Source organism: Epinephelus fuscoguttatus, linkage group LG11 (assembly GCF_011397635.1).
Source record: "Epinephelus fuscoguttatus linkage group LG11, E.fuscoguttatus.final_Chr_v1".
Lineage (NCBI taxonomy): Eukaryota > Metazoa > Chordata > Actinopteri > Perciformes > Serranidae > Epinephelus > Epinephelus fuscoguttatus.
Window position 1 is genome coordinate 42,899,141 of NC_064762.1, and position 961,938 is coordinate 43,861,078.

A 961,938-nucleotide genomic window follows, 5' to 3' on the forward strand; every position below is an offset into this window, starting at 1 on the left:
ACAAGTAATTTCAAAATGGCGGACTTTCTATAGGGCTTGAAAGGGTGATGTAGTGGAAGTGGAAAAACTGCAATGCATTGTGGGCTTAGCAGGCAATTGGAAAATTTGTTTACGTTGCGCGACACTACGGTTGTGTTTTGTTGTTGTTGTTCTTTTAGCGAATTAACATTAACATTAGCGATATAAAATGGTGCAGACTTGCTGTGTAGTTAACTGCCACAATCGTTCTCATGATCGCTACGGAAAAAGGATCAATGGGCTGAGATTTTTCTCCTTTCCCACTTGGAGACAAAGCCAGGGACCTCGGATCTCTGAGCTAACCAAGAGGCGCCGAATGGCTTAGATAGCAGCCATGAGACAACCTCACTTTCAGCAAGATCACCTGACACATGTTGGTATGTTCACTGCATTTGCACACGGTAAGTTAGAATCAAAGCATGCGTTATGTTGTTTCATAGGCAGCGTTTAGTAGGCTGCTAGCATTAGCCAAGCTAATGTTAGCAGAGGGCAGCAAACAAAGCAAGATCAAAGCACACCCTCTCTCTCCCCACACATAGGAGATGTATTTGACTGAGTTTTGACTGACCATGAGCCCTTAAAGACTTGGCATTCATAAATTTGTCACCGGTATAGTAGTAATAGAAGACTAGCTCTGCTTCAGACAACGGCGGCAAGTCATTTAAATTCAGTCCAGTTTCGGTGCTCGTAAGGATCCACTCCACCTATTTTCTTTATTTTTTTGAGGTACAGCTTGTCTTGGTACCGTCCGACAGACTTCTCCTCAGCCCGGTCCATTTTTTGTTGGGTTCTTTCTCGCTTCTTGCTTCCCTTCTTCTCTCTCTTACCAATGACCTCAAAAGTGGTGCTTGCGATCCACAGTGCATTGTGCAGTCACATGCCCTTTTGAGCCGTATTGGGTTGGGAGCATAGATCCAAGAGGCTTTTTTGTACATCTTATTAGTATTACAGGTGCCTACCAAGTTTCAGACATGCAGATGAAACCAGCTTCGGGGGATGCTATTTTTTGTACATCTTAGAGTGTTACAGGTGCTAACCAAGTTTCAGACATGCAGATGAAACCAGTTTTCCAGGGGGCGCTGTTGAGCCATCTTGGCACATCAAACCACAAAGATCACAACAAACAACAGAATTTGCAACCTCTGATGTGTGTGCCAGGTTTAGAGTTTTTTCGAGTTTTCAAGCATCCCTTGCCCCTTACAAACAACTTCCTGTTTTATGGTGAATAAGGCGTTGCCACGGTGACAGCATTTGATGAAAACTCAAGAGCTTCATTTTTGAGTATTATCAAGGTCTTAGGAGGTTTTATCAGCAAATTTTAGGTGGGTCTGATTAACCTGCTAGAAGAGGGACTTCAAATAATGAAAAAAGTTATTTTTTTGTAGCCAGTAGGTGGCACTATGATGGTGATTTAAAATTCCTCTATAGATGTGTTCAGGGCTGGACTGTTATCAGTTTTGGAAAGACATGCCTACATTGAGTCAAGTTACAGCAACGTTTATCATCATGGCAAAACATCAAAATTCTCCGCCAGGCCATGGCCAGGCCCTTCGACAAAAACTTACAGTTTCCACAACAAAGTATTATCAAGGTCTTATGGCTTATTTGACCAAGTTTGAGGTGGATGTGGTCAACTTTGTCGGCGATGTACATCAAAGTCTAAAACATGACACTGTTGCCAGTAGGGGTCGCTATATTTATCACTAATTATTGACATGTAGATGTGATCAGGGCGCGACTGTCATCAATCCTGTGAAGTTTCGGGAAGATTGGACTATGTATGCTGGAGTTATAAACTTCTTCCTGTTTTGTGGCGAGACCCCTAGGTTTGACGTCTTGCTATGGTCACAGGGTGTGACAAAAATTCAAGCTTTGAATAACTTTTCTTTGTCAAGGCCTTGCAGTGGGACACACCAAAGTTTGAAGTTTGTGGATAAAATCTCTAGGACAAGTTTAATTTAGGAGTCCTGGAAATGGCCAAAAATGCACCAAAATTTCACAGTAAATTCAAAATGGCCGACTTCCTGTTGGGTTTAGAGCATGGCTCCAAGAGGCTTTTGGTGTTGGAGTGGTACATATGCCTACCAAGTCATATACACATAGCCTAGGTTAACCTTGTAAAACACAAAAATAGAAAAAAGAGCAAAACATGTTTTTTTCACCTCTCAGATGTTGTGAAAGAAGGTCTCTGATGCAGAAATTGAAGGTTTATTGAATTTTTTACGTTTTAGTAAGTTTTTACAGAAATGTTGTAATATTGCAACATTTGGCATGGATGGGAGCATAATTTGTGTATTTGCAGTCACACTGTCACAACACATACACTGAACAACTAAGGGGTCATTTGCAGTGTAGATTACTTACAAAGCTCCATAGCAGTAAACATCATGAATAGTCATCACACAACAGTCATATTTTTATGAATCATAATGTATTGAGTGAAAAAAAACAGAATGATAACTTCTGGGCAGACCCAGGACATGCTGGCAGAACCTGGATTAGTGGGAGAAGACAAAGATGACAACTTTGTTCAAAAAGCAGTGCCCAGTGTCCATATACAGTGATACTCCAAAAAGCAGTTCCTTTCCTCTGAAAAGCAGAGACGCACACTGCACTTCTTGCAGAGCGTATTGAAGTGGCCTTTATTGCAGTGTCTGCAGCATCCTCTTTGTCTTTACTGGGAATTGTGTGATCATGTTCTTGCGCACATCCACTGGTAGTACACATGACCTCTACAGAACAGTCACAGGTCTCTGTAGTGTTACTGTCATGGATGTCAAAGGGCTCTGTGATGTCACTGGTGATACAGAGCTCCATGCCTCTGGTGATACAGGGCTCCTAATGCCTAAAGATGGTCGCCCTCTCCTTGGTGTGTTGACAGTTGATTTTGTCTGAATAAGATGAGAAAAATATCAATTACAATGTCAAACATACATTAAAAACGGTATAATCAGTGAAATACTTAACTTACTTAAATAAGGTAAACAACAGAAATGGATTCTTACCAGGATGAGAGAAGATGCTAGTTGTGTCTGCATCTCTTTCTTGGGAATATTGCAAACTTTGCATTCCCACTTGTAGAGGACCCAGGCATTGATCACGGCGAGGAGGATTGTGTGCCAGAAGATGTAAATGTACCAGCAGTGCGATTTCATCGGGAACTTCTATTTTGCAGCAAATGAGTCCAACAAATCCACACCACCCATGTAGGCCTATTTATTGTAAGTACTCCCAACTTCCGTGTAGGATTTGGTGCAGATGAATCTTAATTATCTGATACATTTCACTGAAGTCACACAATACTGTCAGGCTAGCTTAATATACTCTCTAGTTAACATACTAAAAAGAACCCCCAAACCACTTACACCCCCAGAGTCCAGAACAGTGTAGAATGCATACAGCCCCGCAGACCCCTTAAATCCCCACAGTCAAGGACATTCACACCTGTCCCTACAGCCATACAGTAACCATCCTACACAACCAGTGTCTGGCTTTGGATATTTGAGCAAACAAACAAAACTCAGAAAAACAGTTGTAAATGTATTGTTACTGATAAAATACAGCCACAGTTTCAAATACTGCTACTGAAAGGGCTTGAAATACCACAACAAGAAATCATTTAGTCACTCAGAATTACTCAAATCTGGTCTAACCAGATAAAACACATTCAGAAATTGTAAACCATCAAATACATTATATTTCTAGTAGTAATAAGTAAGTATTTTACCATATGTGAACATTTGAGAAGTGCAATGTCCCCATGTATTGTGCAAGGTGCATATGCTATTTTGACTACCATCCTCACCCAACACTGTAAAATTACAACTAAGACATAACAAGCTAAAATGAATTTGATGCATGCATTAAACAATAATTTAGTATTTACCTGTTCTAGACATTCTAATAATCACAAAAAAATATTTCAGGGATTTTACTTGATGATCAGTGATGATATATGTCATAACCCTGGCTCAAGAGGTTATGGCAAAGAAGGGAAAAGGACTCAGAATACAAGTAAATTAATTTATTAAAGTAAACAAATATTAATGAATGAGATAAAGAATGAGATGTGTTAAGTCAGTAGGATCAGTAGTGTGCATGTGGGTGTGTGAGAATGTGCTGCATGGTGTTGTGTGTGCGAATGGATCAACAAAACCAACAAGGGTGCTGCCAGGATGGAGAGAGAGGGAGAAGCATGGGAGCTTCTGCCTTTTATCTTTTGCAGGAGCACCTAGCCCAGGTGCTCCAGATCAAGCAATCAGGCTACACCTCAGAGAGGAAACAGAGAGAGAGGGACTGAGAGGCAACATACAGAACAGACAGGCCAGGGCCGTCACAATATCCAGTTCAGTGAAACAGGGAGATGTGCATCCAGGAATGTTGCCAAGTTGAGTTCATGGCCTGATGGCCAGACCTATTTACACATTTACCATCCAATGGCATTGCAAGACTAAACAATAGGACCTAATGATTATGTAAATATGGTCTTTTTTTTAAGAAAAGAAAAAAAAACATTCGTAGGTTTGTTTTTGGGACAGCTAAAAGTGATGTAATTTTACAACAGTGGGCCTTACAGGGTTAAACAAGCTTAGGGGGCTGTTTTTTTGAAAATTTGTAGGGGGCACTACTGAGCCATTTTTTGCCAACTGAGCAGGAGGCCCTTATAATATCAAATATTTCACCAGTTCTGGTATATCTGCAAAGTCATGAGTTTTGAGTATGTTAAGCCTCCTGAATAAGGAAATTCATTTGTCAGAAGGAGAATAATAATAATAATTCCTTCAGTTTCAATAGGGTCCTCGCACTGAGGTCGGTGCTCAGGCCCTAATAATAATAAATATAGCTGCAGGCGGCAATCCTGAGTTCAAACCAGCATGGACATTTAAAACTTGAAAGCTGGATAGAATAAAGACCTTAGACAATTGATGACACCTGCATTAAAGCCCCTACAAGGAACTTTCATTTTGAGTTGATTTTGGCGACCCTGTGGACAAAAGTGGTAGAGATAAGTGGGAGGGACAGCGGCTTTCCATGCCTCCAGTCGATGGAGTCAATGTTTAACTGGTGCGGAGAGCGCAGGAGAAATGTGCTGCCTGTGTGGACAGTCAAGCGCCTGCGAGTACACTCGCAGGACTTCCGCGGCACTAACGCGCTTGGTGTGTCCTTGGCATTAATTATAACAGCCAACTTATTGAAAAATGTCGGGTTTAAATTGTGCTCGGACCCATAATTACAGTTAATTGGACGGGCCGGTCCGGGCCAGTCCCGGACATAACATGCACGGGCTCGTGCCAAGTCGGGCTGAATTTTTTGGGCCCGATCTAAGTTCTAGGTCACGCACAGACATCAGCAGAAACGAGAGACTTTTGCATATCTAGTTAAAAGTTTCTTGTAGTGGCTTTAAAGATTACCAACAGGTTTTATGACAATCATACAGATACTCATTCATTTATGTCCAAATCTTTATGAGGCCATGCTCTTCTTTGGAAACACCGTTGCTTCCTTTTGGTCAACTGCAGAAAGATTTGGCTTAATTAAAAAAGTCCACCGAGTTTGGTTTGAAAAAACCCTCATTGATTTATCACAGGCCATTGCACTTGTTTGGAACCTAGTGACTGAATAATACACGTGGTTGATTATTATCATTCAACTTACCCTGCAAAGTTTTGTAATGATAGGACAATCAATGTCTGATTTCTAGTCTGATTTGTGTAATTGCATACCATTTTTCTGTATTTGTGGTGCCCCCTAATGGTCAATTTGAATGGAACTTTCAGGTAGGGCTGGGCGATAAATCAATTTTATCGATTAATTAGAATTTGTAGTTAAGATCAATTTGTTTTAATGAAAATCGAGTTTCTCTTTAACATCCGTCACTGATGCTCCCCGCTGGGCTCCCATAGTTCCCCCCAACCAATTCTCCTCTGCTCTCTGTATCATGCACGCCCTGACACAGGTGTGCACACAGATGAGCACACTAGAGCGCGGCTCGGGCCGCATTTCCCTGATTATAATTATAACCGAGCTCGGCCTGAACCCGACAGTCTTTCTGATTTTTAAGTCCAAACCCGACCCGAACGCGACATAGTTTGTTACCTGACATAGTTATTGTTATGGGCAGTGTATAAATGTCCATCAACAGACTGCTGATATGCACAGTCAAACATGCCGCTAAACTCAAATGGAGCAGAGCCTGTGTTGTGTTCAGGCGTTGCCACGGAAATAACAAATTCCAGCCCGTGAATAGACCATAGCACAACACAGCATTATGTCAAGTGGGCCACACCTGAGCAAAATTTTGCTGTTTTTCATTTGTTATCATATGGTTTGTTATGGAGTCCGTGATTTCCCTGTGTCTCTTTGAGGTCTTGTCATATGGCGTGACACTTAAAAATGTATGCGTAATTGTGCTTTGTTGTTTTATGGGGCTCTGGTGGCTTTCAGTTGTCTCTTTGTCTTTCTCTCGCATGCATTCTTCATACTTTTCTCTGTGCTTTCTCAAGTGTTGATATGGATCGGGCTTGTTGCCGCGGGATGTGGCGACTTTAAAGGGGAACTAATGTTTTTTTCAACATGGGCCCTATTTTCCAATCTACTTTTGTCTAAATGAGTGAGAGGATGTTCAATATTTGACATTTCTCCAGTACAAAGCTAGGGCTGACCTGCCTGCAGCCCGTGAGTGTGCGCTATATTAAATAATAGGGCACTCAGCCAGCATCAAACAACGTCAAAAAACGTCCACTAAAAGTACATTTTTTCACACAGATAGGCTGTAATTGTAGTATAATTATCTGACAACATAACAGAAAGGAGAAATGAAAGTCAATAAATTGGAACCGTTGAAACAAGTTGTAGGAAGCCTCTGTAAGTAATTGGTTGCTAGCAGACACTCTGCACACTCCACAGTGCCGTGCACTGTAGAGCCAATGCGCTGCTGGTTCTGCCGGCCTGAATAGAATATGTCTATAGCCTGTGTACAGCCTTTATAGACTGACCTGAGTAATGATGCGCGGGTCGACCCGTAACCCGCGGGACCCGCAAATGGACCTGCGGGTCGGGCAGCAGTGATCGTCTTTTAAATTGGTCTGTAAATGATATTTTGACATTATTATAATCTATTAATCTATAATCTATTACTGTCATGGCATCCGAAGGTACTGATGCGTTGAGCAGGTGACAGTCCGTGGTCATTTTCAAAACACACTTGTGTCACGCACTCCAAAAGAAACTTGTTGAAACTTTGAACAATAATTTATTGTACAAAACGGGGGAAACAAATGTTGACAAAAACAGTTCCATAATTCATATTAAATTCAAAAGATAACAAAAAAACAGCTACAGGTTAGAGGGAATAGTGATAAAGTGGTAAAACTTGGCATTGATCCGCAGCCTCAAGTAAATAAAAAAACAAATGTCGAATACCAAATTTTCATAAGGAATACCTACCCCTAGAAACGAATATTCGAATATCTGAATATTTGGGTACAGCCCTAGTGGTTAGGCCAGTGTTTAGTGATTGTTTCAGTAGCTGATCTCTCCTTTTCATCAGGCTTCTACAATTATTATCAATCCAAGGCAGGGAAACTCTATTCCTTTTTCTACGGGTTCCCCTAGTGGTGAAGGTTTCCCAACCTCATTTATTTTAGCTAAAAACATAATGCAGCCAATCTCAATGTCCTTGCATTGGTAGATATCACTCCACTCTAGCCTTTCTAGGGCTGCAGCAAAATTTTGTTGTTGGTCCTTCAGTATACTATTGATATATGTTTTGAGCCTGTGTGATTTGTCAAGACATTGTTTGGTTAGTTTTCTAGAAAAGAAAATCATATTGTGATCTGATATATCTGATATCAAACCTACAAGGTGTAATTCAGATACTTATGTCGTCATCCCCTACAAGTTTTGTGACAATTGGCTTAGCAATAAAGGAGTAAAATTAATTTATGTGCTGAGCCATGCCCTCTCTAAAGTTCATTGGTAAATATCACCAAAATGCAATGATATATTAAAAAGTCTTTGAAAACTTTTACAAAGCTTCATCCCACGATGATTCACAGAACGTTTGATACAAATCGGACCTATGCCTTAGGGAAAGATGTCAAAAAGTTTTTGGTTTTTTTTGTTTTTTTTTAAATTCAATAATGCGAGCATTCTGGTGGGCATATGTTTAAGATTATGTAGCCTTTCGTAAAAAACCTTCACCTGACCAAGTGTGTTGAGTTTTATGATAATCTGACATACGGTGCAAGGGTGGTGGCCTTTCAAATCCAAATTTTCCTTGACCTTAATTATAGCACCCACATCTGGCCTATATTGGCAATTTTATATCTTGAGCAGAGTTTGCACACACCTTCCAATCATTAGTGAAATTTTCATGTCTCTATGATGTACCATCTCACGGGAATTTGTGAAAACATTTCTGAGGAATAATAACAATAATAATAATAATGATAATAATAATAATAATAAATATAACCGCAAGCTGCGATTCAAGACAGTATTGACATTAAAAACTTGAAAGCTGGGTAGAATCAAGACCTTTGACAGTTCAGGACACCTGCATTAAATATTACCAACAGGTTTTATGACAATCAGACGGATACTCATTCATTTATGTCCAAATCTTTACAAGGCCACGCTCTTCTTTTGCAGCAATGTCACTTGCTATTGGTCAATTACAGGAACATGCTTTAATGGCTTAATTAAAAATATCCACCAACAGATTCAGAAAAAAATCCCACGTTATTCCTCTAATTTCAGGTAAATTGTCAAATATCTTGGTGACATTTGGTTAAAAACGAGATGAAATAGAAAATGTTGTGTACACAGTGCAAATTACAAGATAATGACTATCACTGTGAATTAACCGTTGAACAGATCTGAACACCATTTGAAACATGTGACATCTAGTATCCAAAGAATGTCTCTGTTAATAATGGTTGCATTTAGATGAAGACTTTTGGAGATATAGATGTTAATCAATCAGTGACGGACTTCTGAATTGACAATAGGTTGCAGCAGGGCAAAGTTTTGTCACAATTCAGTGGATGTGCTGAAAAACCTTGAGCTTTGATTGGTGATTTATTACGATTTTTTGAAGTATGGAATGGGAGATGTCTTGAAATATAGATTTAATGTAATAAGCCATGCCCCCTTTAAGCCATTATTTTCAAATTTTGTGCATTGACTACGACATGACCCTAGATGATGCAAGTCTACAAGTCAAGAATCAGTCAAGAATACAAGTGTTTCATAGTTATCATTCAATATACCCTGCAAGTTTTGTAATGATAGGACAATCACATTTTGAGTTCTAGTCTGAATTGTGTTACTGCATACCCATTTTTTATATTTGTGGTACCCCCCAGTGGTCAATTTGAATGAAACTTTCATGATATGTGCCTGGTACCTCTTAAGACATTGTATTCAAGGTTTGCGATGTCACACAGATGTGACCTACGCCTCAGGAGGAGATGTCAAAAAGGTGTTTTTCAAAAATTCAATATGGGGATCAATCTGTCAGCTGTCATTTTAGGTGCCCCCCACCTCCACGGGGGGCTTACCTCATCTACGACAACTCAAAACCAAAGGACGTCAACTAGAGCAGCTTTTCAAGAAAACCGGACTCTCTGTTTACAAGCAAATGTACCACACCCACATCCTTCACTATTAAGACACCCTCTCCTCAGTCAAATCCCAATATTATGCAGGACTAATCAGTGCAGGTGATGGGAACACTAGGGCCCTGTTCTCAGTGCTGAATAACACACTGCGCAGTAGGACTCTTTTCCTCCACATTTCTACTGTACAGATCACTGCCATTCACTTATGACATTTTTCAATGCAAAAATAATTCAGATCCACCAGCAACAGACCCCTCACACCTCCTGCAATCAGTCTCTTCCGGTTTTCCATGTCCCCCTCTCTCAGTCGTTCTCAAGCTTCCAACTGCTCTCTGCTGCTGTCATTTTGGACCTCATTCTGAAATCAAAAAAATACACTTGCCAGCTTGACCCCTGTGAACTTCCTTAGTCACTGCCTACCTCCCCTCTCTGTTGCCCCTGATACCTGCCATTATTCACTCCTCCCTCACCTCTGGCTCTGTTCCATCATCTCTTAAATCTGCTTCTGTTACACCGATACTCAAGAAATCTGGTTCAGATCCTGATAACTTCAATAACCTTCGTCCAATCTCTAACTTACCATTTTTCTCTAAAATCCTGGAAAAAGCAGTGGCATCACAGATTCATGCTCATCCCCATAACAATAACCTTTATGAACAGTTCCAGTGTGATTTCCGCCCACGTCACAGCACAGAGACAGCTCTCCTAAAAATCATCAAGTCTTCAACACCATCTTCCACACCATCCTCCTAGACAGGCCAGCATCAGTTGGTATATCTGACACACCCCTGGACTGGTTCAAATCCTATCTCTCTGGCCACACTTAGTTCATTCAGTTGAAAACCTTCACATCCCTACCATCTCCCCTTTCCTCAGGTGTTCCCCAAGGCTCTGTCCTTGGTCCCATCCTGTTTATCATCTATCTCCTCCCTTTTGGTCATATATTCCATAAATACAATATCCACTTCTACTGTTAGACAGATGACACTCAGCTCTACCTTTCCACTAAACCCACCTCCACCTTCCCGCCCTCCTCGTTCTGTGACCGTTTACAGGAAATCAAATCCTGGTTTTCTTCAAATCTCCTAAAACTCAACAGTGACAAAACCGAGGTTCTCCTCATTGGCTCAAAATCCACCCTCACTAACACTCCCAGTTTCACCATCCCCATTGACAACTCCTCTGTTTCCCCCTCACCTCAGGTTAGGAGTCTGGGTGTCCTTGACAGCACTCTGTCATTCCAAACCCACATCAATAACATCCTGGTCAGCCTATTTCCATCTACACAATATTAAATCGTCTCCGTCCGTCACTCACCCCCAACAGCGCTGCCATCCTGGTCCACACTCTGGTTACATCCCGCCTGGATGACTGTAACTCCCCTCTCTTTGGTCTCCCCCACAAGGCCATCCATATGCTCCGATTGATCCAGAACTCTGCCGCCCGTATCATCACCAGAACTCCATCCATCAATCACATCACTCCTCGCTTCCAGTCAAATACCACATGGACTTTAAAATTCTGCTCCACACTTTCAAGGCCATCCATAACCTCGTCCCCCCATACCTCTCTGACTTCCTCCACATCAACACTCCTTCCCAGACACTCAGGTCGGCCTCTTCCATCTGCCTCATTGTGCCCTCTGCCCGTCTGTCCACCATGGGGTCCAGAGCTTTCAGCTGCTCTGCCCCCCGCCTCTGTAACTCCCTCCCTCCTGACATCAGGACTCCCGACTCATTATCCATTTTCAAATTGCACCTGAAAACCCACCTTTTTAAACAGGCCTATTTTATTTCATTGCTATTGCTCTGTGGCAGATTTCACATTTTACTGTGTTGATGTTTGATGTGTCTTTTAGCACTTTAAATTTTAATTATCTTTTGCTCATTCTGTAAGGTGACTTTGAATGCCTTGAAAGGCGCCTTTAAATAAAATGTATTATTATTATTGTTATTATTATCAATCTAGAGGGCGGGCCTTGAGGGTTCTTGAGGTTTTCGTAGAACCCTTTCACCTGACCATTTGTGTTGACTTTTAAGTCAATCTGACATACCATTCAAGGGTGGTGGCCTTTCAAAACCAAATTTTCTTTGACCTTAATTACAGAGGCCTCATCTGGCCTGTTCGCATTATATATGTTGAGCACCATCTGCACAATATTTCCAGTCACTTGTGAAAATTCATGTCTCTACATACAATGGTCCATCTCACAGGACTTTGGGAAAACATTTCTGAATGATAATGATTATATTAATTAAAGCTGCAAGCAGCGATGAACGGGCCCTCGCAGTCCACGTGTGTCGGGGCATACTGCCATCAGGGGTCGTGCACCTAGATGTCTTGTCAGCTGTAATAAATAAAAAAATAAACATTATCTCTTACTTACATATCCAGTATACAGGTAGGCACCCAACCCACGTATGTATTTTTCCAAAAAGTAGAAGCTGAATACATGCCCAATAGTTCAAGGTCTTCTGACTCTTTAAAAGTTGACATGGTGTCTCTAGCTCAAAGTATGAGGGACAAGAAGAGGTTGAAAGTCGATGAGTTTTGAAGAGGATTTGAAGATTTTCCAATTTATTTCCATTCACACTAATTAGACTGCCACCAGAGCGCCACCTATTGGCCGATTTGCACTGAATTTTGCACAACTCTCATCGGGCCATGGAACACAATCAGCAAAAGTATTGAGGTAATCGGACTGTATTTGGTCAAGATATGAAAGACTGTCTGTTTTGAAAACAATGTGCAGGAATTTGTGGTTTTATATTTTGGGCGTTTTTTGGACGATCAAAATTCTTTTAATAACTTTTTGTCAGAAGGGTCCATAGATGCTTCATGCAAAGTTTGGTGCAAATCGGTCAAATCGCCTAGGAGGAGTTCGAAAAAGTTTTTCATTTGTCGCAATTTAGCGAATGGGAAGTTACCGCGAAAGTGGGCGTGGCTTACACCACACAATTCAGCTGGATTCAGAGAACACGTAAATAGAAGGTTTAACAATATGCAACATATTATGTAGGAGTTATGAGCCAAAAACGCTTTTGCATTGAAAATAGCGCCACCTGCTGTTCATTTTTGGTGTGTGAGTTACAGGGGCCAGTCTATACCACCCCTATCAATTTTATTTCCATGAGTGTTATGGTGTTGGCATGGTGCCAAATATTAAATAAGACAGCCACCAGAGTACCACCTAGTTTTGGATTGGTTTGTCCTTCGTCAGATATCCTCAGGAGGGCATTGACAATAATTATACCAAGTTTCATGTTAATCCGCCCAACCGATGTTGAGATATAAAATACTTCAATTTAAAGAGCGCCACCTGGTGGTCATCGCCTGACATTTTGCACAGAGCCTCAGGGGCTCATGGGGAAGTAGTCAACTGAGTTTCATGACATGCGGATACAACAATAAGGAGATATGCAGCACTTCCTGTTTACAATGAAATCTGCAGGAAGTTGTTATTTAATAACTTGAGTATTGTTTGGAATATCAAAATTCTCTTAATAACTTTTTGTCACAAGGGTCCATAGATACTGTGTGCAAAGTTTCATGCCAGTCGGTGAAATTGCCAGGGAGTAGTTAGAAAAAGTAGGTTTGCGACATTTTGCGAATTTGCGGGAAAAAAACGGCAGGCGGAAATGGGTGTGGCCTATATCACAAGATTCAGCACAATTCACTGAATTAGTGGATATAAGGTTTTTGAATGTGCGACAAAGTATATGGGAGTTATGAGCCAAAAGGCACTTCATTTTAAATTCCTTGATTATAGCACCACCTAGTGGTGGAAATTCAGGACGACAATATCTTATAAAATTTTTCGCCAGGTGTGACTTATATTCCAAGTTTCATGAGTTTTGGGGTATGTTCAGGCAGTGAAAAATGCGATCCTTTTGGACAAAGAACTGAAGCAGTTATGAACGGGGGCCAAGCCCCACCGTGCGACTCGGTCCCCGCATCCCGCGGTGCCCATGGAAGTTGTCCCCGAAGGACAACGGGCTCTGGGCAAGCGCATGTTTATGAATGTGTCATTTAAAATGTGGAAGTTACAGGCAAAACTGCCTTTGCATCTGTTATAGCGCCACCTATAGACCGATTTGTGACGAATTTGGCACAAAGCCTCTGGATGATCTCGGGAACGAGTGACTTAAGTTTGATGTTGAAAGCATCTACTTTGAGCGAAATATGAAACAATGTGTGTTTTTTAGCTAGCAAAAAAGATTGTTTGGTTGTAACAAGCGCATTTTTTGGAGTGCCAAAATTCTTTTGATAACTTTTCATCAGACACATCTGGAGATTCTATGTGCAAAGTTTCAGGCAGGTGGCACTTAAAATGTAGGACGAGTTCGAAAAAGTAGGTTTTGGACATGTGGCGAATTAGCAAAGAGAATGTGCAGCAGAAGTGGGCGGGGCCTGTGTCAGAAAACCCAGCTCTCTCCAGGGAACACATGGATATAATGTTTGTGAAAGTGTCATTTAAAATGTGTAAATTGCAGGCAAAAACGCGTTTGCATCTGTTATAGCGCCACCTAGTGGAGTACATGTGCAATTTTTGGTACAGAAGATCTGTGTCCTATTCTGTATGTACCCTCAAAATTTCAAAGCCTTCAGCATAATAGTTTGGCTAAAATGAATGTTTGTTGTTTATCTTGTAATAAGCCACGCCCACATTGACCAGTCATGACCACCTTCAAGATATGACCTCAGAATTGGCCCTACATCATACCAACCGAATTTCATAGAAATCGGTGCAGCCGTTCAAGAGATATAAACTTATCATATTTGTAGCGCCCCCTAGTTGCCAAAATTCGCCAAATTCGGCTCATATCCTCACAGTCTTATGCCAACCAATGATCTCAAATTTGGTGTTAATAGCATTTAGTTTGACCGAGATATCCAACAGTTTGCATTTTTATAGCTAGCTATAGAAGTTTGTTTGTTAATAATTTGTGCATTTTTTGACTGAATAAAATTCTTTTGATAACTTTAGATCAGGTCCAGTAGAAGAGTGTATATGTCAAGTTTCACGCAGATTGGACAAAATCCCAAGGAGAAGTTTGAAAAAGTAGGTTTTCCAGTTTTCGTGACTTTGCGAAAAAAACTTCCGGTGCAAGTGGGCGTGGCCTATGGCAAAGTGATTCAGCTCTATTCAGGGAAGCTGGGGATACAAGATTTTTGAATGTGCGACATACGGTGTGGGAGCTATAGGCAAAAACGCATTGGCCTAGGTTATAGCGCCCCCTGCAGGCAGATGTACATAATTTTTTGCATCTGAGGTACATGCAGGAGTCTGGACCACCCTTCCAAATTGCACCGCCCTGCCTTGCATGGTTTAGCCTGCAGCACCTACGGAAGAATAAAAATAAAAATTTTTATAAAAACAATAGGGTTCCTAGCACCGCTGGTCCTAGGAAACGCGTCTGCTTGCATGCGCGTTCCCTCAGCCCCTGGGGCTTGGCCCCCTAATAAACAGCACAATTACAATAGGGTCCTCACAGACGACTTCATCGTCGCTCGCACCCTAATAATAATAAACAGCGCGATTACAATAGGGTCCTCACAGAAGACTTTGTCGTCGCTCGGGCCCTAATAATAATCATTCGAAAAACAATAGGGACCTCGCAGGTCAGTGACCTGCTCGGGCCCTAATAATAAAGCAGGACAAAAGGGTTTCAGCCAGGGGCGATTGCTCTGAGACAACAAGGGAGGCTGAACTTCCCCTAAAATTTCTTAAAAGAAATGGTCAAATATGCACTATTGAATTTACATTAAAATAAGAATTTACATTGCATTAAATGTGTGCTAGGATCAGCTGTTTATCACCAGTTTTCAAACACGACCTCCCTGTCATACATTCTCCTGTCAGCCTGCTGGACCCAGAGCTTCCAAGCATTCCTATGAGACAGCGCTGAGCAGTTTTTTTCATGCAGCAAAGTGAGATGGTCACTGGATAAATGCCACAAAATTGTCACTTCCAGGGAGGCTCAGCTTCCCTGGGACCTAATGGAGTGGTAGGCGGGAGAGGACGCCCAGTGTATGCATGCTGATTGGAGGAATTGTCTAAAAGGCGGAACCGCTTTGTGATTGACAGCGCTTTGGAAATATACACCGGCATCGGTGAGTGGAGTCTTCTGACAGAGTGCTGTTCAGAGTTCCTTATAAGCGATATAGCTCATTTTTACCGTTTGTACAGTACACACAACACGCACTGTAAATAAAGACATAAACATTCCGTTATTGAGTTTGTACCCTGCAAAAGGAGTGGAGGGCATACTTCATATAATAAATGTGTGTTTCAGTAATATTTGAGAATGTTCAGAGAATGTTGCTATGTAGCACTGTTATCTGGGCCAGTCTTAAGGTGCTGCTCCTTTCAGGGAAACTTATTTTGAGAGAAAATCAGTTCTGGTGGTGTAGACACAGTTCAGGTGTTTAAACCCATCTGAACATCTTTGAGGTGTTTTTTGCTGTGATTCTATGGCATGGGTGTGGTTGAAAAACTTCTTCAATTAAATGTTCCTTTTATAAGTTACTGCCTTGCTACAATATGACAAATTTTATGATGTAAACTTAAAGTGAGCTTCCCTTGTTTGAAAGACCAGCAGCCACCACTGGTTTCAGCCCTTCAGGCTGGAACTGTTAATAAAGATTAAAATTGCTGTTTTTGTATATTTTTACTACTACATATAGATTTGCTATGTTTATTTATGTTAATCGAATAGGCAGGTAGGAAAGAGTAAATAAGGAATAAGTAGGCAGATGAATATAGATTAAATATGTACGAGTGTATGGTTCAGTATGGAGTGGTGGTGTATTGATTGTAGAAGATGGTTGTCATGGTGTGGACATATGATCATGTACGTGGCTTTAGTTTTGGGGCGAGTTATGTTTTATGTTTAGATGATTAAAGAAGGTTTCCAAGGTATCATTAAAGACTGATATACTGGTGTTTCTGTAAGTTGTTATTCTCTCGATTGGAACAACCTGCTTACAGACTACATCTCAGTGAGTGATATTACAATTTTCTTTTAGATTTACAGTTTTGGACTTGGACTCACAAATAAACTGATTAGAATTTAGTGATCGAAGGGAAAAGGTCAAGGTCACTGTGACTTTGAAAAAAAAATTCATATAAATGTCTATTTGGACAAAATAATGAAGTGATGACATTTTATATACAAAAGTTAAAGGTCAGCCTCCCTGTGGCATCCTAATATGGTCCAAAACCACTTTTCTGTCCATTATTTAACATCATATCTCAGGAACAGACGGGGAAATATTTGTCCACTTTGAAACTGTGCTGATTGTATAGATCTTCTGTGCTATCGGGGGCATGATGTGTGTTGAACATCCAAGTTTTCTCAGAGATAGATGTAAACTGTAACTGCAACTTGACTGGTTCATGGAGGCATACAACCATGAGGCTGTAATTGTAGTGATGGCCTTATGAAGCCTCATGAAGCATTTTCTTTCTTTTCTGAGCCCACTAGATGGCACTCTTGATTGAAAGAGAGAGGCTCAAAGAATGGCAATTCAGTGTGTTTTAATAAACCTTTTGTTTATGTAACTATAGTTTTATGTATTATTGCTGCTAACAGACTACCTCAAAATCAAAACATTGTAACCTGTGGCATAATGCACACGTATAGTGCTACCTTTGCAACATTTTCAACTTAAATATGAAAGAGATTGTGCCAGTAATAACCTCAGCTCTGTATTTCTTCCTGACAGACTGCCAGATCCACTTTTATTGCCCCAGCTGCCTCATTGAGTTCTTCATTGCTGTGCATAATTCTTATTGCACAACCACATTATCTCCAAACTCCTGTCACTGTGATGTCTTGCATGCACCATGATTAAATTAATTCACCAACCGTCAGAGCCAGCTCTGTCCACAGCTGTAAGGTGTGTTTAAGTGAAATGATAAATCAACACTGAGGCAAATAGATTCTGCTCTGTTCTGTGTAGGCTGGAACTCTCCAGTTTGTGGTACAACTGGCTGCTCCCCAGTTTCTGTTGTCAAAGCCAACATGACTGTTTTGAAGTCAGTTGGGTTGAAGCATTTAAAACCAGTTGAATGATGTATTTCTATAAAATCTTTGATCAGAGCTGATGTCAGATATCTGTGAATCCTCTACAGGATGGCCGTGTGTCCTTCATTGGCCACCAGCTGGGTGGTGTGTCCTTCTCACCCAACAGCCGTGACCAGCAGGTCAAATTTGCCCGCGCTGTCCAGATCACCTACTACCTCCGCAACCATGGCCCAGTGGTGCAGGATGCCATTGCTGAACGCTGGGAGAACGAGTTCTGCGCCCTGGTGAGCCGACTGTCTACGGCCGAGGCGCCCCATGTGTCTGACCAGCTCCACATCCAGTCACTCACCTCCTTCAGCCTGTGGCGGGACTTCCACCAGACAGGTGTACTGGCCAAGGGGGAGGTGCTGGTGAGCCTGGTGCTGGTGCTCCTGGCTGCAACCATCTCCAGCTCTATGCGGGACTGCCTGAGGGGAAAGCCATTCCTGGGCCTCCTGGGCGTGCTGACTATCTGCATTGCCAATGTAACAGCTGCAGGAATCTTCTTTATATCGGACGGGAAGTTCAACTCGACACTACTGGGGATCCCATTCTTTGCCATGGGTGAGTGTTAGCAGGGGTCATGACTGACTGACTGTGTGTTTTATGTGTGTGTGTGTGTGTAGTGATTGGTTAAGGGGTTTATCAGGGGTTGACACTCGCATTGGGTTGATTGGGAAAGGGATTAATAGAACTGAGATGGTCTTTTCCTCGGAAACAATGCCGGCAGTTCATTGTAGTTGTTACAAAATAAGGAGAGTGGCGTGTGTGTGTCTGTGTATTAGTGTGTATCTTGCAGCTGCATTTGTGCTGCACATTCCTTTTGTTATGCAGTTTTGCATGTTATTTTACAAATGATCTTTGCATTACAATCACATTCAGTTGTGGTGCAAGGTTTTTTTCTTATTTCACTGAGCTTCAGTTGATGTTTTTCTTGGTGACGTGGATTTATTAATAAACTGTATTACAATGCAGCAGAGGAGGAACACAAGACAAACATATATCAGAATCCCACAGTACTGTATGGAAAACACCCCCCTTTGCTGGAATTTATTACAAATACAGATGGATTCATTTATTTTTCTAATTTTCATTTGTCATATTTCAGTGGTCTCATACACACACATAGAGGCAGAGACAGAGAAACAAGTGCTAAAGATATGGTAAGGTAGACTAGAGTAAGCAAAGAACATGACTCAGTGATTTGTGCATAAACTTGAACTGATAAAACATTATAAACATGACAGACAGTAGCACAGTCATGGTGCTCAGGGAAAAGGCCTCAGGTACTTGAGCAGTGGGCGTGACTTGTGAAGCTGAAGGTGACAGTATGGGATGGGGATGAAGTAGGGAATGTTCAAAACCCTCTGACTGCTTTGACATTTTTTCAAACAAAAATATGCCAATGTCCTGTCAATGTGATATAAAAGAGATAATTTCTACATCCGTTTACATTTATTATTAAATGGAAACCAAAAACTGTATTATCATAATTTTTTTTGTTAGTGATAAAGGCATTAGATTGGGCTTTGGAATCATTTCTGCGATGACTCACTGGAAAATCGCAGCCTTTTAAGGTTTTTATTTTGCCTGTATTAGGTAGGGACAGTGCAGATACAGATGGGGGAGAGAGGAAGTGCTGTAACATACAGAGGTCTCCCGTTAGAATTATTCAGGGAAAGTGGCAGTTGTATTTTAACTACAAGGTCCCGAGAACATCAAGGGGTCCCTGATAGGATTCAATTCAAATGACTTTTTAAATATTTTGGAATTTAAGTAAATCAATACATTTTCCCTTCTGAATTGCCTTGTGTTTCGAGCTTCTTTCAGCGACTTTACTGTCAGTGCACACATTGGGTCTCATCCATGAAACATGAGCAGAATGAATTTTTGTGTACACTGTTCACAGAAGGAACTTGACTGGTATTTTTGCATTCATCAGTGTTGGTAGCTCTTTTCTTTTCGTAGGTATTCACAAACTCTACACCTTCTTCTGACTGCTCGAAGATCTTGTTTGAATAAGATTTTGCACATAAATATTGCTTTCAATCATTAGAAATAATAATTTTAGTTTGTATTGTGTTCTGTTATTTAGTTTTAGTTTATTAAGGATCCCCATTAGCTGGTACCGTAGTAATCAACTAGTCTTCCTGGGGTCCACAAAAAAAAAAAAAAAATACAAAACAGTCATATCATATCATCAACAAAAGATCACATGCATTTTACATTTAAATACAATTATAATATGCCTCATGACGGGGCGTCGGTGGCTTAGTGGTAGAGCAGACGCCCCATGTACAAGGCTGCTGCCACAGCGGCCCGGGTTCAACTCCAGCTTGTGGCCCTTTGCTGCATGTCATTCCCTCTCTCTCTCTCTCTCTCTCTCTCTCCCCCTTTCACACTTGTCTGTCCTGTCCATTAAAGGCCAAAAAAGCCCTAAAAATATCTTAATAAATAAATATATATATATATATATATATATATACCTAATGATAAGACTTAATTAAAACATGCAACATTTAATAATTTTCATAAATCTAAAAAATCATTTTCTCTGAAAACACTGAACACTCTACATACAGCCAAGTCAACATTTACAATCTTAAATGAGATTTAAGTTTCTTTTTAAATACCTGTTTACCTTCTGTACAACAGAGATGATGAAGCAGATTATTCCAGAGAGTTACTGCTCTATAAATAAAAGATTGTGATAAAGCATCTGTTCTTGGGCGAGGCAGTACCAGCTGACCATTGCTGGACCCTCTAGTGCAATGATTGTGCACAGTATTTTGAAAAACAATTTGTTCAAATATAAAATCAGGTGTTCTACTGATCAAGACTGATTTAAATAATACAGCTGTGTTTACTGCTAACCTGTTTTCTACCATCAGCCATGAGAGGGAATCATGCATGCGGCTAATGTTTGATCTGGATGAGCAACCCAACACCAACCGTGCAGCCTTATTTTGGGCAATCTGCAGCTTTCTGAGCTCACCTTTAGCTGCAGATGCCCAGACCACAGAACAATAGTCAAGGTGACATAATACTAAACTTTGCACAATCTGACACTAGAGGGGGCGAGCAACAAAAGAAGCACATTTCCTGGAGATACCAACAGCTTTTCCCATCTTTAAGATGATTTGGTTAATATGATGTTATGTTCACAGTACACAGATGCCTTTGAAACACGCAAGTTAAACATGACAAGAAATTAGAAATATAACATAATTAGCTAAGTTAGCTAGATGGCATTTGCCAGATTCAAGCTACAGTTAAGGTTTCTTAAAAATGTGACTTGGTTATTTGAATTGACTTGATACATATGTTTTCTTCATTTCTGGCATCCCATTCCCACTTGATTCATGGGTGCTTTCACACCTACCTCGTTTGGTCTGGACTTTAGGACTTTTCCGTTTGATCTGGACCAAATTTACAAGTGTGAAAGCTTTTTTTTCGATAGTTCGGACTTTAAAACCTTTAACCCTATGGGCCCGAATGACACATAGTGCATCCAAATTCACACCTGTTCTTCTCTGTGGATTTTCTCCACGACTGTGTGTCATAGCAAGAAGCCATACATATCACGTGAAACAGCGGAACAGTAGCTTTCCAACAAGGCTAAGCACTTGTCGTATTCCAACGTTTTCATGGCGAAAAAAATTGATAAAGTTACAGTAAAATGCTGTATAACAGAGCTTTCATACAGCTTTGCACACACATTACTCTTGGATGGATTACTCGTGAATGCAGCTGTCATCCCATCACACCATAAATCCAGATCAATTGTCTACAAACTAAAAACCTGATGAATTTCTTTACAACCCATTATACAGATCTTGTTACCAGTCACTTCATATAGTGAGGAATATCGTATCTTACCATGTTTCTCCCTGTCTATCCACATTTGTAGTCCAGCTTTCAAGATGCAAATATCTCCATATTGTCCAGTTGACACTCCATCAAACTTTGTATGACAAGACCAGCGTACTTCACCTTTGCGCACCCAGACAACTGCAGCCTAATTATGCATGCATGACAGGGCAGTAGTCACCATATACACTGAGGGGGACAAAAACCACTATTCAATGCAACTATCTGCAATCAGTACATAAATGTATCTCTATATCGACTGTCCCGTCACATCTGATGTCAGATCGAAGGGGATTGGCGTCGTTTGGCACGCGAAACGGAGCTGCTCCCGGCTTTGCCCCCGGCTGTGTGGCTGGCTCGCCCGGCTCATCCTCGTCCTCCCCCTGCTGCTGCTGCGTGGCACCGTTTGGCACGTTTGGCATGCGTAATGGAAACCCAGCCTTCATCTTCTAACCGCTTCATCCTCTTGAGGGTCGCGGGGGGGGGGGCTGGAGCCTATCCCAGCTACATCGGGCGAGAGGCAGAGTACACCCTGGACAGGTCGCCAGACTATCGCAGGGCTGACACATAGAGACAAACAACCATTCACACTCACATTCACACCTACGGACAATTTAGAGTTACCAATTAGCCTAGTCCCCAATCTGCATGTCTTTGGACTGTGGGAGGAAGCCGGAGTGCCCGGAGAGAACCCACGCTGACACGGGGAGAACATGCAAACTCCACACAGAAGGGCTCCCACGCCCGGGATCGAACCGGCAACCCTCTTGCTGTGAGGCGAGAGTGCTAACCACCACACCCCGGAAACCCAACCTGATTTGATTAATACAGCTGCAAACTGAGTTCACATCCCTCTCAGCCAACCACAAACAGCCACAGCATCAGATAGGGAGTATATATTCAGCATCTGTCATCTTAGAAAAATCAAAAGAAAAGAAACAGAGTGAGACTGCAAGAGAGAAAGAGAGAGCGCGCGTGCGCACGAGAGAAACGCTGTCAACAAATTGTAAGTTATGTTCAGTGTTTTAAGAGTTTACATGCTTCATGTGATTGCCTATACAAATGTTAAAATGTTCTTGCTTAACGTGATCTACAAAGATGGAGTACATTATTGCGAGGAGGAGGAGGACGCTGCTGCTCTCTTCTGCCATGGCGAATTGAGTAAACTCTCATTACACCTCTGCGCGGCGCATTTAAGGGCGAGGAGAGGGGTTCATTTGATTGGTGTGATGTGAATCGGCTGTGTAAAACTCACTCCACGCCTTCTCTCCTCCCTCTTTCCGACTTGCGCACGTAGGAGGGACGGAGGTGGGAAAGAGGAGTAGCTGTGCCAGGCGCACGGTGTGCCAAACTTGCAAAACACCTAGTTGGCGAAGCGCAGGTGTGCTGCGCCTCCCCCTCGCCCGGTCTGCGAAACTAGAGGCCCGTAATTAACGTCAATATGTCATTTGGTCTGGTCGCCTTAATGCAGTGTGAAACCAAACCAACCGGACCAAATGTATACAATGTAGCAAAAACACGGACCTTGGTCCGGACCTTGGTCCGGACTTTCAGGTGTGAAAGCCCCCTCAATCACAAATGTATCTTCTGTTTGAGTGGCAAGACTGTGTGACCCAGGTTACTGACCAACACTAAGCTATCAGTGATGGCTGCCAGAATTTGTAGTGATTTAACACTTAATAAAATAAGTACATCATTTTACCTTCAGAGTTGTTTACTGCTCCAGTAGAGGCATGTTGCTGGCTCCCATGACAGAGAGGTCTCTCTGATGAAGTGCTTGTCTGCAGCAGAGAGCTATGACAGTGTTCAGCCTCCTCCAGTAGCTGTTGTTGTTTTGTGTGTGCACAAGTTTCATATGGAACAGTTTTCATTAAACTTTTTGGATGGTTCTTACAACAGAGGGCACAGAGTTAACAGCATCTGTTACCTCATTTAAGGCCTGCTTAACCTGTCCCTGTCACACCGCTAATGACAGAAGAAAATTAAACGTTTTTCTCAGCATCTGAAAAGTTTTTCTTTCTCTCTCTCTCTCTCTCTCTTCCTTTGTTTGCTCCATGTTCACAGGTTGTAAGGATGCACCTTATAACGTCCATATATGGTGGTCACTGGCTATTCATGGCGGGGATGTATGCTAATTGCTGACTGGCAGCAATTCAATTCAATTCAATTCAAATCAGTTCAGTTCAATTCAGTTCAGTTCAGTTCAGTTCAGTTCAATTCATTTTTATTAATAAAGCCCAATATCACAAATAACAATTTGCCTCAGAGAGCTTTACAGCATACAACATCCCTCTGTCCCTTGGACCCTCACAGCGGTCAAGGAAAAACTCCCCCCAAAAAAGGCAATTGCATTTGTTTGGAACTGGTGGCACACCCTATTGAGCAATTTCAAAATAATTTTACACATGTGGTTCATCACTATTATCTAACACACCCTGCAAGTTTTGGAATGATAAGACAGACAATGTCTGATTTAGGTATAGTAGATTAGATAGTAGATTGTAGTGCCCCTGAGTGGTCAATTTGAATGACACTTTCAGGGTATGTTTAAGGTACTTATGCAGATATAACCTACCAGTTTTATGATGATTGGCCCAATGGTTATGCAGTTATGTGCTGAGCAAGGCCCATTTTAAAGGTTTATCCATCAATCGCCTCAAAACCCAGTGAGATATCAACAAGCTTATGTTAACTTTTGACAAGCTTGGTCCAATGATGAGCCACAGAAAATGGGGTACAAATCTGACCCACAATTCGAGAGAAGATGTCAAAAAATGTGTTGTCATAAAAATTAAAACAGCATTGCAATACCCCCTTTTGACTGATTTTTACATTTGTGGTTCAACATTATTATAAAACAGATCATTCAGGTTGTGTAATGATTTGGAGAGCAATTTGTGATTTATCGTCTGATTTATGTTGTACAAAGTAAATCTTTTTTGCATTTGTGGCACCCCATGGTGGTCAATTTAAATTAAACTTTTAAGATGTTCTTGGTACCTCATTGGCCACGCCATCTCTGAAGTTCATTGGTCAGCATCTTCAAAACACAATGAGGTATCAACAAAAGTTTTGATAACTTCTGATAAGCTTGATCTAATGATGATCCACGGAAAGTTTCGTACAAGATGGACATATGGTTTAGAGGAGATGTCAAAAATGTCTTTTTCAAAATATTCAAAATGGCAGAAAATCTTACTAAAGGACCTTAATTGTTCTTTTCTGCTTTTCGTAGAGCACATTCAGCTGCACTTGTCTGTCATATTTCAAGTTCAAAAGATTTTTTTTGGCCTAATTACAGCGCCCCCATCTGACCATTTGGCATCATATTTTCAAGGAGCATTTGCACACAACTTACAATTACTGGTGAAAATGTCATGTCTATAATGTACCATCTCATAGGAAAAGAAAAGAAGAAAAAAGAAAAGAAGTTAAAGCTTTTACAATAGGGTATCAGCCCTTTGGGCCTGAACCCTTAATTAAGTTACATGTGAAAACATGGAAAGTGCAGATGTACCCTATAACTGGTCCTTATTGACACTGTTTCGGTGCTTTCCAACACCTGTAAACACGGGACCTTCAATGAGTAAAAATGTACTCCAAGTCAGTGTTTTATCATTTTGCATAGCTGATTATTAAACACTCCAACTGTAAAGCAAGAAATCTTTGTATGTATGTATGTATGTATGTTTTTATGTGTGCATGTATGTGTGTCTTTCACATATCTTGACAACCATTCATGCAATCTATGTCACGTGTGGCAGGTGTGTTCCTGGGGACACACTGATGTGCAGTGTCAGCATGTCTCACTGAGTGTATTTTGGTGGTGTCTCTGACCATGAGTAGATGTTAGTTGGGTGTGTTTTCTTTGTAGTACTCATAACACTAATAACATTATAGTGGGCAAAATACCTCTGCCAATTAATTCATGCTCTCCTTTGTAACTACTGTGGTTATGTCAAAGCAAGTTCTAAATGACTGGTACGAAGTTGCAGACTTTAAACCCTGTGTGGGTGTGAACCCTTGCAGAGTCTTAGGGGTCACATGTGAGCACTTTGTTTCAGAGTCGTTAAGGTCACAATGTCGTTGACCCATCTGGCCACCATGTGAGCCGTTAGGGTCAGGTGGGACCAGGGGTGAATGGGTGTGACGTCATCTGGAGAGGGATCCCTAGACTGTAGATTGTAGGTGGGTGATAAGTGGTGTCATAAGCCACCCCCTCTATTTAACGATGGTCATTCCAGCTTGACGTAGATGGCTTCTTTTTCTCCTTTTTCAAACCACCTTTCTTCCCTGGCCAAGATGTGCACATTGCTGTCCTTAAAGGAGTGTCACTTCTCCTATAGGTGTAAGTGGACAGCTGAGCCTTGACGTAAGGAGCTTGCTCTCCTGTGCTGTGCCATGCGTTTGTGGGGTGGTTGTTTTGTTTCCCCAATGTATAAATCTGTGCATTCCTGGCTGCACTGAACTGCATATACTACATTACTCTGCTTATGTCTGGGTGTTTCTCAGACACTCCTGCGACATAAGGAATGACAGTGTTGTTACGTTTTTGTTTCCCTTCCTCTCTGTCTGCTCTAGGTCTTTTTGAGGTTTTTGCAAAGGCCCAGTTGGGGTAGCCACAGGTTTGAAGTGCTTCCCTGATGTGTTTCTATTCCTTCACCTTCCCCTCTGTCCTAGTGGGCATGTTTTCAGACCGATGATTCGGTGTCCTGATAACTCCCAACTTGTGGGTGGTGAGAGTCAAACAGCAGGTATTGGTCCGTGTGTGTAGGTTTTCTGTACACCTCAATGTTCAGGTTCCTGTCCTCTTCAATGTGTACTGCACAGTCTAAGAAGGGTAGACTGGCTCCTCTCACATCTTCCCCAGTGAATTTAATGTTGGGGTCCACTGCATTAATGTGTTCTATGAAGGTTTCCACTTCCTCAGTTTTGATTTTGGCCCAGGTGTCATCCACGTACCTGAACTAGTGGCTAGGAGCAGTTCCTGTAAAGGTGGTCAGAGCTCTCTTCTCCACATCTTCCATGATTACCATGACCTGCATGACTGAGAATCTTCACTGACAATGCAGGCTGAACCTTTTTTCCACAGGAAACAATATCACAGCTGTTTGGTAACAAATTATATTGAATTACAGTTAAACAGTGAGCTAAAATATATTTCTGAAAACAACAAAGTAACAGAATCTTGGTTCACATTTGAGCAGCACTGTTTACTTTTACCATTGAATGTCAGTGCTTTCAGCCTCCATTTTTACAATACAGTATGGTGCCCACATCCTCTTCACAAGTTCTCATATTACAGCCAAACAGCACACCAAAATATGTTTATGATTTCATTTTAGGTGAGAAATATGTGATGCAGTAACAAAATCATGGTTTATATTTGATCAGCATTTATTATCTGAGAGGCAGGTTAATGTAATGGTACAATATTTTCCTTTGAAGTACAAATAGAAACACAGTAAGTATGTACTGTTGAGGTGCATATTTTGTAAGTGCTTTGAGGGCCTTTTTGATGTTTGAATAGAAACATAAATAATTTTTTTCATATCTAAACACCATAATGATCAGTAGCAACCTAGTCATACACTGGTCATAGATAGGCACCACACATGTAACAGATCTGTGGCCGGAATCCCTGAGGTCCTTGGCTCTGGGGAACTTTGTGAGATTGACCTCTGTTAGTCTTTACACCCTTACGACTGTGGAGCTACATTAGGGTCAAATGTTTTGTACTTGAAAAAATAAAATTTGAAACTGAAAATTCATGTGTTGATCTTGAATTTTGAAATATACAACAATGTATTCAAAATAAAAATAAGTGTATGAAACATTTTTTCAGGTTAAACATAATTTTGATTCACTTTGGTAACTCTTTTGAATGAATAATTTATTTTCACTTTTCACTTCCATATGTATTTTAACATTTGAGGTCTTATTTTTTCAGTTGCATGTTTTATCTTTTCAGATTCAGATCTTATTTTTTACAGTTTCAAATCTTAATTTTTAACTTTCAAATCTTTTTTTCACTTTCAGATCTTTTTTTTTCAGTTTCAAATCTGTTTTTTGAGTTTCAGACTTTTCACCCTGATGTGGCGTGGGGGGCGTGGCATCAAATGAGAGGGGTGTGGAATCATGAGTGACAGTGCCTTCAGGGAACGTAGGCACTAAAAAAATTCTGACGCAACACTTATATACACCATATTCATGTGACTGGCAGTGTAAAAATTGATACCAGTGACAAACTTTCATTTAGAAATCTGTTTTAGACAGTACTGAGCACCAATTGCGGTATATAACAAATATTAAGGTGTCGTTTTTGTGACAACATACATTTTTTTGTGACGTCTTTTAAGTGGTGAATTTGTCAGAGCTGGAAAGTGTGATTGTCCACAGCTCCATCATCACGGCCCTGTTGATGCTTCCTCATCCAATAAACGTGTCCCCTGGATGAAACCTTTGAGCTTGGGGAAAAGGAAACAATCCTAAAACACCTCCCTACTCACCTGGTGCCACAAAAATCACCTGGAGCCAGGTCAGGTGAGTAGGGAGGTGTTTTAGAATTGTTTCCACCTGACCTGGCTCCAGGTGATTTTTCTGGGGACACGTCTGGATGTGGAAGCATCAATAGGGCCGTGACAATGGAGCTGTGAAAATGTATGTTGTCACAAAAACGACCCCTTAATACTTATTATGATTTCCCAAAGCTTAGTTAACATTTCTCACCTGTGTGCTGGATGTTTGGGCTCCAGCAGATTGAACCGACCCACTGGACGCCATCATCGCAAGCGGACACTCAAATTACAATCAAAATTATATTTAACCTGAAAAAATGTTTCACATACTTATTTTTATTTTGAATACATTGTTGTATTTTTCAAAATTCAAGATCAACACATGAATTTTCAGTTTCAAATTTTATTTTTTCAAGTACAAAACATTTGACCCTAATGTAGCTCCATATACGACAGTCTATATTTTGTCAAATCAATTGTAAATAAACATGAAGTGCAAAAAATGAATACATTTGCAGGTAAAATATATCATGGGCATTAATGCATTAATCCCCATGTAATTAACGTCCACACATAACACATTATTTTTTGAAATTTAATTTATGTATTTGAAAATTTCACTATTAAGCCATGTTTAATGTGTATTTTAGTGTGTTTTAGTAGTGTTTTGAATCAGTCAGATTTTACAGCACTTCACAGAAACCCCATAACCTACCAGTGTTTTGGAGGTGTAACTGCAGAGCAACATAGACACACTACTGCACAAGTATATTATGTATTAAGGGGACGTCCTCAGGTTGCCATGTTGTGATTAGTCATATGTCTTACCGTTGTGGGGAACAGTAGTTTTACACATACAGGACCTGTATGAATCAGAGAAAGCAACTAAACTGGAACTCCTGAGAAGTGCAAATGCTGTCACATTAACCTGGATCATTGGACGTCAGTGAGTAATCTAAATATCAGAGTAACTGCACTTTCTCAACTGCAACAGTGAAATCCTTTCAAACAAACAATTAAACACTGCATTTAACAGAATAAGCACTTTGAAGTTATCTCCTACCTCTGAGTCATGGATTTAGACCAAACATTCCATACATTAATTTGATTCCTATCAAGACACTGGTAAGAATTGCCTCATTTTTTGAATATGGACCTTAAAGCTGTTTTGAAGTGCAAAATAATGGAATTTAAAACATGCAAAAAAAGCAATTCATTGCCATAAACTATTGAAATGCAGTGATTAATCGCGATTAAAAAATGTAATTGTTTGTTGTATCTGAATTCTCCTTTAGAGCAAAATTACACTGTAAGCATGCATTGCATTATAAAACAACCTACAGTATCTACATGAGTAGGCCAGTGTTAGGTGTGATTAGCTGTTCTAGTCAACAGTCAACAATAAGTCCATTGTCATGAAAATGTCTTTTTCGCAAATTAATATTCAGCATAACAAACATTCTGTAGACTCTAAACATCTCCTACTTTGTTTCTTTGCATTATGTCTTCTTTTTTCTTACTTTTTTACTTCCTCAGATATACTTTGTCCATTTATACCACAGTATATATTGCATTTCCTCCCATGCACTCTTAAGGTCACTGGATCCCTGGGGGTTTGGTACAGCTCTGCTGCAGGCTGGCTGACATAACTGAAGTTTAAGTAAGACTCAGAACAGGAGGTTGGATCAGGTCCTTGTGACCTAGAGGCAGGGGAGGATAGGATAGGAGAGGAGAAGAGGAGTGCGGTGGGGGTGGTAAGAAAAACTAAAAGAAGAAAAGTCAAGGAGAAAAGAGCGAGGAGAAAAACTTGTGATATAGTGATATATAGGAAGGGACAAAAGGGGGGTGTGTAGGAAGAGGGAGCAGACAGAGACAGATACATAGGGAAGATAGAGGAGAGGGAAGGAGAGAGAAAGTCACAACGAGAGGGAGGAAATGGAAAAGGGCGAAGGAGATGGAAAGGACTTGATTAAATCTGTAATTTCATGTGACAAGACCTCAGAGGTAGCAGATGTCCGCCCTCCTCCTGGGAGGTCCTAACTGAGATACACCCCTATCACTACATCAACGCCACATCAGGGCAGACACTGAGAACTGAAGTAGATACTGATACCCCAGCTGAAATGACAGTATGGCGCCCCCTGCTCAGATGTCCTCATCAGCTTTTATGGAAATTATGCATTTAAAAGTTCATGCATGATTTTATAATTGCAGATATTCAGAGAACTAGTCAATACCCTGAACATTTTTTATATCTATTTTTTTTTATATCTAACATGTTTACATCTTGTCTCATTACATCATATGAGTGAGTTTGTGTATCCACAGCTCACTTTGTGGTAGTAAATGGTAGTGAGTCTGGGAAGTATACAGTAGGGCTGGGTAAGAGTAGTTGAATAATAAATCACTAATGACCTGATGTATTTTTGTTTCTTTTGTGTTAATTTTTCCTTATTTTTTATGGATTATGTACATGTGCATGCATATGGAAAAAATGCAGTGTCGCATGGCAAGGATGGATTTCTAAAATAACTTTTTAGCCCAAGACAATAGACAGTAGATAATAAAGTCCTGACACATATGTGTCTTACAGAGAGTGTTGTATTATGGATTGTTTGTAGTCTTAATGTTGTTAGGCTAGTGAGTATGTTTACCTCCATTTGTGGTGTGTTTTATAGAGTTAGACAGCCTTCAAAGTGTTTTGGTAGCTCAGTGTAACCCACAGGAGTTTCCAAAGGCTCATGTAATGTTTTTTGCTGCCAGGAGGGAAATTAATGCCCGATGACTGAAAATAAGTAAAAGTGTCTCCTGGGGTCCGTTTCAGAAAGGAGATTCAACAGCCTCTGAGCCTAACCCTGAACTCTGAGTTGAGTAACTCTGAGATGGGAAACTCTGGGTTACGGGTTTCAGAACAGGTGATTTCAATCGGTTCAGTCAACACAGAGTTTGTTCACTCTGAGTTAAGCACGTGCACCACAACGTTAAAAAGCCGTCATCAATGGAGCCCCATTACCACGATTCACCATGGCAACAAGCTACAAGAAAAGGTCTGCATTTTTTTACTCCTCTGGAGTTGGATTTTTAATGCGCTCATACAGTGAATTTGAAGCTGTTTTCAGGAAGAAGAGTAACGTGGCTGCAGCAGTGAAGGAACGGGAGTCGGTGTGGAAGAAAATTACTGCTCGAATCAATGCGTAGCCTAAGTTTAAATTTACTTTATACATTTATGCAATCACAATAATGTTAGGCTACAGATGCAAACAGGTGGAATGGTGTTAAAGCTAGCTGTTAAAACAAGTTACTTTTAGGTGTGATTTGTTTGACTATAAATGAGACATTTTGACTAGAAATAAGACACATATTCTTGGTATGATTTTGAGTTTTTGCAGTGTGACGCAGTCTGACATTTTGAGACAGTCAATGCACATTAATGCTGTGAATGGACTTCATATTCACATAGTCTCCTGCATTTTGTGAAGGAGCAATGATGGGAATGTGGGTTCCATCAGTGCATCCTCTCACACCGGGAAATCCTAAAAGAAATTAAAATGACTAATCCCAGTCTGAGGTTGCAGCACCATGTTATTAACTGAATATGATTTATAATCATAAATTTTAACTGATTTCTACATCATTCACCTGCAATCCTGTGGAACTCCTCCTTGATGACCCTCACAGGTTTATGTCCAGGGAACACAACACAAGAGTTTAACAGACGTTTCAGAGCTAGGGACACTTTTCTCACGGCTCTGCAGACAATGGCCTTACTGATATTTTCTGCATCTCCGATATTATACTAGAGCAACACAAAGAATCTGGGTAGATGAAAGTGCACATCCATGGTTGGTGACGTTGGTTATGTCACGACGGATGAGGTTATGGATATAAATGATGGACTGTGATGTGAAACGGTACCGTTCAAAAAGAAAATGTTCTGGAAATGATAATACCTCAATTCTGGGCCTGTGAATAATCTCCTGACGAATGCGTAACTCCCTCCTCAGTAACACTGCCTCTTCGTCCACAGGGTCCTCCAAGAACAGACATGCCATGGTCGAAAAAATTAGATTTAGAAATCGAACACACTTTAGGATCCGACTTTACCTTGAGGACAGATGATCAAACTCGCTGAAACCCACGCGACACTAAACGAATGGATGAATGAATCACACTGCGTGTGTGGCGTAAGAGGGAGGAGACAGCTAGAAACTCGAGGTTCATTGAAGAAAACCTGCTCCCGACCAGGCTCACAGAGTCAGTTGCCATAGTAACTAACACCGAGCTTCAGTTACCTCTCTTCTGAAATGGGCTGGAGTTACTCTGCTTTCTCTGGTTTAAAGTGATAGTTCAGGTTTTTGGACATAAAGTTTTGTGAAACGCTGACCATCTGTAGCTCTGATGTGACGGTGTCACTACTCTCAACGAGCCTCCTGCTCTGAGAAATCGCCCATAGCTTACTGGAGAAAAAGTAGTTCTGAAGATGTACGCGGGACACATAACCAAAAGGTTTTAAGCTACAAAAAAGTATGCATGTGTTTTGTTAGACTATTTCAATCATTTTAAAACATCCCCGCATTACGTCAGACCTTGCTGTCAATTGGGACTATTTTCTCGCCAGTATCACTCCGCCGTGCAGGCCTGCAAGACGGCACGGCAACAGAAATCAATAATACAGTTCATCACCACGCTGTTTACCTACAGCAGCTGACGAGGGTGTGTCGTGAGCCTGAGCCGGTGTTTGCGCTGTAGTAGTAGGTATATATAGGGCTAGTACATCTTTTTCCTCACTAATAATAGCCTACTGGTTCTCTGTTAGAAACAGCCAATGAAGTTTTCGTTAGCCGTTGCTATCCTGTGCACCTGCACAGTGTGGTGATGAACTGTATTATTGATTTATGTTACCGTGCTGTCTTGCGGGCCTGCACAGCAGAGTGATACTGCCCAGAAAATAGTCCCAGTTGATAGCAAGGTCTGACGTAATGCGGGATGTTTTAAAATTATTGAAATAGTCTAACAAAACACATGCATACTTTTTTGTAGCTTAAAACCTTTTGGTTACGTGTCCCCCGTACATCTTCAGAACTACTTTTTCTCCAGTAAGCTACGGACGATTTCTCAGAGCAGGAGGCTCGTTGAGAGTAGTGACACCGTCACATCAGAGCTACAGATGGTCAGCGTTTCACACAACTTCATGTCCAAAAACCTGAACTATCACTTTAAGTTACCTCCCTTTCTGAAACGGAAAGCCCAGAGTTTTCCTCATTTCACGATTAACAGACTCAGAGTTTTCACTAAACCTGATTTGTGAAACGGACCCGTGATGTCTTAATAATAAAAACAATGATTATAATAACAATAACAATGGAAAATAGAGTGGGTGCCGGGGTTCAAGCCAGCATGGACATTTAAAACTTGAAAGCTGGGTAGAATTAAGACCTTTGACAGTTCAGGACACCTGCATTTAATATAAACAGCAGGTTTTATGACAATCAGACAGGGCCATGTTCTTCTTTGGAAGTACTGGTGCTTCCTATTACTCAACTGCAGAAACTTTTTGGTGACATGCTTTCATGGCTTAATTAAAAAAGTCCACCGAGTCTGGTGATGTTTGAACAAACACTCATTGATTATGGCCAAATTATGCAAAAGGCCATTGTACTTGTTTGTAACTTGTGGTGCCCCGACCATATTTAGAATAATGAAATACATGTGGTTTATAATTATTACTCAACATGCCCTGGTCAACGTTTGGTGTGAATCAGACCTACGCCTTAGGAGAAGATGTAAAAATGATGTTATTCACAAAATTTAATATGGCGGGCATTCTAGTGGGTGGATCTTTAGGATTGTGTAGGTTTTCATAGAACCACTTCACTTGACCATATGTGTTGAGTTTCATGTCAATCTGACATACGGTGCGTGGGTGGTGGCCTTTCAAATCCAAATTTTCCTTGACCTTAATTATAACGCCCCCATCTGGCCTATTGGCAATTTTAAATCTTGAGCAGCATTTGCACACAAGCTCCAATCATTGGTGAAATTTTAATTTCTCTACGATGCACCATCTCACTGGATTTTGCGAAAACATTTTTGAATGATAATAATAATACTAATAATAATAAAAAAACAGCACAAAAACAAAAGGGTTTCAACCCTTTGGGCTTGAACCCCAAATAAAACAGCACAAAAACAAAAGGGTTTAAGCCTTTCCAGCTTGAACCCCTAATAATAAAACAGGACAAAAATAAAAGTGTTTTAGGCCTTCGGGCTTGAACCCCTAATATAATAAAACAAGTAAAAAAAAAAAAAAAAAGGCTTTCAGCCCAGAGGAGGGAGAGGAGAAGGGAGGAGTCCAGAATGTCACAGAAGGTCTCTCAGCAATCTAGGCCTGTATCAGCATTACTAGAGGCTGGTCCAAGGTAAGCCCGAGGCAGCCCTAACTATAAGCTTTATCAAAAAGGAAGGTCTTAAGTCTATTCTTAAATCTAAATTTGGTGTCTGCCTCCTCGACCGAAACTGAAAGATCGTTCCACAGAAGAGCCTGGTTGCTGAAGGCTCTGGCTCCAATTCTACTTTTGGAGATGTTAGGAACATATGTAAGCCTGCATCCTGGGAGCTCAATGTTCTTGGGTATATAAGCTCTTTAAAACAAGTTGGTGCCTGACCATTGCCGCAGCATTCTGAATCAACTGGACAGTCTTGAGAGACTAATTGGGTTAGCCTGACAAGATTGTTTTCTGTGGGAAGTAAGGGCATATTTTGATCAAACATTACTCCTTCATAGATTTCTTTTGGTGGTGCTGGAGGCCAGGGCAGCTATATCATTAGAAAATGTTTCTAAGGTGGTTAGGGCCAAATACTAAAACTACAGTTTTGTCTGAAGTTTGCTAGGAGAAAACTGCAGGTCACCCAGGTCTTTATGTCCTTATGACATGCTTGAAGTTTTGTTTGGTGATTGGTTTATGACTTCGCTGATACATAATTATGTGTTTTTCAATGTTACAGCTTAAAAGAAGAATATTTGAGTTGAATAGGTGGTCCAAGCACAAAACCTTATGGAACTCCAAGACTTCTGCTTGCATGGTGGATTCATCATAAGCATGTACACACTGGGATCCATGTGATAAATAGGACTGAGTGTGTTTAGTTAGGTGTCCATTAAATGTTTCAGTCTCTGTAATAGGAAGTGATGGTCAGTTGTGTCAAAGCCCTGAGATTTAACAGGACAAGCAAAGAGACAAGTCATTTTGTCTGAAGCAATTAGCAGGTTATTTGCAAGTTTTACCAGTGCTGTATCTGTGCTATGATGCACTCCAAAACCTGACTGAAAATCCTCAAACAGTTTTTATGGAGAAAGTCGACTGATTTGCCACTGCTTTCTCAACAATCTCTAGGAAGAGAAGGGAAGGTTAGGTAAAGGTCTATAGTTGGCTAAAACCCCTAAAGTTGAGTTTTAATTACAGCTTCTTTAAGAGACTGTGGTACAAAACCTATTAAACCTCTAAGCGCCAAAGTCGCAAAATTGAGATAAGCAACATTGCTGAATAAAACAGACCATAGCTCCAAATACACGGCCAAATATACTGCCAAATCTTGTTACTACTTGTTACTACTAATCTTGTACTACTGTACCCCTAGATGGCGAACATGTGCAGCTTCAATCCTGACATCATTTGTGGGTGTGTTTCTATTCAAAAAGTTTGAGAAAAAAGAGTTTGAAACACAGAGAGAGCGGCAGAGCGCAGCGAGCGGAGTGAACATAGCGGGAGAGAGCAGAGTCAGAGAGAGCAGAGTCAAAGAGAGCGGAGTGAGAGACAGCAGACAGAGAAAGATTGAGAGTGAAATACGGCAAACACACACAAAATGCCAAAAGGATTTTTCACTGTTGAAAAAGCACTAGTCGGGTACTTGCCGATTCTGATTCTGATGGGAAATATTTGCCCTCTGATGACGATCAGTTGCAGAGTGATGACATTTGCATTCAAGGGAAGGTTGACCTTGAAGCTCTACAATTCCAAAAAAAACTGACAAATATGGCTACAAAGCATTTTTCTTGAGTGAAGCCAGCTCAGGCTATGTTTTACAGTGGTCTTTATACACTATAATTTAGGTGCAACCAGTCTTATTGTCCGTCAGCTGATGGCCCCATACACAGGGAAAGGGCATGAGGTGCATATGGATAGCTACTACACATCACCAGCCATAGCTAACGTGTAAGCAGCTAACAAAACTGGAATGTGTGGGACAATGAACTGCAACAGGCGAGGGATGCCAAGGGGCCTGAGACCAGCCTAGTTGCCTATGAGAAGGGGAGATGTCCCAGTGTTCATGCGACATGATAAAGTGCTGGCTTGTGCATGGCATGACACACAGTGTCTCACTATGCTGTCATCCATTCATGGTTACACTTGCGTTCAGAAATGTATCCAAACCAAGGAAAATGTGACTGGTTTATTGTAATATCAAGAAACCAGTGTGTGTTGACAGTTATAACTCGTTTATGGGAGGAGTAGATACAGCTGACTAGCGAATGAAAACGTACCTCTTTCCATACCGATCCAGGAAATGCAGGAAATTAATTTTCAATGCGGTTCTTAGCATCAGCATGGTCAATGCCCACATCATTTACAGCCAGTGTAGTCCTGGCTCACACAAACCACTGAAAGCCTTCATTCAGGACATTGCAACTGGTTTGCTTGAGGGCTACTCCAAGAAGGAAGGCAACAAAAGGAAGAAGGCCTTCAACAGAATGGGGAGAAATGCCACAGAGGCTCACTGAGCGCCACTGGCTCCACAATACTGAGGATCATCCAGATTGTGTCGTTTGTTCAGATCACACCCCTCCTAAAGGGCGTCACCAGACACAGTTCAGGTGCAGACAGTGTGGAGTAGGTCTGTGTGCTGTGTCTTGCAATGAGAGATACCACACTCTGAAAAACTACACACAATGCCATCTTGATAGATAAACTGATTGGGCTTCTGTGCTACTTGGCTGATGGGCTACTAGAAAACTACATTTAATTACTGTCTGTTTTACCTTTTACTGATTCCTTTTCCTTTATTTTGAGGATGAGATAACAACAAAATAAATCTACTGTGTAAATTTGTTCAAAATTCAGTTTTACTGAGAGTTATGTAATCCAATATGGCGGCCACCTAGTGATGTCACAATTTGCATATTAGATGAGTAAATTTACTCCAATCAGATTCCTGTTCCTTTATTTTGAATGAGATGACAAAATCAAAACAAACAAAAGTAAATCTACTGTGTAAATATGTTCAAAATTCAGTTTTACTGTGAGTTATGTAATAATAATAATAATAATAATAATAATAATACATTTTATTTATCAGCACCTTTCAGGACACTCAAGGTCACTGTACATAGAGCATAAAAAATCTAAAAAACAGCAGCAATTATAAAACATTTGAAAAAGTTAGCAGCAGGCAATGACATTTAGCAGTGATGAGCTTGTTTAAACAGATATGTTTTGAGGTTGAATTTGAAAGTGTCCAGGGATTGAATATTTCAGATATCAGGTGGTAGGGAGTTTTGTAGGCAGGGGGCCGAGCGGCTGAAGGCTCTGGACCCCATGGTGGTCAGGCGGGCTGGAGGGACACTGAGGCTGATTGAGGAGGAGGATCTGAGAGACCTGCTTGGTGTGTGGATATGGAGAAGGTCAGTGAGGTATGGAGGAGCAAGGTTATGGATGGCCTTGAATGTGAGAAGTTGGGTTTTGAATTGGATGTGGTATTGTATGGGAAGCCAGTGGAGTTGATGGAGAACATGAGTGAGTAATCTAATATTGTCGCCGCCTAGTGACATCACAATAAGCAAATTAGATGAGTAAATGTACTCCCATCACAAACTTTGGGCCATAATGAATATTTTTCTCATTTACAGTATGCCTTTATTTCTCACCATTTTCAAGCTACAGCCTTTTGAAATCTTGAAATGAAAATTGAAAAGTTTCCTCAATAAACTCCAGCGTCTAAAGGGTTAATAAAGAAAAACAATTACATCTAATAATGATGTGTTAACCCAGGGTTAAGCAGCCAAGTTGGGATGGGGTCTAAGAGATACGTTGATGGTTAAGATAGAGAGATTTAGTTGGTGAAGATTGATGGGAGAAAAGCTTTGAGGTTTCAGATTAGTTTTTAAAGCTGCTTCTAGGGTTTCCTGTGTTTGAAGACAAATCACTACTAGTTGAGTACAGGGTGTGATGAATTTTATCTCATAAATAGAACTGTATCTTTCAAGATAAAAGTCTAATACTTAGGGTTATAGGAATACAAGGCTCAGCAGAGCTGTGAATTAGAGGGTGACACGGGAGTGGATTTTCAGTCCCATCCCATCCCATTCCCACAAAAATAATCCCATCCCGTCCCAATCCCATGAAAAAGGGAAAAAAAAAATCCTGTCCCGTCCCGATCCCACAAGAATGACTCCCATCCCATCCCGTTCCCGTGTTGTGTTTCAGTTACGGTAAAAAAAAAAAAAAAAAAAAAAAAAAAAAAATATATATATATATATATATATATATATATAGTACATGGATCATACAATGCCTACCTTAGTTGAATATAAACCCAAATATGACATCTAATGTTGTGTTTTGATGTTTATTGCCTAATTATTTTAACATTCACTCCACCTTGATGCTATTCAGAATGACAAACACATTTGACTTCTGATGTGGTCAGACAACATGTTATAAGAACCAGTTCTGAGAGAGAAAAATGTAGTTAAAGTATTGCAGTAGAAGTAGTGTTTGGTTCCTCTGACTGATATGATTATATATGGCATCATTAGATTATTAATACTGAAGCATCAGTGTTAGAGCAGCATGTTACTGTTGTAGCAGGTGTGCAGTTAAGTTGGTTGTATTCGTTGTTTTTGCTGAGATGGTTTTAGAACAAACTCGGCACACTGACTCGTCCAAATTACTGGGCTGCCCTCTGTCATTTGGTTTAAATCCAAAACACTCCCACACAGGGGCCGTGGCATTTGGTTTAGGAACAAGTTCCATGTCTTTCTCTTACGCTCAACTCTCTGTTTTCTTCTCTGCCTCGTCTCCCCCTCATGGATATCACACTGTGTGTGTGTGTAGCCCATAGACCCGCCTCCCCCACAGAGACAAAGACACTCAAAGACAAGAGCCTTCCCTCCATTCATTACGCTAATGAATCATCTCACCTGGCTGCCAGACGATGCACGGAAGTGAACGCTCTTGTCGTCCAGTCTCTTTGGTGGAGAGAGACGAGGAAAACAAACACGCATGAATACAGCAATTAATCCCTTTTAATTTACCGTGCAGTTAACTGACTCGCATATCGCCACAGGCCTAATTATGATTCCCAGTCCCGCCCACTCCAGTTGACTTTTTTTCCCATCCCGTCCCAATCACATGAAGAATAGTGAAACTGATTCCCATCCCGTGGGAATCCCATGGGAATCACGTGACCCGTGGGGTTCCCGCAAAAATGTCAGCCTCTACCGTGAATCTGTGTCAGCCTGGCTATGGTGCTGAAATGAAACCTGGGATTGTTCTTATTTTCCTCTATTAATGATGAGTAATCGACTGCTTTGGTGTTGCAGAAGGCCTTCTTATATGTTTTAAGACTACTTGCTAGGTTAAACAAGATTCTTTCAGATTAGTAGAGTGCAATTTCCTGTCACATTTTCATGGTTTAACGTGAGAGTTTTGGTGTTCTTCTTTAGTGTTCTTTAGTTTTAAAATATTTATTTTATAGGGGCAATGAAGTCGAGCATCATATGCAGTGAGCTTGCAGCACTATTAACAAGTTGATCCGTTTGAAAGGGACTAAATCAGATCTACATCTAATGTAGATGTAGATGTATTTTTGCCTCATGGCATGTAGTTCAGTAATAAGAATTCAGAAGTTATTAAATGATGGTCAGATAAAAAAGGTTTCTGTAGACAGACTATTGAGTGCTCAATTTCATTGCCATCTGGCAGAAAAAGGTCGAGGGTGTGGTTAAAACAGTGGGTGGGTTTCCTTCCCACTTTCACAGTTAATAAGAGCTAAAAAAGACAATCTGAACAATGCTAACTGTCAGAGAAAATCGTTTTGACTGACTTATGGAGGGCTTTGTAAGTGAGGAGAAGGATTTTGAATTGGATATGTTGTGAGAGAGGGAGCCAGTGGAGGTTCTGGAAGATAGGAGTGATATGATTGCGGGATCTGGAATGAGTGAGCAGACAGGCAGCAGAGTTCTGGATGTACTGGAGTTTGGATGGTGTTCCGTAAAGACTGCTGTTACCGTAGTAAATTCTGGATGTGATAAAGGCATGGAGTTTCAGCAGCAGAGGGGGAGAGGGATGGGCGGAGGTGAGCTGTGTCAGGTAGTACTGGTGACGTGACCGACATGTGTAGGGACGAATGCAGTGTGGAATTGTCAGTGGTGAGGCAGTCATGTCAGATTTTTCACAGTTCAGTTTGAGGAAGTTGGCTTGCATCCAGGACTTGATGTCATTGAGGCAGGTGGTCAGAGTGGACTGAGTTTCAGTGGTGATGGATGTAGTGGAGATGTAGAGATGGATGTCATTGGTGTAGCAGTGGAAGTGGAGACCATGGCTGCGACTGATGTTGCCAATGGGGAGCATGTTGAGGATGAATAGGAGGGGAGGAAGCAAGGGAGGAAGTGCAGTTATTAATATTGATTAACAGTTGTCGGTTTGTGAGGTATGACCTTGGCTAGGAGAGGGCAGTAGCAGTGATGCTGAGGGAAGATTGGAGGCAGGAAATGAGAATAATGTCGTTGATTGTGTCAAAGCCTGCTGTGAGGTCAAGATGGATGACAATTGAGAGCTGACTAGAGTCTGAGAAGAGGAGAAGATCATTGGTGACTTTGAGTAGGGCGATTTCTGTGCTGTGCTGTGAGCGGAAGCCAGATTGAAATGGTTCAAACAGGTTGTTGGAGGAGAGGTGGGATTTAGTTGGGAGGCAACAGCAGGTTCTAGTACTTTTGACAGAAAGAGGAGATTGGAGATGGGTCGATAGTTACTCATGTTGTCGATGCTGGGAACTACAATATTAGGCCTCACTAAGGGACACCATTAATGTAGGGAACAATTCTGGGCCTCAAGGGGGGCACCATTAATGTTGTAAATGTTATTGGTGATACTGTAAAAGAGGGGATACTATTTGTTGTGATCTAGGCACCAGTGCTATGTTTTACCCAGAGGCACCATTTGACCTTGTTATCTCCAATTAAAGTATCAAATTGGCCCTCGGAAATAATTATTAATAATAACTATTTATTATGTTAAATAATATGACTTAATTTACATTAAATCACCTCGTGGGCCACCATTCCCGAAAAGGGAAAATGATAGCCAGTTAAAGATATCAGTCTCATAAAATTCACTTAAATATCAGTTTGGAATTTTTATTAAAGCAGCTGTGCAGAACTTTTCGTTTTTGTCATAGACTGTATAAAAATAATGAATGTAGTCACCGTGACGTCACCCATCCGATTCTGAAGAGTGGAATTGAAACTCAAAATACTGCTCTGGACGTCGCCATCTTGGCAGTGCCTGACTCCGCCCAACTCCCGGACAATCAAAAATGGGCAAAGAGGCGGGCCGAAGAAAGCCTGGTTGCTTAAACACGCCCACCTCGCTCGATGCTGCTAAGTTAGCTAAGGCTAACAAGCTAGGCTAAGAAGCTACAAGGCTAACAAGCTACGCTACTTTGGCAAGCCCTGTGGTGTCGGCTGCTCCCGCTTGGTGCCAGCCCCCTCACGAAACTTGAGGTAAGTTGAGTTTACCTGAAACTAACGTTTTACAACAAATCTTGAAACAATGATTCAGCTGTTATCGAGATTACACAAAATTAAAAAACGCTTCAACATTTTTAAATATAGAACGCTAACGTTAATTATGGTAACGTAACAATGATAAAAGTCGAAGGGGACTGAAATGTATCTGTAATGTTAACGTTACTGTTATCAACAGCACATTGCGAGATTATCATCTAGAACATGATAAAGAAATGTAGAAATTGTGAAAGAAAGGCAGTGTTATACTTGTTACAAGACGTTAATTTCTTTCAGTACATCACCGGTGTTGAGGTCATGGCCACTTGTTAACGTTACGTCTCCACCACGCCTGCTACACACAGCAGAAACTGTACCAGTTTTGGCTACTTGACTTTAGACAGCTAATATTACATTGTCTTCCAAGGACAAAAAGAAAGCATTTAAAAGACTGTCATCCACATTTTGAGGTGTTGCTCCCTGTTTTATTTTATCCTACAGATGTGACATAATAGTATTGTCAACAAAAAGAAGTGATTCACCCTTTATAGTTAACTTTCTGTTTTTAATTACCTAAAGCATTTATAACACTCATTTTACTTTCATATGCACAGCGTGGATCATTGGTGACAGCTATGTCCGGTTTCCAGAGAGCTGCAGAGACCTTGGGAAGCACCCTCAGCATGTCGGTCGTCCGTGTCTGCTGGTTTGGCTGCGGTGCACTGCAGTGGAGAGGCCTTTTCTCTTTCTTTTCCCACTCCCTGCGAGTTAGAGCAGCACCAGATGTCCTCTTCATCCACTGTGGTGGCAATGACATGAGGAAGGTCAGCAGTGCCAAGCTGGTCAGCATGATGAAAGAGGACCTGCACCAGCTTCACCTCCAGCATCCTGGCATTAAGATAATATTTTCTTCATTGGCCCAAAGGTGCAGGTGGGAGGCCGGTGGCAATCCAGCAAAGATTGATAAGGCCAGGAAATGTGTTTACAGTGTTATCGCTACATTTGTTCATAGTTTAAATGGTGCCATAATTGAGCACTCTCACATCAGACACATTCATCTCACACCTAGGAGAACTTATATGTTTTTAAGTAAATTAGTTAATTGTTTTAAAGACCACCTCCAAACGCAGTGAACTGCTTACAGTTGGCAGTGTCACTGCTTTTGAATTTGGCCTTTAGGACACATTTTGTTAGGCCTGAACATAGCCCAGGCTGTCATGGCTAATGTTGAGTTTTTGATAATCATAATCATCTATAACTTGTTTAAAGTTTCAATAAATTCTATTTAAATTTGCACTCCTTTTGTCTTTGTTACTGAATGTTGTATTTCACAATCAAATCTGACTGTCAATTGAAAAGGCAAACAAATCATACACTACAGATAAAACATAAAGCATTAATGTTTAACATTGTCACTGACAAAAAATTAAGCAGTCCGTTTCTGTGTGGGCCTGATTATTTTAACTTTGTACTTGAAGATAACTAAGCACCTTACACCCAGCAGCAGAGCCTGAGAAGATTTTGGAGAATAACCTTTGTTTGCTGCTCTGTTAGAAGTCTAGTTTTAACACAGAAGAATGTGACTGGATAAAAGGGCTCAAAGTGAAAAACAAAGCTGGACACAATAGTTTTGAAGCCCCCAAGGAGGTATCACTTGTTCGCTATGTTGCTAACTCTGAGAGGGTCTTCCTCAGGCAAAGGTATTGTGAGGCAAACAGAAAGATAATCAGCCAATTATGTGTTGCGTTTTTTTAGCCTCACTATATAAGCCTCAGTACCGAGCAATACCCACAGAACCTTCTCATTCGTCACGTCACAAATAAATAATGCCTCCTACGGGACTTTAAACTATTCAGTGTGCAGATATTTCCTTGTTTTTCACAAAAGGAGAAGAGTTTCTCAGTGAATTTTCTTCATTTGTCTTAAAGAAATGTTCAAACAAAACCAGCACATAACATCAGCTTTTCATTTTTTTTTACATTCTGCTAAGATAAATGCAAACTTGGGTAAATGTTAAGATATAAATGAAAACATTAAGATACCATTAATAACTATTATATTTTGTTAATGGTTGAAATCATCACTATATTTCCAATCATCACAGGAAACTGATGAATGACAGCTTTTTAAAAATTAGCTTCTTTTTTTTTTAAACATATGTTTATTGCACATTTTGTTAATTTACAAACGGTGAACAACATAGAACAAGAAGGCACATACAAGAAAACAGCAACAATACTAATAATAGCAATAATAATGATGAAAATAAAATGAATAAATAAATAACTGGAGAGAGAAAAAGAAAAAAAATTGAAAAAAGAAAATAAATAAATAAGTACACCTTTAGCTTTTACTCTAAAGTAAATTTTGTCTGATCCATTTTATATAGCAAAAGTTATAACCATTACACAAACAGTTTAACAAAATTAAGTCAAAGCTTGCATTCATGAAAACATCCATATTAAACGGTTACAAAAAGTACACATGAAATAAATGAAAAGATTCATAACAGTAATTATAAAATCTATGAATTAAGACCCAGTGTCATAATTTGCAAAATCTTAATTTCTTGTGAGACAACCTCTTTACTGTGGAGTAAACATCACATTGGTCGAGGCATTGTAGCTTTCCTCAAGTGTCCTACATGAGAGAAAGATAACAGGTTAAAAACACAGGTAGAAAACATTGACTACAGCCTGTTTTGGTTAAAAGCCCACTCACCACCAAAATGATCTTATTGCTGAGTAAGTGGCTGTCATTCATAAAATAGTTTTGTGTTTAAGTTCTGTAGATATTTGACTTTATATTTGAATGTGATTTTAAACTTAACAGTGTACTACCAAGACAACTGGAGTATGAATGTACAGTATGCAATTCATCCACATTAAAATAACTGTTGCTATCAAAAGGAAACTGAACTGTTCTCAAAGCTCACTGCCACTGTGGAATCATGCTATGTTCGGCTGTCTCATTATGAGAATATTTTATTCCATTGGTTCTTCACAGACTGTGTGTGGGGAAAAAGGTAGTAGTTCTTACTTTGATAAAGGGTCTTTGCATAAAAGGCACTAAAATGTTAAAGTCAGTAAATACATGTCATGTTCCTTGAGTGATAAAATCTTCATTTGGCCTTTTGCATCAGGGGAACACTAAACTGCACTGGTGTGTCAGTAATTTCACCTTATCAGTAATAGTACAGAGCAAGCTGTGCCCTAATCGAGTACTTAGTAATGTATGGCAATTAGTAATTTATGTAATGCATTTAAATGTATTATGGACAATAATTCATCATTTTAAACTAATAAGTTTCTTGACTCTTTGTGAGGTACTGTATGAAAAAAGGTGTCACTATTGTAAGACTGAATTTATATTTTATGGGTAAAAGTTACTGTTCTCATTGTATTATTGTTCACTGGAGCATTATTGAAGTATTGCCTGTATTTTTATGGCATGTGTTAGTGTCAGCCACTCGGCGGCACTGTTGAGACAGCGGGTAATGTGGAGGTCAGATTTAGGGAGAAGGAGGAAGGAAAAACGGAGGAGAATCGTATGGCTGTTTTTTTGTGACCTGTGTTCAGAGACCGCACTAAACGTTATGAACAGAATCCAGTACGTTGTTGAACTCATTCATTCATGCATACACACCCACGTCGCTTACACTGGTGGCAGCGGTGGGATAATCCTCCGGTGGAGAATCGGCCGTTGGGATTGTGCTCAACTTTGTGAGTCTCTGAAGCTATAGGCTAACGTTAGCCTCGCTAACCGCTAGCTTAGCTTAGCTTGAAGAACAGTGAGTTAGTTAGTCATTACCTTCCCCATTTTGTTGTTTTGTTCAACTTGATCTCACAGAAATACGTGAAATGACCACGACCTCTTAACACCGCATTCCGTGGTGGCAGCACGTAATGGGTTGAAATTACGTGCTGCCACCACGAAAACAATGCCAATGTAAAGTCAATTAGGGTCCTCTCCCATGGTGGACACACGGATTCCCTGATTCAATCACGTCACGTCAACCTCGTTTCCTCAATGATATCTTTAACATTCCTGTATACACACAAAAATACGCAAGTGTTCTTGATATTAAAACGGCAAATACATTCCTCTGTTATAATTTCCCACCAATAATAATAATAATGATAATAACGTGATAGTTCGGCTGTTCTAGATATTTGTTATAGCCTATTCAAATATTCAATCACAAAAACGCCGTTTCTAGAGAACTTGCTAAAATATCTGAAATGAACCATCATGCCTACTTTTTCTTAACATATTTCATCTAGGTGCAGTGTCATTGCTAGTTCAGCTTTACTAGACATTTGATACATTCAGTAGATGTATCTTTTCTGTTTTACAACAAGGAGCAAAAAACCTACCGTCCCAAAAACGCCGTTTTTAGAGTACTATCTAAAATAACTACGATTAGCCAACATCCTTGCTTTTTTTCTTAACATAGTTCATCTAGATGCAGTGTAATAACTACTTCGGCTTTACTAGATATTAGATTTATTCAGTAGATCTATCTTTTTACAACCCTATTTTACAAGCCGCAAACGAACCTACTGTCCCAAAAACGCCGTTTCTAGTGTATTAGCTAAAATATCGAAAATTAGCCGACATCTTTACTTTTTCTTACCATAGTTCATCTAGGTGGAGTGTAATAACTAGTTCGGCTTTACTTGATATTAGATTTATTCAGTAGATTAGATTAGATAGTACTTTTTACAACCCTATTTAGAGCCCTACTTTGCAAATCAGAAGAACTACAACTATGCTGCTGATATGTATCAAACTGCATGGCGCGGTCCTAGGGAATTGTAGTTTTTTAAAAATATAAGTGTTTTTCCCAGATTTGGAAATTGTAAATACTGAATTGAGAGTACACTGTGGACTTTAAGGGGATGGTAAACACATTTGTGAAATCAGATTTTAAATATCTAATTTCTAAATGGGTGAAAATTAATTTTAACCATATTTTACCCATATCTGACAGCACCCTCAGTTGTTGACTACACTCACATGATAGCTGAGGTCAAGAGCTCTCTATAACAGTTGGTCCCATGTCTGTACCCCCTTTAGTTGCTGAGTTATAAGCCCTCAAACATGCACTGAGGTCAAGGTTCAAAGGTCAATGGCTGAAAGCAGGAGCCATGTAGAATCTTCATACTGACATATGTTACTCTCCAGGTTGAGACCTTTCCAATGATGTATTTGGTTTAGCTCTACGACAAAGTTTAGATTTTTTCATTTTTTGGACACAAGCCATGCCAGGTGTAGTTTCAGAGAGCACTTTGAAGGCCCAGTGTATAAAATGAGTTTTGTTTGTTTCTTTGCTTGTTTTTATCTTTTTTACTGTAGATAGTTACTAAAACATAACTTAGATAATATTTATTATTGTTTAGACACTTTATTATTGCTTAGATACTATTTAGCCTATTATTGTATTTACTTTTAGCATGTTCTGCTTTTGAGTAATTTCCGAGAAGTTATGATAAAAAAAAATAAAAACTTACAGACTATAGGAGACAACCTCTTCAATGTCTCACGTCAATTAATTAACACTATTTGTCTGCTTTTTATAATGCCTTTTTTTTTTTTTGCTGCTGTCTACAGTTGAGAGTGGTGATTTGCTAAATACATTCTACAATAATAATTAGATTAACATTTGGTCTATAATATTGTTGGCTATATTACGCATTTTAATTAAAAAAAACGGAAGAATAAAAGAAATAAACACCGACATAATTACTTTTTTTTATTGATACTCCTCTCTGACACACACACACACACACACACACACACACTGAACACGCGATTGAATGAATGAATGAATGAATGAATGAACATTGGAAGTGGTTCAGCCACAGTCCCGCCGGCTGGCGTGGTCACATTGAGATTACATTTGTTTTTTATTACTAACAAAATGTTTTATATTGACCGTATGAATGGTTTTGTTTTCAAATAAATATTTGGAAACGAAAATATGCTTTGGTGTACTTTTACAGAGTTTTGCAATATGTATATAGCCTACAGCAGCCGCTGGTTCTGTGGCGCTGGCTTGGGGTCCGCTCTCCCCTGGTGGAGTGGAGGGTGGCCGGGTTGCCAGGGGCAGACGGCTCCACGTGATGGTGTTTCCTCTCTGGTTCTTCCGTGCTCAGCCTTATTTTTATCTTCTTATTTATTTATTTATTAGTGGCGTTTGGATTCAGTAACGGCAGACGGATGGCAATCTGAAATGGAATGAAGCCCACAGACGGCGAACAGCAGCTACAAAACAGTAGTGGAACGCGTCCCATCCGCCCACAGCACAATGCTCTTAAAGCCTGGCTGGCAAAAGCTGGCAAAATACATTTATTTTATTTTATGGCCTTGACATTAACCTGTCATATTGTTGAGTTATCACTTATCCCCACTATCCCCACTATCAGTTATCACACTTCCGTATTTTTGTGTGTATACAGGAATGTTAAAGATATCACTGAGGAAAACGAGGTTGACGTGACGTGATTGAATCAGGGAATCCGTGTGTCCACCACGGGAGAGGACCCTAATTGACTTTACATTGGCATTGTTTTCGTGGTGGCAGCACGTAATTTCAACCCATTACGTGCTGCCACCACGGAATGCGGTGTTAAGAGGTCGTGGTCATTTCACGTATTTCTGTGAGATCAGGTTGGTTTTGTTAGCTTTAAGTGAGTTTAGAAACCGTGTTTCGGTCCTCTGAATCTGTCTGGAAGCTACTGAAAACAGCGAAAGAGAGGAAGAAAAGTCATCATGTCTGACGAGGAGGAGCCCGTCTCCGCTGGGGTGCAGCGAGCCGGCTCGAGTGCCACTGGAGCTCCAGCGCACGTTGTGCCACCGTTCAGCAGATCTTCGGGAGCGCCGTGGGGCATTCCTTTGCCGCCACCTTTTCACAATGATGGCCGTGAGTTTTTTCAACTGTGGGCTCGCCGCTATGAGGTAATTCAAGCGGCCCGTTACAAGGATAGTGATGTGGATTTGGATACAGAGTTAGCAGCTGAGTTACCCACTAGACTACCACCAGAACTGTTCATAGTGTGGGATAACCTGCCACAGGAAACTCAGGACTGTTATAGTGAAACCAAGAAGCACTTGCAGACAGCTTTTGGTCAAAAGGATGTAACTGCATCTTTTCAGACATTCCCTAATGCCCGTCATAGACTGCCTAATGAAGCAATGGAAGTTTATGCTGCGGATGTATGCAGGCTTGTCAAAGAAGCTTTCCCAGATTTTGAGCATAATGCTTAAGAGTATATGAAAATGTCTCGCTTCATTGCTGGTCTGGATCAGGAGCTCCAAGTCAAGTGTCATGAAAGAGGAGTGAAAACATTTACTGAGGCTTTTGATGTTGCTTCCCAAGCTGAGCAGGCCCGCCAAGCAGCTAAATTAATGATGTCAGCATCTTCAGCTAATGTTGCCGTCTGAGATATTGGCACCGTGCAGTCTGTAAATTCTGTTTGCGAAAATGACACTGAACTCAGAAAAGCAGTCCAAAACCTCAGTGCTACTGTTAAAGACTTGAGTAAGGATCTGGATGCACTGAAACTGAAGCTGGATGAGCGAGGCAGTGTCCAGCACCATGACAGGTACATGCAAGTACGTCCTCCAAGATCTCCCTCACCTTAGGGGGGGAGCCCAGATGCACGGAGCTCAGGCTATGGATGTCCCCCATCCAGATATTCACACTCCCATCATTCCTCTCCAGAACGCTACTCCCCTCAGAGGTCTCGCCACCATCAGGAGTACACCCACAGGGAACCTGACAGGTATCGACAGCCTTATAGAGAGACCCGCTACTCAGACCAGGCCTTTAGTCCTTATGAGGAACAGAGAGGGAGACAACCCTCTCCCAACAGACCCTACTATGACTCTTACCGCAGAAGCCCGAGTCCCTATGCCAAACGTGTTTCATTCCAAGAGCATGAGGACAAAGGACAAACACGGCAACCTAATGATTGGGACCTGCAGCACCCCACTAAGAGTGGCTACAAGGATCATGGCAGATTTCCTCAGGGAAACGACCATTAGCTGATGATGCGGGGCACTCATGAGCTACTTTTCTGGAAGCCCCAGATGTCTGTTTTGCTGAAACCACAGACCACATCAGTGCACCACAGACCCCTAGTGGTAATACAGATATGACATCCCCCTTGACTGAAACTGAGAACACTGAAGCCACTGTAAGTAAAGACTTCACCTCATATCTAAGTGGCATTGTTGAAGGCACTGATATGCACATCAAGCTAGATTCAGGGGCCACTATTTCATTTATCAGCGAGGACACCAAAATGGCAATGTTTTCACTAGCAAAAAGACCTATTAAAAAGAAGTTCATCATGTCACAGGCTGTGACTGGCCAAAGTTTGGACACAATCGGTATGATAGACATCACCTTTAAGCTGGGGTCTCAAACTCTGCAACGTGAAGTACAAGTAATCAGAAATGTCACTCAAGGCTTCATACTGGGGCTTGACTTCCTCACCCCCCATGGTGTTATTCTGGACATGGGGAGAAGGCTGTGCTATCTGGGTGATGATGTCTTGCCCCTACGGAGGAAAAGTGAATTGGCACCTGCTAGTTGATTCCCCCTGTTATTACAGCAGGCACACCTCACAGCTACAGCGGCTGTCTCGAACCCCTGCAGCTAGACATGGATGGTATACCAGTTGCTCGCACACTGTCGACTGCTGAAGATGGCTGTACTGTCGTACGCATCATCAACCCCACACATGGCCCTATGGTGCTTCATTCAGGTATGAAGTTAGAACAGTTTACCCCAGTATCTGACACTGAGATAATCCAGGATTCAGCCCCTATATATAAGGTATCCACCTGCCCAAAACCACCATCCGGCCTGCCCACAAATATCAGACAGCCGACCAAACTGCCTTTTGATGTTAAATGTGGAAATTTGACAGATGCAGAGAGATCTGACCTACATAACCTGCTCTCTTATTACCAGGATGTGTTCAGTAAAACCAGTACAGACTTTGGTAACAGACATTGTCAAACACCAAATCTACACAAACCAGGCACTTCCAGTCAGGAAGCGTGCGTACCGTACTTCTCCAAAAATGCAAACACTGATTCAGTCACATGTGGAGGAGATGTTGGAAAAAGGAATAGTAGAAGTTAGTCACAGCCCCTGGGCAGCACCTGTGGTGATGGTCAAGAAAAAAGATGGTACTTGGCGCTTCTGTGTCGATTATAGAGGCTTGAATGCAGTCACTGTGAAAGATGCACACCCTTTACCCAGAACAGACGACACCTTGGATGCACTCAGAGGCTCGGCAGTGTTCAGCACAATGGATCTTTCCTCAGGATACTGGCAGGTGCAGCTTGAGGAGCAAGACAAAGCAAAGACAGCATTCACCACAGGCCGAGGACTTTATCAGTTTCGGGTGATGCCCATGGGTTTGGTAAATGCACCCCCCACTTTTCAACATCTCATGCAGCTGGTGTTACAAGGTCTCTTGTGGAAGACATATCTTGTGTACCTTGATGACATAATTGTCTATAGCCCCAGCCTTTCCGTCTATCTTCAGCATTTAAGAGAGCTGTTGGATCGCCTCAGAGCTGCTAACCTGAAACTCAAACCCTCAAAATGCTGCTTTGCGCAACAGGAAGTGACATTCCTGGGACATGTTGTCTCAGCAGCAGGACTAAAACCTGACCCGCAAAACATTGAGAAAGTGAGAGAATGGCCTGCACCTAAAAACCCCACTGAAGTGAGAGCATTCCTCGGCTTATGTTCTTACTACCGGCGCTTTATTTACCAGTTTTCTAAAATGTCAGAACCGCTGCATACGCTCACATAGAAAGGAAAGACATTCTTGTGGACTGAGGTTGAACAGAGAGCATTTGAATGCCTTCGTCATGTTCTGTGTAACACACCAATTCTCTCCTATCCAGATTTCTCATGTGAATTTCTGCTCTTCACTGTTGCCTCCAGCACATCCATTGGATGTGTTCTGTCACAGATGAATGCTGAAAACATGGAAAATGTGGTTGCATACGGCAGCCACAAGTTGACAAAGACAGAGACCCGTTGGCCCACATATGACCAGGAACTGTGGGTTATCATATGGGCCATCCGGCACTTTCGCCAATATTTGACAGGTCACTCCTTTCACATCATCACAGATCACAAACCCCTTCTCTCCCTGAGGAAGATGGCTCTGGACTGTGACCCTACAGGTCGTAGGGCCAGGTGGGCTCTGGAAATTGATCCCGATGACTGGACAATTGAATATAGACAAGGCACAAAACACGCCAGTGCCTACTCTATGTCCCGCCGACCTGTGACAGCTGAAGATGCCCCCCCCCCCGGGGTTACAGCCAATCAGGTGAGATGTGTTTCCAGTCACACTCAAACAGATCCAGTAGGGTCATTCACATGCACTCCAGCCACTGAGCTTTCCCTCTGCTCAGAGGCTGCCCCTATTGCATTGACCGCTATGGACGTAACATCACACATGCAGTCTGCTTCACCACATACTGCAGCTGTGACTATGGACGCGTCACTCCTGAATATGGACAGACAGTACATCATCCAAGCTCAAATAGCTGACCCTGAGTTGCAAATAATAAGGAACTGGGTGTCGGCTGAATGTAGGCCACCATTCTCAAACATAAAAGCCGCTTCACCTGACATGAGACAATACTGGAGAGAAATTCCTAAACTCACCCTCGTTGACGGTCTCTTGTGTCGCAAAGTCAGACCCCCACCAGGTGATCTTGTTTTACAGACTGTGGTCCCTAGTAGCTTGCAGAAGGAGGTATTTCAAACCTTACACAGACATTCACTCTCTGGACATTTCAGTACACAGAAGACATTACAAGGGGCACAGGTCAGATGCTTTTGGCCTCACATGACACGTAACATAACTGATTGGTGTCTTGAATGCACAGCCTGTGAAGCACGGTGACCGCAGATACCACATCGACAGGCCCCTATGCAAAATATTATCACATCCAGGCCTTTTGAGAAAATTGCAGCAGATCTGACTGAACTGCCACTCACACGCCGTGGTAATCGGTATGTACTTGTTGTAATGGACTTTTTCACTAAGTACCTCAGCTTGTATGCACTTCCTGATCTACGAGCAACTACTGTGGCTAAATGTCTGTTCGAAGATTACATCAGCCACCACGGTGTTCCACAAAGTTTGCACACGCCGTCAGTTCAACTCAGATCTTGTCAAAGAACTGTGTTCCCGGCTGGGAATACACAAAACTAGGACATCTCCCTATCATGCTATGCTATTCAGATGGCATGGTGGAACAGTAAATAGGATCATAAAGGACCAGTTGGCAAAATATCTTTACACCAGAGGAGGTGAATGGGATGACCATCTGAGACAGGTTGAGTTTGCATATAACACAACTGTTCACTCCACCAAACACACTCCTTTCTTCCTGGTCCATGGTAGAGCAGCCCGTCTACCTGCAGATCTCCTCCTTGGAGACCCCCCAGGAGTTTCAAATGCCACTCCAGGTACTCCAAGTGACTATGCCAATTCAGTATTACAGAGACTGTGTGCTGCTTTTCACTCAGTTGCACACAACATTGAGGCAGCAGGTGCACAACAAAAGCACTGTTATGATCGTTGGATGAAACACACAGCCTATGAGCCAGGTGATTTAGTGTGGGTTGACCTTCCTGCCCTTTCTAGACAAAAACTGTCACCTAAGTGGTCTGGTCCTTTCAGAGTGTTAAGACGTTTTGACTGAGACACAAATGACATCGGAGTGGACTATGAACTGTTGGACCAACGGGACCCCCAAGCTAAGCCTAAGGTCATTCACTACAACCACCTGAAACCATATCGCTCTGCCTGGTCAGCTAACAGTACTCCACCCTTACCTTCAGGACTGGCTGCACCAGCAGGTAGCCCAGGCCCCCCACCACTCACTGCACTTTCAGGCTCCAGACCTTATGCATACCGGCAGCCAGCAACACCTGGGTGCTCTGTTACTCCAGCTGAGACAAATGTTGGCCCTCCGCCTCAGAGGACTGTCCCTACCACCCCACAGGCAGGGGACAATGTGGCCACAGGATGTTCCAGTGAACTTTCTCCTGTAGTACAGCCTTTCACAGAAGTAAGGACCAAGTCAGGTCGTTGTGTGCGTCCCCCTGTGCGTTACGCACTTGATATATGAACTGTTACTCATTTCTGATATTGGATTTACATGTACGTGCACACACACACACACACACACACACACACACACAAAAACAAGAGGGCACTGAGAATAACTGTTGTGGACATACACAAGGACAGACACCAAAAAAACCACAACAACTTGTGATTCCTGCCCTAGTGTTAACTGTTATGTTGTACTGTCTGTGTTGATGCTGCTGCTCTACGCATACAGTTGTGATTTTTTTTTTTGCATTTCAGCTCCTTGTTGAAGCGAGGACGCTTCTTTTGTAAGGTGGGGGGGGGGGGGGGGGGGATATGTAAGACTGAATTTATATTTTATGGGTAAAAGTTACTGTTCTCATTGTATTATTGTTCACCTGTATTTTTATGGCATGTGTTACTGTGAGCCACTTGGTGGCACTGTTGAAACAGCGGGTAATGTGGAGGTCAGATTTAGGGAGGAGGAGGAGGGACAAACGGAGGAGAATCATATGGCTGTTTTTTTGTGACCTGTGTTCAGAGACCGCACTAAACGTTATGAACAGAACCCAGTACATCGTTGGACTCATTCATTCATGCACACACACCCACGTCACTTGCTGTGATACAGGTCGCACTTGAAAATGAGACCTCCGGTATCAACGTGATTTTACATGTATTAAATAAAGGCTTAATAATATAATAATAAGCTGACAAGCTAGATAAGTGACCACAGACACCGATACAAGCTGCTGACAAGCTAGGTGGTGACTGTGGTGACCGCAGACACTGATACAAGCTGCTGACAAGCTAGGTGGTGACTGTGGTGACCGCAGACACCGATACCCGCTAATTAGTGCTAACATAAACATAAATAAAATAATACTAGAATTCCCAAATTTCACTTACCGAAAAACCTGGAGCACATACTTCTTGGACGGTCTGTTGGTATAATTAATCGAACAGCAAGCCATATTACTCCAACATTTGCCTGAAAAAATATCCAAAAGGCACAAACACGGCTGAGAGGACAGGTTCAATGCCTTGAACATGGGCATGAATTGGCTGAGTTGACGCCAAGCAGACGGCTGAGTCTGAGCTCAGCTCCGCGGAGCTCCGCACAGCAGAGCCAGCGGCTAGTTAGCATGCCAGTTAGCCACCCGTGATGGTGCGACCTGTCACTCAAAGTGACCACGCCCTTAATTATGCGCAATTTCAAACCTTAATAACATTTAAATGGAAGAGTTAGAAAAAAAATCCCCCCCCCCAGTTGTCATGAAAGGGGAAATTAACTATAGAGACCAAAAACTTGTTTATTTCTGCTCTGAAGTGGGAATTGACTCACTTCCGGAGCCAGCCTCAAGTGGACAGTCAGTGAACTGCATTTTTTGGCACTTCCTCATTGGCCTCACTCTTCTCCCCCAGAGGTTGGGGCTTGGTTTTTGTTGATTATAGCGCCCCTTTGGTCGAAGCGATATGACACCCACAGCCTGGTGTCGTAAAATTCCGACTGCAGCCGGCAATTACAGCATGCATTTGTCTTGAAGAGCAAGAGGATTAACTAACGTCAGGTCAGTCCACGTAATTAGTGGAAACAGCAAAAATACTCAGTAAATTCTCCTGTCGTGTTTCTGTTCTGATCTAATCTAATCTGTTGTGTATTTTGAGCTACTAAGGCTACCGTAGTAGCGTGAGCCTCAAGTCTGGGTAATGTAGTTACTGTTGTTGTGCTACTGGAAACAATGAGAAGCAGCCGTGTACGTTCGGTGTAAGGAGGAATAAACAGTTAACAAGTCATCTGCTGAGTCCGCATTATTATGTGAAAAGAATACTCCAACAATTTGGGAGTTATGCCCTTTCTCTATCATTTTCATATTGAGACAACATGATGGATATCTTGGCGCTTGTAGGGGGTCAGTACATCTTGCGTGGAGGAATACACCGGTGAGCAACTGCACCTGGCTCTGGGACAGGTACGCTAGGTCACTCGGTAAAAGCAAACAAAGAGATGACATGGATGATATTACTCACCCAACCGAAAGCTGTCCATCAGCTGCTGCAGGCCTGGAGCGTTTTTTCCAGTTAATCTTAGGAACATGAAAAAAACAGTTTCAATCACACCAGGATTAGTGATTGCTGCAAAGTTTTCACTCCTTGTGTTGCACTCTCTGCAGCGGTTTTCTTCCTGATGATATATCTCCCCAATGATGGTAGCACCGAATCCCACTCTGTGCAGCAAAATGGGAGTGGAGGATTTAGCCTCTCTTCTCGCCCGCTCAGCATCCAACACATGGGAGCAGTGTTGCCAACTTAGAGACTTTGTTGCTATATTTAGCGACTTTTCAAACCCCTCTAGCGACTCTTTTTCAAAAAAGCAACTAGCGACAAATCTAGCGACTTTTTCTGATGTTGTTGAAGACTTCTGGAGACTCTGTTGTGAGAGCACGTATCATTCTTTCACTTCTTACACAATGAGCAGCGGATGCTGCCGTGCCGTGGGCTCCTCTCTCGCCCCAAAGCCCTCACAGACAGCCCAGTCCCCCCTCCCTGCTGCAGTCAGAGCAAGAGATGTTAACCCCTCCACGTCCAGACTGCTAGTGAATCGTGCATGTGCGGAACCGCCGCTGGCTGATCCCGACCTGGTTTACAGTCAGGGCGGGATGTAAATGTAAAATTGTCTTTGTCTAATATAAATTACTGAAAGAAGGTCCATTTGTAGTTCTAAACATATTCAGGGTGTTTTTTTTTACTCAGTTTTTGCTCTCCCACGACGTTATTCCTCTCTCCTACACCAGCCATTATAATTACATGCGTCACATGCGCGATCCGGGCGGGATGCAGGTGCCGGAGCTAATCGTGGCCAGAATTCTCAGTAGGCACTCCAGCCAGTGTGCTACAGAGTGACGCTATTTACCGGAGGCATTTTATATCTGGCCGATGGTGGGCCGCCATAGTCTCGTCAATGTATGGGAAACACTGTAAAGTTTCTGTTCAGCAATAAAAACATTATGCTTTTGATTAACGTCTGAGCCCCATTTTAACATCACAATTCACCACCCAATGGCATCCCCACGTGCTCAGTCCACCTTTTTCAAACATCAAATAAGTAACTGATCTTAACAGAAAAACAAACATTTGAACATACACCAGGGTTTTAAGAACTACCCAAAATGTTTTTTTCAGTTTTTAGTTTGGCCCATTATCCATCAGCTAACATGGAGAGAGTGGGGTTTATGACCTACACTGCAGCCAGCCACCAGGGGGTCATTGAAATGTTATGACTCCACTTTTGGGGAGTTGTCATGTCATCCATCTTTATATACAATCTGTGATCACAATGCACTAAAAGCTGTAGGACAGCATCAGCTAACTAAGCTAATAAACACAGTACTACAGTTATTAACAAAAACATATGATTGGTTGATGCTTCACCGTGGCATTGGAGCTCTGAAAAAAGTTGAAGCCAGCTCAACTTCCGTTTGCAGCACATCTCGTTCATCACAAGTGTCAGGTGTCAGTTTGTAGCTGTCACCAACTCCCATTGAAAACAACTTGTCGGCTGTGGCTGGTAGTGTGATTGTAGCATAAGAGCCAGAGGCAAAAAAACCGTTATACAGTCAGAGTGAACAGAAATTAAACTGTCGCCTGATTGCCAAGTGTTATGTGTGATAGGATACTACTTATCACTGCTAGGTGTGGCATTGGCAGCACTATGGCAGTCATTCAGTACAGCTGGTGAGAGCAGATTTAGATGGTTTAAGAATGTTTGCTGCATCCAGAGTTGATTTCGCTTATTTTTTCTCTTAACAGAAAAATAATGGAAGTGTTACTGAATTGTTTTGTTTTGTAAAGCAGCGTTTTAGAAAACATAGAGCATATTTAGAGCATATGAAACAAAGAGATCAAGCAAAAAAAACAACTATCATAACTGGATATAAACACAAGTGGCAGTTTTATCGTAAACTAAGAAACCGTCACAAAATTAAATAAAAATGAAAAGAAATTAAATTATGAAAATAGGATTAATGATATTAGAAATGATTATTCCATATATTTCCAGCAGAAATTCCGAATCATTTTAATAACTATTTTATAGATAAAGTTGAAAAATTAAGTAATAATATGCCAAATATAGATAATAATATATCTTACCTACTAATAAAAATGAAATCATGAAGGATAAAAATTGTAAATTTAAATTTGACAGGGTAAACATAAGTGAGGTGGAAAATAGGATAAAGACTTATACAAATAAACCAGGTGTTGATGGACTTGACGCAAATCTTCTTAAACTGGTTTTAGATTCAGTAGCTCCAGCTATTTGTCATATTATAAACTTAAGTTTCACTTATTGTCTTTGTCCGCAAAAATGAAAAAGAGCCAAGATAATACCACTGCCTACAGACAGGAAATTAACATTTTCTGGATTGAATAGTCGTCCTGTTAGTCTATTAAGGTGTTGTGTCAAATTAAGGAAAACCTTGTATATGAACAAATTAAAAATTATCTGTTCATAAATAGTTTGGTTACAGATATCCAGCATGTTTACAGTGAGGGCCACTCAACAGCTACAGCTCTGACTTAAATGACTGATGACTGGCTGAGGGAAATAGAAGGAAAGACAATAGCTGGTGCTGTTCTGTTGATGATACCATCAATCATAAATTGTTATTGGAAAAAACTGCAATGTTAGGGCTTTGATCAGTCTGCATTATCTTGGTTTGAGAGTTATTTAAATAACAGGATACTGTAATGGCAAGTATTCTGATATCAGAGCTGTAAAGTGTGCTGTATAAATAAAATAACTGCTAGCTGTGATCTCTGCGATCAGAAGATGTGCGACATTTTTAACACCAAGAGCCAGAAAATAAGTAACTCAGGCCTTAATATTGTCAAACCTTGACTATTGCCCAGCAGTCTGGTCCAATGCCACAGCAGAAATGATAAGGAAATTACAAATGATACAGAATACAGCAGCATGCATAGCACTCCGCTGTAATTATAGAATGAATGTGGTTATAATGCATAAAAGTCTCACTTGGTTATTTGTAAAGGATAGATTGCTCTATTCGTTACTACTATTTATTAGAAAAGTCTCTGTCATGAAAACTCCGTTAATTTTGTATCAGAACTTATCTTTCAGTACAGACAAACATAATTACACAACTGGACATACTACTTCAGGTAATTTCACTCTACCGAAAGTAAAGACAAATACTATCAAACGGACAGTCATGTATACAGCGATGTATGAATGGAACTCACTCCCCGGACACATCACACAGGAAAACAGTACTTGATATGGGATGGATGACTTCATGTTGTTTATGGAGACACAAAACTGCCTGTTTGACAAGTACTAGTCCATACCCATTGAGTGCACAGTTGCCCATGTATAGTTTCAAATGGTATGTTTTTGGGATACAGGTCATAGGAAATTGCAGATTAAATAGTCAACTGAACCCATTAAGAAGAGCAATGTATTCAGACAGAGTTTTTGTGAATTTGATAGTATGATTGCTTTATTGAAAGTACAGTAGTACCACTGCCAATAGTGGGATAGTTAGTGGGCTAAAACTGTACATTAGTAGTTGAGGTAGCATGTTGAAAGGCAGATAGTTAAAGTGTTCATATGTTGTATTGACTTAAAAGTGGGGCGCGCTGGTAGTTCACATGGAAAAGGTGCAGCTAGCCCTTGTTGCAGCGGTGGGGGTTGTAATCTGGCCTTCATTTTTTGCTGCATGTCTTCCTTGCTCTCTCTCTCCCATCCTTCCTGTCATGCTTCACTGTCCTGTCAAATATAGGCAAAAAACTTCCTAGGCAGAGATCTCTTTTAAAGGACCAGTGTGTAATATTTGGCATGGTTTATTGTCAAACTGAATCTGAATCTGAATCTATATATATATGTATATATAGATTCAGATTCAGATTGTTAGTGAATGTTAGTAGATTGTTAGAGTGTTAGTAGTTCGTTGATAGAGAGTAGTGAAAAGTGAAAAGGAAATTTTGGTTTATTTCAACCCGTCTCCTATCGTCCTAAATTTGTTTCAAATGACTAGTGACATAGAAATAATAGTTAGCATGTTAGCCGTTAGCCTAGATACAGCTGTAGCGTCAGACCTGTTAAAACGTAAGTGAATGGGCATACCTTCAAGTGCAAAGTTAGTCCACTAAACAAGCTTTTTTTCCACAAAGACCGCCTCATACATAGAGAACATATAGAAAACGACATGTAAATGTGTTGTCTTACCTTACCGGTGTGCTGCCATGTTTGTTGATCCCTCTAGCTCTGCTTTCAAAAGCGCGGCCGAAATATTGCGAGAACAAGCAGCGATCTCATAGCGTGCCTGAACAAGCACCAACAGCTGGAAGGCAGAACCGGACAGTAGCCTGAAAAGTTCATCCATTTATTTTATGAAAGATTTATAGAATAATGGCTGACTTTTTGCCAGACTTCGACTTTGTGGAGGAGAAATTTGATTTTGCAGAGTTTGATGGCTGCCCTTATTTATTTGAGCCAGAATACACTGACAAAGAGAGAGAGAGAGGCGCAACAGGTAACGTTAGAGGACGAGAGGGGAGGAATGGCTGCTGCAAGGTTGCGTAGCTCTGGAGATTGGTGGTGTACTTGTGAATGCTGTGCCCCAGTGCCCACAGAAGAGGAATGCCTCTGTTGCAAGGAATGGGACCAGTTGCAGCCTTATTTTCAAGGTCTGGATGTGACCGAGGACGAGACACCTCCACCTGGAGTAACGTTAGTATCCAGCTGGGCTTCATCTAGAGCTGGCGAGATATATTTCGTCTGCGCTTTGGAAAGCAGAGCTAGATGGTAAACAAACATGGCACCACACCATTAAGGTAAGACAACACGTTTACATGTCGTTTTCTATATCTTCTCTGACATTTATCCTAACGATATGAGGCAGTCTTTGTGGAAAAAAAGCTAACTTTGCACTTGAAGGGATGCCTGTTCACTTACGTTTTAACAGGTCTGACGCTACAGCTGTATCTAGGCTAACGGCTAACATGCTGACTATTATTTCTACGTCACTAGTAACTTGAAACAAATTTAGGACGATATGAGACGGGTTGAAATAAACTGAAATTTCCCTTTAACTCACAGAACATTGACATTATAACAGACATTATCTCAGTGGTGAGTGTGGTAAGCTGTCAGTCAGTGTGCGGGCTGGAGATTGGTGGAGCAGAGAGGGGAGGGCTGCCCCACTGGGTACTGTAAGTGAGTATGTGTGTATGAAGTTTGTGTGTTACACTGGAAGAGTCAGAGTTTGGGACGGAGTCTTTTACCCCCTGGAGTGTTACCAGAGTTTTTGGAGTGCTCAAATAAACAGGCCTTTTTCCCGACTGCTACTCTGGTCTTCTGCTCGTGAGTGATTCATTACAATATGGTAACATGGTTTAGATTTCTAAATAAATATTCACCTTGTCTGTAGATAGACCTACTCCTGAAAAACTCGTGTCTGCGCAAGGCTTTTGGTCCTACGAGGCCACCGTCATTTACCCGACGGGAGGGGAGAGCGAGTGAGCCTTGCAATCTAGAATTTGACCACTGATGTCACTGTTTTCAAACCATTTTACACACTGGCCCTTTAAGTGTTTTTCAAAAAATTCAAAATGTCGGAAATCTATATAGGTGGAAGTTATGGGTTCTTGAGACAAATTTGTTCCTCATGAGGAGAGGCATCTCTGTGCAAAGTTCATGTCTCTACGACATATGGGGCATGAGATATGCCCATTCAAAGTTTGCAATTTCAGTTGGTTGTTATAGAGCCCCTCCTTTGGCCAACTGATGTAATATTGCTTCATTCGCATCCTCCCATTACCCTCTACCACTGTGCCAAATTTCACATGGATTGACCAAGTCAGTGAGGAGAAAAATACGTGGACCAGACACACCCACACACACACCCCCACAGACAGAGTTTTCGTCATTATATAGTAAGATAGATAGTAAGATATAGTAAGATAATAAGAATCAGTTTATAGCAGTACCAGATACCCTCACACTGTAAACCCCAATCCATCCATGACACAACATTTTAATGTAAAGTCTACAGAAATGCCCTGCATTGTCAAAGTGACATCACACCTTTATGTTTACTTGACACAGAAACTCATCGCTTGTGAGCTTAACATAATTTTTTCATGTCATGTCAGCCATTTTTGAGTTTTGAGTTAATTTGACCAAAATGTATAAAGCTGATTTCACCTAATTATTTTAAGGCCAATAAACAACAATATCATTTGACACTTAACAAATTGTGGCGTGTTGGGGCTAAATGGGTGGCATTTCCCAGCACGCGGTGAAACAATGGGCCCTATTTAGATGGTCTAAAACGCAAAGCACCAGGCGTGCGGCTCATGGGCATGTCCCAGTCACCTGCTAGTTAGACAGTGCGTTTTCAGACTGTGCGCCATGGCGGAGAGTCTAAAAGGGTTGGACTTACTCTGTGAATTAGTCATGGGTGTGTTTTGGGTGTATCATTCAACAAGCCAATGTGTCACCTCTCATTCCCTTTAAAAGAGGGGCGATTGGAGCGCATGGCAGGGAGCTAGTTAGATGGTGGACCTACCAACTGGAAATAGTGAGCGTTTTACAGCTGAGGAGACGGATCTCCTTGTGCGGGAGGTGAACACCCGTCAGACCCAGGGACAGCAGACAGGCACCCAAGCTCCCCGAGGTAAAGCAGGCGTGGGATCACTAATACAAGAAAGATCTTACTAAATATCTGTGGAATATTATTCAAACCTGTTTTCATCATATAACAGAGCACAGTTGTCAGGACTGCCGTGGAGCTCCCCAAGGTGCTGATCGTGCAGCTAGGACCTGTTCAGCGTTTTCTCCCCCACTCATGGTTGTTAATTGCTTTCACATGTTTCCTAGAGCTGTGTCCTGCCTCTTATTTACACTCAGATAACAATATAATAATATAATATAATATAATATAGCCTAGTATATAATGTAGCCTAGTGTAACATGTTAAAATAAATGCATTGTGTGGGCTTTGGTTTTCAATCAAAAACATGATTGATTGGTCAGATAATTTCACAATTTCATTTGTCATTATTACAAATTATGATCATTATTACTGCGATTAGATCATTCTGATTAATGACTGACCATTAAGATGTGTTTCTGATAAATATTTTAATGAACATGATAATAACAATAATAATAATAATAATAATAATAATAATAATAATTAATTAATAATAATTAAAAATAATTCAATTGTAATCATATTTTTATTTGTTCTCTTTTGCATATGTCTGGCTGCTCCGTGTGTGTCTGAGCAGAGTGCATGCGCGTTGTGCACTCTGTGTACCAACTTGTTTATCGGCAAAATACTGCGCCATTGACTTTAGACCAGGTTTTTTTTTGGTCACTGGCGCATTTGCTTTTCATGTTATCTAACTAGCAACGCGCTATGACTGCGCCTGACCACTCCTCATTTTTAGACCAACCCACCCAGAGAAGCGCAAGTTAATTTGCTAGTTAGACAACAAGGGCGCAGGGTGTGAAAATGACAACTGCGCCTTGCATCTAAATAGCAATGACACTTGTGACATGGATTATGCGCCCTCCACCGTCCCCTTTAGACCATCTAAATAGGGCCCAATGTGTTTGAGGCCATAAGCTGAAGAAAACTATGTTTAAATGTGTTCTAAATCACTCATGTTACCCATTACACAGTGATTAATGTTTATGTATTTTACAGTTGTTCTAATGGGTTACAGTTAATGTTGTGGTAAAAGACATTTTGCACCATGAGTTAAGTCGTATACACAGTTAGTGACCTCCTTTCTGACATAAAGTTGTGCTGAGGTCAAATAAACAGCACTTCCTGGTCCAGAGTTCACCTCTTTGCCTTATTCAAGCCACTGACAAACCTAACCTCACCACTATATAGCTTTATAGTTCAATGAAATAAACAAACTGACATAAAACAGTCATTTGACACATTTAATTTATGTCTGGTGTACTCAGAACTTTTATGTTACTGTATTGTGCCTCAGTCTATCTAAAAGAATGCCATTTGTATGTATTATACTGTCCATAGTACTCTTATGATTCTTTATTATTTTCTTATTTTTTTCTTTATCCCTCATGATATATTTTACCATATTCACTTTGATTATATACTTATAATTTTCACCTTTCATACCTTGTGTTTTATTGTTAAACAGCATTCAGTGTGGAAGGTAACGGAAGAATGTCATTGACCTTGACCATGGAGTTGAAAGAAAAAAAAACCTGCATGCAAATTCACATGTGCCAAAGATTCTTAGCACAACAGTAGGCAAGGCACAAGGACTTATTATTGGTCTGATGTTTCCATACTCAGTTAATAAGATACCATCTAACAAAATACCAACCATGGCTAAATGAAATGCAGTGTAAAGGTAAAATGAAGATTTAGTCCACATTATGGAAAATGGGCCTGTACATATAGCACCATTCTAGTCATCTTACCACTCAAACTGCTTTTTACACTATAAGTCACATTTACCCATTCACACACAGGTGGTTGAGGCTACCATACAAGGTGCCACCTACTACACAGTTTTTAACACACTCGCATGGATGGAACAGCCAATGGGGTTTGGCAGTTTGGTGTTCACTATCTTGCTCAAGGATTCTTCGACATGCAGACTGGAGGAGCCGGGAATTAAACTGCTGATCTTCTGATTAGTGGATGACCCGTTCTACCTCTGAGCCACAGCCACCCATCAGGAACTATCCAATCAGAAAAAAAAGCTAAATAAAATAAAATAAGTTCCATATCCAATGCCACAGTGCTCACAGACACAGAACCACACTTAAATGTAATACAGAACAAACATAACAGCACGCTGTGTGGAAGTTTACATCCAGGAATACAAGAGAGAATTTTGTCCCATCTGAAGTTGAACATGACTTGCTTAATGTAAAGCTATGTCATGGATTTCCTTTATCTGTTTAATCAAAGGATCCTGTAACATCATAGTAAAACTAATCCATTATTCTCTCTGAACCATCCAGCTAATGTCATCTCAGGTCTTTGAATCAAGTAGGGGAGAAAAGTCTTCATGACTTCAGCACCTGAAATCTAGCACTTGCTCTCTTGATTCCATCCCTACCAAAGTCTTCAAATCTGTCTCTCATTGTCTTATAAATAGTGTTGAAAATATCATTAATAGCTCCTTGCAGACTGGCACTTTCCCTGCTTCTCTCAAGCATGCTGTAATTAGTGATGGCCGAGTGAGGCCTCATGAATCATTTTCTTTATTTTCTGAGCCCACTAGATGGCGCTTTTTGTTCAACAAAAGGTTTACACTAAAACACTGAATTGCTATTCTTCTTCTCTCTGTAAACCAAGAATGCCATCTAGTGGGCTCATTATATAAAGAAAATGCTTCAGGAGGCTTCATGAGGTCATCACTAGCTGTAATATCTGTACCTGTATTAAAGAAAAACAACCTAGATCCATCTGTAATTAATAACTATAGACCAATATCCAATCTTAATTTCCTCAGCAAAATTCTTGAAAAAATTATTTACAAACAACTGGCTGATTATCTTACAACAAACAACATTTACGATACACACCAATCAGGCTTCAGAGCCAATCACAGCACTGAAACTGCTCTTGTAAAGGTTATCAATGACCTTAAGATCCACAGCGACTCTCAGAGAACCTCAATCCTAGTAATGCTTGATCTCACTGCTGCATTTGACACTGTGGATCATGACATCCTAATTCAGAGACTTCATGTCTCCGTTGGTTTAGCAGGTCCTGTCCTGAACTGGTTCTCATCCTACTTGAAGAACAGGAGCTTCTCTGTCACAATTGGTAGTTTTACATCAAACAAATCAAACATCTTCTCTGGGGTCCCACAAGGGTCAGTTACTGGGCCACTACTCTTCAATTTGTACATGCTCCCGCTTGGTTTTATCATGAAGAAACAATATTTCCTACCATTCTTATGCTGATGATACACAGTTATACATTTCACTTTCCTCCGATGATCTCAGTCCTATCAACAGATTAATTAATTGTTTTAATGATATTACTCACTGGATGTCCACGAATTTCTTACAGCAGAATACAGACAAGACTGAGATTCTCCTAGTTGGTCCAAAAAGACAAATAATCTCCTCGCACTTGGAATCACTGTCTCTGAAATGCAGTGAGCAAGTCAGAAACCTTGGCATTATCTTAGACACTGATCTCAAATCATATGGCTGCACTTCTTACATGTGTGGCTATGTGACAGGGCAGGGGCTTCTATATAATTGTGTTGATGTTTTTCTGGATTTTAATGTTGTGTGATATTTTGTTTTTTTAATGTAAAGCACTTTGAGTTTACTTGTAATGAATTGTGCTATATAAAAAAAAATGACATTGACATTGACATGACACAGGTACCACAACGTGCTGCTGGACCTTTGTTTAATATAGAGCAGCCTCTCCTCCTGTCTGTCTCCTCTCATGTCTATCTGCTGTGTCATCTACGAGCTGGCCAATTACTGCTGAGCTAAGCTTGTCACTTCCTGCTCTCTCTCTGGATATGTGAGGGCTGTTAGAAGTGTAAAAAACATGAAGGGAGAGGAGGAAAGGAAAGAGAGCGGAGCAAAAATCATGAACTCATGGGCAGCTGCGGCTCAGAGGTAGAGTGGGTCGTCCACCAATCAGAAGATCAATGGTTTGATCCCCCTAGCTTCTCCAGTCTATATGTCAAAGTATCCTTGAGCAAGATACTGAACCCCAAGATACTCCCGATGATGCATCCATCGGTGTGTGAGTGTATAAAAACTGAGTAGTAGGTGGCACCATGTATGGTGGCCAAGGCTACCAGTCTATGAATGTGTGTGTGTGAATGGGTGAATGTGACTCGTAGTGTAAAAAGCGCTTGGAGTGGTCGGATGACTAGAAAGGCACTATACAAATACAGGTCCATTTACCATTTACTATGAAACACGCATGCTGTGACATCACAAAGGAAGTGACAGCTCCCTCTCTCTCTGGCAGCCAGTGACAGGCCTAAATCAGCTCAATATATTGATCCCAAAAACTGTATTTATTTTCTTACCACAGCATGCAACCACTGTACATTCAATGCTCCACAGTGTTGAGCTCTAAGCCAATCTTTTTCACCTCAGCCACATTTAACTCACAGCGAGAGGATACATTTGTTCAAATGGCCTGATCTATGTGCAGGTGTATTTGTTTTATTTTGGGTGGAGAGTCAAACAGCAAATGTGTTCACCATAATCAGGCACAAAATGTTTAACTTTCATACAAAAGAGATCCTATTTGTGGTCACAGGAGTACTGAGTTTATATTGGAGGAGCACTTTCCAAATGTTGACAGTTATCATACCATGTACTTTTGCTTATCTAGGATATTAAAAGCTGCTGCAGCTGGATGAAGAATCTCCCCTTTATTTGAGATATTTTTAAAGAGGAGACTTCTTACAGACTTTCACGAACAAAGTGAGCTCAGGTTTATATTACAATAATAAAACAAGTGTTCAACGGACAGTACCCCTTCTGTTTTAACTCCTTTGAGGGTCATTCTGACTGATAATAATAATAATTCTATAATAGTATGATATCCTGAAATAGCGAGATTTTCTGAGATGGTTATCGTATTGAAAAACACTTAAACCGTTGCAACCCTACGAGGGAATACACGTGCACCCCAAACAGTAAGAGCTTTATGATGATGTTTAGAATAACATTGAATTATGTTTTTGTTCTTACTAGTGGTACCCCAAAATAACTTACAAAAGGCCCCCAAAGCATGCAGCACAATGATACTACTTACTTACTGTGTACTTCAACCTCTACTACATTTACCTGACAGAGACATGTTACTGGCTACACTGCAGATTCAGATTTTACTCACAAAATATAGAAAAAATGAATATTTCACACATCTATTTCCAAACAGGTGCATAGGAGAAGGACAAGCAGAACACAACTTGTTAAAAAAAAAAAAAAAAAAACAGTATCAAACTTGCAAAAATAATGATATTGATGCTGCAACATTTCAGTGAATAGACCTTCAAAATAATAAAAATATAACAAATATAACAATTAACAATTAAAATATGATGCATTATTATTCATTAAATTGTCCAGCATTGTGTTAGAATTGGAAACTCCACCTTAAACAGACTGTAAGTAAATTTCTCGTGCCTTCATTCATTATTTCTTATTGTTCTCCTCCTGCGTCACTCATCCCTGAATACATGCACTCTATTTTTTTTAACACCTGTATGGTGTAGAAAGAAATTAGAAACACTTGACATTATGTATAGAAAACAGGTTATTTAAATGATACAAGGACCACAGAAGAGTGAAGTGTTGAAAAAACTTTCAAAATCATAATTTGTTTTATTTTAAATTAGAAGATCATTGCAACTAAATTCATCAAGATTAGCTTGTCTGTTTGTCAATTTTCTAAGAGGTTGTTGAATATCTGGGGACACTACACTGTGTAAGAGTAAATTTATTAATTTTTTTTTTAATGAAATTCCCCCAAATTATGCAAAAGCATCTTTCCAAAATACATGTCTCAGTATAACCAACAGGACAGCATTGATGTATTGATTGAATACAGCAAAGATTGCAGCTACTTGAAGTCAGAAACATGGTGAAATACACAGTGAGATAATTTCCACTCACAGTCTACTCTCTGCAGAGCCCTTGAAGCCCCGCCCCTTCCGCTGCACAGAGTGATGTTCACTTGTTTATTCAAAGTTTATTAATACTCAATGTGTCTCGCATCCAAGTCACACCAAAATCAGCAATGGATCCCCAATAATACACCTGCCATATGTGAATGAACGGTTCATGCGATGATATATGCGAAGATATGCAATGGACACACATACATACACACATACAGAGATTCCTTGCTTTAAATTTATATTTCGTATATGTTCATTTGTAGCCAGTTGCTTAATTGATAGCCTGTTAATCAGCTGGAAGGGTATATAAAAGAAGATTTACCTCCAGGCAGGTGTTAAGATGTCATATCTAACCTGTGCCTTTAGGAGAGAGAACATCAGAGACTGACATGTTTGAACTTGTTCAAAAGAATGACAAACAGCTTATCAATTGTTTCCAACTGCCACTACATGTAGTAAAAACAACTTCACTGCTTTCTCCACGTATACCTCTGAGCAAACGTATTTCCTTGTATAGAGAAATGGGGGTGTGGCAGTATGCTGATTGCAGATTCCCCAACATATGCATGGTAGTAAGAACAACATCAGCTGGTGCACACATGTCATGAATCCATGGGTAATTATGCATGCCCACTTATTTTATGCAGTGTAGTATTTCTATGCTGATATTAGTGAATGAGGCCCTGTACTCCAGCTAAGCTGTGTACATGGTTATTTGAAAATGAATATTCCTCTAAAATTCCTGTTTGCATGTGGCCCTGCATATTCTGATTTGTCATGTCAAAATATAGAAAAGTGGAACGGCTCTAGCTGCTTGTTATTTTGCTTCTTTTCATTTTGCTTTGTTTTTCACTGTGGTAAAATCCCTTATTGAGACACATTCTGAAAGCGCTATTTCCACACCAAATAATGCTATCAAACCCACATAATATCCCACATCTCTTAATCTGAAAATGCTAGATTTAGAAAAAGGCCTCATTAGTAATATCTAAACAGACAATGCTATGGACATGGCTCATTAAGATAAGATATACATTGTTGATCCTTCAGAAGGGAAATTCAAATATCACAGCAGCACAAGACAACAAAACAAAAAGACATTAAACAGTGCAAGATAAAAGAGAAAACAATAAAAATAAAAAATAATAATAGATTATTGTAATTTTTATTGTCATATTCGTAATGATAGTTTAATACTAGTGTGTGGGTAAATACGGTGTGTTCTGCCCTCTGTTTGAGTGCATATATAATATTTAAGTAGCTTTTTGTGTACTGCAGTGCCCCCTTCTGGTCACTCAACAGCAGTAGCTGTAGAGCAGGAAATTTCCCTCATAGTTAACAGGCAGGTTAGAGAGCACATGGTGACTGTTTCTCCTGCTGCAGGTTGTCTTCAACGTTGTTGCCTTGGACACTATTTGTCCATGAGAATTTCTGGTTTAACATTTTATAGATACAATATGTATAATATGTTTTCTGTATGTTTGCTTTGATGCATATTCAGCTAAAGTGACTTAATTTATGGCTAGTTTAGCTGTAACCTGTTAGCGAACTTGCTTTGCCCTGTCACTTGGAATGTTTTATTTCATATATAGTCATGTAAGTGTGATAAGTATTGTTTATATTTTTGTTGCAGTTTTACAGTAAACTGTGGATCCCTATTAAATATTGTGTCTATTGGAGGACTTGGAAGACTCTTTGCTAACTGTCTAGCTTTGAACAAGGACTTGTGAGGACAGTATACAGTGATTGACATACCTTTACTGGGAAGCTTAATTTGAATGAAGCCATTGCTTTTCCTGCTTTGGCAAGTCAAAATATCTGCTGTGAAAAGGATCTCTAGGTTCTCATGGGAATAATGTAGCAGGTTGCCAAAATAAAAGTTGTGGTGATCTGCTCTTTTAACCATAGACATAGATGTTTAGGCAAAGGTAGGGTCATTAAAGATGTTTTCACTAAAGGTTCTCTGCAATGTTCTTACACTGTCTGTCTGTGTTCTGCCACATCTGTCTGAGCCTGATGTTACTGTCAGTGTTACTGTTTGATCTAAAGGTGTTCTCTTTGTGAACCTTGATGCTTTTACAGACTGATGTTTTTATTATCTTGTGAGGGCAAGATAAATAGTGACACTCACCATTCTCAGCCAGTCATGCGCAGTGGCCATCTCTGCTGACGGTGAAAGGCCCTCTGGGAATTCCTGCCTGTTTCTATAGGCAGGGCTAGATGACTGATCATCGATCCATGGATGGTATTGCTGTGAGTGGCTCTGGGATGATGGAAGCATGACAGCTTCAGTGTCGTTATAAAGGACTGCAGGGAGGAATCATAAACCAGGTCTATACATCAGTTAATATAGCTCTATGATGATATGCTTCCAGATGGAAAATACGCCATTTCTGGAAGGGCAAGCCATTTAGACTCTACAGTACACCCCTCTCTGTTTCCACTAGAATTATATGTTGCTGCAGGCAAGAGAAAATTTTTATGCATCCACACCAGCGATAGTCGTAGCTAGAGGCATTGTGTTTTCTTGTTGTCCATCCATTCCTCTGTCCATCCATCCATCTGTCCATTTGTCTATCTATCTCAAGAACACCTTGAGGGATTTTTTTAAACTTTGGCACAAATGTTCACTTAGATTAGCCTGGAAATCCAGACCCAAATCTAGAGAGATTTAGGGTCTGGCTATGCGTAATGCAAATGGCCCAACTCGAGGGGCAGCACCAAGCTTGCATTTGAAAATATCACTGACGTATCCAGAGCGCTACCAGCGGAGCTAACTGGTAGATTAGACTCTTGCCGTATCCGGTGCAAAACAGCAAAAATGTCCTTCTTGCAAAGGAAAGACTTGAGCGCCATCTTTTGTTCCTCTTTTAGAGAAAAAGCCAAGTCTAACTCGTTCATTGTAGCGGCCAAAGCCGTTTCAAACAACTGGTGTTCATCCGTAGCCATCTTGCATTGTTTACTGACTGATTCCGGACTTTGTTGTCGCAGCGCTGTTGTCATCTGTTTAGCTCGCCTCTGGCCCGCCTATATCAGATACACCAATGTGATTGGTGCATCTCGGCTCCAACGGCATGAGTAATGAGCAGCATTACTGATTGCCAGAGTGACTCGCTGAGCAAATTCAAATTGTGCTCTCGCAATAACTCTGAATTTCCAGGGTACACTTAGACTCGAAAATGAATAGATTTTGGAGGTCAAAGGTGACCTTGCATCTGTCTCATTGGTGTGTCTCATACATGATATCCCCAGAACACATTGAGGGAATTTCTTCAAATCTGACACAAAGTTCAAAGGTCACTGTGACCTCACAAAATATCTTTTTGGCTATAACTAAGAAATTCATATGCTAATTATGACAAAACTTCACACAAAAGTTTAATGGGATAAAATAATGAAGTGAAGTGAAGGTCAACTTCACTGTGACATCATAATGTTCTGCATAAAACACTTTTCTGGCCATTATTAAATGCCATATCTCAGGAACAGAAGGGGAGACATTTGGTCAGATACTGAATTGGTGACACTAATCTTGAAACTGTGCTGACTGTATAACCCTTCTGTGCTGGCGGGGGGAAGATGTATTTGAAGCATTCATGTTTTCACAAACATGGCAGGGCAGTAATTTTTTTTTATTATTATTACTTTATTTTTATTTTTTATTTTATTTTTTATTTAAATCAATCAATTGATCAATCAGTTTTATTTATAAAGCCCAGTATCACATATCATAATTTGCCTCAGAGGGCTTTACAGCATACGAGATCCTTCTGTCCTTAGGATCCTCGCAACGGATAAGGAAAAACTCCCCCCAAGAAAAACCTAATTTCCAGGGACTAGATTTAGTATTGGTCAGATTCCAAGTATTATATTGTCATACTATTTGTGGTTATCTTTTCCACTAATTTCTTCCTTCTCAGTTTATAGATATAAAATCAGTGAACAGTATTCTGCCTTGGAGCATCTCTAGCTAAAGAATGTGGTTGTAATTATAGTAAAGGAACCTGCAGGGTTCTTGCAGGTAAGACTGATTCAGTAGATTTTGATCTCACAATGGATGAAACAACATGGGCAGAAATTTGGCAATTATCAAAGGGGATCTCTATATGTAACAGAACCAGAGAGAGCCAGTTTAGGATATTGCATCGCTTACAGATTACCCCTCGGCTGAGACATAAGATGAACCCAAGTTTGACAGAAATGTGCTCGAATTGTCATGTGGAGGTGGGGAGTTATATGCACTGTGTTTGGTCATGCATGCATATTGAAGGGTACTGGCGTGAAATTATTGATAAAATCAATTTGATTTTTGATGTCCACCTTAAACCTGGGCCTGAGGTTCTGCTCCTTGGCTTACCTAGCCTCCAGATTAAAGGCTCCTATCAAAGAAGGCTGTTCAATATTCTTACATTTGCTCCCCCGAAAAATATACTGTTTAAATGGATTGATAATACACCTCCGACAATTATAGGATGGCATAAACTGATATTTGAGTTAATACCAATGGAATATTTAACATACAGATTCAAATGTAAAACGGCAGTTTTCTTTAAGACTTTGACCCCCTTCTTTAGATGTGCTGGAAAAAGACTCATAAATATTATCTTAAAGGGAATCATTGACGGCAACATTGATATTTGGCAAAATGACATCTTTGGGTCATAGGGTCAGATTTCTACTTGCTTGGTGATCAATGGTCATTTATTTATTACTCATATTTTGTCTTATGAAATTTGTTAAAAATTTAAATACTTTAATTTTTGAAAGCATGCATCCTTTTTTCACTTATTTCTCTCAAGACTGTTGGTTGTTGCATCACTGTCAATTGTAATGGACTGAGCGCTCCTATATGTGCATATGTTTCTATAGGTGCTATGACACCTCCCACCTAATACCTGTACACCTGTATGCTATTATTTTTCCTAGTAGGTAGTGGGCTGTGTATCTTACGTCAAAGATTTCGGTAAGATGTGTAACTCCCGTGGCCATTGTTTGTAATGATTGTTTTGTTTTGTATGTTTATGGAAAAATTGTAATAAAAATATCTACTAAAAAAAATACTGATTCAGTAGCAACAAGGCAGAAAATAAGGCCAAAGTCAAAATCAAGATAATAAAAGGTCATTAAAGTCAGTAAGAGCACAATAAAATAGACAGCTCAGATAAAGTCAGAATATGCGTTACGATAGAAATACGTTTTTAGGAGAGACTTAAAAATAAAAAATAGTGACCACATAGGTAGTACATAACACCTCCAATTTGTCCTGTTCTTACCTTTCTGGCATTTATTAATGATGATGATTAATAATGTCATGATGCAGTCTCCACTTATACTGCTTATCGTAAGTACTGTAGATATCTTTGTTGCTTGCATGACCAACAGAAAAGATAAATATGCACATTATTCTAAGTCCCTTTGGTTTGTTTCTAATAAGTCAGTGTGAACACAAAACAGATCTGCAAAAAAGACAACACTGCAGTAATTATCCCCATTGGCACAGACCAAATGAACCATTCTGCTGGAGTTTCGTTTTGTTTGTTACTTTCCCCTTTTGTTGTTGTTGTCTAAAAGAGAGTTACCATAATTACAAAATGTTTCTAATCTGCTTGCATGAGCAGCACTTGTGTGTCATGGAACCTCATTGTTAATTTTGCTTCATGTGTTAACAGGTTAGAGCAGCCACACTGCCTGTGTGAACACAGCGCTGCTCATGCGAAGCTCAGCTGCAGAAAACTGAGAGAATATGAGACTTGCCTTTTTTTTCAGGAAAAATAGACAGTGAAAATGGTCTTTTGATAATAACATTGATGTTATACAACCTCTCAGTATAGTTTAAATGTCTTTATCCATCACAGGCATGAAAATATGCAATATTTCTTTTTTACTCATCCTATTCCTGTTTCAAAGTAAAAGCCCTCTGACAATGTGTCTGTCGACTGAATCCCTCTATTGTTAATGCAGGGCTTTTTATTGTGAAATATTGTCATGAACTAAATGAATGGAAAATTGCTTTTAATTGTGGAAATACAATAGTTCTCTATCGTCTCGAGACTATCTCTCCACTCCGTTACATATTCCATATGTACGGGATATGACCCCCGCTGCTTGTCAGGGTACTTGGATAATTCTTTAAGACACACCGGCTTGCCCGGCCACGCCCTATTGCGTAGCTATAAAGCGCCAGCGCAGGCGTGAGATCACTGATTGTTTGATCTCCACGTGTGCGTCAGGGTGCAGTGTCTCTCAATCCACGTAAGAGAAGGAGCTAGGGTGCAGTTGTTGAATCCGCTTACCTGTTGTAAGTCGGGGCGTCTGTCTTTGGCAGCCTCCCTGGATTACTGTATCTTGGTGCTCTTCCTGTCTGTTTTCTGTAGCGAAGTCATCCTGTCTGGTTGAGGCGGAGGTCCTCCGGCTCCCGGCGGTGGTGGCTGTGTTCCTCCTAGCGTATTGCTCGCGGCTCGGGAGCTAACGCGCGCTTGGTGGATACACGCCTGGTGCTGACTGTGTTGGTACGGTGCTCTCTCCCCAACGTATTGTTCACGGCTCGTGAGCTGACGCGTTCGGTGGTTAGGTACTGACTGGGTCAGCTGCAGTGTTGGTCGTCTGAGGGGCGGGCCAGAGCTGAAGCTCCGGCTCCCGGCTCTGGCGGTGTCCTCTGCCGGCGTATTGCTTGCGGCTCGCGGGCTAACGCGCTTGGCGGCAAACGCCGGTCTTCCCTCTCCAACAGTCTCCCCCTCCAATAGTTCAAGCACTCCCTTGTCCACCCCACCATAGCGTACGGCTCCCACGGCGGCCGGCACGCACAGTTCATTACAAGAAACAAACACACACACAAAAACAGGAAAAAATAAGTAGTTAGCTTCGGTGCTACGGCTAACAGGAAGTGATTGAGTACTTCCGGGTCAGTATGGCGGCTCAGGAGGGACATTGTTGTGTGGGGTGGCGATGCCCCTAGAGGATGGGCATGATAGCTGCGTTTTTGCTCCAAAGCGTATGGGTGCTCAGGTTTATGAGGGACCACAGCTTAAAACTAGGAGAGTGGTTGTGGCTTCGGAGGGGAGGGGGGAGTGTTCTGGTGCCTGGCAGGCTCCATTACCTCCTCTTCAGCCTATCATGGTTCGGCCTCCGCTGAGCTCTTTTCCTCCCTTGGGGGAGGAGAAAGAGGGGGCGGAGGAGGAGGACGTAGATGTGGAGACCATCTCTTCCTCCGAGGATAATGTTCTCTCTTGCGCACAGCCGTCTGTGAGTGAGGTAACTAGGGGAGAGGTAGCCCATCGTTTTGAGGAGGTAATTAGCAGGGCCTCTAGGGCTCTGGGTGTTGCCCTTCCGAGAACCCCAGGGCTACATCCTCTCGGTTTGAAGAGTGCAGGTGCGCCTGCCTCTACCCAGGTGCCGCTCCTACCTGATTTCAAGGAGCTGCTGTGCCAGCAGTTCCACACTCCAGCCACTGCCCACAAGTGGTCTGCAGCGTGTCGCCGGTTTTCCAACATGCACGACAGGGACCAGATTGCTTGTGGGACACTTCCCCCAGTGGACCGGGCCCTCACTCCATTGGTGTCCCCCTCCAGCTCCATACTTGGCAATGTCACCTGCTCTAGTAAGAATTGCAGGGTCATGGATAGCCTGCTCGCCAGGCTACATAAAGCCATGTCGGTACAGACTCGGCTGGCAAATACAGGCGCTATATTGTCCCTTTACCTCCATGACTTGTCTCGGCAGGTTCAGGTTGACACCAGCGTCGGTGAGGAGCTGCAGATGGCCTCCTCATGCCTCTCCTCTGTGATGAGGGAGCAGGCTGAGGCGGCAGGCAGTGCCTTAGCTTCCTTTTGGGTAGCTAGGCGCCACTTGTGGCTGTCTCAATCCCAGCTGCAACAGGGTGATAGAGACTGCCTGCTTAAAGTGCCGGTGGAACCCACAGCCATGTTTGGCCCTCACGCCGCTGCCTTATTGCAGCAGGCGCAGGAGAGCCGCCGCTGTGCTAAGGAGGTTTCGGTGGGCCTTGTCAAGCGTGTCGCAGGCTCCGGGCCTAGACAGCCTCGCTCTCGGCCAGCACCAACTCCTGAGGCCTCGTCATGGGGTCAAGGGGACCTCAGACTCCAGCTAGAGGCCTCCCGGCAGCATAAGCGCCGCCGCCAGGGCAGGGGCAGAGGACTGACTGCTAAGGCAGAGGGGTCCTCTGCGCCTCAACCCTCCTGACAATCACCGGACTCGGGCCAACCAGGTTCCCCCGTCTGCTGCTCACAGGAGGGCCTGGTTGGCCCTGGAGGCCGACCCGTGGGTGGTTTCTACCATGACCCACGGGTACCGCATTCAGTTTTTGCGCCGACCGCCAGTTACAAGAACACCCATGTTTACAACAGTGGCCGATCCTCACCAGGAGGCGGTTCTGCAGGCAGAGCTGTCCGCTCTCCTGGAAAAAGGGGCCATAAGGAGGTGGCCTCAGGGGATCAGCGGGCTGGGTTTTTCTCCCGCTACTTCCTGGCCCGAAGAGGGACGGAGGGCTTCGCCCAATTCTGGACCTCAGGGGGCTGAATCAGTATCTCCGGCCCCTGCAATGCCGGATATTGACGGTCCCCAGGGTGAGACAGGCAATCTCTGCAGGAGATTGGTTCGCCACTATAGACCTGAAGGATGCCTACTTCCAGATACCCATCTGGAGGGTCACTGGCGCTTCCTGCGGTTCGGCTTTGCCGGCAGGGTATATGAGTTTCAGGTGCTGCCGTTCGGTATTTCTCTGGCACCACGCACCTTCACTCGATGTATGGATGCGGTTCTCTCCCCCCTGAGGCGCAAGGGCATCAGAATTTTGAACTACCTCGACGACTGGCTGGTTTGCGCAGTCTCAGAGGAGCAATGCCGCCAACACGTAGCCCTGCTGTTGGACCACGTTGGGAGTTTAGGCCTGCGCCTAAACTACAAGAAGAGCAGGCTCGAACCGGCCCAGGTGACCTCCTTCTTGGGTATGGTCCTGGACTCGAAGAGCGGTACAGTTGCTTTGACCCAGGAGAGGCAGCTGGCCTTCAGGTCCTGTGTTGCCCTGTTCCGGCTGCGCGCTCTGGTCGACTGGGGTCTCTGCCTTCGCCTCATGGGCCTAATGGCAGCCATGGTGCAGGTAGTCCCTCTCGCTCTCTTGCACATGCGGCCTGTACAGGTGTCTGCTGAGCTTGGGTCTGTGCCCTCAGAGGTCCCAAAAGACCAAAGTACTGGTCTCTCGGAGGCTCCACAGAGCCCTACGGTGGTGGAAGGTCCCCGCGAACATCAGGGCGGGCCGCGATCTGGGTCCAGTGATCTATCGCCAGCTGGTGTACACCGACGCATCCCCGGCAGGGTGGGGCGCGGTACACGAAGGCTGTGGGGTCAGCGGTGTCTGGACCGGCCGGTGGCAGGGTCAGCACATAAATGTCCTGGAGCTGAGGGCGGCTCTTCTCGCTCTGCGTCATTTCTTGCCGAGACTGAGGGGTCACCATGTGATTGTCCGCACCGACAGCACAGTGGCGGCTTACATCAACAGGCAGGGGCTGGGCTCCCGGTCCTGTGCAAGCTGGCTACAGTTCTCTGGCAGTGGGCTCACCCCTCTTCCTCTCACTCAGAGCCGTGCATGTGCCGGGGTACTGAACTCCGGCGGACATCATGTCAAGAGGGCCCCCAGCCGGGGAATGGAGGCTCCATCCGGAAGTGGTTTCGAGATATGGCTTCGCCTCGGCAGGGCAGAGGTCGACCTGTTCGCGTCAAGGAGTCGTCCCATTGCCCGCTCTTTTTCTCCCTGCGGGCAGCGATCCCCCTTGGGCTGGGATGCTCTGGCTCATCCATGGCCCAGGGTTCTGCTCTACGCCTTTCCCCCTTCTCTTCTCCAGCCTCTTCTTGAAGAGTTCTGGTGGAGCATGTGCGGAGTGATATTGGTGGCGCCTCTGTGGCCCACATGGCGTGGTTCTCAGCCATTCCGCCTCTGCTGGACGGGCCACCATGGGAGCTCCCGCGCCGGAGGACCTTCTCTCCCAGGCGAGCGGAGCCCTGTTCCACCCCCTTTCCAGCGGGGCTCAGGTTGGTGGCTTGGCCCCTGAGAGGGACAGGCTCCTGGCCTTAGGGTTACCAGGGCCTGTCGTGGCTACGATTCAGCAGGCCCGGGCTCCATCCACAAGGGCGGCTTATTCGTACCGTTGGCAATTGTTTGCTGCCTGGTGTGGGTCTAACCAGGTGGACCCCTACTTAGCCTCAGCTCAGCAGATCCTGCAGTTTTTGCAGTCTCAGCTGGAGGCCCGGAAGGCTGCGGTAACACTGTGAGGATTGGTGGCGGCAATCAAAGCAGTGCGAATCGGTGAGGTTGCACTGGATGATGAGGACTGTGCCTCATTTCTCGGTTTCTCCGGGGCCCAGAGGCTTACGGTGCGAGCTGCTGGTCCCGCAGTTCCCTCGTGGGACTTGGATGTCGCCTTGGGGCTCTTCAGAGTCCCCTTTGAACCCCTTGGGGGTGCTGATTTGAAGTGGCTTTCCATTAAGACCGCCTTTCTGCTTGCTATTACCTCAGCCAGGAGGGTGAGTGAACTTCATGCATTGTCGGTGCATGGCGACTGCTGCCGGTTCTCCTCGGATGGTTCTAGTGTCGTTCTGAGACCCAACCCAGCCTTCCTGCCTAAGGTCCTGACTGAGTTCCACCTGTCTCAATCGGTTGAGCTTAGGTCTCTCTCCTCTCCTGATGCTGGTGAGGACGCTGAGCAGGGTCGGTCCGCTCTGTGCCCAGTGAGGGCCTTGACAGAGTACATTCGGCGGACTCAGGCTACCTGGAGGTCCGATCAGCTCTTTGTCTGTTACGACTCTGGATGTCTGGGAAGACCTTTGTCTAAGTCCAGACTGTCACACTGGGTGGTGGACGCTATCCGTCAGGCTTACATCCTGTCAGGTGTGTCTGTTCCATCAGGGGTCAGGGCGCACTCCACTCGGGGTGTGGCTGCCTCCTGGGCCTTGTGGCGGGGGGCCTCCCTTGCCTCCATTTGCTCTGCCGCCACGTGGTCATCCCCGTCGACCTTTACCAGGTTCTACCGTCTTAACGTCGCTGCCAGCCCCTCCCTTGGGGAGCGGGTGCTGGGCTCGGCCCAACGGTAGACACGTTGTCTCCCCTTGGCCTTGCGTCTTGCGGGCCGAGTGAGCGGCTTCCCTGTGGCCAGCCTAGCCCCTGCGTCTTGCGGGGCCCCTGGCTGGTTCGCTTTGGTTGCCTTGCGTCTTGCGGGCTTCCATGGCGCCCCTTTCCCTCTCAGGATGGGCCCTAGCGCCTGGCGGGGCCTACTCCTGTGTCTTGTATATATTGTATATTTGTACATAGTTCGTTTGTTGCACGTTGTGGTGTGGGATTGTGGGCTGCACCGTCTCCTCTCGGGGTGTCTTAAAGGTCTACCCCGTACATATGGAATATGTAACGGAGTGGAGAGATAGTCTCGAGACGATAGAGAACGGTTGGTTACTGTGTAACCTTGGTTCTCTGAGTGAAGAGACTATCTCTCCAGTCCTTAGGCCGCTCGGAGACACATTTCGATCAAACTATCAGTGATCGCACGCCTGCGCTGGCGCTTTATAGCTACGCAATGGGGCGTGGCCGGGCAAGCCGGAGTGTCTTAAAGAATTATCCAAGTACCCTGACAAGCAGCGGGGGTCATATCCCGTACATATGGAATATGTAACGGAGTGGAGAGATAGTCTCTTCACTCAGAGAACCAAGGTTACACAGTAACCAACCGTTATAGCAGCACCACAGCAGCAGTTTAGCAAGACTGCCATCATGCACTGCTCAAGTTTCTAATGACGAATAACAGACAAATTATATACATATACACAAGTTAAGTCGTCAAGCTGTGCTGGCAAATTTAGGCAGTTATGTAACACATGTTACAAATAAGCCGCTGGTTGCACCTGTGGTTAGTGTTCCTTACAGACCAGAGGTCGGATGCATGACATGAAAACTGTTCTAACAGAGGAAGAACAGATACATGCAGATAGCCATGTGAAATCTCCCCAGATTTGGCACATACATCCACTTGGACTCAAAAATATATTGAATGGTATTTGGTGGTTGAAGGACCTTCAAAGGTCAGTGCCACTGTGACCTCACAAAATATGTTTTTGGTCATAACTCAATAATTCATATGCAAATTATGATAAAATTTCACATAAATATCTAAAAGGATAATATAATGAAGTGATGACATTTTATGTCCAAACATACAGTATATATCCATATTATATCCACTTTGAATCTGTGTAGATTATCTGTGCTCCTGTGTTTTCACAGATATGAATGTCAGCTGTAAGAGAAACTTAACTGGTGTGTGGAGGCATACAACCATGAGGCTAATTCTTTTTTTGTAACATGTAAACAGAACTCAGTACAGCTGTTCTTTCCCGAGCTTCAAGCGTTTACTTTGATAGCACTCTGTTCTAACTAACTTCTGCATCTTAAAAAAAGCCTCAAAATGAACATGAACTCTCAGCAGATGCCATCAGACAGGAGTGTCTGCTGCTCAGGCTGAAGTTCCACAACTAAGGAGAGATACACCAGATAATCTGCTTAACAGTCTCAATTTGTTAGAACTTTTGCATCACAGGAGAGTCATTTGTATTCGCTACAGCTACGCTGCCACCAACCTTGACTCAGTTGACCCAGCCATAGTGGTGTGTGTCTCTTCTTACATGCTTACAAGTTTACCTACAGTAATTATTATATATTATCATTATTATTATTATTATTATTATTATTATTCTTTTGGAGTGTGAAATTCCAGCCCGTTGTTATTCTGAAGTCGTCAGATACCACTGTATCGTCAGTGATCAGATACAAATGCCAAATGCCAAAAGCCACCTTTGGCGATGGTATCATATGCTGCCGGGTGGCGTAATTGTGTAACGTAACAGGATGTAATTTTTCGCGGTGTTATGTTTAACCAGATAGCGCCTTTTGCGGCAGTATGATACGCAGATGGGTGGCATCAGTTATTAACATGGCTGGACGGCACCTGTTGTGCTGGTATAATACGCCGCTGGATGCTGTCAGTTAGAAACGCTGCCAGTAATGATGTAATGTAACGAGCTGGAAAGTTCCTATAGGGGGAGGGGAGGGATGGCAGGCTGGCAACCTGGTGTTCAATTCCCATATGGATGTAGACAGGGCTCCCAGACACTCTGGGGGCCCCAGGCAAGAGGCACCTTGGAGCCCCCCCCCCCCCACCCGCCTCTAGCATGACCAGGTCCCAATAAACCAAATGTGGGACAAGGAGTAGGTTTGTGAGGGACAATGTGGGAAACCCGCCCCCAGTGCGAAGTTTAGTCATCAGAGACTTGTCACGGTAACAAAACTGGGACCCACGGTACGATACCAGTGAAAGTATCACGGTTCTGAGTAGTATCACAATACCACAGCAAAAATTAGGCAGATGTGCCTTTAGTCATTTATAAAAAGATAAATCACTTTTCTATAGGCCTAATTCATCAATGATATTTCAATGGAATAAATTACTTACTGACTTATTCATACTTCAAAAACAGCATCAATAAGTGATCAACATAGGGGGGATCAAAATAAAATAAATAAATGAAATAAAAATCAACCAGCCACAGTCCCTTCACAAGTAAAGAACAGTCCCTAAAGTGCGGTGAGGTTTGTGGGCCGTTACCTGCCACATAGAGAGAAATGTGAACGTCTCGTTTCTCCTCTGACGCATCACATACCTGTGTGCTGCCACGGCTCGGCTGTTCAGGTATTTCTGGGCAGTCATGAAATCAACAAAGAGGAAATTATTGGACCTGGAGCCAGACTTCTGCGTTGCTGGTAAGCCCTTATCTTGCACTGTATTTGACAGGAATACAGTGTCTGTGACCCCCGTTCAACCCACAACTGGCAGGATTCACCTTTAGTTTCTGCTGCTGGTTGAAATCTGTACTCGCACAGTATGCTCCTGAATGATTTGTTTTGCTTGCTCAAAACTATTTTTAGTCATAAATGCGAGTAAAATGCTCGCACCGTAGAGCTCTGTGGAAAACAAATCACTGTAGCATATAAACAAATCTAACCTACAAGTAAAAAGAAATAAATAGTAACCTTCACTGCTCAAAGATACTCAATAGCTCAGCTAATACCTGAAATATCACTGGATACAAACCACCGCAGCAGCATATTGAGTGCCAGGTGGCCAGCGCGTGCCGTTATTGGACGGCGCATGGACACTCACCCTCTTGCAATTGGACTTTGAACCCACAGTAGTGGTACCGTGAGGTACCGTAGTATTGGTGGCAACCAATCATACAGGACATGGTCTCAGTTTGTGTGATGCATGAAAAGAGACAGAAATGCTGTGCAGTCCTGCACAATGTGGGACGTCTGGTCACCCTGCTTCCACTGCCACTCGCAAGTAGCAGCTAACAGGGGACCCCATTAGGGGGGATTCTAACGTGTTGTCATTGTTGCAGTGTCTATAGGGGTTCCATCATATTGTCATTGATATGGACCAATGTCAGCTGTCTCTGGGGGCCCCCTTCCAGCTCGGAGCCCTAGGCAATTGCTTAGTTTGCCTGTCCGGTTGTGATGGCCCTGGATGTAGAGCCAAACCATGATTTATTTATGTTTTTTTTTTCTGAACCTAACCATGTGCTTGTTTTGCCTAAACAAAACCACCTGTTTTAGTTGGCTCAACCTAACCATGTGTTGTTGTTGTGGAAACCTAACCACTGGGGTGGAGGAAAGAATATATTATTGTGTGGCAATTGTATGTATGCACAGATGCCAAGTATTTAAATTATGTATATTATTAATATTACAAGTAAAAATTAAGCCTTTGGTAGTCTACTACAATAATAAATAAATGGCTTTTTAAGTCCTCCAGAAACAATTGGCTATAATAAAACTCAACATATCACAACATGTATAAAATAGCAATAATATTGATTTGTGACTTAAAGGTCATATGTATAGCTTTTTCATCAAAACGAATATTTAACAAAAAAAAAAAAAACTACATCCATAGAACGTCTAGAAAGGTGTAGAATTAAAGTCTATATTTTCCTGAAAAAAATAATTACAGTAGAGAAATAATTGTTTTAGAAAATTTGACAGGTCCAAAATATGTCAATATTTTGATTTGGTTAAGTTGGTTACGGGGGGGAGCTCAGGGTTGCCAGATTGTGATAGCTGCAGAGGTACAATGTCGTCCCAGCGCTATCCATCACAAATTCTAGCCGACCAATGGAGAAGCAAAACCAGAATCAACATCGGTTCAGCTTTTGATCATTGGTGTCAGCTGAAGGCAGAAAAAGGGCTAAAAAGCCACACAGAGGTTGCCACTTTCCTTCTGGACAGGTAAGCTAATGTTTGCTAACTAACGCAGCAGGGTTGTAATAAGATATATCTGCTGAATATATCTAAAATCCAGTAAAGCAGAACTAGTAATTACACTACACCTAAATGAAATATGTTAAGGAAAAGTAAGGATGATGATTAATTTCAGATATTTTAGCAAGTTCTCTAGAAACGGCGTTTTTGGGACTGTGATTCTTCCGGTTGTAGAGTTGTCAAGTAGTGTCATAAAAATGTAAATCTACTGAATATATCAAATATCTAGCAAAGCCGAACTAATAATTACACTGCACCTAGATGAAATATGTTACGAAAAACTAAGGATAATGGTTAATGTCAGATATTTTAGCTCTAGAATGGCATTTTTGGGACTGTGATTCTTCTGGTTGTAGAGTTGTCAGATAGTGTCGTAAAAATGTAAATCTACTGAATATATCAAATATCTAGTACAGCCGAACTATGATGCTATTATAATTATTGCTATTATGGGTGGGAAATTATAACAGAGGAATATATTTGCCGTTTTAATATCAAGAACACTTTCGTGTTTTTGTCAGGACGTTGTTGAATCGGGGAATCCGTGTGTCCACCACAACAAAGGATCCTAATTGACTAATTACGTTAGCATTAGTGACGAGTAGAGCTAAAAATGCTTTACGGAGATTGTTACAGTGTGTTACAGGGCGCACAAGAGAGGATTCATTCATTCATTCATTCTTCTTCTAACCGCTTCATCCTCTTGAGGGTCGCGGGGGGGCTGGAGCCTATCCCAGCTGACATCAGGTGAGAGGCAGGGTACACCCTGGACAGGTCGCCAGACTATCGCAGGGCTGACACATAGAGACAAACAACCATTCACGCTCACATTCACACCTACGGACAATTTAGAGTTATCAATTAACCTAGTCCCCAATCTGCATGTCTTTGGACTGTGGGAGGAAGCCAGAGTGCCCGGAGAGAACAAAGAGAGCAAACTCCGCACAGAAGGGCTCCCACACCCAGGATCGAACCGGCAACCCTCTTGCTGTGAGGCGACAGTGCTAACCACCACACCACCGTGCCGCCCCAAGAGAGGATTCATTTATTATTATTATTATTTTAATTACTATACCATAAAAGACTCTTCACTTGACATTGCTGTCCCAGTGTCTGTCGTTTACGAACCTGGCAACCTGTAGAATTGAAGAATGGAACGAGAGTGGGCGAGTGCAACACCTACTGACCGGGAAGTATGAATCCTGTATCTATCACCTTTAACTATCATGATAATATTGTATTTTGTGGCCTCTGGTGATTCCCACCACTACTAACCACGTACTTTTGATGCCTAAACCTAACCACATGCTTTTGTTGAACAAGGACATAAACGAGATGTTTTAACAACATCTTCAGTTTATTTTTAAAAAGACTGTATGCATCTACCAAGCAGAAACTGTACAGCTCCTGTGAAAATGGAAGTTTATTTTGAAAAACACAATTTACGTGCCATCCCGGAACATCAACAACAGACACAGGAGGATACCAAGCACATCATATGTAGATGAGAACAGCACTGACAGAGCTGTAATATGTGATGAGTTGGGATGAGAACAAGTGGGAAAATTCCTTTAAAATTTAAGAACTGGGTTGGTCAAATTTTGGATGTGACTGGCTGCATTAAATGAAAGGTCCTGTTCATGTGTAAAAGTGTGTGACCATATCTGTGTGTAGCAGCTCCTTCTCATTACGTAAGAAATCATTGATTTCCACATTACTGTCAGAGTTCCCTGCTGTGGAGATAGTTGACCTGCCCACACACACACACACACACACACACACACACACACATACAGCATTCTCTACTCAACATGACCATGAATATGCCTGGTCATCACAAACAGGCAGGCAGGTGCTCTCTCTCTCTCTCTCTGATCAACTCTGGATTCTGATCAACTCCAGAGGTATTCTTACTAAATTTCTTATTACAGATCCCTCCAAATGTAACATATTCCATGCTATTAATCAGGCAGCTGTATCATCGTTCACTGATGTATGTGACGGGGGGCTGATGGGATTTTAGGCCACTGCTGTGTCATGCTAGAATAGCACTCTCATGTTGGGCCCTGAACAGAAGAGATGATAAGAGACATTTATTAAGAACATCTTTTTAAGTTGGTAATGAGATTGCTGAACAGTTTATAGTCTTCAGATTAAAGTCAATTGAAAAGAGAGCAATTTTCCACAGATACAAGTTTTATTGCAATATGCAGTGTTTAACAAACCGTAAGAGGTGAATATTTTAGCCTGCTGCCATTGATTTTTCCAACTTAAATGACAATTGTTGCTGACAAATACATTTGCAAATAAAGCTCTCAGCTGCCACTTGGCCAGTATGCTCTCTGCATGCTGGTGTCAGTATTACAGTATTTACCATGAAACGTTATTAAACGCCAACTCCCTCTTACTTGCTCGGTCTGGCTACTTTTAATTTTTATGCTAATTTTTATGCCTCCAAAGGCATATGTTATTATGTTGTCTGTCCATCTGTCCATCCGTCCTATTTTTGTGAACAAGATATCCCAAGAATGCCTCAGGGATCTGTAAATTCAGCACAATCTTTGGTAAGATGATGGATACCTACTCTGATAATTTCAGCAGTAATTAAGGAAAGCTTCTTTTGTTTATCCATGGTAGACATAACTGATGTTTTATGTTTTTATTTTGCAGCTGCGGTGTATGTCTGCCCTCTTGTGGCTGCTGTGCAAAAAGGAGGTTAGCGTCTTTTCTTATTATTGTAAACTCTTTGGCTAAAATAACCAACAGTTGGTGGAAGGTGAACAGTAGTGATGGCCAAATGAAGCCTCATGAAGCATTTTCTTTAATTTCTGAGCCCACTAGATGGCACTCTTGGTTTAAAGAGAGAGGCTCAAAGAATGGCAATTCAGTGTGTTTTAAACCTTTTGTTGAACAAAAAGCGCCATCTTGTGGGCTCACAAAATAAAGAAAATGCTTCATGAAGCTTCATTCTGCCATCTCTAGTGAACAGTGATAAACAATAAATACCAAAAGGGATGCACCGATTTATTGGTCTAACATTGGCATCAGCCGATTTTCTCTTTGTAGACCACCAGTCTGCAGATAAGGTGACATTTACTGATGGCAGTGGCTGATGTCTTTCTGTTGTGTCACATCAGTTTTGTGCAGGCTAAAAAGCAGGGCTTCAGACTAATGGCCACAAACTTAAGTTGATGAGCAGTTAAAAGAAGACTTAAGACTGTTTGAGATATGGGCTCTGTGATCTCACTGTTGTGTGATGAGATGATTAGTGGCAGCCAGTGTCCCAGCATCCCAGAGACAATAGAAAATGTGTTTGGGATGGACAGAGAGTTTCCCTGGGACACCTTCAGAACAAAAGGACGCAGTAAATTCACTATCATCACATCCAAAGACATGCCCTATTGTTTCCCTGATAATGTCACATTGTTAACAATATATCCACGATGAAATTAGCAGGAGGAGAGCTGCTCAGCTGTTAGCTGTTAGCAGCCGGTGGCTGGAACTAACTGACAGCCGTTGCTTTGAGTTACATTATGATTAATTTAAGCTCTATCTAGTAAAAATGAGAATTGGGCGAAGGTAAATTAAAACTCTTGTGATGTGTTCAGTGCAATCCTGTAAAGTGTAATTTCTGGTGAGAAACTTAATAAATCCAGCTGTTTAAAGGAGACATTTATTTCTCTGGCACACCATGGGGCAATAAATAATAACAAAAACAAAGTAAACAACAACAACATAAAAACAGCTGATCATTATAAGACTGATATCATCAATGAAAAGAGCACAATTTTCAAATAGCAAGAGACACAGTTTGAGCTCTAAGGTTTTAAGATGTAAACATTTTGAGGTTTGTGGATTGTGTCTTTCTGCTGTTAAAAAGATCCACTGTATAGCAGATCTTTCTCTGCAAAGTTGTCACAAGCCACCTGAACCATTTTTTGCACCTAGTCAAATAGAAAGTAACCCAGTTTGGTAGCACACATACCAGTCTGGTAAACTGATTTGCTATCTATGTAAGTGTGTGAATATTGACTATGGTGAGAGCCACATTTACAGATAAGAGTCAATGAACAGGTGTGTTGGGGGCTAATCCATTTTTTAATGGAACATTCAGCAGAAAGTGGAGTCTCAAAAGTTCCTGTCTCAACAATGCTAAATTTGGTATCAAAGAGTGGTGAGCTCTGCATATTTAATGTATCAACAGAAAAAAGCCCTACATTTTGTTCACTATGCAACATACTTCCTGTGACTCTATGTTTTGGTCTGTTGTGGTATTTTCTGTGCTGCATGTAACTAACTGCTTGTAAAGTCATTTCACATCAAAGTTGAGAGAGTGACAGCAATGTTTTCTCATGTTATTTCAGACTCCTGTTGATAGATGTGGGTTTTTCTTGACAGTTATGTGAAATTTGTCATCTGGAAAAAAGTTAGAATGATAATGCTGGAAGCATTGTGTTTTCAGGTTGTCCATAGGTACATTCATCCTTCTGTCAATATGTATGTTGGGAACATAAATTAGGCGTCACATGGAGGCACCAGTTATGTAGGGAACATAAATTAGGGCATCACATGGAGGCACCAATTATGTAGGGATGAACATTTCTAGGCGTCACGCGGAGGCACCAGTTATGTTGGGAACAACAATATTAGGTCTCATTATTAATAATAATTAAAAATTATGTTAAATAATGTGACTTAATTAACAATAAATCACCTTGTGGGGCACCATTCCCAGAAAGGGAAAAAGATAGCCAGTTAAAGATATCAGTCTCATAAAGTATGCTAAGCTATTAATTTGGAATTTTGATAAAGAATTAAAGTAATACCATAACCAAATTTAATAGTGAAGCCTGATGGATTTCGGAGTTCTTGACGCAGCAGAGGTTATTATTCATTTACTCTTGTGCAACATTAAACAGACAGCAGGTATGATTCCAAAATTATATTTAATCATAAAGTAACAAAGCAAAACCAAAAAAACAAATCCTAACTAACAAACTATATACATCCTTGGTGTGTATGTATGTGTATGTGTGTGTGTGTGTGTGTGAGTGAGTGAGTGAGTGAGTGAGTGAGTGAGTGAGTGAGTGAGTGAGAGAGAGAGAGAGAGAGAGAGAGAGAGAGAGGCAGGTATGGTGAACAAAGGGCCGTTTGGCCTACAAAACAAAATGGCTGATAACAGAGAACTACAAGTGACCGAATCAAAGCTGGCTTCAGATCGGAGGAGGTCTTGTCTGACCATGTGGTCAGGACAAAGACAAAGGAAAAGAAGCAGGAACACTGAGTTGCCTCTTTGGGTGTAGCTCTGTTGAAAGCCTATTTGTTAATGAGTCTATGTGAATGGGATATGTGTTGCAAACGGTCTGGATTCATGCAGAGATTGTTTAGTTCTGTGCAAGAATCTGTCTGTGAACAGCATTAGCAAACACACTTAGCTTTGGCGAAGACAACCAATCAGTGATCTAACTGCAAACAATCACAACAATTACTCAGTAAACAGCATTAAATCACATACAACAAGTTAAACAGTCTTGCTTAGCCTTTAAAGCTGTGATAAAACTATGCCCAGTTCTTATGTTACCGATCCTTGAATGGATGGAAGAAAGAGTCGCTTTGGTGGTGTGTTGCTTTGTTAGCTGTCAGAGGAAAGCTGGAAATAGCTGTGGTTCCAGATGCAATCTTTTTAGTGTCCTTTGTTCCAAAGGTGAAACTCCGAGGAAGCTGGTCACTCAGGGTCTTTGCAGAGTTAGATGCTGTGTGTTAACTCAACTTGGTTCTCCTTGTTGCTGGAAAGCTAGTTGCAAACCTTGTGATTGCAAATCTAATTTCTCTGGTTCAGGTTTGCCTCTGCCTTGAGCTGGGCAAATCGTGGTCCAGAAAAAAGAGAGTTTATGAGCAATTGCCCTCCCTTTAGTGGTTTGGGGCAATGGCCTCTGAGTTGGTCAGAGGTGGTGGGAGCTGCTCGGCATCTCACAAGCAAGAGAGCACCTGGGCTGTTCAAGGCTCAGCAGAAAAGATGTGAGCTGCTCAGCAGCTCCAGAGTAAGAGATAGTCTGAAGTCTGTCTGAAGGGAGCAGACCTTCTACAGACACAGAGTTACATGTCACTGTAAAAGTCCTGTCCAATCAAGTTTTGAGGTGGGACATCCTGGAGATGGGTATCAAATAGCTCTCTTTCTTTGAAGAACAAAGAGCATGCAGAGAAGAAAAGCCTTCACATGTCCAGTTTAGATTTTAACAAAAGACAGATCTCCTGTGAATCCCAACATGTACTTATATGTACGTCCTTCCATTCCATTTTTGTCCACCCAATACCTCAAGAACACCTTGAGAGGGAGTCACGTGATCAGCTGGACAAGATGGCGGGTTAGATCAAATCTGCTCAACCCAGTGATGCCATTTTTGTTAATATCTACCGTTGTGACAACTTTTGCTCTTTTCATCTGGCTGAATTACTCATCTTAAAAGGTGCCATGACTGATTCAAGCAAGAAATTTGAGTCAGGCCTCACTGTAAAGACAAGGGGAATGTCCAACATGGAGTCCATAGCAGAGGCTGTGCTAGAGAAACAACGTCGCTACCTGGAAACATGCTACAACCAACTTCAGCAGCTGACATGGAAGACTGGAGTCGGAGATGTAATGTCCAGATCCAACCTGGCAACCTACAGGGTGAGATCATGCATGCCCATCATGTGTACAGTGACAACAAGTAGAATAAAACTGGCCCTTGCACCCTAATTTTCACTGTTTTCCAGTTCACTACCCGCCAGCACATCATCTGTGCTGCAAAGAAAACCCCTGTCATACTGGATGGACAGACGGCCTGTTTCTCACCGGACTACAGTAGCCACACTGTCAAGCGACAACAAGCCTTTTCCCAAGCCATGAACACAGCCCAAGCTTAAGGAGTGGAGTTCTTTCTGCTCTGTCCCGTCACACTGAAAGTCAAAGCAGCTGGTAAAATGGAGATTTTCCAGACTCCAGAAAAGGCAGACGATTTCATCACCTCCCTCCGACTTTGCAGGCTCTTCTTTGGCTGGGAGCAATGAACCAGAGCCCAAGCCGTTGCATTGGGCTATCAACTAGCCACGGTCTCTTAGAGCCGAATAATTCAACACCATCCCTGGTCTAATTCACATTACAGCCCGGAATCTCTGCCATAGCACTGGTCTGTTAATATAATGTTAAGTTACTTTTGACTGGTTTGAAGTGTCATGTTTGTCTTCTTGTGTTTTGTTTAATGTTACGATTCGTCGCTGTTTGGCTAATATTAGCCGAACCCACTTTAGCATAGGACTCACATAGTCTTTTCGGACTAGGTCTTTATTTTTATTTTTAGGACATGACATCGCCTGCTGCCATTGTGTCAGCCTGTGCGACTAAGCTCTCTTTTACTTCTGAACTGAGGTGGGCATATATTCCCCATACTCCTAGGTCTGATTGAGGCATCGAAACTGCTTGTACGCTCAGGTATCTGGTTACCCAACGGCTAGCTAGCCACTGTAAGCCCAGAGTGGTGAGGACATCGTAATGTTCATTAACGGAAGATCAGCAGCCGCTCTTTTTTGTTTAATGTTTTGCTTTGTATGGACATAGACCACCTTTATTTCCTGAATGACGGTCCACACTCCGTCCGACGTGCTTGGAACTTTTTCCCCAACCTTATTGCTTGCTGATTAAGCTGTGTATCACTGAGATATCCTGCAATGGACATTGATAGTCATGTAAGTTAACTTATCAGTTACATGATCACAAGCTACGCTGGTAAAATGTGTTCTCTGTTCACTACATAAGGTAAACACCATATTCTTTTCTCTGAACCTTGAGCTCACTGGAATTTCTGCTAGATGTTCACTTAATCAGCCTGTTCCCAGTGGTTCAGTTTAGTAAAATGTTGGGTTGAAACTTAGAGTTTGATCTTAGTTTGAGTTTGAGTCCCATATCCATACCAGGTCACGGAGCAGTTTAAGAATATTTCATTACTTTGGGACTTGTTTATTTTTGTGCTGTATGTGTTTTCTAACTATTTATCTGGTACCACCTGTGGAAATTCTGGGGGAATTTAATGTCTTTGTTCTTGTCATATTCTGGGGAATGCGAATAGAGGTTTAGATTACTAATTAAATTAAATTCTCATTTTCTATTGCTCGTGTCAGTGAGTCAGGTCATCATGGCTACTGGTACTGTGTTTTATTATCAGGTACATTGTGGATTACTTTGAAATCAATACAACATGATGGATGATTTGAGTATTTTGGTTTGGAACTGTGATGGGTTAAATGCTCCACATAAGAGGACCAGTGTCCTGACTTTGATGCGTTGTCAGAAAATTGACCTGGCTCTTCTACAAGAAACGCACTTGTTAAGCAAGGACTCTGCTCGTATGGCAAACAGGCTTTACCAAACTATTGCTTCCTCTATGACACCACAGGTAGAATTACGATTGCTAAGGTAGAACTGGAGGAAGGTACCTCTTATCTACCCATATGCCCCAAACGAATTTGATAAGATTTTTTATGACATGCTTACACAGAGGATGTTAGAATTATCTGAGTGCTCTTTCATTGTGGGAGCTGATGTGAATGCAGTATGGCACACAGATGAACGATCAAGCATGACTGCCTCTAAGGATCAGGAGCTTGCAACTGCTTCTCTGCAATCCTGGGCGAGTCTTGGACCCGTAAATATGTGGTGTTCTTTCAGCCCCACGGTGAAGGTTACTCCTTTTTTCTCAGCCAGGCATAAATCATGGGCTAGGATAGATTTTCATTTTACTTCGCCACATCTTTCCGAGAAAATTGATGATGTTGTTTTATAACCTATCGCTTTTTCAGACCATAAGGGGGTGTTTTGCTGTGCAACTATAGGCTGCTTATCCAAGCGTGTCACTAGGTGGCGCTTAAACACCACCTTGTTAAGGAATGAAATTGATAAAGCACAGTTTTTGTCCCAGCTAGAGGAATTTTTGGACTTTAATGTAGGCTCGGTAGATGACCCCAGAATATTATGGGTTGCGGTTAAAGGGTTCATAAGAAGCAATGCCACCCGTTTTTCCTCAAATTTGTGTAAGGCTAGATCAGCTAAGTTGCAAACTTTGGAGGCAGACTTTGCTAGGCTGGAACTGACTTTACAAAAATAAGTACTCCAAACAAATTGAATTACATGTGACCTCACTACGAAGGAAATAAGACTTTAGACTTTAGACTTTATTGTCCCCAGAGGGGAAATTCTTTTCCACAGCACCACAGCAGTTTGACTGACATACAGAACAGAACAGACATCATTGCCCATGCACATACGCACATTGCACAGGACATTTGGACAGGGACAGAAACAACATTGCAGACTTCACCTCAGTTTCTTGCGGGATCTATTGTTCAATGCCGCTATGGCTGACGGGATTAGACTTCTGGATAGAAGACCCTTCCTGCAGTGCATTGTCCTGTATCTATGTCCGGAGGGTAGTGGGATGAGGTGGTGGTTGGGTGGGTGGGTAGTGTCCTGTTCTATTGAGAATGCGATGTGTACAATGGCCTTTGCGTTCATGTCTGTGAGGCTGGGTGTGGGGAGACAGATTATCTTGCTAGCCTTGTTAGTTATGGATATGAGTTTGGAGTGGTTTTTGACAGACAGGATGTTGAAGAAGCAGGTGGAACAGTACAATAGAAAGGGCTGGATAATGCTCTGATACAGTAACAGGAGGAGATGGGGTGCAACATGAAGTCTTTTGAGCTTACGGATGGCAGATAGTCTTTTGTGGATGTCGGTTGTGTGCTGGACAAAATTGAGCTTATGGGGTGTCGGTGACTTAGTGGTAGAGCAGGCGCCCCATGTACAAGGCTGTTGGCGCAGCGGCCCGGGTTCGACTCCAGCCTGTGGCCCTTTGCTGCATGCTCTTCCTCTCTCTCTCCCCCTTTCACACTTCACTATGCTATCAATTAAAGGCAAAAAATGCCCTAAAAAATATCTTTAAAAAAAAATGAGCTTATTGACAAGTGCAATGCCGATAAATAATACACTGAACAAAAATATAAACGCACCACTTTTGTTTTTGCTCCCGTTTTTCATGAGCTGAACTCAAAGATCTTAAACATTTTCTATCCACACTAAAGACCATTTCCTCACAAATATTGTTCACAAATCTGTCTAAATCTGTGTTAGTGAGCACTTCTCCTTTGCCGAGATAATCCATCCCACCTCACAGCTGTGGCATATCAAGATGCTGATTAGACAGCATGAATATTGCACAGGTGTGCCTTAGGCTGGCTACAATAAAAGGCCACTCTGAAATGTGCAGTTTTATCACACCGCACAATGCCACAGATGTCGCAAGTTTTGAGGGAGCGTGCAATTGGCATGCTGATTGCAGGAATGTCCACCAGAGCTGTTGCCCGTGAATTGAATGTTCATTTCTCTACCATAAGCCATCTCCAAAGGCGTTTCAGACAGTTTGGCAGTACATCCAACCGGCCTCACAACCACAGACCACGTGTAACCACACCAGCCCAGGACCTCCACATCCAGCATGTTCACCTCCAAGATCGTCTGAGACCAGCCACCCGGACAGCTGCTGCAACAATTGGGTTTGCATAACCAAAGAATTTCTGCACAAACTGTCAGAAAAACCGTCTCAGGGAAGCTCATCTGCATGCTCATCGTCCTCATCGGGGTCTCGACCTGACTGCAGTTCGTTGTCGTAACCAACTTGAGTGGGCAAATGCTCACATTCGATGGCGTCTGGCACGTTGGAGAGGTGTTCTCTTCATGGATGAATCCCAGTTTTCACTGTTCAGGGCAGATGGCAGACAGCATGTGAGGCGTCGTGTGGGGGGGCGGTTTGCTGATGTCAACGCTGTGGATCGAGTGGCCCATGGTGGCGGTGGGGTTATGGTATGGGCAGGCATATGTTATGGACAACAAACACAGGTGCATTTTATTGATGGCATTTTGAATGCACAGAGATATCGTGACGAGATCCTGAGGCCCATTGTTGTGCCATTCATCCACGACCATCACCTCATGTTGCAGCATGATAATGCACGGCCCCATGTTGCAAGGATCTGTACACAATTCCTGGAAGCTGAAAACATCCCAGTTCTTGCATGGCCAGCATACTCACCGGACATGTCACCCATTGAGCATGTTTGGGATGCTCTGGATCGGGTATACGACAGCATGTTCCAGTTCCTGCCAATATCCAGCAACTTCAGCAGCCATTGAAGAGGAGTGGACCAACATTCCACAGGCCACAATCAACAACCTGATCAACTCTATGCGAAGGAGATCGTTGCACTGCGTGAGGCAAATGGTGGTCACACCAGATACTGACTGGTTTTCTGACCCCCCCCCAATAAAGCAAAACTGCACATTTCAGAGTGACCTTTTATTGTAGCCAGCCTAAGGCACACCTGTGCAATATTCATGCTGTCTAATCAGCATCTTGATATGCCACACCTGTGAGGTGGGATGGATTATCTCGGCAAAGGAGAAGTGCTCACTAACACAGATTTAGACAGATTTGTGAACAATATTTGTGAGGAAATGGTCTTTAGTGTGGATAGAAAATGTTTTAGATCTTTGAGTTCAGCTCATGAAAAATGGGAGCAAAAACAAAAGTGGTGCGTTTATATTTTTGTTCAGTGTAAATAATAAATAATATTTTAAAGCAACATTCAGAATTCTTAATACATAGGACCATTATTTTCAAGGGTCTAGACCCAGACACCTTTTGGCTTCGAAAATAAGGACCAGCGAGCATTTTGCGGATATCCCCTCTATTAGATCTTTGACAGGCAAAGTCACAACTGATCCCAAGCATGTGAATGAAACTTTTCGCACTTTTTACTCCAATTTATACCAATAAGAGATACAATACGATAGAGATAGGTGCAACCGTTTTTGTGGGCAGCTAGACTTGCCACATCTGGCAGCGACTGACTACGCAATTGGATGTTCCCATATCTTTAAAGGAACTTAAGGCGGCTGCTCTTGACATGCAAAGAAATAAGTAGCCAGGATTCAACGGGATAGAGTCCAGAGTTATATGTGACATTTTGGGATGAGTTGAGCCTGCTGCCACTAAACATGATAACAACTTCTATAGACAAAGGCAGCTTTTCGAGAGACGTCAATATAGCCCTATAGCCTCTATACGAAATATAAGGATCCGACAGAATGTGCCAGCTGTAGGCCACTCAGTTTATTAAACTCGGATCTGAAAATATATGGATAAGTGCAAGCCCGTCGCATTCAGAATCATATGCCATCATTAATTAACTGCGACCAGACATGTTTATAAAGACGAGGCTAGCTGCGAATAATGTCAGACAACTCCTCCATATAACTGATGCTGCAATAAACAAACCAACTCTAACCGCAGTGCTATCCCTCGACACTATGAAAGCCTTCAACAGACTGGAATGGTCTTTCTTTTAGGCTGTGCTGGAAAAAATAGGTTTCAGTGCGAGTTTTATTCTTATGGTTAAGGATTTGTATTAGAATTCCTCGGCCCTGGTGCTAACTGGCCAACTGTCCTCTGCACTGTTCCCAGTCACTAGATCCTCCCGACAGGGCTGCCCCCTAAGGCCGGCGCTCTTTGCGCTTTTTGAGGCCCTTGCTCAAATGATGCGTCAGTCCACCAATATACATCCTATATCAGTTCGTGATACCCACCATCACCTGGCATTATATGCCGATGATGTTTTGGTGTTCATGGAAAAGCCACTACAGACTTTATCTGTTGTCTATTTGTGAGGAATTTAGCTTTCTTTCTGGCTTTAAGATTAACTGGACCAAGTCTTCTTTCCTTAATAATTCAACTAAGGCTGTGCAATATCCAGCCAACATTTCTGTTGTCCAAGACTTTAAGTATCTCAGAATACCATACATTGTAACACACAATAATTCAGAAATAGTGAATAAAGTTAAGGCATATTTAGACAGATGGATTAATTTTCCCAATTCTCTCTGAGCCTGTGTCTCTATTGTCAAAATTAACATTTTACCCAGAATAAATTTCATCAGCTCAATTATCCCTTTCTCTCCTATCAATTATTGGAACAAAATTCACTCTAGTAACTCACGATACTGGTATAGAATGTGCCCAGGTTTGAAACTAACCACAACACTAAGAGGGAATGCGAATGGTGGTTTATCAGTATCCAACTTTAGGTTTTGTTTCTGGTCATTTGTACTCATACTAGGGATGGGAATCGAGAACCGGTTCCTGTTAAGAACCAGTTTCAGCTGGTTCAATTCATTGACACACGTCACGCTCGTCAGTCAGCAGCACGTTCAACAACAAACAAGCTGTAATGGCGGAGAGACAGAAGCGGTCAAAAGCGTGGCTTCACTTTACCAAAAATGACTCTAACAGCGCAACGTGCAATTTATGCAGCACCGTAATTACATGCAAGGGTCGCATGGCATGAAATATCAAGAGTGCCATGTGTTTGACAATCTCCGGTCAACGAGTGCAGCTGCAGCAAAGTCTCTGTAGAGCCGTGCCAGTGACTGTACGTATGTCCTGTCCCATGTTAACGATACCACAACGCATTCAATGACAGATTCTGTAACGTTATTTGACGTAGATGAAAACAAATGCTGTACAAATATTCTTTCATTTGTTCCATTTTAGATGATAGCAGTGGACCGAATATTTCTGCTGCCTGCAGTGTCGCTCCCCCAGCTCCAATAAAATGTTATCAATTCCCATCCCTAACTCAGACCACTACTTGTATGGCATGACTCGAATGCATCAGTTTCCTGGCGTAAGCTGGAGAAAAATGGCGCAAAACCACGGAATTTCCAGGAGGTTCTTTTTGCCAGTATATCTAATAAACAGTGTCATCTACGTCCGATAGTTTCTCATCTCATTCAGACATGGCACGCAGCTGAATCACAATGTAAGATCTCCTGCAAATGGCACACATTCACACAGATTCTTAAGGGCCTGTTAATAGGAGGAAGATCCATTTCATCCTCTCCTTGGAGTAACAGCAATATTTGTTTTTTGACTCGGGACTATGCTCCTTTCAAGACATTAGGGATGTGTATAATTTGCCTGCATCCATGTTTATTTCTACCTGCAGCTTAGATCGTCTCTACAGGCACATGGTGTTCCTTGGCGACAATCTTTACCCACTCACCCTCTCTTTAAGTTATTTGCTACACAAATTAAAAACGGGTATTGTATCCATTTTATATCACTTCTTCCTGGAGGCTTCCTGATTTCAATTGAGCGGATGTTTGGACGAATATTAGGGAGGCCTCCCACCACCTGGACCATCAACAGATCCACTTTAACTACATACACAGAACATATTTGACCCCTGGCAGACTCCACTCAGTGAAGTTGATAAATGATCCCTTATATAACCTTTGTACTATGAAGGCCTCAGGCACTTTTCTGCATATGATGTGGAACTGCCCTCCAGTCTCACGCTTCTGATCTGAAGTGGCAGCCAAGCTATCTCACCTAGTATCAGTAACCATCCCAGTGACAATCCCCATCCTGTTATTAAATGATCTGACTCCTAAAGCACACTGTGCTAGCTGGCTTGACAGCTGCCAAAAAGTTAATTGTGTTACGAAGGAAACCTCCCCATTCTCTCTCTACCAGACACTGGGCCCTGACTTTCCTGGATGTCATGTATTTAGAGATGTCAACTGCTAGAATTAATGGTGCTGGTGAGGCTTGTATAAACAACTGGCGTGCTGCAGCTGAATAACTAAAAGATCTTTTAGGATTAACTCTTCCCTTACCTGCTGCCACCCTATGAGATTTTATAAATGATCTTGTTCCCCTCCGTGTGTGTGGGCATGCGTGCATACATGTATGTCTCTATATGTACTTGTTGGGATTCACAGGACCACAGATGATTTGTCATTTGTTAAAATCTAAACTGGACGTGAAGGCTTTTCTTCTCTGCATGCTCTTTGTTCTTCAGACAAAGAGAGCTATTTCTCACCTCATTGAGACCAGTCGTCAAACTTGATTGAACAGGACTTTTACAGTGACTGTGACTCTGTGATGTCACCAACAAACTGTAGAAGGTCTGCTCTCTTGAGACAGTCTTCCTCTTGCTCCTGAGCTGTCGACCAGCTCACACCACCTCTGGCTCCTGGGCCTTTAGCCGGCCCAGACAGACCTCTTTTCCTCCTGGGCTCTGACCATCTCAAAGGGCATTGCCCCAAACCACTAAAGGGAGGGCAATTGCTCACAGACTCTCTTAACCTGAACCAGAGAAGTTAAAGGTGCAAGCACAAGGTTTGCAACTAACTTTCCAGCAACAAGGAGAACCAAGTGAGTTAGCTCCCCAGCGTCTAACTCTGCAAGGACCCCAAGCGACCGGCTTCATCAGATCTGCACCTTTGGGAAAAAAGGACACAACAAAGACTGCATTTGCTAACAAAAGCAGCACACCACAAAGCGACTCTTTCTTCCATCCATTCAAGGACCAGTAATGTAACAATTAGGCATAGCTTTATCACAACTGTACAGGCTAAGCAAGACTGTATAGCTTGTTGTATGTGATTTAATGCTGTTTATTGAGTCATTGTTGTGATAGTTTGCAGTTAGGTCATTAGTTAGTTGTCTTCGCCAAAGCTAAGTGTTTAGTTTGCTAATTCTGTTCACAGACAATATCTTGCATGCAACTAAACATCCTCTGAATTGATCCAGACCGTTTGCAACAGATATCACATTCACATAGACTCATTTGCAACTTTGCTTTCAACAGAGCTACACCCAAAGAGGCAACTCAAAGTCCCGCTTCTTTTCCTTTGTCTTTGTCCTGACCACACGGTCAGACAAGACCTCCCCCGATCTGAAGCCAGCTTTAATTTGGTCATCTTGTAGTTCTCTGTTATCAGCCATTTTGTTTTGTAGGCCAAATGGCCCTTTGATTACCACACCCGCCTCTCTCTCTCTCTCTCTCTCTCTCTCTCTCTCTCTCACACACACACACACACACACACACACACACACACACGCACATATACTCACCAAGCTTGTATATAGTTAGTTAGTTAGAATTTGTGTGTTTTGGTTTTGCTTTGCTTACTTTATGAATGAATATAATTTTTTTTGGAATCATACCTGCTGTTTGTTTAATGTTGCACAAGGGTGAATGAATAGTCAACCTCTGCTGTGTCAAGAACTCCAAAATCCTTCAGGCTTCACTATCAAATTTGGTAATTGTTATTACTTTAATCCTCAAAATTCCAAATTGATAGTTTAGTGAACTTTATGAGACTGATATTTTTGACTGGCTATCATTTTCCCTTTATGGCAATGGTGCCCCATGAGGTGATTTAATGTAAATTAACTCACATGATTTAACATAATTATTATAGTTATTATAATAATAATTATTAATTATTTCAGAAAGCCAATTTGATACTTTAATTGGAGCTCTATTACGAGGTCAGGCGCGTGTTAAGGCTTAAGCCCCAACAAATGGTGCCACCATGTAAAACACACTGGTGCCAAGATCACAACAAATAGTATCCCCTCTTTTACAATATCACCAATATAATTTACAACATTAATGCTGTCCCCCCTTGAGGCCCAGAATTGTTCCCTACATTAATGGTGTCCCTTGGTGAGGCCTAATATTGTTGTTCCCAACATACTTGTGTATGTGGGTGCATATGTATATGTGTGGATGTATGAATTTATGTTAGGGATACATAACTTCGTACCATTGCTCTGATTGAATGTTGGTAATCCACAGTGGGCATCCTTAGTGTGTGTGTTGGTGTTTTCGGGGTGCGGGTGGGGGGTGGTACTATTTTTTTTAATCTGGGGCGCCGTAAGCCTCCATTAGGTGGAGTTTTGTTGCTACCCCCTCTCCCCTTGGATCTCCGCAAGTGATGTGAGGACCATAAAACCTCCCTCCCCATATGCCTCCCTCAGCATATGGGTGAGTAGATAAATGAATAGGATGAATTTTCATTTTTGGGTGCACTATCCCTTTAAGGGTTCTTCTGACTGATAGTAATAATAACTTTGTAATACCGTGATACTGTGAAATCGTGATAATTTCTTAGATGGTTATTGTACTGTAAAAAAACTCATACCTTTGCAACCCTAAAAGCAATACATGTGCACCCTGAACAGTAAGAGCTTTATGATTATATTTGGTATAATATTGAATTATGTTGCTGTTCTTACTAATTGTACCCCAAAATAACTTACAAAAGCCCCCCAAAGTTTTCAATGTTTTTACGTTTAACATGCAGTGCAACAGTACTACTTACTTGCTGTGTACTTCAGCCTCTACTACATTTACCTAACAGGGACATGTTACTGGCTACACTGCAGATTCAAACTTTACATTCAAACAGTCATCATTCCATGAAAATCTCATACCATTGCAACCCTAGCCACAAGCCCAAATAGCTCAACACAAGTCCAACAAAATGCTGTATAGCAAAAACAGTCAGTTACTGCAATGCATAATTAAAGATCAGCATCTCCAGTGAATGAATGAACTCTCAGGATCTGATTTAAGACCTCTCTGCAAGGGTCAAAGGGAAACAAATCTGATTCTGCACAGACAGACCCATGTCTCATTAAGCTGGACACCTAAAACTTTTGGACACATCTTTCTTATTCTCTGACAGTGTCCAACAATCGCAGTGGCATTAGCAGTAGTATAAAAACAAGCTGTTATTTGTTCAGCTTCGATGGTGTAGTTGTGCAATATAAGTATAATGACATTTGACTGTTAGAGAGCACTTTATGAGTTCTGTATTTGCAGGCAGACATGAGCAGAAACAAAAGCCTACAAATAAAGACATGCAAACACGAATGGAAGCTCGCACACCTAAAGACAAGAATAATCACTCGGCCTAGCCTCAACACTGCACAGATAGAGAAGACTCAATTAACTACACTTACCATTTAATAGTGGACTTTTTGTGTTTACATCTCATGCACTTTATTGGATTTTTACAAGAAAACCTGCTGTTGGAAAAAGACAGAGAAAAAGCACATAGACATGTATATCATGTTTTGCTTCAGAAAAGCAGGAGCAACATAGTTTTATTCCAGAAGGAGAGAACTCAAAAATGCAAATAACCAAAATTGCTATTTCACACCTGGGGCAAACCAAGACAGACTCCTACTCATAATCTAGTATAGTGTTGCTGCTGAACTGGGGAGGGTGAGTGTATGTGGGTGAGTGTGCCCCATTTCATATAAATTTAAGGAAGGCAATCTTGCGACGCAGCAAAGCTTGCAGACAATAAAAGCAGAGCAGTATAGTTTTTGATTTTTTCTTGGGTTTTTTGTGCCAGAATAATCTGCATCATTCCCTCCTTCAGTGAAATGACTCTTATTTAATAACCAGTCATTTAACCCTATGGGCCCAAACGACACAAAGTGCGTCCAATTCTTTTCTATTGATTTTGTCGGTACTCCAATGTTTTCACAAGGAAAAAAAACAATGATAAAGTTACACTAATATTATGTATAACAAAGCTTTCATACAGCTTTGCACAAACATTACTCTTGGATAGATTACTCGCAAATGCAGGTTCACACAGAAATGCCACGCATCACAAATGAAAGCGCAGGACCGGAGCTTTCCGATGATATCAAACACATCATTGTGCTGTCATCCCATCATGCTATAAATACAGATCAATTGTCTACAAAATAAAAACCTGACGAATTTCTTTACAATCCATTATACAGATCTTGTTATCAGTCACTTCATATAGTAAGGAATAATACTATTGCCATTTTTCTGTTATCTCAGATGTAAATATTGCATGTTTCTTCCAAATAAAACACATTTTTGAATTGTGAATGACTAAATGGAATTTCTTACAATAATGAAAAAATATTGGCAATTATGTCCGCCTGGCACGAACCACATGTTTTGGACAACTGTGAAGTGATAGAATGTCCCACCATCATGGTTCTTACATTGCCAGATTCCAGAGAGTGTTCCCTCTTCATACATGGCAGAATATGTCTACTTCCAAATTGCTATGGTGAGACACATGTAAAAATGTAAGAATTTAGTAACACAGATTTTTTTTTCATTGATATAAAAATTTATATAAAATACAGGCACATAGAAGGACATGTAATGATGGCAAATCTGGATAGCGCAGAATGCCCTGAAAAAAACAAGATATAGCATGTGTATGTAGCCTTTATAACGACTGTGATATGAGCTTAAAAGTAAAGGCAGTAAAAATACCCCAAAAAGACCTAGGGCCCAAAGGGTTTTAAACCACGCATTTGTGATAATGCAAATCATTTTCATGGTCAATTTCAGAATTGCCCAAGGTGAAGCCATCTCTTATCGACAGTATTGTTGGGATTCACTGGACCACAGATGATTTGCCATTTGTTAAAATCAAAACTGGACCTGTGAAGGCCTTTCCCTTTGAGTATTGCCATCCGAAATGGAACAAGGAACAGTAATGTGGCCCTTATCTCCACAGGCTGCCTCATGGTCATACCCAAGGAAGAGACCAGTCGTCAAACTTGATTGGACAGTACTTTTACAGTGTCATGTGACTCTGTGATGTCACCAGGTAAACTGTAAAGTTCTGCTCCCTTCACTCTCAGTATTCCCCTTTCCTTGTGAGCTGTTGACCAGCTCAGATACTCTTGCTCTTGGGTCTTGACCGGCCCAGACATCCTTCCTCCTAAGCTACCATCTCAGACCCTTGCTCCTCACCCCTGAACCATAAAAGGGGGGACAAATGCTCTACAGACTTTTGTTCTTTTTCTCCTGGACCATGACTTGCCCTCCCTCACTGAAGGAGCAAAACCTGAAACCAGAAAAGTTAGTGTGCAAAACAGAAGGTTTGCAACTAACTTTCCAGTAACAAGGAGAACCAAGTTGACTTAGCACTCCAATGTCTAACTCTGCAAGGACCCCGAGCGACTGGCTTTTTTCAGATCTGCACCTTTGGAACAAGGAAACAACAAAGACTGCACCTGTAACCACAGCTCTTTCCAGCCTTCCTCTGCCTGCTAACAAAAGCAGCACACCACAAAGTGACTCTTTCTTCCATCCATTCAAGGATTGGTAATGTAACAACTGGGCACGGCATTATTACAGTTGTATGGGTTAAGCAAGACTGTTTAACTTTGCCAAATGTGATTTAATGCTGTTATTGAGTTATTGTTGTAATTGTTGCAGTTAGGTTATTGGTTAGTTGGCTTTGCCAAAGCTAAGTGATGTTAGTTTGTTAATGCTTTTCACAGACAGAGGCTTGCATGCAACTAAACACCCTCTACATGAATCCAGACCATTTGCATATATACATATCACATTCATATACTCACTTACAAGTTGGCTTTTTACAGAGCTACACCCAAAGAGGCAACTCAAAGCTCTCGCTTCTTTTCCTTTGTCTTTGTCCTGAACACACGGTCACACAAACACACCATCACACACCTCTCTCTCTAGTTAGTTAGTTAGAATTTGTGTGTTTCATTTACTTTGCTTCCTTTATGAATAAATATTGTTTGGAATCAAACCTGCTGTCTGTTTAATGTTGCACGAGAGTGAATGAAAAGTCAACCTCTCCTATGTCAAGATTCATTGTCATTTTGGTTATGGTTGTTAATTCAATCATTGATAAATGATAAATGATTGATAAATTGATAGTTTAGAAAACTTAATGAGACTGATATCATTAACTGGCTATCAATTTTCCTTTCTTGGGAATGGCACCCCACAAGGTGATGTAAATTAAGTAACATTATTTAACATATTTAATCATTATTATTAAACATGATTAATTATTTCAGATAGCCAATTTGATACTTTAATTGGAGATCCATTACAAGGCCCATATTAAGGCTTAAAGGGATAGTGCACCCAAAAAATGAAAATTCAGCCATTATCTACTCACCCATATGCCGATGGAGGCCCTGGTGAAGTTTTAGAGTGCTCACATCCTTTGCGGAGATTGGCGGGTGGAGCGGCTAGCACACCTAATGGTAGACGGTGCCCCAGACTAACATCCAAGAACACAATATTGAATCCACAAAGTATCTCCATACTGCTCATCCATAGTGATCCAAGTGTGCTGCAGCCGCGACATAAAAAGTTGTTTTGAAAAACATCATATGAACTCTGTGTTTAGCCTCACTGTAGCCTGTAGCTCTGACTGCTTCTCTGTGCTCCGCGTTCACGTGTGCGCACGCTCAGGGTGATCGGTGATCTCTGAAAAGCAGCAGTCTCGTCAGTACTGATGTCCATTCTCAAGTGCAGGCATCGCCAATTCCCAGTCTGAGCAGCAAAGACTTTCCTCATCCGATGGCATTGCTTTGCATTTGAAACAACTACACCACCAGGTTTCCAGTGCTCGACTCCGGTATTTTGCGGCTTGCTGAGGCTCATGAGCTGCGGCGGCTGCTTCATCCAGGAGCCTGAGTTCCGTCCGTATACTTGGGCTCAAACAAATACGGCTCAACAAAGAAATGCTGTTCCTCCTCAATTTCAAAGTCTTCAGACATGTTGGGCTGTCCTTTGCTAAAGGACCGTAGTGCAAATGATCTTTTAGCTCTGTGGTTACCGTTGTCTCTCCCTGCTGTGCACGTGTCACGTGATGTAAACACGGGTGAGCAAAGCTCATGCTTTCGCTGGTCTTGCGCAGGCGCACACACGTGAGTGCTGAGCACAGAGAAGCAGTCAGAGTTACAGGCTACAGTGAGGCTAAAAACAGAGTTCATATGACGTTTTTCGAAACAACTTTTTATGTCGCGGCTGTAGCACACTTGGATCACTATGGATGAGCAGTATGGAGATACTATATGGATATGGATTCAATTTTGTGCTCTTGGATGTTAGTCTGGGGCACCGTCTACCATTAGGTGTGCTAGCCGCTCCGCCCGCCGATCTCCACAAGGGATGTGAGCACTCTAAAACTTCACCAGGGCCTCTGTCGGCATATGGGTAAGTAGATAATGGCTGAATTTTCATTTTTAGATGCACTATCCCTTTAAGTCCCAACAAATGGTGCCGCTGTGTGACGCATAATAAAGTATCATTTCTAGTGTCTAAAAGTATATTACCTTTAGTATATGTCAGTTGGCACGCCCCAGTTTGGAGAAGCAGGCCGGAATCCGACTTGGAAGCTGAGCAATCTACTGCTGTGGTGGGGTCAGCAACAAAACCTATTTTAGCCACTTAAATAAAGTCCCACCTAATAAGATCAATATCAGTTTAGTAGTGATGGCCTCATAGAGCCTCATGAAGCATTTTCTTTATTTTCTGAACCCACTAGATGGTGGTTTTTGTTCAACAATAGATTTAAAACACACTGAATTGCCATTCTTTGAGCCTCTCTCTTTAAACCAAGAGGGCTCAGAAAATAAAGAAAATGCTTCATGAGGCTTCATGAGGCCATCACTACATAGGGCTATACAATTGACCTATGGCTAAGCCACACCCCGCTCCACTCACTTGGACAAAATATCAACATTCAGTGACCGGGCGCTATGGCATTTTGCAGGAGGGAATTGATGATTTTGGAGACTTAACGGTCAGATGTCATTCGGAAGTAACCAAAAGGGCCTAAACTACGCATTGGAAGGATATATTAATCATTTTATTGTTGAGAAGGTCGATGAAAAGCTTAAATTACAAGCCAAAATTTACAGGTCCCAGTGTAAACGTGATAAACAGCATCTCGTTGCTGTCACCATCAAAGACAACAAGATAGAGGATCAGCATTGTTCCACTGAAGTTAAGGTTTTTGGCTCAGAATATGAGAAAAGGATAACAGCCTTTTTACCATCTTTACCAACAGTGTTTCTCCGTTAGTTTGGTGCTACAGTATTTACATTGAATCATTCAGCATCTCGTTTGCCAACCTTTGTTATCGCTGCGATTACAGATAAGTTAGTGAAGCTAAGCTCCAGAAGTTAACGTTAGTTTAACTAGAGCCCTTTGGACAACAGCTAACAATGATGTACGATCACCAAAATACAAAAACTAGAACAAAATAGGCTAATGAACTCCCAGCAAACAAGGTGACATGATGAACAATGGAGCTAGGAGCTAACGTTAGGCTAACTTTAGCTAATGTTAGCTAGAGATGTTAAAGATAACTTTATATTTCTTTCCAGCAAAGTGACAATATGTTGCCTCAAACACGATGCTGACTTACCTTAGAACAGATGTAGACATCCTTGTTAATCTTATTCACGTTGAGTTGATGTTGTGGTCTACCGCACAACTTTATCAAAGGAGATAATTTTGAGATGTGGTTTAGGAAAGGGTAAAAAATACACCCCGTCGCCCAGCCTCTCAGGATACTATGTGTGCATGTACCCCATGCACACCGTTTGACCATTTTTAGACTTCAAATCTCAGAAAAAGCTCATAAAAATGAACAAAATTGACTTTCTGTAATGCATTTCAATTGCATTTGTATTTCATGTCTCCATCTCACGATAAGATAATGCATGTATAATATGATGTAAATTCCACTACAGGAGGAGACTTGATGATCACTAAAATTAGGGAGGGAAAAATGGATATATCTATATCAGTATGGGTTATTGGCCAAATGAGTTGTTATATATTTGCATATCAGATATCGGCAAAAATTCCAATATTGTGCATGATGGAGACAATGAAATAGAATGCTTTTCAATGTAATATTCACTCATTGTGCAAAATAAGAAAAAGCATGTTGGCTGATTCTAGTAGTTCATCTTAAAGCCTAAATTGGCCAGTACAGATGACATGCTGATATTATGATGCATCCCTTTCCATAATAATACCACTGTACAGTGCATCACCGTATAGTGACCGGTGAAATAAATTATACAGCGGCAGAGACATACCCATAGGTGATGCACTGAATTCAGGTGAAGAACAACATAATTTTGATGCAAGGATTTTTTAATTAGCAGGAATATAGCACAAGGTGAGAGTGATAGCAGTGCTCTACTGATTCAATTTTTGGTAAAACATTTTTGCACAATTTTATTTGTATTTTGATATGATGCACTGAATGCACTTTATTTCAAGTCTTATTTTTAAGCAGACATTAGCAGGAATGTAGCACAACACTGAAGTAAAAGCAGCACTCTATTTAAATGCCAAAGTGCAATTGTGATGAGTAATCATCTCAGTATTGATCAAAATAATCGGGTCTATTATTTTGGCCATAATCATGCAGCCTTAATGCTAAGTTTAGAATACTTTCACCACTTCACCTTATAGCTCTCTTCAGAGCCAGACTCCTTGAGGAAAAAGGTGATTTAACGTCACTGAACACAGGAGCTGCTGCCTTGATCAGTTAGTTTGTATCATTGTGAGACTAGGTATTTAAAAGGATCAGTTTAGATTCACCAAAGGCACACAATAACACAAACTAACTCACTGATCAAAGCAGCAGCTCCTGTGTTTAGCAAGCTAAAATTACTTTTCTTGACAATGGACTCTGGTGGCTTTGACAAGAGCATAGATGAGGAACTGAAGTGCTAGTTATGGCTTCCTTGATGGAACAGGGTGTCTGATGGAAAAATAAAGCGAAGCGAAGTGAAAATACTTTCAATATATGAACTGATATTGCTTTATTTAAGTGGCTAAAATATGTTTTCTTGCAGGCTCCTCCTCAGCAGTACAGTACATTGCTTATTCTCTTTGTCGCTGCTTCTCCAAACTGGGGGTATGCTGACTGATATCTACTGTATGTAATACACTTATTATGGATAAGTACCTCATACAACCCACTAAAAAAATCTGAACTACCCCTTCAAGATTTTCTCTTTAACATGACATATGACTAAATAATTAGGAATTAAAGTTAAGGTTTTACATCTTCGGTGTGAGATATCTCTCTGTAAAATGACTTCAACTGTTCAAACTTGTGCAGAAGATGATGTTTTCATGTAGGAGCCCTTTACTCAAAATAATAATATGCTGACTGAAAATCACTTGTGATTTGAATCCAAAGACAACTGAGTCCCTGAACTTGTTAGTTTTCATTAATTGCAGTCTGACGCTGTATGTGAATCTCACCCTGCTCTCTGGGTAATGACTTTGAGTTGTCATTACATTTGTATGGAACCCACTGCAGCAGGGACAAACTCACCTCCAGCTAAAACAGTACATGAGCTGCAATTAGCCAGGCCAATGACTTGAAGTAGCGCAGTAGGAATGTGCATTAAAATTAAGAGTTTAGTTGGAGAAATATTGTTCTGGTTGCCAATAAAACGACTGGAGTTTAGGAGGAGTGTTGTCTTTCAGCTGATTTTGATGTGAGGATTGCTTCTGGGCTCTCCTGTGTTTGTCTTCACTTTCACTCTCCTCATCTGTTTTTACTGAGTTTGGATTAGTTTTCTGCAGTGGGGACAGCTCATTACGATATTGGCTCCTCTGTCATCTCCACCTGTGTGACAAGTTGGCATGGCAAACAGTCAGCCTGATTGGAGGAATCAACATTGGGCGGGAGCAGCTGACATGCTCTCTCACCACGTGATGGATGTGTTTTGAGGGTCTGCATGCCTCAGAAGTTTTATAGCAATAATGTAGTTTAATGACTTGGTGGCTTTTTGGTGTGGGCCAGTGGAGAAGGGGGAGAGCAAATGCAGCCAGGCCTCCATTACAGGAGCAACCTGATCAGGCTGTGAGACTATAAATCTTTTTTTTGTTTTTTTCCTCCCCAAGCTTGTCTTGCCTTTGAGGCGCCATCACTGGTAATAACAGCATCAAAACAATGTCTGCATAAAAGGGCCAGTCAGCAGGAAGGGACCATGGGTGGCACAGAATGTTTTGACAATGTGTGCAACCCACTGCGGGAGATTTAAAAAGCAGCTGGCAGCAGTTTGCAGCTTACTCAAAGAAGAAGAACAGTGGCCAAAACTGACCACAAATTGGGAAAACAGTGAGGTCCAGGAGCTCTTTACCCTCCAAGCAGAGGACGAGATCAGCCGCCAAATGACGGGGACAGTAAATAATGATTATTGTCATGTTAATACCATTGTTATTGTTTACAAAGCAGTGCCAACGTGTATGCCATATGTTACAATTGAGTCTGATGCTGTTGCTTGCGCGTTTGCTTCCTTGATGCAGGCATACTAATGAGAATCACACAGCGGAGGGCAATGATCCTGCCGTTGTTTGGTTTTGTATATAAATGAAAAGGAGGCATAAAGAAGGGACTTCTTATTGTGGAGGTTCTACAGCTCGATCTCTGTGTAAAAAGGACTAATGATAATGGTCAGAGAATTACCAGAATCAAATGCCCATACTGAGCAAAACAGTAAGGGTCATAGTCAAGGTGTTAGAATGCTGAGCTTCTAAGTGCCTGCTGAGGCTTGAATTCAGAGAGTAACAGTGGTCAACCTCGGAGGAGATAATGCATGCATGACCTTCTCTGGGTCTACAAATGAGAGGATCATGAACTTTGGTGATATGCCTTGAATGAAACTAGACTGCAGTATTTTAGACTATCACAGTACAGCTTAGAACCATGACACCAAGATTACATGTGTCTCATTTAGATCAAGCACACAGTCTAGACATTAGACTGGTAACAGTCAATCAATCAATCAATTAATTTTATTTATAAAGCCCAATATCACAAATCACAATTTGCCTCACAGGGCTTTACAGCATACGACATCCCTCTGTCCTTAAGACCCTCACAGCGGATAAGGAAAAACTCCCCAAAAAAAACCCCTTTAACGGGGGAAAAAAAACGGTAGAAACCTCAGGAAGAGCAACTGAGGAGGGATCCCTCTTCCAGGACGGACAGACGTGCAATAGATGTCGTACAGAACAGATCAACATGATAAATTAACAGTAATCCATATGACACAGGGAGAGAGAGAGAGAGAGAGAGAGAGAGGGAGAGAGAGAGAGAGAGCGAGAGAGAGATATGCAGGTAATGACAGTATCTTACAACAACATTAATGGAAGTAATAATATTATAGTTATAGTTCTGGTTACTGCGGTACAATATGTTGAAAGTATGTATTAATACCTGGCAGTATACATGTGTGACAATAATCATATGTGTATAATAACAGAAGAAGTATGACTAATGACTAATGATGGCAGCAGCAGCAGGAGGCATCTGGCGGGACCACGGCAGCAGCACAACCACACGACACGCTGTCCAGGCACCGCTGTGATATGAGTTAATCTGAGAGACAGTGGAGCACAAAGGCTCCGGAGAAGAAGCCGAGTTAGTGACATCCAGAATGGCCGGGTTAGCTAGATGCAGTAATAGGATACGAGAGAGAGAGAGAGAAGGAGAGAAGCGGCCCAGTGTATTATAGAGGGGTCCTCCGGCAGACTAGGCCTAAGTCAGCCTAACTAAGGGCTGGTACAGGACAAGCCTGAGCCAGCCCTAACTATAAGCTTTATCAAAGAGGAAAGTCTTAAGTCTAGTCTTAAATGTGGAGGCGGTGTCTGCCTCCCGGACCGTAACAGGAAGATGATTCCACAGGAGAGGAGCCTGATAGCTAAAGGCTCTGGCTCCTGATCTACTTTTGGAGACTTTAGGGACCACGAGTAACCCTGCGTTCTCAGAGCGCAGTGTTCTGGTGGGATAATATGGCACTATGAGCTCTCTAAGATATGACGGAGCTTGACCATTTAGAGATTTATAAGTTAACAGTAGGATTTTAAATTCAATTCTGGATTTTACAGGGAGCCAGTGCAGAGAAGCTAAAACAGGAGAGATATGATCGCGTTTCTTAGTTCCTGTTAGTACACGTGCTGCATTCTGAATTAGCTGGAGAGTTTTTAAGGACTTACTAGAGCTACCTGATAATAGAGAGTTACAATAATCCAGCCTTGAGGTAACAAAAGCGTGGACCAATTTTTCTGCATCTTTTGGTCAGGATAGGCCTAATTTTTGCAATATTACGCAGATGAAAAAATGCAGTCCGTGAGGTTTGCTTTAAATGAGAATTAAAAGACAAATCTTGATCAAATGTTACTCCGAGGTTTCTTACGGTAGTGGCAGGGGCCAGAGCAATGCCATCTAGAGAAACTATGTCATCAGATAAAGAGTCTCTGAGTTGTTTGGGGCCAAGAATAATAACTTCAGTTTTGTCTGAATTTAACATCAGGAAATTGGTGCTCATCCAAGTTTTTATGTCTTTAAGGCAATTATGGAGTTTAGTTAATTGATTGCTTTCTTCTGGCTTCATTGATAAATACAACTGAGTATCATCCGCATAACAATGGAAATTTATAGAGTGATTTCTAATGATGTTACCTAACGGAAGCATATATAGAGTAAACAGGATTGGTCCGAGCACAGAACCTTGCGGAACTCCAAAACAAACTTTAGTACGTAAGGATGGTTCATTGCGAACGTCAACAAATTGAAAACGATCAGATAAATAAGATTTAAACCAGCTTAGTGCTGAACCTTTTAAGCCAATTAAGTGATCCAGTCTCTGCAGCAGAATTTGATGGTCAATTGTGTCAAACGCCGCACTAAGATCTAATAAAACAAGTACAGAGACAAGTCCTTTGTCTGAAGCAATTAGAAGGTCATTTGTAATTTTAACTAGAGCTGTCTCAGTGCTATGATGCACTCTAAATCCTGACTGAAATTCCTCAAATAAATTATTATCCTGGAGAAAATCACACAGCTGGTCTGCGACTACTTTCTCAAGGATCTTTGACATAAAGGGAAGATTAGATATTGGTCTATAGTTGGCTAACACCTCTGGATCCAGGGTGGGCTTTTTTAGTAGAGGTTTAATTACAGCTACCTTAAAAGACTGTGGTACATAGCCTGTTAATAAGGATATATTGATCATATTGATTGAACAGTGCAGGTACTTGGACCAGGGGAGGATTTTTGATTTCATTTAACTGGACATTACACTTAATATCAGCAATGTAAGAGATTACAGAGGACAGATCCATTACAAGAGGATTCATTGGGAAATTCGACGGACCCCTAAACCTCATCCCTCTTAGTATGTGTGTGGTTGTGCTGCTGCCATGGTCCTGTCTGATGCCTCCTGCTGTTGTTATCATTAGTCATACTTCTACTGTTATTCTACACATATGATTATTGTCACATATCAGATATTAACATATACTTTCAACATATTGTACCACAATAGCCGTAATTAGAATTATAATCTTATTACTTTAATTGATGTTGTTGTAAGCTACTGTCATTACCATCTGTCCTGCATCTCTCTCTGTCTCTCTCTGTCTCATTGTGTCATATGGATTACTATTAATTTATCATGTTGATCTGTTCTGTTCAACATCTATTGCATGTCTGTCCATCCTAGAAGAGGGATCCCTCCTCAGTTGCTCTTCCTGACATTTCTACCATTTGTTTTCCCCGTTAAAGGGGTATTTTTGGGGAGTTTTTCCTTATCCACTGCGAGGGATGCCGTATGCTGTAAAGCCCTCTAAAGCAAATTGTGATAGTGGGCTTTATAAATAAAATTGATTGACTGACTGACTGACTGACTGTGACTGCAAGTATGCGGTTTCCAGTGATAATAGTAATTTCTGAATGTGCCATTGATTTCAAGAACTGGTAGAGGTAGAAAAAAGCAGGCTTCTCATTTTTATTAGCTATTTGATTTTGCAGGCTGCAATGACAACTGTCGCTGAAAGATTTTTATCAGATGTAGCGATAGAGCTACATCATTGAGCTGATAGGAAAAACTGTCTCTGACTTTTAAATGTTTCCAGTTGAATTGAATGAAAATGCAAATCATGCAAAAGGGTCTTAAATATTAATGTGATGATTACATGAATGTGATTATGTGATGATGCAGAAATGACTGAGACTAAATTAAAGCTGTATACCACAGGCAAAAAGTCAGCATCTTACTCAGATCATGATCCATGTAGAAGGCATAGAATAGAGTAGGTGCATTGTTCTTGGTTAGCAGGATAACATGTTAGCCCTGGTATTACATTATAGTGGCATACAAAATATATTTATTATATTATTTTGTTTAAACCATAATACCATTTAAATGTTTACTATGGAAACACAAAGGATACTTACACAGAGGCTCGATTTATGCCATATTGTCAGTATTTTCTGGCATTTCGGTATGTTTCACTTTTACATAAGAGAAGGTGCTGAAGATGAAGAATGACTGATGAGTTTGGCAAACATGTTTCTGATAAACTTCATCAAATCAAGTTAAGATCAGATAACACAGATGTAATAGTAGCATCCAGAACTGGTGTTACATGCTGTGGCTAATGTGTCCATCCTGGGATTTTTTCTAATGTAACTTAAAGGGGAACACCACTCAAATTCCAACATGTTATTTTCATGGTCTAGGGAAGTTCAATCAATATTAGTGAACATGAGCTACTCTCTCTAAAAGCCAGAAACCTGAGAAGGAAGTCTCAGACTTATGATGTCATCAGGTATTAAGTCTGGAGCTGCTCCATAGACAGTAAGTAGGAGACTATTTTTGTGGTATTGCAGTGTTTTCAGTTCTATAATAGGAAATGTCCCCATATACTCACAACACTCCCCTGGGTGCTCTCAGTGTCATCTAGAACATCTTTCACCTTCCACTGTCGATGAAGCAGTGCCAGAATTTATACCCTATAACATTACATATATGAGTTTTAGCTAGTGATGGCCCCATCAAGCCTCATGAAGAATTTTCTTTATTTTCTGTGCCCACTAGATGGCACTCTTGGTTTAAAGAGAGAACCTCAAAGAATGGCAATTCAGTGTGTTTTAAACCTTTTGTTGAACAAAAAACGTCATCTAGTGGGATCAAAAAATAAAGAAAATTATTCATGAGGCTTCCTTTGGCCATCACTAGTTTTAGCACTCTAGTTTTTGGATTTGGGAGACAGTTGTCCATGCTTACAAATATTTTTTGGACTGTCTCGGACCAAAGGGATAACATATATGAATTTTGAAAATGGGCATAGTTCCCCTTTAACTCCACACAAAAACACAATTTAATAAAAACACAAATTAATAACTCTAATCACTCTTAGGTTTACAAGTAGTGCCAACAACTTGTCAACACAGAAAACATTTCAGCTGTGTTTTACAGTCATTGGTCTAATGCACATGTGACAGAACAGATACACCTCTATTTGAAACAATAGAGCTGTCTACAGAGGTCACATGACGACTCACATTTTACACACACTGTCATGTATTTTTGGTTTTGGAGAGGAAAGAAAAGACATCTACCTCTAAATGCTCTGGATACCAAGTATTTCTCTTCAGTGTTGGGCATGAACACACTAAAAGAACACGTTGGTTAAATGTGCTCATATTGTGATGAGCACAGTGAACGAATTATTTGCAACTAATGAATGTAAATGGGAGGGACAGTTTGCTCTCACAGTGTTTTATGGTACCCAGCATGCTGACACAGGACTCCATAAAAGCTTGATCTTTTACCTGGACATGACAGCGCATGCCTCGGCAAGCGCCTTAACTGTTTCAGCTCATGATTGCACATTCATATTTAACACACATGAACCTGAACAAGAAAAGTCTTGATCAAATCATTTTGGCTTAATGAAAATTTGAACTGACAAAATATGAGGACGCTCTTTACAAGACAGGACAGAGCCAACTCTTCTTCCTCAGGAGTCTCAGATCTTTTGATGTCTGCAAGGACTTGCTGTTCATGTTTTATCAGACTGTGGTGGCGAGTGACCTGTTTTATGCTGAAGTCTGTGGGGAGGCAGCCTGACAGACAAAAACAGCAGACGTCTGGACAGGCTGGTTAAAAAGCCCCACCCCTGCCATCTGAGTAGATTTTTGTTGTTATACTGTCTCGCCGGTGAAAGTCGTGGCCAGAGACATTATGTTTTCAAGTTATCTGTCTGTCTATCCCATTCTCCTGAGCTCGATATTTTACAGGGCTTTGGACTGTGACCCAATAGTTGCATTTTGCGACCATTTTTGAAGTCAGTCGAGTATTTTTTACAACTACTCGCTTGTGTGTGACCCTCAAATTTGCGGGCATTTTTTTTTTCATGTTAAAAAAGCAAAGGAGCGAGTCCATCAGTGTAGGCCAGTGTGTGTGAGAGGAGGAGGATCCGGGAGTGAGTGATTAGTCAACTGCGAGGTCATCTACATTCATAAGTAGGCTTGCTCAAGATGAACTGCAAGTCGCCTGGAAAGTGGACAAGATCAGGCGGATGCAGCAGGAGGAGGTGACAATCGGAGCACTTGAGGCTGTGACCCCCAAACTGGGAGAGTGGCTCTGGCAGATTTCAGGATCAACATCTGAGGTCTCAGTCCAGAAGAGTACAGTCTCAGGAACAGCTAAGATACTGCACAGAACCCTCAAACTCCCAGGCCTCTGGTAGAGGAACTGAATTTGAGCTATATGTTGAAGAGTTTATGTTGGCTAGCATATGCCAGCTTTTGGTTGGTATCATGTGTCATTGTCTGGCCGATGAAATCCATGGCCCAAATGTCCCATTGGGAATACGTCAAATAAATAAAATTCATTGATAACATATCAAATAGCCTAAAATACTGTGACTGATAAACTTTGCAAAGACAACTTATATAATGCAGACCAGATTTTCAGATATTAATTACCAACTGATCTATTTATTCACTTAAGCAGTACAGAGTGCATCCCTGCTTCTTCAGAGCATACGACAAATCCACAGCAGTCACGGCGTGCTTTATGTAGTTAGGTGACGGTTTAAAGGAAGAGGCTCAAATTATGGCAATTCAGTGGGTTTTAAACCTTTTGTTGAACAAAAAGCGCCACCTCGTGGGCTCAGAAAATAAAGAAGGTGATCATTGGGCCTTCACTAGGCTTACGTTGTCCAAGAAGACCTCCAACAAACCACGGATCTCCTGCTAGAACAGACCAAAGATATGCTTTACTCATGGTTACACTCCATCACAGCGAACCAGACAACATGGAACAGGTAGTGATGGCCAAATGAAGCCTCATAAAGCATTTTCTTTATTTTCAGAGCCCACTAGATGGCACGCTTGGTTTAAAGAGAGAGGCTCAAAGAATGGCAATTCAGTGTGCTTTGTTGAACAAAAAGCCCCATCTAGTGGGCTCAGAAAATAAAGAAAATGATTCATGAGGCTTCATTCGGCCATCACTAGGAACAGGGCTCCAGACTGCAACCAAATGGGAGCAGCCCTGAGTGCTCCTGCTGCAGCCACCAGCAGCGAATGCTTTGTTGATTGTTGCACCGATAGAGTAACATCTTTTGGTGGAGGCAGTGTGATGGTGTGGGGCGGCATCTCCCTCACTGGAAAAATAAGACTTGTCATCATTGGAGGCAATCTCAATGCAGAGATATCAAGATGAAATTCTGCAACCAGTGGCAATCCCATATCCCCATGGGCGTAGCAGACGTGTGGGACATGTCCTCCGCACTTTCCATATCTGTGCCCTTTGTCCCCCGCGCTTTTAACAGCCGTTACAACCGTTCAATTCATTTTTAACATGTGGTATTGTGTTTTTCCGAGCCGTCTGTAAACGCACCAAGAGTAGACGGCGCCAGGCGGTATACACGTTGTCATGTTGTGATCTGAATCAATCGCACAGAGGAGACATGTGCTGCTGGGCAGTGCCGCTGTGTGTTTACTATGTTAAGCAGACCAGCCAGCAAGAAGCAAAAAAACCTTGCACAGTTTCTTCCAAACAAACCGTGTAAGTTGAGTAACGCTGTTGCATGTAGATAATGTTAGCTAAATGATGACTAATTAATAGAAGCCAATATATCAAGTTAAACTAGTTAACAAGAATACTTATGTTATTGTTATCTATGTTAAATCACTTGCTAGCTAGTTTCATGCTAGGAATAAACCCACTCCTCCTTAATTTCTGCTCAGAACTTGTGCTCACTATTGCTTTGCACATATTTTTTAATCTTTATTGCTACAATAAAAAGAGCAGGGTCAGGAAGGAGACAGTGAGGCCAGCAAGGATGATCATGCAGGGTCTTCACAGGTGAGGAGAGATTATAACTGGTTGAGAAAATATCTAAAGCATAAAAGTGACTTTGCAATTAATTTCTACAACAATTTCACTACTACTATTCCTAATTCTATTTCAAAATTTTGCTTTCCACATTTTTTTTAAACTTTATTGCTACAATAGAAAGAGCAGGATCAGGGAGGAGACAGTGGACCTGAGGCCAGCAAGGATGATCATGCAGGATCTTCACAGGTGAGAAGAGAATATGACTGGCTGAGAAAAAATATCTATAGCATAAAAGTGACTTTGCGAATTCATTTCCACAGCTATGTCACCACTACTATTCTTAATTCTATTTATAAATTTTGCTTTGCAGATTTATTATCTATATTATTGCAATAGATAGAAGAGGGACAGGGAGAAACCAGGCAGGTATTTGGCACTTAATTATCTGACTGCTTACCCTGTAGATGCTTGAGGGTCATTCTGTGTCAACTCAACCAGAGTTTGGCAGCTAAAACTTTAGATTTTGATAGTAGCTATATAATTTTAAAGAGCTAAAGTTGGCCCCCTGGTGTTGTACTGTGGCTGTTTGTGGTTATGTGGTTCTTTAGCCGCTAAGGAGAGGTGCAATTGAATGCGAGAGGATGATAAATCACTCAATAGACCTCTGAACAATTTGTCCCAGTCACTTCTGAAATGATGGCTACGCCCCTGCATATCTCCACGGTCTGGGACAGAACTCCATCCTCCAAGATGACAATGCTTGCCTCCACAGAGCAGGGTTTATCAGAGACTACCCCCAGAATTTGGGATTGGAAAGGATAGAATGGCCTGCCAGCAGTCCTGACCTCAACCCCATTGAACACTTGTGGGATCAGCTTGGGCGTGCTGTTCGTGCCAGAGTGACCAACACAACCACATTGGCTGACTTGTGACAAATGCTGGTTGAAGGATGGGATGCCATCCCACAGCAGTGTAGGACCAGGCTGGTGACCAGTATGAGGAGGAGGTGCCAGGCTGTTGTGGCTGTGTATGGTTCTTCCACACGCTACTGAGGCTCCTGTTTGTTAAATGAATAAATTGCTAAATTGCGAATATGTCTTATTTATTCACACTTCAATCATCCAATTCACCAAACAACACCAAACAAGAGTCAACAGCAAAAAAAAAAAAAAAAAAGGCTGTTTGGCATTGGCAGAGAAGATCTGGCAAATTTTTCATGGGCGCAACCCACATACTCAGCCCTGCTGCTCATCCCACAAATGCATGTTACCGCAAGATATCATACACTAATTATGACATTATGACATGATGACATTTTAAATCTAAACTTTACTAGATATTTGATATTTTCAGTAGATTTACTTTCTGACACTATTTGACATATCTACAACCGGAACAATCACAGTCCCAAAAACACTGTTTCTAGAGAACTTGCTAAAATATCTGAAATTAACCATCATCCTCACTTTTCATCCAACATATTTCATCTAGATGTAGTGTGATTACTAGTTCAGCTTTACTAGATATTAGATATATTCAGCAGATATATCTTTTTACAACCCTGCTGCGTTAGTTAGCTAACATTAGCTTACCTGTCCAGAAGGAAAGCGACAACCTCTGCATGGCTTTTTAGCCCTTTTTCTGCCTTCAGCTGACACCAACGATCAAAAGCTGAACCAATGTTGATTCTGGTTTTGCTTCTCCGTTGGTCGGTTAGAATTTGCGACAGATAGCACTGGGATGACGCCATACCTCTGCAGCTATTACAATCTGGCAAACCTGAGTCCCTCCCCCGTAACAAACGTAACCAAATCAAAATATTGACATATTTTGGACCCATCAAAATTTCTAAAACAATTATTTCTCTACTGTAATTTTTTTTTTTTCCAGGAAAATATACACTTTAATTCTACACCTTTCTAGACGTTCTATCGATGTATTTTTTTTTTTTTTGTTAAATATTCATTTTGATGAAAAAGCTATACATATGACCTTTAATTGAAGCTGTTTTTCAATCACACTCATGCCATAGAACAACAGCAAAACACACCTCAAAGATTTTCAGATGGGTTTAAACACCAGAACTGATTTTCTCTCAAAATAAGTTTCCCTGAAAGGAGCAGTACCTTAACACTGGTTCAGGTAACAGTGCTATATAGCAACATTCTCTGAACATTCTCAAATATTACTGAAACACACATTTATTAAATGAATTCTGCCCTCCGCTCCTTTTGCAGAAAATGGTCTGTGACCCTGTCATACCAACTGCACATACACAACTCTCTTCTGACTTTCAAATACCACCTCAAAACTCACCTCTTTCAACTTGCCTATTCAGTTTGACTCCCATCCATCTAGCCACACACACACACACACACGCACACACACACACACACACACACACACACACACACACACTATTTACACAGAATTTTATTCACTGTAAACTTGTTTTGCTGAATATTTATTTGTTGTTATGTTATTTTACTTTATATATTTGTTTATTTTATGTTACTTTGTTCCTTACTTCGTTGACTTTTGAATCTGTTGTCTTTTTTTAAAGTCACAGTCCATTTAGGGGGGGAACATAACTAAAGTGAGGCACATACAACAGAGAAAAACACAGCAAAGCAACATAACAACAAAACACATTTTATAAAAATTGACCCCGTCATATCTGTGTGTCATTTCCAGTAAACATCACAATATGAAATGTTTTCTGTTTAAAAATACAAATGTAGGAAGACAACAAGTAGGCTACTCACCAGTCTCTTCAGTAGTTACATCTCCAGTCCAATCTCAGTTAATAGCTTTGTGGTTTGTTTACATGATGTAACAAAAGTCTATATTTAATTGAATCAATGTAGAGAGCTCTAATGCTATGTAATATTTAGATGCTAGTTTTCTGTTGGGACATGGTGTCATTACGTTCCACTCAGCAGCTGCTGATAAGACAGGTGGTATTCGGTATATACACGCTGGTGTTTGGTTAAAAATCAAATCTGGAAAGATTTTTACTTTCATGCCCCTCAAATTCAGCACTCTCCTTTTTTTGCTTATTTGTCAAATAGCGTCTTAGGCCAATTATCTTTGCATTCTGATAATCATCGGTCTTAAGCTAGATTTTGTAGCAGGCCCCACTATATGTCCAATTTCCACTTTAGGTTGGCAAAGCAGATTTTTTTATTCTAAGATACCTCTTTAAGGAACAATTCCATGAATTCTGTAGGACGTCCTTTTTCCACATCTTAATTGAGGCCAAACACTCAATATAATACGCAAATATTGAATCTGCAGCTGAAACTTTTCAACCTTTCCTTTTTTTCTCTCAGTTCTTTGTTTTCTCTTTGGAGCACCTTGTAGACTGTCTCCACCTCAATCATTCTGTCCTGCTTGCCAGCACCAGCAAGTCCCCATTATGTCAAAAAAAAAGCCATCCATGAGAGGGCAACATTTGAACTTCTAATTGTCATTTTTATAATATATATATATATGTGTGTGTGTGTGTGTGTGTGTGTATAATATATGATATATATAAGTTTAGTTAGTTTATTTACTTTATTAATCCCCTGAGGGGAAATTCAATGCTTTCACTCTTGCTTGTCAATTACGCACAGGTCCGAAACACACACACATGCACAAACAGGACCTATACTTGCACAAAGTGGAGAGATGTCAGAGTGAGGGGGCTGCCCTTGGTGAGGCGCCCCGAGCGGTTGGGGGGCTCGGTGCCTTGCTCAAGGGCACCTCGGCAGTGCCCAGGAGGTGAACTGGCACCTCTCCAGCCACCAGTCCATGCTCCATATTTTGGTCCGGACAGGGACTCGAACAGGCGACCCTCCGGTTCCCAACCCAAGTCCAAGTCCAACCAAGACTGAGCCATTGGGGCCCCCTAATATAATATAATATAATATAATATATAATTTTTATAAAATATATATATATATATATAAATATATAATAAATATATAAATTTTATATATAGTTGCTTTTACTCATTCCGAATTGCTTCTGAACCATCCGTGCTGTGTTTTGGTCCATGCTGGATGGAGCCTTGCCCGGACATCTCCCTCTCTCCCCCAGCCCCTCCGCTGGGAGAGAGTCCGGTGGTTTCCTATGAGCCCAGCCTTCGAGATGTGCAACACTCTGTTAAATGTCATTCAGTTCATCAACAAATATCCCGGAGGACTTCCGGTGGAGAGAGGAATAGAGTAGATGTAAGCATCGTCCGGGAGGCCCGCAAATGGAGGAATGACCTGAAGTATCGTGACTTGCCGTTCCGCATCTATGAGGATTACTGCCCCGACATCTTAGAGCAATGGGCGGCCTACCGAGATGTCATGGCTAAACTCTACAACTTGGGCCTCCGACCAGCTCTGCTTTACCCAGCAAAGCTTCAAATCACCAAGGAAGATGGCAGTAAGAAACATTTCTCCTCAGTCGATGAAGCCACTGCCTTCGCGAGGTCCATGCCCGCCCCGTGATGTCATACTACTGCCTCGACTCTGCAACCGGTGTAAGGGCTAATCTACTAGCGGCTAACACTAACTCCACTGCCGGTACGAGCTTCGGGACGACTCTCCCAGCCAGTAAGAGGGTCTTGACATCATAATGTTTAACACATTATGGTGGTGTAGACACAGTTCAGGTATTTAAACCCATGTGAAAATCTTTGAGGCGTGTTTTGCTGTGGTTCTATGGCATGAGTGTGGTTGAAAAACAGCTTCAATTAAATGTTCCTTTAATAAGTTACTGCCTCACTACAATATGACAAAATTTAATGATGTAAACTTAAAGTGAGCTTCCCCGCCGAATATATATATATATATATATATATATATATATATCATCATATATCATATATCATGCCAAATATCCTGATAGAGAGTGCAGAGTGCTATCTTTGCTGCTATCCATGTTGGCCACTGGAGCGTCTATCTTAGTTTAGTTTAGTTTTAGTCTTATATAGCACCCCAGTGAGCGTTCTGCTGTTTTTGATCATTGCTTGCACTTTTTCAGTTCTCTGTCATTCATCCTAATTGGGATTCCTCTCACTGCTGAGCATGGAGCTTTCACAAAGACAGAGGTAGTTTCACAGAGAGATAAGACAGGTGTGAAATCTCCTAAGTGTTTGTCACTGATAAAACGAGTTCTTCTCTTCCTAGAAACTTCATCAAAACACAGTACCAACACTATAGTCTCAATGCTTCTTAAGTTGGATCTGTTGGAAGGTCTGTTTGAGTGATTTATCCCGTCTATTACAAATCATAGTTTACGCTGGCATGCCTTATGCTTTCAGATGTTTGAAATGCAACAATGCTTGTTACTGTACAGGTAGCCCTTCCTGCTAGCCATCATGTCTACTTTAGCAAGTTACATCATCGTTGTATGGTAATGGAGTGAAGATGATCAAATGAGTCAGCAGTTTGAACTTTATGGTTACAGCTGTGGTAATTTCTGTGCAAGAGGGTATGTGTGTTTTTTGCTGTGTGACTACAGTTTATGGAGGTCACCTCTTTGCAGCCCTTGCTTATTCTGAAGTCATCAAATACCACCACTTGTTCAGACACTGACGCAAAAAGGCACCTTTCGCAGTGGTATGATATGCCGCTGGGCGGCGTCAGTGTATACGCAGCCAGATGGTATCGGTGAAAAACACTGCCAGTAATGACTTAATATTAGAGCTGGAAAGTCCCTGTAAGATGAATGGGAGTGAGGGTGGATGGGTCCAAAAAACCGTCAGTTTCACCCTGTTCACTTACCATATGAATGTTAAGCCAAACCATGATGTTTTTCTCCAGACCTAACCACATGCTTTTGTTGCCTAACCCTAACCACGTGTGTTTGTTTCACAAGGAAATACACATAAATACAATCAATCAATCAGTCAGTCAATTTTATTTATAAAGCCCAATATCACAAATCACAATTTGCCTCAGTGGGCTTTACAGCATACGACATCCCTCTGTCCTTTGGACCGTCCCCCAAAAAAAACTTTAACGGGGGGGGAAAAAATGGTGTAAACCTCAGGAAGAGCAACTGAGGAGAGATCCCTCTCCCAGGACGGACAGCCGTGCATTAGATGTCATACAGAACAGATCAAAATAATAAAATTTACAGTATTCCATAAGACAAAATGAGACAAAGAGAGACAGAGACAGAGAGAGATGCAGGACAGACAGTAATGACAGTAGCTTAAAACAACATTAATTTAAGTAATAATATTATCATAATAAGTATGGCTATTGTGGTACAATATGTTGTGAGTATATGTTAATATATGACAGTATATGTATGTGACAATAATCGTATGTGTAGAATAACAGTAAAAGCATGACTAATAATAACTAGCAGTAGGCGGCATCAGGCAGGACCACGGCAGCAGCACAACCACGTCACGTGATCCAGGCACAGCTGTGATACGAGGTAACCTGCCACACAGTGGAGCAACAAGGCTCAGAAGAAGCCGAGTTAGCGAGATGCAGTAACAGAACATGAATGTTAGCACAGGAGAGATAGAGAAGGTGCTCAGTGTATTATAGGAGGTGGAATATAGGAGGTCCCCCAGCAGACTAGGCCTATGTCAGCCCAACTAGGGGCTGATCTAAAACAAGCCTGAGCCAGCCCTAACTATAAGCTTTATCAAAAAAGGAAAGTCTTAAGTCTAGTCTTAAATGTGGAGACGGTGTCTGCCTCCCAGACCGAAACAGGAAGATTGTTAAACAGAGGAGGAGCCTGATAGCCGAAGGTTCTTGCTCCTTGAGCGCAGTGTTCTCGGGGGAGAATAGGGCACTCTGAGCTCTCTAAGATATGACAGAGCCTGACCATTTAGAGCTTTGCAAATTAGGAGAAGGATTTTAAATTCAGTTCTGGATTTTAGAGGGAGCCAGTGCAGAGAGGCTAAAACAGGAGAAATGTGATCCCGATTCTTAGTTCCTGTCAGTATATGTGCTGCCTCGTTCTGGATTATTGGAGAGTTTCAAAGAGCTACCTGATAATAGGGAAATACAGTAATCCAGCCTAGAGGTAACAAAAGCGTGGAGCAATTTTTCTGCATCTTTTTGCGACAGGATAGGCCTAATTTTTGCAATGTTAGGCAAATGAAAAAACGCAGTCCGTGAGGTTTGTTTTAAATGGGAGTTAAAAGACAAATCTTGATTAAATACTACTCCGAGGTTTCTTACGGTAGTGCGAGTTGTTTGGCACCGAGAACAATAACTTCAGTTTTGTCTCAATTTAACATCAGGAAATTGAAGCTCATCCAGGATTTTATGTCTTTAAGGCAATTTTGAAGTTTAGTTAATTGTTCTGTTTCTTCTGACTTTATCGATAAATACAACTGTGTATCATCCACATAACAATGGAAATTTACAGAGTGATTTCTAATGATGGTACTTAAGGGATGCATATATAAAGTGAATAGAATTGGTCCAAGCACAGAACCTTGTGGAACTCCAAAACAAACTTTAGTAAAGATGATTCATCGTGAACGTGAACAAACTGATATTCAATCAGATAAATAAGATTTAACCCTATGGGCCCGAACGACGCATAGTGCGTCCAAATTCACACCCGTTCTTCTCTGTGGACTTTTTCCGCGACCGTGCGTCAAAGCGAGAAGCCACGCATATCGCGTGAAACAGCGGAACTGTAGCTTTCTGAGAAGGCCAAGCACTTGTCGGTAGTCCAATGTTTTCACAGCGAAAAAAAATGATGAAGTTACACTAAAATGATGTATAACAGAGCTTTCATATAGCTTTGCACACGCATTACTGTTGGATGGATTACTCGCGAACGCAGGCTCACACAGACATGCCACGCATATCACATGAAAGCGCAGGAGTAGAGCTTTCCAGTGATACCACACACATCATTGTACTGTCATCCCATCACGCTATAAATACAGATTGATTGTCTACAAAATAAAAACCTGACGAATTTCTTTACAATCCATTATACAGATCTTGTTATCAGTCACTTCATCTAGTGAGGAATATCGTATCTTACCACGTCTTAGGCTTGTGTGTGTTTCTCCCTGTCGATCCACGTTTGTAGTCCGGCTTTCAAGATGCAAATATCTCCATATTGTCCAGTTGACACCCCTTCAAACTATGTATGACAAGACCAGCGCACTTCACCTTTGTGCACCCAGACAACTGCAGCCTAATTATGCATGCTGACAGGGCCGTAGTCACTATATACATTGAGGGGGGACACGTGCCCCCGCACCAATGCCCAAAATGTTCCCTCAGCATATAACTGAAAATGAAAAACAAGTATTATCTTGGAGGACATCATTGCACTTGGTTGACTATTTTTCTATGATCTTAGATGTAAATATTGCATGTTTCTTTCAGATAAAATACATTTTTGACTTGTGAATGAGTCAATGGAATTTCTTGCAATAATGAAAAAATACTGGCAATCATGTCCGCCTGGCACAAACCACATGTTTTGGACAACTGTGAAGTGACAGAATGTCCCACCATCATGGTTCTTATATTGCCAGATTCCAGAGAGTCTCCCCTCTTCATATATGGCAGAATATGCCCTCTTCCAACTTGCTATGGTGAGATACATGTAAAAATGTAAGAATTTAGTCACACGGATTTGTTTTTTTCACTGATCTAAAAATCAATATAAAATACAGGCACATAGAAGGACATGGAATGATGGCAAATCTGTTTAGCCCAGATTGTCCTGAAAAAAACAAGATATAGCATGTGTATGTAGCCTTTACAATGACTGTGATATGAGCTTAAAAGTAAAGGCAGTAAAAATACCCCAAAAACGCCTAGGGCCCAAAGGGTTAAACCAGTTTAGTGCAGAACCTTTAAGGCCAATTAAATTTTCCAGTCTCTGTAGTAGAATAAGATGGTCAATTGTGTCAAATGCAGCACTAAGATCTAATAAAACAAGTACAGAGACGAAATCTTTGTCTGACAGTTAGAAGATCATTTGTAATTTTTAATAGTGCTGTCTCTGTGCTATGATGCACTCTAAATCCTGACTGAAATTCCTCAAATAAATTATTATCATGGAGAAAGTCACACAGCTGGTGTGCGACTACTTTTTCAAGGATTTTTGAAAGAATGGGAAGAGATATTGGTCTATAGTTGGCTAACACCTCTGTATCCAGGGTGGGCTTTTTTAGAACAGGACAGCAGGACAATACGCCATACCTCACCACAAAAACGGCTCAGGAATGGTCAGAGGAACGAGATCCCGATCTGATCAAACATCTGTGGGACATGCTGGTACACCACCTCAAAACCCACAGGACTCAAAAGATCTGAAGGTAAGGCCCTGATGCCAGACACCAAGGGACACCCTACAGAGGTCCTGTGTCCATGCCTTGACAGGTCAGACCCAGGTCCTGTCCAAGGAGGACCCACTGTGGATGGGGGGGTTCCTCTGGGGTAACAGATTCCTCAGATGTTCGATCAGATCTGGGGTATTTGGAGGCCAGGTCAAAACCTTGAGCTCTCTGTCCCATTCGTCGGGTCATTCCTGAGCAGTTTCTGTGGTGAGGCATGTTGCATTGTCCTGCTGGGGGGACACTGCCATCGACAAGTGCCTTTGCTTGCCATGAGGGGGTTTACTTGGTCTGCAGTGGTGTTGGGGTGGGTGGAGCACGTCAAGTAGCATTCACATGTATTCCAGGATTTCCCAGCATTTGCACTGTAACAAAATGATCAATGTTATTCACTTCACCGGCCAGTGGTTTTAATGTTTTGGCTGATCGGTATAAATGCTTACAATGACATATGCCACACACATAGGCTATGATGTAGGCTCTGCGTGGAGCTGACACACAACTTTAAATCTGACTATAACGTCATGGGGAAAAATAGTTTCACACATACAAGTGCCTGTATGAATCAAAAGGCAGCTAATCTGGAACTCCTGAAAAATGCAGATGCTGTCACATTAACCAGGATCATTGGACGTCAGCTGAAGCAGTTTAATCCTTTGAAACAAACAAACAAACAAACAAACAAGCAAATAAACACTGTGTTTAACAGTATAAGCACTTTAAAGTTGGCTTCTGTCTCTAAGCCATGGTTTCAGACCACACTGTTGTAGCAGTGCAGCGCTGATTTGAAAAAGTCAAGATCATAAAATAAACGTCTTTGCATTTATTTGATTCCCAATCAAGAAATGCTGGTAAGAACAGCTTCATCTTGTTAATATGGACTTCAAAACTGTTTTAAAATGCAAAATAATGGAATTTTAAACATACGATTAAAAATACAGTTCATCACGATAAACTTTTTTAAATTCAGCAATTGATGGCAGTTTGAGGAATGGTCTGACAGTAAAAACATCTTTGTCAGAATCCTTCTTTAGTGGTGTTAGTAATGATGCTAACCAGGAACACTTCACCAGATAGGCTCATTGTTATTATCCTCCTGCCTGCACTCAGTCACTGTAGTTAATCCCAGAGCTTTTTGAATCATGTCTAGAAAATGACATGCTACTTAACATATTATCTGGTAACTAGTGAAAGGAAAAGCATGCAGATGCCTCTGGTGTAATGGTATAAGAACCATGGATATGAATTTCCTCTCTCTTCACACCATCTACACAAGATGACACTAATACTAATACTACTAATTGACTTGCAGCACAGCATAATAAAACTAAAAGCAAGAAAAGCCATCTGGCCGACTCATTACAAAGGCCTAATCTTTTAAAGTTAATTAGTTTGCTTTTTTTCCCTCTGTATGAGACAAGGGGAAATTTACAGTACTGTCAAGGATAGTAATTCCTCTTACTTTCCTGTCCACCTGCTAGATTTGAAAACAATATTTTTAAGCTTGACCGAGAAAATGTGCATCAGCCAAATCCAATACTCATTTGTACTGAAATATCTGCATGGTGGAGGAACATTGAATTGATTCAAGTGCTCAGAAATTTATAGAACATTCCCTTGCACACCCCCCCCCCCCCTCCCCCCATCGGAAATGCAGCTCCAGCATTTTACAAATAAATGAACAGTGTGCGTGGGTGTTCCTGTGTGGGAGATTTTGCACTATGGAGCACAGCTTTGAACATTGTGTATTCATGTCTATATTTTTTATTTTCGACTGGTGAAAATCCCACATATTTGACTCATGTAACTGGCCCTGCTGCAGCCAGATTTGGATGCAGCTTACTGAAGCATGGCAGAGAGGACAGTATGTAACTCTTCAGTATCTCAGAAATGAAGAGAAAAGGAAAGCCATATCTCTCTTGGAGGAGTCAAACCAAGGATGCTGGCATTTTAATTATAGTTTTAATCTGTCATGTCACACAACTGTTTGGCAGCCTTGCTACCACCAGTAAAGATACCAAAAACATGAGTACATTGTTTCTTCTCTTTGGTACTTTTGTATTGAAGTGCACTAGACATGGCAGCCTGGAGGTGTCACATTGGACAGGGAACATCAGCTGGTACCTCGATACTAGTGATGGCCTCATGAAGCCTCATGAAGTGTTTTCTTTATTTTCTGAGCCCACTAGATGGCACTCTTGGTTCTTAGGATCTGCTACTGGTCCTGGGGACAATCAAAAACATGTTTTCGACAAAGATCTCGTCAGGTCTCCCTTATCAATTTAAGCAAAGAAACACAAGATGATAGACCCTAACCACCTTCGCAACAAAGACTGGAGCAGGATGTTTTACAGTGGTAAGTTTTTATTTTTTAGCAGTCTTGTATTTCAGATGTAACATGGTAACTGTAATTTATCTAACATTACATCATGGTAACAACAGTGTGTCCATTGACTGACTAAAGTTGAAAACGTCTGCTGCAAAGTAAAACAATTTCTAACAATTTAATCAATTACTACATTACGTGGAAAGAGTAGCACTCATCTGTTAAATGCAGTGGTGTAAAGCATCACTCCTTTTTTATCTATGCAGGCTTATCTAAGATCAGACTAGTGCAGCGTGTATTGGGTATTAATACCAAAGTTATTATAAATTTCGCTACTAACACATTCGTAGTAGAACCACACAGGTTTTAACTCATGAATTCAGATATTTCACTACAGCAGACTGAGATGACAGGTTTCTGTATTAACCAGAGACAAATTCATAAAAACATTCAAATGTCTTAGCTGGCATTTTTACTGAAACCATTCTACTAAAATGTAGCTGCATTTTATAATCATCTCCACCTTTTGTTTCTAATCTACAATATGTACAAAGTACCAATGTAGGTTCATAGTAAATAACATGTTTCCTATTTGTTTTATGTAATGATGTTGTCTCCTATGTCTTTATTTGCTCACTTATGAAACAGCATGCCTTATCTCTTTTTTACGGAATGAACCAGGTTCCAGGTCCATGTATGATACACCATTCAGGCCTGGAGCCTAACTGCTTGAATCCATACACTCTGCAGAACAATCACAACATTTACAGGTATGACAATGAACTAAAGAAGAGTGAGTTTTATGACATGTCATGAGATACAACTGTGTAAATTCAATTTTGATCCCTAAGGTTTTATTATTCCAAAAGACCCACTGACAAAGAAATGACAACTAAGAATTTCCCCAATAGAGCTTTATTTTTAGAAAATGTAAAAAATGAATACAAAAAAATCTTTGTAAATAATATACAAAAGATACATATATAAATATATACACAACAGAGTTTTATCTGTAATGCTAATAGTGTCGAGTCCTTTCCATTCAGGTATCCATCCTGTCCTGTGTTGTACTCTGGATACACCAGGAGTTTCCTGATCAGGCTAGTTGCTACGTTGGCCTCCACCTCCCACTTGACTGAAGTGGGAGGTGTGTCCGGTAACCACTTCCTCGTTTGAGGGTCTCTTATACTGGGATGCCAGGTCCTTAGGGATGGAGATTTTCTGCAAATTTCGGCAAATGGCACTCGGTTCTCCACAAATACGAGCCTCATCAGGTCATCTACAGTCTGGAAAATATTTCCTTGTGTTACTAAAATAAGTGCTTCCCTTTACCCACCTTTCTCTTATATATTTCAAGTGTTGCCATAACTATTTCATATTTTTTATCTGATGATATTATGTTGGTAATAAAAATAAAATTATTTACAAATTACTGTATGTAGGGTCTGTTTTACAGCCTTTGCTGGGGGTATAACAAGATTAAAAGAATAAATATTTGATTTACCTTTCCAATGTTTTTGAAAAAACTCTGTTAATAGCTCCTAGTAGTATATACACAAAATATGTAGCTTGTGAAATCTCAGATTCCTCTGTAATAACAGAGTCGCCATGGTTATATGTTAAGTCATGAGGGTCTGCGAGCGCTGTTGAAATATCTCACTCTTTTTCCTCCAACTCAAGATGAGGTGTTTTACTTGGTTTGAAACCTATGCCCTTTATAGTAGTGATGGCCTCATGAAGCATTTTCTTTATTTTCTGAGCCCACTAGATGGCTATTGGTTTAAAGAGAGAGGCTCAAAGAATGGCAATTCAGTGTGTTTTACACCTTTTGTTGAACCAAAAGCGCCATCTATTGGGCTCAGAAAATAAAGAAAATGATTTGTGAGGCTTCATTTGGCCATCACTGCTTTATAGATGTTGATGACTGCTTAAAGTCCAAATGAAATAATATATATACAGGGCAAGCTACTTGGAAAATGTAGTGAGCTAAGCTACTAGTTACTCTACATCAAATAAAGTTTAACTACACTGAAGTTATCTCCAGTGAAATGTACCAAGCTAAGCTACGAGAAAATGGCAAAAGTAGCTTGCTACTTCCAAAGCTGTTTTTTTTTTTTTTTTTTTTTTTAACTTTATGTCAAATCAGGGTTATAATAAATGATAAGAAAAACTGTCAGCCAATCAAATGGGCAGGCAGTTGAACAGTTTATTATAAAATAACAGAAATAAATTAAAACTTTCTTCCTACTTGATGCATTTCTTTGTCTTGACCTCCTTCAGTCGGCTATCTGTCTGTCAGTAATTAAAAAACAGATATCCTAAAAATATTTTTGGGGAGGACATCAGCACATGAACATGTCCTGCAAATAACACGTGACATCACTATGTCACTCTCTGTCCTCTCTTCCTACATAACAGTGTTCCCTGTCTCTCAGCCCTTGTTGTGTCTGTTTCTCTGGTGTCCACTGGAAATCCACAAAATATATACAGTCTATGGACGAGGCATGTGAGGGACGTGTCAAGAAGTGCAGTGTAACCAATCAGAAGCAGAGTAGGGCAGGTCTTGCCAAGAAAAGCCAATGGCAAAAGCGGCAAGCAGAATAAACTGAAGGATTAGTATGTGATGTCATGTTGTGATGGTTTGAGGCATAAGTTTTATTTTATTTTATTTATGTTATTTTATTTTTATTTTGTTCAGTTTAGGTTTGTGTTGTTTTTTTTTTTTTTCTGGGGTGCCAGCCTGGTCTCTCCCCTGGCATGTAAGATTGTCGGTCAAGTTTTAGGTAGTTGAGTTTTTTTCTGTTTGTCTTTTAGTTGTTTGTTTGTTTTAAACCCAAAACCTTACAAAGGATGTACCTTACTAAGAAAATACACCCTGCATTGAGTGACACACAACAATAACATAACACCACACAATTACTGCAATACCAAGCAGAGTATATTATAATGCAATGAAAATTTAAGACACAATATCCCCCCCCCCCCCCCACACACACACACACACAGTCCAACACAATTTTTTTCATCTGCGTAATATTGCAAAAATTAGGCCTATCCTGACCTGAAAAGATGCAGAAAAATTGGTCCACGCTTTTGTTACCTCTAGGCTGGATTACTGTAACTCTCTATTATCAGGTAGCTCTAGTAAGTCCTTAAAAACTCTCCAGCTAATTCAGAATGCAGCAGCACGTGTACTAACAGGAGCTAAGAAACGTGACCATATTTCTCCTGTTTTAGCTTCTCTGCACTGGCTCCCTGTAAAATCCAGAATTGAATTTAAAATCCTACTGTTAACTTATAAAGCTCTAAATGGTCAAGCTCCGTCATATCTTAGAGAGCTCATAGTGTCATATTATCCCACCAGAACACTGCGCTCTGAGAACGCAGGGTTACTCGTGGTCCCTAAAGTCTCCAAAAGTAGATCAGGAGCCAGAGCCTTCAGCTATCAGGCTCCTCTCCTGTGGAATCATCTTCCTGTTACGGTCCGGGAGGCAGACACCGTCTCCATATTTAAGACTAGACTTAAGACTTTCCTCTTTGATAAAGCTTATAGTTAGGGCTGGCTCAGGCTTGCCCTGTACCAGCTCCTAGTTAGGCTGACTTAAGCCTAGTCTGCCGGAGGACCCCCTATAATACACCGGGCACCTTCTCTCCTTCTCTCTCTCTCTCTCTCTCTCTCGTATTCTATTACTGCATCTTGCTAACTCGGCCATTCTGGATGTCACTAACTCGGCTTCTTCTCCGGAGCTTTTGTGCTCCACTGTCTCTCAGATTAACTCATATTGCAACGGTGCCTGGACAGCGTGACGTGTGTGGTTGTGCTGCTGCCGTGGTCCTGCCAGATGCCTCCTGCTGCTGCTGCCATCATTAGTCATTAGTTATACTTCTACTGTTATTATACACATATGACTATTGTCACACATGTATACTGCCAGATATTAATACATACTTTCAACATATTGTACCACAGTGGCCAGAACTATAACTATAACTATAATATTATTACTTTCAACAATGTTGTTGTAAGCTACTGTCATTACCTGCATCTCTCTCTCTCTCTCTCTCTCTCTCTCTCTCTCTCTCTCTCTCTTTCTCTCTCTGTGCCTCATTGTGTCATGTGGATTACTGTTAATTTGTTATGCTGATCTGTTCTGTACGACATCTATTGCACGTCTGTCTGTCCTGGAAGAGGGATCCCTCCTCAGTTGCTCTTCCTGAGGTTTCTACCGTTTTTTTTCCCCCGTTAAAGGGGTTTTTTTGGGGAGTTTTTCCTTATCCACTGCGAGGGTCATAAGGACAGAGGAATGTCGTATGCTGTAAAGCCCTGTGAGGCAAATTGTGATTTGTGATATTGGGCTTTATAAATAAAACTGATTGATTGATTGATTGAATAAGAAAAACAAGGTAATCCAACACAAAATTCCACACCAGGTTTTTAGTCTCTCTCTCTCTGTTCTCTTCTCACTGTTCAAACAAAAATTAAATTCAGTTCAGTTCAATTCAGTTCAGTTTGTAACAAAAATGTTGCTCAGTTGGCCCAAAAACTCAGAAAGACAAAATAAAGATGAAAAAGGAAAAGAGTTTACTCACAGTCTGGTAATTTTGTCAGTCAAAGTCAGTCAGGAGATCCAGTTCCGGTGTTTCGGAGATACTTGCAACCATGTTAACTGGCGACTTTCAGCCGAATGCGTCCGTGGTTGTCGTGTCAGCTGTTTTCAACCAGGAAGAGAACATGAAGCTGTCCTCGCGAAAACCTCTTTATTCAATTTTTCATTACAATATCAAATTAAAGCTGCAAGCAGCTGTGACCGGGCCCTCGCTCTCCCGCGTCTACGCGGGGGGGCAGCACCCCCTACACGGGGGGGCATTACTGAAGCGGTTATGTGAAAACTCAGAGTAAGTTAACCCTGATGTGGTGTGACGTTTCATCTTCCTACTCCAAAAAAAACCCTATGGGAAGGGTATGTTGAAAATTTCAAGGGGGTGCTTAAACCCCCCCCCCCCCCCCCCAGTGGGCGATGCCCCTATCAGATGTATGAGCTCGCCATTTTTGGCCTCTGTATCAATTTCATGTGAATATGATGTCACTGAAGCCATCAAAAAGCCAAACATATTTGGTGGCGAGGGTGGCGTCATAGTAGCCACACCCCTTGACATAGAGAAAAGCTTTTAATAACTTTTGATCAGCATGGTCTCAGGGGCTGAGGCTGCCGAGCAACCAGGGGCTGCGGGCAGACCCAGAGCAGGTAATGATTGGTGGTGTAAATGTGGGGCTTACTGGCTACTTTATTAGGTACACTTGTGCAATCTAATACAAGTCAATACAACAGCTCTGCCACACATTCTGCATTTACAAAGCTTTTACTTTTTCAGTTTTTGTCAGAAAGGTGATTATTCTACTTTATTATTGAGATCGTAGTGGGTGGTGTTGGTGTACTGGAGTGGAATATATTTAAAAGTGTTCCTAATATTTTGTCCTCCTCAATTAGACAAAATTAGGAGGCCACCCCAGTACACCACCACCATTCACTATGACCTCAATAATAAACAAAGTAGAGTCATCACTTTCTAGACGATGTCAACAATAATCGAAAATTTATAAGCTTCAGGAAAAAAATCATGGTATAGTCATTCTACTGGATTGCATTAGATTACACAGGTGTACACAAAGTGGCCAGTGACTGTATGTTACATACATACAGATTTCCTCAAATAGTAGCCGGGGTTACTATTAACAAAATAATAGTTTGGGACCAGGCTACAAATAGGGGCAGGCTACTATTTGAAGGAGGCTTGCAATTAAAAAAATTAAAAAAAAAAAAAAAAAAAAAATCACAGCCAAATTTGAAAATACAAATACTGTAGTTTTTTTAATTTAAACAGCAGAAATATTTATGTAAACCTGTCTTTACAGTAAAAATGAATATTTTCTATATAGTACTACAAAGAAAGTACTGTATTATTTATAGTAACAACGTTTACATTAACAGTAAAAATAGTTCTTGGTGTTTTTGTAAATCACCAATATTTATTATTGACTACATCACAGTGTACTAGTTGTCCTGCCTTGAAACAACGAATCATCTCATCCTCTGTCCCATCTGCAGCCACCGTGATGGCACACACCTTACAAGACCACATGCCACAAATTAATTCTAAAAGTAGGCTACATTCGTAATAATGACTTTTTCTCACAATTTTGATTAGGAATAGCAATTTCTTTTTTTCCATTACTGGCGAAAATGGGCTTCCATAGATAAAGATGGTTACACACCCTAAGCAGGCGTCATATGCCAGCTGTTTCCACTTGCCACACAATAAATAGAACATAAGTCTTTAAGCTGGTTAATATTTTCTCCATCAGCTATCATTCTAAACAAGACTGTTGCCATACATATAACGTGAATCTACCTACACATTATTTACATATTTAACAATGTCAAACACAACACAGAAGACCCAAAGCACTCACATTGACTATGTCTCCCAGAAAGCCCAGCGCTCTGGGAGCATGCATGAAGCAGTCTCGAGACGGCAGCGCGGACATGTGAAGACACGGCCTGTGTTTACATCAAAGAGCATGGATACCAAGAGGCGAAGCTCCGTTGAATTTTTGCCAACAGCCACTAGGGGCGCTAACGCCATTTTGGACTGTTGAGCTTGGACTGTTGCACCCAGACAACATGCAAGATGTCAAGGAGAGAGGAGGAAAAAAAGTAAAAGAAAACAGTGTAGTGCAACTAACTGCAACAACTATCAGTGGAACACCCCGCACCTGGCCTTCCACTGTTGCCCGAAGAATCCTGACAGAGGTGTACGTTTTAAAGTGTTTTAATATCAATTTAATATGCCAGTTTTGGTAGGAAGATATATATATATATATATATATATATATATATATATATAGGCCTATATATGGCCTCTTGGACTATTTATATCAGAACTGATTACTGCTTTAGCATTAAAATATATCATATTAAAATAGCTTATATATTATTATTATTATTATTACTGTCCCCTTACTGTACAAACTGTAAATAAATCTTTATTCCTGAATATGTGACATCGCCATTAATGTGTTTCTAGTTAAAATATTGATTTTTTTTTTTTTTTTTGTAGATTGACTTATGGGGTGATTTTGAAGGAGTAATTAAGTTAATCTTCTCATAAGTGGATGTAATATGTAGAGATGCCATCTCGGCCGTTTTTCCTCGTTTTGTTTTTTTTAAAGTCTATATTTTGCTTTACAAAAACGTGAAAAAGCAGCTGTGACCAAGCTTTCACGAGGTGAGTAGCATTGTAAGCATAATTAATAGTGATATACTACAGTTTGTCTCTGTGTTTTTGTATGCAAGCGGGTCTGCTGCGGTCTGCTGACGGTCCAAAATGGCGGGGGTAGGACAAAACCATGGGGGAATTTGTTGCTATGGGGTGTTCTATTGAGCTTCGCCTCTTGGTATCCATGCTTTTTGTTTACATACTGCTCTAGCCTTGGACTAATACGTTCATCGCATCAACGTCTTGAAAACGAACCCCGTTTTTCGTTTGGGGTTCCCGGTCTCGACCAATTCTGAAGAGGCAAAAATCGGTGCCTGAAATTGGGCCTGTAGGCTCCCGACCTTGTCCTCAACGATGCTTCTCAATTGTCCTCAGATGTCGATCTGGTACCTTGGATTCAGCTAAATAGTACTCAAGAAAAACACTGGAGACAGGCAGAGTCCGATGCAATCGAGTTTAATGTGTTCACAAGCTTAACACATACTACTCCTCAAGCCCCAGAGCCGGACTGAAAACTGCTTCTCAACACATCTGCTTTTATGCTGGTGGAGACTGGGCAGTGTCTCCACCTTTTTCTGCTAATCCATCCCGCTTTAACCCAATTCTATTGGTGGATACCTTTTTCTTTTGTCCAATCATGAGCAGGCCCGTTTTTAATGGTGTAATACTTTCGTTTTGAGCCTGGAATTTCCCAAGTTTTCCACCCTTAGCTCCGGATTCACTTTCACTTTATTTTTAAAAAACATGTGAATTTTAGGGACTTTCTTTATGCAGTCCCTTGTGCTCTTATGTGCTCTCATACAATATGAGCCTTTAATGTGCATCAGCTAATACAAACATTTGAATGTGTGTGTGTGTGTGTGTTATCATTATACAGAACATGATAAGTTATATTTGAATGTGTGTGTTCTTTAGTGTATGGATACAATATGAACTCATATTATGAATACTCTAACATGCATAACAATATTTTAACACATATAGCTGCTTCACACTCAGTATTATAAGAACTTATGCATAAAACATGGTTATATGATGGTTATATGGCTTTGTTTTCTTAAACACTTATGCAGTGTAACCATTCTACTTGATCAGGAATTAACTTTTTACACTACAATTCACGTCTCCATAAATGTTCAAATCAAACATGTAATGTACTAACCGCATACTCACAGATTTCACACTACCAATATACCTCCCAACCGCTAAAGTGGCGCTGTGGCGCAGTAGAAAGCCAGTGCACGCATTCATTGCAGGACGAAGAAGGGGTGAAGACATCCCGAGATAAAATGCATGTTTATTGAACAATAACGAATATACAAACACACGGCAACCCCCGTACACCTGCACGTGCACGAAACACAACACAATGCTCTACAACAGACCACGGAGTCAAACATTAGTCCACATTAGCTCAGCGAGTGTTAAACCACTGGCATGTCTCGGCTAACATTGACCACCAAGAATGCTCCCGGGAGTTAGCTGAGTGCTAACCGAGTGAGATGCGCTATAGACACATTAGAGGCTGAACACTTATAATGCTAATAAACCACAAATTATGAGTTACCTAAAGCACGTCGGGATAGCGTGGTGAACGTCAACACACAACGATTTATTAATAATTCAGCCATAACAACTGTGTGGCACAAACTCAGTGCTTTGGTTATAAGTAATGTCAGGCTCGGTTCGGGTTCGAACAGAAATATGTGGCTGTGCCGCACTCTAACACACACACACAAACACACGGAAAACCGGACATTATCAGTTCATAAAAAAAAACCTGGACGCCCCAGACACCCCGGACGGGACGTGAAAAGTGGACATGTCTAGGCAAAACAGGACGTTTGGTCAGCCTAACGCCATTCACGTTACCTAACACAAAGAGAAATGTTAACGGCTCGTTTCTCCTCTGACACGCCATATAAGTTACTTGTGTTCCACCATGGCTTGGTTGGCCAGGTACTGGGCAGTCTTGACACCAACGAAAGAGGAAATTACTGGACCTGGAGACGGTAAGCCGTTATCTTGCATTTGTCAGCTGCTCTCATGTTCCCTCCTTTTGTGAAGGCCTTGTTGCCGTCCTCTGCATACCAGGCGTCATATGCCCTGCGGCGTATTCCCCCGACATTTGTTCGAAATATTTCAAAACGTCTAGCTTTAAATGAACACTGAAGTTGCGTCTTGTCGCCATCTTATGTGTTTACAATCAGCTGAGAGTGCGCAACTGCGCATGTGCGGTCTCTTGTTTTTATGACGGTAGCGTCAGGAGCAGCCAAAGATCACCTGGTGGCAAGATAGTTATCTACCAGTGTTCATAAACAAAAGAATATTGGTCATGGCCAAAATAAAGATAGATAGATTAGGTACAGTTAATGCGTTCAAGGTCTTCTGACTCTTTAAAAGTTGACATGTTGTCTCTAGCTCAAAGTATGAGGGACAAGAAGAGGTTGAAAGTTGATGAGTTTTGAAGAGGATTTAAAGATTTTCCAATTTACTTCCATTCACACTAATTAGACTGCCACCAGAGCGCCACCTATTGGCCGATTTGCACCGAATTTTGCACAAACCCTCATCGGGCCATGAAACACAATTAGCGAAAGTGTTGTGGTAATCCGACTGTATTTGCTCAAGATATGAAAGACTGTCTGTTTTGAAATCAATATGCAGGAATTTCTTGTTTTATATTTTGGGTGTTTTTTGGACAAACAAAATTCTTTTAATGACTTTTTCTCAGGAGGGTCCACAGATGCTTCATGCAAAGTTTGGTGCAAATCAGTCAAATTGCCTAGGAGGAGTTCGAAAAAGTAGGTTTCTCATTGTTCACAATTTTGCAAATGGAAATTTAATGCAAAAGTGGGTGTGCCTTACATCACACAATTCAGCTGAATTCAGGGAACACTGAGATATAAAGTTTTAAAATGTGCGACATGTTATGTGGGAGTTGTGGGGCAAAAACACTTTTGCATTGAAAATAGTGCCATCTGCTGGTCATTTTTGGTGTGTGAGTTACAGGGGCCAGTCTTTACCACCCCTATCAATTTCATTTCCATAAGTGTTATGGTGTTGGCACAGTGCTAAATATTAAATTAGACTGCCACCACAGTGCCACCTAGTGGCAGATCAGTAACTCCTTTATCAGATATCCTCAGGAGGGCATTGACAATAATCGTTCCAAGTTTCGTGTTAATCTGAGCAACTGATGTGGAGATATAAAATACTTCAATTTAAAGAGCGCCACCTTTGTGATCATCGCCTGACATTTTGCACAGACCTTCGGGGGCTCATGGGGAAATAGTAAACTGAGTTTCATGTCATTCGGACACACCAATGTGGAGATATGCAACACTTCCTGTTTTGTACCAAATCTGCAGGAAGCTGCCATTAAATAACTTCAGTATTCTTTGGAATATCAAAATTCTTTTAATAACTTTGTGTCAGAAGAGTCCACAGATGCTGTGTGCAAAGTTTCGTGCAAATTGGTGAAATTGCCTAGGAGGAGTTTGAAAAAATACGTTTTTCATTTGTGACGATTTAGCGAATGGAAAGTTATCACGAAAGTGGACATGGCTTACACCACACAATTCAGCTGAATTCAGAGAACATGTAAATAGAAGGTTTAACAATGTGTGACATATTATGTGGGAGTTATTAGCCAAATACGCTTTTGCATTGAAAATAGCGCCACCTGCTGATCATTTTTGGTGTGTGAGTTACAGGGACCAGTCCACCCCTATCAATTTTATTTCCATGAGTGTTATGGTGTTGGCACAGTGCCAAATATTAAATTAGATGGCCACCAGAGCACCACCTAGTGGCGGATCGTTAAGTTAAGTAACTTCAATTTAAAGAGCGCCACCTTGTGGTCATCACCTGACATTTTGCACAGAGCCTCAGGGGCTCATGGGGAAGTGGTAACCTGAGTTTCATGTCATTCAGATATATCAGTGTGGAGATAAGCAGCACTTCCTGTTTAGAACAAAATCTGCAGGAAGTTGTTATTTAATAACTTCAGTATTCTTTGGAATATCAAAATTCTTTTAATAACTTTTTGTCGGGAGGGTCCACAGATGCTGTGTGCGAAGTTTCATGCCAATCGGTGAAATTGCCTGGGAGGAGTTCGAAAAAGTAGGTTTGCGACATTTTGCGAATTTGCAAAAAAAAAAAAACGGAGGCGGAAATGGGCATCAGCACAATTCACTGAACGCGTGGATATAAGGTTTCTGAATGTGCAACAAAGTATATGGGAGTTATGAACCAAAACGCACTTTCCTTAATAATAGTGCCACCTAGTGGTGGAAATTCAGGACGACAATAGATTATAAAATTTTTCGCCAGGTGTGACTTATATTCCAAGTTTGGTGAGTTTTGGGGTATGTTCAGGCAGTGAAAAATGCAATAATATGGGCGGAAGAAAAAAAAAATAATTAAAGCTGCAAGCAGCATTGGGCGGGACCTCGCACTCATGCCAGTTTCAGCCTCCAGTTCATGTCGTCATTGTCAATTATTTAGAAATATCAAACATATTGCCACAACCATCAAAAAATCCTTACAGAGCTGAACGTTTTGATGTTTGAATGCTTTCTGTAGCTGGAGGTATGTAGAAGTGATGTCACAATATGCAAATTAGATAAGTGAATTTATTCCCATCAGATTCCTGTTCCTTTATTTTGAGGAAGAGACGACAAAAACAACACAAAACAAAATAAATCTACTGTGTAAGTAACTGTGTAACTGTTGGTCCAATCATGAAAATAATGTGATGATGAGAGAGATAAAGTTATACAGAAGATCTGTTTAGTAGCAGTTGAGCTGGCATGTGTGCTCACTTCCTGTTGGAATCAGGTCATGGGTGTCAATGCGTGATTTGTGAGTCAAACACACCAGTTTTGGTTTGATCTTGATACGACATACCTACGGACTGCAGTGGCCATTTTAGTGTGTCTAGGTGGCGCTAGAGAGCCCATTTTGGCACTGTAGGGGTTAATAATGTGTATTTGCTGTTTCAAATGAAGTTTCTGCTGCTGTAATCTGTCCTTTAAAGATTGTGAGACAGACAGAGAGAGCCGTGTGGCTGTGTGTGTGTGTGTGTGTGTGTGTGTGTGTGTGTGTGTGTGTGTGTGTGTGCAGCCGTTGTCATGGCGATTAATGACTTGTCAGCACCTGTGGCACACACAGACAGCTCAGGAGAGCAGCTCACCAAAGGCTGTTTATAATGGGTTTGAACTCCTCAAACAAGTCCTTCCCATACCCAAACCGTTGGTCCAATCAAGAAAATAAAGTGATTTTGAGAGCCAGCCACGTCTCGTGAACGCACGTGTCGCGTTTTATATTTCTCGAGTCAAAAATGTGGTCAGGGGAGCGAGTTTAAAATGTGTTGCACCTAAGCTGTTTCCAGAAATTTCTCCTCTGAGTTTACATGGGAGTGAATGAGAAAAAAATCGGCGCTCCCTTCGCTTTGGAGCCACTCAGCAAAAATGTGTACGTGTCAGAGATTCCATGTCAACACATCTGTGAGCTGGACAAATTTTCCTACGTTTTGTGGTATAAATTGTGTCTGTACAGTGAAAATTGTGGCCATGGCAGCGAGTTAAAGACAAAAGTTTTAGACGATTTTTAGAGCCCTCTCCACTCTAGCTCACAGCATTCCATGCAATACACACCCATTGTAAACTGAGAATTTCTCCACTTTTGCTCATGGTACTTTGAGAGGCACCGATAAAGATGAAAACATGAGTGAATAGATGAGACCTGTGGCAACATTTGAGAGTTGGAATGGAGTCTGTAGCACAAAGTATGGAGACGCTGTAAATGCTAGAAAAAGCCCGAAGATTGGTCTCTTTCTCCCCCCTGCTGCCATTCATTTCCTATGGGACAGCTTTGGAAGATCGTCAGGACGTTTTTCTGACATCTCACCTTATGGAGGCCACAAAATCCAAACGCAGCGAGTAATGAAAAAGTTACGCACAACTTTTGATTAGAAGGAGTTGATCTGTAATCTGTGCAAGTTTGAAGTCGATAGGATAAACGCTGTATGAGAAGATGATTTTTTTAGGAAAGGCAGTTTTAAGGCAAAATCTTACTTTAAAAGGGCAAATATCTCACTTCCTGTTGGATTTAGGTCAGGGGTGTCAGCGCGTGATTTTTAGGTCTTGATGAGACGAACACGCCACTTTTGGTTTCATGTTTCTACGACGTTCCTACAGGCCGTGGCGGCCATTTTTGTGTGCCTAGGTGGCGCTAGAGAGCCCATTTTGGCACTTTAGGGGTTAATGTCACCATTTTATAAAATTTTTCACTGGTTCTGATGTGCGTGCCAATTTTGGTGAGTTTTTGAGCATGTTTAGGGGGTCAAATTCCAGTTCAAAGAGGCGGCGGAAGAAAGAATAAAGAATAAAGAATAATAATAAACACAGCAAAAACAATAGTGTCCTCGCCTTCGGCGAGGACTGGTCAGTGAGAAAAAACGCAGCAAGAAGTATAGGGGGGGTCCTTGCCTTCGGCGAGGACTGCTTTGTCAGTAGTCCAGTGGTGTTGGGCCCGGTCACTTATAAACGCACGCAGCAAAAACAAGAGGGTCCTCGCCTTTGGCGAGGACTGCTCCTTGAGCAGTCCTCTGCCTCTAGGCTCGGTCCCCAATAATAATAAACGCAGCAAAAACAATAGTCTGTGAGAATAAACGCAGTCTGTGAGAATAAACGCAGCAAAACCTTTGGCGAGGACCCTCCCTATATAGGGTTTTTTGAAAATTTCAAGGGGGCGCTATAGAGGCATTTTGTCCCCCCCATGGGCGACACCCCTATCAGATGCAAGAGCTTGCCATTCTTGACCTGTGTGTCAATTTTCATGAGGATATGAGGACGCTGAAACCATCAAAAAGCCAAACGTATTTGGTGGCGAGGGATGCACCATAGCGGCCACACCCCTTGACATAGAGGAAAGCTTTTAATAACTTTTAATCAGCATGGTCTCTGGATGATCTGTAAAAAATTTGAAGTCGATTGGATGAAATCCCTAGAAGTAGTTCGTTAAAATACAACGTGGAAATCATGTCAAAATGACAAATCAAAACCAAAATGGCCGACTTCCTGTTTGGAGTAGACCATTGGTGCCAGAGACTTTTATGTGCGTCTGGACAACATACACATGTGTACCAATTTTCATGTTCCAACTCCAAAAAAAAAACCCTATGGGGAGGGTTTTTCAAAAATTTCAAGGGGGCGCTATAGAGGCATTTTGTCCCCCCCATGGGCGACGCCCCTATCAGATGTAAGAGCTCGCTATTCTTGACCTGTGGATCAATTTTCATGCCAACGTATTTAGTGGCGACGGATCAATAGTCACCATGCCAGCACATGGACACCATTAGACGTAGCTTCACAGCGTTCATAAGGTAGCTTCACCAACTTGTTGTGCATGCATTAGAAGTGGAATGAAGTTGATGTGGTCAAATTTGTGGCATTAGTACATGTTGAAGTAAAAAACGGTCACTTCCTGTTACCACCGGGGGGCGCTATGAGTAAGGTGGGATATTAACATATCGGGGCGAGAAAAGCTTTTAATAACTTTTGATCAGCATGTTCTCAGGATGATCTATACCAACTTTGAAGTCAATAGGACGAAATCCCTAGGAGGAGTTTGTTCAAATGTAAGTTGTGGAAATCGCGGTAACGAAAAAATTCAAAACAAAATGACCGACTTCCTGTTGGGATTTCACCATTACGTTAAGAGACTTTTTTGTGCGTCTTGGTATGATACATGTGTGTACCAAATTTCGTTTGCCTACGACAAACTAACCCCAATGGGTAGGGTATTTTGAAAATTTGTAGGGGGAGCTATTTCAGCATTTCTCGCCGACCATGTGCAACCGCCCAAAAATATTGAATTTCGGATGTGGCCGGGGGAATGTGGAAAGTTAGAAGCATTTTCAAATTTGGGAAAAGGCTGAAATTGGGACATGAAATGTCGCAAGAATAATAATAATAATAAACAGCACGATTTCAATAGGTTCCTCGGACGACTTTGTCGTCACTCGGGCCCTAATAATCGGGAGACAAACAATAGGAACCTCGCAGGTCTCCTGCTCGGGCCCTAATTAAAGCTGCAAGCAGCTGTGATCGGGCCCTCACTCCCCCACGTAACCGCCTGAGGCACATGGGGGCTGTGGCGCAAAGCGAGAAGGGAGAAAAAATCTGGCAGGAGCAAAAAAACGCAATGTTTCATTCATCCACCAGGTGGCGCTACGAGTGTAACCAGATGTGGGCAGGTGCGTTCAGGGTGGACCGTTATCACACATGGGAAGTTTCAAGAAAATCTGACAATGTCAATGTATAACAGGGCATTTCCTGTTTCCACAAGGGGGCGGCATGAGCGTAACCAGATGGGAGCAGGTGTGTTTAGGGGTGGACCCTCATCACACATGCGAAATTTCAAGTAAATCAGACAATGCATGAGGGATTTTTCCAAGTTGATGTTCCGTGGCGAAGGATGGAAAGTCGCCACCGCCGCCGCTTCAGCCTGCAACATGACAGGACACATGTGTCACTGTGGAGATTCATCAACTTGATCGTCACGTGGCCACAAAATGTCGCTGATCAGGTCAGGAGCTTGAGGTTGGTGTTTGTCAGTGTAAAAGATGGCATTTCCTGTTTCCACAAGGGGGCGCCATGAGCAAAATTGCCTACGAGCATATGGAGGCGTTGAGGGCTGAAGCCATCAAAAAGCCAAACGTATTTGGTGGCGAGGGATGCACCATAGCGGCCACGCCCCTTGACATAGAGGAAAGCTTTTAATAACTTTTAATCAGCATGGTCTCTGTTTCCTGTTCCTGGTCTCTGGTGAAAAAATTTTAGGTCGATTGGATGAAATCCCTAGGACTAGTTTGTTAAAATACAACATGTGAAAATCATGCCAAAATGACAAGTCAAAATCAAAATGGCCAACTTCGTGTTTGGAGTAGACCATTCGTGCCCGAGACTTTTACATGCGTCTGGACAACATACAAATGTGTACCACTGGCAAGCCTGAGCCAGCCCTAACTATAAGCTTTATCAAAGAGGAAAGTCTTAAGTCCAGTCTTAAATGTGGAGACGGTGTCTGCCTCCCGGACCGTAACAGGAAGATGATTCCACAGGAGAGGAGCCTGATAGCTGAAGGTTCTGGCTCCTGATCTACTTTTGGAGACTTTAGGGACCACGAGTAACCCTGCGTTCTCAGAGCGCAGTGTTCTGGTGGGATAATATTGCACTATGAGCTCTCTAAGATATGACATTTAGAGCTTTATAAGTTAACAGTAGGATTTTAAATTCAATTCTGGATTTTACAGGGAGCCAGTGCAGAGAAGCTAAAACAGGAGAAATATGGTCTTGTTTCTTAGTTCCTGTTAGTACACGTGCTGCTGCATTCTGAATTAGCTGGAGAGTTTTTAAGGACTTACTAGAGCTACCTGATAATAGAGAGTTACAGTAATCCAGCCTAGAGGTAACAAAAGTGTGGACCAATTTTTCTGCATCTTTTTGGGTCAGGATAGGCCTAATTTTTTGCAATATTACGCAGCTGAAAAAATGCAGTCCGTGAGGTTTGTTTTAAATGAGAATTAAAAGACAAATCTTGATCAAATATTACTCCAAGGTTTCTTACGGTAGTGCTAGAGGCCAGAGCAATGCCATCTAGAGAAACTATGTCATCAGACAGAGAGTCTCTGAGTTGTTTGGGGCCAAGAACAATAACTTCAGTTTTGTCTGAATTTAACATCAGGAAATTGGTGCTCATCCAAGTTTTTATGTCTTTAAGGCAGTTATGAAGTTTAGTTAATTGATTACTTTCTTCTGGCTACAGAGATAAATACAACTGTGTATTATCCGCATAACAATGAAAATTTATAGAGTGATTTCTAATGATGTTACCTAAAGGAAGCATATATAGAGTAAATAGGATTGGTCTGAGCACAGAACCTTGCGGAACTCCAAAACAAACTTTGGTACGTGAGGATGATTCATTATGAACGTCAACAAAGTGACAACGATCAGATAAATAAGATTTAAACCAGCGTAGTGCAGAACCTTTTAGGCCAATTAAGTGATCCAGTCTCTGCAGTAGAATTTGATGGTCAATTGTGTCAAACGCCGCGCTAAGATCTAATAAAACAAGTACAGAGACAAGTCCTTTGTCTGAAGCAATCAGAAGGTCATTTGTAATTTTAATTAGTGCTGTCTCAGTGCTATGATGCACTCTAAATCCTGACTGAAATTCCTCAAATAAATTATTATCATGGAGAAAATCACACAGCTGGTTCATGACTACTTTCTCAAGGATCTTTGACATAAAGGGAAGATTAGATATTGGTCTATAGTTGGCTAACACCTCTGGATCCAGGGTGGGCTTTTTTAGTAGGGGTTTAATTACAGCTACCTTAAAAGACTGTGGTACATAGCCTGTTAATAAGGATAGATTGATCATATCTAATATATGAGTGTTAACTAAAGGAAAGACCTCCTTAAGTAGCCTAGTTGGGATGGGGTCTAAGAGACACATTGATGATTTAGATGAAGAAATCACTGCGGCCAATTCTTGAAGAGAAACTGGGGAGAAGCAATCTAAATATATATTAGGTTTTACAGCTGTGTTTGAGGTTAGATAGGTACTATCTGAGGGCAGGAGGTCATGAATTTTGCCTCTAATAGTTAGAATTTTGTCATTAAAAAAGCTCATAAAATCATTACTGCTAAGGGCTAAAGGAATACAAGGCTCAGTAGTGCTTTGACTCTCAGTCAGCCTGGCTACAGTGCTGAAAAGAAACCTGGGGTTGTTCTTATTGTCGTCTATTAATGCTGAGTAATAGTTTGCTCTGGCATTGTGGAGGCCCCTCTTATAAGTTTTGTGACTGTCTGTCCAGATTAAACGAGATTCTTCCAGTTTGGTTAATCGCCAATTCCTTTCAAATTTTCGCGATATTTGTTTTAACTTACGGGTTTGAGAGTTATACCAAGGAGCGAACTTTCTTTGCTTTTTTAACTTCTTTTTAAGAGGAGCTACAGAGTCAAGTGTTGTTCGCAGCGAGCCTACGGCGCTATCAACAAAATGATCAATTCGGGAGAGGTTAAAGTCAGTACGGGAAACCTCTGTTACTGAGGGACTTGGCATTGAATTTAACGACGGAGTAATCTTTTCCTTAAATTTTGCAACAGCACTATCTGATAAACATCTAGTATAGTAACTGTTGCTGAGTGGCGTGTAATCGAGTAAAAAGAAATCAAAAGTAATCAGATAATGATCCGATTGCGAGGGATTCTGTGGAAAGACTTTTAGGTTATCAGTTTCAATTCCATACGTCAGAACTAGATCGAGGGTATGGTTAAGACAATGAGTGGGTTCATGTACACCCTGACTGAAGCCAATGGAGTCTAATAATGAGATAAACACGGTAGCCAGGGAGTCATTATCAATGTTGACATGAATGTTAAAATTGCCTACAATAATAACTTTATCTGATTTAAGAACTAAACTGGATAAAAACTCTGAGAATTCAGATACAAATTCAGAATACGGGCCAGGAGCACAGTACACTATAACAAATAAAAGTGGCTGCGAGGTTTTCCAGGTCGGATGTAAAAGACTAAGAATGAGGCTTTCAAATGAATTATAATCTAGTCTAGGTTTAGGGCTGATTAACAGACTAGAGTTAAAAATGGCTGCAACTCCCCCTCCTCGGCCGCTGCCTTGAGGAATGTGGGTATTATTATGACTGGGAGGAGTGGACTCATTAAGACTAACATATTCATCTTGACACAGCCAGGTTTCAGTGAGACTGAGTAAATCAATATGATTATCTGATATTAATTTGTTTACTAACACTGCTTTAGACAATAGAGACCTGATATTTAACAGTCCGCATTTAATTCTCCTGTTTTGTCTTTCTGTCACAGAAGAGGTTTTAATTTTTATGAGGTTGTTATGCACAACTCCTCTTTGTTTAATTTTAGATTTAAATAATTTAGGTGGTCGGGGGACAGACACCGTTTGTATAAAACTATGAAAACTATGGCTGGGTAACTGAACTAGAAGCTCAGAGAGGCGTATAGGACTGCGACTCTGAGTCCTGGTCTCAACTCTGGGTTGTCAGGGATTTAAATTACTGATAAAGTTTGCCAGGTTCCTAGAAATGAGAGCAGCTCCATCCAAAGTGGGATGAATGTCATCTCTCCTAATAAGACCAGGTTTTCCCCAGAAAGTTTGCCAATTATTAACGAAACCCACATCGTTTGCTGGACACCACCTGGACAGCCAGCAATTAAATGATGACATGCGGCTAAACATGTCATCACTGGTCAGATTTGGCAGGGGTCCAGAGAAAACTACGGAGTCCGACATCGTTTTTGCATATTCACACACCGAGGCAATATTAATTTTAGTGACCTCCGATTGGCGTAACCGGGTGTCATTGCCGCCGACGTGAATAACAATCTTACTGAATCTACGTTTAGCTTTAGCCAGCAGTTTTAAATTTGATTCAATGTCGCCCGCTCTGGCCCCAGGGATACATTTGACTATGGCCGCTGGTGTTGCTAACTTCACGTTTCTCAGAATAGAGCTGCCAATAACCAGAGTTTTATCCTCAGCGGGTGTGTCGCTGAGTGGGGAAAAGCGGTTGGAAATGTGAACAGGCTGGTGGTGAGCCGTGGGCTTCGGCTTGGAGCTGTGCTTCTGGCGAACCGTAACCAAACCTCCCGGCTGAACGGGAGTTACCGGAGGATAGTTAGCAGAGGCTAAGGCTATGCTATGTGGCTCTGCACCGGCTACAGGGGGCTGGCTAACTACCGCAGCTACTGAATGGTTTTCCATGGTGCATAGCCGCGCCTCTAATTCACTAAGCCTTGCCTCCAATGCAACAAATAAGCTACACTTATTACAATTACCACTGTCACTAAAGGAGGCAGAGGCATAACTGAACATTTGGCACACCGAGCAAGAAAGAGCAGAGGGAGAAGCCATCGCTAACAGTAAAGCCCCCCCCCCCATGGGTGACGCCCCTATCAGATGTAAGAGCTTGCCATTCTTGACCTGTGTATCAATTTTCATGAGAATATGAGATCGTTGAAGCCGCAAACGTATTTGCTGGCAAGGGATCGATAGTTGCCATGCCGCCACATGGACACCATTAGATGTAGCTTCACAGCATTCATAAGGTAGCTTCACCAACTTGTTCTACATGCATCAGAAGTGGAATGAAGTTGATGCGGTCAAGTTTGTGTCATCAGTACATGTTAAAGTAAAAACTGGTCACTTCCTGTTACCACTGGGGGGTGCTTTGAGTAAGGTGGGATATTAATATATCTGGCCGTTCAGGGCGGAGCCATTATCATGTCCAGCAAGTTTGAAGCTGCTGAGATCAAGTATGTGGGCATGAGGGTTGTTCCAAATTCGATGGCGAGAAAACTTCGTCGTTGCTCGGGCCCTGATAAATAATAATAAACAGCAGGAATACAATAGGGTCCTCACGGACGACTTCGTCGCCGTCGCTGGGCCCTAAATATTGCCGACCTGAAATATATATATATATATGTATATATATATATATATATATATTGATGGACTGGGGGCTCATCCTACTCTCCAATGTGCTATGTGTGAGCTCAGTCCTGCATGTTCTTTAATGAAGCAATAGGAGAAGATATTCGGTCTCAGTTAATGTAGTTTATTAAGCAGTAAAGGAATAAAATTACAGAGCTCTGGGTCTCAACTTCAAGTCCCTGACGAACAACAAAGGTGTGTCAGTTCACGAAGTCTGACCTCCTGTCCTTTCCCTGACCCAGTATATTTGAGCGTAACAGAGTGTCATTGTGCACGCAAGGCGTTGTCCTCTTCTCATTGGCAGTTCCACTTCCTCCTTCACCACACCACGCCCCTGCCTCGTGTTAATCTGACTCCTTCCCGCTGACAGTGGGGGCGTGGTTCCTGTTTTGAAAGACAAGAGAACAACACAACTCCCTACACGTGCTGTACCTTACTATCTGTACATCACTTTCTATTATTTTTACCATATATGAAACTAATTATCTAAGCATTGCGGTATGTGCTCCTCAGATTTCATGTCTCTTCCTCTCCTGTACTTCTCCGCTTCTGCAAAGCAAACACATTCAGATCAGCTGAAATCATCTTAGTATTCTCATTGTTCACACATCTAAAACTTATATAGTGAAACACAACTGATAGTAAAATGCATAAAATCATTCTATTCCCAACAGTCCCCCTTTTGGCCTCATAGGACTGAGGCCACTTTTCTTTTTTTCAGTCCCAACGTATCCAGGTCCCCCTTTTTAGGTCTTGTGATTACTGCACTTTTTGTTTCTTTTGAAACAAAAAGTTATAACTCCCCCTTTTGGTCTCATACACATGAGACCACTCACACCTTGTCTTCTCCTGAGGCTGAGTCCGAATCTGAATCAGTAGGCGGCTCTCCTAACAGGGTGGCCGTCTCCATTTGAGTCATCTGATATGGTGGGGGCTGTGGATGTTTTCTCTCCACAGCTGTCACTATGATTCTTTCACAGAGGGACCGGATACATGGGATACAACAACAACCACATAATGCTAACACCGCGAGCATTCCCACCAGAGACAAGAATACCGATACCACTAAATCTTTCCACTTACCGAACCACTTCTCGAAGAGACCTCCCAGGGGTTTATCAATACCTGAGTGTTCATGCATTTCCTCAGAGAGCGTGAGCAGCCCGAGCGCCTTAGTTACTGACCCGTCTGGAGCTGTGTTATTTGGGATGAAGGTGCAGCAGAAGCCCTGGAACATAGAGCAGACACCCCCTTTCTCTGCCAAAAGCATGTCTAACGCAATTTGATTCTGTACTGTCATCAGGGAGGTGGCTGCCAGTTGTTCAGAAAGTCCCCCGACTGCGTCCCTAGTGCTGTTGGCCAGTCTAAGAACATTGTAATGAACACAGGTCAAACTGGAACCCTGTACTTTGCCCCATGATGTATGTCAATTCTACTCCACCATACTTAGCTATGCAGGAGTCTGACGTTCCACTCCCTGGGGTGTCTCTCCTGGTTCGGTTTCGTGGTGGTTCTACGGCTTTGTCTCTGAGGGAAGACTCATAATACAACAGAGGTAAAACAATAACACAGGTTAACACAACAACTCCCAACACCCACAAACCACTTATGGTGGCGTGGTTCTAATCCTAATAATTCTACTAATAATTTCATTTTTTTTTTTTTTTTTTTTTTTTTTTGCAAAAAGGTAAATATAAACGTGTAAAATATAAGAGTAAATATGGAGTGTAAATGTTCTGCAAGCGAGTCTTTCTTGTATCCTGGCTTTATATTACTCAAACGTACTCTGGGCAAAGTGTTGCTTCAGAGGAGCTTCAAACCTTCACATTGATCACAGGATATCTCTTCCGCACTTATGCTAAGCTAAATGAATAAATGTCGGTGTGAGTAAGATGTGTGTTTTTTGTTTTTTTTAAGCTTTAGTGTCTCTTATGTCCTCCAGTGTTCGGGCAGGTGTCTCTGCCACTGCACACTGACTCCAGTGATACCATGTGTCACCTTTCCCTGTAGTTTGACGGCGTGGGACGTCCGTTCCACGACTTTGTAGGGACCAGTCCACCTAGGCTCTGACCACTTTCGTTTGATCACCTTGAGTAGGACCCACTCTGATGTTGGGGGGTCTTTCCCTTCTGCTCCCTCCCGAGCTGTGGTCACCTGTTTGGAGAAAGCTGACACCAATGCTGTTAGTTGGTCATAATATGGTTTGTATTGCATAGGGCTTTCTATTTCTTCTGTAGTTTGGATCCCAGCTCCCGGTCCCGGGAACTGGTGTCCTGTTTTTAGTTCATATGGCGTGAACCCTGTCAATGCGTTCACCGAGCTCCTGATTGACATTAGAGCTAGGGGTAGAGCATCTACCCAGCTCATTTTAGTCTGAGCACAGATTTTGCCTATTTTTCCCTTAATAGACTGGTTCATCCTTTCCACCTTGCCCTGTGACTGAGGATGATAGACTGTGCCAGATGTGTGTTTTAGCCCCAATGCCTTCTCTACCTGCTGTAGGTCTTTGTTTTTAAAGTGAGTTCCGTTATCAGATCTGATTCGTTTGGGGAACCCGTGCCTGGGGATATATTGATTTATCAGAAATTTGATTACTGTTTTTGCATCCTCTGATTTGGCAGGTATGGCTTCTGGCCAGCCGGTGTATGCATCCACCGCCACCAGAAGATACCTGTGCCCTCCCACTCTCTATCATATCTGTGTAGTCAATAATGACCTCTTGACCTGGGAGTTTGGGAGAGGAAATTTCCCTTGGTGTGGTTTCACTGTGGGTCTGACATTATATTCTGTACATATTTTACATTCTCTGATGTGATTCTCAATCATGGCTGGCAGAAAAGGGTGCCACCAATGAGTGAGACCTCGCACCATTTGCACCTTTCCACAATGAGCCACCCCGTGAGCCTCCTGGAGGACTGATCTCATCAGCCCTGGGGGTAACACTGGTCTTCCGTCCGGAGACCTCCACACACCCTCTGTTCTCACTGCTCCTCTCTCTTTCCAGATTGTAAGCTCCTGTGGAGAAGCTTTCTGCTGCTCTGCTATTAACATATTTACATTACACGGTGGCAGGAGATCATGTACTGTTTTCTCTGTTTGTAGCATGATATACTGTGGACTATATCCTGCCTTTCTCTTGGCTGCCATGTCTGCAGCCTCATTTCCCCTAGCGATAGCTGTCCCTGTTTTATCATGGCCCTTACACTTAATGACTGCTACCTGTGCTGGCTTCATCAGAGCCTCCTGTAGCCTCTTCATATCTTTTTCGTGTTTAATGGGGTTTTGCTGCCGTTAGAAAACCCGATCTGATCCACTGTGTCATCTCCACATGGATTGCTCCTACAACATATGCAGAGTCTGTGTAGATGTTCACTCTCTTCCCTTCTGACCATTCTAATGCTGCAATCATTGCCTGGAGCTCAGCCAACTGTGAGGACTCTTTCCCTGTTTCTGTCTGTCTCACCACTGCATATGCTGCTTTCAGTCCCTCAGTTGGATGCCTGAAACAGCATCCGTCTGTGAACAGTGTTTCCTCTGCGTTAGTCAGGGGCTTCGCCTGCAAATCTTCTCTCACCCTGGTGTCTTTCTGCACCTTTTCCTCACATCTGTGTGGCTCGCCCTCTCCCATGTTATCTGCCATGTTTACACCTTCATGTGTGAATGTTATGTGTGGTGCATTTAAGATCTTTTCCAGCCTCGTCTGTCTGAGTGATGTCATAGTAAATGCCGCTGAGTTTACATATGCCACTATGCTGTGCGTTGTTAGTACAGTCAGTGCGTGTCCCATCACTATGTGTGCTATTTTCTGCAAAATTTTTGCCACTCCTGCTGCATGTCGAGTGCACGGTGGGTGTCTATCCTCGGTTGGGTCTAAGGATATGCTTACATACATCAGCACCTGTCTGCCTCCCCTTTTTCTGGAAAAGCACACCAGAGGTGGTGTGTGTCTTTTCGAAACATCAAGAAAAACGGTAGCTTGTAGTCGGGGATGGCTAGATCCAGCAGCAGAGAGTGCCTGTTTGAGGAGATAAATGAGGTTTCAGCGTCAGTGGTCCATACCAGGAGCAGTAAGATTGCATGCCCTGTCGTTAACCATGGCACGCAAAGGATGGGTTAGTTCGCCATAAGAGGCCACATAGTGCTTGCTGTACCGTGAGGCCCAAAAATGACAACATGTCTTTCACGGTGTGTGGTTTTGGGTGATGCAGAATCGATTCTCTGTGTGACGGGGACACGGCCGTGCCCTTAGCCGACACTATGCGACCCAGGAACGAGACCTGCTGCCTACAGCATTGTAGCTTGGTTTTAGAGACTTTGAACCCTGTGTGGTGTAGGCGTAGTAAGACAGAGCGTGTGGCCTCCAGGCAGGTGGAGGGATCGGGTGCGGCCAAGAGGATATCATCAACGTACTGGATTACCACAACCCCTTCTGGTAGTGACAATTCGGCCAGCTGCTGTTTGAGAACCTGATTGAAAAGACCAGGTGACAGGATAAAACCCTGTGGACGCGGGTGTAACGTAGCTGTCTACCACGATGAGTGAATGAGAAAATGTCGCAAGGGGCGCGCGAGAGGTAGGCAGAAAAAGGCGTTCGCAAGGTCTATACAAGAAAACCACTTATGTTCTGGCGACAAGCTAGACATGGCGGTGTATGGGTTTGGCACTGGTACTGTGGGTGTGGAGATTACTGCATTAATGCGTCTGAGATCATGCGCCATGCGATATTTGCCTGTATTCTGTTTCTCTACAGGAAGAATGGGTGTGTTCCAGCTGGAGTCTGAGGCCTCCAACACTCCAGCCTGTAACAGACCCTCGATAGTATCTGCAATACCAGCCTCAGCCGCTGGCTTGTGGCGATATTGATTCTGCCAAATCGGTGTCCAATCATTTAACTCAAATGTAATGTGGGTGACCTGTGCACAGTAGCCCACATCGGTGGGCCCAGAAGACCAGAGAGAGTCAGGAAGTGTGTGTAACATGTGTTCTGCGTCTGGATGGTCAGTCTTTTCCCTACCATGAAACCTCTCTATCTGTCGGTGTTCCAGGATCGCCTTGTCTGTAGCTCCCTGCCTGATGCGATATGCTTTCTCAGAGGGTGAGAAATCCACCTGAGGAATTTGAGTGCGGATCCAATCAGTGAGTTGCATTAGCCTCTTACACATAGGGCCCAAGTCTTTGGCCTGATGTTTTGCATGGATTGCCAGAGATATGTGAGGGGAGGCTTCTTCCTCCCCCTTATACCACTGTTGCTGTTCTGAAGCGAGGTCAACAGCTGCAGCCACTCCTCATTACCCACCAGTATACAGGACGACTGTATATCCCACCTGTGACCTTCAATTTCGTTATAAAATGCCTGCTGATACATCTCATCCCCTTTTCTATCATAATAAAGTGTTACATGGAAGGGATCAGGAGGAGGTGTGTAAGGATTTAATGACTGAACCCAAGGGCGCCATGACTGATAGAGAGCGCAAATCCCAGGAGTTGCTGTGGTGTTTGGCTCGAGGAGGCCCCAGTAGATATCTGCCCACTGTCCTTCAGCTGTGGGGGATGTGTCTGCAGATAACAACATTTGTGAAGATGAATGTACAGTTGACAATGAGCAGTTCACAGTGTATCCATTTGGGAACGTCACTATCAGTCCGTCCGGGCTGCACAGGATGGAGGCTCCACACTTTAATAACACATCTCTGCCCAAAAGGTTAACAGGACATGCCATTGAGGAAACAAATGTGTGTGGAAATGTCTGATCTGCTTGGAGTATGGTAGTGGTGAGTGGTTTTGTGAGTGGCAGATTTTCTGATTGACCCGAGAACCCAGTTAATTCAACCGCTGATGATGACATGTGAGTAGCAGACACAGGGAGGTTTAATGTGGAATACCGTGCCCCCGTGTCCAACATGAAAGGCAGTTCTTGATTCAGTACTTTCAGTCGCAAGTAGGGGTCTGCCAGCCCCTCCCGCGTAGGGGTTCTTGGGCCCCGTCAATATCCTTGGGAATCTTCCCAGGTCATCAGAGGATATTGACCCTGCGGAGCGACAGTGGCATTGGGTGCTTGATGCACATAATCTTGATAACCTCCCCTGTGCGGTCCCTGATACCCGCCCCTGGGGGTTCTGTTTCCGCCACCCTGGGAGGTCCGAGCTGCCTGCCTCGCATCCTGTCCTCCAACCACTGGGTCAGCATTACATGAGTGGGTCTGGTGTGGACAGCGTTCGCCAATGCAATGGGTCTCCACAAAGGAAGCACCCCCCATCAACCTGACCCCCTCTTGGGCCGCCACGTCTTCCCCCCCTGCCTCTGAATCTTCCTGTACCACCTCGGGAGCCGCTCCAATTGGGAGGGCGAGGGTCTACCCCCTCAGGGGTTGGAAAAAGATCGGGGGTAACTGTGGGTGATGGCTGAGGCTGCTGAATCATTTGATTATTTGATTTTTTGTCTTTTTCACATCGCTCGTTTACGACGTGCATCCTCCAATTGAAGTTTGAGCAGCTGAACCTGTGCTGAGTCTGTGCTTTCCTTCTCTTCCGCCTGTTTAGCTCTGTGTTTTTCATGTGGTGTGTGAGGTGTTTCTCCCACTGTTCAGTGGAACAGCCAGGAAGGTCAGGATTGTTCTCTAATGATTCTTTTACCTCGTAGGCAGTCCCTCTAACACGGCCTTTCTGAACAGGGTGGTTTGTAGGTCACAAGACCCTGGGTGTACTCCAGCCACATCTACCCATGTGTTCTTACATCTGCTAAGGAATGTTGCGGCGTTTCGTCAGGTTCGATGTGAAACGTGAGCGTGTGCATGGCGCCAGATGGAATGGGAAACTGTTGTCGCATGGCCCGACCGATAGCAGTGGCATGTTGGGCGAATGGCTCTTTATCCGCTAAATTAACTGTTTTGCCAACGCCTCAAGTGCAGTTAAATCCCAGCTGGAGAGCTGTTGTCCCAATAGCGCTCCAGTCCCCTAATGCTACTTTGTGACCCATGGTCTGTTTACAGAAACGCTCCATCCAGGGGCCTCCTCCTCTAATGGCGGGGCATCTTATCCAGGATGCAGTGCATATCTGTAAAGGAGAAGGGTTGGTATACCTCTCCTCCTCCTGGGTCTTTTCCAGGAGTGGCATGGCAAATGTTTTTGGCTTGTTCTTATTTTGTCGGAGATTATAAGGAGAATGTGGACAACCTGAACGTGAGCCCGCAGCACTGTGTGGCCTTTTGATTGACTTTATTATTCCTGTTAGTCTTACAGCCTTCGTACCTTGGTCACTCTCAGAGTCTGACCCTGACCATCCTTGACTTTCCTCATCCTCCATTTCCTCTATCTCAGAACACTCCTCTGGTTCTTCTTTCCTTTCCTTATTTCTCCTTTCTCTGTTGCTTCTATCTGACCTCTCTCTTGTGCCCTCAACTGAAACACTGCCTCTGCTAGTGGCCTCGGCTCCTCCTCCGTTGCTTCCACGTTAGAGGTGCTGGAGGAAAGAGGGCCCTGTTTCATGCTTCTCTTACTGTCTCTGCTCTCTATGCTGCACACATCATCCTGCATGTCCCTACTCCTGTCTATAGATCTCAGAGTCTCCTGATACACATTCTGCGCTCGCCACAATATTCATCATGTCCTGTTTCATTGCCTCCACCTGTACTATTCCCTGTCTTATTTCCTTCATCACTTCCTCTTTGGCCTTCACATACTCTCCTACCCTATCACATCTGTATTAAGCACACCGTCTTTAATCATCAACATTGGCATTTGCATATTCTTTCCTGAATATGGTGGGGAATTGGAGGTGTGTGTGTTTGGGGTATCTCAGGATACAACCTATTAGAGGTGGGCTCTGGTGGGTGAGGCTGGATCCTTTGCAGGAGCAGACAGAGGTTGCTTATCTTTGTTTTGTTTTTTGTGACTTTTGTCTGTGTTTTTCCAATAGGCCATGGCTGTAACTGCCATCTGATGGAGCAGAGCTCGTTTGCGCTCCTTCATTTCTTTTTGATGTTTCCATTTTCTCTTTATAAATTTAGGTTCGTTCTCTTTTTTAGCGTGTTCTTCCAAATCATCTCTGCTTTAACTCTGCAGCCAGCAATTTCTTTGTAACATTTACTGCCTCCTCATCCCGAGGAAGCTCATTTTGGGCCTGTAATGCCTTCCATAAATCATCAAACTCCTTCCTACAGCCTGTCTCTGCTTATCTATTACTCCTGACAATTACTGTTTGCTAATCTGCCCGTACTGTGTTTTTACTAGGATGGGAGGACATCCACCCTGCTCACGACAGTGCCTGTCTATTTCACCGTCCATGATGTCTCTCTGTCCCTCCTCTGTCCTTACTTATTTTACTCAGAGGGTACTACTATCACGATGTTAAAAAAAAAACAACAAAAACTTCACACAATTACAACAATACACACAATACTCAGCGCCACGTGACCGCTCTGCAGCGCAGTCTGTGCGGACTTATTTTCCCCTTTCTATCGCTGTGATTTCGCTGCTTAAGTTCCACCAATTGCAGGCCGACACATCCAAGCTTCTACACCACTCTCCTAGGAGGGTGCGGGATGCCTATGGCTCGGCGACAATTGGCTTCTATCTTAAGGCAAAATTACACAGCTTCCTCTTTTTCTTCCCCACAGAACGCGACCACCGCTCAGGCACGAAAAGAGTTGGAATTCGAGTCACCTCTAATAGACTCTACACAACTCTTCCGCCCGTAAAGATAGCTGGTTGTCGGTAAGCCACCCACAAAACAATATCCCTAAAAGACTTATTTATTTACACTCCCAATATCAGGGTGGTTCTATGGACCACTGAATAGATGTCTCAACATGAGCGATAGTATTCAGTGTTAGGGATCACATGGAAAACGCTCCCTGCCCGCAGAACTCTGTAACCTCTTTTTTGTGTTGTAGCAATCTACACAAAGGTCTTTCAACCTCAGACAACCCGTGTCTTCAGACTATATTCTCAGCTGTCCAAGGGGCAACCTTATGGGTTCCCCCCCGAGCTTATCCACCTCAGGACACTTGTCTTTTTCTTTTTTAGAGATTAGATGGAAAACCTAATCTCAGGGTTTTTCACCCGACTATGTTTCGTATTTAGAGTCAAATTTATGATTTGCTCCAGGGCCTTTCACCCGACTATGTTTCATATTTAGGAGTCAAATTTATGATTTGCTCCAGGCCTTTCACCCTGTCCTGTCGAGGTGTTGACTATGTGTCGTATTTAGGAGTCAAATTTATGATTTGCTCCAGGGCCTTTCACCCTGCCCCGGGGCTTTCACTTTGTTGTTTTGTTCTAACTTTATTCCTTTACATTTCAGACTAGTAGACTTTAGTACAATGACAACACAAGTTTTAGTGTTTCCAATTGCAGAACTTTGATAAAACAGGCGTCTGCTTACCTTCTTTTAGGCCGCGGCAGGTGTTGTCACAATACTGCTGTCCTCCGCTGTTGAATGTCTTTTATCCCGTCACTTCTCGGCTTCAAATCACGCCGGGGTCACCAATTGATGGACTGGGGCTCATCCTACTCTCCAATGTGCTATGTGTGAGCTCAGTCCTGCATGTTCTTTAATGAAGCAATAGGAGAAGATATTCGGTCTCAGTTAATGTAGTTTATTAAGCAGTAAAGGAATAAAATTACAGAGCTCTGGGTCTCAACTTCAAGTCCCTGACGAACAACAAAGGTGTGTCAGTTCACGAAGTCTGACCTCCTGTCCTTTCCCTGACCCAGTATATTTGAGCGTAACAGAGTGTCATTGTGCAAGGCGTTGTCCTCTTCTCATTGGCAGTTCCACTTCCTCCTTCACCACACCACGCCCCTGCCTCGTGTTAATCTGACTCCTTCCCGCTGACAGTGGGGGCGTGGTTCCTGTTTTGAAAGACAAGAGAACAACACAACTCCCTACACGTGCTGTACCTTACTATCTGTACGTCACTTTCTATTATTTTTACCATATATGAAACTAATTATCTAAGCATTGCGGTATGTGCTCCTCAGATTTCATGTCTCTTCCTCTCCTGTACTTCTCCGCTTCTGCAAAGCAAACACATTCAGATCAGCTGAAATCATCTTAGTATTCTCATTGTTCACACATCTAAAACTTATATAGTGAAACACAACTGATAGTAAAATGCATAAAATCATTCTATTCCCAACAATATATATGTGTATATATGTATATGGGTATATATATATATAAGAAAAACCCATTACTGTTAAATATTTCCAGGTACTGTATCTCAAACACAAAACCACATATGATATCTGTGTTAGGTACTTTTGCTTCTCAGGGGCTGCTCTTTCAGAGTAGCCCTGTACAGCTGTGTGCTGATAGACAATGATGGGAATAACAGTGTTATAAATAAACGGCGTTACTAACGGCGCTACTTTTTTCAGTAACGAGTAATCAAAAAAGGTACTGTCTCCACCATTATAACGCTGTTACCGTTATTCACAATAAAACGCGCCGTTACTGGGCTTTACTTGAGTTCACTGAAGCGGCTGTCACCCAAGCAAGCTCCTTCTCAGTGGAGCTCTAAAGTTTGTTTTCTTTGGTGAGGGCAGGTGAGGGGGAAGGCAGGGAGAGACAACAACATAAGTGATGATGATTGGCTTAGGGAGAGTAAAATGTCATCATAAACTAATCAGAGGCAGAGTAGGGCGGGCATTCACAAGCACACAAGCAGGGTTGTGCTTCTTAGCTGCTACTTTGAGCTTGTTTTTTTGTAAAGTCGCTTATAAATATTGGTAGTTTTTGGGCTTGTTTCTAAAGTGGAGTTGCTTATTTGGGCTTATTCTCTAAACGTTGCCTTTCTCTTTATCTATCCATCTAATAAGTTATTTAAACGCATGATGGTATGTCGGGTTGTGCTTCTTAGCTGCGACTTTGAGCTTGTTTTTTGTAAAGTCACTTATAAATATTGGTAGTTTTTGGGCTTGTTTCTAAAGTGGAGTTGCTTATTTGGGCTTATTCTCTAAACGTTGCCTTTCTCTTTATCTATCCATCTAATAAGTTATTTAAACGCATGATGGTATGTCGGACTGCAGGATGTTTCCACAGCTCCGCTCCCTCCGCCCCTCTCCTTCTCCGCAAACACACAGGTGACAGTCCGTCAATGAGACTTTTCACATTTAAATAGCGCAAGTAATAGCGGTTCTTTAACTATTTCGCTAAGAATGGGCGAAATATGAAAAGAATACAATAAAGATTAGTAGAAAGAGAGAGGATTAAAAGATTCGACTTCAAGAGGGGTACGATTCAAAGGCAGTGTGCAGGTTCAGATTCTGTGTGAAATAAGTACTCATCATTCAGATCTTGTTCAGCATACCAGCACTGTCAGTGAAAGTAAAATGGCTCGTTGTCCCACACAACAATGCAGTGTAGTGTAGATAAGTGTACAATGTTTTATAGTAATGGTTTATTCTATTATGTGTCAATTTCATTCATTTAACATATTCAGTGTTGAGCTTCATTGCATACAGTTCCATTAAGGGGGGTGTCCAGGCAATTTGACATATTTTAGCATTTTATAAAAAAGTAACGCTATAGTTATTTTTCCAGGTAATTAGTTACTTTTAGAGTGCAGTAACTCAGTTACTAACTCAGTTACTTTTTGGGAAAAGTAACAAGTAACTATAACTAATTATAGTTAATTAAGTAACTTTCCCAACACTGCTGATAGATACCATCTTTTGGGATGCCACAGACTGTGTGCCCACTAAGACAGTTTGTGGAGGGTCCGTTTGGCACCCCGGAATCTGACTGTAGGAGAAATGTGCCCAGGCCCTGCTGAGATGTACTCTAAGAGACAAATAGAAAGAAAAGAAAAAAAGGAAAATATAGTAACTCAAACTAGTATTGCATCAGATAAAAGCAGGTAACATCTAAAATGCTAAACAGTGTTGCCCCCTGTAAAATCAGCAGACCACACATACATATTCAAACACATGTAGAGACAGACATACACACAATGCGACCTCCTACGCACCTGTGTATGTGTGGTTGAGTTTTCAATTTAATACTATTACAATTTAAAACTAATAGTAGGCTATATTTCTCTTATAACTGTTGTTGTCGGGAGATGACATTTGATAAAACTTTTGGATGTGACATCGTCACGTGACAGCTCGGACCTGAGAAAGAGTTGATAATTGTGCCAGAAAACCACTTCAAGTTCAGCTTCCTCTGATAAAAGGACAGACCAAGTTTTACCAGTTTGTTTGTTATTCTCTGTTCTTAGTATTCAGAGAGTCAGTTTCTTACATTTGAATTAATTTCTTCTGTTGTTAGATAGCTGATGAAAGCAATAACATTTTAAAAATTCTTAAAACATTAAATGGGAATCAATTGATGGATCAACTACAGCTCAGTCACCACCTTCAGAAGTGAAGGTATTTCCTAATTTTGCATGAAAAGGGTTTTCATTAGGAACAGCTGGAAATGGCCAAATCAGTAGTGCACCCAGGAGCAAAATGTGACTCCTGTAATAGATATGTATAGAGTATGCATTAGGCCTACAATCTCTGTTATGTGTAATGAAGATTTGACAATTAGATTTTAATTTCAAAGCAGGTGGGTTTAGTAAATCATATTGCATGTCTTTGTATGTTTTTTCATTTGATCGAGATCTACAAGATGTCAGCGTGGTACAATTTATGTACATTTGGTTTATGCCAAATTACAGTAGTCGCAATTGAAAAAAGTGTTTAATGCCTTTGTAATTTCTGATAATAGTTTTCTATTTAATTGAATTTTGAATAAACTCACCATGATTAAATAGTACTGAGTGCATTTTTCAGTAACTACGGATTTACAGTATGCCTCATAATGAATCTAATAGGTGGGTGTACTTTTTTCTTTCATTCATTATTCTATTTTGGAAGAGAAATAAAAATGAAAAAGAAGTTATATATGATTTTTCAAACTTCATTTAGCACTTGTTTAATTAAAGTTAGGTCATGTTTTCATCCATTTTAGGGATTAAAAATGAAATACTGATACACTGAACAAAAGAAAAATGAATAAAGAAGAAATTACATTTTAGCTGTGTTTGGACCATTATGATTTTAATGATTTTATTTAATTTATTTATTTATTTTTTAATATATTCTTTATTAATCCCCTGAGGGGAAATTCAATTTTTTTTTTGTTAGTTGACCTGGAAGTAGAGGTGGGCCTTGCCGAGGGGGAATTCTCATGGTTTTGATCACCTATTTGATGGGCTATGGCGTCTCTGGAGACATATACCGACATAATTTGTGTTCTCTATTGTAAGGAGGCTTCCCCTCCACCTCAGAGATATTACATATATCTCTACGGGAAACCTGATCCATCAGGGTCAGGTGTGTGGATAATAACTTTAAGACAGACCACCTGTGGAGTGTACGTGTCTATCAATCAGACCGGTTATTTAAACCCCTGTCAACCACGCCCACGTTGATTTTTCTTTTCCACTGGAGCAGCGTGTGTGTTGCTCTGCTTTGAGACAAATCAATTCTGTATCTTTCTGTCTTCTTAACTACACAACATTAGCTGTCTGTGCCACTTACCTGATGGTATGAGAGAGTGAGATGTTCGGCTCTCGCGGTGGCTGTTAACGTTGATCCTTTATAAACGTTTGTTGGCGGCTTCCTCGGTGTTGGCATATTGCTTCCGTGCGGGGGTTCACGTGCCGTTTACACCAGGTCCTGTCTCTCGGTCCCGTTTGGGCGATGAGAGCAGGTTCTGTAGTTAGCGCTTGTGTGCGCTTGCGTGTTGTGCGTGTTCACGTTGTCACATATCAGCACAGGTCCTGTTTCTCGGTTCCGTGCGGACAGTGAGAGCAGGGCCGCGGAGTTTCTGAGCTGTTAACTTAACTACCTGTCTGTCTGTCATTCTGTCGCTCTTGACACTGTGTTGCAGTTGCAACGCTACACCAAGCACACACGTCTCATTACAGACATATCGCCTCGCAACAGTCTCGTGGTGTGTACAGCTGGATTGTTTTTCCGGGTTGGGATCTCGCAAGGGCGGTACCTATCGCGAGATTTGGTCATGAGTCATATTTGTGTGGCATGTGGGGTCCAGTTGCCCATTGAGGATGGACATGATGTGTGTGTACGTTGTCTAGACGAGGAACATGCCTCTGAGGCTGTCTGTAATCCCCCCTCCTGTATGGATTGCTCTATTTTGCCAGCACGAACCTTAGAGGCTCAGCTTTGTGTGTTTGGGGTAAAGCGCAAGATGACTGTTCCACCTGATAAGCCCCAACAGATTAAGCGCCGTATGGTGGGGGAATTTGGGGGTAGCTCCTCTGCGGATCTCCGCCCCAGTCCCCCACCCAGGTGTTTTTTGCCTGATAACACCAGGGCTCAGGAGGAGTATGAGAACGACATTGATGTGGAGGGGGTTTCAGATAATGGCGAGGAGGTCCTGGATGACCACGCCAAAGAAAGCGATAGACAGCAATTCAGGGGTCTAATTGAGAGGGCCTCCCGCGTTTTGGGGCTGGAACTGAGGACGGCTCAGGCCCCTCCCCCTGCGCGCTTTAATGATGAGGATGAGGAGGGGTCACTTGACACAGAGCCGTTTACAGTGCCTCTCCTCCCAGAGGTGGTGAACCTTATGCATAAGGGATTTGAAAAGCCCACAGCTAAGTTAGTCTTTTCCGCTACCAACAGACGTTTGTCTGCCATGAAGGATAAAGACAAAGTAGGTTGTGGTTCACCACCTCAGCTGGACCAGTCTGTGTCTGCTCTTTTGCTTCCGGCTAGCTCAGTACTGGGTTCAGTTACTCTGCTGGGGGACTGTAGGATGCTAGATGCCTCGCTAGTTAAAGTGCACCCTCAGGTGGTAGCAGAGATTTGGCTCCGCTACGGACGGGCCGAGGTAGACCTGTTTACGTCACGGGACAACACCCACTGCCCACTTTTCTTCTCCCTGGGGAGGGACGCTCCTCCCCTTGGAGCAGACGCCCTCGCTCACCCTTGGCCACAGGTCCTGATGTACGCCTTTCTCCCATTTGTCCTCCTTCCGCCTCTCCTGAGGAGGGTGCACATGGAGGAAGTGAGGCTGATCCTGGTGGCTCCACATTGGCCGCACATGACCTGGTTCTCGGACATCCCCCCAGTACTGGGCGGGACTCCTTGGAAGCTTCCAATTCGTCCGGACTTGCTGTCTCAAGCACAGGGAACTCAGGTTCATCCCTTTCCCCAAGGGCTCAGGCTCTGGGCGTGGCCCCTGAAGGGCCCGAGCTGCTAGCCATGGGGTTGTCACCATCGGTGGTCAGTACGCTGCAGGAGGCGCGCGCACTGTCGACAAGAGCACTTTGTGAGCACAGATGGAGGACTTTTGTGGCCTGGTGCAGGGTAAACCAGTCGGACCCACTTATGTGCTCAGCCCCAGCTGTCCTGCGGTTCTTACAAGGACTGGGATGCTGGGAGGGTGCCCTCTACCCTGAGGGGTATGGTTGCGGCGATCAAGGCAGCTCGGGTTGGGAGGTACCAATTGCCTGAGGATGTTGACAAATTGGTATCCCGATTCCTCAAGGGTGCTAGGAGGCGTTCTGGTTTACGTGGTAGACAGGGGTGGTCCTGCGACCCAACTCTGCATTTCTTCCCAAGGTCCTCTCTGCATCGCAGCCAGGTCAGGAGGTCGTGCTCCTGTCTCTTTACTCTGCGCCAACACAAGAGGGGGAGCACGGGCACTCACTTGTGTGCCCTGTCAGGGCCCTTATGGTGTATCTGCACCGGAAACGGGTCCGTAGGCGGACTAACCAGTTTTTTGTATGCTTTAGGCAGGACCTTCTGGGTCAGGCACTGTCTTAGGCCCGTCTTTCCCACTGGATTCTGGAGGCTATCCAGCAGGCCTATGTGAGGACTGGGGTGTCCTTCCCATTAGGAGTGTGGGCGCACTCGACTCGGGGCATGGCTACGTCTTGGGCGTCATGGCGTGGTACGTCTGTCGATGAGATCTGTGCGGCGGCTACCTGGTCGGCCCCGTCCACATTTGCTCGCTTCTACCAGTTCAATGTGGCTGCAGGCACTTCAGGCGGTGAGCGGGTGCTTGGGGTAGCCCGGCGGTAGTGACTTTTTCATTTTTCCTGTCAGTCAGCCTTGTGAGGGCTGGTCTGAGTGGCCTCTCCACCCCTCTGATTGAGCCTTTGCATCTTGCGGGGCCGTCTGGCCCTTGGTTGCATCTTGCACCAGGGCTGGGGCGCCAGCGTCCTGCGTCTTGCGGAGCTGGCTAGCTTGGGGGATGGGTATATAGTGTACATTTGTATATAGTTGGTTTGACGCACAGGGGTTTTCTTTTTTGTAGAGCACTTTGGTGGCGGTGACGTCTCATTCGAAAGCCACACCATACGTGTGGGGTGGTGCTGCTCTGTCCCTTTGCGGTGTGTCTTAAAGCTCTCCTGTAGAGATATATGTAATATCTCTTAGGTGGAGGGGAAGCCTCCTTACGATAGAGAACGTAAGGTTACGTATGTAACCATGGTTCTCTGAGTAGGAGGCTTCCCCTCCAGCATGAGGCCGCTCAGGGATTCATTCCAAAGATCTATATCAACGTGGGCGTGGTTGACAGGGGTTTAAATAACCGGTCTGATTGATAGCCACGTCCACTCCACAGGTGGTTTGTCTTAAAGTAATTATCCACACACCTGACCCTGATGGATCAGGTTTCCCGTACAGACATGTAATATCTCTGAGGTGGAGGGGAAGCCTCCTACTCAGAGAACCATGGTTACACACGTAACCTTAGGACATGTTGCGAAGGCATGCGACGCATGCAGACATTGCACAGCACCTTGCAGACATTGGCACAGGACGTGGATGCTCTGTGATGAGTGTTTGAAGATTTTGTGATGTCTACAACCTCGAGTGAGTAGTATCTGATGTGCAGTTGGAAACGTCAGTTTCATCTGTAATTGAAGAGGTAAGTTATCTTTAAGCCTTGGATAGGCCACTGTTCTTTGTTTAAATAAGTTTGTTAACCCTCTTCAACTTTTGTAGACTGTTGGTTGGAAGTTTATGACAGGCAGCCAACGGGTTGGTCGTGTCCTGCGCGGGAGCCTTGCCAGACCATACCACAAGATGAGATGCAGGGTCGGCCTATGAGTCCTATGTCCAATATGAGTATTTCCTTAAATAAAGGAATAAGAAAATGAACCACAAGGCAGGTATGCCCAGGTAACAGAATGTAGAAAGGACATATTGCGGAGCAGATCCTCAAACAGTCACTGCAGTATCCCAAACATGCATAGTACGCACGCTTTATGGCTATTCATCCACAGAAGATATGCATGGGCCACTGGCCCAAGACAAACTTATCTAAACTATTGATTCATCTAACTTAATTACTTTCAGTAGAACAGCCATGAAAGCTAAAATGGGTGCAGAATACAGATCTGGCCCCATAAATTACAAATCCGATGCTTTCATGTAGCTCGGCCCCCACACATGCCGTCTGTCAGTCCAGAAGTGATCTACTATGCTCTCCCTATGACAAAATTCAAGAGATATGCTTACTGCAGGTCTGATGTTTGATTAATGTTTCCATAATTTTATAATGAGAATAATAGTTTCGTTCGGCTCTAATGATTTGCCATAGAGCTAAATATGTTAGAGTGAATAGGCAATCACTAAAACGTAAACCAAGGCTTGTTCTGGAACAGTTTTGCACAGAGAGAATAGCCCATGCCAAATGTGAAACTAACTAGGAATGCACTTATCATTCAAAACATGGTTTCATTTCATAGTACAGGGCCTGCAGAACCTCAATCCCATGCCATACTATGCTGGCTATATGGGTAACAAACTCCATCCAGAATGAGAAGCTGGCATTGTTTGGAGTGACCCATGTCATTGCCATAGATGGCTATACCAGCAAAGTCGTGTCCCATGCAGCAATGCCTGTAAAGAATAACCTTGTTATTTATGAGGCCGTCTACAGGTATGCAATTGGTTCCATACACATTTGTTAATGTAGGCCAAATGTATACTTGCACAACCCTATAGCTCTGAAAAATAATGAACCTGTCCTCTACCCACATTTTCACCATATTTCATGGTAATAATGTAGCCTCCTTTTAGTGGAAACCTGCTTTCAAATCAAACAACAAAGGTGTAATGTACCGCTAGCCTTTGACCTCATCCCCGAGTATGTTATCAGTTCATCATAAATGTCAAAGCCCATCTATAACAAATTTCACCCACTCAGGTGTGTGACAGTAAGTGGGACTTTAACTTTAATTTTGACTTACTGTTGGATGTTTTGGCAAATCTGACTCAGTGTTGTTGTTGTTTTGTGTGAATTCAGGGTTTGTTGTGGTAAACTATGGAATGTGGGACCAGGTGCGTGTTGACCATGGCAAGGAGTTTTACTGGACACTCTTCATTCAGGAAATTCTTGTTTCCCACAGACATTGTTAGGACAAACCACCATACTACCAATGCACATCAAAAAAAAAAAAAAAACAGGTAGATGTTGACACTTTTAGTCACATTTAGAAATCACTCATTCATGCAAGTGTTGTGGACTATGCTCTGTTCTACATTGTCATTTAGTTTATTCTTTTATCCAAAGCAGCTTACAAATGAGAAATAACATTCAAGTTACAATGCAACAAAGACCTTGGTGTGAATAAGACATTTTCCTTACTTCAACAGCACTCTAAAATGCTCACAATGGTTTCACCCCTTACTGTGCTTCATATATTCATATTTTAAGTTGTGTATTCCCTAGAATCATAAAGTTGAGCGGATGTGGCCTGAGATAAACAGCAGGGTCAAATACCCACTGGAGGAGGCCCTTATCCACCTTTCTGACCAAAAATTCCTGGACATGGACTGCAACATCAGCCGATACTGTGTGTCTAACCTGACTGAGCAACTGTCAAAACTGGGCATGAGCAGAGTCTTGACACTTGGAATGCACACAGAATTCCTGGTATGTTAAGCCCATTACAGGAAAAAAACTCACACAATATCTTTATTAGTTGCATTACCTTTATTGTAACAATTCAATTACAGGAAAAGGAATACCCAATCAACGAGTAAGAGTTAGGTGTCTGAAAAATAGTCCCAGAGGGTCTATTACCCCAGGCACCTGAAGCAGCCGACCTTTACGCTGAGAAACTGGGAAAAACATTAACAAGAGTCTCCTCATTTGGAGCAGACCCATTCTCAAATGAAGAGGAGAAGGCTACTGTTGAACATCTTTTTGCTGAAACATACCCTGATATGCCATATTTGTACAACAGTGTTGTTAACAAACATTTCAAACCTTTTGAAGATGCAATGATCCATTTTGTGAACTTAACTAAAAGACAAACCTAGTGTAGGCCTATGTATGCATGTGTAGAATATAGTTCCTAGGGTTGATTAAAGACATTGTAGGTCAGTCACTGTAATAAAGGTTGGGGACGAAGTTACATGTAATGCAATAACATAATTATAGTACAAAATAAAGACCATTGTATTGTTAACTTACTGAAGAATATGCTGCAAAGTTTCCCCCCCTACATTTAACTCACTGTGAGGAGGTCTGCAGTGACTGGTTGATGCAGGCTTTGCAACCAATTATGGCTCTGCAGCAGGTCAACAGAATTGCTTCCTTCACTGGCCCTGCAAGACAGGTATGACAAGTAGATACACATAGAGTTGCACCTGCAATTATTCAGCAACCTCTTGAAAATTATAATTACTTTTTAAGCAAAACATGAATACTGGTACTTTCAGAACACTACTAATCAAAATGCCAGTGCAGTCTCAAATTATGTAGCCAATTGTCTTTTGTACTAAGAAGAGCACAGTTTAACTGGTATGACCTGCAGCAGATTAATAGCCACAATCTGCCTTGCCCTTCTCCTCCCCCTCATATATACAGGCCCTGGGGGCCTCAAATTGGCCTGAAAAAAATGTCCTGGATGAAACATTAAACTCTACGATCTCCAAAATTAACATGAGGGTCACACTAACTTAAGAATGGCCTGTGCCAAACACATTTTCACACACACATTTTGCAAAGGGCCCGTCAGACCTTGGAAAAGAGCCCTTCAGATACTGCCACAATCAAACAAAGGTGCGCCAGACTACCCTCAAACCCACCAAATGTGGTGTATGACTTACAGTATAATCTGAATTACAGTATGACTTACACACTATGGTCCCCCTCACTCTGATTACAAAGATGAGGACTCTGTGACTGAACTCCACTCTATGGCCTCTAGTTTCCCAGTGCAGCACAGGGTGGCACAGGGTGGCAAACCCCGCGCTTAGCTAGTTTCGAGCAACGCAACCCGAGGCATGCTCAGTTTGGTAGTTTGGCAGACCGAGGTGCGCTGAGATGGGTGTGGCGGTAAAGCAAGGGGAGGTGTCGACAGATCCAACTTGGCGCAGTAACAGTTTTGTGCCAAAAGGCTTCGCCGAAGGTGTGCTAAAAGCTCACCAGCTCAAACCAGGTCTATTGTCAGCACAGGCGGAGCACAGCCGGTGTAGCAGAAGTTTGGCTGACGCAGCGCATTTAAGGGCGAGGAGAGGGGCTCATTTGTTTGGTGTGATGTGAATTGGCTGTGTAAAACCCACTCCACACCTTCTTTCCTCCCTCTTTCCGACTTGCGCAGGTAGGAGGGACGGAGGTGGGAAAGAGGAGTAGCTGCACCAACGCGCACAGTGTGCCAAACTTGAAAAATCTGCCTGGCCACACCCAGTTGGAGAAGCACAGGTGCGCTGCGCCTCCGCCTCGCCCAGTCTGCGAAACTAGAGGGCATTATGGGTGGTCTGACTCTATCACCTTGACCATCATTACAGGTGCCCCCTCAAAGCTGTGTTTTTTTTTAGTCCCCTGCTGTACAACATCTACACCCATGACTGCAAAGCCAGCAGCAGTCACACTTCCATCATTAAATTAACTGATGACGCAGTGGTGGTGGGCCTGATCAGTAACAGCGATGTGTCTACTTAGTGTCTACATCCATCTTTAAAGCCTTCTATTTTCAGCTGTGGAAAGTATTTCCACCAGATGGGTGTTGGTTGCGTCTCCGCTCCAGCACGGCAGTGCAGCCGATAGGATTCAACTCTAGTCAATGTGTGTGTTTCCACCGGCTGCGGCTGTGCTGCGTTCCGGCTCTGTCTCAGCTCCGGCACTCTGGAGCCCTTCGCAACAGATACGCAGGACTTCTATTTTTGCCGGACGCCGGAGCACAATGCAGCAATTCAGCACAGAGCAGATCGTGCGGGGCAGGAAGTCGTGCACAGAAACACAATAAAACATCTGGTTAATTTTCAAAATAAAATACACAGTGTTCACGACGGATCATATTTCCCTGCACTACACCTTAAAAACTACATAATGGGCAGAGGCAGGCCTGAAGTCAACAGGTCAGAGGTTTTCAGACGTCATTTCACCCCGTTGACACCATGGACGAGGAGATATTAATCATAGCAGTGCACCGAGATGTCTTCCGGCGGAGCTGCACCGCTCCGCACAGCAAACTCAGCCGGTGGGTATTGATGGACGGCGGAGCACGCAGCGGATAACCAGCGCTGCCGTTCCACAACAGACACACATCCAGTGGAAATTCGGCGTAAAACTGTACATTAGTAGTTGAGGTAGCACTTTGAAAGGCAGATAGTTAAAGTGTTTATATGTTGTATTGATTTAAAAGTGGGGCACACTGGTATCATGACTGACTGACTGACAGAATGACACACTGACAGTTCCCGTGATTATGTACAGCATACCATACCATGACTTCATCATATTAAAAATTAGAAAAAGAAAAACACAAGAACATTCAGCCACAGGGGGAGCCGATCGGTCGCATTTTAGCCATTTTTAAGCATTTTTCTGTTGTTATAGTGCCACCCAGTTCCCAATAAGAGTTAAATTTCTTCAGTCACCTTGAGGTGTCCTGTACTACCCTGGAAATCCAGAGTTCTCGCGAGAGCACAATTTGAATTTGCTCAGCGAGTCACTCTGGCAATCAGTAATGATGCTCATTACCTATGCCCATGAAACCAAGCTGCACCAATCACATCGGTGTATCTGATATAGGCGGGCCAGAGGCGAGCTAAACAGATCACAACAGCGCTGCGGCGACGAAGTCCGGAATCAGTCAGTAAACATTGCAAGATGGCTACGGATGAACACCAGTTGTTTGAAACGGCTTTGGCTGCTACAATGAATGAGTTAGACTTGGCTTTTTCTCTAAAAGAGGAACAGAAGATGGCCCTCGAGTCTTTCCTTTGCAAGAAGGACGTTTTTGCTGTTTTGCCGACCGGATACGGCAAGAGTCTAATCTACCAGTTAGTTCCGCTGGTAGCGCTCTGGATATGTCACCCCATGTATTGTTCTGATTGGTCGTAGTGTCATCCAATTGCGCACAGTGATATTTATAAATGCATGCTTGGTGCCGCCCCTCGAGTTGGGCCGTTTTCATTACTCATGGCCAGACCCTAAATCTTTCTAGATTTGGGTCTGGATTTCCAGGCTAGTCCTGTACTACATATCTACCAAGATTGATAAGGTTCATACTGTCTTCTTATTTATAATATTTTAAGGTTTTCTTATATTCAGACAGACAAGATGTAAGGAGATGTGTTTTACCTGCTTGACAGTTTCGACTGAGACTCCAGTCTCTGATGTGATCATTTTGAAAAAGTAAAATAAAATAAAAAAATAATCACATCAGAGACCAATAAATTCAAACGGTGGATAAAAGAGGCCATTGAGATCAGGAAGCGGGCAAGCGGCACCATCAACCGGGATGAGGGGGGTACACCCTCTCGCTCCTCTGGGATTCCCTACTCCAGAGAACGAGCAACGACGCAGGAGGTGGGGTTGGCCTGACAGATTCTGATTGGTCTGTCAGGCCTGCCAGCTGATATATGACACGTCAGCAGCACATCCGATGACGCTTCTGAGGAAGACTGGAGTCTCAGTCGAAACTGTCAAGCAGGTTAAACACATCTCCTTACATCTTGTCTGTCTGAATATAAGAAAACCTTAAAACGTATCTACCAAGTTTAGTAAAAAAAGATATGGCGGTTAGGCCTAGATAAGAAATTAGCTCTCTAGCGCCCCCATTTTGTTTGATCGCGTCAATAATGGAGGGGTCCCCTCTGATTATGTGTGGTCATATGCCTACAAAGTTGTGTGGTGATCAGTGAAATCCTTGAGATGTTATACACCTTTATGTGATGAGCCACGCCCTTCGCAATATTCATTGCCTTATAGAAGCTCAGTTTTAGTAAGTTTTTCAACTTTTGCCAAGAGTGAACTTTAGATATTGGTCCCCAGATTTTGTTCACCAAGTTTCATGCAGATCGGTCAAACTTCCTAGGAAGAGATCGATTTTAAGTGTTTTTCACAAAATTCAGAATGGCGGAAAATCTATATAACTGGAAGTTACGAGTTCTTGAGGCAAATTTGTTTGTCATGAGGAGAGGCATCTCTGTGTTTCATGTCTCTACGACATACAGGGCATGAGATATGCCCATTCAAATTTTGCAATTTCAATTGGTTGCTATAGTGTCTCCCTTTGGCCAATTGATGTAATATTGCTTCATTTGCATCCTCCTATTATCCTCTACCACTGTGCCAAATTTCACATGGATTGACCAAGGCCCAGTATTTCAAAGTGATCTGATAGGATTATCCTGGCCGGATTGGATTAAATCTTGATCTGATCTGAAAAATGGGTATTTCAACACAGAGCAAGAGGATCCTTATCCTGAGTATCAGGATACAGATCTGGTAATCCAATCCTCCCTTTAATCCAGATAAAGGCTACATTTGGGTATTTCAAAAGTTAAGGCAGAGATCTGGATCAATTTGATACCAAATTTCAGGATTATTTGGATCCCACCTCAGTGGTGGATTTGACAAAGTCTCAGCTCCACTTCTCCTAGATATTGTTACTCAAGATGTTTATTACACTTAATCTAAATTAGTGTTTTAGTTGTAAGTAATTTCAAGCATAGAAAAATATTGTTTGGCCATACTACCTGAAACTGCTGTAAATAATAGTAACAAATACAAACCTATTTCTCAACGTCTAGTTTCACCTAACATTGTAACTTGTTTGTACCAAAACATCCAACATATGTTTGTGGTCAGACAAAGGCAAGGAAATGTAATGCAAAGCAAATTTATTTGTATAGCACATTCTTTTCTTTACATAGAGTGCAAGAAACAACACAGGGATTAAAATAATAAGTACATGGACAACAACTCAGTCCTCTGACATTTATGAATGAACTGCATAATTCATACTAGTACTGTGTATTTTTCTAATACTGCAGCAGTCTGCTCTGCACACATGTAAACATTTTTTTAAAACAGTCCGCTATGTTGGCAATAACATAACGTTAAACTCTGAACGAGGGGGGGACAGGCGAGCAGCTGAGGAAGGGGGCGGAGTGAAGATTGTCCCTCGCTGCGGGGAGAGGAGAGAGGGCTTCCCCGGAGGTCAGGCCTCTTTACCCGGTCCCTCTCCTCCACACTGTGGCTTATTTTCTCCCAGCCCAGCACTGGTACCTTGGAGAACAGTCCCTCCCTGCGGGGAGAGGGGAGAGGGCTTCTTAGACTTATTTTCATTGTGCCAATGGTGGCTTGGAAAACCCCCCCTAACTGTGTCACACGGGCAGAAGGGAAGGCGGCCGGAGCACAGCCAGTCCCCTTTTCCACACTTTGACTTATTTTTTCCTACTTGGTTCTATTTCTCCCTCTCTGGAAGCTTGGGCTCACCGCGCAGCAGCCCACCGCATCCATCCATCCATCCACCCCTCCCTCCCTCGCAGCCCCGCACATATACTCCCGAGGCTCGGCTCTTTCTCACCGCGCAGCGGCCCTTCACATCCCTCCCTCACCGCCCTGCACATATACTCCCGAGCCTCAGCGCCTCTCCTTGACCAACTAACCTAAATACTATAAACACACTACTAACTGTAAACCTACACTAAAATACACTATGCTAACAATACAATTCGACAAATTACTAGCTATTCTCTCTGCTTTACTACTCTCTCTGCTCTGATCCAACCTACTCACTATCAGTTTGATAACTGTGGACAGAATGGTTTTATAGTAAGGGGAGGAGAAGTAAAGGGAGGAGGGCAGGTTTAGCGTGGAAGGTTAGTGACGTCATTCGCCTCGAAAAAGAATCATTCACCTCCAATGTAATGTAATGTAAATTCAAATGTAGTAACCAGGTTTCAAGCTGTAGAGGGCACTCCATAGCACATTTTTAAAATAAAATGTAGATTTTCAACAGTTTGCACTAAACTGTCAAGATTTTGAGCAGGATCAGTCAGTAACACTACTATACAACCAGAAACAATGATTATCAGCTGAAAAATGGTTGGTGTGGTTGGTTTTAGGGTTTAGTTACTCTTTAACATGCAAGTCAATGGAGCCGCGTTAGCTACCGTTAGCATGACCTCGGCTCAATTAGAGATCAGTACGCCCACGTTTTAAGTAGGTGACAATTCAAATAGCTGCCTCACATCAGATGGTGGGTGGCCTTCATGTGGTCTTAAAAATGCTACACATTAGGTAATGGTAAATTTACATTTTGATGTGAAAGCTGTGTTACCAACTGCTCCTTTAGTGAAGTAGTCCGCCATAGAGACAGAGCGCAACGCGTCATAATCTGAAAGCCATGCCCCCACAGGGCGTTTCAGATCTGGGGGCAGAATCGTGAGATTTGGAAATCCGTATCCAGTTAGATTGGGATCAAAGTGATCCACCCTGCCAATGTTTTGAAATACCCAGATAAAGTCAGCAGGATCACCTTGATCCCTGACTGAGAAAAGGAGGATTTCATTATCCGGATTATTCTGATCCAGATTACAAATTTTGAAATACTGTCCCAGGTGATGACGCTGCATGACGTCTCACGTAAACAGGAAATCAACCCCGGCGTAGCAATGCTGTGGATAAATGAATTAAAATCAGGAGGAGCCGCTAACACAACATAGATAAAAATTTCAAGCACCAGTGAAAGAAGCAAGAAAGAATGACTTTCCTTTATCTTGAGGAGATTGAGCACATCATAATGAATGAAGCAACAGGCCGGCCGGCGTCATTCCAATTCCAACAGGTGAAGTTCCGATGGTCCAAACAGACAAGCGATCCTCCAGAAACGGAATTCACGTAAAGTACATTTATGACTGAAGTGCACAACAATAAGAATAGGTGTCTTTATGTAGACAGAGATGTTACAATGATAAAAGGGTGATACTAGGAGTCGTGACTGCGTCCAACACGCTTACTGCATCCATAAGTAGCCCAGCAGTTGGTTGACTGCAATCGGATTTTCAGTCCAAACAGTTTAAAACCAAATCCCGGTTTAAAGTTGCGATCATGTCCGACACTGGATGTCAACTTACAAATATTTTAGGAGAATGGATAACACTCAGACTCAGACAACACTAGAGCATTCAAACAAACATACAGACAGGTAGAGACAGGTAGGGACGTGCTGCTGCCATCTTGATACATCTATGGATGGATAAGCAGCTAGACAAGAAAAACAGCACAATACCACATAGATGGAAAATATTTTCTGTACCAGTATTTTAAAACTTAAACCAACACAATATTTCTTTTTACTTACAATAACAATTTCTATCTCAATATCAATAATGGCATCTCTATCATTGAATGCCCATACTAGCCCTGCACTCAGCCCTGGAGCATCTTTACAACTCCAACACATAGGCCTGAATGCTCTTTCTGTACTACAGTTCAGCTTTTAATACTGTCCAGGCCACTAAGCTTGTGGCTAAACAGGCAAGTCTAAGGCTGCCCTCTCCCAACTGTAGCTGGATACCTGATTTTCCAACTGAAAGACTGCAGGTGTTTCAAGTGGGGAACAGGGTATCAGTCGCGCTGTCTATTAGTACTGGGACCATCCAGGGCTGCTGCCTCAGCCAAGACTGTTCTCACTAGTCATCCAGGATTGTCTGTCTTCACACAAATACTTCCAGATAGTTTAAGTTTGCAGATGACTCATCCATCCTGGGCCTCATCAAGGGAAATGACAAGACACACTACAGACAGCTGGTGAACAGAACACTCGCCTATGGGGAAGAAAACTGGCTCGTCCTAAACAAGACCAAGGAGCTAATTCTGGTGGTAGAGTGTGTTGACAGCTTTAAGCTCCTGGGCCTGAACCAACACCCTCAGTTGGTCAGAGAACACCACTCTGAAAAAGGCTCAGCAGAGATTATACTTCATCAGGTCCCAGAAAAAGTTAGCCTGAGCTGTTAGCCACTTACCCAGGCCTACAGAGGGCTGGTAGAGAGTGTCCTCACAAAGGGCATTACCAATTTCTACCCAGACATTCAGGCTGGTTTGAAATACCATGCCCCAACTCTCAGACTTTGACTCTCTGAGACCACACACACACACACACACACACACACAAAAACACCTCCTCTTTCTGTGCAATCTTTATGTGCACCAATTGCTTGCCATAACTCTGCACTTTTGTACTTTTGTATTTGTTGTCATTCATTATCATGTGGACTTTTTAATCTCTGTTGTGCTTTTTAATGACTAATGACTAACTAATTATTTTAATGCCCCTGTACACCTGTACTTGAGCAAATGGCAATAATAAATTGTCAATCAGAGATTAAGTGAGGGTGGGGTTCATCTTGACAGCAGACTAGAAAGACAAAAACCACTGTACCTCTGGTTCCCTTCAGAATCCAGGATACCATTCCCTTGTCCATCTGTGAGTATCAATGGATTGTAACTTCCAAGGGCATCTTGGACCTGTGTTTGAATGCCATGTATGTTGGCTTCATTTTCTTAGAACCTTAAAACAACCATTCGGCTGGGCTAAAATTTTCCATTCACTATTTCTGCAGTGAACACAGACTTACATAATCTATGGGGTGATGAATAATACCCATTTACTTCAATGAAAATAATGAAATGAAATGCGAAAATGAAAATGTTCATAACAATACAAAGATACCTTATACTTAAAAGGGATACCATCAGTCGTTTGCTACAACAGTGTTTGATTTAAGATTATAGAGGAGGCTAAACACAAGTAAAGACACATTTCCCATCTCTGAAATGTCATAAATAGAGTTTATGGACCTGTCAATACAGTTCATGCACCAAATGGAACTTTTAACAAGCCAAATCCATAACATGGACTAATCAACACTCTCGGAACCACTGAGTACGTAGTGATGGCCGAGTGAGGCCTCATGAATCATTTTCTTTATTTTCTGAGCCCACTAGATGGCGCTTTTTGTTCAACAAAAGGTTTACACTAAAACACACTGAACTGCCATTCTTCTTCTCTCTGTAAACCAAGAGTGCCATCTAGTGGGCTCATTATATAAAGAAAATGCTTCAGGAGACTTCATGAGGTCATCACTAAATACCACTGGCATTTTCATGGTGCTTTCTAGGCCTTAAGGGAGAGACAGGAGGCAGGTGGGAGAAAGAGATGAATCAGAATCCAGAAATGACTCCAGGTTGGATTTGGACCCAGGTTGCTGTGATGTAGTGTGGGTGCCTTAACCAGCTGCACCACAACCAAGACCAGCACAGTTATTTAAACAATGGAGTTCATAAGGGTAGGAGCAGGCTTCACTTGATCTATTTTTTGTTATTACCTCTGCCAAGGAGGTTATGTTTTCACCGGCATTTGTCTGTTTGTTTGATTGTCTGCAAAACAACTCAAAAAGTTCCATACGGATTTTGATCAAATTTTCAGGAAAGGTTGATAATGGGACAAGGAACAGATGGTACAATTTTGGTGGTGATCAGTTGAAGCGAAGTGGATAAAATCATAAAATGGCGGGAAATCCGAACTGCTTGGCGGAGGTCTGCACTCACCGAGTGCTTTTCTAGTTTTCAAGAGTGCTGGCCAAACATTATATCATGAGCACACTGAGGAAGGCACTAACCCGAAACGCGTCTGTGTGAATAAATTTCTATTTACATAGTGCGGCCTCCTTCCTTCTTTTCAACTATTTAAACATTGGCAACAACAATAACCTCCACCGGAGTCATACACGTTTTTATCAATTTTACAAACATCTGAAATCACATCATGGACCACCTTTCTGTGAACATAGAATTCATAGTTTACCCCCCCCCCCCGACAGTCCAGCTGCCAGTCTGGGTGCTGTTTATCTGCTCACACTGTGATGCCACACAGCTGGTTAAATATCAGCAAAGTTTCCCTTTATATTCATTGTCTTCTGTCTAAATTACCAGGTGATGCGGTGGTTCACTTTTACTCTGTGATCTGTAGGCTTTAGCTTCAATCTTTATTTTGTTACCTTGATTTTGTTGCTGTGTCAGTCAGACATTCTGAATATACCCTTCAAATGCATATCGTAGACCCTTCTGTCTGCTTCTGTCTGAAATCGCTTTTTTGTTTTTCCAAAAATTTGAGAGTATTTTCTCCAGGGAGTGCAGTTAGCGACAGTTGGAGTGCCATGCCAGTCCAGCTCCAAAACCGAAAGTTTGTCAGACAGAGATTAAGACTGTTTGGGGTCAATAGAAATATAATGATGATTTTTTTTACAATGCTAGTATTTTGTCTGTCTTAAGATATAGTATATCCAGGTGGTTTGGAAATCTGACCTTGAATGTGAATCCCAAATTGCTAGGTTGATTAAAATGGCAGGGAAGATAATGGGTGTGTCCACACCCCTGATCACTCCTCAAGTCATTTTTGAACAATCAGTGATAAGACAAGTTCATAAAATCGTGTCTGATAGTCACCATGAACTGAATTCTGAATATGAGTTATTGCATTTGGGAAGAAGGTACAGAGTACCATGATGCAGGTATAACAGGTACAAAAACTTGTTTATTCTGTTGTTGATTAAATTGATTAATGAGGAGTGTATCTGATGTATGTATTATGTATTTCATTTGATGCACTGAGGTAATTGGGTGACTATGTGTTGAAATGTGTGTATTTTATGTTGGTGACTATATGTTGATTGTATGTGTATGCTGACCCCTAGCTCCAAGTCAAATTTCTCTAAAGAGACCAATAAATGAACTGAATCTGAATCTGAATCTTAGCAACAGTAACTAAGGGGGCAGACCTTAGCGAAGGGTGAATTGGATATACTCATCAACTTCTGTCACTCTCATTACAATATGAATAATTTTGATTAATTATTAAAGATGGATTGAATTGCATTAGTAAAGAGTACATTAACTTGAAGGAAGCTTCCAACTAGGGGATGCACGACAAGTTTTGTTTCACTTTTAGAACCGTATTGAGGTAGGCTATATGATTTTACTATTCATGACTGCCACCATTTCATTGCAAATTAAGCAGACGTTTCATTCTCCTTCACGGTGTATAAATGTGCTGCCTGTAATATTTCACGATAGATGCTATGCTATGCATAGCCCACTGATGGCAATGCATTGTTTATAAATTAGCAAGATATGTGGCTCATTTGTGGAATGTCATCACAAGACGCTGCTGGCTATGGTTGGACTTTAAATAAAAGAAAATTGCATGCAAACTTGTAAAGCATGCATTTCTGGTAAGTAAACAGCTATGTCAAAAGTCCACCTGTATTTCATATAAAAACAGTGTAGAATATTTTAATGTGCTCCAAAAATATTTCTTAGGCTTAAATGGCGGAATAGAATAGTAGGTTGTCGATCCGCCTATCAAATGAGTAAACCTACCCTGGCAAAATGTCAGCCAGAGTCATACCCAAATAAAAAAACTTTTACCTTTTATGGTCCACTTAGAGATATACCCACGTTTCAATCCATGATAATTTCAGATATACACATACTAGATTAGAATTAGTGCTACAGCTGATGGTCTTTCTTGCAATAACTTAATTTTGAAAACTTGACCAGTGCAACCAGTTTTGCCATACAAGGTCACATATCTCAGTAACGTTAATTTCTTCCACTCTCTGTTACATAGATAGCTTGCATTAAATTAATGAAATTTCGAGAGGGAAAGCCCAATTGTACCTAGCTGCTAGCTATACAAATTGTGAACGACAGCAATGCTAACATTAATGTTAGCAAGTACTAGCAAATGCGGTCTAAGAAAAGAGAGGTTTTAGAACAACAATAAAAACATATCAAAACTTCTCTGTAGTCATATCTTCCTAGCGAAGACTGACCCGTTTTTGGCCTTGATACAAAATTTATTGTACAAAATTAGATAGGTAGAAAAAAAGTAAAAAAGCAGGTAGATGAGTTGGGCTCTGGGGATGAATGCGCGCAGCAGTGTTCATGTACAAGTCAAATAAAAAACAATAAACAAACAAAAAATGTTAGAAAATCAAAAATGACAAAAAAGTTGTCCAACACTCTATTTTTCATGAGAACAATAAACCATGAAAGCAAGATAAAGCAATTTCTGCTTTTTTCCTTTCTAACTAAAACGGAAACTGCACTCTTTCGGAAATCTGATCTTTCTTCCCCAAATAGAAGAATGAATAACTGAAAAAGTACACCGACCTGAATAGGACAGTTTGGTGAAATTAGTGTTTTGCAGTGTCATAATAAATGTCAGAAAAAATATACCAGAAAGCACAAAATGTAATATTTTTTGTATTATCCTTCATTGTCAAATGTTCAAGGATGGCAACATTTGTCATTTATGTTGTTGATTAAAGCTAATTTAGAAATAGCGTTGTAATTAATTACAAATTCTAGCAAAGCCATCAATGTGTTTCTGCATTATTACAATACTATACATGTTGGCTATTGTTAAAATTTAGAACAGATACGCATCATAAAAACCATCAACAAACTCGACATGATCTTTGTGTAAAACTGCTAAATTTCAATGGTGTTATTATTCATCATCAACACCAGGAAGATATATGAAACAATGTGATAAAAGCAGTTAATTAAATAATGTGACAGTAAAGCTGTGGATCAAGGAAAAGTTGAACCTAACCATTACAAGACAAGTTTGCAAAATGAAAAGAGGTAGTTGAATTTCCAGTGTAACATACTGTTAGTTTAGTAAGTATAAATTATGGTAAAAATGGTTGACATGAGAAACCACAATATAAAAACAATACTCAGCGTATAGCTTACAGTGCTTGGTGCAGCAGTCTCCTTACTCAGAAAAGTCCAAATCCTGGTATGGGTGAAGGAACAAAAGCTGCCAAGTGAGGATAGTGCAACAGTGAAAAAGCTGCTGCAGCAGTCCTTACATAATGGAGGTAAGGTGTAAAATGTACGCGAGCCATTATTCATTATAAGTCCTTGTGTGTCAGACAGTTATATGTAGCACGTACTCTGATCACTATGTAAGAGACAATAAGCTAACCTGACAGTTTTTGAATATAAATTTGCCCCGGTAACATCCACTCTCTAATAAGTGATGTTCTTGGAACAGCACACTGGTATTACCTATAATAATTAAGAATGATAAACTACATCAACTCTTAACTCTAATGTTTAAAACTAGTTCTGATTTGTTACAGCTATGGCCAACATAGGGGCAGAGAGTGGCTAAGACCATAGAGTTGGTCATAATGAACAGTGTTATGGCCACTAGATGGCACTCTTGGTTTAAAGAGAGAGGCTCAAAGAATGGCAATTCAATGTGTTTTAAATAGTGATGGCTGAATGAAGCCTCGTGAAGCATTTTCTTTATTTTCTGAGCCCACTAGATGGCACTGTTGGTTCAAGGAGAGAGGCTCAATGAATGGCAATTCAGTGTGTTTTAAACCTTTTGTTGAACAAAAGGCGGCATCTACTGGGCTCAGAAAATAAAGAAAATGATTCATGAGGCTTCATTCGGCCATCACTGTAGGGTACTGAGAAAAATAACAAGAGAAACAGCACCTTTACAGTTATCTGAAAACATGCTATTTCCTTTAGTTAGTTTAGATGTAAAAAGAAAAGTCTGTTGTATTATTTTACACTAAACAGCAACAGAAAAGTAACTAATACTCACTTCTGTGGCTTTGTGTTGGGTGCACATGAAATGATGCAGCACTCAGTATTGTTACCTTTTTGAAAGAGAGAAAGAGTTATTCTAAAAGATGTTTTTGAAGGCGGTGATTGACAGTGATATGAACAGTACCTTTATGCAAAAAATGGCCTATAAACATTGACCTTAACCAAAAAAAAGCTCTTATCAACACGCACTCACTAAATGTTGAACTGTAATGTTACTGGGTTTAGCTGGGGGAATACTACAAATAAATCATTAACAGTTTTTGTGGGGTGCCGTTAGCTGAGTTAAATAAACTGAATTTCATCAGCTGGCTTTTAACAAGCAGCACACCAAGAGGCCTAACGCCTAATTCCAACCACTAATTCTTTGTCTTGTCTTCCTTTGGCAGTCCAAACAAGGGTAATTTGTGTCTCCGCAGCCTCTGCTCCAGCTCTACTCTAAGTGGGTTTGTTTGGGGGCACGGCTCTGTGGCCAGCAGGCAGGCATTGTGTGCATTGTGTGCTTCTCTCCAATTTTTGTTGAGTCTTTGCACATCAGAATCAGCTTTATTCTCCAAGTATGTGTGTACATACAAGGAATTTGACTCCAGTAGACTTGCTGTCAGTGTACCAGAATTAACATAAGTACTCAAATTTAGGCATTAGCACTGTTCAAAACACATTTATATATATATATCACTGTGCTATATAAATAAAGTTTAGTATTATTATTAATATAAAAGTACAACAAGTCCTGTTGTGGGTGTTATGATGCTGAAAAGATGTGGTTTCCTGGTTTTCAGAGTCAACGTTTGGAGCTTGCTTTGGTGCATACTTTTGTGTATTGAGCAGTTCTTCTTGCAAATAAATCTTTTAGGAAATGATGACATAACTTTTAAAATTACATACACTACATTACTTACATTTTTATTCATTATTATTATTATTATTATTATTATTATTACTTTTTTGTCTTCATTGAAGCAATAATATTGGATAGAGAGAGGGATGTGACATGCAACAAAGGTCACCTGCTGAAATAAGACCAGGCACATTGTGGTTATGTGGTATTTGCCTTAACCATTAGGCTACCAGAACACCCAAATGACATTAATTTCAGCACAGTTATTGTGATGGCACATCACAATAAGGATGCAAGTCCTCTCTTGGCAGTTTTTCTTCTTTTTTTTCTTCTTTCTAAAAGTTTCAAAAAGCACAGTGACAGTAGTATTATGGAGAAAGACCTTACATTATGCACAATGTACAAGAACATTTTCTATACTATTTTATTTAAAGACCAGAAATAGAGGTCACACTTGGTTGGTGCAGAGTCATACTCCATAGTTGGTGAGAAGAATGTATAGTATGTGTGTGATGCTGCTCGATAAAATTATGTTTTGCAGTTTAGATATGGTATAGCAGTTCAGTTCACAAAACTTGAGTTTTAGGAATGTGGAGTATTGTAATAAAGACATTACTCAGCAGAACAAAACATTTTTGCCTCTGAAATCCTTCTGCGGCCTCTTCACTTCCTAGGAATGATTATGTAATGCAAATAGAACAATTTTTCAGACCATGTCATGTTTGATATACACAGTGCTAACACTTCAGTGCAAACACAATTCTTACTGAATTCTCTCTCTTTTCTTCTAGGCCATGGAACCAAAGGGGTGTTCGAACTGCTGGCAGGATGGAGGAGAACAAGGGAAAATCTTCCCTTCAAGGAGCGCGTAGCGGACGCTTTTGCAGATGTGATGGTGTGCTACACCATGACCAGCTCACTTTACATCATCACCTTTGGCATGGGAGCCAGCCCTTTTACAAACATTGAGTCTGTAAAAATTTTCTGCCAGAGCATGTGCGTTGCCATCCTGGTCAACTACTTCTATGTTTTCTCTTTCTATGGCTCCTGCCTGGTGTTTGCCGGACAGTTGGAGCAGAACCGCTACCACAGTGTTTTCTGTTGTAAAATCCCCTCAGTTGAGTACCTGGACCGCCAGCCCACGTGGTTTAAGACCATGATGAGTGATGGCCATGACTTGTCCACACACCACGACAGCGTCCCTTACCAGAATCACTTCATCCAGCACTTCCTGCGTGAGCACTATACAGAATGGATTACCAACACCTATGTCAAACCCTTTGTGGTTATTCTATATCTCATATATGCCTCTTTCTCATTCATGGGATGTTTACAAATCAGTGATGGATCAAATATTGTCAACCTGCTGGCTAGTAACTCTCCAAGTGTTTCATATGCTCTGACCCAGCAGAAATACTTCAGTAACTACAGTCCTGTGATTGGATTTTACATTTATGAGCCCATCGAGTACTGGAACTCCACAGTGCAGGAGCACCTAAAGACTCTGAGTCATGGCTTCAACAAGATCTCTTGGATGGACAACTTTTTCCACTACCTGCGGGTAGTGAATGTGAGTGCGTCAACCAAGAGCGACTTCATCACCATCCTCAAGGGCTCCTTTCTGCGCAGCCCAGAGTACCAGCATTTTACTGAGGACATAATATTCTCCAAGAACCGTGAGACTGATGAGTATGACATCATCGCCTCACGGATGTACTTGGTGGCACGAACAACAGAGAAGAAGCGTGAAGAGGTGGTGGAGCTTCTGGAAAAGCTTCGTCCATTGATGCTGATTAACAGCATCAAGTTCATTGCATTCAATCCTACGTTTGTGTTCATGGACCGCTACAGCTCCTCTGTCATCTCACCCATCCTGACCTCAGGCTTCAGCGTACTCACAATCCTCATCCTCACTTTCTTCTTAGTCATCAACCCTTTGGGGAACTTCTGGCTCATCCTTACCGTAACATCTGTGGAGCTGGGTGTCTTGGGTTTGATGACCCTCTGGAACGTTGGCATGGACAGCATCTCAATCCTGTGCCTTATTTATACCCTTAACTTTGCCATGGATCACTGTGCACCACACCTGTACACTTTTGTGCTAGCCACAGAGCACACTAGGACGCAGTGCATCAAGTTGGCACTGGAGGAGCACGGGGCAGCCATCCTACAGAACACATCCTGCTTTGTGATCGGGATCATGCCCCTGGTGTTTGTGCCTTCCAATCTGACCTACACACTGTTTAAGTGCTCCCTGCTCACAGCGGGTTGCACCGTTCTGCACTGCTTTGTCATCCTGCCGGTCTTCCTGACCTTCTTCCCGCCATCTAAAAAGAGACACAAGAAAAAGAAACGGGCCAAGCGTAAAGAGCGGGAGAGGGAGCGGGAGCGGGAAAGGGAGAGGGAAAGAGAAAGGGAGGAGATAGAGTGCATCGAAGTCAGGGAGAATCCTGATCATGTGACAAACGTTTGAGTATTTGTAATTTTAGCAATGAGTATCAGTGGATATCTGTCGGTTCATTGTTGGATAAGAGGTATCCCCAATGGCGAGGTGCCTCTTGAGGTGCAGGGAAGTTAAGGATGTCCCCTGAGGAGTGGGAACTGGCCACTCCCCACCAATAGCCCTAGGTTGGCCAGAGTAGAGCGCAGCCCCACTGGTCAGCCATTGAGTCCTTCAGTCTGGACAGTGTATCTCATTTGCACAAACTGCAATATGCTCATGGTTCTAAAGTTCTTTCCCAACTATTTGGTATATAAAAATAAGTTAGTTACCAGAGCTTATACTTGCTAAATCTGTAAGTAACTTCTAAACAAACAGTATGTTAGTCCATTTAAATAGAAATTCTATGTTCATCTTGTGCAGCCCTTATCTCAAAAGAAGTGTGTGAGGAACATAGCAGTCTGTTAAGCCAAGGACACTCAGAGCAAGTTGATGAAAGAGGTTGCTATGATGATACAAAAGTGTACAAATGAAAGCGTGCAAACAGCACACACCTTACTACTCACACCTTGATAACAGCAAAAAGAAACACCAAATTCTGTTGAGAGAGACTGTGGAAAGCACACGGCATGCTTTTCTGTGACATTAAAAATAGCCAGCTGAACAGCTGAACTGGGCAGATGGCATACACTGTGTCCATTTTGAGGAATTATCTTGCCCATTGCATCATGTGAATAGAACTGTCAAGGTCTATATTAGCAGGAGACAAATATTTCTACTTTATTTCAGAGGTCATATAAGGTTGTACACAGTGGCAAAAGGAACTGCAGTGGGCTGCAGCATATGAACAGGAAGCGATACATGACTGTTGTGCAGCACTACTTGGAAAAAGCAGTAAACCTGAGTATGATTTAAGTAGATCCAAAACTGCTTTTGCACCAGACCAGTTAAACCAAAAGTGAAGGGTGTTTCCAAGGCGTGAAATATCAAACTTTTCTAGCAGGTTGATAACAGTGGAAAGTTTCTATAAGGGTATGAATGACTCTGTGATCCACTTACAAGAGCTTACTGGCATGGCACTGGCAGTTGGAAGGTCTGAATGTTTTCAAACTAGCATTGATGCCAAATAGTGTAGAGAAATGTTTGACAGATTTCTATAACAGCAAAAATGCTCAGTAAGTTTGAATTTTTATAGGAATCAACCACGAATCATGAGTTACTCAAGCTAATTTTAAAGATTGCAATTTGATGTTCAGGTTTTTGAGGCAGGCTTTAAATTTCTCCTAATGGTGTGAAAAACTGATAGAGAGCCGAAGTGAAACTACAACTTCTGGGTTTGGTTCTGTAATTGAGAAATCTTATTAAAAATCATTGACATTTGTTAATAAAACAAATAACTATAAATCCAGCTTTACATCATAAACTTGATCAAGAGTTCCATTTGTCTAGACATGGATAGTACATTTAATCATGGCTCACATATATATATATATATATATATATATATATATATATATATATAGATGTATGTATGTATGTATGTATGTATTTACCAGCCTGTACAGCTGCACTAATCAGCCTGGCAATGGATCAACAGATAGGTGTCATGTGAAAGTGGTTGATCCTAGTGACAAAGTCACAGAGAATTATGCCTCAACTCTGCAGTTAAATTCAGCAATGCAAAGAGTTTTAGTGTCTTTGAGCTCATTATTATTCTGTGGCCAACAACCTAGCCTAATGGTTTACTCTCACTACTCTCATCAACCTTGTTTCCAGCAGCAGGCAACTTTTTCCTGTTCAAAAGCTTTGATATACCCAGTCTTTTTTTTACCTCCCTAGCAACAGACAGCAGGTAGACAAAGTCAGTGGACACAGTGGAGCATATAGCACTTAAAGAGCCACACATGTCCCTCAGAAGTCAATGTACATCAAATCAGAGCTTGAAGCAGAGCAAATATTGGAATTTCATTGGTCAGGAACACAACACCAAATGTTTGCTAATGTTGCTCTGGATCTGGGGGATGTGTAAATAGGCAATTGCTTGCTAATTCATGCTAACTTTTAAGTGAGAATTTGTCAAGATGTTTTTTCAGAATGTCTCTAGGTTCCCACATGACCAAAATTTGCTTTACAGGTTCAGTGTGTCGGATTTAGGTGGATATATTGGCAGAAATGGAATGTATTGTGATAAGAATAGTTTGTTAGGTGTATAATCACCTGGAAATAACAATTGTGTTTTTGTTACTTCAGAATGAGCCAATTATATCTACACAGGGAGCAGGTTCTTGTTTATGGAGATTGTCATGTTGTACTGCCATGTTTCTACAGTAGCCCAGAACAGACAAACCAAACACTGGTGCTAGATAGGGACATTTCTGTTTTTGCATTGTCACAGGGACCACCGTACTTAAAAGACCATCTGCAATGAGCCAGCATCAGGAATAAATTATTTGTAATGTGAAACTGCTTTATTCAATGGTTTTACCAGTTTAAATCATCTGGTCTGTTTGTTTGGAGAGAGAGAGAGACCTCTGTGGTTAATTCCGCTCCTAGTGAAAACTTCCTTAACGTCTTGATCTTATGTTACTGTAACTTGTTTCAGCCGGTTACAATCTGCAATCCTTACCACTAAATGCTAGGGGTGAGAATCAACAACGGCTCCACGTTATGTTATCATCACAATTCTTAAGTCACCATACAATATTAATGCAATTTTTAACATGTTGTGATATGCTGAGTATTGTGATCAAATATATTGCAATATATTGCAATTTATTACTTTTTTTCAACTGTAAATTATGTCCCCAAAGGAAAACTTTGTCAACATTTGTATTATCTAATGAGGTCAGGTTTTCAGTCTGTTCATATCACTTCAGTCATTTTATTTGCAGCAAATAAGTAGTGGACCTAAAAAGCATTTGATTTTAATATTCAAGTTGGCTACCTGAAGTTTGTATTTGTAATATCAATAATTTGTATCATTAAAAAAATGATACTTGGCACTGTGTGACGATACGATATTGCCACACAAAAATTTTATGATATTATTCTGTATTGATTTTTGTCACGCACCCCTACTAGATGCCATTACATTCTCCTAAATCTTGCACACTGGGTCTTTAATATACACCGTTCCTTCAAACCCAAGATTAGATTTAGATTAGATTTATATCCATGACTTGACAGACTGGATATGACAGTTACAGTGATGTTTAATATTTTCAAGGCCATGGTAGAAAAAAGTATTAAACCCCAGGACAAATTTTATAGCCCAGTGAAAGACACCCTTAATGAGAGATTCCATTGAGCTGTAAAAGCCAGTGGGACAGCATTCAGCCTGGAAGTGGAGTCAGCCCTTCAGCTCTCTATTGGGAACATTGCAAACATGACCAGCCTGCAGCTGGTCTTGTCCATGTAGTAAATGACTATATTTTGCCTCAATACTTCAAATGACATTCCATCAAGAAATAGTGGAAAACTTAAGTATTCAGTCTTAGAAGTCTAAAATGGCTGCTGTCTCCCCAGAGGATAAACAGTAGTGATGGCCGAATGCAGCCTCGTGAAGACTTTTCTTTATTTTCTGAGGCCACTAGATGTTGCTCTTGGTTTAAAGAGAGAGGCTCAAAGAATGGCAATTCGGTGTGTTTTAAACCTTTCGTTGAACAAAAAGTGCCATCTCGTGGAGAAAATGATTCATGAGGCTTCATTCAGCCATCACTAGTAAACAGTATTATCTTTGTGGGCCAAGGCCCGATAACAATCTCCATTGCAGTCCCAAAACAAACACACTCAAGGTCAGCAGCTCCAATAGATACCAATCTCACGCTGACCTCTTGCAAGAAGATCTTTGCCAGTGGCATGTGATAGAGAGGCCCCATACGTAAGCAGATGTGGCTGATTGTAGACTGGTCAATACCTTCTTAGGAGATCGGCTGATTCTTAAAGGGCTGTCATTGAGGGGGCGCTGCTGTCTTGTTTCTTTATGATGCCTCTGAGAGAGTGAATTACTCTCAAAGAAGACAGCTTAACAGGCAGCTGGGGGCAGGTTAGAATGTTCATATTGGACCAAATGTCAGTGAGAAATATGTGTTTGACAAGGAGTATGTGAGGGATGATCATTCAGTATCAAGCAACAAACCACTAATTATCAAAAAGACTATTAAACCTACTTATTGTGAAACTAATATAAGTAAACAATGAGATGCAAGGGTGGAAAAGAATCATACTTTACCACAAAAATATTTCCTGAGGAGCTAGAAGGTGATCTTAAGTACTGAGTCATTAGCGATAAGAACCTTTTTAACTTTTATCAACCAAACATTGCCCTATCTAGAACCAAGGAGTTTTCGGCACGCAGCTTCCTGCAGCAGCTGCAGTGAATGTCACATTATGTAAAAGCCATGTCATGTTTGTATAGCAAGAAGGCATGAAATGTTTGAAACACGGGAAAGAAATGCAAACGTTAATAATTTACTTCCCAAAATGAACTGTGTTTGCATGGCACTGTATTGTATGTATGCATGTATTTAATTTTTCTGTATGAAGTCTACGTATTTTTTTATTTTTAGCTACGCTGTAGTGACTTATGTTTGTTGTTTCGATGCATATTCTGTAACACCATGTGCTGCAAAAGAACAAAATGAGTCTGAGAGACATGAGAATCTGTTCCAAAACAAAAGCCAGAGGATATTTCATGTGTAAAACAACTGTAAATGACTCTTTTCTAAATTTTCTAAGAAAAAATATACCATCGAAAGATTTTTAATGACAGAATTTTCTTAAAAAAATATATATATAAAAAGGGAAAAAAGTTGAACACGGTAGGCCAGTAATAAACAGTGGAATGTTACCAGTATACTAGATCTTATTCCTTGCACACTGCAGTGTCAATGTTTGTGGATGATTCACATTTTTATATGGGAAACTGTGGCCATCATTTTATTGTTTGTTTGTGTGTCTTGACTCCTATTCTCTACTTGGCCCTCACATCTAAGGAAATTGTTCATTTCTCAGACCTTTTTTAAACAACAGAACAGTCTATCAGGCTTTGTAATGATCACTTTTAACAAAAGTATGTCAGAAATTTGCAGAATGTAGATGGAATCTCCTTTTTATGTCTAAAAACTATTACAGTTTGCTATACAGCAACTCAAGCATTGCAGCAAAGATTAAGTATTTAGCATTAGTGCTAACTCTTTTGGAACATCTTTTCTAAGTATACTTGGTCTTCTCTTAGGCAGCCTGTCATTACTGCCTAGAAAGCTGTTGCTGTTTGCCACATTCACCACTTTTTAACTTTCTTACAATTAAATGCTAAAAAACATAAAATAAGGTAGAAGATATCAGGCTTTGGCACCAAGCGTTAGTTCATTGTTGGTTTTGGTCTTTTCGTGGGATTTGTTGACAGTAAGATACAAAGCATTGCCAGCTTTCTCAAAAAATTAATTGGGCCTGGTGTGCTTTATAACTTAATTTGATGAGGTACCAGAAACTCTTGAAGTTAACACGCTTTCTGCTCTAAAAGGTTAAACTTTTTTAATTTTTTGTCATATTTTATTTTTAGCTATGTACATGCTTCTGTGTACAAATATAGGTTGACTCCTATACATTTGTAGTACAAATAGGTTGTTTGAGTCACATTTATTAACTCGCATTATCATCATTTAAAGACTTTCATCCATGAATGCAGTATTTCTTTTCAAAAACAGTGACCATACCTCTTCAAGTGTTGCACATTTTCATAATATTACAGAGTTGGGTAGTTTCTTGGATCCATTCTGTAAGCGCCTGCTGTATAGTGGTGTCCTGTAGCCCCGTTTTGTGTCCTTGGGGATACCAGACTAAGTGTATGTGATACTGTGACATTTCAGTTGAAACATGATGGATAGGTTATCAGATAGGATATTAAGTGAGATTGCCTCAGAAACTATGTTTTACTTAACTAATGAGTACAATGCATTATCTTCTAAAAGCAAGAACAGGATTAAAATGGAAATAAATATGATCAAGTCTTTGGTGGTATCTTACAAGGTTTACTGTAAGTCTCATGGAGTTCTTTGACCATGCACCAGCACATATTCAGTTTGTACAACCAGAGACAGCACAATATTTGTACAATATGGGGCAATACAATTATGTAATCATCACCTTACCTGCTGAATTATCCACATTGCAACCACAGCCTCAGAGGACAAATGACTGTTTTATTGCAACTCATCCGTCTTGTATGTCAACTAACTAAGAAGAAGGAAAAAAGGCTCAAGTTGCCCCCATTTATTAAACCTGTTATTTAACACTTTTCAAAAAGTTTGTACATTGTGCAGAAGATAACAAGTTTAAAACAAAGTGAGCTCTATCTATCTGTCTGTCTATCTATCTATCTATCTATCTATCTATCTATCTATCTATCTATGTCTACCATATGTTTATGTAAAGATTTTTAAAAGTTTTTTTTTACTTCACTATTTATTAATAATGCAATGCACAAACGTATAGAGGTTTGTGTCACTAAGAAGCTGTTTTGCTGCTGTTTCCATGTCTTTGCCCATACAACATTGTTTAACCGATGGTCTTGTATAACTTGGCTGATTTGAGTTTTAAGGCCCGAACTTTTGGAATAAGGATTAAATACATGAGTATAATGTGTCCATGTCACTCTGGTGACAGGTTGTTTGCTCTGATCATTCAGTGTATTTGGAGGATTGTGGTCAGTGTGACTTTGCCAAAGTCTGAGCCTTATATATTGTGTCCCAAAGGGTATACCACTCAGTTTTAGAATGTGTGCTACACATGCTGTGACATGAGTCAAAGGAAAGCCCAGCCCAGTCCTTATTACCCACAAACCACAAAATACCTAGAACATAATTGTTGCTTACTTAGATGCTCTAAGAATGCATTTGGGGCTTGTGGAATGCTCACATTACGGTAACCAAGTTTGTTCGATGCTAACAGTACTAAATTATATTACGCCAATCACAGGGCAAAATGAAGGTTAAATGGCTTAACTTGACAGACTAGTCTTAGATTTCCTTGTGAAACAAGCTACCGGGTGTTATTATAGATGTGGTTCCTAGAACATTCTTTAAAGCAACACTGTGTAACTTTTGCTAAACAGTGGCAAGTGGCTGTTATGGAATGAAGGTAAGTACTAAAACATGAAGTAAAAGCAGCACATGTATAACAGAGATATCAAGTCACTGAACTGACTCAGTGATGTAAGTTTTACAGCAACATTATACTGTAGGTCTAAAGTTTGCTAATGTTAGCCATTAGAAGCCACTGGTCATTCCAGATCAAGAAAAGATGTATTGGCATATTTGTTGGATAATATTCTTGAATACATTTTGATAATAGGAGAATCTAACCATACATTTCTTTACAGAGACTATCTCAAACATGAAAGGTAGAAGATGTGGTTGCTAGGACATTCTTTAAAGCGATAATGTGCAGCTTAAGCTGAACAGTCACTGTTCACTTGTAATAAATATGGGACCATTTCAAATGCTACAATGTAGTGTAACAGTGGAATACATGAGAAGAATTATAAAGTTGGCAAACGGACTCAGTAATGTCTGTTATTTAGTAACACCATAAAGTTTGCTAACATTAGCTCAGATGAGCCATAAAAAAAAAAAGCTACTGACCATGCCGGAGCCCCCTCATCCCCCCCCCCCCAAACAGTAATATCAGTTATTCAGAGACTTTGTAATGTATTAGGTTTGCGTATCTCCTTTTCATGAAGATATATTGAATCAGCCTTGATTGTATTACACTCTATTGCTTTGTATTTCATTTTTGATTCATGACAGTGAAAATATGCTATTTCCAGTTTCAAAAGTTTCATAGTCTCACACTTTAAATGTTTGTGGACAGGGGAATATTCAGGTCAGGGTTTCTTCAGATGGTCTGTGGAGGTACTTAATTCATTTATGCTCAAATTTAGATACAGAGACAGATGGAGACTTCTGTCCGAACTCTGTGCATTTCCTCTGTATTTGTGCATGTTTTTTGAAAGCTTAGTAGCATAGTTGAGGCACGATACGACCTTAGGAGACAACACACAAAGTAAGGGCATAATGGAATGGATCGCTAATATAGTGAAAAGAATTCTCCTTCCACATGTAAAGATGAATATAATGGCTGCACAGACCACTGCCATCTACAAGACTGCCTCCATTTAAAGGTATAATATTACAAACTCTTCTATCGTTGCCTTGTTTATTGTTGTGTGAAACTTTTGTCTCTGCCCTCTAGTGCAATTTATTGGCTGTATCTACGCCATTATAAAGGACACATGGAAGTATGAGGGCAGCAAAGTTTTTGTTGAAACAGACATATCTATTTTCCAGGGCTGTACCAAACTCAGAATTATGTCAGCCAAATCAGAATTCAGACATTCGGTCTTACAGCAGCATTTACATAATATAATAAACGAGCTAACAACGCTAATATCAGAGTGGAAATATGCAACAGCATTTTCTGCCAACACTCGATATCACCAGAGACTGTGTCATATTAAGTATCTGTGAGCTGTAAATTCACCAATTATAGGCAGAAGAGCGCATGTAATGTTATCTCATAGCCTTATGGTGCAAATTTGCTCCTCCTGTGTGCTGCTGCATTATGCCTGTAGCTGTCTGTACCAAAGAGTAGCGTGAAAATCAAGAGTGCTCACTCCACAGCAAAATCTGGGGACCAAAATGTCCCCACAAGTACACTGACTAATTAATCGACAGTACATCTTAAAATGTAGCTCAGATTGGTCAACTCTGAATCACTCTCCACATTGCTTCACTTCTGGTATTTGAGGTTCATGTTCATGTGACTGACCTGACTCTCCTTACCTTACTAGAATGGTTTCTCAAACACATGTGCACACGTTACTCAGGTCTACTCTTCAAAGAACAGGGACTTACCAGTAGGGGTCTCTGTGTTGCTTGTTTTTGTGGTCACCATCTTAGGTATTGGCAGAGCTTGACTATGTTTTGCTAATTTATGCCTCTTACAAAGCAGCAAGAAAGTTTAACCTCATTTGACTAAAGTGACACAGGGAGAAGTATGGGAGGAGAAGAGTGAGAGGAAATGAAGGCAAGATGTTAGAGGGAGGAAGAGATATAGAAAAAGGATGCCGGCAAAAGGGAGGTAAGCCCTCATTTGAATTTGAGAAGATTCCAGCAGCAGGGATGATGGGAAATTTTGTGGTGAAAGGTGATAGGGTATAAATGGAGGGTGACAATGAGTTATGTTCATGTTGTGTCCGCTGCTGATGTCATGATTCTTACCAGCTTACTTAACTTAACAGTATGTAGAAGGTTGCTGTCTACTGTGACAGCAACCTTTCAAGGGCAGATTTCTCCACCACTGATCAGATGATGCCAGCCTCAGATTGCAGTGATTTTCAATTGATTCAGTTTAAGAAAATGGAATTACTTCAGAATTATCAGATTTTATAAAAAAGTTTAAAGAAAAGGGGTAGTCCAGCAGGTTATTATTCCTCTTCATCTTCATCTTCTAACCGCTTCATCCTCTTGAGGGTCGCGGGGGGGGCTGGAGCCTATCCCAGCTGACATCGGGCGAGAGGCAGGGTACACCCTGGACAGGTTGCCAGACTATCGCAGGGCTGACACATAGAGACAAACAAATATTCACACTCACATTCACACCTACGGACAATTTAGAGTGTCTTTGGAGAACATGCAAACTCCGCACAGAAGGGCTCCCATGCCCAGGATCGAACCAGCAACCCTCTTGCTGTGAGGCGAGAGTGCTAACCACCACACCACTGTGCCGCCCAGTTATTATTCCACTTACATAAAAGTGAAGGACTTGCCAGGCAGATTTTTAAAAAGACAGAGACCCAAGGCCAAGATAACCCAGCCTGTACTCATTCTGAAGTCATCAAATATCGCCACTTTGTCAGTGATTTTGGCATCAGACACCAACGCTAAAATCCGCCTTTCATGGTGGTATGATATGCCACTGGGTGGCATCAGTTTGCAACACAGACAGACAGAACCTTTCACAGGTGGTATGATACTCTCCCAGTTGGATGGTACTTGGATGGTACCTGTCACAGCAGTATGATACATGGACGGGCAGCGTCAGTTCATAACGAGGTCAGACGGCACCTGTCACTGTGGTATGATACACAGCTTTTGTTGACGCCCTGGTGTCACCAAAAGCCTAGCACGTAATATGTAGACATAAAAGTCCACTGACAAAACAGCGATATGTGACCACCTGGGATGAGAACGTGTAGGATAACCTGACTGTAAGTTCCTACTATGCAGGGTCGAATTAACCCACTAGGGGGCCCCTGGGCAAAAATGAGTCATTGGCCCCTCACAAACAGTTTTCACCAAGCACCAACCAGTATTTCTATGTTTAAATATCACCCTGCCAGAGGTTTGCTTTATCTCACATCAGTAATGCCCTTTACACACTGAGTGATTTCAGTGGAAATTGTTGCACTTCTAAAGATGAATATGACCTGATGTTGTGTCAGTCACATTTACACACTGACTCCAAAACTTTTGTCCATTATAAAAGTTTCCAGAACAGGTTATTTTTCTGTGTTTTTTCCGAATGTAGCGTTGTTTGACCAAGAAGCAGTGAAAAAAATATGGTGGTGGGACACATCTGCAACAAGAGAGTGGCACTGCATCCTCCCATAACTCAGACAGCCTGTTTTCAGCAGTTCAGATATTAATGTTCGGATGGATGATGATGACAAGGAGGAGGATGTGGAACGCACACAGACAGAGAGTGATAGACATTGTGGAGACAGAGAAGGAGGATGAGGACAGCTCAGCCACAGTGCCAAATGCAAGAAGCCAACATAGAGTTGTCTTTACAGTTTGTCTTGTATTACGCATTTTTGCAATGAATAGCACAATAAAATGCATTGGTCATTGGGCAAGGTTTCTGTGATAATTTTTTTTTTTAATGACATGGGGATGTTTGCTCATGTTGCCAGATCACTGTCAATCAAATCTGATAAAATCACAACCACAAAGTCCTGATGAAGGAGAGTAGCTCAGTTTGTGCGGGTGTTTCTGAATATAAACTAAAAACAGTTTCTACTCAACTTTAACTTTGATTGTTCCTTATTTAGTCATGAATAGCAATGTCATACAGCAAAAAAAGAAGAAAATATTTGAAATCAAGATTTCAGGAGCTTTGAAGGTACAGGGACCCTTTAACAGATCAGGGCTTAAGTGTGCCACCTTGCAGTCGTAATTCTGCATCTATGGTGCATATTAGTGATCAATAAGTAATTAATCACAGTAACAAAGTGACTGTCACACATACAACCTGTGGCTATATAATACTTGTGCCCTGGGGCAGTGGCCTGCTATCCCCAGTTTGTAATCCAGCTTTGCCAATATTGGTCAAGGTCCAAAAATGCTAAATACTACACTTCCCATAATGCAACTAAGCATCTGTCATCAGACCCTCAAAGTCTAAATGTTCTCATCTATCACACTCCACACTATGAGTTTATGATGGAGGCTTTCTGTTAAAATATACTGTACTATTCAAGGCAAAACAAGATAACCCAGATGGCATCACCAGGGCATTGTGGTTTTGTGGCTCCATGCTGGTGAAAGCCATGGCTAGAGGCATTATGTTTTCAGGTTGTCTGTCCATCCATCCAAACCTTGTGAATGTGATATCTCAAGAACACCTTGAGGGAGTGTTTTCAAAGGTCACTGTGACATTGTGTCTCTTACATTCTAGTGAACGTAATATCTCAAGAACACTGTGGGGGAATCCCCTCAAATTTGGTGCAAACGTTCATTTGGACTCAAGAATGAACTGATTAAAAGTTAGTGAGTGAAGGTCAAAGGGCAAGGTTAGTTTGACCTCACATACCATGTTTTTGCCCATTATTCAAGATTTCATATCCTAATTATGGCAACATTTTACACAAATGTCTAATAGGTTAAATTAATGAAATGATAATATTCTGTATCCAAAAGATCAACTTCACTATGACATCATAACTTTCTGCATAAAACACTTCTCTGGCCATTACTCACTGTCATATCTCAGGAAAAGAAGGGGGATATTTGGTGACACTAACCTTGAGTGCCAACCTTGAGACTTTGCTAATACTATAGATCTGTGCTGCTGGGGGGAAGATGTGTGTGAAGCATCAATGTTTTCAAAGACATGGATGCAAACTTTAACTGTGACTTGACAGGTATGCAGAGGCAAACATGTGCAAGGCAGTAATTCTAGTTTTAATTGTTCCTCCAAATTCATTGAAGACATTATAGAGCTGTTTTCATATAATGAGTAGTACTCTCCATGACAAGTACACTGATGTGTTAAATTGCTGGAGTATCCCTTTAAAGATCAGTAAAGAACATTTTGAAAGTGAAAGTTTCGGTTCAGAAAACCTCTTTGACTGAGGAAAGTGCTAAGCCTGTTTTTGCCACATTTCATGTGATATTTACCAAAAGTTGTATGCCTTCCAGGCAGTAGAGAAAATAGATGGACTAGTGTGATTCTAGGCTTTATAAAGCATGACACTGGAAGTTTTACTCTGCACAGCGACATCCTAGTGGCTTTTATAATCCCCCTAACATTTTATTTCCTGAGCCGACGGAGACTGGCAGCAGGAGTGGCTGCTATCGTGTTGTGCTGCCTTGCAGCGTTATTGTGCCAAGCTGCCTTGGCCAGGAATATTTTTGACTCCCATCTTGTCTTAATCCCGTCGTGATTCTCCAATGGATTATTCATGCTTTCTCTCTCCTCTCCTCCTGCTTATCCCACCTTCTTTTTCTCTCACCGTACCTCCTCCCTTTCTCTCTCTGCTTCCCCATTCTCTCCTCCTGAGCGTTATCCTTTAACAGTACTACCAGTCTTCTCCTTTATATAATTTCTGTCATCATTATTATGCATGCATGGTCCCAGCCTTCAAGTGTGTGCTCCCATGCTATGCACCAATCAATTCTATATAATTATTCATTTATTAGGTTATATATCTGCAGTCCTGCCCCCAAGTAAATAAATAAATGTGTTAGTAAATTAATACTCTTGTTAGTACCACTACCTATCTTTTAATGTATCCCTCCACTCTACTGCCTTCATTTAGATCGCTTATCTAGTAGTCTGAATTCTGCTGCTCTCCAGCCCATTCTCACTCCCAACTTGTCAAAAACTACCGCTTTGTCAGTGGATGTTAGCATCAGACATCAACACAGAGAGGCACTCTTCACAGCAGTATGACATGCATGCATGGTTGGGGGTATTTTTAATGCAACTGGCTAATACCATAGTATGAAGAGCAAGAAAGTCTTATAGTGCAGGTGGGAGGGGTGGTGGATGGGTAACACAAATGCTGGACTTTCACCTGGGGGCTCACTGCACATTTCCCATGTGGAACCAAAAGTAAATGGAGTTATTTTCATAATTACATAGTGTGAAGGGCGTCGGTGGCTTAGTGGATAAAGCAGGCGCCCCATAAACAAGGCTTTTGCCGCTGCCCGTGGCCCGGACTCGATTCCAGCCTGTGGCCCTTTTGCTGCATGTCATTCCCCTCTCTCTCTCCCCCCTTCACACTTAGCTTTCCTATCGATTAAAGGCAAAAATGCCCCAAAAAATATCTTAAAAAAAATTAAAAATTACATAGTGTGCTAGTGTGTGTAGCATACTACGCTAGTGACAAAGTGACAAACCATGACATTATTTGCTCAACCTAACCATGTGCTTTTGTAGCCTGAACTAAGCTAAAAACAACATGTTTTACTTTCGATGTAAGTTTATTTCGAAAAAAGACTATGCATATAACAAGCAGAAACTGACATTTCTTGTGAAAACAGAAGTGTATTTTGAAAAGACACAATGCATGTAACAAGTGAAATTGACACGCCATTCGAGGTCCACTGACAAAGCAGAGTTAGAATGGAAACGAATTATGCTTTCACTACACAGACTGTGTAGAATCTGTTTAAGTCTCCTCAACTGAATACTGAGCTTTACAAATGATTTCCTTATTGGACACATCAGACGGTGATAGTGTGTTTTACTGTAGGTTTGGTAAACAGAGCTTTCAGACAGTAGTGATCTGGTTGGTAGTTGTGTGATGGTGTGTCCTCTAATTCTCTCTGTGATCACATTTTTTTCTGAAGATATTAATACAAGTGATGAATAAATTGTTTTATTGGAATAATAATCTGTAGAGGGAAGTATTTGCTCAATCAGGTTATGTTCATGGGAATACCTCTAATATGGACCTTTGACCTTTATGATATTGTGATGTTGGAGTCGCAATAACACAGTCCTCGTGAATTCTGCGTGACCTTGCAATTTTGTCCATTCACCACAACTTGCCTACAAATTCGACTGTTTAAAACAGGTAAAATCTTGTGTCATTGTAGAGCTGAGTGCAGTATATTGAATTGCTCAGCTCCTCTCTCTTTCTCTGCTTATCATGAGAGTACTGCTGTAGGACCAGAGCTCTGTGCCTGGGACAGAGTCACACACTCACAGCTACAGGGATAACTGTTAGCATAACACAGCTAATGTTACCTAATCGGTTTTCAACAAGTTTAATGACACAGTCAAGCTGTTTCAGTGTCGGTGTGAGATTAACAGCTCAGTGTTGGATAACAGCTGCTGTGATGTTTCTGCCCACATGGCAAAATATGACGAAAAGGGGTTAAGCCCTTGCTAACCGGGTAGAGAGAGCAGGAGAAAAGTTTCTCACAAGAGCAGTCCTTCAGTGCTGTGACGAACAGCATTAATAGCTGATCTGTGGCCATTAGCCCTTAATGCCCAACCATCATTGAATATTCATAATAATATCCTCCAAATCCGAGACAGCACCACAATTATTTTTGCAGTTTTCCATAATCTCATTAAAAAAAATAAAATAAAAATGCCTACAGACATCACAACATGCATTGCTTTTTTTCTTGCTTTTTTAGAAAAACTGCCATGAAAGGAGATGGGAAGTCACTATGGGGTGAGTAGGAAAGGTGGTGGATGGGTCCAACAAATCCCCGACTTTCACGCAGGAGCCCAGTGTTTGTTTCCCACATGAATGCAGAGCCAAACCATGATGTTTTTTTCTAAATCTAACCATGTACTTTTGCTGCCTCAACCAAACCATGTGATTTTGTTGATGTACCAGTGTTGACGGCGAGTGCCCAGGTATGCATAACTGAAAAGGCCCTGCCTTCACTTTTGGCAAATCGTGCGCAATGAATTGTGGGTACTTCATGCCCGCTGAGGATACACACATGCATTGTTGAAAATTCTCAACGGGAAGGACCCAGTCCGCGGTAGAATTCAAAGGATGTTTAACAACAACATGTTTGGAACAGTTCTTTGACAAGATTTGATGATGTAGCCCTCTTGAAATTCAGCAGTTTAAGGATCTTTCCCTGACTTTAAACAGCACCAGCAGGTTTTCATGCCAATATTTTTCTACCATATCAATCCTGAGTGGCTCCATACTGCTGTAATCAGACTCATCTGTTTTCCTACTACAAAACTGGTGTAGCTGCTGGTCTGTACTCTGGAAAGACAAAAAATTTCTCACTTGAACATGTATTCTGCTATATCTAACACAGTGATATTTAGTGTAACACAGAATCATCTCCAGCTCTTTAGTCGCACATTGCCCAACAACTAAGTGTGCACGCCATATTTAAATTCCCCCAGAGTTTTAAATTGCAGTCAAAAAATTAAAGTTAAGATGAAACTGTGAGGCAGAATTATCCTCTGCCGCTGCCCACATACAAGCATTAGCATCATACTGTATGCATGATATAGCTGCAAGTAACACCAACAGTAGCCTATGTCAATATGCTGACATGCACTGACCCGGTAATACAGCAGTGATATCCAGTGAGGATTCGATGGAAGCATATACATTATACAAGCTTGCTTATATTTTTGTGATGTGTGTCCTGTTGCAGTTGTACACTCATGGACTTTCCTCTCGATGTCAACATCAGCTATATGAAAGAACACAAACAGCAAATCAGCAGCAAATGAACAAGCAGTCTTCCATAAATGCAGAAATCTAGGTGATCAGTTATCATCAGGGAAGACCTCTTGCACATCCAAGCTTAGCCACAAAAAAAGAAAAAAAATCAGATGTGTCTGAATTCACCTGGGTCAAAATATTATCCTGAATCTTTTTCCTAAAGCTTTTCACAGGGATTGATTAAGCTCACGCAGCACATTACAGCATCCTCCGAATAGCCCAGTTCTGGCACTGCTCTGGACTTACATGTGGGAGGATTTTGGATAGAATTTGAGCCCAGGCTTGCACACTGTAAACATTTCTCTTGTAGCGAGAAGCTTAAAAACCACCGATCAGACCAGCCAAAAGTAAAACCATAGTGAGTCGATGATGTACGGGAATGTCTCAGTGTCAATTTATTAGAAGATGTATGCTTTTGAATGCTCTGAATATTTTAAACGTAAATTCTTTTTTTACTGCCTGCTATGTTAAAGCTATAAATAGTATGCATATGATCAACTTTTTTTTTTTTTTTTTTTTTACTGGACAGAAAAATACATGATTTTGATTAAAAGAGCTTTTGTCTATGAAACACCTGTGCCTGACTTTTTTGTTGTTGTCAGTTTCATTTTAATTTCACATGTAAATTTCCATCAGCAAGCTAAAAAGATATGGACAGATGGTGGGAGTAGAGTTGTCATCTTCTGTTGTTCTAGCCTGTTGTTATCTGAAGATGACAACTCCATTATTTCCTTTTCTTGCAATGTCAGACTGTTTTAAACCAATGTAATTTTTCGACATTATACTTAAAGCTACCGTGGGGAATATTTGTATGGATTGCATTATTTGAGGTTTTTTATTTTTTGTGAATAGGAGTAGTATCCTCCTACTACCCTGCATCCTCATATGAGGACATGACATTTTTTGTTTGCTGCACAGTCCACAGTCTATCTAAGATAAGATACACCTTTATTGATCCCACAACTGAGAAATTCCAGTGTTACAGCAGTCAAGGGGAAAGAGTCAGATTCAAGATTTCAAAATTTAAAAACTTAGAAAACTAGGCATAGGAAAAAAATTTAAAAAAAAAAATAATACAAGAAACAGCAATAAATAATAATAATATTAATATATTATTATTATTATTATTATTATTATAATGAGCAGTGGATAATAATGAGAAGTGAATAAAAATTAGCAATGGATTAAAGTGAGCATATTTAGTGCAAAGTAAAAATTGTATGTGCAAATAAACAACAATAAGGGGGACAGTAATGCTTATTATGGTGTCCCTAAAGTGTCCATGGTGCAGTTTATTGTGAGCAGTGCTGGTTATGTAGTCTGACAGCAGCAGGCAGGAAGGACCTGCGATAGCGTTTCTTCACACACTTTGGGTGAATCAAGGCCATGTTTACACGAAAACAGAATTGTTTCTCATTTTCGTTTTGAAAAAAGTTCTGCATTTAGACGGCAACATTTTGATAACAATCGCCGTGCACACAGATCCGCAAAAATGATCAAAAATGCTGCAGTATACATGCCAGGCCAGTAGTTGGTGGTGTGACGCTTACGCTTCCTTCTACAAAGCAGCGATGTATAAACAAACAAAATGGCAACAGCATGAACGTTTATCTGAACGGACAACGAGGTGGAGTTGCTACAGTAAATCTACACTATGATGGGGAAGCGCTGATAAATTCAATAGGGTGAGCAGCACAAACAGAGCTCGGGAGTCCGCCATTGTTATTATGATGGTCGACTTTCTCGCGTATGCCTAGTGACTGGAAGCATAATGCGCATGTGCGAAAACACTCCTGGCACACTGCTTCAACACCTCCCCCACCCCCACTCCCCCGGACATCTCACCACCCCCCACCCCTCCCCCCACCTCATCACCCCCACCCCCCAGCATACAGCCCCCCTGCTCCAGTTTGTCCATTACTACTTGTCAGGTGAGAGATCAGCTGAGGAAAATAAAGACAAGGAAGGCTGCGGGTCCAGACGGCATCAGTTCCAGGCTCCTGAAGTCCTGCGCAGACCAACTGTGCGGGATAGTTGAAACCATCTTCAACCTGAGCCTGAGGCTGAGGCTGGGGAGAGTACCACAGCTGTGGAAGACATCCTGCGTGGTACCTGTGCCCAAGACTCCAACACCCCAAGGACTTCAGCAGCTTCAGACCGGTGGCATTAACATCGCACCTCATGAAGACTCTGGATCGCCTGGTCCTGTCTTGTCTCCGCCCCACAGTAGGCCCTTCAATGGACCCGCTGCAGTTTGCCTACCAGCCTGGCACTGGGGTGGACGACACCGTCAGCTTCCTCCTGCAAGAGCTCTTTCCCACCTGGAGAAGCCTGGAAGCTCTGTGAGAATCATGTTCGTTAATTTTTCCAGCACTTTCAACACCATACAGCCTGCACTTCTGAGGGACAAACTGGAGCACATAGGGGTTGCTAATGACCTCACATCCTGGATCCTGGACTACCTCACGGACCGGCTGCAGTATGTCAGGACCCAGGATTGTGTATCGGACTTGGTTGTCTGCAGTACAGGGGCCCCGCAGGGGACGGTGCTGACACCGTTCCTCTTCACCCTCTACACTGCAGACTTTTCATACCACACCCCCACCTGTCATCTGCAGAAGTTCTCTGACGACTGCCATATTCGGCCTCAACACAGATGGGGACGACAGGGAGTACAGAGAACTGAACCAGGACTTTGTGGACTGGTGTGACTGTGCCTGAGGAACCACCTTCAGATCAATGCGAGGAAAACAAAAGAGCTGATGGTGGATTTCCTCAGGCGCAGACTCCTCCCCCCAACACTGGTGAACATCCAGGGAAAGGACATTGAGATGGTGACATCTTATAAGTACCTGGGTGTTCATCTTAACAATAAACTGGACTGGACTAATCACATAACAGCACTATACAAGAAAGGCCAAAGCAGACTCTAGGCTCAGGTCTTTTAGAGTGCAGGGGGCGCTCCTGAAGACCTTCTTTGACACTGTGGTGGCATCAGCCACAGCCTGCCTCAGCAGACTCAGAGTAGTCTTCTGGGGCAGCAGCGTCTCGGCTGCAGATAGGAAGAGACTGGACAAGCTGATCAAGAAGGCCAGCTTTGTCCTGGGATGCTCTCTGGACTCTGTGCAGGTGGTGGGAGAAAGGAGGATGACAGCCAAGCTGTCATCTCTGAGGACTAATGACTCCCATCCTTTGCAGGAGGAGATAAAAGCTCTGGAAAGCTCCTTCAGCGATAGACTGATTCACCCAAAGTGTATGAATGAACGCTATCGCAGGTCCTTCCTGCCTGCTCCTGTCAGGCTGCATAACCAGCACTGCTCACAGTAGACTGCACCATGGACACTTAATTGACACTATGGACACTTTATGGACACCACAGCTGTCTGCTCTTTTGCACATACAATCACTTGCACTAGATGTGCTCCCTTTATCCACTGGTCATTTTCATTCACTACTGCTCATTATAATCCACTTCCTATTATTTTTATTATTATTATCGTTATTGTTAGTTATTTATCACTGTCTCTTGTATTTTTGTACTTATTTGTATGCCTAGTTATTTAAGTTTAAATTTGAAATCTTTAATCTGACTCTTTCTCCTTGACTGCTGTAACACTGGAATTTCTCAATTATAGGATCAATAAAGGTGTATCTTATCTTATCTTATCTTATCTTATCTTATCTTATCTTATCTTATGTGCTTTTGCTGATGTACCAGTGTTGACTGTGGCATCCCAGAATGTCAACAGCAGACTCAGGAGGATACCTAGTGCATAATATGTAGATGTAAAGTCCAATGACAAAGCGGTGATATGTGAGGACCTGGGATGAGAATGTGTAGGCAAATCACAAGGCTTTCAGATCTGTCGTAGTGGACGGAAAAGTGGGACTGATTACCCAGGGCCTCAGTGGGAGGGGGGGGCCTTTAAAAAGCCCATTTATTTATTCCTTAGTAATTAGTGCCATAACTAATTCAAAATTGGCTGAATAGTCTGGTTGAAAGACTGAACTTAATAATAAGAAAAATAGTGGAAGCTCTCTGAGGCTTCTCTCCCCCATTAAAAGGCACAAAATGAATTAATCCACCTGTACACTAGGAGTTGTCTGTAGCTTGAACAGAAAGAGTGACTGCTTATGCTGCTTGAGCACCAATGTACACTGTCATGTCTTATCCCAAGAAAGGGCTCCAAAACAGAAAAGGAAAAAAAAGGTTGAGTGGTACTTCTGCATAGAACCCAGAATTTGGTGCTACGCCACTGAAAACTCTGAAAAGAGTTATAGACTTGAACACAACCTTGCGCAGAGTTACAAAACATTCAACAAATATTGCATTGTTCGTAATTTTGTTTATGCACAACAATTTTCAGGCATTGAAATAAACAGTTTTATACTTTATTACACACTGGTGACTATTAGAAATAAACCCACTGACCCCTTACTGTTCAAAGACAATGCTTAGTTTTTTTTATATATATATACTTATCAGGCTCTAGTTATCCCAACTAGCTAGAGGAATAGCAGCAGGATCCTGCTCTTTTGATGATGTCAGGTTATGAGGCTACTGTCTGGTGTTGAGAATCCGTGTGCAGCAACAGTTTCTATTTTTATACCACAATCCCCAGATTGCCATTATCTGTGTTTAACGGTTTGTGTACCTCTGTTGCTGCCTTCAGGGCCTTCAGGAGAGACGAGAGTAAACCCGACAGTGTTGCCAGAGTTTAGACTTACAGCAGTTGATGTAATCTGACTGACCAGTTAACAAGAGGCAGACACTGCAACCAATCTCTATTACCACATTAATTACAATATCCCAAGGAAATAAAGTTGGACATCTCAAGATACAGGTGGGTTTCTGGTTCGATCCCAGGAGGGAGCCCTTCTGTGTGGAGTTTGCATGTTCTCCCCGTGTCAGCGTGGGTTTTATCCAGGTGCTCCGGCTTCCTCCCACAGTGCAAAGACATGCAGGTTGGGGATAGGTTAATTGGTGACTCTAAATTGTCCATAGGTGTGAATGTGAGTGTGAATGATTGTCTATCTCTATGGGCTCTAGTTTCCCGGGGCAGCGCAGGATGGCGAACCCGGCGCAGAGCCAGTTTTGAGCAGCGCAACCTGAGGCGTGCTCAGTTTGGTAGTTTGGTAGTTTGGCAGACCGAGGTGCGCTGAGATGGGTGTGGCGGCGCAGCAGGGGGAGGTGTCGACAGATCCAGCTTGGCGCAGTGACAGTTTCGTGCCAAAAGGCTTCGCCGAAGGTGCGCTTAAAGCTCGCCACCTGAAACCACGTCTACTGTCAGCGCAGGGGGAATGCAGCCAGTGTAAGCCGAAGTTTGGCGGACCGGACAGTGCGCACATGTCACCAAAACCTCACAGGCAGGTTTCCAGAATATCAGGCACATTAACGATGCAATAAATACCCCCAAAAAAACACTATTCAATGCAACTAAACCGTTCGCACCCAGATCCGCCTCATATTCCACCCTCTACATGCCCTAGTTCAACCATAAATGGTCACACAAATCACCTCATGAGTGCGATCTGCATATACATAAGCCGGCATGCGAGTGTTCTCTCGCTGTGAGTCACGGCGACAGGTGTGAGAAATGAACCAAACAACGGAATTTCACTGAGACTGAGCTTGAGACCCTTTACCGGGAGGTGGAGGACTGAAGAAAGATTTTATTTGGTGGTCACAGCAGCGGGATCACTAATAAAAGAAAGCAAAAAAAGTGGCAACACATCAATGCTGCTGATGCTGAAGGTACACCAAATATTTCTACTCCTTTACCAAAATGTAGTTAATGTGTTGCTTTTAAATTTGAGGATGTTTGACATTGATGTGCAACATAAAGAATCACATTTATTAAAGGCGGAGGCAAAAAGGAGTATGTGCCAGTGTCATCTTGCTCAATTACGCACAAGGGTCACCGCAGTATTTATATGTTTATGGCAATTAGTCTGATCAGACTCCCGGCCTGAATTACAGCATGAACCAGTGGTATCCCTGTCCCAAAATACAATGTGTAATTTGAAATACAATTCAAAAATTAAAGTGTAATAGGCGAACACAAATTTCAGTGAAGATTCCTGAACACACAAACTTAAATCAGCTAATTCACAAAAAGGGTTCTTTAGTATAAGGACAGACCATCAATAACTGTTATAATATTAGGTGAGATGTTATTAAGTATACTCATTTATACAAGTGTTCAAACGTAACAATACACAAAAATGGGATCATATGAATCTTTGAAAAAATCTGGCCTTACCAGCCTCTATTACATCTGCTCTGTCAGTCCAGGAAGTCTTGAACTTGGGTAAGAGGACTGCAGCCACAGCCAACTCTGGATCCTCCATCATCGGTCCAAAACACTTTTGAAGGCCATTTTGCAGGGCTCTGATGAGTGGCACAAATGTCTTGCTTGATGTCTCCAGCCTGCTAAGTTTGGACAGTAGTTGTTGAATTACTGGCAGATTTTACCAGTGGCCTCATGGTGGTACAGTACTCCCTTAGGAATGCAACTTCTGCAGGACTCAATCTGTAAGATACAACAACAAAGCCCACCATGACTATAACAGGGATAGACTGCAAACATGGATGACAGGGATGTTATCTATATGTGATTAATTATTAAAGGGCCAGTGTGTAATATTTGGCATGGTTTATTGTCAAATCTGAATATAAATATTCTACCCATTAATATGTTTATACACGTGTATAATCGCTATTAAATAAAATTCTCTTGGTTTTCGTAGCCTTATAATTATCCTTTTATATATATATATATATAAACACATATATATATATATATAAAAGGATAATTATATATATATATATATATATATACATATATATATAGCAAGGGCCTTGCTTCAGAGAGGTTGTCATCTTGCACCACCATGTATGTAAGGCAGCCCGAGCGGACAATCCAGCCAGCCAGAGAACGCTTTTCGCGTGTATAAAAAAAACCAACGACGACAGCGGAAGGAAGGAAGAAGGAGGAAGAAACAGCAGAGTGTTAGTAGTTCGTCGATGGAGAGTAGTGAAAAGTTTTTTTAGTTATAAAGTTTGCGAATGGACCACACTTACCAGGCAACAGGAGAGAATGAACCCGAACCGTCATCTGCGAGGAAAAGAAGACGCAACTTCACTCCTTGTGATGCACTCTCTGCGGCGCTTTTCCTCCTGATGATATATCTCCCCAGTGATGGTAGCACCGAATCCCATTCTGTGCAGCAAAATGGGAGCGGAGGATTCAGCCTCTCTTCTCGCCCACTCAGCATCCAACACATAGATTTCCTCATCTGTATGCTCCGGCTCAAACAGGTATGGCTCTGGATCCGTGTCCGCTACAATAAACTCTTCAAAATCGCGTTCAAAGTCTTCCATTGCAGCTACTATAGTCCAGAGATATTGCTAAGCTAAATAAACAACTGAGCTCTGTTTACAGGCTACGCTGTCAGTCAGTGTGCGGGCTGGAGATTGGTGGAGCAGAGAGGGGAGGGGGTACCCGCTAGGTACTGTAAGCGAGTATGTGTGTATGGAGTGTGTGTGTTACGCTAGAAGAGTCAGAGTTTGGGACAGAGTCTTTTACCCCTTGGAGTGTTACCGGAGTTTTTGGAGTGCTCAAATAAACGGGCCTTTTTCCCGAACGCTATTCTGGTCTCCTGCTCGTGAGGGATTCATTACAACATCGTAACATGGTTTAGATTTCTAAATAAATATTCACCTCGTCGCTAGATAGACCTGCTCCTGAAAAACTTGTGTCTGCGCAAGGCTTTTTGTCCCTACAAGGCCACCGTCATTTACCCGACGGGAGGGGTGAGCAAGTGAGCCCTGCAATCTAGAATTTGACCACTGATGTCACTGTTTTCAACCCATTTTACACACTGGCCCTTTAATCTATTAATTGCCATTAAGAATTTAGCCGGTTAAAAATTCATGAACCAATAATGTATGTTTTGTGTACCATTTCTCCGGAGGGCAAAGGTTTGCTTTGGTTTGCCTTGTTAGTCCAAAAATGGCAGAAACGGCGCCACATTTGACACTGTTTTGTTTGGCAGCCCTATTTGCTGGATAAAGACAGGTGAGCTTGAGCAGCTCTTTCAAGTGAGAGCCTTATTTTTTTATTATTGTTTGTTCAAATTGTTTGTGCTCATGAATTAATGTTTCACATTACTAATGTGCCGCTAAAATTGTTTAAAAAAAAATTTAAACTGAGCATAATATGTTTTGTGTTCTTTTCAATTATTAAGAGAGGAAAATGCACAAAATTTGCAACCATATTGGTAGGTGTCCAATTTTACTCACATTTTCACCTTGAACTCCTCACAAATGCTCCTGATGGCATCTTCCCCCTTCTCATCAATGATGCGTATTATCCTTTCAGTGGCAAGGCAGTGGTAGGTTGAATTCCACCGCGTTGCATTGGGACGAATGATCTGTAGCTCACACTTGTCCTCTACCACTTCATTTGCCAAATGAAACCCGCCAGTTTTGTTCCAAATGGCCTGGTATTTTGCAAAGGCTGCACGGGAGAGCCTCTTGTAGGTGTCATTCATGCTCTCTGCCAGGGCAGCATCGGTTGTTGCCACAAAGTTTAGCAGGTGACATGCACATTGCTGATGAGGGGGGAGTTGATATTACAAACTAAAGTCTTCATCAAGGATCGCACTTGCATCATGGTATTCAATATGGTCAGTCAGGTCAAGAGCATCTGGGTCTGCTTCATCTTCATCTTCTTCTGCATCATTTTGTGCCCCAAACATGTGGAAAGCCTTGATGAAGTTGGATCCACTATCAGTTGTGGTTCTTACAACTTTGCCTCTAATCTTGTATTGACAATGAACATCATCAAAAGCACCAGCAAGCATGTCAAATGTGTGAGACCCTCTCAATCTCTTGCACGCTAGTGCTGCAGATCTTCTTTCTAGGGACTCTTCCTCTATCCAATGGCATGTGACCCCAAGGTAGCTTTTCTGATGAGCTGACCAACAATCAGTAGTGGTAGCAACAAATTTGACTTTATCCATTGCTGCAACCAAAGTCTTCTTCATGTGATCAGCAGCTCCACAGATTCTGGCACGGACAGTGGGTCTGGAGATGACTTTGACTTGAGGTTGTAATGTGGTAACCAATTCTTTGAAAGCTGGCTGTTCTACCACTGCAAATGGCTGTAGACCCTCACATATGAAATCGATGACAATCTTGTCAACAGTTGCTTGTGGAATACGTTTGTTTGCAGCTCTCAACATCACGTCTGGTAACTTGGCTTGTTTATTTGCTGAGAACTTGTTTGGTGTGGCTGTGGCTGTGGCTGTGTGGCTCGTTAACGAGACATTGCTGCCACAGTGATGTCATGGTACTGCTCAATCTTCGATGGATGTTTCCTCTGTAGAGATAAATATTATCACACATCAGGTTCAAACATTACTTCATCACATCACTGTGATTAACACCAAAGGAAAACACATTTTTAAAAAATCATTCAACCAGAGTAACAATTTGAGCTAATCTTTGATTATTTATCATAGTTTGAAAGAGTGGTGGGCGGCATGGTGGTGTGGTGGTTAGCATTCTCGCCTCACAGCAAGAGGGTTGCCAGTTCGATCCCGGGCGTGGGGGCCCTTCTGTGTGGAGTTTGCATGTTCTCCCCGTGTCAGCGTGGGTTCCCTCTGGGCACTCTGGCTTCCTCCCACAGTCCAAAGACATGCAGATTGGGGACTAGGTTAATTGATAACTCTAAATTGTCCATAGGTGTGAATGTGAGCGTGAATGGTTGTTTGTCTCTATGTGTCAGCCCTGCGATAGTCTGGCGAGCTGTCCAGGGTGTACCCTGCCTCTCACCTGATGTCAGCTGGGATAGGCTCCAGCCCCCCCGCGACCCTCAAGAGGATGAAGCGGTTAGAAGATGAATGAATGAAAGAGTGGTAAATTTGGTTAAACTTTGCAGATATATTACTGTATTTATTCACAAGCGTAAACCAATTTTAAAGGATCATTGTAAAAAAAATTCTATTCTATATTATATTATATTCTATATTCTAAATTCTGTAATCTGTACACTATCTGTAAAAAGAGTATCGACCAATGTATCAGTGTCTAAATATTCACTCCTTTTTATCAGTATCAGCCTTTTTCATCTGCCTAATATTGCGAAAATTAGGCCTATCCTGACCCGAAAAGATGCAGAAAAATTGGTCCACGCTTTTGTTACCTCAAGGCTGGATTACTGTAACTCTCTATTATCAGGTAGCTCTAGTAAGTCCTTAAAAACTCTCCAGCTAATTCAGAATGCAGCAGCACGTGTACTAACAGGAACTAAGAAACGAGATCATATTTCTCCTGTTTTAGCTTCTCTGCACTGGCTCCCTGTAAAATCCAGAATTGAATTTAAAATCCTACTGTTAACTTATAAAACTCTAAATGGTCAAGCTCCGTCATATCTTAGAGAGCTCATAGTGCCATATTATCCCACCAGAACACTGCGCTCTGAGAACGCAGGGTTACTCGTGGTTCCTAAAGTCTCCAAAAGTAGATCAGGAGCCAGAGCATTTAGCTATCAGGCTCCTCTCCTGTGGAATCATCTTCCTGTTACGGTCCGGGAGGCAGACACCGTCTTTACATTTAAGACTAGACTTAAGACTTTCCTCTTTGATAAAGCTTATAGTTAGGGCTGGCTCAGGCTTGCCCTGTACCAGCCCCTAGTTAGGCTGACTTAGGCCTAGTCTGCCGGAGGACCCCCTATAATACACCGGGCACCTTCTCTCCTTTTCTCTCTCTCTCTCTCTCTCTCTCTCTCTCTCTCTCATATTCTATTACTGCATCTTGCTAACTCAGCCATTCTGGATGTCACTAACTCGGCTTCTTCTCCGGAGCCTTTGTGCTCCACTGCCTCTCAGATTAACTCATATCGCAGTGGTGCCTGGACAGCGTGACGTGTGTGGTTGTGCTGCTGTCGTGGTCCTGCCAGATGCCTCCTGCTGCTGCTGCCATCATTAGTCATTAGTCATACTTCTACTGTTATTATACACATATGACTATTGTCACACTTGTATACTGCCAGATATTAATACATACTTTCAACATATTGTACCGCAGTAGCCAGAACTATAACTATAATATTATTACTTTCAATAATGTTGTTGTAAGCTACTGTCATTACCTGCATCTCTCTCTCTCTCTCTTTCTCTGTCTCATTGTGTCATGTGGATTACTGTTAATTTGTTATGCTGATCTGTTCTGTACGACATCTATTGCACGTCTGTCCGTCCTGGAAGAGGGATCCCTCCTCAGTTGCTCTTCCTGAGGTTTCTATCGTTTTTTTTCCCCGTTAAAGGGGTTTTTTTGGGGAGTTTTTCCTTATCCACTGCGAGGGTCATAAGGACAGAGGGATGTCGTATGCTGTAAAGCCCCATGAGGCAAATTGTAATTTGTGATATTGGGCTTTATAAATAAAATTGAAATTGAATTGAAAAAATCCAGTATCAGTCAGGTCCTAAAAAAACAAAGAGAGCAAAATATATGTATAACTAAATTAAGAAAAGGGATCAAATACACAAAAAATGCTGCCCATAGAGCTAACAAATAAAAACAACCCACATTATGTTCTGTTAAAAAAAAAAACCATCGGGCAACATATAAGCCAATACTGATTAAGATCCATGTCACTGTGATAGACCAATATCAGGCCAATGATACTGATCAACTGATACATCAGTTGGGCTCTAGTGTCAGCTGAGAGCTGGGAACCTGTGTGCCAGGTTTTTTAATCAAAAACAGCTCACCTTATACAGTGAAATTACTGCAATGATATGACTATTATGAGGCAAGAGTGTAAACACATGGCACACACATGAATACACGGGGCTCACTGACGCCACAAGAGTCACAGCTTTCCAGTCAGCCCCAATTTATACAACTGTAATACTGTTTAAGGACCCCAGTATGCAGGAATAATAAAACAGAATAGGTGATATTACATAAATACCGCACGCAAAATAACCGCGTGGGTTTTGTACAAAACTACAAGGGATTAGAGTGAAGTGGATGTGTCTGTAAAAGGGTAACGCTTATCATACAAAAACATTTTCATTCAGGTATCTTGAAGTAAGAGAACAAGGGACCCCTTGCTCGTGCCCTGTTTTCCATGCTAAACGTCAGCCTAAATTTGGAGCACTATTTACCCCCCTTACTGACAAGCTAACATGACATGGTTAATTTTCATGGCTAATGTTTCATATAACATAGCGTCACTCTAGCGCAAAATATAGGCCTGCTGAATGTAGGCCTGTGAGTATTAAAGGACTACAGATTTAATTTATTGTAATGACGGTAGTTGTCCAAATATTAAGCTAAAACATTTCTAAGAATTGTAGCTCAATTATGCATTGGGAACTGCCCATTGGTCCGACAGCGCATTGGTCCGACATCCCATTGTTCTGACCATATTAAACCCATTGTTCTGAAGTCCATTCCGAAATCATCATGATGCCCTGTGATTAAGGTCTGGTTAGGTTTAGGCACAAAAACCACTTGGTTAGGGTTAGGAAAAGATCATGGTGTGGGTTAAAATGAAAAAGAAAGTGGGGCGTTGGTGGCTTAGTGGTAGAGCAGACGCCCCATGTACAAGCCTGTTGCTGCCGCAGCCCAGGTTCGACTTCAGCCTGTGGCCCTTTGCTGTCTCTCCCTTTCTCTCTCCCCCTTTCACACTTCACTATCCTACCAATTAAGGGCAGAAAAATGCCCTAAAAAATATCTTTAACAAAAAAAAAGGAAGAAAAAGAAAGTGACAAACACATAAACTGTGAGCCTGCTTCGCCTCAAGCCTTTCCCAGCTGACCCAGAGCCGGTCGTGGCGCGCCATCAAGGTAAAAATACGCCCACCGGGAGCCGTTCAGCACCGCGGACTGTCGGACTAATGGGCTGTCGGACCAATGACACGGATCCTTATGCATGCACCCACATGCACACGTTAGCTAGCTCCATCTTATTTTAATATCAGGCAAACCAAGGGCAGTGACAATATCTTTGCAGACTTAGCTTAGCCAAGGGGCACTGGTGGCTTAGTGGTAGGGCAGGCGCCCCATGTACAAGGCTGTTGCCACAGCGGCCTGGGTTCGAGTCCAGCCTTTGGCCCTTTGCTGCATGTCATCCCCTCTCTCTCTCTCTCTCGCCCTTTCACACTTAAATGTCCTGTCCATTAAAGGTAAAAAATGCCCCAAAAAAATCTTTAAAAAAAAAAAAAAAGACTTATCTGAGCCAAACTAATAACCTTAACACACATGAAAAATAAGAAAGCAAAATCATGCAAGTATTGGGGTAACACTTTACAATAAGGGTCCCTTGGACATAGTGCGCATGCGCATGCGCCCGCGCGTGCAGCCTGTTGCAGTCGCTCCTGCTTGTTTTCTCGGTTTTCTTACTTTTTTGCTTTATTAAGTTTGGTATTTGTGCTGGCTTTTTGTGATTGTCATTTTGAAACTGCGCCCTCTCAAAACATGCTGATTGAGAGAGTTGTACTCGTTTTCCTCACCCTGGAATTACTTATTTCATTCGGACCTGGCACCATTGCCCATCAACTTCACGGCCGCATTGTTTACTCCAGAGATCAGCTGATTGCGCTGAGGCCGGCCGGCTTGGTGGCCGGAACATCGGAGCTACCAGCTGAACTGTGGAGGAAAACACACAGAGGATGCAGGGGAGGAAGTAAACAGTGGCAGAAAAAAGCAGGGTTGAGACAACGGAGGCTTATGGAGAAGAGAAGATATAAGCCGTGTCTCCCCTCTCTCATCATGGGCAACGTGAGGTCACTGGCAAATAAGATGGACGAGCTGACAGCGGTCGCCAAAAGTCAGAAGTACCGGGAATGTAGTCTTATGTGCTTCACTGAGACATGGCTTCACCAGGACAGTCCCGACAACAACGTCTCCATCAGCGTCTTCCAGACTGTTCGGGCCGACTGAGACTGCACCGAGAGCGGTAAGCGCAAAGGAGGGGGGCTTGCCGTTCTAGTAAATAACCGCTGGTGCAGTCTGGACCATATTTCCATTAAGGAACGTATCTGTTGCCCGGACACTGAACTGTTTGCTGTTGGACTCAGGCCGTATTATTTGCCCAGGGAGTTTTCACATGCCATTATTGCAACTGTTTACATCCCCCCCTCTGCCAACCCGACGTCGACATGTGACGTCATTCACTCTGCCATAGCCCGCCTGCAGACTAAATACCCGAGTGCCTTCATAGCTATCTCGGGTGACTTCAACCATGTTACCATGGCAACAACATTGTCCACATTCACACAGTATGTGAGCTGCCCTACCAGAGAGGAGAGGACACTGGACTTGCTGTATGCAAACGCCAAAGATGCATACAGCTGCTCCCCCCTCCCCCCTCTGGGTAGGTCAGACCACAACCTGGTGCACCTCAACCCCTGCTATGTACCACTAGTCAAGAGCCAGCCTGCGACCATGAGGACAGTGAGGAGATGGTCGGAGGAGGCTTATGAGACACTGCAGGGCTGTTTTGGTGTGACAGACTGGCAGGCACTCTGTGAGCCACATGGGGAGGACATCGACGGGCTCACAGAATGCATCACGGACTACATCAGTTTCTGTGTGGACTCCACTGTCCCAGCCAGGACTGTCCATTGTTACCCAAATAACAAACCGTGGGTAACAAAGGACATCTCAATCCACCATCCTCAATGCAAAGAAGAGGGCCTTCACAGCTGGTAACAGGGAGGAGGTGAGAACAATACAGGGGGAGCTAAAGATGAAGATCAGGGAGGCTAAGGAGAGGTACAGGAGGAAGCTGGAGAGGAAACTCCAGCAAAACAACATGAGAGAGGTCTGGAGTGGAATGAGGACCATCCCTGGCTTCAGAACCAACAACCACAGAGTTGAAGGCAGCATGGACAGGGCCAATGAACTGAATCTGTTTTTTAACAGATTTGACACTGCTGGACCTGCCCCCCCCCCCCCCCGACTCTTCTGCTGTCTGTCTTCCTCCCTCTCACACCTCAACACCCTCCTGCTTGACCCCCCCTCCTCCTCCTCCTCCTCCTCACACCTCATCCCCCCGTGGTCAGACTGACTGCTCTCTCCATCATGAGGACTACACCCCTTCCCCACGTGTCGTCACCTCCACAATATGCTTCACTGCTGACCATGTGAGAAGACAGCTGATGAGACTCCACTCAAATAAGGCTGCAGGCCCTGATGGTGTCAGCCCCAGGGTGCTCAAAGCCTGTGCCCCCCAGCTATGTGGAGTACTTCAGCATGTCTTCAACATGAGCCTGAGTCTCCAGAGGGTCCCCTTGCTGTGGAAGACATCCTGCCTCGTTCCTGTGCCAAAGACGTCGCGTCCCAGTGGCCCCAAGGACTACAGACCCGTGGCGTTGACCTCCCACATCATGAAGACCCTGGAGAGACTCGTCTTGGAGCAGCTCCGGCCCATGGTCAAGCCACTTTTGGACCCCTTTCAGTTCGCCTATCAGCCCTGACTTGGTGTTGAGGACGCCATCATCTACCTGCTCAACCGTGTCTACGCCCATTTGGATAAGCCGGCGAGCACTGTGAGGGTCATGTTTTTGACTTCTCTAGTGCGTTCAACACCATCTGTCCAGCTCTACTGGGTGATAAGCTGACAGCAATGCAGGTGGATGCCCCCCTGGTGTCCTGGATTGTAGACTACTTGACTGGCAGACCACAGTATGTGCGCTTGCAACACTGTGTGTCAGACAGAGTGGTCAGCAATACCGGGGCCCCACAGGGGACTGTCCTCTCTCCCTTCCTCTTCACCCTCTACACCACGGACTTCAGCTATTGCACTGAGACCTGCCATCTTCAGAAGTTTTCTGATGACTCTGCTATAGTTGGATTTATCAGCAAGGGTGATGAAGATGAGTACAGGGCAGTTGTGGATAACTTTGTCACATGGTGTGAGCAGAACCATCTGCAGCTCAACGTGGCAAAGACAAAGGAACTGGCTGTGGATCTGAGGAGGACCAAGACACCGGTGACCCCTGTTTCCATCCAGGGGGTCAGTGTGGACATTGTAGAGGACTATAAGTACCTGGGGGTACACATTGACAATGAACTGGACTGGGCTAAGAACACTAACGCTCTCTACAGGAAGGGCCAGAGCCATCTCTATTTTTTGAGGCAACTGAGGTCCTTCAACATCTATCGGACTATGCTCAGGATTTTCTATGAGTCTGTGGTGGCCAGTGCTATCCTCTATGCTGTTGTGTGCTGGGGCAGCAGGCTGAGGGTGGCGGACGCCAACAGACTCAACAAACTGATCAGCAAGGCCCGGGACGTTGTGGGCACGGAGTGTGAGTCTCTGATGGTGGTGTCAGAGAGGAGGATGCTGTCTAAGCTACGAACTATCTTGGACAATGTCTCACACCCACTCCACCATGTGCTGGTCAGGCACAAGAGTACTTTCAGTGGGAGACTCATACCACCAAGATGTACCACTGAGGGCCACAGGAAATCATTCCTGCCTGTGGCCAATGATTTAATTTAACTTGTGCAATAACCCCATTCACCCTGACTGTATATATTCTGTTTGTGTAAATGATCTTGTTCAGTTTACAATATATATATATATATGTATATATATATATATATATATATATATATATATATATATATTTACGTTTATGTTTGTTAATAATTCCTGTTTATTTAACTATTGACTATATTGACTGTGTGTGTGTGTGTGTGTGTGTTTATATGTGGGGGTGGGAGGGGCGGGTTTTCAATATGTATGTATTATTTTTGTTTGTTTTTATTCTGTGAAGCACTTTGTGCTGCATTTTTAATGTATGAAAAGTGCTATACAAATAAAGTTTGATTGATTGATTGATTGATATATTTGTTAATACTATTGTTTAAATTTCTTATATTTTCATGTATCTTTCCTCTTTTGCAAGGAGCACCTGTAACATAAATAATTTCCCCTCGGGGATCAATAAAGTATTTCTGATTCTGATTCTGATTAATCTAACGATTAACGTTATTTAATGCATTATTAAGCATTAATTAACAGTTTAATAATATTTAAATAACCATTATAATGTATTACTTAACATTAATTAACATATTAGTAAATGCCTTAAAGGCAAATTTCGGTTTATTTCAACCCGTCTCCTGTCGTCCTAAATTTGGTTCAAGTGACTAGTGACATACAGATAATAGTTAGCATGTTAGCCGTTAGCCTAGATACAGCCGTAGCGTCAGACCTGTTAAAACGTAAGTGAACGGGCATCCCTTTAAGTGCAAAGTTAGTCCACTAAACAAGCTTTTTTCCTACAAAGACCGCCTCATATCGTTAGGATAAATGTCAGAGAACATATAGAAAACGACATGTAAATATGTTGTCTTACCTTACTGGTGTGCTGCCATGTTTGTTTACAATTTAGCTCTGCTTTCCAAAGCGCGGCCGAAATATCGCGAGAACAAGCAGCGATCTCATGCCTGAACAAGCAGCAACAGCTGGAAGGCAGAACCTGATAGTTGCCTGCACGGAGGAGGAGGAGAGAGAGAGGCGCAACAGGTAACGTTAGAGGACGAGAGAGGAGGAATGGCTGCCACAAGGCTGCGTAGCTCTGGAGATTGGTGGTGTACCTGTGAATGCTGTGTCCCAGTACCCACAGAAGAGGAATGCCTCTGTTGCAAGGAATGGGAGCGGTTTGTTGGCAAAGTAGGGCTATACAGCGGCACAGCATTGTGAATCCAGAAGTTAAAACATCAAGCACCGAATCCAAGGATGAAAGAATTTAAAAAAATGTGAATCGGAGACGCTCTGCCATTTCCCCTTTCACCAGCACACAACTGAACTCAGCTGTGGGTGCAAGGCCTTTTATTAAACACGCCCACAAATGAAATCAGACAGCTGGCCTGTCAGTTAATCAATCAGTCCTCAATTAACTGAAACAATCAATCATTAAACATTACATTACATTAAGTTTGCACATAAACACAAAATAACAAATAAACATTTAATAATTGGGAGCATCAGCTCAACACCCCCACTTGCTCTCACATTATTACATCAAGTCAAAAACAAAAATACATTTTATTATTATTTTTTTTGTTTGTTTTTTTCAGGGTTTTTTTTTTTTCAGTTATCTCCAAACATAAACTTGGCAAACTTAATCAACTTAAATTTTGTTGCAGGTTTGGTCATCAAATCTGCTACCATCTGATCAGTAAGACAATACTCTAAGAGTATTTTCCCATTGTTCACAGTGGACCGTATGAAGTGGTACTTGATGTCCACATGTTTACATCTCTGTCTACTGACAGGATTTTTGGCTAAGGCAGCAGTACCTTGGTTGTCCTCATACACCTTAGGTAATGCATATAGATGTTTATCTATGCCCTCTAAAAGTTGTGTGAGGTACAGACACTCTTGGATGGTAGCGGCAAGTGCAATATACTCTGACTCACAAGTGGACAGTGCTACAGTTGGCTGCTTTTTGGTTTTCCATGACACTAAAGTGCCGCTCTTGGTTAGGCTTATACAATAACCAGATGTACTTCGTCTGTCATTGACATCAGCAGCCCAATCCGCATCACTGTATGCTTGTATACCCAGGTTCTCATCACTTTTCCTGTAACACAACCTTTTGTTATGTGTGCCTTTGAGATACCTCAGTACATGCTTAACCCATTGCTGTTCGGTAGGTTCAGTAAAGTCCTGTGACAATTTGCTTACAACAAAGCTTAAATCAGGTCTGGTACAGACAGTCAAATAGATGAGGCTTCCTACTGCCTCTCTGTATCTTGTGACATCATCCATCAGTGCTACATCATCCGTGTAGTTCCATTTTTGTTCACACGGTGTGGATCTAGGCTTACAATCCTGCATGTTGAACCTTTCCAGGATTTTTTCAACATACTTTGTCTGTGACATTGTTACACAGTTGTCACTCTGGTTAAAATCAATGCCAAGAAAATGTCCAAGTTTGCCCAAGTCCTTCATTTTGAACCTTGCTGTAAACATGTCTTTCACAACCTTCAATGCATTTTCATCACTTGCTGCAATGATTAAGTCATCAACCCAAATATTCATGATCATCTTATCATGTTCTGTTTCCCTTGTGTAAACACAGTGGTCAGCCTGGTTCTGTACAAACTTGTTTTGGGTTAGATAGTCATGCAAAACCTTGTTCCAATTCCTGCCCGATTGTTTAAGCCCGTACAGTGACCTCTCTAGCTTACACACCAACTTTTCATTTGTGTGAGATTTCACCTCGTACCCTTCTGGCTGTTCCATGTAAATCTCACAGTCTATTGGTGCATTTAAGTAGGCTGTTTTTACATCCATTTGGTGCAAAATCAAATTTTCCTGTGCTGCTTTCTGCATCAGCACTCTGATACTAGTCAAGTTAGCTGTAGGAGAAAATGTCGCCTCATAATCTACACCCATCTTCTGACTGTATCCTTTGGCAACATATTGGGCCTTGTATATCTCAGATCCATCAAGATTGTTTTTAATGGCATACACCCATCTACCCCCCACTGCTTTCTTACCCCCGGGTAAGCTGGTTAGGGTAAATGTGTTGTTCTCTCTAAGTGAACGCACTTCCTCATCCATTGCACTGACCCACTCTCTTGATTTATCTGAGGTTACAGCTTCTGTGAATGAAACAGGTATGTTACACATGACTCGATAACAGTAATCTATGTTACTCTGGACTTGATCAGTCTCCTCATCAGACACATATTTAGACATTCTGCAATCTGTGTATCTGTCTGGCATCCTCCTCTCTCTAGTAGGGTAACATCTAGGCTCAGGCTCACACTTGACCTCTACTGGCTGTGGTTGGTGGTGACTTACTTCAGGTTGGTGGCTTACTTCAGGCTTATGTTCTAGTGGGACACGGTGATCTGGTCTTCTGGACGTGTACTGTACAAAGTCATCTACAGGTGTTAAATTAGTCTGTGTCTGCTGCTCTACACCTGTTTTAGCCGCAAATTTTACCACCCTGTGCTTTTGCACTTTCTTAGTGTCAGGAAAGTAGACAATGCATGCTGGGCTGTTTTTATCATACCCAATGAAAACACACTTTTCACACCTTGGATCTAGTTTTCTTTTGTCTTGTTTGTAAACAAAACATTCTGACCCAAACCTCTGCATTCTAGACAGGTTATGCTGTCTGCCTGTCAATGCTTGGATTGGTGTCTGCTTTGTGCGTTTATTAAAACACCTGTTCCTCACCACAGCGGCAGTCTGGACTGCATAAGTCCACAGTTGTTTTGGCAGATTACTTTCAATCAACATGCACCATGCCATATCAAAAAGTGTGCGCCAATTGCGCTCAGCAGTGCCATTCTGGTGGGGAGAGTAAGGTGCTGATGTTTCATGTCTAATCCCATGTTTAATGAGTAGAGCCTGGTAACCTCTTCCTGTGTATTCAGTACCATTATCAGATCTGAAACACTTGACATTGCCATATGGGGCTATGTCAGCTAGAAATTTCTCTGTAGCTAGTACTGTGTCACTTTTGCTCTTTAAGAAATACACAAACACTGTACTGGAAAAGTCATCAGTGATGGACTCTGGGTGGATTGGTCCTGCCAAATCTGTGTGTACTAGCTCTAGAGGTGTTTTAGCTCTCACATCAGGGTCTCTGTTTCTGGTTTGGAAAAATCTCCCCAGAGTGCACACTTCACAATGTGGAGGTTTACTTGTTGGACCTTTAATTTTCATGCCATCAACAACACTTTGTAACCTTTGAATGTCATTGTAGTTGCAGTGCCCCATAATCTCATGCCATGTTTGCATATCAAAAATCCCCTGCATTGGTCATCACATTCATCATCATTATTTACTGTGTGCAAATAATATAGTCTGTCATGTATATGAATGTGGAATTTCGTACCGTCTCTGTGGATCAAAACGTCCTTCCCTTTCTTGAAGATGACGGTGGCTCCGCTGGCAGTGGCTGCTTTCACCGAAAAAATGTCTTGTGGATAAGATGGGATGTACAGGGCCTGCCTCAGTGTGGTGTTCAGATGTCTGCCCCTGCTGTCAATCAGACAGACCTCGGCATCGCCGCGGCGCTCTGCCACCCCCTTGCACCTCGTGCCGTCAGCCAGCTCCACGCAGTGTGTCTCGGCCTTGAACTCCTCATCAAACCTCTTGAACTTGGCAAGATCTGTGATGATATGCGAGGTTGCCCCGCAGTCAACCATCAGGCCCCTCACGTTGACACCTGTTGCCCCCTCGCTCACTCGGAAGGCATACTCTTTGTCCTGGTCCTCTGTCTCCCCCGAAACTTTGCGTGTGTTGTCTCGGTCTCTGCGCTGTTTCCTTCTGCAGGTGGTGTCCCGGTGTGTGGTGCTCCTGCAGTGACTGCACCACAGCTTGCGCTGGCAGGCTCTGGCCAGGTGTCCCTTCAGGCCGCATTTGAAGCACGCCAGGTCAGCTGCTGCTCTCTCTGCTCCTCGGTCACCTCTGCTGGCCGGTCTCCCTCTCTGCTGCTGCTGCATGCGCGCCTCCATCACGTTGTCATCTGTTGCTGCAGCCCGCATCTTCTCTGTGTCCTCGTAGCTGCGTAGTTTTGTTTTAAACTCGGCAAAAGACATGGTCTCATCACGCTGTGTGACATGGACCGCAAATGGTTTGAAGGACTCAGGCAGCCCCTTCACAACCAAAGCTACCAGTAGTCCATCACTTAACGTTTCACCAACATTTCTCAACGCTGTGATTGCAGTCTCAGCGCGGATCACATACTCAGTCACACTTTCACTATCAGACTTTTGAAGTGATGTCAGTTCGGTATAAAGGCTGATTATACGTGGCTTTCCTTTACCTTGGTAATAGTCTCTCAAAATCTTCAGAGCTCCTCGCCCGTCGTCTCTCGCATTACCAGAGATAGACTTTTATCATCCAAAAAATGTATAAGTTCTGCATATGCCTCAGCATTCTTGGCTGCATCCACTAGCAGCTCCTCTGCGTCTTCCGTGTCGAGGTCATTTAAAACAACGTCTTTTAGGCCCTGCAGACGAAGGTGGCCCAAGAATTTCATCTCTCATAGTTCATAATTCTTTTCATCACTGTCAAATAGGAGCCGAGACCAGCGGCTTGCACCTGCGATTCTTCTACTCATGGTGCTAACAGCGTCTAATCATCACACGTGGTGGAAACACGCTAAACTGTCTCTGGATTACCCTGGGCCCATAACCTGTTGGCAAAGTAGGGCTATACAGCGGCACAGCATTGTGAATCCAGAAGTTAAAACATCAAGCACCGAATCCAAGGATGAAAGAATTTTAAAAAACGTGAATCGGAGACGCTCTGCCATTTCCCCTTTCACCAACACACAACTGCTCAGCTGCAGGTGCAAGGCCTTTTATTAAGCACGCCCACAAATGAAATCAGACAGCTGGCCTGTCAGTTAATCAGTCAGTCCTCAATTAACTGAAACAATCAATCATTAAACATTACATTACATTAAGTTTGCACATAAACACAAAATAACAAATAAACATTTAATAATTGGGAGCATCAGCTCAACACGGTTGCAGCCTTATTTTCAAGGTCTGGATGTGACCGAGGACGAGACACCTCCACCTGGACTAACGTTAGTATCCAGGATCCTTTATCTAGAGCTGGCGAGATATATTTCAGCTGCGCTTTGGAAAGCAGAGCTAGAGGGATAAACAAACATGGCAGCACACCGGTAAGGTAAGACAACACGTTTACATGTCGTTTTCTATATGTTCTCTGACATTTATCCTAACGATATGAGGCGGTCTTTGTGGAAAAAAAGCTTGTTTAGTGGACTAACTTTGCACTTGAAGGGATGCCTGTTCACTTACATTTTAACAGGTCTGACGCTACGGCTGTATCTAGGCTAACGGCTAACATGCTAACTATTATCTGTATGTCACTAGTCACTTGAACCAAATTTAGGACGACAGGAGACGGGTTGAAATAAACCGAAATTTCCCTTTAATAAGCAGTTACTTAATTAATGCCTATGTCATCAGGTAGCCCTTACCTAACCTTAAGTAAGGTATTACTTAACATTAGTAACCTGACAGAAACCTTAATAAATGTATAGGAGTGCCTCATAAGCATTACTTAACCATAGTTAACCATTACTGAATGCTTTTTGGACCCTTATTGTAAAGTGTAACACATGTATCCCTTCGGTAACACATTATAAATGCTTAACTGCCTCATCAGCATTACTTAACCATAGTTAACCATTACTGAATGCTTTTTGGACCCTTATTGTAAAGTGTAACACATGTATCCCTTAGATAACACTGTGCATTACTTAACCACTATTAGTTGAAATGTAGTTGAAGCAATCACAGATAAAAAATTTTACACATTTTATTTAAAACAGAATAAAACAGATTATCACAGATAACATCTCATCTCACACAGAGAGCTTTGAACAAACATGAACATCTCTTATTTAGTATCATGACAATATGGTGAGGGGGCATGAACATAGCAGCACAGTGTGTGTATGTGTGTGTTTATGCTGCAGAGCCCAGGCTGCCCTCTGTTTACCCTGCCTGGAAATGTCCGCTCCCTGTCGATCAGTCTTCCCGCTCAGTCAGTCTACCCGTCTTTCTATCTACCCAATCTGTCAATCTCCCTGTATGTCAGTCTACTTGTGTCAGTCTACCCCTGTCAGTTTCCACACTGTCTCCTCCCTTTCAGTCTCTCACTGACCCCCCCGTCAGTCTCCCCACTGCCTGTCTGTCTGTCTGTCTGTCTGTCTGTCTGTCAGTCTCCCCACTGTCTGTCTGTCTGAGTGTCTGTCTCCCCACTGTCTGTCTGTCTATCCCTGTCAGTCTCCCTGATGTCTCCCACCTGTCTGTCAGTCGCGCCCCCCCCAGGAATGACTTGGTTGGCCTTTGTAACCTCCTCGCATCTTTCTGCAAAGTCTGCCACCGTCCCCCCCTTTCTCCACCTGATCATATTCTTCTGGAGCAGCTATTGCGAGCTTGGCAATCGCTGCAGTCTTCACAATACTAAGTCTGTCTACTCCATACTTCTCGAAAGATTTGGCCATATTCTTCCCCGTCTGGAAAATGGCAAGGACCTCCTTGTACTTCACCACATCACCTGGTCCTCCAACGAATATAAACACATAAGAACAAGAAGGAATGTATCATTTGAATCATGAGATTGATGAGAAGAAAAAACACAATCATTGTATTATACTGTCAATGTTCAATGTTCCGCGGGACACACTGATCCCATATGTGACACCTCAACGCAGTATAGAAAGGGGTTTTCTGGCACAACTTCACCAACTCACAAGGTACATGGATAGTGAGGAAACACCATGACACACAGGGAATTAGCAAAGACTAAATTAGGAGAAAATGAGGGGGAAATGCTAAATAAAAATGGACACATTTGGGGTGAATAATTTTTGGAAATTAACATTGATTTAGACCGTACTGGTCCTTCTAGTACACCCCTCTATCAGCGTGTGATGAGTGATTGATCTACTTGTAGGGACAACAGACAGAACACATACAGCTCAAGCCAGCCAAGAAATACGCTTCACATACCCCGCTGGCAAGAGCGATGTTTACTTTTCTTCGCCTTTTTCTCCTTCTTATTCTTTCTCTTCTTCCCACTCTTCTTTCTCTTCCCTTTCCCCTTCTTCTTCCTCTTTCTGTCCGGCGATGAATCAGAACTCTCTGACGAATCAGAGCTGGATTCAGAGTCGTCCTCACTGTCGTCTTCACTGTCATGCTGCATCTCAGATGCCCCATCGCTTCATCATCACTGTCTTCTCTTCTGGACTGTTGAGCACCCTTGAGACTTGCCAAAGCTATGGATGCAAGGATTGATAGTTGATTACATCAGCTTGATTGCTTATTGTATACAAACACCTACAACAACAAACACAGCTATGACACAGCTTTTGCACCCACAGCGTACACACCCATCATTCTTTAACCCCCCGAGCATCCCTTAAAATTAATAATAATATTAATATACACTCTTTACCCTCATGTCCAAATTTGCCTCATTGACTACCCTCTCATAAAAGTGCAATAAAAATGTAATAAATAAATATTTATTCTCACCTTCACCAAATCTTTTCAACAACTTCAGACCTAGCCATAGATATAAAGTTTATTATAATTTTTAAATATTTTTTTACAACCCCTGTTTTTTTTTTTCAATGGGAAAATCACAAAATATGCAGTATTTTTCAAATATTAGGTTCAAAGTGGAATATTTGGGATGAAAATATTACAACATTGACTATTTCAATAATTGATAACATTGATTTTGATGCATTATTGTTTTTGGAACAATGAGAGTTCATTTAAAAAACTTACACTCTTTACCCTCATGTCCAAATTTGCCCCATTGACTCCCATTATAACCACATATTTTTGATATACTGTAATTCTTCTGATATACTGTAATTCTTCTGTAATTTTTTTCCATGAATACCTAATAAATCTAAGCCTCTACCTTCAAAATACAGGGAAAACAGGTTTTATGTCTGGTGACCCCCCCCCCCAAAACTAGCAGGGGCAGCAGAGATTCATCACATCAAGTTTCAGTGAAGGTTTGGATCTATTACCTTGCAAAATGCATAGCAATAATAAAGCTGAACACCATAAAATGGTCTTGGTATTTGTGTGTGAAAATTGATGTTTTTTCTTGATCAAAAGAAAGCCTCTGCTCACCTATTCGATGAGTGGAATAGCATGTTTATGCAGGTGCATAAACACAGACACAGTCTGTGTGTGTGTGTGTGTGTGTGTGTGTGGGGGCTCTGTTGATTTTTTTTTCTCTCAGCCACATTTACAGTCACTCTTTTATATCAGTTCTAATATACCAAGACCATTTTATTCAAATATCCTGAAAGTAGCCTAGAATCTTCACTCACCATCAGAGAGCTGAGTCCTGCAAATATCACGTTCTGATGTGACATCTCAAAGTTTTTCCTCCAGGAACTCAGCACGTGCTTTCCACTTGTCCCTCTACTTTCTCAGGGTGTCCATGGCAGCTTTGGCAGTTGGGGCCTCTGTAGTCTTATCACCTATTGAGAACAGAACATAGCAATTCCAAAATTATCTAAATTTGACTGGTTAAATTATGGTGTGTATCCCAGCTTCGTTCCCTAATGTTAACGTTAGCAGTAACGCTTTATTTGAAGGGCGATGAGACTGACATGACACATCATAGAGATGACAGAGCACATGAAGGAATCTTGATGAATGTTGTCATTAATGTTGTTATAAATACATCATTCCATGTTATTAGTGAAATTTAAGTTTACAGATACTGTATTATTACTTTCAGATTTGTGTGTAGTGTGATTCTCTAAATCTTCTTCTAAAATAAGGGTCTGAAATTTAAGTTTACTGATATGAAAGTAATAATTTCAAATGTGTTCTATCTTTTGCTGTATTATTTTTGTAAGGTAAAGGGGTGGGTGTTAGAGGGTGACACAGGAGTGGATTTTCACTCCTGTCCCATCCCACTCCCACAAAAATAATCCTGTCCCATCCCAATCCCATGATGACTAGTAAAATTGATTCCCACCCAAGGGATTCCCAAAAAAATGTCAGCCTCTACTAGGTGTAGGCCTGTAAGTATTAGCTTCTACACACCCTTTCGGTTACATGACTGAGAAGTCAGTCTTTGAAATGTACCAATATAAACTTCTTCTTCTCCATTATTGAAGTGTCACTCAGTCAAATATGACACCATCTTTTTGCAAAGACATTTTGTCAGAATGATGTATTTGCTATGACAGCTTGAATTGTGCAACTTTGCAAAAAAGTGTCATAAATTTAACATTAAGAGCTAACTGTTAAACGTAGTTAGATTAATCTTACCATGTTTTCCAGAAGAATTTCCTTTTTCTGCTTTTTTCTTCTCTGTGTTTAGCCTGGTCCTGTGAGGAGGCTAGATGTCAAGCTCATCCATCTTGAGACACGTCGTCCTTCTTCACCCTGGATGCTGCGTCTGAGCGGTCAGTGCACGCGAAGAAAAAGTTATGATGGGTACAAGCCAACTCGGAACTCAGGCTTTTCTGACCTCCTACTTTAAAAAATGCACCGACCAAATGTTGGTGCTCCCACTCGGGAAATTCAGAGACTTCTTGGAGAATCAGTTGTCTGACATCACACAACAATGTCTGGAACGCTTTGAAGACAGAAATGGGAGTTTTCAATGCGGAAATCCAGAGTTCCGAGTTTTCATGAACGCAGCATTAGCGCGCACCGGAACTCAGGAGTTATCGCGGGGAACAAGTCGAACTGCTTGCCTTGTAGGAGTAGAGTTTTCTGGCAGGACGGACAGTACTTTTAACAGGATAGCCCAACATTATATCCATAGCTGCACGGTTCATTTTAGGAGCACAACATGCGTGGGTTAAAGTTAGCAACCAAGTTGAGAGAGCTGACAGAAGGCAAAAAACCCCCACAAAGAAACACCTCAAACTAATTGAATGGCTCTACCCTATGGTCCACCCTAAAACACTGTTGGTTGGTTTTGCAAAACTGTATTTTTAAAACTCACAAAACGTTTCCACCCAGGCACCCACTTATTTTTACAAAATTGAGGCGGAACTTCCCCAGACAATCAATTTGAAATATTAGAGTCTGGAAACGAGACTTATTATAACCACATCACCAATGTGGAAAAATAAATGTGTAGTATATTCAATAATAATTAAAGATTCAATATGTAAAATTTGATCAGAATTTTGGGGTAAAACATTACAAAATCATTTACAATTATCAGAAATATGTTTAGAAAGAAGAGTTTAGATGTTATGTCAAAGACATTTACCAATTGAAGTTGCAAGAGGCACCAAATACAAGTGCAACAGTAAAAGTTGGGCGCAGTGCACGTATGCGGTCTCCAGCGGGGAGCAGGTTGAGGATTTTTATTTTAAAAGTTGGACCAGCACTCCTGCTCTATCCCACTCCAATTTCGCTCCGGGGCCATCCATGCCAGACCCACAAGCACTTTGTTTTCTAGCTGGATCTGCATGTTATAGAAAAGTATGTAATTGATTCAATTATAATTCAAATTGTGGGAGGGAAGAGACCCGAAACAAAACTCATACTGGACTCTGACGATGCCAGGTTTGGGTTTAAGTGTACAACGCTGCTTTTTTTTGGACAGGTCTGTGAGCAAGGAGCAAGGAAATTCTGACCTGCTTCACTTCCCTCACATGCTCTGGTCAACCGTCCACATGTGGAGATCTATACTGTATTTTTTAGCCTGGTATTTGGCTGTACTTTGTGTGTATAAAAAGAGTTCAAAACTGCAAGATCTAACCTCCGTCTGAGCGCCGATCAGCTGAGCCAAAGCACAATGGATGTGGCGCTGCACAGCTGTAGCAGCATGTGTGTATGTGTATAATAACATCAGCAAGCATCATCAAGAAAAAAACCCATCGTTGATCGTCCTCTCAATTGTAAAACTACATATTGCACCTTTAATGAAAATGAAGTTCCCCCTATTCCCGCTATCATTATTAATTTATTGGACACAATGTTAATAACCTCTTGTTTCTTGTTCTGTCATTTTTCCCAAAACATAGTATGGAAGGGGCAGGATGGCTGGGGGGCTGGAAGCGGAGGAAGTGGGTGTTCGGGATGCTGGGGGTGCAAAGAACTTGGAGGTGGCCAGGACAAAGACAGCCAGGGCAGCCCCCTCAAAGACGTCAGGGAAGCCGGTGCTTCGCTTGGTGGAGAAGAGGGGGAGGAGGGAACTGGTGCCACTCATAGCTCATCATGTCAAAAGGGGCTCATGTGTCATCAGTGATGAGTGGCGAGCCTATCGAAATGCTCTGCCGCAGCTGGGATACAGGCATTTCACAGTAAATCACAGTGTCTCTTATGTCAATGCTGAGACAGGGGCCCACACCCAGCACATCGAAAGGGCATGGAGGTCATATAAAGAGATAGTATGGAGATTAAGGGGAAACCGCACTGAGCAGCTGCTCATAGACCACCTTTATGTCATTGAGTGACACGCGTGGCTTGGAGGAAAGCATCGACATGGTCCGCTAGGCAGGCTACTCCATGACATGAGATTGAAATACAGGTAGACTAACAGGCAGTGGGGAGACTGACAAGACAGACAGACAGTGGGGAGACTGACAGACAGACAGGCAGTGGGGAGACTGACGGTGGGGTCAGTGAGAGACTGAAAGGGAGGAGACAGTGTGGAAACTGACAGGGGTAGACTGACACAAGTAGACTGACATACAGGGAGATTGACAGATTGGGTAGATAGACAGACGGGTAGACTGACTGAGCGGGAAGACTGATCGACAGGGAGCGGACATTTCCAGGCAGGGTAAACAGAGGGCAGCCTGGGCTCTGCAGCATAAACACACACATATACACACTGTGCTGCTATGTTCATGCCTCCTCACCATATTTTCATGATACTAAATAAGAGATGTTCATGTTCGTTCAAAGCTCTCCTCTGTGTGAGTTGAGATGTTATCTGTGATAATCTGTTTTATTCTGTTTTAAATAAAATGTGTAAAATTCTTTATATGTGATTGCTACATGCGTTACACTTTACAATAAGGGTCCAAAAAGCATTCAGTAATGGTTAACTATGGTTAAGTAATGCTGATGAGGCAGTTAAGCATTTATAACGTGTTACCTAAGGGATACATGTGTTACACTTTACAGTAAGGGTCCTAAAAGCATTCAGTAATGGTTAACTATGGTTAAGTAATGCTTATGAGGCAGTTAAGCATTTATAATGTGTTACCGAAGGGATACATGTGTTACACTTTACAATAAGGGTCCAAAAAGCATTCAGTAATGGTTAACTATGGTTAAGTAATGCTTATGAGGCACTCCTATACATTTATTAAGGTTTCTGTCAGGTTACTAATGTTAAGCAATACCTTACTTAAGGTTAGGTCAGGGCTACCTGATGACATACACAGCACAGCATTAGTAAAGGATTACTTAAGACTCTAAATAATTGTTTATCAATGCCCATCCATCTAACATGTACACCATTAGTGAATGATTAGTAGATGTATTAGGTAGCTGTTACTTAATGCTTATTCACTCCAAATAAACACCTTTAGTAAATGATTACTAGAGACATTATTAACTTTTTACTAATATATTAAGTAATGTATTAATTAATGCTAAGTAATGCATACATAAGTATAACTAATTACATTATGTAACTTTTACTAATGTGTAATAATGTATTAATTAACTGAGCAGTAGGCATTAATTAACTGCTTATTAATGCATTTACTAATATGTTAATTAATGTTAAGTAATACTTTATAATGGTTATTTAAATATTATTAAACTGTTAATTAATGCATAATAATGCATTAATTAACGTTAATTAAGGGACCCTTATTGTAAAGTGTTACCAAGTATGGTAGTAAAACCTCTATCCGCAATGTGTTTTTTGAGATTAGACGCTGAAGTCTTGTAAGCTGATATCACCGTAGAGGTCATACAAAGTTTGCACTGCATCTGGACGCTGTCTCCTTTTCTCCCTCTGTACATGAACAATTCCTCCAGGTACGGCCACGGCACTCGTCCTCCATCTTTTCTTCATCATTTTCACTGTTGACAGCATTGTCCTCTGTCTCCATTTTGGCTTCTTTGTCTCCAAATCTTAGTCTCTACTCCGCTGTGTAGGTATGTTACTGCCAGACACTTGTGCCTGCTGCAGCAGAGTTGTCCTTTCCTTAAGTCATAGATTAATTGGCGTGGTCATGATAGGACAGCCTTATTGGCTACTAAGATACAAATGAAAGGTTTGAATATTAAATTAATTGTGGGCGTACTAAGTAGCGACTTATGATTTTAAAAGTAGCGAAGTAGATTACATGGTGTAAATTGTACTCAAGTATGAGTAAAATTACACACTTGAAAAAAATACTCATAAAAGTACAAGCACCCAAAAAAATTACTTAAAAAACTACTACTTAATTACAGTAACGTGAGTTTTTGTAATTCGTTACTCCCACCCCTGGTAGAAACCGGAAGGACTTTCTACTTCTCACGATAGAACATCGCGAGACCTCCTCCCCTGCCAGAGTCATGCAGTTGACAGTTATAAATAAATCCGGGGGGAGTGGATACATTAAGTGGAGTAAAATCATTAGGCAGTTGCCACGTTTCTGTTAAACAGAGAAAATCAAGCTTATGGTCCGTGATATTGTAAGATGCTGTATGAGCTGACCCTTGCTCGTGAGTGAGCGGATGTGTAACGGTCTGAAACTGGCACTGGTGTTATCATGCTTGTGAGATGAGGGGGCAGAGGCACTCAGTTTTATGTAGGAGAGGTTATTTTTATTTACAGCTTTGAAAGTGGACTGAGGACGGAAGGGTCTGACAGTTACAGTGGTTGCAATGGGGAAAGCAGCAGCAGAGGGGTGTAGTGACAGCAGTGGCCTCTAGGGGGAGTAGATGGAGACAGTAGTATACTGAGAAGGCACAGGAGAAGAGGGAGGGACCTGTGCATGTGAGTGGGTGAGGTGAGTAAACAGCCAGTGATGTGGGTGTGATTGGACAGCGTGCTGCAGGTTGGCTTTTCACATGGAGCTGTCGAGTCTGTTTGGATGGATACCGTCGGGTTTTAACAAGGATTGGCAATTCCAGAACAAGTTGAAATTATCTATGAAGCCTACACTGAGTGCCCCGCAGACAGGCTTGAGCCAGGTATGGAGCTGGAGGGCTCTGCTGAACTTTTCTATCCCACAGCTGTGAGGAGAGAGTGGTCCACTGATGAAGATGGATTTGCTGGTGCTGGTTAGGAACTGTAGGAGTTGTCTGAACTGTGATTTGGTCACCTCAGGGTGTCGAAGGGACGAATCATTAATTCCAGTGTGAACAATAATCCTGTGGATGGAGGACGGCAATGTGTTTAGCAGATCTGGGAGTTTTTGCAGGAAGACTGGGACTGTGGCTCCGGGTAAACAATGCGTTACGGCATTAAAAAAGCGGATGTGTCGTGTTATTGAGTCCCCAATAATTAAAGGGGGCGAGGGGATGCTGAATGTGGGGTCTCATGGCTGGATGAGGTGGGAGAAGCGGCCAGTGGAGGAGACTTCACCAGAGGCGATGAAGTGGCTGGAGAGGGACAGGCAGAGAGGGGGGCGGGAGCGTGCTGCGGTGCTGGTGTAAGAAGTGGCATGGAGCGGACAGTCTTGCGGAGAGAGGATCGCTCATGTATGGCGATAGAGGGCCTCGGAGGTGACGTTAAGCCGTGACACCCCTGGGACGGAGATGGAGAAAGAGGGGGAGGACACTTGGGGCCCTCATCAACAGGAGGAAAACCGAGGGGTGCAAACTTATTCTCCAGCTGGATGTTGTGATGAGGCACGTGGGAGGAGTGCCTCCCTGTCCTGCCAAGAGCAGGGACCAGGCACCAGGGCTCTGGGTCTGATGGAGTGGAAATGGTCAGGGCCCTGGGCTTGGCCCCCTGTCATATCCAGGAGTTGTCAGAAACGGTGTCTGGAAGGGGGTCAGCAGCGGCGACAGCTGGCACCGGAGGAGGAGCAGCTTCAGCGGTCTCAGGAGCAGTACCGGAGGGAGCTGCATCAGAGCCAGAAGCACAGAGGGAGGCAGATTGTGCAGGGCCGAAGGTGATGATATCCATTAACATCTCTTGATGTCCGCTTCACGGATCTGATACAGGGTGGATATTCGTCCCTCCAGTTCTGTGATCCTCTCGGTGAAGCGGGAGCAGCTGACACAGCTGGAGGGTGAGGTAAGCAGAGCCATGTTGTGTGTGTGGTGTGTGGTACCTGGGGGAGAAGGATGGAGAGAGGAGGCCAGTACACAGGCTAAAGGTGCACAGTTTTATGGTAGCTTAGAGATTAAGCATAGGAGCCAGCAGAGAGGGCATGGGCACTTACACGCAGGGGCTCCGATCAGACCCCACAGTGTTGGAGTGGTATTAGCTGCGGTGATCCACAGAAAGAGTGACAGAGCAGTAGCCCAGAACTGGGCCCGCTGCAGAGATCAGGCTTCAGTGTAAAGGCAGAAACTCGACACCCGGTATAATCCTCAACAGATGAGCTTCGAATAGTAGATAAAACAAGCCGGTGGTGACAGCAGGGAGGCCTGCAGTGGTTCTCACAGTACAGAGAGCGCAATGTAGTCAGCTGACAAAAATTTTCCCACGCTGTCAATGCAGGTCCGGTCGTGTTAATGACCGGATATTAACATGACCGGACAGTGTTTTTTTCCGGTAAACATACACGTAACATCCGCCCTGCCCCCTATCCAATCAGAAACCTTCCCTGCCCCAAACCTTGCGCAGACCCGAATAATCTGGCTATGAGTAATGCAAATGGCCCAAATGGGACGGCACTAAGCATGCATTTGTAAATATCACTGCACGCAACTGGATAACACTACGACCAATAAGAACAATACACGGGGTGAAGTATCCAGAGCTTAGCTACCAGCGGAGCTAACTGGCAGATTAGACTCTTGCCATATCCGGTCGGCAAAACAGCAAAAACGTCCATCTTGCAAAGAAAAGATTCGAGCGCCATCTTCTATTCCTCTTTTAGAGAAAAAGCCAAGTTTAACACGTTTATTGTAGCAGCCAAAGCCGTTTCAAACAACTGGTGTTCATCCGTAACCATCTTGCAGTGTTTACTGACTGATTCCGGACTTCGTCGTTGCAGCGCTGTCGTCATCTGTTTAGCTCGTTTCTGGCCCGCCTATATCAGACACACCGATGTGATTGGTGCAGCTTGGCTCCAAGGGCATGGGTAATGAGCATCATTACTGACTGTCAGAGTGACTCGCTGAGCAAATTCAAATTGTGCTCTTGCGAGAACTCTGGATTTCCAGGATAGTGTAAACCCTCATTCGGAATGAATATTTCCCATGTAAACTACCTGGAAAAACTTTAATTCCGAATGATTTCATTCAGATTTATTTCATTCTGAATGAGAAGCCATCATGTAACCATACCCAGTTTGGTAGGAGTTTTACATAGTTCCTTCAGTGTTTTGAGACAATGCTTACTTCCTATATCACATACACAGAATTGGCTTCATGTATTAGGTTGTGATAGAGTAAGATTACACCATGCTATGTATGTCACTGAATAAAAAATAGCCAAGGATATATAGTATATAGTTATTGACTGGGGTGTTTATGCCCCTTTTTATATCTTTCAGATTGATAATGTTGCTTCATTGGATGCTCTGCAAGAATGTATCATAAGACACAGCACAATGTGTGCTCACGTGCTGACGTATTGTGGTAAGCGTGTTGTGTCATTTCCGGTGTTTTCTGTGACAGCGTCTCTGTGCTGCTCTAGTGAATTCTACTAGCCTGCTTTCTGCTTTTCTCACTTCAGTTGCTTAACATCTAATTCAAGTCTTAACCCACACTAGTTCTGTTTAAGCACTTATAGCTCTCCTCCTTTTTACGACTTTCTTGCTAATCTCTTAGCTGCTGTCTGCATGTTATTAACCTTGTTAGCTACATTAGCTTAGCGATGGCTTCTCCTAGAGTGCCAAAGTCATGCCCCTTCTGGTGAAGCTCATGGGACCTTAGATCGGAAAAAATATGAATGGCAGTGAATGAGGAGAGAAATATTATCTTTTGGTCCCATTTGAGTTGTGACATGAAATCCAAATATGTCGTTAATGAATTTAAAACATAAATTTTAAGGTCAAGAAAGTCATACTTTGTGGTAAAACTGTTGAGATATAAGCTTTTGAAAAAAATGTAATTAGTAAAACTACACAGCTTGGCCTTCCCGCTGAAATTCCACTGTTTTATGATTAATCAATTTATGATTGAAGATGTCTGTGTGTTTTGTGTCAGGTTGCAGTCACTCCAAGCTGCAGGAAGCGAGCAAAAGCTATGATGTCACATACGCGACCTCCTGCTGTGTACTCTTGAGTCTTTCTAATTAAAAAGCTTATATCTCAACAGTAGGGTGACCATATTCTAATTTCCAAAAAAGAGGACACTCGGCCCGGCCACGACATAGCCTACTTAAATGATACTCGCAGTTTACTCAAAGATGCCTTATAATTTCAATATATTTAAAATTTATATGTATGGATAGAAAATTCAGTTACATTACAAAATAATATCTCTCAAAGACAGAAATTCAGATAGGCCCCTAGGGACAGATAGGGACACATACACACACTAGAGTGTGGTGATCCAAGCCCGACGGTACCCGATGGGTCGGGCCGGGTTTGGTCAAAAATGTAGCTATAAATTGTATTTGGGCTCGGGTTTGTTTCGGTCAGCTTTCAGTGAAAATGTAGTGTAAAAATAAATAAAATCCTATTGTCTGTCCTGTTTATTGCTTGGGCACTGTTATTTACGTGACAACACCTGAACTTAACACACACAGTCACACAGTGGCTGTTTGTTTCTACCTCTCTCCTCGCTGGAAGTCTCGGACCTCCAGCCGCCCGCCTCCACCTTGATTAAACGCTGAAAATAAAATAAAAGAGGGAGACAAGTTTTTCCTATTTTATCTTATTTTGTTTTATTTCTCCCTCTCCTCTCGCTGGAAGCATCGGACCTCCCGCCTCCCGCTCCCATCTCAAACATGGAGGTCTTCCTCTCCGCTGAGCACCCATGGCACATGCCCGGCCTGTTAAATAGCCTGTAACCACTGTGAGACACAAACTCAGTGCTTTGGTCATTAAATAATGTCGGGCTTGGTTCGGGTTCGAACAGAAATATGCGGCCCGTGCCGCACTCTAACACAAACACACACACACAAACACACGGAAAACCAGACATTATCATCAGTTTATAAAAACCCCTGCGGACGCCCCGGACAGGACGTGAAAAGTGGACATGTCTGGGCAAAAGAGGACGTTTGGTCAGCCTACTCAACAGTTTTACCACAAAGTATGACTTTCTTGACCTTAAAATTTCTGTTTTAAATTCATTAACAACATATTTAGACTTCATGTCGCAACTCAAACGGGAACAAAAGATAATATTGCTCTACCCATTCACTGCCATTCATATTTTTTCCGATCTAAGGTCCCATGAGCTGTACCAGAAGGGGCGTGACTTCAGCACTCTATTCAAAACCCTGACAACCCAGAGTTGAGATCAGGACTCAGAGTCACAGTCCTATACGCTTCTCTGAGCTTCTAGTGCAGTTACCCACCCATAGCTTTATACAAACAGTGTCTGTCCCCCAACCAATTATCCAAATCCAAAATTAAACAAAGAGGAGTTGTGCATAACAACCTCATAAAAATTAAAACCTCTTCTGTGACAGAAAGACAAAACAGAATTAAATGCGGACTGTTAAATATCAGGTCTCTATCATCGAAAGCAGTGTTAATAAACAACTTAATATCAGATAATCATATTGATTTACTCAGTCTTACTGAAACTTGGCTGTGTCAAGATGAATAAGTTAGTCTAAATGAATCCACTCCTCCCAGTCATAATAATACCCACATTCCTCAAGGCAGCGGCCGAGGAGGGGGAGTTGCAGCCATTTTTAACTCTCTGTCTGTTAATCAGTCCTAAACCTAAACTAGATTATAATTCATTTGAAAGCCTTGTTCTTAGTCTTTTACGTCCGACCTGGAAAACCTCGCAGCCACTTTTATTTGTTATAGTGTAGCGTGCTCCTGGCCCGTATTCTGTATTTGTATCTGAATTCTCAGAGTTTTTATCCAGTTTAGTTCTTAAATCGGATAAAGTGATTATTGTAGGCGATTTTAACATTCACGCTGACGTTGATAATGACTCCCTGGCTACCGCATTTATCTCATTATTAGACTCCATTGGCTTCAGTCAGGGTGTACATAAACCCACTCACTGTTTTAACCATACCCTCAATCTAGTTCTGACGTATGGAATTGAAATTGATAACCTAACAGTCTTTCCACAGAATCCCTCGCTATCGGATCATTATTTGATTACTTTTGATTTCTTTTTACTCGATTACACGCCACTCAGCAACAGTTACTATACTAGATGTTTATCAGATAGTGCTGTCGCAAAATTTAAGGAAATGATTCCTCCGTCGTTAAATTTAATACCATGTCCTTCATTAACAGAGGTTTCCCATACCGACTTTAACCAATCTTGAATTGATCATTTTGTCGACAGTGCTGTAGGCTCGCTGCGAACAACACTCGAATCTGTATCACCTTTTTAAAAGAAGTTAACAAAGCAAAGAAAGTTCGCTCCTTGGTATAACTCTCAAACCCGTAAATTAAAACAAATATCGCGAAAATTTGAACGGAATTGGTGATTAACCAAACTGGAAGAATCTCGTCTAATCTGGACAGTCTCAAAACATAGAGGGGCCTCCGCAATGCCAGAGCAAACTATTACTCATCTTTAATAGAAGAAAATAACAACAACCCCAGGTTTCTTTTCAGCATTGTAGCCAGGCTAACTGACAGTCACAGCTCTATTAAGCCTTGTTTTCCTTTAGCCCCAGGCAGTAATGATTTTATGAGCTTTTTTAATGACAAAATTCTAACTATTAGAGGCAAAATCCATGACCTGTCCTCAGATAGTACGTATCTGCCCTCAAACACAGCTGTAAGACCTAATATATATTTAGATTGCTTCTCCCCAATTTCTCTTCAAGAATTGACCGCAGTGATTTCTTCATCTAAATCATCAACGTGTCTCTTAGACCCCATCCCAACTAGGCTACTTAAGGAAGTCTTACCTTTAGTTAACACTCACTTATTAGACATGATCAATATATCTTTATTAACAGGCTATGTACCACAGTCTTTTAAGGTAGCTGTAATTACTCTTCTAAAGAAGCTGTTAGGTGTTAGCCAACTATAGACCAATATCTAATCTTCCCTTTCTTTCAAGGATCCTTGAGAAAGTAGTCACAGACCAAATTCTGCTACAGAGACTGGAACACTTAATTGGCCTAAAAGGTTCTGCACTAAGCTGGTTTAAATCGTATGTATCCGATCGTTTTCAGTTTGTTAATGTTCACGATGAATAATCCTTATGTACTAAAGATTGTTTTGGAGTTCCGCAAGGTTCTGTGCTCGGACCAATCCTATTTACTCTACATATGCTTCCTTTAGGTAACATCATTAGAAATCACTCTGTAAATTTCCATTGGTATGCGGATGATACACAGTTGTATTTATTGATGAAGGCAGAAGAAAGTAATCAATTAACTAAACCTCATAACTGCCTTAAAGACATAAAAACCTGGATAAGCACCAATTTCCTGATGTTAAATTCACACAAAACTGAAGTTATTGTTCTTGGCCCCAAACAACTCAGAGACTCTTTATCTGATGACATAGTTTCTCTAGATGGCATTGCTCTGGCCTCTAGCACTACCGTAAGAAACCTTTGAGTAATATTTGATTCAAGATTTGTCTCATTCATTCTCATTTAAAACAAACCTCACGGTCTGCATTTTTTCATCTGCGTAATATTGCGAAAATTAGGCCTATCCTGACCCGAAAAGATGCAGAAAAATTGGTCCACGCTTTTGTTACCTCAAGGTTGGATTACTGTAACTCTCTATTATCAGGTAGCTCTAGTAAGTCCTTAAAAACTCTCCAGCTAATTCAGAATGCAGCAGCACATGTACTAACAGGAACTAAGAAACGTGATCATATTTCTCCTGTTTTAGCTTCTCTGCACTGGCTCCCTGTAAACTCCAGAATTGAATTTAAAATCCTACTGTTAACTTATAAACCTCTAATGGTCAGGCTCCATCATATCTTAGAGAGCTCATAGTGCCATATCGTCCCACCAGAACACTGCACTCTGAGAATGCAGGGTTACTCATGATCCCTACAGTCTCCAAAAGTAGATCAGGAGCCAGAGCTTTCAGCTATCAGGCTCCTCTTCTGTGGAATTATCTTCCTGTTGGAGACACTGTCTCCACATATAAGACTAGACTTAATACTTTCCTCTTTGATAAAGCTTATAGTTAGGGCCGGCTCAGGCTTGCCTTGTACCAGCCCCTAGTTAGGCTGACTTAGGCCTAGTCTGCCGGGTGACCTCCTATAATACACCGGGCACGTTCTCTCCTTCTCTCTCTCTCTCTCTCTTTCTCTCTCTCTCTCTCTCTCTCCCTCGCTCTCATGTCCTGTAACTGCATCTTGCTAACTCAGCCATACTGCATGTCACTAACTCGGCTTCTTCTCCGGAGCCTTTGTGCTCTACTGTCTCGCAAGTTAACTTATATTGCAGTGGTGCCTGGATAGTGTGACGTGTGTGCTTGTGCTGCTGCCATGGTCCTGCCAGATGCCTCCTGCTGCTGCTGTTATCATTAGTCATACTTTTACTGTTATTATACACATGATTATTGTCACATATGTATACTATCAAATATTAATATATACTTTCAACACACTGTACCAAAATAGCCTGTAATATTAATTATAATATTATTACTTTCATTATTGCCGTTGTAAGCTACTGTCATTACCGTCTGTCCTGCATCTCTCTCTCTCTCTCTCTCTCTCTGTCTTTGTCTCTCTCTCTGTCTCATTGTGTCATACGGATTACTGTTAATTTATCATGTTGATCTGTTCTGTATGACATCTATTGCACGTCTGTCCATCCTGGAAGAGGGATCCCTCCTCAGTTGCTCTTCCTGAGGTCTCTACCATTTTTTCCTCCATTAAAGGGTTTTTTTGGGGAGTTTTTCCTTATCTGCTGTGAGGGTCCTAAGGACAGAGGAATGTCGTATGCTGTAGGTGCTGTTGGGGCGGCAGTAGCTCAATCCATAGGGACTTGGGTTGGGAACCGGAGGGTTGCCTGTTCAAGTCCCCGTCCGGACCAAAATATGGAGCGTGGACTGGTAGCTGGAGAGGTGCCAGTTCACCTCCTGGGCCCTGAGCAAGGCACCTAACCCCCCCAAATACATGTTCACATATATACACATACATATACACATAGCACTCTCAACCATATACACACATACAAGAGATACCCTAACCTAAGGCTAACCTAACCTAAGCCCTAATCCTAACAAGGTCCAAGTGGTCACGTCACCAGCAGTCCAAGAAGAATTAAGCTACATGTAAGAAAAGAGATTGCCATATCAAAATCAAGACTGAGAGTATTTCAACAACAGATGCCTCCTTAGTCTATTTTTAAAAACAAGTATAGATGGGGACATTTGCAAGTCTTTATGAAGATTGTTCCATACCTGTGGACCTTTACAAACAATATTGAGGCTGGTACATTTAAGTTTCCATTTTTTTCCCCTAATAAAATGCTTCTTCCTAGTCTGATATAAATGCGGAGGAAAGGAAATTGGAATCAGGTCACAAAATCTTTCGTTGAGCTTATTAACAACACAAAACATAGTACATAGTATTTTGAAAAGTATTAAGTTTTGTAATTTTCAGAAGGCCATAACGATGAAAGAGCAGGTCAGAAGGAGTGTCAAATTTAGACCAAGACATGGCACGAATGATTTTCTTCTGCAGAATTATTAATTTTCCTAGGTGGCTGGGAAATGTATTGCTCCAAATAATATTGCAGTAATTAAGATGAGGCTCAAATAATGACCGATATAATGTTACAAGTGCTTCACCAGGTAAGAAATGCTTTAACTTAAAAAATAATCCAACATATTTTGATAATTTTGTAGTTAATACATCAATATGGCCCCTGAAATTTACGAACTCGTCCATATGAACTCCCAGGAATCTAGTGGACTTCACTCTCTCTCTCAATAGGACTGTCATTTATTTTAATATCAATAAGTTCAAGGTTGCTCCGGTTTCTGTTTGATCAGAAAATTAAAAAGTTTGTCTTGTTTATATTTAGAGATAATTTATTGCATTTTAAAGATGTATCAACCTTGATCAGTTCATCATCGAGATTCATTTGCAGATCATTTATGTTCTTGTGTGATAAAAATAAATTAGTATCATCTGCTAACAGAACTTTATGTAGAATGTTAGAACAATGTATAAAATCATTTATATATAAAATAAAGAGGAGTGGTCCTAGGATAGATCCCTGGGGGACACCATATTCTGCTGTTCTACATTCAGATTTGTGATTTGACATAGAGACATATTGTTTTCTCCCAAACATGTAGCTACGAAACCAGCTGAGTGCAGTACCTCTGACACCATAATATTGAAGCTTATTTAAAAGAAATCAAAATCAATCGTGTCAAAAGCCTTTGACAAATCAAGGAAAACTCCAATGCCTAACTCGCCTTTATCAATACAATCATAAATTTTTTCCAAGAGATTCAGAATCGCCATAGAGGTGGACCTCTCTTTCCTAAAGCCATACTGTTGTGGAGATAGGATTTTAAATTTTTCTAAGTCACTCAGTCTACTATAGACAACTCTCTCCAGTACCTTGGAGAAGACAGGTAAAATAGATATGGGTCTATAATTATGTAAGTCATTTTTTATCCCCCGACTTAAACACTGGTACAGTTCTTGCAATTTTGTCATATCAGGCACAACTCCACAGAGTAAGGAGAGATTGATAGAGTAGACCAGCGGCTCCAAAATTTCACTTATAATAGCTTTAAGAATTTTACTACAAATGCTATCTACACCAGCTGTGAGCGAGCTCTTCATTTTCATAACAATTTTCATCACTTCATCTCTATCAGTCAGCCTAAGGAAAAGAGAGTTCAAATAATTGCCTTTGAGATATTGTCTAAATGTGGCATTGTGTGGTTGATTAATCTCAACCACATTGGGTCTTTGAGTTTAGTTTGGAGGGCTACTTGTGTGATATCTCCTAGGTGGAAGAGTGACGGGGACAATGGGATTCTGCAGCCCAAAATAGTGGTAAGTTTCTCAGTGACTGCTGTCCAGAAGGAGTGAGCTGGTTGACAAACCCAAGTGGCTGAGATAATTATCTATGCTACCCAGTGTGCATTGTGAGCAGGTGTCTGTGTTAGCCAATCCCATTTTAAACATTTTACTCTGAGTGATGTAGGTTTTGTGGATGGTTTTATATTGTATAAGTTGTAAATTTGAGTTAGTGGTCATAGAGTAGATGTAGTTATTGATTTGTATCCAGAATATTTTATTTTCAATATGTTTATGTCTACATGAATTTCATATTTTGTATAATATTTTTATTTGATTTTATTTATTAAAAATATAGTATTCAAATGTTTACTCTTTTCAACTGACGTTTTGCAGTTTGTTACTTGGTATGGAGTATTGCCCAGATACAAACCACTGTAGGATGTCAAAGGTCAGGATTTCTCAGAAGCAGGTTAGCTCAATGCTGAAGTTAAAAAAGTAATGGCACGATGGAGTCACATGACGCGGTTGGTAAAGATGGCTGCCTGAGCCGAAGCTCCAACTAGCATTGTTAAGCTAATCCTACAATTAGTGCCTAACAATAACTAAACAAACGTGTCTAGTACTTAAAAACTTTCCTGGTCGCATAAGATGGCAAAACAACTCAAAAGTGGGGACATTAAGAAGCATTTGTGGCAGCAACACGCACACCATGATGGCGACGACAACGGCTCAGAGGCAGTTCGTGTCAGCCAGGACATTGCTAATATCTTTTCCACACTGCAAAAAATTTCCAGCTACCTAGCCAGCCTTGAGGACATACGCTGAACCACAACATCAGTTGAAGGGAAACTGTCTTCACTCATCTCACGAGTGGTGGAGGTGGAGAAAAGGGTAGAATGGCTGGAGGACTCTGATAAAAAACTGAAGGCGTCGCTGGAGGCTAGCCCCCTAGCTACCAAAGCGGAGTTAGAGAACCTCCGTGATAAACTTGAAGATATGGAGAATCGCAATAGACGGAATAATTTACGATTTGTGGGTGTCCCAGAAGGTAAGGAAAGTGGGAACATGACGGTGTTTATGCAGAAACTACTGGTATCGATCCTTGGATGGAACGAAACTGCGCAACCACTGGAGATAGATCGGGCACACAGGGCCCCGACACCACGTCCAAGTTCGGGGGAGAGACCTCCTGGTTCGCTTCCTCCGCTCAACCGACAGGGAGTTGATTCTACGCGCCGCACGGCATAAATCTGAGCTCATCTGGGAAGGTAACCGCATCATGATTTTCCCTGACTTCTCATGGGCCACGCAGCTGAAATGGGATAAGTTCAGGGAATGCAAGAAGGCTCTGCGGGAGCGCAACATGAAGTTCGCTCTCCTCTACCCTGCTGTTCTGAGGATCAATCACAACGGGATGCAGAGGCGCTTTGAGTATCCGAAAAAAGCTATGGAATACATCCAAGAGTCCCCGGGACGAGAATGATTTGGAAACGATCAGGACCAACTTTAAAGTGTGTTTTTTTGGACACTATCTTCAGTTAAGAGACAGTTTTCTGGAGGAGGTAACTGCATCAAGGAGATATTGGGAGTAATAGGGGAGATGACCATAAGACACTCCTTTTCTTTTATCTCTTTTTTTCTTCCCCAAATGGACATGGATTTTTGAAAAAAAGAAAAAAGAAGTAAAAAAACCCTATCATTTTATTTGCAGGGACCTCCTCAAAATACGTTGAGGTACATATATATAAAAAAGTGATAATGATGCAGTCGGTTAGGATGGGGTAAGTCACTTAGACAGTCGACGTTCATGGACTGTCAGCTTTGTTCTGTTTGTAATGGGGAGCGCAGAGTTTAGTGTCAGTCATCCAATCAATTTGCCGGCCCTAACTATAAGCTTTATCAACGAGGAAAGTCTTAAGTCTAGTCTTATATGTGGAGACGGTGTCTCCAACAGGAAGATAATTCCACAGAAGAGGAGCCTGATAGCTGAAAGCTCTGGCTCCTGATCTACTTTTGGGGACTGTAGGGATCATGAGTAACCCTGCATTCTCAGAGTGCAGTGTTCTGGTGGGATAATATGGCACTATGAGCTCTCTAAGATATGATGGAGCCTGACCATTAGAGCTTTATAAGTTAACAGTAGGATTTTAAATTCAATTCTGGATTTTACAGGGAGCCAGTGCAGAGAAGCTAAAACAGGAGAAATATGATCTCGTTTCTTAGTTCCTGTTAGTACACGTGCTGCTGCATTCTGAATTAGCTGGAGAGTTTTTAAGGACTTACTAGAGCTACCTGATAATAGAGAGTTACAGTAATCCAGCCTTGAGGTAACAAAAGCGTAGACCAATTTTTCTGCATCTTTTCGGGTCAGGATAGGCCTAATTTTCGCAATATTACGCAGATGAAAAAATGCAGACCGTGAGGTTTGTTTTAAATGAGAATTAAAAGACAAATCTTGATCAAATGTTACACCGAGGTTTCTGATGGCAGTGCTAGAGGCCAGAGCAATGCCATCTAGAGAAACTATGTCATCAGATAAAGAGTCTCTGAGTTGTTTGGGGCCAAGAACAATAACTTCAGTTTTGTGTGAATTTAACATCAGGAAATTGGTGCTTATCCAGGTTTTTATGTCTTTAAGGCAATTATGAAGTTTAGTTAATTGATTACTTTCTTCTGGCTTCATAGATAAATACAACTGTGTATTATCCGCATAACAATGGAAATTTACAGAGTGATTTTTAATGATGTTACCTAAAGGAAGCATATATAGAGTAAATAGGATTGGTCCAAGCACAGAACCGCGCGGAACTCCAGAACAAACTTTAGTACGTAAGGATGATTCATTATGAATGTGAACAAACTTAAAACGATCAGATAAATAAGTTTTAAACCAGCTTAGTGTAGAACCTTTTAGGCCAATTAAGTGTTCCAGTCTCTGTAGCAGAATTTGATGGTCAATAGTGTCAAACGCTGCACTAAGATCTAATAAAACAAGTACAGAGACGAGTCCTTTGTCTGAAGCAATCAGAAGGTCATTTGTAATTTTAACTAGTGCTGTCTCTGTGCTATGATGCACTCTAAATCCTGACTGAAATTCCTCAAATAAATTATTATCAGGGAGAAAATCACACAGCTGGTCTGCGACTACTTTCTCAAGGATCTTTGAAAGAAAGGGAAGATTAGATATTGGTCTATAGTTGGCTAACACCTCTGGATCCAGAGTGGGCTTCTTTAGAAGAGTAATTACAGCTACCTTAAAAGACTGTGGTACGTAGCCTGTTAATAAAGATATATTGATCATGTCTAATAAGTGAGTGTTAACTAAAGGTAAGACTTCCTTAAGTAGCCTAGTTGGGATGGGGTCTAAGAGACACGTTGATGATTTAGATGAAGAAATCACTGCGGTCAATTCTTGAAGAGAAATTGGGGAGAAGCAATCTAAATATATATTAGGCCTTACAGCTATGTCTGAGGTTAGATAGGTACTATCTGAGGACAGGAGGTCATGAATTTTGCCTCTAATAGTTAGAATTTGTCATTAAAAAAAGCTCATAAAATCATTACTGCCTAGGGCTAAAGGAATACAAGGCTCAATAGAGCTTTGTATACAATGACAATAGAGTGTCACGCGCTATATTGGAGCAATAGGGTATGTCGGTTTGGAGGGGTCTAACAAGGGTATGTATCACATGTACAAGGTGGCTGTTGTTTTTTTGTAATTCCTTTTGGTTTAATATCTTTATTTCTAAAATGTTTTTATGACTGCTAAAATTGACAATTTGTGCATTTTCAGTTGGAATGTGAAGGGCCTGGGGCATCCAATTAAAGCCCCTACAAGGAACTTTCATTTTGAGTTGATTTTGGCGACCCTATGGGCAAAAGCGGTAGTGTTTTGCCGGAATGAAGCCTACATTTCCCATGAGCTCCAGCGCGTATTGTCGTAAAGACGCTTACCTGAGTCGTGTACTACGAAGCGAGATTAATGGGTTAGCGAGCTCTGTTGAGTCTAAAGCCAGGGTTTTCAGTGTCACGAAGGTGGCTCTCTTTCAGCCTGGCTAAATCACCATGGTAACTTATGCTAAGCTCATAACCTGGTCGGGAGCAGGTTATGTTCTGAGTTTCGGATCAAATCGGCCATAAAAGCGCCACCCCTTTCACTGTTAAACCCCTTCAAACTCCACTAATCATGGCATCGCCGTTCGTAGACGCACCGGTGGACCTGGGTGCGAGGATTATAAGAGGATCACTCCGGAGGGAGAGAGTCTTCCGTGAGCGCACGGACCCGCTGGCATTCCCTGATGATATGCTCCATGAGCGATATAGATTTTCAGCTGAGGGCATACGGTACATATGCGCGCTGGTTGATGCAGACATCAGGAATGCCACAAAGAGAAGCTGTGCGCTCACGGTTGGACAGACAGTGTGTGTGGCACTACGTTTGTTCGCCACGGGGACCTACATGCAGTCAGTCGGTGATGCTGAAAATCTCAGCAAGAACACAGTCTGCGCGCTATACGCAAAGTTGTTCTTGCTCTCACTGAGAGACTGAATATGTTTGTGGTGTTCCCCAGTCATTTGCGCACATTAACTGTGAAAGAATCGTTCTACAAAATAGCCGGTAGTATACATTACTATTTCCCTATTCTAAGCTGTATGATGTTCACTCGCGTGAAATGTAATATATAGATGACATTCCTTAATAGGATTCCCCAGGGTCCTAGGTGCAATTGATTGCACCCACGTCCCCATCACAGGGCCCTTGGGTGAACATGAAGGTGATTTTGTCAACAGGAAATCCTTTCACAGTATCAATGTCCAGGTAAATTATTTGGTATCATTTTTGTGTGGTGACTGGTGGCACATATGTACATTGCATGCAGGTATATTAATTGTGTTGCACAGTAGTATGTATATGTATCAGAAATATTCACCCGTAGCACATTTTATTATAGTTCTTCATCACACTTAATAAGCCTTTTGAGTCTCCTTTAAAAAGAACTCACTAGTTCCCCTTTTCAGTGCTGTCATTGTGAAATTAACCTGAAATGCATGTTGCAGATGACTTGTGACCACCAACTCATGGTCACAAGTGTTGAGGCAAGGTGGCCCGGATCCGTCCCACGACTCCAGAATCTTCAGAGAGTCATTGCTGGGTCACCAGTTTGAGCAAGGTACAGCAGATATTCCAGAGACAGTCAATTCTTGATTGTCAGCAATGATGACGTGATTTCCTCTCACTTTATTAACAGGGCTCTTTGATGGACTGTTCGTGGGGGACAGGGGCTATCCCCTCACAAAGTATTTGATGACCCCCTATCCTGACCCTGACACTCCATCTCAGAGTCGCTTCAATGCGGCTCTGAGTAAGTGCAGGGTCAGGATAGAGATGACATTTGGGGTCATCAAATCCAGATTCAACTGCCTGCGCGGCCTGAGGGTGTCCCCAGAGCGGGCATGTGAGACAATCACTGCCTGTGTCGTGCTGCACAATATAGCAACCATTAGAAAAGAGAGAACACCCCATGTGCCACTCATGGCACCAGATGTCGTTGACCCCATCACCCTGGACCAACCGTCTGGTGTGGCAATCAGACAAGCAATCACCAACCAGTTTTTCACCTAACACCAACCACAGCAATAAACACAATCAATCACCCACTTGCTGAATGTTCCATCTATTCATTTAATTGTCTTTGCATGTGCTGGGGAGAGAGAGAGAGAGAGTGTCATGAGTTTACAATGTCAGTTGTGCCTAACTAAAATATTTTAAACTGCAGTTCACAACAATACCTTGCTCTTCATCTCCAGGATGCCAATTTCTAATTTGAGCTTTTTTATTTCCAGTTCTTTTTTTTCATTATCAAGTTCCAGGTTCCTCTTGTAGAGGGCTCGGATGGTATCTGCTCCTACCTGTATGAGCAGTTTAGTTTAAAGACCTTTATCATATACTGTTGAACTAAGTACTCCCTAGACTACGTGCATGAATAACATGAAGTACTTTTACTGTGTACTTTTTGAGTAATCCTGTGTCAAAATCCTTAACAGATCACAAGATCAAGGATATTTTGCCGAACTTTGACGTAGAATAAAACACTTATTTTCCATAAGTAGTCCAAGATTCATATACCACTGAACTTAGTACTTCCTAGACTACGTGCATGCATAATATGAAGTACTTTTACTGTGTACTTTTTGAGTAATCCTTTGTCAAAATCCTTAACAGAGGATAAGATTAAGGATATTTCACCCAACTTTGATGTGGAATAAAAAAACTTATTTTCCATAAGTAGTCCAAGATTCATATACCGCTGAACTTAGTACTCCCTAGACTACGTGCCTGCATAATATGAAGTACTTTTACTGTGTACTTCTCGAGTAATCCTTTGTCAAAATCCTTAACAGAGGATAAGATTAAGGATATTTCACCCAACTTTGATGTGGAATAAAAAACTTATTTTCCATAAGTAGTCCAAGATTCATATACTGCTGAACTTAGTACTCCCTAGACTACGTGCATGCATAATATGAAGTACTTTTACTGTGTACTTCTCGAGTAATCCTGTGTCAAAATCCCTAACATAGGATACAATTAAGGATATTTCACCCAACTTTGATGTGGAATAAAAAACTTACTTTCCATAAGTAGTCCAAGATTCATATACCGCTGAACTAAGTACTCCCCAGACTATGTGCATGCATAACATGAAGTACTTTTACTGTGTACTTTTTGAGTAATCCTTTGTCAAAATTCTTAACAGATGACAAGATTAAGGATATTTCACCCAACTTTGATGTGGAATAAAAAACTTATTTTCCATAAGTAGTCCATGATTCATATACCGCTGAACTAAGTACTTCCTAGACTACGTGCATGAGTAATATGAAGTACTTTTACTGTGTACTTCTCGAGTAATCCTTTGTCAAAATCCTTAACAGATGACAAGATTAAGGATATTTCACCCAACTTTGATGTGGAATAAAAAACTTATTTTCCATAAGTAGTCCATGATTCATATACTGCTGAACTAAGTACTTCCTAGACTACGTGCATGCATAATATGAAGTACTTTTACTGTGTACTTCTCGAGTAATCCTGTGTCAAAATCCTTAACAGAGGATAAGATTAAGGATATTTCACCCAACTTTGATGTGGAATAAAAAACTTGTTTTCCACAAGTAGTCTATGATTCATATACCGCTGAACTGTGGTATTGCTCCCTTTTTGTTAAGTAAAAGATCAGAGTATTTCCTCTAAATTTACTTCCTGTGTAAATCTGAAACTTGGATTCATGAGTAGGTGTTTTTCCAGTCATAACACCCCAAGCACATACGGCCATGGATACAACTTGAGAATTGAGTTGACCATCAGCCAGCAGACGTTGACTGTGGTTGACTAGGAAGCAGAAGAGAAGAGAAGAGAAGAGAAGAGAAGAGAAGAGAAGAGTTGAGATAGATTTGCCAATCCTAGCTGACAGTAACATCAAGAAGATGGAGCACCAAAAGATCCCAGGGCTGGGAGACCACGGTGACAAATATGTGACCTGTATAATGCAGGTAAAGCAGGGGAATGAGGACACAGTCTGTCTTGTTTCCTTTCCAGATTGCCTCTCTGTATGATTTATGGGTAACACTTTACAATAAGGTACACAAAATTAGAGTAGTTACTGAGGAACTAATGAGGAACTAATGAGTAGTTACTGAGGAACTACGGTACATAAAATTAGAGTAGTTACTGATGAACTAATGAGGAACTAATGAGGAACGAATGAGTAGTTACTGAGGAACTAAGCTACACAAAATTAGAGTAGTTACTGGGGAAAAAACTGGGGATATTATGCATGCACGTAGTCTAGGGAGTACTAAATTCAGCGGTATATGAATCTTGGACTACTTATGGAAAATAAGTTTTTTATTCCACATCAAATTTGGGTGAAATATTCTTGATCTTGTGATCTGTTAAGGACTTTGACAAAGGATTACTCGAAAAGTACACAGTAAAAGTACTTCATATTATGCATGCACGTAGTCTAGGAAGTACGTAGTTCAGCGGTATATGAATCTTGGACTACTTATGGAAAATAAGTTTTTTATTCCACATCAAAGTTGGGTGAAATATCCTTGATCTTGTGATCTGTTAAGGACTTTGACAAAGGATTACTCGAGAAGTACACAGTAAAAGTACTTCATATTATGCATGCACGTAGTCTAGGAAGTACTAAGTTCAGCGGTATATGAATCTTGGACTACTTATGGAAAATAAGTTTTTTATTCCACATCAAATTTGGGTGAAATATCCTTAATTGTATCCTCTGTTAAGGATTTTGACAAAGGATTACTCAAGAAGTACACAGTAAAAGTACTTCATATTATGCATGCACGTAGTCTAGGGAGTACTTAGTTCAGCAGTATATGAATCTTGGACTACTTATGGAAAATAAGTTTTTTATTCCACATCAAAGTTGGGTGAAATATCCTTGATCTTGTGATCTGTTAAGGACTTTGACGAAGGATTACTCAAAAAGTACACAGTAAAAGTACTTCATATTATGCATGCACGTAGTCTAGGGAGTACTAAGTTCAGCGGTATATGAATCTTGGACTACTTATGGAAAATAAGTGTTTTATTCTATGTCAAAGTTCGGCAAAATATCCTTGATCTTGTGATCTGTTAAGGATTTTGACACAGGATTACTCGAGAAGTACACAGTAAAAGTACTTCATATTATGCATGCACGTAGTCTAGAGAGTACTTATTTCAGCGGTATATGAATCATGGACTACTTATGGAAAATAAGTTTTTTATTCCACATCAAATTTGGGTGAAATATCCTTGATCTTGTGATCTGTTAAGGACTTTGACAAAGGATTACTCGAAAAGTACACAGTAAAAGTACTTCATATTATGCATGCACGTAGTCTAGGGAGTACTAAGTTGAGCGGTATATGAATCATGGACTACTTACGGAAAATAAGTGTTTTATTCTACGTCAAAGTTCGGCAAAATATCCTTGATCTTGTGATTTGTTAAGGATTTTGACACAGGATTAGTCAAAAAGTACACAGTAAAAGTACTTCATATTATGCATGCACGTAGTCTAGGAAGTACTTAGTTCAGCGGTATATGAATCTTGGACTACTTATGGAAAATAAGTTTTTTATTCTACGTCAAAGTTGGGTGAAATATCCTTCAACTTTGCCTCAGCAGTCTGACCCACAGTCACTCCCAGCAGCTCTTCAGAGCCGTTTCATTACGATTACCGTAAGTGTTGGTAGATTCGCGCACTAGAAAAAAACGTGCGGCTGATTTGACCAAGCAAAAGCAAACCACGGCTGGCTTGACCGCAGTCCTATTTCCCCAAGTGTATGTGTGCGTATGATATAGGTACAACTCGTTTTAAAACTGGTTCAGTATTGAGGGAGGCAGCCGTGAGGTGGATATGGGGGCAAATGCGTCCCGTATAAGTTTGCGCATTAAAAGTGCTTTTTTTCGCCACTGACCAGTTCAGATCGCCAGTGCTATCTCTGTAAATAGCATACTAAGCGTTTCGAACATTGTTTATATAACATTACCTCCATTATGTCTGTAGCTCTCTCTACTCGTGGGACAGCCGTTTTCTTGAGGAAGAGGTGTTTCAGGATTGGATGTCTTCTCTTATTCGGCTGGCAGTAGTCATCTTGGGAGAAGTGCGCACTGCAGACCCGATGGTCTGCAAGGCTGACCCTGCGTTCCAAATCGCATACTTCTACTATATACTTTTAGTATGTACTGCAGCTGCCCTTAAAAAGTATGTAGTGTAGTATGCAGCATGCATACTATTGGGACACACTACATTCGCCATCACATCACTCCCTGAACTCCGACCCTCTAGCTCACTTCCGCCGCCGTCCGTTGCGCCACATTTGAATATTTTGTGTTGTTGTACTTCGGAGAAGTAGCAAATCTCCTCTCGTCGAGCTCGCCAGAGTCGTGCATACCGTCGGAGGTGCCGGAGAGCTCTGTTGCTGTTATGTCGTAATCTATGTTGTTGTTTCTAATAAACTGACGTGTACACGTAAACAGTCCCAAGCCTATTATTAGTGACCTGTCTATTCAACTAGTCACCAGTAGGCATATTAACCCCCTTCACACATAGCTCTCTGTTGCTGGCAGATGTTTGATGTTAAATATATTTACAGCTATGCAGCTGCTGGCACTATATTCTGTCTGCACGTGAAGCAGCCTTACATTCACATTACTTTTATTTGTAGTGTAACATACTTGCACATTCTTACTACATTACTTAATATGTGTTTGACTTTTACTATTTATATATTTACTAGTCTATACTGCTCATACCTGGCCCATAGTGTATTCATATTTAGTCATATTCATTCATTATTTATACCACACTTACACCACTGCCTATCTTGGTAGAATCTTTTCTATATTGTAGTCATAGTTGAACCCTAACATTGATTATACTATAATCACAATAAAGTTGAATGATGTAACTGTGTTCTTGCAAAACTGTATGATATGTAACAGTATATAATCAGATCATTGCAGTCCTAATATGTAGTGTCTTAGAATCTCAAATTAAATAAACCATGTATGAAAGGAAGTGTATGCGTTGGTTGTACACACAGCTCAGTCAGTGCGACGTAACTTCCGCTGCGCAAAGGATTTGTGGGTCAGAATGGCCAAAGAAGCATGCTGACATGCATACTGGGAAATATGACCGGATGTAGTAGAACATCCTGGTACTTTTGGCATACTGCATCTGACATACTATGTATTGGGACACACTAATTCTTTTTCTGGCATACTAAATAGTATGATAGTATGGGTATTGGAACGCAGGGACAGTGTCTGGACAGGAGTGTTAGCATCCATTTGTAGCACAACTAGCCACAACTTCAGCATCTTGCCGTCTGACAAAGGCAGCCTATGAAAGCTGTATGGGGTGTTGCGCGACATCCTGTTCTTGCAATTTGGATAAGCACAAACTTGAACCATTGTTTTCAATCAATGCAGTAAAACTCTCAACTGTACTCTGGGACAACCAGCTCAGCATGGCTCCTGTTTTCTTCCGGCAACAAGCAAAGCTCTCATGAAATGACATCACACACAGCCCAGAGGAAGTGAAGGGTAAGGAAACACTTAGTATGCTATCTACAGAGATAGCACTGGCGATCTGAACTGGTCAGTGGCAAAAAAAAAACACTTTTAATGTGCAAACTTATACATGACGCATTTGTCCCCATATCTACCTTGCAGCTGCCGGCTGCATCCACCTCCCTCAATACTGAACCAGTTTTAAAACAAGTTGTACCTATCAATCATACGCACACATACACATGGGGAAATACGGCCCAGGTTGAAAAATACCGAACTTATCCTTTAAGAGAAAGAAGGTGTTTTCTATTCTGAAATCCAAACAACTTGATGTAGTGTTTCTACAGGAGACACACCTCTCTGCTGAAGAATCAGAGAAATTGTGTAGAGGATGGGTGAGCCATGTTAATTGTAACGTAGGATATAGCCAAAGGCGTGGGGTCATAATACTAATAACAAAAAGTTACAATTTAAATGCATTCGACAAATTAAAGATACCAGGGAAAGGATCCTCATTGTAGCTACAGAAATACAAGGTCACATGATTATTTTGACAAAAAATTGTTTTTTGCTGACTTGGAGACTACAATGCAGCAGGCGGGAGATTATAAAGCTGTGATTGGCTGAAATTTTAATTTGGTAATGGATCCTATTCTGGATCTTAGTAGTACTGCTCCAACCAGGGTGTCTAAAACATTATTAGCAGTGAGAAGTATCGCTGAGTCTTTGGGTTTAATAGATGTGTGGAGGATGTTGAATCCAAAAGTAAGAGATTACACCTTTTTCTCAGCCCCACACTCAACATTCTCCTGGATAGACTTTTTTCTCATTTCCAAAAGCCTTCTGCAGTCAGCGATTTCCTGCTCCATTATAAGTATTTTAGTTTCGGACCATGCCTCAGTAAGCCTGGAGTTGCTACCTTTCAGTGACAGGATTCAAATGCCAAGATGGAGATTTAATTCATCCCTCTTACAAGAATCTGAATTTAAAGAGGCATTAAGAAATCAAATTAAAATATATATTCAGTTAAATGAGCCTACAGCACCCTCTGCAGGAATTGCCTGGGAAGCGTTGAAGGCTGTATTGAGAGGCTATATCATCCAACATGCTTCTTATAAAAAAAAGACTCAAATATGAGTCTGTCGACACCTGGCTGGTACCTGTCGTCGGCCAGATGAGGTGTTCCAGCTCAAATATGATTATAATTGCTTACTGTCACAGAAAGTGGAGTTCTCACTCTTCAGAATGAGACAAAAATATTATGAATCAGGGGACAAAGCAGGCAAATTGTTGGCAAACTCTTTAAAACAGAAAGAAATGTCATCTATTATTTTAGCAGTTAGATCAGAAGAAGGTGAATTAAAAGCTAAAACAGTAGATATTAACAATATGTTTAGAGAGTTCTATGTGAATTTATACACAGCAGACACTAGTGATGGCCTCATGAAGCCTCATGAAGCATTTTCTTTATTTTCTGAGCCCCCTAGATGGCACTGTTGGTTCAAAGAGAGAGGCTCAAAGAATGGCAATTCAGTGTGTTTTAAACCTTCTGTTGAACAAAAGGCGCCATCTAGTGGGCTCAGAAAATAAAGAAAATGATTCATGAGGCTTCATTCAGCCATCACTAGCAGACGCTCAACGCAATGAAGAGAATATGGAATATTTTTTCAAGGATTGGATCTTCCCAGATTATCAGAATCACAAAAGACAGACCTCGATTGGCCAATAACCAGTTAAGAAATTATTAGGGTAATTAAAGGACTACCAAATGGAAAGGCCCCAGGACCAGACGGCTTTACAGCTGAATTTTTTAAATGCTATGCCACTGAACTGACACCTCTACTACTCAGTATGAGAGAGTAGAATAATTCTGCTTCTGTCAAAATTTGAATGCGGAAAATATTAAGGAACTCTTTGCCAGCAGTCGAAGCTCTAGAGACATTATGCTTGTGAAAAAAGACTCCTCCCCCTCTTCCTCCTCCTCCTCCTTTTCAAAAACCCCTCCCTCCCTCCGTACCAATACGTTTAAAAAGCTACGGCGGGCAGACGTAGTTAAAAACGACCGACAGACTTTGAAAAACATGTCTCTCCCGCCTTCATCACCACTGCCTTCATCATGGCCTTCGTCGGCAGAGGCCGGCCTTATCAGGCCTTCTTCTGCACCGCCGTCGCTAATGCGTTCGGCCTCTCCTCCTCCTCTGGCTCAGGCTTTTCGGCCTCCTTCTCCACCGCTGCAGCCATCCCAGGGTTTTCCTTCTATTCCTCCATCTTCACCGATAGACCCCACTCCTACTCCGTCGACTCCAACAATGCCCGATTCACCCGACGGTGGTTCTTCTTCTTCTTCACCGCCTGCTGCCACCGTTTCTTTAGCAGACGTGCGAACCAGATATCCTTGTAAAGGAATGCTAGATGAAACGGATGCGGTGCTGTCTGTGGGATTTCTGAATATGGTGAGATCCATAATTTAATTTTAATTTTTTTAAATTTTATATACTTTATTAATCCCCGAGGGGAAATTCAATTTTTCACTCTGTTTGTCAATTACATACAGGTCCGAACACACACATGCACAAACAGGACCTATACATGCACTATATATATGTGAACATGTATTTGGGGGGGTTCGGTGCCTTGCTCAGGGCCCAGGAGGTGAACTGGCACCTCTCCAGCTACCAGTCCACGCTCCATATTTTGGTCCGGACGGGGACTTGAACAGACGACCCTCCGGTTCCCAACCCAAGTCCCTATGGACTGAGCTACTGCCGCCCCATAGTGAGTAAACTGCTGCTGAATTTTTTTTGCCAGTACAGAAAGGAAATCTGCAATGGGTGTCAAATCAAGCATCCGAGTCAGTGTCAGCACGAATGTCTGGAAGAGACGTCGGACTATTTTTACGAGGTACACTACCACCAGCTGATGCAAAGACTTTGGACGGATCGTTTTATCCCTACCATCCAATGAGCTCTTAATGCTTGCCATCTCTGCGTGTCCCAGTACCGGATCTGTGGCGCTTGTGATTTCCTGCTGCATGACTTTAAAACGATAAGACGCATCAACCACTCGATCGCCAAGATTTACAACACGATGACCGAAGGAGACGAGGAAAAGATTGAAATCGTAGACCAAGCTCTGGAGTTTTGGCTTAAAAAGTGAAAATGGGTCACTACTGGAGTAAACTTGTAACGCGTGTAGAGGAACACGTTGTCATTTGTCGTTTAATCCATGTTTTGGATCAGGTTATTATAAACAAAATGACTGTGAATCGTGGGTTTGGACAGAGATGTTAAAGTAACTCCATTGGAATGCATGTTGGATGTAGTTAGGTCACATAGGAAGGAAGCAAGCACTCTCAAAATAAATCCACTCTACAGGTGCACGGCCAAAAGCAGCAGAAAAAAAGAAAAGAAGCCAGCACTCACAAATGTCCTTTTGGTAAATTTAATAAATCGACTTGGGTGAAAGTCTTCTTCAGTGTGACACACTGAAGAAGACTTTCTGTCGAAACGTCTGTGTTTCTGGTAACGCCACCCATGTAGTTAGATCCCAATCTGTACATACACCCTGGGATGTGTTGGTACAGTGCAAATTGCAACTTGTAAAAGACGGTTCGGTGGCTGATGCATTCTACAAAATCATTAAAGAGATGAATGCCTCAAACGTAAGCCATTTGGTTACTCTGTATGTTTTGTTTGTAGACGCAGTGCGTTGTCTTGTACGAGGCAATAACGTACCTGTGGACACCTTGACAGAATTGAGAAGGTTGCATTATTATATTCACATTATCCAAGGAACCTCTGCCATGAATTTGCTCTCGTCTGCTTTAGTCTAATGCTATGTTTTGTTGTTTTTTTTAACTGAGTATACCTCATATAGCTTGTGATTGTTTTTAAATCATGTATACCTCATATATCTTGCAATGTTTTCAACATGTATACTTCGTATATCTTGTAATGTTTTCAACATGTATACCTCATATATCTTGTAATGTTTCCAACATGTATATCCATATATCTTGTGATTGTTTGAATCATGTATACCTCATATATCTTGTAATGTTTGAATCATGTATATGTAGCCCAGGCTTCATAGAGCCATATTCATATTCATATGAGTGTAGTGGTTGAGTGCACCCCATCTGTATATGGGGCATTCTACCGATTGTGTGCACAGTGCTGTCCCTAACCAAAAAAAACCAACAAAAATAATAAAATTGAGTAATCAGATATAGATATTTACAAAGATTATGTTATGGCGTATTTAAACCCAGGACATTAAATGAGAAAGTGATAAGCTAAATATATACAAAATCACCATTTATAGGGTACTTTCTATTGGGAAGTAGCTGTCCCCAACCCTGACCTCTAAAATTCAATTCATGTAAATAACACTTAAAACATTTTTCACATTTTTTTCAAAAGTCTAATTTAAAACATCTTTGTGATTAAGTTTGAATAGAAGTTGAAAGATTTAGATGTATTGTGGGATTAATTTTTAAAATATAGCCGCGAGCGGCAATTTGCGGGTTCTAACCTGTTTCGCCCCAAACCAGCCACCGTGACCCTCACCACCCACCCTGACCCTCATCTGCCGTAGTGCAAGACGTTCCCCACTCTGTCCCTGAAAGCTCCAAGCAATACATACTCTTTCCAAGTCACACATTTCTTGAAATCGGGTTTTCAGCTTGCCTACATGCTAATAACATTTGTGGTATACTTTCACATAGAGACTCCATTTGAACATCAAAACATAAATTGAAATTTTACCTATTGATCCGTATTTCAAAGTTTCAATAGGTATTTTAGTGTTTAAGCAATCACAGTTCCATGATCATGATAATTTTGGGAGAAATCTGGAGATAATTATAGCGCCCCCATAAGGCCGATTGGGACCAAATTTTTTGAGCAGTATTTGGATGTCATTTATAGTCCATGTACCTTGTTTCATGTCCCCAGGTCCTTCCAGCTGGTCATACATTAATAAAACGCAAATTATGACGGTTAATGACGAATAGGCCACGACCACTTTCACCTATAAACATGGCACTCAAGATATTAGTTAATAGCCACCCCTAGAGCATGCATACCAAATTTGGTGAAATTCCATCCAATGGTCTTTGAGATACAGATGTTTGGCATTTATAGCGCCCCCTATAGGCTGAGCTCAAAATGCTTTGGTAGGCAGCTTCCAAGTCTCATTGCGGACCTACCCACCAAGTTTGGTGATGATAGGTCAAAGGGTGTGGGAGTTATGGCCAATCAATTCTAAGCTCTGCCCACAGCGAAGATTCATTGGTCCGTGACGGCCATGTTTTTTGACCAATCTGGCTCATTTGTAATAGAAATGTGTCTTGTCATCCCCCAAAGCCGTGTACCAAGTTTGGTGTTGATGGAGTCAAAATTGTAAAAGTTTATGTCATTTTACTGTTTTTCAAATTATGCAAATTAGCAAAAAATCTAGTCAGGCAGAGCTTAATGGTCCTTGAGGCTTTTTTGTAGAGCACATTGAGCTGGACCTGTGTGTCAAATTTCAAGTCAATCAGAAGTATGGTGTGAGGGCGTGGCCTCCCAAAAAGTCATTTTAAGCCTTAATTCCAGCCCCACCATGTGGCCGACTGGGCTCATATTTTAATAAAAGTTGATGCACATCATTTCCAATCATTGGGCCAAGTTTCAGGTTTCTGGCTCATTCCAGCTCACGGGAATTTGAGCTCCGCAGACAACAAAAAATAATAAATATAGCCGCGAGCGGCAATCTGCGGGTTCTAACCTGTTCCGCCCCAAATCAGCCACCGTGACCCTCACCACCCACCGTGACCCTCATCTGCCGTAGTGCAAGACGTTCCCCACTCTGTCCCTGAAAGCTCCAAGCAATACATACTCTTTCCAAGTCACACATTTCTTGAAATCGGGTTTTCAGCTAGCCTACATGCTAATAACATTTGTGGTATACTTTCACATAGAGACTCCATGTGAGAGCAAATGCATTGGCTAGGAAGATGCAACAAAATGATGTTAATGATTTTTGGAATGAAGTCAAGATTATGAATCATAGTAAAATACCTTTGTCCTCCAGTATGGAGGGGGTAAGTGGCAGTGTAAATATTATGGAATTATGGAGAAGACATTACATGGAGCTTTTTAACTGTGTTAAAAGTGATGTTTTTACTGTTGGCGATGTATCTCATGATAATGTGGTCATAAGGCCTGATGATATAAGTTATGCAATTGGGAAATTGGCTTTAAACAAATCCTGTGGCCTTCATCTGATCTCTGCAGAGCATTTGAAATTTTCATGAATGAAATTTTCATTTTCAAGAATGAATGAATGAGTGAATGAATGAACTAGAAAATTTCACATGAAATTTTGAGTGTGCCTGATGCTCGCTGCCAACTAGTATCCCCATACCAATATGCTAATTATTAATAGCAGTAAATGTATCACTGTGTGTCTGTGTGTGTGTGCATGCCTGAATGTGTGTATGTTCACGTGCTGTCGCACGTTTGTGTATGTGTGAGTCTGTTTGTCTGTCTGTGTGTATGTCCACTTACAGATAGAAAAACAGCTTAACTTAACAGCTAAAAAAGACTGCAGTCTAAAATGTCCAAGATGGACACAGAAAGACAGAGACAGACAGACCCAGACAGGCAGACTGACACATATGTAATTACCTCTGTATGATGAGGCTTTAACTGCAAAGAAGTCAGGTTGCTGAAATATTCAAATTTGACTGTGCTGTGACACACAGACGATTGGCTGAACGGCTGGAGTTGATTCAGCCAATCACCAGTTGGCAGTGACACAGTCAAATTTAAATACACCAAGAAAAGGCAGAAACTGAGCCAAAAGTTCCTCTCAAACTCCAACTGTTTAATGAAAAACCATAAGTGCTACAGCTACAAAAAGCACACCGTGAGCGAGAGGACAGGATGCGGATCACAAAGGTTTAAATTTCATTTCTGTGGTGTGAAAAATGAGGCCAGAGCCATGATGGACATAAGTGGAATGGTCTGCTTTCTTCCAGAAATTTGGGCTCTCACTTAACATGGGAGTGAATGGGGCAGTTGGTTGGACTTGTTGTCCTTTTAGACCACCTGCAGCCAAAACCCTAAATCCATTTTCTTCAGCGGTTGCACCTCTGTGACCGGAAGGGCTTTTCCTACAATTTGGTGTACAATTTGTGTATGTAGAGTGAACGATGTGGCCGCACCAGCGAGTTTAAGAGAAAATTTCTTGATGATTTCAGAGGTGCTGTGCACTCTAGCGATGACATCACCCACTCTAACTCTCAACATTCCACAATACACACCCATTATAAATTCTGAGAAGGGCTGAAAATTTCATGATTTTTAAACAGCTGGTGTAGAAAAACTAAAAGAGATATGGAAAATATGAATCAGTCACTGAAAGTCGATGGCAATGTCAACATTTCAGAGTTGGAATGGAGTTTCTACGTGAATGTATGACTTGGTGAAGTATGGGTGAAGATGAGTGAGTTTGAAGGATTTTCTCATTGACTTCCATTATAACCAAGTTTCAGAAATTGCTGAATTTCGAGCTGAAAGTATGAATCGGTAGTTACCGTTTGAAATTTTGTGATTTTTGAAGATTCCGTAATTCATTTTCAATGGGAAAACGGTTTGGGGAAAAAACGGGAATATCTGGGAATGGCGGTGGCGCCCCCTATGTGCCAATCTCAAAATCTTTTTTTGGGTGTGATCTTGGTCCCCTTCTGATGATATTTACCCAGTTTTGTGACGATGGGAAAAAAGGTTAACATTTTACAGCCGATATTCGCTAAGCACCGCCCTTTCCAAGGACACTTTGCTTGATGGCAGCCGTGTTTTTCGTCCGATCTTGCTCATTTGTAATAGAAATGAGTGTCTCGGTCCCCCGATGCCTCATACCAAGTTTGGTGTTGATAGCACAAATATTTCAAAAGCTTATTCATTTTATTGTTTTTAACATTATTAAAATTAGCAAAAATTCTGTAAGGGCGGCATTCATGGTGCAAGAGGCTTTTTTGTAGAGGACTATCAGGAGGATGTGTGTGTAAAATTTCAAGTCAATAGCACTTGTGGTGTGGCGGGCAGAGCCTTTCAAGCTTTACACTCTATGTTATAGCGCCCCCATAAGGCCGATTGGGACCAAATTTTTTGAGCAGTACTTGGATGTCATTTATAGTCCATGTACCACGTTTCATGTCCCTAGGTCCTTCCAGCTGGTCATAAATTAATAAAACGCAAATTATGACGGTTAATGACGAATAGGCCCCGCCCACTTCCACCTATCAACATGGCACTCAAGATATTAGTTAATAGCCACCCCTAGAGCATGCATACCAAATTTGGTGAAATTCCATCCAATGGTCTTTGAGATATAGGTGTGTGGCATTTATAGCGCCCCCTATAGGCTGAGCTCAAAATGCTTTGGTAGGCAGCTTCCACGTCTCATTGTGGACCTACCCACCAAGTTTGGTGATGATAGGTCAAAGGGTGTGGGAGTTATGGCCAATCAATTCTAAGCTCCGCCCACAGCGAAGATTCATTGGTCCGTGGCGGCCACGTTTTTTGACCAATCTGGCTCATTTGTAATAGAAATGTGTCTTGTCATTCCCCAAAGCCGTGTACCAACTTTGGTGTTGATAGAGTCAAAATTGTAAAAGTTTATGTCATTTTACTGTTTTTCAATTTATGCAAATTAGCAAAAAATCTAGGCAGGCGGAGCTTAATGGTCCTTGAGGCTTTTTTGTAGAGCACATTGAGCTGGACCTGTGTGTCAAATTTCAAGTCAATCAGACTTATGGTGTGAGGGGCGTGGCCTCCCATAAAGTCATTCTAAGCCTTAATTACAGCGCCACCATGTGGCCGACTGGGCTCATATTTTAATAAAAGTTGATGCACATCATTTCCAATCATTGGGCCAAGTTTCAGGTTTCTGGCTCATTCCAGCTCACAGGAATTTGAGCTCAAGCGGCAGACAACAAAAAATAATAATAATAATAATAATAATAATAATAATAATAAACCGGTACAATTTTAGAAGGGTTCTACCCCTTCGGGGTTAGAACCCTAATTAAAGCTGCAAGCAGCGTTGGGAGGGACCTCGCCCCCCCGCCGTCGTCCCCCAGCTCAAGTTGCAGACCTAAGCCATGTGACCTAATGAAACTTTGACATGTGCGATGATCAAACAACACACACACACAAACACACACAGGCCTGTGTCTGTCAGAGTGAAGCCATTGTTATGCTAATTAATGACCACATACTTAGGTGACAGCACAGGCACTTCAAGTTCAGTTTGACTAATGACTAATGATAACAGAATCAGCAGGACGCATTTGACACCACAGCAGCAACACAACCACACACACCACACTATCCAGGCACCGCTGTGATAGAAGTTAACCTGCAAGACAGTGGAACACAAAGGCTCTGGAGAAGAGGCCGAGTTACTGATATGCAGTACGGCAGTGAGTGATGAGCAGAGAGGGAGAGAAGGGAGAGAGAGGAGAGAGGGGGGAGAGGGAGTGGAGTGTTTGTGTGTGTGTGTGAGTGTTATTGTGTCGCTAAAATTTGCAAATTATGAGCTGCAGGTTGCTCTAAGGTTACATTATTTTTTTTCTCCATGTCTCTCTCTCTCTCTCTCTCTCTCTCTCTCTGTCTCTCTCTCTCTGTCTATCTCTCTCTCCCTGTCTTTCTCTCTCATACATACACCCACAATGAATATTTGGTATGTATACTACTGACATGCAGTACGGCAGAGTTAGTGACATGCAGAGAGGGAGAGAAGGGAGAGAGAGGGGAGAGGGGGGAGAAAGAGAGACAGAGAGAGAGAGAGAGAGAGAGAGGGGGGACAGGGAGTGGAGTGTGTGTGTGTGTGTGTGTGTGTGTGTGTGTGTGTGTGTGTGTGTGTGTGAGTGTAATTGTGTCGCTAAAATTTGCAAATTATGAACTGCAGGTTGCTTTAAGGTTACATTATTTTTATTCTCCATGTCTCTCTCTCTCTCTACATATATATATATATAAATAATATCTCCCGGTCTTTCTCTCTCATACATACACCCACAATGAATATTTGGCATGTATACTCTGACTAGGAGTTAAAAATCAAAAAAAAAAAAAAAAATTATTTTTATGGTTGTTTTTCAACAAAGACAAAAAAAAGTCCTGAAGGGGAACAGTGTCTATTTTTATTGAAAAATAGAAACTGCCCCCAAAAATGATAATGCATCAAAATTGGTGTTGTTATTTATCATTCACATATCACAGACTGTGGTAAATAAAATAAAAAATCCATCCAACATTTATTATATACAGTGGGGGAAAAAGTTTTGGACACCCCATGCATTTGTGAAATATTGCATGAATAATCAGTCTTAGCTCTTCACGTGCAATTTCTTTTAGTACAGTTACAGCCAAAATACTAAATAAATCCTAAAAAAGCCATTAAAAACTTAAACTTGATTGGTTCCATAAAAATACATAAGAAATTTTGACTATTGGGTCATTTTGGTACCAGTGATGAAGGTTGTTCTTTTTATTAAAAGACATAATTTTTGTTGCCAAGCTTCGTGTCTACATAAAGGCAGTGGTAAATAAAATAAAAAAATCCATCCAACATTTATTATATAGTTAATCTTAATTCATGTTTTTTTCCCATTAAAGTAACAGTGACTTCATGTAAATAAAATGCCAAATATATTGTGAAAATCCTCAAAAGGAATGAATATTTGATATGCATAATCTGAGAACAAGTTGCTTAAAAGATTTAAGCAAAAAAATGTAGAGAAATATGTTAATATTTAATATTTTTCTGTTGTTCACACCGTTCCGAAGGGGACAGGTGTGATTTTTTTATAAGGGGGCCCGCAGGGTTAAAAATGCAAGGTTCTTATGAAGGTGGTGTGAGCTTATACTTTGAAACTTGTAGACACAAGCCATGTGACCTAATGACACTTTGACATGTGTGATGATCAAACAACACATCCATATTCATTTGAAATCATGTGACCTAGTGAAAGCTTGAGTGATGTGTACTGGCTGCTTTGAGGATCTAAGTGCAGCAAACAGACACAAATATATACTAAGACCTACAAATGTTGAATTAAAATCTGATTGTATACATATGTGACACTAATAATATGTGTATAATAACACTAGCAGTATGACACACACAGACAGACAGACATAGACGTCCGAGTTCTCAACATGCAGAGAGGGAGAGAAGGGAGAAAGAGGACAGAGGGGGGGGAGAGAGAGAGCGAGCGAGAGAGAGAGAGAGAGAGAGAGAGAGAGAGAGAGAGAGAGAGAGAGAGAGGGGATAGGGACTGGTGTGTGTGTGTGTGTGTGTGTGTTTGTGTGTGTGTGTGGGTGGGTGTGTGTGGGTGGGTGTGTGTGTGTGTGTGTTTGTGTGTGTGTGTCTGTGTGTGTCCGTTTCTGTCTGTGTGTGCCATACTTCTCCTGTTATTACACACATATGATTATTGTCACATATGTATACTATCAGATATTCATATATACTTCCCACATGTTGTACCACAATAGCCAGAATCATAAGTCAAACTCAATTTTAAAAACTGTAAAGGGTTCTTATGAAGGTGGTGTGAGCGTATATTTTGCAATTTGTAGACATAAGCCATGTGACCTAATGAAACTTTGACAGTTTGTGATAGAAGTTAACCTGCAAGACAGTGGAGCACAAAGGCTCTGAAGAAGAGGCCAAGTTACTGACATGCAGTAACAGGACACGAGAGAGAGAGAGAGGCCAATTTTAAGCCATGTGACCTAATGAGAGAGACGAGAGAAAGAGGACAGAGGGAGGAGAGAGAGAGAGAGAGAGAGAGAGAGAGAGAGAGAGAGAGAGAGAGCAGCTTAGCAGCAGCAACATATGTCAGGTTATGCCACAGCCTGAGGGACAACCATCACAACACCCGACACACCTGTCTATATTTACAGTCCTTGTAACTCACAATCTACATTTTTCTTTATTCATTTTTTTTCTATATTATATATTGGTGTATTGTATTGTAGATTGGTGTATTTTGTATTATATATCATATATTTAATCTTTTTTTTTTATAGTTTTCTGACTTACTTTTATTATTGTACTTTATTTGTAAATTTTAATGTCTTTGGCAATATTGTTAATCTACAGTCATGCCAATAAAGCTTATTGAATTGAGAGAGAGAGAGAGAGAGAGGGGGGATAGGGAGTGGAGTGTGTGTGTGTGTGTGTCTCTGTGTGTGTCCGTGTCTGTCTGTGTGTGCCATACTTCTCCTGTTATTACACACATATGATTATTGTCACATATGTATACTATCAGATATTAATATATACTTCCCACATGTTGTACCACAATAGCCAGAATCATAAGTCAAACTCAATTTTAAAAACTGTAAAGGGTTCTTATGAAGGTGGTGTGAGCGTATATTTTGAAAGTTATAGACATAAGCCATGTGACCTAATGAAACTTTGACATGTGTGATGATCAAATCAAACCTCTGTCTTTTTATATTTATTTGTTTTAATAACACTGTGCACAAGGACCAGACTGTCAGTCTGTCAGATCAGCTCTGAAATGTTTAATGCTCATAATATGTAGGTCTTATTGTTTACATTTTAAAAATCTTTATGACGCTTCAAAGACGTACTATCAATGACTAATAATCTCTATCAATGATGTTATTAGTCACACTGATGGAACATAATTCCTATAGCCTAATATTGCAAATTATTTGTTAATATTTCTGAGTGAGCAATGGTGCAACATTGCAGAGTCTTTAAATTTACTACATCTGTAACTGAAATACTGTCACTGAATGCTGTTGAGTCAAGAAACAAATATCGATCAATCAATCAATCAATATCACAAATCACAATTTGCCTCACAGGGCTTTACAGCATACAACATCCTCTATCCTCAGGACCCCATGAGACAGAAGGGAGACAGAGAGAGATGTAGGAGAGATGATCATGACAGTAGCTTACAACAACATTAATGAAAGCAATAATATTAAAATTATAATTCTAGCAATTGTGGTACAATATGTTGAATTAATATCTAATAGTATACATATGTGACAATAATCATATGTGTATAATAACAGTAGAAGTATAACACACACAGACATAGACGACCGAGTTAGACATGCAGAAAGGGAGAAAAGGGAGAAAGAGGACAGAGAGAGACAGAGAAAGAGAGGGGGGGAGGAGTGGAGTGTGTACAATATGTTGAATTAATATCTAATAGTATACATATGCGACAATAATCATATGTGTATAATAAAGGAGTGGAGTGTGTGTGTGGTGTCTGTCTGTCTGTGTGTCTCTGTGTGTCCGTGTCTGTCTGTGTGTGCCATAATTCTACTGTTATTATACACATATGATTATTGTCACATATGTATGACAAAGTTTTAGGAATGAGTTTGGTAAATGTTATACTGTCATGTCTGTGTGACACACACTTCACTCTGACAGTGTGTCAGAGTGAAGCCTTTGTTATGCTAATTGATGAGAGCTGCATCTCACACACAGAGCAGAATGGCTTGAAACTTTCTCAAACAAATCCTTCCAGATGCCAAACCGTGGGTCCCATCTTCAATCTGAAAGCATCACCAGATAGATAAATTTGTTCTGAACGCAAACATATAAAGCTTGTATGTCTATGGACTGAAAAATGTCACCTTAATCACAAGTTTACAATGTGTTGGCCCTCATCTTTTCTTCCAGAGATCATCATGAGGAGTTGTGTCCTGCACCTTCTAACGCTTCTAAAATCCAAACCGTTCAAGTTATGACAAAGTCCTTCACAAGTAATGTTCAGCATGCGTAGAGATGTAATTTGTTCAAGTTTGAAGCAGTTATGATAAACGGTGTAGGAGCAAATAATTTTTGTTCGACAGAATTTGTGAAAAACGTCACCTTACATTCAAATAACATCACACACACAAACACACACAGGCTTGTGTCTGTCAGAGTGAAGCCATTGTTATGCTAATTAATGACCATGTCATTAGGTGACTTCAAGCTCAGTTTGACTAATAAGTAATGATAACAAAATCAGCAGCAGCAACACAACCTCACATGTCACCAGCCAGGCACCGCTGTGATAGAAGTTAACCTGCTGCACATTTCTTTGTTACTCAGGACTGTCTTAAGTTACTGAATTTTTGCAGATCAGTCATTTCTTTGAGCATCACTTTTTGTCTTAACGTTCAAATATTACACTGCACAAATTCATCCTCAGCTCAAATCAAACCTCTGTTTTTTTATATTTATTTGATTTAATAACACTGTGCACAAGGATCAGACTGGCAATCTGTCATAGCAGCTCCCAAATGCTTATTGCACATAATGTAGCTTACAACAACATTAATAAAAGTAATAATATTATAATTATAATTCTGGCAACTATAGTACAATATGTTGAATTAATATCTGATTGTATACATATGTGACACTAATCATATGTGTATAATAACAGTAGAAGTATGAGAAACACAGACAGACAGACATAGACGGCCGAGTTCTCAACATGCAGAGAGGGAGAGAAGGGAGAAAGAGGACAGAGGGGGGAGAGAGAGAGAGCGAGAGAGAAATGCAATGCCAAGAGGAGAACATGGAGAAGAGCCCCCTCAGCCAGCTAGTCCTGAGGCTCAGCTCCTCTCACAACACAAGCCCTCAGCACAGCCCGCACACAATCTGGACCCACCAAATTATAGAGAAACAAAAAGAACATTACATTAACTATTGGACATCGACCACAAGAACGCAAAGCAAACTTCAGTGTTATTTGGCTCTGAACAGACAGTACACGGTGGCAGAATATCTGAGCACCATGACTGATGAGAAACTGAGGAAGACTTTGACCATGTACAGACTCAGTGACCACAGCTTGGCCATAGAGACGGGCAGACACAGGCAGACCTGGCACACTTCCTGTTGCACTGCAGCAAGTATGAACACATCAGAGCCGACTTCCTCTCAAAAATAAAACATAAAGTCACTGACTTTGATTCTCTGCCTGATCAAACTAAAATGCAACACATCCTTGGAGAGAACAGAGTCAGCCGCTTAGCAGCAGCAACATATGTCAGGTTATGCCACAGCCTGAGGGACAACCATCACAACACCTGACACACCTGTCTATATTTACAGTCCTTGTAACTCACAATCTACATTTTTCTTTATTCATTTTTTTTTCTATATTATATATTGGTGTATTGTATTGTAGATTGGTGTATTTTGTATTATATATCATATATTTAATCTTTTTTTTATAGTTTTCTGACTTACTTTTATTATTGTACTTTATTTGTAAATTTTAATGTCTTTGGCAATATTGTTAATCTACAGTCATGCCAATAAAACACTTACTGAATTGAGATTTGAGAGAGAGAGAGAGAGAGAGAGAGAGAGAGAGAGAGAGAGAGCGGGCGGGGGGATAGGGACTGGTGTGTGTGTGTGTGTGTGTGTGTCCGTTTCTGTCTGTGTGTGCCATACTTCTCCTGTTATTACACACATATGATTATTGTCACATATGTATACCATCAGATATTAATATATACTTCCCACATGTTGTACCACAATAGCCAGAATCATAAGTCAAACTCAATTTTAAAACTTATGAAGGTGGTGTGAGCTTTGCAATTTGTAGACATAAGCCATGTGACCTAATGAAACTTTGACAGTTTGTGATAGAAGTTAACCTGCAAGACAGTGGAGCACAAAGGCTCTGAAGAAGAGGCCGAGTTACTGACATGCAGTAACAGGACACGAGAGAGAGAGAGAGAGAGAGAGAGAGAGAGAGAGAGAGAGAGAGAGAGAGAGAGAGAGATGGGGGGACAGGGAGGGAGAGAGAGAGAGTTTGCTGACATATTGACATATCTCACACGTTCACATACTTCCTGTTTGTGGCAGACAAAGTTACAGATTGCACGTATGCACGTAAGTATACATAATGTTGTATGCATCAAATACACAGCATTTAATTTTTCTGTCAATTACATCAAAAGAAAGTGTTTGATTAGACTACTGTGTTGTTGAATGTAACATTTCCTCAAAGATGTATATTCTTTCCTGATGTTTGTAACACTGTTACTGACTTGTACTTGAAATGAGGTGATTTACTGCAACCCTCCAGGTCAGTCTCTTGGGTTCAGAGACATAAAATTGATAAAATACATGGAAATACTTTTAAGGTCATTTTAAAGTAATTTAAAACCTCATGTGTGTGTGACCACACACATACACACTTCACTCTGACACACAGACTGTCAGAGTGAAGCCTTTGTTATGCTAATTAAGGACTGCATGCAGCTCAGACACAGAGCAGAATGGCTTGAAACTTTCTCAAACAAATCCTTCCAGATGCCAAACCGTGGGTCCCATCTTCAATCTGAAAACATCACCAGATAGATAAATTTGTTCTGAACGCAAACATATAAAGCTTGTATGTCTATGGCCTGAAAAATGTCACCTTAATCACAAGTTTACAGTGTGTTGGCCCTCATCTTTTCTTCCAGAGATCATCATGAGGAGTTGTGTCCTGCACCTTCTAACGCTTCTTAAATCCAAACCGTTCAAGTTATGACAAAGTCCTTCACAAGTAATGTTCAGCAGGGTAGAGCTGTAATTTGTGCAAGTTTAAAGCAGTTATGATAAACGGTGTAGGAGCAAATAATTTTGATCGACAGAATTTGTGAAAAACGCCATCTTACATTCAAAGACCGACAGCTCACTTCCTGTTGGAGTTAGGTCAGTTGCAGCGCGACATTTGTAGGTCTTTATGAGACGAACGAGGCAGTTTTGGTTTGGACGATCTAAGTGGGTCGTACCCGTCGCACCGGCATTTTAGTGTGTCTAGGTGGCACAACAAATCCTCAGGAGGTTTTGGCACATCACCTGAAACGCGCCCATAACATCCAAACCAGTCGAGGATTGAAAAAGTTACGCACAATAATTGATAAGGACACGTTGAAGAATACTGTGTGCGAGTTTGAAGCCGATACGATAAACGGTGTCGGACTAGTTTTTTAAAGGAATTTTTTTTTGAGGAAAACTCTTATTTTGAAAGGGAAATATCTCACTTCCTGTTGGAGTTAGGTCATGGGTGCGAGCGCGTGATTTGTAGGTCTTGATGAGACGAACGAGGCTGTTTTGGTTTGATCTTCCTACGACGTTCCTACTGGCTGCAGCGGCCATTTTTGTGTTTCTAGGTGGCGCTAGAGAGCCCATTTTGGCACTTTTCAGATTAATTTCATCAGTTTATAAAATTTTTCGCCAGTCCTGACAGGCATGCCAATTTTGGTGAGTTTTCGAGCATGTTTAGGGGGTCAAATTCCAGTTGAAAGTCGCGTACGCTGAAAGAAAGAAAGAAACAATAATAATAATAATAATAAACACTACAAGAACAAGAGGGTCCTCGCCCTTTCAGGCCGAGGTCCCTAATTAAAGCTGCAAGCAGCGTTGGGAGGGACCTCGGCCGCCGATCCCCAGCTCAGCCTGCTGCAGACGTAAGCCATGTGACCTAATGAAACTTTGACATGTGCGATGATCAAACAACACACACACACAAACACACACAGGCCTGTGTCTGTCAGAGTGAAGCCATTGTTATGCTAATTAATGACCATGTACTTAGGTGACAGCACAGGCACTTCAAGTTCAGTTTGACTAATGACTAATGATAACAGAATCAGCAGGACGCATTTGACACCACAGCAGCAACACAACCACACACACCACACTATCCAGGCACCGCTGTGATAGAAGTTAACCTGCAAGACAGTGGAACACAAAGGCTCTGGAGAAGAGGCCGAGTTACTGATATGCAGTACGACAGTTAGTGACAAGCAGAGAGGGAGAGAAGGGAGAGAGAGTGGGGAGAAAGAGAGTCAGAGTGAGAGAGAGAGCGGCGGGAGAGGGAGGGGAGTGTTTGTGTGTGTGTGAGTGTTATTGTGTCGCTAAAATTTGCAAATTATGAGCTGCAGGTTGCTCTAAGGTTACATTATTTTTTTCTCCATGTCTCTCTCTCTCTCTCTGTCTCTCTCTCTCTCTCTCTGTCTATCTCTCTCTCCCTGTCTTTCTCTCTCATACATACACCCACAATTAATATTTGGTATGTATACTCTGACTAGGAGTTAAAAATCAAAAAAAATATATATATATTTTTATGGTTGTTTTTCAACAAAGACAAAAAAAAGTCCTGAAGGGGAACAGTGTCTATTTTTATTGAAAAATAGAAACTGCCCCCAAAAATGATAATGCATCAAAATTGGTGTTGTTATTTATCATTCACATATCACAGACTGTGATAAATAAAATAAAAAAATCCATCCAACATTTATTATATAGTTAATCTTAATTCATGTTTTTTTTTCATTAAAGTAACAGTGACTTCATGTAAATAAAATGGCAAATAAATTGTGAAAATCCTCAAAAGGAATGAATATTTGATATGCATAATCTGAGTACAACTTGGTTAAAAGATTTAAGCAAAAAAAATGTAGAGAAATATATTATTATTTAATATTTTTTAGTTGTCCACACCGTTCCAAAGGGGACAGGTGTGATTTTTTATGAGATGTCCCGCAGGGTTAAAAATGCAAGGTTCTTATGAAGGTGGTGTGAGCTCATAATTTGAAACTTGTAGACACAAGCCATGTGACCTAATGAAACTTTGACATGTGTGATGATCAAACAACACATCCATATTCATTTGAAATCATGTGACCTTGTGAAAGCTTGAGTGATATGTACTGGCTGCTTTGAGGATCTAAGTGCAGCAAAAAGACACAAATATATACTAAGAGCTACAAATGTTGAATTAAAATCTGATTGTATACATATCTGACACTAATCATATGTGTATAATAACACTAGAAGTATGACACACACAGACAGACAGACATAGACGGCCCAGTTCTCAACATGCAGAGAGGGAGAGACGAGAGAAAGTGGACAGAGGGAGGAGAGAGAGAGAGAGAGAGATAGAGAGAGAGAGGGGGGATAAGGAGTGGAGTGTGTGTGTGTGTGTGTGTGTGTGTGTGTGAGTGTGTGTGTTTGTCTGTGTGTGTCTGTGTGTGCCATACTTCTACTGTTATTATACACATATGATTATTTTCACATATGTATACTATCAGATATTAATACAAACTTCCCACATGTTGTACCACAATAGCCAGAATCATAAGTCAAACTCAGTTTTAAAAACTGTAAAGGGTTCTTATGAAGGTGGTGTGAGCGTATATTTTGCAAGTTGAAGACATAAGCCATGTGACCTAATGAAACTTTGACAGTTTGTGATAGAAGTTAACCTGCAAGACAGTGGAGCACAAAAGCTCTGGAGAAGAGGCCAAGTTACTGACATGCAGTAACAGGACACGAGAGAGAGAGAGAGAGAGAGAGAGAGAGAGAGAGAGAGAGAGAGAGAGAGAGAGAGAGAGAGAGGGGGGGAGAGGGAGGGAGAGAGAGAGAGTTTGCTGACATATAGACATATCTCACACGTTCACATACTTCCTGTTTGTGGCAGACAAAGTTACAGATTGCACGAAGTATACATAATGTTGTTTGCATCAAATACACAGCATTTAATTTTTCTGTCAATTACATCAAAAGAAAGTGTTTGATGAGACTACTTTGTTGTTGAATGTAACATTTCCTCAAAGATGTATATTCTTTCCTGATGTTTGTAACACTGTTACTGACTTGTACTTGAAATGAGGTGATTTACTGCAACCCTCCAGGTCAGTCTCTTGGGTTCAGAGACATAAAATTGATAAAATACATGGAAATACTTTTAAGGTCATTTTTAAAGTAATTTAAAACCTCATGTGTGTGTGACCACACACATACACACTTCACTCTGACACACAGACTGTCAGAGTGAAGCCTGTGTTATGCTAATTAAGGACTGCATGCAGCTCAGACACAGAGCAGAATGGCTTGAAACTTTCTCAAACAAATCCTTCCAGATGCCAAACCGTGGGTCCCATCTTCAATCTGAAAACATCACCAGATAGATAAATTTGTTCTGAACGCAAACATATAAAGCTTGTATGTCTATGGCCTGAAAAATGTCACCTTAATCACAAGTTTACAGTGTGTTGGCCTCATCTTTTCTTCCAGAGATCATCATGAGGAGTTGTGTCCTGCACCTTCTAACGCTTCTAAAATCCAAACCGTTCAAGTTATGACAAAGTCCTTCACAAGTAATGTTCAGCAGGGGTAGAGCTGTAATTTGTGCAAGTTTGAAGCAGTTATGATAAACGGTGTAGGAGCAAATAATTTTTGTTTGACAGAATTTGTGAAAAACGCCATCTTACATTCAAAGACCGACAGCTCACTTCCTGTTGGAGTTAGGTCAGGGGTTGCAGCGCGACATTGGTAGGTCTTTATGAGACGAACGAGACAGTTTTGGTTTGGTCTTTCTAAGTGGTTCCTACCCGTCGCACCGGGCATTTTCGTGGATCCAGGTGGCACAACAAATCCTCAGGAGGGTTGGGAGCACATCACCTGTAACACACCATTATATCCAAACCATTTGAGGATTGAAAAAGTTACGCACAATAATTGATAAGGACACGTTGAAGTGTGCGAGTTTTTTGTGATACTAATTAAGGACTGCATGCAGCTCACACACAGAGCAGAATGGCTTGAAACTTTCTCAAACAAATCCTTCCAGATCCCAAACCATGGGTCCCATCTTCAATCTGAAAACATCACCAGATAGATAAATTTGTTCTGAACGCAAAAATATAAAGCTTGTATGTCTATGGACTGAAAAATGTCACCTTAATCACAGGCTTACAGTGTGTTGGGAGGGAGAGAAGGGAGAAAGAGGACGGAGGGGGGAGGGAGAGAGAGAGAGAGAGAGCGAGAGAGAGAGAGAGAGAGAGAGAGAGAGAGAGAGAGAGAGAGAACAGGGAGTGGAGTGTGTGTCTGTCTGTGTCTGTCTGTGTGTGCCATACTTCTACTACTATTGTAGACATATGATTATTGTCATATGTATACCATCAGATATTAATATATACTTCCCACATGTTGTACCACAATAGCCAGAATCATAAGTCAAACTCAGTTTTAAAAACTGTAAAGGGTTCTTATGAAGGTGGTGTGAGCATATATTTTGCAATTTGTAGACATAAGCCATGTGACCTAATGAAACATTGACATGTGTGATGATGAATGTTATACTGTCATGTCTGTGTGACCACACACACTTCACTCTGACAGTGTGTCAGAGTGAAGCCTTTGTTATGCTAATTAAGGACTGCATGCAGCTCACACACAGAGCAGAATGGCTTGAAACTTTCTCAAACAAATCCTTCCAGATGCCAAACCGTGGGTCCCATCTTCAATCTGAAAACATCACCAGATAGATAAATTTGTTCTGAACGCAAACATATAAAGCTTGTATGTCTATGGCCTGAAAAATGTCACCTTAATCACAAGTTTACAGTGTGTTGGCCCTCATCTTTTCTTCCAGAGATCATCATGAGGAGTTGTGTCCTGCACCTTCTAACGCTTCTAAAATCCAAACCGTTCAAGTTATGACAAAGTCCTTCACAAGTAATGTTCAGCAAGGGTAGAGCTGTAATTTGTGCAAGTTTGAAGCAGTTATGATAAACGGTGTAGGAGCAAATAATTTTTGATCGACAGAATTTGTGAAAAACGCCATCTTACATTCAAAGACCGACAGCTCACTTCCTGTTGGAGTTAGGTCAGGGGTTGCGGCGCGACATTTGTAGATCTTTAAGAGACGAACGAGGCAGTTTTGGTTTGGTCTTTCTAAGTGGTTCCTCCGGCATTTTAGTGTGTCTAGATGGCACAACAAATCGTCAGGAGGTTTTGGCGCACATCACCTGAAACGCGCCATAACATCCAAACCATTCTAGTAATGGAAAAGTTACGCACAATAATTGATAAGGACACGTTGAACAATAGTCTGTGCGAGTTTGAAGTACGATAAAGCGGTGTAGGAGGAGATGTTTTTTAAAGGAATTTCTTTTTTTTTAGGAAAAATCTTACTTTGAAAGGAAATAGCTCACTTCCTGTTGGATTTAGGTCATAGGTGCGAGTGTGTGATTTGTAGGTCTTGATGAGACGATCACGGCTGTTCTGATTTGATCTTCCTACGACGTTCCTACTGACTGCAGCGGCCATTTTAGTGGTCTAGACAGATAGGTGGCGCTACAGAGCCCATTTTGGCACTTTTCAGATTAATTTTTTCAGTTTATAAAATTTTTCGCCAATCCTGACATGCGTGCCAATTTTGGTGAGTTTTGGAGCATGTTTAGGGGGTCAAATTCCAGTTTAAAGTCGCGTCGGATGAAACAAACAATAATAATAAAAAACGCTACAAAAACAATAGGGTCCTCGCCCTTTCAGGCCGAGGTCCCTAATTATAGCTGCAAGCAGCGTTGGGAGGGACCTCGGCCCCCCGCCGTCGTCCCCCCACGCCGTCATCCCCCAGCTCAAGTTGTGTACATAAGCCATGTGACCTAATGAAACTTTGACTTGTGTGATGATCAAACAACACACACACACAAACACACACAGGCCTGTGTCTGTCAGAGTGAAGCCATTGTTATGCTAATTAATGACCACGTACTTAGGTGACAGCACAGGCACTTCAAGTTCAGTTTGACTAATGACTAATGATAACAGAATCAGCAGGACGCATTTGACACCACAGCAGCAACACAACCACACACACCACATTATCCAGGCACCGCTGTGATAGAAGTTAACCTGCAAGACAGTGGAACACAAAGGCTCTGGAGAAGAGGCCGAGTTACTGATATGCAGTACGGCAGTTAGTGACGAGCAGAGAGGGAGAGAAGGGAGAGAGAGGAGAGAGGGGGGAGAAAGAGAGACAGAGAGAGAGAGAGAGGGGGGAGAGGGAGTGGAGTGTTTGTGTGTGTGTGTGTGTGAGTGTTATTGTGTCGCTAAAATTTGCAAATTATGAGCTGCAGGTTGCTCTAAGGTTACATTATTTTTTTTCTCCATGTCTCTCTCTCTCTCTCTCTCTCCCTGTCTTTCTCTCTCATACGTACACCCACAATGAATATTTGGTATGTATACTACTGACATGCAGCACGGCAGAGATAGTGACATGCAGAGAGGGAGAGAAGAGAGAGAGAGGGGAGAGGGGGGAGAAAGAGAGACAGAGAGAGAGAGAGAGAGGGGGGACAGGGAGTGGAGTGTGTGTGTGTGTGTGTGTGTGTGAGTGTAATTGTGTCGCTAAAATTTGCAAATTATGAACTGCAGGTTGCTTTAAGGTTACATTATTTTTTTTCTCCATCTCTCTCTCTCTCTCTCTCTCTCTCCTCTCTTTCTCTCTTTATCTCTCTCTCCCTGTCTTTCTCTCTCATACATACACCCACAATTAATATTTGGTATGTATACTCTGACTAGGAGTTAAAAATAAATAAATAAATAAATAAATAAATATTTTTATGGTTGTTTTTCAACAAAGACAAAAAAAGTCCTGGAGGGGAACAGTGTGTATTTTTATTGAAAAAATAGAAACTGCCCCCAAAAATGATAATGCATCAAAATTGGTGTTGTTATTTATCATTCACATATCACAGACTGTGATAAATAAAATAAAAAAATCCATCCAACATTTATTATATAGTTAATCTTAATTCATGTTTTTTTTTCCATTAAAGTAACAGTGACTTCATGTAAATAAAATGGCAAATATATTGTGAAAATCCTCAAAAGGAATGAGTATTTGATATGCATAATCTGAGAACAAGTTGCTTAAAAGATTTAAGCAAAAAAATGTAGAGAAATATGTTAATATTTAATATTTTTCTGTTGTTTACACCGTTCCGAAGGGGACAGGTGTGATTTTTTATAAGGGGCCCAGGGATTAAAAATTCAAGGTTCTTATGAAGGTGGTGTGAGCTTATACTTTGAAACTTGTAGACACAAGCCATGTGACCTAATGACACTTTGACATGTGTGATGATCAAACAACACATCCATATTCATTTGAAATCATGTGACCTAGTGAAAGCTTGAGTGAGGTCTACTGGCTGCTTTGAGGATCTAAGTGCAGCAAACAGACACAAATATAAACTAAGACCTACAAATGTTGAATTAAAATCTGATTGTATACATATGTGACACTAATAATATGTGTATAATAACACTAGCAGTATGACACACACACACAGACAGACATAGACGGCCGAGTTCTCAACATGCAGAGAGGAGAGAAAGAAAGAGGACAGAGGGGAGAGAGAGAGAGAGAGAGAGAGAGAGAGAGGGGGGGGATAGGGAGTGGAGTGTGTGTGTGTGTGTGTGTGTCTCTATGTGTCTGTGTGTGTCCGTGTCTGTCTGTGTGTGCCATACTTCTCCTGTTATTACACACATATGATTATTGTCACATATGTATACTATCAGATATTAATATATACTTCCCACATGTTGTACCACAATAGCCAGAATCATAAGTCAAACTCAATTTTAAAAACTGTAAAGGGTTCTTATGAAGGTGGTGTGAGCGTATATTTTGAAAGTTATAGACATAAGCCATGTGACCTCAATGAAACTTTGACATGTGTGATGATCAAATCAAACCTCTGTCGTTTTATATTTATTTGTCTTAATAACACTGTGCACAGGATCAGACTGTCAGTCTGTCAAAGTAGCTCCAAAATGTTTATTGCACATAATGTAGCTTACAACAGCATTAATAAAGTAATAGTATGATAATTATAATTCTGGCAACTATAGTACAATATGTTGAATTAATATCTGATTGTATACATATGTGACACTAATCATATGTGTATAATAACAGCAGAAGTATGAGAAACACAGACAGACAGACATAGACGGCTGAGTTCTCAACATGCAGAGAGGGAGAGAAGGGAGAAAGAGGACAGAGGGGGGAGAGAGAGAGAGAGAGAGAGAGAGAGAGAGGATAGGGACTGGTGTGTGTGTGTGTGTGTGTGTGTGTGTGTGTGTGTGTGTGTGTGTGTGTGTGTGTGTGTGTCTGTGTGTGTCCGTTTCTGTCTGTGTGTGCCATACTTCTCCTGTTATTACACACATATGATTATTGTCACATATGTATACTATCAGATATTAATATATACTTCCCACATGTTGTACCACAATAGCCAGAATCATAAGTCAAACTCAATTTTAAAAACTGTAAAGGGTTCTTATGAAGGTGGTGTGAGCGTATATTTTGCAATTTGTAGACATAAGCCATGTGACCTAATGAAACTTTGACAGTTTGTGATAGAAGTTAACCTGCAAGACAGTGGAGCACAAAGGCTCTGAAGAAGAGGCCGAGTTACTGACATGCAGTAACAGGACACGAGAGAGAGAGAGAGAGAGAGAGAGAGAGATGGGGGGACAGGGAGGGAGAGAGAGAGAGAGTTTGCTGACATATTGACATATCTCACATGTTCACATACTTCCTGTTTGTGGCAGACAAAGTTACAGATTGCACGAAGTATACATAATGTTGTATGCATCAAAAACACAGCATTTAATTTTTCTGTCAATTACATCAAAAGAAAGGTGTTTGATGAGACTACTGTGTTGTTGAATGTAACATTTCCTCAAAGATGTATATTCTTTCCTGATGTTTGTAACACTGTTACTGACTTGTACTTGAAATGAGGTGATTTACTGCAACCCTCCAGGTCAGTCTCTTGGGTTCAGAGACATAAAATTGATAAAATACATGGAAATACTTTTAAGGTCATTTTTAAAGTAATTTAAAACCTCATGTGTGTGTGACCACACACATACACACTTCACTCTGACACACAGACTGTCAGAGTGAAGCCTTTGTTATGCTAATTAAGGACTGCATGCAGCTCAGACACAGAGCAGAATGGCTTGAAACTTTCTCAAACAAATCCTTCCAGATGCCAAACCGTGGGTCCCATCTTCAATCTGAAAACATCACCAGATAGATAAATTTGTTCTGAACGCAAACATATAAAGCTTGTATGTCTATGGACTGAAAAATGTCACCTTAATCACAAGTTTACAGTGTGTTGGCCCTCATCTTTTCTTCCAGAGATCATCATGAGGAGTTGTGTCCTGCACCTTCTAACGCTTCTAAAATCCAAACCGTTCAAGTTATGACAAAGTCCTTCACAAGTAATGTTCAGCAGGGTAGAGCTGTAATTTGTGCAAGTTTGAAGCAGTTATGATAAACGGTGTAGGAGCAAATAATTTTTGATCGACAGAATTTGTGAAAAACGCCATCTTACATTCAAAGACCGACAGCTCACTTCCTGTTGGAGTTAGGTCAGGGGTTGCAGCGCGACATTTGTAGGTCTTGATGAGACGAACGAGACAGTTTTGGTTTGGTCTTTCTAAGTGGTTCCTACCCGGGCCACCGGCCATTTTAGTGTGTCTAGGTGGCACAACAAATCCTCAGGAGGTTTTGGCGCACATCACCTGAAACGCGTCATAACATCCAAACCAGTCGAGGATTGAAAAAGTTACGCACAATAATTGATAAGGACACGTTGAAGAATAATGTGTGCGAGTTTGAAGCCGATACGATAAACGGTGTCGGACTAGTTGATTTTTAAAGGAATTTTTTTTTTTGAGGAAAACTTATTTTGAAAGGGAAATATCTCACTTCCTGTTGGAGTTAGGTCATGGGTGCGGGCGCGTGATTTGTAGGTCTTGATGAGACGAACGAGGCTGTTTTGGTTTGATCTTCCTACGACGTTCCTACTGGCTGCAGCGGCCATTTTTGTGTTTCTAGGTGGCGCTAGAGAGCCCATTTTGGCACTTTTCAGATTAATTTAGTCAGTTTATAAAATTTTTCGCCAGTCCTGACAGGCATGCCAATTTTGGTGAGTTTTCGAGCATGTTTAGGGGGTCAAATTCCAGTTTAAAGTCGCGTACGCTGAAAGAAAGAAAGAAACAATAATAATAATAATAATAATAATAATAATAAACACTACAAGAACAAGAGGGTCCTCGCCCTTCAGCCGAGGTCCCTAATAATAAAATAGCTAATTAAAGCTGCAAGCCGCGGAGGACCTCAGCCCCCGCCTAAGCCATGTGACCTAATGAAACTTTGACATGTGCGATGATCAAACAACACACAAACACACACAGGCCTGTGTCTGTCAGAGTGAAGCCATTGTTATGCTAATTAATGACCATGTACTTAGGTGACAGCACAGGCACTTCAAGTTCAGTTTGACTAATGACTAATGATAACAGAATCAGCAGGACGCATTTGACACCACAGCAGCAACACAACCACACACACCACACTATCCAGGCACCGCTGTGATAGAAGTTAACCTGCAAGACAGTGGAACACAAAGGCTCTGGAGAAGAGGCCGAGTTACTGATATGCAGTACGGCAGTTAGTGACAAGCAGAGAGGGAGAGAAGCGCGAGAGATGAGAGAGGGGGGACAAAGAGAGACAGAGCGAGAGAGCGGGGGGAGAGGGAGTGGAGTGTTTGTGTGTGTGTGAGTGTTATTGTGTCATTATGAGCTGCAGGTTGCTCTAAGGTTACATTATTATTTTTCTCCATCGCTCTCTCTCTCTGTCTCTCTCTCTCTCTCTCTCTCTCTGTCTATCTCTCTCTCCCTGTCTTTCTCTCTCATACATACACCCACAATTAATATTTGGTATGTATACTCTGACTAGGAGTTAAAAATCAAAAAAAAAAATATATATATATATTTTTATGGTTGTTTTTCAACAAAGACAAAAAAAGTCCTGGAGGGGAACAGTGTGTATTTTTATTGAAAAAATAGAAACTGCCCCCAAAAATGATAATGCATCAAAATTGGTGTTGTTATTTATCATTCACATATCACAGACTGTGATAAATAAAATTAAAAAATCCATCCAACATTTATTATATGGTTAATCTTAATTCATGTTTTTTTCATTAAAGTAACAGTGACTTCATGTAAATAAAATGGCAAATATATTGTGAAAATCCTCAAAAGGAATGAATATTTGATCTGGATAATCTGAGACCAAGTTGCTTAAAAGATTTAAGCAAAATAATGTAGAGAAATATGTTAATATTTAATTTTTTTCTGTTGTTCACACCGTTCGAAGGACAGGTGTGATTTTTATAAGGGGGCCCGGGGTTAAAAATGCAAGGTTCTTATGAAGGTGGTGTGAGCTTATAATATGAAACTTGTAAACACAAGCCATGTGACCTAATGAAACTTTGACATGTGTGATGATCAAACAACACATCCATATTCATTTGCAATCATGTGACCTAGTGAAAGCTTGAGTGATGTGTACTGGCTGGATCTAAGTGCAGCAAACAGAAACAAATATATACTAAGACCTACAAATGTTGAATTAATATCTGATTGTATACATATGTGACACTAATAATATGTGTATAATAACACTAGAAGTATGACACACACAGACAGACAGACATAGAGGGGCGATTTTTCAAAATTTAGAGAGTGTGAGATTTTTGAGAGAGGACAGAGGGAGGAGAGAGAGAGAGAGAGAGAGAGAGAGAGAGAGAGAGAGAGAGAGAGAGAGAGAGAGAGGGGGTGGGGGTATGTCAGGGTGTGTGTGTGTGTGTGTGTGTGTGTGTGTGTGTGTGTGAAACCCAAGATTGGTCTCTTTCTCCCCTGCTGCCATTCATTTCCTATTGGACAGCTATTTTATTGATCACATATAAGCCATGTCACCTAATGAAACTTTGACATGTGTGATGATCAAATCAAACCTCTGTCGTTTTTATATTTATTTGTTTTAATAACACTGTGCACAAGGATCAGACTGTCAATCTGTCAGAGTAGCTCCAAAATGTTTATTGCACATAATGTAGCTTACAACAACATTAATAAAAGTAATAATATGATAATTATAATTCTAGCAATTATAGTACAATATGTTGAATTAATATCTGATTGTATACATATGTGACACTAATCATATGTGTATAATAACAGCAGAAGTATGAGAAACACAGACAGACAGACATAGACGGCTGAGTTCTCAACATGCAGAGAGGGAGAGAAGGGAGAAAGAGGACAGAGGGGGGAGAGAGAGAGAGAGAGAGAGAGAGAGAGAGAGAGAGAGAGAGAGAGGGGGGATAGGGACTGGTGTGTGTGTGTGTGTGTGTGTGTCTGTGTGTGTCTGTGTGTGTCCGTTTCTGTCTGTGTGTGCCATACTTCTCCTGTTATTACACACATATGATTATTGTCACATATGTATACTATCAGATATTAATATATACTTCCCACATGTTGTACCACAATAGCCAGAATCATAAGTCAAACTCAATTTTAAAAACTGTAAAGGGTTCTTATGAAGGTGGTGTGAGCGTATATTTTGCAATTTGTAGACATAAGCCATGTGACCTAATGAAACTTTGACAGTTTGTGATAGAAGTTAACCTGCAAGACAGTGGAGCACAAAGACTCTGAAGAAGAGGCCGAGTTACTGACATGCAGTAACAGGACACGAGAGAGAGAGAGAGAGAGAGAGAGAGAGAGAGAGAGAGAGAGAGAGAGAGAGAGAGAGAGAGATGGGGGACAGGGAGGGAGAGAGAGAGAGTTTGCTGACATATTGACATATCTCACATGTTCACATACTTCCTGTTTGTGGCAGACAAAGTTACAGATTGCACATACATAATGTTGTATGCATCAAAAACACAGCATTTAATTTTTCTGTCAATTACATCAAAAGAAAGGTGTTTGATGAGACTACTGTGTTGTTGAATGTAACATTTCCTCAAAGATGTATATTCTTTCCTGATGTTTGTAACACTGTTACTGACTTGTACTTGAAATGAGGTGATTTACTGCAACCCTCCAGGTCAGTCTCTTGGGTTCAGAGACATAAAATTGATAAAATACATGGAAATACTTTTAAGGTCATTTTTAAAGTAATTTAAAACTTCATGTGTGTGTGACCACACACATACACACTTCACTCTGACACACAGACTGTCAGAGTGAAGCCTTTGTTATGCTAATTAAGGACTGCATACAGCTGACACACAGAGCAGAATGGCTTGAAACTTTCTCAAACAAATCCTTCCAGATTCCAAACTGTGGGTCCCATCTTCAATCTGAAAGCATCACCAGATAGATAAATTTGTTCTGAACGCAAACATATAAAGCTTGTATGTCTATGGACTGAAAAATGTCACCTTAATCACAAGTTTACAATGTGTTGGCCCTCATCTTTTCTTCCAGAGATCATCATGAGGAGTTGTGTCCTGCACCTTCTAACGCTTCTTAAATCCAAACCGTTCAAGTTATGACAAAGTCCTTCACAAGTAATGTTCAGCAGGGGTAGAGCTGTAATTTGTGCAAGTTTGAAGCAGTTATGATAAACAGTGTAGGAGCAAATAATTTTTGATCGACAGAATTTGTGAAAAACGCCATCTTACATTCAAAGACCGACAGCTCACTTCCTGTTGGAGTTAGGTCAGGGGTTGCAGCGCGACATTTGTAGGTCTTGATGAGACGAACGAGACAGTTTTGGTTTGGTCTTTCTAAGTGGTTCCTTCCCGTCACACCGGGCATTTTAGTGTGTCTAGGTGGCACAACAAATCCACAGGAGGTTTTAAGCACATCACCTGAAACGCTGGCCATAACATCCAAACCAGTCGAGGATTGAAAAAGTTACGCACAATAATTGATAAGGACACGTTGAAGATTAATGTGTGCGAGTTTGAAGCCGATACGATAAACGGTGTCGGACTAGTTGATTTTTAAAGGAATTTTTTTTTTTGAGGAAAACTCTTGAAAGGGAAATATCTCACTTCCTGTTGGAGTTAGGTCATGGGTGCGAGCGCGTGATTTGTAGGTCTTGATGAGACGAACGAGGCTGTTTTAGTTTGATCTTCCTACGACGTTCCTACTGGCTGCAGCGGCCATTTTTGTGTTTCTAGGTGGCGCTAGAGAGCCCATTTTGGCACTTTTCAGATTAATTTCATCAGTTTATAAAATTTTTCGCCAATCCTGACAAGCATGCCAATTTTGGTGAGTTTTTGAGCATGTTTAGGGGTCAAATTCCAGTTCAAAGAGGTGGCGGAAGAAAGAATAAAGAATAATAATAATAATAATAATACAGCAAAATAATAGGTCCTCGCCTTTGGCGAGACTGCTCTTGAGCAGTCCTCTGCCTTAGGGCTCGGTCCCTAATTAAAGCTGCAAGCAGCATTTGGCGGGACCTCGCACTCGCGCCCGTTTCGGCCACCAGCATATGTCGTCACTGTGAATTATTTTGAAACATCAAACATATTGCCACAAACATCAGAAAATCCTTACAGAGCTGAACGTTTTGATGTTTGAATGCTTTCTGTAGCTGTAGGTATGTACAAGTGATATCACATTATGCAAATTAGATGGGCGAATTTCTTCCCATCAGATTCCTCTTCCTTCATTTTGAGGAAGACATGACAAAAACAACACAAAACAAAATAAATCTACTGTGTAAATGTTGGTCCAAACTGTTGGTCCAATCATGAAAATAATGTGATGATGAGAGAGATAAAGTTATACAGAAGATCTGTTTAGTAGCAGTTGAGGTGGCATGTGTGCATCTTTAAAACTGATCAAATAAACAGTGTAGGAGGAGATGTGTTTTCTTGAGACCACGTTTGAGGCGAAATCTTACTTTGAAAGGTCAAACAGCTCACTTCCTGTTGGAATCAGGTCCTGGGTGTCAATGCGTGATTTGTAAGTCAAACACACCAGTTTTGGTTTGATCTTGATACGACATCCATACGGGCTGTAGTGGCCATTTTAGTGTGTCTAGGTGGCGCTAGAGAGCCCATTTTGGCACTGTAGGGGTTAATAATGTGTATTTGCTGTTTCAAATGAAGTTTCTGCTGCTGTAATCTGTCCTTTAAAGATTGTGAGACACACAGACAGAGAGAGCCGTGTGGTTATGTGTGTGTGTGTGTGTGTGCAGCCGTTGTCATGGCGATTAATGACTTGTCAGCACCTGTGGCACACACAGACAGCTAAGGAGAGCAGCTCACCAAAGGCTGTTTATAATGGGTTTTAACTCCTCGAACAAATGCTTCGCATGCCCAAACCGTTGGTCCAAGCAAGAAATTAAAGTGATTTTGAGAGACAGCCACTTCTCGTGAACGCACGTGTCGCGTTTTATATTTCTCGAGTCAAAAATGTGGTCAGGGGAGCGAGTTTAAAATGTGTTGCACCTAAGCTGTTTCCAGAAATTTCTCGTCAGACTTTACATGGGAGTGAATGAGAAAATAATGGGCGCTCCTTCGCTTTGGAGCCGCTCAGCAAAAATGTGTACGTGGGAGAGATTCCATGTCAACATATCTGTGAGCTGGACAAATTTTCCTACGTTTTGTGGTATAAATTGTGTCTGTACAGTGAAAATTGTGGCCATGGCAGCGAGTTAAAGACAAAAGTTTTAGACGAATTTTAGAGCCCTCTCCACTCAAGCTCACAGCAGTCCGTGAAATACACAACCATTGTAAAGTGAGAATTTCACCACTTCTGAACATGGTACATTGAGAGGCACCGATCAAAACGATAAAAGATATGAAAAAGATGAAAACATGAGTGAATAGATGAGACCTGTGGCAACATTTGAGAGTTGGAATGGAGTCTGTAGCACAAAGTATGGAGACGCTGTAAATGCTAGAAAAAGCCCGAAGATTGGTCTCTTTCTCCGCCCTGCTGCCATTCATTTCCTATGGGACAGCTTTGAAGATCGTCAGGGCGTTTTCTGACATCTCACCTTATGGAGGCCACAAAATCCAAACGGCGAGTAATGAAAAGTTACGCACAACTTTTGATTAGAAGGAGTTGATCTGTAATCTGTGCAAGTTTGAAGTTGATAGGATAAACGCTGTATGAGAAGATGATTTTTTAGGAAAGGCAGTTTTAAGGCAAAATCTTACTTTGAAAGGGCAAATATCTCACTTCCTGTTGGATTTAGGTCAGGGGTGTCAGCGCGTGATTTTTAGGTCTTGATGAGACGAACACGCCACTTTTGGTTTCATGTTTCTACAACGTTCCTACAGGCCGTGGCGGCCATTTTTGTGTGCCTAGGTGGCGCTAGAGAGCCCATTTTGGCACTTTAGGGTAATGTCACCATTTTATAAAATTTTTCACCGGTTCTGATGTGCGTGCCAATTTTGGTGAGTTTTTGAGCATGTTTAGGGGGTCAAATTCCAGTTCAAAGAGGCGGCGGAAGAAAGAATAAAGAATAAAGAATAATAATAATAATAATAATAAACACAGCAAAAACAATAGTGTCCTCGCCTTCGGCGAGGACTGGTCAGTGAGAAAAAATGCTGCAAAAACTATAGGGAGGGTCCTCGCCTTTGGCGAGGACTTCTTTGTGAGTAGTCCACTACTGTTGGGCCTGGTCACTTATAAACGCACGCAGCAAAAACAAGAGGGTCCTCGCCTTTGGCGAGGACTGCTCCTTGAGCAGTCCTCTGCCTCTAGGCTCGGTCCCTAATAATAAACGCTACAAGAACAAGAGGGTCCTCGCCCTTTCAGGGACCGAGGTCCCTAATAAACACTACAAGAACAAGAGGGTCCTCGCCCTTTCAGGCCGAGGTCCCTAATAATAATAATAATAATAAACACTACAAGAACAAGAGGGTCCTCGCCCTTTCAGGCCGAGGTCCCTAAATATAAAGTACTAAATGGGCAGGGCTATACACACAAGACTACTTACAGTATATACACCTTTCACTTGTACATATATATGGGAGAGATATGGATATATGTGCAGGATAATTGTGTACAGAGTTGTACAATACACACATGGTGTGTAGCATTAAAAATAAAAATACTAAGCAATGTACATACTAAGCCATGTAAGCAATGTAAACTATGTTTACATTTACGGATTGCACAGAATATTAGCAGCGAGATTTTACAGTGCGATACACAGTGGAATAAATATTGCATAGAGATTAAAAAAACAGTGTAAACATACAGTATTGCACGAGGTAGGGAAGTAGAGTTATACAACAGACATAACAGTGCTACATTAAGTCGTGCACATGTGTAGAAATGTTTGCAGGCTCCAAGTATACCTGATGAAGGTTGTTCAGACCGAAACGTCGTTTATTCAATAAATCAAGACAAAGCGAGACAGTGTGCGGGAGTCTCCCTAATTGTTCTTCGAGTTGAATTTTCCTCCGACGCACCTGTCGCACACTCAGGTGTGCACAGATTTTTTTTTTTTTTTTTTGATGTTTTGATGAACATACCCTTGAAATGCACTGCATTAGTCTCATGATTCGCCAAGTGCCTCTGGATGACACTTTCGCTTTTGGTAGTGAATTTGGGGCAGAGAGGACACGCAAACACAGATGGCGACATGGTTGTGCACTTCAGCCTGTCTCCTTTTTCAACTATAGAAGGGTGCATCTGGAATAAAAGAATATGTCAGAATCAGAATCAGAAATACTTTACTGATCCCCAGGGGGAAACTGTTAGTGTTACAGTTGTTCCTATTCAACAAAGACTGTAGTATAATATATAACATATAGAAATATAAAACGTACAACAATATATACAATACAATAGAATATATGCAACAATATATACAGCAGTGGCACACATACTAGTGTAAAAAAAAACAAAGTGTCATTGCCATGGTGACATGATTGAAGGATGGATGAGGATGAGGAGGGATGTACACAGTCATAATAATGGCATGTGAAAACTCCTTTGGCAAATAACACGGCCTGAGTCCAACAGCCAACAGTTCTATGTCCGGGCAACAGATATGTTCCTTGATGGTAATAATAATGTGACCAGGATCACACGAACTATATATACATATATACCGTTATATATATATATATATATACATATATATATATATATATATCTTACCATTATATATATATATATATATATATATATATAAGAAATAAATATGCGTGTGTGTGTGTGTATAGGGTAATACACACACCAAAAACGCTGAAAAAATTGCCATACGACTTTGCCAAATCCATTAGCGTACTTTCTTTGGCTAAGCTAACGTTAGCCCGGACCATCGAGTCAAGCGGAGAAACAGCCTTCACAAGACATGACACTCTCATTCTTCGATGCATCGCATTTGTAAATAGCACAAATTACATCTTAGAAACCATACCACACTCGTTGGATGATAATTAAAAGACTATTTTTCTTACCATTCTCTCGTTCTCTGAACACAACCCGCTAATCAGTATGGCCGCCGAATAAGCAAAAAATTACACGAAGAAGAAACTTGCGCTTGGGACTTTCCAACTTTCCGGTATAGACTATCTAGTCATATATCTATATGGCGGCGTCAAAGTCGGCCATCTTGACTGCAGTTGGGTCCCTCTCCTAACATCAGGAACACTAAAAAAGGAACAGAAACATCCTTATCTGTGCCGATCCTCTGTGACATCCGGGTTCCCTCCTGGACGGCGGACTCCATCGGCACGGCAAGGCACGCTGCAGCAACCTCCTCCACCACCTCCACGGACGGCTGGGCTGTGACCTTCACCTGGCACAAGAACAAAATATGAGGTTTTACTAAATAATACAACGAAAGACGACATGTTACAGCTTCCTAAAATCATCAATTAGTGACATTATATTTAAAATGAAACACACCTCCTGGACTGCTGGGCCGGGCTTGGAGGCAGACTCGGTCACATGGGCAGGCACAGGTGTTGCCGGAACCTATCAAGACAGAATAAAAATCAAAAACCATTAAAATGCAGCACTCACTTTGTCGCGGCATATGTTTTAGAAATATAAAAAACATTCCACATCAACATCCTACCAAAAAAGAACAAACAAAAAAAAACAACCAACCTGCTGCTTTCGTCCTCTGCGCGTTGTGGCAACACCTCTCGGCTGACGCTTCACACAGAAGGTCTGTAGGAAGGAAAACAAACCTCTTTAAAAACTGTCCTCCTGTTTTGACCTCTACAGTATTGACGCAATGTGTAAACAGCTTACCTGCCCAGCTGGCAGATCAGCAGGGCAGCCAGAGCCAGAAGAAGGGGAAACCTTCTCCATGGCGTCCAACATGCCACTGCTGAACCACACAGGGTTGGACGGGATGACAGACTGTCCCACCGGAGATGTTCCAGCCTTACAAAACAAAAACAACAGAATTGGTTCGATTTCATTTTTGGAACAAAAAACTTTGCACAGCTTTAAGCCACAAATTGTCTTGAAGCAACACATTACCTTGCCCTGCCGTCCACCCTGCCGTCCAACCACCGCCCACTCACTGGGGTCACTGTGACGCGGCACGGGAACGTGTCCCGTCATGACCAGATTGGGGGACACCGGGACACCCGGCAATCTCCGGGGAGACACCGGGGGCGCGGGCGGAGGGGGTGCCAGCTGGAGGTAGGCCACGTTTCACAGCAGCTGCACCAGGATGGGCATGCCATCTGAGTTGCTGAGGTGCACCTGAAAGACAGTTTAACACAACCAACATGTCACTCCAAAAACATGAAACTCCACAACGTCTTATATCACACCAACAAAGTATCCTGTACTTACGCCATCATGGCACCATAGCTCCAACCGATGGACTGGGAAGTGCGCCGTCACAGACATGTAGGGGAGACCGGACACACGTGACAGAAACTTAATCAATCCTAATATTTACACTTGTATAAATTCTGTTGAATTACACATTACATCAATTATAACTGATGACCACAAATGTAACGTACCCATGCGTGCTGCGACACGGTGGTATTCCTGACGCAGCTGCTCTTGGAAGTCAAGGTCCATGGTCAGACCTGTCCTGGAACAGACAGAAAACCAAAAGACAGACAGCCCTCCGGGATGGCCACGAACCCGTCCACGATGGCGCGCAGGTGGGAGTCTCCAACGACAAACACATGCTGTGACAACAGAGACATTGCTTTAGAACACAGACACCAGGCGTGACACCATGCAACCATCACTGTCTTTATGAATAACATAGAAATCATACCTGCTTCTCCGGATGCTGAGCTGGAGTGACCAACTTGAAGCTGCACTGGGTCAGCTCCGAAGTTGGCCATCTCCGCACACGATGGTGGTAACCAGTACCGCGCCCTGTTCAGGCAAATCAAAATTCAACAATGTCAACACATGTTTTACACATCTTTAAATTACATATTATTTGTACCATTGAAACATGTAAAAAAAAACCTATGTGATACATACGAGCACAAAACTCGGGGGCAGGTGGCAGGGGGGTCCAAGTCTGCGCCGTCGCCATCCTCCTCTTCATGGCCTGGGCACGCCGGTGGGACTTGGCATGGGGCATCTAAAAACATACACAAACAACCAAAACAAATTAATTCAACATTCACAAAGAAATCATACAAATCACTCTGACTGTATGCTAATCATACTCAAAAGCCACACTACTCTGGCCTCAGCCTTCAAATACATACATAGCTCAACTTACCTTGGAAGCAGTAGACAGACACCTACTAAAATAATCAAGTGTGTGTGTATGTGTCGATATGTGTATGCACGGAATCAGAAATGTGTTGATCAGTTGGTTATGAGTGTTCACAATTGAATGAATGTATCTTTGTGTGTAGTGTACAAGTTCTGGATCAGAGGATCACAGATGTAGTGCAGATCGCGGGTCAATCGCAGTTGTCAAAGCAAGAGGGTAGCAGATCACACTGTCAAGTGAGAGGGCTATCTGTAGATTAAAGAAAACGCATTGCTTTATTTAACAATAAGTGTGATGTAGAAAATCAGTACAATTAAATGCCTGCTAGAGACAATGATGTAATAACATACCTATAAGATTTAAATCAACAGCATTTCTCTCTACATATCCTGGATAAACTGCTGCTGTATAATTTTTTAATATATTTTTTTAAATGTCTAACACGGTAAAATGGCCGACACAGTCATCCATTTTAAGAGATCTTACATTTAAACAATATGCTCATCTAACACAACAGCATCCATATTAAAACATGTTCTCAAAGTAAAATGGCTGACACTACATTACAAATCTCTAAGCTACAGACACACAGCTACACAGAGCTTTCATTTTAACAGTATATGCTCAACTAACACAACTGCATCTATATTAAATGCAATTCAGTTCATTCAATTCAATTCAGTTCATTACACAAATCAATCTGCATTAGCATAAACAAATCAAAATCCATATTAAATATCCATCTCACATCCACTGCACTGCCTTTAAAATTTCACGGTATTTCTTTAAATCAAGCATCTGTGCCTTAGCAATCGAGTTTACCACAGTAAAGTTACCTACAGTTAGCAGTCATCACCTAAGCACATAAGGCAGCATGCTGTCACCACAAAACACACCGCTAACAGATATTAGCATCAGCATAAATTATGCTACTTCATCAAAATCCACCAACAAATGTTAAACATCCATCCAACATGCATTGCACTGCGTTTTACATTTCACAGTATTTCTTTAAATCAACCACTAGTTCATTAGGCGTCGAGTTTAACAAAAGTTAGCTGTAGTTACCCAAAAAGTTAATTCACTCAAGGCTAACATCAAACAAAGCTAACAGCTCAAGGACAATAGCATACACAAAACCAAAGCCATCAATAAATGTTTCAAAGCCATCGCCCACACAGTCACTCATTTTAAGAGATCTTCTATTTAAACAATATGCTCATCTAACGTAACAGCATCCATATTATGTTCTTACTGAAAGTAAAATGGCTGACACTACATTACAAATCTCTAAGCTACAGACACACAGACCTTTAATTTAAACAATATGCTCAACTAGCACAAAAGCATCCATATTAAATGCAATTCAATACATTACACAAATCAATCTGCATTAGCCCAAATAAATCAAAATCCATATTAAAAAATCCATCTCACATCCACTGCACTGCCTTTAAAATTTCACAGTATTTCTTTAAATCAAGCATCAGTACCTTAGCAATAGAGTTTACCACAGAAAAGTTACCTACAGTTAGCAGTCATCACCTAAGCTAGCACATAAGGCAGCATGCTGTCAAAACACACCGCTAACAGACATTAGCATCAGCATAAATTATGCTACTTCATCAAAATCCACCAACAAATGTTAAAAATCCATCCAACATGCATTGCACTACCTTTAAAATTCCACAGTATTTCTTTAAATCAACCACTTGTACAACAGTCGTCAAGTTAATCAAACAAAAGTTAGCTACAATTATCTAAAAAGCTAATTCACTCAAGGCTAACATCAAACAAAGCTAACAGCTCAGCACAATTAAATACATTACACAAATCAATCTGCATTAGCATAAACAAATCAAAATCAAGGCTAACATCAAACGAAGCTAACAGCTAACGGACATCAGCATAAGCACAGCCAAAACCATCAATTAATGTTTCAAATCCATCGCTCCCATCCACTGCACTGCCTTCAACACTCACTAATATCTGTCCACATCGAGCAGCTGGGTCTTAGGAATCAGTAAAGTTAGCTACAGTTAGCAGCACAAAGTCATCACGCAACAAGCTTGCAATAAGCTAGCATAAAGCTAACATGATTAACACAGCCACTTACCTCAAAGTTAGTGTGAAAACGCTGACCAACACCCTGCAGCATGGGGCTTTTGCTGCTCGGATGATGACGCGCAATCATGCAATCGGGAGGTCCAATCAGCTTCTACTGCACGTAGACACTAGATCCATGTGGAGTCAAAGTCAGCATAGCAGGAACCCCTGTTTCTTTTGCGGGGTTTCCCTCAAAAATAAACAGTGAGATGATGTAGTGGCAGTTCAGGAGTGGAGAGGGCTCTAAAAATCGTCTACAACTTTTGTCTTTACCTGACTCCCCGGCCATGATTTTCACTGTACATACACAATTTATATCGCAAAATGTAGGAAAATTTGTCCTGGTCACAGACATGTTGACATGGAATCTCTCACATGTACACATCTTTGCTGAGTGGCTCCAAAGCGAAGGGAACGCCAACTTTTTTCTCATTCACTCCCATGTAAACTGAGAGGAGAAATTTCTGGAAAACAGATGAGGTGCAACACATTTGTAAATCGCTCCTGTGACCACATTTTTGACTCCACAAATATGAAATATGGCACGTGCATTCATGACAAGTGGATGTCTGTCAAAATCAATTTTTGTGGTGATTGGAGCAACGGTTTGGAAAGGAGAAGAAGTTGTTCGAGACACTTCAAACCCATATTAAACAGCCTATGCTGATCATGAGCTGTCTGTGTGCCCCTCAGGAGCAGGCAGGTTGTTAATCGCCATGACAACGGCTGCAGGCACCGACACGCACACACATCTGTCAGTCTGTGTGTCTCACAATCTTTAAAAGACAGATTACAGCAGCAGAATCTTCATTTGAAACAGCAAATTCACATTATTAACCCCTAAAGTGCCAAAATGGGCTCTCTAGCTCCACCTAGGCACACTGAAATGGCCACTGCAGCCTGTACATGTGTTGTTTTTGTCATCTGATGGACTTGGGGCTCATCCTACTCTCCAATGTGCTATGTGTGAGCTCAGTCCTGCGTGTTCTTTAATGAAGCAATAGGAGAAGATATTCGGTCTCAGTTAATGTAGTTTATTAAGCAGTAAAGGAATAAAATTACAGAGCTCTGGGTCTCAACTTCACGTCCCTGACGAACAACAAAGGTGTGTCAGTTCACGAAGTCTGACCTCCCGTCCTTTCCCTGACCCAGTATATTTTGAGCGTAACAGAGTGTCATTGTGCACACAAGGCGTTGTCCTCTTCTCATTGGCAGTTCCACTTCCTCCTTCACCACACCACGCCCCTGCCTCGTGTTAATCTCACTCCTTCCTGCTGGCGGTGGGGGCGTGGTTCCTGTTTTGAAAGACAAGAGAACAACACAACTCCCTACACGTGCTGTACCTTACTATCTGTACATCACTTTCTATTCTTTTTACTGTTGGGAATAGAATGATTTTATGTGTTTTACTATCAGTTGTGTTTCACTATATAAGTTTTAGATGTGTGAACAATGAGAATACTGAGATGATTTCAGCTGATCTGAATGTGTTTGCTTTGCAGAAGTGGAGAAGTACAGGAGAGGAAGAGACATGAAGTCTGAGGAGCACATACCGCAATGCTTAGATAATTAGTTTCATATATGGTAAAAAGAATAGAAAGTGATGTACAGATAGTAAGGTACAGCACGTGTAGGGAGTTGTGTTGTTCTCTTGTCTTTCAAAACAGGAACCACGCCCCCACCGCCAGCGGGAAGGAGTCATATTAACACGAGGCAGGGGCGTGGTGTGGTGAAGGAGGAAGTGGAACTGCCAATGAGAAGAGGACAACGCCTTGCGTGCACAATGACACTCTGTTACGCTCAAATATACTGGGTCAGGGACAGGACAGGAGGTCAGACTTCGTGAACTGACACACCTTTGTTGTTCGTCAGGGACGAAGTTGAGACCCAGAGCTCTGTAATTTTATTCCTTTACTGCTTAATAAACTACATTAACTGAGACCGAATATCTTCTCCTATTGCTTCATTAAAGAACACGCAGGACTGAGCTCACACATAGCACATTGGAGAGTAGGATGAGCCCCAAGTCCATCAATTGGTGACCCCGACGTGATTGAAGCCGGAGGAGTGACGGGATAAAAGACATTCAACAGCGGAGGACAGCAGTATCGTGACAACACTTGCCGCGGCCTAAAAAGAAGGTAAGCAGACGCCTGTTTTATCGAAGTTCTGCAATTGGAAACACTAAAACTTGTGTTGTCATTGTACTAAAGTCTCCTAGTCTAAAATGTAAAGGAATAAAATTAAAACAAAACAAAAGTGAAATGCCCCGGGGCAGGGTGAAAGGCCCTGGAGCAAATCATAAATTTGACTCCTAAATACGAAACATAGTCAACACCTCGACAGGACAGGGTGAAAGGCCCGGGAGCAAATCATAAATTTGACTCCTAAATATGAAACATAGTCGTGTAAGGCCCTGGAGCAAATCATAAATTTGACTCCTAAATATGAAACATAGTCGGGTGAAAAGCCCTGAGATTAGGTTTTCCATCTAATCTCTAAAAAAGAAAAAGACGAGTGTCCTGAGGTGGATAAGCTCGGGGGGAAACCCATAAGGTTGCCCCTTGGACAGCTGAGAATATAGTCTGAAGACACGGGTTGTCTGAGGTTGAAAGACCTTTGTGTAGATTGTTACAACACAAAAAAGAGGTTATGGAGTTCTGCGGGCAGGGGAGCGTTTTCCATGTGATCCCTAACACTGAATACTATCGCTCATGTTGAGACATCTATTCAATGGTCCGCAGAACCACCCTTATATTGGGAGTGTAAATAAATAAGTCTTTTAAGGGGATATTGTTTTGTGGGTGGCTTACCGACAACCAGCTATTTTTACGGGGCGGAAGAGTTGTGTAGAGTCTATTAGAGGTGACTCGAATTCCAACTCTTTTCGTGCCTGAGCGGTGGTGGTCGCGTTCTGGGGGGAAGAACAGGAGGAAGTTGTGTAATTTCGCCTTAAGATCGAAGCCATTTGCCGCCATAGGCACCCGCACCCTCCTAGGAGAGTGGTGTAGAAGCTTGGGTGTGTCGGCCTGCATTTGGTGGAACTTAAGCAGCAAAATCACAACGGTAGAAAGGGGAAAATAAGTCCGCGCGGACTGCGCTGCAGAGCGGTCACGTGGCGCTGAGTATTGTGTGTATTGTTGTAATTGTGTGAAGTTTTGTAACATCGTGACGAGTAGTACCCTCTGAGTGAAATAAGTAAGAACAGAGGAGGGACAGAGAGACATCATGGACAGTGAATTTGACAGGGACTGTCGTGAGCAGGGTGGGTGTCCTCCCATCCTAGTAAAAACACAGTACGGGGAGATTAGGAAACAGTTATTGTCAGGAGTAATAGATAAGCAGAGACAGGCTGTAGGAAAGGAGTTTGATGATTTATGGAAGGCATTACAGGCCCAAAATGAGCTTCCTGGGGATGAGGAGGCAGTAAATGTTACAAAGAAATTGCAGGCTGCAGAAGTAAAAGCACGAAATGATTTGGAAGAACACGCCAAAAAGGAGAATGAACCTAAATTTATAAAGAGAACATGGAAAAATCAGAAAGAAATGAAGGAGCGCAAACGAGCTCTGCTCCATCAGATGGCAGTTACAGCCATGGCCTACTGGAAAAACACAGACAAAAGTCACAAAAAACAAAACAAAGATAAGCAACCTCTGTCTGCTCCTGCAAAGGATCCAGCCTCACCCCCACCAGAGCCCACCTCTAATAGATTGTATCCTGAGCTACCCCAAACACCCACAGCTCCAATTGCCCCACCATATTCAGGGAAGAATATGCAAATGCCAGTGTTGATGATTAAAGACGGTGTGCTTAATACAGATGTGATAGGGGAAGAAGAGTATGTGAAGGCCAAAGAGGAAGTGATGAAGGAAATAAGACAGGGAATAGTACAGGTGGAGGCATTGAAACAGGACGTGATGAGTATTGTGGCGGGCGCGCAGAATGTGCATCAGGAGACTCTGAGATCCGTAGACAGGAGTAAGGACATGCAGGATGATGTGCGCAGCATAGAGAGCAGAGACAGCAAGAGAAACATGAAACAGGGCCCTTTTTCCTCCAGCACCTCTAATGTGGAAGCAACGGAGGAGGAGCCGAGGCCACTAGCAGAGGCAGTGTTTCAGTTGAGGGCACAAAGAGAGAGGTCAGAGAGAAGCAACAGAGAAAGGAAAAATAAGGAAAGGATAGAAGAACCAGAGGAGTGTTCTGAGATAGAGGAAATGGAGGATGAGGAAAGTCAAGGATGGTCAGGGTCAGACTCTGAGGGCGACCATGATACGAGGGCTGTAAGACTAACAGGAATAGTGAAGTCAATCAAAATGCCACACAGTGCTGCGAGCTCACGTTCAGGTCGTCCACGTTCTCCTTATAATCTCCGACAAAATAAGAACAAGCCAAAAACATTCGCCATGCCACTCCTGGAAAAGACCCCAGGAGGAGGAGAGGTATACCAACCCTTCTCCTTTACAGATATGCACTGCATCCTGGATAAGATGCCCCCGCCATTAGAGGGAGGAGGCCCCTGGATGGAGCGTTTCTGTAAACAGACCATGGGTCACAAATTAGCATTAGGGGACTGGAGAGCGCTATTGGGACAACAGCTCTCCAGCTGGGATTTAACTGCACTTGAGACGTTGGCAAAAACAGTTAATTTAGCGGATAAAGAGCCATTCGCCCAACATGCCACTGCTATCGGTCGGGCCATGCGACAACAGTTTCCCATTCCGTCTGGCGCCATGCACACGCTCACGTTTCACATCGAACCTGACGAAACGTCGCAACATTCCTTAGCAGATGTAAGAACACATGGGTAGATGTGGCTGAGTACACCCAGGGTCTTGTGACCTACAAACCACCCTGTTCAGAAAGGCCGTGTTAGAGGGACTGCCTACAAAGGTAAAAGAATCATTAGAGAACAATCCTGACCTTCCTGGCTGTTCCACTGAACAGTGGGAGAAACACCTCACACACCACATGAAAAAACACAGAGCTAAACAGGCGGAAGAGAAGGAAAACACAGACTCAGCACAGGTTCAGCTGCTCAAACTTCAATTGGAGGATGCACGTCGTAAAACGAACAATGTGAAAAAAGACAAAAAATCAAACAATCAAATGATTCAGCAGCCTCAGCCATCACCCACAGTTACCCCAGATCTTTTTCCAACCCCTGAGGGGGTAGACCCTCGCCCTCCCCATTGGAGCGGCTCCTGAGGTGGTATAGGAAGATTCAGAGGCAGGGGGGGAAATCGTGGCGGCCCAAGAGGGGGTCAGGGCGATGGGGGGTGCTTCCTTTGTGGAGACCCATCGCATTGGCGGGAACGCTGTCCACACCAGACCCACTCATGTAACGCTGACCCCGAGTGGTTGGAGGACAGGATGCACCGGATGCGAGGCGGGCAGTTCAGACCTCCCAGGGGTGGGGGAAATAGACCCCCCAGAGGCGGATATCAGGGACCGCACAGGGGAGGTTATCAAGATTATGTGCATCAAGCACCCAATGCCACTGTCGCTCCGCAGGGTCAATATCCTCTGATGACCTGGGAAGATTCCCAAGGATATTGACGGGGCCCAAGAACCCCTACGCGGGAGGGGCTGGCAGACCCCTACCTGCGACTGAAAGTACTGAATCAAGAACTGCCTTTCATGTTAGACACAGGAGCACGGTATTCCACATTAAACCTCCCTGTGTCTGCTACTCACATGTCATCATCAGCGGTTGAATTAACTGGGTTCTCGGGTCAATCAGAAAATCTGCCGCTCACAAAACCACTCACCACTACCATACTCCAAGCAGATCAGACATTTCCACACATTTGTTTCCTCAATGGCATGTCCTGTTAACCTTTTGGGCAGAGATGTGTTATTAAAGTGTGGAGCCTCCATCCTGTGCAGCCCGGATGGACTGATAGTGACGTTCCCAAATGGATACACTGTGAACTGCTCATTGTCAACTGTGCATTCATCTTCACAAATGTTGTTATCTGCAGACACATCCCCCACAGCTGAAGGACAGTGGGCAGATATCTACTGGGGCCTTCTCGAGCCAAACACCACAGCAACTCCTGCGATTTGCGCTCTCTATCAGTCGTGGCGCCCTTGGGTTCAGTCACTAAACCCCTACACACCTCCTCCTGATCCCTTCCATGTAACACTTTATTATGATAGAAAAGGGGATGAGATGTATCAGCAGGCATTTTATAACGAAATTGAAGGTCACAGGTGGGATATACAGTCGTCCTGTATACTGGTGGGTAATGAGGGAGTGGCTGCAGCTGTTGACCTCGCTTCAGAACAGCAACAGTTGTATGAGGGGGAGGAAGAAGCCTCCCCTCACATATCTCTGGCAATCCATGCAAAACATCAGGCCAAAGACTTGGGCCCTATGTGTAAGAGATTAATGCAACTCACTGATTGGATCCGCACTCAAATTCCTCAGGTGGATTTCTCACCCTCTGAGAAAGCATATCGCATCAGGCAGGGAGCTACAGACAAGGCAATCCTGGAACACCGACAGATAGAGAGGTTTCATGGCAGGGAAAAGACTGACCATCCAGACGCAGAACGCATGTTACACACACTTCCTGACTCTCTCTGGTCTTCTGGGCCCACCGATGTGGGCTACTGTGCACAGGTCACCCCCATTACATTTGAGTTAAATGATTGGACACCGATTTGGCAGAATCAATATCATCACAAGCCAGCGGCTGAGGCTGGTATTGCAGATACTATAGAGGGTCTGTTACAGGCTGGAGTGTTGGAGGCCTCAAACTCCAGCTGGAACACACCCATTCTTCCTGTAGAGAAACAGAATACAGGCAAATATCGCATGGCGCATGATCTCAGACGCATTAATGCAGTAATCTCCACGCCCACAGTACCAGTGCCAAACCCATACACTGCCATGTCTAGCCTGTCACCAGAACATAAGTGGTTTTCCTGTATAGACCTTGCGAACGCCTTTTTCTGCCTACCTCTCGCACCGCCCCTTCGCGACATTTTCTCATTCACTCATCGTGGTAGACAGCTACGTTACACCCGCATTCCACAGGGTCTCATCCTGTCACCTGGTCTTTTCAATCAGGTTCTCAAACAGCAGCTGGCCGAATTGTCACTACCAGAAGGGGTTGTGGTAATCCAGTACGTTGATGATATCCTCTTGGCCGCACCCGATCCCTCCACCTGCCTGGAGGCCACACACTCTGTCTTACTACGCCTACACCACACAGGGTTCAAAGTCTCTAAAACCAAGCTACAATGCTGTAGGCAGCAGGTCTCGTTCCTGGGTCGCATAGTGTCGGCTAAGGGCACGGCTGTGTCCCCGTCACACAGAGAATCGATTCTGCATCACCCAAAACCACACACCGTGCAAGACATGTTGTCATTTTTGGGTCTCACAGGGTACAGCAAGCACTATGTGGCCTCTTATGGCGAACTAACCCATCCTTTGCGTGCCATGGTTAACGCACAGGGCATGCGCAATCTTACTGCTCCCCTGGTATGGACCACTGACGCTGAAACCTCATTTATCTCCCTCAAACAGGCACTCTCTACTGCTACGGATCTAGCCATCCCCGACTACAAGCTACCGTTTTTTCTTGATGTTTCTGAAAAGGCACACACTATCTCTGGTGTGCTTTTTCAGAAAAAAGGGGGAGGCAGACAGGTGCTGATGTATGTAAGCATATCCTTAGACCCAACCGAGGATAGACATCCACCGTGCACTCGACATGCAGCAGGAGTGACAAAAATTTTGCAGAAAATAGCACACATAGTGATGGGACACACACTGACTGTACTAACAACACACAGCATAGTGGCATATGTAAACTCAGCGGCATTTACTATGACATCACTCAGACAGGCAAGGCTGGAAAAGATCTTAAATGCACCACACATAACATTCACACATGAAGGTGTAAACATGGCAGATAACATGGGAGAGGGTGAGCCACATAGATGTGAGGAAAAGGTGCAGAAAGACACCAGGGTGAGAGAAAATTTGCAGGCGAAGCCCCTGACTAACGCAGAGGAAACACTGTTCACAGACGGATGCTGTTTCAGGCATCCAACTGAGGGACTGAAAGCAGCATATGCAGTGGTGAGACAGACAGAAACAGGTTTGAGGAAGTCCTCACGGAAAGGGTGACAGGGAAAGAGTCCTCGCAGTTGGCTGAGCTCCAGGCAATGATTGCAGCTCTAGAATGGTCAGAAGGGAAGAGAGTGAACATCTACACAGACTCTGCATATGTTGTAGGAGCAATCCATGTGGAAATGACACAGTGGATCAGATCTGGTTTTTTAACAGCAGCAAAAACCCCCATTAAACACGAAAAAGATATGAAGAGGCTACAGGAGGCTCTGATGAAGCCAGCACAGGTAGCAGTCATTAAGTGTAAGGGCCATGATAAAGCAGGGACAGCTATCGCTAGGGGAAATGGGGCTGCAGACATGGCAGCCAAGAGAAAGGCAGGATATAGTCCACAGTATATCATGCTACAAACAGAGAAAACAGTACATGACCTCCTGCCACCTTGTGATGTAAATATGTTAATAGCAGAGCAGCAGAAAGCTTCTCCACAGGAGCTTACAGTCTGGAAAGAGAGAGGAGCAGTAAGAACAGAGGGTGTGTGGAGGTCTCCGGACGGAAGACCAGTGTTACCCCCAGGGCTGATGAGATCAGTCCTCCAGGAGGCTCACGGGGTGACTCATTGTGGAAAGGTGCAAATGGTGCGAGGTCTCACTCATTGGTGGCACCCTTTTCTGCCAGCCATGATTGAGAATCACATCAGAGAATGTAAAATATGTACAGAATACAATGTTAGACCCACGGTGAAACCACATCAGGGGAGATTTCCCCTCCCCAAACTCCCAGGTCAAGAGGTCATTAATGACTATACAGACATGCTAGAGAGAGTGGGAGGATACAGGTGTCTTCTGGTGGCAGTGGATGCATACACTGGTTGGCCAGAAGCCATACCTGCCAAATCAGAGGATGCAAAGACAGTAATCAAATTTCTGATAAATCAATACATTCCCACGCATAGGTTTCCCAAAAGAATCAGATCCGACAACGGAACCCATTCCAAAAACAGAGATCTACAAGAAGTAGAGAGAGCATTGGGACTAAAACATACATTTGGTACAGTCTATCATCCTCAGTCACAAGGCAGAGTGGAAAGAATGAATCAGTCTATTAAGGGAAAAATAGGCAAGATTTGTGCCCAGACTAAAATGACTTGGGTGGATGCGCTACCCCTAGCTCTATTATCCATCAGGAGCTCTGTTAACTCACTGACAGGTTTTACTCCATATGAGCTGAAAACAGGGCAACAGTTCCCAGGACCGGGAGCTGGGATTCAAACTACAGAAGAGGAAGAAAGTCCTCTACAATATAAACTGTATTATGACCAACTAACAGCATTGGTGTCAGTTTTCTCCAAACAGGTGACCACAGCTCAGGAGGGAGCAGAAGGAGAGGGCACCCAACATCAGAGTGGGTCCTGCTCAAGGTGATTAAAAGAAAGTGGTCGGAGCATAGGTGGACTGGCCCCTACAAAGTCATGGAACGGACGCCCCACGTCAAACTACAGGGAAAAGGTGACACATGGTATCACTGGAGTCAGTGTGCAGTGGCAGAGACACCTGCCCGAACACTGGAAGACATAAGAGACAATAAAGACTAAAAAAAAAAAACAACTCACTCACACCTACATTTACTCTTAGTTCAGCATAAGTGCGGTAAAGATATCCTATGATCAATGTGAAGGTTAGAAGCTCCTCTGAAGCAACACTTTGCCCAGAGTACGTTTGAGTAATATAAAGCCAGAATACAAGAAAGATTCGCTTGCAGCACATTTACACTCCATATTTACTTTTATATTTTACACGTTTATATTTACCTTTTTGCAATACAAAATAAAGAAATGAGTGGTCTCATGTGTATGAGACCAAAAGGGGGAGTTATAACTTTTTGTTTCAAAAGAAACAAAAAGTGCAGTAATCACAAGACCTAAAAAGGGGGACCTGGAGACATTGGGACTGAAAAAAAAAAAAAAAGTGGCCCCCACCGCCAGCGGGAAGGAGTCATATTAACACGAGGCAGGGGCGTGGTGTGGTGAAGGAGGAAGTGGAACTGCCAATGAGAAGAGGACAACGCCTTGCGTGCACAATGACACTCTGTCACGCTCAAATATACTGGGTCTGGGAAAGGACAGGAGGTCAGACTTCATGAACTGACACACCTTTGTTGTTCGTCAGGGACGTGAAGTTGAGACCCAGAGCTCTGTAATTTTATTCCTTTACTGCTTAATAAACTACATTAACTGAGACCGAATATCTTCTCCTATTGCTTCATTAAAGAACACGCAGGACTGAGCTCACACATAGCACATTGGAGAGTAGGATGAGCCCCAAGTCCATCATTACCATATATGAAACTAATTATCTAAGCATTGTGGTATGTGCTCCTCAGACTTCATGTATCTTCCTCTCCTGTACTTCTTCGCTTCTGCAAAGCAAACACATTCAGATCAGCTGAAATCATCTCAGTATTCTCATTGTTCACGCATCTAAAACTTATATAGTGAAACACAACTGATAGTAAAACACATAAAATCATTCTATTCCCAACAGTCCCCCTTTTGGCCTCATAGGACTGAGGCCACTTTTTTTAGTCCCAATGTATCCAGGTCCCCCTTTTTAGGTCTTGTGATTACTGCACTTTTTGTTTCTTTTGAAACAAAAAGTTATAACTCCCCCTTTTGGTCTCATATACATGAGACCACTCACACCTTGTCTTCTCCTGAGTCTGAGTCCGAATCTGAATCAGTAGGCGGCTCTCCCAACAGGGTGGCCGTCTCCATTTGAGTCATCTGATATGGTGGGGGCTGTGGATGTTTTCTCTCCACAGCTGTCACTATGATTCTTTTACAGAGTGACCGGATACATGGGATACAACAACAACCACATAATGCTAACACCGCAAGCATTCCCACCAGAGACAAGAATACCGATTCTCGAAGATACCACCCAGGGGTTTATCAATGCCTGAGTGTTCATGCATTTCCTCAGAGAGCGTGCGCAGCCCTTCTAGCGCCTTAGTTACTGACCCGTCTGGAGCTGTGTTGTTTGGGATGAAGGTGCAGCAGAGGCCCTGGAACATAGAGCAGACACCCCCTTTCTCCGCCAAAAGCATGTCTAACGCAATTCGGTTCTGTACTGTCATCAGCTGCCAGTTGTTCAGAGAGTCCCCCAACTGCGTCCCTAGTGCTGTTGGCCAGTCTAAGAACATTGTAATGCACATAATTAATTCTGTCCACATTTTTGTTAGGGGTGATGGGAAACAGTGCAGCTAATATGGGTATGTTTTCAAAACCAGCGGCCACTTGGTCAGCCAATTTGTACTGGTCTGGGACCCCATGAGGAACACCTATGGCGTCCATATGCGTGGTTGTTCCCTGGCTCATATCAAATGCATTTCTTTTCTGTCTACCTGAGTTGGTCTGGGTATCCCTCATCCCTAACAGGACCAGGGGTACAGCCAGTCGGACCAGTGCACACATACCAACCCAGGAGGATGGCAGGGACAAGTGGAGGGTCTTATCTCCACAGTACCAGAATAGGTCCCCTCTAGCCTGAACCATGCTGCTGGCGTTCTGCCACGTACTCACATTCAGTGTTCTCTGGCACCAGTCAGCTTGCATCTGTCCCATATCAGTTACTACCCCGGTGGAGAGGTTCCTATGGAAACAAGTGTAATTGGCGATTCTGGGACTAAACGTTGGTTGGATGGTGTGATTCTTTATGTGTGGAAACAGAGAACTCAGAGTGGTACAATTAACAGGATCAGGATACGTGGTCATATTTATCAAGCAGTTGAAACCAGCAGGGTGTGTGTCAGGATGAACATACGACACAATTGGACATGTTCATGGATTCTGCTGTCGCCGTCACCCAGTCTAACCATAGGTTTTTGTCTCCGTAGCCTGTGGCCAATCTGACTACGTCACTGTGGGTCAATTTAGAGTAGTCAATGTTTATCACGCCGGTGTTCTGTGGGGGTTCAGGCGCCTTGGTTACATTACTTGGGGATACGGTGGTATTAGTAGGGGGAGGATTCAATAAGGTTAGTTTAATTAGTCCCATGGTATCGGTGCCACTGTGGTCTACTCCCAACACCAAATACATTGTGTTGTTGGTGCGATCTCCGCATTTGGTGCGGTGCCTAATTGAGTTTGACCATGGGTTTGTTGTGAGACTATACACACTTAGCAATACCAGATTCTGCTTATGGGAGCCTGGGAGAGGCTGAAGCTGCTGCCTCTGTATCTTTATCTTTTTACCAATGTCCTGTCCTCCTACCCTATATGGTGGTGGGTCCCAAAGCCCAGAATACGTCATCATCTCCATCTTCCACACCATGGATTGTGTGTGGGCCCTCCCCATGAGAATCCGCATATGTACACATCATACCCCCTCCAATTTGGATCGTTTCCTTTACAGTTTATTACGGAGCACAAGTCAAACTGGAACCCTGTACTTTGCCCTATGATGTATGTCAATTCTACTCCACCATACTTAGCTATACAGGAGTCTGACGTTCCACTCCCTGGTGTGTTTCTCCTGGTTCGGTTTCGTGGTGGTTCTACGGCTTTGTCTCTGAGGGAAGACTCATAATACAACAGAGGTAAAACAATAACACAGGTTAACACAACAACTCCCAACACACACCACTTACGGTGGCGTGGTTCTAATCCTAATAATTTTAATAACAATTTCATTTTTTTTAATTTTGTATTGCAAAAAGGTAAATATAAACGTGTAAAATATAAGAGTAAATATGGAGTGTAAATGTTCTGCAAGCGAGTCTTTCTTGTATCCTGGCTTTATATTACTCAAACGTACTCTGGCTAAAGTGTTGCTTCAAAGGAGCTTCAAACCTTCACATTGATCACAGGATATCTCTTCCGCCCTTATGCTAAGCTAAATGAATAAATGTCTGTGTGAGTAAGCTGTGTGTTTTTTTTTTTTGTTTTTTTTTTAAAATCTTTAGTGTCTCTTATGTCCTTCAGTGTTTGGGCAGGTGTCTCTGCCACTGCACACTGACTCCAGTGATACCATGTGTCACCTTTTCTCTGTAGTTTGACGGCGTGGGATGTCCGTTCCACGACTTTGTAGGGACCAGTCCACCTTGGCTCTGACCACTTTCGTTTGATCACCTTGAGCAGGACCCACTCTGATGTTGGGGGGTCTGTGGTCACCTGTTTGGAGAAAGCTGACACCAATGCTGTTAGTTGGTCATAATATGGTTTGTATTGCATAGGGCTTTCTATTTCTTCTGTAGTTTGGGTCCCAGCTCCCGGTCCCGGGAACTGGTGTCCTGTTTTTAGTTCATATGGCATGAACCCTGTCAATGAGTTCACTGAGCTCCTGATTGACATTAGAGCTAGGGGTAGAGCATCTACCCAGCTCATTTTAGTCTGAGCACAGATTTTGCCCATTTTTCCCTTAATAGACTGGTTCATCCCTTCCACCTTGCCCTGTGACTGAGGATGGTAGACTGTGCCAAATGTGTGTTTTAGCCCCAATGCCTTCTCTACCTGCTGTAGGTCTTTGTTTTTAAAGTGAGTCCCGTTTTCAGATCTGATTCGTTTGGGGAACCCGTGCCTGGGGATATATTGATTTATCAGAAATTTGATTACTGTCTTTGTATCCTCTGATTTGGCAGGTATGGCTTCTCGCCAGCCGGTGTATGCATCCACCGCCACCAGAAGGTACCTGTGTCCTCCCACTCTTTCTATCATATCTGTGTAGTCAATAATGACCTCTTGACCTGGGAGTTTAGGGAGAGGAAATTTCCCTTGGTGTGGTTTCACTGTGGGTCTGACATTATATTCTGTACATATTTTACATTCTCTGATGTGATTCTCAATCATGGCTGGCAGAAAAGGGTGCCACCAATGAGTGAGACCTCGCACCATTTGCACCTTTCCACAATGAGTCACCCCGTGAGCCTCCTGGAGGACTGATCTCATCAGCCCTGCGGGTAACACTGGTCTTCCGTCCGGAGACCTCCACACACCCTCTGTTCTCACTGCTCCTCTCTCTTTCCAGACTGTAAGCTCCTGTGGAGAAGCTTTCTGCTGCTCTGCTATTAACATATTTACATCACATGGTGGCAGGAGATCATGTACTGTTTTCTCTGTTTGTAGCATGATATACTGTGGACTATATCCTGCCTTTCTCTTGGCTGCCGTGTCTGCAGCCTCATTTCCCCTAGCGATAGCTGTCCCTGCTTTATCATGGCCCTTACACTTAATGACTGCTACCTGTGCTGGCTTCATCAGTGCCTCCTGTAGCCTCTTCATATCTTGTTCGTATTTAATGGGGGTTTTTGCTGCTGTTAAAAAAACAGATCTGATCCACTGTGTCATTTCCACATGGATTGCTCCTACAACATATGCAGAGTCTGTGTAGATGTTCACTCTCTTCCCTTCTGACCATTCTAGAGCTGCAATCATTGCCTGGAGCTCAGCCAACTGCGAGGACTCTTTCCCTGTCACCCTTTCCGTAAGGACTTCCTCAAACCCTGTTTCTGTCTGTCTCACCACTGCATATGCTGCTTTCAGTCCCTCAGTTGGATGCCTGAAACAGCATCCGTCTGTGAACAGTGTTTCCTCTGCGTTAGTCAGGGCTTCGCCTGCAAATCTTCTCTCACCCTGGTGTCTTTCTGCACCTTTTCCTCACATCTGTGTGGCTCGCCCTCTCCCATGTTATCTGCCATGTTTACACCTTCATGTGTGAATGTTATGTGTGGTGCATTTAAGATCTTTTCCAGCCTCGTCTGTCTGAGTGATGTCATAGTAAATGCCGCTGAGTTTACATATGCCACTATGCTGTGTGTTGTTAGTACAGTCAGTGCGTGTCCCATCACTATGTGTGCTATTTTTTGCAAAATTTTTGCCACTCCTGCTGCATGTCGTGTGCACGATGGGTGTCTATCCTCGGTTGGGTCTAAGGATATGCTTATATACATCAGCACCTGTCTGCCTCCCCCTTTTTTCTGAAAAAGCACACCAGAGGTAGTGTGTGCCTTTTCAGAAACGTCAAGAAAAAACGGTAGCTTGTAGTCGGGGATGGCTAGATCAGTAGCAGTAGAGAGTGCCTGTTTGAGGGAGATAAATGAGGTTTCAGCGTCAGTGGTCCACACCAGGGGAGCAGTAAGATTGCGCATGCCCTGTGCGTTAACCATGGCACGCAAAGGATGGGTTAATTCGCCATAAGAGGCCACATAGTGCTTGCTATACCCTGTGAGGCCCAAAAATGACAACATGTCTTTCACGGTGTGTGGTTTTGGGTGATGCAGAATCGATTCTCTGTGTGACGGGGACACAGCTGCCCCCTTAGCCGACACTATGCGACCCAGGAACGAGACCTGCTGCCTACAGCATTGTAGCTTGGTTTTAGAGAGTTTGAACCCTGTGTGGTGTAGGCGTAGTAAGACAGAGCGTGTGGCCTCTAGGCAGGTGGAGGGATCGGGTGCGGCCAAGAGGATGTCATCAACGTACTGGATTACCACAACTCCTTCTGGTAGTGACAATTTGACCAGCTGCTGTTTGAGAACCTGATTGAAAAGACCAGGTGACAGGATGAAACCCTGTGGAACGCGAGTGTAACGTAGCTGAGTACCACGATGAGTGAATGAGAAAATGTTGCGAAGGGGCGGCACGAGAGGTAGGCAGAAAAAGGCGTTAGCAAGGTGTATACAGGAAAACCACTTATGTTCTGGCGACAGGCTAGACATGGCGGTGTATGGTTTGGCACTGGTACTGTGGGCGTGGAGATTACTGCATTAATGTGTCTGAGATCAACAGACCCTCTATAGTATCTGCAATACCAGCCTCAGCCGCTGGCTTGTGACGATATTGATTCTGCCAAATCGGTGTCCAATCATTTAACTCAAATGTAATGGGGGTGACCTGTGCACAGTAGCCCACATCGGTGGGTCCAGAAGACCAGAGAGAGTCAGGAAGTGTGTGTAACATGTGTTCTGCGTCTGGATGGTCAGTCTTTTCCCTGCCATGAAACCTCTCTATCTGTCGCTGTTCCAGGATCGCCTTGTCTGTAGCTCCGTGCCTGATGCGATATGCTTTCTCAGAGGGTGAGAAATCCACCTGAGGAATTTGGGTGCGGATCCAATCAGTGAGTTGCATTAACCTCTTACACATAGGGCCCAAGTCTTTGGCCTGATGTTTTGCATGGATTGCCAGAGATATGTGAGGGGAGGCTTCTTCCTCCCCCTCATACAACTGTTGCTGTTCTGAAGCGAGGTCAACAGCTGCAGCCACTCCCTCATTACCCACCAGTATACAGGATGACTGTATATCCCACCTGTGACCTTCAATTTCGTTATAAAATGCCTGCTGATACATCTCATCCCCTTTTCTATCATAATAGAGTATTACATGGAAGGGATCAGGAGGAGGTGTGTAGGGATTTAATGACTGAACCAAAGGGCGCCATGACTGATAGAGAGCGCAAATCGCAGGAGTTGCTGTGGTGTTTGGATCGAGGAGGCCCCAGTAGATATCTGCCCACTGTCCTTCAGCTGTGGGGGATGTGTCTGCAGATAACAACATTTGTGAAGATGAATGTACAGTTGACAATGAGCAGTTCACAGTGTACCCGTTTGGGAATGTCACTATCAGTCCGTCCGGGCTGCACAGGATGGAGGCTCCACACTTTAATAACACATCTCTGCCCAAAAGGTTAACAGGACATGCCATTTAGGAAACAAATGTGTGTGGAAATGTCTGATCTGCTTGGAGTATGGTAGTGGTGAGTGGTTTTGTGAGTGGCAGATTTTCTGATTGACCCGAGAACCCAGTTAATTCAACCGCTGATGATGACATGTGAGTAGCAGACACAGGGAGGTTTAATGTGGAATACCGTGCCCCTGTGTCTAACATGAAAGGCAGTTCTTGATTCAGTACTTTCAGTTGCAGGTAGGGGTCTGCCAGCCCCTCCCGCGTAGGGGTTCTTGGGCCCCGTCAATATCCTTGGGAATCTTCTCAGGTCATCAGAGGATATTGACCCTGCGGAGCGACAGTGGCATTGGGTGCTTGATGCACATAATCTTGATCACCTCCCCTGTGTGGTCCCTGATATCCGCCCCTGGGGGGTCTGTTTCTGCCACCCCTGGGAGGTCTGAGCTGCCCGCCTCGCATCCGGTGCATCCTGTCCTCCAACCACTCGGGGTCAGCGTTACATGAGTAGGTCTGGTGTGGACAGCGTTCCCGCCAATGCGATGGGTCTCCACAAAGGAAGCACCCTCCATCGCCCTGACCCCCTCTTGGGCCGCCACGATTTCCCCCCCTGCCTCTGAATCTTCCTATACCACCTCGGGAGCCGCTCCAATGGGGAGGGCGAGGGTCTACCCCCTCAGGGGTTGGAAAAAGATCTGGGGTAACTGTGGGTGATGGCTGAGGCTGCTGAATCATTTGATTGTTTGATTTTTTGTCTTTTTTCACATTGTTCGTTTTACGACGTGCATCCTCCAATTGAAGTTTGAGCAGCTGAACCTGTGCTGAGTCTGTGTTTTCCTTCTCTTCCGCCTGCTTAGCTCTGTGTTTTTTCATGTGGTGTGTGAGGTGTTTCTCCCACTGTTCAGTGGAACAGCCAGGAAGGTCAGGGTTGTTCTCTAATGATTCTTTTACCTTCGTGGGCAGTCCCTCTAACACGGCCTTTCTGAACAGGGTGGTTTGTAGGTCACAAGACCCTGGGTGTACTCCAGCCACATCTACCCATGTGTTCTTACATCTGCTAAGGAATGTTGCGACGTTTTCGTCAGGTTCGATGTGAAACGTGAGCGTGTGCATGGCGCCAGACGGAATGGGAAACTGTTGTCGCATGGCCCGACCGATAGCAGTGGCATGGTGGGCGAATGGCACTTTATCCGCTAAATTACTTGTTTTTGCCAACGTCTCAAGTGCAGTTAAATCCCAGCTGGAGAGCTGTTGTCCCAATAGCGCTCTCCAGTCCCCTAATGCTAATTTGTGACCCATGGTCTGTTTACAGAAACGCTCCATCCAGGGGCCTCCTCCCTCTAATGGCGGGGGCATCTTATCCAGGATGCAGTGCATATCTGTAAAGGAGAAGGGTTGGTATACCTCTCCTCCTCCTGGGGTCTTTTCCAGGAGTGGCATGGCGAATGTTTTTGGCTTGTTCTTATTTTGTCGTAGATTATAGGGAGAACGTGGACGACCTGAACGTGAGCTCGCAGCACTGTGTGGCATTTTGATTGACTTCATTATTCCTGTTAGTCTTACAGCCCTCGTATCATGGTCGCCCTCAGAGTCTGACCCTGACCATCCTTGACTTTCCTCATCCTCCATTTCCTCTATCTCAGAACACTCCTCTGGTTCTTCTATCCTTTCCTCATTTCTCCTTTCTCTGTTGCTTCTATCTGACCTCTCTCTTTGTGCCCTCAACTGAAACACTGCCTCTGCTAGTGGCCTTGGCTCCTCCTCCGTTGCTTCCACTTTAGGGGTGCTGGAGGAAAGAGGGCCCTGTTTCATGCTTCTCTTGCTGTCTCTGCTCTCTATGCTGCGCACATCATCCTGCATGTCCCTACTCCTGTCTACGGATCTCAGAGTCTCCTGATGCACATTCTGCGCACCCGCCACAATACTCATCACGTCCTGTCTCAATGCCTCCACCTACTATTCCCTGTTTTATTTCCTTCATCACTTCCTCTTTGGCTTTCACATACTCTTCTTCCCCTATCACATCTGTATTAAGCACACCGTCTTTAATCATCAACATTGGCATTTGCATATTCTTCCCTGAATATGGTGGGGGAACTGGAGCTGTGGGTGTTTGGGGTAGCTGAGGATACAACCTATTAGAGGTGGGCTCTGGTGGGGGTGAGGCTGGATCCTTTGCAGGAGCAGACAGAGGTTGCTTATCTTTGTTTTGTTTTTTGTGACTTTTGTCTGTGTTTTTCCAATAGGCCATGGCTGTAACTGCCATCTGATGGAGCAGAGCTCGTTTGCGCTCCTTCATTTCTTTCTGATTTTTCCATTTTCTCTTTATAAATTTAGGTTCATTCTCCTTTTTAGCATGTTCTTCCAAATCATCTCTCGCCTTTACCTCTGCAGCCAGCAATTTCTTTGTAACATTTACTGCCTCCTCATCACCAGGAAGCTCATTTTGGGCCTGTAATGCCTTCCATAAATCATCAAACTCCTTTCCTACAGCCTGTCTCTTCTTATCTATTACTCCTGACAATAACTGTTTCCTAATCTCCCCGTACTGTGTTTTTACTAGGATGGGAGGACACCCACCCTGCTCACGACAGTCCCTGTCAAATTCACCGCTCATGATGTCTCTCTGTCCCTCCTCTGTCTTTACTTATTTCACTCAGAGGGTACTACTCGTCACGATGTTACAAAACTTCACACAATTACAACAATACACACAATACTCAGCGCCACGCGACCGCTCTGCAAACCAACACTGGCTCGTTCGTCTCATCAAGACCTACAAATGTCGTGCTGCAACCCCTGACCTAAGTCCAACAGAAAGTGCGCTGTTGTTCTTTCAATATAAGATGATGTTTTTCACAAATTCTGTCTCTCAAAAAATATTTGCTCCTACATTGTTTATCATAACTGCTTCAAACTTGCACACATTACAGCTCTACCCCTGGTGAACATTACTTGTGAAGAACTTTGTCATAACTGGAACGGTTTGGATTTTAGAAGCATTCTAAGGTGCAGGACACAAGTCCTCATGATGATCTCTGTGAGAAAAGATGAGGGCCAACACACTGTAAACTTGTGATTAAGGTCACATTTTTCAGTCCATAGACATACAAGCTTTATATTTCTGCGTTCAGAACAAGTTTATCTATCTGGTGATGCTTTCAGATTGAAAATCGGACCCACGGTTTGGGAACTGAAAGGACTAGTTCGAGACATTTTCAACCCATTCCGCTCTCATTCTGTCTGCCCGTCAGCTAAATACAAGATCTCCAGGTCAATCTCTTTTGACTCGTTTAGAAAATTATATCCTCACAGCAGCCGGTACACATCAAGCACGCTTCCACTAGGTCACATGATCTCAAATGAATATGGATGTGTTGTTTTAATTAGGTCACATGGCTAATGTCTACATCTTTCAAAATATAAGGTCACACCACTTCATAAGAACCCTTTAGATTTTTAAAATTGAGTTTGACAGTGATTGCATTCACTTGTTGTACACTCAAGCTTTCAACGGGTCAAGATGTTTTAAATTACTTTAAAAATTACCTTAAAAGTATTTCCATTTATTTTATCAATTTTATGTCTCTGAACCCAAGTGATTGACCTGGAGGGTTGCAGTAAATCACCTCATTTCAAGAACAAGTCAGTAACAGTGTTACAAACATCAGGAAAGAATATACATCTTTGAGGAAATGTTACATTCAACAACACAGTAGCCTCATCAAACACCTTTCTTTTGATGTAATTGACAGAAAAATTAAATGCTGTCTTTTTGATGCATACAACATTATGTATACTTAGTGCAATCTGTAACTCCCTCTGCCACAAACAGTAAGTATGTAAACATGTGAGATATGTCAATATGTCAGCAAACTCTCTCTCTCTCTCTCCCTGTCCCCCATCTCTCTCTCTCTCTCTCTCTCTCTCTCTCTCTCTCTCTCTCCCTCTATCTCTCCTCTCTCTCTCTCTCTCTCAATTCAATTCAATAATCTTTATTGGCATGACAGTAGATTAACAATATTGCCAAAGACATTAAAAATTTACAAATAAAGTACAATAATAAAAGTAAGTCAGAAAACTATAAAAAAAAGATTAAATATATGTTATATAATACAAAATACACCAATCTACAATACAATACACCAATATATAATATAGGGAAAAAAATGAATAAAGAAAAATGTAGATGGTGAGTTACAAGGACTGTAAATATAGACAGGTGTGTCAGGTGTTGTGATGGTTGTCCCTCAGGCTGTGGCATAACCTGACATATGTTGCTACTGCTAAGCTGCTGACTCTGTTCTCTCCAAGGATGTGTTGCATTTTAGTTTGATCAGGCAGGGAATCAAAGTCAGTGACTTTATGTTTTATTTTTGAGAGGAAGTCGGCTCTGATGTGTTCATACTTGCTGCAGTGCAACAGGAAGTGTGTCTCTGTCTCCACTTGTCTGTGTGGACAGAGCTCACACAACCTGTCCTCTCTGGGCAGCCAGGTCTGCCTGTGTCTGCCCATCTCTATGGCCAAGCTGTGGTCACTGAGTCTGTACATGGTCAAAGTCTTCCTCAGTTTCTCATCAGTCACGGTGCTCAGATATTCTGCCACCGTGTACTGTCTATTTAGAGCCAAATAACACTGAAGTTTGCTTTGCGTTTTTGTGGTCGATGTCCAATAGTTAATGTAATGTTCTTTTTGTTTCTCTATAATTTGGTGGGTCCAGATTGTGTGAGGGCTGTGCTGAGGTCTTGTGTTGTTAGAGGAGCTGAGCCTCAGGACCAGCTGGCTGAGGGGGCTCTTCTCCATGTTCTCCTCTTGGCATTGCAGAGCTTTGTAGTGGTAGGAGTTGGGGTCACTTGTTTTAAGGTGTTTATAAAATTTGATGGCTCTTTTTTGAATTCTAATTAAAAGGGGGAATTGGCCTAGCTCAGCTCGGCACCCGTTGTTGGGGGTGTTCCTGTGCACTCTCAGGATGCTCTTGCAAATCTCTGTATGCAGGATTTCGATGGGGTGTTTGTCTCTCTCTCTCTCTCTCTCTCTCTCTCTCTCTCTCTCCCTCCCCTTTCTCCTCTCTCTCCCTTCTGTCCCTCTCTCCCTCCCTTTTCTCCCTCCTCCCTCCTCCCTCTCTCCCTCCTCCTCCCTCCTCCCACACATACACACATATTTGTGTGTGTCTTTTTTTGCCTTGGTGCTATTTATTTTTAGAAGCTAAATCATTTAGGCTGTTTGCAAAATTGTATCGCGCTTGATGTGAATTAAACAGGCAGTTACGTCGAAATTTCGCCTCTGGGCAAGCATGTTTTATTGCAACTTTCATTTCTGTCTGGTTTCTGTTACCTTACCTTCAAAATTACCGCTGGCTTACAGGAGCCTCTCCTGCTCCATCTGAGCTCAATGTGACATGATGTGAAAGCATGCACAGGCATCAGTGTTGTTACACACAACAAAGCAGGAGTACTGTCACCACAGACCTTTGTCTTTTACAGTGCATGTGGAACACTTCAATTCTTAACAGTAGGACAGACACCATGTTGCTGTTAACATTATATAATTACTTAATCATAACAGTGTATTTCATTTCAATGTGGATGTTTTGGACAAGACATCTTGTTTCCATACCTGACAAATCACAGGTACATTTTAGTTAATACATAGGTTGAAAATTAAATATATATTGTAAATTACTGTAATATAAAGTCCCTCTATTGCCAAAAATGACCCGTCGTTCTCTTGACATTGTTTGTTTTATCAACATTTTGACTCTTACGAATAATTTGCACTGTCTACGTGAGCTGAAGGCCGACAGCGAGAGCCCGAGGTCCCGTTCATCGCTGCTCACAGCTTTAATTAGGGCCCAAGCGACGTCCGAGGACCCTATTGAAATCACGCTGTTTAATATTATTATTATTATTATGCGCTGTTTATTATTATTATTATTCCTTGCCCAAATTTGTGCCCCAATTTCGCCCCTTTCCCAAACTTGAAAATGCTTCTAACTTTCCACATTCGTCGGCCACATCCGAAATTCAATATTTTTGGGTGGTTGCGCATGGTCAGCGCAAAATGCCTCAACAGCGCCCCCTACAAATTTTCAAAATACCCTCCCCACTGGGGTTAGTTTGACGTAGGCAAACGAAATTTGGTACGCACATGTATCATACCGAGATGCACAAAAAAGTCTCTTGACTTCATGGTAAAATCCCAACAGGAAGTCGGCCATTTTGTTTTGAATTTTTTGGTTTGGATTTCGTCCTATCGACTTCAAAGTTGGTACAGATCATCCTGAGCACATGCTGATCAGAAGTTATTAAAAGCTTTTCTCTATGTCAAGGGGCATGACAAATTTTGGCGACTTTTCGATTTCTTACCATCGAATTTCGAGTGGCTCTCCCACCAACATACTTGATCTCAGCAGCTTCAAACTTGCTGGACATGATCATGGCTCTGCCCCAAAATGTTAATATCCCACCTTACTCATAGAGCCCCCCGGTGGTAACAGAAGTGACCAGTTTTTACTTTAACATGTACTAATGCCACAAATTTGACCGCATCAACTTCATTCCACTTCTAATGCATGCAGAACAAGTTGGTGAAGCTACCTTATGAACGCTGTGAGGCTACGTCTAATGGTGTAAATGTGGCGGTGTGGTGACTATTGATCCCTTGCCACTACATACGTTTGGCATTTTGATGGCTTCAGTGACCTCATCTCCTCATGAAAATTGATACACAGGATAGGGATGTCACCTTGGGGGGGGGGGGGGACAAAATGCCTCAATCGCTCCCCCTTGAAATTTTCAAAAAACCCTCCCCATAGGGTTTTTTTGGAGTTGGAACATGAAAATTGGTACACATGTGTATGTTGTCCAGACGCACATTAAAGTCTCTGGCACCAATGGTCTACTCCAAACAGAAAGTCGGCCATTTTGATTTTGACTTGTCATTTTGGCGTGATTTCCACGTTATATTTTAACAAACTAGTCCTAGGGATTTCATCCAATCGACTTCAAATGCCGCCCCCTTGTGGAAACAGGAAATGCCCTATTATACATTGACATTATCCGATTTGCCTGAAACTTCACATGTGTGATGATGGTCCACCCCTGAATGCACCTGCCCACATCTGGTTACACTCGTAGCGCCACCTGGTGGATGAACAAAACATTGCGTTTTTTTGCTCCTGCCAGGTCTTTTCTCCCTTCTCGCTTCGCGCCACAGCCCCCGCATGTCTCAGGTCCCTGCGGTTGCATGGGAGAGCAAGGGCCTGATCACAGCTGCTTGCAGCTTTAATTAGGGCCCGAGCAGGAGACCCGCGAGGTCCCTAATGTTTTTCTCCTGATTATTTATATATATATATATATATATATATATATGTACATGTACATATATATATATATACAGTACAGGACAAAAGTTTGGACACACCTTCTCATTCAATGCGTTTTCTTTATTTTCATGACTGTTTACATTGTAGATTCTCACTGAAGGCATCAAAACTATGAATGAACACATGTGGAGTTATGTACTTAACAAAAAAAGGTGAAATAACTGAAAACATGTTTTATATTCTAGTTTCTTCAAAATAGCCACCCTTTGCTCTGATTACTGCTTTGCACACTCAGTCACCTCTGCTTCTGAGGATAAGTTCATCCGAGTCACCAGCCTCAGAAATCGCAAGTTAACAGCAGCTCAGATCAGAGACCAGATGAATGCCACACAGAGTTCTAGCAGCAGACCCATCTCTAGAACAACTGTTAAGAGGAGACTCAACGAATCAGGCCTTCATGGTCAAATAGCTGCTAGGAAACCACTGCTAAGGAGAGGCAACAAGCAGAAGAGATTTGTTTGGGCCAAGAAACACAAGGAATGGACATTAGACCAGTGGAAATCTGTGCTTTGGTCTGATGAGTCCAAATTTGAGATCTTTGGTTCCAACCGCCGTGTCTTTGTGAGGCGCAGAAAAGGTGAACGGATGGATTCCACATGCCTGGTTCCCACTGTGAAGCATGGAGGAGGAGGTGTGATGGTGTGGGGGTGTTTTGCTGGTGACACTGTTGGGGATTTATTCAAAATTGAAGGCACACTGAACCAGCATGACTACCACAGCGTTTAGTTGGACGATCATTTATTTTTCAACAGGACAATGACCCCAAACACACCTCCAGGCTGTGTAAGGGCTATTTGACCAAGAAGGAGAGTGATGGAGTGCTGCGGCAGATGACCTGGCCTCCACAGTCACCAGACCTGAACCCAATCGAGATGGTTTGGGGTGAGCTGGACCGCAGAGTGAAGGCAAAGGGGCCAACAAGTGCTAAACACCTCTGGGAACTCCTTCAAGACTGTTGGAAAACCATTTCAGGTGACTACCTCTTGAAGCTCATGGAGAGAATGCCAAGAGTGTGCAAAGCAGTAATCAGAGCAAAGGGTGGCTATTTTGAAGAAACTCGAATATAAAACATGTTTTCAGTTATTTCACCTTTTTTTGTTAAGTACATAACTCCACGTGTTCATTCATAGTTTTGATGCCTTCAGTGAGAATCTACAATGTAAATAGTCATGAAAATAAAGAAAACGCATTGAATGAGAAGGTGTGTCCAAACTTTTGGCCTGTACTGTATATATATATATATGTATATATTTTGTTTTGTATTTTTTTCTTCCGCCCATATGATCGCATTTTTCACTGCCTGAACATACCCCAAAACTCACCAAACTTGGAACATAAGTCACACCTTGCGAAAAATTTTATAATCTATTGTCGTCCTGAATTTCCACCACTAGGTGGCGCTATTATTAAGGAAAGTGCATTTTGGCTCATAACTCCCATATACTTTGTTGCACATTCAAAAACCTTATATCCATGCGTTCAGTGAATTGTGGTGAATCTTGTGGTATAGGCAACGCCCATTTCCGCAAATTTGCAAAATGTCGCAAACCTACTTTTTCGAACTCCTCCCAGGCAATTTAACCGATTGGCATGAAACTTTGCACACAGTATCTGTGGACCCTCCTGACAAAAAGTTATTAAAAGAATTTCGATATTCCAAACAATACTCAAGTTATTAAAAAGCAACTTCCTGCAGATTTGTTCTAAACAGGAAGTGTTGCATATCTCCATATTGGTGTATCCGAATGACATGAAACTCAGGTTACCACTTCCCCATGAGCCCCTGAGGCTCTGTGCAAAATTTCGGGGGATGACCACAAGGTGGCACTCTTTAAATTGAAGTATTTTAAATCTCAACATCGGTTGGGCAAATTAACACGAAACATGGTATAGTTATTGTCAATGCCCTCCTGAGGATATCTGACGAAGGACTTACCGATCCGCCACTAGGTGGCACTGTGGTGGCCGTCTAATTTAATATTTGGCACTGTGCCAACACCATAACACTTGTGGAAATAAAATTGATAGGGGTGGTATAGACTGGCCCCTGTAACTCACATACCAAAAAAGGCCAGCAGGTGGCACTATTTTCAATGCAAAAGCATTTTTGGCTTATAACTCCCACATAATATGTTGCACATTGTTAAACCTTCTATTTACGTGTTCTCTGAATTCAGCTGAATTGTGTGGTGTAAGCCACGCCTACTTTCGCGGTAACTTTCCATTCACTAAATTGCAAAAAATGAAAATCCTACTTTTTCGAACTCCTCCTAGGCGGTTTGACCGATTTGCACCAAACTTTGCATGAAGCATCTATGGACCCTCCTGACAACGAGTTATTAAAAGAATTTTGATCGTCCAAAAAACGGCCAGAATATAAAACAACAAATTCCTGCACATTGTTTTCAAAACAGACAGTCTTTCATATCTTGATCAAATACAGTCCGATTACCACAACACTTTTGCTAATTGTGTTCCATGGCCCGATGAGGGTTTGTGCAAAATTCGGTGCAAATCGGCCCGCTCTGGTGGCACTCTAATGAGTGTGAATGGAAGTAAATTGGAAAATCTTCAAATACTCTTCAAAACTCATCGACTTTCAACCTCTTCTTGTCCCTCATACTTTGAGCTAGAGACACCATGTCAACTTTTAAAGAGTCAGAAGACCTTGAACTATTGGGCATGTATTCACATTCTACTTTTTGGAAAAATACATAGGTGGGTTGGGTGCCTACCTGTACACTGGAAATGTAAGAAAGAGATAACGTTTATTTTTTTTATTTATTACAGCTCACAAGACTTCCAGATGCACGCCCTCTCCCCCCCAATGCGCGTGGACTGCGAGGGCCCGTTCATCGCTGCTTGCAGCTTTAATTATTATTATTATTCTTACGAACATTTAATCCCCAATTTGGCCCCTTTCCCAAATTCAAAAACTCACCAAATTTGGCACACGCATTTGGTCTGCCGAAAAATTTTATAATCTATTGTTGTCCTGAATTTCCACCACTAGGTGGCGCTATAATCAAGGAGTTTATAATCAAGAGCGTTTTGGCTCATAACTCCCATATACTTTGTGGCACATTCAAAAACCTTGTATGGACGCGTTCAATGAATTGTGCTGAATCTTGTGATATAGGCCATGCCCATTTCCGCCCACCGTTTTTTTCTGCAAATTTGCAAAATGTTGCAAACCTACTTTTTCGAACTCCTCCTAGGCAATTTCACCGATTTGTACGAAACTTTGCACACATCATCTGTGGACTCTTCTGACAAAAAGTTTTTAAAAGAATTTTGATATTCCAAAGAATACTGAAGTTATTAAATAGCAGCTTCCTGCAGATTTGGTACAAAACAGGAAATGTTGCATATCTCCACACTGGTGTGTTCGTATGACATGAAACTCAGTTTACTACTTCCCCATGAGCCCCTGAGGCTCTGTGCAAAATGTTAGGCAATGACCACAAGGTGGCACTCTTTAAATTGAAGTATTTTATATCTCCACATCGGTTGCTCGGATTAACATGAAACTTAGAACAATTATTGTCAATGCCCTCCTGAGGATATCTGAAAAAGAAGTTACTGATCTGCCACTAGGTGGCACTGTGGTGGCAGTCTAACTTAATATTTGGCACTGTGCCAACACCATAACACTTATGGAACTTATAGACTGGCTCCTGTAAGTCACACACCAAAAATGACCAGCAGGTGGCACTATTTTCAATGCAAAAGTGTTTTTGTCCCACAACTCCCTCATAACATGTGGTTAGATAATGTCCGGTTTTCCGTGTGTTTGTGTGTGTGTTAGAGTGTGGCACAGCTCATATTTCTGTTCGAACCCGAACCGAGCCCGACATTATTTATAACCAAAGCACTGAGTTTGTGCCACACAGTTGTTACGGCTGAATTATTAATAAATGGTTGTGTGTTGACGTTCACCACGCTATCCCGACGTGCATTAGGTAACTTATAATTTGTGGTTTAGTAGCCTTATAAGCGATCAGCCTCTAATGTGTGTATAGCGCATCTCACTCGGTTAGCACTCAGCTAACTCCCGGGAGCATCCTTGGTGGTCGATATTAGCCGAGACATGCTGGTGGTTGAACACTCGCTGAGCAACAGCCTCAGCCCCTGAGACCATGCTGATCAAAAGTTATTAAAAGCTTTTCTCTATGTCAAGGGGTGTGACTACTATGACGTTGCCCTCGCCACCAAATATGTTTGGCTTTTTGATGGCTTCAGCGACATCATATTCACATGAAATTGATACACAGGTCAAAAATGGCGAGCTCATACATCTGATAGGGGCATCGCCCATGGGGGGTGACAAAATGCCTCTATATGCCCCTTGAAATTTTCAACATACCCTTCCCATAGGGGGTTTTTTGGAGTATGAAGATGAAACGTCACACCACGTCAGGGTTAACTTACTCTGAGTTTTCACATAACTGCTTCAGTGAAGCTTTAATGTTTTAATTGCATTCTTAAAAGTGCACTAGTCTAGAGCACTGTTTCAGAGTGTAGGTTTGTAAGATTTTAATTGCGTATTTGAAAAGTGGTATTCCAGATCTAAAGTGTGTTGGATGCAGTGTATACTGTAATACTGTGTATTTGTTTGATGCCAGTCAAGCCAACTTAATTTGGAAACATGGATATCTGATTGATAAATATGCCATATTTCTGTACTTAACTGTTTCAGAGGGTTGTAAGGTTTTCACTGCAAATTTGAAAAGGACTATTCCAGATCTATGTTGGATGCAGTGTGTACTGTGTAATACTGTGTATTTGTTGTTTAATACCAGTCATACCAACTTTTCAGTTGTATGATACAAATTTGGTTATTTTTCTGTAAAAAAATATACTTAGTCTTACTTTAAATACCTTTTACTGGAGATACATCTTTAATTTACTGTTAGTACAAATTCTAATGCAATATGATTTAATGCACTTTTACTGTTAACAAGGTACTTGTACATTCTGGTATATATATATATATATATATATATATATATATATACAGTACAGGCCAAAAGTTTGGACACACCTTCTCATTTAATGCGTTTTCTTTATTTTCATGACTATTTACATTGTAGATTCTCACTGAAGGCATCAAAACTATGAATGAACACATGTGGAGTTATGTACTTAACAAAAAAAGGTGAAATAACTGAAAACATGTTTTATATTCTAGTTTCTTCAAAATAGCCACCCTTTGCTCTGATTACTGCTTTGCACACTCTTGGCATTCTCTCCATGAGCTTCAAGAGGTAGTCACCTGAAATGGTTTTCCAACAGTCTTGAAGGAGTTCCCAGAGGTGTTTAGCACTTGTTGGCCCCTTTGCCTTCACTCTGCGGTCCAGCTCACCCCAAACCATCTCGATTGGGTTCAGGTCCGGTGACTGTGGAGGCCAGGTCATCTGCCACAGCACTCCATCACTCTCCTTCTTGGTCAAATAGCCCTTACACAGCCTGGAGGTGTGTTTGGGGTCATTGTCCTGTTGAAAAATAAATGATCGTCCAACTAAACGCAAAGCGGATAGGATGGCATGTCGCTGCAGGATGCTGTGGTATCCATGCTGGTTCAGTGTGCCTTCAATTTTGAATAAATCCCCAACAGTGTCACCAGCAAAACACCCCCACACCATCACACCTCCTCCTCCATGCTTCACAGTGGGAACCAGGCATGTGGAATCCATCCGTTCACCTTTTCTGCGTCTCACAAAGACACGGCGGTTGGAACCAAAGATCTCAAATTTGGACTCATCAGACCAAAGCACAGATTTCCACTGGTCTAATGTCCATTCCTTGTGTTTCTTGGCCCAAACAAATCTCTTCTGCTTGTTGCCTCTCCTTAGCAGTGGGTTCCTAGCAGCTATTTGACCATGAAGGCCTGATTCGCGCAGTCTCCTCTTAACAGTTGTTCTAGAGATGGGTCTGCTGCTAGAACTCTGTGTGGCATTCATCTGGTCTCTGATCTGAGCTGCTGTTAACTTGCGATTTCTGAGGCTGGTGACTCGGATGAACTTATCCTGAGAAACAGAGGTGACTCTTGGTCTTCCTTTCCTGGGTCGGTCCTCATGTGTGCCAGTTTCGTTGTAGCGCTTGATGGTTTTTGGGACTCCACTTGGGGACACATTTAAAGTTTTTGCAATTTTCCGGACTGACTGACCTTCATTTCTTAAAGTAATGATGGCCACTCGTTTTTCTTTAGTTAGCTGATTGGTTCTTGCCATAATATGAATTTTAACAGTTGTCCAATAGGGCTGTCGGCTGTGTATTAACCTGACTTCTGCAGAACACAACTGATGGTCCCAACCCCATTGATAAAGCAAGAAATTCCACTAATTAACCCTGATAAGGCACACCTGTGAAGTGGAAACCATTTCAGGTGACTACCTCTTGAAGCTCATGGAGAGAATGCCAAGAGTGTGCAAAGCAGTAATCAGAGCAAAGGGTGGCTATTTTGAAGAAACTAGAATATAAAACATGTTTTCAGTTATTTCACCTTTTTTTGTTAAGTACATAACTCCACATGTGTTCATTCATAGTTTTGATGCCTTCAGTGAGAATCTACAATGTAAATAGTCATGAAAATAAAGAAAATTCATTGAATGAAAAGGTGTGTCCAAACTTTTGGCCTGTACTGTATATATATATTTTTTTTTTTCCCATTTAAATAGGGGTATACATAATTCTTATACCACTGCTCAAAGCTTAAGAGGCTGTTTTTTATCCTCACCCTCTCCCAGAAGTTGCTTTGAACTTGTTTGTGTGTGTGTGTTAAATGTTCTTGAATATCTGAGTATCATATTCCTGTTATCAATGTTGAAACTCTGTTTCAGAGGGTTGTAAGGTTTTCATAGCATATTTGAAAAGCACTGTTCCAGATCTGTACTATATGTACAAAAGTATTGGGACACCTGCCAGTACAACAGCTCTGCCATAAATTCTACTTTTATGAAGCTTCTATATGTTCAGTTTTTATTGACATTGTCATAAAGGTGATAATTCCACTTTGTTTATTACTGAAGTTGTGGTGGATGGTGCTGGTGTACTGGAGTGCATTTTATTGACAGTGTTCCTAATATTTTGCCCCCTTATGTATGTTCATGGAATGGCCAAAATATTAGGAACACTTGTCAATATAATGCACTCCAGTACACCAGCATCATCCACCACAACTTCAGTAATAAACAAAGTCGAATTATGACAATGTCAAAAACTGAACATGTAGAAGCTTCATAAAAGTAGAATTTATGGCAGAGCTGTTGTACTGGAAATAAATATTGCATCAGATTGTGCAGGTGTCCCAATACTAAATAGTGTATATTGGATGCAGTGTATACTGTGCAATACTGCCTGTTCTTTCTTTGATGCCAGTCATGCTGTTAAATTTATGGCTGCCCCATAAAAGATTGGGCGATTCAGTCCACAGTTGTAGTGGACTTACTTTGACAGTCCTTGTTTGTTGAACTGTTTGTTATTAGAAAAATAAACGGTTTAATTGTATTGTAATTTAGTTGTGTGATATGTGATAAATATGTATTAAATGCATAGAGTATTGGTTAAATGTATTTGATAACATTTATCAAAAGAAAATTGGCAAAAATTACATAATTTTAGTGAGTAACATAACTTAATGCAACCAAGTAAATTAAAATGTCAAGCACAAGAAAATAATTAAAATCTACTTATTTACTTCATAACAGTAAATACTACAGATATATAAAATTTACTTAAAATTTTGAGGAAAATGATGTTCCTGCCTACGAAAAAAACAAGTAGACTTTACTTAATTTGTTTAATAAATATAACTTAAAACTTGGATGTAATTACTTAATATCTTTACAAGTGTTATGTTTTGTGGTAAGTAAAATTTATTTGATACTGGCAAGTGAGTGTTACTTGATATCACAGCATTAAATTTTACTTAAAGCATTTGCGGGCAAATACTTACAATAGATTTTTTAAGTAAATCTTATGAGTTATTTTTTTCAGTGCATGATCTCCAAGACTGAACTCCCCCTTTGATGTATATCTTGAACCAGTTTAATACACAGTCAGAAAGACCCACCAACTTTTCTAGATGGTTGATTCAGATACCATGGTCAATCGTATCAAATGCTGCGTTTAGGACTAAGAAAACAAGAATCGAGACCTTACTTTAATCAGAATTTAGTCTGAGGTCACTCATTATTTTAATGAGCGCAGTTTCAGTGCTGTGGTGTGTTCTAATGCCTGATTGAAATTCCTCCAGGATACTACTCTCTTTAGGAAAAATGTTTATTTGCAATAAGGCCCTGTCTAAACGTATCCAGATATTTTTGTAAACATATTTTTCCCCTCTGTTTAAAATAAAAAAATTCTGTCCCTCGATTAACAAGAGATCTCTGTCTGCACTAAGATACAAAAAATGAATCAGTGTTCACACAGACAGCATTGCTGCTGCAGCACTGTTGTAGAACACACATTTTCACTGCCTATTTTTTGCTGAAATAGTGTGCCGAGAATCCTTTTTTATAGATGTTCTGCAGCTCAGCAGCAGCTGAGTTGGACCTAAGCAGTGCTGCTCAGGAGGGCAGCGTGACCCGGTGCTGGGGGTTAGTTGTCTATCTGCTAAGTGTACAGAATACCATTACCTTTTTCAAAAAACCTACAGGACATCTCATCACCGCTGATTCCTGTTCAATTAACAAATGCAGAGGCTCACTTTATCATACAAGTGAAGTGATGCTCTGGATATGCTGAAGGTTTCCCTCCACTCAGGTGGAGCAAAAACACTGGGTGCAGCAGATGTCTCCATAAATTGGTCATTAGACCAAGCAGTGTTTACAAAACGTTAGTCCACCAGTAGTCCGCCATTGGTGGTGGTGTTCAGCATTTGCTCATTCCACAAAGCAACAATAGGCATGCACGACTTTAAAAGATTACATAATTGTTTTCCAGATGTTCTGTTTTACATGTCCACACAAATGAGGAGTAAACAGTTTTGACAAGTCTTCACCTTAGTGGGCATCTTAAAAAAATATCTGTTTTAGCTACTTAAAACTCTGTTTGCATGTGGATGAGAGACCCAAACATAGAGGAAAGTAGCCTATCCACTTCCAGAAATATCTGGATACTTATAGACAGGGCCTAAAACAATCATTTCAAGTATCTTACTCATGAATGGGAGGTTGGCTATAGGTCTGTAACTGGTCAGTGCATTTCCATCTAGGTTAGGTTTCTTAAGTATGGGTTTTACAACTATTACAGCTGTTTTGAAGGCATCTGGGAAGATGCTTGTGTGAAGAGATGTATTTCTAATCATCAGGACTTGACTTGAAATACTGAACACCTGCTGAAAAAATACTGCAGGTACATGGTTAATACACTGGGTGGAGAAGAGAAGAGCAGCTGTGTAATATATGCAGTGTAGGATGTGTGAAACAAAGAGGAAAAGACATTCAAACTTGATATATGTGCACATGTGCATTGTTGCACCTTTCTTTGCATTTTATTCAAGACTTTACAGAACACAACATGTCTGAAATACAGTGCTGTATGTTTTAATAGAAACAGGTGACAGTGTGCTAGAAACAGGAGACAGTGTGCTATATGAGATACTTAGATGATAATACCTCAGTGGAATAATATAAAATAGTCAACACACATTTGTCGCACAGTCCTATCACCAACTGTGATGTGTCGAGACAAAACACACAAAAGTGCCACATTTATGTGACTTTTCTTTTTCTATCGCAGTAGTGTGTGTGATACAACAGATGTTGTTCTCATTTTTTATTAAGTCATGACTATTTACATACAGATATTAAAAGTTTGGACATCAAAATATAAGTCCACAATTTACAATGAATAAAAAAGGTGAAATAATGGAAAACATGTTTTATATTCTAGTTTCTTCAAAACAGCCACCCTTTGCTCTGATTACTGCTTTGCACACTCTTGGCATTCTCTCGATGAGCTTCAAGAGGTAGTCACCTGAAATGGTTTTCCAACAGTCTTGAAGGAGTTCCCAGAGGTGTTTAGCACTTGCTGACCCCTTTGCCTTTACTCTGCGGTCCAGCTCACCCCAAACCATCTCGATTGGGTTCAGGTCCGGTGACTGTGGAGGCCAGGTCATCTGCCACAGCACTCCATCACTCTCCTTCTTGGTCAAATAGCCCTTACACAGCCTGGAGGTGTGTTTGGGGTCATTGTCCTGTTGAAAAATAAATGATCGTCCAACTAAATGCAAACCGGATGGGATGGCATGTCGCTGCAGGATGCTGTGGTATCCATGCTGGTTCAGTGTGCCTTCAATTTTGAATAAATCTCCAACAGTGTCACCAGCAAAACACCCCCACACCATCACACCTCCTCCTCCATGCTTCACAGTGGGAACCAGGCATGTGGAATCCATCCGTTCACCTTTTCTGCGTCTCACAAAGACACGGCGGTTGGAACCAAAGATCTCAAATTTGGACTCATCAGACCAAAGCACAGATTTCCACTGGTCTAATGTCCATTCCTTGTGTTTCTTGGCCCAAACAAATCTCTTCTGCTTGTTGCCTCTCCTTAGCAGTGGTTTCCTAGCAGCTATTTGACCATGAAGGCCTGATTCGTTGAGTCTCCTCTTAACAGTTGTTCTAGAGATGGGTCTGCTGCTAGAACTCTGTGTGGCATTCATCTGGTCTCTGATCTGAGCTGCTGTTAACTTGCGATTTCTGAGGCTAGTGACTCGGATGAACTTATCCTCAGAAGCAGAGGTGACTCTTGGGCTTCCTTTCCTGGGTCGGTCCTCATGTGTGCCAGTTTCGTTGTAGCGCATGATGGTTTTTGCAACTCCACTTGGGGACACATTTAAAGTTTTTGCAATTTTCTGGACTGACTGACCTTCATTTCTTAAAGTAATGATGGCCACTCGTTTTTCTTTAGTTAGCTGATTGGTTCTTGCCATAATATGAATTTTAACAGTTGTCCAATAGGGCTGTCGGCTGTGTATTAACCTGACTTCTACACAACACAACTGATGGTCCCAACCCCATTGATAAAGCAAGAAATTCCACTAATTAACCCCGATAAGGCACACCTGTGAAGTGGAAACCATTTCAGGTGACTACCTCTTGAAGCTCATCGAGAGAATGACAAGAGTGTGCAAAGCAGTAATCAGAGCAAAGGGTGGCTATTTTGAAGAAACTAGAATATAAAACATGTTTTCAGTTATTTCACCTTTTTTTGTTAAGTACATAACTCCACATGTGTTCATTCATAGTTTTGATGCCTTCAGTGAGAATCTACAATGTAAATAGTCATGAAAATAAAGAAAACGCATTGAATGAGAAGGTGTGTCCAAACTTTTGTCCTGTACTGTATATATATATATGATGATAAATGGGGTGCTGACTTCCCTCTGTGTCACAAGTGATGAGGAAATACAGCGAGTGCTGGATGAAGCAGTGAATGAAAACTGAAAATGAAAAAAACATGCCAAACAAACTGTGGGTCTAAGTACCATGTCTGAAGGGTTACTTTTAGTTTAAATTGTACTATACCGAAAGTGTTTGGTGGCAGTAGCTCAGTCCATAGGGCTGGGAACCAGAGGGTCGCCTGTTCAAGTCCCGGACCAAATATGGAGCGTGGACTGGTGGCTGGAGAGGTCCCAGTTCACCTCCTGGGCACTGCCGAGGAGCAAGGCACCGAACCCCCCAACCGCTCGGGGCGCCTGACCAAGGCAGCCCCCTCACTCTGACATCTCTCCACTTTGTGCATGTATAGGTCCGGTTTGTGCATGTGTGTGTCTTTCGGACCTGTGTGTTAATGACAAAAGAGTGAAAAAATTGAATTTCCCTTCAGTATATTTAAGAAAAAATAGGACTTAATATGACCACTATGTGACCTCAACCACCTTCAGGTGACATCAATGTACAAGCAAACTAAAAGAGTTATAGAATCATATTACATTAAACAGCAAATCCAGCTGCACATTTGAACAAAGTGAAACAGTTTATTCTATTTTTGTGTCAGTGTGTTAGTGGTTAATGGTATTGTACAGTAATTGACAAAATCAGACAGACGTGATGCACAAAGTCAAAACCATAAACAAAAGTAACTGCATGTGCAAGCAAAGATGAAACAGAAACATAATTTATATAATAGATTCTGAAAAGAGCATTTATGTGCAACACATGTTTGGCACAACCAAACAACTAACAAGCAATACCTGAGATTCAGTTTGATGCCTAACAAGGACATTATTGTGGTCTCCATCACCTAACAAAAGGCCAGGCCGCTTCACTCTAAGTCCAGACTTTCAAATATGTCTTCTTTAAGGCTAAAATTCATGCTTATGATGATTAATAATGATACCTTTTAAAGATGTTACATAAGAACTCAGAGCAAATGCACCTCAGCCTGTGTTACTAAGTTTGTCTATGTGCATAAACATTAGTTATATCCATCCTGATTCAGGATATACAGTACAGTGTGCTGTGCTACACTTCAGTTTCCTTTTTGCTTCAATCTCATACAGACGCATCACATGACATCATTTGACTTATCAAAATAGGAAGCAGCAAACCAAACAATATTCTTACAAAAATATTTTTATCAATTAGCGCATCAATGATTACTGACAAAGCATTTAGATACAAGCAACAAGTAAAAGCTGACTAGAGATATTGGGACAATGCAGACAGTGCAGAACTAAAGCAATACTGATTTGGTGCAGCAGTGTCTTACACTTAGTGGATTTTGTGCAGAAAATATGGGAGCTATAAGGACTGGATCTAATGGTAGACATGCTGGGTAATTTAACCTGCTCTAATCCCACCTCATCATATATCTCTGCTGACTCAGCACCATTCATGTCTACATATTACACACTAGATATCTTCCTCCAATTGTTGTTGATGTCCCAAGATGGCATGTCAATTACACCATGAAACATGAGTACGTGGTTAGGTTTAGAAAAAAACATCATGGTTTGGCTCAACATTCATACAGTAAGCAAACACTGGGCTCCCAAGTAGAAAATAGGGTTTCGTTGGACCCATCCACCAGCCCTCCCACCCACCCTATAGGGACATTACAACTCTGTACATTATGTCAGTACTGGCAGGGATTCAAACTAATGCCACCCAGCACCATATCATACCACCGTGAAAGATGCTGTACAGCTGCGTCAGTGACTGACGCCACTTTTTTTTCCATCATACTGCCACAACAGATGTCTTTTGGCATTGTTGTCACTGTTAATTTTGACAGCTATTTTAGATTTAGTCCTTCATAGTCGTAGTTTAGTTTTAGTTGACGAAGATTCTGAACATTTTAGTCAACTAAAATTCATGACATTTTCGTCAACTTTTAGTCTAAATGTTTCTATACCTTATTTTCAATAATTAATGTATCAGAAATTAGAATCAAGGTGACAGGTTATATAAAAATTTCATTTAGACAATTTTTCTGTACAACTACAAATAACTTCACAAATAACTACAATCTACACATCATTTCTCCAGCAGTATTTGATAGGTTTAAGAGTGAATTATGAGCACACACTTCTGATCATCATTTCAAAAGTTCAACATCTCTCTGTAATACTCTCATAAACTTTGACACCACAAATAATTAATCTGAGAAAACTAGGATTTATACCCGGGTTCACTGTAAACTCTGACTTATCCATCTCACCGTAAGAAGCAGAAAAATAAATAAATTAAAGCCTGAATTCTTTCTTAATGAGCAACATGTTAGTCTGGAGGTTTAAACTTGTGCCCTCTTACAGAGTTGCTGATCAACACTAAACCTTCATCTCTGTTGGAGAAAACTGATCTGAGGTCAGATTGTTTACTTTAGGCTGACCAAACGTCCTCTTTTGCCCAGACATGTCCACTTTTCACGTCCCGTCCGGGGCGTCCGGGGCATCCGGGGTGTCCGGGGTTTTTCTATAAACTGATGATAATGTCCGGTTTTTTTGTGTGTGTGTGTGTGTGTGTTAGAGTGCGGCACTGGCTGCAAATTTCTGTCCAAACCCGAACCAAGCCTGACATTATTTAATGACCAAAGCACTGAGTTTGTGTCACACAGTTGTTACGGTTACAGGGTATTTAACAGGCCGGGCATGTGCCGTAGGTGCTCAGCAAAGAGGGAGACCTCTGTGTTTGAGACGGGAGCGGGAGCGGGAGACGGGAGGTCCGCCGCTTCCAGCGAGAGGAGAGGGAGAAATAAAACAAAATAAGATAAAATAGGAAAAACCTGTCTCCCTCTTTTATTTTATTTTTAGCATTTAATCAAGGCGGAGGCGGGCGACTGGAGGTCCGAGACTTCCAGCGAGGGGGGAGGTAGAAACAAACAGCCAGTGTGTGTCTGTGTGTGTTATGTTCAGGTGTTGTCACGTAAATAACAGTGTCCAAGCAATAAACAGGACAGACAATAGAATTTTATTTATTTTTACACTACATTTTCACTGAAAGCTGACCGAAACCAACCCCAGCCCAAATACAATTTATAGCTACATTTTTGACCAAACCCACCCGACCTGTCGGGAACCGTTGGGCTCGGATCGCCACACTCTAGTATGTGTATGTGTCCCCTACTGGGGCCTATCTGAATTTCTGTCTTTGAGAGATATTATTTTGCAATATAACTGAATTTTCTATCCATACATATAGATTTTAAATATATTAAAATTACATGGCATCTTTGAGTAAACTGCGAGTATCATTTAAATAGGCTATGTCGTGGCCGGGCCGAGTGTCCTCTTTTTCGGAAATCAAAATATGGTCACCCTAGTTTACTTATAGCATAGCTACACATGCAGATAACTGAGCATCCAACCTGCCTGTCAAACAGCATCAAACCATAAACCTTCTCCAGTCTGGACTGAGTGGAGTCCTGCAGGGATCAACAGATGTGAAGTCCAGCGGCTGGTGGCTGCCTTCTCCGCTGTCATTAAGGGGCTAACAAGTGGAGCTAACTGCTAACAGCCACCACTGCAACAAACTCCACAAATCCATTCAGCAGCTCCACCATCCACAGTCAGTCAGACACACATGGCTGATTATTTACTGCTAAATTACAGTACAGTTCACAACTCGTACCAACGGTTGACGCTGCTCTGCTCTGAGTGTTTTTTGCAGGCTAGCAAAACATCCTGGTGCAGACTATTTACTTTAGTTTACCAGCCTGACGGTCATGCTGCATTTAAAGATAATTGCAAGCACTGTTGTTCTTAGTTCTCAATGTCTTATAGTCCACCACTAACATTGTCATCACGTCTTGTCTCGTCAGTGAAAATGGACATAGATCTCGTCTTATTTTTTATTATCAAGATCTTTTTTTTTAGCTTGTCATCTTTTTGTTTTCATCATAGAAGACAAGTTTTTGACAAAAAAAGGTTTGTCAGAATTTCCATCAACAAATTAACACTGGTCACTGTATGATGGGGAAATTACCGACAAAGCGGGGGCATTTTAATGACTTTGGAATAAGAAAGGTTTGGCAGGGCAAATTTGGAGTGGATTGACAGTCTTCAGACCTTTAGGCCTTTCTTAAAAACAAGGCCATGACACGTTTGGACAATATATTTTCAAAACTGAATTTTCCTAAACAGAAAACACAGACTAAAGCACACAGATGACCTACTTTGACCACAGAAAGTACAACATTACCATTTTTTTTTAAAGTATTGACACAGACATTATTTTTTATCTGAGCCCCTTTGTCCTCTGCAAGAACTTGCAAAGTGGATTTTGCATATTATGTAAAATTGCTATAAATCTGTCTTGGTGAAAATGGAGAATGAATTAACATGTAAGACTGTTTCAAAAAGCCAATTTGGGAATATTTTTGGACTGATTCCAAATCCCAAAATGTGACCAACATGTGTCTTGTGGACTCTACCACATTAACACTTTCCAAAAAAGAAACTTTTTGGTTATGCTTTGCTGTGAGTCAAATTAAACTCCCAAGTTTCCAATAGGTATAATGAGATGTGGCTAAAGAAGAAGCAGGCCTGTGTATAACAATACAAACTAGACAACACAATCAGTCACTTCTGAGGGGACAATGTGCGAGCCTAATTGATGAATTTAGACTTGCAGGAAAAGTGGCATTAAAAGGTTGCTGGAAAATCCACAAAGTGTCTGACTTACTTCAGTTGCAGTCATAGTAGAAGCCAGTCAGGTGTTTAAGACAGTAGGACATGTCCCAACACTGCATGAGCACCTGCAAAGTGGTAAGTGCTGACACATGGAAGGAAACAAAAGAGGCTCAATGTGGCATGTTTACAAAAGGCTCAGCAAGACAGTGACCCACCAGTTTTAGCAGCAAAGGGAGCAATACCTTACCAGAAAATTTGACATATTGTGTGGTCACTGTTTGAAAGATTTTGATGCTGGTTGTCATGCATGTTGCTTTTAATCACAGCTGGGGAAAGTGTTATAACTGAGGTTTCATCAGCAACTTGTTCAATCTAAAGGACCAGTGTGTAGGATTTAGGCATCTTTAACAGGAGCTATCCACAGAGACAACCTCCTCTCCAAAACAAACAGACTAAATGATTGAAACTGGTAAAAAACTCTGAAAAAAGCTGTTTCATGTTACAAATCAGTGTCTCCAATGCTGCTCGTCGCAGAGGGGCTGCAAACTAAGGTGGCCAACATGGCCAACACAGCTTATGTTGTTGTAAGCTACTGTCATTACCGTCTGTCCTGCATCTCTCTCTTTCTCTCTCTCTCTGTCTCTCTCTCTCTGTCCCATTATGTCATACGGATTACTGTTAATTTATCATGTTGATCTGTTCTGTACAACATCTATGCACATCTGTCCGTCCTGGAAGAGGGATCCCTCCTCAGTTGCTCTTCCTGAGGTTTCTACCGTTTTTTCCCCCCATTAAAGGTTTTTTTGGGGGGGAGTTTCTCCTTATCCACTGTGAGGTTCCTAAGGACAGACGGATGTCGTATGCTGTAAAGCCCTGTGAGGCAAACTGTGAATTGCGATATTAGGCTTTATAAATAAAATTGATTGATTGATTGAAATTGATTGAAGACAAAAACTAAAACGGCCCTATCTGGAGCCAGTGTTTAGTTTGTCCATTTTGGCCTACTGTGGAAACATGGTGGTGCAATATAGCGGCTTCCATACATAAGGAACCGCTCCCTATGTAGATACAAAGGGCTCATTACAAGGCAAAGAAAAAACAACAGTTCTTATTTTCAGGTAATCTCACACAAAAGAAAACACACTTAATATATCCTGTTCCATTTCAGTCAGTATATCCTCCTCAATCCTACACACTGGACCTTTAAGTACCCTAAAAATTAAATCACATGCAAGCGATTTGTAACTTGTACTGGTATGAGAATAAGCCAGTGGCTAAAATATAAATTTCATTCAGACATCATCTGGAACTTGCCTAGTCAAAGTTAGACTAAAATCAGGGTAAGATCTGCACTTTGCTACCGTGTATTACTGTAACTGACTGATTGCGCAAAAGTACTGATGAAAATAGAGTAAATTCTGTTTTCTGATAGATTTCACTGCAACAACCATCTTCCCATGCTATCACTTTCAACTAACATTCCATTATGTTTGTCTGATAGGACACTTTCCTTTGATAACAGACACCCTATCAGTTGAAGAAAAATCTCTTGAAGCCAGTATGGGTGTTTTCATATCACTATATTGAAATATACCAGGATATAGTAATTTTGTGTTATACTTAGAGATAAAAGAGATGTGAACTTCTGTGTTTGGTTTATGCAGTAAACCTGAATAAAGATTTTTTGCTCATGGATTAGCAACACTGTCCAGAGATATACACAACCTGAGATATTTGAGAGGAGTAGCACATGTGTCTTGTGCGTGTATGTCATGATTTGGACCCTGTGTCTGGCTAATAATAAGTGATGAGTGAGTGCCCTTCTAGAAAGTCTTCTGCTGGTTGCCAAATTTCCGTCGTCATCATATCAACCGTCATTTGTCCAGCACTATTATTTAAGTATTACATGTGTTTCACCAATACTAAAGCAACAAATTTCAAGCCCAGTAGCCATAGAACTATTGTCCATACTGGACATTTCTGCACTTTCTTATGTATGTCTAGTGTAGCAATGGAGATTGTAAACCTGTGTTTAGATTGCAGACACCTTGTTAGTGTTGCGCTTGCATGATGACAGCTGACACTGAAGCATCTGTCCATTTTGATTCTGTCTTGCCTACAAATGTCAAAGTGTAGCGCAGAAAAGGAGTAGCCAAATTTTCTGTGCTGTCTTTCTTTGATATGTGTGAGTATACCTGATCTTTTCTTACATCAACACTTATGCATACAATCGTGCTTTAAGAGTAGATAGTGTTAGTCTGTGGCTGAATGAGAGAGAGAGAATAATGGTGGCTGGTGTTGGCAATCGGAGCAGAGGAAATGGTTTGCAGTGCAATTTTCGAGTGGCAGTAAATGTAAAATGTATGTTCTTGTTTACCCATGACTCAACACTGCAGCTCCTCATTACCCAGAAGTTACCGTGTCTTTCTTCCCAGCTGGTGGGCAAAAGTGAAGGCAGAGTCTATGGGACTGCAGACCAGAGCAGGCAGCACTCTCTGCTCTTCCTTGGTTCCTCCCTGGGTTGGCTCTAACCAATGTTCAAATGCAGCTTCCACAGCACCTCTAAAACTTAATAATTAACAGGTTATATGTTGTTTTCTTCATCTATACACAAGTTTTACCTTGTATAATTCCATGTGACAAAAAATTATTGATTGATTTGATCGACTGAACAGGAAGTCACAGTACTCAGGCATTGGTTACTAAGAGCTCCTAAGAAAGCCATGTATGCATGTGTTGGTTGTTTTTTACTTGTCTGTTTCTGTACTTATTAAAGAAAGCAGGAAAAACATGCATTTGTCAGCTTAAAGGGAAATTTCAGTTTATTTCAACCCGTCTCCTATCGTCCTAAATTTGTTTCAAGTCACTAGTGACATAGAAATAATAGTTAGCATGTTAACCGTTAGCCTAGATACAGCCGTAGCGTCAGATCTGTTAAAACTTAACTGAACGGGCATCCTTTCAAGTGCAAAGTTAGTCCACTAAACAAGCTTTTTCTCCACAAAGACCGCTTCATATCGTTAGGATAAATGTCAGAGAACATACAGAAAACGTCATGTAAATGTGTTGTCTTACCTTACCGGTGTGGTGCCATGTCTGTTGTTTACCATTTAGCTAAGACTGCAACCGGTCCCATTCCTTGCAACAGAGGTATTCCTCTTCTGTGGGCACTGGGGTACAGCATTCACAGGTAACATTACACCACCAATCTCGAGAGCTAAAGCCTTCCAGCAGCCATTCCTCCTCTGTCGTCCTCTACCTCTCTCTCTCTCTCTTTCTCTCTCTCTCTCCTCCTCCGTTCTTCAATTTCAAGGACCTCTTTGTCAGTGTATTCTGGCTCAAATAAATAAGGGTGGCCATAACACTCTGCAAAATCAAATTCCTTCTCCACAAAGTCGAAGTCTGGCAAAAAGTCAGCCATTATTCTATAAATCTCTCATAAAATAAATGAATGAACCTTTCAGGCTACTGTCCGGTTCTGCCTTGCAGCTGCTGCGGCTTGTTCTCGCGATATTTCGGCCGCGCGCTGGGAAGCTGAGGTATATAGGCTTTCCACATCGAGAGGCGATGGCCGGCCTTATTTATTTGAACCAGAATACACTGACGAAGAGCTTCGTGAAATTGAAGAACAGAGGAGGAGAGAGAGAGAGGCACAACAGGTAACGTTAGAGGATGACAGAGGAGGAATGGCTGCTGGAAAGATTTAGCTTTGGAGATCGGTGGTGTAACGTTACCTGTGAATGCTGTACCCCAGTGCCCACAGAAGAGCAATACCTCTGTTGCAAGGAATGGGACCGGTTGCAGCCTTAGCTAAATGGTAAAACAACAAACATGGCATCACACCGGTAAGGTAAGACAACACGTTTACATGTCGTTTTCTATATGTTCTCTGACATTTATCCTAACGATATGAAGCGGTCTTTGTGGAGAAGAAGCTTGTTTAGTGGACTAACTTTGCACTTGAAAGGATGCTCGTTCAGTTAAGTTTTAACAGGCCTGACACTAGCCGCATTGTTTATTCTTTGGCAAACTGAAACCGACACATTTACTATCACTTGACATCTGAATTGCTAACTTCTCCTTTGCTCTTGATCAATCACCAACAGCTGTCTGCTCAGATCCACCATCACTCTCTTTCTCTCTCTCAATCGGCACACACTCACTCCGTCCTCCAGTGGTGTGCACGCTAAAGTGCCCTCTTTGGAGCCAAAACGCACACTGAAGTGTCCTCCTGGGAGCCAAAACACGTGCTAAAGTGCCCTCCTGGTTGGCAAAACACACTAAACTGCCTTCTTGGGTGGAAAAAACACACTAAACTGCCTTCTTGGGTGGTAAAAATGCATGCTTAAGTGCCCTTCTGGTTGCCAAAATACAACTGCTCTCTTGGGTGGAAAAACACACTAAACTCCAGGGGCCTGTTGCACAAAAGTAGGATTCAGACATCCAGGATAAATGACTGAGCTGGGTTCAATGAATCCAAAACAAGAGCGTCCAGGCTTAATTGGTTGCACAAAGACCAAGCCAGGATGAGCAGACACGGATTCATCAAGCCAGGTGAAACCAATCCTGGATCAGTGCGCGCACGCGGCTTCCTCAAACAGACCTCGCCATCGATCACAGATTCACCGATTCACCATGGCAACAAGAGTGGCATAGGCCTGCTTTTCCCCGTCAGAGGCAGAAATCCTCATGGAGGCTTACGAAGAGGTAAAGGATCAAATCAAAAAGAAAGACAACACCGCCACAGTTATAAAACAACAAGAGAAAGCGTGGCAAAGTATTGCAGACCGCCTGAATGCATAAGTAGTGCACAAATACACACTCACTGCTCCGTGGAAACCATCACAATTACAATCCAAATAGTTAATTAACATCTCCGAAAACGTAGTTGTATGCGCATCGTATTGTATTGTGTGTGTGTATAGATTAAACATGACTGGCCAAAACGGATATGGCAGCAAGTCAAGATTAAATACATCCTGCAGAATGGTAAGTGCCCTGACTAATACTTAACAATGCACAAGTGTACATTGTACCCAGAAGGTGCCTGCTCACACATTGTCTGTACTGTTTCAAAAAAAACAAAACAAAACAAAAAAAAAAATACAAGCAAGGCACGGGTGGTGGGTCACCATCAGCTGACCTCACCCCAGCAGAGGACATAACCTTGGCACAAAACAAAGGCAGGCCTGTGTTGGAGGGGATCCCTGGGGGGACAGACACAAACATATGTCCCTCCCAAGATGCCACCCGCTTCATACAAGGTACATTCTTTCATCTCTACATGGGACATAACCACATTCATATCGAATCCATTTGGACTGTCTGACTTTGGTTTGCCTTGCCGTTTCTGGCAGCACTGTCACACTGTTGGAGCCACCAACACACATCATGGCTGTGTCAAGAATGTCACTCTATTTATGAGGTTGTGATGATGAGATTTTGTATTGACAGGTGAATTCTCTGGTGTGTTGCTGGGGGCCTTTTCTCCTCACACCATACACAGACCCCCAGGAAGCACAGCAGGCCCATAATCATGCCCATGCCAGGACAAGGGCCAGGATCGAAATGACCTTTGGCCCTCCTGAAGGCATACTTTCACTGTCTTCACCACTTAAGGGTCAGCCCTTTGATGGTATGTGACATCACTGTGGCCTGCTTGAGGAAGGAGAGGGCCCCCATCAGACATGGACTGGGACAATCCTGCCATCTTCCCTGATGACGACAGTGGTCGGCTGGTCGGGGACCAATATGTGTTAAATTATTTTAGTTAACATGCATGCTTTAAATTTCAGTTAAATATGTCCTGCAGTGGCAGAGACGCATGCTGTGAATTTCAGTTGAATACGGCCTGCATTGGCAGAGGAATTGTGTTTTTTATTTATTTTTTTTTATTCAATCTAAATTGATTTGGCCTCTTATGTTGTTTGTGCTGTATACTGTGTGTATACAAGCTTGAAGGGAGGGTACTGCATCCATTCATTTGTCCATTCATTTGTTGTGTATGGATTTGTCGTGCATTTATTTCAGTGTGCAGACATGCGGGGTGTATCATACACAGACCTTTGAATGTGTATTTATTCTTGTGTTGTATAATATGCTTTGATTCCGTGCTTTCTATCTTGTAGAGTCACTGTGTGACTTCAGTTTTGAAAGGAGCTGATGGTTTACTTGCTTTGATTTATCTTTATTCACTAAAGGAACATCATGTTACTCTTTGATGTGTATTTACTGTATATTTATGTGGGATGTGTATTTTATATATAGTCTATGGGAAACTGTAAATTATCTAATGATTGCAAAATCATCTAAAATCATCATTTATCTAAAATGATTGCAATTAATGATGACAAATGTTTAAATAATGACAGTGGGTCCGGTTGAATGTGAAAGCAATGTGCAGTGGGCAGTGGAATAACTATTGGTTTCCGTTTGTGGTGACTGCTGACTGAGATAAGGGATGAGATTAAATAGATCCTGGAACTTAGCCTGGAGCAGGCTAGCACCACAGAATAAATCTCCATGGTAACTTATGTCATAACATATCCCGTTTTCCACTATCCCACTTTTGTGCAACCGGATCATGGATAAGTTGAGCCAGGATAACCAAGATATCCCGGCTTAATCCCTTATCCTAGTTTTGTGCAATAGGCCCCAGAAGACTATTAGGACCAAGAAATACTATGAAACATTACTGTTGCAATGACTTTTATGTTGGGCCCTTTTTTTGATCTATATTGAGCCAGAACTATATCTCACAAAACCAGTTTGGATTATCTGGTGCTAATATGGTGTTAAAATGCACTAGAATACAGGATATGGCATCTACTTAATTGGAAAACTACAAACTAACTTGAGTAGTCTGTCTAGTTAGTCTGTTTTAAGCCTATATAATGTGCCATTTGTATAAAATATGAACATGTCTAAGTGCCCTCGAAAACACGCAGAACTTAGTGCCCTCTTCAGTGGCGAGAACGCGCTGTATGTGCCCTTATTTTTCTTTTCGCCCCTGCCCTTCAAAAAGTTTGTGCACGCCACTGCCGTCCTCAGCAATTCTTCCAGACAAAACTGACAGGCAGTAAGGTTGATACAACAACTATTAGGCCTGTGCATTTGCATCATTTTATTGATGGTTATGGTTAGAATTCAGTAATTTCTACCTTCAAAACAAAACAGTTTCTACAACCAATCATGTTGATTTTATACAGTAGTTACAATGTGTCTGTTTGTTGTGCCTTTTCCCTGTCCGCCAAAGCGGTTGATGGCCAGAAGATTTTATTAGGGCTGCCCCCTAATAGTCGACCACATGTTAGTCAACTAGAAGTGATAAATACGGAAAAGTTGATCATTTCAGTGCGGGCCTACCCAGAGCTTTAAATCTGGCCCACAGACAATAGGTCTACACACTTATAAATAGAGCCTGGAAGAAGATCTTAGCAACCTCACACACCTCAGACATAACCCGCTACCATGCTCTTGAAAGCTGGCACAAAAAAGGCACAAGAGTAGCGCCCAGAGCCTGACCTTGCATTTTCCAGGTGGTTAAAGATGTGACATTTGTAAGGCCCCTAATTTAGAGGCCTGGTACCTGTGAATATTCCACAGGCTAGGAATATTCACAGGCAGGAAATCCAAAGTGTGGGATCATTTTGAGAAGATGAAATATGTAAGAAGCTAGCTACATGCCCCATTAACCACTTAGCACAATCTTTACTGCTTTGCAGACAGTGTAATCAACAGGCAGCACACTCAGTGTGTGACATGCAGTTGCAGATAAAGTATAGGCCAATATTAATTAAAATTCATTGTACTGTTTTGTATTTCTCTGTAATGTAGCACAAAAATAATATTACTTATACTGTTTTTTCTCAGACCTTGAACTCAAACCATTGTGTCGCCCCACCCAAAATATATAATTTAATAATTACAATTTGCTAATAATTTACCTGCATTTGGCAAATGGTGGATGGTAATATTAAATAACATAGACCCACTCCAGACACTGCAGTATCCCAGATGGTTGACCTTTTGATGTAAAGAATTACTTTCAGGTTAAGTCACAAATCAAATATATATCTGTGATCATTTTTCCCTCAATTTATTCCTTCTTTTGGCCATCCAGCAAGTATCTTCTTTATTCATTTGAGAGCAATCAGAATGAGTTTTCAATGAACACACAATGTGCTACACAAACATTGACATGGTGGATGGGTTTCATGACAGGACACTCCGAGATGGGAAGGGGCTTGTGTCAACAAAAAACTATTTTCAGGGTGATTTTAATCATGATGAAACTCAATAAATACAACATCTTAAACTGTCATACAATGTTTTAGATGTTATAAATATACGTGTGTGTGTGTGTGTGTGTGCGTGCGTGCGTATGAGGGGTGAAACGTATCAGCGAACACACACACACTGCATTCACTGCGTACTTGATACGTGTACATTACGTCTGCAACCATCACCATGTACTTGCTTCACATACGTGCGTAGATACATCATGCGATCGCAGGGGTCAAAAGTGTCAGCTCGAAGCAACAACGCGTTGTGTTACGGACATTTGACACACATATATATATAGCCTGTATATATACTGTAATATATATATATATATATATATATATATATACATATATATATATATATAAAGCTCCACAGCTTTATCATTAAACAGCGACCTGCTCCACCTCAACCTGTGATATCCACGGATTTGGGTCATTCAGTTTTAATTATTAATTAATTGCGTAATAGGGTACGGGCGGATTAAAACCAGCAGACCTCTGTGTTATACTTTCCCAAACTATAGGCTTTATTGTGTGTAGAACCACTTTCTACAGGTGGGGGCTGGCTTAACTCGCCAATAATGCACTGAGAAAAATGTTTGAAGTCCAAAAAAAAGTAATTTATTACAAAAAAAGGTCAACAAAACACGTTAATTTTCTGTCAAACATTTTTTTTAAAGATGTGCACTCTGCAGACAGAAAGCACCACACGGAGCAAGGTTTTTGAGCGCGCTCGGCTTTCAGTTATAACTGACAGGACTGGAAATATAACAAAAACACTTCAGATGTCATACTTTAAAACAAACTCTCAAATGGCCGGATCAACGAGACCCTCCACCGGGATCTAGGCCTGTGGCGCTGGTCTGACCCGGCCGTATGCAGTGGAGGTTCCAGCGCTGGAACACCAAGGGGCTGACTGTGTGACAGACGTCCGCACACACAAAGCTGGAAAGCGGGAGGACACTCCTAATTCCCCGGTCCTTAACTAACCTCCACCCTACCCCCGGAACTTCTCCACCTACGCTGGCTGTCTTCAGACACGTGCATGTGTAGACACGTCATGTAATCACAGGGGTTAAAAGTGTCAGCTCTTGAAGCAACAACGCGTCGTGTTACGGACGTGTGACACGTATATAATATATAGGCTATATAAACCGTTTCAAACCGTTTGTATTTCCTGTTTGAATGTATGTAATTGCAGAAGCTGACAGGAAGTAAACAGGGACCAAAGATGTTGCCCTAGCAACAGAATAGCAACAGAATACATATATATATATATATATATATATATATATATATATATGTGTGTGTGTGTGTGTGTGTGTGTGTGTGTGTGTGTATAAATGCTGTATTCTGATTTGTCATTCGCGGCATTCAGAGGTCTGATATTACTGTGATATTACTGTTGCTATGTAGCCCAGCGTTGCTAGGGACGCTGCCCCAACAAGGAGAGTCAGCCGTTGCCGGCAGTTTTTTTTTTTTCTCTCTCCTCCCGATTGAATATATAAATCAATAAAAGTCGTATAATTAATCAATATTCTGTCTCAAATTATTTATTTAACTGATAATTAGCCGTGTAATAAGCGGGATAATGTATGAGCCAGTGAGTATCTATTTTCTTTCCTTGTTCAGCCACTATTTTTAACACTTCCACAACAGATCATTTGTTAGGCTATAATAATAGGATACTTGCAGCTTTATATCAAGGGGAACAAATTGTGTCTCATGAAATTGTTCTATTATTTATTATACCTACTTATTTCCACAGCAGTTGGGGTGCTGTGTGTTGTTGCCTGTTCCTGCCACAAGGTGGAGTCTGGGGTTTGTGAGTCAGTGCCATAATACCAGACTGTATAGAGATTTCATTTTTATTTTGAATAAAAATGAAATCTCACATTTCCAGAGGATGGTTTCACTTCAGATTGATAGTAGACCACCTCAGAATGTCACACACTAAATTTCATTTGATTCTGATGTAGAATAAGAAAAAAATAAGAGCCTTCTTAAAAAGTCAAACATGAGAAAACACCTCATATTTGACTTTTCTTATTTTAAAAGAGCTATTTTCCAGAAAATGCACTTACATTAATTCCACTGCCACTGTAGCTGCTTTATAATGAAGCCCGCTCTTCTGCAACTTCTCTTTCCTCTAGAATTCCTCCAGACATTTCCCCACTACTTTCTGTTTAACATAGCCTATCTCACCAGAAAATGCTGGCTTCCGGGATATCAATCAATCAATCAATCAATTTTATTTATAAAGCCCAATATCACAAATCACAATTTGCCTCACAGGGCTTTACAGCATACGACATCCCTCTGTCCTTAAGACCCTCACAGCGGATAAGGAAAAACTCCCCAAAAAAACCCCTTTAACGGGGGAAAAAAACGGTAGAAACCTCAGGAAGAGCAACTGAGGAGGGATCCCTCTTCCAGGACGGACAGACGTGCAATAGATGTCGTACAGAACAGATCAACATGATAAATTAACAGTAATCCATATGACACAGGGAGAGAGAGAGAGAGAGAGAGAGAGAGAGAGAGAGAGAGAGAGAGAGAGAGAGAGCGAGAGAGAGATGCAGGTAATGACAGTATCTTACAACAACATTAATGGAAGTAATAATATTATAGTTATAGTTCTGGTTACTGCGGTACAATATGTTGAAAGTATGTATTAATACCTGGCAGTATACATGTGTGACAATAATCATATGTGTATAATAACAGAAGAAGTATGACTAATGACTAATGATGGCAGCAGCAGCAGGAGGCATCTGGCGGGACCACGGCAGCAGCACAACCACACACGTCACGCTGTCCAGGCACCGCTGTGATATGAGTTAATCTGAGAGACAGTGGAGCACAAAGGCTCCGGAGAAGAAGCCGAGTTAGTGACATCCAGAATGGCCGGGTTAGCTAGATGCAGTAATAGGATACGAGAGAGAGAGAGAGAGAGAGAAGGAGAGAAGGGGCCCGGTGTATTATAGAGGGGTCCTCCGGCAGACTAGGCCTAAGTCAGCCTAACTAAGGGCTGGTACAGGACAAGCCTGAGCCAGCCCTAACTATAAGCTTTATCAAAGAGGAAAGTCTTAAGTCTAGTCTTAAATGTGGAGACGGTGTCTGCCTCCCGGACCGTAACAGGAAGATGATTCCACAGGAGAGGAGCCTGATAGCTAAAGGCTCTGGCTCCTGATCTACTTTTGGAGACTTTAGGGACCACGAGTAACCCTGCGTTCTCATATCTTTTCATTATTGTGTAACTGGTTTTTTTCCCTCCAATTTTGAATGTAAATAAATAAAAACAAAGTCGTGAGTACATTCAAGTTATAGAGAGGATTTTAAGGCTTCATAAACATTCAAAGTCCTGATGGCTTTCATATTGGTCAGTTCATATTTTAACTGGTGTATATTGGCTTTCCTTTCCTTCCACTTGCTTTTGTGGATATGAAACTTTCCATCTAAAATATGATGGTTTAAAAATAAAAGATGTCTTCTGTCCATATTGTTTTTCTCCACATAAAAAGTAATGTCCTTTTATTTCTTTTTTCTTTTTTTTTTAGCAAATTAATCTTAACCCCACAGAAAGAATCAAATTGTCAACATCAATCCAAAATAATTGAACATAAATACATTCATAAAATAAATGAACAATAGTTTCTGTGTCAGTTTGCAGAATACACGGGATTCAGAAGGTCTGTACATTTTAAGAATTTCTTTTGTTGGATAAATTAAATGTAAATCTTTAAAATAAACATCACCACCTTTATTACTGACTATATACACTGAACTAAAATATAAATGCAACACTTTTGTTTTTGCTCCCATTTTTCATGAGCTGAACTCAAAGATCTAAAACATTTTGTATACACACAAAAGACCATTTCCCTCAAATATTGTTCACAAATCTGTCATGAATATTGCACAGGTGTGCCTTAGGCTGGCCACAATAAAAGGCCACTCTGAAATATGCAGTTTTGCTTTATTGGGGGGGTCTTGGGGGTCAGAAAACCAGTCACTATCTGGTGTGACCACCATTTGCCTCATGCAGTGCAACACATCTCCTTCGCATAGAGATGATCAGGTTGTTGATTGTGGCCTGTGGAATGTTGGTCCACTCCTCCTCAATGGCTGTGCGAAGTTGCTGGATATTGGCAGGAACTGGAACACACTGTCGTATATGCCGATCCAGAGCATCCCAAACATGCCCAGTGGGTGACATGTCCGGTGAGTATGCTGGCCATGCAAGAACTGAGATGTTTTCAGCTTCCAGGAATTGTGTACAGATCCTTGCAACATGGGGCCGTGCATTATTGTGCTGCAACATGAGGTGATGGTCGTGGATGAATGGCACAACAATGGGCCTCAGGATCTTGTCACGGTATCTCTGTGCATTCAAAATGCCATCAATGAAACGCACCTGTGTTCGTTGTCCACAACATACGCCTGCCCATACCATAACCCCACCGCCACCATGGGCCACTCAATCCACAACGTTGACATCAGCCGCTCACCCACACGACGCCACACACTCTGTCTGCCATCTGCCCTGAACAGTGAAAACCAGGATTCATCCGTGAAGTGAACAGAACACCTCTCCAACATGCCAGATGCCATGGCACGTTGGCTTATGGTAGAGAAATGAACATTCAATTCACAGGCAACAGCTCTGGTGGACATTCCTGCAGTCAACATGCCAATTGCACGCTCCCTCAAAACTTGCAACATCTGTGGCATTGTGCTGTGTGATAAAACTGAACATTTTAGAGTGGCCTTTTATTGTGGCCAGTCTAAGGCACACCTGTGCAATGATCATGCTGTCTAATCAGTATCTTGATATGCCACACCTGTGAGGTGGGATGGATTATCTCAGCAAAGGAGAAGTACTCACTAACACAGATTTAGACAGATTTGTGAATAATATTTGTGAGAAATGGTCTTTTGTGTGTATAGAAAATGTTTTAGATCTTTGAGTTCAGCTCATGAAAAACGGGAGCAAAATAAAAGTGTTGCTTTTATATTTTTGTTATTTTTTGTAGTAAGTCAAACCACTTTCCAGTTAATGTAACTGTATAACTGAGGTTGTCTGGAATCTGTCAATATCAGTGTACTGTTGATTAAAAGCCAAATCTCTCAAAAATACTTTGGTTGATCTGCTGTTTATTTATGATATGCAACAAGTCACAAAGTGATATGAACTTTTCGATTTATACAACAGAGAGACAAGTCTGTGGTAACAGTTAAATGGGAAATTAGTAAACCATAGGCTACTTTGCAGAATAAGTTTGATCTGTCCTCATAACGTGTGAATCATCACAAAGCTGTTTCAGTTCTTCCTCCATTTGTTTCATATCTATGCAAACAAGTTCATAAGTTATGTAAACAAGTAGGCTAGCCTGTGTAGGCAAATGTGTGTGCAGACGATTTCCGTTACATTAATTCAGTACTGTATTTCTCAGTACTGGGATGTCGTTCCAACAAGCAACTCACAGCTATGGAAAGTTCAACTCTTCTAGTTTCTTTCAATGTCCGCCCTATGTTGCAGTGAAGGCTATTTCATGAGCAATTGCCCACATCAGCCTCATAGCGTGAACAATTTGATTTAAGATATTGAGGTAGGCCTAACTCACATTTATACATTTAATACATTAATTCACCATTAACTCATCATTAATTAATGATGGCTACTGTGGCCTTTTTTTTTTTTTTTTTTTTTTTTTGGAAAAAAAACAACAACAAAAAAACGTAATTGCAACGTAAAACACACAGACATCTTCAATCATAAGTTGATTAATCATTTAACAGTGGAATTTCAGCAGGGAGGCCAAGCTGCAGGAAGCGAGCAAAAGCTATGACATCACATACGCGACCTCCTTCTGTTTAGTCTTTATAATTAAAAAGCTTATACCTCAACAGTTTCACCACAAAGTATGACTTTCTTGACCTTAAAATTCATGTTTTATGCCATTATAGGCTGACAAATGATCTGTTGTAGAAGTGTTAAAAATAGTGCCTGAACAAGGAAATAAAATAAAAAGACACTTATAGCATATATATATATATATATATATATATATATATATATATTTACGTGTCACACGTCCGTAACACGATGCGTTGTTGCTTCAAGAGCTGACACTTTTGACCCCTGTGATCACATGACGTGTCTACGCACGCACTCTGATTAGCATAGCAAGGTAGTTAGCATAGCAATGCTACGTGTCACACGTCCATAACACGACACATTATTGCTTCAAGATCTGACACTTTTGACCCCTGTGATTATATGACATGTCTACGCACGCATGTCTGATTAGCATAGCAAGCTAGTTTGCATAGCGATGCTACGTGTCACACGTCTGCAACACGACGCGTTATTGCTTCAAGAGCTGACACTTTTGACCCCTGTGATTATATGACGTGTCTACGCACGCACATCTTATTAGCATAGCAAGCTAGTTAGCATAGCGATGCTACATGTCACACGTCCGTAACATGACGCGTTGTTGCTTCAAGAGCTGACACTTTTGACCCCTGAGATCACACGACGTGTCTACGCACACACGTCTGATTAGCATAGCAAGCTGGGGGAATAAAACTTTGATAACTAAATCAAGCCATTTAAGGAACAATATAACCCTGTCTGCACGGACGAACGGGCCGCATGATGGGGTCAAATGCATCATGTGCATAATTAACCACAAAACAAGCAAATACTTCATCTTAATGACATATAACACTCATTATGCTTCAGCTGAATCTTCTAAGCAAATTACCATGTTGAATTTATTATTTTAATTTGTTGAAATTAGTTTCTCATGTTAAATGTCTGCAATTGTATGAAATTGCTGCAATGCGTTAACCAATCTTTGTGCATAATCGCACAGCCTGATATGCCCTGCAAACACAGTGGGACTATTTTCTAAAAGCACAGAGCAAAGAAATGTCTTTTTTCCTCCCCTGGTCTGCTGTCAGCAGCAGCGGCGGCTGCAGCGGGGATTTCAGCACCACGGACAGCGCGCGTACAAAAACTTGACAAGCATCTCCTTTAAATGTGTTTGCTGCTAGAGAAATTATACATAATAAATGAAGACAGTGACATTTTCAATAAGAAACAACGAGTTGAACGTTCATTTTAAGCTTTTGTAGTACAACGAATTTCAGAATTGTGTGAGTGACGGAGAGCGGGCGGCAGTGTTTGATGCAGGAAACTCGATATGGTCTTGAAAATCAATTTCGGAGTGGGGGGGGTTTCGGAATGGAGGGCTGTCCCCTGTTGGAACATTGTGCATGCACAGCCCTTCACCACCTGGATCCTAAAATAAACACCTGTTTTATTACATAATCATGCTTCCGTGTTGCGCCATTAAAATAACAAGAATTGTGGTTTAATACTCTTAATTATAACAGCCAGCTTATTGAAAAATGTCGGGTTTAAATTTAACTGGACGGGCCGGGCCGGTTCCGGACATAACGTGCACGGGCTCGGGCCGAGTCGGGCTGGATTTTTCTCAGCTCTGTTAGCCACTCTCGTGGAAAGGGGGTCAGTTCCGGGGAACCCACATCCACTCATTTCCCCTGAGCCGCCTCAAGAACTGCCTGCTTTCGCCCTGCAGCTACGCGAGTCCCTCCTGATCAAAACGCCGCTCCACCTCTGAGCGCAGCCTCTGTATGTAGTCAGGCAGGCTGCATCATAAGCATAGATCTATGCATTAATGATATGAAAGAGATAAATGTAAGCCAGACAAATTGAGTTTAAATTCAGATTCTTTTTTTTTTTTTTTAAGCTTTTTTAGGCTGATGGGGTGCGGGGGGGGGGGGGGGAGGCTGCACCCCCTGCACCTCTAGCTCCGACGTCTATGCCTGCGATGCGCGATGTGGGCAGCCGGGTCCAGCCACAGCTGCTACTGCTGCCAAGTACTAACGGCTGCTAGCCCCTCCCGTTGGAAAGAGTGTGGGATATAGCTACCACTACTAGGAATGGGAGAGGGGGACTAAATCTTTTAAGATTTAAGGATGTCTGAAAAGCTGTTTCCATAAACAGTCAAATTTGCAAACATACAGATGGAGGTTTGCAGCATTTAGGATCCAATTCAATAATAGGCTATATATTCATAATTATACAACAGTTAGTTCCAGCCCTGCAATCTGATTGGTCGAGAGACAGTAAAACCGTGATGTTATTGGAGTACAACATTACGGTTATTTCACTGTGTATGTATCACTCCGCCTCACAGCTGATTACAATCAAATCAAAACTGACGGTTAGTGTCAGTTAGGTCAGCAGTTGTGTTGTAGGCTAATTAATTCATCCACTGTCAAACAGCCAAAAATATGGATTTATTTCCTAAAATAAGTTTTGAATTGAACTATGAATGGTCATCAGAGGAAAATGAGGGAGAGGAGAAGCTGAATCCATCTGGGCACACATCCAGGTTGGCTTGGAGAAAAGCAACATACTGTCAGATCAGAAGGCAGAGTCGGCTGTGCCTGTGAAGCGACAGTCCACCATGCAGTCACCAGAGACTTATTTCACCGGCTGCACAATTAATGGAAACGTGCAGACAAATGTGTATAAAGAGTAAGTGCCTGGTGCACCATGTCTGTGTTACATAGCAACGGTGACAGCGGAGTCCTGAGGGAACTATTTTTGTTGGCGGAAGACAAATAAAATGCTTAAATTACCTATTTTGTCCTCATTTTTCAACATTTCTTAATCAACCTTGCTTATTTAACTGTTGAACTGTTGTATAAAAGCAATATCACACTCGAGCTCGTGATGTTGTACCGTGATATCGTCACGGCTGTGATTGTCTTCGGCACTCAGCCTGCGGCCTCGTGTCTATGACCGAATCACAGCCGTGACGATATCACAGTACAACATCACGAGCTCGAGTGTGATATTGCTTAATTAGGCTGTTGTAGCCTATATATTATCTTAGTTAAATATTTTTAAACCACAGCCAGACATCGAGGGTGGCCAGTAGCTCTGATCTGTGAGGATAAAGATTAAAAAAAAATCATGTGTGTGTATATGCACGCGTATGTCTGCAGAGACTTGATTAATTTATTCATTCCACTACTTGCGAAGCACACACACACACGCCTGCCTGCACGTGCAAACTTTAAAGACAGACAGTTTGCCAAAATAGGCTAATTTGTCACGTTCAAGTGTTAATGATGTGTACATGCACATGTGTGTGCGAGATTCACACGCACACACAAGTGTAGTGTACGTGTGGCGTTTGTAACGCGCTGTGCACGCGTACTGATAAGACATAAATACCTTGGTTTGACTGATTAGCGTCACATAACATCTCCTTGTGTGCAGTTTAACAGCTGAAGAGAATATAAGCTGGCGTGATTCTGTGTTTTTTTTAGATAAATCTACCGTAGCCTTTACAAACGGTAAAAATACATCTTTAAGCTCAACAGTTAGACCCTAACCTTATTTGACATAGCACATATCATTGATTTTTCTGCTGTAATCTGCAATTCAGGGTTTAGACATATTGTTGAAAATATATTTAACATATGTAATTTTTAAAGCATTTTCGAGCTTTTGTAGGTTTTGGATTCACAATAAATTATAGCTTCATGTAGCTAGATGTGACTTGATTTTCAGTTGGAAAAACCTTGAGTTTTCAAATGTGAGTTGAGCTATTTTATGAGGCAAACACTGTAGTAAGTCAGTCAGAAATATGAGCATTTTTTTTTATCATAGCATTGACAGATGTGTCTGTAATACTACAAAAACAAAATCAAGATGCTCACAGAGGACATCACGTTGTAACCACTGTAAAAACAAGCCAACTCCACAGATTAAGGAAAACCTTGTGGGAAAGACGTGCTTCCAAAGAAGAGGAGGTGGGGAGCTGTGGGAAGCACACGGCGATCCAGCATGGATGTAGAGACAAGCAGCAGGACTCAAGAACCACTGGTAACAATGGTGCGCTGTTGATAATGTAATAGCAGTGACAGTCAGCGTGTGATTGTGTGATTACGTAAGTGTAGGGCACTGAGGGCAGGGAACAAGGCAAACTGTCCAAGGCAGATAGGGTAGGAGGGTCACAAAGTCTAAAAAGTCTGTCTCACATCTCCACATGAGCTTCTTTGGCTGGTGGAGTGTCCCGTAATGAACCAGAGATGGTATAGAACCTGCAGGGACATAAAAAAAGGAGCAAACAAGGACACCAGTAAGTTCTTTTTACGCTAAAATTCATGCAAATTCACTTGTAGCCACATTTTGTTTATGGTCTAATGACATTATTTGATTTTGAGCTGAGGTAGGGAGTTTAATTCTGGTGTCAATGGTTCCCAATTTAAATATTAAACTTTGCACATGTTGTAATTCAAGTGGACTGCGGTAAAAAAAAAACAAAAAAAAACAAAAACGTATGCACCTCCTCTTGGCCCTATTTGCAGGCTTTAGAAAATCTAGCCCCCAAAGAGCCCTTGGGCATTCCTATTGGCTGTTCTACAAATGCAGATGCATGTGTATGTTTCTTCAGATGGAGAAAGCCTGATTCAGTAACAAAGAATCCTACAGAGAAAGTTGCTGTTCCAGCATTGGCATAAACTGCTTATACTGCAAAGCAACCCAAAAAAGAAAGACAGACTTATCAACAAGAGAGTCTGTGTCCCAGTGTGAGCAGGTAGCAGGACTGAACCCAAACACAGATGAAACAGATGAGGAGACAGCAGGATGAATTCAATATTTGATACAGAAAATGAAAAAGCCCATAAACAGGTAGGAAGCAAAATGAAATCCAAGAAAACCTCCAAAAATGCTTTTAGTTTATAAAGGATTCGAATTTCAAATAAGTCATCAACCATCTATATGTGCTTAAAATAGCTGCTGAAATTAGCAAGGATTCTTTTTTAATATTTTTTGGGGGGGCATTTTGCCTTAAATTGACAGGACAGTTAAGCATGAAAGGGGGAGAGAGAGAAAGGGAGTGACATGCAGCAAGGTGCCACAGGCCGGAGTTGAACCCAGGCCGCTGCGGCAAAAGCCATATATATATGGGACGCCTACTCTATCTACTAAGCCACCAAAATCCTGTCAAAGAGGATTCTGCTTACTAAATTTCACATGCCACCTCTTTCTCCTTGGCAACTTTAGCGGTGTAACTTTTTTTATGGAATGTATGCTCATATTCACTGTAGGCATTCATGAGCACCTCCAGTTCCACAGGTGTAACATAAGTTGATTGCTTTTTCTCTCTGGTTGCCACGGTGACTCGAGGTATCGGGGCTCCACTGATGATGGCTTTTTATTGTGATTGTGCAAGCGCTTAACTCAAGGTGTACCTACTCAGAGTTGATTGAACTAATTCACATCAGCTGTTCTGGAACCAGATACTCAGAGTTTCCCAGCTCAGGGTAAGTCAACTCAGAGTTCAGGATTAGACTCGGAGTTGAAAAAATTAAGTTTCCACATACTTCCTGTCACATGGCGTTGTTGGGTTCCTGACCCATCTTACTGAGGGCATGGCGACCACAAACCCCCACAAGTAAAGGTGATTTTCATATTATAATAATATTTTTTTTGTTGACATATGTATATCTACTTAATCATGAAAGTCTCTAGAATCATCCAAACAACAGAAATATTGCATTGGATGTATAGTTTTTTTCTGTATGCAATCATTTGTCCAAGCGGCAACTATTGTTGCCGGTGGGCATATACCTTGTCAGTAGATAATAATGTTAGCTAACATTACCAGCATTACAAAGGGCTAATATTTGGTAACAATACAGTTTTTGATAGTGTTAGCTTTAACATTTGGTAACCAACATTACTAGTGTTTGGTAGCTAGCGCTAGCTAACTACCTAGCTAACTAACTAGCTAGCTATTAGCGCTGGCAATGTTAGCGCTGACTGTGTTGCACTGTGTGGTAGATCAGAAGGACTGAATGATGTCAAATACAGGGAGAACATCTTTAACACTATTGTACATGAACAGGGATATAGAATTGGAATTGTTTGGTAAAAAATATCCATTTCAAATTGCATTAATTTCACAAAATGTTTGCCCCTAGTAGCCATGGGAGCAAACTCTTTCGTGTTTTCCACAGAGATAAACCAGGAGGATTAGAGAGGTATACTTTTGCAGAGGTTTTGGACATCCTTGATGCAGATGATCCCTCTGCAAAAATCACAAGCATTTCAGTTGTGCCAGAGTCTGAGAATAATGCCCGCGAAACAGACTGTGACAGCAATTTTTCTGATGATGATGATGTGACCTGTGATCCCAAACACCTACCATCTAGGCTGCTCAAAGGAGACTGCTTTGTGTCTGATGGTGACACGCAACTACCCATCATTGATGATGGACAAGAACCTCAGTAGCTATGTTTCCATCCAAAAGTGATTCGAATCATTGGGAAATGCGCATTAAAAGAAATATGAATCCTGTGTGTTTCCATTAAATGTACGGACTTTGGTGAAAACTACGAACTCACACGAGTTTTCCGCAGAACCGAAAACAAAACAAGTCTCACATTCTTCTTCTTCTACGTTTTCTGGTGGTTGGCAACCAGCTTTTAAATGCATTACCGCCTTATTAAGGCTAGAAATGTTCTTATTTTGTCCTCCTTCCACACAAGTCTTGTGTTGTTTTCCGCAATGTTTTTGCCTTGTGAGTGAACCGGAAACACCAGAAGCAGTTGGGGTGAAAGTGCACTACGTCAGACTTAATTCGAACATAACTGTTTCCATCCCCCGTCTTGCAAATCAACATTTTTTTCTTATCAACCAAAACCCGGCTATAGTGAGTGTATTTTAGTTTGTGCGAATCGGGGGATTTTAATTCAAATTTTGGCTTTCCAAGTTTTTTGATGACAAAATTCATGAATCAAATTGTTCTCACACTTGTTTTAAATAATAAAAGTCTTTCTCAATCAAGACAGCTGAATTACATGTTGTTTTTTGTGCTCTAATTCACTTTTCACTATTAGAGGGGTAGATACAAGGTATGTGCTCACCGGCAACTATAGTTGCCCAACATTCAAATGAGATTTTGAAAAATGGAGGAAATAACTTTAGAACACGTTCATATGGGACTCAGTTAACATGATTATATGCATAAAAACACTGAGAAACATTTGGGCACAAATGGGTTAAAGTTAGTGATGTGACTTGCAGTAATGAGGCTTCGAAGCATGTATCGAGCAATCCAGGAAGTGTTTCCACGATGCGCATATCGAGGCTTGTGTCGTTTCAGATGAGTGACGTCACTGGTGACGTCCGAAGCCTCGCTGGCCGGCTGTACCACGTGAGTAGTTCAGGAAGTGGTTCAGATCTATATAAACAAACCACTAATTGTAATAGCTTTTTTGTCCAGTAGATGGCTTAGTTACAAATTAGCTCAGCAAGACAATTTAGAAGTATTCTGAAAGTACTCAAGAGTATTTGAGTAGTTTAGCTGATGTACGTGATGGATGCCATCAAATGTAAACAAACTGACCTGGCAAGCACAAATGACATGGAATATATTGCCATATCCAGCACCTTGGCTCAGCAAATGTCATTTAATATGACTGGTGTGTATAGACCTTCTGACATTATGTTTTATGACCATTTTAAAAACCAGCTTAAGGAATTGGATACAAAGGCGAATGTATAGGTCTTGGTGATTTTAATTTGAACTGGGCATAAAATGCAGCGAAAAAGAAGCTTAAAGCAATGACAAACCAATTTGAACTAACTCAAGTAACAAATGCACCCACTCTCAAATAACAAATACTTCAAAAACACAAATTAATCTAATTTTTAGTAACAAGCCTGAGAGGATCACAAAATCCTTCAGTCTTCTCACTGGCTTATTAGATCACAATATGACACTAATTGCAAGAAAATTAACAAAAAGCAGATTTATTTATTACTTATTTAACAGGACATAAAAATACACCTATGGAGTAAGGACATGAGATATAAATAAATTTAAGGAAGAACAAGGCCATATTGACTGGAGTGATGCTTTACACCCAAATGATCCAGAACGTACAATAAATGGACTTTAAGACAAATACACCACAACTTTGAAGAATAAACGCATTAAGAGTAAACTACCTTGGCTAAATGAGCAACTGTGGATTTGATGAAAAAACATGATTTTACTTTAGCACTTAAGTCAAGATCAATTATTGACGGACGAGTTTTTAAAAGACTTCATAACAAAGTAGTCAGTGAACTGAGAAAGGCAAAGACCAGTTTTATTATGGATATCATCAGAGAAGGAAAGGGTAATAGTAAATTAATATGGAAGAATATGAATAAACTAACAAAGACGACATTTAACAAAATCAGGGAAAGGGGCATGAACTAAAAGTACAGGGAATTTTAACTAATGATTTTAACAAATATTTTGCTGACTCAGTGCAGAATCTGACACACACCTTTGGTGTTAGAATTAACCTAATACCAATGCCAAATCCCACTTAACCGGTTTTTAACATAACTGGAAGTTTTCCAAGGATAGATCTGTAAAAGCCTGAGTATTTTAAAGCCCTCACAGGCAAAGACATGTTTGAGTGGGATTTAACATTTCAACAGTGAGACAATACTCACTCCTTCAACGCTCCTATTGCACACTTGGCAAGTTCATCAATAAAACAATTTCCAATTTCCTGAATGCATGGAAGTTTGCAGTTGTAGCTAGTTTTCAAGTCAGGTGACACAACTGAGGTGGTAAACTATAGACCATCTGTATGTTGCCTGTTGTATCTAAGATCACCGAAAAAGTGGTAACTGAACAGTTAACTGACTTTTTAAACCCAGGACAAGCTGCACTTCATCCCATGCAATTTGGCTTCAGAAAAAAACTGCCGACTGAAATGTCTGCTATTTCACTTAAAGTTGGACAGTGGTAGTGCTATAGGAGCTGTATTTTTGGACTTGAGAAAAGCATTTGATACTGTAAATTATAATGTTCTTTCTAAATTATCCACTTTTAATTTCTCTGTTGATGCAATGAAATGGATGGAGTCCTATCTCACTATGAGAAGACAATGTACTAGAGTTGGGAAAAGGACCTCATCGTTTGTTGATTGCTCTGTTGGTGTTCCACAAGGCTCAATCTTATGACCTATTTTTGTTTAGCCTATATGTTAATGATCTGCCACTCACATGCCCCGAAACTGAAATCCACACGGTCATCCTCACATATGGGAAAGACGCATGTGAAGTGGCAGCCAAATTAACAGCAGCTATGGCCAAAAATTTCCAGCTGGCTCTCCAAGTCTTGTCTGACAGTAAAACTGTTTGCTTGTATTTTATATTAGGAAAAATGTAAGTCAGCCAGATACTGTCACAAAAGGACAAAGGATCCAGACTGCGTCACATTTTAATTATCTATATTTAAATATCACTGACCTTTAAGAAACATGTGAAGCAGGTGTATAAAACTGTAAAATTCAATCTAAGAAACTTTAGGTTTACCAGATCCCCTAAGATGCAGCAAAAATATAACTGCACTCAATGATTTTTTTGTACATATTTCTCAATGCATTACAAGTTGGTCACAATCTGGAAAAACCACACTTGCCCCACTGCAAATACTTTACAAACACTCAAGGCACTGGACAAACAACCATCATGTTATCACCACTGTAAGCTCATTCAAAGGCATAATCTACTGACCTTTGACAGCTTTGTGTGTCTTGCTGATGCTAGTCTAGTGTACAAAGTGATTAATGATCTGGCTGCTCCACCTTTAAAAGAATTCATACAATTGCGCTCAGACAATGGGAGGGCATCTAGGTCGACCAATAAAGGCAACTGTGAAGTACAGCACAGATTTACGGAGTTCGGTACATCAGTCTTCTGTTAGAGCTACAAACTGTTGGAACTCAGTACCAAGTGAGATAAGACAGTGTAACAGCTTTGTGGGTTTTAAATTCAAGATGAAATCATGGCTAAAATCAAACCAGTTGTGGCATCGGTGGCTTAGTGGATAGAACAGGCACCCCACATACAAGGCTGTTGCCACAGCAGCCTGGGTTCGACTCCAGCCTGTGGCCCTTTGCTGCATGTCAATCCCTCTCGCTCTCTCTCCACCTTTCACGCTTGACTGTCCTATCGATTAAAGGCAAAATGCTCAAAAATATCTTAAAAAATAAATAAATAAACAAAACCAATCATGTACCCATCACACATGAACTCAAGCACTTGATCTAACACTGAAATATTGTTATATCTTAATGTTATTGCTTTATTGTTTTTGTTGTTGTGTTGTCTTAGTGTTGTAGCTTTTTTGTTGTTGCTTCTTTTATTGTTGCTCTGATTTGTTGATGTGTTGTCTTGCTGTTGTTATTCCTGAAGCTGTTGTGTGATGAATATGTTCTCTTTTGTAATTGTGTTTTTTTATACAATAGTGTCTTTTAGCAGAGAAATTATTCTCTGTTTCCTGCCCAGGGACTACAGATGAAAATGAGCTTATAGCTAACTCTGGGAGCTGTGCACTGTCCCTGTTGAATAAATAAATAAATGATTAGTTTAAGTTACCTAATGGATGTTAAAAATTGCATTACATTTTAGGGCATGTATTAAGTAATCTGTGCTGGAATATATTTTAAAAGTAACCCCCTCAACACTGCACACTAAATACACAAGAGAAGGAAGGACGAGTGCTTCAGCTCCCTGACCGTGGTAAGATATGTTCACCTCCAGGGCCGAAGTAACTTCGGGGTTAATCCCCACTCACTTTATAGGAAGCAACACACAGGAGCTCCACTTTGTCCTGAGAGGCGTCCGTCTTTATTTACAGAAACTGTGACTTACACTGCACATTTACAACTAACTTGACCTTAGAGACCTTTAGACCTTTGCGTCAAAAGGGGTCAGTTGAGGTGGTTTGGGTATATGACTAGGATTCCTCCTGGGCACCTCCCGCTGTTAGGAGGCCCCGGCGTAGACCCAGAATACGCTGGAGGGATTACATATCTCGTCAGGCCTGGGAATGCCTTGGGGTTCCCCGGGAGGAGCTGGAAAGCGTTGCTGGGGAGAGGGATGTCTGGGGAGCTTTGCTCAGCCTAATGCCCCCGTGACCCGGCCCTAGATAAGCGGATGAAAACGGATGGATGGATTGTACGATTTACCACCTTTTAACTAGCCATGCTCCTACACCCACTCATGGCATCCCCCCTAAGCAGTAGCTCAGTCCATGACTTGGCTTGGGAAGCGGAGGGTCCCCATTCGGACAAAATATGGAGCATGGAATGGTAGCTGGAGAGGTGCCAGTTCACTGCCAAGGTGCCCTTGAGCGGCCCTGGGGACTGCCGAGATACGGGCGCCCTGAATGGTTGGGGGGTCCAGTGCCTTGCTCAAGGCACTTAGTGCTTGTATAGGTCCTGTTTGTGCATGTGTGTGTATTTCAGACCTATGTGTAATTGACAGTGGAGTGAAAAAATTGAATTTCCCCTCAGGGGATTAATTAAGTATATAAGATAGAGTAAAATAAAAACTGCCTACTGCTCCTACCTTTAGTTGCACACATTACAGTAATATAATGAAATCAACCTTTCAGCTATGTATTAGTTTTAATGCGAAAATGGCAGCTTAAAAGTACAGGAGTAAAAATAAAAGTATTTGTTTTACTGAAGTAGAGCTGTTTTTAACTTCTTTAGACATTTAGTTAATTTAGTCATCAGTAAGGACTTGATCCAAAAGTTGGCTACCAAAGGGTCAGGCTGAGTCAAATGATTAACCTCTGAATTTTTTGATGTAATGTTGTAAATAATCCATTACCTGCCTTTCTGCTCTTTTTAAATCAAACTCTTTTATGTCTTTAACTCAAAAGCTGCATTATTAAGCTGCACTGATTAAATTCACTTGAGGAGATTTGATTACAGCGGTTAAGTAAATGAATGTGCAAATTCATAAGTAAAATTCAAGTAAGAACAACTGAAGCTCATTGTATCTATTTTATTTTCAATCAAAATAAAGACTGAAAGGTGTAGGTTTTTCTACATCAATTTGGCATAGTGGACAGAATCCCAACAGAGATGGACACTGGGTGAGTAAAAAAAGAATTATTTTTTTTTTCCTTTATTCTACCCTGTGTGCCACCTAACAGGATCAAAAAACAAGACAATGTTGTACTGAATTGAATATTTGACAGAAGTATATGTGAATCAACTAAGTGCTGTTTTGCAGATTGTTTAGGTTGTTAATTTGGTGTAGCATACTCTTATTTCCCACTCCCGGTTACTGACCAGTAACACAGGAGTGTTCTGTTAAATTGAGGTTTTGGGGTGTCTCTGTCTGAGGGTCATCAAGATTTTATTCATCAAAATGAAGACTGATGAGAGTAAACATTTTTCTCTATCATAATTTAAATTAGGACAATCATATTTTTGTTTTTTTGCTGGTAGCCACACAACTGGTGAATGGGCCAGTGATAATAAAACATGACTGAAACAGCTGCCTAAACTAACACTATGCTTATCAACAGTTTCAAAAGAATAAACAAAGATAACACATTCTGTTTTACCTTGAATTTCTACAATGCCTGCGTTTCTTCAGGGTCTTAAAGCAGGAGGATTTTGTGCAGGAATTTTTCAGGTCCACCACCTGGTAAATGATGGGGTTGTACATGGCTGCAGACTTGGCCAGCAGTGTGGGAATGACAGACACAGGAATGGGCACCGAATCTGGCTCACCAAATGCTGACACTACAGACACCACTGCATACGGGATCCAGGCTATCAAGAAGCCTGTACAGATCAGCATTGCCACCTGAGAGAGGATACAAAGCAATTTTCAGATCACTACTTTATCCTTCACACAATTCCCCCAGAAACAATACTGAAATGTCTCCTTTGCTCTACTCTCTTTGCCACACTTTTACTCCAAACTCTAACCAACCTTTGTGAGTTTCATTTCAAGGCTGTGGCTGTTTCTGATGCGAGCGTCAAAGTTCGAAATCTCCTTTGCAGAGGACTTGACCTTGAAGATAATCATGACATAAGAGAAGACAATGATGCCTGTAGGGAGGACAAGACAGAAGGACAGGATGGCCATGACAAAGATCTGGCCGGACACAGAGGCTTGTGCCAGCCACCAGTCCAATGTGCAGGAGGTCCCAAAAGGCTCTGGGGCGTAGTTTCCCCAGCCGATCAGGGGCATGGTGGCCCAGAAGGCTGCATATACCCAGACAAAGGCCAGGCACAGGAAGGTGTGGTGCCGTTTTAGCCATGTACCTAACAGTGAAGAAAATTACAGGAACAATGATGGACTAGTAGTGAAAGAGACAATAAAAACCTTGTTTTAAAGCTTAAAATTCAAGCCAAACTCTCTGACTCCAACCTCATCTTCTTACTTTGACCTTAGCCTCAGTGTGTGGATCATGTACACTGATCAGTCAAAACATTAAAACCAATGGCTACCTGACACACCTCACCATTGCAGACTAAGTACACCCCCAAATGGTAATAGCACTTCCTATGTGCAGTGCAGTGCAGTGCACCATGTCACAACATAAAAACTTCTCAGGAATGGCCTGAAAGGGTAACATAGAGCTTAAGGCATTGACCTGCCTTCCAAAGTCCCCAGATCCCATTCTAATCAAACACCCATAGGACATGCCGGTACCCCACCTCCCAACCCACACGATTCAAAGGATCTGCCACTAATGCCCTGGTGCCAGACGCTCTTTGTTACCTTCCTTGGGCCATTCTTGAGCGGTTTATATATATATATATATATATATATATATATATATTTTTTTTTTTTTTTTTTTTTTTTTTTGGTGGCATAGTGTATTGTCCTGCTGGATAGGGGGCCGGGCCCAGTGCCAATGCCATGAGGTGGGGTACCTGGTCTGTAACAGTATTTGGGTGGGTGAAGCGCCTCAAGTGGCATCCACATGAATGCCAGGACCAAAGGTTTCTCAGTAGAAAATTGCATTGTAACAAAATGATCAATATTATTCACCTTACAAGCCAGTGATTTGTGTTTGTGTTTTAACTCAAACTCGTGTAAATCTTTACTCCCTGATCCTTACATTTAAATGACAATTATCCTGAACTTAACCAAATCCAAGCAATAGTGAATCAGTTATTTTCCAGTTCAAGGAACATGTCTGTTCAAATAAATTACATTGGACGCAATATCATTATATTTCAGTTTATATTTCCTTAAACAAAAAGTTAGGAGAGTTCATATTTCAGTTTGACTTTAAATTAGCATAACATATGCAACCCATAATTCAGGTCTAGGGTCACTCACATGGGGGTCACAAGATGCCCAAGGGTTCCTTGAATGAATTCTAGAATTTATTTCATTTCACTTTGTAATTACAATTGATTTCATTATTACATTTGGCAGTATAATGATTACATATTATCTAAGAATGAATATTCCAGTCATCGGTTTGGGTCTATATTGTGGACAGCTGCTAATGTTATTCAAATCAAAATGCCAACCTATACATACATTTGTGGCTGCTGGCAAGAACTTGTAACACTGTAACTCACCCTAAAGTCTGTCTGGATGGGTTTACATGGAATTCAAATGCTTAGGAGACTCTGTTAAAGGACATCCTGACATACCGTATCTGAGATGACAGATCTTGAGGTATCGGTCCAGACTGACCAAGGTCATTGTGATGAGGCTCCCACAACCAAAGAAAAAGCCCGCCCAGCCGTAGAAACGACAACCCTCCCAGCCGAACAACCAGCGATGAGACAAACTAGAGACAACGAAAAAGGGTTTTCCTGTCACTGTAGGGACAGAAAGGGGAAAGGGGGAAGCATCAAACAGAAACAGGGGCCGGGGTGGGTGGGTGGATTGGGGGGGGACAAAGACAAGAGAGTTTAATTTTCTCAGATAACTATAGATAAGTGTGGTTTTGTGGAGCACTTATCCATAGCCAGTGTATCACATACAGTAGATGTCAGTTGGTGCTCCCCCAGTTTGGAGAAGCAGGCTGGAGTCTGACGTGGAAGCTATGTACCGCTGTGGAGGAGTCTGCAACAAATGTTACTCTAGCCACCTAGAAAAATCAGTATCACTTCAATTGTATGCTATATTGAGGGTATTTTCACAACTTTACAATTTCGTTACAAGGCTTGTTCCAACAAGTAAGCCGTTAACAGATTCAGTCTCCCATCTATGATTTTGTTAAAGCCACCACACTCCACTGGGAAAAATTAATTTTAGCTCCCTAAACACGAAAGCTGCTCTTGTAACGCCAGATTTCCACTGGATATGTGTCCGTTGCGGAATGGCAGCGCTGGTTATTCGCTGCGTCCTCTGCCGTCCGTCAATACCCACCGGCTGCGTTTGCTGTGCGGTGCGGTGCAGCTCCGCCGGAAGACATCTCGGTGCACTGCCATGATTAATATCTCCTCGTCCATGGTGTTCATGGGGTGAAATGACGTCTGAAAACCTCTGACCTGTTGACTTCAGGCCTGCCTCTGCCCATTATGTAGTTTTTAAGGTGTAGTGCAGGGAAATATGATCCGCCGTGAACACTGTGTATTTTATTTTGAAAATTAACCGGATGTTTTATTGTGTTTCTGTGCACGACTTCCTGCCCCGCACGATCTGCTCTGTGCCAAATTGCTGCGTTGTGCTCCGGCGTCCGGCAAAAATACAAGTCCTGCGTATCTGTTGCGGAGGGCTCCGGAGTGCCGGAGCTGAGACGGAGCCGGAACGCAGCACAGCCGCAGCCGCTGGAAACACACACATTGACTAGAATGGAATCCTATTGGCTCCGCTGCCATGCCAGAGCGGAGACGCAACCAACACGCATCTGGTGGAAATTGGCCTTAAGTCTGAACTAACCATTTTAAATTCAACAGTCAGACAAAAACATGAACAAAATAACTGATCGAAGCAGCAGTAGACCAGCAGCTCCTGTGTTCAGAAGATGGCATTGCTCTGGCGTCAAGCACTACCGTAAGAAACCTCGGAGTAACATTTGATCAATATTTGTCTTTTAATTCTTATTTAAAACAAACTTCACGGGACTGCATTTTTTCATCTGCATAATATTGCGAAAATTAGGCCTATCCTGACCAAAAAGATGCAGAAAAATTGGTCCACGCTTTTGTTACCTCAAGGCTGGATTACTGTAACTCTCTATTGTCAGGTAGCTCTAGTAAGTCCTTAAAAACTCTCCAGCTAATTCTGAATGCAGCAGCATGTGTACTAACAGGAACTAAGAAACAAGATCATATTTCTCCTGTTTTAGCTTCTTTGCACTGGCTCCCTGTAAAATCCAGAATTGAATTTAAAATCCTATTGTTAACTTATAAAGCTCTAAATGGTCAAGCTCCGTCATATCTTAGAGAGCTCATAGTGCCATATTATCCCACCAGAACTCTGCGCTCGGAGAATGCAGGGTTACTCGTGGTCCCTAAAGTCTCCAAAAGTAGATCAGGAACCAGATCCTTCAGCTATCAGGCTCCTCTCCTGTGGAATCATCTTCCTGTTGCGGTCCGGGAGGCAGACACCGTCTCCACATTTAAGACTAGACTTTAGACTTTCCTCTTTGATAAAGCTTATAGTCAGGGCTGGCTCAGGCTTGCCTTGTATCAGCCCCTAGTTAGGCTGACTTAGGCCTAGTCTGCCGGAGGACCCCCTATAATACATCGGGCATCTTCTCTCCTTCTCTCTCTCTCTCTCTCTCTCTCTCTCTCTCTCTCTCTCTCGTGACCTAGGAGGCATCTGGTCCTGCCAGATGCCTCCTGCTGCTGTTATCATTAGTCATACTTCTACTGTTATTATACACATACAATTATTGTCACACATGTATACTATCAGATAATAATATATTATTATTAATTATAATATTATTACTTTCATTAATGTTGTTGTAAGCTACTGTCATTACCGTCTGTCTTGCATCTCTCTCTGTCTCTGTCTCTCTCTCTCTGTCTCTCTCTCTTTCTGTCTCATTGTGTCATATGGATTACTGTTAATTTATTATGTTGATCTGTTCTGTATGACATCTATTGCACGTCTGTCCATCCTGGAAGAGGGATCCCTCCTCAGTTGCTCTTCCTGAGGTTTCTACTGTTTTTTTTCCCCAATTAAAGGTTTTTTTTGGGGGGGAGTTTTTCCTTATCCGCTGTGAGGGTCCAAAGGACAGAGTGATGTCGTATGCTGTGAAGCCCTGTGAGGCAAATTGTGATTTGTGATATTGGGCTTTACAAATAAAATTGAATGATTGATTGATATTATATTCTCAATTCTCTCAATGGAATGTGGTTTGGAAGAGAGGAATATCATTGGTTTAATTTTCCTGCTGGAAATCACTGTCTGACAGTGAGGTAAGGCTGTGAATATATTCTAAATATGGCATACACTTAAACTGAAATAAAAAATTTTATGTGGAGCATATTTTAGGTGGGGCGGTGCAGTGGTGTAGTGGTTAGCATGGGTTTTCTGCGGGTACTCCAGCTTCCTCCCACAGTCCAAAGGCATGCGGGTTGGGGATAGGTTAATTGGTGACTCTAAATTGCCCATAGGTGTGAATGTGAGTGTGAATGGTTGTCTGTCTCTATGTGTCAGCCCTGCAATAGTCTGGCATCCTGTCCAGGGTGTACCCTGCCTCTCGCCCAATGTCAGCTGGGATTGCGACCCTCAAGAGGATAAGTGGTTACATAAATGGATGTATATTTTAGGTTGCTGATCCCTTATCAACAGTACATTACTTAGCTTCCAAATCAAACTCCAGCCTGCTTCTCCAAACTGGGGGCGTGCAAACTGACATCTACTGTATGTAATATACTGACTATGGATAAGTGCCCCACATAGTAAATGAATGAATAAAGTTTGTATTATTTTGTGTTTCTACTACATTATTTATATTATTGGGAGCAGAGAGAGGAATATGACATGCAACAAAGGTCCAAAGGCCAGAATCATACCAGGGACATTATGGTAACATGGAATGCACTGTAACCACTCAGCTACCAAGCCACTCTAGAAGACCAATTTGAATAATTTTAATAATCAGATTGTCAGACCTTCAGCAGCACATTATATTAATCAGTAAGAAACATCTTCTGCATAATGTTGGAGAAATTATTGAATACTAATGGAATAAATCCATTTTTAACTTTTTTCTACAATTTTTGAGACTTAAACTTAAATAAATCAAAACAAACAACCCTTCCTATTTTTAATGATTGGGTCGATTGAGCCATATCCCCAAAAACTTTACTCTCAAATCATCATAGTCTATCCATCATCAATTGGGAATATTGGGGAAATCTGTTTGAGGACCTGTTCCACGTATAATTGATGCTGCTAATGCTTTTGTTTTGACATTTGTGCATTGTAAAATAATGATATCAAAGTAATTTTGTCTCACTGCTGGAAATCTGCAAAAAGAAGGAGTCATGGCAGAGAGGAAGAAATGTCTCAAAGTGTGGCCTCATTTTGTGAGAAAACATGACAACAGTGCAGCTTGTAAGGTCTGTAAAATGGTCATATAAGGTAAGGTGAAACACCAGCAATATGCTTAATCATCTTTCTACACAACATGGGCTTAAATTCCAGGTGGGCCATGTATTTGACACTCTACACATGAGTGCCTCTGCTTCCCAGCAGAGAAGCATGTTGGTTACTGAGGGTAAATATCCTGTGTTGTAATAACATTAGCAGTATGCAGGCATGCTTAGCAGACTGTTTCTTTGACCAAGAAAACCTCTGTGAAAACGAATACAGTACAAATATTCTCTCATGTCATCTACACTGTGTTCTGATAATAAAAGAGTTGAATTGACACTGACAACTTGTGCAGGCCTACTTTTTTCCACACAGCACACTAATCAGGAATCAATAGGGGATTCATCTTAAACGCTGCACTGCAAACAAAGCTCTTCACCAGTTTATAGATACATTTTAGTTGACGTGTTCAATACTTTTATTTTTTGATAGTCCACTTAACTGCAGATAACTTTTTATTTTTATTTTATTATTTACAGATTGTGATGTTATGATTTCTTTATCTGTATAGTTTCATTATGTTAATAACAATGTCTTGTGTAAATTTCATGTGAATAGCTGCATTGGAAATATGTCCCACTGCGTGAGTGTGTTATAGTGCTGATGACAAAAGCCCCTTTCTCCCTCCTCAGTGTCTTCAAAGGAAAAAAAGCAGGATATGACAGCTTTTGCCTAATTACTGAACATCATAAAAGGGAACTGATAAAGGGGAGAAAAAGGACTGCTGACTGTTGACATTAACAATAAACAATACCAGTAATTCTTGTAGAAAAGCTTTAGAAGGTAATGGTCCTATCTTCAGTGTGAATGCTATGGTGCCAGTGATATTTCCATGGGACTTGGGTCAGCTTTATCCTTGAAACTGTGTAAACCCTTGTTATTTTTTATTGCAGCAAACCACAGTGGCTTTATGGTTGTTGTAGCATGTGTCAGATGTGGGCCCTCACCCTGAAAAGCTGGACAGGCCAGGGCCATGTGGCATTCCAAGTCCAAGTGTTACAAAAGGGATAAACATCAAAATCTCTCGAGGCAAGACTGCATGAGACGCAATGAGTCAAATCTTTTCCTGGAATCAAAGAAAACCCAGCGGGGCATGCACACGGTTGCTCACATGTTTGGAGGCTTAACAGTATTTACAGATTGTGAGTCATGGCAATAACAGAAACTTTCAGCTTAACAAATCAGGCAGTTGTTTTGTTTGCCCTTTGGCTTGTCTAGCCCATTACTGGTAACCATTGCTGTTATTCATCTTCCAGCTCACATGGAAAGGATTACTGTGTAAATGGAGAGTAAGTACAGAACTAAAGTTTGTATCTACAGAAGGCTCTGACCCTGTCATTCCCAGCATGCATGCACAGTTTGTTTGGGGTGTGACAAACTTCATGTATGCTTCCTCCCTGCTTCACTTAAGGGGATTGCTCCATTTTCTACAAGACCTTTTCTTCCAAGATTATCTCCAGTGTTTCCTCAACATTTATTCAATTGGTGAAATGTTCCATCATGCAATATTAAGAAAAATAAAACCATCCACATTAGCTGTCCTTGAACAGTGTAATTCGATTTGATTAAACCTCTGAACTCTAACAATAGAGATGGTCTGCCAGGGCCTTGATGAATATTTCTGCTTATTGTGATATCATTTCTTGGTGTATCTTCAAATGCTTTATATCCCTAAAATCCGTACAACCCAGGCTAAACGGTTATGTAAGTCAATAAACCATAATAATTGATAAAAGTATTGAATTTGTCATTAAAAAATACATAAAATATATATATCTATATATACACACATATATATGTATATATATATATATATATATATATATACATATATACATATATATGTATGTATGTATGTATGTATACAGAAATCAGATGCTTCATCAGATTTTAAAGCTTTATAATTTTGCACCACACTTAAAGTCACTATGAGGATACATTGTGATGACACAGAAAACAGAAGCCTCAGTTTTCTACTGAAAAAGAATGAATGTTATAGTTGTTATTATGGATTATGTATTATGTGAACTACAATATTCCTCGGTCATTACCAGGATATTCCAACATAATCACAACGAAATACTGCCTTTGCACCACATGTAAGGTAAGGTAACATAAGGTGATGATATGATGACAGGAAAGACAGAAGTCTAGACTTGCTGTGAAAAAAAGAATGCTCTAACTACTGAGATTTCTATGTTAGATTGATTATACATATATATATATATATATATAGATAGATAGATAGATAGATAGATAGATAGATAGATATAGATAATCTGCCTTTCTGTTGTTCAGACCTACAGTTTACACAGCTTAATTTTTTTAAAATCAGAATCAGAAAACAAAAAATAAAACTTGGGAGTCATACACCACAATTCAGTTTAATAAGCTGCCAGCTCACTATTGTAATCCTAAGTATTCTTGCTTCTTCTTCTTCTTCTTCTTCTTCTTCTTCTTCATTTTCTCCTTCTTCCAAGGAAATCATACTTCCCATGGGTGAAAACTCACCAAACTTTGCACAAAGGTCCAGTCTCATGCCAGATATCCTCAGCTGTAAACTCAAGCCAATAGTCCTGATGGTGGCGCTACAGCAAGCATCTAAAGTTCAAAACTTTGAAAATTCATAACAAATCAACCATACCTGCTACAACTTCACAACTTTCATCAAACTGTAGCCCCAATACTGAAGAAACTTTTGTACACTTAAACCTAATAAAAATTATGAAGTTCATCACTGTTTTTTTTCAAAATCTGTAAAACTTCTTAAACCTATCTCCTCCCACAATTTTTGCTCAATTGACACCAAACTTGCTACAGAGCATCTTCAGACTGTCCTACAAAAACTATGTTACTCAGATTTTTGATTTATCAAAAATTGAGCCTACAGTACATCAAAATGTTTGACTGTAAATGGTACTGTAAACATATACATGCAAATTCTTGCTAAATAAATCTTCAATGTTCATGAAAAAAAGACAAAATTCTAGAGTCATGGTAGATGATGTGTGGCAAATTTCAGAATTTTATATCAAAAACTGAATTTTTGACAGCATTTTGAATTTTGCTCCAATGTGAAAAATTGGAGTCAATGTAAAAATGGCAATTTTAAACATCAGTTTTTCACTAATGGAGCAAATCAATCATTGTTACAAACAAATTACCAACATCTCCATGCTGTCTAGATGCAATATGTGTGTTTTCAGATTTTTGTCTTGTTAACTGAACTTTTTACAGTGGTTTCAAATATGCTTTTCCATGCACGGATGGCTGCTTTCCTACACAACAGTGAATGGCTTACTCAATTTGTGAAGCCACTGTTGAGTTGCTGCTTGCCAATTAGCTCAGAGCGGTAGATGACTGTCTTAGGTTCCAGAGGTTGTGGGTTTGAGCCTCAACTGGTGCAGAATCCACATTGTAATGTAAATATCTTCTTGTGCTCCAGCTTATTGCTTAAAATTGCCTAAGCGTGACTCATCACTGTGCAGCATCTTCAAGTCTTTTTTCTGCTAGAAAATCTGCCTTCTCATGCTTGAAAATAAACCAAACTTTGCACAAAGATCCAGTGTCAATATTTCAGTGTGAAACCATGTGAGACTTCTCACTTTGCACATAGCTCAACTAGTTAAACATCAGTTTTTCACTTATGAAGCAAATCAATTATTGTTAAAATAAATTACCAACATCTCCATGCTGTCTAGATGGAATATGCGTAATTTCAGATTTTGGTGGGGGGTTTTTTTTACAGTGGTTTGAAATCTGCTTTTCCATGCATGGACGGCTGCTAAACCTGCATGTCTGGCTTAGTCAATTTGTGAAGCTACAGACGAATTGTCACTGACTAATTAGCTCAGTGAGATAGAAATTTATTCTTAGTCTCAGAGGTTGTGAGTTCAGGCCTCAGCTGATGCAAAAGGCAGATTGCGTTGCTAAATTCCTAAATGTCTTCCAGTTCTTCTGCTTGTTGCTCAGAATTGCCTAAAAATGCCTGGACCCGACCCACTGCTGCAAAGCAGTTATAATCTCGTCTGTCTTCACTGCAGTATGAAACTCCACGGATGTTGTGATGTATCAGATCAGTCTCATCTGCTGCACGGTCCAATCAATATATCAGAATCAGAATGCTTTATTGTCATTAAACATTTCTGTACAACAAAATTCTCATGCAACCCCTCAGTGGTGCGACATAAAAAAACACTTATGAAGCAAATCAATCATTGTTAAAATAAATTACCAACATCTCCATGCTGTCTACATGCAATATGTGTATTTTGAGATTTTGGATATTCATATCTCTCTCTCTCTCTCTCTCTCTATATATATATATATAGATATAGATATATATAGATAGATAGATAGATAGATTTCATATATATAATATATATATATATATAATATATATATAAAAATAGTCACCATATAAAACATGAACATGTAAAACTTGCAGTCTGTATTGCACATTTTATTGCACTTGTTAAATAAGTTATTGCACATATTAGAGTCTATTGGTTGCTGTTCAGCTCCTTGATGGCAGAGGGACAGAAGCTGTTCAGGAGTCGTGAAGTGCGGGTTTTAAGGCACCTGTAGAAAATAGGTGCGCTGCTGTGCCTTCTTCATGAGAGCTGTGGTGTCTGTGGACCATGAGACATCCTGAGAGATGTGTGTATCCAGGAATCTAAAGTCACTGACCCTCTCAACCTCGACTCCTTTGATGTGCGGGGAGCAGGTTCCACACTCCTCCTCAAGTCCACTATCAGTTCTTTTGTTTTACTGGAGTTCAGTGCCAGGTTGTTGTTTGAGCACCAAACTGTCAGTTTGTGGACTTTGTCCCGGTATGCTGACTCATCATCATTTTGGATCAGCCCCACCACTGCTGTATCATCAGCAAACTTAAATATTTTGTTTGTGTTGTAGGTTCGTGTACAATCAAAAGTGTACAATGTGTACAGGACTGGGGATAGCACACACCCTTGCGGAACTCCAGTGCTGAGGGTCAAGGCAGGAGTGTGGTGGGATCCCAAACTGACAGTCTGGGGGCGGTCTGTTAGGAAGTCTTTGATCCATCTGCTCATGCTCTCAGCAACACCCAGATCGAGCAATTTGTCTACCAGTCTCCTGGGTATAATAGTATTGAATGCAGAACTGAAGTCTACAAACAAGATCCTTGCATATGAGCCAGGGTGTTCCAGGTGAGTCAGTACAGAGTGAAGAACAGTGTTAATAGCATCCTCTGTTGACCTGTTGGCTCTATATGCAAATTGATGTTGATCAAGAGAGGGTGGAAGTAGTGATTTAACATGTGTCAGGACCAACCTCTCAAAGCATTTCATCACAGTTGAAGTAAGTGCTATTGGTCTGTAGTCATTTAAGCTGCTGATGTGTGTTTTCTTCGGGATGGGTACAACAGTGGTAGATTTGAAGCATTTTGGAACAGTGCATGTTGCCAGTAAGAGGTTGAAAATGTTCATGAATACCTCTGCCAGCTGATCTGCGCAGTCTCGGAGCACTCTCAAAGGGATGTTGTCTAGGCCCACAGCCTTCCTGGGGTTGACTCTGCGGAAGACTTTCCAGACATCCTCAACAATTACAGAAAATGCCGGTTTGTCAGTGGCAGGAGGTAGTGCAGGTGCAGAGTTGGTCTCAACCACCTCAAATCCGGCAAAAAAGTGGTTGAGCTCCTCAGCTAGTGAGTGGCTGCTGCTGCTGGGGGCTGAATCCTTGTTGCCCTTGTAGGAGTGGGAGTCTCTCTCATTGAAGTGTCATTGTCATTCCTCCTCCTGTAGGCGGATTTCGCCTCTCTGATGGCTCTCTTTAATTTGGATCTGGCAGTATTGTAGAGCTCCATGACATAACATCACTGGTCATCCATGGTTTATTGTTCCGATGGCATCTGGTCCTCCTGACACCTGTGATGCTATCAGTGCAGTGCTGGATGTAAAGCATGACTGTGGATGTGGAGTTCAAATGAGTCCCACTGAGTCCTTTCAAGACAATCTTGGAGTTGCATGGCAGCGTTCTCCGGCCAGATCTTTGTATATCTCACAGTAGGCTTAGTTGTTTTAATAAGAGGTCTGTAAGCCAGGGTGAGAAATAGAGAAAGATTGTCAGATTGGCCTAGGTGGGGGAGCATGGAGACTTTATAACCGTCCCTGACGTTTCCATAAACATGATCCAGTGTGTTCCAATCTCTCGCTGAACATATAACATACTGTTGGAATTTTGGGAGCACAGTTCTCAAATATGCTTGGTTAAAGTCCCCAGCCACAGTGAAAATCCCATCAGGGTGCACAGTCTGCTGTTTGTTTATGGCTGTAAGCAAGATGTTCAATGCAGTCTTAGCATTAGCACTAGGTGGAATATAAACAGCCATAAAGATGACAACCGTGAAGTCTCATAGCAGGTAAAAGGGCCGGCATCTTAATATCATGTACTCCAAATCCGGTGAGCAATGCTTTTCAATGACTGTAGCATTTGTACACCACAAGTTATTGGAGTAGATGCATAGCCCCCCCTCCTTTGCTCTTATCAGAGCCACTGTGTCTGTCAGTCCGATGCGCTGTGTGGCCTGCTAGGCTAATAGCCTCGTCTGGAATCCCGGGGTGCAGCCAGGTCTCAAATATGACCATAATCGAGCAAGTTTGCAATGTTGTTTGTGCCTCGGTGATCAGCTCCAGTTCATCCATTTTGTCGCTGAGCGTTGGTAAGAAGGATGCTTGGTAGCGCTGGTCTATGAGGAGCTCTCTTTAGCCTAGCACGTATGCCGGCTCGGCAGCCCCGCTTTTGCCTCCTTTCTCTCCGCCACCTCCTGCGTTTCTCATCCGGTACGATGATCCACTGGGACTCTGCCGGTTGGATGATCTCCGGTGGGAAATGTCCATTGTGGAAACTCCTGTTGAGATCTAATCCACCATACAGTGTTCCAATCCACAGAATGTCCACACGGTGATATTTCAAAGGGTTGCCGCTGCCAGACAGTCGACAATCAAACAAAACAAACACAAATAACAATTGCAGGGAGAGCTGAGCCGCTGCCAACGTGCGCGCCGCCATCTTACCACCAAATGGTCAATATGGGGGCGTGTCAGCCGATAAAAGCTTCTGTAAAGTCTGCTCTCATGTTTCCTCCCTCATCGCTCCTCAGAGCAGAAATAAGAGCTTTGAGACAGTCTTCAAAATGGTGCACCAAGAATGACCTCAGGTTCAAGCGAAGAGCAAGGACATGGCAATTAAGAGACTTGAGATACACCTAGAGCCAGAGGTGGGAGTAAGTCACTCATGTGCAAGTCACAAACAAGTCTCAAGTCATAACCTTCAAGTCTCAAGCAAGTCCCAAGTCTCTGTGTTGAGAATCAAGCAAGTCAAGTCGAGTCCCTGCTATAAGTCAAACAAGTCAAGTCATTGCTCAGGTCAAGCAAGTCACAAGTCAAGTGATACAAAAATCTGATGATCTACCCCAGTTTCCACATTTAAACCAGTCAAGACAATGGTACACAAGTTGAGATTTATTTCAGCATTAACAATAACTCAAACTATTGCAGCCTGCTTACAATTACCTAACGTACTTAACTGCTTACTTCCCCCTACAGGAGGGTCACGCCATTTCTCCATGGCCTGTTAAGGCATCTGTCTAAGGTGCTTCTCATTCACATTTCTGTGCACAAAAAAGTATTGCATCATCAACTGAATAGTACATAAAATAAAAATAATTATATAGAAATAAATAAAAACATATTGCCTGAAATGTAAACATTACTGACATGACAAAACATTACATCAAACCATGAAAACTTATTCACATAATAGTTTTAGTATGCCACGTGCTATTCATGTTATTTTGTCCAGTTCATATCCACACTAGCAAGCATCTCTGCCACAATGTTAAAGGAATATTTCAAGTTTAACTTGTCAAGTTTAAGCAATCTTATCTTTATCTAAGTGTATCTACAAGTACGCTAGATGTCCCTGTCATTTGCTGTCTACACCACCATTCCTCCCAGGTGTCAGGGTCCTCATGACAGGGACAGCAGTGGTTGCTAGCAGTGATCGCTAAATGAGGCTTCATGAACCACTGTCTTTATTTTCTGAAGCCACCAGATGGCGCTGTCTGGTCAACAAAGGTTTGAAAGCACATTTCATTGCAAGTCCCTCTGCCTTTACCTTTAAACCAAGAGCGCCATCTGGTGGGGTCAGAAAAAAAAGACAGTGGTTCACGAGGCTTCATTTGGCCATCACTAGTTGCTAGCTTGTTTGTAGATAGATACACTTAGATGGAGATAAGACTGCTTAAACTTGACAAGTTATACTAACGTGAAATATCCCTTTAACTGTGTGGCAAAGTTGCTAGAGTGTAAATATGAACAGAACAAAATAACAAGAAAAGCATGTGGCATACTAAAACCATTATGTGAATAGTTTGAATACAGTTTTATGATTACTATCTGCAACCTATTAACAGAATCAATCAGAACCTCTAGGTGGCTGTATACAAATGAGAACAGATCAAGTCAATCAGTCAATCGCCCTTCATGTTGTAGAACATTATTTGCCACACATGGCATCGGACATGAAAAAAAGGAATATTTCAAAAGCAATATCACAAGCACATACTGTAGGAAGTGGACTTACACAAGCCTCAAAGCTGGTAGCGGTCTTGCTGCCTCGAAACATAAGTCAACTTACAATGCATTGCATTTGCAAAAAAATTAATTTGATAGTACTTTGTCACTGAGTTGTGAACGATGGGGTCGCATTATCACCCCGCCATGGCTGAACACACGTTCAACAGGTGCACTTGATGCAGGGACTGCCATAACTCTTACCGCCACCTTGAACAAAGAGGGGAGGGTGCGCCTGTTCATGGCCCAAAACTGAAGGTAGCTCTGCCCATCACAAATGTCCAAATAGTGGTTCAGCTGAATTTGGGGACTGGAACTTGAATCCATCCTCTGTTTTTTGCGGTATGCTGATAACAGCCCAGACTGACGCTCTGGCTCTGATGGTGTCATTTGGTCCTGCTCATCGGTGGTTGGACTGGTCGTGCCCGCTTCTCTGAGAATCAAGTCTGATAAACAAGCAAAAATGATAGTCACAAAATATTTCTATCAAAATGTTTTGTCCAATTCATTAACACAAATGTGGGAGGCAAAATATTAGGAACACTTTTCAATGTAACATACTCCAGTACACCACTATCACCCACTACAACCTCAATAATAACTATAAAGTAGAATTATCACCTTTCTGACAATGTCAACAAAAACTGAAGTGCTCAGTGAGATATACACTCAGTGAGTGTATATCAACATACTGAAAATTTCTCTTACAGGTTATTTCTTCTTAGGTCTGACATTAAAATTGGGTTACTACAGAAAACATAACATACTTTTTATCATCACAGACACATCCTCCTTGACGTTTTCAGGGGCCAAAACATCATGGGTCAACCACATGGTGCCAAATGAAGGATCCAGCTGAGCAGCTTTTAGGTATAAAGGGTCAGAGAAGGGCAAGGTTGCTCCATCACTTTGGTCATCTGCCATCCTCACATTTACAAAGATCCCCCTGAATCTTATTTGGAGTGATCCTTGCAGGCTACGGATCAAGCCACCCAAGTAGTGCACTTTCTCTTTTTGATTTTCCAAGTGATGATTAAGAGAAAGGATACAGGGTACCACAGCACTTATAGTGACAATTCTTTCTCCTTGTGTGAGATCCGTGGCTTCTCCAAAAGGTTGAAGAACATCCACTAGTTCCCTTATCTAATTCCACTCTCTAGCTGTGAATACTGTCTCTTTGTGTCCCGCATCTTCAAGAACTGTAGACAGTTTCAGGTGGTCACAGTTGGGCACTGATTTCAGTTGCCTCAGTGTAGAATTCCAGCGTGTGGTAACAAAGGCAGGGATTCCACGCTGTCCAAACTCCTTCTCAAATTTGTCTTTGAAAGAGGTGCTTGTGTGGAACAAAGAGCTCAACCTGGAAGCTTTGGTGAGCGCTGCACTGAGTAATTTAGTCTCTTTAAGGCCGTCACCTATAGCCAATTGAAGAGTGTGTGCAAAACATTGAAGTCTTGTCTGGGACTTTGCACTCAAGACATTTTCAACCCTCTCTTGCTCTTCCAGTCAGGTCGTTCCAAATGTCGAAATCATCAAGGTCGTCATCTTCATCTCCCTGTCCAGGAAAACATGTAGTGAACGCCTTTTTCATGTTTGCGGCATTGTCACAGATGATGTGGTCGACTTTTTTCTTGATCTGATATTCTTCGCATATTTGCTCAAACTCTTCACAAATTCTTTCCCCTGTATGGGAACCTTTGAAGCGGTTGCATGCAAGCAACTGGGATTTCAACTTAAGACTGTCATCTTCGATGTTGATCCAATGTCCTGTGACTCCAAGAAAGCCTGTCATCCTGCAGTCTGACCATATGTCTACAGTCACTGACACATTATCTGCCATTGCTAGTTCATTTTTCATCTTGATTTGCCTATCTGCCACCAGACTATCAAGCTCTGAAGTAATTGGTCTTCGACTCACTGGAGAGTACTTGTTGTCCACTATTGACAAAAACTGATGAAAGCTTTGATGTTCAACGATGGACAATGGCATGTTGCAATTTATAATGAGGTCCGACAGTATTGAGTCTGTAATGGCTTTCTGCTGGGGATGGTTGCAGTTGTATAGCTGCACACCCCTCGATTCAATGAATTGGGAGATTGGAGGCTGATTAAGATCCAAAGTTGCTTTGGTATGGATGTACTCTTCATATCTGTAGACAGTAAAAAGAAAGAGAAATATATTTAGCCCAAATTATAATCTTCATTACATAGTAAATCATTAGAAATATAGTTTAGATCTATGAATGCAAGAATCAAATCAGATTAATATTAATTCTGGAACTGCAGACAATATAGCTAGGACACAATCAGGAAGTCTGTTGAATTTCTGTGAATTGGCTGTTTTAAAATGCACTGAAATTTTCATACATGAAAACAAAATCTGTTAATATGTAATATGAGATGGTAGCATGTGAAACAAATGGTCACAATTTGTCACAATGTTCCCCTGTGATCTCCACTGAAGTCCTTTTACATTATTATCCAAAGATGATTATAGGCATACTTTTATAGGGCTTATGGCAAGTCAAATTAAAATGCTCACAATGGCAAATTTAAAAGAAAAAATACTGCAAGTTAAGTGTCCCTAGAAAATATTGACTTTAGGATAAATTTATAATGTTAACAAAATCAATATTCTTCACTCCTCTTTTTTGAGGCTGCTTTACAATGTAAGGTAATAATGTACTAATAGCTTGATAAGTGAATATTACAAATTCAAATTAAACATTTACAAACCTGATGATTGTTATTGTGCATGTGTATGCTATTAAGTGACCCTTAACAAGGCCTACATTTCATGGCTTTCAGAAACTTTAAGAACAAAAAAAACAAACAAAAAACTTTTAACAATGAATTTGATCATCAGAAAATAATGTATGTAATTATTAATGAAGCAATGTCTGCCATGATAAAATCAGGTGTCTGGTGCCCTGCTGTCCGCCTGGTCATCATATCAAACTGTATATTACTTCATGTAACGTCATGTTAATCTTATGCATATCTTAAACGTAACGTTAGCTTAATAAGCTATATTAGCATTCATGTTAGCCAACGTTACCTTTCTAGTTAACGTTTGACCCATCTGACCAGCCAATAAGTTAGCTAAAGACACTTTTACTGCGCATTTTATTGAGAAGACATATACATTAGGTAGCTTTTTAGCCACATTAAGTTTAAGCTATGTTATTGTTAGCTAACGTTAGCTTTCTAACAGCCGTAACAGCTAGCGAAAAGGACACATTCACGTAGCTTACCTTTCTTTGTGGGTTTTGTAGTGATGGATGAAGTTGGATGTTGTGCTGGTCATGTCACTGATTTTTGAGCTGCAGACCTTGCATACCGCTGTTCTCTTCTTCATACTATCATCGATAACATAATCCTTGAACCCAAATTGAATTATCTTTGGTCTAGCCGCCTCCATGACTGCTGCTCCTGTGTTGACCTGCTGACCGCTGTTGGTCTGTGCAGCCTGCTGCATGCATTGCACTGTAAAATCACCCGATCGTGTTTCAAAATAAAACATAATTTCTCTAGCAATCTACCTTTTAAAAAAGTTGCAAAAAATGCAAATATTTAAATTAAAAAAGTCAAGTCCTTTCGAGTCATCTGTCTTAAGTCTAAGTCAAGTCTCAAGTCATGAAGACCAAGTCAAAGTCAAGTCGAGTCGATTTTTCAGTGTTAGTCAAGCGAGTCTCAAGTCCTCAAATTTGCGACTCAAGTCTGACTCGAGTAAAGTCATATGACTCGAGTCCCCCACCTCTGCCTAGAGCCTAATCTTGACACCACTGGGAGCAATTTGGAGTTCATTATCTTTCCCAAGACTACTTTGGCATGCAGACTGGAAGAGAAGGGGATTGAACCACTGACCTTCCAATCAGTGGACAACATGCTCTATCTCTTGATTCACAGCTGCCCACTAAATAAATGCAGTTAACTTTTTTCAGATAAGAAAGCTTTTACTCTGAAACACAGTTTTCTTTATATTTTGGTTTGTTTGGTTAGAAAGTGACCATCAACACCTGTTAGCTTTACTGTCAATTATGTTTTATATTGAATTTGGGTGTTGGACGGGCCTGAAAAAAGTGCCACCCTTTAATTTACTCTATCGCACATCAAACTTAAATCTATTTTGCATCAAATCATGACCAAAAATCAGGACCAAATCATGACATACTGAAAGGTTCCTATTACTGGTTTGTTGCAACAATGCACAAACTATGTAGTACAAATACTCATGTCTATTTTCCCCCCTTTGATAATGCCTCTGTGTGTGTGTTTTTTTTAAAGACACAAAGTCAATGAAGTTCAGTACAACTGATAATAGCAATCAGCAACATCCAAAATGATCACCAGTTTATGTATAATTTTACATGGCTGAAATAAAATGGTAGCAATTAAGATACTACATTGATCAAACGTCATCATGCAGATGACATTTTTGCCATTTCATCACTGGTAGCAGCATAACCTCTGCATAGCTCACACTGTATGGTATCAATACCTGCAGATGACAGCTGCAGTAGAACACAGTTGTGTAGAATGAATGTAAGTGTAATGGCTTTTAAACAGACTTAAGTTTAATTAATACAGAATGATTAATCAAAGGTGTAGTTTATAGAAACTTTATTTTAGTGTTGTTGAAAAGATTTCAATATCATGGATGAATATTTACCTGATTTGCACAATGTGGCTCAGGCCTTTGAATTCTATCTTCGCCCGTATTTATTTGTGACAGAATATACGCACGAGGAATGGACGAGAGAGAGAGAGAGAGAGAGAGAGAGAGAGAGGCAGCAAAGGGTTTTTATTTTACCATTTACATATACATTACATCTTGCTGATGCTTCTTATTACTACACTACTCCCCTTTGCTGCTGTAATGCTGCAAATTTCCCAGCTGTGGGAATAATAGATGATTATCTTATTAGAAAAGACAGTGTATAGGGGCTTGTACCATAACTAACATTACCATCATCATTCAGTGCCAGTAGGTATCTAACTGAAGAACAAATATGGGGATAAAATATAAAAATATATTATAGGTCATATAATACCAAAACATAAATATATTTTTCCACCACGCACACACACTGTCAGCTTGTTGATATCACTTATTTCATTATTATGAATGTCAGATGATGAAAATAGAGAATCTTTTATAATCAGTGCTGAATTAGTTGATATTTTGCACCTCTCAATTGTTTATTGATTGATTGTTATTGACCATTATCCTGCCATGCTTTCATGTGTAATGTTATGCAATGTTAACAACGTAACTTTAGCTAATAGCCTACCTCCACTCGTCTGCAGCAGGTAAATCCATTCTTGGAACAGCCGTTTTCTTTTGGAAAATCTCTTCAAGAAATAAAGATTTCTGCTCCTCTTTGACAGGTAGTCGTCATCCCAGTGGTCAGTGCAGACCTGCAGGTCTGCATGCTCAGTGTATGGACTGTAGTGTTATGATATATTTGTAGCACAACTAGCCAAAACCTCAGCATATCCATCTCCGCCAAAGAGCCTCAAAGAGGTGCTCAGAGTGTAGCTCATCATTTTGTCAGCACAGATTGGAAATACACAAACACAAACCGCTCTTTACAACACTGGCATTTTCCATCTCTGGGCATAGAGTCACAGTACCCACAGGAACACCAAGAGTCTTCCAGCTTCATGGCCTCGCAGCAGCTACCCTCCACTACCTTTTTTTCTTCTCTCTCTCCTTGTCTGCTCCTCATCCATATCCTCCAGCTTACATACAAACGGACAGCAGTCAAAATCAAAAGCCTCATCTTCATGACTGAAATCCAGTATATAATCATCTATGATACTGAGAATCTTTTACATAACACTAAACTGCATTTACTGTAAACTACAACAAGTGACATCTTGTGATATTTCAGAAAGAGACTTCTCCTTCAGGAGGCAAAAACAAACAGACCGGATCAAGGTCAAGGAAAGGTAAAGAGACATTCCAGACACTTACAATAACAATGTGAGCCACTCTGTGGCAAAGATGAACACTTTTCATGGACATATAGTCCCCCCACTTGCCCTGTGTGCCTCCATCCATGCTTATGCCAGCACTCTACTGGTGGGATGACCCATTTTTCAATAACACTAGAGTTTTTCTCAATATGCCATTACAAGGCATGTTTATTAACACTTATTTTGAGCCAGGACCAGTTCGTATGTAGCTACAGGGCAAACAAATGAGCTGATGACCTGGCTTTACTTCCTGGGGACAAATTACTGTATCTTTGTTGACATGACAGTGTCTGCATAGAGTGGAGCATATACAGGTCAAAATCCTGCACTGATGTAACCTGATGCCAGAATCCATACAAGCCAGACAAAGAGCATAAAGATCAAAGATCATTAAATGCCACTAATAGTTTATAATAATTACTATTATGAAATAATTTTTGCGATCAACACATGTATACAATAGACAGCTTCCACCTTTCAGGCTGCTGCTGTGTCCCAATTTTTAAAATCCTGAGAGCTCTTCATAGCTCTGTTTTTGCATTTTTTGAACTCTTTCTTGGGAAGAAACAATTTAATGCATAAAGTCATTTGACTTTTACCTTAAAAGATCTCTGATCATTAGGATTTTGTGGTTTCTAGAGCTGCACTCACATCATATTGGAAAAGCCAAAAAAACAAGATATGATCTCATTACTGCTACTTCGAATGATTGTGTTGAATTAATCTCTTCATTTACTGCAATGTCTGCTGCTTAAGTTTTTACACTTTGATATATAAGACACCTCCTCTGCTGGAGGGTGAGAGAAACAACATGAAAAAAAACACTGGTAACACTTTACAATAAGGTACACAAAATTAGAGTAGTTACTGAGGAACTAATGAGGAACTAATGAGTAGTTACTGAGGAACTAAGGTACACAAATTTAGAGTAGTTACTGAGGAACTAATGAGGAACAAATGAGGAACTAATTAGGAACTAATGAGGAATGAATGAGGAACTAATGAGTAGTTACTGAGGAACTAAGGTACACGAAATTAGAGTAGTTACTGAGGAACTAATGAGGAACGAATGAGGAACTAATGAGTTGCTACTGAGGAAGTAAGCTACACAAAATTAGAGTAGTTACTGAGGAACTAATGAGAAATTAATGAGGAACTGTGGTACACAAAATTAGTGTAGTTACTGAGGAACTAATGAGGAACTAACTATTAGTTAATGGTCAGTTCTTCATTAACTCATGAGTTAATCATGACTTAATAATTAGTGAACTAGTTACTTCATCAGTACAGAATCATTACTCAATAACATGTCCATTAGTTAACCTTTTTATGTTCTAAAGTAAAGTGACACATAATGAGAAGTCTTTCATTACTTCATCATCATCTTTACAATTAGTTCCTTAACAAAAAAATCACAGACAGCAGGATTCTTGAGAAGAGTTTTATTCATAATTTTCAGACCACATACACATTAATATGACCATCCATGCTATTCTTTACGATGATGCCTTAAAGGGCCAGTGTGTAATATTTGGCATGATTTATTGTCAATCTGAATCTGAATCTGAATATTCTACCCATTAATATGTTTATACAAGTGTATAATCGCTATAAAATAAAATTCGTTTGGTTTTCGTAGCCTTATAATTATGCTTATGTATATATATATATATATATATATATATATATCTATATCTATATATATATATATATATATATAGCAAGGGCCTTGCTTTAGAGAGGTCGCCATCTTGCACCACCATGTATGTAAGGCAGCCCGAGCGGACAATCCAGCCAGCCAGTGAAGCGTTTCGCGTGTATAAATGAACCAACGAAGACAGCGGAAGGAAGGAAGAAGGAGGAGGAAACAGCAGAGAGTGTTAGTAGTTCGTCAATAGAGAGTAGTGAAAAGTTTTTTTAGTTATAAAGTTTGTGAATGGACCACACTTACCATGCAACAGGAGAGAATGAACCCGCACCGTCATCTGCGAGGAAAAGAAGACGCAACTTCACTCCTTGTGATGCACTCTCTGCTGTGCTTTTCCTCTTGATGATATATCTCCCCAACGATGGTAGCACCTAATCCCATTCTGTGCATTCAGCCTCTCTTCTTGTCCGCTCAGCATCAAACACATGGAGTTCCTCATCTGTATGCTCCGGCTCAAACAGGTATGGCTCTGGGTCTGTGTCCGCTTCAAGAAACTCTTCAAAATTGCGTTCAAAGTCGTCCATTGCAGCTACTATAGTCCGGAGATATCGCTAGGCTAAATAAACAGCTGAGCTCTGTTTACCGGCTACGCTGCTGGCTGGAGGTTGAGCAGCGAGGGGAGGGGGGTCACCACTCGGTATGGTAAACGAGTATGTGTGTAAAGTTATGAAGTGTGTCTGTTACGCTAGAAGAGTCAGAGTTTGGGACGGAGTCTTTTACCCCCTGGCGTGTTACCGGAGTTTCTGGATTGCTCAAATAAACTGTCCTTTTTTCCCAGAACGCTCCTCTGGTCTCCTGCTCGTGAGGGATTCATTACAATATCGTAACATGGTTTAGATTTCTAAATAAACATTCACCTCGTCACTAGATAGACCTACTCCTGAAAAACTCGTGCGCAAGGCTTTTTGTCCCTGCGAGGCCACTGTCATTTACCCGACGGGAGGGTTGAGCGAGTGAGCCCTGCAATCTAGAATTTGACCACTGATGTTACTGTTTTCAACCCATTTTACACACTGGCCCTTTAAATGTGCTGACACACCAAACCGACATCAAAGAACTAGCGGCGACGAAAGCCAACTGTTGTGTCGTCTATGTCGCCTCACGTTGCCTCACATTGCCCTGTGTCAGTTGCATTTGAACACATTACAAAGACTACATCCGATGGCCAAGTAGCATGTACGTTCTGCGCCTGCATGAGAGGAAATAATGCTAAAAGAGAAACCGGAAGTCCGAGGAATGCATGAGATAAACAAAGTAGCAGAGTGAGAGAGTGGTACATCCTGTCAGCCGAGGGGTTTCCTATCTGTGCAGCCGAGTTCCACGGACTATTACATCCATGATATGAGAAGTGTAAGAAAGTGTGCTGTCGAGGATGACAGCACACTTTCTTACACTTCTCATATCAACCACATAACCCGGTCAGCTTACTTCCATCTCCGCAACATCAACCGCCTCCGCCCCTCTCTCACACCTCACGCAGCTGCCATCCTGGTCCACAGTCTCGTCACCTCCCAGCTTGACTACTGCAACTCCCTCCTGTTCGGCCTTCCACAAAAAACTCTCCATAAACTACAACTGGTACAGAATTCAGCAGCTCGCATTATCACAAGGACCCCATCCACTCACCACATCACACCAGTCCTCCAGCAGCTCTACTGGCTCCCTATCACACACCGTATCCAATACAAGATTTTACAGTTCACCTTCAAGGCCATTCACAACCTAGCCCATCCATACCTGTTCCATCCATACCATCCACCTGTTTGCACACTCAGATGGCTCCTGGCTACCATGGGGAGCAGAGCATTCAGCTGCTCTGCTCCACAGCTCTGGAATTCACTCCCCCTTGACCTCCGCAACACCACATCTGTCAATCTGTTCAAATCCAAACTCAAAACACATCTGTTCAGACTTGCCCATTCCACCTGATCATATGCATTACACTGTCTTACTGTCTTCCCCTCTATTTTAATGTATTGTATGATGTGTTATGATGTTTTGTATGCTGTGTTTTATCTTTGCTGTAAGGCGACCTTGAGTGGCTTGAAAGGCGCCCTAACAAATAAAGAGAATAATTCCAGGGGGGGACAAGGAAAAAAAGTTGTAGCCTGTCTTTTATACAGCATCTTTTACCTCAATTTGACACTTTAATCTTCTCTCTATCTCTCCAGCGGGCAGAGTGAATGTCTATACTAACTAAACTAAAACTAAAACTAAAACTAAACATTTCCTACAATTAAACTGGTAAACTGGTTTATAAACAGTGTGCTGTGAGATCTGCCGTTGCGCACCTCACAACTGTGTGTAATAGTCGTGCGTAATGACTGCTCCTCGTCTGTACGTCTTTGATGTTTGTCTCACTGACAGAAGGAGAGTCTACAGACAGGTACCCATTAGCTACGATCCGTCACAACCGTGCGTAATAGTCGCGTGTAATGACCGCTCCTCATCGACACGTCTTTCATGTTTGTCTCACTGACAGGTGGAGAGCCTACAGACAGGTACCCATACGAGCCGCTCCGCCACAACCGTGCGTAATAGTCGCGCGTAATGACCGCTCCTTGTCAGTTAGACTGCACGCCATTCATGTTTGTCTCACTGACAAGTGGAGAGCCTACAGACAGGTACCCATTGCTCCGCCACTGACTACTCTTGTCCTGTCCTCTCCCTCTTCTTTCTCTCCTGTCCTCTCTATCACTAAACTCTGAGCTTAATCATTAGCTTTTAGCTTAGCAGCACTCGTAATTGAATAGGCTTTTGAACAATGCAGGAGAAATGTTACAGACAGTTTATATTATCAGCCTGGGCCTGGGGCTTGTTGTAACAGTAAATGGAATGTGTTGTAACATGTGTAGCCTAAGTTAAACTGTGTCTGTGTGAGTGAACATCTTACCCTGCGATGTGCGATGTGGGCATTGGTTCCAGCCATACGCTGCTTCTGCTGCCAAGCACCCCCGCCCATTGGAAGGAGTGTGGGATAACCACTACTAGGAATGGGAGGGGTGGACTAAATCTTTTAAGATTTAAATAGCACATTATTGCGCGATTATAACGAGCACCGCTTACATTGTGCTTTCAATAAATACTACTGCATTGTTCAAAAATTATTAATTGTGTCTCAAATGATTCTAGGGGTGTACAGCTTTACTGAAGGGGGAGTCATGTCCATCCCTATTATGGGGGTCCTCCGGCAGACTAGGCCTAAGTCAGCCTAACTGGGGGCTGGTACAAGGCAAGCCTGAGCCAGCCCTAACTATAAGCTTTATCAAAGAGGGAAGTCTTAAGTCTAGTCTTAAATGTGGAGATGGTGTCTGCCTCCTGGACCGCAACAGGAAGATGATTCCACAGAAGAGGAGCCTGATAGCTAAAGGCTCTGGCTCCTGATCTACTTTTGGAGACTTTAGGGACCACGAGTAACCCTGCATTCTCCGAGTGCAGTGTTCTGGTGGGATAATATGGCACTATGAGCTCTCTCTAATATGACAGAGCTTGACCATTTAGAGCTTTATAAGTTAACAGTAGGATTTTAAATTTAATTCCGGATTTTACAGGGAGCCAGTGCAGAGAAGCTAAAACAGGAGAAATATGATCTTGTTTCTTAGTTCCTGTTAGTACACGTGCTGCTGCATTCTGAATTAGTTAGGAGAGTTTTTAAGGACTTACTAGAGCTACCTGATAATAGAGAGTTACAGTAATCCAGCCTTGAGGTAACAAAAGCATGGACCAATTTTTCTGCATCTTTTCGGGTCAGGATAGGCCTAATTTTCGCAATATTACGCAGATGAAAAAATGCAGTCCATGAGGTTTGTTTTAAATGAGAATTAAAAGACAAATCTTGATCAAATATTACTCCGAGGTTTCTTACGGTAGTGCTAGAGGCCAGAGTAATGCCATCTAGAGAAACTATGTCATCAGATAAAGAGTCTCTGAGTTGTTTGGGGCCAAGAACAATAACTTCAGTTTTGTCTGAATTTAACATCAGGAAATTGGTGCTCATCCAGGTTTTTATGTCTTTAAGGCAATTATGAAGTTTAGTTAATTGATTACTTTCTTCTGGCTTCATAGATAAATACAACTGTGTATCATCCGCATAACAACTATCTATCTATCTATCTATCTATCTATCTAAGAAGCAGCGGGTCTGTCGGGCAGCTGAGTGAAGTGGAGCCTGAGGAGGAAGCACCGGTTAGCCCCTGTTTCACTACAGGCAGATTCACTTGCTACAGGGGCGAGGAAATAAAACCTGAACCGCCAATCAGAGTGATCTCTCTCACCAACAAGCTCCGCTGCCGATTCAACATGCTCAATTGGCCAAATAGCCACCACCGCGGCGGCTTTTTGTGTCAGGGCCTTTAGAAATAAATATGGTAGTGTGTCACATTTTAGGTAGGCTAAGCTTAAAGAATTTATCATGGGGGCTGCATGTAAAGTAGGCTACTGTATACTGATCACACCGTTGTTCACAGTACAGTTGTTTGAGGTGCACAACATTTAGAGTAGTTAGTACGAAACAAATTTGAATGAATGAGGAACTAACTATTAGTTAATGTTCAGTTCTTCAGTAACTCCTAATCAAATTTCAGAGGAGTAGTTACTGAGGAACTGAGGAGCTAATGAGGAACTAACTAGCCTATTATTTAATCATTACCTACCCTTTTTGTGTACCCTAGAGTAAATTGAGACATCAAAATGAGTAGGTAATGATTCAATACTCATTACCTATTCATTTTGATGTCTCACTTTACTTTGGTCTAGCACCACCACAACCAGCAGGTCCATGCCGAAGGCCCATGGCCCAGCAGCTGGATGCATGTATCGATCAAAGGCTAGCGGGACATTATCAAAGTAGTGGTGGGTGAGTCTAGGACCAGAATCTACTCTAAAAACCCAGTGTTTAAAAACCAATGTTCAATAAAATTATATACCACCTTTAATCAAGCTAAAGTAATCTGGGACCCACAATGTAAACCAAGGGACCTACTTGGTGGGCATTTAAATATTCTGAGCATCTTGCCCAAGAGTGATCAAGTCCACCATTTATTAAGTAACTCAAACCTGGACTTATTATGCTTGTCTGAGACCTGGCTAAACACCAATTCCCTGATGGCTGGGCTGCATGTACCAGGCTACAATATTTTTAGGAATGACCAGGTAGGGAGCAGTGATGGAGGGGTAATGTTTTATGTAAGGGATCACCTAAGGTGTAGTCACATAGAATGGATCTGTGCACACAACCTTGAATGCATCGGTCTTAAGATAGTTAGACCTCCAACAACCTCCAATGTTTTTTGTGAGGAGTTGCAGGCTCTTCTCAAGGAATGTGATACCACAAATGAAATTATACTGTTTGAAAATCTAAATATTAACTGGCTAGATAAAACTAATAGGAGACATTTCCAATCACTATCAAACAAATTCAGCCTTTCTCAGCTAATCAAAGGACCCACCAGATTGACTGCTTCTTCAGAACCATGTATAGACCTTGTTTTCACGAACAAACCTGAGCGAATTCAAAAGGCCATAACATAATTTTATTTTCGAGAAAATTATCCAAGAAGAGATTCACTTGCCCCCAGAGAAGACCTGAGCAAATGAGAATACCAAGGTGGGAGATCCCAAATTTGACACAGGCACTGAATAACATCAATTGGGCTGATCATCACACCCATGAACATGTCGGTGACAATTGTAACACTTCCATGTCTGTGATTCAAGAAACAGTGTCTACATTCTTAAGAAAAAGTAAAGTAAAACTGTCAAAAAAGGATCACCTTCCCTGGCTAAATGAAAATATATGGTCACTGATGAAACAAGGAGACCACGCTCTTAAAATATCACTTCAAACTAAAAGGGTAAACGACAGGCAGATATTCTGTGTCCCAGTCACAGGTTGACAAGGTTATTTGTGGTCTCAAAAGCTCTAAGGCCAAAGACGCATTTGGTATGGATGTAACATTTCTGAAAAATCAAAAGGAATCTCTCATAGCTCTGTAATTGTAATTTCATTTTCTTTGTGTATTCTTTGTGTTTTCAAATACTTCAGAATGTCTTGACATCTTAACCTCACACCTAGATACAAAATTCTGCAGGACACGCCAAGTGTGAAACACACCCTAGGGGGTTGGAGCCAATACCTGCAGCAGACAAAAGAGTTCGAAAACAATGGGTAGGGGCGCTGCTCCCCGCTGCAGACAGAAGGGTGTGAAACACACCGTAAGAGGCGTTCCTCAGGTATAGATGCTTAGGCTTTCCTATGCTCGAAGTCTTTCGTCATTCTGACCGCTCATGTGATGACTGACCTTTTCTTTGCAAAGAAAATAAAAACCTTGTCAGCTGGCAGAAGTCTCTATTTCATTATTCACTAGCAGCAGGGAATTTCCACAACAATTTGGTGTCAGAAGTGGGATCCCTCGAGCAATCGTCTGGGACGGAGCGCGGACAGTGACAGGCCATCCTGGAAAGAAAAAGATTTCCAGCCTCCAACCTCAAATCCTCTTATGAGAAGGGAGGACTGACCGCAGACGTCCCAGATCGTTGCCGCTGGGATTTCACGAACGCAATTCAGCAAAATTCATCTGGTGAGCACTGAAATATTGACATTTAAATTCTTTCTTTTTTTTTTTTTTAAATTTGGGTTTTTAATTTGGCATTACATTTCCATTTCTCATATTATCCACAATTGACCGGCTTTTGTCGCTTGTAGCCTAAACGAAGCGAACGGCTTTTGTCGCTTGTAGCCAAAACGAAGCGACCTGCTTTTGTCTCTTGTAGTGTAAACAAAGTGACCTGGTATTTTTTATCACTTGTGGCCATAACAAAGTGATCCTTACAGAGACATCTGTATTGTAATAGTCGTGCACGACCTCCACATTTGGAATGGGGAGATTTCCGTCGAGGTTGGACCTCCGGAGGGGCCTGTTGTGGATGTTATGAGAATGAGAAGGAAATATGGAGATAAAAGTCCAAAATATTTAAATGTCTGGACAGCTGAGTTTTAGATTCCCAATAGGGGGATCCCTCAGTTTAAAAAAAAAAAACCAAAAAAAAAAAACCATATCAATATTAGAAGAAAAACTGAAGGGAAAAGAACAAGAAATGAGAAGGAAAAAGAGAGTTTCTGTTTAAAAAAAAAACTGAAATTATAGAAGGTCAAAAAGAATGTTTACAGATTTGGAAAGGAGAAGCTTTTCTTGTGAAAAAGGTGAAACCAATGAAACGCAAAATTCACACACGCAAAGAACACCAGACTCGCAGATCTCCTCTTCTTTGTTTCCACAGTTGGCGGCTTTGAAGCTGGATCCAGATCTCAACGGCAACCCACCATTTCATCCTTCATTCAACACCTACAGTGGCCTTCAACTACCTGATGAGTCAAGCAATTCTCCAGATGTGTGGGAAATTCATCTCTGCAATTGTTTCTTAAACGGACTAAAACCGGACATTGCCTCAGCTGTTAAAAGTTCCTCCATCGGTTGGAATGATGCACGCCTGTCCAAACTTCGCAGACACGTCATACATGCCCATGACCAAATACACTCTAAGATAAAGAAAAAAAAAAAGAAGAGACAACACAGAAGGAGCTTCACATGGCAGCAATAACCATGTATAACACAGTCCGAGAACATGGACAACCAGGTCATGAACATAGAGGGAAAGAACACGGCCGACACAAGAACTGGGGAAGAAAACCTCCAAGTGATGTTTGTTTCCTCTGTGGCCAACATGGACATTGGAGACGTGATTGCCACAGAAATACCTCAAAACTCTACAGTAGACAAGTCAGACTGAAAATAGTTGAGGGTTGTTGGAGAGAGATGGACTCCTGCTGACAAGCCAAACCAACTTGTGGGGCCGGAAGAAGGTACTGCACCACACACACACACACACACACACACACACACACACACACACACAGCCGATTAATACACAAGCTACTGAGAGTTCAGACAACACATATGCAATTGCTCTAACATATGTTCACTACACATCTGATCATTTCAACAAGTTTCCACAACATACATTGACCATCACAGAACAAAATGTTGTATTCTTAGTTGACTCAGGAGCCACACATTCTGTGATAAAAGCTTTAGAATTCACTAAAAAAACTAAATTAAATGGAGATTATGTGTACTCTATTGGTTCACCAGGTCAAACAATTAGAGAAAACATTACTATCCCTCTCAAATGTGCAGATGAGTCAAATACAAGCTCCAAACATGCATTCTTGGTCTCTGAAGTCTGCCCCATTAACCTGATGGGCAGGGACTTGATGTGCAAATTAGGCCTTTGTCTGATCTCAACCCCAGAAGGTGTCAAAATTCACAGACTATCTGATCTGGAATCAAATTTTTCACACTCCTTTGTCCATCACACCCAAAACCTGAGATATGCATATCAGTGAAAATTGTAATCATCAACAACCTCTGAGCTTGTTACAGAAGCTAGGAAAACAGTTTTAACAACTTCAACAGATTTTATGACATCAGAGGACCTGCATTGCACCTCTCATGTGTCACCAGGACCTGATGAGCCATATGAGGAAGGTTGGTTGAGGGAGAGATTTGACAAACTCACATTAACACACATTTATTGGACACAACACAAATGTGCTGTATCAGTCTCTCTCACACCAGCTCAATGTATCATGTACACCATGGACCATTCAGTCCCACACATCACACTTGCAAAACACACATCAGATAACTGGGAAGATTTGGGCCCATTTATAAAATCATATCAGTGCGCAGCCGATTGGCAAGAAACAACTGATCAATCTATTTTATTTTCACCAACACTGCAGTGCTACTCTAAAACTTTTACATCTGTTGTGCACACTCAAAGAAAAATCCAGCTGGTACCTAAAGGCACTTCTAAATCTTTTTGTTTTTTGTCCGAAGAACAACCTACACAGCCCTACAGGAGGTCCCTAAGACACTGTGGGCTGTCCGTAAGTATGATGTTGGCCTCATCAAAGACTGTGAACCTGTTGACATCACTTCAAAATCAAATTTTAGACCTTGCAAGACTCAATATCCACTTAAACAAGAAGCCATCGATGGCATAACACCAGTCTTTGAGTCTCTTAAAGCAGCAGGAGTAATTGTTCCCTGTGATGACTCTCCAGTGCGCATATCTTTGTTCAATTTTGCTCCCAAATTCAATTGCTGTTTGTAAATGCCTTGCTCATACTAACAACTCAGATTCTGTCTCTCTAGGAAACACAAGAGCCGATGCCGCTACAAAAAGAGCTGCACTCCAACCCACTATCCTTGATACTTTGTTTGTTTCAACTCCAGTCTCTATTCCCAGCTCTCTTACAGCAATACAGTCCTTTGCCACACCACAAGAAAAGGCGTTGTGGCGATGCTGCAGTACCACACAGAAAGAAGCAGTGTGGCGGGGAACCAATGACAAACCTTGCCTGCCCAAACATTTCTTTCCTTATTTTGCAAAATTTACACATGGATTGGACCATGTGTCAAAAGGGGGGATGTTGGATGCCATAACTCAACACTGGTTCACCAAAGGGTTTTCAGTTCATGCGCAGAAGTTTTGTTAATCATGTATGGTTTGTGCAACAGATAACGCAGGTAAAACCAAAACAATCACACACGCTGCTCACCCACCACCAGACAGACCATTCGAACATTTGAATACCAACTAAACTGAGCAGCGATAATGGTTCACACTTTGTCAATTCTGCAATAATCCAAATCAGTGATTTTCTTGCCATTGACCTCAAACAACATTGTGCATACCGACTTGCCAGTGGAGGTGCTGTCAAACAAGAAAATGGCACTCTGAAATCAAAATCAAAGACGAAGGACGAGGACGAACGAGCTCATCAGAGGACGACACGAAAAATAACTCCATGAATTCAACAGACACCAACTAGACGTGCAGGACTAACAACACAAAACCTTTTCCCACCAGACTACACCATGCACCACCTGATCCTGACCCTATCATGTGATACTTATAAAGACCTAAACCTACAAACCTGCCAAGACTGTCACTCTGACAGAAGGACAAAGTGCAACATCCAGCTGTACTGTTCACCCCGGAATTTGACAGTCAGGTCAAATTCACACATATTATGAACATTAACAATGCCGATCAAAATTCAGCCTCATTTCACATTTCTGATCCCCATCATTACCCAGCTCAGACTCTGACTCTGATGATGACCATTTGTAAATAATGTTTTCTTTTTTTTGTTTTTGTTTTGCTTTTTTTGTCCTCTCTCTCTCTCTCTCTCTCTCTCTCTCTCTCCCCTTCAATTTTTATATACATATTTTTTGTTTCCTTTCTTTTCTTTTTTTTGTTTTAGTGATTAATCAATAATCAAAAGCGGGAATTGTAATTGTAATTTCATTTTCTGTGTATTCTCTGTGTTTTCAAATACTTCAGAATGTGAAGATATCTTAACCTCACACCTAGATACAAAATTCTGCAGGATACACCAAGTGTGAAACACACCCTAGGTGGTCGGAGCCAATACCTGCGGCAGACAAAAGAGTTCGAAAACAATGGGTAGGGGCGCTGCTCCCCGCCGCAGACAGAAGGGTGTGAAACACACTGTAAGAGGCGTTCCTCAGGTATAAATGCTTAGGCTTTCCTATGCTCGAGGTCTTTCGTCATTCTGACTGCTCGTGTGTTGACTGACCTTTTCTTTGGAAAGAAAATAAAAACCTTGTCGGCCAGCAGAAGTCTCTATTTCATTATTCACCAGCAGCAGAGAATTTCCACAACAGCTCCCAGCATTATAAACACCTCTATAAATGAGGGCATTTTCCCAGATTCCTGGAGGTACGCAGTCATCACACCAGTCCTTAAATCAGGTAATCCTGCAATAACCAGTAATTACAGACCTATAAGCATACTTCCTGCAGTTTCTAAAATAATGGAAAAACTAGTCGTAGAGCAAATCATCAAACATCTGAACAATAGTCTATACATCCTAAACTAAATGCAATTTGGCTTTAGAAAATATCATTCCACCGATACGGCCGTATGCTTTCTCTTGGAAAACATAAAATCCAAATTGGATGCGGGTGGCGTGATTGGTGCTGTTTTTGTTGATCTTAGAAAAGCTTTTGACACTGTTGACCACCAGATACTGCTTACCAAGCTATCCTATTTTTAGGGTTCTAACCCCGAAGGGGTAGAACCCTTCTAAGATTGTGCCGGTTTATTATTATTAGGGTTCTAACCCCGAAGGGGTAGAACCCTTCTAAGATTGTACCGGTTTATTAGGGTTCTAACCCCTTCGGAGTAGAACCCTTCTAAAATTGTACCGGTTTATTATTATTATTATTATTATTATTATTATTAGGGTTCTAACCCCGAAGGGGTAGAACCCTTCTAAAATTGTACCGGTTTATTATTATTGTTATTATTATTATTATTATTATTATTATTAGGGTTCTAACCCCGAAGGGGTAGAACCCTTCTAAGATTGTACCGGTTTATTATTAATATTATTATTTTTTGTTGTCTGCCGCTTGAGCTGAAATTCCCGTGAGCTGGAATGAGACAGAAACCTGCTCAAAAAATTTGGTCCCAATCGGCCTTATGGGGGCGCTATAACATAGAGTGTAAAGCTTGAAAGGCTCTGCCCGCCGCACCACAAGTGCTATTGACTTGAAACTTTACACACACATCCTTCTGATAGTCCTCTACAAAAAAGCCTATTGCACCATGAATGCCGCCCTTACAGAATTTTTGCTAATTTTAATAATGTTAAAAACAGTAAAATGAATAAACTTTTGAAATATTTGTGCTATCAACACCAAACTTGGTATGAGGCATCGGGGGACCGAGACACTCATTTCTATTATAAATGAGCAAGATCGGACAAAAAACACGGCTGCCGTCACGCAAAGTGTCCTTGGAAAGGGCGGGGCTTAGCGAATAACGGCTGTAAAATGTTAAGCGTTTTTCCCATCGTCACAAAACTGGGTAAATATCATCAGAAGGGGACCAAGAACACACCCAAAAAAAGATTTTGAGATCAGCCTATAGGGGGCGCTATAAATGCCACACATCTGTATCTCAAAGACCATTAGATGGGTAAAAAATTAGATGTGACTTGGAAAGAGTATGTATTAATGGGAGCTTTCAGGGACAGAGGGGAGAACGTCTTGAACTACGGCAGATGAGGGTCACGGTGGGTGGTGAGGGTCACGGTGGCTGGTTTGGGGCGGAACAGGTTAGAACCCGCAGATGGCCGCTCGCGGCTATATTTATTATTTTTTGTTGTCTGCCGCTTGAGCTCAAATTCCCGTGAGCTGGAATGAGCCAGAAACCTGAAACTTGGCCCAATGATTGGAAATGATGTGCATCAACTTTTATTAAAATATGAGCCCAGTTGGCCACATGGTGGCGCTGTAATTAAGGCTTAAAAATGACTTTTTTGGGAGGCCACGCCCCTCACACCATAAGTCTGATTGACTTGAAACTTGACACACAGGTCCAGCTCAATGTGCTCTACAAAAAAGCCTCAAGGACCATTAAGCTCCGCCTGACTAAATTTTTTACTAATTTGCATAATGTGAAAAACAGTAACATGACATAAACTTTTACAATTTTAATTCAATCAACACCAAACTTGGTACACGGCTTTGGGGGATGACACGACACATTTCTATTATAAATGAACCAGATTGGTCAAAAAACATGGCCGCCACGGACCAATGAATCTTTGCTGAGGGCGGAGCTTAGAATTGATTGGCCATAACTTCCACACCCTTTGACCTATCATCACCAAACTTGGTGGGTAGGTCCACAATGAGACTTGGAAGCTGCCTACCAAAGCATTTTGAGCTCAGCCCATAGGGGGCGCTATAAATGCCACACATCTGTATCTCAAAGACCATTGGATGGAATTTCACCAAATTTGGTATGCATGCTCTAGGGGTGGCTATTAACTAATATCTTGAGTGCCATGTTGATAGGTGAAAGTGGGCGTGGTCTATTCATCATCAACCGTCATAATTTGCGTTTTATTAATTTATGAGCAGCTGGAAGGACCTAGGGACATGAAACGTGGTACATGGACAATAAATGACATCCAAATACTGCTCAAAAAATTTGGTCCCAATCGGCCTTATGGGGTCGCTATAATTATCTCCAAATTTCTCCCAAAATGATCATGATCATGGAACTGTCATTGCTTAAACATTAAAATACCTATTGAAACTTTGAAATACGCATCAACAGGTAAAATTTCAATTTATGTTTTGATGTTCAAATGGAGTCTCTATGTGAAAGTATACCACAAATGTTATTAGCATGTAGGCGAGCTGAAAACCCGATTTCAAGAAATGTGTGACTTGGAAAGAGTATGTATTGCTTGGAGCTTTCAGGGACAGAGTGGGGAACGCCTTGCACTACGGCAGATGAGGGCCACGGTGAGTGGTGAGGGTCACGGTGGCTGGTTTGGGGCGGAACAGGTTAGAACCCGCAGATTGCCGCTCGCGTCTATATTTAGCCGATTTAAGATTAAGATTGTACCGGTTTATTATTATTTTTTTTTTTTGTTGTCTGCCGCTTGAGCTCAAATTCCTGTGAGCTGGAATGAGCCAGAAACCTGAAACTTGGCCCAATGATTGGAAATGATGTGCATCAACTTTTATTAAAATATGAGCCCAGTTGGCCACATGGTGGCGCTGTAATTAAGGCTTAAAATGACTTTTTGGGAGGCCACGCTCCTCACACCATAAGTCCGAATGACTTGAAACTTGACACACAGGTCCAGCTCAATGTGCTCTACAAAAAAGCCTCAAGGACCATTAAGCTCCGCCTACTAAATTTTTTGCTAATTTGCATAATTTGAAAAACAGTAACATGACATAAACTTTTACAATTTTAATTCAATCAACACCAAAGTTGGTACACGGCTTTGGGGGATGACACAACACATTTCTATTACAAATGAGCCAGATTGGTCAAAAAACAAGGCCGCCACGGACCAATGAATCTTCGCTGTGGGCGGAGCTTAGAATTGATTGGCCATAACTCCCACACCCTTTGACCTATCATCACCAAACTTGGTGGGTAGGTCCACAATGAGACTTGGAAGCTGCCTACCAAAGCATTTTGAGCTCAGCCTATAGGGGGCGCTATAAATGTCACACATCTGTATCTCAAAGACCATTGGATGGAATTTCACCAAATTTGGTATGTATGCTCTAGGGGTGGCTATTAACTAATATCTTGAGTGCCATGTTGATAGGTGAAAGTGGGCGTGGTCTATTCATCATCAACCGTCATAATTTGCGTTTTATTAATTTATGAGCAGCTGGAAGGACCTAGGGACATGAAACGTGGTACATGGACTATAAATGACATCCAAATACTGCTCAAAACATTTGGTCCCAATCGGCCTTATGGGGCGCTATATAACATAGAGTGTAAAGCTTGAAAGGCTCTGCCCACGCACCACAAGTGCTATTGACGTGAAACATTACACACACATCCTTCTGATAGTACTCTACACAAAAGCCTCTTGCACCATTAATTCCGACCTTACAGAATTTTTTCTAATTTTAATAATGTTAAAAACAGTAAAATGAATAAACTTTTGAAATATTTGTGCTATCAACACCAAACTTGGTATGAGGCATCGGGGGACCGAGACACTCATTTCTATTATAAATGAGCAAGATCGGACAAAAAATACGGCTGCCGTCATGCAAAGTGTCCTTGGAAAGGGCGGGGCTTAGGGAATAACGGCTGTAAAATGTTAAGCGTTTTTCCAATCGTCACAAAACTGGGTAAATATCATCAGAAGGGGACCAAGAACACACCCAAAAAAAGATTTTGAGATCAGCCTATAGGGGGCGCTATAAATGCCACACATCTGTATCTCAAAGACCATTAGATGGGTAAAAAATTAGATGTGACTTGGAAAGAGTATGTATTAATGGGAGCTTTCAGGGACAGAGGGGAGAACGTCTTGAACTACGGCAGATGAGGGTCACGGTGGGTGGTGAGGGTCCCGGTGGCTGGTTTGGGGCGGAACAGGTTAGAACCCGCAGATTGCCGCTCGCGGCTATATTTAGGGTTCTAACCCCGAAGGGGTAGAACCCTTCTAAGATTGTACCGGTTTATTATTATTATTATTATTATTATTATTATTTTTTGTTGTCTGCCGCTTGAGCTCAAATTCCCGTGAGCTGGAATGAGTCAGAAACCTGAAACTTGGCCCAATAATTGGAAATCATGTGCATCAACTTTTATTAAAATATGAGCCCAGTCGGCCACATGGTGGCGCTGTAATTAAGGCTTAAAAATGATTTTTTTGGGAGGCCACGCCCCTCACACCATAAGTCTGATTGACTTGAAACTTGACACACAGGTCCAGCTCAATGTGCTCTACAAAAAAGCCTGAAGGACCATTAAGCTCCGCCTGACTAGATTTTTTGCTAATTTGCATAATTTGAAAAACAGTAACATGACATAAACTTTTACATTTTTAACTCCATCACTACCAAACTTGGTACACGGCTTTGGGGGATGACAAGACACATTTCTATTATAAATGAGCCAGATTGGTCAAAAAACATGGCCGCCACGGACCAATGAATCTTGGCTGTGGGCGGAGCTTAGAATTGATTGGCCATAACTTCCACCCTTTGACCTATCATCACCAAACTTGGTGGGTAGGTCCACAATGAGAATTGGAAGCTGCCTACCAAAGCATTTTGAGCTCAGCCTATAGGGGGCACTATAAATGCCACACATCTGTATCTCAAAGACCATTGGATGGAATTTCACCTAATTTGGTATGCATGCTCTAGGGGTGGCTATTAACTAATATCTTGAGTGCCATGTTGATAGGTGAAAGTGGGCGTGGCCTATTCGTCATTAACCGTCATAATTTCCGTTTTATTAATTTATGACCAGCTGGCAGGACCTAGGGACATGAAACGTGGTACAGGGACTATAAATGACATCCAAATACTGCTCAAAAAATTTGGTCCCAATCGGCCTTATGGGGGCGCTATAACATAGAGTGTAAAGCTTGAAAGGCTCTGCCCGCCGCACCACAAGTGCTATTGACTTGAAACTTTACACACACATCCTTCTGATAGTCCTCTACAAAAAAGCCTCTTGCACCATGAATGCTGCCCTTACAGAATTTTTGCTAATTTTAATAATGTTAAAAACAGTAAAATGAATAAACTTTTGAAATATTTGTGCTATCAACACCAAACTTGGGAAGAGGCATCGGGGGACCGAGACACTCATTTCTATTATAAATGAGCAAGATCAGACAAAAAAAACGGCCACAAAGTAAAGTCCTTGAAAGGGGCTTAGGGAATAACGGCTGTAAATGTTGCCGCTTTTCCGATCGATCACAAAACTGGGTAAATATCATCAGAAGGGGACCAAGAACACACCCAAAAAGATTTTGAGATCAGCCTATAGGGGCGCTATAAATGCCACACATCTGTATCTCAAAGACCATTAGATGGGTAAAAATTAGATGTGACTTGGAAAGAGTATGTATTAATGGGAGCTTTCAGGACAGAGGGGAGAATGTCTTGAATTACGGCAGATGAGGGTCACGTGGGTGAGGTACGTCACCGTGTGGTTGAAGGGGAGAACAGGTTAGAACTCTACAGGTTATAGCCTTCTAGCCTGACTAAATTTTTTGCTAATTTATTTCTAACCCAAGGGGTAGAACCCTTCTAAAATTGTACTGGTTTATTATTATTATTATTATTATTATTTTTGTTGTTCTGCACGCTTGAGCTCAAATTCCGTGAGCTGGAATGAGCCTGAAACCTGAAACTTGGCCCAATGATTGGAAATGATGTACATCAACTTTTATTAAAAGATGAGCCCAGTCGGCCCATGGTGGCGCTGTAATTAAGGCTTAAAATGACTTTTGGGAGGCCACGCCCTCACACCATAAGTCAGATTGACTTGAAATTTGACACACAGGTCCAGCTCAATGTGCTCTACAAAAAGCCGACCATTAAGCTCCGCCTCACTAGATTTTTTGCTAATTTGCATAAATTGAAAAACAGTAACATGACATAAACTTTTACAATTTTTACTCCATCAACACCAAATTTGGTACACGGCTTTGGGGTATGACAAGACACGTTTCTGTTACAAATGAGCCAGATTGGTCAAAAAACGTGGCCGCCACGGACCAATGAATCTTGGCTGTGGGCGGAGCTTAGAATTGATTGGCCATAACTCCCACACCCTTTGACCTATCATCACCAAACTTGGTGGGTAGGTCCACAATGAGACTTCGAAGCTGCCTAGCATTTTGAGCTCAGCCATTGGGGCGCTATAAATGCCACACATCTGTATCTCAAAGACCATTGGATGGAATTTCACCAAATTTGGTATGCATGCTCTAGGGGTGGCTATTAACTAATATCTTGAGTGCCATGTTGATAGGTGAAAGTGGGCGTGGTCTATTCATCATCAACTGTCATAATTTCCGTTTTATTAATGTATGACCAGCTGGAAGGACCTAGGGACATGAAACATGGTACATGGACAATAAATGACATCCAACTACTGCTCAAAAAATTTGGTCCCAATCGGCCTTATGGGGGCGCTATAATTATCTTCAGATTTCTCCCAAAATGATCATGATCATGGAACTGTGATTGCTTAAACATTAAAATACCTATTGAAACTTTGAAATACGCATCAACAGGTAAAATTTCAATTTATGTTTTGATGTTCAAATGGAGTCTCTATGTGAAAGTATAACCACAAATGTTATTAGCATGTAGGCGAGCTGAAAAATTTCAAGAAATGTGTGACTTGGAAAGAGTATGTATTGCTTGGAGCTTTCAGGGACAGAGTGGGGAACGTCTTGCACTACGGCAGATGAGGGTCACGGTGGGTGGTGGGGGTCACGGTGGCTGGTTTGAGAACAGGTTAGAACCTCATTTCAGCTATATTTATTCCGTGAGCTGGAATGAGCCAAAAAACCTGAAACTTGGCCCAAGGATTGGAAATGATGTGCATCATCTTTTATTAAAATATGATCCCAGTTGGCCAAATGGTTGAGCTGTAATTAATGCTTAAAAATGACTTTTTTGGGAGGCCACGCCCCTCACACCATAAGTCCGAATGACTTGAAACTTGACACACAGGTCCAGCTCAATGTGCTCTACAAAAAAGCCTCAAGGACCATTAAGCTCCGCCTGACTAAATTTTTTGCTAATTTGCATAATTTGAAAAACAGTAACATGACATAAACTTTTACAATTTTAATTCAATCAACACCAAACTTGGTACACGGCTTTGGGGGATGACACGACACATTTCTTTTATAAATGAACCAGATTGGTCAAAAAACATGGCCGCCACGGACCAATGAATCTTTGCTGAGGGCGGAGCTTAGAATTGATTGGCCATAACTCCCACACCCTTTGACCTATCATCACCAAACTTGGTGGGTAGGTCCACAATGAGACTTGGAAGCTGCCTAGCATTTTGAGCTCATCCCATTGGGGGCGCTATAAATTCCACACATCTGTATCTCAAAGACCATTGGATGGAATTTCACCAAATTTGGTATGCATGCTCTAGGGGTGGCTATTAACTAATATCTTGAGTGCCATGTTGATAGGTGAAAGTGGGCGTGGTCTATTCATCATCAACTGTCATAATTTGCGTTTTATTAATTTATGACCAGCTGGAAGGACCTAGGGACATGAAACGTGGTACATGGACTATAAATGACATCCAAATACTGCTCAAAAAATTTGGTCCCAATCGGCCTTATGGGGGCGCTATAACATAGAGTGTAAAGCTTGAAAGGCTCTGCCTGCCGCACCACAAGTGCTATTGACTTGAAACTTTACACACACATCCTTCTGATAGTCCTCTACAAAAAAGCCTATTGCACCATGAATGCCGCCCTTACAGAATTTTTGCTAATTTTAATAATGTTAAAAACAGTAAAATGAATAAACTTTTGAAATATTTGTACTATCAACACCAAACTTGGTATGAGGCATCGGGGGACCGAGACACTCATTTCTATTATAAATGAGCAAGATCGGACAAAAAACAAGGCTGCCGTCAAGCAAAGTGTCCTTGGAAAGGGCGGGGCTTAGCGAATAACGGCTGTAAAATGTTAAGCGTTTTTCCCATCGTCACAAAACTGGGTAAATATCATCAGAAGGGGACCAAGAACACACCCAAAAAAAGATTTTGAGATCAGCCTATAGGGGGCGCTATAAACGCCACACATCTGTATCTCAAAGACCATTAGATGGGTAAAAAATTAGATGTGACCTGGAAAGAGTATGTATTAATGGGAGCTTTCAGGGACAGAGGGGAGAACGTCTTGAACTACGGCAGATGAGGGTCACGGTGGGTGGTGAGGGTCACGGTGGCTGGTTTGGGGCGGAACAGGTTAGAACCCGCAGATTGCCGCTCGCAGCTATATTTAGGGTTCTAACCCCGAAGGGGTAGAACCCTTCTAAAATTGTACCGGTTTATTATTATTATTTTTTTTTTTTTTTTTTTTTTTTGTTGTCTGCCGCTTGAGCTCAAATTCCCGTGAGCTGGAATGAGCCAGAAACCTGAAACTTGGCCCAATGATTGGAAATGATGTGCATCAACTTTTATTAAAATATGAGCCCAGTCGGCCACATGGTGGCGCTGTAATTAAGGCTTAAAAATGACTTTTTTGGGAGGCCACGCCCCTCACACCATAAGTCTGATTGACTTGAAATTTGACACACAGGTCCAGCTCAATATGCTCTACAAAAAAGCCTGAAGGACCATTAAGCTCCGCCTGACTAGATTTTTTGCTAATTTGCATAAATTGAAAAACAGTAAAATGACATAAACTTTTACAATTTTTACTCCATCAACACCAAATTTGGTACACGGCTTTGGGGGATGACAAGACACATTTCTATTACAAATGAGCCAGATTGGTCAAAAAACGTGGCCGCCACGGACCAATGAATCTTCGCTGTGGGCGGAGCTTAGAATTGATTGGCCATAACTCCCACACCCTTTGACCTATCATCACCAAACTTGGTGGGTAGGTCCACAATGAGACTTGGAAGCTGCCTACCAAAGCATTTTGAGCTCAGCCTATAGGGGGCGCTATAAATGCCACACATCTGTATCTCAAAGACCATTGGATGGAATTTCACCAAATTTGGTATGCATGCTCTAGGGGTGGCTATTAACTAATATCTTGATTGCCATGTTGATAGGTGAAAGTGGGCGTGGCCTATTCGTCATTAACCGTCATAATTTGCGTTTTATTAATTTATGACCAGCTGGAAGGACCTAGGGACATGAAACGTGGTACATGGACTATAAATGACATCCAAATACTGCTCAAAAAATTTGGTCCCAATCGGCCTCATGGGGGCGCTATAACATAGAGTGTAAAGCTTGAAAGGTGCTGCCCACCGCACCACAAGTGCTATTGACTTGAAATTTTACACACACATCCTCCTGATAGTCCTCTACAAAAAAGCCTCTTGCACCATGAATGCCGCCCTTACAGAATTTTTGCTAATTTTAATAATGTTAAAAACAGTAAAATGAATAAGCTTTTGAAATATTTGTGCTATCAACACCAAACTTGGTATGAGGCATCGGGGGACCGAGACTCTCATTTCTATTATAAATGAGTAAGATCGGACGAAAAACACGGCTGCCGTCAAGCAAAGTGTCCTTGGAAAGGGCGGGGCTTAGCGAATATCGGCTGTAAAATGTTAACCGTTTTTCTGATCGTCACAAAACTGGGTAAATATCATCAGAAGGGGACCAAGAACACACCCAAAAAAAGATTTTGAGATTGGCACATAGGGGGCGCCACCGCCATTCCCAGATATTCCCGTTTTTTCCCCAAACCGTTTTCCCATTGAAAATGAATTACGGAATCTTCAAAAATCACAAAATTTCAAACGGTAACTACCGATTCATACTTTCAGCTAGAAACTCCATTCAAACTGGAAAATATTCAGCAATTCCTTGACTTTTTACATATGATTCAACTTTTCAATCCCATTCAAACTTTCCAAAATATTCAGCGTTTTCTGAAACTTGGTTATAATGGAAGTCAATGAGAAAATCCTTCAAAGTCACTCATCTTCACCCACACTTCACAAACTCATACATTCACGTAGAAACTCCATTCCAGCTCTGAAATGTTGACATTGCCATCGACTTTCAGTGACTGATTCATATTTTCCATATCTCTTTTAGTTTTTCTACACCAGCTGTTTAAAAATCATGAAATTTTCAGCCCTTCTCAGAATTTATAATGGGTGTGTATTGCGTGGAATGTTGAGAGTTAGAGTGGGTGATGTCATCGCTAGAGTGCACAGCACCTCTGAAATCATCAAGAAATTTTCTCTTAAACTCGCTGGTGCGGCCACATCGTTCACTCTACATACACAAATTGTACACCAAATTGTAGGAAAAGCCGTTCCGGTCGCAGAGGTGCGACCGCTGAAGAAAATGGATTTAGGGTTTTGGCTGCAGGTGGTCTAAAACTACAACAAGTCCAACCAACTGCCCCATTCACTCCCATGTTACGTGAGAGCCCAAATTTCTGGAAGAAAGCAGACCATTCCACTTATGTCCATCATGGCTCTGGCCTCATTGTTCACACCACAGAAATGAAATTTACACCTTTGTGATCCGCATCCTGTCCTCTCGCTCATGGTGTGCTTTTTGTAGCTGTAGCACTTACGGTTTTTCATTAAACAGTTGGAGTTTGAGAGGAACTCTTGGCTCAGTTTCTGCCTTTTCTTGGTGTATTTAAATTTGACTGTGCCATTGCCAACTGGTGATTAGCTGAATCAACTCCAGCCGTTCGGCCAATCGTCTGTGTGTCACAGCACAGTCAAATTTGAATATTTCAGCAACCTGACTTCTTTGCAGTTAATTACATATGTGTCAGTCTGCCTGTCTGGGTCTGTCTGTCTCTGTCTTTCTGTGTCCATCTTGGACATTTTAGACTGCAGTCTTTTTTAGCTGTTAAGTTAAGCTGTTTTTTCTATCTGTAAGTGGACATACACACAGACAGATAAACAGACTCACACATACACAAACGCGCGACAGCACGTGAACATACACACATTCAGGCATGCACACACACACAGACACACAGTGATACATTTACTGCTATTAATAATTAGCATATTGGTATGGGGATACTAGTTGGCGGCGAGCATCAGGCACACTCAAAATTTCATGTGAAATTTTCTAGTTCATTCATTCACTCATTCATTCATTCTTGAAAATGAAAATTTCATTCATGAAAATTTCAAATGCTCTGCAGAGATCAGATGAAGGCCACAGGATTTGTTTAAAGCCAATTTCCCAATTGCGTAACTTATATCATCAGGCCTTATGACCACATTATCATGAGATACATCGCCAACAGTAAAAACATCACTTTTAACACAGTTAAAAAGCTCCATGTAATGTCTTCTCCATAATTCCATAATATTTACATTGCCACTTACCCCCTCCATACTGGAGGACAAAGGTATTTTACTATGATTCATAATCTGTCACGGTGGCTGGTTTGGGGCGGAACAGGTTAGAACCCGCAGATTGCCGCTCGCGGCTATATTAATTTTTCTGTAAATGCCCTGAACTGGTTTGAATCATACATCTCAACAAGGACTCAGTGTGTCAGGGTACAGGATGTAAGATCAATGTCACGTGACAACAGTCTGGGGTACCAGACAGGGTCAGTTTTGGGACCACTGCTCTTTAGTTTATTTATCAATGACCTCCCAAGTTGTTGTCCGCCAAATGTAACATGTCAAATGTACGCTGATGATGCAGTTTCATGTTCATGCAAAAAACAAAAGACAAGCTGCTCAAGAACTGATTAATGCCATGACTAATGTATATCACTGACTCGAGAGTTCACATTTGCACCTCAACAGCTCTAAAACTGTTGGTATGTACTTCTCAAAAAAGGCGAGTATCGACAGTGACCCTAATATTTTTGTACAAGGTAAAAAGATCGAGGTAGTACAGGAATTTAAGTATTTTGGAATCAATCTTGATTCACAACTTGTTTTGAACAACAGGTGAAAAAGACTGAACAGAATGAAATTTAACTTGTCCAACTTTAGATTTATTAGGAATAACCTAACCCCAGAGTCAGCCAAGCTATACTTTGATGCCATGATTATGCCACACATGTCTTATTGCATAACAAGCTGGGCCACGGCCTGTAAAACAGCTCTAAAGCCAATTGAAACAGTCTATAAACAGGCTTTAAAAGTATTAGATAAAAAACCTAAATCCTTCCACTATTGCCAGATATTGAAGAAACATGAACGACTAAATTGGGACAACATAGTAAAATACACTGACTCTGTGTTAGTTTATAAAGTTTTTCATGGTCAAGCTCCACCTCCACTACAAGACTTTGTCAAAAAGAACTCAAACAGGTCATCCAGAGCAGGCTCTAGAGGTTACTGTGTCATACCATTCAGGAAAAGTGCTTTTGGACAAGTAATATTCTCCTACCGTGCATCCCAGACCTGGAACACAATATCAAGTACAATACGTAAACTTTTAACTCTCACCTCCTTTACAAAACATCTCAAAGCATGGCTATTGGAAAACCAGGACTGTGATCATTAACTATGTTTAAATTGTTTGTATTGTTTCTTTGTCTGTGAGGCAAATTGTTGGGACGCCATTGTCAATTTTATGCAGTAGTGCATACATAATACACCTATGTATGCTAATTTTGTGCAATATTTAGATACACACCTGCATTCGTGTGCTATGGGCATTGTGCAATTCAATCCAGCACTTTACTATTTGGTGCAATTTTGAGCAATGTGCAGTATAACAAGTACTTCACACTTTTGCACTTGACACTTTAGCAATTATCACTTTAACTAGCACTCAAGCACTTTATAAACAGATATCTAATAATTCCATCATGAAATGGTGGACCACGGTCCAGACCTGGGACCTCATTTATAACCACTGTGTATGCACAAAAAATGACTTGAAATATGCCTATGCAACGTTCAAAGCATAAATTGGGATTTATAAAAAATAAAAAATAAAAAAAAAAATTGGAAAAAACTGGACCCTACAAGGGGAAATAAATAAACTGTGATCTGATGACAATTCACTTAATTATTTAAACTCCATTCAGTTTAGAAAACTTGCTTGTTAGAGCCGTAAAAGATTTTTGTTATTGTGGTTATATATAATTTAATTCAGTTATGTTGCTTGTCACCTCACAGTAAGAAGGTTCCCGGTTCAATCCCAGGAGGGAGCCCTTCTGTGCAGAGTTTGCATGTTCTCCCTGTGTCAGTGTGGGCTTCCTCCCACAGTCCAAAAACATGCAGTAGGGGTGACCCCCGAATAGTCGATGATTCGGTGATTTGATTCAGAGAAGTCTGATTGGACTGCCAATCTCGCCGTCGTATCGTCGCAAAATGTGGTTATGTAACAAGACCGTACCATGCTGACTATATGGGGTGCTCACTGCTGCTGAACATCTTGATTTGACATAGAATGTACTTGTTTTCTAGTAATTCATGATATATAGCCTATTTTGATACAAACATCAGCCAAATTTCTGTTAATAAAAAATTGAAAATGACGCGAGTGTGTTGAACCCTAAAGTCCCCTCCCCTCTAGGGGACCTCTAGAGCTGCTAATAAAGGCCTGGTGTGTATCAATACACTGATCAGAAGAATATAGTGATGTTGCCCATCAAATTTAACTACAGAACCTCAGCTACAAGGCTGTAAAAAAAACTTTTTACATGCCCTAAACACAGCTAAACAACAACTAAATAAACAACAACAATAACTAACTCCAACAACTCCAAACAGCACCGATATCCCGACCCACTCAGTCCAAATCACTCTCCCTTTAACCATCACAGAGCTACAGCCCAAAGAACAACAACAGAAATCTCTTTGCCAAAATATATTTGTAATATGGCTCTTCCCAGATAGCAGATGGATGTGGGCCACTTCTGGCAATGATCCGGCACTGTAGGCATTCTTCTGGCCCGGACAAAACAGATGTGAACCTGAAACGGCCCGCATGTAAGGAAGCACACGTGGCCCACCTTTGTTGAAACACATTTGGGCCAGTTTTGGCTGAAATATGGCAAGTTAGCATCGACTATTCCGTATGTGATCCTAAAGTGGCCCGCATTTAAGGAAGCACACGTGGCCCACCTTTGTTGAAACACATTTGGGCCAGGTTTGGCCGAAATATGGCAAGTTAGCATCGACTATTCCGTATGTGAGCCTGAAGTGGCCCGCATGCAAGGAAGCACACGTGGCCCACCTTTGTTGAAACACATTTGGGCCAGTTTTGGCCGAAATACGGCAAGTTAGCATCGACTATTCCTTATGTGAGCCTAAAGTGGCCCGCATGCAAGGAAGCACACGTGGCCCACCTTTGTTGAAACACATTTGGGCCAGTTTTGGCCGAAATACGGCAAGTTAGCATCGACTATTCCGTATGTGAGCCTAAAGTGGCCCGCATGCAAGGAAGCACACGTGGCCCACCTTTGTTGAAACACATTTGGGCCAGTTTTGGCCGAAATATGGCAAGTTAGCATCGACTATTCCGAATGTGAGTCTGAAGTGGCCCGCATATACGGAAGCACACGTGGCCCACCTTTGTTGAAACACATTTGGGCCAGTTTTGGCCGAAATACGACAAGTTAGCATCGACTACTGCGTATGTGAGCCTGACGTGGCCCACATGTACATAAGCACACGTGGCCCACCTTTGTTGAAACACATTTGGGCCAGTTTTGGCCGAAGTATGGCAAGTTAGCATCGACTATTCCGTATGTGAGCCTGAAGTGGCCCGCATTTAAGGAAACACACGTGGCCCACCTTTGTTGAAACACATTTGGGCCAGTTTTGGCCGAAATATGGCAAGTTAGCATAGACTATTCCGTATGTGAAACTGAAGTGGCCCGCATGCAAGGAAGCACACGTGGCCCACCTTTGTTGAAACACATTTGGGCCAGTTTTGGCCGAAATATGGCAAGTTAGCATCGACTACTCCAGATGTGAGCCTGAAGTAGCCCGCGTAAGGAAGCACACGTGGCCCACCTTTGTTGGGAAACAGTGATTGATATTTTTCAACAATTTTATCAACCAAACAAATCTTTTTAATAACCGACAGATTAATCGATAATGACAATAATTATCAGTTGCAGCCCTACTTTGCGAAGACCAAATGTACCAGGACTCCTTCACTCATTCTGGGTGAAAGACAAAATGTCCCTCATGTGGTGGGAGTCAGGGGCGGACTGGGGCAAAAAATTGGCCCGGGAATTTAATACCTGACTGGCCCATTCAGGGGCCAGGGCGGCGGATGCCACTGAGCGCCGTCTGGCCCTAGTCTATACACAATAATGACGTTTTTACAGCCAAACTAGCCTAAATGCATTGTGCTTTTTCAACCTATCATTCAACCCCTCAACTAAAGTATACTGGAGGGTCTGGGGGCACTCCCCCAGGAAAATTTTGTGATTTTTAACACGTAAAAGAGGCATTCTGGTGTACTCTGAGGAGAAAGTAAAGGGAAAAGACAACATTGCTTCAGATATAAAATTAAAAAAAAGCTGATTTAGTACTGACTGAGGTTCCTATCATTGTAATTTCAGGAATGGCTGGAGTGTATGAAACTTAAACTGAACTCAGAACTGGTCTAGTGGGGAGCTGTGGCTGGAGAGCCAAAAACAAGCCAGCCATTCAAGGGCCGTTATGCTTCATGGGCCTGTTTCAGGCCACACTTTCTTCTTCCACCACTTCTGCCCTGTTCTCATCTCTATCTTGATAGCTTACTGTTAGATATTAAATATGAAAGGAGGCTCATGCTTGAGCTTTACACATGTTCTGAGATTTTCAGCCAAGTATGATTTTAGAATATATTACGTGTCACTAGCATTAATTAGTCACTCCTCTCGCTCAAAGATGGTAGAAAAATGTAAACACGTCAGCACGTCACTTGCACTGTTAGCACAGTGTGATTGACAAGTGACAGTGACAGCTGCAACAGCCTGATGAAATGGATGGGACATAACCATGTGGACCAAATTTGATTGGCTATCAGCATACGTGTATAGCCTGTTGGCCGCTGCAATAGACTTTTTCCCCTTTCTTTTTCTTTTTCTCATGGACCGGCCCACCGGGGAAATCCCCCAGTCCGCCTCTGGTGGGAGTGATTCTGATGATGTCATGTTGCTATGCTGATGTTAGGTAATGTCAATATGTAAAAATAAAGACTTGATGTGATCACCTATTGTGTTAGCATATGCCACCTTCTTTGCTGGAGCTGGCTATGGAAGCAGTGAGAGGACTAAAGACTTTTAGGCCTGAACTGCCTTGTATTCTCCATGGAGGTGGGTGAAAGGAGAATTTTAGCTAAGCCAATGCCTATCATGAACAAAATCCTTCATCCCCATGGTGAGCTGTGTGTTGCACCCGTGGTGCAAAGAGAAACACTACTGTTCATAAAATATAGAACATCTGAGAGAAAAAAAGATAACAAGCGAATGGTGAATTCTGAGAGTCGTATGATCAATCTGACCCTCTTTAATACCAGCAGGAATTAGTAGGCCTATAAGTTTAACTTTTTTCTCTTAGGGCAATATAGTATGAGTATAAATTATGTGCCTGCTGTGATGTATTTGTTGTTTGTTGATGAAACTTTCTCTGATATGGGATCAGTAAAATCTTCTCTTCTTATCTGAGATGTAAATCTTACAGGTTGTCATTGCAAATGAGAACCCCAGGGCTTGGATTATTTCTGGGTTAAGAGAACTTTATTTTTTTGGGGGGGGGGGTTGTATGTGAGTGTGTGAGAGTGAGACTGCAGATTACTCCCATGGTGTGAGAGTGTGAGCGTTGGAAAGGGTGGGTGTTTTTGGTTGTCTTATTGTGTAGGCTAATGTGTTATCATTTGTCTATGTTTTGTTATTCTTTATGTCTGGGGCCCCTTTCAAAAGCTCTCAGGGTGTGCATTTCACATGATGAAATCGCAAACATTTTCAATGACTTTTTTATACCTGTTTTCTTGATTGACTTAACATATTGACCAACAATATCTTTAACTGTTTTCTCTGATTTGAGTACATGCACTATGCACAACACGAATGCACAAAACAAATAAGTTCCAACTCAGCCTTGTGCCAAGAGTGACACACAAACAGTCTATCAACAGACAGTTGAGTGCTCCTTGCCTGGCTCATTGAAACAGCCTCATATGCTGAGTGACAGGCTAACAGCCAGCCATGAACAGTTAAGTGAGAACATGAGCACTGAAGGAGGGCAGGCTAACTGTGTGTTTGCCCCAATGAACAGAAAGTCTGGTCTTCATCAAGAATAAATGACAAGATAGAAGGCAGCAACTAAGTTGAATTTCCCTGCAGTATTTTTCTATTCTAACTGGTTAGGTCTCAAAGACAGACCTAAAACTAACATCAATTAAAAAGCATCTACATTCTACCACTTTATCTGTTCTTCATTTGTGAACAGAAACCATTCCCACCTGCTCTCTGCCAAACAACTCACTGTCATGAAAATGACTGATAGGCCTCAGCAACAAATATATTAACAAAGACCATTTGTACCTGAACATAACACATTAAATAAATAAATATATAAATAAATTTATATTTATTTATTTTTTTTCTCGCTTCAAGTTGGAGTTTTCCAAATTACCGAGTCTTTTGAACGCATCATATTCAAATCAAGGAAGGGGAGCAAGCAAGCAGAAAGCGCGCAAGGCCGTTAAACGGAACAGAAGAAGAAGAAAGCGCGGGTTCTGTCCAGGAGAGAACAGCTGTCTCGGTGAGGTGAGTCCGCATGAATGAAAAATAAATAAATGAACTGGGAAACATTTAGCTGTCATTATTGGAACTTCACATATTGTTTTGTCAGGCTGCTACATGCTGCTACTTCTGAACGGCCCCATGTAGGCTACAAAAACTTTACTGGAAGTGGCCTTAAGGCCCGAACATACTCGGGCGGAACGTACGCGGAACAGACTCCGCGAGGAACGCGGTGAAAAATACATGCCGAGCAGTCACTGGTGCGCGGAGCGGAGTCCGTGCGGTAGTAAAATCTTAGCTTTGCGCGCACAGAGCTTGCGGACGCCCGCTTTGAGTCCGCGCGGACCTCCGCGGAGTCTGCTCCGCGTACGTTCCGCCCGAGTATGTTCGGGCCTACGGTGGCAGGCAAAATCACCCAGCTGGCTCGCCTCGGCCTGTGTGTGTGTGCGCGTGCGTGCGTGTGTGTGTGTGTTTTCCGCGATATTTTTTCTTTTTTTCTAGGCACCAGTTAGCTCACTTCAAACTACTATAGGCCATGAAGGACGTTGACTCGCGTTGCAGAACAGCGCTGCACAGAGGCGCGGGAAAACGGAAATGATTATTGATTTCTGAATTAATGGACACTTCGCTTATTGCATACTCTTTCTATTTTTTTTCCCCCTGGCGGAGGGTCACGAGGGACCAAGCATCAACAAGTTTAATGCCAGGGAGGCCATTGCCGTGCCTTGTTAGGCAAGGCAAGGCAAGGCAATTTTATTTATTGCCCATTTTGTCTCTAATGGCTTTGCACAGCATCAAAACGACATCCTCTGCCCAGACCCTCACATCTATGGAATGCCATTTTTATCATAATCAAATAAATGAAATTATAAAACATGCAAATAATTAACAATTACAGTTACAATTATTCAGTTTGGATCAAGTTTAAGCACTGTTTCAACTCACATGTTCCGCCAAAAGTGTGCTGTGAGCAGTTCAATGACCAGTGAAAACATATTTTGGCTGGTAATATTTCAAATCTTACCTGTCATGAAGTGAATTTTTTACCCAACCTGTATAGCCATTTTCTTGGGGTGGCTTCACCTAAGATCCCTAGGAAAAAAAATACATGTTTTCTATTTGTCTAAAGTGAAATGGGAATGCATGTCTTTTGTTTGTTTGTATGAATTTATTTTTGTAAAGGAAAAATACCCATTTACTTGTGCTACATGTATGCATTTTTAATTATAGTGTATTGATGATGATGTTTACAGTATTTGTGCTTATTGCTGTTACAGAAATCTGCTGGTTGAAATAATAATATTGAGCTCATTAAAGGTAAGCTGCTCTGGTGAAATAATATAATATGATGATGATGTATCAGTGTATAATACTTACTCCTATTTCTTTTTCAGAATAACTGTCTGCTGCTGAGCTACACAAGTTGCCAAACCTCAGATAGGTTAGTGATACTGTAGTGCCATGGAAAAAGAACAGTGGAATACCACTCGCAGTAATTTAAGAAAAAGAGCTGTGAAAAGAGTTAACCAGTTCTTTGACTCTTTAAATGACGAGCATGAGCTTGAGGTTGACACTGAAGAGGAGTGCAGTTTTCATGATGATTCTACCTCGGAAGCAATCGCTGATTCACTACCAAACTCTGACATAGACAGTGGAGATGGTGGATTAAGTGGTGGTGATGATGACAGAAATGATGTTGATGACACAAGGGATTTAGCAAGTTGTTTGAGAGACTGGAGTAGACAATTTGGGATTTCACTGATTGCTTTGTCTGCCCTCTTGTCTATTCTGAAAGTTCATCATCCTTCATTGCCCAAAGATGCCAGAACATTGTTAAAGACACAGATTTCCCATGCTGTTAGTTCCTTGGCAGGCGGATCATTCCACTATTTTGGGATACAGAATATGTTCAGTAAAATATTTCAGAGACTTGCATTTATTGTTCCAGATAGTCACAACTTTAAATTGCAGTTAAATATCAATGGTCTACCAATTTTTAAAAGTTCAGCTGTTCAGTTTTGGCCAATCTTGGGAATTCTCCAGGGATTCAGTAGGAAACCTGTGCCAATTGCTATTTTCTGTGGGAACTCGAAGCCTCACTCTTTGTCAGAATATCTAAAGGATCTGGTTTGTGAACTGAAATCCTTGAGCAATGGATTTGTTGTTAATGGTAAAACCTTTTTCCTGACTGTGTGCTCAGTAATTTGTGATGCTCCAGCAAGGGCCTTCGTTAAAGGTATTAAGTCACACAATGGCTACAGTGGCTGTGACAAATGTGTACAATCAGGCGTATATATGAATAATCGCATGACATTCCCAGAGGCAAACGCTAGAGCGAGAACTGATGAATCTTTTTCAAACGCAGAGGATGAAGACCACCACATACAACCTTCGCCATTTTGTGAAACATCTGTTTCTATGGTCAGTGGCTTCCCACACGACTATAGGCATTTAGTTTGCTTAGGTGTGGTGCATCGTCTCCTTGATTTATGGATTGGCACATGTGGGATGTTAAAATCCCGCATTTCATCCAGGCAAGTCTCTCTGATTTCTGCCAAGTTACTTGCTCTCAGAATGTACATACCCTCAGAATTTGCCCGAAGACCAACGGGGCTTGATGAAAGATTAAGATGGAAAGCAACAGAACTTCGGCAGTTCCTACTTTACACTGGCCCCGTTGTTCTGAAAGATGTTCTGGCTCCTGAAGTGTATCAAAACTTTATGCTGTTATCTGTGAGCATTTACATTCTGGCGAGTCCAACCTATTGTTTGATGCTAAATGACTTTGCAAACACACTCCTCAGAGCATTTGTCAAACATTTTGGGCAACTCTATGGTCAGGAATTTGTAGTATACAACATACATGGCTTGATTCACCTCAGTGAAGATGTAAGGGTACATGGGAACTTGGACCTGATATCTGGATTTCCATTTGAGAACTATTTAAAAAAGATTAAAGGCATGGTTAGAAAGCCTAGTTCACCACTGCAACAAGTGATACGCAGGATTTCAGAACTTGACTCAACAGATTTACGAGAGGAAACTCTGAAAACTGGCAAAAACCTCAAAATGTTGCATTCGGAAGGACCTGTCCCAGAAGGCTTTATAGGAACTGTCTCCCAGTTTAAAGAACTGGAAATGGATGAATTTGTCATTAATTCATCAGAGAGGGACAGATGCATTAAAATGAATGGCAAGATACTTCTGGTCCAGAATATAATTGCTTTTGAGGGTCAGGAATACATTGTCTGCAAAGGATACAGACAGATTGCAAGTTTTTTTGACTATCCCATTGACTCTTCAAATTTGGGAATTTGCTTTGTGTCAGATCTGTCACCACACCTAATGTGCTTGAGGCTGGACACTAAATTACAGAAGTGTGTTCGACTACCTTTGGAGGCAGGATTTGTTGTTGTGCCTCTTCTGCATGCAGATTAATTCTAGGCATGTTTAACCTTAGCCATACACAACATGTGTTTTCATTTTAAGAAAAAAAAATAATGAATGGTTTGGTTATATTATTATCATACGTATGTGCAGCTCAGCGGCAAGTTTAGACAGTGGTGAGAGTGCAGCCTGTCTTCGCCTATCTCTGTGTAAGTGTGTATCCCATATCTATAGTATTTATTGCGTTGGGAATGTGCATAACTTTGTCAACAGTTAAATATTAGTGTCTATGTTTGTAAAACTAACTACTTTGTGCCGTTGTACCCTCTTCCTACTCTAGGCAATGTTTTACATTGTTGAGTTTTACGAAACTCAAGAGGTTGAGGTGGTGCCAGCAGCTTGGGTTGCTGATGACGTCTGTCAGTGGCCCACTTACTACAAACCTGATGAGCTGGCAAAGGCCATAAAAAATGAAGAGCAGCCGGGAGACTTGTGGGAAGAATATAGAGTTCGGATTTTATATAAAGCAGGTATGCACATCACTTACCAGAATTCAGTCATTTAAAAACATATTCACTCTATGATTTCTGAATCTCTTTATTTACAGCAAACTACAAAGCTGCTCGCCTGAAACTTCCCGAGGCAGAAACCCACACAGACCTACAGACAGCAGAAGAAGATGACGACATGCCAAGGAGAAAGCGAAAGAGAAAGTAAGTATTCAAAGCCACTACAGTACTTTATTTGTGAGATGTTCAGAATTATCCTCACTTAGAGTTTTGTATTTTTGTGCTATGTAGCAAAGATTTAACAAGGTGAAGTCTTCTTCAGTTCGGTTTAGAAAGTAAATCTTTAGCTGATGCAATTAATATAATTTCATACATCATTATTGTAGATATATGATAATAATATAATAATAGTAATATAATCAATATCATTACTTTCATGATATTAATGACTCTTCTAGTGCAAACACTGGAGCTGTAAACACCTACTACCCAGTATGCTATGTTTTGAGGCTGGAATATAACATTTAGCTCTGAAAACTGAATCTCTTTATTCATTAACATTATGTTGAAGAAAAATCACTCAATAGGGGAGACCGGGGTAAGTTGAGCATAGGGACAAGTTGAGCCACCCCTTGTTGCTACGTTACCATAAGAAACAAAATGAGCATGTGACCAAATATTTAAGATGAAGGAATCATTTCATGGAGTCTGTGAAGGTAAGAACCATATAAAAGTGGTTTGACATTTACTGTATTTCCAAAAAAACATTTTTCAGTCTTTATAGTGAATTCAGTCCCTCCAGCTCTGGAGCTTTGCTCAGCACCACTAATGGCGGCGTTAACAGCCGTCATTACCGGTAGCCTATTGGTAGGGGGCCGCCGCTAGTGGAGCTGGGCTGGTCGGCCGTGCGCCCCAGCACAGAGCGCTGTGAGCGGGAGAGAGGACCGGAGCGGGGTTGTTTTGCACACTGCACACCGCGGCTCCGCTAAGCTCCTCTCCCTGCTCTCTGTGTCATTAGCGGTGCCGAGCAAAGCTCCAGAGCTGGAGGTAGGCTGGTCGGCCGAGCGGCGGCAGCAGCAAATTCTAACGCGGAAGGGGGTGGGGATGAGGCGGGACGTCTCAGGACGACGAGGAGCAGGGGAGTCGAGGGGATTGGGTGGAGGGTACGAGCCAATAGGACAAAATCCAAGGAACACGCACATCCCAAAACATGTTTTAAACCAGGTGCTGGACCACAGAGGAAAAACGATAATGAAAAGAAAGGAGTATGCACACTGGACTGTAGCTCCCGACTGCATTTAATAGTCACATATGTAACGTTTCGGGCTTCATCAGACCTGAGAAGAACCTAGGTGACACACCAGCTTAAATTAGTGGACCGGTCACCTGAGAGGTCATGTGACATAATTAAACAGCAAAAATATAAAGGTGTACAGGGATAAACAAACAATCAACCTGCACAATTCTACTCAACTTGAGTATTGCATAGCAGAAAACATCAGGTGTACCCGTCATGATGCAATGTAATACCAAGAAGAATAATAAATATCTGCATAACAGGGTGCCTCAGCTAGTGGTAGAAGTGGTGACATACAATAATTTTTCAAAATTTAACAAATTATCCACAGCAGCATCACATCTGGAAAAAGACTAACATGACGGGTACACCTGATGTTTTCTGCTATGCAATACTCAAGTTGTTACATGTGATCTGATAGAATTGTGCAGGTTGATTGTTTGTTTATCCCTGTACACCTTTATATTTTTGCTGTTTAATTATGTCACATGACCTCTCAGGTGACCGGTCCACTAATTTAAGCTGGTGTGTCACCTAGGTTCTTCTCAGGTCTGATGAAGCCCGAAACGTTACATATGTGACTATTAAATGCAGTCGGGAGCTACAGTCCAGTGGGCAGACTACTTTCTTTTCATTTACGAGCGAATGAGAGCCATGGCTCCAATTGGTCAATTTCTCTGCAGGCCTGCAGCTGCTAGACAGAATGGGAGTGGCTCAACATACCTTTCTCCTATGCTCACCTTATCCCATACATGGGGTAAGTTGAGCCACCAGACCACTTTTTTGGACAGGCGATATTATCAACACTGTTAAGGTTACACTTGTTTGTTTGTGGGGATGTACAACATCCTGAAATATATACAGATGCATTAGTTTGCAGTGAAACTATAATTGTCTTAATGTAGTGATCCTGAATATGAGAAGTGATTCAACTTAACCTGGTCTCCCTATGGTTCAGAGTTTCATATAGTGGTCTGAGATTAATGTCTATCATCAGATGGAGTTATCTTCTTCTTCATATAGTTTTTTTTACTCATGCCTAGTCAGTGGTTATTGCAGACATATTCCCCTGCCCATGCTAAGAAAAGTAATAGGGCTAAGTAGTCTGATGTGTGCTATATCTTAAGCACTACAAGTTCAGTGCAACAACTTACAAATGACAAATGCTTTATACTTAGTAGTCTCTTACAATCGTTTTTCAATTTCTTCCTCTTCCCCTCCCATTCCCCTATGCACACAAGACAAAACACTCAATTTGAGAGTGACAGTGAGGACAGCCCTGCTGCCAAAAGAAGGGGATCATTGCCTGCAGCCCCCAAAATACAAGGGCCAAGTGTTCAGTCAACACTTGAGAGAAGGGCCCTTAGCCCCCAACCACGACCTAGGCATCAATTGGTGAGCCCTGAACGAAGACCGCCATTGGCCAGCCCGGGTAATACAATTCCTGCTGAGGGCCAACGATCGTCAGCCACAGGTACTCCAACCCTTGCTCATAAATGATTATTTACACATTAATGCACATACACTCTCTTTCTCAGTATCTTTTTTTCTCTGACTGTCTCTGTATGAAATCATCTTACAATGTCTTTTTGGATTTAATTTTTTTTAATGTATGTCATTATTTTTAGCTCTTCTGCGTAGGCTACTTACAAACCAAGAGATGATCATGGACCAACTGAAGATTGTAACCCTAACCCTTCAGAAGATCCATGGAGAACATGTTGGTGGGCAGGAGGTCCTGGAGGCGGATCTCTTCCCACTAAAGGACATAAGCTCTTTACTGGCTGTGGAGAGGCGTGTCAGGGAGGAGGCGGACTATAAAAAGAAAATGGTACGCATTTCTCACTCTAGAACAGGGGTCGGCAAACTTTGGCACTCATGCCACAGCGTAGCATAATCATTGGCACGCTCGCACCTCCACCGCTAAATTTCTCACTGTCACCAGGTCATGAGTCAGTGTTTTGTTTTTTTTTGTTGTTTTTTTTTGTTCGGGCTTAATGCGCATTTTTAAAGGACAGCTGGAGAGAGGCGGAAAGGGAGAGACAGTGAGAGGGGGAACTGACACGCAGTAGAGGGGCCGCCGGGTGGAATCAAATCCAGGGTCGCTGCAGTGGGCGTTCTCCGACGCTCGCAGCTCAGCGTATTTAATTGGAGTGTTTCAATTGAGTGTTTAAGTGACGGTGAGCGGCCTGACGCTGCGTCATAATTTTTTTTTTCCTGTATGCACTCACTGTAGGTTTAGCCTACATAGACTTAGTTTCTAAAAAGAAGTGTTTTGAAATGGGATCCAGGGCCCTGCTATTATAACCTTTATTTAAACTCTGAGATATATTGAGGAAGCAACCTCATTTACAATTGTGAATAACAGTAAAATATCTTCAAAATATGATTGGTTGTAGCCTGTTAGATTAAAATCCCAGGTATTTTTTGTATTTGGTGTCACATTGTTCTATTTATAGTGGCACACTCACTGACAAAAAAATCCAAACTGGCACTCCATGTCACAAAGGTTGCCGACTCCTGCTCTAGAACTATTTCGCGTATGTCAGTGTTGATGCTAGATTTTTTTTATTGGAGTGAGAACTATTCTAAAGTAAAAAGTGTTTGGATACATGGTTTGTACATCTGTGGGAAACAAAATTCCTCATGCACAGCAAAAATGAAGATCAGTTAGTTACAGGGACATCTCAGGTGAAAAATAAAGATAAACCATAACACACTGAAATGACTTTACTGAAATGTATTGATTTATTTAGTCCAAAAACATTTTTCCTAAAACTGTGGTACAACTGTTACTGCCCGTATCAATCATGTTTGTTCTTTTTTTCCTGAGATTACTGCTTTGAGTGTCATCGGTGGGGTAGACATTAAAGACACGGTGTGGAGGATCATGAAACACCTCTTTACCAACTCCCTGGCCAAGCAGCTTAACTGGCGGTGCGTAAATGGAAAGACGGCTTTCCATAGCCTCCAGTTAAAGGATGTAATTACTGGTAAGTGTTAATTGTGGGTTATGTTTATTTGTGATGTGTCTTATGAATTGATTTTCCTTTTCTTTCATGCTTCTGATTAGGGCTGGGTATTTAAGACCCTCACGATTCACTTCGATTTCAATTCTTTAGGTTGCAATTCGATTCGATATCGATTCGATTCAATATTTATTCAAATGTTTCAATATCAATTCAGTAATAAGTAGTAATACACAAATAATTCATTAGAGTACCTGTTGATATTTTTTAAGTTCAATTTAAATTCATTTTTAAATTGTAAACTTATTATAAATCTTTCCTCTAGGAAGTTCTTGTTCGAATTGAAATGTAAACAAAAGCACACAGTGTGTTTAGTCATGAAATAGCGCAACCATAGTTAAACTGAAAAAGTGCCATTGTGTCTGTGACTGTGTATGTTTTTGTCTGATATAAACATAGACATAAACACCTGCGTTCCCTCCGTCCTCCAGTTAGACGGGAGGTGGTAAAACTTTGACACTAAAACCCTTTCTCTCCCTGGAGGAGAGTGCTACCCGCAGACACATGGTGCAGCGGCCAGGGTGACACTGGCTGCACTGGGAGTTTACAGGCTCCAAAAGAGCGGTGCGTCAGACATCGGCTACTTGGCCCTGCAGCTCTGTGTTTTTCGCGGCGCTCCCTCCGACCCTCAAGCGAGGTCGCTGGACTGAGAGGCGTCTAGTGAGGGACAGTGGGCCCTGACCACGGGGAGGACATGGTCGGGGGCCGCTGCTTGCCTGAATCGATTCAAAGGATTTTCTGAATTGATATTGAGTTGCAAAAAAATATATTGCAATGCATTGATGAATGGATATTTTTACCCACCCCTACTTCTGAGTAGTTCCTATGGTCAAATGGGGGTGCTAAAATGAATCATATGATCGATTTATTAAGATGCATATGTGGATGAATATGCATCAGTGTGGTAGCAGACAGTATTCTATTCGATTATAATAGAATGGCATTGCTTGTTGATTTTCTGGCTGCAGCTACAAAACTGCCAGGAAATTAGTGAAGGCTGTTGATGTTCCATGTATGTTCAAATTTGTTGAAGTGCATGACTACATGAGTTTTAGTATTTGCTGGCAGGGAGAAGATGCTGGAGCACAAGGTCAGTTTTAGAAATTTTCATTACGGTGCAGGTTGCTGACATATCTTCTTCAGAGCAAACAGAGCATTTTATGAATGACAGCTTTAAATAGGGTGCCTGCTCAGTGAGGCAGATTGGAGGAGCAGGTAAGCTGCGTCATTATTATTATTATTATTTAAAACAGCTCATGTGACACCACACAACACTTCAGTAATATAATTAAAAAATTATGAGTCTAATACTTGTTACACTTATAATACAACAACATATACAGCCAATCAATCGGAGAACATTATAAGGCACCAGTTTAAAGCTGTCATACATAAAATGCTCTGTTTGCTCTGAAGAAGACATACTCTGTGCCGAAATGTCAGCAACCTGCACTGTAATAAAAATTTCTAAAACTGACTGTGTGCCCCACCATCTTCTCCCTGCCAGCTGTTTAACTGTCCCCTGCTCTAAGATGCACCGGTCTGCAATCAGTTCATCAGTTTTTCTCCTACAATTTTAGTAATGGGCTGGTCATGGGCATGGCTAGACTGTTTTCAAACTACATTCATTGTTACTGCCCAACTATGGGCAGGATATAGCATGCCAAGCATTTCTCACCATTGTGTGTAATCTTTCAAAAGCTTTAAAGTTTTCTCAATTTTTAGGAACAGTGAGAAACAACCATTTGACGGCCACTGCAACTGACCAGGAGGTGGAGGCCTATATAAAAAGGTGGCTTCATCTCGCTGGAGACAGGGATGGTGGGAGGAGAGAGAGGGAGGAGAAAAGGCGTGCCTCACAGCACACACGTAAGTCAGCTACAATACCTATTTTGCAATACATGTGTGATACTGTTCTACAGCAAAAATCAAGATGAAGCTGTCAGCATGTGTAAAAAAAATGAGGGCAGGGTATATGCAGTCCTGAGGTTAATGTCAATACCTTTTTAAGACTTTTTAAGACCTTCCAAAAAACCTTTAAGACCTTATCGCCACTTCAAGCTGTCATTAGCAACACATCTTTAACTTACTTAATAGTTGTAATTTGCAATTAAAACTATAGAGCACAGACATAGGCTACAACATAACTCATAGCTGAAGGAATAAAGCTCAGAAGAATACATTAAACCAAAGGCAGGTTTATTTGAAATACACCTTAGGTCACAAGTGACTTGTAGAGTAACACTCGCAGCTATTCAGCTGAAAACCACAATAGCCTAACTTGGTGAAATTAGCTTCAATATTACAACTAGGGGTGGGCGATATAGCAAAAATATCAGAATCATGATTTTATCACAATTTTTTACATTGATTTTAACTATCCGCTTTTGACTATTTTGCAAGTGACTGAACCGTGCAACCCAGCTATTTCCCTATGTAAAAACTCAAAATACAGCCCTAAAAGAAAATAAAATTCGGAAACAAATTTTAATCAGACAATGACGATCTATCTGAATTAATAAACAACTCCTCTGGCTCAGGCTGCAACAGCTTATCTCCATAGACTAAAGGCTGGGTCACTCCTCACTTGGCTAAACTCTGAAACTCTAGTCTGACTCTAATTGGACAAGTTGCCACATCAATGATATGAAGATAGGCATGTTTACGACATCTATTGCACGTCTGTCCGTCCTGGAAGAGGGATTCCTCCTCAGTTGCTCTTCCTGAGGTTTCTACCGTTTTTTTTCCCCGTTAAAGGGTTTTTTTTGGGGAGTTTTTCCTTATCCGCTGTGAGGGTCTTAAGGACAGAGGGATGTCGTATGCTGTAAAGCCCTGTGAGGCAAATTGTGATTTGTGATATTGGGCTTTATAAATAAAATTGACTGATTGATTGATTGATGTAAAATCAGCCCAGTGCACCTAGCTGCCGGTTCAAGGGTAAGAGCAGAGTTTTTTTTTTTCTTTCATATTGCCCGTTTATTCATCCAGTGTTTCCCATTAATTAACGAGTCTGTGGCGGCCCATCACAGAAAAAAAAAATGTATTTTTTTTCAGCATTTCACCATCTTTCATCTCTGTCAGTCAGCAGCCCTTCCCTCTGCTGTCTCTCTTACATGCGGGCGCCCGTAAACACACACACAAACACGGGTGCATGGTCAGGTCGCGCTGGACCGCTAATAAACACTAAATGGGCTAAACTACGCTAATTGTGGGAAACCCTGTTACACTCTGAATCAAATAGGGCTGGCACAATACTGGAAAAAAATGACATTGCGATATTTTCATTTTCTGCGATTTTCTGCAATATAATAATATTGCGATATTAAAAAATAAGCACTATCAAATGATCACATTTCTTTAAATGAGACTAGGATTAGGATTTATAGGAGACTTTCTGATAGTATTGATCATACATCAGAGTTTTTCTGAAGAGAAACAAAAGTTGAAATGTTGAAAGAGAGAGAGAAAACATCGCGCATCCTGGATGTACTATTAGCATGTGCACATCGCGATGTACGATGTAAAACAATATATCGTGCAGCCCTAGAATCAAACAGGTGGGGAATGAGAAATCTGCAGCTCTACCTGTAGTTCGCTAATTTCAAAAACACAGCGGCAGCAGCGCCCATTGATCTGTACTGAGACTGTTGTTGTTCTTTCACCTGACTGTTGTGTTGAAAACCACGCTGTGGTCCGTAATCGAGTTGCAGACGAGTGAGGTTGGAGCTGATGAGAGGATCGAAAAAAGAGAGCGATGAGGCCGTAGCCGCTGTGATACAACGACCCTGCCCACACTGAGAAGGAACTATGAAGAACTCAGTTGTGATGGAAAAGGACCTAAACCGAGTCGAGTAGAGAGCCCAGTCTAGTAGAGCTTTAACTGCTTAGTGGAAAAGGGCCATTACATTTAGGGTTGGGTACCGAAACCCGGTACTTTTTGTACTTGGTACCGATACATGTTGGTACTACTGAGTATTGGTTCACTTAAAATGAATCGGTGCTAAATTATGGTACTTGAAATGACTGGAATAGCAAGTGAGACCACGAGTATATGAGAGCTAAGTGGCATCGCGCATCCCAGCAATAATGACGAGCCACTGCATGAGTTTTCTGAGAGTTTGAGCAGAGTAGAAAGCTAAATATTCATCAACAACCTCAGTGTTTTATTACTACTACGAGCGGAGTTTATGTCACCGATCTGCAGGTTATTGTTTCACTTCACTGCTCCGACGCTTAAAAAAAACCCCAAACAAACAAAAAAAAAAACCGTAACCGCTCTGACGCTGTGTCTTTGCAACACTGACACACACACTGTAATACTGTATCAGAAGGCTTTTAGTCCATGTTCTTCACCACGTAAATATGAGACGTCTTACCACGGAATAAATGACACATACCGCTCCGTTCCTCCTCCACTCCTTGCTTTCCATTGTTATGTCCAACTTCATTTGAAACTAAAATGCTTTTCTTTCCATTGATAACAAGTTAAGTGAGCTGGAATGAAACAGTCCCCTATCAAACACAAAACCATATCTAATGTTAACATGAGTGGATTAAGTTTAATGTCTTAAGATGTGTTCTATCTAACCTCAAACTTTTCCATTTACTGCTACATTCATGGTCTTCAGCTCCACCGTGTGGTCGACTTGTGTAACTACACAGCAATTGTGTGAGTGAGGCTGGTTGACTAATTGTCATTTCCGACTTAATATGTGGCAGGTTTAATATGTGGGATGGAGTTGCTTCCAACTGAGAACCTCAGCCATGTTGCAGTGGAATATACAGTAATACTTACATTGGCATAATATATAAAAAATAAACATTATCTCCCTCTGTAGAAGAAACAATCTGTTTCTCACTCGTGTTTACATTTTTGGAATGACAGAAGAAAATGAATAATAATTTAGATAGTATAAGACATGAAGTAAATTGCTGAGTTAGTTAATACCTGTCATGGCAAAAGTTCTTTCATCTCAGCATTTCCTCATGTTTGTTTTATTCCAGCTACTGTAGCAGTTTTTCAGGTGTGTTAAAAGGCCAGAGAATGGAGACTCTGATATACTGTATAGCGTTATCCTTATTTATTTATTTGCTATATTTATTTGTTTGAGGGCAGTGTTTTTACAATTGTTTTTACTGTAAATGTGTGTGGGTAAGGGTATGACATTCTCTTATTTATTCTTGTGTTTTATTGGTACAGTCAAGAGCTTGGTTCTTCTGCATTTAATTGCACTGTTTTTCTATCTATCTAGTCTACTCTAATCTTATCTAAACCTAACAGAATGAGGTTGAGCAAGCAGATATTGGGTCAGTGATCAGGCATAATATCAACTATAGCTTCAGATAAATTGTAATCAAAAACACACTATAGATTTTGAAGTTGAAGTTTTGAAAGACATCAACACAATATTGTATAACTTTGTATCATTTTACAAGGCCTTTTTTGTTTGGTCTCTTGATGAGGTTTTGTGTTTTTCACCTCACTGCCGCCATATACAGTAACCACAGTACTGCTTTACTGAGTCAACTAAATTTGTTCTTTTGTGCATTTCTTAAAGGGCCACAAGAAGACGAGCAGTGATGGGGGTTAACAACAACAACTGTGTTCTGCTGATTTGGCCTGATTTTTTTTCTTCCGTTTGTTTTATGGAAAAGGTTAAAAAAATAAAACATAGTTCTCTACCGTTCACCAGTTGTTTCTCGTGTCTGGTCATTTCTTCAATTCTTACTCTTAGGTTTCTTCATCTTAGACCCCGAGGTGAGTCCCAACAAGACTGGACCACTGGATGCCCCCATTCAAACAGTATCTGGGGGTACCATAATGGCATGTAGCCACAAATTCAGACTATTATTATATTTTTTCATATTTGACAAAATTTTATCATGGTTTGGTTGTGACTTCTTAAGTGTGCAGGCTAGACAAGGTCATAGACTGTAAACCAGTTAAGTCTGAGAGCTAACTGTGGCTCCCACTTGTGTGAGTTTTAATGTATTTGGTCAGCTCTTGGTTGATATGTAGCATTATGACTGCTGTGGATCATATGTGAGAAACAAGCATGTTAATAGTGGATTCATTTTTTTGTTCAGTGGCCCACATTCGGTTGAGTGCTGGTTTATTTGGTCTGTTTTTGGTTAACATCTGGCATTGTGATGGCTTGGCTGTGGCCCACTTTTGGCAAACGGGAGCAGACCGCCCAAGTGCCATCATTCCATGCGGTATGTGGGCCGGATGAGCATGTCAGGTGTGGGCCAGATATGGCCCAAAAGAGTTTTGACCAGTGGCCCACATTCGGTTGAGTGCTGGTTTATTTGGTCTGTTTTTGGCTGACATCTGGCATTGAGATGGCTTGGTTGTGGCCCACTTTTGGCAAACGGGAGCGGACCGCCCAAGTGCCATCATTCCATGTGGTATGTGGGCCGGATGAGCATGTCAGGTGTGGGCCAGATATGGCCCAAAAGAGTTTTGACCAGTGGCCCACATTCGGTTGAGTGCTGGTTTATTTGGTCTGTTTTTGGCTGACATCTGGCATTGAGATGGCTTGGTTGTGGCCCACTTTTGGCAAACGGGAGTGGACCGCCCAAGTGCCATCATTCCATGCAGTATGTGGGCCGGATGAGCATGTCGGGTGTGGGCCTGATATGGCCCAAAAGAGTTTTGACCAGTGGCCCACAATCGGTTGAGTGCTGGTTTATTTGGTCTGTTTTTGGCTGACATCTGGCATTGAGATGGCTTGGTTGTGGCCCACTTTTGGCAACGGGAGTGGACCGCCCAAGTGCCATCATTCCATGCGGTATGTGGGCCGGATGAACATGTTGGGTGTGGGCCAGATATGGGCCAAAAGAATTTTGCTATCTGGGTTACCTTATTAATTTCGCCATAAAATGCGCATTCTGCTGTTGATTCACGCTCCGTTCGCGTACAACCAGAAGTTGTCCATCATTCAAATGAATCCAGGCGGAAAAACAGGTTCCAGGGGAACAAGAACAATGACCACTCACAGCAGCCGACATCTCCCCACAGCACATTCCTCTGACTCTGATTGGCTTACAGTGCTGTCAGTCTCGTTTTGGTGGGTATAGTGCATTCTATTGGCTCTAACGAATCAAACAAGGTGTCAATCACTCAAATCGGCCAAGCCGTCACAGAGATATGGGCCAGGTTCAAATGTAGTAGGTGTATATTGGTCAGTTTGGAATGGGAAATAAGATTAAATAAACAAAACAGACAGTTCTATGTGTATACCATAAACATCAGTAGGGATTTACAGAAATAAAAAATTAAAGATATAGAATTGTACGTGACAAAAATCACATGCAAACATGGTACAATTTTGGAGAGCTCGCCTGAATTTTCTGTACTAAAACCTCTCTTATATTGTTCTGCTTCACTTTATCAGAATCAACCTTTGCAGAGTTAATGTTCACATATTGTACTATGATGTGATAGAGGTTTAGAGCTGCTGCTGCATCATTCCAAAGGGATACTTTGCATTTTTTTTTTTTTTAGGCGAACCTCAAAATATTTCATTTGTGCTGTGTGCCATCTTCATTTACTCTTCACATATAACACATATACTGATATTTACACATCTTAACAAATCTCACAAGTGTTCCCTTTACCATGACACCAAAAGTATTCAAATAGACCTTGTGGTTGCAGAGATATATTCATTTCATTATGGATATACAATTTTCGAGCAGAGGCCTATAAAATAGGGTCAGAGTTTAATTAATCAGTAGGCATAATCATTACTATACATGAATAAATCACCCAGTTGCTCGATCCAAATAAGCTGAGGTGAGTGAGCGCGCTGCAGGACCATCAGAGCGGTTACACCCTACCTTTCCAAAACCCCACCTTTCTGAAAATAGACCTCCATTCTTCGTAATGGTGGGGTTTCCCATTTTTTCTAAAGGCCCCGTTATTCCAAATATTGGGGACAACGCCCACAGTTCGTCAACAGGTGCCTCCAATCAGCCGCACACTCAATCACAGATCCAGCCTCCCCCTACAACTACAGCTCCACTCGGCTTATTGTTGTCATGGATAGGCCTACATCATTGCTTCTAGCTGGTGATATGTTTTGATAAGGCTTTAAAATTGTAGCCATGGGTAGCCTATATGCTCATTATATCATAGTTAAGAAACAATCAGATTGACTGATTTCACCTTTCCGTTTTATAAATGCATTTAATATATTTACTGTTAAAGACATGGATGATACTGCAGCATGTCTGCGCTCATCTAGAGCATCATACCTTGATGAAGTGAAAGGAATAAAGATGAAGATAAAATGACAACCCTTTTACTTTTATTATTATTAACTTATTATGCCAACAGAAGAATTAAATATGTTTATTTGGAAGTTTTAGCTCTTTTCTCTGAAGCGGAAACTGACGCAAATGAGCTCATTAATCAACGAGGGGTAAAACAACATGATTTGACAATTAGTCAGCTAAAGGAAAAATCTGTCAAATCAGATTCGACTATGAAAATTCTTAGTCGGGGACACCCCTAACATGCAGGTTGGGGATAGGTGAATTGGTGACTCTAAATTGGCCCTAGGTGTGTGTGTGAATGGTTGTCTGTCTCTATGTGTTAGTCTGGCGACCTGTCCAGCGCCCCCGCGACCCTCTAGAGGATAAGCAGTTACGGAAATGGATGGATGGATGGATGCTTGCAGGCAAATACATAACACAAGTTGAACCATTTCGACATTGTTTCTTGTTTTTTTTTTTGTTTAATATGATATAGATGACCACAATGGCTGCTTAAGCAGTATTGGAGGATTATGCCATTGGCAGGCTTTGGGTGGAAAGAATGTTCAGCGAGCCTGAGGACTCTCTGGCTCCTGATGATGACTGGCTTATGAGCCGAATTTAATACCCATTCGCAGCTGTCTTGTGTGCTGAACTAGGCCCAACTCTAGAGCAATCAATGTCCAGAAACATAGCAATACCAGTTACTTTACAGGTTTCAACCACTTAAGCCACTGAAGTAAAGGAACCTGGTCTGGGATTTAACAAACACTCCTTAATCCTCATGATAACATTAATGTGGGATGGCATAATTAGAATGTCCCAGCAATACATACAGTTTTCCTACACTGCCAGTTAACAGGCCAACATCAAAGCGCAATTTACAGGATAACATAAGTATAACAGCCAAAATAAGGGTTTTTTTCTGGACACATTGTCCCCAACCTTGCCTCTTGCCAAATATCAGCGAGGAGAGGCTCCAGCCTCATTCCTGTGAGAACCTCCGGGATCTTTAATGGGAAAACGTGACGTCTGGAAACACAGCTAGTTTACACTTCCTCCGCCACACACTTGCTGATCCTAGCTTAATCTAAAGCTTTTCATTCAGAACAAGCCTGCATTTTAAGTTTTTACAACTTTAATGCTCTGACTGCTAACGTCAACTGGCGCTAGCACAGCCGGCTTGTGTTTTTAGCACTAGATGCTAACTGCACCACAAGGATTACAGACTCCGGACAAAACACAAACCAACATCTGTGGACAGGAGCGTGGTCATCGCGGACCTATGTCGGTAAGTTTCGTTACTTGCTGTTCCTCCTGTAGATCACCTGATAACACCATTTCTACACTGTGGGCTCTAGTTATTGAGTCCCTGCGTGTAAGTGCTTGTGACCTCCCATTAGCAGCGACTACCTAAGACACTAACGTTGCATTTAGACACCTTTAGCCCTGTACTGGCCTCCCCTTTTTCATTTATATTTTCCCAGCTACCACTCCGACAACCAATGGCTCCACTCACCTCCCCATCCAGCTGAGTCAGCTGCTCCCGCCTGGCCGACAAGGTGCTGGAGCTGGAAGGGAGAATTTCCACGCTCTACGGGATCCAGAAAGAAGAGAAGCCATCATGACACCATCATCTTTGGACCAGCACAGACCAACACAACAAGTGCCTGCCCGGCTTCTCCGGCCAACTCAACTCCGCCAGCCACGGTGGCTGTCCTGTCCGCTGCCTCCACTCCGACCGCTGCTGCCGCCTCTCCAGCCGCCTCCCCTGTACCTGCTAAGACCCCTGGCTCCGGCTTGGGGCCAAACCCAAAGCCCCAGTCAGCTCCACTCCGTATCACCCTGAGACCTGGGTTGTGGTTGGTGCTGGGGATCACAAAAAGCGGGGCGGACTCGCCTCTCGCATCCCCACAAACACTGATATCCACCTGGAAAATTGGTATGATATTCTCAGTGTACATGAATTTCGTCCACTGCATAATACCACGGAGACCCGGTTGCCTCCTCCTCCACTGACGGGACTTGGATCTTTGTCACCACCGGACCCACTTGGGTGTCCTGCTCGCCCCACTCCTCATCGCTCACAGCCGAACTTCACTCCGGCTCCGCGGTGCTCTGCTGCTGCAGCTGCCACCGCCTCTCTCGCTGGTCCCGAGCAGGTGGCTCATCACACTGGGAGACGCAACACAGCCGCTCCTGCCTCCTGCTACTATCCGGGAAACGAGCACCGCTCCTGTTTTGGGGACATTAAATTCAGCCGACTGAGGCAGCTGCACATCTGGCTGAAGGGTTACTGCTGCACCAGAAACATCCCCTACGTCGACAACTTCACCACCTTTCATAACAGAACAGATCTGTTTAAATACGATCGTCTCCACCCAAATCATGCAGGTTCATGTCTATTATCAATGAACATTGAACTGACACTTCGTTCCGGCAATGCACTCGGTGCATGAAGGCATGGCAATCATAACACACCCTATCCTCCACTCTCAGTCTCTGTTCCTGACGAAAACATTCCTGTTCTCATTACAAATGGTACTCATAGATACCGCCTCTCTACTTCCTGTGGGAACTACAGGTCAAAAAATTTAATAACTATCAAACCAAACCCCAAAATAAGTATAAATCCAAAATCAACAACAAATGCCTCTGATGAGTCCAGTGAGCAGCTACTCAACCCCCATGTCTTCAAATCAAGACGTGGCTTAGGATTGATACACTTAAACATAAGAAGTCTGTGCAACCAGGTTAAATTAGACCAACTAAAAATTCTTATTTAACAGACTGACCCTGACATCCTGGTCATTACAGAAACCTGGCTTAAAGACAACATCCATGACACAGAGGTTTCCATACAGGACTATAATTTACACAGAACAGACAGAGTCGGAAGAAAAGGGGGTGGTGTGGCTGTATATGTCAAATCGTGTTTATCTGTTACTGTTTTAAAAACTGTCAGTACACCTCATTCTTTTGAATTCATCGCTCTGAAAATCAACACACCAATCAATAATTCCATTAATGTTGTGGGAGTATGCAGACCACCTTCAGCTATCCCAGTGCAATGACTGAATTAACCGACCTACTCTCTCAGTTCAACAATTCAGAAACACTGGTTTTAGGTGACTTCAATTTAAAATGGCTATCACCCGACTCAGATGGCTTAAAAGAGATGTGTGTCAATTTAAATCTGACGCAGCTTATTAATGAGCCAACCAGACCTAACCTGAAGGCCCCCTTAAAATCTACCCTGATAGATTTGATTCTGTGTAACGGGAGGGATAAACTAACTGCATCTGGTGTTTTTAGCCTTGGTATTAGTGACCACTGCCCTGTAGCCTGCGTCAGAAATACTAAAACACAAAAATCACACTCTAAAATCATCATCAAAAGAAACTTTAAGCACTTTAATGAGGAAGCTTTTCTCCGCGACCTTGCCAACAGTAATTTACATCACACATCTGACTCATCAAATATTGATCTGGCTCTGGATTATTTCACAAACTGCTTTCTGTCAATCATCGATAATCATGCACCCTTCAAAAAACTCAGGGTTAAAACAGATCAAGCCCCTGGTTCACTACTGAACTATCACAGTTGCTCAAGGCACGAGACAAAGCCTGGGCCTTAGCAAGGCTCACCGGTGAAGCTGCGCATTGGCTAACATTTAAACAATTACGAAATAAATGCATGTCCGCCTTAAGAAAAGCAAAAGCCAATTAACACATAGAATTAATTTCCAGCTCTAATACAAACCCATCAAAATTTTGGAAAGCAGTAAATATAAAGAAAAACAAGTCATGTGCATCCATTCCTTCTCTTATCACAAGCAATAACTGTCCGGTAGACAAACCATCTAAGATCTGTGATGCTTTTAATGCACATTTTGCTGCTGCTGGAAATCAATTTGACATGTTGTATTCTGGTCTTGCTTTTAATAGTCAGCCACTGTCTCACACGTCCTCAAACTACACCTCTCTGTTTACACTGCAGCCTTTCACTTACCTCACTGTTAAAGACGCTCTTCAGAATATAGACTGCAGGAAATCAACTGGTGAAGACAACATTGATCCTTATGTTTTAAAGCTCTGTGCTCCGTTTATTGGAAACCGCATCACATACCTGTTCAACCTCTCAGTTACTTCTGGAGTTATTCCTCAGGTCTGGGAATCTGCTCATGTAGTCCCACTTCACAAGGGTGGTGATAAATCAAACCTCAACAATTATCGACCAATCTCCAAACTGCCCTGTCTTGCCAAGGTTTTGGAATCTCTTGTCAATAACCAGCTCAAATCATTCCTGTCACAAAACACTGTGTTATGTCCCACCCAATCTGGTTTCAGAGCTAAACATAGTACCATCACTGCAGTCACATCATTTACAAATGATATTACATGTGCTCTGGACAAAGGGAAATATTGTGCCGTCCTTTTTGTTGACCTATCAAAAGCATTTGATACAGTCGACCGTGATCTGCTCCTACAAAGACTAAGTAATATTGGCTTCAACCTCAACTCCCTTAAATGGTTCAAAGATTATCTATCCGACAGACAGCAATGTGTAACATTAGGAAACAATTGCTCTACATTTCTACCATTAAAGGGTGTGCCACAAGGTTCAGTACTGGGTCCTGTCCTGTTTACCATTTATATTAAGAACATGACATCCTCTATAACAAATTCTAATGCCCATCTTTACACCAATGATATCTTTCTTTACTACACCTCTAACACTGTACACTCAGCCATTGAAAAAAAACTACAACATTCACTTTTCAATCTGAAATTAGTTCTTAATGCAGACAAGACCAAATACATGATATTCTCAAGAGGCAGAAATATTACAGATGACAGTTTACACATCACCACTTTTACAGGACACAGTATTGAAAGGGTTTCAGAATATAAGTATCTGGGCATCTGGTTGGATCAGAAACTAACATTTAAATTCCATATTGACATACTGGCAAGTAAACGAAAACACAAAATCAGATACTTATATAGACACAAATTAAATTTCCCCTTACTTTGTAGAGAACAGACCATTGAGGCTGTATTTTTATCAGTTCTGGATTATGGTGATGTTATCTATACGTAGACATGCTTCTGCCTCCGCTCTCACTTCATTGGACTCAATCTATCACTCTGCACTCAGATTCATCACCGGTTCCAGTTACTCCACCCATCATTGTGTCTTATATGATAAGTTGGGATGGGCACCTTTATCTGTGCGAAGAGATATGCACTGGCTACTTTTCATTTATAAAGTTTTGAACGGCAGCATGCCACCATACCTCAGCACTTTGTTGAACTGGTCGCATAGTAATTATTCTACATGTTCAACTGATTGCTTAATGCTCGATGTTCCCCGCACTAACACTGAATTTGGTAAAACTGCTTTTAGTTCTTCTGCAGCATCATCCTGGAACATCTTGCAATGTACATTCAAACTCAACACAATGGTTACTATAGGCCAGTTTAAAACTATGATTACCAACTACTGTACTTTTGAATGTAACTGTTTTTAAAGGTGTTCAGTCTGTTGTTATTTGTTCGTTCTTTGTGATTTTTAATTGTTGTTTGTTGTGCTCTCGACATCATTGTAAATGAGGGCTCGCCCTCAGCGATTCCTCGAGATTTAAATAAAGGTTAAATGAAAAATGAAAATGAAATAAGGACTGCGTCATGGCATTTGCATATGTGAGTGTGTTTGAGAGACAGACTGACAGAGAGGGAAGGAGAAGGTGAAGGGTGGTAATGCATGCAATGTTTCTGTTAGTTAGTAATACCCTAGCCCAGCAATATATTGAAATCTTCATGATGGCAACAACAAACTTGGTCGCTAAAAAGGTAACATTATATCTGGCAACTCACAATTCATATGATAGATAAATCAGAGTTGTTGCACTTTTTAAGCAGGCAGTAGATGCCAATAGCACCAGTGCAACCCATGGTCGATGGGTAATGCTAGCATTATTAGCTAAGGCCTCAACATTTCCTATTGCATAAATTAGCCTAGTGACTAGCAGATTTTTTTCTCTACTCACATGAAGCCAGGATAAATCACACACAAGACTTAAAAGGCTATGTTGTGGAGGCGCGATTGTCTTCACAATTCATTGTTTTTTTTTATATGTGGAAGAAAATAAAAAAAAAGCTTTGTTTCCATTCAGCGAAATGGTTTAAGTTTACGATATTAAATAGGTGACCTGAGTCACTGCAACCTGTAGTTACATTTCTGAGGAGGTTCCCATTAGTCCCTGCATGACAAGTGAAGGCTGCACAGCCATTGGCCACTATCATAGCGTGTTATAGTTTTGCAGTGAATGAACAGTGGTCATAAAAAGAATGTCTGCAACAACAGTGTGAGGGAAAAATACAGGAACTGTCCTATATTTTGTCCTCATGGGGCTCTGTCCCGTCTTTCCCTATTTATTTCAAAAGAGCAACAGCCAATGGGGAAACACCAACATCAGTCACTCCAATCAGTGGTATAACTTTATTGCTCACTGACGGACAGATTTTTGTTTTTATAGGGCTTACCTTGTATTCTGCAATCCAGAAAAAACTGTAAAGTGATAAAAAAGAAAAGGGACTGCACAAAACTCTGTTTTCACTTTTTCCAAAAGAGGCACTATTTATTTATTTAATTCAGAAGATTCTGTAGGCCTTAGGTTCATTGTGCTAGGACTATTTTTTTTTAACAGTAAAGATAGTTATTTGTTTTCCATACAAGTGCCATACAAGTTCAAAGTGTCTGTATATTGAAAGTACACTTTGAAAACTGACAATGATGTGAAAAATTAACTAAAATGCAAGTTGAGGATTTTTTTTGATAGATTTAGGGAGGGTAGAGTATAGGAGACAGTGTAGACATTATGTGGTTCGTACCTTTGCTGGGACAGAATTTTGGTAATTGGACCTCTTTCTAATTTTAACTGAATAGCCCTGCTTCAGGTATTCTCTTCTCTAAGGGATACTCAGTGTTGCACTTCCTCAAATGTGCACAGCATTATGCAGAGTTTTCCTAAAATAAAATGTATAGACTCATACAATAAGTAATCCCTCTTAATAATCACTTCTGACCCACTAGAGGTGAGTGGTGGTGTATTCATCTGCAGAGACTCTACCCTCTGTCTGGATTTCCTTATTTTCATCTTGTTGTGCTGTGTGTGGGACATTCCTGGTCACAAGGCGCAGGTGAGTTTTGCGACTTTACAAAAAGGTAGCGACCAGGGGCCAGACCATAGGCATCATAAATTCAAAAAGAAGCTACAAAAATTGAGGACACAGCACAGAAAAAATGCAAATATAGCAAGGGGATACACCAATTTGGGGTTGGCCTTTATTTTCACTTTAACAGGCAATACTGTTTACAAACAGTAACTGAGAATCCAATGACTAAGCACAGCCCAATTTTCAGCTTCTGCTTTTGGACTGAATGAGGACCAAATAAGACAACTAAACACATCCCAATTTCAACGTCTGTTTTGGGCTAAATCAAGGCTATGACAGGCCAACCAGATTTAGCCCAAAAAGTCTTTAGACCTTTAAAGTCACATACAGATTTTAAAAAGAATGGTCAAAATGGATGCAGGAGAGGCTGGGATATCCTGAATTTTAGTCCATAATATGGGTCAAAATGCAAAAAAGCTGATTGAAGTGGAATAAAGACCACAGAACGGCGATTAATAAACACGCTGTCAACCAGTCACATCACCAGAGCCACAAAAGACATTATTCAACTGAGTTTTGTTCCCCCATGACAAATACAGTGACCTCTACATTAAGAACCAGTTTCTCTTTTAGTAGATGTAGGAAAAATGTGTTAGCCATTGTTCCACAATGTGGCAGTGTCTACAGAAGAAAGAAAAAAATCTAAATGTCAAAGCATTCGTCTAGGTTCAAAATGTGTGTTGACAAAGTCAAGTCATTCTTAAAACAGAATCACTTTACAAAAGTTAATAAGAGAAAAAGACACTAGATTTAAATTGATACCGGGTATGCATTATGAATTGGAACAATTAAGTGGGGACAACAGCATTTTGAGATGCAGTACAAGATCATGAATAGGTTTGCTGAAATAGAAAGACAAAATGAAAAGGTTAATGAAAAGCCAGCCAAAAGACATCACCATCTTATCAAAAATGGAAACAGTTATGGGAATGAAAATCATTTTATTCCTCTGACACCCTGCAAATGAGTAAATTAACAGATGAAAAGGGTCCGCGACCCGGACCTGGATAAGCGGAGGACGACGACGACGACGACGACAACAGATGAAAATGCAAAGAGTAACATTGTGCAACAAAAACTGAATTGGGTTGCATTAAAGAGTAGGAATAAATAACCCATGTGGTCGTATGGGAAGACCTACTAATAAATTGCACAGAGAAGCCAGTACCTGATATGCCAAAATCGAAGATGGCTAGATTAACAGTCATGAGCTCAGGAGGCTTCAACTTGGTCTTGCGTTTGATGGTCATATAAATGACATAGCCATTCCCTGTTGCGGACATGATTCCTGTAAAAGAGAGAAAGAGAGAGAGAGTTTGACCATTTGCACTTCTGAGACACCAGTCACATTTCTTTTTTCACATATCTGAACGCACTCGGGGTGCTTTAAATTGAGTTGATCAAGTCTCAGAGATGGGAGCAAGTGTTCAAGTCCAAAGTTAAGTCCCATGTTAAGACAGCCAATTCAACTTACAAAAATCATAAATGCTTTTTAAAACTTGTATTTATTTGTTAAAACAACTTTTTTTTTATTTTTTATACCAATAAAGCACCTTGTTTCCAACTTAAAGTCCACGGCATGGCACAAGAGCACAACAGACAGCAGTGCATGCAGCACAGCAGCACACAACACACTCACAATCACACCAGTTTACATGGCATATGCCCATATATGGGCAGTCAGAATGATAACTTGTTACAATTTACAAGTGCAACGTCAGTAGGCCACTCTGTATTACAGTTGTATTTATTGTGCAAACTGGTGGCCAGCACTGAGTCTCCGCATTTTATTTAGTCTTGTAGTGAGTATGGATATTAGACGATTTTTTTGGGAAAAAAAACAAAACAAAAAGGCAGCAGGAAGAGAGCAAGTAGTATATCCCAAATGGTGTTCAATATATACACATACAACTGTCCGTTTCGGTTTTTCATTTATTTCCCACTCCAAACTGACCACACACAAGGAGTGGAAGTAACGAATTACTCACGTTACTGTAATTGAGTAGATTTTTTGGGTACGTGTACTTTTATGAGTATTTTTTTTAAGTGTGTAATTTTACTCATACTTCAGTACAATTTACACCATGTAATCTACTTTGCTACTTTTAAAATCATAAGTCGCTACTGAGTACACCCACAATTTGAATTAATATTCAAACCTTTCATCTGCATCTTGGTAGCCAATAAGGCTGTCCGATTGCGACCACGCCAATCAATCTATGACATAAGGAAAGGACAACTCTACTGCAGCAGGCACAGGTGTCTGGCGGTAACATACCTACACAGCGGAGTAGAGACTAAGATTTGGAGACAAAGAAGCCAAAATGGAGACAGAGGACAACGCTGTCAACAGTGAAAATGAAGAAAAGACAGAGGACGAGTGCCCGTGGCCGTGCCTGGAGGAATTGTTAATGTACAGAGGGAGAAAAGGAGACAGACGCAGTGAAAACTTTGTTTGACCTCTACGGTGATATCAGCTTACAAGACTTTCGCGTCTAATCTCAAAAAACACATTAAGAGGTAAGTAAGAGGTTTTACAACTACACTTGTATGATATTGCTTTCTTATTTTTCATGCATGTTCAGGTTATTAGTTTGGCTAAGATAAGTCCGCAAAGATATTGTCACTGCCATTGGTTTGCCTGATATTAAAATAAGATGGAGCTAGCTAACGTGTGCACATGGGTGCATGCATAATTGAGCTACAATTCTTAGAAATGTTTTTAGCTTAATATTTGGACAACCACCGTCATTACAAAAAATTAAATCTGTAGTCCTTTAATACTCACAGGCCTACATTCAGCAGGCCCATATTTTGTGCTAGAGTGACGCTATGTTATATGAAACATTAGCCATGAAAATTAACCATGTCATGTTAGCTTGTCAGTAAGGGGGGGTAAATAGTGCTCCAAATTTAGGCTGACGTTTAGCATGGAAAACAGGGCACGAGCAAGGGGTCCCTTGTTCTCTTACTTCAAGATACCTGAATGAAAATGTTTTCATAAGCGTTACCCCCTTATAGACACATCCACTACACTTTCCCTTGCAGTTTTATGCAAAACCCACGCTGTTATTTTGCTTGTGGTATTTATGTAATTTCGCCTATTCTATTTTATTATTCCTGCATACTGGGGTCCTTAAACAGTATTACAGTTGGATAAATTGGGGCTGACTGGAAAGCTGTGACTCTTGTGGAGTCAGTGAGCCCAATGTATTCATGTGTGTGCCATGTGTTTACACTCTTGCCTCATAATAGTCATATCATTGCAGTAATTTCACTGTATAAGGTGAGCTGTTTTTGATTTAAAAACCTGGCACACAGTGCTGAGCTGCATCTCAAATTAATCTTCAGGTTCCCAGCTCTCAGTTGACATATAGCACTAGAGCCCGATTGATGTATCAGTTGATCAGTATCATTGGCCTGATAATGGTCTATCACAGTGACATGGATCTTAATCAGTATTGGCTTATATGTTGCCCGATATGTTTTTTTTTTTTAACATAATGTGGATTGTTTTTATTTGTTAGCTCTATGGGAAGCATTTTTTGTGTATTTGATCCCTTTTCTTAATTTAGTTTTGGTATATACAGTACAGGCCAAAAGTTTGGACACACCTTCTCATTCAATGCGTTTTCTTTATTTTCATGACTATTTACATTGTAGATTCTCACTGAAGGCATCAAAACTATGAATGAACACATGTGGAGTTATGTACTTAACAAAAAAAAGGTGAAATAACTGAAAACATGTTTTATATTCTAGTTTCTTCAAAATAGCCACCCTTTGCTCTGATTACTGCTTTGCACACTCTTGGCATTCCCTCCATGAGCTTCAAGAGGTAGTCACCTGAAATGGTTTTCCAACAGTCTTGAAGGAGTTCCCAGAGGGGTTTAGCACTTGTTGGCCCCTTTGCCTTCACTCTGCGGTCCAGCTCACCCCAAACCATCTCGATTGGGTTCAGGTCCGGTGACTGTGGAGGCCAGGTCATCTGCTGCAGCACTCCATCACTCTCCTTCTTGGTCAAATAGCCCTTACACAGCCTGGAGGTGTGTTTGGGGTCATTGTCCTGTTGAAAAATAAATGATCGTCCAACTAAACGCAAACCGGATGGGATGGCATGTCGCTGCAGGATGCTGTGGTAGCCATGTTGGTTCAGTGTGCCTTCAATTTTGAATAAATCCCCAACAGTGTCACCAGCAAAACACCCCCACACCATCACACCTCCTCCTCCATGCTTCACAGTGGGAATCAGGCATGTGGAATCCATCCGTTCACATTTTCTGCGTCTCACAAAGACACGGCGGTTGGAACCAAAGATCTCAAATTTGGACTCATCAGATCAAAGCACAGATTTCCACTGGTCTAATGTCCATTCTTTGTGTTTCTTGGCCCAAACAAATCTCTTCTGCTTGTTGCCTCTCCTTAGCAGTGGTTTCCTAGCAGCTATTTGACCATGAAGGCCTGATTCGCGCAGTCTCTTCTTAACAGTTGTTCTAGAGATGGGTCTGCTGCTAGAACTCTGTGTGGCATTCATCTGGTCTCTGATCTGAGCTGCTGTTAACTTGTGATTTCTGAGGCTGGTGACTCGGATGAACTTATCCTCAGAAGCAGAGGTGACTCTTGGTCTTCCTTTCCTGGGTTGGTGCTCATGTGTGCCAGTTTGGTTGTAGCGCTTGATGGTTTTTGCGACTCCACTTGGGGACACATTTAAAGTTTTTGCAATTTTCTGGACTGACTGACCTTCATTTCTTAAAGTAATGATGGCCACTCGTTTTTCTTTAGTTAGCTGATTGGTTCTTGCCATAATATGAATTTTAACAGTTGTCCAATAGGGCTGTCGGCTGTGTATTAACCTGACTTCTGCACAACACAACTGATGGTCCCAACCCCATTGATAAAGCAAGAAATTCCACTAATTAACCCTGATAAGGCACACCTGTGAAGTGGAAACCATTTCAGGTGACTACCTCTTGAAGCTCATGGAGAGAATGCCAAGAGTGTGCAAAGCAGTAATCAGAGCAAAGGGTGGCTACTTTGAAGAAACTAGAATATAAAACATGTTTTCAGTTATTTCACCTTTTTTTGTTAAGTACATAACTCCATATGTGTTCATTCATAGTTTTGATGCCTTCAGTGAGAATCTACAATGTAAATAGTCATGAAAATAAAGAAAGTGCATTGAATGAGAAGGTGTGTCCAAACTTTTGGCCTGTACTGTACGTATATTTTGCTCTCTTTGTTTTTTTTTAGGACCTGACTGATACTGGATTTTTTAGGCTGATACTGATAAAAGGGAGTTAAAATAGTTAGATACTGATACATTGGTCGATACTCTTTTTACAGATAGTATACAAATTACAGAATTTAGAATATATATAGAATTTTTTGCAATGATCCTTTAAAATTGGTTTACGTTTGTAAATAAATACAGTAATATATCTGCAAAGTTTAACCAAATTTACCACTCTTTCATACTATGCTAAACAATCAAAGATTAGTTCAAATTGTTACTCTGGTTGAATGATTTTTTTAAAAATGTGTTTTCCATTGGTGTTAATCACAGTGATGTGATGAAGTAATGTTTGAACCTGATGTGTGATAATATTTATCTCTACAGAGGAAATATCCATCAAAGATTGAGCAGTACCATGACATCACTGTGGCAGCAATGTCTTGTCAGCCAAAGACCACAGCCACACCAAACAAGTTCTCAGCAAATAAACAAGCCAAGTTACCAGACGTGATGTTGAGAGCTGCAAACAAACGTGTTCCTCAAGCAACTGTTGACAAGCTTTGTCATCAATTTCATATGTGAGGGTCTACAGCCATTTGCAGTGGTAGAACAGCCAACTTTCAAAGAATTTGTTACCACATTACAACCTCAAGCCAAAGTCATCTCCAGACCCACTGTCCGTGCCAGAATCTGTGAAGCTGCTGATCACATGAAGAAGACTTTGGTTGCAGCATTGGATAAAGTCAAATTTGTTGCTACCACTACTGATTGTTGGTCAGCTCATCAGAAAAGTTACCTTGGGGTCACATGCCATTGGATAGAGGAAGAGTCCCTGGAAAGAAGATCTGCAGCACTAGCGTGCAAAAGATTGAGAGGGTCTCACACATTTGATATGCTTGCTGGTGCTCTTGATGATGTTCACTGCCAATACAAGATTAGAGGCAAAGTTGTAAGAACCACAACTGATAGTGGATCCAACTTCATCAAGGCCTTCCACATGTTTGGGACACAAAATGATGCAGAAGAAGATGAAGATGAAGCAGACCCAGATGCTCTTGACCTGACTGACCATATTGAATACCATGATGCAAATGCGATCCTTGATCAATTCAATCAATCAATCAATTTTATTTATAAAGCCCAATATCACAAATCACAATTTGCCTCACAGGGCTTTACAGCATACGACATCCCTCTGTCCTTATGACCCTCGCAGCGGATAAGGAAAAACTCCCCCAAAAAACCCCTTTAACGGGGAAAAAAAAACAGTAGAAACCTCAGGAAGAGCAACTGAGGAGGGATCCCTCTTCCAGGACGGACAGACGTGCAATTGATGTCGTACAGAACAGATCAGCATAACAAATTAACAGTAATCCACATGACACAATGAGACACAGAGAGAGAGAGAGAGAGAGAGAGAGAGAGAGATGCAGGTAATGACAGTAGCTTACAACAACATTGTTGAAAGTAATAATATTATAGTTATAGTTCTGGCTACTGTGGTACAATATGTTGAAAGTATGTATTAATATCTGGCAGTATACATGTGTGACAATAGTCATATGTGTATAATAACAGTAGAAGTATGACTAATGACTAATGATGGCAGCAGCAGGAGGCATCTGGCAGGACCACGGCAGCAGCACAACCACACACGTCACGCTGTCCAGGCACCGTTGCGATATGAGTTAATCTGAGAGACAGTGGAGCACAAAGGCTCCGGAGAAGAAGCTGAGTTAGTGACATCCAGAATGGCCGAGTTAGCAAGATGCAGTAATAGAATACGAGAGAGAGAGAGAGAAGGAGAGAAGGTGCCCGGTGTATTTCAGGGGGGTCCTCCGGCAGACTAGGCCTAAGTCAGCCTAACTAGGGGCAGGTACAGGGCAAGCCTGAGCCAGCCCTATCTATAAGCTTTATCAAAGAGGAAAGACTTAAGTCTAGTCTTAAATGTGGAGACGGTGTCTGCCTCCCGGACCGCAACAGGAAGATGATTCCACAGGAGAGGAGCCTGATAGCTGAAGGCTCTGGCTCCTGATCTACTTTTGGAGACTTTAGGGACCACGAGTGACCCTGCGTTCTCAGAGCGCAGTGTTCTGGTGAGATAATATGACACTATGAGCTCTCTAAGATATGACGGAGCTTGACCATTTAGAGCTTTATAAGTTAACAGTAGGATTTTAAATTCAATTCTGGATTTTACAGGGAGCCAGTGCAGAGAAGCTAAAACAGGAGAAATATGATCACGTTTCTTAGTTCCTGTTAGTACACGTGCTGCTGCATTCTGAATTAGCTGGAGAGTTTTTACGGACTTACGAGAGCTACCTGATAATAGAGAGTTACAGTAATCCAGCCTAGAGGTAACAAAAGCGTGGACCAATTTTTCTGCATCTTTTCGGGTCAGGATAGGCCTAATTTTCACAATATTATGCAGATGAAAAAATGCAGTCCGTGAGGTTTGTTTTAAATGAGAATTAAAAGACAAATCTTGATCAAATATCACTCCTAGGTTTCTTACGGTAGTGCTAGAGGCCAGAGCAATGCCATCTAGAGAAACTATGTCATCAGATAAAGAGTCTCTGAGTTGTTTGGGGGCCAAGAACAATAACTTCAGACTCTGATGAAGACTTTGCTTTGGAATATCAACTCCCCCCTCATCAGCGATGTGCATGTCACCTGCTAAACCTTGTGGCAACAATTGATGCTGCCCTGGCAGAGAGCATGAATGACATGACTACAAGAGGCTCTCCCGTGCAACCTTTGCAAAATGCCAGGCCATTTGGAACAAAACTGGCCAGTCTCATTTGGCAAATGAAGTGGTAGAGGACAAGTGTGAGCTACAGATCATTCGTCCCAATGCAACACGGTGGAATTCAACCTACCTTGCCATCATTGATGAGAAAGGGGAAGATGCCATCAGGAGACTTTGTGAGGAGTTCAAGGTGAAAATGTGAGTAAAATTGGACACCTACCAATATGGTTGCAAATTTTGTGCATTTTCCTCTCTTAATAATTGAAAAGAACACAAAACATATGCTCAGTTTAAATTTTTTTAAACAATTTTAGCGGCACATTAGTAATGTGAAACATTAATTCATGAGCACAAACAATTTAAACAAACAATAATAAAACAATAAGGCTCTCACTTGAAACAGCTGCTCAAGTCCACCTGTCCTTATTCAGCAAATAGGGCTGCCAAACAAAACAATGTCAAATGTGGCGCCGTTTCTGCCATTTTTGGACTAACAAGGCAGACCAAAGCAAACCTTTGCCCTCCGGAGAAATGGTACACAAAAAAAATACATTATCGGTTCATGAATTTTTAACCGGCTAAATTCTTAATGGCAATTAATAGATTGATAATTAATCACATATAGATAACATCCCTACCATCCATGTTTCCAGTCTATATCTGTTATAGTCATGGTGGGCTTTGTTGTTGTATCTTACAGATTGAGTCCTGCAGAAGTTACATTCCTAAGGGAGTACTGTACCACCATGAGGCTACTGGTGAAAGCTTCAAACATCCTCCAGTCTGAGTCCACTTCCAGTTCCTTCATGGGATCACTGCTGCCAGTAATCCACCAACTACTGTCCAAACTCCTTGGCCAGGAGACATCAAGCAAGACATGCGTGTCACTCATCAGAGCCCTGTAAAATGGCCTTCAAAAGCGTTTTGGACCGATGATGGAGGATCCAGAGTTGGCTGCAGCTGCAGTCTTCTTACCCAAGTTCAAGACTTCCTGGACTGACAGAGCAGATGTAATAGAGGCTGGTAAGGCCAGATTTTTTCAAAGATTCATATGATCCCATTTTTGTGTATTGTTATGTTTGAACACATGTATAAGTGAGTATACTTAATAACATCTCACCTAATAGGTTGTCAGTTATTGATGGTCTGTCCTTAATACTAAAGAATCCTTTCTGTGAATTATCTGATTTATGTGTGTGTGTTCAGGAATATTCACTGAAATTTAAATAACAAAATTGTGTTAATTACTTGCAATTACAGCCTTAACATACATCAAACAACATCTTGAAACAACGGAGCATGAGAGTGAGGATCAGCAAAGAGAGTCATCTGATGAAGATGATTTCTTCTCCAGACCAATCTCCAGAAGGCTGCAAAGTCCAGCTGAACTTGATGGTTATCTTGCTTGTGCCACAGACACCATGGAGCTGCTGCACTCCTTCTCAACCGTTACGAAGCTCTCTCTCAAGCTGAACACAGCTCTGCCTGCCTCTGCTGCATGTGAACGACTTTTTAGCTGTGTTGGTCTACTCTTCACAGCCAGACGAAGCCGGATAGACTCTGTTAACTTAGAAAACCAGCTCCTGCTGAAACTGAACAAAAGGTTCAGAAAGTGAAGTGTGACAGAAATGCTAGTATGTCTAAGAGTTTAAGACACTTACCTGCCAGCTGTTCGCAGTGTATTGGGAAAAGTTTAAACTGTTCTATGCAGGTTCAAAAACATTTTTGTCATTCTTTTAACAAACAAAATTCCTGCTTTATATCTACATTTGTTTACAAAACAAATTGCCTTTGTGTAATTTTTTTATATATTGTTCGTCTGAGAAATGTGCTTTGAGCGTAGATATTTTATACAGGTGAATCGAATCAAATGCCTGCTATTGACGACGCAATAAAATATCCATCGGTTAAAAGTAATTAATACTCTGAGTAGTTTTTGAGAAGAGTACTTTGTACTTTTACTTAAGTATTTTTTAAACACCAGTACTTTTACTTGTAATTGAGTACAATTTAAGCAATGTAACAGTACTTGTACTTGAGTACAAATTTTCTTTCCACCTCTGCCACACACACACACCATCTAAATGTGAAGTAGATTTTCTCTTCTGTGCTTTGGAGGCTCTATCTCCACAACGGATTGGTCGATTTGATTCCTTAGAGCAAATAGAATGACGCTATACCCACCCACACGAGATTGACAGCACCGTAAGCCAGTCAGAGTCAGCAGAATGCCACTGTGGGGGAGGTGCTGGCTGCTGTATGCAGTCACTGTAATGCTTCCCCCCGGAACCTAAAGCCCGTCAGGTTCGCCCGGATTCATTTGAATGCAGCACAACATATTGGTCTACCAGGATGTACCGTGTTTTACGGGTAGAATAAACTTTTCACAGCAAAACAACAAAGGTAAGAGAAACTTTACAACTATCATTCGGCGAAACGATTTCTGTTGTTGCTGTTCTTTCGCCTCTATCTTTCTGATGCTTTGGTGTAGTGTGTTTTGGCAGATATATGTGGAAATGGCAGAGTCTCTGCTTTCATTTGAGGTGTATGCTATGTGTTTTGCATAATGTGGTGTCGAGTGAGAGCCCGAAATATGATGAGTGGGTCAGCACATCAGTGCTGTATGGAGTTTGATTTGTTGTTATTCATTTAGTTGTGGTTTGAGCTGTGTTTGGGGCATGTAAAAAGGGTTTATGCAGCCTTGTAGCCCAGGTTCTGCTGTTTAATTTGATGTGAAACATCACTATGTTCTTAAGATTATTGTTATTGTTTCACACTGTGTTTGCAAAGTCGTTCTCAAAGTCCCCCAAATGGGGGACTTTGAGGTTTCCAACAATTTGGGCAACCCAATAAAAGAAGACGAGTGCTCGTTCTTTGTCAAAATATATTAAAATCACATGTTTAATAGGGAATTATTCAAGAAAGTTTTCTGGGGGAGAAACCCCCGGACCACTGGGTAAAAAATTGTTCCCACTTAAGCCTGAAGCCTCGAATGTTTTCAGCTCCTAGCAATGCCCCTGCTGTCCACCTACACGAACAAAATATATTTCATATAATTTTTCCAAATGGCTCTCGCAATGCAACGTTAGGTCCTCCTCCTGCAGCTTGATTGGATGCTGTCAGAATGATTCAAACAAAGTGGATCTGGGGAGTTAAAGGGAAATTTTGGTTTATTTCAACCTGTCTCCTATCGTCCTAAATTTGTTTCAAGTGACTAGTGACATAAAAATAATAGTTAGCATGTTAGCCGTTAGCCTAGATACAGCTGGGGTGCATAGTAGCGTCAGACCTGTTAAAACGTAAGTGAACAGGCATACTTCAAGTGCAAAGTTAGTCCACTAAACAAGCTTTTTTTCCACAAAGACCGCCTCATATCGTTAGGATAAATGTCAGAGAACATATAGAAAACGACATATAAACGTGTTGTCTTACCTTACCGGTGTGCTGCCATGTTTGTTTACATTTAGCTCTGCTTTCCAAAGTGCGGCCGAAATATGGCGAGCTCTAGATAAAGCCCAGCTGGATACTACTCCAGGTGGAGATGTCTCATCCTCAGTCACATCCAGACCTTGAAAATAAGGCTGCAACCGGTCCCATTCCTTGCAACAGAGGCATTCCTCTTCTGTGGGCATTGGGGCACAGCATTCACAGGTACACCACCAATCTCCAGAGCTACGCAGTCTTGCAGCAGCCATTCCTCCTCTCTCGTCCTCTACCTGTTGCGCCTCTCTCTCTCTCTTTCTCCTCCTCCGTTCTTCAATTTCACGACGCTCTTTGTCAGTGTATGTATTTGCATATTTAAGGGCAGGGCTTGCCTTGGTCCTCCACATCTCCACCCTTTCGTACAAATATGGTTACTTCTGCCACCATCTGGCAGTTTCAGTTTACACAGATCCAAAGTGTCTTTCAGTACAATGAACACATGATGTTGTAATGTGGGCTGATAGAAATATGACAGTTTGCCTCATTCTTGAACAACTGAAGTGTAAAATTATGCCTTATGTTGACTAGCTTTATGTTACCATAACATATGACACCATATAATATGGAACAGTGTGAGAGTGTGTTTTTTTGTAGCTTGTAAGAACAAATAATAAATCAACTGATAGTGTGTTATGTGAAAGGGGCTATTTGCATTTACAAACCCACAATGAAGTGTCAACTCTACTTTTTAGCCACTTGAAGCTCTTTTTTTTTTTTAAAGAAAAAGTATATAAGATTAAAAATACTTTATGTACTGTACAACTTTACTGCCACTCAGATTAAAGTAATTCCCTGCACAATGGCAGTTTTAGGGGGGGGCCAGCAGGGGCCAGTGCCCACGTAACTCTGAGTCCGGCCCCCCCTCTGTGAACGCATTTCTAAGCGGAATACTGAGGAATACTGACATCCACTTCATGAAGCATTCTTGGAAAACATCAGTAGAGAATTGTGTGGCTATATTTAAGACTGAGCCTGCACGACAACACACAGCACCATTGAAGTAAGCTCTGAAAATGTTTTCTTTCTCATTTTGCTCATGGTGGTTACATCATGTTGATGTAGCGATGTGAAATAAGATCCGGAGTTTTTATGGGTGTTTTATTTTGAAAATTGACTGGATACTCTTGTCCGACTTTTCTGGGCCTGACCTTCCTGTTTGACTCATTTGGTCTGTGCAAATTGACGTGCCATCGTGCGGTGTCCGTCAGAAATAGACCTTACGTGTATTTTTAGCGGAGTGGAGCGCCGAGCCACTTCTAGGCCGTGGCTGGTGGAGCAGCTTACATTGACTTGAATTTTATATTATTGCATTTGCTAATATTTGCTCCGGCACCAGCGCCTCGGCTGGATTGCACACGCCACGGATCCAGTGGGTTGCCATAAATGTAATCTCACCACCAGACAATCAGAGATCTCCGCCTTCTGATAGTCTGGGGACACTCCTTTCTAAAGTGTGTTTAACACACTGGAGAAAACGGCCAGCAACAAAGCAACGCCTCTTGCATTTTTGAAAAGAACACGCCCTCCCGGAAATGTGTGCTCCCCCTTTTCTCGTCTGCAAGGACACAAACACACAGAGAGCTTGAAAATGGATGCAGAGAGATATAACTCCGTTTTATCAAACGCGTGCTCAGTCCACAAGATTGTGGAAATGAAGGACTTACAGTGACTTGAGCCATTTTGTACCGCTACACGTTTCTAGTCGAACTATGTTTACGAGCACAAAAGTTCAGCGAGCCACCAAAGGACCGCCCTGCGGATTTACTATTGGTTCTGCAATATAGGGAGTTTTTTTAAACTCTGAAATTGTATCCGCCCATCTAAACACAAAATCAGGGAGAAAGTCATCAGTCTTTAGTTAAGCAAAGTGTCTAAAGACTGACTTGTGAGTCTACCATAAATGAGCGTGTCCCAGAGGCATTCAACTACCAGAGGGCTTTTGAAATCTTCTTTTCGAAGTCGTGTAAAATGAAACGCTATGATTCAGGGTGCCATACTTGCAAATTGTGAGGGCGGGAGGAGGAGAGAGGGAGGAAAGTGTTTTTTCCCACAAGAAACAACACCTGCCATATATAGTGTAATTTTTGTCAACATGTCACTTACATTATATATATATACAGTACAGGCCAAAAGTTTGGACACACCTTCTCATTCAATGCGTTTTCTTTATTTTCATGACTATTTACATTGTAGATTCTCACTGAAGGCATCAAAACTATGAATGAACACATGTGGAGTTATGTACTTAACAAAAAAAGGTGAAATAACTGAAAACATGTTTTATATTCTAGTTTCTTCAAAATAGCCACCCTTTGCTCTGATTACTGCTTTGCACACTCTTGGCATTCTCTCCATGAGCTTCAAGAGGTAGTCACCTGAAATGGTTTCCACTTCACAGGTGTGCCTTATCAGGGTTAATTAGTGGAATTTCTTGCTTTATCAATGGGGTTGGGACCATCAGTTGTGTTGTGCAGAAGTCAGGTTAATACACAGCCAACAGCCCTATTGGACAACTGTTAAAATTCATATTATGGCAAGAACCAATCAGCTAACTAAAGAAAAATGAGTGGCCATCATTACTTTAAGAAATGAAGGTCAGTCAGTCCGGAAAATTGCAAAACTTTAAATGTGTCCCCAAGTGGAGTCTTAAAAACCATCAAGCGCGACACTGAAACTGGCACACATGAGGACCGACCCAGGAAAGGAAGACCAAGAGTCACCTCTGCTTCTGAGGATAAGTTCATCCGAGTCACCAGCCTCAGAAATGGCAAGTTAACAGCAGCTCAGATCAGAGACCAGATGAATGCCACACAGAGTTCTAGCAGCAGACCCATCTCTAGAACAACTGTTAAGAGGAGACTGCGCGAATCAGGCCTTCATGGTCAAATAGCTGCTAGGAAACCACTGCTAAGGAGAGGCAACAAGCAGAAGAGATTTGTTTGGGCCAAGAAACACAAGGAATGGACATTAGACCAGTGGAAATCTGTGCTTTGGTCTGATGAGTCCAAATTTGAGATCTTTGGTTCCAGCCGCCGTGTCTTTGTGAGACGCAGAAAAGGTGAACGGATGGATTCCACATGCCTGGTTCCCACTGTGAAGCATGGAGGAGGAGGTGTGATGGTGTGGGGGTGTTTTGCTGGTGACACTGTTGGGGATTTATTCAAAATTGAAGGCACACTGAACCAGCATGGCTACCACAGCATCCTGCAGCGACATGCCATCCCATCCGGTTTGCGTTTAGTTGGACGATCATTTATTTTTCAACAGGACAATGACCCCAAACACACTTCCAGGCTGTGTAAGGGCTATTTGACCAAGAAGGAGAGTGATGGAGTGCTGCGGCAGATGACCTGGCCTCCACAGTCACCGGACCTGAACCCAATCGAGATGGTTTGGGGTGAGCTGGACCGCAGAGTGAAGGCAAAGGGGCCAACAAGTGCTAAACACCTCTGGGAACTCCTTCAAGACTGTTGGAAAACCATTTCAGGTGACTACCTCTTGAAGCTCATGGAGAGAATGCCAAGAGTGTGCAAAGCAGTAATCAGAGCAAAGGGTGGCTATTTTGAAGAAACTAGAATATAAAACATGTTTTCAGTTATTTCACCTTTTTTGTTAAGTACATAACTCCACATGTGTTCATTCATAGTTTTGATGCCTTCAGTGAGAATCTACAATGTAAATAGTCATGAAAATAAAGAAAACGCATTGAATGAGAAGGTGTGTCCAAACTTTTGGCCTGTACTGTATATATATATATATATATATATATATATATATATATATATAGATAGATATGGGATTCAACATTGAGAACACCTGGGCAAGTGCAGATTTGGATGGTTAAGAACGTTAAGTGCATCTGAAGTTGACTTTACTAGAATGTTGCTGCATGAGACCCCTTATTAATCAGTAATGGAAAGCAGCACATCTTTTTATTTATCATTTTTATGCATTTTAAACAGTGCAATCTTAAATAGACATTGTCTTAATCTGTCCTGTTGTAGCTTGCACATGCCTTTCTTTAGCAGAGCTACACAGAAATAAATGCAGGTATATCCTCAAAATCTTTCACACAACACTACTATTACTACCACAATCAGTTCACTAAGTAGCTCAGCAACAGGTGGGGAAAAACTCTTCTCATTTTCTGACACCCAGGTTTTCTAAATGTTCTTTTATTTTATTTTATTATTATTTTTTTTTTTATCTTGGCCTGGATTTGCATAAATATCTTTGTCACTGCTGAATAAACCTTATTCATTCCAATTTTTTACATGGTCACTTGAAGTAAAATAGCAAATTAAGTTAATGAATTGCACAGTGAGTGTACTGTACACCACCTAATTTCCATGCAATCATATGATGCACTGCGTCAGGAAAAGACATAGAAAATCTAAGCGAAGACGTGGCTCTTGGATCATTCCCACATGGAGAAAAAAAGGAAGAATGGATCTTCAAAATGAAACAACATGCAGGAAATTTGATTTGACAGAAAATAAATTACATCTCTCCTAAAACATATTGTGCTGCCCCTGCTTCCTCTCTCCATCTCTTTCACTCCTCAAATTTTATGGAACAGCTCTATTTTTATAAGTGAAATCATAAATTGTCTTTTAAAGAGGGTGAAGCTTCACACATGACCATGGGAACGGAATTATCAGCTGATCCTCCCAGACCTCCATCACATTAACCTCCTGATTAGTCTGACTTCCTGTTTGCTGAAGATGGCACAGGCAGCATATGCTATCTGTGTCTTGACTGCTAACAGCACCAACACTGGGGCATGTCTAAATCTGTAAAACAGGCATGCATGAGGTTTGTATTCTTGGATTCATTGATATAGTGTTCTTACAAATTGTCATTGTTTATTACTGTCAAATGTGGTCTGGCTGACCTGTATACCCACATAGCAATCCCTCACAGCCTCTCTGTTCTTCTGACTGTTGTATTAAGGTTTTATGTTTCCAGTGAATTCCTGCCTGTGACTCAAAAACGGCACCAACCAGGGTTGCTAGGAGATTCCTGATATGTGAAGGTGCTAAGACTGTATACTGCAGCCATTTTATTTACCAGGCTTCATGTATACAAGCTGTACACACAATTGCTGTCTACAAATTCATGCTGATTGAAATAATACTATTGGCTAAATTTCCATGCTGATGTAAAAAAAAAAAAAAAAAAAAAAAAAAACGGGAGAGAAAATAGAGGCAATAACAGCCTATTTATACTAGGGTCTATGATTGCTCATATTCAATACATTTATACTCCATCACCTCCACTCAGCCCACTGACAAATATAAGATTTCCTGTGAAGTGTTTGTGTGGGATCTGTATTTACTTATTTACTGTATTTATCTGTATTTCGCAGTTGGATGCTTCTGTGTACCAGTCAAGTTGCACTTAAGTTCACATTCCTTGTTGGGACTTCCTCAGATCTCCACCTTTGGAACAAGGACACAGCAAAGACAGCTTCTGGAACCACAACTCTTTCCAGCTTTCATCTGCAGGCTGACAAAAGCAAGCACACCACAAAGTGACTACTCCTTCCATCCATTCAAGGATTGGTATGTAACAACTGGGCATAGCATTATTACAGTTGCACAGGCTAAGCAAGACAACAACCAGACATGAAAGATTATGGCAGGAATTTACAACAGTAAATTTTCTTGCAAGGATTTGTTGTTTCTTAAAGTTTTAACTTTATCAATTGTGATTTATTGCTGTTTATTGAGTTATTGTTGTGATTGTTTGCAGTTATTGGTTAGTTGGCTTTGCCAAAGCTAAGAGATGTTAGTTTGCTAATGCTTTTCACGGACAGTCTTGCATGCAATTAAACATCCTCTGTACTATACTAACCCAGAACCTTTCCAACACAAATCTCATACACATACTCATGCACTCATTGGCTTTCACCAGAGCTACACCCAAAGAGGTAACTCAAAGTTCCCGCTTCTTTTCCCTTGTCTTTGTACTGATCCCCCGATCTGAAGCCAGCTTTGATTCGGTCATCTTGTAGTTCACTGCTGTCAGCCATTTCTCTTCTCTGGTAAATGGTAAATGGACCTGCATTTGTATAGCACCTGTGTAGTCCACCCTTTTGCCATACAAGATGCCACCTACTACTCTGTGTTTTTTTTAAGTCACTCACACACCAATGGAACCATCAACGCCGTCTGACGCCGTCTCTAAATAGGGGAGGTGGCCTGAGACACCACCTATCCCCCATTTACAATGCGGCCCTTGCTGCTGTACCTAAGAGATTGAATAACAAAGACTGCCTGAAACTAACCTCAAATGGCTCAAAGAAACACAACGACAGTCGTTCACTGGTAACCACACATTATGCCTAACGACTGTTGCTCACCAGTGGCCCCACCCACTCCTAACGACTGTCGTTCACTAGTGTGACTCACCTGACCCAAACAATGGTCCAGTGAAACTCCACTAACGAAGTATTGTCTTATGAGGGTGGTGGGGGTACACCTCCACAGAGGTTAAAAACCTGAGTCTTATTCCACTGTTTGTCAGACTAGTGAGGACTAGTCAGACCGATGCGTTGAGAACTGATGAAGCCGCTTGGATAAGAGGCGAAACGTCTTCTAGACAAAATCAAAGTCCAGTTGCCTACGATTTAATTGTTGCCAAAATGGAATTGACCTGGATAAATGAGAATATCCACAGACGGATTCACACATATTGTTTTTTGTCCTTGTCATACATTTCTTACAATATATGCAATATATAACAATTCTTATTTTTCACTGTTGTTTCCAGTCTACTTATTTGGCACTGAACCTTTTTTTGTTGTTACTAAATATGACAATTATTTATACATTTATGTCATTTTCATTTGCAATTTCTGATTAAGGGCCAGCTGATTAAGGTGGGGCGATAAATTACAACAAATGTGACTGGAGGTGAGCCACCAAGTTTAAATGTGAGCACTTCAAAGGAAGAAAGGTTTCTACAGGCTGAGGTTTCATTTGAAATGTTTCTTAAAGATGGTAACAAGGCCGTCACCTCGACCACAGTTCCTTGGTCGGCTATAACAGTATGGCAAGCCGTTTTAACATTTAATCACTAAGTCTGACTATCCGGAATTACCATTATAGATATCAACAACATCCTTCATTCATTCATCTTCTAACCGCTTCATCCTCTTGAGGGTCGCGGGGGGGACTGGAGCCTATCCCAGCTACATCGGGCGAGAAGCAGGGTACACCCTGGACAGGTCGCCAGACTATCGCAGGGCTGACACATAGAGACAAACAACCATTCACGCTCACATTCACACCTACGGACAATTTGTAATGTCATTGTGACTAGTATGCATTTTAATTGAAGATATCTATGACGTCATTCTGACTAGTCAAAACTACAGTTACAGATATCTATAACATCATTGTGACTAGTCAAAACTACAGTTTCAGATATCTGCAATTCAGTTTTGACTAGTAACATTCAAACTATTTTTGCCATTAATGTGTATGGAGTTTGTCATTATAGATATCTCCAATGTAGCTGCGGATATCTGCAATTCTTATTGCGGATATCCACAACTGAATTGGAGATATCTGTAATTCAGTTGCAGATATCTACAACGTCATTTTGACTAGTCATAATTCAGTTGCGGATATCTACAGCGTCATTTTGACTAGTCATAATTCAAGTTCAAGATATCTACAACGCCATTCTGACTATCTGAAACTTAATTCAAGATATCTAGAAAGGACCATGTAGATATCTTCAATTGATGATAATTAAAAATATCTTGAACTTGAATTATGACGCCTCTTGCCCAATGTCAGCTGGGATAGGCTCCAGCCCCCCCGCAACCCTCAAGAGGATGAAGCGGTTAGAAGATGAATGAATGAATGAATGAATGAATTATGACTAGTCAAAATGATGTTGTAGATATCTCAAACTGGAATTACAGATATCAAGGAATCTTATACTGAGAAGAATCAGATTTAACAGTCTGTGCTGGGATAAAACTAACAAAAACTCATAAACCAACCATAACTGTCTTTATTATTGGCTGAGAAACTCCTGAAAATTTCGGATGACACCACAGTCATCGGTCTAATACCAGACTGTGATAAGTCTGCATACAGAGGTGGAGCAGCTGGTCCTCTGGTGCGGTCAGAACCACCTGGAGCTGAACCCGCTCAAGACTGTGGAGTGGACAGTGGATTTCAGGAAAAGCCCCCCAACACTGCCCCGCTTCACCATCCTCAACAGCACAGTGTCTACTGTGGACACCTTCAGGTTTCTTGGTACCACAATCTCTCGGGACTTGAAGTGGTCCACATAGACAATGTCCGGAAAAAGGCCCAGCAGAGGCTGTACTTCCTGCGACAGCTCAGGAAGCTCAACCTGCCTCAGGAACTGCTGATCATGTTCTACACAGCCATAATCCAGTCTGTTCTCTGCACATCCATGACCATCTGGTTTGTATCTGCAACCAAACTGGACAGGAACAGACTGAAAAGGACATTTTTTGTATATTGTATATTCTGTATATTCCACTTCTTGCCTAAATTTGTGTACTTATGTCATTTCTGGTACATTTCTACCGGAGTTCTGATTCTGATTCTGAATAGATACAAAAGAAGCATTGGTCAGTCTGTAAACTCAAAAGCTGCATTAAAAGTGCATGTAACTGGCCCTCAGTTCATGCTGTTGATGCTTTGCAATTTAAGCAGGTCAAATACAGCAGTACTCTGTCACAAAATTCAACAGTTTTTAAGTCAGCTTTATTTAACTTCAAGGTTTGTGTTGCTTTCTCTCAGCAGTGGTCAAAAAAATAAGTGTTAATCACATCATATCTTGATGAACGAATTATTCAAGTTGAAAATCTTTACAGATGTGTATTGTATAATTTGTTTAGAACACAATGAAGTAACAAATCATCACCCTATTGAGGGCTGGATTCAAAATCAGAATGAAAATCCAAGTAAGAAATTGAAATCACAGGCTGATCCAACTTGCGTGAATTTTATCACGGCAACTCATAATGTGACGCAGTAGTGTGTATGGCCCCCACGTGCCTGTGTATGAGTTTGCGGATGGTGTCCAGGGGAATCTCCTCCCAGACATGGAACAGGGCATCAGTGAGCTTCTGAACAGTCTATGGCAGTACTTGGCGGCATCGGATGCACCAACACATAACGTCCCATAGGTGCTCAATAGGATTTAGGTCAGGGGAATGAGAGGGCAAGTCAATGGCATCAATGCCTTACTCATCCAGGAACTGCCTACACACTCTGGCCACATGAGCTGGGCATTGTCTTGTACCAGGAGGAGCCTAGGGCCCATAGCACAAGCGTAAGATCTGACAATCGCTCTGAGAATTTCATCTCAGTACCGAAAAGCAGTCACGGTACCGCTGGCTATGACATGGAGATCTGTGCAACCCTCCAAGGATATGCCTTCCCGGACCATCACTGTCCCACCGTCAAACCGGTCGTGCTGGATGATGTTACAGGCAGCATATCTTTCATCACGGCATCTCAAGACTCTTTTATGCCTGTCACAAGTACTCAGTGTGAACCTGCTCTCATCTGTTAAGAGAAAGGGGTGTCAGTGGCAGACCTGCCAATTCTGGTGTTCTCTGGTGAATGCCATTTGAGCAGCACAGTGCTGGACTATGAGCAAAGGTCCCACTAGAGGACGTCGGGCCCTCATGCCACCCTCAGGGAGTGTGCTTCTGACTGTTTGGTCAGAAACATGCACAACATTAGCCTGCTGGAGGTCATTTTGTAGGGCTCTGGCAGTGCTCCTCCTATTCCACCTCATACAAAGGAGCAGATACCAGTCCTGCTGCTGGGTTGATGCCCTTCTATGGACCTGTCCAGCTCTCCTTGTGTAATGGCCACTCTCCTGGTATCTCCTTTATGCTCTTGAGACTGTGCTGAGAGACACAGCAAACCTTGCGACTGCATGTATGGCTGTGCCATGCTGGAGGAGCTGGACTACCTGTGCAACCTGATTGGGCTGCAGGTAAGATAAGATAAGATAAGATACACCTTTATTGATACCACAACTGAGAAATTCCAGTACTACGGCAGTCAAGGGGAAAGAGTCAGATTAAAGATTTAAACATTTGAAAACTTAAAAAACTAGGCAAGCAAAAAAAGCACAAAAAATACAAGAAACAGCAATAAATAACAATAATAATAATAATAATAATAATAATAATAATGAGCAGTGGATATAAAAGTGAGCAATGGATTAAAGTGAGCATATTTGGTGCAAAGTGAAAATTGTATGTGCAAAATAAACAACAACAAGGGGTACAGTTATGCTTATTATGGTGTCCCTAAAGTGTCCATGGTGCAGTTTATTGTGAGCAGTGTTGGTTTTTTAGCCTGACAGCAGCAGGCAGGAAGGACCTGCGATAGCGTTCCTTCACACACTTTGGGTGAAGCAGTCTATCGCTGAAGGAGCTCTCCAGAGCTTTTATCTCCTCCTGCAGGGGGTGGGAGTCGTTGGTCCTCAGAGATGTCAGAGAACTTCTGCAGATGACAGGTGGGGGTGTCGTATGAAAGGTCTGCAGTGTGGAGGGTGAAGAGAAACGGTGCCAGCACCGTCCCCTGCGGGGCCCCCGTACTGCAGACAACCAAGTCCGATACACTGCGGCCAGTCCGTGAGGTAGTCCAGGATCCAGGATATGAGGTGATTAGCCATCCCTATGTGCTCCAGTTTGAGTGGTATGCTTCTTGGTGTTGGCATAAAATAAATACAGTGTTTTATTGTCTCTGGTGTGGCAGGAAACATACTGGGTAAAGGTAGGCAGGGTGGTGGAAGGACAGGCGTGGTTGAAGTCCCCAGAGATCAGAAGGAGGGCCCGAGGGTGTTGTGTTTGCAGCCTACTTGTAACAGAGTGGAGAATGTCACAAGCAGACTCAGCCTTTGCAGATGGGGGGGACATACACTGCTACCATAATGACATGAGAAAACTTCCTGGGTAGATAATATGGTCTCATGCCAACAGCCAGCAGCTCAATGTCCCTGCAGCAATGCTGTTCCTTGATAGTGATGTATCGGTGTGGCACTCTGCATGACATCCCCGTCTCCTTCTCCGCAGCTCACAGGGAATATTATGCCTCTCCACGGGCCACACCGCGGTATGTCGTGGCTCTAACAGCTGGTCCCGGGTGTAAATACTGGAGCCACGGCTGAGCGCCGGGTCCCCACACATTATCATGTCCATTGAAAAATAGGAGAAAGACCGCAATGAAGAGAGCAGTCTTTGTCTCCATACCAAAACAAAACATAAGTGCTAACTAGCTAAACTGAAAAGAACTCAAAGTAAGAAAGTTAAAAAGAAAAAAATTGAGAAAAGCTCAGCGGTGAGCAGGAGCTGCTGTAACAGGCATCTGCACTGGGGGCGCCATCTTGCTGGTATGGCCTCATGCTACTGGTAGTGACATGGACACTGGCAGAACACAAAACTAGAGAAGGATCAGTCAGGAAGGATAAGAAGAGAGCAACTGTCTGTGACCACCACATGCAAAACCATTCCCTTTTTGGGGATTGTCTTGCTTTTGCCTCTCCATTGTATCTGTTGACACTTTAATTTGATTCACAATCACTTGTGCTTACTAAATGGACAGATTAATATTCCTGAAGTTTAACTGACCAGGTGTTATACTGTGATGATTAAGTGTTGCCTTAATTTTTTTGAGTAGGGTATTTTCTTTCTATAAATTAAGCTAGGTTCCCATAATGCCCCTTAACTGCCTGTACAAATAGAATGTGTCCCTCCCTTTGCCTGTCATACCAAAGCCTCAATAGAATGAGGTCATCAAAAGAATTTACAGTTTGATGAGGCAATGAGCAGACATGCAACTGGGGGCTCCAGGTTAACTTTTCTACACCTAAATCTAATAAATTGTCAGCAACTTTTCGACCAATTCACATTTTGTACTTCCATAAAGGAGTGTTACAGCATAATTACACTTGTTGTAACATCTGTGACAATGACAATAAAGGAATTCTGATTCTGATTCTGAATCTTCTGATTCTAACAACTTAAAGCAGGAACAGTCGACAACAACAAGCTGACCTTCAAGCATCTTGGCTAACACAGCTACCATGGCCTTCACCGCATCAGCCAACAACAGGAGCAGCCTGGAGGCTCTAGTCAGTTGACTCCCTGGGACAACAATTGACATCATTTAACAACTGCCTCACTAAAACTGGAGCCTAGGTGAGTGAAAACTGATCTCCAGGTCTCATTCAAAATGACACCTACTACTTTGACTCAATGCAAAGGACTTCAACAACCAGCACTTTGATACCACCGGCTAGTAGATGCTGATCTTGTTAAAGGGACCCAAACTCACAAAAGCCAATGTGTAAACATAAATGGACAGTAAAAGTGAACCTGAAAAGCAAATGTCTTTAACATCTCTGTAAGTTTGTATGCACTAAATCCTGTAAGACCCAGATATAGAAAAAAATCAAAGAAAAAAAAAGAAATCAAAGAGTTTTCAAATTTTTTACATTTTAGTAAGTTTTTATGGAAATGTTCGTAAATTTGCAACGTTGGGCATAGTTGGGAGCAGAACTTCTGTGTTTGTACTCACTTTGTCTGAACAGATATACAGAACATTTAAGTATTCATTTGCAGGGTTGATTGCTTACTTAGCCCCATAACAGTATATATCATGAGTAATAATCACACAACAATCATACTTTTATGAATAAGCATTTATAAATAAAAATATTGGGAAAAAATATATTTACAAAACTTTTTCCTCCGTCGCTTTCATTGTGGTTTACTACATTCAAACAATACTGTCTGGCTGGCCTATTATGCTCTCTGCTTATCATACTAAAAGGGACACATGCATCCCCCCAGAGCACTTACAGGTTCACATTCAAGACCATTCGCACCTGTCCCTGAACAATGCAACAGGCATTGGATCGTTAAATTCATGGGCTAAAGAGATACTGTTGGTCCACCGATCCCAATTAAGGTGATAAAAACCTTTGGATGATGGCAAATACATTCAGTTTCTTATTTTCATTTTCAAGACCATATCACATTACATACAATAACAGAAGGATAGCATACGGCGTGGCCAAAGTACAACCAATGTTACTCAAACAGAGAAAGAACGTTCTTTAGGCAAAACACCCAGTTAACAGATGACTTTAGATGGACGGTTCAAATAATACGTTGGCTAATACCTTTCTCTGGAAGTCATTAAGCTTCATTCTGACATTCAAACTGAATATGAAACTCATGTCCCACACCATCATCATCATCATCGTCATCACCATCACAGAGGTTACAGATGCTCTGGTTTCTGTCCAGCCCATCACATCACATCTTCACTGACTTCAGGACTTCTGGTGTTATTTACTCTAAAGTTACAAACAGCCTCTTTTGTTTTCATGCCACAGATCCTTCTCCAGTTTAAACTCTTGTTTAAATATATATTATATGCCACATGATGTCACACTGCTGAGCTCACTTTACCACTTTTGTATTAGCCTCTGTTCATCAGTTAGTTTGAACCAGCTGATGGGCAAAGCAGTTCTTTAGATGTTACTGAATCACTAAAGGAACACATGCATCCCCCCAGAGCACTTACAGGTTTACATTCAAGACCATTCGCACCTGTCCCTGAACAATGCAACAGGCATCCCCCCCAACAAATCCAGAACATTCAGAACCCGTTTTTCTGTCTCCTAATGCTACAAACTGCTGCTTGGGCAACACTGAGAAAAATAGCTCAGGATCATTTAGTTAAAAAACAAACAAAAACAAACAAAAAACTACAAAGATACAGGGAGTTTCAAATACTGCTATAGATGTTGGAGTTTCAAATACCCCATACAATTTATTCATATGTTTAATTATGGTCTAAGCTAAACTAAGTAAAAATTTAACAGAAAAGCACATTTAGAGCTTAGTTACAATGAATCATCTAATACTTTAAATTTCTACTACATTTTTTTTCAATTTGTGACCATGTGAGAAGTGCAGTGACCTTATGTAATGTGTAAGGAAGCACAGGCTATTTTGACTACCACACTGACCCAACGTAGAATTACAACATAGACATAACAAGCTATAAATCAAATTTGATGAATGTTTTCCAAAATAACTAAATATGTACATGTTCTAGACATTGTAATAAACACAAAAAAATATAAGGAATTTTACTTACTTTAATCCTGACAAATCCAGTCATGCAAAAAAAGGAGATGAGCTCAACGGGAAGTTTGCAGGTAGAGTGAGTTCATGGCCAGATGACCAGACCTATAAACACTTCTTCTATCCAGTAGCATTGTGAGGACAAACAATAAGACCCATTAACTATGTAAATGGGGTCTTGAGGAAAAAAAAAACATTTGCAGGCCTTTTTTTTTAGAATTGTTAAAAGTGATGTAAATTTGCAGCAGTGGGTTTTACAGGGTTAATAACCTGGTGTGGAATCAGTATGAAGTATGAATATGTTTGACAGTCAGCAGTTGCATTGCAATTTCTTATTCTTTGATGTTACTACTGTAACATTTTTATTTAGACATACTTGTCAAACACTACTTTTTTTGTAGTCCAGATGTTAGTGTGGGTGAGGTGCTGGTCTCTGTGAGAGTGAGATGGTTTATGTGATCCTACTGCTAGTTCTAGGTCTTAGGATGAGCTTAGGAATGTTTGATGTGTTTCTTAGCTCTCTGTACTGAGAGTTTTGTTTTGGGGGAAAATGAGTGTATGGTCCTACAGGTCTGTTTTTGTCTCATTTTTCCCCCTTTCCCTTTCTCCTTTCAAAAAGGCTCTATATTATCTCTTCATATATTTGGCTATGGCTAATGTAACAGAAAGCTGAGGAGCATGTTTGAGGTATGTCTCTTGGAATGTGAAAGGGATCAATGGCCCAGTCAAGAGAGATAGATTTTTTTTCCACCTAAAACACCTCAAAAGGACATTTTGTCTGACCACCAAGGATCACCATAGGTTAAAGGAAGGTTGGCTGAACCTTCCGCTCCAATTGTTGTTGCACATCAAGGGGTAAAGCTTTTTAAATACATAAAAAGTATAGTTTAGTCCAACTAATGTCATAGCTGACCTGCAAGGCTGTTTTGTAATAGTTTCAGGTTCCCTCACTAATGCTGCTGTTGTTCTTGTCAATCTCCACTCAACTGGTATGATGAAGCATTCACTGGAAAGGTGATTTCATTTTTACCTCACCTCAACTCTCCAAACTGTGCAATAGATCCATTATTATAAGTCTTGCAGTCCCTTTTTTAGAATGGCCAAAAGCAATCTCATTGTTTATGAATCCAATAAGAAGAAAATGTTCTCCCTTTACACACAGATTTACTTTTTTTTATGGATAACTATTTTCTCTTTGCTGCTAATAGCACAGAATATTCAAATGAAGCTCAGGTGGTGTTCCCTAATTGGATACAGATCCATCACCCTCCTCATAGCTCTCCATCTCGAAGGGGTCTAATCGCCAAAGACTTTTCACATTTTCACATTTCATTCTCATGTGCATTTGTAATTAGGGACCTCGGCTGAAGGGCGAGGACCCTCTTGTTAGGGACCTCGGCTGAAAGGCGAGGACCCTCTTGTTCTTGTAGCGTTTATTATTATTATTATTATTATTATTAGGGACCTTGGCTGAAGGGCGAGGACCCTCTTGTTCTTGTAACGTTTATTATTAATATTAGGGACCTCGGCTGAAAGGCGAGGACCCTCTTGTTCTTGTAGCGTTTATTATCATTATTATTATTATTAGGGACCTCGGCTGAAGGGCGAGGACCCTATTGTTTTTGGTGCGTTTATTATTAGGGACCTCGGCTGAAGGGCGAGGACCCTCTTGTTCTTGTAGTGTTTATTATTATTATTAGGGACCTCGGCCTGAAAGGTCACACACAGACACGCACACACGGCTCTCTGGTCTGTGTGTCTCACAATCTTTAAAGGACAGATTACAGCAGCAGAATCTTCAGTTCAAACAGCAAACACACATTATTAACCCGTAAAGTGTCAAAATGGGCTCTCTAGCGCCACCTAGGTGCACTAAAATTGCCACCGTGGCATGTAAGCATGTCGTAGACAGATCAAACCAAAACTGGCATGTCCTAAATCCAACAGGAAGTGACCTATTTGCCCTTTCAAAGTAAGACCAACGGTTTGGGAATGGGAAGAACTTGTTCAAGCAGTTAAATCTCCACTACAAGACGTCTCTTCTCTGTGTTCTGTCTCTCTCACTCTGACCCTAGCTGCACCTGCTTAGTTATCATGGCAACTATTGTCACAAACTCACAGAAACATGATGTGTGTGCGATTCTACAACTTACCTGCTGACATGACAGCGGCACAATCTCCATTGTAACCCTTTAGGTGCCAGAGTTTATTGAGAAAAATATTCCATTTTCATTTCAACATTTCAAAAGGCTGTGGCTTAAAAGTGGTTAGAGATAAAGACATACTGTAAATGAGAAAACTTTTCATCATGACCCAAATTTTGTCATGGGAGTAAATTAACTCATCTAATTTTCATATTGTGGGGTCACTAGGCGGCGGCCATATTGGATTTCATAAATATCAGTAAAAAATCCTTTTGAACATATTTACACAGCAGATTTATTTTGTTTGGTAGTGTTTTTGTCATGTCTTCCTCAAAATTAAGGAAGAGCAATCTGATGGAAGTAAATTAACTTATGTAATTTGCATATTGTGGCATCACTAGGTGACAGCCATATTGGCTTTCATAAATCTCAGTCAAACAGCATTTTGAACATATTTACAGTAGATTTCTTTTGTTTTGTGTTATTATTAATATTATTAGGGACAGAGCCCAAAGGCAGGCCCTGAACATGCTCAAAAACTCACCAAACTTGGCACGCATGTCAGGACTGGCGAAACATTTTAGACAATCAAAAAAATTCAACCCTAAAGTGCCAAAATGTTCTCTCCAGGGCCACCTAGGCGCACTAAACTGGCCACTGCCACCTAGGCGCACTAAACTGGCCACAACATAAGCTGGGGGCAGAAACGGGCGCGAGTGCGAGGTCCCGCCAAACGCTGCTTGCAGCTTTAATTAGGGACCGAGCCCTAAGGCAGAGGACTACTCACAGAGCAGTCCTCGCCAAAGGCGAGGACCCTATTGTTTTTGGAGCGTTTATTATTATTAGGGACCGAGCCTAAAGGCAGAGGACTGCTCTGTGAGCAGTCCTCGCCAAAGGCGAGGACCCTCTTGTTTTTGCTGCGTGTGTTTATAAGTGACTGGGCCCAACAGTAGTGAACTACTCACAAAAAAGTCCTCGCCAAAGGCGAGGACCCTCCCTATAGTTTTTGCCGCATTTTTTCTCACTGACCAGTCCTCGCCAAAGGCGAGGACACTATCATTTTTGCTGTGTTTATTATTATTATTATTAGGGACTGAGCCCTAAGGCAGAGGACTGCTCACAGAGCAGTCCTCGCCAAAGGCGAGGACCCTATTGTTTTTGGAGCGTTTATTATTGTTTATTCTTCCGCCGCCTCTTTGAACTGGAATTTGACCCCCTAAACATGCTCAAAAACTCACCAAAATTGGCACGCACATCAGAACCGGTGAAAAATTTTATAAAATGGTGACATTAACCCCTTAAGTGCCAAAATGGGCTCTCTAGCGCCACCTAGGCACACAAAAATGGCCGCCACGGCCTGTAGGAACGTCGTAGAAACATGAAACCAAAAGTGGCGTGTTCGTCTCATCAAGACCTAAAATCACGCGCTGACACCCTGACCTAAATCCAACAGGAAGTGACATATTTGCCCTTTCAAAGTAAGATTTTGCCTTAAAACTGCCTTTCCTAAAAAATCTTCTTCTCATACACCGCTTATCCAATCGGCTTCAAACTTGCACAGATGACAGATCAACTCCTTCTCATCAAAAGTTATTCATAACTTTTTCATTACTCGCTTAGTTTGGATTTTGTGGCCTCCATAAGGTGAGATGTCAGAAAAACGTCCTGACGATCTTCCAAAGCTGTCCCATAGGAAATGAATGGCAGCAGGGGGGAGAAAGAGACCAATCTTCGGGCTTTTTCTAGCATTTACAGCATCTCCATACTTTGTGCTACAGACTCCATTCCAACTCTCAAATGTTGCCACAGGTCTCATCTATTCACTCATGTTTTCATCTTTTTCATATCTTTTACCGTTTTTGATCTGTGCCTCTCAAAGTACCATGAGCAAAAGTGGAGAAATTCTCAGTGTGTATTGCATGGAATGCTGTGAGCTAGAGTGGCTCTAAAAATCGTCTAAAACTTTTGTCTTTAACTCGCTGCCATGGCCACAATTTTCACTGTACAGAAACAATTTATACCACAAAACGTAGGAAAATTTGTCCTGCTTGCAGATATGTTGACATGGAATCTCTCACACGTACACATTTTTGCTGAGTGGCTCCAAAGCGAATGATTTTTCTCATTCACTCCCATGTAAACTCAGAGAAGAAATTTCTGGAAACAGCTTAGGTGCAACATATTTTAAACTCGCTCCCCTGACCACATTTTTGACTGTAGAAATATAAAACGCGGCACGTGCGTTCAGGAGAAGTGGCTGTCTCTCAAAATCACTTTATTTTCTTGATTGGACCAACGGTTTGGGTATGGGAAGGACTTGTTTGAGGAGTTCAAACCCATTATAAACAGCCTTTGGTGAGCTGCTCTCCTGAGCTGTCTGTGTGTGCCACAGGTGCTGACAAGTCATTAATCGCCATGACAACGGCTGCACACACACACACACACACACACACACACACACACACACAGCCACACGGCTCTCTCTGTCTGTCTCACAATCTTTAAAGGACAGATTACAGCAGCAGAAACTTCATTTGAAACAGCAAATACACATTATTAACCCCTACAGTGCCAAAATGGGCTCTCTAGCGCCACCTAGACGCACTAAAATGGCCACTGCAGCCCATAGGAATGTCGTATCAAGATCAAACCAAAACTGGTGTGTTTGACTTACAAATCACGCATTGACACCCATGACCTGATTCCAACAGGAAGTGAGCTATTTGTCCTTTCAAAGTAAGATTTTGCCTCAAACGTGGTCTCAAGAAAACACATCTCCTCCTACACCGTTTATTTTATCAGTTTTAAAGATGCACACATGCCACCTCAACTGCTACTAAACAGATCTTCTGTATAACTTTATCTCTCTCATCATCACATTATTTTCATGATTGGACCAACAGTTTGGGAATGGGAAGAACTTGTTCGAGGAGTTAAATCTCCACTAAAAGAGGTGTCTGTCTCTCTCTGCTCTTCTGCCAGGTGCGCCTACTTAATTACCATGGCAACCGCTGTCACACACAAACTCACAGAAACATGATGTCTGTGCGTTTCTAGATCTTACATTCAGACATGACAGGGGCAGCATCTCCATTTTAACCCTTTAGGTGCCAGAGTTAATTGAGGAAAATATTCCATTTTCATTTCAACATTTCAAAAGGCTGTGGCTTGAAAGTGGTGACAGATAAAGGCATACTGTAAATGAGAAAACTATTCATCATGACCCAAAGTTTGTGATAGGAGTAAATTATCTCATCCAATTTGCATACTGTGGCATCACCAGCAGGCAGCCATATTGGATTTCATAAATCTCAGTCAAAAAACATTTTGAACACATTTACACAGTAGATTTATTTTGTTTTGTGTTGTTTTTGTCATGTCTTCCTCAAAATGAAGGAAGAGGAATCTGATGGGAATAAATTCGCCCATCTAATTTGCATAATGTGACATCACTTCTGCATACCTGCAACTACAGAAAACATTCAAACATCAAACCGTTCAGCTCTGTAAGGATTTTCTGATGTTTGTGGCAATATGTTTGATGTTTCTAAATAATTCACAGTGACGACATATGCTGGGGGCCAAAACGGGCGTGAGTGCGAGGTCCCGCCAAACGCTGCTTGCAGCTTTAATTAGGGACCGAGCCTAGAGGCAGAGGACTGCTCAAGGAGCAGTCCTCGCCAAAGGCGAGGACCCTCTTGTTTTTGCTGTGTTTATTAGGGACCGAGCCCTAAGGCAGAGGACTGCTCACAGAGCAGTCCTCGCCGAAGGCGAGGACCCTATTGTTTTTGCTGTGTTTATTATTATTCTTTATTCTTTATTCTTTATCCTTTCTTCCGCCGCCTCTTTGAACTGGAATTTGACCCCCTAAACATGCTCAAAAACTCACCAAAATTGGCACGCACATCAGAACCGGTGAAAATTTTATAAAATGGTGACATTAACCCCTAAAGTGCCAAAATGGGCTCTCTAGCGCCACCTAGGCACACAAAAATGGCCGCCACGGCCTGTAGGAACGTCGTAGAAACATGAAACCAAAAGTGGCGTGTTCGTTTCATCAAGACCTAAAATCACGCGCGCTGACACCCTGACCTAAATCCAACAGGAAGTGACATATTTGCCCTTTCAAAGTAAGATTTTGCCTTAAAACTGCCTTTCCTAAAAAAATCATCTTCTCATACAGCGTTTATCCTATCGACTTCAAACTTGCACAGATTACAGATCAACTCCTTCTAATCAAAAGTTGTGCGTAACTTTTTCATTACTCGCTGCGTTTGGATTTTGTGGCCTCCATAAGGTGAGATGTCAGAAAAACGTCCTGACGATCTTCCAAAGCTGTCCCATAGGAAATGAATGGCAGCGGGGGGGAGAAAGAGACCAATCTTCGGGCTTTTTCTAGCATTTACAGTGTCTCCATACTTTGTGCTACAGACTCCATTCCAACTCTCAAATGTTGCCACAGGTCTCATCTATTCACTCATGTTTTCATCTTTTTCATATCTTTTACCGTTTTTGATCTGTGCCTCTCAAAGTACCATGAGCAAAAGTGGAGAAATTCTCACTTTACAATGGGTGTGTATTGAATGGAATGCTGTGAGCTAGAGTGGAGAGGGCTCTAAAAATCGTCTAAAACTTTTGTCTTTAACTCGCTGCCATGGCCACAATTTTCACTGTACAGACACAATTTATACCACAAAACGTAGGAAAATTTGTCCTGCTCGCAGATATGTTGACATGGAATCTCTCACACGCATACATTTTTGCTGAGTGGCTCCAAAGCGAAGGGAGCGATTTTCTCTCATTCACTCCCATGTAAACTCAGAGGAGAAATTTCTGGAAACAGCTTAGGTGCAACACATTTTAAACTCGCTCCTGACCACATTTTTGACTGTAGAAATATAAAACGCGACACGCATGCTTCACGAGAAGTGGCTGTCTCTCAAAATCACTTTATTTTCTTGCTTGGACCAACGGTTTGGGCACAAGCATTTGTTCGAGGAGTTAAAACCCATTATAAACAGCCTTTGGTGAGCTGCTCTCCTTAGCTGTCTGTGTGTGCCACAGGTGCTGACAAGTCATTAATCGCCATGACAACGGCTGCACACACACACACACACATAACCACACGGCTCTCTCTGTCTGTGTCTCTCACAATCTATAAAGGACAGATTACAGCAGCAGAAACTTCATTTGAAACAGCAAATACACATTATTAACCCCTACAGTGCCAAAATGGGCTCTCTAGCGCCACCTAGACACACTAAAATGGCCACTGTGGCCTGTAGGGATGTCGTATCAAGATCAAACCAAAACTGGTGTGTTTGACTTACAAATCACGCATTGACACCCAGGACCTGATTCCAACAGGAAGTGAGCTGTTTGACCTTTCAAAGTAAGATTTCGCCTCAAACGTGGTCTCAAGAAAACACATCTCCTCCTACACTGTTTATTTTATCAGTTTTAAAGATGCACACATGCCACCTCAACTGCTACTAAACAGATCTTCTGTATAACTTTATCTCTCTCATCATCACATTATTTTCATGATTGGACCAACATTTACACAGTAGATTTATTTTGTTTTGTGTTGTTTTTGTCGTCTCTTCCTCAAAATAAAGGAAGAGGAATCTGATGGGAAGAAATTCGCTCATCTAATTTGCATAATGTGACATCACTTGTACATACCTACAGCTACAGAAAGCATTCAAACATCAAAACGTTCAGCTCTGTAAGGATTTTCTGATGTTTGTGGCAATATGTTTGATATTTCTAAATAATTCACAGTGACGAAATGGGCTGGGGGCGGAAATGGGCGCGAGTGCGAGGTCCCGCCAAATGCTGCTTGCAGCTTTAATTATTATTATTCTTTATTCTTTATTCTTTCTTCCGCCGCCTCTTTGAACTGGAATTTGACCCCCTAAACATGCTCAAAAACTCACCAAAATTGGCACGCACATCAGAACCGGTGAAAAATTTTATAAAATGGTGACATTAACCCCTAAAGTGCCAAAATGGGCTCTCTAGCGCCACCTAAGCACACCAAAATGGCCGCCACAGCCTGTAGGAACGTCGTAGAAACATGAAACCAAAAGTGGCGTGTTCGTCTCATCAAGACCTAAAAATCACGCGCTGACACCCCTGACCTAAATCCAACAGGAAGTGACATATTTGCCCTTTCAAAGTAAGATTTTGCCTTAAAACTGCCTTTCCTAAAAAAAATCATCTTCTCATACAGCGTTTATCCTATTGACTTCAAACTTGCACAGATTACAGATCAGCTCCTTCTAATCAAAAGTTGTGCGTAACTTTTTCATTACTCGATTCGTTTGGATTTTATGGCCTCCATAAGGTGAGATGTCAGAAAAACGTCCTGACGATCTTCCAAAGCTGTCCCATAGGAAATGAATGGCAGCAGGGGGGAGAAAGAGACCAATCTTTGGGCTTTTTCTAGCATTTACAGCGTCTCCATACTTTGTGCTACAGACTCCATTCCAACTCTCAAATGTTGCCACAGGTCTCATCTATTCACTCATGTTTTCAATTTCATATCTTTTACCGTTTTTGATCTGTGCCTCTCAAAGTACCATGAGCAAAAGTGGAGAAATTCTCACTTTACAATGGGTGTGTATTGCATGGAATGCTGTGAGCTAGAGGAGAGGGCTCTAAAAATCGTCTAAAACTTTGTCTTTAACTCGCTGCCATGGCCACAATTTTCACTGTACAGACACAATTTATACCACAAAACGTAGGAAAATTTGTCCTGCTCGCAGATATGTTGACATGGAATCTCTCACACGTACACATTTTTGCTGAGTGGCTCCAAAGCGAAGGGAGCGCCGATTTTTTTCTCATTCACTCCCATGTAAACTCAGAGGAGAAATTTCTGGAAACAGCTTAGGTGCAACACATTTTAAACTCGCTCCCCTGACCACATTTTTGACTGTAGAAATATAAAACGCGGCACGCATGCTCGTACGAAGTGGCTGTCTCTCAAAATCACTTTATTTTCTTGCTTGGACCAACGGTTTGGGCATGCAAGCATTTGTTCGAGGAGTTAAAACCCATTATAAACAGCCTTTGGTGAGCTGCTCTCCTTAGCTGTCTGTGTGTGCCACAGGTGCTGACAAGTCATTAATCGCCATGACAACGGCTGCACACACAGACACAGGGCTCTCTGTCTGTGTGTCTCACAATCTTTAAAGGACAGATTACAGCAGCAGAAACTTCATTTGAAACAGCAAATACACATTATTAACCCCTACAGTGCCAAAATGGGCTCTCTAGCGCCACCTAGACACACTAAAATGGCCACTGCAGCCCATAGGAATGTCGTATCAAGATCAAACCAAAACTGGTGTGTTTGACTTACAAATCACGCATTGACACCCATGACCTGATTCCAACAGGAAGTGAGCTATTTGTCCTTTCAAAGTAAGATTTCGCCTCAAACGTGGTCTCAAGAAAACACATCTCCTCCTACACCGTTTATTTTATCAGTTTTAAAGATGCACACATGCCAGCTCAACTGCTACTAAACAGATCTTCTGTATAACTTTATCTCTCTCATCATCACATTATTTTCATGATTGGACCAACAGTTTGGGAATGAGACGAACTTGCTGGAGGAGTTAAATCTCCACTAAAGATGTCTCTCTGTGTTCTGTCTGTCTGCCAGGTGCGCTGACTTAATTACCATGGCAACCGCTGTCACACACAAACTCACAGAAACATGATGTCTGTGCGTGTCTACACCTTACATTCAGACATGACAGAGGCACAATCTCCATTTTAATCCTTTAGGTGCCAGAGTTTATTGAGCAAAATATTCCAATTTCATTTCAACATTTCAAAAGGCTGTGGCTTGAAAGTGGTGACAGATAAAGGCATACTGTAAATGAGAAAACTATTCATCATGACCCAAAGTTAGTCATGGGAGTAAATTAACTCATCTGTTGTTACATCACTAGGCAGTGCCCATATTGGATTTCATACATATCAGTAAATCAACATATTTACGCAGTAGATTTCTTTTGTTTTGTGCTGTTTTTGTTGTCTGTTCCTCAAAATAAAGGGAGAGGACTCTGCTCGGAATAAATTGATTCATCTAATTTGCATATTGTGACATCACTTGTACATACCTACAGCTACAGAAAGCATTCAAACATCAAAACGTTCAGCTCTGTAAGGATTTTCTGATGTTTGTGGCACTATGTGTGATCTTTCTTAATAATTCGCTGGAGGCCGAAACGGGCGAGGTCCCGCCAAACGCTGCTTGCAGCTTTAATTATTATTATTCTTTATTCTTTATTCTTTCTTCCGCCGCCTCTTTGAACTGGAATTTGACCCCCTAAACATGCTCAAAAACTCACCAAAATTGGCACGCACATCAGAACCGGTGAAAAATTTTATAAAATGGTGACATTAACCTAAAGTGCCAAAATGGGCTCTCTAGAGCCACCTAGGCACACAAAAATGGCCGCCACGGCCTGTAGGAACGTCGTAGAAACATGAAACCAAAAGTGGCGTGTTCGTCTCATCAAGACCTAAAAATCACGCGCTGACACCCCTGACCTAAATCCAACAGGAAATCACGTATTTGCCCTTTCAAAGTAAGATTTTGCCTTAAAACTGCCTTTCCTAAAAAATCATCTTCTCATACAGCGTTTATCCTATCGACTTCAAACTTGCACAGATTACAGATCAACTCCTTCTAATCAAAAGTTGTGCGTAACTTTTTCATTACTCGCTTTTGGATTTTGTGGCCTCCATAAGGTGAGATGTCAGAAAACGTCCTGACGATCTTCCAAAGCTGTCCCATAGGAAATGAATGGCAGCAGGGGGGAGAAAGAGACCAATCTTCGGGCTTTTTCTAGCATTTACAGCGTCTCCATACTTTGTGCTACAGACTCCATTCCAACTCTCAAATGTTGCCACAGGTCTCATCTATTCACTCATGTTTTCATCTTTTTCATATCTTTTATCGTTTTTGATCGGTGCCTCTCAAAGTACCATGAGCAAAAGTGGAGAAATTCTCACTTTACAATGGGTGTGTATTGCATGGAATGCTGTGAGCTAGAGTGGAGAGGGCTCTAAAAATCGTCTCAAACTTTTGTCTTTAACTCGCTGCCATGGCCACAATTTTCACTGTACAGACACAATTTATACCACAAAACGTAGGAAAATTTGTCCTGCTCACAGATATGTTGACATGGAATCTCTCACACGTACACATTTTTGCTGAGTGGCTCCAAAGCGAAGGGAGCGCCCATTATTTTCTCATTCACTCCCATGTAAAGTCTGACGAGAAATTTCTGGAAACAGCTTAGGTGCAACACATTTTAAACTCGCTCCCCTGACCACATTTTTGACTCGAGAAATATAAAACGCGACACGTGCGTTCACGAGACGTGGCTGTCTCTCAAAACACTTTATTTTCTTGGTTGGACCAACGGTTTGGGCATGCGAAGCATTTGTTCGAGGAGTTAAAACCCATTATAAACAGCCTTTGGTGAGCTGCTCTCCTGAGGTGTCTGTGTGTGCCACAGGCGCAGGCAAGTCATTAATCGCCATGACAACGGCTGCACGCACACACACACACACAGCCACAGGGCTCTCTGTCTGTGTGTCTCACAATCTTTAAAGGACAGATTACAGCAGCAGAAACTTCATTTGAAACAGCAAATACACATTATTAACCCCTACAGTGCCAAAATGGGCTCTCTAACGCCACCTAGATGCACTAAAATGGCCACTACAGCCCGTAGGAATGTCGTATCAAGATCAAACCAAAACTGGTGTGTTTGACTTACAAATCACGCATTGACACCCATGACCTGATTCCAACAGGAAGTGAGCTATTTGACCTTTCAAAGTAAGATTTCGCCTCAAACGTGGTCTCAAGAAAACACATCTCCTCCTACACCGTTATTTTATCAGTTTTAAAGATGCACACATGCCACCTCAACTGCTACTAAACAGATCTTCTGTATAACTTTATCTCTCTCATCATCACATTATTTTCATGATTGGACCAACGGTTTGGGAATGGGAAGAACTTGTTCGAGGAGTTAAATCTCCACTAAAAGAGGTGTCTGTCTCTCTCTGCTCTTCTGCCAGGTGCGCCTACTTAATTACCATGGCAACCGCTGTCACACACAAACTCACAGAAACATGATGTCTGTGCGTGTGTCTACATCTTACATTCAGACATGACAGAGGGAGCATCTCCATTTTAACCCTTTAGGTGCCAGAGTTAATTGAGGAAAATATTCCATTTTCATTTCAACATTTCAAAAGGCTGTGGCTTGAAAGTGGTGACAGATAAAGGCATACTGTAAATGAGAAAACTATTCATCATGACCCAAAGTTTGTGATAGGAGTAAATTAACTCATCCAATTTGCATATGGTGGCATCACCAGCAGGCAACCATATTGATTTCATAAATCTCAGTCAAAAAACATTTTGAACACATTTACACAGTAGATTTATTTTGTTTTGTGTTGTTTTTGTCATGTCTTCCTCAAAATGAAGGAAGAGGAATCTGATGGGAATAAATTCGCCCATCTAATTTGCATAATGTGACATCACTTCTGCATACCTACAGCTACAGAAAACATTCAAACATCAAACCGTTCAGCTCTGTAAGGATTTTCTGATGTTTGTGGCAATATGTTTGATGTTTCTAAATAATTCACAGTGACGACATATGCTGGGGGCCGAAACGGGCGCGAGTGCGAGGTCCCGCCAAACGCTGCTTGCAGCTTTAATTATTATTATTAGGGACCCAAGGACTCAAGGAGCAGTCCTCGCCGACCCTCTTGTTTTTGCTGTGTGCGTTTATAAGTGACCGGGCCCAACAGTAGTGGACTACTCACAAAGAAGTCCTCGCCAAAGGCGAGGACCCTCCCTATAGTTTTTGCCGCATTTTTTCTCACTGACCAGTCCTCGCCGAAGGCGAGGACCCTCTTGTTTTTGCTGCGTGCGTTTATAAGTGACCGGGCCCAACAGTAGTGGACTATTCACAAAGAAGTCCTCGCCAAAGGCGAGGACCCTCCCTATAGTTTTTGCCGCATTTTTTCTCACTGTTTATTATTATTATTATTATTAGGGACCTCGGCCTGAAAGGGCGAGGACCCTATTTTTTTTGTAGCGTTTTTAGGGACCTCGGCCTGAAAGGGCGAGGACCCTCTTGTTCTTGTAGTGTTTATTATTATTATTATTATTATTATTATTATTATTATTATTATTGTTTCTTTCTTTCTTTCAGCGTACGCGACTTTCAACTGGAATTTGACCCCCTAAACATGCTCAAAAACTCACCAAAATTGGCATGCCTGTCAGGACTGGCGAAAAATTTTATAAACTGACGAAATTAATCTGAAAAGTGCCAAAATGGGCTCTCTAGCGCCACCTAGAAACACAAAAATGGCCGCTGCAGCCAGCAGGAACGTCGTAGGAAGATCAAACCAAACAGCCTCGTTCGTCTCATCAAGACCTACAAATCACGCGCTCGCACCCATGACCTAACTCCAACAGGAAGTGAGATATTTCCCTTTCAAAATAAGAGTTTTCCTCACACAAAAAAAGTTCCTTTAAAAATCAAGTAGTCCGACACCGTTAATCGTATCGGCTTCAAACTCGCACACATTATTCTTCAACGTGTCCTTATCAATTATTGTGCGTAACTTTTTCAATCCTCGACTGGTTTGGATGTTATGACGCGTTTCAGGTGATGTGCGCCAAAACCTCCTGAGGATTTGTTGTGCCACCTGGACCCACGAAAATGCCCGGTGCGACGGGTAGGAACCACTTAGAAGGACCAAACCCAAACTGTCTCGTTCGTCTCATAAAGACCTACAAATGTCGCGCTGCAACCCCTGACCTAACTCCAACAGGAAGTGAGCTGTCGGTCTTTGAATGTAAGATGGCGTTTTTCACAAATTCTGTCGATCAAAAATTATTTGCTCCTACACCGTTTATCATAACTGCTTCAAACTTGCACAAATTACAGCTCTACCCCTGCTGAACATTACTTGTGAAGGACTTTGTCATAACTTGAACGGTTTGGATTTTAGAAGCATTAGAAGGTGCAGGACACAACTCCTCATGATGATCTCTGGAAGAAAAGATGAGGGCCAACACACTGTAAACTTGTGATTAAGGTGACATTTTTCAGTCCATAGACATACAAGCTTTATATGTTTGCGTTCAGAACAAATTTATCTATCTGGTGATGTTTTCAGATTGAAGATGGGACCCACGGTTTGGCATCTGGAAGCATTTGTTTGAGAAAGTTTCAAGCCATTCTGCTCTGTGTCTGAGCTGCATGCAGTCCTTAATTAGCATAACAAAGGCTTCACTCTGACAGTCTGTGTGTCAGAGTGACTTGTGTATGTGTGTGGTCACACACACATGAGGTTTTAAATTACTTTAAAAATGACCTTAAAAGTATTTCCATGTATTTTATCAATTTTATGTCTCTGAACCCAAGAGACTGACCTGGAGGGTTGCAGTAAATCACCTCATTTCAAGTACAAGTCAGTAACAGTGTTACAAACATCAGGAAAGAATATACATCTTTGAGGAAATGTTACATTCAACAACACAGTAGTCTCATCAAACACCTTTCTTTTGATGTAATTGACAGAAAAATTAAATGCTGTGTTTTTGATGCATACAACATTATGTATACCTCGTGCAATCTGTAACTCCCTCTGCCACAAACAGGAAGTATGTGAACATGTGAGATATGTCAAAATGTCAGCAAACACTCTCTCTCTCCCTCCCTGTCAGCCCATCTCTCAATTCTCAATTCAATAAGCTTTATTGGCATGACTGTAGATTAACAATATTGCCAAAGACATTAAAATTTACAAATAAAGTACAATAATAAAAGTAAGTCAGAAAACTATAAAAAAAAGATTAAATATATGATATATAATACAAAATACACCAATCTACAATACAATACACCAATATATAATATAGAAAAAAAATGAATAAAGAAAAATGTAGATTGTGAGTTACAAGGACTGTAAATATAGACAGGTGTGTCAGGTGTTGTGATGGTTGTCCCTCAGGCTGTGGCATAACCTGACATATGTTGCTGCTGCTAAGCTGCTGACTCTGTTCTCTCCAAGGATGTGTTGCATTTTAGTTTGATCAGGCAGAGAATCAAAGTCAGTGACTTTATGTTTTATTTTTGAGAGGAAGTCGGCTCTGATGTGTTCATACTTGCTGCAGTGCAACAGGAAGTGTGTCTCTGTCTCCATTTGTCTGTGTGGACAGAGCTCACACAACCTGTCCTCTCTGGGCAGCCAGGTCTGCCTGTGTCTGCCCGTCTCTATGGCCAAGCTGTGGTCACTGAGTCTGTACATGGTCAAAGTCTTCCTCAGTTTCTCATCAGTCACGGTGCTCAGATATTCTGCCACCGTGTACTGTCTGTTCAGAGCCAAATAACACTGAAGTTTGCTTTGCGTTTTTGTGGTCGATGTCCAATAGTTAATGTAATGTTCTTTTTGTTTCTCTATAATTTGGTGGGTCCAGATTGTGTGAGGGCTGTGCTGAGGTCTTGTGTTGTTAGAGGAGCTGAGCCTCAGGACTAGCTGGCTGAGGGGGCTCTTCTCCATGTTCTCCTCTTGGCATTGCATTTCTCTCTCTCTCTCTCTCTCTCTCTCTCTCTCTCTCTCTCCCCTCTGTCCTCTTTCTCCCTTCTCTCCCTCTCTGCATGTTGAGAACTCGGCCGTCTATGTCTGTCTGTCTGTGTGTGTCATACTTCTAGTGTTATTATACACATATGATTAGTGTCACATATGTATACAATCAGATTTTAATTCAACACTTTTAGGTCTTAGTATATATTTGTGTCTGTTTGCTGCACTTAGATCCTCAAAGCAGCCAGTACATATCACTCAAGCTTTCACTAGGTCACATGATTTCAAATGAATATGGATGTGTAGTTTGATCATCACACATGTCAAAGTTTCATTAGGTCACATGGCTTGTGTCTACAAGTTTCAAATTATAAGCTCACACCACCTTCATAAGAACCTTGCATTTTTAACCCTGCGGGCCCCCTTATAAAAAATCACACCTGTCCCCTTCGGAACGGTGTGAACAACAGAAAAATATTAAATATTAACATATTTCTCTACATTTTTTTGCTTAAATCTTTTAAGCAACTTGTTCTCAGATTATGCATATCAAATATTCATTCCTTTTGAGGATTTTCACAATATATTTGCCATTTTATTTACATGAAGTCACTGTTACTTTCATGAAAAAAACATGAATTAAGATTAACTATATAATAAATGTTGGATGGATTTTTTTTATTTATCACAGTCTGTGATATGTGAATGATAAATAACAACACCAATTTTGATGCATTATCATTTTTGGGGGCAGTTTCTATTTTTCAATAAAAATAGACACTGTTCCCCTTCAGGACTTTTTTTTATCTTTGTTGAAAAACAACCATAAAAATATTAATTTTTTTTATTTTTTATTTTTAACTCCTAGTCAGAGTATACATACCAAATATTCATTGTGGGTGTATGTATGAGAGAGAAAGACAGGGAGATATATTATATTATATTATATATATATATGTAGAGAGAGAGAGAGAGACATGGAGAAAAAAAATAATGTAACCTTAGAGCAACCTGCAGTTCATAATTTGCAAATTTTAGCGACACAATTACACTCACACACACACAGACACACACACACACACTCCACTCCCTCTCCCCCCTCTCTCTCTCGTCTCTCTTTCTCCCCCCTCTCTCCTCTCTCTCCCTTCTCTCCCTCTCTGCTTGTCACTAACTGCCGTACTGCATGTCAGTAACTCGGCCTCTTCTCCAGAGCTTTTGTGTTCCACTGTCTTACAGGTTAACTTCTATCACAGCGGTGCCTGGATAGTGTGGTGTGTGTGGTTGTCTTGCTGCTGTGGTGTCAAATGCGTCCTGCTGATTCTGTTATCATTAGTCATTAGTCAAACTGAACTTGAAGTGCCTGTGCTGTCACCTAAGTACGTGGTCATTAATTAGCATAACAATGGCTTCACTCTGACAGACACAGGCCTGTGTGTGTGTGTGTGTGTGTGTTGTTTGATCATCGCACATGTCAAAGTTTCATTAGGTCACATGGCTTAGGTCTGCAACTTGAGCTGGGGACGACGGCGGGGCCGAGGTCCTCCCAACGCTGCTTGCAGCTTTAATTATTGTTTCTTTCTTTCATTATACGCCACTTTGAACTGGAATTTGACCCCCTGAACATGCTCCAAAACTCACCAAAATTTGCACGCATGTCTGGACTGGCGAAAAATTTTATAAAATGAAAAAATTAATCTGAAATGTGCCAAAATGGGCTCTCTAGCGCCACCTATCAGTCTAGACCACTAAAATGGCCGCTGCAGCCAGTAGGAACGTCGTAGGAAGATCAAACCAAAACAGCCGTGTTCGTCTCATCAAGACCTACAAATCACGCACTCGCACCCATGACCTAAATCCAACAGGAAGTGAGCTATTTCCTTTCAAACTAAGATTTTTCCGAAAAAAAAAAGAAATTCCTTTAAAAAACATCTCCTCCTACACCGTTTATCGTATCGGCTTCAAACTCGCACAGATTATTCTTCAACGTGTCCTTATCAATTATTGTGCGTAACTTTTTCAATCCTCGACTGGTTTGGATGTTATGGCGCGTTTCAGGTGATGTGCGCCAAAACCTCCTAATGATTTGTTGTGCCACCTAGACACACTAAAATGCCCGGTGTAACGGGTAGGAACCACTTAGAAAGACCAAACCAAAACTGTCTCGTTCGTCTCATCAAGACCTACAAATGTCGCGCTGCAACCCCTGACCTAACTCCAACAGGAAGTGAGCTGTCGGTCTTTGAATGTAAGATGGCGTTTTTCACAAATTCTGTCGATCAAAAATTATTTGCTCCTACACCGTTTATCATAACTGCTTCAAACTTGCACAAATTACAGCTCTACCTCTGCTGAACATTACTTGTGAAGGACTTTGTCATAACTTGAACGGTTTGGATTTTAGAAGCGTTAGAAGGTGCAGGACACAACTCCTCATGATGATCTCTGGAAGAAAAGATGAGGGCCAACACACTGTAAACTTGTGATTAAGGTCACATTTTTCAGTCCATAGACATACAAGCTTTATATGTTTGCGTTCAGAACAAATTTATCTATCTGGTGATGTTTTCAGATTGAAGATGGGACCCACGGTTTGGCATCTGGAAGCATTTGTTTGAGAAAGTTTCAAGCCATTCTGCTCTGTGTGTCTGAGCTGCATGCAGCCCTTAATTAGCATAACAAAGGCTTCACTCTGACACACTGTCAGAGTGAAGTGTGTGTGGTCACACAGACATGACAGTATAACATTTACCAAACTCATTCCTAAAACTTTGTCACACATATGTGACAATAATCATATGTGTATAATAACAGTGGAATTATGGCACACACAGACAGACACGGACACACAGAGACACACAGACAGACAGACACCCACACACACACTCCACTCCCTTTTATTATACACATATGATTAGTGTCACATATGTATACAATCAGATATTAATTCAACATATTGTACACACACTCCACTCCCTGCACCCCCCCTCTCTCTTTCTCTGTCTCTCTCTCTCTCCCCCCTCTGTACTCTGTCTCCCTTTTCTCCCTTTCTGCATGTCTAACTCGCCCTTCTATGTCTGTGTGTGTTATACTTCTACTGTTATTATACACATATGATTATTGTCACATATGTATACTATCAGATATTAATTCAACATATTGTACCACAATTGCTAGAATTATAATTTTAATATTATTTCTTTCATTAATGTTGTTGTAAGCTACTGTCATGATCATCTCTCCTGCATATCTCTCTGTCTCCCCTTCTGTCTCATGGGGTCCTGAGGATAGAGGGATGTTGTATGCTGTAAAGCCCTGTGAGGCAAATTGTGATTTGTGATATTGATTGATTGATTGATCGATATTTGTTTCTTGACTCAACAGCATTCAGTGACAGTATTTCAGTTACAGATGTAGTAAATTTAAAGACTCTGCAATGTTGCACCATTGCTCACTCAGAAATATTAACAAATAATTTGCAATATTAGGCTATAGGAATTATGTTCCATCAGTGTGACTAATAACATCATTGATAGAGATTATTAGTCATTGATAGTACGTCTTTGAAGCGTCATAAAGATTTTTAAAATGTAAACAATAAGACCTACATATTATGAGCATTAAACATTTCAGAGCTGATCTGACAGACTGACAGTCTGGTCCTTGTGCACAGTGTTATTAAAACAAATAAATATAAAAACGACAGAGGTTTGATTTGATCAGCACACATGTCAAAGTTTCATTAGGTCACATGGCTTATGTCTATAACTTTCAAAATATACGCTCACACCACCTTCATAAGAACCCTTTACAGTTTTTAAAATTGAGTTTGACTTATGATCCTGGCTATTGTGGTACAACATGTGGGAAGTATATATTAATATCTGATGGTATACATATGACAATAATCATATGTCTACAATAGCAGTAGAAGTATGGCACACACAGACAGACACAGACAGACACACACTCCACTCCCTGTTCCCTCTCTCTCTCTCTCTCTCTCTCTCTCTCTCCCCCCTCTGTCCTCTTTCTCCCTTCTCTCCCTTTCTGCATGTCGCTAACTCGGCCGTCTATGTCTGTCTGTCTGTGTGTGTCGTACTTCTACTGTTATTATACACATATGATTAGTTTCACATATGTATACAATCAGATATTAATTCAACATATTGGTTTAGATTTTAGAAGTGTTAGAAAGTGCAGGACACAACTCCTCATGATGATCTCTGGAAGAAAAGATGAGGGCCAACACACTGTAAACTTGTGATTAAGGTGACATTTTTCAGTCCATAGACATACAAGCTTTTTTTTTTGCGTTCAGAACAAATTTATCTATCTGGTGATGCTTTCAGATTGAAGATGGGACCCATGGTTTGGGATCTGGAAGGATTTGTTTGAGAAAGTTTCAAGCCATTCTGCTCTGTGTGTGAGCTGCATGCAGTCCTTAATTAGCATAACAAAAAACTCGCACACATTATTCTTCAACGTGTCCTTATCAATTATTGTGCGTAACTTCTTAATCCTCAAATGGTTTGGATGTAATGGCGTGTTACAGGTGATGTGCTCCCAACCCTCCTGAGGATTTGTTGTGCCACCTGGACCCACGAAAATGCCCGCTGTGATGGGTAGGAACCACTTAGAAAGACCAAACCAAAGCTGTCTCGTTTGTCTCATCAAGACCTACAAATGTCGCGCTGCAACCCCTGACCTAACTCCAACAGGAAGTGCGCTGTTAGTTATTTGAATGTAAGATGACGTTTTTGACAAATTCTGTCGATCAAAATTATTTGCTCCTACACCGTTTATCATAACTGCTTCAAACTTGCACAAATTACAGCTCTACCCCTGCTGAACATTACTTGTGAAGGACTTTGTCATCACTTGAACGGTTTGGATTGAAGAAGTGTTAGAAGGTGCAGGACACAACTCCTCATGATGATCTCTGGAAGAAAAGATGAGGGCCAACACACTGTAAACCTGTGATTAAGGTGACATTTTTCAGTCCATAGACATACAAGCTTTATATGTTTGCGTTCAGAACAAATGTATCTATCTGGTGATGCTTTCAGATTGAAGATGGGACCCACGGTTTGAGATCTGGAAGGATTTGTTTGAGAAAGTTTCAAGCCATTCTGCTCTGTGTGTCAGCTGCATGCAGTCCTTAATTAGCATAACAAAGGCTTCACTCTGACAGTCTGTGTGTCAGAGTGAAGTGTGTATGTGTGTGGTCACACACACATGAGGTTTTAAATTACTTTAAAAATGACCTTAAAAGTATTTCCATGTATTTTATCAATTTTATGTCTCTGAACCCAAGAGACTGACCTGGAGGGTTGTAGTAAATCACCTCATTTCAAGTACAAGTCAGTAACAGTGTTACAAACATCAGGAAAGAATATACATCTTTGAGGAAATGTTACATTCAACAACACAGTAGTCTCATCAAACACCTTTCTTTTGATGTAATTGACAGGAAAATTAAATGCTGTGTTTTTGATGCATACAACATTATGTATACTGAGTGCAATCTGTAACTCCCTCTGCCAGAAACAGGAAGTATGTAAACATGTGAGATATGTCAAAATGTCAGCAAACACTCTCTCTCTCCCTCCCTGTCCCCCCATCTCTCTCTCTCTCTCTCTCTCTCTCTCTCTCTGTCTCGTGTCCTGTTACTGCATGTCAGTAACTTGGCCTCTTCTCCAGAGCCTTTGTGCTCCACTGTCTTGCAGGTTAACTTCTATCACAAACTGTCAAAGTTTCATTAGGTCACATGGCTTATGTCTACAAATTGCAAAATATATGCTCACACCACCTTCATAAGAACCCTTTACAGTTTTTAAAACTGAGTTTGACTTATGATTCTGGCTATTGTGGTACAACATGTGGGAAGTATATATTATTATCTGATAGTATACATATGTGACAATAATCATTTGTGTATAATAACAGTAGAAGTATGGCACACACAGACACACACAGACAAACACACACTCCACTCCCTGTCCCCTCTCTCTCTCTCCGCCCCCCCTCTATCCTTGTACTGTTATTATACACATATGATTAGTGTCACATATGTATACAATCAGATATTAATTCAACATTTGTAGGTCTTAGTTTATATTTGTGTCTGTTTGCTGCACTTACATTCTCAAAGCAGCCAGTACACATCACTCAAGCTTTCACTAGGTCACATGATTTCAAATGAATATGGATGTGTTGTTTGATCATCACACATGTCAAAGTTTCATTACGTCACATGGCTTGTGTCTACAAGTTTCTAATTATGAGCTCACACCACCTTCATAAGAACCTTGCATTTTTAACCCTGCGGGACATCTTATAAAAAAATCACACCTGTCCCCTTTGGAACGGTGTGGACAACTAAAAAATATTAAATATTAATATATTTCTCTACATTTTTTTGCTTAAATCTTTTAACCAAGTTGTACTCAGATTATGCATATCAAATATTCATTCCTTTTGAGGATTTTCACAATTTATTTGCCATTTTATTTACATGAAGTCACTGTTACTTTAATGGAAAAAAAAAACATGAATTAAGATTAACTATATAATAAATGTTGGATGGATTTTTTATTTTATTTACCACAGTCTGTGATATGTGAATGATAAATAACAACACCAATTTTGATGCATTATCATTTTGGGGTGCAGTTTCTATTTTTCAATAAAAATAGACACTGTTCCCCTTCAGGACTTTTTTTGTCTTTGTTGAAAAACAACCATAAAAATATAATTTTTTGGTTTTTAACTCCTAGTCAGAGTATACATGCCAAATATTCATTGTGGGTGTATGTATGAGAGAGAAAGACAGGGAGAGAGAGAGAGAGAGAGAGAGAGAGATGGAGAAAAAAAATAGTGTAACCTTAAAGCAACCTGCAACTCATAATTTGCAATTTTTAGCGACACAATTACACACACACACACACACACACACACACACACACACTCCACTCCCTGTCCCCCCCTCTCTCTCTCTCTCTCTCTCCCCCCACTGTCGCTCTCACATACCTGACATAATACCATAGACCAAATTGACCAGCTCATGTGTGTCGTTTCTACATTTTCCTAAATAAATGCCTAATAGCAAAAACTTGTAAGAACAAGATTTCGTGGTGTAACTCTTTTGCTTCATTAACAATTGAAATCAAATCTGTAGCTACAACTGTGCTGCAGCACCACACCATCAAATACATGTAGTCCAGATTTGTATTCCAGGTAGGAGGTTCAACAAACTCTGAGTGTAAACCTGAACTTGAAGTGCCTGTGCTGTCACCTAAGTACGTGGTCATTACTTAGCATAACAATGACTTCACTCTGACAGACACAGGCCTGTGTGTGTTTGTGTGTGTGTGTTGTTTGATCATCGCACATGTCAAAGTTTCATTAGGTCACATGGCTTAGGTCTGCAACTTGAGCTGGGGGACGACGGCGGGGGGCCGAGGTCCCTCCCAACGCTGCTTGCAGCTTTAATTAGGGACCTCGGCTGAAGGGCGAGGACCCTCTTGTTCTTGTAGCGTTTATTATTATTATTATTATTATTAGGGACCTCGGCCTGAAAGGGCGAGGACCCTATTGTTTTTGTAGCGTTTTTTATTATTATTGTTTGTTTCATCCGACGCGACTTTAAACTGGAATTTGACCCCCTAAACATGCTCCAAAACTCACCAAAATTGGCACGCATGTCAGGATTGGCGAAAAATTTTATAAAATGAAAAAATTAATCTGAAAAGTGCCAAAATGGGCTCTGTAGCGCCACCTATCTGTCTAGACCACTAAAATGGCCGCTGCAGCCAGTAGGAACGTCGTAGGAAGATCAAACCAAAACAGCCGTGTTCGTCTCATCAAGACCTACAAATCACGCACTCGCACCTATGACCTAAATCCAACAGGAAGTGAGCTATTTCCTTTCAAAGTAAGATTTTTCATTAAAAAAAAGAAATTCCTTTAAAAAACATCTTCTCCTACACCTTTTATCGTATCGGCTTCAAACTCGCACAGATTATTGTTCAGCGTGTCCTTATCAATTATTGTGCGTAACTTTTCCATTACTAGAATGGTTTGGATGTTATGACGCGTTTCAGGTGATGTGCGCCACAACCTCCTGACGATTTGTTGTGCCACCTAGACACACTAAAATGCCCGGTGCGACGGGTAGGAACCACTTAGAAAGACCAAACCAAAACTGTCTCGTTCGTCTCATAAAGACCTACAAATGTCACACTGCAACCCCTGACCTAACTCCAACAGGAAGTGAGCTGTCGGTCTTTGAATGTAAGATGGCGTTTTTCACAAATTCTGTCGATCAAAAATTATTTGCTCCTACACCGTTTATCATAACTGCTTCAAACTTGCACAAATTACAGCTCTACCCCTGCTGAACATTACTTGTGAAGGACTTTGTCATAACTTGAACGGTTTGGATTTTAGAAGCGTTAGAAGGTGCAGGACACAACTCCTCATGATGATCTCTGGAAGAGAAAGATGAGGGCCAACACACTGTAAACCTGTGATTAAGGTGACATTTTTCAGTCCATAGACATACAAGCTTTATATGTTTGCGTTCAGAACAAATTTATCTATCTGGTGATGTTTTCAGATTGAAGATGGGACCCACGGTTTGGCATCTGGAAGCATTTGTTTGAGAAAGTTTCAAGCCATTCTGCTCTGTGTGTCTGAGCTGCATGCAGCCCTTAATTAGCATAACAAAGGCTTCACTCTGACAGTCTGTGTGTCAGAGTGAAGTGTGTATGTGTGTGGTCACACACACATGAGGTTTTAAATTACTTTAAAAATGACCTTAAAACTATTTCCATGTATTTTATCAATTTTATGTCTCTGAACCCAAGAGACTGACCTGGAGGGTTGCAGTAAATCACCTCATTTCAAGTACAAGTCAGTAACAGTGTTACAAACATCAGGAAAGAATATACATCTTTGAGGAAATGTTACATTCAACAACACAGTAGTCTCATCAAACACCTTTCTTTTGATGTAATTGACAGAAAAATTAAATGCTGTGTTTTTGATGCATACAACATTATGTATACTGAGTGCAATCTGTAACTCCCTCTGCCAAAAACAGGAAGTATTGTACACATGTGAGATATGTCAAAATGTCAGCAAACACTCTCTCTCTCCCTCCCTGTCCCCCCATCTCTCTGTCTCATGTCCTGTTACTGCATGTCACTAACTCAGCCATACTGCATGTCAGTAACTCGGCCTCTTCTCCAGAGCCTTTGTGCTCCAGTGTCTCGCAGGTTGACTTCTATCACAGCGGTGCCTGGATAGTGTGATGTGTGAGGAATTTTCGAAATATAAGCTCACAATACCTTCAAAAGCACCCTTTACATGTGACATTGAGCTAGACAATGATTGCATACATTAGTTGTATACCCAAGCTTTTAACAGATGAAGAGGTTTTAAATTATTGTAAAAATAACCATAAATGTATTTCCATTTATTTGCACTAATTTGATTTCTCTTAATTCAAGTGATTGACGTGGAGGGTTAGAGCAAATTACATAATTTCAAGTGCAAGTCAATCATAGGAAAGAATCTATTTCTTTGAGGAAATGATATATGAAAAATTACAAGCTATTTTGTTTAATAACTGATGAGTCTTTGTAAAAATTCACTGTCCTTTATAATTCATGATTTTTCCATGGTAATGTTCTGGTATTGTGTTAAAATTTTGTTTGTTTTTGTTTGTGTGTGTGTGGTCACACAGACATAACAGTATAACATTTACCAAACTCATTCCTAAAACTCTGAAAGAAATGCCTGATACCAAAAACCTGTAAATACAAGATGTCCTGGTGAAAGTCTTTTAACTCATGAAGAATGGGAATATATGTAGTCCTGCTCACTTTCTCCACTGACATTAACTAGTATATATTAGTGTGTGATTGCTGCACCTAGATCCTCAAAGCAGCCAGTTCACATCACTCAAACTTTCACTAGGTTACATGAATTCAAGTGAATATGTATGTGTTGTTTGATGATCACACATGTCAAAGTTTCATTAGGTCACATGGCTTATGTCTTCAACTTTCAAAATTTACGCTCACACCACCTTCATAAGAACCCTTTACAGTTTTTAAAATTGAGTTTGACTTATGATTCTGGCTATTGTGGTACAACATGTGGGAAGTATATATTAATATCTGATGGTATACATATGACAATAATCATATGTCTATAATAGCAGTAGAAGTATGGCACACACAGACACACAGAGACACACACACACACACACACACACTCCACTCCCTATCCCCTCTCTCTCTCTCTCTCTGTCTCTCTCTCTCTCTCCTCCCTCTGTCCTCTTTCTCTCGTCTCTCCCTCTCTGCATGTTGAGAACTCGGCCGTCTATGTCTGTCTGTCTGTGTGTGTCATACTTCTAGTGTTATTATACACATATGATTGGTGTCACATATGTATACAATCAGATTTTAATTCAACATTTGTAGGTCTTAGTATTTATTTGTGTCTGTTTGCTGCACTTAGATCCTCAAAGCAGCCAGTACACATCACTCAAGCTTTCACTAGGTCACATGATTTCAAATGAATATGGATGTGTTGTTTGATCATCACACATGTCAAAGTTTCATTAGGTCACATGGCTTGTGTCTACAAGTTTCTAATTATAAGCTCACACCACCTTCATAAGAACCTTGCATTTTTAACCCTGCGGGCCCCCTTATAAAAAATCACACCTGTCCCCTTCGGAACGGTGTGAACAACAGAAAAATATTAAATGTTAACATATTTCTCTACATTTTTTTGCTTAAATCTTTTAAGCAACTTGTTCTCAGATGATGCATATCTAATATTCATTCCTTTTGAGGATTTTCACAATATATTTGCCATTTTATTTACATGAAGTCACTGTTACTTTAATGAAAAAAACATGAATTAAGATTAACTATATAATAAATGTTGGATGGATTTTTTTTTATTTATCACAGTCTGTGATATGTGAATGATAAATAACAACACCAATTTTAATGCATTATCATTTTTGGGGGCAGTTTCTATTTTTCAATAAAAATACACACTGTTCCCCTTCAGGACTTTTTTTTTGGCTTTGTTGAAAAACAACCATAAAAATATAATTATTTTTTTTTTATTTTTAACTCCTAGTCAGAGTATACATACCAAATATTCATTGTGGGTGTATGTATGAGAGAGAAAGACAGGGAGATATATATATATATATATATATATATATATATATATATATATATATATGTAGAGAGAGAGAGAGAGAGACATGGAGAAAAAAAATAATGTAACCTTAAAGCAACCTGCAGTTCATAATTTGCAAATTTTAGCGACACAATTACACTCACACACACACACACACACACTCCACTCCCTGTCCCCACCCCTCTCTCTCTGTCTCTCCTTCTCCCCCCTCTCTCCTCTCTCTCCCTTCTCTCCCTCTCTGCATGTCACTAACTCTGCCGTACTGCATGTCAGTAGTATACATACCAAATATTCATTGCGGGTGTATGTATGAGAGAGAAAGACAGGGAGAGAGAGATAGACAGAGAGAGAGAGACATGAAGAAAAAAAAATAATGTAACCTTAGAGCAACTGCAGCTCATAATTTGCAATTTTTAGCGACACAATTACACTCACACACACACAAACACTCCACTCCCTCTCCCCCCTCTCTCTCTCTGTCTCTCTTTCTCCCCCCTCTCTCCTCTCTCTCCCTTCTCTCCCTCTCTGCTCATCACTAACTGCCGTACTGCATATCAGTAACTCGGCCTCTTCTCCAGAGCCTTTGTGTTCCACTGTCTTGCAGCTTAACTTCTACCACAGCGGTGCCTGGATAGTGTGGTGTGTGTGGTTGTGTTGCTGCTGTGGTGTCAAATGTGTCCTGCTGATTCTGTTATCATTAGTCATTAGTCAAACTGAACTTGAAGTGCCTGTGCTGTCACCTAAGTACGTGGTCATTAATTAGCATAACAATGGCTTCACTCTGACAGACACAGGCCTGTGTGTGTTTGTGTGTGTGTCTTGTTTGATCATCGCACATGTCAAAGTTTCATTAGGTCACATGGCTTACGTCTGCAACTTGAGCTGGGGGACGACGGCGGGGGGCCGAGGTCCCTCCCAACGCTGCTTGCAGCTTTAATTATTATTATTATTGTTTCTTTCTTTCATCCGCCGCGACTTTAAACTGGAATTTGACCCCCTGAACATGCTCCAAAACTCACCAAAATTGGCACGCATGTCAGGACTGGCGAAAAAATTTTTAAAATGAAAAAATTAATCTGAAAAGTGCCAAAATGGGCTCTGTAGCGCCACCTATCTGTCTAGACCACTAAAATGGCCGCTGCAGCCAGTAGGAACGTCGTAGGAAGATCAAACCAAAACAGCCGTGTTCGTCTCATCAAGACCTACAAATCACGCACTCGCACCTATGACCTAAATCCAACAGGAAGTGAGCTATTTCCTTTCAAAGTAAGATTTTTCCTCAAAAAAAGAAATTCCTTTAAAAAACATCTCCTCCTACACCGTTTATCGTATCGGCTTCAAACTCGCACAGATTATTGTTCAGTGTGTCCTTATCAATTATTGTGCGTAACTTTTCCATTACTAGAATGGTTTGGATGTTATGGCGCGTTTCATGTGATGTGCACCAAAACCTCCTGACGATTTGTTGTGCCACCTAGACACACTAAAATGCCCGGTGCGACGGGTAGGAACCACTTAGAAAGACCAAACCAAAACTGTCTTGTTCGTCTCATAAAGAACTACAAATGTCGCGCTGCAACCCCTGACCTAACTCCAACAGGAAGTGCGCTGTCGGTCTTTGAATGTAAGATGGCGTTTTTCACAAATTCTGTCGAACAAAAATTATTTGCTCCTACACCGTTTATCATAACTGCTTCAAACTTGCACAAATTACAGCTCTACCTCTGCTGAACATTACTTGTGAAGGACTTTGTCATAACTTGAACGGTTTGGATTTTAGAAGCGTTAGAAGGTGCAGGACACAACTCCTCATGATGATCTCTGGAAGAAAAGACCAGGCCATAGACATACAAGCTTTATATGTTTGCGTTCAGAACAAATTTATCTATCTGGTGATGTTTTCAGATTGAAGATGGGACCCACGGTTTGGCATCTGGAAGGATTTGTTTGAGAAACTTTCAACCCATTCTGCTGTCTGTGTGAGCCGCATGCAGTCCTTAATTAGCATAACAAAGGCTTCACTCTGACAGTCTGTGTGTCAGAGTGAAGTGTGTATGTGTGTGGTCACACACACATGAGGTTTTAAATTACTTTAAAAATGACCTTTAAGGTATTTCCATTTCTTTTGTCAATTTTATGTCTCTGAACTCAAGTGATTGACCTGGAGGGTTGCAGTAAATCACCTCATTTCAAGTACAAGTCAGTAACAGTGTTACAAACATCAGGAAAGAATATACATATTTGAGGAAATGTTACATTCAACAGCAGCCTCATCAAACACTTTCTTTTGATGTAATTGACAGAAAAATTAAATGCTGTGTTTTTGATGCATACAACATTATGTATACTTCGTGCAATCTGTAACTTTGTCTGCCACAAACAGGAAGTATGTGAACGTGTGAGATATGTCAATATGTCAGCAAACTCTCTCTCTCTCCCTCCCTGTCCCACCATCTCTCTCTCTCTCTCTCTCTCTCTCTCTCTCTCTCTCTCTCTCTCTCTCGCGTGTACTGTTACTGCATGTCAGTAACTCGGCCTCTTCTTCAGAGCCTTTGTGCTCCACTGTCTTGCAGGTTAACTTCTATCACAAACTGTCAAAGTTTCATTAGGTCACATGGCTTATGTCTACAAATTGCAAAATATACGCTCACACCACCTTCATAAGAACCCTTTACAGTTTTTAAAATTGAGTTTGACTTATGATTCTGGCTATTGTGGTTCAACATGTGGGAAGTATACATTAATATCTGATAGTATACATATGTGACTATAATCATATGTGTGTAATAACAGGAGAAGTATGGCACACACAGACAGAAACGGACACACACAGACACACACACACACAGACACACACACACACACACACACACAAACACACACGCACACACACACGCCAGTCCCTATCCCCCCTCTCTCTCTCTCTCTCTCTCTCTCTCTCTCCCCCCTCTGTCCTCTTTCTCCCTTCTCTCCCTCTCTGCATGTTGAGAACTCGGCCGTCTATGTCTGTCTGTGTTTCTCATACTTCTGCTGTTATTATACACATATGATTAGTGTCACATATGTATACAATCAGATATTAATTCAACATATTGTACTATAATTGCCAGAATTATAATTATCATATTATTACTTTTATTAATGTTGTTGTAAGCTACATTATGTGCAATAAACATTTTGGAGCTACTCTGACAGATTGACAGTCTGATCCTTGTGCACAGTGTTATTAAGACAAATAAATATAAAAACGACAGAGGTTTGATTTGATCATCACACATGTCAAAGTTTCATTAGGTCACATGGCTTATGTCTTCAACTTTCAAAATTTACGCTCACACCACCTTCATAAGAACCCTTTACAGTTTTTAAAATTGAGTTTGACTTATGATCCTGGCTATTGTGGTCCAACATGTGGGAAGTATATATTAATATCTGATAGTATACATATGTGACAATAATCATATGTGTATAATAACAGGCGAAGTATGGCGCACACAGACAGACACGGACACACACACACACACACACACACACACACACACACACACACACACACTCCACTCCCTATCCCCCCCCCCCCCCCCTCTCTCTCTCCTCCCTCTGTCCTCTTTCTCTCGTCTCTCCCTCTCTGCATGTTGAGAACTCAGCCGTCTATGTCTGTCTGTCTGTGTGTGTCATACTTCTAGTGTTATTATACACATATTATCAGTGTCACATATGTATACAATCAGATTTTAATTCAACATTTGTAGCTCTTAGTATATATTTGTGTCTGTTTGCTGCACTTAGATCCTCAAAGCAGCCAGTACACATCACTCAAGCTTTCACTAGGTCACATGATTTCAAATGAATATGGATGTGTTGTTTGATCATCACACATGTCAAAGTTTCATTAGGTCACATGGCTTGTGTCTACAAGTTTCAAATTATAAGCTCACACCACCTTCATAAGAACCTTGCATTTTTAACCCTGCGGGCCCCTTATAAAAAAATCACACCTGTCCCCTTCGGAACAGTGTGAACAACTAAAAAATATTAAATATTAATATATTTCTCTACATTTTTTTGCTTAAATCGTTTAAGCAACTTGTTCTCAGATTATGCATATCTAATATTCATTCCTTTTGAGGATTTTCACAATATATTTGCCATTTTATTTACATGAAGTCACTGTTACTTTAATGAAAAAACATGAATTAAGATTAACTATATAATAAATGTTGGATGGATTTTTATATTTTATTTATCACAGTCTGTGATATGTGAATGATAAATAACAACACCAATTTTGATGCATTATCATTTTTGGGGGCAGTTTCTATTTTTCAATAAAAATACACACTGTTCCCCTTCAGGACTTTTTTTTTGTCTTTGTTGAAAAACAACCATAAAAATATTAATTTTTTTTTTTTTTTTTTTTTTAACTCCTAGTCAGAGTATACATACCAAATATTCATTATGGGTGTATGTATGAGAGAGAAAGACAGGGAGAGAGAGATAAAGAGAGAAAGAGAGGAGAGAGAGAGAGAGAGAGAGAGATGGAGAAAAATAATAATGTAACCTTAAAGCAACCTGCAGCTCATAATTTGCAATTTTTAGCGACACAATTACACACACACACACACACACACACACACACACACACACACACACACTCCACTCCCTGTCCCCCCTCTCTCTCTCTCTCTCTCTCCCCTCTCTGTCCTCTTTCTCCCTTCTCTTCCTCTCTGCATGTTGAGAACTCGGCCGTCTATGTCTGTGTGTGTTATATTTCTACTGTTATTATACACATATGATTAGTGTCACATATGTATACAATCAGATATTAATTCAACATATTGCACTATAATTGCCAGAATTATAATTATAATATTATTACTTTTATTAATGTTGTAAGCTACATTATGTGCAATAAACATTTGGGAGCTGCTATGACAGATTGACAGTCTGATCCTTGTGCACAGTGTTATTAAAACAAATAAAACCACAGAGGTTTGATTCTGAGCTGAGGATGAATTTGTGCAGTGTAATATTTGAACGTTAAGACAAAAAGTGATGCTCAAAGAAATGACTGATCTGCAAAAATTCAGTAACTTAAGACAGTCCTGAGTAACAAAGAAATATGCAGCAGGTTAACTTCTATCACAGCGGTGCCTGGCTGGTGACATGTGAGGTTGTGTTGCTGCTGTAGTGTGAAATGCCTCATGCTGATTTTGTTATCATTAGTTATTAGTCAAACTGAGCTTGAAGTCACCTAATGACATGGTCATTGATTAGCATAACAGTGGCTTCACTCTGACAGACACAAGCCTGTGTGTGTGTTTGTGTGTGTGTTGTTTGATCATCGCACATGTCAAAGTTTCATTAGGTCACATGGCTTATGTCTACATCTTTCAAAATATACGCTCACACCACCTTCATAAGAACCCTTTACAGTTTTTAAAATTGAGTTTGACTTATGATTCTGGCTATTGTGGTACAACATTGGGGAAGTATATATTAATGTCTGATAGTATACAACGTTCAAAATATAAGGTCACACCACCTTTATTGGTTCCTGAAGACAGAGGGATGTTGTATGCTGTAAAGCCCTGAGAGGCAATTTGTCATGTGTGACATTGATTGATTGATTGATTGAATTTGTATCTTGAGTCAACAGCATTCAGTGACATTATATCAGCTACAAATGTAGTAAATTTAAAGACTCTGAAATGCTGCACTATTGCTCACTCAGAAATATTAATAAATAATCCCCAATCCCCAGGGAGATATATTATACATATATATATAGAGAGAGAGAGAGAGAGACAGAGAGAGAGAGAGAGAGAGAGAGAGACATGGAGAAAAAAATAATGTAACCTTAAAGCAACCTGCAGCTCATAATTTGCAAGTTTTAGCGACACAATGATACTCACTCACACACATACACACACACACACTCCACTCCCTGTCCCCCCTCTCTCTCACTGTCTCTCTTTCTCCCCCCTCTCCCCTCTCTCTCCCTTCTCTCCCTCTCTGCATGTAACTAACTCTGCCGTACTGCATGTCAGTAGTATACATACCAAATATTCATTGTGGGTGTATGTATGAGAGAGAAAGACAGGGAGAGAGAGATAGACAGAGAGAGAGAGAGAGACATGGAGAAAAAACATAATGTAACCTTAGAGCAACCTGCAGCTCATAATTTGCAAATTTTAGCGACACAGTTACACTCACACACACACACACACACACACTCCACTCCCTGTCCCCCCTCTCTCTCTCTCTGTCTCTCTTTCTCCCCCCTCTCCCCTCTCTCTCCCTTCTCTCCCTCTCTGCATGTCACTAACTCTGCCGTACTGCATGTAAGTAGTATACATACCAAATATTCATTGTGGGTGTATGTATAAGAGAGAAAGACACGGAGAGAGAGATAGACAGAAAGAGAGAGAGAGAGAGAGAGAGACATGGAGAAAAAAAATAATGTAACATTAGAGCAACCTGCAGCTCATAATTTGCAGATTTTAGCGACACAGTTACACTCACACACACACACACACACACACACTCCACTCCCTGTCCCCCCTCTCTCTCTCTCTGTCTCTCTTTCTCCGCCCTCTCCCCTCTCTCTCCCTTCTCTCCCTCTCTGCATGTCACTAAGTCTGCCGTACTGCATGTAAGTAGTATACATACCAAATATTCATTGTGGGTGTATGTATAAGAGAGAAAGACACGGAGAGAGAGATAGACAGAAAGAGAGAGAGAGAGAGAGAGACATGGAGAAAAAAAATAATGTAACATTAGAGCAACCTGCAGCTCATAATTTGCAGATTTTAGCGACACAGTTACACTCTCACACACACACACACACACACACTCCACTCCCTGTCCCCCCTCTCTCTCTCTCTGTCTCTCTTTCTCCGCCCTCTCCCCTCTCTCTCCCTTCTCTCCCTCTCTTCATGTCACTAAGTCTGCCGTACTGCATGTAAGTAGTATACATACCAAATATTCATTGTGGGTGTATGTATAAGAGAGAAAGACACGGAGAGAGAGATAGACAGAGAGAGAGAGAGAGAGACATGGAGAAAAAAAATAATGTAACCTTAGAGCAACCTGCAGCTCATAATTTGCGATTTTTAGCGACACAATTACACACGCACACACACACACAAACACTCCACTCCCTATCCCCCCCTCTCTCTCTGTCTCTCTTTCTCCCCCCTCTCTCCTCTCTCTCCCTTCTCTCCCTCTCTGCATGTCGCTAACTCGGCCGTCTATGTCTGTCTGTCTGTGTGTGTGTGTCATACTTCTACTGTTATTATACACATATGATTAGTTTCGCATATGTATACAATCAGATATTAATTCAACATTTGTAGGTCTTAGCATATATTTGTTTCTGTTTGCTGCACTTAGACCCTCTCAACATTTCAAATGAATATGGATGTGTTGTTTGATCATCACACATGACAAAGTTTCATTAGGTCACATGGCTTATGTCTACAACTTGAGCTGGGGGATGACGGCGAGGGGCCGAGGTCCCTCCCAACGCTGCTTGCAGCTTTAATTATTATTATTATTGTTTCTTTCTTTCATCCGCCGCGACTTTAAACTGGAATTTGACCCCCTGAACATGCTCCAAAACTCACCAAAATTGGCACGCATGTCAGGACTGGCGAAAAAATTTTTAAAATGAAAAAATTAATCTGAAAAGTGCCAAAATGGGCTCTGTAGCGCCACCTATCTGTCTAGACCACTGGCCGCTGCAGCCAGTAGGAATGTAGGAAGATCAAACCAAAACAGCCGTGTTCGTCTCATCAAGACCTACAAATCACGCACTCGCACCTATGACCTAAATCCAACAGGAAGTGAGCTATTTCCTTTCAAAGTAAGATTTTTCCTCAAAAAAAGAAATTCCTTTAAAAAACATCTCCTCCTACACCGTTTATCGTATCGGCTTCAAACTCGCACAGATTATTGTTCAACGTGTCCTTATCAATTATTGTGCGTAACTTTTCCATTACTAGAATGGTTTGGATGTTATGGCGTGTTACAGGTGATGTGCTCCCAACCCTCCTGAGGATTTGTTGTGCCACCTGGACCCACGAAAATGCCCGCTGTGATGGGTAGGAACCACTTAGAAAGACCAAACCAAAGCTGTCTCGTTCGTCTCATCAAGACCTACAAATGTCGCACTGCAATCCCTGACCTAACTCCAACAGGAAATGCGCTGTTGTTATTTGAATGTAAGGTGACGTTTTGGACAAATTCTGTCGAACAAAAATTATTTGCTCCTACACCGTTTATCATAACTGCTTCAAACTTGCACAAATTACAGCTCTACCCCTGCTGAACATTACTTGTGAAGGACTTTTTCATAACTTGAACGGTTTGGATTTAAGAAGCGTTAGAAGTTGCAGGACACAACTCCTCATGATGATCTCTGGAAGAAAAGATGAGGGCCAACACACTGTAAACCTGTGATTAAGGTGACATTTTTCAGGCCATAGACATACAAGCTTTATATGTTTGCGTTCAGAACAAATGTATCTATCTGGTGATGCTTTCAGATTGAAGATGGGACCCACGGTTTGGGATCTGGAAGGATTTGTTTGAGAAAGTTTCAAGCCATTCTGCTCTGTGTGTGAGCTGCATGCAGTCCTTAATTAGCATAACAAAGGCTTCACTCTGACAGTCTGTGTGTCAGAGTGAAGTGTGTGTGTTCTCACAGATGACAGTATAACATTTACCAAAGTCATTCCTAAAACTTTGAAAGAAATGCTTGATACCAAAAACCTGATATCCTGGTGAAACTCTTTCACCTCATGAAGAACTGGAATACATGCAGTCCTGCTCACTTTCTCCACTGACATTAACTAGTATATATTAGTGTGTGATTGCTGCACTTAGATCCTCAAAGCAGTTAGTACATATCAGTCAAGCTTTCACTAGTTCACATGATTTCAAATGAATATGGATGTGTTGTTTGATCATCACACATGTCAAAGTTTCATTAGGTCACATGGCTTTTGTCTACAAATTGCAAAATATACGCTCACACCACCTTCATAAGAACCCTTTACAATTTTTAAAATTGAGTTTGACTTATGATTCTGGCTATTGTGGTACAACATGTGGGAAGTATATATTAATATCTAATAGTATACAAATGTGACAATAATCATATGTGTATAATAACAGTAGAAGTATGGCACACACAGACAGACAGACACACAGACACACACTCCACTCCCTGCCCCCCCCCTCCCCCCTCTGTCCTCTTTCTCCCTTCTCTCCCTCTCTGTATGTGGCTAACTCGGCCGTCTATGTCTGTCTGTCTGTCTGTCTGTGTCATACTTCTACTGTTATTATACAAATATGATAAGTGTCACATATGTATACAATCAGATATTAATTCATCATATTGTACTATAATTGCCAGAATTATAATTATAATATTATTACTTTTATTAATGTTGTTGTAAGCTGCATTATGTGCAATAAACATTTCAGAGCTGCTCTGACAGATTGACAGTCTGATCCTTGTGCACAGTGTCATTAAAACAAATAAATATAAAAACGACAGAGGTTTGATTTGAGCTGAGGATAATTCATGCAGTGTTATATTTGAACATTAAGACAAAAAGTGATGTTCAAAGAAATGACTGATCTGCATAAATTCAGTAACTTAAGACAGTCCTGAGTAACAAAGAAATATGCAGCAGGTTAACTTCTATCACAGCGGTGCCTGGATCGTGTGACGTGTGAGGTTGTGTTGCTGCTGTAGTGTGAAATGACTCTTGCTGATTCTGTTATCATTAGTCATTAGTCAAACTGAGCTTGAAGTGCCTGTGCTGTCACCTAAGTACGTGGTCATTAATTAGCATAACAATGGCTTCACTCTGACAGACACAGGCCTGTGTGTGTTTGTGTGTGTGTGTTGTTTGATCATCGCACAAAGTTTTATTAGGTCACATGGCTTAGGTCTGCAACTTGAGCTGGGGGACGACGGCGGGGGGCCGAGGTCCCTCCCAACGCTGCTTGCAGCTTTAATTAAATATTTTCTTTCCTAACCAAAAAACGTGTCTCTCCTGATTGAACTATAGTTACATCAGATCACGCTCCATTGTTACTTGACCTCTCATTCATTCTCTTGTCCCCCCCCCTTTATTTGAGATCCTTAAGAGGTTTTGAATTGATTCCAAAATTATATCTTGGATAATACTTTTATATATATTTTATTTAAGGTTTCCCTCAGTACTAATGTAATAAAGTCCCAGTAATTCACACCAGGTAGAGGATCTTGCCAGGGGTGCCCGTTATTTGCTTTGGTAATCGAACTTCTGTCTGTTGCACTTAAATCTGTTGGTTTTGGTCATGAAATCCTTTAGGGCTGTACCCAAATATTCGGATATTCGAATATTCGTTTCTATGGATAGGTATTCTTGATGAAAATTTGGTATTCGATATTCATTTTTTTATTTACTTTTTTTTTTTTTACATATTTTTTTGGTGCTAAATGTAGTCTTTTTGTTGTTGGTAAATGTAGGTTTTCAATAAAAATCAAAACTTTTACATTGTATTGTTAAAAATGTGAAAATATAGTATAGCCTTCCAACGGAGCTTGTGTGCATGGCACGCTTCAGCGCATCCGTCTGAGGCTGTGGATCAATGCCAAGTTTTACCACTTTATCACTATTCCCTCTAACTTGTAGCTGTTTTTTCGTTATCTTTTGAATTTAATATAAATTATGGAACCGTTTTTGTCAACATTTGTTTCCCCCGTTTGTACAATAAATTATTGTTTAAAGTTTCAACAAGTTTCTTTTGGAGTGCGTGACACAAGTGTGTTTTGAAAACAGCCGCGGACTGTCACCCACTCATTGCATCAGTACCTTCAGATGCCATGACAGTAATAGCCAATAATGTCAAAATATCATTTACAGACCGATTTAACAGACGATCACTGCTGCCCAACCCGCAGGTCCATTTGCGGGTCCCGCGGGTTATGGGTCGACCCACACATCACTACTCAGCTCAGTCTATAAAGGCTGTATACACAACAGTAAGGCTATAGACATTATATTCTATTCAGGCCGGCAGAACCAGCAGCGCATTGGCTCTACAGTGCACGGCACTGCTGATTAACCATTTATTGCAGCACAGAGTGTCTGCCAGCAACCAACTTGCAGAGGCTTCCTACAACTTGTTTCAATGGTTCTGATTTAATCAGAAGACAAATTAAACAGGATGACTAGCCAATGTGAAAATCAAAAGAAAGCATAGAATAATGTACTGAAGGAGACTGTTGTGCCATCACATTCTTTTGTGGTTTGAGAGCAAAGATCCGGTCGCCGTTGTGCAAAACTCTGCAATACAATTAGGTCCCAAAAAAACCCGGAGTCCCGGAGTCCCAGAGTCCGTTTTTTGTACCTCTTCAAATGTCTGCCCATCTTTTTACGCAAATCTTTTTACTGTACAATAAACAAACTTGAAATTTGCTCTTTTCTCTTCCTGCATGTAACATTTGGTAGGACAAATTTATGGAAAATGACATTAAATGATATTTGTTGTTCAACTTTATGTCCAGGTATCTCTGTATAAATAATAAAAGCTAAAATGAATACACTTTTTACCACAGTTGTGACACTACATAGAACACAGTTTCTGAAGTGCTGGTGAGTTGAGCTGCTATCAGTTAGCTGCAAACTTACCACTGTATAGCTGTACAACTAACTGGTAATGCATTCCAACATAAACAGTAAGATGTCAGATGACGGACAATCTATCCTAAAGGAATATAATTCAGTTTTATTTAGATATTAGATGGAAAAATGTCAATATGCGCTGGATTATGCCTGTTTTCCTTTTTTTTAAGATATTTTTGGGGGCATTTTTGCCTTTAATTGATAGGAAAGCCAAGCACAAAGGGAGTAGAGGGACAGGGAATGACATGCAGCAAGGGGACACAGGCTGGTGTAGAACCCGGGCCGCTGCGGCAACAGCCTTGTACGTGGGATTTGGCAAATTTTTCATGGGTGCAACCCACATACTGAGCTCTGCTGCTCATCCCACAAATGCATGTTCCTTACAAATGTGGCACAATTTAAAAGGGAAATACACAGGCTTTCCAATGGTATGATTTATTGCCAAGAAGCATTGTTACAACAAAGAAATAATCTACCAAACACAAATTTCCTTACTTTTTGTGCTTACGTATTTTATTTATTGTCTCCATCTGAACATTTTGTGCCACAGAACACACTGTATTATTTTTCATCTCATACATTACACCTACATGGTGTTGCAAGGTGTTACAAAGTTTCTTATTTTTTTTAGGAACCATTGTATGCTTCTTTTACAGTCAGCCTAAGCAACCCCACTCCTTAAAGACAGCTTCCTGTATGTCATGTAGTTTTGGACCACTCAAAGCACTTTATGCTACATGTCACATTCACCCACTCACATAAACATTCATACACTGGTGGATGAGCCTGCCATGCAAGGTGCCAACCTGCTCAACACAATCTAATCTAATGCTCATTCACAACGTATTCACATCCATTGGCACAGCTTATGGAGGCAGTATCTTTGCCAAGGACTGCATGCATAACATGACAAATGAAACTGAAAAATTGAACTGAACTGCTTCTCAGTGGTTAAAATTGTACATCTTTTCTAAAATGAATGTACAAGAGTCACTTCAAACATTTATTGCCTGCCACAGACTTTTATCATCTGTTCTCTTCCTTACTGCCTCACAGTGAGATGTTGTTGAAAACACATGGTGGTATTAAGCCTGACTGCAGCAACACTTGACATGACTTTCAGTAAAAAGATATACAATAAAACATGAAGAGATGAAGAGAAAGCAATCTTTGCAATCAGACTGACCTATGACACAGATGTAAAAGGCTGCAACAATATCCGCCTCTCTTGAGAGTCTCGAGGCAAACGGGTCACCATGGAGGAGATAAACAGGGATGTACGGAGGGTGCGACCATGTCTCGTTCTCCATCACTGACAGCAGTGGGAAATGTCCTGTGAAGTGGAGTAAAAGGCTAAGACAATGAAGCTGCTTCCTCAAATGAAAAACAATTCACACACACAGGCATCAGGTAAACACATAGACCGCGGAACCGGGGGGGCCGGGGGGGCCAGGGGGGTCAGGGGGGCCATTGCCCGGGTAACTTTTGTACTCTGACATAGAGGGCTGCATTGGGATTGGGTCCCGCCGAGTCCCGCGGGTCCCCATTAAACAGTAGAAGAAGAAGAAAAAGAAGAAGAAGAAGATGTAGCCTAGTGACAGGATGTCAACACAGGAACTTGGTGCACATGCATGAGCGTTTCCACTCCATATTTATTCATAAATGGATGAATATGCCCTGAACCAGCTTTCATACCAATTTGCCACTTGCTCCACCTGTCTGTCTGTCTGTCTGTCTGTCAGCTCCATCTGTCATGAGACAAACATTAAAGAAGACGTGCAGTTTATTGTGTTTCACCGGTGACGAGCTGTCATTATGTGCGACTATTATGCACGTCTGCGCGCTCTTTATAACTCACTATGTGAACCTATATTGCATAATAAAAATTTGCGCCCTCGTTATTTTTAACCGCCCCCTCAGTAACTTCATCCTGGCGCCAGGCTTGCCTTGACCTCAATCACTGCATGATTATATAAAGGTAGAAAAATAAATAAATACAGAGGAGAACAGAATATGAAACAGCCTTTATTTCATTAAAAACTAAATGAAAACAACGAAATAGGAGCGCTATTCCTAACCAGTGTGTCAAAAGACATGCAGGCCAGGGAAATGAAACAAACAACCCCATGAATCTCTTTATTAATAGCCTATAAAATGACGTGTTTTCTCCTGCAGGACGGGAGAAGACACAAAATCAATGCATCTCAGTGCTGACTTGTGATGATAATGAATATGATGTTGATTTAGGTTCAAGGCAGCAAGATGAGTTTTGGTTGTGGTTGTGGACTGGATGTACTTTGTTGTTTGCTATAGTTTCATCTGTGCGTTTATGTGTAAATAGGCTTGGCCTGTTGTGTGTGAATGTTAGAGTGGGATCAGAGGGGTTAATCTGAGCAAGCATGTGTTCGTGTTCATGCATGTACTGTAGATGTGACTGTGTGGCGTAGGAATAAAAAAAGTGTTCCACAACGTTACTTAATACATCAGTAATATTGTCTGTTTCAATGCATATGCCCCCCCACCCCCTCCGCGTGACTTGAAATTATGGCCCCCCCTTGTTCAGATGTGTTCCGCGGTCCATGGGTAAACAGGACACATGATTATTACATTCATGAACCTATATTATGCAGTGTATAAATTGCAAACACATACATGCAGATGTAAAATCATTCATAACATCTGCTAGTGTCCAAATGTCGTTGACTGTGTTGTCCAGAGTGGGGCACTGACTTATGCACTGGTGGTATGATGTACGTTGTGGAGCGAGCACACACACACACACACACACACACACACACACACACACACTTAAGAATAGCATTAATTAACAACTATCAAATTAACAGTATTTTACAGTACTACTCCTATGTGCTGCCACCCACCGCCCATTCCAGTGAGATATGTGTTGGGTCCATTTACTTTTTATATCCCTGCTCGCTGTTCTACATTGTGCTAGTTCTGCTACTCAAGATTCGGTATCTGTCCTCCCTCAGATAAGTAAGAAGACCTGGGAAGTTATAATTGGCACCTGCAATTAAGGTAACAGTCTGATTAAACTCTTTAGAAAACTCTTTAAAAAATATGTTCTTGATAATTTTTAGACTTGACAGGGGCAGGGTCAGTTCACTGACACAGTGTGAAAAGAAAACATAATTAGGAATGAGATTAACAAAATGCTGTGTCCAACATGTCCAAGCTGTGCAATATAATGGTTATCATCAACCTGGTGTGCACAAAGCAACCCTGTAACTGTACATGGCATTATTAGACATTAGATGATTCTGCTAAATATATACGTACTGTATAACTTTTTTTTAACCAAGTATAAGTCTCACTGAGACTAAAAATCTCTTTTTCAAGAGGGACCTGGCCAAGTGGGCACCGTGTTTGACTTTAGAATATAAACACAAGCAGTACAGACAAACAATACAACTGTCACACAATAAACACAATATCCAGTTAAAATGTATTACAAATGCAGATATAATACATAAAAAGGCAGAATTGTCTGAAATGATTTCAGTTAACAATTTGGAGCAATCACAATGAGGGCAACATTTTCTCAGTCTTCTGTACTGTACTTAAATGTCCTTTAATGTACTGAAATTTCCCCATCATTATCAGCTCCAACAATTTCAGGTCCCTCTGAACGACATTTCAGGAAGAAGGAATACTTTTCTGCCTAGTGCTGTTCTAACCCTGCAGGGGACCAACATTATTAATACCAATATTGTCAGAGTGACCTTTTAGGCCCCTAGCCCTCTTATACTGATTGATGCTAGTTGTGCAAGATCTACACATATGACACTGGATGAGATGTGCATCACTGTCCAATCAGATGTATGAAATTAGAGGATGCAGATGGAGCGACCATTTCCTTCCTGATGCACGTACAGAATAGAATAAGATATACCACATAGTACATGTAATATTGTAATATTCTACATTTACAACTTTCTAACGTTAGTTAGGAGCTCAACTGTATTACTGTACAGTTGTATTACAAGGTTGCTTTTGAGGGCTCCTATTTGTAGAACAAATTAAACAACAAGATGCTGCACACACTGTATTTTAAGATCTTTCAATTGTAACATGACAAAGAACATTAATAGAGAGACACCAAAGAGTGAAGTGAATATATTTCAAGTCTAATCCTGGTTGCACTACAATTCAAAAATTCAGTCTCGCGCTATGGGAGACGGCTGTCTCTCCAGTAGCTCTCCAGTTTTAGCTCTTTTTTCCTATCTTTGCTACCTTTCTGCTCTTCTCACAAAGACATTGTGTGTTTTATACATATCCCATGGATATTTTTAACTTTCCAACGCCACCAGGAGCCAGTTTTCTCACTTATTCAAGAGAGGAACTACTGGCTCTGAAAACAAAGAGACAAGCCAGGATACAACACTACATCCCGGAAGGCTAGGCTAGTGGACAGTCGGAGGTGCTGCAAACCATCCATTCCCTCTGTGATCATGGGGAATGCGAGCTCACTGCCGAACAAGATCGACGAGCTGTCCGCACTGAACAACCAGCGGATTTACTGTGAGAGCAGCTTGTTTATCTTTACGGAGAGCTGACAGAGACACTAAAGCCTGCGGGAAAAGCAAAGGTGGGGGACTCATCATGTACGTTAACAACCGCTGGTATAACCCAGGACATATCTTCACTGTAATAAATTACCAGCATTTCACAATAATTAACAGTATTATTTTACAGTAATTTGTTGTAATTAAGCTCCCCTGTAATATCCCAATGAATACCTGTAAAAACTACAGTATCCTTGGATTTTACAGCATTTAACTGTTATTTTACAGTAAAATCCTGCAATCAAAAAAACCCTGTTATATCACAACAAGGTCTGTAATATCACAGCAACACAGTAAAAAAAATGCAAGGATTTCATAGTATTCAACAGTATTATTACAGTGTAATATTTTTATTCAAATATTCCCTGGTAAGTCACATGACGTAACCGAACTCGGCACTGAACCTGAAGATGCCATTTCCCTTTTCTTTGAGAGGACGACAAAGGCACTTCCTCCAAAAGTGTCAACACAATCATATTTTGAAGTTTCTTGCGTGATTAATGAAATATAAATCAACGACAAAGCCGCTTCCTCCATAAGTGTCAACACGATCTTTTTTTGAAATTTCTTGCGTGCACTTCCTATAGAGTGCCGAAGTCACACCCCTTCCGGTAGAGCTCATGGGACCTTAGATCGGAAAAAATATGAATGGCAGTGAATGGGGAGAGCAATATTATCTTTTGTTCCCGTTTGAGTTGTGACATGAAATCTAAATATGTTGTTAATGAATTTAAAACATCAATTTTATGGTCAAGAAAGTCATACTTTGTGGTAAAACTGTTGAGATATAAGCGTTTTAATTAGAAAGACTCAAGAGTACACAGTAGGAGGTCGCGTATGTGACATCATAGCTTTCGCTCGCTTCCTGCAGCTTGGCCTCCCCGCTGAAATTCCACTGTTGATGATTAATCGATTGATGATTGAAGATGTCTGTGTGTTTTGTGCCAGGTTGCAGTCACTCCAAGCTGCTGGAAGCGAGCGAAAGATATGACGTCACATACGCGACTGCCTCCTGTGTAGTTTTTCTAATTACGTTTTTTCAAAAGCCACGTTTTTTCAAGAGTCACTGGGACAAAGTCCTTTCTCCTCACTGCTGCTACCCATGCCCGTCTCCTCTCTGTGTTTTTTGGGAAACTACACACAAAATAAGTGTGTCAGAAAAACGCAGTTCCACATAATTTGCAGTTACAATTCAGGCCACAAGTTAACTACTAACATTATACTGCAGTATGTCACGTTGGTGCCATGAAACAGATAGTTGACAATTTGGAATAACACATACACTGACATAGCTGTTTGACAAAGCATCATACTTTTATAAGTAATATTGTATAAAGGTTAACCTTTTTTCTTTAAGTTGTGTGACATAGCGTTAGCTTAATTTGGCATTAGGACCAGATCAGGACAGTTATTTTACTTGATTAGCTTAAAAGAAGGATCAATTTTTGAGATATGTATCTCATTAAACATGTTCGTAACAGTAAAATATTGTAAAACAACGTCTTACCTCTGGAATGTTATTCCCTTCTGCTTGGTTTTAACACTTCTTTTGTTAGTACACCCAAATGCAGAGCAAAAATGTGGCATTTTTGCCGAGTCTGACACAGGTCTGAACCGGTCAGAGCACCTAGGCAAGATGGCGGCAGTATTGACACATCCCACAAGCCAGGGTGCGGCATCTATGTATATATATCTATGAAAGTTAGCTAGCTGTAGCGTTTGCCCGTGTGGTCTGATTTAGGCTAGCCAATGCTAGCTAGCTAACATTAGCGTTTGCTATTTACCACAGCCTGGATCAGACAAACATGAGGCAGCCGATCTTATTATTTAAATTTGAATACCTAAATACTGTACATTATGATTTTACTGAACTGTATAAAGCGTTTATATGATAAGATTATGAAGGATGATGACTCAACATTTGATCAGATATAGTTAGGTAAAGGCATCATACAGTATATCAATGGTGAAAGTGTTGCATGGCGGTCAACATGTTATGTGTTTTTTTGGTCAGTTAACTTAGAGGCGATGCCGGGGGTATAGATACAGTCGGCAACAACGGGACCGCCCACAAACGTCACATCCGGTTAGAGCCGAGGGGGAAAACAATCCTTCCCCCCCGCCCGCAATACTGTAAAAACGCAGAATGCTAGCAAGTTGTCATGACATACTCTGAGTCGCTATTGCCTGCTGACAAGGATCGATATATTAAAAAATTAAATACACTGGGGTTGGGTTGTTGTTCATACATTTTAAAAGACTGGATGAATGATCCGACTCAGTGGCCTCAGTGTCATTTCCAGACATCTTCTGCTACTTAATCGAGGCACCTGGTAAGGGACTATATCACTTCTGCTATAGATATGATGAATTAAACTTAACATAATTTCAGTACCAGATGAATTAATGTTCTCTTTCTCTCGTGTGCTCTTGGTCCCAACGGAGGGTATATGGGGAGGTATACGGGATTAGCCTATGTCAGGGTTCAACATAACATCCCCCCCCGGGCCAGTAGTTCAGAGTTTTACTGGCCCCTTCTATATTCCCAAGTAAAAAAAAAAAAAAGAGAGAGAGAGAGAGAGAGAGAGAGAAATGTCTATAAAACTTCATTTCATTTAACTTCATTTCATTTAACTCCATTATACCTCACTGTAGTGAATGATGGTATATAGCCTCAGCAGTCCTCACAGAAGCTGATGTATGACGTCACAGCCTCTGTGTACTCATTCACTTCTTAGATGACCTCACAACAGGTTTACAGAGCGATGTGATGCCTACCCCTAGGTGTGTGAGGTGGGGCCCAGCAGATTTTCCAGAGGGGGAGACCGAGGCAACGTTGGAGAATATGAAGAGGGATCTGCTCAACATCTACTCAGGCATGCAATCTACTGTCTTTTTGGCGAATTTTGTTTAATGCAAATTTGGGTGACTTTAGTCATTTGTCCAGATCTGAATACTGTGTGTGGGGGTGGGTGGGTGTGGGGGTGGCTACGAGACCAAATTGTTACTTGGGTACTAACAATACATTTATATGTCTGTATACACAGAGGAAGGAATGAGTGGGGCAGAGAGAGCAGAACCAATAATGAAAAAGACATACGTCATCCTGCGGAAATACCATAACAAAGTGCCTGCCCCAGCGATGTCCAAGATCAAACTGGAGTGGCCGTTTCTCTTCTCTCAGAAATGCCTATTCTCACACTTTGGCCTCCTGACGGACATCGATGTCCTTCAAAAACTGCAGGAGGCAGTTAGTCGACGAGGACAAACCATCCTGGATTACTGTGCAACACTGGACAACCCCAAGATCCGCGATGTTCTGGCCTGCTATGATCCAGACTCTGACAAGGCTGCCTGACAAACAGGAGGGAGGGAGGCACTTCTTGGCTGACGTGCTGATGTATTGCGGTAAGCGAGTTGTGTCATTTCCGGTGTTTCTGTGACAGCGTCTCTGTACTGCTCTGGTGAATTCCACTTGCCTGCTTTCTCACCTCAGTTGCTTTAACGTCTACTTCAAGTCATAACCCACACTGGTTCTGTTTAAGCACCTATAGCTCTCCTCCTTTCTACGACTTCCTCGCTAATCTCTTAGCTGTTGTTTGCACGCTCTTAGCCTTGTTAGCGACATTAGCTTAGCCATGACTTCTCCTTCTCCTGCTCTCTGTTGCTCGGTGTGTCAAATGTTCAGTTATGCCTCTGCCTCCTTTAGCGACAGTGGTAATTGTAACAAGTGTAGCTTATTTGCTGCGTTGGAGGCGAGGCTTAGTGAATTAGAAGCACGGCTCCGCACCATGGAAAACCATTCAGCAGCTGCGGTAGTTAGCCAGTCCCCTGTAGCTGGTGCGGAGCCACATAGCATAGCCTTAGCCTCTGCTAACTGTCCTCCGGTAACTCCCGTTCAGCCGGGAGGTTGGGTTACGGTTCGCCAGAAGCACAGCTCCAAGCCGAAGCCCACGGCTCACCACCAGCCTGTTCACGCTTTCCAACCGCTTGTCCCCACTCAGCGACACACCCGCTGAGGATAAAACTCTGGTTATTGGCAGCTCTATTCTGAGAAACGTGAAGTTAGCAACACCAGCGGCCATAGTCAAATGTATCCCTGGGGCCAGAGCGGGCGACACTGAATCAAATTTAAAGCTGCTGGCTAAAGCTAAACGTAGATTCAGGAAGATTGTTATTCACGTCGGCGGCAATGACACCCGGTTACGCCAATCGGAGGTCACTAAAATTAATATTGCTTCGGTGAATACGCAAAAACGATGTCGGACTCGTAGTTTTCTCTGGACCCCTCCCAAATACCTGACCAGTGATGACATGTTTAGCCGCATGTCATCATTTAACCGCTGGCTGTCCAGGTGGTGTCCAGCAAACGATGTGGTTTTGTTAATAATTGGCAAACTTTCTGGGGAAAACCTGGTCTTATTAGGAGAGACGGCATTCATCCCACTTTGGATGGAGCTGCTCTCATTTCTAGGAACCTGGCAAACTTTATTAGTAATTTAAATCCCTGACAACCCAGAGTTGAGACCAGGACTCGGAGACGCAGTCCTAAACACCTCTCTGAGCTTCTAGTGCAGTTACCCAGCCATAGTTTTAATAGTTTTATACAAACGGTGTCTGTCCCCCGACCGCCTAAATTATCTAAATCTAAAATTAAACAAAGAGGAAAAACCTCTTCTGTGACAGAAAGACAAAACAGGAGAATTAAATGCGGACTGTTAAATATCAGGTCTCTATCGTCTAAAGCAGTGTTAGTAAACGAATTAATATCAGATAATCATATTGATTTACTCAGTCTCACTGAAACCTGGCTGTGTCAAGATGAATATGTCAGTCTAAATGAGTCCACTCCTCCCAGTCATAATAATACCCACATTCCTCGAGGCAGCGGCCGAGGAGGGGGAGTTGCAGCCATTTTTAACTCTAGCCTGTTAATCAGTCCTAAACCTAAACTAGATTATAATTCATTTGAAAGCCTCGTTCTTAGTCTTTTACATCTGACCTGGAAAACCTCGCAGCCACTTTTATTTGTTATAGTGTACCGTGCTCCTGGCCCGTATTCTGAATTTTCTGAATTCTCAGAGTTTAGTTTATCCAGTTTAGTTCTTAAATCAGATGAAGTTATTATTGTAGGCGATTTTAACATTCATGTCGACGTTGATAATGACTCCTGGCTACCGCGTTATCTCATTATTAGACTCCATTGGCTTCAGTCAGGTGTACATGAACCTACTCATTGTTTTAACCATACCCTCGATCTAGTTCTGACGTATGGATTTGAAATTGATAACCTAAAAGTCTTTCCACAGAATCCTCGCTATCGGATCATTATCTGATTACTTATGATTTCTTTTTACTCGATTACACGCCACTCAGCAACAGTTACTATACTAGATGTTTATCAGATAGTGCTGTCGCAAAACTTAAGGAAAAGATTACTTCGTTGTTAAATTCAATACCAATACCTTCAGTAACAGAGGTTTCCCGTGCCGACTTTAACCTCTCCCGAATTGATCATTTTGTTGATAGCGCCGTAGGCTCGCTACGAACAACGCTCGACTCTGTAGCTCCTCTTAAAAAGAAGTTAAAAAAGCAAAGAAAGTTCGCTCCTTGGTATAACTCTCAAACCCGTAAGTTAAAACAAATATCGCGAAAATTTGAAAGGAATTGGCGATTAACCAAACTGGAAGAATCTCGTTTAGTCTGGACAGACAGTCTCAAAACTTATAAGAGGGGCCTCCGCAATGCCAGAGCAAACTATTACTCAGCTCTAATAGAAGACAATAAGAACAACCCCAGGTTTCTTTTCAGCACTGTAGCCAGTTTGCCAATTTGTTGACGTTCGCAATGAACCATCCTTACGTACTAGAGTTTGTTTTGGAGTTCCGCAAGGTTCTGTGCTCGGACCAATCCTGTTTACTCTATATATGCTTCCTTTAGGTAACATCATTAGAAATCACTCTATAAATTTCCATTGTTATGCGGATGATACTCAGTTGTATTTATCAATGAAGCCAGAAGAAAGCAATCAATTAACTAAACTCCATAATTGCCTTAAAGATATAAAAACTTGGATGAGCACCAATTTCCTGATGTTAAATTCAGACAAAACTGAAGTTATTGTTCTTGGCCCCAAACAACTCAGAGACTCTTTATCTGATGACATAGTTTCTCTAGATGGCATTGCTCTGGCCCCTGCCACTACCGTAAGAAACCTCGGAGTAACATTTGATCAAGATTTGTCTTTTAATTCTCATTTAAAGCAAACCTCACGGACTGCATTTTTTCATCTGCGTAATATTGCGAAAATTAGGCCTATCCTGACCCGAAAAGATGCAGAAAAATTGGTCCACGCTTTTGTTACCTCAAGGCTGGATTATTGTAACTCTCTATTATCAGGTAGCTCTAGTAAGTCCTTAAAAACTCTCCAGCTAATTCAGAATGCAGCAGCACGTGTACTAACAGGAACTAAGAAACGCGATCATATCTCTCCTGTTTTAGCTTCTCTGCACTGGCTCCTGTAAAATCCAGAATTGAATTTAAAATCCTACTGTTAACTTATAAAGCTCTAAATGGTCAAGCTCCGTCATATCTTAGAGAGCTCATAGTGCCATATTATCAGAACACTGCGCTCTGAGAACGCAGGGTTACTCGTGGTCCCTAAAGTCTCCAAAAGTAGATCAGGAGCCAGAGCCTTTAGCTATCAGGCTCCTCTCCTGTGGAATCATCTTCCTGTTACGGTCCGGGAGGCAGACACCGTCTCCACATTTAAGATTAGACTTAAGACTTTCCTCTTTGATAAAGCTTATAGTTAGGGCTGGCTCAGGCTTGTCCTGTACCAGCCCTTAGTTAGGCTGACTTAGGCCTAGTCTGCCGGAGGACCCCTCTATAATACCCCGGGCCCCTTCGCTCTCTCTCTCTCTCTCTCTCGTATCCTATTACTGCATCTAGCTAACCCGGCCATTCTGGATGTCACTAACTCGGCTTCTTCTCCGGAGCCTTTGTGCTCCACTGTCTCGCAGATTAACTCATATCACAGCGGTGCCTGGACAGCGTGACGTGTGTGGTTGTGCTGCTGCTGTGGTCCCGCCAGATGCCTCCTGCTGCTGCTGCCATCATTAGTCATTAGTCATACTTCTTCTGTTATTATACACATATGATTATTGTCACACATGTATACTGCCAGGTATTAATACATACTTTCAACATATTGTACCGCAGTAACCAGAACTATAACTATAATATTATTACTTTCATTAATGTTGTTGTAAGATACTGTCATTACCTGCATCTCTCTCTCTCTCTCTCTCTCTCTCTCTCTGTCATATGGATTACTGTTAATTTATTATGCTGATCTGTTCTGTACGACATCTATTGCACGTCTGTCCGTCCTGGAAGAGGGATCCCTCCTCAGTTGCTCTTCCTGAGGTTTCTACCGGTTTTTTTTCCCCGTTAAAGGGGTTTTTTGGGGGAGTTTTTCCTTATCCGCTGTGAGGGTCTTAAGGACAGAGGGATGTCGTATGCTGTAAAGCCCTGTGAGGCAAATTGTGATTTGTGATATTGGGCTTTATAAATAAAATTGATTGAAATTGATTGATTGGTCATTTATAGAGGGCGGGAAAGGGATATTTCAAATACATACAATACATTACTTATCAGCTGTCGTTTGGTCATTTTGATAGAGGCTCTGTCGATGCAGTAAACAGGAAGTACACACAAATGCCCCAAGTAAGCGGGAAAAAATATAAATGTTTTTGTGTGTTTTTGTGAGGTTGGAGGTTGAGAGGTGTCTGCATTTGCATTTTCACACACATGACTTTACATTTCTTCATAGGGGGGATGAAGAAATGTAAAGTATCTCCTTTGTGTATGATAAGTTGTGGGTACAGAGGTGTCTACCTTTGGTTTGTCTACTTGTACCTTAGGCAGGGTGTTGTAAGATGTTAACAACTTGCTAAGAAGAGGCCCAATGATCCTCGTCAGTATGGACTTGTGTCTGGTATCCCTGCCCCATCAACTGCAGAGCTACTGTAAACACGTTAGCAGAGAGCTTGGTGATTTACATGACAATATTGGATCAAATTTAAAACTGCACTGTTACTTACAAGTAGCTAATTATTTTTTTTCTTTTTCTGTAGGACAGTCACATCCAGAGTGAGTTGTCATCACTGCTCTGAATAGTGACCGAAAAGACTGGATGTCAGACGACACCAAAATACTTCTTGTACATAGTACTCATTTTCTTTTTTCTTTTTTTTTTAATATCAATTAAAAATTATATTTTGACAACAAATTGTCTGGTTTCATGATACATATATTGACAAATGTTTTTTCGTAATAGTCTATTTTACAGTCATGTCCAGTAAACAAGTCTATGTTGAATTTCAATTTCTATTGCCAGTTTGGAAAATGACATGCACACAAAATATACAAGGCACACAACTGTTTATTAAATAAATTTAAATACAAAACAATGAGGTAAATAAATTTAAATACAAAACAATGAGGTAAACCAAGCACAAACTGCGACCCTTTGCTGCGTGTCAGTCCCCACTCTCTCTCTCTCTCTCTCTGTCTCCCCATTTCACACGCTGTCCTATCCATGAAAGGCAAAAGTCCACAAAAATAATCTTAAAAAAAGAAATATGCAAGAAAGCTGCTCAAATACTTTATTAAGGGCCATTAACATTTTTTTTAAAAAGGTGACAGAAATTAGTTTATCTCTATGATGCAGACGGTGTTAAATCTAGCTTAGCTGGGGGAATTACTTTAAAATAAGTAAGTCTTAATATTTATGCCACTGGCAGTCTTACTTGGACTGGTCTAACCTAAGAATATAAGATTAGTTTAAGTCTAAAGGCCCATTCACACTAAGGGTTTTAAGTATAAATATAACTATAACATGACTTTGGCATGCAGAATCAAATTTTTAGTTTATAGATACAGCTGTAGGGTGAACATACCCATTCTACTTATTGTTGTGACCCACCACTTGAGAGCCACTGCTCTTAATGGTTTTCTGACTGTATTTTTATATTTGTACAGCTTAAAAGTCAAGCATGAAAGAAATGTGGCATAAAGAAATTCAAAATCACAATGCAAAATGTGTTAAGCAAAATTTTTCTCCAAGCTATCAGTAATTAAAAATAATAATTATGGTTACTCTGCTCTTGTTGTTGCATTACATTTTTTTTGTCATGCCTGTGTGCCAAAGACAGTTTTACATTTTGTGTGGATAAACTTCCTGTGGCTTATTAATCATACTCTTAAAGTAACTAATTTTCCCCTTTCTTTTTTCCCCACAGAGACTTTAATGTGGCAGTGGCAGTGCAAAGAGTGCAGGACAGTTGTGTCATCTCAGTCACTGAAGCATTACAGGTTAGCTCATGACCATTTTGTCCGCAGTTACCCCTATCTATGTGCATATCCTGATTTCCCCTTTGCTTTCAAAACATTAAATGCTCTTCGTAACCACTTAAGCAGATTGCATGCCAATCAAAATGTCCAAAAATCCATAAGTTTGTCTTCCTCTAACTGCCTTTTGTGTACATGCAGAGATAAAACTTCAGTGCAGGAGTATTTTTGTCACATCAACAACCATCTTTAGAGTAATGAGACAGCAAGTTGTATGTTTGATGGCTGTTCTTTTCAGACAACTGTTTATGGTACTTTTAAGTCACACAAAAATAGGAAGCACAAGTAGGCATTGTAAAAATAATTGAAACTGAAAATGCAGGTGATGGCAGCCTAGATGACAGAGTCACAGAAGATAACATCAGTGCAGATTCTGATGGATTCTTGAAAATGACACAGAAGCACAGGATTTGCCAAAAACTATAGAGCTGAAATTTGCACATCTTTTACTAAAATTGGAAAACTATTTTCATGTTCCAAGCAAGGCAGTTGATGAATTGCTCTGAAAAGTGACCTGGCTCAAAAACTTTATCTGGCCAAGTCAATTTTCTTATTTTCATAATCGGTTAAATCAGTTTTCAATTAATAGTGTCACTTGAATGCCTGAACATGATTAGACTGGATAGCTATAAAGGCACCCCAACAAAAAAAAAAACACGTTGAACTGTTTTGTTTTGGGGGGGTTTTTCCCTCTAATTTTTCCAATTGATGGAAATCCGTCATAGTGACAGACACTGTAACTTTAAAGAGGACATGAAACACTAAACATAGGCCTAGTTATCATAACTTAAAGAGGGTTTCTCACCCTAAAATGATCATTTTAGTTTAAACACTGAAAATGAAAGGAATCTCAAAATCCTGTCATTTAAATTCAGCTGTCAAAACAAAGGGTGGTGCCATGTCTGTTGTGTCGCCAGACGTCAGCGGAGTGGTTGTCAAACTAGCGATCGCAGTGAAGTGAAGACAGTGGAGCATTTCTGAACCGAGTTGAGCACCACACTTTTTGACAATGGAGGAAGACAAACTGGAGAGGCCTGTTGAGTCTGTGACAAGCCCCATTGCCTACGCATATGAGCCTATAATGCGTGGGAATCGAGCAGTGGTACGAGAGGAAGAAGTGGTTGAGCCAGTGATTTGGGGTCAAGGGCATGTCGGCAGCATTACGTGGTGTCAGTGTGGCTATTGTATGCCGATGCCCACTGTGCCAGAGTCCATTTGCTGCCAGGAGGCTGGTCTGGACCATCTTCTCCATGACCACCCCTGCATCACCATGGTGCGCTCATTCAGCATCCTGTGCTGGGAGGTGGACGTGTTGGAGGTAGCGATGCTTTCGCTGAGGGATGTCAGAGCTGAGACGCTGCAGCATCCCATCAACAGCAGGTAAGTCAAGCTAGCTGTAACAGCGGGCAAATGATTCTAACTGTATGCAGTAAAGAAAACAAATGCATGCTCTATGGTGTTGGCCAGGAATATGATAACATGCAAGGCGAACAATGTTTCCACGTGCTGTTTGTTTACATACAGGTGTTGTCTGACCGAAACGTCTTTGTTTATGTCATCCGGTACTAATTGCTAGCTAACCCTTAGCGTTAGCTAGTTGACACTAACAGCTATTAGCTATCAATGCTGGCACCTAATGTTAGTTCGCCAGTTCACATAGCTGACTATGTTACATAATGCTACTGTTGAACGAGCCAGTTAGATGTGGAACATGTCTGAGAGACCTGACATAATATAATGCCACATGAATGCTTTCTATATGTAGTTTGTTTACATCGTGTTGTGCAGCACGTTATGAAACCAACGTTTGGGAAACCGCTGTCAAAACACCGTGACGCAGACTGTTTGATGTCAGACATTCAGACGGGTTCATCCTCAATAACTTTTGAGTGAGATTAGCAATACACAGTTGACGTATATTCTGGAATCTGAAAGGAATGATTCAATATTTTGTACTTTGTAGGTGATATAGAATAATACATAGAAGTGGATATGAAGCAAGGCTCAAGTTAACATAAATTACCAAATGGATTTCCACTCTCATACTCATACTGGACACATATAAAAGAAAAAAGACGCCCTGTTATATCTTTCCTGACAACAAACAACTTGTTTATGATCTTAAAAAATTGAGACTGCATGAATAGCAGATAGTTCTGGAGTGGAAATGTATGGAAACATGTGGTTGTACTAACACTATGAAAAAAGGTAACTTCTGCACACCTACTCCAAGCCACAAAAGTATAATAATGACAGTGTTTTATCCTACTTGGATCTTTGTCAGGTCACAATGTTCAAAAATGAAAAGCATACCTATATTTATACATCATGCACACCAATAGGCTGATAAACTCTATGATGGCAGGTGTGGTTGTCCATCCAAACTGCCCAGGGTGATAAACATCCAAAAACAATTAACAATTCAATAAAGTATATAGAAAAAGCAGTAATACAACAGCCATACTTAAAAATATCAAACATACATCTTCATCATGTCATCTTTCTTAATTTCCCTGAGGGAGTCTTCCCAAGGGATTAATAAAGTTCTATCTAATCTAATCTAATCTAATTTTATACATTATATCAGAGTCATCATCCCGTCTATCAGAATGTTCATCACCTATGTTCAAATATTGTTTACTAAATCTAACCAATACATGTCTTTTCCATCAGTCTCTTTAGGTTGCCTGCCTACAGGCAGTTTACCCTCTGGGCCAGGGGCCATTTGGGAAGGAAGAACCAGGTCCCGATTCCAGCCTGTGTGGTTGGCTCCATCAGGGCAGTTTTCCCCTCCCCGGAGTACTATGGATTTGAATATGCAGACATGTATGATGAATTTTAAGTTTTTTTGTTCAGTGTTTGCAATTAAATATGATTCACTGTTTAAATTTAATGAAGTGGTTGATGTGCATTTAAATGCTATCTAGTAGTAGTTATGTTGCTCTAATACACATTTAAAAGTTTATCTAACTTGATGTTTCTGTCCATCAAGTTCACAAGAGAAGATGTTAAAGAGAATAGTTTGCCCTTCTTGGATTGTGACGTGCACATTACAGAGGACAGAGGCCTCCACATTGGGGTATACAGGAAACCCACTCACACAGATCAATACTTACTGTTCGATTCTCACCACCCACTGGAACACAAGCTAGGTGTTATCAGGACCCTACAACACAGAGCTGATAACGTACCTACCAGCACTCAGGCCCAAGGGAAGGAGCATGAACATCTGAGGGAGGCTCTAAAAACTTGTGGTTACCCCAGTTGGACCTTTGTGAAATCAGCAGCCTGTTCCAGAAAAGAGCAAGCCCACAACATTGTCATCCCCTATGTGTCTGGGGTATCTGAAAAACTCAGGAGGATTTTCAGCAAACACCGCGTCCCTGTGCATTTCAAACCCAGTAACTCACACAGACAAAGACTGGTACACCCAAAAGACCATACACCACACACTCAGAAGAGCAACCTAGTGTACGCTGTCCAATGCAGTGAGGAATGCCCAGACTTGGAGAAACAAAACAACCTCTAAACAAACGCATGGCCCAACATAGAAGGGCTTACTTGTCAGGGCAAGACTCAGCTGTCTATCTACACCTCAAGGAGAAAGTATACTCCTTCGAAGACAGCAATGTGCACATTTTGGACAGGGAAGACCGATGGTTTGAAAGAGGTGTAAAAGAAGCCATCTATGTGAAATTGGAAAAGCCATCTCTCAGTAGAGGAGGAGATCTGCGACACCACCTATCCCCTATCTATAATGCTGTCCTTTCAACCTTGCCCAGGAAGTTTAACAACTTAACCTCTAAAAACAATGGTCGTTCACAAATGGCTCGTGTGACTCTAACGACTCCAATTGCAGCGTTGCAGCAGGAGTTTCAACGACTGTCGTTGACACACCATTGGAGCACTAACGAACCAGTGACATCATTTGCCTTGTGAAGACCTCCCCAGAGGTTAAATACCTGGGTGCTTCCACACCAGTTTGTCAGACTAGTTCCAGCCTAGTCAGACAAGCATGAACTGATGAAGCCTCTTGGATAAGAGGTGAAACGTCTTCTAAGACAAAACCAAGTCCAGTTGCGTTCGATTCAATTGCCTTGAGATAACTATGACCTGGATGAATGAGAATATCCACAGGCGTATTTATTTTATCATATTATTATTATTATTATTATTATTGTAGTGATTTAATGACAAGAGCTTCTTTGACACTGAACTGAGCTCAGACTTGCACTAATATTATAATTGTGGAAAATTCACACATCAATACTGTCTGCAGGAAAGATTTATTCCAGTAAAATGATATATAACATATGTACATACATGATTTGAACTGTAAACATAACACATAACAATAACGGAACGATCATTGATCAATCAGTTAGTCAGTAGAACTTGCTACATAAACGCACAGATGAGGCCACAGTGGAAGCTGGAGTAATTTGATCATTTTGTTTTTTCTGTTTACTTGAAGAAAATCAGATATCGACTTCTGTCTCTTCATTTTCCCAGATGCAGCCAGCGCAGGTACCCACCGTTAGCTCGTGACGCTCATGCATGACGTATTGATAAACAATGCACTTGATAGGCACACTAATATCAAATCAATATGCAGCAGTCAGTGGGAGTTTTTTTTTATCGGCAGCAGTTGGTGAGAGTGAGCGAAGGTGTGTGGTGACTTGGCTCGTAAAAACACAGATAGGCTACAACTTAGGCTTTTATTCATATAAAATAGTTTGTCAGAGTAGAGCCCTGCGCGGGACTGTTTTCTTCATCACGCTCCTGCCCGCTCCGCTGAATTTCTGACCATTACCGCCTGCAACCGCAACGCGCGTGTTACACTCCCGTCCGCACCCGCAATGTGTATGTCCACTCCCGCCCGCTCCCGCAAAACTCTGAGAATTTATGCCCGCACAGTAATAGAGATGCATTGATTTTGTGTCTTCTTCCATCCCGCAGGAGAAAACACGTCATTTTATAGGCTATTAATAAAGAGATTCATGGGGTTGTTTGTTTCGTTCCCCTGGTCTGCATGTCTTTTGACGCACTGGTCAGGAATAGCGCTCCTATTTCATTGTTTTCATTTAGTTTTTAATGAAATAAAGGCTGTTTCATATTCTATTCTCTTCCCCTGTATTTATTTAGGCTATTTTTCTACCTTTATATAATCACGCAGTGATTGAGGTTAAGGTAAGCCCGGCGCCAGGATGAAGTTACTGAGGGAGCGGTTAAAAATTACGAGGGGGCAAATCTTTATTATGCAACATAGGTTCACACAGTGAGTTATAAAGAGCGCGCAGACGTGCGTAATAGTCGCTCGTAATGAGAGCTCGTCACCGGTGAAACACAATAAACTGCACATTTTCTTTCATGTTTGTCTCATGACAGATGGAGCTGACAGACAGACAGACAGACAGGTGGAGCAAGCAGCAAATTGGTATGAAAGCTGGTTCAGGGCATATTCGTCCATTTATGAATAAATATGGAGTGGAAACGCTCATGCATGTGCACCAAGTTTCTGTGTTGACATCCCATCGCTAGGCTACATCTTCTTCTTATTTTTCTTCTTCTTCTACTGTTTAATGGCGATTGGCAAACAGCGAATTGGCCCATTACCGCCACCAATTGGTGGAGTGTGGATCAAAATGACTATTACTATTTGTGTTGGGTCCCGCCGGGTCCCAGTGCAGCCCTTTATGTCAGAGTACAAAAGTTACCCGGGGCCATGGCCCTGGCCCCCCCGGTTCCGCGGTCTATGGGGGTCACCACATACTGTTGAGTGGTAAATGGTAAACATAACATCAAGTGAGGTCTCAAGCGGGTAGCTGGACGGATGGTCAACACTGGTCAACACTTTTGGTTGAAAAAGTAAATTATTGTGCCTTACGTGATGTCGTGATGGCTCCGACATGTATATATATATTTACTTTTTAATTTGTCACTAGACGCGTGTGACAGCTTTTCGGCAGCCGAGCCATGTGAAGGAAAAGCTAGCTAGAAAAAACTTTAGTGCGTGCATGACAAGAGGAATAAACAGGATGACGGTGAGGAAGATAATGGGATTGGAGTTAATGTATGGGGATTTTATTACGTTTGGATTCCTGACTGACTGCTTTGGAAAACGTGGAGTCACGGTAAGTAGTATTTCTTTAGCGGTTTGCATCAGCTGTGATGACCACTGACTGTATGGTGTGGGATAACATGAGTTTTAGGTGAAAACGCTCAGGCCCAGATGTTTATATGGGTTGTGGTTCATTTTTAGTTTCGGACATTAATTTTGGCACATGCACTATGCAGTGTTGCCGACCCTCTCCTGGCTGCTATCCTCGTCCGGAGCAGCTGCAGCTGCATCCTCCTCTGCAAAATTGTGGCTTTCCACCCTCTTCCTCGTCACTGGCTCAAAAGCATAGGCCATTGGGTTTGATGATAGATCAATATATCTTTCGGCTTCGTCCTCTGACATCTTTTCACTGGGTAAATTTCCTAAACTACTGCTTCTTCTTCTTCTGCCTACAGACACAGTGTCATGAAACCAACCAACCACTCCAATGACATAGGAAGTGACGTAAAATAAAGATGGCGCTGAGCACAGCCCAAAACGTATTGTAAATGCATTTAAAAAGTGGATTTTCTCTAAAATAGACTGACTTTTCCGACTTTTTATTTCATCAGTATGTCTTAATAATGCACGCATCTCCTATGCTGGTGTCTGTTCCGTTGTTTCATGTCCTCTTTAATCCCTGCGTTTGGTCAGGTTTTGTACACTTCCCCATCTGAAATATGGATAAATAATTACACTGTGCATCTCATCTAGACTTCAAGGATGTAGTTCAACGTAGTTCAAGGACTTTAAACTCATGACTTAATCAATTGGTTGATTAAAAGAAAATCTGAGTGTGAAACTAAATGTCCCCCAATATCTATGGGAGGCTAAGGCTGGTGCCAAACCAGGTTGATGGTTGGCAGTTAGCCAGGTTGACCCCATTGTCAAACATCTGATGTCTCAGTCATCACAGTGTGGCCTTGGCAACACTAGTCAGCAGCTTTTCTGGCCAATTCAGCATGTTGACACTTAATTGCTGCTAGTTATTTGACATTGGGTTGGTGTGTCCTGGACTTAACTTGTACATGCCAGTGGGGTAATGTTCAGTCATATTTCCTTACATTTTTTATGGTTTACAGAATGATACCATTGCCACAAGGAGAGTTTGCCACCATAAAGCACCTGGCAAGTGGTCCCTTCAAACCAAATAAATGCCCCATATTTGCATCTACAAGGGAATTAAGCACTAGACAACTGCTGTGTGTGGACATTTTAGGGTCCAGGCAGCTAAGCTGCCAGGACACTATTGTAATCCTAGGTATTCTTCTTCTTTCTTCTTCCGAGGAAATCATACTTCCCATGGGTGAAAACTCACCAAACTTTGCACAAAGGTCCAGTCTCAACCATACATGCTACAACTTTCATTGTAGCCCCAATACTGAAGAAACCTTTGTACATTTAAACCTATTAAAAATTATGAAGTTCATCACTCTGTTTTTTTCAAAAACTGTAATACTTCTTAAACCTATCTCCTCCCACAATTTTTGCTCAATTGACAACAAACTTGCTACAGAGCATTTTCAGACTGTCCTACAAAAACTACGTTTCTCAGATTTTTGATTTATCAAAAACCAGATTTTTGATTTATCAAAAATTGAGCCTACAGTGCATCAAAATGTTTGACTGTAAATGGTACTGTAAACATCTACATGCAAATTCTTGCTAAATAAATCTTCAATGTTCATGAAAAAATGACAAAATTCTAGAGTCATGGTAGATGATGTGTGGCAAATTTCTGAATTTTATATCAAAAACTGAATTTTTGACAACATTTTGAATTTTGCACTAATGTGAACAACTGCAGTCAATGTAAAAATGGCAATTTTAAACATCAGTTTTTCACTTATGGAGCAAATCAGTCATTGTTACAATCAAATTGCCAACATCTCTATGCTGTCTAGATGCAATATGTGTATTTTCAGATTTTTTAACTGAATTTTTTACAGTGGTTTCAAATCTGCCTTTCCATGCACGGATGGCTGCTTTCCTACACAACAGTGAATGGCTTACCGAATTTGTGAAGCCACTGTTGAGTTGCTACTTGCCAATTAGCTCAGAGTGGTAGATGATTGTCTTAGGTTCCAGAGGTTGTGGGTTCGAGCCTCAACTGGTGCAAAGTCCACATTGTAATGTAATCATCCTCTTGTGCTCCAGCTTATTGTTTAAAATTGCATGAGTGTGACTGATCACTGTGCAGCATCTTCAAGTCTTTTTTCTGCTAGAAAATCTGCCTTCTCGTGCTTGAAAATAAACCAAACTTTGCACAAATATCCAGTGTCAATACTTCAGTGTGAAACCATCTGAGGCTTCTCCTTTTGCACATAGCTCAACAAGTTAAACATCAGATTTTCACTTAAGAAGCAAATCAATCATTGTTAAAATAAATTACCAACATCTCCATGCTGTCTAGATGCAATATGTGTATTTTCAGATTTTTGTTTCAGATTTTTTTTTTTACAGTGGTTTGAAATCTGCTTTTCCATGCATGGATGGCTGCTAAACCTGCACGTCTGGCTTAGTCAGTTTGTGAAGCTACACGTGAACTGTCACTGATTAATTAGCTCAGTGAGATAGAAATTGATTCTTAATCTCAGAGGTTGTGAGTTCAAGCCTCAGCTGATGCAAAAGGCAGATTGTGTTGCTAAATGTCTTCCAATTCTTATGCTTGTTGCTCAGAATTGCCTAAAAATGCCTGGACCCAACCTATCACTGCGCAGCAGCTATAGTTCTTAATTTTGAGTCTTTCTTCTCACATGACATCTGATATTCAAAAAAAAAGCCTTTCCTGTTAGTTAAATTTCTCTCTGTGTTTTAGGATGTCAACAGTGATCATGCCCAGAGCCAAATGGAGAAGACTGCTATCGGGGTCTATGTCATTAAACATGAGGATGCAGGTGCCTCCGATCTACCAGAGGAAGTAGGGATCATAGTTGAGGGTGTCACTGTACTCCAGGACCTTAGAGATGTCGCTAGTGCCTCAGCTCTACTGTTTGGGGTGATCTACTTTTTGAACCTGAGCTACCCATCTGATCTCAAGTACACTTTTGAATTTTTTCAAAAGGTCATGATGAAACTTGATACCAAGAGGCTTTCAAACAAGGTCCAGGTGCTGAAGAATAAACCCCTTGAATGAGTTGGGATCAATTGGGTGCTGAGAAATGAGGAGTTGCATAGTTGTTTCCTATTACGTGCTTGATAAAACATATCGGACAGGGATGCCTGAAGTGAAGAAAAATTAGGGATTTCCTGAGATATGGGTTTTAGATCATCTGTCTATGTGCTAAAGTTCTTCCCTAGTTCTTTAGCAAGCTCAAGATTTTTTTGAAAGATGTTTTGTCCTTAAAACAAGAAACAGGTCAACAGGTTAGGTCATTTCAGAGTTGTTGTTTTACGTGCCTGCACTTTTGTAGGTTTCAGATAATTGCCGCAGGCCTGCCACCTTTCTAGAGTCAGTATTTTACAGACCTTATTTTTGTTTGAGGACAGTTTGTTTATTCAGTTATGGAAAAATACATGTTCCAAGTTTGTAGTGTTATCCTAGTACAGTGGTTCCCCAACTTTTCACACCATGTACCATTACAAACCAAACCAAATGTTCCTAGTCCCACCAAATACCAACACCATCTGACCTGTCAGGGCTAGTGTTGTCACTTGCATATTGGCTGTTTGTTTGTTTATAGTTTTTAGTCATTTTAATATTCCAATCAGGCTGCTTTTTTAATCAGTAACCAAAGAGTCTGACTCTCCCTGCATTTGTTGCTAGTTCATGTTGGCTGCCACGTCATTAACAGTCCATCCATGTAGGTCACATCACATTCACTCTATGTGGCTAGGTACACTGTCCTAGTAGTACTGTAAATATCAAATTCCTGGGTTTGGATTTATCTTCCAAAACTACAAAGTGCACCTTTAAGCTGTTGTTCTTTTAAAGGGGCGTTCACACCGAGCGCAAATTTGCAAATTCGCGCGTCAAGATTACATACAAAGTCAATGCAAAGACGCAATTAGACGCGAATTTGCGCCGAGCGGCACAATGGACACGATAGACGTGAAATTCACGTCCAATGCCTCATCGCTCGAGTTGAAAATATTGAACTTTTGAGGCGAATTTGCGTGACGCTGTGCCGCGTAAGCCAATCAGCGTTGAGATTCTCCCGACGTCACTGGTGTCATGACGATCCTGGCGCCAACCCTCACCAACAGGTCCTCAAACTGGGCCCCAGTCAGCCTGAAGTACCACTTAAAGCGGCTATCATCCAGACGGAGTTCCTGGAGGAGGTGGTGAAACTCGCCGGGTTGGATGCGCTTCTGCAGGATAGGGTGAACCCAAAAACGACAGTGTTTGGCCCTCTGACGCATCTGGGACTTCTAGAGCAGGTACAAAGCAGCAATGGTGGTTATCTCAGCCATGGTTGAGGAGAGAATGGCAGGCAAGATGTTGTTATCTAGTGAAAAAGGGCGGGCTCGCTACTCGCGCGACTGACGCGATAACACGAATTAACAAAATGGTCCGGCGTCCAAACTCACGCGTTACGCGCGGCGCGTTACTCGCGTTATGCGCAAGTAATTTGACTTATGGTGAAGTTTACTCTTTGATGCAAGGAACAAGTGATTATAAAGAAAATAGTGCAGAAATACAGTTAACAGATAAGTCTTGTAACTTCTAACTGTCCTTTAACATGTCTGCATTAGAAATATATTGTTAAAACTAAAATGCTGTGAAACTCCTGCCTTTACCTGTTGCTTTGCCTGTTAGGACTGTTAGTCTGAAGTTAAAGAAAGGAGGCCATGATATCCTCTGAAATGTTTGTTGCACTTAAGCTGCTTCATAAATGCAGCATTTTTTTGTGTGAGGACGGTTTCCATGACTTCTTTTGTTAATTACCAGCCATCTAACAGAGCCAGACATCATAGGACTAATTAAGCTTAGTTACTTAAAAGTAACTTAAGAATGTTATGTCAAGTGGTTCCACGCAACTGTGTTAAGTAACTTCTAAGGTACTGTATTTCTAAATATGGACTCAATGACATCAAATAAGTTAAACATGAGTGAACTGAGTATATGTAATTTATGTATTATGTATTTTTAATCAGTTGATTTGTGTTCTAATTAAGTAATCCAGTTAAGTTATATAATTAAGTTGCATATATACAGTAGGCTATATCTCTATACACACACGCCTACATACATATTCATTCCTACATACACACGGGTGAAAGTAAGCAGCAGTAATATGCAGTTTTAATACCACTTTGTCTGTTTATTAATTGCTTTTAACTCGTTCCAAATTGCTTCTGAACCGTCCATGCTGTGTTTTGGTCCATGCTGGAAGGAGCCTTGCCCGGACATCTCACTCTCTCCCCCAGCCCCTCCCGTGGAAGAGGGTCCGGTGGTCTCCTATGAGCCCAGCCTTCGAATTGTGCAACACTCCGTCAAACGTCTTTCAGTTCATCAAAAAATATCCCAATTAAAATCAGTAGAATAATAAGCACCTATGTTCCATGTTATTTTGTTTAATTTCAACAACACAGAGAACAGCTTGAACAAGCTGCATGTGAGCTAACGATCAGGGATTTCACTCTCAGCAGTAAGTGACTGCGCATGTGCGTCTACTTCCAAAACGCAACAGTTGGGATACATTTGATTTATTGTATTGGGATGTTTGATTTTTACACAACTGACATTTAAGAAAGTAAGAATAAGTGAAAATATCAATTCTTAGTACCATTAATTTGTCTACCTTGAAAAAAATAAATATCTAAATCTAAATTAAATTTAAAAAAAGACAAACTGAGGAGGTGGGAGAACAGGAAGGAGAGAGGGGGTGGAAAGATAGGGAGCAAAAGAGAGAGACGGAAAAGGGAGAGACCAAACAAAAGGAAAATCTCACTGGCCATTGTCTTGCCTTAAGCCTTGAGAATCCCCTATGAACCACTCAATTAATGGGTATGGGTATGGGTATTGGGTATTTTTTTTTTTCAACTCCTCTTGGCTTCCTCTGGAGATCAGAAGCTCATCGCTTGTCCTCCATCCTCCACACATAGCATTGCCGGGTGTCACATACAAGACATGTCTGTCACCTCTCTGAAATTGCTCCGCTCTTGTCTCCATCTGGACAATTTCAGAATCAGCAGTTTCTTCTGGTAGTGATGCAGCCTGAATATGATAGCCCGCGGGTGTTTTGTGTTGTCCTTAATTGTCCCAATACGGTGTGCTCTTCCAGAATCCTCCTCTTAAAGCATTAGGTCCCATTCTTCCTCATAGAGTTTAACCAAAAACGTAAATATTGGCAAATTAGTTTCTTCTCTCTCTAGCACAAGTCTCAAATTGTTTTGATGATGCTGGTTTTCAAGCTGATCAATGTAGTCAATAGCGCACTGTAGTTTCTCAAGCTCCACGAGTCTATTTTCCTTTCTGTGTGTGTGTGTGTGTGTGTGTATTTTGGTGTGTCATCAATCAATCAATCAATCAATTTTATTTATACAGCCCAATATCACAAATCACAATTTGCCTCACAGGGCTTTACAGCATATGACATCCCTCTGTCCTTATGACCCTCGCAGCGGATAAGGAAAAACTCCCCAAAAAAACCCCTTTAACGGGGGGAAAAAAACGGTAGAAACCTCAGGAAGAGCAACTGAGGAGGGATCCCTCTTCCAGGACGGACAGACGTGCAATAGATGTCGTACAGAACAGATCAGCATAACAAATTAACAGTAATCCACATGACACAATGAGACAGAGAGAGAGAGAGAGAGAGAGAGAGAGAGAGAGATGCAGGTAATGACAGTAGCTTACAACAACATTATTGAAAGTAATAATATTATAGTTATAGTTCTGGCTACTGTGGTACAATATGTTGAAAGTATGTATTAATATCTGGCAGTATACATGTGTGACAATAGTCGTGTATAATAACAGTAGAAGTATGACTAATGACTAATGATGGCAGCAGCAGCAGCAGGAGGCATCTGGCAGGACCACGGCAGCAGCACAACCACACACGTCACGCTGTCCAGGCACCGCTGCGATATGAGTTAATCTGAGAGACAGTGGAGCACAAAGGCTCTGGAGAAGAAGCCGAGTCATGTTGACATCGTGGACAGGCTGCAGAACAGGCAAACAGTGGACAACACTATATATGACAGTAGCACAGACAAAAGACAAACCTTAAAGCCACAGTGTGTAGGAATTTCTCCCATCTAACGTTGAAATCATATATAGCATTCAAACGGATAGCACACTCTAGCACCTCACTGTTTCAAACACGTATTGCAACAACAGTAGCCGCTGTGTACCAAAAAGCTATGATAACATTGATGAAACCATCCGATACTTCATGGAGTATTCATTCAGGCTCCTACACAGACACCCGTGACATGAGTTGACAAACCCCCCTCCTCACCATGCTGGCTGTGTTTACAACATAGGACTGTTGGGGTGGGTGTAAAAGGAAACAAACCAATCACGTCTTGTCTTTCGGCAACTGACGAGTGTCTCAACATCAAACACCTCATCCCTCTCCTCGCATCACTGCACCGCTGACAGCTGTTAGCTCAGCACTACTGCAGCATAACAAAGTCCCACTATTTGAGCATAATGCAGGATCATGTATATGCAGCATCACCTTTCCCAGGTGGTGAGAGCTGCTGAAGGAGAAAGGTAATGCAATCACAGATAACAGTGGCTAGCAACTAACAGTGGCGCTTTCTCCTTCGGCAGCTCTCTCCACCTGGGAAAGGCTACCCCGATACTGACCCTTGTTTTTTTTAATTCGCAGGTCACATTGCCCTTTTGATTCCCTTTTGCGCTTTCTTGGCGACGAGGATTCCATCTCCCGTGACGCTGCATATGCATGATCCTACATGATGCTCAAAGAGTGGGACTTCGTTTCAAATTTGCCGGGGTAGTAGCGAAGCGCCTCTTGCTCCTCTCCTTCGGCTTCTCAGTCACGCAGCGCTGGCCTGGCTGTCAACGAAACAGCTGAAGGCGGGGCTATATGTCCCTTGCTGGCGGATGTATTCTCAAGATGGCGAAACGTTATGGAACCCCCCAGATGACTTGCCCACACAATGTACAAACAAATCTGAAACTCTCCTTTTACGAGAATTAGTCAGATTATTGGTGGAGGTATTAATACACCAATGATGACATATTTATGAATGCAGACATCAATTTTTGCCAGTAAACAACTGAAAATGTTACACAATGTCCCTTTAAGTGGTGACTACTTTAATGAACACTATCCAAAACTGACAGTTTTTCTCTTACTATCGATAATTGTTTTGTTTCCCCCTCCCTACAGGTTAAGAGTCTGGGTGTCATCCTTGACAGTACTTTATCTTTCCAATCACATCATAATAATACCCGGTCTGCATACTTCCACATACGTAACATGAACCACCTCCTCCCCTCCCTCACCCACCATACCACTGCTATCCTTGTTCACAGCCTTGTAACTTCTCGTTTAGACTACTGCAATTCCTACTGCAAAGAAAGTTCGCTCCTTGGTACAACTCCCAAATTCGAAAATTAAAACAAATATCGCAAAAATTTGAATGGAATTGGCGATTAACCAAACTGGAAGAATCTCATTTAGTCTGGGAAGACAGTCTCAAAACATATAAGAGGGCCCAAGCAAACTATTACTCAGCATTAATAGAAGAAAATCAGAACAACCCCAGGTTTCTTTTCAGCACTGTAGCCAGGCTGACTGTGAGTCACAGCTCTATTGAGCCTTGCATTCCTTTAGCCCTTTGCAGTCATGATTTTATGAGCTTTTTTAATGACAAAATTCTAACTATTAAAGGCAAAATTCATGACCTCCGGCCCTCAAACGGAACCAATCTGCCCTCAAACACAGCTGTAAGACCTAATATATATTTAGATAGCTTCTCCCCGATTTCTCTTCAACAACTGACCTCAATGATTTCTTCATCTTAGGGAGGCACCGAAATGAAAATTTGTGGCCGAAGCCGAAGCCAAATAAAATTAAACGCTTGGCTGAATACCGAGTACCGAATGCCGTTGTTTAGTTTTTCATTAGTTTCTGCAGATGATCCCCCCCCAGATTAGAGCTTAGATCAGGCCCAAAAAATCCAGCCCAACCCGGCCCGAGCCCGTATATGTTATGTCCGGGACCAGCCCGGCCCGTCCAGTTAACTGTAATTATGGGCCCGAGCCCGATTTAAACCCGACATTTTTCAATTAGTTGGCTGTTATAATTAAGAGTATTAAACCACAAGGATTTTAACGAATAGAGATGTGGATAGCTACTGATCTAACGTGCTTGCGTCAAATTCATTTGTAAAATATCCTAAAAAGGCATGCCAAGTTTTTTGAAACCTTTCCACCGATCCCTGAATCGTACATCTGATTTTTTCTAACTTAACAAATGTCATCACTGGTCATTTCGGTAAGAAAATGGGAACTGTTTGGAATAAGTATAGAAACTTTGGTAGGATAACCATCTTAATTGAATTAATGCAGCCAGCAAGTGTTGACCAGCGACTGGTATCCTTCCTAGCTTGGTCCATTAGTGGTCTAAAATTAAGCTTGAACAGGTCTTTATAGCTGCGAGTTACCTTGACTCCTAAATAAGTTAGGGGGCCAGTTGTGACTTTGAATTCACATGAATCAAAGGAACGCGCAGAGGGTGAAATGCTCCACTAACTGCGCTGCCAAGCAGATTGTGTCTCAGTGCTCCGGTGTTATTTGCATGTATTTAAATGAGGTAATATGCATATATTTGGTGGAAAAATTCCCCCTTTCTATGCAAATGAGCCTCATTGATAACAACGTCTAATTCACTAACACCAGCGCCAATGGCCACACGCAGTTTGAGTGACGTAAATAACGTCTTTAGAAAGCTGGTGCAAACTGGGCACTCCTCTGTGGATGCCTCTCACCCAGACTTTCCAGTGATCGTGGCAGCAGTGATCGTCTGTTAAATCAGTCTGTAAATAATATTCTGACATTATTATTATAATCATTATGACTTTAATGGCATCCGAAGATACTGATGCGTTGAACAGGTGACAGTCTGCGGTCGTTCTCAAAACGCACTTCTGTCACGCACTTCAAAAGCAACTTTCAATAATTTATTTTACGAAACGGGGGAAACAAACATGAACAAAAACGGTTCCATAATTCAAATTAAATTCAAAAGATAACGAAAAAACAGCTACAAGTGAGAGGGAATAGTGATAAAGTGGTCAAACTTGGTCAAATCCACAGCCTCAACCCATCCGACACTGTTAGACTGACTCACCAGCAGACATCACTAGATGAGGGTATACAGTATTCAGTACTTTGACAAACAAAGTCTGCCATAGTTCTGCCACGGTGTTCTTGGCGCAAAGCCAGCATTTATACTTTGCCATGTGTGGCTTATTGCAATCAGGGGCAAATCAGGGGCAAATCAGGGGCAAACTGCACTCAGCTGCCAAACTTTGTGGACGTGTTTGCGCTGGTATATCATTAGCACAATATCCTTTGTGAATAGGACGTTAAGACGGAGCAAACTGTGGGTGCAAGTGAAGTGCAATTCAAGGTGCTATCAGCAGCCGCAGTTCATTCTTTGTGAATTCGGCCCTACGTTTGTTGTAACTTTAGGCTATGTGTCATACAAAGTGTGGTTTAACTTTATTTTTTATAATACTGTAGCTTCCGCCAGTACGTGTGGAAAGGATGAAGCAGTTATTCGGCAATTAAACCACCGTTTATTACTGAACAGTACAGGTTACTTTTGGCCGTAACAACCAACAAACAACAACTTAACTGTAACTCCATCTGTGCACTCCTGCTCTCTCCTCCAGCTCGCTCATAGACACACCAGCACACGCACTCACACAGCCCTCCTCATCCCCGTCACACTCGCACCCCACACCTCAGTCAATCCCAAACATGCCATTAACTCACAGAACATTGACATTATAACAGAACATTTACTGCAGGGTCGCTACAATACATAGCCTATAACATTATCAAATCATAGCTTTAAAAAAAAAAACAAAAAAAAACGCCAAATCTGACCAGGCCCGGCCTGGGCCCGTCAGAGGGAGGGGGGCCCAAGCCGGGTCGGGCCGGGCTCTGGCTCGGGCAGGGAATCTATGCTCTACTCCAGATTAGTGTTGTCACAGTACCAAAATTGGGACCCAGGGTACGATACCAGTGAAAGTATCATGGTTCTGAGTAGTATCACGATACCACAGTGGAAATAAGGCAGATGTGCCTTTTGTCATTTATAAAAACATAAATCACTTTTCTATAATACAGCAATGATATTTCAATGGAATAAATTACTTATTGACTTATACATACAAAAACGGCATCAATAAATGATTAACATAGCGGGGATCGAAATAAAATAAATAAATAAAATAAAAATCAACCAAACATCAACCAGCCACCCTCCTCCCCTGACAAGTTAAGAACAGTCCCTTAAGTGTGGTGAGGTTTGTGGACCGTTACCTGCCACAGAGAGAGAAATGTGAACGGCTCGTTTCTCCTTTCACACGTCACATACCTGTGTGCCGCCACGGCTCGGCTGTCCAGGTACTTCTGGGCAGTCATGACACTTCTCCGTCGCCAGTAAGCCGTTATCTTGCGCCGCGGAGCACTATGGCCGCCATATTTGACAGGAAGACATTCCTGTCTGTGTCTGTGTCTGTGACCCCCGTTCAACGCACAACTGGCAGGATTCGCCTTGTTTCTGCTGCTGGTTGAAATCTGTACTCGCACAGCGTGCTCCTGAATGATTTCTTTTGCTCGCACAAAACTATTTTTAGTCACAAATGCGAGTAAAATGCCCTCACTGTAGAGCTCTGTAGTGGAAAACAAATCACTGTAGCATAAATAAACAAATCTAGCCTACAAGTAAAAAGAAATAAATAATAACTTTCACTGCTTAAAGATACTCAATAGCTCAGCTAATACCTGAAATGTCACTGGAAAACAAACCACTGCAGCAGCATGTTGAGTGCCAGGTGGCCAGCGCGCGCCATTATTGGACGGCGCATGGACACTCACCCTCTTGTGATTGGACTTTGAACTTATCCCACAGTAGTGGTACAGTGAGGTACCGTAGTACTACGGTACAACATTATGGTATCATATGTACAGTGGTGTTTTAGTACCATGGTCTACCATTGGTACCAGTATACCCTGCAACACTACTCTAGATAGTTCAGTATTACATTCTTTGCAAACCTCTTTTCTTGTATCACTCTCCAACACTTTGAAATATCGCCACACTGCCAACATTTTACTTTGTCCGTCACTGCACGCTGTTTGATTGCGTCATCAAAACACGCCGCTATTATTCGGACTTGCTTTTCACTTATTCCAACGAATACCGAGTGTGTGTTTTTTTTTCAATATTCAGCCGAATATATTCGGTTACCAAATATTCGGTGCATCCCTACTTCATCTAAATCATCAACGTGTCTCTTAGACCCCATCCCAACTAGGCTACTTAACCTCTTGGACTCCATCGCCATTTTGTAGCGAAAACGCCTAAAATGACATACCCAAATTAAAATGACTGTAGCATCTGAACCGCTCTGACTACATGCATGCATGAGGTCTTGCCAGAAAGAAAACTCCCTTAAGTTTCTTGTGAAAGTGTCAGAAACACTCTAGGTGATACAGAGTAATGGGCCTCTGAAGTAGGGTTGGGTACCGAAACTCAGTACTTGAGTACCGATTCACGTCGGTACTACCGAGTACCAATTCACTTAAAATGAATCAGTGCCACATTTCGGTACCTCAGGTGGAGGCGGAGCGAGAGCGCATGGCCAAAGTTAACGTGCAGCACTGTTCCTAAATGTTCTCAATAAAATGTTGAAACTGAGAAGTTTAGACTATGGGCCCGAACGACGCATAGTGCGTCCAAATTCACACCCATTCTTCTCTGTGGATTTTCTCTGCGACCGTGCGTCATAGCGAGAAGCCATGCATATCACATGAAACAGCGGAACTGTAGCTTGTCAGTAATCCATTGTTTTCACAGTGAGAAAAATTGATAAAGTTACAATAAAATGATGTATAACAGAGCTTTCATACAGCTTTGCACACACATTACTCTTGGATGGATTACTCACGAACGCAGGCTCACACAGAAATGTCACGCATATCACATGAAAGCACAGGACCAGGACCACACACATTATTGTGCCGTCATCCCATCACGCTATAAATCCAGATCAGTTGTCTACAAAACCTGACGAATTTCTTTACAATCCATGTCCATGTCCATGTCCAAAATGTCCCCCCCAATATATAACTGAAACTGAAAAACAAATAATATCTTGGTGGACATCATTGCACTTGGTTGACTATTTTGCTATTATCTTAGATGTAAATATTGCATGTTTCTTTCAGATAAAACACAGTTTTGACTTGTGAATGAGTCAATGGAATTTCTTGCAATAATGAAAAAATACTGGCAATTATGTCCGTCTGGCACAAACCACATGTTTTGGACAACTGTGAAGTGACAGAATGTCCCAGCATCATGGTTCTTATATTGCCAGATTCCAGAGAGTCTCCCCTCTTCATATATGGCAGAATATGTCAATTTCCAACTTGCTATGGTGAGATACATGTAAAAATGTAAGAATTTAGGCACACAAATTTGTTTTTTTCATTGATATCAAAATTAATATAAAATACAGGCACATAGAAGGACATGGAATGATGGCAAATCTGGTTAGCCCAGATTGTCCTGAAAAAAAACCCCAAGATATAGTGTATGTAGCCTTTATAATGACTGTGATATGAGCTTAAAAATAAAGGCAGTAAAAATACCCCAAAAAGGCCTAGGGCCCATAGGGTTAAAAAGTACCAAAATAAGTAGTGATGGCCGAATGAAGCCTCATGAAGCATTTTCTTTATTTTCTGAGCCCACTAGATGGCACTGTTGGTTCAAAGAGAGAGGCTCAAAGAATGGCAATTCAGTGTGTTTTAAACCCTTTGTTGAACAAAGGTGCCATCTAGTGGGCTCAGAAAATAAAGAAAATGATTCTTGAGGCTTCATTCGGCCATCACTAGAAATAAGGTGCCGTTTTTTTCTCGGTAACAAATTCCAGATACCGTATCGGTTCAATTATGAACAGTACCCAACCCTACTCTGAAGTCAGTAAAAAGTTGAAGATTTTGCCTAAAATAAAATAAAAAATGATTTTCAGGATGAATAATTGCCTGTGGCTTCATCTGAGTAGGTAAATGACACTGTGGAGCTGTAGGCACACTATCAATGAACATTTGTTTCAGATTTGAAGAAAACTGCTCAAAGTATGACCATTCTACAGTGTTTTGAAATCAGGTGTGATTATGATAGCTGATGTTGTTAATGACACAGAAACATCAATATCAATATCACCAAATAAAGCCATATGCACCGTGAAAGTTATGATCCCATTTTCTAGGCGGTATATCTCAGCCAAAAAAAGTGGTAGGAGTGAGACTCTTACCTTTTATAAAAGATCTAAGTCTCCATTCGCAGCTCAGCTCAAGATTGCGAATAATCCTTTGACTTTTCCCCTCGAAAAACGGTATGACATGAATTGTCACTACTCAAAGTGATTTTGGACTTTGTGTGTTTAGGCTGCTCTGGTGTGAAATCCATAAGACATACAAGAAAAACGATGTCATTTTTGAAAAGTCGAGAGCTTCCTGAACCCGGCAATACCAAACATCACGTGGTTCGATGACGTAGTGTTAAGGAAGTCTTACCTTTAGTCAACGCTCACATATTAGACATGATCAATATATCTATATTAACAGGCTATGTACCACAGTCTTTTAAGGTTGCTGTAATTAAACCTCTTCTTAAAAAACCCACTCTGGATCCAGAGGTGTTAGTCAACTATAGTTGACTAACACAGCTCAGCCACTCTCCACTCTTCATTGGAAACGAGGAGGTGGAGAGGGTCTCAAGTTTCAAGTTCCTGGGTCTGACTGTGACTGAGGATCTGTCCTGGGGCAAAAACATCACCTCAGCCATAGGAAAGGCCCAGCAACGCCTCTTTTACTTAAGGAAGCTCAAAAGAGCTAAACTTCCCCAGGGACTCATGCTGAACTTATATCATTGCGCAGTAGAAAGTGTGCTGACATATGGACTATTGGTGTGGTTTTCCAGCTGCACTACAGCGGACCAGCAGGCTCTCCAGAGAGTGGTGAAATCAGCGGGGAAAATCATTGGGACTAGCCTCCCAGAGATTCCCACTGTCTTCACCTCCCACTGCCTGCATCCTCCATGACTGATCACATCCAGCACACCACCTATTCCAACTACTACCCTATGGGAGAAGATTCAGATCTATCCGTGCCAGAACCACCATACTGGCCCACAGCCTCTACCCCCAAGCAGTTAGGCTGCTGAACGGACAATCCAACCCCTCTGTCACCCTACCCGATCTGTCCACCCAAACTCCTAACACTACATTACCACAGTACAACAATAACTGAGATATGGACTTTGCATTGCTGCAGCACCCACTGCATCAGGATTTAGAGTGCATCATAGCACTGAGACAGCACTAGTTAAAATTACAAATGATCGTCTGATTGCTTCAGACAAAGGACTCGTCTCTGTACTTGTTTTATTAGATCTTAGTGCAGCATCCTGGATGAGCTCCAATTTCCTTATGTTAAATTCAGACAAAACTGAAGTTATTGTTCTTGGCCCAAAACACCTCAGAAATTCTTTGTCTGATGATATAGTTCTCTGGATGGCATTGCTCTGGCCTCTTGCACTACTGTAATAAGTAATATTTGATCAAGATTTGTCTTTTAGCTCCCATTTAAAACAAACCTCATGGACTGTGTTTTTTCATTTGCGTAATTTTGCAAAAATTAGGCCCATCCTGTCCCAAAAAAATGCAGAAAAATTGCTCCACGCTTTTGTTACCTCTAGGCTGGATTACTGCAATTCTCTATTATCAGGTAGCTCTAATAAGTTTTTAAAAACTGTCCAGCTAATTCAGAATGCAGCGGCTTGTGTGCTGACAGCAACTAAGAAAAAAGATCACATTTCTCCTGTTTTAGCTTCTCTGTACTGGCTCCCTGTAAAATCCAGAATTAAATTTAAAATCCTACTCCTAACTTACAAAGCTTTAAATGGTCAGGCTTCGTCATATCTTAGAGAGCTCATAGTACCATATTATCCCACTAGAACACTGCACTCTGAGAATGCAGGGTTACTTGTGATCCCTAAAGTCTCCAAAAGTAGATCAGGAGCCAGAGCCTTCAGCTATGAGGCTCCTCTTCTGTGGAATCATCTTCCTGTTTCGGTCCAGGAGGCAGACACCCTCTCCACATTTAACACTAGACTTAAGACTTTCCTTTTTGATAAAGCTTATAGGAAGGGCTAGCTCAGGCTTGCCTTGGATCAGCCCCTAGTTAGGCTGACATAGTCCTAGTCTGCCGGGGGACCTCCTATAGTACACCGAGCACCTTCTCTCCTTCCCTCTCTCTCTCTCTCTCTCGCTCTCTCTCTCTCTCCTTTGCTAACGCTCATGTCCTGTTACTGCATGTCACTAACTTGGCTCTACTGCATGTCACTAACTCGGGTTCTTCTCTGGAGCCTTTTTGGCCCACTTTCTCACAGGTTCATATCGCAGCGGTGCCTGGATGATGTGACGTGTGTGGTTGTGCTGCTGCTGTGGTCCTGCCTGATGCCACCTATTGCTGCTGTTATTATTAGTCATACTTCTACTGTCATCATACACATATGATTATTGTCATATACATATACTATCATCTATTAATATATACCTACAACATATTGTACCACAATAGCTGTAATTATTATTATAATATTATTACTTAAATTAATGTTGTTGTAAGCTATTATCATTATTGTCTGTCCTGCATCTCTCTCTGTCACTCTGTATCATTTTGTCATATGGATTACTGTTAATTTATTATGTTGATCTGTTCTGTACGACATCTATTGCATGTCTGTCCGTCCCGGAAGAGGGATCCCTCCTCAGTTGCTCTTACTGAGGTTTCTACCATTTTTTCCCACTTTTAAGTGTTTTTTTGGGGATTTTTTTCTCTATCCACTGTGAGGTTCCAAAGGACAGAGGGATGTTGTATGCTGTGAAGCCCTCTGAGGCAAATTGTTATTTGTGATATTGGTGTGGCAGCGGGGTGTGGTTGAGTTGCTGGCTGCTGGAGGAGGGAGGGGGAGTGTCTCACCGGCGATCAGACAGCTGGACAGAATCAGGTAATCACAGTCAAACCATACAAGCATGCTGGTAACCTGGTTCTGGTTCTCTTGCAGTAGGCTGGGTCCAGAAAGAGAGTGGACGGTAGGGCCGAGAGAGCGAGAAAGAGAGCAAAAGCCAGAGAGCCAGAGAGCCAGAGAGCTGGAGCTGGAACCGGCTTGGGTGTATATGTTTTCGTTGTGCACGAGCAATAATAAAGATTGTAAACCGTTAAGCTAACTGCCTTCCATCTGTACACGTGCATTTGAGTGTGTGACCTCACAACTGGCACCTGAACAGGGACATGGAAGGCCAAACTCCCCAAACCCCGCTGGGGCTGGTCCTGCAACACCCGGGGGCCAGCCTGAGCCGGCCACCGCAGATTACCCTGCAGAAAATGACCACCGAGGATGACCCAGAAACATATCTGGCTATGCGGCTGCTGCCCCTGCTCTCCGGTGTGGCACAGCTCACCGCACACAGCTCATAGGTGGCCTCACGCCACGATTACGGGCAGCTGAGGAGGGCCATCTTGGACTGCCTGGGCAGCATCCCGGAGGGACACCGCCGCCAGTTCAGAGGGCTAGCCTTCGACAGCGAGGGCCGGCCCTTCTCCTACGCCCAGCAGCTACTCGACACAGCCAGGCACTGCCTTCAGGCGGGGACCAACCCCCGATCTGTACACAGTAGTCGTGCTGGCGGAGGACCACCTCTCCCTTCCCCGGAAGAGCATGAAGGAGGAAGCCCAGCCCCCATCAGCCCCCGTGGCCCAGCCCACACTGGCCCCCAGGAGAAGAGGCCCCCCTGAATACACATATACACCCACATCTACACTACACACACCCCTACACACACACACCACTGATCCCACCCCACAGCACCAACCACCCAGCCTACGTGCCTGGTCGACCGGCACCCCGGGGGGCTCCTCAGACGCCAGGACAGGGGTGCTGGTGGTGCAGGCAGCTCAGCCATCTCCATGCAGAGGGTCCCCTCATGAGGTGGGACAGTTGGTCCGTGTTGCCGGACTGCTGGCCTCCTCCCCTGGTCCGGAAGGGATGTACCGTATCCCGGTGTGTATACAAGGGGGTACACACCAAGCTCTGCTGGACACAGACTGCAACCAGACCATGATCCATCAGCACTTGGTTCGACCTGGGGTATTGCTGGAGGCATCGTGGGTGAAGGTGAGGTGCATGCACGGGATATTCTTGAGTATCCCCTGGTGTCTCTGCTATAGTGGAGCAGCTAAGAGCTGATTTTAGGCCAAATCATTCAGTTGGTGATACAAGCGTGAAAAGTGGTATGAGCAGTCTTCATGGGTCATTTGACAAGAAAATTGCCGGAGCCAATTGAAATTTCAAGATGGCGGCCATTTTTGAAGATGGCCGCCACCTTAATGGAATGATTCAGTGATGTAATTGTTTAGTCGGTGATACAGGCATGAAATTTGGCACGAGCTGCCTCTATGAGTCACATAACAAGAATATTCTCAGAGCCACTTGAAATTTCAAGATGGCAGCCATTTTTCAAGATGGCCACCACCTTAATGGGGCAGTTAAGTGAGGTTTAGTTGGTGAAACAAGCATGAGAATTGGCATGAGCAGTCTCCATGGGTCATTTGCTTAGTACATAAAATAATCAATAATGCGGCTCCCCCACCATTGAAAAAATTCATACTCCCCTGCTCTGAACAGAGAACAAGAGTTTTAAGATCTGCAACGAGAGGAGACTGTAAAATCCCACAAAGAAAGTCATCCTTTGGTCAATCTGCCTTCTCCATCAAGGCCATCGGAGAATGGAATAGACTCCCTAGTGACCTGAAAATCAACAAGAATTATGGCAGTTTCTGCCTTGCCACAAAGAAATGGCTCCTGAGTAATCAATGTTGTGAACACTAGGTGGTGCTGTCTGATTTCCTGTCTGATTTTCTGTCATTATGTCTCGTTTTGCGTTTCTCTCTTCTGCTGTTTATCTGAGCTCTGTGTTACAGATATTTCTGTCATATTACCATTGTTGGTATTTAATCATCCCTGCAATCCCTAATTACCATTGTTGGTATTTAGGTTCCTTATTGTTGTCCTCTCAGCAATAATCAATTCTGTAACTTCTTTTTTTTTTTTTTGCTGCTACGAGCACTTTGTCGACCACCAATAAGTAAACCAGCACTTTATCTATGCACATTCCTGCCTTGCACTTTATATCAGGAGCTGCTACTTGAACTGCCTTTTAGTGTTTTGTATGTTGTTCCTCCCTGCACTGTAACAACTTGATCATTTTAAATGTGGAAACTGTATGTCTGTATTGTCTCTGTGCTGCCCACTGCAGGGGCAAAAATCTCATTTCATAGTTGGGGGGGACAATAAACAGTAACATTTTAGAGAATAATTCCAGGGGGGGACAAGGAAAAAAAGTTGTAGCCTGTCTTTTATACACCATCTTTTACCGCAATTTAACACTTTAATCTTCTCTCTATCTCTCCAACAGGCAGGCATAGGACCTTCCTTAGCACTGGCTGAGTCCACTTGCACATGTCCAGATTTAGAACAAAATGATTGAAATCACATTAACATGTACACATTGACAACAGTCAGGTGCGCCGTGCTGTTCAAGGTTTCGTTTTTTTTTTTCGGCAGTGAGATCATAACTTTAAAAAATGTCTGAAAGAAAAGTAAAGAAAATGTATAATACTGAATATTTTGTTTGTTTACAACGTATTTTGAATTTTGAAACCTGTTTTATTGACCTGTTCGTAATAAATTACTTTTTTTGGACTTTAAACATTTATCTCAGCATTGCAAGTTATTGATAAGGAGAGAGTCAGCAGCAGCCACATGGAGAAAAGTGGATATACAGTGAATGTCTATACTTTTGTGGCTTAACAACTAAACATTTCCTGCAATTAAACTGGTAAACTGGTTTATAAAAAGTGTGCTGTGAGATCTGCCGCTGCGCACCTCACAACCATGTGTAATAGTCGCGCGTAATGACCGCTCCGCGTCGGTTAAACTGCACGTCTTTCATGTTTGTCTCACTGACAGGTGGAGAGCCTACAGACAGGTACCCATTAGCTGCAAGCCACTCCGTCACAACCGTGCATAATAGTCTCGTGTAATGACCACTCCGTGTCGGTTAAACTGCACGTCTTTCACGTTTGTCTCACTGACAGGTGAAGAGCCTACAGACAGGTACCCATATGAGCCGCTCCGCCACTGACTGCTCTTGTCCTGTCCTCTCCCTCTTCTTTCTCTCCTGTCCTCTCTGACTATCACAATGCAGGAGAAATGTTGCAGACAGTTTATATTATCAGCCTGGGCCTGGGGCTTGTTGTAACAGTAAATGGGATGTGTTGTAGCTTGTGTAAGTTAAACTGTGTCTGTGTGAGTGTACATCTTACCCGATGTGCGATGTGGGCAGCAGGTCGAGCCACGCTGCTACTGCTGCCAAGTACTAAGAGAGCAACTGAGGAGGGATCCCTCTTCCAGGACGGACAGACGTGCAATAGATGTCGTACAGAACAGATCAGCATAATAAATTAACAGTAATCCGTATGACACAATGAGACAGAAAAAGAGAGAGAGAGAGACAGAGAGAAAGAGAGAGATGCAGGACAGATGGTAATGACAGTAGCTTACAACAACATTAATGAAAGTAATAATATTATAATTATAGTTCTGGCTACTGTGATGCAATATGTTGAAAGTATATATTAATATCTGACAGTATACATATGTGACAATAATCATATGTGTATAATATGTTGTCAGGTGTCTCTTCCCTGTCAGCATTGTATGCATCCTTCATGAGCTGGTACAGACTACATACTGTTATCTGATGTGCATAGCTTGTTCGAGTTACACTTGATGCTGAAAGAAACGAATCTGCTGTACCAGGTGAGGCTACTCCAGCCTCAACAAGGGCACTAGTCCATCCACTGTCTGTGAGTAGCATTCTGATAGATTTCAATGCTGTCATTTCAATATGCAAACCTCCTAGCATGATCACAAATTTGTCTTCTCCATATTGTTCTGGCCAGAGCCACTGGATCTGCTTAGCAAGAGCATAGAGTGGCTGGTCAGCAGTTATGACAGGCGTTTGTCCTGGATTCAGGAATGCCACTGTGTCACTAACTTTGTCCATGACATGCTCTACTGTTGCGACAGAGTGGGCTTGGTCTCGGAGGAGGGGAACCAGTGATGACTTTAAAACCCATGCTCCTCCTTTGGGAAGCATGGTGGGCTGACCATGTTATATCCTCAGAAGCAACGACAGCTTGGGTTAGGCTAACTTTCTTCAGCCAGTCAAACTCCGGTGCCAAGTTTCTTCTGAGTACAGTGATGTCTGGCAAAGGCTGGTTGTCTACAGTACAGGGTTCCAGGTTTTTCTTGTTGAAGAAAGCTGGTTGGATGTTCGAGAAGGATTCAGGAATCTCAGGAACTTTGTTTGGTCTGTCATCTGAAAGTTGGAGTGGTGGCCTTATCTCGCCCTCATTGTTAAGGGTTGGATGTTGAAATACGGAAATACTTATACCATGAAAGGATGTATTTGCCATTGTTGCTGTCAGATTATGGTCAATGTTGTCCATAGCAGATGTGGTGAAGAGTCCCATTAGCAGAGAATCGGTGGGCAGACAACCCCATCTACCATATACTGGTTCACCACAGATTCTCTCAGCAGTGCAGAAACTTCCAACACCCTGTCATAGGAGATGCAAATTCCATTCTCATGAAGTATGTCAATGAGTTGTTGCTTTTGTGTCTTCGCATACACCATCATCCCGATGTAATAATTGTGCTATTGTCTGATCTGAATACCCCATGATTCAAATGTGACTTGATATCCACGCCATGTTCGATATTGCAGATGAACTGAAGAAGGGTTGGTGGAATGGATTCCTCTACAAATCCCTCATGGAACTTGTTGTCAAACTTTGTCTTGTGATTAAGCATCTCTCTGCGTATGATGCTAGCAACCTTAGCTAGGTGAAGGGCTTCAGCATCATTGTATTTGCTTGCATCAGACAGAACAGAGCTGATGTCCTTCTTGAAAGAAAGCAGTACATCACGTCCTGTCTTGTGTTCTTCTAGCTCAGGTATGCTTGAAAGCAGGTGTTCCTTCAGTCTAGTTGAATTCACATTTGGTGATTCGACACTCAGTTGCTGCAGTCGTTGCTTGTAAAGAGAGACAAGATATTTAAGCTTAAACATAACTGGATCTGTGCCGTCACTTGTGGATTTTGTGTCTGTGATGTAGATGACAAGTTCTGAAAAAGCTAAATGATACAGGTTATGGCTCCCAGAGTTCTGCTCATGCTTGAGGGCATTAAGATGGGCTTGCTCTCTGTTGTACAGTCCAATGAGACAGGCAAGATGGTATTTTAATTCCTGTGCAACAGATGGGCTTGCTCTCTGTTGTACAGTCCAACGAGACAGGCAGAATGGTATTTTAATTCCTGTGCAACAACTAAGCTTTGCCAGAAGCTTCATGTCACTTAGATTCCTGGCATATTCATTAAAGCCTTTCATTAACATTCATTGTCAACGCATCTCTTAAGGAGGGCGTTGCACTCTCATCTTCACAGATGAAGCACAGTGCTTGCGATGGTTGGGATCTCTTGACCTTGACACCTTTGGTATCTTCTGTGTCTTCAGCAGCAGCAGAAGATGCTCTCTTTTGGGCCCTTTCCAACTTTGTGTTGTTGAACAAGAGTCTGCAGCTTAGATGATACCTTGCCTTGTTTCTTGTCAACGTGCTTTCGATGCCATCACCTTCATCGAGTCAGAGTGGATTTAGTAAGATAGGGAGAGCATCAATCTCGGCAAACAATGGAACATTTCTTGCAATGTTACCATAACCAGTAAGATCACATTCTCTGTTGAATAAACTCAGTTGAAGACGTTTTTCCTTTGTGTCCCCCTGACAAAGGCAACATTTGTCCCAGTTAGTTTTCTGAACAGTTATGATAACCTTTGTCATGTCTGCAGCAAAGGCTGAGGGTTTATCCTTTTGCCACCTTGTACCAAGCACTTTTGTGTATGGGATACAACTAGGTTCATGCCTTAGCCCTACACCTAGTCTGATCGTTCATCCATTGCCATTTAAATCCTGTGCGATCTGTACACCATCCGGTTAACTAAAACCCCGTTAAACTTGGCTCGGCTCTCCTGTGCTGGCACAACCTGTCAATTCAGGTCCGGCTATCTAATTGATTTGGGGCAAATTAGATAACATTTGGGATACTGACTTTTAATTAGCTGACATTGAACCCCACACTGAGTTTAACAGCAGTGATATATCACCAGTGTGCCCTGGTAGTGAAGATATTCACTCCTTCTGATTTACTTCTAATCACCAAATCAACACAACTGTATTTTGAAGTCTTTTTCATTGCATATAAAACATAAAATAAAATTACACTAGATCCTCTTTACTGACAAAACCCAATATGTTTATATGAGAAAAGGGATCTAGTAGGATTCCTTTTCTCCAGGATCCAGTAGATGGCTCACACCAGTGTCCATACTTATATTAACTGCTCCACTAAGGTGGCGGCCTGGCAGCCATTTTTAAAAATGGCTGCCATCTTGAAATTTCAATTTGCTGTGAGCAGTTTATTGTTATTTGACCCATATAGACTGTACAGTAGGGAGAAAAAAAGGAAAAGAAGATGGATTTGTCAGATGAGGTAACTAATGGCAATGGTTTTTGTTTTCTTCATTTATATTACGCTGCATGAATGTGTATTTTGACACTAGTTGATAAGCTGTTAGTGGATGTCCATAGACATATAATCTTGCAGCCTCAGTCTCATCCATCGCTCTTCAAAATGCTAATGTTAGCTTTTTGCTTTATTTATCCAGATGTCAGAGCTAAAGCTAAATGACACACCTTTTTACCATCCAATAAATTGTTTTATTTGCTATGAACAAATATACAGACAGCTCGCCAGCAGAGCGGTGCGCTCTTGCGCCGCGGTAGCACATACACAATGAATGGGTTCGTCGGCAGAGGTCTGCGCTTTGTACGCTCTGTGTGAAACGGGCTTTACTCTGGTTTGATTTCTGCATTTGTCACTCTCTCGTTTTGCCTTTTTTCCTTCTTCTGAACGTCATGGAGGTTGGGGAGGACCAGCAGGACCAGCTCCAGAGGCTTCGGAAGCTTTCCTGGGCCATTTCTTTGGGTTTTCAGTAGGGCCGTAACAGTACATGTATTTGTGTCGAACCGTTCGGTACGCGACTTTGGGTTCGGCACGACCCTGTACCGAATTGTTGGGCGCAGGATATTATTTTATTTTATTTTGTTTTATTTTTATTCCGTTTTTGCCACCCGAACCACTTAAAATATCTAGTTCTCCGACGGACATAATTGAGTGATGGACCAAGTCCGACCGTAAATCTCCGCTTTCACTTTGTGCAGCTCATTCTCGCATTTTGACAACATGGCAAGTGAGCCTGATGAACCTGAAGACCCATCCGCAAACCTTAAGTCTAACATGCTAAAGCATCTAAAGCAACACCACCCAAGTTTGAACGTTAACCGGCACAACTAGAAAAAGCAATCTGGTGCAAACTACAATATCGTCATCGTTTAAAAAGAAAGCGCATTTCCCTGACCATCGCGCTAAAGAGTAAAATTGTTTAAGCTGCACTTTAGATATAAGCATGTTTTGTTTACTGCACTTTAACAAAGTGGGAGAGCTAAGTAAGTTCCTAGTAAAACTGAATCTGAGCAGGCTTTAAAGCTGACCAGCTGCACTATACATTTTATTTTAATTGAGTAAAACTATTAAGGCAGAAATGTATATTCATATTTTTCATTCAAAAAAATGTGTTAAAAAAACAGCAGGATTTTATTTTTCACTTTTATATTTCTATTTTCATTCAAACAATGTGAAAAAGCAGGATTTTATATATATTTGTTTCATTCAAAAATTGTGTAAAAAGAGTTAACTGCTGTGGTGGTATGTTTTAATAAGGTTACCAATAAGTAAAAGATATTTAATAGTTGTCTGTTTTTTTCATTACTGTACTGAAAAAAAACGAACCGTGACTTGTGTACCGAGCTACGTACCGAACCGTGATTTTTGTGTAACGTTACACCCCTAGTTTTCAGACATCTTTCAGTAGCTCCTCTGCTAGCCTCATCGTCTCCGACATTTCCAGCTGTGCGTGCGCTCTTTGAACTCTATGTCAAATGCGTCATTTCCTGTGTGACAGCACGGGAATGTCGCTCCTGAGAGGCAATAGCGCTTCTAAGCAAACCAGAGACTGTTGTGTGGTGGAGATGTGTTCAGTGATCATCCTAATAACTCGTTTGGCAGTGGCTGTAATGTAACGGACATTGGTTTATATGTAAAAACTCCACAGGGCAGCTTTAAAGATTAGATCACTTAACTGCTCCACTAACGTGACAGCCATCTTGAAAAACAGCTGCCAGTCAATTGGCTGTGAGCAGTTTCTTGTCAAGTGTCCCATGGAGACTGCTCATGCCAATTTTCATGCTTGTATCACCAACTGAACATTTACACCACATACTGCTCCAAAACGATGGCGGCCATCTTGAAAAATGGTCGACATCTTGAAATTTCAATTGGCTGGGAAAATATTCTTGTTAAGTGACTCATAGAGACCGCTCATGCCAAATTTCTTGCCTATATCACCAACTAAACAATTACATCACTTAACTGTTCCATTAAGGTGGCGGCCATCTTGAAAAATGGCAGCCATCTTGATACTTCAGTTGGCTCTGGCAATTTTCTTGTCAAGTGACCCATGAAGACTGCTCATGCCAATTTCCACGCTTGAATCACCAACTGAACGATTACGTCACTTATCCACTCCACTACTAATTTCATGTAAGGAAAACAAGCATGGAGTTGAGGCTGGGGTTGTAGTCCCCGTCTCACGTACCCCCTGGCATTCCCGTGGATGTGGGTCAATGGTGTGCATCCTGCTGCGAATGTCAGCTGGTTAACCCTCCGGCCACCCCAAAAGTGCCGTTGCGCCCCCTCCCATTAATTGAGGTACCGTTTGATAGAATTGGTATGGACCTCATCGGGCCATTTGAACGGAGTGCACGGGGATATCGCTTTGTGTTGTGCTTTTTTATGCAATGCAGTATCCCGAAGCAGTGCTGCTGCGTAATATCTCTGCAAAGAGCGTTGCGCAGGCACTGTTTCAACTTATCTCCTGACTTGGGATTCCAAAAGAAATCCTAACTGACCAGAGCACATCATTTATGTCACGAACACTACCGCTCCACTAGGCCTGGTGGAGCGGTTTAATAAGACACTAAATTTCTCAATTGTTGGATCAATTAAGGTGCATCTTATCTTATCTTAAAGAACATGATTCGTAAGTTCGTGCACGAGGATAGCTGTACTTGGGATAAATGGTTAGACCCTCTGTTGTTTGCAGTGCGGGAGGTTTCCCGGGTCTCCACGGGATTTTCTCCCTTTGAACTCCTGTTCAGCAGAAAACCTTGGGGTGTCTTGGACCTGGTTAAGGAAAGCTGGGAGGAGGGTCCAAGCACCACTAAGAACGAGGTTCAGTATGTACTGGACCTGCGAGCAAAACTCCACTCACTGGGGCAATTATCACAGGAGAATTTGCTCCAGGCCCAGCAGCAGCAACAGCGCCTGTACAACAGAGGGGTGAAACTGAGAAAATTTTCACCAGGAGATAAAGTGCTTGTATTGCTCCCATCTTCTAGCTCCAAGTTACTCGCCAAGTGGCAAGGGCCCTTTGTGGTAAAGTGGGGAAGCTTGACTACTAAGTGGTGCGTTCCGACAGGGGAGGTGCAACACAGATCTACCACCTCAACCTCCTCAAAGCATGGAAGGAGGTGGCATCTGTTTCTCTGGCTACGACGGTGATCGAGAGGGCAAACTGCAAAAACTTGAAAACTTGAAACAAAAAATTGAGACCATGAAGTCATTAGGAAAATGTTTACTGAGGTAATAAATAAAGTAAGAAATAGGGTCAATTTTGTAGACATACAAAACTGTATAATAGACTTTGTTTTACAACCGGTGGAGTCCCAGATGGTACTGGGACTCACTCCAAATAATGCCGCAACTTGGTTTTGCGGAACACCAGCTTGAAGTTGCCCTATTGCACAGGCCCTAGTTGAGACAGGGGTAATGGGCACCTCCTGCCATTTCATCCCGCATTGACCCTGCTGTTTGAAGATCCTCCATTATATCTCTAGGGATGTATTGGAAAAACAGCCCATACCAGAATGCACTGATGTCAGCTGATGTAACTCGCTAAACCCTTCCTACAAGCAGCAATTGACCAGTAATAGCTTAGCAACCCTGACCATAGGTTGAAATTCAGCACAGGAGATTCAGTAACAATTTGAAAGCATTCAAGCTTTGTTGTGAACTGCGTAGTATAACGAGGATGGACAACCTTCATATCTGAGGACACTATGTCACTAACTAGCTAAGACAACAAACAATTACTACATTTAGAACTACTGGCTGTACAGCAGAAAATTGAAGCAGATTTTAGTATCCTACTGAGCCTGACAGTACACTGCACTCGCAGAAATCTTGGATGGAAATATGGAAAGACCAGCCTCTGCCTAGGGTTGAGAACCAAAATTCAGTTCCAAACTACAGCCGAGTCAAAAGCCCCGTTTCCACTGAGCAGTACGGTATGGTACAGTTCAGTTCGGTTCGGTACGCTTTTTTTTTTTGCGTTTCCACTGCGAAAAGTTGTGGATGGTACTAATGGAACGGTTCCTAACCCTTATCATTTTTGGTACCCCTTCTGTTGGGGTACCTAACACACATATCTGGTACTAAAAAGGTGGAGCTGTGAACACTGCAGTCCTTTGATTGGTCAGTAGCAGATGGTCACTCTGCTCAGGGCTGAGTTGTGGCTGATATTGAGGCAGAAACCACTGTTCACATCATTGAGAGTTTGATGAGTAGACTGTAACTATAAAATGAAAGGATGTTTTGCTGCCTCACACCACCTGGAGTCGGAGAAAAAGTAACTTTATTCAATGGGCCGGCTGCCGGGAGTTTGTAAAGTAATGTTGATTTCAATGAAAAACATATATGTTTAAATAATATTATTTGCTGTAATTTTATATAGGGTCCTATGCATCTACAGATATTGTCTATGAACTATCAACAGAACTATGCTGTAATAAACTCAGCAAAAATGATCTGAAAATTTCTGTTTGGTACATTATTTCTCTGTTTGTTACAATGTTAATTGTCATTGTTTTTCATATGGGTGGGGAGCCTGTGTATTAACCTTTACAATGAATTACCTTAACAATTTCAATTTCAAGAAAAAAAATATTGCCTTTAAATGTTGTTTTTAAATGTTATTTAAATTCATTTCTTGAAAATAACTCACATATGAACCTCTGGAATTCAAACATGCATACAATTTTTGCTGGTGTCAAGATATTTATAATATAATGGTGATTAAGGCCGGATCAAGGGGCCCCATTTTAATTTTTGCCCAGGGCCCCAACAGACTCTAGAATCGCCACTGCAAATTGGACATCATTAATGAACAGCACATTGTTGACCTGCTTTGTGCTCAGCAAATTTCCATGGCGCAGATCGCCCATCTGGATGTTCTCATTCAAGAACTTTTGGAAACCAGGAAGGCGCTATTTCCAGATATCAACCTTAACACCATTATTTGCGGCATTATCTTGGACTGATCCTGAAATTTGGCCCACTCATCAGACTATGAACTATGCGTTTTCAGAGCAAACATAGTTACTTCAAAAGATGTACAAGGCATCTGAAGAATTTCAAAAATCTGTGTTTGACTCTTTCAGAGAAGCATCAGATGTTTCAGGCCTTTCTTTCCATTGGGTCCGTGAGTCCTCCACCTTTGCAAATAAAAGATGGCTCACCATTTTACTCAGAGCTTTACAGTTAGCAAGTTAAAGGCACAATTCTCCATTTTGGCTTCACTGAAAGAAATAAAAAATTCCTGTTCATGTGCAGTATAATGAGATAATTTACAGGAAGGGCCAATTTGTTGTCACTAAGAATGATGATTCAGTGGAGTTTGGTGAAATCATCCTCATTCTCATGAAAGATGATTTTGCACTTCATTTTCTGACAAGAATATATGATGGGGAATTTCTTTCACACTACTACATGTACTCTACTTTTGTGTGTCTTAACAGATATGGCTGAATCACAGATGATAAGTGATGCCATAGCAGCAGTGCTTCCGGATCTTCCTGATCAAGCTGTCAAGTCAGTAGAAGATACTTTGGAGGCACTTGGTGCAGTAACGGCAGATGACTTAAAGTACACTACAGAGGGAGACTTGCTGCCACTATTAAAGCCCATACAAGCCAGAAGACTGGTTGCTGCCTTGGCCCAAAACGGTGAGTGTAAAACTTTGCCACCACAGCACAGCACACTTCTCTTATAGGGCTGCACAAGTAATGTAATTTTTAATTTAATTTTTTTAATCATATCGAAATGCAATCTGTCAAATAAATGCAATAATTTTTGATAATATTTTGCAGCCCTATTATCTAGAAATGTATCAATATGCTACATTCTGTTACAGAGTAGAAAAACATTAAAGGTTTAATGATTTCAAACCTCTTTTGTTGAACTTTTACAGACTCATCCACTCCAACTCCAGCCCTGGAATGTTCCTCTCCAGGGTCTCTCCATTCTTCTCCCTCTCCTTTCTCGCTCACTCCCTCACAAGCATCATCCACAGCTACATCATCACCCTCAGGAAGCTGTTATCCACTTGCGCCAAACTGGGCAGACACTTTTCAGATACCATGGTAGAAGCTCCCTGAAGAGTTAGTACAGAGTTTGGAAAGACAGAAAAGGCCAAGTGCACAACTACGATGAAAAATGATAAAGATTGTGGTCTCCGAGATGATGAAGATTTGTAAGAATCCAACCAAACACAACACCATGAGATAGCAGAAAGGATGGTGGCCAGGTACCCATAGTCTCTTCAAGATGTGATTGATGGTGATGTTATTGGACTTGGATATCATTCCCTTGCAAAGCAACTCCAGGCAAGAGTTGAAAATGGCAAACGACCTGACACGCCAAAGATACACAAAGCAGTATGACACCGATGAAGTACCTGCCAAAGGATATTTTCCATTGTTTTGGAAAAATTCTAAAAGCTGTTAGTGTTAGTAGTTTTAAAATTTCAAAACTTTTTTTAACAGTAAAATATCGAATTAAGAACATTTTTTAACTGTAAAATCAACAGTATCAATACATTTTTACCGCAAGTGAAGAAAATGTTTCACCGTAATTTAACGATAGAGTTTCGGCAACCACAGCTGCCTTTATTTTACTGTAAAAACAATTTCTTTTTTGCAGTGAAAAGAAAAGCATTGCGTAGCGTCGGGCTAATACAACACTAAACCCCCAAGCTTGCCTGAGAAGGGCTAAATGCACTAACCTGCTATTTTTAAATACCCCATGGAGAGAGATTCTCACTGCAGCCCATTTTATTTTAAGTTATTTTGTTCTGAAAATGTTGGCGTGCAGTCTCATTCTGTGGACGATACACGGGGTGCAGACTTTCCTGTGTCACCAGTAATGAGGAAATACAGTGAGTGCTGGACGGAGCAATAAGTGGCAATAACCCCGCCCACATTTAAAGAGTCAAGATAACATGTCTGGAGGGTACTTTTGGTTCCGAAGGTACCATACCGAAAATGCTTCATGGAAACGGGGCTAAAAATGCCAAGTACCAAGTACCCCTCAAAGAAATTGAACTTTGGTTCTGCGTATTGGTTCTTGAACGACGACATATTAGTGCTCTTTCTGGACTGGATGACACTGCGCCGAGTGATACGTTTACTTTTTCTTTTGTCTAGACACTGTAACAGTGATACTCCACTTATAGCCAAACATTACATTTAAAAGAACAATTAAAGCCAGTATGTTAAGGAAATATATTGAAATATGTTAGTTATGTTTGATTGTCATACCCATTGTCATGAAAGGTATAGTATATTTAAAAAAAAAAAAGTTTGAATGGTATTAATTGAATTGTAACTCGGGAACTAAAAAGAATGCGACTTTCTGTGTTGTGGCCAGCAGCTATTTTATTTTATTTTTGTTTATTTTGTTGTTGTTGTTTTAATTTAATTGCTTTGTAAATTGATTTTTTGGGATAAAGGGGCAGATTAAATAAGATTATTCTTCTTTCTGCTCCCTTTCATTCAGACTTGGGAATTTTGTGTTTATATTGTATTGTTTTTTTCTTCTCTTTTTTCAATGAATGAAATAGAAATAAATAAATAGCTTGGCTAGGTGCCCCCCCCCCCCAACCATTGTCAGTCTCACTGACAATGTTTGTTTTTTTCACTGTAAGTGTAAAGACGGTGCTAGAGTGCATAAAAACGCATCAAAACAGAGCTTGCTTGTCAAATAAAATGCCTGGGGAGAATCCCCTAGAGATACACATTCACACTTTCAACTCATCAAAAAATGACGCTTGATCAATAAGTACGGAGCATGAAAATAAGTACGCTTGTTACTACCATAATATAACGTCATGTGACATAGGTCATCAGTGCAGCATGCTCAACATACTACCACACTACACAACATGAAAACTCGATTGACTTTCACAGTGGACAAGTGGGCTCCCAGGTAAAAGTCTGGAGTATGTTCGACACGTTGAACTCAGTGACTTGTCCGCTCTATGCAGACTTTCTCTCCCTTTATACAACTGTAGTTTCCCAACAAATGTTTCATTTCATTTTCATTTATTTATTTATCTCGTACAAATCGTATACAATAATAATTACAGGAAAAAATTAAAATAAACACAAAAAGTAGTTAAAATAAACAATCTTAATCAAAATGTAAAATAAATATTAAGTTCGAGAAGGAACAGAAAGAAGCACATGCTTATCTAGTTCGCCCCTTCTTTACAATATTCTGGCCTAACAAAATAAACTCACAAACCTAAAATACAATTAAAGTAATAGAAACTTAAAGCCGCTACAAGGAACTTTTAACTGGATATGCAAAAGTCTCTCGTTTCTGCTTATGTCTGTACGTGACCTACAACAGAAAATGAGACCATCGGTGTGAAGATAAGCTATTTCTATATTGTGTATATCCATACCTTTAGGAAACTGTCTCCAGGTCCGCCCCAGGTCGCTTCCAGGATGGCACTCAGACGGCACACGTCATCTTACCTAGCTGCTTACATTTATAGTGACTCTTATAAATAGTCGCTATTCCTCCTCCTAGTTAAAATAGCAGCAATCATCGGGTAAAAGTTCTGTGAAAGCATTGGACTCACCAACAGTCAGCCACGTCTCAGTCACACAAAGAAAATCCAATCCTTGGCAAGTCAGGAAATCCTTCAGGATAAACGTTGTGTTTGCTAGCGATCTAGCATTGACAAGCCCAATCCTGGCAGGAGCCGGCGGGTCCACGGCGTTTGCTGTCCGGGGAGCCACACACAGAGGCCGCAGGTTGCGCAGATTCACAAGGAGAGCAGGGGCCACGGGGCTGGAACACCTCATCTGGGTCGAAAACAGGTACCAGCCAGGCGTCAACAGGGTCCAGCGAGTGCCGAGAAATAAAAAGGCGAGGCACCACTCCATACTCAGTCCAAGAAGCCGTGGAAGTGCTCGCCAAACAGGCCTTCAGCCTTACCAGCTGACTGCTGCGTTTACCCTGGCGGCGGTGGCACTTACGCCAGAGAGGTGGAGCTGGGGCGCAACAGAGGTGAGCTGGGATCCCCGATAGGAGCGGGGGCAAAGTTTTCCCGTCTTGTTGTTTCATTCATCCCCAAAACAAACACATGCACGAGCCAGGTAAGCGTCTTTACGACAATACGCGCTAGAGCTCATGGGAAATGTAGGCTTCATTCCGGCAAAACACTACCCCTTTTGCCCACAGGGTCGCCAAAATCAACTCAAAATGAAAGTTCCTTGTAGGGGCTTTAATAAATACCAACAAAGTACATCAAAACAATTATATAATTAAAACTCATTTACTCATTTAAATACTAATTTTTATACCTATCATTTAACATTTTCTTATATCTGTATTTAAACTGCACACGGTTCTTGCTACTTTTAGTTTCCTCATCTAGGCCATTCCAAAGGGTAACTCCACAAACTGAAACACAAAAACTTTTCAGAGTAGTCCGAACACAAGGTTGTTTTAAATTAAATTTGCCTCATAAATCATAATTTCCCTCTCTCTCCATGAACAATTTTTGAATGTTGCATGGCAGTGTATTGTTTCTTGCCTTGAACAAGATTACTGCAGTTCTCTGCTTCACTAAATCAATAAATTTCAGAGTCTGTGTTTTTATAAACAGTTGATTTGTATGCTCAAAATACCCAATATGATTATTATCCTTATTGCTTTTTTTGTAATATACAAATCTTCTGTAGGGTGCTCTTATACGTATTTCCCCATACTTCCATACAATGCATAAGATATGGTAATATTAATGCACAATACAGAGTGTAGCTTTTTCTGACTCAGGATGCATCCCGGCAGTAGCTCAGTCCATAGGGACTTGGGTTGGGAACCGGAGGGTCGCCTGTCCGGACCAAAATATGGAGCGTGGACTGGTGGCTGGAGAGGTGCCAGTTCACCTCCTGGGCACTGCCGAGGTGCCCTTGAGTAAGGCACCGAACGTCCCAACCGCTCGGGGCGCCTCACCAAGGGCAGCCCCCTCACTCTGACATCTCTCCACTTTGTGCATGTATAGGTCCTGTTTGTGCATGTGTGTGTGTCTTTCGGACCTGTGTGTAATTGACGATCAAGAGTGAAAACACTGAATTTCCCCTCAGGGGGATTAATAAAGTAAATAAACTAAACTAAACTAGCACCACCAGCAGAGCTTATGGTCTATTACAATACCCAGAAATACCAGAAAAAGTACATTATCAATTTCCACTTTGACATACGATTTCCAAATATCATAAATGTGATATACTCAGGCGCCAGCCCATTTAATGACTTAAAAACTAACAACAAGATCTTAAAATTAATTCTAAAATAGACAGGGAGCCAGTGGAGGGAGGCGAGAACAGGAGTAATGTGGTCATGCTTTTAGGCTCCTGTTAAAAGCCGTGCTGCTGCGTTTTGGACTAACTGTAAGCGTGCAAGGGAGGCCTGGTTAATACCAATATAGAGAGCATTACAGTAGTCCAAACAAAGTTATTAAAAGATACTACACTTTTTATTTTAGATAAAAGCGAATTTATCTGTTTATCAAGTTTAAAACTACTGTCTATTTTAACGCCAAGGTTGGTGACTATGGGTTTTAGATAGGGCTAGAGTGGACCCGACTGGGTCCAAACACCATAACCTCAGTTTTGTCCTCATTCAAGTTTAAAAAACTAAAAGCCATCCATGCCTTGATATCTTTTAGACATTCTAGTAGAGGTATCAGGGAGCTGTTATTATTTCTTAATTGCTCAAATTTAGTGATAACTTGTTTGTATCAAACCAACATTTTAATTTACCTATTTCTTTTGCTACCACATCCAAAAGCTGCTTCAAGTCCTCCCTAGAATAAAAAATGTTTGTGTTGTCTGCAAAAACAACAAATTTGAATACATTTGATACTTTACAAATATCATTGATATATAGAATAAACAATTTGGGGCCCAGTACTGACCCCTGTGGAACACCACAGGCAATGTCCAGGCACCCTGACTTATACTGACCCAACTGCACAAATTGCTGCCTGTTTCCCATATAACTTTTCAGCCAGTCAAATGCCACCCCTCTAAAATCATACCTGTCTATCTTTTTAAGGTCATGGTCAATCGTATTGAATGCTTTTTTTAAATCAATAAATATTCCCACTGCATGTTTTTTGTTTTCTATACATTCTGTTAAGTCCTCTACCAACTCCATTAGTGCCATAGAAGTTGATCTGTCAGATCTGAAACCATACTGACTGTCCATTAACAAATTATGCTTTTCAATAAAGTTGTCCAGTCTTAAAACAAAGAGTGTTTTCCAGTATCTTTGAGAACTGGGAAAGTACAGAAACCAGTCTATAATTGGTATAATGATGTTTATCGCCAGCTTTATATATGACTTTTGCCACTTTCATTTTATCTGGGAATTTACCTGTTTTGAATGATAAATTACAAATGTGTGTTAGTGGATCAATAATTCCATCTATTAATTTCTTTACCAAGGTCATATCAATATCATTCCAATCAGTGGATGTTTTATTTGCACACTTGTTTACTATATCAATAATTTCTTTTCTTTTCTACACTTCCCAGAAGGATGGAGTGGGTGTTTCTCTCCTCACCTTCCTCACCATATCTCCTCCCTGTACTATTTATTTCATTAGCTAGTTTTGGACCCACATTAACAAAGAAGTTGTTAAATCCCTCAACCACATCATTCCTATTACTAATTATCATGTTGTTATCAATAAAATGTTCTGGATATGTTGGATTTGTTTGTCTCTTTCTTTTTTTTTAAAGATATTTTTGGGGGGGCGGCACAGTGGTGTGGTAGTTAGCACTGTTACCTCACAGCAAGAGGGTTCCCGGTTCGATCCCGGGTGTGGGAGCCCTTCTGTGTGGAGTTTGCACATTCTCCCCGTGTCAGCGTGGGTTCTTTCCGGGCACTCCACCTTCCTCCCACAGTCCAAAGACATGCAGATTGGGGACTAGGTTAACTGATAACTCTAAATTGTCCGTAGGTGTGAATGTGAGCGTGAATGGTTGTTTGTCTCTATGTGTCAGCCCTGCGATAGTCTGGCGACCTGTCCAGGGTGTACCCTGCCTCACGCCCAATGTCAGCTGGGATAGGCTCCAGCCCCCCGCGACCCTCAAGAGGATGAAGCGGTTAGAAGATGGATGGATGGATGGATATTTTTTGGGGCATTTTTGCCTTTATAGATAGGACAGTTAAGTATAAAGGGGGAGAGAGAGAGGGGTAATGGCATGCAGCAAAGGGCCACAGGCTGGAGTCAAGCCCGGGCCGCTGCAGCAACAGTCTTGTACATGGGCGCCTGCTCTATCCACTAAGCCACCGACGCCCCTGTTTGTCTCTTTCTAATAATACTATTTAATATGTTCCATATTCCTTTTGCATTACTTTTATTATCATCTCGTATTTTTGTATAATATTTCTTCTTACATACCCTCATAATATTAAATCAACTTGTTCTTGTATTTCTTATATTTTTGTTCTGCCTCAGGCGTCCTATATTTTATAATAACTCACAAGCTTTATCAACATCGTCTTCTTTGCATATTCCATTCCAGTTATAATTCATTAAATCATTTCTAAATGCAGATGTAGTTTCCTCAGTTCTCCTTCTCCTGTATTTTATTTCATAAGACTCCCTTTTCTTCCTATAATTACATTCATAAATTGCAAAGACAGGCAGATGATCACTAATAATCCACTCACAGAATTGCTTGCCATATTATTTGTAAATATATTGTCAATCAGAGTTGCACAATGGGTAGTTGTTCTGCTTGGTTTTGTAATCACTGGAAAAAGACTCATACTGTACATTACTTCATCAGTCAATTTGTGCGTATTTGGATTCAACAGATCTATGTTAAAATCCCCGCAAACATAGTTGATTTTTTGCTTTGTTTTGGTAAACAACTTCTCCATATTGTTTGTGAAAATATCAATATTAGGTCCAGGTTTTCTATATATACAACTAACAATTACGTTTTTCAATCTTTCTATTCATGTTTCTATGGTAATACACTCCATTACATCATCAATGAATAACAACATGTTGTCAACTACCTTATGAGTAAGATCTTTGTCGACAAATAAAGCCACCTCCACCATTTTCCTTCTCTCTATTGATGCAATTAAATTCATATCCCTGGAGGACAAAATTGGTTCCCTTATCTTTTCCAGAAAGACGATTTTCTCCTCTTGTTCAATATTCTGCTTTTTTAGCTGTTTGATTTCTCCCAACAGTTCAGTTATGATAGACTGCTGCTTCGTCAACGTCGGCACTTCAGTAGTCATCATGTTTATTTACTCCTTTAAGTCCTCCATGTCCTTCTGAAGTGTTTTTAAAGCCATGTCGGTCTTTGGTAATCGGCCATCAGCAGATCTAGATTGAGACAATCACACTGCCCTCAGCAGATCTAGACTGAAACAGTCACACTGCCACAGGACACAATGTTGTTTAGCAGCCTGCTTGTATTTAGCAGAGCTGGCTGGTAGCTAACTGGCCTGGCTGGTAGCTGGTAGCTGAGATGCTAGCTGGTAGCACTGGCCTGGCTTGTAGCCCAGATGCTAGCTGCTATCCCAGATGCTAGCTGCTAGCCCAGATGCTAAATGCTAGCCTAGATGCTAGCTGGCTGGTAACCCAGATGCTAGCTGGCTGGTAGCCCAGATGGTTGCTGGTAGCACTGGCCTGGCTGGTAGCCCAGATGCTAGCTGCTGGCCCAGATGGTATTTGGTAGCACTGGCCTGGCTGGTAGCTGGTAGCCCAGATGGTAGCTGGTAGCCCACATGGTAGCTGGTAGCCCAGACTGTGGTAGCCCAGATGCTAGCTGGTATCACCGGCCTGGATGGTAGCTGGTAGCCCAGATGGTAGCTGGTAGCATCGGCCTGGCTGGTAGCCTGGGCTTGGCTCCCACTGCAGCTGAAGCCTGAGCCTGGTAGTAGTGGCTGGGCTGCAGGTAGCGGGACAGCTGTACATTGGTCCAAGTGCTAGAGCCTGTCTATGGTCTGCTTTCAGTCAACAATGCTCTTCCAGTAATAAAACTCACTTGTGGATGTAGATAAAGACTAAAACCTTCACTGGTGAGGTTTTAAAAAGCATAAATGATGAGGATTGTGGAGATTTTTCATGGATTGTCACAACAGAAATGCTTACACACACTCTCCAGGTTCCGACGTTAAGGTTTTTTCCTACTTCTCAAATCTACTTACCCCATCTAAATTCTTACTTGCCCTGCTTAAGAGGTTATTTTTATGGCTGTGTGGTGCATATTTTCGCTCATGACTTATATCTTACGTCAGCAGAGACGCTCAGCTGATGGAAGCAGCAGCACATAAAAAAGCAGCACACTGCAACTGGCCCCTCCGAGGACAGCAACAGGAGAGGAAAGACACGATTACAGGCCTGGAATTAAGTCATTTTTAAGGCAAGGCCACTTTGACCTTTGATAAATACAAATTTATTGGGGCACCAAGGCCAAAACCAATGGCGCAATAACAATATGTGCTAACTACATTGAATGAAGACAAAACAATATATGTGTTGAAAAACAGTACTGAGTTTATTAAAACTGGGGGTGCATGACTGGGGATATATCTCCTTTCTTGTTGTTTCGATTCATGTCCATTTGACTTTAAAAAAATCCTCTTCCTTCATTTAATTTGACAATGTTTATTGTATTGTAGTGTATTGTATTATATGTATTAATTCTCTACAGGATCTTGTATGTTCTTTAATGTGTGTTCAATTTATTGAAAGAAAAAAACAAAAAAACGTTTTGGTGAACCCTGCAGCAAAGTGAACCCTCTTCCTCAGAGAGGATCTTTGCCTCCCAGTTTGTTCCTGGCGGCAAAGCAGAGTGAACCGTCTTCCTTCTCAGAGGATCTTTGTCCCATGAGAGCAGGCAGTGTAAACAACTTCAGTCACTAGAAGCACATTATGACCCTTTGTAAAAGTTTCTGTGTGGTACCTGTGTTGTACATGAGCTAACGTCAGCGGCTAAGGACTGAGAGGCTGGCCGGTATGTGTGTGTCTGTCTAAGGAGTGTCAGTACATTAACTTGTTAGCCGTAGCCTTGCTGTTTGTCATGTTAATGTTAAAAAAAACAGGACATGCTACACTGGCCGTATGGGTAGGAGGGGGACTATGGCAATGGCCGTTTGGCCGTGGTATAATTCCTGCCCTGCGATTAGAAAAAAAAAAAAAACATAAATCCGAGTCGGTGCTGCTTGCCTGATCAGGCATGTCTGCGCAGGGTCTGCTGGCCTGCCGGCTATTTTTACTTGCCCCAGGCATTCGGGCAACTGTTAATGTCGGACCCTGCTCTCTGCTGCTGTCACAACCCAGGTCATCTCATACTGCCACTAAAGGGTCCCTCTGTGTGGCAGTGATTGGCGCTAACGGGTCATTGACCAATTGTCAGTATTTGACGAGATGGGAGTGAGACCAGGGTGGACAGAGTCCCTCGCAAAGCCCTGAATATCCTCACATCCTAGAAATGCCCCAGTGTACACCTGACCTATGTGGGGCTGCTGCAACTGGGCCCTGGCCCTCTGTCTTTTAGCAAAAGTGGCCCCCAGGCAAACAAGTTGAATATCCCTGCACTATGGGAAGAATCATAAGAGTAGCAAACACACCAACCTGGATGACAGTGCACCCTATGACTGTTTTCTTCTCTGTTATTTCCCTATTACAGAGAGAAGAATTAGTGAAAACTCTGAGTATGTTAAGCCTGAGATGAGGGAAACTCATCTGCTGGCTGGCAGGTTTGCTTCATTTAAGCCTGAAGCTTATTGCCCCCTGAATGTGTAGGAGGAAGGAGAGACATGGCGTGTCCTTTTGTGAAAGATACGGTTTCACCTCACTTATCTGAACAATCTTCTCCATCCAGATATATCAAATATTACACACTGTGGATTTGCATTATCATCTGAGCAAATTCTGTGCAGTACCCTTCAATTCTTCGGTTAAGGCAGTTTTTCTTTATAACATCAGAGATACTGAACACATCAGCAAGGAAGGGTTTGTCTGGCCAAAAGAAAAGTGACTTTGGCTCTGAAAAGCCTGTTTTTGTGGTTTTCCCTGGGCATAAATTAGTAAGGATCATCAAAGAGTAATTCCACAGAATTGCAGGTATGTCAGTGTTAATAAGAAATTATTCTATGTGGATACATTATGCAATGCAAGGCATAAGAGGGTTCCTAGAGAGGAAAGCAACCAGAAACATCAGTGAAGCAGCAGAAAAAGCTTCCAGGTGGTTGTGGATCAGGAGGGGCGAAGCATGGAGTAGCACGCTGCTTGGACACAAGCCGGAGACTGATCAACCCTTGCTGGGTCGCGCAGGTGAGGGTGTCTGATGATCTGAGACCCGAAACACCCTGTGACCCTGGGTTCATCACTAATGATGTGTCCAAACTGCACCTTCTAGGCGTTTCCATTAACATGCAATGATTTATGAACACTTTTCATATATTTAAAGATTCTGCGGTGTTATTAGCTGCATTTATGGGACTCACAGATTATGTGATTTGGAAGTCATTTCACAGCAATTCAACGATTCAATTAACCTAAACCTAATATTGTGAGAATGAAGTTAAGTAGCATAATTTCTTACCAGTCTGTAGAATATTTTTGTGTTTGATTTTGACTTGCTGCCAAGTGCGTTTGGGCCCCATCAGATTACAGCTGAATAAGAGGATATAGCAAATTATAGATAAATACATGAACATTGTTAATATAAAAAAATGTGTCTATATTTTCTGTATATTAGACGTGCATTATTGCATCACATTAAATAACATCACTTCATATTACCCATTAACACGCTCTACAATCTTTTCCCATGCCACAGAGTTGACTAAGCTAAAGCTGTTCTGGAACTGAATACAGAATTTAGGTTGCAGCCATTGACCCGGGGCAAAGACGGCCTGCCCCCTGGCTCCGTGATTGGATAGTAAAGCTATATTCCTTATTGGATAGTCAAATCTCAGTGTCCCGATTGGCTATTCCTTTGAATGCATCAAATAATAGTCAAAACTACTTGTACCGACTTGTACTTGCAGCTCTGATTTGTACTTGTAGGTCTGATCCGTAACTGTGGACTCAGTGCACTGTAAAACTTTTTTATACTTGTGAAAATTTGATGCGTATCTGTAAAACTTTTTTGTACTTGTGAAACTTTGATCCATAACTGCAAAATATTTTCATCATTGTGCAAATCTTTTTCATTTGGTCACAAAATGTCATGCACAGCTACGGATCTCTGAACAGATTTGTTCGGATATTTTTTACACATTCACGGATTTGAATGCATTCATACAAAACTTTTTCACACAGTTACAAAACGTTTCCACACAGTTACAATACATATGAAACAGATTTGATTCCATGCAAGTGGAGCTGATCAGATTAGAACGATGGATGACAGGAGCAGCTGCTGCAGAGGTGAATGAAAGAAAACTTTTAGACTCTGAGAGTGCGGTGCAATGATTAACCCCCTCAGTCTGCTGAGGGTTAATGATGATCACGTGGGGACACTTGTTAGCCTGTTCCAATGTGTGTTCACTGAATGCTTGGGAGGACTCTTGCCTTGCCTCTGCAGGATCCTTCCTTGGGAGAATCTTTGACTTTGAGAAACACCCACTGTCTGTAAACTGTCCAACTTGACTGCGGTTTTTTGTCACCGCCTCCTGCTGCAGCCGCCTGCTCTTGTCTACTTTCCAGGCGAGGCGCAGTTCATCTCAAACAAGCTGAAGGACTCAGTCCTCAGTGAAACTCAGAAGGATCCTTGACATTGGAACAGTCCTTCGGCGGAGGTCAATGATATAGCGTCCTTCAAATTCAGCCTTTTGAGGATCCTTCCTTGACTTTGAGAAACACCCACTGACTTAACCCTTCCATGCATGGAATATTAAAGTCTCCTCCAGACATGTTTTGAAGTAGTAGCTTCTTGTAAAACCAATATTTTGTTTAACATGGTTTCCCAAATACTGGAGGAAAGTTCCAGGATTTCACCTTGACAGAATTTTATGACTTCATGAGAATTGCTTATGATTATGTTTCTGAACAAAATGCATGATTTAAAAGCCCACCACAGAAAAGATTCAGCTTGGGGCTGTCAGAGACTGCAGTTGTAATGGATGTTCATAGTCACGCTGTATGTCTGTGATTGATGTTGACGGTCCTTTTTTCACAGCACTACCCTCCCACATTTTAAATAAGTCCATTGGATATCAGTCATAGTAATGTTATTTATTCAGTATTTATATAGTTTGTTCATGTGAGAAAACAGTTATTGATTAAGACCTAATGCATAGCCAATAATAGCAAAGTATTTGTTTAATAATTAGTGTAATAGTAGGCCTAATGCTTTTTGGGCATTTCTCTATTTTGTTACCTTCATCAAATGTCAAAGCCCAGTTTGTGGCAGAGAGAGGGGCTACTACTTCAGTAATACTTTACGTATAATAACATCAGGAGAAAGAACAAAACTGATTTAAAAGGGATTTTTTTAATTAGATTATTATTATTTATTATAAAACAACCTAATGGGTTCTGTGAGCGCTCAAACAATAAGGCCAACGACAACCAACACAAGGGTTAATATAAACCACAAGGTTTTACTAGTGCATTAACATACCGAATGACTTACTCATGATTTCCTGAAAAAGGTATTGACTGCAGTGTTTCTTATTTCAACCTGTCTCTCATTTAGCGTGTCTGTTTTTACCTGAAAGGTGAGCTCAGGGCAAAAAACGCCCATATAATAATTGCCACCATTCAAGAGCACAAAAAAAAAAAAAACCTGAAGGCAATCCAGCTGAGGCCATTAACATGTACATCAAACCGGAGTTTTTTCCAACTTGATTTGGCGACTGGACAGCATGGCGTGAAGAGGACATATTTTTATGGGGTGCCATTTGTAAAGTGGCTCACGCTGAAAATAACATCAACATTTTGCCACAGTTAGCTTCAAACAATGTTTAAAAAAGTGTTGTGAATTTTTTAACGTCACCTTTTACCACATTTACAGCAATATTTGTTAACTTAGAAATATAATAAATAGTTAAATCTAAATATTAAATGTGGCACCTAAATGTTAAATGTTAAATCTAAATATTACATCTAAATCTAAATCTTAATGTTAAATCTATATGCTAAATCTAAATCTAAATGTTAAATCTAAATCTAAGGGCTCTAGTTTCCTGGCGCGGTGCAGGGTGGCGCAGGGTGGCGAACCCCGCGCAGAGCTAGTTTCGAGCAGCGCAACCTGAGGCGCACTCTGTTTGGTAATTTGGCAGACCGAGGTGCGCTGAGATGGGTGTGGCGGCGCAGCAGGGGGAGGTGTCCACAGATCCAGCTTGGCGCAGTGATAGTTTCGTGCCAAAAGGCTTCGCCGAAGGTGCGCTAAAAGCTCGCCAGCTGAAACCATGTCTACTGTCAGCACAGGGGGAGCGCAGCCGGTGTAAGCCGAAGATTGGCTAAACGGGGGACAGTGCGTACATGTCACCAAATCCTCACAGGCAGGTTTCCAGAATATCAGGCACATTAACGATGCAATAAATAGCCACAAAAACCACTATTCAATGCAACTATCTGCAATCAGCACATAAATGTATCTCTATATCGACTGTCCCGTCACATCTGATGTCAGATCAAAGGGGATTGGCACCGTTTGGCATGTTTGGCACGTGTAATGGAAACCCAACCTGATTTGATTAACAAAACTAATGAGTTCACATCCCTCTCAGCCAACCACAAACAGCCACAGCATCAGATAGGGAGTATATATTCAGCATCTGTCATCTTAGAAAAGTCAAAAGAAAACAAACAGAGTGAGACTGCGAGAGAAAAAGAGAGAGTGCGCGCGCACGAGAGAAACGCAACATTGATTTACAATTGTGGTGACCTCCTCCCAGGCTACCTTTGCATCATCAGCCCGTGGAGGTCTGCTCGCAGACCAAGCAAGCAAGCTTGGACCTCCCGGACCAAAACATCAGTTTCCTCCTGGGAGAAGTTTGGGTGTCTGACGCTGCTACTCTCTTCTGCCATGGCGAATTGAGTTGAGTAAACTCTAATTACACCTTCGCGCGGCACATTTAAGGGCGAGGAGAGGGGCTCATGTGATTAGTGTGATGTGTGTAAAACCCACTCCATGCCTTCTCTCCTCCCTCTTTCCGACTTGCGCAGGTAGGAGGGACAGAGGTGAAAAAGAGGAGTAGCTGTGCTAGGCGCACGGTGTGCCAAGCTTGCAAAATCTGCCTGGCCACACCCAGTTGGCGAAGCGCAGGTGCGCTGCGCCCCCGCCTCGCCTGGTCTGCAAAACTAGAGCCCTTTATGTTAAATCTAAATCTGAATCTAAATGTTAAATCTAAATATTAAATCTAAATCTAAATACTAAATGCTAAATCTAAATGTTAAATGTTAAAACTAAATGTTCTGGGTGAAACTAAATATTTAGCTAATATGCAAATTCACACTGCTGGTCACCAGAAGTACCAAAATAAAAGCTCAAGATGGTCAGACTGTGTTTATAAAATCAAATAACGCATTAAAACCAACTTATCGGGGGAAATGAACACTTGAACATACAATACAATAATAACTATCTAAAATAACAAAAAAACATGTTTGGAGAAATTTTATTTGACGTGTACTTTGAGTTGTTAGTGTCCCTTTGGAGGGAATCACCTTCATTCATTCATTCATCTTCTAACTGCTTCATCCTCTTGAGGATCGCGGGGGGGCTGGAGCCTATCCCAGCTGACATCGGGCGAGAGGCAGGGTACACCCTGGACAGGTCGCCAGACTATCGCAGGGCTGACACATAGAGACAGACAATCACTCACGCTCACAGTCACACCCCGCGTCACACCTACGGACAATTTAGAGTTATCAATTAACCTAGTCCCCAATCTGCATGTCTTTGGACTATGGGAGGAAGCCGGAGTGCCTGGAGAGAACCCACGCTGACACGGGGAGAACATGCAAACTCCGCACAGAAGGGCTCCCACGTCCAGGATCGAACCGGCAACCCTCTTGCTGTGAGGCGAGAGTGCTAACCACCACACCACCGTGCCGCCCGGGAATCACCTTATTGTTTACAAATACTTCCGGGTAGACAACCAGCAGAGTTTAGCTACATATATATATGAATATCTCACATTTTTAACGTTACTATATCACCGTTTAGACTAATCTGATGTTTGCAAAGTCTATAAACACAATGATTGAATGGTTATCGTAGATTAGCGGGGCTAACCATTAGCTGTTAGCCCCGTTAGCAGTGTCTGTAATGACTCATTAAGTCGAAATGGTCCGTGAAAAAAATATTTTTTTCCACCGGATGTCTTAATTATAACATGATTGAGCTAACTGAAGTAGTTTCATGTCGTATCCGACAACAGGAGGCTTATAACAGATGATGTCCTGATATTAGCTTTGCTTCTGCTGTTAGCTGACCCTGTCAGCTGCGGCCACTCATGCTTTCTAGACATCATGATTTCCCAAAACTGAATAAATACCACACATAGCAACACAAAACTGCAAAACTGCTTTGTTAGCTCAATCATGTTGTAACTAAAACATCCACTGGAAAAAAATATTTTTTCACGGACCGTTTAGACTTAATGAGTCATTACAGACAGCGCTAATGGGGCTAACAGCTAACGGTTAGGTCCGTTATTTGATACTACAAACACAGTCTGACCATCTCGAGCTTTTATTTTTGGTACTTCCGGTGACCGGCAGTGTGAATTTGCTAAATATTTAGTTTCACCCAGAACATTTAGATTTAACATTTAGATTTAGATTTAGCATTTAGATTTAGATTTAGATTTAATATTTAGATTTAACATTTAGATTTAGATGTAGCATTTAGATTTAGATTTAGATTTAACATTTAGATTTAGATTTTACATTTAGATTTAGATTTAGCATTTAGATTTAGATTTAATATTTAGATTTAGATTAAGCATTTAGATTTAACATTTAGATTTAGATTTAATATTTAGATTTAACATTTAACATTTAGGTGCCACATTTAATATTTAGATTTAACTAGCCTATTTATATTTCTAAGTTAACAAACATTGCTGTAAATGTGGTAAAAGGTGATGTCAAAAAATTCACAACACTTTTTTTAAACATTGTTTGAAGTTAAATGTGGCAAAATGTTGTTAATGTTATTTTCAGCGTGAGCCACTTTACAAACGGCACCCAATATATTTTGAAGTGGGGAAACTGCCTGACTGTAAAGTATTCGGTGTGATTTTACTTACATAATATCAACGGTTTTTTTTCTTTGTCAAATAGTTAAGCGGCATTTACTAGGAGGTCATGAACATGAAACATAAGGAAAATACCCCAGAGATTCCGCTGCAACCAGTACATACGAAAAAAAAAAAAAAAACACGAGTTTGGTTCTTACTCACCTTTTGTTCATCGGTCATCAGCTTTTGTGGCTTTTAATCCCCACAATTAAACTCTTCCTGTGATTAATCAGACAGCAGTCAGTCGCCGTGCCGCTCCTGGAGCTGGACAGAAACAGTGTGTGAAATATTCCTGTGGTTTGGTTCAGCCCGTCCTCTGAGCCGCGGAAACGTGTTTTGTCTCTGCTGCTCACCAGCAGCATCAAGTCAGTCAGCCCGGCCCTCTCATCATTTATTTATACAGTCCACAGGCCCTTCGTGGTGAAAAGAATCAGAACTTCCGGCCGAATCTTTCACAACAAAACCCACCCAGTATCGTTTAATTTGACTTGGACTCAGTGGACTTCACTGCGCTGTATCAAACTGTCTTCCAATTTAGTCTCATGATGTGCGCGCTCCATATTTGGTCCGGACACGGGCTTGAGCTGGCGACCCACCGGATCCCAACCCAAGTCCATATGGACTGAGCTACTGCCGCCCCATTATACTTAACATGTACCATTCGTATAGGCCACTCAAACAATACTTTGTGTATACTTAAAGTACACACTTGCAATACTTACATTATACTATTCTAATACTCAAGGTATACTACTGTTATACTTGAAATGCACTATTTTTATACTTCATACATACTCAAATTATACTTTGCCTATACTTACAGTACACTATTCCTACACTTACATTATACTACACTTATACTTCAAGGTATACCATGGCTATTCAAAGTATACTATTCTTATACTTAAATTATACTATTCCTATATGTACATTACAATAACCTTATACTCACATTTTACTTTTCTTATACACAAAGCATACTCCTCTTACTCAGTGTACTACTCTTATGTTTACCACATACAAAGGTATATACAGTAATTTATGAAAGTACACTTTGTATAATACTGTGAATAAACATACTGTTATACTAGTCCACAAGTCTGATTATTTACCTTGAAGACACTCGAGTAAATGTAGAAAGACATCTCAGACCTTTTCATTATTCAAAACAATCAACTTTATTTTTCTGAACTAAACAACTGAACTTGGGATTTTTTTTTCATCTGAACATATATACTTTCCCATACCTACAAACACACTTTTGAACAAAAACAACAAATCTAATTCTTTTTTGAGGAATAGTTAATGTTATATAGCTATAGAAGTATACACCCACACGCCAGCTGTAGTACAGTACAAGAATACTTCATTTTAAGTGCAGGCAGGGCTATATACTTTCTATACAAATATAGGCTAAATATACTTGCATGTAAGTAAAAGTATAGGCAAAGTATGCTTAAACTTTTTCTGTGTACTTGTCAGTATAAACTAAGTATACTTTTGTTTAGTATATCCCTGATAGTACATTCAAAGTAAACTGAAAGTATACTAACTTAAGTTTTAGTTTAAAAAAGGTATACTTATAGTATACTTAAAGAGGCAACGGATAGGATTCAGGGTTTTTTTTAGCTTGGTGCCACCTAGCGTCAGTGCTGTCGCAACGACCATATTGATTGTGGGGATCAGAGATAATCAATAAAATGTAGGCTGTAAAGCCACCAGTATACCTCTGTGTATATGTAGAATGAGAAGGTGTGTGGACACTCTGCTAAATAAATGAGTAAAGAGACCGAGCAACAATTATCAGATTTATCTGAAGAAAAAACAAATAGTAATGCAAATAATTATACCAGAATGCACAGTACCAGTACAACCAACTCACAGTAAATTATACCAATATTAACAGTATCAGTACAAACAACAGTAGACACGTAAGGGATAATGTATAGTGAGCCGGTGACTGTTGAAAAATAACTCCCGACAGGGGAATGGAACCCTGAGTTCACTTAGCTGGGCGTAACTTAGCTGGGCAATGTCCGTCAGTAGCTGCCTCCGTGAGAAGAGAACAGAAAGAAGGGAGGGGGTATCACTGTCCGAAGGCTGCAGTAAAATGGCAACGAGGATATCAGCTGACCAACACTAGCTACACGGTTACTGGTTACGGCAATTTGCGATGCTGGCCAGCTAGGAGTTAACTAGCAGCCAGTACAGTACAGTCCTCTCTTGTCTAGCTAACATTTAGCTGTGTTACTTACTGATCCATTAGAAAGAAAGCTAGCTGGATATTGGTTTTGAAGCCTCTTTGGTCACGGAGCTCCCTCCATCTCTTGAACGCCTGACTGAGGTTTACTCTTGATTTTCCTCTTCTTTTATCACTCTCCTTTGCCTCCTCAGACAGAGGAGCTTGTTTTCTTTCGCTAGGCCATTTTTCACTTGTCTCCAAACTTTGTCTGTCTGCCATTGTGCTCGTGACTCAACTATCTCATGCCAAGCTCCTCATAAGGACCAGCTCCAGTCCCTGATTGGCTGACCGACCAGTTTCACAATACATGATGTGTTTCCTGCCGTAAAGCAGATTTTTTCCGCAAAATTTTGCCCCCAGTGGCAGAAGCTTATTACAAAGATTGCAAAAACACTAAGTAACCTATGTAAATGCTGATTGTCTGATTTTACTGTGGCCACTACCCAGTGCAGGTTACTCAATAAAGAGACAAACTTTATGTTTAGCCCACGGCTTTATTGGCAACCGCCATCTTCCATCCCGCTCACAGCACCACAACAACAACAACGCTTCCTGTTCATCCCTTCACAATAATGTTCCTTCACAGTAAGAGTTTGTGCTTACTTAGCGAACTGAAATAATAATAAAATGTACACAAACAAGTCTGTATTTTAACAATCTCCCTCTCTTAAAAAAAAATGCCAGAATAATACTATAGCCTTGTGACTTAGTAACATCAATAACAACAATACAAGTCGCTTAAAGCATTATTACCTTAGAACAAAATACAACATAACATTACAGCATAAGCCATATTATGTAACTTAAAGAGACTCTGTGCTTAACCAAGTTTCCATTGTCCTTCATCAAGTGCCTTGAGTAACTGGAGAGCTGAAGCACCCTTTTTTGTAAGACAGTCCGCAAGTTGCTCTTTTGTGTTGTACCAAAGAATGCGCTCAACCTTTTGTGTTTGAGTTCTTTGATTCTGCTTATCTCCAGACAAAGTCTCTTCTTGGAGACCGACTTTGTGGACTTCAGTGCATTAGCAAGTGAATGATTGTCTGTGACACAGGTTATAGGCATGGCATGTTTACCATCACCAGAAGTCAGTTCAGAAAAGAGTGTGGCGAGAAAGATTGCATTATCAATGCCGTCAGACATTGCCAATGTTTCACCTGCAAGCACGCAGCACAATCCTCTTGACTCTTTCTGATTGCCAAGAAAGGGGTGAGAATTTTCCATTTTCTCCCATCAGAGTAATGAAGTGTCTTTCCAAATGAGGCATCACTGACCACAATCATCTTCAAGGCACTGTCTCTGCCCAAGTAGTGGAAGTTCAAAGATACTTTCTTGGACTTAATTTTACACACTATTCTGTTTGCTTCATGAATAGTCTGCACAGTTGCATTTTTCATACCTGACGCTAAGTTGCTGGCATCAAACATTACATCTGGCCTGCTCTGTCTTGCAACCCAGAGAATTTGGCCAATTTTTGACCTGAGTTGATCCTTTTCCTTCTCACAGAGAGGTGAATCTTGCTCCACAGCTCGTGAGGGATCCATGGGTATTGGCTGCATGTGCTGACTGTAGCTTTCCTGGTGTATTTTCACTTTTCTGTACACAGTCACAAAGTCTATTCCCACATAACTGAAGTTGTTATGTTCCTCACGCCCAACTTGGAATGCAGATCTCAGCTTAGGTATTACTGTGGTGGAGAAATCTTGTGTGCCCCCCATATGAAGTCGTCCACATGGCAGGCGAGAACTCCAGTTCCAGCACAGTCCTGATTTAGCCAATAGAAAACAGCTGGATCAACTTGAGACAGTTTTCCTCCTGCTGTCAGCATTATTTCCTTTACTCGGTTGTACCAGTAGAGGGAGGCATCAGCCAGCATCAGCCAGACCACTTCCACAATGTTCCTTTACTCTCTGCCTCAGGAGAGGGGCTGATGTAAATGTTACGTGGTAGTTTCATTCCCTGTAGAAATGCAGACTTTATATCCTGTCTTTGACAAATTAGTGCCACAAGTAGCCAAAGGGACTCCGTAGCACATGTGGGTGAGTCCTTTTGCAGCTCTGACACTTCAAACTCCTCAAACCCTCTGGCCACAAGCCGTGCTTTTGGTATTGGCCCAGTGAGTGTCTCTTTGAGGGTGCACACCCATCTGGTGGAAATGCACTTCTATCCCTCACCCCTTACTTCCTCAAACACATTATTATCTCTCCAGCTCTTTATCTCCTCATGTTTTGCTTTGTCAAAAGATACATCAGTGGTTACAAATACATCATCACATACATCTACAGCTACAAATGCATCCTCACTTATAGGTTTAGTTAGAAATGCATCCTCACTTACATGTGTGGTACTAGTGTCACTAACATTTGTTTCCAACTGGAGGTTCTCTACGTCTGACATGTCAGCTGACTCAGTAGTGCCTGGAACATTAGAGGGCTCAATATATTGCAAGTTTTACCAGTGTTTATTTTTACCCGTAGCTTTGCCTGCACGTCCCAAGACTTTAGTTGTGTGAAAAATACCACTGTCTTTATCTCTGTATTTCACAATTTGTCTTGTTTTTAAACTGACATCTGTTCTTTGCTCCGTACCACTGTCTGGTTCTGCACAGTCATTCGTATGATGTTCTGCTTCAATCTGTCTCCCTCCTTGCACCTCAGTGACAGCGTGCTCTGTGTCCTCTATGTTATTGTCAGCAGTCGCTTGTCCATAATCAAAGTCTGTGTCATTTTCGATATCATCCTTTGTGACATGTTGATCAACATTGTCTGTATTCACTTTTCTTAATCTGGGATAATGCACTCTAATGCAGGTTCCTCCATGTCTGACAAACACCACAGCACCATCCTGACCGATGACAACTCCTGGTCCTTTCCACTCTTGGCAGTCCACTCTCTTGTAATACACTTTGTCGCCAGTGTTGTATTTCTCATCTGTATGACGTGTTTGTTTCCGCAGGGCTCTCTGTATTCTTTCTGAACACTCTGCTTCTGTAAAAGCCTTTCTCGATGCATGTAAAGCAGAGATGTGCTTTGCTACCCACTCACTTTTTGTTGTGCCCTCTAGTGCTGGGGGTTTGTCAGTTAGCAAAGAGGGCAGATTGGGATTCTGTCCAAAAACCAACTGATGAGGACTGTAGCCATGGACACTTTGCATGGTGTTCTTTGCCATAAGTGCCCAGTCCATTGCAGTGTTCCAGTCACAACAGTAACTCATTTTCACTTTTAATATGATCTCAGTAAGTGTTTGGTTGTGACGCTCCAGAAGTCCATTGCTCCACGGGTTGTAGGCAGCTGTTGTTTTTATTTCTATGTTGAAATTTTCTGCCATATCGCTCACCTCATCATTGTTAAACTCTCCCCCATTGTCACTGAACAGTTTCTGTGGTGGGCTATGCACACTAATCCAGTCGTGGACAAAGTGTTTCACTATCTCAGAGGATTCCTTTGTGGTCAGAATGCTGCTAGCACTAAACCTTGTGAACTGATCAATAATGTGTAGATACCACACACCTGGTTCAAGCTCATGTAGATCTACAGCTACCGTCTCGTTGTAATGTGATGCTAGTGGTAGACCAACAGCTGGCTTTGGCGTAGTTTTGCTGTATCTTTGATATATTTCACATTCACTCACAATTTTCTGTAGGATGGTGTCACATTCTGTGCCATTACTGCCTGAACTCTTCAGAAGCCTCTGTAGCTTGTCAGCAGAAGCATGCCCAAATTGTTTGTGAAGCTTCAACAATATTTTTTTTTTTTTTTTTTTAGCTGCTAAGCTCATTTCTTCCGTGATTGTTGATTAGTATTTCATCTTCACAGCTCACTTCTTCATACTCATGTTTGTAATAATTTCTGTCATTTCCTTGAGTGTTGTCTCCTGTAGTTGTCAAGACCTGGCTATCCCATAGATTGTTCTTGTTCCTTCTGTCCATGATGGTAACACAGTAATGGCCAGAGCTTGTGAAGTCAAGTTTTACAGGTTTGCTGAACATGACTGCCCTGTCATTCTCCATATCCAGTATTGTGCCTGCTCGTTTCATGGAAGCTTTACTCAAAAGCAGTGGGATGCTAGCTGGGACTACATCAGTTTCAATATGGCACTTTGTCTGTCCAATAAGTGCAGGAATTTTCAGCTTTTTTTTTTTTTTTTAACTCATTCTGGCTTAGTCAAGTGATGTAGCTATCCAGCCACTCTTGTCCACACACCATCCGTGTGCATGCGGTGTCAATGATTGCTGAGCCAAAACACTCTGTCATAAAGATTTCAGTTTCAGTGGGTGACTCTTTTATGTACAAAGTGATGTTGCACTCTTCTACCTTATCTGTTTTACAATCTTCAGTTATCTTGACTTGCTCACCTTTATGTGGACAGTTTTTGACCCAGTGAAATGTAGACTGACAAATGGCACACTTTGATCTGCGACCATACCTGTCCAGGGGATTTGTGCCGGGCACAGGTGTCTTCTGTTGATCCTTTTTTATTTATTTTTTATTTATTTATTTTTTAGAATAACAGGGACAGTACATATTAATAGACAATTGCATGTAAATATGTAGGATTGTAGCCCTTGGCTAATTTCCATCCTTTGTCCCTGGGCAGGTTGATGTTAATGTACAGTCAATAAAACAGATACAGTAGCAATAAAAGGTGAAAAATACAATGACATTAAGAATGAAAGGTACAATGAACAGTCTAGATAGACAATAAACCATGTCACTCATAACAGACCAGAATAAAGTGACCATAGGAATTTGGAATATCAAGTGTTAAAGTGCTAGATTGCTAAAGTGCTTTAAGTGCTATAGTGCTTAAGTTTTGAAGTGCTGTCGTATATTGCACGTTGCCCTATTGCACATATTTTGCACACACAGACGTGTGTGTGCAGGTGTTATTGCACAGGTTAGCATACATAGGTAAAATTATGTATGCATTATTTCACAGAATTTGCATACATAACAAATGTATGTAAGCATACAAGGTCACTAGACTGCCTTGTCACTAGCAACATCCCCGACAACCAGACAGATACACAAAGAACAATACAAATATCATTTACATCCAGTACACATGAGTATAGCATATCCAATGGCTTTTAGGATTCATTGTGATTGCAGCTTTGATTCTCCAATAACCACATTTTTAGATGCTTAGTGAAAGATGTAAGGTTTGAAAAGTCACATATGTCACTTGGTATCGTGTTCCATGACTGCCCAAAAACACTTTTCCTGAAAGGGACCAGACAGACCAGACTTTTGAGGCCATGACTTGCCCCTCAGTCAAGTCTGCTCTGTGACATATGCACTTTCGTGTTTAATTCCCACACTGGAAGCAGTCTGTGGTTTCCCTCCAAATATCCGGTTCAATGCCGACTTCATTGACGTAAACTTCAGATCAACCCATGCTGTAAAAGCTAACTGACGATCCTTTGTGTCCAAGCATGCAGTATCCAGCAGTTTGAAAGCCAAAACTGTATCGGGAAGTTCCATGTTGTACTTATGTACGCGAGAATAACGCTGTTCAAAATCAGTGATGTAGTCCGCCATGGATACACTGCAGTCTCTCATAATCCGGTCAAAGTTTGTGTAAGCTTCATAGGCTTGGTCCTTTTCTTCTTTGAGAAACAAAGTGTCTTGTTTCTCAAGTGAAGTTGTCATACCAGTGTCTTTATTCAAGTCATCTACCGGTATTTCCATCGTCGTGTCTCTCGCTCTTCCGGACAGCGCCAAAACCACGGCAAGCGCTTGCTTTTTCTTTTCAAGCTCCATAACTCTCGCCCAAATAGCAACTTCATTCTTCCATACCGTGACCAGACATCCTCGATTTCCGCGGACAGCCCCCAATTTGGGTGACCTGTCCCTGAGCTGCCCCCGAAAATGTCCCCGATTTTGACATTGAATGGGGGAAAAATGCATGCAGACTCAAACACGAGTTATTATGGTAGTCAGTAAACGTCGTATGATGTACAGACGTTATCAGGAAGCACGACCAGACGCAGCAGCATCAACAACAACAACAATCTAGAGGCAGCAAAAAGGACAGAAGATGAGACCAGCGGCCGTGTTAAATGGTATGTTGTGTATGAACTTATTTATTTTGTGTGAGCTGGCAGTAGACTTGACTGTGTGTGTGTGTGTGTGTGTGTGTGTGTGTGTGTGTGTGTGTGTGTGTGTGTGTGAAGTGAGGTAAAGTAGGCTAAGTATGATTGTAACATGCAGTGCGTCTGTTTAATGTGAACCAAAGACCTAACGTAAGGTTATAAAAGTCAGTAAACGTTAACATTATGTCACTGTTTATATATGTCTGTCATTATATATCTGTCATTGGTGAAGCTGTAACGTTAGCGTGAGATTACCAGGTGATGACATTGTATGTGGCTCTGTTTTAGAAAAGGAGGAGGTGGAAGACTGCTTTGGTAGCATAGGATTTTCCTGGAGGCATAGGGACCTGAGACTGTGTTAAAACAATAAATAAATAATAAGTAAATGGTTAATAGTTGTGTGTGTTAACTGCTGTATTTTGTGTCGGGCTGGCACCAGTCATTGCCGTGTGGGTAACCAATGAATTTAGGAGTTATAAATGCAGACCATCTGATTAGATGATGCCCTATGTCACTGTTTTGTATGTCACTGTTGTTAGTGAAGGTGTAACTTGTTATATTAGATTACCATGAGATGACAATATTATCTCTATCTTTTGTGAGTGCACTTTATAAATGTAGGCTATTCTTTGATTTTAATAAAGTAGCATTTTGTTGATGTTGTTTAGCCTTGCTGATGCTGTTGCATGGGGGATAGTTATTTTTATTGGATGAAAAAAATCATATCTGCAGTAAGAAGTTGCACTTTGGAAATTTGGTTTGGTACATAGTGATACATGGTCTGAAAGGTTTAGGAACCTCTGATGTAGCACATTTCAAACAGAGGCAATTACATAGAGCATATAATAAAGAGCACAATGACTAAATTATATAAGTATATTACCAAAACTGATGTTATTTCTTTAAGAAACTATTCACTTACTATTGACTCTGTTCTTGCAGTTTTTCTCATGTTCTCCTCTGCTCTTATTCTACCCAAGCTCCTGAGGCAGAGGCTATGGAGGTGGATGAATGAGGGGATCATGGTGATGTCATCCCTTTTTTTGATTGCCACCTTTTGTGTCATAAATATCAGTTCAGTACTCAGTTATGAGTTGAAACCTTTGACCAAAAAAATCCATCCTAACTCAAGCTAATAAGATTAAGATATTTTTGTCTTCCTCAGTGGATGGATGGTTGGTGATGTCACTCATTTGTTTGATTGCAACCTTTTTTGTAATAAAAGCTGGTCAAAATACATGAAAAAGTACTTGTCCCCGTTTTTTATTTCAATAAAGAGACAAACTTTATGTTTAGCCCGAGGCTTTATCAGCAACCGCCATCTTCCACCCTGCTCACAGCACCACAACAACAATGACACTTCTTGTTCCTCCCTTCACAATAATGTTCCTTCACAGTAACAGTTTGTGCTTACTTAGCGAACTGAAATAATAATAAAATGTACACAAACAAGTCTGTACCTTAACAGTGCAACCCACATTATTTTCATAATGATATATTTAGGAAAAAATGCTGTCTGTTGCCTCTTTAAGTAAACTACTTTTTGGTAAGGGATAGCTTTATCACAGCTATACAGGCTAAGCAAGACTGTTTAACTTGTTGCATGTGATTTAATGCTGTCATTGAGTAATTGTTGTGATTGTTTGCAGTTAGGTCATTGGTTAGTTGGCTTTGCCAAAGCTAAGTGTTTAGTTTGCTAATGCTGCTTATGGACAGATTCCTGCACAGAACTAAACAATCTCTGTACTAATCCAGACCATTTGCAACCAAATTACATTCACATAGACTCATTAACAAATAGGCTTTCAACAGAGCTACACCCAAAGAGGCAACTCAAAGTTCCTGTTTCTTTTCCTTTGTCTTTGTCCTCACCACACGGTCAGACAAGACCTCCCCCGATCTTGGGCCAGCTTTGATTCAGTCATCTTGTAGTTCTTTGTTATCAGCCATTTTGTTTTTAGGCCAAACAGCCCTTTGATCACCACACCCGCCTTTATCTTTCTCTCTCTCTCTGTCTCTCTCACTCTCACTCTCACTCTCACTCTTTCTCACACACACACACACAAACACACACACACACACACACACACACACACACATGTACACACCAAGGTTGTATATAGTTTGTTAGTTAGAATTTGTGTGTTTGGTTTTGCTTTGCTACTTTATAAATAAATATAATTCTTTGGAATCATACTTGCTGTCTGTTTAATGTTGCACAAGGGTGAATGAATAGTCAACCTATGCTGCATCAAGAACTCCAAAATCCTTCAGGCTTAACTGTTATTTTTGGTTATTAATTAATTAATTAATAATTATAAATTCCAAATTAATAGTTTAGCGTATTTTATGAGACCAATATCTTTAACTGGCTATCATTTTCCCTTTCCAGGAATGGTGCCCCACGAAGTGATTTAATGTTAATTAAGTCACATTATTCAACATAATTATTAGTTATTATTAATAGTTATTTATTATTTCTGATAGCCAATTACAACATTAATGGTGTCCCCTTGGTGAGGCCTAATATTGTTGTTCCCAACATAATTAGTGGCTCCGTGTGACGCCTACAAATGTTGATCCCTACATAACTGGTGACTCCATGTGACGCCCTAATTTATGTTCCCTACATAATTGGAGCCCTGTAGCAACATATCAATCAATGATAAACTACAAATTATCAGCACTGTGTACAGTCCACAGATGAGCCATCCTACTTCTGTATTTTTTTCCCTCCATTTCCAAAATCTCCAATTAGCCAATCTTAATAGGAGGCGACTTTAACACAGTTATTGACCCATCAGTAGACAGATCTAACATTTTGGTCTTGGCGATAACTGGAGACTGCATCACCCAGCTGCTAAAGAATACTCATTCTACTCACCAGTTTACATTCATATTCTCACATTGATTTTGTCCCCACCAGCAACTCAATCATATCTAATATCTCAGAGTCAAAGATTCACCCCATCATTATAAGCGATCATGCCCCTGTTACATTTACTTTGAATAGAATCAGTCCATATATACTGATCACCAGATGGTGGACCCGAATTCGACAGTTATATTAAAAGGGAGTGGGCATCCTTCCTAGAAATGAATGATTCCCCAAAGTCATCTCCAACCCCTCTGTGGGAAACAGCAAAGACAGTATTAAGAGGAAACATAATCTCATTCTTCATTCATAAGAGCAAGGAGTCAAACTGGAACAAAGAATCAAAAGACTTGAAAAAAATCAATGTAAGTAGCCCAACAGAGGAAACCCCAGTCAGAATTAAGAAAATATAAATTCGGGGCGTCGGTAGCGAAGTGAATAGTGCTGGCACCAAGCCCAGTTCTAGGCAGGCATATATGAGGGGGCAGTCATAAATGTGAAGGGGGCATCATGCTCCAGCACATTTTTGCCATAGGTAGAGCTGACAAGTAAAGGTCACTCACTCACTCACTCACTCACTCACTCGCAGGATGTGGGGACGCTGTGTGAGTGCCCTATAGAGGGTGTCAAAGCACCGTGGTCTCAGATATACTTGCCTCTTGTTTTGTTGTTGATAACAGTGTTTTCTACATTGAACTGGGTTGTTGTTAGCTGTGTGTCCAACCCCTAACCTAAAGAAATGGATTGCACTTTGTCAGGCCTCTACGCTAAGACCTGTCCAACTTGGGTGTCTCACCTGAAGACTAAGCTCCTGCTGGTATAGCTCTTAGGGTCACTGAGGTACGCAAACACCCTGACCACAATAAGGTGGCAATCCCTCAGGGAGGAAAACTGAAAAAAAAAAAAAAAAAAAAAAAAAAAAATTAAATAAAAATTCAGAAATATATATATATATATATATATATATATATATATATATATATATATGTATCCAGGCACAACCAACATCTTAACATTTATCTTATTGGATCTAGACATATGAAATAAATTTGAACCTAATAATTACAATAACCTAGAGCAGAACATTTTGTATATTTTTGTTTTGTTTTGTTGTCATTTTTTTGTTGTTTTTTTGTTTTTTTTGTTAGCAATTTAACAGATTTCTCTTCACTCTACTCTCCTTTGAGCTGCTGAAAGCTGCAGGGGTGAAAAGTTAATAAAAGCTTTGTAAAAATCGCTGTGATTATCAAAAAACAGCGTGCAGAACTAGAGGCTGGGCGGGGCTTTATGTAGGGGTCTGGCACACACAGGGCATTTGTCCTCAGTATGTGACATGCTGCAGGGACTCATCTCTCGCTGTGCTTGTGTGATTGAAGAAACGTTTGCACTGACAGGCTCACACTCTATGCTCACACTGCTATATTTACTTTAGTTTTTTGTTGTTAACTATATATTAAGTATCTCACGACACGAGACGCTACACTCTGAGATTGGGTACCAAGCCCCAAGCCCCAAGCCCTTACAACACAGATTACAGCAAAGGCGAATGACCTGAGATTGAGAATAATGAATAAACTGGAATTCTGGCACCCCAGAAGCTGATTACCAAGGCAAAGGGACAAAGTACCTTCTGAAAGTCTGCTAGATGATGTGAATGCAATCTACTACAAATGATCCCCACTAGGACCATTTCTGAGACAAATCAGCTGATGTACACCACAGCACAAGGGTGATCCCAGAGATGCTTGGCTACAAGATGAACACCATGAGCTACACTCCATGGAGAAGAAGGATGGGGGCCAAGATCAAGGCAACATGGAAAGAGGTTAGTCAACTCTCAGAGCTACAGAAAGGTGTGGGGAAGAAAGGATCCCTAGGAAGTACAACACTTTACCTGAGGCACTGCAGCCTGCCAAGCAAAGGCTCACATCTCTGGCTACATGCCTAAAGAGATACACAAGAGAAGTAGAAGCCAGAAGAATAAATGTTGATGATGATGGTGATGATGATGATGATGATGATGATGATGATGATTTTCTCACCCCGACCATCCAGTGGGTACTCGCAGTAGCAAGGTAATAACACAAAAATAGATCCACGCAGGGCTGAAAAGGAACAATACTGCAAGAGCCAGTTACCATGACAAAGGCGGACATTCAAGAAAGAGTATCAGGTATAAATAGCTGGACAGCACCAGACCCTGACATGATCCACACCTACTGGCTAATGAACCAGCTGATGGATGGGACCTATCCAGAGTGGATGACCCAGGGACGGACAGTCCTGTACATGAAGGATCCCCAGAATGACATGATCCCATCCAACTACCGGCCAATAACCTGCCTCTGTACAACATGGAAGCTCCTGTTAGGCACCAAAGTGGCTAAGATGAATAGGCACATGACCCAATACATGAGCAAGGCCCAGAAAGGAATTCATAGTAATACCAGGGGAGCAAAGCACCAGCTACTGGTTGATAGAGCAGTCACCCAAGACAAAACTAGACTAGACCAGCCTGTGTACCGTCTAGACTGACAACGAGAAAGCCTACCACTCAATGCCACACACATGGCAACTGGAGTGCTTGGAAATTTACAACATCAACAGGACACTAAGAGCCTTTATCAAGAACTCAATGGGGCTGTGGAAAATGACCCTGGAAGCCAACTCATAGCCAATTGCACAAGTTACCTTTGAGTACAGCATATACCAAGGTGATGCACTGTCTCCACAACTGTTCTGCATAGACCATAACCCCCTCAGCCAACTCATCACAAAGAGTGGCTATGGATACCGGTTCTGAAGTGGAGCAACCATCAGTCACCTCCTCTACATGGATGACATCAAGCTATATGCCAGGAGTGAGCGTACATCGACTCACTGATCCACCTCACCAGGATCTACAGCAATGACATCGGAATGTCATTCAGACTAGATAAGTGTGGTCGGATGGTGTCCAAGAGAAGGAAGACAATCAGAAACAAGGGGGATGAACTACCACAGGGCAACACTGCAGATGTTCAGGACACCTACAAATACCTTAGGGTCCCGCAGGCAAATGGGAACCACAAGGAGGACGCAAGGAAGTCAGCCACAGCCAAATACCTACACAGACTAAGGCAGGTCCTGAAAAGTCAGCTGAATGGAAAGAACAAGGTCCGAGCCATCAACACGTACCCTCTGCCAGTCACCAGATACCCTGCTGGTATAATAAGCTGGCCAAGGGAGGAGATAGAGGTCACTTATATCAAGACAAGGAAGCTTCTCAAAATGCATGGAGGGTTTCACTCCACTCCGAGACTGTACAATAAGCAGAGCAAGGCCAAGGACTCGTGAGCATCAGAGCCACTGACCAGGATGAAGCAAGCAAGAACCAGGAATACATCAGGAAGATGGCCCCCAAAGATTAGCTGCTAAGTGAACACCTCAGGCAGCAGAGACCTTAAAATGCCGAAGAGGAGAATGTACCATCATGGAATGACAAGCCCCTGCATGACATGTACCACCGACAGAATGAAGAAGTGGCTGACATCAAGAAGTCCTACCAGTGGCTGGAAAAGGCTGGACTGAAAGACAGCACAGAAGCACTAATCATGGCGGCACAGGAACAGGCACTTAGTACAAGATCAATAGAAGCAGTGGTCTACCACACCAGACAGGACCCCAGGTGCAGGCTGTGCAAAGATGCTCCTGAGACAGTTCATCACATAATAGCAGGGTGCAAGATGCAGGCAGGAAGAGTGTACATGGAACACCATAACCAAGTGGCTGGCAAAGTGTACAGGAACATCTGCACTGAGTATGGGCTGGAAGTCCCAAGGTAAGAATAGAAGCCGCCTCCTATGGTGTTTGAGAATGACCGAGCTAAGATCCTGTAGGACTTCTAGATCCAGACCGGCCGGCCTGTCCAATTAACTGTAATTATGGGCCCGAGCCCGATTTAAACCCGACATTTTTCAATAAGTTGGCTGTTATAATAAACGCTAAGGACACACCGAGCGCGTTAGTGCTGCCGGAAGTCCTGCGAGTGTACTCGCAGGCGCTTGACTGTCCACACAGGCAGCGCATTTCTCCAGCACTCTCTGCGCCGGTTAAACATCGACTCCACTCGTCTGTTCCCGTCAGCACTAATTTTTTTCACTTCAACAGGTAATTTTAAACATGGGTAAGTCCATATTTTCATCGTTTTTTATAACATAATAAGTTAATGACAATTTGTCATTGCATGTCCATGTATTGAGCGTGTTTGGTAAACACTGAATGAATAGGGCATATTTTTTGGAGGCACAGAAAGCCGCTGTCCCTCCCACTTATCTCTACCATCCCCTCTCTCTCTCTTTCTGTATGTGTGAATTGCAACCCCCAACCTGTAGCCATTTCTCTCTCATATCTGACCGGGCCTGGCCTGGACCTGGGCTCAGGCTCGGGCAGAGAATCTAAGCTCTAATCCAGACTGACAAACTAGTGATGGCTAACCAACTGGACATCATGTTGATGGACAAACAACAGAAGAGGCAGTGGTGATAGATGTAGCAATTCCAAGTGAAAGCAACATCAGGAAGAAGGAACACGAGAAGCTTGAAAAATACCAAGGGCTGAAAGCCAGTGGTAATCAGAGCACTCTGGGCTGTGAACCCCAAACTGGGAGAGTGGCTTCAGCAGATTCCTGGTACAACATTTGAGGTCTGTCCAGAAGAGCACAGTCCGAGGAACAGCTAAGATACTGTTCAGAACCCTATCTATATCTATCTATATAAACATATACATATATACACACACACACACACACACACACACACACAGAGATATACACTGTATAGACATATATATATATATATAGATATATATATGTAGAGACAAATGTTCTATTGTAACAGGACTGAAACGTATGTGTCATATCCTTGTCCCTCTTTATTACCGTTTAACATGTCTTGACTTGTACATACGCATGATCATGTTTTCATATGAATGGCTCTGTTAAGAACAAAGTTTTGATATGTGGCAGAATTAAATATTAGTTTCAACTCTCTAACATGTAGCCATATTGCCATCTTGTGGCGGAGTTAAGAAGAGTTACCGTAAGGAAGTTCACTTTATATATATTTTTAATGAAGATATAATTAGGTATTATTAATCAACTTGTTGCATAACTACGTGTTCCTTCATCCTGCTTCTCATTATACAATGTCACTGAATTAATCAGAGTGTGTGTATTTGACGTAGGCTAGCTGTTATCACGGCATAATAAGTGTATTTTGATTTAATGTTTATCTGTATGTTTAATTGGATGCTAAGAAACAATGTGGACCATAGTGGGAAGAGTAGGTGTCACTCGTGCGTAACATATTAAAGTATACGACCTCGTATCAGGAAAGAATTAAAGTTCCCTCTGATTATATTTCAAAGGGATATATTCCTTATCACGAGGCAAAACCCACCTGATCAGGCTTGCCGCCCACTTTTTGATCCAGTCAAATACCCTGCGCCCAATGCAGTTCACTCTCTTGTCTTGCTCTTGTCTCTCGTCTTGTTTTTACGCTCTCTTAACTCTTGCTTCACTCTTGTTTTTTTTTCCCTCGTTTTGTCTTTCGTTAGCTATTCCATATTACTCGTACTGTGAGTCTGCCGTATTTATTCGCATTTTACCTTTTTGTAGTGCGTAATTTCCTTTCTTACGCTTTTGTGCTCACGAGCAAAGTTATTTTGAACTTTTTTTAAAATTTAAAATTTTATCGATCCAGTTTTCCTTTATCGCCAGTGTTTTCAACATTTTTATGCGTAATAGTAACTTTGACAGCAATGTCAAACGGCCAGCGATATTGTTGTCACATTATTATAAGTGAGTAACCAGAACGAAGCAGATCAGCACCTGTCGACTCACCTCTTCGCTCCAGATTCCTCGGAACCGGCTGCCCGCCACCTGCCACAGTGGTCCTCCATCCAGCCCAAAGGCCTTCCGCAGCGTGAACCAGCCACTGGGTACCCACAGGACATCGCAAACTCATCTGCTCTCCCGGCTGTGAAACAGCCGTGCTATTCTGCTGGAAAGCTGCTGCAACAGTCCAGGGACCTTGAAAGAGCTTCACCTGTGATCCCCGCTGTTGAAAGTAGGCCAAAACTTCCATAACTTGAGTTAGCCACTGTGCGGTGAAGAGGGAGGTCAAACAGGAGGCTTAGTTAATTATCCCGATTTTAATTTAGGTTTCATTAGGTCTAAGTGAATGGTTTTGCGCATTACTGTGGTCCTCTTTTATCATAGGCTGACTTAATGCTCTCCCACTATCGCCAAACTAAGTAAATCACACGAGTGTTACTTCTCATGTCATTCCATATATATACTGTTAATTTTGTGTTGTGTCATATAATCATCATTTGCTGATCATTTATTCAGTTGTTACTTATTTAGTAAATAAATCTTCATTTATTGCCAAGTCATTGTCTGCGTATATCTTGTGGACAGGAACTGAGATCACTGTCTATTGAATTCATAACCCAGATACTGAGATTGATTCATTACTGATAAACGTGCTGACGAATTAATAAGTAGGCTAATTTAAGGAGTTATTAATTTGATTAGTCGCTTCCCTTGTTAGGAGGGTGGTGCCCCAAAATTTATTATTACGAGTGCAAATATTCTAAAAGAGGTATTTCCCCTACAATGTCAAGAAATGGGTCTATATTCTGCGAATTGCCTAATTAACGGGCAGGCTGGAGTACAAAGCAAACTTACCTCTCTCAAGTGCACATCTATGGAAGTCTTGTAGTGCCATCCAAGGACGAAACACAGAAAATACAGTAATGTAATAATATAGCCTACATATATCTTAAAATACACAATAATGAGTCATTAAAAGTTATAAAATGTTTTTATTATTTAATTACACAGAAACCACATGGTAGGTTCTGTTCTCACATCTACAGCATACTTTCACCAAAACTTACAGGGAAACGAGGCAGTACTTTCCACCTAAATATATACTAACAATGGAGACCGGGCTGGATTATGAAGTTTGCACTGTTCTCCCCTCCTTAGTCTGTAGCTTGGCACTCAGATGTTAACCCTTTAAACACAGTTAGTTCAATGCTTCACAAGGTAACAATATTACCAGAAAATAATACAAAGACGAATCAAAGTGTCCCTGACAAAAAATAACAGAGTTCCACTGGTTGTCTTATTCAAGATCAAGTTTAGTTTTGTTCCTTCTGTTATAAATTGTTCAGTTTAGTTTTAATCTCTTATTGTGACAAATGCACTTTTAAAGTCAGAAGTCAAGGCAGAGATCAGAGGGGTATTGCACAAAAGCAGAATAAAGAAATCCAGGATAACAGAGCAAGTGCGGCTTGTCCTAGTCTGATCGGCGCATTTTGGCTTAATTGGTTGCACAATTGCTGAGCCAGGATGAAAAGGTGCGGCCATGTGAAGCCAGGTGTAGATAGCTAGGATAAGCGTATGTTCACGGCATTCTTAAATAGACTACAGGATCGTTCACAGAATCACCGAGTGGAAAATGGATAAGAGTTGCGCTTCCTATTTTACAGCAGCTGAGCAGCAGCTCCTAATGGAGTCATATGAGGAGGTGAAACACATTATAAGAAAAAAATGTGTACACCTGTACTATACTCAAGGGAAGGGAGAAAGCCTGGTAAACAATCGTGGACCAGCTTAATTACAATTAAAGGACTAAAGGAGTTACTTATTTTTTAAGTCCACTAATTAACAGTTGTACACTTTGTCCATTTTATCTATCTACTCTTCATAAAGAACAAACTTGTCTGGGCAAAAAAGGACGTGGCAGCAGGTGAAAATAAAATACAAGAACATTTTGCAGGCTGGTAAGTGACTTTAGTGTAGACAAATGAGGTGATGAGATTAGGTGTTTGCTGACATATTGAATGTCTGTATGATTGCAGCAGTCAAAAAAAAAAAAAAAAAAAAAAAGCCCATAAAACTGGAACGGGGGTGGCCCACCCAGCCAGGACCTGACCACAGCAGAGGAGCTGGCACTTGATTTGAATAAAGAGAGACTAGTAATGGAGGTGATCCAGGGAGGGACTGTGACAGACTCAGTCCCTGCAACAGAAACTGGCTGCTTCATACAAGGTACATATTGCAGTACTACTGCACATGGAACACAATCAAAAATATTATACTGTCTGACTTTGGATTTCACTTCTACTTTTGGAGCCACTAGAAAATGATCTGGCTAGTACTGTACATTTTATTGAAATCACAGGCTTGGCATATCTTGTCAAAATTCTTAATACATGTTCTCTTGGTACATGTATGTATATGGCAGGGGGAAGGCACATCTGCAGCTGTAGAATGCACATCTGCGGAGACGGTGTCACTGGACTCCAGAAGGCTTGAGGTATCATGTCAATTTTGTGGAAATATCCTGCTTATTTAGTCCATAATGGATATGAAGTCAGTGATGTGCTAATAGAAAATGTTATGTGTGTAACAGGACCCAGACACTGCACAGCCTCAGAAGCAGCCTGGTAACATTGTAAGTATTGGCTAAAGTAAATCTACATTATGCACAGATCCTGCTGTGCTAATTGACATTTCTTTTACAGAATTTTGTCAGAGCTCTATATGGAAAACATCTTGAGAGACAGATAGAGCTGGCAGAAGTAAAAATTCAAGTGGAGAAAAGAAAGCTGCAAGAAATGGAGCTTGATCTTGAAATTAAAAGAAGGACCCTTGTGAAACTGGACCTAGAAATCCAGAAATTAGAAAGTGAAGTATTTCAGTGCACACTGTAACCATATCTGTAATACAGTGTATTAATAGTTGTTACTTTTGCTTTCTATTTCAGGTTCCAAGCAGACAAAAGAGGACTGGGAAATAAAACAACTGAACACATAACATTGTGGTGTCCTCCCTTTTCATGAATGTGCGGTATACCATTGATTTGGTGAAGTGGAATTTAAAAGATAACCACACACTGTGTGCTACCAATGCCAGATAAAATGCACATACACAGCAAAAAGTAACATACAAGATCCTTTATTGAAGAGAGGCTAAATTTGTTGATTTAACCTATGTGGAAAAATGATGCAACATAAGTAGAAAAAACATGGAAATGCTGTAAAACACATGAATTTTTCACAGGATTCACAGTAAAACTACCAGATGAATCACTAGGATTAATATTAGCCTGGTTGTTAGCCTGGTCTGGAGCAGGCTAGCTGCAGAGAATAAATCGCCATAGTAGCTTGACTGGGTTAAATTTGACCTGCTTTCATGCAACTGACTTGAGGCTAAGTTCAGCCAGGATAACCAACATACATTCATCTTCATTCATCTTCTGACCACTTCATCCTCTTGAGGGTCGCGGGGGCTGGAGCCTACCCCAGCTGACATCGGGCGAGAGGCAGGGTACACCCTGGACAGGTCGCCAGACTATCGCAGGGCTGACACATAGAGACAAACAACCATTCACGCTCACATTCACACCTACGGACAATTTAGAGTTATCAGTTAACCTAGTCCCCAATCTGCATGTCTTTGGACTGTGGGAGGAAGTCGGAGTGAACCAACATACAGTGGTGGAAAAAAGTTTTCGGACACCTCATGCATTTGTGAAATATTGCACTAAGAATCACTCTTAGGTCTTCAAGTGCAATTTCTTTTAGTACAGTCACAGCCAAAATACTAAATAAATCCCAAAAAAGCCATTAAAAACTTAAAATTGATTGGTTCCATAAAAATACATAAGAAATTGTGAGTATTGGGTCATTTTGGTACCAGTGATGAAGGTCGTTCTTTTTATTAAAAGACACAATTTTTGTTGCCAAGCTTCGTGTCTACATAAAGCCAGCACATTTGAAAGTTCTTCAGACACAAAAATGGCTAAAACAAGGAACCTAACGCATGAAACACGCCTGAAGATAAAGATTCTCAGCCAGGAAGGGTACAGCTGCCGCCAGATAGCCAGGAAGTGCAGATGCAATCCTTCAGCAGTTGGATACACTCTGCAGAAATACAGACGAACCAACAGCTTGGAAGACAAACCAAGATAGTGGCTTCAAAGGCTTTCTTAAGCAAGAAATGATCTCATCCTGATACGCATGTGCAGACAAAACCGCCGAATGACATCACAGGAGCTTCAGCAGCAGTGGTCAAACCAAACTGGTGTCCAGTGTTCCACCTGCACTGTCGTGGCGACTTTTAGATCATGGCTTAAGGTCCTACAAGGCTATCAAGAAGCCCCTGATCAATGAGAGACAGAGGTTAGCCCGGCGTCGTTGGGCCCAAGGCACACAAGAACTGGACAGCCAGGAATTGGAAGAAGATTTTGTGGTCAGATGAGTCCAGTTTCCAGCTTTATCTTCCTCCTACTAATGTGAGGGTACGCAGAAGGCCAGGTGAAGCATTATCTCCAGCATGTACAGTACCTACTGTCAAGCATGGTGGAGGCAGTATCATGGTTTGGGGATGCATGAGTGCTGCTGGTGTTGGTCATCTCACTGTCTGTGATGGCACATTGAACTCTACCAAGTATTGTACCATTCTCGAAACCCACATGCTCCCACTGTTCCGTCGAGGTAAAAACTGGATGTTTCAACAAGATAATGCCCCTTGCCACACATCCAAGTCCAGTAGAACTTGGCTGCAGGAGCCCAGTATCCAGGTCTTAGAGTGGCCAGCTCAATCCCCGGACATGAGCCCCATTGAAAATCTGTGGTGGATTATCAAAAGGTCTGTTTCAAAGCATAAACCAAAGAATTTAGAAGAATTAAAAGCAGTAATTCAAGAAGAATGGGACAAGATTACCCCTCAACAGTGTGAAAGGCTCGTGGGAACATGCCAGCCAGGATTAGAGCTCTACTACGTGCCAATGGCAGGACTACTAAATATTAATTTGATGATGTGATGGTTTGTTTATTTTTTGTTCAGTTTTGAACACATTCTCTGTTATTTGTTGACTTTGATACCGACAATGTTGAGAACTGACATATTGAAACTGTCAAGAATTTAGTTTTGTTAGTTTTTCTTGTAAACAATAAACAAAAAAATATAATTTGTATTTGTTTGTATCTGTCTAATACAGCCACAACTTTTGAAACACAAAAAAGATTTTTCCACAAATATTTCATGATAATATTTGAGATTGTGTAAAATTTTAAGGGTGTCCAAAAACTTTTTTCCACCACTGTATATCGGCTTAATCCCTTATTTTGGTTGGTTTTGTGCAAGAGCTATTACTATTTTGCATCATCAACTTCAATTGTTTTATGGACATAATCAACACCACATAAATACATCACAGTAACACAAAGTGAGCAGATGAATAACTTTTAACTGTACATTTTTTCTCAGCATTGAATACTTTATCCTGTCTTTACATTTCACATCATGAATTATTAGCCTTTTAAAGAAGGGTGAATGACTCACAACACTGCAGGACTCTTTGCAGAAAAAAAATATATAATTCATTGCACCGTGACGTATGTTTCGAGCTGTGTGTGCTGTGTGTGTCTCTTCGTCAGATGAGTCATTCATTCACCCTTCTTTCATCTATGACTATTGACTCAGCACCTGCCCTCCCACAGTGAGATGTGCGTGCCTTTGGTTTAATTTTTTGATCTTATTAGCCTTTTAATCTATAACTTGTGATTATTAAGCATATTAATCAATCACAAATAATATGCATTTCCTTTTGAACAACAAAGTTAATGTTTTTGACCATTTGTTTAACATTTTTCAACTTAACTATGAATAACAAAATCATGTATACTATTAACACACATATTTCGAAACTGTAGGCTACACCAGTACGCACACTGTGTTACGCTTGACTATTCATTGTTAATGACATCCATAACCAACTGTAATGGTGCAAATGTATACAGTACACTACTAACACAAATACAAACGACAACGGCCTCAAGGCAAAACAACTGTAGCACTTTACAGTTACGAGTAGGTCGCAACGGCAAGTTAGTGTGGTATAACAGTTAGAGGGAAGCACACACTTTACATGGTGGGCACCGATATCATCTGCAGCACGAGCTAACATTGCTAGCTGCGTAAGCATTAACTCACCAAGACACTGATAAACACGGTAAAACTCCAATCGCACAGGTCCTCAGTTCCTCCCTCACGTCTCCTGTGAGTATCTCTGAGTGTTAGCTTTGTGTTTACATCAACATTTCACACCATATACATTGTGTAATTTCACTTGTTTCTCTTTGTCATCTGCTCATGTCATTCCTGTGACTATGAGTACAAGCTCCTCGCTGAGAGGTGGGACTTTCTACCTTTAACCAATGGAAAGTGTGCACCTCCCTGTTTGACCAATGACAGCTGGCCTAAGCAGAGTGACACCTTGTTTGATCAATAAGACTATGCCAGAGCGATGTAGTTAGATTGACAGGTAAAAACAAACAAACAAACAAACATTCAAGCAACTTGAAGACAACTGAGGGATGATATGGGAATATTGTAAGAAATAAACTCTACTTGCAGAGAAAGTATACTGCATATATATATTCGGGATGAAACATTCAATTTAATCATGTTCAACTATGTTTTCTTATTGTATGCTAAAATTGTCTGATGACATGTTGCATGGTATTAGTTTGTGACAATGTCAAACATTACCTGACCTATGTCCCTCTAATGTTACAGCAAGGGACCCAAGATTAGGTGTTTGGTTCTTTTCACTTTCATGTCACAAACTAATACCATGCAACATGTCAACAATGATTCTAACAATGATTTAGGGCTTTTTGATATTTTGAGTCCAAGATATGCAATATGATCCTGTACAATTTTTATTGGGCAATTCGGTAAGGCTATATTTTCACCAATAAACATAAGCTCACTTTTGGCCCAATTTATTGTATAACCAGAAATTTTACTGAAAGAACTGATATATTGAAAAAGATGAGAGATACCCTTTTTGGGATTCAATGAAGTGACAAGTAAGTCATCGCCGCATAAACCAACAAGAGATTCTGATGTACCAACTGGGATAGCTTTGGGGTGACTTCTTATCCTAATTGCCAAAGGTTCTAGTGATATATTAAATAACAAGGGAGGCAGGCAGTCACCTTGTCTCACTCCTCGATGTAGACCGAATAAAAATAATATTTGTTATTACAGAGGATTTAGGAAAGTGATAAACCATTTTAATCCAATCCACGAAAGTTTCCCCAAAACCAAACCTCCTCACAGTTTAAAATAAATATGGCCATTCAATGGAATCAAAAGCTTTCTGAGTATCCAATGTCAGGACAGCTCCTTTAATATTATCACTCTTATCAGAATACAAAATATTCAACAAATGTCACACATTAAAAAAAGAATGCCTACCAGGCATAAAACCAAGTTGGTCTGAATGGATAATTGTTTCTATGTGTTTATTAAGTCTAGTGGCTAATACCTTTGTAAAGATTTTATGGTCAAGATTGAGCAGGGAGATGGGCCTGTAGTTAGCCAGGTCGTGGGATCCTTTCCCTCTTTCAATATGGCACAAATATTTGCCTCACAAAGAGAGGGTGGAAATGTTTTATTTGTTATGGAATCATTGATCATCCTAAGTAGTAAAGGTGCTAAAATATGATGGAATGCTTGATAAAACTCAGCCCCAAACCCATCTGGTCCAGGGCATTTACCTACAGGAAATGACTTGATTGTTTCAACTATCTCAGCCACAGAGAATGGTCTCTCTTTCTAAAGACTGCTGGCTGGTCAGGCTTAACTGAGGTTGAATTAAAGGGTTAAAGAATTGCAAATAATCTTCCTCTGTTACAGTGGAAGTTGACATATAAAGATTAGATAGAATTCTTTAAACTGGTTATTAATCTCTTGTAGATCTGTAAGTATTTGACCAGTATTTAACTGTATTTTATGAATAGCAGTTTTAGCCATCTCTACTTTAAGTTGTCTAGACAGTAACTTTTGAGGTTTATCACTTAATTCGAAATGTTTTTGTTTTGTTTTTAAAAGTATACTCCCAATTTCACTTTCCAGAAATGAATTGTATTCCCTTTTTTTCCCTAGCGATGTTTCATATGCTTCTTCTAATTGGGTAATTTCCTGTTCAATTTCTAGTATTCTATTCAATTTTTCTTTTTTCTTGGATGACTCAAAAGCAATAAAATATCCTTTCATTGTAACTTTAAGTGCTTCCCAAAGAGTAGAGTCTGAGACCTCTCCATTATCATTAATTTCTAAAAGGTCACTCAGTTTTTTGGTCATGTATTCCTTAAAGCCCGGTGTTGACAGGAGAAGAGGATTAAATCTCCAGTTAAATTTAGGTTTAGATGCAGGTATCTGCAGCTGCATTTTAATGGGACTATGGTCGGAGATGAGTCTAGTATGGTACTGTATATTACTAAGATTGGATATTGAACCAGCTTCCACTATGAAGTAGTCAATTCTTGTGAATGACTGATGGACACGTGAATAGAATGAGTACTCCTTTTTGTCAGGATTTCGTGTTCTCCAAATATCCACCATGTTTCTGGATTTGATCAAATTATTTAATAGTGGGACTGTAGTAATTGTTGGTGGAGATGTAGGAGATGATCTGTCTAATGAGGCATCCAGATAGCAATTAAAGTCTCCTCCAATAAAAAAATTAGAAATTCCATCTTCAGGGAGAAGTTCAAAAACCATCCGGAAAAAGGCGGGATCATCCGAATTAGTACCATATATATTCAGCAAAGTAATCGGAAATGTACTAATCTGACCAGAAATTAGGAAAATTGGATCTATAACCTTGGACTTTAAAATGGGAGTGTTAATCCCGAAACAAAATAGCTACTCCTCTTGCTCTAGACGTAAAAGGTGCATGGTATACTTCCCATCTGGGCTTTAATTTATGTTCAGTATCTTTTATCGTATGAGTTTCTTGAAGAAATAAAATATCTGATTTCAGTGAATTCAAGTGAGAAAACACCTTTCTACATTTCATATTATTTCCAAGGCCTCTCACATTCCATGAAGTTATTGTAATTTTATCTTTTATGACTTTAGACATATTCTGGAGTAATCATCTTATCAGAAGTCTGATGTTCAAAAACACATGAGGTAAATTCATATAAAGATGATCTTGAACCAAGACAAGACTGAGATACCAAGCTAAGAGACTCTCCTCACACTCTAACACACACACCATGACCACCCACCCCACCCCATAGAAAAAACAAAAAATACCCCATAGTCACTGGGAAAAGCGAGGCGAATTGCCCGCAGCCGAGTCTCTCTCGAAATACCATTCAGACACTCCATGGTGGAAAGACTAAACTTAACAAATGACAAATGTTGACAAATGATGCCCGCCGTCCTTCAGCGGGGATTTAATGAAGTAGCCTACATAAACAATCAGTCAAGGGTCTCCATTTTTACCCCCGGATGAAAAGGCCTTATCCCAGTCAGTGCTACGGTTTGAGCTCTTGTTCTATAAAGGACTTGGCATCCTGTGAGAAGGTAAAGACTTTTACCTGACCCTTGTAGTGAACATGCAGCTTAGCTGGAAACCGCAGGCTGTATTTCATCTCTTTGGCTCTGAGTGCGCTGGTCACCTTGTGGAAATCCCGTCTTTGTGCTATCACCTCCACAGTGTAATCAGGACAGATGTAGATCAGCTGATCGTTGTAGGCCTCCATCATCTTTTGTTGTCAGCGCAGTCGTAAAATTAATTCTTTCTCTTGATAGAAATGGATCCTGGCGATGATGCTCCGTGGTCTCTTACCACCCTCTGGTTTGGGCACAGGTATCCAGTTTCCCAAAGTTGTTCATCCCAAGTAGCTTTGGCAGCAAGCCTGTGATGAATTCTGTTGGTCTGCTGCTCTCTGTACCTTCTGGGATGCCCACTATTTTGATGTTATTGCACCTCGGGCGTCCCTCCAAGTAATCAATCTTGGTTAGAAGTTTTTCGTTGGCCTTTTGCATGTCTGCGAGGCGCGTTTCCAGAGCGTCAATACGCCGCTCGTGATCAGAGAATTGTTCATCAGCAGCATCCAGTCTTTCAATCAGGGTTTGTTGATTGTTCATGAGGGTTTCAAGTTTACCATTGAGGAGATCGAATCTCTTATTTATTGACTCCACAATCTTTTCAGAAAACTTTTCCCATTCTCCTGTGGCATCAGGTTCCTGATGAGCAGCAGCTGTGGCAGGTTTTGCGTTCTTCACCTGGCCACGCATGTCTGGCGTATTACTGTTTCTGAAGCGCACAGTCTGATGCCAGTTGCAGAAAAAGTGATTGAAATAAAAAAATCAAGTTGCACTCTAATTTCTTCACTAAAATCTAAACCTGGACAGTCGGATTTAAATACAAATGTATATTTCCACCAGGAGTTCTCTTGGAGTTGACTACTCCCTGCGTATGCCCAGTCATGGACGAAAATTTTTTTGGAAACCGGAGCCCAAAAAACTTTGGTTTCAGAATTGATTTTCGCCACAGCTCCTGCACTGAATTCCCCGTGAACTACAGAACTCCCATGTTGCTTTGCAAGCGTACTAGGCTGATGAGTAGAATTTAAGAAACAGGCTAAATGAAATGATGTCGCACACTCTTGTACAGTAGGAGGCGGTATGCACCTTTAAATTGTTTGCAATCTGCCAACCGAGAGAAGAAGAAGAAAAAAATGCTTTTCAAGCTTGTCATTCCGATTGAGACTGGCCGATAGAAATGTGTCTTACCGCTTTCAGTTTAGGCCCTGCCCACCAGGTTCAACTTTTTACTCGCAAAACTTTTTGACTTGCAAATGAAAAAAAAAAAAAAAAGACTCGCCAACAAACTTTAGGATTTGCAAACAAAACTTTAGGAATTGCAAACAAAACTTTTGGATTTGCATTTTTTAATTAATCATTTTTAACTTGCAATAAAATATTTTTTGATTGAAATATTGATACTTTTGCTCTCAAATCTTTTTTTTTTTTTTATTGCAAAACCTACTCTGTTTGGCTGAATAATAAAGAAACAAATGTAGCTCCATAGATACTATAACAGACGGAACACACCATCACCCAGAGCTGATTTTACTGGAAGCTGTATTTCCCCAGAAACTTGCTCTCCTCTCAAAAGTCAATATTTTTTTCACTCAATATTTCCAAAATTTGCTCCAATTTTAAGACTTCAAGGATGCCAAAGTCTTCAGGTTCACTGTGAAAATAAATGGTGCACAACTCAAACACAAAGACAAGAAGAAAGTCTGTGACAGTAAATAAAGATTATATTTATTCATTTTTGAAAAGAATCTCAGCTCATGCAAGAATACAGCTCTTGTAAACAAAATCACTTGAAAAAAATGTTATATGCACACAGATTCTTCCTCTCTTGATGTCAAACTCTGGAATGTACAATTTGTGAAAGTTAAGCTGTATTACGGATATTACATGAAAAACTGTCACCCAAACCCCCTGATCCCTCTTTCCCACAATGTGATCATTTCATAGCCCAGCCATATGGTTTAAGAACTGCATGCTAAAAGGAAGTGTGTTTTATGTTAGGCATTAACATATTGCATGAGTGCCATGCTCATTAAGGTCAGATAAACAGTATCAAGTAGGTCAAAGCACTCTGGAGTTCAGAATTTAACATCATGTACTCTGTTAGCAGGTGCCAGCAAAAGCATGCACACGCAGAACACATGGAAGCTTGATGATGTTTCAAAGCAATGTAACACTTCTTTAAGACATGTGTGAGACATGTAGAAAGAGATTTTAAAAAAAAAAGAAAGAAAAAGAAAACAAGGAATAACAGTAATCTGTACTTGTGGTACATAGTAATAGATGTAAAGCAGTTAGATAACATTTGAGTTGGAAATGAAACCTGCTGTAAATATTGTGATCAGCACTCAGAGCTGAAACCTTCCTCTAAGCCATACAGAGACCAGAGGGGGTTACACTTGTTACTTTCTTAAAAGTATCCCAACACCAAGATAAGCTGTTTATCAGCTCAGAACCACACTCAGAGCCCAAGGCTACAAGTTAGAGTCGACTGAGAGCAGCTGACATCGTGCTATGCATTAACTGGACTTGCCTGCAGTGGAAAGTATCCACTTCTTAATAGCGATTAGGAGCCAGAGGGGCAACAATAGTTCTGTACCACTGAAAATGCTTTCAGAAAAAATCAGCAGTGTACAGTGTCAACTCATTTCCTTTCCCGTTCTGAGCTTCATCTTAAAGCTGGAATGTGTAGGATTTGTAGATTTTAGCCTGTTATCAAACAAGATTATAAGTCAGCCATGCTCGCATTTGAGGTCAACGCTAGCATGCTCCAAGAAATGTTTTGAAACAACATGGCCTTTTCTTTTTTGTTTGTTTGTTTGCAAAGACAAGTTAAGTTTGAGTGGATTTTTTAGCTATAAAAAGTCAGACTCAATATGAATACTTGACTCAGCATGTCTTTGTCATAATTGGAAAAATGTAATTGTTATGAAAACTGTTATGTGTTTGTATAAATCTATTTCAGAGAGGCCAACGTGTTGTTAGTTTTATTTTTAATTTCACATATTTACTATCAGCCTGAAAAATTAAGTGTTGGTCGGGCAATAATGTTAACACAGAGATGTTAACAGATATAAGGATTAACTTAGTTAAGTGTGTACTGTAAGCATGCTAACATTTGCGTTTTTACCAAAAAGTGCAGCTGAGGCTGATGGGAATGTCATTACTTTTGCAGGTTTTTGGTAGTGTGGTATTGGACTATATTTCATATATTTCAGACAGGACTAAAAACTGACCAATCAGCTGACAGACAGATAGCAATTGCTTTCTTGAACTCTGACACTAGCATGGCTGAAAAGCCACTGGCGGACACAGATTGCACTAACTTGCATACAAAAAAACATCCACCAAGTGAATAATTTGAAGGGTTATACAATCACATAAAAATAATTCAAATTAGGGCTTTAACTCTTTGTTCCTCAAACAGAGTTAGGATACGGAGAATGCGAGTTTATTTCAATAATATTGCTGCTCTTTGCTTCCAGTTAGCTTCACTTGTGTCCTTAATGTGAGAAGAGACGCAGACTAGAAGACAAATGTACAATAAGGACAGGACGACTGATGAGTGCTGTGCATACTCATGCATAACACATTACAGAGCGGAAAGACGAGGCCTCTCTTAGATCATGATTCACTCTGAATCAGAGAGGGATGGGAGAAAGGAGAGGAAGAGGCAGAATGGGCCGCAGCAGGGATTAGAGGGATGATGGCCACATTAAATGCAGGTCGCAGAGATGATGATGTGATGTACTGGTCAGCAACCTTGACAACTGAAGAGGGCAGCCTCTCCTTCCTCTCTTCTCTGTAGTTTTTTTGTATGTGGATTGTGTGTGCATTACCTGCAGACTCTGACTATGGCTAAACCTCTGAGAACATTCCCAGCGGGTCAAACAGTTTGACAAAAATAGAAGAGACCAGCATAGAAGAGGCCCTCTACATAATATTTGACTAGGCATGTCAGTAGACTTAAAAAATATAGATATACAATATCATGCTGCAATATTTCCAGACACCATTGTGGTATATGTAAGCTCCCATTACAAACATTTAATATAATTTTGAACAGGCACAGTAGTGTTACCCTGGATAGGAATGCTAGAAACCATATAAAAGACAAATGAAAGCACAGCTCTCTCTCAAGTGCCGCAGCCTTGAAGTGGAGTACTGCTGACAGGCGTAGTGTAGGAAAGAAAAATCATACGCCATGAGGATCAAAAGATGTGAACTGAAATTTATCATTTTCTCATTTTTAAAATCGACTATTTGTGCACCATAAAAAAAAAATATGAAAACAAGCGTCCCCTACTTTATACAAGTCAGTAGTACTGAGAGCAAACCTCCTCCCTAAAGGGCTCGAAGAACGCTGGAGTGACAGGGAGAGAACAGGAATGGCAGAGTTGTAAGTCCAGCGCAGTAGTCTGAAGTAAGGCCTCTTTTTTTTTTTTTTTTTTTTTGTATTGGCAAAATATAAAACAGTGAAAAGAAAAAAAGAGAAACATATACATCTGTAACTTAATTACATCTAGCTTGAAAATGTTTTATATGTGCAAAATGTAAATCTTACAAATATGGGGAGAGTTTATATTCATACATCACTGAAGAAGGATTGTGCTCAAGGTGTTTCATCTGATTCCCCACCCTCTCCCCATCCATTCAACTATTCATCCGTCACCACCTTCCTGCTCTCTGGTTGGTTGGCAGGCCAGACCTTCAGGCTTGCTGTTCATTAGAACGTGGGCTTCACGTGGAGTGGACAGTTCGCTTCAGTTTTTCTATCTCCATCTGCAAGATCACAGTAACACAACCCAATCAGTATGAAGATTGGAATACTGTAAAAGTACACCAACTCTGGCAAAGTGACACCAAGTGCTGTAAGTGCCAATCAGCCAACATCATGGTGGAGATGTACCACTGGGTAGGGGATTTTTTAGTGGCAGGGATTAGGAGAACTGGAATGACAATGAAGCCACGTACTGGAGGAGAATGTGAGCTGAACAGCCAATGTCTTTGTCAAAAAATGTTCAAGAAGCACAATGAGTCTCTGTGTTGATAAAGAAACTTGACTTGTGTTGCCAGACCACTGTCTAGAGTTTTTTTATTCTAAAGTTTGAATTTGGCCGAAGTTAACCACCAAAGGTCCACAACTTATTATAACCTCATTTGAACATGAAACAGCATGAATACATACAGAGCCAAGTTAAAACTAGAATTATTATCTTGCCATTGTATGACTCTGCAAACCAGTCAAGTTTCTATTAAAACATGGATGCTTCACACACATCTTCCCCATGGCATCTCAGAAGATCTACACAATCAGCACAATTTTAAGATAAGTGTCACCAACTCAGTATCTGACCAAATGTCTCCCCTTCTGTTCCTGAAATATGATGTTGAATAATGGGCAGAAAAGTGTTTCTGTAGAACACAATGATGTCACAGTACACAGCGTCAGAGCACACAAGGTTTCAATTAACTACATAACGTGAAAACACCAACAGTAGCACTCACCTGTTTTATGCAGTGGTGTAAAGCATAACTCCTTTTTTCAAAATCAAAGCAGGCTCATCTATGATCAGACTTATGTAGCTTGTGTTGGGTAATAATACCAACTACTAACACATCCCCATTAAAACCACACAAGTTTAAACCTGTGAATTAATCAATTTTACCACAGCAGATAAAGATGACAGATTTCTGTATTATACACAAATAAATAAATAAAAATTACTTGTACATTCAGATGCCTTAGCTGTCATGTTTACCGAAAACATTCTACTAAAAGGCAGCTGCATTTCATAATCATCTTCACCTGTTTGTCATCTATAATATGTACAATGTACTAATGTATCACAGTTTCTCCACATCATTTATATGAAATCAAAGTTTCATTGTAAAACACATGTTGCTTCCTGGATAAGTATTGCTCTATGCAATGATGCTGTCTCCTGAGTCTTAATTTGCTTACTTATAAAACAGTATGCCATGTCTCCTTTTTACTTATTAGGTTTTGGGGAAATGAACCAGGTTCCACTTCATCCTAAATGTTTGATACACCATCCAGGCCTAGAGCCTCACTGTTTGAATTCATAGACCCTGCAGAACATCCACAACTTAACAGGTATGACTATGAACCCTTGAGGCATAGAACTGAAGAGTGTGTTTTTATGACATGTAATGAGATACAACTGTGTAAACCCAATTCTGAACACTAAGGTTTCATTATACAAAAAACCCACTAATAAAGAAAAGACAAATACGTTCTTCATCAAAGAAACTTTATTTTTAGCAAATGTAAAAAATGAAAATGACAAAAAACTGTGTGTCTGTGGGGAGAGAGAGCTCTGTTTAGCCTAGACTTTGTTTTTTTGTTTTTTAATTAGCAGACCTTATGGATGCATAAAAATGTTATATAACACACTAAAGAAGAGAGAAAATCCCAAAAAGCATAACAGGTCCTCTTTAACCCTTTGAATATAAAATTTAATCACTTCATCATTTTGTCCAATTTTTGAGTTATGGCCAAATACATGTTTTGTGAGGTCACAGTGACCTCTGACCCCCAAAGTTTAACAAGGTCATTATTTAATCCAAGTGGATGTTTGGGCCAAATCTGAAGAAATTCTTGAGATTCTTGAAATTTCTTGAGGTATTGAATTCATGAGAATGAAACGATACAAGGTCAAAGTGACCTTGACTCTTGACCACCAAAATCAAATCAGTTCCTCCTTGAGTCCAAGTGGACATCCTCTCGAGGGGTCTTGAGATATCGTGTTCACTACAATAGGACGTACAAACGGACAAAGAACCAAAAACACGATGCCTGGCTGTCATCGGTGTGGAGGCGTAAAGAAGAATTGTTCAATACACTTATTGTCCATTTGTTCCAAGAGTTGATGATTACATGGATACCATTCTCATGTCTGTATAGTAATCTATGGCCAGGAGACAGTTAGTCTATTTTAGCCTAAGACTGGGTTGGTGACCTGGGGTTAAAATAAAATCCAGATTAAACAAACAAGATCTAACATGTTAAATGGTGAACTTTTGAGGTGCTGGTAGGTACTTATCTTTATCCTTTGCTTCATATTCAGTTAACAAAATATTCCTTTAGAGTCAAACTCTTTTCCTCTACATATTATGGACAGAAGAAGACAGGCTCTCTTCACAGTATAGACAAAGCTTGGGCAGGTCTTAACAGAGATAAAGTGTATATCAAATGCACTCTCTTCACTGATTCAAATATGACCCTCTGACTATTTTGAATGATGCTAGATTCTGATATGAAAGGCAAGGAAGGAGGAAGGGAAAGAGAGAAAGCAGTAAATCATCCATGTGAATCATTCTCTTCGTCCTGTACAGTAACTCTAATCTACTGCAACCACTTTGGCTAAACAAATATTTGAAGCTCTTAAGTCCCAAGGAACAACAAATGTGGTGGCAACCTTTTAATGCTTTTCATTAGCTCTTTCTTTCTTTGGTCTGCGTCTCTTTCTAAATATTTGTGGAAATAGAGATTAACTGTCGGGGGTAAAACAAATCTGCAGTTACGTTTCTCTGTGTGTGTGTGTGTGTGTGTGTGAGGGGGGTGGGGGGTTGGGGTGGGGGGGTGGGGGGGGGGGGGCGACTGTGTATGCCTGGGGCTCTCTGTAGGGGTTCTTTCATCCTGTGGTTTGATTTGTATTGGCATCATGCTGGGATGGCCTAAGCTGTGTCTACCGCTGTTTCACCAGAACAATCTAATTGTCAAAGCTGTTATGCTGGTCACACCAGAGCACAGTGAGGCAGAATGAATGGCGAGGGAAACTCCAGGGACCACTAAAGCCCCGTTTCCACCAAACATTTTCGGTATGGTTCCTTTGGAACTGAAAGTAACCTTCAGACATAGGCCCCGTTTTTACAACGATTTCAACTGAAAACGGTAAACTTTAGTTGCGTTTTGGCCAATCGTTTACACAACAGCAGCGTTTTGGGTGTCTGAAAACGCAACATTTTGAGAACGGGTTCTAGAGTGCGACTTTTTGGAAACGGCAGCATCTCTGTTGTCATGTAAACTTGCAATATGTAGTTGCTCTGAAAACGGAGACTTTTTGCACATGCGCATTACGGTTCCAGTCACAAGGCATGCCGACCGTCACAACAACAATGCTGAGCTCTGTTTGCGCTGCTCACCCTGTTGATTTGAAGTGAAGTGTAGATCTGTTACTGTAGCAACTCCACGTCGTCGTCCATCCAGACAAAGTTATCTGTACATGCTTTTCGCCATTGTGTCTCATATTTACAGTTTACTAATTAAACTCCACGATATGAACAGTGGCTTCTCCCTGATAACCAGCCACAACTCAGACCTGAGTGGAGTGACAGTCCGCTGCTGACCAAGCACCGGACTGCAGTGTTCACAGCTCCACCTTTTAGTACCAGATCTGTGTGCTAGGTACCCCAACAGAAGGGGTACCAAAATGGTAACGGTAAGAAACGCTTCCATCGGTACTATCCACAACTTTTCATAGTGGAAATGGAAAAAAAATCAACCCGCACTTAACCATACCATACCGTATTGCTCGGTGGAAAAGGGGCTCAAGGTGAGCATGATGGCAGCCATGTGAATAACAGAGGTAGCTGACCTGGCCGAAAGAAAAACACTGGCTGGAGCTCTCTGTTTTTCTTAAGTAGTATAATGTGACAAAAACTCAAATAAAACATGTTAAAATGGCTTTTTTAGATGTAAAATGATGACTGGAAATCAGATTTTTCATTTGCTATTGTTAATTTGTAACTTATATCACTATCACAATAACTTGAACTTATTTGAACCACTGCTGGTTTACTTGAACCAACTGCCAAATACATTTTTTTTTAAACATGATTGTAATCATTCCCTTCAGTATCACCAAGAACCCTCTGCTACAAGGCAAGAAGCCAACACTGTCAATTAGAAAACTCCCCTATGGGATTACCTCAACATCCCTCACCCGACTTCGCATTAAACATTCAAAAATTGGGCTTTCAGTTCTCTGTCTCCACACATTTCTAGGAGGCTCTAAGTAGGGCTTGGTATCCCCACTGTTTTCTGCATCATTTCGATTTCCATTCACACGGTTCCCACTCAATTCCCTCAACTGTAGTATAAGTGGAACCACAAGCGCAGATAAGATATGTCAGAGCCTTTGCTTCCTAAGTGCCTACCTCTCTCAGATCCCAAAACTCAAGTTTTTAACACACATTCTTTTTTTATTTTTCATTAAAGTCTCAAGCTTCTGTTGAGATAGCCCTGAAGACAAGACTAGGACATCAGGTTATTTCTTTTTAACTGTAGAAGGCTCTGTCACATTACTCATAACAAGTAATGCCTACCATACACAAGAAGACTTGTAAAACCACTGCCTTACATCTAAGGACAATGTGCATGATTTACTGTCTTGAGATATGAGATGGTGTCAGACCTTATATATATAAGTTTATTTAAAGACGGGACTGCAACTAAATCTGCCCACTGTTTTTCCTTCTCTTTTCTATCATTGTACAAATGGGACAACATGTCAGAGAGGCACTGTTGTACACTTTCTACCTATGTTACCGCTTCTTGTGTGGTGCGAGAGAGAGAGCACATCCGTTGGTTAACAGTGGTCACATCATCAAACTTTACTATTTGCATGAGCCAAGACCAAAAACTTATAACATTAAATATGCTTGGTTTTATCAGAACATCTAGACAAGATAAAGACTGACTTGAGACAGCTCTGAGTTTTATGACCATTTTACACCAAACCATCAAGATTGAGGGAACATTCCACAACCTTAGCAAAACTCTCCTGATTTTAATCAACACTGGAAATTTGTCTGCAACAGTGACACTGCTTGAAAAGTAATTTGGTGTCACGCCTGTATAAACTGAACTCCCTGCAGATTTTTTTTTTTTTTTTACCTCTGTTGGTGCTGTGGAGTCTGTGTGGGTCACCATTTTGTTTTGCGCATGTGGGTGACCCAATTCACCATGCTTTTAATTATTTCACTGTTGAATAGGTGGTGGTAACACACCAAGTAGGGATATGTACTGAAACTCATTATTTAAGGGGCCCTGGGGCCAAGATATTAAAGACCGTGGTACTGATGAGCTCCCACATTAATGGTTCTACTATCGGTACTGGAAACAGAAGATATATCTCTTGTTTATTTAGGTTACATAAACATTATCTTGTACAGTTTTTTTTTCCCACCAACTCCATTTCTAATTTGCTATAATATTAAGACATTTGTCACTGATGTATTTTTTGCTATTTTTGCAATCCAGGAAAGGGCTGTCTGTATCAGAGCCTCGGAGCCTGCTGCATAAGCAAGGGGTGTATGGAGCTAGAACAGTCTCAAAATGAATAAATGCAGTCAGAAATTAATAAATGCACAAAAAAGGATTCACAAATGTATTTGGGGATTTATATATATATATATGACTTCCCTGCATTTATGTGCAGCCATGTGTGTTCTGATGGAGACAATAGCCCCTTTTCCACCAGCATTTCCATGAACTTTTATTATCAGGAATTTATTTACCTGGGTAAAAGAATTCCTGGTAATCTGTGAGGTTTGCGTTTCCACTGCACCTCAAAGTTCCAGATAATTTATTCAAATTAGCATGATGACATAGATGATTCGGCATGTGCCCTGTATTTGGCTCTGCCATTCCTGGCTGGTTACGTGCTGGTAAAGAGTTGGGGCTGTTTGTCTCAGCCAGCAGCTAAGTTTTAGAGTATTTTAAGTTAAGTGTCAAACTAAGTTAGTCTACATACAGAGAGCTGTCATTTGAGCTTATTAGTAACAATTCGCTATCAGCTGAACTAGCTGTACTTGTATAAGACATAACGTTAGTGTCGGTGGATGAGAGACTGTGGACGGAGCATATTGAATATCGCTGTCTGCACGTTAACATGTTCATGCTTACTGAACACATGTATAGATAAAGTATTGGCTTCTTACTCGCTAAGGTTTAATGTCACGTATAGTAATGGGAGGGGCAGCGGCTGCCCCTACCAGGAAGTGCGCAACGCTGCAAGTGTGTGTTCCACCGATCAGTGTTCTTCAGCAAACAGCCTCGCCCCTCAAAAACTCTGGGTAATCTGAAAAGTCCTACCCCAATACTAGGTACTTTTTCCAGGGTAAATTTGGGGTTGAGGGAAAGTTTTTTACCCGGGTAATTTTGGTGGAAATGCACAGAGGTTTTTCAAAATTCTGGGTGAAAGTTCCTGCGGTGGTAAAAGGGCTAACTTGCCAACAGTTTGCAGGGCTGGTGTAGAGATGCATGCCCGGGGACACAGCAGTTGCCTGTTATCAGACTTGCTTCCAGATGGTATATTTCAACCTGCGCATAGTGCCCACTAGTGATGGCCGAATGAAGCCTCATGAGTCATTAGGGCTTGAGCACCGACCTCAGTGCCAGGACCCTATTAAAATTGAAGGAATTATTATTACTAGTCCATACCCACTGAGTGCACAGTTGCCCACGTACAGTTTCACGTGGTGTGTGTTTGGGACACGGGTCATAGGAAATTGCAGATTAAATAGTCAACTGAACCCATTAAGAAGAGCAATGTATTCAGACAGAGTTTTTGTGAATTTGATATTACGATTGCTTTATTGAAAGTACAGTAGTACCATTGCCAATAGTGTGATAGTTAGTGGGCTAAAACTGTACATTAGTAGTTGAGGTAGCACACTGAAAGGCAGATAGTTAAAGTGTTTAAAAAAACATTATGCCACAGGGGGAGCCACAGCGATCAGTCACATTTTTGCCATTTTTAAGTATTTTTCTGTTGTTATAGCGCCACCCAGTTGCCAATTAGATTTAAATTTCTCTAGTCACCTTGAGGCGTCCTGTTCTACACATCTACCAAGTTTAGTAAAAATCGATATGGCGGTTAGGCCTAGATAAGAAATTAGCTCTCTAGCGCCCCCATTTTGTTTGATGGGGTCAATAATGGAGGAGTCCCCTCAGGTTATGTGTGGTCATATGCCTACAAAGTTTCGTGGTGATTGGAGAAACCCTTGAGATGTCATACACCTTTATGTGATGAGCCATCCCCTCCGCAATATTCATTGCCTTATAGAAGCTTAGTTTTAGTAAGTTTTCCAACTTTTGCCATGAGGGAACTTTAGATAATGGTCCCTAGATTATGTTCACTGAGTTTCATGCAGATCAGTCAAACTTAGTTATGGATTCTTGAGGCAAATTTGTTCCTCGTGTGGAGAGACATCTCTGTGCAAAGTTTCATGTCTCTATGACATATGGGGCATGAGATATGCCCAGTCAAAGTTTGCAATTTCAATCAGTTGCTATAGTGCCCCCCTTTGGCCAATTGATGTAATATTGCTTCATTCACATCCTCCCATGACCCTCTACCACTGTGCCAAATTTCACATGGCTTGACCAAGTCAGTGAGGAGAAAAACATGGAATAGACACACAGACAGACATACAGACAGACAGACACACCCACAGATAGTGAGTTTTCGTTATTAGTAAGAAAGTAAGATTATTTTCTGACAAATAAATTGCCTTTTTGGGGGCTTTAACATACTCAAAAACTCACCCATTTTTGTGTCCGCTTCAGTCCTCGTGTAAATTATGGTGTGATATTGCTTTTGTTTATGGGCGGGACAAAGTGACTTGGCCACCCCCTAAACAGCAGCCCCCGCGGCATGTTTCACCGACATGCACGAAAATCGGTACATACCTGTATCATGCCCAGATGCACAAGAAAGTCTCTTGGACCCATTGCCTAAACCCAACAGGAAGTTGGCCATTTTGTATTCTGCAGTCTTTTTTTTTTTGGCGTCACACGTTGTGATTTAATGAACTTGTCCTACTGATTTAATCTGATTGGCTCCAAACTTGGTTTATGTGAGCCTGACTACCTTGTGACTACAAGTTATAACAGGATCTGTCCAATGTTGAATGGTGCGCCCGCTGCAGAGCGTTGAATTTTGAGGTCTCGCCATGAAAAACAAAATTGCTATAACTTTGGCGTAAATGGTCCGATCTCCACCAAATGTCACATGATTCATATTAGTCCCAACCTGATGCCATTTACATAACCATATTTCCTGATAGTCATAGCGCCACCTATTGGTGACAGGAAATTACATGTTTTACACTTTAATGTGCTCCTCCTGGCAGGTTGACCATATCCAGCTCAAATGTGGTCATAAAGGCCTGAAGAAATTGGTTATGTTATATTGTGAAGATGTTGAAATGTCACCAAACGGGGTGGCCATAATGACATGGTGAAATTGGATGTTTCGCCAAAACACAGGAAATGGCATTAACTTAAGTGTACTTGGTTCAATCTGCCTGAAACCGGACACACTTCTTAATAGTCTAGGCCTGGACATGTAATATGAGTTTCCTCGATGGGTGTGGCAAAAAGGCTTGGCAACGCTCTGAAGTGCAGCCCCTCCGCATATTTTACCGACATGCACGAAAATCGGTACATACCTGTATTATGCCCAGATGCACAAAAAGGTCTCTTGGACCCATTGCCTAAACTCAACAGGAATTCTGCTATTTTGAATTCCATTGTGGTCATTTTTGGCGTTTTAACAAACTTCTAAAGATTTAATTGGATTGGCTCCAAACTTGGCTTATGTGAGCCTGACTAACTTGTGACCAAAAGTTATAACAGGATTTGCATGCGGTGTCTAACTTTGAAAAATTAACTGCCGCGTCAGCAGGCGTCCTGCCAGCCCCCCCGAGTTGCGTGAAGGTGCGAGGGCCCGTTCATCGCTGCTTGCAGCTTTACTTTTCTTTATTTTCTGAGCCCACTAGATGGTGCTTTTTTGTTCAACAAAAGGTTTAAAACACAGTGAATTGCCATTCTTTGAGCCTCTCTTTCAACTAAGAGTGCCATCTAGTGGGCTCAGAAAATAAAGAAAATGCTTCATGAGGCTTCATCAGGCCATCACTAGTGCCCACAGGCAAGGAGAGGCTCACAGAAAACATTGCCTGAGGGCTCTAAAAGATCACAACATGTCTCAAGCAAATTCATGGACCACTGGTGTTTAAATGTTGATGAACAGGACAATGATAAAATTAACTTGATCCTGAATTCAATGATCACAATCGCACAAAGACTAGTCTGAGTGGGCGGAAGTTCGCTGCATAGATCAGCCTCTCATTGGGCGGAACGAGCCACCCGCTGAAGTCCCGCCCTAGCACCTCCGGTTGTGTAGCAGTTTTCAAGCGCACCGTTGCTGTGGCACTGCCAAGAACAATTGTGATTGGTTGAAAGAAATAAAAAAAGCCGGTGTGTTTTTTCCTCCAATCTTAAAGTGAGAGTCGGTGCAGCCAGACCTTTCTTTTCTTGAGAAAGGTCTGGTGAGCAAGACTACATAAAGACTACAGTTCCTGTATTTTTCCATTAAATGTATCAGGTAAGCTCCCTAGACACAGCCAAAAATGGTCCTCTGAAGCTGTGAATAGAAAAGCTGGGCTTGTGCTTCTCTGCTGACTGCTTGGTCTGATCCTAAGATCCCCTAAGATACTGTGTCTTCAGCCACCTGTCAACCATCCTCACCACTGAGGTCTCATGGTCAGCAGTTAGAAGAGGCGTGTGTACTTGTCTGTTATGCAGTGTGTTAATTGTGTGCCAGTCAGTGTGCTTGTTCTGGTCTTTATCAATATTTGGCTAAACTAATGAGAGTAATGAATGTAGACAGCCCAGCGTGTGTTGCTGTGGAGATCAATGTTACCTGCAGAGCCACACGCTTTAGCCTTTCGTCATCCAGCTCTCCTCGTAGCTCAGCTATTTCTTTCCTGGAGAGAAACCCACACACATACACACTCATTAACACATGTATACTCCTGCAGCATTTTGAAATTGTTCAAACCCATGAAGTAACTGCAATGCGTTCTTTGGAGATTAAAAAATCCCAAACAAAGGTGAGCTTAAGTTCTACAAACAAAACCAATGTCAGTGCATTAAGTATCATCATGAAGCACTGCATCCTAAACAAGTGAACTGGGTTGATGGTTAATGTTCAGTGAGCCACATTACTGACTGGATTATTGTGTAATGTGTCAAACAAATGTACAGGGTGTATTTTTTGAAAGACACACTAAGATGAAAATGCATCAGCACATTTTTTTTTACTGCTTTTTATGCTAGTATACCAACACCCTGTTTTAATCCACACTGAGTGTTATTACATTTGCTGGGCCTTGAGCAGCTCCACAGACAGCAGCAGCTCTTTCATCTGGTTCCTCAGCTCATCCAGCTGGGAGCTGGGCTCTTCAGGTGCCCTGCTGCCCTGCAATGTGCTGTCTGAGCTCAGGGCTGCAGTAGGGGTTGGCTTGGCCTCGGTGCTGACCGTGGTGAGCCTGTGGAGTGACGGTGACTGGGATAAGGTGTTTGTGGAAGGCTGTGAAGATAAAAAGGGGGAAAAATAGAAGACAGAGTTAGACCGACAGGTTCAGCAAATACAATTAAAGAGAAACAATACTAAATTAAAGCTGCAAGCAGCTGTGACCGGGCCCTCGCTCTCCCGCACTATCGTGGGCGGCCAGCAGCACGCCATCACTGAAGCGGTTATGTGAAAACTCAGAGTAACTTAACCCTGACGTGGTGTGACGTTTCATCTTCCTACTCCAAGAAAATCCCTATGGGGAGGGTTTTTTGAAAATTTCAAGGGGGACTACAGAGGCATTTTGTCCCCACCATGGGCAACGGGCCCTATCAGATGTAAGAGCCATTCTTGACCTGTGTATCCATTTCGTGAGGATATGAGTTCGCTGAAACCATCAAAAAGCCAACTGATTTGGTGGCGAGGGCGGCGTCATAGCCACCACACCCCTTGACATAGAGAAAAGCTTTTAATAACTTTTGATCAGCATGGTCTCAGGGGCTGAGGCTGCCGAGCAACCAGGGGCTGCGGGGAGATCCAGAGCAGGCATGGATTGGTGGTGTAAATGTGGGGCTTACTAGCCACTTTATTAGGTACACCTGTACAATCCAATACAACAGCTCTGCCACACATTGTATGTTTACAAAGCTTTTACTTTTTCAGCTTTTGTCAGAAAGGTGATTATTCTACTTTATTATTGAGGTCGTAGTGGGTGGTGTTGGTGTACTGGAGTGCAATATATTTAAAAGTGTTCCTAATATTTGTCCCCCTCAATTAGACAAAATTAGGAGGCCACCCCAGTACACCACCACCATTCACTATGACCACAATAATAAACAAAGTAGAATCACCACTTTCTAGACGATGTCAACAATAACCGAAAATGTATAAGCTTCGGGGAAAAAAATCATGGTATAGTCATTGTACTGGATTGCATTAGATTAGACAGGTGTACACAAAGTGGCCAGTGACTGTATGTTACATACATACAGTATTTCCTTAAATAGTAGCCGGGGCCACTATTAACAAAAAAATAATTTGGGACCAGGCTACAAATAGGGGCAGGCTACTGTTTGAAGGAGGCTTTTAATAAAAGAAAACAAAAAAAAAAAAATCACAGCCAAATTTGAAAATACAAATAGTGTATTTTTTTTTTTAATTGAAACAGCAGAAATATTTATGTAAACTTGTCTTTACAGGAATTTTTTTTTCTAGTATTACAAATAAAGTACTGTATTATTTACAGTAACAAACTTTACTTTAACAGTAAAAATAGTTTTTGGTGTTTTTGTAAATCACCACTATTTACTGTTTACTACAGCACGATGTACTAGTTGTCCTGCCTTGAAACAGTGAATCATTTCATCCTCTGTCCCATCTGCAGCCACCGTGATGCCACACACCTTACAAGACAACATGCCACAAATTAATTTAAAAACTAGGCTACATTCATAATTATGACTTTTTATCTCACATTTGAGATTAGGAATGGCGATTTTTTTCCATTACTGGTGAAAATGGGCTTCCATAGATAAAAAGATGGTTACGGTAAAATATCAGTGCCAGAGGCGGTCCTGGCTAGTTTTATACCCAGGGCCCAGTATTTCAAAACTTGTAATCCGGATCAGAATAATCCGGATAATGAAATCCTCCTTTTCTCAGTCAGGGATCAAGGTGATCCTGCTGACTTTATCTGGGTATTTCAAAACACTGGCAGGGTGGATCACTTTGATCCCAATCTGACTGGATACGGATTTCCAAATCTCACGACTCCACCCCCGGATCTGAAATGTTTCCCCTTTGGGGGCGTGGCTTTCAGATTACGACCCGCTGTGCTCTGTCTCCACGGCGGAGTACTTCACGAAAGGAGCAGTTGGTAGCACAGCTTTCGCATCAAAATGTAAGTATACCGTTGTCTAATGTGTAGCGTTTTTAAGGCCATACAAAGGCCACCCACCATCTGGTGTGAGCCAGCTATTTGAATTGTCACCTACTTAAAATGTGGGCGTACCGATCTCTAATTGAGCCGAGGTCATGCTAACGGTAGCTAACGCTCCATTGACTTGCATGTTAAGTAGCTAGCAGGCTAGCGAGGTAGCTGGCTTTGTTGATGTATTTTGCGGTCTACGGTTTAATTTAAAAGGTAATTAATCAGAAGTACATCATATATCAACTCTTTAAATACCAACCTGTTCTGAGTTTAACGTTATGTTATTGCCAACACAGCAGACCTTTTTATTTTTGTGTGCAGAGCAGACTGCTGCAGTATTGGAAAAATACACAGTACTAGTAGGCTATGAATGATGTGGTTCATTCATAAGTGTCAGAGGATTGAGTTTGGGTATGCTACAGTAATGCTGATGATATGCTTTTCTGTACCGTTACTTAAACAATTTCTCTGACTATTGTGGATTCCTGACAATGACAAAGATATGCTCATACACACTCTACTTCTACTTTCAGAATACACTCACACCCATGGACCACTCAGCAATGCCACTGCTAATGAAGACAACAGGTCAAGTGCTGGAAATCCCTGGACATGTATCCCCTTTTGTAGAAGGCTCCCACTAAACATATAGTACTATAGCATCTGATTTGATTAAGGAAAATAATCAGTTTGTACACACAAACACTTCCTGAAATACATTGCTGCATGTTATAAAATCACAGTCAAGCACTTCCCAGGCATTTTAAAGGTGCATTTTCAAGCTTATCTAAATTAAGTAAAATGTGTCTTCATTAAATCAGAAGCATGAAAATATACATTGAAAGTGCTTAAATGTGATTTAAATTGAGACTTACAGTAATTTTTTTTCAGGACATAGTTGAGCTATTACTTTTCCCCCCTCAAACATGTGATGTAACATTGGAGAAATGCAAGTGCACACATCATTTGTTTCTAATTGCTTTTTTAGTACTTTGTTTGAATTGCCATGTGCTTATTATGTTAATCCCTGTGTTGTTTCTTGCACTTGATGTAAAAAAAATGTGCTATACAAATAAATTTGCTTTGCACTGCATTTCCTTGCCTTTGTCTGACCACAAACATATGTTGGATGTTTTGGTACAAACAGGTTACAATGTTAGGTGAAACTAGGCGTTGAGAAAGAGGTCTGTATTTGTTACTCTTATTTACAGCAGTTTCAGGAAGTATGGCCAAACAATATTTTTCTATGCTTGAAATTACTTACAACTAAAACACTAATTTAGATGAAGTGTAATGAACATCTTGAGTATCAATATCTAGGAGAAGTGGAGCTGAGGCTTTGTCAAATCCACCTCTGAGGTGGGATCCAAATAATCCTGAAATTTGGTATCACATTGATCCAGATCTCTGCCTTAACTTTTGAAATACCCAAATGCAGCCTTTATCTGGATTAAAGGGAGGATTGGATTACCAGAACTGAATCCTGATCCTCAGGATCAGGATCCTCTTGATCTGTGTTGAAATACCCAGTTTTCAGATCAGATCAGGATTAATCCAATCCGGCCAGGATAATCCTATCAGATCACTTTGAAATACTGGGCCCTGGGCATTCTTACATTTTTACATGTGTCTCAGCATAGCAAGTTGGAAAATGACATATTCTGCCATATCTGAAGAGGGGAGACTCTCTGGAATCTGGCATTATAAGAACCATGATGGTGGGACATTCTGTCACTTCACAGCTGTCCAAAACAAACAAAACGTGTCCCCCTCAGTGTATATGGTGACTACGGCCCTGTCATGCATGCATAATTAGGAAGCAGTTGTCTGGGTGCGCAAAGGTGAAGTTGCTGGTCTTGTCATACAAAGTTTGATGGAGTGTCAACTGGACAATATGGAGATATCTGCATCTTGAAAGCTGGACTACAAGTGTGGACAGACAGGGAGAAATACACGCAAGCCTAATACGTGGTAAGATACAATATTCCTCACTATATGAAGTGACTGATAACAAGATCTGTATAATGGGTTGTAAAAAAATTTGTCAGGTTTTTATTTTGTAGACAATTAATCTGTATTTATAGCATGATGGGATGACAGTACAATGATGTGTGGTATCATTGGAAAGCTCTGCTCCTGCGCTTTCATGTGATATGCGTGGTATTTCTGTGTGATGCTGCATTTACGAGTAATCCAGCCAAGAGTAATGTGCGTGCAGACCTGTATGAAAGCTCTGCTATACATAATTTTAGTGTAATTTTATCTTTTTTTTTCGCTGTGAAAACATTGGACTACCGACAAGTGCTTGGTCTTGTCGGAAATCTATGATATCACTGTTTCACGTGATATGCGTGGCTTCTCGCTATGACGCATGATCGCGGAGAAAATCCACAAAGACCAGGTGTGAATTTGGACGAACTATGCATCATTTGGGCCCATAGGGTGAAAGAGCCTGTAACCGTAACAACTGTGTGGCACAAACTCAGCCCTTTGGTTATAAATAATGTCGGGCTCAGTTCGGCTTCGAACAGAAATATGCGGCTGTGCCGCACTCACACACACACACAAACACACTCCGGAAAATCGGACATTATCAGTTTATAAAAAAAAAAAAAAATCTGGACGCCCCGGACGGGACGTGAAAAGTGGACATGTCCGGGCAAAAGAGGACGGTTGGTCAGCCTAACGCCGTTAATGTTACCTAACACAAAGAGAAATATGAACGGCTCGTTTCTCCTCTGACACGCCACATACCTGAGTGCCACCACGGCTCGGTTGTCCAGGTACTGGGCAGTCATGACACCAGCCAAAGAGGAAATTACTGGACCTGGAGACGGTAAGCCGTTATCTTGCGTTTGTCAGCTGCTCTCATGTTCCCTCCTTTTGTGAAGGTCTTGTTGCCGTCATACCAGGCGTCATATGCCCCGCAGCATATTCCCCCGACATTTGTTCGGAATTTTTCAAAACGTCTAGCTTTAAATGAACACTGAAGTTGCATCTTCTCGCCATCTTATCTGTTTACAATCAGCTGAGAGTGCGCAACTGTGCATGTGCGGTCTCTTGTTTTTTGACGGTGCAGCCAAAGACCACCTGGTGGCAAGATAGTTATCTACCAGTGTTCACAAACAAAAGAATATTGGTCATGGCCGAAATAAAGATAAAGATATATAATTATGTACAGTTAATGCGTTCAAGGTCTTCTGACTCTTTAAAAGTTGACATGGTGTCTCTAGCTCAAAGTATGAGGGACAAGAAGAGGTTGAAAGTCGATGAGTTTTGAAGAGGATTTGAAGATTTTCCAATTTACTTCCATTCACACTAATTAGACTGCCACCAGAGCGCCACCTATTGGCCGATTTGCACCGAATTTTGCACAATCCCTCATTGGGCCACGGAACACAATAAAAGTGTTGTGGTAATGAAGATATGAAAGACTGTCTGTTTTGAACACCATGTGCAGGAATTTGTTGTTTTATATTTTGGGCATTTTTTGGACGATCAAAATTCTTTTGATAACTTTTTGTCAGAAGGGTCCACAGATTCATGCAAAGTTTGGTGCAAATCAGTCAAATTGCCTAGGAGGAGTTTGAAATAGTACATTTTTCATTTGTCGCGATTTAGCGAATGGAAAGTTACCACAAAAGTGGGCGTGGCTTACACCACACAATTCAGCTGAATTCAGAGAACACGTAAATAGAAGGTTTAACAATGTGCGACATATTATGTAGGAGTTACAAGCCAAAAACGCTGTTTCATTAAAAATACCGCCACCTGCTGGTCATTTTTGGTGTGTGAGTTACAGGGGCCAGTCTATACCACCCCTATCAATTTTATTTCCATGAGTGTTATGGTGTTGGCACAGTGCCAAATATTAAATTAGACAGCCACCAGAGCGCCACCTAGTGGCGGATTGGTAAGTCCTTCGTCAGATATCCTCAGGAGGGCATTGACAATAATTATATCAAGTTTCGTGTTAATCCGCCCAACCGATGTTGAGATATAAAATACTTCAATTTAAAGAGCGCCACCTTGTGGTCATCACCCGAAACTTTGCACAGAGCCTCAGGGGCTTATGGGGAAGTGGTAAACTGAGTTTCATGTCATTCGGATACACCAATGTGGAGATATGCAGCACTTCCTGTTTAGAACGAAATCTGCAGGAAGTTATTTCATAACTTCAATATTGTTTGGGAAATCAAAATTCTTTTAATAACTTTTTGTCGGGAGGGTCCACAGATGCTGTGTGCAAAGTTTCATGCCAATCGGTGAAATTGCCTGGGAGGAGTTTGAAAAGTAGGTTTGCGACATTTTGCGAATTTGCGGGGGGGGGGTAGGCGGAAATGGGCGTGGCCTATACCACAAGATTAAGCTCAATTCACTGAACTGTGGATATAAGGTTTTTGAATGTGCGACAAAGTATATGGGAGTTATGAGCCAAAACGCACTTTCCTTAATAATAGCGCCACCTAGTGGTGGAAATTCAGGATGATAATAGATTATAAAATTTTTCGCCAGGTGTGGCATATATTCCAAGTTTGGTGAGTTTTGGGGTATGTTCAGGCAGTGAAAAATGCGATCATATGGGCGGAAGAAAAAAAATAAAATAAAAATAAAATAATCGGGAGAAAAACAATAGGGACCTCGCAGGTCTCCTGCTCAGGCCCACATTAAAGCTGCAAGCAGCTGTGATTGGGCCCTCGCTCCCCCATGTAACCGCGGGGGCCTGAGGCACGTTGGGGGCTGTGGCGCGAAGCGAGAAGGGAGAAAAAACCTGACAGGAGCAAAAAAACCCACAATGTTTCGGTCATCCACCAGGTGGCGCTATGAGTGTAACCAGATGTGGGCAGGTGCGTTCAGGGGTGGACCCTCATCACACGTGAAATTTTGAGCAAATCGGACAATGCATGAAGGATTTATACCAAGTTGATGTTCCGTGGCGAAGGATGAAAAGCCACAACCGCGGCAGCCTGCAACAGGACAGGACACGCGTGTCACTGTGGAGATTCATCAACTTGATCGTCATGTGGCCACATAATGTAGCTGATCAGGTCAGGAGCTTGAGGTTGGTGTTTGTCAGTGTAAAAGATGGCAATTTTGAAGGAGTTTGGATGAATTATGTGGGAGAGAGAGCTGCTTGAATATGCATGGCGATGGATCAAAAATGGCAGCGCCATAGCAGCCACGCCCTTTGACCTACAGACATGCAGAGCACAACTTTTGATCAGCATGGACTCTGGATGATCTGTAAAAAATTTGAAGTCGATTGGATGAAATCCCTAGGACTAGTTTGTTAAAATACAACATGTGGAAATCACGCCAAAATGAAAGGTCAAAATCAAAATGGCCGACTTCCTTCCATTGGTGCCAGAGACTTTTATGTTCGTCTGTACAACATACACATGTGTACCAATTTTCATGTTCGAACTCCAAAAAAACCCCTATGTGGAGGGTTTTTTGAAAATTTCAAGGGGGTGCTATAGAGGCATTTTGTTCCCCCCAATGGGCGACGCCCCTATCAGATTTAAGAGCTTGCCATTTTTGACCTGTGTATCAATTTTCATGAGGATATGAGGTTGTTGAAGCCATCAAAAAGCCAAAAGTATTTAGCGGCAAGGGATCGATAGTCACCACACCGCCACATGGACACCATTAGATGTAGCTTCACAGCGTTCATAAGGTAGCTTCACCAACTTGTTCTGCATGCATCAGAAGTGGAATGAAGTTGATGCGGTCAAGGTTGTGACATCAGTACATGTTAAAGAAAAAACTGGTCACTTCGTGTTACCACCGGAGGGTGCTATGAGTAAGGTGGGATATTAACATATCGGGGCGTTCAGGGTGGAGCCATGATCATGTCCAGTAAGTCTGAAGATGCTGCGATCAAGTATGTGGGCGGGAGAGCCGTTCGAAATTCAATGACAAGAAAACGAAAAGTCGCCAAAATTTGTCACACCCAAGCACACTGACACAGTGAAAAAGCTTTTAATAACTTTTGATCAGCATGTTGTCAGGATGATCTGTAGCCAATTTGAAGTCGATCGGACGAAATCTCGAGGAGGAGTTCGTTCAAATTTCAGTTGTGGAAATCGCTGTAATGAAAAAATTCAAAACAAAGTGGCCGACTTCCTGTTGGGATTTTATCATGACGTCAGACTTTTTTGTGCGTCTTGGTATGATACATGTGTGTACCAAATTTCATTTGACTGCGACAAACTAACCCCAAGGGGAGGGGTTTTTGAAAACTTGTAGGGGGCGCTATTTCGGCATTTCGCGTCGACCATGTGCAACCACCCAAAAATATCAAATTTCGGATGCAGCCGGACGAACGTGGAAAGTTAGAAGCATTTTGAAATTTGGGAAAGGGGCGAAATTGGGACACAAAGTCGGGTAAAGAATAATAATAATATTAATTAAAGCTGCAAGCAGCGATGAACGGGCCCTCGCACCTTCACGCAACTCGGGGGGGCTGGCAGGATGTCTTCTGATGCGTCAGTTCATTTCTGTCAAAGTTAGATATCGCATGCAGGAGTGACTCTGCATATCCTTGATACAGTGCTGGAATGACATATTTCACATTTTGTATCACTTCCTCTTTCCACTAGAGGGAGTTGGAGAGCGCACTAATTATACATCATGTTTTTGTACATCAAATATACACCACAGCATTTAACTTTCAGATAAATAGAAAATTAAGGGATTGATGAGACCTACTTCCTGTCGCCACTAAGTGGGTCTATGAGTATCAGGCAATCTGGTTATCTTAATGTGTTCAGGGCAGGACTAATATAAATCATGTGAAGTTTGGTGGAGATTGGACCATTTATACCAAAGCTACAGCAATTTCGTTTTTCATGGCGAGACCTCAAGATTCAGTGCTCGGCAGCGGGCGCACCATTCAACACTGGGCAAATCCTGTGATAACTTTTGATCACAACATAGTCACGCTTACATACACCAAGTTTGGAGCCAATCTGATTAAATCTGTAGGACAAGTTTGTTAATTTACAAGTCCTGAAAAGGGGCAAAAATGCACAAAAGTGGCACAAGTAAATTCAAAATGGCGGACTTCCTGTTGGGTTTGGAGCATGGCTCCAAGAGGCTTTTTTGTATGTAATAGAGTGTTACAGGTGCCGACCAAGTTTAATACAGTACATGCAGGTCAAACCAGCTTTGGGGGCTGCTTAATTGAAATATTCTAGGGGGTGCTGTTGAGCCATCTTGGTGCATCAAAGCACAAAAATCACATCAGACAATAGGATTTGTGACCTGTGATGTGTATGCCACGTTTGGTGAGTTTTCAAGCATACCTTGTCCCTTCAAAACAACATCGCGTTTGATGGCGAACAAGGCGGTGCCACGGTGACAGCGTTTGATGAAAACTCAAAAGTTTCATTTTTAAGTATCATCAAGGTCTAAGGACTTAGACCAGCAAGTCTGAGGTGGGTCTGATTAACCTGCTAGAAGAGGGACATCAAAGAATGTATAAAGTAACTTTCTGTTGCCAGTAGATGGTGCTATGGCGGTGATTCAAAATTCCTCTGTAGATGTGTTCAGGGCTGGACTGTAATCATATGTGTGAAGTTTTGGCAAGATATTCCCACGTGGAGTCAAGTTACAGCAACGTTTATCATCATGGTGAAACATCAAAGTTCGCCGCCAGGCCATGGCCACGCCCTTCGACGAAAACTCACAGTTTCCACAATAAAGCATCATCAACGTCTTATGACTTCTTTCACCAAGTTTGAGATGGATCTGGTCAATTCTATAGGAGATGTACATTAAAATCTAAAACATGACATTTCCTGTTGCCAGTAGGGGGCGCTATATTTATCTCTAATTATTGACATGTAGATGTGTTCAGGGCGGGACTGGCATCAATTCTGTGAACTCTGGGAAACATTGGACCATGTATGCTGGAGTTATAAACTACTTCCTGTTTAGTGGCGAGACCCCTAACTTTGACACCATCCCACGGTCACATGCATTGATGAAAACTCAAGCTTTTGATAACTTTTCATCTTCAAGGTCTTGGGATGGGACAGACCAAGGTTTGAAGTCAATCGGATGAAATCTCTAGGACTAGTTCGTTCATTTATGACCCCTGGAAATGGCCAAAAATGCACCAAAATTGCACAGTAAATTCAAAATGGCTGACTTCCTGTTGGGTTTAGAGCATGCCTCCAAGAAGCTTTTTTGTACGTCTCTGGGCGTTACATAAGCCTGCCAAGTTTCATACATGTAGGTTAAACTAGCTTCAGGGGTGTTTCCTCAAACTTGTGTAGGGGGCCCTCATCACACGTGAAGTTTCGAGCAAATCGGACAATGTATAAAGGATTTATATCAAGTTGATGTTCTGTGGCGAAGGATGAAAAGTCGCCACTGCCTCCGTGGCAGCCTGCAACATGACAGGACACGTGTGTCACTGTGGAGATTCATCAACTTGATCGTCATGTGGCCACAAAATGGAGTTGATCAGGTCAGGAGCTTGAGGTTGGTGTTTGTCAGTGTAAAAGATGGCATTTCCTGTTTCTACAAGGGGGCGCCATGAGCGAGATTGCCTTCGGGCATATGGAGGCGTTGAGGGCGGGGCTCTTATCATAGACAGAAATTTTCAAGCAGTTTGGATGAATTATTTAGGAGAGAGAGCTGCTTGAATAAGCATGGCAATGGATCAAAAATGGCAGTGCCATAGCTGCCATGCCCTTTGACCTACAGACATGCAGAGCACAACTTTTGATCAGCATGGTGTCTGGATGATCTGTAAAAAATCTGAAGTCGATTGGATGAAATCCCTAGGACTAGTTCGTTAAAATACAACATGTGGAAATCACGCCAAAATGACAAGTCAAAATCAAAATGGCCGACTTCCTGTTTGGAGTAGACCATTGGTGCCAGAAACTTTTATGTGCATTTGGACAACATACACGTGTACCAATTTTCATGTTCCAACTCCAAAAAAAAAACCCTATGGGGAGGAGTTTTTGAAAATTTCAAGGGGGCGCCATAGAGGCATTTTGTCCCCCCCATGGGTGACGCCCCTATGAGATGTAAGAGTTTGCTATCCTTGACCTGTGTATCAATTTTCATGAGGAGATGAGGTTGTTGAAGCCATCAAAAAGTCAATTTGCTGGTGAGGGATCGATAGTCGCCACGCCGCCACATGGACACCATTAGACGTAACTTCACAGCGTTTATAAGGTAGCTTCACCAACTTGTTCTGCATGCATTAGAAGTGGAATGAAGTTGATGCGGTCAAGTTTGTGGCATCAGTACATGTTAAAGTAAAAACTGGTCACTTCCTGTTACCACCGGGGGGCGCTTTGAGTAAAGTGGGATATTAATATATCTGGCCGTTCAGGGCGGAGCCATCATCATGTCCAGCAAGTTTGAAGCTGCTGAGATCAAGTATGTGGGTGTGAGGGTCGTTCCAAATTCGATGGCGAGAAAACGAAAAATCGCCAAAGTTTGTCACGCCCTAGCGGTCCCCTTCACATAGAGTAAAGCTTTTTTGTGCGTCTTGGCATGTTCTATGAGCCCACCAATTTTCATGCGTGTAGGTGACACCCACAGGCAGGGCTTGAGGCACAAAATTTTCTAGGGGGCGTTATGTCGCCATTTGGCCCCGTCCACATACAACACTGCCGAAATATCAAATTTTTCGCCCGACCAAACGCGTGTGCCAAATTTGGTGTGTTTTTTAATTTGATAAAGGGGCCAAATTGGGGATGATATTCTCGTAAGAATAATAATAATAAATAATAATAATAATAATAATAATAAACAGCGCGATTACAATAGGGTCCTCTCGGACGACTTTGTCGTCGCTCAGGCCCTAATAATAAACAGCGCGATTACAATAGGGTCCTCACGGACGACTTTGTCGTCGCTCAGGCCCTAATAATAATGATAATAATAATAATAATAATAAACAGCGCGATTACAATAGGGTCCTCACGGACGACTTTGTTGTCGCTCGGGCCCTAAAAATGTAATAAAAAAGAATAAAAAAATAAATAAGACTGGAATTACCACCTTTCAGATTTATGCCTCTGCAAACCTGTTTATGGACATGGATATAAAACCAGTTTATATCCATGTCTGTGGAAACAAAGCTGCTTCACACACATCTTCCACCTCAACTGCACATAAGTTCTATACAATCAGCACAGTCTCAAGGTGGACACCCAAGATAGTGTCACCAGTTCAGTATCTTAAATGTCTCCCCTTCTGTTCCTGAGATATGAACAGTGGCCAGAAAAGTGTTTTTTATAGAACATTATGATGTCACAGTGAAGTTGAATTTTGACCTTTTGGATATAAAATATATGTGGTTGAATTAGTGTATAAAACTATGGTTGAGAGTGATTTAATGTTTCACCTTCCTGCCTGTGCGGTCACCTTAACTGTACATTTAGCTCTGTAGGATTGTGACAATGATAAGTAAAATAGTTGGCAGGGCACAAAAGCCCTTGACCCAACTCTTTACGGAAAGGACAAGACAGAAAACAAGGAGTATCTTGAGCTCTGGGAGGCGCTATAGAGTCCCTCTGGCAACCAAAAATGTATTTAAGAAGTCCTTCATCCCGAATGCCATCAGTATCTTTAATTCAACCAAGTGATACAATAAAGATATATTCTTTTTTTTGGGGGGGGGGGGGGGGGGGGGTTTAATGGACAGGACAGATTGAAATGGGGTGAGAGAGAGAGTGGGGGTTGACATGCAGCAAAGGATTGCAAGCCGGAGTCGAACCTGTGACCGCTGCAGCGAGGCATCGCTATTTTCATTTACATTATTACTTACATTATTGTGGCAGATGATCACAAGATTGATATGTATATGCAAATCACTCCTTCTCGTGGCTGCCTGCGCATTCCCTGTCCTTGTGGCTGCAACTTGCGCTGTCTTCTTCAAACTACAACACCCATAATTCATGTAGGAACTGCTGCAGCCAATGTGCAGCCAGTGGGAGCTGCATGACAACTCAACCACCATGATCAGTTTTTAATGTTTTATCAGGCAATAACTATTCCAGACTGTACTCTAGTGTAATTTTTGGGACAATCAGAGCAGGATTCAGGATTCAGGACAACTGCTTGGATTTCAGAAGGGTGCCGTCCTGAAAAATTCGGCACAGTCCGGCACAATTCCAAAATCCAAGCAGTTGTCCTGAATCCTGAATCCTGCCCTGATTGTCCTGAAAATTACACGGAGGTTGCCGGGAAGGTCAGATACTTAGGTGCTAGGGCAGACAGCTTTTCATACAATGCTGATGCTGGGCTCTGCTCTATAGCGCTGCAGCTCTCCCACAACTCAAGCACAAAGAAGCCCAATCGTACGCCTACAGGGGTTAAAGCAATAAAAAAATTTGTGCCTGAAATGTGGAGCACGGAAGATTTGTGTGCCTGAAATCTGGAACCTTTTCCGGAGCGGGGGGCTTGGTGTTGCGGTCACAAAATGAAGAAATAGAAATGTATGTGTTGCAAAGGAACATTTTTAGTAGCAAAACGAACAAAAAGATTATAGCTTTAGTAGTTACTTTTCAGATTAAACTTTTATAGCATAATAAGTTTATAAATAAAGATTAAACTTTCAGTGGTTACCAGACTTTTTGACTTATAGCTCCTACATCTCTTTTTTGCCTTGGTGCTATTTATTTTTAGAAGCTAAATCATTTAGGCTGTTTGCAAAATTGTATCGCGCTTGATGTGAATTAAACAGGCAGTTACGTTGAAATTTCGCCTCTGGGCAAGCATGTCATCATTGAAATGGATCATATAATGTTGTGGTGGTGACTTTAAAACTTCAGCATAGAGGACTTTTATTGCAACTTTCGTTTCTGTCTGGTTTCTGTTACCTTACCTTCAAAATTACCGCTGGCTTACCGGAGCCTCTCTTGCTCCGTCTGAGCTCTGTGTCTCAATATGACATGATGTGAAAGCATGCACAGGCATCAGTGTTGACTGGCTATCACTTGTGCTGTGTAACCAATCAGAGGGGGCTGTAGGCAGGACATTGTTACAAAGCCCAGTGCAGTGGGGACTGCAGGCAGGGAGCGAGACGGTTGTATTAGAGCCAAAGGAGCGAGTTTTAAAATACATTTATTTGATAGGTTATCGATGAAAATCGTCCGATGCCGATTACGGTAAACAGTAGGTTGTGTTTCCTTGCACCCTGTGCATCTAAATCATTTACCCAGTTCGCAAATATATTTTTAGGGGCCAATGCGAGTGAAATGCTTGCACTGCAGAGCACTTCTGCCCGTGCCAGACAGAAACTTTGCCATGCCAGAAATCCGGCGCTGTGCCGGAGAACTTTAACCCCTGCGCCTACAGACAGATTTTATAAACGGCAACTCTGTGGCATAGGCTACAGAAACAGTAAAGTTAGAGATTAAAAATGAGATTAACGTGATCAAAAAACATTAAATATGGCTGTAATTAATTATTCTCAATTAACGCGATAATTTGACACCCCTAACTATTCTATTCTATCACTTCATCATTTTATCCTATTAGACATTTGTGTGAAATTTTGTCATAATTAGCATGAGAGTTCTCGAGTTATGGCCAAAACCATGTGTTGTGAGGTCACAGTGACCTTGACCTTTGCCCACTAAAATCTAATCAGTTCATTGTTGAGTCCAAGTGGACATTTGTGCCAAATAGGGTTGGCATCTTATTTTTAATACCTTCATACCTACCTGAAACTTCACCAGATAAACTGTACAGTATATGGCGCCCCCCCCATGACTACAGTGCCCAGTAACTCTCTTAACATACATATGTGATACATATTGTTTTAAGAAAAACAAAAAAATGAACCTATCCTTTATGAATCAGTGAGCCTTTATGGTATCATCTGCATATGTCTTTTTACTTATGTATTTAGGGTTTTCTTTTAAACTGGTGACCCGTCAGCAGCTCATTTCATTGTAACTGTCCATATCATTATCTTAACACCTATAGGAAGTCAAGCCGTCGTAGTAGGAGATGACAGTAGCATCTAAGGTAATTAATGAAATAATTGAACAGGCAGGGTGAACAGCAGGTTGTAGTCCTCTCTGTCTGTCTGTCTGCCTCTCTCTTTCCATGATTTCTCTCTCTCTCTCTCGGTCTCTCTCTCTCTCTCTCTCTCTCTCTCTCACACACACACACACACACACACACACACACACACACACACACACACTGCAGAGCACAGTTTTGTCTGGCTTGTGTTTAACATGACAACTTTGTTGTTGGTAAAAGCCTTTAAAGGGATAATTTGGATTTTCTGAGATGAAGTCGTATGAGGTACTTATCCATAGTCAGTGTATTATATACAATACATGGCAGTCAAAACAATGTACTTCTGTAAAACGGAGCAGCAGCCAAACGTATACTTTAGCCACCTAAAACAATCAATATCAATTTAAGTGTATGCTATATTTAGAGTATTTTCATCACTTTATATTTCCATTGGTCAGCGATTTCCAGCAGGGAACCGAAGCCCCTGTATTGCTTTCTTGAAAGCCAGACTCCATTGGGAAAAACAGTAATTTAACATTGTTGAACACAGGAGCTGCTGGGCTACCACTCCGTCCATACTTTATTTTTTTGTGTTACTGACTATGGTATTTTAAAGGGTTAGTTGAGATTCACTGAAGTCACACAATAACACAAGCTAACTGATCCTGGCAGTTGCCAGCAGCTCTTGTGTTCAGCAAGCTTGAATCACTGTTTTTCTTAATGGAATATGGTGGCTTTGACAAGAGCATAGAAACTAAAGCCATTAACTGCTTCCCCATCATAACAGGGTGTCTGTGTCAAAGTAAAGCGGTGGAAATATCCTCAGTACAGTGTACATTTAAACTGACATTTTTTTAGGTGGTTAAAATAAGTTATGCTGCTGCCACCTGTCCACAGCAGTATATTGCTTAGCTTCAGTGGCAGTACTCCTGTCTGCTTCTCCAAACTGAGGGCGTGTTGATTGACATCTACTGTAGGCAACAGACTACGGATAAGTCATACAAAGATCCAAATTATTTGTTTATTGTTTTACATGTTGTTGATATATTGTCCATGTAGGTTGCTAAAGAAACAAACAAACAAAAATCCTCATGTATTATAGCTGGACTGATATTGGAGTTTTGGGGCTGATATATATCAGCCGATACTCTTCCATATTAAAGATATTTAAGATATTTTACAGTTTAAAAATAAACTGATAAAGTAAGAATGCGTGATTTTCTGTGCCGATGTAGTCTGACATATCCTGAGATGTCAAATAGAAATGGCACATATTGGAGGACCTACTCGCTGATACCAATATATCTGCGATGAGCAATATTTGTGGATAAAATCGACTGAATGATAAAGCAGCTGAGCTCTAATATGTCTTACATTTATATGAAAAAGTTGGTGACCCGGCCACCATGTTGAAAACTGTGAAGCCAAAACAAAGCACCACCCACCAACCTGAGCAAACTTTCACATGGTACAGCTAAACAGTACATTGAATTGTGTTTCTGAAAACATCTGAGGTGAGAAATATGCAATGCAATGACCAAATCTGGATTCATATTTGATCAGCACTGCTTAGTTTGACAGTTTGATTGCAGTCCACAAGCAGTGACAAAAAGTTATTTTTGTAAAAGTCATCAATTGTCACCAACAGGCTATGATACAGAGACATTCCATGAGTGCTGATATAGAGTATAACAGCACTGGGACTTTGAACTATGTACAGTGCCCTCCAAAAGTATTGGAACAGTGAGTCCAATTCGTTTACTTTTGTTGTAGACTGAAAACATTTGGGTTTGACATCAAAAGATGAATATGAGACAAGAGATCAACATTTCAGCTTTTATTTCCAGGTATTTACATCTGGATCTGATACACAACTTAGAAGATAGCATTATTTGTAATGGAACACAAAAGTTTTAGATGAGCAAAAGTATTGGAACATATAAACTTAAAATAGATTAAAGTGAATGAGACTTTATTTAGTTGCAAATCCTTTGCTTTCAATAACTGCATCAAGCCTGTGACCCACTGACATCACCAAACTTTTGCATTCTTCTTTTGTGATGCTTTTCCAGGCTTTCACCGCAGCCTCTTTCAGTTGTTGTTTGTTTTGGGGGGTTACTCCCTTCAGTCTCCTCTTCAGCAGGTAAAATGCATGCTCTATTGGGTTTAAGTCTGGAGACTGACTTGGCCAGTCTAAAACCTTCCACTTCTTGCCCCTGATGAACTCCTTTGTTGTTTTGGCAGTGTGTTTTGGGTCGTTATCTTGCTGCATGATGAAGGATCTCCTAATCAGTTTGGTTACATCTTTCTTTAAATTAGCAGACAAAATGTTTCTGTAGACTTCTGAGTTCATTTTGCTGCTGCCATCATGTGTTACATCATCAATGAAGATGAAAGAGTGAACAGTAGATTGTGATACCTTCACTCCTGCCCTCTGGATGTTGTTGCTGATGTTACTAACAGTTGTTTTAGGGTCTTTCTTTACAGCTCTCACAATGTTTCTGTCATCAACTGCTGATGTTTTCCTTGGTCTACCTGTTCGACGTCTGTTGCTTAGTACACCAGTGGTTTCTTTCTTCTTCAGGACATTCCAAATGGTTGTACTGGCTATGGCCAATGTTTGTGCAATGGCTCTGATTGATTGTCCATCTTCTCTCAGATTCACAATTGCTTCTTTTTCACCCATAGACAGCTCTCTGGTTTTCATGTTGGTTCCACCTCTAAATGCAGTCCGCACAGGCAAAATCTATCGTACCCAATCTGAAACTGAGCTCAGACATTCAGTGCTATTTATTGTTTGAATAATCAATGTAATTGGGAGACACCTGGGCAACAAAACACACCTGTCAGTGACATGTTCCAATACTTTTGCTCTCATGAAAAATGGGTGGGTTCAAACAAAAGGTGCTATCTTCTAAGTTGTGTATCAGATCCAGATGTAAATACCTGGAAATAAAAGCTGAAATGTTGATCTCTTGTCCCATATTCATCTTTTGATGTCAAACCCAAATATTTTCAGTCTACAACAAAAATAAAGGAATTGGCCTCACTGTTCCAATACTTCTGGAGGGCATTGTATCTCACTATATAAGTATCACTTTGCTTTACAGGTGTTTTACACTGTTAATTACATTATGCATTAATAAGCCTACTTTAATGGTCATTGTAACAAACTATGCACTGCAAAGAGGAACATATTTCAATTAACAACATTAAAGTTTAACTATTAATGTCCGTCAGAAGAGGATAAGGGGACGTATAGAAGCCTGGATACTCTACTGCAAACCTCCAGGTGTGTTCCTATGACATTGGCAAAGAATGCTACATACTCTCTGATCAGCTATAAAATCAACACACATGCCACCAAAGTGACTGTCAGTGGAATCTGAAATTTACTGGCTGCACAATAAATAGAATCATACAGACTGCACATGATACAAAGAGGATTTCCACTTTTTTTATGGACAAGATTTCCAAATTTTTCCATGACTTTTTAAGCCCCAATATTCATAATTTTTGTCTTGCCTTGGGTTTTTCAAACTTATCAAATTCAAACACCATACAAACATAATTTCAGCTACCTGGTATACTTGAAGAGAGAGACAAATCCTGGGAGAAAGTGATGAAGAGTATGCAATGGAAAACTAAACACTATCACACATCAACGCATATTAGAACTATGTAGATTGACAGCTGCAGAAAATTAATTTGCTATTATGTCACAAAACAGAAACAAAACAAGCATCAGATGGACTGTATTCATAATAAATATGCCACAATAACATAAATAACCAGCATCAATCAATCAGTCAATGAGAATATGTGCGTATGTGTGCCGCCTGCGGTCCTTTTGACTTGACCAGCAGACTTCACTACAAACTGATTGGCTATTTAAACAGGTGATGTGCTTTATATTCTAAAACCAACCACCAGCAATTTGACCAGATGAGTTGCAGGTGACAGCATCAGCCAGCTTGAGCTAAGCTCAGCCTGGCCAGTTCATACCACTGCAGCTTTTCTCTGCAACGTGACGAAAGTGGTTTCATCTCATCACAAATCATTGGTCTGAACTGGGCTTAAAATGTAGCTTACACAAAGTAGCAAGCCATTGTGCAGGAATGTTTATGTATTCCTTAGGAACAGTCAAGTGTCAGTCCAGTAGCATAACTATTTGTGTTAGTGGAGCAAAATAAATCATTAAATCAACAAACAAAACATAATATGTTGTCTCTAATAACTGTTAACTAGTAAATGGCACTTATAAAACTGTTGTTTAAAAACAATATCAGGCGCAAGGCCCTGCTGTTATACTAAATAACATCACAGTCGTGATGAGTCTGTGGCCTGGAGCCTCAGACCGAATCACAGCTATACTGACATTCAGTACAACAGCACTCCCTCTTGTGTGATATTGCTTAATCATGCTGTTTACAGTGTTTGTCATTTATAATTATCATGACATTGGTGAATAATGGTGCCCAACGTTACCTTTCTGGTTTCTGTTAGCTTTGGTTTGGCAGCATCCTCTTCATCAATCTTGAAGGATTTCTCCACACTCACTTCCTTATTGGGCTGCGAGGGAAGAGTTTATTTACTGACTGATTTACAATTTTATATGATTTTCTGTTTACAGCCTTCTGAAACTTGACTGATAAAACAAAACAAACATAGTAATAGTCTGCCAACATTTAGAGAAGTCCCTAATTATGGCTGACCATTAATCTCACACAATCATTTGGACAAATGCAGCTGAATGTTGCCTTGACAAGAGCAAGTGCTCTGTAAGATGAGGTGAGGAAGGCAGGCACTGAGACCCGTGTGAGGAGGGCTGCTTGTGAGTGTGGATGACATAGAACATGCCAGAGGGTGAATAAGTGACGGGGGGTGACAGGTTTCAGAGAGCTGAGGGACCTCATTTGAGAAGAGAGTGAGAAAGGAAAATAAGAAACTTAAGCATTTAAAGAAGATGGATTTGTCACAACCTGTTTTTGGCTGAGAAACCACACTTGTTTTTTTTTTTTTTTTGGACTCACATGGTGGCAAGGTGGGTCAACGACTCATGTTGTGACCTTAACAACTCTGAAACTAAGAGCTCACATGTGGCCCCTATGACTCTGCAAGGGTTCACACCCACACAGGGTTTAAAGCATGCAACTCCCTAACAGTCATTTAGAACTGAAGAAACTTCGTGGATGTGAAGCGAAACGTCTTCGTCGAAATATAAGCAAGTCCAGTTGCCTACTATATAGCACTTATGTTTCGAATAATCTATTAATTCATTGTTGGATTAGTCGACCAAAAATAGAAAAAATAGAAAAACTAAAAATAATCATTCAATTATAGAAAAACTGATTACAAATAATTAATAGTTTTAGCCCTACTATAAAGTTGATTAACTTAAAATATGCATTGACAAAATAAATGTTTAATCTGGGGATTCTTCTGAAAATTGATGTTATGTAGCCAAATCATGCAGTACAAACCTGCATCACTGCTGACGCCACACCAAATAGCCGGTCTATCTCTTAGTCCATTTCACCCTTACTCCTGCACAACAACTTGAGATACCTGAACTGTTTCACTTGGGACAGCAACTCACTTAAAACCCAGAGGGAACAGTCCACCATTTGTTCCTGTCTGACCTTAAGTTTGGGTGTGTTGCCTACTAGAGCCAGAACAGAAATGGAACCCTTATCAGAGCCCAACCCTCCACTGTGGCATCTGACAATCCACCATGTGACATGACATCTTGACACTCACTATGAAAATAAATCTGCAATAACATGCAAACTGGAAAGAAACAGTTACAACTTTTCCATATCTTGCTTGTTTCAAACATCCCAACATGGACTCTGCTGAACTGCATACACCCTGCTGTGAATTAAGTTCTAACTATACCATCATCTGTGTGTGAGTATGCTGAGTGGCTGTGTACGCTCACCGAATGTCCTCCACCAAACTGGGCGGGTAGTCTCCTGCCAGGCATCTTTGGTCTGTTAGCAGTGGGGTGAGAGAGCTTCTCCGAGGTAGACGACAACTCATCAAAACTCATCAGGTCTATCAAGAAGAGATGAGGAAGAGATAGAGAGACAATATGTATGTGTGTATATATATGTATATATATGTATATACATACATACATACACACACACACACACACACACATATATATATATATATATATATGTGTGTGTGTGTATTTCCTGTCAGTTAATTATATTAGCAAGCAGAGCAGCAGAAGATCAACTCTTAAAAATGCTCCCAAGTTAAAGTGTGAAATGGTCAGCTAAGTGGGCAAACAGAGATATCCTACATGGCTATCTAAAGCTTATTTAACATACATTCCGAGAAAGAACATTCAATGATTAAATTTTAAGTAGCAGTCACATTTAAAGCAGAATTTCTATGGTTATGCATACAGACCATAATACTCAGTTAATGGCATGTTCTGAAATTGTGAGCATCTACCTCCTAACAAGCTGAGGGGATCACAATTAAGCCACCTGGGCACCATAAGACTTTTCCCCCTCTGACAGAGAGGTGGTTTTGCTAGCTAATGGCAGCCCTGATGTGTTTCTGTTTCTTTGCTTTGCCCTCTCAACCCGATGATTTCGGGTTCTGATGACCCCCAGCTTGTTTTCCAGTGGGTGGTAAGAGTTGAACAGCAGGTATTGATCTGTGTGTGGATTTTCTGTACACTTTGATATTGAGGCCTCTGTCCTCCACAATGTGCACTGCACATTGTGGAGGACAGATATGAAGGGTAGACAGTGTCCTCTGACATCTTCCTGCCTGAACTTAATGTTAGGGTCCATGGCATTGATGTGATCTGTGAGGGCTTTCACTTCCTTTATTTTGATTTTTTTCTCATTCACACATCTAAACCAGTGGCTAGGAGTAATTACTGTGACGATTGTTCTGCCTTCATGTCTGCAAACTTGCTGTTCACGGTGGCTTAATCGGTTGCCCTGATGAGATCTACTACCAGTATCTGTGTTTGTGTTACAGCAAAGTTCAGTCCCTTGGCAAGGACATCAATTTCTGGTTGGGTGAGCTTTCCGTTGGATAAGTTTTTCATCGACTTCTCATGTATGTCCACATGTGCTGTGTTGTAGTCCTTATATCTTCAGGTCAGGCCTTCTGTTCTTTGGGAGTTGCTTTGATGGGTCTGTAGTGTAAGGAATTTCTGTGTCTTGCCGTTAGAAATGAAGAAGCCTCTTGGATAAGAGGTAAAACATCTTCAAGAAACTCAAGCAAGTCCACTTGCCAACAGTATAGCACTTAGGATTACCATGACCAAAAACATGTTTTGTGAGATCACAGTAACCTTGACCATTGACCTTCGACCATCAAATTCTAATCAATTCATTCTTGATTCCAAGTGGATGTTTGTGCTAAATTTGAAGACATCCCTTCAAGGCCTTCCTTGACAGATATCACATTCACAAGGATGAGACAGATGCAAGATCACAGTGACTTTGACCCTTGCCCACCAAAATCTAATCAGGGCATTGTTGAGACCAAGTGGACAGTTGTGCAAAATAAAAAAGGGATATTTAGAAATAAGTGGATGGAAATAAAAGCAACTGTTAGAGAATTAATAACATACAGTTAGTTTATGTGTGTGTGCGAAAGAGCACAACAAACTTAAACAGGAACGAATGAGTCATTCCCACTTCTGTTATGCAACACTAAAAAAAACTTTAGCACCTCTTGCGTGACAGCACTTTGCAGCTCCACAGTGGTAAACTGCTGCAGTTAGAAAGCATTGCCTGTGATTGCAGTAAAGATTGAATTTTCATGTTCCATGGCAATGTGTGTCAGACTGTCTTCTGGAGCACAGTGTCGAGTTTTAGCAGCTCTTCATCACCTTTACAAGCATTCTGTCACAAACAGGGGACTCTCCCATGAACTACCTTCGGGTCAGCTCTGTTAGGATCATCTCAACTGTCTTTTCTCTGGACCTTTGTGCCTCCCTGTCTGCTCCCCTGTTTATCACTAAACCCTTTACTTCAACTCCAAAACCTCAGCCTCTAAACTATTCATCTGTTCAGTGACGGCTCCACCTGTTACTGTTCACTCCTCTTGTCTTTTGTGATTCCTCTCTGACTTACACTGACTTTGTTATTGGACCTGATGCCGTTTAAAGCTCTGCATGTCTTCTTTCACCATTTTATAAAAGGCACCAAAATCACATTAATGCCTAAAATATGAAAAACCTGACAGCTGCAAACTGTTTGTTGACAATTTTTGAATGGTTGACTTGAGGGAACTGTTCGTGGAAAAAATAAATGAGGAATAAATATTCCCCCCTTAACAACTATTATTAATTTTCCTCTACAGAGTTTCTCAATTCAGTTCAATCTAATCATCTAATCTATCATACGGGAGGATTGATAAATGCATGATACTTTTTCACCAAGTTCAAAGCCAGAAGAGAACTAAGATCAGGATTGACACCATCTGTAGGTAATACTGTACATACCCACATCTGAGGACTTCTCCCCCCAGTCCCCAGACAGTGTTTTGGGTTTGATGGGCAATGATGGCTCAAAGTCGGACTTTGGTCGTGTGGAAGGCACCTCTCCATTGTGCCTGCATGAGAAACAGGAACGTGGAAAAGAATTGGAAAAATACTTTCTCTATATATACAAGAAACAACAGGAAATGACAGAACACATCCTATCTGTGCACTGCAAAGGCCATGTCATCTGCCATTACTGTCTCCTTTCCCTTGTCATAAATGTCATGAATGCCAGAATGTAATTTCTTGAGAGTACCTTATACCTTAACATCATTTTACAAGAGACAAGACTTTCACTGGTGCTGTATGGATACAGAAGCACTGACAGTCTTAGTTTAGAAAGGTTAGAGTCCTTCAGAAAGATAGCAAACAGGCTGGACGAACAAATGCTGGACAGAAAGATGAATGGACAGAGGTGATAAGACGTACTTGAGGTTTGTCGAGGGTGCGAGAGGCTTGTCTGGCCTCTTTGGTGGGAGGCTTCCTGGTCCCGGTCTGCATTTCCCAGGAGGAGGAACTGGCTTCTTGGGTGGCACCAGCGGTGCTGCGGGCTTGGATGGTTTGTGATCTGGAATAGGCTTGTCAACTGAAAGGGGGAAATACAAGCAGAGTTCAAAGGAAAGTTGGAGAAGTGAAGATGGACTAAATTTGGATGGAGCTGTGAACAATAAAGAGAAACAGAGTGCCAGAGAGGAGAAATTGTATGCATATATGATAAAGTCTCTAAGAGAACATTGAAACTGACTACATTTCACTTTTCTGCAATCGACTTTACAATTAAAAAAGCTTGTTCAACAAGCTTGTCTGCTGATGAAGTTTGTCAACAGCTGAACTTCAGTCAGCAGTCTAACAGTATGTTTAGTGCTTTTTTTAAGTTAATGCTCAGGACATATTTAGCATTATAAGATGCTGTACAAGAGCAGCAGACATACATATGCTTACTTTTCAGAACATTATGTCTGCAAAAGATGATGACCTCGAGCCTCTAAAAACACTAGCCAGCCAACTGAGCCAGTCTAAACACTGACTCAATGGACAGCTTTGTTTGATGAATAGGATATCTAATACTGTTATCTAAACATAACCAAGTCTCATGATAAAACAGAACAGTGCTTTTATTAGTGCTGTTGCTATGTGGACACACAGTACCTGACCTTAAGTATATTGAAACTAGGACCACATCCTTACATTTAATTTTGTAACAAAAATCATCTCTGTACACACGTTTAAGCACTGTTTCAAAAACAATCTACAGCCATACTTACACTGCCCAAAACACATATCATATGAACACTCTATACTGGCCTCATGCTTCCTGATATAAGCAGGAAGCTGATTGTCTACTTTGCAGTTAGTTGCTTTGTGACAGAATACTCCAGAGATGGCAAGAAGTAAGGCTAGAGATTTCTTTGCTTGGATAGACGCTGAGATAGTACTGTAACCGAAAGGATCACCTGAGTATAAGGTGGTGAAGGTGGTGGGAGTCATTTTAAAGCAAAAAGAGTGCTTCAGAGAGATTCAGAGAGAGCTTTTCCCTGGTTCTTTTGTCAAAAGGCCTATGTGATTTATCCATTGGATTTTGGATTATTGCAGAAAATAGGCTCTGTGGCAATCAAATGTTTATGATACTTAAATGTTTTGTTTATCAAATGGTTATTGGTCCTGCACTTGTATAGCATCTCTCCAGTCTTCTGACCACCCAAAGCACTTCTTACACTACAAGTCACATTCACACACACATTCATGCCATCTGCTTTTTAACACACTCACACACTGATGGAGCAGCCATCAGGAACAACTTGGGTTCAGGTATCTTGCTCAAGGACAGTTCGACATGCCTACTGGAAGAGCCGAGGATTGAACCGCATCAAGATAATTTTCACAAATGAACACCACTGTTATGATTTTAAATGCAATCAAGAGAAGTAAAAAGCTACTGTTAGGCTGTAAACAAACTACACAACAGTCACTTCACTTAACATGGTCACCACAACAATGCTGTGAAGCTGTGTTCGGTGTGATAACATTCTGTTGTCTCACTTAACCACTTCTTAGCAACCGCCTTTTTTAAGATACATAAAAGCTTCAAAATTCACCAGTGGGGTATTTACTGATGCATGTCATGTTGTAGAACAAAAATGAAAGTCTCTTGAGCTTGTGCTGACCACAAACCTTATTTCAGGCAAAAAACGCTAACCTACTTAATCAATTGTCTTCAAGACAAATGAACCAGGAGTGCAAAAATGATAACTCATATCCAGGCTCTAACCATTCCTAGACATGCTATACAACAACATACATGTCATTTGGTTCTGTGAAAAAATGCAAAGGAAGCATAAAGAGGGGACTTTGCAGTAACTCTATAGCTTGATCTCTGCACAGACAGAACTAATGTCGTAATAGTTACAACTTTAAAACTATAAGGTAGTAGTGTGGATGTGGCCTAAAATAACAGCCCGACAGAAAACAATGTTTTTTTCCTGAATATATTACTTGATAAAGTGTTGTGGTTTTGCAACAGGACAAGACAATCCTAAAGTATTCAACACATCCTCTTCTCATTTCCCTCTGTCTTCCTCCCTTTCTCTGTTGCTATCTGCATCTTTTTGACTGACGCAATGTTTCCATCCAACAGACATTCTGCCTTACTTTATTGATCCATCTTAGAGGATACAATCTGAAACAACTGTTTACATGTGTGTGTTAGTATGTATTTTTACATCTCCACTGACCAGTGGATACTTGGTCAAGACCCCTGGGGATCATGTTCCGTTATGATAGACGTCATGGCGTCAGAAGTGCTAGGCACTATTTTAGGTAATAGTATACGGGAACTGCCCATTGGACCGACAGCCCATTGGTCCGACATCCCATTGTTCTGACCATATTAAACCCATTGTTCGCAAGTCCAGTTGTTCTGAAATCATCATGATGCCCTGTGGTTAAGGTCTGGTTGGGTTTAGGCACAAAAACCACTTGGTTAGGGTTAGGAAAAGATCACGGTTTGGGTTAAAATGAAAAAGAAAGTGACAAACACATAAGCCGTGAGCCTGCTTCGCCTCAAGCCTTTCCCAGCTGACCCAGAGCCGGTCATGGCGTACCATCAAGGCAGAAATACGCCTGCCGGGAGAAGTTCAGCACCGCGGGCCGTCGGACCAATGGGCTGTCGGACCAATGGGCTGTGCATGACATGGACCCATAGTATACATGCCACCATCCTATATAAGCTGTGTCTCTCTCTGTTCACAATCATCACATAGCTTCTGCATGTAGCCATGTTGATCCGAGCTCATAATTAAACGTGCATTAAGAAAGAACTCTGTGATTGGCCTCATTCTTGAATTCTCCAGATCACCACAGAAACACCTACTCTCAATGTGAAAAGGAACATGAGAATTTACATCTAATTCACATTCTTGTAAATTTACAGGAAAACACGTGTTTTCAGATTAAGTTGGTTTAGTGTGGATGTCGGCTCTCTCCAACCCCTCCCTCTCTCTCACAGGGGAGAGGACAACAGAAGTAGCTGTTAATGGTAAGGGGTGATGATTTTTGTCTGTGAAATAAAACTCCTAACTAACTTCACACTATAACATAACAGATCACACTGGTCATTATTTCTGTGGAACTTGCTGAAGCCCAGAAATACCTGGTAAACACAGTTAAGTGTGACATAGAAGGAAAAAAAGAAAGAAAAACAGTATGAGAGATTTTACTACATTTTTACAGTCAAAGACTGAAGATAACAGATCTGGAACCACTGTTTGATTCAAATATTGTATCACTTCAGAACGTGAGTCGCTCACTGAGAGGTGAAATCTGCATGATCATGGTGCCTTCGCTAAAACGTAAAAAAAATCAGAGTTATGCAATGTGGTTACAGATTACATCTATTTCTGTCCAGACTCATATGTAGCCATGACAGTTGACAATACTTTAAATATGGATGTTGCCACAAGAAACTACAAAGTCTTAAACATGTCTGCTTCACACACATCGTCAACCCAGCAGCACAGAAGATCTATACAATCAGCACAGTTTCAAGATTAGTGTCACCATTTCAGTATCTGTCCATATGGCTCCCCTTCTGTTCCTGAGGTCCTGGCATTTTTGACACAGAGGCCCCATGGCGGTGCATCGGCCAGCCAGGGGTGAAAAATTTTCATATTATTTTACAAAAAAATATGCATTTTTACGTCATTTTAGATCATCAGTTCCTTATTTGTGAAAGAACAGGCGTGGTGTCTCATATCCCCCCTCCCACATATTACTAGGTACTATGACTGATGATTTTACACATACTAACATAAAAAACATTACCATTGGCAGAACGTTTCAGAGTGCCACAGAGACACAGACTGTTCCACAACTACCATAGAAACTCACACACTCACTCACTGCCTTGATGCACAATAGAAGAGGAGATATACAGACACAGTCATTATGAATGCTAAAATTGATTAGTGGCTTGCATGGGAGCATGTGGAAAGCTAAGCATATGATGAGAATGCAGAAATTCAGAACACACACCACGCAATCAACTCACTACAATTGCACTGGTACAGTAGACAACAATGCACAGCACACAAGATAATGCAGTAGCAGAACCCCCATAAATTCATGCACGTTCAAAGGCCAGACTAATAACCTCAGTTAATAATACTAGCTCTATGTCTACCAAAACACGAAAATCTGAAATCAAACACCACACAACTTCATCCTAAAGGTTTAGCCTACTACCACCATTAACCATAGGCGCCCCCTCTTGGACAGAATACAGCACAACCAAATTATAACAACAGAAACATAAATCTTACACCAACCACAATGCATATTACAATAGCTTCACCAAAAAATGACAAGAGCATTGCACAGCTAGAGTATAAAAATAAATATGTGTCTCTCAGTGTCTTCTTTTAAATCTCTTCTTACTCACATTTATCATATGGTCTTTTCTTAACTGATGGTAATTAGCCTAATTATTGTAACTCTTTTTAAATTATTTGATGTTTTATTGTTTTATGTACTAATTGTTTTTATTGTGTAATTGTTTTTATTGTTAAGCACACTGTAACTCCGTTTTAAAAGGTGCTATACAAATTAAGTTATTATTATTTATTATTATTATGTCTTACCTGGCATTTGCCCAAATGCCAGATGGCCAGTCCGTCACTGGGTATGATATTGAGAGTGTTTTTGCAGAACATTACGATGTCACAGTGAAGTTGACCTTTGACTTTGGATATAAAATGTCATTACTTCATTACTATATCCTTTTGGACATTTTTGAGAAATTTTGTTTAAATTACCAAAAGAATTCTTGAATACGAAATTCGTATAACTTTAAAATCCAAGTGGACGTTTGTGCCATGTTAGAGGAAATCCTCTTAAAGGCACTATGTAACAATTTCAGTTGTTCTTTGAGAGAAACAAATTTTGCAGTCAAAAGTGTGTCCTAGCACATGTGTATTTACCTCCATCAGGGTATCTACGTATGTCCGTAAGCTCCGAAATTCTCATTTACATATACACTGCGACCGGTGTCTCATCATGTACGTGCGCCATCTTGAAAATACAGGTACATACAGGGACATACTTGAGAAATACAGAACCGCCTTTCGCGTTTTCACTTGTCAGTTTCCGGTTTCCGCCTGCAGGTAGAGTGAAGAAAAGCAGCAGCAAGCAGGCTAGTCACAAGTGCCAGTGCATTTGAAAAAAGGCAAAAAGGCAACGCTACCGGCAATTTCAAAAAACGAGGGTCAACATCGGGGTAGCCTTTCCCAGGTGGAGAGAGCTGCTGAAGGAGAATCACAGCTAACAGCAGCTAACAGCTGTTAGCAACCAGTGCCGCAACCAGTGCCGCTAACAGATGATAGCCGCTGTTAGTGCTGTTAGCGGCTCTAGTCACTAACAGCTGTTAGCGACGCAGTGATGTGAGGAGAGGGATGAGGTGTGTGAGGTTGAGCCACTTGTCAGTTGTCAAAAGACAAGACGTGATTGGTTTGTTTCGATTTACACCCGCCCCAACAGTCCTACGTTGTAAACACAGCCAGCATGGTGAAGAGGGGGTTTGTCAACTCGCGTCAAGTGTGAAGTATCGGATGACATGGTTTCATTAATGTTATCATAGCTTTTTGGTACACAGCAGCTACATTTGTTGCAATACATGTTTGAAACAGTGAGGCGCTATCCGTTTGAATGCAATATACAATCTCAGCACTAGATGGGAGAAATTCCTACACAGTGCCCGTTTAAGGCATTCCTGAAATATCAGGTCCATGAAAATAGCACGGACAGACAGACAACCCGAAAACATAATGTCTCTGGCCACGGCTGTTGCCACGGCTTAATAAGGAAAATGTCTTGACTAATGACTAGAGAAACTCAGATAGGAGCATTTTCTATTTTGAGATCTGCATCATTGAAATACAGATTTTATTTCTGACACGACACCACTTAACATATCAAAATGTTTAGAATGATTGATACCTCAGCCCAATTAACTCACAAACTGATGCTGATTTTTTTTTTTTTTGTTTGTTTTTTGGCCTTTATAGAATAGTTCAGGCAAAGATCGACAGGAAAAGGGGAAGAGAGAGATGACCAGATGCAGCAAAGGTTTGGTACATGCAGAGCAGGTTCTACAAGGTGAGTTACTGTATGCTCCCTTTATGAAGTCTTAATGTGCTGATGTAGCTCACAGTGAATAATTGTCACATCATATCTATGTGTTTTTATATCCTTGATATGCTTCATCTAATTAAATAAACACATAAATGCAATAAATGCACCTGTAAGAGAGGCTTAGCATTACCTGTTTAATATGTGAGGATAAACTGAGAGGAAACGAGTGATGCTAACTGACATTGCCAGTGCTGGGAGATGAAAATGACATGAAAAAATCCAGAGTAATATGCTCCAGTGGCACTGTGGAATAATAGCTGCAGGGATAAAGCACGTTACAAAATAGTTAAGGAAGAGAGGAGATTAGCTTTCTCTGCTGTGAATGACAGATTCAACTAGGAAACTCAAGACTGATGAAGATTCAAAGTAAAAAGTGAAATTGTAAGATGACACACAGATTTAGTCAGTAACAAAACAGAGTGACCAAACTGTTGGGGTCATGATATCATGTGGGATCAGAAAACCAACCTCACAGTAATAGGGTCACAGCAATATACCGGTTTTAAGGTATACCGTGACATAAAAGCTGACGGTTATCATGCCATGTACATTTGCTTATCTATGACATTGAAAAAAAAAATGCAACTGGATGGAGAATCTTAGCTTTAGTTTAATTATTTGCTAAGGGGAGACTTTTTGCACATATTTCCATTGAAAAAGTGGTTTCACCTTTCAATTAAAGTAATAAAACCTTTGTTCAACCAACAATAATCCATTTTCTAATGTTTCTAATTTGGCTCTCATCAAATTATTTGTGGGGGAAAACTGTAGTGTTTGTGTGGAACAGGGTACAAGGCTTTTAACATTTCTGGTCTTATTAACTACATGTAATGTGTGTGAGTGTTATGTGATATGTTGCGTTATATGTTTGTTCGGAGGAGTGAGGATATTTGATTGCAGTCTATTAACCATGTAAATTGTTGTGAGAAGTTTTAGACAGGACACTTGGTGACAGCTGGCTGGGTCCTGGCGAGCTAACCTACAGAAAATACGGTCACTGTCCCTCAATTAAAACAGCTGTGGTGCTGTGGTTTTTCTGCAGGGCACACCAGTGCGCGACCTGCCGTGGGTTCTGGCCATAAATTATTTTGTGTTTGCCAAAGGGCAGTTTGGCTGTTCAAAAGTGGCTCTCTGGGCTACAACCTTACACGACATGGTTAAGATGTATATGTGGACAATATAGTTGACGCCTTGGACTGATCAACCTAGAATTGTGGCTATAGTGTTCCTTTGTGAAGGAACGGTCCACGGTGTTTGAGATAAGAATTGAGAAATAGTCCGAAATTCCAACAAAAGCATGAGTATTTAATATCTGGACTGTATGTTTTAATAAAGTGTGTCTATTGTGTTCATAAAAGCAGCTGAGTGACTGTGTGTGTGTGTGTGTGTGTGTGTGTGTGTGTGTGCGCATGAGTTGAAACCTTTTTTTCTTTGCCCCCTTCTGTGTGAAGTGTGTGTGTGTGAGTCTAATCGCTTTTCTGTGGATGTGTGTAAATGGATGCTCTGAGTGTGTGTGATGGCTGCATGTGAGAGGCAGGAATTAATGCTATGTTCCATTAAAGCTGATGTTTTACTTGCTATTTTGAAGCTGCGTAATGTGTGAATGTTGAGGAATACTTTATATTGCTCTGAGTAATAAGCTACTTAATGCAACTACTGACATAATTAACATCTTATATAGTGTGCCACGCACTGGAATGCGTTTACTCTTTAAAGCTAAAGCGACTCTCTCTTTCACTTGTGTCTAAATAAGGCTGTGCAAAAGAGTTCATAAAGTAGTGTACTGGCTTTGTGTGATCTGTAGGCTGATGCGTACCAGTTGAGTAAGATTAGAAACTAAAGAAAAAGATCAAAAATAGACAATAAAATACAAGGACAAGTGAAATACAATATAATAAGATACATATGGCGCACTTGCTAGTCAAGAAATAGTTGAGGGAAGCTGTGACGCAGTTGAAATTGAGTGTTGGAAAGGTTACAGGGGAGTGGCACTTAAGAACTGTGTGCGTGTGGAGTTGTGCTGAGAGAGACGGAAGTGTATGGGAAGACGTCCAGAGCTCAACTGATTCAAGACTAGTGTAGACCCTAAGGATTTGTCTCCAGTAGCAATACTTGGAAAAAAGAATCCACTTGTAGCGGAAGAAATAAAGAGACTATCACAGAAGTGGAATGCGAGGACACGGAAAAGTTCGTCTCCATCGCCACTGGAGGGAACATTTGATGCGGCACAGTGTGCTGAGATGATGGTTTTGGTCAAAAATGATAAGGTTAAGGATAAATCTCCAAAACATGCTCGCAAACGCAAACGAGAGTTTGCTGTGTTTTGTTTGTTCTCAGAGGTTGCTAACGCATTGAGGAAGTAGAGTATGTTAGAAAGCCAACTGTTGCAGAAATCACAGCAGAGGGGGAGAAAGGACGACCACCCCCTTATTCAACAGAAATGCCTGTGCGTGAATTAAAGTTTATGGGAGACTACGGAATGAAATCTGGCCAAACTTCACTTTATCCAGACCTGGCAAAAGCTGCGGAACAAGAACAGGAGGAAGATCGTTTATCAGATTTACCTGAAGTTTATATAAAGTCAATAAAGCTCACAGGCAGAAGTCCTAGACGGATAAGCGGAATACATGACTCTTGCAAGAGGCTGAAATGAAACAACAGGAGAGGTATGGTGAGACGGATGGGCAGTAAAGCAGCAGGTGGAGAACAGAGTTCAGAACCTTACAGCAAACATGAAAAGGAGGGGGTAATACCAAGGCCTCCTCGGTCCATCATGAAGCATCACAATATCACCCCTCCTCTTGCCGCTAATTGGAAAATGAAACAGTGTGAGAAGGAGGAGCACTCTGCTCTAACAAGACCAGGAGAAGCAGAGAGGGGTGTGGAAGATGGAGCAGGATTGGCTGTTGGAAGTGATGTTATGGAGGAACGAGGAAAAATGGATGGAATTAAAGCTGCAAGCAGCGTTTGGCGGGACCTCGCACTCGCGCCCGTTTCCGCCCCCAGCTTATGTCGTCAATGTGAATTATTTAGAAATATCAAACATATAGCCACAAACATCAGAAAATCCTTACAGAGCTGAACGTTTTGATGTTTGAATGCTTTCTGTAGCTGTAGGTATGTACAAGTGATGTCACATTATGCAAATTAGATGAGCCAATTTCTTCCCATCAGATTCCTCTTCCTTCATTTTGAGGAAGACATGACAAAAACAACACAAAACAAAATAAATCTACTGTGTAAATGTGTTCAAAATGTTTTTTGACTGAGATTTATGAAATCCAATATGGCTGCCTGCTGGTGATGCCACAATATGCAAATTGGATGAGTTAATTTACTCCTATCACAAACTCTGGGTCACGATGAATAGTTTTCTCATTTACAGTATGCCTTTATCTGTCACCACTTTAAAGCCACAGCCTTTTGAAATGTTGAAATGAAAATGGAATATTTTCCTCAATTAACTCTGGCACCTAAAGGGTTAAAATGGAGATGCTCCCTCTGTCATGTCTGAATGTAAGATCTAGAACCGCAGACATCATGTTTCTGTGAGTTTGTGTGTGACAGCGGTTGCCATGGTAATTAAGTAGGCGCACCTGGCAGAAGAGCAGAGAGAGACAGACACCTATTTTAGTGGAGATTTAACTCCTAAAACAAGTTCTTCCCATTCCCAAACTGTTGGTCCAATCATGAAAATAATGTGATGATGAGAGAGATAAAGTTATACAGAAGATCTGTTTAGTAGCAGTTGAGCTGGCATGTGTGCATCTTTAAAACTGATAAAATAAACGGTGTAGGAGGAGATGTGTTTTCTTGAGACCACGATTGAGGCGAAATCTTACTTTGAAAGGTCAAATAGCTCACTTCCTGTTGGAATCAGGTCATGGGTGTCAATGCGTGATTTGTAAGTCAAACACACCAGTTTTGGTTTGATCTTGATACGACATTCCTACGGGCTGTAGTGGCCATTTTAGTGCGTCTAGGTGGCGCTAGAGAGCCCATTTTGGCACTGTAGGGGTTAATAATGTGTATTTGCTGTTTCAAATGAAGTTTCTGCTGCTGTAATCTGTCCTTTAAAGATTGTGAGACAGACAGAGAGAGCCGTGTGGCTGTGTGTGTGTGTGTGTGTGTGTGTGTGCAGCCGTTGTCATGGCGATTAATGACTTGTCAGCACCTGTGGCACACACAGACAGCTAAGGAGAGCAGCTCACCAAAGGCTGTTTATAATGGGTTTTAACTCCTCAAACAAATGCTTCGCATGCCCAAACCGTTGGTCCAATCAAGAAAATAAAGTGATTGTGAGAGACAGCCACTTCTCGTGAACGCACGTGCCGCGTTTTATATTTCTCGAGTCAAAAATGTGGTCAGGGGAGCGAGTTTAAAATGTGTTGCACCTAAGCTGTTTCCAGAAATTTCTCCTCTGAGTTTACATGGGAGTGAATAAGAAAAAATGGGCGCTCCTTCGCTTGGAGCCACTCAGCAAAAATGTGTACGTGTGATGTCAACATATCTGCGAGCAGGACAAATTTTCCTACCTTTTGTGGTATAAATTGTGTCTGTACAGTGAAAATTGTGGCCATGGCAGCGAGTTAAAGACAAAAGTTTTAGACGATTTTTAGAGCCCTCTCCACTCTAGCTCACAGCATTCCATGCAATACACACCCATTGTAAAGTGAGAATTTCTCCACTTTTGCTCATGGTACTTTGAGAGGCACAGATCAAAACGGTAAAACATATGAAAAAGATGAAAACATGAGTGAATAGATGAGACCTGTGGCAACATTTGAGAGTTGGAATGGAGTCTGTAGCACAAAGTATGGAGACGCTGTAAATGCTAGAAAAAGCCCAAGATTGGTCTCTTTCTCCCCTGCTGCCATTCATTTCCTATGGGACAGCTTTGGAAGATCGTCAGGACGTTTTTTCTGACATCTCACCTTATGGAGGCCACAAAATCCAAACGCAGCGAGTAATGAAAAGTTACGCACAACTTTTGATTAGAAGGAGTTGATCTGTAATCTGTGCAAGTTTGAAGTCGATAGGATAAACGCTGTATGAGAAGATGATTTTTTAGGAAAGGCAGTTTTAAGGCAAAATCTTACTTTGAAAGGGCAAATATCTCACTTCCTGTTGGATTTAGGTCAGGGGTGTCAGCGCGTGATTTTTAGGTCTTGATGAGACGAACACGCCACTTTTGGTTTCATGTTTCTACGACGTTCCTACAGGCCGTGGCGGCCATTTTTGTGCCTAGGTGGCGCTAGAGAGCCCATTTTGGCACTTTAGGGGTTAATGTCACCATTTTATAAAATTTTTCACCGGTTCTGATGTGCGTGCCAATTTTGGTGAGTTTTTGAGCATGTTTAGGGGGTCAAATTCCAGTTCAAAGAGGCGGAAGAAAGAATAAAGAATAAAGAATAATAATAAACACAGCAAAACAATAGGGTCCTCGCTTTGGCAAGGACTGCTCTGTGAGCAGTCCTCTGCCTTAGGCTCGGTCCCTAATTAAAGCTGCAAGCAGCGCTTAAGGACTCGCACTCGCGCCATTTCCACCCCCAGCTTATGTCGACATATTGCCACAAACATCAGAAAATCCTTACAGAGCTGAACGTTTTGATGTTTGAATGCTTTCTGTAGCTGTAGGTATGTACAAGTGATGTCACATTATGCAAATTAGATGAGCCAATTTCTTCCCATCAGATTCCTCTTCCTTTATTTTGAGGAAGAGACAACAAAAACAACACAAAACAAAATAAATCTACTGTGTAAATGTTGGTCCAAACTGTTGGTCCAATCATGAAAATAATGTGATGATGAGAGAGATAAAGTTATACAGAAGATCTGTTTAGTAGCAGTTGAGGTGGCATGTGTGCATCTTTAAAACTGATAAAATAAACGGTGTAGGAGGAGATGTGTTTTCTTGAGACCACGGTTGAGGCGAAATCTTACTTTGAAAGGACAAATAGCTCACTTCCTGTTGGAATCAGGTCATGGGTGTCAATGCGTGATTTGTAAGTCAAACACACCAGTTTTGGTTTGATCTTGATACGACATTCCTATGGGCTGCAGTGGCCATTTTAGTGTGTCTAGGTGGCGCTAGAGAGCCCATTTTGGCACTGTAGGGGTTAATAATGTGTATTTGCTGTTTCAAATGAAGTTTCTGCTGCTGTAATCTGTCCTTTAAAGATTGTGAGACACACAGACAGAGAGCCCTGTGTCTGTGTGTGCAGCCGTTGTCATGGCGATTAATGACTTGTCAGCACCTGTGGCACACACAGACAGCTAAGGAGAGCAGCTCACCAAAGGCTGTTTATAATGGGTTTTAACTCCTCGAACAAATGCTTCGCATGCCCAAACCGTTGGTCCAAGCAAGAAAATAAAGTGATTTTGAGAGACAGCCACTTCTCGTGAACGCACGTGTCGCGTTTTATATTTCTCGAGTCAAAAATGTGGTCAGGGGAGCGAGTTTAAAATGTGTTGCACCTAAGCTGTTTCCAGAAATTTCTCGTCAGACTTTACATGGGAGTGAATGAGAAAATAATGGGCGCTCCCTTTGCTTTGGAGCCGCTCAGCAAAAATGTGTACGTGGGAGAGATTCCATGTCAACATATCTGTGAGCTGGACAAATTTTCCTACGTTTTGTGGTATAAATTGTGTCTGTACAGTGAAAATTGTGGCCATGGCAGAGTTAAAGACAAAAGTTTTAGACGATTTTTAGAGCCCTCCACTCTAGCTCACAGCATTCCGTGCAATACACACCCATTGTAAAGTGAGAATTTCTCCACTTTTGCTCATGGTACTTTGAGAGGCACCGATCAAAAACGATAAAAGATATGAAAAAGATGAAAACATGAGTGAATAGATGAGACCTGTGGCAACATTTGAGAGTTGGAATGGAGTCTGTAGCACAAAGTATGGAGACGCTGTAAATGCTAGAAAATGCCCGAAGATTGGTCTCTTTCTCCCCCCTGCTGCCATTCATTTCCTATGGGACAGCTTTGGAAGATCACAGGACGTTTTTTCTGACATCTCACCTTATGGAGGCCACAAAATCCAAACGGCGAGTAATGAAAAAGTTACGCACAACTTTTGATTAGAAGGAGTTGATCTGTAATCTGTGCAAGTTTGAAGTCGATAGGATAAACGCTGTATGAGAAGATGATTTTTAGGAAAGGCAGTTTTAAGGCAAAATCTTACTTTGAAAGGGCAAATATGTCACTTCCTGTTGGATTTAGGTCAGTGTCAGCGCGTGATTTTTAGGTCTTGATGAGACGAACACGCCACTTTTGGTTTCATGTTTCTACGACGTTCCTACAGGCCGTGGCGGCCATTTTTGTGTGCCTAGGTGGCGCTAGAGAGCCCATTTTGGCACTTTAGGGGTTAATGTCACCATTTTATAAAATTTTTCACCAGTTCTGATGTGCGTGCCAATTTTGGTGAGTTTTTGAGCATGTTTAGGGGGTCAAATTCCAGTTCAAAGAGGCGGCGGAAGAAAGAATAAAGAATAAAGAATAATAATAATAAACACAGCAAAAACAATAGGGTCCTCGCCTTTGGCGAGGACTGCTCTGTGAGCAGTCCTCTGCCTTAGGGCTCGGTCCCTAATAATTAAAGCTGCAAGCAGCGTTTGGCGGGACCTCACACTCGCTCCCGTTTCCGTCCCCAGCTTATGTTGTCACTGTGAATTATTTAGAAATATCAAACATATTGCCACAAACATCAGAAAATCCTTACAGAGCTGAACGTTTTGATGTTTGAATACTTTCTGTAGCTGTAGGTATGTAGAAGTGGTCCAATCATGAAAATAATGTGATGATGAGAGAGATAAAGTTATACAGAAGATCTGTTTAGTAGCAGTTGAGATGGCATGTGTGCATCTTTAAAACTGATAAAATAAACGGTGTAGGAGGAGATGTGTTTTCTTGAGACCACGTTTGAGGCGAAATCTTACTTTGAAAGGTCAAATAGCTCACTTCCTGTTGGAATCAGGTCATGGGTGTCAATGCGTGATTTGTAAGTCAAACACACCAGTTTTGGTTTGATCTTGATACGACATTCCTATGGGCTGTAGTGGCCATTTTAGTGCATCTAGGTGGCGCTAGAGAGCCCATTTTGGCACTGTAGGGGTTAATAATGTGTATTTGCTGTTTCAAATGAAGTTTCTGCTGCTGTAAATCTGTCCTTTAAAGATTGTGAGACAGACAGAGAGAGCCGTGTGGCTGTGTGTGTGTGTGTGTGTGTGTGCAGCCGTTGTCATGGCGATTAATGACTTGTCAGCACCTGTGGCACACACAGACAGCTAAGGAGAGCAGCTCACCAAAGGCTGTTTAATATGGGTTTGAACTCCTCAAACAAGTCCTTCCCATACCCAAACCGTTGGTCCAATCAAGAAAATAAAGTGATTTTGAGAGACAGCCACTTCTTGTGAACGCACGTCGCGCTTTTATATTTCTCGAGTCAAAAATGTGGTCAGGGAGCGAGTTTAAAATGTGTTGCACCTAAGCTGTTTCCAGAAATTTCTCCTCTGAGTTTACATGGGAGTGAATGAGAAAAAATCGCGCTCCTTCGCTTTGGAGCCACTCAGCAAAAATGTGTACGTGTGAGAGATTCCATGTCAACATATCTGCGAGCAGGACAAATTTTCCTACGTTTTGTGGTATAAATTGTGTCTGTACAGTGAAAATTGTGGCCATGGCAGCCAGTTAAAGACAAAAGTTTTAAACGATTTTTAGAGCCCTCTCCACTCTAGCTCACAGCATTCCATGCAATACACACCCATTGTAAAGTGAGAATTTCTCCACTTTTGCTCATGGTACTTTGAGAGGCACCGATCAAAAATGATAAAAGACATGAAAAAGATGAAAACATGAGTGAATAGATGAGACCTGTGGCAACATTTGAGAGTTGGAATAGAGTCTGTAGCACAAAGTATGGAGACGCTGTAAATGCTAGAAAAAGGCTAGAAGATTGGTCTCTTTCTCCCCCCTGCTGCCATTCATTTCCTATGGGACAGCTTTGGAAGATCATCAGGACGTTTTTGTGACATCTCACCTTATGGAGGCCATAAAATCCAAACGAAGCGAGTAATGAAAAAGTTACGCACAACTTTTGATTAGAAGGAGTTGATCTGTAATCTGTGCAAGTTTGAAGTCGATAGGATAAACGCTGTATGAGAAGATGATTTTTTAGGAAAGGCAGTTTTAAGGCAAAATCTTACTTTGAAAGGCAAATACGTCACTTCCTGTTGTTTTTAGGTCAGGGGTGACAGCGCATGATTTTTAGGTCTTGATGAGACAAACACGCCACTTTTGGTTTCATGTTTCTACGACGTTCCTACAGGCCGTGGCGGCCATTTTTGTGTGCCTAGGTGGCGCTAGAGAGCCCATTTTGGCACTTTAGGGGTTAATGTCACCATTTTATAAAATTTTTCACCGGTTCTGATGTGCGTGCCAATTTTGGTGAGTTTTTGAGCATGTTTAGGGGGTCAAATTCCAGTTCAAAGAGGCGGCGGAAAAAAGAATAAAGAATTAAAGCTGCAAGCAGCGTTTGGCGGGACCTCGCACTCGCGCCCATTTCCGCCCCCAGCTTATGTCGACATATTGCCACAAACATCAGAAAATCCTTACAGAGCTGAACGTTTTGATGTTTGAATGCTTTCTGTAGCTGTAGGTATGTACAAGTGATGTCACATTATGCAAATTAGATGAGCCAATTTCTTCCCATCAGATTCCTCTTCCTTTATTTTGAGGAAGAGACAACAAAAACAACACAAAACAAAATAAATCTACTGTGTAAATGTTGGTCCAAACTGTTGGTCCAATCATGAAAATAATGTGATGATGAGAGAGATAAAGTTATACAGAAGATCTGTTTAGTAGCAGTTGAGGTGGCATGTGTGCATCTTTAAAACTGATAAAATAAACGGTGTAGGAGGAGATGTGTTTTCTTGAGACCACGCTTTGAGGCGAAATCTTACTTTGAAAGGACAAATAGCTCACTTCCTGTTGGAATCAGGTCATGGGTGTCAATGCGTGATTTGTAAGTCAAACACACCAGTTTTGGTTTGATCTTGATACGACATTCCTATGGGCTGCAGTGGCCATTTTAGTGTGTCTAGGTGGCGCTAGAGAGCCCATTTTGGCACTGTAGGGGTTAATAATGTGTATTTGCTGTTTCAAATGAAGTTTCTGCTGCTGTAATCTGTCCTTTAAAGATTGTGAGACACACAGACAGAGAGCCGTGTGGCTGTGTGTGTGTGTGTGTGTGCAGCCGTTGTCATGGCGATTAATGACTTGTCAGCACCTGTGGCACACACAGACAGCTAAGGAGAGCAGCTCACCAAAGGCTGTTTATAATGGGTTTTAACTCCTCAAACAAATCCTTCCCATACCCAAACCGTTGGTCCAATCAAGAAAATAAAGTGATTTTGAGAGACAGCCACTTCGTGAACGCACGTGTCGCGCTTTTATATTTCTCGAGTCAAAAATGTGGTCAGGGAGCGAGTTTAAAATGTGTTGCACCTAAGCTGTTTCAGAAATTTCTCCTCTGAGTTTACATGGGAGTGAATGAGAAAAATCGCGCTCCTTCGCTTTGGAGCCACTCAGCAAAAATGTGTATGTGTGAGAGATTCCATGTCAACATATCTGCGAGCAGGACAAATTTTCCTACGTTTTGTGGCATAAATTGTGTCTGTACAGTGAAAATTGTGGCCATGGCAGCGAGTTAAAGACAAAAGTTTTAGACGATTTTTAGAGCCCTCTCCACTCTAGCTCACAGCATTCCATGCAATACACACCCATTGTAAAGTGAGAATTTCTCCACTTTTGCTCATGGTACTTTGAGAGGCACCGATCAAAAATGATAAAAGACATGAAAAAGATGAAAACATGAGTGAATAGATGAGACCTGTGGCAACATTTGAGAGTTGGAATGGAGTCTGTAGCACAAAGTATGGAGACGCTGTAAATGCTAGAAAAAGCCCGAAGATTGGTCTCTTTCTCTCCCCCGCTGCCATTCATTTCCTATGGGACAGCTTTGGAAGATCATCAGGACGTTTTTCTGACATCTCACCTTATGGAGGCCACAAAATCCAAACGCAGAGTAATGAAAAGTTACGCACAACTTTTGATTAGAAGGAGTTGATCTGTAATCTGTGCAAGTTTGAAGTCGATAGGATAAACGCTGTATGAGAAGATGATTTTTAGGAAAGGCAGTTTTAAGGCAAAATCTTACTTTGAAAGGGCAAATATGTCACTTCCTGTTGGATTTAGGTCAGGGTGTCAGCGTGATTTTTAGGTCTTGATGAAACGAACACGCCACTTTTGGTTTCATGTTTCTACGACGTTCCTACAGGCCGTGGCGGCCATTTTTGTGTGCCTAGGTGGCGCTAGAGAGCCCATTTTGGCACTTTAGGGGTTAATGTCACCATTTTATAAAATTTTTCACCGGTTCTGATGTGCGTGCCAATTTTGGTGAGTTTTTGAGCATGTTTAGGGGGTCAAATTCCAGTTCAAAGAGGCGGCGGAAGAAAGAATAAAGAATAAAGAATAATAATAAACACAGCAAAAACAATAGGGTCCTCGCCTTCGGCGAGGACTGCTCTGTGAGCAGTCCTCTGCCTTAGGGCTCGGTCCCTAATAAAGAATAATAATAATTAAAGCTGCAAGCAGCATTTGGCGGGACCTCGCACTCGCGCCCATTTCCGCCCCCAGCCCATTTCGTCACTGTGAATTATTTAGAAATATCAAACATATTGCCACAAACATCAGAAAATCCTTACAGAGCTGAACGTTTTGATGTTTGAATGCTTTCTGTAGCTGTAGGTATGTACAAGTGATGTCACATTATGCAAATTAGATGAGCCAATTTCTTCCCATCAGATTCCTCTTCCTTTATTTTGAGGAAGAGACGACAAAAACAACACAAAACAAAATAAATCTACTGTGTAAATGTTGGTCCAAACTGTTGGTCCAATCATGAAAATAATGTGATGATGAGAGAGATAAAGTTATACAGAAGATCTCTTTAGTAGCAGTTGAGGTGGCATGTGTGCATCTTTAAAACTGATAAAATAAACAGTGTAGGAGGAGATGTGTTTTCTTGAGACCACGTTTGAGGCGAAATCTTACTTTGAAAGGTCAAATAGCTCACTTCCTGTTGGAATAAGGTCATGGGTGTCAATGCGTGATTTGTAAGTCAGACACACCAGTTTTGGTTTGATCTTGATACGACATTCCTATGGGCTGTAGTAGCCATTTTTGTGTGTCTAGGTGGCGCTAGAGAGCCCATTTTGGCACTGTAGGTAGGTAATAATGTGTATTTGCTGTTTCAAATGAAGTTTCTGCTGCTGTAATCTGTCCTTTAAAGATTGTGAGACACAGACAGAGAGCCCTGTCGCTGTGTCTGTGTGTGCAGCCGTTGTCATGGCGATTAATGACTTGTCAGCACCTGTGGCACACACAGACAGCTAAGGAGAGCAGCTCACCAAAGGCTGTTTATAATGGGTTTTAACTCCTCGAACAAATGCTTCGCATGCCCAAACCGTTGGTCCAAGCAAGAATATAAGGTGATTTTGAGAGACAGCCACTTCTCGTGAACGCACGTGCCGCGTTTTATAAACATGAGTGAATAGATGAGACCTGTGGCAACATTTGAGAGTTGGAATGGAGTCTGTAGCACAAAGTATGGAGACGCTGTAAATGCTAGAAAAAGCCCAAAGATTGGTCTCTTTCTCCCCCCTGCTGCCATTCATTTCCTATGGGACAGCTTTGGAAGATCGTCAGGACGTTTTTCTGACATCTCACCTTATGGAGGCCACAAAATCCAAACGAAGCGAGTAATGAAAAAGTTACGCACAACTTTTGATTAGAAGGAGTTGATCTGTAATCTGTGCAAGTTTGAAGTCGATAGGATAAACGCTGTATGAAAGGAAAGGCAGTTTTAAGGCAAAATCTTACTTTGAAAGGGCAAATACGTCACTTCCTGTTGGATTTAGGTCAGGGGTGTATGTATGTATGAGAAAGCATCAGCAGTAACCGTGGGTTATCCTGTGGAGATTTTGTCTCATCACAAGTTGGTAAACCTGATCGAAAGAAGCAAATTTGTGCTAACTGCACAGTGCCTCACTGACTATCACAGACTTCTTGAATATCCAGATGTGACATGGCATGTGTGTAAAGAATGCTGCAGATTCTATTCCACTGCCACTTGAGGGAAAGCCACATGATTTCATGGCTGAAGCAGAAATGTATGCTAAAATTTGAGACCTACTCCCTCAGAAGCCAACTTCACAGTCTGATATAGGGATGCGACGGAATCTTGAAAAATAAACTGCTAAACGTCTGTATGAGCACAGGGTTGAACTGGGTAGATGCTTTACCACTCGCCCTTATGGCATGCAGAGCGAGCGCTCACAGGACATTGCGACTAACTCCACATGAGGCTTTACCTGGCAGGCCAATGCCATCACCAGCTTTTAGGGCTGTTAAGGGTCCCTCACTAGATCTACTAACAAGTGACAAGAGACAATCCTATGTCAAACAAATGACTGATAGACACAGGAATATTTCCTCCTGTGTTGCTTATTTCCAGGCTAGAGAGGTCCAGGAGAATGAAGAACCCAAAGTAAAACCAGGAGATTTGGTGTACGTTAAAGGAGAAAGCGGGACCTCTGTAGGAGAGAAGGACCTTACAAGGTAGTTAGAGCTACCTCTAGAGCAGTACAAGTGGAAGGGTCTCCTACATGGTACCATTTAAATCACTGTGTAAAGGTTTCAGAAGACACAGATGAGTCAGGGTCCAAGGTAGTCAAAAATGATGGGAATGTGGAGCAAGGACAGATAGGAACAGGAGAGTGATAATGGTAATACTCTGTCCGCTGGCATTGATGATACTGCTCATGAGTTGCCAGTACTTTCAGCTATCCACTCTCCCAGTGGGAGAGTTAGAGTTAGACTAGATAGATTAGCTGGTTAGATTAGCAATAACTGTTTTGATCTGTATAGTGTAAGTGGGATTCATCTTCTGTTGTATTCCAGTGATGAGATCAGTGATAATTGGAGGTCAAAAGCAGATGATGCAGATGGTAGTGATGAAAAATGTCATGATGAGGCAGGAGACAGAGGAGAATAAGGCTAGGGATGACTTAGGAGTGGAGTCTGGCCTGTGTCCTATCCCTGAGTGGATCCGAATTGGTATGGAGAAAGTTGACAAAAAAGATGATGAACAAGAGCAAGCCTTCCTTGAGTGACCTGGCCAATGCCAGGCCAAAGAAGGGACTTTAACACTACATTTGTACTCTCACAGTTACAGAATATAGGTCACCATATGTTCATACTATGCAGTATACTGTAGCAGGAAGGAAAAAGGGAGTGAGATCACAGCCTTGTCCACCTGAGCAGGAGAGGAAGGAGGAGGGGAAGGTGATAAATTAAGGGACAACTGTGAGCTGAACAGAGAGCGGGAAAATCAAACAAAGGAGACTTGAAGGAGGATGGAAAGGAGAAGTGAGAATGGGAAACAAAAGAGGAAATAAGTAAAAGGGTAAACCCAGCACTGGATTAAATGAAAAGACAACAGTGAATTAACCCAAGGGACAAAGTGTTACAAGGACTGGCTGGAAATGAATGGTAAGGAAACAACAACCTCAAAGAAAAGCTGATCTCTGGAGCAGGTAAAACAGACTGGATCTGCTGTGCTTTTCCTGTTTGGATTCAGTGGCTGAGCTGAGGTGGATGACTCACTACCAGCAGATAAGTACCTTTTTTCCCCACAATCTCCTGGCTTCTCCAAACTCGAGCTTCAAGCTAACCTGGGTCCTTCCCTCCCCCCTCACTCACACTCACACTCCACACACACTCTTCCACCTGAACTGATTTGAACTGAATTACATTCACTCGTCCGAACTGAACTGAACTGAATTACATTCATACTTCCCCACTCACTCACTCACTCACTCGCACACACACACACACACACACATCCGAACTGAACTGAATTGGATTACATTCATACTCCTCATAGTCCCCTCAACACTCTCACCTATCTGAACTAAATGAACTGGGGCCTCATTTATAAAGCTTGCTTACGCACAAAACCGGGCTTGAAAGTGGCGTACGCCACTTCCCACGCAAAGGTTGTGATTTATAAAGATAAACTTGACAGGAGAATGAGCGCACCTGTAAGCAAACTCTGAGTCTTGCGTGCGCACATTTTGGAAGACACTGGGAAGTGGCGACGCAGACGGCAAGGTTGAGAAGTGGAGTCAGATTTTTATTGATGTCTCACACAAATTTAATGTCACGCTATATCCAACTTAGATCCACGTTATCATTGAAATTAAGTCCAGCAGCCTTATTTTGCGCTTGGAGTGAGTGATAATTGTTTCATAAAAACATTGTAGAATCCAACTCAAATCCTGAATTGAAATTCTTTCTAAATACGTATTTAATCCGCACTGCCTCTAACGTCTCATTGTCCACTCTGTGAGCGCAGGAGGGGGAGAGGATGGCACGACTGCATGGAATATATTTATTGATTTAGCTAAATATTTCCAGTGCATTTATCATCAATCAATCAATCAATCAATTTTATTTATACAGCCCAATATCACAAATCACAATTTGCCTCACAGGGCTTTACAGCATACAACATCCCTCTGTCCTTATGACCCTCGCAGCGGATAAGGAAAAACTCCCCCCAAAAAAACCCTTTAACGGGGAAAAAAAACGGTAGAAACCTCAGGAAGAGCAACTGAGGAGGGATCCCTCTTCCAGGACGGACAGACGTGTAATAGATGTCGTACAGAACAGATCAGCATAACAAATTAACAGTAATCCACATGACACAATGAGACAGAAAGAGAGAGAGAGAGAGAGAGAGAGAGAGAGAGAGAAAGAGATGCAGGTAATGACAGTAGCTTACAACAACATTATTGAAAGTAATAATATTATAGTTATAGTTCTGGCTACTGTGGTACAATATGTTGAAAGTATGTATTAATATCTGGCAGTATACATGTGTGACAATAGTCGTGTATAATAACAGTAGAAGTATGACTAATGACTAATGATGGCAGCCGCAGCAGCAGGAGGCATCTGGCAGGACCACGGCAGCAGCACAACCACGCATGTCATGCTGTCCAGGCACTGCTGCGATATGAGTTAATCTGAGAGACAGTGGAGCACAAAGGCTCCGGAGAAGAAGCCGAGTTAGCGACATCCAGAATGGCCGAGTTAGCAAGATGCAGTAATAGAATATCAGAGAGAGAGAGAGAGAGAGAGAGAGAGAGAGAAGAAGAAGAAGAAGAGAAGGTGCCCGGTGTATTATAGGGGGTCCTCCGGCAGACTAGGCCTAAGTCAGCCTAACGAGGGGCTGGTACAGGGCAAGCCTGAGCCAGCCCCAACTATAAGCTTTATCAAAGAGGAAAGTCTTAAGTCTAGTCTTAAATGTGGAAACGGTGTCTGCCTCCCGGACCGTAACAGGAAGATGATTCCACAGGAGAGGAGCCTGATAGCTGAAGGCTCTGGCTCCTGATCTACTTTTGGAGACTTTAGGGACCACGAGTAACCCTGCGTTCTCAGAGCGCAGTGTTCTGGTGAGATAATAAGGCACTATGAGCTCTCTAAGATATGACGGAGCTTGACCATTTAAAGCTTTATAAGTTAACAGTAGGATTTTAAATTCAATTCTGGATTTTACAGGGAGCCAGTGCAGAGAAGCTAAAACAGGAGAAATATGATCTCGTTTCTTAGTCCCTGTTAGTACACGTGCTGCTGCATTCTGAATTAGCTGGAGAGTTTTTAAGGACTTACTAGAGCTACCTGATAACAGAGAGTTACAGTAATCCAGCCTAGAGGTAACAAAAGCGTGGACCAATTTTTCTGCATCTTTTCAGGTCAGGATATGCCTAATTTTTGCAATATTACGCAGATGAAAAAATGCAGTCCGTGAGGTTTGTTTTAAATGAGAATTAAAAGACAAATCTTGATCAAATATTACTCCGAGGTTTCTTACGGTAGTGCTAGAGGCCAGAGCAATGCCATCAAGAGAAACTATGTCATCAGATAAAGAGTCTCTGAGTTGTTTGAGGCCAAGAACAATAACTTCAGTTTTGTCTGAATTTAACATCAGGAAATTGGTGCTCATCCAGGTTTTTATGTCCTTAAGGCAATTATGGAGTTTAGTTAATTGATTACTTTCTTCTGGCTTCATCGATAAATACAACTGTGTATCATCCGCATAACAATGGAAATTTATAGAGTGATTTCTAATGATGTTACCTAAAGGAAGCATATATAGAGTAAATAGGATTGGTCCCAGCACAGAACCTTGTGGAACTCCAAAATAAACTTTGGTACGTAAGGACGATTCATTATGAACATGAACAAACTGAAAACGATCAGATAAATAAGATTTAAACCAGCTTAGTGCAGAACCTTTTAGGCCAATTAAGTGATCCAGTCTCTGCAGTAGAATTTGATGGTCAATTGTGTCAAACGCCGCACTAAGATCTAATAAAACAAGTACAGAGTCTCTTTGTCTGAAGCAATCAGAAGGTCATTTGTAATTTTAACTAGTGCTGTCTCAGTGCTATGATGCACTCTAAATCCTGACTGAAATTCCTCAAATAAATTATTATCATGGAGAAAATCACACAGCTGGTCTGAGACTACTTTCTCAAGGATCTTTGACATAAAGGGAAGATTAGATATTGGTCTATAGTTGGCTAACACCTCTGGATCCAGGGTGGGCTTTTTTAGTAGAGGTTTAATTACAGCTACCTTAAAAGACTGTGGTACATAGCCTGTTAATAAGGATATACTGATCATATCTAATATATGAGTGTTAACTAAAGGAAAGACCTCCTTAAGTAGCCTAGTTGGGATGGGGTCTAAGAGACACATTGATGATTTGGATGAAGAAATCAATGCGGTCAATTCTTGAAGAGAAATTGGGGAGAAGCAATCTAAATATATATTAGGTTTTACAGCTGTGTTTGAGGTTAGATAGGTACTATCTGAGGACAGGAGGTCATGAATTTTGCCTCTAATAGTTAGAATTTTGTCATTAAAAAAGCTCATAAAATCATTACTGCTAAGGGCTAAACGAATACAAGGCTCAATAGAGCTTTGACTCTCAGTCAGCCTGGCTACAGTGCTGAAAAGAAACCTGGCGTTGTTCTTATTGTCTTCTATTAATGCTGAGTAATAGTTTGCTCTGGCATTGCGGAGGCCCCTCTTATAAGTTTTGAGACTGTCTGTCCAGATTAAACGAGATTCTTCCAGTTTGGTTAATGGCCAATTCCTTTCAAACTTTCGCGATATTTGTTTTAACTTACGGGTTTGAGAGTTATACCAAGGAGCGAACTTTCTTTGCTTTTTTAACTTCTTTTTAAGAGGAGCTACAGAGTCAAGTGTTGTTCGCAGCGAGCCTATGGCGCTATCGACAAAATGATCAAAGTCGGTACGGGAAACCTCTGTTACTGAGGGACTTGGTATTGAATTTAATGACGGAGTAATCTTTTCCTTAAATTTTGCGACAGCACTATCTGATAAACATCTAGTATAGTAACTGTTGCTGAGTGGCGTGTGATCGAGTAAAAAGAAATCAAAAGTAATCAGATAATGATCCGATAGCGAGGGATTCTGTGGAAAGACTTTTAGGTTATCAATTTCAATTCCATACGTCAGAACTAGATCGAGGGCATGGTTAAAACAATGAGTGGGTTCATGCACACCCTGACTGAAGCCAATGGAGTCTAATAATGAGATAAACGCGGTAGCCAGGGAGTCATTATCAACGTCGACATGAATGTTAAAATCGCCTACAATAATAACTTTATCTGATTTAAGAACTAAACTGGATAAAAACTCTGAGAATTCAGATACAAATTCAGAATACGGGCCAGGAGCACGGTACACTATAACAAACAAAAGTGGCTGCGAGGTTTTCCAGGTCGGATGTAAAAGACTAAGAACAAGGCTTTCAAATGAATTATAATCTAGTTTAGGTTTAGGGCTGATTAACAGGCTAGAGTTTAAAATGGCTGCAACTCCCCCTCCTCGGCCGCTGCCTCAAGGAATGTGGGTATTACTATGACTGGGAGGAGTGGATTCATTTAGACTGACATATTCATCTTGACACAGCCAGGTTTCAGTGAGACTGAGTAAATCAATATGATTATCTGATATTAATTCGTTTACTCACACTGCTTTAGACGATAGAGACCTGATATTTAACAGTCCGCATTTAATTCTCCTGTTTTGTCTTTCTGTCACAGAAGAGGTTTTAATTTTTATGAGGTTGTTATGCACAACTCCTCTTTGTTTAATTTTAGATTTAAATAATTTCGGTGGTCGGGGGACAGACACCGTTTGTATAAAACTATGAAAACTATGGCTGGGTAACTGAACTAGAAGCTCAGAGAAGCGTGTAGGACTGCGTCTCCGAGTCCTGGTCTCAACTCTGGGTTGTCAGGGATTTAAATTACTAATAAAGTTTGCCAGGTTTCTAGAAATGAGAGCAGCTCCATCCAAAGTGGGATGAATGCCGTCTCTCCTCATAAGACCAGGTTTTCCCCAGAAAGTTTGCCAATTATTAACGAAACCCACATCGTTTGCTGGACACCACCTGGACAGCCAGCGATTAAATGATGACATGCGGCTAAACATGTCATCACTGGTCAGATTTGGGAGGGGTCCAGAGAAAACTACGGAGTCCGACATCGTTTTTGCATATTCACACACTGAGGCAATATTAATTTTAGTGACCTCCGATTGGCGTAATCGGGTGTCATTGCCGCCGACGTGAATAACAATCTTCCTGAATCTACGTTTAGCTTTAGCCAGCAGTTTTAAATTAGATTCAATGTCGCCCGCTTTGGCCCCAGGGATGCATTTGACTATGGTCGCTGGTGTTGCTAACTTCATGTTCCTCAGAATAGAGCTGCCAATAACCAGAGTTTCATCCTCAGCGGGTGTGTCGCTGAGTGGGGAAAAGCGGTTGGAAACGTGAACAGGCTGGTGGTGAGCCGTGGGCTTCGGCTTGGAGCTGTGCTTCTGGCGAACTGTAACCCAACCTCCTGGCTGAACGGGAGTTACCAGAGGACAGTTAGCAGAGGCTAAGGCTATGCTATGTGGCTCCGCACCGGCTACAGGGGGCTGGCTAACTACCGCAGCTACTGAATGGTTTTCCATGGTGCGGAGCCGCGCTTCTAATTCACTAAGCCTCGCCTCCAACGCAGCAAATAAGCTACACTTATTACAATTACCACTGTCGCTAAAGGAGGCAGAGGCATAACTGAACATTTGGCACACCGAGCAAGAGAGAGCAGAGGGAGAAGCCATCGCTAACTGTAAAGCTAATGTAGCTACCAAGGCTGGTAACAACAGCTAAGAGATTAGCGAGAAAGTCGTAGAAAGGAGGAGAGCTATAACGTTAAGTGCTTAAACAGAACCAGTGTGGGTTAAGACTTGAAGTAGACGCTGTCACAGAAACACCGGAAATGACACAACTCGCTTACCGCAATACGTCAGCACCAAGTGCCTTCAGTCCATGTCATGTCTCAAAATACAGCCATAAGCACAACCGTTACACTCATTTCATCAGCCCTACATAGACATGTGCTGTTCATGACAAAACTGGCATGAAGAAACATGTTTGCCTATTACACTTTCATCTTTGAATTGTATTTCAAATTACACGTTGTATTTTGGGACAGGGATACCACTGGTTCATGCTGTAATTCAGGCCGGGTGTCTGATCAGACTAATTGCCATAAACATATAAATACTGCGGGGATGCGTAATTGCGCAAGATGGCACTGGCACATACTCCTTTTTGCCTCCACCTTTAATAAATATAAATCTTTATGTCGCACATTAATGTCACACATCCTCAAATTTAAAAGCAACACATTAACTACATGTTGGTAAAGGAGTAGAAATATTTGGTGTACCTTTAGGTCAGACCACTTTTTTTTTTCTCTGTCACTGTCCGTGCGGTCCCACAGACACAGCTGACAGCATCAGCAGCACTGATGTGTTGCCACTTTTTTACTTTCTTTTATTAGTGATCCCGCTGCTGTGGCCACCAAATAAAATCTTTCTTCAGTCCCCCACCTCCCGTTAAAGGGTCTCTAGCTCAGTCTTGGAGAAATTACGTTTTTTGGTTCGTTTCTCATCCGTCGCTGTGACTCACACAATGAGAAAACACTCGCATGCCGGCTTATTTATATGCAGATCGCATTCGTGAGGTGTTTCGCATGACCATTTATGGTTGAACTAGGGCGTGTAGAGGGCAGAATATGAGGCGGGTCTGGGTGCGCACAACTTCAGGAGGTCTGTGATTTATAAAGAGAACACTGCGTGCAAGTGTGTGTGCGCACGTTTTATAAATCAGATTATTTTTTGGCGCACGCCATTTTCAGCTTTTGGGTGCACGTCAACTTTTAGTATGAATCCTAAGCACTCCTTTATAAATGAGGCCCCTGAACTATAAACCTCTCTCACCCACACACACATGCACGCACGCACACACACGCACACGCACACACACACGCACACACACACACACATAATTTCCTTTTATTTGTTTATGAGCTGAATGAATAATATTTGTATTTGAATTTTGTGTTTTCCTGTGTGGTTGACTATTGAATTGAATTGGATTTCTGTTTACTGCAGTGACATTGATGAATTAAGAAATTTTTGAGTTATCTGATTCTGCTTGATTGAATTAGAATTAGAATTAGGAATGAATATTACGACCCTTAATTAATCAACTTGATTTGTGGTGTTTTCTGTTATTTTGTAGCGAAGAAGTAAGCAGTCGAGTTATTTTACTTTTACTTCACTCTTAATAAATTTGACAGGTGAGGATTTTTGTGTCCGCCTGTTTTTTAGGTTTCTACGCTACGATACATATATGCAGTATCTATATGTTTGAACCACACGTGTGTTCACGTCAGCATTAATTTAAGTATAAAGCTAGGTTATATTACAGTTATTTCATAAGGTGCAAGTACCAAAGGAAATCTGCTGCAGCTTACAGTCACAATCACTGTTTTTGATAATAGTCATATATGGTTAAGGTTTTTATAATTTAGTTGTAGTTAAAGTGAACGCCTATATGAATTATGTTCATTATTGATATACCCTCAAAATTTGAATTTTTTATATGATTCATGTGAATGTTCCTTTAATATTTGAATTGGCTTAATTGGTTTAATAATATTGTTTGGTTGTTCTTTATGATGTCTCTAATGTCTGCGTTCTGTTTCACAACCAGGTTCACTGCAAGCCGAGTATGGGGATCATTCACATGGAGACCACAGAGGTATTTTTCCCCTCTACTGCCATTGTTGGGGTTTTTCCTCCTCTGGGCTCTATGGGCTGGTCATTCAGGAATGTTTTCCCTGATACAGGGTTTTTCGTCTGTGACTTCCTTGAGTGAAACCTTCTTGAATGAGATAAAAGTGACTGTAAGGTGCATTGAATCTGATTGTTTTACAGTATGAACGTTTGTAAATCATAAAGTTAAACTGAAGCTAGTGTTATATAGAAAGCTGTTAAATGTTAAATGTGTAAAGTGTTATTATTACGCAGTATGAAATTGTGGTTAAGATTCTGTTGCCATAATTGATAATAGGGATTTTGAATTGTATGTGATATTGATTTCCTTTTCTGTGAAGCCGTTTGAAGTTTAAATAGTTTTAAATGTCTGTGTGAAGCATTTTTTTAATGTAATTATGACAGTTTCTGACTTGGTGTGGAGGATGTTTGCCCGAGGGCTTGTAAGGTCCAGGAACAGGTCTTTGCTCTGAGTCTTTTCTTTTTTTTCTAAGTCTTGTTGTGTTAAGTGTAAGGAAAAGTAAGAATAAGTGTTTGTTTTTCTTCGTTTTGAGATTTCTCCATAGTCTTTCAACTGTGGAAGGGGGTATCTGTAGTGGTTTATAATATATAATACAATACAATATTACTCTTATAAAACATTCATATCTACAATATGAATTATTCAACTATAACTGATAACTTTTAATATTGATTAAAAAAGCTAATTATAGCCAAGCTGAAATCTAAAAATATAATTAATGAGGTCTGAAAGCGTAGCATGGTGCAAAGAAAGTGACACTGAAACAACAAAATAGGCAAATTCTTGCAGACACTTTTATGAACACACACACACGCACACACGCACACGCGCGCACACGCACACACACACACACACACACACACACACACACACACACAAGCTCATTTCCTGTGTGCAATGTGGTAAGACAGAAACTGCACTGACAGCACACCTGTCTCCTTACCAACAATGAGTTGACAGAGCTCGCCTCAAAAGGTGATGTGATTACATTACTAGAATAAACTGACCTCAGGTGTCGACTCTTCTTGCAATCACAGAACCACCACCACTCAAGAAAACTGGTAGTTTGAATGGGTAAAATTGCTTTCTATTGATAACAGATTAATCTTACTGTAACTGAATTTTCCTCTCTTCTTGCAGCTCTACAGTGGGGGAATTATTTAGCATCAGCTGTTAAAGTGGGTTGTTAGTACTAGGCATGGGGCAACAATAAAATTTCATGTCACTGTTATCCTGGCCAAAATAACTGCGATTCACAACATTATTGTGATAATCATGAGAATATGCTCATAACACTTAAACTGGCTTTAAAACCAACTGGAATCACTTTACCTTACATTTACTCAAAGCCCAGATCAGACCAATGATTCACAGTGAGATGAAACAGAGAGTTGTTGCATAGAGATGATACACTGTCACATCTAGTTGCATTAGTGTGAACAGCAGGCTATTAGAATGTTGTAGAAAGGCGCATCACAAGTAGTTGCCCGTTTCAACTCGTCTAATTGCAAATCTTTGGTCTGAAGAGGACGCTTGTTTTTTTGTGAACATTCGTTTTAGTAGAGGGGAAAAAAAGGAGGGACAGTGCACTCCAAAATCAAAAACACATTTTTTCTAGCAGACTATTCATTCCACCAATCGTATCACTGCATAGACTGGAGTGTGAACAAGAGATGTAAATCTTAATGATATCCTCCTCAGGTAAGTCGTAACATTAGCTAGTTCAGCAGTGCTAGGTAAGCTAGCAGTAGATGTGCACTTCCTTCTGCTAGGCGATACAGTTGGAGGGTGTAGTTTGCTACAAAGAAAATAGTTTCTACAAGAAACTGCTCAGAGTTTTGTAGATTATCTTGAGAAACTCAGCCATGATTTCTAGAAAGAAACATTGCTGTTGAATATATTTTTTTGGTGCTTTGAGCAACACAAGCCGAGTGCCATCAAGTTCTGTCATGTTGGAGAAGTGGCAGATATCTCTATCTCTATCTGTTGATTATCATTACTCTTTCATCTTCACTGCCACAAAAGACAGGTGTGTGCACACACAAACAAAGCGAGTGTTCTCTTTGCAGGACAGTACACACAACCTTTTAATAAATACTTTTTCTTTTTTTTTTTTTTTTTTATTACTATCACTGCCAAGACTACAGCCAACAGTAGACCAGCACGTACGTTCTGTACCTGTGTGAGAAAAAATACCTCTCCACAGTAGCAGGCATCAATAGTCTGTATTCATCATTCAAAAAGGGAATACAGAACAGCAACAGGATGGATTTCAGATTCTATTAGACAGAACATTAAAAACACAGCCTGAGGTTAAAAGAACAAAGGATGTTTACCATGCTCCAGCAAACAGCAACACAATTATGAAACATTTCTGCTAAAGAGCTCAGTGGCTAACAAAAAAAATCTTAGCTAATATAATATAGTTTGTATTGATCTCACTCGCTCTTGACATTAACACTTCTGTTTGCTCTTCTCACTTCTGTTTCTCTTCTCATGTGATGAGCTGTACTGCCAATCAGAGTGATTTGATTCATCAATGATTCAAAATTCTAAATTGGCCTAAAAAAAAAAAAAGCTGGCCGATGAGGGCCAACAGTGCAGGACGCACCGCAAAGACAAAGACGACAGATTCTCACCAACAGCCTGACACCGACCAACGGCCAGCAGTGGGCTTGATGTGTCAGGGCCCTTAAACTCACACTGCTGCAAAACTACATCCTTATACGACAGCACAGAATGCATAGCAACTCCAATCTCAAAGGATGGAAATGCATGCAGCATCAGTAACAGACTAATCTCACATCAAGTATAGGTTGAAGGGGAGCATCAGCAATAACAGAAGATGACAGCAGGAGGACAGATGGATACCCTGAGAGAAAGACTGAGGAGAACACAACAGGCCTGATAGTGGGGAAAAAGTACATTTACTCAAGTTCTGAAGTTGAGTACAGTTTTGAGGTACAGTATTTCTACTTCACTTGAAGATTTCCTATCTCAACTACCTTGAAGAGAGAAATATTGTAATCTGTACTCCACTACATCTAATTGTCAGCTATACTTACCAGTTACCTTTGTAGATTTAAAGTTTTTACATGAAAAACAAGTGATTGGTTTAAAAATACAATACACTGTTAAAGATTAATCCACTTTCTGGCCTCTGATCACTAAGATCCAATAATGGAATACAAATGTGTGGAGCAGAACTTTAGTTTTTCTTCCCGCTAATCATCTGATAACCCCTCAGATTTATCTTGTGACCTTTGGAGGGGGCTAACTCCTAGGCTGGGGACCGATGGACTCAACTATCTCACTGTATATAAGATAGTTATATCTAGTTCCACCTAAACCAGCTGCAAAAGTAAAATTCTGCTTACAAACTGATGTATCAGTGTTGAAAACAGAATAATGTAATAAACAATAATCTATCAGTGACAGGGGACATCTTCTTACTTTGTTGTATTGTTATTGTGTTTTCAGGTTGAAGGAAATAAGAAAAAAAACAACAAAAAAAAAACAGAGGAACAGGGGTTGGTAAGAGCGATACAATGGTAGTTTTTCAGCTAACCAGTCAATAGGTTACATCCCTTAGTGTATACAGTCAGTCAGTTTTTTTCAGGGCCATCAGACTGTCCGCGGTTTTGCCCAAGTACAGTCAACTGCTATTCCAAGGTTGATCCTTATCTCTTTGGCAATCTCTTGCCACTATGGATAAATAAATAGGCATCCCCAAAAAAATATGAAAGTCTTCTGCCATTGATTTACCACACAGCCTCCAGCATTTATCCTGCCCCTGAGACCCCTGTTGTAGACATTTCAATGTTGGAGTTATCATATTATGTATTGTTATATTACAATACGATTGTTATTGTTATCATATTATGTTTTTCCAGCAGAACTCCTGCCAGGATCTTGAATTGGTGGTCCTAGTTTGTCCTAGGGATGTTCCTAGCAACTAATTTCCCTGTTGACTTAACAGAAATTTTAATTAAGACTAGTCGACTAATCTAAAAAGAGAAAAACATTTAGAAAACAATCAAAATTTAGCACACTTTATTGTTAAGTATTTGAAACATTGTCCCAAAAAATATTGTGTGCATTAAGAGCCCTTTGAAGTCTTTAATAACAATCTTCAACAACCATGTCAGATTTCAAATGCTGCTGAAGTACTACACATTTTGCGCTGTGCGGTATGAATGAGAACATGAACATTCAGGTGCAACATATTTTATAAACGTCCTGAAGCCTTTACCTTCAACAAAGTTAAGTGGAATAATATCTCGGAGGTCATTGTCGTGATGAGCTGCATTATCTTCTCAGCCTGGGCGGGATCACAGCGTCTCCGAGTGAACAATGTCAATTTGGACTGAGCGTGGCTAGCACTGCTAGCAGCAGCAGCCGTTGTTCCATGCAGGTTAAAATCCAAATGCACATGTTGAATGTGGTTGCGCATTGCTCCAGTCGAGTGATTGTATGCCAGTGTTTTTCTGACACAGCCGACATTGTTTTGATTTTCTAGATCAAAGTCCTGCCAAACCGCGCAGGTTTTGCGAGAGGACATCTCTCCAATTTCCCACCGTGCTGTTTTAAAACTCCAGTCTACCCGGCCATTACCGCAGGGAGGGGAATTGCTGTCTGACGGCTCTGTAGCACCCACTAGCGGCAGGTGGCTGCATGACACTTAAGCTTGTGCATAAATAAAACACTAATTAGTTTAACTGATTAATATTTCTGGTGCCAACTAGCAAGGGGGCGGATGTTTAATTGTTCAGACGGCCAATCAATGTTCCAATGTTCAATTTCTTTATTGAAGTTATCTCTGTCCTGGAAATATCAAAAAAAAAAAAAAAAAAAAAAAAATCCCTAGGTTATAAACATTTGAAAGCTGGTCAAAAGAATGTAAGTCATTACCATTAGCTATAGTGCAGAAAGCCGTTACACCATTAGGTGTCCATTGCCTAAACAGCATATCTAGACTGGAAGGTATAAACTCTGGATCAAATGCCACCCATTTCAATATCTTCAAATTTCTCAAGGTGAAATCTTTTGCAGGTCTTTAACCATACCCTAAGAGCTACCTTGGTCCATTGGTTTGGATTATCCAAATAAGAATCCTGGTGTTGGTAATTACCTATTACAGACTGCAGACAGATTGAATTGCATTAATTCCTAGTCTTTCCATTTGGTTGAGTAGTCCAGATTGCACCAGCATGCCCATGGTCGTAGCTGAACGGCTGTGTAATAGTCCTCAGTATAGGGGAAGGAAAGCTTACCCTTATCTTTCAGTAAATGTAGAATTCTATATTTATTCTGCGGCCTCTTACTGTTCCAAACAATTCTTGAGATCATCCTATTCCATTCAATAAAGTCTTTGGGAAGGAACTGCAATAGGGAGGTCCTGGAATGAATACAGAAAATGGAGAAGTACATTCATTTCCCAAATATTTTTGGGAGCCAAACTCCCAGATATTTAATAGCTGGAGCGTCCCATTTGAAGTCAAATATACTTCGTACATTAGCATTTGGTTGTATGTGTTATATTTGGAGTATAAGCCAAAGAGTTTAAGAAAGGACATTCATTTCAGTATACTTCACTCTGGGTTTCTCAGAGTGAGCAAAAGGTCGTCTGCAATTAAACTTATCTTATATGCAAGATCCCCAATTAAAACCCCTTAATCTCTGAATTTTCCTTTATTGACTGGGCTATAAAGAATTTGAAAAATGCAGGGCTAAGTGGGCACCTCTGTCAACACCCTTCTAGTTTAACGGGTCGGGATAGGTGCCCATTAATTCTTATTCTAGCTGTGGGGGATGAGTATACTGATCTAATGCATTGTACTGACTTCTCATTGAAGCTGAATTGCTTTATTGCTTGATAAAGGTATTCCCATCTGACCACATCGAACGCCTTTTCTGCATCTAGGCTTATTAACATTGCGCTTACATTTTTCTCAATCACATGGTCAACAACATGCAGTGTTTGCCGAATAATAATAATAATGTCTTTATTAAGGATACAGACAGGGCCGTCGCAACCAGACAGGTAAACTAGGCAATTGCCTAGGGTCCTGAGCTGGAAGGGGGCCCCCAGAGATGCCTGACATTGGTCCATATCAATGACAATATGATGGAACCCCTATAGACACTCCAACAACGACAACATGTTGGAATCCCCCCTAATGGGGCCCCCTACTAGCTGCTGCTTGAAAGTGGCTAAGTAGGGTGACCAGACATCCCGCATTGTGTAGGACTGCACAGCATTTCTGTCTCTTTTCATGCGTCACGCAAATTGAGACCATGTCCCACATGATTGGTTGCCACCCGCGCTAGCATTGTTGGACTACCGTAGTACTAGGGTACCTCATGGTACTTACCCACTACTGTGGGATAAGTTCAAAGTCCAATCGCAAGAGGGTGAGTGTCCATGCGCCGTCGAATAACGGCGCACGCTGGCCACCTGGCACTCAATATGCTGCTGCAGTGGTTTGTAACCAGTGACATTTCAGGTATTAGCTGAGCTATTGAGTATCTTTAAGCAGTGAAAGTTATTATTTATTTCTTTTTACTTGTAGGTTAGATTTGTTTATATATGCTACAGTGATTTGTTTTCCACAGAGCTCTATGGTGTGAGCATTTTACTCGCATTTGCGACCAAGGTGCCTCTTGCCTGGGGCCCCCAGAATGTCTTGAAACAGCCCTGGATACAGAGAGAGGTCCATAGCATACCACACAAAACAAACAATGATCAATGTACAAAAAAAAATAAAATATAATAAATACAATAATAAAAATCTCTTTAAAAAAAGACAAGAAATACCCGACACGTCATACAAATTCATAAAAATGGAAACAATTCAAAAATCTGCACCCACAAACAAGCTGGAGTGCCAGTGGCCCCACAGTCAGTCGGTCGGTTGGCCAAGGCCTGCATGATGCTATTCTCTGAGACAGACAGCCTGCACATATATCGATATATAAGATTACGTACTAAAGCAGGGCAAGTAGGCACACCAACATTTACAAACATTTGGCTGGCACTGCACCATCGTGGAAGTTTTAGAAGCAGTCTCATGCCATCATCATAGGCCTTTGTTCAGTCTTTGCATAATGCACTTCCTATAACAGCTCCACAAGTGGGCAGTATATAGCAGAGTGCAAAATGCTCTAAAAAGAGTGATCTTCACATTAACTGAAAACATACCAAATTTGCGAGCAAGTATATTAGCTTGTGCATATAACTTGCGACACTGTCTGTAGATATCTCTATGATCAGATAAATCATTGACATTATAATGACCAAGATATTCAATCTCATGACGCACTTTAAGAGCAACACCAGATAAAAAGAATACAGGAAATACTAGTTTTCTCTCTTCTTCACTTCTAACAATCATAATGTTGCTCTTACTGGAATTATATTTGATATCAAAGTCTGCCCCATAGTCAGAGCAAATTTTCAACAGCTGTTGTAGGCTGGCACTATATGGGCAGAAAACTACCAAATCATCTGCATATATAAGATGATTAATTAAAATATTGCCAATCATACACCCTGTCTTACATGCATTTAACTGTTGGGACAAGTCATTCATGTATACATTCAGAAGAAAAGGAGACAAAATGCAGCCCTGTCGATCTCCATTACTTACATGAAATGATTTTGATACAGAGCACCCCCAACTAATCTGCATAGACTGATGAGCATACCAGTAAACAAGAATTCTAATTATCCATTTAGGGACCCCTCAATGATGCAATTTAATGAATAACTTCTCATGATTAATGTGATCAAAAGCCTGAGAGGCATCTATAAAGCACATGAACATTGTGGAGTTGTGACGATTATATTTATCTAAAATTTCCTTTAAAGCAAAAATACATACGTCAGTGCCGTGTTTACATTTGAATCCAAACTGGTTGTCAGTGGTAGTGATGTATTTTTCTAGCCTATTCAGGAGGATTTTCACCAGCACTTCAGATATAATGCTTGCTAAGGCTATAGGCCTATAGTTTTCCATGCTATTTATTTTGCCAGCTTTGTCCTTAAAGGGCTCGGATCTGGGTGGATCGTGGGTTTTAGCTAAACACATCAGTCACATCAGTTACTTATATATAAATGGAAGTCGGAAACGGAAATTCACCTCCTCCGCCCAAATCAAACTGTAATGCCAAAAAATCGGGGGTCTGCCCCCAGAGGCTGTATCGCCGTCTGCCAGAAATCAGATGCCGAATACAGCTGATGGGTTCCGAGAAGGGCGGGGCAGTGATGCAAGGAGAGAGATGAGGTGTGTGAGGTTGAGCCACTTGTCAGTTGTCAAAGACAAGACATGATTGGTTTGTTTTGATTTACAACCGCCCCAAGAGTCCTACATTGTAAACACAGCCAGCATGGTGAGGAGGGGGTTTGTCAACTCGCGTCGTGTGTGTCTGTGTAGGAGCCTGAATGAATACTCCATGAAGTATCGGATGACATGGTTTAATCAATGTTATCATAGCTTTTTGTATACAGCAGCTACTGTTGTTGTAATACGCGTTTGAAACAGTGAGGCACTAGAATTTGCTATCAGTTTGAATGCGATATATGATTTCAACGTTAGAAGGGAGAAATTCCTACACACTGTGGCTTTAATAACAGGCACTTACAAAACAGGATGGAGTCAGGCAAAATTCCATGAACTAAAAAGCCAGTCAGACGGATAGCAAGCAGGGCGTAAAGTTTTTTGCTGGCATATTTCAGATGTTCAGCAGTTGTCTTACCAGCTCCACATTATTTATTGTCATCTAAAGCCAAGACAGCACAATGAACCTCTTCTGTATTAAAAACGTCTTCATCATAATCAATCGTACCCACATCAAAAGTATTCCTCCCAATACAGTTAAAGTAACTCTTACCTTTCTTGCATTTCACACAGCATTTAGAAAAACATTGAACATCCACAACTCCTGCCTGCCTCCAAAGTTCCATCCACCTCCTCCTGCAACTCCACCTCCCTCCAAAGGCCTACTCCCCCCTCCTGGATTACGTCCTCATTACGTCTATGATAGACGTAGGTGTTGGCAAGGTAACGTTAGATACACGGAAGAGGAGAGCGAGTGTAACGTTACAACCAAGACAGTCAAACGCGACCCCAGAGTTTTAACACTCAACCGGAGTCAGTGATGACTGATGAGTTTTAGAATAAGGTTACAGTGCGTTAGATAGTAGCTTTAACATTACTAGTAAATGGAAACGCACATGGAAGATAACGTTAATGTTTCAGAAGAAGAGAGCAGAACTGGGAGACCCTCTTCACATCACGGCACCATGAATGATTTGTATATATTGCCAGACCACCACCACGGAGCTTACCAGATGATGCAGCCTCCCTGTCTGCTCTATGTAGTGTTAGCCCCGATGTTACCATTCATCCATGTCTCAGTGAACACAAGGATGCAGCAGTCCCTCACTCCTCGGTGAGTGGATCTCCACCGTCAGATGTAATCCATTTTCATGTCCGGCGAGCGGACATTCGCCAGAAGGACGCTGGGAACAGCTGGTTTGATGGGGTTAGCTCTTAGCCTAGAGCTAACCCCTCCAGCTTCCCCCGCTTCCGTGTCCTGTCATAGCGCTGCTAGGGTCTACCTGTTGGGACAGCTCCAGGCAAAACCACTGTCATCTCAGGGCTAACTCAACGTAGCAGGCCAAGCTTGCTACACATCCTGAGCTCTCTCGGTTGTAGCGTTAGTTCTCTGCAGCGGTTTCTATTGTCTAAGAGAAACTCGTGACTGTAATGCACTGAAGAATTTACTTCTTGTTGCACCGGTGTACGCACAGGCTGCCGCAAGCATTGGTTGCGCCGCCATGTTGATTCAAACTTAGAGGCAAATTAAAAATACCTGTCCAGCAGAAACCCTGCGACCATCTTGTCTCTTTTTAGCTCAGGATGAAGCTGCATCAGTCTTCGCCATTGCTGAAAGCAGAGCCGATGTTGACCTGAGTTTTTGCTCTTGCAGCATGGAGTTCTAGTGTTAGATTTTTCTGCAATATTCTTTCTTTTGCCAACTGATTTTCCTGTTGGAGCAGCTGGAGGTGGAAGCGGTGGTCCGCATTTGCCTGCCATTGTTACTGAGCTCAGTGAGATGTTCTATGCTCAGGATGCCCAAGAAGCTAACTTACTCATTACCTCAGTAGGCTAATATATATCGAGCTGTCAGGGGAACTCCAGCGGATTTTTGTCCCACTTTTCTCGAGCCTTCAGTGGATTTATTGGGTTTTTGGCCAAAGATACCCTCACCTTTGCCCGTGCAGTGAAATACAGGAGGAGGGGGAAACGTAACGAGCTAAAAAAAAAAAAAAAAAAAGGTGTGCCACCGTCTCATGTAGCGTCGCCTGTTACCCCTGGCAACCCATGGCCTTAAAAGATGACGTCTCAGGAAAAAAAAAAAGAGGCACAAGTCTACTCTGGCCAACAGAGAAGGATCTCTTCCGTTTAGTCCGCACCCCACGGCAGCTTAGGCAAAAAGTGGAGGTAGCTAGTCCCTCGTTTTTCCTCTGCCACTACAGACGAATCGGATAACCCATACCGGAACAGACGGAACGTCTTTTGTCTTTGAATATCAAGAGTGACTCTTTTTGTTTTTTTTATGCCCTGAAAAGAAAAAGACTATACTGACTGATTTCATTTAATATCACTCTTCCTTGGTTTTGGACTTTTGATTGGTGAATGGACATTGGTGTATTGACTTTCTATTTTGTGTTCTTGTGAAAATATAAGTGTGAAAAAAAGAGAGAAATAGTGTTTCGTTGATCAATTTTATTTATTTGAGGTTGTATAAGTGTGTATATTTGTGAATCCTTTGTGGTGTTTTTTTGTTTCCTTGAGTCAACTACTGTAACTTTGAAATAGTCAGGTTACACCTGACTGGCACCCCAGAAAAAAAAAGGTAATATAAAATAAAATAGTCACTCAGTAAAACCGTCACTTGTGCCGGTGCACTTGTGCGTCTCTGCCAACGTGGACACCGCACACTGCTGCCAGGTATATTTCTCTCCAATGTACGTTCGCTGACCAATAAACTGGATGAACTTCAGCTACTGACGGTGAAAAGATTTTTCTACATCTGCAGTTTGTTGTGCTTCACGGAGACGTTAAAGTCAGACCAGGCTCTCTATCCAGGTGGATGGGAAATCCATTCTTCCTCAACCTTCATCTGCGGCTACATTCATTGTAGATCTGTCCAGAAACACCTTAAAATTGGTGGGCGGTGGGGTCTGAAAACACACACCTCTCTTCTTGAGCACTCTTCTTATTTCAACATACTCCCTCCTTTTTCTCACTATATCTATCGGAAAGTCGTGGTCAAAATAGATTTTTTTTTAATCTTTGTAATAAACCTGCTTCTTTTTCCATGTGTGGACAGGATTTGGTCTTTTGTCTTACACTCTTGGACGTTTATCACTATGGACCTTGGTGGAACTATGCAAGGGGGACGCCGGCTAAGAGCTTTATGGCAACGGTGCATCCTCAGCTCTGTCCTGTCCAGTGTAAACTATGACTGCAGAAATTTAGCCACAAAGTCCATCATGTTGTTATCTTCCTTGCCTTCAGGAATTCCATAAATGCAAATGTTATTTCGTCGAGACTGTAGTTCCAAGTCTGTCACTTTCTTTTGCGTAAATTCCTGTGCCTGTTTCATTTGACAGAGCATAGCTTCAAGTTCGGTGTTACATTCCTCTTTCGGCAACACACTGCTCTGCTTCCTCGACCCGTGTTGTAGATTTCAGGTCTTCCCTAATTTACCCCAGGGCCTAGTTCATCTTATCACTGAAATCACTCAACTCCTTTTTCACGTCTTCTCTCAGTGTGTAATGGAAAGCACTTAGCTCGCTCCTTACATCAGCCCATTTTCGCCTTAATCTATGTCTGTTTACAAGCCAGCAAGCTAGCTTTGGTGTAGTCTGGTCCATCCTGGCTAAGCAAGTTAGCATTAGCATCGTCGCGGCTCTCTATTGTTGATTTCTCTCTCGCTTTTTCTGATCTTAAGTTCACTTTACCTTTGGCTCTCTTTAGTTTGTCCCCGTCCATAATACCTCAGCAGTCCTATCCTATTAAAGTAGTTGAATCTGGGGAAATACTCTGAGTGGGAGAGAGAGAGATTTCTGATAGTCTGCCATTTTTCGCAGCATGCCAACCAAAAGTCATCCGCTACTTTGACTTTTGATACTTTCTTCCACTACTGGGTAAGAAGTCATAGATGAACCAAAAGAAAACAGTCTGTCTCCTGCCTCCCCAGGGGCCTCATGTACAAAGACTTCCATGGATTTCCTACTGAAACATGGCATAAGCTTAAATCCAGAAAACATTGTACGCACAAATACATCCACATGTATGAATCTGTGCATACACATGAATCCAAGCACATTTCCTCTGTACATCCCAATCAACGTGGAACTGACCGCACATGTTGGAGTACCTGACCCCTCCCTGTTTAAATATGCAAATCATATTTAAATTGGCCCTGCACCTGAGATTCCCCTCTCTGCACGATCAAAAAACTAAATCACAAGAATGAGTAAGACGGGAAAAAAGAAAAACTGTATGCAAAAAACGCAAAAATGTACGTTTTGGCACGCTGTCCTCCGGCATCAATACTAAAAGAGGAGTGAGTGGGAGAGTGTGTGTGAAGCTGTCAATGCTGTGGGGTCAAAAAAGCATACACACGCAGAATTAAAAAAGAGGTGGTCCGACATTAAGGTGGATCTGAAGCGAAGGACGGCTACCCACTGCCAAAATGTGGCCAAAACAGGCGGGGGGACAGGAGAGGAGGAGCTCACCCCGTTTGAACAGAGAGTCGCTGCAGTTGTGGGTGACACTGCTCTCACAGGTTTGGTGTGTTGATACCGGTCATACAGTAACCTGCTCACAGCCCTATAAGATAGAGGTTCATGTGTAAATGTTCATGCGTAAATGCTGTATGTATGGAATTATTTGGTTTGAAATAAATCTTTTGAATTTAAATTTAAACATGCCAGTATATCAAAGGTGTATTAACTGCTCATGTGTCTCTGATGTGCACATCACTCTGAGGACTAATTGTTTTCATATTTATTTATTATAACAGTTTCCCAGCATCACCTTTAAGTGTCGCCAAAGGATCAACAGCTTTAGAAACGTGTGTACGCCAGCCATGAAGTTGGCGTGAGGCACCGCAAAGTTTCACGGTCATTTCACTTTTGATACATCTGAACTTTGCCATGGAAAAGGACGTACGCCACGCACCCTTTGTACATGAGGCCCCAGGTCAGTAATGTAAGTGGAGACACAGGCCATTGTGCATGAGAAACAAATGTTTCATGTTTGGAAAGATGTCAGAAAATGTATCTTCTAATGTGGGGAATAAATGATAAAGTAAGATGTGAGGATAAAGTAAGATGAGGAGGTACACAGGTAAAGATGGAGTCCTACCTCTGTCCTCTCGCCTGATGGAATGAGCCCTCTTGTCGGCATTAGGAACCTCCGGCTTGAGGGCTGAAAAACGAAACATGATCCACAGAACGTCACGTTGCCTGTCTGACCCGACTGATTCAAGACTTAGCAGACAAGAATGAACACACACTTTCACAAGTACAATCACATGAAGAAAACCACTGCTGGCGCACACACACACACACACACACACTGTAACTGTAAAAACTGCAACACAAAGCAGTGGTAGAAGGTTATGAATGCAAACTCTGTGACTTCCTGTGCAGACAGGAAAACAATGATGCAAGTGTGCATTTTGCAAACTGTAGATATTTGTGCTGAAATGAAGCACTGCTGCTTTAACAGTAACACTGATTAACCATGAAACTATGTCGTTTTTCACTTTCATGTTTGGTAAAAGAAAACATTTAAGGAGGAGCCACCATGTCAGTCTCAAACACAGGTTTCTTAGAAACTCTCCATGTATTGAGTTGAACTAAAACTCCACATTTAAGGCCCAGTCCTTCCAATGAATTTTATTTATGTGGTGACCCTGACAGTGCCACTGCCAGCACACACTCTTTTCATTCTAAGGATGAAAGAAAGAAAATCACCATTGACCTCTGCATATGTACATTATCCATTCTTCTGGTAAACCACTCTACTGAGGGAAGGATTACAGACACTTAAAGGGGAACGGCAACCATTTTCAAAATTCATACATGTTATTTCTACGGTCTAAGACAGTCTAAAAATATTAAAGGGGCAAAAAGCGTAATCGTTTCACCGCTAGGTTTGCTGTTGTGCACTGCCTGTGGATCAAAACAAAGTGTGTCATGAGCCACACCTCCCTCTACCTCTGCTCTCCACCCCCCACCCCACTCGCCTTGTCTGTGCAGCCGAGCACCGCAGCATCTCCATCAACTATTACATCCAGACGGTCCCAGTGTTTCTTCCGCAGGCTCCACTTCACTCAGCTGCCCGATATACCTGCTGCGTCTTCCCACATTAACCTGAATAACAAACCAGGGCTCGGTGCTCCAGTTGGATCCAAACGGAAAGCCGGGGCTAACATTAGCTGGGAAGCTAGCGGAGGCTAACTGGCTGTGCTGGCAGCTGAGTGAAGTGGAGCCTGAGGAGGAAGCACCAGTTGGCTCCCACTAGCTGGGAGGCTAGCGGAGGCTAGCTGGCTGTGCTGGCAGCTGAGTGAAGTGGAGCCTGAGGAGGAAGCACCGGTTAGCCCCGGTTTCACTACAGGCAGATTCACTTGCCACAGGGGCGAGGAAATAGAACCTTAGTTTAGCAGTTAGCAATGTCTTTCACTCACTCTCAGTCTCTGCTGTGTTTAGCTAATTCCCTGCTTTCCTGTTAGCATTAGCACTAGTCGGCTGCCACGCTAACGTCCCTACTCTTCTCGGCTCCGGCTCCGGCTACTCTTCTCCGTGAGCCGGAGCCGAGAAGAGTAGGGACGTTAGCGTTAGCTCCTGGAGTTAGCACTAGAGCTACTACAGCTATTTGAGTAACTTACAGCTATGCAGCGCTTCTACCAGCTCTTCTAGTCACTGAGCCTCGCCTCTATCTCAGCAAATATATTACATTTATTACAGGTACCATTGAAGTAGGCAGGGAAATAGCTTAACACAGCCCGGCTGCCCGCCGGGCTACATTTTCCAATGCTAATTGCAAATGTTAGCTGGGCTGCTGGGCTACTCACCTAACACAACTGTTATGCCTGACCCATTGCTGGGACAGAGCCGCTAATAACTCAAGCTCCGGACATTAACCCATGCTATGATTGTAACATTAAATTTAATTGAATCGACATAGCGACATGTGCCTAACGTTACTGTAACACTAATTAAAACAGACATTTGATTTTATGTTGTACCTGTCCAGGAGAAGAAGAGCTAGCTCTGAGTCAAATTGTAGCCCCTTTAGCTCTCGCAGTGCTCTCCACCTTGGAAATGCAAGGCCAATGTTAATCCGAGTTCTGTCCCTTTCTTTATCCGACAACTTCTTTGCCAACAACCGTTGTTTCTTAAGAGATAATGTCAGATCCTGGTCGTCTTCAGGTGAACGTTTCATTCCGCTCTCCGCCATTTTGCTTTGAAAATACGCACTGCCATTGCTCACTGGCTGTAGCCTTTTATAGGGATGGATTCACATGAACGTACATGAACGCGCAGCCGGACCGGCTTGTAAACAAGGGGCTGGAGATCAACACAGAGAGAGGGTGTGTGAGGTCATGCTATACTCCAGATGAAATTACACCTCTAGTTCTTCACATAGCAATTTTTTAATTTCTTCAGTCTAGAAATGATGAATTTCGCTTATTGCTCCTTTAAGAAACATGAACAACTCCTAAATCCATAAACACATATCAAATTTGTGATGTCACAGGGTATACAGTGTGGAGCTGCTCCGCAGACAATGGATGGTGAAAGATGTTCTAGATTAGCAGAGCAGCCAGGGGAATGATATGAGCATAGAGATTCACTGTGGTGTCACACTAACAACAACTTCCACGCAGACAACCTAACTGTAACACTTAAAGATATAAAGTGGTCTGACCTACATGACATTTCTGCTGTGATCCGGTCTATATGGGTCAACTTTCTGTTTCATAACTGAGAGCACCATAATAGAATTTGCTCATTTACTGGAGAAAACAACAACAACAACAACAACAACAACAACACACTGTGGATCCATAAAATCAGGCTCCCAATCATTGTCTTTGGAGTAGCTCCTTACTTAATACCCTTAGTCACTAACAGGCGGACCCAGACGCCATGCTATATGGACCCGGACCTATAACCAGTAAATTATTAAGGGATTTTAAATTATGACAGGTAGCTTTCTGGTCTTTACGGCACCGGTTTAGCTGATCAAGAAACACACAGACCAATTGCATGCAAGCTAAGCCAGCCCACGTGATGCGACCCAGCCAATCAAATCTCTGCATTTCAGGCAACTAACATTGTGACTCTGTATACAGTCAAATGAGAGGTGAGAGGCGAGTGACAACGGAAAGACAACAGAAAAATAGAAATATAGAAGGAGAGAAATATAGAAAAAGAAAGAAAGCGATACAGGGAGAAAAGACAGACCGGCAAGTGAGTGGAAGACAGGGAGAGAAGACAGAGAGGAAGAGGCAAGTGAGTGAGGGACAGAGAGAAACACAGAGGAAGAGACGAGTGAGCAAGGGCTCAACAATGAGAACCAATGAGCACCTGCACATGTGTATGAGAATGGCCCTGACACCATTCTAGTCCAGAAGCAAGCTCCAGCTCAGTTCTGTCACTGAGCAACAAAAAGTGGGGACAGTGGGGAAAAGAGGGAAAGAAAGATAAACTGTAAAACTGTTCAATGGCTATTTATTTATTGTAAAATTGGTTGAGACTGTTAAGTTAAGATGTGAAACAGTTAACAAAGAAAAAGGAAAATTCAAGCTGCTGCTACATTTATTCTAAAATTAAGCACTTTATTATTTTAAGACGCACAATTTTTCAAGAACTATTTCATTCATTTTCTCCATTTTATTTTTGAATGCATATCTGTATAGTTCAATGCGTTTTTTGAATCGTACTTTACAGTCAGACGTTGATTACATGCAGATGTTGATACAGCTACTAGGCTACTTCAATATACAGTACAGGCCAAAAGTTTGGACACACCTTCTCATTCAATGCGTTTTCTTTATTTTCATGACTATTTACATTGTAGATTCTCACTGAAGGCATCAAAACTATGAATGAACACGTGGAGTTATGTACTTAACAAAAAAAGGTGAAATAACTGAAAACATGTTTTATATTCTACTTTCTTCAAAATAGCCACCCTTTGCTCTGATTACTGCTTTGCACACTCTTGGCATTCTCTCCATGAGCTTCAAGAGGTAGTCACCTGAAATGGTTTTCCAACAGTCTTGAAGGAGTTCTCAGAGGTGTTTAGCACTTGTTGGCCCCTTTGCCTTCACTCTGCGGTCCAGCTCACCCCAAACCATCTCGATTGGGTTCAGGTCCGGTGACTGTGGAGGCCAGGTCATCTGCCGCAGCACTCCATCACTCTCCTTCTTGGTCAAATAGCCCTTACACAGCCTGGAGGTGTGTTTGGGGTCATTGTCCTGTTGAAAAATAAATGATCGTCCAACTAAACGCAAACCGGATGGGATGGCATGTCGCTGCAGGATGCTGTGGTAGCCATGCTGGTTCAGTGTGCCTTCAATTTTGAATAAATCCCCAACAGTGTCACCAGCAAAACACCCCCACACCATCACACCTCCTCCTCCATGCTTCACAGTGGGAACCAGGCATGTGGAATCCATCCGTTCACCTTTCTCGTCTCACAAAGACACGGCAGTTGGAACCAAAGATCTCAAATTTGGACTCATCAGACCAAAGCACAGATTTCCACTGGTCTAATGTCCATTCCTTGTGTTTCTTGGCCCAAACAAATCTCTTCTGCTTGTTGCCTCTCCTTAGCAGTGGTTTCCTAGCAGCTATTTGACCATGAAGGCCTGATTCGCGCAGTCTCCTCTTAACAGTTGTTCTAGAGATGGGTCTGCTGCTAGAACTCTGTGTGGCATTCATCTGGTCTCTGATCTGAGCTGCTGTTAACTTGCGATTTCTGAGGCTGGTGACTCGGATGAACTTATCCTCAGAAGCAGAGGTGACTCTTGGTCTTCCTTTCCTGGGTCGGTCCTCATGTGTGCCAGTTTCGTTGTAGCGCTTGATGGTTTTTGCGACTCCACTTGGGGACACATTTAAAGTTTTTGCAATTTTCCGGACTGACTGACCTTCATTTCTTAAAGTAATGATGGCCACTCGTTTTTCTTTAGTTAGCTGATTGGTTCTTGCCATAATATGAATTTTAACAGTTGTCCAATAGGGCTGTCGGCTGTGTATTAACCTGACTTCTGCACAACACAACTGATGGTCCCAACCCCTTTGATAAAGCAAGAAATTCCACTAATTAACCCTGATAAGGCACACCTGTGAAGTGGAAACCATTTCAGGTGACTACCTCTAAAATAAAGAAAACGCATTGAATGAGAAGGTGTGTCCAAACTTTTGGCCTGTACTGTATATCATACGAAATCATATCACAAGTCAGACATTGTGATGTTCTGGACCTTTGCTTTAGGAAATTTTCTCTAACTGGACCTGTTTGAATTTTAGTAGAATACCCCTGCTTTATACCCTATGACAAAAGTCTGAGACTTACTTCTGTGGTTTCTGGCTTTGCGAGAGAGCAGCATGTCTTCATAAATATTGATTAAACTTTCCTCAGCTAAAAAAAAATAACATTTTGGAATTCTTAATTTAAAGTGGTGCTGCCCTTTAAGTAATGTGGTTACTGTGCAATTTCAGCAGTAATTTAACTTCTGAAAGATCATGCATGTTAAAATGTAAAATAAAGTGATTATGTATCTAACTAAAGGCTGTAGGGAGGTGATGTCAGGGATGAAGGCCCTTCAAAGTGTCCATTATCAGGAATGAATGGACAACAGGGAGTAGGGTTGAGGGATAAGAACCTAAAATAAAATCATGATATTTCAGGGTATTTTTGCAAAAACAATATTCTTAATAATATGACAAATTAGTTAAAAATATTTCATTATTAATTAAAGAACACAGAATAAGTGATATCATTTTACATGTCAACCTAACAATTTGCCTTCAAATATTCAGTAAAAACTATTAACTAAAAACTAGAAAAATTAAGAAAAAAGATCTCTGATTTCTTCAGTTTGTGAACAACAACAGAAACTCAGAGTGAGATTCAGATTCTGTATACAATATTAATAGAACAACAAAATAAAATCTACCACAAATTACACATTTAAACAGTTTCCAAATACAAAAAGTGTACACTGGGACCTATGTATATATAAATCAACAGGCAATTTCCTTCTCTTTTTGCAAAATCCTCAATTATTGAGTTGGGTTTTTTTCCCACCTGGACCTTTATGCTCTGCCATTTCTCTTCTAATCATCATGCTGTAACCTGTGACAGGTTGTTATGCTACCATAACTATCCGCAGTCACATATATATAGATTTTTGTCGATCAATGAACGTCACGTAAGTTTGCATGACCAAAGCTTTAATAATAATAATAATAATAATAATAATAATAATACATTTTATTTGTAACACACTTTTCATAAAAAACAAATCTGAAAGTTCTACAGAAGGCAGTGCAGATGTGACACTGACTCCCATGTGCACGTGGCAAGAGAGGAAGAGGGAGAGACGCTGTGTTGCTAATGTTTAGTCAGTAAAAGAGTCCGGGGTTGTACATAAAACATTCAGGATACCACAGTTTATTCCACACTACTGAAGCTGCTCCTCTTTTTGGAACAACTAAGGAGTCAGTAATAATTTTTCTTTTAGCCATGCATATTGTTGCCGTGTGAAACAGTGTGATGTCAATATGTCAAAACACTGCTAGTATCACGATATGAATTTTTCATATCATATTAAAAATTATATATCGTGAACAAGATGATATGTCACACCCCTAACAGGGAGTCCATTACTTCCTAATATTGGACACCTTATCCGGCATTATCCCGCTTCACTTGACAGAGGCAAAAAATATATAAATTAAAAATAAAATAAAAAATCAATCATTTATAAAAAAAATTGTTTTGCAATCAAAATCCCCATAAGGTTCTTAAGCAACAGAAATGTTGTTTACTACTCCAGTAAATTGTAATTACTTACAATTGTCCAAATGCCTGCCTAAAAAGGTATGTCTTCAATTGCATCTTAAAAATATGGACAGAGGCTAAGGACCTCAGGTCTAAGGGCAAGGAGTTCCAAAGCTTTGGGGCCACGGATGAAAAAGCTCGGTCACCTCGAGTTTTAGCTCAGTCAGATCCTGCAGAGTGACAGAGGAGAAACTGCTGAGAGAAGCCAGCCTGGGTGGACAGGTAGGAGGGGAGACAGCGGAGGGGGTGATACTAGCCCTAACATCAACAACCTTATTCACACAAAAAAGACAGAAAATTATTACAATCCTGATTAGAAGAAACAGGGGGGAGTGGAGGACTGATAATGTTATTAATAGTCTGGAATAAGACTCTGGGGTTTCGCCTGCTGGAAATAATCAGGTTAGCAAAATAAGCAGCCCTTGTGCTCTTAATCAGCGCATTAACAGATCTATGAGATAGAGACGGTGGACCTGGAGTTTGGTGGATTTATGCTTCAGTCATGTCAGTTTTTAATGCAGTGCCACTCAAGGAGTCAAAGGTCATGGACATTCAATACTGGTTTTCAGCCCTGCCCCAAAAGTGTAGAGAATTCTGCAGATTCTTTTCTCTTTTTTTTTTTTTTTTTTGCCTGAATTTGAAAGGACAGAATAAGCGTGAAAGGGGGAGAGAGAGGGGGTTACATACAGCGATGGGCCACAGGCTGGAATTCCCCTTTCACTAAGGCCCGCCCCCCTTAGTTACTGTTGCTAAGTCCGACAAACTTTTGGTTTCAGAGCTAGACTGGCATGGCGCTCCTAGTCTTGCCACCAGACAATCAGAGATCTCCACCTTCTGATAGTCGGGGGACACTCCTTTCTAAACTGTGTTTAACACACTGGCGAAAATGGCCGGCAACAAAGCAACGCCTCTTGCATTTTTGAAAAGGACACGTTTTCTCGGAAATGTGCGCTCCCCCTTTTCTCATCTGCAAGGAAACAAACACACAGAGAGCTTGAAAATGGATGCTGAGAGATTTAACTCCATTTTATCAAACATGTGCTCATCCGTGAAGAAAATATTTTTTTCCAGCAGATGTCTTAGTTACAACATGATTGAGCTAACTGGAGTAGTTTCATGTCGTATCCGACAATGGGAGGCTATTAACAGATGACATCCTGTGATGTTTTGCTGCTGCTGTTAGCTGTCCCTGTCAGCTGCAGCCACTGATGCTTTCTAGACATCATGATTTCCCAAAACTGAATAAATACCACACATAGCAACACAAAACTGCTTTGCTAGCTCAATCATGTTGTAACTAAGATATCCACTGGAAAAATATTTTTTTCACGGATCGTTAAATGATTTATTACCTATTACAGACACCGCTAACGGCTAAGAAATAGTAATGTTTGTTCAATCATTGTGTTTATAGACTTTACAAACACTGGATTAGTCTAAACAGTGATACAGTCATGTGAAAAATGTGATATATATATATATATATATATATATATATATATATATATATACATATACATACACACACACACACACACACACACACAGATATATATATAGCTAAAAGCTCTGCTGGTTTTCTACCCGGACGTATTTGTAAACAACAAGGCGATTCCCTCTATAGTCCGGCCGGACGGATGAGTCATGGCCTTGTAAAAGATTATGTTTGTTTCTTTTAGTTGGCGAGAATGTGTCGCCGCAAACGCGACAAACATCCACTAACTTTGACGGCGTTGTCTGCGACCGCGGCTGAGCCATTCTGTACCGCTACACGTGTTTCTAGTGGGACTATGTGTACAAGCACAAGAGTTCAGCGAGCCACCGAAGGACCACCCTGCAGATTTACTATTGGTTTTGCAACATAGGGAGTTTTTTAAACTCTGAAATTGTATCCGCCCATCAACACAAAATCAGGGAGAAAGTCATAAGTCTTTAGTTAAACAAAGCGTCTAAAGACTGACTTGTGAGTCTATGGTGCTCCCACTGTCGCTAACTGCACTCACTGGAGAAATACTCTCAAATTTTTGAAAAACAAAAAAGCAATTTCAGACAGAAGCAGACAGAAGGGTCTACAATATGCATTTGAAGGATATATTCAGGATGTCAGACTGACACAGCAATGAAATCAAGGTAACAAAATAAAGATTGAAGCTAAAGCCTACAGATCACAGAGTAAAAGTGAACCATCGCATCACCTGGTAATTGAGACGGAGGACAACGACATTAAGGAGCAACACTGTTCCTGTAAAGCTGGGTAGGTCTCTGCACTATTACAGTAATTGATAAGCAAAAGTAATATGCCTATATAACGTTATATTCATTCATTCGTAAAAATAACGTAGGAAAGAAGCAAGCACTCTCAAAATAAACCCCCTCGAAAGGTGCACAGCCAAAAACAGCAAAAAAGGGAAAAATGCCAGCACTCACAAATATCCTTTTGGTAAATTTAATAAACCAACTTGGGTGGCAGTACCAGTGTCTGGTACTGCCACCCAAGTTGGTTTATTATATTATTACCAGTATCTGGTACTGCCACCCAAGTTGGTTTATTAAATTTACCAAAAGGATATTTGTGAGTGTAAAAATAACGCCACAGCCTGTAACAGCTGTTGTGGTGGCCAAGGCCAAGACGAGCCAAAAATGGAGACCCGTCTTCTGTCACTACAGCAATGACAGGTGAGCTGATTTTCATTTGGGCTTGAGAAATAAAGATAGAGATATTATCAGACTAACTGTATTATATTGTTTTCATTAGTGACTATGTGTCATCATGACCCAAATGCTTGCTTCTTCTACCAAAATATGATAAACCATGTAACTTAGTGTGGTGTTTGTACTCTGGATCTGATGACACAAGTAGACATACAGTATATGATGTTTGAATCTTGCAGGGCCCTGTCTGAAGTTACAGATGAGGATTTGGCATTATTGAGAGGACTGACAGGGACACCGATGAGCTACATAGCAAACAAGCCCCCAATAGATTAAGTTACTTACTTAAGTTGGAAGTGGCTTGAGCTATCAGGTAAAGCAGTAGAGAAAAACTTGGAAGATTAAGATTCATTTATTATCATTTCTGGGCAGCCACAGCTTATTACAATAGAAAACCATTCACAATATAATACAAGATTTAATTGGCTCAGCACTGGAGTAAACAATAAATAAAGCTAAAAAGTTATGTAAGGGAGAGAGAGAGAGAGAGAGAGACAGAGAGAGAGAGAGAGAGAGAGAGAGAGAGAGAGAGAGACAGAGAAATCATGGCCATGTGTAAATGTAGCACTCTGCTGTCACTATGTGGTTTTCTCAGACTCAGCCTATGCCTTAATGATGTGTGGCTGGAAATCAGACAGCATACAGACCATAAACCATATCTGGTTTATATACCCTAACCTGGCATTAGGGATCCTACCAGATACTATCTTAAATTTCTTGATTTTGGCTATTGCTCTCTCTACATGCACCCGGTGTTTGGCTATTTTCTTTGTCTTCATCTGTCATCTGGGACTGGCATTTGAATACTTGATTTAGCAAAAGGAGGGATGTTCAGTTTGAGGCCCAGCTCCTCCACATCTTTCTCAATGAGAAACCCTTTATCCACCATCACCTCTCTTAAGGTAGCCACACTGAAGCAGACCTTTCAGTACATCTTTGATTTTGCATTGTCTAAATATTTCTTGGTCAGAAACTGATCCTGTGTAAAGTGTAGATGCAAACATAATGGAGCCACGAGGATCACAGACTATCAGAGACTTAAGTGTGTTGGCAGACTTGTAGTTGGTAGACTTTGTGAGCTTGGTTTCTCTATCTTAATCTCTGTGCAATCTAGAATTGCAAAAGTTGTTGGGAACTAATACTGTCCCTGTGTGGACAAACATACACACTACCTAGCCTGCCATACATATAGTCAATCCATCAATTGAATAAAGTGCTAACACTTTGCACATCAATCTGAAATTTGAAAGTTAGCTCTATCAGGTCAAAGTTTTGTCTCAGTCTCATGAATACAAGTAGAAATTGTTGACGTAAAGGCATCTTCTGGATCTGCCAGTTCACTTTCTTGTATGTCAAAGGGATGTGTGTTTGTGGGGCTGTTTCATTATCTGGTAGTCTGAAAAATGTGCACACTTTGTTAAAATCATCATATGTGAACCCAGTGCAGTAATGGAAATAGTTAGAGACACTGCTGTTATTTATAGTCTGGTGTGAGTGGATTAGGAGCCTGACTATCTTGTATTTTCAAGTCATTTTCTTTTTTCTTTTTTTTTTGAGCAAGTAGAGTCTTCAGTCTCTCCACTTCCTGCTGTGTTTCTGTTATCTAGGGTTGGTCCTCTGGGCACTCTGGAAAAATAAGAATGAAATTATTACAACTAGTGTAATATAACAATGTAAATAATTTACAGACATTGCAATAATGTTTTTTTTTCTCTTCTCTCTCTCTCACTTTGTGTGTGTGTGTGTGTGTGTGTGTGTGTATGTGTGTGTGTATGTGTGTGTGTGTGGCTCCCACTGTTGGACATCCCAATATTCTCCCTATCAAACCCTATTGAGGATTTCCCAGCATTACTTTTGCCACCACAGCCAAGCACTTTCTCTACAGTCCTAACAAAAGACCAGATGGAATGCTACAGCGATATGATGGTCTCAAAGCCTGAAGCAGAAGCACTAGAGAAAGAAACCAGACAGCAGAGCAGCAACAACATCTGGCATCATGTCCGCTCTCCTCGTCTTACTTCATCCTCTTTCGAGAGAATATACTCCAGGAAAGCAGACTTTGAGCAGCTCCCCATCATCATGCAGAGGAAGAAGAAGACAGTGCAAACCAAAGCAATGAAGAGAGGCCTGGAGCTTGAGCCAGTTGCTGCAGCCCAATACACAGAAGTCACTGGAAACCAAGTCTACATGATGTGTGGCTTTGTCGTGAATCCAATGGCCCCCATTTACGTATATCTACTGACAGGAAAGTCCTTCAGAGCAGTGACGACAAAAGTGATGGACTTCTAGAAATAAAGTGCCCAGAGCAATACAGCTACACAGGTTGTCAATACATCCAGAAGCACAGTGATGATACCTACAGCCTCAAACATAACCATGAGTACTACTACCAAATTACTGGATAGATGGGGATAACTGGGATGCCATGGTGTGACTTTTTTGTGAAGTGTGACAGTGACTATCACCTGGAGCGCATTCACTTTGATGCAGAAAGGTGGAAAAAATTAAAACTAAACTAGACTGGTTCTTTTTTTGAGTATTTCCTAATAGGTCTGTACAGTTAGAAAGATCACTGTCACAACAAGTCCCATACTGGTACATAACCATTTCAGTGAGTGTAGTGCTCTCCTCAGTCGTGGTATCCTCCACTGATGATCCTCGCTCTGTGTCTCCCCTGATGTCTATCAAAACATCTGGTGGATCACACCTGACTCTGTAAATATGAAAGGTGGTGTAATAAATTATTTGATGTTCCTTTGATGTTGTGTTAGACATCATTAATGAAATTCATTGTCTAAGACATAAAATGATATTTGAATATGACACATTTTGTTATTGTTATTTAAGTCCGAGCTTGTTACTGAATCACAAACTGATCCATTCGTGTATTACCATTTCATGGTCCATTTCTTCCTATATTAAAACAAAAAATGCATACAGACAACTATTCATGTAGTAGCTACTACGTTTTTCTGTAACTTAGTTGTAATTTGCCTTATAAATCTTACCTTATAAAATGGGTTGATCCAAGCCTTGATTGTGATTGACTGGAAGCCGTTGTAAAACCACTGTAACCACACACCTGTGACCACCTATTACTCCGCCTACTTAATTGTTAAACCGTTTGCAGCCGTTACTTGTTTTGTTACCTATCACAATGTCGGACTTTGTTGTGAATTTTGATTTACTGGGTGGATTAAGCATGGATGAGTGGCTGGAGGAGATGGACGGGATTGAGAAGGAAGAGAAAAAAGAATGGAGACACACTGAAATTAATGAAAGAGAGATTGAAGAGCTAGAAATGCAAGAAGTGGAGCTGGGAACGTTAAACAGACTCTGTGGTCAGTTCGCTGTTTTCAGACCTGGTGTGCCGAGAAGAAGGTTTTCAGAAAATCAAGCTCTCTCGGGCACTGAATCCAAACACACCTGAGGGTCTTGTCAACAATGTTTGGTTTGATGTGCAGCTGCATATGGGACGCAGAGCTAAGGAGGGCAACCGCCAAATGAAGCCTGACTCATTTATCATCCAAAAGGATGAAAACGGTCAGAAATATGCAACACTGTCATTTAATGAATGCACCAAAAACCACCAGTATGCCGGCAAACGAAACAAAGAGAGTCTGTGGGGATTTATGTTCAAGCAGCCAGGGAACCCACTGTGTCCTGTCGCTTCACTGGAGAAATATCTGTCACTGCTGCCACCCAATCCACCGGCCTTTTATCTCCATCCAAAGCGGAGAAACTACACCGACGATGTATGGTAAGTTAACATGTAACAGTGAAGCAAGCCATCATTAGGCTGAAAAATCAAAACAAACCCATCAGAGAGATAGCAAAAACATTAGGTGTGGCCAAATCAACTGTTTGGTACATTCTTAAAAAGAGAGAACGCACTGGTGAGCTCAGCAACACCAAAAGACCTGGAAGACCACGGAAAACAAGTGTGGTGGATGACAGACAAATCCTTTCCCTCGTCAAGAAAAACCCCTTCTCAACAGTTGGCCAGATCAAGAAAATTCTCCAAGAGGTGGGTGTATCTGTGTCCAAGTCAACAAATAAGAGACGACTTCACCAGAGGAAATACAGAGGTTTCACCACAAGGTGTAAACCATTGGTGAGCCTCAAAAACAGGAAGGCCAGATTAGAGTTTGCCAAGAAACATCTAAGAGCCTGTACAGTTCTGCAACAACATCTTATGGACAGATGAGACAAAGATCAACTTGTACTAGAATGATGGAAAGAGAAAAGTATGGAGAAGGGAAGGAACTGCTCAAGATCCAAAGCGTACCACCTCATCAGTGAAGCATGGTGGTGGTAGTGTAATGGCATGGGCATGTATGGCTGCCAGTGGAACTGGATCTCTTATATTTATTGATGATGTGACTGCTGACAAAAGCAGCAGAATGAATTCTGAAGTGTTTCGGGCAATATTATCTGCTCATATTCAGCCAAATGCTTCAAAACTCATTGGACGGCACTTCCCAATGCAGATGGACAATGACCCGAAGCATACTGCTAAAGCAACCATAGTTTTTAAAGGCAAAGAAGTGGAATGTTCTGCAATGGCCAAGTCAATCACCTGACCTGAATCCGATTGAACATGCATTTCACTTGCTGAAGACAAAACTGAAAGGAAAATGCCCAAAGAACAAGCAGGAACTGAAGACAGCTGCAGCAGAGGCCTGGCAGAGCATCACCAGAGACGAAACCCAGCGTCTGGTGATGTCCATGGGTTCGAGACTTCAGGCTGTCATTGACTGCAAAGGATTTGCAACAAAGTATTAAAGTGACAATTTGATTTATGATTATGTTAGTTTGTCCAATTACTTTTGGTCCCTTAAAAAGGTGGAAGGCACATATAAAATGTGTTGTAATTCCTACACCATTCACCTGATTTGGATGTAAATACCCTTAAATTAAAGCTCAGAGTCTGCACTTAAAGCACATCTTGATTGTTTCATTTCAAATCCACTGTGGTGTTGCACAGAGCTGGAATGCTGAAAATTGTGTCAATGTCCAAATATTTATGGACCTGACTGTAATTGAACACTACTTCAGCAATTGCACAATTAATGGAGATATTACATAAAAGCAGCTAAATAGTCAACCCAGATAAACGTTAATAAGCTTTAAGCATGCTTTCCACTGCGTTTCTGTAGCTCCTGTGTGTTCTTGCGTCCGTCTGTTGCTTGTTGAGGAACTATTTCTTTGGCGGAAGAGTGAAAGAATGATTATTTCATTTTTTATATTTTTTATTGCAGCTCTTATTAATGTGTGTTTATTTTATGAAACCCAGCCAGGCATATGGAGTAACCGTTTTATAAAAGCAATTAGCCCCGTGAGGCCGTGGTTTGCCTTGATTTTACCACGGCTAAGGGGCGCTTTGCGTCGTGCCTAACAACGCCCTTAGCCATGGTAAAATCGCCGGCAAACCACGGCCTCTTGGGGCTAATTGCTTAATTTTAGTTGTAGGTGGTCGACATCTGACTGCATTTCCTCTACCATCAGGAAGAGCAGGTGCTGGATTTGGGTTAAGTTAAAGTTCCACTGATTGTCACACACCTGAGTGTGTGAAATTTGTTCTCCGCATTTGACCCATCCCCTGAGGGAGCGGTGAGCAGCAGTGGTGAGCAGCAGCAGTGGTGAGCAGCAGCAGTGCCACGCTCAGAAATCATGTGGTGATCTAACCCCCCTGATGCTGAGCACCAAGCAGGGAGGCAATGGGTCCCATTTTTATAGTCTTTGGTATGACCTGGCCGGGGACCTCCCAATCTCAGGGCGGACACTCTACCACTAGGCCACTGAGGTGGTACTCGGTAATGGGCTCCCCATTGACAAAGTGCTGAAATAATGAAAAAATAGTATTGCATTTTGACATCAAGGTAACGTAGCCCACTTGGTCTGCTAGAGGTAACATAGCCCACTTGGTTTACTGGCTGGATTACGAATAACAAAGTTAATAAATTCTAACTTTACCAACGTTGCAACCCGGAGCTGCAGACCGTCACTGTAGCAACGTCTAACGTTAGCTAATTTAGCTGGCTAAGCTTGCTAATGCCGCGGATAGCTAGCTAGCCATAATAGGGCCTATGTACATGTAGTAACATTAGCGTAACTTAAGATAACTTAGGTTAACAAGTCAGTATCTGCTAAAAACAGCATTACATTATTTTACGGTTAAAAGTAATTACTTACCTTGGAGCAGACAAAGGTGTGCCTGTCGATCTTTGAGGGGTTCAACTGGGTTTGAGGATGTCCACATAGTTTTATCCGCAGCCTACACTTGTGACTTTGGGTTTTGGACAAGGAAAAAAACGTACACCTCTTTCCAAACTCTCCGGGTAACGAGTGTCACTATTACTATTATTATGTGCCCCAGGCACAGCGTTTAACCCTAGCAAGCTAAAAGTCCAAAAAACTAGACCGAAATGTATGAAAATTAGCAACTTTTCCACTGTAGTCAAGAGAGTGCTGCCATGAAAGTGTCTGAGGTCCGTCACGGTCTTTCCTATACTGCGCTGTGATTGATTGTTTACTTTGCATTTCGGGGGCGTGGCTTAGCAAAAGGTGAATTGAAACTGAGGTCAAGGACATTGTCTTTGAATGTGGGACACCTGTTCTGTTGATGATATTATGGATTGTAGATTATGAAATCACTGAATTCTTTGCAATTGTGTGTTGAGAAACATTGTTCTTAAACTGTTGGACTGTTTGCCCACACAGCTTTTTCACAAAGTGGTGAACCTCACCCTATCCTTTCTTTTTACCGAGGCACCACTGAGAGTGTCACCACTGGCTGCATCACTTGGCACTGTGGCACAGAGGCTGCGCTGCCTCTTGCCGAAAGACTCTACAACACATAGTGAATACAGCCAGCAAGCTCATTGGTACCCCTCTGCCCTCCCTCACAGACATCTTCAACACCCACCATACCTGCAGAGGTATCAGCATTGCTAGTGACACCTCCCACCCCTTACGCTCCCACTTCAGCCTCCTGCCTTCAGGGAGAAGGTACCGCAGCCTCCAGGCCCACTCTACACAACTCACAAACATCTTTATCCACCAGGCTGTCAGGATGTCTATCCACTACCTCGCCCCTCTGCCCCCTGCCCCTGGATTGTAATTCCACCCACTGCACATACAGACTACCTCTGCTGTTTTGCACATAGTCTCACTACATCCATACCCCAGTGTTATATTACATTATATCACAAACTGCTGCTGACTGTCTGTCTGTACACTTTACATTGCACACTTAACTTCATGTTAATAATTTGCACTACTTAATATCTGCTGCTATTGGTCTTTTGCGACACGTACATCACATTGTCATTGATTGTACATAGGTTTGTATTATCTTTAGAGTGTCTTGTCTATTAGGTTATACTGGTTAGTTTATTTTTACTTGTATTATATTGTATTTTATGTATTATTATTATTCCAATTTAGCTTTCTTTTAGCTTTTTAAATTGTAAGCCATTAATACTAGGTAAGAGGGAAACAGCATTTTGATTCTTCTGTATGTCCTGCACATATTGTGGATTGACAATAAAAACTTTTGAACTTTGAACTTAAACTTGAGAGGGTGCTCCTTTATTCCCAGTCATGATACTATATTCTGTTACCAATTAACACATTTACCTGTGGAATGTTCCAAACAGGTGTTTTTTCAGCAGTTTACAACTTTCCCAGTCTTTTCTTGCCTCTGTCCCAACATTTTTGAAACATGTTGCAGCATCAAATTCAGTATGAGTGTACATTTACAAAAAAATCAGGTTTACCAGTGCAAACATTAAATATCTTGTCTTTGAACAGCATTCAATTGAATGTGGATCAAAAGGATTCGCACATCAATGCATACTGTTTTTATCTACATTTTACACAGTGTCCTAACTTTTTTTTTTAGAATCAGGTTGGTACTTAGGCTGGTGTGACAATGACAAAGGTGTTAAACTGCATCCTATGCGGTATTAAAAATACCTTAAAAATTCTAAAACTGAACTCAGTGAGTACAACAAAAACCCTGATTAGCATGACTTGGCTTTGTGATTTAAATAGGCAACTGCTGCACCCTTCAATCGCAACAACCATCAGATAGTCACACAATGCTTCCTTCTTTTAACAGGATATGGTAAATATTTCCAGCCACCATAAAGTCTATCGGGATCCCTCCACCATTTTCTAAACTTCTTCTTCTATTAGCTCTCCAGCTCTCAATCTGAGTCATATCCATTTTTATAGTCTTGCTCTGTTCTACTGGCACTTTCGGTCATTATATTCTAATACTATCCCTTAACTGAGCACACAAGCTGTGGTATCAGCCCATCATAGCGTAGCATGGTGGTTAACCAGTCTATAGATAGAAAACCACTTTGTTAAGCCAAGATAACTTACAAATCTCCGTACTGACATTCATGTGTTAGGTTGAGTGAAACCACACTTATTTTTAATGAAGTAATTAGTTAATGTGCTGTGCCTGCAACCAACAACAAATGCAATACTACTATTACAGATCCCATCAGTGCAACTCTACTATTCTTAAAAAGTATGACGTAAATTTATTGAATATTCAGTGAGCTAGTAATGGAGTATCCTCCACTTTAGACATACAGTGCAGCACCATGAGTTGGTAAGAGCATTTAATGAGGTGGAGTGTGGAAAGTGTTACTTACCTATGCTTTTTGATGGTGGAGGTGGCTTCTTTGGCTTCTGACAAGAAGAGAGGGTGAGAGAGTAAAAATAGGTCAGAGTAACACCAAAGTGGGTGATGACTCATTAACAGATACTGACATCTATTATCTCAAATATTTATATCACAAGCCGGAGTATTCAATAAATCAATGACCAGATGTGTCAAAGAAAGCTTAAAAGTCGGTCAGCTTCAGACCCACTCCTGCATTGATTACTTCTTTTTAGATAAAGTTCTCCTTCCATTATGTGAATATTCTGCATTAGTTATCTCAGATCACACCCCATTCTATTTGATTTGGAATTGGTCTCTAAATTTGAAAAGCATTCAAACTGGAGACTGAAGTAGTTTATTATCTTCAAAATTTTTTTGCAATTTTATTTCTGAAAAGATTTCCTTATTTATTCAAAATAACAAATCTGATTCAGTTTCTCCTTCCCTGTTATGGGAAACTTTTGAGCTGTAATACGTGGGGAGATCATTTCTTACAATGCGTGTGTACGCAAGCAGGAAAAACAAAGGCAACAGGAGCTGACAGAAGCTATTCTGCAAATTGACAGACAGCACTCCTCTTCTTTGAATCCTAGTCTTCGGATGGAGAGACTCAAACTCCAAACCGAATTTGATCTTATATCCACGAATAAAGCAGAGCTCCTTCTAAGGCGCACAAAGAGTACCTACTATGAATATGGCGACAAAGTCAGCTGCTAGCACTGCAACTTAAGCGCCAATCCCCCTCTTGATTTATTACTAAAATTCGCAAAAGTCCTCAAACTGTAGTTACAGACCCAATTGAGATAAATAAGGCTTTTGCTCTCTATTGCACCAAAAGTCAGAAGCCCCATCTGAAAATTTAAAAACCAAATCGGTTATAATATATATACATATATATGTACATGAATGTATGTGTATATATATATACAGTACAGGCCAAAAGTTTGGACACACCTTCTCATTCAATGCGTTTTCTTTATTTTCATGACTATTTACATTGTAGATTCTCACTGAAGGCATCAAAACTATGAATGAACACATGTGGAGTTATGTACTTAACAAAAAAAGGTGAAATAACTGAAAACATGTTTTATATTCTAGTTTCTTCAAAATAGCCACCCTTTGCTCTGATTACTGCTTTGCACACTCTTGGCATTCTCTCCATGAGCTTCAAGAGGTAGTCACCTGAAATGGTTTTCCAACAGTCTTGAAGGAGTTCCCAGAGGTGTTTAGCACTTGTTGGCCCCTTTGCCTTCACTCTGCGGTCCAGCTCACCCCAAACCATCTCGATTGGGTTCAGGTCTGGTGACTGTGGAGGCCAGGTCATCTGCCGCAGCACTCCATCACTCTCCTTCTTGGTCAAATAGCCCTTACACAGCCTGGAGGTGTGTTTGGGGTCATTGTCCTGTTGAAAAATAAATGATCGTCCAACTAAACGCAAACCGGATGGGATGGCATGTCGCTGCAGGATGCTGTGGTAGCCATGCTGGTTCAGTGTGCCTTCAATTTTGAATAAATCCCCAACAGTGTCACCAGCAAAACAGCCCCACACCATCACACCTCCTCCTCCATGCTTCACAGTGGGAACCAGGCATGTGGAATCCATCCGTTCACCTTTTCTGCGTCTCACAAAGACACGGCGGTTGGAACCAAAGATCTCAAATTTGGACTCATCAGACCAAAGCACAGATTTCCACTGGTCTAATGTCCATTCCTTGTGTTTCTTGGCCCAAACAAATCTCTTCTGCTTGTCTCTCCTTAGCAGTGGTTTCCTAGCAGCTATTTGACCATGAAGGCCTGATTCGCGCAGTCTCCTCTTAACAGTTGTTCTAGAGATGGGTCTGCTGCTAGAACTCTGTGTGGCATTCATCTGGTCTCTGATCTGAGCTGCTGTTAACTTGCGATTTCTGAGGCTGGTGACTCGGATGAACTTATCCTCAGAAGCAGAGGTGACTCTTGGTCTTCCTTTCCTGGGTTGGTGCTCATGTGTGCCAGTTTCGTTGTAGCGCTTGATGGTTTTTGCGACTCCACTTGGGGACAAATTTAAAGTTTTTGCAATTTTCCGGACTAACTGACCTTCATTTCTTAAAGTAATGATGGCCACTCATTTTTCTTTAGTTAGCTGATTGGTTCTTGCCATAATATGAATTTTAACAGTTGTCCAATAGGGCTGTCGGCTGTGTATTAACCTGACTTCTGCACAACACAACTGATGGTCCCAACCCCATTGATAAAGCAAGAAATTCCACTAATTAACCCTGATAAGGCACACCTGTGAAGTGGAAACCATTTCAGGTGACTACCTCTTGAAGCTCATCGAGAGAATGTCAAGAGTGTGCAAAGCAGTAATCAGAGCAAAGGGTGGCTATTTTGAAGAAACTAGAATATAAAACATGTTTTCAGTTATTTCACCTTTTTTTGTTAAGTACATAACTCCACATGTGTTCATTCATAGTTTTGATGCCTTCAGTGAGAATCTACAATGTAAATAGTCATGAAAATAAAGAAAACGCATTGAATGAGAAGGTGTGTCCAAACTTTTGGCCTGTACTGTATATACATATATATATATATATATATATATATATATATATATATATATATATATAGTGCAGATAGCTCCCACTGAGGAAACACTGGAGTTAAGAACTAAGCTATAATAAATGACATAAAATATTAAGATGTAACATAAAATAAAATAGTTATTAAATAAATTACAACATATACAGTAGATAAAAGCAGAGCATGCTTAAAGGCGCTGTATGTAAGAATGTGGCCAAAACGGTTACTGCACTCAAATTCAAAATACTGCTGCGAGTCGAGTCCGCCCCCCCTCCCCTACAGATTCGAGGTTACTGGACAGCGGCACGCTGGAGACTGATTTGTTTGACCACAGGCGGCTGCCGTGGTAGGGCTGCGTCGCCGCGTCCTTGATCTTCAGTTTTCCAGCGGACCGTTCAAGCAAGTCCGGCTTCTCTGCTGCTAACGCTACTGCCGGGAGACAGCTGAGGAGGAGCCGGCTGATAATGCTATGTACCGGGACACTGCTAATGCTGCTTGCCGTGCTGCTGTAGCTCAGTCGTAACTGTAACTGATGCTGAGACTCTACTGACTGCGTGACTGGTAGACGGCGGTGGGTGGCACAACAAGCCAAAACACAAATTCAAAACATAAACATGATTTGCAAACTGCAAAAAAATTTTTTTTAGATGCAAATATTCTGGCTGTACTATTGCTGTCGGTGAGATCAGTATGTTATATGAACATTATTCGTTAGTCTCTGTGACATATTAGGAGGATTTTAGGACTATTTGCTTTAGATTTCTTACATATAGCTCCTTTAAAGTAAATACAATAATAAATTGCATCTAAGCAATAATAAATAGTATCTGAATAATAAATAGTATCTAAGTTATCTATTAGACTAAAAGTAATACTACATTAGTAAAATTAGGAAGATAAAAGGGACATTAGTTAAAAGCCAGATTAAAAAGGTTGGTCTTGAGCCTGTTTTTACAAATTTCAACATTCTCTACGGCCCTCAGATTCTCCGGCAGGCTATTCCATAAACGTGGGGCATAATGCTGGAAAGCTGTCTCACCGTGGGTTTTGTATTTACTTTTGGAATGACTAAAATGCCGGTGCCGGAGGACCTCAGGGTCTGCGAGGGTTCATAAGATAAAAGCAGATCAGAAAGATAAGAAGGGGCAAGACCTTTAAGACATTTTAAAACAATTAAAAGGACCTTAAAACCAATCCTAAAACACACAGGGAGCCAATGCAGTGATTCTAAAATTAATGTTTTATGAGCCCGCCTTCTGGTCCTCGTCAGCACACGTGCAGCTGAATTCTAGAGTAATTGGAGGTTTGAGATACTATTTTTGGGAAGACCAGAAAGCAGGGCATTGCAGTAATCAATATGACTGGGGAAAAAAAAGCATCCATCAGCATCTCTTTGTTGGCCAAAGAGAGAAATGGGCGAACTCTGGCAATATTTTTGAGGTGATAAAAACCTGTTTTAACTACTTGCTTAATATGTGGAATATAACTAAGCTCAGAGTCAAAAATGACGCCCAGGTTTCTTACTTTGTCAGATGGATTCATTGACAATGCATTTAATTTTGTCAAATGTTTCTCTCTCTTAGCCTAAGGACCGATAACTAAAACTTCAGTTTTGTCCTGGTTGATCTGTAAAAAGTTCTCTGCCATATAGGATTTGATATCTAAAATACAGTTAAAAAGGGCATCAATTGGCCCTGTGTTATCAGGAGACATGGCGATGTATAGCTGTGTATCATCTGCATAACTATGACAATTGATGCCATATAAGACTGACGTTTTAAAGGCAGCAGGAAAGGTGCCTGTCTGAAGAGAGCAATTCACAATGTTTAAAAGCTCACTTTCAAAGGATCCATAAAATGTTTCAAAAAGTGGTGTGGGGATTGGATCTAAGTGGCAGGTGGTTGGATTTATTTGGGAGAAAACTCTACCAAACATCTTAGCATCAACCAGAACAAAACAGTCCAGTGTCTCCACAGGTAAAAGCAAACCTTCACTTTTGTTTAAAATAGTTCTCTATTCAGATAAAATGCTTGATCTAATAAAATCAATTTTGTTCCTGAAGTGGTCTGCAAACCTCTCACATAAAGAGTCAGAAGTTGAACTTATACTTATACTTATACTTACTGTATTTATTAAAATAAGGGTTGATTAAATGATCTATAGTAGAAAAGATGACTTTGGGGTGATGTTTGTGGTTGGAAATTATACTTGCAAAGTAATTATTCCTGGCCTGTTTCACACTGTTATTATATAATTTCATTTGTTTTTGGAGTACTTGATCATTAATCGTTAATCTACTTTTCCTCCATTTTCTTTCAGCTTTCCTGCATTGTTTTTTCAATTTTCTGATTTCTTCATTTCTCCATGGTGGTGTAGGCTTCGATTTTATCTTCTTCAGTGTGAAAGGAGCTCCCAAATCGAGGCTTGACGTTAACTTACTGTTAAAATTTTCAAGGATAAAATCACAGGATGCTGGTAAAATAACTGGAGGGCTTTTGCGTACAACTTCAATAAAATTTGCAGCCACTTCAGGATAGCATTTCCACACAGTTCGCACCTAGTTCTTCTGTACCATAAAATCAGTGTTGTTAAAAAAAACACACAGTAGTGGTCGGATACAGCCAAGTCAACAACAGAGGACACACCGGTGGACAAGCCATGGCTAACGACAAGGTCCAGGGTGTGTCCCCTGTTGTGAGTCAGCTGCATGACATGCTGGGTAAAATCCATGGAGCTAAGCAGGTTGATGAACTCTTTGGACAGATGGTCTGACTCTTTATGTGTATGTCAATTAACTAAACTTCATAATTGCCTTAAAGACATTGCCTTAAAGGCATAAAAACCTGGATGAGCACCAATTTCCTGATGTTAAATTCAGACAAAACTGAAGTTACTGTTCTTGGCCCCAAACAACTCAGAGACTCTTTATCTGATGACATAGTTTCTCTAGATGGCATTGCTCTGGCCTCTAGCACTACTGTAGGAAACCTCGGAGTAACATTTGATCAAGATTTGTCTTTTAATTCTCATTTAAAACAAACCTGACGGACTGCATTTTTTCATCTGAGTAATATTGCGAAAATTAGGCCTATCCTGACCCGAAAAGATGCAGAAAAATTGGTCCATGCTTTTGTTACCTCAAAGCTGGATTACTGTAGACCCACAAGTCAGTCTTTAGACGCTTTGCTTAACTAAAGACTGATTACTTTCTCCCTGATTTTGTGTTTGGATGGGCGAATACAATTTCAGAGTTTAAAAAAACTCCCTACGTTGCAGAACCAATAGTAAATCTGCAGGGTGGTCCTTCGGTGGCTAGCTGAACTCTTGTGCTTGTAAACATAGTCCGACTAGAAACACGTGTAGCGGTACAAAATGGCTCAGCTGTGTGCGCAGAAAACTCAACGTCAAAGTTAGTGGATGTTTGTCGCGTTTGCGGCGACACATTCTCGCCAACTAAAAGAAACAAACATAATCTTTTACAAGGCCATGACTCATCCGTCCGGCCGGACTATAGAGGGAATCGCCTTGTAAACAACAAGGCGATTCCCTCTGTAGCCCAGGTAGAAAACCAGCTGAGCTTTTAGCTATATATATAGCCTATGTATCACATTTTTCACATCACTGTATCACCGTTTAGACTAATCCGATGTTTGTAAAGTCTATAAACACAACGATTGAACAAACATTACTATTTCTGTGTGCACGTTTAGCTGGGCTAACCATTAGCTGTTAGCCCTGTTAGCCATTAGCGGTGTCTGTAAAAGGTAATAAATCATTAAACAGTCCGTGAAAAAAATATCTTTTCCAGCAGATATCTTAGTTACAACATGATTGAGCTCGCAAAGTAATTTTGTGTTGCTATGTGTGGTATTTATTCAGTTTTGGGAAATCACGATGTCTAGAAAGCATCAGTGGCTGCAGCTGACAGGGACAGCTAACACTAGCAGCAAAGCTAACATCTGGACGTCATCTGTTAAAAGCGTTGTAAAAACCCGTTGTCGGGTACGACATGAAACTACTCCAGTTAGCTCAATCATGTTGTAACTAAGACATCCGCTAGAAAAAATATTTTCTTCATGGATGAGCACACTCTCGGCATCCATTTTCAAGCTCTCTGTGTGTTTGTTTCCTTGCGGACAAAAAAAGGGGAGTGCACATTTCCGAGAAGGTGTGTCCTTTTCAAAAATGCAAGAGGCGTTGCTTTGTTGCCGGCCGTTTTCGCCAGTGTGTTAAATACACTTTATAAAGGAGTGTCCCCAGACTATCAGAAGGCGGAGATCTCTGATTATCTGGTGGGGAGACTAGGATTACTGTAACTCTCTATTATCAGGTAGCTCTAGTAAGTTCTTAAAAACTCTCCAGCTAATTCAGAATGCAGCAGCACGTGTACTAACAGGAACTAAGAAACAAGATCATATTTCTCCTGTTTTAGCTTCTCTGCACTGGCTCCCTGTAAAATCCAGAATTGAATTTAAAATCCTACTGTTAACTTAGAAAGCTCTAAATGGTCAAGCTCCATCATATCTTAGAGAGCTCACAGTGCCACCAGAACTCTGCGCTCTGAGAACGCAGGGTTACTCGTGGTCCCTAAAGTCTCCAAAAATAGATCAGGAGCCAGAGCCTTCAGCTATCAGACTCCTCTCCTGTGGAATTATCTTCCTGTTACGGTCCAGGAGGCAGACACTGTCTCCACATTTAAGACTAGACTTAAGAATTTCCTCTTTGATAAAGCTAATGGCTCAGGCTTGCCTTGTACCAGTCCCTAGTTAGGCTGACTTAGGCCTAGTCTGCGGAGGACCCCCTATAATACACCAGGCATCTTCTCTCCTTGTCTCTCTCTCTCTCTCTCTCTCTCTCTCTCTCTCTCGTATCATATTACTGCATCTTGCTAACTCGGCCATTCTGGATGTCACTAACTCGGCTTCTTCTCCGGAGCCTTTGTGCTCCACTGTCTCTCAGGTTAACTCATATTGCAGCGGTGCCTAGATAGTGTGACATGTGTGGTTGTGCTGCTGCCGTGGTCCTGCCAGATGCCTCCTGCTGCTGCTGTCATCATTAGTCATACTTCTACTGTTATTATACACATATGATTATTGTCACATATGTATACTGTCAGATATTAATGTCTACTTTCAACATATTGTATCACAGTAGCCAGAATTATAATTATAATATTATTACTTTCATTAATGTTGTTGTAAGCTACTGTCATTACCGTCTGTCCTGCATCTCTCTGTCTCTCTGTCTCTCTCTCTCTTTTTCTGTCTCATTGTGTCATACGGATTACTGTTAATTTATTATGCTGATCTGTTCTGTACAACATCTATTGCATGTTTGACCGTCCTGGAAGAGGGATCCCTCCTTGGTTGCTCTTCCTGAGGTTTCTACCGTTTTTTTCCCCCCCGTTAAAGGGTTTATTTTGGGGAGTTTTTCTTTATCCGCTGTGAGGGTCCAAAGGACAGAGGGATGTCGTATGCGATTGTGATTTGTGATATTGGGATCTATAAATAAAATTGATTGATTGATTGATTGATTGATTGATTGATTGATTGTATGTTAAAATCACCAGCTATGACAATCGTGTTCTAAGAAGCGTGGATTCTTACTAAAAACTCAGAAAACTCTGAAGGCAGCACATTGTTTTGGTGGTCTGTAAACTGTAATGCATAAAATTGGAGGGCTGCTAAAAACAAAGGCGTGGCATTCAAAGGTGGTGTACTGATCAAGTAAAATTTGCTCGATGTTAAATGGAGTCAAGATTATTGAAGCAGTACCGCCACCCTTTCTACTCTTCCTTATAGAAAATACACAGCTAACATTTGGTGGGGAGGCTTCAGTGAGAACTGCTGGTGCATCCATGCCCAGCCATGTTTCTATTCAAAAATAAACAGTCAATCAGTCATCAGTAATAAAAGTTTTATTTGACAAAGAAGTGCCAATTTGAAGGTTGCTGGTGAGTTATTGGTCAGTGGGACAGTTGCCTGTGTGTTATTGTAAGGTATTTCCTTTATGGGATGCAAACATCGCAGGTCAGGTCTCATGTGAGCAGCACATCTTCTTTGAGTGGACCGGACTGTGATGATAGCCGTAATGGGATAAACTGGTGGTGGATTATTTAGAGCAGCAGGTGCCGGAAGAGGACAGAAGGGGACACTAATTATGGTCTGTGGGGATACCGTGGAGGAAGTGGAGGAAAACAGTCAATCACGTGTAGATGTTGTGGTCTGAACAGCATGCTGGATATTGGCAGCTAACACGGGGCTGCCCATGCAAGAGTGCAAAGTTAATTCAATGTTCGTTGATAGAAGGCGTGATCTTTCCGGTGTCCAGCAGACTGTCCAGGAGATATATGAAATCCTCTTTAAACCAGGTCATTTAAACCAGCTTCTAGGACCACGGTGGAGGCAGAGCTGTGCTGGGCAATCACCTGCAGAGCAGAGGATGTAATGTCTTTTACGCACGCACCTGGGTAGCAGAAGGTCCAGCTGCTGCACACTACAATGTGTCAGACCAGGGAGGAGCCAACAACAAGCACCGAGGGAGGGCGCCGTCCCTTTGTGTGCACATCCAAACTCCTGGGAGTATGACGGGGGTGGGATGGAGCCTGGTGTGGAGGCCACCCCTGTCGCTGGACATCGGTTGTTGTTGCTGAGGGCACGGGTGATCGAGAAGGACCAGGCAGCGCAGGATCCTGGGGCTTAATCTGCCAAGAGCCGAGGCTGGATGTGGATTGAAAGGATAATGGACGGTGGGAGCTAGTCTCCAAAGGCGGGAAATCCTGCAGCCTTAAGGTGCTGTACCTGTTGGTCAGCGGGAGGTCCAGAGGTGGCTGAGGAGGAGACAGATGTGCACCGTGTTTACCCCTACAGACTAATGTCCAGGGCACCTGCTCCGGTTTGCATGGAGTCAAGCTCACGGGAGCCTTTAATCCATTCCCGCCGGTGGGACATAGTACCTCCGCTGGAGCCTGGCAGAGTGTGGAAATTGCAGGTGTTCTGGGCTTTGCTCCCAGGATAAACCATGGATCCTCGGCTGTGATGGAACAGTCCCAGTCGCTGGAGCATCGGTGACAACAGAGCTGGTTCACAGCATGGTAGGATCGTTGTCCGTGGTTACGTTCCGCTTTCCATGACCGGAGCCGCCGAATGGTCCACAGGTGTCTCCCAGGGATAAAAAAATGAATCTGTGGTGCAATGTGGCAGCGGTGTATGTTACGATACATGATGTCCCAAAGGTGCTCGATTGGATTCAGGTCTGGGGAACGGGGGAGCCAGTCAACAGCATCAATGCCTGGGTCATCCAGGAACTGCTGACACACTCCAGCCACATGAGGCCGGGCACTGTCATGCATCAGAAGGAACCCAGGACCCACTGCATCAGCATATGGTCTGAGGATCTCATCCCGGTACCTAACGGCAGTCAAGGTACCACTGGCTAGCACATGGAGGTCTGTGCGGCCCTCCAAGGATATGCTTCCCCAGACCATCACTGACCCACCATCAAACCGGTAGCGTTGAGCACGGCAGTTCTTCAGATGTTACTGAATCACAAGAATCAGTTCACTAAAAAGATTTGTTCACCGAATTGTTCAATGCTTGGCAGGAGGAGCCTGCGACTCCGACCCACTGAACTGATACACGGCTGAACGATTCATGTTTCAGTTCCGGGAATGATATTTTGTTCTTCCATTCATATATGCGTTGCCATAATCTGACATGTATAATTAGCTGTCATTTATATTTATTGCTGCAATTCTCATCTTTTAATTCTATTCATAATTTTGTTGACATTTGTATATTTGCTCTACCACTACTTTTTTAGTCAGTAATCACTCACTTATATTTCGTTCTATTGCTACTTGTTTTATACAGTACTTGTTACATGATGTGTTGTACTGTTTGTGTGTTGTTGCTGTGGGAATTTGGCAAAGTAGAAGTTATTTCACACCGAGATAACTAAAGTGCCTAATAGAAATGAACAAACTCCCGTTTACTTACTGTGTAGCCCGTTTAGTGAATGTACCACACTGAACGTACTGCAGATCGCTGAATCACTTAACATGCACACTTTTGCACAGTTATCTAGTAATGAGAGGATCTGACAGTCTCAGCCACGTGTTTTCTCAAACTGCGGGTTTTATACACTACTTGTTACATGCTGTGTTATACTGTACGTGAGTTGGTACTTGCTGTGGCAATTTAGCAAAGTTAAAAAAAAGTTATTTCTCTCTGGGATCAATAAAGTGCCTATTACCCTTGAACGCACCACACCCCCAGTCTCCATCGCTGCAGCTGCTGCTCTGCACTGACTGGTGAGTCTCACTCTTCTCATTACTTGTCATGATAACGTTTGTTTTGGTGTTTGGTTTTGTGTTTGGGATGTTCTGTGTTTTTTCTTTTTCCCCCTCCCTTTTCTCTCCCTGGCAGTGTGTGTGCAGCTGAGGGTGTGGCTGGCCAGCTCTTTGTAATGAGGCACACCTGGTGTTCATCCAGTAATCACTCCTGCAATAAAGCCTGGTCAAGACACCACTCCTGTGCCAGATTATCCTGTCTCTATTGGTAATGTAGTCAATCAATCAATCAATCAATCAATTTTATTTATAAAGCCCAATATCACAAATCACAATTTGCCTCACAGGGCTTTGCAGCATACGACATCCCTCTGTCCTTTGGACCCTCACAGCAGATAACGAAAAACTCCCCCCAAAAAACCCTTTAACGGGGGAAAAAAAACGGTAGAAACCTCAGGAAGAGCAACTGAGGAGGGATCCCTCTTCCAGGACGGACAGACGTGCAATAGATGTCGTACAGAACAGATCAGCATAATAAATTAACAGTAATCTGTATGACACAATGACACAGAAAGAGAGAGAGAGAGAGAGAGACAGAGATGCAGGACAGACGGTAATGACAGTAGCTTACAACAACATTAATGAAAGTAATAATATTATAATTATAGTTCTGGCTACTGTGATACAATATGTTGAAAGTACATATTAATATCTGATAGTATACATATGTGACAATAATCATATGTGTATAATAACAGTAGAAGGCATAGTGGCCCCAGTCTTCTGTGAAGAAGTGAATTTCGTGTTTTTTCGTTGCTCTTAAGCACTTTTTTTTTGTGCAGCTACTGGTGTGCCTCCTGCCGTACCTGATCGCAAACTTCCAGTGCTTCAGTGTCTCCGCATGCTGAGTCCGTTCCAGCAATGCCAGCCAGTCCTCCGCCGCCTCCACTTGCCCCTTTTTCCTGATTTTGAACTTAGTGTTTTTCAATAAACACTTTGAACTGTTTTTTTGCTTCCATCTCTGCATTTGGGGTCCAAACACAAAACCTAAACACAACATTACTGCTGCCAGCCTAACGTTTTAAGTTTGTTTATCTGGAAACTAAATCTGTTAAAACAACGGGGAGGTGTGTGTATATGTTTATGTGGCTTGACTCCTGGCTACCTTAGCCGTTAGCTTGGAGAAAATGGTCCCCATGAAGTGTATCCCTGAGAGGAAATGATTGGAATCACTCAGGGAGAGTGTCATTCACCAAGTGATTCGTGCACTGAGTGACGGTAGGGCCACACCGCCCGCGGAAGCGCCGCGAATAGCCTCGAAGCGCCGAGAAGAGAAGGCAGTTTCCTTTCGGCGCCCATGTTAACCGACTCTGTCGTCCACACTGGCCGCGCCGCGCCGGGAAGCTCCGCGGCAGGCTCACGATTTGCAGCGATCAGTTCGGCGTCTGGTCTATTTTCTGCGCGAGCCGCGAGGGAATCTGACAAGCCAGGCAGTGAAAAACAAGAGCTGGGAGCAGAATCGGTTGTCGACGGCATGGAGAAATGCGTGTCTGATGTGAACGGAGGTGCTCCGGCGCGCGCGAGAATTTGGGTGCGCTGCGCTTCCGCGGGCAGTGTGGCCCTGGCGTGATTCGTCAGGCGGGTATTAGATTCATCATTCACATGGACTGAATCGGCAGTTCCAGTCCCGGCCTGTACGCTCGCTGCCGAGAGCTCAACTGAACTGAGAAAGGAACAAATCACTTCAGGATTCACTTCATTACAACCGGTCATGCTGGAGGATGTTGCAGGCAGCAGAACATTCTCCATGGCGTCTCCAGACTCTGTCACACGTGCTCAGTGTGAACCTGCTCTCATCTGTGAAGAGAACAGGGTGCCAGTGGCCAATCTGCCAATTTTGGTGTTCTCTTGCAAATGTCAATCGAGCCGCACGGTGCCGGGGTGTGAGCACAGGCCCCACTTGTGGACGCTGGGCCCTCATGCCACCCTCATAGAGTCTGTTTCTGACAGTTTGGGCAGAAACATGCACACAAGTGGCCTGCTGGAGATCATTTTGGAGGGCTCTGGCAGTGCTCCTTTTGTTCCTCCTTGCACAAAGAAGCAGATAGCAGCCCTGCTGCTGGGTTGTTGACCTCTTATGACCCCCTCCATCTCTCCTAGTGTCCTGGTATCTCCTGCATGCTCTTGACACTGTGCTGGCAGACACAGCAAACCCTCTGGCCACTGCGCGTGTGGATGTGCCATCCTGGAGTAGCTGCACTACCTGAGCAACTTCTGTAGGCTGCAGATACTGTCACATGATACCACTAGTGGTGAGGGCACTGGAAAAATACAAAACTAGCGAAGAATCAACCAGAAACGACGCCATTCCTAAATAGGGGTTGTCTTAGTAATTGCCTCTCCTTTCCACCTGTTGTCTGACAAATTTGCACAGCAACAGGTGAAACTGATTCACAATAAATATTGCTTCCTGGACAGGTTGATACCCCAGGAGTTTGACTGACTTTGAGTTACACTGTGATGATTATGTGCTCCCTTTATTTTTTTGAGCAGTGTATATATACATATATACATACATATATACATATGCACACACACACACACACACACACACACATATCTACATGTATGTGTGTGTGTGTGTGTGTGTGTGTGTGTGTACTTTTGAGTATTCTACATTTCCTATTGGGCAATGGACCACAGGGCACTAAGCCTACATTTTGTTGTCTCCAAAATTGAAGTTATGGACCACTTGCCCTTCACTGAGATCCAATTCTCCCATCATAGCCGTCACTTTGACCAGTAGAAACACAGAACAATCTGCTGCCGTAGACAACTATATGACAACAACACCCCAGCATTTTTAATATTTCCTCTAGGGATGTTACCAGACAGAGTAAAAGGGGGAAATGATGGTGTTTATATATTTACTTTTTATCGTTCCGTTGCCTTTGTAAAGTTAATATATCGCACCGTCATTTCAAACTCAACACTTGTTTCAAATTAAAAGCCCCTTATAACCTCGGCTGAGAGAATCCCTCCATTTTCTAAATAGGCTTTTATTCTGAAACATTTGTCAGAACTTGTGGAAGATACAGTAGCTTGATAGTTTCATAGACATATATACATAGACGCCGCATTGACTACCACTGCCTATTGGAGCCGACGTCCTCGCCGGCCGCCATCTTGGATGGGTCTCGCTTCGCCTCCACAGTGCATTCACTTCTATTGAGGAAGGAGCTGTATGCACAAGTAAAATAGAATAACTCACTGAATTTTCAACTGATTTTCACGCGGTTTGGTTTGTTACAAAAGGCACACATGTAGTTATGATACAGGATGCTTTCGTACATTAAAAATGTGGGATTTCATGCTTTAATACTTTATGCAGATAGCAACAGCATGTTATTTAGGTCACAACACAGTTATTTTATTCACCTCAACCCCAGAGTGGGATATATACACTTCATTGAAGTATGTTATGGGCTCTGTATGCTTGTACAGCAAGCTCAGGATTGCAGTGTCATCAGAAAACTTAAAAATAAAATTATCTGTGTGGCTGCGGCAACAATCATTGGTATACAACGAGAATAGCACTGGTGAGCTTACACAGCCCTGGGGTGCTCATGAAGTCATAGATTTAGTGGCAGAAAGTGTATTGTTAATTCTGACATTCTGGGAGCTATTGGTTAAAAAGGAATAGAACCATTTTATGATAAAGGGGCTTATGTTCATATCATTCATCTTCTTTATCAGTAGGTAAGGTTGCAGTGTGTTAAAAGCTGAACTAAAATCAATAAATAAGAGACATGCATAGGCCACAGGGGACTCTAGATGCTTAAGGGCAAGGTGAGTGATACCATTAATTGCATCATCTGTACCTCTCCCTTGTCTATAGGCAAATTGGAATGGGTCTCGCTCTGAACATACAGCGGTGGAAAAAAGTTTTTGGACACCCTTAAAATTTTACACAATCTCAAATATTATCATGAAATATTTGTGGAAAAATCTTTTTTGTGTTTCAAAAGGTGTGGCTGCATTAGACAGATACAAATACAAATTATATTTTTTTGTTTATTGTTTACAAGAAAAACTAACAAAACTAAATTCTTGACAGTTTCAATATGTCAGTTCTCAACATTGTCGGTATCAAAGTCAACAAATAACAGAGAATGTGTTCAAAACTGAACAAAAAATAAATAAACCAACACATCATCAAATTAATATTTAGTAGTCCTGCCACTGGCACGTAGTAGAGCTCTAATCCTGGCTGGCATGTTCCCCACGAGCCTTTCACACTGTTGAGGGGTAATCTTGTCCCATTCTTCTTGAATTACTGCTTTTAATTCTTCTAAATTCTTTGGTTTATGCTTTGAAACAGACCTTTTGATAATCCACCACAGATTTTCAATGGGGCTCATGTCCGGGATTGAGCTGGCCACTCTAAGACCTGGATACTGTGCTCCTGCAGCCAAGTTCTACTGGCCTTGGATGTGTGGCAAGGGGCATTATCTTGTTGAAACATCCAGTTTTTACCTCGACGGAACAGTGCACGCGCAGAAGGGAGCATGTGAGTTTCGAGAATGGTACAATACTTGGTAGAGTTCAATGTGCCATCACAGACAGTGAGATGACCAACACCAGCAGCACTCATGCATCCCCAAACCATGATACTGCCTCCACCATGCTTGACAGTAGGTACTGTACATGCTGGAGATAATGCTTCGCCTGGCCTTCTGCGTACCCTCACATTAGTAGGAGGAAGATAAAGCTGGAAACTGGACTCATCTGACCACAAAATCTTCTTCCAATTCCTGGCTGTCCAGTTCTTGTGTGCCTGGGCCCAACGCCGGGCTAACCTCTGTCTCTCATTGATCAGGAGCTTCTTGATAGCCTTGTAGGACCTTAAGCCATGATCTAAAAGTCGGCCACGTACAGTGCGGGTGGAACACTGGACACCAGTTTGGTTTGACCACTGCTGCTGAAGCTCCTGTGATGTCATTCGGCGGTTTTGCCTGCACATGCGGATCAGGATGCGGTCATTTCTTGCTGAAGAAACCCTTGGACGCCCAGATCTTGGTTTCTCTTCCAAGCTATTGGTTCGTCTGTATTTCTGCAGAGTGTATCCAACTGCTGAAGGACTGCATCTGCACTTCGGGCTATCTGGTGGCAGCTGTACCCTTCCTGGCTGAGAATCTTTATCTTCAGGCGTGTTTCCTGCGTTAGGTTCTAGCCATTTTTGTGTCTGAAGAACTTTCAAATGTGCTGGCTTTATGTAGACACGAAGCTTGGCAACAAAAATTGTGTCTTTTAATAAAAAGAACAACCCTCATCACTGGTACCAAAATGACCTAATACTCAAAATTTCTTATGTATTTTTATGGAACCAATCAATTTTAAGTTTTTCATGTCTTTTTTTAGGATTTATTTAGTATTTTGGCTGTGACTGTACTAAAAGAATTTGCACTTGAAGACCTAAGAGTGATTCTTAATGCAATATTTCACAAATGCATGGGGTGTCCGAAAACTTTTTTCCACCACTGTATGTCCCTTTGCAATAACGACACCATAAATTTCTCAAAACATTTCATGACAATTAAGGTGAATGCTACTGGTCTGTAATCATTATTTTGACTGCATTAGGGCTGCAACGATTAGTCGACTAATCGACTATCAAAATAATCTGACTGTTATTTCTACATTTCTGCATCAATATCTTGTCATCCATTGTTGTTGAAATCTGACAGTCACACATGTATAAATTTTGTATTTGTATTTTTCATTATCCTGACGAATGCTGTGATTCACACATAGTCATGCGAATGTTGTCATTTATATGTTTATTTACTTATTTTCTTTCTATTTTCAGCATAGATCAGCATTGATCTGTCACATGATCCAGTCACATGATATTTTCACACATTCTTAATGTGATTGAAACACCTGTTTGTAATTTGACTGGCTCATATCCTGATGAAGACTCGCTGAGTCGAAAAGCGTTGATATTCCTGTGCTTATTAAAGGATTTTTAATATTACCCCAGAGTGCCTCAGACTTTTCAGTTTGGACTGCATTTTTGAACATATTTTGAAACTTTCAGTTTACAATCATGACAGTCCTACTGTTTCTATTACTATAATCTGTGACTATTTTAGTGGTCGACTAATTGGTTTGAGTCATTTTTCATAGAAAAGTACTATAAAAGTACCCCAAAATATTGAACAGTACCTGAATTTTAAGGGGATCAACTATCGGCTTTAAGCAGGGGTCCAGAGTCTTAATGGCCTGTAGTACTTTATTACATTCCTAAGAAAAGTCTTGTTTATCAAACCTAAGGATAAAATCAGGGGCCGCCCCTCCCTAAACGCAGAACACGCGCTGTGCGTAGGCCTCATCTTCCATGGGGGGCCACATTTTGCGCAAGGGGACGCATTTGCGCATATGTGCAATGGATGCGCATATGCGCTACCGTGAGGCGCGCGTACAATCAGCTCGAGGAAGGAGAGAGAATGTAATCTGACCGTGCATGTGTAGCTGCAATGATTGACAGCACTCGACATCTGACCAATCAAAGGGGTGCGCCAGCAGGCATTTGCAGAGCTGCAGCAGGTGAAGAGTAGTCGACATGTTGTCCAAAAGATATCACGAGTCAGAGCACCAACACCTAAGCTGCAACTCATTAGATAGGAATCTCTGTCTCCAGTCTCTGTCTAGACTGGAGAATTTTTTTTTTTTTTTCCAGTGGCCCTGATTAACATTTATTGAATGTCTTGTTAACGCCCTATGCATTCACCTCTGATGAAATGGAGTGGTAAAATGATTGGTGGTCGTATAGATTGATAGGCTATAAACTTTAGCCAATATATAATATATAGGCTAAAGTTTATAGCTTATCAATTTATGTTGTTAATATAAGTTTTCGACTATTTTTATGGAGGTAAATGTCGCCATCTGTTGGTGAATTTAATACATAACAGTCAGCTTTTGAGGAGACAGAGAAATACTGATTGAAATGAGTGTGTAACTGAACTAAACTTGAATGTAATTTGGTCAGGGGCAACCCTGTGTGTGACAGTATGCATCTGTGCTGTCCTCAGTCAGCTGGGTTCTGGAGAAACTAACATGTGCTATATACAAGTTCCCAACCTCCCAATCCATGTGCATGGATTACAAAGTATTTAAAAGTCTAGTGTGAAGAACTTTATAGGCATAACTGGAATATAATATAAAAAGTATGATTTCTTTAGTGTATACTCATCTTAAAATACGAGCTGTAGTGCTTTCATTACCTTAGAATGAGCTGTTTGTATCTACATAGCGAGTGGGTCTTTGCCTACAGAGATTGCAATGCTGCATCACCATGTTTCTACAGTAGCCCAGAACAGACAAACCAAGCACTGGCTCTTGGTAGGGACATCCGCATTTTCAATTTTTTAGTAACCGTAGTTAGCAGCCCTTCTGCAACGAGAGCATCAGAAAAACACTGATATTTTTTGTTTGTTTGTTTGTTTTTTGAATGAAACTGCTTTGTTCTGTGTTTTTACAAGTTTAAATCACCTGATAAGTTTGTTATAGAGAGGAAGAGACGTCTGTGGATAATTCAGCTCCTGGTAAAAAAAAAAAAAAAACAACTCCACAATGTCTGGATCTTAAGTTATCAGAGAAAGCAAGCCAGCACACATTAGCAGGTGCTGGGCTCACAGCCTGTCACTGACATACCAAAAAGCTTTGAAGAAACGCTTATTTGAAACTAATTTGTTTGCTTAATTGTAAACCTGCTTTATTCAGTGTTTTCACTAGTTTATATCAGTTGGTCTGTTTGTTTTGGAGAGGAAGAGAGCTTTGTGGATAATTCAGCTCCCAGTAAAAACCTACTGAACAATGGACATTGAAGGAATTCTAACTTGTTTCATCTGGTTGTAATTTGCAATCCTCACTAGTAGATGTCACTAAATCCCTCTAAATCTTATACAGTGCTCCTTTAAGGGTTGTTATGACTAGAAGTCTTGGACCTGGTTCAAATGGATCCATGGAAACCCTACCTGAAGAAAAAACTCCCTGCATGATCATGCATGTGGGTAAAATTTTCTTTTGAAATGATATTGAGACAGCATGTCCTCATAGCTGACAAGTAGTTCACTCTGATCCACTCGGGTATTACACATTAACATTTGTACCCAAGACCCACGGTAAAAGAAGGGCACCCTACCCAGACCCAGACTGACTAAACTTGAGTCATGGGTCAGGTCTGGATTACTAGGAACCAAGTAGACCAGTAAAACCTCTAGTGGTGACCTAAAGGTTGTTAAAGAGGGTTTACAGTCTCAATCAAAAGTCTCCAGGATGTGGGGAAGAGTGAAGCTCTGCAAATGTATAACCCCTGCCACAGTGCCCTTACAGCTGAACACACCACCATGTTTCACAACGCTCTGTCTGTTAAAGTGAACAAACATCCTGTAAGTGGTCTTCTTTGATCAGAGGCACTGACAGCTTACCTCTTCTGACTCCTGCTTAGGAGATGATCTCACTGATCCTCTCGATGTGGGAGCCTAAAACAGGAACATAATGACATAAAATGTAAGAAACAACTGATATCTGTGGAAAACCATAGATCACTTTCTGTGATGACACTTCAAAGGGCTCCAACAGTGCCAGTTCATAGACAAACAGTTAAGTCCAGATGAAATGCCATTTGAAGAGTATCAGCTTCATTATTATGACATATTTCTGGGTGAAACAGGACAGAGAGATGGGATATGATGTTAAGAGGAATTTGATTTCATTGATTTCGTTAACAGTAAACCTCAGATGGTGTACACAAATGGGCAGTAGTATCCATCAGGGAGAGACAAAGCCCATTGTATGCTCAATGTAATGTTGCTGTTGTGTTACATGTTACGCCTCTTTTGCTTGAGAAATGCAGGCATGCCATCTAAGAAATCACACACTGGGGCAGCATGATGACCCCGTTGTTTAGTTCTGTGTAAAAAAGTGAAGCCAGCATAATAAAGGATCTTTGTTGTGGTAGTATTACAGGATATCTGCATAAAAAGGGCCTCAGACTTAAGGTGAGTGCAGAGCAGAAGAATGTGAAAGCAGCCCTCTAATGTCACAATCTGCACATACATCATTAAACATCAAACCAAATGACCATAAGCAAAACACATCTTGAGCTGAGGAGGATTTTTAAGACATTTACACATTTCAAACATTTTGTGCAATATTAAGAAGATGATTGTTTATTAAATGGCTGCAACCAACAACTAGGGTCAGTGTCGTCTAATGATTGAATTAGTAAAATGTAGTAACCATTGAAGATGCCCATGGCAATTTCCCAGAACCCAAAGCTATTTCTTTAAATTGCTTGTTTGGAACAACCAAGAGTCTAAAACCCAAATATCTTCATAAAACAAAGAAAAACGGCCAACCCTCAGTTTTAAGAATAGTTTCTAGTTCTTTGTTTTCTTCATTGTGTCATCTCACCTCTTTGTCTGCTTCAGACAGCATTGCTACGAAGTTATCAGGAAAGACCCCTTCTCTGCCCCCAATCTCCCCTCGCCACCATCCGGGCTCTCCTGTATCCTATTTAAAAAGAGTGAATGATGACAACATTTATGGAATCAATTTGTTCATTGCTTTTTTCACTTTGTATCTAACATGCTTGTTATTTCTTTATTTGCTGCAAGACGCAGATTCAGAAGTAAAGAGAAACAACTTGACAAAGCAGTGTCCAATGTTAAAAGTCATTATGCTGTTTTCTGTACAATTAAAACAGGTTGCACTTCTCAACAGTCTCCACTAGATGGTGCTAGCTTCCTAATCTAATCTTGGCAGGGAAACTGATGGGAGTCATGATTATGAGTCACCATTCTCCTATGAAATAACAGCCCTGAGTCAGGGTCATCATATGTGGATACTTAGTCAGAGGCTGCTGAGCTGAGTCACCACAGTCTGTGTATCTCTATGTGTTGGCTGGGTGCCATGTAGTGGTTGACTCCTGAATGACAGAGACTCTGTAGAATCTGTGCCAATTCTCTGGATTAAAGCTGGTAACTGAGACAACTAATACGTAATGGTGTGACAGCAAAATGCTATGGACAATTAGTACCTTTAGAGAGCACACATATAAAATATAATTAAAGTGACAAACTACAACAAAACACATTATTTACAAATGCCTCAAGTATGACAGGAGACATGCAATGTGATGGATGAGCTTCAACACTGGTTTCACTGTGTATTTACTGCTGCAGGATATTTTTTGGTTTTCTATAACTTACCTGAAGTTTTTCCGTTAATTTCTCTCAAAAGGTAGCTGTAAATATGTTGTCAAATCATCCATTAAACCTCTGACCTCTAACACATTCTCTAACCACTGGCTATTAGGGGGTGCACCGATTCATTGGCTGAACTTGATAAAATTATCTGTTTTTGACACCACAGAAAGCCATATTACAGAAGTATCTACAGCTATTAGGGAAAAGATCTCATCCCTACATCAAAGCATCCAGAAATCTATTTTAGAACTGAAAAACGACACAGCTGTAAATGACGCCACTCTGAAAGAATTGGAGAAATGCGTTACAAGCCATTTGGACAGCCTCTCGGCACCTCATGCTAAAGTGGAACGTCTTTGGAGGAGAAACTCAGTACACAGAGTAAGTCAGACCAAAAGACCCACTGTGACTTTTCATCCTGAGATTACATTATTATCACGTTTGTAAGGAAATATTACGGAGGGCCGCGGAAAAGAAGACCTTAGAAGCCCAGGGACTAAAAATACACATATTTCCAGACTTTGCCCCGTCCGTGGTAAAACGGAGAGCAGCATTCACTAAAGTCAGAGAGATGCTACGAGGGAGACCAAACGTCAGATACGGACTAGTGTACCCGGCCAGATTAATGGTAACGCACAGAGATGTGAAAATGTGGGAGGGGGTGGGACCCAGCTGTCTTACTATCTTAACGTTACCACTTAAAGGTCAACTAGTCAATGTTTGACCCAAGCCAGCTGGAATGTACGTGGCTTGAACAATCCAGTAAAGAGAGGGAAGGTGTTTGCCCATCTTAAGTCATTATCACCAGATGTATTATTTCTACAGGAAACTCATTTTAAAAATTATTCTCATATCAGACTTAAGTGTAAATGGATCGGAAATGCATACCGTTCATCTTTTCCTGCAAAAGCTAGAGGTACAGCAGTTATGAGAAGGAAAGGTATTCCTTTAATTCACAAAGCTACAGTATCTGATAAAGAAGGTTGATTTTTGAAGTAAGTGGGGACATTTGTTCTACACCTCTTACCTTGTTGAACATACAGTGCCCTCCAAAAGTATTGGAACAGTGAGGCCAATTCCTTTATTTTTGTTGTAGACTGAAAATATTTGGGTTTGACATCAAAAGATGAATATGGGACAAGAGATCAACATTTCAGCTTTTATTTCCAGGTATTTACATCTGGATCTGATACACAACTTAGAAGATAGCACCTTTTGTTTGAACCCACCCATTTTTCATGAGAGCAAAAGTATTGGAACATGTCACTGACAGGTGTGTTTTGTTGCCCAGGTGTCTCCCAATTACATTGATTATTCAAACAATAAATAGCACTGAATGTCTGAGCTCAGTTTCAGATTGGGTACGATAGATTTTGCCTGCGCAGACTTCATTTAGAGGTGGAACCAACATGAAAACCAGAGAGCTGTCTATGGGTGAAAAAGAAGCAATTGTGAATCTGAGAGAAGATGGACAATCAATCAGAGCCATTGCACAAACATTGGCCATAGCCAGTACAACCATTTGGAATGTCCTGAAGAACAAAGAAACCACTGGTGTACTAAGCAACAGACGTTGAACAGGTAGACCAAGGAAAACATCAGCAGTTAATGACAGAAACATTGTGAGAGCTGTAAAGAAAGACCCTAAAACAACTGTTAGTGACATCAGCAACAACCTCCAGAAGGCAGGAGTGAAGGTATCACAATCTACTGTTCGCAGAAGACTTCATGAACAAAAGTACAGAGGCTACACCAGAAGATGCAAACCACTCATTAGCACGAAGAATAGGAAGGCCAGGCTGGAGTTTGCCAAAAGGTACAGAGATGAGCCTCAAAAATTCTGGGAAAAAGTTTTATGGACTGATGAGACAAAGATTAACTTTTTCCAAAGTGACGGAAAGGCGAAAGTTTGGAGAAAGAAAGGATCTGCTCATGATCCCAAACATACAAGCTCATCTGTGAAACACGGTGGAGGTAATGTCATGGCTTGGGCTTGCATGGCTTCTTCTGGGACGGGCTCTTTCATCTTCATTGATGATGTAACACATGATGGCAGCAGCAAAATGAACTCAGAAGTCTACAGAAACATTTTGTCTGCTAATTTAAAGAAAGATGCAACCAAACTGATTGGGAGATCCTTCATCATGCAGCAAGATAACGACCCAAAACACACTGCCAAAACAACAAAGGAGTTCATCAGGGGCAAGAAGTGGAAGGTTTTAGACTGGCCAAGTCAGTCTCCAGACTTAAACCCAACAGGGCATGCATTTTACCTGCTGAAGAGGAGACTGAAGGGAGTAACCCCCCAAAACAAACAACAACTGAAAGAGGCTGCGGTGAAAGCCTGGAAAAGCATCACAAAAGAAGAATGCAAAAGTTTGGTGATGTCAGTGGGTCACAGGCTTGATGCAGTTACTGAAAGCAAAGGATTTGCAACTAAATATTAAGTCTCATTCACTTTAATCTATTTTAAGTTTATATGTTCCAATACTTTTGCTCACCTAAAAATTTTGTGTTCCATTACAAATAATGCTATCTTCTAAGTTGTGTATCAGATCCAGATGTAAATACCTGGAAATAAAAGCTGAAATGTTGATCTCTTGTCTCATATTCATCTTTTGATGTCAAACCCAAATGTTTTCAGTCTACAACAAAAGTAAACGAATTGGACTCACTGTTCCAATACTTTTGGAGGGCACTGTATATGCACCCAATGTGGACAATTCATCATTCTGCAAGAAAGTGACATCTCTTATACCAGGTATGTCCCAACAAACCTTGTCATTGGAGGTGATTTCAACTGTGCGTTAGATCCGTACCTAGATAGATCTTTCACCCGCAGAACTGATAAAAGCAGTGTGAGTGTCTTCCTTAATACATTTATCAAGAATTATAATATGTTTGACATCTGGAGAATTGCAAACTCTTTTTACTCAGCAACTCATTACTCATATACCAAGATAAATTATTTTCTCATTGATGCAAAACTGATGCATTATGCTGTAGATGCAAAATATCATAACATTGTGATTTCAGATCCCAGTCCTCTCACTTGCACTCTAAACATTTAGAATATGGAGAAACCACAAATGAATTGGAGGTTAAACCCTCTGCTCCTCACTGAAAGAGAATTGTGTGATTATCTAAAAACCCAGATATCTCTCTACTTTGATACTAATGACAATTTGGAGACTACTCCTGCTACACTTTGGGAGACATTTAAAGCATTTCTCAGATGCTGTGTCATTTCATATGAAGCATCTAGAAAGAAGAAAAATAAGCCGAAATTACTTGAAATAGATCATGAAATAAAACTGCTTGACAGAGAAAATGCCCAAACACCTTCTAATAAATTACATAAAAAATATCATCTTTGAAATATGAATACAACAAGATACTCTCAGCAAAATATTGAAATCTTTAATTTGACTCTTTACCCTTGACTGCTGTAACACTGGAATTTCTCAACTGTGGGATCAATAAAGGTGTATCTTATCTTAAAAGCAAGCAAGGCATTCTTATATACCCAGCAGAAATATCTCGAATTCAGTGATAAACCACACAGTAGGGCTGCACGATATTGGAAAAAACTGACATTTTTTTTTGTTTGGTTTTCTGCAATATATATCTTGCGATATTAAAAAATACAAGAATTCTCCCCAGATGACTTACTCTAAGAAAATTAAAAGCCCCTTATAACCTTGTTAAACATTTGCAGGAACTTGTGGAGGATTCAGTGACTTATATGTTTGCGTACGGTACTTCAAATGGAGCTCCTGCCGTCTGCTGGCGCTTTTTAGGTGACTACAACAACATTTCAGCTGGCACGTGAACAGACACAGTGACTGAAATGATAGTAAAAGTAATAAAAATAAGACAAGAATAACCCAATGACATCACACACGTCGTGAAAGACGACCGGGTGTGTACCATCGTGTCGTGTGTCGTTTCTGTCGGGCGAGTCACAGCATGATTTTATGACTCCACAATCATATAATGTGACATAGTGACTTTCAGAACGGACAAAGAAGTCATGTAGTGTGTACCAGGCATAAATCCTCCTTTATGCTGACGTGCTCAGACATGCTGACGTATTGCGGTAAGCGAGTTGTGTCATTTCCGGTGTTTCTGTGACAGCGTCTCTGTACTGCTCTGGTGAATTCTAGGAGCCTGTTTTCTCACTTCAGTTGCTTTAACGTTGCTTTAACGTCTACTTCAAGTCTTAACCCACACTAGTTCCGTTTAAGCACTTATAGCTCTCCTCCTTTCTACGACTTTCTCGCTAATCTCTTAGCTGTTGTTTGCACGTTACTAGCCTTGGTAGCTACATTAGCTTTAAAGTTAGCGATGGCTTCTCCCTCTGCTCTCTCTTGCTCGGTGTGCCAAATGTTCAGTTATGCCTCTGCCTCCTTTAGCGACAGTGGTAATTGTAATAAGTGTAGCTTATTTGCTGCGCTGGAGGCGAGACTTAGTGAATTAGAAGCGCGGCTCCGCACCATGGAAAACCATTCAGTAGCTGCGGTAGTTAGCCAGCCCCCTGTAGCCGGTGCAGAGCCACATAGCATAGCCTTAGCCTCTACTAACTGTCCTCCGGTAACTCCCGTTCAGCCGGGAGGTTGGGTTACAGTTCGCCAGAAGCACAGCTCCAAGCCGAAGCCCACGGCTCACCACCAGCCTGTTCACGTTTCCAACCGCTTTTCCCCACTCAGCGACACACCCGCTGAGGATGAAACTCTGGTTATTGGCAGCTCTATTCTGAGAAACGTGAAGTTAGCAACACCAGCGACCATAGTCAAATGCATCCCTGGGGCCAGAGCGGGCAACATTGAATCTAATTTAAAACTGCTGGCTAAAGCTAAACGTAGATTCAGGAAGATTGTTATTCACGTCGGCGTCAATGACACCCGGTTACGCCAATCGGAGGTCACTAAAATTAATATTGCCTCGGTGTGTGAATATGCAAAAACGATGTCGGACTCCGTAGTTTTCTCTGGACCCCTCCCAAATCTGACCACTGATGACATGTTTAGCCGCATGTCATCATTTAATCGCTGGCTGTCCAGGTGGTGTCCAGCAAAGCGATGTGGGTTTTGTTAATAATTGGCAAACTTTCTGGGAAAACCTGGTCTTATTAGGAGACGGCATTCATCCCACTTTGGATGGAGCTGCTCTCATTTCTAGGAACCTGGCAAACTTTATTAGTAATTTAAATCCCTGACAACCCAGAGTTGAGACCAGGACTCAGAGTCGCAGTCCTATACGCCTCTCTGAGCTTCTAGTTCAGTTACCCAGCCATAGTTTTCATAGTTTTATACAAACGGTGTCTGTCCCCCGACCACCTAAATTTTTTAAATCCAAAATTAAACAAAGAGGAGTTGTGCATAACAACCTCATAAAAATTAAAACCTCTTCTGTGACAGAAAGACAAAACAGGAGAATTAAATGCGGACTGTTAAATATCTATCGTCTAAAGCAGTGTTAGTAAACGAATTAATATCAGATAATCATATTGATTTACTCAGTCTCACTGAAACATGGCTGTGTCCAGATGAATATGTTAGTCTAAATGAGTCCACTCCTCCCAGTCATAATAATACCCACATTCCTCGAGGCAGCGGCCGAGGAGGGGGAGTTGCAGCCATTTTTAACTCTAGTCTGTTAATCAGCCCTAAATCTAAACTAGATTATAATTCATTTGAAAGCCTCGTTCTTAGTCTTTTACATCCGACCCGGAAAACCTCGCAGCCACTTTTATTTGTTATAGTGTACCGTGCTCCTGGCTCGTATTCTGAATTTGTATCTGAATTTTCAGAGTTTTTATCCAGTTTAGTTCTTAAATCAGATAAAGTTATTATTGTAGGTTATTATTGTATTGTATGTCGACGCTGATAATGACTCCCTGGCTACCGGGTTTATCTCATTATTAGACTCCATTGGCTTCAGTCAGGGTGTACATGAACCCACTCACTGTTTTAACCATACCCTCGATCTAGTTCTGACGTATGGAATTGAAATTGATAATCTAAAAGTCTTTCCACAGAATCCCTCGCTATCGGATCATTATCTGATTACTTTTGATTTCTCTTTACTCGATTACACGCCACTCAGCAACAGTTACTATACTAGATGTTTATCAGATAGTGCTGTGGCAAAATTTAAGGAAAACATTACTCCATCATTAAATTCAATACCAAGTCCCTCAGTAACAGAGGTTTCCTGGACCGACTTTGATCATTTTGTCGATAGCGCTGTAGGCTCGCTGCGAACAACACTTGACTCTGTAGCTCCTCTTAAAAAGAAGTTAAAAAAGCAAAGAAAGTTCGCTCCTTGGTATAACTCTCAAACCCTTAAGTTAAAACACATATCGCGAAAATTTGAAAGGAATTGGCGATTAACCAAACTGGAAGAATCTCGTTTAATCTGGACAGACAGTCTCAAAACTTATAAGAGGGGCCTCCGCAATGCCAGAGCAAACTATTACTCAGCATTAATAGAAGACAATAAGAACAACGCCAGGTTTCTTTTCAGCACTGTAGCCAGGCTGACTGAGAGTCAGAGCTCTATTGAGCCTTGTATTCCTTTAGCCCTTAGCAGTAATGATTTTATGAGCTTTTTTTAATGACAAAATTCTAACTATTAGAGGCAAAATTCATGACCTCCTGTCCTCAGATAGTATCTATCTAACCTCAAACACAGCTGTAAAACCTAATATATATTTAGATTGCTTCTCCCCAATTTCTCTTCATTGACCGCATTGATTTCTTCATCTAAATCATCAACGTGTCTCTTAGACCCCATCCCAACTAGGCTACTTAAGGAGGTCTTTCCTTTAGTTAACACTCATATATTAGATATGATCAATATATCCTTATTAACAGGCTATGTACCACCAGTGTTTCCCACAGGACAGGAATCTATTTGTGGTGGTGTGGTCCGGGGGGGGGGGGGGGGAAGGAGTGAACATCTAACGTCAGAGTTAATTACTAACGAGCAGAACCTTACGGCCAGGCTCCACCGGCTGCAAACGTAAGCGTAGCGTCACGGCGTATTCATTGGGGCTCCACTGACTGCGTACGGAAGCGACACGTAGAGAAGCCAACGGGGTTGTTAACCGTTTGCTGAGCTGAGAGGCTGCATGTAGGCTGCATGAAATGTTAAAGCATTTTCCACCTAAGTTAATACATATATTTGAGTTATCTACAAGTTTACTGTACTGTTTGTCATCTACTCGCTTTCAAATGTCCGCCACGGACATTTACACAATGTCACGGATAAACATGGATAAATGCATGAAAAAAAATCATTACATATCACCTCTGATAATGGTTTATTCATTTAAAAACACATTGTGCTTGTTTAGCACACTCTTTCATGTAGTTTTTATCTGCTGGAGGGTCGCGTAGGGGAGTGTAGCGCGACAAAAATAGAAGAGCCGCATAAAATAGAGAGTTGTCGCGCGACAGACGGGGGTTGTTGCGCCGCTCCCGTTGCCGGTGGAGCTGCTGTAATTGATTAACGGGGGCGAGCTGCTACGGGACTCACGCTGCAGTTAACACTACTAACAGCGTGAGTTAATGTCTCTGCACATGTTGAGCATCCAGCTATGTTAATACAGACAGAGGCTAATATAACATGATGAGTTAGAGTTGTTCAAGCCACTTTTGGACTTGTTTGCTCACATATTTGTACCGAGAGGTCTTTGGATCCGTTCTGCTACTACGTCTGCTTCTTGTTCTTCTTCTTCTGGCGGACCAGGTGCGTTAAGTGCGTCTTTACGATGCATACCGCCACCTATTGCACCGGAATTGTAACGACAAGCTACATTCACAGATAGTGAGTCCCATTATAATGTGTTTATGAGCGAGGTCGAACAGGTAGCGCCAAAAGCAGAAAAATCTATATGTGGCGGAGATAATTTATTCGTGGCGCACCGCCACAGATAAATGAATGTATGGGAAACACTGACCACAGTCTTTTAAGGTAGCTGTAATTAAACCTCTACTAAAAAAGTCCACCCTGGATCCAGAGGTGTTAGCCAACTATAGACCAATATCTAATCTTCCCTTTCTGTCAAAGATCCTTGAGAAAGTAGTCGCAGACCAGCTGTGTGATTTTCTCCATGATAATAATCTATTTGAGGAATTTCAGTCAGGATTTAGAGTGCATCATAGCACTGAGACAGCACTAGTTAAAATTACAAATGACCTTCTGATTGCTTCAGACAAAGGACTTGTCTCTGTACTTGTTTTATTAGATCTTAGTGCGGCGTTTGACACAATTGACCATCAAATTCTACTGCAGAGACTGGATCACTTAATTGGTCTAAAAGGTTCTGCACTGAGCTGGTTTAAATCTTATTTATCTGATCGTTTTCAGTTTGTTCACGTTCATAATGAATTGTCCTTACGTACCAAAGTTTGTTTTGGAGTTCCGCAAGGTTCTGTGCTCGGACCAATCCTATTTACTCTATATATGCTTCCTCTAGGTAACATCATTAGAAATCACTCTATAAATTTCCATTGTTATGCGGATGATACACAGTTGTATTTATCGATGAAGCCAGAAGAAAGTAATCAATTAACTAAACTCCATAACTGCCTTAAAGACATAAAAACCTGGATGAGCACCAATTTCCTGATGTTAAATTCAGACAAAACTGAAGTTATTGTTCTTGGCCCCAAACAACTCAGAGACTCTTTATCTGATGACATAGTTTCTCTAGACGGCATTGCTCTGGCCTCTAGCACTACCGTAAGAAACCTCGGAGTAATATTTGATCAAGATTTGTCTTTTAATTCTCATTTAAAACAAACCTCACGGACTGCATTTTTTCATCTGAGTAATATTGCGAAAATTAGGCCTATCCTGACCCGAAAAGATGCAGAAAAATTGGTCCACGCTTTTGTTACCTCAAGGCTGGATTACTGTAACTCTCTATTATCAGGTAGCTCTAGTAAGTCCTTAAAAACTCTCCAGCTAATTCAGAATGCAGCAGCACGTGTACTAACAGGAACTAAGAAACGAGATCATATTTCTCCTGTTTTAGCTTCTCTGCACTGGCTCCCTGTAAAATCCAGAATTGAATTTAAAATCCCATAAGGATGTCCATCGGTGCACGTGGCACCAGGACATCCTAGGTCGCAGGTCAATGATCGACTTTGTAGTCGTATCATTTTACCTGCGGCCTTATGTTCTGGACACTCGGGTGTAGAGAGGAGCAGAGCTGTCAACTGATCACCACCTGGTGGTGAGTTGGATCAGATGGTGGGGGAAGACGCCGCGCAGACCTGGCAGGCCCAAACGAACAGTGAGGGTCTGCTGGGAACGCCTGGCGGAAGAACCTGTCCAGATGATCTTCAACTCCCACCTCCGGGAGAGCTTCGACCGCGTCCCAAGGGCAGAGGGGGACATTGAGTCCGAATGGGCCTTGTTCCGCTCAGCCATTGTCGAGGCGGCGGTTGTGAGCTGTGGCCGCAAGGCCGCTGGGGCCAGTCGCGGCGGTAATCAGTCGTCAGGCTGAAGAAGGAGGCCTACAGGGCATGGTTGGTCTGTGGGTCTCTGGAAACAGCTGACGGGTACCGGCGGGCCAAGCAGAGCGCAGCGGCGGCAGTCGTTGAGGCAAACACTCGGGCGTGGGAGGAGTTCGGTGAGGCCATGGAGGAAGACTATCAATCGGCTCCAAAGAGGTTCTGGCAAACCGTCCGGCGCCTCAGGGGGGGAAGGCGGCAACTTGCTCACACTGTTTACAGTGGGGGCGGGGAGCTGCTGACGTCAACTGGGGACATTGTCGGGCGGTGGAAGGAATACTTTGAGGAGCTCCTCAATCCCACCAACACGTATTCCGGTGAGGAAACAGAGACGGGGTCTCGGGGGCGGGTCGTCCAATTTCTGGGGCAGAAGTTGCTGAGGTAGTGAAACAACTCCGAGGTGGCGGAGCCCCGGGGGTGGATGAGATTCGTCCTGGATATCTCAAGGCTCTGGATGTTGTAGGGCTGTCCTGGTTGACACGCCTCTGCAACATTGCGTGGACATCAGGGCCAGTGCCTCTGGAGTGGCAGACCGGGGTGGTGGTCCCCATTTTCAAGAAAGGGGACCAGAGGGTGTGTTCCAACTACAGGGGGATCACACTCCTCAGCCTACCCGGTAAGGTTTACTCCAGGGTGCTGGAGAAGAGGGTCCGGTCGATAGTTGAACCTCGGATTGAGGAGGAGCAATGTGGTTTTCGTCCCGGACGCGGAACCGTGGACCAGCTCTTTACCCTCGCCAGGGTGCTGGAGGGGGCATGGGAGTTTGCCCAACCAGTCCACATGTGTTTTGTGGATTTGGAGAAGGCTTACGACCGTGTCCCCAGGGGCATCCTGTGGGGGGTGCTCCGGGAGTATGGGGTTGGTGGCCCCTTGCTAAGGGCCATCCAGTCCCTGTACCAAAGGAGCATGAGTCTGGTTCGCGTGGCTGGCAGTAAGTCGGACCTGTTCCCAGTGAGGGTTGGACTCCGCCAGGGCTGCCCTTTGTCACCGGTTCTGTTCATAACTTTTATGGACAGAATTTCTAGGCGCAGCCGAGTGGTGGAGGGTGTCAGGTTCGGTGACGGGAGGATCTTGTCCCTGCTTTTTGCGGATGACGTGGTCCTCCTAACTCCATCGAACAGTGACCTTCAGCTCTCGCTGGGGCGGTTCGCAGCCGAGTGTGAAGCGGCTGGGATGAGAATCAGCACCTCCAAGTCTGAGGCCACGGTCCTCAGCCAGAAAAGGGTGGATTGCCCACTCCAGGTCAGGGGGGAGGTCCTTCCTCAGGTGGAGGAGTTTAAGTATCTCGGGATCTTGTTCACGAGTGAGGGTAGGATGGAGCGGGAGATTGACAGGCGGATTGGGGCAGCGTCAGCAGTGATGCAGGCGCTTAACCGGTCCGTTGTGGTGAAGAGGGAGCTTAGCCAGAAAGCGAAGCTCTCGATTTACCGGTCGATCTACGTTCCAGTCCTCACCTATGGTCACGAGCTCTAGGTAGTGACTGAAAGAATGAGATAATGAGTGCAAGCGGCCGAAATGAGTTTCCTCCGCAGGGTGGCTGGGCTCAGCCTTAGGGATAGGGTGAGGAGCTCAGACATCCGGGAGGGACTCGGAGTAGAGCCGCTGCTCCTCCACATCGAGAGGAGCTAGTTGAGGTGGTTCGGGCATCTGGTAAGGATGCCTTCCGGACGCCTCCCTTGGGAGGTGTTTCGGGCATGTCCAACCGGGAGGAGACCTCGGGGCCTCCCCAGAACACGCTGGAGGGATTACATCACCCGGCTGGCCTGGGAATGCCTCGGGGTTCCCGCGGAAGAGCTGACGGAAGTGGCTGGGGAGAGGACTGTCTGGGCTTCTTTGCTGAGGCTGCTGCCTCCGCGACCTGGACCCGGATAAGCGGAGGATGACGATGACGACGAATTTAAAATCCTACTGTTAACTTATAAAGCTCTAAATGGTCAAGCTCCGTTATATCTTAGAGAGCTCATAGTGCCATATTATCCCACCAGAACACTGCGCTCTGAGAACGCAGGGTTACTCGTGGTCCCTAAAGTAGATCAGGAGCCAGAGCCTTCAGCTATCAGGCTCCTCTCCTGTGGAATCATCTTCCTGTTACCGTCCGGGAGGCAGACACCGTCTCCACATTTAAGACTAGACTTAAGACTTCCCTCTTTGATAAAGCTTATAGTTAGGGCTGGCCCAGGCTTGCCCTGTACCAGCCCCTAGTTAGGCTGACTTAGGCCTAGTCTGCTAGAGGACCCCCCTATAATACACCGGGCACCTTCTCTCTTTCTCTCTCTCTCTCTCTCTCTCTCTCTCTCTCACGTATCCTATTACTGCATCTTGCTAACTCGGCCATTCTGGATGTCACTAACTCGGATTCTTCTCCGGAGCCTTTGTGCTCCACTGTCTCTCAGATTAACTCATATCGCAGCGGTGCCTGGACAGCGTGACGTGTGTTTGTGCTGCTGCCGTGGTCCTGCCAGATGCCTCCTGCTGCTGCTGCCATCATTAGTCATTAGTCACATTAATACATACTTTCAACATATTGTACCACAGTAGCCAGAACTATAACTATAATATTATTACTTTCAATAATGTTGTTGTAAGCTACTGTCATTACCTACATCTCTCTCTCTCTCTCTCTCTCTCTCCCTCTCTCTCTGTCTTTCTCTCTTTCTGTCCCATTGTGTCATGCGGATTACTGTTAATTATTATGCTGATCTGTTCTGTACGACATCTATTGCACGTCTGTCTGTCCTGGAAGAGGGATCCCTCCTCAGTTGCTCTTCCTGAGGTTTCTACCGTTTTTTTTTCCCCGTTAAAGGGTTTTTTTGGGGGAGTTTTTCCTTATCCGCTGCGGGATGACGTATGCTGTAAAGCCCTGTGAGGCAAATTGTGATTTGTGATATTGGGCTTTATAAATAAAATTGATTGATTGAAATTAAGCAAACGGCAGCAATGTTTCCTATCCTATAGTCTCATTATTGCAAAGAAACTGCTCCTTATGCACTGGAAAAAGAAAGAAGTCCCCATGGCAAAGGCTGGCTTAGTGACCTTACAAACACACTTCACCTAGAAAGAATAAGATACACTCTTATGGTAAAACTAAAATGAAATCGACATTATGATGGAAGGGAAGGACTGGTGGGGTGGGGGGTGTCCCTTTTTTCTTTCTTTTTTTTAAAAAAATATATTTTTTTTTATATTTTATATTTTTCATTGTGTTTTTTATTTTCATCTCATGGCATGTGTGTATGTATGCATGTTTATGCTGTGCATATCAGGGGCGATTGCTCTTAGACAACACGGGAGGCTGAACTTCCCCTAAAATTTCATAGAAGAAATGGTCAAATATGCACTATTGAATTTACATTAAAATAAGAATTTACATTGCATTAAACATGCGCTAGGATGCATTTAACATTATGATTATGATGTTCAAATGTCAGCTGTTTATCACCCGTTTTCAAACGTGACCTCCCTGTCATACATTCTCGTGTCAGCACAGTGGAAGCGGCGCTTTCACTGAGCAGGTTTTTTTCATGCAACAAAGCGAGACAGTCATTGGATAAATGCAACAAAATTGTCACTTTCAGGGAGGCTCAGCTTCCTCGGGACCTAATGGAGCGGTAGGCAGCAGAGGACGCTCGGTGTATGCATGATGATTGGAGGAATTGTCTAAAAGGCGGAACCTCTTTGTGATTGACAGCACTTTGGAAATACACACTGGCATCAGCGAGTGGAGTCTTCTGACAGAGTGCCGTCCGGAGTTCCTTATTTCCATAAGCAATACAGCTCATTTTTACCGTTTGTACAGTACACACACAACACACACTGTAAATAAAGACATAAACGTTGTATTATTGAGTTTGTACCCTGTCTAGTTACTTAGTTCGTTTGTTCGTTGAATCACAAAGCTGTAGTTGTTTTGTGTGTGTGCAGTTGGTATGACAGGGTCACAAACCATTTTCTGCAAAAGGAGCGGAGGACAGAATTCATATAAGAAATGTGTGTCTCAGTAATATTTGAGACTGTTCAGAGAATGTTGTTAAATAGCACTGTTTGTTACCTGGGCCAGTGTTAAGATGCTGCTCCTTTCAAGGCAACTTTTTTTGAGAGAAAATCAGTTCAGTAGTGTAGACACAGTTCAGGTGTTGAAACCCATCTGAAAAACCTTGAGGTGTGTTTTGCTGTGGTTCTATGGCATGAGTTTGTTTGAAAAACGGCTTCAATTAAATGTTCCTTTTATAAGTTACTGCCTCACTACAATATGACAAATTTTATGATGTAAACTTAAAGTGAGCTTCCCCCGGTTTGAAAGACTAGCAGCCGCCACTGGTATATGTAAATATGTTTCCTTATTACTTTTCAAAATATGTTCACAAACAATTTAAAAAGAGCATACAACAAGACAACTGCATGTATGTGTATTTGGATACATTGACACATTACTTGTCTATTTATGACGCTATTTGTTGACATGCTCTAATAAAACACCTTTGAAACAGTTTTGTGCAGGTTAAAAAGCAGGGCTCCAGACTAATGGCCACACACTTAAATTAATGAACAAGTACAAGAAGAATACAAAGACTGTTTGGCAGATGGCCTCTGTGATCTCACTGTTGTGTGACGAGATGAAAAGAAAATGAGACAAAAGAAAATGTGCTCGCCTTCAGGACGAAAGGATGCAGTAAACTGTTGTCGCACCAGAGAATGTACCCTATTGTTTCCCTGATAATGCTACATTGTGAACAACGAATACATGTTGAAATCAGCAGAAGTAAAGCTAGTTAGCTGTTAGCAGCTCGAGGCCACAACTAACAGCTGACAGAGGTTGCATGCGTTTAAGCTCTTCTTATTAAAAATGAGAATTGGGCAAAGGTAAATTATGACGCCTTCATGACGTGTTCAGATGTAATCTTGTAAAATGTAGTTTCTGGCAAGAAACTTAAATAAATGCAGTTGTTTAAAGGAGACATTTGTTGTTTTCGCAGCAATATAAAATAGATATTAGAGAGGGAATTATGAATTATACAGAGTAAAAAGTCTTTTGAAGCAGTTATTTTTTGAAAGAAATTTTCATGTTAAAGGTTATATTTAAGTTTGTAAATGTGTATGATTGAGTTTGTGCTCATTCAAAGGTAGTGTAATAAAGGACTGAATGACTTTTCAAAAGTTCAGTTATCTCTTTTTATAGTGTAGATTTTGTTGTTTCTCTGGCACAAAAGGGGCAAACTAAAACAACAAAACAAAGTAAACAACAATATAAAAGTACCAGTATCTGCTAACTGCCAAACTGTCTTTTTAAACATCCGTATCGCTATCTGACCGGAATTTAAAATTCAGTGCATCTCTGCTAGGCATGCTGGGAAAACTGAGGTCCTATTGGGAAAAGCCTAACTTGCCCACAATCTCTAGCCACGTATAGAGCCTGTCTATGTCAACATCGACTTCCTTTTTAAATTAGTACGTTTACAGAACAACAAGACACAAAAACAAGGTTCTGTTTGAAGTCTAAATTTGGTCTGTGTTCACAAAGGACTCTTGGCATGTTATTATGTTTGATTATTTATCGTAAACTCTATATCAAGATGGACGACATGAGAGCTCCCCAAAAGTGAAGTCGAAATATCTGGATGTCCCACTGGTGGCTGGCTGCAGTATAGGTCAAGAGCCCGCCCAATTCATGTTAGTGGATGGGACATGGGCCAAACTAAAAAGTCAAAGAACACGTCAAATAATTTTTTTCCCAATCATGGCTTTTGTCATTTTGGGTAGTTTTTAATCACACTGCTGTATGTTAAATCATTTTTTCTGATAAGTCTGGTTTTAATAAGGTATTTAATGCAAGGATTTTACAACATGACTGACTGACAACTGTGTGGGCTCTAGTTTCGCAGACCGGGTGAGGCAGGCGCAGCGCACCTGCGCTTCGCCAACTGGGTGTGGCCAGGTGGATTTTGCAAGTTTGGCACATCGTGCGCCTGGCGCAGCTACTCCTCTTTACCACCTCCATCCCTCCTACCTGCACAAGTCGGAAAGAGGGAGGAGAGAAGGCGTGGAGTGGATTTTACACACACCACACCAATCAAATGAGCACCTCTCCTCGCCCTTAAATGCGTAATGAGAATTTACTCAATTCGCCATGGCAGAAGAGAGCAGCAGCGTCAGACGGCCAAACTTCTTCCAGGAGGAAACTGATGTTTTGGTCCGGGAGGTCCAAGCTCGCAGTGTCCGAATATACAGTACTGCGTGCAGACCTCACGGGCTAATGATGCAAAGGTAGCCTGGGAGGAGGTCACCACAATTGTAAATCAATGTTGCGTTTCTCTCATGTGCGCGCGCGCTCTCTCTTTCTCTCTCGCAGTCTCACTCTGTTTCTTTTCTTTTGACTTTTCTAAAGTGACAGATGCTGAATATATACTCCCTATCTGATGCTGTGGCTGTTTGTGGTTGGCTGAGAGGGATGTGAACTCATTAGTTTGCAGCTCTGTTAATCAAATCAGGTTGGGTTTCCATTACGTGTGCCAAATGTGCCAAACGGTGCCAATCCCCTTTGATCTGACATCAGATGTGTGTCAGGACAGACATTTATGTGCTGATTGCAGATAGTTGCATTGAATAGTGTTTTTTGGGTATTTATTGCATTGTTAAATGTGCCTGACATTCTGGAAACCTGTCTGTGAGGTTTTGGTGACGTGTGCACACTGTCCGCCGGTCAGCCAAACTTCGGCTTACACCGGCTGCGCTCCCGATGCATTGACAGTAGACCTGGTTTCAGCAGGCAAGCTTTTAGCGCACAAAACTGTCACTGCACCAAGCTGGATCTGTCGACACCTCCCCCTGCTGCGCAGCCACACCCATCTCAGCGCACCTCAGTCTGCCAAACTACCAAACTGAGCGCGCCTCGGGTTGCACTGCTCGAAACTAGCTCTGCGCGGGGTTCGCCACCCTGCACTGTGCTGTGCTGCGCCGGGAAACTAGAGCCCCATGAGTCAGTCCGTGGGCTCGCATTTAGTTTTTGTGCAGTGGGAAAGTTGCTCAAGCTGATAGTCTGCCATTGGTCAATGTTAAGCCGTCTGTGAGTGTGTGTTGCTCTAGTTTGTACAGTGTGTCTCACACCATTGGCACTTGTTGGCTTTATTCAGCTGATTCAGCATGTTGAATTGGTGTCAGAGACAGTGGAGCCTGTTGGCGGTAAAATCCTTTTGATTGGCAGTTCAGCTCAGACCACGAGAAGAGAAACAGAAGTGAGAAAGTAAAGGAAAACAAATGACTAAAGTCCTGAGGGAGTGAGATCAAAACAAACTTGTTTGATGAGATGAGATTTTTTTTTTTTTTTGCCACTGAGCTCTTTGGAGGGAACAGTACATAGTTGTTTGTGTTATTGTTTGCCAGTGCACAGTTAATATCCTACAATTCTTTAGGGATTCTTATAAGGTTTTGTTGTTAATGGCTAACTGGCATCTTGAATCCGTCCTGATGGTCTTCCAGTTCCCCTTTTTTGAATGAGTACAGACTACCACCACCTGCTGGTGTGGAGAGTTATTTCCTTTCATGCGAGTGCAGAACATACGTGCTAGTCAGCCATTGACCATAGTCTTTGCAGTGTGTTCAGTGCAACTTTATGGCTGCAATGTGAAGCAATCCAACAGTTAGCCTTCATTGCAGCTAGTTCTTTGATGTTGGTTTGGTGTATCTGGGCCTTAAGTTAAGAAGAGCACTTGGAAATCATCTTTGTTGAAATTGCTGAAATGTGGGAGTTGTCAGGCAGATAGATTACATTTAGGAACAAAAGCTATCCCATGTGAGCTCAGGCAGTGACAGTCAGATGAGGCTCGGACAGGCTGACATGACTGGCGGTGTTAGACAGAGCTTGAAAATCATCTGTGAGCAAACCAACAGGATGACAAGAGATAGTATAACCAATCAAGTAGATTAGTTCAACTAATATAGCTCACTTCTGTATTGTTTCCAAATACATCCAGTTCTTCTGTTTATTCATTAAATTCCACACCGTGTATGCATACAGCAGTGAAAACATACCTTGCTCAGGATGTGGATGATATCGCCCTCTTTCAAGGTCAGCTCATCCTCATTTGTAGCCTCAAAACCAAATGTGACCTTACAGTACTCTTTTGCTGAGGAAACAGAGGTAGTTGGGTCTTAACAAGAAAACCAAACACAGCAATGTGCATATATACAACTAGTTACTATTCATGTGCTCAGAATGACTTGAAACTGGTACACCTGAGAATTAACACATCTCTTAGAGATAGAAACATCCTATCATATTTCCCAGACATACAAACAACACAAGGTTTACACTCACTTACATAATTTCTTTTTGAATAACTGCTTTTTTCAGTATTTGCAAGTGATGTTTCATTTTATCCAAACTCCACAGTGGACCTGGAATCAATGACAGATGCTAAATTTGCTAACAAAGCTAGCACACCAGCTTCACAAGTAAACAGGACAGACAGAAAACAACTGTAAGTCAAGATACGTTCCACAGGTCAAAGGATCCTTTTACAGTACTTTGATGGTGTTTTACCTTTGGATTTGCTGTCTCCATCCACTCGCTGCAACTCTGTCATGTTGGGATGGGCGGGCTTTGCAGCAGATGGTAATGATGGGATTGGCTAAAATGAAGCAAACCATACAGATGGAAATGATTTATCGCACATGAATGGATATGTGGCTTCACGAAGAGGAGTCCTGTCTGTCATATACTTTCTGAGTGGAGAACTCTGACCATGACTTGGTGCTATTAAATATAAATGTGTATGAATGATGCTGCTAATAGCAGTTAAGGAAAGAAAGAATAATTACTGAAAGAACACAAACAGTAAAACAGAAAGCTTGTACCTTCTTTGCTTTACAGAGAATGACTGATATTACAGCTTGATGACTAGTGAGTCACAGGCAAGAAAAGACTATATGGAAATAAGGAAGATCAAAGTAACAAGGACCACTACTTTGCTATGGTACTAAAAGAAATTAATGCATAATCTGCTAAAGGTACCACACAGAGGTGTGTAACAGAACTTTTCAGATTAACTGAAAATCATCAAAAAGTCAAAAATTAACAATGTTACAAGCAGGATGGGTTATGTCCTTGATACGACTGCAGGCAGAGGGTAGAGTGGATTATGTGGACTGGTCAAGGCCATGGAGAAGAGAGTGTTAGAGCATTTGACAAGTGGTGTTATGTGAGGAGTGGAGGAGAGTGAAAGAAGCCGTGTAAGTGGTGATAGAGAGAGTGAGGGCTGTTGTGAAGAGGAGAGAGAGGGAAAACAGGGGACAGTTTTAGAACGGAGTTATGTGCTAAACTAAGCAGTGAGCCGAAGTTCATTTCAACATGCTGCTGACCTGAGTATAATAGGTATACAGAGACATCATTATATGTAGTTGTATCTGTTCAACAAACAAAATTATCTCTCTGCGTCTCTGTATTCAGACAGAGGACCAGAAGTGGGCATGGTTTATACTGGAAATCACATCACGTCTTTAACCTAATAGTCTATGGCAATGCAATGGTTGTGCCTTCAAAGCATTACATTAATTTAATGATGCCTCAAAATTAATAGGAAATTAATTTCTACATCCTCATACTGTACTTTTCATACTGTACTGTACTTTTCCTTTTTCTACCCTTAATTTTTAATTAAACTAAGTTTTATGAGCTGTCCATATGCCTATTACAAAAATCCTAAAATGTAAATATAAACATATAAAACTCCAATTTAGTCCAATAAATAAATGAATAGGTTTTTATCTAACAACAACGCAACGCAAGCAAGCAAGTCCAGTTGCCTACGATATAACACTTACGACTACTGTTATTTATTTTAAGGAACTTGTATGTTCTAATGCCACATTTATTTCCTAGCTCTTTTTATTTCCATCTACTTAAATAACGATAAAATAGTTGGAAGAGTGTTAGTGGACGGTAAGTCAAAAATCCATGAATCCTGATGCTAATACATACAACGTGTTACAACCAAAATTCCCAAAAGTTGGGATGATGTGTAAAGCATAAATATAAACACAATGCAATGACCCTGTAAATACTTTTTGACCACAAAGACAAGCTATTTTATGTTCAAACTGAGAAACTTAATTGTTTTTTTTTTTCTTTATGACTATACACCCATTCTGAATTTGATTCCTTGAACAAGTTGTTTCTGGATGTTGGTATATGGCTGTGACTTTGCATGATACAGCCTGAACTATCATTTGTAGATGCAGTAATCAACTGAGTTTACTGACAATGGTTTTCCTAAGTGTTCCTGAGCCAATGTAGTAATATCCTTTATACAATCATGTCAGTTTTTAATGCAGTGCAGGCTGAGGGGTCAAAGGTCACAAGCATTCGATACTGGTTTTCAGCCTTGCCCCTTACATGCAGAGATTTCTCCCAATTCTCGGAATCTTTTGATGATATTATGAATTGCAGATGGCATAATCCATACATTTTTTAAATTGTGTGTTGAGAAACATTGTCCTTAAACTGTTTGCCCACACAGTTTTTTCACAAAGTGACTGTCCTTGCCTGTAAACAACTGAGCCTTTTAAGGATGCCCCTTTCATACCGAGTCATGCTATCACCCGTTACAGATTAACCTGTTTACTTGTGGAATGTTCCAGGTACAGTTTTTTGTTTTCCCTGTCCCAACTTCTTTTTTTTAAATTGTGGCAGCATCAAATTCAGACCAGGATTTAGTCTAATTGCTGACACACATGACGCCTCTTCTTCCTCGTGTTCTCTCAGTCCTCCTGGGCTTTAACTCGCTGGGGGAATCAAAATATGGTGATCGCTTTACAATAATGTGTAATTCATGAAACAACTAGGTAGCAATATTAACATCTAATGTTGCAAACAGAATAGGCATTTTAATCTTGTGGTCATCCACAATGGTATCCATCAGTTTGATGAAAGACAATGCAAAAACATAAAAAAATCATTTCTTTTTTTTTTCTTTTTTTTCCACCTATTACAATGAGCAACTTTAGATAGATTAATATCTGTTTCCATCACAATGTTTGTTTTTCCTGAATAAGAAATTTGGATACATCCCTACTGAATATATTCTCATGCATGCTTATTTCAGTATCAAAATAGTAAAAAGATAACTGAATAATAATTAATTATTATTATTGTTAGTTTTTATTATTATTATTATTATTATTATTATTGTTGTTGTTGTTGTTGTTGTTGTTATAATTATTATTATCATTATTATTATTATTACCATTGTCATTACAACATAAATCAAAAATTGGGTTTTCTATTTAGAAATTTAAAGTCACTGCTGTCACACTGGCTAAAATGCCGATAGATCACAATCTGTCAGTTTTACTGGTAGTTGCTGCTTGAATTTGATGTCATGTACACGAGCTGATGACATGCAAAACAAGTGTATTCAAAGCAAACAGACACATCACTTGAATCTGGATATGTTCCCTCAGTGTTGACAGTAAGCTACAGACTTCTCAAAAAGGTTTATCTGTATCCAGTTCTCCTGGGACACTTCCCCCAAAACAACACTGAAATAAAGAATAAGGAAAATAATTCATGCATCAAATAGATGGAGTTTAGAGATATTACTGAGACTGAGGGCTATGTTTAAACAAATTGCCTGCAGCAAATTACTGTCAGAAGCACAATGTTTTGCATGTATTTTATTTACTAAGAGTACAGATGTAAATGAGCCCAGCAGCAGTTCATCTGATTTGGACAGGTTTCTGCTAAATAAACTGTAATGCAAGGCTACTTATCCTGCAAGGGAGAGCTTATGAGAGAGGAAATATCAAATGACCTGATGTTGTTAGCTCAAAAGGAAACATCACTGATTGAATGAACATCAAAAGTAATGAAACATCTACAGAAATGCCTGACTAGAGGAGTTCTGTAAACAGGTTAGAAATAATATAATAGGCCCACTTAAAAGGCAGCTTGGTCATATCACACTGAACTGAAGTTGCTGTGAGTCATCAAAATTCAATAAAAATGCATATATATCACTTAAATATGGGGATACTAGCATTCTTATTAATGTTCTTTGTTTTTTTATGCACACATCTTTGGAAATACACTGCGGCCAAATCCACATCCGCCCCCTTGGCCCCTGCTGCATAGGGTAGGGTGTCCTGTTTCTTTTGTAGAATCAAAGGGCAGTAGTCATCCAGCCCTTGAGGTGGCCCTTGTTTTTAGATGCAGACTGCAAACTGGGTGGTAGAGGAAGATTCCCAGAGTGCTTTGCAAACTGCAGTAGTCTAAACATTAACATGTTACATACATATGTAACTTGAATGTTAAAGGGTCAATGATGTGACGCTACTTTTTTGTGTCCATATGGTTTAGTCAAATTCAAAAGGGATAAAATTTGAAAACAAATGTATGATTAACTTACAAACTCTTTTTTGTGTGTGGATCCAGTATATGACATTTTTAGGCTTTGGTCAGGTTTGGTAAGTGTACATGTCAAATGGTATGACCCTAGAAAAACATTTATAATTCATAAGAATCATAAAAATGAATATTTACTTTAAAAATTATGTTTGAAATATTGAGACCAAGGCCATGTGCTTACACAGGTGTCCATGGCAATGCCTGTCAAATTTGATTTTAAAATGAAATGTCAAATGGTGTAACCGGTTACATCATTTGTCTCCTATTAAAAGCCTTTCTGTTATAGGCCAATTATGTCAAATATCAGCAGTTTATGATGGTAATTTGTTAGATATCAGTAGCTTATGATGCTAATTAAAGATGTATTATAAAAAAAAATCTTTTGAACTTGTACAGTAGCTTTAAAATACCTAAAAATCCAATAATTCATTTAAAGTACAAATGTTGCTCAAACATTAAAATTTCTGTCTGTAAATTATTTACATTTCTTCTATTTCATTACTAAAATATGATAGATTAACAGAAAATTAAAGTAATCAAACTAAATAAATAAAATCAATTTTCCCCATAAGATGCCAGTTTCTAAGAAGCAAAAAGTGGCTCGTCACAGAGTGGTAATGCTAATGAATGCTAATGAATGCTAATGCTGCAGCAAGGGCCAATTGTTGTTAGGTGAATTTTTCCCTTATCAGAATTTAAAATACTAAACATAAAACATTAGTTAAATTTTAAAATTAAATGATTGCTGTTAGCAAAGAATTTACAGTAGAAGAAATGAGTTCATTGTTGTGAGATGTTCCTTTTTATGAACTTTCTCTCTCATTAAATTTTTATCAACTGCATTCACAATACTGGACAACTTCACCCTTATGAGTTGTTGTCAGGTGACGCTTTTCTTATCAGAACTTAAGATACAACACGAGTTAAATTTTAAAATGAAACATGATTGTAAAATGTTTTTTTTCAGCAAAGAATTTACAGTAGAAGAAATTAGCTCACAGATGTCAGATGTTCTTTTTTCTGAACACTTAACCTTGTTGATTGTCATATTTGATTTTCAGTGTCCATTTCTTCAACAAACAATGGTGTTTGACTATAGAAGGAACAAGGTCAGGCAGTGTACCTATCATATTTTTATGAAAAATACTGGTTACACCAATTGACATAACCCAGTGTCATTTGGTTTAACTGGTATTTTTTCATAAAAAAAATATGATTATATACATGAAAATAAATGTGGAGTAAAATGTGGAATAAATGTAATCCACTTTTGCAGTGCAACACTAAATTAAAACTTAAATATAGAAATACTCCAAAAATATGTTATTTCAATTTAATGCTTTTAAAATCAAGAATTTTCTGTAAGTACACTTAAATCTACTGTAGGTGGATAAAATATTTAATATTTATCATTCTTTCGTGGTTACACCATTTGACATTTTCAGAAGCATTCAGTCTTACTTTTAATAAGAAATGGTGCAAATAGCATTTCAAATGACATAAAACCAACAAAAATACAGAATGTACATTTTAACAAATCTGATGCATGCTTTTAAAACTATTTTAAGATATTTCTGAATTGCTTATCTTGCCAGCCCTTATTTGCCACTGACCCTAAAACAAGAATTTCAGAAAAACAGCCTTGTCAGAAATTTAAATAGCTAAAAGCAACTGTTGATCAGTTACATTTAGCTATTTAAACAACATCTTCATTACTTTCAGCTGACTAATGATATTTGCCATTGTCAGTTACTTTAAGCTAACTATTTCAACTGTTTTTATTCATTATTTTTGGCTCGCCAATGCTATGTCAACCATGTGTCTGGTACTTTTAAGTATTTTACCTGTTCATTCATTACTTTTAGCTAAGTGATACTATTTCAGCTGTTTATTAGTTACTTTTAGCAGTTTCAACCATTATCCATCACTTTGAGATAACTACTCACTTACCTATGTGCCATTGTCAGCAACTGATGGCGTAATCAGTGGTGTCCCATTGCCTAGGTTAAGATTTCAAACCCTACCACATATGGCTCCATTCTGAAGGACCGCTACTCAGTGTAGGGCACTCCAAAATTAGGCGCAGGGTCAAGGGGGAGAAACTGGGATTGGGCTATTTAGTTACGTGTGTAGTTTAAAAGTGTACATTTTTGAGGAGCTGAAGTTGAATTTCTGTCAAAAGTTTTTAATGCTTTCTGTATGTTTACACTGCCAATATCTGTCCTGCCAATCAAATAAATACTGTATTCAATACTAGTTTGTACTTTATTTGAAAAAGTTGCTTAAAATACTATTTTGGTAATTTCACCTTTCAATAGCAGTTTTGCAGCTGCAAAACTAGTGCTGGGTTAAAATAATCGATTCATCCTATTAAAATCAATCTTCATTTGGATGACCCCATATTGATCCGTAAAATTCGAGATTGATCTTTCAATATACACTTTTGCCACGGACGTGTGAAGCTTTAATCTTGTTCATCTTGCTGGGAATAAACAAGCTGCATCACTAAGTTATTATCGACTGTAGTACTGAGAAGCTCCGACGTTATCAACTCTTTTATCTGCAACTGTTAGCTTACTTTTTACATTTTGGTGTAATTTATTATGATGCTGCCACGGCCCCTCCTCCTGCTGTCTGTTCATCAGGAATGCTGAGCCACATTTACACAGACACAGACAAACACAGAGTAGAGATGCCGGGGAGGAGTCAGAGAAGTAAAGATACCTTGAGCTGACAACAACTACACTTGTTACTAATGACAAAATCAATTCTTTATCAGTACGGCTGTCTAGTACAAGAAACATGTAGAAAAACAATATTTTAATCTGCTTTGTCCGCAGTCTCTCAACCACCGCCGCTAATCTTATATTATAAACAAGTACAGAGGCTTTACAGCAAATAGCAAATTGTTTCTTACAAGCTGAAACAACAACTGTTTATGTCTAAAGGTTTACCTTTGCTTGCCTCGTATCTTAACACTTTACAAAGGTAAGGTTACCTGCAGGCAGTGAATGTCCTCAGCAGTAGAGGAAGGAGTAGAGAGGACAGGAGGACTGATACTTACTGATGTCTGTGTTCTTAATTCTTTCTAAACTTCACTCAGTATTGTGATGTCAGAAATATTAAATTCAATTCAATTCAATTCAATTTAATACCTTTACTGTCATTGCAGAGCAGTACAACAGAATTTTGTGATCTCTGGGCTAATACACATAAAAACAGCAAAAGACAATAAACAATCACCAGCAACAGTGACACACATAAATACACTGTGGGTAAAAAAAAAGAGACTATAAAATGCAGTAATAAATAAATAATATAAATCCACATGAGGTGTAACACGAGCAGCAGTACAGACTTAACTGCACATCTGGCCCAGCCAAGGGGCATACACAGTATACTATTGCATATTAGATGGATTAATTATCTTAATAGCACTTGGATAAAAACTGTTAAAGAGTCTCGAAGTGCAAGATCTCATAGACCTGTATCACCTTCCAGAAGGTAGAAGTGCGAAGTGTTGGTGTCCTGGGAAGGAAGAGTCCTTAACTATGTTTGTGACCCTACGGAGACAGCGGCTCTTGTACAAGTCCTCAAGTGCTGGTAACTGTGTACCAATGATGTTCTGGGCTGACTTGACGACCCTCTGGAAAGCCTTCCTCTCAGCAGCTGTACAGCTGGAAAACCACACTAACATGCCGTATGTCAGGATGCTCTCATAGCGACGACAGAAAGACACAGGCACTGGAGACTCTTGACGTATAGCGGTAAGCGTGTTGTGTCATTTCCCGTGTTTCTGTGAGAACGCCTCTGTGGTGCTCGAGCAAATTCTACCAGCCTGCTTTCTGCTTTTCCTCACTTCAGTTTCTTAACATCTAATTCAAGTCTGAACCCACACTAGTTCTGTTTAAGCACTCATAGCTCTCCTCCTTTTTACGACTTTCTTGCTAATCTCTTAGCTGTTGTTTGAACGTTATTAGCCTTGTTAGCTACATTAGCTTAACAGTTAGCAATAGCTTCTCCTGCTCTTTCTTGCTCGGTGTGCCAGATGTTTAGCTATGCCTCTGCCTCCTTTAGCGACAGTGGTAATTGTAACAAGTATAGTTTATTTGCTGCGTTGGAGGCAAGGCTCAGTGAATTAGAAGCGCAGCTCCACACAATGGAAAATCACTCGGTAGCTGCGGTGGTTAGCCAGTCCCCTGTAGCCAGTGCGGAGCCACATAGCATAGCCTCTGCTAGCGGTCCCTCGGTAACCCCAGTGCAGCCGGGAGGCTGGGTAACTGTCCTGGAGAAGCGCAGCTCCAAGCCGAAGCCCACGGTTCACCACCAGCCTGTTCATGTCCGCTTTTCCCCACTCAGTGACACACCCGCTGAGGAGAAAACTCTGATCATTGGCAGCTCTATTCTGAGAAACATGAAGTTAGCAACACCAGCGACCATAGTCAATTGTATTCCTGGGGCCAGAGCGGGTGACGCAAATTCGAATTTAAAACTGCTGGCCAAGGCTAAACGTAGATTTAATAAGATCGTTATTCATGTTGGCGTCAATGACACCCAGTTACGCCAATCGGAGGTCACTTAAATTAATGTTGTCTTGGTGTGTGAATACACAAAAACTATGTCGGACTCCGTAGTTTTCTCTGGACCCATCCCAAATCTGACCACTGATGACATATTTAGCCGCATGTCATCATTTAATCGCTGGCTGTCCAGGTGGTGTCCAGCAAATGATGTGGGTTTCGTTAATCACTAGCAAACTTTCTGGGGAAAACCTGGTCTTATTAGGAGAGACGGCATTCATCCCACTTTGGATGGGGCTGCTCTCATATCTAGAAACCTGGCAAAGTTTATCAGTAATTCAAAACCCTGACAACTCAGAGTTGAGACCAGGACTCAGAGTCAAAGTCTTACATGCTTCTCTGAGCTTCTAGTGCAGTTGCCCACCCATAGTTTTATACAAACGGTGTCTGTCCCCTGACCATCTAAATTATCTAAATTTAAACAAAGAGGAGTTGTGCATAACAACCTCATAAAAATTAAAACCTCTTCTGTGACAGAAAGACAAAACAGGAGAATTAAATGCGGACTGTTAAATATCAGGTCTCTATTGTCTAAAGCAGTGTTAGTAAACGAATTAATATCAGATAATCATATTGATTTACTCAGTCTCACTGAAACATGGCTGTGTCCAGATGAATATGTTAGTCTAAATGAGTCCACTCCTCCCAGTCATAATAATACCCACATTCCTCGAGGCAGCGGCCAAGGAGGGGGAGTTGCAGCCATTTCTAACTCTAGCCTGTTAATCAGCCCTAAATCTAAACTAGATTATAATTCATTTGAAAGCCTCGTTCTTAGTCTTTTACATCCGACCTGGAAAACCTCACAGCCACTTTTATTTGTTATAGTGTACCGTGCTCCTGGCCCATATTCTGAATTTGTATCTGAATTCTCAGAGTTTTTATCCAGTTTAGTTCTTAAATCAGATAAAGTTATTATTGTAGGCGATTTTAACATTCATGTCGGCGTTGATAATGACTCCTGGCTACGCGTTTATCTCATTATTAGACTCCATTGGCTTCAGTCAGGGTGTACATGAACCCACTCACTGTTTTAACCATACCCTCGATCTAGTTCTGACGTATGGAATTGAAATTGATAATCTAGAAGTCTTTCCACAGAATCCCTCGCTATCGGATCATTATCTGTTTACTTTTGATTTCTTTTTACTCGATTACACGCCACTCAGCAACAGTTACTATACTAGATGTTTATCAGATAGTGCTGTCGCAAAATTTAAGGAAAAGATTACTCCATCATTAAATTCAATACCAAGTCCCTCAGTAACAGAGGTTTCCTGGACCGACTTTGATCATTTTGTCGATAGCGCTGTAGGCTCGCTGCGAACAACACTTGACTCTGTAGCTCCTCTTAAAAAGAAGTTAAAAGCAAAGAAAGTTCGCTCCTTGGTATAACTCTCAAACCCGTAAGTTAAAACAAATATTGCGAAAATTTGAAAGGAATTGGCGATTAACCAAACTGGAAGAATCTCGTTTAATCTGGACAGACAGTCTCAAAACTTATAAGAGGGGCCTCCGTAATGCCAGAGCAAACTATCACTCAGCATTAATAGAAGACAATAAGAACAACCCCAGGTTTCTTTTCAGCACTGTAGCCAGGCTGACTGAGAGTCAGAGCTCTATTGAGCCTTGTATTCCTTTAGCCCTTAGCAGTAATGATTTTATGAGCTTTTTAATGACAAAATTCTAACTATTAGAGGCAAAATTCATGACCTCCTGTCCTCAGATAGTACCTATCTAACCTCAAACACAGCTGTAAAACCTAATATATATTTAGATTGCTTCTCCCCAATTTCTCTTCAAGAATTGACCACATTGATTTCTTCATCTAAATCATCAACGTGTCTCTTAGACCCCATCCCAACTAGGCTACTTAAGGAGGTCTTTCCTTTAGTTAACACTCATATATTAGATATGATCAATATATCCTTATTAACAGGCTATGTACCACAGTCTTTTAAGGTAGCTGTAATTAAACCTCTACTAAAAAAGTCCACCCTGGATCCAGAGGTGTTAGCCAACTATAGACCAATATCTAATCTTCCCTTTCTGTCAAAGATCCTTGAGAAAGTAGTCGCAGACCAGCTGTGTGATTTTCTCCATGATAATAATCTGAGGAATTTCAGTCAGGATTTAGAGTGCATCATAGCACTGAGACAGCACTAGTTAAAATTACAAATGACCTTCTGATTGCTTCAGACAAAGGACTTGTCTCTTGTTTTATTAGATCTTAGGGCGGCGTTTGACACAATTGACCATCAAATTCTACTGCAGAGACTGGATCACTTAATTGGCCTAAAAGGTTCTGCACTGAGCTGGTTTAAATCTTATTTATCTGATCGTTTTCAGTTTGTTCACGTTCATAATGAATCGTCCTTACGTACTAAAGTTTGTTTTGGAGTTCCGCAAGGTTCTGTGCTCGGACCAATCCTATTTACTCTATATATGCTTCCTTTAGGTAACATCATTAGAAATCACTCTATAAATTTCCATTGTTATGCGGATGATACACAGTTGTATTTATCGATGAAGCCAGAAGAAAGTAATCAATTAACTAAACTCCATAACTGCCTTAAAGACATAAAAACCTGGATGAGCACCAATTTCCTGATGTTAAATTCAGACAAAACTGAAGTTATTGTTCTTGGCCTCAAACAACTCAGAGACTCTTTATCTGATGACATAGTTTCTCTAGATGGCATTGCTCTGGCCTCTAGCACTACCGTAAGAAACCTCGGAGTAATATTTGATCAAGATTTGTCTTTTAATTCTCATTTAAAACAAACCTCACGGACTGCATTTTTTCATCTCCGTAATATTGCGAAAATTAGGCCTATCTTGACCCGAAAAGATGCAGAAAAATTGGTCCACGCTTTTGTTACCTCAAGGCTGGATTACTGTAACTCTCTATTATCAGGTAGCTCTAGTAAGTCCTTAAAAACTCTCCAGCTAATTCAGAATGCAGCAGCACGTGTACTAACAGGAACTAAGAAACAAGATCATATTTCTCCTGTTTTAGCTTCTCTGCACAAATCCAGAATTTAATTTAAAATCCTACTGTTAACTTATAAAGCTCTAAATGGTCAAGCTCCGTCATATCTTAGAGAGCTCATAGTGCCTTATTATCCCACCAGAACTCTGCGCTCTGAGAACGCAGGGTTACTCGTGGTCCCTAAAGTCTCCAAAAGTAGATCAGGAGCCAGAGCCTTCAGCTATCAGGCTCCTCTCCTGTGGAATCATCTTCCTGTTACGGTCCGGGAGGCAGACACCGTCTTCACATTTAAGACTAGACTTAAGACTTTCCTCTTTGATAAAGCTTATAGTTAGGGCTGGCTCAGGCTTGCCCTGTACCAGCCCCTAGTTAGGCTGACTTAGGCCTAGTCTGCCGGAGGACCCCCCTATAATACACCGGGCACCTTCTCTCCTTCTCTCTCTCTCTCTCTCTCTCTCTCTCTCTCTCTCTCTCGTATTCTATTACTGCATCTTGCTAACTCGGCCATTCTGGATGTCACTAACTCGGCTTCTTCTCCGGAGCCTTTGTGCTCCACTGTCTCTCAGATTAACTCATTGCAGCGGTGCCTGGACAGCGTGACGTGTGTGGTTGTGCTGCTGCCGTGGTCCTGCCAGATGCCTCCTGCTGCTGCTGCCATCATTAGTCATTAGTCATACTTCTACTGTTATTATACACATATGACTATTGTCACACTTGTATACTGCCAGATATTAATACATACTTTCAACATATTGTACCACAGTAGCCAGAACTATAACTATAATATTATTACTTTCAATAATGTTGTTGTAAGCTACTATCATTACCTGCATCTCTCTCTCTCTCTCTCTCTCTCTCTCTCTTTCTCTGTCTCATTGTGTCATGTGGATTACTGTTAATTTGTTATGCTGATCTGTTCTGTACGACATCTATTGCACGTCTGTCCGTCCTGGAAGAGGGATCCCTCCTCAGTTGCTCTTCCTGAGGTTTCTACCATTTTTTTCCCCCGTTAAAGGGTTTTTTTTGGGGAGTTTTTCCTTATCCGCTGTGAGGGTCATAAGGACAGAGGGATGTCGTATGCTGTAAAGCCCTGTGAGGCAAATTGTGATTTGTGATATTGGGCTTTATAAATAAAAATTGAAATTGAATTGAATTACATGCCACTCAGCAACAATTACTATATGAGATGTTTATTAAATAGTGCTGTCGCAAAATTTAAGGAAATGATTCCTCCGTCTTTGAATTTAATACCATGTCCTTCAGTAACAGAGGTCTCCCGTGCCGACTTTAAACTCTCCCGAATTGATCATCTTGTCGATAGCGCCGTAGGCTCACTGCGAACAACACTTGACTCTGTAGCACCTCTTAAAAAGAAGTTAGCAAAGCAAAGAAAGGTCGCTCCTTGGTATAACTCTCAAACCCGTAAGTTAAAACAAATATCACGAAAATTTGAAAGGAACTGGCGATTAACCAAACTGGAAGAATCTCGTTTAGTCTGGGCAGACAGTCTCAAAACATACAGGGGCCTCCGCAATGCCAGAGCAAACTATTACTCAGCATTAATAGAAGAAAATAAGAACAACCCCAGGTTTCTTTTCAGCACTGTAGCCAGGCAGACTGAGAGTCACAGCTCTATTGAGCCTTGTATTCATTTAGCCCTTCACAGTAATGATTTTATGAGCTTTTTTTAATGACAAAATTCTAACTATTAGAGGCAAAATTCATGACCTCCTGTCCTCAGATTCAGACAAAACTGAAGTTATTGTTCTTGGCCCCAAATAACTCAGAGACTCTTTAGATCACCACATGATTCCCGAGCGCAGCACCGCTGCTGCTCACCGCTGCTGCTCACCGCTCCCCCAGGGGATGGGTGAAATGCGGAGAACAAATTTCACACACTCAGCTTGTGATTTGTGATATTGGGCTTTATAAATAAAATTAATTGATTGATTGACAGGCAGATCCTGGGACAGTCTGGAGTTTTTCAGTGTCCTCAGAAAGTACAGTTGCTGCTGTGCCTTCTTTCCAAGTTCATTGGTGTTGTGAATCCAAGTGAAGTCCTGGGAGATCTGTGTACCCAAGAATTTAACGAAAGGCACTCTCTCCACAATTTCTCCTTTGATGTACTGTGTAATGGAGCAGGATCCTCCTTTTTTTCCCGAAGCGCATCATCTCCTTTGTTTTTGAGGTGTTTTGTGTCAGATTGTTTGTGGAGCACCATTCAGTCAGTCAAGAAACTTCGACCCCATAGGCAGACTTCTGTATCAGTTCAACCACAACGGTGTCATCTGCAAACTTAACCAACTGGGTGACCAGTTGGTTAAAAAGTCTGTAATCCACCTGCATGTGTGCTGGTTCACACCCTGGTCCAGGAGCCTGGTCTTCATTCTGCTGGGGATGAATGTGTTAAATGCAGAGCTGGAGTCCAAAAACAGTAGCCTCCTAGATTTTTCAGGGTGTTCCAGATAAGCCAGTGCAGTAGTCAGGGCTGTGTTTACGGTAGTGTTGCATGGTATACTAGTACCAATAGATGAGGGTAGACCGCGTACTAAAACACCACGGTACATATGAAAGCATCATGTTGGGGTACCGTAGTACTACGGTACTTCACGGTACCACTATTGTGGGATAAGCTCAAAGTCCAATCGCAAGAGGATGACTGTCCGTGTGCCGTCCAAAAACGGCGCACGCTGGCCACCTGGCACTCAATATGCTGCTGCAGTGGTTTGTTTTCCAGTGACATTTCAGGTATTAGCTGAACTATTATGTATCATTAAGCAGTGAAAGTTATTATTTCTTTTTACTTGTAGGCTTTAGATTTGTTTATATATGCTACAGTGATTTGTTTTCCACAGAGCTCTACGGTGCGAGCATTTTACTCGCATTTGCGAGTAGTTTTGTGCGAGCAAAAGAAATCATTCAAGAGCACGCTGTGCAAGTACAGATTTCAACCAGCAGCAGAAATGAAAGGTAAATCCTACCAGTTGTGGGTTGAACGGGGGTCACAAACAGGACCCAGAAGCCCGACTCCAGGTCCAATAATTTCCTCTTTGTTGGTGTCACGACTGCCTGGTAGTACATGAACAGCCAAGCCGTGGTGGCACACAGATATGTGTTGTGTCAGAGGAGAAAATGAGCCATTCACATTTCTCTCTTTGTGGCAGGTAATGGTCCACAAACCTCACCGCACTTAGGGACTGTTCTTAACTTATCAGAGGAGGAGGGTGGCTGGTTGATGTTTATTTTATTTATTTATTTATTTTATTTTGATCCCCCCTATGTTAATCACTTTTTTGATGCTGTTTTTGAAGTATGTATAAGTCAATAAGTAATTTATTCCATTGAAATATCATTGATGTATTATAGAAAAGTGATTTATCCTTTTATAAATAACAAAAGGCACATTCGCCTCATTTTTGCTATGGTGTCACTCAGAACCGTTATACTTTCACTGGTATTGTACTGTGGGTCCCAAGTTTGGTACCGTGACAACGCTAGTTTATGGTGTCCTCTGTTGATCTATTTGCCCTATAGTCGGACTGGTGCTGGTCCAGGGTGGGTGGCAGTGCAGCCTTAATGTGCTTCAGAATCAGCCTCTCAAAGCACTTCATCACAGTTAGGGTTAGGGCTTTGCCATATTTGTAGTAAGTGAAGTGCTGAATACCTTGCCATACCTTCAATGGGTCTCCCTCACTGAAATGCCCTTCTATTCCCTGCCTGTAGTCCTCCTTGGCTGCCTTGACGCCTGCCTTCAGGTTGGACCTGGCAGCACTGTATGGGTCCCTGTTGCCAGACCTGAAGGCTGTATTTCTTTCCTGCAGCAGATGTTTGACATCCCTAGTCATCCATGGTTTGCTGTTAGGGAAGCACCTGATGCGCTTGTCCACAGTGACACAGTCAATACATTCCGGTTTCGGTTGAGTGGATGCTGGTGCAACTTGCTGCTGCTGCTGCTCACCGGTAACCTTTTAAAGTTTTTAGGGTTTTTTATGGTTTTTATTGCATTCTGGGCATTGCAACTGCACTCAAGTGAGAGCACACCCTTTCATCCTCCTCGGACCAACAATTCTAGTTGTCTCTTCTGTGCGGTTGTGTGTGAGCGTGCTAACATCAGCCTAACGCTGATGTTACTGCCTGACTCACCTCCACCCGGCTTCGCAACCATATCTGCTGACATTGCTCGCAATGTGGACCAGCATGATTATATGTTCCGCAGTAGCCTGGACTCTCCTGTTGCTCGTCCATCAACCCATGTCTGGTTAACTCCAGTACGCCCCTGCTGAGCTCCTCTGGATCCGCCTCCACCTGTCTGAGCCTCCGCCGGCTACGCTGCACCTCCACCTGGACATCGCACTCCTGCCTCGCCAGAGATACATCCACTGTGGGTCCCGCCGGAATTTCCATCTCCACAACTCCAAGGCAATCAAATCCTTGTGGTCCACCACCTCAGTGATTTTCCCACTCATACAAAAGGTCATACTCCGGAGTTAATCTGCTGCTCTGGTCTCACCCTCTCCAACTGCACAGCTGATGAACTCCACATAACTGACCACTTCCTCCTCTCATTTAATGTTACTCTCTGTCTCTCTCCTACCAAGTCACCCCTTCTCACTTCATTCCACAATATTAAGGACATTAACATGGATACCCTCTCTTCCTGCATTGAAAATATTCTAATCTCTGACCACTTATCCACCCCTGATGAACTGGCTACTCATTACAATAATGGTTTAAACAACATTCTCAACTGTTACCTTCACTCGATCTGCCCCCGGTCCATCAAAGCCAAATGTCGTCAACTAGAGCAACTCCATCAAAAATCTGGTCTCACTGTTCACAAAGAACATAACTCACCTGTTACACTATAAGGGCTCAATTGCCCAAACCAAATCAAATTACTACTCCGGCCTGATCTGCTCCAATGAAGGTAACACCAAGTCTCTGGTCTCACTCCTCAACAAAATTCTCCAACCCCCTGACTCTCTGCCCTCCCACCTGTACTCATCTGACACCTGTAACTCCCTAATGCACTTCACACAATTCACAAAATCCAACAGCATTTAAGTATTGGTTCTCTACCTCTCTCCTCCTCTGAACTTCTACCCCACTGTCAGTCTTTCTCCAGTTTCCAGCTCCCTGATGCATCTGAATATCCGCAAATCCAAGCCTTCCACTTGTTTTTTTTTTAACATATTCTTTATCAACTTTTTCACATCCCCTTTTACATCAAGAAAGGTTATTTCATCACAAAGTATATTAACATTTTACAAATAACCATATTGTTTATGACCCTTCAGCTTAATCATTTATGTGTATATACAAGGGTAAATCAGAACAACTTAAAATATTAGAAATATTAGATACTAAAAAGAAAGACAAAACCAAATACAAAACTAAATAAACAAAACCAACAAAAATCAAAAGTGACCAAAACACAAATAGTACCAATGTATCAGTAAAAATAAATAAAATTAAATTAAATAAATAAATAAATCTCATCATGGGTTATACATGGGTTCGCCTTGTATTGTCATATATGGGGCATTCTCCCGAATGTGTGCAAAGTTAGGCTGGAAATATTTTGAATTTTTTTATGTTTTATTTCCAAAACTTTGTCCCTCTATATATTGTACCATATGTAAAGGTCACATATCTAGTAAAATGACTGTAAATTTTTATATTGTATTTTCAGACTGTTTTGGAATGTTTTTCCTCTCCCAAAATTTGTCACTACCGAAACATATAGTATTATATTCTACAAAAGAAAATATATCAACCTTTATGCTTGTTCCTTTCCTTGTTTAAAGATTTAATTTTTTTTACAAATTTTGACTGAAGGTTTTCACAATTAAATCGATAAAAAATAATATTTTAACAAATTTCGAAGTTCAAATTATAGAATTCTTCAAAATCTAAATGCAATCTTTCTTTGTAAAATGTCTAACACTGATCAGATTGATTTCAGAGTTAATAACTGATGAAACAGAACATAAATGTAACCGATTAGCATCATAATACTTTAGTTGATAGCTCAACATACTTTATTTTTTACAAAACACCCAGTGTTTCGGTAGTGACTGCACTGTTTCGGTAGTGACTGTCCTGTTTCGGTAGTGACCATTATTCTGTTTTAAGGTTGCATCATATTTCCTCAAATGTATTCCTTATGGTGGGAATTACAAATTCAAAGACAAATGTTTTGTGGTCAATAAAACAATTTAATTTTTGAGAGGGCAGAGCAGAGTAGAGTAGAGTAGAGCAGAGTAGAGCAAAGTAGAGCAGAATGGAGTAGAGCAGATAAGAGCAAAGTAGAGTAGAGTAGAGCAGAGTAGAGCGAAGTAGAGCAGAGTAGAACAGAGCACAGCAGAGTAGAGTAGAGAAGAATAGATTATAGAGTAGAGCAGAGTAGAGTAGAGCAGAGTATAGAGTAGAGCACAGCACAGTAGAGTAGAGCAGAGCATAGTAGAGTAGTGTAGAGCAGAGCAGGATAGAGTAGAGTAGAGCAAAGCAGAGCAGAGTAAAGCAGAGCAGAGTATATCAGAGTAGAGCAAAGTAGAGCAGAGTAGAGCAGAGCAGAGTAGAGCAGAATAGAGTAGAGCAGAGCATAGTGGAGTAGAGTAGAGAAGAGAAGAGTATAGAAGGGCAGAGTGGAGCAGGGTATAGCAGAGCAGAGTAGTGCAAAGTAGAGCAGAGTAGAACAGAACAGAGTAGAGCAGAGCAGAACAGAGCAGAGTAGAACAGAGTATAGAGTATAGCAGAGCATAGTAGAGTAGAGCAGAGTATAGTAGAGTAGAGCAAAGCAGAGCAGAGCAGAGCAGAGCAGAATAGAGTAGAGCATAGTAGAGTACAACAGATTATAGAATAGAGCAGAGTATAGTAGAGTAGAGCAGAGCAAAGCAGAGCAGAACAGAATAGAGTAGACAAGAGTAGAGCAGAGCAGAGCAGAGCAGAATAGAGTAGACCAGAGTAGAGCAGAGCAGAACAGAGTAGAGCATAGTAGAGTCGAGTATAGAATGGAGTAGAGCATAGCAGAGTAGAGTTGAGTATAGAATAGAGCAGAGTATAGTAGAGCAGAGCAGAATAGAGTAGACCAGAGTAGAGCAGCGCAGAATAGAGTAGAGCATAGTAGAGTAGAGTCGAGTATAGAATAGAGCAGAGTATAGTAGAGTAGAGGAGAGCAGAATAGAGTAGACCAGAGTAGAGCAGAGTAAAGCAGATTATAGAATAGAGCAGAGTATAGTAGAGTAGAGCAGAGCAGAATAGAGTAGACCAGAGTAGAGCAGAGTAAAGCAGAGCAGAGTATATCAGAGTAGAGCAAAGTAGAGCAGAGTAGAGCAGAGCAGAGTAGAGCAGAATAGAGTAGAGCAGAGCATAGTGGAGTAGAGTAGAGAAGAGAAGAGTATAGAAGGGCAGAGTGGAGCAGGGTATAGCAGAGCAGAGTAGTGCAAAGTAGAGCAGAGTAGAACAGAACAGAGTAGAGCAGAGCAGAACAGAGCAGAGTAGAACAGAGTATAGAGTATAGCAGAGCATAGTAGAGTAGAGCAGAGTATAGTAGAGTAGAGCAAAGCAGAGCAGAGCAGAGCAGAGCAGAGCAGAATAGAGTAGAGCATAGTAGAGTACAACAGATTATAGAATAGAGCAGAGTATAGTAGAGTAGAGCAGAGCAAAGCAGAGCAGAACAGAACAGAGTAGACAAGAGTAGAGCAGAGCAGAGCAGAGCAGAATAGAGTAGACCAGAGTAGAGCAGAGTAAAGCAGATTATAGAATAGAGCAGAGTGTAATAGAGTAGAACATAGCAGAGTGTAGTAGAGTAGAACAGAGCAGAATAGAGTAGAGTAGAGCATAGTAGAGTAGAGTAGAGCAGAGTATAGTAGAGTAGAGCAAAGTAGAGCAGAGTAAAACAGAACAGAGCAGAGTAGAGAAGAGTATAGTACAGTAGAGCAGAGTAGAACAGAACAGAGCAGAGTAGAGCAGAGTATAGTAGAGTAGAGCAAAGTAGAGCAGAGTAGGACAGAGCAGAGTAGAGAAGAGTAGAGTATAGAGTAAAGCAGAGTAGAGTAGAGCAGAGAAGAGAAGAGCAAGACTTTGGACCACAAAATTATGGGGTTTAACTACTGACCATTCCATTTGTCACTACCGAAATGATCATGTCACTACCGAAACTTTACCATAGGTTTCAGTAGTGGCTGTTTCGGGAGTGACATTCGCAGCTATTTTTCAGGATAACTAAAGAATGCTAGCAGTCACATGGCTAACAAGCACATGTTTGAAGAGTTGTTCACACAGAAAAACAAACAAACAAACTAATATTTTGCAACCCCCCCCCCCCCCATAATTGAAGATAACGTGTTTGGTAGTGACATCTTTAGAGTTAGTAAAGATGTAGTTACACACTGATTTTCAGACTTTGGAAGACATTTATTTAAAAAAATGATGGGAGTCAGCGACTTACCATGCAGCCATCTGGGACAGGGGTGCAGTACTACCCCCCTTCTCAGAAATTCAGGGGTGTGGCTAAAATCCAGACTCAACCGGAGCATTGTTTCAGTAGTGGCTTGAAAACAAGGGACACTATTTTTTTAGCATAGTTTCTTAATTTAAAAATTAATCCTACAATACATCTAAATCTTTCAACTTGTGTTTAAACTTAAATCACAAAGATGTTTTAAATTACACTTTTGAAAAAAACATGAAAAATGTTTTAAGTGTTATTTACATCAGTTGAATTTTAGAGATCAGGGTTGGGGACAGCTACTTCCCAATAGAAAGTACCCTATAAATGGTTATTTTGTATATATTTAGCTCATCACTTTCTCATTTAATGTCCTGGGTTTAAATAGGCCATAACATAATCTTTGTAAATATCTATGTCTGAATACTCAATTTTACTATTTTTGTTGGTTTTTTTGGTAAGGGACAGCACATGGGTTCACCTTGTATTGTCATATATATGATACATATAATACATATCTTTATCCAACAACATAGATGGAAAAAGGGATCAACCGAACATGAAGATAACCATCAGTTGCAGACCAACATTTCAAAAATCTTTGTGGCCTATAACAAAAATAACACAAATAATTGTGAAATACCACACACAATATTGTCGTCCAAAACAGTCCTCATACCATGGAAACCTCTTCCCATTACAACCAATTAATTATCTTTCAATTATCAATCCTATATTCCCTCCACTACCTTAATTAATGGCATCCATCTTTCTTTGAATAATTAGGGACCTCGGCCGAAGGATAAAGTCCCTCTTGTTTTTGCTGCGCTTATTATTAGGGACCTCGGCCGAAGGACGAAGTCCCTCTTGTTCCTGGTACGTTTGTTAGGGACCTCGACCGAAGGACGAAGTCCCTCTTGTTTTTGCTGCGTTTATTATTAGGGACCTCGGCCGAAGGAAACTGTGAGCTTTCGTTGAAGGGCGTGGCCACGGCCTAATGTTTTGCCGTAATGATAAACGTTGCTGTAACTTGACTCCACATGGGAATATCTTGCCAAAACTTCACACATATGATGACAGTCCAGCCCTGAACACATCTACAGAGGAATTTTGAATCACCGCCATAGCCCCACCTTCTGGCAACAGAAAGCTACTTTATACATTCTTTGATGTCCCGCTTCTAGCAGGTTAATCAGACCCACCTCAAACTTGCTGATCTACGTCCTTAGACCTTGATGATACTTAAAAATTAATCTTTTGAGTTTTCATCAAACGCTGTCAAAGTGGTGCCACCTTGTTCGCCATCAAACACGATGTTGTTTTGAAGGGACAAGGGATGCTTGAAAACTCACCAAACGTGGCATACACATCACAGGTCACAAGTCCTGTTGTCTGATGTGATTTTTGTGCTTTGATGCACCAAGATGGCTCAACAGCACCCCCTGGAATATTTCAATTAAGCAGCCCCCAAAGCTGGTTTGACCTGCATGTATGAAACTTGGTAGGCACCTGTAATACTCAATCACGTTCAAAAAAGCCTCTTGGAGCCATGCTCCTAACCCAACAGGAAGTCCACCATTTTGAATTTACTTGTGCCACTTTTGTGCGTTTTTGCCCATTTCCAGGGCTTGTAAATTAATGAACTTGTCCTACAGATTTAATCAGATTGGCTCCAAACTTGGTGTATGTAAGTGTGACTATGTTGTGATCAAAACTTATCACAGGATTTGCCCAATGTTGAGCGTTGAATCTTGAGGTCTCGCCATGAAAAACAAAATTGCTGTAGCTCTGGCATAAATGGTCCAATCTCCACCAAACTTCACATGATTCATATTAGTCCCGCCCTGAACACATTTTCATTACCATATTGCCTGATACTCATAGACCCCCCTAGTGGCGACAGGAAGTAGGTCTCATCAAACACTTATCTTTCGATTTATCTTAAAGTTAAATGCTGTGGTGTTTATTTGATGTACAAAAACATGATGTATAATTAGTGTGCTCTCCAACTCCCCCTAGTGGAAAGAGGAAGTGATACAAAATGTGAAATATGTTATTCCAGCACTGTATCAAGGATATGCAGAGTCACTCCTACATGCGATATCTAACTTTGCCAGCCTCCCCGAGTTGCGTGAAGGTGCGAGGGCCCGTTCATCGCTGCTTGCAGCTTTAATTATTATTATTATTCTTCTTCTTCCAAATGAATTGCCTTTTTGGGAGGCTTAACATACCCGAAAACTTATGAAACTTTGCACGCATCTCAGAACTGGTGAAAAATTTGATATTTTAAGGGTCTCGTGCGTGAGTTCCAAAAAATGGCTCATTAGCGTCCCCTACAAAAGTTTGAGGAAACAGCCCCTGAAGCCAGTTTAACCTACGTGTATGAAACTTGGCAGGCTCGTGTAACACTCCAGGACCTACAAAAAAGCCTCTTGGAGGCATCCTCTAAGCCCAACAGGAGGTCGGCCATTTTGAATTTACTGTGCAATTTTGATGCATTTTTGGCCATTTCCAGGGGTCATAAATGAACGAACTAGTCCCAGAGATTTCATCCGATCGACTTCAAACCATGATCTGTCCCATCCCAAGACCTTGAAGATGAAAAGTTATCAAAAGATTGAGTTTTCGTCAATGCGTGTGACCGTGGGAGGGCGTCAAAGTTAGGGGTCTCGCCACTAAACAGGAAGTAGTTTATAACTCCAGCATACATGGTCCAATCTTGCCCACACTTCACAGGATTGATGACAGTCCCACCCTGAACACATCCACATGTCAGTAATTAGAGATAAACATAGCGCCCCCTACTGGCAAGGGGAAATGTCATGTTTTAGACTTCAATGTACATCTCCTACAGACTTGACCAGATCCACTTCAAACTTGGTGAAAAAAGTCATAAGACGTTGATGACGCTTTATTGTGGAAACTGTGAGTTTTCGTCGAAGGGCGTGGCCACGGCCTGTCGGCGAACTTTGATGTTTCGCTGTCATGATAAACATTGCTGTAACTTGACTCCACGTGGGAATATCTTGCCAAAACGTCACACATATCACTGTTTCCCACAGGATTTTGGGAAACTATGGGGGTGGGAGAGACATTCCTCCTCCCCCACCCCACCCCCCCACGGAAGAAAATTTTGAACATTGTAAATTGAAATTGAAATGAATTTGTATACAAAATGTACAGAAAGGTGAAAACATCAAGTTTTGAAAAAGTATTGCAATTTAATTTTGTCTTTAATGTTATTATCTTATATTATCTTTGTAATATGATTATCTTATATAATGTTATTACTATCCTAAAACATTCTCCGGGTCCTCTGTAACTCTGCAGGACTTATTTCCACCCTGCCCAGCAGCAGTACCGTGGCAAATGGTCCCTAACTGCGGGGAGAACGGAGCAGGCTTCCCCAGAGGTCCGCTGCTTTTCCCGGTCCCTCTTCTCCACACTTTGGGCTCTAGTTTCGCAGACCGGGCGTGGCAGGGGTGCAGCGCACCTGCGCTTCACCAACTGGGTAGGGCCAGGCAGATTTTGCAAGTTTGGCACAACGTGCGCGCTGGCGCAGCTATTTGTCTGTCCCACCTCCATCCCTCCTACCTGCGCAAGTCGGAAAGAGGGAGGAGAGAGGGCATGGAGTGGGTTTTACACACATCACACCAATCAAAATGAGCACCTCTTCTCGCCCTTAAATGCGCCGCACGAAGGCGTAATGAGAGTTTACTCAATTCGCCATGGCAGAAGAGAGCAGCAGCGTCAGACGGCCAAACTTCTTCCAGGAGGAAACTGATGTTTTGGTCCGGGAAGTCCAAGCTTGCAGTGTTCGAATATACAAAACTGCGAGCAGACCTCCTTGGGCTGATGATGCAAAGGTAGCCTGGGAGGAGGTCACCACAATTGTAAATCAATGATGCGTTTCTCTCGTGCGCACGCTCTCTCTTTCTCTCTCGCAGTCTCACTCTGTTTCTTTTCTTTTGGCTTTTCTAAGATAACAGATGCTGAATATATACTCCCTATCTGATGCTGTGGCTGTTTGTGGTTGGCTGAGAACTCATTAGTTTGCAGCTGTGTGTTGGGTTTCCATTTCCATTACGCGTGCCAAACGGTGCCAATCCCCTTTGATCTGACATCAGATGTGACGGGACCGTCGATATAGAGATACATTTATGTGCTGATTGCAGATAGTTGCATTGAATAGTGGTTTTGTGGCTTTTTATTGCATTATTAATGTGCCTGATATTCTGGACTTCGGCTTACACTGGCTGTGCTCCGCCTGCGCTGATAGTAGACCTGATTTCAGATGGCGAGCTTTTAGCGCACCTTCAGCGAAGCCTTTTGGCACGAAACTGTCACTGCGCCAAGCTGGATCTGTAGACACCTCCCCCTGCTGCACCACCACACCCATCTCAGCGCACCTCGGTCTGCCAAACTACCAAACTGAGCGCGCCTTGGGTTGCACTGCTCGAAACTAGCTCTGCGCGGGGTTCGCCACCCTGCGCCGGGAAACTAGAGCCCTTTGACTTATTTCCACCCAGCCGACAGTGGGACTTATATTCATTGTGCCGACAGTGGCTTGGAAAACCGCCCCTAACCGTGTCACACGGGGAAGAGGGAAGAGGGAAGGCAGCTAGAGTTCTTCCAACATTTGCGGTTAGATTATCATATGTTTTTATTGACAAAAACATAGGCTGCTTCGGCTGATTTTTTTTTTATGTGCGCATGTGCCCCTAAATATTTTTTACAGTTTGCACACACTTATTTTTATTCGAGTGAAACGCTCGCACTGTCGAGCGCTAGATCTGACAGCCTGAGCACATCGGCACAAAACGCTACAGCGTTCGAGATATTATTTATATCATGAGAAGTCAATACTGCATATGATGACAGTCCAGCCCTGAACACATCTACAGAGGAATTCTGAATCACCGCCCTAGCACCACCTTCTGTCAACAGAAAGCTACTTTATACATTCTTTGATGTCCCTCTTCTAGTAGGTTAATCAGACCCGTCTCAAACTTGCTGATCTAAGTCCTTATACCTTGATGATATTTAAAAATGAAGCTTTTGAGTTTTCATCAAACGCTGTCACCGTGGCGCCGCCTTGTTCGCCATTAAACACAATGTTGTTTTGAAGGGACAAGTGATGCTTGAAAACTCACCAAACGTGGCATGCACATCACAGGTTGCAAGTCCTGTTGTCTGATGTGATTTTTGTGCTTTGTTGCACTAAGATGGCTCAACAGCACCCCCTAGAATATTTCAATTAAGCAGCCCCCAAAGCTGGTTTGACCTGCATGTATGAAACTTGGTAGGCACCTGTAATACTCAATCACGTTCAAAAAAGCCTCTTGGAGCCATGCTCCAAACCCAACAGGAAGTCCGCCATTTTGAATTTACTTGTGCCACTTTTGTGCGTTTTTGCCCATTTACAGGGCTTGTCAATTAACGAACTTGTCCTACAGATTTAATCAGATTGGCTCCAAACTTGGTGTATGTAAGTGTGACTACGTTGTGACCAAAAGTTATCACAGGATTTGCCTAATGTTGAATGGCGCACCTGCTACTGAGCGTTGAATCTTGAGGTCTCGCCATGAAAAACAAAATTGCTGTAGCTTTGGCATAAATGGTCCTGTCTCCACCAAACTTCACATGATTCATATTAGTCCCGCCCTGAACACATTTTCATTACCATATTGTCTGATACTCATAGACTCACCTAGTGGCGACAGGAAGTTGGTCTCATCAAACACTTATCTTTCGATTTATCTGAAAGTTACATGCTGTGGTGTATATTTGATGTACAAAAACATGATGTATAATTAGTGCGCTCTCCAACTCCCCCTAGTGGAAAGAGAAAGTGATACAAAATGTGAAATATGTTATTCCAGCACTGTATCAAGGATATGCAGAGTCACTCCTGCATGCGATATCTAACTTTGACAGAAATGAACTGACGAGTCAGAAGGCGTCCTGCCAGCCAATTTTATAATCTATTGTCGTCCTGAATTTCCACCACTAGGTGGCGCTATAATCAAGGACAGTGCGTTTTGGGTAATAACTCCCATATATTTTGTCGCGCATTCAAAAACCTCATATCCACGCGTTCAGGGAATTGTGCTGAATCTTGTGATATAGGCAACGCCCATTTCCGCCTACCTTTTTTCCCGCAAATTCGCAAAATGTCGCAAACCTACTTTTTCGAACTCCTCCCAGGCAATTTCACCGATTGGCATGGAACTTTGCACACAGCATCTGTGGACCCTCCTGACAAAAAGTTATTCAAAGAATTTTGATATTCCAAACAATACTCAAGTTATTAAATAACAACTTCCTGCAGATTTTGTTTTAAACAGGAAGTGATGCATATCTCCACATTGGTGTATTCGAATGACATGAAACTAAGTTTACTCCTGCCCCATGAGCCCCTGAGGCTCTGTGCAAAATGTAAGGCGATGACCACCAGGTGGCACTCTTTAAATTGAAGTATTTTATATCTCAACATCAGTTGGGCGGATTAACACGAAACTTGGTATAACTATCGTCAGTGCCCTCTTGAGGATATCTGACGAAGGACTAACCAATCCGCCAATAGGTGGCGCACTGGTGGCCGTCTAATTTAATATTTGGCACTGTGCCAACACCATAACACTCATGGAAATACAATTGATAGGGGTGGTATAGACTAGCCCCTGTAAATCACAAACCAAAAATGACCAGCAGGTGGCACTATTTTCAATGCAAAAGTGTTTTTGGCTAATAACTCCCACATAATATGTTGCACATTGTTAAACCTTCTATTTACATGTTCTCTGAAATTAGCTGAATTGTGTGGTGTAAGCCACGCCCACTTTCGCGGAAACTTTCCATTCGCTAAATCGCAACAAATGAAAAACGTACTTTTTCGAACTCGTCCTAGGTAATTTGACCGATTTGCACCAAACTTTGCATGTAGCATCTGTGGACACTCCTTACAAAAAGTTATTCAAAGAATTTTGATCATCCAAAAAAACAGCCAAAATATAAAACAACAAATTCCTGCACATTGTTTTCAAAACAGACAGTCTTTCATATCTTGACCAAATACAGTCCGATTACCACAACACTTTTACTAATTGTGTTCCATGGCCCAATGAGGGTTTGTGCAAAATTCAGTGCAAATCGGCCAACAGGTGGCGCACTGGTGGCAGTCTAATTAGTGTGAACGAAAGTAAATTGGAAAATCTTCATATCCTCTTCAAAACTCATCGACTTTCAACCTCTTCTTGTCCCCCATACTTTGAGCTAGAGACACCATGTCAACTTTTAAAGAGTCAGAAGACCTTGAACTATTGGGCATGTATTCAGCTTCTACTTTTTGGAAAAATACATACGTGGGTTGGGTACCAGTATACTGGAAATGTAAGTAAGAGATAACGTTTATTTTTTAATTTATTACAACTGACAAGACATCTAGGTGCACGTCCCCCAACGACAGCATGCCCCGACGCGTGTGGACTGCGAGGGCCCGTTCATCACTGCTTGCAGCTTTAATTATTATTATTATTCTTTACCCGACTTTATGTCCCAATTTTGCCCCTTTCCCAAATTTCAAAATGCTTCTAACTTTCCACATTTGTCCGGCCACATCCGAAATTTGATATTTTTGGGCGGTTGCACATGGTCAATGCGAAATGCCGAAATAGCACCCCCTACAAATTTTCAAAAAACCCTCCCCATTGGGGTTAGTTTGTCGTAGGCAAACGAACTTTGCTACACACATGTATCATACTCAGACACACAAAAAAGTCTCTTAATGTCATGGTAAAATCCCAACAGGAAGTCAGCCATTTTGTTTTGAAGTTTTTTTTCCCCCATGGGGGGGACAAAATGCCTCTATAGCGCTCCCTTGAAATTTTCAAAACCCCCTCCCCTTAGGGGTTTTTTGGGAGTTGGAACATGAAAATTGGTACACGTGTATGGTGTCCAAACGCACATAAAAGTCTCTGGCACCAATGGTCTACTCCAAACAGGAAGTCAGCCATTTTGATTTTGACTTGTCATTTTGGCATGACTTCCACATGTTGTATTTTAACAAACTAGTCCTAGGGATTTCATCCAGTTGACTTCAGATTTTTTACAGATCATCCAGAGACCATGCTGATCAAAAGTTGTGCTCTACATGTCTGTAGGTCAAAGGGCGTGGCTGCTATGGCGCTGCCATTTTTGATCCATCGCCATGCATATTCAAGCAGCTCTCTCTCCCACATAATTACCCAAACTGCTTCAAAATTTCTGTACATGATACATGAGCCCCGCCCTAAACACCTCCATATGCTCGCAGGCAATCTTGCTCATGCCGCCCCCTTGTGGAAACAGGAAATGCCATCTTTTACACTGACAAACACCAACCTCAAGCTCCTGACCTGATCAGCTACATTTTGTGGCCACATGACAATCAAGTTGAAGAATCTCCACAGTGACACACGTGTCCTGTCATGTTGCAGGCTGCCACGGCGGCGGTGGTGACTTTTCATCCTTCATTACGGAAAATCAACTTGGTATAAATTCTTCATGCACTGCTCGAAATTTCACATGTGTGATGAGGGTCCACCCCCGAACGCACCTACCCACATCTGGTTACACTCGTAGCGCCACCTGGTGGATGAATGAAACATTGTGTTTTTTCGCTCCTGCCAGGTTTTTTCTCCCTTCTCGCTTCGCGCCACAGCCCCCACGTGCCTCAGGCCCCCACGGTTGCATGGGGGAGCGAGGGCCCGATCACAGCTGCTTGCAGCTTTAATTATTGTTTTTATTATTATTCTTTCTTTCTTTCTCCCGCCGCCTCTTTAAACTGGAATTTGACCCCCTAAACATGCTCCAAAACTCACCAAAATTGGCACGCGTGTCAGGACTGGCAAAAAATTTTATGAAATGAAAAAATAATCTGAAAAGTGCCAAAATGGCCTCTCTAGCGCCACCTAGCCTTTTAGGAACACTAAAATGGCTGCTGCGGCTTGTCGGAATGACATAGAAAGATCAAACCAAAACTGGCTTGTTCGTCTCATCAAGACCTACAAATCACGTGCCCACACCTCTGAACCCAACAGGAAGTGAGCTATTTCCCTTTAAAAATAAGATTTTGCTTTAAAAATGCTCTTTTTCAAAATTTCTTAAAAAATCAACTCCTCCTTCACCATTTATCATATGGGCTTCAAACTTGCACACATGACAGATGAACCTAATCAGATACTCAGCAACGTTTTCATTACTCGAATGGTTTGGATTTTATGGCATCTTACAGGTGATGTCTTACAAAACTGATTTTTGCTCCACCTAGACACACTAAAATGCCTGCTGCGACCCGTACGAATGTCGTAGAAAGACAAAACCAAAACTGGCTTGTTCATCTCATCAAGACCTACAAATCACGCGCTGTAACCACTGACCTAAATCCAACAGGAAGTGAGCTATTTGCCCTTTCAAAGTAAGATGTCATTTTTCAAAAATTCTCTCACTAAAAAAATATTTCCTCCTACACCATTTATTGTATCGACCTCAAACATTCACACATGATAGATCATGCCCTGCTAAACAGTTCCTCTGAACAATTTTGTCATTACTCGAACGGTTTTGATTTTATGCCGTGTTAAAGGTGACATGTCACAAAACCTCTTGACAATTTTTGTGCCACATAGACACTGTAAAATGGCTGAAGAAAGATCAAATGAAAACTGGTTTCTTCATTTCCTCGAGACCTACAAATCACTTATTTACACCACTGACCTAAATCCAACAGGAAATGATCAATCTGTTGATCAAATGATTTCAAGTTTTCATTACTAAATAACTGATGTATTAAGTTTAACTTCATATGTGTCCAGTTTCTAAAACCTACATCAAATTTAAGAGGCAAGAAGTCTTTAATATAGCTTATTGAGCTTAAGACGGAGAGATCTCTTGGTAGCTTAAACATTTGCTGTACCTCTTTCCAAGTCCTATAGGTGGTCTTTGACCATTCTCCAGGAAAATCTCGGATTGATTTAATCCTAGTAAAAGGAATTACTGAAAGAGGTATATTAATACTATCACTTTTTTCCATATTGAGCCATCTTGTATTTATATCATCTGACAACCACACTGTCATTGCTCGTAATTGTGATGCTATTCAGTACTTTTTCAAATTAGGCATTCCTAATCCCCCCTTGGCTTTTGCTAATTGTGGTACTTTATATCTGACCCGAGGCTTCTTACCCTGCCATATAAATGGTGATATGAGACGGTCTATAAGAATAAACATAGATTTAGGAGGAGCAATTGGTAGAGTCTGAAAAAGAAAAAGAAATCTTGGAAGTAAATTCATTCTAATAATCTCCACTCTTCCTATTAATGTGAGAGGGAGTGTACCCCAGCGATTTATATCTTTTTGAATTTTTTCTACTAATTTTGTATAATTTGCTTCACACAAATTTAATTCAGAAGATATATTTATTCCCAGATATCTAATGCCTTCTCTAGGCCATTTAAATAACAATACATTTTTCAAGTGGGGAGAAATCAGATTATTCATAGGGAATGCTTCTGTTTTGGACACATTCATTTTATAACCTGAATAAAGTCCAAATGTCTCGAGACACCTCATTAAATTTGGAATACATTTAGCAGGATCAGATATATACATAATTATGTCATCTGCGTATAATGACAACCTGTGCTCCTCCCCATTCACTGCAATACCGCTTATATCTGAGCTTTTCCTTATTAATTGCGTGAGGGGTTCTATACGCAGAGAAAATAGGAGAGGCGAGAGGGGGTCTCCTTGCCTACAGCCCCTCCCCAGCTCAAATTTATGAGAGAAATACCCATTTGTCCTTACTGATGCCTGTGGGGATGAACATAAAAGCTAGACCCATTTAACGAAACCCTTCCCTAGACCATATTTCCTCAATACTCCAAAAAGAAAAGGCTAGGAGACACGATCAAATGCCTTCTTGGCATCTAAAGCCAGTGCCATACATGGCGACGAATATTATCAGACAGCTGACGACCAGCAATGAAGCCTGTCTAATCTAGGTGTACCAGGGTTGTAATAACAAATTTAAGCTTTTTTGCCAATATGGTGGTTAATATTTTACAGTCAGAGTTTTGAAGTGCTATGGGTTTATAGGAGCTACACTCTGTAGGTCCTTACCCTCTTTATATATTACTGAAATGATTGTCTCCTTCCAATTTTGAGGGAGTTCCCCAGTTTCAAATGCGTATCTGTAGGCTTTCTCTAAAATCAGACTTAAATCATCTACAAAAACTTTGTAAAATTTGTTACAATATCCGTCTGAGCCCGGGCTTTTGTTATTTTTCAACCCTTTAATTGCCTCTACTATTTCCTCTCTTGTTATAGGACCATCTATAGCTTGTGAAGTCTCATCAGACAGCTTTGGCAATTTTATATTTTCTAAGTAAATGCCTAATTTTTTAGGGTCTGTGCATGTATCTGTATTTGAATACAGTTTTTTGTAAAAGGTAGCAAAAGCTTCCGATATCTCATCTTGTTTATAAAGAAAAGACTTCTCTGAATCACTATTTTTAACCTTTTGTATAAGTGTTAAACTTGTCTGTTTTTTAAGTTGAGATGCTAAGAGTCTACTAACTTTACTTCCATGTTCATAATAGCGTTGTTTTAGGAATCTTAGATTTCTCTCAATATTTTCTGAGTAAATTTCCAAGAGCCCTCTTGGCTTTGCCAAGTTGGGTCAAATCATTTGTAGTTAACTGACTTTTATGTTTTTGTTCCAACTGCTTAATTTGTTTTTCAAGTTCTATACGTTATTTCTCTCTTAGTCTCTTCTTAGCGGATGCAAATGCAATTATCTTTCCCCTCAAAACTACTTTAGCTGCCTCCCATAAGATCACTGGTGATATGTCCTCTGTGTTATTGAGTTCTAGGTATTTGGCTAATTCTGTCTTCATGTAGTCTTTAAAGATGTTATCATTAAGAAGGGAGACATTTAGCTGCCAAAGGCTTGGACTAATACATCTTCCCAAATCCCATACCAGACTAACTGGGGAGTGGACACTTAAAGTTATATTGTGGATTTTACACTCCAAAACTCTATGACACTCATTTTTAGCAACAAGGAAATGATCAATTCTCGAGTATGAGGAATGTGGATTAGAGTAAAACGTGTAATCACGCTCCCTTGGGTGTAAATTTCTCCATGCATCAATGAGTCCTACATCCTCAATCATATGATTGAGAGCCTGACTCGCACCCGAAGGTGTAGCACGTGAGGGTGGGTTTTTATCCAGTCTATTTGAGAAAACACAATTAAAATCTCCTCCAATTAATATAATTCCCTTTGCCTTTTCCATACTGAATTCATTCACTTTTTTAATAAATGTAGGAATATTTTCATTTGGGGCATAAATATTCAGCATAGAGATAGTTACCCCACATATGGAACCATTCACTAATATAATTCTTCCTTCCTTATCAGTAAATTTTGAATGCATACAAAACTGGAGTGAGCTATGTACAAGTATTGCTACCCCACACCTCCTACCTGAACTATGGGATGAATAATATACTTGACTTGCCCATGACCTCTTACGTTTTTTATGTTCAGAGTCTGACAGGTGGCTTTCTTGTATAAAGGCTATCATACATTTAAAATGTTTAAGCTCATTAAGAATTTTTTTTTTCTTTAAGTGACGATGTAGGCCCTTAACATTATAACTGAATACTCTTATATCTTTCCTTGGTAATTGCATTTTGTTTATCTAACCATTTGTTTTGTAGTTTACAAGAAGATTGTAAAGATGAATGACCCTGAGGTGAAACTTTAATCATAACCCATGACATAAAACCAAATATTAGAATAAACACAATGACTATATATACTTGAATATTCAAAATCCAGATTTCCATTATGTTATCCCATAAATATATGGGATTTCCTTACAGTATAGATAAAAAAATCACAAAAAATATTTGAATCGAAAAAGGAAAACTGTTTACTGCAAAGAAATAAAGGATTATCCAGATCATCCACATTGGAGTCTAGGCCTTGACTGCATATCGTTCTCTGCAGTCTCGCCGTAAATCTGTGTTTCCATCCATGTACACAGACCTCCCACGTTCATATCTCCCACTCAAATCGTAACTATTTACTATTTCTACTCCACCCCTGAAGGAAACATTACAGCAGTACACCTTTAATTTTTCCCCCCTTCCTACCAAGATATTAACAAACCAGGTATCAAGGCTCATTTTCTATTCAGCCTTTTTACACTGTACGCCATTTCTCAAAAAATGGTTAACTGCAGCTGGCGTATCAAAGGTATGAATGCGGTCTGCGTGGGTCACAAGCAGTCTTCCTGGAAAGATAACCCAGTGTTTGTCAAGCCCCTTCTCCCTAAGTTTTTGGCGAACTTCGTAGTAGTCACGTTGTTCTTTATATACCTCAGCCGACAAGTCCGGGTGGAATCTGATCTTGTTGTTTCGGTAGGTCACCTGACCCTTTGCTCTCGAAGCTTTCCATACACGTTCGTTGTCTTGATGGTTCAGGAACCTCACAATGAAGGTTTGGGGGCAGAAGGATTGCGCATTTGTCCGATTATACGGTGCGCTCGCTCTTTCACACTCATCTTCCAATTTCGGTGTCGTGCTTTAAGGATGTAATGGCTCTCATAAGGTCGACACCGGTAATGTTTGTCACCTGTCCGCCGTTTGTTTCCAGCAGTGCAGCGTCTTCCTCGTGGTGGACCGAGTCAGCAGCAGTCTCAGCACCCATTTGCAAGAAGGTATTTCTTGTCACTGGTTTCTGTATATTTGGTTGAAGATAACTAGTTTAACTTTGAGTAACTTTCAAAGGAGTAGTTGGGTGGTTTTTGCAGTAGTTATCTTAAAGTTTGCGAAAGAGCAGGAGGAGTGCTGCCATTCAGCTTGCCGCCATAACTGATATCCCAAGCCTTCCACTTGTCAGCTCCATCCCTTTCCAACAGCTCTGGTCAAATCCTGCCTCTCCTCTCTGCTCCCTTTCTTCTCCGCCATCATCCATTCTTCACACTGGAATTGTTCCTACTCTCTTCAAAACTGCAGCCATCACCCCAATATTGAAAAAAAACCTGGTCTAGATCCAAACAACTGCAATAATCTCCACCCCATCTCTAACCTACCCTTCATTTTAACCACTACGAACAATTCCAGTCTGGTTTCCGCCCCTCCCATAGCACAACTCTGGAACTGACTCCCACCTGACATCCACAACATTGACTTTCTTCCACTGTTTAAATCCAGACTCAAAACTCACCTGTTCAAATTAGCATACTCTCTATGATTGCACTGTACATTTATTTCTTGTTTTTTTTCCTGTGTTGTCTTTCCTTGTTGTTATTTATCACTTTGATTACTATTGTACAGTGACCTTGAGTGTTTTGAAAGGCGCTTTTCAAATAAAATGTATTATCATTATTATTAATATCATTATTATTAATATCATTATGCGGTTATGAAAATCCCATCTATGTTTGCAGTCTGTGATTTGCTAGTAACAGAGAGCAGGGTCCAGGGCTAAATTGGTGTTAGCACTACGTGGGATATACAGTCATAACAATAACATCTGTAAATTCACGGGGCAGGTAGAAGGGCCAGCATCTCACTGTAATATACTCCAGGTCTGTTGAGCAGTGTTTGTCGATGGTGGTCGTATTCGTACACCAGTGGTTATTAGAGTATATACACAGCCTCCCTCCTCTGCTCTTACCGGAGCCCCTGTTCCTGTGTGCCCGATGCACTGTGCAGCCTGCTAGCATGATAGTCTCGTCAGGGATCTTGCTGTGGAGCCAGGTCTCAGTTATCCCCAATAGGGGGCAGTCCAGAACCGACTTTTGCGCCCCGATGATCATTTCCAGCTCACCCACCTTGTTGCCACATAACACTTTGATCTTTAAAAGATCATCTGTATGTAGGGTGGTGTAGTGGTGTAGGTATGTAGTGCTGGTCGACAACAGAACAAACGTAACAAACAAAACGCACCGCCATCTTGTATTTTATTGACATTTTAGATTTGTTTAAAGTGAGATATTAAGTTTAGTGACTTTGCTGTTTTTTATATTACTGTTGCTGAAACATTGAGTTATAAAATATTTTAATATTATATATATTATATTTTAATCCTGTTGTGAATTTATTCTTTTTAAAAAATATTATTCCTTGTAAAATTTACAGTATTGGTTATCTGAGGATCTCTTTCACATCCTAGCAAAAATTGGTATTGAAACTAAATATCGAATTTAAATCCAACTGAATCAAGACCTTGTGAATAGAAATTGAACAGTATCTCTAAAGAGGTGGCTTGTTTTAACAGTAACACTGGTGAGAGTGCAACATTTAGCAGTTGTACAAGGATAAATGCAAAAACAATAAAGGGACGTCGTGATGCTTTTCTATGAAGTTCAGCTCTAACAAGTAATGTTTCTAAAATTCCATATACTGTATATTTCCAGTTTGCGTCACACTTACTTTCTCTTTCTTATCCTCAGTTTCGGGGCTTGGCAGTCGGACCTTTAGTTTGACTGACCCTTCTCTGAAAATATCTCCAAAGCCAACCCCTCGAACCTTCTTGGGCTGAGCGATGACTCCGTTCCCTGAGGCAGGTTGTGGGGATGTGGGGGTGGTAGTGCTTTCTATTCCAGCTCCATCTGTAAAAGGAGATACAACAGGGTGAGAGAGGATGAATTAGTCCACAAGTATCACATCTTACTGCTGTGTCTCCTGCTGCGATACTCTACAGGACTGAAAACATGATTTCCCTTGGAAAATACACTTTTTATCCTCTTTCAGCCACCAGAGAGTGCCAAAGTTGTGTTGATGTAATAAACAAAGATTACCATTAGAACATTCCTTAGTATATGAATGAAATATTCAGTTCTAAATAAACTTGTATCACATTTGATGCTACCTAGTATTTCCTCACACTGTAGGATTTAAATGTAGTCACTTAATATCCAACCTCAAGCTCCGAATCTTCAAATGCACGCACACACACAGGCACACACACACACACACACACAGAGCTGTTTAAAAAAGAAGCAGTGAAAGCATGCAGAGTGTATCTACATTGTTCTGGTAGCGTTCCTAAAGTGAACTACATTTTAAAGCTCCTCACACACTGACAGACACAGCTGAGTCTAAGAACAAATGAATCTACTCTGAGCTTTGTTTTTGGTATCGTGCCTAATCTAACATAATCTCAGTTAACCTTCTCTGATGTTTTTCTCTATAACCTACAACTTTCACATGAAGGAGGCACTGCTTGTTCGCTGTGTGCGTCTTACCGGCATCGTCTAATGCTGTGTCGCTTGAGTCTCCCTCCTCTCCCAGGGCATCCAGCTCTTTGACAAAGTTGGAGGGAAACAGTCCTGACTTGCCATTCAAGTTGCCGCTCCACCAGCCCTCTTCAACCTGCACAGAGAACAAATAATAAGATAAAAACCACCTGAAGTGCTAATGTGAATTTTTTTCCCTGTCATTTTCAATGCAAAACAATCTGGTGCCTCCGGCCATGGCTATCGTCTGTGTGGAGGTATGAAAACTTTTAAAACCCATCCAATCTGACTTTAAGACAATTTAATACTTTTTAAGGCCTACCATTAATAAATATGTAATAGTGTGATATCTTAAGACTCTTTAAGGACCTGCAACCACCCTGGGATTATTTAACATGTCTCAGACCAAATTTTACACTGTAATACACACATTAGAGGTGTTTATTGTTCAAAGGCCACCACACACACATTTCCCTTTACCTTATTATTAGTACTTATTGCTGCAGTCAATATAAACCCACAGTTCATCTCCTACAGCCTGCACCACAAACAACCAGTTAACAGTTGGTGTATATTCAGTGGTTAAAAACATTTAGTGGTTGTAATATCACACCTACACCACCGTGTCTCAAACAACACACCAAGTTCAAATAAACACAAGAAATTTGTGCTCTAGATAAAGGATCAGCACTCAGAGAATAACCTCCTAAGCTCTATGATAATCTATTATGGCAAGGCTTAACTATAAAGACCAATGAGCAGTGACAACTAACACGTCTTTGAGGTCATCAGGTAGGAACCTCCTTTCACCAGTTCTTCGTCTAGTTGGTCCCACGACACCTCCAGGAGGTTAGACAGTGATCTCTGGCGGCCCAGAGACACTCCCCTAATGCCAACTCTCACTGCTCTCCGCACCAACCCAACAACCTCCTTTACCTTACATTACATATGGCTTTATCAGCCCAAACAGCACTGCCACCTTCAACAAACCCAGGCTTCGTTTATGCGAGCTCCAGGTTGTGACCATGCAAATTCTACCTTTCCTAGCACATTCACCATACCTTATTTCAGATGCTACATATCGTAACTCCAATATAAGCTAAAGTTAGAAAAAAAACTGAGTCTGCTGTTTTCTTTATCCTGAACATTCAAAGGTCACCGAGAAAATAGGCCAAGGCCAATGAGGATATCCCAGGAGATGATTCCCACTTGTCCAACCTTTCCAAAAGTATCAGATGGTAAACTTTATGTGAATTGGTTTGACATATTAGACATTTACAATCTGTAAAGTCAATGCATGCATTAAAGGTACCTCTTCAGTGATGTCTATGATGTCTCCGACTTTCAGCTCCAACTCATCTTCATTCTGTGGCTGATACTCAAACAGAGCCTTGCACTGTCTCTTCTTGGGCTCTGTGAAAGGCAGGTCACATAAGACCAGTTAGTCAACCATACTGTTATATGGCCTAATGTGCATGTGAGCTGGTACCAGTCTGTGCTTTATCAAATAGGACGAGCTGTGTGTAGAGGCGTGTCTCTGTCTCTTGCAGAATGTCAGAGGGGGCAGTGTGAGAACTGGAACAGTGAGAAAGCAAGCAAGGTGTAAATCCAGGAAGTGGGAGTGGCAATCCACTGCCTCTGGGACTGTTCAGTAAGGTTGGCAGCAGACACACCCTGCTGAACAAGCAGAACAGAACTGCACACACAACATGGAACAACCAAAGAAGAATTAGGTTTGACCTGAATGTGTTAAAACCTTTTTAAAAAGTTTCCAACAAAGACAACACAAGGTACTGGTCCTGCGCCTCTGACACATTAAAATCTGGAAGAAAACAGCAAAGTCACTTTCAATGCTTACACAGCTGCTTGCGCAGTTAGCTTGTATACTATATGACTTGAATGCCGCTGTCACACTGAACGTCACTCTGAGCCCCATTCAAACTTTACAACTTCATATGGATGACCATAATATTCAAAAATAATGATATTACTACAGACATTCCTGTAATCCGGCATGTCATATATATATATATGTATATGACTGTATGTGTGTACATACCAGATGAATGCCACACAGAGTTCTAGCAGCAGACCCATCTCTAGAACAACTGTTAAGAGGAGACCGCGCGAATCAGGCCTTCATGGTCAAATAGCTGCTAGGAAACCACTGCTAAGGAGAGGCAACAAGCAGAAGAGATTTGTTTGGGCCAAGAAACACAAGGAATGGACATTAGACCAGTGGAAATCTGTGCTTTGGTCTGATGAGTCCAAATTTGAGATCTTTGGTTCCAACCGCCGTGTCTTTGTGAGACGCAGAAAAGGTGAACGGATGGATTCCACATGCCTGGTTCCCACTGTGAAGCATGGAGGAGGAGGTGTGATGGTGTGGGGCTGTTTTGCTGGTGACACTGTTGGGGATTTATTCAAAATTGAAGGCACACTGAACCAGCATGGCTACCACAGCATCCTGCAGCGACATGCCATCCCATCCGGTTTGCGTTTAGTTGGACGATCATTTATTTTTCAACAGGACAATGACCCCAAACACACCTCCAGGCTGTGTAAGGGCTATTTGACCAAGAAGGAGAGTGATGGAGTGCTGCGGCAGATGACCTGGCCTCCACAGTCACCGGACCTGAACCCAATCGAGATGGTTTGGGGTGAGCTGGACCGCAGAGTGAAGGCAAAGGGGCCAACAAGTGCTAAACACCTCTGGGAACTCCTTCAAGACTGTTGGAAAACCATTTCAGGTGACCCACCTTTGAAGCTCATGGAGAGAATGCCAAGAGTGTGCAAAGCAGTAATCAGAGCAAAGGGTGGCTATTTTGAAGAAACTAGAATATAAAACATGTTTTCAGTTATTTCACCTTTTTTTGTTAAGTACATAACTCCACATGTGTTCATTCATAGTTTTGATGCCTTCAGTGAGAATCTACAATGTAAATAGTCATGAAAATAAAGAAAACGCATTGAATGAGAAGGTGTGTCCAAACTTTTGGCCTGTACTGTATATACATAAATAAAGAAAACACATTGAATGAGAAGGTGTGTCCAAACTTTTGGCCTGTACTGTACATATATATATACATAAATAAAGAAAACACATTGAATGAGAAGGTGTGTCCAAACTTTTGGCCTGTACTGTATATACACATACATATATATACACATACACAAGTTACATTAGATTATTGCAGTGTGTGAAAAAGTCTCAGGGCCACTCAGAGGGAGGTCTTGTACAGTTTGATGGCCACAAGCAGGAATGATAGATAGTTCGTAGCTTACACAGCATCCTCCACTCTGACACCACCATCAGAGAGTCACACTCCGTTCCCACAACGTCACTGGCCTTTCACTCTCTGTCCTGTCATTAAAGGCAAAAGCCCACAAAAATAATCTTAAAAAAAAAAAAAATAAAAATAAGTGAGTACACCCCTCCCATTTTTGCAAATATTTCATTTTGTCTTTTCATGGGACAACACTGTAGAAATGACACTTTGATATAACTTAAAGTAGTCAGTGTACAGCTTGTATAGTAGTATAGATTTACCTTCCTCTGAAAATTACTCAAAACACAGCCATCAACATCTGGCAACATAAGTGAGTACACCCCACAGTGAACATGTCCAAGTTATGCAAAAAAAATAAAATACAGTACATGGATCACACAATGCCTACCTAAGTTGAATATAAACCCAAATATGGCATCTAATGTCGTGTTTGATGTGTACTGACTAATTACCTCCGCCAAGTATGTTTTCGCCGGCATTGGTCAGTTTGTCTGTTTGTTTGTCTGTAAAGTAACTCAAAAATTTATGAACGGATTTTGATGAAATTTTCAGGAAAGGTTGGTAATGGGACAAGGAACAGATGATAAAATTTTGGTGGTGATTGGTTGAAGCAAAGTGGATAAAATAATAAAATGGTCGGAAATCTGAGCTGCTTGGGGGAGGTCTGCACTCTCTGAGTGCTTTTCTAGTTATTTTTACATTCACTCCACCTTGAAGCTGTTCAGAATGATAAACACATTTGATTTCTGATGTGGTCAGACAACACATCATAAGAACCACTTCTGAGAGAGAAAAATGTAGTTAAAGTATTGCAGTAAAAGTACTGTTTGGTTCCTCTGACTGATATTATTATATATGACATCATTAGATTATTAATACTGAAGCATCAGTGTTAGAGCATGTTACTGTTGTAGCTGCTGGAGGTGGAGCTAGTTTCAACTACTTTATAAAAACTTGACTATTTTTATTATGATCAGGCCTGTCACGATAACAAATTTTGCTTGGCGATTAAATGCGTCAGAAATTATTGTGATAAGTGATAATATTGCATAATATTGTGCTTTTAAGACCATTTTTATTATTGTTGTAATTTTGCTGTTTTTGGACCATTTTTTAAACTTACATAATGATAATAAAGGCAAAATGATGCGAGTACTCCTTTTAAAGAGAAACATTAATTTAACAAGAATATTTAGGAATACAAAAAAGAAAATTTAAATATCCAAAGTAGCACATAAAAATATCGAAATAAATAAATACATACAAAGAAAATAGACTCTCAGTCTCTCACTCTCAGGTGTGCATTTAAGTTGGTCATATTCGCTCTTTTTGTTGAGATGGTTTTAGAACAAACCCGGCACAACGGCTCGTCCAAATTACTGGGCTCCCCTCTGTCATTTGGTTTAAATCCAAAACACTCTCATACAGGGGCCGTGGCATTTGGTTTAGGAACAAGTTCCCTGCCTTTCTTTTGCGCTCAACTCTGTTTTTTTCTCCGCCTCATCTCCCCCTCACGAAGATCGCACTGTGTGTGTGTAGCCCATAGCCCCGTCACCCCCACAGAGACAAAGACACTCGATGACAAGAGCTTTCCCTCCGTTCATTACACTAATGAACCAACTCACCTGGCTGCCAGACGATGCATGGCAGTGAATGCTCTTGTTGTCCAGTCTCTTTGGTGGAGAGAGGCGAGGAAAACAAACACGCATGAATATGGCAATTAATCCCTTTTATTTTACCGTGCAATTAACTGACTTATCGTATATTGCAACAGGCCTAATTATGATTCCCAGTCCTGCCTGCTCCCGTTGACTTTTTTCCCCATCCCGTCTCAATCACGTGACGAATAGTGAAACTGATTCCTATCCCTTGGGAATACCACGGAAATCCCGTGACCCATGGGACTCCCGAAAAACATGTCAACCTGTAGTGTGGACTGCAGGCAGGTCGGTCTAGTACCTACGCTCTTTTACTACAAAGTCACGCTGTTGGAACACGTGCAGAATGTATTTCATTGTGGGGCGTTGGTGGATTGGTGGGTGGAGCGGGAGCGCCATGTGCAGGGCTGTTGCCACGGCGGCCGGGGTTCGACTCCAGCCTGTGGCCCTTTGCTGCATGTCGTTCCCTCTTTCTCTCCCCCTTTCACACTGACGCTGTCCTGTCAATTAAAGGCAAAAACGGCAAAAAAAAAAAAAATTAAAAAAATGTGTTTCATTGTCTTCCTGGAATAAGCAGGGACGTCCCTGAAAAAGACATTGTCTGGATGGCAGCATGTGTTGCTCCAAAACCTGTCTGTACCTTTCAGTATTTATAGGCCTTCACAGTATGCAAGTTACCCATGATGCCATGGGCACTAACATAGTGTCAGTCCATCTCAGATGAGCTCAGGCTCAGAGAAGCCTGCAGTGTTTCTGGATGTTGTTGACATATGGCTGTCACTTTGCATGGTAGAGTCTTTTTTTTTCTTTAAAGATTATTTTTTCAGGCTTTTTTGCCTTTAATGTACAGGACAGAGTGAATCTGGGGTGAGAGAGAGCGGGGGGGTGGACATGCAGAGATGGTCACAAGCGGGAGTTGAACCTGCGACCGCTACAGCAGGGTGACAGTAGTTTTCAAAAGTGTTCCTAAGCCCATGTAGTAAATCCTTTTTACAATCATGTCGCTTTTTAACAAAGTGCAGTCTGAGGAGTCATAGGTCACAGACATTCATTGTTGGTTTACAGCTTTGCCCCTTACATGCAGAGATTCCTCCAGATTCTCTGAAAATTTTGATGACATTATGGATTGCAGATGTTAGAATGTAATGTGAAATCACTGAATTCTCTGATAAATGGTAAATAGACCTGCACTTGTAAAGCACCTTTCTAGTCATCCGACCACTTTTTCCAAAACGCTTTTTACACTGAGAGTCACATTCACCCATTCACACACACATTCATATACTGGTGGCCGAGGTTATCATACAAGGTGCCAAATGCTACTCAGTTTTTAACACATTCACACATCAATGGAACAGCCATCGGGAGCAATTTGGTGCTCAAGGATGCTTCGACATATAGGCTGGAGGAGCCAGGGATCAAACCGCTGAGCTTCCGATTGGTGGACGGCCCACTCTATCTCTGAGCCACAGCCACCCACACAACTGTGTGATGAGAAACTGTCTGTTTGCCCACACAATTTTTCACAAACTGGTGAACCTCACGCCATCCTTGCTTGTGAACAACTAAGTATTTTGATGACGCGACTTACTTACCCAATCATAATACTAACACCAATTAACCCATTTACCTGTGGAATGTTCCAAAGAGGTGCATTCCACACCTGTCCATCTTTTATTGCCCTGCTCCAGACTTTTTTTGGAATGTACTAGAAGCATCAAATTCAGAATGAGTGTATATTTACAACAAACAACAAAATTCAGTATCAGTCTGAACATTGAATAAATTGTCTCAGTAGTGTATGGATTTGCAAATCAGCACATTCTGTTTTTATACACGTTTCACATAGTGTCCCAAGTTTTTGGAATTTAGCATTGTATTTACAGATATCTTTCACCCAAACAAAAGGACAGCATCTTACTCTTTGCAGCGGCTGGTGGCTGAGGCAGGAAGCCACCAGTTGGGATGCCGATAGTGCTCATCCTCTGAACCAGGTTGGCCACATTTCCTGCACTCTTCTCTCTCCTCGGAGGCTGAGAGGCTTCCTCTTTTGGCTCACTCATTGTTTCCTTGACGTCTTTGGATTCCTTCTTCAGTTCCTAAAGAAAATACCAGAAACACAGCAGTAAGTGGGAAGCATTCTTTCCCAGCATTCTATAATGTTACTATCATTAAATTATTATTCTAACCCCAACATGTCCAAACATATTCTGAATATTGGTTTCTATTCCTAATTACATTTCAGAATACACAGATGCATCAACTATTCATACCATTATACAGTGTTTACCAGTGTTTCCCTTACCATTACGCTCTCTGCATTGCACACGGCAAAGTTCCACGCGTCTGGGTGGCATAAGCGCCACCGCCTCCGGGGTAAACGCAGCGGTCGGCTGGGATAAAATTTATGATGGAGTGGACCGGAGCAGAGCGAAGAATGCGCAGAACCAAGCGGAGCAGACGAGCGGCGCAAAGTGACAGGTCTGCTAGCGAGGAGCGGAGATTTTCACCCGGTCCACTCCGCTCACATGCTCTGCCGCGGACATCAGGTCGAGGAGGAGGAATAGCAACTATTTCAAAGAGACACTATAAATGTAAGCAGCTAGGTAAGATGACGTGTGCCGTCTGAGTGCCGTAAATCGTTTCGTCCTGGAAGCGACCTGGGGCGGACCTGGAGACAGTTTCCTAAAGGTATGGATATATGCTATATGGAAATAGCTTATCTTCACACCGATGGTCTCATTTGCTGTTGTAGGTCACGCACAGACATCAGTAGAAACGAGAGACTTTTGCATATCCAGTTAAAAGTTCCTTGTAAAATGCTAAAAATGGGGAAAATCCTGCACCATTTTTACTAAACTGCTTGGCTTTAAAAGGTTGTGAAGCTGCACTCTGGATCTGTTGCTCAGTCTTCAAGGAAAGTGCAAGAAAAACAGTAAAAACAAACAAACAAAATCCAGAAGAACGCATGATGCAACAGCTGCTCCAAAGATTCACGGACGAAATCATGGATAAACTGGAACATATGAGTAAGGATTTCAAAGAATTCCGATCTGAAACGAAGAAAGCCTTTACTGACCTGAGCCAGGACGTAAAACTGATTAAACAAGAGCTTAAGGACACCCGACAACAGGTGAATGAGGCAGAGGAAAGACTTTCATGGCTCTCTGCCATTGAAATCTGGATGGGCTATAATTTTCTCCAACTAAATGCTGCTAAGCAATTGACTCCAGCAATTGTAAAAAAGGACTCTTCAGATCACAGCGACTCTGATGGAGACCATGGAGAAGAGCAATCTAGGCAACTGAAGCCACGGAGACTACAGGCGCCCTCTAAAAGATTGTTTACAAAGTCGCCAACGGCCACAGAGAACACTGACGACCAGCCTGGGCCGAACGGTGAAGTTCGGCGTCGCTCACGGCAATCTAGTCGTGTTTCATCCCAGCATCCCAGCCCAACAACAGCAAACACTGCAGGGTCAGATGAATTCAGTGAAACTGATCTGGATTCGTCAGATGAATGGTTGCCGTCTGGATCAACAGCCTTGTCCCAAGACACTCCAGACAGATTTTGACTGCTTTATTTTTTTACTCAAGAGGCAATCTGATAAAGTGTCCTGTAGTGAGAGATGAATTGAGGGTTAGGAAGGGAAGGAGGTTATGTGTTTTTAATATTTTTTTTATATTACTATTACTATTGCTATTTGCATTCAGATTTTATATTTAATTGTTGATAGTATTTCCTTTCTATACGCATGCTTCTAATTACTTTATATTTTTTATATATTTTATATTCTTTGTTATGCACCAATACACCAAGCCAAATTCGTTGTATGTGAAAAGCTAATTTGCAATAAAACTGATTCTGATTCTGAAGTGACATGGACTGGAGGAGGGGGAGGGGACTGGCTCAAGAGAGTATCTTACACATCGTTATGTTACTGTGATTTCAGACACACATCATAGGGAGCCACCGCCATGTAGGCCCACTAGTTCCTCTACTGTAACATCTGTTGCCAGTACAGATGCTGAGGAAGGTAAGAGAAAAAATATTTTTCTGCACACCACACAACTAAAAAAAATGTAATGTTGTTTTATGGTAATTGTATGTACTACCACAATTTACAGGTTGTGCATCGAGCAGAGATCCCAGACCTCCCACTCCCACTCCTGTTGGCAGTGCAAAGAAGAAGAAAAGTTAACAAAAAAGAAAAAAAAAAAAAAGCTAGCTAACATTAGCTATGCAGCATTCATTGACAAAATGAATAAAGTAAAATTTGGCCTTTGGGAAAGTGGCAAGGATTAAACAGAGTAAAACTTTTGTGTAACCCTCTGTTGATATGCTCTGACCAGCAGAGTCAAGTAAAGCAGTACCTAGGTTATGCTAAATGTTAGAATCGGCTACTATTCCGAGTTCTTAGCAGTTGATGTTGAGCTGGCTAAATTTCCAGTTTAGCAATGTATATTCAATCAGGCTTAACAGAAAACCATAAACAAGGTAGAAATGTTGATAACTACAGGAGGTGTTAGTTACAATCTAGGGTGAATAGCCAATGGATAATAATGCGGCGCCTCCACTGTGGAGTTACTAGCCTTATACACCATGAGCTGTGCCTAGGCCTGTTGCAATACGCGATAAGTCGATTAATTGCACAATAAATTTAAAGGGAGATGGTAACTTTTCCGCCCACTATTAATTGCCATATCCATGCGTGTTTGTTTTCCTACATCTCTCTCTACCAAAGAGACTGGATGACAAGAGCGTTCACTATCATGCATTGTTTGGCAGCCAGGTGAGTTGGTTCATTAGTGTAATAAATGTAGGGAAAGCTCTTGTCATCGAGTGTCTTTGTCTCTGTGGGGGAGGTGGGGCTATGGGCTACACACACACACACACACACACACACACACACACACACACATATACAGTACAGGCCAAAAGTTTGGACACACCTTCTCATTCAATGCGTTTTCTTTATTATCATGACTATTTACATTGTAGATTCTCACTGAAGGCATCAAAACTATGAATGAACACATGTGGCGTTATGTACTTAACAAAAAAAGGTGAAATAACTGAAAACATGTTTTATATTCTAGTTTCTTCAAAATAGCCACCCTTTGCTCTGATTACTGCTTTGCACACTCTTGGCATTCTCTCCATGAGCTTCAAAGGTGGGTCACCTGAAATGGTTTTCCAACAGTCTTGAAGGAGTTCCCAGAGGTGTTTAGCACTTGTTGGCCCCTTTGCCTTCACTCTGCGGTCCAGCTCACCCCAAACCATCTCGATTGGGTTCAGGTCCGGTGACTGTGGAGGCCAGGTCATCTGCCGCAGCACTCCATCACTCTCCTTCTTGGTCAAATAGCCCTTACACAGCCTGGAGGTGTGTTTGGGGTCATTGTCCTGTTGAAAAATAAATGATTGTCCAACTACACGCAAACCGGATGGGATGGCTTGTCGCTGCAGGATGCTGTGGTAGCCATGCTGGTTCAGTGTGCCTTCAATTTTGAATAAATCCCAAACAGTGTCACCAGCAAAACACCCCCACACCATCACACCTCCTCCTCCATGCTTCACAGTGGGAACCAGGCATGTGGAATCCATCCGTTCACCTTTTCTGCGTCTCACAAAGACACGGCGGTTGGAACCAAAGAGCTCAAATTTGGACTCATCAGACCAAAGCACAGATTTCCACTGGTCTAATGTCCATTCCTTGTGTTTCTTGGCCCAAACAAATCTCTTCTGCTTGTTGCCTCTCCTTAGCAGTGGTTTCCTAGCAGCTATTTGACCATGAAGGCCTGATTCGCGCAGTCTCCTCTTAACAGTTGTTCTAGAGATGGGTCTGCTGCTAGAACTCTGTGTGGCATTCATCTGGTCTCTGATCTGAGCTGCTGTTAACTTGCGATTTCTGAGGCTGGTGACTTGGATGAACTTATCCTCAGAAGCAGAGGTGACTCTTGGTCTTCCTTTCCTGGGTCGGTCCTCATGTGTGTTTCCAGACTGACTGACCTTCATTTCTTAAAGTAATGATGGCCACTCGTTTTTCTTTAGTTAGCTGATTGGTTCTTGCCATAATATGAATTTTAACAGTTGTCCAATAGGGCTGTCGGCTGTGTATTAACCTGACTTCTGCACAACACAACTGATGGTCCCAACCCCATTGATAAAGCAAGAAATTCCACTAATTAACCCTGATAAGGCACACCTGTGAAGTGGAAACCATTTCAGGTGACTACCTCTTGAAGCTCATGGAGAGAATGCCAAGAGTGTGCAAAGCAGTAATCAGAGCAAAGGGTGGCTATTTTGAAGAAACTAGAATATAAAACATGTTTTCAGTTATTTCACCTTTTTTTGTTAAGTACATAACTCCACATGTGTTCATTCATAGTTTTGATGCCTTCAGTGAGAATCTACAATGTAAATAGTCATGAAAATGAAGAAAACGCATTGAATGAGAAGGTGTGTCCAAACTTTTGGCCTGTACTGTATATATATATATATATATATAGATGTATATATGTACCTTGAACGCAACACCATCTCCGACAAGGAAATAGAAAGCCTGACGTGCAATGAATGGAGACCTATTATCCTGCTTGAACACAGACAACTAAATTCTTTCAACAATGTGACTCAAAATAATGATAAAATGTGTCCATGACACATGCTGCTCTGACTCGCGCATCTGTCTGCTTGCGCTGTAGTGCGCGCCGAGGGTTTTAATTTTTAGTGTTGAATCAAAAGTTAAACACTACTTATCAGCAATCAGAAGTGTTTTTTCATTTGTGAATATTTTTATCTTAATTCTAGGGTTGTAAGAAACTACCTTTTTGCCATCATTTGTAAGTTATTAACTTTTTTGGGCTCTTTCTTTTGCTCATCTGACCAGATGTCTTAACCTTCTGGTCCAGAGTTCTGACATTGAATAATAGCCAGAAAAGTGTTTTTGCAAAACAAAAACACCCTTTTGTTCAAATGACCTTTTGGATAAAAAATGTTGACACTTCAATATTGTACCGAATTAGATATGTATCTGAAGTTTTGTGAGAATTCATGAGTTATGGCCAAAAAATTTTTTGTAAGGTCACACCAACTTTCACCTTTGACCTTCAACCACAAAATTCTAATTAGGGATGCACCGAATATTCGGTAACTGAATATATTCGGCTGAATGTTGCAAAAAAAACACACGTTCGGTATTCGGTGGAATAAGTGAAAAGCAAGGCCGAATAATAGCGGCATGTTTTGATAACGCAATCAAACAGCGTGAGGTGACGGACAGAGTAAAATGTCGGCAGTGTGGCGATATTCACCGCACTGGCATTTGCGACTAAAAATAGTTTTGTTCGGGCAAAATAAATCATTCAGCATGCTGTATGAGTACAGAGTTCAACCAGCAGCGAAACGAAACGGCGAATCCCGCTGGTTGTGGGTTGAACGGCGGCGCATGATAACGGTTTCCCGGCGACAGAGAAGTCCGGCTCCAGGTGAATAACGTGTTGTCATGACTGCCCAAAAGTACCTGAACAGCCGAGCCATGGCTGCACACAGTATGTGGCGTATCAGAGGAGAAACGAGCCGTTCACATTTTTCTCTTTGTGGCAGGTAACGGTCCACAAACCTCACTGCACTTTAGGGACTGTTCTTTACTTACAGTATGAAGGGACTTCAGGGAAGAGAAGTCAATAAATAATTTGTTCCATTGAAATATCATTGATGTACTATAGAAAAGTGATTTATCTTTTTATAAATGACAAAAGGCACATCTGCCTCACTTTTGCTGTGGTATCCTGATACTACTCAGAACCGTGATACTTTCACTGGTATCGTACCGTGGGTCCAATTTTGGTACCATGACAACACTAATCTGGAGGGGGTTCATCTGCAAAAACTAATGAAAAACTAAACAACGGCATTCGGCCAAGCGTTTAATATTATTCGGCTTCAGCCACAAATTTTCATTTCGGTGCACCCCTAATTGTAATCAATTTATGCTTTACTCCAAGTGGACATTCATGTCAATTTAAAGAAATTACATTAATGTATTCTTGTGATATGATGTTCACAAGAATGAGACAGATGAAGTCACACTGACCTTTGACTACCAAAGACTAATCAGTTCATTATTCAAGTCCAAGTGTACATTTGTGCCAAATTTCAAAAAATTCCCCCAAGCTGTTCTTGAGATATCGCCTTCGAAAGGATGGGATGGCTGGACGGATAGGCGGATGGAGGGACAGACTGACGGACTGACTGATATCATGCCTCCGGCCATGGCTATTGCCAGTGCTTTACTTTAACTGTAAACTGCAGCAGGTTCACAGTGAATGACCCAGCAAGCAATAGTCGTGATTTAAATGTATTGGCTATACTTAGCTCCGATTTAGTCTAGCTACATGTAACCCAAATCTAGCCGATTTAATTTTGAAATTAATTAAATGTAATTTTCACCATTGCAGATGCCGTGCGGTATGATATTCAATCACGTATGGAGAGTCAACAGTAAGTAAATTATGTTTATCTCCATTTTTTGGACATGGTCTCTACATAGCCGTATAATTGATGACGTCTACACTTTGGCTATGGTTAGACGTCTACCAAATTTTCACTGACAGCCCAAATTCAGCCGTGATTTAGCCTAGATGTCAGGTCTTCATGTAGACGGCTATTAGACGTTTTTTAAACCAAAAAATGCTTGCTGGGGAGACTGTCTTGACTCAAGCAGGCTAATGTAACCAGCTTTTATTGAGGTTACTTTGACTGAAAGTAATTTTTTTGTGCATGTTATAACTTGACTTTCACATTGTAGATATTTTACACATTATGAAAAAACAAAAATTTGAATTAATTAATTTAATTCAATACATTGCTCAGCTCTACTTGGAACAGACAAAATTGGTGTTGTCCTAAAAGCATCAAAATTCTTATCAACTAATTTTCATTGTTGATGACAATCACAAAGATTTTTTTCTAACCATGATGATCCAGCATCAAACTGCACTAACTGATTCTTTCAATCTAGTGTTATCACTACCATGCAGGCTAAAGGCAGAAAACCCAAGGTCCATTTGCTTATTAGTTGTTATATAAATTCTGATAAAGGCTAGACTAAAACCTAAATTTGAAACAATTAATTGGCAGTTCTCAGAATTGGGCCAGTTTTCACGTGATCAGCCATGACCTGTGACCTGCACCGCATGACTGACATCATGTAACGTCGGCAGCACACACACACGCACGCACATGTGCAATTCACGTCTTGGGCAATGCTGAGGAAGGGGACCTCAGGGACACACTGGTTTGGGTAGGACAACTATGGAGTAAATGATTCCGGCCAGAGAATCAGGTTCGAATGGATACTTTCATTTTCAATGCAGGAGGTTATCAACAAGTGTGTATGTGTGTGGTTCTGAAATAAACAAAAGGAAAAACAGCTTTACACTCGATTACAAATATGGCTTCTCACCTTAATCATTCACGCCAACACATCAAAAGAGAGAAGGAGAAAGTTGTTAACTGTCCGTGTTAACTGCGGAGCTCTCACTGCTGCACTGTGCCACTTGAAACTGACGAGGTGTGTGTCCGCGTGCCAAAGATGCGCATGTCCGCGTGCCGAAGATGCGCATGTCTGCGTGCTTACTGGCGGGCACATCCTCAGGGCTAAGGGCTTTCGTACAGGTGACCTTCACCATGTTGGCCGTATGGAATTTTTGTCTATTCAAGAAATTGTCCACAAATGCTATACACCAGGAATTATTTTATTTATATACGTTTTTATTTATGTATGCCTGTTCTACTTATTTATTTTAATACTGTACCTAAAGTTATATTTGAGCAAAAAGGAAAATGTTCTTAACCTGTGCCACTGTTGTTGTTTGTTTGTATTGAAAAGCTGGTTGTATCTTGGTTAAAATGTTCTAATAAAGGAAAGATAGAAAATATTGCAATATCTTGTGTGCTGTAAAGTGGTTTGAAAAAAATGAAATTAGAATCTGCCAAAATCGGAATCGGCCGTCCAAACACTCTGCAATTCGGAAATCAGGATCAGCCCAAAAAATTGTAATCGGTGCAAGTCTACTAAAACCTCTCAATTTCTTTAAAAAAAAAAATTGAACGCATTCAAGTGATTCAACAAAGACATATCTTGTCAACCAAGCATAGAACAATTCAGATTTGACTCTTAAGTGCAACACACACCGCGCGTCAAAACGCCCGTCTCCATTATATTCTATGAACAAACCCACTGCGAGAAAAGCCTTTTATGTACGTCTCGGCCGCCATAGTATCAACTTAAGTTTTTCAGATTTTTAATTAGACTATTTTGATAAGCAACTCACCCGTGAAATCCAAGTTGTTGTTGCCTCAAAGTTTTTCCTCTTCTTCTTCCATTACTAGCAGTTGACAACCGTTGGTAACTAGTGTAGGTAGAGCCACCCAGCGGGCTGGGGTGGGAAATACACTTTAGTGTCGCCGGTGCCGCTGCGCGCCGCTGCGCGCCGCTGCGCATCGCTGCCAATGTGTGTTGGGGGCCAGCACTTGACAGTCACAGTGCCTCGCCGGCGGCAGTGTGTGTTGCACTTTAGAAATCCATCACATCTGCTGTAGCATGTGAGCAACACTCTGTCACAGCCTGATAATGCTCACAGCCTCAGTAGGATTATCTCTGATAAAACAACAGCGTTTGAAACCTAAGAGGAAGTGCAAGGTCAGCTCTACAGTGTAAACAGGCTAAGTCTATCATAATTCAAGAGTTACTATAATCAACTAAGTGGCATGATATCAAGTGAACATAAACTAAACTGTCTTCCTCTCACCTTAACAAAGTTGTCGGGGAAGAGGCCCCTTTTCCCGTTGAGGTCTCCCTCCATCCAGCCATCCTCCTCTATATACCGCACATTCTTGATGATGTCACCCAGTCGCAGGGTCAGCTCGTCATCATGGAGTGCGTCGTACTCATACTCCACCACAACTTCTACTCCAGACAGGATGAGGGAGAAAACAGAGGAGAGGAAAAGAAAATGAAGGGGGAAGAATGGTGCAAGAAAAAGATGAAGGCAGTACAAGAAGCAACAGGAGGTGAGACAGACGACAGAAAAGAGAAACACAAGTAGAAAGAAAGGGAAAGACAGTGGGAGGAAGGTCATGAGGATCACAGCGATATGATAAAGACATTTAGGGACAGGAAGGGTTTGAAGGGAGTGACATGAGAAACAATAAGACATACAACACAACTACATACCAAAGTGACACCTTAAAATAAACAATAGCAGCAACTTAGCAAATTCCAATTTCATGTTAAAAATTTTTCCACCATCTACTACAGAATAATAAAACATAATAGTGAAAAACAAGCCTTATAATTCTGGTAGGAAAAACCGTAAAGTGGGGAGCAATTTTATAGATACAATAAGCAAAAATAGATTCTGAACTTCTGGACAAGCATCTACAGTGATTGGCTGAGCTCCTATTAAAATGTCTGGCAAATATCACAGTAAATAGTAACACTGGCAGCCAAAGTTACTGTCCTGAGTGGGCTACAATGAGTACCGGGCCATCAAATCACAGCATCCGCGGTGAGAGGACACGGAATTGTGTGCGCTTTCACGCACGCGGGTGTAGGTGATCACGGATATTTGATGTGGGAAAGATGTAGCCAGATGTATTACCTGTTTTAGATACGTGGCTGGCTGTCTGTCCGTCCGTCCATAGCACGAGTCATGTGCGCCACTTCACCACCGACCCAAACAAAAAGCGCAAACAGTCCCTCACCCTGCAGGCAGGGAGAGAGCAGCCCTCGCGAGCTGCTCTCTCCCTGCTTGCAGGGCTGTCCCTCCTTGAGGCAATGAATGAGGAAATAATCGCCCCAGCGTTTAATAGTAACAGTAGAAGTGTGACTAATGATAACAGCAGGAGGCATCTGGCAGGACCACGGCAGCTCTTGTAGGCTGAAATCAAGACAATCACATTAACCAGTGCGCAATCATCAGACTTGACAATTATCACGGGAAAACAATCTTTGTTATATAAAGATAACGAGATAATTAATTCGTTATCATGAGAAAACAATCTTTGTTATATCAAGATAGCGAAATAATAAGTCGTTATCACAAGATAACAGTGCACAAAAAAAAATACATGGCCGTTCTCGTATTCCGTACTGGACAGCTGTCTATGTAATAATACGTCGGTCATGCCCAGGTATTGAATCAAATGTGTTTTAAGACATTTTTGTTTAGTTCACCTTATTGTCTATTTGTCTCATCATGTTTCATGGACACAGTGATGTGAAGAGCGCCGCTTCAGCTCATTTCTGATCCCTTTTGACGACTTCCGGGTCTGTTTTCCTCTGCTGAATGAAACCATTGCGACACGAAATGCGGGTACCTTATTGGTGTAGCGCTATCACGTGACGGCCGTGCCACCACTCGCGTACCAAATCTCATTACGCTCAGGCGGAACTGATCATTACGTTCAGACGCAACAAGTGCCGAATTACGACTCCAATCACAGGACTCTTGCGGGGTTATGAGCTACGAACTCCCGCTGATTAGCTGAACATGTATCGATCTTTTTTATGAAGTAAAGATCGTGTAGTCCCCAGATTTCGGAGCGGAAATCAGTTTCTGTGAGACCTTTTCTGATTCACCTTACAGCCTACAAGTGAACCTTTGTGCCAAATTTGAATAAATTCCCCTCAAGTGTTCCTGAGATATAGCATTCACAAGAATGAGACAGACAAGGTCACAGTGACCTTGACCTGTGACCACAAATATCTGCTCAGTTTATCCTCAAGTGAAATTTGAAATGTGAAATTATGACTACTTCTAACTGAATGTTTTTTCATGTTCAAATAAACACAAGAAGTTTGTGCTCTAGAGAAAGGATCAACACTCAGTGAAAAACCTAAGCCCTATGATAAGCTAATATGGCAAGGCTAAACTATACAAACCAATGAGCAGTGATAACTAGCATGTCTTTGGGGTCATCGGGTGGGAACCTCCTTTCACCAGTGTTTCGTCTAGTTGGTCCCACGACACCTCCAGGAGGCTAGACAGTGATCTCTAGCGTCCCAGAGACACTCCCCTAATGCCAGGTCTCACTGCTCCCCTCCCTCCACCAACCCAATAACCTCCTTTACCTTACTTACGCATGGCTTTCTCAGCCCAAACAGCACTGCCACCTTCAACCAAACCCAGGCTCCGTACATGGAAGCTCTAGGTAGAAGCAGGGCTGATACTACCTTTCCTAGCACATTCACCATACTCTATTTCACACGTTACATAGCATAACTACAATATAAGCTAAAGTTAAAGGAGCTAAATAAATAGGTGAGCGCAGAGCACAGAGAAGCAGTCAGAGCTACAGGCTACAGCGAGGCTAAAAACAGTGTCAAATGACGTTTTTCGAGACAATGTTTTATGTCGGGGCTTCAGGACACTTGTATCACTACGGATGAGCATGTTGGAGATATTTTGTGGCTTCAATTTTGTGTTCTTGGACGTTAGTCTGGGGCGCCGTCAGCCATTAGGTGTGCTAGCCGCTCCCCCTGCCGATCTCCGCAAGGGATGTGAGGACTCTAAAACTTCGCCAGGGCCTCTGTCAGCATATGGGTGAGAAGATAATGGCTGAATTTTCATTTTTGGGTGCACTATCCCTTTAACTGCTGTCAGGAGATGACATTTGATAAAGCTTTTGGATGTGACATCGTCACGTGACAGCTCGGACGTGAGAAAGAGAAGAAAACATGGCAAGCCACGCATCAAGCCAGTTGGTTGCAAAAACAAAAACACAACTTCACAACTTCTGCAAGCAGCAGTAGCAGCACTTCCAGTGGTGGAGGGAGTAGCGCAACCCGAACCACCGGGAAACAGATGACTCTGGGCAGTCTCCTTCAAAGAAGAGCCGATGCAGTGGCAGGTCCGGTCGGCACCATACAGGAGCGAGCAGGAGCAGAAATAACTGCCTGTTGTCGCGAGCCTGTTATTCCGGGAGACAAAGACCTCCTTCTCTGGTGGAAATGTGATGGAGCCAGCCAATGATGCTGCTATAGTTATCATTATACTTTGTGTATATGCCATTTTCAATGAGGAGTAGCCTGTTCTGATGGACAAAAAAGCTCGGACTTTGAGAGGCAGAACTTTTCAAACTAAAGGTAGGCTCGAAAAATAAACCATTGGACAGTACCCGTCGCAGTCTGAGGATACGCTGTAGAGCACACATTATCGATACTGCCTTGGTTATTTATTGTTACTTTTTTGGAAGTGGACTGTAGCCCACAGACAATTTGTTGTTATTTCATTCCGTTTGGTTGACTGCTGCATTTGCACTTTTTTTTGGCTAATATTTGTTAATAAAAGTTGTTAATGTTGTACATGTTTTGTTGTTATTTTTCAGTATTCTTAGGCCTATGTAATGTTTGCTATTCTGTTTCTGAACAGTATAGGCACAAGACGACATTTTGGCGACTCCCTCTGAGCCCTTTAAAGTGATTTTTAATTAGTCACGGTAATATCGTATACCCCGGGAAAATGTGGGGAAGGTTTAACAGTAACAAAATGTGGATACCGCCCAACTCTGATTCACTACACAACGGTAGCACAACTACATACACAACTGTAGCCTAATCTCTTCCTGTCTCCTGTGAGACGAGAAATTTGAGATGTGAAATTATGACAACTTAAAACTGAATGGTTTTATAAATACACCATTTTTTCACTACACAACTGGAGCATAATCTAATGGCACAGTTTGCAGCTTGGCTGAGAGCACTTTATTTTTCTTGATTTTTTTGGAAAAAAAGCTCTAAGGCTCTGTTGTACGGAAACTCGTTCAGAGGTGGCCCATTGATGCTGAGTAGCATGCATGCAGCCAGATGGTCCCCCTGCAGCCAGTTCCTCAGGTCTGTCTTCACCTACACATAAAAATAATTTAAAGTGTGTTGAATACTGTTGATCTTGAATGCGCTCTTACACAGACCAGGTTGTCGGGAGAGGGGGCGTGGAAAACAGGTAGCAGGTGTTGCAAATTAATAAATGACTGCTTGCCCGTTCCAGGGGTACGTCCCAAGTCTCTTATTTTATACTGCTAACTCCTAACTCCTTACTTGAACCAGAAGTCGTTCGAGCTCCGCCATCTTTAAGGCCGTCTCATGTCTCTTATTCCTGCCAGTAAGGAGTTAGCATTAGGCGTTAGGAGGGATCTGTTAGGTGCGATGAGTAAGGTAACACAAGAGGTTCCTAACAGGAAGTCTTTTTCAGCTTGAGGCCATGACGTATAAATACCTACGTCTGGCTCATTTGAACGAGATGGCGAAGAAACAGCACAAGTGTACCCGTTACATGCATTCTTTGCAATGAAACGCTGTAATTCACATGCCTACGTGACTACAAAGAGTAACGTTAATGATATTTCGTGCAAGACTGTCATGCTGCAATTAAGTTTATTTCATTCACAACCCGTTGCGGTGTTCAGCGGACTGTCGGTGATGTGTGGCTCTCTCTCTCTCTCTGTCTCTCTTTCTGTCTCCTTGTGTCATATGGATTAATGTTAATTTATTATGTTGATCTGTTCTGTGCGACATCTAGGCCTACTGCACGTCTATCTGTCCTAGACAAGGGATCCCTCCTCAGTTGCTCTTCCTGAGGTTTCTACTGTTTTTTCCCCATTAAAGGGGTTTTTGCTGAGTTTTTCCTTATCCGCTGTGAGGGTCCTAAGGACAGAGGGATGTTGTATGCTGTAAAGCCCTGTGAGGCAAATTGTGATTTGTGATATTGGACTTTATAAATAAAATTGAATTGATTGAGGTAGACTGACAGGTCTGATGTCTTATTCACTCAGCAGCTGACTTGTTGAATGATAGCGAATGGATTTAATAATAGTGATAATAATAATGATGATAATGATAATGATGCTCATCACAGTGACAGTGGCAGGGCTACAGATTGTTCTTTAATTGCCACAAACTTTGGCAAATGACTCAATAACAATGGTAATACATGCAAAACTGTGTGACCAAAGTCATGACGGTGGGGGGATTACGGCTTTGATCAGCGAATATAATGTGACTTGGGATGTATGGCAAACGCTGGCTCCGTTATGCAGCAGAATCAGCTGTGCCGCCCATAGGTGCCGCCGTCACCAGAATAGGATGTCGCTTTACGTGACGCTTCAGAGTAAGGCCATCTCATGTCTCTTATCAGCAATCCTTGCTCCTCACTCCTAACTCCTGACTCCTTAAATGTTTTCCTAAGTGGGAGGGACTAAACAGTGAGGTAAGGTGGCTAGGTTAGGTGGTTAGCAGTAATTTTAAGGGACTTGGGACGTACCCCAGCTGTGTGTGCATGCCAGTCAAACGAAACCGCGTGTGATTATTCCTCCGTCAGTTAAAACATTTGAGTCAGTGATCCAGCCCTTTTTATGATGGCAGCTCCAACAGATTATGGGCCCAGGAAGGAGCTTGCAAGCTGATTGAACTGGTTATGTTTCGACGGAGATGAGAAGAATTATGAGTTGTGGGAAACTAAGTTTCTGGCACACCTGGGTCTGCTTAATTGGAAGAGCACCATACTCAACAAGCCGCCCGGTGAGGACGCCGCCGATGATGGCGGTGCCGGTGCAGCAGACGATGCAGAGAAAAATGAAGAGGTGTATGCAGAATGTATTTTTTAAAACAAAGCTAAGGAGCTATGAGAGCATGGAAAAGTTCAATGCTGTTTGCTCAGATGATGACAGCATGATGAAAGTGAGAGGAAGAGACAGCGGGAAGGTTAACGTTAACATTAGGGTCATTTTATTTATAGATATATATATATATAGATATATATAGATATATATATCTATATATATATATAGAGATATATATATATATATATATATATATATCTCTATATATATATATCTATATATATCTATATATATATTAGGGCCGTAACGGTAAATGTATTTGTGTCGAACCGTTCGGTACGCGACTTTCGGTTCAGCACGACCCTGTACCGAATTACTGGGCACAGGATATTATTTTATTTTGTTTTGTTTTATTTTAACTCCGTTTTTGCTAGCTGAACCATTTAAAATATCTAGTTCCCCAACGGACATAATTGAGTGACGGACCGAGTCCCATAAATCTCCACTTTCACTTTGTGCAGCGCATTCTCGCATTTTGACATGGCATGTGGCAAGTGAGCCTGACGAACCTGAAGACCCACCCGCAAACCTTGAGTCCTCCGTTCGGGAACACTTTGGTTTCAGGGTAAAATACGAAGATGGAAATAAACAAGTGGACAAGACAAAAGCAGTGTGCCGACACTGCCGAACAGCGGTCGGGTATGTACTTGGAAACACGTCTAACATACTAACGCATCTAAAGCGATACCACCCGAGATTGAACGTTAACCTGCACGACTAGAAAAAGCAATCTGGTGCAAACTACGATGTTGTCGTCATTTAAAAAGAAAGAGCGTTTCCCTGACGTCGCGCTAAAGAAATAACCAACACCATTGGAGTTGAGTAAAATTGTTTAAGCTGCACTTTAGATATAAGCATGTTTTGTTTACTGCACTTTAACAAAGTGGGAGAGCTAAGTAAGTTCCTAGTAAAACTGAATCTGAGCAGGCTTTAAAGCTGACCAGCTGCACTATACATTTTATTTTAATTGAGTAAAACTATTAAGGCAGAAATGTATATTCATATTTTTCATTCAAAAAAATGTGTTAAAAAAACAGCAGGATTTTATTTTTCACTTTTAGATTTCTATTTTCATTCAAACAATGTGAAAAAGCAGGATTTTATATATATTTGTTTCATTCAAAAAACTGTGTAGAAAGAGTTAACTGTTGTGGTGGCAGGGTTCAACGCTAAGGTTTTTTTTTCACTTGCCCGGTCGGGCAAGCTGGTCAGAGATCTACTTGCCCAAAGTCAGTTTTTACTTGCCCTATAAAAATTGTTTAATTTAAGCGGCTATCAAATAACAAAGACTGCAGTTATTTTTATGTTATGTAATCTTTATTCACACTGTATTTATTAATTAAAACAACATATGTCATGTACTGTAGCTTAATTCCCATACAAATATGACAGTGTCAGGGCTTAAAGTGAAAAATTTGTCAATCATTCTCCGTCTATAATTTTGCGCCCTACTTGAGCCATGCCCACCTCTATTTATTTTTCACCCCTCTCTCCAGTTCTGCTGTATTAACACCGGGTTGATTCAATGTTTCCCCTACATTATATCAGGGGGCACTGACCTGACATAGTTATTATTATGGACAGACAGTGTGTCAATGCCCATCAACAGACTGAGCAAAGTCAAACACGCTGCAGATGAAAATTAGCCTGTAAGGCTAAATTTGGCACATTTACGTGACTTAAGTGATTATGTTAATTAAGTTAATTAATGTGCACTGTCCCTTCTTAAATAAAATAAACATAAACACAAACTGTACACACAGCGGAGCGAGCCTGTGTTGCGTTCAGGCATTGTCACGTAAATGACAAATTCCAGCACGCCATAGCACAACACAGCAGCATATCAAACCGAAACCGAGCAAAATTGCTCAATTTTTCATTTGTTATGGAGTCCATGATTTCCCTGTGACACTTACAAATGTTTGCATTTGGTGCTTGGATGTTGTTTTATGAGGCTCTGGCGGCTTTCAGTTGTCTCATTGTCTTTAACGTTACACGGCTCGGCTTTCTCTTGCACGCAGTCTTCCTACTTTTCCCTGTGTTGTCTCAAGTGTTGATATAGATTGGTGGTGTTGCTGCGGGACGTGGCGACTTTAACTTTTAAACTTTTACACAGCACGTCTTTCAGGAACGGCGACGTTGGACAGAAAGACGTGCTGTGTAAACGTTTAAAAGTTAAAGTCGCCACGTCCTGTCTCAAGTGCTGATATAGATTGGTCATGTTGCCGCGGGACGTGGCGACTTTAACTTTTACACTTACACAGCACGTCTTTCTGTTCAACATCGCCGTACCTGAATCCAAAGTATCGCCATGTAACAGACATTTTTTTCGCCACTAACTCGGCCTGTTCATGGTCAAGCTCATGCTCTTCTTCAGCGTCTGCGTTGGTCACTGCTGCACGCCGGCTGCACGCACCAGGATAGCTTGTGGGCGTGATGTCAACAAACTCCACACACTACAGGAGAGGCAGTCACGTTCACAGGCACACACGTTAATATTTATTTAGCCTACATTAAATCACAAATCGCAGCTTTTTATGCGGTTATGTAATCGCACAGCCTGACATCGCGACTGCGATTAGATTAATCGTGCAGCACTAATAATAAAGTAAAAAGTCACTGTTTTGTGCTATGACCTATTTAAGTGTTGGAAGTTGTTATTTACGTGACACCGCCTGAACGCAACAAAAGCTCATCATGAGTGCCGTACTGAGCTGCTGTGTGAGCAGCGTGTTTGTCTGTACGTAACAGCAGTCTGTTGGTGGGTATTTACACACTGTCCATTTCAATAACTTTGTCAGCTGACAAACTGCACCGGGCTCGGGGTCAGGTTTGGTCAGGAAAATGCGGCCCAAGCCGCTCTAGCGTGCTCACCTGTGTGTGTGGCGGAACTCTGCCATGCGCCTGCATCAGAGCAGAAGAGCACGTTTTAAAATACATTTATTTTCAATTACATTTACTTTCATACATTTATTTTTCAATTAGTTATTAACTTTTACTATTTTTAGCAACTTGCCCGATCGGGCAAGTGAGGTTGTTAGTTTACATACCCGACCGCGAGTTTTACTTGCCCCGGGCAATCGGGCAATCCTTATTGTTGAGCCCTGGGTGGTATGTTTTAATAAGGTTAGCAATAAGTAAAAGATATTTAATAGTTGTGTACCGAGGTACGTACCTCGTATATATATATATATATATATATATATATATATATAGTTGCTATTATATTTGTCATAATCACACATTCCTATCTTGTTGGGGTTTTTTTTTCTGTTTCCTGGCTTGTTTGTCAAAGAGATTAAAATATATCCCGTGGGGAGGACTCAAAGAAACATCCACAACAACATTTCTACATACATGCAAACATTATAGTATATATAGGTTGTCCCACAGGGGATGTATAAAATGACTATATTGCAAACACTGAGTACAAAGTGTCACATGATTATCTTATGTCACCAGCTTGAGACTCACTTCAGCATTTCAGTTCTATTGCTCTCTCCCTCAAACAGACACATACACAAAAAGAAAGTTTCACAAACACGATACGTCACACCCACCCATCTGCCCATCCAGATCATTTCAGGTGTGTTTTTTTTTGTATCTGCTTGGCTCATGACTGTTACCATGCAGTCACATTTCAACCATGAACCAGGGACAAATACTATTTTTATATGATCTTGTGAGCTTTTAATTTGTTTCCAGCTAACAGTGCATAAATCCTCGTATTAAACAGTGTCACGGTAACAGTTGAACTTTTTGCTAACTGCTCAGCATCTGACTGGTGCCCCAAAGTTTCCAGTTCACAGCAAAAACATTAACACTTCCTGCCCGCAATGAGCAGAGTGCGTCAGAATAAAAGCACAAGTGGTTCTGTACTTTATTTAACTTAATTATACCAGTATTCCATTAACCTTTATTATAACAGTACTTAATTTAACTTTATTATATTAGTACTTTATTTAACTTAATTATATGACAGTAGCTACTTTTTTAACATTACATGCCACTCACATGCCATTTAGTAATTTTGTATGTTAGTAGTCTACAGTACTTTAGAGGAGATTTAGCCTATGCATGTTTAGATAGATAGTGTATTGTGAATGTGATACAACTTAAAAATATCACTTTTAAGCCATATTCCTCAGCCCTATATTTACGTGTCCAAATATGCAATGTGTGTAATTTCCTGACTGGCTAAAATACATTAGTGATCACAAAGACAAGGATAGTGCATGAAAGAGGCGAGGGAGTGTGACAGACTGCCTGAGGGCTTCCAGTGCAGCAGGTTGAGCAGCCTCTAAAAATAAGCGGGCTGCAGAGAACGAACTGGTAGTGAGGTCTTTTACTACATATTATGTCCCTTGAACACGACTCATGAACTTGAAACTCAACTGGCATGGCTGACTTCCAGCCAAAACAAAAACATCAAGAGTAAACTCCCTCTCTAACATACACATGTATTCAATCCACATACACCTGAGCAAAGCCATTCAGCACTAAACCACACTGGTCAAGCAACACAAGCATACTGTAACTGCTGTTAATCTTGGCTTAGTTACAATGGTTGGTGTGTGTGTGTGTGTGTGTGTGTGTGTGTGTGTGTGTGTGTGTGTGTGTGTGTGTGTGAGTGTGTCTCTATTCTGACATCACCAACCTTGGCCCCAACACTACAGCTGCCTGGGCCAACCTCCAAGGAGAAACTGGCCCTGGCCAATGATCTCAGACCCTCTTTCCCCTCCACATCAAACACTTACTCTTTAAGACATTGAATAGAGGATAAGAGCAGTGGTTTAACAGGCAGGAGAAAGTGAAGAGCCTGCATAGCCATCCTGTTGCTCTGTCTCACTGCTCACTAGGGCTGGGTTAAAATAATCGATTCATCCAATTCAAACTGATCTTCATTTGAATGACCCGATATCAATTCGTGACCAGTCTTTTAACATACATTTTTTCCCATGTGAAGCTTTAACCCTGTTAATGTCGCCGGTAGTAAGCAGGCCATGCCACTAAATTATTAACGGCCGCAGTATTGAGAAGCTCCAACATCACAAGCTCTTTCATCTGTAACTGTAAGCTTACATTTTTAGGTTTCAGTGTGATTATTATCATGCTGCCACAGCCTGCTGTCTGTGTGTCGGGGTTGCCGTGCCACATTTACTCACACACACAGACACACAAACACCGAGTAAATATAACGCGGTGGAGACAGAGAGGTAAAGATAACTTAAGCTGAGGACAACGTCGCTGTTATTGAGAGTGCAATTAAACCTCCATGAGGAAAAAGTCAATACTTTATCAATAAACATGTTTAGCAACATGGAAATATGTAGAAAAGTGATATTTCTGACTGCTCTGTCCGCAGTCTGTCATCCACTGCCACTAATATTATACTAGAGACAAGCACAGAGCGCTTTCCAGCTAATAGCAAATTGTTACTAACAAGCTGGAACAACAACTGTTTATATCAAACAGTTTTGTTCAGTTTGCCTCGCATTTTAACACTGACTGGTGGTAATGTCACCTGCAGGCAGTGAATCTCCTAAGCAGAAGAGGGAGGAGCAGAGAGGACAAGAGGACAGATACTGACTGTCTGTGTTCTTGATTCTTCTTAAATTTCATTCAGTATTGTTGGGATTCACAGGACCACTGATGATTTGCCATTTGTTAAAATCTAAACTGGACATGTGAAGGCTTTTCTTCTCTGCATGCTCTTTGTCTTCAAACAAAGAGAGCTATTTGACACCCATCTCCAGGATGTTTCACCCCACACCTCAGTGAGACACAAGTCTCAAAACTGTGATGTCAGGAATGTGATTTATTATATTGATATTTCAAATTTGTTTAAAGTGAGATACTAAGTTTATATGGTGACTTTGCTGTTTTAATGTTACTATTGCTGCTCTAGAAACATTTAACAATAAAATATTCTGTTTAATTCCTGTTGTGAATTTATTCTTTTTTAAAAAGTAATTCCTTGTTAAATTTACAGTATTATTTCTCTGAGATTCTCTTTCACATACTAGCAAAAATTGGTTTTGTAACTGAAATATCCCCAATGGAATTAGAAATCAAATCAAATTGGGATGCTGTGAATCGAAATCATATCAATTCAGGAAATCAGTGGCGACACCCAGCCCTGTTGCTCACTGACAAAAACATAGGGTAATCTGCAGTGAGGGCCAAGAGGGTCAAACTAAATATTAGCCAAAGGAAGGGGCAGGGTTCAACGCTAAGGTTTTTTTTTCACTTGCCCGGTCGGGCAAGTCAGTGAGATCTAACTTGCCCGAAGTCAGTTTTTACTTGCCCTATAAAAATTGTTTAATTTAAGCGGCTATCAATTAACAAAGACTGCAGTTATTTTTATGTTATGTAATCTTTATTCACATTGTATTTATTAATTAAAACAACATGTCATGTATTGTAGCTTAATTCCTACACAAATATGACAGTGTCAGGGCTTAAAGTGAAAAATTTGTCAATCATTCTCCGTCTATAATTTTGCGCCCTACTTGAGCCATGCCCACCTCTATTTATTTTTCACCCCTCTCTCCAGTTCTGCTGTATTAACACTGGGTTTAATATACTTTGCTTCCATCTCTCTGCCCTGCTCTACTCTACTCTACTTCAATGCTACTTAGCTCTCTCTCTACTCTACCAGTAGACTACCACATCCACCTGTTGCACAAAACGCACACAGCAGTGTTTCCCCTAGGATGGAGTTGTAGCAGCGGAGGTGAAGCACACGCATGAAAAATAATTTTCAAATGCGCGAAACTTTTTTGTATGCTTGCAAAGCACAGCCTGCTGGGATGTTTCTATGTAACTACTGGCACCAGAAGGGCTCTTTAGGACTAAGTACATACAGTACATGTGTGCACAGTAATGAGCAGGTGAAATGTCTGTCTAGCCTACATATGAGGTGTCTGAAGATTTAGGAACATACAATTGTACTGAATATCATAAAAGTAAAAAGGCTGCTGCTGTTTTGTGCTATGACCTATTTAAGTGCTGGAAGTTGTTATTTACGTGACAACACCTGAATGCAACACAAGCTCAGCATTAGTGCCGTGCTACGCTGCTGTGCGAGCAGCGTGTTTGTCTGTGCGTAACAGCAGTCTGTGGATGGATACTTAAGCTACACACTGTCCATAACAATAACTTTGTCAGCTGACAAACTGCACCGGGCTCGGGGTCAGGTTTGGTCAGGAAAATGTGGCCCGAGCCGCTCTAGCGTGCTCACCTGTGTGTGTGGCGGAACTCCACCGTGCGCAATACAGAGAGCAGAGGAGAATTGTTAACGCGTGACCACGTAGAGACAGAAATGACACAATGACATAACCCCATAAATAGTATATTGTTATGTTATTATATGAAGCTGGCTACTGTAGGCTACTTTACTCCTGTGGCTACTGTGGTGGCAAAGATTTTGCCATGGCAGCCAGCCAAACCCAGATGTTACCAGCAGAGGTGTGGGACTCAAGACACACGACTCAAGTCTGGCTCAAGTTGCAAATTCGAGGACATGAGACTATATGATTTGTTGCAACAGGGGCGGACACGCCGTGCCCACGGCGATATTCGTGCCCACACAACTCAACAACTAATTTTCAACAGCTCATTAAGTGTTGAAAGTGCTCTGCAACCAGTGTCAACGTTATGCACACACAGTCACAACTGAGAGAGCTGATATATGCCCTGCTAGCTTCTCAGGCTCTCCTCTTATTTGTGCAAGGTTTTGATACTGCCACAGTGTGTAATAACTGTTCCTGGCTTTTGTCTCAACATAAGTTCACCATCTGTGAGTGAGTGTATGCTAGGGTTGGGCGATATGTTAAAAATTTCCAACCGGCCACCATCAGCCCATCAACCGGCGGTTGCCGATATATTCGGTAGTTGTGTGTGTGGCGGAGAAAAAAAAAAAAGATGGGGGATGTTGCATTCATGTGATGTCGGAAAGAATCGAAAAATGACTTTCAGAATGGGATAATTCACATGAACGCCATCTCATGTCCGAAAAACAACTCGGTAACTCGGATCTCCCGACACCACATGAATGCAGCAAAAAATTGCAGTGTGCTTGGCAAGCCCACTCATGTCCAACATGGCACGGAAATATTTGTGCATACCGGCAACAAGCACGCCATCAGAGAGGGTGTTTAGCACGGCTGGTAACATTGTTAACCATATGCGCACTTTGCTTAAGCCAGATAAGGTTAACATGCTCGTTTTCCTCTCCAAAAACATGTAAAACACTGTGTTTTTGAGTTAAAGACAGCGCAAAGGGACTTTATTATTTTATGTGATTTTTGCACTTTATTTTTCCACTGTTCTTCGTTTAGCCTATATTTATTATTATTTGTATTTATTTATTCAAGCAATAAGCCTACGAGAGGCTTTTAGAACAGCTATAACAGCTTAAGTTTTTTTGCCACATCCGCAACGGCATTATTATAAAGACAGCGCAAAGGAGTGGACATCATTATTTTATGTGATTGTGTGATTTTTGCACTTTATTTTTCCAATGTCCTTCGTTTATATTTACTTATTTGTTATCAGAGGCTACTGTTACTTTTGTGGACCGACCAACTGTTTATTCTGATTGAATAAATTTACCTGCGCCTTATCCTCTGACTGTGGTCTTTAATGTCAAAATTATTGAATTGAAATTTTACTGAAACATACAACCTATAGGCTATACTCTTATTCATTAAAAAAATAAATAACCTTGAGATCTTTGCTGAGTAATAAGCTGTAAAAATGGGCTGAAGACGACTGTCCGACACCATTTTAAAAAGAGTCTGACGGGTGCAGAAGGACGCATTCGCTCACAGCCTCTAAATCAGCAAACAGGTGGGTGATAGGGATAACATACCTGTCCTGCTATAACGATCGGGGTGCACAACACATCTTTTTTGATGTAGTTCTCAAATATGGTTTATGAATTAACGTTATGGTCAGGTTCCACCAGCTGCAAACGTAAGCGTCACGTCAAGCTTCTTGTTTACCGTTTGCTGAGCCATGATAGTTAAAGCATTTTCCACCTAAGTTATTACATATATTTGAGTTATCTACAAGTTTACTGTACTGTTTGTCATCTACTCACCTTCAAATGTCCGCCACGGACATTTACACAATGTCACAGATAAACATGGGTAAATGCATGAAAAAAATCACCACATATTACCTCTGATAATGGTTTATTCATTAAAAAACACATTGTGCTCGTTTAGCACATTATTTCATGTAGTTTTTATCTGCTGGAGGGTCGCGTAGGGGAGCGTAGCGCGACAAAAATAGAAGAGCATCCTAAAATAGAGAGTTGTTGCGCCGCTCCCGTTGCTGGTGGAGCCGCTGTAATTGATTAACAGGGGGGCGAGCTGCTAGGGGACTCGCGCTGCAGACGTGTCGCGCCACTGACGTGCCCGGTGGAGCCCAGCTGTAACTTTCAGCTCTGCCATCACTGGCAAAGACTCGTCGGAAATCAGTGTGAAGCTGCCAGTTCCAACACGCACACACTTTGAATTGTGCTCTACATAGTAGGCCTAATTATGGACTATATGTACCGAGTTGAATTCTGTGGAGACAGACCATTAATTTACCAAAATAAAATAACAAAAATCGCCCAAAAAAATTGCCAAAAATGAAACCAACCGTGATGGACTGAGCCAATGGGCGATTGCCGATTGGCTATTCATCCAATCGCCCAAGCCTAGTGTATGCACGCTTGCTGTGCGCATCCGCACGCCATGAGATGCCACAGTGACTTTTTTTCTTGGCCTCCCATTCCTGCTCTGCTTGCCTTTGAGGATTTTAACAGTGCTTTTTTATCTTAACTGCTCTCTCATAGCAGCAGGTAGGTTATGTGAGTGGAGTCTTTCACCCTGACCAGAGGTCTTGGAGCGGGAGAGAAAGAATTTAAATCCTTTACTCTAGTAAAACTGACCAATACCACCCCGTAAAAATACTCGGTTACAAGTCAAATTCTTGCATTTAAAATGTTACTTAAGTAAAAGTTCTCTAAAAGTTTTCCCTATGACTGTTGTAGTCTACTACTGTATGTGATCCTATTCTGACTCATGCATTAATGTAAAAGCAACAACAACAACAACAACAACAACAACAGCAAAAAAAAAATCCTTAAAAAATCCCTAAAAACTTAAGATTTAAATGATTGTCAAAATAGTGGCAAATTTATTTTCTGTCAATTCATTAACTGACTCATAGTTACAGCTGTACTTGTACATTTTCATATGTTTTAAGTGCAATGTCTTAATTTGAGTAACTAACTACACTGCTCAAAAATACTTAATGGTCACAATATAACACCAAGTCAGTTAAACTTCAGAGATATCAATCTGTCCAGTTAGGAAGCACAAGTGATTGTGAGTCCATTTCACCTGCTTTGGTGCACATGAAACTGACAACAGGTGCAATGGAGAGGCAAAAGCCAAATCAGCCAAAAAATCTGCCACGCCTATAGGCCTATAGAGGCCTGATATAATATTAATTATACAACAGTTAGTTCCAGCCCTGCAATCTGATTGGTCGAGAGACAGTAAAACCGTGACGATATTGGAGTACAACATCACGGTTATTTCACTGTGTATGTATCACTCCGCCTCACAGCTCATTGCAATCAACAATCAAATCAAAACTGACGGTTAGTGTCGGTTAGTGTCAGTTAGATCAGTAGTTGTGTTGTAGGCTAATTAATTCATCCACTGTCAAACAGCCAAAAATATGGATTTATTTCCCAAAATAAGTTTTGAATTGAACTATAAATGGTCATCAGAGGAAGATGAGGGAGAGGAGAAGCTGAATCCATCTGAGCACACATCCAGGTTTGTCAGTGTTTCATCAGCAGAGCTCAGTGACTTGGAGAAAAGCAACATACTGTCAGATCAGAAGGCAGAGTCGGCTGTGCCTGTGAAGCGACAGTCCATTATGCAGTCACCAGAGACTTATTTCACCGGCTGCACAATTAATGGAAATGTGCAGATAAATGTGTATAAAGAGTAAGTGCCTGGCGCACCATGTCTGCGTTACATAGCAACAGTGACAGCGGAGTCCTGAGGAAACTATTTTTGCTGGCGGAAGACAAATAAAATGCTTAAATTATCTATTTTGTCCTCATTTTCCAACATTTCTTAATCAGCCTTGCTTATTTAACTGTTGAACTGTTGTATAAAAACAATATCACACTCGAGCTTGTGATGTTATACTCGTATATTGTCACGGCTGTGATTCGGTCATAGGCACGAGGCCGCAGGCCATTGACAATCACAGCCGTGACGATATACGAGTATAACATCACTCCCTCTCGTGTAGTATTGCTTAAATATAATTTATTTAATGCCTGAATAATGAGCGTTTGTCCAGCACCTATGTATGTGTGGTTGAGTTTTCAATTTAATACTATTACAATTTAAAACTAATAGTAGGCTACAATGTTTCTCTTATAACTGCCCTTAACTGTTGTCAGGAGATGACATTTGATAAAGTTTTTGGATGTGATGTCATCACATGACAGCTCAGATGTGAGAAAGAGAAGAAAAGATGGCAGGCCGCGCATCAAGCCAGTTGGTTGCAAAAAAAAAACACAACTTCACAACTACTGCAAGCAGCAGCAGCAGCTGTTTCTGAATGGTATAGGCGCAAGCCGACATTTTGGCGACTCCCTCTGAGCCCTTCAAAGTGATTTTTAATTAGTCACAGTAATATCGTATACCCCGGGAAAATGTGGGGAAGGTTTAATGGTAACAAAATTTGGATATCGCCCAACTCTAAAAGGTGGTGTTAAAAGCCACCGATAAACTTAAGCAGTGCCACTCCCAAGGCACCCAGCAATAAGACCCCTCTTTGAGCCAGCACCTTATTTTCCTGCATGACACAGCAGTACTAGGCTGGCAGCCAGCATTTCATTTGCGCTCACCATAGTTTGATTGACCTGCACGCCAATCCACTTGTTGTGCTAACTTCACAGTATGTGCATCAATCTACATACCATGTTTTTTGTGTAAAGCTGCATGCATCGTAGTAAGATCGACAGCACCCTATCATTCCACACCCACATCAACAACACCATCCAGTCCGCCTACTTCCACCTCCGCAACATCAACTGCCTCCGCACTTCACTCACTCCCAGCAGCGCCGTAATCCTGGTTCACTATCTGGTCACTTCCCGCCTGAATTACTGCAATTCCCTTCTCTTTGGTCTCCCCCACAAACTCCTCCATAAACTTCAACTGGTCCAGAACGCTGCTGCCCGTATCATCACCAGAACACCATCCTTCAGTCACATTACCCCCGTTCTACATCAACTCCACTGGCTTTCCATCAAACACTGTATTAACAATAAAATCCTCCTCCATACATTTTTTTTTTTTTTTTTTTTTTTTTATTGTGAAGTTGAACAAGACAAGTGACAACGTATAGTAGACAGAATCACAAACAAGCAAATGACAATAAAACGAAACAAAGCAGAAACAAGAAACAAGAAACGAAACAAACAACAACAAAAAAGAAAGAAACAAAGAAACAAAGAAAGAAAGAAAGAGAGAAAAAAAAGAAAAAAAAAAGAAAAGAAAAAAAAGGAAACAACAGCACCACAAGTGTTTGAGTGTGTTTTGTGTTGTGTTGAGGAGTCATGAGCAGTAGTGGTAATAGTAATCATATTCATACAAAATTAATAATAGGCCTATAATAATAGTACTAGCAACAACAATAACAATGATGAAATAATAATAATAATAGTGATAATAGTTATGAAAGTGATACCTATAGTAATAGCTATACTGATAGAATTGATAAAAATAATTCCACATTTATATAAGCCATCACAAAGCCGATAACAATAATAATAAAAATATGGGGTAGAAGGAGGGAGGAAGAGGGAAAAGAGTAGGGCTATAGGAAGTTGAATGTATTAAATTAAGTTAGATAAGTTTTATAAATTTAAGTTTGCGGGGTGTCGCAGGACCCAGCAACCCTGCAGGCGAGGGGGCGGCCAGCGGCCACCCACCCCCACAGACACTTGTTATTCTCCCTCCCCCCAGATCGCCGGCGGCACAGCCCTTTTGCCCCTCCCTCATACATTTGGTGTGTTTGTGGTACATTAAAAACAGAGGGCTTGTGGTGCATTAAAAACAGGAGGGGTTGGACTTTTCTCTTTTTTTTCCCTTTTTTCTTCTTTTCCTTTCCTTTTATGGAGAGCAGTGGAAACATAATGTAATATAGTAGGCTATAACAGTATATATGCTATGTGACTAAGGTTAAAAAAAAGGGGGGGGGGGGGAATAAAATAATAACAATAATAAATAATAGTAATATCACTAATAATAAGAGAAGGGTGGATCTGGACAGGTTGAGAGAATAGTTAGAGAGTAATGAGAAAGTCTGAATAACTGAGAGGGATTCTAGCAGGGAGGACTATGGTTCCTGAAGAAGGATCAATACGTCATCCGCATACAGAATTATTTTATGTTCTGTGGATAGTGATGTAATACCTTTGATGTTTATATTTTGCGGTATGCTGGCTGCAAGTGGTTCTATGAAAAGAGTGGTTCTATGAGAAGAGTGATGGAGAGAGTGGACATCCCTGTCGTGTGCCGTTGTGAAGAGTGAATTGTTGTGAGATTAGACCGTTAGTGGTGATAGTGGCTGTCGGTGAAGTATACAGTGCCCTGATCCAGTTTACAAATAACTCTCCGAACCCGAACCTCTGCAGAGTAGCAAACAGGAACTTCCAGTTAACCCTGTCAAATAACTTATGTGCATCTAGTGAAAGAATTATGGTTCTCAATTTCTTGTTTTGCGAATATTGCATTAGGTTGAACAGCTTCCGAGTGTTGTGAAATGACTGTCTTCCTTTGATAAAGCCAGTTTGATATGGGTGTATAATAGAGGTGATGACCTTTTCAATTCTATTTGTTAGTGCCTTACTTATGATCTTTATATCTGTGTTAATCAGAGAGAGAGAGAGGGCGGTAGCTGGATGGAAGGGTTGGATCTTTGTCAGGTTTTAACAGTAGGGTGATTAAAGCTGGTGGAAGGTAACGTGTTAATTTCGAGTTTTTCATCTATCATTCTAAAGAAGAGTGGAGAAACTGTAGACCAAAAATGTTTGTAGAACTCAGCAGGGAAGCCATCTGGGCTGGGTGCCTTGTTGTTTGGCATCTTATGGAGCGCGTTGTAAAATTCTTCTGCGGTTAATAATTGTTCTAGTGCATTAGATTGTTCTGATGTTAATTGGGGTAGACTGACATTGTTCAGAAATTTGTAGACGTCTTCAATATCTGGGTTATGAGGGGATGTATAAAGATCTTGATAATAATTTTTAAATACATTGTTGATGTCTGTGGGGTTGTAGTGTGGCTTCCCTGCTGAGTCCTTAATTACTGTTATGGTTGATTTGTCTTTGTTTTGTTTGACCATCTTTGCCAGGTAGGCCATTGACTTATTGCTGTATTGTGTTGAGTTCAATCTGAATCTTTCAATAAGAATTTTTTTTTTTTTTGTTTAAAAGGTTACTTAATTCGGTCTTGTGTTTCAGTAATTCATTATAGATGCTTTCGGATGGATTGGTTGCGTGGGTGTTTTCGAGTTCTTTAATTTTCTTTTCCAAATCATTTTCTAGCTCTGAATCTTTCCGTTTTTTGTATGATGAATATGAGATTATTTTTCCCCTTAGCACAGCTTTCCCAGTTTGCCAAAGTAGAGATGTGGAGGTGTTCGGAGAGTCATTCATGTCCATAAAGGATGTCCACTCTCTCTTAAAGTAACTGTCAAAATCCTTGTCTTCTAGCAGTGAAGTGTTGAATCTCCATCTAGTGGAAGTGCTGTTGGTTCTTTTTGTGTGTAATGTAAATGAAACCGTTGCATGGTCACTGACTGTGTTTGGGTGTATTTGTGTGTTGTGTATGATGGGGTGTAAGGAATTACTAGTGAGAAAATAATCAACTCTAGAGTATGTATGATGAACCTTGGAAAAATGGGTGTATTCTTTATCAGTTCCTTTATTCAGTACCTCCTCCATACATTTAAGGCCATCCATAACCTTGCTCATTCATACCTCTCTGCCCTTCTACACATCAATATCCCCACCCGGTCTCTTAGGTCTGCCTCCTCCATCAGCCTGACTGTCCCCCCAGCCTGTCTGTCCACTATGGGGACCAGACCCCTCAGCCACTCTGTCCCTCGTCTCTGGAACTCCCTCCGCCCTGACATCAGGAACATTGACTCTATTTTAGTCCCGTCCCGTCCCGTTATTGCATGAAAGGCGCCTTATAAATCAAATAAAAATTATATATATATATAATTATTATTATTATAAATAAAATGTATTATTATTTATTATTATCCCCCGTACCGCAGAGTTTCTCACTCATTTAATTGTGGCAGCCTGCCACAATGAGAACATCAGCCACCACTTTTTACTCTCTAGTTTTGGAGCTGCACTGCTCATTAGGAACGCTTTCAGATAATACAAACCATTAGATGAATCATTGCTCCACACTCTCACAGCACAGAGCATACTCTGGGCAGACAGAGCAGCAGAACACCAGGTGCAGTAAAAGATAAACTTAACTGCTCATTGCAATAAGTCTAAAAGTTTGCTTTTACTTGCCTGCTCATCTCATCCATCGATCTGAGCTGATTATCGACTCTACATCCACTACTGAGGGGGAAAAAAACTTATGAAGAGTTTAGCCTGTGCTGTGTTCACAGACCTGCAAAAACCTTTACATTTAGAGAGAGGACACAGACTGACACACAAGGAAACACAAGCAAGATTTAAAAAGAATTTTAAAAACTAAAGTGTTTGTGGTAATTGAGACCTCACAAGTTTAAATTTAAGGGTCCGTCCCAATACTCACACTTCCCCTCAAAATTGGCCCTAGCCCTTGTTTTTGTGGGTTCCCGCGAAGGGCTAGGGTGTCCAAGACTTTAGGGAAGTGCTTTTCAGCCCTTAAAATCCCCACTTAATTTGAAGAGCCATGTGATGCACACTTACGAACCCATCTCAGCTGAGAGAAAGACTGAATTTCCCAGCATGCATTGTGAAACTATCCAGCCAGGCGAGTTTTCCAGGAAGATGGCAGCCTTCATGAGAAAGCCATTGCACAATTGTAAGTACTATTTTCGTAAATAAGCATACAAAAATTCCAAAATATGTTGGAATGTGTTATGTTCCTGCAAACAAATGGACATGCCCTCAAATGCAGGTGAAGCGTGCGCCGAAACCAATGTCAGCAGTACTTACTGAACTCCGCAACCTATGAAAAAAGCACATGGAGACTTCCCAAGACACGAAGACCACCTTGTCCAGGGTTAAATCCACCCTCAGTGATCTGCAGAACGTACGATAAAATTGGGACATGTTGCGGAGGTTGAACAAAGAGTAAATGACATGGAGGACAAAACACTCCACCATGAGAGGGCTATTCGCTATCTACTTCATCGAAAGCGAAACTGCCGGCAAAGTGCGAGGATCTCGAGTCCAGAGCAAGACAAAACAACCTGTGCATATACGTGGTGAAAGAGGGGCACGAACAGAATGATATGATTAAATTCATAACCAACTTGATGCGCACCTCTCTGGCATTACCAGAAGATTTGGACCTGTGTGTGGAGAGAGCACATCGCTCACTGACTATGAAACCGAAGGACTCTGTCCCCCCGCCCCTCCCCCCTAGATCCATTATTGTAAGGTTTCTGGACTAGAGCCCTGCGCAGACGGTTTTCTTCATCCCGCTCCTGCCGATTTTCTGACCATTACCGCCCGCAACCACAACGTGTGTGTTACACTCCTGCCCGCTCCCACAATGTGTATGTCCACTCCCGCCTGCTCCCGCCAAACTCTAAGAATTTATGCCCGCACAATTACAGAGATGCATTGATTTTGTGTCTTCTCCCATTCCGCAGGAGAAAAAACGTCATTTTATAGGCTATTAATAAAGAGATTCACGGGGTTGTTTGTTTCGTTTCCCTGGCCTGCATGTCTTTTGACGCACTGGTCAGGAATAGCGCTCATATTTCATTGTTGACATTTCGTTTTTAATGAAATACAGGCTGTTTCATATTCTATTCTCCTCCTCTGTATTTTATTTATTTTTCTACCTTTATATAATCACGCAGTGATTGAGGTTAAGGTCTCTTTTCTAAGAGAGACCTAAATAAGAAACATTAATGAGATAAAGATAAAGCCTATGCTCAATAACACTGGCATCATCACGCCTCTTTATGTAATTAACAAATAGCAACGAGAGTAGGCTGTGAGTGGCTCAAATAACACTAATAAATAACATAAAATAAACAAAGTTAACGAATGAAACGAATGAATTTAATGAATGAATCACTTGGCCATTATATTGCTGTGGAGGAAGAGAATGTTGCTGACCGACTGCGGTCCCAGTCCGTCTCTCTTCCAAGATGCGCCCACAGACACTAAAGGCCTGCTCTGAAGGCGCAATGGATGCAGGGATACTGAAGATGAAACGCGCCAGCTTTGAGAGCGCTGGGAAGTAGAGGGCTCAATGCGCCTTCAGACCTTGTTTGAGCTTCTTTTCCACATCATTTGTTAACTCCATCCTGTCGCTATAGGCTACATCCCGATCCCGCAGTGGTTTTTTTAGCCGCCCGCTCCCGCCCGCAGCAAAGTTCAAACCGCCCGCTCCCACAAGATCCCCGGCGGGACCCAATCCTAATGCAGCCCTCTATTCCAGACTACAGAATCAAAGAAACAATACTTCAGAAAGCTTGGAAAAAACAAGGGGTGGCATATCAAGGGCAAAACGTCTTCTTTGATCAGGACTACACAGCGGATTTACAGAGGAAACGCAAACAAGTATGGGAGGTAATAAAACAACTTAATCGCCAATCGCCTTTCCCTGCTCATCTGAAAATCCACTTGGAACCCGGAGTGTAGACCTTCTCAGCCTTCGCGGATGCGGCCCCCACACTTAAGGAGATGGGGATTCATGTCAAGTTGGAGGACAGGGAGTGTTGCGCAATCACTGGAACGGGGCCCTGACATCAAACAGAGCAGGCCCATCAATAATGTGTAACATCTAGTCCCTGAGTATTATGTTTTTCTGTCTTTGTGCATTTTGATTACTTCCTGTTTTATTTTTGTATTTTCCTGTCTTTCCAGATCCTCACCTCCTGTCCTCCTGTGTTTCCCGCCTTGTGTGATTACCTGCCCCGCCCTGATTAGTGTCACCTGTGTCTCATTAACCCACCTTCCCTTGTGTATTTAGTCTGTGTGCATCCCTTTGTCTCTGCCAGTTCGTCTTTTCAGTTCCCTGTAAGCGTCCCAGCCTTTTTCCCTGTGTGAGTCTCAAGAGTGTATGATCTAGTTCTGTTTTTTGGACCCTGCCTCTGCCTTAGCGTTTTTTGGATACCTCTGCCTTGTCTGACTGCCTTCCTGTGTACCGAACCAGCCTTTTTCATTAAAGACTTTTGTTGTGAACTGAACCTGAGTTGAGTCCTGCTCTTGAGTCCTATCAGTTCAACCTTAACATAATGACAAACACGAACTTGGACATTTTTATTCAAGGCGAGGAATGAATAGTAAATGACTTTAAAATGTAAGTAGACAAAAAAAAAAAGAAAAAGGTTGTATAGCAATGGTTGTAAACTAGGATTATGTCTGCTTACTTTGTTTTTATTGTAACAAGGAGTTATGTATGGGGTCAGATCAGTCTCATAATGAATGAACTCACACAGGGTTTTTCGCAAATGCACACGCTCTGGTTCACAAATATAATTCAAATTTATGATTCTGATTGACAGATTCATCAGTTAATCAGGTGTGTTCACTTTCAGCCAATTGTATGGCTCCTTACATTTTCTCCACACTTTTAAACCAATTGCAGAGCTACCGAGCTACTGTTTGCAGTGTTCAAACGACACACTAGACTGAAACGGTGGAAGAGACATGGATCAATCTCAACCTGTAAGTAACACATTTATCTTATTATCCCCTCGTTGTATATCATGCAATGTTACTGAATTATAATGAGTTGAAGCATTCTGCTTAGCCAAGTAACATGTTTGAATGAACATAAACTATGAATACAGCCTATGTAAGGAGCCATACGACTGGCTGAAAGCGAACACACCTGATTAACTGATGAATCTGTCAATCAGAATCATAAATTTGATTGACAGATTTATCAGCCAGTGGCGAAAAAAACCCAACGCCTCTTATATGGCGACACTTTGGATTCAGGTACGGCGACGTTGAACAGAAAGACGTGCTGTGTAAAAGTTGGCAACATGACCAATCTATATCAGCACTTGAGACAGCACAGAGAAAAGACAAAGAGACAACTGAAAGCCGCCAGAGCTTCATAAAACAACATCCAAGCACAGTTACACAAACATTTGTAAGTGTCACGGGGAAATCATGGAACTCCATAACAAACTATATAATAACAAATGAAAAATTGAGCAATTTTGCTCAATTTCGGCCCACTTGACATGCTGCTGTGTTGTGCTATTCACATGTGACATTTACGTGACAACGCCTGAACGCAACTCAGGCTCTCTCTGCTGTGTGTACAATGCCAGGCTGCGCTGCTGTGCGAGCAGCATGTTTGACTGTGCTCAGTCTGTTGATGGTCATTTACACACTGTCCATAAAAATAACTAAGTCAGGTCAGCTCAGTGCCCCCCTAATATAATGTAGGGGAAACACTGAATCAAGCAAGAAGACTAATGATACCTTTTATTTTTTTTTTATTATATTGAAATCTCAATCACAAATCGCGATACTGAGGGCCTTCAGTGGGGGTTAACCCTGTTTTAGTGCACTTATTAACAGCAGCATCACTGAGAAAACATTTACAGAAATTACTGTATAAACTTTGTTAAAAAAAAAATAACCCACCCTCTTTCTCTCCCCCTCTCTCTCCCCCCTCTCCTGCCCACCCTCTTTCTCTCCCCCTCTCTTCCTCCCTCTCTCATAACATGAGCATGCTTGTGCTGCAGTTACCAAATTAGTTAAATGGGTTTTTGGTCATCACTGGGAATGGGAACTAGGAAACTTATAAATACCTTGTGCAGAGTAATTATGTTCACTATCCCGTTACTGTGCCAATATGTTCTCCATTGTTCTGATGCTAAAACTTGCACAGGGTTAATGTTCATTCACTATTCTGTTGTTACTGCTGCTAATATTTGCACTGATTCTGTCTTATACACTACTGCGCTGTTGCCATGACATCCAAACAGAAATAGATGTGCGCTGACAAGAAGAGAAACCTTAAAATAGTGTTAAACTCTTGCACAATGTTGGTGTGAACGTGCCCTTAACACTGACGTCAGCGTCTTGTTCGGGTCAAAGAGGGTAGGCTACACACAGGTGCAGCAGAGCAGAATGTTTATCCGTCTCTCATCTCTGTTATTCACGTGTAGTGTCGGTGCTGCAATCATAAACAGACTGGAATACCAAGCAACTCACGCCAGTCAAATGCAACTCAAGGCCGTGTGATCGCAGCACCAACACTACACGTGAATAACGGAGAGATGAGAGACGGAGAAACAGTCTGCTCTGCTGCACCTGTGTGTAGCCTACGACGTCAGTGTTAAGGGCACATTCAAGAACACCAACACTGTGCAACAGATTTCAACATTGTGCAACAGATTTCAACCGATCAGTCGGCTGACCTCTGGGGGTACTATGTTCATGTTGACACAGCTATCCAGCTGTCAGCAAAGCCAACAGAAAATAAAAGGCAAGACATTTACATTACAAAAACTTTAAACTGCATAATGAGTAAATAGATAGTGCTTTGAAATGCAGCTCACTGAATCAATGGGGTGCTGAAATGAAAGGAATGGCCTGTTGTATTTCGTTTTGGGGGTTTTTTGTTTTGTTGTGTTGTGTTTTGATGTGTTTTGTTAAAAATGAGCCGGTTAGTTACCACTTGATAGATGTCAGGCTATCAAAAGCAAATTAAACAAAACTGACATCCCAAGGGCTCATTTATGCTCAACCATAGGAGAAGGATATGGACAGAGCCTTCTGTCTGTACTCTGTGTTATCTGTGCATGTTTTTGAAAGCTTTCAGATGAAACAGCGCAGTACTACCGGAGATTGTGGAGGCAGTGTAGCGTATTTCAAGTGAAATACGACCGTAGGAGACAATAAAGACATTTAAATAAGGGTGGAATGGAATTAATCAATAATATATTATAAAAAATTCTCCGTCCACATGTCAGGATGAATGTAATGGCTACACAGACCACCGCCCTCTACACCGCTGTCAGCATTTAAAGGTACAACATAAGGACCTTCTTCACCGTCGCTTTAGTTGTTGTGTGAATCTTTTGACTCTGCCCTCTAGTACCATCTATTGGCTGTATCTGTAACAACAAAAAGGAAACATTGAAGTATGAGGGCACTGATGTTTACAATGTTTGAAACCGATATTTCTACTTTCATACATAAAGGGAGGAGAAATGAGCCTTAACACACACACGACACAGTCTACACCTCTGGAAAATGTGCGTCTTAGAACATGACCTCAGTTCTAGGTACGATATTCAATGTATTCTGGTCTCATACTGAGCAGGTGAATAACATAAGCAGTACTCATATCTTTACTTTGCCTGTGGCATGATAATAGGCCTAGTTGATATTTGATGTGTGTTTAAATACAACTGCTTTTCCATGACCTATAGCTTTTAGCACTGAGCAAATAAACACTGATGGGAACCAAATGTAAGACTTGTGACACTTGTGACACACTTAGCCATCGCTAAGTGATGAAACATCTACAAGAAAAAACCCTAAGTCCAGTTTCAGTTGACGTACTACTTCTAGACAGAAATGACAAATTATACAGGCATGAGTAATAAACCCCCTCCACCCCAGGGACCTCAATAGCCTTGTGCTCTTCTTCTTGTGTGGAATAGATATTAGGGCTGCACAATATATCGTTTGCTGTTTAGACTTATTTTTTTATTTATTTATTTATTTTTTTTTTTTTAAAGATATTTCTTCTGGCATTTTTAAGCCTTTAATCGATAGGACAGATGAGCGTGAAGGGGGGAGAGAGAGAGGGAGTGACATGCAGCAAAGGGCCACAGGCTGGAGTCGAACCTGGGCCGCTGCGGCAACAGCCTTGTACATGGGGCGCCTGTTCTACCACTAAGCTGCTGACACCCGAGACATTTTTTAAACTTATATAATGATAATAAAGGCATAATGATGCAAGTAGACCCTTTTAAAGAGAAATAAACATTTATTTAACAAGAATATTTAGGAATGCAAAAAAGAAAATTTAAATATCCAAAGTAACACATAAAAATATCGAAATAAATAAATACAAAAAAAAATAGACTCTCAATCTCTCACTCTCAGGTGTGCAGTTAAGTTGGTCATATTTGCTCTTTTTGTTGAGATGGTTTTAGAACAAACCCGGCACATCAGCTCGTCCAAATTACTGGGCTCCCCTCTGTCATTTGGTTTAAATCCAAAACACTCCCACACAGGGGCCGTTGGTTTAGGAATAAGTTCCCTGTCTTTCTCTTATGCTCAACTTTGTTTTATTCTCCGCCTCAACTCCCCCTCGCAAAGATCGCACTGTGTGTATGTAGCCCATAGCCCCACCTCCCCCACAGAGACAAAGACACTCGATGACAAGAGCTTTCCCTCCATTCATTACACCAATGAACCAACTCACCTGGCTGCCAGACGAGGCAGTGAACGCTCTTGTCGTCCAGTCTCTTTGGTGGAGAGAGTCAAGGAAAACGAACACGCATGTATATGGCACTTAATCCCTTTTAATTTTCCATGCAATTAACCAATTTATTGCATATCGTGACAGGCCTAGGAGGGATTGTCTTAGCCGAGGTTATAAGGGGCTTTTAATTTGAGACAAATTCAGGAAGTGTTGAGTTTGAGTTTGACGGTGCGATGCATTAACTTTATCAAGGCAACGGGAGCAGTTTAAAAGTCAAAATATAAAGATACAGAGGGATTGATAAATAACAGCCCGTTTATAATGTAGTCTGTTTCAAATGAAGCTGGTAGCCTCTGCAGTTGTGGTGAGTAAAAGCCCCGCCACTATTTTTTAATTTTCTTACTTTAAGTCATCTGGTGAAAATTCTTGTATTTTTTAATATTGCAATATATATTGCAAAAAAACAACACAATGTCAGTTTTTTCCAATACCGTGCAGCCCTAATAGATACGGACTGAGATATGAAATAAGTTTAAACATATCCATTAACTAGCCTAAACACTGTTTGACTGAGTGATACAGAGCTAAGGAACAGTGTCTGGCTGTTATAATTGTTGGGATTCACAGGACCACAGATGCTTTTTCATTTGGTAAAATCATAACTGGTGATTTAAAAGCTTTTTCCTTTACATGCTCTTTGTTCCCCAAACAAAGACAGCTAGGTGACACCCATCTCCACAGGAGGTCTCACCTCACACCTCAGTGAGACCCAAGTCTCACAACTTGATTGGACAGAACTTTTTCAGTGACATGTGACTCAGTGATGTCCCAGGCTTTCTGCACAAGATCTGCTCCCTCCAAGCCTTCTCTCTCTTCTTGCTTCAGCTGCTTCAGCAGCTAACACGTCTTTCTGGTTGGGCCTGGAACAGGCTCCTAGCCCCAAACCACTAAAGGGAGGGCAACTGATCACAGACTCTCCTGCAAACACAAGGTTTGCAACTGGCTTTCCAGCAACAAGGAACTAAGGGAGTTAGCACCCAGCATCTAACTCTGCAAGGACCCCGAGCGACCAGCTTCCTCGGATCAGAACCTTTGGAACAAAGGACCCAACAAAGACTGCACCTGGAACCATCTTCCCAGCCTTCTTCTGCCGGCTAACAGAGCAGTACACCACCAAGTGACTCTTTCTCCCATCCACTCAAGGATCGGGAATGTAACAACTGGGCATAGCTTATCACAGCTTTACAGGCTAAGCAAGACTGTTTGACTTATATGTGATTTAATATTGTGTTGATAGAGTATTGTTGTGATAGACTGCAGTTAGGTCATTGATTAGTTGGCTTCACCAAAGCTAAGTGTTTAGTTTGCTAATACTGTTCACAAACAGATTCTTGCACACAACTAAACAATCTCGCACTAATTCAGACCGTTTGCAACACACGTCACACTGACATAGACTCATTAACAAATAGGCTTTCAACAGAGCTACATCCAAACAGGCATTTCAAAGTTCCCGCTTCTTTTCCTTTGTCTTTGTCCTGACCAAACGGTCAGACAAACACCTCCCTCGACCGGAAGCCAGCCTTGATTCGGCCATTTTGGTAGTTCTCTGTTGTCAGCCATTTTGTTTTGTAGGCCAAACAGCTACTTAATCACCACACCCGACTCTCTCTCTCTCTCTCTCTCTCTCTCACACTCACACTCACACTCACACTCACACACACACACACACACTCACACTCACACTCACACTCACACACACACACACACCAAGCTTGTATATAGTTAGTTAGAATTTGTGTGTTTTGGTTTGCTTTACTTATTTGTGAATAAATATAATTCTTTGGAATCATGCCTGCTGTCTGTTTAATGTTGCACAAGGGTGAATGAATAGTCAACCTCTGCTGCATCAAGAACGCCAAAATCCTTCAGGCATTACCATTAATTTTGGTTGTTGTCATTAATTTAATTATTAATCAAACTCCAAATTAATAGTTTAGCCTATTTTATGAGACTGATATCTTTAACTGGCTATCATTTTTCCCTTTACGGGAATGGGGCCCCACGAGGTGATTTAATCTTAATTAAGTCACATTATTTAACATAATTATTAATTATTAATAATAATGATTAATTATTTCCAATAGCCAATTTAACCGCAACATATTTGGTGCCTCTGTGTGAAGTAAATATATGTTGATTCCCAACACAATTTACACTTGGATTTCTATTGCAAATTTCCATTGAGACCAATACAAACCACACTGCCAAGTAACTTCCTGACGGATTCTTTGGCACTGCCCAAAGGTTTACGGACCACCAGGAACTTTGAGAAAATCTATTTTGCTGTTGCAGGTACAAGCTACATAGAAACCGTTCAGAAAGCCTATCACTGGGGCGTCGGTGGCTTAGTGGTAAAGCAGGTGCCCCATGTACAAGGCTGTTGCCGCAGCAGCCCAGGTTCGAATCCAGCCTGTGGCCCTTTGCTGCATGTCACTCCCTCTCTCTCCCCCTTTCACACTTGTCTGTCCTATCAATTAAAGGCTTAAAAATGCCCAAAAAATATCTTTAAAAAAAAAAAAAAAAAGAAAGCTTATCACTGATCTGCGGCTACTCAGGAATAAAGTTAACTGTCTCTGGTGAGAGGGAGCGTGCCTCTGTGAACGCTCACGAGATTGTGCACAATTCAACGTGGCAGCCTGCTGCTAGACAACCAAACCAAACTTTTAACTCTTACAACTATTCCCCTCTTTTTTCCGCTTTAATTTTTCCATTTTTTCCTACTACATAAACCAGATTACATTACCGACCTGGATCATCTGGAGGATTACATCGACGAATGCTACAATAGACTCTGCATCATGGGAAGCTCACAAAAATCCAAAAAACCACGCACACAGGACTCACCTGCCTCATCTGCTTCTACTTCACCGTCAACATCACCGAAACGACCCTGCAGCTCCAAGGTAAGCGACATGTTCATATCCACAGACAATAAGCTTACCGGACTGGACGCCAGAGTGGCATTAATCGAAGTATTACACAGAGAATTTCAACATCTCCGCCACAGCCTGGAATACAGCCAACAACAAATAGACACACTTGCTAAGGAAAACAAATCACTCCAACACTCTGTTTCAACCATGTCCACCCAGCTCTCCTCTGTCACCACTGAACTTGCTTCTGTCACTACCGAAAACAAGATCATGAAAGAAACCATCCTGGATTTACAGTCACACAGCATGAGAGACAATCTGATCTTCATCGGCATTTCCGAACCACCCACAGACCAACCCGAAGCAGCAGTCAAGGATTTCATGGTCAAACAGCTCAAACTGCCCACTGAAACCGTCAACAATATCACATTTCACCGCGTTCACCATTTGGGACAGAAACACACCAACACTACCCGACCACGGCCCATCATCGTCAAATTCGAGCACTTCAAACAGAAAGAACTGGTACAACGACAAGGCAAACAGTTAAAAGGAACGGACTGTGGACTCAATGACCAGTATCCACCAGAAATCAACCACAGACGCAAGCAGCTCTTTCCCATCCGCAAGCAAATGATGAAAGAAGGTAAGAGAGCAGTCCTATCAGTGGACAAACTATACATTGGCGGACAATTATTCAAAGATAAGGATATTACCCCCTGGCTATTCTAAATATCTCTATGTTTATGTTGGTGCCACACAGACACACACACAGACACACACACACACACCCCTACACCAGCACTGACCTCTACATAACAACCTGTTCAACATACCATCCCTCAAACTTGTAACTTGGAATATCTGGGGTATTGGCTCTCAGACAAAAAAAATCAAAGTACTCAATCACCTGGACAACTTAGATGCAGATATTTGTTTGTTGCAAGAAACCCACCTCTCACATACAGATCATAAGAAATTAAAAACATCACAATTCATCCAATCATTCTCTGCTCATTACAATTCAAAACAAAGAAGTGTGTGTATCTTGATAAACAAAAAAAATCTCATTTGTCCATAATAAAACCATCACAGACCCTGAAGGACGTTTTATCATCATTAACATATCATTCAACAATAACCCGGTAACAACTGGTACATTTCCAACTGCCCAGTCATAATAGGAGGTGATTTTAATACAATTATCGACTCATCACTTGACAGGTCTAACAATACAAGCAATAAACGCAACTGGCAATCCACCGAAACAATAAAACAGTTCATGAGTGATTTTGGTCTTGGTGACAGTTGGCGGTTACAACACCCAACTACCTTTCCTATAGAACAGGTCTATACCTTGTCCTTTTATTAAACTAAATAGTTACTAATTATGTTATTTATCTTATGTCATTTCTGTCTCTTCATGGTCACACATTCACAATTCTCCTCTGCTCTCTGTAACGTGTACAGCGGAGTTCTGCCCCGATGCACGAATGTGCACGTGCGCGCGCACACACACACACACACACACACACACACACACACACACACACACTAGAGCGCGGTTCGGGCTGCATTTTCCTAACCAAACCGACCCGAGTGAGACAATTATAACCGAACCCGGCCCGAACCCGCAGCACGGCACTGTGCACACCAGGGCAGGAATTTCACAAGGGCCACAGCCCTGTGCACTTGAAAAAAATGTCTGCCCTAAGGCCACAGTGGCCTTGATGCCCCGCCCACACTGCCCCAGGTGATTTTGCGGTTTTCTCCTCTGCCTCTTTCCTGTCAACACAGCTTTGACACCTGCGTCTTTTAAGAAAAAAAATGCAATGACATTCTGGATTCTTACTGGGCAACATCAAATGAGACGATGCATACATCACCAGTGATGGGTTTGATTCGAGCCTGGCATGAACCGCTCGGACGGGCTATAATGACAGTTTGATACCAATCTATCACCGGCCAACCAGGAGACTGCATCAAACACCCGGGCAGGGGTCGGGACCGAGACCCGGTATTAAACAACCCAAGGTTAATGTAATCAATCCCGTAAAGGTTCGCCATTATCAGCATCACTTTTTAAAGTTTCGGTTTCATGTATCATCATTCTGCAGCGGTGGGGCCGCAGTGCAGATGAAGGGAATATAACTTCAAGATTAGGCTACTCTAGTTGACGACAACTACGCTTGTTACTGCGAGTAAGTACGATAAAAACTCTGCCAGCCAAGCCAATACTTTATCAATACATGTGATCAGAATGTAGAAAGCCATATTTCAATCTGCTCTGTCCACAGTCTCTCATTCTCCGCTATTATGATTTATGATCGCGGTCGACACAAGCACAACGCAGTTGTTAGCACTCGCAATGCTAACAACAAAGTGTCTGTTTCTGCATCATGTTGAGGAGGGCCATGCCTGTATATAAATATACATATGTGTGCAAAAAAAAAGTGGATCAGTTGCTCGCTGCTAAAAATGTGGCCCATTGACATTATCTGGTTTTGAAATGCGGCCCAGTTTAACTAGTAATCGAATAGCCCTGATGTAGTCTGTTTGTTTGTTAGCTATCTAACAACGCATCAAAAATAATTTTAGCCAGTCTTGTTCAGTGAATCAGTTTATCATGTACACTCAAAAAACATTTACGCCTAATATTTAAGCTTGTTTGCTTACAAATACATAAACCTGGTTGTTCTATATTTAAAACACATTGGGTTTATTAGTAATATTAAATAAATCACATTATTACTTATTATACTCATTATTATTACTTGAACGTGGACTTAAAATCATTGTTTTATTTTATGGCCTTGCTGCCCTGGCTTTTGACCTTTGTGACCTCAAAAGAATGACAACACGAGAGGCCAAATGGCCATGCCCCTAAAATGATGAAATTCCAGGCCTGGTGCACACAGTCAATTTGTTCTGATGCTAGCAGAGGTATTCATTTTATTAAATGCTGCAGGAAATCCTGAGATAACAATTTAGAATTTAATCTAATTTAGTCTGTTTTATGTGGGGGTGGACAATATATCGATTATACTAGATGGATTGCAGATTGTTTCCCGTGGAATAACTCAAAAGCATATGTTACACGCAATCCCTCGACCATTTAGATCACTCTCTCTTGAGCGATAATGTGGGAGCAGGAGAGGCATGTGTTTTTGTAAGTGCAGGACTCCTGAGTGTAACCATTTTGTCGCATGGAGCACTAGTGCCACTTGCATATATTATTGATGTATGTACTGGAGAGTTGTTAATTTGTTTCCAGCTCACAGTGAATAAATCATCATGTTTAACGGTGCCGCAGTATCAGATTAAAGGGAAATTTCAACCTGTCTCCTATCGTCCTAAATTTGTTTCAAGTGACTAGTGACATAAAAATAATAGTTAGCATGTTAGCCGTTAGCCTAGATACAGCCAGGGCACATAGTAGCGCCAGAGCTGTTAAAATGTAAGTGAATGGGCATACCTTCAAGTGCAAAGTTAGTCCACTAAACAAGCTTTTTTTCCCACAAAGACTGCCTCATATCGTTAGGATAAATGTCAGAGAACATATAGAAAACGACATGTAAACATGTTGTCTTACCTTACCGATGTGCTGCCATGTTTGTTTACATTTAGCTCTGCTTTCCAAAGCACGTCTGAAATATAGCGAGCTCTAGATAAAGCCCAGCTGGATACTACTCCAGGTGGAGGTGTCTCGTCCTCAGTCACATCCAGACCTTGAAAATAAGGTTGCAACCGGCCCCATTCCTTGCAACAGAGGCATTCCTCTTCTGTGGGCATTGAGGGACAGCATTCACAGGTACACCACCAATCTCCAGAGCTACGGAGCCTTGCAGCAGCCATTCCTCCTCTCTCGTCCTCTACCTGTTGCCTCTCTCTCTCTCTCCTCCTCCGTTCTTCAATTTCACGAAGCTCTTCGTCAGTGTATTCTGGCTCTGGAAGGTATGCACGTTCACTTACTTTTAACAGGTCTGACGCTACTATGCGCCCGGCTGTATCTAGGCTAACGGCTAACATGCTAACTATTATTTTTATGTCACTAGTCACTTGAAACAAATTTAGGACGATAGGAGACAGGTTGAAATAAACCGAAATTTCCCTTTAACTTTCTGCCAACTCCTAACACCCAACTGTTGACCAGTAGCTGAAAATTAACAGCAAAAACGTCAGTTCCTGCCGGAGACGACACAGGGCCAGTGGTTCCAATTTGATTACTTCATTAAAATGATGCTTCAGACAGATTTATTTTAACAGTTCTACATTTATTTAACTTTATTATAACTAGAGATGTTCCTGGTGACTAATTTTCCTGTCGACTAAACAAACATTATAATTAAAACTAGTCAACTAGTCTAAGTATTTGAAACATTGTCCCAAAAAATACACTGTGTTCCAAATTATTACACAAATAGAATTTCAGTGAAACAAACACTTGATTTTTAGTTTTTAAATGAAAGTTTTCAATTGCGCTGTTTCTCCTGTTTGTTTAGATCACTAACATCAATCTCACAGACAGGTCTGTCCTTGAGACAGTCTGTGTGTCTGCCTGTTTATCTGTCTCATTCCCAGTCGTCACTCTGAGTCCATACACTATAATATAAAGTGTGTGTATATTATTAAATATGGAGGACAATAATAACTGTGACGTGTAAATAAAAACATTGAGGTGAGACAGTCACAGAAGGAGACACTCTGGGCTCATTATTATTATCTTTTTTCTATTTTACAATCAATCGATTAATGGAGAAAATAATCAGCAGATTAATCCAGAATTATATAATCACTGGTTAACAGTTTAAAATCAAACAACCAGTAACATCCTGCTGTTATATTAATGAGCGTTAACTCATATAATATATAAAAATATAACAGTTTTATTTTACTGATTAAACTAACAAACTCTTGCTGGAGGAACATTCTCAGTTCAGGACTTTGACTGTAACTGAGTATTATTTATTTATTAGCATGAGAGGAAAAATATATATAAAACAAAACAATGCAAGAGTAGAACAAAAGACATACAATATATAGAATAGATATCACAAATGTGCAGGAGAAACCACAAAAACCCTACGGGCAATGGTCATCATTACACAGAATAATTCACACATTAGAAGTGTGCATGTGAGTCAGAGGATTACCTGTATGAGAAAAAGCGTGCATGCTCTCGGTCAAAGGTTAACACGGCAGCGTTTTATGTTGTTTCCTTGAGCTTATGTCAAGAAAGCATAACTGGCCGTCTATATCGATTCTAGCTCACCATAGAATAACCATAATCATAGTGATTCAATCATAGTTGATCTCAATTAGCGTTACGTTACGTCGGTTTATATTCTGTTGGCTCCGCTCAGTGTTTTCAGCTCAGTTTCGTTTTGAAACACTTAACGTTAGCAACATAGCTGCTAATACGGCTATTAACTAATCAGCTAGTATTAGCTCCTAAGTGTCTTAAACGAAAATGGAAAACCTAGTCACTGTTTAGGAGGACAGATACGGCTCAAATGTCCCACGTACGTCGAGAGTTAGACATTATGACAATCTTAGTAAAACCGAAGTCCCTCACACAATAACTGACGTTTGCATAGCATAACTTGCATTGGCTGTAAAGCTGTGGATGATGGTCACGGAGATGAGCCAGCAGATTTGTAGTGTTGCGACCCTTCGCAGCAACTTTCTTTCTGCATGTTCTGCACACAGGATAGTTGTCTTCCACCAGTTGTCCCTTGGCATTCTTCAGAAAACCAAAGTACGCCCAGACCTCAGACTCTGTGCGTTTAGTTGGGGGGAAAATGTCCTGAGTGCCGCTTCCGCCATGTTTTCATTCTTTGTGTTTACACATGCTACGCATTCACGCAGTGCCTGCATCGCGAGACTTGAATGAGGCTGTTATTACATATCCTAATAATCCACCGCGATAATGCAATTAATTTAACCATAAACGGTCATTCTTACCATGTAAAAATTAACCGAAATTTACCGTAATATTGGTAATCGTTACATCCCTAATCACAGGCAATTGAGTACGCTGGAGCCGAATTAATATCCTTAACTTGCTGACTGGTGATATTTGCTGCCATTTAGTGGTCCTGTCCTTGACAGTCTTTGCAGAGAGAGGCATATCTTTAATTTTCTGAACAATTTCACTCTTGTTTTTGAAGTCCGAGAATAGATGTTCTGATATCTTGATGAACGATTCTTTTAAATATTCTCCATCTGTGAACGGCTTCCTGTGCCTGACGATCTCCTGAGCTGCTACAAAACTAGCTGAAGTACTTGAATTTGTAGACTTCATCCACCTCTTAAAAGTATTTTTGCTCTGATCAGATTTCCGCTGCAGTTCCGAAACTGCTCTTTTTCGGTCATCTCCAGCTGGGTATTTTTCAGAGAATGCTGTGTGTTTGTTCTCGAAATGTCTTTCAACATTTGATTTTTGGTTGTTTGCTATTTTCTCCCCACATATTAAGCACACAGGTGAACCAACCTCGTCAACGGTGAAAGCAAATGAATGTCCATGAAGCATTAAATGTTGTATTTTCATCAGAAATTTTTCTCTTTTTTGATCTGTCCATTGCTAGCTTACCGGGGGTTGACCGCTAAAAATAATGCAATTGCTTGGCAGCAAGAGATGATGCATAGGGGGTGTGACGTATATTTCAATCGACAAAATATTAAAATACATTTTATTTTTATATTACAAGATCACCTAACTCTCCAAAATAACTATTACATTAAAATAAACTAACTAAATAGCCATTATTTATTGACATTTTGTTTCAAAGCCAAAGGGAGCCAGGGCAGAGGCATGAAAGAGCCGCATGCGGCTCCAGAGCCGCGGGTTGCCGACCCCTGATCTACACAGCATGGAGATGTTGGTAATTTATTTTAACAATGATTGATTTGCTTCACAAGTGAAAAACTGATTTTTAACTAGTTGAGCTATGTGCAAAGTTTGTTTTATTTTCAAGCATGAGAAGGCAGATTTTCTAGCAGAACAAAGACTTGAAGATGCTGCACCGTGATCAGTCACGTTCAGGCAATTTTAAGCAATAAGCTGGAGCACAAGAAGATGTTTGCATTACAATGTGGATTCTGCACCAGTTGAGGCTCGAATCCGCAACCTGTGGAACCTAATACGGTCATGTACCGCTCTGAGCTAATTGGCATGTAGCAACTCAACAGTGGTTTCACAAATTGAGTAAGCCATTCACTGTTGTGTAGGAAAGCAGCCATCCGTGCATGGAAAGGCAGATTTGAAACCACTGTACAAAATTCAGTTATTAAGACAGAAATCTGAAAATACACATATTGCATCTAGACAGCATGGCGATGTTGTTAATTTGTTTCTAACAATGATTGATTTCCTCCATGAGTGAAAAACTGATGTTTAAAATTGCCATTTTTACATTGACTCCAATTGTTCACATTAGAGCAAAATTCAAAATGCTGTCAAAAATTCAGTTTTTGAGATCAAATTCTGAAATTTGCCACACATCATCTACCATGACTCTAGAATTCTGTCTTTTTTTCATGAACATTGAAGATTTATTTAACAAGAATTTACATGTATATGTTTACAGTACTGTTTACAGTCAAACATTTTGATGCAGTGTAGGCTCAATTTTTGACTAATCAAAAATCTGAGAAACATAGTTTTTGTAGGACAGTCTGAAGACGCTCTGTAGCAAGTTTGGTGTCAATTGAGCAAAAATTGTGGGAGGAGATAGGTTAAAGAAGTTTTACAGATTTTGAAAAAAACAGAGTGATGAACTTAATAATTTTTAATAGATTTAAGTGTACAAATGTTTCTTTAATATTGGGGCTACAGTTTGATGAAAGTTGTGAAGTTGTAGCAGGTATGGTTGATTTGTTATGAATTTTCAAAGTTTTGAACTTTAGACGCTTGCTGTAGCGTCACCATCAGAGGGGTATTCCAGGTAGGAGGTTCAACAAACTCTGAGTCTATCCCTGAACTCTGAGTTGATTTACCCTGAGATGGGAAACTCTGAGTTACCGGTTCCAGAACAGCTGATTTGAGTTAGTTCAGTCAACTCTGAGTATGTTCACTCTGAGTTAAGCCGACAATAAAAAGCCAACATCAATGGAGCTCCGACTCCACAATTCACCATGGCAACAGGTAAATAAAAGACAGCGCCTCCATTTTAATCCAGTGGATGTAGAGATATTAATGCATGTGTAGCAGACGGTGCACGTTTATCTTTAAAAGAAGAGCCTGAGTCAGAGCGAGGAAAGTGTAAATAAGTTAACCATAAAGTTAATAAAAAAAGTTTATTCAGTGTTGTCCGTTTAGTCATCATTTATCAGACTTACATTTCCTTAATGAAGATAAAGTGGCTGCGTATCAGGCTGTAGATACATTACATTATATTAATAATATAGGCCTATTTGTTGAGATTTAATCTGATGGGGAAAAACACAGGAGGCAGAAGATTTAAAACATACAGGCTAGGCTATAGATCAAAGACATAAAGACATGACTGTAAACTCACGGTCTGACCCAGTAATAATATGTTTGGTGATTTGCACCTGAAAAGACGTTGAGGTTAAAATACAGTAGATTTGAAAATGTTGCACATCTATTTGTATCTTGACTCAACCGCATTCAGTGATTTTATTTCAGCTACAAATGTAGTAAATTTAAAGACAGTGAAATGCTGCACCATTGCTCACTCAGAAATATTAACATATAATCCCTAATATTAGGCAATAGGAATTATGTTCCATCAGTGCGACCAATGACATCAGTGATAGAGATCATTAGTCATTGATACTACGTGTCTAAAGCTTCATACCGATTTTTAAAATTTAAATAGTTAGACCTACACATTATGTGCAATAAACATCTGGGAGCTGCTCTAACAGACTGACAGTCTGATCCTTGTGCACAGTGTTATACAAAATAATAAATATAAAAAGGACAGAGGTTTGATTCTGAGCTGGGGGTGAATTCTCGCTGTGTAATATTTGAATGTAAAGACAAAAACCGATGTCCAAAGAAATGATTGATGTGCATAAATTCAGTAATTTAAGACAGTCCTGAGTAACAAACTAATATCCAGCAGGATTTAGACTGTGACAGACGGTAAATCTCCGCTAATTAACGCGCTTCGATACAAGCTTTGACACGGACTGAATGAATGAGGAAATGAAACAGCGTGTAAGAGGGAGGAGAGAGACAGAGAAAAACTCAGGGTTTATTGAAGAAAACCTGTCAGCGAGCAGGTTAGGTTCACAGACTCAGTTGCCATGGTGATTGACTCAGAGTTTGATTTACCTCTCTTTCTGGAACTGAAAACCCAGAGTTTCGCTCATTTCAGGGTTAACATACTCAGAGTTTTCACTAAACCCGCTTTCTGGAATACCCCTCAGGACTATTGACTTGAGTTTCCAGCTGAGGATATCTGGCATGAGACTGGACCTTTGTGCAAAGTTTGGTGAGTTTTCACTCATGGGAAGTATGATTTCCTCGGAAGAAGAAGAAGAAGAAGAAGAACAACAACAACAACAACAACAACTAGGATTACAATAGTGTCCTGGCAGCTTAGCTGCCCAGACCCTAATTACCGGGTGCTCTCAGGTAAACTCCAGGTAAACGCGAGGTGCTCTCAAAGCTGAATATTAACTGTTCAAAAGAGGAGTAAGCCACTCTGGCTTTCTTCAGGCACACTACGCACCGAGACAAGGAATAATATTAAAAAGCCTTTATTTTAATCGGACATAAAAAGCCTTTATTTTAATCGGGCTTTTTAATATTATTCCTTGTCTCGGTGCGTAGTGTGCCTGAAGAAAGCCCAAGTGGCTTACTCCTCTTTTGAACTTCCTTAAGTCTTTACCTTCAAGTCTTTACCTTCAACAAAGTGAAGTGGAAGCATATCTTGTGAGGTCATTGTCATGATGAGCAGCATTATCTTCTCAGACCAGTCGGGATCACAGTGTTTCCGCCTGAACGATGTCAACTTGGGCTGTGTGTGGCTAGCACCACTAGTAGCAGCAGCTGTCGGTCCATGCAGGTTAACATCCAAATGCACATGCTGTACGTAGTTGCATGTTGCTCCAGTCTAGTGATTATATGCCAGTTTTTTTTCTGACACAGCCTACATTGTATTGCCAAACCGTGCTGGTTTTGCGAGAGGACATCTCTCTTATTTCCCAGTGTGCTGTTTTAAAACTCCAGTTTACTTGAGCATTACTGCGGGTAAGGGGACTGTTGTCTGGCGGCTCTGTAGCACCCACTAGTGGCCGACTAATATTACTGGTGCCGACTAGCGAGGGGGCGGACGTTTAGACGGCTAATCGCGCGCATCCATAATTACAACAGTATTTTATTTAACTTTATTATAACGGTACTTTATTTAACTTTAATATAACAGCACTGTATTTAACTTTAATATAACAGTACATTATTTATCTATATTATAACAGTAGGCTACTTCATTCATCTTTATTATAACAGTATTGTATTTAACTTTATTAAAACAGCATTTCTTTAATTTTATTCACACAGTGCTTCATTTAAAGTTACTGGAACAGCATTTTTTTTTTTACTTAAACATAACTACTTTAATTTTATTATAGCAGCCCAGTATTCAACTTTAATATGATAGTACTTTATTTACCATTATTATACAGTATCTTATTTTGTGTTTTATAACACACTACTTAATTTAACTTTATGACAACAGCATTTCATTTAACTTTATTATGAGAGTAGCTACTTTATTTAAAATTATTATAACAGTAATTCATTGAGTGGTTTATTCTTTAAAGTAGTCGACAATAGCTTAGTGGAGATTTGGAAATATTGAGATATATATTGTGTATTGCAATATAGCCTAAAAATACTGCAATTTTATTTACAGGCCTTATTGCCCAGCAATAATTTCAAGATACAGCTCCGCTCCATTGGCTGTGTGCACAGTGCCGTGCTGCGGGCTCAGGCCGAGCTCGGTTATAATTGTCTCACTCGGGTCGGTTTGGCCAGGAAAGTGCATCCCGAACCGCACTCCAGTGTGTGTGTGTGTGTGTGTGTGTGTGTTCTCTTCAGCATATCTTCTTCATGCCCACTCTTGCTTTTTTTGAGTTGTGCATCTACTCAAGGCCACGCAGGCAAGCTGGTCGCCAGGCAGACACTCTAAAGTACAACACACACCGCCGCCATACGCCGCTCATCAAAACGCCCGCCTCCATTATATTCTGTGAACCAACCCACACTGGCGCCTGCCGACGCGCCACGCCGCTCTGCTTCAGCCCACTGCTCTATTTCCAGCGCGGCCGGTGCTCATGGCGGCGCTGCGAGAAAAGCCTTTTGTGTACGTCTCGTCTCGTAGGATCAACTCCGGTTGTTTCAAATTTTTAATAAGACGACTTTGATAAGAAACTCACCCGTGAAATTCAAGTTGTTGTTGCCTCAAAGTTTTTCCTCTCCTTCTTCTGTTACTAGCAGTTGGCAACCGTTGGCAACTAGTGTAGGTACAGCCACCTAGCGGGCTGGGGTGGGAAATACATGTTGACGGTGCCGCTGCGCGCCGCTGCCAGTGTGTGTTGGGGGGCGGCCCTTGACGGCCACAGCGCCACGCGGGCGGCGGTGTGTGTTGCACTTTAATCAGTGTACTCTCTGTGCTTCTCTCAGTCTCTCACAGACACAGTCAGTAAAAAGGAAACTCAAAACTGCATTCCTTCACACTGATCTGAGAGGTAGCTGATATGATACCAGCACCCTGACACATTACACACACCTGGCAGATACTCTGGGCAACTAGACAATCAAACACACTTTCAGCAGTGACTATTGTCATCATTTAAGTTGTTAAACCTGTCTTGTTACACAAATTACATAACCGGTAGTTCTATGTACAAACAAAACACCTAAAGCCACACACAAACAATGACTGTGCCTGTCGAATGTCAAAGACAAAACATGTCATGGAAGTCTGAGAGGAGGCCTAGGCTAAATATTGCTGCATATTACCAATGTAATAGTGGAGACTAACTGGACAGTAGTGCTGAGGATCGCTAATGTTAATGGAGCAGCGTGTGGTGTATCCCTACTTTCAAACACTTTGGTGGCATCTCAGAACGCTGAACTGCCAAATCTGTCAATACACCTTGCCGGACTTCACCACACCACAGACTGTATGGGTTGTAGCTGCTGCTACGGGAGTGTGAGCTTTGCTGAGGACAGTTAACAACAGGTTTAAAAACAGAATCAAGCTGTTTGAGTGTCAGTGTGAGTTTGTTGGGACTGATATGATAATATTCCAAAGAACCTGGCTCATATTCATAGCATTGATTATTGCCCTGTCACAGAGGAAATAAAAACTAGGGATGTCCTGATCCACCTTTTTCACTCCCGATCCCATACCGATATTACAACCTTGAATTTTGGCCAATACTGATACCAATCCAATCCAAGCGCATACTATACATATTCACTTATTTTGTTGTCAGTCATGTTAGAAAAGGTTTGATCAAGCAATATTACTCTAACAAGAACAACTTAATCGGGTTAGTTAGAATAATCCACAACAGTTGGTATGAGAAACTGACCTGTTTATTGTTAACAGGTTTAAATAAACAAACTTTAAACTTGAACATTAACATTAAATAAAAATATAGCTGGTTTGCTTTGGCTGTTTTGCCCCCTTAATAAATAGAAAATAAATTAACACAAGAAATCTTTAAAATGTCTAACATTGAAATTAAAATAGCAGCAAGACTCCACACACTTGTGCTTTGGCCCCCTAATAAATAAAAAATACATTAACACCACAAGAAATTGTTGACATTTAACTAACAATGCAGCCTTTCCTTTTCAGTTACAGTGGTGGAAAAAAGTTTTCGGACACCCCATGCATTTGTGAAATATTGCATTAAGAATCACTCTTAGGTCTTCAAGTGCAATTTCTTTTAGTACAGTCACAGCCAAAATACTAAATAAATCCTAAAAAAGCCATTAAAAACTTAAAATTGATTGGTTCCATAAAAATACATAAGAAATTTTGAGTATTGGGTCATTTTGGTACCAGTGATGAAGGTCGTTCTTTTTATTAAAAGACAATTTTTGTTGCCAAGCTTCGTGTCTACATAAAGCCAGCACATTTGAAAGTTCTTCAGACACAAAAATGGCTAAAACAAGGAACCTAACGCAGGAAACACGCCTGAAGGTAAAGATTCTCAGCCAGGAAGGGTACAGCTGCCGCCAGATAGCCAGGAAGTGCAGATGCAGTCGTTCAGCAGTTGGATACACTCTGCAGAAATACAGACGAACCAACAGCTTGGAAGACAAACCAAGATCTGGGCGTCCAAGGGTTTCTTCAGCAAGAAATGGCCGCATCCTGATCCGCATGTGCAGGCAAAACCACCGAATGACATCACAGGAGCTTCAGCAGCAGTGGTCAAACCAAACTGGTGTCCAGTGTTCCACCCGCACTGTACGTGGCCGACTTTTAGATCATGGCTTAAGGTCCTACAAGGCTATCAAGAAGCCCCTGATCAATGAGAGACAGAGGTTAGCCCGGCGTCGTTGGGCCCAGGCACACAAGAACTGGACAGCCAGGAACTGGAAGAAGATTTTGTGGTCAGATGAGTCCAGTTTCCAGCTTTATCTTCCTCCTACTAATGTTAGGGTACGCAGAAGGCCAGGCGAAGCATTATCTCCAGCATGTACAGTACCTACTGTCAAGCATGGTGGAGGCAGTATCATGGTTTGGGGATGCATGAGTGCTGCTGGTGTTGGTCATCTCACTGTCTGTGATGGCACATTGAACTCTACCAAGTATTGTACCATTCTCGAAACCCACATGCTCCCTTCTGCGCGTGCACTGTTCCGTCAAGGTAAAAACTGGATGTTTCAACAAGATAATGCCCCTTGCCACACATCCAAGGCCAGTAGAACTTGGCTGCAGGAGCACAGTATCCAGGTTTTAGAGTGGCCAGCTCAATCCCCGAACATGAGCCCCATTGAAAATCTGTGGTGGATTATCAAAAGGTCTGTTTCAAAGCATAAACCAAAGAATTTAGAAGAATTAAAAGCAGTAATTCAAGAAGAATAGGACAAGATTACCCCTCAACAGTGTGAAAGGCTCGTGGGGAACATGCCAGCCAGGATTAGAGCTCTACTACGTGCCAATGGCAGGACTACTAAATATTAATTTGATGATGTGATGGTTTATTTACTTTTTGTTCAGTTTTGAACACATTCTCTGTTATTTGTTGACTTTGATACCGACAATGTTGAGAACTGACATATTGAAACTGTCAAGAATTTAGTTTTGTTAGTTTTTCTTGTAAACAATAAACAAAAAAAATATAATTTGTATTTGTTTGTATCTGTCTAATGCAGCCACAACTTTTGAAACACAAAAAAGATTTTTCCACAAATATTTCATGATAATATTTGAGATTGTGTAAAATTTTAAGGGTGTCCGAAAACTTTTTTCCACCAGTGTATTTTTGTAGTGTCAGTACCAGCCTAGTGCTGCTGTTTCCTGTGTCTGCATGCTGGCCTAGTGGATTGATAGTAAGTGCTGGAGTGGATCATGGAAAACTGGATCGGAGTTCTTGGATCGGCATTTTTCCATGCAGTCCAATCCGATGCATGTTTTTTGCTAATATCGGCGGTCAATCGATCCGAATATCGGATTGGGACATCCCTAATAAAAACAGATCTGGATAAATGGGCGCCTTTAAAACTTTACATGTATGACAGAATAAAAATTTTAAGGAAGAACATCTTACCGACATTATTGTTCTTATTCAGTCCCTGCCCGTAGAGATCCCAATGAAGCAATTCAATGAATGGAAACGAACAATTTCCAGATTTATATGGAAGGCCACATGCCAAGGATGCGATTGAAAACACTAGGCACAACTTTGATAAACGTCGGCAGTAGCTCAGTCCATAGGGACTTGGGTTGGGAACTGGAGGGTCGTCTGTTCAAGTCCCCATCCGGACTGGTAGGACTGGTAGCTGGAGAGGTGCCAGTTCACCTCCAGGGCACTGCCGAGGTGCCCCTGAGCAAGGCACCGAACCCCCCAACCACTCAGCGCGCCTGTCATGGGCAGCCCACTCTGACATCTCTCCACTTAGTGCATGTATAGGTCCAGTTTGTGCATGTGTGTGTTCGGACCTGTGTGTAATTGACAAAACAGTGAAAAATTGAATTTCCCCTCTGGGATTAATAAAGTATATTTAAAAAAAAAAAAAAAAAAAAAAAAAAAAACAACTAATGAGGAAACTGACGTGAGTCTCATTAATATTTTCATTGATGTTTTGAGGGCAACAGCCTCAAGAAATTGGTATCAAGATTATATTCATGTATACAGACTTCCAGGAATCATTCTACTTTATACATTAAAGCAAAATGGGAGAAGGAGGCAGACATAACCTTCACAGAGGAAGAGTGGTTGAACATACGAAAAACACAATCCACCACCTCCTGCTCTGGCCGATGGAGAGAATTTTCAAGGAACATTATCAGGTTCTTTATTACGCCAAGAAGAAAATATTTACAGAATGGTAGACCAGAATCTGGACATTGCTGGAGACAATGTAATAATCCAATGGCGGATCAATTCCATATTGGAATTGCCCAGTAATTCAATCTAGAGATAGAGATAGCTAGAGATTGTAACAGAAATCAACTCAATAATGGGTTTTGAGATGGACTTCAATTTTGCCACTATATATTTAGCTACCATTCCAGTGGAATTTAATGCTCGTGACAAGTACATTGTTTAAGTATGAGCTAATTGTAGCTAGCAAAAAAGCAGTAACTGAGAAATGGCTAAATAAAGAACCACCAACAACAGGAGAATGGGTAGCTGTCTCTGTTTCTGTCTCTCTCTCTCTCTCTCTCTTTTTTTCTGTTCACTATAGATACTAGGGATGCACGCAATTAGCCGTCGAAATGATTAAACATCCACTCCCTCGCTAGTCAGTACCAGAAATATTACTCGGTTAAACCAATTGGTAAACTGTCATGCAGCCGCCCACCAATTGTAGGGACTACAGAGCCATCAGACAGCAGTCCCCCAACCCACAGTAATACTAGAGTAAACTGGAGTTTTAAAACAGCACAGTGGGAAATAAGAGAGATGTCCTCTCGCATAACCAGCACGGTTTGGCAGTACTTTGATTCTTCATACCTTCATACCTCCCTGAAGTTTCACCGGGGTATATGGTATATGAGGGTTTGAGTGTCCCCGTGTCTTACAGTGGAGAAGGGCTGGGACGAATGCCAAATACCACAAGACCAACCATGGCATAAACATACAAGCAATCTATAAGAACATAATATTAACATTAAACCAAAATCTGTGATTGAAATGTTGACAAAGGTGTAGCTCCACCAAATTTCCAAACTTAAGATTAGAAGCTTGTGTAACAGTGTAAAAATAGCCATATATGGGAATGGAAACCATGTCTTGAGAAGACCTTTAAAGAAACTTATAATCAGGTTAAAATAATGACTACCTTTATGGTGCCCAAAGAGTAAACTGGCCTCTAAACTCAGTCTCACATCCAGTCCTTAGGTCTTCAAACAGGGCCCTGTCTGAGGAATGCATAAAGCCCATTTCCACTGAAGAAGTTCCTGGTACTTTTTGGGGGGCAGGAACTACTACAGGAACGTCCTCTCGTTCGGCCCTCTCAACCGCCGTGTCTCCGCTGAGCGGAGTATGAGGAAGGTAAGTTATGGGCTGCCTCTGGATGTGACGTAATCGTTGCGCGACCATTTTGACCGGGGCAACGTAGGGACGCCGTTAGCCGATAGCAGTGTCTGTAATAACTCACTAAATGGCCCGTGAAAAAAAAATTTTTTCCAGCGGATGTCTTAGTTAAAACATGATTGAGCTAACTGTAGTAGTTTCATGTCATATCCGACAACGGGAGGCTTTTAACAGATGACATCCTGATGTTAGCTTTGCTGCTGCTGTTAGCTGATGCTTTCTAGACATCGTGATTTCCCAAAACTGAATAAATACCACACATATCAACACAGAACTGCTTTGCAAGCTCAATCATGTTGTAACTAAGATATCTGCTGAAAAGAATATTTTTTTCACGGGCCATTTAGTTTTTTTTTTTTTTACACGGTGGCGAAAGCTATATGAACAAGCTAACCCTCGTCTGCTGAGTTTTAAAAATGCCAGCTATTTTGTTGCTTTCTGTTGACGTCACATCCCTCCTTGAGTATATCCAATCAGCACCAAGCAATCCCCAAGCCCCAGCCAGGAGTCTTTCAGGGCCGTTCTGAGTACCTACCATAAGGCAGGGACTTGTTTAGCCCCCGTAAAAGTTCCGGAACTCTGTTCTTCAGGGGTGGTTCCTGCGGTGAAGACACGCACCAACGGCCCCGGCCCCGGCCCCGGCCCCGTAAAATTACCCCGAAGTTCCTGCGGTGGAAACGGGCCTTTAGTCCACCCCAGATCATATGACATCAGAAACTAAGCATTGAAATCACAATTTTACATGATACCACTTCCCTCACAACTGACATCAAGCCATCAGGTTTTCAATCATTTCATTTTCTCCATGTGAACTTGAGTTGTTCCAATACTGAAACCAGGATCAGAAATGTCTCCAAGTTCAGTCTTCATTAACACAGAAAACAATGTGGGCAATACAGCATCACTGATCTGTTTTAGCCAAATAATCTCTGGACTAGCTAAAAACACAAAAAGCAGAATGCCTCAACATATTAGTGTGTTGTTCACTACCAAGCCTCTTTGTAACTGGTAGCCTAACGACATTATCCTCACGTCACCTGTTCAACTGACCTTATCAGTTTAGGTAACAAACTCAACTGCCCTGCTGTTATTACTGACATGTGAAACAATCACAGACATCTACCTCACTAACAGTCTCACCGCAGTGTGCTGCTGCAGTTAACATCACACGGCTCACTGTTGCACGTAATTTATAGTTCTGCGTTGAATTGACACGTAGGTTACGGCGTAGGATCCACGTCAATTTGGAGCCAACGCTGTAACCTACGCCATAGCCTAACGTGCACCTCCCCAGAATTGTAACTATGCCTCACAGTGACGCAGACCTCCGGTCTGTCGCTGTATACTGACACCATTTCCCTCAGGGGAAATGGAGCTTGTATTTACTTTTAGTTCACAGATAAGAAACAATAAATTGTGAAGACAGTAAGGCCTCCACTAAAATAGCATTTTAAGTCTTGTGTGTGATTTATCCTTCAGGGATTTATACTTTGGGATTTATCCAAGTTTCATATGAGAAGAGGGAAAAATCACCAGCCGCAAGGCTAATCAATACAATGTAAAATGCCATAGGCTTGTGCTAATAATCTTAGCATGCTGTATTTGTGTTTAGTACAGGACAGTTGTTTTGTCAGTGGACCTTGTGAGTTGTTATGGAGCCAAACTGTGTGCTGTTACCTTTGTTAAATGTTGCCGTTGTCCCTGGTTTTATATGAGAAGAGGAAAAGATAGTTGCTAGGCTAATTTATACAATGTAAAATACCATAGGCTTGTGCTAAAAACGTTGGTATGTTGTTTTTGTGGGGAAAATGTGTCCAGATTAACACAAGTGTTTGTCTTTGAATACTGCGAGTTGTAGTGAAGCCAATTTGTGTACTTGTTTTTCAAATTGTCTCTATTAAGCCATGTTTAACGTCTGTTTTGGGTGTGTTTTGAATCAACTAAACTTTCCAACACTTCACAGAAACCTCTGCCGCCGACTAGTGTTTTGGAGGTGTAACTGCAGAGTGACACAGCCACACCACCACAGAAGTAAAAATGCTCACAACGGAATAGGCTACCTGCATAGGCTATGCGTAGGGTCTGCGCACAACCATAAATCCCCTTTTAAAGTTCATGGCACACAGTTCACAGTTGCATGATAACTATGGGAACACTGGAATGGATATTTGGCGTTATGTTAGCCATTAAAATTTCTTGGGGCCTGGCGGCAGTTCCCTTCAACTATTACTATGACTAATTAATCGTTTCAGTCATTTTCCAAGCTAAACTGCATTTGATGGTTTTAGCTTCTTAAATATAAGGATTTGCTGCTTTTTGTTATGTAAAAGTCATTGGGCTTTGGACTGTTAGTTGAACAAACTAAATCAAATTTGAGGATGTCATCTTGCCACCCTCATTTGTGATAGGTAGTTTTCAATGTTTTCTTATGTTTTACCATACTTACCATGTCGAACATACAACGAAATTTTATAGAGTACATCAGAACACTGGACACAGTTCATGGAATTAATTGTACTGAAAAACTGTTGAAGCTTTTTCACATTACAAACTGTAAATTGTCACAACCAGTGTCAAGCTTTCGGGGGCATACTGGGCTCTCCCTCTCCTGATGCTGAAGCTGCAGGGTGCACAGCAGTCTCACTCTCACCTTATGCTAACACTCCTGTGATGTCTCTTTCATCTGTAATGTATTCTTCTTGTCAATCACTGTCTTTACTCAGGTGGGCTGGTTTCATCCTTGTTGACATTGATGTTGCCTTCTAAATGTTCCTTACTGGCCCTGAAGTAATTAACAAAGAAAACTATGAACCCGCAAAGATTTTTTTTTCTTTTTTTTGTGTGTGTGTGTGTAAAAATCTTTAAAAGTCTTACTTATTTTCTCAGGAGTATGTACGAGCTTCCCTGCTGAGTTCATAATTGTTATAATTGTTTTTTATTTGTTTCATTTGATTTGGTTGGCCATGTATTTTCCAGATTCATTACTGTATGCAAAGTTTTCGTGTCTGAGTCTTTCTAGGAGGAATTAAGTTTTTTTGTTCAAGTGTTCATTCAGTTGTAATCTGTAATTCCGATGATCATTTTGGATTTGTACTGTGGAATTTGTTGCATTGATAGTTCTCCAGTTCATTAATCTTTAGTTCTAAGTAGGCTATATTTCCTGTGGGTTGTTTTTCTTTTTCTTGTGTGTAGAGTGTGATGATTTTTCCTCTTAATAGTGCTTTCCCTGTTTAAGTAGTGATGGTGCCATTTCCGGTGAATCATTTATTTCTAGGAAGGATGCCCACTCTCTTTTGATAAAATTGTCAAATTCAGGGTCCTCAAGTAAAGATGTATTAAATCTCCATCGCCAGTGTTATCTCTGCAGATAGCATATTGTAGCGGCCCTGGGGCAGTGGTGACTGTGAATGAGTGGAGTCAGCTGTCACTCAGTCTTGGAGCAGAGAGGCGAATGGCGTCCCCGCTTAAAAGGTGTTATACAACAGTTAGTTCCGACTGAGTAATTTGTTTGGACGAGAGGCATTCCATGAGCGCTGATATAGAGTATAACATCACTGGGACTTGTAACAGTAAAATCACTCCGCTCACAGCTGTTATAAATTTAAATACAACTGTTAATTAACCAACTGTCACACTCACTACATTGACGCAAACTGACACTATAGTGTAACACCAAGAAGATGGATATTTTCTCCAAAATTACACTTAAATTGAATTATGAGTGGTCGTCAAGAGAGGACGAGGAAAAGGACTCTTCTGTGCAGACCTCCAGGTGTGTTTGTGTAACATCAGCCGACCTCGACAAACTGGAGAGGAGCAAAAATGAAGCGAACAAGGTCAGGAATTATCAATGATCATCTGATGAGGTACTGATGAGGATGAGGGAGAGTGGAAGCTGAATCCGGCCGTGCCGACATCAAGGTTAGCCAACGTTTCATCAGCCGAACTTGACGAAGTTACACAGTTGCAGATCAATGTAAATACAAAGTAGGCTAGCTTGTGAGTTCCTGGCATGTGTGCTGTGTTGCCTGGCAACAGACCGGGAAAACTGTTTTGTTTTTTTTCACGGAGCTACATAACATTTATTTCATCACCTCTTGTCAACATTTCCTTACTCAGCATTGCTTTTTAAACTGTTGTTGAACTGTTGTATAAAAGCAATATCACACTGCGGCCTCGTGCCTATGACGGAATCACAGCCATGATGATATACAGTACAACATCATGATTTTGAGTGTGATATTGCTTAATTATACAACAGTTAGTTCCGGCCCTGCAATCTGATTGGTCGGAAGACCGTAAAACCATGACGATATTGGAGTACAACATCACGGTTATTTCACTGCGTATGTATCACTCCGCCTCACAGCTGATTGCAATCAACAATCAAATCAAAACTGACGGTCAGTGTCAGTTAGGTCAGCAGTTGCGTTGCATCCCTGGGAAAGTATTTAAACAAACTTCCACCAGATGCAAATGCCCTTTATCTGAAGCCCAGGATGACAGCAGCTCACACAGACAATATCTGTTACACTAAAGCTCCGCTAGGAATAAACTCACTCGCACAGATGCTGCCGAAGATGTGTAAAGAGGCGGGGACAACAGCTATCTACACCAATCACAGCCTCAGGGTGACTGCCATACAGAAGCTGTCAGATGCAGGTCTTGAAGCTAGGGAGATCATGACAGTGAGTGGGCACAGGTATGACGTTGTTTTAAAGTAGCCTGTGTAAAGTTAGTCTTCTAATTAGGAGTCGGGCCCTAAAATATACCTTTTGTCTTGCACGTCTGAGAGCTTGTTAAAAAGCTACTGGAAGCCATCCGTGGAGAGCAGAAAACGATGGAGCAACATACTGTCAGATCAGAAGGCAGAGTCGGCTGTGCCTGTGAAGCGACAGTCCACCATGCAGTCAGAGACTTATTTCACCAGCTGCACAATTAATGGAAATGTGCAGATAAATGTGTATAAAGAGTAAGTGTCTGGCGCACCATGTCTGTGTTACATAGCAACGGTGACAGCTGAGTCTTGAGGGAACTATTTTTGTTGGTGGAAGACAAACAAAATGCTTAAATTATCTATTTTGTCCTTATTTTTCAACATTTCTTAATCAGCCTTGCTTATTTAACTGCTTAACTGTTGTATAAAAGCAATATCACACTCGAGCTCGTGATGTTATACTCGTATCGTCACGGCTGTGATTGTCTTCGGCCTGTGGCCTCGTGCCTATGACCAAATCACAGCCGTGACTATATACGAGTATAACATCACGAGCTCGAGTGTGATATTGCTTAATTATAGGACAGCTAAAAAGACATTCCGGTCAAATTGCCTGATGACAGGTTCTAAATTATTGCGCTGGATCAACTGCTAGTTTGTAACCATAGCAACGGAGACTCAGAGCAGAGGCAACGGATTACAATGGGCATCATGAGTGATTTTATTGTTTCATTTAATTTATTTGGTGAATTTGATCATTTTGATGAATGGGATTCAGAAGGAGAGAGGATAGAGAATGAAAAGAAAGGGGAGAAACGGCACGGAGGTGACACCAGAAGAATTAAATAATTTAGAAGATGAGAAGGTTGAGCCCAACACCAAGAAGACAACGAATGGGCAGTTCAAATGCCACTATGATGGACATACCCGTATCACTTTCAAATTTCACTATTAACCCTTTAATACCAGTGGGAGCGTCCGCAATCCCATTTGCATATTGATTTTTAAATGCCGGTAGAATTGCAACCAAATAAGGAGCAATAATTCTTTTTGCATTTAAAACCGGAGGAGTTACTCTAACTTACCATGCATTCATCATGTCCCAGAGTGCTGTTTCCTTGCACTGATAGGTTTGTAGAAAACAGTAAAAAGCACTAAGAACAAAAACATTATAATCCTGATTGCGGGTATTCACAGCACTTCCTATGTTGGACTAAACATCATCATGTTGTGAGCATGAACTGTCATGTGATTTTCTTGCGTGTCTTTCTCGCGACACTACCCGCGGCAACAAGGAGTGAAGTCATTTCCTGGGAAATTTCTTTCTTTCTTCTGCAGTAAATATTTCTCTCAGCTTGCAGTCACACACTCGCTCTTGCTCCCGTTTTGTATTTTACTCTTTCACAACAACACTTAGACACACACACACACACACACACACACACACACAAACACACACACACACACTCACCTAGGGATGTCACAATTATAGATTTTCTTGGTACGATTATTGTCAGAGAAATAATCACGGTTTTACGATTATCACGATTATTATGCATTAATTAATTTCACACTATAAATGTGTAAAATCACATGAACACTCCTGATAGATCTTTAAGTTTCATTTATTTCCATGTGCTCCTGCAACACATGCATCACAACAGTGATGGTTATAAGTATGTGTAGCAACTATTTTGTTCATGTATGAAAATATAGTAGCCGTACAACCAGGCTTGGTAAGGTTGGAGTGTTTTTAAGTTGATGTAAAAATAAACGACGAGCATTTGTGAAATCCCGCACTCGTGTGAATGTGAGTTTCTGCCTGTCGTCTCACTCCAAAGAGCTACACGGACCCAAAACCATTACAATCTCACGCTGCGTGCACACTAACTGCAAAACTATCCATCAAAAAAGTTTTTGAGACGTGCCTTAGCTTGTCACGTTGCCCTGTAAGCCCAACTCGTATCATACCACTACACCATTAATTGCAAATGACACGCTAACATGTAATTTTTAATTCAATGTAGTGTTGCACGGTATACCGGTACTAAAATAGTACCACGGTACTAGAGTATTCCAAACGGTACTATACCGTATTTGGAAAATACCGGTACTTTGAAATTGATTCGATTCATTAATTTAGTTAATTTATTTTACTCAATTATGCACACAAACGTTATTGTGTATTTACCTTTACTTGCGCATGTAAAGCCGGGTGGTTGTCCCGCAGGTGTTGTATCATGTTGCTCGTGTTTGATCCTTTGGCTGCGACTTTTTTGCGGCATGTTTTACAAACTGGAAAGCCGTCGTCCACAATGATCCCTTGGTCATTTTTGCGATAGTCATTTTGCGATAGCCAAAATGATCGCACACAGCTGACTTTATTCGTATTTTGGGGGGAATAAGTCTTCTTCATCCATACTTCATTACTCGGAGAGAGCTTGTGTAACTTTGTTTTCGTCCCGTGCGAGTTGCGCTGACCTACTGTATATGGTTCTGCGTCCTGGCATAATCTCTGGAGAGTGACGGTGTTGAGGAATCTTTACGAATAAGTCTGGCGTTTAAAATCGCGGTTAATAGTGAAATCAAGTAATCGTTTCTAGGGATAGACCGATATGGATTTTTTAGGGCCAATGCCGATACCGATTTTTTTCCATCACCCTTAGCCGATGACCGATTATGGACTGCCGATTTTCTTGAGCCGATATTTGGGGCAGATACTGCTTTTGCTCCCTCAATTTACATCAAAAAAATGACACAATGATAACAAATATTACAGGTCTCTAGTTTAAAATAAAAACATTTATTGAACAGTAAAAAAATACTAAAACAAGATGGAAAGTTGAGGTAGAACAGGTAGAATATTATTATTATTATTATTATTATTATCATTATTATTATACATTCAAATAAAAAAGTTCAGTGCTCTTAAATCTTCCAGTAATGTCTTCATAAAATAAACAAATATTTAAGCTGAAGCATAAATAAAACAACAACTACTGTACACAGCAGGATTTGCTGCATGTGCGCTGCAGGGTCTTCCGGCAACACAGAGCTGCCCGTGGATGCCTGTCTGTAAATCATGCCAGGGAAAAATAATTCCGCGAACCCACGCGCGTATCGGCCAATGCCGATACAAATAAAAACTCAAATATCGGCCCGATATATCGGCCGGCCGATGCATCGGTCTATCCTTAATCGTGACATCCCTATACTCACCACACACACACACACACACACACACACACACACACACACATATATTTATGGAACCGCAACAACCCGGACGCGCAAAACGGCTTTTCTCCCGGCACGAAGCTTTCGAGCTAATTACAGTGTCGGATGAAGATTCAGTCCACTCATCTGGTCCAGATTCTGCCGACAGTGGAGATGAAGCCAACCTCATCCAAGGGAGAGATCCCTCCTATGACGTGTGTATATATTCATGAAATATTGTTTGTTTTTGAGTTAGAGTAAAGTAAAGAAAATATATATGTAACACAACTGAAAGCATTTTGCACTAAATACGCACCATTATTGTATTACTCTCATGTTGAACACATCTTACACACTGTGTAACATCTGAGTGCAGAGTTGACAATGATGAGGAGGAGGAAGTGGGGGGTCTCCTCATCCTGCACCCCGGAGGGAGGCAGAGGGGGAGGAAGGAGTCGGTCTCCAGCAAACAGAGGCTCCAAGTCAGAGACACTCACTGGTGATGCAGCTGGCTGGAGAACCGAAAAGGAGCCTGACATCTTGCCATATCCCCTACCACATTTTCTGCCCAAAAGGAGGCCAGGTGTGCAGCCACCTCTATCACAGTATGTGGACAATCCCTCTCCATCTGAGCTGTTCAGGATGTACTTTCACCGGGCTGCCATCAAAACACTGTGTGCCAACACCAATAAAAATGCAGCAAAAAATATTGCTTATCATGGACAGGAACTGTCACAAGACCTATCACAGCTTCCCTGGTGCTACTGAAAAGTGATGTTTGACTTTGAACTTGGAACTTTGGTTGTTCTATTGTAAATAGTTTATTTTGATGTACATGTTGTATTTTTGCTAATTGTGCACAATGTGCATTTAACTTTCGTTTTTGTCACATTTTATAAAAATAAGTGTATCTGAAAAAAATTAAGTTGTGAAAACACTCAAAATAAATTTTCTGTGGTTTGAAAGGATTTTGTGCAACTTTTTTACATTTACAATTTTGAGGGATACAGCTGATATATTTCTGTATTTAGAAAAATATGTGTAAAAACAATAACGATTTTCTTTTTTTTTGTGGTTTATTGCACTTTTTAGCAATTTCTTTCATTAGTATGGACATTTTGTCCACACATATTATTAAAATTTGGAATTTAAGGGTTGTATTGATGTATAGCATATTAAAATACTCAAAAAAAAATGGCCCTACAGCAGGTAAAATTGTAAAGATATGCTCTGGCAAACTTGTTCTATGGTAGGTCATAAAAGGTTAATGGTATTGCAGCATTTAATTTTAAATAGGAAACAATCATTGATTTGTTAATGTGTTCATATGATTTAATCTCAACTACTATATGCTTATGAATAATTTGCTGCAATTAAAAACGATTTTGACTAATATTTGGATGTTGATTATTTGAAACAAATTTTCTTGGGCCTATAAATGAACACCAATGAATCATGAAAGTCATATCTCAAGGGGTTTTTTTGCACATCATCCTCTGACCACCAGAGTCTGTAACACACAAGCGGTAAAAAGTGCACTGGCTTTCTAAAATAATCATCTTCTGAATATCACGTAATGTTTAGCCATCATCTCACTTCCCTTCACTGATCAGAGTCGCTATGCTCCCTACACTGTGGCCACAGCAGGTTTCCATGGCAACGCCTGTGAACTACAGAGATTAAGTAGTCCACTCAGCTGTGGCTTGTGAAAAACTCATGATTTTAACTGTAAAACACATTAAAGCATAAATAATTGATTTAATATTCATTTCTTTGGTAAGAGACCATGGTATAAGCGGGTTAATGCCCTTTGAGGTATCCATTATCAGGAATGAATGGACTTCATGTCGGACGGTTCACGCCTCCGCGTCGTCCATGAATTCCTGATAATGGACACCTCGTCGGGCATTAACCCTTACATAACTTAATGCCTAATAAAATGTTAACGGGTGACTTATATAAAAATCATAAATCCAATATAAATATAAATAAACATATGATATAATATATAAAATACCAAATTGAAATTAGCTATAGAGACTAATACTGTTTTTTTGTACCAGGCTGTAAACATGTTTATTTCTGCAGTTCTTCAAACTGCCATTCAAGTGGCCACTTGAGGAACTGGAGTTTGACACAACCGTGGTGCCGCCTTTTTTTTAGCCCCAGAGGTTGCTGCTTGGTATTGACATACAAGAGTCAGTTTAGCATCAAAGAGAACAGCACACAGTTCCTGCAGCACACATTTAAGGTCAGTGATCAAGGTGTGAATATACCCTCAAGATGGCGCCCCCAGTGCGGACGCCTGTTACAGCAGCTCCTGCTCACCGCTGAGTTTTTTTCAATTTCTTTTCATTTAACTTTCTTATTTTGAGTTTTCTTTCAGTTAGCTAGCTAGCACTTATGTTCTGTTTTGTTATGGAGACGAAGACCGTTCTCCTTATAGCGGTCTTTCTCCCTTGTTGCTATGGATACGATCGTGTGTGGGGACCCGGCGCCCAGCCGTGCCTCCATTGTTTACACCCGTGACCGTCACACCGCGGTGTGGCCCGAGGAGAGGCACGACATTCCCGGCGAGCTGCGGAGAAGGAAACGGGGATGTCGCGCCAGAGTGCAGCGCCAACACCGGAGGAGACAGTACAAACCCGTCCTCCCGTCCGTCGTCATGGGGAACGTAAGATCGCTCCCTAACAAGATGGACAAGCTGTCGGCGCTGACTCGCCATCAGAGGGAGTACCAGCAGAGCAGCGTGCTGGTGTTTACTGAGACATGGCTGAACGCGGAAGCACCGGACACGATCGCCGTGCTGGACGGATTCCAGCTCATCAGACATGACAGGACAGCGGACAGCGGTAAGAGGAAAGGAGGGGGGGCTGGCTGTGTTTGAGAATGATAGCTGGTGTAACTCTGGGCACATCACTATCAAGGAACAGCATTGCTGCAGGGACATTGAGCTGCTGGCTGTTGGCATGAGACCGTATTATTTACCCAGGGAGTTTTCTCATGTCATTATGGTAGCAATGTATGTCCCCCCTTCTGCTAAAGCTGAGTCTGCTTGTGACATTCTCCACTCTGTTACAAGTAGGCTGCAAACACAGCACCCTCAGGCCCTCCTTCTGATCTCTGGGGACTTCAACCACGCCTGTCCATCCACCACCCTGCCCACCTTCACCCAGTATGTTTCCTGCCACACCAGAGACAATAAAACACTGGATTTATTTTATGCCAACACCAAGGAGGCATACCACTAATCCCCCCTGCCCCCCCTGGGAAGAGCTGATCACAACCTGGTTCATCTTCTGCCTATCTACAGACCTCTGGTGCAGAGAGAACCAGCAACCACCCGCACTGTGAAGAGGTGGTCTGAGGAGGCTGAGGAGGCCCTGAAAGACTGCTTCGAGGCCACTGTGTGGGAGGTACTCAGCAATTCCCATGGAGAGGACATTGACAGTATGACATCATGCATTACAGACTACATAAACTTCTGTGTAGAAAACACTGTACCCACCAGGACTGCACGCTGCTTCTCAAACAGCAAACCCTGGATTACTCCAGAGTTAAAAGCTCTCCTGAAGGAGAAGCGGACAGCATTTAACTCTGGAAACAAGGAGGAGCTGAAGGCCGTGCAGAAGGAGCTACAGATAAACATCAGGCGGGGAAAGGAAGGATATAAAAAGAAGATGGAGGAACAGCTGCAGCAGAGCAACCATCCCTCTCCATCTGGAGAGAAAACCATCTCAGGACACAAACAACCGGACTCCCAGGCCAGAGGCGACCAGAAGTGGGTGAATGATCTGAATCTGTTCTTCAATAGATTTGATCAGTCTGCCCCTCCCCTGGCCCAGACATCATGGCTGCAACCCCCCACATCCTAACCTTCACCCCCCCCCCCCCCCCCCACCCCCACCTACACTCCTGGCACACTGCTTCGACACCTCCCCCACTCCTGCTCCCCCGGACATCTCACCAACCCCCACTCCTCCCCCCACCTCATCACCCCCACCCCCCAGCACACAGCCCCCCTGCTCCAGCTTGTCCTTCACTACCTGTCAGCTGAGAGATCAGGTGAGGAGGATAAAGACGAGGAAGGCCGCGGGTCCAGACGGCATCAGCTCCAGGCTCCTGAAGTCCTGCGCAGACCAACTGTGCGGGATAGTTGAAACCATCTTCAACCTGAGCCTGAGGCTGAGAAGAGTACCACAGCTGTGGAAGACATCCTGCGTGGTACCTGTGCCCAAGACTCCGCACCCCAAGGACTTCAGCAGCTTCAGACCGGTGGCATTAACATCGCACCTCATGAAGACTCTGGAGCGCCTGGTCCTGTCTCGTCTCCGCCCCGCAGTAGGCCCTTCAATGGACCCGCAGCAGTTTGCCTACCAGCCTGGCATTGGGGTGGACGACACCGTCATCTTCCTCCTGCATAGAGCTCTTTCTCACCTGGAGAAGCCCGGAAGCTCTGTGAGAATCATGTTCTTTGATTTCTCCAGCGCTTTCAACACCATACAGCCTGCGCTTCTGAGGGACAAACTGGAGCACATAGGGGTGGCTAATCACCTCAAATCCTGGATCCTGGACTACCTCACGGACCGGCCGCAGTATGTCAGGGCCCAGGATTGTGTATCGGACTTGGTTGTCTGCAGTACAGGGGCCCCGCAGGGGACAGTGCTGGCACCGTTCCTCTTCACCCTCTACACGGCAGACTTTTCATACGACACCCCCACCTGTCATCTGCAGAAGTTCTCTGACAACTCTGCTATAGTCGGCCTCATCACAGATGGGGACGACAAGGAGTACAGAGAACTAAACCAGGACTTTGTGGACTGGTGCCTGAGGAACCACCTTCAGATCAACGCGGGGAAAACCAAAGAGCTGATGGTGGATTTCCGCAGGCGCAGACTCCTCCCCCCAACACCAGTGAACATCCAGGGAAAGGACATTGAGATAGTGACATCTTATAAGTACCTGGGTGTTCATCTTAACAATAAACTGGACTGGACTAATCACATAACAGCACTGTACAGGAAAGGCCAAAGCAGACTCTACCTGCTGAGGCGGCTCAAGTCTTTTGGAGTGCAAGGGGCGCTGCTGAAGACCTTCTTTGACACTGTGGTGGCATCAGCCTTCTTTTACGGAGTAGTCTGCTGGGGCAGCAGTGTCTGGGCTACAGATAGGAAGAGACTGGACAAGCTGATCAATAAGGCCAGCTCTGTCATGGGATGCTCTCTGGACTCTGTGCAGGTGGTGGGAGAAAGGAGGATGACAGCCAAGCTGTCATCTCTGAGGACTAATGACTCCCATCCTCTGCAGGAGGAGATAAAAGCTCTGGAGAGCACCTTCAGCAATAGACTGCTTCACCCAAAGTGTGTGAAGGAACGCTATCGCAGGTCCTTCCTGCCTGCTGCTGTCAGGCTACATAACCAGCACTGCTCACATTAGACTGCACCATAAACACTTTATTGACACTTTATTGACACTATGGACACTTTATGGACACCACAGCTGTCTGCTGTTTTGCACATACAATCACTTGCACTAGATGTGCTCCCTTTATCCACTGCTCATTTTTTGCTCATTTTCATTCACTGCTGCTCATTATTATCCACTTCCTATTATTTTCATTATTATTATTAGGGTTCTAACCCCGAAGGGGTAGAACCCTTCTAAGATTGTATCGGTTTATTATTATTATTATTATTATTATTATTTTTTGTGATCTGCCGCTTGAGCTGAAATTCCCGTGAGCTGGAATGAGCCAGAAACCTGAAACTTGGCCCAATGATTGGAAATGATGTGCATCAACTTTTATTAAAATATGAGCCCAGTCGGCCACATGGTGGCGCTGTAATTAAGGCTTAAAAATGACTTTTTTGGGAGGCCACGCCCCTCACACCATAAGTCTGATTGACTTGAAATTTGACACACAGGTCCAGCTCAATGTGCACTACAAAAAAGCCTCAAGGACCATTAAGCTCCGCCTGACTAGATTTTTTGCTAATTTGCATAAATTGAAAAACAGTAAAATGACATAAACTTTTACAATTTTTACTCCATCAACACCAAATTTGGTACACGGCTTTGGGGGATGACAAGACACATTTCTATTTCAAATGAGCCTGATTGGTCAAAAAACGTGGCCGCCACGGACCAATGAATCTTCGCTGTGGGCGGAGCTTAGAATTGATTGGCCATAACTCCCACACCCTTTGACCTATCATCACCAAACTTGGTGGGTAGGTCCACAATGAGACTTGGAAGCTGCCTACCAAAGCATTTTGAGCTCAGCCTATAGGGGGCGCTATAAATGCCACACATCTGTATCTCAAAGACCATTGGATGGAATTTCACCAAATTTGGTATGCATGCTCTAGGGGTGGCTATTAATTAATATCTTGAGTGCCATGTTGATAGGTGAAAGTGGGCGTGGCCTATTCGTCATTAACCGTCATAATTTGCGTTTTATTAATTTATGACCAGCTGGAAGGACCTAGGGACATGAAACGTGGTACATGGACTATAAATGACATCCAAATACTGCTCAAAACATTTGGTCCCAATCGGCCTTATGGGGGCGCTATAATTATCTCCAGATTTCTCCCAAAATGATCATGATCATGGAACTGTGATTGCTTAAACATTAAAATACCTATTGAAACTTTGAAATACGCATCAACAGGTAAAATTTCAATTTATGTTTTGATGTTCAAATGGAGTCTCTATGTGAAAGTATACCACAAATGTTATTAGCATGTAGGCGAGCTGAAAACCCGATTTCAAGAAATGTGTGACTTGGAAAGAGTATGTATTGCTTGGAGCTTTCAGGGACAGAGTGGGGAACGTCTTGCACTACGGCAGATGAGGGCCACGGTGGGTGGTGAGGGTCACGGTGGCTGGTTTGGGGCGGAACAGGTTAGAACCCGCAGATTGCCGCTCGCGGCTATATTTATTATTATTATTTGTTGTCTGCCGCTTGAGCTCAAATTCCCGTGAGCTGGAATGAGCCAGAAACCTGAAACTTGGCCCAAGGATTGGAAATGATGTGCATCAACTTTTATTAAAATATGAGCCCAGTCGGCCACATGATGGCGCTGTAATTAAGGCTTAAAAATGACTTTTTTGGGAGGCCACGCCCCTCACACCATAAGTCTGATTGACTTGAAATTTGACACACAGGTCCAGCTCAATGTGCTCTACAAAAAAGCCTCTGGGACCATTAAGCTCCGCCTGACTAGATTTTTTGCTAATTTGCATAATTTGAAAAACAGTAAAATGACATAAACTTTTACAATTTTGACTCCATCAACACCAAAGTTGGTACACGGCTTTGGGGGATGACAAGACACATTTCTATTACAAATGAGCCTGATTGGTCAAAAAACATGGCCGTCACGGACCAATGAATCGTCGCTGTGGGCGGAGCTTAGAATTGATTGGCCATAAATCCCACAACCTTTGACCTATCATCACCAAACTTGGTGGGTAGGTCCACAATGAGACTTGGAAGCTGCCTACCAAAGCATTTTGAGCTCAGCCTACAGGGGGCGCTATAAATGCCACACATCTGTATCTCAAAGACCATTGGATAGAATTTCACCAAATTTGGTATGCATGCTCTAGGGGTGGCTATTAACTTATATCTTGAGTGCCATGTTGATAGGTGAAAGTGGGCGTGGCCTATTCGTCATTAACCATCATAATTTGCGTTTGATTAATTTATGTCCAGCTGGAAGGACCTAGGGACATGAAACGTGGTACATGGACTATAAATGACATCCAAATACTGCTCAAAAAATTTGGTCCCAATCGGCCTTATGGGGGCGCTATAACATAGAGTGTAAAGCTTGAAAGGCTCTGCCCGCCGTACCACAAGTGCTATTGACTTGAAATTTTACACACACATCCTCCTGATAGTCCTTACAAAAAAGCCTCTTGCACCATAAATGCCGCCCTTACAGATTTTTTGCTAATTTGCATAATTTGAAAAACAGTAAAATGACATAAACTTTTACAATTTTGACTCCATCAACACCAAATTTGGTACACGGCTTTGGGGGATGACAAGACACATTTCTATTACAAATGAGCCATATTGGTCAAAAAACATAGCCGCCACGGACCAATGAATCTTGGCTGTGGGCGGAGCTTAGAATTGATTGGCCATAATTCCCACACCCTTTGACCTATCATCACCAAACTTGGTGCGTAGGTCCGCAATGAGACTTGGAAGCTGCCTACCAAAGCATTTTGAGCTCAGCCTACAGGGGGCGCTATAAATGCCACACATCTGTATCTCAAAGACCATTGGATGGAATTTCACCAAATTTGGTATGCATGCTCTAGGGGTCAAAAAATTTGGTCCCAATCGGCCTTATGGGGGCGCTATAACATAGAGTGTAAAGCTTGAAAGGCTGTCCGCCACACCACAAGTGCTATTGACTTGAAATTTTACACACACATCCTCCTGATAGTCCTCTACAAAAAAGCCTCTTGCACCATGAATGCCGCCCTTACAGAATTTTGCTAATTTTAATAATGTTAAAAACAGTAAAATGAATAAGTAAAATGAATAAGCTTTTGGTCCCAATCAGCCTTATGGGGGCGCTATAATTATCTCCAGATTTCTCCCAAAATTATCATGATCATGGAACTGTGATTGCTTAAACACTAAAATACCTATTGAAACTTTGAAATACGGATCATAGGTAAAATTTCAATTCATGTTTTGATTTTCAAATGGAGTCTCTATGTGAAAGTATACCACAAATGTTATTAGCATGTAGGCGAGCTGAAAACCCAATTTCAAGAAATGTGTGACTTGGAAAGAGTATGTATTGCTTGGAGCTTTCAGGGACAGAGTGGGGAATGTCTTGCACTACGGCAGATGAGGGTCACGGTGGGTGGTGAGGGTCACGGTGGCTGGTTTGGGGCGAAACAGGTTAGAACCCGCAAATTGCCGCTCACGGCTATATTTATTATTGTTATTGTTATTTATCGCCGACTCTTGGATTTTTGTACTTATTTGCATGCCTAGTTATTTAAGTTTTTTAAGTCTAATTTTGAAATCTTTAATCTGACTCTTTTTCCTTGACTGCTGTAACACTGGAATTTCTCAATTATGGGATCAGTAAAAGTGTATCTTATCTTATCTTAGCCTATTATTGAATTGGATCCTAAATGCTGCAAACCTCCATCTGTATGTTTTTAATCAATAGTTGTGTTTTCATAGCATTTTGCCCTTTTGCGAATTTGACTGTTTATGGAAACAGCTTTTCAGATATCCTTAAATGGGTTTAAATGGGTTAAATTCACTCAGACTTTCGCTGCTAGGTTGAGAGCAGGGAACACTCAGCGCTGTTCATGCTGATGTCTTGTCAAGTCTTTCCTTACTTGTAAAATCTAGATTTATATTTTATTCCTGTTTGCTGTAAAAAGCCTATATGCCTGAGGGACATTCAGTTTTGGGATGACATAAAGTAGGCTAGAGATATTCCGGATATCCACGGATTTGGGTCATTCAATTTTAATTATTAGGCTAATTAATAGCGGATAGAGTACGGGCAGATTAAAACCAGCAGACGTCTGTGTTATACTTTCCCAAACTACAGGCTTTATTGTGTGTAGAACCACTTTCTACAGGTGGCGTCTGGCTTAACTCGCCAATAATGCGCTGAGAAAAATATTTGAAGTCCAAAAAAAGTAATTTCTTACAAAAAACAACGTCAACAAAACAGGTTTCAAAATTCAAATTATATTTTGCTCAAACGAAATCTTCAATATGACACCTTATCTTTGGTTACTTTCCTTTCAAACATTTTTTTTAAATATGTGCACTCCACAGACAGAAAGCACTCCACGGAGCGAGGTTTTTGAGCGCGCTCGGCTTTCAGTTATAACTGACAGGACTGCAAATATAACACAAACACTTAAGATGTCATACTTTAAAACAAACTCTTAACTGGCTGGATCAACGAGACCCTTTCCCGGGGTCTAGGCTTGTGGCGCTGGTCCAACCTGGCCCGTATGCAGTGGAGGTTCCAGCGCTGGAAGACCAAGCGGCTGACCGCCTGACAGACACCCGCAGACACAAAGCTGGAAAGCAGGAGGACACTCCTAATTCCCAGATCCTTAACTAACCTCCACCCTACCCTCGGAACTTCTACATCTACGCTGGCTGTCTTTGCCCCCCCCTCCTGGGCCTTGAATGCAAAAAAGGTGGCTTCGTCGGGCACTTTACAGCAGCTCTGCTTCCCAGAGCCAAACTGTGACCCCTGCGATCACATGACGTGTCAACGCACGCACGTCTAATAACCACACGTCTAGGCGTGTGCAGGCATTGCACGGACATTGCATGTGCAACAAGTACACGCTGAATGCAGGTGCAGTGCACGCGAAGTAGTACACGGTGATGGTTGCACACGCAATGTACACGTATCAAGTACGCAGTGAATGCACTGTGTGTGTGTTCGCTGATACGTTTCACGTTTCACCCCTCACACACACACACACACACACACACACAAGCGAACAGAGAGCGTGCGTTGCGTATGTCAACAACGTGAAAAGAAGACAAAAATATCTGCGCTCCCAGGGTGGTGAAGATGGTGAAGAAGAAATGTTCTGATGTTTAGTTCAATGTACAGTTCAAATAATTGTTCAGTTGTTGTAAACCTAGGGGAAACACTGTGCTGGTAAATCTTTGGTTGAGGTCAGTAAAGTTAATATTCAAACAGACATCCTGGCACATGTCCAGTCTGTTTCGGTGCTTCTATTGAACCCTGCAGTGAAGATGGCGCATGAAATAGAATGGTAACTGGGGCGTCCCATCAGCCTGGGGTTTAAGAAGTTGTCCATGTAATCACAATGTCCCCAGTTCTTGTCTCTCTGGGGACCTTTGTTACATGACATTCCTGCTCTCTCTCTCCCCTCATTTCCTTGCTCCTCTGTACTATCCACTATCAAAATACCAGAAAAAAATTCTCAAAAAATACAACACAAGATTGAAGAATGGCTGCTAGCTGAAAGGTGGGAGAAGACCAGACAAGCATTGGTATTTCAACCACTAAATGCACAAAACCAAATTCCAGTTTGTGGGTTTTAGTGGATAAAGCAGCACCCATGTAGCCTAAGCTAAGTTCACAGAAATCAAACACAGAATGTGAGGGGCTCTCTCTCATACACACAGCTCAGACATGTTCAAACACAGCTTAGATATTCTGAGAGAGAAGCCACTTGAGGAAAGGCATACCAAAGATGAGTGCAATGCATTATATGGGTCTTAAAAGTGGACACTAATGAAGAAGTCTGTTTTGGTTGACCTCATTGAGAATGACTATCAGATATTTTAATGAGTCGGACAGAAGGCAGGTTTTTTAGAACTCCCCAGCTTGTTTGATAAAGTTCTGCGACGTTTTTTTTTTCTCATTTCTAATAAGTGCAGTATTACTTTCATTTGTCACATACACCCTCACTGTGGTGTATCACTGTAGGATTTAATACTACAACAGTTCATGCATAACAGTTTTGTTTTCACTGACGCTGAATGTCAAAAGCAAAGTCTGCGACCGGACACATCTGAAAGCTAAGCAAGGTTTGGCCTAAAACCTGTTTTACAACATAGCAAAGTTCTTGAACAAGTCCTACTGCACACAACCACACAAACCACAGGCAGCACATCTAGCAAGATGCAGTAAGAAGGTTTCAAAATACAGTACATGCCTGCAACTTACAGACAACTATCAGTGTTTCCTCTACATTCAGTCAGCATGGCCATCACAGCAACAGCTCTCTGACAAAACTGAAACAAGAATCATACACTCTTTACTTCTGTTTTTAAAGCTGTGCATATCATAAAATATAGCAGCCATATTTGGTTTTCATGTTTGGCAGTGAATTGCCCTGATTATATGATGTTGTCAGCCTGGAGAGAACTTGAATCCATCACCTTGACAATCAGGTCAATTTAAAGGGCAACTATGACCATTTTCAAAATTCATACATGGTATTGCTATGGTCTAAGACAGTCCAAAACAATTACTTAAAGGGAAATTTCGGTTTATTTCAACCTGTCTCCTATCGTCCTAAATTTGTTTCAATTGACTAGTGACATAAAAATAATAGTTAGCATGTTAGCCGTTAGCCGAGATACAGCCGGGGCGCATAGTAGCATCAGACCTGTTAAAATGTAAGTGAAAGGGCACACTTCATTTCAGGCACGGTATGAGATTGCTGCTTGTGCTTGATATTTCGGCTGCGCTTTGGAAAGCAGAGCTAAATGGTAAACAAACAAGGCACCACACCAGTAAGGTAAGACAACATGTTTACATGTCATTTTCTATATGTTCTCTGACATTTATCCAAATGATATGAGGCGGTCTTTGTGGAAAAAAAAGCTTGTTTAGTGGACTAACTTTGCACTTGAAGTATGCCCTTTCACTTACGTTTTAAAAGGTCTGACGCTACTATGCGCCCCGGCTGTATCTAGGCTAACGGCTAACATGCTAACTATTATTTTTATGTCACTAGTCACTTGAAACAAATTTAGGACGATAGGAGACAGGTTGAAATAAACCGAAATTTCCCTTTACATGAACTCTCTCCCAAATCCAAAAACTAAGTGCTAAAACCCAAATTTGTTATGTCATAGGGTACTGAGTGTGGAGCTGCTTCACTGACAGTCAGTACGTTTACATGGACAGTTTAATTCCACTTTTAATCGGAATGAAAGGCCATTCTGATTAAAAGTGGTCATGTAAACGGTCATTCCGATTGAAAAATGGTCATTCCGATTAAAGGGGGTGGTTTATTCCGTTTGTCATTCCGAATTAAAGAATTTTGTGTGCATGTATACACTCATTCCTCTTTAAGTTCATTCCGGTCTTTCTGCGCATGCTCATTTCCTTGCCCTTCTGGTGCGATGACGTATATAGCGTGCATAGCAACAGGCTGAGCTAGAGCAGTCGGACTCGTTGCACTCACCGGTTTCCATTCGCCACAGCACGGTCTTCTGCCTCCCTTCTCCTGCTCAACAGATGAAGCATTAGCAGAACAAGGTTGTTGTCGTACTGCTGCTTTAAGAATATAAGCAAAACACACCCGAAAAAGGCACTAAGAACGGCGTCGTCAAGCATCTTGTTATCCGGAGCGAGGACTACAGTGTTTTCTTCCGGTAAACGTAAACACGTAACATCTGCCCCGCCCCCTATCCAATCAGAAACCTTCCCTGCCCCAAACCTTGCGCAGACCTGAATAAAGGCGATTGAACTTATCTCCCATGTAAACCCTCATTCGGAATTAATATTTCCCATGTAAACTACCTGGAAACACTTTAATTCCGAATGATTTCATTCAGATTCATTTCATTCCGAATGAGGAGCCATCATGTAACCGTAGCCAATGAATGTCCCTTTTAAACTGCCTCTTCAAGGTGGGGATTTAATGGCGCCACCCCACCATTCTGTATAAAGGATACAATCACGGAATGGGGAGACAGAGTTGTCTCACCTTTAAGGCTACATCAGAGGTAGTACCAAAACGATGTCTGTATAAATAGGACAGCCAGCAGGATGGGCTTATGGGTGGCAGGGATGTGACATTTTTAACAATGTTTTATGTGTGCAACAGACCGCAGGAGATTTAAAAAGCAGCTGACAGCAGTTAGCAGGTAACTCAAAGAGGAAGAACAGTGGCCGAAAATTTCCGAAAATTGGGAAAACAATGAGGTCCTGGAGCTTCTTATCCTCCAAGCAGAGTACAAGATGAGTCACCATATAACAGAGATGGTACACGATTGTTATTGCCACGGTAATGCCACTGTTATTGTCTAGAAAGTGCTGCCAACACATACGTTATGTCACACTAGAGGCAGACGATGTTGTGTTACATGTCATGCCCATCACATCTCTTTTGATATCGCAATGCCAACATGCAGTCTAAAGTCACACACTGAAGTGACATGATGCCGCCATTGTTTGGATCTGTGTAAAAATGAAAAGGAGGCATAAAGAAGGGACTTTGTTCTATTTCTATGTAAAAAAGAGCTACTGAGAGCACCCAGGGGAATGCTGTGAGTATGCCAGTACATTTTCTGTTTCAAAAACAACATTCTGTGGGTCCACAAAATCAGTCTCCCATGCATTGTCTATAGAGCAGTTTCAGACTTTATTCCCTATCACAAGTTTGCGACTTCCTTCTCTGGTTTTGGCTTTGAGAGAATGTAGCTCATGTTCATTAATATTGATTAAACTTTCCTCGACCATATAAATAACACTGGAATTCTTAATTTAGGTGAGGTACTGCTTTAATACCCTGTTATAGGGTGGGGTTCATGGGTCCTTATTAAAAACAAACAGACGCTTGGTCCATTATGGTCTGGTGTGAAGTGGAGACAAGCAAAGCATTAGATGCATTTGGGTGTGGGAACTTACAGTAATGCACTGTCACAGAATGAACATAAGCTAAGACGCAACACACTGTTTGCACAATGAAATTTACATATTTCTTACATAACACCTAAAGCAAATGTCAAAAGAGTAAGTTAATCTCTACTATCAGAAGAAGCTAACTCAAGGTCCCATATTAAAGAGCCAAATTTCAATTCTCTTATGAAAGGTATAGGTGCTGTAAAAATACTGTGAAAGTATCAAAATGTTCAATCCATACAGAAATGCACACAATCCATAATTCAGAAATGGCGCCCTTAAATGAGCTGTGATGTCACAGCTATACTATATAGAAGGTAGGAACTGCCGCTACAGTGCTGTTACAGTCATTCCCCAGCTGCACTAACAGTGCAGAGATACCAAAAGTGCAAATGTGCAAGACCTGGAAACACTGACCAATCAAGAGCAGACTGGGCTTTATTGGTACAGGGCTTTAAGACACACATGCACAGGGCGTTTCAGACAGAGGCAGATAGTATGAGAAAGATGATGTGTTTTTTGAATACTAAAGCATGTAAACATGTTTGACTATAAAGCCCAAATAAAAGTATAAACCTGAAAATAATAGTAATATGGGACCTTTAATGGCTGGAGTTTCCTGTCTGTGAAGTTCTTTCCACACACAAACTGCAAACAGTTTTAAGTTCAGATTACACAGCACAGCCAGACAAGAGGAAACTGGGAATTTCAAGGAACTAACGTTTCAGTGGTTTCACGGCATAAAGTGGTTTTGCAGAAGCCATGCTGACATCAGATCTGAGGGAGCTCCTGTTAACATTAGCTAGACATGCAGCCAAATCCAACGGTGGGGGTGGCGTTATCCAGTTAACCACACCGCTAGCTAGGCTAGGCTAACCAGCTAGCTAACTGGCTTGCTAACTTAAATTCCCTGCTGGAGAAAGCTGACAGCATGATTTATGTAACTGACATTTGGTTTATTGCCGTCCGTGTTTTCGACTTGTTTTATATGATGAGTCGGAAAGAAGGAGCAGTTAACATTATAAACACAACACAAGCGCCACATCATGGAAAACTCACCCATTCCTGTCCTTCGCACCGCCTCGCAATCAAACGTTGGGGATCTCTTCAGCAGCCTTACTGCTAGCTTGCTACTAGCCAGGTAGATGTGTTGAATCAAAACAAAGTGTTTTTTGTCAATTCACTGCCGAGAAAGAAATAAAGTGAGCCGTATATCCATTCGTCCTTCGCCCCAGCAGTAGCAGCGTCCCCACTTCTCACTTAGTAGTGCTTCAAGATTATTGTGCAGGAAGTTAAGTAGGAGTCTCCACCTTACTTGGACTTGCCTCAACGGGTTGCTGCTTGCTGTCTGCTGCCACCAAAATACAAAATAGCAGGAAACTTCGCGATGTCTCAGGCCGGACAGTCCCGCGAGAGGAATGTTCAATGGAACGTTGATGATCCCCCTTGTATTATTGGCCCACTCAGCAAGTACAGTAGCTACTGTGTGTGCGCGTGTACGTGAGTGAGTTTTTGAAAAAACTTAATTCACTCACTCCAGCTCCTCCCAAAGAGTATGACGTGTGGATGTTTTCACGGAACCAGCAGTCATTAGGCTTTGAGGAATGTGTACGTTTATTTAAGGTACACATAATCGGGGGCGTTTCTAGGACTTGAGGACACTGGGGGCTTAGCACGGACCTCAGTGCGTGTCTGTGTGTGTGTGTGGGGGGGGGGGGGGTCTTACGCTTGAAACAGTTTTTATACTTTCTAGATTAATAATGAATTCTGATGTTAAATATATTAGTAGCTGTCAGTAAATAGTATAGAGTGTCCCAGGAAGGAGGAAACCTGGAAATGAATAAGCACTCTTGCAATCTGTTCCCATGTCTTAAAGTCAGTGAGTTTGTTGAATGGGTTTTTGGTTAGATGCCTGTAATAAGGTATGTGGTTAACACAAGCTTAAGAGACTTTCACGTTTTTGTTCTACAATGTAAATACATCAGTGAATGACATACAGAAAGTCATCATGCAAAGCTGCGCCAAAGACAGCTTTACAGACTTGTTATGGAGACATTAGGTAATGCAACCGCAGTGTAGTTTATTTATGCCTAACATAAGCTGCTTACTTCTGGTGATTGCATTTACACTTAAAAAATCATGAAAGTGGTTTGTTTGTCACAGAGCTCATGTTCATCACCCATCACCCATCACCCAGAATGCAATGGAAAATTCCCACTGGCTTTTTCACCAGGGTGATACTGACTTCTGCGATGGCCTACAGCAAAACGTCATTAGAACATAATACTTTTACTGCTATCATTAAAATTAAAAGAATTTTGAGGTACTTGTACTTGAGTATTTCCATTTATGCTGCTCTATGCTCGCACTCCTCTACATCTCAGAGGGAAACATTGTACTTTTTACTCCATTACATTTATTTTTCTGCTTCAGACTGATTAATAATACAAAATCTAATTAACTTATGAATGATGATGTATTATTATAGATTAAATATTCCAGCAGTATACAGTTTTAAGTTTTGAAAATCAGTTCCACCTTTACCAGCTGCAACATTAAAGTGATTAACTGTCGGGGACAAAATCAATACAGCATAGTACTGCAATATTTTTGTGTGTCAATCTATTGTCCTTACACAGAACTCAAGTATCAATTTCTTTTATTACATAATTTTTTAATATTACAAATACAAATTTAACTTTGTTAGCCTTTTAGAAGAATTGAATCAATTGCCTATTCAGTCCACTAAATACATTTTGCTTCAATGATAATCCAGATGTTGACAAAGTTTTCCTTTGGGGAAATAATTTGCAGTTGAAAAAAGGTAATACATTGCAATAAATCACAATATCTTTATCACAATACTCAGCATATCACAATATGTTTATAATATAATACATTATAATATTAGGTGCACAGGCCTAACAATGCCACTGCACATTATTTTATCACTCATATGAATTGAAATTGGCCTTATCCATAAGACTTTATCTTGGATGACACTGTTTGAATGATGAGAAATTGCCTCTGATCTCACGAGAGTTCCAAGTCTTGTGTTGGTTGAAGAGAATTTAAAATATGATTACAGTCAGTTGATTAAAAGAAGAATAATATCATCACTTTAAAAGTCTCATATTGTAAAGAGTCGGATTTCCATTTTATTTAAATGAAGCAGGTATATAGGTGCTACTATAAATACTGTTAAAGTATCAAAATGCCCAATCCACAGAGAAATGCACACAGTTGGTTTTCAGAAACTTTATATGTGTTGTCAAATTTTTTTTGGAAAGCTGTGATGTCATAACTATACTATAGACTGAATCACTGCAATGCTGCACGAGCACTTCTGAATAGACAATTGATTTCAGTTGTGGAAATATGTGAAATCATCAAACTTGTTCATTTCTGTTGTCATTTTCATTCATGACTATTACTTAAAGATATAAAGTTAAACATGGTGGTCTGACCTATCTGATGTTTCTGTTGTGCTTATTTTATGTAATGTTTAGTTTAGTTTAGTTTAGTTTAGTTTAGTTTAGTTTATTAAGGATCCCCATTAGCTGGTACTGTAGTAACCAACTAGTCTTCCTGAGGTCCTATCATATCATCAACAAAAGATCACATTCATTTTACATTTTAATACAATTATAATATACCTAATGATAAAAATTAATTAAAACATGCAACATTTGATAACTTTCATAAATCTAACAATTCATTTTCTCTAAAAACACGGAACACTCTACATACAGCAAAGTCAACATTTACAGGCAGACATTTGAAGCAGATTATTCCAGAGAGTTGTTGCTCTATGAATAAAAGATTGTGATAAAGCATTTGTTCTTGGGCGAGGCAGTACCAGCTGACCGTTGCTGGACCATCTAGTGCTATGATCGTGCACAGTATTTTGAAAAACAATTTGTTCAAATATAAAATCAGGTGTTCTAATGATCAAGACTGATATAAACAATACAGATGTGCTGCTTGCTCTCATCTTTGATGAACCAAATCTACTAGCATGGACACTAAACAATGTACTGCTGTGGAGAAGGCCCCAGAAAAACCTATTTAAGCCTCTCAAAAAAATCTAAATAAGTTTAACTGTAAGCTCTATTTGAAATATTTTTTCACCACTTTACCTTGCAAGCTAACTGACTGAGGCAGTGTTAGACTAACACTTCCCATGTTCTCAAGTCTGGTGGTGTTGAGACAATGGCTTTAGTTCCCTGCTGGAAAAGGCTACCTGACAGCCAGGCAAAGCAGTGAAAAATATTCCAATGCCCTGATATGTATTTTTTGGGTGGGCCTTTTTTAGGTAGCTAAAACTAACCAAGTGAGGCAGCATCTGCTCAGCGCCGTTTGATTTTATGGATGTGACATGGGGGTTTTCTACCTGAAAGTAATTGTAAAAAAAGCATTTTGATTTGGTCTATATAAAGGTAGAAATTGCCACTACAGTGCTGTTAACAGTCATTCCCCAGCTGCAATGACAGAGACAGCGGGTGTTTCTCAAAGGCTGCACAGTGAAATAGGCTTAAAAAACTTGGCCGACAAACAACAAAAGAAGGACTTCTATTTCGTTAAACCTAATTTATTGAGTTATAATCCTGTCCTTATTTACACACATTTCTGTTTTAGAGTGTATATAGCCTGTTATATAGAGATGAATTAATATAGTTTTGTTTAATCACAAAAAAAATGATATACATGGCATTTATATCTTGTTATCGGCAGGGACAGATGAGTAAGATAAGATAAGATACACCTTTACTGACCCCACAAATTCCAGTGTTACAGCAGTCAAGGAGAAAGAGTCAGATTAAAAATTTCAAAATTTAACCTTAAAAACTTAAAACTTAAAAACTAGGCATGCAAAATAAAGTACAAAAATACAAGAAACGGCGATAAATAATAATAATAATAATAATGAGAAGAGGATAATAATGAGCAGTGGATTAAACAGAGCATATCTAGTGCAAGTGATTGTATGTGCAAAAAACAGCAAACGGCAACAAGGGGGGACAGTAAGCTTATAATAGTGTTTATAAAGTGTCTACAGTGTCCATAAAGTGTCCATGGTGCAGTTTATTGTGATCAGTGCTGGTTATGTAGTCTGAGAGCAGCAGGCAGGAAGGACCTGCGATAGTGTTCCTTCAAAAACTTTGGGTGAAGCAGTCTATCACTGAAGGAGCTCTCCAGATCTTTTAGCCCTTTTTAGATAGGAATTGTGCAAATTTGCAGGAAAGCCCAATCAGTCTTTTTCAGCATTGGCAGTATAAAAACAAAACTGGGGAGGGAGGAAAATTGCTGCCTACCTACTTTTGTTTATACAGAATGTGCCTTTTTCTGGGCAATGGGGGCGTGAGCAAGTAACAAACCTGTAGCTCAGCATGGGACGTAAACAGCGACGTGGGAGGGAAGCTGCGGTTAGTCTGGCGGCAGTAGTCAGACGGCGATTCTCTCGTAAATCAACCCTTTCTTCACCGTCCCTGTCATCTGACGGTTAATGGCCTCTTTGTTTGCGAGTGCAAGGAGGGCGCGTAATTCCTTGTCTCCTTAGTTGCTCATCTTTACTGTGTCTGTTTCCCTCTTGCTACTAGCTGCTCGCTAATTCGTGCTATCAGCTATTTCCTGTTTATCCACCACCAGTGGCTCACAGAGTCGTCGGAGAACTTCTGCAGATGACAAGTGGGGGTGTCATATGAAAAGTCTGCAGTGTAGAGGGTGAAGACGAACGGTGCCAGCACTGTCCCCTGCGGGGCCCCCGTACTGCAGACAACCAAGTCCAATACACAATCCTGGGTCCTGACATACTGCGGCCGGTCCGTGAGGTAGTCCAAGATCCAGGATGTGAGGTGATTAGCCACTCCTTTGTGCTCCAGTTTGTCCCTCAGAAGTGCAGGCTGTATGGTGTTGAAAGCGCTGAAGAAATCAAAGAACATGATTCTCACAGAGCTTCCGGGCTTCTCCAGGTGAGAAAGAGCTCTATGCAGGAGGAAGATGACGGCGGCGTCCACCCCAATGCCAGGCTGGTAGGCAAACTGCAGCAGGTCCATTGAAGGCCCTACTGCGGGGCGGAGACGAGACAGGACCAGGCGCTCCAGAGTCTTCATGAGGTGCGATGTTAATGCCACCGGTCTGAAGCTGTTGAAGTCCTTGTTGGAGTGTTGGGCACAGGGACCACGCAGGATGTCTTCCACAGCTGTGGTACTCTCCCTAGCGTCAGGCTCAGGTTGAAGATGGTTTTAACTATTCCACACAGTTGGTCTGCGCAGGACTTCAGGAGCCTGCAGCTGATGCCATCTGGACCTGCAGCCTTCCTTGTCTTTATCCTCCTCAGCTGATCTCTCATCTGACAGGTAGTGAAGGACAAGCTGGAGCAGGGGGGCTGTGTGCTGGGGGGTGGGGGTGATGAGGTGGGGGGAGGAGTGGGGGTTGGTGAGATGTCTAGGGGAGCGGGGGAGGTGTTGAAGCAGTGTGCCAGGAGTGTAGGTGGGGGGGAAGGTGAGGATGTGGGGGGTTGCAGCCATGATGCCTGGGCCAGGGGAGGGGCAGACTGATCAGATCTATTGAAGAACAGATTCAGATCATTCACCCACTTCTGGTTGCCTCTGGCCTGGGAGTCCGGTTGTTTGTGTCCTGAGATGGTTTTCAGACCTCTCCAGACTCCGCTGCAGCTGTTCCTCCATCTTCTTTTTATATTCTTCCTTTCCCTGCCTGATGTTTCTTCGTAGCTCCTTCTACACGGCCTTCAGCTCCTCTTTGGTTCCAGAGTTAAAAACTCCCCACTTCTCCTTCAGGAGAGCTTTTATATTTGGAGTAATCCAGGGTTTGGTGTTGGAGAAGCAGCGTACAGTCCTGGTGGGTACGTTGCTTTCCACACAGAATTTTATGTAGTCCGTAATTCATGATGTCAAACTGTCAATGTCCTCCCCATGGGAATTGCTGAGTACCTCCCACACAGTGATCTCGCAGCAGTCCTTCAGGGCCTCCTCGGCCTCTTCAGACCACCTCTTCACAGTGCGGGTGGTTGCTGGTTCCCTCTGCACCAGAGGTTTGTAGATAGGCAGAAGATGATCCTGGTTGTGATCAGCTTTTCCTGGTGAGCAGGAGCTGCTGTAACAGGCGTCTGCACTGAGGGTGCCGACTTGCATATAAGTAGGCACTGTTCATCAACTTGTATGACATATACATGAAAATATATATTACCTGGCCACACCTGTGAACAGCATCTTTTGCATATTCATTGAAAAGTAGCATTACTCCTCCCACTGCCAAATCTTCCCAAAACAACAGGACACATTTTTAGATAGCCATTTAATTGGCCAAATCAATGCTATAGATGAAAGTGTTAATGCTTCACACATTCCTAAGAATTTACAGAAACACCTCAACTGACCTAAAAACATAATCACAATGGGTAGGGTCAGTTTTTATGTATGTAAGTCATGTGACTGGAAATACTGCTTACATTTATTCAAATGTGGCTGTGGCTCAGAGGTATAGCGGGTCGTCCACCAACTGAAAGATCAGCGGTTCCATCCCCGGCTCCTCGAGTCTGCATGTTAAAGTATCCTTGAGCAACATATTGAACCTCAAATTGCTCCCGATGGCTGTTCCATTGGTGTGTGAATGCGTTAAAAACTATCAGGTAGCACCTTGTATGCTAGCCTCGGCCACCAGTGTATGAATGTGTGTATGAATGGGTGAATGGGACTCGTAGTGTAAAAAGGGCTTTGAGTGGTCGGATGACTAGAAAGGTGCTATACAAATGCAGGTCCATTTACCAAACGGTACAACATTAGATAGCCCAAAATTATCACAGTCTGCTAAGGGTTAATGACGCACACCTGGGGGCACTTGTTAGGAAGGAGTCTTGCCTCTGACAGGTGGGGGTGTTGTTTTTCACCCTTGAAAAACATCTACCAAGAACGCAGATGTGGAAGACCAATACTGACTAATCAGAGCAGACTGGGCTTTTTCGGGAGGGCTTAAAAAGACAGGCGCTAAAACAAAGTGTTTCAGTGAAAGGTTGAATATAGATATATTCAGGCAGACAGTATTAAAAAAAATATGTTTGAAAAAATATGTTGAAATGAATGTTTTTTGAACATTAAAGTGTGTTAACATGTTCTAGTGGAAACCCCCAAATAAAAGTATGAACCTGAAAATGAGCATGAAATGGGCCCATAAAAGGGAAAGTATGTCCATTGACTTTTTTCACAGGTTATGTATCCCTAAGACAGTAAAAAAAAATATTAGGGGCTGTTCTGCTGTAGTATCATATAAAAAGCAAGTCATTGCTGTGCAGAAGGCACAGAATAAACTGTGAAAAGGGGAAAAAGGATGAGGGCCAATTCATCCTGACAGGATCCATTTAGGCAAAGTGTCAACAACCTTTCAAAAGGTAGCGTAAAGAAATTCTGAGCAAATGTGTTTTACATAAATAAAACACACACACACACACACACACACAGCATGCTTCATTGTTCGCCAGTAGGCTGTCCATATGGATTATGGGAACCACATCAGTCTTCATTTACATCTAAGATATTTGTTATGGCAGCACATTTTTTGTTGCCCACATTTATGCATTTACTTTCAGAGTATTGAGACCACTGGAAGCATAATTTCATTTATAATGCATTTATTTAATCAATACATTTAGTCAATTAAAGATGAAATGAAAAGTGTAGATAAATCACTGCTGAGTCCACCAACAGATGAGAGCGGATGTGAATATTTTCATGTCAAACTGGCATCAAGTATACAATTACACTATATTTGGAGCGCCTGGTCCTGTCTCGTCTCCGCCCCGCAGCAGGGCCTTCAATGGACCCGCTGCAGTATGCCAACCAGCCTGGCACTGGGGTGGATGACGCCGTCATCTTCCTCCTGCATAGAGCTCTTTCTCACCTGGAGAAGCCCGGAAGCTCTGTGAGAATCATATTCTTTGAATTCTCCAGCGCTTTCAACACCATACAGCCTGCACTTCTGAGGAATAAACTGGAGGACATAGGCATTGCCACCCCTCCCTAAACGCAGAACACGCGCTGTGCGTAGGGCCTCATCTTCCATGGGGGGCCACATTTTGCGCGAGGGGACGCATTTGCGCATATGCGCAATGGATGCGCATATGTGCTACCGTGAGGCGCGAGTAGAATCAGCTCGAGGAAGGTGAGAAGAGACCTGTAATCTGACCGTGCATGCGTCGCTGCAGTGATTGACAGCACTCGACATCTGACCAATCAGAGGGGTGCGCTGGCAGGCACTTGCAGAGCTGCAGCAGGTGAAGAGTCGACATGTCATCCAAAAGACATGACGAGCCAGGAGAGAGCAAGAGGGAAAAAAGGCAAAACAAGAGGAAGCTCGTGCTTCACTTGAAGGTGGGCATGTTGTTGAAATAAAACTTTGTGGCACAAACACCTAAACTGCTAGAGATAAGAATCTCTGTCTCCAGTCTCTGTCTATACTGGAGAATTTTTTTTTGCCAGCGGCCCTGATTAACATTTATTGAATGTCTTGTTAACGCCCTATGCATTCACCTCTGATGAAAAGGAGTGGTAAAATGACCAGTTGGTGGTCGTATATATATTGATAGGCTATAAACTATAGCCAATATATAATATATTGGCTAAAGTTTATAGTCTATCAATTTATGTTGTTAATATAAGTTTTTGACTATTTTTATGGAGGTAAATGTCGCCATCTGTTAGTGAATTTAATTCATAATACTCAGCTTTTGAGGAGACAGGGAAATACTGATTGAAATGAGTGTGTAACTGATGCATTTGTTGACAGAGGGAACTAAACTTGAATGTTAAGTTTGAAATATCAGTCTGTTTGATCCTGAATTAGTATGTTTTCTTACGACTGTAGTCTGTACATACTACTACTACTACTACTACTACTACTAATAATAATAATGATACAACAAGGGCGGCACGGTGGTGTGGTGGTTAGCACTCTCGCCTCACAGCAAGAGGGTTGCCGGTTCGTTCCCGGGCGTGGGAGCCCTTCTGTGTGGAGTTTGCATGTTCTCCCCGTGTCAGCGTGGGTTCTCTCCGGGTACTCCGGCTTCCTCCCACAGTCCAAAGACATGCAGATTGGGGACTAGGTTAATTGGTGACTCTAAATTGTCCGTAGGTGTGAATGTGAGCGTGAATGGTTGTTTGTCTCTGCGACCTGTCCAGGGTGTACCCTGCCTCTTGCCCGATGTCAGCTGGGATAGGCTCCAGCCCCCCCACGACCCTCAAGAGGATGAAGCGGTTAGAAAATGAATGAATGAATGAATGAATGATACAACAACAACAATAATGATAATAATAATAATAATAATAATAATAATAATAATAATAATAATGTAATAATAGATAGCAACAGTATTAGTACTACTACTACTTCTACTAATATTAACAAAAAACTACCAGAGCAGTACGGTCATTTTGTACCTATGATACATTTGGGATGGGGAGAGGTGGGGGGGGGGGGTACTCCAAATAAAATTTCGCTTAGGGCCCCAATTTGGTCAGGGGCAGCCCTGTTTAGCATTAATTGCTGACAGAAAAGAATGAATTTCATTCTGCCGGGAAATGCGTGTCCTTACTGTGCATATAGAATCTTGAACCCATTGTTTTTATGAAGACCCTGTGTGCGCTCAAAGCTGTGGCACAAGTTACGCACCGAACTCTGCTGGAAGAAAAATAATAATAAGACAAAAAATAAGTAGGCTGTGTGTGACTTATGCGCTGATTAAATGGTGGGTGATTGGTGTGCCTGACATCGATTGATTTAGTTTCAGCACCGCGGTAGTGGCCAGCTCCTGTTAAGAGCTTCTTAAAGAGCGATCTCAAGTAAAATCTTATTCTTATTTTTCTTCTGCCAGATTTCGGTGCGTAACAACTAAGATGGCACCACCCGAGTGGCAGCTGGTTACAGTAGTTCTGAACCCCCTTCGTGAATGTGCAGCATGTGGTTCTGAGCGAAGCAATGGCCAATGTGGCACCTTTCCTGATCTCATAATTATGAGATCTTATCTCGTAATTATGAGATCCTGATCTGGTAATAACAAGATCTTTTCTCATTATTACGAGATCCTTATCTGGTAATTACGAGATCTTTTCTCGTAATTACGAGATAAGGTGTCTAATTTTTTTTTTTTTTTATCCAGTGTGCTTCTGTAGAAAATAGTTTGGGGTCACGCAAGTTAGATCAAATGAAAAATCAAAATCAAATTTCAATTGTGGCCCATTTTTCGATTTGCTATTTTTGATGTGAGCATAAAATCAAAAATAAGAAAAACAAACTGTTTTTCGTTTTTTGATTTTTGATTTTAAATTGAAAATGGAATGAAGGAATGATACACAGACCCAAGCACTTCCATCAGGTTCCTAGGCATCAACCTGGACTCCATTTCCTTTCAGGCATCTTTGCCCACAGATGAAGTACAGCACATCACTCTGCTTCTGTCAAGCAGACAAATGCACCAAATGCCAGCTACTGGCCCTTCTCGGCCACCTCAATTATGCCATTAGCATAATTCCACAAGCCAAATCATTCCTGTACAGTCTTTTAACCAAAGCCGCAGCCATCCCTTCTCTCCTTGATAGAGTTGTCCTGGACAATGCATGCAAAATGGAAATGCGTTTGTGGCAACATTTCCTCTCTTCTTGGAATGGCATTTCTTTTTTCTATGACAACTTCATCACTCAGCCCAAGGACATTCAACTCTACAAGGATGCAATTCCTTCCGTAGGTTTTGGTGATTACTACGGAGGGAAATGGTTCACCTCTGCATGGCCCACAGAGTTCAAAGCCCTTGACTCAGAGTCCCACTCTCCCTCATCTGCACTTCATGGGCTGTATCCCATAGTCATAGCTGTATTCTTTGGGGGCATGAATGGTCTAGGAAGTCCATACTAATACATTCTGACAACACCGCAGTCGTGGATATCCTTAACAAAGGGCGATCTCGTTCCTTAGCCATCATGCAGTTCATGTGCGGACTCACATTGATCTCAGCTCAACACTATTTCATTCTCAGGGCAGCCCACATTCCTGGTCACCACAACAGCATTGCTGATTCACTATCTCATTCCTCGTTCCAGAAATTCAGACATTTGGCCCCAGAATTGGATCTCCACCCCACACCAGTCCCACCATTTTCAGCCACGACATTCAACTAGTTCCTCAGCTAAGAAACCTCTCCACCATCCTGTGGCAGTAGCTCAGTCCATAGGGATTTGGGTTGGGAACCGGAGGGTTGCCTGTTCAAGTCCCCGTCTGGACCAAATATAGAGCGTGGACTGGTAGCTGGGGAGTTCACCTCCTGGGCACTGTTGAGGTGCAAACCCCCACCAACCGCTTGGGGCGCCTGTCCATGGGCAGCCCCTCACTCTGACATCTCTCCACTTAGTGCATGTATAGGTCCTGTTTGTGCATGTGTGTATTACGGATCTGTAAGTAATTGATAACGGAGTGAAGTATATAAAAAAATGAACAGTGTCGCCCCAAGCACTCTCTCAGCCTAATTAACTGGCTGGAATTGCTTCAAGGCATATCACCCCACTTACCAGCTGCCATATCGTCGTGTCGACGTCATGTCCATAAGCAATTTTATCACCCATGCTCATTCCAATCAAAAAAGCCGGTCCTCCATGATCCAGACCTATCTAGCTGGCATCAACTGCATTATCAAACTAATGACAGGCCACCATTGTCCTTATATCTCTCACTCTCATGTCACGATGCTGATCAAAGGCTTGTGTAAAAAGCAGCCCATTCGCACAGCTAGAAGCTTGCCACTGCAACTTTGCCCCAACTTCATCCACCTACAATCCTTCTCATCATCTCAGATAAGATAAAATTTTTATTAATCCCACACTTGGGAAATTCACACATCACAGAAGCTCAAAGCACAGACAGAAAAAGGAGGGTGACAATATTACTTGAATAAAAGAAAATTAAAGATTAAAAAACAAAAAATATGTGTAGACAGTATATGTATATAAATATATGTACATATAGATAAAAAAAACATATGTATGTATATATATATATATATATATATATATATATATATACAGTACAGGCCAAAAGTTTGGACACACCTTCTCATTCAATGCGTTTTCTTTATTTTCATGACTATTTACATTGTAGATTCTCACTGAAGGCATCAAAACTATGAATGAACACATGTGGAGTTATGTACTTAACAAAAAAGGTGAAATAACTGAAAACATGTTTTATATTCTAGTTTCTTCAAAATAGCCACCCTTTGCTCTGATTACTGCTTTGCACACTCTTGGCATTCTCTCCATGAGCTTCAAGAGGTAGTCACCTGAAATGGTTTCCACTTCACAGGTGTGCCTTATCAGGGTTAATTAGTGGAATTTCTTGCTTTATCAATGGGGTTGGGACCATCAGTTGTGTTGTGCAGAAGTCAGGTTAATACACAGCCGACAGCCCTATTGGACAACTGTTAAAATTCATATTATGGCAAGAACCAATCAGCTAACTAAAGAAAAACCAGTGGCCATCATTACTTTAAGAAATGAAGGTCAGTCAGTCCGGAAAATTGTAAAAACTTTAAATATGTCCCCAAGTGGAGTCGCAAAAACCATCAAGCGCTACAACGAAACTGGCACACATGAGGACCGAGCCAGGAAAGGAAGACCAAGAGTCACCTCTGCTTCTGAGGATAAGTTCATCCGAGTCACCAGCCTCAGAAATCGCAAGTTAACAGCAGCTCAGATCAGAGACCAGATGAATGCCACACAGAGTTCTAGCAGCAGACCCATCTCTAGAACAACTGTTAAGAGGAGACTGCGCGAATCAGGCCTTCATGGTCAAATAGCTGCTAGGAAACCACTGCTAAGGAGAGGCAACAAGCAGAAGAGATTTGTTTGGGCCAAGAAACACAAGGAATGGACATTAGACCAGTGGAAATCTGTGCTTTGGTCTGATGAGTCCAAATTTGAGCTCTTTGGTTCCAACCGCCGTGTCTTTGTGAGACGCAGAAAAGGTGAACGGATGGATTCCACATGCCTGGTTCCCACTGTGAAGCATGGAGGAGGAGGTGTGATGGTGTGGGGGTGTTTTGCTGGTGACACTGTTGGGGATTTATTCAAAATTGAAGGCACACTGAACCAACATGGCTACCACAGCATCCTGCAGCGACATGCCATACCATCCGGTTTGCGTTTAGTTGGACGATCATTTATTTTTCAACAGGACAATGACCCCAAACACACCTCCAGGCTGTGTAAGGGCTATTTGACCAAGAAGGAGAGTGATGGAGTGCTGCGGCAGATGACCTGGCCTCCACAGTCACCGGACCTGAACCCAATCGAGATGGTTTGGGGTGAGCTGGACTGCAGAGTGAAGGCAAAGGGGCCAACAAGTGCTAAACACCTCTGGGAACGCCTTCAAGACTGTTGGAAAACCATTTCAGGTGACTACCTCTTGAAGCTCATGGAGAGAATGCCAAGAGTGTGCAAAGCAGTAATCAGAGCAAAGGGTGGCTATTTTGAAGAAACTAGAATATAAAACATGTTTTCAGTTATTTCACCTTTTTTTGTTAAGTACATAACTCCACATGTGTTCATTCATAGTTTTGATGCCTTCAGTGAGAATCTACAATGTAAATAGTCATGAAAATAAAGAAAATGCATTGAATGAGAAGGTGTGTCCAAACTTTTGGCCTGTACTGTATATATATATATATACATACATATATATATATGTATGAAGTAAGACACTCAACCTCGATGGTCTTCAGGGGACAGTCCAGGACTGAGCCAACCCTCCTGACCTGCCTGTTAAGTCTTTTCCTGTCCCTCTCCGTGCTTCCACAGCTCCAGCAGACCACTGCATAGAAGACGACAGATGCTACCACAGTGTCATAAAAAGTCCTTAGCAGTGTCCTGAATACTCCAAAGGACCTCAGCCTCCTCAGCAGGTGGAGAAGACTTTGGCCCTTCTTGTACAGAATGTTGGTGTTCGAGGACCAGTCCAGTTTATTGTTGAGCTGAACACCCAGGTATTTGTACTCCTCCACGACCCCAATGTCCAAACCCTGGATGTTCACTGGAGTAGTCTGCAACGTTTTCCTGCGGAAGTCAGTCACTAACTCCTTTGTCTTGCTGGCGCTGATGTGAAGACAGTTGACCTCCCACCAGTTGACAAAGTCCGTGATGACTCCCCTGTACTCCAGATCATTCCCCTCTGACACACGCCCAACAATGGCTGTATCATCAGAGAACTTCTGGAGGTGGCAGCTGTCTGTGTTGTATCTGAAGTCTGATGTGTACAGGGTGACGCCATCCCTGTACACATCCAGTAGTAAGCCTTACTCGCCTTGATCTTCATGAACCCCCTCCTCACCTGGTCAGCTGTTATGGAGAGGCTGCAGCGGGGGATGGAGGGTCACTCCAGCTGAGGAAGATGGAGGGAGGGAGATGTGAAGCGGAGGGGGGTAAAGAGGTGAGGGAAGGGTGTAGCTGATGTCCCTCATGTCCTGAGGGAGGGGGAGGAGGTGTGCCAGAGAGGGTGAGAGGTCCCTGAGTCTGTGCCCTGGTGGGTGGGGGAGCGAGAGGGAGCAGAATCAAACCTGTTGAAAAACAGGTTCAGTTCATTCGCCCACCCCCGGTCTCCGGACTCTGGGCCCCTCCCGCTGTTGTTGTTGTGGCCAGAGATTGTGTTCAGGCCTCTCCACACTTCTCTTATGTTGTGTTGAAGGCGCTCCTCCGACTTCCCCCTGTAGCTGTCCTTGCCCCTCCTTAATTCCCTTTTAAGGTCCCTTTGGACCCTCCTCAGCTCTTCTTTGTCCCCTGATCTAAAAATCCTCTTCTTCTCATTCAGAAGTGGCTTGTTGTTGGAGAAGCACCGTACCTTCCTGATCGGTATGGTGTTCTCCACGCATACGTTTATGTAGTCTGTGATGCAGTCAGTCAGACTGTCAGTGTCCTCCCCATGTGGACTGCACAGCACTCCCCAGACAGTTGTTCCAAAACAGTCCCTCAGTGCCATGCTGGTCTCCTCAGACCATTTTCTCACATACCTAATGGTGGGGGCTTGTCTGCTCACTACAGGTATGTAAGCAGGGGACAGATGGACCAGGATGTGGTCTGAGCGGCCCAGTGGGGGAGAGAGGATGAGCTGTATGCATCCTTGATGTTTGCATACAGCAAGTCCAGTGTTCTGCAGTCCCTGGTGTGGCAATCCACATACTGTGTGAAAGTGGGGAGGGTGGAGGACAGGGAAGCATGATTAAAGTTGCCAGAGATGAGGATGAGGGACTGGGGGTGCGATGTTTGGAGCTGAGACACAGCAGTGTGTAAGAGCTCACAGGCTGCTGCAGCATCAGCTGACGGTGGGATGTACACTGTTATCGCGATGACTTGCAATAACTCCCTCGGGAGCTAGTACGGCCGAATGCTAACCGCTAGCAGCTCTATGTCTTTGGTGCACTGCTGCTCTTTAACACTGATGTGCCCCGGGTAACACCATCTCTCATTCACATACATCGCTATCCCCCCTCACTTCCTCTTACCGGTCTCCTTTGCTCTCCTGTCTCCGGTCTCCTTTGCTCTGAACAGCTGAATAGAGTTACATGTGAGTCTGGAGTGAGTTCGTTCAGCCAGGTCTCTGTGAAGCACATCATGCTACATTCCCGGTACTCCCTTCACAGTCTGGTCAGTGCTGTGAGCTCTTCCATGTAGGGAGAGATCTCACATTCTCCATAATAATGGACGGTATAGATGGTTTGTACCGTCTTTACTGCTCCAACGCTTGACTCCAGCTCTCCATCCCCGTTTCCTTCTCCTTAACTTCTTGGAGATCTCCGGTCTCTCGTTGGGGAGTACACGAGTGTGGCACAGCGCTAACAGCTGATCGCGGGTGTAAACAATCGAGCCGTGGCTGAATGGCCATCCAGAAGTCAATTAAACATTCAAGAAGTGAATAAACGAACGAGTGAGATTTCCGGATAAAAAAAAAAAATACAAAAACCACGAAAAACACACTTAAAGGACAGAAAGGTGTCGGAGATACTGTAACCAGGGGCCTGTTGTTCGAAAGTAGAATTAACCAATCCAGGCTAAGTTGAAAAGCGAGGCTGGACAAAGTCTCATCAGTACATCCTGGCTTAATTGGTTGTTTGAACGCCAAGCCAGGCTGAGGAGGAGCGGCTTTGTCAAGCCAGGTGTAACTTATTCAGGTGAGGGCGCGTCCACGGCTTTCTTAAATAGACCACATGGGTCGATTGCAGTTTCACTGATGCACCAATGGAGAAGACACGTGCAGCTTACTTCTCACCCAGTGAGCAGTGTGTCATCATGGAGACTTATGAGGAGGTTAAATACATAATGACTAAAAAAGGAAACAGCAGCAATTAAGCAGAGAGAAAATGCCTGGCGGACAATTGTGGACCGACTGAATGCTTAAGTAATCTAAAAATATACACTTGCTGCGCAAATGAATCTGTCATAATTACAATTAAAGTTCCTTCCACAAATTAACAGTTGTACACACTGCATAATGTATAAGAAGTCAGTGATGTGGTGCTCTTAGAAAATGTAAAGAAAAGAGGAAGCTGCAAGACATGGAGCTTGACAGACAAATAAAAAAAAACTTAAGGAAACTGGACTTGGAAATTAAGAAACTAGAGAAAGAACTAAGTAATTTTAATGCACACTGTAAGCATGACTGTGATGCAATGTATTAATCAATGTTATTTCTCTTTCTCTTCCCAGCTCCAAGCAGACAGTGACTGATTACAGTATTTTTCATTTAAATAAAATGAGGTCAAAGAATATTGTGGTTCCTCTTTCTGTTTTCATTCATTAATGTAAAGTACACTGGAGTTATTGATCCAGTTAACTGGGAATGTTATTTGGGAAGGTCATACAGTTATGAAACCTAATAACCACTATTGTGTGCTATGCCAAATACACCTACTTGTATGTGTATTCCAACAATTAATCCTTTAATTGGTGAGGATATCTGCATGTCAAAGTATCCTTGGGCAAGATGCTGAACCCCAGATTACTCCCAATATTCTATGCACCGTGTGTGGTACTGACGGCATTAGTGTGTGTTAGAATGGGTGACTGAGCAGCTGCACACTGCTTAGCGCTTTTATCTTAAGTGCTTTACACTATATAAAAATAAAAAAAAATAAAATAAAAACTGCAAACAAAGCAGCTATTTTAACAACCCCAAGCAGCTATTTTAACAAACCCCTGCAATAATAGCAGCTATTTTAAGAATGAAAAACAAAAAACAGCTCTAAAACCATCTGTGTGACGGTCATTGCAGGGCTCCATGCTGTGCGGCGCTGGGTTTGCAGACCCAGCAGTCTGCAGAGGTAGCGGATCCCATCCCCAGAAAAGCAGTACCACTCATACAGGTGGTCGTCATGGTTGAGCAACGGGTCCGACCTGTCCCGCAGCACTCGCTTGCATCTAAATGCTCTGCGCACAATAAGTGCTTCTTCCTCTAGTCCTGCAACCTCATTCAAAAATGGACACGCCATTGTGAAGGAAGAAACACACACGTCATGTGCATTGGACTTTATATATTGCCCTCATCACTGACTTCGTTGAAGACACCTGACGATGCTTATTGATTGATTCTTTTAATGACCACACAGCCAGGCTGGTGGAATTTGTTTCCAGTTCAGCTCATTGATACAGGTTCCAACATAAAGGACATTAAACATATAACATTGGCCTAGATATACAAACACATTATCACACGAATAATTAGGCTATGACGAAAAGAATGTTTTAAATGTTAAATGTTTTTTTATTATTGTAGGCTTAATGTATTTTGTTCAAAAATGAGGCAAATACATACATAAGAACATGAAATGATGGTAAAACACACTGATTTCCGATCGCAGTGACAGCTGACTGGACAGATAAGGCAGGACCAGGCTAAGTGCACAGAATAAATCTCCATGGCAACGCATGTGCCTCTGCTTTCGAACAACCGAATCAACGCTAAATTAAGCCAGGATAACCAACATATCCTGGCTTAATCCTTCATCTAGGTTTTGAACAACAGGGCTCAGCTGCCTCTGGGGCAGTGCCATCTTGAAAACAAACAAACAAACAAAAAACCCTCAGTCGATCTGATGTCACCATCCACACTTCTGACATATACACGCTTGAAAGGAACAAAACAGACCAACTAGGAGTTTCTTTTCCTATTTACATTTTCCCCCTCAACTCCTATCTCAGCCCATACAAGCCACTGACCAAATACATAAGCTCTAGGTATGCAGCCAATGCATCACCTCAACGACCTTTCTCACTGAAGCAGGAAAAATGGCCACTCGATTCTGGTTCCAGAAATTTTCTCAAAGTCCTCCGCATTTCAGGCATATCCTCACAACACTACTCAAGCCATTCTTTCTGCATTGGTGCTGCATCCACATCAGCCAGAATGGACATCTCAGATCAAACAGTCCAGGTCCTCAGCAGCTGGTCATCTCAGACATATTGCTCTTACATTAGCAACAATCTTAACAATCTTTAACTCTGACTCTTTTGGGGGCCTGTAATTAGCTCGGGTGGGGAATAATCTGCTTCATCATCTCTGTTGTACTGAAAGTAAACAGGTATTTAAAAAGAAACTTAAATCTCACTTTACTACTTTCCACCACTGAAACAGTCTGAGCATAATCTGATTAAAGACAAACATGCACACATGCATGAAAACGCACACGATTTCTCTGTTTTACCGTTTTTCCTGCATTCACACACCTTACCACACACACACAGACCAAACCTCTTCGCCCTGTAACAGCCTGTTTTACTTGTGTTCTATATAAGGCAACTTCACCTAGTAACTGCAGTCTGAGGATCTGTGTGGCCCTGCAGCCTTTACGACTGTTTGGCCCACTGAACGTCAGCTCTGCTCTGCAGCATGAGTGAGCAGCAGTGTTAGTCAGGCGTGACATACTGTCGAGCGTATATGCCGTCTGTGTTGATACTGTGAAATCACATGTACACGTTACAATATCTTTTGTATTGTTTTGTAAAATGTTCAGTGCACTTTAGTGTAAATGGTTACTGAGTCTAAACTGTTTTGTTTGGAGGTAATATGAGAGGAAATTAGACAAATCTCAGGTATAAACTGTTAATACCATTGTTGCTTGAAAAAGAGTGTGTACCATCTATATCTCTGCTGACCTGTAAATGTATTGTTTGGAAATTGCTGTATTTCTGTTAAGTTTAAACTTCCAGTAATACACTTGTTGAGGAAACACCATACTTATCACTCTCATGATTATTTCATCCCCTTTTCAGGGGTGTTACATGGGGGGATAAGTAGCAGTAGGCATTAATGGTAAACATTAGGGGTGTCCCCACTAAGAATTTTCATAGTGAAATCTGATTTGACAGATTTTTCTTTTAGCCGACTAATCGTCGAATCATGTTGTTTTCCCCCTCATTGATTAACGATTTGCGTCAGTAAAGTAAAAGGGTTATCATTTTATCTTTATCTTTATTCCTTTCACTTCATCAAGGTATGATGCTCTAGATGAGCGCAGATGCACTGCAGCCTCATCCATGTCTTTAACAGGAGTCGTTTCTGACTGGTCAGAAGGTGCCATTTCATTCACAAATAAACATCCAAAAACATCATCAAAAGGTTTAGAAACAGTTTCCCTTCTTTCTGACATCAAGTTACTTCATTAATCAACTCAGGTTCATACAAGTTCATCCACGTGGACCGTGCGTCACCGCTCTCAATTGTTTGGCCACGTCAGAAAAAAAGTAGCCTTGCCAAATAAAAAATCAGAGTCTATCAAGAAAACAATCAGCGGTGAAATTCGTTTCAAGACACTTCAGGTAAACGAATAATCCTTCAAAAAAGTTTGATTTGAGAGCACATACCTCCTCCAGAGTGTTTGTTTATGCGCTCCGCCAATGTAAATCATTACCACATGATTCCCAAGCTCAGCACTGCTGCTGCTCACCGCTCCCTCAGGGGATGGGTCACATGCGGAGAACAGATTTCACACACTCAGGTGTGTGACAATCAGTGGGACTTTAACTTTAAATCACCGTAAGCCTCGATGCTGCTCTGATGGTCCTGCAGTGCACTCACTCACCTCCGCTTATTTGGATCGAGCAACTGGGTGATTTATTCATGCGTAGTAATGATTATGCCTAGGCTACTGATTAAACGCACCCGTCATTTTCAATTTTTTATTAACAGTAGTTAGGCTGATGTTTGTATCACATACAAACATACTGGACAATAAATCACTGCACATTCTGTATTCATCACTTGTACTCAGTGGCGTGCACAGATAGACACTAGGTGGTGCTATAGCACCTTCCCTTTGCCCTCTGGACCAAGCAAGTGCCCTTTTGAAAGTTATTATTTTTTTCTTTCTTTCTTTTTTTTTTTTTTTTTTTACAGTGTACTGTAGGCTATGTGGCCCATGTTGATATGATCATCGATCAATTCTCGATTAAAAGCCCCAAAATGCCCCCCTCCGCACGCACGCACGCACACACGCACGCGCACACGTGCCCCCTCCCTTCCCTCTCCTCCTTTGTCACCGTGAACGCGCAGAGCGGACACGAGGAGACACAAACGGAGGCGCGTTGCAGCAGCACCGCACTCCTGCAGCACACACATCTCCTCCCCTGCCCCACCAGCCAGGTAACACATAAATGAATCGAGTGTATTGTTTGCCCCAGTTGTTGCCAAGCTATAACTTGCATTTATTTGTCTCTGTTGTGAAGTAGCCTGTCTCACACAGCGCCAAACAGCTGAGCCTAAATTAGCAGACTGCCCACCTGCTTAAAATCAATAATGGATCTAACGTGATGACCATCACCAGACAGAATTTGTCATTGGTACAGCATGTGAAGCTATCAGTATACTTTAGCTGAGTATTTAGTATTATGTAGGTTTACATTAGGCTACATACAGGTTCGTACGGTCATGAAAAACCTGGAAAAGTCATGGAATTTTAAAATGCAATTTCTAGGCCCTGGAAAAAGTTATGGAAAATAATATTTTTTCAGAAGTTTTGGAAAAGTCATGGAAATATATCTAAAGTTTCATCAATTAATCCAAACAAAATCGATGTGTCGTAATAAAATGTAAATTGCCACGGACCATCAGGATATTTTGGTGGTGTTAAAAGTTTATTCAGTCTGGCTCAGTCTGTGTTACTGGGCATGCGGCGTGTACGCGCCTAGGAGCTGCAGGCACGCCCACTAGCCTGGAGTTGCTTCTACTAGCAAACGGACGATGCCGACAAAATGCCAGGGAAGTGCAGCTTCAATAATTGCTTTTTAAGGATAAATACCAATTATGGCTGGCAAAAGACACTGACCCAAGACGTGCTAAATGCAAAATGTGTTGTAAAACATTTGACATTCGAATATGGGCGAGGCAGCGCTCGTTAGCCACTTGAAGGGGAAAAAGCACAAGCCTGTTGCCGCAGCTGCTAGCAGCGCAATACCCATAGGTGAGTTTATGAATGCTGATGCTGTGAGGACATCCAGCAACACTACTACAGTTTCCACAGCGACAAAGCAGACAACTTTGGACGTTTCTGGAAAAAATTAAGTCCTCAAAGTGGAGATCCTGTGGGCACTAAAAATTATGAATTCACACTACTCATTCAAGTCATCCGAGGACACGAGCTGTCTTTTCGCCGCCATGTTCCCGGACAGCCAGATTGCAGCGAAATTTGCCTGTGGTGAGAACAAGCATGCCTATGTCTGTACTTTTGGGCTTGCTCCGCACTTTAAAAGACTTTTACTGTCAGCAAACGGCATATGTAGTGCACTGATTCTTGAGAGTCGGGACAAAATATGTCCTACATAGAAAAGTCTAATTTATATCAAAAATGAAGAAATTCATCATGATTGACATACTTACAAAGTTAAATCTAAAGGAATTGTATATACCTATGTGATTTGTAGAATATACTTTTTTATCTTTTTGGGGAAAATTTGTTTAAATGTGTGGTCTGTGGTTAGAAGGTCCATGTTATTGCACTTGTCCTCAGCAAGAGGTCACAATAATGACCATCCCAAAAAACTTTAAAAAAGCTCTACAATTATGAAAACATATATATCAAATAAAAAAGAAGGGGTTTAAATATAAAAAACAATGCATGAAATGAATGTCAAACAATATTTTCCATAAAAATCTGCCTATCAAAGTTGTGTCCTCAGTTTCTGTCAACTCCGTCAGATTTTTTCATAAGACTCATTAAATCAGGAAATAGCATGGTCAGCTATAGGCCTATCCCTGAGGACCCCTTTTCATCTCCCTGCCTGTGGTGAATGCAACACTACCACACATGCTCTGGTACGTTTTACATTTATTGATATTTTAGACAAACAATGTCAATATTCCTATGGTCACAGCTGGACCATGCCAATACCATCTTTCTGTTAAGATACTTTTTTCAAACCATAGTGGATTGAATTTAAGCATTTTAGTGAGGTTATTGGGACAGCTAGCAACTGAGGAAAAACTAGCTAGCTGCAGTGTACAATTCATGTTTTGGCGGGAAAATACATGCCCTTACGTCAACTCCGTCAGACATCAACTCTGTCAGGTTCTATGTCTGACGGAGTTGACCTGTAAGCTGACGGAGTTGACAAATCCACCAATAAGCTCTTAATGTGCTAATATAATAATATAAAGGGTTAAAATGTCATTTCAGGGTTTTATTTACACATAAATGTACATACATAGCATGCATTACATTATTTAACCATACACATCTGACTTGTAGAGAATGGGCAGGCAGTGGTCTGCTTATTATTGTGTAATGTGTAACTTTCCCAGCACTTTAATATATATATATTTATATATGTAGAGACAGAGATAGAGAGAGAGAGAGAGAGATGAGAAGCCAGTGTGTAGATTTTCACAACACCTGGTTATGAAAACTACATACCGCACCTTGAGGATTTTACATCCATCCATCAATTAATCAGTCATGATCATGTCAAGTAAATAAAAATCTGATTCTGTCGTCTTATTCGAGTACATTTTTCATTATTTCAATTTGTATTGTAGAAAAGCATGGCTAGACAGAAATTGTCAGTTGAGGAGCAAAGGAGAAGAAATAGAGAGTACCAACAAAAGAGAAGAGAAAAATTAAACAGTGACCAAGAGAGCAAACATGCTATGCAAGAGAAGGAAAAACAAAGGTGGAAGAAGAGAGTTAAAGACAAAAAGTAATACAAATAGACGAGATGGGAGACAGGGCAAAGAGGAATCACAGAAAGTATTGGAGAGAGGCACAGAAAAGGTCCAGACAGAAAAGATCCAATGAAGATGCAGTGCTGGAGGCACACACCCCTCCAGATAGTCCGCAAGATCAGAATATTCAAGAATACAATGCCAGACACAGCAGACAGTCTCAGACAGACAAGAAAGGGAGAGAAGTAAAACGAGAAAAAGGCATTCAAGAGAAATAAAAACTTTGAAAGAGAAGCTTAAGAAGGTAACAAAGCAACGAAACAAACTGAGAAAAAAAATATGGCGAAGAAGAAAGGCTACAAATAAAACACCACTTGACTCCCCAGGCACAGAAACAAAGAAGATGCTATCAGGAAGCAAAATTAGGAATCCAAAAATCAAGAAAGCCCTTCTATTCCACAACATCCTCAGAAGAGAGCTGAAGAAAAACAAACAAACTCCTGGGCCACGGCGTCAGGAACCAGCGCTAAGTGTGTCATCAGGCAAGATTCTCAAAAAGTATTGTCTCCTTCACCAAATACACCAGTTTGGGATAACCTACAAGTTAATGAGAGGAAAGAAACAGACAAAGAAAAAGCCAACATTCCTAAAGGATATAACAGAGACTGTTAAGGATTTCTTCCTGAGCTCTGCACGTGTGACCACTGATAAGACTGACACCACCACTAGGAATAAGATGAAGCACCAGAGAATGATCCTGGCAGACTCCATGATCAACCTCCACACTGATTTCCTCATTAGGAACCCCACTGTGAAGCTGAGCTATTCCTCTTTCTGTACTCTGAAGCCATTCTATATTACAGCACCAAAAGCATCTGATCGGAAGACATGTCTTTGTCAAAAGCATGAAAATGCATACTTAATGCTCGAGGTCCTTAGAACGTCTGGTGTTGTGAAGTCAAACAAACTGGATGACAGTTTTCAATTAGTTTGTTGCTCTCCAGCAAGTGAGGCCTGCCTTCTTCGCACCTGCTCGCGATGTCTAAACAAAGGTACAGTTACAACCCAAGAGCAAGACAAAATCCATGTTCAGTGGAAGCAGTGGGAGAGAGTACAAGAAGACACAGTCAATGGAATCCACATCAACACTAAACTCATCCAACACAGTGGCAGTCTTTCAGAGCTCATCAAACTCTATGAGCTAATACTCAGAAATGAAACCACAACACATGTGTGTTTAGTGCAAAACCAGTCAAAAGCATACAGAAACACAATTGAGACCTGTGATGAAAGTATGGCAATTGTTCACGTTGACTTTTCAGAATCCTGGAGATGCAAGTATCAATCTGAAGTTCAGGCCTGCCATTTTGGACAAAATCTGCCACAGATAACGCTACATACCGGAATGTATTACATGGTTTTGCACACTTTCAGAGTCAAAGAGACAGGATGCCGCGGCAATCTGGACACACATGGATCCAGTCCTAAAAGTTATCAAAATGAGATATCCACAGGTTACCACCGTGCACTTTTGGTCTGATGGTCCAAGTAAACAGTATAAGAACAAGAAGAATTTTTTTCTTCTGTCTTGTATCCCCCTTACACTGGGGTTTGAAAGAGCAACATGGAACTTCTTCCCCACTTCCCATGGTAAGGGCGCACCAGACGGCATTGGCAGAACAGTGAAAAGAACAGCTGACAACCTGGTCCTGAGAGGAAATGATGTGACAGATGGACACACATTCTTTGAAAAGGTCTCAAACAGTCTGAAGGGCGTTCAGCTGTACCACATTGCAGAAGAAGACATGCAAAGATACGATACACTTCTCATGCATCCTCTCAAACAGGTTCCCTCAACAAGACAAATACAGGTCATCCCACATGAGAACAGGATACACCACAGACAACTATCCTGCTTTTGCTGCAAGATGTTGGTTTGCCAGTGCTTTTGCCCAGCTGCCTTCTATTTCCATGGCTACCCAGAGGAACAGCAGAGTGATACAAGGAGGGCAGGCCATGGCCATGTTGTGGGAGGAAATGGAAAAAGAGATGGGAGGGGAGATGGAAGAGGATATGGAAATGGAAGATGTGATGGAGGAGGAGTTGGATGAGGAGCCTCTGAAAGGTCCTGAGGGTACTGTGACAGTAACAACTGTTAGCAGCCTTAATAATGGAGACTGGCTAGCAGTAGTATATGATGACCACTGGTGGCTAGCCAAGACCATTGTTGTGGATACTGAGCATCAAGATGTGAAAGTGGAGTTTCTGCATCCCCATGGTCCAACAGCAAAGTATAAGCCTAAGCTTCTCACGAAGGATGTCTGTTTCTGCCCAGTTGAAGACATCATAGTGAAACTAATGGGAAATGCATCACCAGTCCAATTAAGAACACGAGAGATCTACAGCATGGCCCCTGATGTGATGGACTTCATTGAGCGTGAGCATGTCTGACGCCTGTTGCTCAATTCATAAGCGCAGGTTAGACAAAAATGAAATCTTAAGTAAGCTAATTGAAATGATTTGAAGCTACATTGTTGTTAAGGAATGTCAATTTAAGATCACACCCAGTATGAAGTAGGCAGTGCAGGGCAATCACACACCCAACACACCCATCCACACACACCTAACCACGCACACGCACACACACATATACACACACACACACACACACACACATGCCACTTTAAAAAGAACATGACTACTGACAAAGGAGGAAAGGAAGAGGAGAAGAGGTGGATGAGAAAGTGGAGAGCAGGAAGTGGTGTAGGGGAGGAGGGCCCCTGGTTTCCCTTATTGTTTTTTTTGATAGTGGAAAACGGTGTAATTTATAATAGTTGGAAATGGTGTATGTGCAATATGTTTATTATAATTTGCTTTACAGTAAGTTCAATACTCTAATAACAAGGACTAGTTTTAATAGCAGTAGAATGTAGCACATTTGTTCAATAATCAGATATGCACACACATTTTTTGTCAACACCGTCAGTTTTTCGTCAACACCGTCAGATCTTCATCAACACCGTCACATGTATGTTTTTGTTAATTTTTTGGGGGAAAAAAAATTCTTTCTTCAGTTTATGTTGTTTTTTGTAATAAAGGACCATCTGATCTACATCCTCTTATGTCTTATTTATTTAAGGAATTTGTTTTTACAATATTGAAATTAAAAACAAAGTTTGAAAATGCAAATATTTAGAAATCTGGGTTTTCAGAATAGTGTGAAATCACAACTTAAGTTTATATATTGTATTTTATTACATATCAGAGTAACTAAACACTATTACAACATACTTCAGAACTTTAGATTCATGTTGGAATGGAAGAATTAAAATTGTATACTTTTTAGTGTGTCTGACGGAGTTGACACAAATCCAGTTCTGAGGGGAAACACGTTTATTTGTTAAAAATGTGTTTTTATTTAGAACCTGTTCCTTTAAATGGTTAAATAGCTAAGACCTTTCTCTGCAGAAAAATATAACTCTAATTAATATAGTGTGCATTTTTAAAAAAAGTTTTTTAAAACGTGTTTTGTCCCGACTCTCAAGAAGCAGTGAGTGCTGTTTGACGAAAGCCTAACCATTGTTAGTAAAGACTAAATATGTTGGCTCGGAATTTTTGGGACATTTCACTGCAGTTGATATCGTCAAAAAGATTAGCAACGTGCTGTCCGAGACAGAAGTTAATAACCTCATCCAGCTGTCTATGGACGGGCCACACGTGAACTGGAAAGCGTTTGGACTTCTACAGAAAGAGATGCAAAAGCAGGTAGACAGATCGCTTCTCAACGTTGGTTCTTGCGGTTTGCATATCATGCACAATGCCTTTAGAGAGGGATGCAAAGCTACTAGCTGGGACATTGAGCACACTCTCTCGATCCTATACTGGCTTTTCCATGATTGTCCTGCTCGTCATCAGGACTTCGTCACCGCCACTAGATGCAGCACCGTGATGCTCAAGTTCTGCAGACACCGTGTGTCAGTGTGTCTGACCGAGCTCTGAAGCTTTGGCCCTATGTGACAACCTACGTAGAGAGAAGAACAGTGAAGAACAGTTCCAAGGATCCTCTCTTCATCCCAAAAGTGATGATCTTCAACAGCATCGCGAGAGAGATCACCCCCTTTCTCACGCTCTATCAGACGGATAAGCCCATGCTCCCCTTCCTCAGCGAGGATATGCTTCAACTGATGAAAGGTAGGGATTTTCATATTATATGTGTATGCTCTGTTTCTGCCCTCTGTTTGTCTGAAAATATGTAGCCATGGGCCTAATCTTTTGTTTGACCTGTGTGGTATTTTCACAAACTACTTCAAGTGGACAAGCAGTACTACAGGTGATTATGGGCATCTTTGGATTTATTTTGTTGAGGCTAATGGTTATTGAATTTGCCATATAAGCGTTGTGTTTCTATTCATTCTATAAACATTTTAAAGCCCCACTCTGAACGAATAAGTGAACAACAGTGACACCTAGAGACTTACTCTGAATTGAGTTCTCTGTTTGGGGTGTGGATTTTAATCCAGGCCTTGATCATTGCCTTGATTCTGCTATATTTTAATGTGATTATTTATATCTAATTTTGTATGTATATTATAATGTGTCATATAACATTATTGCTGGCACTGCCATTTCATGGACAAGGTCACTCTAGAAAAAGAGTCTGCAGGGGTTTTTTTGGGGAGTTTTTCCTTATCCGCTGTGAGGGTCATAAGGACAGAGGGATGTCGTATGCTGTAAAGCCCTGTGAGGCAAATTGTGATTTGTGATATTGGGCTTTATAAATAAAATTGAATTGAATTGAATTGAATCTCAATGGACAACCTAGTAAAATATAGGTTAAATAAATAAATGCATAATTTTGAAAAGTACAAATGTGGGTAATCTCTATGTGTTACTGTATTGACTTTTCATGATTAAAGTGACAATTATTTGATTACTCAATGCAACTGATTTAGAAAGTACTGGTATAAAAGTATACAATTATGGTAAATGTTCATCACTCATTATCTGTACCCAAACAGTCATCTGGAAATAACTTAATTTTTATCCAGCAGTCAGAAACCTAACTTTTCTTTTAATTATATGGAACAAAGACAAACACAACTATAAAGTTGTAAGTGGCACATATCAAATTATTTCACACAGTTACATGCACAGAAGCACATTACAAAACTGGTAAAATTAGACTAAAATTTTAAATACATTTTCTGTTCATTGATTAATCCATTCTGTTAACTGTTTCAGTCTTGTGAGTTTAAAATTTGTTGGTACCGAATGAAATTTGATTTAGATAGACTAAATATTATTTCCCTCTCTTGGTGTACATAGGGTATATTGGCAATTGAATTTGAATTTTTACACTAATTTAAATTTATGTAATTCACAGGACTTATGGGGCGATTCTGCAAAGAAAAACCTCTGAAGGACGCCACCTCAGTCCTGAAGCTTCTGCATATCCCTCTCCAGGACAGCAGCTTACACAAGGATGCCATCAAAATCAACCTGGGATTCTCAGCTGAAACCTGTCTTAACCAACTGTAATCCATCAACAAGATATCAGAGAGACAGGCACTGGAGCTAAAGATGGAATGCAAGACATTCCTGATCACAATACTGGAGAAGCTACAGAGTAAGGCTCCTGTGAACCTGTGATCCTTGCTCAGAGACTCATCATTGGCCATATCAGATCTGTTGGTGGTGTAACTAATGTGCAACTCACCAAAGAGCTTTTGATCTCAGTTTCTGGAGCAAGACAAAGGTACCACAGCTACCTGGATGAACAGAAGAGGGTCAATGAGAAGGGAAAAGAGTGTGCAAAAAAGAAAGACTCTTGTAGATGAGCTGGATGAACTTAAAAAGAAGAGGGCCAGAGTAGAGAATGACATTGGTGCACTGGAGAAGTCGGCTGATGAGTACGCTGACAAAGCTGAATCCACTGGGAAACTGACTTTCATCACAAAATCTAACAGTTTGCGTCGCACTGCCAATGAAAAGAAGACATCTCTTCAAGAGATTGAAAAGCAAATTGATGAAAAGCTTGCTGAGATGAAGCAATAAGCTGCCATGTGATTTTAAAATGGTGTTAAAAGTGAATACCTACACCTGCATGACAGACATTTGTTCCACATCGAGTTCAAGACTTTGAATATTCCATATCTAGTTTTAGAAGTGGAAGTTTACTTAGAAAGATAATTTATTTATTTATTTTATATTATATCTTTTTATTTTGTTAAAAGTGAATAGGACTCACACTGCAAAGATTTGTCCCACACTGAGTTCCAGGCTTTGCATATTCTGTCTAGTTTTAGGAGAAGTTCACTTTGGAAGAACAGGGCTCGACAGTGCGAGCGTTTCACTCGCATTTGCGACTAAAAATAGGTGTGTGCGAACTGTAAAAAATATTTAGGGGCACATGTGCGCATAAAAAAAATCAGCCGAAGCAGCCTATGTTTTTGTCAATAAAAAAATATGATAATCTAACTGCAAATGTTGGAGGAACTCCAGCCGCCTTCCCTCTTCCCTGTGTGACACGGTTATGGGTGGTTTTCCAAGCCACTGTCGGCACAATGAATATAAGTCCAGTGTTTCCGCGTGTCACCACTGCTAAATTATTGCCGCCGCTGCTGCTCCTTCAAAACATTTTTGCAAATGCACCACCACTCTGAGACATCTGTGCACTTGCACAGCGCAGCAGCCAATATAGTGAGGAGAGCAGCGGTGAGGGGAGTGGGGAGTAGGGGAAGGCTCCTATTTAGGGATGCACTGAATATATTCGGCCGAATATTGCAAAAAAAACCACATTCGGTATTCGGTGGAATAAGTGAAAAGCAAGGCTGAATAATAGCGGCGTGTTTTGATAACGCAATCAAACAGCGTGCGGTGATGGACAGAGTACAATGTCGGCAGTGTGACGATAAACAGTAACTGCGAATCCCGCCGGTTGTGGGTTGAACTGGGGTCACAGACGCGGACAGGAATACGTATTCCTGTCAAATACGGCAGCGCATTATAACGGCTTACCGATGAAGAAGTCCGGCTCCAGGTGAATAACTTGTTGTCATGACTGCCCAAAAGTACCTGAACAGCTGAGCCATGGCGGCACACAGTATGTGGCATATCAGAGGAGAAACTTTAGGGACTGTTCGTTACTTATGAAGGGACTTGTCAGGGGAGGAGGGTGGCTGGTTGATTTTTATTTCATTTATTTATTTTATTTTGATCCCCCCTATGTTAATCACTTATTGATGCTGTTTTTGAAGTATGAATAAGTCAGTAAGTAATTTATTCCATTGAAATATCACTGATGTATTATAGAAAAGTGATTTATCTTTTTATAAATGACAAAAGGCACATCTGCCTCATTTTCGCTGTGGTATCCTGATACTACTCAGAACTGTGATACTGTCACTGGTATTGTACCGTGGGTCCCAATTGAGGAACGTCCCCCCCCAAAATTTACTTTGTGCCCCTAAAATTCTTTGTGTGCTCCTTACTTTTTCAACTTAGGAGCTCATGTGGTCCTTGGGAAAAAAGTTAGCGTTAAGCCCTGAAGAATTATTTTATTCATTTTATATTTTATATCATTTTGTTGAAAGTGAATACAAGGACTTGCACTACACAGATTTGTTACACATTGAGTTCCAGACTTTGCATATTCTGTCTCTAGTTTTAGGAGTGAAAGTTAATTTTGGAGGATTTATTTATTTAATTTATGTTATTTCTTTTTTTTATTTTGACAGCTCAGGTACTGATTGCTGGGTAATCAGTAGTTCGCATTGGCATTGCTACCCCAATGCATTATTTCTCTCTGTTTATCTCTGACAGAAAATTTGATGGCATTTTTATCTTTTGAGACATTGACAAAAATATTAAACCATTGGAATTAAAATATGAGAAAATGTATCTAAGTGTGCCTGTCTGGTGTTTTTTTGTTTTAGAGAGGCACCATACATTTGAGATGTAAACCTATTTTACTTAGTGTTACGATAATTAGTTTTCGGTGGTCCCATTGAGATTAAACAATTTCTTTTGGTCGTGGAAATTCAGTAAATGGTTTTGGAGAAATCATGGAAAATCATGATATCACGTGAAAAAGTGTAAGAACCCTGATAAGTAACACTTGCAGTAATTTATTTGATAAATAACAAGCAAGCAATTCCCTATTGCCTGCAGAAAAAGTAGCCATCTGCCTTGTTGTAATGTCACCAAGCAGTCTTATTCATACTGTTGGTCTCTTTTTATTTACCAATTGCAGCATAATGCCTAGAAAGGAAAGGCTGAGAAAAGAAAAAGAAAGGGAGCTAGCAGGCAGCCCAGGGAAGCAGCTCTCTGCTCTCCTGGATAAGGCCTTCTACCAGCAGCAAGGAGGATGAGGAGGCAGATGTACCTCCTCAACCCACTGATTAAGGAGAAAGGTCAGGGTCAAGACCAGAGTCATGTTAACTGTTTAGGGCCTTTTAAAGTTTAAGTTTATTTCATAGGCCGTAAGGTGAATCAGAAAAAGTCTCACAGAAACTGATTTCCGCTCCGACATCTGGGGACTACACGATCTTTACTTCATAAAAAAGATCGATACATGTTCAGCTAATCAGCGGGAGTTCGTAGCTCATAACCCCGCAAGAGTCCTGTGATCGGGGTCGTAATTCGGCACTTGTTCCGTCTGAGCGTAATGATCAGTTCCGCCTGAGCGTAATGAGATTTGGTACGCGAGTGGTGGCACGGCCGTCACGTGATCGCGCTACACCAATAAGATACCCGCATTTTGTGTCGTCATGGTTTCATTCAGCAGAGGAAAACAGACCCGGAAGTCCTCAAAAGTGAGCAGAAATGAGCTGAAACAGCGCTATTCACATCGCCGTGTCCATGAAACACGATGAGACAAATAGACAATAAGGTGAACTAAGCAAAAATGTCTTAAAACACATTTGATTCAATACCTGGGCATGACCGACGTATTATTGCATAGACAACTGTCCAGTACTACGGAATATGAGAACGGCCATGTATTTTTTTTTTTTTTTTTTTTTTTTTTTTTGGTGCAGTGTTATCTCATGATAACGACTTGTTTTGCTATCTTGATATAACAAAGATTGTTTTCTCGTGATAACGAATTAATTATCTCGTTATCTCAATATAACAAAGATTGTTTTCCCGTGATAACTGTCAAGATTGCGCACTGGTTAGTGATCGTCTTGATTTCAGCCTACAAGAGCTGCCGTGGTCCTGCCAGATGCCTCCTGCTGTTATCATTAGTCACACTTCTACTGTTATTATACACATATGATTATTGTCACATACCGTATATTTCCAAATAGCTAGTCGCCCGGTGGGATATAGCCACTGGGCACCTAATAGCCGCGGGGGGTTTGACCCCATTTTGCGTATTAAACGCTGGTCCGATTAAACACCGGGGCGATTATTTCCTCATTCATTGCCTCAAGGAGGGACAGCCCTCGCGAGCTGCTCTCTCCCTGCCTGCAGGCCTGAGGGACTGTTTGTGCTTTTACACACGGGTCGGTGGTGAAGTGGCGCACATGACTCTATGGACGGACGAACGGACAGACAACCGTGTATCTAAAACAGGTAATACATCTGGCTACATCTTTCCCACATCAAATAGGCCTATCCGTGATCACCTACACCCGCGTGCGTAAAAGCACACACAATTCCGTGTCCTCTCACCGCGGATGCTGTGATTTGATGGCTCGGTACTCATTGTAGCCCACTCTTATATACGGAAGCCCTAAGCGGACGTGTTTTTTTTTTTTCCAAGCCGTTTTCTCGATATAACGAGATATTATCTCGTTATAATAAGATATTATCTCGTTATCTCGAGAAAACGAACTTTGTTTTGCTGAGATATTATCTCGTTATCTCGAGAAAACGAACTTTGTTTTCCCGAGATATTATCTCGTTATCTCGAGAAAACGAACTTTGTTTTTTGGTTTGTTTTTTTAAACTTTATTGAATGAACGTCAGAAGAAGAAGTGGCGGGTGGATGACGTGACAGCAGGTGCCGTGCGGTCTTCAGCGCGGACAAATGTGCAAGGTAAGATGATTATTACAGGAACACATCACCCCAAATTCATCAGTAATCATAACTACATTATTATACTGTTGCTCCGGTGCTATTTGGTACGTGCAGACGAACTGTCTAACTGGCTAAGTTGTGCAGGGCTGTCGGTCCACCCTCAAAACGGTGAAGCGGTGGAAAGTTCACAAAACTGTGCATGGAATAGATGGCGGAGATGTGTCTCGACTCTGTCACGTAGCCTCGTTTTAACCAGTGGCAGTTTTAGGCACAGATTTAGCACAGCTTTATCATGTGTATGTTGATACGGGCTAATTGGATTAATCAGTACACTGCAACCATATTTTTTGGTTCATAGAGCTATTGGTGCCTCAGGGAGGCAGAGAGTCACTGACTCGGCGCTGTCCGGTGCTGAACTGCAAACGGAGATGAAGAGAACCTAGGCGTTTTGCTTCTGCAAAGGAATAAATATTTACTTGCCACAACACAATTTGGTAAAAGGAATCAAATACAGTTTTCCCTCCAAACCCTCCAAATATGAAACTGCAGTGCGCTTATATACAAACAGACAAGAGGGTACCAGATTTACAATGACGGCAAATAGTTAGATTACTCATATAAAATGTAAAAACAAACAAAAAAAAAAAAAAGCTGCAAGATTTTGATATTAACAGTACTGTAGGCTTCAATCGTCTCCTATTGCTTTTTAAATTATGTCGAGAGCGAGCGCGCTGGTGATTTCTTTAATTGTGTGTTCTGATTCATTTCCAAAATAAAGTTTTAGCTTCTGAAATCCGATTTTTAAACAGTTCTGGTGGAGCTCAGTGTTTATCTGGATGATGCGGCTTCATTCCGAACCATTTCACTGTAGACCGGGCCTCCCATTACAGTTATAACGACGCTTGATTTCCCTAGTACAGTCTATGTTAGGGATCGTCTACAAGTTATACATCCCAGGGTGACAAATGTATGACAAATAAGCATAAATTAAATAAAAGATGTTTTTTTTTCATTCTGGTTGCTGTAGTCGTTGGCAACAGGTCAAAATGTGTTAATATCTTGCATTTTGGGGAAATTGGATAAAATCAATTGTCAAAAATGCTCAATAATAACACCTTTTCTCATTCTGTTTGCTGTAGTTTGCAATGGTAGGCTTCTGCCTACTACAGGTCAAAATTTGCTGATACCATTTTTATTTTTTACAAAGTGCTTTCTCAAGATCGAGAAACATATTTATTGCAATCTCAAGTGCCCAAAATTTTTGTTTACAATTATTTTAGTCTGGCAGCATTAATCATGAACTGTCCTTTGTCCTGCTTCCTTTCTTCTATTTTAGCTCCATTTGGTCAACAAGAGTTCCACAGGTTGTGGGATTTTCAGTCCTTCTGAGGTGCCTTTGAAAGGATAGGAGAGACTCACCACACAATGTCAGGAGAACAGGAGATTGCTGATTGCATCACATATCTTTTCAATCTGGGACTGACACAGGCTGAAATAACTCTGTGCCTTGCTGTTCGGCACAATGTATACATCAGTGTGCGTCACCTAAGAAGACTGCTTGCAAGACTTCAGCTTTATCGGCGGCGTGCTCTAACTGAGCCTGATGTCATAGTTAACTACATTGCTGAGCAGCTAAGAGGTCCTGGACGTCTCCATGGGTATCAGATGATGACTGAGAGATGCAGATCTGCAGGATTGCGGGTCACCAGAAACCTTGTGTATGAAGTACTATCTGTTTTGGACCCAGACGGTTTGCAGCAGAGAAGAGGGAGGAGACTCAGAAGAAGACATTACATTGTCCCAGGACCAAATTACATGTGGCACATAGACTCCTATGATAAACTGACACCATTTGGCATTGCAGTTAATGGATGCATTGATGGATTCTCCCGACATATCATCTGGATGCAGGCAAACTTCACAAACAGTAAACCAGAGGTTATTGCAGCATATTTCATTGATGCTGTCAGTGAGCTTGGAGGTTGCCCAAAAATCATCCGATCTGGTTTTGGTACAGAGAATGTTCATGTCAACAGATTGCAGTGTTTTTTGCGTGAAGATGAAAATGGCACAGTTCATGGACCTTGTGTACTTCAAGGAAGAAGTACAAGCAACCAAAGAATCGAAAGTTGGTGGGGCCATTATCGCAGACAAAATGCAGACTACTGGAGAGACTTGTTCCAGGAGTTCCAGTCAGTTGGTGACTTCAGCGGAGATATGGTTGACAAGGGTCTCATCCAGTTCTGCTTTCTTAACATCATACAGGTAATGACTCACACACCAACACACACGCATGCACACACACACACACACACACACACACACACACACACACACACACACTTTCTCACTAACACATAAACACACTTACTCAAACACACCCTCTGAATACACACATATACTCTCTCTCACACACACACACACACACACACACACACACACACACACACCTCCACTCACTCTCACACACATGCTCTCACAACCACATATAAACATACAAACACACACTCACTCACACACACTCACCTACATTCTCTCCCTACGTCTTTGTTTTAACAGAAGGAGATAGACACTGTGAAGAGAATGTGGAACACCCATCGGATCCGGACAGGTGGCAATGGACGGGACCTGTATGCAGGAAGACCTTTTCTGATGTATAACACACCAGAGCTTTACCAAGCACGGGACTACCTTCAGCCAGTGGACTATGACAAACTTGACATCATCATAGAAGAGGATATTTGCCTTTGGAAAACTGACATTGTCTGTGACCCAGATCTTCACGAGCTCTGTTTGTTGTTAATGGGAGAACACCATCTTGAGGCTGGCCATGATGCTGCTGAGGCAAGCAGATTGTACAGACAGCTGAGGCCCTTGATAAGAGCACACTTGTCAGAATCAGATTAGTCATCACCATGCCAAATCGTTGTCTCACAACAGTCCAAGTAAACAAGTCATCTATTTAGATTGCATGAGGATGGATTCAGAAGGGGAAAAAATGTAATAATTCTCTAATCTGTGATGTTCACGATTTTGTTTTTCCTTGTCATGTCAAGTTTCTGTAACTTTACTTATTTAACTGTCTGCTAATTTCTCCTCCTCCTCCTGAGAGATGTGTTCTTGTATTTTGTAAACAAATTCTTTAACTAGTCCATACCCATGGTGGAGCAGGTGATTAGATGCACAATTAGCTGTGCGCACAGACCATCATATGTTCTGTACACATAAACATTGCCTGTGCGTCATGTCCTACACTACAGCATGTTGAATCAAAGGTGCGATAGCCCGTGCTACTTGGCTCATCAAAGCCAATGGTACTCGGCTCTGTTCCAGCACGTGATTGGTTCAGCCAGCGCTGCAACTCCCATTGTCATTGGCCTTTAAACAAAATACGAAATAAATGCAAAATAAACTCAAAAATGTCAAAAAGGGCTCCATCGCTACCTTTCTGGACACATCAACATTGCCTGTGTGAAGTTTGACACGGATTGAACATTTTACTGCAGAGATACAGCTGGACTGACACAGACAGAATGACAGACAGACAACATTCCTTCATTATATAGTATTATAGTAGGAAGTGTACAGGGGTTGAAGTAATTAATTACAAATACTCAAATTACTGTAATTAAGTAGTTTTTTCAGGTACTTGTACTTTTATGAGTAGATTTTCAAGTCTGTACTTGTACTTAAGTACTCATTAATCCATGTAATCTACTTAGTTACTTTTAAAATCACGGTTGAGTACTGAGTACAATTTTAATTAATATCCAAACCTTTTATCTGCATTTTTGTAGCCAATAAGGTGATCTGATCACAAACTGACCAATGGAAACCAGGATATATGGATGAAGGACTAAACAAAACAAAAACAGGATGTTAGTGATTGATCTTCAATTGATTTTGCGTTAAGAATTTAACCAGTTAAAAATGTACTTATGGATAATAAGTATATTATATATTAAGTATAGAATTAAGTATATAATATAATCAATAGTTGTGGCAGTAACTGGACCTAATCTAACTTTGTTTTGTCTGGTGGAGACATTTCTTAAATAAGGAAATAAAAACTTAAAATGAGAAAAACACACAAACAAAAAAACAACCAATCAAAATGAGGGAAAAACACTTGTTTTGTATCTTATCAATTATTAATGATTAATTGATTGTTAGGATTTTAACTGTTGGTAAAGCAAAATACACAAAGTTTGTAACCCTAGTCAGGAGAGGTCATGATGACATCATAGGTTAAAAGTAACTAATACTCTGAGTAGTTTTTTTGACAAATACTTTTTACTTTTACTTAAGTATTTTTCTAACACCAATACTTTTACTTGTAATTGAGTAATATTTTAGCAATGTAACAATACTTGTACTTGAGTACAGATTTTCAGTACTCTTTCCACCACTGGATGTTTACTTGTGCCTGTCAGGTCATGCATTTGGGTCCTGTTGTGCTCAGTTGTGTCTGTGTTTTTGGCCTAACGTAATAAATCCAAATGTGCATAAAAACACTGACAGATTCTTAAGGACAAGACATGGCTTAATTTGCTTTGTTCTTAGCTATTACATTGTTTCGTGTTGAAGGGTTTCTTTTCCCCGCTCATACACATTACTCTCACTCCAACCAGTTGACACTACTTTCAAAACAAAAGTGATTTGTTGCTAAGTGTGCTGACTGTATAGCAAAAAAAAAAGCTACTGTCTGTCTGGTCTTACTGTAATTTCTTATAACCAGAAGCAGAAATCAGTTTACATGAGTCAAAAAAGTGTTAAAATGAGAAAGCGTTTTTCAAGTTTGAAAGTCTTTACTACAAATAATGTTTGGAACAAAATGCAATAGGAACTTGCAAGTAGCCAGACATTAAGAGCTGCAAGAGAATACAACACACACAAAATTAAAAAAAAAAAAAAAAAAATCAACAGTTACGCCAAACCTTGGCATAAAGGTACTTTGTGACTGGAACAAAATATAATAGGAACTTCAAAGCAGCCAGTCATTAAGAGCTACAAGACAATACAACACACACAAAAAAATCAACAGTTTTATGCCAAACCTTGGCATAGGGGTACCTCGTGACTGGAACAAAATACAACAATAAGAATGTTACTTTCTCAAAACACACACACACACACACACACACACACGCACACACACTTAAAGAACTCAAGTAAATATTGGTCATCCAAAAATGTATTTGTTATAACAACAAGCTGATTTTGATGGTACACTCTTGTGAAGCCCCATCTCTTGTTTTTGCTTATATCATTTCAGTGAGAGGGCAGGATCACAGTGTAATAGTAGACATGTTTGCTTCAAGAAGTTTTCCAGACAATATAGGATGCAAGATATTGTTATGAATTATGCATCAAATTGTTACAGAACTGGAGTTTGTGTTAACGCCAGTGATTTTGCATTCAGAAACTGTGGGGGGTGCCAAATTGCACAAAATGCCAATTCCTACATAGTGTTGCTTTAAAGGTGCAAGATGTAAAAATGTAGAATTTAAACAATGTTAAAAATAATAATTTTGACATTCTGTCAAACATATCTCTGTGCTGTGCTGCAGAGATATCTACTGAAGTTAGCAGATGCTATACCAGCCAGCACAGGGTCTGGAAGCCTCTTTCTTCCAGCAGTCCAAAGCTCCTGCAGTAGTGCTGCAAACACATTGCCCCGGTTGTCTGGCTAGCTGTAGCTAACAAGCAAACAGATGCTACAGTCATGGATGTATAAACAGAGTGAGCCTACAGTTAGCAGCACCTATTGCTCACTCTGGTGATATATTGCCCCATTTGTTGAATTGACCTGATTCAACCTCTTTGAGATGCTGTCTCAATAAAAAAAAATCAACAACTTTGCACATAAGAGACCTATTGATCTGAAAAAGAACAAGATGTAAAATTTATATCAATTGAAGTGCATAAGGTATTGTTTTAGGTGTTTTAGGCACACACGACTGGAGTGAGGTCATCACAAAAGTGTGAAAAGAGGATGTGACTGAACATGCACCTTTCCCCATCTCCCTCAGTCCCTTTATTATTTTTGTGAGGAGCAGTTTTTGAAATGCAAAAACATGAAAAGACAAGCCGCAATAATGATGGAAGGACTAAAGTACAATGATCCCTTCACCCTGAATTATGCTTCACAACACAATACTGACAACAAGTGGCTATTGGTGCTTGGCAGTAAAACAAGTAGCCAGGAAAATCTTGGATCTTGACGTTATCACATTTGCTCATCACAGCTTTTTTTTTTAGACCAGATCCATCACCCACACTCCACTTCTCAACACAGATATGAACTCTGTTCTAAAATCTGCACAGTCTTTATAGTTAGTTGCCAGTTGCAAAGAACAACTACAGGTGTGTGCCAGGGGTGCTCTTGTGAACTGTGGCTGTTCTGCTGTGAATGCAACTTCAATTGTCTTAGATAGGAACAAGTCAGACCCTGTACAGTACCTGAGGAACAAACCAAGCTCCTTCTCATCTCTTTCTCTGACAAATCTCAAGAGGTGATTTGAGGTGGTTTGTTCCTCCACTGACATACATTCTGGGAACTTGATGGATTTAGTGATGTTCCTTGCTTTCGGTTTCAGATCATCCAGAATCTTCTTCAATCCTGTGTTACTCATGGTTTGTCCAATAGATGCAAGAATTGGCTTCCAACATTTTATGATAAATGCTGGTTCTTGTACCATTTCTTTGTGGGCTATTTCCTCCACCAGGCTGTGCAGATTTTCTTCAGATGGCAGTACAGAGCAGTTGTGACTGCTCAGTATGCTGAGAAGTTCATCCATATCTGCCTCTTTAAAGTTGTCAAATGCCTCAGTCAGCACATCTTTCTCAGTTGTGCTGATGTAGTTGAAGAAAGCCTCCAGTAGATTGCTGTCTGAACAGGTGAGTGACAGAGCCTCTGAAAGGAATGGAGGGGCAAGTTGGACTGGTAAGAACTGAGAACGCCGCCATCCAAAGGCCAATATGCGAGCAACGGCTGTCCACTCTCTTTCTTTGAATTTGTGGTGCAAATTTGGGATCTTGTAGCTGGTTCCACTGGTCTTTGTAGTGTAGAAAATATCCCAGAAATCGGTTAGACAGTCCCTGATGATCCCACTCCCAACTCCAGCCTCAACTTCTCCACGTTCAAGGACACGCCTGATTGAAATATTTGTATCAAGAATGTTTTCGTTTGAAAATGCTTCAATCATGTCCATGAGACACTGTGCTTTGTGGATTACAATGACTTCTTCCTCCACCACATTTTCAGGATTTGCAAAGAAATCTGTGCTGCTGGAACTCTGTTCCAAATCCACATTGTGAAGTGCGGCGCTTGGTTGTTCGATGGTTACTGACCAGGGTGCATCTAGATTTGCATCTAGATTTTCTTTTTCCTCCACAAATACTGTAAGATGCTCTTCTTGTATTGGTGAGTATATAAGAGTATCAGCGAGGCCATCAACGCATTTGTAATGCATGTTTGTCTGGTGTCCAATAATAACTATATCATCAATTGATGTGTCTGTGAGAGGCTGGTCTGATGTTGTAAAAGATGGAGTAGATTGGAGTGTTGAGGTACTATTGGGACTGCTACAAGAGAGAGGCCTTCTGCTATTCTGAGGTCTTTTGACAGGACAGACCAGTGGTGGGCTGGATGAGGGTGGTGATGAATGTGGAGGCGGTCCAGGTTCACTGTATGGGTCAGGTAAATGGGGCATGTCTGAAACTTCATCACAAAGCTCAGGATTACTGTACTCTTTTCCCTTTGTGCAGAGGTATACTCTAAGGGTCTTGTGTTGAGTTTGCTCAATCAAATTTTGGAGCGTGACACTGCCTTCAATGGGTTCCCCCGAAACAGTGACAGAAAGCATGCAGTCAAAGTCCTCTAATTTCCCTTTAACTGATGTGCCACCAGGGAAAAAAAGTGTCCTTCCTCTTTCCAGAATAGTGGATACCCTCTCATCTTTATTTACAATAATTTCTCGTGTTCCACCCCCAGTAGCCCTTCTTACTTGTTTATACACAGTGTCTTGGTAGTTCAACCAGCCAAATTCAACTTTCCTTGTCTTTTTTGAAGCATTCCTGTTTCCACAGAGTGCAAACCTTGATTGACTGCTGGTGGTTGCAGTGACTGAGGCGGCTGATGGAAGTTTCATCTTCTCTCTTAAGTTACTGATTAACTTTCTTTTCCTTTGCTCTGTATCCTCCGATTCACTTGAAGATAACTCCTTCCAGTTTTTGGCAAAAACACGGTCTCCATATCGTGGAATATACATAGAGAGCTTATCTTCTTCAAGGAACTTCACAACATCTTGATCAATCTAAAACACAAAAAAGGTTTAATGTCAGATAATGTTTCATTATTCTTTGCACATGTTCCTGTTACACTGAAATCTCAGTAGTGTGTATGAGACCATTTCAGTAGTGTGTGGGAGAGCACAACATTTCAGTAGTGTGTGTGAAAGGTATTTCTGAATAATCATATCAGCATGCAATGTCTTTAAATATACTCATTTTTTTGTTGTTTACCTTGTCCTCTGCCATTTGTTTTAGGCATTCCTCTGGAACTCCCCTTTCTCTCCAGGCTGACAGAAACTGGTCCATCTGTAGATTTTCAAAAACCAAGTTATAAATCATACTTCTTAGCAGCTGTAAAAAGCTGTCACCTTTAAAATGCTGGCTCTTCATTAACTGGAAAAACAAAAGGGTTGTCATAGTTTAACTAATATACCAGTATATTTAATAGCCACATCTGCTTTAAGTTGACAATTGACACACATTGTTCTGAACCACTAGCATGATGTAAATACGACACAGAATACACTAAGCACTATCAGGGTAAAAAATGAACAATTGATGAAACGTTATGTTATTTGCTTCTCACTCTGAAGAAGGAGCCATATTCTTGTTTATCTCTTTCCCTTTTCGTGGCTTCAGCCTATTGTACTAGGGCCAAGTAAATATAATTTAACCAGTGTGATTGTTTCTCTGTTTCTGAAATAGCTGTACAAAGCACCTGTGGTTGTGACCATCACCAAAACCGACATCAGCTATTCCTTTATCAAGTCTATCTATCTATCTATCTATCTATCTATCTATCTATCTATCTATCTGTCTCCATCCATCCATCAACCATCAATCTGAAGAAATGCACATTTCATATTTTATCGATGATCTGAAGGAGCAAGGCATGGGGGTGGTGGTTTTTTATTAACCTTTATGTAACCTTTATTACAGGCCACACACAATGTTGCATGTTCTCTCTTTAAACCCAAATAATAAAATATTCAATGTATAAATAATTTCAAACCCAGTTTACTGTGAAGCTTTGCACTTAAATTTATCTTCACAGCAAGATTTTGTTAAGACTGCTGCATGGGTCCACAGTGATTAATCAGTCTTACTCCTCAAATCTGGCAAAAACTTTGTAATTTCTCTCATCCATAAGTGCTGTGCAGAACTTCTCATAGTCCATTTTCTTTAGAAAAAAAGGGAAAAGTTCCGCTGGAGAATCCTCATCAGGATCACCTTCCCAGCTTCTGAGGGTCTTGAGGGCTATTATAAACATTTGTGTATGTGTGTCTGTGTGCGTACACGCATTAATTAATTAGCCCAATCACATCACATCTCTAAATGTATAGGGGAAAAAACACTAGCGACCGGCATTTGCCATGGCTATTGCCTCAAACCAAGGCATTTGCCACTACCGGACTAGCGGGAGGCGGTGCTCGCGGGGGGGGTGTGGAGGCAGTCGGAGGAGATGTGGAGCTCCCGTCTGTGGGGAGAGACAAAGAGCCGCTGGAGGTCTGCCTGGGACGGGCAGTCAGTACAACGCTTATTGGATATCAAACATCCGACCAACTTTTCCTAGCTTCATGCCGCCCCGGGCGGCTGCGGCTGCGGCTGGCCGCTTCATCTGTGCCTAAAACTGCCACTGGTTAAAACGAGGCTACGTGACAGAGTCGAGACACATCTCCGCCATCTATTCCATGCACAGTTTTGTGAACTTTCCACCGCTTCACCGTTTTGAGGGTGGACCGACAGCCCTGCACAACTTAGCCAGTTAGACAGTTCGCCTGCACGTACCAAAAAGCACCGGAGCAACAGTATAATAATGTAGTTATGATTACTGATGAATTTGGGGTGATGTGTTCCTGTAATAATCATCTTACCTTGCGCATTTGTCCGCGCTGTAGACCGCACGGCACCTGCTGTCACGTCATCCACCCACCACTTCTTCTTCTGACGTTCATTCACTAAAGTTTAAAAAAACAAACCAAAAAACAAAGTTCGTTTTCTCGAGATAACGAGATAATATCTCAGGAAAACAAAGTTCGTTTTCTCGAGATAACGAGATAATATCTTATTATAACGAGATAATATCTCGTTATATCGAGAAAACGGCTTGGAAAAAAAAAAAAACACGTCCGCTTAGGGCTTCCGTACTTATAAGACCCAACAACAATAATAATAATAAGCTACTGTGGGCCATGCCTTTTAATAAAATAACCAGAGGAGTTAGCTGAAAAGCAGGTAATGTCAGCCTGAATTACTTGCGTGCGTCCCAGGTGAAAATCGCTGACATACATGGGAAATACAGCTTCTACAGGCTCGCCATAGCTTACTGTCAGGACTCAGGGACCAGAATTCGGGATGGCGGACCGTCGGAATGGCGATATTTCGGTGTGGCGGCCTGTAACTATTGGTTAAATGGCCCGTTTGGTTGGTATTCAGATAACTGGGGCTTTACTGGTATAATGCAATAGCACCACCCAGCGGTGAAACCCGTGTACATGTGTACACGAAAAAATGACCCACTCTAAATATTTCGAGATTTTTGTACATGAACTCACCCCTACATTATACAGTATTTTTGCACTAAAAACATACTGGACAGGAACTGTAACCAAATAACGGCCTGGTGCAGGTCGGTGCAAAAAAACAAAACAAAAACAAAATCAATCAATCAATCAATCAATCTTTATTTATAAAGCACTTTTCATACACAAATGTAGCACAAAGTGCTTTACAAGGTTAAAGAAATGTCCCTCCCTCCCACCCCCCACATACACACAGCCACCCAGCCACCCACTCACACCCACGCACACACCCACCCACACAGTCATGATGTAGACATAAAAAACATAAAAACATGTGGCAGAGCGCAGAGCAACCAATCACAGCCCCCAGTGCAGAGGCCCCCCACTGAGGAAACACTGGAGTTGAAAACTAAAAATAAGATTAAAATATAATATTAAACGCTAAACAATAGATGGAAGAAATAACAATTAAGACTACAGTAAAACTAAGAATAACATAAAACATCAATAAAAGACTAAGAATCATATTAAAACCTCAATAAAAGACTAAAAATGACATTGACATCAGTAAAAGACTAAGAGTGATGTTAAAACCTAACTAAAAGTGTTCATGACAATAAAACATCAGTAAACTAAGAAAAATAATAGTTAAAAGCCTGATTAAATAGGTAGGTCTTGAGTCTGCTCTTAAAAATATCACCATTCTCTGCAGCCCTTCAGGTCCTCCGGCAGGCCATTCCACAGACAGGGGCCATAATACTGGAAAGATGCCTCACCTTGAGCACGTGTTCTGACTTTAGGAATAATTAAGAGGCCAGTGCCGGAGGACCTCAGGGTCCGCGAGGGTTTGTAGGATACAAGCAGTTCTGTAAGATAAGAAGGCCCAAGACCATTAAGACATTTAAAAACCATTAAAAGAACCTTAAAATCAATCCTGAAAGACACGGGGAGCCAACGCAGTGATTTTAAAACTGGTGTAATGTGGGCCTGCCTTCTGGTCTTTGTCAGCACGCATGCAGCAGAGTTTTGTAAAAGTTGTAGGCCTGAGCTACCTTTTTTGGGAAGACCAGCAAGCAGGGCATTACAGTAATCAATACGACTGGAGATAAAAGCATGCATGAGCGTCTCCGTGTTAGCTCGGGAGAGAAAAGGGCGGACTCTGGCTATGTTTTTTCGATGATCAAAACCTGTTTTTGTTACATGCTTAATGTGTGGAATAAAAGTAAGCTCAGAGTCAAAAATAACACCCAGGTTTTTCACTTGAATAGATGGATTTAAGGACAATGCCTGCAATTTAGATAAAAGGTTCTCTCTCTGAGCCTTAGGACCGATGATTAAAACTTCAGTTTTGTCCTGGTTGAGCTGTAAAAAGTTTTCTGCCATCCAGGATTTGATGTCTGAAATGCAGTTAAAAAGGGCATCAATTGGCCCTGTGTCATCAGGAGACATGGAGATGTACAGTTGTGTATCATCAGCAACTGTGGAAGTTAATACCATGTCTCCTGATGACACAACCAAGAGGCAGCATGTACAAATTAAAAAGTACGGGACCCAAAACTGAGCCTTGGGATACACCACATTTAATTTCATGGATCTCTGAAGAGCATGTATCCATACTTAGCAAGAATTTTCTATCTGTGAGATAGGAAGTGTAGGACTAGGGGCTCATCCTACTCTCCAATGTGCTATGTGTGAGCTCAGTCCTGCGTGTTCTTTAATGAAGCAATGGGAGAAGATATTCGGTCTCAGTTAATGTAGTTTATTAAGCAGTAAAGGAATAAAATTACAGAGCTCTGGGTCTCAACTTCACGTCCCTGACGAACAACAAAGGTGTGTCAGTTCACGAAGTCTGACCTTCTGTCCTTCCCCTGACCCAGTATATTTGAGCGTAACAGAGTGTCATTGTGCACACAAGGCGTTGTCCTCTTCTCATTGGGAGTTCCACTTCCTCCTTCACCACACCATGCCCCTGCCTCGTGTTAATCTGACTCCTTCCCGCTGGCGGTGGGGGCGTGGTTCCTGTTTTGAAAGACAAGAGAACAACACAACTCCCTACACGTGCTGTACCTTACTATCTGTTCATCACTTTCTATTCTTTTTACCATATATGAAACTAATTATCTAAGCATTGCGGTATGTGCTCCTCAGACTTCATGTCTCTTCCTCTCCTGTACTTCTCCACTTCTGCAAAGCAAACACATTCAGATCAGCTGAAATCATCTCAGTATTCTCATTGTTCACACATCTAAAACTTATATAGTGAAACACAACTTATAGTAAAACACATCAAATCATTCTATTCCCAACAGTCCCCCTTTTGGCCTCATAGGACTGAGGCCACTTTTTTTTTCAGTCCCAATGTATCCAGATCCCCAGGTTTCTTTTGAAACAAAAAGTTATAACTCCCCCTTTTGGTCTCATACACATGAGACCACTCACACCTTGTCTTCTCCTGAGTCTGAGTCTGAATCTGAATCAGTAGGCGGCCCTCCTAACAGGGTGGCCGTCTCCTTTTGAGTCATCTGATATGGTGGGGGCTGTGGATGTTTTCTCTCCACAGCTGACACTATGATTCTTTCACAGAGGGGCCGGATACATGGGATACAACAACAACCACATAATGCTAACACCGTGAGCATTCCCACCAGAGACAAGAATACCGATACCACTAAATCTTTCCACTTACCGAACCACTTCTCGAAGATACCACCCAGGGATTTATCAATACCTGAGTGTTCATGCATTTCCTCAGAGAGCGTGCGCAGCCCTTCTAGCGCCTTAGTTACTGGCCCGTCTGGAGCTGTGTTATTTGGGATGAAGGTGCAGCAGAGGCCCCGGAACATAGAGCAGACACCCCCTTTCTCTGCCAAAAGTATGTCTAACGCAATTCGGTTCATTGTAATGCACATAATTAATTCTGTCCACATTTTTGTTAGGAGTGATGGGAAACAGTGCAGCTAATATGGGTATGTTTTCAAAACCAGCGGCCACTTGGTCAGCCAATTTGTACTGGTCTGGGACCCCGCGAGGAACACCTATGGCGTCCATATACGTGGTTGTTCCCTGGCTCATATCAAATGCATTTCTTTTCTGTCTACCTGAGTTGGTCTGGGTATCCCTCATCCCTAACAGGACCAGGGGTACAGCCAGTCGGACCAGTGCACACGTACCAACCCAGGAGGATGGCAGGGACAAGTGGAGGGTCTTATCTCCACAGTACCAGAACAGGTCCCCTCTAGCCTGAACCATGCTCCTGGCGTTCTGCCACGTACTCACATTCAGTGTTCTCTGGCACCAGTCAGCTTGCATCTGTCCCATATCAGTTACTATCCCGGTGGAGAGGTTCCAATGGAAACAAATGTAATTGGCGATTCTGGGACTAAACGCTGGTGGGATGGTGTGATTCTTTATGGGTGGAAACGGAGAACTCAGATTGGTACAATTAGCAGGATCAGGATACATGGTCATATTTATCATACAGTTAAAACCAGTAGGGTCTGTGTCAGGATACAAAGGGGCTGGAGTGGTGAACAGCGTAGGTCTAGTGGATGAGCATACAATGCAATTTGACATGTTCATGGATTCCGCTGTCACCGCCACCTAGTCTAACCATAGGTTTTTGTCTCCATAGCCTGTGGCCAATCTGACTCTGTCACTGCGGGTCAATTTAGAGTAGTCAGTGTTTATCACGCCTGTGTTCTGTTGGGGTTCAGGCGCCTTGGTTGCATTACCTGGGGATACGGTGGTATTAGGAGGGGGAGGATTCAATAAGGTTAGTTTAATTAGTGCCATGGTATCTGTGCCACTGTGGTCCACTCCCAACACCAAATACATTGTGTTGTTGGTGCAAATCTCCGCAATTGGTGCGGTGCCTAATTGAGTTTGACCATGGGTTTGTTGTGAGATTATACACGCTTAGCAATACTGGATTCTGCTTATGGGAGCCTGGGAGAGGCTGAAGCTGCTGCCTCTGTATCTTTATCTTTTTCCCAACGTCCTGTCCTCCTACCCTATATGGTGGTGGGTCCCAAAGCCCAGAATATGTCATCACATCTCTCCATCTTCCACACCACGGATTGTGTATGGGCCCTCCCCATGAGAATCCGCATATGCACACGTCATACCCCCTCCAATTTGCATCCTTTCCTTTACAGTTTATTACGGAGCACAAGTCAAACTGGAACCCTGTACTTTGCCCCAAGATGTATGTCAATTCTACTCCACCATACTTAGCTATGCAGGAGTCTGACGTTCCACTCCCTGGTGCGTTTCTCCTGGTTCGGTTTCGTGGTGGTTCTACAACTTTGTCTCTGAGGGAAGACTCATAATACAACAGAGGTAAAACAATAACACAGATTAACACAATAACTCCCAACACACACCACTTATGGTGGCGTGGTTCTAATCCCAACAATTTCATCTCTTTATTTTGTATTGCAAAATGGTAAATATAAACGTGTAAAATATAAGAGTAAATATGGAGTGTAAATGTGCTGCAAGCGAGTCTTTCTTGTATCCTGGCTTTATATTACTCAAACGTACTCTGGCCAAAGTGTTGCTTCAAAGGAGCTTCAAACCTTCACATTGATCACAGGATATCTCTTCCGCACTTATGCTAAGCTAAATGAATAAATGTCTGTGTGAGTAAGCTGTGTGGTTTTTTTTTTTTTTTAATCTTTAGTGTCTCTTATGTCCTCCAGTGTTCGGGTAGGTGTCTCTGCCACTGCACACTGACTCCAGTGATACCTTGTGTCACCTTTTCCCTGTAGTTTGACGGCGTGGGACGTCCGTTCCACGACTTTGTAGGGACCAGTCTACCTTGGCTCTGATCACTTTCGTTTGATCACCTTGAGCAGGACCCACTCTGATGTCGGGGGGTCTTTCCCTTCTGCTCCCTCCCGAGTTGTGGTCACCTGTTTGGAGAAAGCTGACACCATAAAGACATAAAAACTTGGATGAGCACCAATTTCCTGATGTTAAATTCAGACAAAACTGAAGTTATTGTTCTTGGCCCCAAACAACTCAGAGACTCTTTATCTGATGACATAGTTTCTCTAGATGGCATTGCTCTGGCCCCTGCCATTACCGTAAGAAACCTCGGAGTAATATTTGATCAAGATTTGTCTTTTAATTCTCATTTAAAGCAAACCTCATGGACTGCATTTTTTCATCTGCGTAATATTGCGAAAATTAGGCCTATCCTGACCCGAAAAGATGCAGAAAAATTGGTCCATGCTTTTGTTACCTCAAGGCTGGATTACTGTAACTCTCTATTATCAGGTAGCTCTAGTAAGTCCTTAAAAACTCTCCAGCTAATTCAGAATGCAGCAGCACGTGTACTAACAGGAACTAATAAACGCGATCATATCTCTCCTGTTTTAGCTTCTCTGCACTGGCTCCCTGTAAAATCCAGAATTGAATTTAAAATCCTACTGTTAACTTATAAAGCTCTAAATGGTCAAGCTCCGTCATATCTTAGAGAGATCATAGTGCCATATTATCCCACCAGAACACTGCGCTCTGAGAACGCAGGGTTACTCGTGGTCCCTAAAGTCTCCAAAAGTAGATCAGGAGCCAGAGCCTTTAGCTATCAGGCTCCTCTCCTGTGGAATCATCTTCCTGTTACGGTCCGGGAGGCAGACACCGTCTCCACATTTAAGACTAGACTTAAGACTTTCCTCGTTGATAAAGCTTATAGTTAGGGCTGGCTCAGGCTTGTCCTGTACCAGCCCTTAGTTAGGCTGACTTAGGCCTAGTCTGCCGGAGGACCCCTCTATAATACACCGGGCCCCTTCTCTCCTTCTCTCTCTCTCTCTCGTATCCTATTACTGCATCTAGCTAACCCGGCCATTCTGGATGTCACTAACTCGGCTTCTTCTCCGGAGCCTTTGTGCTCCACTGTCTCTCAGATTAACTTGTATCGCAGCGGTGCCTGGACAGCGTGACGTGTGTGGTTGTGCTGCTGCCGTGGTCCCGCCAGATGCCTCCTGCTGCTGCTGCCATCATTAGTCATTAGTCATACTTCTTCTGTTATTATACACATATGATTATTGTCACACATGTATACTGCCAGGTATTAATACATACTTTCAACATATTGTACCGCAGTAACCAGAACTATAACTATAATATTATTACTTTCATTAATGTTGTTGTAAGCTACTGTCATTACCTGCATCTCTCTCTCTCTCTCTCTCTCTCTCTCTGTGTCATATGGATTACTGTTAATTTATTATGCTGATCTGTTCTGTACGACATCTATTGCACGTCTGTCCGTCCTGGAAGAGGGATCCCTCCTCAGTTGCTCTTCCTGAGGTTTCTACCGTTTTTTTTTCCCCGTTAAAGGGTTTTTTTGGGGGAGTTTTTCCTTATCCGCTGTGAGGGTCTTAAGGACAGAGGGATGTCGTATGCTGTAAAGCCCTGTGAGGCAAATTCTGATTTGTGATATTGGGGTTTATAAATAAAATTGATTGATTGATTGATTGACCAATGCTGCTAGTTGGTCATAATAGGGTTTGTATTGCATAGGGCTTTCTATTTCTTCTGTAGTTTGGGTCCCAGCTCCCGGTCCCGGGAACTGGTGTCCTATTTTTAGTTCATATGGCGTGAACCCTGTCAATGAGTTCACCGAGCTCCTGATTGACAATGGAGCTAGGGGTAGAGCATCTACCCAGCTCATTTTAGTCTGAGCACAGATTTTGCCTTTTTTTCCCTTAATAGACTGATTCATCCTTTCCACCTTGCCCTGTGACTGAGGATGATAGACTGTGCCAAATGTGAGTTTCAGCCCCAATGCCTTCTCTACCTGCTGTAGGTCTTTGTTTTTAAAGTGAGTCCCGTTTTCAGATCTGATTCGTTTGGGGAACCCGTGCCTGGGGATATATTGATTTATCAGAAATTTGATTACTGTCTTTGTATCCTCTGATTTGGCAGGTATGGCTTCTCGCCAGCCGGTGTATGCATCCACCGCCACCAGAAGGTACCTGTGTCCTCCCACTCTTTCTATCATATCTGTGTAGTCAATAATGACCTCTTGACCTGGGAATTTAGGGAGAGGAAATTTCCCTTGGTGTGGTTTCACTGTGGGTCTGACATTATATTCTGTACATATTTTACATTCTCTGATGTGATTCTCAATCATGGCTGGCAGACAAGGGTGCCACCAATGAGTGAGACCTTGCACCATTTGCATCTTTCCACAATGAGTCATCCCGTGAGCCTCCTGGAGGACTGATCTCATCAGCCCCGGGGGTAACACTAGTCTTCCGTCTGGAGACCTCCACACACCCTGTGTTCTCACTGCTCCTCTCTCTTTCCAGACTGTAAGCTCCTGTGGAGAAGCTTTCTGGTGCTCTGCTATTAACATATTTACATCACATGGTGGCAGGAGATCATGTACCGTTTTCTCTGTTTGTAGCATGATATACTGTTGATTATATCCTGCCTTTCTCTTGGCTGCCATGTCTGCAGCCTCATTTCCCCTAGCGATAGCTGTCCCTACTTTATCATGGCCCTTACACTTAATGACTGCTACCTGTGCTGGCTTCATCACTGCCTCCTGTAGCCTCTTCATATCTTTTTCGTATTTAATGGGGGTTTTTGCTGCTGTTAAAAAAACAGATCTGATCCACTGTGTCATTTCCACATGGATTGCTCCTACAACATATGCAGAGTCTGTGTAGATGTTCACTCTCTTCCCTTCTGACCATTCTAGAGCTGCAATCATTGCCTGGAGCTCAGCCAACTGCGAGGACTCTTTCCCTGTCACCCTTTCCGTGAGGACCTCCTCAAACCCTGTTTCTGTCTGTCTCACCACTGCATATGCTGCTTTCAGTCCCTCAGTTGGATGCCTGAAACAGCATCCGTCTGTGAACAGTGTTTCCTCTGCATTAGTCAGGGGCTTCGCCTGCAAATCTTCTCTCACCCTGGTGTCTTTCTGCACTTTTTCCTCACATCTGTGTGGCTCGCCCTCTCCCACATTATCTGCCATGTTTACACCTTCATGTGTGAATGTGTGGTGCATTTAAGATCTTTTCCAGCCTCGTCTGTCTGAATGATGTCATAGTAAATGCCACTGAGTTTACATTATGGTGTGCGTTGTTAGTACAGTCAGTGCGTGTCCCATCACTATGTGTGCTATTTTCTGCAAAATTTTTGCCACTCCTGCTGCATGTCGTGTGCACGGTGGGTGTCTATCCTCGGTTGGGTCTAAGGATATGCTTGCATACATCAGCACCTGTCTGCCTCCCCCTTTTTTCTGAAAAAGCACACCAGAGATGGTGTGTGCCTTTTCAGAAAAAACGGTAGCTTGTAGTCAGGGATGGCTAGATCAGTAGCAGTAGAGAGTGCCTTTTTGAGGGAGATAAATGAGGTTTCAGCGTCAGTGGTCCACACCAGGGGAGCAGTAAGATTGCGCATGTCCTGTGCGTTAACCATGGCACGCAAAGGATGGGTTAATTCGCCATAAGAGGCCACATAGTGCTTGCTGTACCCTGTGAGGCCCAAAAATGACAACATGTCTTGCACGGTGTGTGGTTTTGGGTGATGCAGAATCGATTCTCTGTGTGACGGGGACACAGCCGTGCCCTTAGCCAACACTGTGCGACCCAGGAACGAGACCTGCTGCCTACAGCATTGTAGCTTGGTTTTAGAGACTTTGAACCCTGTGTGGTGTAGGCGTAGTAAGACAGAGCGTGTGGCCTCTAGGCAGGTGGAGGGATCGGGTGTGGCCAAGAGGATGTCATCAATGTACTGGATTACCACAACCCCTTCTGGTAGTGACAGTTCGGCCAGCTGCTGTTTGAGAACCTGATTGAAAATACCAGGTGACAGGATGAAACCCTGTGGAAGGCGGGTGTAACGTAGCTGACTACCATGATGAGTGAATGAGAAAATGTTGCGAAGGGGCAGCGCGAGAGGTAGGCAGAAAAAGGCGTTAGCAAGGTCTATACAGGAAAACCACTTATGTTCTGGCGACATGGCGGTATATGGGTTTGGCACTGGTACTGTGGGCGTGGAGATTACTGCATTAATGCGTCTGAGATCATGCGCCATGCAATATTTGCCTGTATTCTGTTTCTCTACAGGAAGAATGGGTGTGTTCCAGCTGGAGTTTGAGGCCTCCAACACTCCTGTAACAGACCCTCTATAGTATCTGCAATACCAGCCTCAGCTGCAGGCTTGTGACGATATTGATTCTGCCAAATCGGTGTCCATTTAAATCGAATGTAATGGGGGTGACCTGTGCACAGTAGCCCACATCGGTGGGCCCAGAAAACCAGAGAGAGTCAGGAAGTGTGTGTAACATGCGTTCTGCGTCTGGATGGTCAGTCTTTTCCCTACCATGAAACCTCTCTATCTGTCGCTGTTCCAGGATCGCCTTGTAGCTCCCTGCCTGATGCGATATGCCTTCTCAGAGGGTGAGAAATCCACCTGAGGAATTTGGATGCGGATCCAATCAGTGAGTTGCATTAACCTCTTACACATAGGGCCCAAGTCTTTGGCCTGATGTTTTGCATGGATTGCCAGAGATATGTGAGGGGAGGCTTCTTCCTCCCCTTCATACCACTGTTGCTGTTCTGAAGCGAGGTCAACAGCTGCAGCCACTCCCTCATTACCCACCAGTATACAGGACGACTGTATATCCCACCTGTGACCTTCAATTTCATTATAAAATGCCTGCTGATACATCTCATCCCCTTTTCTATCATAATAGAGTGTTACATGGAAGGGATCAGGAGGAGGGGTGTAGGGATTTAATGACTGAACCCAAAGGCGCCATGACTGATAGAGAGCGCAAATCCCAGGAGTTGCTGTGGTGTTTGGCTCGAGGAGGCCCCAGTAGATATCTGCCCACTGTCCTTCAGCTGTGGGGGATGTGTCTGCAGATAACAACATTTGTGAAGATGAATGTACAGTTGATAATGAGCAGTTCACAGTGTACCCGTTTGGGAATGTCACTATCAGTCCGTCCGGGCTGCACAGGATGGAGGCTCCACACTTTAATAACACATCTCTGCCCAAAAGGTTAACAGGACATGCCATTGAGGAAACAAATGTGTGTGGAAATGTCTGATCTGCTTGGAGTATGGTAGTGGTGAGTGGTTTTGTGAGTGGCAGATTTTCTGATTGACCCAAGAACCCAGTTAATTCAACCGCTGATGATGACATGTGAGTAGCAGACACAGGGAGGTTTAATGTGGAATACCATGCCCCCGTGTCTAATATGAAAGGCAGTTCTTGATTCAGTACTTTCAGTCGCAGGTAGGGGTCTGCCAACCCCTCCCGCGTAGGGGTTCTTGGGCCCCGTCAATATCCTTGGGAATCTTCCCAGGTCATCAGAGGATATTGACCCTGTGGAGCGACAGTGGCATTGGGTGCTTGATGCACATAATCTTGATAACCTCTCCTGTGCGGTCCCTGATACCCGCCCCTGGGGGGTCTGTTTCTGCCACCCCGGGAGGTCTGAGCTGCCTCCCCCGCATCCGGTGCATCCTGTCCTCCAACCACTCGGGGTCAGCATTACATGAGCAGATCTGGTGTGGACAGCGTTCCTGCCAATGCGACGGGTCTCCACAATGGAAGCACCCCCCATCGCCCTGACCCCCTCTTGGGCTGCCACGATTTCCCCCCCTGCCTCCGAATCTTCCTGTACCACCTCGGGAGCCGCTCCAATGGGGAGGGCGAGGGTCTACCCACTCAGGGGTTGGAAAAAGATCTGGGGTAACTGTGGGTGATGGCTGAGGCTGCTGAACCATTTGATTGGTTGATTTTTTGTCTTTTTTTCACATCGTTCGTTTTACGACTTGCATCCTCCAATTGAAGTTTGAGCAGCTGAACCTGTGCTGAGTCTGTGTTTTCCTTCTCTTCCGCCTGCTTAGCTCTGTGTTTTTTCATGTGGTGTGTGAGGTGTTTCTCCCACTGTTCAGTGGAACAGCCAGGAAGGTCAGGGTTGTTCTCTCATGATTCTTTTACCTTCGTGGGCAGTCCCTCTAACACAGCCTTTCTGAACAGGGTGGTTTGTAGGTCACAAGACCCTGGGTGTACTCCAGCCACATCTACCCATGTGTTCTTACATCTGCTAAGGAATGTTGCAGCGTTTTCGTCAGGTTTGATGTGAAACGTGAGCGTGTGCATGGCGCCAGACGGAATGGGAAACTGTTGTCGCATGGTCCGACCGATAGCAGTGGCATGGTGGGCGAATGGCACTTTATCCGCTAAATTAACTGTTTTTGCCAACGTCTCAAGTGCAGTTAAATCCCAGCTGGAGAGCTGTTGTCCCAATAGCGCTCTCCAGTCCCCTAATGCTAATTTGTGACCCATGGTTTGTTTACAGAAACACTCCATCCAGGGGCCTCCTCCCTCTAAGGGTGGGGGCATCTTATCCAGGATGCAGTGCATATCCGTAAAGGAGAAGGGTTGGTATACCTCTCCTCCTCCTGGGGTCTTTTCCAGGAGTGGCATGGCGAATGTTTTTGGCTTGTTCTTATTTTGTCGGAGATTATAAGGAGAACGTGGACGACCTGAACGTGAGCTCGCAGCACTGTGTGGCATTTTGATTGACTTCATTATTCCTGTTAGTCTTACAGCCCTCGTATCATGGTCGCCCTCAGAGTCTGACCCTGACCATCCTTGACTTTTCTCATCCTCCATTTCCTCTATCTCAGAACACTCCTCTGGTTCTTCTATCCTTTCCTCATTTCTCCTTTCTCTGTTGCTTCTATCTGACCTCTCTCTTTGTGCCCTCAACTGAAACACTGCCTCTGCTAGTGGCCTCGGCTCCTCCTCCATTGCTTCCACTTTAGGGGTGCTAGAGGAAAGAGGGCTCTGTTTCATGCTTCTCTTGCTGTCTCTGCTCTCTATGCTGTGCACATCATCCTGCATGTCCCTACTCCTGTCTACGGATCTCAGAGTCTCCTGATGCACATTCTGCGCGCCCGCCACAATACTCATCACGTCCTGTCTCAATGCCTCCACCTGTACTATTCCCTGTCTTATTTCCTTCATCACTTCCTCTTTGGCCCTCACATACTCTTCTTCCCCTATCACATCTGTATTAAGCACACCGTCTTTAATCATCAACATTGGCATTTGCATATTCTTCCCTGAATATGGTGGGGGAATTGGAGCTGTGGGTGTTTGGGGTAGCTCAGGATACAACCTATTAGAGGTGGGCTCTGGTGGGGGTGAGGCTGGATCCGGTGCAGGAGCAGACAGAGGTTGCTTATCTTTGTTTTGTTTTTTGTGACTTTTGTCTGTGTTTTTCCAATAGGCCATGGCTGTAACTGCCATCTGATGGAGCAGAGCTCGTTTGCGCTCCTTCATTTCTTTCTGATTTTTCCATTTTCTCTTTATGAATTTAGGTTCATTCTCCTTTTTAGCATGTTCTTCCAAATCATTTCATGCTTTTACTTCTGCAGCTTGCAATTTCTTTCCCGCCTCATCATCCCCAGGCAACTCACCTTGTGCCTGTAATGCTTTCCACAGCTCATCAAACTCCCTATCAACTTCCTGTCTCCACTTATCCTCTACTCCTGACAACAACTGTTTTCTAATTTCCCTAAACTGAGATTTTACCAGCATGGGAGGGCAGCCTCCCTGCTCGCGACAGTCCCTGTCGAATTCGCCGATCATCACGTTTCTCTGTCCCTCTTCCGCTCTGACTTGTTTCTACCAGTAAGGTACTGCTGCACACACACACACAAAAAAAAAACTGTACACAATGCTTTGTGCCACATGACCGCTCTACAATGCAGTCCACGCGGAGTTATTATTCAAAAAACAAAACTGTACACAATGCTTTGTGCCACGTGACCGCTCTACAATGTAGTCCACGCGGGCTTATTATACCCCTTCTATCGCTGTGATTTCGCTGCTTAAGTTCCACCAGTTGCATGCCGACACATCCAAGCTTCTACACCACTCTCCTAGGAGGGTGTGGGATGCCTATGGCTCAGCGACAATTGGCTTCTATCTTAAGGCAAAATTACACAGCTTCCTCTTTTTCTTCCCCACAGAACACGACCACCGCTCAGACACTGAGAGAGCAGGAATTTGAGTCACCTCTAATAGACTCTACACAACTCTCTCGCCCCGTAAAATAGCTGGTTGTCAGTAAGCCACCCACAAAACAATATCCCCTTAAAAGACTTATTTATTTACACTCCCAATATCAGGGTGGTTCTGCGGACCATTGAATAGATGTCTCAACATGAGCGATAGTATTCAGTGTTAGGGATTACATGGAAAACACTCCCCTGCCCGCAGAACTCTGTGACCTCTTTTTTGTGTTGTAACAATCTACATAAAGGTCTTTAAACCTCAGACAACCCGTGTCTTCAGACTATATTCTCAGCTGTCCAAGGAGCAACCTTATGGGTTCCCCCCCGAGCTTATCCACCTCCGGACACTTGTCTTTTTCTTTTTTAGAGATTAGATGGAAAACCTAATCTCAGGGCTTTTCACCCGACTATGTTTCATATTTAGGAGTCAAATTTATGATTTGCTCCAGGGCCTTTCACCCTCTGCCCCAGGGCATTTCACTTTTGTGCTTTGTTTTAATTTTATTCCTTTACATTTTAGACTAGGAGACTTTAGTACAATGACAACACAAGTTTTAGTGTTTCCAATTGCAGATAAAACAGGCGTGTGCTTACATTCTTTTTAGGCCGCGGCAAGTGTTGTCACGATACTGCTGTCCTCCGCTGTTGAATGTCTTTTGTCCCGTCACTTCTCTGGCTTCATCACGTCGGGGTCACCAATTGTAGGACTAGGGGCTCATCCTACTCTCCAATGTGCTATGTGTGAGCTCAGTCCTGCGTGTTCTTTCATGAAGCAATAGGAGAAGATATTCTGTCTCAGTTAATGTCGTTTATTAAGCAGTAAAGGAATAAAATTACAGAGCTCTGGGTCTCAACTTCACATCCCTGACAAACAACAAAGGTGTGTCAGTTCACTAAGTCTGACCTCCTGTCCTTCCCCTGACCCAGTATATTTGAGTGTAACAGAGTGTCATTGTGCACGCAAGGCATTGTCCTCTTCTCATTGGGAGTTCCACTTCCTCCTTCACCACACCACACCCCTGCCTCGTGTTAATCTGACTCCTTCCCGCTGGCGGTGGGGGCGTGGTTCCTGTTTTTAAAGACAAGAGAACAACACAACTCCCTACACGTGCTGTACCTTACTATCTGTTCATCACTTTCTATTCTTTTTACCATATATGAAACTAATTATCTAAGCATTGCGGTATGTGCTCCTCAGACTTCATGTCTCTTCCTCTCCTGTACTTCTCCACTTCTGCAAAGCAAACACATTCAGATCAGCTGAAATCATCTCAGTATTCTCATTGTTCACACATCTAAAACTTATATAGTGAAACACAACTTATAGTAAAACACATCAAATCATTCTATTCCCAACAGAACTGAACCACTTAAGAACAGTACCAGAGAGGCCGACCAGCTGTTGGAGTCTGTTAAAAAGAATAGGGTGGTCTACTGTGTCGAAGGCAGCGCTTAGTTCCAGTAGCACCAGAACTGATAACTTGCGTGAGTCCAAGTTACACCTGAGATCACTGACAATCTTCAGCAGGGCTGTCTCTGTACTGTGATTCTTCCTAAATCCAGATTGGTATTTTTCAAGGATGTTATTATTATCTAAAAAATCATTAAGCTGAATAAAAACAAGTTTTTTTCTAAAATTTTACTTAAAAATAGTAAGTTGGATACTGGTCTGTAGTTGTTAAGAACATTAGGATCTAAATTGTTCTTCTTCAAAAGGAGTCTCACCACTGCCGTTTTAAAGGCAGCGGGGAAAGTACCTATTTGAAGAGAACAATTCACAGTGTTTAAAAGCTTATCTTCAAAAAATCCATAAAATGTTTTAAAAAGTGATAAAGGAATTGGGTCTAAAAGACAAGTTGTCAGTTTCACTTGGGAGAAAACTCTACCAAGCGTCTCAGCATCAACCAGGACAAAACTGTCCAGTGTTTCCTCAGGTAAAAACAAGCAGTCAGATGTGTTAAGAACTGTCGATGGTTGAGAACAGGACTCTGGGATTATTTCTATGATTATTGATTATGTTGGCAAAGTAGGTGTTTCTTGCACGTCTGAGTGCATTATTGTAAATTTTAAGTTGTTCATGGAATATTTGATAGTTAATAGTTAATTTGTGTTTCCTCCATCTCCTTTCTGCTATCCTGCAATTTCTTTTCAGATTTTTGATTTCTTCATTTCTCCACGGGGTTATATGCCTATTTTGTACCAGCTTTGTTTTTAGTGGAGCGACTGAATCAAGACTTGACTTTAGTTTACTGTTAAAATCTTCGACAATAAAGTCGCAGGAAGCAGGTAAAAAAACTAGAGGACATTTATCTAAAACTTCAATAAAATTTGCAGCCACTTCAGAGGTAAGATAGCGTTTCCTCACAGTTCGCACCGAGGTCTCCCGCTGATTAAAACCGGTGATATTAAAAACACACAATAATGGTCAGACACAGCCAAGTCGATAACAGAGGACACACTGGTGGACAGGCCATGGCTGATGACGAGATCCAGAGTGTGTCCTCTGTTGTGAGTTGGCTGTGTGACATGTTGAGTAAAATCCATACAGCTGAGGATGTTTAAAAACTCATGTGCAAAGGAATCTGACTGATTGTCTATCAAATAAAAGCCTTGAGCAAATTCAGGACTTTACTTTTCAGCGAACTCCTCTGGTAATTTCATTAAAAGGCATGGCATATAGGTCCACAGTAGCTTATTATTATTATTATTATTATTATTATTATTATTATTATTGGATCTTATAAGAGTGGGCTACAATGAGTACCAGGCCATCAAATCACAGCATCCGTGGTGAGAGGACACAGAATTGTGTGCGCTTTTACGCACGCGGGTGTAGGTGATCACAGATAGGCCTATTTGATGTGGGAAAGATGTAGCCAGATGTTTTACCTGTTTTAGATACGTGGTTGTCTGTCCATCCGTCTGTCCGTCCGTAGCACTAGTCATGTGCGCCACTTCGCCACCGACCCGTGCGTAAAAGCGCAAACAGTCCCTCAGCCCTGCAGACAGGGAGAGAGAAGCCCTCGCGAGCTGCTCTCTCCCTGCCTGCAGGGCTGCCCTCCTTGAGGCAATGAATGAGGAAATAATCGCCCCGGTGTTTAATCGGACCAGCGTTTAATACGCAAAATGGGGTCAAACCCCCCGCGGCTATTAGGTGCCCAGTGGCTATATCCCACCGGGCGACTAGCTATTTGGAAATATACGGTATGTGACAATAATCATATGTGTATAATAACAGTAGAAGTGTGACTAATGATAACAGCAGGAGGCATCTGGCAGGACCACGGCAGCTCTTGTAGGCTGAAATCAAGACGATCACATTAACCAGTGCGCAATCATCAGACTTGTCAGACTTATCACGGGAAAACAATCTTTGTTATATCGAGATAACGAGATAATTAATTCGTTATCACAAGAAAACAATCTTTGTTATATCGAGATAGCGAAATAATAAGTCGTTATCACGAGATAACAGTGCACAAAAAAAAAAAAAAAAATACATGGCCGTTCTCGTATTCTGTACTGGACAGTTGTCTATGTAGGCTAATAATACGTCGGTTATGCCCAGGTATTGAATCAAATGTGTTTTAAGACATTTTTGCTTAGTTCACCTTATTGTCTATTTGTCTCATCGTGTTTCATGGACACAGTGATGTGAATAGTACTGTTTCAGCTCATTTCTGCTCACTTTTGAGGACTTCCGGGTCTGTTTTCCTCTGCTGAATGAAACCATGGCGACACAAAATGCGGGTACCTTATTGGTGTAGCGCGATCACGTGACGGCCGTGCCACCACAAGCATACCAAATCTCATTACTCTCAGGCGGAACTGATCATTATGCTAAGATGGAACAAGTGCCGAATTACGACCCCGATCACAGGACTCTTGCGGGTTTATGAGCTACGAACTCCCGCTGATTAGCTGAACATGTATCGATCTTTTTTATGAAGTAAAGATCGTGTGGTCCCCAGATGTCGGAACGGGATGAAACGATAACTGCGTTCACCTTATGGCCTATAAGTTTAAGTTTAAAAGTTTATTTACTTTATTAATCCCCCTGTGGGGAAATTCAATGTTTTCACTCTTGCTTGTCAATTACGCACAGGTCCGAAAGACACACACATGCACAAACAGGACCTATACATGCACAAAGTGGAGAGATGTCAGAGTGAGGGGGCTGCCCTTGGTGAGGCGCCCCAAGCAGTTGGGGGGTTTGGTGCCTTGCTCAAGGGCACCTCGGCAGTGCCCAGGAGGTGAACTGGCACCTCTCCAGCCACCAGTCCACACTCCATATTTTGGTCCGGATGGGGACTCGAACAGGCAACCCTCCGGTTCCCAACACAAGTCCCTATGGCTGAGCTACTGCCGCCCCAAAGCTCAAATTTAAATAAAACTCAGATTTTAAAGTTTAACTGTTCCTCTAATTTTATTGAAATATCTTAAAAGCTGTCCACGATTTATTTTAACCACACAAAGTGGTTTGGCAGTACTACATCAGGCATGAATCTATATTAGCTAATTCTATAATTTTGTACAAACCATAAGTTATTTCTACGTTACAACACTTGCAGTGAGCTTGTATTTAATAGGCTATTATTAAAACTTTGGCAATGACAAATAGCCTATTAAAATTTGTCTGCAGAACACAGCTATGTAGTAGGCTACGTACAACATGTGCCAGTAATTTTTTTTTTTTTTTTAATCTCACACTGCTATAATAAGGCAGCTGGCAGTTCCACATGCTGCACAAGGTGCCCTTATTTTTCACTGAGCACCTGCCCCCCAAAATGTCTGTGCACTCTACTGCTTGTACTACCATATTTGAATTACTGTGTGAAAGTTTGGGGCAATACTTAGAAAAGCAACTTACAACCATTATTCATCCTTCAAGAGACAGCTGTGGCTGCGTGTCGGTGGCTTAGTGGATAGAGCAGGCACCCCATGTACATGACTGTTACCGCAGCCTGTGGCCTGTGGCCCTTTGCTGCATGTCACTCCCCCTCTCTTCCCCCCTTCATACTTAGCTATCCTATCAATTAAAGGCAAAAAATATATTTAAAAAAAGCCTCCAGTGTATGAATGTGTGTGTGAATAACTGAGTGTGGCTAGTATTGTAAAAAGCACTTTGAGTGGTCAGATGACTATAAAGGCGCTATACAAATGCAGGTCCATTAACCATAACCAAAAGAGAGCAATCAGGACAGTACACAATGTCGGGTACAGAGAACATATATTAAAACTTTTAGATCTGGTCAAATTTAAAACTGCAATAATTTAAAGCAAGAAATAATTCACTTTTGGGCAACATTCAAAGAATGTTTTGTAACAGGGAAGGGGTTATAATGTAAGAGGAGAATTTAATAAAAAAAAAACCCAATGTGTTCGTACAACTAAGAAGAGTGTATTTCAGTATTTGGGGTGGACTTGCTGAATGGGCTGCGTGATGAGTCAAAACAAGGCACAAATATAAATCAATTTTAAAAACTATACAAAAAAGCTTTTTTTGGCCGGTCTCTATTTAACGAAAGGTTGAAGTGCACATTATTTTGTGACACTGGGTGGAACTTGGACTATAAATAAACTGGGTTTATTACTTATTTATTTAACTGGGTGGTAAATAGACTGGGGATAGTTGTATATTAGTTGTTGTTAAATTTGGGAATTTGTTGAAATAATATATGAGTTAAAAGAGGAAATGTAAGAAAGGGGTAAGGACTGATAAGTTTTACTTCTACCTACACCTTTTGGACACTGTTATCTTTGTCTTGTTTGTTTTTAGTATGATTTGTTTTTTTTTTTTAATTTTGGTTCAAATTAAAGTCATTCATTCATTCACTCATTTCTCATGGCTTTTTCCCTCTGCTGTCATTGACAGAGTCACTGACCCACTTATACTCCTTCCCCTATCAGCAGAAAAAAAGTGGCACATTTTATCCTTTTATCTCTTCCCCCTCTCCCTCCCCCATGGCCCCATCACTCCATGTCCATTCTCAGATGTGTGTGAATGTTGGGACCTCAGCCACGTGTTTTAAACAATAGAGAGGCCTTCACAAAGCCAGCGAGTCTGAGAACAAAGGAAATGCGCCAGGCCTCCATCGGTCCAGTAACTGTCAAAGGTTTAAATCACTTCCAAAATTCAAACTCTTGCTTTCTATTGGGCAACAGCGGACAGATCCAGGTGGAGTCAGGCAAAATTCCCTGTGACGTCACTGAGACTTAAATTGCCGCCGCATGCTGATGCCCCCCGCAATCCCCATGTGACGAGCTGCTGGAAGGAAGCCAAAAGCTTTCTGTGTGCAAGTTACTGAATGTGATCCCCCAAGAGGCCACATTTATTTTTTTCTTTTAAAATTTCCCACCTCACTCTTATCAGTACATGGTGTGACGTGTTTCGCATCAGCCATTTTAGGTCTGTGGTAACGTGACCTCTGTCTCTACCCAGATAGCACACATACATCTGGCCGACGTCGGCCTGAGGACGACACATTGGGCCTGAATTTATAATGTCTGACAAGCATCGGCCACATGGGTGGATATCTTTAAATTTAATACTCTTTTGTCCCAGCTAATCAAACGTCTCTTTTACGCCGGCTTTGGGTCTGGCCAGTGCTGTAGAATGTCTGCCCACATACAGAAGTCGCCACAGAGGCAGAATTTCATCTCTGTGGTGTTTGTTTGGAACTGAGCTTGCAGGACACAGCATCTCATCGCAGCTGGTTTCAGGTAAGCTAATTGGAATAAATTGGCAGAAAATAGCTATGTTGTTTCTTCTGTGACCGTTAAAAGAGGTGAGTGGCAAGGCATGACTGGGTGTATAGCACATGTCCCCACCAGCTAAAGTTATCTTTCGTTAGCTGTTAGCTAATTTAGCGGTTTAGCTCATGTTAGCTAACAGGCTACAACTGCGGTGTTTTCATTTTATTTTCCCTAGTTGACGTTATCTGCTAATCTGGTTATTGTGAGCACTCATTTTGAGTTAAAGTGGAAGTGCCCAGAGCTGCCACCCGTGGTCCCACGGCCCCCCAGCCTGACCTCCGGGGCCCTGGACAGGTGCTCAAGTGTGGGTGAGAAGAGCGGAGAGGACTATGGAGGTCAGGCGGGGCGGGCCGACACTGTGTATCCCAGAACGGGCGCTCAAGTGTGGGTGAGAAGAGCGGAGAGGACTACGGAGGTCAGGCGGGGCGGGCCGACACTGTGTATCCCAGAACAGGTGCTCAAGTGTAGGTGAGAGGAGCGGAGAGGAGCGCGGAGCGCGGAGGTCAAATAGTGAAGTTTAAGGATGTCTTCGGTATGTTGTTAATGTGATTTTATGGGCAATTTATCAGTCGAGGTCTCCTCCTCTGCAAAGCAAACCACCCCGGTGGCTACAGGTAGTAGCGCAGATGAAGGACTGATTGCTGAGCTGCTGTTAACAGTTAACGGCGTTAACACCAGATCCCGTTATTTAACAGTTTCAAACTAAATTAAGCAGAGTGACGGACCCAAAGCCTTCAATCTGGCTAAAAGACAGCTGAAATGCTAAAAAAAAAATACAGTGGTGAAGTTGGGATTTGTTTCTTGAAGTTACGTGCTCATCGTCTTTTCTGTCTCTTGCAGGCTGCCAGGAGAAGCGGACTGGCCATCAGATATTGTTTTTGGAAATTTGAAAATAAAGTTTGTCAAACTGACTTTTGTCTCTTCATTGTGCACACTTACACACTAAATAGGGTAACAGTCAGCTATTTTTGAATGTTAGCATTGATTTCTCATATTGAATGGTGAAATATTTGTAGTTTGAAAGGTCCGACCTAAATGAATAAAGGTCGTAGTTAAGGATATGAATATTAATGAAGAAGCGTCCACTGAGCGCAGCTTCTTTTACTGATCGTTTGAACGTCGCGTGGTGGTCATTTTCGATTAAAGGCCAACGTCTCAGCGACGTCTTGGCAATGAGCAATGGGCCTCCAAATAAAATTTCGCTTAGGGCCCCAATTTGGACAGGGTCAGCCCTGACTCCTAGTTAGTTATAGTGTAGTATGTTTATTCATTCAAAAGCTTGATTGTTTAATCGTTAATTGTTTAATAAACATTTGTGTCTTAACTTGAGCAGTCCTCTGTGGTTATTTGTGCATTGTTTATCTTATCAACAGCTGGGTGTGATGCTCAGGTGTGCTTGGGTGTACACCTTCTAGATTATTTGATTGTCAATATTTACCCTTTTTAGCAAACTGAGATGAGGATTTTCCCCTTTTTGACTAAATACCTGTTGGTCATCGATCCCTGAATCCAGTGTGATGCCCCAGAATTATTAATTTACATTGATAATTTAATTTCTTAATTTATTACAATTAGTAATTAATAATCAATAACCAACCTGCCTTTAGCAAATCCCAACATTAAGCATTCATGTTTTCACAGACATGGATGTAAACTGTAAGAGAAACCTGACTGGTGTGTGGAGGCATACAACCACAGTGCAATAATTCTAGTTTTAACTGTTTTCTATCTTTTTCTATTGTCTTTGTTGTGCTGTAGCCTACAGAAAAAGTTAATACCATTAAATGTCCAGTTATAAACAACGTGGTTCAAAGATTTTTGGATGTGTTGGCACATTTTTAGCCGAGCAGAGCACAGCATTGCAACTGGATCACTTCTGAAGTGTGCTGCAGAACCACCTAGTGGAATCACAAATATTATAGAGTGGCCATGATCAGAGAGTTATTATGTGGCTCTTACCAAACCCATGCCTGTACAACATTGCCAAGAAAAGGAATCGCTTTGTCGAAAATTTCCTACAGTTTGGCCATTTGTTTTTCACGTGTACCTTCAGGGCACCCCTATCATCTAAATCTACACACACGATACAGCAGCAACACACACACATACAGGCGAGGCTCAGGGAGCACAAGAAGCCTTCATGTGTCAACAAAGCCAGCTGAGCTTAAAGTGGTTCAACAAAAAGCAACATGAAGAACAATTACACTCATCCAACCTACTGTCATTCTTAAATTCTAAATTAGGCTTGAGGGCTCCATATTTCAAAACAATCTCACAGGATTATATTGGTTGGATTGGATTACATTTCGATCTGATCTGAAAATTGTATTTAAAAGCAGATCCAAAGATATTTGATCCTAAAGGTTTGGATTTAGATTTGGTAATCCAATCCTACCTTTAATCCATTAAAAATACTGCATTTGTGTATCCTAAATTTAAGGGTAGAAATCTGAAACACTTTGATTCCAAAATTCAGTATCATTTGGATCCCACCTCAGAGGCGGATTTTACGTAGACTGATAAATAGCCTGGTCTCACTTCTTGGGGATATTGTTACCCAAGATGTTCATTACATTAAAACTCTGCTGAATGTGCCTGTCAAATGTTGAAGTATTTTAGTTCTTAAAGAACTAAAATATTAAACATTACAAAATATGCTTGGGTCACAGTTCTGTGTAACAAATACAGACTTACAAAAGTGATACGTGCTCAGTTGGTTACGACCTGACATTCCTAACTCAGTTGGAAATAGTCCTAGGATAAATACCTGAAGGCAAACAGGCAGTTTGTCAGAAATAATATTGGATATAGTTTGAATGACTTTTCCCCAGAATGTTTTAATTTTGGGGCAACTCCACAGGCAGTGTAATAATGTGCCTTCTTCTTTGCTGCATTTAATACAGAAATCAGAATTATTGTTATCAAAGCGATGTAACAGGGCAGGAGTTTTGTATGTACGCATAATCCATTTCAGTTGTAACAATTTCAATCTTGTGTTAATAATCTGACTTTGTGAATCCTGACAAACTGTCTTCCAGTCAGCTTGACAGATTTCTACATCTAAATCGCTAGACCAAGCCAATCTCTTACTGTCCGAGGACTCTTTAGATGCATCTACAATCATTTTATACAGGAAGGATACCTGGCCCCGGCCTTGAAGATGATCTAGTATGGCCTTTTCAAGACTAGACAGAGGGGGTTTATGAAGGGATTGTTTAGATGCTGTTAGAATGTAATTCCTAACTTGTAGGTATTTAGGTACAAAACCTCAAAGCTATAGAGAATATTGTTGTCGTTGTACATATCCATAACTTTGCTGATCCCTCTCTCTGCCCAGAGAGCCAGGGTCACCTCTACCTGGTGAAAATCTGGGAACTACCCATTGGTCCAACAGCCCATTGGCTCGACATCCCATTGTTCCGACCATATTAAACCCACTGTTCCGAAGTCCGTTCCAAAATCATCATGATGCCCTGTGGTTAAGGTCTGGTTAGGTTTAGGCACAAAAACCACTTGGTTAGGGTCAGGAAAAGATCATGGTGTGGATTAAAATGAAAAAGAAAGTGACAAACACATAAGCCGTGAGCCTGCTCCACCTCAAGCCTTTCCCAGCTGACCCAGAGCTGGTCGCGGCACACCATACGCCTGTCGCGAGCCGTTCAGCACCGCGGACAGTCGGACTAATGGAATGTCGAACCAATGGGCTGTCGGACCAATGACATGGACCCGAAAATCTGTGGTTTCCCCATATTGGTGTGAAACCTGATATATCTGACATTATGTTTAAGTGTGCTTGCATTTTGTACCACACCTTAATGTTCTTGACAAATGGGTCGTGGGCAGTTTTTAGCAGGTTTTTCAAAGAATCTGCATACAAATAAAGATTGAGGGGTAATGGAGATGTAGTGGCCTTTTCTATAGCAACCCAAGGCACAGAAGCACCGTCCACAAACCAGTACATGACTGTTCTAATCTGGGCTGCCCAATAGTACCAGAGAAAGTTTGGGATTTGGAGTCCTCCCCTTTCATACGGTAAGTAAAGCTGTGTGAGTCTGAGTCTCAGGCGTTTATTATTCCAAATGAAGTTAGTTGTTAACTCTTTAAATTTATTAAATAGATTTAATGGGGGGTGTAAAGGGATGGCTTGGAATAGAAATTTGGTTAAGATATTCAGTTTCAGTTTATTTAGAGTATAAAATCACCATGGTAGAAACATGGGGCTCTAGTTTCCCAGCACAGCGCAGGTGGCACAGGGTGGTGAACCCCGCGCAGAGCTAGTTTCGAGCAGCGCAACCCGAGGCGCGCTCAGTTTGGTAGTTTGGCAGACCGAGGTGTGCTGAGATGGGTGTGGCGGCGCAGCAGGGGGAGGTGTTGACAGATCCAGCTTGGCGCAGTGACAGTTTCGTGTCAAAAGGCTTCACCGAAGGTGCGCTAAAAGCTCGCCATCTGAAACCAGGTCTACTGTCAGCACAGGGGGAGCGCAGCCGGTGTAAGCCGAAGTTTGGCTGACCGGCGGACAGTGCGCACACGTCACCAAAACCTCACAGGCAGGCTTCCAGAATATCAGGCACATTAACAATGCAATAAATAGCCACAATTCATTGCAACTATCTGCAATCAGCACATAAATGTATCTCTCCCGTCACATCTGAAGGGGATTGGCACCGTTTGGCACGTTTGGCATGCGTAATGGAAACCCAACCTGATTTGATTAACAAAACTAATGAGCTCACATCCCTCTCAGCCAACCACAAACAGCCACAGCATCAGATAGGGAGTATATATTCAGCATCTGCAATCTTAGAAAAGTCAAAGAAAAGAAACAGAGTGAGACTGCGAGAGAGAAAGAGAGAGAGCGTGCGCACGAGAGAAACACAACATTGATTTACAATTGTGGTGACCTCCTCCCAGGCTACCTTTGCTTCATCAGCCCGTGGAGGTCTGCTTGCAGTTCCGTATATTCAGACACTGCGAGCTTGGACCTCCCGGACCAAAACATAAGTTTCCTCCTGGAAGGAGTTTGGTTGTCTGACGCTGCTGTTCTCTTCTGCCATGGCAAATTCAGTAAACTCTCATTACACCTTCACGCGGCACATTTAAGGGCGAGGAGAAGGGCTCATTTGATTGGTGTGATGTGTGTAAAACCCACTTCACGCCTTCTCTCCTCCCTCTTTCCAACTTGCGCTGGTAGGAGGGACGGAGGTGGGAAAGAGGAGTAGCTGCGCCAGGGTGCACGGTGTGCCAAACTTACAAAATCCACCTGGCTACACCCAGTTGGCGAAGCGCAGGTGCGCTGCGCCCCCGCTGTGCCTGGTCTGCGAAACTAGAGCCCATGGTCTCAATACACGTTACAGAATCAATTACAATAAAATGATCAAGGGAAAGAGTAGATGGCCAAATAAGCAAAAACACACAAAAAGACCAAGGAAAAACAGCCTAGGATATAACAATTAGAAAACTCAAATTTCTCCAAAACATTGGGTAAAAAGGTGTGTTTTAAGAAGTATTTTAAAAATTGCAACGGAAGTGGATTTTTTAATATGTAGCGGGAGGTGATTCCATAAGTAAGGTGCACGGTAGGAGAAGGCCCTGCAACCACTTGATTTTTTATTTACCGAGGGAATGACCAGAAGGTGAGAGTTCAAAGAGCACAGGGGACGAGGCGGAATATAGGGTGTGAGTAATTTGGATAGGTAGGATGGGGCCAGACCATGTAATGCCTTGTAAGTTAAAAGAAGGATCTTTAAATCAACTCTGGCCTGGACAGGCAACCAGTGCAGAGATGCTAAGACAGGAGTTACATGACTGTATTTACTGGTTCTGGTCAAAATTCTAGCGGCAGTGTTCTGCACAAGTTGAAGACTACGAGTAGCAGATGCAGGGAGGCCAGAGAAAAGAGCATTACAATAGTCTAATCTAGAAGACACAAGAGCATGGAGGACGATTTCAGCATTGCGACGAGACAAAACAGGGCGGGTTTTAGCAATGTTACAGAGATGGAAAAAGGTTGATTTTGTGATCTCCCTGATATGAGGCTGAAAAGATAAAGTATGGTCAAAGGTGACTCCTAAGTTTCTTATGCACAAACTCTCCATGACCATACATCCATCAACATTACAACAAAACTTTAGAGCCAACTGCTTGTAATTAGAGGGCTTGATAACCACTAGGTCAGTCTTGGCAGTGTTTAACATGAGAAGGTTCTGACTCATCCAGAGTTTAATTTGACATACACATGCCTCTAGATTACGGGTCTGAGAAGGGTCATCAGGCTGTAGTGGCATGTACAGCTGGACGTCATCCGCATAGCATTGATATTTGATGCCACATTCTGAGATGATCCTTCCTAGAGGAAGCAAATAAATACAAAACAAAAGAGGGCCAAGGACAGAACCTTGGGGCACACCAGAGCTCACATTGGAGCATTCAGAGAAAGAATTATTGAAGTTAACACATTGAGTTCTGTCGGATAAATAAGAGTGGAACCATGAAAGTGCTGACCCATGGACTCCTACGCAGTGCTCTAGTCTATGTAAGAGGATAGTGTGATCCACTGTGCCAAATGCTGCACTTAAATCAAGCATTAAAGGACAACTTCGGTATTTTTCAACCTGGGCCCTATTTACCCATGTGTATGTGTTATCTCTGTAAATAGCATACTAGCCTTTCCCTTACCTCTGGGCTGTGTGATATCACAAGTTTTGCTCCACTGTGTCTGTAGCTCTCTCTACTTGTGGGACAGCCGTTTTCTTGAGGAAGAGGTGTTTCGGGATTGGATGTCTTCTCTTCTTCGGCTGGCAGTAGTCATCTTGGGAGAAGTGAGCACTGCAGACCCGATGGTCTACAAGGCGCAGTGCAAGGCGACATCCTGGTCTTGCGTTCGGGAAAAAGGCCCATTTATTTGAGCACTCCAAAAACTCTGGTAACACTCCAGGGGGTAGCACATAAAAGACTCCGTCCTCTGACTCTTCTAGCGTAACACACACACTTCATACACACATACTCACTTACAGTACCCAGCGGGGCAGCCCTCCCCCTCTCTGCCCCAACACTGACTGACAGCTGACTCCACTCATACCACTCATAGCACTGGCGATCTGAACCGGTCAGTGGCGAAAAAAAGCATATTTAATGTGCAAACTTATACGGGATGCATTTGCCCCTGTTACGGTTTTAGCTGGTTTCGCGGCTCCGGTTGCATCCGCCTCCCTCAATACTGAACCAATTTTAGAACGAGTTGTACCCATGGATCATATGCACACATACACATGGGGAAATAGGGCCCAGGTTGAAAAATACCGAAGTTGTCCTTTAAAAGTATGGAAGCAGACCCAGTATCTGCTGTGATCAGCAGATCATTAACAACTCTGGTCAGGGCAGTTTCGGTGGAGTGACAGGATCGGAAGCCAGATTGAAATTTATCAAAAAGATTATTAGTGGCAAGATGAGTAGTCAGCTGATTGGCAACAATTCTCTCAAGTATTTTAGATGAAAAAGGTGGAGTGGAGACAGGTCGATAGTTGGCAAGAACCAGTGGGTCAGATCAGTGGGTGTTATTCACTTTGTAACCAGAGAAACTCCCAAAAGACTCCAATAATTTAGTAAGTGTTGGTAAGGACTGTGCCAGATTTTTAAAAAAAAAAAAGTATAATGTCATCTGCATTAAGGCCAATACGGTGTTCATAGTTTCCAATTGTTACTCCAGTGAGTAGGGGGTGTGATCTGATTGTCAAAGCTAGGGGTTCAATTGATAATACAAACAGCAGGGGCGATAGCGGGCACCCTTGACGTGTTCCTCTGGAGAGGCTGAAGGGTTTTGAAGTAATGGTATTAGTCAGAATCTCTGCGCTAGGGCCACTGTATAAAAGTTTTATCCATTTAATTATATTTTCTCCAAGGCCAAATCTTGGGAGTAATTCAAACATACGGCCATTCCACCCTATCAAAAGCCTTCTCGGCATCCAGGGATAGAATGGCCGCATCCGGACGCCCCTCTTCAAAATGTAAAATGTTAAGCACCCTTCTCAGATTGTGAAATGCCTGCCTGCCTCTCACCTAGACATCACACAGGCCTAGCTCATTCATAAAGTTGAGGATTACTTTCCTAGATTGATTGTGGGAGGAGTCTTGATTACCATTTCGATCAAAATTGGGGTTCAATGGACAGTTATAGTCCCCACCCATAATAATTTCCCCTCTTAATGATGAAAGTGTTAGAAAAATATTGTTATAAAATTGTGGATCCTCTTTAATCAATCAATCAATCAATTTTATTTATAAAGCCCAATATCACAAATCACAATTTGCCTCACAGGGCTTTACAGCATACGACATCCCTCTGTCCTCATGACCCTCGCAGCGGATAAGGAAAAACTCCCCAAAAAAACCCTTTAATGGGGGGAAAAAAAAAAACGGTAGAAACCTCAGGAAGAGCAACTGAGGAGGGATCCCTCTTCCAGGACGGACAGACGTGCAATAGATGTCGTACAGAACAGATCAGCATAACAAATTAACAGTAATCCACATGACACAATGAGACACAGAGAGAGAGAGAGAGAGAGAGAGAGAGAGAGAGAGATGCAGGTAATGACAGTAGTTTACAACAACATTGATGAAAGTAATACTATTATAGTTATAGTTCTGGCTACTGTGGTACAATATGTTGAAAGTATGTATTAATATCTGGCAGTATACATGTGTGACAATAGTCATATGTGTATAATAACAGTAGAAGTATGACTAATGACTAATAATGGCAGCAGCAGCAGGAGGCATCTGGCAGGACCACGGCAGCAGCACAACCACACACGTCACGCTGTCCAGGCACCGTTGCGATATGAGTTAATCTGAGAGACAGTGGAGCACAAAGGCTCCGGAGAAGAAGCCAAGTTAGTGACATCCAGAATGGCCGAGTTAGCAAGATGCAGTAATAGAATACGAGAGAGAGAGAGAGAGAAGGAGAGAAGGTGCCCAGTGTATTATAGGGGGGTCCTCCGGCAGACTAGGCCTAAGTCAGCCTAACTAGGGGCTGGTACAGGGCAAGCCTGAGCCAGCCCTAACTATAAGTTTTATCAAAGAGGAAAGTCTTAAGTCTAGTCTTAAATGTGGAGACGGTGTCTGCCTCCCGGACCGTAGCAGGAAGATGATTCCACAGGAGAGGAGCCTGATAGCTGAAGGCTCTGGCTCCTGATCTACTTTTGGAGACTTTAGGGACCACGAGTAACCCTGCATTCTCAGAGCGCAGTGTTCTGGTGGGATAATATGACACTATGAGCTCTCTAAGATATGACGGAGCTTGACCATTTAGAGTCTGCATGCTGCTGCATTCTGAATTAGCTGGAGAGTTTTTAAGGACTTACTAGAGCTACCAGATAATAGAGAGTTACAGTAATCCAGCCTAGAGGTAACAAAAGCACTCTAAATCCTGACTGAAATTCCTCAAATAAATTATTATCATGGAGAAAATCACACAGCTGGTCTGCGACTACTTTCTCAAGGATCTTTGACATAAAGGGAAGATTAGATATTGGTCTATAGTTGGCTAACACCTCTGGATGCAGGGTGGGCTTTTTTAGTAGAGGTTTAATTACAGCTACCTTAAAAGACTGTGGTACATAGCCTGTTAATAAGGATATATTGATCATATCTAATATATGAGTGTTAACTAAAGGAAAGACCTCCTTAAGTAGCCTAGTTGGGATGGGGTCTAAGAGACACGTTGATGATTTAGATGAAGAAATCACTGCGGTCAATTCTTGAAGAGAAATTGGGGAGAAGCAATCTAAATATATATTAGGTTTTACAGCTGTGTTTGAGGTTAGATAGGTACTATCTGAGGACAGGAGGTCATGGATTTTGCCTCTAATAGTTAGAATTTTGTCATTAAAAAAGCTCATAAAATCATTACTGCTAAGGGCTAAAGGAATACAAGGCTCAATAGAGTTTTGACTCTCAGTCAGCCTGGCTACAGTGCTGAAAAGAAACCTGGGGTTGTTCTTATTGTCTTCTATTAATGCCTCTTTATTAGGGCAGTAGACATTAACTAAATAAATTAAGATGTTGGCCAAATAAGGTACCTTGTAGAATGATAAATCTTCCCCCAGGGTCCAGAGTGGTGGTATTTATTTGAAAGGGGATGGACTTGTGAATTAATATGACCACACCCCTAGCATGTGATGAGTAATTAGCAGCAAATACCTGTCCCTGCCATCTTCTTCTTCTTAACCTGATAACCTCACCTGAAATCAAATGGGTCTCCTCAAGAAACACAATTTTAGATCCCAGGTGTTTAAGCCTAGTCATAACCTATTTTAATTTCACCAGTCCGCCCAGGCCTCGAACATTCCATGATGACGTTTTACATAACTGGTTACTAGCCGTGGAGCAATTTAGAGGGCGTTCTGTTAGTGGGGAAAATCCTGAATTTGTGTTTCTGTATCACCGCTTGTAATATCATTGTCGCAGGAAAAGCAAGGAAACAGGGTAGAATATTACAAAAAAACAACAATGAAAAGATAATGAACATTTTGCTAGAACTTGCAAAAACAACAAAACTTTATACTAACAACTACTGACTGCCTTTCTATTCTACAGTCAAAACGAGATTAATATACCAACTTCCTTGGCTTTTATTGCTCCTACACAGAGGAGCTACAAAACGTGGTATTAACTTACCTCTGCTACTATTTATCCCTGACCATCAGTCTCAATTGTTTAATGGCCCTTTAGGATGTGGAGAATTTCTTTTAACATTCAATAGTATAGTTTGTCAACACCCAATTATTACACAATAGGAGAACTCTCCTTAAAATTAACCACAACAATGTAATAAAAAAAAATACTTACATGCATTCATGCTTGGGCACTGTTATTTACATGACAACACCTGAACAGAACACACTCACACATTGGCTGTTTGTTTCTATCTCTCCCCTCACTGGAAGCGGACCTCCCGCCGCCAGCCTCCGCCTTGATTAAACGCTGAAAATTAAATAAAAGAGAGAGACAGGTGTCTCCTATTTTATCTTATTTTGTTATATTTCTACCGCTCCCCTCGCTGGAAGCGTCGGACCTCCCGCCGCCCGCTCCCGCCGCCCGCTCCCGCCGCCTGTTCCCGCCGCCCGTTCCCGTCTCAAACATGGAGGTCTCCCTCTCCACTGAGGACCTGGCCTGTAACCATGACAACTGTGTGACACAAACTCAGTGCTTTAGTGATTAGATAATGTCGGGCTCGGTCAGGTTCGGACAGAAATATGGAAATGCATGTGACTTTTTTTTTTGTTTGTTTGTTTGTTTTTTTTTTACAATCTAGGAACCGTTTGCAGGAATCGTAGCACCAAATGTGATGGAACCGGGTCCGGAACCGGAACTTTGGACCCAGTTCCAAAAAGAACCGGATCCGGATCCCAACCCTACTCAACACCAACCTAAAACTTGAGTAAAATGTAGAGACATGGAACTTCCAGTCATGGCGGCAAGGTAGACGGACGCGCTCCACAAGTCTCTTGACTAATTAACCAAATATACGCCCTTTGTAAGTCCTTAATTGTAACTAAAGCAAGGCAAACAAACCAAAACTGCACCGGCGATGAAAAAAACAAAAATTGAACAAGGCCAAACACTAGAAGCCTTCCTGATACTGACCTACCAGTAACAAGATCTTCACCGACTAGCATCGTAACCCAAGCTAGCACGCGTCTGGCTAACGGAAGCAGCAAGATGGAAACGGCTACAGTCTCTGCTGAAACTACCCAAAAAGGCACCCATACTCAGCAGCAGGAGGCTGTGCTTATGGCCATCAAATCTCTCAAGGCAGAAAGTTTGGAGTGACACAGGGAAGTCATTGAAGGCATCACACACATCAGGACGGATTTAGACGCTATCAAGGGGTGGCTAACCACCGCCGAAAGCCGTATCAGCGACACGGAGGATGCAACAGCGCATCTCAGATCCAAGGTAACTGAACTGGAAACAAAAGTGAAATTGCTCATTGAGAAGAACAATGACCTGGAAAATCACTCACGCCGCTCCAACCTTCGTCTCATCAGCCTGCCAAAAAACACAGAGGGAAAGGATGCTGAGGCTTTCCTGGAGAGGTGGCTCCCTGACGTCCTCAGAGCGGAGATTTTCCCCACACCTGTGAGGATCGAGCGGGCCCACCGCATCCCGACCGGTCCTGTAAAATCTATGAGCCCAGCCTCACCTCCCAGACCCCTAATAATGAAGTTTTTAAACTTCAAAGACAAAGTTCGTGTGATTCCCAGACGTCACACATGGTGGGAAGAACATTACTTTTCAGACTCCTCAGGATGTAGACACGTTTCTCCAGAATAAAAACAAAGAGAGACGCCCAGAAGGAGTTTAATAGATGAGTAATTTCTACACAAGGTGACCATAACCTGGGAGTTTGTGGACACTGATCATCTTCTGTTTCTCCGCAAGCGCTGCACATGATGTGATGTTCAGGGCACTCCTGGAAAACTTGATTTCAGAGACTATATGTCGTTTACTCCGGTGAATTTGTGTTTATCACCATCTGAAGATAACACATTATGGATGGTAACGAGGAGATGGCCAGGGTGGACTATGAAAAGATGTAAGGTTATTGGCACTGACTACTTCAGGAGTTAAGGTAACTAATCCACACCAGTTTTGTTTTCTGTTTCTAATTGCTTGTTCAACAGCATAAGAGACTGTTAGATGTTAAGTACACCCAGATTATACAAAATAGTCATTTTTTGTCATTTGAGTTGTGAGTTATATGAGAGAACAGCTGGGTAAAAGATTGTACTATCCAAAAAATATAAACTGATTATTTAACATTTTCAGCTTTAAGCCAGTTACGGCTCTGGCTAATTGGCCCTCCTTCCTTGGAAAACAGCCTCTCTGCTGGAACAGAGGTTGCAACAGTTCCAAGATATCTTTTTGCTACTTTGCCCAGCAGTGGAAATGCATTCTCATTTTTCTTCCACCAAAGCAAAGGGTCCTCGCTCCTTTGTATCACTTTTTCTTCCATGTATCTGCACATTTCAATGTATTCATCTATGTTTGCTGTGCAACTGCTCTGAGAAGCCATAACACGAGTGTCAAACTCCTGCCATAATCCTCCCTTGGATGTTGAACACTTTGCATTACTACTTTCAGTGTTTGCAGCAGGTGACCCTTGAGTCAATGACATGGTTGCTGTCATGGAGTTGGTTGATGCAGTAGCAGAGGCTTCACTGCTGGTTGCCTGACACTCACAGCTGCCCAGGGCTTGCATCTCACTGATTATCCGCGATTTGATCATTTCCACATTTCCAGTATCACAGAGGACAATGTTTTTAAATCAAATGTCCAAAAAAGTGCTGGCTGCAAGAACGTGGTTGTGCTCAATGTTTTGAAAGCACTGCTTTCATTGTGCTGAAAGCTGTGAAGCCAGAGAGTTACCCCTCTGCCCAGCAATAATGCAACTAATGACTTATACAGATTTGTTGCAGACTTTGCATTCTTTAACACTTTTTTGGAAGGAGTGTATTTGTGGGCTGGGCCAGAGTGGTTGATTTTACATGACAGACCCGCTGTCGATACTAACCTTGAGACAACTGCCACCCAGGCTACTGCAGGTGGCAGTTCTCGTGAGGCTAGTGACAGAGTTCAGTTTGGAGAGGCAGAGGAATGTTTTTTTTTTTTTTAAATTATATTATAATACGGGAGATTTACGGGAAAATACTAATACGGGAGGACGGCGGGAAAGAGGGGTAAAATACGGTAGTTTCCTGGTCAAAACGGGAGACTTGAAAGCTATGGTGTCCTGTCACAGTCAGATAAGCTTCAGTGGTTTTTGCAGTCCACATATCCCTTGTTAAAACCAGGCTGCCTGCTGATTGTATGGAGTCTTTCAGTGTTTTTTTTACTTGTTCATATAGTTTTGGAATTTCACCTATCATGAAGAATTTCCGACTTGGGATCTGGTAACTGGGATCCGGTAAGGGGGGATCCGCCACTTTCATAAAATGACGGAAACCTTGATCCTCAGCCATTGAAACCACTTGCAAGTCTTTCACAATCATCTGGGAGAGGCTCCTTGTGATCTCTTGGGCTCTTTGGGATTCAGCTGAAAAGGATAACATTTTCAAAAAACAAAAGGGAAGATGAATTTTTTTGCTGTATAAGATGTTTGTTAAGTATTTGATTAGATACAAGGCCTACACAATTAAATGTGAAATAACTGAAATCACAATATGGCCAAGCGCAGTATCAAACCTGCAAGAAGCTGCAATTATTTGTAATTATAACTTGTGAAAAACAGTTTTATCATGAAGTGATAAAATATGAATTATATTATATTCTCCAGATGTAAGAAAACATGTCACAGATTAAAAACAATGTTTTAATCATAATGATTTGAATGGGCTTTTTATCAGTGAAAAATAAAACTGTGATTTAAAAATGACAATTCCCCGGGGGAGTTCCGGATGCAGCCAAGGAGTGTAGACGTGTATTCGTGAGCTCTCAGTGGTAGGCCCCGACAACTGCCATTATCCTGCTGAAAACTCTCATAACTTTGGATTATATGCAAAAGACGGAAACATCACGAGCACTTTTGCATGGCAAGCTAAAATCTTCGACATAAAAAGCGAAAGAAAACTACAACTCCGACTTCATTTCACCTGCACGCTGTACCCCCGAGAAGCATGGTGGACGGGTAAAAGGAAACAGAAACACTCTCCAGCAAACTTCTGGATGCTATTAAAGAAACCAAAGAGGACCTCACTAAACATATTGACAAGAAAACAGCAGAGATACAAACTACTTTAATGAAAATAGAGTCTTCACTCTCGATGCTGTCGGAACAGGTCCAGGAAATGGAAATGCGAGTGAGTACAAACGAAGACGATATTAAAGATGCCCGCGACCGGGTTGATAAGATGGAGAAACTGATAAAGCATCTCAAAGACAAAACTGATGACATAGAAAATCGCAGCAGAAGGTCAAACATTAGGATCCTGAATGTACCTAAGCAGGCAGAGGGTCGCGATGCCGTAGCATTTTTGGAAAAGTTCATACTGCAAATCCTGGGCAGTGGCAGCTTCTCCTCACCTGTTACCCTGGAAAGAGCCTAAACTCAATACAGGAATACAATCACATATCCTTAGAGCTAACTGCCATGATACATATCCTGCTGAGACACTTATATTAAGAGTTTATACCATGGGTCAATTAACATGTATATCTTGGAATATTAAAGGGATCAACTCACCAATTAAGAGGAAAAAAATGCTGGCATACTTAAAGAGGCAGAAAGTAGATATTGCCTTGAGCCACCTAACTGATGCTGAACATCTGAAACTGAGTAGGGACTGGGTAGGTAATGTTTTTTACTCCTCCTACTCCTCAAAAGCAAGAGGTGTTGCCTTGCTCATTAATAAAAACCTTAATTTTAAATTAAATTCAGTTGAAAAAGACAAAAACGGAAGATTTTTGCATGTAGACTGCATACAGAAACAGAATTTCTCTGGTGAATACACACGGGCCTAACTATGACGACCCATTATTTTTCAACAATCTGATTATGAAACTGGCTACAATAGGGGGTCAGTGTATTCTGGGAGGAGACTGGTCCTAAATCCTATAACCTGGTCTTAAATCCTTTATTGGATCGATCATCACCCAAAACAACTTCACTATCAAAAGCAGCTACAACACTAAAACAAGGTATGAAAGACAGGTTTAATTGACATATGGCGAAAAACATCCAAACCAGAGGGATTTTTCTTTATCTTCGGAAGTGCATAAGATACACTCCAGAATTGACATGTTCCTGATGCCACAAGAAATGATGTCCGCAGTAAAAGAATGCTCTTATTTAGCCGCTACCGTCTCGGATCACAATCCCATTATGCTCACCTGGATGGTTAATACATCACAGCCCACAACCCGCAGGTGGAGATTTAAAAATTACATGTTAAAAGTACCTGAATTTATTTCATGTATGACCACTAATATAGAAATATTTCTTGAAGCCAATTCAAATTCTTCCTCACATGCACAATATTTGGGAAGCTCTTAAAGCATATATGAGAGGACATATCTTATCATATAGTGCTCATAAGGTTAAAAAATTAGAGAAACACTAACTAAATTGGAAAGCGATATTAAAATATTGGAGCAGGATTACATCGCCACCAAAAAGGAAGAACATCTTAACGCTCTAACTAAAACAAGGATACTGTATAATAATCTGTGCACCAACAAAGAGGAAATGGCTATAGCTAGGACTAGGTACCACTACTACGAGTTTGGGAACAAAACAAACAAACTCTTTGCCTGGCAAATTAAGAAGGAAACATCTGATAAATTTATACATTCAATATTAACAGAAGATGGCAGTCACCTCGACGACACAGCAACCATAAACGCAGAATTCAAACAGTTTTATGAAGATATATATAAAACTGGACAAGATGGTGATAATAAGCAAGAAAGTTTATGGATGGAATTACTTTTCCCAAATTACAAGATGATGATAGGAAACTACTTGATGCAGATATATCAAAGATGGAGGTACTCCAAGCTATTAATTCTCTACAAAATAACAAGACACCCAGCCCAGATGGCTTTCCTATCGAGTATTATAAGGCAATTTCAAAGAAACTATTAACCCCCCTCACAAACATGATTAAAGAAGCTTTAGAAAATCAAAAATTACCAGATTCATTGGAAATCACAACAATAACACTGCTCCCAAAACCAGGCAAGGACAAACAGAAATGTGACTCATACAGACCCCTTAGTCTATTAAATGCAGATTATAAAATATTATCCAAGCTAATTGCTTGCAGACTGGAAAACGTTATATCAAAGGTAATTCACGCTGACCAAACAGGGTTTGTTACAAACAAGCATGGAGGGGATAATGTGCGACGACTGCTCCACATACTAAGCGCCGCTCAAAAAGATGGCAATCCTACACTAATAATATCTATGGACGCAAACAAAGCATTTGACGGGATTAAACCAAGCTCGAGGCACACTCGAGGCTATGAACTTTGGAGAGAAATTTATTCAGTATGTTAAAACACTCTTTAATGCTCCCAAAGCCAACATTTTAATAAATGATGTTCTTTCTAACACTTTCTCCTTAACCAGAGGCTGCAGGCAAGGCTGCCCAAGCTCACCCCTGCTCTTTGCACTTGTGATTGAGCCATTAGCCATCGCTATCCACTCCAACACTTCCATAGCCGGAGTTAAATTTGGTTCAAGTGAACATAAACTTTCCTTATATGCGGATGACCTCCTGTTATATATAACTGACCCACACACATCAGTCCCCCCATTATTACAATGTCTAAAAGGATACAGTGCAGTTTCGGGGTATAAATTAAATTATACTAAAAGCGAGATTTTACCACTAAATATACAGGAGTTCTCACTGACCCATTGAAATGGTGCAACAACGGTTTCAAATATTTGGGTATACAAATTGGAAACTCAGACAAGTATATATTTAAATATAACTATACAAAGCTGTTAGAACAAACCAAACTTGACTTTCAAAGATGGGTGAATCTTCCACTGTCACTTATAGGCAGAATTAATACCATCAAAGTGAATATTTTGCCTAAGTTCATTTACCTATTTCAGTGTCTCTCTATAAATATTCCCAAGAGTTTCTTTAAAGAACTTAATAAAATTACAACCCCCTTTTTATGGCAGAAGAAAAGCCCCAGGGTCAAACTCAGTTCTCTACAGGCCCCATACTCAGAGGGAGGACTTAACCTACCAAATTTTAGGAATTATTATCTCGCGTCTCAGTTCCGACCAATTTGGATCTGGCTACATGCAGAGAACAGTGAGGCTAGATAGGTCCCAATAGAACAACATGAGATGAAATCTATACCTTTAAAAGATATACCATTTATAGGTACAAAAAAATGTTTGGCTACAATCACAAGCAATCCTGTAATACTGAATGCATATGCTGCTTGGCAAGAATCCCATTCACTTTTGGGTCTTAACATCTCATTTCTTAGGAGGACTCCTTTGTGGGGTAACCCTAACCTCTCAACCCTCATTGCTGGCACAAGATTGCTAAAATGGAAGGATGGAAAAATCCAAACGTTTGCCGACTTATATATTAACGATGCATTCGCCAACTTCCACCAACTAAAAAAGAAGTTCAGTCTTCCTGAACATAGCTTCTTTAAATTCCTACAAATTATAGACTGGGTTGAAGGGAATTCTAAAGAAATATTCCCAAACATTCCAGAAGAAACCCCTCTTGAAACCCGCTTACAGTGCCCTCCAAAAGTATTGGAACAGTGAGGCCAATTCCTTTATTTTTGTTGTAGACTGAAAATATTTGGGTTTGACATCAAAAGATGAATATGGGACAAGAGATCAACATTTCAGCTTTTATTTCCAGGTATTTACATCTGGATCTGATACACAACTTAGAAGATAGCACCTTTTGTTTGAACCCACCCATTTTTCATGAGAGCAAAAGTATTGGAACATGTCACTGTCAGGTGTGTTTTGTTGCCCAGGTGTCTCCCAATTACATTGATTATTCAAACAATAAATAGCACTGAATGTCTGAGCTCAGTTTCAGATTGGGTACGATAGATTTTGCCTGTGCAGACTGCATTTAGAGGTGGTACCAACATGAAAAGCAGAGAGCTGTCTATGGGTGAAAAAGAAGCAATTGTGAATCTGAGAGAAGATGGACAATCAATCAGAGCCATTGCACAAACATTGGCCATAGCCAGTACAACCATTTGGAATGTCCTGAAGAAGAAAGAAACCACTGGTGTACTAAGCAACAGACGTCGAACAGGTAGACCAAGGAAAACATCAGCAGTTGATGACAGAAATATTGTGAGAGCTGTAAAGAAAGACCCTAAAACAACTGTTAGTGACATCAGCAACAACCTCCAGAGGGCAGGAGTGAAGGTATCACAATCTACTGTTCGCAGAAGACTTCATGAACAAAAGTACAGAGGCTACACCAGAAGATGCAAACCACTCATTAGCGCAAAGAATAGGAAGGCCAGGCTGGAATTTGCCAAAAGGTACAGAGATGAGCCTCAAAAATTCTGGGAAAAAGTTTTATGGACTGATGAGACAAAGATTAACTTTTTCCAAAGTGACGGAAAGGCGAAAGTTTGAAGAAAGAAAGGATCTGCTCATGATCCCAAACATACAAGCTCATCTGTGAAACACGGTGGAGGTGATGTCATGGCTTGGGCTTGCCTGGCTTCTTCTGGGACGGGCTCTTTCATCTTCATTGATGATGTAACACATGATGGCAGCAGCAAAATGAACTCAGAAGTCTACAGAAACATTTTGTCTGCTAATTTAAAGAAAGATGCAACCAAACTCATTGGGAGATCCTTCGTCATGCAGCAAGATAACAACCCAAAACACACTGCCAAATCAACAAAGGAGTTCATCAGGGGCAAGAAGTGGAAGGTTTTAGACTGGCCAAGTCAGTCTCCAGACTTAAACCCAATAGAGCATGCATTTTACCTGCTGAAGAGGAGACTGAAGGGAGTAACCTTCCCAAAACAAACAACAACTGAAAGAGGCTGCGGTGAAAGCCTGGAAAAGCATCACAAAAGAAGAATGCAAAAGTTTGGTGATGTCAATGGGTCACAGGCTTGATGCAGTTATTGAAAACAAAGGATTTGCAACTAAATATTAAGTCTCATTCACTTTAATCTATTTTAAGTTTATATGTTCCAATACTTTTGCTCACCTAAAAATTTTGTGTTCCATTACAAATAATGCTATCTTCTAAGTTGTGTATCAGATCCAGATGTAAATACCTGGAAATAAAAGCTGAAATGTTGATCTCTTGTCTCATATTCATCTTTTGATGTCAAACCCAAATGTTTTCAGTCTACAACAAAAGTAAACGAACTGGACTCACTGTTCCAATACTTTTGGAGGGCACTGTATGTAACTAATGCAGAACAACAAAAGTGCTGGAATGACATATTTCACATTTTGTATCACTTCCTCTTTCCACTAGAGGGAGTTGGAGAGTGCACTAATTATACATCATGTTTTTGTACATCAAATATACACCACAGTATGTAACTTTAAGATAAATCGAAAAATAAGTGTTTGATGAGACCTACTTCCCGTCGCCACTAGGTGGGTCTATGAGTATCAGGCAATATGGTAATGAAAATGTGTTCAGGACGGGACTAATATGAATCATGTGAAGTTTGGTGGAGATTGGACCATTTATGCCAGAGCTACAGCAATTTCGTTTTTCATGGCGAGACCTCAAGATTCAACGCTCAGCAGCGGGCACGCCATTCAACATTGGGCAAATCCTGTGATAACTTTTGGTCACAACATAGTCACGCTTACATACACCAAGTTTGGAGCCAATCTGATTAAATCTGTAGGACAAATTCGTTAATTTACAAGCCCTGGAAATGGGCAAAAATGCACAAAAGTGGCACAAGTAAATTCAAAATGGTGGACTTCCTGTTGGGTTTTGGAGCATGGCTCCAAGAGGCTTTTTTGTACATGATAGTGTTACAGGTGCTTACCAAGTTTCATACATGCAGGTCAAACCAGCTTTGGGGGCTGCTTAATTGAAATATTCTAGGGAGTGCTGTTGAGCCATCTTGTTGCATCAAAGCACAAAAATCACATCAGACAACAGGACTTGCGACCTGTGATGTGTATGCCATGTTTGGTGAGTTTTCAAGCATCCTTTGTCCCTTCAAAACAACATCGTGTTTGGCGGTGCCACGGTGACAGCGTTTGATGAAAACTCAAAAGCTTCATTTTTAAGCATCATCAAGGTCTAAGGACTTAGACCAGCAAGTTTGAGGTGGGTCTGATTAACCCGCTAGAAGAGGGACATCAAAGAATGTATAAAGTAGCTTTCTGTTGCCAGAAGGTGGTGCTATGGCGGTGATTCAAAATTCCTCTGTAGATGTGTTCAGGGCTGGACTGTCATCATATGTGTGAAGTTTTGGCAAGATATTCCCACGTGGAGTCAAGTTACAGCAACGTTTATCATCACAGCGAAACATCAAGTTTGGCCAAAACTGGACCATGTATGCTGGAGTTATAAACTACTTCCTGTTTAGTGGCGAGACCCCTAACTTTGACGCCATCCCACGGTCACACGCATTGACGAAAACTCAAGCTTTTGATAACTTTTCATCTTCAAGGTCTTGGGATGGGACAGACCAAGGTTTCAAGTCAATTGGATGAAATCTCTAGGACTAGTTCGTTCATTTATGACCCCTGGAAATGGCCAAAAATGCACCAAAATTGCATAGTAAATTCAAAATGGCCAACTTCCTGTTGGGTTTAGAGCATGCCTTCAGAGGCTTTTTTGTACGTCTCCGGGCGTTACATAAGCCTGCCGAGTTTCATACATGTAGGTTAAACTACCTTCAGGGGCTGTTTCCTTGCACAGTTTAGCCTGCAGCATCACTTTTACCAACGGAAAAATAAAAATAGAGAAAAACTATAATAATAATAATAATAATAATAAAAACCTGAACAAAAACAATAGGGTTCCCAGCACTGCTGGTCCTGGGAACCGCGTATGCTTGCATTCGCGGTTCCCAGGCCCCGCGGGCTTGGCCCCCTAACTAGAACTGCAAGCAGTTATGAACGGGGGCCAAGCCTCCCTGCGCAACTCGGCCCCCGGGTGTCGCGGAGCCCTTGGAAGTCGGCCCGACCAAACATCACTAAGCTTTATGGCTGGCCTCAGGAGCGACTCTGCATCACGCTCACCAAATTTTGTGCGAATCTGATCAACTTTCATGCTACTTGATGTTTCTCTGTTTATAGCGCCCCTTATTGGTCAATTTGTGCCAAATTTGGCACAGAGCCTCTGGTTGACCTCTGAAACAAGTGAATTGAGTTTGATGTTGATAGCTTTTACTTTGACAAAAATATGCAACGGTATGTGTTTTTTAGCTAGCAGAAAAAAAAATGTTTATTTATAAGTACTGCATTTTTTGGAGTAGCAAAATTCTTTTGATAACTTTTGATCAGGCCAGTCTGGAGATTGTATGTGTAAAGTTTCGTGCAGATGGAGCTTAAACGCTAGGAGGAGTTTGAAAAATTAGGTTTTTGATGTGTAGTGACTTACTAAGAGACATATGCAGTGGGAGTGGGCGTGGCCTATGTCAGAAGATGCAACTCTATTCAGGGAACATGTGGATATAAAGTTTATGAAGATGTGTTTTAAAATGTGGAAGTTGCAGGCCAAAACGCGTTTGCCTCCGTTATAGCGCCACCTAGTGGAGTAGACACACAATTTTTGGTATGGGTGGTCTGTGTGCTATTCTATATATACCCTGTGAATTTCAAAGCCCTCAGTATAAAAATAAATGTTTGTTGTTGATCTTGTAAGCCACGCCCATTTTGACCAGTCGTGATAAACTTCAAGTTATGGCCTCAGGAGTGACCCAGCATCATACTCACCATGCTCACAGGCCCCGCGGACTTGGCCCCCTAATAATAATAAAAACCCGAACAAAAACAATAGGGTTCCCAGCACCGCTGGTCCTGGGAACCGCGTATGCTTGCATTCGCGGTTCCCAGGCCCCGCGGGCTTGGCCCCCTAATAAAAAATCCTTGCATTTCAATAGGGTCCTCGCACCGCTAGGTGCTCGGGCCCTAATAATAAAAAATCCTTGCATTTCAATAAGGTGCTCGCACCGCTAGGTGCTCGGGCCCTAATAAAAAATCCTTGCATTTCAATAGGGTCCTCGCACCGCTAGGTGCTCGGGCCCTAATAATAATAATAATAATAATAATAATAATAAAAAAATCCTTGCATTTGGCCCTAATAATAATAATAAAAAATCCTTGCATTTCAATAGGGTCCTCGCACCGCTAGGTGCTCGGGCCCTAATAAAAAATCCTTGCATTTCAATAGGGTCCTTGCACCGCTAGGTGCTCGGGCCCTAATAATAATAAAAAATCCTTGCATTTCAATAGGGTCCTCACACCGCTAGGTGCTTGGGCCCTAATAAAAAATCCTTGCATTTCATTAGGGTCCTCGCACCGCTAGGTGCTCGGGCCCTAAAAATCCTTGCATTTCAATAGGGCCCGAGCACCTAGCAGAATAATAATAATAATAATAATAATAAAAAATCCTTGCATTTCAATAGGGTCCTCACACCGCTAGGTGCTCGGGCCCTAATAATTAAAGCCGCAAGCAGCGATGAATGGGCCCTCGCAGTCCACGTGCGTCCGGGCATGCTGCCGTCAGGGGGCGTGCACCTAGATGTCTTGTCAGCTGTAATAAACAAAAAAATAAACGTCATCTCTTACTTACATTTCCAGTATTTAGGCACCCAACCCATGTATGTATTTTCCAAAAAGTAGAAGCTGAATACATGCCCAATAGTTCAAGGTCTTCTGACTCTTTAAAAGTTGAAATGGTGTCTCTAGCTCAAAGTATGAGGGACAAGAAGAGGTTGAAAGTCCAGTTTTGAAGAGGATGTGAAGATTTTCCAATTTACTGCCATTCACACTAATTAGACCACCACCAGAGCGCCACCTATTGGCCGATTTGCACCGAATTTTGCACAAACCCTCATCGGGCCATGGAACACAAGCAGCAAAAGTGTTGTGGTAATCCGACTGTGTTTGGTCAAGATATGAAAGACTGTCTGCTTTGAAAACAATGTGCAGGAATTTGTTGTTTTATATTTTAGCCGTTTTTTGGACGATTAAAATTCTTTTGAAAAGTTTTTGTCAGGAGGCTTGTGTTGTGCCGTACAAGGATTTATAACAAAGGCCTACACTTTATCCATAAACTTTTGGGCCTACATGTAACAATCAAAGCCTGAGACCACATGTTGGCGCCCAAAAGAACAAAGGAATCAGTCAACCCCCTTTCTCTGTGTGAATCAGCTGATTCAAACCCCCAACACAGCGCCCCAGCTGACCAGCAGAGGTCCCTTGAAATACACAGCTCCCATTGGGTGAAATCCGCCATGGCCAACCCCGCACCGATGACGTCACGCCGGGGTATATCATCACAAAGCGTACCTGAGGGAAACGCTTCTGGCTGTGATCCTCAGAGCCAATAGAAGTACCCACAACTGTTCCTAAAGCTTAGCAACTCGTCCCACGTGGCGAACGCTTTAGAAAGAGTTATTACTGTGCACAGTTAGGCGCGTTTTAGGCCTACGGATTTCCCTCGCTGGTTGAGCTGATCTCCTCTCCTCTTCCTCACTCTGTGCGCCGAGGAACACAGAGTAGCCCGGTACGAGACCACGGATTGACCCTCTCACCCGGATGCCCGCGGATGCGAAGTTTGGTAGATCAAGGACTGCCTGCTTCAAGAAGAAGGACAAGGACCCCCTTCTTTCCCCGAGTGATTCCCCGCTACGAGCCGGAATTAACTCGCCTCGCCAGAGACTTGCCCCCTCGCCAAGGACCCGTTAGCCGCTGTGAGCCGCTAACCACTTCACCTCTGCCGCAACAAAGGACGCACGAGGAACGACCGACACATCACTCCACCTTCTGCAACAGTAAGAGGCTTTAGCTCTGGGCAGATATTAGTTAGTGTGTGTTTTCTTTTTAAGTTTTGTAAGGACTTGTTGATACGGACCACCGCGTCCGAATTTGGCTGCACTGATATTGTAAAAATATTGCCTGTGTTGCTGCTGTCTGTTATTCTTCTGCCCGTTTGTGTCTGCTTGTAATACGTAGTGATCCGACCTCATCAGACCGCTATTTTGTCGCCCCGCACGCGGGATTGATCAGTACTTCGGCTGTGTTGGTTCAATGTCCAGATTCACGCCGCTCACCAGCTGAGCCGAGCGCGTCTCTGCGTAACACAGACGGGTTACTGCATCTCAAAACCGCCTGCGTGACCACATTTCTGAGTGCTTCCCTTTCTCTCTTCCTCTCTTCCACTAACCTACACTTGGAGCCGAGCAATTTGAACTTCCCTCTCTACCGGCTCCCCTCCTTTTTGAGTCGCGTGTTTTCTTGGCGAGCCGCCACTGCGTGACTTAGCTTGCAGCGTCACAGCCGCCATCTTGCTACGCTAACACGCCTCTCTCTCTCTCTCACACACCCACTCGCTCAGACATACATACACACACACACACACACATTCTTGCTCACTCACCCACTTTCTCCCACACCCTCATACACACCCACCCACCCACACACACACACACACACACACACACACACACCCTTCTTGATGCTTGCTGGTTGATTCGGTAATGTTTTATAGTTGATAGGGTTTATAGAGCAATGTTGATGTTGGTTGTAAATTAATGTCATCAGTGTGAATAAACCCTGTTATACTGCAAAGAGAGGTTTTTTGGTTTTTATTGTATACTGTGATGAAGCTGGTTGACAAAGTCAGTGCCTGAGCTCCACTCCTTCCTGTTCATCTTATAGTTGCTGATATCTCCCTAGAATTAGCTTCCTAAGTGAACACTCTTGAGACTGAATTTACGTCTGATCATTGGTCCGGGTTTTCCCGGTGGTGCCCCGCTGTAAGCTAATTTGATTATTATGCTTATGTAATAATTAATTAGTTATTAATTAATTAATCAAATATTTTAATAGGGGCGGCATGGTGGTGTGGTGGTTAGCACTCTCGCCTCACAGCAAGAGGGTTGCCGGTTCAATCCCACAGTCCAAAGATATGCAGATTGGGGACTAGGCTAATTGATAACTCTAAATTGTCCGTAGGTGTGAATGTGAGCGTGAATGGTTGTTTGTCTCTATGTGTCAGCCCTGCGATAGTCTGGCGACCTGTCCAGGGTGTACCCTGCCTCTCGCCCGATGTCAGCTGGGATAGGCTCCAGCCCCCCCGCGACCCTCAAGAGGATGAAGCGGTTAGAAGATGAATGAATGAATGAATTAAATATTTTAATAATCCATAATTAATATTAATATTTATGAATTATTGCCAATGATCATATTTAGCGAATGGAAAGTCACTGCGAAAGTGGGTGTGGCTTACACCACACAATTCAGCTGAATTCAGAGAACACGTAAATAGAAGGTTTAACAACGTGCGACGTATAATGTGGGAGTTATTAGCCAAAAACGCTTTTGCATTGAAAATAGCGCCACCTGCTGGTCATTTTTGGTGTGTGAGTTACAGGCGCCAGTCTATACCACCCCTATCAATTTTATTTCCATGAGTGTTTTGGTGTTGGCACAGTGCCAAATATTAAATTAGACGGCCACCACAGCGCCACCTAGTGGCGGATTGGTAAGTCCTTCGTCAGATATCCTCAGGAGGGCATTGACAAAACTTATACCATTTCGTGTTAATCCGCCCAACTGATGTTGAGATATAAAATACTTCAATTTAAAGAGCGCCACCTTGTGGTCATCACTTGAAATTTTGCAGAGAGCCTCAGGGGCTCATAGGGAAGTAGTGGCTTGAGTTTCATGTCATTCGGATACACCAATGTGGAGATATCCAGCACTTCCTGTTTAGAACGAAATTTGCAGGAAGTTGTTATTTAATAATTTGAGTATTGTTTGGAATATCGAAATTCTTTTGATAACTTTTTGTCAGGAGGGTCTATAGATGCTGTGTGCGAAGTTTCATGCCAATTGGTGAAATTGCCTGGGAGGAGTTAGAAAAAGTAGGTTTGCGACATTTTGCAAATTTGTGGGAAAAAAAAGGTAAGCGGGAATGGGCGTGGCCTATATCACAAGATTCAGCACAATTCACTGAACGCGTGGATATAAGGTTTTTGAATGTGCAACAAAATATATGGGAGTTATGAGCCAAAACGCACTTTCCTTAATAATAGCACCACCTAGTGGTGGAAATTCAGGATGACAATAGATTATAAAAATTTTTGCCAGGTGTGACTTATATTCCAAGTTTGGTGAGTTTTGGGATATGTTCAGGCAGTGAAAAATGCGATCCTTTTCGACAAAGAAAAAAAAAAAATTAAAGCTGCAAGCAGCTGTGACTGGGCCCTCGCTCTCCCGCGCTATCGCGGGGGGCCAGCAGCATGCATCACTGAAACGGTTATGTGAAAACTCACAGTAACTTAACGCTGACGTGGTGTGATGTTTCATCTTCGTACTCCAAGAAAATCCCTATGGGGAGGGTTTCTTGAAAATTTCAAGGGGGACTATAGAGGCATTTTGTCCCCTCCACGGGCAACAGCCCTATCAGATGTAAGAGCTCGCCATTCTTGACCTGTGTATCAATTTCGTGAGGATATGAGGTCGCTGAAGCCATCAAAAAGCCAAACATATTTGGTGGCGAGGGCGGCGTCATAGCCGCCACACCCCTTGACATAGAGAAAAGCTTTTAATAACTTTTGATCAGCATGGTCTCAGGGGCTGAGGCTGCCGAGCAACCAGGGGCTGCGGGGAGACCCAGAGCAAGCATGGATTGGTGGTGTAAATGTGGGGCTTACTGGCCACTTTATTAGGTAGGCCTGTGCAATCTAATACAATCCAGTACAACAGCTCTGTCACACATTGTATGTTTACAAAGCTTTTACTTTTTCAGCTTTTGTCAGAAAGGTGATTATTCTACTTTATTATTGAGGTCGTAGTGGGTAGTGTTGGTGTACTGGAGTGCAATATATTTAAAAGTGTTCCTAATATTTGTCCCCCTCAATTAGACAAAATTAGGAGGCCACCCCAGTACACCACCACCATTCACTATGACCTCAATAATAAACAAGGTAGAATCACCACTTTCTAGACGATGTCAACAATAACCGAAAATGTATAAGCTTCAGGGAAAAAATCATAGTATAGTCGTTCTACTGGATTGCGTTAGATTAGACAGGTGTACACAAAGTGGCCAGTGACTGTATGTTACATACATGCAGATTTCCTCAAATAGTAGCCGGGGCCACAATTAACAAAAAAATAATTTGGGACCAGGCCACAAATAGGGGCAGGCTACTGTTTGAAGGAGGCTTTTAATAAAAGAAAAAAAAATTGAAAATACAAATACTGTATTTTTTTTTAAATTGAAACAGCAGAAATATTTATGTAAACTTGTCTTTACAGTATTTTTTTTTCTAGTATTACAAATAAAGTACTGTATTATTTACAGTAAGAAACTACTTTAACAGTAAAAATAGTTTTTGGTGTTTTTGTAAATCACCAATATTTACCATTGACTACACCACAGTGTACTAGTTGTCCTGCCTTGAATCAGTGAATCATCTCATCCTCTGTCCCATCTGCAGCCACCAGGATGCCACACACCTTACAAGACAACATGCCACAAATTAATTTGAAAACTAGGCTACATTCATAATTATGATTTTTTATCTCACATTTTTGATTAGGAATGGCGATTTTTTTCCATTACTGGTGAAAATGGGCTTCCATAGATAAAAAGATGGTTACGGTAAAAATATCAGTGCCAGAGGCGGTCCAACCAATTGTATTTCTTTGTACAACCAAGAATGAAAAAATAACCATCACAGCAGTATCAATGCTTTTCTTGATAGAACAGAGTGTAAGGAAGCAGTTTTCTGTAAAATGTGCAGATTTGGGTTTTTGTGAGCTGATTGGTACTGAACTAACAATGCTCCCGCCTCATGTGTTTATATGTGTGTAGCTTTGTATTTTGTATGGTGTATTGTGTGTTTTTTTGCTTTGTAGCCTATTGTTTGTTGTTGTGCTGTTGTATGTTTTGATGGGGGACTGCGGATGTAAATTAGCTTTGAGCTAATTCTGGTGCAGTGCATCTTTTATGTTAAAAATTGTACACTGTCCCAATTCTTATGACTACTATATTTTATAGAAACCATAGCCTAACCTAAAGATTACAATAAATTAAATGGTATTACAAATTAAGCTACTTTCTAAAAGTTTACTACCTACTAGAATCCCACGTCCTGTGTTAAATAGGCCTACAATGTATCTTAACTATATTTACAATGAAGCTTCATTCTGCACTCCCACAAACCATTAGCCCATACGTGAATATTTACCATTCCTATGGCAACAAGTGACAGCTGACGTTAGCGTTATTTAGCTTAACTCAATCATCTGACAAACAATAACCCATAAAATTACATTTCAACATATTTTAACAAAATCAACAACTGCTACCAACAGTTACAGTCCTTACAACATTAGCTAATGCGCTGTCACAGGTTAGATTGTCAAAATGAAAGTAATAACAGCTTAAATCCCTGAGGAACTAGGCTAGCATTAGTAATGGTTGCATCCACTCGTATGCAGTTACTTTACGTTACAGTTCCCTCAAACAATATCATGAAGCACAATACAAAATATATAAACAAATTATCTATTCAGGGTACAATACTGATAAAATCTGAAGGTGCTTAGGTGACATTTACCCACCTGAAAGAATAAATGAAAACATTTTGCTGGTCTTCAGTAGCTTTAGGCTACTCTAGTTGTAACTGCCAACTCTCGTCCCTTTACTCAAATCAGTTATGCTTTATGTTGAATGGGGGGCATCTGTATAGTATCTGTAAAGATACAAAATCGATATCATATGCATAAAATAATGTCACAATTTAGCGGGCAGATACACATAAATACCCTATATGTCACACATACATTTGCAGTTCTACATCATGACACTGAGATCATCAGGATAATAAGGGACCTAACACTGACCTTTGTGGAAATATCATAGTATAAATGTCCTTTATGAAATTAATTGAGTTAGTATACTGTACAGGTCTGGCAGAAAATATAACAGTAGCCTACTGCTAATTCTCAAACAATTTCAGTTGGACGCTGCATCTCAACTGCTCACATGTGCCACCTGCTGGTTGTTGTTGCGCACTGCAGCTACTGCTGGATCAATTATTTCACCCCCTTTCCTGTGGCTGTGACATTGAAATGAGTAACATCTGTATGTGAAATGGTTAACAAAGGACAACACAGGCTATTTCCACATATGTAATTAATTAGGCTATTAATTCACACTACGCAACTAAATAATATATCACACATTTTATGGATAAAATATATTTCATATGCATAGCATATGTAGGCCTATTTATTTATTTTATTAGATTACGTGCTTGCATAATGTTGGGTGTTACATTTTTAAAAGAATGGCCATTCTACCCATAAATATCATATATATATATATATATATATATATATATATATATATATATATATGTATATGAGTCTACCCTCTAGGATTTTATTTTGACGTTTTTACACTTCACTTCCGCTTCCTGTCTGCCCACCGTGCTACTGTCTGTCCCAAATGAGAAATGAAAAAAGGAATTTGCAAAAACCAAAATTGGTTTTCTGGTTTTTCCTTTGGAAACAAAAAAGGAATAGATCACGTGATTTCGTTTTTCGTTTTTGGTTTAAAATGAAAAAAAGGAAAAAACCATGTGACTACCGTTTTTGGTTTCAAATGCAGAAATGAATTGGCTGAATGTCCGCAGACCTGTTCAATATTCAATCCAAAAAGGAATAACGGTAAAACGAATCGGCAAAAACCAAAAACGGGCCGGGTTGATTGGTTTTACGTTATTTGATTCTGATACCAAAAACGTTTTTCTTGGGTACTCCTGTTGTTTTGTTTTGAATCGAATAACAGATTTACTGTTTTTGTTTTTTGAGTTATGAATGAATTATGAATTATCCGATAATACCTGGACCATCGATAAATACAACTATGTATCATCCACATAACAATGGAAAATTAACAAAGTGATTTCTAATGATGTTACCTAAAGGAAGCATATATAAAGTGAATAGAATTGGTCCGAGCACAGAACCTTGTGGAACTCCAAAACAAACTTTAGTATGTAAAGATGATTCATCATAAAAGTGAACAAACTGAAATCAATCAGATAAATAAGATTTAAATCAGCTTAGCGCAGAACCTTTAAGGCCAATTAAATATTCCAGTCTCTGTAGCAGAATTTGATGGTCAGTTGTGTCAAATGCAACACTGAGATCTGATAAAACAAGTACAGAGACAAGTCCTTTGTCTGAGGAAATCAGAAGATCATTTGTTATTTTTACAAGTGCTGTCTCTGTGCTATGATGCACTCTAAATCCTGACTGAAATTCCTCAAATAAATTATTATTGTGGAGAAAGTCACACAGCTGGTCTGCGTCTACTTTTTCAAGGATTTTTGAAAGAAAGGGAAGATTAGATATTGGTCTACAGTTGGCTAACACCCCTGAATCCAGGGTGGGCTTTTTTGGAAGAGGTTTAATTACAGCTACCTTAAAAGACTGTGGTACATAGCCTGTTAATAGATATATATTGTTCATGTCTAATATGTGAGTGTTAACTAAAGATAAGACTTACTTAATTAGCCTAATTAGGACGGGGTCTAAGAAATCATTGAGGTCAATTGTTGAAGAGTAGTTGGGGAGTAGCAATCCAAATACATACCAAGTCTTAAGGTGCGGACACACCAAACTGACATCAAAGAACTAGCGGCGACAAAAGCCAACTGTTGAGTCCTCTGTGTCGCCTCACGTCTCCCTGTGTCAGTTGCATTTGAACACACTACACGGACTACATCTGATGGCCAAGTAACCAACTCTCTATTATCAGGTAGCTCTAGTAAGTCCTTAAAAACTCTCCAGCTAATTCAGAATGCAGCAGCACGTGTACTAACAGGAACTAATAAACGCGATCATATCTCTCCTGTTTTAGCTTCTCTGCACTGGCTCCCTGTAAAATCCAGAATTGAATTTAAAATCCTACTGTTAACTTATAAAGCTCTAAATGGTCAAGCTCCATCATATCTTAGAGAGCTCATAGTGCCATATTATCCCACCAGAACACTGCGCTCTGAGAACGCAGGGTTACTCGTGGTCCCTAAAGTCTCCAAAAGTAGATCAGGAGCCAGAGCCTTTGGCTATCAGGCTCCTCTCCTGTGGAATCATCTTCCTGTTACGGTCCGGGAGGCAGACACCGTCTCCACATTTAAGACTAGACTTAAGACTTTCCTCTTTGATAAAGCTTATAGTTAGGGCTGGCTCAGGCTTGTCCTGTACCAGCCCTTAGTTCGGCTGACTTAGGCCTAGTCTGCCGGAGGACCCCCTATAATACACCGGGCCCCTTCTCTCCTTCTCTCTCTCTCTCTCTCTCTCGTATCCTATTACTGCATCTAGCTAACCCGGCCATTCTGGATGTCACTAACTCGGCTTCTTCTCCGGAGCCTTTGTGCTCCACTGTCTCTCAGATTAACTCATATCACAGCGGTGCCTGGACAGCGTGACGTGTGTGGTTGTGCTGCTGCCGTGGTCCTGCCAGATGCCTCCTGCTGCTGCTGCCATCATTAGTCATTAGTCATACTTCTTCTGTTATTATACACATATGATTATTGTCACACATGTATACTGCCAGGTATTAATACATACTTTCAACATATTGTACCGCAGTAACCAGAACTATAACTATAATATTATTACTTCCATTAATGTTGTTGTAAGATACTGTCATTACCTGCATATCTCTCTCTCTCTCTCTCTCTCTCTCTCTCTCTCTCTCTCTCTCTCTGTGTCATATGGATTACTGTTAATTTATCATGTTGATCTGTTCTGTACGACATCTATTGCACGTCTGTCCGTCCTGGAAGAGGGATCCCTCCTCAGTTGCTCTTCCTGAGGTTTCTACCGTTTTTTTTTTTTTCCCCCGTTAAAGGGGTTTTTTTTTTTGGGGAGTTTTTCCTTATCCGCTGTGAGGGTCTTAAGGACAGAGGGATGTCGTATGCTGTAAAGCCCTGTGAGGCAAATTGTGATTTGTGATATTGGGCTTTATAAATAAAATTGATTGATTGAAAATTGATAGCATGTACGTTCTGCACCTGCATGAGAGAGAGCTGAGTGAGAGAGTGATACATCCTGATAGCCCAGGAGTTTCCTATCTGTGCAGCTGAGCACCACAGCACCTCCATAGACTCATTCAGATGGTCCTGGTGTTTCCTCCGCAGGATCCACTTCACTTAGCTGCCCGATAAACCCACTGCTTCTTCGCATGTTAACCTGAATAACAAACCAGGGCCTGGTGCTCCGGTTGGATCGAAACCGAGAGCCAGGGCTAGCTCAAAGACCAGCGGAGGCTAACTGGCTGTGCTTCCCTCCAGTCATGCTGCAGCTAACGCTCCGCTAGCCACTCCCAGCTAGCTCCGGTTGGGGCTTGCTTGAAGGCTAGCGGAGGCTAACTGGCTGTGCTTCCCTCCGGTCATACTGCGGCTATCACTCTGCTTGCCGCTTCCAGCTAGCTCCGGTTTGTTATTCAGGTTAAAGTGGGAAAAAGCAGCGGGTCTATGCTGTGAAGCCTGAGGAGGAAGCACCGGTAAGCTCCGGTCTCACAACAGGCAGATTCACTCGCTACAGGGGCAAGGAAATAAAACCTGAACAGCCAATCAGAGTGATCTCTCTCACCGACGAGCTCCACCACCGATTTAACATGCTCCATCGCCTGAAAAGCCGCCGGTGCTGAAGTGCCGACAGCGCTGGACACATCGCAGAAACCAAGCTGAAAGACGCTCACCGACAGCCTGACTTTGGTTGACGGCCGACGGTCGGCTTGGTGTGTCAGGGCCTTTACATCTGTGTATGAAGGCAAATTGGTACTCTGTGAGGACAAGAGGTCATGAATTTTACCTCCAATAGTTAGAATTTTGTCATTAAAAAAGCTTTACAATTTTGAACAAACATGACAGTTTGCCTTTTTTTCTTTTAACTGAGAGCATATTCGACCTATGCAATGTGCCCTTCACAGGATGGAATAAGCACAATACACTTGAAGTATCAAGGAGCACCCGAATGTGATCACCACAAAGACCCAGCAGCACATATACTCCATTGATTTCACAGCAACATTATAGATTTCACTACAGATGTCTATATTTGTAGAATATTTTACAGACCTTAGATTTTTACCTTAACTCAGCACTTGCCATCCCTCCCTTGCGGACCCGAGGGCTCTCCACGGAGAGGGAGAGCCGAGCCTCGGGGTATGTGTGGGCTGCTGCCCTGTGAGGGAGAGCCGAGGCTCGGGATTATGTGCGGGTCCGCGAGGGAGGGATGGGGAGGGCTGCTGTGTGGAGAGGGAGAGCCGAGCCTCGGGGATATATGTGCGGGGCCGCGAAGGAGGGATGGGGCAGGCTGCTGCGTGGTGAGGGAGAGCCGAGGCTCCCAGAGTGGGAGCAATAGAACCAAGTAGGATAAAATACTCGCGTGCTCGTCTGGTAGGAGGGGCTCAGGGTGGACACAAACGAAACCTAACTCAGATGAGACTCAAAAATCAACCATTTTCAGGCTTTCTACCTACTGCAGCTTTAAGTCTAAAATAAATATAAATGACATTCATAATGAAATGAAAACATGGAAACTGGTGTGTTTTGTAACATTAGCCTACATATTGATAACTAAAGGAAAACAACCAGATCTAAAGCAAAAAGGAAAAAGAAAAAAAGTGATGTACTATGCAACACAGTACAAAAAAAGTGATGTACTATGCAACAGAGTACATCACTTTTTTTCTTTTTCTTTTTTGCTTTAATGTTTGGGGGGAAAAACAAAACATCTCCGATGCTAATTGAGCTGAGCCCCTTAGTCTTCATATCTACATGGCAAAATAGGTCCATGTAGCTGTTGCATAAAACTAAAAAGAATTCTGTTCCATGAGCTGTATAGTTGAGATTTGGCCAATTAAAGCTACTTTATGAGGTGGTAATATGTCAATCTGCCATTCAAATACAATTTAAAAGAAATCCTTATCCTTATTTTTCTTATTCTCACTGTCAAAATGACTGGAGTACATCAGATATTCTTAGATTAAGATAAGATACACCTTTATTGATCCCATAATTGAGAAATTCCAGTGTTACAGCAGTCAAGGAGAAAGAGTCAGAGTCAGTTTAAACTTAAAAAAATTAAATAACTAGGCATACATATAAGTACAAAAATACAAGAGATGGCGATAAATAACAATAACAATAATAATAATGATGATAATAATAATAATAATAATAATAACAATAATAATAATAGGAAGTGGATAATAATGAGCAGCAGTGAATGAAAATGACCAGTGGCTAAAGGGAGCACATCTAGTGCAAGTGATTGTATGTGCAGAACAGCAGACAGCTGTGGTGTCCATAAAGTGTCTATAGTGTCAGTGAAGTGTCCATGGTGCAGTCTACTGTGAGCAGTGCTGGTTACGTAGCCTGACAGCAGCAGGCAGGAAGGACCTGCGATAGTGTTCCTTCACACACTTTGGGTGAATCAGTCTATCGCTGAAGGAGCTCTCCAGAGCTTTCATCTCCTCCTGCAGAGGATGAAAGGATGGGTCATTAGTCCTCAGAGATGACAGCTTGGCTGTCATCCTCCTTTCTCCCACCACCTGCACAGAGTCCAGAGAGCATCCCAGGACAGAGCTGGCCTTCTTGATCAGCTTGTCCAGTCTCTTCCTATCTGCAGCCGAGACGTTGCTGCCCCAGCAGACTACTCCGTAAAAGATGGCTGATGCCACCACAGTGTCAAAGAAGGTCTTCAGGAGTGCCCCCTGCACTCCAAAAGACCTGAGCCACCTCAGCAGGTAGAATCTGCTTTGGCCTTTCTTGTATAGGGCTGTTATGTGATTAGTCCAGTCCAGTTTATTGTTAAGATGAACACCCAGGTACTTATAAGATGTCACCATCTCAATGTCCTTTCCCTGGGTGTTCACCGGTGTTGGAGGGAGGAGTCTGCACCTGCGGAAATCCACCATCAGCTCTTTGGTTTTCCCCGCGTTGATCTGAAGGTGGTTCCTCAGACACCAGTTCACAAAGTCCTGGTTCAGTTCTCTGTACTCCCTGTCGTCCCCATCTGTGATGAGGCCGACTATGGCAGAGTCGTCAGAGAACTTCTGCAGATGACAGGTGGGGGTGTGGTATGAAAAGTCTGCAGTGTAGAGGGTGAAGAGGAACGGAGCCAGCACCATCCCCTGTGGGGCCCCTGTACTGCAGACAACCAAGTCCAATACACAATCCTGGGTCCTGACATACTGCGGCCGGTCCGTGAGGTAGTCCAGGATCCAGGATGTGAGGTGATTAGCCACCCCTATGTGCTCCAGTTTGTCCCTCAGAAGTGCAGACTGTATGGTGTTGAAAGCGCTGGAGAAGTCAAAGAACATGATTCTCACAGAGCTTCCGGGCTTCTCCAGGTGGGAAAGAGGGCCATTGAAGAGCCTACTGCGGGGCGGAGATGACGCAGGATGTCATCCACAGCTGTGATACTCTCCCCAGCCTCAGGCTCAGGTTGAAGATGGTTTCAACTATCCTGCACAGTTGGTCTGCACAGGACTTCAGGAGCCTGGAGCTGATGCCGTCTGGACCCGCAGCCTTCCTAGTCTTCATCCTCAGCTGATCAGACAGACAGGTAGTGAAGGACAAGCTGGAGCAGGGGGGCTGTGTGCTGGGGGGTGGAGGTGATGAGGTGCGGGGAGGGGTGGGGGGTGGTGAGATGTTCGGGGGAGCAGGGGTGGGGGAGGTGTCGAAGCAGTGTGCCAGGAGTGTAGGTGGGGGTTAAGGTGAAGGTGAGGATGAGGGAGGTTGCAGCCGTGATGTCTGGGCCAGTGGAGGGGCAGACTGATCAAATCTATTGAAGAACCAATTCAGATCATTCACCCACTTCTGGTCACCTCTGGCCTGAGAGCCTGGTTGTTTGTGTCTGAGATGGTTTTCAGACCTCTCCAGACTCCGCTGATGTCGCTCTGCTGCAGCTGTTCCTCCATCTTCTTTTTTATATCCTTCCTTTCCCTGCCTGATGTTTCTCCATAACTTCTTCTGCACAGCCTTCAGCTCCTCCTTATGTCCAGAGTTAAAAGCTCTCCGCTTCTTCTTCAGGAGAGTTTTTAACTCTGGAGTAATCCAAGGTTTGGTGTTGGAGAAGCAGTGTACAGTCCTGGTGGGTACAGTGTTTTCCACACAGAAGTTTATGTAGTCCGTAATGCATGATGTCATACTGTCAGTGTCCTCTCCATGGGATTCACTGAGTACCTCCCACACAGTGGTCTTGAAGCAGTCTTTCAGGGCCTCCTCGGCCTCCTCAGATCATCTTTTCACAGTGCGGGTGGTTGCTGGTTCTCTCTGTACCAGAGGTCTGTAGATAGGCAGAAGATGAACCAGGTTGTGATCAGCTCTTCCCAGGGGGGGCAGGGGGGATGAGTGGTATGCCTCCTTGGTGTTGGCATAAAATAAATCCAGTGTTTTATTGTCTCTGGTGTGGCAGGAAACATACTGGGTGAAGGTGGGCAGGATGGTGGATGGACAGGCGTGGCTGAAGTCCCCAGAGATCAGAAGAAGGGCCTGAGGGTGCTGTGTTTGCAGCCTACTTGTAACAGAGTGGAGAATGTCACAAGCAGACACAGCCTTTGCAGACGGGGGGACATACACTGCTACCATAATGACATGAGAAAATTCCCTGGGTAGATAATATTGTCTCATGCCAACAGCCAGCAGCTCAATGTCCCTGCAGCAATGCTGTTCCTTGATAGTGATGTGCCCAGAGTTACACCAGCTATCATTCACAAACACAGCCAGCCCCCCTCCTTTCCTCTTACCGCTGTCCTGTCGTGCCTGATGAGCTGGAATCTGTCCAGCGCGGCGATCGTGTCCGGTACTTCCGCGTTCAGCCATGTCTCGGTAAACACAAACACGCTGCTCTGCCGGTACTCCCTCTGATGGCGAGTCAGTGCCGACAACTCGTCCATCTTGTTGGGGAACGATCTTACATTCCCCATGACGACGGACGGGAGGACGGGTTTGTACCGTCTCCTTTGTTGTCAGCGCTGCACTCCGGCGAGACATCCCCATCTCCTTCTCCGCAGCTCGCCGGGAATGTCGTGCCTCTCCTCGGCCCGCACCGCGGTGTGACGCAGCGCTAACAGCTGGTCCCGGGTGTAAACAATGGAGGCACGGCTGGGCGCCGGTGTTGTGTCCCTACTGGTTTCCAATTTAACTGTTTTCCTTACCGAACAGCCGCAGATGTGCTGCGCCTCCGTCAGCAGATTCGTCACAAATTCACAAACATACACAACATATTACTGGCGATTTTAAAGTCGCAGCCCACATCTACCACAGCAAATATGCTTCTGTAAGTGAGCACTACGTACCAGCGACATTAAAAAAAGAAAGGAAAGAAAACATGATATACACAAATTTGCTTCAAGCTGGACTCGATATCACGTCAACAAAAGGCAATATAACACTAACCGCACGTCTACCTGTGTGAACCACTGAGACGCACAAAATACACGGCTTTCCTCAGGTATTAGTAAGTTACGTCAGCATCCAGGTAACATTTTGATTTGGGCTGACCTGAGACAACTGGTTACCCTCGGCTTGCCTTGAAAATATCCAAGCATATTTATCAGTGTTTCTTGTTCCTTTTCCACGAGTCTACAAACATATTCAGTGCCACATTACAGTCTGTACAACACTGCACACTATGACAAAGCCCATAAAAATGATTTAATTTTTTTTAACTCGGTCACGGAAGTCATTTAAAATGCAGCGAAGCATAATATCCTACTTAAATTAAAACATACTGATGTAACACTCAGATTAGGTTTTTCAAAAGTGCAAGTACACAAAAAACTAAATGTCAGTCCTTGCTTTTCACCTCTAATGATCCAGTGGCTATAAGTGCTTGGTTTTTATTTACATCTTATTTAGCGTATTTGGAGAGCATTTTCCGAGTTAGATCGTCACTTTTTAAACATGACAGGCTTTGTCATAGTGTGCAGTGTTGTACAGACTGTAATGTGGCACTGAATATGTTTGTAGACTCGTGGAAAAGGAACAAGAAACACTGATAAATATGCTTGGATATTTTCAAGGCAAGCCGAGGGTAACCAGTTGTCTCAGGTCAGCCCAAATCAAAATGTTACCTGGATGCTGACGTAACTTACTAATACCTGAGGAAAGCCGTGTATTTTGTGCATCTCAGTGGTTCACACAGGTAGATGTGCGGTTAGTGTTATATTGCCTTTTGTTGACGTGATATCGAGTCCAGCTTGAAGCAAATTTGTGTATATCATGTTTTCTTTCCTTTCTTTTTTTAATGTCGCTGGTACGTAGTGCTCACTTACAGAAGCATATTCGCTGTGGTAGATGTGGGCTGCGACTTTAAAATCGCCAGTAATATGTTGTGTATGTTTGTGAATTTGTGACGAATCTGCTGACGGAGGCGCAGCACATCTGCGGCTGTTCGGTAAGGAAAACAGTTAAATTGGAAACCAGTAGGGACACAACACCGGGTCCCCGCACACGATCATATCCATAGCAAAATGGGAGAAAGACCGCTATAAAGACAGCGGTCTTCGTCTCCATAACAAAACAGAACATAAGTGCTAGCTAGCTAACTAAAACTGCGGTGAGCAGGAGCTGCTGTAACAGGCGTCCGCAGTGGGGGCGCCATCTTTAAATGTGTTAGGTAGATGGGTCGCTCTCTGCATCTGTGCCGTAACAATATCTCTGTTCCACAACAGAGCCAAGTAAAGGTCTGCAGGCCATTTGTACAGCTGAAATATGGAACACAGGATCAAAAAGGCTGTTAAATTATTCAGACATTCAGCATTACTCTTTTTCTAAAAAAAAAAGTGAAAGCACAAAGAATGCCCTATAATGCTATTATGGGGGGGAAACTGAAGGACAGTATAGCATATGGAATAGCTCTAGAAAGTAAACCAGGCTGATGCCTCGTTTCCACTTATGTATGTGACTAGTGTCCGTAGATATGTATATATATTAGGGGTGTAACGGTACACAAAAATCTCGGTTCGGTACGTACCTCGGTACACAAGTCACGGTTCGGTTTTTTTCGGTACAGTAATGAAAAAAATAGACAACTATTAAATATCTTTTACTTATTGGTAACCTTATTAAAACACACCACCACAGCAGTTAACTCTTTTTACACAATTTTTGAGTGAAACAAATATATATAAAATCCTGCTTTTTTACATTGTTTGAATGAAAATAGAAATATAAAAGTGAAAAATAAAATCCTGCTGTTTTTTTAACACATTTTTTGAATGAAAAATATAAATATACATTTCTGCTTTAACAGTTTTACTCAATTAAAATAAAAAGTATAGTGCAGCTGGTCAGCTTTAAAGCCTGCTCAGATTCAGTTTTACTAGGAACTTACTTAGCTTTCCCACTTTGTTAAAGTGCAGTAAACAAAACATGCTTATATCTAAAGTGCAGCCTAAACAATTTTACTCAACTCCAATGGCGTTGATTATTTCTTTAGCGTGATGGTCAGGGAAACGCTCTTTCTTTTTAAACGACGACGATATCGTAGTTTGCACCAGATTGCTTTTTCTAGTCGTACCGGTTAACGTTCAAACTCGGGTGGTGTCGCTTTAGATATGTTAGCATGTTAGACGTGTTTCCAAGTACATACCCGACCGCTGTTTTGGTTTGCGGGTGGGTCTTCAGGTTCAGCAGGCACCTCATGTACAAGGCTGTTGCCACAGCGGCCCGGGTTCAATTCCAGCCTGTGGCCCTTTGCTGCATGTCACACTCTCTCTTTCTCTCTCCCCCCTTCACACTTCACTGTCCTATCCATTAAAGGCAAAATGCCCCAAAAAATATCTTTAAAAAAAAAAAAAAAGAAATTACCAGTAGCCATGGGGGAGAGGCTTATTTTGTCTTTTTTTCACCATGCAGTAGTTTGGAATATGTGCTTGGAACATTACCGGGACAAAAACAGGACCAGTATTGCATGGCAGCAAATAAGATGTTGGGGGTGGCACGGTGGTGTGGTGGTTAGCACTCTTACCTCACAGCAAGAGGGTTGGCAGTTCGATCCCGGGCGTGGGAGCCCTTCTGTGCGGAGTTTGCATGTTCTTTCCGGGCACTCCGGCTTCCTCCCACAGTCCAAAGACATGCAGACTGGGGACTAGGTTAATTGGTAACTCTAAATTGTCCGTAGGTATGAATGTGAGCGTGAGTGGTTGTTTGTCTCTATGTGTCAGCCCTGCGATTGTCTGGCGACCTGTCCAGGGTGTACCCTGCCTCTCGCCTGATGTCAGCTGGGATAGGCTCCAGCCCCCCCGCGACCCTCAAGAGGATGAAGCGGTTAGAAGATGAATGAATGAATGAATGAATGAAATAAGATGTTGGACTCCCAGGTATGTAGCATGTTCTGTCAAATATTTCACTGAAAAAAACAGTTGAATGAATCATAATGACAATCTGACTGTAAAATAATGTATGTACCATATTTTAGCAGAATAACAGGAAGGGAAAGCAGGGCTTGTCTCAGGCTCTGCTCAGCAGAGAAGGAGAACTGCTGAGACAGAGAACTGCTGAGACGAAGTGGGGACATTGTCAGCCGGTGGAAGGAGCACTTTGAGGATCTCCTGAACCCAGCCATCATGTCCACCGTGGAGGAGGCAGGCTATGGAATTAGAGGTGTTGGTAGATGAGACCAATAGACACTTAAATGAGCTACAGCAAAGAAACCTGACTGTCTCACAAAGGAACGCTATATGGAAAGAAATCTGTGACCAACAACCAGGGACCGGAGAGGGAGGAGAGGTGCACACGGCGGGCAAGTTCCACCTGCGTAAAAGGAAACACAAATAATACACTCAGGTGTCACATTTAAGTTTTCTTATATTGGCTATGAATATTCATTTTGTGTAAAATAGGCTATATGATAAAGAACTGTTTAGTTTTGTTTTTTGCCACGATAAATGTTAGAGCTATAGCCTAATATATTTTGTGACTGGAACAATG

The 961,938-nt window shown here is 41.6% G+C and overlaps 6 protein-coding genes, 2 long non-coding RNA genes and 1 pseudogene across 9 annotated transcripts in view; 3 read left to right on the forward strand and 6 right to left on the reverse strand.

Moving 5' to 3' along the window:
- Positions 1–188,143, forward strand: part of ptchd4 (patched domain containing 4) — a 271,230-nt gene extending 83,087 nt beyond the window's left edge. The window contains exons 2-3 of the mRNA XM_049590660.1: positions 17,779–18,274; positions 185,028–188,143. Coding sequence (XP_049446617.1) covers positions 17,779–18,274; positions 185,028–186,709 — 2,178 coding nt within the window. The 3' untranslated portion in view covers positions 186,710–188,143. The remainder of the gene's footprint in view (positions 1–17,778; positions 18,275–185,027) is intronic.
- Positions 188,144–227,259: 39,116 nt separating this feature from the next.
- LOC125897430 (uncharacterized) lies at positions 227,260–231,847 on the reverse strand. The gene is made up of 3 exons (XR_007450420.1): positions 229,533–231,847; positions 228,578–228,730; positions 227,260–227,500 (listed from the first exon to the last, which is right to left on the reverse strand). It is a non-coding gene; the product is annotated as an uncharacterized LOC125897430 (long non-coding RNA).
- Positions 231,848–248,364: 16,517 nt separating this feature from the next.
- On the forward strand, positions 248,365–250,056 carry LOC125897403 (putative nuclease HARBI1; annotated as a pseudogene).
- A 55,761-nt stretch (positions 250,057–305,817) lies between these two features.
- LOC125896821 (protein NYNRIN-like) lies at positions 305,818–309,399 on the reverse strand. Its single transcript, XM_049589693.1, has 3 exons — positions 308,139–309,399; positions 306,043–306,313; positions 305,818–305,956 (listed from the first exon to the last, which is right to left on the reverse strand). Exons 1-3 carry the CDS (start codon positions 309,397–309,399, stop codon positions 305,818–305,820), a joined length of 1,671 nt encoding a protein of 556 aa, XP_049445650.1.
- Positions 309,400–353,421: 44,022 nt separating this feature from the next.
- On the reverse strand, positions 353,422–569,786 carry opn5 (opsin 5). Its single transcript, XM_049590710.1, has 8 exons — positions 569,751–569,786; positions 567,658–567,759; positions 502,399–502,545; positions 438,030–438,149; positions 364,100–364,270; positions 362,415–362,749; positions 362,041–362,285; positions 353,422–353,701 (listed from the first exon to the last, which is right to left on the reverse strand). The coding sequence occupies exons 3-8, from the start codon at positions 502,520–502,522 to the stop codon at positions 353,635–353,637; spliced, it is 1,062 nt and encodes a 353-aa protein (XP_049446667.1). The 5' UTR covers positions 502,523–502,545; positions 567,658–567,759; positions 569,751–569,786; the 3' UTR covers positions 353,422–353,634.
- Positions 420,329–426,944, forward strand: LOC125897434 (uncharacterized). Its single transcript, XR_007450425.1, has 3 exons — positions 420,329–421,325; positions 423,087–423,230; positions 426,920–426,944. It is a non-coding gene; the product is annotated as an uncharacterized LOC125897434 (long non-coding RNA).
- A 26,092-nt stretch (positions 569,787–595,878) lies between the features above and the next one.
- Positions 595,879–856,862, reverse strand: LOC125897372 (CD2-associated protein). 2 transcript variants are annotated; one of them, XM_049590679.1, is made up of 19 exons: positions 856,425–856,862; positions 784,762–784,919; positions 775,869–776,046; positions 770,312–770,412; positions 769,009–769,135; positions 768,194–768,372; positions 732,819–732,906; positions 732,308–732,402; positions 713,962–714,060; positions 712,974–713,027; positions 693,616–693,652; positions 675,515–675,577; positions 633,450–633,606; positions 632,982–633,091; positions 630,438–630,553; positions 628,985–629,068; positions 609,365–609,576; positions 608,908–608,971; positions 595,879–598,954 (listed from the first exon to the last, which is right to left on the reverse strand). In XM_049590679.1, the coding sequence occupies exons 1-19, from the start codon at positions 856,426–856,428 to the stop codon at positions 598,913–598,915; spliced, it is 1,968 nt and encodes a 655-aa protein (XP_049446636.1). In that variant the 5' UTR covers positions 856,429–856,862; the 3' UTR covers positions 595,879–598,912. The 2 variants fall into 2 exon arrangements, with proteins under 2 accessions (XP_049446636.1, XP_049446637.1); XM_049590680.1 differs by lacking the exon at positions 675,515–675,577.
- A 38,656-nt stretch (positions 856,863–895,518) lies between these two features.
- On the reverse strand, positions 895,519–899,769 carry si:ch73-30l9.1 (uncharacterized). The gene is made up of 3 exons (XM_049590673.1): positions 899,760–899,769; positions 898,117–898,191; positions 895,519–897,908 (listed from the first exon to the last, which is right to left on the reverse strand). Exons 1-3 carry the CDS (start codon positions 899,766–899,768, stop codon positions 895,848–895,850), a joined length of 2,145 nt encoding a protein of 714 aa, XP_049446630.1. The 5' UTR covers position 899,769; the 3' UTR covers positions 895,519–895,847.
- A 5,467-nt stretch (positions 899,770–905,236) lies between these two features.
- Positions 905,237–908,557, reverse strand: LOC125896822 (uncharacterized). Its single transcript, XM_049589694.1, has 2 exons — positions 906,895–908,557; positions 905,237–905,320 (listed from the first exon to the last, which is right to left on the reverse strand). Exons 1-2 carry the CDS (start codon positions 908,428–908,430, stop codon positions 905,237–905,239), a joined length of 1,620 nt encoding a protein of 539 aa, XP_049445651.1. The 5' UTR covers positions 908,431–908,557.
- Positions 908,558–961,938: the final 53,381 nt, after the last annotated feature.

What these genes read in the sequence shown, in the direction of transcription:
- LOC125897372 (XM_049590679.1), bottom strand. An exon ending in TCCCCGACAACTTTGTTAAG is followed by an intron (nt 776,047 to 784,761) that starts GTGAGAGGAAGA and finishes TATTTTCTTTAG; the next exon opens with GAACTGAAGAAGGAATCCAA. An exon ending in TGTCTGAAGCAGACAAAGAG is followed by an intron (nt 713,028 to 713,961) that starts GTGAGATGACAC and finishes TTCCTGTTTTAG; the next exon opens with GCTCCCACATCGAGAGGATC.
- LOC125896822 (XM_049589694.1), bottom strand. Translation starts at nt 908,430, where the DNA reads ATGCACCACACATTCACACATGAAGGTGTAAACATGGCAGATAATGTG. An exon ending in ATGACCAACTAGCAGCATTG is followed by an intron (nt 905,321 to 906,894) that starts GTCAATCAATCA and finishes TTCTCCAAACAG; the next exon opens with GTGACCACAACTCGGGAGGG.
- LOC125896821 (XM_049589693.1), bottom strand. Translation starts at nt 309,399, where the DNA reads ATGAAGAGGCTACAGGAGGCACTGATGAAGCCAGCACAGGTAGCAGTC. An exon ending in TGACACATGGTATCACTGGA is followed by an intron (nt 306,314 to 308,138) that starts GTCAGTGTGCAG and finishes CAATGTTCTTAG; the next exon opens with ACTGGCCAACAGCACTAGGG. An exon ending in GGTGGTATCTTCGAGAATCG is followed by an intron (nt 305,957 to 306,042) that starts GTATTCTTGTCT and finishes ACTCTGTAAAAG; the next exon opens with AATCATAGTGACAGCTGTGG.
- opn5 (XM_049590710.1), bottom strand. Translation starts at nt 502,522, where the DNA reads ATGGAGAACGAGACATGGTCGCACCCTCCGTACATCCCTGTTTATCTC. An exon ending in CTTTTACATCTGTGTCATAG is followed by an intron (nt 438,150 to 502,398) that starts GTCAGTCTGATT and finishes TCTCTTTTACAG; the next exon opens with GAATCATGTCCGCAACAGGG. An exon ending in TTGAAATGAAACTCACAAAG is followed by an intron (nt 362,286 to 362,414) that starts GTTGGTTAGAGT and finishes ATCCTCTCTCAG; the next exon opens with GTGGCAATGCTGATCTGTAC.
- si:ch73-30l9.1 (XM_049590673.1), bottom strand. An exon ending in AACAAATGGCAGAGGACAAG is followed by an intron (nt 897,909 to 898,116) that starts GTAAACAACAAA and finishes TTTGTGTTTTAG; the next exon opens with ATTGATCAAGATGTTGTGAA.